Here is a 1153433-nt window from a genome sequence, read left to right on the forward strand (position 1 = left end):
AGAGACTGTGAAAGAGGCAGAGATAAATTCCTCTTAAATTTGTGGGGGCTTGAAAAATAGTTCTAGCTGTAATATGTGAAAACTCTGTACAAGAAGAACAGCTGTGATCAATTTTGCTACATTTAATATTCCCCTAATGAATGATCAAGTACATGGATATATTCCAGCAGCAAAACATGCCAGAACAACACTGTCAATGTGGTGAAAATTCAAGGAAGATGAAGGAAAAGTAGATTTCAAAGAATATCGATTGCATTTGATTTAGTTGCAGCATCTGAGAAATTGGACAATTTAAGAATACATTGCACTAAGCTTTGAAATTATAATTTTTATATCATACTGTAGATAAATAATGTTTTCGTTTAATTGTGTCTTTGGCTGTCCTTTCCTAATGCTCTTTTTGTTCTCTACCCAGACAGTAACTATCTCAATGAAATGTTCATATGAGAGGCCATTTGAGACTCCTTTGAATTAGTAATGCCCCAAAGACTGTTTATGGCAGCAGTAATTAAGTGATAGGGCCTCCAAATTTCATCTAATTAGAGTGCTCGTTAATTTCCCCAAATCCTCACTAATATTTAGAAAGTTGCCAGATAATGCAACAAGCGTAATGAAAAGAGATTAGTTTCAGAAAGACTTTTTTTTTTTTGGCTGTGTCTGGTAACATAAGCACCATAATGGTGAAATACCTGGAAATACTGTGAAAGGAAGAGCACACACAGATTGCATGTAATTATGCTTCAGACAATTCTTTCGCTTTGATATTTACAAAGGTCTACATTTCTGCCCTTTTTCCTGAGTCATCTTGGTATATTTGTACCTGAGGGTAACTATCCAGCAGTTCTATTAAGTGGTACATCTGTTATTGCACTAAAATCACCCCCCTAAGACAGAGAAAACTTCAGAGATCAGAAGCTGAGTTAATTTTCATGTGTTATCAAAGGATAATTTAGGTTTTTATTGGGGAAATATCTTTTCCAAAATATCTATTCCCAAAAGTCATTCACAGAAGAAGCAGTGACATAACTATTGAATCATAAAAGGAAGACATAATCATGTGTACTGCAATTTTGAAAACACACTGATTTTTTTTACAACAGACAAATTGAATGTTAAATAGTCCTATACATGCCTTTACTGAAATGATTTTTCTTTGAATGTACTTTATGCCATTTTAGAGAACGAGACAGAAACACAGGCACTTGATTTAGGTAATTGTGAGAAAACACGTGAGTGACCATCACTATGATATTTGTTATTTTGCAGTTGGGTCACTTAACTTACATGGTGCTGTTTCTGTTCCAGCCCTGGATAAAATAAGCTTCAAAGGGTTGGGGAGGGGGGTGTTTGTTTTTTGATTATCTGCAAATATTCACAATTGCTTGAGGAATCTATTGGGCAAAAATTTAAAAAAACCCTAAACATCCGTAGGAGCACTTCTGGCAGGAATTTTCTGCTTCCAGAATTTGTAAAGCATTTGCTATTGAAGAACATTTTTATGAACGAACTAGTAAAAAGCAGGATGGACAAGCAGCCACAGATCTAACATGACAGCTCTATTTGTGAAGACATTCTTAAGTAGGTGTCAATGATATTAACTCAAAAAGTAACAGCAAAATATTTTTAAGTACATCAGAAGCAGGAAGCCTGCTAAACAACCAGTGGGGCCACTGGACTATTGAGATGCTAAAGGAGCACTCAAGGAAGATAAGGCCATTGCAGAGAAACAAAATGAATTCTTTGCATTGGTCTTCATGGCTGAGGATGTGAGAGAGATTCCCACACCTGAGCCATTCTTTTTAGGTTACAAATCTGAGGAACTGTCGCGGATTAGAGGAGGTTTTGGAACAAATTGATAAATTAAACAGTACTAAGTCACCAGGACCAGATGTTATTCACCCAAGGGTTCTGAAGGCAGTATCAGGGTAAGGATGCCTCCAGCCTGTATCTGCCACAGCTGGGCTTGTAGGTCATCCCTCTCCTGCTCTACACCTTTCAGCAGGAAACACAATTTCTTTTTCCTCTTTGGCATGTCAAACCTGGTTTCTCTGGAACTCTAAGTTCCCCTCCACTGTTTGCAGGGCCTCCTCAGCAGCTGCCAATTTCTCCCACAGCTCCTTCACCTGCCCCTCTGGGTTCCCCAGTCCCTTTCCCTCCAGGGTCTAGGTCCCCACAGCAGCCTGCTGTGCCACTGGGTTCACCCCTACAAGTTTCTGGGCCCACTCTGTTTCAGTCTTTTTGTCTCTCTGTTCTTTCTTACTCCCAGGCAAGTGTGTGGATGGAGCCTCTGCCCTTTCTGTGGTTATACCCACTTTCTCTGCACTGCCAGTATGTGCTTCCAGTTCCCCCTTCCTGGGAACTTTACCCCTCTCTGAGCCATTCCTCTTCTTCCTATGTGGGCACTTCCTTTCTCTGTGCCCCAAGTCCCCACATAAAAAACAGAGCCCGCCTCCCAGTCTCTTAACAGGAGGGCCTCTTTTGGGCACCCTTGCTTTTTCCTTTCCTGGGCAGCTTCTTCGTTACAACTCACATAGGGGCATTGCCTTTGTAGGCATCCGCTCTGGCTACAGACACACCAAAATTTTGGCTGGGCTCCAGGCCTTGGGCTTTCCTCCCTGTTCCCAGCCCTTATGGCCTTTTCTATTTTTCTCCTTTCAACACCTCAATAAGTACCACTGCTGTGCCATAATCTCCAGCAAGTACTCCTACAGGTACTGTTTCGCCTCCCACAGTCTGCTGATTTTCCAGCACCTGTGTCGGCAGGGCCTGGATCCACCCTTGCTACTTGTCTATCTCCTTTGTTGGGGGTAGCAAATGAAGAGCCCAGCCTGGGAAGGTTTTGCTGCCCTCTGCAAAGAGTGCCCCTGCCCAATGAGACTCTGTACGTCTTTTCTCTTCCTCCCTTACCTCAGGGAGTCTCTCCTGCAATGAACCACACTCCTCCCTTGTGTCAGCAGTGACCATGTAGTACTGTCTCTCTCAGTTCCCTTTCCTTAGGGTCAATTGTCCTATACAATTCTTCATCCAGTGCTCAGTCCTTTGCACCATGCCCTTACCTCAGAGGCAACTGAATGCCTGCATTCTCCACCATGTTGTCACGGGGTGCAGCCCTCACTGCCGGACTGGCGCCTCCTCCTGGTCATGCAGGGGATTAGCTTGAGGCCAATACCCACATCTGCAGTCTGCACACCGGCTCTGTATCTACTCCCACCTATGGCTCCTCTCTCTCCTTCAAGAACTGCAGCGTCCTCTTTGCAACGCAGCCCTCCAGCCATGTTGTCATCGGTGTTTCCTCCTTTGGGGGGGTGGGGGGAGGGCATATCTCTGTCCAACAGTCCAGCCTCTCCCCCAGTAGTGAGTTGTGGGGACCTGGGCCACCCTCTACTCTGGGACCCGCCCCAGGGACCCTGTAATAGCTCCTCTGTAACCCCCGTCAATGCTGCTATATTTCCTTGGGCCATGTGCATGGAAAGATACTGTCTCAAACAAGGAGTCAGGGATCACATGTTCTATGTGCCTTGCTGAGCCACTGGGCCTCCATTGTCCATATGCTCTCTAAGGTATCCTCAGGAGGGGCCCACTGGAAGAGTTGATTCTCTTTAATGGCCCATCAACCATGGCTGGCTGGCCTTAATGTAAATCTGTCTTGTGGGTGTAACCCAGGAACACAACACATTTGAAACATATAGCAAATATTCATAACTTCTGATACAATAATGACAAATGGATTTAAACACTATAATAATACTTAGCAGCTTATAACATTTTCATTGACACCTTACAAGTAATACTTTGTATAAAATGTATCAGAATTGTGTAACAGGTGATACATCACCAGTTACACCTTTACACCTTAGTGTACACGTGGCTTTTTTTCTTTCTATACAGCATCACAATAGCATTTAAAACACTAACATGTTTTTCAAATGTTTTTAAAAATAGGAAACTGAGCCAACACCTCACACCAACAACCTTTTAAAATTAGAGTTCAGTTTGCTATATGCTATTTAAGAAAGATTTCCCATTAAACATGTTATTTAAAAAGTGCAAACATTAAAAAGTATGAAGATCATAAGCTAAGTTACAGAAACAATTCTGACACAAACCTTAATATTCGATTCATAGACACAGATGATTAAAGAGGAAATAATTCTCACACAAACATCCTTAACTCTGACCCTGCAACAAGACATTCACAATACCTATGAGTCTAAAGCAAACTTGATGGAGATTTTCATAGCCATCCAGGGGATAGAGCTACATATTTTTAATTCAAATTAATGTCTCCATCACCATACTAAAAATGAAGGTTAGTCTGAATAGACACACTATTAACCAGATGCTTCTTAGCATGAGACCAATAAAATCCCTTTAAAAATCTTAATTCTTTTAAAATAATGTGCCAGAATCCTTCTAGTATCTAAAGTGTGTAACACCAATAATTCCCCTTTATTAGCATGTGACTTAGTAAAAATGGTAAATTAATAGTTTGACTGATGTGAAATTCAGATACTATCTTTGGTAGAAATCTATGGTCAGGTCTAAGAATCACTTTATTGTTATGAAATACAGTAAATGGCGGATCCACCATCCGAGCATGTAATTTTCTCACACTTCTGGCTGATGTTATATAAGAATAATAAATTCCATCTTTATAGAGAAATAAAATAAGGAACACTCTGTGAAGAGTTCAAACGGTGTTTTCATAATGATGGACAAGACCAAATTGAGGTCCCAGGTGGGATCAGATCCCACAAAAAGGGATACAAATTGGACAACTGCTTCATAAACCTTTTAATTGTACCATGCACAGACAGTGATCTACCGTCAAAGCAAGCATGGTAAGTGGAAATAGTTGCCAAATGAACTCTTAAAGAAACATTAGATAAACTGTCAGATTTCAAATACATTAAATGTTCTAAAACAGAGGAAACAGAAGCTGAAAGTGGGAAATCAGATTTTCTTGGCATCCAAGAGACCTGGAGAGTATTAGATCAGGTGAAATACTCAGTACTGCACCTCTGCTCTTCAAAGTTGAAACCAGAACTGACCTGGGCTTCAGAGGTGGAACCGTAAAGGTCATGTCAGAATCAGACAGCTTTAGTAAATCTGATGCACAGGATCTGTTACTACTAAAAGTGTCTCTCTTTTCCCTGGCCTTCTTGGAAAATAATATACTTGGCGCTGACGATGTGGCAGTCATCCTTTTTCCACCATTGGGACCTTCAGAGACTTGACAGCTTTGAAAGAAGGATCCAGAGTGAGAATAGATGATGGTCCCAATGATTGGGAATCTTTACACAACTTAACTTTGCTGAAGGAAGCTACTAGAGCTGAAACAGGCCTATTGGACTTCAGATCCAATGACCTTCTGGAACCAGACAGTTCAGTAGCAAGAGTTTCCTTAAGCAGAAGCACCTGCAGATTGTTCTGCCTCTCCTTGCGAGTGCTGGATGTGAAAGTCTGACAAATGGAACACCCACATGGAGAATGGCCTTCACCCAGACATTTAAGGTACTTCACATGGTCATCTAATACCAGGAAGACATCTGGGCATGAAAAGCATCGCTTAAAACACGACTTCTTTTTCCGTAGTTCCGCCATCACACGGAACCAACTCCACAAGCTCCATTAAACTATCTATACTTAACACTACCTTATATTGAACGTAAACTAAATTAACAGTTATAAACTACAGACTATTGAGACAGGCTCAGTGGAGAAAAATCCGAGATCCAAATGGCCCAGACCAGTTCATTTCCAACTGCTGCAGAGGCTGGAAGGAACTGAAGCAGTATGAGGTGCACTGGCCCCTTAAATAGCCTTGGGCTGAGAACATTTCATGACACTGAGAGGAGAGGTAAGAGGGGTACAACCTGTATTCTAACAGACATTGCTTGGAGAAGGTTCTACCGTTGGGCACCACCAGGTGGCTCAAAACCAATAAGTGGGACTATGCAGAGCCACTTGAAGAACTATAAGCATCACCGCAAACATGATGAATGTCCACAGGGCCGGCTCTAGGCACCAGCAAACCAAGCACGTGCTTGGGGCGGCACAATTCCAGGGGTGGCATTCCAGCCACCTTTTTTTTTTTTGCTTCAGCAGTTGCGCTCCCGGAGGTTTGTTTTTTTTTCTTTTTGCTTGGGGCAGCAAAAAACATAGAGCCGGCCCTGCATGTGAATCTTCATGATCAATCTTATTCCCCAGAAATGCCAAACACATTTTAAATTGATGTGGCAAATCCTTGTTATGGTAGCACTCTGGGTCTCTGCAAACCAGGCACTGGCAGAACCTTCTCTTTGGTAACTGCCCAGTGAACCACCTTCTTACTGAAAGTGGAGAATAACATATTTTATATTGTGTAGACTATTTACTATAGCTATGCAGGGGACAGTGGATGTCTATTAAGGAAGATAGATTTAAGAACTCTGTGAATTGTCAAACAAAGGGAATGACCTTCAAATAAATAATTAAAGAATTAATTGCATTGCCACGAATAAATCAGGCTAAAATGCAAAACTGTTTCCTGTTTTACTTGCCAATGACATCCAATATTTCTGTTTTCTTAGATATTTGTAACCAGAATCTTTGAATCAGTGAACATTAATGTGTTCTGCAATTACCTAAAAACATTTGGTAATCTGATCCTTTATTTAAGATACTTCCTATAATGAAAAACAAAAAAGGGATGTAACAAATCACAAGGGAAATTATCATTAATATGTTTGATATCCAGTTTCTTAATATTTGTTCTAAAAAATAGGTTAGAGATTAAATTTAGAGTTTATCTCCCCGATTTAGCTGCCAGCTGAAAATACCTTTTGTATTTACCATTAAATTAGTCTAGATAAGTGACTCCTTTTTTCAGCTAGCACATACATTTAATAATCCTTAATACCAGCCATTGGTGGTTCATGTATAAATCATCAATTCTTACCTTCTTTACTGCCAGAAGCCGAATGCATTATCTCTACAATAAACATTGTGCTAGCTTCTGGCACAAGAAATACAGGATGCAAACACTGACCTCAGCCTGACACAAATATGTACAGCATGCAACACCATCAAGCTACTTTGCAATCTGCATTTATGGTCAGAATGCCCTTTGACTTTCATTAATTCTAATAAAATATTCATTAGCAGGTTAAATAAACTTGTATTAAAGAAACAATAGAATTACAAATAGCTAAAAAACCATTGTTATGTGGATGGCCAGTGAACTTCATCAAATTTGGGTTCTGTCTGTGATTGAAATAATGGAAGTAAAATTCAGTAAGCATCAAAAATAAATGTGCTAGATCCTAAGACTTCTTTATTCATAATGTTTAACAAATTAAAATAAATATTTTCATCATAGTGAGACGTCAGATGTGCTTATCACAACAACGGTAGTTTGTTTTGATCGCCCCATAGATATTACTTCCTGTGAGGCATGATTCTTCCTTGTTTTGTTTATTCTAGGCAGTTTACCTGTTTCTCCTGGATAATATAACAAAAATAGCAGGACACTTTGCTGTCTGGTACTATTATGTAAATAAGATTTTTGGGTAGCATATTCTTTACCATTTTTCCCTAAGCCTAATCATAGACAAATTCATTTAATCTTTTTGCATTTTCATCACCCTGTGTCCCACTATAACTGTCATTGGAGGCAATCTATAAATAATAATGCTACCACTTTGCTAAGATGAAAGACATCCATACAGATGCAAAGTGCTTTCAATGGAAACTATTACTCCATTTTACAGATTGGGAAACTGAGGTACAGGGAGGAACAGCGTATTGCCCAAGGTCACATAGTAACCTTGATTTCTTCCTAATACAGACTCCTCTGTTCTAATGGCTCTTTTATACACCACAGTGTGTCCCAATCCACAAAAAGAAACTATACTGGGAATGGAAATAATAGAATCAATAATAATTTTATGCACACAAGTATAGTTTGTAGCACACTATAAATACATCATTAGCTTTTAAAAAGAAAAGGAATGTACAGTATTCAGAATATATAGTAGAGGAAGACGTAGCACTGGCCAAGACAACAACAATACTAGTGACTTGTCAACAATGCAGCCAAAGAATTAAAAGTTTAAAGATAAAATTTTAAAAAATGCCTAAATCTGGACAGGAACAGATTTTCTGTTACATGGGCAATTCCATGGGTTTGAAAATATTTTCTCCTCCAGAAAATGAAAACAAAATGAAAAGAGAATGAAAACAAAAAATTCCTGTGAAGCGAAAATGTTAACAATAAATAAATAAATAAATAAAAAGTGACTCCGTTGAAATATTTCTTTTTGATCAAATCAAAATATTTCATTCTAATTTTAACATATTTAATATTTAGTTTTTTTAATACACATCTACCTTGATATAACGCTGTCCTCGGGAGCCAAAAAATCTTACCGCGTTATAGGTGAAACCGCATTATAGCGAACTTGCTTTGATCCACCGGAGTGTGCAGCCCCGCCCCCCTGGAGCACTGCTTGACCGTGTTGTATCCGAATTTGTGTTATATCGGGTCGTGTTATATCGGGGTAGAGGTGTAATATAAAAAGATTTCTAAACAAAAAAATTCAAAACGAAAAACTATAATGTTCTGTTCTGAAAATGTTAACATTGTCAAAACATTTCAGGTCATTTTTTTTTAACATGAAAGTTTCTCCAAATGGACACTTCCGCAAAATGTTTCACATCTGATAAATTGGCATTTTACAGTGGAAAAACATTCTATCAGAAAATTCCCAACCAGATCTAGTCTCATTGATGTTCAGTGAGCCAGTCTTAGGAGTTTAATGACCTGATTTTCAAAGATATTTAAATGTCTCAAGCTGCAGATAGGCCCTTATGGGATTTTCAAACACACCTACATGCCTAAGAACCTTTGAAAATGGGATTTGAGCTTCTAAGTCATGTAGGTGCTTTTGAAAATTTTACCTTAAAACAAAATTTGTCACCACATTTTGAACTTTCCTTTCTCTTCCCTTCCAGAGAGGACCTGCAAAATAAACTATTTGGGGGAATCCTGACAATTTAGTCTGCAGAACAGAAGCTGGTAAAGCTTCACCATCCACATGTGACTGCACAGCCCATTCCCAGTTGGCAAAGAAGTCATGTCAATAACTGACCTAACAGATTGCCAGGAGATGATTAGGATATCAACACTATTGACGGTGAAGTGTTATTGGCCTCCCTGTTTATTCTAACCCAGTTATCCATCTGTTATCATTTTCCAGAAAGCAGAGGAAGAATTAGCAGCAAGATCTAGTGAACTGTGAAGCCTCATGCAGGGTTGAGTGGGCTCATCTACAAGTGAGCTTTGTTCTCAATGACTGACAGAAAGCACTGCAGATGTACCTGGGAGAGCCACTTTTATCCATCTGTTTAGGCACTTATATGGCCCCCATCTTCATAATAATCCAGCATCTTCCAATCATTTCAAAATAGAAATATCAATACCAATATATTATTCTACAAAAAGCCACTGCTATGGCAAATCAGATACCATGGTGATGGGCATGGTGTAAAAACCAAATAGAAAGAGAGAGGGGGAAATTCCATGTTGTGCCTCTAAGTGTATGTCTTCACTGCAGAGTTAGCATGGGCTCTTACTCAAATGTTAGCTCTAACAGCCTATGATTGGGTGTGCATCCCACACCAGCCCTGATAGGGTAAATCAGGGCCTCAGAGGCCAATTAGGTCACCTGGCATCACCTCAGAGAAGGAGGACCAGGGTGTTGGGGCTGACTGCAAGTTACCTTGGCCTGTTGTTACAGAATGGTCCAGGTGGAGCTAGTGGTGAACTGGCTTTGACCGGCCGGGCTGGCTTGCAGCCACTCCGACTGGATAAACGAGTAAAGAGAGAAGGAGGGCCTAGGAGTGTTAAGTGTGGGAATAGAAAGCAATAGTGTTTCCTGCTTGTGAATGAATTCGCCCCCTTAGAAAGAGATGATGATAAAAAGGGCTATGAGAATTGCTTTAGACAAACAGTCTCACCTGCAGACCTTGGCCTTGTGGGTGCCCAGGAATTCCCCATGCTGGAGCAGTGCCTACTACAAGCCCTCAAGGACAAGGCTGGAGGGTCCGGGACTGTCCGTAGCAGAAGGGACGTAAGCACTGATTCTTGCTTGCTTGCTTGGCTGCTGGAAAGCACATATTTAGTAACGTGTGGAGGCTGGGAAGCTTATTATACTTTGGCAATAAAACTGGTTAGACTTATACACTTGGTGTGGCTTCATTGAGTGTATCCAAGCCCTCCTTTGGCCTGACGCCGGGTTAATTGAGAGTGAAGCCCAGCACTGTAAAGCCCAGAGGCTGAAAGTAGAAGGGGGCTGAAGGGGAATGAGTCTGCAGTTGCTTCCTGGGAGGAAGGAGGCCTCCAGGAACAAGGAGGAAGTCTAGGGGGAGAGTAAGTCCTGGGAATCTGCCCTGAATCTAATAAGGGGTGGGGAGTGAAGCAGCCACAGGGAGTAGAGCCTGAGGTATACTCAGAAGCAGGCAAGAGAAGGTAGAGAGGCTGAACAGGTAGGAGCCCAAGGAAACAGGGTTTGGGAATGAGCAAACCCGGATTGCTGGTTGTAGGATCCCTGAGCTGGAACTCATGTAGTGGGCAGGCTTGAGTTCTCCTGCCAGCCATTGGTATAGTGTCACAGAGCCTGAAAAGAAGGCTGAACACTATCTTGTATTTGGATGGGTGTCCTCTTGGACTTCTTAACCCCAGAAGGGATGGACTAAATGGTGACCTGGCCAGAGGGCCAAGTTAGTTGAGGATGAAAGAAATGCCATATCTCTGCTCCCCCTTTCTTCCTACACCCTTTCCCCAGACACATCTGAACCATGATGGATTCCAACCAGGGGAAAACATGCAACTACTGATTTATTCTGCCATGCACTTCTGCATGCATTCAAAGCAGAGAACACTAGTACAAGCCAAGCAATGCTTGCAGACACAGGGATGCATGATGCACACACATATGTGCATATCTCTCTATATGCTGAAGTGTGCTTTTCCTCACACTGACACTGGCATTAAAGCATTATCTGAGGAAGCTTAGATTTTAAGTCCCATTGCATGACCTGTGGCTGTATTAAGTCCAGAGCACTTTCAAAGTCTCTTGGTACTGCTGGGCCACTCTCTGATTATCATAGGTAGAATTGTAAAGATCAGAAAAGAGGTTCCAAAGGCATATCTCATGTAAGCAAGATTCTGCATCCTAGTTCAGCAACCTGTTTATGTTCCCTGAAGTTTACTCCATTCCTGCATGATGATGCAGAAGAACTTTTCGTAGAGGAGGAACTCCAGATGATCCATGAGGTTCCTAAGCAGGACAAATTTACTACAGCTTTCCTTTTAGATCACTACACAGTTCCAGTCATTAAATTTGTTCCTCTGATCTCCCATATGTTCTGCAGTGCACAGCATGCCCCAATAATATGAACAGCATTGGGCACACTGGCATCCAAATGGGTTTGTAGGAAGTGCCATCTTTCCTTCAGTCCACCTAATGCTCATTCCACAATGATCCTCCAACTGTTCAGTGGTTAATTAAAGCTTCATCTGCTGGGTGTCCTCACATCAAGGTAGGGCTTCATAAGCTAAGACATTAGAGGATAGGCTGGGTTCCCTAAAACAGCAGTGGGCACAGATGCCCCATTGAGAGCCATATTATCAAGAGGGAATAAAGTCCCTTCCTTGTCCAAATAGATAATTGCCAGATCTCTGGAATACCCTGGTGTCATGAACCCAACACAATGGTGTTCAAAAATCTCCCTTTACGGACAACTAAGGCCTGCATAATGATTGAGTAGTATCCTTTCCTATCTGTTTCTAATGCTAGCTTATCATCTCCATCAATGTGTAAACTAGCATCAAGTTTTAGTAAGCATAAGTATTAGCTTATTCTGTGTCCCTTCTAACTTTGTGCTGTCTATTGACCATGGGGCGTATTTAGGTTAGGGACCACTTCTTCTTCCTCATAGTCCAGACTGATGTCACAATTCTGTGACATCACTGGTAGCAGTAGTCCTTGCCAACAGAGGGTATCAGTGATATCACAGAATGACACATTCTGGCATACCTTTAGTAAATTAAGGAATGTCAGAAGTTACAATGTATTCTACGCTCAACAGCCCCATTATTGAGAGAGTTCAGTACATAAAATTGGGCTCAGATGAATTTCAATTTATTGTTTCTGTTCATCTTTAAACCCCCTTATGATGCCATCCTCAGGACACCTAGAACTGTGAGCCATTGTATTACCTCTCTGCCTTAGCAAGAGTGAGAGCTCTGCTGCAGCTAAGCTGTGTATCAGTTCCCTGATATACCGGTCTGTCTGCCTTGGCAGCAAACTCTTCAAGACTTTGCCAGTCTGTCACCTGCAAGGCAAGGTTTAATCACTGAGCCCCAATTCCTGAGTTCCCTAGAGATGTCTCCCTGCAGTGTCCTGTCCCTCTCGCTGGACACTCACAGAAATTGTTAAGTTTGCTGCCTCCAAAGAGACAGAGAACACTTCAGCCTGAGAGGTTAGCTCACTTTAAAGGTTCACTTTAATACACAGCATTGAGATGGTTTTGTCATAAACAGGAATAAGTTTATTAACAAAGAACAGAGATTTAACTGATACTAAGCAAGATAAAAAGAGACAGGTATTGTTACAAACAAAAACAAAACAAAAATCTTAGCAAGTTACAATCTTTATATAAGCAGTTTTCTAACTTACATGAAGTTATCAGCATCTCTAGCCATCCAGACTAGGGGATCTAACTTTAACAGGCTCGGAGGGTGCTGTACCCTATGTCCCACCAGTGATGGATAACCCTTAAATTAGTCAAAGTCCATTGTCTTTGTCTCAAGAGCCAGGAAGGCTTCCAGGGATGCAGATTCTGTCCCCTCACATGATTGTTAAACTGCCCTCTCCCCAACTCATTTAGCTTGATGGCTTTATTTACCTTATATGTCAATGTACTTTCATTGTCCTCTGTCAATAATCAAGCCAGTCAGACAGGTAAATACACATTCCTTAGTCTCGGGCAGCCTGGATTCAAGCTCTGCCTCCCAAGCACATTTGAAGAATATATTTCCAACACACATCTATATAACTCTTTGTATACAACCCATACATACATCACACTGATTTTTTGAGACCAGCATGTCACCAGTTTACATATGATACCTTACATGACACCTTTGAATTACATATTATGGCAATTATGTGTTTGGGGCAATGAGTGTGTGAGGTAGGGTGACCAGATAGTGAGTATGGAAAATCAGGACACTTTCTTTTTCAGGGGGAGAGCAATAGTTGCCTATATAAGATACAGCCCCTAATAGCTGGATGGTCCCAATAATATCGAGATGTCTGGTCACCCTAGTGTCAGGCCTGATTTGAGTTACAATGTGATGGCTCATCTCCCAGTTGGCCTAGAGGGGCTCCCAGGGGCATTCCCCCCACCCCCCAATTAAATCTCAGAAAACTTCAGCCAGGAGATCTGCACTTAACCTAAACATCTACTTTTTGACATATGTGATTTTTTTAAAAAAAGGAACACCATCAACTTGAAATCTAAGCAGTTCAAAAATATACTGGATCATCTAATATGCATCAATATTTTATCAAGGGTATGAAGGGTTACTGATGGAGGACCAGTGAGTGAAGATGGGGAACTGCATGGGGTGGCTCTCTCTTCTGTAGCCACCGGCTCTGGTGAAAGTTAGGGGAGGACTGGGCATAGCAGAGTCATGTTCTCAACAACATCCTTTCTTACCCTTATGCCAGCATTGGTGGTATGAGGGCGGCTAGCTGGAGGCAGCATACCCACCTTCTGCACCACCAGTTTTCTGCAGATCGAGAGGTCACCTACACAAGGTGTTATGTTCATGACATACACATAGGGAAGTTAGATTAAAAACATATACTACTCTTGCTGAAAGGTTGCAACAAAACATTACTTTATTTCTTACAATTCAGAAGGATTACACACAAGAACCAAAAGCAGAGAGAGAGAGAAAACAGGCAGTCCCCTAAGGCAGTGAGGCACAATTCACCCCACCATGCTTTAAGTCAATTCTTTCCAAGAGTCAGAATGACTCTTACCATTTGCTTTCCGACACAGACCCTTAGCCCACAAGCATGGCAAGAAACTCTTCCCACCCTTAAAGTGAGAGCTTGCAGTTCCAGGACAGTTCTCAATGTATCACACAGGGAAAATACTCCACTAGCCATATCCAGCCATTTTAAAGCCACTTGGTATCACATAGAGAACTGAAGAACTTCATCTTTTAGCTCTAATCTCTTTCACTTGTCATCTCAGCTGTTATTTGTTACTACAGTTTGGTATTGAATTTTCAGATAGAAGTGTGATTTTTTTTTCAGTTGACCATGTCCTTTAAGCAGGGGCGGCTCTACCTTTTTGGCCGCCCCAAGCAGTCATGCGCGGGAGGCGCCCCGGAGCTGCGGGAGCAGCGGACCTCCCGCGGGCATGACTCGGAGGGTCTGCTGGTCGCGAGGCTCGGCTGGACCTCCCGCAGCTGCGGACGGTTCGCAGGTCCGGCGGCTCCGCTTGAGCTGCTGCAGTCATGCCTGCGGGAGGTCCAGCCGAGCCGCGGGACCAGCGAACCGTCCGCAGTCATGCCTGCGGGAGGTCCACTGGAGCCGCGGGACGAGCGCCCCCTCCGCAGTCATGCCTGCGGCAGGTCCGGTCGTCCCGGGGCTCCGGTGGACCTCCCGCAGGCATGACTGCGGCAGGTCCGCCGGCCCAGCCTGCCGCCCCCCCGGGAAAGGGCCGCCCCACGTGCGTGCTTGCCGCGCTGGGGTCTGGAGCCGGCCCTGCCTTTAAGCCAGAGCCCATGGTGAGGGTGAGAGTGAGGACAGGCTCCATACCAGAGACAGCTCCTGGAGGCATTGGGCCTGAAGCTTGGGAGCTGCTGGAGGAGTGCAGTGCACACAGCTGCTGCCAGAACCAAACTCTTTGAACAGAGCACAGCCTGTACACCTTCTCCTAAACCTATGTTGGCTCTGCTTGACTGGGTGGTGCAAAATGAAATGGGGTCATGGCACCATCTACCACGTTTGGGGATTAATTAAGAGTTAGAGGGCTTGACTCTCCACTGTGTTACCACATCAGTATAACTCTGTTGAAATCAATGGCATTACACTGGGATAAAATTGGTGTAACATTAAGAAGAATCAGGCTTTTAACATTCACTTGCATTCAGCTGTGACCTTAGTGTTCCTTCCAGAGTTCTTGAGCTGATGACTGAAACACATGCACACCCACCATTCATGGATGACTGTGTCAGAGATTAAAACACTCAGCAAACACTGGGCCACAATCAATCATGCCAGGATGGGCAGAGGATAGATAATGTTCTCATTTCAACTGACAGTTCAATCTGTCCATTTCACTTTCAAAAGTGTGGGTGGGTATTTGTTGTTAATCTGCAGTTTGTGGCTCTGATCCAAAGATCATTGAAGTCATTAAGGGTCTTTCCATTGATTTCAATAGCTTTTGGATCAGGATCTTAATGGGTGGTTTGTGTGTGCGCCTGTTTACAAAAAAATGAGACATGCAGCACAGCTAAAAGTGCTGTTCAGCAGGGACACTAGGTCCCTGAACTTCTTGCTGCCTCTAGTATTTATAATATCTGCTTTCCCTTTGTTTATAGAGACTGACAGCAACTCTCATGGAGGGGCTCAAACTCTGCTTCCATTCTAGGATTTTTATTTTTACTTAAAAGAGAAACTACTAAGCCAGATTTGTTTCTGTAAAGTAAAATAAAGGAGAACCAGCTGCAGCTGGCATAGCATTACTATCAATCAGTAACATTCATTCCCTTTTAATTATCTCTTTTGGGGAGGGGGTGGCAAGAAAGGGAGGATGGACAATTCAAACAGGGAGCATGGCTGCCTCACAGACAAGGGGCTATCTTTCTCTTCTTTTTACTTGCTTTTCGGGGTTTTTTTCTGTTTATGTTTCCTTCGGGTGCAGTACGCAATTTCTTTTTCTGTGAAAATAAAACAGCCACTGGGGCAATGAATCAAAAAGAACAGCCTGGAAAATATAACTGCTGGAGACGGTTAGAAGATTCTGTGCTGTTTTCCTTCCCTTTCTGAATCCCTCTCTTTGGAAAGACCAATAAATCCAACCTAGGCAGAGGAAATCATAGCAAGAAATGAGTAGCTATGTCAGACCTATGGTGCCTTCATTTCTGTTTTTGGTTTTGGTTTTAAATATCAAATAATGTTATACTGCATATCAGACACAGAGAGAGAACTATATATTCAATCGACCTGGAGACATGATACTGTAACATTCTACTAAGAATAGTTACGGTACTGTAGTGAGTCGGTGTGGCTCCCCTCCTGCCCGGCAGAGGGAGCTCCCTTGCCAACCCCCCAGTGGGCGGAGCTACCGCCACCAGTCCCCGCCCCCCGGAAGTCAAGGGGCGGGGCAGGAAGTAGAAAAGGAGCGCACCAGAGCTCAGTCAGAGGCCAGCCACCGCCGAGAGCAGACGTGCCGGTGGGAGCTCCCGGCTGGGAACCCTCCTCGGCCCGAGGCAGCTACCCGGCCTGGCTGGAGCTTCCCCGCACTCACTACGACGAGGAGTCCCTGGAACCTCCCCGGAGCCGGTACTGGGAGAAGCCCCCAGGATTGCCTAGCGCCCGCTACGACGAGGAGCCCCCCAGGCCCTGCTGTTACCCGGAGGAACCGCCCGAGCAGTCCTGGCCTGACTTCCCGGAGGAGCTGCCGGACCTGCCACCAAGCCCGGGTCCGGAGGAGCCGATGCAAACAGACTGGCCCGAACCCAGTGCGGCCGACGAGGTAGGCCCTGAGGGGGAAATGGAGTGCAGCCCGGGGGTAGCCGACCCCTGTCCGGCTGAGGGCACCGACGTGCCCATGTCAGTGTGTTGCGGCCAGGATCCCCACTGACTGCAGCGGATCCGTGCCGCTGTTAGGGCCCCGGACTGGGACACAGTGGAGTGGGTGGGCCTGTGTCCCCCCTGCCACCCCACACGGGTGGCAGTCTCCCCCTCACACCAGCACCCCGACCCAAAGGTCTGGACTTACCAGTTGTTTGCTCAGCTCCTGACTGAGGACCTGAGTCCCTGAACTTGAACTGCTACTCAGCCCTGCCTGAGGGTCTTAGCCCTGTGTTTGCGGTTGCCCAGCCCCTGCTCCAGAGGGCCTGGGCCTACTTGTACTGCTGTTGCCCAGCCCCTGCTCCAGAGGGCCTGGGCCTAATTGTACCGCTGTTTGCTCAGCTCCTGCGTAAGGACCTGAGCCCTGAACTGCTGTTGCCCAGCCCCTGCTCCGGAGGGCCTGGGCCTACTTTGTACTGCTGTTGCCCAGCCCCTGCTCCAGAGGGCCTGGGCCTATTTTGTACTGCTGTTGCCCAGCCCCTGCTCCAGAGGGCCTGGGCCTATTTGTACTGCTGTTGCCCAGCCCCTGCTCCAGAGGGCCTGGGCCTATTTGTACTGCTGTTGCCCAGCCCCTGCTCCAGAGGGCCTGGGCCTAATTGTACCGCTGTTTGCTCAGCTCCTGCATAAGGACCTGAGCCCTGAACTGCTGTTGCCCAGCCCCTGCTCCGGAGGGTCTGGGCCGCCTAACGTCGTTCCCTGTCACTCCTACAGACTAGCAGGAGATAAGAAGTGAGTCGGTGTGGCTCCCCTCCTGCCCGCTGGAGGGTCGAGCCCCGACCAACTGATTACAGGTACCAACAACTGATATTTATGACTCCAGCATCTCTTATTATACAGCTCATAAGGTTGTACTAGTAGCGCTTCCACATTGCCACTACTGGTGGTTCTGCTATACTTCATTCTTTGTATGGATGTCACAGTATGTAGCTTTCATAGAGTTAAGTTTAATACTTTGTGCTTTACTCACACTGTATTCTTCAATGCATATTTTCAAAGCTTACTTATTTTCTTCATACTCCATGGAAAGACTTTGTATAGACTGAAATGTAAGCATGAAAATAGTAAAAAAAACAAAACACTGTATATGAGAGTGGATTTATCATTATCTTTTGGAACTTTATTCATTTGGAATAAGCAAAATGAATAAAGTTTCCTTTTTGCTGTTTTAGAACACCACTCTGGAGCAAACAAACACACCACAGTGGAAACTGCTTACGGAAAAAGGCCCATGAGGTTGTATACTAGTACGTGGCATGCATGGCAGTGGATCTAGTGTGAGGTCACATAATGTTTTCTGACTGGGCAAGACACCTAGAATGTGTCACGTTCCAAGTTAGCAGTAGCATGATACAGGCATAGGTGATTTACTACAGTTTTCAAGCATATGTGTGAAATATCTCTAGCTCTTTTGATGTGCATGACACATGAAACAAAATATTGCAAGCACTCCCAAGGGGATAGTGCACAAGAGCTGAGTATGCTGAATTACCAAGTATATAACTAGTATTTGGAAGCATCCACAGAATATTTAGTAGAAAACATGCAAGTCCCAATCCTGCACACCACGTACACCCAAATTTCTCATTAAACTTAAGTGCATTTCAATTAAAGGAATGTGAGATCAGCCCCATAAAGGGCACTAGACACTGACAGCCTTCCTGTTAAATACTACTGGGCCTTATTTGTGATATTTCATTTTGCTAAATACTGTCATCCTGCAATCTTTGGACAAGTATGAGCTTTCATGCCAAGGAAATGTTTTTGAGATAATATTCCCTGTTATACTTTCAGGTAGATTTACCAGGGAGCGTCACAAAAAAGTCTATGTGCAGCAGACAGAGGCAGACAAATCACATGCACAGACCTGAAGAACAAGGCTGGATTGTGACATTCTGAGGCCCTAAGCTATGTCAAGCGTAAGAGGCCCCATACTAGAAAAAAAATGAATTTATTATTTTCTCAGAAAGGACATTAACTATAGAAACACGAAAGCTTTATATTTGCATATATCCAAAGGTGAAGTTGTAAAAATAGAATAATAATGCAACTAAAATACATGTCTTGCAATATGCCTGAGGATATATCTTTTGTTTTTTACACCACGAATAAGGAAAATTATCCTACTTTTCATATGAATACATGAAAAAAACGTTTGATTAATTTTGTTAGAGAAATACAAAGTTTATCGAGACTATATATATAAAATATATTTACAAATGTTTATTCCGATTTAATTTTTGCTACAAACAATGAATGGCTGGGGTTTTTCTTTTGCCATACTATAAAAATACAATGTATTACACATATGATATGTGATTTATAAGTGTATGTAAGAATTTTTATATAGCAAACAACCTATAATAAAATATTATCTTGAGCACTCCAAACCCGCCAAGCAAAAAATCAGTCTTTTTTCTAGGGACACATCTCTCTTTATGTTCGCTTCTCTGTCCTCTGTTTCCCCCATGACCACTGATTAATCTCGAGTGAACACCTTGGACACACAGAGTGACAACAAGCTATATGCATGAAAGAAAGAATTTACCAGAAAAAAGACTGGTAATCTCTAGACAATCATTGAGAAAGTGAGAAAACCTAGCCTATAGTCAAGATTATATAATGAATATTTAATAGCCTATAAATCATATATGCACATAGTTTGAAATAACTTGCTCACCAAGTACTCAGAATATTTTAATATATATGTATATCTTCCTTCACGTCTCTCAAAACCTTCTATTTATCCTTTCATCAGCACTCTCTGATATTTACTGTGAAGGATCCCGAAACTGACAGAGGGAAGCCAACACAAATTTATCCTCCTCTAGATCCACTCGATCCAAGGCCATAAGCCAATCACCTGCAAACTTAATCATGTGAAGCATGGATAGCGCATGAAGCAGAAAGCAGCATGCGCACTAAAATACACAGTGGTACGTATGTACAGATCAAAAGAAGAAACTAACACTAACACTTAAGAAAATGAAGAAAAACAGGAGCGAAGGCAGTATACGACTGAGCGTGCTGAACTGTAAACAAAAGATGGCACTCTTCCGTCTATTACCAGCCAAGGAGGATGCTATACATGATGTCACTCCTAGGACAACTCCCATACGAGTATGAACTTAGCAGGATTGCTTCACGACACTGCCGTCTCCAACCTCACATTTTTCTTGATTTTATCAGCAGTGGGATTATTTATTTATTTATTTAGATAAATTAGGAAGGCACAGTCAGAATTTTACCAGTAGCAGCTGGCCAACAAAATGCTGCTTTAGGAGACTGATAGCATAATGCAATTATGCAATTATGTTTTTTTTTTCTCAGCCTTGGTCTCCCGCCTGTCAATAATGAACAGTTAGAGAAGGGTAAGGGTAGGTTAAGGGTATTTGTGTTGCCAGATGTGTGTATTTTTGTCATATTTGAACAAAAAGTCTATATTTAGAGAAAATCTTCTTTTTCCCATATCTCCCTTATTTATCAACTGATTTTGATAAAATTTGAAATGGCGTCAGTTTTTTCTTTTTTTAAAGGCCCCTCATATTGTAAGGCCCTAAGCTGTAGCTTAGTTAGCTTATGCATTAATTCGGCACTGTTGAAGAGCAAACTAGAACCTGTCCACTCTGAAAACACAAACCTTTACCACTTAACCTATAGGAAGACTGTAGCTGTAATAAGTCCCTTTGCGTCTTGTGAGACAGCCACTAGAGGGCAATGTTCTTCCTTCACTCATACACACAAAGCCAGTAGTACATTACAGCCTGCTGTATATTTTTAGGCCCAAACAAGGTAAGCGGTGTGATGCTGTATGATTAAAGATGAACATTTTGATATTACCACTGTTATATAATTGCAACAAATCTTATACAAAGTATGGGTCATGTAAGGTATCAATGGAAAAGTTATGATTTGCTAAGTATGATTATCTTATTTATATGCACGTGTCATCTTTGTATCTGAAGTTATGAATATTTGCTACGTACTTGTATCTTAAACATGTTTGTTCTTGGGTGACACTCCCCAGATAGAATGTACGTTAGGGCTAGGTAGCTATGTGTGGATGTCCCATCAAGGACACTCCACTTTCACAATGGGGCATTGAAGAAACTCATCCCATCCAGATAGCTCTTCCTAAGGATGCTTCAGACAGCAAGGAGCCAATGTCCACCCCCTATGATTCAGCAAACCATGTAAGCACGTGTGATAAGGACATGTGACTCTGGACTCCATCTTGGGCCAGTAATTTTCCATGCACCTGGGGTGTGGGCTTTGTTTGGGATAGTACATTTCCAGCCACATGGCAGAGGATACAAGAGACATCTGAGACACCTCCATTTTGCCTCTTTCCTGCTCTAATTCTCTGGACTGTGGATTTACAACAAAAAGTAGCCTCTTGAACTATGGCCTGAGGACTTTCCAATCTTCTGGAAGTTACCAGAGAAACTTTACAAGCCAGAAATCTCTTCCGTCACTGCTACAAACTCTCATATAAGGACTTTGCAATTATTTGTATGTATATGATCTATTAACCATTTATAATTCTTCTTTTCTTCTATTAATAAATCTTTAGGTAGTTTACTAAGGATTGGTTGACAGCGTGATATTTGGATAAGATCCGAGATGCATATTGACCTGGGCATAAGTGTCTGATTCTTTGGGATTAGAAAGATCCTCACATGTGAGGAAATGGGTTTTCAATAACCTCTCACTATATTAGAGTGGGTTGTCTGGATGGAAGCCAAGGGCTGGAATGCCTAAAGGGGATGGTGTTTGACTTCTGGTTAACCAGTGTGGTATTGCAGAAGCTTTTTTGTTACTGCATTGATGAATCTAATTATAAAATAAACCACCAGTTTGGGGGGATTATCTGCCCTATTTCTTGCAATCTGCACTGAGTGTGGCATTCTCAGAAGGGCAGAGGGATAGCTCAGTGGTTTAAGCATTAGCCTGCTAAACCTAGGGTTATAAGATCAATCTTTGAGGGGGACAGTTAGGGATCTGGGGCAAAAATCTGTCTAGGGATTAGTCCTGCTTTGAGCAGGGGGTTGGACTAGATGACCTCCTGAAGTCCTTTCCAACCCTGATATTCTATGATTCTCAGTATGGTTGGTCTCAGGCTGAAATAAACAAAAAGTTCAAATCCACCACTAGATTAGCTGTAGCTCTAGCACTGATTAAACAGTGACTGTGTTGCTCAGGTGATCTTGTAAAACTCTTCCACTGCCAGACACACTTTTTTTTAATAAGGGTGTTTTCCCCAAGGCAGCTTTACCCCACACAAGTTTGTTTCATGCCAAGTCAGTGTGTTTTTAGTACATTTTCATGTTTTTCACTTTGATCGGTTTGGCAATCTTGCAGAGCTGACACCTCTATGTGCCAGCTACCAATTTACGTTGTTATTGTTGTTAGTTGTTAGGTTTCCTATTACAGATGAGTGGGTGGGACGGTACCTGTTTTTTATTCCTCATGTTTCCTATCTTATAGCTATGTTTTTCATTAGAAAAAAAATCCAAATCACCTGAGAGCAACAAATGGCCCTATAGAGAGAGCAGTGACATTTCCTTTTGCTTTTGTTCTGTCTTGTTTGTTGATGTTGGCAGTTTTTGGCTTGTTTCTTTAACTTCCATTTCCCTTTAACAGCTATATTTCTGTCAGCTATGTCATCTTATCCCTCTGTTCAAGCTAAACTGCCATGAACCTGAACCATTTTCACCAAGAGGGATATTTGAAAGGATTTCTGAATGAAATGTTATACACTTTATTTCACTGGGCGGGAAAAACAGCCAATATTTGCCATTTGTGTACTGTGAAGAAAGAAAAAGCAGAAATTGAGAGTCCTGTTTGTTTTACTCAGAGAGAGTCTGGCTGCTAGTTGTCACTGAATATAAGTGATATTCCCTCTGAAACTGGATTTTTTTCCCAATGAAGACAAAGTTCTTTTTGTTGTTTGTTTGTTCATTTGTTTAAATAGAACTACAGAATAAATTAGATGTTGGAGTTGGGAAAATCAGTTTATGGAGTTATTAAAATTATGTTCACAAAATGTGACTCTAGCCTAACTGATAATGTTAAAAGTAGGGCTTGGAAAATTTTCAAATGAAATATTTTCCCATCAGAAAATGGGATTTTGTTGAAGCTGAAATTTTCTGTGGGAAAAGATCAGATTTGGTGGCCTTTTCCATCAGGAAAATCTAAATAATTAAGGAATGTCTAAATGCTCCATTTCAATCAAAAATGTTGAAACAAAATGCCTTGACTTTTCAGAATCAAATTTTTATTTCAACTCTTTTGTTCTGCTTGAAGTTTTGATATTCCACCATCTTATTCTAATTTGAGATGAAAACAAATTTCAAAATTCTGAAATTTCCTGGTCAATGGAAATTCCATTTTTTATCAGCTCTAATTAAAAGCACTTCTGTGGCACTTTCCAGCCAAAGTTCTTAAAATGCTTTAAAAATACTAAGACTTACAATGCCCCTGGAGAGTTGGTGAAGTATTATTATCTCTATTTTACAGTAAAACTGAGGCAGAAAGAGATTAAGTGACTGGACCAAGGTCACACAGTAAATCTTGGACAGAGAACCCATATCTGTCTCCAAATTCTATGCTTTAACCACAAGCTCATCCTGATCTGTTAGCTGATATCAACTAACAGATGTCTGGGTAGTCTGCTTAACTACAATCAAGGTGTGACTCATACTACAACCATTACTGTTAATGCATCCTTGGCAGTTTATATCAGTCAATATTCTTTCTTTGGTTTACAGTGTTGTACAAAATAATAAATACTGCACCTTAACCTTTAGGTTGTCATGACATGCTTTCAAACATCCTAGTGCACTTGTTCACAGCCAAAATGTCAGGCACCCACAAGCTGAACCAAGGATTCAATTATTTTTAAAATAGTCTAGGAGATACAGATATCCAAATGTGTTCATGGGGATTTCCCATGTGCCCAGATAGCCACTGATGATATTTCTCTTATTATGTTGTAAAGTCGCTATAAAATATGAGTGCACAAATCCACATAACAAAGGTGTGTCCCACATCCATGCAGACTAAGGCACTGCCCATTAGTTAGGGAAAATATTAATATCCAGAATGACCATGGAGTTTGCTTACACTTCTGTACAATGCAGCAGTAATTCCTTAATGCTAGCCATTGTAATTATGTTTATAATTTTGTAAATAAGCACCCAGGGCCCAGATCTTCAAAGTTATTTAGGCTCCTAACTTCCATTGATTTCAACACCATGGAGGATTTGGTCTAGTTGCTTCAGCAATAGGCACTTTATAAATCAATACAATAAATTAATACTGCACCCATGGTACCCTTTAGCCTCACCCCAGAGCCTTAATTTTAGTCTCCTAGTTTACTATGATCGATTGTAGAGCTGAAGACTGATATTTCTATCAAATTAGAGTAGCTTATCATAAAACATTCTAGTCTTCTTCCTGAATCATATCAATGAGATCCTTTTATCACCTAAATTCAGAGGCAGGCATTGATCCAGGATTGTAATGACATTTTGTATTGTCTGGCCAACATTTAAGAAACAAGTGCAAGTTTATTTGCCTCTTCTCTACTCTGCTGGTGTCATTGCTTCTTCCCAATACCGCCTAACTTAATTTTCAATCACTCATTAATTCAGAGCAACTGGCTTTCTGCTGATATATCTGTCAGTGTGTTAAAGCGAAGAGTGTGTGTGTGGTGGTGGTGAAGAGATGCTTCAGTCCTTTAAATACATAGACCTGTATTTAGGTGACAAAGATCTTTTTCCATAATTCCTCCAATCAATTTGATATAACTTCTTGAACACTTATGCATAAGTGAGCATGGAATTATTCTTCTTGAAACTTTGATTTTTATAAGGCCTGTACATCACCATGACTGTGGCATGCATGTAAAACCGAAGAATGCTGACATTTCTGTCTTTCTTTGTCAATACGAAGCTGAAAACTCTTATTTTTTCCCCCCGGTGTTACTTACAATCACAAGGATCATTTTTCTGAAGCAATAGCCTGCAATACCTCTCTCATATCATTTCCTTGATAAAGTATATTACACAGGAAAATTGTTTTTGAGTTATTTCTGCTGAATGATCAACTACAAAATGAAGTAAAATAACAGCATTATAAGCACAAAACGACTAGTAAAATATCTTGGAAAAAAGGTAAGGGCAATCCTCAATGAATAAATATGATATTGAACCGGAAGGATGTGCCACTACTTATGTATCTTCACTTTTCTTAAGTTAAGTGAGGCAGAATGTTTACAGTGGCAGTTTCCCTATCTGTCTGAACAAAGGCAAAGCTTCTTAGTAAATCTGGCTTTCTAGCTACTTGGAGAAAATAAAAAGGAATGAAGAAGCAGGAAAATAAAATCACAATGAGACTCATATATTTTAAAGCCAGAAGGGACCGTTATGATCATTTGGTGATGATCACCATCTTCTCTTATAATAAGTAAATCTGAAAAGCAAAATCACTTTAATGCTTCCAATAAGCAAATCTCTGGACCTATAATTTATCAACAGAGACAGAAAATACCCCCACATCTTTACCTCAGATATAAGCTTTGCATCCAAGTGTTGGGATAACAGAAAATGAATGATTCATTTAGAGGAGAATTACAGAAGGTTCCAATTTTTTCTAATTCAGTAAACATCCTGAACTTGCAGAGACACTCATGCAGTTGATTTTGAATGGTTTAGTCTAGTCTGCAGAAATCCTTTCATGCAATTGCAATGGACCAAATCTTGAAGTCCTAACTCATTCAAATCAAAACTCTCAGTGAAATCATAAATGAGAAATTTCTTACCTGATAATTTTCTTTCTGTTAGCAGCTGCTCTCCAAATTCAGTATTCATGGGCTAAGCCCCACCCCCGCCCCCATGGAATTCAGAGACAGTCCAACATTGTTGCTGGAGGCTCCAGGACTAGGCTCTGCCCTTCAGCTCAGGCCAGCAGAAGAATTCTTCCACAGCTGTAGAAACACTTCAGCAACCAATTATTAGCATTGATATAATGTATTAAACTTGATATAATGTATTAAATTAACCTTGAGACAATATATGTCTGTCTCTCTTTAGAGAAAATCTTTAATTTATAGTCTGGTCACTTACTTGCCAACGGGGAAGTTGAATTTAGAGAGAAGCTGCTAGCAAAAAAAAATTATCAGGTGAGAAATTTCTCATTCTGTTGCATAGCTTCTCTTCTCAGTCATTACTTATGGGTATGGCTGAGATTTTGAGGAATCTGTGACTTCCAGAAATCTCTGTGACATTTTTGCTTCAGACCCACGGCGACGGGGCTGGAATTGTCAACCAGCAAGCTCCCCCCGCAGCTACCAGCCGCCACAGGTGGCAGGGCCTCCAGGCAGCTCTAAGCTGCTGCTGCGGTTGGCAGGGATCCCCGCAGCTCCAAGCCGTGGTACTGCCACAGGAAGACCCCATAGCCCAAGCCACCACTGCGGGCAGCATGGAGACCCCCACAGCTCCTAGCTACCGCTGCAGTTGGCAGGGATCCCCGCAGCTCCAAGCCATGGGCAGCAGGGGAACCCCGCAGCCCCCAGCTGGTACAGGCATCAGGGAGACCCCACAGCCCTAAACTGCCAGCATGGGTGTTGGTGGGACCCCATAGCCCTAAGCTGCCACTGTGGGCATTGGGGGGACCCCTCAACTCCCAGTCCCACGGGGCACAGGAAGGACCCTGCAGCTCCGAAATGCCAAGGGCAGACCCCACAGTTCCAAGCTGCTGCTGCGGATCAGGGGAACCCAATGCTCTCAGCCACCATTGGTTGGGAGAACCCTGAAGTCCCAGCAGTCATGGGTGCTGGACCCTCCTCCTTCCCCATTTTGTCATAGTTATTTTTAATAAAAGTCAGGGACAGGTCATGGGCTTCCGTGAATTTTTGGTTATTGTCCATGACCTGTCCCCGTGACTTTTACTAAAAATAACCATGACAAAATCTTTGTCTTATTCATGGGAAGTAGCAAGCAGTGAATCCAAGCAGGGAGGGAAAGGACAAACAGAATTCAATTATTATAGTAGGGTAATAGACAGGAATTGAAGTTCCCCCAGATAAAGCAAGAACTTTATAAACTAAGGGGTTATGTGGGAACCAGTGCAGTAGCACCTTCCTACCAAAGGATGTCTTTGCAGAGGAATGGAAACTTACTTGCAGATTTTCCTCAGATGATCCTCATACACTTTCCCCCTATGTTTCTAGAGACTTCTGTGAATAGTTTCCCAGATGCCTACCATGCCAACTGGTGCAGGATTTATACATCTTGCCTATGGCAACCTTGAGGCCCAAAGGACTTGGCATTGTGGATAGAATGAGATGAAGGGGATCCAATTGGTGTATGTACTCCATATGCTTGAGATACATCTGTAGAGCTCTAGGAATGCCCATTTGTGCCACAACCTTCCAAAGGTTAGAAGAAAATGATGGGAGAACTATTTCCCAGGAACTGTAGAAAAAGGAACTTTCCTTGAACAGAAAGGTTTCTGAAGCTATAAGAATATTTTTTTCCTCAAAGACAATGTGGTTTTTCTAAGGTTATGGGAACTCATTTCAAAACTTGCCTTTCAGAGGTAATGGCGACTAGAAGGGCCAGTCACAGGCTTGTCTAATTTGTCATTGTGATTGAACTTAGCACCTGCTACTCAAATGAAGAATCCAATGTGTCCATCTACAAAATGCTGCTATGACTGGTATCTATGTTTCTAAAGCATAGGATTCCAACCAAACCTCCTGGAAAAACCCTAGAGTAACTAAGATCACAAGAACTTTGGGATTATTATCATATTTATATCACAATAATATCTAGACGTCAGGGCCCCATTGTGGTGTGCACTGCACAAAGAGGCAGTCTGTTCCTCAAAGAGCTTCCCCTCCCACCTCATACACACACACCTGAAATGTAAATTTGACGAGCTCAGTTAAATAATTATGCTTGTTGCATTCTATCTGGAGACCAAACTGTATGAGAGGTTAATGGAGAATCCATGTGCTGAAATACACTTCTCTTCTGATGCCCAGGCTGTTAACTGTAGGTATTCCCAGTCTAACTGAAAGAGTCCCTGTGTCAGAAGCTCTGGTGTCTTCTGGTGTGGGGTCCTTGGCTGTCTAGCAAGTCCAAAGTGCTTTCTGGACCAGTGGAGGCTTAGGAAGAGAACCACAACTCTTCTTTTTCCTCTTTTCTGTATCCTTTATGGAACTGTCTTGAAAGGGAGCAGTTTCTTCTCTAACCAGAACATTATTTATATTGCCACAGAGAAGCTTTGACCTCTGGTTACTTCCTAGCTTTGGAAGGGATTAAACACTCATGCCTCAATCATCAGCCAATGCCTAACAGGAAGTAGGAGGAGACTTCCTCTGTGAGTACCATTGATTACCCACTATGTGGTTTATTGCACCTTCTACTGAGGCAGCTGGTAGTGGTCAAGGTCACAGACTGGATACCGGATTAGATGGAATCACTGTCCTGGAAAAGTCCTGTAGGGTTGTGGTTTGGGTTTTTGTTGTTGGAGGTGGTGATGTGTGATGCATGTGTAGTACTTCCTCCCCTAGCTGTTTACAGAGGGGAGGTAGTACACTATTCATCCTGGCATGAAGCCCACACAACAGAGGAAGGGTACTGATACCCATACCGCAATAGTGGAAGTAGCTTGCTAGATGTCCCTGGGAGGCTGAAAGGCTGCCTCCCGGCTCTACCAGGCTGGCTAGCATCCAAGTTAGGGTTGCTAAACCTCCCGGTTTGGCTGGGAGTCTCCCGGAATTGGGCTTGATCTCCCAGAGGCTACTGAAGCCAAACTGTGAGATTTTAGGCCACTAAAAGTCCAGGGTGCAGCGGGGCTAAGGCAGGCTCCCTACCTGCGCTGGCTCCACGCTGCTCCTGGAAGCAGCCCACATTTCTCTGCAGCCCTTAGGTGCAGGGTGGGCCAGGGGGTCTCGCCCTGAGCCCTGAGCACCAATTCCGCAGCTCCGATTGGTCAGGAACCAGGAACCGCAGCCAATGGGAGCTGCAGGGTGGTGCCCGTGGGCTGGGACAGCACACAGGGCTGCCTGGCTGCCCCTGAGCCTAGGAGCCGCAGCTGGACATGCCGCCGCTTGAGGTAAGCACTGCCCAGCTGGACCCTGCACTCGGAACCCCCTCCTGCACCCCAGCCCCCTGTCCCAGTCACCTCCTGCACCAGACTCAGCCACACTCAAACTCCCTCCTACAGCCTGCACACCCCTCCTATACCCCTTCCTGCACCCCAACCCCTGCCCCAGGCTAATCCCGGATCCCCCTCCCACACTCCAAACCCTCGGCCCCACCCCTCAGCCTAGAGCCTGCACCCCAACCCCCCAGCCCCAGTCCAGTGAAAGTGAGTGAGGGTGGGAGAGAGCGAGCGACCGAGGGGGGGGGGCTGGAGTGAGCAGGGGATGGGGCCTCAGAGAAGGGGCAGGGCAGGGGGAGGGGTAAGGGTGTTTGGATTTGTGCAATTAGACAGTTGGCAACCCTAATCAGGCTGCAGCCTAAGGCAGGGCTGCAGTCACATAGGAGGTGCAGGCCTCTCTGCATGCCTATACATGCTCAGGTCAGGATGGGGAAGGGGCAGTGAGCATGTGTAGTGGGTCCACAAAAAGCTGAGACACCATTTTGCTGGTAAAACACCCAGTCCAGTCCACCACTCTTGTACTCTATATAGCCTCAATCCTATAGTTCTGAGGAGCCCTCAGCTCCTGAGGCAAGCAGGGAAGAGTGAGCAAGTGACTGATAAGCGATCTCTCTCTCTCTAGCTATCTGCTTCCCATGGTCTTCCTGTGTCTTTTGTACCATCTGCCTAATGGCCTAATTAGCTTCTTATTTCTCCTCAGCTCATCAGTAAGGCACAGCTCTTCTTAATGAGATCTGCTCAGCCTCTGCTGTAACTAGAGCTGCAATGACCAGAGTGCTGGCTCAGCTGCTGTTGCTCAATGCTCTGTCACAGAGCACTGTGAGAGAGGCTGTGTGCAGGAGAAAAGCCCCTTAGGGAGAGAGACAAAGGAGAAGGGGTTTAACCCCTCATTTTCACCCCCACTTCTTCAGTAACAAACTAATCATTGCTGGGCGAAGGACACATTTGTTTTTGCCTTTTGTGGAGTCTGTGGGATTTGTAGGCCTTACCTCTGAGTACCATGAGACTCCCCTGGTTCACAATGGACAGAAGGGGAGGTGTATAGGAGCCCTGCTTCTTTCCCCATGGAGCTAGGGCACACTTCAGTATCAGAGAGGAAATTCTGGATCCTTTCAGGGTTTTCCCCCTCCAGCCCAGATCTGATGTGGGACTTGCCTCCCGAACTAGACAGAAAGCTTCCTCCTTAGCCTTAGACTCTGTCCTCAGAAGCTACCGACTGGGCTTTTCTGTGTTGGAGCCATGATTCCTTGGTAGGGTGGGGACCCAACACACCAGTTGGACTCTGAGTCCCCTACCCTGGCAGTGTAAGGGGTCAGCTGGCTGGCCACAGGCAGGGCATAATTCAATCTCTGTTTAGCCTGTAAGTACTATCTCACAGGCAACACTGCTTAGATTTACATCAGGTGTTTTCAGAACAGCTCTGCTATGCCTGAGTGGGGACAGAGGAGCCCATCACAGAAGCACTGCAGCAGCAGATCCAGGTAGCTGAAACCACAACGTTGCTAGTTACCCAATCCAGGGGAGGAAGATTATAAGTTGCAACTACATGAAAACAAATAAAAATACAGGTTTTAAAACTGAATGGTAGGGAGAAACTGAACTACCAACTTGTTCCACTGCTGGAGGCAGAAAATCTGTGGGCTGAGCTGAAGAAGAGTTCTAGTCCTGGAGCCTCCAGCAACAACACTGGACCACCTCCAAGTTCCACGGGTGAGGGACATTAGATCTTGAATAATGAATGAGGAGAGATGTTGTGCAACAGAAATCCTTACTCAGCTGTTACCCAGGCAACATGCACATTGGTTTTAGTCTGCCTAAGTAAGATCTGAGTAAGATCCGAGTAGGAATTTCAGGATTTATCTCCAATTATTCAACCTCCCACACATCTCTACCAGGACTTGCTGTATGCAGAAAATTTATTTTTCCCAGGTCAAACTATATATAAGGCTAGACTGTGGTGTTTAGCCACAGCCCAGAGTAGAGGGCAGTGCAGAGCTGCACTGTCTCAGAGAGATCTCTGTGATGGATTGTGTTTCAGAAGCTGCAATACGTCCTGTGTGCTGGAGAGATTCAGGGGCAGCACCCTCATTGAACCTTTCCTTTGAATGCAAAAGCTGGGATTTTTCCTGGTCCTTGCATGAGGAAGCAATCACAATGGGTCAGAAGGTGCCTTGCATCTATCCACCCCCATGATACAGCTATAAAAGGGTCAGGTACAATCTGATCACATCATTATGGGATTCTGTACGTTCCACACAGGGACAAGTGCTTGAACAACAAGGAATGGTCAGACTTGCAGTATTCCATAGAGTAAATGCAATGTTTTTGCTTCTGAATACCACAAAGGGAGGACAGAGCAGTCTGTAAGACGTGTCTAGACGAGGAAAATAGGTCATATTTTAAAACGTTAGCTAATATAGTTTAACTACCATGTTTTTAAATACTGTGGACAACTCTATCTACACTAGTGTTTAAAAACTTGGTAGTTAAAATAAGCTCAGATGTTTTTAAATACAATCTATTTTCATTGTCAAAACATACCCAGTGTGTGCTGTTGGCCCAACTAGGGAACAAATGTAAAATACCCAATGTAAAAAAACAGCTGTGAAAAAAGTTAGCTACAAATACTGATTTAAAATGATACTTGTAATAATCACAGTGGTACTGTGGGGAATCCAAATCATACCAGGTTAGGCGAAGTTCAGAATGGCATGAATCATTCATAGTCCCTTCCACCAAGAGGGCACAAATGCTACTGCATAGCCATAGCCTACCAAATATAACCTTCATTTATAAGTGGCAGCAATAACTATTAGAGGTATCACAGACTTCGTCTCTTTTGATTTATTCAAAAGATTTGAAATTAGTTTTGTCATACAAACCTTTCCACTATTTTTTAAAATGTTCTAAAAAAAATTCTTTGGATCATAAAGAAAATCAAAGTAAGAGCTGAAGAAAAAGAACCTGAGAGCTACCAGAAACTTGCCACTTTGCTTCAAATGAGCCAGTGAGCTTTGATTCATGTAGCTCAAGGTTTTAATGCTCTGTTACAGCAGTTCTCAAACTTCATTGCACTGTGACCCCCTCCTAACAACAAAAATCACTACATGACCCCAGAATAGTTAATATTTTAAATAAAAAATGCTTAGAAAGAGGGCCAGCATTAGGGGGTGGCAAGAAGGCAGTTGCCCAGAGCCCCATGCAGCTAAGTTGCTCAGGCTTCGGCTTTCTGCCCTCGGCCCCAGCAAGTCTAATACCGGTCCTGCCCAGGCAACCCCATTAAAACAACTTAATGACTCACTGGGATGGCAACCCACAATTTGAGAACTGCTGCTCTATTGTGGAAATAAGATCATCAAAAGCAGCAAAGAATCCTGTGGCACCTTATAGACTAACAGACGTTTTTGGAGCATGAGCTTTTGTGGGTGAATACCCACTTCGTCGGATGCAAGTAGTGGAAATTTCCAGGGGCAGGTATATATATGCAAGCAAGAAGCTTTCACCCACGAAAGCTCATGCTCCAAAACGTCTGTTAGTCTATAAGGTGCCACAGGATTCTTTGCTGCTTTTACAGATCCAGACTAACATGGCTACCCCTCTGATACATAAGATCATCAACTATTTCCTGTTTAATTTTAAAGGCCGTTGATATACTTCCTTAATTGTCAGTGATATGGCAGCGATGCCAAATACTGAAAATAGAAATAGGAAGGCTAGCCCATCCCCCTAGTACTGTGTGATAGATTAAATATATTGAAATGTATAATTACTCAGCCAATTATAGAAGTGAAAATATTTCAGTATTCAGGTTTTGTAAAATCTACAGTAACTACCATAAAGGATAGAACAAACGGAAAAACAAGGCACATAGCCAGCATTATTTAAAATAGCCGGAACCTGCCAATGTTAAGCAAAGGGAGATTTGTCCAGTTAATCATAAATGATAGTATTTGGTTTAAGAGTTTTTTAAATGCTTATAAAATGTCCATGTCTATATTCATTCAAAGGTGATGGCAAGACTACATTTTTTTAAAAAATCTACTATGTGCAAAGAAACCATCTAAGGGACAGGTTTGATTTCTGTTCATTTTGATTTAACTCTGATGTTGCAATTTCCTCAAGGAGACTGTCGCAATCTCATGACCCATAATTGAGCCTTTCTTAGGAGTGTGGAAGGAGGAAAAGAATAAGAAGGGACAAGGCCATGATATCACATATGATTTAACATCCCACCAGCCAAAAAACTGCTGTTATGGTAACATAAAACATGCAAAAATACCTTTGAATACTTATTTGTACACCCCATTACCACAGTTACGTTGAGAATGTGTATATATGGTTAATTAGGTGCAAAATAACCTTATTTGCATATTCAATCATTATAATTGTACATACCAATAGGGGCACAAGTATACTCACACTTTTTGTAAACTCGGAGTGGGGGTGTGGAGGACATTGCCTTCACTAATTCGGTCTCTATTATCACAAACCCATCACTCAATATTCAGCTTTTCAAAAGGAAGTAAAGTAGGAGTAGGGAGATTGTAGAGAAGGGAAAACAAACAAGAAAATGGGGCAACCCCCTCTCCCCCAAGTGACCAGAACTGAGTATGCCCATCCTGGGCTGAGCAAACAACCAGTAATAAAAGAGCCATTGTCACTGAGTCTGAAAGTGAAATTTCTGAAGAGTAGAACTGGCCATAGAAAGCTATGTTACTATGATGTTTTAGCAAATTTGCTGGGCAGATAATTTATTTCCTAATAGGGACAAAGAGTTTGTCTTTTGTAATCTCAGTCTCAGGAGTTATCTTTATTGAGGTTACAAACTCTAGAGAAACTGTTTGACTTTGTCATCTGTCAGAAACCTAAGAATTCTACAGACTATTGTAGAAATACTATAAATCTCCCATTTATTACTGTAGAGCTGGAGGCAGGAATTGCTCTTTGAGCTTCCCCTTTTCTAATAAACTAGACTGACAGCCACTTTTACCTCTCTGGCATATATTCTTTCTTAGATTTAAGAAAAAGCTTCTCCATCAAATAAATGTCCACTATTTAAAGCTCTAGTGTAGTGGAAACCAATTTAAACTATCTATACATGGTGATGTGCTGCTGACATCAAGTATTATGCTTCTAATATTCTAGTGCCTCTGTATTGTGAAGTTCCACAGTACAGAACAAAGAGACACCATATTGGTACAGCTGAAACACTGAAGTCCATAGGAGTTTTACCATTTACTTCAATGGAGCTTGGATTTCACCCATTAAAAACAACAGTTGTCCTTCATGTGAACTGTATCTGCTGAAGATTACTGGAACAAAAGTCTAGCTAATATTTTATAGGTTCTACATTTAATTTCTAAATTTAACTCATACATAAAAATCCTTTTTTCCTTCCATTGGAATAAGCAACAGTTTCACCATTTGTTTTGTCGCCCTCATAAAGCTTAAAGCCAGAAGGAACCACCAGATCATCACGTCTAACCTATATATCACAGACCACCAGCACCACTCAGCACCACACACTAAACCAAGCAACCCAAAATTAGACCAAAATATTACAACCCACAGAAGACTAAACTGTTATGTGCCACAGGCAGAGAGTGGGACAGATGGAGGTGCTCCAATGCCTGAGGCCTTTGCAAGGCAGTGAATTGATTAAGTGAGATATACCCCGATAATACCAGCAAGTGACCTGCACCCACATGGTGCAGAGGAAGGCAATAAACACCAAAACTCACTGCAATCTGACCTGAGGGGAAATTCCTTCTTGACCTCACATGTGGTGATTTGTTAGACCCTAAGCATGTGATCAAGAACCAGCCAGCCAAGCACTTGAGAGAGTGAATGCTCAGTGCCATCTGAGAGCACTGGCCCACCCAGTCCAGTATCCCATTCCAGTCATGGCTATACAAGCAGTGGGTGGGGGGGATGGGGAAGGTTGTTGATTAGCAGGGAGCTAGCGTGGTATTAGCCATGCGTTGGGGGGGAGGGGTAAATCACTGAGACAGTGGCTTACCATGGCCGCATGCAAGCTGAATCCTGATGCCTGGACCTGTGTCTGAGATCTGTAACCCCAGAGATGCAAGCAGTCACTATTAAGATGAAAAATGCGACCTTGTAGGGAAATCACATGTGCTATGTAAGGTGAATAGTGCTTTTCACTGTGAAAGAGTATAACCATTGTTCTGTAAAATGTATCTTTCTAAATATTTATCTCCCTCATGCAGCTGCAAATTTTTCAAGCGTCCCTCCTCCATCCCAAAGGCTAGCACAGATAAGGCGGAGGAAAAAGAAGACGCGAGATGAGATGTTCTCGGATATTATGGAAGTTACACGCAATGAAAGAGCTCATCTGAATGAGTGGAAGGACGTGGTTTCAAATTACAGGAAAGAGGCCAGTGAACGTGAGGACAGGAGGGATGAACGTGAGGACAGGAGGGACAACCGAGATGAGAGGTGGCGGCAGGAAGACCGGCAGGAAAATCAGCGGTGGCGGCAGGAAGATCAGCGGTGGCGGGATGCAACTCTGGGGCTGCTGCGTGATCAAACTGACATGCTCCGGCGTCTTGTGGAGCTTCAGGAACGGCAGCAGGATCACAGAGTGCCGCTGCAGCCCCTGTATAACCACCCTCCCCCCTCACCATGTTCCTTAGCCTCCTCACCCAGACGTGTAAGAACGCGTGGGGGGAGGCTCCGTGGACAGCCCAACCAGAAGGATGCCGTTACTCTGAATTATTTTTTAATGGCCTTCTCCATCCCTCCTTTCCTCCTCCCAAAGCACACCCTTACTTCTCTCCCTCTTTTTATAATGAATCAATAAAGAATTCATGCTTTTTAAATGAGAGTGACTTTATTTGCATAAGTAAGCTGTACTCGAAGGGGGAGGGGGAGTTGCTTACAGGGACTGAGTCAATCAAGGGGGTTGGGTGTTCATCAACAAACACAGCAGTCACACTGTACCCTGGCCATTGATGAAGCTCGTTTTCAAAGCTTCTCTGATGCGCACCGCTTCCTGGTGTGCTCTTCTAATCTCCCTGGTGTCTGGCTGCGCGTAATCAGCGGCCAGGTGATTTGCCTCAGCCTCCCACCCCGCCATAAAGGTCTCCCCCTTACTCTCACAGAGATTGTGGAGAATACAGCAAGCAGCAATAACATAGGGGACATTGGTTTGGCTGAGGTCTGAGCGAGTCAGTAATGTGCGCCAGCGCGCCTTTAAACGGCCAAATGCACATTCCACCACCATTCTGCACTTGCTCAGCCTGTAATTGAACAGATCCTGACCACTGTCCAGGCTGCCTGTGTATGGCTTCATGAGCCATGGCATCAAGGGGTAGGCTGGGTCCCCCAGGATAACGACAGGCATTTCAACATCCCCAACTGTTATTTTCTGGTCTGGGAAGTAAGTCCCTTGCTGCAGCCGTTTAAACAGAGTAGTGCTTCTGAATACGCGAGCGTCATGAACCCTCCCTGGCCATCCCGCGTGGATGTTTGTGAAACGTCCCTTGTGATCCACCAGTGCTTGCAGCACCATTGAAAAGTACCCCTTCCGGTTTACGTACTGGGTGCCCTGGTGCTGCGGTGCCAAGATAGGGATATGGGTTCCATCTATCGCCCCCCCACAGTTAGGGAATCCCATTGCAGCAAAGCCATCCACTATGGCCTGCACGTTTCCCAGAGTCACAACCTTTCGTAGCAGCAGCTTAGTGATTGCTTTGGCTACTTGCATCACAGCAGCCCCCACAGTAGATTTTCCAACTCCAAATTGATTCCCGACTGACCGGTAGCTGTCTGGCGTTGCAAGCTTCCACAGGGCTATCGCCACTCGCTTCTCTACTGTGAGGGCTGCTCTCATCTTGGTATTATGGCGTTTCAGGGCAGGGGCAAGCAAGTCACAAAGTTCCATGAAAGTGCCCTTACGCATGCGAAAGTTTCGCAGCCACTGGGAATCGTCCCACACCTGCAACACAATGCGGTCCCACCAGTCAGTGCTTGTTTCCCGGGCCCAAAATCGGCGTTCAATGGATAGAATCTGCCCCATTACCATCAGGATCTCCAAAGCGCCGGGGCCCGCGGTTTGAGAGAATTCTGTGTCTACGTCCTCATCACGATTGCGGTATTGAGCTGAGCAGGGTCCATGCTTGCTGTGCTATGGCGTCTGCACGGTTCACCAAGCAAAAAAGGCGCGAAACGGTTGTCTGCCGCTGTCAGGGAGGGAGGGAGGGGTGAGGCTGTACCCAGATGGGATCTCAACCCGGAAATGCCAAGGGGCGGGGGAGGCTGCGGGAACTATGGGATAGCTACGGGATAGCTACCCACAGTGCAACGCTCCAGAAATCGACGCTAGCCTCGGACCATGGACGCACACCACCGATTTAATGTGTTTAGTGTGGCCGCGCGCACTCGATTTTATAAAATCTGTTTTACAAAACCGGTTTATGCAAATTCGGAATAGTCCCGTAGTGTAGACGTACCCTCTGACACTTCAGAAGAAGCATACCAAAAAAACCAACAACCCAGAATATACTGGGGGACAGGGGTGGAATCCCTTCCTGCTCCCTACAGGTGACTGTCTGAAGTCCTGAAGCATAAACTTTTAGGAACACGAGACATAAAGCGAAAGGGACCTTAGGGATGCCAAACCCTGCCACATACCATCAGAAGCACCCCGTCATACAATCACACTCAAAAAAATTGTCCAGCTCTCTCTCCCCCACAACTCCTATTGGGAGGTTGTTCCAGAATCTCACTCCTTTGATGGTTAGAAACCTAGTTTCCAGCCTGAATTTGTTCATATCCAGTTTATATCCATTTGTTATTTAAAATCCACAAGAAGTCAAGCATGGAAGCCGTTACTATAAAAAGTGGATTAAAATATATTTAGCTGATATATGTATTACCTAATAGATAAGGGTTGCCTCCAAAATTTTGCTCCTTCTAAATTTAGAAGAATAAGATGCCTAAACAGAGAATGTTTCCAGCAGCCTATAGGAACATTAGTAATTATTTATAAATATTGTTTTAAAAAATATAATAGTGTGATATCAGTCATGAATATTCAAAGAAATGGAATACAATATATTTCTTAGGAACTCCTGTCTCTACATTTTATAGACCTCAGTTATGATCTACCCAGTCACTCTCATTATATCAGACTTTGCAAGAGTTGTTCCTCAGTGGGAGTGGGGGGACAATAGTGGGATTTGACGACACTCAAGTATGGGTATGCCTACACTGCAATGTTTTTGCGCAACAAGTTATACCACTTTTATTAAAGCACTGAAATTAAACCACTGTTGCATGTGCACACTGTGCTCCACATTAGCAGCTCTTGCAATGGCAAAGAGAGTAGTGCATTGTGGTAGCAATCCCACTGTGCAACTGGCTGCAGGGTGCTTTGGGAAGGGTTTGCAATGACAGTGTCACATGACGCAGGTTTGCCAATCCCATTGTTCCATGGGCATCCTACTGCATTGCCAGCTGCTTTTCAACTGAGGTAGGAGAGGGAGAGTGTGTGACAGGGACTGTGTGTATGGGGGCGGGGGAGACAGTGTGTTTTGGGGGACAGAGAGTGTGTCAGCATGCGGTCTTGTAAGTTTAGACAGCAGCAGGAAGCAACCAGTCCTGAGACAGGGGAGGGGGAAACCCCATCAGCCCCTGCCTCCCTCCCCAGCTCACTGCACAGCAATCTCTCTCGCTCACACACACGCACACGCCTGCCTGCCTCTGTGTTCAGCAGCATGAGCATTCCACAATAAGGGAGGGGCTGGCTTGGCTGCTCTGGAACTTTGCCCCACACCCTCCCTGCCCATTATGCACATGGACACTGCTTGTGCAGAGATTGGCGAGGGCAGGGAAGGACAGATTTCTCTCCTCCCTCCTGCCACCCATTTGCTGGACTGTAGGAGGAAGGGATAGCTGATTAGCACTCATACACCACCGTCCTCACTGGCATGCAGCAGCCATCCTATTGCTGTTGCTGCTTTGCTCCCCCATCCTCTAACTGAGGGAAATACAATTCAAATTATGTACAAGACTGCAGTGGGTCTGACTAGATCACCAGGAGCATCCTGGGGCCTGTTCTAGGTTAGTATAGAGAAAGAACAGTAATTTACACATTGTAAATTTAACCAGTGGAGTTTGTAAATTTTGATGCAATTTATAGCTGGTGTCCAGTGTAGGTAAGAACCTCAAAGGGGCCAGCTCTCAGGGGCAAATGTGTAAGAGGTCCAAGAGATGGCAGGTGGACCATATTAACCTAAGGTAGAAAGGAAGACCTGAAGTCAGCAAAGACTCAGGTACACCTTGTGTGTACACTCATTCCCTCTCACTGGGAGAGAGAGAGAGGAATCAGAGGTGGGCTGAATCCTAAGGGTTGGATGAAAGGGGGCCAAACCTAAATATTGGTTATTTTGCCAATTAACGTCACATTGGACTCAAGTAAATAAAGATGAGGCCTTCCCCAATTATATTTATTCCTTTGTCTGTGTTTCGTTCTCCAGCTGCCATTTGGTGCCAATCAATAAAGAAAATCTAATGTTCGCTTTGTGAAATTACTTCTTTAATTTTAGCATTCTGTTCTTAAATAGTTCTGTTCAATTTTTGCACTGAATCAAGCAATTAAATTATTCAGGAAGATAACGTGCAGAAATTCATCTAAAAATGAAGATGGATTATTACAGCATTAACAATTTTTTCTTGTATACAAAACTAACCTTTTGTGCCAAGCCTAGTGCTAACATAATACATTCTTCTAAATAGTATTTGAGATGTAATTAAACGACTCTCTCTCATTTAAATAAGGCAAATCTCTGTAAATAGACCTAACTTGTTATCTTGTTTTGCAGGAACTGGAATCTTTTCACATTGCGTTGATCATTTCTTGAATGCTGATTGCTTGCTTGTAATCAGCAATGGCTTCTTCACTGAATCCCATTTTACCACGAACATCAGCTCTAAGTTTATACATCAAAGCATCATTAGGTTGAATTGACAATGCTGTAAAAATGAAAAATAAATGTTAAGGCATTTTTAAATTTCAAAAGATTGTTAGGATTATTATTATAAAAAATAGCACATGCTAAAAGCCCATCTGAAAGTTGAGACAAAGTATATTTCAAAACCCACATGCTCTCAATAGGAAATACATATGTCCAATTCCTATTATTTTTATAGCAGGAGCTAAATAGTTTTGTTAAGATATTTATACTTTTACTGTCTCCCTTTGACTCTCCTTTTTCTCCTCTTGATGTTAGATATCATCCTGGCATGTTTATAAATCTGACTCTATCAACTGCTGAAGCATCAGAAGCCATATTCTCCCTCCCAAATCAGGTTCAACACCAAAACAAAAATCAAGCAGTAGGAAATGATTATTAATCTATTCCTCGGGGCCAGCAATGTACATTGTCTCAGAGTCAGATTTCCTATTGTTCAAAGGTATTTAAACAACTAACTGTTGGCAAGTGTTTAATCTACTGTTTAAAGAGTCTAGTTCCCAGTAAACTCCCTATTTTACAGTAATCAATTCCCTAGACAAGATTTCATAATCTACTTTTAATGGAAAAAATTCAGTGAAAATAAGGAATTTTATACATCTTTACCTAAGTCATGTTTTCATATAATTTAGACAAAATTATATTGTAAGCGTGTACCGGTTAACTTCTCAGTAAGACTTGATCATATTTATTGTTGGTGGAAAAATTATTGCACTTGCAATCAACTATTAATTGGTTCAAAGTACCAGGGGCGGCCGCGGGGGGGTGCTCTGCCGGTCGCTGGTCCTGTGGCTCCGGTGGACCTCCCGCAGGCACGCCTGCGGATGCTCCACCGGAGCCGCGGGACCAGCGGACCCTCCGCAGACACGTCTGCGGGAGGTCCACCGGAGCCGTGGGACCAGCGGACCCTCCGCAGGCATGCCTGCGGGAGGTCCACCAGAGCCGCCTGCCGCCCTCCCATGGGACGCCGCCCCAAGCGTGCGCTTGGCGCGCTGGGGTCTGGAGCCGGCCCTGCAAAGTACAGACAGTAGCATAACAATGGTACTCTAGTTTGCATAGGACTGTGATTCAAGGACTTTGCTATCAAAATCCAGTGAAATAACTTTATAACACATTTAGGCTTTTTGAGTTATAATCATTTTGGGGGATTTTTAATTACATCTAGATAAATTCAAAACAAAGCTTTGTTTAAAGACAAAAAGTCAAAATGTTTAATTTTGAAAACAGTGAAAGGAGACATTTAGACTTTTTCAAAAAAGTTTTTTTTCTGGCCAAAATCATTAGTCAAATTCAACTCAAATTCACAAATAGTTTCTGTTGACTCAAAACTGCATTTTTTGGCAAATAAAATTATTTGTCCAAAAAAAATTGCACAGTTCTACTAGTTAATTTTCATTAGAAAAACAATAATAATTTTTAGCTGGCATTTTCATTACAACTCCCTTTTCAATCTCATAGCCACTACTATAGAAGTTAAGAACTTACATAAATCTATTAAATACATAAATGGAAATAGTTGCTAATACTTTCTGAACTGTGAAATAGAGGCAAAATAATTTGTTTTATTATTAAAACTGAAACTATGCCAGGTACTAAACAAAAAGTACCTGTTGAAATATCCTTCTCAGCTAGCTCATATTGCTTTAATGTTCTATAGAGGTTTGCCCTGTTAAAGTACACTGCTGCAGAGAAAGGGCAGAGACAAATTGCCTTCTCAAAATCTTCTTTTGCTTCTTCGATATTTTGTAATAATGTATTTGTAATAGCTCGATTCAGGACTGCAGATTCATTCTGTGGGTCAAGCTGTAATGCCTTGGAATAGTAGGAACTGGCCTGTGAAATATATAAAATGAAGATATTATGCACCATGTAAACTTCTGAAATGCTGTATATATTTTTATATTGTATTAATAATCAAGGCAGCAGAAATCCACAGGATTTCTGCAAGAATGACAAGGTTTTTGCAAGGATCATTGAGAAGAAGAATTCAGCGACTCTTTCGCAACAGAATGATTTACTATTATTTATTAGTAGTACTATGGTAACACCCAGAGGCTTCAATCAGGAGTGGGGTCCCACTTAGGGTTGCTACCTTTCTAATGGCTGGTAACTGGACTCCCCAAGCCCCCTCCCCCTGCTCTGTCTCTTCCCCCAAGGCCCCACCCCTGCTCCACCTCTTCCCTCAAGGCACCACCTACTTCTCCACCTCTTCCCCCAAGTACCCACCCCTGCTCTGCCTTTTCCACCCCAGGTTTAAAAAAAAAAGACATCAGGGTTTGTTAAATGGCACCTGGACACCCAAACTGTCCAGGAGAAAACCAGACGGGTGGCAACCCTATTCCCACTATGTTAGAGGCTGTACAGAGAGTATGAAATGGTCCTTGCCTCCAAAGAGCTTACTAGGAAAATGTGGCAAGGGGAACTTCGGTGTTTGATTACCTCAGGCCCTCCCCAGGGTATTTCTGCAGAAGGGAGTGATTCAGGACTCTGAGGGTATTACAACAGGGAGAAAACCTGGCTTAGTAGTTAAAGCATAGGCCTGTGAGACAGGAGATTTGGGATCTACTCCTCACTCTGTCTCTGAATTACTGTGTAAACTAGGACAATTACTTGACTTCTCTTTGCCTTAGTCTCCAGGCAGGGGCGGCTCCAGGCACCAGCACAGCAAGCGCGTGCCTGGGGCGGCCTGCCGGTCGCTGAGAGGGTGACAGTCAGGCAGCCTTCGGCAGTGTTTCTGCGGGAGGACCGCCGGTCCCACGGTTTCGGTGGTAATTCACCAGCGGGTACGCCAAAGGCGCGGGACCAGCGGACCTCCCACAGAAAGGCTACCGAATCCGTGTAACCAGGGCCGACCTCCTCCAGAAACGCCGCCAAAGGCTGCCTGACTGCCATGCTTGGGGCGGCAAAAAACATAGAGCCGCCCCTGTCTCCAGGGCAAAAATTTCAGAAGCACCTGGCTGATTTAGTAGCCTAAGTCTCATTGAAAGTCAGTGAGATTTAGGTTTCTAAATTACTTAGGAATTTTTGAAGATTTTGGCCCCCATCTACAAAATGTGTGAGTCTTTATTCATAAATATTTGTAAAGCACTTTGAGATCATCAGATAAAACAGACAGTAATAGAACATAGTAGTATTATGTATTACTCATTACTATATATTAATTCATACCCTATCAGAGTACAGCTAAATTATTAAATTACATGTTAAAAGATTCAAGGAAAATCTTACATGTATACACTAATTTGTATCAATGACATTATTCCTTAGTCAAGGAAAAGTGTTCTAAGAATGGTATGAAAATAGAACATAAGACCTACCTGTGAAAATTGCCTGTGATGAAAGTAGATATTTGCTGCATTGAAATAGGCTAAAGCATAGCCAGGGTTGATGGAAATTGCTTGCTGATAATCTTTCATAGCACAGTTTAAGTAACCCATAAACTGGTTAATGACACCCCGATTTGTAAGCAGCTGAGCAGTGGTAGTGAGCTGAAATGTAATAATATATGCACTCTTATCTGAACAAAGTCCACATTTCTACATTAATATAACAAAACTCTTTCTTTAAAGGAAACATATAAAAATAGAAAGCACCTCCTAATCTAAATCTACAATAATTCATACACAGTTCTTCAAATTTATGTGCATTATTCAGTAGCCTAATAATAGCAGGTTTGTATTTATAAATCAACTGAAAACCAACATTTACCTTTAGGGCTGCATTTGTATCTTGAAATGCAGCAAAAGTATCACCCATCTGAAGACAGATCACAGCTCGTCCGTCATAGGCAATATGGCATTTTGGATCAATGTCAATGGCAACTGTAAATTGATTCCAAGCTTTCTGAAACTTTCCAAAGGCCTAAAAAGAGTTTTAACATATGAATATTATTAAACATACCACATACCAATGGCCATATTTTCAAAATTTATAGGCATATGGAAAAATTGCACATGCCCCTAGGTTGCCACATTCAGTTATTTAATTTTGTGCACAAATTGGGAAAAGATGCATGCAAATAGCTAGTTAGATAGCCACACACCCACTGCATTTACATGCTACCTTTGCAGGAACTGCACATGCAATTGCTGTTGTACCTGGGCTTCTGGCCTCAAGTTTTAAATGTCTGCCCTGTATGATAATATAATGAAGTGAAGACTCATTTCTATGCACCTGCCTTCCCACAATAACAGCAGAATGTCTTGGCGTGACCCTCTCTCCCTGGAGATATTAAAATAATAACAATAATAATCATTGGGTTACACACTATCAAAAACTAAATACATTAGACCTAGTGAGAGCCACTCACTAAATACGAGAGAATAAAAATGAGAAACACCATCATAATTGTTCAAAACAGTATATGAAGAAAGCACAGAAATTCTGTTAGACAGCAACAATATCTCACTTTCGTTTACTTGTGAATATGAGCCTATAACCTTAACATTGGGACAGCTATGTTTTATTGTCATGTAGCCAAATTTGAGGTCTTAGCTGCCCATGGACAAGTGATCTGATATTTTATCCCCAGGCTGGAAGTAGGCCCAGCCCCACTGGTTATGGAGGAGTAAGAGATGTGAGACTAAAAGGGGGGTGGAAATATGAATGGGGCAGGATAAGCTGTTGAGTGAGGGGGAATAGAAAGATGTGAGAGAAGTAAATGGCTAGACCCCACTTCTTCAAGTTCTGATGACTGATTCACAGGTTCACTAACATTCTACCTTGGAAGACCTGGATTTGAATTTTGACCAAGTACAAATAAGTTTAGTAATCTTATCTGATTCCTCAAGAAACTGTCACACAATTTGGATCCATTCAGCAGAACCAGCACTCTGTTGTTGAAAGAGACTTCCTTGTATGACTGAAAACAATGTCAGGAAGGCTGCTTTGTAAGACTGATGATAACATACAGTTCTTAGATAGTACTTTATAAAGCACAGTTCAAACATTAATTAATTAGAATTAAAACATATTGGCAGAGCTGTGTGAGGAAATTTGCACATGGCCTACCCCAGTAAGCCTGATGCAGGCTGATAAAATTAGTCCCTCATTTACACAGGCACGAAATTACCGGTAACTCACAACTTTGTTGGAAAGAGAGTTTTTTCAGACAAATGGGTATAACAACAAAGCACAGTAACAATGTTGTAAAATCATGGGAATTAGAGAGGAGAAAAACACACAATATGTAAATTCATACATGACTTTGCTAATGCAGGATTGTTCTTTTGGAGGTATAGCTAAGTGGTTTTCAGATTTCATTATATATAAGCCCTTTTTGAAGGGGCTTAATACATTTGTTAACACTTTGTTTTGGATTGACTTAAAATACAAGATTTTCCTTTACATAGATTCACCAAAAATATCTAAGTCACTTTGTATGTAGCAGCCTGGTGTCTAGTGTTATTGATTACAATACCATACAAGGTATCTAGGCATGATTACCAATACGACTCTATTTTCCTTTGGGCTGACTAAGGAGATCAAGTCTCTTGGTACTCAACAGTAAATCCACCAATCAAGTAAGATGCAGCACAGACACATTTCAAAGGGAATTGCAGCCTATCCCTTTAATTGAAAAGAATAGTTAAAGTGAGTAGGGAAAAAATAGAGAGTAACAAAGGGTTCCATTAAGGATACAAGTTATTTTATCTGGCTGAATAGTGTTTAACTAGTTTGCAGTATTACTATGTATGGAGTATGTACTAAACAATTTTATATATGAAAAATAATGCTCCACTCTTTGTCACAGGATAGTACAGACTATGACTTTGGTGTATTACCTGTAAATTGTATCCTAAGCAAATTCTGGCTTTCACACACTTTGGGTTAAGATGCAGTGCTTTCAGGAAGTCTTTCTGTGCTTGGGTGTTGCCAACTTCATGACCATATTCCATGTATGAATTTCCTCTTGCAACATAGGCATCCAGAGAAAAGGGATCTAGTTTAAGCACTTGGGTAAATGAATTCACAGCTTCTTCATACTGCTCAAGTCTAAAAATAAATATACACTTGATGGTCAGTGTTTTATTTATTTTTTTTAATCGGTGATTTTAATTGCTAATGAAAGGTGCCAGATTTACAGCTCTAGAAACTTAGGTTCTCATTTCATCCACGAAACAGAAAGCACTGGCAGTGCACACTTCCCCAATCTGTCCTGAGAAACTACATTAATCCTGGTTTTCAGGGACAATGGTTAAAAAAAATATGACTATGATTAATTCTCCATGCACAGTCCTTTTCTTAATTATTACAGAGGCCAATGCTGTTAGTCTGTGAACTTGTAAACACTTAGGGTGAAATCCTGTCCCCAATAAAGTCAATGGCAAAACTCCTGCTGACTTCAGTGGAACCAGGATTACACTCAGCAGATTCCAATGTGGCTTGGTTTGTTCAGGTTCAGATTTCCAGCTGAACCACTCACACAGCCCAGTTTCAATACCAAACACACTTTGTGCCAGTCTGTTCAGACTCAGCTGTTTCAACCAAGTGTAGTTTACTTCTACCATAAACCTTCTTCTTCCTGTTTCCTCTTACTCCCTTCACTCCTCCAAGACTCTCTCTCACCAATTTCTTTAATCTTTCTCCCAATCTCATCTCTGCCCCTTCTTCTTCATGTTAGCCTGTAAAATTTGGAACTGACTCCCTCTTTTTAGTCCTGATCCAATGCCCATTAAGACTCCCACTTATTCTGTTCCTCAGACTACCTTTTCTCCTTCAAATACACTTTATGCAAAGACTTTCAGCTATAACATCTGCACCATCTCAACAAATACAATTTCCCAGGGCACTAAAAATGTCTGAACTATTTGATCTATTTCTAAACTATACTGTAAACTCTTTGGGGTAAGTGCTGTGTCTTCTTATATGACTGCACAGCTCTGGGTGAGCACAAAGCTCTCAAATAATAAAAAGAGAGGAAGGATAGTATTGCATTTAAGGCACTGGGACTCAAGAATTGGGTTCAGTTCCTGGCTGTGCCACACATTTTTGTGCAACTGTCCTAGGCAGAGATCCATCAAAATGCTTGTTATGAACATATACATCCAAAAGCGCTGAATCTTCAGCATTCAAGAGTAAAACTCTTCAAGCATGCTTTCCTATTTATTTAAGAATGGTAATGTATATGATTGAAACATTTGATTTATTGTGCTTATAGAGGAGGACCTTTACTCGGTGCACAGAGCCACATATATAGACGCTTGGAGATTTTTCATTTTCTATGATTTGTCAAAGTAACTTTATAATCACGTGTATAACAAGCCTATTGCTTTGCCAAATCTGGCACCAGTCACACCATAAGCAACATGGGAGGGGAGCATGGGGGGGTCAAGTGCCACCCCAGATTTCTGCTTGGCCTGCCAAGGGGGAGGCAGAGGGGCTCTCTTCTCCAGATGCACCTATCCCTCAGTACACTTGTCCTCTGTCCCCGGCAACTGGGCCTGGGCGGAGAGTGGAAGGGGTGGGGCCAGTCCAGATCACTGCTCTGCACCGTGTGGCAGAAAGAGCCTGGCTGGGGCGGTGGCCCTGCTCCCCGCCTGGGCCCAGCTGCTAGGGACAGGGGAAAGGCAAGTCAGAAACATGCTGGGGGTGAGGAGGCACCGGCTCACTCAGCCCCTGCCTGGGCAGGGAGCAGAGACGGTGGGGTGGGCTGCCGCCCCAGCCAGGCTCTTGCTCAGGAAGCCACCACATTGCACAGAGTCAGCAACCCACAGTAGCCAGCTTCAGCTGTGTGAGAAGTGGCTCCATCCTGTTCTCCAGGCCTGGCTGCCAGAGAGAGCGGCCAAATGTGCCGGGGTGTGTGGAGGCGGGGAGAGGAGTAGTGAGAGAAGGACAGAGCTCCTCCATTCCCTGCCCCCTGCAGGAAACTCTGGCAGAGCAGGTAGAGTGCAGCGGCCCCAGGCTGGGCACAGGGCAGGGGGGTCGCTGGGCAGAGGAGACACATGGGGCAGTCATGTGTCCTCCCCTTTAGATTGTAACCCCCCCCCAGTACTATCAAGAGGCACGAGTTGTCTATGAATTACATATGCTGCCTAAGGGATGTTGTCTCTTAGCAACCACAAGAAAATGACCAGAAACCACTACCGCCTAGTTCGAAGTCATTATTCCCAAAGTTCCAAGAACAAAAAATGTAAAGGGGAAATAAATGTGAACCAAACAGGAAAACTTTTCATTTTATGATTACAAAAGACGTTTCAATGATTATACTGTCCTCACCCTTAACTCTTGTCCACTGTATGGAATATTTCCTTAAAATTCATTCTGCAGTGTTGGCACTTGAGTTTTAGCTCCACTGGTGCCATCAATAGTGGGAGCATTGGTATAGACAAAGCTCTGGTATCAGCTAATATTTCAAAGCCTTGTGTTGCACAGACCTGCGCTGGGCAGGATTAGACAACACAATACTTAAAACATTGGTAGCCACCTGGAGCCCGGGCTACATTAGGCCTCCCCTTGGTGCTAATCCAGAGCTAAAACAGTATAAGCAACCATGGAAAATTTGGAGCCAAAAAAGCGAAGTGTAGACACCCCTTGAGGCAATACAAATATATTAATATTAGTAACTTTAAAGCAACCTTTTGGAGCTGTTGCTCAAAACCAACACTTGATGTCTTATGTGTTTCTTATTAGTATAGATGATGTGATGGGTTTGGAGCTTCCCTGTGATAATTTATAAATACTGTATGTTGGCCTGGTTATTGGGTGTTTTGCAGTCATAGAGTTTAAGGCCAGAAGGGACCACCAGATCATCTAGTCTGACCTCCTGTATAACACAGGCCACCGACACCACCCACACACTAAATCCAGCAAACAAAATTAAACTACAGTATTACAGTCTACAGGAGACTAGACTATTATGTGCCAAAGGCAGAGAACAGGAGGGATTGATATGCACCAATGCCATAGGCCCCAGCAATGGCATGGAAATGATTACGTGAGATACACCCACATAATATGGCAAGTGAGCCGCACTTAAATGGGGCAGAAGAAGATGAAACCCCACCTAGGTCACTGACCTGACCTGGAGGAACATTCCTTCCCAACTCCATATATGGTGATCAATTAGACTGGAGCATGTGAGCAAGAACTAGCTAGCCAAGCACCTGAGAGAACGAGAATGCTTGGTGCCACCTCAGAGCCCTGACCCACCCAGTCCAGCATCCATCTCCAGCGGTGGCCATCCCTGATGCTTCAAAAAAAGGAGATAAAAGAGAAAAGAATACATTGGGTTGGGGAGTAAGAGGGAGAGTCCCTTCCTAACCCCACAGGTGGCTGGCTGAAAACCTGAAGCATGAGCTTTTGGGAACATAATACATAAACTGGAAGTGAGCCCCAGGGCTACTGGGCACTGCCTCCTACTATCGCAAGCAACCCTATCATAAAATCACTCTCTCTTCAGACTAATTAAGTTGCTCCCCCCCACAACTCTTACTGGGAGGTTGTTTAAGAATCTCACTCCACTGATGAGTTTCAAAGTAGCAGCCATGTTAGTCTGTATCCGCAAAAAGAACAGGAGTACTTGTGGCACCTTAGAGACTAACAAATTTATTTGAGCATAAGCTTTCATGGGCTATAGCCCACTTCTTCAGATGCATAGAATGGAACACTGATGGTTATAAATCTTCTAATTTCCAGTCTGAATTTGTTCATGGCCAATTTATACCCATTTGTCTCGTGGCAACATTGTCTTTTGTCATAAATAGCTCCTGGTATTCTCCCACCCTGGTATTCCTTCCCCTCCCCACCCCCACCCCAGCTGTTGTATATATAGAGATAAATCATATCCCCTCTCAGATTCTTTTTGCTAAACTACACAAGGAAGCTCTTCCAATCTCCACTCGTAAGATAGGTCTTCCATTCCCCTGATCATTCCAGTAGCTCGTCTCTGCACCTGTTCCATTTTGAATTCATCTTTCCTGAACATGGGTTTTCTGTACGACTATATTGTTTTAATGCAACAGGAGTCTGGAAAAATATGCAGGAAAGAAAAGAATGGCTCAAGATGCCACCTCTTGGCAAACATACATGAGTTGTTAAGGGGCAATGACAAAACTATTAGTGCTTTGAAGATTCTGCCTCTGTCTTCAGCAAACCTACAAAGCTGGTTTTGATCACGGCAGGAAAAGGCAGGCAAACAAAGAAGAACAAAAGAACAATAGCAGGAATAAAAAGAGTCACTCTCTCAAGAAAGAGGCACTAGTTATTCAGGGAAGAAGAAGGGTGGGGGGAAAACCAGACCTATTCAAAAGATCCCACTGAAAAAGATAGGCCTGCCTAGGTTACCAATAGGGATGGTAAGTCTTTAGATAAGATGGACATGTGTGTAGCGTGTTTGTTGTTTTTTTTTAAAAAATCTTTAAAAGCTTTGTTGCCACTGCACAAAAAACAATAAGGTTGTTTGGTCACAGATTCCAGAAGGGAAGAACTGCATAAGACTGAACTGTGTCAGACCTTCTGGTTAAGCACCGTAAACAAACAGGATACTGTAGCCCAGGGTCTGGGCTAAGAGTGGGAGAACTGCTGAATTCCACCCCAAGACAGGTAAAGGCAGGAGGCCTGACAGCTGAGGAGGTGCACTGATAGAGACCAGAAAAGAAACAGAGGTGCAGCTAGCCCTTTAACAGTGACAGATGAATACAAAACATATTTACCCTATCTGCAAATGGCAAAAATGTGTACTCAGATGGTGACATAAATAAATGTATTTTAAAGGGATCAAGTCTGCAAATAATCTGTGCATGGAACTCTAATTTATGTCAAAAGTTCTTTTATGTTTGGAGATCAAGATTGTGCCAAAGCGTGTAGTCAATTTACCAAGGAGACACTGAAAGATATATTAGATGTCCATGTTCTACCTGAAGCACAGACTGAATTCTTTACTACACAGAAACAGCTCTAACAGATATGGCTAAAATGCAACTACAAGGATTCAGGACAAAGATTTTGTTATAAATCTAAATAATTTTTTAAAAGTAAAAAACTATATTAAAACCATAATGCCAATCTCTGAGATGGCCCTTTTTGCACTCATGGAAGCTCAAGGGAGGGGGACTCCCTGATTCTGGAGTTATAGGATCAGCACAACAGCTTCTAATTTGCATTAGCTGATAATGGGCCCTGAGAAGCTCTTTTAGAAGTTGAGGATCTCTTAGTCATAGGGACACCCCAGTCATACCCACTGCACCTGGGCACCCCAGAAAACACAGCGCCACTGTGTCAGGTCTATGCCCTCTCACGACTCCCCTGACAAAGGAGAATTAGGGAGCCAGAGCAGCACAAATCAGCCATAGCCGGGCAAGACTCATGATGACAGATCTTAAATATGCCCACCCAAAGACTGCCTAAGCAGCATTTATATAATACAGTGATAGGTGCTAGAGAAGACCGTAGAATACAATAGATAAGAGTAAATTAATACATAGTTCATCAACCAACATCACACTATAACCTACCTTCCTTTCCACATTAAAAAGTAGAGACTTACCATTCTTACTGAGTATTAGAGGGGTAGCCATGTTAGTCTGGATCTGTAAAAGCAGCAAAGAGTCCTGTGGCACCTTCTAGACTAACAGACATATTGGAGCATGAGCTTTCGTGGGTGAATACCCACTTCGTCGGATGCTTGACATGCATCCGACGAAGTGAGTATTCACCCACGAAAGCTCATGCTCCAATACGTCTGTTAGTCTAGAAGGTGCCACAGGACTCTTTGCTGCTTTTATATTCTTACTGATTATCACTGTGATAAAATAGAATAACTTAAGTGTACACTCTAATGCCTCTAAATTATATACTTTTAAAATGATTAATAGGTTTACTTCAAGCTTTCAGAATATATCTCTGCTAGCTGAGACTAAACATGAAAAATTTCAAGTTAAAAAGTCAGAGGTGGTTTTGTAAAAAGGAAGAGGCATAGGCTTAAAATGGAAATTGTGTCCCTACTAAAATTATGGAGACATTAACATGGTGCCATAATTACAGGCAGTACTGGCTCTGTTCTACCTCCTCACACCTTTCATTCTATTTCATCTCTCTTGATTCTCTTCTTAGCTTCACTTTTTCAGTCATGCCTTTTTTTTTCTCTGCTGCTATAAACATCTTATTGTTAGATAATGGATGATCCCATGTGAGACTGAAACATCAATGGCAAATCTGACAAACACCTACCAAGGCCAGGTCCAGGCACCAGCCCAGCAAGCAGGTGCTTGGGGCGGCCAACGGAAAGGGGTGGAAGGTCCGGCTCTTCGGTGGCAAGTCGGTGGTGGGTCCCTCAGTCCCTGCCGCCAAATTGCCGCTGAAGAATGAAACGGCAGCGGTAGAGCTGCCACCGAAGTGCCGCCGATAGCGGCAAAAACGCTGGAGCCGGCACTGACATCTACTCATCTCTCTTTTTTCTTTCCCTTCTTCCTTTTCTCTTATCCAGTCCTCACTCAGACTGTTATTAAAAGATACATTGGAACATCATCCACCTCCCCCTCTATTTCTCTTCTCCTACCCTATGCCATACCGAACCACATATCATACCTGTGGTAGCAGATTCCAATAGCTTGATAGATCTCACTATTTCTTGGATTACACAATGAAGCCTCCTGGAAGTCCTGAAAAAAAATACTAATTATATATGTTTGTATTGTTTTGTTTTGCTTCAATAACGTGGCCTTAGCAAATCAATTTTTTATCAACAAGGAGATGAAACCTAAACAAGAACACGGTATTTTTTCAGTAGAATTGGAGAGTTAATGCACTAACTGTTTTCCATTCCATAATTAATGCTCAGGGTCTTCGGGGAACGTAGCCTTTCTAGTCAGACAATATGTTTCATATCTGGGTATTTCCTACAGAGCTGGATGCAATATTACTTCCAGTATTTTTATAGAAACACCTACACAATCTCATTAAAAAATTCAGTAATAAAAACATAACCTTTTTTCATTCCCTTCTGCTACTATATTTATAAACAAGTAAACTGAAGTAGTTTAAAAATAAATGATAGGATTAAACGGAGTGATTCTTTGGTTAGAGTATCCTGTTCATAATCTTCCAGCTAAAGATGTGTCAATATTTTCATTATAAATCACTAGTCTAGAGATTTCTAACTCTTCTTTTAACCAAAATTTGGAATACCTTGTCTGTGTGGTTTTGATATATGAGATTTAAAAGGAAAACGTTGTTTCGATGTTTCTGATATGGGGAAAACATCTTTTAACTTTATAATAAGGAAGTAGTTTAAGTCCTTGCAAGGGAAAGTAGGCTTTATACAGTCTACAGCACCTCCCATCAACATATAGACAGAAACAGTTTAGCTTTGCAACAGCACTTGTACTGATGCACTCAATGGAAAAATAGTTTAGAGGGTATTTTCTAGCTCTTCAAATTGAAAAAATAAATATCTCACTCTCTATAGAGACTTAGTGTTCAAAAGACTATCACATTGGCCTGACACTGTAATGAGATGTATACATATGTACAGAAATGTCCTACAGTAACTCCTCACTTAACATTGTAGTTATGTTCTTGAAAAATGTGACTTTAAGTGAAACAATGTTAAGTGAATCCAATTTCCCCATAAGAATTAATGTAAATGAGGGGGTTAGGTTCCAGGGAATTTTTTTTCACCAGACAAAAGACTATATTTTATATATATATATATATATATATATATATATATATATATATATATATATATATATATATATATATATACACACACACACACACACACACACACACACACAGAGTATAAGTTTTAAACAAACAATTTAATACTGGTACACAGTGATCATGATTGTGAAGCTTGGTTGAAGTGGAGGAGTCACAGGATGGGATATTTTCCAGGGAATGCCTTACTGCTAAATGAGGAACTAGCAATTGGCTGAGCCCTCAAGGGTTAACTCTCACAGTCTACAAGGCAGCAGGAATGGAGGGAGGAGAGAGAGCATCACAGACAGAGACAGAGACATACACTGTGTGTATGAGAGAGAGATGCGCATTTCCCCTTAAAGTACACTGCCTTGTTAATTAGATCAGCTTGCTGAGGCCGCAGCTGCTGCTGCCAGCAAGCTCCCTCTGTCCTGAGCCCTGTTGTGTGTCCCCCCTGCTCTATGGAAAATGGGGTAAGCGGGAGGCAGGAGCAGGGGGGAGGGGGACACCCTGACATTATCCTCCCTCTTCTTCCTCTCCCCCCTACACAGGAAGCAGGAGTCTTGGGGAGCAGCTCCAAGGCACAGGGCAGGAGCAGCACATGGCAGTTGGGGGAGAGACCAGGACCAGCTCCAGGCACCAGCTGAGCAAGCTCATGCTTGGGGTGGCAGATTCTACGGGGCAGCATTCCTCCCAATCCTAGGGCGGCACAGAGGAGGGGAGCACCCTGCTGAAAGCTGGCTGCGTGCACCGTCTGCCCCAGCCAGTGCCAGGTCTGCAGCAAGCCCTTCCCTCCCCACTGACCGGAGCGGCGCGGAGCCTGCCCAGCAGGCGGCATGGCGGTTGGGGCCGTGTGGCGAGCGCCCCGCTGAAGCCCTGGCTGCCCTCATTCTCTCTCTACCCCTCGCTCCCTCCCTCTCCCCTCCACTAGCCAGGGCACGTCTGCAGCACAGGGAGTCCCCCTGCATCCTGGCTCCGGCCGCCCCGCAGGTTTTTTGTTTTTTTCCTGCTTTGCCACTCTGGCCGTGCCGCAGGGGTTTTTATTTATTTTATTTTTTTACCCTGCTTTGCTGCTCTGGCCTCGCCGCGCTGCATTTTTATTTTATTTTATTTTATTTTTTTTGCTTGGGGCCGCAAAAAAGCCAGAGCCGGCCCTGGAAGGGACAGCTGCAATTTTGCTAGCCTGTTGGGCAGCTGCTGCACAGGGAACTTAGGGGAGCGGGGAGCTGATAGGGGGGCTGCCGGTCCACCCTGGTTCCAAGCCCCCACCAACTAGCTGCAACGGGCTGCTCTTCCTGCAAGCAGCGGACAAAGCAGGCAGCTGCCAAACAACATTAGAAGGGAGCTTTGCACAACTTTAAATGAGCATGTTCCCTAATTGAACAGCAACATAACAACGAAACAACGTTAACCAGGACGATTTTAAGTGAGGAGTTACTGTACTATGTTAGTACAAACCTCTTTTGTAGTGACAATTTTTTTTACTTGTGTAACTAAAATATTGTAAAATAAAGGCCCATTCCTTACAGGGCTGGACATTCTGTCCCAACCTACCAAAGCACTTAAACGTGTTTAGCTGTAAGCACACAAATAGTTCTAATGAAGTCAATGGCACTGCTCACATTACTAATTTTGCGCACATGCTTAACTGATTGCTGGATCACGACACTTACCTTCACAGATCCAGTAACCACTCCAAACACACCAAGAGACCTGTTATCTACAGCCAGGCACTCACATACCACAGATTGTGCTCCAAGAAGAGAGTCTAGGATACACACCTTAACACATTTAAAACTGCCTTCACCAAACAAGGACACTCCACCAGAGAAGTAGATTTCATCATGGAACAGGGCACCCAAATACCCCAAGACAACATGCCTCAAGACAGGGAAAAAAAACCTCCAACCACACACCCCTAGTTGTCACCTACCAGCCCACGCTGGAAGCCATACAAGGTATCATTAAGCAATTACAATCCATACTCTATGGGGACCACATCCTAAAATAAATCTTTCCTGAACCTCCCCTCTCCTGGCCTTCAAACCACTCCCTTACCTTGCCAAATCCATCAAAAGAAGCAAGCTCCCCACAGACCAAGACACATCAACACAAAGCGACATCAAACCCTGCCACAACACATGCAAAACCTACAGACATATCTTCACTGCTACTATGATCAACAAACCCCACAACACACCTTTCAAGATGCCTGGGCCTACACATGCCTATCACAACCTGTGGTGTACCTCATCCAGTTCACTAAATGCCACAACAACAACAACTATTTGGGTGAAACCAATCACTATGCCATTGAATGAACTTACATAGAAAAATGATAAAAAGACCATAACTCTTGTGGGCAAACACTTTTCACAAAAACATTACTCCATATCTGATCTAGCAGTCCTCATCCTCAAAAGAAACCTGCATAATACCTTCAAAAGATAGGCCTGGGAGCCTAAATTCATAACTTTGCTAGACACTAAAAATCATGGTCTTAATAAAGACACTGGATTTATGGCTTATTACAATAATCTGTAACCTATTAACTTCTCCTCCCCCTTTTTTGTCCTATGACTGCAGAGGTTTTAACAGGCCACTTGACCTTGATTGGTCTCTTACAATATGTGTTAACTACTTATGATAAGCAATCTGTTCCACAGTGTGTGTGTAGTTATAACACACTGAGTACCTTTCCCAAACCTGAAGAAAAGATTTGTGTAGCTCAAAAGCTTCTCTTTCACTTTCACCAACAGAAGTTGCTCCAACAAAAAGTATTACCTCATCCACCTTGTTTCTCTTGCTAGATCACGGCAGAAAACATCTTCCAGGACTGAGACCTAAAAGATTACCTCCTGACACAACAGCCACAGTACATGTGGGTGCAGGGCCGGTGCAACCCATTAGGCGACCTAGGCAGTCGCCTAGGGCACTAACATTTGGGGTGTGGCATTTCAGGGGCGGGACCTTCCGCCGCCTAGGGCGGCAAAAAAGCTGGTGGCGCTCCTGTGTGGGTGCTCTGAAAGCTCCCTCCAGCAGCACACTAACAAAACTGATTTGTACACCAGATTCTCTAAATTACATGTAGGAAGAATATAATCTTGTGAAAATATTTAGCTACATGGGATGCATTAGGATTTTGAGTCTCTAACGTTCAACTCTCATTTTGTAAATCAGTCTTTCCAAAATTCATTCAGGAGTTAACACTTTTTCCTGATCATGTTGGTTCTACCCCATTACTATGAGTCCCTATTCTCCTATCGGGAGCTACTTCACATCAAAATATGTACCATTTGAGTCCCTCCATTGAGCTTCTCTGATTAATTACATTTTGAAGCATAAGACAGATACCTATGCAGTAATTGTTCTGTTTCAGCTATTTCTATGCAAGGTCTACCAAGCGTGAAGGGCTTTTTCCATGCATTTCTAGTGGGACATTTCTGGGTCATCACAAAGGTACTCGTCTTCATTCTTGCATCTACGTAGGATATCTATCTTTGAAACAAATAAACTACCCAATTTTGCAGCATGCCCATGCTGAAATCATTCCTGTCACATTTTTCACAGCCCTGAGCAATGTAGTTAAGCCAACCGAATTTTGTAGTGTAGATGTGCCCTTAGAAATACTGCTAATTTGCACATTATTCTTCATGTCAGCTATATGGGTCATAAAATAAACATGAAATGTGAAATTTTGTATGTAAAAGAGAATCTTATACCTCTAATGCATTAGAGTAGTCTTCCAGTTCCACATAGAGTAGTGCACGGTTAATTAACACTGTCAAGACAATTTCCTTACTCGATTCAAGAAGAAGAAGAATTCCATAGTCTGTCAAAGCCTAAAAAAAATTACAAATATTTAATTTTACTGAGAAGCATACTATGATACTTAACTTTACAATCTAAAGTTCCAATCCTGCAAACACTTATGTCTTATTTTAAGTACCTGAGTAGTCCTACTGATTTCAGTGTGACTACTCAGAGGCTAAAAGTTAAGCACATACTGTACTTAAATGTTTGCAGGACTAGGGACTAAATGATAAAGAGGAACACAATACAGCAGTTATTTTCTTCTCACAGTGTTGCCTATTCCTCTCTGTACTTCACTCTTTACTTAGATATACCCCTGTCTGCAGAACACAATAGCAAAGAGACTAAGTCTGCATTGAGGCTACAAAAGTTTTATGTTTAGAAATAAAACTGCTATTCTTTCTGTATCTAATTTGGTCTTTCCCATATTCGTGTTTAAATTTTATTTTAATTTTTTAACTTCATTTTAGATGCATCAAGCATTTTTAATATAAAGTTAAGAAACTTCTGAAAATTAAATTAATTTAAGACTACTGGAAAGTCTTATTAGTCTAGTTTTATTAACTAAATCTCAGTCGAGAACACAATGGCATGAATAAGTGGAATGGAAATGCAGGTATCAATTCACAAACTTATCAAAGTTGGACAGTACCTCACCAACTCTAAATCAGAAAATAAAGTAGATGCCTTAAGTCAAGTGATAACTAGTGTGGGATAATTAGGACAGTTTAGGCCTTCATATCATGAAAGGCTTCCTGATAGTATTAGGCTGTACAATAGACACCCAGGGGAAATCCTACTGCTAGTGATATTTAAAACTAGACTAAGCAAACATTGGATTCATCTAAAAGGTTTTTTCCATCCCTAACTCCTGTGAGTCTACATGAGTTGATGGGTCAGCTCCACTCTCACCACTATTTCTGCCACTTCCTGATGCCTATTGGGATGGGCTTCAAGGACTGGAATGGTGATTCAACAAGAAAAATTGTGTAGTCACTTGGGGGTGAGGGATGGGGACTGAGGTGTCTCTGGGTAGCAAAGAGAATTGGGGGCAGAAGGCTAGACTGAAGATCTGTAGGCTGGAACAGGTATTTGGGAAGCCTTAAAAGGCAAATAAGTATAGCAGGGAGCTCAAGGTAGTAATGTTTTAGCACCTTTAGAAGCTATATAGGGGTAACACAGTTCCCTCTGGAGCAAAAAGATCTGCAGGGAGGAAGTAATCAATCAAAAGGCTCCGTGGGGCTGTTGACACCCAAGTCCCACCTCTATGGTGATGAAGTTCCAACCTCACCTCTGTGGACATGCCATCTGTCTTTTTCCCAAATGAAGTGGGTTTTGTGGAGCTTCTGTCCCAATCCTGCTCCTCTGAGCAGTGGATAAGGACAGGGCCACAGGGGACCAGGACCAGATCAATCCCACAAGATAGAGATGGACTCAGATTTTTACAGTACCCATTACTGCCTTAATCTTGCCCTGTTCTGCTTCTATGCTCCCCTTCTTTCCTTCCCCTTCTGAACTCCCCTGCAAGATTTTGGTGGGTGGGTGGATGGGCATGTGTGTGTGATACGCATATCACAGCAGAAATGCATGAATCTGAACAACACTACATCCTGAAATAAGCACTGCAAATGTTAGTGATATAAAGGCCAGATTTTCAACCTGGCCTTCACTGAGTAAATTTATTGTCATGTATACATCCAAGTGTACTCACAAAACAGGTACTTAGATCTTCGACTGACAGCAATGCAGTTGTAAAGGATTGTTGATGCAAAAAGGAAAGCTTGCTACTAATGTTCAGAAACAGTTTATTAGCATTTCTGAATAACTACATAATCAAGTGTTCTTGAATAAAAGGATATAATACCTTTCTAAAGTCCTTTATTTGGTGATAACAGATTGCTCTGTTGTAATATGCCAAAACGCAGATTTTGTCCAAGTCAATAGTTTTGGTTAAGTCTTCAACGGCATTTTTGTATGTCTGCACATAAAAAACATTGCATATAAAAACACTGTATAATTCACAGCATCATATGATCTGTCCTAAAGAACACAATCGTGTAAAATGTGACCACACAGTTTTACATTTCTTGTCTCTTCATCAGTACTGGAAGGCACTCTCTCATATCAGTTTGTCAATATGGGTCAATTATTGCAGTCTTCCCTTAGGTAGGATTTCTACTGATTTCTATAGGATTTTGAATGGACCAAGACTGCACAACTGAGCCTTATTACTTTATGTTTTTGTCATTGACTAAGTAATACAACTATGACAATCATTAATGTTATCTAGCTATATTATTCTTTACCCTCTCTTTGACTCTTTCATGATCACTTTATATCATCTCCTAACATGGAGGGTAGTTTATTATGGAGGTGCAGTTGCTGCTGTGGCCAAATTCACTTATGGGAGCTTCCTCCATGGGTCCTGGAGAGGTAAAATTGAGATAAATCTAGCTAGCTTAACCAACCCAACCCACTGCACCCTTTCCAGAACCACAGCACCCCCCACAAAGTGGCTTCCAAGGCGCTGGGGAAACTGGAAGTATGCTATATTGGTGGAATTCCCCACAAGCCTGGGTAGAATTGGTCCCCCGGCTTTTAGCTCTTTCTACAGGTGAATAACAAAAATAGTTCATGTACTTCATCCAAAAGATAAAATACGTCTCTACCTTATTGTGATATTTCAAAGTTCCTCTGTAGAGATAGGCTCTCACACTGTTAGGATGAATTTTGATAGCCTCGTTACAATTCAGAATTGCCTTGGAGTATCTTCCCTTGCTACCATAGTAAGCAGCACGACTTAAATATGCCTTTATAGATGAAGACAGAAACATGTTGCAGTACAAATACTAAAATATTTTTGATAATATCTTGGACAACCACTGAGCAAAGGTAAGAAATGACTTTTTTCATAAAGAACTTAAAACTTCTAAGTATAGTGGTAAGAAAACCAAGCAAATTAAATGAACACTGGGTACCTTGGTTATAATCATGGAAAACAACATGAATATTGAAATGAGAAATAACTTAAATTCCATTAGACATAACAAAAATCAAATGCAGAAAAATGATCTTTGGAATACAAAAAGAAAAAAACAAAAACAAAAGGAAGGACACAAATAAAACAGACTTTAACAAAACAATACTAATGATGTCCAAGTCATCCCTTAAAGGGAAACTACTAAGCTGTTTAAGAACAAAAATTACCATTTAGAAATTGTTATTGTGACTCAGGCAGACCAAGCACCAGCTCACGCCAAGGTCCCCATGTCTCAAATGAACACTGACAGATAAACAGCTGGAATCTCTCTGGCTCACTCGTGGGTTAATATTAATATGATAAATATTAGAATTATAAGAAAGTGCTTAGTGTTTGGACTCTGTCCAATGCTTATGAGTTGCTGCATGCATTGATCTTCCTTGTAATATCTGTATTCCATATTGTAATGTAGTATTTGAATGGGTGTAGTGGGAGCCTCTATGACTGAATGAATCATCATACAGCAGAGGGACATTAATTAGTGTGAAGAGCTGCTCTTCTATAGAAATCATTATGCCCCTCCCAGAAGAGGAGCCCTATCGATACCAGACAGGCTAGGATTGGCTCTTACAACTGGACACTCCCTATATCTGGACTGAGGAATTGTCAACAAAAGGACTAAAGATTTATTGTTGTTCTGTTCTCCTCCCTGTGAAGATGAGTCATGCAAGTGAAGTCCTCCCACCAGCTGAGTTTTGCAACTGAGAGCATATGGCAGGACAGGGATCAAAACCACAAACAAAAGGAACTAAGGATCTCTATGTTGCTGGGGCTCTGAGTGACAATGAGGTTTCTAGGCATACAGATCATCAGCCGTTAGCATGGATTAACCCTAAAGGACAAAAAGAGCATGCTGATTAGAAGAGCCTCTATTACCTTTTAAAACCTACGACTGGAATTCATATGTGTGTCTATATTTGCTTGCTTTAATCTTGTAAATAACACTCTAGTTACCTTTTTCCTATTTAATAAATCTACATATAATTTATTATAGGATTGGTTACAAGCTTTGTCCTTTGTGTGAGATCCAAGGCACAAATGATCTGGGGTAAATGACTGGTTCTTTGGGACTAGACGTAACCTCAATATTGCTGTAATTCTTGATCTTAAGGGCCATATATAACAGAGATATGCTCAGCTGAGTGACAAGAGAGACCAGAGGACCCAAGGAGACTGTCTGTGACTTTGTTTAAGGCTGTTAATATGCCTGAGGAGTTTGCAGTTGGTGCAATTGGTTGGTGAAATCTAAGTTTAGAATTAATGACCAATTTGGGGTTTGTGTCCTGGTTCTTTCATAGTTTGCCCTGAGATTGGTACTCATGTTCTTGCACCTCCATTGGGAGCAACACAGTTATAACCTGATGGAAAATGTGCTCCAGATTTTTTAATATCCATCTCCCTATTGCAACACAACAAAAAACAATGTGTAAACTCCCTCTGCTACTTTGCTTCAAATAGTTAACTAATACATACTGAGAGCACTATGTATTCTTATGGAAATTATGCTACTGGTGTATAGACAGAGAGTAAACAAAATCCTTAAATCTTAATTATTTCTCCATTAGAAGCACAGCAGAAAAATAAATAAGAGTGATTAACACATGAAGAACTTCATAAGAATGGCCATACTGGCTGAGATCAATGGTCCATCTTGCCCAGTAGCCTGTCTTCCAACAGTGGCCAATGCCAGGTGCTTCAGAGGGAATGAACAGAACAGGTAATCATCAAGTGATCCATTCCCTGTCATCCATTCCCAGCTTCTGGCAAACAGAGGCTAAGGACACTTCAGAACATGGTTTTGTATCCCTTCCCATCTTGGCTAGTAGCCATTGATGGATCTATTCTCCATGAATTTTTCTAGTTCTTTTTGAACCCTGTTATAGTCTTGGGCTTCACAACATCCTCTGGCAAAGAGTTCCACAAATTGACTGTGTGTTGTGTGAAGAAATACTTCATTTTGTTTGTTTTAAACCTGCTGCCTATTCATTTCATTTGGTGACCCCTAGTTCTTGTGTTATGAGGAGAAAATAACACTTCCTTCCTTATTTTCTGCACACCAGTCATGATTGTATAGACCTCTATCATATCCCCCCTTAGTCATCTCTTTTCCAAGCTGAAAAGAGCCAGTCTTCAAATTCTTTTTTGGCCTTTCTAATTATATTTTTACACTTCACTTGCCAGAGTTTATGCTCCTTTCTATTTTGCTCAATAGGATTTAACTTCCACTTTCTAAAGGATGCCTTTTTGCCTCTGGGAGGGACTGGGAGTGGTTGGCTCACTACAAAAGCAACTTTCCCTCTCTTGGTATTGACACCTCCTCATCAATTATTCGGGGTGGACTACATCCATCCTGATTGAATTGGCCCTGTCAACACTGGTTCTCCACTTGTAAGGTAACACCCTTCTCGTCATATATAATAATGCCGGCATCTGTAATTTTCACTCCATGCATCTGAAGAAGTGGGATTTTTACCCACAAAAGCTTATGCCCAAATAAATCTGTTAGTCTTTAAGGTGCCATCAAAATCAAGAATTGCCTCTCCTCTTGTGAGTTCTAGGGCTAGCTGCTCCAAGAAGCAATCATTTAAGGTGTCAAGAAACTTTATCTCTGCATCCCATCTCAGGTGACATGTACCCAGTCAATATGAGGATAGTTGAAATCACCCATTATTATTGAGTTTCTTTTTATAGCTTCTCTAATCTCCCAGAGTATTTCACAATCACTATCACCATCCTGGTCAGGTGGTCAGTAGTATATTCCTACTGCTATATTCTTATTATTCAAGTATGGAATTACTAGCCATAGAGATTCTACGGGACAGTTTGGTTCATTTAAGATTTTTACTTCATTTTACTCTACACTTTCTTTCACATATAGTGCCACTCTCTCAGCAGTACGACCTATTCTGTCCTTCCAATATATTTTGTACTCTGGTATTATTATTGTGTCCCGCTGATTATCCTCATTCTACCAAGTTTCTGTGGTGCCTATTATATCAATATCCTCATTTAATATGAGGCACTCAAGTTCACCTATCTTAGTATTTAGATTTCTAGTATTTGTGTATAAGCACTTTAAAAAATTGTCACTTTTTAGCTTTCTGCCATTGTGTGATGTAATTGAATTGGACTCTTTTTCATTTTACTGTTTTTCATCAGATCCAACCCATATTTTATCATCTTCCATCCTCTCCTCCTTACTAGTGTAACCCTTCTGCCAGGCCGAAACAATAGCAGCAAGGGCCGGGTTCAATACATATGGGTCCCTTCCCTACAATGTAATGCAAAACCAGCTCGAGCCCCCACCCAGTGACCTGGGAAAACCTTACACACACCCCTGGGCGCCTCAAGGAGGCAATACTTCCCCTCTCGCAAGCACAGAGTCTTGGTGTAGCAGAAAAGATTTAATTACATGAGGTAAACAACAAGCATTAAATTGGGAAAATACCTCAGCTAGAGTTCATAGATCAAACCGTGAGCAAAGACCCACCCAAGGAAATTGGGCCGTGTCCTTCTCTCTGGTCTCTTGAGTCCAGCAACCCCCCAAATCACCCACAGTCCCAAAAGTCCCACAATCCAAAAGTCTCTATCCCAGGTCAGGCAGCCCAGAGTTCGAGAGTCTACCTGCAGAGGTCCCCCTCCCCAGCCTCGGTAGCAAGGGGCACCTTACGTGGTTTGGGGCCAACTGCCCTGCCTCTTCACGGGGTTCTGCTTCCACTAGTCGTCCCCGCAACTGCTCAGCTCCGTGGCTCCGTGGGCTGCTCCACCCGTCCCACAGCTGCTCCGCTCTACCAGCTGCTCTGGTCCACTAGCTGTCCTGTGAGCCGCTCCAGCCGTCCTCGGAAACTGCTCGCTCCACTCTGCCAGCTGCTCTGCTCCACAGTATAGCTTCAGGCTCCCCCACTGGTTAGCACAGTACTCAGTGCTCTTAGCTCAGCAATTCCAGTGATTTCAACTCTTAGTGATTTCAAACTCTTAGTGATTTCAGCTCACAGTAGGGGAGCCCAGTGCCAGTGCACTACTGGTCCAAAGTGAGTTCAGCTCAGTAACCTGTATCTAGATTCTTAAGGGAATCAAAATTAACTCTGACATTCCACAGTGGAGAGAGGCATAGGCAAAACTGGGGCCTCTGGCTCACACAAGGAGCCTGCACCACCAAGTACAGATACCTATCCCCAGCCTCTCTCGAATCACTGGGTTTTGGAACCCATATCCCCTGTCTAGCAAGTACTATTTAATGTAGGTTGAGTCATTTCTGTCATAAAGCAGTCTCATAGTTCCTCATTCACATAATTAAGGTAACAGCACTTTTTTTTCCTTCCTGCCCCAATAACAAAGAAATTGGGGATTCCACAGTGTGAAAATAACCTTCCCATGCTGCTGTGTGTTATGCTAAGTGGAATGGGTTTACCAATGCAAATGCACATTCCTAAAATTCCTTTGCCCACTCCTCATAATGTACCACCAGATGTCAGGGTAGAGCTCATCCTGACTCTGTTTACATCCTCCCCCCAGCCGAGAATTTGTCGTCCCGACAAATCACATTTCCTACTATACCAACTTACTGGTCCCCTCCAAAGGGCCTCAGATAGCCCACTTTAGCTTTCACAAACCTGTGTGCTAAATGTATTGGCTCCTCACTAATCACCCCAGGTGCATCGTAAGTTAGCCGTTTCACGGGTCTTATTACCCTGTCCCGCCTATGGAGAATCTCTGTTGCTGTGGCAGGGGGGACATCCTCTTGAGTGACGGATGGGGAGGTTTCTTGTGAGGTCCCCTCAGATACTGCCATAGGCCCCTGCATTTCTAGTTCTAACAGGGGAGGGTCGGAGGTGCTCAGGACATCCTCCACCTGTATGTCTCCACTGTGCAATAAACTGTGTGTGTCATCACATGGGGGTCCCACCAGTGGCTCAGGGGTGTCAGGAATGGGCCTAAATACTTCTGCCATAGGGTTTAGGGCGGAAGAGGAGGTGCTCTCGTTTGATTCAGCTGATCGAGACTGAAGTCTTGTCTTCATCCCAGGATACACCATGGTTGTGTCTTCCTCCTCAGACTCACTCTCAGATGTGCTGAGTAGGGGTAGGTTAGCTGCATGGGGCTGGCTGTTCACGTTGGAAGGCGGCTTTGGTACAGCACCGCCGTTCTGCCCAGTTGCCCTGTTGTGGCCCATCTCATAAGGGCTGCCTACCAATTCCCCCACCGGGAGCAAAAGATTTCTATGCACAGTCTTTGTCTGCCCTGGACCCTCTTCAGGTTTGATCTTGTAGACCGGCAGGTCTCCTAGCTTTTCCATCACCAAGTAAGGTATTGCCTTCCATCTGTCAGCTATCTTGTGTTTGCCAGCAATACCCAAATTTCGCAGCAGGACTCTGTCCCCTGCCTGGAGCTCTTGCAGACGTACCCTAGCATCATATCGATGTTTGTTGCGGTCTGCATTCTTCCGAGCTGCAGATGCAGCTAAGTGATAAGCATCCCGCAGCTTTTCTCGTAGTCGGGATACATATTGCTGATGGGTTTCATAGCTATCGCCATCCTCTGATACACCAAAGCACAGGTCTATGGGTAATCTTGGTTCTCGCCCAAACATCAAGAGATATGGGGTGACTCCCGTAGCGTCGTTCTTTGTGGCGTTGTAGGCGTGCACCAGAAATGCGACATGTTGGCTCCAGGTTGCTTTTTGCTCTGGCCGCAAAGTCCCTAACATATCTAACAGGGTTCGGTTGAACCTCTCTGGCTGAGGGTCACCCTGTGGGTGATAAGGCGTTGTCCTCGACTTCTTAATTCCTGCTATCCTCAGCACCTCCTTTAGAAGGTGACTCTCAAAGTCCCGCCCCTGATCCGAGTGTATCCGGGCTGGGAATCCATAAACTGAGAAATATTTTTCCCACAGTACTCGAGCGACAGTAGTGGCCTTCTGATCACGTGTGGGATATGCCTGCGCATATCGCGTATAATGGTCGGTCACGACTAGAATGTTCCCAATATTCCTCTTGTCTACTTCTAAGGACAAGAAATCAATGCATACCAGCTCCAGAGGTTTGTTGCTGGTGATGTTCTTCAGATATGCAGCCCTCGTAGGCAGAGTTTTCCTTTGGACACATCGCGCGCAGGTTTCACATTTTCTGCGAACATCTTCGGCCATCCGGGGCCAATAGAACCTACTGCGAATAAGTTCCAGGGTCCTCTCCATCCCTAAATGTCCAAAGTCATCATGCAGGGCCCTCATGGCCAGGGCTCTGTACTCTTTCGGCAGCACTAGTTGGTTCCGTTGCTTTTGTAGAGGGTCTGTGGTCACACGGTGTAACACTCCCTGAATTAGTTTTAGTTTGGTCCATTCTCTCAATAGTAGCTTACCCTCTGGGTTGGGTGGGACAACCACAGCCGGGCTTCGCCCCTCCCTTTTGGCAAGTAGTGTATCACGGATGTCGGTATCTTGCAGCTGGGCTTCCTGCCAGTCAGCCGCATTGAGCATGGGCAAGGGAGATTGGTCCAATGCAATATAGTTCACCGAAGCAGAAGGCACGCATTCAGGGGGCAGGCCCAAAGCTTCAGCAACACATCCATGAAGGCTCTCATGGGCCTCCGGCTCTCTGCGACTCACGCTGCAAATAGCTCTCACTCCATCTGTGGGTATCACAGCAACCTCAGGTGTCTGCGGACGTCTGGACAATGCATCTGCATCTACATTGCTTCTTCCGGATCGGTATTGAATGCTGAACTCATAGCTAGCCAAGGCGGCCACCCATCTTTGCCCTGTAGCATCCAACTTAGCACTTGTTAACACATAAGTCAGTGGGTTGTTGTCTGTCCATACCTGGAACTGAGCACCATACAAGTAGTCTCGAAATTTCTCAGTGATGGCCCATTTCAAGGCCAAAAACTCCAGCTTGTGGATGGGATAGCGAGTTTCACTGTCAGACAGTCCTCGGCTGGCAAAGGCTACAGGTTTGCGGTTGCCTTCCACTTCCTGATACAGTACTGCTCCCAGACCCTCCAAACTGGCATCAGTATGCAGGATAAATGGTTTGCTTGGATCAGCAAAGACAAGGATGGGAGCGTGAGTTAGGCGAGTAATGATTTCCTGAAAAGCCCTCTCACATCTCTCATCCCACCGTGGCCCAAACAGTTCGAAGGGGCCATAGTGTCTCTGCACAGGAGGCTTTGGAGGCCTCCTCTTATTCCGGGTCTTAGATTTGTACTTGTTGCACTGGTATCCCCTGGTAAGATCATTCAGAGGTTTTACAATTGCGGCATAGTTCTTCACAAATCTGCGGTAGTAGCCACTAAATCCAAGAAAGGTCTTGAGTTCTCTGTAGTTAGTGGGACGTGGCCAGGTAGTGAGTGCATCTATTTTATCGGGATCAGTACTCACACCCTCTTGGGACACGATGTGACCCACATATTTCACTGAGGTTTGGCAGAACTGGCATTTGTCAATTGAAAGCTTCAAACCATATGCCTCCAACCTATCGAGCACTTTAAGAAGTCTTTCTTCATGTTCCTCCAAGGTTCTTCCAAACACAATCAGGTCATCCAGGTAAACTAACACTTGCAGTAAATTCATGTCTCCCACGACTTTTTCCATAAGTCGTTGAAATGTGGCCGGGGCCCCAGAAATCCCTTGCGGCATGCGTTCAAACTGGTAGAACCCTAACGGGCAGATGAAGGCTGTCTTCTCCTTATCCTCTTCTCCCAGGGGGATCTGGTAGTATCCACTCCGAAGATCCAACACAGAGAACCACTGGCTACCCAGCAAACAGTCCAAGGCATCTTGTACTCGAGGCATGGTGTATTGATCAACTGTAGTGCGCCTGTTTAGGGTGCGGTAGTCAATACACATCCGGATTTTTCCACTCTTCTTACGAACGACCACAATGGGTGAAGCATAGGGGCTTCGGGACTCTGTAATGATACCAGTCGCGATCAGCTCTTGAAGATGATGGCGTACGTCTTCCATCTCAGAGAGGGCAATCCTCCTAGACCTCTCCCTGAAGGGTCGGGGATCGTGTAGCCTGATGTGGTGTTCCACTCCTTTGGCACATCCGACGTCCCACTCATGTAGCGAAAACACCTTGGATCTCTCGCAAAGCTTCTTCCTCAGGCGATCTTTCCACTCCTCAGACAGTGGTGAGTCCCCGAAGTCAAACTTTGCAGGATCTATCATTGGAACTTCAGCTTCACACTGGGGTCTCACAATGCTTTCAGGCTCAAAGATGTCTGCAATCTTCTGCCCTGGTTTTACAAACACATCACGGCATGTTTCATTAGCCACCATTATAGTCACCTCCCCCTGGGCTTCAGCAGGTAGGGTTATGACTCCACTGAGAACCAGCACTCCTTCTGGGAGCCCTCCCTCGGTTGGCTGCTCTGCCACAGCTAATGTTCCCTTACTACCTTTTAGGCAGGTACTCTTGACAATCACCTCCTTTTCTGACATTGCAGGCACCACCAAAGGGACTGGGCCCGCATACCTCAGTGCTCCCATTGGCAAATCGGGCATCACTTTTCTTGTGTCCTCAATTTTCCTGTAGGCCGCGGCACAGTGTGTGTGTATCACCAAGGTGTTCAGATATTGGTCTCCTGCTTGCTGTCTGCAGTAATCGGCAAGTATCCTAAAGAGGCTGGAGTTGGTCCCTATTAGCACGGACACATCAGAGGCTCCTTTGGGGTCAGGGCATATTAAAGCAGCAGTGTCCACCTCCTGTCTTACGCCAGCAATCTCTTCTGGGAATTCCAGGTGTACTATTACATAGCCCTGATAGGGGTATTCATCCATGCTGAGGCCACACAGGCCAAGTCCTGTCAGGGGCTGTATAGGCAGATGCCCAAGCATCTGCTGGTAGAACGATTGGAATATGATGGTCACTTGGGATCCCGTGTCAAGTACTGCTCTACATTCTGTTCCTTCAACCTTTACAGTGACCTCCGCTCGGGGTCCTATCAATCCTGGGGGGATTCGGGCCGCATGGTTCCTTCCAGGGGAGCCTCCACATCCTGCAGGCCTAGGCGGCTCCCTTCCCAGGCCCTGGGGCCGTTTCCCGACTTTCCCCAGGTGGTCCTCAGCTTTTGATATACCAGCATGGGATTCTCTGCATTCTGACACCTTGCAGCAATGTGCCCACCCTGGCCACACCGGTAGCAGAAGAAGGATTGTCCTTTCCCTTGCTGACGGGGTGGTGCAGAGGTTCTAAACGTAGTCCTCTGGACCATGGTACCAGAGGGTTCCTTGCACCTCGAAGTCTTTGCTGAATCAAAGGTATTCTCTAGTTCAGTCACTTTCTGTGTCAGGGCCTGCACTCGCTGGGTAAGTTCCTCTTGAGGATTCACCATTAGTGCCTTGGGTGTCCGCATGGATGTTGTGCCAGTTGCCTGGTGTTGCTGCACCTCCCAAACCTCGCCTGCTGCCTGCCTCTCTTCTTCCTCTCGGACCTCTTTTATTAGGCAAGAGTAACTTGGTGGATTATCTTGCCGTTCCCTTAATCGAAGGTGGAGAAGGATTGGGTTCTGGTACTGAATTCCTCTCACAATCTGAGCCAATCTAGTCCGGTCCATTTGCTCAACTGCTACTGCTCCCCTCATGATGGCTCTCTGTAATAATTTCTCCAACCTCTGGATATAGGCAGAAACCTTCTCTCCCTTTTGTTGCCTTGCATTGAGGAACTTGCAATAAACATCCTCTGAACCCTCAGTTCTCCCAAAGGCGTGATCCAGGGCCTCCAGGCAGTCCTTCACCTTGACCCCTGGGTTACCGAGCTTTAGGGTGCGAATCACATCTAGGGCTGGCCCCCTGAGACACTCTATTAGTCGCCTTCTCTTTTCAGCATCAGGCACCGCCCACTCCTGCAGCATCTCAGTGGTGTGCTCCAACCAGGGCTCAAATGCTTCCTCCCCCGGTATTGGGGTGGGACCCCCAGAAAACAACCTCAGTTTACGATAGGGGCTTGACTCAGGGTGGGATGGCCTAACTTTCTCTAAGGCTTGCCCCAAAGCCTTCACCCACTCATCAGGTGAAGGAGCAGGCTCCTGTTGTGGGGCTTCCGGCTTAAGGCCCAACAGACCTGGCATATCAGCCAAAGTTTTTCCCTCTTTCCCCAAAAAGGCCGACATTTTCTTTAAAAACTCTACATCAGGGGTAGGGGCTGGTGAGGGCTGGCTCCCAGTGGTTATTACCTTCCACTCACCATCTTCCACTGCTATCGTGCCTGGAACCTGTAGAGGGTCCACAGTCAAGGGCAGCTCACACAGTACAGCAAAAGCCCCCTCCTCCCTCACAAACATGCGCCCACGCATTTTGCACTTACGCAGGTACTCAGTGGATGACCTTAAGATAGGTTCTATTGAGCCCTCATCAACTGCCTCCAGCACCCCCGTAACCAGAATACAGTTCCTGGGGTCAATATTCATCCCCTTGCACCAGTCCTCTAACAAGACTAGGGTCATTATACAAACTCTAATCTGTTCCAAATACAACAGGTCAAAACAACAAGGTAATTTGGGGTTTTCCAAATTCAATGGATCACTCAAGATGTGCTTGCGAGGGGTACTGACCCAGGATCCCGGACGAGCCCCCAAAAATGTAACCCTTCTGCCAGGCCGAAACAATAGCAGCAAGGGCCGGGTTCAATACATATGGGTCCCTTCCCTACAATGTAATGCAAAACCAGCTCGAGCCCCCACCCAGTGACCTGGGAAAACCTTACACACACCCCTGGGCGCCTCAAGGAGGCAATACTTCCCCTCTCGCAAGCACAGAGTCTTGGTGTAGCAGAAAAGATTTAATTACATGAGGTAAACAACAAGCATTAAATTGGGAAAATACCTCAGCTAGAGTTCATAGATCAAACCGTGAGCAAAGACCCACCCAGGAAATTGGGCCGTGTCCTTCTCTCTGGTCTCTTGAGTCCAGCAACCCCCCAAATCACCCACAGTCCCAAAAGTCCCACAATCCAAAAGTCTCTATCCCAGGTCAGGCAGCCCAGAGTTCGAGAGTCTACCTGCAGAGGTCCCCCTCCCCAGCCTCGGTAGCAAGGGGCACCTTACGTGGTTTGGGGCCAACTGCCCTGCCTCTTCACGGGGTTCTGCTTCCACTAGTCGTCCCCGCAACTGCTCAGCTCCGTGGCTCCGTGGGCTGCTCCACCCGTCCCACAGCTGCTCCGCTCTACCAGCTGCTCTGGTCCACTAGCTGTCCTGTGAGCCGCTCCAGCCGTCCTCGGAAACTGCTCGCTCCACTCTGCCAGCTGCTCTGCTCCACAGTATAGCTTCAGGCTCCCCCACTGGTTAGCACAGTACTCAGTGCTCTTAGCTCAGCAATTCCAGTGATTTCAACTCTTAGTGATTTCAAACTCTTAGTGATTTCAGCTCACAGTAGGGGAGCCCAGTGCCAGTGCACTACTGGTCCAAAGTGAGTTCAGCTCAGTAACCTGTATCTAGATTCTTAAGGGAATCAAAATTAACTCTGACATTCCACAGTGGAGAGAGGCATAGGCAAAACTGGGGCCTCTGGCTCACACAAGGAGCCTGCACCACCAAGTACAGATACCTATCCCCAGCCTCTCTCGAATCACTGGGTTTTGGAACCCATATCCCCTGTCTAGCAAGTACTATTTAATGTAGGTTGAGTCATTTCTGTCATAAAGCAGTCTCATAGTTCCTCATTCACATAATTAAGGTAACAGCACTTTTTTTTCCTTCCTGCCCCAATAACAAAGAAATTGGGGATTCCACAGTGTGAAAATAACCTTCCCATGCTGCTGTGTGTTATGCTAAGTGGAATGGGTTTACCAATGCAAATGCACATTCCTAAAATTCCTTTGCCCACTCCTCATAATGTACCACCAGATGTCAGGGTAGAGCTCATCCTGACTCTGTTTACACTAGGATAAAGAGAATCTCCATTAATAGAGCCTCCCCTGATGGATGTCTCTGTTGGAACTACATGCTCCTCCAGACCTGTTGGCTTTCCCCCAGCCCTTAGTATAAAAGACCTCCCTGCATAGGCTCCCCTTTCCCAAAAGGTTCCCCAGTTTCTAATAATCTAAACCCCTCCTCCCTACACCAACATCTCATTCATGCATTGAGACCCTGCAGTTCTGCCTGCCTAACTGGCCCTGACTTCAGAATTCTTTAAAACTGCTCTCAAAACCTACCCAAAAGAAAACCATCAGAATTGTAAATTCAGTATTACCTGAAAATGTTTTGGATTAATGGCAAGTGCTCGATTGAAATCTTGGATGCACTTAGCTTGGTTGAGTTGCATTCTGCACAGCCCTCGCTGATAAAAAGCATCAGAATAATTTGGGTATACCTTGACAGCAAGACTAAAAGCTTCATAGGCCTAAAAGATGACATAATGGTTTGAATTAATGTAATCTACTTGCACAATTGGAATCGTAGGCAGAATATCAACATTTAAAACCCAGTAATATTTTTTCTTGTGTTTTCACTATTTTACTCCTACTTTTTTTTAATTTTAATACAACATATGAGACAAACACAATAAGTGAAATTCTGCCCTCATTTAATACTTATCTTACCACATTTTCTTCAGTGGGACTACATTGGTATAACCAAGGGCAGAATTTGGTCTTGTGACCATAAATATTTAACATACTAAAATTATTTGCTACATTAGAGAACACTTAAAATGTGATTTCTTTAAGGTCCTTCTGCAGATTTTTTTTTCTTCATACTGGAGTATAAAAACACAGATTTTTCTGGGATCTGTTAATGTGGTGGCAGTCACATATTCTAAAGGGAAAGTAACCTATTCCTAGTGGTCAGGGTATGCCACATCAGGTATTTCAGCCACTCTTGACTATCATTTATAACTGTCTTGGAAAAGGAGGCTAACGGAGTTATAAAAATAATGTTGTGATACTACTATGTTTGGTGAGTCTCCCAACACTGTAATACAGAGACAAGCTCTTGTCTTCACAACTAAACATCAAGTCAGACAGGGAATTTAAAGTGGCTATGATCTGAAGATTTAGCGATAACCTAGGCTAACAGATCCATTTTGGAGGTAAACCACAAAACAGAAGGACCATTCAGCTCAAATATTACTCCCTTCTCTATCCAAAACAGGACAGTTAGTATGAGGGAAGTCCCTATTCCAGGTGACATTTCAAATTTTAGTCATATATAATAGTGACACTTTGAATATACTGTAGATATTATTCACTGGTCTTCTGTGACTAAAGAAATTATTAATGTTTATATTGTTATTGTTGAAATAATGCCTGAAGCATGCTAGGCACTATTCAAAAATAGGATTCCTACCTAAGGATATCTGTCTAAGATCCAGTCCTGTAAACACTTATACATTTGTTTAACTTTACTCATACGAGAGGAAGGTTGGCCTGGTGCAGGGGTCGGCAACCGGCAGCACATGTGCCAAAGGCGGCACGTGAGCTGATTTTTAGTGGCACTCTGCTGCCAGCCGGGGTCCCGGCCGCCAGCCCCGCTCAGCCTGCTGCCAGCCTGGGTGCACAGAACCCCGGGCCAGCAGCGGGCTAAGCGGGGCTGGCAACTGGGACCCCGCCTGGTAGGGGCCGGCGGACGGAACCCTAGACCGGCAGCAGACTAAGTGGCTCAGCCCGCTGCCGGTCTGGGGTTCCGTCTGTCACCCGTGCTGCCAGTCTGGGGTTCTGTCCACCTTCCCTGTAAATATAAAATGTATTACTGGCTCGCGAAACCTTCTCAAAGGTTGCCGAGCCCTGGCCTAGTAGACAGGGCACCAAACTGGGACTCAGGAGCTCTGCATACATTCCTGGCTCTTTCATAGTCTTTCTATGTGACTTTGGCAAGTAAATGGCAAGTAAATTTAGGCCCGGATGTAGCAAAGCAGGTAAGGATGAACTTTACTGTAAACATGCATAGGCCCATCTCTACTCAGCAAAACACTTAAGCACTTGCTTAGGTCCCACTGATGTCAATGGGACTTATGCATATGCTAAAGTGCTTTGCTGAATAGGAATGAACTTAGCAAGTGCTTAAGTGCTTTCCTGAATCAAGGCTTTAAATTTTCAGTTCTTCAGTTCCCCACATGTAAAATAAGCATGATAATAATATTCCCTTTCACCCATGCTTGTCTCTCATGTTTACATAAGAGTGTAAGCTTTTCAGACTACTGACTATCTCTTATTGTGTTTTGGAACAGTGCCTAGCAATGTACTCCGATCTTGCTTGGGACAGCTAGGTGCTACTGAAATACAAATACATAATGATAACTAATGCTACTGAGGTCAAAGACATTATACATGTGCATAAATGTTTGCAGGACTAGGCTCTAAAAATAGAATATAGGAAAGAATGGTAAAAAGAGATGCAACAATAATCAAAAAGGCACTCAAAAAGATTTTCTAATGTCAATTTTGTAACGCGTCAAAATGAGGGGAAGGCTACGGTTTATAAGCTTTTTGAAGTTGGCATTATTAATATATAAAATGGATCCTACTCATATAAGGCCTGATCCAAAGCCCACTGAAGAAGTCCCATTGTTTGCAATAGACTTCGGATCAGACTGTGAATGAGCAAGCCTGTAACTGTAGTTCAAAACATAGAAAGAACAAAAAAGTGCTTTAATATTAAAATGCACCTAGAAAAATGTATTAAATTACATAATAAAAAATACCTAGTTAAAAAAAAGATTTATATCATGTGTAAAATAAATGCCAAAAACTGAACTCGTTTAGGATTGGTTGGCTGGGGGATTTTTTTTAACCTCTGTAAAAGTATAGCAATCAGATAACTAAGATGCTATCCACACATGGCGTATTTTGCTTATAACAACAATAGTGAGAACATTCATGTACAGATAAGATATTCATGTTGATTTCCCCACCATTAGAAACACAGCAAAAGGTATGCATAACTAATTAAACATGGTAATACTGGTATGGAAAAAAATTGTTCACACATTGGCAAGAAGGTCTGATAACAACTAAAGAATAAACATATGTAAAAAGTAGTGAAAAGTAACCTTTAAAATATTTAAAAATTTTAGTCAATCTTGTTTCCAGCTCTTAAAGCCACAACGCTAATATGTTCTAAATAATAAATACATACCTGTAATAAACTGACTTGCTCCATATAGCACAGGCCCAAGAAATAATAAATTTCTGCAGCCTCAAATGTATTAGGCAAGATTTTTGCTGAAGAAGTCAGTATCTTTAATGCTAGTTGAAAACTTTCCACAGCATCCTGTAATAACAAAGGATATTACTCTAATATTTGTAAAACACTGTTAGTAAAAAAAAAAAAAAAAAGTCTGTGAGTTTTAAAAGCAACATACACAGAATTTTTTTAATGGGCTTGTGCCCTTTTTGCTTCTTTATTATATGTAAAAGAGGCCTGGAAGGTACTTTTGTTGTTTTAGCCTTATACATTTAAGAAATGTGAAGGTTGCTCTTCCTTGGTTTTGCTGGAAGTTCTGAATTGCTCTAATTGAAGGTGTGGGCATGATTAAGTACAACTTTTTTTCAAAATGTTCCTTAGTCATTGGTTTAAATAAGTGTTAACAAAAACAAAAAGTAGAACTTTAAGCAGTCTGACTAATAATCTCTTCCTGTTGCAGTTGCTTGGCAACTTTCAGCCTCTTGACTCTTTTGGAGGACTCTATCGTGGGAAGCAGCAACTCTGAAAAAGATTTGGAAATCATGGTGCATGATCAGATGAACATGAGTTCCCAATGTGACTCCTCTAGCCAAAAGGGCTAATGAGTTCTTGGATACATAAACGACAATCTCAAGTAGGAGTAAAAAGGTTATTTTACCTTTGTATTTGGCATTGCTGCAACTGCTGCTGGAATACTGTGTCCAGTTCTGGTGTTCACAATTCAAGAAGGATGTTAACAGGGTTCAGAGAAGAACCACAAGAATGATTAAAGGATTAGAAAAGGTGCTTTAAAGTGATAGACTCAAGGAGCTCCATATATTTAGCTTAATAAAGAGAAGGCAAAGGGGTGACTCAATCACAGTCTATTAGGACCTACATGGGAAAGAAATATTTGATAATGAGCTCTTCGATCTAGCAGACAAAGGTATAACAAGAGCCAATGGCTGGAAGTTGATGCTAGCCAAGTAATATTTTAACAGTGAGGATAATTAACCATTGGAACAATTTACCAAAGGTCATGGTTGGTTCTCCATCACTGGCAATTTTTAAAATCAAGATTGGATTTTTTTAATATATATATACTAGTTCAACAGGCATTACTTTGAGGGAGTTCTATGGCTGGTGTTGTACAGAGGTCAGAGTAGATAATCACAATGGTCTTGTAGTGGGGCGACTGTCCCACTCCTGCAGAACAGGGATTAAAAGCAGCCAAGCTAGGCTGATTGGGGAAGCAGCCACAACTGTGGCCATTTCAATTAGGATCCAGCTGGCCCTGATAAGAGGGCTTTAGGCCAGAAGCTGGAGGAGTCTCTCTCCAGCCTTAGAGGGAGAAGGACCTGGCTGCTTGGGAGCTCAGGGTACAGGGACCAGAGCAGGGCTGGGGAAAGACAAGAGGAGCTGGGGAGCTCCAGCCTGGCAACTCCTCAGGCTCAGGCCTTGGGAAAAGGCCAAAACAGGTTCTACACTATGAAATTAGGTCAAATTTATAGAAGTCAATTTTTTAGAAATCAATTTTATACAGTTGATTGTGTGTGTCCCCACTCCAAGATCATTAAGACCATTAACTCGGCGGAGTGTGTCCACAGTACTGAGGCTAGCATCGACTTCCAGAGCATTGCACTGTGGTAGCTATCCCACAATTCCCGCAGTCTCCACCACCCATTGGAATTCTGGGTTGAGCTCCTAATGCCTGATGGGTCAAAAACATTGTCACGGGTGGTTCTGGGTACATGTCGTCAGCCCTGCCCCTGTGAAAGCTATGTTTCGAGCCTTATTTCCTGGGTTACCTGTGCAGACGCCATACCACGGCAAGCATGGAGTCCGCTCAGCTCACCGTCACCGTAAGTCTCCTGGGTGCTGGCAGACGTGGCACTGCATTGCTACACAGCAGCAGCTCATTGCCTTTTGGTAGCAGATGGTGCATTACGACTGGTAGCCATCGTCGTCGTCTCCTGGTGCTCTTTTAGCCAACCTCGGTGAGGTCAGTCAGGGGAGCCGGGGCAGACATGGGTGGTGAGCACCTGGACATAAATGGGAGTGACTCCAGGTCATTCTCTTTTTAAGTTTTGTCTCATGGAGATTCAGTCCTGCCTGAAGTCGTACTGCACCATCTTCTGGTGAGCAGCCAAGAGACGAGGATGGCTAGCAGTCGTACATCACCATGTTCTGGCGAGCACCCAGGAGACGACAATGGCTAGCAGTCGTACTGCACCGTCTGCTGCCAGCCTAACATGTATAAGAGAGATGGAGTGGATCAAAACAAGAAAGAGACCAGATTTGTTTTGTATTCATTTGTATTCATTTGCTCCCCCCTCCCTCCCTTCCTGAATAATGGGGGGAGGGATAGCTCAGTGGTTTGAGCATTGGCCTGCTAAACTCACGGTTTTGAGTTCAATCCTTGAGGGGGCCGATGTGTATGACAGTTGTGTGCGTTTCTCCTTGATGCAAATTCACCCTCTTTGTTGATTTTAATATCCTGTAAGCCAAGTCACACCCCCTCCATCAGAGCAATGGCAGACAATGGTTCTGCGCCTTTTTTCAGCGCAGACGCCATAGCATGGCAAGCATGGAGCCCGCTCAGATCACCACTGCAATTATGAGCACTGTAAACACCACGCGCATTATCCTGCAGTATATGCAGAACCAGAACCTGCAAAAGCAAAACCAGGCGAGGAGGCGACGGCAGCGTGGTGATGAGAGTGATGAGGATATGTACACAGACTTCTCTCAAAGTACAGGCCCCGGCAACGTGGACATCATGGTGTTAATGGGGCAGGTTCATGCCGTGGAATGACGATTCTGGGCCCGGGAAACAAGCACAGACTGGTGGGACCGCATAGTGTTGCAGGTCTGGGACGATTCCCAGTGGCTGCAAAACTTTCGCCTGTGTAAGGGCACTTTCATGGAACTTTGTGACTTGCTTTCCCCTGCCCCAAAGCGCAAGAATACCAAGATGAGAGCAGCCCTCACAGTTAACAAGCTAGTAGCGATAGCCCTGTGGAAGCTTGCAATGCCAGACAGCTACCGGTCAGTCGGGCATCAATATGGAGTAGGCAAATCTACTGTGGGGGCTGCAAGTAGCCAACACAATCAAAGAGCTGCTGATATCAAGGGTAGTGACTCTGGGAAATGTGCAAGTCATAGTGGATGGCTTTGCTGCAATGAGATTCTCTAACTGTGGTGGGGTGATAGATGGAGACCATATCCCTATCTTGGCACTGGAGCACCAAGGCAGCGAGTTCATATACTGAAAGGGGTACTTTTCAATGGTGCTGCAAGCACTGGTGGATCACAAGGGATGTTTCACCAACATCAACGTGGGATGGCCGGGAAAGGTACATGACACTCACATCTTCAAGAACTCTGGTCTGTTTCAAAAGCTGCAGCAAGGGACTTTCTTCCCAGGCCAGAAAGTAACCATTGGGGATGTTGAAATGCCTATAGTTATCCTTGGGGACCTAGCCTACCCCTTAATGCCATGGCTCATGAAGCCGTACACAGGCAGCCTGGACAGTAGTCAGGAGCTGTTCAACTATAGGCTGAGCAAGTGCAGAATAGTCGTAGAATGTGCATTTGGACATTTAAAAGCACGCTGGCGCAGTTTACTGACTTGGATAGACGTCACCAAAACCAATATTCCCATTGTTATTACTGCTTGCTGTGCACTCCACTTACTGTGAGAGTAAGGGGGAGACATTTATGGCGGGGTGGGAGGTTGAGGCAAATCGCCTGGCCACTGATTACGCGCAGCCAGACACCAGGGTAGCCCGGGAGGGGTGGGGGAGGAGGGAAGCACCTGGTGGGGTGTGGGAGGAGGGAAGGACAAGGCCACACTGCACTTCAAAACGTATTGAATGCCAGCTTTCTGTTGCTCGGGCAGTCTTCTGGGGTGGAGTGGTTGGGTACCCGGAGGCCCCCGCACCGCGTTCTTGGGCGTCTGGGTGAGGAGGCTATGGAACTTGGGGAGGAGGGCAGTTGGCTACACAGGGGCCGTAGCGGTGGTCTGTGCTCATGCTGCCTTTCCTGAACCTCAACCATATGCCGAAGCATATCAGTTTGTTTCTTCAGTAGCCTCAGCATTGCCTCTTGCCTTCTGTCACCAAGCTGACGCCACCTATCATCTTCAGCCCGCCATCTGTCCTTGCGTTCATATTATGCTTTCGTGGACTCTGACATTGTCTGCCTCCATGCATTTTGCTGGGCTCTTTCAGTGCAGGAGGACTGCATGAGCTCAGAGAACATTTCATCGCGAGTGCATTTTTTTCACCTTGTAATCTTCGCTAGCTTCTGGGAAGGAGAAGATAGTGTGAGCGTTGAAACATTTGCAGCTGGTGGAGGAAAAAAAGGGAGAGTGGTAGTCAAAAAGATACATTTTAGAGAACAATGGGTAGACTCTTTATTTAAAATGGGTTGGCAATTTAAAAGGACGGGCTGTGGTTTTTGGGTTAACATGCAGCACAAACCCAACTAACCTCCCCCCCACCCACCCACACACAATTCTCCAGGATGATCGCTTCACCCCTCCCCCCACCACGTGGCTAACAGAGGGGAACATTTCTGTTCAGCCACAGGCAAACAGCCCAGCAGGAATGGGCACTTCTGAATGCCCCCTTAATAAAATCACCCTATTTCAACCAGGTGATCATGAATGATATCACTCTCCTGAAGATAACATAGCGAGATAAAGAACAGATGTTGTTTGAATGCCAGCAAACACTGGGACCATACGTTGTGTTATGCAATGAGTCCAGACTACGTGCTACTGGCCTGGTGTGGTAAAGTGTCCTACCATGGAGGACGGAATAAGGCTGCCCTCCCCAGAAACCTTTTGCAAAGGCTTTGGGAGTACATCCAGGAGAGCTTTATGGAGATGTCCCTGGAGGATTTCCGCTCCATCCCCGGACACGTTAACAGACTTTTCCAGTAGCTGTACTGGCCGCGAATGCCAGGGCAAATTAATCATTAAACACACTTCCTTTTAAACCATATATAATATTTACAAAGGTACACTCACCAGAGGTCCCTTCTTCGCCTGGCGGGTCCGGGAGGCAGCCTTGGGTGGGTTCGGGGGGTACTGACTCCAGGTCCAGGGTGAGAAACAGTTCCTGGGCTGTCAGGGAAAACGGTTTCTCCGCTTGCTTGCTGTGAGCTATCTTTCTCGTCCCCAAAACCCACATCCCTGTTGCGTACTACTCCATTGACAGAGTCAAAGCACCGGGGTGGGGTAGTTGTAGGGGCACCTCCTAGAATGGCATGCAGCTCATCATAGAAGCGGCATGTTTGGGGATCTGACCCGGAGCAGCCTTTTGCCTTTCTGGTTTTTTGGTAGGCTTGCCTCAGCATCTTAAGTTTCACACGGCACTGCTGCAGGTCCCTGTTATAGCCTCTGTCCTTCATGCCCTTGGAGATTTTTTCAAATGTTTGGGCATTTCGTCTTTTGGAACGGAGTTCTGATAGCAAGGATTTGTCTCCCCATACAGCGATCAGATCCCATACCTCCCGTTCGGTCCATGCTGGGGCTCTTTTGTGATTCTGGGACTCCATCATGGTCACCTTTGCTGATGAGATCTGCACTCACCTGCAGATTGCCACGCTGGCCAAAAAGGAAATGAGATTCAAAAGTTCTTGGGCCTTTTCCTGTCTACCTGGCCAGTGCATCTGAGTTGAGAGCGCTGTCCAGAGCGGTCACAATGGAGCACTCTGGGATAGCTTCCGGAGGCCAATACCGTCGAATTGTGACCACACTACCCCAAATTCGACCTGGCAAGTTCAATTTCAGCACTAATCCCCTCGTCAGGGGAGAGTACAGAAATCGATTTTAAGTGCCCTTTAAGTAAAAAAAACGGCTTCGTCATGTGGATAGGTGGGGTTATATCGATGTAACACTGCTAAATTTGACCTAAACTCGTAGTGTAGACCAGGGCTAAGAGTGGGAGAATTGCAGAATTCCACTCTGGGAGAGGTAAAGGCACAAGGCTTGACATCTGAGGTGGTGCACTCAGAAAGACCAGAAAGGAGATAATGATACAGACAGACCTGCAACCATGACAGCATGTTTTCAGGATCTATCCCTAATGCCTAGAGTACTCTTATGCTGAAAGTTACTAATGGCCTCCATCAAGGGGCCGTTGATCCAAAAACTATCACAGCCATGGTTAAAGCCAATGGATGAGCTAATCACCTTTCTCTCAGGTGCAGTATAAGTTAAAAATTAAGCCCTTTTTCTGTGGTGAAATAGATGTAATAATGGAGGCTACTGCCTAAGGCACTAGGCTGTATGATGATGTGGTTCAAGGGGTTCTGCCTAGTGGAAACATAGGATGTAAGTGTTTTGTTTCTGCAAGCTATGTGCATGTTTGTGCAGTACAAGAGAAAGCCAGAGAAGCAGTTATGAGCATGATCCTGAGACGAAGCAGAGGGATGGAGTTTCTAGGACACAGAACTTGCTAGAGAGGCAGACTTGGGGATTTCTGAACAAGGAAATTGCCAGGTACAGTTTGTTTCTAGTGTGTTTGAGGAAACAGGGCTTGCTGTACATTCTTTGTAAATAAACAGGATTGCACCAAAAGAAATGCCTGACTTTTATCGTCTATTTCTCCTCCTAATGATAATAACCCTGCAAGGCCATGATTATTGTCTAACTGCTTGGGTCAAAGGAGCAACAGTATGATATTTCTACTGGTAACACACAATGGGAAGCAAGTACTGTATTCACAAAGCTGAGGGACTAGTTATACAGTAATCACTCTGAAAATTCTTATACATTCATTCTACAAATACGAAGCAACCAAACTTTTGTATTGCCTCTAGCTCAATTAGATATTACAGTATTTGCACACTGCTTTCTTTTTATGTTTTGAAAAAAGCAACATTATTAAATTTAACTGAACTCCAGCCTACATAATTATTTCTTTTAATTGAATTGTACATGGTTTTAAACAACACTGCATAATATTTACTGAAACGTTAATGCAGGAGCATTAAGCTGAAAAGAGTGTTACTATTCCCTTTTGTAATTTAAACATCGAAGTGCAGGGAATATTTGATAAAATGAGATACTCTGTAAAGCATCAAGGCTATAGAAACCAAGACATTGTATTGCTTGGCATTTTGCTGTAAATAGTTTAGAAAAAAATTTCTAACCTTGGTTTTCTTGGCTTTCATTTGTATTTTTCCTAGCAGAACAAACATGGAAGGCGCAGGCTGATCTGCAATAACCTCAAGTAAGCACTCTATAGCTTTACTGTGATTTTGACAAAATGACAGAACGAGCGCTTGCTGAACAGGAGAGGTTTTAAAGGATACTGAAAATAAGAAAGACAAACAAACAATGGTCACAATATTATATCATTTCACACTGCATGTTCTAAATATAAGGTAATTTCATAGGATAAACAAACTTTACATTGTTCAAAAATCCATGAGACTCCAAGGTTGTTTGCTTTAACTGCTATACCAAAACACAAACAATTTTTTAAGAATTGAGTTTTAACCTTTCACATCACAGCCTGGAGTAGAAAACTTCAACTATAAGCAGCAAAGTTAGGGTCAAATCATGGGCATCTGCAAATTTCCCTTCTCCAAAGAAAGCAAGGAAAAAAAACAACCTCAATCAACTACACAGGAATTGCTGAGGGGTCAACTGAACAACAGAATCATCCCCCACTGAGGGCATGGGGCACTTGTTCTGCCACTCTGAGACCACTATTACAACCCACAAGGGTTACTATAGCCGTAGTATTTTACCTTACAGGTGTATTATGAAGCTTAATGTTTGAAAAGCTATTTGATATCCAGGAGCGGCTCTAGGAATCCCGCCGCCCCAAGCAGGGCGGCGCGCCGCAGGGCGCGCTCTGGCCGTCGCCGGTCCCGCGGCTCCAGGGGACCTCTTGCAGACTTGCCTGCGGAGGTTCCGCTGGTCCCGCGGCTCCGGTGGAGCATCCGCTGGCATGCCTGCGGGAGGTCCACCCAAGCCGTGGGACCAGCGAACCCTCCGCAGTCATGCCTGCGGGAGGTCCACCGAAGCCGCGGTACCAGCGGACCTCCCACAGGCATGACTGCGGAAGGTCTACCGGAGCCACCTGCCGCCCTGCCGGCAAAATGCCGCCCCAAGCGCGTGCTTGGCACGCTGGGGTCTGGAGCCGGCCCTGTTGATATCTTAGTAAGCAAGGTCCTAAGTAAATACAAAGTATAACCATAAATTCCACATAACGTTCTATTACCAATATTTATATGTAAGGCTGCAAATTTGTCATGGAGGCCCGTGACCTGCAGCGGCTGGTGTGGCTGGCTGGAGGCCACATGAGCAGCTCAGGCAGCCCCTGGGCCAGCCACATTGGCCACTGCTGGGGCAGTCTTGGGCCACCACACCCCTCTCCCCCAGCAGCAGCAGGAGTTTGGGTATGGGACGTGGTTCAGGGCTGGGGGTTAGGGTGCAGGAGGGGGTGAGGGCTCTGGGTGGCGCTTATCTCAGGGGGCTTTCCGGAAGAGGCGACATCCCTCGGCACCTAGGCAAAGGCATAGCTAGGGGTCTCAGCACGCTGCCTCCCCTTGCGGGCACCGCCCCTGCAGCTCCTATTGGCCATGGTTCCCAGCTAATGGGAGCTGCGAAGTCGGCACTCAGGGCAGAGGCAATACGCAGAGCTGCCGGGGCGTGCCTCCATCTAGGAACTGAGGGAGGGGGATGTCACTGCTTCTGGGGAGGCACAGAGCCAGGTAGGGAGCCTGCCAGCCCCACCAACCCTCCTCCTCAGCACCTGTGGGTTTCCTGGGCTGTGCTCCGCCGCCTGCCCGCCCTGCCCCCTTCCCCCCCCAGCACCAGCAAGGGGTCTTGGGCCACCCCTGAGCACCCGTGGCACCCCTCCACGAGCAACCATGGCACCCTCAGGCTGCCCCCACCCCAAGATCTAGTCAGCGGCCTATTGTACTATAGTACAAGACATGGACAGGTCCCGGGCCATGAATTTTTGTTTACTGTCCATGACTTTTACAAAGATGTTACTAAAACGTAGCCTTATTTATAAGTCTAACTATAAACAGAAACAGCACAAGTAAAGAAAAGTAAGTGAAAAAACTGCAAGCAACATAAGGAAGTGTCATGGTTCCTTATAATAAATTACAGTAGTTAAATCATTCCTTACATTAGGGCTCAGATACTATGGTTAATAAGAACCTAGACTATTAAACTGACTTTACCATCACTCATTTCTGCTACTTGAAGAATACAGAAGCTTGCAAGTTTATATTCCTTCATCTCAATTAAATATTGTCCCCTGTAACAAAAGAAATTTTTGTTCTATGTAATTTGCTCATTGTAAAACCATTTTTTCAGGCTGAGATTTCTTATTTAAGCAGTATTTTAAAAAGTACAAATAAAGCAGGAGTAAGTAAAAGTCTAAAGTTTCTAGTAAGAATCACATTTTCAAAGGAATACCATCCAGGTTTTTCCTCTTGTTTCTTCTGCACATACCTTTTTAAAACACTATCACCAAGAAATTTAAAAAATTTATAGCTATTCAATTGCAAGGCCCACATTTTTTGTGGGCTCCACAGTAATAGCACACACACTACTAGAACTATGCAAATATTGTTAATAATGCTAGTTCTAAAATCAATGTTGTTTTGCCATAGAGTGGTTGTAGGTAAATTCAATCTGATTCTGAAAGCCAAGCTAGGTTTGTTTCTTTCCCATGCATCACCATTAGTAGTAAATGTACTTGCAAGCCAAATCAGGCCTTCAGAGACCCCTGCACAACCCCACTCTTGCTATTGGGGTAGCAGAGGTGGGACTGACTGAAACTTAGTAAACAACTCTTTTGATGATGAACAAGAAGGACTAACTTTTCGCCCATTCCCTCTTAAGTTTGTTGCAGCTCTATAGTACTGATAAGAGTAAAAAGCAGTAAAAACTTCTTATTGTTCCTCAAGTAAGCAGAGAGGACTTGAAATGCACACAAGGAACATTGATTAAGACTACATTTTTATATATTTACTATTTAGAGTACAGCCTCACTTTAAGTCCTTAATGTGAGTTTTAATTGATGCATAGATCAGTGAATGGGCCTTCTGCACTGAGATGACAATGAGATGTCCTCACTTTTTAAACATTTCCTACAGTTTATTTGGCTCCCCTCAGATGAAAACTGGCTTATCTGTTTGACTTAGTAAGGGCTGGTACCTTTCACTAATTTGGAAGGAGTGGAGTGAAGGAATTAGTTCATGATTAAAAATGTATTTTATGCATACATTAGGAACCATATGGATTCATTAGTCAATACGTCAGTTTTCACAGAGTTTTGGAAATCCACACCAGCCAAAGGAGAGTTTCTCAAACTGCACATGCCTGTAGTGACAGGCAGGATTTACATATGCCAAATGGTGCACTGGTTCTAGACAAGCCATAAGAAGCTTGAATAAAACCCACCAACTATGCAGAAAATACTAAGGACATTCATGAACAGTCTGGGAAGCTCATATTTGGCTTTTGAGACCAAATAAAGACCAGAAAAGGAAAAAAGAACAAATGGTGGTAGAACCCTGAGATTCTCCGAGTATATAAAAAAGACTATGAGAGAGAAGATCTTTAGCAAAATTATTTTCTGTGAGGAGAGAAACAGATTTACAGAGAAAATGACTAAAGCTACACAGAAATGGAGCTTTTAGGCTAAGCTGAAGAGAACAGCTAAATATCAGGTTAGAAATATTTACTCTCTAGGTTCATAGGTTCTGTTCATAGGAACTCATAGGTTCAAGCCTAGGGGAAAGGCTGGACTCAGCACTTCAGAGCTCAACAAACTTAAGAGGGAATGGGCGAAAAGTTAGTCCTTCTTGTTCATCATCAAAAGAGTTGTTTATTAAGTTTCAGTCAGTCCCACCTCTGTTACCTTAATAGCAAGAGTGGGGTTGTGCAGGTCATTTCTTCAGATAAGACACTGAAATATTTATCCACTCTGAAAGGACAGTTAAATTATTTAGAAGAGTATAGGTGTGCCCTGTTGTCACTGTTCATATTCACCCACCCCCTCCCCATACCTTGCATGTATTTTGTCATGCAGCATCCTGTATATCATGCTGGATCCTTCTCTCCATCCCAGAGGTAACACCAGTGAGGTGCTACTACATGGATATAATTTGCAAAGGATTAAAAGTGCTATTAAAATATTATTACCTCTAATTATTATCATTAACTAGGCTTGTTTAGTAGATGTGTTAATATAGTTGATGTTTTTACTGTGTTTCAAACAACAGTTGTAAAGTGGAATACTTGTTAAGTTCTAAATGATAATTTTCCTACCTTATTATGTATAAATAGGATTCAGTTGGATAAAGATGAATGGCTTGATTTATATCTCTTAATGCACGCTGTAAATTGTGCACCTGTTATTTACAAAAAAACAATTCAGTTACTCGTACATACTCTTTAATCACTTTTTCTACCCCATTGAGTGTATTCTTCCCTACAAAAGATTTCTTTGTAATAAAATATGTAAATTAATGGCTATACTGTCTTTTTCCTTAAGTTTTAAATAATAGTAGAATACATAGAGTGACTTGCATATCATGAATAAATACATTTTAAAACAAAGTATTTGCTAATCAGCTTCTGCTTTACTTATATACCAACACCCAATTTCAGGACTTTCTATTCTCCCTAAATCTAATGGTGACACTAAAACAAATGCCTAAAACAGCACAGAGATCCTTAATCCTGACAAAAGATACAAATATGCAAACTTCCTAAACGGCTTTTACAATATTTTACAAAAGCTTATCTATTAATCTTACCGCTTACTACTATTATTTTATCCATTCCACTTTTTGAGGATTGACTGATGGCAAGGTAAGGCCCTAAAAAACCCATAGAGCTCTAAATATTCAGCTCATGGAGGAAGGCTTTACAACTACAGTTACTACAGATAGGATTATCTGTTATTGCCTTTGATCCCAACTCTGCAAAGATTTACATATGTGCTTTTTATGCATTGCACATAGTCCCATAGAAATCAATATGGGTACTTATTGTCCAAAAAGTTAAGCATGTATGTAAGTCTTTGAAGGACCAGGGCATAAGTATCTATTAAAATGTTTTTCATAGCAACTATAAAATGTAAAAGTAGTGTTACAATATTTAAGACCAAAAAGTATAAAATACCTGACGATATGCTTGAGCTCTACATAAATAAACTCTAACATTTGTGGGATCAACTTCAATGGCTTTAGAGAACTGTTGAATAGCTTCATAGTAATGATCCAGATGTAACAGTAATATCAAACCAATATTTATGTAAGCCAAGGCAATACCACTAAAAAAAATAAAGATTATCTTATTTTTCATTTTGTCATACAATATGAAACACTTTGTTGTATACATCAATGTCCAATACAACATGTTTCATCTAATTACTATAGTATTATAAAAACACATCTGTAAGCTGTCAAAAGGTAGGCTTTGAGTTACACCTATTTGCTTGCATAACACACATCAAATGCATTACTAATTCCCTTTTTAATTCCTTTGAACACTGGTAGCTGAATATATGCATGATTAGTGACTTCTCCAAAACACGGACTGTACCTTTTTTGATGGATGTTGATTAGAAGGCTGAGATATGCAAGTCCAGTTTCATCAGCATTCCCCTGACTTCCTCCTAGATCCCTGTCTGTCTGGTTTCAAGGCTGAATTTAGTACAGAGGGTTCATTAGTTTCTTTGGTTGTTGATTTTTTGCCACCACATCTCCATTCTGATGTTATTCTATCAGCTGCCTTTGATGCTAGACCATGAAGTGCCACCGCACCGCCTAGGGTATTGTGAAGGGGTTGACTCACCACAGGCACCACCTTGTGGCTGAGCATGGCATAGCAGCTCACTCCCCACAGAGCGTCTCCTGCCAATGGCTGCTCCACCTTTGTGGTGGCCTGCCTCTTCCCGTGACTTGGCCCTCCAGTCAGGTCACTTTAAAGTAGGGTAACCAGACGCAAGTGTGAAAAATCATGACAGGGGGTGGGGGTAATAGGAGATGGGTTATTCTGGTGAATGGAACCAGGGAGCTTTCCTTGGCAAAGATGATGAAGCCATGCTCCTGGAGGAGATTCAACATCCAAGATGTGACACAGTGCGTTGCTAATTACAATGGAGCTCTGATCAGAATGTCATCCAGGAAAGGGTATAGGTGGGTCTATCACCTGAGTATGGCTACTATCACTACAAACATCTTTCATAAAAAAAACCGGGGGAGCCAAGGACAGGCTGAATGGAAGTGTTCAGTACATTTCTTACCATAAGCAAACCTCAGAAGTATGAGGAGACATGATCTAATGGAGATATGCATCCGCTAGATCTACTGACGTCAAGAAGTCCCACTGAGACAGGGATGACACCACAGAGGCCAGTGTCTCCATCTGAATGTTATATAGCCTGAAGTGACTCTTGTTAATATCTTATCAGGCTTGTTCCATTCATCACTAATCGATTCTCTGAAGGAGTATCCTGCCTGAGGGGAGAAACGTACTCAGGCTTACCCACAGGAGCCTGCTCAGGTTGCATTTGAAGCCTGGAAACAATCTGATTGCACATAGTTTGAGATTTCTTAGGGCGGGGGGGAATCTTTCCTGCATTTTTCCCCCATCCTGTTTCAATTCAGAGTCAGACAGCTTACCTTCCTTGGCTGAGGATGAGGAAGAAGAGGAGACAGAGGACTCATACTTCCTGACTTTCTGGGCTTTTTCTTTCCGTTTTGTTCCTTTTTAATTTTTTTTAACCTTTTTTGTGCGCTGTGGGATTATAGAAGCCCCGCTGCAGCTCTGATGAGGCCTTTTGCTGTTTGCCTTCCTTAATGCCTGGAGCCCCTTCAAGAAGTCAGTCTCAGAATCCTCCCTACTGTGACCAACCCCCAGGGAGGGGGAAACTCCTCAGTCAGAGCCTTCTGTGTCATCTTGGGAGGGAGGGGGGGCTGATTAGAAGGCCTGCTTCTTTCCTCAGGGTGCTTGGGATCCACTTCACAACTTGGGGGATCTGTGGACCCACAGACTCCCCTCTTCATTGTGCAGGAGTCCCTGGGGACTTATCCCCTTTGTTGAGTGGTCTGGGTCCTCCTTGCTTTTAGAGCTTCTTCCTGCTCTGCACTAGGGTTCCTGGTCCATTTTCCTGCAATGGAGTCATGGCTGCCTTGATGAGTTGGGGACCCTACCTGCCTGTCTGACTCGTAGCCCTGAATCCTAACAGAGATAGGGACAGAAGGCTGGGTGCAGGCTGGGCACCACTCACCCTGGAGCCTGCCTTACAAACAGAGCACTGTTTGGATTTAACCCTGTGCTTTCTTGGCTGCTCGCCACACCTGCAAGGGACAGAGGAGTCAGCACTGAGACACTGAATCGGAGGCTCAGAGAGGATTAAACCCCTCAGGGGTTAACTGACCTAGGGAGGGGGAGGAATGTTGGAGAGGGAGAATGCTGTCATCCCTGCCCAAAAGCTGGGCAGAAACAGCTCAAATTGCAAGGTAAGAGCAGGAGCAACAGAAACTGCCACTGTCTGTTGGCATGGAGCCAGAGACTCTGACAGCAAGTAGGAGCAGAGGGATGTGGAGCCAAAACACTGCTCTTTCTCTGTGAAGCTGCAGACAGAGGTGAGCAGCTCAGATGTCCAGAATTGTGGGAGATGGTGGGCTGCAGAAAATACGTATAGTTTTCCAACAAATAAGAAGAAGGATAATATTGTGCTTAAGGAACAGCACTGGGATGCAGGAGACCCTATTTCATTTCCAGCTGTGGCACAGCATTCTCATGTGATCTCTGGCAAGTCAATGAGGGTGGAATTTTCAAAAGGTGCCCTTAAGTCACTTAGACATTTTTGAAAATCCCACTCAATCTCTCTGTTGGCTCAGTTCCCTATCTCTAACACAGGGATAATAATGCTTTCCTGTTTCATAAAGGAAAAATTCATAAATGTTTGTAAGTCTACACTGATGGGGGTCATAGCAGTACTTAGACAGACAGACATAGATGGATGGATATGTACATAAGTTTTCCCCCTTAGCTAATTCAAAGTGGTATACAATCTATATTAAAAGTCCAATCACCTGTCCAGAGCCAGTGTATTTTCAAAGTCACAGATTGCTAGTGACCATTGACATTGTTCTGTGTATAAGATCCCACGGTGAATGAAAGAACTGAGATTTTCAAAAGATTCATTGAGGAGCACTGGGGGAAAAAGAATATATTTTAATTGTAACTTTTCGATATTCACATCTAAATTTTAGTTGTTTATTATATAGCTTATCTGCATATTACTTTTATTCTAGCTTTCTTAGTGTTATATTTAATATCATATGTGAAGTATAAACTAACTGGTGGGACCACCATGCAAATAAACCAGTTTATGGAAAATGGTATGTATAAAATGGAGCAAGTACATACAAGTATACAATTATAATTCTTTATTACTTCTACTCTCAAATGATTAAAATAAAACAAAGGGGGAATTTGGAAACAGTGGGAAATAACTGAAAATAGCTAACAGCCAATATCCAATACTAACACTAAATTAATACAAACTAAAAGGGACAAAGTCATCACAAAGTGCAGCATGAATACAGCATCCCTGACCATCTTGGTTTACAGCCATTGATTGACCTATCCTCCAGGAACTTTTCTAATACTTTTTTGAACCCAGTTATGCTTTTGGCCTTCACAACAACCCCTGGCAATAAGTTCCACAGGTTGACTGTGCACTGTATGAAGATGTACTTCTTTATGCTTGTCTTAAACCTCCTGCTATTAATTTCATTGTGACACCTAGTTCTTGTGTTATGTGAAGGAGTAAATAATACTCCCCTATTCTCTTTCTCCATACCATTCAAGATTTTATAAATCTCTGTAATGTCGCTCCTCTAGTCATCCCTGAAGCAGTTCCATACCCCTAATGATTTTTGTTGCCCTTCTCGGTACTTTTTCCAATTCTAACATCTTTTTTGAGATGGGGCAACCAGAGCTGCACACAGTATTCAAGGTGTGGGCGTACCATGGATTTACATAGTGGCAGTATGATATTTTCTGTCTTATTATCTATCCCTTTCCTAATGGTTCCTAACATTCTGTTAGCTTTTTTTGACTGCCACTTCACACTGAGCAGATATTTTCAGAGAACTATCCACAATAGCTTCAAGATCTTTCTTGAGTGGTAATGGCTAAATTTAGAGCCCATCATTTTGTATGATTTGTTGGGATTATTTTTCCCATATGCGTTACTTTGCACTTATCAACAGTGAATTTCATCTGCCATTTTCTTGCCCAGTCACCCAGTTTTGTGAGATGCCTTTGTAACTCTCTGCAGTTAGCTTTGGACTTAACTATTTTGACTAATTTTGTATCGTCTGCAAATTTTGCCACTTCACTGTTGACCCATTTTTCCAGCTCATTTATGAATATGTTGAACAGCACTGGCACCAGTACAGAACTTCTCTCCCTTTCAGTATTGACACTAGGAAATAATACCAGAAACACTGAAGTCCTGCAGAGCTGTCTTTGGATCAATCTTTCGCAGTATGCAACCTCTGGAATAGAATGCTAACCAATTAGAAGGGTCTAGATGAACTGCAGCAGAAAAGTCTTCCATTGCATTTTTATACTGCTGTCGTTTAGCATATGTTCTTCCTCGATATATCCTAGTACAGAGAAAATATTTTTTTTAATTTACAATTTTCCATACAAAAATTATACTTATAGAATGAAGCCATATGAAGCTATCTACAATATGAATATTTGGATCATCTTAGCATTAGTAGTACTTAATTTGCTTCTTTGCTGCATAGTCTTAAAGTAATTATCTGAAAAAAAAGTCAAAGGATAGAATAAGTGTTAATGGTAGTTTTAGTGGTAGTAAGAGTTTTATTTCTTTTGTCAGAAGTATTTTCTTTCTTTCTTGTTTAAATCAGCAGTGACAAAACAACTCTGAAAGGTTCAAATCCTGCCTATGGATTCATATGGGCAGACTACTGCACCAGCACAAAGCCCCACTGAAGTCGATGGGGCTCTGCATAATGGATCCTTGCACCTGCATGGAGCTTCACAGACTCGAATGGGGCTCTGTGTGAGTGCAGCTGAACACTTGTGCAGAGCAATTTGCAGGATCAGACTCATACAGACTTACTCAGTTCACACTAATTTGAAAGAAAAGAAATGGAGCTCTGCTTACTACCACAAAAACTGCCTATAAACATTTATAGTCATTCGATATTTCCTTCAGGTAATGCAGTTTACAGAATTGGTACCCATCGATGCCTCTTAATTTCACAATATTACTACCTTAATTTCAGTTAACTAGCAACATACTTAAGCAAATTGCAGGCTCAGATGAAACAGAGTTGACTGGAAAGCCCTGCAGTTAAGATTCTTTCTGGGAAGTTCTCCATTGCTATGTCATCCAGTGGGACTTATGCTGCATTCCATAAAACATAATAAAAGTACTTTACTTCTATTCAAAAAGGTCACTTAAAATATGTATTAACTCTGACCTATTAAAAAGACACACAAATTAAGACTGTGTTCCTTTAAAGATTTAATCATGTGTTTAACTTTATGTACATACAATGAGTTGTCCCACTGAAGTCAATGGGACTAGCCATAGGGCTAAATTCTCATCTGCCTCTGAACTTCAGGGGCAGGGGGAGGATTACAAGGATCTTGTAGCTCTTGATCCTGCACAGTCTTACTCCAGAGTAAGTTCAAGTTGCTGAAGAGCAACTGTAACTTATATCAGTGGCATAAGGTCTCTCAGTGACCATATGCCAGAGGAATATTGGGTGTAGGGGACCTCTGCTCTACCATGTTCCCTATGCTGGGGGATGGGGAGTGGCTGGTGCAGGAGGCAGCTATGCCCCTTCCACCACTGGAGAACTTCCCTCTGCAGGTGGAGAATTCTCTGCTAGATATTTCTTGCCAGCGTATATCCACTTTGGAGAGTCCGCTCCAGAGTGTGATTGGTACTTAAAAGAGAGAGCAAACTCTACATTGGCAAAAACATAGGGCTTATTCCTTAACCCACACAACTCAAACCTCAAATACCACTACAACTTAGAAACAAAGAAAAAACTGAATTCAGGTTTTGATGCTTCATAAAAGAAATACTAAAGAACTAACCTTAATTCAGCAAAAGCACTAACACTGGAATTTTCAAGGTAACTTAAGGGAATTAGGTACCCAACTAAACTGAAAGTACATCCTTAACTTTAACCAAGTGCTTAAATCCATCCCTATTCAGCACTTTAGCATGTGGTTAAATCCAGCTGACTCGGTAGTAATCTCTTCAACTGGATTTAAGCAGATGCTTATGTGCTTTACTGAATCGGGATCCAAAGTCCATCAAATCAATGGACACACTCCCTAAGGAACATCTTAGCCTAGAAGACTTACTTTTCAACTTCTATGAAAAATCTCTTTGGAAACTAAATTATTTTTATTATTTAATGCATATTTGTCAATCCTATATTATTATTTGTATTACTGTAAGACCTAGGAGCCACAGTCATAGACCAGGACCCCACGGTGGAAAGCACTGTACAAACATGAAACAAAAAAACAGTCCCTGCCCCATTGAGTTTGCTGTCTAAGATAAAAGACAACAGATGGATACAGATAGATGATGGAGTACAAGGAAACAATGAGACAATATGGTCAGCATGGTAGGCTATGGTCTCAGCACACCAGCAGTCAAACCATTGTCTATGTTTTCATAGGTCTCACAGCAAAGGAGAGAGTTAAGGAGGGTGTTGAAGGAGGATCATGAGTTTTTTTGTGGATGTTTACAGTGAGCTTGTTTCAGGCATGAGAGGCAGCATGGGCAAAAGCACAAATGTGCTTATTTGCAAATTTAACAAGTGGGAAATAGAGCCTAACTTCAATGGTCGATCAGAGGTGGGAGTAGACATTTAGATACTGAATGAATGATGACAGGTAGGGTGGGGATAGCTCACTAAAGGTCTTGACAGTGAAGACAAGAAGCTTCTGTTTGAAACAATAAAGAAGAGGGAGGTAGTGAATGAATTCAAAGAGAGGGGACATAATAAAGTGATGGGCTTGGGAAATGATTTTCCCAGGAGTATTCTATCCCATAGTTCCCGCTGTCTCCCCCACCCATTGGAATTCTGGGTTGAGATCCCAATGCCTTATGGGGCAAAAAACATTGTCGTGGGTGGTTCTGGGTACATGTCGTCAGGCCCCCCCTCTCCCTCCCTCCCTCCGTGAAAGCAACGGCAGACAACCATTTCACGCCTTTTTTCCTGGGTTACTTATGCAGACGCCATACCACGGCAAGCATGGAGCCTGCTCAGCTGACCGTCACCATATGTCTCCTGGGTGCTGGCAGACATGGGACTGCATTGCTACACCGCAGCAGCTCATTGCCTTTTGGCAGCAGACGATGCATTACGCCTGGTAGCCATCGTCATTATACTCCTGGGTGCTTTTTTAGCCAAACTCGGTGAGGTCGGTCAGGGCAGCTGGGCAGACATGGGAGTCACTCAGCCAGGTCATTCCCATCTTCTGCCGAGCACCCAGGAGATGAAGATGGCTAGCAGTTGTAATGCAGCATCTTCTGCCGAGCACCCAGGAGATGACGATGGCTAGCAGTTGTAATGCAGCATCTTCTGCCGAGCACCCAGGAGATAACGATGGATAGCAGTCGCGTCTGCTGCCAGCCTAAGATGTATAAGAGAGATGGAGTGGATCAAAACAAGAATTAGACCAGATTTGTTTTGTATTCATTTGCTCCCCCCTCCCTCTGCGAAATCAACTATCTGCTAAACCCAGGGTTTTGAGTTCAATCCGTGAGGGGGCCATTCTGTGTGACAGTTGTTTGTGTTTATCTTTGATGCAAAGCCACCCCCTTTGTTGATTTTAATTCCCTGTAAGCCATGTCGTCAGTCGCCCCTCCATCAGAGCAATGGCAGACAATCGTTTTGCGCTTTTTCAGTGCAGATGCCATACCACGGCAAGCATGGAGCCCACTCATCTCAACGCAGCAGTCATGAACATTGTAAACACCTCGCACATTATCATGCAGTTTATGCAGAACCAGAACCTGAAAAACAAGGCGAGGAGAAGGCGACAGCAGCACGGTGATGAGAGTGATGAGGACATGGACACAGACTTCTCTCAAAGCGCAGGTCCCAGCGCTTTGGAGATCATGGTGTTAATGGGACAGGTTCATGCTGTGGAACGCCGATTCTGGGCCCGGGAAACAAGCACATACTGGAGGGACCGCATAGTGTTGCAGGTCTGGGATGATTCCCAGTGGCTGCAAAACTTTCACATGCATAAGGGCACTTTCATGGAACTTTGTGACTTGCTTTCCCCTGCCATGAAGCACAAGAATACCAAGATGAGAGCAGCCCTCACAGTTGAGAAGCAAATGGCGATAGCCCTGTGGAAGCTTGCAATGCCAGACAGCTACCGGTCAGTCGGGATTCAATTTGGAGTGGGCAAATCTACTGTGGGAGCTGCTGTGATCCAAGTAGCCAAAGCAATCACTGAGCTGCTTCTACCAAAGGTAGTGACTCTGGAAAATGTGCAGGTCATATTAGATGGCTTTGCTGCAATGAGATTCCCTAACTGTGGTGGGGCAATAGACGGAACCCTTATCCCTATCTTGGCACCAGACCAGCCAGTACATAAACCGCAAGAGGTACTTTTCAATGGTGCTGCAAGCACTGGTTGATCACAGGGGACGTTTCACCAACATCAACATGGGATGGCCAGGAAGAGTTCATGACGCTCGCGTCTTCAGGAACACTAGTCTGTTTAAATGGCTGCAGCAAGGGATTTACTTCCCAGACCAGAAGATAACTGTTGGAGATGTTGACATGCCTATAGTTATCCTTGGGGACCCAGCCTACCCCTTAATGCCATGGCTCATGAAGCCATACACAGGCAGCCTGGACAGTAGTCAGGAACTGTTCAACTATACGCTGAGCAAGTGCAGAATGGTGGTAGAATGTGCATTTGGACGTTTAAAGGGTCGCTGGAGCACTTTACTGACTCGCTCAGACCTCAGCGAAACCAATATTCCCATTGTTATTGCTGCTTGCAGTGTGCTCCACAATTTCTGTGAGAGTAAGGGGGAGACATTTATGGCGGGGTGGGAGGTTGAGGCAAATTGCCTGGCCACTGATTACACGCAGCCAGACACCAGGGCAATTAGAAGAGCACACCAGGAAGCGCTGCGCATCAGAGAAGCTTTGAAAACCCGTTTCATGACTGGCCAGGCTACGGTGTGACAGTTCTGTTTGTTTCTCCTTGATGAAAACCCGCCTCCTTGGTTGACTCATTCCCTGTAAGCCACCCACCTTCTCCCCTTTGATCACAGCTTGCTTGCAAAGGAAATAAAGTCACTATCATTTAAAAACCATGCATTCTTTATTAATTGATTATAAAAATAGGGAGATAACTGACAAGGTAGCCTGGGTGGGGTGTGGGAGGAGGGGAAAAGGGAAGGAAAATGCCACTTCAAAACTTGTTGAATGACAGCCTTCTGTTGCTTGGGCTGTCCACTGGGGTGGAGTGGCAGGGTGCACAGAGCCTCCCCACACCCCGCGTTCTTGGGCGTCTGGGTTAGGAGACTATGGAACTTGGGGAGGGCAGTTAAACAGGGGCTGCAGCAGCACTCTTTGATCCTGCTGCCGTTTCTGAAGGTCCACCAGACGCTGGAGCATGTCTGTTTGATCCTGCAGTAGCCCCAGCGTTGCATCCTGCCTCCTCTGATCTTCCTGCCGCCACCTCTCATCTCGATCGTCCCTCCTGTCCTCACGTTCATTGGCCGCTTTCCTGTACTGTGATACTGTGTCCTTCCACACATTCAGATGAGCTCTTTCATTGCGGGTCGACTGCATGATCTCAGTGAACATTTCATCGTGCGTGCGTTTTTTTCACTGCCTTATCTGAGATAGCCTTCGGGACGGAGGAGGGAGGCTTGAAAAATTTGCAGCTGCAGGAGGGAAAAAAGGGAGAGAAGTATTTAAAAAGATACATTTTACAGAACAATGGGAATACTCTCTCACGGTGAACAACACTATTCACATTACATAGCACATGTGATTTCAGTACAAGGTCGCATTTTGCATCTTATATTGAGTGCCTGCGGCTTTGGTGTTCAAGATCACAGACGCAGGGCCAGGAAACAGAATTTGGCTTGCAGGCGGCCATAGTAAGCCATAGTCTTTCGGCTTCTGCAACCTTCATAAAAGCAGCGCCCTCCTTTCCACATACCAAGCAAAGCCCATTGAGTGCTGCGGTTTTCGTGTTAATGTACAGCAGCAGAAACCAAACTAACCCCCCCACACACACCATCCAATTCTCTGGGATGATCGCTTTACCCCTCCCCTCACCGCATGGCTGGTATCAGGGAAGATCCCTGATAGCCAAACGCAAACAGCTCAGCACTAATGCCCCCCCCACCACCACCACCACCAGGTTAACTATGGGGAGGATTTCTTTTCAGCCACAGGCAAACAGCCCAGTAGGAATGGCCACCTCTGAATGTCCCCTTAATTAAATTCCTGTATTTCAACCAGGTTACCATGAACGATATCACTCTCCTCAGGATAACATAGAGAGATAAAGAACGGATGTTGCTTGACTGCCAGCAAACACCTGGACCATACGCTTCCAGGCTTTGTCATGCAATGATACCAGATGACTTGCTACTGGCATGGCGTGGTAAAGTGTCCTACCATGGAGGATGGAATAAGGCTGCTCTCCCCAGAAACCTTCTGCAAAAGCTTATAGAGTACCTCCAGGAGAGCTTCATGGAGATGTCCCTAGAGGATTTCTGCTCCATCCCCAGACACGTTAACAGACTTTTCCAGTAGCTGTACTGGCCGTGAATGCATCCCAAGTCCTCAGGGAAATTAATAATTAAAAAACGCTTGCTTTTAAACCATGTATTATATTATACAAAGGTACACTCACCAGAGGTCCCTTCTACGGCTTCATGGTCCGGGATACCACTTTGGGAGGGTTGGGAGGGTATTTCAGTCATGGTGAGAAAAAGATCCTGGCTGTTGGGGAGAACGGTGTGCTGTGTGCTCTCCTCAAGCTCATCCTCCTCATCATCATCATCTTCCTCGTCTGCAAAATTCTCAGGCATGGCTGAGAGTACCACCTCCTTGGAATCCTCGGTCAGGGGTGGGGTAGTGGTGACGGCCCCCCCTAGAATTGCATGCAGCTCAGCGTAGAAGCAGCATGTCTGCAGCTCTGCCCCAGAGCATCCGTTTGATTCTTTGGTTTTCTGGTACGCTTGTCTGAGTTCCTTAACTTTCACGCGGCACTGTGTTGAGTCCCTGTTGTGGCCTCTCTCCATCATGCCCTTGGAGATTTTTTCAAATGTATTGGCATTTCGTCTTTTGGAATGTAGTTCTGATAGCATGGAATTGTCTCCCCATACAGCGATCAGATCCAGTACCTCCCGTATGGTCCATGCTGGAGCTCTTTTTCAATTTTCTGACTGCATGGTTACCTGTACTGATGAGCTCTGCATGGTCACCTGTGCTGATGAGCTTGACTGGCCAAACAGGAAATGAGATTCAAAAGTTTGCGGGGCTTTTCCTGTACACCTGGCCAGTGCATCTGAGTTGAAAATGCTGTCCAGAGCGGTCTCAATGGTGCACTGTAGGATAGCTCCCGGAGGCCAATACCGTCAAACCGGCGATATTGATTTCAGCGCTAATCCCCACGTCGGGGAGGAGTATAGAAATCGATTTTAAGAGTCCTTTATATCAAAGTAAATGGCTTTGTTGTGTGGACGGGTGCATGGTTAATTCGATTTAACGCTGCTAAATTTGACATAAACTCGTAGTGTAGACCAGGCCTAAGCTGATGGCTAGACATCCACAAGGAGATGTCAGTGAGACAGGCTGAGATTTTAGTTTGGATAGACAGAGACAGGTCTGGAGTAGACAGAGAGATCTGTGAGTCACCTGCATTGATATGGTAGTTTAATTTGTGTTTGCAGATGAGATGCTACCATATTATTTTTAATGCTATTTTAATAACCGAATAATAATTGCAGAATATATATTTTACCTTGCTTGAACATTGCTGGGATCTTCCTTAATCACAGCTGTAAAATCCTGAAGAGCTATAGTCCAAATTGATTTCTCAAAGAAATGTATTCCATGTTTCATAAGTGCATCTGTTCTTTTTGGATTATATTGAAAACACTACATTGAAAAATTTAAGAAGAACATAATATTTGCATAATAGTTATACTTATTTTCCTATAAATTAAAAATCTGAAATGAAAAGGTACCAAATAATATATACTTTTTTTTTTTAAAGTATAAACTATCTTCCATTATTTTAAACATTTTCCTTGTCCTTTAATTTCCGTTGCCATTCTTTTCCCTTCAATTGTAAAACTGGAACACATAACCAATTAGACAAGCTTATAAACTGACTCTTAATTTAGCTATGAATCACTGTCCAGGATAAATTACAGAAAATATGTACTAACTCCATCACACGGAAGATTTGTTTGATTAAAAGGATATAAGTTTCTGAAAGCTATGTGCCAGATAAATCCAAATATTTGTACACTAACTCCTCACTTAAAGTCATCCTGGTTAACGTTGTTTCATTGTTACGTTGCTGATCAATTAGAGAACATACTCGTTTAATGTTGCGCAATGCTCCCTTATAACGTCATTTGGCAACTGCCTGCTTTGTCCAAAACTTGCAGGAACAGCAGCCGGTTGGAGATAGCTGGTGGGGCGGTGGACTGGCAGGCCCCCTATCAGCTCCCCACTCCCCTAAGTTTCCTGTGTGGCAGCAGCCCAGCAGGCTATCAATTGCCGGGCAGTTCAGCTGTCCTTCTCCCCACTGCCATGTGCTGCTCCTGCCCTCCGGGAGCCTCCTGCTTGCTGTGCAGGGAGGGGGAAGGTGGGGGGCTAATGTCAGGGTTTCCCCCTCCCCCCTGCACCCCACTGAGCCCATCTCATAGAATCATAGAATATCAAGGTTGGAAGGGACCTCAGAAGGTCATCTAGTCCAACCCCCTGCTCAAGGCAGGGCCAATCCCCAGACAGATTTTTACCCCAGTTCTCTAAATGGCCCCCTCAAGGATTGAACTCACAACCCTGGGTTTAGCAGGCCAATGCTCAAACCACTGAGCTGTCCCTCTCCATGGAGGGGGGAACACGACAGGGCTCAGGATGGAGGCAGCAGCTGCTGTCTCAATTTCCTGATCTACTTAAAAAGGCAGTGTACTTAGAGTGGGGTCAGCGTACTTAAAGGGGCAATGCGCATCTCTTTCTCACATGGTGTGTGTCTCTGTCTGCCATGCTGTCTCCCCTCCCTCCATTTGTGCTGCCTTGTAGAGTGTGAGGCTACGTTAACAACAATGGGTTTTCCCTTGAGGGCTCAGCCAATTGCTAGTTCATCATTCAGCAGTAAGACATTCCCTGGGAAATATCCCCCCCTCTGACTTCACCACCTCAACCAAGCTTCACAATCATCATCACTGTGTACCAGTATTAAATTGTTTGTTTAAAACTTATACTGTGTGTGTATATAATATAGTCTTTTGTCTGGTCAAAAAAATTTCCCTGGAACCTAACCCCCTCCCCCCATTTACATTAATTCTTATGAGGAAATTGGATTCGCTTAACATCGTTTCGCTTAAAGTCGCATTTTTCAGGAACATAACTACAACGTTAAGTGAGGAGTTACTGTAATTCAGTGATGTTACTATAATAATGTTACACTAGAAAAAGGAAAACCTACTTTGGCATAATCGTCCATTGCCAATAATAATTCCTCTTCCTCTTCCAACAACTCAGCTCTCCTGAAATAAATGTCATCATCTGTAGGGTTGCATTTCACTGCTAAAGAGCAATTTATGATTGCCAATCCATTATTGCCTTGATTTCTGTAAATTTCAGCCTTTGACAGATATGCATCTAGAACCAATAAAATATAAAATACAACATTTAGCAGCACAAAATATTGACAATTCACCTGCCATCTGCAGAAAAATAATACAAGCATGAAAGTAAAGCATGACCAATTCTTTTTCACTCTGGGTGATACACTGCAAAAGTACTGGAACTTCAGATCTGTGCTCAGTCCTCTAACTCCATAGTCCTCCTGACAGATAGCTTGTGTAAGATTTCTCAGTCTTTACAAACTCAGATTAACGTAAAGCACTTCAAAGTGATCCAAATATTCAAAGCCATTTTAGTCTGAGTAAAATAACCTAACAGGCCTATTTTGAATGTTTCTTGACAACATTCTAATCTGTAGATTGAGCAAAAAGATCAAATAAAAAAACCTATGCATGCACAAAAAACTTCCAGCAACTTCAAAATTACTACACCAATTTATTTCAAACATGGCATGTTTCCTTATCTCTCCTTAGAATGTATTACTCATAACAAACCAAGTTTGAGCAAAATAATATCAGTCACAAGTTAGTTATGTTTTTGTAAAATTCCTGATTAAAACTTATGGCAGAGTGTTTACACACATACACACACCTCAAAACATTGAACAGATATTGCTGGAACTTTGCAAAAACAATTGGCTTCAGGCAAAGTTCAAGCATGGAAAACTGCAACCTAAAATTAATTTGTCTGTTTAGAGCTGTTAAAAAGGGAGTTAATAACGAAAATTACATTTTAACCATAACATACAAAGGGACAAAATTAAGGGTGCATGGACTACCGTAAATTTGTTATTTTTTAACTTTCAAGTGCACCCTAAGTAACATTCTTTTCATGCAGGTTTTATTGTATGCAATCCCTTAGGGTATGTCTACACTACCAAAGTAGTTCAATTCTACTTAAATCGAATTTGTGGAACCGATATTACAAAGTCGAACGTGTGTATCCACACTAAGGACAGTAATTCGACTTTGTGAGTCCACACTAACGGGGCAAGCGTCGACATTGGAAGCGGTGCACTGTGGGCAGCTATCCCACAGTTCCCGCAGTCCCCGCTGCCCACTGGAATTCTGGGTAGAGCCCCCAATGCCTGCTGGGGGAAAAAATGTGTCGAGGGTGGTTTTGGGTAACTGTCGTCATTCAACCGTCACTCCCGCCGGTGGGCAAACAGTTCACGCACTTTTCTGGTGAGTGACAGCGCGGACGTCACAGCACTGCGAGCATGGAGCCCGCTGCGATCATCGCTGCAGTTATGGCCGTTGTCAACTCCTCGCACCTTATCGTCCACCTTTTTCACAGTCAGATGCTGCGAAATCAGGCGAGGAGGCTACGGCAGCGCGGTAAGGACATGAAGTCAGAGAGTGGCACAGACCTCTCACACAGCATGGTACCCCGCGCCGTGGAGATCATGGTGGCAATGGGTCATGTTCATGCTGTGGAACGGCAATTCTGGGCCCGGGAAACAAGCACGGACTGGTGGGACCACATAGTGCTGCAGGTCTGGGATGAATCACAGTGGCTGCGAAACTTTAGGATGCGTAAGGGAACTTTCCTTGAACTGTGTGAGTTGCTGTCCCCTGCCCTGAAGCGCAAGGACACCCGGATGCGAGCAGCCCTAACTGTGCAGAAGCTAGTGGCCATAGCCCTCTGGAAACTTGCAACGCCAGACAGCTACCGGTCAGTAGCGAACCACTTTGGCGTGTGCAAATCTACCGTGGGGGCTGCTGTGATGCAAGTAGCCAACGCAATCGTTGAGCTACTGCTCTCAAAGGTAGTGACCCTGGGAAACGTTCAGGTCATCATAGATGGCTTCGCCGCGATGGGATTCCCAAACTGCGGTGGGGCTACAGATGGAACTCACATCCCTATCCTGGGACTGGACCACCAGGCCAGCCAGTATATTAACCGAAAGGGCTACTTTTCAATGGTGCTGCAAGCACTGGTGGACCATAGGGGACGTTTTACCAACATCAACGTCGGATGGCCGGGCAAGGTTCATGACTTGCGTGTTTTCAGGAACTCTGGTCTGTTTAGACGCCTGCAGGAAGGTATTTTCTTCCCGGACCACAAAATAACTGTTGGGGATGTGGAGATGCCTATAGTGATCCTCGGGGACCCAGCCTATCCACTAATGCCATAGCTCATGAAGCCCTATACAGGCGCCCTGGACAGTGACAAAGAACTCTTCAACTACCGGCTGAGCAAGTGCAGAATGGTGGTGGAGTGTGCTTTCGGGCATCTCAAGGGGAGATGGAGAAGTTTACTGACTCGCTCAGATCTCAGCGAAACCAATATCCCCATTGTTATTGCAGCTTGCTGTGTGCTCCACAATCTCTGTGAAAGCAAGGAGGAGACCTTTATGGTGGGATGGGAGGTTGAGGCAAATTGCCTGGCTGCTGATTACACCCAGCCAGACAGCCGTGCGATTAGAAGAGCCCAGCAGGAAGTGCTGTGCATACGGGAGGCTTTGAAAGCAAGGTTCCTCAGGGAACAGGATAACCTGTGACTATTAAGTTTGTTTACAGAGAAGCTGAACCTGCCCTCGTTTCTTTACCCAGTTAATGTTGACTATCCTCTGCAGTTACATACCCCGTTCACCCCCCACCGTCCTCCCCCGCCAACACACGTTTAAAAATAAAATACATGGAACTTTGTTAATTAACACCGTTTTCTTTATTACTGATTACGCGGTAAAGGGTTGAAACTGGGACGCAGACTGTGGTGGGTAGGGTGTGTAGTGATGTAAAGACCGCTTCTAAACTCGAGGAATGACAGGCTCCTGCTCCTACAGCGGTCCGCAGTGGCGGACTGGCTGTTTCAACGGAGCCTGCCACCCCTCCTTTTCAGGACTCTGTGTGTGGGGGCTATGTGACTTTGTGGCGGGGGAGGACGGTTACAGATCCCCTGCTGCGTGGCTCTGTGATCCAGGATAAGGACCGCTGCATAAGATCTCTAACCGCCCTCCCCCGCCACAAAGTCACATAGCCCCCCACACACAGAACATGGAAACCACCTCCCAGACTGACCAGGGTGCCTAGTGACTGCACTGTGTGTGTGACCTGCTGCTGAACCTGCTCCCGTGTCTGTACCCTGGTAAAGGTGACTGTACTGTCCAATTATCAAACCCCTTCCCCCCCCTTCAAACAGTCTCCTATAAAAGAACATGACGGAAACAGTAATTAACAGAAAAGTATTTTTTATTATCAACTACACAGTTAGGGGATGAAACTGGGACAGGGGCTTGGGTGAGGCGGGAAGGAAAGGACTTATCAAAATTTTGGGAATGAGAGCCTTCTTGTACTTGTGCACTCTGCAGGGGTGGAGTGACAGTTTTCACGGCCCCTGCCGCCCCTCCTTCCTGGTACTTTGGGTGAGGGGGATATGGAACTTTGTGGCGGGGGAGGGCGGTTAGAGATAGACTGCTGTGGGGCTCTGTCCTCCTGCCTCCAGTCCTGCAGAACATCCACAAGGCGCCGGAGCATGTCCGTTTGCTCCCTCATTAGTCCAAGCAGCGTTTGAGTCGCCTGCTGGTCTTTCTGCCACCACCTGTCCTCCCGTTCGCTGTGTGAGCGCTGGTACTGAGAAATGTTCTCCCTCCACTGGGTCTGCTGGGCCGCCTTGGCTCGGGAGCAGCCCATAAGTTCTTTGAACATCTCGTCCCGTGTCCTTTTCTTTCGCCGCTGTGGCAGAGCTCTGACCTTGCTCCTGTGGGTCCTGCGCTTCTAGGCGGTTTATGCTAGCCTCAGTGGCTCACTGTGACCCTCCACGTAGCCCTTCTCTCTCTAGGGCCAGGGTTATAGTCTACTGAGCCCTTTTCATCATAGGCTGCAAGGAGGTTGGTGAGAGAACTCCCACAGTCTCTGTTCAGCCTCCTGTCCTGACAGGGACCTGACTTCCCCTTCCAGGAGCTGTTCCTGTAGTGGTGGGTTGGGGGGGAACCCGGGCCCGCCCTCTACTCCGGGTTCCAGCCCAGGGACCCTAATGGTAGCAGTTGTTGGCAGCCAACCTTTCACTGCCAGAGTTGCTACATTTCCCTGGGCCACTTCCCCACAGCTCTCCTGCTTTTCCCTTCTTCACCCTTACCTTAGGGCTCCTTTAACGATGGTTTGAGGGTGTCTTCAGTAACCAGCCGCACTTCCTCTCCTCTGACTCCCTGACTCCCCTGCCTGACTGGAGTGAGCCCTTTTTATAGTAACAGCAGGGCCTTAATTAGAGTCAGGTGGTCACATTAACTGAATGGCCTCACCTGACTCTTTGCAGGTTAATTAGAGTCAGGTGTTCTCATTAGCCTGGAGCAGCCCCTGCTCTGGTCAGTCAGGGAACAGAAAACTGTTAATCCAGTGGCCAGTATATCTGCCTTCTGCTATTCTGCTGTACCCAACTGGCCTGGGTCTATCACACCGCCTAATCTGCGCCAGCCTCTGTGAGGGGGATGCCGGGGTAGGTCGGGAGACAGCCGCAGCTGTGTGATAGGAAAAAGGGAGTGAATTCCTTACAAAGATACATTTTTTGCGAACAATGAACATAGTCTAGTCTGTCTCTGTGAACAAGACCATGCACAGCACCTATCTCATGCGCACTCAGGACAAGGTCGACTTTTCGGCCTTCGCATTCAGTGCCTGGGGCCTTTCAGTGGAGATCAGACAAGCGGGGCAGGACAGCAGAATTCGTGTTGCAGGCAGACATGATAAGCCGCAGACTTTTGGCTGCTTAAAACTTAATTTATAGCAGTGCCCTCCTTTCACGGTCAAAGCAATGCTCCTAGCGTTGGCCAGTTCCTGCTGCCGGCAATCCGGAAAGCATGCACTCTGCCCCTGTCCCACCCCCTCGCGGCTGTCCCTGGGAAAAATCCCTGTATGCTGCCCCTGTCCCGCCTCCACCACATGGCTGTAAACCGCCGGTTACAGTTATGTAAAGGAACAGGCAAGCAGTCCCAATCCTAACATTCCCCTAATTCAAAGCAGGTCACCATGAGCGACAGCACCCTGATGGGGATCACTGCCACTGATAAAGACCGCATGCTGCGTGAAAGCCAGCAAAAACCAGGGCCCTATGCCGCCATGCTCTGCGAGGCTATGATCCCAGAGTACCAGAGGATAGCCTGGCGCGGAAGAGTGTGCTACCACGGAGGACCCAATAAGGCCGCTCTCCCCAGGAATCTCGTGGAGGATTTTCGATTACCTCCAGGAGAGCTTCGTGGAGATCTCCGAAGAGGATTTCTGTTCTATCCACATTCATATTGACCTTCTTTTTGCATAGTTAATATTCCTGTTCTGTTAGAAATAAATGTTTACATGTTTAAAGCAGTTACTGAGTGATCCTTCCCCTGATTCAGGGTCCGGGTTAACAGCTGGGGAGGGTTGGTAAGGGATCTCCGTGAGGGTGATGAAGAGATCCTGGCTGTCGGGGAAATCAGTGTTGTAAGCGCTTTCGACTGCCTCATCCTCGTCATCTCCTTCCTCATCTTCCCCGTCCGCGAACATCTTCGAGGAACCGTCCATCGACACTATCCCATCCTCAGAGTCCACCGTCAGTGGTGGGGTAGTGGTGGCGGCCGCACCTAGAATGGAATGCAGTGCCTCGTAGAAGCGGCATGTCTGGGGCTGGGATCCGGAGCGTCCGTTTGCCGCTTTGGTCTTCTGGTAGCCTTGTCTCAGCTCCTTGATTTTCACGCCGCACTGCGTTGCATCCCGGCTGTATCCTCTGTCTGGCATGGCTTTGGAGATCTTCTCGTAGATCTTCGCATTCTGTTTTTTGGAGCGCAGCTCCGAAAGCACAGACTCATCGCCCCACACAGCGATCAGATCCAAGACTTCCCGATCAGTCCATGCTGGGGCCCTCTTTCTATTCTGAGATTGCATGGACACCTCTGCTGGAGAGCTCTGCATCGTTGCCAGTGCTGCTGAGCTCGCCACGATGTCCAAACAGGAAATGAGATTCAAACTGGCCAGACAGGAAAAGGAATTCAAATTTTCCCGGGGCTTTTCCTGTGTGGCTGGTCAGAGCATCCGAGCTCGGACTGCTGTCCAGAGCGTCAACAGAGTGGTGCACTGTGGAATAGCTCCCGGAGCTATTAGCGTCGAATTCCATCCACACCTACCCTAATTCGACATGGCCATGTTGAATTTAGCGCTACTCCCCTCGTTGGGGAGGAGTACAGAAATCGAACTAAAGAGACCTGTATGTCGACAAAAAAGGCTTCGTTGTGTGGACGGGTGCAGGGTTAATTCTATTTAACGCTGCTAAATTCGACATAACCTCCTAGTGTAGACCAGGCCTGAGGTTTCTGTTTGTTTTTAATGGAAGATAAAAAATTACAACAATGTCACCTAGGGTTACCAAGTGTCTGGTTTTCAACCAGAAAGTCCAGTTTTAAGGGGACCTGTACAGTCTCCAGTCAGAAGTACTGACTGGACACCAAAAGTCTGATTACTGCAATTTTCTATCTTCTTCTGCAGGAGGCATATGTGGCCATGAGGTAAACTCCCCAGAGGGTTCAGCCATCACCGCTGTGGGTCAGGGCAGAGCAAGCCATAGCCCTGGGGCACACAGGCTATGACACCTGGTGGGAGAGTGTCCCTGGTTTGCCTCGCTCCCCTCCAGCTGCACAGTGCCCCGTCAGGGCATAGAACTCATGCCAACAGCTACTAGCCCTACCACAAGCTGCGGTTGCACAGGCAGAGCACTGCAAATGGGCAGGGCATGGCTGGCTGCTGTGATTGGGCCCTTTCTCAGCCAGCCCACACCCCCTCACTCTGGTTAGGAGGGGGGAACCTACTTGGTAGGAGAGTTTGTTGGCCGCCGACGGCAAGATGCAGGCTGATTGGTTCACAGGCCCTGGGGGCAGGGGTGGCCTGTCATGGCCAGGACCCTGGGTGGGTGAGAGCAAGGAGGAGGGAGGGGTTAGGAGCAGTCAAGTGAAAGGTGTTTGTGAGGAGCTTGTTGCCACAAGCTAGCGAACAGGGGACCGCAAAGAGGGGAGTTTGAGAGAGGGAGGAGATCCCCCTGCTGAAGGAACAAGTTGCGAGTACTAATCTTGGGGTGAGCGAGTTTGTTTGGCTGTTTGTGGTTTTTCTCTCTCTTTCAGGTTATTTCAGTTACAGGGTCAGTTGAGATTGTGTGTCTGAGGACTGTTTGAGCCTTTGTTCCATGGATCATCCTTGATCATTTTTGATTAGCTTCAATCAGCCTTGTGATCACCCTCCCCCTGTGTGATTAACAATGGGGTAGAGTTGACCTTGGAGACGAGGCCTTAAAAGCCAGAGGCTAAGCAACCAAGGGGAGCTAGCGAAAAGGGAACCACAAACAGGGGAGTTTGAGAGGGAGTTTGTGGGAGGGAGACGTAATATAATCGCAATGGTTAGGAAGGGATACATCTCCAATGCCAACACTGCTCCAGTCTCCTCCACCTGCGCCTATATCCAGACAGACAACCTAACCATGGATGCCTCTACCCAGATCCTGGTGTGGATTTGCAGAGACTGTGGCCTGCATTTCCCCGCTCACAGAAAGCCAGGCTGGAGGGGTGACCATCCAGTGTGTCACACCACCAGGGGAGGAGGATATGGCTCTGTTACAGGGAGGACACTGGCTGCTGGCTATTTCTGGCAGCAGGCAGTGAGCCACCCCTACTCCCAAACCAACCACCATGGTGATGGAAAACCCTTATGCTGCCCTAGCAACGAACGATGAGGAATCACCCCCAAAGGTGGAGGAGGAGAAGCCATGTACCCCCAAGGCTGGGAGGATCGCAGCCACCACTCCCAGGAGGAAACGTAGAGAAGGCTGGTGAATCTCTTCTGTCGCTCTGACGTGGCATCCCGGAAAGTATACTGCCTGTCAGGGGCCCATATCTGAGATGTTACTGAGGGACTGTGGAGGATCATCCAGCCCTCTTACTACTACCCCATGTTACTCATCCATGTGGGTACTAATGATACTGTGAGGTATGACCCTCAGCAGATCATGAGTGACTACAGGGCTCTGGGAGCAAGGGTGAAGGAGTTGGGAGCACAGGTGGTGTTCTCTTTGATCCTTCCAGTCAAAGGTAGGGGCCCAGGAGGTGAATGCCTGGCTGCGAGGATGGTGTTGCCAGGAGGGCTTCGGGTTCCTTGACCATGGGATGCTGTCTCAGAAAGAAGACCTGCTAAGCTGAGATTGGGTCCATCTATATAAGAAGGCGAAGAGCATATTTGGATACAGACTGGCTAACCTCATGAGGAAGGCTCTAAACTAGGTTCGAAGGGGGCAGGTGACCAAACCCCACAGGTAAGTAAAAAACATGGAGACCAGAGGAAAGGGTTGGAATGTGTGGGGGGGGAAGCATGGGCTGTTATAGCAGGGATAAGGGAGAGACAAGACAGAACTCGGAGGGGAAATCAAATCAGTATCTTAGATGTCTGTGTACTAATGTGAGAAGTATGGGGAATAAGAAGGAAGAACTCAAAATGCTAGGACAGGCAGGGCAAAAAGGGAGAAGGTGTTGCCTTGTATATTAAAAATGTACACTTGGACTGAGGTTGAGATGGAAATAGGAGACAGACTTGTTGAAAGTATCTGGGTAAATATAAAAGGGGTAAAAAACAAGGGTGCTGTCATGGTAGGGGTCTACTACAAAGAATCTAACCAGGAAGAAGAGTTAGATGAGGCTTTTTTAAAGTAAATAACAAAATCATCCAAAACATAGGACTTGGTGGTAACGGGGGACTTCAACTACCCAGACATCTGTTGGGAAAATAACACAGCAGGGCACAGATTAACCAGCAACTTCTTGGAATGTATTGGAGACAATTTTTTTATTCAGAAGATGGAGAATGCTACCAGGGGAGAGGCTGTTCTAGATTTAATTTTGACAAGTAGGGAGGAACTGGTTAAGATTTTGAAAGTGGAAGGCAGCTTGGGTGAAAGTGATCATGAAATGGTAAAGTTCATGATTTTAAGGAATGGTAGGAGGGAGAACAGCAAAATAAAGACAATGGATTTCAAGAAGGCAGACTTTAGCAAACTCAGAGAAGTTGGTAGATAAGATCCCATGGGAAGCAAGTCTAAGGGGAAAAACAGTTGAAGCCAGTTGGCAGTTTTTCAAAGAGACATTATTAATGGCACAAGAGCAAACTATCCACTGCGTAGGAAAGATAGGATGTATGTCAAGACCACCCTGGCTTCACCAGGAGATCTTCAATGATCTGAAACTCAAAAAAAAGTCCTACAAAAAGTGTAATCTGGGTCAAATTACAAAGAATGAATATAAACAAATAACACAAGTATGTAGGGACAAAATTAGAAAGGCCAAGGCACAAAATGAAATCAAACTAGCTAGAGACATAAAGGGTAACAAGAAAACATTCTACAAATACATTAGAAGCAAGAGGAAGACCAAGAACAGGGTAAGCCCGTTACTCAATGAGGGAGAAAAAACAACAGAAAATGTGGAAATGGCAGAGATGCTTAATGATTTCTTTGTTTCAGTTTTAACCAAGAAGGTTGGTGGACCTCTAACACAGTGAATGCCAGTGAAAATGAGGTAGGATCAGAGGCTAAAATAGGGAAAGAACAAGTTAAAAATTACTTAGACAAGTTAGATGTCTGGGCCTGATTAAATGCATCCTAGAATACTCCTGGAGCTGACTGAGGAGATATCTGAGCCATTAGCAATTATCTTTGAAAAGTCACGGAATCTCCTGTCTTCCATAAGACTGGCACTATATTTGCCCTTTTCCAATCTATAAAAATGGAAATAAGGACAATCGGGGAATTACCCAGAAAGATAATGGAGCAAATAATAAAGCAATCAATTTGCAAACATCTAGAAGATAATAACATGATAAATAACAGTCAGCATGGATTTGTCAAGAACAAATCATGTCAAACCAATCTGATAGCATTCTTTGACAGGGTAACAAGCCTTGTGGATAGGGAGGAAGCAGTATATCTTGAATTTTATGAAGCTTTTGATACTGTCTCGCATGACCTGTTCATAAACAAACTAGGGAAATGCAACCTAGATGGAGCTACTATAAGGTGTGTGCATAACTGGTTGGAAAACCATTCCCGGAGAGTAGTTATCAGTGGCTCACAGTCATGCTGGAAGCATAACGAGTGGGGTCCTGTAGGGATCAGTTCTGAGTCCCGTTCTGTTCAATATCTTCATCAATGATTTAGATAATGGCATAGAGAGTACCTTTATAAAGTTTGCAGACAATACCAAGATGGGAGGGGTTGCAAATGCTTTAGAGGATAGGATTATAATTCAAAATCAGCTGAACAAACTGGAGAAATGGTCTGAAGTAAATAGGATGAAATTCAATAAGGACAAATGCAAAGTACTTCACTTAGGAAGGAATAATCAGTTGCACACATACAAAATGGGAAATGACTGCCTAAGAAGGAGTACTGCAGAAAGGGATCTGGGGATCATAGTGGACCACAGGATAAATATGAGTCAACACTGTAACACTGCTGCAAAAAAGCAAACATCATTCTGGGATGTGTTAGCAGGAGTGTTGTAAGCAAGACACGAGAAGCTAATTCTTCCGATCTACTCCGCACTGATTAGGGCTCAACTGAGTACTATGTCCAGTTCTGGGAGCCAAATTTTCAGGAAAGATGTGGACAAATTGGAGAAAGTCCAGAGAAGAGCAACTCAAATGATTAAAGGTCTAGAAAACATGACCTATGAGGGAAGACTGAAAAAATTGGGTGTGTTTAATCTGGAAAAGAGAAGACTGAGAGGGGACATGATAACAGCTTTCAAGTACATAAAAGGTTGTTACAAGGAAGAGGGAGAAAAATTGTTCTTCTAAACCTCTGAGGATAGGACAAGAAGCAATGGGCTTAAATTGCAGCAAGGGAGATTTAGGTTGGACATTCGGAAAAACTTTCTAACTGTCAGGGTGGTTAAGCACAGGAATAAATTGCCTAGGGAGATTGTGGAATCTCCATCATTGGAGATTTTTAAGAGCAGGTTAGACAAACACCTTTCAGGTAGTCTAGATAATACGTAGTCCTGCCATGTGTGAGGGGACTAGACTAGATGACCTCTCGAGGTCTCTTCCAGTCCTACGATTCAACTTATTCTGAGCCCTATACCTTCTGTACCACAGCACAGTCTTTTACCATTTGCACTACAAGAATAACATTAGTTAGCGGCAGAAGAAGGCTGCAATCGCAGTTGGTGGGAAGGAACAGGCAACTGGGGCCAGCTACTGGGGCCAGGAGATGGTTTTGGGGAGCCTGGTCCACCTCCCTCTCTCTCTCTCCCCCACCCTTTGTGGGAGTTGGGGAGCTCCTGCCCCATGTGGAGCCCCCAAAACAGGGAATGAACCTCTGGGACCATTTGCTGATCCAGATAATCACTAGGTGGAGTCTGGCTTATCTCTCTCCCACTTCCCACCCCAGAAGCGGGGAATCTCCTGCTCCATATTGTACCCTGGGAGGACAGTAGATGGGTGGTTGAGGCCACATGCTGGATTCAGATGGCTAGTTGGGGAAGCCTGTTTCTCTTTGTTCTCCACCAAAGGAGTTGAGGAATTTCCTGCTGCATGTAGTGCCTGGGTCTAGAGGGAAGGCTGGGAGCAGAACATACTCCCCCAACCTCACCCTTGCTGCTGCAGCTGCTCTGGAAGCTCCCAAGCACTTTGAGTAGCATCCACTGCAGCTCCTTTCCTTTCCTTTCCTTTCATTCCACAAACAAAAAAAAACAGCTTGAAAGAACACTTTATAATAGAAATCCTTAGGCAGGGTCGTTACCAGCTTTCCCTGAAATATTAATGGATATAATGTCATGACAATTGTGTATGTATTGAAATAAAACATTTAGTTATTATTTTAGAAATACTGATTTAGGCTCCAATCTATCAAAGACTTATACTCATGCAAAACTTTACAAACTATAAGCAATCCTATTGAAGTAAATGGGACTACTCGGTGCATAAAGTTAAGCATGTCCATAAGTCTTTGCAATACTGGGGCCTAATACAACTGAAGAAACAGCATTTGTGAGAAAAAACTGTTTTTAAAAAATCAGTCATATTTCACTAGATACTTACCCGCATTATTTTTGTTCCATTTAATTATAAAATTCAGGTCATCCAAGGCAGCTTGATTTTTTTCTTGAAAGAGGTAAATCAAATGCCTGTGCCAATAAGCATTAAGTAGAAGTGGTTCTAAGCTTATGGCCTACAAAAGAAAAATGCAAAATAAATATTAATTTATTATTTAGATAGTGATAGGAGTTTCTTAAATGAGCTAGGAGCTCCCTGAATACAGAGGATGTCAAAGACTTGCCCTGCAGAGTATACAGTTCTATACATTTGAAATACAGATATTATGCAAGTAAAATGTGAAGTCCCAATATTGCAAACACTTATGTGCATATTTAACTTTAAGCACGAGTAACCCTACTGAAGTCATTCATGTTTCAAACTAAGTACGTGTTTAAGCGTATGCAGGATTGTCCTTAATTTCAGAAATATTCAGTCTGAAATATATATTAACCAGAGAAATCAACACAGTTTATCACTTTTTAACAAGTAAAACATACTTGAATTCTAGGGGATAAACACAAAATGGTATCTTGAACATTGCTGACCTGTCTGAAGGTGATAAATAATTGGCATTTCCCAGTTTATAAGAAAATGTCAGTGTTGGCCAAATGTAAACTGTATTATTGCTATTGCTATGAAAAACATTATTGATTCCTTAAAAGAAAGCATTTGACTGTGATCTTACCACATTAATGAGATCTCACCAAGCAAATAATTTCTTATGCATTTTATTCATGGTGCTCATAATATAAGCTAACATAAGCATAGGGAAAATTTACATGAGTATACAAATCTGCCACTGGTCTTATAGAGTCTGGATTTGTAAACCTGCCAGACACACGGCAAGGCTCACCTGTTTTCTAAGGCTTCGGAGGATGATAAAGATGGAGAATTAAAAAGATAAACTGAATATCCTGTGCAGGTAATTTTAGATAGTCTAGAACAGGGGTCCCCAACCTTTCTAGGTCCAGGGACCGGTTTCGTTTGCTGGACCCTCCGCAGGCGTGCCTGCGGGAGGTCCAGCTGAGCCGCGGGACGAGCGCTCCCTCCGCAGTCGTGCCTGCGGGAGGTCCGCTGCTCTCGGGGCTCAGCTGGAGCTTCCGCAGGCACGCCTGCGGGAGGTCCACCGGCTCCAGTGGAGCTTCCGCAGGCGTGCCTGCGGAAGCTCCAGCTGAGCCCCGGGAGCAGCGGACCTCCCGCAGGCACGACTGCGGAGGGAGCGCTCGTCCCGCGGCTCAGCTGGACCTCCCGCAGGCATGCCTGCGGAAGCTCCACTGGGTCGGTTCGCGGCCCGGTTTCTAAGAGGCCGCGGACCGGTACCGGGCCGCGGACCGGGGGTTGGGGACCCCTGGTCTAGAAGATATCTAAGGCCTGGTCTACACTAGGACTTTAATTCGAATTTAGCAGCGTTAATTCGAATTAACCGTGCACCAGTCCACACCAGGAAGCCATTTAGTTCGACCTAGAGGGCTCTTTAGTTCGAATTCAGTACTCCACCCCGACGAGGGGAGTAGCGCTAAATTCGACATGGCTATGTCGAATTAGGCTAGGTGTGGATGGAATTCGACGCTAATAGCTCCGGGAGCTATCCCACAGTGCACCACTCTGTTGACGCTCTGGACAGCAGTCCAAGCTTGGATTCTCTGACCAGCCACACAGGAAACGACCCGGGAAAATTTGAATTCCTTTTCCTGTCTGGGCACTTTGAATCTCATGTCCTGGTTGGACATCGGGGCGAGCTCAGCAGCACCTGCAACGATGCAGAGCTCTCCAGCAGAGGAGTCCATGCAATCCCAGAATAGAAAGAGGTCCCCAGCATGGACAGACCGTGAAGTCCTGGATCTGATCGCTGTGTGGGGCGATGAGTCTGTTCTTTCGGAGCTGCGCTCCAACAAACGGAATGCAAAGACCTACGAGAAGGTCTCCAAAGCCATGAGAGACAGAGGATACAGCCGGGATACAACGCAGTGCCGCGTGAAAATCAAGGACCTGAGACAAGGCTACCAAAAAGTCAGAGCGGCAAACGGACGCTCCGGAGCACAGCCCCAGACATGCCGCTTCTACGAGGCACTGCATGCCATTCTAGGTGGGTCTGCCACCACTGCCCCACCAGTGACCGTGGACTCTGAGTATGGGATAGTGTCGAGGGGCAGTTCCTTGGCGATGTTCGCCGATGGGGAAGATGAGGAAGGGTTTGTGGAGGACGACGCAGGCGACAGCGCTTACAATACCGCTTTCCCCGACAGCCAGGATCTCTTCATCACCCTCACAGAGATCCCCTACCAACCCTCCCCGGCCGTTAACCCGGACTCAGAATCAGGGGAAGGATCAGTCGGTAAGTGCTATAAACATGGAAACATTTATTTTTTAAAAAACAGGAATAAAAAATATGTAAAAAACTATATAAAACCTTTTGCTTAAAAAACTATATAAAGAGAAGGTCCACACAGATAGGGATGGAACAGAAATCCTCCTGGGACAGTTCCATGAAGCTCTCGGAGAGCAGCTCGAAAAGTCTCCGCAGGAGGTTCCTGGGGAGAGGTGCCTTATTTGGTGCTCTGTGGAAGCACACTCTTCCGCGCCAGGCCATCCTAATGTACAGCGGAATCATTGCCTCCACCAGCATTGCAGCGTACGGTCCTGGTCTGTGCAGGGATTCGAGCAGCATCCGCTCTCTCTCTCTCCGAGTGACCCGCCTCAGGCTAATCTCGTTCGGCGACTGCTGCATCTAATTAGGGCAATTAGTGTACTGTTACTATTGTGAATGCTTGACTTTTACTTTGCATAGCAATGACCTTCGCTTAACAGCCACGTGTTGGAGGCCACAGAGGAAAAGCATACAGTGATCTTTCCCGTGCACTGCCGCGAGGGGCTGGAACAGGGTCAGACTTTATGCTTTACAGATTGCCTTCAGCGGGAGGGCACAGCTATCCATTAACTGTTAAGCAGCCTATAGTGTAGTGCTTACCAGGCCTGGCTGCTACACGGATTCAGCTGTACCGCCCCGCTTGTCCGATCTCCTGTGCAAGACCGCAGCCAATGAAAGCGTATTCCGAAATCTCGAACTTGTCCTGAGAGCTCATGAGACTAGGTGCCCTGTATGGTCTTGTTCACAGAAACTGACTAGACTGTGTTCAGTGTTCGCAAACATGTATCTTTTCAAGGAAATCACTTCCTTTTTCCCATCACACAGCTGCGGCTCTTTCACGAACTGCCCCGGCATCCCCCTCACAGAGGCTGGCGCAGATTAGGCGGCGAAAGAAAAAGACTAGGGACGACATGTTCTCTGAACTGATGGCTTGCTCCAGAGCCGAGGCGGCCGAGCAGAGACAGTGGAGGGAGACCCTATGTCAGCACCAGCGCTCACACAGCGAACGGGAGGACAGGTGGCGGCAGGAAGACCAGCAGGCGACTCAAACGCTGCTTGGGCTAATGAGGGAGCAACTGGAAACACTCCGGCACCTTGTAGACGTTCTGCAGGACCGCAGGCAGGAGCAGAGAGCCCCCCTGAACTGTATCTGCAACCGCCTTCCCCCGCCACAAAGTCCTGTCTCCCCCTCACCCAAAATCACAAGAAGGAGGGGCGCTAGGGGCCGTGAAAACTGTCACTCCACCCCAGCAGAGCGCTCATGTACCAAACAGCTCTCATTCCCTAAAGTGTGAGAAGTGCTTCCCTTCCTGGATAACCCAGTCCCAAATCCAAGTTTCATCCCCCCACTGTGTAGTTGAGTATTAAAAGTAGTTTGTTGTTATTCACTGTTTCCGTCACGTTTTCCTTGTCAGAAGACTTTGTGCGAAGGGGGGTGGGTTTTAATTGCATAGGACAGCCTCCATTACCAGGGTACAGACTTGGGGGCAGGATCAACAGCAGGACACACACAGACTGCAGTCACTAGGCACTAGGGTAATTCTGGGAGGTGAATGCTGCCCCGGGTCAGTCTGTGAGGTGTATGCTGCTCCAGGGTCCTAGCGCCTGACATCCACAAATGGCAAGGCAGGCTGCCCTTACCATGCCCTTCCCCCCTAGCCACGAGCCTCTCCGATGCCCTGAGCCCCAGCAAGAGCCCTCATCCACGGACACATACTCACCCTTCCCACACACCCCTCACCCCTTCCTACGCCCCAACCCCCAGTCCAGAGCCTGCATTCAAACTCCATCCCAAAGACGGCACCCCTCGCCCCTTCCTGCAAACCCACCCCTTCCTGCACACCCACCTGCAACCGTCCTCCCCCCAGAGACCGCTGTAGGAGCAGGAGCCTGTCATTCCTCTAGTGTAGAAGCGGTCTGGACATCAGTGCACACCGTACCCACCACAGTCCGCGTCCATGTTTCAACCCTTGAACAGGAATTCATAATTAAAGAAAACTTTATTAATAATCAGTGTTCCATTAAAGTTATTTTAAAACGTGTGTTGGAAGGGGGGAAACCTGGAGAACGGGGTATGTAACCGCAGATCGAAGTCAACAGTCACTGAAACAGGCTCAGGTTCAGCTTCTCTGTAAATCAACTGGAGAGTCATAGGTTACCCTGCTCTCTGAGGAACCTATCTTTCAAAGCCTCCCGGATGCACAGCGCTTCCCGCTGGGATCTTCTATCGGCACGGCTGTCTGGCTGAGCGTAATCAGCAGCCAGGCGATTGGCCTCAACCTCCCATCCAGCCATAAAGGTCTCGCCCTTGCTCTCACAGAGATTGTGGAGCACACAGCAAGCAGCAATAACAACAGGGGCATTTTTTTCGCTGAGGTCCGAGCGAGTCAGTAAGCTCCGCCATCTCCCCTTGAGACGTCCGAAAGCACACTCCACCACCATTCTGCACTTGCTCAGCCGGTAGTTGAAGAGTTCCTTCTCACTGTCCAAGGCACCTGTATAGGGCTTCATGAGCCAGGGCATTACCGGGTAGGCTGGGTCCCCGAGGATCACTGTAGGCATCTGCACATCCCCAACCGTTATTTTGTGGTCCGGGAAGAAACTACCTGCCTGGAGGCGTTTAAACAGACCAGAGTTCCTGAAAACACGCAAGTCATGAACCTTGCCTGGCCACCCCACGTAGATGTTGGTAAAACGTCCCCTATGGTCCACCAGTGCTTGCAGCACCATAGAAAAGTAGCCCTTTCGGTTAATGTACTCGCTGGCCTGGTGGGCCGGTCCCAGGATAGGGATGTGAGTCCCATCTATAGCCCCACCGCAGTTTGGGAATCCCATCGCGCCGAAGCCATCTATGACGACCTGAACGTTTCCCAGGGTCACTACCTTTGAGAACAGTTGCTCAACGATTGCGTGGGCTACTTGAATCACAGCAAGCCCTACAGTAGATTTGCCCACGCCAAAGTGGTTCGCTACTGACCGGTAGCTGTCTGGCGTTGCAAGTTTCCAGAGGGCTATGGCCACTCGCTTCTGCACAGTCAGGGCTGCTCGCATCCGGGTGTCCTGGCGCTTCAGGGCAGGGGACAGCAAGTCACACAGTTCAAGGAAAGTGCCCTTACGCATCCTGAAGTTCCGCAGCCACTGTGATTCATCCCAGACCTGCAGCACTATGCGGTCCCACCAGTCCGCGCTTGTTTCCCGAGCCCAGAATCGCCGTTCCACACCATGAACTTGACCCATTGCCACCATGATCTCCACTGCGCGGCGTACCCTGCTTTGTGAGAGGTCTGCGCCACTCTGTGACTTCCTGTCCTCACCGCGCTGACGGAGCCTCCTCGCCTGATTTCTCAGCAGCTGACTGTGGAAGAGGTGGACGATAAGGTGCGAGGAGTTGACAATGGCCATAAGTGCAGCGATGATCGCAGCGGGCTCCATGCTCGCAGTGCTGTGGCGTCCGAGCTGTAACCGACCAGAGAAGGGCGCGAACAGATTTCCCGCCGGCGCTTTCACGGAGAGAGGGCGGGAGTGACGGTTCAATGATGACAGTTACCCAAAACCACCCTCGACACATTTTTCCCCCCAGCATGCATTGGGGGGAAATCCCAGGATTCCAATGGGCAGCGGGGAGTGTGGGAACTGTGGGATAGCTTCCCACAGTGCACCGCTTCCAAAGTCGACACTGGCCCCGTTACTGTGGACTCACACAGTCGAACTAGTGTATTTAGTGTGGATACACAACTTCGACTTCATAAGGTCGATTCCAAAAATTCGAATTAAGTTGATTCGGAATAGTCTTGTAGTGTAGACGTACCCTAAGAGATTATAGGTGACGTGTATTGTAATGTACTGTAAAGAGTGAGAGCTTGTAACAGATACCTATATTATTGTATAAATCAAAATAAATTAAACAAATACATACTTTTCACTTATGTATCACTTTACATGGAAAGTCTGTGGGAAAAGATCGAGTTTCTTAATTATAAAACAGTAACAGTCAAATTTAAAGTTAAATGTTTTATAAACGTTTACTGGAATCTGGAGACAATAAGTAAATTGGGTCCAGAACTGGCACATTTTTGCTGGAAGTATCAAAACCAGGTGAAGAGATTTTTATTCACATGCTTTGGATCTATGCATAATGAGAACAGGTGATGTGAACGATGAGCAATGTGGATGTGGAATTTATAATTACTGAAACTATCTAAAATAAACACTACACCTCTACCCCGATATAACGTGACCTGATATAACATGAATTCGAATATAACGCGGTAAAACAGCGCTCTGGGGTGGCAGGACTGCACACTCCGGTGGATCAAAGCAAGTTCAATATAACGAGGTTTCACCTATAACGCAGTAAGATTTTTTGGCTCCCGAGGACAGCGTTATATCAGGGTAGAGGTGTATTACTGATCTGAAGACTATTTCATCAAGAAATGCCTTGGTGATAGGCACCTTAGAAATACCTAAAATAGATAAGGAAATTGAAGGAGCACTGCTTGGATAAATTTGAATTAATAAAGAATAAGATCCCCCAACAAAGACAGACTGGAGGGTAAACCTTTCTCACATTGTAGATCTTGAGAGAGCAGGACAGCACAGAGGATTAAAAAACATGTATAAAGAATTTATTTATACTGAGTGGGCTGGGATGAATTATCACCATCAGAATTGTGATTTAACATTTATATTCCAATAGTGCTTGGACACCAAGCAGTATGGGGCCCCTACATGTTAGATGCTGTACAAACATATAGTAAAAGATAAGTATAAATATTAAGAACTGTGATATCGGCTGTAAGTGAAGATTTTTACATTAAATACACTTTCTACCTTCAAGTAATGTACTTCAGATTTTATCTTTTTATTTTTGCTGTTTATAATTTATTTTAATCCTCTTTTTGTTATGCTTAGTTTAGATTGTGTAGTTTCTTGGGTGGAGGTGAAGAGTTTCTCTATGAAGTGGATACCCTCTAAATTACTTATAGACTTAACAGTCTTCAAAAAAACATACCAAATACCAATGTTAATTTATAAATATTAGTTATTATAAGAACATTTATTTTAATAATGTATAATAACTATACTGCACTTTATAGAAAATAAAGGCTTGATCATCAGCTGTGCCCAGAGTAGTGCTTGGAGCAGCTGGGAACAAAAAAAACTTACTGCCAACTTTCTACACTCTCTCTTCTCAGCCAGGGACCAATTCAGAACTTCTCTAGCTTGAGACAGCTATTACGGACTCCAAAGAAACATTATGGTGCTAGAGCACAGCATATTTTAGCCCTGCATCTCCATTCTCCGAATAGGTACCTGGGACCATCCCATTCTGGGAGAGAGGCAAAAGAAGGTGGAATAGAGCTGGATATCAGCTTTCTACCAGCCCTGGGAGAACTCAGATGCCGAACAGGGTAACAAAAAACACCTAGTTCTTGGTAGTAAACAAATTTTGTATTAAACTTACTTTTTCCAAATCATCCATGGCTGACTTTAACTTGCCTAATTTCCTGTTTATTGCTCCTCGTCTACAATAGTGAAACGCTGAAGAATTTCCTTCGTTTTCAATCAACAATGTTAGTTTATTGATTTCTGTTTCCAAATCTTCAATATCAGCAATATCTTCTACCAAAACAGGATTCACTGAGTCCATTAGATCTATTTCTAGATCAGGTTTTCCTTGTTCTGCAGAGTCCACCTTCTTCGTGTCTGTTAGTACTTTAGCATCTTTTTCCTCAGTAGAAGCCCTACTAGGAGGGAAAGCCTCATCGAACCAGCTATTCCAGATTCCTCTGACCCACTCACGAACATCAAGGTCTTTTGGAATTCCACCTTCACTTTTTGCAAATTTCTCAAAATCTAACAAACAAGGGAGACTGGGACTTCGATAACGGTGGACTGCTGGAGATACTCTGATACTGAATTTATTCTCTATATGCAGTCTTCCAAGGGATACAGAGCTGAATCAGGAAGGAAAAAAGGATTACGTTAACTACAGGTTCTTAGATATACTGATGATACGGACAATTTGGCGATCAATAAATATTCAATTAACTACTTTACTAGTTTAATTAATAACTATAATATTTTTGGTCTAAGAGCCATTTATTACAATATAATTACAAATTAGTCACAAGTGAGCACAGGTATGATAAATGATGCTCACACATCAAAATAAATCAGTACCTGCTGCTCAGTTCCAAGTACACACACCTCCTCCTGCTGGCACTAAACATTAAAAAGGTTGTAGAGCAGTTTTTTAAACTAGGAGATGGGGGAAAGCCGACTGCTGCAGAGGAGCGTGTGGATCGGACACAGACTTTTCTTAGGGGAGAGTCTGATGATAGAGAATCTCTAGGTTATAGTCAGGAGCAGAGGACTGAAGAGTATAATGTAAGGGCCGGATCAGATGATAAACAGTCACATAAAAAAGAATCTGGCACATCAGAAAAAGGCAGGCTAATAAACAGGGACAAGTTTTTAAAGTGCTTGTACACAAATGCCAGAAGTCTAAATAATAAGATGGGTGAACTAGAGTGCCTTGTGATAAAGGAGGATATTGATATAATAGGCATCACAGAAACCTGGTGGACTGAGAGCAATCAATGGGACACAATCATTCCGGGGTACAAAATATATCGGAAGGACAGAACAGGTCGTTCAGGGGGAGGAGTGGCACTATATGTGAAAGAAAGTGTAGATTCAAATGAAGTAAAAATCTTAAGCGAATCCACATGTTCCATAGAATCTCTATGGATAGAAATTTCATGATCTAGTAAAAATATAACATTAGGGATCTATTATCGACCATCTGACCAGGACAGTAATAGTGATGATGAAATGCTAAGGGAAATTAGAGAGGCTATCAAAATTAAGAACCCAATAATAGTGGGGGATTTCAATTATCCCCATATTGACTGGGAACATTTCACTTCAGGACGAAATGCAGAGATAAAATTTCTCGATACTTTAAATGACTGCTTCATGGAGCAGCTGGTATGGGACCCACAAGGGGAGAGGCAACTCTAAATTTAATCCTGAGTGGAGCGCAGGAGCTGGTCCAAGAGGTAACTATAGCAGGACCGCTTGGAAATAGTGACCATAATACAATAGCATTCAATATCCCTGTGGTGGGAAGAACACCTCAACTGCCCAACACTGTGGCATTTAATTTCAAAAGGGGGAACTATACAAAAATGAGGGGGTTAGTTAGACAAAAGTTAAAAGGTACAGTGACTAAAGTGAAATCCCTGCAAGTTGCATGGGCCCTTTTTAAAGATACCATAATGAGGCCCAACTTCAATGTATACCCCAAATTAAGAAAAACAGTAAAAAAACTAAAAAAGAGCCACCGTGGCTTAACAACCATGTAAAAGAAGCAGTGAGAGATAAAGAGACTTCCTTTAAAAAGTGGAAGTCAAATCCTAGTGAGGCAAATAGAAAGGAGCACAAACACTGCCAACTTAAGTGCAAGAGTGTAATAAGAAAAGCCAAAGAGGAGTTTGAAGAACGGCTAGCCAAAAACTCTAAAGGTAATAACAAAATGTTTTTTAAGTACATCAGAAGCAGGAAGCCTGCTAAACAACCAGTGGGGCCCCTTGACGACCGAAATACAAAAGGAGTGCTTAAAGACGATAAAGTCATTGCAGAGAAACTAAATGGATTCTTTGCTTCAGTCTTCACGGCTGAGGATGTTAGGGAGATTCCCAAACCTGAGCTGGCTTTTGTAGGTGACAAATCTGAGGAACTGTCACAGATTGAAGTGTCACTAGAGGAGGTTTTGGAATTAATTGATAAACTCAACATTAACAAGTCACCGGGACCAGATGGCATTCACCCAAGAGTTCTGAAAGAACTCAAATGTGAAGTTGCGGAACTATTAACTAAGGTTTGTAACCTGTCCTTTAAATCGGCTTCGGTACCCAATGACTGGAAGTTAGCTAATGTAACGCCAATATTTAAAAAGGGCTCTAGGGGTGATCCCGGCAATTACAGACCGGTAAGTCTAACGTCGGTACCGGGCAAATTAGTTGAAACAATAGTTAAGAATAAAATTGTCAGACACATAGAAAAACATAAACTGTTGAGCAATAGTCAACATGGTTTCTGTAAAGGGAAATCGTGTCTTACTAATCTATTAGAGTTCTTTGAAGGGGTCAACAAACATGTGGACAAGGGGGATCCGGTGGACATAGTGTACTTAGATTTCCAGAAAGTCTTTGACAAGGTCCCTCACCAAAGGCTCGTATGTAAATTAAGCTGTCATGGAATAAAAGGGAAGGTGCTTTCATGGATTGAGAACTGGTTAAAGGACAGGGAACAAAGGGTAGGAATTAATGGTAAATTCTCAGAATGGAGAGGGGTAACTAGTGGTGTTCCCCAAGGGTCAGTCCTAGGACCAATCCTATTCAATTTATTCATAAATGATCTGGAGAAAGGGGTAAACAGTGAGGTGGCAAAGTTTGCAGATGATACTAAACTGCTCAAGATAGTTAAGACCAAAGCAGATTGTGAAGAACTTCAAAAAGATCTCACAAAACTAAGTGATTGGGCAACAAAATGGCAAATGAAATTTAATGTGGATAAATGTAAAGTAATGCACATTGGAAAAAATAACCCCAACTATACATACAACATGATGGGGGCTAATTTAGCTAGAACGAGTCAGGAAAAAGATCTTGGCGTCATCGTGGATAGTTCTCTGAAGATGTCCACGCAGTGTGCAGAGGCGGTCAAAAAAGCAAACAGGATGTTAGGAATCATTAAAAAGGGGATAGAAAATAAGACTGAGAATATATTATTGCCCTTATATAAATCCATGGTACGCCCATATCTCGAATACTGTGTACAGATGTGGTCTCCTCACCTCAAAAAAGATATTCTAGCACTAGAAAAGGTTCAGAAAAGGGCAATTAAAATGATTAGTGGTTTAGAGAGGGTCCCATACGAGGAAAGATTAAAGAGGCTAGGACTCTTCAGCTTGGAAAAGAGAAGACTAAGGGGGGATATGATAGAGGTATATAAAATCATGAGTGATGTTGAGAAAGTGGATAAGGAAAAGTTATTTACTTATTCCCATAATACAAGAACTAGGGGTCACCAAATGAAATTAATAGGCAGCAGGTTTAAAACAAATAAAAGGAAGTTCTTCTTCACGCAGCGCACAGTCAACTTGTGGAACTCCTTACCTGAGGAGGTTGTGAAGGCTAGGACTATAACAATGTTTAAAAGGGGACTGGATAAATTCATGGTGGCTAAGTCCATAAATGGCTATTAGCTAGGATGGGTAAGAATGGTGTCCCTAGCCTCTGTTTGTCAGAGGATGGAGATGGATGTCAGGAGAGAGATCACTTGATCATTGCCTGTTAGGTTCACTCCCTCTGGGGCACCTGGCATTGGCCACTGTTGGTAGACAGATATTGGGCTAGATGGACCTTTGGTCTGACCCGGTACGGCCATTCTTATGTTCTTATGTTCTCAGAAAGTTCTCAATAGAGGTATGTAAGGACAAAGCTACACCTGAGAAAAGGACCAAATTCAAGAGCTGCATAATAATCTATAAGATTAGATTAAATAGATGGATGAGACACACTAATGGGATTCTGAGGAGGTCAGTGAATGTATACCTAGGTGCATCATCCAAATTGTAATGCATGGAACATGCTAATAATCGCCAAGGACAGAGTCAAAACCAAGCCCAGAGTGATAATTTCGTTGTAAAGTCAGTACATAGCCTCCAAGATGAGAGTCTCGACAACATTCAACATCAAAATCTGCTGATTGTGTCAGTTTTAAGACCTATTTCAAGCCACTCAATGCCAAAGAAATATAGAAGTCTTTATCTGTAGCTGTAATATTCTCTGTGTCACCAAAATACATAGTGCTAAAATGGAATGTTGAGATAATATTTTACATTTATCCAGACTCTTTCGTCTTAACAATCCCAATTAAAAGAGTATCTAATTGTATACAAAACCACTGAAATGTAGCCACCTCTAGGGTGAAGGACACGCAGCACACCATACAGAGGTAGAAAGCCCTGACTCTCAGCAAAAGTGCTATGAAAACTTCAGTCTCAACAAAAAGCACAGAGCATCTCTGTTTATAAGGTTATCTTGAAAACAAACCACCACTTCAACGTACCATCACAGTAAATCACACTGTACTCAATTTTGCTAGCTGAGAAAAATCTAAGAGCTAAACATGAGGAAAAAAGAAACACAAACTCATAACAGCCCATGAAAGATAGCTACAGAGAAAAACAATTTAGCTGGAAGAAGAAACTGAACTGAAAGGCCAGTTTATATACAGTGTGTGCACATTTTTCATCAATCAGTGCACAAGCAGATAGTGTATATTTTTTCAGTATCTCCCAAGCCCACACACACACAACTTAATCCAAAAGTGAAGATATATGCATCAGACTTAAGAATTAATTTGTTGGCCATTTCATATACTAATACAAAACTGTTAAGTAAGAGTATTAACATTCTTTTACTGCATCTATAGCCTTTTAAATGCTTGATTACTTCCTAAAGTTACATCTCTTCTATATCCTATATAATAAAATGAATAAAAATAAGCAATGATAATGAATATATTTAGAGTGATACATGAAGTCTGAAGAGTATAAAGAGAGTCCCTTTTCTTGGATGTAAACTGTGCAACCTCACAGAACACAAGAGGGTAATCCAGCCTAGGATTTCAATCTCCTGTAACCTCAGGATTTCCTTCTATTCTTTCAGAGGAAAGAAATCTCAGTTTAAATTGTGCTGTTATAACAACTAGACTAAGCTTTTGGCCACACTACTTTTTAAACTTCAGTATTCACTGGCTATTGTTCTATAAATAAGTTAATTAATTAAAGTATAGGATTCCCTTTTTAATGAACTGAACATAATTCTATGTTTCAGTGTAACACTTCACATTCAAAAAGATTAAATACAAAAATAAAAAATATGACCACAAATTTAAATAAATGGTTTACAAACGCAGTATATATTAATTAAAGAAAACCTTTTAAGAATCTTCGAGGGTTGTTTTAATTCCTTAGCCATAGCTTCTAATTTTCCACGGTCTATCATTTTCTTTGATTTCTTTGTTTTCTTTTTTGGGGGGAAAATAATGTACTTAATCCCAGCTTTTCGAGCTTTCTCAGCAAGAACCATGTCATCATCACTATCCTCTTGTCCGGTGAAAATAGGTGTTCTTTGCATTGGTATGTCTACCAGTGTTGGTAAAGGTTCATCACAGCTTTTAGTCAATAGGTCCTTAGTAGGGGAGCTTTTCTCAATCTCTGTCTCAACCTCTGGCTCAGATATCTTTTCCTTCATAACCTTCAACTCTTTCATGCTGGTTTTGAAATTAGCAAAAATCTTTAACACTGTTTTGCCTTTGAAAGCAGACATATCTGGTGCAGAGACTGGTCTTTTAATAAAACTTATCTGTTAGAAAAAAGAAAGCTGAATTTATTTCATGTTCATTTGAAACAAGATTTATGTATTACATTTACAGAATTTTAGTAGATTGGATTTTAGTATTTAATTTAAAAATAATAAAAAAGATACATAATTTCATAGAAGCTATACTATTCAAAACATTTTTAAAATAGTATTTAACCTAAAAAAAACCCAACTACATTATATCTACATTTGTCAACATGTTTTTGAAAATATGTAAGCCTATGCAGTAATACGTCATTATCTGAAGCTGAAAGAAGATGTTAATCTTAACAGTGAAGTATTACAAGGAACCAGAGATGAAGATGGAGCCCTCCTATCTTTTATTCAAGTTTAATTTTAGTCAAACCAAAAGATTTACATCAGTGGCGCCACCACAGAAACGTGTATTGAGACAGGCATGGAATCAGCACTAGTGAGACTCTGCTTATCCTAGACACATGGAAAGAGAGGCAAGATGAGAGGAATGTGGTTTAATTAGACCAAAAATTTATTACTTTTCTGGCAACTAACTGGTGATAATTTGTAGATAAGATGTAGGCCATGATTCCTACCTTAATTGTTTCTACCTGGTGGAGTGCTGCCATCAGCCACCCTACCCCTCCACTGCTAGTCTCAGCCCACTGCTGTGACCCCATCACTGTCCCTTGTATGAGGATTAACGGGCTAGGGAAAGTGGGTTATGTCCTCCCTGTACCCGACATTAGGAGTCCCTAGCCCATTCCCCAGCTACTTTAGGGAATGTTTGTAACATATATGGCAATTTCCTGCACTATCCTTGAAATCCTTATTGAATCAAGTGTATGTATCTTTGGAGTACATTGTATTAATGCAAAGTTCATGTACTATTGTGGCGGGTCTGGATGATCAAAGGACTACATTGAACAGTGTGGCAGACAAAAATAGTCTATAGCAGTGCTTCTCAAAGTCAGGCCGCCGCTTGTTCAGGAAAAGCCCCTGGCAGTCCGGGCTAGTTTGTTTACCTGCCACATCTGCAAGTTTGGCTGATCGTGGCTCCCCCTGACCGCAGTTCACTGCTCCAGGCCAATGGGGGCTGCAGGAAGGGCAGCCAGCACATTCCTCGGCCCGCGTTGCTTCCTGCAGCCTCCATTGGCCTGGAGCAGCAAACTGCGGCCAGTGGGAGCCACGATCGGCCAAACCTGCTGACGTGGCAGGTAAACAAACCAGCCAGGACCACCAGGGGCTTTCCCTGAACAAGCAGCAGCCCGACTTTGAGAAGCACTGATCTATTGGGACATATGAAGTGGATTTTCTGGGAAGTATCTATGGGAGATTAATGCAAATTCCCCACCTCCAATTATGCAAATACCCAGCCTTTTGAAGCTACCCCGTGAGGAGAGGGCCTTTGTTTCCTGGTCACCTGTTACATGAGGCCAAAATCAAAGATCCATGCTGTACCAAGAAAAGACTGAACTATTCATGGTTATTCTCATTCAGAACCAAGGCTGGTATGAACTTGTAACCACAGAAAAACCCCTTTGAAAGACTGGCTCCTATCAGAGCCCTTGTTGCAGTTGGGCATGATCTCTGGTAAGATTATTAGCAGGCACATAGATTATTTTGTTGTTTGAATATGTTTTCTCTGTAATGCTTTCACTTTAAGATTAAATATGCTTGCTTAAAAAAAAGCTGTGTGGTAATTTGTAACTGCTGGCAATTACAGCAGTTCATAACTTCTGGAAAGAAAACAAAGCACAGACTCTCATCTGGTAAGGCAATCTGGCTTGCTGGGGATATCACAGTATAGGCGGGGAACTGTACAGCCTGGAAAAACCCCAGTCAGGAGCAAGAGAGGTGATGGCTGAGGAGCAGAGAGATTAGAGTGGGTGTCATTGAGGGACCACAGAGGGCGAATACAGGTGCAGTTGTGCTAAATCCACTTCCAATTCTAATTTATCAGGAAACTGGATGCTCTTTGAGATTAGTACCTGCACTGGACACCTTATACCTGCTAAACTGTTGCAATTTGACCCATATCTCCTGGCCTACCCTGTTAGGTCTCTGAGTTGCTAGGGGAAGGTGAAAAAACCCACCCCTTCTAGCAACTCTGGCAGTGAGAGAAAAATCCCTTTCCTCTCCTCAAAAAGGTGAAGAACACAATGCTCACAGCAGACCAAAAATCCAGTCCTCTGCTAATCCCAGGGATGGGAGGGTGGGGAGCTGCTAACCGGGCATGAGAGGGGGCTCTGACTGGAGGGACAAGGTTTATATACCCTCCACTAGATGTGCAGAAGACAATGGTTTATCTTAGCCCCAATGGCCTGCCCACCATCTGAGGTGATGCCTTCTCCCCCGCACCCAAATCTGGAGGGGGGTACCCTTAAAGGAGCTACTTCCCTTTCTTTCTCACCAGTCCAGACAAAGTCTCCCCACACTGAGATTGCAGGGATTGCAATTTGTGCTACAGGGAATCAGAGTAAAAATGTGAGGGGAACTGTACACTGCTATACTTTGTGTAAACAGAAAAAACACAACCTGATTACATCCAGGGATACAGACCAGCTGTTTCATGCTGGTGTTTCAACTGAATAATTATAAATCAAGTATAATTTGCAATAATAAAAGTCTGCTTTGCCATAAGATTTTACATTGTTAATTCCAATTCACTGGTCTACTTTAAAAATGTACACAAACTGCTGGGTAGCCTTGCCATGCAGACTGACCTAGGGCCAGGTACCCCAGGTTTCCAGAGTCTGCAGCTCAAGGGCAGCCCTGCTATGCCAGAGCTTCAAGGGGTTCAAGGCTTCCTGGTGTTAAGCTGGGAGCCTGGCAGTCCAGAAACCTGACTCAAGCAGGGGTTCTCAGGATTTCCAGAGCTCCCAGCTCCACAGCAAGGAGCCCAGAAGCCCCGATTCTAACCAGGGCTCAGTTCCTGGTTCTACAGTTGGAAGCCCTGAGAACCCCAATCCAATGGCCAGGTCATGGGCCAGTCCTAGCAGTCACGAGACAGAAGTGAAGAGTCAGCTGGAGACAAACTGGAGATCAGAACCACGAGTCAGAATACCAGAGTCAGAGAGGGTCAGAATACCAGCGTGTCAGATGCAGAAGCGAAACTGGAAGTCAAGAACCACAAGTCATATGCCAAGAAGCAAACCAGGTCAGGATGCCAGAAAAATCAAGCTGGGGGAGCGGGTAGCAATGTGGCGCTCAATTGTTCAGACAGCTTCTTGTTCCTGCTGCTGACTTAAGTGGGGCCAGCAGGCCAATCAGCCACTCTGGCATTCTGCCAGCTGGACCTCAGGGGTGGCACCTCACACTGGGGCTGGGATTTGTGGGTCCCAGGTAAAGAACTGTCAGCAGGCTTCTAGGTGGAGGGTTGAAGCATACCTGCTCCCATGAACTCTGTGGGCTGGACTCAAGATCCACAGGTCATATCACCACCCCTTCCCCTAGGGGCACTCTCCATGTGACATGGGTACAGGTTTCTCAGGGTGGCTCCCATGGAAGGCCCAAACCAGGATGGGAGCATGAATGTTTTTAGCTCGCTCCAAAATGCATTGTTCTGAGTCGTAACCTTCTCAATCAGTTAAGTACCATAATTTGCCCCACTCGATCTTAGAGTTGACAACTTAATGAACAATGTACTCCTCCTGACCTATACTTTCACCAGTGGGAGCAATGATTAGGTTCTATGGAGTGTATGGTTTTAGAAGTGAGACATGGAATATGGGATGGACTCTAAGAGATCAAAGGAGCTGGAACTCAAAGGTGACTGGGTTGATTTGTTGCCATATCCAGTACGAGCCAAGGAATCGGTGGCCTAGTTTCCGAGATGATCAGTCCATGCAGATGTGTTCTCTAGAAAGCTTTTGTCCTACAGATCATGCAGGGCCCTGTTGTCTACACTTGTCCACATGTTTTTTGTAGTCCTTCTTCACCTTTTTAAGGTGTCCCATCACATCATCTTGTATGTGATAGATGTGTTGTACTAAGTCCAATGCAGAGTTGGCAGAAGATGTGGGTAGCTATGGTGACATCAAGGGTGCTACCCACAATTGATAAAGAAGGAGCTGTGGCCTGTGGATGAATGGTCTGCATTACTGTACAAGTACTCAGCACAGGGAAACAATGAAAACCAGTTATCCTAGTAATGGTTGATGTGGCATCATAAGTATTGTTCAAGGATCTGGTTGTTTCTTTCTGTTTGACTCTTAGACTGAGGATGGTAGGCAGAGGACAGGTGCATATGGACTCCTGTTTAATGAAGGGCTTCATGCCAGAATAAGGCAGTAAACTGTAGTCCCCAGTCAGAAGTGATGTGATACTAGAGACTATGAATGCAGACTACATAGTTTATGCAGAGTCAGGTGGTTTCCCCCACAGAGGGTAAACCCATGCAAAGAATGAAGTGAGTCCTCTCAGCAAAGCAATCTATCGCTGTCAGAATGGTTGTGAAACCACTGGATTCTTGTAGTTGCACCACAAAGTCTAAGGAAATTTCCTTCCAGGGCCAAGATGAGGTATCCAGAGGTTAGAGGAGACCACACAGATTCTGGCATGGAATCTTGGTGTCAACGCACACCTGGCAGGAAGCTATAAAAAAGTCTCTATTGGGGGGCACAGTCGAGAAGAAGAAGAAGGACATGAATTGTGAAGTTTTATATTGCCCTAAAGTGTCCTGCCAGTGTGGAGGCATGGCATAGTTGAAGAACCGCCACTCTTTTAGGTCCTAGTGATGCAGTCACTTTTAAATGTGATCGCCGCCAAGATGTCATGTCGTTTTCAGTTGATAATGGCTATCTGTTGGGGTGAAATTCCAGAGACAGGCAAAGTGGATGAGTGCAAGCAGGTTCTGGCAGCAACTCTCATTGAGGAAATTATTGGACTTGAGAACATGGGCTGGTTCTGGACTGGTGCCCTCCTGAGTCACAGCCACATCTTCAGGACAAGGTGTTGGCCTTGCCATTTCTAGTTCCGGGCTGGTATGTCAAGATAAAGTTGAACAAGGAGAAAAATAGGGCCCACCAGAGCTGTTGTTGGTTTAGGGCCTTGGCCCTGCACAGGTACTTCAGGTTCTTATGATCAGTAAATGCTTGGATCCGAAGACGGGCCCCTTCCAAGTAGTGTCCTCACTCTTCAAAGGCAGTCTTAATTGCCAGGAGCTCCTTGTCCAAGATTTTATAGTTTCACTCTGCAGGGGTAAGCTTCCTCAAGCAGTAGGAGATGAGGTGCGGTATTTTTTCAGGTGCATGCCTTTGGGAGAGGACTGCCCTGATTGCCATACTAGAAATGGCTTCCACAATGAAAGCTTATATCATGTCATGGCCAATACAGGACCAGTGGTGATGGCGAGCTTCACCTGTTCAAATCCATGCTGGCCCTCTAGCAAACAATGGAACCAGGCATTTTTCCAGAGTAGGACAGTGAGGGGCTTGGCTTGTTTTGAAAAATTCAAAATGAATCTCTAGTAAAAGTTCACGAAGCCTGAAAAATATTACAGGTCATGCACACATCAGTGGGCTAACCAGTTGCAGACAGCCTGGACCTTGCACGTATCCATCTTGATTCCTTCTGGAGACAGGATGAAATCCAGGAACTTGGAAGAAGTCTGATCGAATGTGCACTTGTCAAGTTTAGCATAGAGTGTGTGTTGTTGTTGTCTCTCTAGGACTGTACAGACATGAGTGGTGTGTTGGTCCAGATCATCGAAGATCAATATATTATCTAAATATACTATCACAAACTAGTCCAGTAGGTCCTGTAGCACATTGTAAATGAAATGCTGGAACAATGCTGGCGCACTGGTCAGTCCAAATGGCATACCTAAATATTCAAAATGGCCGTAGCAGGTCTGAAAGGCAGTATTCCATATATCCCCTTCTCAGATACAGATGAGACTGTAAACTCTCTGGAGATCCAGTTTAGTGAATATGCGGGCAGCTTCCACATAGTCCAAGAACTCAGGGATCAACGTAGTGGGTAATGGTTCCATATTGTTATCTTATTTAGGGCTCAGTAATTGTCCCACTGTGGAGGGAGGATTTCTGCATTGTTATTCTCAAAGACATATTTGTGGTGCTTGGGAGGGAAGTTCCATCATTCCCCCAGCAAGTGTTTCAATGCAGGCAACCACACCTACTTGAGCCTACTTGGGTTTGGATACAACATTTGCTGGTCCCTGGCCATGCTGTCCACCAAATTCTGATAGGAAAATGACCTTCCGCTCTCACCAATGAATGAAGTTCAGCCAGGAGATGCCAAGGATCTGGGAAAATGCAGGCAATGGATCAGATTGAATTGCATTATTTCTCTGTGTCCCTCAATAATGGCCTCCAGTGGGAGAGTATCTTCCACAACGGGACCTGAAGACAGTTTCATTAAGAGTTTCACTCATGTCAAGCATGGTCTTGTGCAGCAGGAATCTGTACGACCCAAGCTGTACCTGCATCCATTAAATTGTCCGCTGCTCCCGAATTGATGCGGGCCTGTTTGTGGGGCATCTGTTGTGGGTCCTCCAGGAAGTGCAGCTGGATAGGTACCTGCGAATGAAAAGTCCCTGGATAGGGCTCAGGGTGTGTCTCAGTAAGGGACTAAGGTATGGGGAAGTTCTCTTCTCCAAAGGCTCAACTGGAGATCAGAGGCCAAGCTGGGAACCAGAGTCACCTTGATGTCAGAGACAGAAGACAAACTGGACATCAGAATCATGAGTCAGGAACTAGAGTCAGGCTGGGTCAGGATACCCGAAGGTCAGAGGCTGAAGAGAAACAGGAACCACAAAAATTGCCAAGTCAGATGTCTGGAGTCAAGCCAGGTCAGGATGCCTGGAAATCAAGCAGGTGGAGCAGTTGCAGGAAGCACAAGGCAGAAAGTCCAGAGCAAGGTGGAGCAGGCCAATCAGCAGCTCTGGGACTCCGCCAATCAACCTCAGGTTCCAAACCTCACACTGGGGATGATCTTTATGGTTCCAGGTAAGCGATTGTCAGCAGACTGCTAGGTAGAAGGTTGAAACGTGGCTGCTGCCATGAAACCTGCAGGCCTGGGTTTGAGAACTATGGGTCATAAAACCAAAGAAATTTTAGCATTTCAATATTCGGTTTAATTCTGAATAACAAAACCTAATTTTTCAAAATTTCTTGCAAACCAGAAACCCTAAAAAATGTTTCAGAAACAGCAACATATTGTGTTTCTGAAATGAAATAAATTCCCAGGTCCAGCAGTAGTGCAGCAGTGAAACTGACAAGAATGTCAATTTCACTAAGCAACTGATGAGGCTCCTTGCTCCAGTGTTGGGTACCCCAGAGCACCAAGATTCCCAGGCCAGCTTAGGAGTTGACTTCCCAAGGAGGTGGGAAGCCCTACCTCTTGCCAGTTGCTTTCACATTCTCCTCCCCACCATACACACATACCCCTTCCAGGTACCATGTTACATCCCCTGCAATCTATTCACAATCCCTCCCTTGTTGAGTGCTGGCAGGAAAGGGTCATCTTAAATAGAGTCCACAAACTGATCTGCCTTAAAAAATATTACCCTTATAATGCTGTTAAGGTCAAAGTCTTGCATAGGTTGTATGATTGGTAAACAAAATATGCATAATTTATTGCTGTCTTATGCAATGTGAGAGGTTGCTAGAAATATTATTAATTTCTATAGTACCTTAAATGTGCATGGCACTTTACAGATAGAAAAAAACCCACAATGTTGCTATTCTAATCTGTTTAGAATCTAAGAAGCAAACCTTTACTCATAGATCTTGTCCAATTTATATGTGATTAAGTAGGTAAAGACTACTCGCATGAGTAAAGGCCCTAACCAATTCCCTCTGAAGTCAACAGGAGACTCTTAATAAAGACCTCCAGCTTTCTGTTTTGATATTAAAAGATTCCAAGCAATCCACTTGAAAGAGAACTTTGATTTAATCTCATTTTTTTAAATTAAGCAGAAAGGAAAACATTAGAAAAGCAACAAAGAGTCCTATGGCACCTTATAGACTAACAGACGTATTGGAGCATATGCTTTTGTGGGTGAATACCCACTTCGTCAGACGCATACGTCTGTTAGTCTATAAGGTGCCATTGGACTCTTTGTCGCTTTTTACAGATCCAGACTAACATGGCTACTCCGCTGATATTAGAAAAGCAGTTAACTTTAAATATTTCCTATATAGTCTTATTATGCTGGAAGTTTTCTTTCTTAAAATTTACTGAAGATTGAAACAATCAAGCACCAAAAGGATAAAAGCTGGTCTATAAGATCTAAAGGAAAAAAATAAATAAAAGTGACTAAATTACAGTACCTTTAATTTTTCAGTGGCATAAAAATCTGGGCAGGAATGGCATCTTCTTAGTGTGCTTTTTGCCTACAAATAAAACAAAATGAAAATAGGTCTATCATAGTCCATGTCTAGTAAAAGTGGAGTCTTCATTTACTTCGTTCTTAATTACACTATTTTCAATGAGAATGATAGTTCTTCCTGACAAACTTTCTGTTTTAGAGCTGGTTTGATGTTATGAATTCATGTAAAAACTATGTTAACACAATGCTAGGATTACAAAGTTAAAATTAAAACAAAAGCAGAAAAACGTTAAGTAGCCGTGTTACACATATTTTTTCTTATCAAATCTTGGTTTTCTTGTTAGATATGGAGCTTAATATAGCTCTAGTTATGTTATTAAATACATACCATAAAATATTACCACAAACAAAAATTTAGTTTGACAGCTTAGGTTGCACGAGGACACACACACCTCTCTTAAATCTTGAAAGCATGTAAATAAGAAGCTAAAGGTAAAGTCTCTAACATTCCTTCCCACCTTCACATTACCTACAAAGTGGTCAATAGTCCATTCATTTGGAAATTATTGTGCCTTAATTCTGCTGAGATTGCCATCACAGTTTTGCACGTGAGCAAAAGTTGGATGAAGCTGAGGTATATACTGCTTTTCAGTAGGTGTGTTCTAGTGAGCTAATGCAATTGTCCCAGAAGCAGCATGTATGCCTGCTGTACTCCTGGTAAGGCCAGAATGTGCAGTGATGTCATTAAAGGGTTATTCTTTACTTGAAAATTAAATTAAGTTAGAACATGCCTTTGAGGAGTTGTATTAGTTAACCTGATGTTAAATGATGCTTTTAAGTAGACAGTAAAGACAGGGACAAGGCATGTTTAACATTGTGTCAGCTTGTCGTGGTTAAATATATGGTTCCAGTAGTTTACCCACAATCACCGGACACAATGCTAAACACAGAGATCCTTGACTGCAAAGCCATTCTTAACAGCATGTTAGTTAACATGACACAAAATTGTGTTCTAACACAGCCAATTTTTCTAGTGAAGACAAACCTCGGAAGTTAAACTCCTTTCAGTTAAACTTCTTTCCAAAACAACTGTTAATTGCATTACAGAGTGTCCTACAGTATCATATAATACTTTTATAATAGTGTGACAGGGTGAACCAGGCCCTTTGAGGCTCCCTGCTGGAGGCTTCTCAGTCCTACCACACCTTGCCCCAGGAAAGGAGCAGTGAAGGTAGGTCCTCCAGGCCTGCCTAGAAAGGCTGCAGGGAAGAAGCCAATCAGAGCACAGCAGCCTCAGATAAAAGGAGTTGCAGGGGCTGAGCAGGGCAGTTCCTGGCTGGGACCAGAAGAGGGAAAAACAGGGAAACAGTTAACTGACACAAAGTATCTTTGAGTATAACAAATTTATCCAAAGATTAAAAATATTTTTGGTAAGCCCTTAACTCTTGAAAAGGAAGCACTTGGGAATAATTTAAATTTAAAGCTATCTTATTGAGATACATACATACCACCATATAATTGTAGATGTCAAGATCATCCTCAGACTTTGAGTCTTCTTCATCTTGAAGGTCAGCAGAAAAGTCTTCAGTTACAACACCCTCAATAACATTGCTCTGCAATATTAACATATTTAATATTAATTTTACATTACTATTAAAATTTTAGTCAGCTACAGTAAATATAGCAATATGCCAATTACTAAAGAACATATTATAGCTAATCTAAAGTTTAGGGCTGTCAAGCAATTAAAAAAATAAATTGTGATTAATCGCATGATTAAAATAATTAATTGTGATCAATTGCACTGTTGAACAATAATAGAATACAATTTATTTAAATATTTTTGGATATTTTCTACATTTTAAAACATATGTATTTCAGTTACAACACAGAATACAATGTGTACAGTGCTCACTTTATATTATTTTCATTACAAATATTTGCACTGTAAAATAACAAAATAAATAGTATTTTTCAATTCACCCAATACAAGTACTTTAGTGCAATATCTTTATTGTGAAAGTTGAACTTACATATGTAGAATTATGTACAAAGAAAGCTTCACTCAAAAATAAAACAATGTAAAACTTTTAGAGCCTTCAAGTCCACTCAGTCCTACTTCTTCTTCAGCCAATCACTCAAACAAGTTTGTTTACATTTGCAGGCAGTAATGCTGCCCGCTTCTTGTTTACAATGTCACCTGAAAGTAAGAACAGACGTTCGCATGGCACTGTTGTAGCTGGCATCACAAGATATTTATGTGCCAGATGCACTAAAGATTCATATGTCCCTTCATGCTTTAACCACCATTCCAGAGGGCATGTGCCCATGCCGATGATGCATTCTGCTTGATAATGATCCAAAGCGGTGTGGACCAATGAATGTTCATTTTCACTATCTGAGTCAGTTGCCACCAGCAGAAGGTTGATTTCCTTTTTTGGTGGTGTGTGTTCTGTAGTTTCCGCATCAGAGTGTTGCTCTTTTAACTCTTCTGAAAGCATGTTCCACACCTCCTCCCTCTCAGATTTTGGAAGATGCTTCAGATTCTTAAACCTTGGGTTGAGTGCTGTAGCTATCTTTAGAAATCTCACATAGGTACCTTCTTTGTGTTTTGTCAAATCTGCAATGAAAGTGTTCTTAAAATGACCAACATGTGCTGGGTCATCATCCGAGACTTCTATAACATGAAATATATGGCAGAATGTGGATAAAACAGAGCAGGAGACATGCAATTCTCCCCCAGGGACTTCGGTCACATATTTAATTAACACTTTTTTTTTTAACGAGCATCATCAGCATGGAAGCATGTCCTGTGGAATGATGACTGAAGCATGAAGAGGCATACGAATGTTTAGCATATCTGGCATTTAAATACCTTGCAATACCGGCTTCAAAAGTTCCATATGAATGCCTGTTCTCACTTTCAGGTGACATTGTAAATAATAAGCGAGCAGCATTATCACCTGAAAATGTAAACAAACTTGTTTGTCTGAGTGATTGGCTAAACAAGAAGTTGAATTGAGTGGACATGTAGGCTCTAAAGTTTTACATTGTTTTGTTTTTGAGTGCAATTATGTAACAAAAAAAAATCTACATTTGTAAGTTGCACTTTCATGATAAAGAGATTGCACTACAGTACTTGTATGAAGTGAATTGAAAAATACTATTTCTTTTGTTTATCATTTTTACAGGGCAAATATTTGTAATAAAAAATAATATAAAGTGAGCACTGTATACTTTGTATTCTATGTTGTAATTGAAATCTATATATTTGAAAATGTAGAAAACATTCAAAATATTTTTAAAAATTCAACTGGTATTCTATTGTTTAACAGTGCAATTGAAAGTGTGATTAATCACGATTACTTTTTTTTTGTTAATTACATGAGTTAACTGTGATTAATTGACAGCCCTACTAAAGTTCTTACAGAATAACTATTTAGTTCACATTTAAGATGTGCAGACACATCTGTCTGTTATGGTCAAAATCTATTTGGTGTGACGGCGAGTGAGGCTACTGCCAAGCTGGGCTAGTGCTCCCTGATTCTCTAAACAGCTCCTCATTGGCCTCGGTAATTTATGTCCGCAGGCAATGGTAACAGTTACGGATAGCCAGAGCACAGATCACTCTGGCTGTACCCCCTCATGATGAGACTGAGAGGGAGTGGCATTGGAGCTAACTATGCCAGGTCTGTTCCTGCTGTAGACTCCCATATGCATAAGAAAGAATGTCTCTTTTTACTGCATCTCTTGCACTGGAGTATTGTATATGGATTGCTGGCTTCTCTATAGCCACTGGCCCCGGCACAGAGTAACGACTTTGAGTGCCAGCACCAGGCACTAGATATGTCCATTAGCTTGGATGGCATGTCAGCTGCCAAACATGTTTGTATTACAAAGATTTTATTGCACAACAACATTACAAAGTTTTAAAACACACTGACATTTTCTAAAATTGTTTTCTCTGTCTAAAATGTTGGGGAGTTGGGGAGAAGGGGTTATCATGTTTTAATAGGAACTAGTGATAGGATACCATACAAGAGACTTCATGTAAAGTAGGCTTATAAGTTTTTCTAAAAGAAAGAATACACATTTAAAAACAACGTACTAGAATATAAAAGCATTAAGGGGGAAAGGTAGTATTAATTAAAATGTAATTAAAATAAACACAGTACTATATCAAACGTGGCGACTACAACATGTAGCATAATTACTACTGGAAATTCTATTATTCCAGAAACTGAACTTAAAACCACAGCAAATTATGCAATACATACAACAGATTATACATATTATCATCTATAGATATTAATACGGAAACTCTAATAAAAATAGTAGTATGAATAACTACAGTAAGAGTGGTATGTATCTTCAAAAGGTAGCAATACACAGAAAACATTTAAAATGTTTACCTCATACGTAGGAAATAAGGTTTCCTTCATGAAAGATAGTGGAGCAGAAAATTTTGGTGGAGCTGGAGCCCAAAACATTTTTAGAGTTCCTGGATAAACAGAAACCTTCAAAACCAACAAACTGCAGTTAGCTACTAAAACCAAGCCAAACATTAAATGTCTTTATATTATTATGATCTGAATATAACTGTTTGGTGACAAAATGCCAAAGTCCACTTACTATGCTTTTGAGGAAAGCTGCAACCAGAATAATGAAATTTCAAGACATGAGACACACTTCTATGCCAAAATAAACTATTCAGTGTAGCTCTCTAAATTTTCTAATTCACTGTTAATTGGCATTTCTCAACCTAATGCTGGCATTGGCTATCATGCAGAAAAGTGAGGTCATTTTTGGCACTAGCAATGTGAAGGAACTACAAGTTTCTAACCTGTTTTACTAATCATTTAACAATTTAAAAAACCCCTAATACGCAAAATAAATATTTTTAATTGTAAATATTAAAAGTTTTCCTTCTTATTGCTAAATCAATAATAAAGTAGATAAGAAACCAACTAGCAGATTCTTATGGCTCACACACTGCCAATATTACAAATGATATCACTTTTCAGAAGATGGCAGGTTCCAGCATTTGGCTCAGACATGATCAATGTACTTAAAAACTTAGCTTTAGAAAACTTTAAAGTAGGTCTGTCGAAAAAAAATAATCACAATTAATTGCACTGTTAAACAATAGAATACCAATTGAAATTTATTAAATATTTTTGGATGTTTTTCTACATTTTCAAATATATTGATTTCTATTACAACATAGAATACAAAGTGTACTGTGCTCACTTTGTATTATTTTTATTACAAATATTTGCACTGTAAAAATGATAAACAAAAGAAACAGTATTTTTCAATTCACCTCATACAAGTACTGTAGTGCAATCTCTACCATGAAAGTGTAACTTACAAATGTAGATTTTTTTTGTTACATAACTGCACTCAAAACCAAAACAATGTAAAACTTTAGAGACTATACATCCACTCAGTCCTACTTCTTGTTCAGCCAGTCGCTAAGACAAACAAGTTTGTTTACATTTACGGGAGATACTGCTGTCTGCTTCTTATTTACATTACCTGGAAGTGAGAACAGGTGTTTGCATGGCACTTTTGAAGCTGGCATTGAAAGGTATTTACGTGCCAGATATGCTAAACGTTCGTATGCCCCTTCACACTCCAATCACCATTCTAGAGGACATGCTTCTATGCTGATGATGCTCGTTAAAAAAATAGAGCGTTAATTAAATTTGTGACTGAAGTCCTTGGGGGAGAAATGTATGTCTCTGGTTTTGTTTTACCCACATTCTGCCATATTTCATGTTATAGCAGTCTCGGATGATGACCCAGCACATGTTCGTCTGCTTTGGATTGTTATCGAGCAGAACCCGTCATCAGCATGGACACATCCTGTGGAATGGTGGTTGAAGCATGAAGGGACATATGAATTTTTAGTGTATCTAGCACGTAAGTATCTTGTAACGCCGGTTACAATAGCGCCATGCAAATCCCTGTTCTCACTTTCAGATGACATTGTAAACAAGAAGCGGGCAGCATTATCTCCTGCAAATGTAATCAAACTTCAGCCATTGGCTGAAGTAGGACTGGGTGGATTTGTAGGCGCTAAAGTTTTACATTGTTCTATTTTTGACTGCAGTTATTTTTTTGTACATAATTCTACATTTGTAAGTTCAACTTTCATGATAAAGATATTGCACTAAAGTACTTGTATTAGGTTAATTGAAATATACTATTTATTTTTATTTTTACAGTGCAAATATCTGTAATCACAAATAAATATAAAGTGAGCACTGTACACTTTGTATTCTGCGTTGTAACTGAAATCAATATATTTGTAAATATAGAAAACATCCAAAAATATTTAAATAAATGGTAGTCTATTATTGTTTAACAGTGCGATTAATCGAGATTCATATTTTTAATCATGCAATTAATCAAGATTAATATTTTAATCGCTTGACAGTGCCACTTTAAAGCAAACATTTTGGTTTATATATGGCCACAAATATTTCTTACCATCTTAAATATCTGTTGTTCAGTGCAACCAAAACCAGTGCAGTTTCCCTTTAAATAATAAGCTGGCAAATTTAAAACAGATATAAGGAATACTTTTTAGCAAAATGCACAAATACCATGTGGAATTCATTGCCTCATGATATAATTGAGGCCAACAGCTTAGGAGGATTTAAAAAAGGTTTAGAAAAATGTATGGATAACAATAATATCCAGAGTTATACTAGGATATTATATTTTTAAAATTAAGTGTTAGATAGGATACAAGTCCTCACACTTCAGAGCACAAGCCAACCTCTAATTATTGGGGGTTATAAAAAAGCCTCTTTGGGGGAAGTTTATCCCAAAATCTGCTATTCCAAGGACTCTTGCCCCTTCCTATGAAGCATCTGGTACTAGCCACTGACTGCAACAGAATGCTAGGACCACATCTGATCGAGTAGGGAAATTCCTATGTTCCCATGTAATAATATTTCACATAAAGAACTGGGGATGAGGGTGATTTATTACAGCATATAAAAGACTGCATATTACAACATATAAATGACACATAAAATGTGGCATTAGTGTGTGGCATTTAATTCCTGAATGACACACACTAACAAAATAAATTAGGAATTTGTTTTCAGGCTCTGTGTAATTATTTGTAAAACTGCACTAACAGTGTACATTTTTATCAAAATTAGTTCTTACTTTCTCTCCTAACAGTTCCAGTCGTGGCTTTTCAACATAATAGGCAGCTACTTTTTGCCATTCTGTTAGACTTTTTGATGTATGAGGAGGCAAAACATTAATTCCATCTTTCTGATTATCCTGGTATAGTTCTGAAACAGGAACTCCATAACAACAAATTCTAAAGCAGAATAAAACATGAATAAACTACTCAAATGTCAGTTACTTGAAATATTAAGAAAAATAATGTAATGTTAATTCAAATTTTAAATTAATTTTCCTTGTGATTAAACCAAAGGTGAAGGAATAAATAAAATAAAATAAAATTACTCAAGTTCTTTCTTTAGAAGGGGAGGAGTCAAGAATAAAATGGTCACCTGCCTTTGGGTAACTGGTGTTCTTCAAGATGTGTTGCACATGTCAATTCCACTATAGGCGTGTGTGCACTGTATGCATAGTTGTCAGAGAAATTTTTTCCTCAGTGGTATCCATTGGGGCATCTTGAACTCCCTCTGTTGCATACACTACTGCGTGCTGGTATAACAGAACAGAGCTGCCCCTAACCCCCCTCAGTTTCTTCGTACCAGGTGATTCTGATAGAGAGGGGAAGGAGGGCAGGTCATGGAATGGACATGTGCAAAACAACTCAAAGAACAACAGTTATAGAAAGGTAGGTAACAGTTTTTTCTTCGAGTGCTTGTACATGTCCATTTCACTGTAGGTGACTCACAAGCAGACAAATATGGAGGTGAGCTCAGAGTCTACCTGAATATTGATTGAAGGACAACCTGTCCAAAATTGATATTTTCTCTGGACTGATGGGAAATGATATAATGAGAAGCAAAAGCGTAAACTGATTACCAAGTTTCTGATTTACAAATAGCTATCATCAGTACTTGTGCCAAGAAAGCTACCGGAGTTGCCTGTGCTTTAGTAGAATGCATCAATATTCTAGCAACTGGTAGCATAAACAAATGAACAAAGGGATCCAGGATGAGATTCTCTAAGTGAAAACTTAACCCTGTCCATAACCGTAATGAACAGATGCATGGAGATTCTAAAGAACTTAATACTCTCCAGACAAAAAGCTAAAGCCCTTCTCACATTGAACAAATGAAATCTCTCCTCATCTCTATGCACATGGGGTATCAGGAAGAATGTAGGCAAAAAGACTGCCTGGTTAGCATGAAAATTAAAGACTACAGTAACTCCTTGCTTAACGTAGTTATGTTCCTGAAAAATGTGACTTTAAGCAAACCAATGTTAAGCAAATCCAATTTCCCCGTAAGAATTAATGTAAATGGGGGGCTTAGGTTCCAGGGAAATTTTTTTCACCAGACAAAAGACTATACTATATATATATATATATACACACACACACATACACACACAGTATAAGTTTTAAACAAACAATTTAATCAGTGATGATGATTGTGAAGCTTGGTTGAAGTGGTGAAGTCAGAGGGTGGGATATTTCCCAGGGAATGCCTTACTGCTAAATGATGAACTAGCAATCGGCTCAGACCTCAAGGGTTAACACATTGTTGTTAATGTAGCCTCGCACTCTACCAGGCAGCACGAATGGAGGGAGGGGAGACAGTATGGCAGACAGAGACACACATCATGTGAGAGGGAGATATGCATTGCCCCTTTAAGTATGCTGACCCCACTCTAAATACACTGCCTTTTTAAATAGATCAGCAAGTTGAGACAGCAGCTCCTGCCAGCAAGCTCCCTCCGTCTTGAGCCCTGTTGTGTCTCCCCTGCTCTCTGGAAATGGGGTAAGTGGGGTGCAGGAGCAGGGGGGAGGGGGAAACCCTGACAGTAACCCTCCACTTCCCCCCATTTCACAGCAAGCAGGAGGCTCCAAAGAGCAGCTCCAAGGCAGAGGGCAGGAACAGCACATGGCAGTGGGGGGAGGGACAGCTGAACTGCTGGCAACTGATAGCCTGCTGAGCGGCTGCCACACAGGGAACTTAGGGGAGTGTGAAGCTGATAGGGGGGCTGCCAGTCCACCCTGGTTCCAAGCCCCCACCAGCTAACCCGAACAGGCTGATCTTCCTGCAACCAGTGGACAAAGCAGGCGGCTGCCAAACAATCTGATCAAACTCTTTAGGAATCTGGTAGCAATAGGTTGGAGAAAAGAGATTTATTATCCACAGAGATGTGAAAGGCTGAGATAGCTGCCAGATGTACTCTTACAGAGCTAATCTCCAAACTTTGATGTTTTAGGTATAGATGAGAGTCCAGTATGAGGTTCAGGGGTGCATGCTCCGGGGATATGCCTTTCTGACAGGATGAAATGGAGAAGCACTTCCATTTACTAAGGTATATGCCCCTAGTTGCGGGTTTTCTGCTATTCAGTAACACTTCAGGGACATTCTTAGAACAGGATTCTCCAAAGCTGTGTTAACAATGCATTAGTAATGAATCATCCATGTTGTCAGATGGAGGGCTTGTAGGCTGGGATGGAGCAGGCAGCTGCGGTCCTGCAAAATCACATCTAGATCCAGTGGGAGAGACAGAGGCTTGACTGACAACATCAGTAGGGTCAAGAACCAGTATTGTCGAAGTCACGCTGGTGCTATAAGGATGAGATGAGCATGGTCTTGTTTGACTTTGAACAAATTCTGGACAGCAAGGGAATCAGAAGGAAGGCATACAGGAGGGGGTCTTTCCAGGGTAACCAAAAACACCTGGCAACAAACCTGGTCTGACACCTCCCGGGAACAAAACCAATGGCATTTTCTGTTGGACTTTGTTGCGAACAGATCCATCTGAGTAGTCCCCCAGAGCTAGAAGATGGATCTGGTGATATCAGGGCATAAAGACCACTCGTGATGATCAGAGAAGTCCTGCTCAATTAATCTATTAATGTATTCTGCTTCCCTGGAAGGTAAGCAGCCCTGAGATTAACTGAATTGGTTATACAAAAGTCCCAGAAGCAAATTGCCTCCTGGCATGACTGCACTCCCCTGACTATTTATGTAAATCATAATCACAGAGTTGTCTGTTAAAATTAACGAGTTCTTTCCTTCTATATATCAGAAGAAAGCTGAGCAGGCTAGTCGCACAACTCTTAACTCCCTGATACTTATATGAGCAATCAGATCCCAAGGCAACCAGAGACCTTGACCCAGAGGCTCACGTGAGCCCTGCAACCCAGAGCTGATGCATCTGTGACAAAAGTGAGGGCTGGTAGCAGGGGAATAAAAGGGACCTCCACACAGACTTTCAGAGGGTTCATCCACCAATCCAGAGACCACAAAACTGACACTGGCATATGAACCATCTAGTCCAAATGATGATTACTTGGGGTTTTCAACAACACTAGCCATGCATGCAGCTTTCTGAGATGCAGCCTGGTGTGTTAACCCACATAGGTACATCTTGACATGTGACCCAGGAGGCTGAGGCATCTGTGTGCCAATGCGAGAGCTAATGCTTTCAGTCAAAGCACCCCAACAGTCTTGTCTGGCAACAAGGAAAAGGACAGAACAGGATTCCAAGGTGGTAACTGCTCCATGACTTGTGATGAGGAAGCCACCTTTGTAACCTCAGTGCTCAGTACCGGAGAATGATACTCTTGGTGCTGATACCCCCAGAGAAAGCTCAATGACAAAAGATGATATGGTTGCGGGGAGGTTCTTGCAGGATCAGGGACACCCCACGGTGTCAAGAATGACTGCTGATATGGGCCTGGAACCGCACTTTGACTGGACCATTGCTGCATAGGAGGAGGAGACCAGTGCTTTGACTGTTGCATGATCCAAGGTCTGATGGAGGATATGCCCTCTGTCTTGGATGAGACACAGAGTAATGCACCTCTGAGTATGAAGAGGAAGAATCTGAAATGTCTGACACTGGGGGTGCAGAACCAGTTGGGACTGTGGATAGGTAGCCCAAGCTTGGAGATGATGGATGTGGTACTGAGGATATCATTGGAGGCTTGCCCTTTGACTGCACCAGCCTTTGTGGAAGCTTGGGGGGTAACAGTACTGTGAATTCCTGACATGGAGAGGAAGGTGACGCAGGCATCAGTACCGACTGTAAACCTTCTTGCACCTCCAGGGACACCACTACCAAAAGGCTAAGCAAGTCCCTTGTGATTGCTTATGCCTCTGGGATGGTTGGGAGCAGCAATGACTGATGGCTGTGCTGCAGAGATCTTTCAGGGGATGCCCTCAATGGACCTGGCACAGCTCTGGAGGTAGTGATTCCTTCTTCTTAGCTGAAGAGTGCTCCAGTGAGAGACTCTACTCTGACTGTGTCTTGAAGTCTCTACTTCTACTAGGCTTCGGCATCAACATCCCCATGTGAGGTACCAAGCCTGAGGAGGGTGTAAATCTTTTCTTCAGTACCAGCAAATGGGACTGAGGAGCTGCAGACACCTCCTGTGTGCTCCATACCGAGGCTGATGTACTTGGGGTTCTCTCTGCATGAGACAAGTCCGATGGGGGGCAAAGTGCTGCCTCCAAGAGCAACATTTGAGCCTCACCACTCTAACTCTCCTTGAGCGGTGCTTAAATCCCTTACAAATGTGACTTTTGTCACTTATGTGGGATTCTCCCAAACATTTCAAACAGGCAGTGTGTGGACCACTGACCAGCACAGGTTTAGCACAAGTGTGGCAGGATTTAAAACCTGGTAAATGCAGCATCATTTCAGTGCCGATCCCAATATCAAAAAACGAAAACTAGTCCAAAAACACCTACAACTAAAATCTATCACTAAAACTAACAAACTTAACTACTTCCTAACAATAAAAGAGAGTATATATACAAAAGAGTGAGGGAAGCTTATGACGACAAGTCTGAGATTACTCCGACAACCATCACTGGCAGTAAGACGGAACTGAGGGGGTTGGGGACAGCTCCATGCTCTTATACCAACATGCAGTGGTATACGGTGACAGGGGGCATTTGAGCCGCCCCAGTGGGTACTATTGAGGGGAAAAGTTCTGACAACTGTGCATGCCCACACCCAGTGGAAAGGACATGTGCAAACACTCAAAGAAGTGATTTCAGGAAAGCTTGTGAGAACAAACCCATGATGTACATTATGTGAAGACACAAGAGGGCCACACTAGTATTTCACATGCATGTTGGACCTACAGCCCTGAGCCTGCAAACACTTATGAATATGCTTAACTTTAAGCCTGTGAGTAGCCCCATTTATTTTAACAGAATTAAATTTAAGCATGTGTTTGCAGCACTGAGGCCTAACTAGTACATGCATAACTTTAAACATAAAGAGAAGTCCCACTGAAGTCAATGGAGTTACTCACATACTTTCCATTACATATTTAAGTTCAGAGTGCAGTAAAATCAACAGGAGGGCTTTCCATTGACCTCAATGGGTTTTGGATTATACCCTAAGTGATTATCCTGTCATTTGGATTCTGATTTTGGGAGGGGTTTTTTTATTTTTTATAAAATCCCCTACTGCAAATGCCACACAAATGGAATATCTCACTTTAGAAAGTGACATTCTCAAGTATTTAAGATAAGAAGTAAAAAGCCATGTGTCTTGATACATTTTGCACCTTTTATAATGTTTCAGATTAAAATTTACTAACCACTTCTTACATAATATATATACAACTGTCAGGTTGAATAACAATTTTTGCCATTCTCTACCTCTATTCACTTTGTGCCTGGTAGCTCTTCAATAACAGATTTAGAGTGGGGATGATGGGCTTGCCCAAAAAAACCTACTATTTTCATTCTTCCAGGTTTGATTAATATTTATCAGCTAAGTAGCTATTTTTAAAAGGCATTCGGCTTGATAAATGATAATTTATACTGATAGAGAATTTCTGCTTCATATTTTTAAATATATTAACTTAATAGAAAGTAAGGATTATATTTATATTTTTGTTTTAATTTATATTTTTGTCATGATTTCATAACACACTGAATACTCAACCTTTTGGTTATAATTAGTCTTTATGGAAATAATATAATTACAAAAATATATATAACTAAATGGAAATGATAAAACATAGTATATATATATAGAGAGAGAGAGAGAGAAGAGAGAATTTATTGCTTATCTATGTATACACAAAAATATATATTATGTTAGACTCTTGATCATTCTGACCTCATTAGTACATGCTCAGAGTGACATCTGCTGGCTTTATACAGTTTTGTTTTTTGAAAAGACTAAATCAGTGGTTTTCAACCTTATTTCATTTGCGGACTCCTAAAAAAATTCAAATGGAGGTGTGGAACCCTTTGGAAATCTTAGACATAGTCTGCAAACCCCCAGGGTCCATGGACCACAGGTTGAAAACCATTGTTCTATGCTAACAACAACCTTTCACGAACCCCTTAGACAGTCTGCGAACCCAGAGGGGTCCAGAGACCACAGATCGAAAACCACTAGACTAAACTAATAATGACATTTCTCTTTGTAGAGACATGGTGAATGAGGTAATATTTGTGTTAACTACTTATGCTAAACAATCTGTTCCACCTTGTATTTAGCTGTGCCACTCTGAGTACCTTTCCCAGACCTGAAGAAGAGCCATGTGCAGCTTGAAAGCTTGTCTCTGACCAACTGAAGTTGGTCCAATAAAAGATATTACCTTGCCCATCTTGTTGCTCTAAAATCATGGGGCCAACACAGCTACAACAACGTTTCTCTTTGAATTCATACAATTAAGTTTCTATTATTTCATCTCATATTTCTTTGTAATCTAACTAACATACAGTATAGTTGGCCTGATTCTCATTTACACTATATGTAATTTACTCCCATTTTAAGACCTCTTTACACTACCAGAGCAGTGTAAAGGGGCTTTAGCATACCTGAGTATCAGTTTAAAACAAAGTGCCTTCTAATTTGGAGTGATTAATTTTTGAAAGTATCAGAGGGGTAGCCGTGTTAGTCTGGATCTGTAAAAGCAGCAAAGAGTCCTGTGGCACCTTGTAGACTAACAGACGTATTGGAGCATGAGCTTTTGTGGGTGAATACATCCGACGAAGTGGGTCTTCACCCACGAAAGCTCATGCTCCAATACGTCTGTTAGCCTATAAGGTGCCACAGGACTCTTTGCTAATTTTTGAAAGGAGTCCTAAAAAAGTAGCTTTGGGGCAAAAGAAGCTGCAATCCTTACTTAGAGACTCAGAGAGAAAGGCTTTGGACCTGAAAGTAATGTGATCTTGAACAGTCTCTGAAATATATCTGAGATTTCTCTTTCTTCAAATAGAAGTCTTAACTAAAGATCTGTTACTTAACTTGATGGGGGTGGGGGGGGACTAGCCTTTCATCTGTTCAAGTTTCCTCTTTATTTCTAAGATTTTGCAGGTTCTGACTCCTGTTAAGAGTTTGTGTAGAATGAATATAAATTAAAATGATAAAAGATATAAAACACTCTTGAGTAAAACACACTTTTGACACCTGAGTTAAAAAGTAATTGAAATGAGCAACAAAAACTGCACTTTTGATCAAAGTGGTTTTCAGATTAAGAAGTCTATGTCAAACAATAAAAAGTTGATATAACCTGAAATGCCTTACAGACTTGACCTTCTGGGACAAAAACAAACTGAGGAAAGTGCTAGGTATTGTGTTTCTATATGCTGGCAAAAAAGTAAAATCTGCACTCCCAGAGAAGTACAGAAATTCCTGCTGAAAGGAGTTTTATAAAATACAATACTATATCTATGACATTTTTTACAATTCTTGTAGGATATTTTGCTGGAAATGGGGTGACAAAATACCTCTTTTAATGTTTAAATTGAACATATTGGTGCATAAGATAAACAGAAGAATGAAATAAGCATTACTATCTTAGGCAAACTTGAAGCTATAGTTTTCTTGATCAGTCCCACTATAAAATTCTATAATAGACCACTGCAGATTTCCTTGGTCTTTGTTACAAGCAAACAAATGTCAATCTAAGTACTTAAAACTAGCACCAACACATGAAGAGAACTAAACTATTGTTATTGTAAGTGCAGACATCAGTATAATTTGAATTTGACAGTCCATTGCACAGAAAAACACATTTACTCTAATTTCATTCTTTGTATTTGTAGAATTTGTCAAATGCAGGAGCTAGTCATGTCTCAGTAGTTCAGTGTGTGCAATTATATACTGAAAGAAGCCTTATCTAGTGTAGGACAAATTGTACCTATGAGATTGCAGGTTCACGTGACACGTAGATTTAAAAAGATTTAAAACCAGGCAACTTCAAAGCAGTAGGTGGTGCCACAAGATGGCAGTGCTCCAGAGGATTCAGTTTTCTATACTTCCTCAATTCAGCAAGGTCAGGCATATGCTTAAATATTTGAGCATGCAAGTAGTTCCATCAACATCAATGACATATAGATAAAACATAAACATAGAATACAAAATGGTCACTTCTATGCCTAGTAAATAAAAAAGTGAAAAACTGAGGCCATAACACAAATTGAGTCGCATGAAATCTAGAAAACTAGCCAACTATTGAAAATATTAAAATCATCAAAAGTTGTTCTAGATTCTTGCATCCAAGATACAAAAGCATCATATATTGATAAATATTTTTACTTAACATTCTCTGACTCATAAATCTTAAACTGTTGGGATCTTTCCAGAAGTCGCTTGAAAAGAAAATGAGGGGGAGGAAGAGTAATTATAGCTAATGGCTTTAGGAAACTCTGGCTTCTGCTTTTTAAGCTGCATGCCACATACACTGGGATAATGAGTCTTCTGAAACCAGCTACTGATGTGAAAGCCTTTCTATATAAAGCATTTTCAACTCCTTTGCTTTCTGTACAGAGGTCTCCACCTGTTACCAAAGAAACTCTATGAACTGGAATAGGTTTTTGAGATTTTTCTGAACCTCCCAGTGGAATGCAGACATTTGCACCCAAGTGCACCTGCTGGCATCAAACTGAATCAATAATTTTCTGTACTGTATCACCCCCATCAACGAGTGCCAATGTCCGGTGTCAGGCCAGGTCTACACCTTCATGAACTAGCTTTTTAGGCTCCTAGTGCTTGTTCTGAGGGACCTTAACCTGCCTTTTAGTCAGGAAGGGCTGCAGCTATGGAGTGGTAAACCCTTTACTCCAAATGAATCCTATAACTCAAATTTAGAGTTCTGAGGTGTAGTACCACATACTTAGCTGGCCTTTCCTTTGGCCATGGCCATTTTAATCACTATTCTTTCATGCAGAAGGTAGGACCCATAGCTGGCAGCATCCTCAGGGAAGATCCTTGGAGACAGTACAAGATGGCAGCTATAAATGCTTCACCAGCTGGCGCAACATACTTTGCAAAGTCACAGCAATCCTATTGCATGGTTCAGTTATCACTTGGCTACAATGCTTGTCGATTCCTGGCCCAGTGCTAACTGGGTCAGCCAACATAGCCAGCTTTTTAAAAAACTGGGGGAAAATCAGACCCTCTGTCACAGAGTTGCTATCCTCCTGCTTCTTTGCAGCAGAACTGTATTTGGCAACAGATTAGAACACCAGCTCATTAGAGTACAGCTAGCAAACGTCATCTCCCTGGTCACCACTCTGCTCCAATTTGGGTACTGATTATGATGCAATGATGGAAGATCTAGGAGAAATGAGCTCTTCAGTACACAAGGTACCAGCAGCACTGGTGACAAGGCCAATGCTCCATGTAGTGATGAATTAGCCACTGGGCCAACGGGGCCCATGCCCAGGGGGCCCAGCCACTTGGGGAACCCCAGGAAAATGGGCAGCCTGTGCCCTGCTCCGCCTGCCCAGTGCTCCTGCCAGGGAGTGGTCTCAAGGTGCGGAGGCTTGCCCTGCTCCACCCAGCACTCCTGCTGGAGAGCAGAGGAAGCCCCCACATCCCAACTCTGCTCCCTGGCAGGAGTGCCAGGCGGGTAAGCCCCCGCATCCTGACCCCACTCCCTGGCCGGAGCGCTGAGCGGGTGGTGCTGCCCCCATGCCTCATTTCCCCGGCAGGAGGGCCAGGCAGGGGAGGGGGGACTTCAGGCAGAAGGGGTGGGGCAGGGCCCCCACTTGCTCTGGCCCAAGGCCCCACAAACCCTTAATCTGTCTCCGTCTCCATGCATCAATTAAGCCATTAATTGGAGAAGGCCTTCTGATTATGGTCTGAAAGGAACTGACTGAATGGTTCCAAGGACAGAGTTTAGTTTATGGGTGTTATGCAGCCAACAGTAAGGAGCATGACTTGTCTTCCTAGCCATGACCCTTAGGGGTCAAAAAAAACCTTTAGAGGCTTGGGAAATTTCACCTGTCATGTGTTAGAGAGCTTACTTTACAGAAGGTTTTTCCTACTTCACCATTTACTTCACAAAGTTTCACCAGGTGGCATATTTCCAGGTATTTGATAGCCTGATAAATCCTAGCTGTCACCATTCAAAAACAAAGTCAGATATTTCACACTGTTAGGAATTTTTTATCTACTTTATGGAAATGATCGATTAGATTTGGAATGGGATGAACACATTCATTGGAGCAGATCCACATCTGGGAAAACAAACACAAAATCTCTATTTTGCTAATTTTACTCACTGAGCTTCTAAAACAACTTCACCCCTGGTGAATACCCAAATCGAAAGGAGCAATATTAGTCTACTGGGAGGAAAAGAAGTCTACATAGATCAAAATGAAAGAAAGGGCCTAACATAGTAGCAAAAATACTCAAGAAAAACTACTGTCATCTTGACAGCACAAGAGTTTGCATAGACTCACAGATTTTAAGGCTATAAGAGATCATTATGACCATCAAGTCTGACCTCTGGCATAATACAGGCCATAAAATGTCACCAAATGATTCTTGCATCAAGTCTATAATTTCTGGTTGAGCTCTAGCCTATATTTCAAAGATTTTCAGTCTTGATTTAAACACTTCAAGTGACAGAGAATCTCACATTCCTTTGTTTGCTAAATTAAAGGCTCTCTTTAGAAACCTTCTCCCCATGCAGGTACTTATAGACCTTGATCAAGCCACCTCTTAACTCTCTCTTGGATAAACAGAATGAACTGAGCTTTGTTAATTTCTCACTATAAGGCAAGAGGTTTTCCAGACCTGGAACCATTCTTATAGCTCTTTTCTGAGCCAATTTGTCAACATCCTTTTTAAAAAGTGTGGACACCAGAACGGACTGCAGTATTGCAGTAATAGTCTCTCTAATTCCATACACAGTGGTAATATCACCTCCCTACATCTATGCAATATCATCTTGCATATACATGAAGGATAATGTTTGCTGTCTTTGCCAGTGTATTCCTGTGGAGTTCATGTCCAGTTGATTATCTGCCATGACTATTAAATCCCTTTCAGAGTTATTGCTTTCCAAAATATAGTCCCCCGTCCTGCAAGCATGACCTATATGCTTTATTCCCAGCAGTATAACCTTACATGTGCCTGTATTTTTAAAGATGCATGTTGTTCAAGTGAGCCCAGCTTAGCAAGCAATCCAGATTGCTGTGTAGAACTGACCTGTCGTCATTATTTACCATTCTAACAAATGTTTGAGTCATTTGCAAACTTATCAGAAATGATCTTATATTTTTGTAAGTATGACTGGATCTGGGGATCTAAACAGCCCATACAAAGGAAACAGCCAGTCTGAAAATTGTGAAGGAATATCTGAAAGTATTAGATGTCCAATCCTAAATCTCCTGAGCATCAACAGAACAAAGTAAGTAAAAAATAAATACAGCAAAAATGTAACTAAAATAATCACTACACAATGAAGGTGAAAGATAATTCTCATTTATATTTAACTTTTTTTTTCAATTAAGAGAAAGGAACTGCAAAAACCTGTATGAAAATCTGAAAGAGATTTAGGAACTAATCTGAATGACACTGGAAAGACATAAATTAGTGTTATGACAACACTATAAAACATGAGTAGGCAGACAACAAAGCAGAGTACTGTTAACATTTCATCACTGTTCCTTGTAAAACAAATTATCTGTTGACAGATCATCCTGTTATTTGGTATGTTGTACTATCATTGTTAACTTAGATTTTTTAAAAATATTTTACATAACAGTCACTTCATTTTAAATAAATTACTCACAAATTAAAGGTTAAAATCCTGCAACACATTCTCCCATGAGTAGCCCTTATTCACGTAAGTAATCCTGTTGACTCACAATCTGTGCTTAACTTTATGTACATGCATTTTCCATTGAAATCAATGGAACTAATCAGATGCTTAAAGGTAGACAGAAATGTAAGTGCTTCCAGAATCAGGACTTGTGTGAGTAAGGTCTTCTCTGAGTAAGGGTTTGTGGGACTGAGCTTTGAAGTCCAAATTCGTATAGGCATGCATAATGTTAATAGGACTCCCTTATGTAGTCCTATTAACAACAATGGGACTGCTCAAGTTTGTAAATTTAAGCATGAGCATAAGCATTTGCAAGACTGAGGCCAAATCTGTGAAATGTTCACTGAAAAACAACTAAAAAATTGATTTGTTTTAATAAGTCAAATTCAAAACAATATCTTTAATGTTCTGAGCAATATGAATTCTAGGTGTCTGTGGTTTAAAGATTAATATAAACAAGAATATTGCAATATGTCTATAGTGCCAGCCTAATACAGAATCTATTAAGATATTTTGTTTCCAGAACATTTCTTTAATAATATTAAAATAATGAAGCCTTCAGAAAAGTTATTCTTTAACTAATATTCATTTAAACTAAATTATAATTACAAAGATAAAACTGAAAACAGATTATCGATTCATACCTATTTCTTTCTATTTGTTCTTCAAAAGTAATATTTTCTGAGCAGAGTGATGCTTCCTCCTGGTGGTCCAGATCCTTTGCAGTAAATAAAAGATAATGCCCTTTTCTGTCGAAAGTATGATATACTCTTGAAGCCAGCTGTAGATCAGCAGGCAATGCATAACTAGGAGAAGCAGTACACAGATGATGAATAACTGGATAATGTTGACCTCTGAGGGACAAAAAAAACAACAACAACTATTTTAGCATTTTCACAGTCTTCTGACATCTAGATTTCACATACACAGATTACTCTACTACTGCATTAGAATCACACAGACTGTATTTAAAGTTTTAATACCTATAATTATCAGAAATTATTGTACAACTAACAGAAAAGAAAAGAAGATGCTAAAATCCCTGACAACAGCTTTAAAGTAGAAAGTAATTACACAGGACAAAGTCATACTCTTCTGATTCAAGCACAACTTTCATGAGTTCACTGAGAGTTTCACTTGTGTAAGTACTTAGGATCAGACCCCTAAATTGTACACAAACTCATGAGTAAGACTGTGGGTGTGTACCCAGGGTGGGTAGACAAACACATGCTAGTTCTGCTGGAGCTAGAGTGCTAAAAGTAGCAGTGTAGCTGCAAGTAGCATGAGCAGCAACTTGGGCTAGCCACTCAAGGAGTCCAGGTGGGTTTGTCCTCAGGCAGCTACCCATTCTACCCACAGCCACACTACTACCTTGAGCAAAGCGAACATGTATCTGTCAACCTGGGAAGCATGCTCCTAGCTGCAGTGTAGATGAACCCTAACTCTTTTGACAGAGTTCCTTGAAAATAATGTTTATAAAGTTTTGGAGTTAATTATGTTAATGAGGTGCTATCTTCACTTGAACATTTTCCTAACTTCTTTCAGTTCATAAATCCAAAACAGTCTGTCACATAAACTATACATTCATTTTCATCTGTTGGCTCTGTAAGACCTGATGCCTTTGATTAACTTTGGAAAGTTAAAATTATTTACTTCCACTGTTTAAGATCCTGATCCAAAACCCCTTGAAGTCAATGAGATTCTTTCTACTAACTTAACTGGCAATGTATCAGGACCTAAAAGGCATGTCCATCCATTTTATGCGCTCCACAGAGTTAATAAATGTTCAGGATGCAGACAGCTATGATGCGGGGGGCGCTGGCAGGCAGGAAACTGGGGTGAATGAGGATGGTCTGGGAAGTAAAGAGGGTCTAAGTGATGATGCAGAGACTCCCACGTTTCCACGTTACATGCACCCCATCATCCTCCAGATGCAAAGAAGCCGTTACCATGAAGAAAGAAAATGGGTAGCAGAGACCCATGAGGGGGTTAATGGGGAAGAGGCATTTGGTCAGAGAGTGAGTGAGAGAAAGGGTGGATTTTAGAGAGGGTGGATTTTAGAAAGAAGCAGAATCCATCCCTGTGCAGGATACAAATTCTACCAAAGGTCCTTTCACTGAATTGTTCTTACATATATTGTCTTTTGTTTTCATTTTAGGATCTAAGGAAATTAACAGGCAAACAAAATTATTTTGTATTTACAAACTTAATTCCAGATTATCAATTACTTAAGGGAAACATCTGTATGAAAATGCTGGAAATTCAAAGTTAAAGTTACACCGAGTAACTTGCTTGATACCTCACAGGGCTACCCCTGGAGTCATGAACTTACACATCACCCTCTTGCTCAGGGCTGTGCCTAACTCCACAAACTAGAATATAATGTTTTTTACTTTATGAAGGGGAAAAGCAGCACTAATAACGACAACAAAATTAGAAAAATACAGAGGTTAGTATAACCCAGAGCCATATTTGTCATGTTCTAAAATACTATTTTATATTTACGTTATAAAAATATTACAAAAAGAATTAAAGCAAAGAGAAAAGATAAAGAAGCCATAGAAAACGAAGGCAAGGTGATATGCATAACATACAACAACACTCAGAAGAAAATAATACAACTCAAGAACCAGAAAATTGTTATCATACAGTTCAGCAATGACATCAATGGATTTTAAAGAAAACTGCAACACCCACTTAGTTTGTCAATACCTGAAAAACCTTAAACTACAGTTTAATTTTTATTTAGGAATATACTTCAATATGTTTTAATTAATTGTTATTTGAAAGAGAAACCACTCCTGGTGGGAAACCAAACTATTTATGTCTATTCTATGCAAAAAGGTTAGGTTTAACTAAAGAAGTGTTTTTTAAAATGATTTAGTTAAATTAATGCAAAACCTTGTGTGGACACTCTTTTGTCATTTTAAATCTGGTTCATACTGATTTAGCATGTGTCAGTAAATGTACAGGCACAAGTTAAACAAATATAGTTTTCAGCCAACACCCACAAAAGCATTTGGACCAGTTTAACTAAAATAATTTAAAAACTGATTTTAGTTAAACAAGTGCAACTTTTGTGATGTAGACAAGGCCTTAGTTCCCTCAACAATGCAAAATGCAACAATGCAAAATTTCACCAGATCCTACAACCCAAGGAAAAGCTCACTGAACTCAGTAGGACCTTTTCCTGCATAAAGAGTACAGAATCAAGCCTTTGGGATAAAATTTAAAAGGATAAAAAAGAAAGGAGTATCCATGAAAGAAGGGGATTCACAGGCATGGCACACATGAGATGAATGGGCTAGTCTGGATTAAAGGATACCCCCTGGAAACCCAAGCAGTGGAGGGGACATTTTCAGGACAAGATTTCATAAGTTTTGCAGCATAGTAGGATTGAAAGCAGAGTCAGCTTAGATTCAGGAGAGTGAAATTGCAGACCAATATTTTAATGAGACGCTTACACAGTGGTTTATTTTAGAGAAGAGAAGAAAGATTTGACACGGTATTTCTAAAAGGGGGAAATATTGTATATACTCCATAAATTTATGCAATAGCCTGGCTTATTTAAATCCAATCACTAAAACTACATTTTCCCCACAGTACAATTCACCTGCAAATTAAAAAAATAACTGAGAGACATAAGACATCTAAGGGCAAAGAGTTTCTTAAATTTTCTTTAAAATATAATCGTTTCAGTAATTTCTGTAAATAAAGAAAAGTGAAATAACTGAAAATTTGTCCCAGAATATTGATCAGAAATTCTCATTTACTTATTTAAAATAGATAAAAACAGTCTGAGTATAAATTTAATTGGGTCATGTTCTTACTCTTCTAGTACAGAAGTTCATCATTTCCCTAGATGGACAAGCTGGAAGTATAAGCAATAAAAACTAAAATATTTGGGGCATGTTGCAGGTAAAGGTGTGTTTTTACAGCACACAGTCTCCCTTAAGAAGACTATTTATCATTCTTTGAAAAAGAGGACATGAAAAAACAATACTATGTGTGTGGCCTACATTACCTTCATCTAATGCACTAAATAAAGTTTTTTTAGAAAATCATGCAGTTTCTGCACCATTGATAATCTGACAATAACTATTTATTGAAGGTAAAATACTCATTGTCTGCAGTCACTATTTGTTTTAATATATAATCTTGCTAACCAAATGATCTTTAAGCCATGTAGATAAGCAATGGCATGCAGAGGGTCACTTAAATACCAATTTGACTGTTTCATAAACTTAGGCATTCTTTTACCATGAGTCTAGTCTCAGCTACTTAATTGAAAGTAATATCCATTTACAAACTTTAGGCCTGCCATAAAAAGGCTCTCTTCTGTGTCCAGCAAACCTTTCAGGGCCTTAAGCCCAACAAAAGCTAATAATTAAAGCTTTTTTTTTTTCACCTCAATAAAGAGTGAAATGGAGGCACAACTTAAGGTATACCAAAACCAACCTGGCCATAAAGATCTAATTGACAGGGAAGATTGTAAAACCAGAGAATCTCACTTGTCATGAAGTGAACAGGATCAGACAAATTAGTGTATAAACTGTACTTCTTTCTATACCTGCACACGTGCTACAGAACGACATATGCCACCTATGACAACAGCAGGATAAATAGGAGCTGTCCTCAAATTACAGCTCTTCAACTAAAAACTGCTGAATAGAGCTGTACAAACATCTGATTTTTTGGTTCAGTAGCTGAACCAAAAAAAAACAAACAAAATAATTTTGTTTTGAGTCAACCCAAAACAAAAAAATTTGAGTGACCCAAAAAAGACTAAAAAAATTAATTTTGGGTTGAAATGACTGTTTAATTTAACTCAAAATAAATCATTTCATTTTGCTTCAGGGTGGTCGATTTTTTTTGCCTTTTTTAAATAATTAAAATGCAAGTAAAATCTGAAATGAAAAATAATTTCCAATCAAAATGTGAAGATGTGTTTAATTTAAAAAATATTGAAACAAAACATTTAGACTTTTTCTGAATTTGTGTTTAATATGGCAAATTTGACATGAATTAAAGAAAGTGTCAGTCAACCTGAATCTACATTTTTTAGCTAAAAATATTTCATCCAAAATATTTCACCCGCCTCTACTGCTGCACCTGAAATAATAAGCACTGACTGTAATACAAATACAAGTCAATGAATTCTTAGTACATAAGTAAAGAAGATGGCTAAAATCTGGAATTGTTTATATTACATTTGTGGTATTTTCCATAGTTTGTTTTTTAATATTTTAATTAGATTATGTTTAGGATTGTATGGACCAAGTTCTACCCCAGCATAAGTGCCTCCAACTCCTGCTGAGACAATGCCAGGGCTGAGTTTGGGCCTATATGTTTAAAAAGTTGTAACTAAAAGCTATTTTAAGAAGATGAACAGCAAATTCAAACTACAGTTGATTCTGAGCTACAAAGTTTGAATCTGAACTTCTCCAAAGTTCTGGATGTTCAGATCCAGGGTTTAGAAAATGGCCCTATGCCTACTTTAAACATGTACTATACTAATTTTTTCCAACAGTGTTTAAAATAACTGCAAAAATATTTTCCATAACATTCACTTCAATAGCAATGAAATGTTCTAAAAGGTACTTGATCTCTGGAGTCCATGTGGACAGCGAAGACAGTGATTGCGGTTGCTGAGGATCTTCTTCTGATGGCTTTTGCTGAACTTCAAATGGTTTAGCCTTTATGATTGCTTCTCCTTTCACCTGTAGTATGTCTGCGGCTACAGCCTAAAAAGCAATAAAACTGAAGGGTAAAAACCGTATTATAAAAAACTAAATATTATATGGATTTTTTTTATCCATGTTGAAGTAGTATAAATTAGAGCAGCCATAGTGACTGCTGTAACTTACTCCATTTGTTACATCAGCTCCAGGGGAAATCCAGAATCTGGGAGGCACAAATTTGCCATGCTCCTCCCCAGGCTTTACTTTCTGAGGGTATGTCTACACTGAGGGCTGGTCTACACTACGCAGCTAGGTCAACATAAGCTACCTTATGTCAGTGTCTTCACTACAGTCTTCCTCCCACCAATGTAAGTACACTGACTCCACCTTCACAAAAGGCATAAGACTTATGTTGGTGTACTTAGGGAGATGCAGTGTCTACAGACACTGCATCCATTACATCAGCTATCTTTTCAGTTTCACGGTGGGGAACAGGGAGGAGAGAAACCCCAGGCAGCTTCCCTCTTGCTCCTGGCGGGAAATGAAGGGATGAGAAACCCAGGGTGGTTTCCCCAGCTCCCTACCAGGAACAGGGAGTAATGTGGTGGGGAACCTGCCAGGAGCCCGGGAGCCTGTGGAGCAGCCAGGCTTCTGTCAGGGAGCTGCCATCAGAGCTGAGAAACCCGTCTCTCAGCTCCGCACACTGCCCCTCTTAGGTCATTGGAAGCGCTCTTGGGAGGACACGCACTACCAACCCAAGGAGGGTAGTATGGACATGCACCGCCACAGTAATTACATAGTCAACCTAATTTAGGTTGACTTAGGTTTGTAGCACAGACATACTCTGAGATTGGAAGTGTGCTTCCCGACATGGGTAGACAAACCTGCTAGCTCTGCTCGAGGTAGAGCACTACAAACAGCGGAATATCTGGGGATTACATAGAGTACGTATCCAAGGGGTCCAGGCAGGTTTGTACTCAGTAGTCTGTCCCCAGCTGCCTCAGCTATGCTGGCTATGCTGCTATTTTCAGCACAATAGCCCAAGCAGAACTAGCACATGCCAGTCTACTCACATGGGAAGCATGCTCACAGCTGCAATGTAGACATAACCAGAGAGGCACAACACAATCCACCTCTAAGACTATAATTAATTAGATATACAAATGTTACCTCTAAAGGCGATGTTATAGTTGTCTGTGATTCTTGTCTTCTCTCTGCATCCTCTGAAATTTTAGGCACTGGAAAAGCTGGTTCATATAAGCGTGAAATGTCTGAAGAAGAGAACTTTAATTTATATTCCTCAGTTTCTACAGAACTAGGCATATCCTCTGAAAGTGTATGTGAAGTTCCTGGTGCCTCAAAAGGAGTTGTTCCACTAAGTGATTCTTTGGTCTAAGAGGAGAAAAAAAGTTAAAAATTTGGTTTTTTGTAGACATGACATGTTAATACTTCTAATATGACTTTTCTGAAATATAGAACGTAAACACAAAATCATCAAAAGATCATTAAAATCCTAAAATTAATTTTCAGAACAGTTCAAGGTATTTTAGCCATGAACATAGCTATGATATCATGATGATTTTTTATGTACACAAGTAGAGAATTGGCGGGTTTAGGCTAAAAGTTCATGACTTCTCAGGAGTCTTCTTTTAAAGAGCTAGATCCTTCAGAACAATTATTTTAAGAATCCATGTTCTTGTGCTGTTTTCCCACATTGCCCCTCACTATATGCTGACAGCTGAAGAAAAGTTGTGAAAGTCCTTACTAAAGCATTGATTAATGGTACTACAGACAATCAGGATTCTACTAAACTTCACTTAGATGCTTGCCCATGAAATGGAGGAGAGTGTAGAGAGGTAGTAGAGCCAAGAAACTGAAGAATGAAAGGAAAGAGGTAGCTAGTAAAACAGAGAAGAGAGGAACAATATCAAAATGGAGGAGGGGAAGAAAAAGACTCAAAAACCTTACTAAGGATCCAAAAACTCATCTCCTCACTTATGTCCCTAGGACTTTCACAGGTGATCTTTGGTCCATCCACACAGCTAGTTACCCCTGAGACCTGATCTTTGGCCTAGATGTCAAGATAGAAGACATAAAAACTCAGTCACTGTCTTGGACAGACCATCACCTCATTAAAGCACTGGTCAGAGATCTTTCAGTGCCCAGGCAACCAGAAAGAGCACTTATCCTGATTCAGCCATGGATTCCAACAAATTACAAAACCTGCTAAGGGATGACAGCACTCCAGCCATAAGATCAGGAGCTGATGACCTGGTGAATCACTGCCATTCTACACTAGCCTCAACAACTAACATGTCTGCCTGCAAATGGCACCTTTCTTCCCATCACTCACAGATCTCCTTGGTTTTCTGAGACCCTGCACCAGCTGAAGAGAGAAGAGCAGAAACTCAAGTGCTAATGGTGGGGGAGAAAGGCTGATTCTGACAAGATGAAATGCAATAATTCCTCAAAGCTGAGGCTGTATAACAGGCCAAAAGAACTTTTCTTTCAGCCTGCACTGAGGCTGCCAAATCCTGTCCCAAGGGGCTACCAAGGGTGGTAAAGTGCTTTATCAATCCTGAATGCCCACAACCTGCATTAGAGCTGGGCATCAAGCACCACAAAGAGCTATCATCTTGCTTCTCTGAAAAGATTAGACAAATTCAGGAAGCCTCCTCAAACAGCCTGGATCCATGCTGCCTATACCCACTATCCAACAGCCCACCTGCATTCCCAGAGTTCAGAACATTCCCTCATCAAGGAGTTCTGGACACCCTAAAGGAGTCTCAACCCAAAACTTGGGAATCTGACCCATGCCCTTCCTGGCTTGTGAAAGAGAATCATAAACAACCGTTACCACTCCTGACTGAAATAGATAATAATCATTCAGAGAAGAATATAAGAATGGCCATACTGAGTCCAACAAATTGTCCATCTGGCCCAGTATCCTGTCTTCCAACAGTGACCAGATGCTTCACAGGGAATGAACAGAACAGAGCAATTTATCAAGCGATCCATTCCATCGTCCAGTCCCAGCTTCTGGCAGTTGGAGGTTTAGGAACACTCAGAGCATGGGGTTGCATCCCTGAACATCTAGGCTAAAAGCCATTGATGGACCTATCCTCCAGGAACTTATCTAATTCTTTTTTTAACCCAGTTATACTTTTGGCCTTCACAACATCCCCTGGCAATGAGTTCCATGGGTTGACTGTGTGTTGTGTGAAAAAATACCTCCTTATACTAGTTGTAAACCTGCTGCCTATTAATTTCATTGGGTCACCCCTGGTTTTCGTGTTATGCGAAGGGGTAAATAACACTTCCCTGTTCACTTTCTCCACACCATTCATGATTTTAGAGGCCTCTATCATATCTCCCCTTAGTAGTCTCTTTTCTAAGCATAACAGTGCTAGTCTTTTAATCTCCACTCATAAGGAAGCTGTTCCATACCCTTAATCATTTTTGTTGCCTTTTTCTGTACTTTTTACTTTGCCAAGGGCTCTGTTCCTCTCCCTCCCCCACAGCAGGGCCCACCATTCTCTACACCATACCAAGGGTACAGTCCCTCCCCCACCATTTCCCCCTTCCCTCACACCAAGGTCCCCACTTATCTGCACTGTGCTAAGGGCTTTGTGTCTCTCTCGTCTCTTTGCCCCCGAAGTACCTTTCATTCCCCTAGACTGGGAGGGGTGGATGCCAGGAGGTGCTCTCGCCCCACACCTGGTACAGGCTTTAAGAAGGCAGGACATTACAAAGCAAGGAAGAAAGATTTCTCTCTCTTCTCTCTCTGGCTGCCCCTACTGGCTGAATACCTGCTCAAAAGCTCCAAGCAGAGAGAGTAACTGTTTCTCTTTTGTCATTCAGGGTGTCAACATGTTGAACTCTATTAGCAAAATGATCAGAGATACTGTTAAACAGACGATAGCAACTACAAGTGTCCTCCATTTTTCTTCTTCCAGTGTTCTGATTGCACCTAGAATCACCAGGGTTCTGGCTACAGATGCCTAGAACATGCCCTGAAATTAGGAAAATGATCAGGTTTGGAATTCAAAAGTTATTGTGTCACAGATAGACAGAGAAATGTCATCAAAATGAACACAAGGCCTTCACAAGCGCAAGCAAAAATGGGTACCGGTTATATGGGCCTTTGGGCCAAGGCCCCACCAATATCCTGGGAGTGGATTGGAGCTGGCACCACTCAGAGGAAAAAGGCCCATACCAGAGCTCAAGCTGTGTAACAGCGTTCCAGCACTTTTTGGGGGGAGCCAGAACATAGCCTGGTACTTCTGACTCAGCTCACTGCTCCAGAAGTAGAGAAGGTGGCTCGTTTAATGAGCTGCCCTCACTCACAAGAACATAAGCGCTGGTCAGACCAAAGGTCCATCTAGCCCAGTATCCTGTCTTCTGATAGTGGCCAATGCCAGGTGCCCCAGAGGGAATGAACAGAACAGGTAATCATCAAATGATCCATCCACTGTCACCGATTCCCAGCTTCTGGCAAACAAAGTCTGGGGACACCATCCCTGCCCATGCTGGCTAATAGCCATTGATGGACCTATACTCCATGAATTTATCTAGTTCTTTTTTGAACCCTGTTATAGTCTTGACCTTCACACCATCCTCAGGCAAAGAGTTCCACAGGTTGACTGTGCAGTGTGTAAAGAAATATTTCCTTTTGTTTGTTTTAATCTTGCTGCCTATTAATTTCATTGGGTGACCTCTAGTTCCTGTGTTATGAGAAGTAACTAAAATTTCCTTATTTACTTTCTCCATACCAGTCATGATTTTATAAACCTCTATCATATCCACTCCTAATCGTCTCTTTTTCAAGCTGAAAAGTCCCAATCTTATTAATCTCTCCTCATACGGAAACCATTTCATACCCCTAATCATTTTGATTGCCCTTTTCTGAACCTTTTCAATTCCAATATACCTATTTTGAGATGAGGCAACCACACCTGCAGGCAGTATTCAAGATATAGGCGTACAATGGATTTATATAGAGTCAATATGATATTTTCTGTCTTATTATCTATCCCTTTCTTAATGATTCCCAACATTCTGTTTGCTTTTTTGACTGCCACTGCACATTGAGTGGATTTTTCAGAGAACTATCCACAATGACTCCAAGATCTCTTTCTTGAGTGGTAACAGCTAAATTAGACCCCATCATTTTATATGTATAGTTGGGTTATGTTTTCCAATGTGCATTACTTTGCATATATCAACATTAAATTTTATCTGCCATTTTGTTGCCCAGTCACCCAGTTTTGTGAGCTCCATTTGTAGCCCTTTGCAGTCTTCTTTGAACTTAACTATCTTGAGCAGTTTTGTATCATCTGCAAATTTTGCCACCTCACTGTTTACACCTTTTTCCAGATCATTTATGAATAAGTTGAATAGGACTGGTCCCAGTACATATCCCTGGAGGCACCATGGTTTACCTCTCTCCATTCTAAAAACTGACCATTTATTCCTACCCTTTGCTTCCTATCTTTCCTTCCCTCTTATCCCATGACAGCTTATTTTGATTAAAAGCCTTTGGTGAGGATCCTTGTCAAAGGCTTTCTGAAAATCTAAGTACACTATATCCCCTGGGTCCCCCTTGTCCACATGCCTGTTGACCCCCTCAAAGAATTCTAGTAGATTAGTGAGGCATGATTTCCCATTACAAAAAATGTTTACTCTTCCCCAACAAATTATGTTAATCTTTGTGTCTGACAATTCTGTTCTTTACTATAGTTTCAACCAGCTTGTCCAGTACTGACGTCAGGCTTACTGGCCTGTAATTGCTGAGCAGGGAGCCAAATCCTGAGGACGCTCTTGAGTTGCCCTGGAGATTGCCCAGGTGACTGAGCTGCCATCTCTCCTTCTGGAGTGGGAAGCCAGGTCTGGGAGCTCCCCAGGAGTCTTCCCAGGTTACCAAGCCACCATCCTTCCACTTAGGAAGGAACTATCAGTTGTACACATACAAAATGGGAAATGACTGCCTAGGAAGGAGTACTCTGGTGAGGGATCTAGGGGTCATAGTGGACCACAAGCTAAATATGAGTCAGAAGTGTAAAACTGTTGCAAAAAAAGCAAACATTATTCTGGGCTGTATTCGCAGCAGTGTTGTAGGCAAGATACAAGAAGTAATTCTTCCACTTTATTCTGCACTGATTAGGTCTCAGATGAACTATTGTGTCCAGTTCTGGGTGCCACTTTTCAGGAAAGATTTGGACAAATTAGAGAAAGTCCAGAGAAGAGCAACACAAATGATTAAAGGTCTAGAAAACATGACCTCTGAAGGAAAACTGAAAAAATTGGGTTTGTTTAGTCTGGAGAAGAGAAGACTGAGGGGGGACATGATACCAGTTTTCAAGTATCTAAAAGGTCGTTACAAGGAGGAGAGAGAAAAAAAATTGTTCTCTTTAACATCTGAGATTAGGACAAGAATGATCTGAAATTGCAGCAAGAGCAGTTTAGGTTGGATGTTAGGAAAAGCTTTCTAACTGTCAAGGTGGTTAAGCACTGGAATAAATTGCCTAGGGAAGTTATCATTGGAGATTTTTAAGAACAGATTAGACAAAAACCTGTCAGGGATGGTCTAGATAATACTAACGCCTGCCCTAAGTGCAGGGGACTGGACTAGAAGACCTCTCAAGTCCCTTCCAGTCCTACGAGTCTGTGATTCTATGACCTCTCCTAATGGAGTGGGAAGCCAAGCCAGGAGTTCCCCCTGGATTGTGCCCAGGTTACTGAGCTGCCAACTTTCCTTCTGGAGCATGGATGCAGGTCCAGAACTTATTTTCCAATTTTATTCCTACCTGGGAGGCTTCACCCTTCCCCAGACTCCCAAATATAGAGGACTCTCTACCTTACTCCCCCTTTGCCCTCTAACCCCTATCAAAAATTTTACAAATCTAGGGCCTATACTGGCAAATATTCTTTTTTCAGAATAGGGCCTTCAGAATACACATAACAATTGTAAGGCCAAACTAATTTTTTAAACCAAAATCACAAAGGGGACCTAAATAAGGTTATTTTATAGTAGCTGTCTATAATCTAAACTATGGAAATTCTACTGTCCTTCCATAATAGTGTTAAACTTCACCTGTTTCAGTTGTTGAAAATCTGTTAGTAGTTCTTTTTTTAGCTTGAGATGTATTTTGTGCTGAGACTGGAAAATTTCTAACAATAACTTCCTTTCTGCTAGGAGCAGCTCCCACAATTCTGAACATTTAGGCTAAAATATTCTCTCTGCAGCTCAAAGAGGTGGTTCGGTGTTTTGGTGCCACATGGTCTGACCACACCAACTCGGCTCCCGCATGCTGCCAGATGACTTATTCCCATGCTATAAAACTTGCATGACATCATTATTAACAAATATTCCAGACATAAGTAAATAACTAGGTACATTAGAACAAGGAAGACTGTCATATGGTAATGGTTCCACATAATATCTGATCCTTTGTTCATGAGCCATCCAGGGTGGATAGAACTGTGGGAAACGCTACTAGCAGAAAGGAAATTATCAGTAAGAAATTTTCTATTCTGAAGCCCAGCGTCTCTCACAATTCTCAATGACTGGGAAGTAGCGAGCAGTGAACAAATATAGGAAGGGTTATGAGACAAAAGTTTGGTAGGAAAGAAGTATCCCCCTTTTTTATGAGGTTATGCAAAAGTTTGTGTTATTTATGGGCTACTTCCTGCAGCATCTTCCTGCCAAAGAAGACCTTCTGCAGAAGACAGAATATGTGAATAATAAAGTTGTTAGCTGTAGACCAAGTGGCTGCTTTGCAAATTTCTGAAGTGCACACACCTATTCGTTCTGCCCGTGAAGCTCCTAATGATCTCATGTAGCGTGCCTTGATACCTTCCAAGACAGGAACCTCTGATTTGAAGGATTCCACAATACATAGTTGAATCCACATAGCAATGGAGGGCTTGGAATTTCGCATGAAAGGGCACAAATAGGGAACCTGATCCTCTCATGGATTCTGCATGCCTGAGATGGATTTTTCAACACTCATCTGATATCAAAGGGTACGTCCATACTACCCGCCCGGGTCGGCAGGTAGCGATCGACTTCTCAGAGTTTGATATATCACGTCTCATCTAGACGCGATATATCAAACTCCGAACGCGCTCCCGTCGACTCCGGAACTCCACCACCACGAACGGCGGTGGCGGAGTCGACGGGGGAGCCGCGGACTTCGATCCCGGGCCGTGAGGACGGGTAAGTACTTTGAACTAAGGTACTTGGAGTTCAGCTACGCTATTCGCGTAGCTGAACTTGCGTACCTTAGTTCGAAACCCCCCTAGTGTAGACCAGGCCTAAGATATGCCATGCCTTTTCAGTTGTATTTTGTGGTTTTGGACATAATAAAGGAAGCACAACCACTTTGGAAGTGTGGAAGGAGAAATTTACGTTAGGAAGAAAGGATTCTGGTATTCTGAGCACCAGCTTGTCCTCATGTAACAAGCAGGAAGGCTCCTGTATAGATAAAGCTGCCAGCTCTTACACATGCCTCGTGAATGTGACAGCTACTAGGAAGCAAGTTTTAATGGATTTTTAAAAAAGGCTAACACTGAAGTCAGACACTGGAAGGGATACCTTGGCTGGTCTCTCAAAACTAGTGGAAGGTCCCATTTTGGAAAGAGTGGCCTGACTAATCGACTGCCAGTGCTCAAAGGAATCTGTGGATTGTTTGCCAGGGAGCCCAAGGATCCTGCAAATAGTATGCTACTAAAAGCAGACAGCTGATGTGCACTGGTACTGGGATAATCTGTCTACGGCTTCTTGTAGAAAGTCCAAAACAGTTGGAATTCCTGAATTTCTGGGATTTGCATTGTGCTCTTGGCACCAGTTGACAACTCTGGACCAGATAGAAGAGTAAGCTTTTAGTGTTGATACCCTCCTAAATTAAAGCAATATCTTAATAACAGTGGAGGACAGACCAAGACCTTTTAGTAGTTCCCTTTCAATAGCCAGGCTATTAGGTGAGCTGTTTCAAATCCAGATGATGGAGAGGATATTGCAAAAGAATGTTCAGTCTCCATTAAACCTGGAGTGGGAGCTTTCACATCAGCTCTATCAGGTCTGAGAACCAAGGTGTCCTCAGCTAATGAGGAATTATCAGTATTACCCATTTCCTGTGCTCATTTTATTTTCTGGACAACCTTCCACAGTAGAGGAAAGGGTAAAACACATAAAATAGGCCCTATGGCCAACTGTGTGATAAGGCACTGTTCCAATGGCTCTGGGGTCTGCCTTGTATGTGAAATATTTTGGCCTCTTTTTGTGAACAGGTCAGTTGAAGGGAGGCCAAACACCTGAACAATGAGATAGAAAAATTGATTTAGGCACCACTCAGAGTTATTGACCCTACACCTGCTGAGCCAGTTTGCTTTTTGGTTCAGGTCCCCTATGATATGGATCGCTCTGAGGAAAAGGAGAAACTGTTCTGCTGACCTCATTATTTCTATTGCTTCTTTGTGTAGTGTCAGATTCTTTGTTCCCTTTTAACTGTTTAAAAACATGACCATAGTTGTATTGTCTGATTGAGCCAGAATGTAGTTCCCCTTTAGGGTGGCTGGAACCTGTTCAGTGCTAGCTTGACCTCTCTCAGCTCTAGAAAGTTTATCCTGTGAGATTTTTCCTCTTTCCTTCGGAGGCCATTGGCTGCTTGGATCTCCAAGTAAGCTCCCCAGCTCTCCACGCTAGCGTTGGTTGTGAGGACTAAAGGAGCTGGAAGGTAGATCAGCATCCCTTTACAGACCTTGTCATGATCTGACCACCGCTGTAAGAGTTGAACACCTATGTTGGGAGCCATACTTGATCTTTCAGGGGTTCTGTAGAGTGGTCCCAGACCTTTAGTATGAAGGCTTTTGATGTGTGACTGCCCATGGAGCAATCCCTATGCATAACATCAGGAGTCCTAGCAGTTGGAGATATAGTTCTATGGTGGACCTCCTGTGAATCTGGAGCAAGAAAATAAATTCCTGGGTGGAACCAGAGAACTTTTCTTGGCACTGATGAGGAAGCCATGCACCTGGAGGCAATTCAACATCCAACGTAGGGACCTGTGCACTGCTGACTGTGATGGAGCTCTGATTAGATGTCATCCAGAAAGGGGTACAGGTGAGTTCCTTGCAACCTGACTCTGGCGATTATAACCACTAATATCTTTATCAAAATCCTGGAGACCAAGGACAGGCTGAACCTGAGCATTCAGTACTGATGTCTCCTGACATAGGTGAATCTTAGAAGGCTGTAGTGGCATGGTGTGATTGGAATATGGAAATATGCACCGTTAGATCTACTAAAGTCAAGAAGTCTCCTCCTCTCCACCATAGGTATGGGAGCAGGGTAGCACCATAGATGCCAGTATCAACATCCAAAACTTTCATTTTTTTCATCCACTAATTGAGCCTTTTGAGGTGAGCTCTGATACCCCCCACATACTTCTGTACAATGAAGAAGATGGAGTAGAACCCAGATAACTTTTCTTTTGAGGGAACACTCTCTATTAGTCCAATATCCAGAAGATGAGATAATTAATTCTGGATCAGATTGTGTTATATGGCATCGTTGTAGCTGGATGAAGAATGCATGGGGTGGAACCTGCAATTCGAGGAGCATCCCTGGTTCACTATTTCCCTGGCCCACTTTTCTGTGGTCAATGAAAAATTCCTCTAGGAAATGGGAAAACCTGCCCCATAGCGTCTGCTCTGGGCAGAGGCCTGTGCAATTTTTGTCGTAAAGTGGATTTTTCTGGAGGGCTGAGGTCCCTCTGGATTTCCCTCCAAGACCTCGATTCCACTGTTTTCCAGTGGGGAATCTATTGTCCTCACAGAGATACCAGCAAAGGGACAAGGAGAGAAAGAAGTGCCTCCCGCTGAAGGCTGGTCTATAGTCTCTCTCCTGGGGGCCCTTAGTGGGGAAGGGAGACACTGTTTGGATATTGTTGTGTCATCAGCCACCATCTTTTCCAGCTTTTCTCCAAAATAGAGGGAGCCTGTAAACTTGGCCAAGCATAGGACCTGTTTAGAGTGAGCGTCCACCTTTAAGGGACAAAGCCATAGGTGTGCCCAGCTAGTGAGCTGGAAGCCATGAATCAGGCTGACACCTCATGGCATCCATTGATGCATCAGCTGCAAATACTGTTGCTAGGGAGACTTTCTTTAAAGTGGAGCCAAAGTCAAGGTGATCTCTGCCCTTAAAGCTTTGAGATTATTCAGCCAGGAACAAGATGCTCCTGCAAAGTGGTAGTTGCCAGGGACACTCAGAGGAGGCTTCAAAGTCCTTTTGAAAGTGGTCTCCATCTTCATATCTGTGGGGTCCGTAAGGTAGAACTCCCCAAGGGAATACCATATCCCTGGCAAAGGATGCTGCAGTGGCATCCACCTTTGGGTGTCTGCAATAGAGCCCTTTAGTTCTTGAATATTATATAGCCTGAGGTCACTCTTGTTAATGTGGTTGGCCTTATCAGGCTCACTCCATTCATTCCTAAACACTTCATCGAAGGCAGAGTGAAGGGCTATTGCCATCTCAGGGGAAGTTTTTGAGGGGAGAAATTTACTCTGGGGCTTACTCACAGGAACCTGCTCAGGTTTCAGAGGCAGACAGCTCACCTTCTTCAGAGGAGGAGTGAAGGAGGAAGAGGAGTCAGGGAACCTATATCACCTGAATTTTTTGAACTTTTTCTTTCCCTTTTTAGATTTTTTTTAAACCTTTCTGTGCTCTTTGGTAGCACAGAAGCTCTGCTGCAGATTTGGTGAGGACTTTTGTGGCTTGTCTTCCTTAGAACCTGGAATCCTCTCAAGAGGTCTGTCTCAGAATCTGCCTATTGGGTCCCATTTCCTCTCAGAGCAGGGAGGGGGAAACTCATTGTTAGAGCCTTCCTGAGCTTGGGAGGGAGGGGGCTGATTAGAAGACCTGCTTCTTTCCCCATGGTGCTCTGACCTACTTTACGAGTGTGGGGGATGGGACTTGTGGCCCCAAAAGCCTCCTCTTTTTGTTCTGCAGTGGTCCCCTGGTATTTACCCCTGAGTCAAGTGGTCCGGGTCCTCCTTGCTTTTGGAGCCTCTCCCAGCTCTGCATTGGGGGTTCCTGGTCCATTTTTCCCCAATTAGCATCATGGCTGCCTCGGTGACTGGGTGACCCTCACCCACCTGTCTGACTCGTAGTTACGGGACTTAAGAGAGGCTGGAAGCAGGGTGAACACAACTCACTATCTTCCGAGCTTGAGAAGGCTGCCTCATATATAGAGCACCACTTGGATTTGACCTGGTGCTTTCTTGGCTGCTCTGCCATGCCTGGAAGGGTCAGAATAGCCAGCAGGGAAGACACTGTAGAGGAAACTCAGAGAGGGTTAAACCAGAGAAGTTAACCAACCCAGGGAGGAATGCTGCTCCCCACTGCCCAGAAAACTCAACAGAAAAGTTAAAATAGAAGGAGTAAGGATGGAAGCAAATGAAACTGCTACTGTATTCTGATGCAGAGGCAGAGAATCTGGTGGCAAGCAGAAGTACAGTGAGTTTGGCCAGACCAGGCAGCGCCACAACAATGATCAGCCTCCATGAGCTGCAGAGAGATGTAAGCCGCCCAGGCATCCAGAACTGCACGAGACACTGGGCTACAGATATTTGTATCCTACAGGACAAATTTCTCAACATAATGTTTCCTACTGTGCAATTTTTCCTTCATTGCCTATATTTATTTTATACAGCATCTGCAGTATTTGATAAGTTAAGACTAAAAGCAATCAATTCTTCTATGGATAAATGGACTTACAAAGAAAGGTGGAATAGTAACCAAAAGGAACTACAATCAATTGCTCTAAATATTAATACTAATGGGGATTTTTGCTGAAAAATTGATGGCATGGTCTCGTCTATGGTTCCTACAATGTGTGACCTGAAAACTTGAAAAGAGACATACAACAAAGACATATACTACTCAAATACATTATATATCTCTCAGCTGCTCAGTTTACAACTGTGAGCAACACTAAGAACTTGTCTAAGCTTAAATGTGTAACCATATATAGCTAGAATGTAGGTTACAGAAAAATAAAATATACACATAAATATATAAGAACTTTTATTCACTCAAGGGCCCACTCAATACAAGCACTTAACTCGAATAATTGATTAATCATGTTTATTATTTGTAGTGCTTAGGGACCAACCAAGAACAGGGACCCCTTGCGCTGGCACTGTACAGAGTAGTGTACTGTCCTGGCCCTCAAAAGTACTTGCCATTGATTTCAGTGGGATTTTGCATATGTCCAGTAGTAGGAGAATCAGATCCCGGAGGAGACAGAGAAAAAGAAAGCAAGAAAAAGAACTGCATATTTGACTTTTATGCAGTATTATAAATGTTGTAAAACACTATTTCATTTCCTTTCACTTTTATCAGTTTGAAACAGGAACTGCCTATCTGAGCAAGACAGCAAGCAAACATAAGCACAATAACTTATTATGTTTTAACATTCCTAGATAACACTGAACTTTACCAGGCTTGGTTGCTGAAAACTTGTCACTACTTCTTCATTAGCTTCAGATTCAGTCTTCTTTTCCTGAGATTCAGCTGATGTCTGCTTTGCAAAGAAGAAAGAAAATTAAGTATGATTTTATGACTTATATTTTTATCCTACAAAACAAAACACCAACGAAGTGATATATTCTCATCAGCATGAGTTTTGTTTTTCACTGCAAACGCTGATTAATTATTTTGAAACTAGTAAGTACGTTTATGGACAAATGATCTTAGGCCCGTCTCCTACAAACACTTTTGCATATGCTTAATTTTACTACCATGAGTAATCCCTCAATGGACTTACTTATGGTAGTAAAGTTAAGCACATGCAAAAGCATTTGCAGGATCGGAGCCCTCAAGAGCAGGATGTTGAGTAATTTCTTGACGAACCACCTCACATGCAGAATTCTGCAGGCAGAGCCAGCAAAAGAGTTACTACAGGGTTTTATAAGGGTGCTCAGCTCCTTGCAGAACCAATCATCCTCTCGTAAAGTTGGGGTGTGGAGTCATACCATGTCTGTGCTCAACATATGCCATTTTGCTTTTGGGGTCAAGTCCTAAAGACAGCACTAGCTAGTGTGAGTTTTATAGCTAAAGCTATATTTTTATTTCAGAACGTTTCTTTAAAATGCTTTAAAAATCACATAGAAATTAGAAACATTTATAATCTAAACAATTCATAACCGCAAGTAAATGCAAGAGCTCATTAAAGCCTTCAACAAAACATGTTAGAGAACATAAATGGAAGAAAAGATAAAAGAACCCTTCAGCAACAAAACTCCTACTGGGATTGATACCACTTATTTTCAAGTTAAATGTACAATTTTTCAAGACAACGCAGTTTTCTCTTATTGAAAGTACATTGAAAATAAGCATCAGAGACCATGTATTTTCGAAATTGTGACTTATCAATGATGTTGAGTAAAAAAGCTGTCCAGAGGCCAAAAAAAAGAGAGCTGGGTCTGCTCCTACCCCACAAATTTAATCTGAAAAGCTATACAATGTTCTGAAAGGGACCCTGATGTATGTTTATTACAACAACCTTTATAATTCACCAATGACTTGCTACAACAAACAAAGGAAAAACTATGCTTGTCAAGGCAATAGTTAGTTTTTTCCTGCTTCAAAGGCAAGGAACTGAACTGTGCAGATAATTTATTGTAACTAAAATAAATTCCTCTGTTTAATCTCCCAGTTCTTTTTTTCTTCCTAAAGTCATGCTCATGTTATCAACCTTTAATAAATGTATCTCACTATGTCTGAAAATTTTATATTTTACATAGCAGTTTTATTTTACCCAAGAGATCACATTTGTTCTTCGATAAGATAGAAAATGTTAAAATAAGTTTAAGGAAAAATCTATATTTATATTTAATCTATATTCTATTTATATTCACTGAATAAGCATGTCCTGAAAACCCAAAGACCAGCGCTTCAGCTGTACAAAATCAGGAGAGCTCCATTGATTTACACATGCTGAAGAGCTGGCCCAAAACATGTTTGCATTCTGTGGGAGTCATAACATGGAACATACATCATGAAGATCCCACTAACACATTTTGAGTAGTAGGTATGCTTAAAACTTCAGGTTTGCAATAAAAGTATATAAAGAGGTTGCTATTCATCCTACTAATGATCAAAAAGTGTATCAAAGCAGTGGAATGAGATAATAGCTCCTGACATATAAGAACAGATAGAACACATTCAACATCATCTTCCCAAGCTGGAACACACAACCTTCCTCCTTTTGCAACATCTGCACATATTGCAAGCATAGTCAATAATGGACTATCATTTACTGGCCACCATCAGTATGCTTAGTATTGTGTATTTGGTTGTCCTGGTAATAGCCCCTTGTTGTTGCTATGGCAACTGAGTTAGATTATTAGGGGATAGCCCAGCCAGTTTTGGCTGGTTTGGTTAGTTCAGTGTGTGTAAATAAATGGTTGCTTTTTAAGGCTTACAGCTCTCTGGTCTCCAGTGATTTCTTCCTAAACCTGCTGCCCTCAAGGATACAACAAAGTGGCAATGAGGATAGAACACCTGTGCTGCGCCAGCAACAGAAGGAAGTAGAAGTCAAGGTAAAGAAAGAAAAAAAAAGACTACCACCAAACTCTTTTAGCTGCTTCTTGTTGGCACCGACTGTGAAACTGAAACTAAAACCATGGCTACACTTACAGGGCACTGGAACCTTTTGAGGAAGATATGGTGCAATGGCATGTGTATACTGAGCGTTTTGAGCTTTTTGTTATTGCAAATGACATTACGGAAGCGAAGAAGGTGCCAATATTCTTAAGTGTTGTAGGAACTAAAACCTACTCCCTGCTACGCAGCTTACTACACCCTGTTAAGACTGAGACCAAATCTTACAGTGACATTGTGGAAATCCTGGGGTCTCATTTTTCCCCAAAACCACTGGTAATTGCTGAAAGATATAGGTTCCACAAAAGAGACCAAAAAGAAGATAAAACAGTTGTACAATTTGTAGCAACTTTAAAAAAGCTTTAAAAACACTGTGAATTTAAGGAGATGTTAAAGGATGCCCTGCGTGACAGGTTAGTGTGTGGCCTGTACAGTGAAGCTATACGGAAGCGCCTACTGACAGAGGCTCAGCTTACTTTACAGAAGGCTGTTGATATAGCAGTCTCCATGGAACTGGCTACAAAGGAAGCACAATACATCTGTGCATCTCCTAAGGTGCATAAAGTGTCACAAGAACCTACGCACAAAACTGTGCAGAATCAGGAATGTTACCGCTGTGGTAAGCCGGGTCACCAGACCTGGTGTGTCGACACTGTGGCAAAAAGGGACACATTGCGTGTGCCTGTAAACAAAGGAAAAAGAGGCCTGTGGTCTGGCCGACCAAAAGGGGAACCCTGCATACCCTAGAGCAGACTCAGGATGACCAAGGTGACACCTCATCGCAAGAAGAAGTGCCACTGCATGTTTTGTCTTTGGCAGTGGGCTCACATGAATACTGGGTAACCCCGTTGTTGGATGGCAAACCTATACGCATGGAACTGGACACTGGTGCAGCTGTCTTGCTAGTCTCCGAGACTGTGTATAAAGAAAAGCTACAGCATCTTCCGCTTAAAGTAACAAAAACTGTTCTGAAGATGTATACAGGAGAAGCTGTGCCCATGTTGGGCACTATTGATGTTAAGATGGAGCTCAATGGACAGGCTGCTAAATTGCCACTGTTTGTGATGAGAGGTAATTACCCAGCCTTAATGGGTAGGTCTTGGCTTGGGAAGATTCAACTGAACTGGGCAGAAGTGCACCAAATGACTAAAGAAGAAACCAGACTGACCACTTGTCACGGAGTGTGGGGGAGTCAGGGCCCTGCACCCCCGGCTTCCTGCAAATCACCATGACTCTCAGCCAACCAGCAAAGCAGAAGGTTTATTTAGATGACAGGAACACAGTCCAAGACAGGTCTTGCAGGCACAGACAACAGGATCCTCCCCAATTAGGTCCATCTTAGGGTCCAAGGAGCACCACAGCCCCATTGGGGGGTCAGAGCCCTGTCTGTGCTTCCCTCCATTCCCCAGCCAACTCCTGAAAACCCCTCTCACTCCCCAGCGTCTCCTCCCCCCAGCCTTTGTTCAGCTTCCCGGGCAGAGGTGTCACCTGGCCTCTAACCCCTTCCTGGGTTCTCACATTACATGCTCAGGCATCGTCCCTCAAGGCCAGTCTCCCATCCCCCAGTACAGATCGTCCTCCCAGACCATCACTCCCCACTCAGCATTCACAGACCACAGTAAGAACAGTCTCAGTTCATCACACTACTATACTAAGGAAACATGCTGCTGTTTTTGGAGAGGATCTGAGAAGTATGAAGGGATCACTGTGACATTGAACATTAAACCTGACAGTCAACCAAAATATCTGAAAGTCCGACCTGTGCCATATGCCATCAGGCCAAAAGTTGAAGTGGACCTGGAGCGCCTGGTCACCAATGGAGTCTTAATACCAGTTACCCATAGCCCATGGGCCACTCCTATCGTTCCAATAGTGAAGAAAGATGGCTCCCTCCAGATTTGCGGTGATTTTAAAGTCACTGTCAGCCCGGTGTTGTGTGCAGAGCAATACCCACTTCCCTGCATCGATGACCTCTTCGCAGGCCTGGTTGGGGGACAAAAGTTCAGTAAGATTGATCTGAGTCAAGCGTATTTGCAGATGCATGCTGATGAAAAGTCCCAAGAGCTGTTGACTATTGTGACTCATAAGGGGCTTTATCGATACTGTCGCCTACCCTTTGGAATAACGTCTGCTCCTGCCCTGTTCCAGAGGGCTATGGACCAGATCTTGTGTGGCTTGCCAGGAGTTCAGTGCTATCTGGACAACATCCTGGTCACTGGAAGAAATGAAGAGGATCACTTAAAGAATTTAGAGGCTACCCTACAAAGACTGGAAGAGTATGGCCTATGAGTCCGCAAAGACAAGTGTGAATTCTTCCAGCCCTCTGTTGAATATTTGGCACACATCATTGATGCTGTGGGTCTTCATAAGGCCCCTGCAAAAGTTAAGGCTATTGTGAAAGCTCCCCAACCTCAAAATGTTAGCCAGCTGCGCTCGTTTCTAGGACTATTGAACTATTATGGAAAGTTCATCTCACACTGTTAAAACCACTTCACGAACTCCTTGGGCAGAAGTGGGACTGAAGCCTGTAATGTTGCATTTAATAAAGCTAAGGATGCATTGCTAAATTCTGAAGTTCTAACACACTTTGATCCATCCTTACTCCTACAATTGGCCTGCGATGCCTCCCCATATGGAGTGGGAGCAGTCGTGTCACACATTATGCCTTCGGGAGAAGAAAGACCTATTGCTTTTACTTCACACACTCTAAGCAAAGCAGAAACTAACTATGCCCAAATCGAACGTGAGGCGTTGGGAATCGTTTTTGGAATTTGGAAGTTTAATAAGTACCTGTTTGGGCGGAAGTTTACTCTTCTCACAGACCATAGACCTCTGACATCAATTTTTGGACTCTACACAGGCATTCCCCCATTAGCTGCTAGTCATATGCAACATTGGGCATTGTTACTTTCAGCGCACATATATGAAATCAAATATAGGAAATCCACTCTGCACAGCAATGCAAATGGTCTCTCAAGGTTGCCTTTGCTAGTCAAACATCAAGATACTGCCCAAAAGGAAATCTTCTACTTTGAACAGGGAGAGAATACACCCATCACTGCTACTCAGACAAAGAAGGCAACTCACGTTGACCCAGTATTGTCCCAAGTTACGGACCTGGTGATGCATGGCAAATCTTGACGAACCTCTCCAGTCTCACCTGACCTTGTTACCTACATGTCCAAGACAATAGAGTTATCAATCCAATCTGGTTGTTTGTTTTGGGGGAGACGTGTCATTATCCCACCACCACTGAGATCACAGATGTTAGAACAGCTACATTCCGGTCACTGTGGAATAGAGCGCATGAAGGAAATTGCACAAAGCTATTTTTGGTGGCCTGGATTGGACAGTGCTATTGAAGAGAAGGCAAGAATTTGTATGTTGTGTCAGGAATGCAGGCCACTGGGCGCCCCTACACCCCTGGGACTGGCCTGAAAACCCGTGGAAATGTATTCACGTTGACTTCGCTGGCCCCCTTGAAGGAAGCATGTTCTTGGTGGTGGTAGATGCCCATTCTAAATGGCCAGAAGTCTATATAATGCAGCCCACTACTGCAGAGAGTACTATCCAAAAACTACGGAGACTCTTTAGTCGTTTCGGTCTGCCAGAACAACTTGTGAGCGACAACAGACCACAGTTCGTCTCTCAGGAGTTTCAAAATTTTATGAAGGCAGGGTGTCGATGGACGTTGAGACCTGCAGGGAATCCTCCCGGGAGAGGCTCTGGAAAGTTTCCAAGAGGTACTTGTTAATCCTCTGCCGCAGATTCCAAGGGATTGCAGCCTTGTTAGTTCCCCCATTGTAGGAAACTGTACCATTTAGCGAGCACTGTAGCTGGGACCAAAACGGCACATAGCTGAGCTGCATATAGACCGAGGTGAAAGCCGCAAGCATTCAGCAGCTGAGCCCTGGTTTCTCTGGTCACCCTCAGCAGCAAGATGTCAGCCAGCAGGTTAGCTGCTTGTGAAAAAGTGTGGGATAATTTTAGAATGAGATCCCTGCAAAGGTGCCCTGCAAGCCATGACCTTTTTGTCCATATGCACAACAGTGTTCCCCCACTCCCGAAACTCACCATGACTGGGGTGCTCGCGGAGCTGTGTGCCTGCCTAGAGTCTCAGAGAGAAAGTGATTTCTACTAGCAAAATACCCTTTTTACTAAAATGTTTCAATTGTTTGCTGAAATGTAACAATCCCTTTTCTGTTCAGCACAGACCTTGGAGAAGACACCACGCAACCTCGCAGACCGGCTGCGGCACATAAGAAAAAGCCTAGGCACAGCAAAGAAGACATGTTCCACAAGGTTATACAGCGTGATGAGAGACAGACCAGGGAATGGAAAGACTGCTGGGAAGCCAAAAGGCAGGACAGAAAAGAGAATGCAGCTTTTGCTAGGCAAGCGACAGAGCGGATGATAAAAGTTATGGAGGATCATACAGAGATGCTCAAGTCTCTGATGGGTCTGCTCAATCTGCAGCTGTGAGTTTGAGCGCCACTGCAGCAGATGTACAATTATTTGCCAACCCCACCCACATCTATGCCCACACATTCCTTTTCACTTCACAGCACTCCTGAGTTTCCCCATCACTCCACCCCTCTCACAGCTTGCACAATGATAGCTGAAGCTATATACCGTTGTGAGGTTTTACCTTTTTTAACAATAAATAAAGGCTAAGGTATTTAATGGTAAAGTGTTTTTATTGTGTGTTCTACAAAAGCATATAGCAGTCAATTAACTCTCAGGAACAGGTTCCTAAAGCATTGTGTTGCACGGATCTTGGGCCCCAAAATTGTACATAGAATCATAGAATTCAAGATCAGAAGGGACCATTATGATCATCTAGTCTGACCTCCTGCAAGATGCAGGCCACATAAGCCGATCCACCCACTCCTTTAGCAAGCGACCCCTGCCCCATGCTTCGGAGGAAGGCGAAAAACCTCCAGGGCCACTGCCAATCTACCCTGGAGGAAAATTCCTTCCCGACCCCAAATATGGCGGTCAGCTGAACCCCGAGCATGCGGGCAAGACTCTCCAGCCATACCCTCTGGAAAAAGGTTAAGAATATCATATCATTGACCCATTGTACTATTTACCAGTGTGGCACTTAATTGACCTATTGACTAAGCCCGTTATCCTATCATACCATCTCCTCCATAAACTTATCTAGCTTAATCTTAAAGTCATGGAGGTCCTTCGCCCCCACTATTTCCCTCGGTAGGCTGTTCCAGTATTGCACTCCCCTGATGGTTAGAAACCTTCGTCTAATTTCAAGCCTAAATTTCCTGACTGACAATTTATATCCGTTTGTCCTCGTGTCCACATTAGCACTGAGCTGAAATAATTCCTCTCCTTCCCTGGTATTTATCCCTCTGATATATTTAAAGAGTGCAATCATATCTCCTCTTATCCTTCTTTTGGTTAAGGAAAACAAACCGAGCTCCTCAAGTCTCCTTTCATACGACAGGCCTTCCATTCCCCGGATCATTCTAGTGGCCCTTCTTTGTACCCGTTCCAGTTTGAATTCATCCTTCTTAAACATGGGAGACCAAAACTGCACACAATACTCCAAATGAGGTCTCACCAACGCCTTATATAATGGGACTAGCACCTCCTTATCCCTACTAGAAATACCTCGCCTAATGCATCCCAAGACCGCATTAGCTTTTTTAATGGCCACATCACATTGCCTACTCATAGTCATCCTACGATCAACCAGGACTCCTAGGTCCTTCTCCTCCTCCGTTACTTCCAACTGGTGCGTCCCTAGCTTATAACTAAAATTCTTATTAGTCATCCCTAAATGCATAACCTTACACTTCTCACTATTGAATTTCATCCTGTTACTAATACTCCAGTTCACAAGGTCATCCAAATCTCCCTGGAGGATATCCCGATCCTTTTCCGAGTTGGCAATACCTCCCAACTTGGTGCCATCCGCAAACTTTATCAGCCCACTCCTACTCTTGGTTCCCAGGTCAGCAATAAATACATGGATGCAACAGGGAAGCAACTCCAAAGCAGACATGTGTTACTGCCCCTCATTGTCAAAGTGGTTCCTCAAAGCCTCTCTGATGTTAATAGCAGCCCCCGGGGTCCTCTGACAGCCCTAGCATCTGGCTGTTCAAACTGCAGCCAAGTGCTCTGCCTCAGTGCTCCACACCTGAGCAAATATTTCACCCTTAGATTCACACACATTATGCAAAGTGCAGCACGCAGCTATGACCATGGGAATATTATCCCTGGTAAGGTCTAGCCCTGCCATTTAAACACCTCAAGCGAGCTTTCAAACGGCCAAAGGCACATTCGACTACCATGCGGCACCTGCTCAGCCTGTTGTTAAAATGCTCCTTGTTGCTGTCCAGGTGCACAGTGTAAGGTTTCATGAGCCAGGGCTGTTAGGGGTAAACTGGGTCTCCCAGGATTAGTATGGGCATTTCCAAATCCCCCACTGTGAACTTGTGGTCTGGAAAGAAAGTCCCCAGCTCTGTACATGCCACTATTCCTGAAGATGTATGTCATGCACCTTTCCAGACTAGCCTGCATTGATGTCCATGAAATGCCCCCGGTGATCCACAAGCACCTGCAACACCATGAGACGTATCCCTTCCTATTGATGTATTCAGAGGCAAGGTGGTCTGGCACTATAATTGGAATGTGTGTGCCATCAATCGCCCCATCACAATTACAGAAACCCATCTCTGCAAGCCATCCACTATTTCATGCACATTTCCCAGAGTCACGGTCCTATGCAGGAGGATGCAATTTATTGCCCTGCATACTTGGGGTATGTCTACACTACGAAATTAGGTCAAATTTATAGAAGTCGATTTTTTAGGAAGCAATTTTATACAGTCGATTGTGTGTGTCCCCACTAAGCGCATTAAGTTGGTGGAGTGCGTCCACAGTACCGAGCCTAGCATTGACAGTACCGAGGTTAGCGGAGCATTGCACTGTAGGTAGCTATCCCAGAGTTCCCACAGTCTCCACCACCCATTGGAATTCTTGGTTAAGCTCCCACTGCCTGATGAGGCAAAAACATTGTCATGGGTGGTTTTGGGTACATGTCATCGGTCGCCTCTCCCTCCGTGAGAGCAACGGCAGACAATCGTTTTACGCATTTTTTCCGCCCAGATGCCATATCACGGCAAGCGTGCAGCCCGCTCAGCTCAGCCACCGCTGTTGTGTCTTGTGTGCTGCTGGCAGCAGACGGTACAATAGGGCTGCAAACCATTGTAACGCTTCCGCTGCCACTCTGCTCTCCTGCTCTGGCAGCTGATGGTATAATTGGGCTGAAAAACATTATCACGCTTCCGCTGCCACTCTGCTCTCCTGCAGATGCTATACCACAGCAAGCATGGAGCCCGCTCAGATCACCAAGAAAGTTATAAGCACTGTAAACACCTCGCGCATTATCCTGCAGTATATGCAGCACCAGAACCTGCAAAAGCAGGCGAGGAAGCAACAGCAGCGCGGTGATGAGAGTGACGAGGACATGGACACAGACTTCTCTCAACACACGGGCCCTGGCAATTTGGACATCATGATGGTAATGGGGCAGGTTCATGCCATGGAACGCCGATTCTGGGCCCGGGAAACAAGCACAGACTGGTGGGAGTGCATAGTGTTGCAGGTCTGGGATGATTCCCAGTGGCTGCAAAACTTTTATATGCGTAAGGGCACTTTCATGGAACTTTGTGACTTGCTTTCCCCTGCCCTGAAGCGCAAGAATACCAAGATGAGAGCAGCCCTCACATTTCAGAAGCAAGTGACAATAGCCCTCAGGAATCTTGCAACGCCAGACAGCTACCGGTCAGCCAGGAATCAATTTGGAGTGGGCAAATCTACTGTGGGGGCTGTTGTGATCCAAGTAGCCAATACAATCACTGAGCTGCTGATATCAAGGGTAGTGACTCTGGAAAATATGCAGGTCATAGTGGATGGCTTTGCTGCAATGGGATTCCCTAACTGTGCTGGGGTGATAGACAGAACGCATATCCCTATCTCGGGACCGGAGCACCAAGGCAGTGAGTACATAACCGAAAGGGATACTTTTCAATGGTGCTGCAAGCACTGGTGGATCACAAGGGACGTTTCACCAACATCAACGTGGGATGGCCGGGAAAGGTACATGACACTCACATCTTCAGGAACATTGGTCTGTCTGAATGGCTGCAGCAAGGGACTTTCTTTCCAGACCAGAAAATAACCGTTGGGGACATTGAAATGCCTATACTTATCCTTGGGGACCCAGCCTACCCCTTAATGCCATGGCTCATGAAACCATACACAGGCAGCCTGGACAGTAGTCAGGAGCTGTTCAACTATAGGCTGAGTATGTGCAGAATAGTCGTAGAATGTGCATTTGGATGTTTAAAAGCGCGCTGGCGCAGTTTACTGACTCGGTTAGACCTCAGCGAAACCAATATTCCCATTGTTATTACTGCTTCCTGTGTGCTCCACAATATCTGTGAGAGTAAGTGGGAGACGTTTATGGTGGGATGGGAGGTTGAGGCAAATCGCCTGGCCACTGATTACACGCAGCCCGACACCAGGGCAGTTAGAAGAGCACAGCAGAGTGTGCTGTGCATCAGAAAAGCTTTGAAAACCAGTTTAATGAGTGGCCAGGCTATGGTGTGAAAGTTCTGTTTGTTTCCGCTTCATGAAAACCCACCCCCTTGGTTCACTCTACTTCCCTGTACGCCAACCGCCCTCCCCTCCCGACTTCGATCACCACTTGCAGAAGCAATAAAGTCATTGTTGTTTCAAATTCATGCATTCTTTATTAATTAGTCACAGAAATAGGGGGATAACTGCCAAGGTAGCCTGGGAGGGGGGGGGGGTGGAGGAGTGAAGCACCAAGTGGGGTGGTGGAGGATGGGAGGAGGGACGGACAAGGCCACACTGCACTTCAAAACGTATTGAATGCCAGCCTTCTGTTGCTTGGACAGTCCTCTGGAGTGGAGTGGTTGGGTGTCCGGAGTCCCCCTCCCTGCATTCTTGGGCGTCTGGGTGAGGAAGCTATGGAACTTGGGGAGGAGGGTGGTTGGTTACACAGGGGCTGCAGCAGCGGTCTGTGCTCCTGCTGCCTTTCCTGCACCTCAACCATACGCCGGAGCATATCAGTTTGTTCCTCCAGTAGCCTCAGCATTGCCTCCTGCCTCCTCTCATCATGCTGCCGCCACCGCTCCTCTTGCTCCCGCCACCTCTCATCTTCCATGTCCCTCCTGTCCTTGTGTTCATTTGTGCTTTCCTGGACTCTGACATTGTTTGCCTCCATGCATTGGGCTGGGCTCTTTCAGTCAGGAGGACTGCATGAGCTCAGAGAACATTTCATCGCGAGTGCGGTTTTTTCGCCTTCTAATCTTCGCTAGCCTCTGGCAAGGAGAAGATAGTGTGAGCATTGAAACATCTGCAGCTAGTGGTGGCTAACAGCGGGAATGATTTCTTTTCAGCCACAGGCACACAGCCCAGCAGGAACGGCCACCTCTGAATGTCCCCTTAATAAAATTCCCCTATTTCAACCAGAATAACACAGAGAGATAAAGAACGGATGTTGCTTGACTGCATTCCAGTAGCTTTACTGGCCACGAATATATCCCAAGTCTTCAGGGCAAATTAATCATTAAACATGCTTGCTTTTAAACCATGTATAATATTTACAAAGGTACACTCACCAGAGAGGCCTTTTCCGCCTTCAAGGTCCAAGAACCTGAGTTGAGAAGGTAATGTCTCCAGGGTGATAAACAGTTCCTGGCATTTGGAAGAATGGTTTCTCCACTTGCCTGCTGTGCGGTATCTTCAACCTCCTCCTCCTCCTCATCTTCCTTGTCTCCAAAATCCTCATCCCTGTTGTGTGACACTCCCTTGCATGAGTCCACATACAGGGGTGGGGTAGTTGTAGGGGCACCCCCTAGAATTGCATGCAGCTCCTGATAGAAGTGGCATGTCTGGGAGTCTGACCCGTTTGCCTCTTTGGTTTTTTGGTAGGCTTGCCTGAGCTCCTTAAGTTTCATGCGGCACTGCTGTGGGCCCTTGTTATAGCCTCTGTCCTTCATGCCCTTGGAAATTTTTTCAAATATTTTGGCATTTCGTCTTTTGGAACGGAGTTCTGATAGCACGGATTCATCTCCCCATACAGCAATCAGATTCAGTACCTCCCATTCGGTCCATGCTGGAGCTCTTTTGCGATTCTGGGACTCCATGGTCACCTGTGCTGATGAGCTCTGCATGGTCACCTGTGCTGATCAACTTGCCATGCTGGCCAAACAGGAAATAAAATTCAAAAGTTCGCAGGGCTTTTCCTGTCTACCTGACCAGTGCATCTGAGTTGAAAGTGCTGTCCAGAGCAGTCACAATGGAACACTCTTGGAAGCTCCCGGAGACCAATACCGTCAAATTGCATCCACACTACCCCCAAATTCGACCTGGCAATGTCAATTTCAGCGCTAATCCCCTCGTTGGGGAGGACTACAGAAATTGATTTTAAGAGCCCTTTAAGTCGACAAAAATGGCTTCATCGTGTGGACGGGTGCAGGGTTAAATCAATCTAACGCTGCTAAATTCGACCTAAACTCATAGTGTAGACCAGGGCTTGGAGTCATACAGCCCCAACAGTGAACTTTCCCACTCCAAATTGATTTGGACGGATGGGGGAGCACCTCCCCATACGGTGAGTCCTCCTCCCCGCAGCTGAGAAGCAATGGGGGCAAGAAGCAGGGGAGGATGCTGAGCTTCCTGCAGCTGGGGGAGGTTTCTGGGCATGGGTCTGATGCAGCCCCAGCCACTCCTTGCAGGGGAAGAAGTCCCGTTCTCTCCTGCCTCCCGCCCAGCCAGGATTAACACCTGATCCTGGCTCAGGATAGGAGCCACTGGCTGGGATGTTCCCGGCCCTGTGTTGATTTACCTCTCCACTGGCTGCTCCAGGTGCCTGAAATGATGTACCTGCACAGCTAGGGAGTGGTGCGTGACTGCTCTTGCAGCTTCCCTGTCAGAAAGTCATTCTATGGGGAAGCAAAGAAATCTGCAGGGGCCATTAATTCTGCGCAGAATTCCCCCAAGAGTATGTATCACAGGCCACCAACAGCACACAGGACCTGCATACTAAGGATGAGGGAAACAGTAATAAGAACATGTAAAAGCAGCAAAGAGTCCTGTGGCACCTTATAGACTAACAGAAGTTTTGGAGCATGAGCTTTCGTGGGTGAATACCCACTTCGTTGGATGCATGCATAAGAACATGTGTTTATATAGAACATCTCTTTGCATAACTAGATTATTTGGAGCTGATTAGGGGTTTTTTTTAAAGAAGATTTAAGCAAATAATTTAAACATCAGAGGTCCCTAGGCCATCATCACCAGGCAATTTTCCATAGCATCATGACAGACATGTATTGAAGAGAAATTTGGAGGAAAGTGTAGTGGCTTACCACACTATTTCAGGGACAGTTTACCATGCATAAGGGTTGCATGGAAGATTGTGTGATGTTGCTTGTGAAGCAAGTGAATAATTGGCCAATGTAGTATAAAGAACAGCATTATTAGTAGAGCAGAGGACATGGGGCGCTAACACAATAAAGTACAAATACAGATAAGAAGGATGAGTCTAAACTGAGAAGAGCCTTAACAAGTCTGGAACTTCTGAAGGTGAAGCCAGTGGAAGGACTCAAAGAGCAGGATGATGTGTTCAGACATATGGGTCAGGAAGATGACCTTAGCAGCAGTATTTTGAATATACCTCAGGGAAGCGAGGGTGAATGTCAGGAAGATCAGAGAAAAGGAGGTTGCAATTGTCAAGATGGGCAAGAATAAGAGCCTAAACAACCGTGAAAAGACTGGATTTTAGAGATGTTATAGACATTTGGACACAGTATGAAATGGATGCTCATATTTGCATTTCAAAATAATGTTACCATTCCTTTAGCATTTAAATAAAAAAGCAGAAGCAGTAGAAGAATGAAGAAAAGGATGGACATCAGTTCCACGACAACAAATAGCCCTGGTAATCAAACTTGTAATGAAAAAAACATTATGTTTCTTTTACAGAAGAACAGTGAGGAGCCAAGTAGGAGCCGAGTCCACAAATCTACTCTAACCAGAAAATAAGGAAGATGCGAAGAGTCTGACCTTCCTGCTTAAAGGCCTGATCCAAATCCAATTCATATCAATGAAAAGACTCCCTTATCTTCAATGGGAGTTGAATTGGTCCACAAGGAAACAGTGAAAAAGAGAAAATTTAAAATATCTGCATATAGTCTCTGTTTGTATGAAACTGTTCTCACTTTACCAGCAAGCAATATATGAAAGGTGGTTAATTGGTGGGAAATGCATGCTGTCAATTTCAGCATTGCCGCTTAAGCTTGCAGGTATAGCTATCTTATACCTTCCACAAGAATTCCTTCTCAATTAATGGTGAACCATACATAGATCTATCCAAGAAGTATAAGTCATTTATGTCTGAACTATAATTTAAACCTCAACTAGAACATAAAGAATGTAAATAGCAAACATTAAAATAACATAAATAGCATGAATGGATGTAAATGTCAAAGGGAAACAGAGTTGGTCAACAGTGACTAACCCTTATCAACTCACTTCTGAAGCACAGTAAGGGCAGGTCTACAGTGGAGGGGGGGTTCGATCTAAGATACGCAACTTCAGCTACGTGAATAGCGTAGCTGAAGTCGAAGTACCTTAGTTCGAATTACTTACCGTCCTCACGGCGCAGGATCGACGTCCGCGGCTCCCCATGTCAACTCCGCTACCACCGTTCACGTTGGTGGAGTTCCGGAGTCGACAGGAGCGTGTTCGGGGATCGATATATCGCGTCTAGATGAGACGCGATATATCGATCCCCGAGAAATCGATTGCTACCCGCCGATCCAGCCGGTAGTGAAGACTAGTGTGTGACTAGCCAAACTGTTAAGCATAATGGAGAAGATCTCAACAGGCCATCACTCTGACATGGACTCACAATACCCAGAGACAGACACACACACACATAATTTTAAAAGATAAAAGTATATTTGGTGTTGGGTTGATACTGTTCATTAAACAAGAACTGTGTAATAACAATATTTGCATGCTCAAATTTTTGTGGTAATTTTACCAAGATTTTTATTTTACTAACAAAATGGGTTTTCTTCCATCCATATACCCCAGAAGGTTATTTGGACCGCCAAAGAATTATTGTAATGAAAAAAATAAAGATGATCAGCTGCAGGCTGTTAAATGCTGAACAAAAGCAATACATTTCTGCAATGAATATAAACTCCCTCTCACAGTAACTTGGTAACTCAGTATATTAAGAGTTAGCAAGCACTGACAATCAGATTAAAATTATGATTTAAATTCTACTTCTCAACAAAACATGATGGGAACTATTATTCATAACAACTGTAGTTCCCCTTGAGGAATCCAAAGAAAACATGGTTGACGGGTCATGTCCCACTGCTGGACTGGCATACCTTTCCCTGGATAACAAATGTCTTTTTAAGGGTGCTGGGTAAATTGTGGTCAACCTTGTAACAGTACACTAAGCTATCAACATTAAGTAGCCAATGCCAATCAAGAATGAGATAAGAAGGGAAAAATATGTAAATAAATAAAATCTCATTTAATTACAACAGCTTGTTTTCATTTCAATAAATATATTTCTTGGATATTTCCATTTCATCTAAAAGAACAAATTTCATAACTTGTTTGTAAAGACAAGGACTAAAACTCAGCAATATATATTAGATAAGCTATGCATAACAGATTAAAAATAATTGATAAATTCTTCATCTTGTTTTAAAAGTCACTTCAGTTGAGAAAATACATGCTGCAACTGCCTTTAACTTTACATAACTTAATCACCAATTGTTAGAACAGCATTCACCCTTGTTAAGGCTCAGATCTTCTAGACGATGAAAATGCTAAAGAACAACCAGACCTGCAAAGACTCTCCTCCATTTTAGATTTTTTTTTAACCTGAACCTGTCAATGAAAAGTTTTAAGTGAAAGGAATTCAAGATTACTGTACAGATTTTAAAAAGTGCTCTCCACCCAGCAACTCCCACTGAAAACAATGGAGAATCTCTCATCCCCACCTCAAACTGGGGACTGAGCTTTGTTAAAAACTTGGCCACTTATTTAGGTGCCTAAATGGGAACTATAGGTTGTTGGGCCCTTTTGAAAATTGGGTCTAAGACGTGTAGTTCTTATAAATAGGTGACAAAAAGTACCGTAGCATAAAACTAATAATAATTTTTCATGCAAATTGAACAGGAAATCACAATGGGATGTGCTCACATATATTACTGTTTATAATTGAAGTTCCGTTAATGTACACAATTATTGTTGCTGTCCTAACTTTTGCATTTAATCAAACTACATGATGTTGGTTATCTCAAGTGAATGTAATGATCATAATTGCATTCCGTAGGGAATGATGTTCTCTACCTAGCCATAACATGCATACAGTCACACAGCTCCACTAATTTGCCTCACCTTGTTCTAAACAGGGCTGGCTCCAGGCATCAGCATTCCAAGCTGGTGCTTGGGGCGGCAATCTGCAACGGGCGGCAGTCCCCCTTGTTTTGCCCCCAAGCAGCGTGCCGAATTGCCGTCGTAGGCGGCGGGGGCAGTCCGTGTGCCCTTAGGGCGCCAGGCGCGTTTCCGCGGCGGCTTCAGCTAAACATAGAAGCTGCCACCGAATTGCCGCCACCGCGGAAACGCGCCTGCCGCCCTAAGGGCACACGGACTGCCCCTGCCACCTGTGGCGGCAATTCGGCGTGCTGCTTGGGGCGGCAAAAACTGTAGAGCCGGCCCTGGTTCTAAAGCAACCACCTTTGCATGAAAGAGTAGTTCAGTCTCCCTGCCCAATCCTGGGCACTGGATTCTATGTGATCACCTGACCGCTTGGAAATGGAATAAGATCTTCTTTCATCAACTTATTTCACACAGGCCTAAGAGCCATCTGACAGTAATATCTACTGTCCTGTTTAGGAACTGAATCAGTAATCGCCAAGTAAAAGGCTCCGTATCCAATTAACAGTCTTCGGAAGCATTTTTTTAATGCTTGATGCCTTATTGTAGTCTTTTACTGTAAACACTACCACATTAGATGAGAGGAATCTCTAATGCCACATTAATAAATCTAACAGTAACATATTAACAATTTTACTGTGATTTCACAATACTAAGCAATAACTCAAAACTGACATCCTTAATATTGTTAGCTTATAAATACATTTAACACTTCTGTTAATCTGTCAATATCAAGCATATCCCTTTAAAGGGGAAACAGAAAAACCATCTAGATTATAAGCAATGTAATATGGCCAGTGTCCAAAAAGAGGCCCTTAAATGAAGTTATATTTTAACTGGTTTTAATATTGGCTTGATTTTACTTTTAAAGGACACTGCAAATTGACAGTAAGAAACAATGAAGGAAGTTCTATGACACATCAGTGTTTTTATCCATTTGTTTTGTCTGGCCTCTGTGTTATAACACATTGTAGGATCTGAAAAACAAATATACAACTTTTCTAAAAGTAATATTTACTCAACAGAAAATATTGCTCTTGTTCTGGTTCACCTACTTCCATTTTTATGCTGTAGTTCCGGCCAAGAACACTCTCCAGGAGTTCTTTGATCCTCTGGTCTGAGGGAGACTGAAAAGTAGACTGCAGAGAAGCAATTATTTCATCAATAGACCTTGCAACCACTCTCACAGGCAACTTTGGTGTGGAAGTAAGCTCTTCTGGTTTGCTCTGCTGGAAGTTCTCCTCATATATTTTTGAAGTGTCTGGTCTAGTTATGTCTCTAGTCTCTTCCAACTGCTCTGAAACAGACCTCACACTTGGATGGCTGCAGGAGACACTGCTTCTTTTACTCAGTACTCTTCCCAGCTCAACAACTGAATCTTGTTGACTTGCTTTTGAAAGTTCTCCGCATACAATTTTTTTATCTTTTTTCCTAATAACTTTTTTCTTTTTAGAAGCCTTTTCACTTGAATCAGAATCTGTAGAACTAGATTCATCACTTTCTTTACTGTCATTGCTAGCTTCTTCAGTTCTATTTGTTTTTACAGTCTGAACATTTATCTTTAGAGAATGGGCTCTGCTCTGCACTTTTCTAGTATCTTTGACTTTCTGTAACTGAATGGGGGTGTTATAAGTTACTAGTCTTGGACGAAGAATAAGTTTGCGATATTTAGGCTTCCGAGGTGGTGCTGGTTGTTTTAACATAGTGATTTTTTTAGTGGTACCTGCTAAAGATGCTATTACTGGCATCTTTACACTTGTACTTTCATGACTACAACTACTATTTTCCATATTTATTTTTTCAGAGTTACTTTTCTGATTTTTGTCAGCATTGTCCTCTTTTACAGAAGATTTATTTCTTTGAGTCATCATACTGAGATCATGAGTTTGTTTTTTCATGTCTCTTACTTCAGGAGAGAGCCTTACTTTTCTGTGAATTTCAGAACTGCCAATGAATTCATTGGGGACATTTTTATTTATATTAATGATAGGCTTATGTGAACTCTCTGACCTCTGAAGATGATACTGCTCTAACTGATGGGACTGATCTGATGTTAAATCTTCCAGTAAGGGCTGAGTGCTCACATTTGTATGAGCAGTAGCTACTGCTTGTTTGAATTTAAGAAAATCCTGCCGAGATTCCTTGCATATAATCTCACGCTCCTTAATCATATTTAGTTCTTCTAGATAACTTAGTCCAAAGTGCTCATGTTTTCTAGCCATTTCCTTTTAATGTATGTGGCCTGTAAAGCAAAACAGAAATGTGTTTATGTATGTTATATACAAGCATAGACCCCAAGCCTGCAAAGACTTGTGCACATGCTTAACTTTATGCACTGCGCTTAGTTCCATTCATTTCAACAGGACAGCTCACAGTATGTACAGTTAAGCACGTCTGACCAGCCACTAGCACTTTATCTACAGCAACTCCAGCCATTGCTGCCACAGCTAGAAATTTTGTGTAGAGAAGGCCTAAAAACGAGAGTCCTAAACGCAAAAAAAACCAGGTGGAGCCTTCACCTGCAATAATAAATGATCCCCTCCAGAAATATCCTACTCTCTCCCATCAAAGAAAAAGATCCCCCTAAAGAAACTTCCCTTTAAAAGAGTATCTGGAAATGATACAGCCCCAGAGGAAACCAGCTACCCCCAAAGAGATACAACCTGACCTCCCCAACATGAAATATACCACCCAAGTCCCCCAGATGGGACCCCTCCTAAGCACGCACCCAGCCCCCAAATGTCCCCCGGCCCGCCCCAAGCCACCCCCAAAAGACACCCCCGTACCCCGCTGTCCCCACCAAAGAACGCGCCCGCAGGCTAAACGACAGCCCGTGGCGCTGAAGGGTCAGCGAGGCCCCAGACCGAGCTCTCACCTGCCCCCGGGGAGACAGCTGGGCGCAGTCTGCGTCCCCGGGCTGGAGGGCAGGGAGAGCCCCAGCCACAGCCCTTCCCGCGGGGCGGCGGCTCTGCCCACACACCGGGCCGGGGCGGGGGGAGGGGGGACGCGCTCGGGAACCTAGCAACAGACCCGCTCGGCTCGGTGCGTGCGGCCCGGCGGGAGAAGAGTGGGACCCGCGGGGCGCCTGCTTCCCGAGAGCGCCCCCTGCAGCCGGGGAGGGTCCAGCGGGGGCGATGGAGGGCGGAGGGGCGGATGCTCCAGCCCTGCCCGCATTAACCTCCCCCGGCCCCGGCTGCATTTCCCCGGCGGTAGCTGTGCCGGTCTCAGCGGGGATGCAAAAGGCGAAGCAGCTCCCGCTGATGAGATCCAGGCTTCAGCGAGTAGCGCGGGGTACCGGTGCCGGACTCACTGCGGAGCGGGTCCAGCTCCTCCAGCAGTCGGTGCAGCTGCACCCGCTTAGGCCAGCCCCCAATGTGGCCCCTGCTCTGCTAATCTCGGGGTCACCCGACGAAGGGGGACACTTGGCTTCGAGGCAGGCGGAGCGGTCTGGACACCGGGCTACGTGAGGAGTGTCTCCTCCCCAGCCCCGCGCGGGGACGCAATGGGAAACCTTGTAGGTGCGATCCAGCTGTGGGAATTGTCCCCTGAGGTTACCCGCTGGCTGAGGGGCAGCGACCAGGGTCGGATGTCTCCCACCCACGACGAGAGCAAGCAACCTTCAATCTGATCCTGGATTTTCCTTCAGCCTCTTTTCTTCTCTGTATAAAGAAAACTCTGTTGCGCGTTGGATGATGATGCGCACTGGCTCCATGACATTTCTACTCTGAGACTGACTGTCAAAATGGCATTCATGGGGTTTCATATTTATTTACCTCTCAGAGACTTCCAGATAAAGTCCAAATACCTCTTTCTAACTGCCAGCCCTGCAAACTCAGCCTGAAGCTGAAGGTCAAACTTGGCTCTTTCTGGCTCATTCTTCAGCAGCAATAAAGTTTCGATCACTGGAATTTAACTAAAACGGTGGCTGGGGACCCGTGGGACAGAACAGAATCCAGTCCTGCTCCCAGAACTGTTTCCACTTTGCAGTGCTAACCGGAGTCAAAAGTAGAGAAAACAGTTATGAATGGAGCCTCCCTTGTGCCTGTGGTTGTGGATAATAACCTGGTTACCTATCCATAGAGGTACCCACTATACCTGATATAGCTAAGATCTGAGAGTTCCATGTTAACACTAATCCTTTTGGAGATTTCTGATTTGGGAGGATGGGGATCCCTTCCTTTAAATAATCACACCCAATGCAATACCTTTTAGATACTTATCCAAACTGAACCTGGGTATCTCTGAGGCTGGCCCATCATTGATGTAAATGGTCTTCGCCACCAAGGTTTATTCAAAATGAAAGAAGAGCAATATTTCTCACAAGAGAACCCAAAAGACAGAACCCAGAGAAAGAACAGAGACAGATTAATGAATTTGAACACTTATGCCCTTCCATTTTCTTTTGATAGTCCATCTAAGCCCAGAAAATGTCTTGTTATTTTCAGGAAGATGTTTACCCCCAAGATGGAAAATGATTCTCTCCTCTCTAGGAGGGTTTGTCATCATTCACTGCATTCAGCTTTAAGGTGGGAGGGGAAAGAAACCAACAAGAAGTGCCAAAGAAACTGCCTCAGCAAATGTTGTTTCTTTCAAGCTAGAAGAATCATAGATGAAACATTTCTGGTTCACAACATCCGGGAGACAGGCATCAGGTGCTTGGTGATGAATCCACTTAATTCAGAGACACTCAAACCCAAGTGACAGATACAAAGCAGAATCCCTTCCCTTCCATTTTTTATGCTTATTCCTTCTATTTTCACTTAATGTGCAAACTATTTGGAAGGCTCTCAACCTAGTGGTTTTGCTATGTACTACAGTGCTTACCCCCATTAATATTTATGTACAAAACAAACCAGGTTGCTGGGTAACCCAGAGGTGAAGGTCAGTGTGTGTTACAGGTCCCCCCTGTGCTGGATCAACAGAGGATTTGAGTTTGCTAAGGCCCCAGCTACAGAGCTCGTTAGCCCAACCTCTAGAGATTTACACTTCCAGATCAGTTCAGTCTCTAGTGTTGGCCAAGATGGTGGCCATCACAAATGCATTAGAAAAATATACAAAGCAAAGCCCCACATAATTTACCATAATCTGAATTTAGGTGAAGGGTTTAGTACTCTCCACTCCCTTGAGAGGCAGAAATTCCATTGCACTCTAACAAGATTCTAATTAACTGACTTCTACCTTATTGTGCTGCTCCAAGCGCCAAATTTCTGAAGTTCAGCTAATTCACTGGCTTGTATACCCTGCACCTGCTTTTCCTTTAATAGTCCTTTATTAATTTCTCCCTTTAAAATAATCTCCTGATATTAAACATACCAGATAATACCCTGGGGGGGGGATCCACAGTCCAGTTATCCCTGGCCTCCTGGTGCTCTGCAGCATCAACATATAAGCAGGCAAGTGTCCCACTTTTGTGACATAGAGCCACAGTTGCAATTTGCCAGGATCCTTGTGGCTGCAGCAAATTTGCATACCTGTTTGCATAATATAGTCATGTCTATGGATTGTCGCTATAAATCGATGCTTTTATTTCACCTCGTCATGGTCCCCAAACAGCTGTCTGATAATAATGAACTTTTGTGATAAGTTACTTGCACCAGATTCAAACTAGTGACCCAAGTGGTGAAAAGGCAGTGAAAAGCACAGAACCAATATTATGATGGTTTTTATATGGTAAGTATCTTTTCAGATTATTCTGCTTCTGACTGTATAGCCTTGAGAAGCCTTTTCTACCTATTTGTGTTCCTATAGCTCAAGGGAGTAACAAATGTATTTCTTCCAAATAGTTCAAGTTAGACTAAGGGAGAAGGTAGATTTTTACTTTTTTCAGGCAACAAAGGATGTGTGAAAGCACAGAGAACATGAGCCTGTCACATTACACCCAGGATTCCTGGAAGGGCTCCTACTAGCAAGGTACCGGTAAGTGATTAAAGCTTTAAGAACTTTTGCTTGCTCTGGGGAGCATGACTTCAGCATGGAGTAGTCTATCAGTGTAGGGTGCCCTCTGCAGCCCATTATTTTTCTATGTACCGTACTTTGTTTCCCTTTCTCCCCAATACACTCATTAACAAATAGCTATTTGTTTTATGTTGCAGTAACCTAGTTAATCATTCAAGACATCATGCTACTATTCTGCACAATAGGAATGCAAGCAAAAGTTGATAGAGATTGCTTTCTTCGTTGAGGTAAGACTCATTAGCTGAGCCATATAGTTGGGATTGTAGGAAGCAGCTCAGTCCCAAACTAACCTAATGGTAAATAATAAATCAGCATCTCACTTTATCTTTGATAGTTCTTCTCTGCAGGAGTCACTGTGGGGGATGGAAGAGAGGGCACTGAACATGAAGAGGTATTTGCATCAGGAAGCTTTAGGAAGATGGCACTGAATGGAAAGAGGTATTTGCATCACGAAGTTTCAGGAAGGAGGGAAAAACCTTAGAGATTGCTTCTTCCAGGTCAGGGTTGTGATACAATGGTGGAGCACTACAGGAAAATTAGCATTCTATGCTGCCCATCCTGTATCTGTTCTGTTCTCGGGACTGATTCCAGCAAAACTGGGATCCCCTTTAATAGTATTCGTTTGGGCTGCAGAAAGGCCCAAGATTTACTTTGCATATGTTTTCCCCTTATTCCACCTGGCCTCAATGCCATGCAAGCTAGCTGGGGTCAGCACCCATGGCACCGAGGATGGAAAGATGAAAACGAGCATTGCAAAACATTTGTAGGGCTAATGTCAAGTTAAATAGCAAATATCATTTAGTTTCCTTTGTGAGTAGGGCTGTCCTCAGAGGCTAGTCCAAAAGGCAGCGCTGCCAATTTATCACCTAGTGATTTACTTGAATTCCAGACACTACCGTGTCTGCTTTTCATGGACTAACTCCAGAAGAAAGAGGGCTGTTGGGATGTCATCAGCATGATATTATGTACATATTGGGCTGTTACTTTCTGTCTTCTGTTTCAGTTATATTAGGGTTGTCCCTTATCCTCTAGGCAGATAGTGCCATTACCAAGGTGAAAAGCAGAAGGGACAGGGGACAACCCTGTGATGACACTCTTCTAAGCTCTGTTTTTTATACCATTGATTTTAATAGTATCAAAAGGTTCTGTCTACACAAATTTAATCCAATGTCTAAAACTAGATCTCGGTCTAAATTTAAGAGCTGTATATAGGCTCACTGAGCCTGGTTGAAAGTATCCAAAGGAGATTGTTCTGGGGAGGATCACTTATATATGACATAGATATAAGTGAGGAAAAAACTACGATTAAAATAAAATGTTAAGAGAGATAAATTTGCAGGGAATGGGAAAACGTATGCCAAGATGTAAAAGAACAAGTGGTGTTACAACTAATTGATAACAGTGGGAGTTCTGCATGTGGAATGACAAGGATAGAAGCTGACCTACTGTGAGCAGTTTAGGAAAAATATGAATGGTCGGCTCTCAGCTGTCAACTGTGATTTCATCAGGTCCAGGTGTTTCCTCTAGGGTGACCAGAGGGCAAGTGTGAAAAATCGGGACAGGGGGTGGGGGGTAATAGGTGCCTATATAAGAAAAAGCCCCCAAAATCAGGACTGTCCCTATAAAACTGGGACATTTGGTCACCCTAGTTTCCTCTCACTTTCATTTCTGAGAGCACCTTGCCTTTCTTCGTCTGCTTAAGGGTGGCCATGCTACCTTTGCTATTTGCCAGTCTGAGATTACCCTGCAGTGCAAGCCCAACAAGATGATCACTGAAAGAACTCTACCAGAGAAAACATATGTTCATGGACATGAAACAGTGAATAAGAATGAACCCTGGAATAAAAAAAATAATGGAAATGACTGGTAGGGGATTCAGAGCTGTCAGGAGCATCTTTAGAAATTGAGACACAATGAGACAAATAAGATTCTTCAGCTTCTGACTTTCAGCTGAAGAGAAGGAATTTACCTAAGGAGCAGAGAGATGAAAATTAACCAAATGCACTGAGCAGCAGATACAGATAGTGCTGAGACCCTTGATGTAATAGATTCTAGGAACAACTAAGAGAAAATGCAGAACAAATGCCTGGATTAAGAGCTTGGCAAAAGTCAGAGGTGTAATGGAAAAAAAACAAGAAAAGTTAGTAATAGTATTGAGCAGGACATTTATCTTATGGCTACGACTGCAACTGGTGACTGAACTGATCCATTGATTCATTTCAAGGGGAATAAAGACAAAAGGCTATCAAAAGTACAGGTCTGTTGAAATAAAAACATATAAAACAATAACACGGATGAGTCTCACTGAGACAGGGAGAAGTAAAATAATGCTGCAAATAGCTTTCTCCATACCTTGGATTAATATAGCTGCTGAAGATATTGCAGTGAATTGTCTCCATGGTACTCATCCTAAGGACAATCACATCAAAAACTGTGAGTAGTTTTTTGTAGGAAAAGTATGACATACATATATTCTGGTAAGAAACTGATCTGTATTTCCTAGCCCTAATGAGTTGACACTAAACAGATTATACAATAGCACTGTTACAATTTTCATTCCAAAAAATTATATCAAAGCACCAATTTGGGCCCAAACATATAATCCAAGCAGAACTTCCACTGTAGTCAGTGAGTTTTGCCTGCATGAGGACTACAGGACTGAGCCTCTTCTCATTAGGTATACATGCTATCTAGAAAAAGTGATGTGACTTATTTACTACTGAAAGATTATTCTTTATTTTGGGCAATAGGATAGAGGTAATTTATTATAAATAGTTAGGCTGCAATAGGCACTAAGACACTTGATCCTGTTCCCAATGAAATCAATGGCAAAACTCATATTGATTTAAATGGGAGCAGCAGGGCAATTAGACAGGACTTAGTAAGAGTCTAATAGTCCCTTCTGCAGAAAATTCACAGGACAGGATTCTGGGGAGGAGGGGGAATGTTTTTTACCTCCTAAGTCTCTGTTTTCCCTCAAGACCCAGATAACTTTCAGAAGCCCAGGGCCATCTGCACAGGAGGCTCTGGCTCTTAAGCCCTGGCTGCCAGAAAATACAGCTTCTGGAACCCCCTTCTTTCCCCAGACTTCCCTGCAGGGCTTGGGGGATGATGTACATCCTGACAGCCCTCCCCCTTCTACCTCCACTCTACTCACAGATCTGCCACCCCATGAAAGGCCTTTGTGGGATCTGGGACAGAGGGTACAATGTCATGGAGGCAGCTGATACCCCTCCACCTCACCCCTAGATTGCAGTTTTGTGCATGGAGAGTCCCCTATACACATGGACACTAGGAGGGGGATATCCCCTCTTCCCAAGTGCTAGTGTGTGGCTTATGAACCTCTCTTAGTCATCCCAGTCATACCTGAAGCCTAGAGGAGATTGTTGGTTTTTTTAGTGTAAGCCATTCAGTTGAACAGTTTAACCCTCGTCTCAGTAGCCTGCTTAGTCCAAGGATTTAATCAGTAGATGAATCTCGATAGATGTAGATGGATCTAGATCTGGAAAACCTTGTATAGTTTAGTCCCTATTATTTTTCTAAATTATACTTCACCATATCACTAAGCTTTCTAACTTCATATAAATTGTACCTTCTAGGTTAGCAGGCTACTACTATTACAAGGAAGGCTCTGTTCTTTTAAAAAGAAAAGTGATTTTTAAAAAGTGTTCAGTTGGATGGAAAGAAAATGCAAACCAGTTTCCTTTGTTTCTAATTAACACAAGCTCTTTAAAGAAACATTCCTAGGAAAGCTAAAAAGTAATAATTTTAAAAGAAAAGAAATTATCTGCTTTGTAGCAAAAAACAGTATGTTTGCACAGAATCACCTGTCTATCCAACCACTATAATAATTAATAATATTCTTTATCACTGGTATATTATTTTTCACTAAGAATCTCAAAGAAGGCTAAGTAACATTATCCCCATTGTATAGATTGGAAAACTGAGGTACAACGTGATTTCATGACTTTCCTAAGGCCACAAAGAGAGTCATTGTCAGACTCAATAATTGAATCCATGTCCCCTAACTTCTAGTACAGTGCTTCTCTTCTACAGCCTCTATCCCAGATAAATAGAAAAACTTTATGCAATTACTCAGATTGTAATCCTATATTTGCTGTTTAAATAAATCAATAACTCTATTTTAATATTTCAGTTTTCTCATATATACAAATCAAATAAGCATAAGCATCCCAAAGACAACTTCTTATTAATAAATAAATACAGTGAGTATTAATTCTTGAAATGCCATAATCCATATAAGTGGTAATTAACAAAATAAATTCCAAAACAAACCACTATCCAGTTTAACCTTAGGAAACTGTTCAGTTCCTAGTTGCTATAATTTAGGACTACCTCATCTGCAGTGTTTTAGTGAAGCCATTTGTGCTGTGCAAGGGAGTATCTGTGGTACTGGAAAAAGGGGCCGAGTTGGGCATCTGCCCTGCAATGAGACCTGCTCTGCCTCTAAATCATTATCACCTGAAATGGGATTTTATTATGACCATAGCATTATATGTAGTCCATGAAGTCAAGCAAAAGTGCTCACTCATAAACTTGTAAATTGCCTGATTTAGAACTAAATTATGTCTTCTGTGTGTTACCTTAATGGGAACTGCAAGTTCATAATCAATATTTGGCCTATAATCATTATTGTAGCAAGCCCCAAACTATCCTCGGAAAACCATGTTATTGTCATTGCTTGTGTATACTTGCAACAACACTGCAGTTTTTAATCATTGATGAATTACAAGAAGGTAGACTGTAAAATAATGCACTTTATATTCCAGGCAAAAATACATAGTGGTATTCAAATTACCTGATTTAGGGCCCAATCCTGTAAATGCTACCTCTTGAGAGTAGTACTTAATATTATGAATTGTCCCATTAACTACAAAAGCCTGCTCCAGCTCCATTGAAGTATAAGGCATTGGTAGCTTTTCCAGTGTCAGTGTATGGGTGTTTGATCAACCCCTGTTGGGATTACTTATAGCAATACAAAGTAGTAAGGGTCTACAGTTTCAGTACCTTAAGTAGCTCAGACCATCACCTTCTGAGAGTTATGGTACTTAGAAAACTGTAATTCTTCTAGTATCAGAGGGGTAGCCATGTTAGTCTGGATCTGTAAAAGCAGCAAAGAATCCTGATTCTTTGCTGTAATTCTTCTAATAATTATATCGTATCTCTGATTCACAACAAATATTCACACTCTTCTTTGATAAGCTCCTCTGTGGTTCCACAATATCTGTGCTTGCCAACATGATACCAATAGAAATAGTTTTGTAAATAAATCTCTCTTCCTCCTAAGTGTTTAGGCTTTACTTTATTTGTTTGCCAATTTAAACATATTATTTAAACACTGGCACGTCCTTGACAGCAGCAGAGTTGATTAAAAAGTTGGAAATTTGATTATGACCTTTAATTTTCAAGCAATATTTTTAATGAGACATTACGACCATTTTTAGTGAACACAAACCAAAAGTTTATATCTGGCAGATTTTAACTGTGCCATTCATAATCTAAGTAAGTGTCATATTATTACGTACCCTAAGAGAAAATATCTGATTTACTTTTACAAGTTAGTCGTAATCCTTACAGTGACAAGGGCAGAGCCTCTCCTGTTTTGATAGAAGTCAAAAGCAATAAGTAAAAATAAAGCATTTTCACTTAGGTAATATGCTATCCTATTTATCTATTAAGGCTCTAATTATGCACTGATTCAATGAGACTATGCAGGAGTTTAAAGTTAAGCCCCTGCAGAAATCTTTGCTGGATATAGCCCTGAACTTTTAATTTAGTTTTTAAAGGTTGACCTTATTACTGGCTGCTCTCCACTTTCTTGGTGTTATCCTGGCAAATTCTCCAGACTTCAGTCCCAGTCCATTTCATCTGTTCCCTAAAGGGTCACATTTTGACCTTGAATATATATGTGTGTGTAGTTCTCATTGACTTCATAGCTGAAAAGCTCGGTCTTTTGGGGCATACAAGCCCCATATATGCAGACTATGCAATTAAAAGGTCAACCCTATGCATAGAGAGGATTAAATCTGCTGTGGCTCCAGCAGTACAGAGAGGTTGGAGAGTCCAGGGCCAAAGTTGTTAAAAAGAATTGTGGGGATTCTTTTTTGTGAGCCTGCAGAGGCTGAGGTTTGGTATGAGAGCGACTCCCTGATAGTGATCCTGCAAAAGGTGATGGGGAAAGGGCCTCTTTCCCCGACCCTATGATGATAATAAGAAAGGATTCTGTCCACAATCCTGTAACTAGTGTGGGGGAGATAGAACCCTTCCCAACAGCAGTGATTAGGGGCTATCTGAGAAATTTGGGTTCCCTCCATCACTGTTTTGGGTGCTTTCTCTCACTCATCACTTGGAGAAGGAAGAAATCTGAAGCTGGGTAAATTCCAGAATCTCTCTTTAAAGAGAGCTCCCTTTTGGAGCTGTCGGCCTGTGTGAGGGTCTCATGCTGCTTGACTCTTCACTGACTGCCTCTTAGCTGAGGAAGAACTGATGCCGCATGAAGAGGTAAGGGAAGGCACTTAGTGTGGTAAGTGCCTTTTCTGATGTGATTTCCTAGATCCTGAGTATCATAAGAAGCTCCATCCCTTGGTTTGGGGAAGCTGTGTAAAGCCAAAATCTGCTTCACACAGCCAGCTACAGGGGAGAACTAACCTTCAGAATAGGGAACAGCTAGCAAGGCTGTGGTGCTCAGGAGGTTCACAGAACTTGGGTGATCCCTGGAGTCACTGGGGCAATAATGAGCTGGATAGAACCCTAAGCAAAACCAGCCTCTGCATACTATGCCATGGAATCTCATTGGGACTCCTATTCTAAGGAAATATCACTGACATTCACTTCCCCTCAGTAAAGTCCTTTACTCCATGGACTCCACTGTGCATTCTCAAAGGGGGCTATAGATGTTCCACTGCAGAGGCTAGTGGAGGTGGAGGGTGTTCCTCTGATAGATGAAATGTCACACCTGCTCCTGCATATGTAATCATACTTCCCCACAACCCACAGTGCATGAGCATTGCTAACTCAGCTCAAGGAGATTCATCTTTATCTCATTTGTGATAGGGCCCTGAATTTTTTGTAGCAGAAAGTCTTGTGTTTTATGAACCGTGAAATGCATGAGTAGCATTTCTGGTAGCATTAGACAGGGAGGAACTTTAAATAAACTACCCCTGTGTTTTGGTATATTCAACTCTTCTATTACTGTGAATTCAAAACTGAAATCACTCCAGGACAACCATTTATGACAGCCATTGGTCTCTACCACACATCCCTCTAATACTGACGGAGAGCTAGAGGCACACAGCTGAATTAAATCTGTCTTTCTAGCTGACTTAAAGAAAAGGCCCCATCAGCCCAGGAAGAAAGGTCCAAACACAGTCCTGTAGGGTGGGAGAATTATTGGGTGGGGTGAGACAGGGCCGCTCAGAGGGGGGGGCGTAAGTGGGGCAATTTGCCCCGGGCCCCGCAGGGGCCCCCACGAGACTATAGTATTCTATAATATTGCAACTTTTTTTTATGGAAGGGGACCCTGAAATTACTTTGCCCCAGGCCCCATGAATCCTCTGGGCAGCCCTGGGGTGAGAGGGAAGAACCTTCCACAATCACCAAAATATGAGCTATCAAACCCACCCTTCCCTCAAGAAAAGCCATTTCACCTAGAGTTGGTAGCATTTGCATAAGCACTGCCAGCCACGGACAGTTCTGCAGCTTGTGCCTATAGTGGTATGGAATTATTTGATTTATTATGTATCAGAGGGGTAGCCGTGTTAGTCTGGTTCTGTAGAAGCAGCAAAGAATCCTGTGGCACCTTATAGACTAACAGACGTTTTGCAGCATGAGCTTTCGTGGGTGAATACCCACTTCTTCGGATGCAAGAAGAAGTGCATCCGAAGAAGTGGGTATTCACCCACGAAAGCTCATGCTGCAAAACGTATGTTAGTCTATAAGGTGCCACAGGATTCTTTGCTGCTTGATTTATTATGGCCTTTAAAGTTGAGCCAACCTTTTTCTAGGATAGGTAAACCTGCTGCAATTCTAGGATTTCAACATTTTGCCTTGAAAACCACATATATTGCCTATTTAATAGGTCCTTTGTTAGGGCTAAAGGTCCAGTTCAATAACAATGATTGTTTTGCTTCCTTACTTCTCTGTTGAAAGCCCCACCTGAACCCTGAAAGATCATGTTTGTTGTTTGAGTTGGGATTCCACAGTAGGAAACCATAGGGATTTGTGCATGTTTTACTCAAATTCACTCCTTAGGTACTGCTAGTATGTTATGATAACTCCAGAGACAAGGTGGGTAAGGTAATACCTTTTGTTGACCAGCTTCCATTGGTGAAAGAGGCAAGATCTCCAGCTCACACAGAGCTCTTCAGACTTGAAGAAGAGATCTGTGTAAGCTTGAAATCTTGTCTCTTTCACCAACAGAAGCTAGTCCAATAAAAGATATTACCTCACCCACCTTGTCTCTAATATCCTGAGACCACCAGAGCTTCAGCCACACAGCACAATTAACTTTCAAAATAAACAATGTGTTTTGAAAATTGGATTTGTGAGAATAGGTACAGGGCACCCAATATACAAGATAAATGTTTATTTTTACAGTTCCATAAATTATAATATAAACATTGCACCCAACATTCAAAATAAATGCTTATTTTTGACACTGGTGAAAAAAAGCCAATGTATTTTAACAGGTCTGTTTCCATACTTAAAAGGATCGACCCCAGGCCACATATAAATGTGGGTATCCTGACAATTTGAAATATCCAAATAACATGTATATATCTAGCAGCATTCACAAAAATTAACTTAAGGTATGTACTACATAGCTTAATTGGATGGTAAACTATTTACCAAAAAGTATGTTGCTTTAAACAAATAAGACATACATTTCCTTATTATCCAATGGTCTTTGTGTCCAATTGTAATGATTGGACAGCCACTATTTATTTGTAGTTTTAATTTTAAAGATCTGTTCCCCTCTGTAACTGGTTTAGTACACAGATATTCTCTGATCGGTTTTAGAGCAGGAATGTCGACGATGTAACCAGATATATTCTGATACCTAAATTACACCGGAATTAAATCTAGAAAAAGAATGGATGCTAACACATCAATCCAAAACGTAGGATAAAAAAAATTCCTGGCAGTACAGCATTGCTACAACAATGTGCAAAGCGATATCTCCCATGACTGTGGGGGGAAAAGAACTTTGTTACGTGACTAAATTGTCACAATCAAGTAATTAAAGAATCCGGAGTTTTTAGGGCCGGATCCTTAGCGGTGTTGTTGCGGATGCTCAATATCTTTCAGGAGCTGCTCAGCACCGATCAGGATCGGGACCAGAAGTGACTGTTTTCTAAACCAATGTCTTCTTTTATATCTTTTTCCCCCCTCGATACTTCCTGAATCTGATGGCCCGGATCCTGTTCTCACCGACTGCAATGTGAGCAGGATCGAGCCCTGTGTACGCGAATAACTTATCGGTGAACCTTCAACTTGCAAAGTTATCTGCTTCATTTAAAATAAAGAACTCGGGGAACCCCTACTACTGCTTGGTGGGAAGAATTCTTGTGCATCTGCGCTACAAATTCTTTGCTTCCTCTATTAGGAAAACATATTGTCTAGTTTGGGGTGTCAGAGAGAGAGAAAATACAAGAGAACAGGTTAAATGTTGGCGACTACTCTATTATTGGACAATCTGCGAGTCAGTCACCCAACTGGCGCGACAAAAATGGGGGTAGGAGAGGAGGATGGAGGCGAAACACACGAATTCCCTGGTGACATTTGTGTTGATTTCATCAATCAGACTTCCTGGCAATTCTCCAGAATCCCGATCCGGGTAATAGTTAATTACCCATTATTAATAACACGTGAATTCCAAAATATTGATACTTTTGCAGAATTTCTCATATAATGTGTCCCCTTTATACTTGTGTATAGTTTCTCTTTAAAGGAGTGACTCTGGACTGTATATGTTGTCACCGTCTATAGTTATAGGCGCCCATTCCGTTTGGATTTATTGTAATATGGAAATAGCACTAAGCCCTGGCGGTTGACAACAGTTCTGCTTTAATCCTATATCTTACAATCACACCTCTTTATTTGCATGAGAGTGAAATTAAAGGTAGAAAAATCGATTCATTTGAATAGCTTAATCGAGATTCATTTTTCAAATGCATCATTGTATTTGAAATGGGCTTTTGCATGTAGACACCAGAGGAGATAAAGGATTCAATTCAGAACGAAAAAGAGTGTTGTCCGTGTGAGTGAGATCACGGAACCATGTAGTGTAGTTAAATGTCACTTGTACAAGTGATTCATCAGACATTTAAAATCTACTTCCCTGTATGTTCACTTTAAGGAGAAGAAAATTCCTTTTACAGTTTAGCAGGATAAACAAAACAAGCAGAAGCTAGGGGAAGAGACACTCCATTATTTCAAGGCAGATCATTAGTTAAGGAAAAACTACTTAACTGACAAAATCCGAGGCAAGAAAAGTTCATGTGGAAAAGACTAAAAGAAACCGTTGACCCAATAAAGTGTTCTTACCTGTCTAGGCAGGTAAACTGATCCCAAAAGAGAGGAAAGTAAATGCAACCTTATCGCATCTCACCTGTTCGTGAACTCCTCCTGCTGAGCGACTCAGAGTTCAACCCTTAAATCAAAGACAGATTCGAAAATGGTTATCCTGTGAGTCTGAGGCATACTTTTAAAATAAAGAGATTTCATATGCTGGGCTGGCCTGGGAGATGTTAAAATGCACGAAGCTATATTTTGCCCAAAAATTGCTATGGTGAACCTTTTCATCACTGTTGACATTTCACTGCCGAAGTGGTTTTATTCAGTCTAGATACTTGCATAAAATTGCATTTTGTCTTGGTATTTACCGGATTCTTCGTGGAATTCAGATGCTCTTTAAATCAATCGAAGTACGTTCTGGGAGTGAGAAAGGAGGATTCAGGCTTTCACAGTTCGCGTTGTCTCTGCCCAGTATTGAAAGGAAACACTTGCTACACTCTGCGATCTGGCAACTTCAGGATTTTCGTTGTATTGCCAGTCGTGTGCGTTTTTGTATGAAATGGAAGTAATAGGATTTTCCTGTTTCTGCCTCTTCTCTTCTGTAGAAAAAAAGCAAGCTGCTTTTTCCAGATAGATAGATAGATAGATAACCATCACCAAGTTTAGACCAAACAACTTTAACCCTTCCCTATAATACTCTAATAATACGGAAATCCTTTCTGATAATGACCAATTCTATGGTGCAGATCTGCACTTAAATTTATATACGGGAAAATGAAACGAAGTCTATACATTAATGTAAAAGAAAAATATCCTTAACTTTATGGAAAACGACAGATGATTGAAACAGCTGCACATGTTAGTGATGTGTCCCTTAACAGAACATCTGTTTAATGTCGATCAGACGATCTCACCAAGAAGCCACTTCAAATTAAATCTGAAGAATTACCTGCAGGTCCTGAGCAAACTCTCTCCTTAATTAAGCGACAAAGTTATTTTGTTCTAGGAAAAACAATTAAACAGCTTTTCCCTCCTCTGTCTCTCTCTCTTTTTTAAATAACTCCTGATAATTTAAAGTTTTGTTTCTGGGTTTAGAGGGTTTGTGAAGAAATGAAACTGTGGAGAGGTTGGAATATATAAATAACTTTTATATTTGGCAAGTTAGTATGAATGGCAAACACTAATTTCCCCCAACTATATTCTTCAGTAAATGAGATGACAAATAGTCCAAAAATATGCCATTTCACCTTGGTCATTGTCATTTTTTCCCTACCTGAGGCCTGCCGGGAATACCCTTACTCAGAAATAGTGCACAAAACTGATTGTGTGTACAAAAAATTGTGTGTTTTCTGTAAAATATGTAGTGTAAATTGTGACTACTTTATAAGAACAGCTTCCATTAACGTCTTTTCTAATTGTAATCCTGTTATTCCTTCCCCCCCTCCCCCATCTGCAACATCCTGCGAATTCTGATGCGGAGAAATCACTGAAAGGAATTGAGACTCTGACCCCCGTCAGACAATTCAAAGCCCCTCCCCGTTCTGTATTATTACTCTGCAAAACAAACGATCTTTGAAGAAAATTATTTCAGGGATTCGTTATAAATAGGCACAATCCGCACTAGTTCGATAAGAGGGAAGGAACCAGGGATACACTGTTATAGCCTAGCAAACACACTTCGGCAACTAGACTCATCCCAAGAGGTTTTATCTGGAGTCACCCACTCACATCTTAAGAAGAGTCTCCTTTCTTTCCTGCCTAAAGTGACTTAAAAGTATGCAGCTGACGTCCAGATCATAGGGCATGTTATTACATAGAGTTTCAACAGCTAGCTGGCTAGAGCGATCGATTGTCATGTACCCTTTTTAAATACCCGCAAAAGATAACCGCGCTGATCCCCAAGGTTAGATCCACCGCTACACTCAAGAAAGTGTATGGGAAGCCAGTCTCTCAAACTGCAGGCTGCAGTGCAGTAAAGGGGAGTGGGCATTGCGGGACTTTCCAGTAGCGGCCGATTCTTTGCCTCAGGCAGCTTGATTTGTAGAAGTGAAAACTGTTGTAAGAAGATTATAAACTGCAGTTGTTAATGTGCTATTACACCCAGTAGTTGTGTTTAAAACAGGTATGTGAGTTTGACGTAGCAGTTGGACAACAGGAGGCGCTGTGACTTTGTTTAATCAAATAAGTCTCCTGTACACCTATAATTTCAGTGCAACAAAATTGTCTCACAGTTGCCTTTCAGTAGAGGAAACCTACTATTTAAAAGGGGGCTGATTCTTTAATCAGTTATGTGTGCTGATATCATTGCTTATGTGTTTTAGATGGACGGAGAATGTAATTTTAAACAGGTTGACTTTTGAGCCAGCTAATATTTCTGCTGCACTTTGCCTTGTGATGTTTCTATATAATTTTGCAAGTGTATCTAGCAAACATGTGGCGTCGACAGTCATCTTCTTTTCGTGGGTTTTAGCTGATCTCTTTTGGGAGCTAATATATTTAGACAGTTGTTCACTAGAATTACATTGCTGCGGAAAATAGGATACTATCTTGCTTATCTCACACAAACGAAGAGTAGTTTGTAGTCTAGTCACCTGAAATAGAGAGGACCTTTTGCTGCTGAAAACCCCGCAAGTTTCATAGCGCATTTGTGTGTACTTGTGTATTATCCAAACAGAACCAAAAATTTTGAAATAAACAAATGACTCAAAAAGTACTAATTCATAGATTGATTAGTACTCATATGATAGATAGATAGATAGATAGATAGATAGATAGATAGATAGATAGATAGATAGATAGATAGATAGATAGATAGATAGATAGATCCTGCATTGTTTAATGATATTGTCTCTTAGTACGTTCCATGTGGATTTTGTTTCAACCTAAATCTTTTATTTACAGTGGGGCCATTTTAAAAAGCGGATTGTAATCCGATGCCTTTATCTTTTTATTTCTTTAACGGCACATTTTCATCCCTTGTTCTCGCCTGCTGATTTCAGAGTTTTGTTTGTTTCAAGGATTTAACTTAATTCTGTTGCCAGATTTAAAGAAAAAAGGGAAAGAAAAAGAACAAAGGACGGGATAACAACGCGTTTACTAGACAACTTAAAACCTATTTCTTCAAAGCAGAGATATTATATATGAGACTATATATTGGAATGTTAATTTATTTTTAGGTACTTCAATAAGAAAGTTGTCTAAGGTGTGATGCACGAGAATAGTAAAAATACAAGGATAGTTAAATGTGGCAGCAACCAAAAGCCGTTGTACATGTCCCATCTGATAACTGGTAAAGAAATTCAGATCACTTGTGTATTTTTAATGTTTGCTATGATTCGTATATAATCGATTTTCAAACGTCCAGGAAATTATGAAGTGGTTTATTCCCTGTCCCTTGCCTTTTCCCGAAGGCTTTTTACTACGAAGTAATACAAGTTCTGTCATCGGGACAAACATAAAGGATGTTGCTAAGAAACCCAAGAAGAGTCTGTGATCTTGACGTCAGATCAGAGAATCACAAAAGCTAGAAATTGATATCTTAGTTCACCCAGTTCACCCCCCTACAAGGGCTGGACGGATCGCTCACGTGCTTTTTCACCTTTTAGCCAAGTAAGGCCATTATCAGGCAGGCACCCGCATTTCTTGTGAGAAGTCAGAATAATGCACAATTTAAGTTACTAATCAGGCATCCGCTACTCATTATTATCACTGTTACTGTGGGTGACTATTTCCAAGCAAGCTTCTGGGCTGAATGCTTTCTATAACAAAGATATAAAATGGTTTCAGTGACTCACCTGATGTTTGTCAAATATAGGTTAATGTCAGTGGATCCGCATTCAAGCCGGTGTTCGTGTTTATTGGGTGGCTTAGCGTCATGCCTCACCGCTGTGACTCACATGGCATGGTTTCTAAACGTGTGACACAGTAAAAGAATAATAAAATATACAGCTACATCGAAGCCTTGTATGAAGGACTGGACTGGATTTAGTCCATGAACATGTCAATAGAATTTTGAAACACATGTTCGAGAACTTTGATTGAAATTGGAAGCACCAAAGTTATTTGCCTTGGTGAGTCGGGAGGCGAGGGGGGTGGGGGTGGAAAGTATTGTGTGATGTGATCATAAGACTAGTTCTCATTTCTTGGTGTGTGTTGGCTGCAGTCCTCAGTCAGTACTTTGAAATATATGCCGGTCGCCAAGTTAAAGGAGCATCTACTGTACTTTAGTAAACACAGCCCGGTAATCTCCGAGTTTGGAGGCTGGGTGGCCTTTTGTATTCTATTCAAACAGCGGGGGCTGCCCTTCCTTATCTACTTCGTGTAATTTCTAACGATCCCTGCTAGCATTTCTACTGGCCATTTGAAAGGAGGGTATTTTCCGTTTCTACTCTCCAACCCCCCCATCCCTCCTCCCACCTCTGTCTCTCCTTCTTTCCCCGTAGCTTAAACCAATTACACTGCTTTGCAAATAAAGTGACGCCCCGGGGGAGTTGCAAGCGAGTGGAACTGCCTTGTTTGCAGGTGCATCTCCAGCTTTGTAGGTGCGAACGTCTTTGTGCAGCGGACAAATGGGGAGAGGAGGAGGAGGTGGGCACTTCTGCGACGTAAGATCCACATCAGCTCAACTCCACTCACATCCCAGCCGGCACTTCCTCACTTTCTCAAGTGTCTCGCCCCACACCGCTCCCTGCCTCCTTTTTGGCTTATTATAGACCAGATCTCAACCCCCTTCCTCCCCCCCCCCCCGCCCCCTGAGTTGGCTTCTTGCTAGGCTGGGGCTGTGTCACGCTCCCTTTCCTGCTGCCTGTCTCTTGCAAAAAGGCTGGATGGTTACACCGGGCAGGTTGGCTCCATGATGTTAGGTGCTGTGAAAATGGAAGGGCATGAAACTAGCGACTGGAGCAGCTACTACACCGACAATCAGGAGGTGAGTGAATCATAAGAGCTCCCTTGTTTGCTGCCCCTGAGCCGCTGTAGCGGGCGAGGGGAGGAGGGGTGGGGGTGGGGGTGTGTGTAACAATATGGGGAAGCGGTTTGCACTCTAGATCCTGCCAGTGCAAACGTGCCTTTTCCAACCCTGAAGCCGGCCAAGCAATAAAGAAATCGCCACGCTTTCCAATAGCCCAATGGCGTTTCCGTGATAATGGGGCTGCTGCGTGTGCTTGGAGTGAGTGGGAGTGCAGGGGGGAGTTAGCGAGCTCGTTTAAGGAGCGTCATTTGTACTTTTGCACACACAAAAGCGCCCCGTAAACTCTCGGCTCGGTGTATAGGACTGTGCCCGAGCTCTGAGCGCCCTCAGCCCTGGGCTCTCCAGATGGTGCAGTGTGAGGGCCACGAGTTGCAAAAACTCTTGAAAAACACTAGCGCCTTCCGTCACTGTGGACTAGCTTGAATTTTAAGGCCTTCTTTACCCACCGTTTTCAACGGCCTCACCTGTTAATTCTGGTGATTTACTGGGCAAAATAATCAGTCGTTTCGTACTTTGCAACAAGATTTTTGAAACGTGGGTGCGCTTCTGCCTGAGACCGGAGGGTGGCGCTGCTGAGAGTCGGATCAGGCTGGCACCGGGGAACCTGTCTCTTTCTCCATTCCCTTTGCATTTCCATGTTGTTCTTATTTTTACAATATGCTCAGAAGGAACAGAAAGAAAGGATCAAACATAAACAAATGAACAATGATAGAGGGCAAATAAAACACCATTACGGGGTGAATTACCTCCCCTTGGAATATGGATTAAAACACAACAGCGATTGCTGTTTGCACATTTGTGGATGTGGCCGTGTAGCTTTCACACTGGAATGTTTGTGAAAAACAACACACTTAGCATTAGACAAGTAACAGATAATATCTACAGTCATGCACAGATTAGTACATAAAAAGGAGACACTTCACAGTAGAATTGTACATGTGTAGGGCTATAATGCGGGATATATACTAAATAGTTGCACACACATATATGAGTGTATATGTGTTCCCATACACTGATTTATAATGTTGAAGGGGAAAATAAGAGTCATATTAAATACTTAGCTTTTCTGTATTCAATATTCACTACCATAAAGTTCTGGAAGCCTCCCTTTTACTATGTTAGCGACAATAGCTTGTCCTTATTTGTTACTATAATAAACTCACTGTGCAGATTTTTATAAGGGAAACGCATTCCTGTATTAACCTGTTCTGGGAAATAATTATCTCAATATAAATTAAAATCAGGCTTGCAAGAGAAAAAGGCATGGTTGCTTATAATAAGTAGCTGCAAATACTACAGTCCATTAACAAAATAATTAAGCATAGCTTTAACTTAACAGAGTTGCATTTGTTCACTCTTAATTGTAAATGAACGAAAAAGGCCTTGACCCCATTTCTATTAAATTAGATTTAGTACCGGTTTCTATACCTTTACTAAGTTTGGCGATAGATTATAACAGTTCTGAAATGTGTCAGAGTCGTAATTATATTGCACAAAATAAAAGATGATAGAAAATCATAAGGAAACACAATATAGAATTCAGAGTAGTTATACTTTTGGAAGTGTTTTTAAATGTTAAATAATGTGACATTAGATATAACACAAATAAGGGTACACACGTTATATTTCAGAAATGTATTAATAAAATAATACCGTCTGAGCACGAACTGCTGGATTTCTTGAAATGGTATATTATTAGCTTGCTTATCAAAAAATTTAAATACATGGCAGCCATATGTATGATGATTCTTTTGTAGCAAAACCTAGGCAATTTAATTCAGCCTTGTCTAAAATAGACGTTTGTTCATTTTTATTAGCTGTATTAGTTTTATTAACTAATCAAAACATTAACAATATGGGCACATTCTAAGAGTAAAATCTATCCTGTTTTAGCCAATTGTTTTGCCATTATTTGTAAGTATGGTGCGTGTGCGACTTGTTTTGGTATAAAAAGGTGAGATGGTACTTTAGCGTAACTTTGTAATATAACCGTATGCATCAGCCGTTGGGGATACAAATACAAGCGCTTTTTCCAGATAAGCACTGTGTAAAAATATTTAGCCTTCTCACCCTACTACCCTTGTGCACGAAACAGCTGAAAATACAAACAGCATCGTTTCAGTATTATAGTAATGAAGTGACACAATATCAAAGGCAACAAGGTATTCACGTTGGCTGGCAATTTGTAAGACACGTCAGCTAATACTCGTTTTTATATATTATTACTTTTTGTATGTAAATAGGCTGGAGGTATAGAAGCAAATCAGTTTCAATGAGGCCCGAGTGTCTTGTCTTGCCCCGGACAGTCAGCTCGCCTGCAGAATCGCCGTGGTAACTTTCCTGGGGTTCGGCGGCGTTCTGGCTTTGTGTAAGGCAGGGAGACATCGCCCCGGCCCCTTGTGTAATGAACTCTTAGGGGGTCGCTTTCATCCAGTGTCCTGCCTTCTCTTCCGCTAACCGCCTCTCTTAATCTTGTGTCCCTGCTGCAGGCCTATTCCTCTGTTCCCGTCAGCAACATGAACTCGGGACTGGGGTCCATGAACACCATGAACACCTACATGACCATGAACACTATGACTACCAGTGGCAACATGACCTCCAGTTCCTTTAACATGTCCTACGCTAACACAGGGCTTGGGGCAGGACTGAGCCCAGGCGCCATGGCAGGCATGTCTGCTGGCTCCACAAGCGCCATGAACAGCATGACTGCCGGGGTGACGGCCATGGGGACTGCGCTTAGCCCGACCGGTATGAATGCCATGTCGGCTCAGCAAGCTTCAATGAACGGCCTGAGCCCTTATGCCAGCATGAACCCATGCATGAGTCCCATGGCCTACGCCCAGTCCAACCTCACCAGGACCAGAGACACCAAGACCTTTAAGCGAAGCTACCCCCATGCCAAGCCCCCCTATTCCTACATCTCTCTGATTACAATGGCTATCCAGCAGGCTCCCAGCAAGATGCTGACGCTGAGCGAGATCTACCAGTGGATCATGGATCTGTTCCCCTACTACCGGCAGAACCAGCAGCGGTGGCAGAACTCCATCCGCCACTCCCTCTCCTTCAACGACTGCTTCGTCAAAGTGGCCCGCTCGCCCGACAAACCCGGCAAAGGATCCTACTGGACCTTGCACCCCGATTCAGGCAACATGTTTGAAAACGGCTGCTACCTTCGCCGGCAGAAGCGCTTCAAATGCGAAAAGCAGGCGAACGGCAAAGCCGGTCAGGAGGGCAGGAAAGACCACTCCGGCGCCTCCAATTCCAGCTCCAACTCCCCTTTACACAGAGGTCACAATAAACCTGCCCAGCTGGAAACCGCAACCTCCGTCTCCAATCCCAACCCTTCCACCAGCCCCCAGTCTATGGACCACAATGGAGCAAGTACTGAGCTTAAGACCTCGGCTTCCGCGGCGGCCTCTACCATTAGCTCCGTCCCCGCCTTGGCGCCTATCCCTCACCCGCCGCACTCCCTAGCCCACGAGTCCCAGCTCCACCTGAAAGGCGATCCCCATTATTCCTTCAACCACCCCTTTTCTATCAACAACCTCATGTCCTCCTCGGAACAGCAGCACAAGCTGGACTTTAAAGCCTACGAGCAGGCTCTGCAATATTCTTCTTACGGGGCGGGCATCCCGGGCGGGCTGCCGCTGAGCAGCGCCTCCATGGCCGGTAGGAGTAGTATTGAGCCCTCGGCACTGGAGCCTTCCTACTATCAAGGTGTGTATTCCAGACCTGTGCTAAACACGTCTTAGCTCTGCTCCGTCACCTCCCGCACGGCGAGCCTGGTTCTCCCTCTCTCTAGCCCGGTAACTAAACTGTCAGGTCTCCGCCCGCTCCGTGCAAAAGGACTGTTACTTTATTATTGTATTCAAACGCGCTGTGTATGTTATTATAAAACAGGCCCTCCTGCGAAGTTGAGCGAACCCTCTATTGTACATACCCCCCGCCCCTCGCCTCTGCCCCTCCAAAGATTGCGGTAGCCTTTGCAGGGTGTTATTAACGTTAAAGAGAGAGAGAAAGAAAAGGTTGTTGAGCTTGTAAACTATTTGTTTGTGCTTTTCCATCCCTACCCACTCCCCACTTCTGTGCTCTATAATCTCATGCAAGTTTACAGGTATGTGGCAATACTTTTAACAATACGGAGATGAAGAAGCAAGCAAGTAGACATATAAGATTCTTTTTTTAATTAAAAAGGTTTGAAGGACAATACTGTGAAGTAGCAAAACACTAATCTCTAAGCGACAAGAAAACTATTTGCTTTCTCAGATTATCCTTTTGATACTTGCAAAATACTCTTCGGGTAGCAGAACAGGCATCAGCACAGATGCATGGGCCGGATCCTGCACTCTCATTGATGTCAATGGGCGCTTTGGAGCGCAGAATTTGGGCCAGATATTTCCCAGCGTTACCTGCCTTGGGATTTAATATAAAGTTACAGAGGTCACAGTCAGTTGAATTTTTTTCCTCCCAAGCTGTTACTGAAGATTCTCATTCATCAGGAACTCTCTTCAACATGTGGATGATATGCTTATTTAATTTGAGTCTCTTCATTGTGTACAAATTAGACCTATATATGTATAACAACGTTATTTTTTTCCAGAAAATATTGACTATTAGCCCAACGCAAAGAAAGAGGCGAGAGAGCTCGCTCTCTCCTTATATCTGTTTCAGAATAACACGTCCAGAATTTTTTATGGCCGTTTAATTATTGTCATTGTTAGCTTGTTTCATCCAGTGTTAATGCACTTTCAACAGTTTTACACGGTGTTAGCATAGCCAGACGGGTCTTATTATTATTCCTGTTCGCTTTCTCAATGTTCTTAATTTATTGCATGGTTTATATTTTCTTTCTTTACAGCCGAAATTGCTTTAAACAACAGTAAAAAATTACACATGAATTTTTAAAAAAAATGTTAATTTTATAAATGTGATTGTAATTGAAAAATATTTTGATTTAAAATGATAACTGAAAATTTAAGCCGTGAAGTATGTTTTTGATCATTTGCAGTTAAGGACTTTAAATAAATCAAATGTTAACAATGAATGATTTCTGCTATTTTCTTTCAATTGCATATGTGCGAAGGATAGAATAGACTTACATAAAATATAAAAATAGAGGGTGGATATGAAGGCATAATAATTTTAAACGAGAGACTTATTCAACGTTGAAGAACTCTAAAATTGTAAACCATAACGGGGATGCTAGCGTTAATAAGGAAAGCGATATCTGCTTTATTAGATTAGATAGATAGATAGATAGATAGATAGATTAGATAGATCGACCACACAAGGTCTCTATAGATAGCAAATATATTCCTGCATAAAATTTAAAATTTTAAATTTAAAATTAACTTGCTATGAAAAAATGCAATTAGATGAAAGTATAATATCCCTTTCCTTTAGAGTTTTAAGATTACAGAGTTTAGAAATTATCTTAACCGGTGCTGTGAATCTTTTGTCATTTTAGGGCAGGAAAGAAACTGAAAGTATCTCAGTGTGTGTACTGTTTACTAGGAAAGTAAAACTAACATTTTACACTATCTAAACGGTAAAAATCCACAACAGAGGATGCTTTTATTTTAAATGCCATTCGATGCCCCCTACTGTATATTTAATCTGTATTTATTGCAAATTATGCAGATGTTTCCGAGTGCAGCTGTGGATAACTAATTTAACAAAACATGCTTGTCCTTCTTAACGCTGTTCCTAAATATGAATTGGTCATAGTTGATATTGTTATGTATGCCAGCGTGCATTCCTCTCTGTATTGAAATGCAGCAGAACTGTTTGCAGTATAGAATGCAACACAGCTGTGTGGTTTTGTATAAACACATTTTGTACCTATTCTTCTAAAGATGCAGTTTCCAGGAATTAAGCTGTTGGTCATTGTTACACTTGAAGAAAATCTCTTAAATGCAACTTCACACCAACATGCTGCTCTAAGTCACAAAAATCATTAATCTCCTTAGATACTAGGCTCAGTTTCCAGTCCACCTACTTCTTTGTAGATCTTGCTCAGATTGACATCAATAACAACAACAACAGCTCTGGCAAACGCTGATCCCCAGCAAGCAACACTTGTTTGTGAACTGCATCATCGCGAGGGGTATGAACTTGAACAGATTTTACTTTGATCAGCCTACTTCATACAAGAACAGGAGATAAAAGAACTGTGTAATTCTCTTAATTATCACATAATTGCCCCCTGACTGGTCGGGGAAATTGAAGACAAACTAAATTTGGGGGGGACCTCAGAAATCCCATAGCAAAACCAATTCTTCAAACCCTGCGGCCCAGCCAAGAAGGAAAGGAAAATATATAAAAGCAAGCAGCTCTGGGCTTTAAAAAAATAGTTTGATCATTCACTGAATGAAGCCCGTACTCCGACGAGGTGTAAGGACATAGACACACACAGTGAAATAAATTCCACCTTTTGCTACATACTTATATTTGGTCAAATATAGATTTACAAAATGAGTTTTCCAAATAATATATCATGTATTGTAGAACACTCTGAAATGCAAACCGACACCTGGTAGGCAACATGAGATGTTTAGCGGTGTATCTAGATGACATTACTTTGCAGCCCCGCCGCATAACACTGTCTATGCCGCCTGGAGCTGCAGGCTGCTCAGCACCACTGCAAATCAGGCCAGATGAGCCCTAGTCTGCCGCCCTAACTCACTGTCAAAGGGAGTTTTACCCCAGTAATTACCACACAGTCTAGCCCATTTTAAGTAGAATGTACCTAGTCCTCCATAGAACAGTGCTATAAGATAATACTCCACTTCAAAATGAAAACACGGGTGCAGCGCTTTGGGGCTTTGCACAGAAAACCTAATTGACCCGCAGCGGTTAAATATCAGGATTCAGACCTTAGCTGTGGAATACAGCCAGGATGTAATCGGCCTGGAAGAAATACTATCGGTGTGTATAGTAAAATGATTAACCAGACCATTCTGGTTCAAAATGATCTATCTGGCTATCTAGGTATCTAGCTATAATTCAGTCTACACTATAAATAATATATATTTCCAGGCTATGCATTAGATATTACGTTAGAATCTCTGTTTTCTATAATGGAGCAACAGTGACTACGATGGGGGAACCATATAGATAGAGTAGAGGGGAAATTATTCATTGCCAGCATGTAAAAAGTATATATTTTTTAAATATAGCGAATACAGTTTTTGTGCTTAGTTCAAGACAGAGCCACCAAAAAGGAAGGAAAGTCGTGTATTTTCTGCTCCATGCTCAGCTATCAAGTTCTTTGGTGCCTGCTTCTTCTGCTCTTTACACCTCTGCTCAAGAAGCCTTCAGTAACAGCAGAAAAATAAACTCGAGACAGGACTGCATGGGAAGGAGTGAATGCATCACTTTCATGCTTTTATTTTCAGCCAGTTCTATTGTTCTGCCAGGATCAAATTAATTCTGTAGAGCATGGTTTTACTATATTTCAACGACCGGTGTCTTACTCCCTGTTGCCTTACAGGACGCCAAGGAAATGGGTGAATTCAGGATCAGTCGCGCTGTGACTTTCGGACATTATTTTCCAGTTTATCTGGGAATTTCTGCCTTTTAAAAATGCTGTTATCTTTAATCAGCCACATGCTAGAAAGCTAAAACCACTGGCAACCATCAGGTTCATTTAACCTAATTAAATGCAAATAGGGAGTAATTCAGTATATTATGAGACCTCTTAAACGGTCTAAGTGGATTTTAGATGGTTTGAAAGATCCAAATCTGGAAATCGACCATGCTTTCCTTGAATGGGAATTTTTGAGTTCGCCGGGAATACGGGCTCGGATTTGTGTCTTCTGGCACAACCTAAGCAGTGCCAGCAATTTTTTCATTTCATCATTTTAAAACACTAGGTAAAGCGTACCTTTGGCAAGTTTTATAAGCAACGAGAAGAAACACACACGCCCAGATTGTCATAGGTCTAAAAGGAAATACGGATTTTTTTTCCTCCATAAAGCAATTTGGGCCCAATCCTGCTCCCCGGAAGACGACTGGAGCTGTACTAGTAACTGCAGCGAGATCAGGATCAGGCCCTAAATTCGCATCACTTTTTAAAACGGGGAAATCCTTATTTTTCTTTGAAGGGCAATGAAATCGTGAGACTCAACGAATGGGCGGGAAGAAAGACACATCGATATTAGGAAAGGAATATAACAATATCCCTTCGGTTTTGTTTGATCTATAAGGTCAATATTGGTATGTGTAACAGCAAAACCATTGTAGAGTGGCTATCTATTGAAAGAAATTAGTTAAAAACCGCTATATGGAATCATGAGAGAAATAGAATTTTCTGTTATTTTAGCCTTAAATTTTGCTGCATCAATAAAGTGTAAATATGGTCAAATCCTAGAAAACACATCTCACTTTAACATATGTCCATGTCTGGTTTTAAAATGACTGGGGGGAGGGGTTGATTTTTTTTATTGGTCAATGATCAGTCAATACAAACCAATGCATCCTGAACTAAGTGAACTATCTCCGCTGTAACTATAACTAGCCTTTAAAATAATCAATTGAATGGGTGTTGATTTTGCAGCAATATTATATGTAAAAACAATTGATTGCAGTAGCAGTGTACATAATAACTGTTCCTTTTTGCTATGAGACAATAGTGGGTCTAGATTTTTAAAAAATACTCAGTTTGGAAACAGTTTCTTTAAAAAACACACAAGACAGGAACGACACTTGTTAAAACACACTTGTTAGTGCACGTTCGGTTGTTAATTTTGACTTAATGCTGAGCCAGAATTACCCTTTTATATACCGAGAGCGGAACGTTCTCTGGGGATATAGGATTTATATGCATGCATTGCATGTAGTAACATATATATTTAATATGAATTTGTTTCCACTGGAAAAACACATGCAATGGAAACATATACAAATAAACAAAGTAGCATTACATGACAATAGCTTATAGATACTTATTGGTGTGTGCAGTTAAGGCTAGATTTTCCATTCCTAAGGCAAAAACTCGCATTAAACTGGGAGTTTGGGGGTATATAATGTTTGATGCCGATCAATAACTTAAAAAATCAGTTAACTTGGTGACTAAATTTACAGGTGATGCTGTAAGTCAAGTAATTGCTCCTTAATCAAAGCACGGGAGTCTAAATTTCCCAACAAATAAGTGTAACAACTAATAACTATAGAATGAACAATTGTCTATAATTTCCAAGGTCTAAAGGTCAATTTTCAGGAGGCAAAAGATTGAAAAACGAGTTAAAAAGGGAGGGTGATAAGGAAAAACACTGCCTTTGTTCTGGCTGGTTATTTCCCACTAATTATTCTACCCTTTGTGACAGAGTAACAGTTAAAGACAGATTAGTCCAAATAACCTTACATTTCATTCTCAATATAGTGCAACTTTCTGGCCCAAGACATTCCATGCTGTTTGTGTTTCTCCTCTTCGCCTCAAATAGAAACTCACTGAGATTTCACATCTTTGAACTTTGGACAGCTTACACTACCAGCCCTCACCTTTGTTTTCAGTCTTTAGGGTTTAAAACACATGCATTCTCCTGACAAAATCCAGCTGGGTTTGAGGTAAAGAAAAAAAAGAGGGGGGGGGAACCTTCAATCCCCTCACACTGCTCTCCCCCAAACTATGAAATGAAATTTAAATAAGATGAACACAATTTTCTTGTTATGGCACGACGGGGTTATTTTCACTTGTCAAACGGGCTTTGCAAAATTAAACAACTGAAGAGAAAGCTCGGTGCAATTGTTGACCATTGTACAATTATTTTTTAATTTGTCAGATGAACGCGTCTCACCATTCTCAAATCTTCGCATTGCTCCAAAACAGCTTCTCGCAGATGGATAATTGTTTTTTTAAAAAGTGTTACACACACACACACACACAGAGCGGGCGGGATACATTTTAAATAGTTACTCGTCCCAAATCTCAGCCTTGTACTATGTACTCTCCGCTGGAGCCCTGAGAGCATGATGCGGGGGGGCGGGGGGGGAGGGGGAATCGCTAGCAAGCTGGACAGGCAAGAACATCAGTTTCTGGAAACCAGCTGCTTTGCAATGATGCATTGCAGCTCTCTTGCGCTACAGCAGCTATAATCCGAATAGAACGCGCCGCAACTACAGCGCACTACGATCATATTCCAAGTACATAGGCAACTAGATCGAATGGCCAGAAACCAACCCTGCCCAATTCAGGCAAAACTCCCCTAGAAGTCGAGCCTTTACATTGAAGTAATGTGATTTATCATCAGGTTGAAAACTGATTAGTTAAAGGAGATCCCTCCCCACCCATTTTAAATCCCACTAGCTCTATATTTGCTAGAGTTGATGACGCAGAGAATCATTTGCGGCGAAAGAGCTGAAATATCTGGCTTGTAAACTAGGTGCCAATATTTCCCAGAGACCTCCTGAGAACGCTTCCAGGTGACTTTAATTGAACTCATTTCTGCTTGCGGATTCTGTCCTGGATCAGCTACTTCATACCGATAAAATAAAGCAGCATTAGTCGTTATTTTAAAATGAAATCACCTTTCTAAGCTGAAGGCAGGGGCATCTAGGCTCCCTTTTCTCTTCGAGGCGTTATAAATGAACATTTAAAATGTCCCTGCAGTGAGTGTTTACTTGGGTGCCTCGTGACCCCGGAGGTCTGTCTCCGTTTATGCTGATTCAGGAGGCTTTATAAAGCCCGCACTGTAGTGGCATCAGAGCGGTGGCTCGCGCATATTCTGTACTTGTGAATCTGCGAATTCATGCGAGCAGCAACGCCCGACTGCCACGACAACACTGATACAAAAGTGCAGTTGGGAGCCTGACTCCCCCTGGGGCAGATCCTGCCCCCATTGAAGTCAATTGCCAAACTCCCTTTCGGCTTCAATAGAAGCAGGATCTGGCCCAGGCGCTGCAGCACTATAGCCATTGTAAACATTGCCTTTGTGTGCTAGACTTTCAAATACTCGCCGGTTAATCATCTAAATCTGAAACGAACTGTGCAGTGGCTGACATACATCTTTCTCTTTATCCTCTCTATTCTCATAGCCAGCCATGCATTGACAGCGGACATACATTCCCTTCTGGTTATGACTGGCGAAAAATGTAAGCATATTGGTGACTAGGAGGTGGGGTTCCTCTTTATGACAACTTGGATTTCTCCATAGTAATAATGGACTCGGGTAGCATAAGAAACTCGTGGGGGCGGGGGATCTTTCCATGGCTGGAGGAGCGTGGGGCTTGGAATAAGAGAATGTATGAACTTAACTCAAATGTATGCAAAAAGTTTTCTAGTGATGAGATTATCTGATGTGACTAAGATATTTTCCTTTTGTCCCTTGTCTGGCTGCCTTAGCTAAGGAGATACCTTACAGCCTGTAGTTGTGTAACCATGGCATATAAAACGAAGAAGGGACGCAATACACCAGTTGGGCTCTACATTCAGTTTCATATCTATCTAAAATCAAATTCCGCCCAAGAAACGCAGGCTCACCCTCGACATAAAACACACACCGCCCAAGCCAAGCCCCCAACAAAAAAAAGTGCTGGTCCCAAACTGATAACCAACCACCCGACAGCTGAGGCAAATCTATGCGTTACTGCCGCCAAGGTGAGTTATATAATGTGCACTCGAGTCCTGCCTTGAAACAATACGATCTAGTCCTCATGTGTAAGAAACATTCTGCCCTTCCATACGAGAACAGCTGGCCAAGTAGAATGCTTGATTCAAAAACAACATGCAAGGCAGAACCTCATCAACTCTCCCCTCCAACATCCACAGCGGTCCAGAGAAAAAGCCTTTAGCCAGTGTAAGCCAGGCTAGTATTCCCCCTGCCCAATTGTTCCTTTGAGCCCCTATTAATGCGGGACATATGTTATCCACAGGCAGTAGGCAGCAGTAAGACACTGCCATCTAACTTGTTGCTCAACTTACGAGGCGGTTCTCATCTTCTCATCAAAAGCCGCCGGTCTTTCTTCAGCCTTATGGACAAAAATTTGAACAACAATGCTCGACCCCCTTCACTTCAAAAGCCGCTATCAGGGAGGCTACCCAGAGAATTTTCTCCCGGCCTTTCATTCCGAGTTTGAAAAAGCCACTACAGGGCCAAGGCGCTCCTAATACTCTTTGATGGGGATTGAATTCATTATCTCCAATAACACAATTGTGCTTGGCCAACGAAAAGAGCAAAGTAATACTCATCTAGAATTAGAGAGAGGGGTGAGAAGAAAGGGAGGGCGGGGGATGTGGAGACATTTCAAAGGCAAAGTGGGGGAAGCAGACAACACCTATATCGAAAATCGGCTTGGAAGTGGATGTCCCCGGCAGTTTAAATTACAGAAGTGTATTAAGTGGCGTGTTGTGCTGATCGGCGCGTTGGTGGTCTGACTGCCCATTACTGCCTTTGCTGGCGGAGCCGACGCTAAACAGGTTGGGGTTCCTGACATTTCTCTCGTAGAGATAGGAGGTGCAGTCCGGATCTGGGACCCGGCTGTGGACCCTCCTCATCTAAACCTTACAGCAATTCCTATGTAAACGGACCGCACTCCAGGAGGGCTGGAGGAAGGAGAAAGGATCCTATCCGGCTGAACCTGCCATTGCTAACCGCTCCTGATTTAAGTGCAATATGAATGTACCTACAGCTAATGGCACTGGATGACCCGCAGCCACCCAATCTTACCACCCCAACTTTACAGAAGTGCCTTAGAACCAAGAAACTGGACTCTGTAAAAAATGCTGCTCCACTGAGCAGAGCAAAACTCAGGAGTGTGCCCGGGAGAGATCAAGGCGGTGGGAATGTGCCTAAGCACAGAGCCTGACATCAAACATTATAGACCGTTAAATGCGGCACAGTTTGAGGCAAATGACTGTAAACAAACTCAATCAAACGTTAACACTTCCAGGGAAAACAGGAACAGCCAACCCTTGATCTGATCAAATTCAGCTACCACTCCACTTGGTCATGGGCAAAACTAAGGACTAGATTAAAATGAGGGATTAAAAGAGTTCCCTGCTTCTTTGTTTACAGCATGGCTGTTTTCTATCGGATGTTATTCAAGCAGGTTTCCTTTCAAAGCCAAGCAATATAGAGATGAATGTCTAAATAAATAGTGTGTGTATATATATATATATATTTATATTTGTGAGGGGTTTGGCGGTATGAACAGATGATATATCAACTGTTCACACCGCCAACCCCCGCCCCCACATAAATATGTTTAAATAAGATTATGACTTTGTATAAGGTAAATATGTAATTAAAATATTTGAGGAATAAGTCAGGGAGACCAGCACATAGCGGATAGTGGTAGGATAAAGAAGGGTTCAGAGTTCAAGACTCACCCTCAGGGCTATATGGTGTCATTGATTTCTAAGCAGAACTGACTGGAATCCATGGGGAGTTCTGCATCCCCCTCTCCATTCCCCCTTAAATATGGATGGTACAATAAGACCCTCTCCTTAGCTCTAGGACTTGTTTCACTGCACAGAAGTCCCTTTATTCTACAGCTCTTTAGCACCCTTCTGGATGTCTTTGGAGCAAGGTTCATGTGAAGAACCATCACTCATTCCCATTGCAATGTCAAGCCATAAATGGAGGGAGGAAGGGAGTGAGGACCAGACCTCAAAAGGTACTGAGTACTTTCAGCAAGGAGCCGAGCACCCCTGGGAAGTAATCCAGCTCCCATGGAAGTCAAGCCCATTAGCTGCTGTCAGATTTGGGAGTGATTAGTACCTTGGAGGACAGGACCCTAACAAGCCAGGCCTCACAATCTTTAGGGGACACAGTTATTATAAATTTTAAAAGAAGGAGGGGAATGAAGGTGTGGGGGTTTGGAGGTGGGGAGAAGGGAAAGATCATTGCTAAAATTCCAGTGCCTTGGAAGTTAACATTTAAATAATTGTATAATTGTGTGGGCAATTCTCTCTAGTGTTAAGGGGAGTTACCTTCATGGTAGTACTAGGGGGAAAATGTGAGTGTGTGTAGGGGGAAATCTAACTGACACAAGGGAAGGTCAACTGCTAAGGGACAGTTTAGAATCTTCAGGCTTTTGTGTATTAGTCAGACTTTTAAAATATTATTCATTTTGATGAGGGGAGTTATCTTTTATATTTTAAATCTTTCATGGAAGGTTATAAAACATGTATTAGTTAAACAGAAGACTGTCTCTTTAGGCTAATTTGTCCTTTAGATAAGGCATAAAAACCAAGGTCCTGACCACTTGCAGTCCGTTAATGACCCCATGACATTTCACAAGAGCAGGGGTCCCTGGCCAAATTCCACTTTAGGTCACCAAGACCTTCTTAACCCCTCCCAACCCCCCACCCCCGCTGTTCCAGTTTAATATGATAGAATCGGCCATCAGTTCCTACTTTAAACTAGGGCCAGATTCGGCATCCTTCTAGAAAAAACGAAACAACCCTCTTCCCATAAAAGCCCCTCCCACTCCAACTGACTTCTGTGGGAGTTTTGCCTAAGCAAGGACTGGTTTAGGTTACCTGGCTGGGTGGGGGAGAGGTCAGGGTCAGGGGAGAGAGAGCTTCTTCCAGACCTGTGGGGATTTCCCCATGTGCAATAAAGCTGACCCTATCATCTTTCCTTTCATGAAATAGGGCTGACCTTAACAGGATTATTTTATGTGGATTCCCACTTTGTGTTCTCAGGTATGCCCTGGAGAGTGGTTTGGGTGTTTTTTTGGCCCAAGTGTGAGTGTGGAAGCAGACTTGCATTGACTTCAGAGGAAGTGCAGCCTATTCAGGGAGTTCAGTATCTTTCCCACAGTTTGTAAAGCACTTTAGTTTGCTTAGATATTTAAAAAACAAAACCAAAAAACCCTCAAAAACATGAGATAAATAGGATCTTAATCTTTCTCCCATTGAGGGCAGTGGCAAAACTCCCCTTGTCCTCTATGGGAGCAGACCTCACATTTATAACACTGAGGTAAGTATATATAGGCCAACATGAATATATTTCATTTGGTAAAATTCAGATTTTACTGTGCATATTATTTGCCTCATTACATATAATGACTCCTCCAAAATATATTAAATGACCACATACTTCATGTGCAAAAACTGTCTTTTTACAAGGCTACTTACCCTGAATGTCAATATTCCACTACACATTTTCTAAATAGGCATTTACACAATAGACCTTAATTGCTACAAAGGAGCCCTTTGTCTATGAAAAATAATTTGTGTTATGCCACAGCACAAACCAAGGATTATGATTTTCAGGTTAGGAATAAGAAACAGGTACTAGTTAACTCCTAAGCAACACAGATTCTGTTTTCATGCAACAGTTTGTACTAATAAAAAGCAGGAGGTGACCCCATTCTCACTTCCTGGATATCTGAAAGTAAAATTATGACACCAATGGTCCTGGTTTTTTTTAAACTGTCCCTGTTTTTCCATATTACTACAAGTTACACAGAACACTATGCAGTGATAAGTGAAAATAAATAAGATAGCTTTATAGAAAGAGGGAAATCTATTACATTAAACATAATTGCTATTTTAAAAAATCACGAATCAGCAAAGAATGAGTGAAGCTGTACTCGAAACTTGCTATTTTAATTAATTCAATAAAAGTGATTTATTTTTAAAATATTCTTTCCATTGTTTATTGATAGCTGTGTTTTTCAAGCACCAATACACACCAAATTTTATTAAACCACAATGGTTAAAACAGGAAGTTCCTTCCTACTCCAGAGGCTTGTAAAATAACTGCTACCAAATAATGGGATATTGTTAAGGGCCCAATCCTGCAAATACATATGCGTAGTCCTGCATTTTAGTGGGACTACCCATGTGAATAAGGGTTTTGGGGATGATGCCCTTACTCTTCAGGCTTCACTTACTGTTGATTTTTATATATGGAAATTGACATTGATAAATCACATTTGGTAGTTTGCCTGCATATTAGTGTCCAAAATATTTTCATCTAAAGATATAATCATCAAATGCAGTATGTATGAAAGCATTTTACGTATTTTCCCTTTTTCAAAAACAACCTGCCCAATCAACCTGTATTTAAATGACCATTAAGATTGTTTGTGACAACCTGATTAAAGCCAGATGATTCTAAATTAAGGTTCACATTATCTTTTCAGTTCCGTCCATTAAGCAAAATGAACAAAACCAGCAATACACAGTAAGGTATAATGGGAAATACCTGTCTGCACTGAACTTACAGAATAGATTTACCCCCTTCACCATTATATCCCTCAAATTTTCCCCTCTTAACATGGAATTTCTTTTGGTGTCTTTTGTTGCCAGGGTAATGTTAAAGATGGACATTGGTTCTTCTGACATTTAAAAAGTAACCAAAGTTAAGTTCCTGCTAAATGGAGGGGGTGGGGGAGAGAAAAATAGGGAAACAAATCATATATGTATTTACACTGCATAATTTCGGGAGGGGCTCAGATACCACTGCGATGGGCACCATGTCTGGACCTACATAGAGAGGGAATCGATGGATAAGCTATACACAGAGAGCAAAATATCAATGATTGAAAACACAGTATCTTACTGCCTCTACCTCCTGGTTCAAAAGTTTTAAAATCCTTCCCCCTACCCCTTAGAACAGTATGGGGAGAAAACCAATTACTGGGAGGAATATAGTGGTCTCGCCTCTATAGGGCTAAAGTAGCCAAAGAGGTGCCGTGGGGTACTGAGAATGAGCGGGAGATGGATTGTGATGCAACTAATTTCCACTCTCCACCTGCCAGCAGAGTAAATCAGAGGTTTATTTTTCCTTTTGCTGTTTTTAGGAAGTTAGGGCAATCTGAAAGGGTGGTGAGTTCCCTTCCTATCTTGTCCCATTGCCAAGGTGGAATCAGAGCAGCCCAGGAACTGCAAAGTCTGCACAGAACCCTAAGTGTTCAGTTACACTGCTCATGCATAAGGCAGGCTCTGAGGATAAGAACCATGGGTATCACAGGCTACCACTGAGGTCAAAGGGAGTTTTGCAAGAGATTTCAGTGGAAGTAGAATGGGCTTTATTAGGTGCTGTGTGCCTTCAAGTCCTATTGGAGACAGGGACTGTCTCTTTACTGTATGTTTGTACAGCATGTAGCACAATGGCCCAAATACAAGTACTACTGTAATATAAATGATAACGTGAAATAAATAAACAATGCTGCTAAGTATCTCTAGGAGTTGATCAACACCTTGCAGGATTGAGCCCTATACATATTGCTGTCAAAGTCACATATCAATAATGTGTAACAACTGCTTGGACTCTTGTACTTAAACACTTCTGTTATGTACTGTATAGATTACTGAAGTTTCATCTTGATATGAAAATAATAAAAATCCAGTTTTGCACATAACATATAGGATCTAAAAAAAAAAAGAAAAACAGAAGACTATCTCTTTCATGAGAGGTTGTAAAATGGAGATTATTTGCTCAAGAGTCCGGAACTTCTTGGCAAATACATATTTATCTGATAAACCAGAGCATTTACAGTTTGGTCTATTGAGTGTAAATATGTATGTAGGCAGTTTTTACAATGTCTCTTCTGTCCTGGATACCCTGGCACACTAAATATGTATTAATATACTTTTCTAAAGGATAAATTTGTATTCCTTTTTGTGGATATGCTTATCTGGAACAAAAGCTATGGGACAGAACGATAAGGAAAATAATCTTTGTGGAAAGTAGTTATTAGATATGAGCTAAGTTGCTTTGCAATCGATTTTAATTTTGAAAAGGAAGAGAGACATTCCACTTAATCAGGTAAATAACATACAACAAAACACTTTTTAACGAAATAGATTATACCTATTTCAGACTAAATATTTCTTACCTATAGTTGCTGTGGAAATTATTATGTCATAAACTGTGGAGTCTGGCCCTATGCAATATGCAATAAGCAGCAGGACTAGATTAACTACTCATAAAGTAGAACAATCCTGTTTTCATGCAAATATCTTTAACACTAAATAAAAATGGAAATATAGACAATGTAATTAGCTTTTAAAAAAATATATTTTCCCAATATATTCAGCACTGAATTGCACCTGAAATCCTATAAAAGTGTGTAAGTATATATGCTCAGTAATATACAGATCTACATTAATATACATATACTCATCTACAAGATCCTGTGGTTTATTGACTATGTGGACTGTGCATACATATACCACACCTGAGACAATATCAGTTTAACAAGAAACTTCAAAAATTAAAGACCAGTAATGAAAAAAAGTGGTGTTTTTTTTAAATGCTACCCTCATTTTAATTGTAACATTATTTTTAAGATTATTGAACACAAGGGCTTCAAAATTATTTTATGAGAAATGAAATCACATTTCAAGCGTAATTTTTCATAAGATCTAAAATAAATATTCAATATTACGTCCCTGTCAAAATATGAATTTGAAGCTTTGAAAGCGAAGGGTGTGGGAGGACAGCACTTAGTATGGGCCTGGCTCCTGGGTAGTGCTGAGTGTCACCAAATCCTACTGATCTCAATAGGGGCTGGAGCTGCTCAACATCTCACAGGATGGGTCTTTTAGTAAAGTCCAGAAAAAGAAAAAGAGAGATGAGTTAGCTTAGCAGCAGCAGGTGTGGGCTCAAGGGTAGATGGCTGGATGGACAGATTGAAGGGTTAATAGACAGATACACATGTGAATTAATGGCTGGAGAGGGCGAGATGGAGTGTGCTGGGGAAGACAAGGAATGAAAAGATTTGGCGTAGTTATAGCAACCAGCTCAGTCCTGTCCACCCCCTCCTCCCCTCTAAACCCCTTTCAGCTCGGGCTGCTGGAACACGTTTTTAATTAAAGCGTATAAAAAGTTGTTTTGTAAGGACTGCTCCTCATCCGATTGGTTTCAAAATGGTTAATCAGGCTTCATCTCCTTTTGATGCTCAGAGAAGCATAGGCCGCAGAGGGGGCTCACTGAAACTGCTGCCGAGAGAGTTCTCTCTCAATCAGACTGACCGGGAGGGTGAAACTAGCACATTGGCTCCAGTAAAGACTGGAGATTTGGCCCCTAGTTATTTATTAACGCCGCACATGAGCACAGTGCTGCCTGTGGGTATGTTGCTCTGAAATACAGAAGGGACATTAGGCAGCCTGTGCCTTTAGCACTATAGGAATTCCTCCAACTCCAATGTATGGGGGCTGCAATCTACAGCAGCAGGGATAATCCGCCCTGGAAAAATGAGGGTGGGGACTGGTCCGAAGGTTTTGGAGACTAGTGCCCTATAGATAGGGCCAAGGACGCAAAACAATGGGGGAGGGGAGAAGGCGCCTCTAAGCTTGTCACACATTGAAACTTATTGTGATGAAGTCTCCTTCAATGGCGCTCAACTTCCCAGCCACTTTTCCTCCTCCATTTCCGTAGGGCAAGTGTTTCCATTGAAAACATGGGGGGCTCTAGTCCCCCTCCACTCTGTCCTCACCACTCAGTCTCTGGATGCTGAGACAGGTCAGGCTCATCTCTCCTGTTCCTGGAGACAACAGCCTGCTCAGTTCTAGCAAAGGGAAGGAGGAATTCCCCACTGGGTGTGTAAGGGCCACAGAACTGCACACTGAGTTATTTATTTACTCAAGGGTTCCTGTAAAAAATGAAACAAACAAATAAATAAATAAATAAAAGAGTATATAGTAAACACACACAGTTCTTCATCTCTGTTAATAACACCCTATTTGATTAAAACAGAAAGAATGTTTAATACCCCTTACACTTCTCTGTGGTCACTTTTCGCATTTCCTTTAACTCAGACAATGAAAATCATTGAAGTCAGTTTCACGTTCTTTGCAGTCAGTTTCACTTTCAGGTCCTTAGGGCCCTAGTGTCTGAGTTGCAAGCTCTACAAGAAAGTATTCTGTTGTTTTTTTGTTTTTTAAAAAATCCTATAATCAGTATAGGCTTTTTAGTGTGAAAAATATTTCTATTGATCTTCAATTTCATCAAAAATATTTTTACAAAACCTAGCTTTTAGGCCAAATTTAAGCTAATCGTTTGTAACAAGCATGAAACCAACTGAACTCTCCTTTTGAGTGTCCCTGAAAACTGCTAATCAAGTCTGGGGAGGGACTGATTGTGAAACCTGATCTTGCTTCTGGTTCAGTTGAAAGCCCCAAATGTTTCATGCATGACAGTGTCTTTTAGATATTTCTTATTTAGACTTTTTTCCTTCTTCCTCCTTCCAATTTCCTTGTGATTAACAATTCCAAGAAGCCCTTACAAATATAAACAGTGTGACAACTATGCTGCAGGCAGCAGTATTCCCTTGAAAATTTGTATTACTGTTTTTTTTTTCATTCAAAGACACAAGTGTTTGACATAATTGTTTATAAAACAAAAGCAGCCGGTCACAAGTAAAAAAAACTGATACGTGTTACAATTATCACAGCATTTTAGCATTGCCACCCATACTTGGCAACATTTCACAAGATTTTGCTTTTATTTTAAGCATTCTGATTAATTTCTGATCTCTGCCTTCAATGTTGCCCTTACCTAAAATGACTGCAATCTCCCATTACTCGCAATAGGACCAACACCTCAGGTTTCCCTCAGGGAGGTGGTCACCACTTTGCAGGTGAAGTCGACACTGCCACCAGAAAAGATGGCCACCGTCTCCCATTATTATCCATGGGGCTGAGCCCAGGCTGCTCTCACAAAATATGGTGGCCCTTGTCCGTGAGGGACATGGAAAGGGCAGGATAAGGTGGAGGTGCCAGGACAGTAGGGAGGGGGTATGTGTTAGGAAACTGAACAATAAATGAGGAGGAGTCAGGGGAAAGTGGAGCACCAGAAGCAAACAGAGATGGCTAAATGTAGGGAGCAGGAGGCAGACTGAGGAAGTACACAGGGCAATGTGCCATGGCAGACAGAGACTAAAATGGGTAGCACACTGGAAGGAAAAATACAGGAGGCAAGTGAATGTAGGGAGTAGACAGGGCGGGGGGGACACACGGAGACAGAATGTGAATGGGGCTGCTGCCTATCCTTTCCAGGAAGGCTAAGAGAGAGCACAGCAATAGAACAGCAGCTCCCCACCCTCCAGAGGACAGCAGTAATTCAGTGGAATTCCCTGTGAATAGTGAACAGAGAAGCCTGCTTTTGGGGCATGTATGTAAGGTTACATGTTGACACTGCAATAACTGCACACAAAATGGGGGTTGGCTGCTTCCCCTAAAGATGAAAGAAAAACAACCAGAAGTCAGGCTAAAAACTTGATTTTTAAATATCTCCTGATTTGGGGCCTGTGACTCATTATTTTTGAGTACTTGTTGGCAAAACTATACTTTTAAAATATCACCTTTACCACAAGTCAGGGATTATTATTGTTCTTTATTATTTACTTGCAATAGGGCCCATTATGTACTCAGCACTTTCCAAACATTTAAGACAGACAATCCCCTGCTCCAAGGAGTTCACAATCTAAGGAATAGTTTAATAAAAGCAGGGTTATTAGGTTATTTCCAAATATGATATAGTCATGTTCTTTTCTAGAAGTCCATTTTAAAGCATGTAAGAGCATGCAAAGTTTACTACTGCAAAAGTTATAAAGCTATTGGTAATAGAGACTCAGGTTAGATAAGGGGCTGTATGGGTGGAGCAAGTGAACAATGCACTCCGAAGTGCTTTTCTTTCACTGATCTTGGTTCAAATTAAGGTTACATTCCAAGGGGAGTGTCCTTTTCTTTTTCTTTTTTTTTTCTCTGTGAAGAGGATTTAAAATACATCATTTTTAGTTTAAAAAAACAAACAAACCTAGACATATTAATATGAATGAAGCATTCAGCAGTGGAAGAAATCAGATAAGTCTTCCTCCTCATTAAGGGTTGATCCTGCCAATTTTGAGCACCTCAGATCCAAGTGCAGTCAAAGCAGGCTGAATAAACTCAGCACCTGGCAGGAATAGGCCTGATCCTGTGCCCCTTTTTGGTGAAAATAAGTCCCACTGAAGTCAATGGACTTTGGGTCCTGATCCTGCAAGATGCTGACAACCTGTCCTATAAGGTGCTGTGTGTTCTCAGCTTCCAAAGAAGTCAGCAGAAGTGACAGCAATTAAACATTACAGGTTCAAGCCCCACGTACTTCTGCCTATACATTGGAATTACACTGGCTCCACTATATTTAGGGTGGTCTGTGATGATGTGATTGGACTTGCCCTGTAAGAAATAAAATATACATGCACATGTGACATAGGCAAACACTCACAGACATCTGCACTCAAGCACCCCCCATAATAAGTCCAGTTTGTTGTATATATACATATGTCAAACATTTTACATGTTCGTGAAAAATATTTCCTCTTTTCCCTCCCATCAGAAGTCAACATTTGGGGTGAAAAACCATTACAAAATAGGTTATTATAATATTATTGTCACAAAATACCTCTGGGGTCCATAGGACCATTACAAGACCTCATATGGGACATCTTATTTTATGGATCTTGAAACCTTGGAGATGTTACAGTCTGACATATCAAGCAGTTCGAGAAGAGACCAAGTGGGTGAGGCAATCTCTTTTATTGGACTAACTGCTGTAGGTGAGAGAGACAAGCTTTTGAACTTACACAAAGCTCTTCTTTGGGTCTGGGAAACTTACTCAGGGCTTGTCTTCACATACAGCACTTTAATGAAGACGCTAGTACGTTGACGGGAGAGTTTCTCCCGTTGGCATAGTTAATCCATCTCTCGAGAGACAGTAGCTATGGCAGAAGGAGAAGCTCTCCCATCGACATAGCACTGTTTACACAGGCAATTTGGTTGGTACAACTACATCACTCAGGGGTGTGGATTTTTCACATCCTGAGTGATGTAGTTATACCGATATAGGTCTGTAGTGTTGACCTGGCCTCACAGTGTCACAGCTAACTACACGATGGAACAGATTGTTTAGCATAGGTAGTTAACACATATTTCAAGGGACCATTCAAGGTGAAGTGGCCTGCTAACACCCCTCCTGTGATAGGGAGGAAAGGAAAGACTGGGGCGGGGGTGGGTGGGAGGGAAGGGGAGGGGAGGACAACTGGGAGGTGGGGTTTAGTGGGTTATAGATTGTTTTAATAAGCCGTAAATCCAGTGTCTCTATTTGGGCTCTTATGAAAGCGTTGTTCAAAAGACGAGCCTGGGAGCTTAAATTCATAACTTTGCTAGTTACTCACAATCATGGACTGAATAGAATGTTCTTGGTCTGCAACATGTGGTACCAGGGACTCAGGACGTGGTGTGGGTGCAGCAGGAGCCTGTGCTCCGGACGTCATAAGTGAAAGCAGCCTCTCAAACAGGTCTTTCTGCAGACTTCTATCTCCTTCCCTCAGCCAACATTTCTGCTCCAGAAACTGCAATGCAAGCCTCTCCCTGCATGCTGAAACTCTGCCCTTGTGAGACAGCTTGCTGTTGCAGATACACATAAAAGACAGCTAGCGGATTACTCGTCGGATGCATGTTGATTCTGGCGTATGCAGATGTATATGTAATGACGACAGACCCTGGTCGTCAGCGGGTGGGATCGAACCGGGGACCTCTAGAGCTTAGTGCATGAGCCTCTACAGCAGTGGTTCTTAACCTGGGGTGCACGCACCCCCTGGGGGTGCAAGATGCCCTTTCTAGGGGTGTGAGACATGCCAGATTTTTTAGAAGGTCGACAGCATGAGCTAAAAGCCAACTGGCTGTTAGCTAAGGCTGTAGAGCAGACTCATTTAACTCTCTCTCTTTAAGTGGTCTCGGTGCCACTAGATGGGACAGAACACCACAACCAGAAGGGGAGTGGGTTACATATAGACAGAAGTGGGTTTGGGCTTGAGCCTGAGTGAGAGCCCAGGCTTACACTGCAGCGTAAATATACCCTCTGCCTCTGATCTCTCCCCATTCCAGCCCATTCAACACACTGCCACTACCTTCCTTTGCTGCCACTCAGATCATGTCCCTCCCCTACCTTATGAGTCCCTCCACTGGCTTCCCTACTGGGTTCAACCTCGATTTCATGCTTCTTGACCTCACCCTTAGTGCTCTGTGCAGTGCTGCTCTTGCCTGCATTTTGGCTCTCCTCACTTACTACACTCCCATGATGCATTATGACCTGCCAACTCTGCCCGCCTCTCAGAAGCTTACATCTTCACACCTTTTTAACCCTGTTCTCTTTGCCAAGAATAGCCTCCCCCTCTCCTTAGAATGCCACGCAAACATCACTGTCCTCCTTCAGATCTGTCCCGAAAATCACTTCTTCCAGCTTGCCTTCCACTAGCAAGTGCCCACCCACTGATTTTACAATACGTCACCCAATAATCCTTTGCTTTAGCTCAGATTACAGTATAATTAAAATCACCATAATACAAAACCAAGCTAACAAGATTAACTGCTAAATCACTTAGCTTTTATGTTGCATCCTTTCTGTCCATCTCTCTGACTTTGGCTATTTAAACTGTAGGATCTTTGCAATCCTTACATGTTTGTGAAGCCCCATGGCACATCAGCGGTGCTATAGAAATAAAAAATCATCCGTAGTAATTAATAAATACATAACATCAATAAATAAAACAAAGGTCATTAGATTGTGGGTTGTTTTACTCCTATTTTGCCAATCCACCTTCCATCCTACTCTTTCATTAGTTATCTCCATTACCATTTTATTTCCCTTGTTTTCTAGCTAATGTTTTCACATCTTTCCTTGTCTCTCCTTTCTCCCGGTTCTGTTTATCTTTTCCCATTCCCAGCTTGCCGGGCTGATTGGTGTCTCCCTTTACATGCTTCCCCCTTCATCTGTTTTCTCTTCTTTTCATTGTAGCCTGTTTTGTTTTGCTCTTTTGCACCCTCTCTCTCATCTCTTTTATATTCCCTCTCTCACTCCTTTGTGCTTTTTTCTGTCCCACCTTCCTTCCGATTCTGTTCATTGGCTGGTAACTGTACCTCTTGCTTTTCTTCTGAAAAGTCCTCTTTATCTTTTTCACCTTCCCTTCACCCATTGCCAAGAATCTCTACTTCCCCTTCCAGGCTCCCAATTTAGTTTTACTCCGCCAATTATACAATGCAATCTGGATCACTTAGCAAGGTGGGCTCAGGTAAATGTGCGGTTTAGACAGACAAATGCAAGTGTAGACATCTGGGAACAAAGATTGTATGTCACGTTTACAGGTAGGGGACTGTATCCTGGAATGCAGTGGCACTGAAAAGGAGTTGGAGGTCATGGTGGATAACAAGCCAAACATGATCTTCAAGTGCGATGCTATGGCTAAGAGAGCTAATGCAATCCGTGGATATAGAAGCCAGGAAAAATCAAATAGAAGGGAGTTGGCATTAGCTCTGTATACAGCATTGATGAGGCCATTACTAGAATACACTGTCCAGTTATCATCTGCACTGTATAGTATAGCACCGTGGGAGCTCCAGTGGGTGCTCAGCACCCACCAGCCACTGTTCGGCAGTGCCCCCGATGAGCTAATGGGGGGTGCCGCCAAACAGCTGTTTGGTAACATCGCAAAACAACTGATAGATGGCGGCTGCTGTCAAACAAGCCATTTGGTGGCTAGGCGAGGGACTTGGGGGGAGCGGAGAGCAGCAAGCGATGGGCAGGTGGGGGGCCTAGGGAAGGAGGTGGAAGGGTGCAGCCTTGGTGGAAGGAGTGGAGTGGGGTCAGGGTGTTGGGGTGGGGGTGGAGTACCCCCGGGGAAAACTAGAAGTCAGTACCCATGGTGTTCACAATTCAAAAAGAATGTTGAAAAATTGTAACAGGTTCATAATGATTCCAGGTCTGGCCTGTGTTATGCAGGAGATCAGCTTAGATGATTATAATGGTCCTTTGGCCTTAAAATCTATTAATCTGTTCTTTTTCCCAGAATTTCTTTGAACTCTATTTTCTCCCCCAATGCTCAGAACAGCTTGAGGATGATGTTGATATCACCACACCTGGGGAACAGACCTTTAAGTAACACACATATTTATCTCCAGTCTGGCTTGGAACCCTCGCATCTCTACAAACATACAGCACCACATTTATAACTGGCTTCTTCCCAAAATGCATTTCACCTTCCATCTGTGGACCCCCACCCTTCCCCTACAGAAATGCACAAGCATACCACCTGTTTTGGTGCTCTGATTCCCTCTTCTCTTGTTCCCTGGGTACCTCTACATTTTCTCCCACTCTCTCTTCTGTCATAGAATCATAGAGGTCTAAGCCCAGGGCTGGATTTACACTTTACACAAACCCTGGCACAGCATCTTCAGCATCCCCCGCGCCCAGAGACCCCTCCACAGACACTACCACCACGACTGCCCAGCACCCCAGACAGACCCCCCCACTGCCCAGTGCCCCAACACAGACCTCCCCAACCCCCACTGCCCAGCACCCACCACAAACTCCCTACTGTCCAGTGCCTCCCCACCCCCTCACTGCCCACCATGACCCCACAAACTTCCCCAGAGAGCCACTCCTCCACACCCTGCCCCCTGGCCGCACTCACCAGCCCTGCTGGGAGGTGACTGTGTCTGCTGGGCTGAGCTGGCAGCACAGCCGGGGCCAGTTGGGGATCGCTCTGGCCCCTCAGAAGCAGCGCGATCCACCAGGCTGGAGCAGGAGCAGGGTCTGGCCAGGCTGGGCTCCTTCAGGCCCGGCAGGGGACTGCTGACCTCTTCCCCTGCCACAGGAGGTTGCTTCGCCTTCCCTGCTGGCGGGAGCGCTTCGGCTGGGCTGTGTGGCACCGCCTCCCCTCAGCCAGCACCGCTCCCTACTGAGACCCAGGAGTGTCAAGCTTTGAATTTTTAGGCACCCCTAAGCACATGCCTACTGGGCCTAATTGGAAATCCGGCCATGTCTAAGTCCCCTGCACTGAGGCAGGACCAACTATACCTAGACTATCCCTCACAGGCGTTTGTCTAATTCAGTGGTCCCCAACCTTTTTGTGGCCAGTAGCACATTCGTGTTTTCAGAAGAGTGTGGCGGGCGCCAACAATTTTTCAAGGCTTATTTTGTATTTGTACATTAAATAATATGAAAAACATTGATTGGGGGGAGACGGTTGGGAGAGGTCCTGGTGCTCTCCACGCCAAATTTATACATTGGGAGTGAGAACAACAAGATAACAACAGATATAGCCAGAGGGGGACGGTTAGGTGTAAGGAAGAGGGGGGGGACGGATACTAGATCTACAGGTCATACTGGTAGTACTGTGTCCCTACCGAGCTGGGTGAAAAGAGTGAGAGGAGCCCATCAGCAAAAATTAGGATGTTTGTTCACCAATGCGAGAAGCTTAGGTAATAAAATGGAGGAACTGGAGCTCCTGGTCCGAGAATTGAAACCCGATATCGTAGGAATAACCGAAACATGGTGGAACGGTAGCCATGACTGGAGTACAGGTATGGAAGGGTATGTGCTGTTTAGGAAAGACCGATGCAAAGGTAAAGGTGGGGGAGTAGCATTGTATATCAATAATGAGGTGAAATGTAATGAAATAACTAGCAATGCAATGGATAATACGGAGTCTGTCTGGGCAATGGTCACATTGGGGAAGAAAACTACCAGAGCCTCACCCGGGATAGTGATTGGGGTGTGCTATAGACCGCCGGGATCTAGCTTGGAGACGGATAGAGAGCTCTTTAATGTTTTTAAGGAGGTAAATACTAATAGGAACTGCTTGATCATGGGGGACTTTAACTTCCCGGATATAGATTGGGAAACAAATGCTAGTAATAATAATAGGGCTCAGCTTTTCCTAGACGTGATAGCTGATGAATTCCTTCATCAAGTGGTTGCTGAACCGACGAGGGGGGATGCCATTTTAGATCTGATTTTGGTGAGTAACGAGGACCTTGTTGAGGAAATAGTTGTAGGGGACAACCTTGGCTCAAGTGATCATGAGCTAATTTGTTTCAAAATAAATGAGAGGATAATCAATATTGCATCTGAGACTAGGGTTTACAATTTCAAAAGGGCTAACTTTACTAAATTAAGGCGACTAGTTAGGGAAGTGGACTGGACTAACATATTTAGGGATCTAAAGGCAGATGACGCCTGGGGTTACTTCAGGTTGAAGTTGCAGGAGTTGTCAGAGGCATGTATCCCGAGAAAGGGAAAACGGCTCGTAGGTAGCAGTTTTAGACCGAGCTGGATGAGCAAGCGTCTTAGAGGGGTCATTAAGAAAAAACAGAAAGCGTACCAGGAGTGGAAAATGGGAGGGATCAGCAAAGAAACCTACCTTATTGAGGTCAGAGGGTGTAGGGAAGCAGTGAGAAATGCAAAGCGACGTGTGGAGATGGACCTAGCGAAGGGGATTAAAACCAATAGCAAAAGGTTTTTTAGCCATATAAATAGGAAGAAAACCAAGAAAGAAGAAGTGGGACCGCTTAAAACTTTAAACGGAGTGGAGATTAGGGATAATCTTGGAATGGCACAATATCTGAACGAATATTTTGCCTCGGTCTTTAATGAGGCTAATGAAGGGCTAAGGAATAGTGATAGAGGGACCGATGGGAATGAAGATATGGGGGTAGACATTACGGTATCTGAGGTAGAAGCCAAACTTGAACGGCTTAACGGAAGTAAATCGGGGGGCCCGGATAATCTTCATCCTAGAATATTAAGGGAATTGGCGAGTGATATTGCTAGCCCATTAGCGATGATTTTTAATAAATCTCTAAATTCGGGGATTGTACCATTTGACTGGAGATTAGCTAATGTAGTTCCTATATTCAAGAAGGGGAAAAAAAGTGACCCGGGTAACTACAGGCCAGTTAGTTTAACATCTGTAGTATGCAAAATCATGGAAAAATTTTTAAAAGAGAGAGTGGTTACGGAGCATGAGGCCAATGGCAACTGGGATAGATTACAGCATGGATTTACGAAAGGTAGACCGTGCCAAACCAACCTGATCTCCTTCTTTGAGAAAGTAACAGATTTTTTAGACAAGGGAAATGCGGTGGATCTAATATATCTGGATTTCAGTAAGGCGTTTGATATGGTACCGCATGAGGAATTACTGGTTAAATTGGAAAAGATGGGGATCGAAATGAAAATCCAGAGGTGGATAAGGAGCTGGTTAAAGGGGAGACTGCAGAGGGTAGTATTGAAGGGGGAACTGTCGGGTTGGAGGGGGGTTACCAGTGGAGTTCCTCAAGGTTCGGTTCTGGGTCCGATTTTATTCAATCTATTTATTGCTGACCTGGGAACCAAGAGTAGGAGTGGGCTGATAAAGTTTGCGGATGACACCAAGTTGGGAGGTATTGCCAACTCGGAAAAGGATCGGGATATCCTCCAGGGAGATTTGGATGACCTTGTAAACTGGAGTATTAGTAACAGGATGAAATTCAATAGTGAGAAGTGTAAGGTTATGCATTTAGGGATGACTAACAAGAATTTTAGTTATAAACTAGGGACGCACCAGTTGGAAGTAACGGAGGAGGAGAAGGACCTAGGAGTCCTGGTTGATCGTAGGATGACTATGAGTAGGCAATGTGATGTGGCCGTTAAAAAAGCTAATGCGGTCTTGGGATGCATTAGGCGAGGTATTTCTAGTAGGGATAAGGAGGTGCTAGTCCCGTTATATAAGGCGTTGGTAAGACCTCATTTGGAGTATTGTGTGCAGTTTTGGTCTCCCATGTTTAAGAAGGATGAATTCAAACTGGAACGGGTACAAAGAAGGGCCACTAGAATGATCCGGGGAATGGAAGGCCTGTCGTATGAAAGGAGACTTGAGGAGCTCGGTTTGTTTTCCTTAACCAAAAGAAGGATAAGAGGAGATATGATTGCACTCTTTAAATATATCAGAGGGATAAATACCAGGGAAGGAGAGGAATTATTTCAGCTCAGTGCTAATGTGGACACGAAGACAAACGGATATAAATTGTCAGTCAGGAAATTTAGGCTTGAAATTAGATGAAGGTTTCTAACCATCAGGGGAGTGCAATACTGGAACAGCCTACTGAGGGAAACAGTGGGGGCGAAGGACCTCCATGACTTTAAGATTAAGCTAGATAAGTTTATGGAGGAGATGGTATGATAGGATAACGGGCTTAGTCAATAGGTCAATTAAGTGCCACACTGGTAAATAGTACAATGGGTCAATGATATGATATTCTTAACCTTTTTCCAGAGGGTATGGCTGGAGAGTCTTGCCCGCATGCTCGGGGTTCAGCTGACGGGAGTGATTTTCGGTTTATTACCCAATGCAAAATTTATTGCAAATCACAGGCAGTCGAGTGTAGCTGCTAATGGCAGATTGTAAGCCAGCACCTTATCACCCCTGCCACCACCATCCCATGGAATTCAAAATGGAAACCGGGAAGCGCAAACAAGTGAAAGAAGCATTCACAATTAAATTTTGACTAGAAACACACACATTCTTAAAGAGATGTGCCTATGTGTTTAAAGTAAGACTTTTATTGGCTTCCCTTTTAGTATGCATAGACATACAAATAAGGCTACAACATAATAAGGCATCTGTAAATTAAAAAACGTCTTGAGGTGGGGGTGGAAGGTTAAATGTAATCCCTGGGTAATTAAATCAATGTCCAAAGTGTGGCTGGGAGGTTGTATGCAATCCAGAAATGTACTGAGGAAGGGAGGATGGTTGGGTAGTTTTTGTAGAGTCCTTATTATCGTGTGTATTTGCATGTAGTCCCTGGGCAGATGCATTCAGAGCAGCCTACATTGAGAGCCATACAGTGCCACAGGGAGGCAGTCATCCATGTAGATGTTAATGCAGCATCCTGTTGATGCCACCATGAATTTTGAGTCAATTGCAGGTGCCAATGTAGTAGGAACTCCAGATAGGTAGTCACATTTTGGGGAAGGGCATATTTCCAAGGCCATCCTCTGTAGGTATCAGCCCACTCCACCTCAAGATGTGCTGCCCTATCACTGTAAGTTTGAAAACCTCTATGGTGTACATGGCTGGCTTGTAATTTTCCAGCCCCCATCCCCATCATCTAGCCCTCTGTTAAAGTCACTTTTTTTTATACCTACCTCTGGGCTTTTGTCACCTGCCTCCTTTAAGCCAAATTTAAAGCCCTTCTCATTAAGTTGCTGAGCTAGTGTGTGAAGATACTCCTCCACTTCTTGGTCAGATGGACCCCATCTCTCTCCTGCAGTCCTCCTTCCTGTAACAGCATCTCATGGTTAAGGAAGCAACCTCCCCTTCTTCTCTCTTCCATCATTTTTGTTTTCCCTCCTCTTTATCTCTCCTCCTGCCATCCATTCTCTCTCCCTTTTCTCTATGCTCCCCCAACTGGGTTTCCAGGGCAGTGAGAGGGTGCTGCTGGCACATGGTGATAGTGAGTGCAGCAGTGAAACACATCTCTTCCTGTTCCGCTCTGCACATGAGCTTCATTTCAGCTAGGAAATAGAGCAATCTGCTCCCTGCTAATTCTAGGCAAGTTGCTGGAAGCAAAACAATGCTGGGTGGAAGAGGAGGTCTTCAAAAACATTTGGTGGCCCTAGAGAGAGCCATAGAACCAGCTGTTGGTTAAGATTGTCACAGGTGGATGTATATGGGAGCAGGAGGTGGAGTCAGTAGGGGAATGGAGAGGAACAAAAGGGCTTGATGACTGGGCTCAGTCCTGTCCAGTTTTGTAACATCAACATTTTGCATCCATTGTATCCATTTCTCTCTGATAAGGAACTAGCCATTGTTATCTAGACCAGTGGTCCCCAAACTCTTTTGATCGCGCACCCAATCAGTAAAAATTTTTTGAGCACGCACCCCGTCGAAACAAAAAAAAAAAGCCACTCGGACTCCCGGCTGAACTGCCGAAGCGAAAAAAAAAAAGAGGCTCTGCTCCGGCGGTGCTCCTCCTGCCGCACACCTTGAAGGATCCTCTTGCACACCCCCTGGGGTGCATGTACCCCACTTTGGAGACCACTGATCTAGACTTACAGCACCTACCAGTCAGAAAACTGCAACTCACTATATCTGATGACAACTGTGAAGGTCATACAGAAGCCCCAATTTGTGCAATGCAGCAGCCCTACCTTTCAGACCAACAAAAGGACATCATACCAGTACAGGTTTCAGAGTTGCAGCCATGTTAGTCTGTATTCGCAAAAAGAACAGGAGTACTTGTGGCATCTTAGAGACTAACAAATTTATCTGAGCATAAGCTTTTGTGGGCTACATCCCAGTTCATTGGATGCATGCAGTGGAAAATAGAGTAGGAAGATATATATATACACAGAGAACATGAAACAATGGGTGTTACCATACACATGCTAATGAGAGTGATCAGTTAAGGTGAGCTATTACCAGCAGGAGAGAAAAAAACTTTTTGTAGTGGTAATCAAAATGGTCCATTTGCAGCAGTTGACAAGAAGGTGTGAGGAACAGTGGGGGTGAGGGGAGGAAATAAACATGGGGAAATGGTTTTACTTTGTGTAATGACCCATCCACTCCCAGTCTTTATTCAAGTCTAATTTAATGGTGTCCATTTTGCAAATTAATTCCAATTCAGCAGTCTCTCGTTGGAGTCTGTTTTTGAAGTTTTTGTTGTTGTAATATTGCGACTTTTAGGTCTGTAATTGAGAGACCAGGGAGATTGAAGTGTTCTCCGACTGGTTTTTGAATGTTATAATTCTTGCCATCTGATTTGTGTCCATTTATTCTTTTACGTAGAGACTGTCTGGTTTGGCCAACGTACATGGCAGAGGCACATTGCTGGCACATGATGGCATATTTCACAGTGGTAGATGTGCAGGTGAACAAGCCCCTGATGGCGTGGCTGATGTGATTAGGTCCTATGATGGTGTCCTCTGAATAGATATGTGGACAGAGTTGGCAAGGGGCTTTGTTGCAAGGATAGGTTCCTGGGATAGTGTTTTTGTTGTGTGGTCTGTGGTTGCTGGTGAGTATTTGCTTCAGGTTGGGGGGCTGTCTGTAAGCAAGGACTGGTCTATCTCCCAAGATCTGTGAGAGTGATGGATCGTCCTTCAGGATAGGTTGTAGATCCTTGATAATGCGCTGGAGAGGTTTTAGTTGGGGGCTGAAGGTGACATTCTGTTACTTTCTTTGTTGGATCTGTCCTGTAGTAGGTGACTTCTGGGTACTCTTCTGGCTCTGCCAATATGTTTCTTCACTTCAGCAGGTGGGTATTGTAGTTGTAAGAACGCTTGATAGAGATCTTGTAGGTGTTTGTCTCTGTGGGGTCAGAGCAAATGCGATTGTATCGTAGAGCTTAGCTGTAAACAATGAATTGTTGGCTCTCCACTGCCTCTCCATTTAATTCTAGGCCCGCATTAAGGTCCTTGTCCTAATCTTTTGAGTTCCTTGTGGGCTGGGCATTGCTATTTTAGAGATCACCTTTCCATCTACAACCCCCTGATATACCTGCAAGGATGCTGAGATTATTGAAAACCTAGATGAAATTTTATTTGGAGTCTGGATTTCCCAGTTGTGAGTGAATTAGAAAAACACTTAAATGTAAAGAAAATTGGTGCACTTCAAATGTTCTTTTCATTTTGAAAAATCCTACCAGACAAAGATTCTTTAAACTTAAAATGAGGAATAGCTCTGAAAGCAAAGAAACTTTTTAAGCATACACACACATATTATAATAATTAATAATCAATCATAATAAATACATCTATATAACGGAAGAGGCACCAAAACCAAGGTTTATATTTTCTTCTAGCAGGAGATGATTTAGATAATATGAGCATAAAAATGTAAATACCCGTGAAAATATTAGACATACATAATAGGGGACAAAATAGCAGGTCCACATGATAACATACATGTTTAAAAGAAATGAGGATACAAATGAGTGAACTCTTAAATAAGAAATACCTTTGCTGATCATGTTAGCAGGACTTTTCAGTATCTCAATGACTGGATAATTACAAACATTAGACCATTTTTCAAAAAGAAGCAGTTAGATATGTGAATGCATGGAAATATTGGAAACTATTCTGTGGGATTCTTGAAAACATATCAACAAAAGGCATAATTTGATTAGACAAAGCAAACATAGATTTACATGAGGGAAGGCTGGCATTAGTAACTTGTTGGAGTTTTTAGAAGATAAAACTGTCATGGGTAGACAAGCAAAATAAAGAGAAAGCAACACACATAGATTTTTGAAAAAATATGGTACAGATTTCCAAGGTGTGTGATCAAAGAACAGTGTAATTGTGAAGCTTTTTGGACTTTTTCCAGAGAACTTTATGATGACTGTCTCTGGCGGTTAATAAATGTTTGATAATGTGGAACAATATATGTATTATTCACACTAGTAAGGAGGTGCAAAAACCTGGAGTATAATCAAAGGTCAAATTCTGGCAGGATACTGTGCACAGACTTGTTAGGCTGAGTCATAGTCTGGCCTAGTAGTTCATTATAAGTCTATAATGAAATTAAATGAAACTTGCCCTGAGTACGTGAAACTTACCAAGTTTTGATGTATATTTGTTAATCCAATTGTATGTCCTGAGAAATATTAGGAGAGGATGTATTAATTGCTTAGCAAATGAACACAGTATAGAATATAAAGAATAATCAACAATGACAAAAGTAAGATCTATAGAGAGCTTTAATAATACAATATTTCTTTACTAACACTAATGATGGAGTGAGGTAATTGTGAATGACTGAAGTTTGCAAACTAGTAATGGCCAGCTTCTACAACCCTTCCTCATGCCCAGTCTCAACGGGGCTACTCATGGAGTGTGGTATTACTCAACATCAAGAAAGAGAGTAAAATCTGGCTCTAATCACCTATTTCTTGGCCAGCTGCAATCAGTGGAATGACTCCCATTGACTTCAATAGGTTTCAGTTAAGGCCCTACCTGAATAAACACAATAAGTAAGCAAGCAAATAGATCACCAAATGCACCTTTAGGATTTATTTTGCCAATTTGGGGATAATAATACTTACCTCCCTTTGTAAAGCACTTTGTAATTTACTGAAGAAAATGCTATATAAGAACTAGATATTTTTAAAATTAGAATTCAACATTAATTATTTATGATAATACATCACAACATACTAGTGAGTGTTTTATAGGATGGAAGCCTTACTAATATGGCGACTCACTGCAACCCCCAGCTAGTCAATCTTTGAGAAGCTGTGGAGAGATTGACTGCTTTTTATACCAATTATGAGGTACCTGAACCAGCAAAATGTTAATTAGCAAGGTACTACTCTATTATAAATATGGAACTGGGTTTGCCAGCTTCATCAAATAAGAAGTAAATCAAGAAAATGAACACAGATAACCAACATTTTCAACCTGGGTGCCTGAAAATAGACTCCTACACCCACATAAAAATTTAAGTAAAAGAGCACCTGCAAGTCTCTTTGACTTCAGTGGGGTTTGCCAGTTTGCTCAGCAGTTCTGAAAAGCTGGCCACTTTTATTTAAGTCTCCAACTGCTTTTCATCCGATTTTTAAGTTTTAAATAGACAAAGTTTGCATACTCATACACAAGTTGTGCGGTTAGCTGTGGGGTTGTTCTCCAGATAAAGTTTAATTTATGACTTGTACTTGCAGTATCAAGTGCATTTCCTCAGTGTTAATGGAGTAGTTTTGCTATATGGATTAGCACATTGCTTGTCCATAGGAAAGAGTCCAGTTTCTGGACATTCAAATTTTAAACTGCGGAATTCCTAACATTCTCCTCCCTTTGAACTGAACTGACTGGGTGTTCCACTTGTTGATTGCTTGTAGGCCTGGATCCAAAGAACACAACATGGTTCTTGTTCTCCCCTGTTTGGACTACTGGTGATGCTGGTGCCCACAGGGGCAGATATGGCCTGGCATGGAGCACAGATGATGCACCCTCTTCACTAATGGCATAACTTCTACACTCCCTGAAACTCCAGGACTTACTGTGCCTGCTTCAGACACCAATTTCTGCAGCACCCCAACATGACACTGTGCTTTGTTTTTTCCGACGTGCATGTAGTTGGGAGATTGGCTCTAGACTTTGCACCATAAACCTTCATGAGTTATGAAGTGACACTTTTAGTGAGTTTTTTGATGTCCACATTTTCAACTGCTGCACTTTATGGTCATCTTTGCACAGAAAGTTATCGGTTGGCAATAAAACTGTTCTCACGTTCTTTGACTTTATATTTCAAAAAACGACTTTGGTGAAAGAACTGCTTAAGTTTTTCCTCAACAAACTATTGTGTTAATCATGATTCTTATAACTGACAAGAGGGGAAACCTGATGGTCAAAGTAATCTGCCCCAAGTTTTGCCAAACCTCTGGAATATTCTGTTTAGAGGACAAGACCCTCTAAAACAAAACGGATGAACTGGCGATTGAGCAAGGATTACAAACAATAGGACTAGGGGTATATCAGACATAGAAGAGAGTTCAGACTCTGAAAGACTCATTATCACAACATTGGTTTCTTGCTAAAACTAATTTTGATTGATCAACTGCTTTGGCTTCAGAGGCTCCTTACCAAGAAGGCCTCTAGTGGTATACATTGCTCTGATGAACAAACTGAAAAGTGAATTGAAAACAGGAAGAAAAATTACCCCAAGTAAACAAAATAGGAGGATTTATAAAAGTCAGAGGAAGTGTTAATCTGACCTCCACAAGCCTAATTTACATGGCCAATATTTTATGTGTCAGATAATCACTCACTGATGTTGGCACTACCAGAGGAGAAATATTATTACAAGGATGAACAAGTAATGTTTCCAGTTTATTAAGTATCAACATATTTTCTATCAATACCAGGCACAAACATATTAGTCTTTCACTCCTTTATTTTCAAACACACTGGAGTCATAGCATAAAATCCTCCACCTCCTGCATTTCATATTACTACAAACTGATGCAGCAATGCAGTAGCTGATCTTGCTTCAATCTCTGTCAGTTCTTGATCTTCTTCAATAGCACAGTGCAATTGCTAGTCTTTAGTGATCTTCATTGATAATATTCCTGTTCTTCATCAGCTTTATTATGTTAGAATCTGAGGGTGAAAGTAAAATTTGCTCCAATGTGTGAAGTGGATGAAACAAAAATACTACTACTATTGGACATGTTAAGATATCAAGCATAGTGGTAATGCAAAATCTGAGCTGATGCAGTTTTCCTACCATTAGTTACTCTCTTTTTGTTCCAGTATATTCTGATAGAAGTATACTCTGATACACTGTTGCTTTGTTGGTTAATAAAGTGTAAAGTGTATTCACCAAGTAAACTTAATGGCTACATTGAGAAATCAGTTGTTTTATTTTCTGAAAGGAAGGGGATTCTGACCTGTTGATAGCTGAAATCCTGCTTAGACATCAGTATGTGGCCTCATATTACAGAGATTGATTTTTATAAATAGCATATAGAGAACACACCCATTGGGCCACATAAAGAATTTGTGAAACAATAAAGCTACATCTGTGAAAGTCAAATACTGAAAAATAAAACTCTAGGTCTCCAATCTGCAAGTTAGAGCAGTTCCCAGGCAGTGGTTATTTATTTATTTATTTGTTTTCTCATGCATTTTAATTTATGGAAGTCTCTTTGAAAAGGGTTGCTTCAGAAATTTGGTCAGCTAATATCTGTCTGTGACAAATGCACCATATTAGAGTTTCTACCCTTCTGAACTCCTTGGGATAACAAGAGTTATTTCTTCAATTTTATCTGGGAATATAGTGTGCAAACTTACTTATAGTTTGGATAAGTATCAGTTGTAGAAAGTTCATGTAATTAATAAATGGATCTCCTCTCTTTGGACACTGTATATCATATGTTCTCCTTAGCACAACCTCTTGGAACTTGGGAGTGGCCTGTTCCATTAGACATATTGCTATTTTATCTCATGACAATGAAAACACCTGTATTATGCACAAAACCAATTTGAATACATATGAACTTTTCTAAATGTAATGCAGTTAGCAGAGGTGCCGACTTCCTAAGTTCCGGGGGGGGGGGGGAAGGTGGCTCGACCCCCACTCTGCCCCAGGCCACGTCCCCACTCCATCCCTTCACCCAACCCCCCACCCATCTCTTCCCACCCTGTTCTGTTCCCTCCCCTTGCCTCTTCCTGCCTCACTCCTCTCTCTCCCCCAGTGCCTCCTGCACTATGCTGAACAGCTGATCACCGGTGGGCAGGAGGTGCTGGGAGAGAGAGGGAGGAGCTGATCGGGGCCTGCTGGCGGGCGGAAGGTGCTGTGGGGAGGGGGAGGAGCTGATCGATGGGGCTGCCGGTGGTTGCTGAGCACCCACTATTTTTTTTTCCGTGGGTGCTCCAGCCCTGAAGCACCCATGGAGTCAGGGCCTATGGCAGTTAGAATCTCTGGGTCAAATTTAACCCTGAAGTAAGCATGCTAAACTCTACTCGAAGACAATGGGAGCTGTACTTGTTTCCCCAGAGCTCAATGTGACCATCTGCATTTGGGTTCTGATCCAGAAGAGCACTGAAACACATGCTTAACTTCAGTGCTTTGTTGAATTGGGGTCCTGGTAGGGTTTAAACAAAACAAAGGTATACTTCCATGTACAATCATACCGAGGAAAAAACCCAACACAAGCCAACCAACTAGCCAAACAGAAGAGTCTTTCTACTTCATATTTAAGAGCAAAAATTAAGTTTTACCTCTAACCAGAGCCACATGAAAGATTGTAGTTTCAGTTTGCAGTGGTTTTCATCTCTTGAGTTTCACTGTGAAGTTCAGGTTCAAACTAACCAGAAAATTCAAAGCAAGTTTAGGTTTTTTTTACTTTAAATTATAAAAAAATTCCCTATCACATGTTGGAAACAGAAAAGAAGGATTTCTTTTTTCTGAAGTTATTCTACCTTATCAAACTGTCTGCTTATAGCCTGATCCTGCAAAGTACTATGGGTAATGCTTACTAACCCATTGTAAGCATTACTCCTATGAGGAAGGGTCTGTGGGATCACGCCCCTAATATATTTTATTCATTCTATGAGGAAGAAATCTGGGCCACTGACATGAAGCTTCAGATTCCAAAAGACATATTTGAAATTGCATGTCTGCCATTGCAGTGAATTTTGACTCTCATTAGTTTAATGACAATATTTTATGTTACTTTTTAAAAAAACCTTTACAAAGACTATTTTAATGAAGGGATTAAAAATACAAAAAGCAAAGAGACAGGTAACTTGAGATGCAACTTTGGAATGTATAGGGCTAGTTCAAATGTGCAAGCTTGAACTTAACAAATGTTTAAAATATTTGAGTTTTTTAAACAGTGCCAAAATAAACCACATCTTTTCTAAAGACTACATATTTAGCTAGGCACTGGCAATGCAAATCTTTCAACCATTCCAAGTATTTGTTTAAAAGCCTCACAGAACACGTGCACTCCCTACAAAACTGAAGAATGAAATGTTTAGATCACTGAAGCCCAGCAGCTGACTTACGATCAAGCTAAAACAAGACAAACACTTTGTTTTTTGGATTTGCAAATACATTTTTTATTTACCAGTGCAGTGGAAGAAAAAGGAATATTTTGCACAGACCTTATGTTAACTGGTATAATGATAAAAGCCAGATGTACTTCATGTAATGCTGCAACTCTGTCAAGTATAGTACGAGAGAAACTGCCATTCATTTGTTGCAACAGTTTTCTCTGCCTCACAGTAAATTGTTTATTCTGGAACATGGGGCACAGCACCCACAAAAAGCAGCATTATATGGCATTATTTTAAACAAAGAAAACAAAGGCATGTAGAAACTGACATTTAGATAGCAACTTCATTTTTGTGTGTGAATTCAAGCAATTACAATTCAAGGTCACCTAATAAGATTTTTTATAAAACCATTTTAATTTGGAAACTAAAGTGAATGAAAATCTTATAAAATATCCTATAATTTGAAAAAAACGGAATGTCTTTGTGACAACACATTGACGTTGTTAAATGATTTCAATATGATAGTTTATTTGTAAAAGCAGTCTTAAAATTCTCATACATTAATAATTAACTAATGAGTCTACCTATCAGCTGAATATATTTAAAGAGGGTTATAACTGATTTCATCTATAGGGTTCCACTAACAAGACTGAGTGGGCTATGAACTTTTCAACTATCAGCAGCTTTCCTGACACCAATGTACAAAACTACGCTATGAGATTTTGGCTGTGGGCTGAATGAAAAACAGTACTAAATGACTAAAGGGCCACAGTTCTGTTCTGTTAAAGTTGACTTGTCACAATATTGTTAATTAGTGAGGGCTTAGGGAAGGCTTACTATGAATATAATTACAGTGCTGAAAAGCATTAATAACATTCTTATTCGGAGACAACGTGACACTATTTACATATTTTATCATGGCATGCATCATGAATGGCTCCCAGTGCTGTCACTCGCTGCACGATCACACAGAGAAATGCACACAATCTCATGAGGGATATGAAATGCATATATATCTCCATGCTACATCGAAGTAATGGTGATACTGCTTACACCAGTAATTACTGTTGTCATAGTCTTTGCCTATGGAAGACAAGCCCCTTCTCTGAACTGGTGGCAAAGGAACTACCACTATCGGGATGTAATCTGATACAGCCTCATCCTTTCCCTATAAATAAGGAGACTAAAAAAACCTGACTGTTTTGCAGTTATATAGTATGTTACACCTTGAAAGTGCTGTACACACATTAACTAATCAATCCTCACAACAACTCTGTGAGGAAAAACAAAAGCAAAATACTACTATCCCCATTTTACAGGTGGGGAAACTTAAGAGGGTGAAATCCTGCCCCCCCATTAAAGGTAATGGCAACACTCCCCTTGATTTTAATGGGCCCAGGAATTCACCAACACTACAGAGATTAAAGGCCTGATCCCATACCACTGAAGTCACTGGGGGTTTAACCGTTCATTTCAATGGGAGCAGGAGCATAAATCAATTTATTTCAATGGGAGTTTACCTAGGCACTTTTGAAAATCCCACTATGTGCCTATCTGATTCTTTAGGTGCCTAGATACCTTTAAAAATCTGGCCCTAAGTGACTTGCCCAAGGCCACACACCAAGCCAGTAGCAGGGCAGGATTAGAACTTAAGAGGTTCTTCACATTTAGAGAAGCCTTCCCAAGCATTTTCCCAAAGAAGACAAATATTCGTAGCTGAATTTTAAAAAAGTGATGGATAATTTAACAATGAATAAAAGTCATTTGTGCTAAAAATCCATGCTAAAAGGTAATCTGATCTCATGCTTCATGGTGTAAGTGGTAACAGAGAGTCAGGAAGGAACTTTCCCTCATATACAACATGGCACAACTGTATTATGGACGGTCATCATCTTGCTCTGAAGAATCAGCTATTGGCCACAACCAGAAAGAGTACATTTGACTTAATGACTGCTGATCTGATCTTGTATGATCAAGCCTACTTTCCTGGATAAAAGGGGAGGATGGAAGCATGATTATGTAAAGTCTGCATGTAAAGGACTAGGAGCTCTTTCATTAGGGAGTCTGTTTTTCATTTGGGGGGGGTATTTTTAGCCATTTTTTTTTTTTAGTTTTATGTAGCTGTCCAAAAATCAGGGTAGATTTTTTTGTGGGCTGTCTCTTTATATACACTGCAATGAGTGATGCATATTATATATACTGTATACTGTATATATACTGTAATGAGTAATTGTATATTATATATACTGTATATATACTGTAATGAGTAATTGTATATTATATATTCTGTATATACTGTAATGGGTAATTTCTTTATAATGTTCCCTAGTGAACTTTAGTACAGTACTGTTTCAAACAGCATTATGTCATAGCGCACTAGGGAACCTTTTGTGCACGCCAGCCACGTCTACATGGACCAATTAATGTGTACTACAGGGATAGGCAACCTATGGCATGTGTGCCGAAGGTGGCATGCGAGCTGATTTTCAGTGGCACTCACACTGCCCAGGTCCTGGCCACTGGTCCGGGGGGCTCTGCATTTTAATTTAATTATAAAATAAGCTTCTTAAATATTTAAAAAAACTTATTTACTTTACATACAACAATAGTTCAGTTATATATTATAGACTTATGGAAAGAGACCTTCCAAAAACGTTAAAATGTATTACCGGCACGCAAAACCTTAAATCAGAGTGAAAAAATGAAGACTCGGCACAGCACTTCTGAAAGGTTGCTGACCCCTGGTGTAATACATTAGTGCACTTTAGAAAGCACATTATTGCTCCATGTAGGCAAGTCCTTAGATACAAGTAACCATTTCCAGTGTTCATTGGATAAACACCAGTTTCATTTTTTGTACTAAGAGCGCTGTACCACTTAAAACTGAAAATCAGAAGCCCTACTCTTAAGAGGGAATCAAGGGGAAAATTCTAGATACACCTAGATAAATGTGAAAGTGATGGCTAGGTCACTCAAGCATGGACAACAACTTCTTTCTTCCTTATTTGGCCATTTCCCTCAAGCAGAATTGGCACAAGGGTGTCCATAGCATGTGGCATGCCACTCAGTACACCACTGGGGGTTCAGTAAGGATATTAGAATAGGGCAGTAGTTGCATCTAATCTAGTGAGAGCAGCATCTTCGAGACAGTAATTACAGGCTCACTTTGAGCACAAGAAGAAGTAGGGCCTGGTGCAGCAGTCATAGGTTCCTCTAGGGTTTTACCAGTTCCCAGGTCTGGAAGCATGAAAGGGTCATCCGTGATTTAATGACTATGGAGGTTCAGAAGCAATAATCACAGTCTGACTTCGGGCAGAGTGGGTGGTTAGGAATCACTCACAGAGTCTCCTGGGGCATAACAAGTACTATGCGCTGGAGGTAAACCTACCTTCCCCTGCAAGTGGCCTAGTTGGGGGACTGAAACCAAAAGGAGCCTAGGTCTGCAGACAAAGAATGCCGAGTGTCTGACCAGAAAGAAGGACCCTGAGTCTGATTCTCCATATTAAATGGCATATTGCAGATTTCTTTCCTTCATTCTTCTATTCTCTTTTTTCATTGCATCTATAAAAGCAATCACTAAAGAGAGAAGACAGCAGAAACACACAAAAGCCAGACGAGGGGGGCTGAGCAGAATGTTCAGAGCTTCCATTTCAAAGAAGAAGGCAAGAAGATTGATATAGAAGAGGTGAGGCTGTTCCTTACACAGTGGAGGTGAACGGCAGTTCCTTTGCCCCAGCAAGGTGGAGTATTAACCCCGTAGAGATTTTTTTTCATAGGAGAGGGAAGAAGAGTGACATATAACAATCAGAATAATCATCTCTACAGCTTCAATACTGATCAATGTAACTACATTTTTACAAATTAATGAATCTACTCTTTTAGTGAAATCTAACTGTACATACGTGTTTATAAGGAGCTGAAATGGATCTGGAGTAGGATTCTGCGCTAGCTATAAAAATTATTTTTAAAGCCATGTGTCTACCTTCCCCATGATGCGTGTACATAATTCTGATTAACAATTACAATACAGAGGGATTATGAGTGTGCATTAGAAGGAAAACATCTCCATGATATTAACATAGAACACTGAATCTGAACCTCTATTATCAATTAAGAAATACATTCAACATTAAAATATTCAGTTGTTTGCAGATTGATACATAGTATAGTAGCTTTACACTTTGCAGGACTGGCCCCTGAAGCAGGCCATATGTGACATGGCCGGGCTATGCCGTGCAGCACACTACAATCCGACAATGTTAACTGAGCGAAGAGACTATTGTTAAAACAGCACACAAATGATTTCCACAATACTCACTGACCATACCACAATACAGCTGCTTAAAGCAAATACATGTTTGCAGAGATACAGTTTGACAAATAACACAACTCAGCAGCAAAGTGGTTAAACATTTATGATTTGATTTTATCTCAGTCTGGAATGTCATTGGAGTGTCCCACTTCTAACAACTGTTTGCTAAGTTAAGGCTTTAGTGTTTACACAGTGCTGAATGAAGCAGCCTGGTCACCAGATGTGAATACTTCCCTAGGCTGGAGCTTTCAATCAGATCACAGTCCTAATGGTCCCTGCTCCAACCTTCTTCCTCAGGACGTCCACTAGCCTTTCCAACCTGAGATGGGAGCAATGGGGGGAAGGGAGGGAAGAAAATAAAAAGGAAGCGAACATTAGGAATGTTCTGGCTGAAAGAGACAGTGTTTGCACTGAACCAAGCAGTCCTGGTGGTGGTCATGCTAAGAAACAAAGCATTACTGTAAAAGACAGACACTAGGGCAAAATGCAGACAACTTGAGAGAAACTTTTAACCGCCAGCCCAACCCAGTCACAGTCAGAGGCGTATATCAACTCATCTTACCTCTGTGTAGTACATACAGTATCTGAGACCCCCATGACACACTAGTTTACACAGGACTATGAATAAATCTTGCTGCAGATATGCCGTGATACATGGGCAGCACATTCAATTCCTGGAGGAAAAAAACAACCCTACTCTGTGGCCGTTGCCTTTACTAAACACAATACTAATTGTCTTATTTTCTTTTAGCACTTGGTACTAAAGCTATGTGTACACTACAAGTGGTACAGTGGCAAGTTTGCAGCACCGCAGCTATGCTGATGTAGCACAGGTGCTTCCTACATTGACAGAAGGGTTTTTTCTCTCACTTTAGTTAATGCATCTCTCCGAGAGGCGGTAGCCAGGTCAACAGAAGAATCCTCAGCTGCACCTACAGTGGGGGTTAGGTTGACCTAACTAAGGTGCTGAGGGTGCCAAATTTTTCACAGCCCTGAGCACCGTAGCTAGGTCGATCTAATTTTTAAGGGTAGACCAAGCCTTAGCTCAATTGTGCAATGTGCTTCGCACATACTGTATTTTTACCTCTAAAAATCCCATATGTGTTTATATCAAAATGTCTTTTCAAAATACATGTAAGTCCAGTTTCTGAGTTGAGAGTGTGTAAGATGTTATGTCTACACTGGTTCATATGTTTTGAATTGATGATACAAACAAGAGCATATAATAATTTAGGGTCAAATCCTGCAAAATGCTCAGAGTCCTCAATTCCCATAGACTTCAATGCAGTGGGAGTGAAGGTGCACAGTGCCTCACAAGATCAGACTCTTCCTGGCACATAACCAAACCCAAATTCTAAATTCGTCCAGGAGTTTTCAGTCACATGCATTTTTCTTAAGCACTCCAATGAAAGCGTATTTAGCCATTTCCTCGGTTTATCTATTTTTTTATGTAATCCTCCAATGAAGATTCTCCCACAAATAAACACAGAGCATAAAGCTGGACATTGAGGGAAAGGGAATATTTTCAGTGCCTATGCCAGTTAACAAGAGTTGTGACTTGTGAGTCCAATTAGCTGCACATAACACTGAAAGTTTACCATCTTTTTGGGTCGGAGAAGATGTTGTGTGTATATGTGTTGTATACTGCATAACATTGGTAACATAAATACATATATACATATATACTGCACAGCACTGGAACATAAATTCAATATAAAAGTAATTCAACCCCTTTAAAGCTGAAAAATGCATTTGATCTAATGGATGCATTAGTGACTTCAGTGCAAAAGAATTAGTTCATGCTTCTTGGATTTACTGCCACAAGTTATAACATCTGATACTCACTGATGTGTACAATTAGGTACTGAAACACTCACATTTTCCAGGAACCTCTCAGCACCATGAAACTACACCTTTTATTGTGCTATTCAGATGGCTTAAATCCTGAAACCAGATTAGGAACTCACTACCCAAAAGCAATTGAGGGGAAGATTATCAACAGGCACCAGGAAATGACACATGGAAAATGTAGATGGTACTAGTTGCATTTTCCACAGTGAAGGTACTGGAGATGCAGTTTTTATGTCTGTGTAGTTTCACATTTTAAGTATTAGCATAGGTAGTATAATTACAGGTTAACTATTCCTCCTCTTCCCCTTCCCCCTTGTCTATATATCTTTGTCATTTTTTCTTTTGTCTTTTATTTTCTATAATTTCCATTATTTGCCATAATACATGCATCTACAGGAGTTCATCAAACTTTTGAGGGTGAGAGTCAGGCAGGAAACAACTTACCCACCATGATCAACACAACTCTCATAAGTCAGTTGTTATGCAGTTTACCCTAACCAGAAATACTTTTCCAGGCTGGCTAAATGAGTGGCTTTTAAGTTCTAGAAGATCTAAGGATTTTACCTCATAGCTACATGATAGGCTATATTTTTCTTCCCTGTTACTTAGAAGTTCATATATTTTATCATTTCCTATTTCAGGGACAATAATTAAAATAACTTGGAATATAGCTGTGAAAATTTTATGATGTAATGTTTTTCTTTTGGAAAATGCTGATTTGACAAAATCAAAACATTTCATGGGAGTGCATCTATTTTATTGAAATTTTTGATGGGAAATTATTGAAACACTTCATAGGGATGAAACAGTCCATTCAGACTTCATCATTTTGATAACAAATATGTTATTAATGAAATGTTTCAACTTTTACAACAGTAAAAACAATAAAATTGTAAAAGTCAAAATGATAAAGTTGAAACAAAATGATTTGACCTTATTGAAATGAAATCTTTTAATTAAGTCCAAATGAAATATTTCGTTTCACAGGAAAATTCCAAGATTTCTACTTTTCATCCCAATGGATTGTGATGGGATGTTAGATGGGGTGGGATCTGAGTTACTACAGAGAATTCTTTCCTGGGTGTCTGGCTGGTGAGTCTTGCCCACATGCTCAGGGTTTAGCTGATCGCCATATTTGGGGTTGGGAAGGAATTTTCCTCCAGGGCAGATTGGCAGAAGCCCTGAGTTTTTTCTGCCTTCCTCTGCAGCGTGGGGCATGGGTCACTTGCTGGAAGATTCTCTGCACCTTGAAGTCTTTAAACCGTGATTTGAGGATTTCAATGGCTCAGACACAGGTTTGATACAGGAGTGGCTGGGTGAGATTCTGTGGCCTGCATTGTGCAGGAGGTCAGACTAGATTATCATAATGGTCCCTTCTGACCTTAAAGTCTATGATTCTATGAAACACAATTTCAAAATCTTTTCCCATGGGACGGGAATTCCATTTTTCAACCAGCTCTAATTTGAACAATCGAAGTCAATGGAGTGATACCAATTCACATCAGCTGAGGATCAGACCCACTGTATCTTATCTGCTTTCCATCTGCAGGAGATATGCCCTCTTTCATTGAATAGACATCAGTTCCCCATCCTTCACTGACCAGGAATCGCCTAATGTCTCTGCAAAAGATCTGGGAGATATCCAAGAAGAGCAGCTTTGATGGCTTTTTTAGGTTAAGGATTAAGATGACATTTTTAATCTTCACGAATGGGGGCTGTAGGCAGGGCCAATTCTGGGGGTGGGCAAGCAGGGTGGTTGTCCTGGGTGCCAACTTCCAGGGGTGCTGAAGTGCTGTGCTGGTTTCTTCCCCACTCTGATCCTGAATGGCTGGTTGTGTTTTCTCCACTTTCAGCTGCTGTCGGGGAGCATAGTCCTAAAACATTTTCTCTCCTGGCTCACAAAATGGCTAGGGCTGCTGCTGGCTCTAGACCTGTTCAGGCCCACAAAGCTCAGTGTTATTGGAATATGAAAAGGGAAGGAGGCCAGGCCTGATTTCGATGTCATCATTCACCTCCCTTTACTTTTAGCAGCTGCTAGGACCTTTGGATGTCACAGACATCTTCTTTATTATGTTCAATAGCATCGCAACAACCTTCTCAGCCTCTTTAGGCACCTATGAAAATCTCTCTCATACTAGTACTTGACCCCAGGATAAGACAATCCCTGCTATGGAACAAGAGCGATGAAGAAACTAATCTGATGCACTAAAAGTCTGAGATTTGAGGGTTCATTATTTTTTTGAAAACAGAAACACCTGATAGTGTGATTATTTAAATCACTGTTGTATTAAAAGCAATGCTTTGCAGCTGCACACTTGGGGGAAAAACTACAATGGTTTCAGTTATTTAAGTACCTTTAAGATCATAAGGTAAATATGGAATAGAGGTCAATGTTTAAACTTTCTCCTGCAAGCGTGCTTAGATACGGAGATATTGTCACAATTTTGTGATCAACCAATGGCAATGGACACCAAAGTAGACAAGTTAGTGAAGAGTTGCCCATATTTGAAAAGAAATACCAGTAGGATGAAAGTTGCTGTCTTCTGTTTAACCTTGCAACTGTCAGGCCTCATTGAAAATAATGAGGCTTAACAATCATAGCTTCTGCTCTTCAGATGAATGATGACTGCAATCATCAGAATGAGGTATCCAGCACGAAGTACAAACTATGCAGAGCTTATGTGCCTTTTATTTCAGTCCTGTATGGATTTGCATTTACTTATTATTAGAAAAATGATTATTAATAGTAGGAGATTAAGAAACCGCATCTCTAACATGGATCTAAACAATTCTGTGAAATAAAAAATAACAGCTAATTATGAATTAAATCACAAAGACGGTGAAATTCACCTTTATGCAAAGAGCCAGCAAAATGCCTACTTGTACCCCTAAAAGCCCTCTTAATCCCATAACATAGTGCTCTGGCCTAAATCAGTGTTAACAACCCCTGGTACAAGCCTCAGGACTCAGTTTTGGGAACTATAATTCTGTGTCCCTGTTGTCCATCACAGAGCCCAATTCTGCCACCCTTACTTACAGGGTAGCACCTTTCTCTGTGAATAGTCAACTAAAGTTAATGAGACTCCCTGTGTAGTAAGGTATTACCCAGAGTGAGTAAAGGTGACAAAATTGGGCTGCTGCAGATTTCCTGCCTCCCTTTCAAGGTTGTGCCATCTAATCCACAGTGGAGCTTGTTGCTCCAAATGCCATTCTTATGACAGAGATAGTAGCCTAAATTCCATTGTGCACGCATAGCTGAATGGGAGGTGTAGGAAACTAGTTGGTACACCAGATCTCTTAACTGAGGTAATTTTTAATAAAAAGGATGGATGCCAATAGCCTATAGGAAGTAATATTAAGAACATAAGAATGGCCATACTGGGTCATACCAATGGTCTATCTAGCCCAGTATCCTGTTGTCCAACAGTGGCCAGTGCCAGATGCTTCAGAAGGAATTAACAGAACAGGGCACTTTCTTGAGGGATCCATCCCCTGTCATCTAGTCCCAGCTTCTGGCAGTCAGAAATTTAGGGACATCCAGAGCTGGGGTTGTGTCCTTGACCATCTTGGCTAATAGCATCAATGGAACTATATTCCCTGAACTTAATTATTTTTTGAACCCAGTTATAGTTTTGGCCTTCTCAACATCCCCTGGTAACCAGTTTCAGAGGTGACTGTGTGTTGTGTGATGAAGTACTTCCTTATGTTTGTTTTAAACCTGCGGCCTATTAATTTCATTGGGTGAACCCTAGTTCTTGTGTTATGTGAGGGGGTAAATAACACTTCCTTATTCACTTTCTCCTCAAAATTCATTATATGCCTCTATACTATCCCTCCCTTAGTAACTACTTTTCTAAGATGAACAGTCCCAGTCTTTTTGCTCTCTTCTCATATGGAAGCTGTTCCATATCCCTAATAATTTGTTGTCCACCTCTGTACTTTTCCCAATTTAATATATATTTTTTGAGATGGGGTAACAAGAACTGTATGCGGTATTCAAGGTGGGGGCATACCATGGATTTATATAGTGACACTATGATATTTTCTGTCTTATTATCTATCAGTTTCCTAATGGTTCCTAACAGTGTTAGCTTTTTCGATTGCCACTGCACATTGAGCTGATGTTTTCAGAGAACTATCTTTGATGACTCCCAGATCTCTTCTTGACTGGTAACAGATAATTTAGACCCCATCATTTTGTACATATTAGGGCTGTCAATTAATTGCAGTTAACTCACGCGATTAACTAAAAAAAATTAAGCACGATTAATCGCACTGTTAAACAATAGAATACCAGTTGAAATGTATTAAATATTTTTGGATGTTTTTCTACATTTTCAAATATATTGATTTCTATTAAAACACAGAATAAAAGTGTACAGTGCTCACTTTATGTTATTATTTTTATTACAAATATTTGCACTGTAAAAATGAAAAAATTATAAAAGAAATAGTATTTTTCTATTCACCTCATACAAGTATTGTAGTGCAATCTCTTTATCATGAAAGTGCAACTTACAAATATAGATTTTTTGTTATAAAACTGCTCTCAAACCAAAAAAAACCCCCAAAAAATGTAAAATTTTAGAACCTACAAGTCCACTCAGTACTTCAGGTGACATTGTAAATAAGATGCTGTTGCCTGCTTCTTATTTACAATGTCACCTGAAACTGAGAACAGGCATGTGCATGGCACTTCTGTAGCTAGCATTGCAAGGTATTTATGTGACAGATATGCTAAATATTCATATGCCCCTTCATGCTTCGGTCACCATTCCAGAGGATATGCTTCCATGCTGATGATGCTCATTAAAATATAATGCATTAATTACATTTGTGACTGAACTCCTTGGGGGAGAACTGTATGTCTTCGGCTCTGTTTTACCCACATTCTGCCATATATTTCATGTTATAGCAATCTCGGATGATAACCCAGCACATTTGTTTTAAGAACACTTTCACAGCAGATTTGACAAAACGCAAAGAAGATACCAATGTGAGATTTTGAAAAATAGCTACAGCACTTGACCCAAGGTGTAAGAATCAGAAGTGCCTTCCAAAATCTGAGAGGGACAAGGTGTGGAGCATGCTTTCAGAAGTCTTCAAAGAGCAACACTCAGATGCAGAAACCATAGAACCTGAGCCACCAAAAAAGAAAATCGACCTTCTGCTGGTGGCATCTGACTCAGATGATGAAAAGGAACATGCATCAGTCTGCTCTGCTTTGGCTCGTAGTCAAGCAGAATCCATCATCAGCATGGATGCATGTCCTATGGAATGGTGGTTGAAGATGAAGGGACATATGAATCTTTAGTTCATCTGGCACACCTGCTACAACAGTGCCATGCAAACGCCTGTTCTCACTTTCAGGTGACATTGTAAACAGGAAGCGGGCAGCTTTATCTCCTGCAAATTGTAACCAAGTTTGTTTGTCTGAGCAATTAGCTGAAGTACGACTGAGTGGACTTTTCGGCTCTAAAGTTTTGCATTGTTTTATTTTTCAACGTTACAATGTACAGTTTTTTGTACATAATTCTACTTTTGTAAGTTCAACTTTCATGATAAAGAGACTGCACTACAGTACTTGTATAAGGTGAATTGAAAAATACTATTTATTTTGTTTTTTACAGTGCAAATATTTGTAATAAAAATAAATACAAAGTGATCACTGTACCCTTTGTATTCTGTGTTGTAATTGAAATCAATATATTTGAAAATGTAGATAACATTCAAAAATACTTAAATAAATGGTATTCCATTATTGTTTAACAACATGATTAATCACGATTAATTTTTTTAATTGCTTGACAGCCGTAGTACATATGTATTCATTCATTTTGTATATTTGTTTTGATATATTTAGGTGAAGTTGCAAACATTTATTACGTTTGTCTATGATCTTGCAAAACAGGATGAATTAATCGTTTCACTACTGTGCATCTTATACTGTGAAGAAATACCTTGCGGAGGAGGTGCTCTTCTGAGGATAACTAAAATGTATAAGACAACACTTATCCCAAAGAATAAGCATAGATAATGACCCAATTTGCTTCACCTTTTAAAGTTACCCAAAGAGTACACTCAGGAAAAAGATGATTCTGACCTTTCAGTGAAGATTGAACATGCATGACTGACTGGTGGAAAAAAAAATCAGCTCTAGTGACCAAGGTCCAGATGTTTAAAGATATTTAGGGCCCAGAAGATAACAGATAGGCTCATAATGGAGCTCTCAAAAGTGCTTAATCTTGTTGGCACCTAACTTGCATTGATTTCAATAGGACAGGCACCTAACCTGCTTAGGTATTTTTAGAAATTCCATGAGGCACCTATTTTCATCGTTAGATGCCTAAATGCCTTTGAAAATCTAGCTCTAAGAGATTATTTCACCTTACAAATATCACTTTACTGCTGTGCAATTTCTTTTTGCTATATTGTATCTATGTATTCAAAGACCTATGTTAAAAGAAAAAAAAACCACTGGGCCAAATTATGTCCTCATAAGGATATGTACTGCTCCTCCTTTAGTCCTATTGAGCTGCACATTCCAAGGGCAATAAATTCCATGCTTAAAGAATGGATAAAATTTGCCATATTTGAAGAGCATAAAAAGGAGTGAGAAATATTCTTTATCTTATTTCTATAGTGTCTACCTAAGTGCTTCTCCTAATAACCCTGCACAATAAGAAAAGTCCTACAGGCAAAGACATCTGCAAAGCTGGTACATGAGTATTTCTTACTTTAGCAAGAGATGTTTTGCCTTTAAGACTCTTGAGTTGTGCTAGACTAATGGTGCTCTTTTTTTATATGAAGTTGGAGTTAATTCTAGGCCAAAACCAAGGAAATCTGTGGCTGAATGTACAGTAGTGGCAAATAGCTTTATTGGTGGAGTCTGCTACTGTGATGTTACTAGGTGGAATAAATTCTTCATGAAATGTTCATAATCTTTGCGAAGAAGGTCCCATCTACAGAAGCAGACTGCCTAAGCAGTCAGAGATCTCTTTCCCAAGACACAGTCTGCTTGCTTGCTTATGCAGTTACTTTAGATTTGTGCTCTCTTGTCCCTTACGTATGCTGTTCTGGTTTGAATACTGGATGTGGTTAGACAGTTCTAGGTGCTTGACTGATTTGATTTTTAGTAGATTTATGGATTTTCCTTCATTGATGTTTCTTTTTGGGTTGCCATGACTGGAAGTTTCGGTACCCAATGACTGGAAGTTAGCTAATGTAACGCCAATATTTAAAAAGGGCTCTAGGGGTGATCCCGGCAATTACAGACCGGTAAGTCTAACGTCGGTACCGGGCAAATTAGTTGAAACAATAGTAAAGAATAAAATTGTCAGACACATAGAAAAACATAAACTCTTGAGCAATAGTCAACATGGTTTCTGTAAAGGGAAATCGTGTCTTACTAATCTATTAGAGTTCTTTGAAGGAGTCAACAAACATGTGGACAAGGGGGATCCGGTGGACATAGTGTACTTAGATTTCCAGAAAGTCTTTGACAAAGTCCCTCACCAAAGGCTCTTACGTAAATTAAGCTGTCATGGGATAAAAGGAAAGGTCCTTTCATGGATTGAGAACTGGTTAAAGGACAGGGAACAAAGGGTAGGAATTAATGGTAAATTCTCAGAATGGAGAGGGGTAACTAGTGGTGTTCCCCAAGGGTCAGTCCTAGGACCAATCCTATTCAATTTATTCATAAATGATCTGGAGAAAGGGGTAAACAGTGAGGTGGCAAAGTTTGCAGATGATACTAAACTGCTCAAGATAGTTAAGACCAAAGCAGATTGTGAAGAACTTCAAAAAGATCTCACAAAACTAAGTGATTGGGCAACAAAATGGCAAATGAAATTTAATGTGGATAAATGTAAAGTAATGTACATTGGAAAAAATAACCCCAACTATACATACAACATGATGGGGGCTAATTTAGCTAGAACGAGTCAGGAAAAAGATCTTGGAGTCATCGTGGATAGTTCTCTGAAGATGTCCACGCAGTGTGCAGAGGCGGTCAAAAAAGCAAACAGGATGTTAGGAATCATTAAAAAGGGGATAGAAAATAAGACTGAGAATATATTATTGCCCTTATATAAATTCATGGTACGCCCATATCTCGAAAACTGTGTACAGATGTGGTCTCCTCACCTCAAAAAAGATATTCTAGCACTAGAAAAGGTTCAGAAAAGGGCAACTAAAATGATTAGGGGTTTGGAGAGGGTCCCATACGAGGAAAGATTAAAGAGGCTAGGACTCTTCAGCTTGGAAAAGAGAAGACTAAGGGGGGATATGATAGAGGTATATAAAATCATGAGTGATGTTGAGAAAGTGGATAAGGAAAAGTTATTTACTTATTCCCATAATACAAGAACTAGGGGTCACCAAATGAAATTAATAGGCAGCAGGTTTAAAACAAACAAAAGGAAGTTCTTCTTCACGCAGCGCACAGTCAACTTGTGGAACTCCTTACCTGAGGAGGTTGTGAAGGCTAGGACTATAACAATGGCTATTAGCTAGGATGGGTAAGAATGGTGTCCCTAGCCTCTGTTCGTTAGAGGATGGAGATGGATGGCAGGAGAGAGATCACTTGATCATTGCCTGTTAGTTTCACTCCCTCTGGGGCACCTGGCGTTGGCCACTGTCGGTAGACAGATACTGGGCTAGATGGACCTTTGGTCTGACCTGGTACGGCCATTCTTATGTTCTTATGTACACTGGAGGTGGGCTCCAGATTTCCAGAGGCTGATGTCTACTCTGATTATGAATAATTCTGAATTATACAGAAGTTTCCTTATTAAAATATATTTAAAAATTCTTAATGACAGAAACTTTAATATTAGCTATAGGGCTCTACTCACTGCTCTTTCAGTTCACTCCTCCAACAGGAGACCAGATGAGGGAATCCAGCTTTAAACTGGGGTTGGACTTACTATAAGATCTACTGACGAAGGGTGAGAGATGTGCTGAATCAGCGCATTCCCCCCTGTGCCCCTTCTCTGGCCTGAGCTGCCACTTTTATGGTGGACAGTGACATTTAGCCACAAACCTGAGTAAGGGCTTGTGTAGAGCTGCACTGCTCCAAGGGGATCACTGTGGAGATTACAGCTCAGGTCTACCTAAAATGTACCTCTACTAGATAATAGCATCCTTCAATTAGCCTTATGTGCTAATCTGCACAGCAATACATAGACTAGGGCAAAACAATAGCTTCTACCTGCAGATGGATGATAAAAGCAATAAAAACAAAACCCTTGTGGATTTTGAAATACTATATAAAGGCTTATAAACCTACACTCTAACCTTTGGTTATCTGTCCAACAGATTAGATTAGGCTCTGGCCATGAAGATGGCCTTACTTGGGTGCTTGATGGCTTCTTGTGGAATGTATTTTGCTGACATTAATGCCTCTCCCAAACCCAACAGTTCTGACACATTCCATGACGAGTAAGAGGCAGTAGACAGAAAGAGCGGGAGATGTTGGTGTTTAACAGATCAAGTGGCAGATCTGCTACAATCCTGTAACAGATTATTTATCGGATAAAGCCTTGATATGGTTTAGAGGCATCATGCGGCTTTCCTCACACTTAACAAATATTCTTCTACATCATGTCTGGATGTCTTTCTGAACGAAACACTCTGGTCTCAGTCAGAAGTTATGAACTGGATGCAGGAATTACTGGGTGAAATTCTAGGGCCCATGTTATGTTGGAGGTCAGACAGGATGAATAAAATGGTCCCTTTTGGCCTTAAAACTTAAGAACGTAGAGACTGACTAAGCAGAGCCTGTTAGCTCTAAATCACTTTATACCACCGTGATGAATTAACCTACTCCAGGAACTTTCACCAACTACTGACTGGCAAGCACTGTTTGTTATGTCACTTCAGTAAGTATGTTCCAATGAGCTCCCGGGCTTAAATTTGGCAGTGGAAGCTATTGTCTCACAGTTACACACTGACCTAAAAACAAGCATTTCTAATAAAACTCCTTCAGCGGTTTCTCTATCAGAAAGAATAATTTTGTACTGGATAAAATTTAGAGGTAAATACAGCCAGTTGGGCTCTTTTCAAAATAAATCTGGTTTACATGGGCCTTGGCTAAAATATTAAATATTGTTCTGTGGCCCACAATAGCTAATCTTGCCAAATAGTTTCCCCCTATACCTTCTGTCTCAAAGATTATGAGCCTGACATCAGCATTGCCATGTACCTTCTACCATCACTTAAATCAAGGAAAAGTTGAGTGTCAAACACTACCATTCTGTTTTTATAGTGTTTTACTCCCAATGGAGAATTAGGCCCTGTGTCCGTATTTGGGACTTAAGTCATTCTTGCTAAGGGTAAGCTGTTCCCCTATTTTAGAGTACTTACTAAGAAGTGCATTTACAACTGGGTTTCAGTACAACCAGCCTCCCATTTATTTATCTTTTAGAGTGCATGCTCTTTGGAGCAAGGACTGTCTTTATTTGCTGTACTGTATCATTCTGTGCAAGTTGTTGACACTAAACAAATAATAATAATTAGAATAGATGATAGATTCAGATATTTAAAGGCCAGAAGAGACCATTAGATCCTCCTGGCCACAGAATTTCATCAAGTTATCCCTTTATGGAGCCCAATAATTTGTATGGTAGCTTCATTAGTGGCCTATTGATCCCACATGTATATTAGAAACCACTTTCTAAATTCTTTCTTTACATGTGACTTACTTTATACTGGTTTCTCCATGACAGTTTGTCACTGACAATTATTGCTTCAGATCATTTAGTTCCATAGTTTGTTCTGTTCCTTGTAGAGTTCATATACAAAATCCTGGCATCAGAACATGTGTCTTGGAATGACCACATTTTCACAGCTTTTTTGCTTACATTAACTGGGGGTTTATTTGATTTACATACCAAATATTTACTGGAACAATTCTGTCTGTCACATGCATAAGAAAAACTAGCAGTTTTGCCTTTCAGGTCAGATAGCTTTACCATAGAAAGCCTTTGTGCCAAAGTATTTATTGGTTTGAAGGGAGGAGAAATAACTACTTCCTATCAACCCCAGAAGAATACTCGCCTTTCATTTTGGTAGTGCTGTTTGATGTTATTAAAAAGTCATGAACTCCTGAAAGGCTCAGTCTCTCTCCTAACAGTTCCCCACCCTTCTCTCAAGAGCATTCCTTCCAGAGAAAAGCTGCATTTGTATCTAGCTGTGATATTCACGTGCAGCACAGCATTTAAGAGCAGATTCTCAGCTGGCATAATCAGCATATTGACTCCAACAGAACTATGACGATTTACATCAGCTGAGGAGTTGTTTCAATAATATTTTTGATAGGGTCACTTATTTTCTGCAGTTTCCGTGTTATATACAATCCATTTAGCAAGACAACCAACATTCTTTTTAGCAGTTGTATTTACTGCTGCTAAAGCTGACAGGTGTCATAAGATACCCACACAGACAAAAGACAAGTTACTGGCAATATGGAAGAATGGTGTGGGATACCAGTAGCTCTGTGGGATCTTTCAAATCTAAGCTAGGACCCTGAGGTGGTTGCAAGGTCCCAGATGAGGGTTTTTCTGTTTGTATGGCTGTTTTAAAGAACTATTCTTTGGATCCTGTAGTATTTCTTCAGGTTACAGAACAGATAGTACTTATCTGCAATGGAGCCAAAGGTAAGCCCTTGCTGAGCCTGCTGGGCAATGCCCAAAATCCATTTCTCTTTTTAACATCAAAACTGACTACCGCAGCCTGCTGTGCCTATTGTCACCATGTAGAGTATTCATAAACTCTAGGTTGGAGTATGTGGTCATGGAACAATCATGGAACAGATGTTTTTCTTTCCACAAGAGATGAGGTTTGTGATCACAGAGATTGAGACTGACAGTGAGAAAGCTTGCCTACTAGCCAATAAACTGAACCAGTATGAAGCTGAGAAAGCTAATAAAGCTATACACAGATTGTAAAGTAATAAGATCAAGAATACGAGGGTCTCATTTTTTGTTTTGTTTTTAAACCACTGAAAAAGAATAAGATGATCAAAGCAACAAGATCAGGGTTTGAAATTTTCTCTGTTCCTAAGTCCGGTAGTTGCTATATTCAGTCTTGGATCAGTGCCTGCTAGACTGAGGCTAGGTCTACACTGGGGGCGGAGGAGGGGGTCGACCTAAGATACACAACTTCAGCTACGTGAATAGCGTAGCTGAAGTCGGTGTATCTTAGGTTGATTTACCTGGCCGTGAGGACGGTGGCGAGTCGACTGCTGCTGCTCCCCTGTCGACTCCACTTCCGCCTCTCGCCATGGTGGAGTTCTGGAGTCAATGGCACAGCGATCGGGGATCAATTTTATCGTGTCTACACTAGACGCGATAAATCGATCCCTGATAGATCGATCACTACCTGCCGATCCGGCGGGTAGTGTAGATGTACTCTGAGGGACAGTGACAGATTTTAATGACCCACTGTCTCTCAGACACCAGGGTTGGAAAATGTGAGTCCAATCATAGCGAGCTGAGAATTCTGCCCTTTCAATGCAGGGCTAGCTCTAGGGCTTCTTATGGGAAACAGGCAAACATCCTGCAGCGACCCACACTAGCAAATACGGGACAGCAATCCCTATTCCAAAACACCTCTCCCTCCAGGGATGCACGTTAGTCCCCCACTAGTAGTGTGGAGGGCTTCTAATAATAAAATACACTATTTTTAAGGCTAAGATTTTGTCATGGTTATTTTTATAAAAGTCACGGACAGATCACAGGCAATAAACAAAAATTCACAGAAGCTATGACCTGTCTGTGACTTTTACTGCAGCGGCTCCATGGTTTCCCCCACTACCATGGAAGCTGTGGGGATCCCCTTCTGCCTGCGGCAGCTGGAAGCTGAAGGGTGGGCCTCCCTCCGCCCATGGTGGCTGGGAGCTGCAAGGTAGTCATATTTCCCAAAGAAAAAACAGGACACCCCCAGCTGCTCGCCCAAGGTGCCCCCTCATCCTCCCCCGACAAGAGGCTGTTGCCCGTTGCTGGAACCCTGAGGAGGGGCCCTCTCAGGAGTCTGTCACCTGTAGCTGGAACTTTGCAGGGGGTCCCGGTTGCTGCCATCACCTGTTGCTGAAACCCTGCCAGGGTTCCGCTGATTGCCAGCTCCAGAGTCCCGCAGTCCCTGGGGCTGAAGCAGAGGATGTCACGGAGGTCTCTGGAAGTCATGGCTTCCGTGACTTCCACGACCTCCATGACATAAATATATCCTTAACTATTACCACTACTTAGCACTTAGAGTGCGTTTTACCAAAAAAAAGTGCTTCACAAAGGTGAGTGAGTAACATTAGCTCTATTTCTCAGATGGGAAAATGGATGGGCAGAGAAGTTACCAGTAAGTGACTTGCTCAAGCTCAAACAATAAACCAGTATGGCCCCAATCCTGCAAACACTTAATGCATGTCTTTAACTTTATTCACAAGTAGTCTCATTGAGTAGGATTGCTCAAGCGTGCAAAGTTAAGCACATGCATAAGTGTTTGCAGGATCAGGACTGAAGAAAGCTGGGAATGGACCCCCTCTCTTTTGGCTCCCAGTCTCATGGCCTATCCATGTTCGTACTTGGGGATCTAGAATGCTTCCAAGTTTGGAGAACTCTCTTAATGATGCAGCAAAGAATCCTGTGGCACCTTATAGACTAACAGACGTTTTGCAGCATGAGCTTTCGTGGGTGAATACCCACTTCTTCGGATGCTTACATCCGAAGAAGTGGGTATTCACCCACGAAAGCTCATGCTGCAAAACATCTGTTAGTCTATAAGGTGCCACAGGATTCTTTGCTGCTTACATCCGAAGAAGTGGGTATTCACCCACGAAAGCTCATGCTGCAAAACATCTGTTAGTCTATAAGGTGCCACAGGATTCTTTGCTGCTTCTACAGAACCAGACTAACACGGCTACCCCTCTGATACTTGTCTCTTAATGATATGTATCAGAGGGGATATGCTGCAGGAATTGGAATTAATACAATAATATCTTCTGTTGGAGATTTTTGCCCTCTTTAGAAATACTCAAAAATGACCTAAAAACGGATTATCTGACAACTGTAAAAACTTTTTAAAGCATAAAAATCAGTTCTATAGAATTTTGTGTTAGTTACACAGTAAGCCAAATGGTGTATTTTTAAAAGTCTCTAGGGAAGCTGTGATTATCTTTAAACTTTAAATGTTAATGCCACCATTCTAATGCCTCTCTGCATGCTTCAGACAAGTCCTCCTTGTAAGACCAGATCTGACCTTCTTGTCTGTCTATTCCATGTCAGCTTCACCTCTCTTATGTGTGCCCTAGTCAAATCTTGTTTACAATGAGGTTTGCAAAATTGCAAATACAGTTACACTGCCCAGGTTTGTGTTTCTCGAGCGCATCCCGCCAAGACGTAGTTTTGGCGGTCTCTGCTTAAAACACTAAACACCCTCTTGACACTGTAAACAATGAAGACAAGATTGTGTTCTTTCTTGATTCTGTGCATATTTTACAAACACAGAGGCAGACTCTTGGGCTCTAGACAGCTCTTATTTGTCTTCTCCCTTCTCGTAGGTAGCCGTACCATTATCACTGAGAGCAACGGGGAGTCTATGGAGCAAATTCTTCCCGTCCCCCCACCCCAAACCACCATCAATTCCCCTTCAATATTCTTTTAGAAAAAACCTTTTTTTTATGTAGGCGTGATGTATTTTAGTTGATTTTCCCTCCTGGCATAACTGAGGTGATGTCGCCCAAGCTGAAATGGCAGAGATGGTGCCATAGAGAGATCAAATGACAATGGGAAAGGGTTTGGAGGCACAGGAACGTAGTTAGTTAAGCTCTCACTTGTGATAACTCCCTCATGACAGATGACAGATGAGTAGCCCAAACTGCCCAACCTTCTGGCAGAATCCAGTGGCATATACCGAGCAATACATCTTGCCCATAGACCTTTCAGTACCTCTGGATATGGAGGTATTCACAGTTGGTTAAATCCTGCAAACCATTTACTGAAAAAACAACCGCAGACTATTTATTACAAGTCTCTCAATAATGTAAGGAAAATGCTGCGGATGAGCCATTTCTCTACCTACGTTATCTATTTCTTTTAATGTTTTAAAATTTTGGATGGGCATTATTAATGGAGAATTAATGGCAACTGGGGCCCCATAGTGCTGGGGGCTGTACAAACACAGGGAAGAATGCAGAGGTGATCACTTGCATACAATAGAAAAAAAGATCGCAAAGGCTTTGTTTGAGGATTAACATTACTCAGCAAAATGTGCCATCTGCACATGCATGGAACTCTCCTCAGATTATGCTGCAGACATGCTGCCTCTCCATATAAATTCCTTGTTTAGAATATTAGAACCTGCTCAAAGTCTTGTGGGAAAATCTGGGTGCTAGTTTAGTCATTTATTATTGGGTTAGAAATATGAAAAACTACCTTTTCTTCATAGAATTGGGTAGGTTCCACCTTCACAAAGCACTTGCACCCCTGGTTAACTTTAAGCAAGTGAATAGTCCCATTAATTTCAAGTCTGTTTAAAGTTAAGCATGGGCTGAAGTGCTTTGCTGGATTGGGGCAATAGTTATTTCCACTGGCATTGTAAAAAACAAGAGTGACTAGCCCAACCTTTATAAGTAATTCATAAGCCTCCAAAAAGATTGAATTTTTGCTGAGTTTTTACAATTACAGTTTTATCTGGCTACAACATTCAATCTTTTGCATATTTTCAGAAATATTTCAATATTATTAAAAATACCCTTATTTATATTCCAACAGCCAAGTCACAAATAAATTATTTTTTACCTTTTTTGATAAAGATGGTGCTGGCAAGACAATTAAATATTATTTAGTAATGGCAATATAAATGCCCTGAGTATATTTTATTTGGATAGAAATTATTAAAGCTAATGGTTATTTACTGAGACACTTACTTTTTCACCTGGGAAAAAAATCAAGCTCCTCAAAAGAGTCTTCTTACTTGTCTTTAAGGGGTATTTAGCATGTTTTCAAAAAGGTAATTTAATAGTTTGTCATAGAATAGTTGACTATATGCTTTAAAATGCTATGTAAATATGCTTCTTGGTACTGGACAAAGTGTACAACTCCAAGATCTAATTTGTTTGTGTTATTGGTCTTACTAAATATTAGTCTTTGCTAGTCTGGTTTACACCATTTATCTTGACTATGCCAACATTCTGATTTTGTTCTGAAGTATTCCACAACAAGCTGATGTTATACAATACGAGCCTTAGAGCTAGCTTTTCCAGTTTACTGAGTATACTTAGTATATTTTGTTACTGATAAATCAATAGAACCACATTGTAATGTACAAACTTCCATCTCTGTGAAGCAGCTATAAGCAAACTGTAAATGAACACACAGGTCAAAAAATGGGATGCTGTGATTATGTTGACTCTGAAAACATTTGATTTTCATACATTTTACTGTATAGGAAAAATAAGTTGTAGCACTGCCTGCATTTTCTTGAACATTAAAGTGATAAATATTCAAATGATGATAAATATGTGTGTTTAGATCCTAGTTATTTATGTTTAAAAACAATTATTGTGAGGATCTGTGTTGCAGGCCATATTTTATAGTAGACAAGTAAAATAAATGTACAAGTAGATAAATACCTGACTTAGGCTATGTCTATACTTAAAATTGTACAGCTGTAGCGGTCAGTGTAGTAGACACTTACTACAGTGATGGGAGGCGCTCACCCATCACTGTGGGTAATCCTCCACCCCTAGAGGTAGTTGCTAAGTCAACAGAATTCTTTCATTGACCTAGCAATGTCTACACTAGGGGTTAGGTAGGCTTAACTACGTCTCTTAGGGGTGTGGATTTTTCACACCCCCAAGACATGTAGCTATGACACATATAACTTTTCAATGTAGACCAACCCTTACATTCTGAGCTTGATTCTGCATCCCATATGCACCCGAAATTCCATGAAGGCTATGTAAGTTTGGGCTGTGCAAGGAATGCAAGAATATCTCTGTAAATATCTTGAGGACAGAGTCTCTTGACTTCATTCTTATGTAGATCACTGAACATAAGGTTGCCATTCAACACAAGCCATCAGATGCCAGAAATCTCACTTCAATCCATGGCATCGGGGATCTCAAGAGAAAGATATCCCAGAATGTATCACTCTCTGACACCCCAGAGACTAGGCTTGCAATGAGACTTTTGGTATTTGATTTCAAAGACAGGTGCATTATGGGATATCCTCAAAGAAGCAGGAAGTGTCAGGAGGGTTCAGAGATGGGAAATAGATTAGATAAAATTTATTTCTGTGCTGAAAGGTCTCCACAATCTGGCTAGTAGATAGTGGGGGAGGCATTCAGCACATGCATCAGTTTTCATTTTACCTTAGTTCATATTTAAATATTTTGTATTAATTTATTGACTTAGAAATCAAGGTGATGTGGCAGACTCTACCTAGTTAATTTTAATCAGTATGTATCAAATTGTATTAACACTGAAGATAGGCCAAGGCTGAGACATACTACTTATTGAACAGCAACATAGATAGTCTGCCATCAGATGTGCTGCTTTATTCTTGGACCACTAAGGCATTATTCCTGGACCACTAAGATATTTCAGGTGTTGGAGAAAGATCCTGAATTGTGTCTTTTACATCAGCTATAGAATCCACCTCCGTGAATTCCTCTGTATATGTATGTTTCAGAGTCCACAGGAACCTTCAATATGTTTTCCAAATTATTTCTGAACTCATGTCCACTGTGTAGTTGTACTGTACAGGATCTGGGAGTATTTTCTTTGACCAAAACTGAGAAGGTTTCAATTTACCTCCTGGAGGTCTCTCTTCTGAACACCAGCATTTACTGGAGGGCACTAGCTTTATCATCCTGCTGTATTAATTTTTCAGCATCTATTTATGAACTATTAGCTTCTTTCTTTTAGTACAGTCTCTCTCGCTTATTTTAAATAAGCTAATTGCAACTGGAAGTCTTGTTTTCAGATATCTACCCATTCAAAATTGGACAGATGATTCTGATTATTCTCTTTTCTTGAGTATATTTTTGACCATTTTTTTCTGCTAATCCTTTTGATGTTGGATATTTTGAACTGGGTGTAACATGCACAAAGCCCACTACACTACAAATGCTATGCATTTTGTACTAGTACGTAGCAGACCATTATCTGAACACATTTGATCAAGAATTTCATGCTTTGCAAAGACAGATTTTCAGGTGACTAATTACTGTTTTACTCAGCTCAAAGTAGCCTGAATATGAGTGATATGTGGGAAGAAAATCTAAGCAAAAAAGGAATTCAGGAGAGCAGGCAGTTTCCCAAAGAGACAATATTAAAGGCACAATAGAAAACTATCCCAATGCAAAGGAAAGACAGGAAGAATAGTAAGAGGCCAAAAATGATTCCATTAGGAGCTCTTAAAAAGAAATCCTACAAAAACGTGGAAACATAGACAAATTGCTATGGATGAGTATGAAAGACTATCACGAGCATGTAGAGACAAAAGCCGAAAGGTTTAGGCACAATATGAATTATATCTAGCAAGGGACATAAAAGGCAATAAGTTCTATAAACACATTAGGAGCAAGAGAAAGATAAAGGATAGTGTAGGTTCTCTACTTAGTGGGGAAGAAGAGCTAATAATGGATGACATTAAGAAAGCTGAGGTATTTTTTGCTTTAGTCTTCACTAAAAAGATGAATTGTGACCAGATACTTAAACACAATTAACAATAACAAGGGGGAAGAAACACAAACCAAAATAGGAAAAGAACAGGTTAAAGACTATTTAGATACGTTAGCTGTATTCAAGTCAACACTGCATTTCAAAATATACAAAGTATATATTCTTAAATCAAATGCTAATAAGTTCTCAAGCAGCATTTTTCTTACTTTGACTATTGGTTAATTTTTATTATTATTATTGATGGAAATTTTTTTTCATCAGTTTGTGCCTGGTGAAATAGCCAATTACCAATACAAATCTAATCCTACCAACTCTACCCGTGAGGAAAATTTAAAAATTGGGTCATGTTTAGTCTTGAGAAATGAAGACTGTGGGGGGACCTGATAATAGTCATCAAATATGTTAAGGGTTGTTATAAAGGGAACGGTGATCAATTTTTCACCATGTCCACTGATAGTAGGACAAGAAGTAATTGGCTTAATCTGCAGCAAGGGAGATTTAGGTTGGATATTAGGAAAAACTTTCCCACTATAAGGGTAGTTAAGCACTGGAATAAGCTTCCAAGGGAGGCTGTGGAAGCCCAGTCATTAGGGGTTTTGAAAACAGGTTGTACAAACACCTGTTAGGGATGGTCTAGGTTTACTTGGTCCTGCCTTAGTGCAGGTGGCTGGACTAGATGATCTCTTGCAGTCTGTGATGGGGTTTGCATACGCCACACGAGGTGAGATAGGGTCAACCCCATGTTATGAGCCTCAGTATAAAAGGGGGCCGCCCAGCTCATTCTGGGCTGACCGCTGGGAAGGAAGGATGCTCGGTGGATGCTCCAGCCCAGGAGCCACTTCAGCCCCTGACTGCAGGAACTGGAAACCCTGAGGCCTGGACAGGAGACCGATTGCCTACTGCCAGCTGACAGGAGTCCCAACAAGCTGCCAGCACCAGGGAGCTCGAAGACTCAGTGATGAATGGACCTCAACTCCAGGACTCATGGTAGGAAGTGGCCCAGGGAGGTGGAGTGAGTGGTATCCCCCATCCGAGGAAAGTTGGCGTGTTGCGGTAGGATCCCCACTGACTGAATGGTGACCACACTCACTGCTGATAGGGCCCTGGACTGGTACCCGGTGGAGAGAAAGGGCCCAGGTCCCCCTACCCCATCTGCCACCCATCCCTAGGTGGCAGCCCACTTCACTGACTCTGGACATTATGCCGCATAGCCCTGAGCCCAAGGGCAGCTGTACTGACTCTGGCCACGAGGCAGTGCAGCCCTGAGCCCAAGGGCAGCTGTATAGACTCCAAATATTAGGCTGCCTGGCCTTTAGCCTGAGGGCAGCCATTTTGGCCCTGACCACTGAGCCATGCTGCCTTCAGTCTAAGGATCGTTTGATAGATGGTAGTTGCGGTGATATCACAACCTCACCTCACCCTGAAACTGGACGGGGTGTGCATAGTCCGTGACACAGTCCCTTCCAGCCCTACATTTCTATGAGTCTATAAAACAGGTCTTGCCTTCAAAGGCAAAATGTATCAGCTTTATCAAGTTTTTCTTATATATACTGAGGCTACAATGGTTCTTTAGGTTTTTCTGATAACAACATTTGATGAATATGATTTTCAAGCCGTAACAACCATTAGTTTGTTCATAACAGGACAGTAAATGTTTTCTCTGGTGCTTCTTTTACATAATTCCATAACCACATGTTCTGCAAGAAGGTTCTTTCCCCAGTCTGCATTAGATCACTCATTTTTCTCCTGAAAATTACATCATTAACAGCAGCTACTGCATTACAGACAAGTCGGCGAAGAAGGGATAAGCCATCTCTCTTTGCCTCTAGTCATGCCTCAAGTATCATCCTGTTCAAAATGTGTTTTGCAGCCACACAAGTTTCTTGCATCTACCACTAGAGACTTGAAGGTGCGTTAACTTGCACTGCTGTGTCGTGGTCCATGGTAAAGGTAAATGACTGTGGTAATAAATTTGAGTTCTGGTAATTGTGTCATAAATAGTGCACATGTTGCAGCCAAGATGTCACTTAGCACATGGTTTAGGTTAAACTGATACCTTTGCAAGATCAACCATATATACTGTACTTTATTCAATGTTTTAAAACAAAAGCCTCTAAGGTATTATGCTCAGTTTGTACCAGGAATTCATTTCCATAAATGTATTGTTGAAATCTCTCTGACCAAAATACTATAGCAAGTTATCTTTTTTCTATGACTGGGAGGTTTTTTGCTCCTCTTTGAATCACTGGTATGGAAGCAAAGGGAAATGGAGCAACAATCAGCATAATCCACTTTGTTAGGCAGCACCTGCCAGTCCATTTGTTTTGATATAAATATTGCAAAATAAGGGCTTTTATTTACGATTTCTTCACTATTTTAGTGTGTTTCAATTTCCATAGTTATTCACAGTACTTCCTTAATAATTCTTTAAGTGGCAGAGTTGCTGTGGAACTTGGTAGCAGGAATTTGGGAAAGTACATAATCATTCCAATCTGTCATTCTTATTTATTTTAAGGTTAAAAGAAGTTTAGTGATAGACTCTACTTTAGTGTCACCCTGCTTAGTGACGTTTCTAGTTAATGCAGATGGAAATGTTTTACCCCTATTGCTGGCTTTGCAGCATTTGCCTTTATTTATTAAATCTAAAGCCCTATTTCCTTGCCACAATTTCTAATATTGTATTCCTTTCTTGGGCCACAAAATCAACAGCATCAGTGATACCATCAACTACTCCTAACACAGACTACAAAATTCTACCTGGACACTCAGCTGGGGTAAGCAATTTATTTTTATAGGCAAGTAAAATCTTTTAAAATTATCCTTAGTCAACACGGGAAAGGATGGGTGATTAGATTTTATGCCTGGGCTAGTCAATTTTAATGAGAATTTTGCAAGAATGGCCTCTACTTTTTATGGAACATGAATAGTACACTAGATATACTGAGAGAAAAAATATATACCAAGAGATGTTGGAAATGTATTATACCCAGAACATTCTCTAACTATCCAGGAAAATTTGTGATGAGTGACTGCATGCATCTAACACAAATTAATATTCAGCTCCAGTCCAGTCTACTACTTATTTCTTCAATAGCTAAGAGAGGAAATTGCTTTCACTTTATTGTTTTATTAAGTTCCTTTAGATCTAGGCATACCCTCACCAACTTGTTTGGTTTCTCTACCACTACAATTAGATATACCTAGATAGTTATCAGAGGGGTAGCCGTGTTAGTCTGGATCTGTAAAAGCAGCAAAGAATCCTGTGGCACCTTATAGACTAACAGACGTTTTGCAGCATGAGCTTTCGTGGGTGAATACCCACTTCTTCGGATGCAAGTTAGATAGTTGGTTCACTGAATTTCTTTATAAGTTGTAATTTCACCATGCAAGTTAGTTCCTGCATTCCGCTATCAGTGTAAATGGAATTTTGCTGAGTGGAGTAATAATGGGGATTATTTTAGGATTTAAAACAACTGTGATGTGTGCAATTAGTTTTAAACATCTAAATAAATTCTGTTAGTACTGTAAATTGCTTTCAGTTAGATCACACATGAACTTCTTTATATATTTCAATTACTCTTCATTCTTCACAAGTCTTAAACACTAAAGCAGACAGAGTTTCCATACCCACCGTTACAAAATCTAGTGACTTTACACTCTCTCTATTCAAACCTTACTTTTGTTTTCTTTTCTATTTCAGACTTCCGCATATACATATCCATGCCATGCAGGCCTAAGAAAGCTTGCATCAACTGTGCCACACTTTGTAGAGTTCCTTTGGGGTGCATTGTATTTTTGTGCATTTGGAAATCTTGCTACTGACTGGTGTTGCCTTCCCAAACTCTGTAAAAGCCAGCAAAGGGAAATTAAACGCTTCATGGGGCCCATATATATTGTAATACTCACCTGTAGAAAACAATAGATTTTTCTATTGGGACACTGCAAGTAACAACTCCATCACACACAGGCGGGACTGAAAACTTCCTCAAACCTCCGCTTCCCCGGAAAGATACATCATAATATCAAAACAAAACAACTTGCCTCTAAGTTAAATCACCACCTATTGCTGGAAGTGCTATCTACATTGATCATACAATATACATAAAAGCAGATTAACAACTCCATTCTTTCAAGACACCAGTCCTAACCTAGCATTTTCTCCCTAGCAGATCCTACCCAATAACTTTTGATCCAATTATGAAACTCCATAAGGTTGTTAATTTTCATCACTGTCAGTATTATACTAATCTTATCAATCACAGACCTTCCACAGAGCCATACACTACTGACACCGGATATCAACTCTATTATCTTTGAAAACAGTGGAAAGTTTGTAGAACCTCTCCAGATTTAACCTTTACTCAGTCATCTATTTTAGCTAGTTTTTTGAGTATAGACTATCTGTTTAACTATGAACTATGGGTCAGATCCTCAGTTGGGTAAATCAGCATAGCTCAGCTTAATAAAGCTAGGCCTATTTACACCAGCTGGCCCTATATTTATATTCTTCCATAAAATAGCAGGGCTTACTTTATGTTCCAGAACACCAGAACTCATTACAATTACTCTCACAATAATGTTAAAAAACTATCAATTATTCAGCACCAGTACAAACTTTCACTGACACAGAATTATAGCACTCTTCTTTAAGATCAAACCCAATTTTTAACATTTTGGGCCAAATTCTTTGCTGGCACAAATGGGTGAAACTCCATTAAAATGAATGGAGCTGCACCCATTTACTCCATTAGATAATTTGGTCCTATTATCCCCCAAATCCTGTTTTATAATTAAAGGGAAGAATCCAGTCTAAACTTAATAAAAGAATTTGAACATGTAATCATTAAACATATTACTAAACGAACAGGAACAAACTAAATGTTGTGAAAGCAGCAAAACAGAGAAAATTATTGGTGATATTTAAAGTAAAGCCAGTTGAGTTTTCCAATACTGGGTGATTTCTCCAAAACAAATAGCTTTTATTCTCCATGAATGTACAACTTGTTTCTTTTGTGCAGTGCTTCTGCTTGTAATTTTTAATTAGCTAGACCCATCCTTATCTTTGAAGAATGACTGAAGATGTACATGCCACCACATATACTTCAACTAAATATATTTAGGTATGATTTTTATAGGGAGATAACTAGTTAATAGCATTTACACGGAAGAAAAAGACTCAATCAGCATAATAATCGTGAAGTCTAGTTTTTATCTGTTTCCTGTTTAACTGAAGTTGTACTCTACAGAATATAATCTGTACATTAAAGATATCATGCTTGCAGCTAAAAATCTCAAAAGACTTTAGACCTACAAATAAAAGATACCCGTATTATCCTTTTCTGAGACACTGACCTGTATCCTCATTTAAAAATGAACACCACATCTTTATGTTATTAAATCTTTGTTTTGATCTGTTAGTATTCACCAAAGTGCCATTTTATAAAACCCCACACTGAATAGGCAAGGCTGGAGGTAACCATCTGCAGCTTTAGAGTCTGCGTTTGAATTGATGAAAAGAGCTTTGTGTTTTCATTGCCAAGTTTGATTCTTCCAGTCATTAGGCATTCCCCTCAGATCGCATCAATGAAGCGGACTCTCTTACACCCATGTGTTAAATTCTCTTCTCCTCATGGTTTCCTTTGCCAGCTATACTCCAGAAAGACTACTGGGTCTTAGCCACATTCTTCTCACAGCTGTGTTAAAAAAGAGCATCAGAGCTTCTTCCCAAAATCCATATGTGTATCTGGTCAGTCCCCTGTCTGGGGGTCACCTCACATTGTGGTGTGATTATTCAAAGATTCATTCTTGTTCTTGAACTGCACTGCTCAGATCATTCTGAGAAAGATTAGACCCTCCAGTGGGCACTAGAGAACGTCTTGGACATTGATGTGAAATGCACACAACTCCTATACTCAGAAGGCAGATTAGTTTTACTTTCAGAGGGAGAGGAGTCTACCGTTTATTAAATGTTCAGTCCTCATTTCTTTTCATTTTCACATTCTTTTCACATGTCAAATGCCAGTATAAAACAAAAAGAGAAATATTCATTTGTGTGTGTCTCATTAATGGATATATTTGTCATGCAAAGCAAAGAAAAAAACCAAAGTTTTATGGTAAAATACCTGAAAGCATAAAGAGCTTGCACACCAGAAATGCAATGGGAAAATGCAGGACTGTGCAAAATGGATAAGTCTCATTAACAGTAAGGGTTATGCTGGCAAGGAACATGCAGGAATTCTCATTCTGTTTTACATTTAAAAAAAAATCGCCAAAAAATTAGGCAAATCACTGGTAAGATTAAATACATCTTGTGTAGGGTATTGTAAGTCCCTTTGCTGAAATTACCTAATTATATATGATGTACCTTAATTTTGTCTTGAATTTTTTTCCAATTTAAAAGCAGAAACAGTTTTTTGTTTTTTTTTTTAAGAAAAGAACTGAGCTCCAATAAACAATTACAGATAAAACAACTAAGAGTGTTATCACTTTTATATTTTCTTAGTTCATTAAGAAAACGAACTTGGCAAAATGTATCTACAAGCATTTATCACAGTTTGTGTTTATTTTCTTAGATTTATATTTTAACAGCCAACGTGAATTTCCATTCTAGTTGTATGTATATCATTTCAGTTGTATGTGTAGAAATATGCTGTGCGCACGCACACACACACACACACACACACACACACACAGAGTCAGACCTTACTGATCTATCCAGTGTCATTAAATTATTCTTTTACCAATAAAAACCCATAACTAAAATCTCAAACACTTAAATCCACATTATCCTTAAGACTAATGTTATAGAAATGGAGATCTTCCTATGGAAAATACATCATAACCACATCAGTCTTTACTGATAAATTATTAACATTGGTTATTATTAACACTATATTAGGACTATATTATTAACACTGTATTAGGACCTCTTCCTGCTTTTAGTGAACTCGACTGCCACTGCCAATCCCCATCAGTTCCACCAGGGAGGACCACTTTAAAATCCACCCTGAGCTTCATATGATCCAGGTTGGCAGGGGCACTAATTAATTCACAGCATCTTCCAGCTGGCTTGGCCCCACCTCCTCCAAGTCAACCCCACTTTCCTTTTGGGGCTGCAACAGCTGGGCCCACCAGCAGAGCAAATTTGTGGGGGCCTTCTGCCTATGTGCCATCACTTCAGGTTGATTTATTCCACTGCCCCAAATGCTTTGTTGATCAAAATGAAATTAAAAAAATTATTTATAGAAAATTATGTTTATTTTTACAGTCTGGTAATTACATATACTGTTGCAGACAGTTTTAAATATTATTTAAGTCCCTAAGCAGAGCAGGGAAAAGAACAAACTTGTTGGTTTGCTGGCTATTCTAAAAAAATTGGTAAAAATTCATTTGGGGTTGAACCAAAAACAATTTTTTTTAAATTGTTGGCAAAACCAAAAGTTGAATTTTTTGTTTTGTTTTGGATCAAATGAAACCTTTACTTCTACCCAGAAATAAAATGCTTCATTTAGAAAATTTAACATTTTTAATTAAAGAAAATTAAAGGCTGTTTTGAAATGAAAAGATGTTTGAATTAAAAAATAAAACCTTTTTGTTTTGAAAATGTCAAAGTTACACAGATTTTTTTAAAAAGGTTTTCCCACCCCAATGGAAACAATTTGGAGAAATTGACACAAATTTGCAAAATGTTTCGGTGTTGCCAAATCTGTTTTATTTTTTTTTACCAAAAACAATTTTGATCAAAAAATTCTGCCCAGCTCTCTACATAATAGATCTTATCTATTAAGTTAATATTTACTCTATTTCATATTATATATATTTGTGTATATATATATTGCTATTTATATATTGCAATGCATTGAAAAAAAAAGTGAGAATTTCATTCTACCTAAGTATAAAACTGTACTTTTGCTATATCCAAGTTTGCAAAAAGCAAATTCCACTGTATCCCCCTTCTGGCTCACAGCAGCTGCTTCAGATGGGATGGAATCCAGGAACTTTTTAGATGCTTTGTGTCCTTATGTCAAAGGACAGAGCACTAATTTATGTGGGATATTAAATTTAAAGAACAATAATTACAGGTAAGTAACTTAATATATATACAAATGAATTAAACCCAATAGTGCCACCTTCGATGGAGAAATGAAAGCTACATGTTTTCTAAACTGCTGCCATAACATATATTGTAAGAATTAAGATTTATTTTAAAATCTTAATTTCTTTATACATTCTTCAGTAATGTCAAAGAACTGATCATCTAAAGTGTGGTATATGGCAGTAAAGGACATTAAGAAAGAAAGATTTGCTTGCCAGACTTGATTTTGACTTCTATTAATGACGTGACCCTCTGAATTACATTCTTCCTTAATCAAGCTCATGATTATTTCCCTTTTAGTACGTCCATTACTAATGTACATTATTAAATAACACTGACAAATATAAAATAACTTAGCACATCACCAGAAAATAGTTCGCTCACAAATCAGAATTACACTTTGTTTTGGCAGTTTTTTAAGATGTTATGGAGAAGAAAAGGTAAGCCTATACTTTGAATTCTCAATTGGGCTATGAAGTTTAGTTTCATGTTTTAAATAAAAATAAAAATCTCTGTAGGATAATGATAAAAAATAAAGACTAATATAGCAAAAAGCCTTCCAGTTGGTTTTAAAACTGTCAGTCCTTTTTGAAATGTAGAACATCCTACATCTTAAAAAAAAAGTAAAGCTAACAAACTAGTTCCTGCCTAATTGCCAAACACCAATTTGAATGAAGCAGTTGAGGTTACAAAGAAATTGTGAATTCTCAGCCTGGTTTCCCTGCTGATGAGCAGGAACTGTCTGTGTAGTTCTCCCAGAGGTGTCAGTGGAATCTCTATAGTGTCACACAAGGGTTCTTAGCTCAGAGTAAACACACTTTCCACAAACTCAGCTGCCTAATCTGTTTGCAGGTTGAATTATAGGATGGGGGTGGATGACTGGGTGCTGGGAAGATGCACTGAGCATTTCCACAGTTTCTTGATAAAAAGGGCATGCTATTGTCATCAAAAGACTTCAACCAACTGTTTAATTTTGCTAGAGGACTGATTTTAGCAATAATGAAACTAACCTGACAGAAATTTTCCCAAGTAGTTATGCATGTTAAATTTAATGAATTCTTTTTATTATGGCAGTGCATTACACCACTATAGTTCAAGTTGTGTCTGCACTTCTCTTATAACCACTCTGGTTTCAGGGGATTAAAATATGACTGAAAAATATTATCTGGGACAAATATTGGACTATAAATTCCTAGTTTACAAATAACAAGTGTTTTTTTAACTAAAATGAAAAACAATAACATGACAGCTTTAAAATTATACTAGTGCAAAGAAAGATTTAATAGATGTCAGGACATGGACCATGAGTCCTCCAAGTTCTATACAGCACTGAGCACAGTGTTGACACTGAACAAATAATATACATTGTTTATATTAATTTGTCAAAAATGATATTAAAAAGCAACTCCTGCATATGCACCGTATCTATTTTCATATGTTTATTTTAATTATGCATGTTTTATATATATAAAAGATTAACCCAACAGGGAAAAAAACTTATTGGCTGCCTGAAATGAATTATGGACTAATTTCTGGTTGCTATGTGAGTATATTACACACACTAGGAAACTTGTTGGCAGATGTGGAACAAACAGGGGGAAATGTTGCCTGATTCAGGCACCACCACCTAAAAAAGTGAAGGGAGTTCATTTTGGAGCCCCCAGGTGTCATACAGGTGCGAGCTGGGCCAAGAAATTTAAAGGTATAGTCTGCACATTTGCCCTGATCCAGCAATGAGAATTATGGGCAAAGAACTTACAGGTATAATAAATAACAAGGCAACTCTTAGGATTTTGTCTGTATATACAATATATAACACTAGACCTATGTTTTGACCTCAGGACATTAATATTGATCAAGAAAGTAACAAGACGGAACAAAATAGATCACATCTTTCTTCAGAGGAGGTGGGTGAATGTACTTCACTGAGAAATAACAATATCTTCAGAGAACAACAGTTTAATCCCCTTTGATTTCAATGAGAGCAAGACTAAATTTGGAGTCTTCACATTGGAGACTATAAAGTCAGAAATTTAGAATTAACATGCACATATTCCTCTTAACAGTATACTGTATTCTTTCTGTCTGTGTGATTTATTTCTCACAAGGTTGAAAGAGTCTGTTAGAGGAGCATTTATGGCAACAGGTTGGGTAGTGTATAATCTTGCACCTTGTGAAACATATACTAAAGCAAATATTAGGACTATATACAAATGGTCTAATTTAAATTCACAAGTTGAGTTTGATTTGCAGTGGCTATAATAACTCTACGTAAATTATTTTAAAGCAGACTACAAAGTCATATCTTTGTTTTATCATCTAGTTATTAACCAATATTCAACTATTGCTCGTAATTATCCAGATAACTGTCATTAAGACTGTAAGATCTCATAGGTGAAATCCTGGCTCCACTGAAGCCAATGGGAGGCTTGCCATTGACTTCAGTGGAGCCAGGTTTTCATCTAGAGCGTTGTACACTGACTGTCACTAAGATACATTTCATATTCAACTTTCACTATATAAGATTGTTTGATCAATTATGATGTGTTTCCTCTCTAAAAGCCTGCTATATGGAGCAAAGAATTGTGTGTGTACTAACTAGTACATTGTTAAAAGGAAACTTATAATGGACTTCAACACAGCTGAACTCCAGGGTTCAGAGTTTAGTAGCCTTCTAACAAGAAGTCTTATATTACGAAGCACTGTCATTTACCTGAACATAGGGTCCATTCCAATGCGCACTGAAGTCGACAAGAGTCTTCCCATTCATTTCAGTGGGATTTGGACCAGACTCAAACACCTGGCCTGAACCGTACCAGGTATGAACCAGACAAAAACTGATATATACGTACATTGCAAATATTCTCACATGTAACTATAAATTGTTGTAGGCAGTGTTGTTGTAGCCACGTTGGTCCCAGGATATTAGAGAGACAAGGAGAATGAGGTAATATCTTTCATGGGACCAACTTCTGTTGGTGAAGAGCTCTATGGAAGCTCAAAAGCTTGTCTCTCTCACCAACAGAAGTTGGTCCCATAAAAGATATTACCTCACCCACATTGTCTCATGTAGCTATCAAGGCAAATATAAGACTGCAGCAGGGATCCCATGTGTTCCAAGAACACTGAAAACCATTCCAACCTAACAGAAAATACTTTAAAGACTCTTGGATATATATAAAAGCAGTGCCCATATGACATTAAGGGAAAGCACATCATGAATTCTACTATTTCCTTACAATGCTGTTGAAATAATCAGCATCTAGAAACCTTTAACACTTGTAGCCATGGATGTCAGCGTTCTGGCATGAGAGGATTTAATTTTGCTCAGTCACTTATCCAAAATGATCTGTCCCAGACTGAAGAGTGGTTTTACAAAACTCAAAGACAAGTTTCTTAGGCCTGGTCTACACTGGGGGGGGTGGGTGTCAAACTAAGGTACGCAAGTTCAGCTACGCGAATAGCGTAGCTGAATTCGAACTACCTTCGTTCGAACTACTCACCCGTCCAGACGCCGCGGGATCGAAGTCTGCGGCTCCCCCGTCGACTCCGCCACCACCGTTTGCGGTGGTGGAGTTCCGGAGTCGACGGGAGCGCGTTCGGAGTTCGAACTATCGCGTCTAGATTAGACGCGATACTTCGAACTCCGAGAAGTCGAACTCTACGCGTCGACCCGGCAGGTAAGTATAGACCTACCCTTAGAATCTAGAGAGCATAAAAAACTATGGGCCTGATCAATGGCTGCTGGATTTGGGCCAATTGGAGCAGGCAAATCCCATTGAGCTCAACATCCCAGTTTCTTTTAAAACATTGTCATATTTTGAAAAGTGACTATGTAAAATTGGCTTTGTGAGTTTCCATGTTTATTGTCTCTTATTGTCTCTTATTCATATACATCTGCTAAATTTAGAAGTGATGTTGCCTTGGATAACTCTGTACAGGGGCGGCTCTAGAAATCAGGCTGCCCCAAGCAGCGCGGTGCGCTGCGCCGCCCTTCCCCGGTCCTGCGGCGGGTCCCCTTTTCCCGCGGCTCCGGTTACGCTCCCGCAGGCATGACTGCGGCAGGTCAACCGGAGCCCGGGACGAGCGGACCTGCCGCAGGCATGACTGCGGCGGGTGCCGTGGTCCCGCGGCTCCGGTTGAGCTCCCGCAGGCTTGACTGCGGCGGGTGCCGTGGGCCGGCGGCGCCGGTGGACCTGCCGCAGGCAGGCCTGCGGGAGGTCCCGCCGAGCCGCGGGACGAGCGCCCCCTCCGCAGTCATGCCTGCGGCAGGTCCACTCGTCCCGGGGCTCCGGTGGACCTCCCGCAGGCATGACTACGGCAGGTCCGCCGGCCCAGCTACATTTTGCCGCCCTAGGCACCAGCTTGTTTTGCTGGTGCCTAGAGCCGCCCCTGACTCTGTACACTCACTCTGCGATCTGAAAGTCAAGTTGTGTTCACCTTTCTAGTTTGTGCCATAGCACCATAAAAATACTACATGCAGGGCCATCCCTAGAGAGGTGTGGGGCCCAGCACAAATCAGCCTCCCCATTAGTCTCCTTGCCGTCCGCCCGGTGCCGCTTGCCTCCTCACCCCCCCCCACCCGCTGCTCTTCTCCTCACCATCCGCCCACCCACCAGTCGCCTCCTCACTCACCTGCCCGCCACTCTACTCCCCGGCCACCTGCCTTCTCCTCACTCCACTCCCGCCTGCCGCTCAGCAACCTGTTCATCTCCTCACCCCGCTCCCCCGCCCGCCTCCTGCCTCACCTCCCCACCCACCTCTTCACCCGACTATTGGGACAAATGGCGGCCCGATCGTACATTGGTTGGGATGCGGGACAAAGGGCTAAATATCGGGACAGTCCCGATTTTATCAACGCGCGGGGCCCTCCAAAGCACAGGGCCCGGTGCGGTCGCCCCAATTCACTCTACCCAAGGGATGGCTCTGACTACATGAACTCTGACTCTAGCTCGTAGTCCGGCTATGCTGGTAGAAGGACAGAAAACACTGGATGTGGTTCAATTAGGCCGCAACTTTATTCTTAAATGTCTGGGAGTTCCTGGCAGATAAACATGTACAGTACAGGTAATTCCATAATCATTTCAATATATACCCAGGTTGCTTCTGTCAGCCTTCCCCCTTACCCATTCTGGTCCCCAGCCAACCCGCTGCTGGGACATCACCATCCCCCGCATTCAAATCCAGATTAAGGGGGGGCTATTAAAAAGGGGCTGGCTCTCTGCTGTACCAGTAATAGGAGTTCTGAATCCCCCCAGTTTCTGCTCCCTTAAAGATTAGCACCTTTAAATCCTTTACCAATCCATTTATCTGATCACTATATCCCTTCCTTATGGAATACCTGCACTGGACACCTGTCCCACATTTACATAATGATTTGCGACATCATAGTCTAACTCCCATTTCATGTTTGCCCCCAATTAAGCCACTTCCCCCTCCCTGACCAGCTCGCTGTGGGGAAGGCAAAAAACCCCATTCTGGCGGTGAGGGAAAAATTCATTCCCAGCCCCCCAAGAAAGGAGAACTAGCACAGCGCCTATAGAGAATCTCAACAAAACCCAGTATTTCACCACTTCCATGGGTGGGAGGGTGGGGGCTGCTCTGTCTGGTCCAGGTAAAAGAGGGCTTTTTCTGCACTAGCATGGATTTATATAGTCCCTCTCTCTTCTGGTCACATGGGGGTGGTTGGGTCAGTGCCCCCATGCTAACTTAGTCCACGGCTGCCGCAGAAAGTCACTCCCTGGCTCTCTAGCCCTTAAAGGGGCACACACATTTTCCAACACGCCAAACAACAACCCCCACCCCTTAACGAGCAGTGAGGTCATTCTCCCAGAGGCGAGTGGGTTATACAGCGCTCAGGCAGTAGTAGTGTTTTGTCACTAACGCAGCAGAAGTGAGTCTTGACTATACAACAAGAAGCCAATCTGTGAGTAAGACAAAGCCACTTTTAAACAACCACTTTTGTGAAAACCACACTGTAAACATCAGGAGGAATAACGTCTCATTCGGCTGTCAAATGACATTCTTCCAAATGTAAACTGACTTACGTTTGAACTTTTTCGTTGGCCTCCTGTGAAGCTTCTAAAGCTTGCTGAAGCTTTAATTCCATGTTTGTTCGCTCTGTTAGGGCTTGCTGCAGTTGGGTAGCTAGCTGCTCATTTTGGCGATGTGTGATGGTTACAATATCCTCGCTGCTTTTCAGTGCATCTTCATATGTACTAAGAGTACAGTTAAACTGATCCTTAAGCCTCACTTCTTGGGACAGAGATTTGTGTAAACTGGGAAAACATAAATACACATTTTACTGACTCACAATATAAGATTTGAGTTTGAACTGCAAGAATACCACACTTAAATGATATTAATGTGTTTAAAAATATTACACATATATCAGTATCAACTAATTCTGGAGCAAGATCTTTATTATATAACAAAATAAGACTGGAAATGTAGAGATGTAACACTGAGCTGAAAAATCTCTTAAAGGAACCTATAAACTAAAAACAACTTCTGTATGCTTCTTTTCAAGCATACAGAAGATATTAAAAATTCCAAAAGAAAACAAGAGTGAAAAACTCAGATTAAAAAAAAAATAGAATACATCCCAAAATTAACTCTTTAAAAATAAAATCCATGCCACATTTAAGCATAATTTTTCTATAGGTTGTATGATAAAGTTGGATGTGTGATTTACAAGAAATTGAATTAATCACCATGAATTATTGAGTGTGCAATGGAAGATTCAGCTGTTTTCTCATTAAATATTGAAATAAGTGAGTAGAATGAAACAGAGGGATAGATTCTGATGCCCTTAACTCATTTTGGACAGCATGAATTGACCCATTGTCTTCAATGGGATTACTTGTGAAGTAATAACTCAACATGGGTAAGGATATCAGAATATGGTCCAAAGGGAGTAAAAATACAACTGACTAACTCCATATCAATAGCTCCTTGCATCATAGTAATCACAATTTCTTGCCAAGCCATGCACAGCCACCATTTTGGATTAATTTATATAACAAGTAAATCACCTTTAGCAACTATTTCACATAGAAAAGCCTCTATCAGCCGTGGCTATGCATTCACCCACTGTATTTTGACTTTGGGGCTGTATTCATGGAGACATCAAGTCAATAAACTTTCATTGGAAGATCTGGAATACAGTATTCAGCTCCTCAGTACCAGGAGGCTGTTAAAAAAACAGCAACAAAAGTGACTATATGTACACAGCAAAGAAAAACCTGCACCTGGCCTGTGCCAGCTGACTTGGGCTTGTGGGGCTGTTTCATTGCTGTATAGACTTCTGGGCTCGGGCTGGAGCCCAAACTCTGGGACCCTTCCACTTCACAGGGTCCTAGAGCCCAGCCTCTAGCCTGAGCCCAGAAAACTACACAGCAATGAAACAGCCCCGCAGCCTGAGCCCAGCAAGCCTGAGTTGGCTGACATGGGTCAGCTGCGGATTTCTAATTGCTGCATAGACTTACCTAATGGGTTGAAGGGACTGATTTACGAGAAAAGATTAAAAGAACAACATATGTGTAGAGTGATTAATAACTAAGGGCTTGTCTATGTAGCGATTTAGTGTGCAGCAAGCCAGGGCGTGAATCTACAGTGCACTAGCTTACTGAGCACAAACTGGCCATGTGAACCCTGCAACCATGTACTAAAAGTTCCATAGTGTGCTCTCATTTCAAATGCTGAATAGCGAACATCCCTGCACTGACCAGGTAATGGACTAGACAGTAGGTCTGCTCCACTTCTATTTTCCATTATTTTATCATTCACCTTTGTGTGAAATGGGACCAAAAGTAGAAGAAATTCAGGGAGCACATTTATAACAAATGTGGTAGAAATAAAAATGTTATAATGAGTAGGCAGTTTATATCATAGTTTAGGGTACTTCAGATCTACTGCCTGTATACTAGAAACTGATGAAAGCTGTTACCGTATTGATGAATATGACTTGAAGTCATGTCTGAATGATGACTATGAGAATATCAACCATTCTTTAAAGTGTATTGTCCTAGTCTCCTATCTGAAACGCAGAGTGAATAAAACATGCCAGCCAAACTTTGCATCCAGGGTGCCGGTATGCAGTGGCATATTTATTTTCCTTTCCTTTTGTTAAAACATTTATACAGAAAACATCCCCCCGTCAAGCTATATAGGGAAATCACATACAAATTAAAATATAATATACATGCATAAGTAAAATATGGATGAATTAATAGAAATCTAAAAGTTAAAGGTTAGAACATAGGTATGTCATTACACCTAGCACCTGAGATTGTTTGAAAATGGTGTGAAGCATCTATTCAATTAAATCACGACATTTTGAATATATCCATAATTCATGAAGGGACATGACAAATCCACAGAGGAGAGGCATTAAAAAAATAAAATCATATTAGTAGCTGCATATAAAATATATTGACTGATGTTTTATTTTAGTGGGCAACTACTGAGAACTACTAGAAAAAGTAAACAACATCAATTGGAAGTAGTGCTAAAAGCTGCAAATTGAGGATGCTATTGCTCATTTTTATACTCCTTGGCCAAGATTTTCAAAAATGGGAGCCTAATGTTAAGCCCCTCAAGGTCTGTCTACTCTGCAATGAGACACCGGCGGCTGGCCTGTGCCAGGTGACTCGGGCTCGCAGGGCTCACATTAAGGGGCTGTGGTAGACGTTTGGGCTTGAGCTGCAGCCCAAGCTCTAGGACCCTCCCACCTTCCAGGGTCCTAGAGCCCAGGCTCCAGCACAAGCTTTGATGTCCACCCTGCAATTAAACAGCCCCTTAGCATGGGCCAGATGCGGGTTTTTAACTGCACTGTATCATAGACTTTAAGGTCAGAATTATGATCACTAGTCTGACCTCCTGTAGACCACTGTAGACATACCTTAAGTAAGTATTTAATTACCTAAACAAGTGACCTGATTTCAAAAAGTGCCGAACATTCAACCTTCCCCATCACCTTAAATGGGAGGGAATGGGTTTTTCAGCACTCTTGAAAATCAAGCCATTTATTTACACACTTGAATATAGACTTGGGAGCCTAATTTTAGACACCCATTTTGAAAATACTGGCCCTGAGCAAAACTGTGTCTAATGTTCACTGTTACATGTTTCACTGCAGAGGTGATTGCATTTCAGTCATGGATAAAGTGATTCTGACGCGCTATGTACTGTAAGCCAGTCTAAGATCCTTCTAGATGAAGGCCCTATTGTGTATAAATGTAAGTTATTTTCATTACCCCCATTTTTTTTCAGACAAACATGATCACAAAATTTCTGTCTATATGTGTTTTGTTTAAAACCTCTTCTCCTTAGGACAATATGTCAGGAGTAAGGCCCTGCAGCTGTGCTTGCTCAGTACTCCTGACGCCCTAACAAGCCCCCTAGGTTGCCTGATGGACCATGCTGCCTGATTAGCTTAGGAAGCTAGCATGTCAGTTCTTAAGCCCAGAAGCAGCAGTAGCTTGCTGGCTGCTCACTGCACACACCCACGGACTCCCTGTGCTCATGTCTCTGTAAGCCCTGCTCCTGCTTTGCTTCTCCCCGGCTCCAGCCCAGATCCTGCCCTGCACCTAGTCTTATTCATGTCCTGACCCAGCCTTGCTCCTGCCTGAGAACCAGCCCTGCTCTTGCTTTCCTTGATTCCTGTAATCCGTTCCCATCCCTCAGCTCTGACTCTTGATTTCGATTCTGTCTTGGCTCTTGGCTCTGGCATTCAGCCTCTGATTTCAGCTCTGACCCTCAGCCCTGGTTCCGACTCTGTCTTGACCTGTGGCTCTGACTTTCGGACTCCAACTATGAGGCCTGACTTCCGCTCTGACCACTAGGCTTGACCACCTACGACCTGGTCCGCTGACACAATGGCACGTGCTCATCCTCTTCCAACAATTATGTATTTATTCTGCTTGCACTTCTTCACGGTCGTCAGGAGGTCTTCATATGACCCAGTCCATTGGGTGATCATGTTGCGGACCTCTCCATTAGTGACATCGTCGAAGTAGGAGATGCCCAGGATTTTGCGGAAGCATCTCATCTCTACTACCTGTATTTTCCATTCAAATTCTGCTGTAAGGGTCCATGTCTCGCACACATACAGACAAATGGAGATGACCAATGTGTCTAACAGTTTCAGTCTGGATTCCACGGAGATGTTCTTATTTCTTCCAAATTGGCTTTAGCTTTGCCACTGCTGCTGCTGTTTGCGCAGTTTTTGCCCAAATTTTTGCCTTGGATCCTTCATTAGGGATGATTGCCCCCAAATACTTGAACTGTTTCACTGTCTCCAGCTCGTGTCCACTGACAGTGATATGTGAGCTGATCCCATCACGTTTGTTTGTCACCAGCTTGGTTTTCTCTGCACTGATTTCTATGCCATATTTTGTGGAGGTTTCATCCAATCGTTTCACAAGGTTTGCAAGTTCATCTTTGCCACCTGCCAGGCCATCAATGTCATCAGTGAACCGAAGATTTGAGATTGTTCATCCCCCAGTGCTGACTTCTAGGGCATCAGTCATTATGCGCTCCAAGTAGATGTTGAACAGTGTGGGCGAAAGAAGGCAGCCTTGCTAGACTCCAACAGTGTTGCGAAACCACTCTCCTATTGTGCCATTGACGAGAACTGCACTGCTGGCCTTGTCATACAGTTGTTTAATGTTATCATAATATAAATAAAATAAAATAAAACAAAAATGACATTTTGGGGAATCCTCACCTGCCCATACAGGGGAGATTTAGGGCACTTTTGCACTGCTGTTTTATGGTCAACTATCTAGCCCTATATCTATGCTACATCAATGCATTACCTTTGTCTTATTGGTTGCTCTATTTGGCTACATTCATGAGACCTGAGATCTCAGTATGTTCTTTAGTCTTGATAACATTTTTGCATTTTGAACTTTGTGAAGAGAGTCCTGAATCACTTGAGATAACAAGTGATTAGGTACGGTAGGATCTTAGGAGCTGATGGAATAATATCCCAAAGGGAGTAAGTCTCTCTGATAATTTCTTTGTAACAGATTTCTTCAGGCCTACAAGGCCTACAAGGCACATGCATCTGAGCTATTTTTGCTGCAAAAGAGGGTGCAAAAATGGTCAAATTTGGATTATTAAATGTAAGCACGTTTAACTGAAAGTCCAGCAGCAGCCATTAAACAACCACTAGAATGGACTCCTCTGCCATAGGTGAGTATCTTGGAGTCTGCTATTGTACGGTTTCCTCCACAATTACGTGAGTTAAGGTCACATTAACAGTCTGACCAACACTGAAAAGAACATCTTGGATACACTGGTTCTAGCCAACTGCTCTTCAGTGGGTCAAACCTTCTGTTCCTGAGCAAGCTCATAAAGAAACTAGCCAACGACCATTTTCAAGCTTATCTAATTGAAGCGAATATCCTAGACCTGGCATAATCTGAATTCAGGCCAGGACATGGAATCAAAACTGCGTTAGTGGTACTGGTGGATGATCTGCTGTCAATGGATAGATGGCAGATAACCAGTCTCGTCCTTCTGGACCTCTCTGCAGCATTCAACACTGTGGAAGGGGTCCAGAGTAATGCACTAAAAATTATTTGATTCCTTCTTACATCCAATGAGTCATGATGAGAAAAATGCACCTCCACTACTAGACCCCTCACTCATGGAGTTCCACTAAGAATTCTCTCTCCGGTCCTAATCAACATCCATATGCAGCCACTAGGTGAAATAGTGAAATGAGAGACTCAGGTGCCAGCAATATGGAGAAAAGATACAGCTCTATCTATCTTTCACCACATACAACCACACGATTACCACCAAGATCACTCTGTGCTTGGAAAAGATCCGCTCATGGATAAAGAACAGCTGACTGAAATTGAATCTCATGAAGATGGAGGTGATGCTGATAGGCAGAGGAAAGCATCTGAAGAGTTTACAAACCATGGTTCAGTCTTCTTCGGTTGAAGGTACACAGCCACAACTGGTACGTTCTGTCCACTGTTTGGGCATGCTTCTGGATTCCTCACTGACACTAAGTTTTCACACAGAAGTAATTGCTAGTGATGCTTTCTACCATCTCCACTTGGCTAGGAGACTCCATCCAATCCTGGAAAACTACCTTTATTCATGCCTGACTACTGCAATGCAATATATTGTACATGACTCCTTCAGCACGTAGGAAATTCCAACTAGTACAGAATACTGCAGCACATCTCCTCAGCAACTTACTGCAAGCTCATCAAACCTGTCCTTTGCTCCCCACTACAGTGGCTTCCTGTAGGATATTGAAGGTTTTGGTCCTTATCGTCAAGGTGCTCAATGGCCTGGGTCCAGGGTATTTAAAAGATTGGTTATGGTTCTGGGATGAAGACTGTGATCAACAACTTCACTCCTCTGTCACCTGGGAACTTTGTACAATAGAGGCAAAGCTTGCCTGTGAAGGAGACAAAGCTTTCTCAAAGGGGCTAATTGCACACTATGGAATGCACCCCACAAGAACAGAGTATTATCACAAACTCACCACCTACTGTTCTAAGTGCTAGGCACATTTCTTTGACCTTGCCTTTTCCAGTAATATATACACATTCATCTGTTGCTATATATTATATAAAAATAGCCAAAACAAAATGCTTGACTGAACACACTTCTAACCCCGGGAACAGGACAAGAGAACAAACATGTGACAGTGTTGGTCACACTGCTTAATGCACTACTTGGAGACGCTCAGATACTATGGTGATGAGTGCAGTATAAGCACCTATACAGAACAGAACAGGTTTTTCTGGATTTGCTGCCTTAATTCTGAATTTTCGTGTGTGTGTGTTTAGATTAGTGATATATTTTTTAAAGATATCCAAATACGTGTACCTATTATTTGGAATGCACACTCATTCATATGTTCTAATATTTCTTTGCTTCCACATTTGTGGATTTTGTTTTCAAATTAGTGCAATTCCAATTGTTGTGAGTGCCCACTGTTACTTATTACATTATACACCTACATATTTCTGTGAGTAATCTGAATGTTTCTGTTGGGCTTTGATATAGAACTGGCTGTTCATAATGTTCATAAGAAGCAAAGTATACAGGAGTTTGTACAGAGACAAGGTGGGTGAGTTACTGTTGTTTATTTGACCAACTTCTGTTGGCGATAAGAGACAAGCTTTTGAGCTTACACAGAGCTCTTCACCAACAGAAATGGATCCAATAAAAGATATTACCTCAACCACCTTGTTTCTCTAATATCCTGGGACCAACATATGTACAACAACAGTAGGGTAGCTGCATATAGGGTTTGGTACAGGAATTCACAAATCTCTGCATCCTTAAAACTCAGAGAATCCTGGCATGTTGCAGTCTTGCACCAACTGAGAACAAGACAATTGCAATGGTGGAGTTATGCCCAACCTATAGAAAGTTTATAGAGTTGAGGATGAAGGAACGAAGAGCATGAGACCGACCATGAATGAGGTTGGAAGATGCAATTTTGAGGGATTTAAGAAGCCTAATTCCTTCCATACTGACTTTTGCCACAGGAAAAAGACTTGCAAGAGACTGTTAAAGATGGAAGTTCATGCTACGTGCCACCGAGGCTACATCATAGCCACGTGACTCCACTGCTGCTGCATCTCTGAAATATCCCTTCTGACTAGGTAAAATTGATCTTAAATTTGCAGAATGGCTGCATTTTGAATTGTGCCATCTTTGTTTTATCCCACCATTAAAAGTTATAGAAAAGATTTTACCTATCTTTTATCTACTATTTATTGTCAATTCATGTAGTCTAGTCACCCTTAAATACTTACCAATTGCTTTTGGTAACTAAATAACTTTAACTTAGTATTTGCAATAACCTAATTGTTTAGGTAATTGTAGACGGGTCGGACTCACCCCTACAGTGCCTCCTGCTGGGGACTCTGGGAATTAGCTCTGTTCCAGTGCTGGAGCGCCCTCTGCAGGCTGGTGATCCACCTGTCCTCAGGCCCCCCGTGTCCCTCCCTGGACCCGGTGCCCTTTCACATGGGGTGCTGCCCCTGGCAGTAACCCCTTTCTCTCTGGGTCTCCCCTCCTTGGGGAACCCCCACCCTCTATCCCCACCTTGCCTCAGTATTGGCTACTGCCAGTCATTGTCTAGCCCCACACTCTGGGGCAGACTGCAGCATCAGCCTACTCATCACAGGCAAAGGGGTTTGGACCTGCTGCTTTGGCCTACCCCTGGGCTGCCCTCTGCAACCCCCAGTACCTGTTGGCCCTTCGCTAGGCCGCAGCCTGGGGCTTTCTAGGCTGGAGCTCCCCAGCTCCTCAGCCTTTCCCCAGCCTTGCTTCACCCTAGGTACCTTGCCTATAGCCCCTGCAGCCAGGCCCTTCTTCCTCTTCAGGCAGAGGAAGACTGCCTTTTTTTCTGGCTTCCCTGGCCTTTTTATAAGGCCTGTGGCTCAGTTTGGGGCGTGGCCCCAGCTGCAGCCACTTCCTCAATCAGCCCAGCCTTGAGAGCAGCCGCTCTCAAGCCCTGCCAGGCCACTTTTAAACCCCTCACAGCAGGAGCAGGGTCCACCCTGCTACAGTAATGCATCAAATACTGAGGTAACCTTTTCTACTAATCAAAGGTAGAACTGGCGAGTCATTAAGAGTGACCTCAATATTTAAAGAAAAAAGATGTTTAATCTATCAGACAAACCTGATTATTTTCCATATAAAGGGCTAAGTTAACAGCTGCACCAAACCAGAGCTTAGACTGACTGGGGTCAAATGGACCTCTAAGTGCAAGTTAATTTCTGTTGGCTTGTGGAGGCCACTACACTGGCCTGGTCTACACTACGAGTTTATATCGAATTTAGCAGCATTAAACTGCATTAACCCTGCACCCGTCCACACAACAAAGCCCTTTATATCGATATAAAAGGCTCTTAATACCGGTAACTGTAATCCTCCCCAACGAGGGGAGTAGCGCTGAAATCGGTATTGCCATTTCGGATTAGGGTTAGTGTGGCCGCAATTGAACGGTATTGGCCTAGAACTATTAGAGGCCAACATAGTGTGGCACTGCCACCTACATAGGGAAGTCTATGTGGATGGGTGGAATAAAGCCAGCTACACCGGCTTTATGTCAACTGAGAATTTGCCTATGTCAGGGGTTTACAGCAGCACAAATGGGTCTGAGGCTGGGTCTGGGGATCTACCCCAAGGGTTTAAAAAGGTTAATTTTTTATGCTTAGTGTGTGTTTCTAACTACACTAGTTTCAAAAGCAGCACATATTTTTGCTAAAAATTGAGCACACTTTTTTTTTAAAACCCTGATTATATATTAAAATATTGCAGCTATTTTTATGCAAATTAAACTTGGTAGAAAATAAAAAGTAGTAGATATTATCCTCCTTTATTTATCCTTATTATGAGCCTGATTCTGCAAACTGTTTCTAGCTCATGTGAGGATCAAGTCCCAGAGCTGCATCCTATGAGGTGTTCAATGTGTTCTGGGGGTACAAAGCCCCCTCAATTCTTACTGACTTCACTGGGTGTTGAGAATGCTCAGGAAATTGCATGTTTGGACCTTGATTCCCCTGCTGGGTCAGGGCCCGGCACCATGACATAAGTGGTCGGAGGCTTTCATAATCTGTGCTGTTATGGTTGCTTGACTTTACATCAGCAAACATACCTAAGAAAACCAAATGGAAAATATATACATGGAAAATAAGATTTGCTTTTTGTTAGGAGTCGCATGTAAAAAAAATAAAGGGCACAAACAAAACCAACCCTAGCCAGGGCCGGCTCCAGGCACCAGAGAAGGAAGCAGGTGCCTGGAGCGGCCAATGGAAAGGGGCGGCGAGTCCTTCACTCCCTCTCTTCCTCTTTGGCAGCACTTCGGCGGCAGCTCAATTGAGTTTTTCTTTTTTCTCTCTCTCTTTTTTTTTTTTCGCTGCTTGGGGCAGCAAAAAAGCTGGAGCCAGCCAAGACCCTAACTTCATGAAGTTTTAAAGATTTATTTTTTAAATAGGAAAAGCCCTCCCTGGAAAAGAATTGTCTGTCTATAGTAGCATATCACTTTGCTCTCTTTGATAAACTGCAAGAATAATAAAGATGAAAGGAATAGGAATACTGCCTCTGAAAACTGAAGTACCCAGTAAAGTGTTCACTCAGTTAAAAGCGATACTTATGATATATCAGCAGTCTGATAACACTGGAACGTATTATAACACAGGCAGAATAGCCTAAAAAACAAGTTCAACTTAATGACCATCCTGTGCTATTTACTTTTATTTTCGTCTCCAGGGAATACTGTTTACCTTGCTTTAAAATTTATATGAGTCATTGTTATGTGCCTTTTTTAATTAGTTTGAAGGAAATAGTCATTTGGGAGAGAGAGCGGAAATCAATTCTGATTCGATATTGGTAGCTACTGTGCAATGTAAACCGTGTGTCCTCTCTAATTAAATGTAAACATGTTCAGTTCTAAAGTCCAACAGCGATGACAACAACCACGAGAAAGGATTGCCTAAGCACTGATCAACTGATTCTCCTGAACCTTTTGTTCATACCGTAGGTGCGCTTGTGCAATCTATGGCAGGGTGAATGCCAGTTGTAACTGACTTTATTTTAGGTCATCTTCAGAGAAAAGAATTGACAAGAATGTGGAGTGTTCTGTAATACCCCAAGTTACTCATTAACGATGTCCTTCTGATAGCTAATCAATAGCATCGCATGGAGCCAAAAACACTGCACTGAACCGCCCCTCTTCCAAAAGCCAAGTCTTGGTAAATATTTAATGGCAGTAAAGGTGTTTTGACTGTTATCACACTGATATGTTAAAGAACTCTTAAAAGAAACTTTATCTTGCTTCTCTCTGCATAAATAATTTGTTCTGTCACCGTACAGTCCTGATGCAAAAGCACTTACATTAATGCATTTAAACCAGTGCTTTGGAGAGAGAATACTGAGTTTCACTCTGTGTGGTGAAATAATGAAAATAGCTTTGCTGTCACAAAATAACAATGAAAAATCAAAAAGTTTACTTCCTTGGTAAAATGCCAGCTCCAAACACACAGCAAGCAACCCAGCCCTTTATACTTCAGTAGTGAATACTGCACCAGACTTGTTCAAAACCTGTTATACAAGTGCATGCTTGAGGTTCTCTGACAAGGTTTCTCTTGTTATAGAATCTCCACGACCCTTTAGAATCAAAATGGGCCTGGATTTTCATCCCTTATCCAATACAGGGGACAAAAAAAAATCCAGTTTTAAACAGTTGCTTTAGTTCCTGCATATTTTTATTTCCTATGACGATCCCATACAGACAGTGGATATGTCCCCCCCTGAACTGGAAACATCCTTAGCCACTGAATTTTATTAGGAGGTCTTCCATTTGTCATGTTTTTCTCTATATAAGCAGCACATATGGAATTTTCAAGCATTTAAGCCTTGATACATCAAAAAAGAGTATGTGGGCTGACTGGTACACCTTACCCAGTACCCAATTGATTTCAAGGGGGTTGGCACAGGGACACCAATGATATATGTTGCAGGATCCAGGACTTAGATATTTGCCCATTGGAGGATCAGATCATCAGGTAAATCTATGTGTTTTGAAGACACTGATTCATCAACAAACTAGTTTTTTTCTTGGAAAATAACTGGGGAACATAATATTGAAAGTGCTTCAGCCTCTGAAATTTAAAACACTAACACTGAAGAAATATAAGCCCTTATATTTATATTTGTAAAGGATCTCTTCACTGCTCTAGGAGCTAGCTGTCCAACAGATAAAACTATTGATTCATTATATTTTGGAATTATTCCAATATACACAGGTAAATCAGCCACCCAGGAGTTTCCAAATCAATAATCATCATCTAAGAAGAAAACAATATTAATAAAATAATAAAAAATATAAATCAATCAAACAATAACAAACTGCAGAGCATTATATGGGAATGAACGACCAGTTGAAGAGAGGAAATCACTGTCATTAAATGCTTTGCACTTAACACATTATTATTGTTATAAATCAAGTTTAAGAAAATATTTGTCAATGGTGAAATTATGGGTCTCATGGTTTGGGCATAGCAGTGGGGTGGCTAAATCTGACCTGAACCAGAGCAGAAAGAAATTAATGGATTGGATTGGAAACCAGCCCTGCCTTCCATCAACATCAAGCCTGAAAGGGAAAAGGCAGAAGTCTCTCCAGATGGAGAGAATAAAAAAAGATGGAAACGTACTTTAAAGCTGGACTGCCCAAATAGATACTGCGTTTGAGCAGCCCAGAAACAGAGATTCCAGTGGTAGCCAAGCCTGGGTGGAAGACTTGCACTGAACTATGCTATCTTATTATTCATTTATTAATAAATACAAGTAGTCAAAACTTTTTGAAATTAAGTATTAAAATTTAAAAATGCTCTATTTGACAATGAAATTTTCCACAAAAAAATTGTCAGTTTTTAAAAAAATGTGCATGACATTTCATCAGAAGTGCTACTGAAGATAGTATAGGAATTCTTCATTTACAGAAAACCCTTTAATAACAATTTTGATGTTTTCAGTAAAAAAACACCCCAACAATAAGGGTCTGTTCTGAATCCTGCAAAACAAAAATAACTTTGAAATGTTGGTATTTTTCACAATTTCCTCCTGCCATTTTTCATCCAGCTCTATCAGTAAAGTCAAGTCCCTGGAATGGAGCAAGTTCTGATGCTAACCAGGTTGTGTGGACTGCGTCTGAGGGCGTGTCTTCACTACCATGCTAAGGCAGCACAGGTGCACTGATGCAGATGCGCTGATGTAGCACGTCTGATGAAGACGCACTATGTGGATGGGAGAGCACTCAACAAGAGGCAGAAGCTATATGGGTGGGAGAGTGTCTCCCACTAACACAGCACAGTGTAGACATCGCTTTAAGTCAACGTAACTTATGTTGCTCAGGGGGTGGCTTTTTCACACCCCTGCGCAACATAAATTACATGAACTTAAAAGGTAGTGTAGACAAGCCCTTAGAAAAATCACCTGCACAAAGGCATGCAGTGAAGATCAACTGCACTTTAATCCTTATATTTTACTTAGGGCCTGCTCCTGCCAAACCCTTGCTCATAGAAGCCACTTTGTTAAGTGGACATAGAGATCTGTGAAACAAAAGACAGTTGAAATGCCAGCTCAAAATGATGAAAGGGAGGGGGAATGCCTGGGAAATCTAATTTGTTGAAAGTCTGTTCACCAACGTACCAACCATTACTGAGACAACTGGCAGACTTGTCTGGGCCATCCCCCTGAACACTAAGGCATTATTCAAAGACTTGGAGTGGGAGAATGATCTTGTGGTTGAGGCATTGGACTAGGATTCAGAGATCTGGGTTTAATTCCTGGTTCTGCCTCATGCCTTCTATGTGACCTTGGGCAAGCCACAGCCTCTTTGTGGCTGAGTTTCCCTTCTTCAAATGGGGAATACTACTTCCTTTCTCCCACACTTGGTCTGTCTGGTTTATTTAGATTATAAGCTCTCTGAGACAAGGACTGTCTCTTACTGTGTATATGTACAGCATCTAACATATGGGGGCCCTGACTGTGGCTGGCAGGGCCGGCTCCAGACCCCAGCGCGCCAAGCGCGCGCGTGGGGTGGCATTTTAACTGGAGGGCGGCAGGCAGGTCCGGCGGACCTTCCGCAGTCATGCCTGCGGGAGGTCCAACGGAGCCGCGGGACGACTGGACCTCCCGCAGGCATGACTGCGGCGGGTGCGCTGGTCCCGCGGCTCGTGTGGACCTCCCGCAGGCATGCCTGCGGAAGCTCCACTGTAGGCGCAGGACCAGCGGCACGTCTGCAGGAGGTCCCGCGGAGGCGCGGGACTGGCGCCCGGCAGCGCGAGCGGTGCAGCGCGCCGCCCTGCTTGGGGCGGCGGAATTCGTAGAGCCGCCCCTGGTGGCTGGGGCCTTTAGGAGCCACTGTAATACAATGTATTACTAACAACGAGAAGACTTGAGTAAACAAATTCACTGTAGGATCAGGGCCCAAGTGACTCACATGTAGCTTATAGGATATGGACTCAGCCTGCCATTTCTAGAGAAAATCAAAGAAGCAGCAGCAGAAGATTCCAGGAAGTAAGAGTTGGAAGGGGGCCGAAAACAGATCTTGTATCCTGGAGCTTACAAGTCAGTTTCTCTCATTTCTTTTCTCTTCCTTTTTTCCTGCTGAGTCTGACTGCTGAGTGATTTAAATGATGTGGGGAAAAACCTATGCTGTCATGTACTGTAGGCGAGTCTGAGTTAAGAGGAAGACATATTACATGTACTTAATGAGGCAAGAATTCTGATGAAAAACTGCAGGTCGCTGCTCCGTAACTTGTAGGTAAAATATAAATACATAAGGACGTGTGTTCATTGCTTTAAACCAAATGGCTAATTATTTCTGAGACCATGACAAGGAAGTTGAATATAGGATCCATCTGAAATCTAGCCAATGCAGTGTGCACTGCAGTTCCTTTGGGAGAGGAAAAGAGAATAAGCTAAGTATGAACATGACCTAGAATTATATTTTGAATCAAGATTTTGCTTTTTTCTTATTGGAATTATAAAACTGCTCAAAAAGTAGAACTGAAACCATATCACAGGCCACTTGTTTTACTATTATAGCTAAAATGGAAGTAGGAAGATGGGCTTCTTATCAGGCTCATTTGGTTAGACAGAGTTAGAGTTTTCCCTTTTTAAAGGGGAGAACATGGGTCCTCTGAGTCTCTATAAAAAATCTGAGGAACCAGCTTTAGCCTATGGAACTCACTGCTGCAAAATATTCTTGAGGCACATAGCATCTGAAGTCAGACACGCTTGGATAAAATTACAATCCGTTCAGCCTTGTAGGTCCAGGGGTTAAAATAAGGGGAAGCAGGAGGAATGGGACAGGCAATGGGGAGAGGAGTTGAGCACAACTCCCCATCTTTGCTAAAAGCTCTCTTCCTCCCCTTGGCTTGCAATCTCTAACATCTCTCCTTTCTCCTTGCCTACTGGGATGAGAGTGCCCCATCCTGTTTCAAGCTACTGTAACCACTGTGTAGGTCATTAGTGGATCTCCTTCTGAAGTCAAAGAAAAAGTTTCCCAGCATTATATTATTATTTATTTGTATTCCCATGGTGGCTAAAAGCCATAGTCAGGATCAGGGGCTCTTTTTGCTGGGCTCTGTGTATAATACAATTAGATGCATTATGGAAAATTTTACTCCTTCCTCTTAATCTTTCATGCATGGCCACACTTAGAACGAGGATACCGGACTAAAAGGAACAATTCTGATGCTTCTAAAAACATTTTTAAAAATCCGAAAAGAGGGACAATATGAAAGAATTATTTCAATAATAAGAAGAATTACTAAAAGTCTAGATGCTTGGAGTTTGACATTAACCTCATTTGCCCCCTAATAGCCAAGAGATGGCTCAAGGGCATATTTTGTACTCTGTGTGCAGACCTCTTACATTAATGGGAGGTGCACAACTCAGAGCCCATGAATCAAGTTGATAATATGCCCCTAAGTTATTGTTTCATGGATAGTGGGTGAACTGATGTAATTCCTCTGTTCAGTCAGGAGTTAAAACATGTACAGCAATTCCTTCTTTTCACAATATTCCTTCTCACAAAGATAACCATGAGAACAGTTCCCAGCTGGCTAAACCTGACATACAGGTTTTGTTAATAAAAAAAATGCATGACTTAATTAATGAAATGGATCTATTAAGACTGTCCCCCAACCCGCTATGGCTGCCCCACCTACAGCTGAACTTCATATGACCTATCTTATGCAAAAAGAATTGTAATAATTTGTACTAAAAGCTATTACAGAGGAAAGAGTGCCATGAAGATAAAGTATGACTCAGAAATGCATAAATGCCCCTAGAGGAGAAAGCTAAGTAAATTCACATTTAAGCAAGGTTTACTTTTACAGTGAATAGATAGTTGACATAATTTTGTTAAACTGCATAATATTATTTCATCAGCGGTAATTATATTTGGTTCTATAAGTACTTGATTATACTGACTGTGCATTCAATCCACAAATAAATGTCCATAAATAAATCTCAATAGTATTAGAATAAAGTCAATTACTAAGGCATTAGTTGAATAAATATTTTTAAAGAATTCTACATTTTTATAAACTCCTCCACAATAATACCCAAAAGAGATACCATGACACTGATAGCTTTTTGTTTTCAAACTGCACATCTTTACTTAAATCTATAAGTTCAAGATCTTTAAACCCAAGAACAATTTGCCTGTTTTGCCCCAGCAAGCATAACTCTGCAGTAACCTACTCATTTTACAAGTTTCTCTGTTCTTGTCTAGCGATCCCACGCTAAACTGGTTTTCAATTCCACCTCCATCAACACTGGCAGGTTCAACCCCTCCTTCTCTCAACCAGTATTCCCCCAGTAATGCACTGCCACATTACTTGGCAAAGAAAAAGAACTCAGCTCTATTTACATAAACGAAGTACTACATATGTTCATGGACTGACCATGAACATTTTCCAGACCCACACTTATACAATAATAGGGCTCGCATATTCAGAGTGCAGACGTTCTTTCTCTGTCTCAGAACAACATTGTCTTTCAAACAAGGCTGTTCCAAACAACTCTTGTACATATGTATAAGAAATGTTAAACATATCTGGGAATAAATTCTCACTCCAACTGACGGATGCTACAGGCCCCACCCACATGCATGATGGTGAGCATGATGGTGAGCTGAGTTGTATCTTGAGAGTAATCTAGGGAAACCAGATGGACCTGTTCGTCATTAAGTATTGCATATAATAACTGGTCATTCACAATGCATCATTTGCCTGAAAAATGCAGATTAGCGTTCTCTAGTCTTGGAAAACTGGATGCAAAGCAACAGCTGCCACAGAATACTTTTTTAACCCACCTAAATTGTAGCAGAGAGTCTAATAACTAACACTTAAATTTATATAGCCCTCACAGTACTTTCCAATGATGAATGTGTCATTATTCCCATTTTACAGATAGGAAGACCGAGATGCAAAGAGATAAAGAACAACATTTTCAAAAGTTGCCTCTGATTCTGGATGCCCAACCTGAGATTTCCTGGCTGTGATTTTCAGAGGTGCTGTGCACCTACAGCTCAATATAAGTCACTGGGAGATAAGGGTACTCAGCAACTCTGAACAGCAGGCCTAACGTCTCTCTAGTTGAGAACTGCAAATCACTCAGAAGCATGTAGGAAACACACACCTCTGGGTTTATGCCATCCCTGAAGACCTGCTTGGTTCTTCTGGAGACCTCAGATCCTGGTGCACTAGTTGAGTGTCATGTGACATCCTCTCAGTAAGTGGTAAGTTTAGGAATGGCATTTCAGTAGAAACGCAGCCTCAATGAGCTTTGCTTACAGTACACAGCCTAAGCAAAGATTCTCTTGGTGCTTTTACAGTTATATATACCACTATATACAAACTCTAGAAATGAAATGTTATTTCAAAGAATTTGTCTCTGACTAGGCCAAGGTATGCCTAGTAAATGGCCTATATTTTGCCTGGTCTGATGAACTGATGATTAATTTAAAGTATGCTATCTTGGGCGACACCAGAGAAATTAATGCTATACACCAATGGAAAGCTGGGAATCCTTTTATTTTTCCCTAGCCTTAGTTATTCATGATATATCACAATGACAACATTGTGATAATCATCTTGACTTTTCCCCTCCTGCTTCAATTGTGACCTTAATTAGGTGGCTGCTATCTCAAATTGTCCCTGAGTCCTATGAGCCTTACATATTGTCAAATACTTGTAGTGCTGAAAAGCTCATTGAAGTCAGTGGAAAGACCCCTTCAGACTTCAACAGGCTTTATAGTCTAAGGTGATCATATGCATTCACAGGGGAAGGGAAGGATGGTTGTATACTGGCACTAATAGGAGGCATGTTGCTTGTGCCCTGTGCTTTCACCATAGCCTCGTGGTCTGTGACTCAGGCAGCCCACTCCAGGAAAAATACAAAATTGAGTCTTTAGCACCATCTAAACTTTGGAAAAGAAAACAGTTCACAGACAAAAAAAACAGGAGTACTTGTGGCACCTTAAAGACTAACAAATTTATTTTAGCATGAGCTTTCGTGAGCTAAAGCTCACTTCTTCGGATGCATAGAATGGAACACACAGACAGGAGATATTTATACATACAGAGAACATGAAAAGGTGGAAGTATGCATACCAACAGGCAGAGTCTAATCAATTGAGAGGAGCTATCGTTAGCAGGAGGAAAAAAACTTTTTGAAGTGATAATTAAGATGGCCCATAGAAGGTGTGAGGAGAACTTAACATAGGGAAATAGATTTAATTGGTGTAATGACCCAACCATTCCCAGTCTTTGTTTAGACCACAGTTAACAGTATCTAGTTTGCATATTAATTCAAGTTCAGCAGTCTCTCTTTGGAGTCTGTTTTTGAAGTTTTTTTGTTGCAAAATTGCCACCTTCAAGTCTGTCACTGAGTGGTTAGAAAGGTTGAAGTGTTCTCCCACTGGTTTTTGAATGTTATGATTCCTGATGTCAGATTTGTGTCCATTTATTCTTTTGCATAGAAACTGTCCGGTTTGGCCAATGTACATGGCAGAGGGGCATTGCTGGCACATGATGGCATATATCACGTTGGTAGATGTGCAGGTGTGCGAGCCCCTGATGGTGTGTCTGATGTGATTAGGTCCTGTGACAGACAGAATCCAAAGAGCAGAGAGTGAACAACCAATGTGCCTAGAGCTATATGTTTTCCAGGATGAAAGTACCTGGTTCAGGAGTCATCTGTCACAGCAGAGCAGATGACAGGATTGTTCATATGGTATACAAAAGATGTGGTGTACACAATGCACAGATTCTATGCAGCAGATGAAAAATATCAGTCAGATCTCTTAAACAATCATTCTGGCTGAAAGAATCTAGGGTCTCACATATGTAAATTTGCTAAATTAAGAGTAATATGTTGCCTACTTCTACAATAAGTTTTAAGTGATTGGCTGCTAAATTTGGGGCATGATACTGAAAAACCTTAACAAGGAGATAAAGGAAAAGAGAAGCAGAGTATGTAATTCTCAAAGTAACTATGGTGTGGAGAAGAATTTCAGCAGCCTGCCTCATCAAGTACTGACAAATGGAATGTGAGAACTATCCCTTAGATGAAAGAAGGCAGACTGAACAATCCAGCTAATGGGATCGCATTGAGATAATGGGATCACTCTGACTTTTTCTGCTTCTGTTGGTGTATGTAAAAACTTTAATGTTATTTTAAGGTTGTTCCTTTTATTTGTATATTCATTAGCAGCGGGCCAGAACTGGCTTAAAAAAATTTGAAGGGATTGGGAGAATAAACACATCTAGACACTGTAAAAATTCTGGGGAATATTGAGCCTTCTGCAACAAGGCTGCACTGCAAAATTCTGCTGTTTTAAAATTGTGAGAACAAATTTCTCTAGCACTGTTACTGTAGACAAAACAGAAACCTTGGGTTCTTTAATATCACATTAAACAGATGTTTACTGCTACTACAATCACTTTGAGATGAGAGGGTTACAAATTGTCTGCATTCAAATAAGCCCCCATCTGGTTTCTTATATAACTCTCAGGTAGGCAAGAGAAGGGTGAATAAAATCAAACTGTCCTTCAGACACAGCACAGCACCAGGTAGATTTAGTGTTCAACATTATTTGCATAATCTAGACATTATGGCTCCAATTCTGCTTCTGCTCAAGTCAATAACAGAAGTTCAGTTGACTTCCGGGTGCGTACTGGGCTCTATCGTTAATAGCTGTGTGACTCCTGAAGATGTAAATGAGTTATGTAGTTAAAGCTCTGTGCACTGCAGATCTGCACATCTAGCACATTTGCGGGCACTATAAAATAATATGATGATAATGATTGCCAGAAGTTCTGGACTACTTGTATGACATGCCAGCATCAAGGGGTTAAGCACGCAGTATGAGTTTTGGGTGTTTACATTCAACTAATTCATGAGGCTTTTTTAACAAAAGTAAGATGAGATCAAAATGTTCAAACCTAGGAGCCTAATGTTTGGTACCTAAATGAGCAGCCACCTTCTCAGAGGGGCACTTGCAGTTCCTACTTAAGTCAGCACCTTTGAAAATCAGGCCACAGGCTACTTACTAAGAATATTTCTACACTACAAGTGCTAGAGTGGCACAGCTGCAGTTACACTGCTGTAGTACTGTAGTGCAGACACTTGCTACAGCGACTGAAAGGGTTTTCCCATCACTGTAATACATCCAACCCTTTGAGAGGTGGTAGGTAGGTTGACTGACAAATTCTTCTGTCAATCTAGTGAACTCTACACAGGGGCTTTAGTCAGTTCACCTACATTTCTCAGGATATGAATTTTTGACCTAAAATTTACATGTAGACCAGGTCTTCGTCCCTAATAGAGTCAGGTGCCTAACTTTATGTATCCAAGTTTGAAAATTTTGGTTTTATGGTCAGATCTGCTTGTAAACAGATCTTTAAAAAAAAGTCTTAAAATTCTTTAGATTTGATAGCACAGAATCCAATGTGACTGTTCAGAGCAAGCAAACATCCTCATTGGCTTCCAAAGTTATGATTTTCCACCTCATGAACTTTTATTGACTAATGACAGGTTGAGTACCCAAATCAAGTCTTGTTTGGAACATATATTAATCATTTTGGAGTGCTAGCAGCTATCTGTCTAAAAAGCTGTGGGCAGAATAAAAGCATTCCAAATTGTAATTGTCTATGACTTCAAGACTGATTCCTGAAGTCACAGGAAACCTATGGACATGACAACTCTGACACACTGTTCACTGAAAAACTGGGGTCAGTGAACCCCTGCTTATAAAACCTGGAGATCAGCTAAGATTACTTTTATTATCTACCACATCATTAGTTTTAATGATACTAGTGATTACACATAGATAAGCTTAAGAGATACTATTGTTGTCTCCTATCTTATAACAGTAGGTATCCTATTGTGATTTCACACTGGTCAGCCCCTAAACCACACTTTTCTTTCGTACTGTTCTACCTTAAAAGAATAGGCTAATGAAATAAAAATAGCTTTTCTGATGCAAGCCACTGAAATACTAACACAAAAGCAAAACAGTACGAACAAAATATTAGGAATGAATACTCCACGGTATGTTTTCTCTTGGTTTTCCAAGAAAAAAAACACAGAAAAAACAAACGAACGACAATCCCAAATAAACTACTGTATCTGTAGTTTAGTCTAATGTTAATTGAATCTTATTTGAGCATACTGGCCCAAACCCAACAACATGAAATTCAAATATAATGAACAGATTAAAAAGGGAGAGTTTGCTGTAGTTGTATGATTGCCACTAAGAAGTCAACATTTGCCAACAAATTTTACACAATTGTCACAGTTATTTCCTAACTCAAGTAAATCTGGTATCTCAGATTTTGCTGTGTGTAATGTGTGGCAAACACTATTGGCCACTACTGAGAGGTGTGGACATAAGTTGACCCCTGTTGCAAGTCTGGAAACAGCCAAGAAGCCAGACATTACACAACAGTATTTAAATTCCTAGGCACAAAAAATAACCCCCACATGAAAAATGCAGCCTTAAAGATAGTAGGCTGTGGGGGTGATGGTAAGCATAATTCCCTTCTTGGTTTTAGTGCAGACATACAATCCCACCTGGAATGTAGGCTCAAGAATTGTGGAAAGAAAAAGAATACTTTGTACAGTGAGTTTAGTCATCTGTTTAAGGCTACAAAAAAATTGAGGCTGATATATTTAAGAGAGTTTTAATGAGAGATGATGCTACTTAAGCCTGTTGGTGTGGTGTGTTCTTTTAGGTGGCATCAAAGCAGGAATAGGTGAAATCCAAGACTTGTGAAATATTTTGGGGCTATCTCAAAAAAGAATTTTTTTCAGTTTTGACAGAAATATCACCATAATTTTCAGCCATTTTTTGTGCTATTTTACTGCTCAAGAACTATCTTTCTCACAGACAGGTGTGGCAAAAAGTGGTGCAAAGTCTCACTTATTTGATTTCAGTGATTTTTCCACTGGGAACAAATAACCAAGAACTCATGTGATGAGCGATATCATCTTATAACTGTCAGAGACTGTGAGCAAGGAGGCATTGTGTTTACAAACCAAGGAAGTAGAAGTGGAAGATTTTCTTTTCTTTAATTGCATGCCAAAGCTAAAGCTCCAACAGGGTTCACACGGGCCAGTCAGTGTGCAACACGCTAGTGGTCACTAGAACGTATACTCCTCTACTGTAGGCTAATGCGCCATGTAGACAAGCCCTCAGAAACTAAAGAAAAGTCCATAATGGAAAAGCTGATTAAGAACAATGTCAATAATGGAAAATCACAGAGAAAAAAAGGAAGAGAATTCCCTTAGATGTATAACAGAAAGTTGGTATGAAGGGAGAAATAGAACCATGAAACCACATCAACATCCAATTGCAAACAATTCTTTTGTCAGGTCAACTAATGACCCAAGACAGCTCTTAGATGACCCCCTGAAACAAATCTACAACAGCAAAACTGGCAAAAAAATCATTCTTCTAGTTATATTTACTAAAAAGCAAAAAATCCGACATTTTTCCTTGAATAGTTCAATCTGATGAAAGACAGCATATTACAGATAGAGACTGCCTTTTTGATTTAGTGTTGACTGGAAGATAAATGGTAGGTTCCTGCCTTGCAGATTTTATAGACCTGACATTTTTCAGAGGTTATAAAAGTAGGCGAGTAAGCAGAATACAAGGTATAAAATGTAACATCTCTAGAATACATAATATTCAGTAAGCAATTAAAATTGCATTATACAACATTAAGATCTGCATTGAATTGAAACAATTCTTTAAAACTGAGTCTGCAGCAAAGGTAACCAGGAAGTGGACTACAGCTTTCATTTGATTAAGTCTTTGCCACATGAATGACATAAGGCAACTCATTATTCCATCAAGAAGTTGGAAACTTATGAAACATCTTCAGGAAACTATGAGTGCCCTCTCTTGCTCAATGTTTCTATAATTGCTTTCGTGACCCATCAGGTAAAAATCGTGTATTTTTAACAAAGTGAGGACTCAAGCTTACATTCCTTGCATTGCCCAAAATTCCCACTGAAATCAATGGGACTTTACAGAGTGAGAATAAACCAAGACACATCACATGGTATCCTGCATAGGTGGTACCTTCAATTTTTTTAAATAATGAAAGACAAACAAAAAACTCAGCATTTCCTTACACTTCCATTGTTCTATATGAGTTGTGTTGTATCAAATTGCAGTGGGTTAGGCTCCTTCACTGGAAGAGAATAACTCAAGACATATCACATTGTGTCCCACTGCATAATGAATGTAAACAAATACCTCCTCTTCACTTTGGTAGAGCAAAAAAAGAATCGTTCCCTCCTGTGCCCTGAAACTATAAGCACAAGAAGAATATTTGGAGGCAGCATGTCTGTACTTTATGGAAAACTAGTCAAGATAGGAAGTCTTTATAGTGTTGAAAAGAACTCCCACAAAATCAGAATGAAAAATAAGAACAGTATTATTTATCAGTATAATTGTTTGAACTAGTTTTTTTTAATTATTATTCTTTCATGACTACAACCAACCACACTAAAACGCTTTTAAAGCCATTGAGACTGATCTGTAGGGGAGAGGAGAGAAAGGGCAGGAGGGTGGGAAGGAGGAGGAAAGAGAGTCAGCCTTATTTTTTTTTAAGCCACTATAGTTTTTAAGTTAAGATTTTTAAATGTTGACATTTTTCCACATCAGTTTAAAGGAGTGAGAAGCCGAGGAAGCATCTTTGTTGCAGGCAAAAAAATCTTGAAAAATCTAAATACAGGAGCCAGTCAGAGCTGAGTTGGCCAGTTGGACAGATTTGCATATTCACAGTCCTACTGAGAAATAACCATACATAAATTATGCAAATCCCTGTATTCTGAATGGCTAATACAATGATTGTCAGCCAATTAAAATACAGTCAGGATATGATTATTGAAAAATTGCACACAACTATATATCACCAGAGTCCCCACAATCAATGTGTAGGGAATTGTGTAATTGGGCACAAAATCATGCAGTAATGTATCAATTGGTGCACAGAATCCAAGTACTATGATGGGTTGAGGTAATCTTATTTCAGTGTAATAATCCATAATTTGGACCATGAAACTATAAAATGTAAGTAAGTTAAACGTGTACCATAGTACACAGAGCCTGAATTTTGCCAAGAGAGCAAATACTACCCTGCAAAGCATCTTTCTTCTTTTATTTCTCCTGTTACAGTGTGTTTCAGAGCTAATATTAAAAGAAAAATCTAGTATGTCTCCTTTACACTACACTTCTACTTTTGTCACTGGAAGAAACTGACAAAAATTTTGATTCCCTTGTTTTTCAAGTCTATCCATTTTAATCTTTAGGAAGATCAACCTTCATGTCACTGTACAGTTTGCAGAAAAAATATGCAAAACTCCATAAAATTAATTGTTTTTGAGACTGTATGCTCATGCCACTTAAACTATGAATTCTAGCTTAACTGAAGCATCAGGAACTGACTTTATAGAAATGCCCTTGGAGTAACTACATCACAAAACTAGGTTAAGGAAATACAATAGCAGGAGAAAATTTAAGGCAAAAAAGAAAGCTATTCAAGTATGGAAATAGTACCTCCAGCTGCTTTTGGATTAAAATTTTAATAAATCTCTTCAGCGGTACTTAACTCTTAAAAGTAACAGGACTGGTTAAAGAGTTGCATTGGAACAATTCACATGAGGAAGTCACCTGTACTAATTAAGGGGCTGATTCTATTAATATTTACTACAGGCCCTACTGCTATTATATAGTGAGTTGTTCCACTGAGGTTATCACTGTGTGGTTTTTTAAAACAACCACACAGATGAGTCAAGGTATCTTCTCAGCTCTCTGCCTGGCTATTAATAGCACATTGTTTTCAATGACTGTGCAGTATGTAAATCCCTGCACTCTGACTTGCTACTGCCCTCAGGACTCATCACCCATATGCCAACAACCAACATGTATGCTTCAGCTTTTCATTTCACATTGGTGACAGAATTATATATTAAAAAAATCCGATTCTAGAGGAACATTAGTTGTAACACACTTGTACCACCTGAAAAATATCTGCTCCTCAGCTAATTTGATACAATAAAATCTGTTCATTAGAGCTGGTGAAAATGTTTTGGATATTTGGAAATTTCAGTTATAAGTGGCAAGAAAATTTTGATAGATAAGGTGGGGGAGGTAATATCTTTTATTGGACCACCTTCCGTTGGTGAAAGAGACAAGCATTCACGCTTTCACAGAGCTCTTTTCAGGAAGAGGTCACGTGAAGAAGAGCTCGGTGTAGGGTTGCCAACTTTCTATTTGAAAAAACAGAACACCCTTGCCCCTCCCCTTTGAGGCCCTGCCCTTTCCCCGCCCCTGCTCATTCCATCCCCCTTCCCTCCGTCGCTTGCTCTCCCCCACCCTCGTTCATTTTCACTGAGCGGGGGCATGGGGTTGCCATGTGGAAGGGCACATGGGCTCCAGAGTGGGGTCAGAAATGAGGGGTTCATGATGCAGGAGGGGGCTCTGGGCTGAGGCTGAGGGGTTGGGGTGTGAGAGGGAGTTTAGGGTGAGGGATCCAGGAGGGAGTTTGAGTGCAGGAGGGGGCTCAGGACTGGGGCAAGGGGCCAGGGTGTGGGCTGCGAGTGGGGCTCATCTCAGGCAGCTCCTGGAAGCGGCCGGCATGTTCAGCTCCTAGACACAGGGACGGCAAGGGAGGCTCTGCACGCTGTCCCCGTCTACAGACACCACCCCCACAGCTCCCATTGGCCACATTCCCAGCCAATGGGAGCTATGGAGCTGGTGCTTCGGGGTAGCGCATGGAGCCTCCCTGATCTCCCCGTGCCTAGGAGCCAAACATGCCAGCTGCTTCCGGGAGCTGTGCAAAACCAGACAGGCTGCCTGCCTGCCCCGCTGAGCCACCAAACAGACTTTTAATGGCCCTGTCAGCCATGCTGACCGGAGCCGCTGGGGTCCCTTTTCGACCAGGTGTTTCAGTTGAAAACCAGACACCGGGCAAACCTAAGTCTGTGTAAGCTTGAAAGCTTGTCATTTCACCAACAGAAGTTGGTCCAGTAAAATACAGTACCTCACCCACTTTGTCTCTCTGATACCCTGGGACCAATATGGCTACAACATCACTATAAACAGAATTTTTTAATAACATTTTTGGTAAAAAGTTTTTTTTATTGTAGCACCCTTAAATTATTGTTAAGTTACTGCTGGTGCATTTAAGAAAACAAAACAAACTAAAACACTAAATCCTACATTAGGGCCCAGCCTTGCATTTATTTCTTGGAATTGCACTTACTGCCATGAGTAGTCTCATTGCAAGGTAACGTATACTAACATGACTTTATATATACTTTATATAGTGTGTACAGTTAACAGTAATGTTAACCTCCATATGTTGGGACTGAATGATATGATTATGGAGTGTTACAGTTTCTGATCACCATGTAACTTTTGAAATATGTAAGCTTAATATAATAACCCCCTAATGTTTCATAATTTTGCTTTACCTTTTTATTTTTACACTGGTTTTCTGGTTTTGCAGTCCCTGCCTTCAGTTTCTGTTTGAAAACACATGCTCTGTTGCTGTAACCCCACCATCTCCTTGTAACCATCGCCACCCAGCTGCTTACTCCCTAGCCAGAAACTCTTTCATCACCACAACCACCACATAGAGGAACTCAGCAGCCTGCCATCTCCTCCATGAGATGTGGTAAGTGTTAAGAGCTGCCCTCAGGAAGCTATTTATACTGCATAACAACTTCATTGACCCTACAAACTTATTAACAATGCTGCATATTCTTATATCCCAAGAGATGGAACTCTTTTTATTACCCAATACCTCCTTTCTGCAGGCATGTGTAGATCTTTTACTACATCAAAGAAAACCACAATAAAGAAGAATTAAAGTTACAAAGTGAAGCACTCAAAATTTCGGAAATGCCAAAATAATCTAGTCTCTTTATGTATATACGTTATGATAGAGTTACAGATCCCAGGGAGCACTCCATCCCGGCCACCCACTAGGACTGCTGTAAAGAGAATGCAAGCCTCTGTGCTCTGGATCCCCCCAATTGTGTTAAATTTCTGGCGCCTCAACAGGCTGCAGCACTGGTTTCTCCCGTGGGCTCTCTGGCACATTTTCTGGGCACTGACTCAGTCTGCTACTATTTCTCAGAAATGGGGCCACCTGCTCTAGCCCCACAGGACCAGTACTGATTCCAGAGATACCTCAGTTATTTAACTACACCCCTATCCCAGAGCTCCATCCCAAAGGTGCAAAGCTTCTAATTTATTGTTCAAGTCTTTCAGGACACACAGTAGATGTAAAGCAGTCAGCAGACATAATTTGCTCAGTCTAAGGGTACGTCTACACTACGGGATTATTCCGAATTTACATAAACCGGTTTAGCAAAACAGATTGTATAAAATCGAGTGCGCGCGGCCACACTAAACACATTAAATCGGTGGTGTGCATCCACGGTCCGAGGCTAGCGTCGATTTCTGGAGTGATGCACTGTGGGTAGCTATTCCGTAGCTATCCCATAGTTCCCGCAGCCTACCCCGCCCCTTGGAATTTCCGGGTTGAGATCCCAGTGCCTGATGGGGCAAAAATCATTGTCGCAGGTGGTTCTGAGTAAATGTCGTCAGTCACTCCTTCCTCTGGGAAAGCAACGGCAGACAAGCATTTCGCGCCTTTTTTCCTGGATTGCCCTGGCAGATGCCATAGCATGGCAATCATGGAGCCTGTTTTGCCTTTTGTGACTGTCACCGTATGTGTACTAGATGCCTCTCACAGAGGCGATTCAGCAGCGCTACACAGAAGCATGCTTTTGCTTTTGCATGACAGCAGAGATGGTTACCAGCCATACTGTACCATCTACCATACCATAAATTGGTAATAAGATGATCATGGTTACCAGTCCTTTTGCACCATTTGCTGCTGTCATAAGTGCCCCTGGCTAAGATCAGCCAGGGGTGTAAAAGCCAAAATTGGGAATGACTCCCTGAGTCAATCCCTCCTTTTTGGTATCTAAAAATAGAATCAGTCCTGCCTAGAATATGGGCAAGTGTACTAGAGAACCACTGTATCAGAGAGCACAGCTGCTCTGTGTCAGATCCTGCAGAAATTATGAGCTGTATGCTATTCACAGGAGATGCTCCTGCAACAACCCCACCTGTTGATTCCGTTCTTCCCCCAGCCTTCCTGGGCTACCGTAGCATTGTCCCCCCACTTGTGTGATGAAGTAATAAAGAATGCAGGAATAAGACACGGTGACTTGTTAGTGAGAAATGAGTGGAAGGCAGCCTCCAGCTGCTATGATAGTCCAGACAGGACAGTAAGGAGTGTGGAGGAGAGGAGCCCAGCATCCCTCTGCTAGTCCAGGGGCAATTGAATCTTTTTTTTACACATGAAGGGTGGGGGCTGACGGAGCTCAGCCCCCTGTTTCTATGATGACGATGGTTATCAGCCATACTGTACCATCTACCAGGAAAAATTAGGGCCAGGCGCCCTTGATCGACCTGACGGATGCTAGTCAGCATGGTTACCAGCCCTTTTGCACTGCCCCATGTGCCAATAGGCTGATGATGAGGACGGGTACCAGTCGTTTTGCACCATCAGCCACCCATGGCAGGGGGGAGCAAGGATGTTGCTGTTGAGTGCTGCAGCATCACGTCTATCTGCAGCATTCAGTAAAGATAGGGTGACATGTAAAAGAGTCAAGAGAGGATTGTTTTCCCTTTCACTTCTGGGGGTTGGTGGGGGGATGCGTAAATTGCTGAGCTATGCCCTGACCCACCGCGAACACTGTGTTTGACCCTAGAAGCATTTGGAGCTCAGCCAAGAATGCAAATGCTTTTCAGAGAGACTGCAGGAACTGTGGGATAGCTTGAGTCCTCCAGTCCATGAGCGTCCATTTGATTCCTTGGCTTTCCGTTACGCTTGTCACGCAGCAGTGCGCTGAGTCCCTGCTATGGCGTCTGTCTGGAGATTTTAAAAAAATATTTTTAATTCGTCTTCTGTAACGGAGCGCTGATAGAACAGATTTGCCTGCCCTTACAGCGATCACGTCCGCATGGTCCATGCGGGAGCTCTTTCTTTATTTTGATTTTTAACTGCATCACCACACGTGCTGATCGGGGCTCCACGCTGGGCAAACAGGAAATATTCAAAAGTTTGCGGGGCTTTTCCTGTCTACCTGGCCACTGCATCCGAGTTCAGATTGCTGTCCAGAGTGGTCAGTGGTGCACTGTGGGATACTGCCCGGAGGCCAATACCGTCGATCTGCGGCCACACTAACCCTAATCCGATATGGTAATACCGATATTAGCGCTACTCCTCTCGTTAGGGAGGAGTACAGAAACCGGTTTAAAGAGCCCTTTATACCGATATAAAGGGCCTCTTAGTGTGGACGGGTGTGGCGTTAAATCGGTTTAATGCTCCTAAAACCGGTTTAAACGCGTAGTGTAGACCAGGCTTAACACTTTCATGCTCCTTTATACTTAATCATGCAAAGCAAAGGAGAGCACAGAGCATACCAAACACATGTCCCTGCCTCAATTTTCTCAACACTCCAGGCATTCTTTGGGCTTGGGTCTGAGTCTCTTGGGTACCCAGAATCCTTGACTCAGGAAAGCAAGTAGGGTCTTGTGCCCCATGCTAGTGCCCTCTTCTTTCTGGACCTCTTATCCAGTTTCTGTGACATTGCTCCCTCTTGCTCATTTTGCTATTCCTCCGTGGCTCCCCTCATTCCTCCGTGTTTCTTTATTTAACCCCCCTCATCCCCCCCGGCCAACTGATCTCTTTTGTTCTAGTCCTGGTAAATTTCCACTACTCTTACCTTCCCACCCTGCCCTTCGGGGGGGGGGGAAGGGGAAGAAAGGGGGAGAAGGGGGTTAACTTAAAACTGGATTTCCAAGCCTAGTGCTGCTTTTTAGCTTTATGAGGTCTAAATATTGTCGCTAACCTTAAGTATCTCCTACTGTTCTTGTCAGGTGTGTATCTGCTACAAGCCCTGTCACCAATGGTGGATCCACATACATAATAATAATCCACTCATAATACAGCAGTTTTTTCATAATACAACTTTCCTATATCAATCAGAATTCATAACTTGTACTGATATAGCCCCAGTTCATCACAAATGATCTTTAATTATATGATCACGTACTATTTTTTTCTACAGAACCTCAAACTGGTAGTAGTACAAGCTGTTATCCTCTATGGGGACTGACTGTTAGAGGGGTAAGAGACACACATTTTACCAGCGAGATCACAGCTATATGCTGACTACAGAGAAATATGAGCCTCATCCCCTCCATTGAGTCTATTTTCCCTCCCCAGCTTCTGTTCCAGTGTCCCTCAACTTTAGGTTTTACTTGAAAACAACAATTCAATTTTGCAAAAAATTTCAAGGTTCTGAAATTTGTTTTCAATCCAATGCAGAGCACAAACGAGACCTTACAAAAGTTTTTGTGAAACAAAGAAAGGCTCTGATTCACACTAGAGATTTGAACCTAGGTTTCCCACAATCCAGGCCAGTGCCCTAAGCATGGGGCTAGAGAGAGAAACTGTCACTTGCTCTTGTTTTGACCAGAGTGATCCCAGACCTGAGAAACCTTCCTGATGACGTCCTAGAAACTGATATCTTTCTATGAAACATTTTGTTTTTGACAAAACAAAATTTTTAGACTGGATAAAGTATCAGAGGGGTAGCCGAGTGAGTCTGGATCTGTAAAAGCAGCAAAGAGTCCTGTGGCACCTTATAGTCTAACAGACGTATTGGAGCATGAGCTTTCGTGGGTGAATACCCACTTCGTTGGATGCATGCCTGGAAAAAGACTGAAAAAAGTTATCTCAAAAATATTTTGACCAGCCCTATTCAGTCCCTATCCTCTGATCCTCCTGTCCCTGTCCCCCTTGTACCTATTACTCCCAGCCTGCAACTATCCTTCCTCCTCATTCCTTTGCACTTCTCTCTCCTCATTGATGCCTACAAACTAGTAAGAGAACAGTGAAAGCACAAGAGAGAGAGAGTCTTCCTATTTGGTTCTGGTGCCACAACAGCCCTAGAAGACACGAGGAGCAATGCAACCTTTGCAGCCCTGAGGTGAAGCATGCTCAGTCACTCTCTGGGGATGGAGCATACTGAGTGCAGATGAAAACTTAATTGAATAATACTGCCAACCTCTATCAAACTTTCATTGAGTATGTACAAACTGCAGTTTTCCAGAGGCTTATAACTTGGGCAATTTTTTACAGAGACAGCAAATGGTACACTTCTGACATCAGGGTGACCACCTCACAAAATTTGAAGTCTCTGTTCCAAAGCATGGAGGTGCTAGTGCTTCTCAGTGAAATGATTGTAAGAATCTTTTTTAACTTTGAAAAAAATAGCGTATGTTTCCTTAACCTCTTTCTCGGAAATGGCTGAACTGTTTTAGCTGAAACTTTAAATAAATGTCCGTCTGAGGCAGACAGACAGCATGGAAAATTTCAGCTCCAACAGTCTGAGTTTGGCAAAGTTATAACCAACTGAAAACGGGAACTTATAAATACGACATGTCCTGCAACCTTAACTATGGGGGCCACTTCGGGCACCTTCTATAGCATAGAACTGTGTGGAGGTGGAGCTCATCATCAGCAGGATCTCTCATTCTCTGGGCCCAGAAAAGTCAGGGGTAAGTCCAGCAGCAGATTTTTCACTCCTCCCTCCCCGCACACTATCAGAGCAGTGAGAAAGTAGGGCTGGTGGGCATTTTCTCTTTCCATTCCCTAGAAGGTCAAAGAATTGGGGACTAGAGCCAAGGACTGTCTTAATTTTCATTTCTCAATTCTCAGAGATTAGGGACTAACATAGAATAGGGAAGCAGGACCAACAAGGGAAATCCTGGGTTGTCTGGTCACCCAGTTTAAGCCAGTGGGGAGAAAAATGGACTTGGCAACTGTTCAGCAGTTCTGAACTGCGACAACCAGGGCACAGTGTTTGTTACATCCTGTAGTTTCAGCTCTGAAAAGCCCCCCAAGATCAGCCAGCACTTCAGCTCCCAGGTCCAATATTTGAAATCTGGCATTTTCTTACTCATATTCTTGTGGAAGTTAAATAGAAAGCCCTGACAACAATTCTGTACTAAAATGTGAAATGCTATTTTGATTTATATAGACTTTTAAATAAAAATAAAATTAAAAGAAACTGCTTGCACAAAACTGATATAGATCATTCAATTAAAAATTATGCAAATGAAAGAAAAATATACTTGATAAATTCAAACAGTGGAACAATCTGAGAGGATGGACAGTAATGTAACCTTTCTACATAGTGCAAAACGGATGATTCTAACACATCCTTCATCATGTCACTCAAGTTTCTATGATTTGCATTAATCCTGAGCCTAAAGGATACAGTTGTGAAAGAATTAGAATAACTCAGCTGGGAACACTAACTCCTAACTGTTATTCAAATTTTTATTTCAGGCTCACATTTCCAGGTTATGCATCAGAAACTGCGATTTTGCTTCTGAGCTACAATATAAGAAAAATAAACAGAGAGACAAAGAACTTGCCTAACTTCATTCTGAGCCAACTTTCTTCTGGCTTGTATGACTGAATTTGATTCCTGATATATATTTTTTTCTCATTTCTCTTTCCTTTTAAAGCACGATGGAATCAATTTTTGCTCACCCTCAGTTTTCAGAAAACTGAAATTCAAATTGAAATATATTATCAACTTTGCTCTTTCAAAAAAATTTCATTTTATTTCTTTTCTGAAACTCTCATTCCTTCTAGGAGTTGCTCTCCATGTTCTTTGCATAGGAGCATGGCCTGCAACAGTGGCTTCTGGCAGAGAAACAAATAATAGCTTCAAAACAGCAGCAGCCGGATCACATGATATACACAGGGAAGAAAAAAGGAAGCACTGCCAGGGGCTCAAACACTGAGATATTTAGAAGGGTGGAAGGGAGGACAGATAGCATTTGTGGCCCAACACATTTAGGATCTGGGAAAGTTGGGAGAGAAATACGTCCCCACTAAACTAAATAGAAAGCTGACGTGGGAGGGAGCAGGAGATGCATTGCTATTGGAGAGTCGGGGAGGGTGCATAAGGAAATATCACTGCTAGGGAAAGGGGCAGTACTCTACCCAAGGTCAGTGCCAGGTAGGTTATAAAGCCACCCAGGAGAGGTGAAGTAACTCCTCTCCTTCATGCCACATGGACTGGCTGCCTCTGTCCTCCTCCCTTGCCAGTGAAAGGACAGGGGTTTCTGCCAGCCAGGGTATGTCGACACTGCAAAAAACCACAAAAACAAACCAAACCACGGCAGTGAATCTCAGAGACCATGTCTGCAGACTCAGGCTTGCACTCTGGATCTAGAAAATAGCCATGTAGATGTTCTGGCTCGGGCTCTGAAGCCCACCCTACTCCCTGGATTTCCTAGCCCAAGCTCCAGCCTGAGCTGGAATGTTTACACAGCTATTTTTTAGTGCTGGAGTATGAGCCCTAGTCTGCAGACCTGGGCGCTGAGATTTGTGGTCATGGTTTTTTTTTCTGAACATACCCTAAATTTCTCCATTCCTAGGCCCCTGTCTGCTAGCATAGCCCATTCAAGACTCCCTATCTTTTGTGAATTTGCTGGGGATGGGGGGAAGCAGTGAAGGAGGAGAGGGAAAAAATCACGATCATAGGAAGATTTCCTTCTAGGACTATGTCCTGTGGCTTCCAGACATCTTAGAGGCACAGGAGCAATCTGTTCCTCTGGCAAAACCAGAATTTTGATTTTCAAAAGTGCTTCAGCTCCTCCCCCACTTAGTAGGCAAATGTACACATACTGGGGTGGCTCTAGCTTTTTTGCTGCCCCAAGCACGGCCGTCAGGCTGCCTTCGGTGGCTTGCCTGCAGGAGATCCCCGGTCCTGCGGATTCGGTGGCTTGCCTGCAGGAGGTCCGCCGGTCCCGCGGCTTCGGCGTACCTGCCACTGAATTGCCGCCGAATCCGCAGGACCAGCGGACCTCCCGCAGGCAAGCCGCCGAAGGATCCCTGACTGTCACCCTTGCAGGGACCGGCAGGGCGCCCCCTGCGGCTTGCCGCCCCAGGCACGCGCTTGGAGCGCTGGTGCCTGGAGCTGCCGCTGTACACATACACACCTGACCTCCTTCCACATCAATTTTATATCATTATAACATGACTGTGATGAAATTACTTCATCAGTTAGAGAATATAAATTAGAGAAGAACCAGGCCCTATATAAGTAAGCATATACACATGTATTCACTCACCACTTGATATGTATACATACACGGTCACTACACTCCCTGCCCCCCACCCCCCACAAGGCTGCAGCTCTCTTACTGGGGGCCTGGTTGTTCTGCTCGTGCACGGCTCTCTGCTTTGGCAGCCCTTGCTCCCTGCCCTAAGGCTCTGAGTGCCAAGAGGTGCTTTCCTGGCTACAGTGCTTGAGGGAGTCTCTTGGCTGGGGCACTACTGCTCTTTAAGTGCCTTGATATTACACTGCCTGCAGTTTTTTAATATCTTTTTTCATGCAGTGCATGCCCCTGGAGTGGATAATGGTGTTGCTGATGCTCTCTCAATTTCAGGATGACAGATTCCAGGAACTCGACCCACTGGCCAGCAGGGATCCACGGGTGATGTCCCAGCAACTGGCTGAAGCTATTCACATCCAGAGGAGACATGCAGTGGGATCAGCTCATACTACTTTTGCACTCACTGACAGGCAAGGGCTGGGAGCCCACGTGGACAAGGCTAGAAAGAAAGTAAACAGGGGTCACCAAGCTATTCCTGGAGATGCGGAGTTCAGGGAGACTGCATAGGGACATCTGTTAACAATCAGCCAGAGGTTCTCAGGGAGGATGGTGTACATTTGTCAGATGGAGATGCTCACATACGGCTATGGAATGTAAGGGTGTATATTGGGCAGGTGTTACCATAGATACCATGCGGGGTGGTTGGGTGTGGGAGTGGCCAAGCTAGTCACTGGCACCCCCTGTGGCCAGTTTCCAGAGCCGTTAAGGGATTAAAATGAGTGGATCCCAGAGAGAAAAGATCTGGGATTTTGGTGATGGACCATGGGTGAGACCTTGTGGCCTTCATGGACCCAGGTCCCCACCCTGATGCACACTCTATCCCTCTTGCATGGGAGAGGGTGCTAGGACTCAGAGAGAGATGAGTCCTGGAGAGGAGAGGACAGTCTATCCCAATTTATGGGTTATGTGGTAAGGAGTCCTGTAACCCCTGCACCGGTTTCAATTAAATTTCTGGTATAGGAGAGTATGGGTGATGGATGGGTAGCACCTGCCCCCCTCCCTCCATTTTAATGTTTAATAAAAGTTGAGGCCTTCCACTTAATTCCATGCATGTTTCTGTCCTCATTTTGCTGCTGTGTCCACATCAGATGTGTGTGTATAAATATATACACACACATACACCATATATGGTGTTCATGTTATAAATCATTAAGCCATATATTTATACTGCTCCCAGTGTTCATTATTTTCATGAGTCTCATGGTATTTGTTTTTTTTAAATCCCCAGTTCCTCGAGTCAAATGATTATGTGAAAATCTCAACTTCCTTTTAAAAAATGAGTAAGTTTCCTTCACGGTTGCAGAAGATAGTTTGAAAACGTGAACCAGGTACATTCTAAAAGCTCTGATACCAGAATACAAATAACTAGAGGGTTGCACACTTTGTTGCTTCTGTAGGCTAAGTGCAGTAACCACACCAGGGCCCCCTTGCATTCCTCCATTCCTCTCCCAAGCTCCCTGTGTGACACTCCCCCACCCCCCTCTATTTCAGGGACTCCTTGCAATCACCCACTCATTCCAGGGGCTACATGTGCCCCTCATCTCTACCTTCCACCCTCATGACAGGGGTTCTGTGTGCTCCTCATTTCTCCTTTCTCCCCATACACCTAATTCTCCCTTTCTCCACCATGCCAGGGGCTCTATGTGCCCCCCCACCACATGCCAAGGATGCTGTGCTCCCCATGTCCCCCATCCCCATATCATTATGCCTTCTTTCTCCTCATGCCAGGTGCTCTGTGTGCATCCCATTCCTTTTCTGTCTGGGAGAGAAGTCTTCCAGGGTGTCAACATTTTTAAGCTGTATTCAGAAGATGGGCAGAGCTGAGATGGGGGGTGTTACATTGAAGGTACTAATGGCCATCATCAACCGCTTCTTTGACCACTAGATAATTACAGACCTTATTAAAGCTGGTGGGTCTGTTAACCAGATGCCAGGGGCTCTGTGTGTCCCCCATTTTCACCTTTCAGTTTTTCCAATTTTCACCAAAATCAGTAGGGTTCTGCCCAGAAATATCTAGAACATTTCCTGAAATTTTCAAATTGATCAGATTCAGGGTTCAGTTATACTGAAAGCAAACAAAGAAGCAGACAGTCAGAGAAATCAACTTCGCTGAGTGCCCTCGTTCGCTTGGCCAGAAAGAACCCCAAAATGTATTATATTGTTAGAAATCTCATTATTTTGAGCCAATGTTGTGATTTTTTGAGGCTTGACTCATGATGTTTCAATGATTGGAGTTGCCACATATCTTGGACAGCCTCATCTGCACTCTGTTTGCTAATCCATCCCCACATGGGACATGTGTAACATTCCAAACTTCGAACAGCTTTAGACAGTTGACATTAAAATAAAACCAACCTGCCACAAACACATTTCCTATTTTCTCCCCAAATGTGGGATTCTTTCTACACTCCTTCCCTTAAGAAAAGCCCAATTTCCAGAATGAATATTTTAGTCCTGGACTAGTTATAGAATCTCTCATGACCCTTCAAGGAAAGAAATAGCAACCATATATACACCATTGGATCTCCAGCTTTTCAGTGGAACACAAAGCACTTGCTAGTTGTAGCCCTGGTAGGTCATAAGATAAAATGTATTACTTTCAGTTTAATTATGTACAGAAAAGCTTTTTATGTACTCCCCCCCAACTTATTAGTTATACTTTTTCTTCCTCAGAGGCCTATGCTGTATTGATGTTAATTAGTCTGGTTTTACAGTAGGAGAGAGAAAATATTCAACCTAATAAATATTTAAAAAACCTCAAACATTTCTTAAATATGTTGCACACCTAGAATACATAATAGTGCCCTATAAAGATTTTATTCCCACTCTTGTACTTATTTGGGATGACCCCAAAATCAAATTCCAGTATATCACTCATACATATGGTGGCCATCCCAAACTCATGCTGATAACACTTCTTTCAGTGTTTGCACATATTATATATTTGCATATCTTCAGAATCTGGTCACTTTCTCTCAGTGTTTAACGGGAACAGAGAGATACAATTTGTTATTCCACAAAACTTTCTAGATTCAGCCCCCACTCTGTGAGCACCTTCAGACCCTTTACTGTACTGTTTACATTGCACTGAATGTAACCTATCTTGACTTCACAGAATATATAATGATAATGTCTACACAGGAATACAATAAAAAAGCATTGGACAATCTGTATACAACAGCTAAACAATGGGGATTAAAACTGGATGAACAAAAGATAAGAATAACAGAAATATAAAAAATCAAGAAACAGGCTAAGTTAGTCATTTATGATGTAGATGTTGAACAAGTAGACAGCTTCTGCTTATTTGGGTTCCATCATAACACATGGCAGCCACTGTGACGAAGATATCATCAAATTGAAAGTTATTGCAGCAGAACGTTTGTGTGCTTGAATAAAAATGTTTGGAACTTCAAATCAGTGTCCATGACACCTAAAACCAGATTATATATTACATTAACTTATGGTTCTGAAACATGGGTTCCTACAAAGCATCTGGAGCAAAAGATGCAAACATTTGAAATGAAGTGTCTGTGCCGTATTCTAGGCATGACAAGGCTAGATAGACTAAGAAATGACAACATCCGTAAAAGACAAAGTGTAGTGTGTGACTACAACCATCAAAAGCCGCCAACTGCAATGGTTTGGCCATGTTGCTAGAATGACCCCATACCTATTGCCTAAAATTGATCTCTGTGGAAGAGGTACTCCTGGGGGAATTCTGCACCACTGCACAAGCACAGAATTAATGTCCCCCCCCCCACCATTTCCCCCGATACAGAATAATTTATTCTGACGGGTAGGCAAAGGGAAACTGAAATTACACCTTTCTGCCACCAGGGGCTGATGTGGTGCCAGAAGAGAGGGAAGCCGGCTCAAAGGCCAGAACAGCTAGCTGCAGAGAGGTAGGGGGAAGAGGCTGCCTTCCTCACAGTGTCCTGCCTGCAGGGCTAGGTGAGGAGGCATGGGATATGGTGGGGGATGGACAAACCAGGGCACACAGGACTGGTGGGGCGGGGGTTGCACATACTGGGGTTCAGAAGGGCTAGTGAGTGCACAGACTGGGGTGGGGACACAGGAACTAGTGGGGTGACAACATTGAGCCAGGGGCTGAACAGGAGTCAGGGTGCAGGGCCACATGGGGACAGGGGGTGGGAGGTGCAGGGCCACATGGGGATGGGGGGAACAGGGGTGACTGAGAAGGGGTTCAGGAACACATGGGGACATGTGCAGATATGCCTGGCTGAATGGGGAGTGGTGGTGCAGGGACACACAGGAAAAGGGGCAGATGTGCTTGACTGAATGGGAGAGGCTAGGGGTCTGCCAGGGTCTGCATGGGGGAGGCTCCCCAATTCCCTAACAATCCCCCCATAAAAACACCTGTTCCATACTTCTCCCACTCACACCCAACAACCCTCCAGGTTCACGTCCAGGCTCCTTCCCAGCAATTACTTCCCTCTCCCTCAGCTCCTCTGTTACCCTTGACTCCTCCAAGTCTTTGCACTGCTTCTGAAGGGTGTGAGAAATACAGTTCTGTGATGTAGTTTAAATGAATTATTACTCAAAAGTTCTGTATTAATATGCCTAGTAAGGAATCTATTTGTCAGAAAACATTTCCTGAATCTTTTTTTGTTGTCTGTACTGTTACAGAGATACTTGAGGACAGGTATTTTGAAATAAACTACCAAAATAATTGAAACTGGCATGATTATATTGTGTTATTTTGACAGGTAAAATATGCAGAATTTTAAAATACTGTGTGCAGAATTTTAAATTTCTTGGCAGATTATTCTCCCAGGAGTACAGAGCATGGTGAGAGAGACCATGGACATCCAAGGAGACAGTGGTATAACAGAATATAAAACCATCCAGGGAACCCCCACAACTTGCTCAAATGGTGGCTCAGAATAGATGCAGATGGAATCTGCTCATAACTTTGGCCCTACTCAACCTTGGTGTTGGAAAAAGGAGATGAGGATGATGAATGTAAGTGGGACAGAGTAGGGGTTTGTCACTTGTACTATTTTTGCTGGTGAAAATAATGAAATTTCATGTTGTGTCAAGTTTGTACATTCTTTTATATAGACATTTCTCATTTTACCACTAAAATATGGGAAGCAAAAAGGGAAAATATCATACCCTCTCTTCACCCTCTAATGAACTTGTGTCCAACGTGTCAACAGAAAACTTCATATGTGAGATTACTACTAAAGGTAGCACACTGTGCACTGGGAAAACTAGACACACCCTCTAAAAAGGTTAAAGAACACTGAACTACTAGTATCACTGTTATTACTTAACACAATAAATCTTATTCTGATGGCAGCACACAATAGGATTTGGTTAGTGTTTGATTATTTCAGTTTGCCTCTTTTCTCAACAATAGGAAATATAAGGAAGCACTGCAAATCAGCAGAGAGACTTAGGCGTACTCTGTATTACAGAAGACGATGTCATTATTATACTGGCTGAGTCTTGGAATGTAGTGCTACTAGTTTGTGACCAAAAATAAATAAATAAATAAATAAAAATCATGTACTGAACATGACTCTGACATCTTTAAGTTTTATATTCTCTTCCTCAGTGAATTTGTTCAGGCCCAAACTAATACAAGTGGCTATCCACCGCTGTTATAAGCTGATTTATTCCCCAATGATAAACAGAGGTGAAACCGCAGAAATGTTCAATTTAACTTTTGGGAGTAAACTTAATCCCTTTTTATTCTTTATTATTATATTGACTTCGACAAAAGTTTTGGAGGTAATATTAAAAGCTGCATTGTAGCTTTTCTTGATGACATGTATGTATACACACAGGACTGAATTCTAAATGTGCTAGAAAAAAGCAACCACACAAGGGAGAAATGACATTTACTGGTCAAAAGTTCTCTATTTCTAACCTTATAAAGGGCTCTGTAACCTAGTTACTAGTTGGTACTGAAAACTCTACAGTCAGAGGATATTATTTTAATTCACTTTATAATTTCATATATATAATGATACCATTCCATAATCATCATAAATTATCAAATACCATACTCAAATTAGCACTAAATTGTTAGGTGAAATTAAAGGTCAGAACTTAGTTAACTATGTGGTATATTCAGATATGAATGCTGGCAGGTAGGTAGTATTCATGTGACTGGAAGTTAAGTATTTGCATCAACAGACTATAGTCTATTGTCTGCTTTAATGTCTGCTGCAGTGGAACTTTTTAATATTAGAATAAAAGTGTACTCTGAGTCTTCATGCTTAGAGGCCAACTCGTAAATTCTGAGCTTGAATTTTTGAAGTGGCATGATAAAAAAGTAAATCAAATTATATTTACTATTTTCCAAGTCCTTTCTAAGTGACTAATGCTGTTTTGTAATGCATTATTTCTAGTTTACTATAGTGTATCAAGGAATTGCTAAACAAATTAGTTAAAAGAAATATTAACAGATTCCGTGGAGTTTCTATTGACTAATAACCAAAGGAAAGGTTTTAAAAAATGCCGATGAGTTTTTAATAAACACAAGGAACATGGGAAGCATTAACAGCTATTACAAACCTGCAAATGGAATCTCCATCTCAACTGAAACATTGTGTGGAAATACAGAAGACACAAGAAAAATGCTCTGTGGTTGCGAGTTATTTTTTTTTTAGCTGTAACAAACTAGTCCCCTTCTGTTTTAAATTTTAAATGAACACAGCATTCATGTATCACTGTATTATTTCTACATATCATGTCCTTGTAATAGCTATACATTCAATTTTCAGATTTTCTTCTTGTACTGATGTCAAGACTTCTGCATTTAATCTGTTGCCAGTATTGTAGGCTGATAAACTAGGAGTTCAGAATGAAGAGAAATAGTAATACAACTGCTCCCCCATAAAACAGCCTAACTTCTTCACTGGACCACACAGCAGTTCCCTTAGAGACTAAACAAATCCAATGATCCATGGAGAAGTTTTTCACAGGCCTCCGAAATTAATGAGAGAATGGCTGTCCCCTCCACTAACTATTGTAGAATATAAAGGCAATAAAAATTCTGCATTATGTAGGAGTCTAGAAAAGAAAACACAGTTCTAGAATTCAACAAATTTTGTGTTTCCTAAATTAACGCAGCTAAAGCTAGGTAAGTGCAGATAATTAAGAAAGAAATAGGCTCTATCCAGGGGCGCTGGAACAAATTGTATAGTGGAGGTGCCGAGAGCCACTGAACCATGACAGAAACCACTTCAAGCCATGCAATGTGGCAGCACCCCCAGCATCCCTAGTTCCAGCACTTATGGATCTGTCTGTTTTTTGGTGAATGTGTTGCTGCATCTCAACTTTTTGAATTTCATCAAGAACACTGAATGAGAATTACTATACAGAAAAAACCTCCAAAGCAATAAAGAGCAGGACTACTGAAAGAAAACCATATTAGCCAGGAGACCATCTTTATTAAAAGATACTTCATGGCACTGAGTCATTGTTAAAAAACAAACAATTGCAGGAGATGACACCTTGCATTTTGGAACAGGGCTTGGAGATCAGAAAGGTGGGAAATCTAGAAAAGAAATCTGCTAGCTTGACACTGTTTGGAATTTAAGGCCCATGGAACATGTATAACCCAAGGCAGTTATACATGTTCCTAACGAATAAGAACAGTAAGCAGTAAGGCCATTTCCTCATTTACAGTTATAAAGTCATGCAGAAAATTTTCCCTATGAGTCATCACATATACAATAATATAAATGATTTTACCTGTAATAAACACGTAGCGTCTGAATTTCTTCTTCTAGTTTTTTATTCTGTTGAACAGCAGTCTCTCTCTCTTGTTGTATAGCTAGCAACTTTGCCTGCAAAAAGATAGGTGATCATTATTTAAGAGAAGACTGTGCTGTTTTAAGCACAATGAAAAAAATACAGCAATCCTTTATGAATGTTAATTTCCGCTCTATTGTAGGTTTGATTATACACAAAATGGTAGTCCTCTGTAATATTACCCATTTGTTCATTACTAAGACATTCTTATTTAGTTGGTATACTATTGTAATTGTTTGTAAGTATTGACATCTTTCAGTCGGTAATGTTCTAATTTCCCTACTGCTTTTCTATATTCCCAGTTCCCATATTAATTTCTTCTTCAATTTTATCCAGCTGTTTGTCAACAAATATATTTACATGGTATTGAGAATGCTAAATCTTGAACTAAAATACTGTTTTTAGAGTGCTAAGTAAGGGTATTAACCAGTTCCTGTGATTGTCTGAGAAGAGGTCTGGAGAAATAAGTGCACGTATGTTTCATATAGCACCACAGCTTAATCACTTTGAACATTTAAAAATCTAGTACTAATAGTGATTTAGGACTCCCCAGAGTACTCAGGTTTCATATAATTTATTTAATATCTCACAGGATGATTATCTGATTTAACTACAAATAAGACTGGGCTTGCATTGCATTTCTATCATACATGTAAGTCTGAGCACTAGGCAGGCTTCCCTACCGTTCAATATATTTTTTCTTATATTGTACATTATACAGCTACTGCGGATCAACCAATTACCAGAAGTCATAGGACATAAAACCAAAAAGGGTGTGTGCAACTCCTTAGTGTATTACCATGTGTGAATTCTGTCAGCGTCCCTGGCCTTGCACCCACCAACTCCCTGAGGCTGCAAAAAAAAAAAAAAACCAAAAAAAAAGGTCTCAGTGAATTCTAGGCACGATAGATGAGCTGTGCATACATGGAGTGGAAGGATATGCTTCAGGCACTGGATTGGGACTCAGTAGATCTAGGTCTGCCAGACTCACTGTATGTCCTTGAGCAACTCAATCCCTCTGTGCCTCAATTTCCCATCTGTAAAAACGGGGATAATAATACTTCCTTTCATCCACCTTTCTTTTGTGTATTTAGACTGTAGCTCTTCAGGGCAGGGACTGTCTTTTACTGTTATATGTACAGTGCCCAGCAGACAGAGGCCCTGATATCAGTTGGATCTCTAGGTGCTACTATAATATAAACAAATTGTAATAAGCTGTTAAGGGAATAACAAGCATAGACTAGTTTACTACATGCACAGTCTCTTTTAGCCTTGAAAGTGAAGGGTGTTAATGCTTAACCTCTCAGTAACACTGATTCAGAGCTCCTGATGCTGAACAGCAATGCACTTTGCATTAGCACTTGGAGGTGGCAAGCCCTAACTCATGGCACTAAGAGGTTAAACTACTCTCCAGGTGAGCTGTTTAAGTCCTGAGCCTGGTGCTGCTTACAGCTTTGCAAACAGAACTCACAGAACACAAGAATGTTAGCCAAACCAAGCTATTTTCTATAATTATACCGTATTGTCGGTGAACCAACATACTTAAAAATTGGAAAAAAACATGCTTGAATCAAAGTAGGTGGTTTGTTCTAGAGGCCAATAATTAACATCCTTGCCAATTTTCAGCGTACTGTGAAGTGTGATTGAAATGGTAGACTGGAAGGAAATGTTTGCAGCAGACACACCTACGCACAGAGAGATTAACGGCTAGCCTCTTTAGGGAAGTATACAAAAAAGTATACCTAGCATTCAATTCACACTTTTCAGGACAAAGTTCAGAAGACATTGGGGCCTGAGACTCTTATTTATGCCAACTTTGTACCAGTCTAACTCCACCGATTTCATTGCAGTGTCACCTGATTTATACCAGCATAAGTGAGAGCAGAATCCAGCTCACTAGACTCAATATAGTCAAAAATAACAAAAACAGAAAAGTAATAGGCATGTTGCCCAATCTTCTCAGCATGTGATCGGTGGGGGTGGATAACAAAAAATTTCAGCCTGGGTATGTGATCATGACAGGGCAGGGGGACTTAGCTGGGAGTGGGGTGAGAGAGGGAGCAAGAGCAAGCACCAAGCAGTGAGGGTACTTATCTAGGACATGGGATGTAGTTCTTGCTCCAGCTATTTTGGGGTGGTCTTTCGCCTCAATCGCGCCTGGTGGAACTATTCCACTTGTATAAGTAATCAAATATTTAGCAGGCCACAGAAAGACTGATTCTATAGCTCTGTGGTTATAGCAGTCACCTAGGATGTAGGAGACCTGGGTTTAAGTCCTTGTTCGGACTGATTTGGAGATTAAATAGAGGAAAAGAAAGCCCTGAAGATTGTTTCAGTAGTGGACAGGCTCAATGGTTTACGCTTGGTACAGCTGTGGGGTGATGAGGACATATGAATCCAAGCTTTCTTTCTACTCCCTCAATCCTGGAGTTAAATGAAAACTGGCAGCACTTAGTCAGCAGAGAATTGCCCTGCATTACAGATACTCCCTTCTGGCCTAGGTGTGCTGGCTCCATTCCCTATGCCCACTGTCCCCCTCTAAGATGTGGGAAGGGGTGCACTGTATTTATACTCCACTAGCAGAAGGTCCATTAAGGGCCCAATCTAGGGGTGGAATTTAGACCTCTCTCACAACAGATCTAAGGCCTGGTCTACACTAGGACTTTAAATCGAATTTAGCAGCGTTAATTCGAATTAACCGCTCAACTGTCCACACCAGGAAGCCGTTTAATTCGACCTAGAGGGCTCTTTAGTTCAAATTCGGTACTCCACCCCGACGAGGGGAGTAGCGCTAAATTCGACATGGCTATCTCGAATTAGGCTAGGTGTGGATGCAAATCGAACTTACTAGCTCCGGGAGCTATCCCACAGTGCACCACTCTGTTGACGCTCTGGACAGCAGTCCAAGCTTGGATTCTCTGACCAGCCACACAGGAAACGACCCGGGAAAATTTGAATTCCTCTTCCTGTCTGGGCACTTTGAATCTGATGTCCTGGTTGGACATCGGGGCGAGCTCAGCAGCACCTGCAACGATGCAGAGCTCTCCAGCAGAGGAGTCCATGCAATCCCAGAATAGAAAGAGGTCCCCAGCATGGACAAACCGGGAAGTCCTGGATCTGATCGCTGTGTGGGGCGATGAGTCTGTGCTTTCAGAGCTGCGCTCCAACAAACGGAATGCAAAGACCTACGAGAAGGTCTCCAAAGCCATGGCACTCAGAGGATACAGCCGGGATACAACGCAGTGCCACGTGAAAATCAAGGACCTGAGACAAGGCTACCAAAAAGTCAGAGCGGCAAACGGACGCTTCGGAGCCCAGCCCCAGACATGCCGCTTCTACGAGGCACTGCATGCCATTCTAGGTGGGTCTGCCACCACTGCCCCACCAGTGACCGTGGACTCTGAGGATGGCATAGTGTCGACGGGCAGTTCCTTGGCGATGTTCGCCGATGGGGAAGATGAGGAAGGGTTTGTGGAGGACGACGCAGGCGACAGCGCTTACAATACCGCTTTCCCCGACAGCTAGGATCTCTTCATCACCCTCACAGAGATCCCCTACCAACCCTCCCCGGCCGTTAACCCGGACTCAGAATCAGGGGAAGGATCAGTCGGTAAGTGCTATAAACATGGAAACATTTATTTTTTAAAAAACAGGAATAAAAACTATATAAAAACTATATAAAAAGTTTTCCATATAAAACTATATAAAAAGAAGGTCCACACATATAGGGATGGAACAGAAATCCTCTTGGGACACTTCCATGAAGCTCTCGTAGAGGAGCTTGAAAAGCCTCCGCAGGAGGTTCCTGGGGAGAGGTGCCTTATTTGGTGCTCCGTGGAAGCACACTCTTCCGCGCCAGGCCATCCTAACGTACAGCGGAATCATTGCCTCCACCAGCATGGCAGCATACGGTCCTGGTCTGTGCAGGGATTCTCGCAGCATCCTCTCTCTCTCTCTCCCCGAGTGACCCGCCTCAGGATAATCTCGTTCGGCGACTGCTGCATCTAATTAGGGCAATTAGTGTACTGTTACTATTGTGAATGCTTGACTTTTACTTTGCATAGCAATGACCTTCGTTTAACAGCCACGTGTTGGAGGCCGCAGAGGAAAAGCATACAGTGATCTTTCCCGGGCACAGCCGCGAGGGGCTGGAACAGGGTCAGACTTTATGCTTTCCAGATTGCCTTCAGCGGGAGGGCACAGCTATCCATTAACTGTTAAGCAGCCTATAGTGTAGTGCTTACCAGGCCTGGCTGCTACACGGATTCAGCTGTACCGCCCCGCTTGTCCAATCTCCTGTGCAAGACCGCAGCCAATGAAAGCGTATTCCGAAATCTCGAACTTGTCCTGAGAGCTCGTGAGACTAGGTGCCCTGTATGGTCTTGTTCACAGAAACTGAGTAGACTGTGTTCAGTGTTCGCAAACATGTATCTTTTCAAGGAAATCACTTCCTTTTTCCCATCACACAGCTGTGGCTCTTTCACGAACTGCCCCGGCATCCCCCTCACAGAGGCTGGCGCAGATTAGACGGCGAAAGAAAAAGACTAGGGACGACATGTTCTCGGAACTGATGGCCTGTTCCAGAGCTGAGGCGGCCGAGCAGAGACAGTGGAGGGAGACCCTATGTCAGCACCAGCGCTCACACAGCGAACGGGAGGACAGCTGGCGGCAGGAAGACCAGCAGGCGACTCAAACGCTGCTTGGGCTAATGAGGGAGCAAACGGACACGCTCCGGCGCCTTGTAGATGTTCTGCAGGACCGCAGGCAGGAGCAGATAGCCCCCCTGAACTGTATCTGCAACTGCCCTCCCCCGCCACAAAGTCCTGTCCCCCCCCTCACCCAAAATCACAAGAAGGAGGGGCGCTAGGGGCCGTGAAAACTGTCACTCCACCCCAGCAGAGCGCTCATGTACCAAACAGCTCTCATGCCATAAATTTTGAGAAGTGCTTCCCTTCCTGGATCACCCAGTCCCAAATCCAAGTTTCATCCCCCCACTGTGTAGTTGAGTATTAAAAGTAGTTTGTTGTTATTCACTGTTTCCGTCACGTTTTCCTTGTCAGAAGACTTTGTGTGAAGGGGGGGGAGGGGTTTTTTAATTGCATAGGACAGCCTCCATTACCAGGGTACAGACTTGGGGGCAGGATCAACAGCAGGACACACACAGACTGCAGTCACTAGGCACCAGGGTCAGTCTGTGAGGTGTAGTCAGTCTGTGAGGTGTATGCTGCCCCAGGGTCCTAGCGCCTGCCATCCACAAATGGCAAGGCAGGCTGCCCTTACCATGCCCTTCCACCCTAGCCACGAGCCTCTCCGATGCCCTGAGCCCCAGCAAGAGCCCTCATCCACGGACACATACTCACCCTTCCCACACACCCCTCACCCCTTCCTACGCCCCAACCCCCAGCCCAGAGCCTGCATCCAAACTCCGTCCCAAAGACGGCACCCCTCACCCCTTCCTGCACACCCACCTGCAACCGTCCTCCCCCCAGAGACCGCTGTAGGAGCAGGAGCCTGTCATTCCTCTAGTGTAGAAGAGGTCTGTACATCAGTGCACACCGTACCCACCACAGTCTGCGTCCATGTTTCAACCCTTGAACAGGAATTCATAATTAAAGAAAACTTTGTTAATAATCAGTGTTCCATTAAATTTATTTTAAAACGTGTGTTGGAAGGGGGGAAACCTGGAGAACGGGGTATGTAACCGCAGATAGAAGTCAACAGTCACTGAAACAGGCTCAGGTTCAGCTTCTCTGTAAATCAAGTGGACAGTCATAGGTTACCCTGCTCTCCGAGGAACCTAGCTTTCAAAGCCTCCCGGATGCACAGCGCTTCCCGCTGGGATCTTCTATCGGCACGGCTGTCTGGCTGAGCGTAATCAGCAGTCAGGCGATTTGCCTCAACCTCCCATCCCGCCATAAAGGTCTCCCCCTTGCTCTCACAGAGATTGTGGAGCACACAGCAAGCAGCAATAACAACGGGGATATTTTTTTCGCTGAGGTCCGAGCGAGTCAGTAAGCTCCGCCATCTCCCCTTGAGACATCCGAAAGCACACTCCACCACCATTCTGCACTTGCTTAGCCGGTAGTTGAAGAGTTCCTTCTCACTGTCCAAGGCGCCTGTATAGGGCTTCATGAGCCAGGGCATTAGCGGGTAGGCTGGGTCCCCGAGGATCACTGTAGGCATCTGCACATCCCCAACCGTTATTTTGTGGTCCGGGAAGAAACTACCTGCCTGGAGGCGTTTAAACAGACCAGAGTTCCTGAACACATGCGCGTCATGAACCTTGCCCGGCCACCCGACGTAGATGTTGGTAAAACGTCCCCTATGGTCCACCAGTGCTTGCAGCACCATAGAAAAGTAGCCCTTTCGGTTAATGTACTGGCTGGCCTGGTGGGCTGGTCCCAGGATAGGGATGTGAGTCCCACTATAGCCCCACCGCAGTTTGGGAATCCCATCGTGCCGAAGCCATCTATGACGACCTGGACGTTTCCTAGAGTCACTACCTTTGAGAGCAGTTGCTCAACGATTGCGTGGGCTACTTGAATCACAGCAAGCCCTACGGTAGATTTGCCCACGCCAAAGTGGTTCGCTACTGACCGGTAGCTGTCTGGCGTTGCAAGTTTCCAGAGGGCTATGGCCACTCGCTTCTGCACAGTCAGGGCTGCTCGCATCCGGGTGTCCTGGCGCTTCAGGGCAGGGGACAGCAACTCACACAGTTCAAGGAAAGTGCCCTTACGCATCCTGAAGTTTCGCAGCCACTGTGATTCATCCCAGACCTGCAGCACTATGCGGTCCCACCAGTCCGTGCTTGTTTCCCGGGCCCAGAATCGCCGTTGCACACCATGAACTTGACCCATTGCCACCATGATCTCCACTGCGTGGCGTACCCTGCTTTGTGAGAGGTCTGCGCCACTCTGTGACTTCCTGTCCTCACCGCGCTGACGGAGCCTCCTCGCCCGATTTCTCAGCAGCTGACTGTGGAAGAGGTGGACGATAAGGTGCGAGGAGTTGACAACGGCCATAAGTGCAGCGATGATCGCAGCGGGCTCCATGCTCGCAGTGCTGTGGCGTCCGCGCTGTAACCGACCAGAGAAGGGCGCGAACAGATTTCCCGACGGCGCTTTCAGGGAGGGAGGGCGTGATTGACGGTTCAATGATGACAGTTACCCAAAACCACCCTCGACACATTTTTTCCCCCAGCAGGCATTGGGGGCTCTACCCGGCATTCCAATGGGCAGCGGGGACTGCAGGAACTGTGGGATAGCTTCCCACAGTGCACCGCTTCCAAAGTCGATGCTGGCCCCGTTACTGTGGACTCAGACAGTCGAATTAGTGTACTTAGTGTGGATACACAAATTCGACTTCATAAGGTCGATTCCACAAATTCGAGTTAAGTAGATTCGAAATAGTCTTGTAGTGTAGACGTACCCTAAGAAGAAATGGAGCTAGAGCTGGCCTGAGAATCAGGATATTGTAACTGGCTCCCTGACACAACTCTCCTGTGCCCAGCAGAAATCTGGTGTCCATAAAAATTTATGACTTAAAAAAATAGCTGAAATGTTTGAACATGACGGAAGGTTGTTACTGTGCTCCAGCAACAGAATTTTGATTAACCTGAGGAGAGACGTGGGCATGGACAATCAATGTTAATTGGACCTAGGCAGCAAATTTTACAGAGTTCTGATCTTTCCTCCTAAATTTTGAAAGTGGTACCAAGATTCATCTATGTATATCCTAATGATAGTCACAAAATAAAGGACCCTGCATACTGCATTATCTGGGGATGCTTTCTAATTATTTTTAAAATGATCAACATACTGAATAAAATTCTGACCCCTTATCTGCACTATGGGACATCTATGGCATGTTACACGCATGTATCACATGATGAACTCCTCTTGACATCAAGGAAAGCTTCTCTTGGGGAATAAGGCTCCAGCAAAGTACTTAAGTATGTGCATAATTTTAAGCCCTTGAGTAGTCCCATTGAGTTTAACCGGATTACTTACCTCCTGAAAGTTACGCACATGCTTAAGTACCTGGTGAACCAGGGCTTAATTGCAGAACGTATAATAGAGATCCCAGGTGGTGAGGACAACTGTGACTTTATATTGCCCACACAAGCACAATTTCTGAAAAGTACAAGGAAAGAGGTGTAACCAGCCCTCAAGTGGTTGCATAGCTAGGGTTAAATCCTCAGCGCTGCCTTTGGTTGCTTTGCATCGCTGAAGTAGATCAAAGCAGCCAGAAAGCTATCCTAATGGGGCTGCTGAGGAGTCCCCCTGGCCTGGGTGGAACAAAGTTGGTGTAGCTGGCTTATGCCACCTGAGGCCCCCCTTGCTGGAGGAGGCATGGCAGGATTTGGGGGGGTTCAGATCCATTGACTGGCTGACATTCCTCAGGGGCACAAACGGGCTAGTTTGTATCTAGAAATTTTAATCATCAGGAACAGCAAATTAAATTGTTTTACTCTGCTATCTAAGACCACGCTCCCCAACCCAATCCTTACTCTGTTATTTAATACTCTTCAGGGATACTTGCAGCAGACATGTAAATGACAACACTGGTAGGGGTCTGTGTTTTGCATTAGTCTTAAGGTTGCAGACAACAAATCCTGCATTAGAATTCCCTGTCTGTCCCACATGAATATTACTGCTACATCACATGATCATTCATTTCTGAAAAGTTCGGTCCTGATTCAGTGTTATGGAAATAGGCCAGAACAAACATTTTCCAGATAGTACAGTCAAGGAAGAATATGGCTTTTATTGCTCTAGCAAAGAAAAGGAAAGGGCTGAACAGCAATTTTGAGCAGGTAGTGCACACATATGATTTGTTTCATTGTAATAAAAGCAAGTTGAGTCTGATGCTAGTTAACCCATGCAAAGAAAGGTGTTTTGCAACATTTTATTTATGACTTTAGTCCCATAGTCTGCCCTTATATGATCACCTCACACTGGGAAGTGTGGCATAAAATATTATTATAGCAAATATTTTACATGTAGGAGCTAACTATGTGCCCATAAAATATTACATGCTAATTCTAGTATGTTATCACATTATGGAGGCAAATTGATATATGAAAAGTTCACATTATTTTGAATTACAGTTACCTTAAGAACCTGCCTATTTTATCTTAGACACATTGATAACGTTTCCTCTGTATCTGCAGTAACATTTTTTAATATCCTATACTTTAGGAAATACCTGAAATATTGCAAATGCAGAGGTAAAATGAGTTAGTTATCTCAAGTGCAATCCAAGGCAAATACACGTGATTGATACATGGAATGTACCACCCAGAAATATTTTATTGCATATGGTATTTCTGAAAAACCAAAGGACTGTTTTAATCACATAGTGAAGTGGCATAGGGTGAAATCTTGGCCCTACCAAAGTCAGTGGAAGACTCCTACAGACTTCAGTAAATTTCACCCTTAGTTTCTGTGGATTTAAGCACATAATCTCTAAAGCCCAAAAGTCACATGTAATCTATTCAGCACATATGGATTATTACATATGCAAACTAGATAGTTTATTTCAGGCAGAAACCCATCTTGGTGTCAACAAAAGTGCTTCAAGTGTCACAGCACCAAGTAGTGCATTCAAAACCAGATGTCAGATTGGTTTCTGCAGGCAGGTAATGTTATATGCAGAGATGACAACTGATTCCAGGTAGAAATAGTTTTATTATGAAATCTAGCTGCAGGCAATTTTTTAAAACAACGAGAATCCTGTATATGGAGGCCTAGCAAGTAGTTTCTTGTATCACCAATCATAACACAAACTGTGAAAAGGTGAGAAAACCACAGACTCCATTTGCATATATCAGCAAACAGTTATTCAGAACTGCAAGGTCTAACTGATTTAGAAGCCCAAGTCTCTATTAGGCTCCTCAGTGCATGAGCCACTTTTGAAAACAAGACTTGGGCTCCTAAATCAGTTAGGCCTTGCAGTGCTGAGTGAAGCACCACTTAAACACCTTTTAAAGTCTGGACCTTTGTGCTTGTGACAGGTGCTAGTTTGATATCGCAGGCGACAAAGTGGGGCGGGAAAGTTTCAATGTTGATACCTGTTGTCCAAAGAAAGGGCGTCAGTAACCTGTGATATCAAGTTAGCACCTGTCACAAGCACAAAGGCCAAGACTTTAAAAGGTATTTAAGTGTAGCTCCCCACAGCAATGCAAGGTCTAACTGACTTGGGAGCTCGAGGGCTTGGCTACACTTACAAGTTGCAGCGCTGGGAGTTACAGCGCTGGTCATGCAGCTGTGGAAGGGCCAGCGCTGGAGTGTGGCCACACTGACAGCTACCAGCGCTGCAGTGTGGCCACACTTGCAGCACTTTCCAGCGCTGTATTGAGAGGTGCATTGTGGGCAGCTATCCCACAGAGCACCTCGTCCCGTTTTGGCGCCGTTTTGGCGCTGAGTATTGTGGGAAGGGGAAGGAAGTGTGCGGGTCATTCCGCTTCCTGTTTGCCAGCGCCCCGTGGTGCATCGCTTCACATCTCAGCATTCACTCTTTCCAGCAGCGTTTGGCGCCATTGTGAGTGTCTTTCTGTTACTCTCTGTGTGAATCGCGATTTCTGTGGCAAATGGAGCCCGATCTGCTGAGGACTCTGCTGATGAGTGTCACCAGCACAACACGTTTTGGCAGTCCAGCTATTCCTTCAGCTCCAAAGTGACAGTGAGGATTCCGACGATGATATCAATATGGATTTGCCTGCCGCGTGTGACACTAAAGTGCTTGCGGCATTTACGGAAATGCTCAGCACCGTTGAACGCCGCTTTTGGGCTCGGGAAACAAGCACTGAGTGGTGGGATCACATCGTCATGGAAGTCTGGGATGACGAGCAGTGGCTGCAGAACTTTTTCGTATGAGAAAAAGCCACTTTCATGGGACTGTGTGCTGAGCTCGCCCCCACTCTGCGGCGCAAGGACACAAGATTGAGAGCTGCCCTGACGGTGGAAAAGCGAGTGGCTATTGCAATCTGGAAGCTGGCAACTCCAGACAGCTACCGGTCGGTCGGGAACCAGTTTGGTGTGGGAAAGTCGACCGTGGGAATCGTTTTGATGCAAGTTTGCAAGGCAATTAATCGCATCCTGCTAAGAAAGACCGTGACTCTGGGGAGCGTGCAGGACATTGTGGATGGCTTTGCACACATGGGTTTCCCTAACTGTGGAGGGGCGATAGATGGGACGCATATTCCTATTCTGGCCCCCCCCCCACCTGGCATCAGAGTACGTTAATCGGAAGGGGTATTTCTCTATGGTTCTCCAGGCGCTTGGGGAGCACCGCAGGCGGTTCATTGACATTTACACAGGCTGGCCTGGAAAGGTGCATGATGCACGCATCTTTCGGAACAGTGGCCTGTTCAGGAAGATGCAGGCAGGGACTTTTTTCCCAGACAGGAAGATCACAGTAGGGGATGTCGAAATGCCCACTGTGATCCTTGGAGACCCCGCGTACCCGTTACTGCCTTGGCTCATGAAACCCTATACAGGGAAGCTTGACAGGAGCAAGGACCGGTTCAACTACAGGCTGAGCCGGTGCAGAATGACTGTGGAGTGTGCTTTTGGGCGTTTAAAAGCCCGCTGGCGTTGCTTGTATGGGAAGCTAGACTTGGGGGAAAGCAGCATCCCCCGCGGTTATATGCGCTTGCTGTACCCTCCATAATATTTGTGAAGGGAAGGGTGAAACATTCAGTGAGGCATGGACCACGAGGTTCAAGTCCTGGAGGCTGAATATGCACAGCCAGAGAGCAGGGCTAATAGAGAGGCCCAGCACAGGGCTACAAGGATTAGGGATGCCTTGAGGGAAGAATTTGAGGCTGAAAGCCAACAATAATGTTTGCTGCCTTGCATGGGAGTGAATTGCACTGCTTACACTGTTATGCTATTATCCATAATAATAATATGATTTGTAGTGCCTCTTTCTTTACTGGGCTAAGGTATCTTTCACTATCTGCTATAATAAAGACTGTTTTCAAAGCCAAGAATTGTTTTATTGAAAAGAAAAAAACTTCCTTGACAGACAGACAGACACACAACATTTCATGAACACAAGAGGGCAGGGGTGTGGGTTGGTGAACTGTACAGTCACAAGTTTGCATATGCCTGTCTGGATTGCTGTGTTTAATGAATCCTGCCACTTCAGGGGTTCATATACTGCATGGTGATGGGGGTTGAATGCAGAGGGTAAGGGTGGTGGTAGGTATCAGGGCTGGTTGGGGAACGTACAGGTGTTGGAGGCAAGCTGGTGGTGGTAAGAACCTGGATGCTGGGGAAAGGTGGTTTGAGCTGACATTGGGGCACAAGGCACAAAGGACGGGCGCGGGGTGTGGGGAGTAGCACGGTAGTGCTCTGCTTGCATGGCAACGAGTGACTCTATAGACTCCGCTTGGCGCTCCAGGATGCTTAGCAGCCGCTCCGTTGGTTTTCCTCCTTGGCCACTGCATTTCTCTTGCGTGTCCTGCTTTCTTTCTCTCGCCAATCCTTCAAGTCCTTACTCTCTCGAGCAGACTGATTAAGAACAGTTTTCAGCATGTCTTCTTTGCTCTTTCGGGGATTTTTTCTCAAATTTTGAAGCCTCTGTGATGTTGAACATCTGGGCAGTCCAGTAGTCAAGGTCACTGTAGAAACAGAAATGACAACATTTAACACGGGCAGCATTGTATCCACTATCTCCAGACATGAATTGTTACACTGAGGGAGTGAGTTCTTATTTAAGCATTCTTTTACCCACACGCATAACACTACAGAAGCCACGACATGGTGAGTGAGCAGTGCTTATTATGGGGAGAAGTGGGGCTTGGGTGTAAGAGGGGAGCTGGTTGCTTCGGGTAATCTGGAGTGCTAGAGGGGTTGAGTGAAATGAAGATGCAGATGCAGGGGTGATCTTATCTCCCTATCTCTTCACTAAAGAGTCTCCCAACATTTTTCACAGGACTTAATCCTGGAAGATGTTTCCCTACTGCGAGTCACTAGGGAACAGCGGGGGGCTCTTTTAGAGCAATGTGGATTCCGCCGGGACCCTATGCGGCTTGCCTGTGTTCAGAAATGGTCCCCCCACCACTGGCAGAAGAGTGGCGCGGACGCGTCACCGTCACTGGGACAAGGGGACACAGTGGCTCTGCCTATAAACCTGCGCAGGCATATTGCCCACGCTCTGGATGAAGCTTTTGCTGAGATAACTGAGGCAGATTACCGCGACGTGATAGACCACATCAACGGGCTATTCCACATCTAGAGGCTGGCATGCATGCATCCATAACCCCCCCCTCCTCTCCAGAAACATTTCACCAGAAAATAAAAGCCGCTTACCGGTAACACGCTCCTCTGCTTGTCCTTCTGCAACTGCTGGCTGCTGCGATTGCGTGCTTTCCTCTGGCTTGAGAAGAGCTCCTGGCTGCATGCCTCCAGGGAATCTGCGGTTTCTTCCCCCATGCCAGGAGCTTCACACGCGGTTTCCTCCCCCCCCACGCCTCCGCCTCCGCCGCCTCCTCCGCCTCCTCCTCCTGTCCCCCAGCCTGCTCAGAAGTGTCCATCGTTATCCTGGGATTGGCAGTGGGATCACCCCCAAGTATCTCATCCATCTCCCTGTAAAAAACGGCAGGTCGTGGGAGCAGCTCCGGATCGTCGATTCCCTCTCGGGCTTTGTAATAGGCACTCCGCAGCTCTTTAATTTTCACCCTGCATTGTACTGTGTCCCGATCATGGCCCCGATCCAGCATGGCCCTTGATATCTGCTCAAAGATATCGTAATTCCTACGGCCGGAGCGCAGCTGTGCCTGAACAGATGCCTCACCCCAAACACTGATGAGGTCCTGCAATTCACCAGTGCTCCATGCTGGGGCTCGTTTGCCGCGTGGAGGCATGGTCACCTGTAACTGATTAAAAACTGATTGCACTCCACACCTGGCTGCAGCAAAACAGGAAGGAGATTTTTAAATTTCCCGGGGCATTTACAGGGCGGGTCACCTGAGGCAAGAGCAGTAGAGTGCAAACTGATGTGCAGAGTGGCTGAACAGGAATTCTGGGATAACTACTTATTCCCTGGAGGACAGGTAAAGCGCTGGTGAGTGTCCACACCTGCTGGGCAGCGCTGGATCACCAGCGCTGCACTCCTTATACCCCTGCCGGGATGGGTTTTCAGCCAGCGCTGCAACCAGGGAGTTGCAGCGCTGGTTGTGCCCTGCAAGTGTGGACGGGGTGTTGTTGCAGCGCTGGAAAGCCTCCACCAGCGCTGCAACTTGTAAGTGTAGCCAAGCCCCAAGTCTCATTTTCAAAAGTAAATTAAGCACTGAAAGTCAATGGAGTTAGGCTCCTGAGTGCTTTTGAAAATGGGCTCTTAAGTCAGTTAGACTTATAAATCTGGGCCTAAGTTTGTTCATCATTCCCTGTTCCAAAATACACCACCACACATCTCTCTTGGAAATCTTAAGAGTGACCAAAGACCAAATGGCCATATAGAATCCCTGAACAATCTCTCTAGCATCCAGATGGGGGAATCTACAGAAGCTAACACTGCTGCTGTTATAGGTTATATTTAGGCTTGGATTTCACCGTATACGCACAAACAGATGAAAAATATTTCCATCAATAATCAAAATTTACTGTTATACAAAGTAAGAAAAATGCTGTTTGAGAACTTGTTAGAGTTTAATTTAAGCAGGTTTAATTTGTGTATTTTGATGTGATGTTGATAATTTGTGTTTTAATGGTTATAAAGCTTTCACTTTTAAAATCTCAGTGTCTGTCATTAATGACCCCCCTCATAATTTCCCACAGCTGTGAACATTTAAATTGATAATCTAAAAAATGCTTCAAAATAAACTATCTTTCAAAATTATAAAAAAAAAAATCAAATTCTGCCAACTCTAGTTATACCTGTGTTGTAGACAAAAGTATCAGCTTTCACAGCTGTTAGTCCAATATTTTTCACAATCACATTTAAATTTCCCTTTGAAAGGAAAAATACACACATTTAAATTCTTCACTCCTCATTCAAGTAAAAAAAGTCAATTCAGGTAATTAAGCAAAATACTGTACTCAACGAAAAGCAGTTAACCAATTTACTGTTGAATGCTTACAATTTATGCTAAATGGCAAAACATAGTTTTTGCTAAATTCCATTAAGCAAACAAATAATTAGTATATCCCAAAGTAGTACTTTTTCATTCATAGGGCCAAAATCATATAGATCACTCTGTGGTACTTCTGCTGAGAACAGTGTCAGAGTTTTGTTGTTGTTTATATTGACTATTTGAAACTATTAAATAAGACCATACCAAAAAATTCAGTTACATCATGAACAGTTCACAAAGTCACAATCCTGCAAGAATCACAAACATGAGTAGGCCTGTTGACTTCAGTGGCACTGCTCATGTGAGTAATTTTTTTTCAGGATTTGGGTAGGCAAGGAGGGGGACTTTGGGTTAATGTCTATTTGTATATACATGCCCTGTGTCCGTGAAAGGGAAATTGAGCTATTAGTATGCACAGGCACACAAAAAAAATCTAATTAGATATCATCATCTATACATAATGCAGAATCAAAATGCTGAGTTTAATACTAAGACTTTAGACAAATATGTCACTCTTAAGAAAAGAGCAAAGAAATTATCAGCACAGAATCAATATATCTGTGATTAGGAAAAATAGGATTAGTAAAGAATCAATGTTTATATCTCAAATAAACAACAGAGGTGAGTATGCTGCAAGTATCAAGACACTTATCACTATAGCAGCTTCTTTTGCAATGGACTTGTATAGGAGCCTATTTTGTACATGTGTGTTCTCCTTTGATATCTGAGGCTCCAATCAGACCACCTAGCTCAGTTCCCAATTGGGCCAAGCTCTTGCTTGGCATATTTGGAAAGGGAAGGAAAAAGTAGATTTAAGCCATCTTTCCGCTTTCCCAAACCTGTGACTGGCTGGGGGTTGAACTGCTCCCTGGCTCAGTTTAGAGCAGCCTAAGGGCTGCAATAACTTGATCCATCTCATAATGACACTGGTGAAGACTGCTGAGACATAATGTATGTAGGCCCCTGGAATGTCTTGTATGCTGGAGGAATCCTCAACAGACAATTTATGGTAGCTTTAGGGTTCCTTGCACCATTCCAATGATACAAAAGGACCAATCAGAGTGGGGTTATGGATATGTCCTTTATGATTTATCATAACCTGTTCTGAATATAAGTATCACCCAAATCTTTATTCTGAATTATGCTTTTTTCTCACCCAAATACAAGTCAAACCAGGGATTCTGATTAAGATATACCTTTTAAAACATTATGGGAGCCCTCCAAAAAACATTTAGCTGTTGCAGAAGATGCTACTGCGGATTCAATAGGTGACACTCTTCCTCCTGAATCCATATGGGACAAACACCTCCATATGGGGTTCTGGAGCACTATACTGCAGGAAGTGCAGTCTTATAGCTCAGACATAAAAACAAGGTTCTGATGCTAAAGATTCCTGGCACTTTTTGTGAGAATGGTGGATATGTCTTTAATTAAATTTCAGTTGAGGTAACAACATTCTTCCTTACTAAAGTTCCATGTAGCTTCAATAGGAAACAATCTTCTTTTTCAATTGCTGTCCTAAGCTGTGATGTGTAGTTGCTGTGCACTGTTAAACCTCTGTCACATTTCAACGCATGGCTACATTTCAGCAATGAAAGAAGGAATCCCTGAGTATTTGATAACATAAGCATTTGAAATTTGGAAGGTGAAAAGAACTACAACAAAATGTTAATATATTTTATTTAAAATTACAGTTTTGCAAAGCTAAGCAAAACACATTTGGAAAAATAAATCCTTTTATTAATGAACTGTCAAATGCTCTGAGACATTTCCATATCTATAATCCAGTGCAGAAGGCATAAGTTTTGCATTATACTTGTGAAATGCTATTGAGCCCATTTCAGTCACCACAGACAAAATTATAGTGTGCAAAAGTCATGTCTTGTTAAACCCACACAGTAAACATTTCTCTATATAACAGTGTCCCTTCTACAGTTAGAATTTTAGCCAACAGTTTTGTTTTTGTTTGTTCAAAGGATCTCTTATACTTTCTCACTGCACCTACTGTACCCTTCATCACCTGAACACCTGCAACTAAACTGGTCTCGCCAACTAAATTTTTTAAAATTATGCAATCTGTATTCTGTCAATGACAAGCACTTGGGTAGAATTTCCTCTATACCTTTCAACATAACCAACAGACAATTAAATAACTGAGTGTATAGAAATATTTGCCAACTGAAAAGTTAGGGAAACAAGTTTAATCAAGTGATCTTCACTGACATTTTAGCAGTGGTTTTGAGCATTAGCTGAATGTTTTAAATAAAATGTACAAGGGTTGACTTTAAATACTGGTTCATGGAAAATATTTTATTGTTTAACTCAGGCTATACAATCTGTAGTATGGGTCTGACTTTCTTAATACTTGAGGCACAAGATCCATTAATATTTGAGAACCTTCTTTGCATGTGTGAAGCAAGTACTTAAATGCATGCAAATAGCCTCAACTTTAAGAAAATTAGGTTCTTAGAGAGGAATCCTGCCCCATATAAGTCAATGGGAATTTTGCCATTAACTTACGTGTGTATTCAAACAACATCTATTTAGACATAGATGTATCAAGTAAATATACATATGCTGTATTGTATGAAGGGAAAACTATATAGGATAGGTATGTGTGCATGCTCTCTTTCTTTCTCTGATTTTATGTTTACTGACAGATGCTATAAATGTAAAGACTGTAGAATTATTTCCAAATCTATACTATGAAAGCTGAGGTGCTATCTATTCCACAGTGGTAAAGGATTTTCACTTTTAAAATGACCAACGCACACAGATTTTTTTGAGCAATGAAAACATCCTGGTTCCATTTGCACAACCCAACTTATCAAAGACCTGGACTGCAACAGTAAAATTCTTCAGATGACCAGCCCTTTAGAATGACAACATTCTTTTTTTTTCTTTCTTTTTTTTTTGGGGGGGGGGAAGGGGTCCAATGATATAAAACATATATAGAAAAGGTGACACCCACCATCCTCTTTTGGAGGTGGCAAGAGTTGGCAGCCCAATTGCCTAGGCACATTGCTGTGGATTTCAGCCGTTGTATGGAACTCCACAAAATGCTTTTGATCCATTTTATCTTGCAACTTAGGAAAGAAATGTTGCAATAAGAAACACCAACAAAGATCTGAAAAACTTAAGCTCTGGATTACCATATTGTGTTCTCCTGCCATTCAATGCATCAGACAAAGGCAGTGGTGTTCAAAGTAGAAAAAGAAAAAAGAAACTGGTCACAGAAAGTGCAGAGCACAAAGTAAATAATATTCCTCCACATCCCCACTCTTTCATAGATTGGTTGTTAAAAGAGTTGCAGCAATTAGGCTTTTGTTAATTACCAGCTGTTGAAACAGATGTGTTGACTGTGCTTATTAGCCAACAGCTGGGACAGGAGAACAATTGATGCTCCCTAAAACCAACAGCCAGCTGCTTTGCAGTAATTATCTCCAATCAATAATACAGGTGATAAATGCAGTAAAAAGCTTATATCTATGAATTTCAATAACTAAGGCGCTGTTAATACTTATTATTGGAATCCATGGTTATTTTTAGAAAATGAGAAAAATAGTAACTTGCTATGGCTGCCATCTGCATTATTTCATTTAAGGGGCAAGTGTCATGCAAACACTAACTGAGGCATACCCAGCAGAAACAGACACTTTAAATTCTTCTAACTAGCTTGTCATATTTCAAATGTCTGCCTATCTTTAAGGGCTGTCCTCTCTTTCTCAGCTGGTTCTTTGACTGGTTTTTATTTACATGTAACGGACATCCTTGCCATATGCCTTTTTCCTAACTTCACTGTACATCACCTGATTTAATATATAAACACTAATTCTAGCTGTTAGGAAACGTCATTATACAACATATAATGAAAATGGTATTGTCTAGTGGTTAGGGCAGTGGTTTGGTTCTCAGGAGAGCTGGCTATACCACTGCCTCCGGAGGCAAATAATTTACTTTGTGCTCAGTTTCTTCAGCTGTAAAATGGGATAATAATGCTTGCCCACTTTAGTATACTATTTTAAGATTCTTGGCTACCGGCTGCTATATAAATGCAAAGTACACCACTACCCCGTTAAAACGCCACCCGATATAACACTAATTCGGATATAACGCGGTAAAGCAGTGCTCTGGGGGGGCAGGGCTGCGCACTCTGGCAGATCAAATCAAGCTCGATATAACGCGGTTTCACCTATAACATGGTAAGATTTTTTGGCTCCCGAAGACAGCATTATATCAAGGTAGAGGTGTATTACAGTATGCTATTGTGAAGGGACATTAAATATTTTTTATATTATTCAAGTAGGTCAAAAGGATCAAAATGTATAGACCATATAATGACATAACATCATTCAGATCTACACTGGTGGTGGCCACCTGCATAATAGAAAATATCTGAATGGATCATACTACATCAGCATAGCCAGTCATATGGGTTTTATTTCATTTTGTTCCTGCTTTGTTTTACATTTTCTCATCTCCATGGCCTATTAAAGTGCATTAAAAAAAGAAAAGCAATGGAAAATAAGAGTTTTTTAGACCATTTATATTAGCCAGGCAGTTCATCTCAGGCAAACAAAAGACATGTCTACAACAGTCTACAACCATGTCTATTCACTAATTAGTCTGTACTTAAAGACACTGCCTTACTGAAAACAAGGATTAAGGCTGGTTGAATACTTGCCCTTTCATAGACCTCCCTTATGTCTCTGTTGGGTCATCATAAGCAGCTTGTTCACTCAGCTTTAAGTAGAGACGCTTGACAATCAGTTCTGCCCTCATCAGTAGGCACTAGTGCAATTTATAGGAACTACAGAAACTTTAAGAAACTTATAAAGAAATCAGCCAACCAAAAGTGTTTCATCTAAATATATTTGTAAAACTTCAAATATATTAATTCTATATTAACTACATAATTGTAAACTATAGTCTTTCCTACTCCAAAAGAAAAAGAAGTGATTTTAATGGAATCAAAAGTCATGGAAACAGATCTCTTCACATACACCTTTACATTCATTAATATGATTTCAGTTCATACTGTAAAAGAAACACCCGACCAAGCATGAGTATAAATGTCAGTTTTCTGTTTTTAGAAGAATGCCTAAAACAAATTAACACCCTCTCTTCAGCTACTTGAATTTCCATTAGGAACAACTGTACAGTGTTAGAGAGTAGACAAACACCACAACAATATGCCACCGCAAGGTGTTTTTCAACCATCCAAGAATTGTGTCAACAGCTTAATAATACTCATACACATATTGATGGGACATTGCTATTAGATTTTAAATGTAATTGAAGTTAAAAAACCAAAACAAAACCCTTCCAGTACAAAACATGATTCGTGGCAGAAATAGAACAGAAAAAAGTGAGGAAAAAGTGCACTCTGTCTTTACTATTTTGGAGCTTACACAGATCTCTTCTCGATTGTATTCTTACTTTTCTTTCTTTGCACTCCCCAAACTGCCTAGACTATTTGGACTCCTCCTCTTGTACCTATTCCCCATGATTCCTGGTGACTTTAAGATGCAGTTTGTTTCTCCGTAGCCATTTCTATTGTAGAAATTAAATTAGAAATATTAAATATCTTCCAAGTTAGATTTTAGAGTAGGAAATGACATCTGAAAATGGCACAATGGCATCTAACTGCTGGGTGAATACGCAGTTTTAAACCACCACTTTTCATTCTCTTTTCTCCTCCCTCTGAATAGATGCCTCTCCCCTACAGTACCCATCCCTGCAGTTTCTAGTCCGTCACAAACCTTTCCCCCTCAGAAGGCATGATTTGGCTCCCTACATTCTCTTTTATATCCATGAAGGATTTGAGGGGGACAAGGAGAGGGAAAGGGTGCAAGTTGTGGCCTTTCTCCACTCTGCTAAGAAATGACTGAGATCTAGATGATACTGGGAGGGGATATCTGGTGGAGTAGTGGACAACATGGTACTACTCTTCCCTAGGGAGAGCTCAGGGAAGGATTATACCTAAGACTAAAAGATACTTTTAGTTAAATTAGGTTAGATCTGCAGCTGTCAGGACATTTTTCGAGTTTTATCAGTTTTAATGGATTTTTTATTGACTGATGCAGCAGCAACAGCAGTAGTAAGTGGGAGCTGAAAGACAAGGAATTCACTATTAGCATTAGGAGTTGACACACCCCAGCAGGGACAGAACTCATGACCTCTGGCAGTAGATGCATACCCTTTGGGGTTGGGGAGGCCTTACCTGCCTAACATTCTAAAGTTCTCAGAAGCTGGGATGACCAAACCAACTGCATGAATTTATTATAACCAACACTTTACCTCTATAGAATAAATTACTGGAACATAATCTAACAGTAACAAGCTACCTTATAGTGTGTACTGTTTGGCCCTTAGCGTACTACTGGGACACTTGAAGGCACCTGGACTTAGAGGCCTCAGACCTTGCAACAGTCCCGCAGTGAGCACTAATAATCCAGGAACGCACACTCTAACTTGGCACAATTAAGACAACATTGTGCAATGAAGACAAACCATCTTAGCCTTAAGAATTACATGAAAAGCAAACTAAAGAAACGTGATCTGGATGAAATTAGGATAAAGTGGGTGCACAACTGATTGAAAGAGTATACTCAAAGCGTAGTTATCAATGGTTCGCCGTCAAACCAGGAGGGAATATCTAGTGGAGTCATGCAGCAGTCAGTCCTGGATCTGGTACTATTCAATATTTTCATTAGCGACTTGGATAATGGAATTGAGAGTATGCTTATAAAATCTGTGGATGACACCACACTAGGAGGGGTTGCAAGCACTCTGGAGGACAGCGTTAGAATTCAAAACTACCTTGACAAATTGGAGAAATGGTCTGAAATCAACCAGATGAAATTCAGTAAAAACAAGTGAACACTACTATACTTAGTAAGGAAAAATCAAGTGCACCACTACATGGGGAATAACTGATTAGGCAATACTGGAAAGGATCTGGAGATTATAGTGGATCACAAATTGAATATGGGCCAATAATGTGATGCAGTTGAGAAAAAGGCTAAAATCATTCTAGGGTGTGTTAACAGTTGTGCCATTCGTAAGACGCTGAAAGTCACTGTGCAGCTCCAATATGCATTGGTGAGGCCTCAGATGCTGAAATGTGTCCAGTTTTAGGTACCACACTTTAAGAAAGATGTGGACAAACTGGAGAGAGTCCAGAGGAGAGCAATAAAAATGATAAAATGTTTAGAAAACCTGACCTGTGAGGATATGTTAAAAAAAAAACAAAAAAAACCTGGGCATGTTTGGTCTTGAGAAAGGACTGGGGCGGGAAAGGACCTGATAGTCTTCAAATGTGTTAAGGACTGTTATAAAGAGGGTGGTGATCAATTGAACTCAGCTGAAGGTAGGACAAGAAGCAACTGGCTTAATCTGCAGCAAGGGAGATTTAAGTTAGATATTATGAGAAACTTTCTGACTATAAGGATAGTTAAGCTCTGGAAGAGGTTTCCAAGGGAGATTGTGGAATCCCCATCAATGGAGGTTTTAAAGAACAGGTTGGACAAACACCGGTCAGGGATGGTCTTGGTCCTTCCTCAGCATGGGGGACTGGATTAGATGACCTCCTATGGTCCCTTCCAGCTCAACATTTCTATGATATGCTCTGAATTCATACTCAACAGGACCACATTCTGTCTTCTGCTACATTCATGCAATCCCACTGAATAAGGCTCAGAACAATATCCGGCCCATTGAATTTATTCCAATGCATTTTTATATTTCTTAATCTTTACCTTGCTAATGAAACACATTCACATCAGCACTGAACACACTAGAAGGGTATCCTATTTATCCAAGTCTATAGTATGTCATAAACAATAAGAACAGTTCCCTAATAAAACGTTAAACTGATGCTTGGGACTATAACAAATCCTTTTTGATATCTCGTAAAACGTTGGTAAATGTTCCAATCAACCAAGCTCTCAACAAATTTTACCAGGCAACAGCTGCATTGAAACAAAGTTACTGCAGCAACAGGTAACGTCACAATGTTAATAATTGACATGCAAAGAATGAAAAGGTGAGCAAGGGATAAAGAGGACAAAGGAGAGATTTTAGTGTGAATTTATCCTGCTGTGTAATCAATCAAAATTAAGATTCAAAGTATCTGCATTCAGCATTATGTTAAAAGCTGAAGTAAATCTGATGTTTTGGACATATTTTTTATCAATATATGATAGAAGTTGATTTGCAAAATGTGACAAGCAAATCCTTCACTGATTTGAATCTTCCTTCATTTGATTCTATCAAGACACTAAAGAGTATGACATACTGTAGCTCCAAATGTTTATTGTACCTAAGAAAAGTGTGGTTCAATTCCTGGTTCTGCAGGTTAAAACAGGAATTAGTAGTGTGGTGGTAATAAATGAGCTTCTAGGTTTACATATATCTATCAAAAGGTCACACCCCTCTGAGGGAGGAACTAGATCCTAGTAAAAAAAACAGGAGTACTTGTGGCACCTTAAAGACTAACAAATTTATTGTAGCATGAGCTTTCGTGAGCTAAAGCTCACTTCTTCGGATGCATAGAATGGAACACACAGACAGGAGATATTTATACATACAGAGAACATGAAAAGGTGGAAGTATGCATACCAACAGGCAGAGTCAAATCAATTGAGATGAGCTATCGTTAGCAGGAGGAAAAAAAAAAAAAAAAAAAAAAAAAAAAATTTTTGAAGTGATAATTAAGATGGCCCATAGAAGGTGTGAGGAGAACTTAACATAGGGAAATAGATTCAATTGGTGTAATGACCCAACCATTCCCAGTCTTTATTTAGACCACAGTTAATGGTATCTAGTTTGCATATTAATTCAAGTTCAGCAGTCTCTCTTTGGAGTCTGTTTTTGAAGTTTTTTTGTTGCAAAATTGCCACCTTCAAGTCTGTCACTGAGTGGTTAGGAAGGTTGAAGTGTTCTCCCACTGGTTTTTGAATGTTATGATTCCTGATGTCAGATTTGTGTCCATTTATTCTTTTGCGTAGAGACTGTCCGGTTTGGCCAATGTACATGGCAGAGGGGCATTGCTGGCACATGATGGCATATATCACGTTGGTAGATGTGCAGGTGTACGAGCCCCTGATGGTGTGTCTGATGTGATTAGGTCCTGTGATGGTGTCACTTGAATGGATATGTGGACAGAGCTGGCATCGGGCTTTATTGCAAGGATAGGTTCCTGGGTTAGTGTTTATGTTGTATGGTGTGCGGTTGCTGGTGAGTATTTGCTTCAGGTTGGGAGGCTGTCTATAAGCAAGGACTGGCCTGTCTCCCAAGATCTGTGAGAGTGAGGGATCATCTTTAAGGATAGGTTGTAAATCTTTGATGATGCGCTGGAGAGGTTTTAGTTGGGGGCTGTAGGTGATGGCTAGTGGTGTTCTGTTATTTTCTTTTTTAGGCCTGTCCTGTAGTAGGTGGCTTCTGGGTACTCTTCTGGCTCTGTCAATCTGTTTTTTCACTTCAGCAGGTGGGTATTGTAGGTTTAAGAATGCTTGATAGAGATCTTGTAGGTGTTTATCTCTGTCCGAGGGATTGGAGCAAATACGGTTGTATCTTAGAGGAAGCTGATTCGCATGACTAAATTATCAACAGCCTTGGGTGAATTCTGCTATTGTATTAATATCCATGACTACTATTGCTAGAGGCACTGCAGCAAAGAAGCCTTAAAGAAAATAAATTAAAAAAAGAACAAAAATAGTGAAATATGGATCCTTCAACGCCACTTTTTTTCTTACATGCACAATATGATTGACTCAATTCATATATAAAAGTTTTAAAATGTCAATTTCCATGCTTCCAGTTAAGGCTATGCTGTTTTACACTGCTACAGTGACATTGGTAGAAGTTACGTTTACTATGCACTACAACTGCATTCAGAATTTTCTATAAAACATGCAAACTAAACATAATTCAAGCATTGTATTTAATAAAGTAAGCAAATGTACATTGAACTTAATTACTACAAAGGTTCTTGCAAAAGTAAGGGTTTTCCAAGATCAGATCCCTAAATTGTTTCCCCCTGAAATTAAAATCCCCATTTTAATTATATATAAACTATTGAAATTCTGTCAATTCTATTAAAAAAGATTCTGCCTTTTAGATGGATTTTTTTACTACATTAGAACCTTCCTATTTATTCCCCACTTTTCAGAGTGCACACAAAATACGGGTCATTTTTCCTGTCAGCAAAGATTTATTAGTCGATAGAGGCTATAGTACAATTTTACAAAATATACTACAGATTTAATTCTACTTCATGAAATATTGACATAAGTAATTAAAGTTGAACTGTGATTGTCAAAATAAGTTAGCCAAGTATATTTGCTCTTTTGCAGGGGTTATTAACTTAGGACCTGATTCTTCTCCCGCTCGGAGCAGTGCAAGTCTTCCCAATGACTTCAGTGGGAGCAGGATTGGGCCCTTCCTAGCTAGTTCACAATGGTCTTCACAAAATTAGAGAAACAAGGTAGGTGTGGTAATATTTTTGTTGGACCAACTTCTATTGGTGAGAGATGCAAGCTTTCGAGTCACTCAGAGTTCTTCTTCAGACCTTAGTTGCTCGAAGGCTTGTCTCTCTCACCACAAAAGTTGGTCCAATAAAAGATATTACCTCATCCACCTTGTCTCTCTAATATCCTGGGACTAACATGGCAACAACTACACTGCATACTTTCCCAAAATCAGACTTAATAAGGGTATTATATAATGCTATATATACCTGTTTTAAGGTTAGGCTAGTCCGCTAAACATGTGTCTTGTAAAAGATTTGGCAACTGATTAAGGTAAAAATAAACATACTACTGGATTTCCAGAGAGCACATCTTACCATATTGTCTTTGTTTCACTTTAAACAATGAAGGAGAGAAATCAGGCATTCCTTGATTGTTTAACAAGTCATCAGTCTTCAGATATAAACCCATTAAACACAACCCACCTGAAACTCCTGGACTCATTCAAAGTGAAATACTATTCTTTATCAACCAGGATAATCTCTTTATCAGTGTTATAACCATATCCCATTGAGACTATCTGGGGGACAGAAGTGGTTCTCTCCAAACACTAAGGAAGCAGATTAAGGCTTGGGCTACATTCTATAGTTCAATACTGGATGACTGACGCACTATTTCTGAGGCTTGATTTGAAATATACTTCAACTGCAACTAGGAAAAATCACTATTAGTATAAAAATCACTATTAGTATAAAATATAGAAATAGGTTAACACACTACATATGTAGTATATGTGTATATGCACACACAAAAATAATGCTTAAAAAAGCATTATTAAGATTGCAATATCAAGCACTGAAATGTTAGGAAATGCCACAATTAAGGTTGTCTGTGCAATCTTAATTCAGTCCCCTTGTCCGTATACATTATGGCACAGTCTTTAATTATATGAATGCATACTATTTTTTCCACAAGACCCTTGTTTTAGTCTGTGCACATGCTTAACAGACTTTCTGTGTGATGTCACTTAAGCCAAACTTTTCACAGGTGGGCAGTCAGTTTCTGGATGCCTGATATAAGACCCTGAAGTCTGATTTTCAGAAGCGCTGAAAACTCACAGCTGCAACTGAAGTCAGTAGGAGCTGTGCTTTGAACATACAAAGTGCTATATAATGCTAAGCATTCTGAAAAATCAGGTCTAACATGTCTCAAATTGGGCACTTAAAATTGGTGGCTACTTTTGACCCTAATCTCTCTTTTTTTCAGTTCCCCATTTGTAAAATGGAGATTTTAGTGCACCCTGATCTCACAGGGGTGTCGGGAAAATAAATTCATGAATATTTATGAAGGATCCAGATACTATAGTGATGAACAGGATAGACATATGAGCATGATTTGAATGGTGGACAGTAAAATAAGTCCTGGGGCCACACACTGAACAAGGATAAAACAAAATATTGAATAGCTGCTCACTGAGTGAGCACCGTTCATCCTGTGCACTGAATGAATCATGTGTTCTGTGGAAAAAGGGTATGTACTCATGTAATTAAAAACTATAATAATGTACAGGGACACGGGATGAGGCAAACCAGCAACTAGACCAGGACTGCTCATTCGGCTGGCATGACTCATCCCTCCAGCACAGCCTGCGGTGACTCAGCCCTCAGGCATGCTGCAGCAGCCTATCCCTGAGCAGACCCTAGGTCAGATGACCCCCAGGCACAGATATTACACTGACTCTGCCAGAGCTGAAAGTTAGTCTGTGCAACAGCACTACATGGCCAGGAATCCTCCTGCTACCTTGCAGTATTACAGACTCTTAGGTTTCCAACCTGCTCTTGATCCAGTTCCTGTTCCTTCCCCCAGCCTCGCCCGAGCCTTGTTCCAGCCCATTTCAGCCTTGTTTGTACCTTACCCTAACCCTGCTCCAGCCCTGTTCCAGCCACGCACCCACCTTCTGAACAGGGGCGGCTCTATGTATTTTGCCACCCCAAGTACGGCAGTCAGGCGGCTTTCAGTGGCGTGCCCGCGGGAGGTCCGCCGGTCCCACGCCTTCGGCGTACCCGCCACCGAATTACTGCCGAAACTGCGGGACCAGCGGATCTCCTGCAGGCATGCCGCCGAAGGCAGCCTGACTGCCGCCCTCACAGCAACCGGCACGCTGCCCACTGCAGCTTGCCGCCCCAGGCATGCGCTTGGTGTGCTGGTGCCTGGAGCCGCCCCTGCTTCTGAAACCCAGGTCTTTGGACTAACCCAGCTTCAACCTTTGACCTGCTTCCTGACTCTTGACTACAATCCTGATTTGGCTTGTCCATGGACTCTGATCACAGTTCTGACCCATAGCCTGACCCCAGATCCCAATTTCAGCACTGTCCTTGGCCCAATCCCAACTCTGGCTGGCTTCGACCACCACTCCAGCCACCAGTCCTGATCATCTAGAACGCAGAGCCTGACACAAGGGGGCCTAAGGTTGAACAGGCAACCTTAATTGTGGCATTTCCTAATCTATGAGTGCTTGACTTTGCAACCATAACAACATTCTTTCAACATAGTTTTTACTCACACACACATGCACGCATGCAGGATAGTCATAATCTGACCAGATAACCTGCTTTCCTGAGAATGAGGAACTGTGTGACCAATTCTACTACGCCTTGAGATCTATGGATGAAAAATACTTTATAAGAGCTAGGTATTATAATTACTGAAACCAAGAACATTTGGCCATCCTGTCTTACACTGCTCAAATCCCCTGCAATTTCTGCACTGTGAATATTGCGCAACAGTGTGTCCAGTGGATACCAGAAGATTTTTCTTATCCTGCCCACTGCCGGCCACTTTCCAGTTGCTTAGTGTGGACTTGCAGTGATCTTTGTGCTTCACAGCTCAGCTAAGAGGAACAAAAAAATACCAATGTCTTAGCTGCGGCTCCCAGCATGGGAGAAAGGTCTTCAGGGCGGTTCAGGTTGGCCCAATATTTGGGTAGGCTATGGATGAGGAAGATGGGGGGAGGGGGGAAGAGAGAGAGCATGAGAACCTGAGGAAAGGAAGAACAAAGGAGGAAACCTACAAAGAAGGAAAGTGGGAGGGAACACTACAAGGAGGACCATGAAGGAGACCTGAGAGGTGCCAAACCGATGATGTGAAGGTTTAGGGTAAAGAGAGAGAGGGAGGAGTAAACAGCACCACCTTCCTTTCAAAGCTGGGCCAAAAAGAAAAGAAAAAAAGAGAGGGACAGAAGAAAGTTAGTGAGAAAAGAAAATGGGATGTGCAAAGTGCTTTAAATAATAAATTAACCTAGTTAGCTTTATCAGATTTTTAATGTTTTTAGTGCTCTTTTTCACTCTGAGGTATTTACATGAACATAAAACAGATTTGAAAGTTTTTTGATACAAGACATACAGGTCAAGATTTTCAAAAATGGCTAATGATTTTGAGTGTCCAGGTTGAAACATCTTAGATGGACTTGATTTTCAGATTTTCCTGAGCACCCAGAATCTGAAAATCAAGTGTCTCAACCTAGATACCCACTCTAGGAATTATTTTTGAAAGCCTTGGGCATTAGACTGTTATGGTAACCTGTGAATGACTAGTAACAATTCTTAATGGTTAAAAGGGGCGTGATAAAAATATTAAAGTTCTTGTTACATCTTTTAGGCCTAAAAGTTTTGGAATAGTCTAGACGCGTAGAGAGGAAGGAAAATGGTGGAGTCACTGGGAATTGGAGAGGGGCATGCTTAGCAAGTCAAATCAACTGTCAGTGGATATTTAAGGGAGAGAAGTAGGTAGAATTCCATCTTCAGTGTTCAGTTCACTAGGTGGTGACTTCTCAGTTTAAACAGTAGTAAATGTGAAAGCTGCAATACAGAAAATGGGCAAATGTTTAGTGATTACTAAATGTCAGTATGAATTTATCTTAAATCCTGCATCTTGGCAGGGAGCAAGACTAGATGACCTTTACAGTCTTTCTAACCCTATGATTCTATGATCTGGCCCAACATTCCTAGAAAGTTAAAGGAAGTGTAGAGAACAAGTTACTGAATAGACTCAAGTAATGAAAATAGATTATTCTTCTAAAACAAAAGGTAAACATTGTCTTAAATTGTAAAGTAACAGCAAGGATTTGTGCTCTTCTAAAACAATAAATCACAATTGGTTCTTTAGATTTTAAGATCAAAAGTGTCACTGAATGAACCTTTGTTTACAGAAGTCAAAGAGCAGAGTGGAAGAGTCTCTGGTCGTCTTCAGCCTCAAAAAATGCCAATGTTTAATCAGTGATTATACCATAAAAACAAGTGAAAAGCAGACTTGAATTTCATAGGAATCTGCAACCTCCCTCTAGGCTAACATCACCAATTTCAATGTAGCGTACAATGAGCAATATAAAAAAAAAGATTGAAGCTCTTCATTGTGAATATTCCTCTTGGCAGATTTAAATTTGAAGGCCCACTACAAGATCCTGAATGTCAAGTCATAGAAGAAAAAATAAAGGAAGAATCAACAAAGGCAGTGACTCCTAGGGAAAGTGGCTGTAATCCCTGTGGGGCAAGGATCTCCCTGAATGGCAATATACACATCATAAAACTATTGTATAGTACATGCTTTATGCTTTTTTTCAGTTACTTTATTCAAAATAAATAAACAAACACAAAAACATGGAAGTCATGTTCTCTTTAAAGAGAATTGCATTTTCCTTCTCTCGTCTAAGGAGTGGAGATGTGTCCCAGTCCCATAGGAAGAAAGACAATGAAGGAAGGATAACCTACTGATTCTGATGAAAATCAAGAGGGCCCTTGTGCACTAAGGATGGAACAGTACGCAGAACAACTTTGTCCACATGGAAAATTTAGATCGTTTCTTATAAAAAAAAAGGACCTATGTTTGTAGAAAAGGGGTGTGTTATAGTAGGTCCTTACCAGATTGCTCCCTTCTCATGTTGTGTGGGGCTCAGTTCACCTGGTCCCTGCTCTGCACCACCTCCAATGCCTTCTGGGTTGCAGAAACTTAGTCCTCCAGCTAGGTCACTTACAGTTCTAACCCTGCTGGGATACTCAAAATCCACAAGCAACATAAAAACTCTTCCTATTCCTCTGGGAGATCTTCTAGGCACCAGTCTTCCACCAGTCCGTGACCTTAGCCAGCCTTTTCTCCCACAGTGAGAAATCCACATCAGCTCCCCTCTTCTATTTAAGCCACTTCCTGGAAGCCTACCTTCTATTCCAAGTATCTCAATTTGAGTTGATAGGACCTTCTGTAGCCCATTAACCCCTTCCTGCCTTGAATGGCTGCTTGCATGCTGCATTGCAGGCTGCCATCTCAAAAACCCAGTGAGCACAGACAAATGCAACCCAAAACAGGACCGTAAGGGTTAAATATTTTAAAGGATCTCCAAATGAGGAATGCAAAGAGCATATACTAGATTCAGCATCCAGACTGGAACCAGCTGGTTCACAGGAGGCTTAAATTGAACTAGGGCTTCTAAACAACTGTTTCACTGAGGGTATTGATTAACAATATATAGTTGAGCAGTGTCCATATTCATCCCCAAAGCTGATGCCAGATGCCTAATGGAGCAAATTAAATTACCTTCATAAAAACCCTGTTGGGATAAAGTCTGGGACTTTACTGAGAGAGGGTTTAGTAGGTTTAATAGATCTCTCCTTACCGCTATAATAGAATCTCTTCCAGACTCTTTAATAGGAAAAGAATATAGAACAGCACCTGAAATTTTAACAGGGTCTCAATTAATCTTACTCAGAATTAGAGCTATATATTGAATCATAGAATATCAGAGTTGGAAGGAACCTCAGGAGGTCATCTAGTCCAACCCCCTGCTCAAAGCAGGGCCAATCCCCAGACAGATTTTTGCCCCAGGTCCCTAAATGACCCCCTCAAGGATTGAACTCATAACCCTGGGTTTAGCAGGCCAACAAGCTATCCCTTCCCCCGTTAACCTCTTATGTGCTGGGCTGTCAGACCTAGTCACTGAAAGTTCACATGAAAAACCACCTCTTGTTGGTTAAGTTATGCTATTTCAGATATATTCTCTGTCCAGACTAACATTGGCCTGTCTGATACAATTTCCATGAGGCACCATTTCTTTTAGCTTATATCTCCAGAACATGTATCTGGAACCTTGCTTCCAAGCAGAATGATTTTCTCTAAGCCATTTTGCCTACAATTGGCCAGACTTGCATCTATTGAAGACTTAATAGAAGTCCCAGAACCAGTCAAACAAATTTTAAACAGAAAATGCAGTGTTGTTGAAACTGAAACATTTTGTGGGAATGTGTTGATTTGGAGAACATTCTTTTGACTTCCTTGTTTCATTAATTTCAATAATTTTAATTTCAATGTCAAAACATTTTGTTTCAGTGAGGTTAAAATATTTCATTTCAACTTTATCATTTTGATTAATTTTGTTTCAACCTTATATTTCTATTAACTATTAATTTAAACTGTACAGTACATTTATATATGATATTTAATATTAAATATAATTTATACATATTATATATTTAAAAGTCAAAACAAAGTAAATTGAAATAAGGTAAAATATTTCATTTGGACTTCATGAAAATGACATCTATGCCTTATTGAAATGCTACATTTTTACCTTATTGAAATGAAACTTCTTGATGGTCCCAAATAAAATAAATCAAAATGTTCACTTAATGGGCAATTTCGGCTTTTTGTTCTGATTCAGAATCCTCCTCCCACCAATGTCAGGTTCTCCATGGAATAGAAATTCTGATTCCTGGCTGTCTCTACTTTTAATGGATTGAAGCTTTGGATCCACCATGAGAACATTTTATCCAGAGATATTTATCTATTTGTCCAATTGCAGCTCCTAATTCATTCTAGCTCATAGACAAAACAACTGTAGAGGTCAGAGCTGGAAGCAAGTTCAGAGGATTACTTTGAGCAGGATACATGTAAGTGAAGGCAGGATACATTGTCTGAGGATGTGAACCATGCTGTCGAGAGCACAGAACTTCTGGATGTCTGACTTTAATTGTCTTTTCTTCAATAGAAGAGTTCCTTTAATAGTGATGTGATCATGGTGGAAAAGAGTCAGTAAGGTTTGAGTGGAAGGGATCCCAAAATATTGTTTTACAGGCCCACCACAAATGCTAAGGTTGCCTCCGTGTTGAACTAGATTCCCAGGTGAAAATTCTTGATGAGATTTAAAACTAGAAACCAGAACAGAGAAAGCCTGGACACTGCTGGCTGCATCTCATGCAAAGAGTTGCACAACAGTCAGTCATCTAAGACTTCAGGAAGTTTAATGTAGAGTCAGCAAAGTTGTGCTTTTTCTTAAAAGACTGACTGCTTCTCTCTTAAAATTATCATGCATTTGTAAAGACACTGGGCTAATGAGAAGCCAAAGGAAGGATTTCAGTTTTGGAGGTATAGATTGCAGAAGCAGAACCGGAAGAAAAAATTGGTGCTGGAGAGCAATCCGCAAGTACAGATAAGCATCTTGGTGAATGGGAATGCTAAGAAATTCCAGAGGAACAACTAGAGTGACTGGATGGAATCCACCTTGAACGTGTAGGAAATTCCTAAACTTTCTAATTAATTTTCAAATCCAACATTTCTTCAATAAGAAGCAGAGTGAATAAAAAGTTCTGAATCTTTTATGTTACGAGTATGATATTACCTGTATGGAGAGGAGATGCTGAATTGTCTTTAGGCCTTTGGCTTTCTTTTCTATGTATTGGAAGAAAAGAGATTGAACTACTGTATGCAGAGTGAGAATGGAAGTTAGAGAAAACCTATTAAATAAGTTTACACTGAAGAACAGACTAAAAGAGAGTGATTCCTTCATGACAGAATTATTTAGCTACATAGCGTGTTCCTATCTTGTAAAAACAGACCTGTTTATGAGCCCCCGATCAAACAACCTGAGGGTCACATAAGCAATGATATAAGCAACATACACATTTATAAAAATGATAAGAAAATACATGGATTTATTCTGCTTTAATGTCAATTATAGAAATACAGCCTGAGAACATGCTCAGAGTTGGACTTCTAGCAAGCCAAATTGACACACCAATGGAAATCAAATAGGTCAGATTTCATGATCTTTTAGAAGCAATTCCAATTTGATGGCCACTCCAATTTTAAATGCTAGGGCACAGAAGCCCTTGCATTTGATGGCAAGAGGTTCTCCGACAGCCTTATTTCATTGTCAGCACTTATGGTGAGTAGAGGACAATTTTGAGAGAGAAAGTGAGCAGGGAACCAGATTTTGAAAGATATTTGGTGCTTAAAGATGCAGATAGTTGCTTAATGGGATTTTCAAAAGCACTTAAGCAAGCTAGGCACCTAATTCCCATTAAGTTCAATAGGCATAAGGCAGATAACCTGCTTTAAAAAATCCCACTATGTAGGGTTACCAGATAGCAACTGTGAAAAAACGGGACAGAAGGTGGGGGGTAATAGGTGCCTATATAAGAAAAAGTCCCCCAAAATGGGACTGTCCCTTTAAAAATGGGACAGATGATCATGCTACCACTATGCAACTATCTGCCTCTTTGCTAAATACCTTAGGAAATCTGGCTCTAAAACCTATCTATGTCTGACCCAGCCTTTAAAGTAACAGTTGCAGTCCACAAGAATATTTTCCCTTTCAGATATTGTCCTTATCTTGCTCCATTTTTAAAAACATTTACACTTGGTACTTTTATTAGCTATTTATTTAATTATACAGATATATCACCTAAATTCCCTTAGAGCCCTTCCTGAGTTTAAGTGCTCTTTTTGTTATTGTTGTTGTTCTCCCTATCTCTCAGTCCAATTTTTGGATCAGATCCCAAAATGGTGTGAATGAGCATATAAACATTCATTTCAACAACGCTACACTGATCTGCACCAGTTGAGGATCGGGTCCACCATGTGTCCTCCGTGCCCCAAGGTGATTCAGACAGATCTCCTTGAGATCCTTCCATTAGACCTGGTTGGGAACTATTTTTTAATTCTTTCCATGAGTTCCTTTCTTTGCAGTAAATTAAGATTGCAGCCCTCTTGCTTGGCTGCTTTGCCACCTGGAGAGAACTTCATCAAAGCATTTGCCAATATTAATATCACTTTACTTTTCGAAGTAGAACAAAGTGCTTTTTTTTTTATCACAGCTGCTATATTATTAATCACTTTTTGGAACATAGTAGAAATGTTCCCACTTTCCTGTGTTTGGTAAATTGAGATAATTGTGATACAATCTGTAAGTCTTTTGGCATGCTTGGAATGGAGGGTTGGAATGCTACCACACTGCTATGCTGAGCTATAAAAAAAAAATGTAGGGCTGGAAGGGACCTTGAGTGGTCATCTAGTCCATCCCTCCCACATTCAGGGCAGAACCAAGGATAGTTTGGCAATACCTGACCGGTGTTTGTCTAATCTGTTCTTAAAAGCCTCAGATGATGACCTCACGTGGTAACCAATTCCAGTATTTAACTTTCCTAGTAGTTAGAAAATGTTTCCTAATATCTAACCTAAATTTCCCTTGCTGCAGGTTAAGCTCATTTCTTCTTGTCCTACCGCCAGTGGAAATGGAAAACAATTGACGGCTGTCCTCTTTAAAGCAGCCTATAACATATTAAAAAATTTATCAGGTTTCCTCCCTTAGTCGTCTTTACTCAGGACTAAACATTCCCAGTTTTTTTTAACCTTTCCTCACAGGTCAGGTTTTTAAAAACATTTTATCATTTTTGTATCTCCTCTGGACTCTCTCCAGTTTGTCCACATCTTTCTTGAAGTGTGGCACCCAAAACTGAACATAATACTCCAGCTAAGGCCTCACAGTGCAGAATATAGAACAGGGGTAGGCAACCTATGGCACGTGTGCTGAAGACGGCACGCGAGCTGATTTTCAGTGGCACTCACACTGCCTGGGTCCTGGCCACCGGTCCATGGGGCTCTGCATTTTAATTTAATTTTAAATGAAGCTTCTTAAACATTTTAAAAACCTTATCACTTTACATACAACAATAGTTTAGTTATATATTATAGACTTCTAGAAAGAAACCTTCTAAAAATGTTCAAATGTATTACTGGCACGCAAAACCTTAAATTAGAGTGAATAAATGAAGACTCGGCACACCACCTCTGAAACGTTGCCGACCCCTGATATAGAAGGACAATTACCTCCTATGTCTTACCTATTAGACTCCTGTTAATACACTCCAGAATGATATTAGCCTTTTTCTCAAATGCATCACAATATTGACACAGATTCAATGTATGATCCACTATAATCCTCAGATCCTTTTCAGAAGAACTACTGCCCAACTAGTTACTCCCCATTTTCTATTCATACATTTCATTTTTCTTTCCTGTACCCCAACATCCCTCACAAAGACAGAATCACTGTCTGCATCACATGTCTACAAGACAATGGACAACACTCAGATATCCACCCCAATCACATTGCCAAACTCATCCATTTCATCGACACCCATAACAATTTTACATTCAACAAAAAATATTTTGTCTAAACCATGTGAACAGCTCTGAGGACTAGAATGGCTCCCCAGTATGCCAACCTCTTCATAGGCCACCTCAAGGAAGAATTTCTGGACAAATGCATCACAAAAGCAATGAAATCTCTCAGGGTACGTCTACACTAAGGGGTTATTCCGATTTTACATAAACCGGTTTAGCAAAACAGATTGTATAAAATCGATTGCGCGCGGCCACACTAAACACATTAAATCGGTGGGTTGCATCCACGGTCCAAGGCTAGCGTCGATTTCTGGAGCGTTGCACTGTGGGTAGCTATCCCGTAGCTATCCCATAGTTCCCGCAGCCTCCCCCGCCCCTTGGAATTTCCGGGTTGTGATCCCAGTGCCTGATGGGGCAAAAATCATTGTCGCGGGTGGTTCTGGGTACAGCCTCACCCCTCCCTCCCTGAAAGCAGCAGACAAGCGTTTCACGCCTTTTTTGCTTGGTGAACTGTGCGGACGCCATAACACAGCAAGCATGGACCCTGCTCAGCTCAATACCGCAATCGTGAATGTTTTAAACACCTCGCGCACTCTCGTGCAGTCTATGGTGAACCAGGACCTTCAAACCGAGGCGAGGAGGAGGCGGATACGGCAGCGCGGCGATGACAGTGATGAGGATGTAGACACAGAATTCTCTCAAACCCCGGGCCCCTGCGCTTTGGAGATCTTGATGGTAATGGGGCAGATTCTATCCATTGAACGCCGATTTTGGGCCCGGGAAACAAGCACTGACTGGTGGGACCGCATTGTGTTGCAGGTGTGGGACGATTCCCAGTGGCTGCGAAACTTTCGCATGTGTAAGGGCACTTTCATGGAACTTTGTGACTTGCTTGCCCCTGCCCTGAAACGCCAGAATACCAAGATGAGAGCAGCCCTCACAGTAGAGAAGCGAGTGGTGATAGCCCTGTGGAAGCTTGCAACGCCAGACAGCTACCGGTCAGTCAGGAATCAATTTGGAGTTGGAAAATCTACTGTGGAGGCTGCTGTGATGCAAGTAGCCAAAGCAATCACTAAGCTGCTGCTACGAAAGGTTGTGACTCTGGGAAACGTGCAGGCCATAGTGGATGGCTTTGCTGCACTGGGATTCCCTAACTGTGGGGGCGCGATAGATGGAACCCATATCCCTATCTTGGCACCGCAGCGCCAGGGCACCCAGTACGTAAACCGGAAGGGGTACTTTTCAATGGTGCTGCAAGCACTGGTAGATCACAAGGGACGTTTCACAAACATCCACGTGGGATGGCCAGGGAGGGTTCATGACGCTCGCGTCTTCAGAAGCACTACTCTGTTTAAACGGCTGCAGCAAGGGAATTACTTCCCAGACCAGAAAATAACAGTTGGGGATGTTGAAATGCCTGTCGTTATCCTGGGGGACCCAGCCTACCCCTTGATGCCATGGCTCATGAAGCCATACACAGGCAGCCTGGACAGTGGTCAGGATCTGTTCAATTACAGGCTGAGCAAGTGCAGAATGGTGGTGGAATGTGCATTTGGCTGTTTAAAGGCGCGCTGGCAGACATTACTGACTCGCTCAGACCTCAGCCAAACCAATGTCCCCTATGTTATTGCTGCTTGCTGTATTCTCCACAATCTCTGTGAGAGTAAGGGGGAGACCTTTATGGCGGGGTGGGAGGCTGAGGCAAATCACCTGGCCGCTGATTACGCGCAGCCAGACACCAGGGAGATTAGAAGAGCACACCAGGAAGCGGTGCGCATCAGAGAAGCTTTGAAAACGAGCTTCATCAATGGCCAGGGTACAGTGTGACTGCTGTGTTTGTTGATGAACACCCAACCCCCTTGATTGACTCAGTCCCTGTAAGCAACTCCCCCTCCCCCTTCGAGTACAGCTTACTTATGCAAATAAAGTCACTCTCATTTAAAAAGCATGAATTCTTTATTAATTCATTATAAAAAGAGGGAGAGAAGTAAGGGTGTGGTTTGGGAGGAGGATAGGAGGGATGGAGAAGGCCATTAAAAAAAATTCACAGTAACGACAGCCTTCTGGTTGGGCTGTCCACGGGGGTGGAGTGGGCGGGTGCACGGAGCCTCCCCTCACGCGTTCTTACACGTCTGGGTGAGGAGGATGTGGAACATGGTGAGGGTTGAGGGTGGTTATACAGGGGCTGCAGCGGCACTCTGTGATCCTGCTGCCGTTCCTGAAGCTCCACCAGACGCCGGAGCATGTCAGTTTGATCACGCAGCAGCCCCAGAGTTGCATCCCGCCACCGCTGATCTTCCTGCCGCCACCGCTGATTTTCCTGCCGGTCTTCCTGCCGCCACCTCTCATCTCGGTTGTCCCTCCTGTCCTCACGTTCATCCCTCCTGTCCTCACGTTCACTGGCCTCTTTCCTGTAATTTGATACCACGTCCTTCCACTCATTCAGATGAGCTCTTTCATTGCATGTAACTTCCATAATATCCGAGAACATCTCATCTCGCGACTTCTTTTTCCTCCGCCTTATCTGTGCTAGCCTTTGGGATGGAGGAGGGATGGTTGAAAAATTTGCAGCTGCATGAGGGAGATAAATATTTAGAAAGATACATTTTACAGAACAATGGTTATACTCTTTCACAGTGAACAGCACTATTCACCTAGCACATGTGATTTCCCTACAAGGTCGCATTTTTCATCTTAATAGTGAGTGCTTGCAGCTCTGGAGTTACAGATCTCACAGACACAGGTCCAGGCATCAGAATTCAGCTTGCATGCGGCCATGGTAAGCCACTGTCTTTCGGCTTCTGTAGTGATTTACCCCTCCCCCCCAACGCATGGCTAATACCACGCTAGCTCCCTGCTAATCAACAACCTTCCCACCCACCCCACCCACTGCGTGGCTGGTAGCTTGGGGAAGATCGCCGGTGACCAAACACAAAAAAGATCATCGGCATTTCACTCCTCCCCTCCCCCCGCTTCACTACGTGCAGGAAAGGTTTTTTTTTAAGCTGCTGCAGTCCACGAACCCAGTAGAAAAATGGCCACCCCCCTTACTTAATTTCCTGATTTTTAACCAGGTTATCCTGAACGATATCACTTTGCTGAGGATAACACAACAAGATAAAGAGCGGATGCTTCTTGAATGCCAGCAGTCACCGGGACCATACGCTGCTATGCTTTGCCACGCAATGATACCTGATTACTTGCTACATGCATGGCGTGGTAAAGTGTCCTACCATGGTGGGCGGAACAAGGCTGCCTTGCCCAGAAACCTTCTGCAAAGGCTTCTGGAGTACCTACAGGAGCGCTTCATCGAGATGTCCCTGGAGGATTTCCTCTCAATCCCCGGACATGTTAACAAACTTTTCTAAGTAACTATACTGTCTGCGAATGCATCCCAAGTCCTCAGGGCAAATCAATCATTAAAAAAGGCTTGCTTAAAAAATAATGTTTGCTATTTGCAAAGGTACACTCACCAGAGCTCCCTTCCATGGCGTCATTGTCTGGGATAGTTGCTTGTGAGGGCTGGGAGGAGGGTAATTCCGTCAGGGTGATAAAAAGCTCCTGGCTGCTGGGGCTCACGGAGTGCTGTGTGCTCTCTGCTAGGTCTTCCTCCTCTTCTTCATCTTCATCTTCCCCATCTGCATAATCCTCAGCCATGGCAGAGATTACAACCCCCACCTCGGAATCCACGATCAGGGGTGGGGTACTTGTGGCACAGACCCCTAAAATTGCATGCAGCTCAGCATAGAAGTGGCATGTTTTTCGACCTGCCCCGGACCTTCCATTTGCTTCTTTGATTTTCTGGTAGGCTTGTCTGAGCTCCTTAACTTTCACTCTGCACTGCACTGAGTCCCTGCTGTGGCCTTTATCCGTCATAGCCTTAGAAATTCTTTCAAATACTTTTTCATTTCGTCTTTTGGAACGCAGTTCTGTTAGCACTGAATCCTCTCCCCATATAGCGATCAGATCCAGTACCTCCCGTGCAGTCCATGCTGGGGCTCTTTTTCGATTCTCAGGAGACTGCATTGTTACCTGTGCTGATGAGCTGTGCGTGGTCACCTGTGCTGATGAGCTCTCCATGCTGGGGAAGCAGGAAATGAATTTCAAAAGTTCGCGGGGCTTTTCCTGTCTACCTGGCCAGTGCATCCGAGTTCAGAATGCTGTCCAGAGCGGTCACTGGTGCACTGTGGGATACCGCCCGGAGGCCAATACCGTCGATTTGCGGCCACACTAACCCTATTCCGATATGTTAATCCCGATATTAGCGCTACTCCTCTCGTCGGGGAGGAGTACAGAAACCGATTTAAAGAGCCATTAAAATCGATATAAGGTGCCTCCTAGTGTGGACGGTTGTGGCGTTAAATCGGTTTTACGCTCCTAAAACCGATTTAAACGCCTAGTGTAGACCAGGCTTCAGATACACTGATATTTTCATCCTTTGGACAAACAATCTAAAATCCATCATAGATTTCCAGAACTTCAGCCACCACCATCCATCCATCAAACTCTCTCTAGAACACTCTGACAACAGCATCAACTTTATGTACACCACAAAATGCTCTTCAACAATGGAACCCTACGGACAAATATATACAAGAAAGTCACTGATCATCACAGATCTAGTAACCACCCCACACAAACTAAGAAATTAGTTATCTGTAGCCAGGCACTCAAATACCAAAGAATGTCCTCTGAGGAGAAAGTCTGGGAAACACATCTTAAAACCATCTTCACCAAACAAAGGATCCTCCATTAGAGAAGGAGATTGCATTATGGAATGGGCCACCCAAAAATCCCAAGAGAACCTGCTTCAATACAGAAAAAATAAAAACGTCTGACAACACCCCACTAGCTGTTACCGAGCACCCTACACTGAAGCCCATACAGGGTATCATTAAGCAATTACAAACCATACTTGTTGGGGCTCACATCCTGAAATAAATCTTTCCTGTACCCAGTGGCAGATTAGCCACTGGGCCAACAGGGCCCATGCCCAGAGGCCGCGGCCAATTGGAGGCCCTAGAAAAATGGGTGCCCATGTGCCCTGATCCACTCCGCCCACCCAATGCTCCTGCCAGGGACTGGGGTCGGGGCACGGGGGCTTGCCATGCTCCGCCCTCCTAGTGCTCCTGCTGGGGAGTGGGGCAAGTCCCCACACCCCAACCCCATTTACCCAGCAAGAGTGTGTGTTGTGTGTGTGTGGGGGGGGGAAATGCTGCGGGAAGGGTGGTGAGGGGCCCCCATTTGCTCTGGCCCAAGGCCCCACAAAAGCTTAATCTGCCTCTGCTGGTACACACTCTTGGGGCCTTCAAACAACTCCAAACCTCACCAAGCTCATCATCAGAGGTAAGCGCCCTACAGACCAAGACACACTAACTCAAAGTGGCACCACACCCTGCCAAAACAATGGATGCAAATCTACAGACATATCTTCACTGCTATGATAATCAATACCCCCCTCAAGATTTATGGGTCTTACATATGCCTATTACAACATGTGGTGCACCTTATCAGGTGCACTAAATACCCCAATAACAACTATGTGGGTGAAACTAGACATAACTACGCTTTCAAATGAACTCAAATAGGAAAATGATAAAAGACAAAAAAACACTATCACCTCTGGGTGACACTTCTCACAGAATGATAATTCCACATATGACCTTTCAGTCCTCATCCTCAAAGGAAATCTGCACAATGCTTTCAAAAGACAAGCAAGTGAGCTTAAATTCATAACTTTACTAAACTCTAAAAATCAGGGAATCAATAAAGTCACTGGATTTATGGCAATTACAACAATCTGTAACACACTAACCCTCCTTTTTCCTATGACTGTAGAGATGCTATCTGTCCACTTCCCCTAAAATGTTCTCTTTTCTGTTAACTACTTATGCTAAACCATCTGTGCCACCTTGTATTTAGCTGTGACATTCTGAGTTCCTTTCCCAGACCTGAAGAAGAGCTCTATGTAAGCTTGAAAGTTTGACTCTTTGACCAATTGAAGTTGGTCCAATAAAATATATTATTTCACCCACCTTGTCTCTCTTGCTCTTAATGTATTTATAGAGCCTCTTCTTATTGCTTTTTATATCACTTGCTAGGGGTAACTCGTTTTGTGCCTTTTATATTTTGTCCCTTCGTGCTTGTACTCTTCTTTTGTACTCGTCCTTTAACAATTTTTCCACGTTTCCATTTTCGGAAGGATTCCTTTTTAATTTTCAGGCTACTTAATTTCAAGAGCTCCTGATGAAGTCACATTGGCGATGACGATGATGACTTCTTCTTCTTCTTCTCTTTCCTTCTCATTGGGATAATTTGCATTTGTGCCTTTAATATTGTCTCTGAGAAACTGCCAGCTCTCCTGAACAACTATTTCCCTTAGATTTTTCTTCCCATGGGATGCTACCAGTTGCTTGAGTTTGTTAAAAGCTGCTTTTTAAAAAAGTGCATTGTCCTAATGCTGCTGTTCTCACTCCTTTCTTTCCTTAGAATCACAAAATCTATCATTTCAGGATCACTTTCACCTAAATTGCCTTCTACCTTCAGATTTTCAACCAATTCCTCGCAGTTAGTCAGAATCAATTCTAAAATGGTTGCCCACCTGTTTATTTCCTCCCCTTTCTGAAATATGTTGTCCCCAACACATTCTAAGAACTTACTGGACATTTTGTGTTTTGTCATATTACTTTTCCAAGAGATGTCTCGGTAGCTAAAGTTCCCCATTATCACTAGCTCTTGTGTTTTGGATATTTCTGTTGTTTCTTCTAGAAATGCTCCACTCACTTCATCCTACTGATTTGGAGATCTGTGGTAAACCCCTACCATGATATCACCTTTGTTATTTTCCCCTTTTTATTTCACCCTGAGACTTTCACCTGGTCTGCCTGTTATCACCTTCAGGACCTCCAAACAATAGTATATATTTTTGATGTATAATGCAACATCTCTTCTCTTCTTATCCTGCCTGTCCTTTCTGAACAAGCTATAACCTTTTATAGCAATGTTCCAGTCATGAGATTTATCTCACCGAGTCATCTGAGATACCAATTAAGTCATAATCTAGCTTGTGTACCAAGACTCCCAGTTATTCATGTTTATTCCACATACTCCTTTGCATTTGTGAATAGATATCTAAGATGTTCAGCAGATTCCTCCACTGTTGTCCCATTCAGAAGTCAGACCAACAATATTACAGTAACTGTGTTCTAGCTTATAGGTTTTGATCAAGGGTTTCATGTTGTTCTTTCCCCTACACTGATTCTGAAATGATCAAGCAAACACAAAATTCTAAGGAGAACAAAGAGTAAGAGGGATATAGAGCAATGGTTCCCAAACTTGTTCCGCTGCTTGTGCAGGGAAATCCCCTGGCGGGCAAGGCTGGTTGGTGTACCTGCCACGTCCACAGGTTTGGCCGATCGTGGCTCCCAGTGGCCACAGTTCGCTGCTCCCCGGAGCACTGGTAGCCATGATCGGCCGAACCTGCGGACGCGGCAGGTACATAAACTGGCCCGGCCAACAGAGTAACTTTTTCTTTCACTCCTTCAAAAGCACAGAACTTGATCTAGATTGAATAGTTCTTAAGGAAGAACTATTGCTACAATTATGAGACAAATTCTATAGTCAAGAATACCAGGCATTGTAGAAAGGCAAAATAGAGGTCTAATTAATTAGAAAATATTAAAGAAAGAAATTCTTAAAAAACTATAGTATCAAAATACACCAGCAACATTTAAAGGGAACAATAAATTGCAACTGGAAGCTGCAGTAGACAAAAATTTCATCCCATCACAATATGAATTTCTAAATAGTAAGCCAAAACAAAATATTTCAGAGCTCCAGCAACACCATTAAAAATACTTGTTGAATTTCCATTTTTAAAAAGAGTGTGCAGGCTACTGTAGTTAATTTTAAAGAGATAAACCAATCCAGATGGCATCAAGCTTAATTCTCTGACTGACATCAGAAGGATAGAAAAAATATCATCTACATGATAAAATAGAGGCAGACGTATTACTCATTATTTACAAAAAATGTTTCTTTAAAATAAAACTCTCCATTCTAAAAAGAGTTCTAGATTAATTTTTTTACTGGAGGATAATGTGTACAATAAACCTTTTGAAAATACAATGATATGATGCTCAACATTCAACAAAAAGCCAAGTTTATATATTTTCTTATTTCACCTCTAAAAAATAAAATTGACAAAGATATAGTTAATTCTTACCACACAATTCTGTAAGGTACTAAAAAATAATAATAAAAAAAATCCATGGTTTGCTGGTTTGTCCCCAACTTTCTCTATTCAATAAAATTTCAAATAGAGACATAAAATGTTACTAAAAATAATAGAATATTGATAAGACTAAAATTAGCTACATAGATAGATATGATCTGGTATCCTAATCCAAGTGTTTTCAACTTGGGGTTAATGATTAGCTGCATAAAGAGGTCTGATGTCTTTCTCTCTCTCTCTCTCCTTTTTTTTTTTTTTTGGTATTGCAAAGGCAACACAGCCATCATGCAGGTCTGTCTGTGTCATTCTTAGGCCACTTTCAGGCAGATTGAGAAAAGCTGGAAAGTAAACACAGGTGTTTTAAAACTGGAGCCGCTGTCAGGGACAACCACAAACACCCTCAACTCTGGTGTGGCAACGCCCCTTTCCCGCCCTCTCTTTTTTAAAGCAATGCCCAAAAAGAAAATGTCAAATGTTTCACCTTTCACCACCTCAAAATAACTTGGAGCTTAAAGCATTGTTTGGCAAATCTCACGCAAATAGATCATTTTTTCATTTCTTTTCAAATGTAGCCAATTAAAAATTATCCACATAAAAATAAAGAGTAATTTTATTTCTATTTTATTTTCAAGATAAGTTTGCTGGTTTAACTGCAAGCACTGTGTTGCAAATTGAATATTTCCCCCCCCCCAAACTAGTTTAGACTACTTGCTTCAGTTTCAGCTAGAAAATATGAGTGGGAATTTTGCAATGCCTAACAGATAGACTTAATCCAAAGGATAAGATGATAAAAAAAATCCATAGCTTTTTGGTCATTGTGCAAGAACAGATGCAACACTCTAAAAGTACTAACTTCTTGTAAGTCAGCTATCTCAGGAATCTGCACATCCTGTTTAACAGCCACAAAGAGGTATTGGCACTAGATAGCAAAAAAGTATGGTAAGTAAAAGTAGAACAATTCAGCACCAATTATGTAATTAGTTTCCACTTAGGCAGCCAAGGTATTAAAAAATCATTAAAAAATGTAATAGCTATAAAGAGACTTAATATTTCACCTTCAAAAACAGGTAAACTAAACAAATGTGGTTAACACTGGACCAAAACCATCAACACTCCTCACAAAGTCTATAATTGGTTCATAACCTAAATATGAAAAGATATGGCAGATAAAGCAAGAACTCCTTAAATGTTATACTCAAAGTTGAATGAAACTTCCTCTCCTCCTTGCATAAGCAGTTGACATACTTCAAAAATTAGTGTCGTTAAAAAAACAATGCCTATCAAAACCAGGTAGAATATTACTTATCTTAAAGGGTGGTTTTTCTTGTCAGTCTCCACATCAGGACTCCAGAACAATTTTCTTTTGGAAATAGACGCTTACACACCCTGAACGGTTTTAAAAACCAGACACCAGACTTACTGTGTGTTCCGTGTTCTAAGTTAAACAAACATGTGCAGTACTTCATGAGGTAGACAGTGCTCATGCATACATTTATTTATGTTAGAACACAAGCAGTTGGGGTTTTTTGAATTTCTCAGTATGGTGAAGGGAACATATTGCTTTCAAAAGATCTGGCTGAGTGATCCTTAGCACCCTCCCATTCAGTTAACCTAACTCAAAGGTGCTCAGCATTTCACACATCAAGCCTTAAAAGAGCAACACTAGGTAACTCTTGAAATTTAAATTATACAAGACAAATCAGTTGTCACATTTAGTCATTTTTAGGCCATGTTAGATTGTTATTGATTCTTCATGGAAACCTGGATTCACAAAACCTATGAATTATTTTCTAATGTGGTATTAGACGTCTGAAGGGGTAGTATTTTCAAAGCTGCATTCTGTCAAGAACAAGAGGCAACAGAATGTAAATGAGAGTAAAACAAATATCAAAATTCCATCATCTTGCAGGGAAGCATCCATGCCTTGCATCAGCTCACACATACAGACAAAACATATGTAATGTTAAGATTGTGACCTAATCCATAAAGAGCAAATAAATTAATTATTTAGCATTAATTGTCCTTAACTCTGCCCCCTGCACCAAGCATAACACATATGGACTGTAATATCACACACTACCCTGAAACCGCTGCACGTAGTGGGGCAAAAGTTAGGGAGAACATGTCAAATTTCTACATATATGTTAGCTTGTTTTACTGGTTGGTGTTAAACTTAATTTTTCATAAACACAAGAAGGATTTATGCCTTCACAACCCCCCTTTCATGGTAGTTTTTAATAGAGGAAAAACCCCCACAACATGTTTTTTTCAGGCTTCTTTGTTTTTTTAATTCACACCATAGAACTACAAGATGCAATGTGAATTTTGAGTCACATCTCTCATATGCATACTTGACACCAAAGAGAAAAAACTCTAAATTAAAAAATTTGGATTAAGTACAAGAGACTTTACAAATGATTGTTTAATAGTGGTTTTAAACTGTGTGATATTTACTTAGGGGAGAGAAGCAGCAATCATGGTCCATTACTTACCTGTATGTCTGAAAACATTTAAAAAGTGTATTTTTAATCCAATAGACTGGAGTCGGTTTAGTTTACCAAGTCACTGGCTACCATTAAATAATGAATGATTATCTTTCATGCACCATGCAGCCGTCCTGGATGAAAACTAAGTCCTTCCAAGCCTTTGTGCTCAAAGTTATTACCCATGCACAAAAGGAACCAATTTTCTAAGCAAAAAAACCTCATGCCCTCTCCTTTGCAGTGCTGAGCACTCACAACTGCCACTAACTTTTATAGCAGTTGGAGATACTCAGCACATCTGATTAATTACTGGATATATCTGTAAATTACCTTTCGGCAAAGACTTGTCATTTTCTGTGTGTCTTTAAAGCACAGTACTGTGGTGCTCAATAAAAAAGATATAATACATTTTAATCAATTTTTGTTACAGAAAACAAAACTGTTTTAAATAAATGGTAGAAAAGCATCTTAGATGCTTGGCTCATTTTATCTTTTAATAAACAAGAAAAAACATCAAACTGATTTTTAAAACTAAGGCCCCGGTCCTGCAAGTCTTATTCATGTGAGTAATACTTATTCACATAAGTAATCCCATGAGTGAAACTCACTGAATTAGGCCCCAGTTTGTGAAAATGTTGTTTCTGGACTTGGACGTGCTATTCTAAGTTTCAGTCTGGAATGAAGTTTTTACTGTTGAGTTCTTAAGCCCAAAAGATAGGAGGTTAGAATGGAAACAATTTAGTAATGTGAATTATGCTGCTAGAACGTCAACTCTGCTGGGCAATTTTTTCAAGTCACTAAAGAGAGGAAACGAAGTCTGATGTCATTTTCTTACAAACATAAACAAATCCCAGCAAGACTGCAAGTCTCTTTTTCTTTTTCCTGAAGAATAACAGAAAAAACAAAACTATGAGAGGCAGACATTCCTTTGTAAGGTTACAGCTAATAAAGCATTTTATGTTGGAAAGTAGACATGACACAATTTGAGTTTAAAGGTGCATTCAGCTTTGTCCTAATATTTTAAATTTGACAACACTACATGTCAAAAGATGTTAACGTTGTTTTGTGGTCCGATAAGTCACTCTGTAAGAATAATTTTTAAGCAGCTTTTCTTTTTGTTTCAGTTAAAATTAAAATCCATGCTGTCTAATCCTTGGAGTCAATCTGTAATTAAGGGGATTTGAAGAGAGACCATGCACTGCATTAATGATAAAATTTAATATCTGTTTTAATACTCCAACATAAGAGAAAAAACTAAGCAACACACAAAAACAATCATCTCTCTATTGTGTGTGAATACATAGTATATGCACCATTTCTATGTGTAGTAGCAATGCTATATTTGATGTCAGCTTCTTTGTTTCTAGAGTGAATATTTCAGGATTTAGTATCTTTGCAGCTTAAAACTGCATCTGGTTGAAAGTTGGCACACAGCTCTAGTAGGCTAGATAAAAAGATTTTATTTTATCTAGTATAGAAAATGAATGTTGGATGTATAACTGCTTCTACTTGGAATTCCTAACAATCACACTCTCAAGATTTCAGACACTTCCCCCCACACCTCCAACATCTAAGACAAGTATAACTCAGAGGTGAGAGATAAGAGTAGACAAGCAAGTTGACCAATTTTATTTGGTATTTTGATTTTTTTAATAGGTCAATAAGTACTTTTATAAATTCTATTAAACATACTGCAAAAATGGTTTTTCATAATGTTTTTAATGTAAATCCATATTCTATACTATGTATCATAGAGCACTGTACCTCCCAGTATAGAGTTTGATATCTTAATTATTTAAAACTGCAGCAGGTTGACACCTATTGTAGTATTGAAGCTGTTCACTCAACTGTACACCTTTAAATGAAAACATGATTGTTTTTAGACAGAAACTGATTTTAAGTAGTCATACTTTATTTTTGTACAAACTAGGGAGTAAAAGATCTAAGTGAACAAAGAGTGCCGTTTGTACTTAGAGTGGTTCCTAATTACATTTTGGATGAGAAGGTCTGAAGTGATACAATATTTGTATTTGAGAAATGGATACTGACTTGGATCAGTAATTTTACCTTGGAATCAAGCATTTTCCTCAATAAAATGCCTACTTCTCCTGAGCCTTTCTGAAAATTGTATAGAACCACAACTTATTCTAGCAACAACTAACAGTACTGTACAACATACATATGTACTTTACTACACAGATCTACACATAGCTTCTAATGATGTCACTGAATATTAAATGGTTTATTTTTCTACGCCAGTATAAGTGTGCATGGCACTTCCCTGGAGACCTTACAAGCTCTGGGCCCACACCTACAAACAATTAAGTGTGTACCGGTAAGTAACCTTAATACTCCAAAGCAAGTAGAAAAAAAAATAAGGTCCCAATCCTGCCAAAGCTTATGCCTAGAGCCCTACCAAATTCACAGTCAATTTTGGTCGATTTCATGATTATAGGATTTAAAAAATCATAAATTTCATGATTTCAGATTTTTAAATCTGAATTTTCATAGTGGTGTAATTGTAGGGTTCCTGAACCAAAAAGGAGCTGTAGGAGGTGGGGGTCACAAGGTTACTGTATGGAGGGGTTTTTGGTACTGCTACACTTACTTCTGAACTACTGCTGGCGGCGGCGCTACCTTCAGAGCTGGGCAGCTGGAGAGCAGGGGCTGCTGGCCAGGAGCCCAGCTCTGAAGGCAGAGCCACCACCAGCAGCAGCGCAGAAGTAAAGATGGCATGGTGTGGTATTGCCACTCTTAGTTCTGAGCTGCTGTTGGCGGGGCACTGCCTTCAGAATGGGCACCTGCCAACAGCTGCCACTCTCTGGCCGCCCAGTTCTGAAGGTAGCGCAGAGGTAAGGGTGGCAATACTATGACATCCCCCACCCCCAAAATAACCTTGCGACCCCACTGCAACTCCCTTTTGGGTCAGGACCCCCAATTTGAGAAATGCTGGTCTCCCACGTGAAATCTGTACAGGATAGAGTAAAAGCACACAAAAAAACAGATTTCATGTGGGAGACCAGATTTCATGGTCCGTGATATGCTTTTCATGGCCGTGAATTTGGTAGGGCCGTATTCATGCCTTTGAATTGTGCCAGTAAACTCAATGGGACTATTCACATGCACAGTCACTCACGTGAATGTTTACAGGATCAAGGCCTAAGTCAATAGGACTACCGCATTCATAAAATTACTCACTGAAGTTGTGCAAATCAATTTTTCAGTTTGCTGGCCAAACCAAAAATATCAAAAACAAATTTTGTCTTGGATTGACCCAAAACAATTTTTTTCAGTTTTCTCAGTGACACAAAAAGTCAGGAAATAATTAATTTAAGGTCAAACAAAACAAATAGTTTCAGCCAAAGAATTTTTTTTCCAATAGATTCACAAAGGTGCTCATCACAAAACTGGTGGAGGTGGTCAAGCTTCCCCCATTATATCTCATGGCCCCAGGGTTAGAGTGGTCACCTGGGATGTGAGAGATCCAGAGAGGTCAGAGTGAGAGAGTGAAAACTTAACAGCCTGGTGGTTATGGGACTCACCCGGGATCCAGTCTTTGCTCCGATGAACACTTAATTATACAAAGTCTAAATGCAAGAGACCCATGTTTAAATCCTGCTCCAAATCAAGCAGCATGGGGAATGGAACACATGTGTCCCACATCCCACGTGAGTACGCTAACCACAGGACTATAGGGTAATACTAACCATCACAGCTTCCTTGAACAGTGCCTAAGGCCCGTTGTGAATTGAAGCCCACGCAATTTTTTTTTGGCTGAAATTATTCAGCAAACTCATGTTGAATTTGTGAATAGTTTTGGTTGACTCAAAACTGCATTTTCTGGTAAATAAACTATTTGTTTGAAAAATTTCACTCAGCTCAATTACTTGCATTCTTAAATGTATATTATTCTAAAGCTCACTGTTAGGAGCAAAGCTAGAGTCTAGCACCCAGACCTAGAATCTTGGTGGAGATGAAGGAGAGGGCCATGGTAGAGAGGACAGGAATATTCCACTTCATGGAGGCTCCCTCCATGGGGGAAAACCAAAGGATCAACTCAGATGCAAATCAACTAGCCCCACTCCACCCCTCACCCAGTCCCACACATCCTTTGTGCTTCTGTGAAGGAAGAACCTATGAAACAGGACTCCATAGCCTTCAGGGTGTGCATGTCCCCCATGTAGCACCCTCAAACACTTACACAGTAGAACTGCACCCCTCCCACACACCAACAAAGGTAAAGGTGGGATTTAACCCTTAGTTATGATCAAATGGGTGGGATTTTCAGAAGTGCCTTGGTGATTTGGGAGCACAAGTCCCATTTTATCCAATGTTGCACAATACCTGGGACAAACAAACAGACTGGGAATTAAACAGGTGAGGTAACTAGAGTCTCCGGAAGCTATTTCTGCAAACAAGTGACAACTGGGAACCAAACTGCAAGTTCTGATGTAGCCCTTCTGACTTGATCTATGTACGCAAACCAAAAGGAGCTTCCCCACTCACAACAGCAGAACAGACAAGATCTTCAGATTAGGGGAGAAAGAAAGACAGGTAGGGGCAGATATATAGTATCTTGTGGCTTCTGAGGCAAGACTGATCAGCAGCCTTGAGACTGCATTAGGGCCCGTGCTTTAGTGTCATTGCTGCTACCTCCCCCTTCTACTCAAACTCATTATTGGTTCTTAAACCACAATAAAAAGCCTATTCAATGGTGCATAAGACTGAGACAAACTGGGCAGATTTTCAGATATAGGGGCCTCAGAAGCCATTTTAGCAAATGTGTAAGACTCAGAAATATTTAGATTGATACCCCCCCCGCCATGTCTCCTCAGTGTCTACCTCAGACCTAAAGTGGATTCTATTAACTCTGAGAGCCTTTTCAGATAAGGAGGTCATGGGTGGGTCAGAGCAAGACCTTTGCTATTTAACGCTCCTTTTGGGAGAGGGCTTAGGTTACTACTACCTTTTATACATTTTATTGTAGGACAAATAACCAATGTGTCATCATGCACTCAGGCTCCAGATGTTGTTTACAGTTACTGCTCAAATAAAAGTTGTTTTCTCTGTGCATCCTATACGTTGACAATGAAAGTAGCCCATGAGCAGGGTGCATGAACACGGAAATTGGGATCCGCTGCACTGTCAGGAGTGGATAGAAACAAGACTTACATACAAAATTTAGTTTTATGAACTAAGTTTAATAATACTTAATAGCAATGTATTATTTGCCATAGCCATTCACATAGGTCTGGTACCTTGTCTCCAGGAGAAGCCTCAGAGAAAGGGAAAATATAGACTGAGCTAAACATTTCTGTTTATTTGTTTGTGATGGAGTTATTCAATTAAAAAACAAAAAAGAAGAAGTAAAGCCAACACATTACAGCAACAGGAAATAAAAGGAACAGTAAGGAAAAATGCTCTATAAAGTTTTAGTACAAGGTCTGACTCAAAGCCAGATGTCCAGAGCCACCTGCTCCCACCTGGCAGTCGTAGCTCATATAAAGGGGAAAATCCCCAAAGTGATTACAGTTATCCATATTCCAGTATAAGGAAATTGCTTCAGGATCAGATCATGAAAGAGCAGAAATAAAACAGAATCAATGCAAAAAGAGTTCAGAGTTCAACAATATGCAAAAGCTTCACAGTATCTATAATATTCAGAGTGAAGAACTGCAAGCAGCTGCACACCACGTTGCTCTCAATACTTTACTAATCCAACAAGATTCTACTCTCTTGACTATGATATGGTGGGGGTGGTTGATTCAAGCTCTTCAGTCTTCTCTCTTCCGTGCTGTCTCAAGCCCATATCAGATCAGGACCCCTAAGCCAGGACATTTAAATCCCCATTTTATTTACATATAGTGTGTGTGTGGTGACAAGTATCTCAAGCAGTCAATGATGCACCAAATAAAAAATGTCTGACAGACACAGAATCATCTGGGACCAGAGTAACATTACAGTTGTTTCACTGCTGCAATCACCCATTTACCACTGCTTTTAAAGTTAAATCCTCAGCGTTCAGAATTATCAGATGTTATCAAATACTGGCTCCAGACTCATCAAATTGGCTTTTGTCATGAAGGTTCACATCATGCCTAGGAATAAAAACAAAATCCCCCAAAATCCCCCAAAGATAGAGGAAAAAGTTTTCAAAACATCTAAATGGCCTAGGAGTGTGAAGACACGTAGGTACTTTTGAATATTATATTCAGATAAAGCTCTAAAATTTGGTACACCTCTACCCTGATATAACATGGTCCTCAGGAGCCAAAAAATCTCACCGCCTTATAGGTGAGACCGCGTTATATCAGGTTTGGTCCAGTACGGCGTGCCAGCAAGAGCCGGTACATCGTGCTGGACTGGACTGGACCGGCTTCCCCGGCGGTGATTTAAAGGGCCCAGTGCTCCAGCTGCTGCGGGGAGCCCCGGGCCCTTTAAATCACCGCCGGAGCTCCGGCAGCAGGGCTCGGGCGGGGATTTAAAGGGCCCAGGGCTCCCCACAGCAGCCAGAGCCCCGGGCCCTTTAAATCACTGCCTGAACCAGGCTGCCAGAGCCCCGGCAGGGATCTAAAGGGCCCGGTGTTCCAGTTTCTGTGGGGAGCCCTGGTCCCTTTAAATCACCACCGGAGCTCTGGCAGCAGGGCTCGGGTGGGGATTTAAAGGGCCTAAGGCTCCCCGCTGCTTTACCATGTTATATCCGAATTAATGTTATATCGGGTCGTGTTCTATTGGGGTAGAGGTGTATTGGGAAAATTTCTTGTACTCCTTCCCACATAAAGCAAGTCAGTCTTAGTTAGCATGAGTCCAACTGTACAGCCTTCTGAAGGACAGGAACAAGTTAACTGATACATTTTAGACTCCTCTAAAAATCACATAGAACAGTAACTATTCCATGCTTAATAATGAGACAGTTTTAAGGTCCAATATCTTATAACTTATTAGTGTTGGAAACATGTCTTACACAACTGGAAAGGTGTGAGTGGGGGAGAAAACCCAGGTATAAAGAACCTATTTCTAGTTCTGAAACCTCAAGAAATATTAGACTTTAACCTATCCCTCGCTGAAGACTAAAAGTTGCATGACCTGTACCTCAGATCAGCATACTTTTTAAATGCAATTCTACATTTGGGGGAAGGGAAGAAACATTTTGTAGTAGGTTTTGATTTGTATTGCACTGCAGCTAATTGAAAACTGCTTGGAGGCTTGGAATGTCCAGAGTATATCCCACTGATGATGGATTACTGGGCAGAATGAAGTGAGATGGTCAAATGTGTATGCTAAATTAGTTAGTGCATAGATAACTTCATTATATATGGGACAGACATAAACAAGTGTTGTTCCAGACATATGTATATGACAATGGACTGGGACAGAAGACACTGGCTGAGGGTCTCAGGACTGGAACTGACCAGGGAGCAGGGCTAAGGAAACTGGAGAGCAGGTGAATGGTATCTGATGTGTTTAAAACTTTACACTGCTGGCAGAGGAAGCTCTAACTGATGCTCAAACTTTCTCCACTTGGTGATCCACACAGACAGAGAATTCCCTGAAGTTGTGTGGTTATCTGTGGTCTTTTCTGCCCCACTGTGTATGATGTGGGGAAGTAGAGGAAGCAATAGTGGATGGGAACCTGGGAGGAAGTGACCATGAGATGGTCGAGTTCAGGATCCTGACACAAGGAAGAAAGGAGAGCAGTAGAACAGAGACCCTGGACTTCAGAAAAGCAGACTTCGACTCCCTCAGGGAACTGATGGGCAAGGTCCCCTGGGTGAATAACATGACGGGGAAAGGAGTCGAGGGAAGCTGGCTGTATTTTAAAGAAACCTTATTGAGGTTGCAGGAACAAACCATCCCGATGTGTAGGAAGAAAAGTAAATATGGCAGGCGACCAGCTTGGCTTAACAGTGAAATCCTTGCTCGTCTTAAACACAAAAAAACAGCTTACAAGAAGTGGAAGATTGGACAAATAACCAGGGAGGAGTATAAAAGTATTGCTCAGGCATGCAGGAATGAAATTAGGAAGGCCAAATCACGCTTGGAGTTGCAGCTAGCCAGAGATGTTAGGAGTAACAAGAAGGGTTTCTTCAGATACGTTAGCAACAAGAAGAAAGTCAAGGAAAGTGTGGGCCCCTTGCTGAATGAGGGAGGGAACCTAGTGACAGAGGATGTGGAGAAAGCTAGTGTACTCAATGCTTTTTTTGCCTCTGTCTTCACAGACAAGGTCAGCTCCCAGACAGCTGCACTCTGCAGCACGGTATGGGGAGGAGGTGACCAGCTCTCTGTGGAGAAAGAAGTAGTTCGGGACTATTTAGAAAAGCTGGACGAGCACAAGTCCATGGGGCCGGATGCGCTGCATCCAAGGGTGCTAAAGGAGTTGGCCGATGAGATTGCAGAGCCATTGCCCATTATCTTTGAAAAATCATGGCGATCGGGGAAGGTCCCGGATGACTGGAAAAAAGCTAATGTAGTGCCCATCTTTAAAAAAGGGAAGAAGGAAGATCCAGGGAACTACAGGCTAGTCAGTCTCACCTCAGTCCCTGGAAAAATCATGGAACAGGTCCTCAATTCAATTCAATTCTGAACCACTTAAAGGAGGGGAAAGTGATCAGGAACAGTCAGCATGGATTCACCAAGGGCAAGTCATGCCTGACTAACCTAATTGCCTTCTATGATGAGATAACCGGCTCTGTGGATGAGGGGAAAGCAGTGGATGTGCTATTTCTGGACTTTAGCAAAGCTTTTGATACAGTCTCCCACAGTATTCTTGCCAGCAAGTTAAAGAAGTATGGGCTGGATGAATGGACGGTAAGGTGGATAGAAAACTGGCTAGATGGTCGGGCTCAATGGGTAGTGATCAATGGTTCCATGTCTAGTTGGCAGCCGGTATCAAGTGGGGTGCCCCAAGGATCGGTGCTGGGGCCGGTTTTATTCAATATCTTCATTAACGATCTGGAGGATGGTGTGGACTGCACCCTTAGCAAGTTTGCAGATGACATTAAACTGGGAGGAGTGGTTGATACGCTGGAGGGTAGGGATAGGATACAGAGGGACCTAGACAAATTAGAGGATTGGGCCAAAAGAAATATGATGAGGTTCAACAAGGACAAGTGCAGAGTCCTGCACTTAGGACGGAAGAATCCCATGCACTGCTACAGACTAGGGACCGAATGGCTGGGCAGCAGTTCTGCAGAAAAGGACCTAGGGGTTATGGTGGACGAAAAGCTGAATATGAGTCAACAGTGTGCCCTTGTTGCCAAGAAGGCTAATGGCATTTTGGGTTGTATAAGTAGGGGCATTTCCAGCAGATCGAGGGATGTGATCATTCCCCTCTATTCAGCACTGGTGAGGCCTCATCTGGAGTACTGTGTCCAGTTTTGGGCCCCACACTACAAGAAGGATGTGGATAAATTGGAGAGAGTCCAGCGGAGGGCAACAAAAATGATTAGGGGGCTGGAACACATGACTTATGAGGAGAGGCTGAGGGAACTGGGATTGTTTAGCCTGCAGAAGAGAAGAATGAGGGGGGATTTGATAGCTGCTTTCAACTACCTGAAAGGGGGTTCCAAAGAGGATGGATCTAGACTGTTCTCAGTGGTAGAAGATGACAGAACAAGGAATAATGGTCTCAAGTTGCAGAGGGGGAGGTTTAGGTTGGATATTAGGAAAAACTTTTTCACTAGTAGGGTGGTGAAGAACTGGAATGGGTTACCTAGGGCGGTGGTGGACTCTCCTTCCTTAGAGATTTTTAAGGTCAGGCTTGACAAAGCCCTGGCTGGGATGATCTAGTTGGGTTTGGTCCTGCTTTGAGCAGGGGGTTGACTAGATGACCTCTTGAGGTCCCTTCCAACCCTGAGATTCTATGATTCTATGATTCTATGATGCATGGGCTGGTTGCCAAAAGTCTATTACATATCTTTAATGGGACTTATAGGACAGTAAGAAGAAAACACACTCAATTCACACTGGACTTGAACATGAACCCAATTTGTTATGCCAGTAATTGTAGATTGCAGTTTTAAAGTTCCGCTAGTGCATAACACAGCTGCTTACACAGAATCCAACCCTGCAACCCTTAGTCATGTTGACTAGTACTTAAGGCCATTTAACTCAGTAAGACTGATCATGGAAGTACTATTCAAGTTGAGTGCGGGTTGCAGAATTGGGCCTAGATATAGTGAAATCCCACACAGACACAGAGCACATGTCAATACAACTTAGTCTACCAGCAAACAAACATTCTATTTGGTCACAGTTAAGGTTCTGGCAGGACACACCCCATCCACCCAAAACCTTAAAACATGGAAATAAAAAGTTAAGGGAAAAGGCAAGTGTATTCCTTTCCACCTTCGTATTCCTTCAACATTGTCAATAACACACTCCCATGCTCTGTGAGGCTTTCACTTCCATCTGCAGCAGATACCCCAAAGCAATATGCATCCCTGCTTCAATAAACTTATACTATTATGCGAAACCTTAACAGTGATCTCATATGCTTTAACATTAATTATATCAACAGATCAGCACATCTGACTGTCACATATTCCGTGCATTTGTGAAGTTATTTTGCCTTAACACTGTTGAGATCACTATTGCACTTGTACTCAAATGGCAGCCTTAAACTGGGGTACATACTGCTTTTGGGTATCTGTTTGAGATGTAAGTGAAAGCCTTCCATAGTTTTGGTGTGCCTCACTGGACAGCTCCCCTGAGTCAGGGAGAAGAGAAGCTGCACCTGTCTGGGAATCAGAGGAAGAAACTGAAGCTGCTGCTATGTCAGTCCTGCTGAAGAGCATGAGAGGTTGTAACATGTCTCAGTGAATTCTGCGTCTATAACATTCCATCCCCACTGAAAAGTTCCCCAGCATAAGTACAGCAAGAGCAATCCTCCATGATGGGCAATGACAACCTAACTGTTCACAGAGGAAACTTCCACGAAAAAGTCTGTGTAATCACTCACTTCCCAAAACACTTTGTCACCTCTCATAGACTTCTGGAAATTGGATACAGCCAGGTGCAGCTGCAGAAGCAGGGTGTGCATTCCTACCCTGCATCAGCAGATCTGCCTATTTCCCTCCCCCTTCCATGGCAGTATGAAGCATACATCTGAATCTCCAAAATGAACAGAATGTTGGTAATCATTAAGAAAGGAATAGATAATTAGACAGAAAATATCATATTGCCTCTATATAAATCCATGGTATGCCCACATCATGAATACAGTGTGCTCATGTGGTCACCACATCTCAAAAACAAATTGGATCAGATCCCTAGCTTTCACCCTTACTATCTGAGGTGAAGGAGTACAGTAATTGTCAGCCCTTTTGTAGAACAGCTACTTGAGGAAGACTTGACACTCAACTTCTCAGAAGGTTACACAACTATTTACCTGTCAGCAGTAGAATATTGATGATTGGAAACCCTGAATTCGATCTCTGACTCTGGGAGAGCATTGTAGTTTATTGCAGTTAGAGCTAGGATAATCAAAATTGATTAGTTATTCAATGTGGGGTTTGTCATGGAACAGACCTGGGATGTGGGCCTGCAGAAGCCTTATATAAGCTCTCTGCTAACTTATTAAAAAAAAGTGGATCAGGAAGTATTCAGCAGCTCTTCCATAACTATTTTCTAGGTTACGGTTATTGGCTATAGTCAATGGTAATTTGAAAAGCAGTTCACCTTTTCTTTTTTCCCAGCTCAGGGAATTTTCACCTGGGCTACAGGCATCAGAGTCAGACACATTCTCTGTCTCTCTCTCTCTCTCTCACACACACACACACTTTACTGATATCAGTTCAGCTGCTTTGCAGTAACAACCCAGTTTCGGACACTTTAAAAGTGAAGCTTTGCTGGCCGTGTGCGCCCACAGTGTTAACTGTAGTCATTTTTTTAAAAAGGTAGAAGCAGGCAATACAATCTCTCTCTTCAGAAACAAGCATCATATTCCACATTGTATATTACCTAATATTACAATAATTCCAATAGGAGTTAGCATATTAAAGTCTATGTTACAGCTGATGCTTCAGATTCATTATAAAGTCAAGGGTTATGTGCTTCACATGATTGGCTGAATGCTCAGCTTTAGTGCTCTTGTGATTGGCACACCTTCCCACTCCAAAAATCTTGCGATGCGGGGGGCCACAATGGCCTCTGACACAACTTAGGGAAGCCTAAGGGGTGCTCTAAATTGCCCCACCTGGAGTGGGCCTCCTGTCACTGCCACATACCATATGCAGAGAGAAGGAAGAATGAGGTGTAGAGCCAGGCAGTGTAGGATTTACCTACTCCAAGGGAATCCTTGACTGAGTCTTTAGAGCAGCTTTCGGGCCCCCTTGCGCAGCAGGACCAGGAGCTGAGGATCTGGCCTGAATGTATTAAGTTCTTAATAAAATCATGAAAGTGTATAGGATGAATTCTAGATAAAATTACAACTAGAGAGATGGCCAGGCAATAAAATACAATACAACAATCACAGCCAAATATTAGCATTCTAACAGCTTTGAAGGAGATGTATAACCTTTAGAAAGTGTACTGACATCACACTTGGCTGGAATAAACTCATTAAGTCATTAAAGGTCACCTGATTTGTGTATCATTGTGAAACAGTCTCCCATTCCCCATTTTAAGGGTTTAGCTTAAAAGTAAATTAGTGTGTCTCTTTGGTGTTTAAAGCAGATTAATAACAGCTTTACAAAGAATGTGCCACCTAATTAAAATTTGCAACATAAATCATAAGCCTTTGAAAAAAAAATCACCCCTCTAAACTTCGTATTCAAATCCAGTTAAATATGTTCCATGAGTTTTCAAATGAAGTTTATGATTTCACAAGACGAATTCTCTATTTTTTCTTTAGCAGAGCAAAGAAGATATTCACATAAAATACAATAATGTTATGATGATGGTGACTGAGGTATGGCAGAAACATTTCCTTTTCTTTTTTTGAACATATTCTCCACAGCTACGAACTACAAAATCAACAACAAAATAACTCAAGGTGGTATTCTAATACCGATGAAGAAAACTGTGATTCCTGAACACTGCCCCGTTTAATTGAGTCAAGCATTTCAGTGTAATGTGGGAATACATTTATCAGAATCAGTAGAGACCAAGTGTTAATTACGAAGGCCAAGCACAAATGAATAATCTTATATATAGACCCTGACATATTAGTCCCGTAAAGCACTTTGCAGATCTTATTTTATGAAAATGTACTATGGGTCTATATACATTTGTGCTCTTAGGAAGCAATTATTTCCAAAAGATTTAGATATAATTCAATCTGGAATATTGTAAGAGATTTTTCTTTAAAATGGTTTCAGATAGAGGAGGATTATATTACTTTAAAATGAAAACACTGATCCAAATTCTCCTCACAGTGACATCAGCACAACTCTGGGTGTCACTATGAGAAGGATTTGGGACCGACATTTTCATTCAAATGAGTGCAATCCTCTAGTATGTGGGGTGGGGGGGAATGTAAAATAAAATTCGGAGCACAAATTTGGCATCAGTGGGATTGGATCACTGTCACCATCAGGAGCATTTGGCCCATTACACTAATTAGTCACATAAATCCTAAACCCCATAAACTGATCGGCATGAGAGAGATTGGTTTAAACCAACTACCTTACCAAAAGAGTGAAGATAAGATGTTCTGTACGGTAAGCTAATGCAAATGACTGACATGGAACTAGAGGAAAGCTGTATACATGAAACAGTGTCACAGTTCATACATGAGGCATGATCCTCAGGTCTGACACAAGACCTAAGTGCTCACAAGGGTGGCTTTACTTCACCTTAGTGTCCCCCTGATCTGGGTGCTGGTTAGGGCGTGGTTCACCCCTAGCACAACTTACCGCAGCCTTCTGCCCAATTCAATTCCTTTGCTATGATCCTAGGAAGTGCTGAAAGTCCTCAAAACCCACTCCAGCACGAGGGTAATTAGCACCTTACTGAAGGTGGCCTGTGCTCCCAACATCTTACAGAAACAACCATTTCACAAGAGACCCACATTACAAACCGTATTCAGCAGCTATTAGTGAAGGAGAATACATTCATTTTAAATTATGTACTTCTGTCTCATTTATGAAGTTAGTCATTACAGGACATTTCATATTACCTTTTTTTTTAAGCCAGAGAGAATTGTAAGGCATGGGAGTGTTTCTGGGAAGCATTAAAGCACTCTGCAATTCCCTGTCTGTCTTCCCCGCTTTGCAATTTGCAGAGAGATAGTGCGAAAGGTTCTTTAGCTCATCCATAAGAAGAAAAAACCCTATTAATCCTTTATACTGTACATTCACTTTCTTAATCCCCCACTTCTTTACTTTAGCAATCACACACCAGAGGCCTCGTAGCCCTTTTCTGAGACTAACTCAGCACCTTTATATAAACTATTACCATTAATTACCATTCATTTGTAAGGAAAATGATATGCTCCAGTCATATAGACATTTATGCATGTGAGTAACTTGACTTCCATAAATGAGTCGATGGGATCATTCATTTGAAGAGTAAATTGTGTGAGAGTTTCTCAGGATCAGGGCCTTGCTGATATTTTTCAGCTTTTCTCCTTTTATTTTATGAAGGAAAGAGTTGCTCAATTACAAAACAAGTATTCTCTTACTCAAAGGTAGAGTTATGGTTGCTTCCACACAACACTGCTTCCTGCTTCCCATACCCCAGCATCCCAAATCAGAGCACCTTCCCCTAGGCTAAGAAGCTCTTTCCTTATCTCTTTCCCCTTATCCTCCTCTCCTTCAGTCAGTCCCTGCACACTGATGGTGCTCCATGCAAGGATTGCAGCAGTCCTCTCCTACTCTGGAAATAAAGTTGAATGATTATTTATGAAGTTTGGCAGCTTGTTTTAGGTATTAGCCACTAAATCTCAACAATCCAGTGTTGTATGTTTAGTGGGACATTGCTCATGGATTTTTCCCTTTCTTTGAATAACAAAGTGTAAAGAAACTGATATTTTAAAAACAGGTAATTATCTGAGGAGTTGTATCTCAGAAACCCTGTGAACAAATGACCTCAACTTTGTATCACAAACTCTACCTCAGGCCCTGAATTGTCATAGCAATTTTCAACCCAATCTGACTATGCATGTGGACTACAAAGAGTAAATTGGAAGGTATTAAAATTCATTACAAAAGTTCAATAAGTAACCTTAACTCTAATCCTATATTCCTGCTCTCTCCATCCTTTCTATACTTAAGGGTGCAAATATCTTTCTATTGTCACCCTGATTTTGATCCCTCCTTTATTTTTTTAAAGAAAAATCCAAAAGGCATGAAGCTTCTCATTTTTTTTTTACTCTCACCATAATAGATTATTCTGGCAAATTTGAGGTGAATTGGACAAGAAGAGTTAAATCTATGGGAGTTAGAAAAATATGAAACATTTCACCTTTTTTTTTTTAAATTGGTGCAGAGTGGAAAGTAAAGGTGGACATCAGTCTTGTTTCTGCAGTGTGAGGTCTTACAACCATATTTGGAGGATGGATTAAGTATATACATGGTGATTTATATATGGGGTGCATGTGATGCTGGCAGACCAGATGCCAGCTCTTCCCAAGGTTGTAGATGTCAGCTGAGCATTGACAAATTCATAGCTGGAAACCAGACCAGCTCACCTGTATGTTAGTATTGTTCAAGATAGGTATTAGACTTATAGGAATGTGTTTAGTGTTTAGACACTATGGAATGCTTGTAAGTTGCTGCCTGCATTGATTTCACTTGTCATGTCTGTATCCCACGCTATAAGGAGATATGTAAGTTTTGCTTTATAACTGTAAAAATGCTTGCTCTGAACCTGTGAACCCAGTCAGGAGGAATGGTCCATCACCCATCAAGAAGGACTATCAAAACTAAGTAGGCCATTGTGGTACATCACAATACAAAAACTTGGTTAACAGCCCTCTCACACCAATGAAGCTGCTACGTGCAAGAAAGGCTGTCCCATCAGCCTGAATTCTGTAAGAAGGGGATAAAACAGGAACACAAAAAAATTCTCTCTCTCTTTTTGCTGTTTGGCCTCTAATAGCACTGGAGCTAGGAAACAGAAGCAGAGATCCCCAGGGTCAACCTGGGTTAGCCTTAAAAGACATTCAGTGCTGGCAGATTACTACAACTCCATCACCGTTTGGAACCATATACTGTAACTCATTTGTGTATATATGTTGCCTAGTTTAACCTGTAAATAACTCTCTCATTTCTTCTTCCTAGTTAATAAACACACAGTTTGTTTACTATAGGATTGGCTACAAGTGTTGTCTTTGGTGTGAGATCTGAGGTACAAAATTGATCTGGGGTTAGTGACTGGTCTCTTGGGACTGGAAGCAACCTGAATCTATCGTGATCTTTGGCATATGACATTCAACTATCACTAAGTCCAACTTGCCTGGGTGGCTAGATAGAGTGGAGTGCCCAAAAGGACTATCGGTAACTCCATGGTAAGACTGTTATAACACTTCAGGAGTTCACAATTGGTATTAGGTTGGTGAAATCTAATCATACAAAAGATACCAGTTTGGGGTGTCAGCTCTGCTTTTTGACAATCTGCCCTGAGGTTGGCACACTCAGTCATGAACCACTCCAGACTGCATGACAGGGTGGATTAAGTAAATTGGTTTCCCTGGATCAGAGTGGGACAGTAGGAGTTGGGAAGATGTTGCTTTTGCGCTGTACATTGTATGGATAAAAGATATGGCATGTTTCCCTGAAAACAGTCAGGTGACCTAGAGGATATTCTGTGGCTGATGTGAGAGGGCTCCTAGATTTGTAACTACTCTATGTGTGGTGAAGGTTTATGGTCACTGTTAGAAGCAAACCAGAGGTCAGACCTGGTGGTTGGGAATGAGAAGTGGGGGAGAAGTCTGTGTACGTGCATATTTTCAGTCATGCTCTGTCGCCCAATAGGGTGTTTGTGAAAATTCTGTCACAGTAAGCTCTTGTGCTAATAGTCATAGGGGCAGGTGGTCCAGATTGCAATGGCAAGAGGAGGGCAGCTGCAGGAGAATATGTGATTTTTAAGAAAAATCACTGATATAAACCTTTACATCTAGTGACTGGTTTACATTTTCTAGGCTATTTTTACAACAAAAAGGGCTGATTAGCTTCATGTTCTAAATGAAAGCTTAGTTACATATCAAAGATTACAAGCACTCCTGATGGGAGTTTTCAAAGGTTTTAAGTCCCTAACTCAAATTAACCACCCAATCTTTCAAAAAGTATTCAAAAGGGACTAGTTCTCTCTGAGGACAACAAAATACAACAAATCTGGGACTCACTAGATTCCCAGAGGTATAATATTAAAAAAACCCAAATGGAGCTTTTCCAAAAATGAAAAGCCTTCCATATTTCATATCTCCAAAACAACTTGACCAATTAACCTCTAACTTTGCAAAATGAAATATGCCCGAGAAAGGCCAGGTAGAATTTAGATTCTTTGAGGACTGGATACAGGGACAGCAATAGCAGGATTAAAAATAAAATCTAGTTTCAATTTGAACTATTAGGTCATACTTATGGCTCTGAAAATAAAATTATACAGTAAGCACCATTTCAGATAATATTAAAAGGAAAAATTGTAATTTCAATAAAACGTTATTGTTTTCTGATGGAAAGAATCTCTCCAGTAAGCAGGGGTGCTGGAACAATTTTTATAGTGAGGGTTTTTAAGGGCCATTGAACAAAACTGTAAACTATGCATATAATGGAATCCACTTCAAGCCAGGGGGTGCGGCAGCACCTCCAGCACTCCTAGTTCCAGCACCCATGTGAGCAACTATTCAATGACATTAAATAACTAACTTAGTACAATTATGGGAAATTACTTAAAATCTTTTAAACATTTACTATTTGCAATCAACAGAATATCTGCCAAACACTAGCTTTTAGTGACTCCAGATTCAAGGCACCTGCATGACTGTGATCATAAATGATTCCAGGGTCTATAGTTTCTCTCTATGATGTCCATCAGTTATCTTGAAGAAGGCTGTACTACTTTTGATAGCATAGACTTCATTTTGCAACATTCAGCAAACATTTCACTGGCAACCTTAAACTCATGCAACACTTTATATTTATGTGGCATAGTCTTTTCTAGTTTATTCAATAAAAAGCTTTTTCCAAAAATGGCCTCAAAAATTGCACAGCAATTTTTGGCTACTAAATTTATGTGCATGTTGTCTTATATGGCCAAGTTTCTGCTCAAGCAAAAAGTTGGATTTGCGTATGCAACCTCTATTCTCATTCTTACATGCAAATCTGAACGTTTGCATGTACAAATATATATGTATGCAAAATTAAGTCAGTAATTTTAGAAGTTAAGTGAAGTCTGCTCTGAAAATTCAGCCCTCTACATCCACAGTGATAAAGCGCTGTACCTTCTTTTTGTAATTAGTGAAGGAATAACTAAACGAGGTATATAAGTCAGCTGATAGTCACCATGGTCTACTTGAGAACCTGTCTCAAATTTCTTCACACGCAAGTGCCTTTTGTGCACTCCATAGTAACCAACCGTCGATCAACTTTATTGTCAACAGAAAGGCCAACTTTTAATTTCTTTGTTGCAGCATGAAGGTTGCACATGTCACTGTATCCTGAAAGTGACCAAGGGTAATAGAGAGAAACCATCTGACTAAGCTGAGTTGTCTTGAATTATCGTGCGCTGACCAAATCTACCGAACAAGAATGACAATTCTCTCATGCTCTCAAGAGTAACAAAAGAGTCTAGGCAACATTTAACTATAAATGAGATATGTTCACTTCCTCCTGCCTAAATAAAACACAATTTTAAAGTGACATATTAAAGAGATAGAGGAATACTGGCTTCTACTGAAGATTTATTTTCATTCCTTCGCACATAAACAGGAAATAGATTTCTGAACATATTACTGGTTGAACATACAAGTTTTTGCATCTTCACCAGGCAATTTCTCTTATACTGGCAAGTAATGGTGCCTGCAGTTAGGCAGCTACCATTTTCAACAACATCACAATGCCACTTTCTCAAATCAAAGTAGAAAAACCCTATCAAATCTCTTTATTGTCTTTTCTCTGTCCCCCTCCTCCTACTCTCCTAATTTTTATCCTTATTGACAAGGCTTATTATTCTTCCACCCAATTCCAACTGAAATAAGCTACCGTTTTGCAAATAGTAGTCTCAACTATGTGGTCACTAGTAGTATAGGTCAATAATGTTATTAATATAGCACATCCTGCTGAGAGCAGATCAAACAGCCATGCTTTAAAATGTTAGTTTTGTGCAATTGAGACAAACAGCAGCAGTTTTCTACACATTATAAAAATGTAATATTGCAAGGACAGAACCAAAACCAAATCTAGTGCTAGTTACCACAACACAGCCCATCGATTTGGAGAATATATTCTTTCTTGTTGTTTTCACACAACACACAAAATAAAATAATACCATAACAGAAGGGTGCTGTATCTGTGTTTAAAGAAGGGGTTGTTGGCAAACACCACAGCTCACTTCTGCCGAAATGTACACAACTGATATATGCAGCACGGAAAGCTGGCACCATGGGCTTACAACCTTAATTTGCCTGCAAGAAGGAACGGAGATTTACCTTCAGAGCACGTTCTTGATTGTTTTCAGCAGTCAGATGTCTCGTGTTGTTTGCTGAAGTCTGGTTCTGCTCTTTCAGATGATGAAGCTCCTGCTCCAGCCGTTTGCACTGCAACGAGGAAAGAATTCCATTAAGTAAAGGAGATGGGGCATATTTTTTTCCTCAAGAAGCCAAATGAATTAATGTAAATAACACCATCACCATTTTTGCAGTGGAAAAAGCTTCCAGCAAAAGCAAGTTGTAATCAAAGAGATGAAATCATATTAGATCTATACACCACACACACACACATACACACACACACACACACACACACACGTAAATCAATCTTTTATTCATTGTCTTGTTCGGATCCAATTGTTTGAAGGAAAAACTTATATATCAAGTATAGTATATCAAGAAACTCTGCCAAATAATATTTAAATATATTTTACAAATGAATATGACACTGAGCCAAATTTTGATCTCAGCTGCCCCAGTGTAACAGAGCAGAATTTGCTTCATTATATATTTAAATATAATTGAATATGAGAAAAGTAAGTATGTACCTTTACAAAAACCTTCACTTATTAATAAGGAAATATATGTATAGATTTATACAGTACATATTAATAAAACTCAGACTGCATTCATTCCCAAATGTATATTAGATCTTGGACGACAACTAGTTTTTTAAAAAAATGTTTTTTTAATAATCAACTTTTTAAAACGATCAAGAACGGGATAGAAAATGTTAGTTTTTCCTATTCTGAGTGTGTGCATACAAACACTTCAAGGAGTTAACTTCAATAAGTATTTTAAAGACCAAGGTATTTAGGATATTCAAATTGACACCCAAAGCAGATTTAACCAGTTTTCAAGATAGCAATGAGGGGCAAAACCCAGCTATCCTGGCTTACCATAGTAATTAACAATTAGCAGAAAAAACTCTTATAAAAACAGGGAAAGGGGAACTAGAGATGAAGATTCAATGTCTTACTATGGGCATGTAAGAGGAATTGCTAAAGCAAAACTGAGAGAAGAGAGCATATTAGCTGAAAACATTAGCAAAAACAAAATATTTTTAGCATACACCATATTACTGGGAAGCAGAAGGAAGTAATTATGATAGCACCATTGAAAACCAAACCATGGAGGAGCTTGACGGCACAGCATCTGAATATTCAAAGACGAGGAACATAAGCTGCTGAATACTCAGAGTAGGCATAGAGGGAAGGGAGAAGATCAAAGATGTAATGGCCACTAGCACTGTGATCTCAAAACTAAAAATTTAAACTCAAATAATATTACTAGGGACAGATAGCTTATGATCCTGGATTATTTTGGAAGCTATGTAAGGAATCAAATTTCCTATCAAATTTATAATCTGTCATGATGCAGGACTAGCGAGCAAGGAAGCATGGCTCATGTTAGCCCCAATGTTTTAAAAAGGTAAATGGTTCTGAACCAGAAGACTACAGGCTAGTGAGTCTATCTACAGTCCCGAATAAAATTTTAAAGCTATAACCAAAAGTGCATTTTCCAACACAAGTTTTTTTATTTCCTTCTTTAAACTCTTAACCACAAATAATGGACTCTAGGCCCCATTACCAAACACTCGCACCTAAACTGGATGTCAAATCCCAAGGCTTGCATGGGTATCCAAATAATGGCAGTTGCTCAAACTGGGCAAATAAGGGCTGATCTAAGCACCCAAATGAAGTATCTGTGTGTCTATTTTATGTATTTGCATATGAAACCTCAGCTCAGAAAAGTTACCAGCTATAGCGAATTTCTCCTTTTCAAAAAGAGGGAATATTTCTGGAACTAGTATATTCTCTCAAACTGGTAGTAGTGTGCAAGTGTGCTAACACTATCACAGCTATTTCATTTTTGTAGTGAATAACAAAGGAGAAAAAGATAGAGAAAAGACAAAAAAAATCTGTTAAAGTGCACCATGATGGATGGTGGTTGTGTATTTTTGTAACTTGTTAAAGCCTAAGGCTAAGATAATATATTAATACATTTGATTTGATTTGTGTATGTCTGTGTTTATTTGTATAAAGCAATGGTTCAAGTACTGAATATAATTTTAATTATCATTTTTACAGAAAACAGCAATCACAAATCATGCCCCTAAAATGCCTTTTCATAACAAATGTGTGAGAAGTAATGTGGTATGAAAATAATGCCAAAAACTCTGAATCAGTTCTAATTAAATTCATCTATACGTGGGTACAGTTTCTCTGGCATGCAGACTCATAACACCAGAGTTTTAAAAATCAGTTAGTTAACTCATTATCACAAATCATGAGTTTTCAGTTTCAACTTAACATCAGCAAAATTGCCATTTCAACCTTTCAAAAATGCCTTCCTTTAAAAAAAAATCTTTTGTCTTGACATCTCTTAACATTATACTAATTGTACCAAGGCACTTAAAACAGACTGGGGTAACAAGGATATGGGCCAAAAATTTAATCCACCTGAAAAATATCACATATTTTTATTCACACTGGCTCCAAAAATAACACTGGTACATAGATAATATTAAAACTAGTTATTGGATAATTCAATAACAAACCTCACGTGCCTGATGTTTTGCACAACTGCAGGCCTCTGTGTGCACTTCATAACATTATTCTACTCTATTTGTTCCACTCTTATGAAGACAGGATATTGACATAAACAGAAACAGCAAGATTCTTGCACTATCCTAGCTACTCACAAGGCAAGAAGGCAAGTCAAAGAGAAGCAGCACAAAGCATGCATGCCCACACATCAAAGCAGCTGGTAGAATTAAAGGTATGTCAATTTCAACAGTGTCTAAGTTGATTTAAATATGCTAGATGTGCACTTTCCCATCTTAAGTGAATAAAATGATCTCATTTTCACTAAAAACATTGACAGTAGAAAATCAGGACTAGTGTTGCTAGAATCCATTTTAGGGGCATCACAAAAAAAACCAAAAAACAAACAAAAAAGAAAAACAAAACCAAAAAAACCCAAAACAAAGTTAGTGACTTAATTTATTTATCACAGGAGAAAAAGTGTCTAATTAATTAAGTCTATGATAGTGTCACCCAAGTAGAAGACACAAGTCACCTAATTCATTTAAAATAATTCATTAACCAAACCTGTCACATGTACATTGCAAATCAAATTTATTTTCACCAGTCTAGGAAATAGCAACTAGCTATGCCTTGTCTATGACGAACTGTTGTTATGGTGACAATTTTTTATTTATATGTTAATGGTGTATATAGCATAAAAATCATAACTTCACAAAAATGTACAGTTAGAATATTTTTAGCATTAACAATACTGTACTAAAAGTACACTCCTTTTTCACAAGGACAAGAGTATCTGGAATTCCTGTGCAGCCAATATTTTTGCTGTTCGGAAGGAGTGGAGTATTAAGAACAGTTTTAGACAATGTGGGCCTTCTACTCATTTCAGCCAACATTTTTTGACTTCTGTTTTGTTGGTTGTTAGCAGGGTCCAATAAAAATAGATGTTCTTTAAAAGAACATGTGTTTTTATTGGTTCCCCAGTTTGCTGAAAGATGCCAACAGCTGCAAGGATGAAACTGGACTTCCTTCTAAAAACATGTATAATAATCTTTTTGGAGTAGGGCGGAGAGAAGACATGACCCAGTTTAATACTGACAAGGAAGCATCAGATGTTTGCTTTTAAGGCCTAAAGGAGGAAGTCTTTTATTTTTAGAATTATAAATGTGAATTTCTAAACCCTACTATATCAAATGTGTGAAGATATTTATTTGTAAAACATTCAAGCTATATCCTAGCAATATCAGAGATGAGTGAAACTATTTTAAAATGATATATCAACTTAAGTAGATTTTGGACTGTCTACAGATTCTTATTTGAAAGAAAACTGCTCATGTAGAGGAAATCCTGAATTAAGCATTATATTATGTAAAAGGCAATAATCATTTAGAAATCTGTCTTTCCTAGTTTGAATATCTTACATACTTTGGACACAATCATGGCACATATGCATAGGTCAAGGGTGGGGGGATAAGCATGGAGTAGAGTCCTGGAGACGTAGCTAGGAAGGGAATCATTAGAGCCTTGGTGGAGGAATGTGTTGTTTCATGGAGATTTCATACAAGTAACCCAGCTCACTCATGTAAATAGATTTTACCACCAAGAAAAGCTGTGTAGTCAAGATATGCATTGCCTATGCAGAGATCCGGTGTGTAATGTCAAAAAAGGGTGAAAGGATTTGATAGAAAAACAGGAGACATTTTCCTAAAGAACAAATTATTATAACATCTGGATGTACACATTAGCTCTAAAATTACCAAGCTTAAGTTGGCTTTGCCCATGTCACCACTTTGATAGTCCCATCTTGATGTAGACTTGAATAGTGATTCTCTTTATGTATTTGATTAAAACAGTATTTATTAACCTTAAAGATAAAAAGTGAGTCACTAACCCAAGCCATTTTACTGAATTATACTAATGCACCTATAGGGATAATTATCTACATGAATTTATTTAAATTTGATAACTTAAAAAATCCAGTTTGATAGAATACACTTAGTTGTATGTCCTGACATATAAAACAATTGTTTTAAAAAAAGCCCTGTAGATCTTTTTTTCCCAACAAGTGAGAATCTAAATTCCCAATTGCACTGACCTCATTGAAGCTCCATATAGGTACAGGATACATTCTGATGCAGGATCTAGGTCAAAATCACTACAGTCCAGTCCAGCAAGATATTTAAACATGAACCCAACTTTAAGCATGCAAGTAGTTCCATGAAACTCAACGGGATTATGCCAGTGCTTTATGTTAGGCCTGTTCTGAAATACCTTGCTGAAGTAGTGAAGTAGTGAAATTGACAAGAACCAGGTTGCAGCCAATGCACAAAGTAAATACCTGTAAGGGGAGAGAAATATTTCCCTCTCTACTGTCTTTCAGTTATGGTCAACTTAGGTGTTCATTTAACAATCGTATGTACAACATTTTGACAGAAATGCATTTATCCTCTTATACAGAGTCAAGAGAATGTTGCTGTTTTGCTGAGTGACAAGAAATTTAATGAGAAATAAATTTTGATGTATTTCAATAGAAATATACAACAGATAAATTAAACAGACCTTTGAATATCATGTTCCTACTGGCCAGAGTAGTATTTCTGCAAGTGATAAATACTAGGTACATTTACAATAGCAATCACTTCATCAGTGGCATAAGCAACTCACATACAATCTGTACATGGAGCACTAGAATTTTTTTTTTAAATTATGGCTATTTTTTACGTGATTTTTTTTCTCAGTCATCTATAGACATGAGTGAATACAATAATATGAAGCAGACAGAAACAGTTTAACTGATTTTACTCTTGTTTTATTATTCTATTATCCTTTTCTTTATTTTCTTTTAAAAGATCTTCACATGAGAATAGCACCCAACTCAAAGAGTCCTAATGGAATGCAAGCATGCTTAGTTTTTGACAGTTTTTTTTTTCTTTTTTTGAACAGTCTGCTCCTTGTCCCAAATTCATCATGATTGCTTGAGAGGCAAACATCTTGCCACTTGGATGCTACACAACTCTTTCCTTTGCAGACAAAAATAATACCAAACTCTTCCAGTCAAAACACAAACCAACCTTTGGTGTCAATATGAATTATGTACATTGAACTGCAGATGTTTGGAAGCACTTATATCTATATACATAGATTTTATCTTTTTTCATGTAGAAGAATTATTTTTTGTTCAAAAATAAATGAGTTTCTATACAATTATCACTAGAAGGATTTTTCCATTAAACTATAATTTTGAATTAAAATTTTCTACTGTCTGAAAGAAAAGGTTTTCTTCAAAGTCCTGGCAAACACTCAACAAATGTGTTTAAATGATTATTTATACAATGCCTAGCATCTTAAAACTACTGGAATTTCAAGAAAGAGAAGTGCTTTTATAGCGCTTAGGCCTCAGAAACATCTGCCTCTTAAAAAAAAATTTATATTCGATTAGTAAGAGAAACATTTCAAGCTAGAAACATTTTTTGCAACTGTGCATTGGGGTCTTGCTCACTCAGAAACCATCAAAAGAAACATTAAAAAACAAATGAAACACTGTCTGCATTGCTACTGTGAGCCAATTGGAGCCTGGCGGATTAAAGGAACCAGATAATACACAATGTACATCACAAACTGTGCATTTATGAACATGACAAAGAGCAGCAAATCAAGAGTTCATTTATTTTCTTTGGAATACTTTAAGGAACCATAAAACAAGATGAATGGAAGTTTCAGATTATTAACTCCTTCTGTCCCTTTTCATTAAAAAAAATCTAGACCAGTACAACCAAATTGTGCCACTAGTCACGCCTGTGCAATTTTGTTTGGCCTTGAGTGTAATTTAGCTATAACTTTTATGTAGTTATTCAGCCTTTTTTCCCTTTCAGGATGAAGTTTGGAGGATCGATGGCAAGATCAATTTCCTCTTCAGTAAAGTCTCAATGTACATTTCTACCATATCATAATGAACTCTCAACATTTGGCAATGTGAGGAAAGAGTCAAACCTATGATGTAGGACCTAGAAATGATCAAAACTATCTTTGTCTTTGCAAAGGGCAAAGACTGGTAATGGCTGGACCTAAAGAGATATGGTGGTTTGATTTGAATAAGCAGTCTACAGCTTGGATTGCTTAACTAAACCTGTTAAGTTCTGGAAATCCAGATGGAAGTCTTGCAAGCATAGGCTATTTCAGAAGATTTTTATTGCCATGAGTGAAAACTTTCATTAAGTAGGCCTGTAACAGAGTCAAAACTGGTGTCAGGCACCAATTTTCAGTGTTGCTCCATTTATTGTTGCAAGGTCCAAGTGACTTAGTAGTGTTAAGTTTCACTTTCAAAAGTGAATTTGGCATTTAGGAGTCTAAGTCCCATTGATTTTCAATGAAAAGGTGAGAAAAAATAATTTAAAAATGTAGTATCTCTAGAAATTACCTAAATTAGCCTTTTGTAGGTCTAAAAAGGCCACAAAATTAAAGGCCATTATATCCTGGCCTTTCAGGAACAGAATCACAGAAATGTAGCGTTGGAAGGGGTCTTCATGGGTCATCAAGTCCAGCCCCCTGCACTGAGGCAGGATCAAGTAAACCTAGACTGGGGTCAACAACCCTTGGCATGTGGCTCATCAGGGTAATCTGCTGGCAGGCTGCAAGACATCTTGTTTATGTTGACTGTCTGCAGGCACAGCCCCCTGCAGCTCCCAGTGGTTGTGATTTGCTGTTCCTGGCCAATAGAGCTGTGGGAAACTGGACACAATTCTCCAGTTTGGAGAACTCACCAGTGCTGAATAGAGCAGGACAGTTACCTCCCCTGACTTACACACAGCACTGCTGTTAATACACCCTTAGAATATATGGAGATATACCTATCTCACAGAGCTGCCCCCTGCCTTCACTAGCAGGATCAAGTACTGATTTTGCCACAGATCTCTAAGTGGCCCCCTCAAGAATTGAACTCACAACCCTGGGTTTAGCAGGCTAATGCTCAAACCACTGAGCTATCCCTCTCCCCGGGAAAATTATTAGCCTTTTTTGCAACTGCATCATATTGTTGGCTCATATTCAATGTGTTATCCACTATAACCTCCATATCCTTCTCTGCAGGACTATTGCCTAACCAGTTATTCCCCATGTTGTGTTTGTGCATTTGGTTTTTCCTTCCTAAGTGTAGTACTTTGCACTTGCTTTATTGAGTTTCATAGTGTTGATTTAAGACCAATTCCCCAATTTATCAAGATCATTTTGAATTCTCACCCTGTCCTCCAAAGAGCTAGCAACCCCTCCCAGCTTTATGTCACCGACAAATTTTCATTATCCAAGTCATTAATGAAAATATTGAATAGTACCAAACCCAGAACTGACCTGTGGGACCTCACCACATACATCCTCCTACTTTGACAGCAAAACTATTGATTATTAAGCCCAATAGATTTAATATGGATTTCTACAGGGATACAGACAGAGAATAATTCGACCCACAATATTTTTAGCCATGCTCTGGACAAAAAAACCAAACCAAAACAAACAAACAAACCCCCTACTGTATATGCCAGATAGAATTAGATGTAGCTTTTTATTCAATTAACAATATAAGCATAGATCACAGTCTCCCGCTAAGGCTAGTGGGAGGGAAATTCAAACCTGGCATAAAGGAATAGAGCTTCTGGCTCAGGAGGCATGTCGAGGCTGTGGCAGAGTATAACAGCTAGGAGAGTATGGGGTCAAACTCCACGGCTCTTATGCTACTCTAAATTATCTAGAAGCTGTTTTGGCCCCCAGTGGCCCCAAGATCCTGGAAGCAGAACGATGGGTTTAGAGCTCAGTCCACTTGAGCATCTGATCCATTATAGACAAGTCTACAGGCCTTTTGTTAGATGTTCTCAGGTCACACACCATCAACCTTCAGAGCAGGTGTATTACTTTTGTCTGTTTTCTTGCACTGATAGCATGCATACAAAAGTATACATTGTATCACATGACATAAAATAATTGCATCAGTATCCAATGGAAGAGAAAAGAGTGCTCTCACATTTTGTTGGAAGTAAAAGATCAGAAAACTGGTGTGCTGGGTCCCAAGGGAAAATAGGAAATATCTCATTCTCAACGGGGTACTGCTTCTATTTCTAGTCCCACAAGGCCATGAAGTGTCTTACTTTCAAGTGATGTCATTTTTAGGTCTAGAAAAACTGCCACTGGCCCACATTTGAATCTTATTCATTGGGGACCTAGGTAATTTGGAGGGAAATTCCACATTTGGTGGAAAGGTTGGTAACATTTTCTTTGCACATTAATTGCTGTTGTTTGAAGCAGCTCAGTGGTCTGGAATGGTGAAGTCCCAGAAGATGGATTAGGCCTCAGTCCTTCAAAGATTTATGCATATGCTTAATCTCAGACATTGTGAACACTCCCACTCAACTACCTACTCCTAGAAAGTTAAGCACATGCATAAGTCTTTGTGGGCCTGGGGTCTTATTGGGCAGGTAATGAGATCACAGATATAACACTTTTCATATGCATGTGCAATCTGTCACAGGACTTATCCATTTATCACATTGATCTCACTTCTGCATACATGATATATAACTATTAATGTAATTCTTCTCAATTCCCTGGCATTTTGGGCTTGGTTACAAGATGTAACCCAGTGTTCTCTCTTCACACAGTATACAGAAATGGTCTGTATAAGGAATGGGTAAACTCAGTGAAGTTCTAGGTTTTGCAACCTCTCAAACTGTTTTTAGGGGTTGCAAAACTCATTTGAGTGTGTGACCCTTGCAATTTACCTAAGAACATTCAATTAAAAGACAAAAAGCAATATGTTTTTTCTAGCAAAAGAGAATCCTATACTGTGTACTGGAAAAAGATAAACTCCCTTCAACTAATGCTGGAATAAGTGGGTGCCTTGTACTTGGCACATATATTGCATATCTTTTCTCTGGACTGTATTCCTCTCTTACCTTTTATCCCCCAGTGGAGTTTTTTCTTTGCTCTCCCTCTGCTACTTTCTTCATAGTCCTTTCTAAGCAGAATGCAAAACGTAATAATTCCAGAATCTGAGTGAAACTTTTACACACAATACTGTACTGGGTTTGAAATTAAGCAAAAATATGTTCACCCATGTTTAGGGTTTTTAAATGCATTTCATATATAAATAAGAGACTTCTGTTTTACATGGAGGTCACATTATTCATTCAATTTTCTAATTTCAGACCTATAATTCTAATAAATAATGTATAAACTAAACATGTAAGCTGATAAGTAGTGCTCATGGTAATAGGTTAGTGAGCTTATGCACGGGAAACCAATATAGTACAATCAACTTTAAATAGTTCATACTTCTGTGCATTGTACATATCAAAACAAAAAACATTACCAGTCATCCCAAATAGTTCAGCTAATTGCACATTTTAATTAAGAGTTCATCGTGGGAGAAAAAAGGTGCAATAATTTAAAAATCAAAGCTTTTTATTTATCACTGTCACTAATAATGAAACACAAACATTTATTCTACCAAACAATTTGTGGATCTTTGTTAGCAAAAATCATTATCACCGGATAGAGATCTAGAAGTACAATATATTTGCTGGGAGATTCTTTATTACTTTCAATGCATAGTAGCAACTTCAAAAAAAGAATCTCAGCGTGAACAAAAAAACAATTCCAATGTAATTAGTTTGGAATATTAAACAGCACTAACTGTTTAAAATGTTTAAAGAATATAATGTTAAAAATATGCCTAACATACCAATTAATTCTTAGAGTAAATCATGTGTTTCTGGACACTGGCATGTGTATCAGTATTGATACTCTAAAAATCCACTGACTACTCAAGGCCCAGTTCTGCTACCCTTACTCCATTAGTCTCATTGGAAGGGGCTACTTGCAGAGTAAAATATAATGCACATTGAGACTAGGTATCAGAGCAGGTACTTAGGGTACATCATCTACACTGCAGCTGGGAGCTTGCTAAAAATAGCCAAGGATAGCACAGGCAGCAGATCAGGCTAGCCGCCTGAATACAAACCCACACAGATGCCCTGGGTATGTATTCAGCAGCTAGCTTGATCCACTACTCATGCTACCTCTGGCTATACTGCTATTTTTAGCACACTAGCTGGGCAGAGCTAGCACATCCCTGTCCACCCAAGCCAAGAAGCACACTCCCAGCTTCAGTGTAGACATACCCTTAGTGAGAATTCTATTTGCTACGTATCACTGATCCCCCCGTGACGTCACTCCTTGTGTTGGGATGTTAGGTAGTCATAATATTTTGGAATGGACCTGCAAAACTACTTCCTAACCTCCTGAAAACTTAACTCACTTTGGTTCATCATGATCACAGCACTATACAAAAGACCAGCCTTAGGACTTCAGGGAGCATGTTGTGAGCCCCCCTAAACATAAATTATTCTTTTTCCATAAGAGAGAGGTGAGGATCTTTAGGATGCTAGCAGTCTCCTCTGCTGCAGGAAAAAGTGGAGGCCAGCTGTTTGTTCTGAGTTCTGTTCACATCTGCCAATGTTTTTAAAAGTTTCAAGGGACAATTCTTCAAATAACCTATAGGTTGAAGGGCTATTGCAGCACAAACAACTGGATGTGTGCACATACTAACTAGTACATTTTAGATTGTCTTTTTCCTCCAATTATTTAACTACACACAACAGAATAGCCAGCAATATTAATATACCAGCCTTGATCGAAGCAGTCATTCCATCCTATTCCCTCAAATTCACAGAGATTTCTGACAGAGAAGAACAGAAAGGAGCATAAATTCATCTAAATTCACCACCCTACAAATTGTGTACATTTTTACTTGCTCTTTCCCTTCTATTTTATCTCATTTTTCTCTCCTTCCATATGAGAATCACAGATGCCTCATTTTTTCTTCACAATTTTGTCTGTTTTCTTCTTTTGTGTCTCTTCCTTTGAAAAGCAGCATCTTCTTTCCTCTCGTCCTCACCCTGTCCTGCACTGTCCACCCCACTGCGCCCCCCCCATTACAATGTCTATTCCCCTTTGGTCTCTTTAATCTGTCCTCCCTATCTCCACAGATGTTCTCTGTATTATATGTCTTCCCTCATAAGTCTCTCTCGTTATACGCAGCAATGTTATAGCAGCTGACTATCATAAACTAATAAGTCGTTACAACAGCTTTCTGAGGTTAGCAGATAGGGCCAGCAATACTTGCTCGTTTTATGGGATGGGAAGTTAAAAGAGAAAGTTCAAGCGGCTATATCAAAAGGAGCTCATGTTAGAGCTAAAATTAGACCCTTGCTTTCACTATGCTAGCCCATTAGACTACATGATATTTAGCTATTGCTTCTGGTGGCCACATGTTCTGCCTGTTCAGCAGAGAAGCTGGTTCCACTGCAATCAGATGGCTTACAGCCAGGAGGCAGCTTGTCAACCATTTGGCACAGCACCTCCCCTTACAGACAGCTGCTAATTGCTCTGCTTTGCCTCTTCTCCTCCTTTCCCCCTTAAAAAAGTTAAGCAAGCCACACTAGCATTGTTCACAGGAATATACATAACTGAATGGAGGCAGCGGACACAGTCTGGTACACCTCAGTTCCAGCCTTGTAAACTGGGGAAGCTGCTGGAAAAGGTTGGTAACCACAGTTTTAAATGGTTGGCTAGAGCAACACATTTCCAGACTAGCCTTTTCTCTACAGACATTTCAGTGCTGTAGAAGCAAACATCCAGCATAATCCATCCTCTTTTCCACCTATTTCTAGTCATGAGGAATATGATTCTCAGGCTAATGCAGAGTATTCAGCTGTTGATATAGGTATGTTTTTGTACAACTGTAACCTTGTTTCATTGAATGCAACTAATGTAAGTTGACGGACAGGAAAACAAAATTCTGAAAACAATCTGTCATTCTAATGAGCTGGTTTTCAAATAAGCTTCAATGGATTTACTTGAAATCCATATGCAAACAAGACTATTGCCTAAATGTTAAGTTGGCAGTTATTGCACAAAAGGACAAGAATGCGTCTTGTCCTTTTTTAAATACCACCACATTAGTTTAGGAAACAAGTATCACGGATCGCTGTGCAATAGCCATAGATTATTAATTTCCTTGTTCGGTTATTATAATCATGGGATTACAGGTGTTTCCTCATGGTACACAAACTAGCTGTTTGCCATGATGATAAGTACTGTACTCTCAATTGAGCTGTCAATTGCTTAAGTGCCTGGTCTTGATTTTCTCGCTGAAAATGTATGTTCCCCAAACATCTTTAAACCCTAACAAAAGCTACTTTAACCTAGACAGGCTATAGGAATCTAAATGAAGATAACTAACTAGGTACATTAGAAGGGAAAGTTTCAACAGCTCTAACAGTGGCAACAGGTACTTTTTCAACAATCAAAGAGTAGTTCCTCTTTTCTCCTTGGAATGAGGAATGGAGATACAGGACATGTTGCTTTCATTGTTCTCACTGAAAACAGCCCCTATCCCCCAACACGCACACGCTACATAATGCTACATAGGGCCAAGAACGTAAATTATATAGAAGAAAAGGTGCTCTGCATGCATAAACACACAACTATAAACCTTCAAACTTTAAAACTATTACATCATTTTTTTCTCCAAAACATTACTGCAGTTCTTCCTTACGGAGAGCTGAACAAGGACAGAATTGAAAATGTAAATTTCAGATATTTTTGTCAAATGTGATCAAATGCAGCCAAAAATATTTTTTTCCAATACAAGCAAAGGCAAATTTTGCTCAAACTTTTCAAAACGAATGACATATGGAGAGACTAATCCTGTGATGTTACATCAAATGAGGAAAATATTTTAAAAAATTACATAAAACAGAAAATATTAAGAATGTGTAGCTTTCTCAGCTTCAGCTATAGTGTATGCTATCAAAATGAGATTTATTACACGTGTGTATATATTTTAAAAAAAATCTTGTTTCATTAACGTTATATCTGGGGGGATGGAATTAGCTACCCAAGCTGATGGGGGGCTTCTGAGAGCATCAGTTCTGAATGGAAATTTGCTGTTATTTCAGAAAAGCCACCTCAAAGTTTTCAGACCACTAACTGAGAGGCAGAAAGGCCTAAAACTAAACACGGTGGTTCCCTCAAGACCTCTTCACGTTTCCCCAAGAACTCAGTTCAACTTCAGCCTTATCACTCAGGTTCCTTTATTTGGAGACAGCAAAGCTATGCTGAGTTAGTCAGACTCAAGCATAGGCATGGGAAGTACAGGTGCAGGGAGCGCTGCAGCACCCTCAGGTTTTATGTGGGGTACCATTGCTGACCACATGCCCGCCTCCAGCTTTAGCCCTAGCCTTGGCCCCTGTACCTCTGTCCAGGTTCCCTCTCCCAGAGACACAGCCCTGCTCCCAGTCCCCACTATTGAAAATGTTTCAGCGCCACTGAACATGGGGGTAAGCATAGGGGGTACGACACATCCAAGGTTACACAGCAAACTTCTTCCTCCATATACATTTACGCATTACATCGCATATACTATTCTGGCATCACTGGGATTGGCTTGGTTAATCTGTGGGAACCAATCCCTGTACAGCATGCTCTATCCACACACTGGCCATGTACAATTTACTCTTTGCCTCATCTTAACATTTCTGACTTATCCATTGCTATCTTGTCCATTGTAAATACACCGCTACCTTGATATAACACGACCTGATATAACACGAATTCAGATATAACGCGGTAAAGCAGTGCTCCGGGGGCGGGGGAGCTGCGCACTCCGGTGGATCAAAGCAAGTTCAATATAACGTGGTTTCACTTATAACGCGGTAAGATTTTTTGGCTCCCGAGGATGGTGTTATATCGAGGATGAGGTGTAGTTCCCTGGGTGTTCCCCTTTATCTTAGCTAGTACAGATATTCTGTTTCCAGCCTGCTGATTCGTTTACCTGCCTAAACGCAAAAATGATGCCTCACCCACGTCCAGTTATTCATGTCAAGCCAGGTCTACACTAAAAAGCAGCAGAGAGAGTTTCTCTGAAGTGCAGCCTGCTATATGTGTAACCCCATCACCCACACCCAGCTCAAAGTCTCCAGGCAATTCCATCATTCACATTTACAGGGAAAGACACCCTAAGTAGAGGGAGATCTGAGGAAATTTTAAGCAAAACAGAAAGCTTACAGAATGTTATGACATCTCTTGAAAGCAATGGGGTGGATCAATCTGCCAAAACAAACAAAATGAATAAATGTCTCACAACGGTTGAGAAGTGTCTGTATACCATGGAGGAGAGTATGCAGCACATAAAAGAGAAAATGTAATGAGACACACAGCAGCTGTCTATGTAAGAATTTGGTCCCAGCATGGAAAGCAGAATGGCCCAAGTATTGGTTACAAGTGAAGAATAAAGATCTGGAGTTTCTTCTAAGAAGAGGCTGCTAGATGCCATTAGTTTCATCAAGAGATTTATTAGGCTGGTTTTCCTGATTGGTTTAAATTAAGGTTCCCATCCCCATGCAAAGTCTTAACATGTTCTAGTTGTCATTGGGACTTTCAGAAGTGGGGTTATAACCAGTGCTTTTAGACTGAGAAAGAATAGTTGGGCTCAGAGGAGTATAGAGGTAAAGGAAGCAACCTACAAAGGGATAAAGATTTTCACTTCCTGACCAGAGTTCCCCAAACCAGGTTTGATAGGAGGAGGCCAGAGATATCCAAAATGCTTCAGGCAGAGTGGACGCCTTCCTCTTCTACCCAGCACCAGTTTGCACTGTGCACTGTAATCCCCTTTTGGGATACAAAATCAGCTCACCACCTTCTGAAGATTACTTGGAAAGAACACTTGCCCAGTAACAACTTAGAACAGTGGTCCCCAATGCAGTGCCTGTGGGCGCCATGGCACCCGCTGGGGCATTTATGTGCGCCCGCCTAGTGCCCAGCAGGGGAGAGAAGCCGCGGCCCAGTGCCTGCCGGGGACAGAGAACTCCGGGGCTGCAGGCTGCGGGCGCCGGTGTTCTCGGTCCCTGGCAGGCACGGGGCTGTGGCTTCTCTCCGGCTTCTCCAGGGCTGCAGACTGCGGGCGCCGGTGTTCTCGGTCCCTGGCAGGTGCGGTGCCGTGGCTTAAGCTGGAGAGAAGCTGCGGCCCCGTGCCTGTCGGGGACAGAGAACTCCGGGGCTGCGGGCTTCAGGTGCCGGTGTTCTCTGTCCCCGGCAGATGCGGGGCCCACCTAGTGCCCAGCAGGGGAGAAAAGCCAGAGCCCCGTGCCTGCTGGGGACAGAGTACTCCAGGGCTGCAGGCTGTGGGAGCCTGTGTTCTCTGTCCTCCCAGCTTCTCTCTGCACTGCCCAGAACTGGCGCCATAAGCAAAAAAACCACTCCGACTCTGCAGAATGGATGGAATGCCACCCCATAGCATGTGCTGCCCCAGGCACATGCTTGCTCCACTGGTGCCTGGAGCCGGCCCTGTATGTGAGTAATTGTTGGCACCCGCCACACTCTTCTGAAAACATGAATGTGCTGCTGGACACAAAAAGGTTGGAGACCACTGACTTAGAACCTTTCCAATGAGACTGTAATGTGAATAAAACAACTGATCTCATTCATTCAACATAATTTGTTTACCCTTACTTTCTAGTTCTGTGTGAACTTTAGTAATAATTAGACATGAATGCCTAAGGCTCAACTGCTTTGCAGAAGAGGATGGAAATCAAAATAAAAATTACCTAAGAAAATAGAAACGTGAATGACTGTAAGAAGAATCACGAATCAAACACTAATTCCAGTAAAACTTTTGGTTAATATATTTATTATGTTTACTAATTTATTGTATTTAATTTGTTAATTCTAGGGCAAAAAAATTATTATGGTTGAATTTTTCTTCCAAAGAGACACTTTATATTATCAATGGCATAGAAAATTAGAAGTAAATATTATTGATATTTATCCAGTACTACAGTATTAGGTCTATGCTACAGTATTTTACTTTAGCTACGGCAGACATTAAATATTTATGACTGTGAAAAGCAATTATTGTAGTTACATGTCAAATCAATAATGAGCCTAAACATACAAGATTTAACAGATGGCCGTTCAGTTATTTTTGCTTAAAGTTTAAAATATCCTTTATTGCCTTCTAAATATGAATGTCAATGAGGATGTTACTTTTCAAATTTACCTTTCATTAAGAATCTTTCAAATACCTTTGTCCATTAAAATTTGGCAATTTTTTTTACTATAGCGACCAAAATATAAGTTTGAATTAAAAAAACTTTTCAAAAAAGATTGTTTTTACTGTACCAACAGCGTACACCATGCTAAAGGTGCCAAAACACACTACAGAAAAGAATGGCGATAAAAACTGCATAGAGCACTGTGGTGTGATTTTATGATTTTATGAAAATATGCTAATATAACTGGAATATGCTTCATGCAAAAGGTCTCTTGTAAGGGTATCATTACAAAACTTATAATCTACTGAGTGTGATCATCCTATTTGTATAAATGTATCACTCTTGTATGTAAACCTAGAAATATGAAATACAACTCTGAGGGCCTATTGTAATTATGCAAAGTGTGGGCAATTAATGGTGGTTTGGAATCTTGATGGCTCCCATCAACCAGGACAATTGACTGTGGATGGCTCTGTTTGCAGGCAAACCTTCCTGTGAGTCAGGCTGGGAGAAATAAAGGTTTGGGGTCTTATAGTGACATGTGATCATGTCACCTGAACTGGAATCCATCTTTAACCTGGTGCTTTTCCATTGAGGAGCGGTGGGAAGCCAGAGGGACAAAGGATTCCCGATTTATGCAAAAGATATATAAGTGGGTGGAACAGAACAAAGGAGCAGTCATCATGAGGAATCCCCTAGCTACCACCTGAGCTGGAACAAGAGCTGTACCAGGTGAAAGGACTGTGCCCAGACTAGGGAGGTGTCCAGTCTGAGAAAAAAACCAATGTATTGAAACATCTCTAAGGGTGAGATTTTACCTGTATTCATTTGTATTACTGTATTAGGTTTAGATTTGCGTGTTTTATTTTATTTTACTTGGTAATTCACTTTGTTCTGTCAGTCACTGCTTGGAACCATTTAAAGCCTACTTTCTGTATTTAATAAAATCACTTTTTACTTATTAATTAACCCATAGTATGTGTTAATACCTGTGTGGGGGGGTGGGAGCAAACAGCTGTGCATCTCTCTCTATCAGTGTTACAGAGGGCGAAAAATGTATAAGCTTTATACAGGGTAAAACGGATTTATTTGGGTTTTAGACCCCATTGGGAGCTGGGCATCTGAGTGTTAAAGACAAGAACACTTCTGTAAGCTGCTTTCAGTTAAGTCTGCAGCTTTGGGGCAAGTAATTCAGACCCTGGGTCTGTGTTGGAGCAAACGGGCGTGTCTGGCTCAGTAAGACAGGGGTCCCGAGCTGGCAGGGAAAGCACGGGCAAAAGTAGTCTTGGCACATCAGGTAGCAGCTCTGAAGGGAGGTTCTGTGATTCAACCTGTCACAGCACCATGTCCAAAATCTCTTAGACAGTAATATCTCACAATGACATGCTTCCTCCTTTCAGTTTTTCCAGTGGATACCTGGAAGAGCCAGTATCCTCTCAAGAATAATAATAAAAAAATGATTACACATGACTCAAGACTTCCCAGGGTAACATTGATAAATTCACAGAAGTTAGAGGAAAATAAATATTAGTTCATGTAGGTTTGTCCTTTTGCCAGTGTAGAATTGTTCCCTAAAATTGAGTCTTTATTGCTGAGACCTATTTAATTTTAAATGACTAAAATAATGGGGCTTCCATGGGTTCTCAAGGGAGATTAGTCAATGGCCTAATATTCTTCCCAGTCTGGAATTACTCATGATATTCAACTTAACTTTACTTTTGCTCAGTTTTATTCCATCACAATTATATTCCCCTCCCTTTTTTACCACCTTAAACACTTCCTCTTCTTCCTTACTGCTTATATCCTTCAAATAGTTTAGGTAGCTTGCCTTCTCTCGTAAGTCACCATAAATCTTAGATGTCCATTTAACCAGTAAATCATTTTCTTGTAGTTTTCCAGTGTTTCTCCAACTTGTTGATGTCCCAGAAATAGGACACAAAATCAAGTGTTCATTGTGTAGGGGTTTCTATAATTGCTGTAAAGAGAATTGATACTGTATTGATATTTTAGGTAAAAAATGCACAATACAGGGCAGGATGGCAACTGCTTCTAATAAAGATGTGCAAGCTTTCTTTTACATTAAACCTAGCCAAAAAGGAATGGGGAAGGTGGGCCAGTATTTGCAGATAGGATTGGGTATTCTTCTCAATCAATTCCACCAATCCACCTCATCAAGTGGGAAACTTGTTGGGGCTGGTGGTGATAGGGATACCCCAGTTGAACGGAGAGGGGGAACATATGCTGAGGGAGATATGGGGGTGGCCCTCTCCTCGAGCAGAATCTCTAGCCACTCACTGGTCAGCTGAAGGAAGGGAGCTGATTGGTCCCTCAGCTTCCCCTTTCATTAATTTCAAACTCTAGCTCAGGCCACATGAAACCCCTTTTTGCTGTTTTTCAGCCACCCCACCCTGTGCTGGCAGCTTCAGAGTTGTGTTTTGTAAATACTGTTGGTGTGACTGATTGACTGTTTTGGGGACAGGAGAAATCTTTTTTCTTCCCATAGGGACAAAATTGGCAGAGGCCTGAGGAGGTCATTGCTTTCCTCACAGCATCCTGGAGGCACAGTTAAGTTTAATAGGATTTAGTAGTTAGTTGTAGTACTTGGTGAGGATGTTAGTTCATCACAATTTACAGTCAGTTTCTACTATGGTTAAGAGGAACAGTAGCCAGAAGTAAAACACCTGGGATTTTGCTGATGGGCCTTGTTCTTATGGTGTAGAGGAAGAGATTGTGGCTTTCCTGGGCTGAGATCCCCCTTTTAGTTACCCTCTGTCCCCCTCACAGAGTGAGGTGAAGATGGTAGAAGAGCAAGTTGAGTCCTAGGGTAGGCTGAAAAGAGTCTATCCTGGGTTGTGGGTTATATGTTAGTAGACCTGTAACCCACACACTAGAACCACTTAATATGGTATGTGAGAATATGGGTAAAAGCAGGTAGCACTCCTCCCCTGGGTTAAGTTTAATAAACTTGCTCCCTTCCACTTGAAATCCATCCTTGTGTTTATTCTCATTCACTGCCATGTCCAGATCAATTCAGGTCATTTTGGACCAAGGGAGAGGGAATTCAATTCTCAAGTTCTCATGGAGAACAGCCTGTGAACAACTCTCTTCCTTGTAAGCCAGAGAGAATTCAGCTTGAACCTTTCCATTACTTGCAACTGCAGTACTATCACAGGAAAGAGTGGGATCCCCACAAGTAGGCAAGTCTCAAGTCATTCAGGGCTTTCGGCCAAAGAATAGAGAAGAGGTCACAACCTCCTTACCAAATGCAAATGTCTTGGTCACTGTTGCTATCAGGCCACTTAAAAACAGGTAGGAATTTAAGAACATGCCCAAGTTGCAAAGTCACCTATCAAAGAGGCCTACATAACCTCTGCTATAGACACTCTATTGTTTCCACCAAGTCATCATCATCATCATCTCCCCATTCTTACCAGAGCCTCAATCAACTCAATCTCATCCATAGCTAACCTCACCCAGACAAGAATAAAAAACACCTGGCCACACTCCCTGTAGTAGAACCTCAAAGTTACGAACTGACCAGTTAACCACACATGTGATTTGGAACCAGAAGTACACAGTCAAGCAGCAGTAAAGACCATACAGTACAGTACTATGTTAAACATAAATTACTTTATTAAAAAAAAAAGCAGCACTTTTCTTCAGCATAGGAAAGTTTCAAAACTGTATTAAATCAATGTTCAGATGTAAACCTTTGAAAGAACAACCATAATGTTTTGTTCAGAGCAACAAACATTTCAGAATTATGAACAACCTCCATTCCTGATGTGTTCGTAACTCCAAGGTTCTACAGTAAATGAGTTGGAGACATGAACTTAGTTGCTATCAATATACTAAAGGCATTTAATCATCTTTTAATACTTCTGCACTCACAATCTTTATAGTCTCACAGGCATGTTGAAGAGCAAATATGGCTAAGGAGACCCTGCAGCAACACTGGGACATTACTACACTTTGGGAGCTCTCAGAAGAAATAACATTGCTACCAGAGAATAGCTCTTCCCATTTCTGCTTTGATCTGTAGACAAATCAACACCACGCTCCTCCCCCCACACCCACCCACCCATGATTCATATCAAAGATAGCAGATAGATGTAACAGCATGTAGCAGCATGAACAAAGATATATTTGGCCACTATTATTTGAAGGTGCCTCCATCCATTGCTCACTTTGCTATTAGTTCAGAAAAAATATGAGTCACTGAAATCAATATAATGACTCTGATTTACACCTGCTGAGGATATGGCCCTAAATCTCCACCAGAAAGATAATTTTGAACACAAAAGCAGCCTCTTATATAAGTTATAGATTTCAAAATAAAAATGGCAAATACAGAACTTTTTAGGATTCATTCTTAGAATAAACAGTGATAGCTTAAAACAAAGAGGAGAGAATGGGGAAAAAACCATTACAACAAAAGAAAATAAAAATTATCTCCCACCTTCTCTTTCCTAATTTCATTTAGACAGGACTGGTAGAACTTTTGATATGATTAGCTAATTTTCCGTCTTCATAAACAAAATGGATTGAGTTTTCATTGCTATAATAATAAATAATAATGCTTTGTACTTATAAAGTGTGCTCATATGCAATACTAAATTGAGAAACATATAATCACTTACTCTTTAAATAGACTCATCAGGATTTATGGAGGCTGAATATAAAGATGCAATTTTTTTTTACATTCAGAAATCTTTTATGGGGTAATAGAAAGACAGACAGACACAATCTAGCTACCAATTTTTCCATATAAATGCTTATACAAGATTCCACTTATGTCATTAGGAAGGGAGCGTATCATAAAAATAAAGTCAAGCCAATCTTTTTTAGAATTTCTTTTTTTAAACAAAGAGACAATTCAAATGTATGAGAATGTATTTCTGAGCAATGTAACCCTAAGATTTCAAAAGCATGTTGCCTGTGCATACTACAATTTAATAGGAAAACCTCCCCAACAGTTTGGATAATGTATATTTTTAAAGGTAATACCCACTGAGCCAAATCCTCACTCAAGGAAAGTTTTCATTAAAGTCAATGTGATTTTACCTGCTCAGTAAGAAAATCAGATTTTGGCCTAACACTTAGGAAGTGTACAGCACTTTACATCTTCAAAGTACTATAGAAACATTACTTAAAAAAATATCTGAGCATATAATTTCAGGCACCTATACGAGTGAGAGCACTACATACTGTATACTCTACATTACTGCAGAGTGGAAATTTACTCTACAGGTTGTTAATGAAACAGGCCACCAGTGATAAACCATTTTTTCCTTTTCATCCTAAGGTTTTGACATTAAATATTTAAATTAATTCTAGAAAGTGGTTTGGGAGTCTGAGCTGTGTGATCCTAGAGCTTAGCACTATGATAGATGAGTCAAACAGCAATTAATCAAACAAGCTTGTATGCAAATTTATGGGCACTACCTACTGTCATTTTCAAAAAGGGAAGGTGTTCTTATGTACTGAATAGAAGATGAATGTTCCAGTTGAAAATTTATTAAAGCTTATAATTAAAGATACAAGGCTTAATCATGCCCTCAAATACTATGTAGATATGTATCTTGTAAATTCTACACAACACATTGTTTGCATAAGCACAACAGGTGATTTAACAATACAAATAGTGATGTGTCTCAGGGCAGAATTCAGCCAAAAGTTTGTGACATTAAATGGAGAAAATGCAATATTAATTAAAATTTTGCTTCAGAAGTTCAAAAAGACAAATTTTAATCCCTCTTTTCAAGGAAGTTATGCATTCACGTGTACATATTTACTCATATTTAGCATTCATACTAGATACAGGCATCTATTATAAGAACTTCTTGAAGGAAGATTAGAAAATCCTTCTGAAACCTCTATTTTCACTCCCTCCATGTCCTAGAGGCTGACCTGTCCTTCCAGCTGAGGAACACAGTTCCCAATGCCATCAATCAATGCCATACCTGTAGTCAAACTAAGAGGATAGCTTCAGAGATAGTGTGACAGATTCACTTTCCTACGGTGAAATCCTAGCTCCAATAAAGTCAATGGGAGTTTGGCTACTGAGTTCAACAGGGCCAGGGTTTCATGCAGTGGCACAAAAAATCTGCCAATACAGAAATCACAGCCTCTGCCACGTCGAAGTGAAGAAACTAGTTGAGATTCCAAACATATAGATCTCTAAATCTTCTCAAACTGCCCTATTAGGGCATAAGAACAGCCATACTGGGTCAGACCAAAGGATCAGCCTAGGATCCTGTCTTCCGACAGTGGCCAATGCCAGGTGCCCTAGAGGGAATGAACAGAACAGTAATCACGAAGTGATCCATCCTGTCGCCCATTCCCAGCTTCTGACAAACAGAGGCTAGTGCAGGGGTCGGCAATCTTTCAGAAGTGATGTGCCGAGTCTTCATTTATTCACTCTAATTTAAGGTTTTGCATGCCAGTCATACATTTTAACGTTTTTTAGAAGGTCTCTCTCTGTCTATATTATATAACTAAACTATTGTTGTATGTAAAGTAAACAAGGTTTTCAAAATGTTTAAGAAGCTTCATTTAAAATTAAATTATGCTGATCTTACGCCACTGGCCCGCTCAGTCTGCTGCTGGCCTAGGGTTCCGTTCAGCTAGGCCAGCAGCAGGCTGAGTGGGACCCCGGCTGGCAAGGGGCCGGCAACCAGAACCCGGGGCCGGCAGCGGGCTAAGTGGGACTGGTGGTCCTGGCCATGTCCACATAGAGTGGGTACCTACCTTCTCCCTGGTTCAAGCCCATTCTCTTCCTCTCTCTCTGCACTGAGCTAAGGGTGGGAGTGCACTGAGTACAGGGCTGGGGATGAAGGAGCAGGCTGGGGATTGGGGTGTAGGATCTGGCCAGGAGCTAAAATGAAGGAGGGGGTCAGGGTTGGGGCAGAAGGTTTGGGTGTGGAGTGCTTACCTGGGTAGCTCCCATTTAGTGTGAGGGGTGCAGGTGGGAATGTGGGGGGGCGGTGCAGGAGCTCCCATTTGATGCTCAGGGTGGGGGTGGGGATGTGGGGACTGCAAGATTCAGGGCATGGGATGTGTGGGGGCTGGGTATGTGTGGGGGTGCAGGAGTCAGGGCAGAGGGCTGGGGGCATGTGAAGGGGGTGCAGGAGTCAGCACAAGGGGTGTGGCGGGGATGGGTATGTGTGAGGGTGCTGGAGTCAGGGCTGGGGTCATGGGGGGTGCAGGGCTCAGGGCAGGTGGCTGGGGGGTGCAGGGGTCAGGGCAGAGGGCTGGCTGTGTGTGAGGGGGGTGCAGGGATCAGGGCAGGGGCTTGGGGTGTGTGGGGGGGGGTAGGGCAAGGAGCGGGGTGGGAGTTGGGACTCCTGGGCTCCGGGAAGGGGCTGGTGTCTGATGCTTGGGGGAGGAGTGCTGGGAGCAGGGACTCTGGATTCCTAGGTTTCCAGCTGGGCTCTAGTTGTTCGAGAGGGTGGAGGGCAGATGGAGACTAGGGCTCCAGACTCCTGGATTCTGCCCTCAGTGCTGGAGGGGAGTAGGGTCCAGTGACCTGGGGTGGGGAAAGAGGCATAACCCAGCTATTCCCAGGGTCCAGCAGATGGCGAGCCGCAGCCCCCGGACTCGGGCTCAGGTTCGGGCTGTGGGACGCGGCCTGCCCCAGTACAGAGCTGAGCTCATCCCAGCACCAGGGCTCCAACCCCAGGGCAGCCTGCCAGAGTCCAGGGAGCAGGGCTGGCTGTGCTCGGGGAGGGCGGGCGCATGGCGCAGCTGGGACCCAGGACCCTTCCCCACTTAGACTCATAGACTTTAAGGTCAGAAGGAACCATTATGATCATCTAGTCTGACCTCCTGCACAGTGCAGGCCACAGAATCTCACCCACACACTCCTGTAACAAACCCCTAACCTATGTCTGAGTTACTGAAGTCCTCAAATTGTGGTTTAAAGAACTCAAGGTGCAGAGAATCCTCCAGCAAGTGACCCGTGCCCCATGCAGAAGAGGAAGGCAAAAAACCTCCAGGGCCTCTGCCAATCTGCCCGGGAGGAAAATTCCTTCCGACCCCAAATATGGCGATCAGTTAAACCCTGAGCATGTGGGCAAGACTCACCAGCCAGCACCCAGGAAAGAATTCTCTCTAGCAACTCAGATCCCACCCCATGTAACATCCCATCACAGACCATTGGGCATATTTACCTGCTAATAATCCAAGATGAATTAATTGCCAAAATTAGGGTGTCCCATCATACATCCCCTCCATAAACTTATCAAGCTTAGTCTTGAAGTCAGATATGTCTTTTGCCCCGACTACTCCCCTTGGAAGGCAGTTCCAGAACTTCACTCCTCTGATGGTTAAAAACCTTCGTCTAATTTCAAGTCTAAACTTCCTTTAGTGTCCAGTTTATATTCATTTGTTCTTGTGTCCACATTGGTACTAACTTTAAATAATTCTTCTCCCTCCCTGATAATTATTCCTCTGATATATTTATAAAAAGCAATCATATCTCCCCTCAGCCTTCTTTTGGTTAGGCTAAACAAGCCAAGCTCTTTAAGTCTCCTTTCATAAGACAGGTTTTCCATTCCTCAGATCATCCTAGTAGCCCTTCTCTGTACCTGTTCCAGTTTGAATTCATCCTTCTTAAACATGGGACACCAGAACTGCACACAATATTCCAGATGAGGTCTCTCATCAGTGCCTTGTAAAACGGTACTAACACCTCCTTATCTTTACTGGAAATACCTCACCTGATGCATCCCAAGACCGCATTAGCTTTTTTAATGGCCATATCACATTGGCAGCTCATAGTCATCCTGTTCTCAACCAATACTCCGAGGTCCTCCTCCTCTGTTACTTCCAACTGATGTATTCCCAATTTATAACCAAAATTCTTGTTATTAATCCCTAAATGCATGACCTTTACTTTTCACTATTAAATTTCATCCTATTACTATTACTCCAGTTTCCAAGGTCATCCAGATCTTCCTGTATGATATCCCGGTCCTTCTCTGTATTAGCAATACCTCCCAGGTGTGTGTCATCTGCAAACTTTATTAGCACATTCCCACTTTTTGTGACAAGTTCAGTAATAAAAAGATTAAATAAGTTTTGTCCCAAAACCAATCCCTGAGGAACTCCACTAGTAATCTCCTTCCAGCCTGACAGTTCACCTTTCAGTATGACCCGTTGTAGTCTTCCCTTTAACCAGTTCCTTATCCATCTTTCAATTTTCATATTGATCCCCATCTTTTCCAATTTAGCAAATAATTCCCCATGTGGAACCATATCAAATGCCTTACTGAAATTGAGGTGAATTAGATCCACTGTGTTTCCTTTTCTAAAAAATCTGTTACCTTCTTAAAGAAGGAGATCAGGCCTCACGGGCGCTGCAACTCCTGTGAGGCCAGGTCCCTCTTCCTGCCCCAGCCAGCGGGGCCACTTCCAGGGCCGCTCAGACTCTGCAGACACCAGGTAGCGGTATGGACATGCTAACCCAGAAACACAACCTCCCGCCGGAAGTGACGGAGGTCAGGAATGCATGTGCAAATGCCGGCGGGAGGGGTGGAGAAGAGCGGGCCAGGCTGGGCCGGATTTTTAATGACATGCTGCTGCCTGCCAGGGTTCTGGCCGCCGGCCCTGCTCAGGCCACTGCCGGCCTGGGTTCGGCAGTGGGCTAAGCAGGGCCGGCAGCCGGGACCCCGGCAGGCAGCAGCGTGCCATTAAAAATTGGCTTGCATGCTGTCTTTGGCACGCGTGCCATAGGTGGCTGACCCCTGGGCTAGGGACACCATTCTGGTTAATAGCCATTGATGGACCTATCCTCCATGAACTTATCTAGTTCTTTTTTTGAACCCTGTTATGGTCTTGGCCTTCACAACATTCTCTGGCAAAGAGTTCCACAGCCTGAACGTGCGTTGTGTGAAAAAATACTTCCTTTAAGGATCTTTTATTCCCTCTGGACAGTCTCAGCTTTCCACCCTTTATGCAACAACAACATATAAACTCAGACTATAGAACTATATCCAATGATTGAATCCATTACTAAAATGAAAACGGAAGTGAATATTATTTTCTCTGGGGGTGGGGGTATTACAAATGAACATACCCAACCCACCGTCTAGAGAGGATTAAGTTTGGCGAGTTCACTTACTACAAGACTCCAGAGGACTATAGTTCACACTAAAAACAACAACAATCCCCCCTCCGCAACCACCACCACCACTTTACACATTTTCTCAGTGTGAGTTAATACAACGTCACTCAAAATTCAGGAAAGAGCAAGAGGTGAGCTAACATAAAGGTTTAATTGCATGTCACTCCATGAAATACTCATACAGCAGAAAACCACACTGACAAGTACCAGAATCATATATGTTTTGGCTTATCAGAGACCATTTCTGATTTTTTTTTCGGTACCTGAATAAAAAACCCCTCTATTTATTGACGAACAGACTGACATACAGTCAGGTAGGAAAGAACCTGACCTCTGGTAAGATGTTGGGGGACAGGGCAACCCCCCGATGCCATTCCCAGTACCTCAAATACCATGAGGGGTATTCTGTGGGTATTCTGTGCTTCACATCCACGGAGGCTATTGCCACTTCTGAGGAACCCAGCCAGTTTGGAGCTTCTGTAAACTCTGCATCAAAGAGGCGCATTTTACCTATTTCACTCCCTACGAGAAGTAGCACAGAATATAAGCTTCAAAGACATGACCAGGAAATGGGTGGTTTGGCCTAAAGATTGGAGCCTTGGGGGTAGCTAGGCCAGGAGGTTAGAGTGGAACTGAGCTGAAGTCAAGAATCAGGGCCATGGGACACCTGGGGACGTAGTTGAGAGCAGAGCTGAGGGTCAGAACCAGTGATCAGAAACCAAATGCCAGGGCCACTGGGAGAGCTGGAGACTTGGTTGGGAAGCAGAGCCAGGGATGTCATGGATGGAGAATGATAGGAACTGAAGCAGGCACAAGACAGGTGGGGCAGGAGCAGGCACAAGAAGCAGGACCAAATGCAGCTGCGAGCAGGGAACGTGTTGAGCAGCCAGCAAGCTCCAGCTGTTGCTGGGTTAAATAGTTGTTGGCTCCACCCCTCCACCAATCAAGAAGTGCAAACATGCAGCCCCTGTTAGAATCAGCCGTCCAGTAGGTCGCTAAGAGATTGCCCTGCTGTACAGGGCTCCCCATACAGAACCACACCTCTCCCTGCAAAGACAACTTTTAAGGGCCATAAGGCCCAGTTTTTTTGGTGAAAGACAAGTACAAGCTCAGGCATTCCCTTCTGGTTCCCAAGATTGTTCTTCCAAGCCATAACATTCCCAGTGCACCAGGTAGTAAAGTCAACTTCTGATTCGCATAGAATTCAGGATTTCTCGGACTTCCTGACCTTGAAGGAAAGTGATGGAGCAGAGCAGTCAGGGAAGTGATTTTCTGTGTTGGGCTTAGGAGGGACATAAACTGGATGGACATTCAGGAATTCAGGCAGTTGTAGTGGGACTGCTACTGGGTTGACTTGTTCAGTAATCTCAAATGGATCCAGGTACTGGCGGTCTAATTTGGCAGATGGGTGGTAGGATTTGACATGGTTAGAGGACAGCCAGACCTTCTCCTCCGCACTGAGTGTCGGTGCAAGTGGGCGGTTTTGGTTGGAATGACACTTATGTTTCCTTGGCAGACTCCAGATGCTCCATACATTCCTGGTGAACTTGAAGATGGGTAATGAGATCTGTCACAGTAGTAACTTGCAAGTGTGTCTAGATGGAAATGAGGGTGAAAACCATAACAGGCATAAAATGGACTGTGTTGAATGCAGGTATGGATGGAATTATTTTAAGCAAATTTGGCATATGGCAGGAGAGTGACCCAATCCTCTTGGCAGTAGTTAAGGAAGCACTGAAGGCATTGCTTGAGCATTTGATGTACCTGTTCTATTTGCCTGTTGGTCTGCAGGTGACAGGATGAGGTGGTAAAGAGTTCAATTCCTAGGAGTTTACAGAGCTCACACCACAACTGAGAAGTGAATAATGGGCCCTGATCACACTATTCTGGCTGGAAATCTGTGGAACCAAAAAACAGTTTAGGAAAAGACAAGCTGTTTCCTGAGTGGTGGGGAAAGAGCGAAAAGAAATAAAGAGCGCCATCTTAGTGAAAAGATCAACTGCTAGGATGATGGCACAACCTTGGGAACCTTAGAGGATTGGGCCAAAAGAAATATGATGAGGTTCAACAAGGACAAGTGCAGAGTCCTGCACTTCGGACGGAAGAATCCCATGCACTGCTACAGACTAGGGACCAAATGACTGGGCAGCAGTTCTGCAGAAAAGGACCTAGGGGTTATGGTGGACGAAAAGCTGAATATGAGTCAACAATGTGCCCTTGTTGCCAAGAAGGCTAATGGCATTTTGGGTTGTATAAGTAGGGGCATTTCCAGCAGATCGAGGGACGTGATCATTCCCCTCTATTCGGCACTGGTGAGGCCTCATCTGGAGTACTGTGTCCAGTTTTGGGCCCCACACTACAAGAAGGATGTGGATAAATTGGAGAGAGTCCAACGGAGGGCAACAAAAATGATTAGGGGGCTGGAGCACATGACTTATGAGGAGAGGCTGAGGGAACTGAGATTGTTTAGCCTGCAGAAGAGAAAAATGAGGGGGGATTTGATAGCTGCTTTCAACTACCTGAAAGGGGGTTCCAAAGAGGATGGATCTAGACTGTTCTCAGTGGTAGAAGATGACAGAACAAGGAGTAATGGTCTCAAGTTGCAGAGGGGGAGGTTTAGGTTGGACATTAGGAAAAACTTTTTCACTAGTAGGGTGGTGAAGAACTGGAATGGGTTACCTAGGGAGGTGGTGGAATCTCCTTCCTTAGAGGTTTTTAAGGTCAGGCTTGACAAAGCCCTGGCTGGGATGATTTAGTTGGGTTTGGTCCTGCTTTGAGCAGGGGGTTGAACTAGATGACCTCCTGAGGTCCCTTCCAACCCTGAGATTCTAAGATAGTTCCACAGTAAAATCCAGGGTTCAGGTGGAATGGGATGAGCCTGGAGTTAACCGAACAGTTTAGCATGTGGGCACTTGTTCTGACAGCACAGGTCATAGGAGCGGACATATTTTTTTCATGTCAGTACTTGCCCCTGGCCACCAGTGAATTTTGTACCACCAATTCTGGAGTCTTATGGCAGCCAGAATGGCTGGCCATCAGCATATCGTGGCACATTCTCAACACTTTGAGTCTGGGCTGACCTTTTAGCATATAAAGACACTTCCCATGATACAGAAGACCATTGTGCAAATAGAAAGCTGAGCTGGCCAGTATGTTGGAGGAATCAAGTGCCTGACAGATTTTGGTCACTTGCAGGTCTTTTGGGAGTTGTGTCAGAATAAGGAACACCAAATCCCAGGCTATGGCTCCACAAATACAATTAGCTGGGTATAGCACAGTATCTTGGGGAGCTGTGTTTGTTTTGGCCTATTCATCCTTGCAGGAAAGGATGATCCTGTGTCTACCCCGGGTCATGAAACAGGAAAGCAATCAGTAATGAGGAAATCAAATTTGGTAAAGAAAAGTGACCAATGGATCTGCTGTTGTTTAAAATGATGGGCTATTGAAAGATTCTTTAAGTTCTTGTGATAAGTAAGGACCTGGACTGGGAACTGAGTCTCCTCCTAAAAATGTCTCTATTTTTCCATTGCAGTTTTGATTGCCAGCAGCTCCTTGTCTCAGACATCACATTTTTTCCACAGCAGGTGCTACTTTACAGGTATAATACACACAAGGATGGAGTTGGTTATGGGGCCTACATTTTTCAGAAGTACAGCCCCCATTGCAAAGTTCAAAGCATCTACTTCCACCGTAAAAGATTTAGCAGGGCCTAGATGCACAAGAACATGAACTGAAGTGAAAGCTTTCTTTGGCTGATTGGAGGCTGATTTCCTCCTCTGACCAGACAAAACAAACCTGTTTTTGCAGGAGTACAGTTATTAGTGCCACTAGCTGGGAGAATCATTTAATGAAGCGTGGATAAAAACTGGCAAATCCAAGAAAATGCTGAACCCCCTTAATATTTTTGGGGCCCTCCACCTAGTGATGGCAGACACTCTACATAGATCATTTGCTAGGCTCTTTGGGAGAACTGATGTAACTGAGGAACTCAATAGTATCATTGTCAAATTCACATTTCTTCAGTTAAGCATAGAGGCGAGTCTGGTGAAGTCTATCAAGGACAAAGAGAATGTGTGTATGATGTTGCACTCCATATGTTTATGGAAATATGCTAATGAGTGTGAATAAAATGTAACAAATATGCTTCACGCAAAAGGTCTCTTGTAAGGTATCATTGCAAAGCTTATAATCTACTGAGTGTGTTCATCTTATTTGTATGAACGTATCATTCTTGTATCTAAAGCTAGAAATATGAAGTATTACTCTGAAGTCCTATTGTAATTATGCAAAGTGTGGGCAATTAATCGTGCCTTAATGTAAGTGTGGTGCCTTAGAATCTTGATGGCTCCCATTAACTAGAACAATTTGTTGTAAATGGCTCTGTTTTCTTGTAAGCCTTCCTGTGTTTGTGGGAGTCAGGTCAGAAAGAATGGAGGTTTAGGGTCTCACAGGACATGTGACTTTTCACCTGGTACTGGAATCCATCTTAAAACTGGTGCTTTCTATTTAGAAGGAGGAGTGGGAACCCAGAGAGACAAAAAATTCCTGCCTTCAGGGCCGGCTCCGGGGGTTTTGCTACCCCAAGCAGCCAAAAAAAAAAAAAAGCCGCGATCGCGATCCCGATCTGCGACAATTCAGCGGGAGGTCCTTCGCTCCAAGCGGGAGCGAGGGACCCTCTGCCGAATTGCCGCCGAATACCTGGAGGTGCCGCCCCTCTCCAGAGTGGCCACCCCAAGCACCTGCTTGATAAGCTGGTGTCTGGAGCCGGCCCTGCCTGCCTTGTACCACAGTTCTAAAAGGGGGTTGAACAGAACAAAGGGGGCTGCCAGTCATGAGAAATCCCCTGGTTACCATCTAATCTGGAACTGTAAGGAGTCTAGTCTGTGAAAGAAGCTTAATGGAACATCTCTGAGGGTGAGATTTACTTGTATTCAGTTTCTTGATGTATTAGGCTTAGACTTGCGTGTTTTGTTTTATTTTGCTTGGTAACTTACTTTGGTCTGTCTGTTATTACTTGAAACCATTTAAATCCTGCTTTTTATACTTAATAAAATCACTTTTGTTTATTAACTAACCCAGAGTAAGTGATTAATACCCGGGGGAGCAAATAGCTGTGCATCTCTCTATCAGTGTTCTAGAGGGTGGACAATTCATGAGTTTATCCTGTTTAAGCTTTATACAGAGTAAAATGGATTTATTTGGGGTTTGGATCCCATTGGGAAATGGGTGTCTGGGTGCTGGAGATTGAAAACCACTCAGCTGGTTAGCTATTAAAGCCTGCAGCTTTGGGGACGTGATTCAGACCTGGGTCTGTACTGCAGCAGGCTAGCGTGTCTGGCTCAACAGGCAGGGTTCTGGAGTCCCGAGCCATCAGAGAAAATGGGATCAGAGGTAATTTCAGCACATCAGGTGTCAGTACTAATGGGATCTCTGTGACCGAAGCACATCACAGTGTGCTCATGTAGCTTCTGGTTTTCAGAGAACACAAGGATTATCTAAACAGATAACAAATTGGTCCATCATGTCCCAGAAAATGTTGTTCACAAAATGCTGAAACATAACTGGAGCATTACATAGCTCAAATGGCATAACTAAGTACTCAAAATGTCCCTGTCAAGCGTGGAACACAGTCTTCCACCCATCACCTTTCTTCACACAAACTGGCCCATAACTGTGTGAAGGTCCAGGTTAGACAAAACCCTAGCCAATCAAAGTCTCTCAAAAAGTTCATTAATAAGTGGCAAAGGGTGGTGATTTTGAACTGTCACTCTATTCAGGGGCTAGTAACACAAGAGCACAGGGAGCCATCTTTTTTCCATGGGAAAAAAAACAACCCACAAAAGGATGCCCCCACTGGAGAAGTGGAAAGATGAATAAATCCTCTCTCTAAATTCTCATGGAGGTAGTCCCAGAGCACCTGGAGTTCCAGTTCTGAAAAGGAGTAAATACAGCCAAAAGGAATGTCAGACTTGGGCTGCAGGTCAATGGGGCAATCATAACTGTAAAGTGGTGGCAAAACATCTGCCCTCCTTTTGTCAAAGACATCAGCAGTCTTGATATTTCTCTAAAATATCTGAAGGGGACAAAGGGATGACAGAGATGGTGGCATCTACGTTTAAAGTCCCCCCTTCATCAATTGCATTGTAAGAGGATTCAGGACTAATACCTAACCTTGGAAGACATGACTGGCAGCAGAATCTTGAGGTAAAGGGTATTGTGACTCAACTCCACTGGATGTGTGGGTCATGGGCAACCAGCCAAGGAATATTGAGGATGATAGAGGAATGAGGGGGCAGATTAGTTGACATTTCTGAACCTCCCAGTGGCTCTGGAGAGTGGTCACAGTCAGCAGTGTTGTCTGATTCATAACTGGGTCAGAGAAGAGGGGGGGGGCATCAATGGATTCTACCAAACCAGGGATGCTGCTACATTGAGTGGGGATGTTATGGGTCCAAGCAAAATCTAGGTCCATGAAGTTGTCTGAGGACCTTGAATCCACCAGCATTCTCAGCCCAATCTCAGACCTGGCAAGTTATCGTAATCAAAGAGGAAGCTGGAGGCTTGCTGGCTAGTCACCGCCAGGAAGTACAAGAGGGGCTTTCCTGACTGGGACAGGACAGGAGTCTTACTGGGGCACCCCTGGACATAGTCTAAGACTTAGTGCTAGCTCCTTTCTGCACCAGTAAGGCAGGGTTGAATTTGGTTGGCTTGTGGGGAATCAAAAACTGGACTCCTTTTGCAGTCACTGTTCAGCCAGACAATCACCGATGCTCACGCACAGCTTGACCAGGGGATCTAAGTCAGATGCTGGCCTTACCCATCCTGGCTCTTCATTCAAGCTATGCTGAAAATGGTAGCTCTGTCGGCCGGTAAGCACTGGAATTCCACAGTGAACCTGGTGACTGGTCTATTTCCCTGGCATACATTCTGAAGCATGCTTTCGGCAGAATGGGAATGGTCCAGGTCATCCAAAACAATTGCTATGGCTCAACTGAATTCCTCCAGTTTCCTCAGCAAGGGACTGGAAGTCTCCAGGAGGTGGGATGACCGGGCCAGGGCCTCCCCGGTTAATGGGATGATAATGAGCTCCACTCAGGCCTGGTCAGTGGGAAATGACAGGGATGTAGCATGAACAGGAGTTGGCATCGATTCACAAAGCTGCATTTCTCGTGGTCATTGTCAAACTGGGCTGGCAGCAGATCTTCAGGTTCTGAGGGATCTGGGTCCAAGATAGCAAGATCTATGCCTACAAGGCTGAGATCTGGGACTGTAGCCTCTGCAAGGTGTTATTACATCCGTCGGAATGAGGGAGGCCTTAACAGGTGTCAAACCCACAGCCGAAGAAAGTCTGAAGACTCTCTCCCTTGCACTAATCAAACTGTCAAGTACATGACTGGATGTTGGCAGTCATGCCTAATGGTGAGATCCATGGGGGGTTCGCCAGGCCTGGAGGCTAGAGCACAGCCAAGCTGGAGTCAAGAATCAGAGCCTTGGGACACCTGGGGACATAGTCAAGAGCAGAGCTGAGAGTTAGAACCAGTGATCAGAAGCCAGATGCCAGAGACAATGATCAAGCCAGAGACTTGGTCAGAAAACAGAGCCCAGGGTGTCAAGAATGGAGAAGCATAGGGGCTACAGCAGGCACAAGAGCAGGAGGCAACAGGAGGCTGGACAAAGAGCAGCTGCAGGCTAGGAATGTGTTGAGCTGCCAGCCAGTTCTGGCTGTTGCTAGGTTAAATAGTAGTTAGCTCGACCCCTCCACCAATTAGAAAGTACAATCAAATAGGCAGCCCATTAGGATCAGCTGTGTCCAGTGTGTCCCTACTAGATTGCCCTTGTTGCAGCTGGCTCCCTGACAATAAATCAGTTGATCTACTCACCTTTCCCAAAAATGAAGGTTTTGATGAATCTTTGTAAGGAAACTCCTAAAAATCATTAGAATTGCAGTGTAATCAAAGTACTTACCCCCATTAACTCTGTGGAACAGAACCAAATGGAAAACTGAGCGAATAAAAATCACTGTTTGTGAGACTGGGCTTTGTTTTTTGGTGAATTTCTTAAAAGGGTGCCTGCTGCCCAGCATCATTGGCTTGGACTTCAGAGTGAGGGGGCAGGGATGTCTCCCTACAGACACCTGTGAGAAAGATGACTCAGGTCTAGTAGCCATTTCACCTGTTTTACCCTCCCAGAGTGTTATTTTTTGAGTTAAATCCCACCTTTTAAATTAGCACTTTCATTTTGTATTCTATCTTCCCCCAGCTCTTATCCCTCTCTAACTGAAAGCAGAGCTCACTCCAACATGAGCTGTGCAACATGGGCATCTTGCAGGCAGCGTCTTTGAGCCTATATCGACTCTTTTGTGCTTACTGCATTAACTCCATTTGCTCACTCTTCCTGCTGGTAGTTTCCTCCTCCCATCCACTTGTCTGCTACCAGCTAGAGAAAAAGCACAGGAAATGCGTGGGTGCAGGGATCTTGCTGTTGCTGGCACAAGAGGGGAAATGAACCAAGATAGTCCTAGGGCTAATCAAGTTGCAATCACACTCCACACAAGCCAGTGAGTTTGAAAATCACCCCCACCCCCACAGCTGTCTGCTTCACAGTGTGAATCATTCTAAGAATCTGGTGCTCTCCTCCCACCCTTAGTATTAGGGGCAGCAGAAGAGGGGTAGAAGGAGTAGTGTCCTTGCACAGTAGCTAGATCATTGTCAGATGCTCCTTCTAGTGTGCTAGTGCCAACACCAGCAGAGTGAACTCAGCAAGTGTTGGCAACAACTAGAATAAGCACCACAGTGTAAAACAGAGATGCTAATTGGAAAGGTTTAGTGTAAAAAGGTAGTTTCATGGCAAAAAGGGGTTTCCTCTGTTCTAACACTGTGGTCATGCACTATTGCCCCCTCAACATGAGGATACAGATTCCCTAGTTTAGATTGAAACCCCAACCTATTTTTCAAATAACTACTTTTTTGTGGTTTTTAAAGTTATTGCAGCTCACAGGTGTATTTCTTAAATGAGAAATGTTCACCGATGTGTGGTGAGAAATCTCGAATGATCTATGAACCACAGAAAACACTGAGCTCTATACCATATTTGGTGTAAAACCAGAAGAACTGTTTGAGAACAGCCTCAGAAAGGTTAATAAGAAGTTGGCCCACTGAGACTACTGACATTTATTAGTTATTAGCTGAAATTGATAATGGTGGGCAGGGAAGCGTACTGCTTCTAATCTTTATTCTCTATTACCATTAAACACTGTCTGATGCCAAACAGTGCCTTGAAATGGAGAAAGGCACTTTAACTTGTTTCAGATGAGCAATTGGGAGTGTGCCAGTTTTGTACATGAACAGTCAGAAGCATGTTCCTGCACAGCAGGATGTGATCAAACTATTTAGAACTGTAAAACCAGGATTGCTTGCCAATTGCGTTACTGCTTCAATCCAGGGTATTAAAAACAGACAATGCTATACTGGCCATGACACTATTGCTTTTCTTCTACAACAAATTCTACACCTTTAATATTAAACTTTGCATAGCAACAGGCTGTACCTTGGTTACAAAATACCTACTCAATGGAAGTTAGGGCTGAAAACACAATAAATACATGATCTTTCTGTAGTATGATCCATGCTCTTGGTTGACTTCCTTTAAAAGCACCTTCAAGCTGTACCGATAAAAATCATTTCTTTTCTTTCCTCAAAAGGGAAGAATTTTTTTTTGCAACGCCTTACTGAGTGCCCCAGTTTCAGCTGCCAAACCTTTAATCATATTAACATTCCTGTCCAGAAGGTGTAAAATGGCTTATAGCCAGTTGCTACTTTGAGGCATTACACCATATTGCCTCCTGCTGGTAACTATTTCCTTTAAAGTATTTAATGAAGATTACCAAATTGTGACTACAGTGTGTTGTATTTGTATTAAAAGTTAATCACAAATATATTTGATTACTCAATAAACAAGCAAGACTTGCGAAGAAAAACAAGAACTACATTACAAACATTTAAATGAACAGGATATTTCCATGAATGGGTTAAGGTTAAACTGAATATAAACCAAGAAACTGAAAAGAAAACAGAGAGATGCTGACTGCCATGAGAATGAAGAAATCGAAGAGCAGCCATAAAACAGACAAGTTCTACACCATAACACAGTATCTCTTCACTAACAAATGTATCTTGGCAAATACAACGGAATGGTTGTGTTTGTTTGGTTTTTTTTAAAGGGGGTTGACATTGGTGTGTGTGCTGGGGGTGGGAAGGGATGGATGTCAATGTTTAGCCATACTTTAGTTGTTTGTTTTTTATTCACTTGAAAATACATACTAAAAGCAGTATCAAATATTTGAGTTTATATCATTTTATTTGTTTTCGCACATACAAAATGTAGTTTGCATATTTGCTCAGCAATCTAGTGAATGATCTAAGATTGCGGACACGTGTGCCGCTCGATATGGTGATAACAGTGTCCATCTTTCTGTTAAGACATGGTGATGACATTTAAAATTTCAAAACAAACAGGGGGATCTAGATATTTGTGATTCAAAGGGTTTTTTTAAAAACAACATTTCCTAAAAATTGGTGAGCATTTCTAGATTGTGCAGCAGTAAAAAATGCAAGCAAAATTCAAAGTCACAAAATATAACTAGTTAACTATTGTCAAGCATGTGTACAATAGCTGTCTAATTAAATACAATCATCTAATACAATAGAGCCACCACAATGTACTGAAAGGAAAAACAAAACAAACAAAAAACACCCAACACACACACCACACCACACACCTGAAAGACTACTTCAAGACAGCCTATATTTACAAGCTCAAAGGGGGGCACCCAATTTATTACAGGGCATCCATTATTTAAGAATATTAAATATTGTCCAACTGAAACATAACTGATAAGTTAAAGTTGCATGGCCTTCCGTGTTACAGTTTCTGAATCAGAAAAATCTGAAAACCTATAAATAATACCAGAAGAGCTAGATGCTGTTCAGGTAAATTGTAGTTAACAGTCAAGTGTCAGGCTGTGAAGGGACTCATTCAGAAGGTTAATGGATTAGCTTAATTAAACATACCCCCTGTAAAACCCTGAAAGCAGGGAGGAAGTGAAATCAGTTATGCTGGTAACTTAAGTGGCACTGTTGCTCCTTCACCAGATACTCACAAGTTGTATAGGAGGATGTAGTTTTCACAGAGCCTCACAAATTCTGAACTCTTAAATGCTGTGCTCCAGAGGACAGCTACAGACTACAAATGTCTCCCTATGGGTGTGACTGATTGTAACCCGTTTTGGCTCAATTTTTATGATGTGCCTTTATGTGAATGTGATTTTATGTTCACTGAAAATGGAGAGATAGCATCTTGCAGATGCTAACAACACCCATGACAAGGCCAGATCTAAATGACAATAATTTGGGTTTTATAGTATAATTATAGATATCCCCTGAGTTACCTTCAGTCCCCTTGTGGTCTAATGCAAGATTCCCTCTTCTGTTCTTCTTGCTAATAAATTGTAATAACTGTTATTACAATCTTAACAAAAGACCAGTAATTTGTATATAGTGGAGTCACATCTTATGCAAGGGTAAGTTCTAAAATCAGTGTGTAAGGCGAAAATCATGTATAGTCAAAACTACCCTTGAAAATCCCTTAAATCGCCCATAAAGTACAGTATACTGTACATGGTTTTGTATATACAACCCTGTACAGTAATATGTATAAATGTATAATATATACAGTAATGTACAGTATATAATAAAGTGTACATATGCAAAATATAATTTTACAATACTGTATTTTTAATTACAGGGGGTCGTCAGGGCTTGATCCAGGAAACAGAGGTGACGGAGAGCTTGGGTGACGGAGAGCGAGTCGTAGACGAAATGGTTGGCTCTGGTTCAGCTCAAGAAGTTGATTGCGTAAGTTCATCTGCTGCTGGCTGTTTTTCCTTGAAAAACATGGTGATCGGCAACTGTCGCTGTTGTCTCTTGAGCTGCTCAAAGATTTCTTGATACGGTTTCAAATCGTCTGTAATACTCCATGTGATTTTGAGGCTTCGTTCCATAGAGGGATCATATTCAGAAATTAAATCATTCAAGTGTTTCGCTGCTTGGAACACTTCAGCAAATTTATGAAGATTCCAACTTGCTGGCTCTTCCTGTTTGTTGTCATCATCTTTGTCTTCTGTAGACAATTTTATCAGTTCCTCTAACTCTTCATTAGTCAATGTTTCTCTATGGCTCTCAATTAATTCTTCAATTTCTTCCTCAAGGATGTTGATGAAGCCATCACCACCCACTTGCCTGGCCACCTAAGCAATGCGTTTCACTTCTTTGTCAATGGTCGGGAAACCCTTAAAATCATTCACACATTCTTTCCATAGGTTCTGCCAACATGCATTGACTGTTTCAGGCTTGATTGCATCCATTGCCTGTTTAATATAAGTGATGAAATCAGCAGTGTTGAAGGACTTCCAACACTCCATCACATTAAGATTGGGATCAGCATCCATAGTGCTACATATCCGTGAGAATGTAAGCCTCGTGTACGTGGTCTTGAAACAGCAAATCACACCTTGGTCAAGAGGTTGGAGGATGGAGGTGGTATTGGGGGGGAGAAAGACGACTTCAATGTCATTATGTGCAAACCAGAGTGCCTCAGGGTGACCAGGAACATTGTCTACAATCAGCAACACTTTAAAGTCAAGTCCTTTCTCTTCGAGGTACCGCTTGACTTCCGGAATGAAACACTTGTGGAACCAATCCAGAAATAATGCTGCCGTCACCCAAGCCTTTTTATTTGATTGCCAGAACACAGGCAGAAGATTTTTGTTCTTGCCTTTTAGGGCACGGGGATTTGCAGCCCTGTAGAGCAAGCCCGGCTTTATTAAAATGCCCAGCCGCATTGCCACAAAACAACACAGTCACATGGTCTTTAGCTGCTTTGAAGCCAGGGGCTTGTCTTTCTGATTTCAAAATGTAAGTGCAGTTGGGCATTTTTTTCCAGAAGAGCCCAGTCTCATCAGCATTAAAAACTTGTTCCGGAAGATAGCCCTTTTCTTCTATGATTTTCTTTAATTGTTCGGGGTAGGCTTTTGCTGCCTCTTCATTTGCAGATGCAGCTTTACCAGTAGTCTGTACGTTTTTGAGGTTGAAGTGGTTCCTAAAACTGTTAAGCCAACCTTGGCTGGCTTTGAATTCCTTCTCATCAGAAGGCTATCCCTCTTCGGCAGCAGGTTTGAACAGCGCATAGAGGCTAAGAGCCTTTTCTCGCAACGTGTTGTCATCAATAGGCACACGTTTATGATTCATGACTTCCAGCCATAAGTGTAATGCCTTTTCAGTCTTCACTAAAGTCTTATCATGCACCTGGCTCATCACTTTAGCAGTTATTGGAGCACTTGATGCCACGGCTTGACGAATTTCTCTCTCTCTAATCTTGATGGCACAGAAGCTAGATTCGTTGTGGCCATATTTACGCGCCATGTTGGAGACCAACATACCGTCTCTCAATAAGTCCAACACAGCCAGTTTTGACTCCAGCGTTGGAACAGATCGCTGTTTCTTCAGCTGAGCACCAGAGGAAGTAGTTGGCTTGCGTTTAGGGGCCATGTTGTACAAAAAATACGTATCTTTAAACACTAGAATCATACTCAGCGCGGCGAGATGCTCACACTATGAGAGGCATGCTGGAACTGAGACTGACTGAGGGAACAGCAGATTCACGTCTCCCATCTCACGCTCACTCCGGGGCATAAGCTCATTGGGTGAAATCGCCCACACTACTTACAGGTATCTTGTTGTTTTTCTTTTTTTTGCCGAGTGCGTATAGTTGAATTCGTGTAAGTTAAATACGCATATGATGCGACTCGCCTGTATTGCACAAGTACCCAAACCATTATCAATTAAGAAATGTGGTTTGAAATGGTGGCCACAATTCCAAGACTTACAACTAATATTCTAGAATGTGTAAGATAAGAGCTTCTTACATATAAAAATATGTTACGTTTTCCATCAGTAAATTTCATAGAGTTCTATTCATAATAATTATTTACAATTCATAGTAGTAGGATTTTTTAATGAACATCAAGTGGAGTAGTACTGCTTGGCATCAAATGTTGGTAGCACAATATAATTCAGATCACAATTTTTTTTTATGACCAGCACCAGCTACTTAAAACTACCTGTGTATTATGTTGACAGATGTCTAAATTGGCTGTGATGCTCTTGGCACCTAAGCCATTATTATGTGGAATAACTGACCTTTTATTAATGCTTGGTTTAATTATTTGGGAAAGCAATGTATTATACGTGATTCTTAGAGAGAGAGTTTTTTAAAAACAGCTTGTTTAAATAATCTCATTCTCTCTCTGTGTGTGCATGCGTGAACCATATCACTCAAATGGTGATATTCAAGAGTTTATAGGTTTTACTGATGAAGATAACAATTCCTATTTGAAAGGACACTGACAAGAAAAAAACAAACATAAAAGCAACAAATCAAAACTAAAAATACCAAACATATTCTCCTTTGCCAAAATCTTTTCCCTTACTGGTTGCCCAACTTTCAATGTCCTATGTAAGGAAAGCCAATAATAATTTAAAAAAACAGCATAACATTTTCACAGGACTGTTGGGTGTTTCACTAGTAACCATGCTGCTAATAAGCTTTTTAAAAAAATAAAAATATAATCAAATATATTCTGGAATGGCAAATGAATGGAGGAGACAGGAAGTAGCCAAAGATGGACTGAGGAGAAAGAATGACTAAGATATGTTCAGGTAAATTTGTATAATTTAATAAACAAATTAAAAATAGTTGAGGAGTCAATAAAAGTACTATGTCCTGAAGTACAGGTGATTTGGCAAACTATTTATGCTTTGCTAAAATAATTTTTTATAATTCTACCTGAAACTCTTTTCACACCTGTTCCTTGGCTAGTTGTACTCTATTAATTATTATCCATTTACTGTAGAAAGCCCCAGCCCCAGTAGTCTGTGAAGGATGCTCACACCTGTGCAGAGGGCCAACATAAGACCTTTTGTTTTAATGGTACATAGATTCTGGACATCTCTATGAAGGAACAGGGCCCTAACAAGGCTGACTTAAGTAGCCCTGTGTGGCTCCAATAAGCTCCCTGCAACAGGAACAAGGACCAAAGACTCTAACAGAAGTAGGTCCTCTGACTCTACCCCTTTCCCTGCTGCAGGAGCCCTCTCTTTGCATTGTGTATGCACCCCCTGCACAGACACCTCTTGCACAGTGAGAACAGAATTTGTCTTTAAATGCCTATCATTTATTCAATATGTACATTAAGACGCAGATCCTACTCCCTTTGAAACTAAAAAATAAAAATATTCACACCATCTGATGCTGCAAAGTAACTGTGCCAACACATGTCCTCAGAAATTCTCTCTTTTTAATATATCTGTCCTGAGCAAAGAATGAACCAACAGATGAGGGAAGCGTAGTGAAAAAAAAATCTGAACAGTTTCTTAGTCACCCAGCTCATTCATGGCATTTAATGAAATACAACTTTCCAGATTCCCAGAGATATTATTTCATCTTAAAGAAAACTTACTTATTTTGTAATGTTTGTCTTCTGTGTTTGGAATGCAGTGGGGGAAAAATGCAAAAAAAACCCCAAAAATAAAGGAACCCAACATGAATGCCTGTTGCAATTCCATAACTACATGAACATTACATGGTTGCATGAACATTACATGGTTGCATGCCAAGTAAAGGTGGCTGGCCAGGGTAAAATAGGGTAGAATGTAAGAACAGAAGTGACAGCAGAAGAGGAGGAAATTTCAGGGTTTGGAGAGGATACTCTGCTACCTGGTAGCTTCTTGGTGCAATGTAAATTCAACAACAAAGACCATAAAACGACTTTAAAAATGAGATAATCCCCAGATGGATTTGGGTTCCCTATGGACCCCAAATAGACTGAATAATTTAGATAATTAAGGTTCAGGAAGGATGTTGGGTTTCTGGCCCTCTGAGAGGCAAGGCCAGATCACAGCTCTTGCATGGGGTGAGTGCTTAATGGCTGTACGTACCCCCTATCTAAAGTCCCCTTATTCTCCCCCAGCTGCCTATCCCTATGACCTGATCCCAAAGGACAGAACCCAGGAATGTGGAATCAGATCATATCCGGTGCTAAGTCTAGGAGCAGCCAAGACTGGGCACAGAACCCAAAGAGATTCTATGGTGAGGTACGACTCGTAGCCCATAGAAGCCACTGAGGAGCAGGAGGGCTCTCTGCCTGCTTCAGGGAAGGGGAACTGTGTTTTTCTGTGAAGCTAGGGAGATGGAAGGGGCCATGTGTTCAGAGGTATCAGGAGCAGGAAGGGACATCAAACGTCTGTTGATTATAGTAAGAAAAGTAAAGACACTGAAAACCAGAACAGTATATCAAGGACCTGATTTTCAGCTCTTGAATGCAGAACCCTAGGGAAGAATTTGCTTGTCTTAAAGAGTAGTTATATGTGACAGTATTTCTCTGCCATTTATAATGGTTATCCCTTTACAAATATTGAGGGCCAAGTGCACTGTTGCCCTGCACCTTGTGTGCCCATTTACACCATCACAATGACTGCCCTGCACCTTTAAGCGGGGAGAGGAGGGGTAATTTGGCTGGATTGCCGAGCGAACGGAACAGTGCTTTATGGGGGAATGAAAACTGTTGCAAAAGGGATCAGTGTGGTCGCTGATTCATCCCCTAGGAATGCAGAATTTAAAAGGGGCAGCTCTGGGCCTGAAGCCTCCCTTTTACACAGAGCAGTCTGAAGTAGGACCCATCCTCCCTCCCCTTTAGGTGGTAAAATACCAGGTTTGGTCTAGACCCGCTGTGAGCATAACGCTAGCTGCCCTGTTTTTAGGGGGGCTGGGAAGGAATTTTTCCCTTACCACTATATTGGTCTAGGTGCAGGGGGTTTTTTTGGTTTGTTTTTTTGTTTGTTTTTTAAAACCTTCCCCACAGCAGGTTCAGCCAGGGCTCTCTCTGTTCATGCATGGCATGATGGGCGGTAGGCTATATGACACAACTCATTATTTAAGTGTAGGGCGGATGTCCAGTGCAGGTATTTCATAGGAAAGGTATACAGTGACCAGATAAATGGCTTGGAAAAGGACTTAAAAAGAAGTGTTCATTAAAGGAATGAATGAGGAGTGGTTGGGGACTCCTATGATTGGTACAGCAGGGAGCCAACCCCCATTCTTATAGCCCACCTTAACCCTCCTATGAGGGGGATGGATGGTAAGTTCCTAGCAATGGATTTGCTGGAGGGACCTGGATGGATAAAGAGGGGGAGCTGGTAAAGCCCGCCAGGTAATTACAGAATAAACATGAGGTTACCTGCACTGTACACTTTTATCTGCTGGGTAGTCCCAGATATCTAATAATAAAGTTGCAGCCTGATTAAACCCATGTCAAATGTCTCCTGTCCTTCTTTGGAATAGCCAGACAATGAGCTGCACCACTGAGCTCTTAGCAGTTCTATAAAGGTCAGTACTTTGGAAGCTATACTTAAAAAAAGAAAACAGAGAAGCATCTTTTGTAACCAGGAGTATTAGATGCAAAAAAATAATCTTTTCTCTTTGAACAGTGGCTTCCAAACAGTGTTAAGGCCATTTTAAATAGCATTCCTATGGTACTACAATAATTGCATAGTGTTTAGGAGCTCTCTATGTGGAAGGACTTTTTAAAAAGTGAACTGTGACCAGGAAACATGCATGGAAGACTTTGTTTCCCCAAAGATAGAGGAGAGAGAATTTGGCACTGAATGTTTTTATAGACTAGTAGGGACTTACTTGAGACAAAGCAGCATCCCGCTCTTCTATCACTGCATTCATTTCCTCAGCTGTTATATTCTTTCTACGCTCCTTGGTCCTGTGTATTCGATCCACAATTATAGCTCCATTCTTCTGTATAGCTATCCCTGTGTCTGCATTGTTTATTCTGTTCAGTAATTCCTGTAATGTCTACCAACAGCATTATATGTTAGTCAGACATGAAGTTTTAATATATTTTATTTAATATAGGGTTTTAATTAATAGGCACATGTGAATTGTAAATTGACTGAGTGAAGTTATTGAATTTTCATATTGCAGCAAAGATGTACATTATTAGTGTGTCAATTCTTCTTTTTTCCCACATCTTAGTTCTTGAAACCCACTCAATTGAACTTAAGCCTCTAAGATATAAGACTGACATCAAGAAATCTCCTCAGAGAATGGCTTACCATGTCATTTTCTTCAGGGTTAATATTTTCTAGCCTAGAAAAAAGGGACACAGAAAGCCTGATCAGTAGCATTTCCTTAGTGCAGCAAAATGAGTTCGCTTTTTAAATCTTTAGAACCTCAAGTAATTTCATTCTACTAGTCTTTAGAGTCAACCATGACACTGAACATATTAAAGTGCCACCTGCTCGACTCCATCTTTCAATAATGCTCCATATCTTCAGCACTGACTTCAGACTGTTAAGTTATTAATGTTTACTGCTATATATGACTACAAGGATCAATTGTTCATATGTGCTTAGATGAAGAAAGTTCCCTAGTGATAGAAAGCACTGGTGCTCTTATTTTATTTATTTCTGGACTTACAACTTTAACCTGAAATTATATTCTTGTTGTCTTTATTGCACCTCAAAATGAAATGGGACAGTAGGTTTGTGGGGGTGGGGGAAGAAAGGGTTGTTTTAACAAAACGTAATTCTTCCCCTCCACCTAGGAGGACAAACATTATAGTTAAACCTTACTTAGAAATTTTGTTTTATCCTATCATAAAATATAGGAATTAATTTAAGCCTCCGGTGGTGCCCTTCCTTAATTCTGGAACAAAAATATTGAACTCTTTCTTTCCTTGTTTCGCTGGCACATTTACTCATATGTAAAGAAGCAATAAACAGTTTTACAGTTTTGCCGAACAACTACAATTGTGCTCTGCAATAACAATGAGTAATAGCACGAATTTCTGCACACAGAGGTGATTAAACAGGAAATTACACTTTTTTCTATAATAATTAAAAAGTTAATTATAATTAACATCTAAACATCTGATTATTTACAGAACATTTGGGGGTCCAAAATACAGAGATTAACACCTTGTTAAAAATAAGCTTAAACATTAAAGAAGTGCAGTCTCACCCAGTTCATGGATACTTAAGCAAGTGGTGGATCCAGCACATACTAAGTAGCTTAAGAAAAAGCAGTTCTGGCAGAGGCTGTAATGTAACATTTCAAAAACAGATACTGTAATCATCAAACTTCCAATGTCTGCCAAAGAACTAGGTATAATTTGTTCTGTGATGCTGTTGTCAGAGATCACCCTTCAAACATCCCTCTGCCACACAGCAATTGACAGTGTACTAACTCTGTGCCTTTGAATGCACTAGTCTTCATGACCCTAAATATGGTATAGCCTCTTATGCACACGAGGCTAGGAAATCAACCCATTCTTGCCATCTGACCTTTGACATTTAATACTAGTGCACTTACCTAGTATGGTAATTAGTGAATTTCCTCTGTGCTTTTTGATCAATTTGTACAAGTTCATAGTCAGACAAAGCCACCTGAATTCTTGTAATCAAGGGAAGCAATTCAGAAAGGAATGTTCTATTTCTGCTGTATAGTGGAACACATTTATTTGGGAGGTTCTGAGCAGATGGTATTCCCAGCATACCCCAAAACAGTAAACATGTGCTGAGTAGATTTGAACCTTATCTCTTTGATGAGATTTGACCTTATTAACAAGTTTACACACAAAATGTAAACTCCAGCCTGAACTGTCACTCCTAGCTTGGTTATCCCTAGAGTTCCTCCTTTAAAACAGATCAGTCCAAGTCCCTACATTCCTCTTACTAATGGGGCCATCGTCATTTCCAGAGCAGGCAAATGATCTACGCCTGCCACTGTGAGTCAGCAGGGTTCAACTGGCATCTCCCTATGTGTTCCAACACCTGCTAACAGGGTGGGTCAACAGTAGAACTCAGCCAACTAGAAGGAAAAAATGAGTATTATTACCCTTTGTGGGTAAGGCTACCTCCTAGATCTGATTTTGGGCCAGATTTATGGGCAGTGATACTTAAGAAACTTGTACAACTCAATTGACTAACAGAGCACACATTAAAGGCAGCCATACTATTGCAAAGGGATCTAGTTTTATTTTAACCCATTGGGCAACTGGCATTTCTCAGCTTTTTTCTCTAATATAATCATCAAGTATAAACAACAAAGCATGAATGCAAATTGCCAACTCTCAGTACCAAGAGGTTGAATACAAATGTAGAAAAGTAATGGGGAGCATTTCTGTCTGGAAAAACGCAGGTTGTTTACCATGTAAAAATCAGCAGCTCCACCAAGAAAAAATAGCAGAGTGTCCTGTGGCACCTTATAGACTAACAGATGTATTGGAGCATGAGCTGCATCCGACGAAGTGGGTATTCACCCACGAAAGCTCATGCTCCAATACGTCTGTTAGTCTATAAGGTGCCACAGGACTCTTTGCTGCTTTTACAGATCCAGACTAACACGTCTACCCCTCTGATACCAAGAAAAAAGTTTATAAGGGAAGCTTCATGAGAATAGTTTTTTCTAATTAAGTCTTTCCTACCAGTTATCTCTGATACAGAAACCACATTTACTCTAGGGGATTAGAGTAAGAAAAAATGCCTATTGCTTCAGCTAATAAAAATACCCAAAGAGAGGCAGATATCCATTTTGCCCCAGAGAAAAGAAACAGTTAATGAGGTTTCCTACTAAAGTCAAATATTTAAAAAGTAGCAACTAAGTACAATGCAAAATCTATTGAATTTACTTTATGTGGTACAAACTTACAGATACTATACTTGCTACTGTGAAATACTGTCTGTTCGCAGTGATACAACATATTATGGGGCTGAACTCAAGTTGCAGCACAATTTCCAGAATTGCAAACATTTGGAACAATACTCAATTTTCATTCTGCAAAGAAGGACCAATTCTAGGGCTCATACTGGGGAAACAGAGCCAGATATATCATCCTGATATTCTTTACCTGCCTGATACATGGAGCCCTTTAGTGGCTTCATACAAACAGACATGCTTAGGGCTTTCTCTGGCTCCCTGGAGCAATGGTTCCCAACCTTTTTCTGTTAGAACACCTCTCTTCTGCCAGTTCAGCAGATGTCATCTTCCCTTTCTCTCCGGCTATTTTCTCTTACTACTTCTTTTCTCAGATGCTTCCCTCCCCACACATACTTCTTATCGCTCTTTTCTGTATACTTTTTCTTTATTTCCCTTTTTAACTTATTGCTCTTTCATATGTGCTTTGCTTGCTCTTCTTCCCTTATGCCCCCATACCCTCCTTCTTTCTAGTACTCTGTTCCCCTTCCCCATATCCCCTTGCACCAGCAGGGTGACCAGACAGCAAGTGTGAAAAATTGGGACAGGGTGTGTGTGGTAATAGGAGCCTATACAAGAAAAAGACCCAAAAATCGGGACTGTCCCTATAAAATCAGGACATCTGGTCACCCTATGCACCAGAAGCCTTTATGCTGCTGTTGTGAGAGTTGTCTGTTGGTGAAACCCAGGCTGAACAAGAGCCATGAAAGGAGTAAATCTGCTGCCTGAGCCTGACACTTGGAACTATACAAAGCTGCTCTTGCAGCGTGCTCCATTAGAGTCCACAACAGAAGCAAAGAGGGAAGGGGAATGGCTTACAAGAAGCTAACTACTGTTTTATCTTCAGATACAGCAGCACATTTGCAGAGAGAAAGAGTGAGTGTGTATTGGGGAGCATCTGGGTCCTGCATCTTTCCACACTAAACCTCTGCATTCATAACAGTGTAAGAATGGCCATACTGCATCAGACCAATGGTCCATTGAGCCCACTCTCCCATCTTCTGACAGTGGCCAGTGCCAGATGCTTCGGAGGAGTGAACAGAACAGGGCAATTTATTGAGGGATCCAGCCTCTTTCATCGTGTCCCAGCTTCTGGCAGTCGAGGTCCAGGGACATCCAGAGCATGGTGTTGTGCCTTTAGTCTGAACCTCTATTATGGTGTTTTTAAGAAGTTTCCATACAGCTTGCAGGGATTTCATTCATGACTTTAATTTCCTCCTCATTTTTGTGTAGTTCCTCTTTTTGAAGTTAAATGCTACTGTGGTGGGTTTCTTTGGTATTTTCCACCCTACAGAGATATTAAGTTTAATTACACTATAGTTGCTATTACTAAGCGATTCAGCTACATTCACCTCTTGGACCAGACCTTGTGTGCCACTTAGGACTAACTCAAGAATTGTTTCTCCCCTGTGGGTTCCAAGAATAGCTGTTCCAAGAAGCAGTCATTAATGGTGTCTGGAAATTTTATCTCTATATCCTGTCCTGAGGTGACATGTACCCAGTTAATATACGGATAGTTGAAATTCCCCATTATTATTGAGTTTTCTGTTTTTGTAGCCTCTCTGATCTCCCTAAGCATTTCCCAAACGCTGTCACCATCCTGGTCAGGTGGTCAGTAGTATTTTTCTACTGCTATACTCATATTAATCCAGCATGAAATTGAGATTCTATGGAATAGTTTGATTAATTTAAGATTTTTTACTACATTTGACTCTATGCTTTCCTTCACATATAATGTCATTCCCTCACCAGCATTACCTACTCTATCATTCCACTGGCACACTCTGTGGTTGGAAACACTAGACGGGTTTGCTCACTAGAGCTGGCATTTTTTGACATAATGTTTTTTCACTGGAAAAAAGCGGATTTGTCTAAATGTATCGGTTTCAATAAAACTTTTGTTGGGATGGGTCCAGAATGCAGTTTCTGGTCAGACATACACACACACCCAATAGTAGTTAGAGCACTCTCCTGGGATGCAGGAGACTCAGGTTCAAGTCCCTGTTCTGCCTCTGGAAACAGTAGAGGAAGAGAGAAAGATAAAAAAAGGATAAAAAATACAAAGGAAAAGAGAAAGAGAATGAGAAATTGAAATAGTTCTTCCTAAATTAAGAATGACTTTTGCATAAAAAAGGAGTAGGAGAGTAATGCACATAATTTTTTTCGCACTTCCACTGTAATTAGTAGATATTTTGCTAAAAGAAATGTCTAGTGGACACAAAGATTCAATTGATTTCCTATACAGTGCAACTTCTGACCGACAACCTTGTACTCCATGTGATGAACCCCCTGTATGAAATGTCACACTTCCTTGATTTATCTCTGAATAAATCAATAGTGGATCTTTTTCTTTCTTTCTTTTTTTTCTTTTCTATCTTTTCTTTTCTTTTTTTTTCCCAACCAGAATCATTCACCTTGTTCTCCATCTGGGGAGAAAAACATGACCTCGTTTGATCATTTTTTTTTAAACCTACACATACAGCTGGAATATTGAGACTATTGCTGTCCTCTTACATTCTATCACATTGAAATTCATGTTAAGATTTACCACATATTCACTTTTGAGTTCTATCAGGTTTCCCTTGGCTTCCAATAAACAGCCATCTTTTTACACATAGCAGAAAAAAAATACATACTCTTTAAGAGACTGCTCCAAATGCTTGGCTCGAAGAAGTGCTTCATCTCGCTCTTCATTGGCTAACCTAAGTCTAGCCATGACAGCTTCATCACGTTCTCGTTGAGCAGTATAAACTTCTTCCACGAGTGCTGCAAAAACGACCAGCGTGTTTAGCACAGCTTTAGTTGTATCTTTACATGGGGCCCTATCTAATGCCTATTGAAATCAATGTTTTTTCCACTCACTTCAGTGTCCTTTGGATCAGGTTGTGACTGTACTTCCTATACAAAACATTTGTTAATGTAAAGATACCATAACAAGATTTTGTTTTACAGTTTTGAGAATATCAAAGCATTATTGCTAGTTAACATACCTAGAGGAACAAGGAAGAGACAAGGTGTCAAGATTGACCTTCAAACTCATCACACAGAACAAGGAAACCATCACTTGTGTGAAGCAGTGACTCCGAATACAAAGCTAATTCCTGATGCTCACATTCATATCAGACCCCTTCTCTTACAGCAAGACATCAGATTAAGAGAAAGGATCTCCTGAAGTTGCTTTAACACCACACTTTAACCAGCCCCAAAGTGGTGCACAATTTAGCTCTTGCATGGTGCCTCTCTGGTATTACAAAGATAACATGGTCAGCATCCCTCTCTCCCTGTCAAGCCTTTACTTTATTGTTAATATATCATTCTATTATCTATTAAAGCATTCAGGAACCTTTGAGCATTAGGTGCCAATAAACTAAGATTTACTGTTAGTTTGCTCCCAAGGACAGAAACCTTCAAGTCATTCTTCACACTGGGCTTACTTTTTCTTCCTACATCTCCCTTGTCAACATGGCTAACACCATCTCTGGTTCACTGTCAGAATCCCTACCTCAACCCTGCTTCTGCTAAAATCTTTATTCACACACTTTCATCATTCCCACTCTCTAATATTGCAGAGCTCTCTTTGCAGTCATCCTAAATCCCTATTCTCAACTTCAAGGCACTCAGGATGCTGCAGTGAGACTACTTTTATTCCAAGAAGAAGGACTATATCCTCTACCATTGGCACTGGAATTGAATCTCCAAATTCAAATCAAAATTTATTCCCCTGGGTTTCAAAGTTCTCCATGGGCCCCTTTCACTCTAATGAACTAATCTTTAATTCACATAGTTCTTCTGCACCCAACTCTGATGCCTCCAAATGCTGGCATGTTTTCCAGTATTCTCAAGATTCTGCTGAGTCAAAGGCTATTGCATTTGTACTTCCCCCTCTATCTGGAATTCCCTCCCATTCTCTGAGTCATGGATGAGTCATTTCCTTTCTTCAAGTCTCACCTTAAATAGATCCTATTCACTTTAGCCTAGAGCCAACTCTGCTGCTTTTTCTATTTTAGTTTCTTTTTTCCTGCTTCACCTTTGTACATTATTATTATGTCTGCATTAAAGTGGCTCATCCAATTTAGTATAAAGCTCTTTACCATACTATGTAAAATTGTAATTACATTTTATAATACACTTTTTGCTTACTACTGTATGTATATCATTGGTACCAAATAAATACATTTAAAAATATTTACAGAAAATATTCAAAAGACAAACTAGCAATAAAATGTCACTGTAGTCAAAAGTACCATAACAAACTGTTGCTCATGACTAAATTTTGTTGAGAAAATACCCCATGATGAAATGTAATTTTATTAGTTATTTTTCAGAAGTTTTAATATATACATACAGATATATTCAAATACAATGAGAAAGAAAATAGCAAGACTATGGATTTAACAATATCACAGCATGAAATATTCATAGATAAATACTTCTGAGTGTTACAAGATAAATAATTCCTTAACAACCTCCCACTACAAAACTAAAAAAGGGGAGAAGCATCAGATGCCTAATCTACCTGGATTCAATTGTAATACTCATATGAAAGACCAAACATCTTCATAGTTGGCTCTTATGTCTCCATAGATTAATGTCAGTTTTTCCAAGAGGGCGGTGTTGGTTTGGTCAGTTAGCCAATCAAAGAATGCAAGGGGAAGAAGCTGATATCCATTTTCATAAAATGACTCTTTTGGTCACTATAAGTGCTGCAGCAATTCATTTCCTGGCATTACTCGAACAGGGAATATCTAGAATGCCCAAAACACAGAGGCTTGACATAGTGGAAACTCTTACCCTGGTCACCTTAGATAGAGTATCACAAGTGCCACGCTTTCTACAGTTCTGCCTACTGTGACATTAGGACTGTTCAATAAATGAAGTTATTTGAAGGGTTAACCACAAGAATATCAAAACATTTGGATGCAAATGTAGTCTATACAGTGAATACCCTTTAGCTTGCAGATTTCTTGACCCCTTCCACAAGCAGCTTTGGCAGCTGAGAGATGTAGTTCACTGGGGGAAGGTGTGGAAGAATGAATCCTGACAGATTATCTAGAAAGGAATTCTGGGTATGAAATACTTCTGTCACTCCTGTAGCAGAACCAGAAGCATTACTGGGAAGTGGATGAAAGGAGGAAGAAAGATGTTATTTTTGTGCTTCTGAGGGTAGGGCAAAAGGGCCAGTCTAATAGGCTGGATGAAGGAGAATGGGGACAGCTACACAAGTTGCTTCTAGGGGTACGGTCTACCCTTTTGTTCACTATTGAAGAGGAGCCCTCTACTCAGTCACAGAAGATATTGTGTTTCTCGCAGGAAAATAATTTCTGTGTCATAAGAAAAAACACACCCGATTGTCCAAGAATATTCTGCCCAGATTTGGAGCATCCATCAAATACTCATTTCGATATCTTCAACCTGAATATTGTTTGGTGGCGAGAGGAAAAGAATTTTTCTGCTGCAGATGGATGTTCAGTTTGGGAGGGACACAACACCAGAAGCTACCTGCCTCTTTGTGAGACAATATCCTTGCTACTGTGCAAGGGATAAAGTTAGGTGGATGGGTGGAGCATTGAGCTCCAGAACTACACACGTGATTTGGAGATAAAAGAATTAGTAGCACATGCAAAGAATGATTCTCACATCTGGACAGCTGTATGGCACAGATAATGCACTGTGTCCTTACACCTATCAGGTTCCCAAAGGGTCATAAGATTTCTGAAATTTGTGATGGCATCATGGTGCCAACTGACGAGGCCTACATAACAGCCTTTGTGTCTCAGCAGCGCCTGGGTAAGCTGCAACAAAACTGCTATGTCCCAGATAGATCTAGGATATACAGGTTGGTTAATTTGGCATGGCATTATCTGTCTATACCATAATGTGTCTGTTTATCCTGGAGCGGAATTCCACAATTCTCCCACTTTTAGCCCATGCCCTGGCCCACAGTATCCTGTGTAACAACTGTGCTAACTCAGCAGTCTGATTGGCTTCAGGATCTGCTGTTCTTCCCTTTGGGGGTTTGTGACCAGCGGTATATAGTGACCAGATAGCCTTCTTAAACCAAAGTACTGGTTATTTTAACTGTAGGAACAAAGCATTTAGATAAAAAAGATTTTAAAACAACAAACAGAATCTGCACGCCTATCTTACCTAAAGGCTTACCATCCCATGATGGTAACCTTTTCAGGCCTAACTTCTTCAGACCTGCCAGCAGGGTCCATGTAGTTCAGTCAGGTTCCTCCAAAGAACTTTCTCCCCTTCTCTCCCTTCCTCCCCTGAGAGAGAGACCCTTTTAAACTGACATAGTTCTTTTCATCTCCAGTATTCCTGGGCCTTTTCCTGTCCTGGTATTGTCTCTTAACAATCCTCAAATGTTTGTGTAGATGTGGCTTGTCTTGAACCATTTCAGATCCCTATTAAACTAAACCAATATATTCATACAGTAAACATCCCAATAACCACGTCAACATACAGTATTAATACATTATTACAGAGCAGCTCCAAATCTGTCACAAGTGGGTTTTTTTAAAGTAATACAACATTTTAACCTTTTTTTATTAAAAGAAAAGTTATTTGGAAAGTCAAAGAAAAAGCATGTATAAGGCTGGCTAGCCTATCCAAGCCAAAACAGAGATGGACTCTTAGCAGCAGGCACCCTGAGAAACCAGAAAAAAATGTGTTACAAGGTAAATCCTTGAAATCAGCAGAGTTCTTGCTGAACTCACTTGGCTGGTTGTAGAAGCCTTATCTGCCATCTGCCAGATTCCTCTGCTGGCCAGATCATCTACTGATTCTACATACATATCTTCATGTTCAACATGTACATTCATTTCTGACAGTATCTGACCATTTTTAGTATTCATAAATGTAAAAAGTTCTAACATTATATCAATATTTCTTTTAAAAAATCCTTTCATTTCATACAGGGTGTAATTATTACGGTAGCTAAATGGGCTGAGAAATTTATTTTCACAGCAATAGTCAACATTTTAAAGAGTTATTGATATGTCATGTATAGAAGTACAGTCCCACTCCTACAAGCTACTTGGAAAAGGCAGACTCTTGCAGCTGCACAGAGCCCTACTGAGTTCAGGAGAGCTGTAGGACTGGAGCATAAGGCTAATTCTTCAAAGTTACTAATGAAGAGAAACACCCAACTGCAAAAAAAAAAAAAAGATTATCTCCCACCCAGTATCAAGCTCATATTTAAAGATAAATAAGCAAAAAAGGATTTTTCATAGAGCTACCCCTGCATGAATGTGTAAGGAATGTGGAGCAGGGGACAAGGTATGCCTTCCCTCCCCTCAACTCCAGTGGAGGATTGAGCTAATCTCAGTCCTTGTGATCCTATGGGGACTAGGACTGAATGACACTAGTCACCCCACAGATGGCCAGGAGGAGCCATGGCCACACCCACTCCAGGGGCAAGGCACACTGAACCCTCATATGCTGTTGCGGTGGCTATGCTACCTGTGTCCACTGGAGAATTCTGGGAAGCATTATGTCATTAATGAGCGCTGACACATATCTAAGTGGCTTATACTTATCACCTTCCTTTATTGAAAACAGCTCTATAAATAAGGACCAAAAGAGTGAACAGAAAAAAGAGAGTATTATTATATAATTTAGCATTCTGTTACAGAAAAATACCACTATCAACAATACCACAACTTTACTTTTCTATATAGCATCTTTCAACTGCAAGGATCTCAAAATGCTTTACAAACTTTATGAAGAAATCATCACCCACTGAAACAGCCACCTCTGGACTGAAATAGAACATCTGTTTAACAGCGCCACATTTTTATGCTATATTTAGGACAGGATCTGAAGCATGAGAGTCCAAATAAAACACCATGGGAGATATTTGGTAGAAAGAATGCAATTATCCAGGTTGGAACATCAGGATCCACAGCCCTATCTATGCTTATGAAAAGTGTCATGGGATTGTGAATGAACATAATCAGGTTCTTATGTCCACTACAAAAGATGGCACTTCCAGCAGCACAATAGCTGATAGTTCCATGCTAGCACACTAATTCAGTGCCTGACTCTTAAGAAATGAGAACCAGCTACTCAATCACCAATTCCACCCTCCTGGGTTTTCCTTGGAAGCCTGCCATCGAAGTACCAACCAACCCTCCCCTGTTTATCTTGAGACCTGACCAACAAGAATAAAATTTTGTATACAATTCCCTGCCCCTTGAAATATGATACATGAACTGAATATATATATTCAGGCATTAAGTTAAAACGAAGACTTGTTTTTTAGCAATAGCATGTATATCTCAGGACATGCAAGGGTTAATAGAGGTTATTCCTACAATGTTAGATAAAATTCACATATTGAAAAAAACCACCTCAGACTGTTATCCAATGCTTACTAAAAGTGTACTTGAAATATATTTATATATTACATTTAATAGCTAAATTTTATCTGCTCTGGAATAATTTAATAACATCTTTGTCTTTGTAACCAAAAAACCTATTATAATGGAGCTCTTTATTTAAAAATGATCATTATGCTAAGCCCATCAACTCTAAAACATTTTTAGTTTTTAGTAAAGAAAACAACTGTAAACAGACAGCTTTGGGGAGGTAGATAGCTACTACAAAGTTCACTTAGAAAATCAATATAGCATTTTAGTTGGAATTTGCTCATTAAACACCCACAGCTCTAATGCAAATTATGATGGAATGAATAAAGCAAATACATATGCTTCTTTCTTTTTATTAAATGTAAAATCTGCTGTTAATTGCTTCTGGTATGTCATATAAACTTTTCTCCTTAACTATTAAATGGAAGCTTTTACAAAAGTCATTAGAGAGTCTCTTTCTTTGACTTGTATAAATTTCAATATTTGTTCAGTAAAGGTTCACAGCAGTTAAATTACATTAACAAATATTATTAGCTACTATGTAAGCCAACTAAGTAAAATACTTATATTGCAGGTAAAACAAATCATTGGGTGTTTACAATAATATTTGGATATGCCCATTTTTAAACAAGCTTATCAAATATCCTGTAATTCTTAGTCAAATGAGAAAGACTCAAAGTAGATTTTTTCCCCAAATACTCAAATTTGTTTAGTAAGCTAATTGTTTTCTAATATGGGTGAAAGTAAATATGAAGAAGATGAACCATACCAAGTATGAGTTTACTGAGTCAAAGTAGTGTACATATTTTCTTAGTTAAACCTGATTCTGTTGGCAAACCTGTCTTCCACACTTTTTAAACTACCTTTAAAATACAGTAGTAGCAAGAGAGCGTGTTAGAAATCATTCTAGTTTAAACATTAGTTCATGATTCTCCAAACAACAGAACTTTGGGGGAAGGGAGGGAATACGTTTCCCAGGAAAGAAGACTGTTTGCTGATTTCCTAGAGGTCATCTGTGTAAATAGAAAAGCTGAATAGGAAAGGCAAGAAAGAAGAAATTGTTAGGATTTAAAACATCTACCTCAGCAGAAATCACTTAACATTACTCCTATCAAAAAATGAAAAAGCCAGAATAAAGGCAAGACCTTATAACAAAAAGATGAGATCACTATCCACAGTACTATCTCAGAAGATATAATAAATATTACAGCACTGTAAGGATTGACTTTCAGAATAATTCCCTGTTACGAAATATACTAATATTTTGGAACTTTATAAGGTGTTTTAAAAACTAAGTAATAAAATTCTGCCTTATGCATATATGTGTGTGTGTGTATGTCTCTCTCAGAAAAAAAGCTCTAAGAAGTACTGCAAGGATTTATTTGTTTGTTAGTATTTTGTTACTAACTCTAGTTTGATTGTTTATTGGGCATTTTCATGGAATAAGAGTGGCAAAAGCAACTTGCTGTTAATAATATATTGGTGGATGATATGAGGGTTCTTTCGGTTTTGGATTTAGTATTCAAGATTAGTGGTTGTTGAACTCTGCATGACCTCGGCTTTTCTTTAGAGTTGGTTTTGGAATTATCACAGTACTTGTAATGGTTATGCATAGTATGTATTTTTAATGTTATGGTCACTGCTGGGGGTAACAGGGTACATTTTTATGAAGAAATGCTTTGAGTTTCCGTAGTTAAAATTTTTCAGAACTAACTGAAAATAAAATATTTCTAAGTCTTTTTTACTATATGATTTGACTAATACTTCATATAGCTCTATAGAGAGTTAAGATTTAGTTTGTGGGAAAACAAAGTAAATGATGTATTTTCTATTTCCCTCTCCCCACTGAACATATATTAAAGTGAAAGTAAAATACAAGAAACCACACTTGGTAAAGTCATACTTTGAATGTAAGATTCCTGTAATGGGTCTCTATTCTGCTAAGTTGTTTCTATGAAGGATCTGTCAGCTGAAATGTATCCTATGGAATGGGTGTAAATGGTTTTGGGGTTTTTTGTGTTTGCTTGTTTTTGGAAGGAGGGCAAGCGTGGGGAAAGAAAGGAGAAAAACAGGGAAGACGTTCACTAAGAACCACCTTCCTTTTCACCGTTGCAGCCTCCTCCAGCATTGGGGTGCCCTGTCCTTCTGGGCAGAGAAGGCTTTGGAGCCTGTCTATGCCATTTCTAGATAGGCCGGTACTACTGATATTTGTTTAAAAAGACTTGCCAAAACTCAATTTCCATTAAAAAATATTTTCTTTATTCATTTATTTTAGAAATCAAAATAAACTGACAGATTTTTTTCAAGTTTGGGTCTAGTCATTAACACAGTTCTTATTTTAGAAATTGAACTTATAATAGTCAAATAAACTGAAACAGAGTAATTACATTACTGTGACTGTCATTAAAATCTACTATTAATCAGCCTCCTCACACACATTGCAAAATGCTGATAATCCCTGGACATGTTCTGAACCTAAAGGCCCTGTTCTACTCTCATTGAACTCAATGGCAAAACTCCCATGTCTTACTTTTTTTTTTTTTAAATGGTGTGTAATATTCTGCTATGAAATGGACACCTGACCAGGTTCTTTATTGCAATTTTGAAAATTACCATTAATTTATTTTAAATTTTGTCATGTAACTAATAGTTAGAAGCACATTGCTGATGAGCAAAAATTGCAAAGCATTTTTGACTGGTCTATACTAGGAGTTACCGACTACAAGCTATTTACATATAAATGTGACTCTGTAGATAAAGCAATCTGTACAAACACAGATAGAAGCACTGACACTTTTATTGCTTTGTGTTTGCTATATGTATTTAGTTTGTTGTATTCATCTGCTCCTAAATTTCCAATGCTGTAAACACACTGATTTAACTAAATGGCTAAAACGATTTAGTTGGCAGTTATCAAATGTGACTCTGTACCATGGTTTCACTGTGTACTCAGATCCAATTCAGTGAAAAAAGAAAAAAGAATTTTTGTGGGTTTAGATACCGACTCTCCACAGGACTTGCCTAACCTGGCTCTTGTGAAAGCTAATCCTTGTACAACTTTAACCCCTCTGCTTTCAACATACTGAATTCCACACAGCTGACTTTTCAAAAACTGCACAGCAATCTTGTTCAGCCTTTTTCTGTGAATAACTGTTGATTCCTGAATAGCTTTATTTAATTATTTTAATGGAAAAAGGATTGGTAAGCAACATGGGTACGTATACAAATGTAAGCACATTATCGTCATGTTTGTGTGTTATACTTCAACAACTATAGTGGGTTTAGTCCATGTTATTCCTTAAAAAGAAGATGAATTGAAGTCCATTCTTTTGTGTATAAAGGAAAAACAGTTCTTATATTTACGGTTTACTTGGCATCATGGAGCAAAAACTCACTAACTGGGCCTTATCTGAAATAAATGCGGGATTTATTTTTACATAAAAGCAAAACTGTATATGGCTTAATAACTAAAATACTGAACTTGTTCCATCCAATCAAATTTTATACTTTAGATAGTTGTGACCTCTATATTGTTTTTGCACTATTGATATTTCTGATCATTTCAAAGTAAACTTTAAAGTGAAACATACATTATGTTGCCAACGGTTCTTCATCAGAGTTGCAAGGAAAAATCTACATTGTCTGTTCTTTCAACAGCTCAGTGTACTTTCCCATCCTCATAACTCGAACACTATTGTCTTTTTAAAGATTTTACTATTAATAAAGACACATTTTGATAAAACATTTAGAAAGTGGGTTTGGATAATGGAACAGTAATGACAAGAAAACCAAGAAATAATTATATATACTGTATACACAGTGAATAATTATACACAGAGAGCTGAATAATTAGTGAAAGTATATGCATTACATACTTTTTAAAAATGTAGAATGTCATACGTATTTAGGTTTATAAACATAAGGGTTGGGAACTAGTGAGTTCTTTTGGCTAAAGCCCAATATTGGCCTTATTTCAGTTTAATTGGAAGAGGATCTTGAATTCATCTTCTCCATGAGTTATCAGGAACCTGGATTTCTCTTTGTACCAAAGGTTAATAAGAAATGTGTCTGCAAAAGTCAAACAGCATTAAATACCAAAAACTGATTATTATTCCACAGGAGTTGTTCTGTCATTCATAATCTCTCCATGCTCCAACCTTCCTCAGCTAATCTTTAATGGATGACATGCAAGAAAGAAAAATAACTAACACCTAAAAAGGGGACTCTAAAGCAAGCTTTTAAAGAAATGGAAAATACTTTTCTCAGTGCTAGAAATAACCCCCACTGGCACTTAATTAGTGAAAAGACCACTTAAGTAAGAGGAAATAAGTAATGTTAAATTAAACTTTAACTTCAGCCTTGCATCCTATTGGATGATTTGTTTGCTTCAATTTTGCTGTTTGAACTGTTGCACATTTATTCAGTAATTATAATTTTTTCAAGTAAATTTAGGACATTTTAAATAATGCTCTCCACTTCATTATGTTCATTCTCTATACCACATCTGAGTATTCCAAAGAACTGCACAAACATTAATACACAATATTAAGTACTTGAACAGACTAAAAGAAAAAAAGTTGTACTGTATTGTAGCTCCATAACTACTGTGGGTTTTTTTGAGACAGAGACACAGACAAACATATAAAGCTGCAAAACAGGTATAACTGTAAGTGATATAGAACACAAACAGGAGATAATAGATTGAGAAAAAGGTGGGACTTTTACTTTTTTATTTTTAAAAACAGAGAAAGATAGGAAGAATCTCCAAAACAGTTCACAATTTGCATAAAACATAGCAATGTAACTGGGTGACTTTCTATAATATTTTAAACATTCATACAGCAAAATTCACCAACCAATCTTTTTCTAATACATTCATATGTAAACACAAAAACAGATGTTCCTTAATTATCTACTGGATTTTTAATAACAAAATAATATCCTGCTTCAAATTCAGGGATCTCAAAGCACTTGTCTCATAACTTACAGTGCTCTAGAGCTGTGAAAAATTTTACTTTCACAGTATGAGTCTCCTATTTTAAGAACACTGCTACAGTCAAAAACTTGATGTAAGCATTAAATACTTGCCAAGCTATTTTATTTTTGTATCAGATTCTGAATTCATTTTTTTAAATTCATAAGCACAGTCCAAGTAATGACCAAGGTTGGGACTTTCAAAGGCTTCTTTGAAAATCCCAGCCTAACATTAGTTTTCTGTCCCAGCCAGTACACTGGATATGGATCTCTTTACTACACTCCTGTTCCTCTCCTCTCACCACCAACTTTCTCTCCCCCAAGATTGGTACAAATTATTTTCTGCTGCTGTTTCACAATTTCTGAATTCATGATGATAACTGAGGGCAGGTCTACGCTAGAAGCGCTACATCGGCGCAGCTGCTGTAGGGCATCTGGTGAGGATGCTCTATGCCGACAGGAGTGTGCTCTCCCTTCAGCATAATTACTCCACCTCCGTGAGAGGCGGAAGCTATACTGGCAGAAGAGCATCTCCCGCTGACATAGGGCTGGTGCGGATAGTGCTTATGTTGCTGTAACTTCTGTCACTCAGGGGGTATCTTTTTCACACCCTGGGCAATGTAATTAGTTTGACTTAAGTGGTAGCGTAGACCTGCCCTTAGTTTCGATTGTGCATTGTGGGGGGAGGGGAAGGGAACAGATTTTCCACTAATAAAAACTAACCAAAAAAGAGAATTACATTACTGTAAATTTTGTCAATTAATAGCAATTCTAGTGCAATTGTCATTTAAAAGGTATATAGAGCAATTTTTTTCCAGTGGCAACATAGCTAAATGAAATATAGTGGGTGAAATCCTGAGCTCACTGAAATCAATAGAATTATAGAATCATAGACTTTAAGGTCAGAAGGGACCATTATGATTGTCTAGTCTGACCTCCTGAAAACGCAGGCCAAAGAATCTCACCTACCCACTCCTGTATCAAACCCCTAACCTATGTCTGAGCTACTGAAGTCCTCAAATCATGGTTTAAAGACTTCAAGGTGCAGAGAATCCTCCAGCAAGTGACCCATGCCTCACACTGCAGAGGAAGGTGAAAAACCCCAGGGCCCCTGCCAATCTGCCCTGGAGGAAAATTCCTTCCCGACCCCAAATATGGCGATAAGCTAAACCCTGAGCATGTGGGAAAGACTCACCAGCCAGCACCCAGGAAAGAATTCTCTGTAGTAACTCAGATCCCACCCCATCTAACATCCCACCACAGGCCTTTGGGCATATTTACCGCTAATAGTCAAAGATCAATTAATTGCCAAAATTAGGGTATCCCATCATACATCCCCTCCATAAACTTATCAAGCTTAGTCTTGAAGCCAGATATGTCTTTTGCCCCCACTGCTCCCCTTGGAAGGCTGTTCCAGAACTTCACTCCTCTGATGGTTAGAAACCTTTGTCTAATTTCAAGTCTAAACTTCCCAATGGCCAATTTATATCCATTTGTTCTTGTGTCCACATTGGTACTGAGCTTAAATAATTCCTCTCCCTCCCTGGTATTTATTCCTCTGATATATTTATAGAGAGCAATCATATCTCCCCTCAGCCTTCTTTTGGTTAGGAGTGTTCTAGGAGTTTTGCCATTGACTTCAATTAGGCCAAGATTTCAACCATTAACTCTAATGGGCTGGCAGTGTTTATCTGAAACACTTCACCACATTAGCCAGTGTTAATACAGCTGGAAAAGAGATAAGTAGGTTTGGCTGATTCACTGCGGCATATGTCTAGTTACCCTATGTAGATATAAGAGAGGGGGAGTGGCTCTCAGAAATAGAGGGTCTTCTAAGGTGGTGATGGAGGAACCCTTGCAGCAACCAAGGTTTCATCAGCTCTTTAATTGTATCTTGTTTTGTTTGTTAATAAAGCTGAGCTCCATGAAGGGGGTGACTTTAGACTTTACGAGTTCGTAGAGCAGGTTGGGAATGCTGCCTGCTAATGTTAACCAAGTGAGGCAATGTGTCCAAGTAAATAGCTAAAACCAGAACAGAAAGTAACAACACAACCAGCCATGCCTCACACATCCACCAGTAGTTAATTCCTTCATCAGTAACTCTCCAAAAAAACCCAATAAACCAACATTTTCAAAAGAAGTTTGTCTTCACAAAATCTAAAATTGTGCATCAACACTGTAGTTATATTACAAGGTTTTGATGACGTATTAAAACACAAATGAAAGGCTAGTGGTAATTTCCTATCTGTTTATCATATTTCTCCATGTCCTTCCTTATAGCCATTGTTTGGGGTGACATACAAGTCCTTCTACAAGCAAAATGATTGCTATGTCACTCCCTTAGTAAAGCTGTGTAATCCTGCTTTGTTGACCTACCATGATATTTCATTAATTCACATTTCAGAAAAACAATTCCAACCCTATCAACACAACAAATACAGGTTGTGATGTTTCAGGCTGCATAGTCAGGACTTGGAGAAACTAGGTTACCAAGTAAAAAGTTCCCAGTCTACATCCTCCTCCTTTGCCAACCTAGATAACAGGAATGCCAAAGTGGCACCCAAGAAATGTGTTGGCCTATTTCTTTGAGAGGGAGGGAAAATTATTTACATGACCTAATGGAATGTAGGAACAGACCACTCCTTGTCCAAAATGCACTAGATAGAGCAGATAACCTGGAAGCCTTCTTACAGCTGGTCAAAATAGCCAGAGTCATTTTTTAGAATCAGTATGCTGATCACTTGCTTAATCAGCATGGTTGGATTGCCTCTTTTGGAAAGTACGAGTTCAGAGATGTGACTTTTCCACCTCTCCTCACCCTGAAGGAATTTTCTCCTCTTCAGGGTCATTGATCCACGTCTCATCTCCCATATCCAAGTGAGGAGGCTAATCTACTGTGAGAGAAAAGATATTTTTGTGCTTGAGAGAGACTGTATTGGCCATGAGAGTGTATTGAGCAACCGTGAGATGCAATGAGCCTGAAGCTCTGACCAGAAACTTGAGAACAGACATCACTGGTGCCATTCTTGGTCATCGGTCTCATTCTGCATACTTCAACCCCTTATATTGCAGCGTGACATTGTGTCACTAAGTAACACTTTGTGGCAGTGACATAGCCCTACTAAAATAAAGAGCCTGCAAGACTCTACTTTCTATATAGCAAATATACCTAGAGCACAAAACCAGTGAAGGAGCAACCCTCAAAGGTCTGGTGCTTTAGGAAGTTTTTACAAACCCTTCAACTAGACCCTGCAACTCTCCCTTACACACAACTGCTCCTTCCTGCTAGCAGACACTGGTTGCTCCCTATATATCTATTTGTTTCTTCTTGGGGAAGGTCTAGTGGGCTATCATCCTCGTTCAGACTGAGATCCATTCCCTCCTCTCACACCTTTGAAGGGATATTCACCTTCTGTCTCCCCAGCTCTTCTTTGTAGTGTCTCCACCCTTACTTTCCACTCTCCCTTTACCTTTTTGGTGTGGTCCCTCCTTCTCCCACCCCTGGGGGGGGGGCAACTTTCCTTTCTTCTTTTCTACCTTTGGTGTCCATCCCTTCCTCTGTCCCCTTTGAGAGGTTTCTCCTTCCTCTTCACAGTCCCTCCCGTGAGATTTCCTCCTTCCTCTCCCACAACCTTCTCTCCCACAGAGTTCCCTGTTTCCCTTTCCATCATGCTACTCTCAATCCCTATATGGCTCTCTCTTCCTCTGCCTTCACCTAGGTGCGGCTCCAGGCCCCAGCATGCCAAGCACATGCTTGGGGCAGCATGCCGTGGGGGGCACTCTGCCGGTCGCCGGGAGGGCGGCAGGCGGCTCCGGTGGACCTCCCGCAGGCGTCCCTGCGGAGGGTCCGCTGGTCCCGCGGCTCTGGTGGAGCATCCGCAGGCACGCCTGCGGGAGGTCCACTGGAGCTGCAAGACCAGCGGACCCTCCACAGGCAAGTCTGCGGGAGGTCCACCGGAGCCGCAGGACCGGCGGCCGGCAGAGTGCCCCCCGCGGCATGTCGCCGTGCTTGGGGTGGCGAAATGGCTAGAGCTGCCCCTGCCTTCACCTGATGCCTCTTCACTTACTCCCTCCTCCAGAGGGATAATTAAGTTTACAATACCTCAACAGATGATGCCTTAGATGAGAGAGAATCAGGCAGGGGGAGTAGTAAAGAATTAGAAGAGGAAGAGAGAGAGAGAGAGAGAGAGAGAGTGCCAGCCTATGGCAAGCAGCAGCAGCAGGAATAACAGCCTCTAGTGGTCAAAGAACTGCAACAACAACAAAATTCTCCCCTATTCCCAGTCCCAGCTATTTGGGGCAGAGACGGGAACCCAAGACAGAGGCTGAAACTCACTGTCTGGGCTGTAAAAAGGAATGATAAAGACTATATTTGACAGTATGTTATTTCTTATATCTATGACTACAAACACACACCTTCTGTTTCCTTCCTCACTCTTTTTTACTTCATCTTTTGTTATTCCCCCATCAACCCCCCAGATATTTCTGCTCTTCCTCTTTAGAAGCTCTAGAAATGAAAAGTATATAGTGACAAGCTTTGGGTTATTTGCTGCTGAACTCTATGGCAATTTCCATTTAAAAATTAGCTCTCTTTTTAGAAACAGTGCCAGACCCAATCCCAAGTGTGGATAAAAAAGGAGGTTTCTGTAGTTGGGTTTACAACCCACTCAGGTAAAGCATTATTGTAACAGAAACAGTTCTCTTAAACCAGAGGTGGGCAAACTTTTTGGCCTGAGGGCCACATCTGGGTATGCAAATTGTATGGCGGGCCATGAATGCTCACAAAATTGGCGTTGGGGTAGAGGAGAGGGTGAGGGCTCTGTCTGGGGGTGCAGGCTCTGGGGTGGGGCCAGAAATGAGGAGTTCAGGGTGCAGGAGGGGGCTCCAGGCTGGGGCAGGGAGTAAGGGTGTGTGTGGGGGGGTGAGGGCTCCAGCTGGAGGTGTGGACTCTGGGATGAGGGGTTTGAGGTGCAGGAGGGTGCTCCAGGCTGGGACCAGGGGTTTTGGAGTGTGGGAGGGGGCTCTGGGCTGGGGCAGGGGATTGGGGCACCAGAGGGACTCAGGGGTGCAGGCTCTGGGTGGCACTTACCTCAAACAGCTCCCAGAAGCAGCAGCATGTCTCCTACGCAGAGGTGCGGCCAGGCGGCTCTGCATGCAGGCGCTGCCCCTACAGCTCTCACTGGCCACAGTTCCCGCATAGGAGCCGGATGGGGGCCATGCCGCTACTTATGCCGTGGTGCTGTGCGGCTCCCATGTGTGCACAGAGCAGCCCCCGACCCTGCTCCCTGCCTGGAGTGTGGGAGCAGGGCAAGCCCCAGACCCTGCTCCCCAGTGGGAACTCAAAGGCCAGATTAAATTGGCTAGTGAGCCGGATGTGGCCCACGGGCCATAGTTTGCCCACCCCGTCTTAAACCAAAAACTGAGGATGGTAGATGCAAATGGCGCTTAAAACCCAAATATGACAGATCTCAGTGAAAGCCAAAAGGAAGCTAGAATCAAGACATTGAATCCTGATGACCAAATTTGTAACAAGAACAGGCATGTGGAATTATGAACTTTGTATAGTACAGAAAAACTGGCACAAGTTACATAAGAAATGAGAAAACACCATATGAACATACTTAATATCAGTCAAATGATCTGGGCAGGAAGTGGCAAGCTGGTGTTTGATAGCACTACAATCTTATACTCAGATGTAGGAATTATGCTGGATAATATCACAGCAAACACTCTGCTGACTTGGGAGGCAGTGAAGGACAGAATAACGACAGCCATGCTGCAAACAAGACATTACACCTGTACAAGTACATGCACCAACAAACACAGCAGGCCACAGTTAAATAGATACATTCTATAAGCAGGTGCAGCAAGAACAGGATGATGTGCCTATCCACAAAATCAAGCTGATGATAGGCGACTTCAGTGCACAAATTGGTAACAACTCTACTGGCTGGGAAGTGGTCACAGGCAGAGAAGCGGAAGGCATCCAAACTGATAATGACGAATAACTCTCGATTTTCAGTGGCACAAACACCCTAAAGATAGGAGGACAAGAGGATTCACAAGGTCACACGGAGATCACGAGACAATGCAACTATCCACCAGACAGACCACATGTGTGTATCAAAAATGGGCTATATTCTTTGGGGGATGTCAGAGTCAGCAGAGAAGCAGACGTCGGCTCAGATTATTATATTTTAGTGTCCACATTACAACTTAAACTCAAAGATCATGAAGACAGACAAACAGTGTTCTAGCAAGAGAAAAGTTCAAGGACAAAGAAACATAGGTCTGATTCCAGATTGCATTTAGTAACCGTTCCAGGATTTTAAAGGATCAGGCTGATGACAGAGCAGGACATGTTAGAAAAGAAAGAAGGCTCAGGTGGTTGGGACGTGAACACCATATGGCAGATCGGAAATGTGCTAAGCAAACACTGAATTGCATACCCGAAAGAGGAAAGAGAAAGCAAGGATGGCAAAGGAAGAACTGGCATAAGAAGTGACAGAGAATACTGAATACATTGCCATCACCTGGGAAGAAGTACCACAACTAGCAAGCAACCATAATCAATGCAGAAACTGGACTGCCCGATATGTCAGCAGCACAGGAGGAACTTTTTCTGCCTTTCTGACATAGGTTTTAAATCAGCAAGGCCTTATATAAATTGGAAGATTCATTTTTAAAAAGTGAATTGAAATCCCTCCCAAAGAAGATGGTAAATGTTTTTACTATGTCTTCATCTGATGCTTTTTACAATGTACTTTTCTGGAGTAATTTTCTTATCACAAGGCAGTACTAAGCAATAGGAAGAATGCAAACACCCATATTTATAAGCTTCACTCTCCATGTGTTATATACAGTAGCAATTAAACATTAACTAGTAACATGAAATCATAACACCATGTGTTCCCCTTTTCTCAACGAACTTAACAAAATGAAAAAAAAATCACTTGTCTCAATACACTAAATCTTCATTACTACGCTCTTTAATGATAAAGTAGGTCTGTCCTTGATGTTTTTTATTAGACAGATCAGCAAACCTCCACAAGTCCAGTTTGGTTCAGATAACTTGGATAAGCACTCCAAATTTTGGAGTAATCTGAAACGTTTAGACTGGTAAAACCAAGAAGGACATAAACACTCGAGAGATATTGGAGACTTTCTCCTTCCAGTCAGGCTAGAAATAAAAGGACACCCAGTCTCTCAGCAATTAGAGACTTCTGCTCTTCCAGAACCAGGAGATGCAGAAACAAAGAAAAGATGAGAGGGGGGAAATTTATTAAAAAGTTACCCTAAATTTATTAAAAAGTTCTTAAAACTCCAAAGCTTTGATTCACATTCAGGTTTGCATAGTTTACTGCTATGTCCATATCTAGTTATCATATCATGTCATATCCTTATGGAGAGGATATCATTAATACATTTACTAAAGTAAACAGAAAATTAAAAACTTAAGGTGGGAACTGATTGCCAACAGTTGTTTCTTCCTATCCTTACAGGAAACTGATTAGGATTTTGACTATGTATTTTATATCTACAGGGGCTTTTTCCCTATAGGCTTTAATGAGCAATGAAGGTTTACTTTAAATAGAATATTTCTGTATTATATACACATAGGTAAGACCCTATGCAAACATCCAGAAAACAAACAGATAACTTGGAATTTAATGCAAACAAAAGATGTTATCATGACATATACATATTATATACAGAAGATTTATGTTTCTTCTGAATATACACAAGAGGGTTCATTCAAAAAAAGAAACTAGCAGAGTTTAATAATATCCAGAATTTCTCTTATTTTGTTTCACACTATCTAGCTCCTCACTCCCATAAACCTCCTCTTCCATCTGTGATACACACACAAAGAATATTGTATTCTTAGGAGCTTGACATTAAACAGATAGTCAACCATCTGATTTTTCAGATGGAGAGTTACTTATATTCTTTTCCACTATTTTTCTGGCGATGATTAATCTCCCTTTCAGTTCCAATATCTTGGGGACAGGTCGTTAGACACATATTTTACACCTTGCACCTAACTTAAACCTAATAAAATATGGCCAAGAATAAATTGTGTGAAGCATTTTATAAAATTCTGGTGCAATTAACTGTTTAAATCATATGGAGAAAGATCTCAAAAGAACATTGTCATCTTTCTTTAAGGTACGAAACATCGTCTCTCGATAATATTATAGCCTCACGGTGTACTGGCTCTATATAACACACAGCCGCCTACGTAATAAATCACTTGTCAAATGTAAAAATATTCTACTTAAAATATAACATTTGCAACTTAAAGTAACTGGGTTTTTTTATATACCTACCCAGAGAACAATGGTTAAATACATGCACATCTGTACTGTTCTTAAAATTTCTTTTAAAGTAGTCACTTTCAACTGTAAACTTTCAAATCCTTTCACTTTGGAAATATTTTATAAACCTCATTCTCTGGGGACATACTGTCTTCAGTGTCATGAGATGAAAATTCATTAACTACCAGAAGAAGAGATTTTTCAAGTAAAGTGCAGGTCTCCAGTTGAGGTGAATGAGTGACTATCTCCATACAAAGGGGGTGGGTGGGGTAGTATTGCTCTGAACAAGCTAAAACAATAAGTGGTATTTGAACTGCTGGTTGAAAGGTAGAGGCACTGGTAATCATTATTTCTTCTTGTTTGTTCAGGACCTTCCAACAAAACAAACAACCTTTTTGTGATTGGATTGACATGGTGTTAACAATGCATTTAATGCCCAAATCAGTATGAATACAGGTAAAGCTCTCACTAATACCAGTACCAGGATGTTAAAGCCACCTATTTTCTAAGCAACTCTAAACAGCCACACATTAAAAAAAAAAATCAAACCTTCCCTCCTTTAGCAAACAGTCACTAGGCCACGTCATATAGCAACCGTGGGTAGTGTATGATCCATAGGGCCATCTGTTAAATGCTTTTCTACTGTACCTGCAGTCTTTTCCGCAATCTTAGCTTCTGTAGCTCTCTCTTGCAGTTCTAAGTCCAGCTTTATTGTCTTCAGCTCCTTGTCTTTTTCAGACAGCTTATCCTGAAGCTGAATTGAAAAAATGGACAATAAGATTCTTATCTGACAAATATACCCTTGTCCATTAATCTTCAGCAAAATATAAATTTCCCTCTTATAAAATGATTCCTCTCCTCCCAAAAAAAACAAATATCAAGCAACACAACACTAAAACAAAAAATACCATCTGTTTTCATCCCCCTTGTTTTCATCTACTCTGTACGGCACGGTTTTTATTTGGGATACTCCATCTCAGAAACTACTAGCTGTAACAGAAATTCAGAAGCAGCATGGGATGAATGATGCATCTTATTCCCTGGAATATTCTTTCAGCTCACAGCCCTTTCATAGCAATGGTATTACTTCAGTTCAGATAAATGGACAGTTTTTGGTAAGTTTGTAGGTGCAATGCATTCTTTTCTGTATTCTTTTTAAGCCAGAATTTTGACTCTTTCACAAATTTCTGCTCTTATTTATAAGCTTCTAGCCATTGTTTATGCCAAATAGTTGATAATAGCATCATGAAATGCTTGAGCTGTCTGAAAATGGGGGAAAAGCCATGTGGATACATTGTTTAACAGAACAGATTAAATGAAAGCCATTCTGGAAAGTAGGTTTCAAACTTTTCATAAAAACATGGAAGGACCATCATTAAAACTCTCCACCATCGACATTATATTAGAAGGCTGAAGTCTAGTCTAGAACTCACGAAAAAAACCAGAACAAAACCCAAGACAAGGTGGTGATGGAGGCTGAGGGACTTCAAGTAACACTAATAAAACATGGACTGGGGCTCATTTGGTAGATAGAATAACTTTGGAACCAAGAACTCTCAGAGTCTCAAACTCCTCCAAATTACAGAGAGAAAAATCCAATGGAAATTACAGTACACAAAGAGAGGGATGTAGAAGTTATATTAAAATGATCAATGCTTAAGAATTTGTACACTCTCTAGGGTTTCCCTCAAAATTTAGTACATGTGGGGATAGGGGGAAAGATCTCAAATGTTTTCTATCTAAAATGAGAGAAATTTGGAAAAGTATATGTAGAGATTGCAATTGTTATTTTGATATTAGTCTAATTAAAGGTGGAATTAAACAAACAGGAGAGGGAATGTGAGAGAGTAGATAATTAAAGCTTGGGATGGAAAAATGTGGTCAGCATTAAACAAATAGAGTTGCTGTTAGAGGCCAGGTACAGTAACAGCCCTGAAGTGGCATTGCTGCTAAATAAATCAAGTTCAGTCAATCAGCTGCAATGCAGAAATTAATTAATTAAATGACAATAGGGAAATGCTAATAAAAAGGGAAAATAAATACAGTGGAACTTACTAAGCCGTCAAATCTGCAAACATTTCTGTACTTGTTTTCAAAAGGACAACCAAAATGAGTAGGATTGGGGCCTGAAACAATTTGTTATGTCTAATTATTTGCATTCTGCTTTTAAAATTTTGGTCTCTCCCCTCTTCTCAGAAAAGTTTTAATAGGAGTGCACTGTTGTGGGATTTCATGTTACTAAATATCATTACTTCTGCAAAATATTGTATGATACCTTTACTACTAGTTTGCTATGAAATATCAAATTATTAAAGCTAAATAGGTATTGTAAAAATAAATGGACAAAGCACATTTTGTGACACATTAGTCTTGCTTTTGTACTGTGCTTACTTAATCACTCGTTTGCAAAATTCTGTGATCTGTATTGGATCTCCCAGTAATTAACGTGAATGACTGACATGAAACTAGCCCAGTGTGGGTCCTGGTCCAAAGCTTACAGAACACCATGGGAGTCTTCCCATTAATTTCAATAGGTTTCAGATTAGCCCTTCTGTTTCTAAATTGCCCAGTCTGCACAAGTCTGACTGAAACCCAGAAAAATGTTAATGAATGGCCCTACAGTGGTATGCTTATTTTGCATCTATATCTATGATATATGAGTTGATGTCACTGATTAAAAAGCTCAAAGAATAAAAGATTATTCACTTCCTTGGAAACATTCATTAAGCAAATACTAAGAGTAGAAATGACAAGAGATCTACTGATTATTAATGCAATAAAATAAAATTATTAGTAAAACTATATTAGCAAAGGTTAAAATGAAGGTTTAATGGGCAACAATAAAACAGCAAGTACTGTAATCTGAATATCTCTATTATACCTTTTTATTCTTTGCCCTTACAGCATCCAATTCTTTCAAAAGGAATGCGATATTTGTCTCTTTATCTAGGTCTCCAGTCTCCTTCCAAGAAGTCATAAAGTCAGAGAGCATTCTACCATGTTTTTCTATAATACTATGATTTAAAAAAAAAAGATTAAAAAATTCATCAATCAATAAAACAGAGATTCTCTCATTCAACAAGACATCCACTACCTGCATCTGAAGTTTACAAAATCTGATAGTTAACTATCACAGATTTAGGATTTATAAATTAGCCATACAGCTGGACAACGCCTACTTCTCATCTTTTAAACCTACAAGAGCAGCAGTATTTGAAATAATAAATGTATTAAAATGCTAGTATATAAAATAAACTAAGCTAAATAAGCTATGAAGTCTATAAATTGGAAATGATTAAAGGAAGTAAATATCAAAAAAGATAAGATTAATCTGGAGTGATAAAGTAAGGAAAGTATTGGGGGATCAAATTTACGCTCAGGCTAAAATATATATTTCAAGAGAATGGGCCACTCAACGAAAAGAAATATAATTATTCAAAAGATATGAGACAAAGGAAAACATATTTTTGGAATTTTAGAAAATGATTTTATGTTATTCTAAATATTATATCAGACCACAGAATGTCCCCACTTTATACCACCCAATTCCAAGAGCATTTATTTAGTGGTGGAAAAAAGAGAGATAAGGTGGAGTTGAAAAGGTTAATTTTTGGAATACAATGTGGTGAAATTTACTGCTGAACCTTTATAGTAGCTATTTTGCTACTAAGGTCTGGTACCAGCTACTGTAAGGAGCTGATAACAAGGGGTGAAATCCTTTCCTGGTTAAAAACTGAATTGGGTACTCTTGCTATACCAATCAGACCAAAATTCAGGCTTCATCAAAAGTATACTAATGTCTACAAAATATTGTCTTGTAGTCTACCTTTCTAGGACCCAACTCAAAGTAAGATTTTAAAAATTCCTTTTACTCTGTCACCTGTTATTTACAGATAACTCAGATTTTAGTAGCTCTAATGCAGAACCAATGTAGACATGTTCATGGATTAAGAGAGAAATTCTTGGATTATATGTAACAGGCACAGAAAATTTAAGTTTTATACAATATAACCCATTACCTTTGACATACCAACTCTGCAACTTTTCTTGTGTTCGCTATCTTCAAATACAATACATGTCCCAAAAATAAAGAGGAGAAAACCAAGGGTGATCTTTCCTAGACAGCTGAAGACCTAGCAAAATATTTTCAAATGTGCCTAAGTGTCTTTGGAGCCGAAATCCCATTTTCAAAAATTTACTTAGACACTACAGTCCCATTGACTTTGGCACTACAGTCCCACTGACTTTCAATGAGACTTCCTAAGTCAATGGCTCCTGATTGCCTAAGTCACTTTTGAAAATGGGATTCAAGCTCCAAAGTCATGAGGGTGCATTTGAATATTTAACCCCTACTAACTAAATCAGAGTTTCTCATAAGTACATACACACATGATTACATGAAGGTGTATTTTACATTCTAATCATAATGAAAATGCAATACAGATTAGCACAGGACTCAAAACAGGTCAAGATAAAGAATGGAAAATAATATGGATAAGTCTACTAAAGGCCTTACAGAATATCTGCATTAAGATAACCAGTGATTAACATATACAGACCCCCAGAAAATTTTATTGTGCATAAACATGAATAGATCAAGGATGAAACTATGGATCCTGTCTCCAGCACACAAAGAAACAAATCTTGGATCCATAGAGCCATGGAGAGATCAGTTGCCCCTTGAAATGTGTTGAGAGGACCATGCATGGAATTCTAGGGCTACCGCAGTTGACTCTTGGGCCCATTCACCATTTTCTACCAGAGACATCCATATTGAGTAGCATGTTAGCACAATTATGTCAAACAAGGGTAGCTTTCACTGAAGCAAGAGGCAAGCTGTGCAAGTGGTAGGACCAGATATCAGTTCAACTGGACTAATCAACGTAAGAAGTTGGTATTATGAAGGTGAATACAGGGAAGCGTTATTAGCACAGGAAAAAGATAAGAGGGAATCTACATGGAAGGCAGAAAGATGTAAATACGTATCAACTTGCCCCTCCTTTCATCTTTGCTACTGACAATTTACTCACTTGCCCATTTCACATCTAAGAGATGCATTTGACCCTTTCACTTCTCTCTCCTCCCAGCATTCACCACTTCTAAAACCATCCTTTCTTTTCAGTCCCCATTGCTAACACCCTGGCTCACATACCATGCCTCTCTCTGACCTGAACTATAATATAACCACCTCATCCCCAGCCTCCCTGATCCTCCCCTCTTCAATCTATCCACAATTTTGTAGCCACATTATAATCTCTCTCTCACTCCACTGTCTCCCCTAGCCCCCTAGATTCCTTCTGTGGATGCTTTCCACAAAGTGTTATAACTCCTCATCCACACTTTTTAAGGCTTTGCCTACATCTCACCTCCCATCTACCTTTGTTCCCCCAATTTATGTCAGGTGGTCTGCCCACTCCTCACCCCTCATTGCTCCCTTGGTTTCTCCTCTTCCTACACTTGTCTTCATTCCCATGAACTCAATTCACTCGTGAATGAAAGCCCCTTTTCCAGTGCACCCAATGGCCTCACTCTCCTCCTTCAAGCCCTGTTTTCAAGACCCATTTCTTTTGCCTTGGTTTTCATAAGTGGCCTACACTGCTGCGCTCTCTCTCCTGTTGCCCAGCCCGATACCCAATTGTAATTAGTGTCAGAACTTCATTTGTGACATAAAGAGACTTTGTTTTAACCATTGCCCCTCATTTTGCTACTCCTTGTTTTCTACAGTTAGCTTCATTTTCAGTTTTTGATGCAGATTTTACCTTTTTGGGGGCAGTGGCCATGCCTTGTTTAAATTTCAGTAGTGTTTTGTACGGGTTTATTATAGCCCTATGTAAATATATATCAGCACCACAATAGCTTGGATTAGGAGAAATATCTGAAAGGAGTGGGAGACACACTGGATTCCAGAAGGAGACTTGGCCTAGGGGTGGGAGAGCATGGTGACCATTTTTATGAATCCAACACACGAGCAGCCTTATATTAATTCCAAATTACACAGAAATGCTCCATATTTTTGGAATTTCCAAAGCCTAAGGGAGTTAGGCACCCAAATACCATTGAATTTTAATGCAAGCTGGGCAGCTAACTTCCTTCATCTCCTTTGAAAATTTTACCCATAATAGTGAAATAGTCTCAATCCAGGAAAAAAATATAAAAGAAGCTTGTATTTACCTTGATTCTTCACCAGTACAAGGGGCAATAACATGATCTAGACACACATTCTGGGTACTAGCACTCTGAATGCTGAGTGAGGTGGCTGTTGGCACATCTGACAGGTTCATTGCTTCAACATTGCCTTGGATGACCAGTTCATGTTGTGGTTGTAGGCTTCTTGAAGAACTTGGATAAAGCTGAAATTTCGGACAAAAGTCTTCTCTTTGCTGTTCCAGATTACAGATTTCTATTTGAAGATCAAAATTAACAAAAAGTTCTCCTTGAACTACTTTTTAAATTGAAGGAAAGCATACACTTAAAATAATTTATGAAGTTTTAAAACCCACCCACACTTTTCTTTGTAACAGAAGGAGGAAACATACCAATTTAGGCCCATTGCTCCCTTATCCTATTGATGAAAGGAGAGGAGTGTTATTCAAAGCACTGACTCAGGAGATCAGTCCATATACAGGAGTTACTGATTTTTACTGGATATTTCACATGCAAGTAAAAAATTTCTCCCCATTTCCTGATTTCTCTCCCCCCTCAATTACTTATTAACAGGATAGATCATTGGACCTTACAGATGACCTGTTATAGCCAGGGTAAGCCTGTATTATAGCACATTATGAACTTGATTCTCATTTACACTATGGCCTCTTGACTTCAGAGCTTACGTTAATTTTCCCCTTAGCTTTCAAAGCACCTGGCTCTACTCAGCTCTCCAGCTTTCATAGCAATATGATACTTTAGCATGTGCTATGATCATTTTGCCACCACAATTTGTGGAAGTCTACTGAAATATGCAGCCAGTGCATGTCGGTGCATCATTCACCCAGAGAGTTTAACAATATTTGCAAATCTTCAGAAGCAGGTATACTCTTAGCTATCTGTTTTATGTAGATTAAATAGAGACTACTAAGAGTTTTATTTCTAAAACTTCTTGAGGACTTTGTTTTTGTTTTGTGTCATTGTTTATTATGATAGCTTTTATTCAATACCTACTAGGATCAGACTCATTATTTTCCCTCAAAACGGATAGAAGAAAAAACTGTCTATGCCCTGTTACTGTTCTATGAATAGCCTTAAAATACTCATTAAGCAAACCTAGAGTATTGTACTGCATAGAAAATAGAGAAGCAGAGACTTTAATTCAAGAATACTCAAATGAAGTAATTCCCTAAAATCTGTCGATATTGTGGGAATCTCTCTTTCCTGAGGGAGGAACAGCAATGACACGCAATCACTTGCTGCAAACTCTGTCTCAGCACAGGGACTGAAGCTTGCTCCCTCAGGTCAGGCTATCACAGTGCTATTATGGAACTTATGCAGGGCAGGCAGGACTCCCGAATCAGGTGTGCACTACTGCTCATTGTCCCATGCACCCCTGGTTTCTGACTGGCCATTCATTGAAACTGCTGCTGGATTTATGAGCTACTGGGGGAAAGTGGTTCAGCCTCTTGCTCCCTGCTACAGTACACAGCAAAGGAAGACCTCGATGTAATGAACAAGGCAGAGCAGAGACACTGAGTACAGATCTCGCCCCCACTAGGGTGTGGGACATTCTGGGTATATTCAGTCACTATTAGCTAGAGAACTAAGGTAATGGGAGTTTTTATTGCCTTTAAACCCTTGTTGCTGCGTGGAGAGGCATCCCTTTTGGTTGTGTAACCACTAAAGGGAGTTCTCCTCCAACTACCTTTAATTGCTTCCCTATCTACCAAAGTACACATTGAAGAATCTTGTCTGCAAATGCATTGTCTCCTCCACTTCTCCCACTTTAGATACCCTTTGTGTTGCATACAAAGTAATACAAACTACCCTCCTGCACATTGTAGGATGGGTGCTGCATACTAAAATTGGTACTTGCTCTCAATAGTTTGGTTTAATCTTGGCAATTTTTTTCTTTCTGTATCGTAGCAAGTCTTCATAACTAGTGTTTATTTGAAGCACCTCAGGCAGGGATGGGTTAGTGACTGCAAGGAACTCTCCAACCACCACACACCTACTATTTATTATTTGTATTACTTTCGGGCCTTGAAGCCTCAGTCATGGACCAGGGCCCCCTAGGATAGGAACTGTATAAACACAGGACAAAAATATGGTTCCTGCCCTAAAGAGTTTATCATCCAAATATATAACAAGCTATCAGCCTTTGTAGTTACACTGGGACAGATCAAAACTTCAAGAGATTTCAGCCCTCATGCTCCACAGCATAAGGAGATCGGTAACAGGGATTTTCCTTTTCCTATTTTTCAAATCTGCAGCTTTTAAACCTCAGCAACGTATGTACTGAGTTCTTGCAGGAGGGTGAGCTGAACTGTACTGTTTAGGGCACTAATAGGGTGGTGCGCTCTGATTCCCAATCCAGGGGTGGTTAGGATTGGAAATCTATGTCTCCTTTGAATCACCAGCAAAGCCAGTCATCATTGCGATGGTTTCAAATTTGCATGGGACAGGGGCCAATCTCAGCACACACCACTGGCAGCAAAGAGCTTTACAAAAGCAAGCAATTTTGCAAGGCATTTTTCAGCAGGATGTTTCAATTAGCTGGTCTTAGGGCCTGTAATTGATCTGGCTTGGGGGATGCTATTTTGACCTGGTCCTTCCTTGCTGGTTTTATAAGACAGAGAGGAAAGGTGGCAGCCTCCCCCTCTCAGAACTGGAAGGACTATCTGCCCAGGGGTATTAAGGTTGAAGTTGTTGCTTGTTCAATAAAGCTGCATCCTTTCTTTCCAAGGCACTACATCTGTGTCATTGTCCTCATTTGTTCATGTCTGAACCAGAGTGCTTTGAGGAAAACTTTGTAAATGCAGTCAGGTTTACTGTGTAAAGTGATTTTTATCAATTTCAGATATATTTTATTCCCCAAATAAACATGACCATTTGTTCTAGCTACAGAACCACCCTCAACTCCCTAACTAATAATGTAAACCCTGGGGCTGATGCAAGATGATAACTTGGCTTATTGCTAAATTATGCAACAATATGGATCATTGCCCACCTTGGGTGTGTTGCTTCATGCCTCCTGTGAACCCTAAAGTGTGCATTAATCAGCACTAGTGCACAGACCCAATAGACACTGAAAGTATATGGATAAAAAGGCTGCCTGAAAAGTGCCACGGATGGGACTCATAGCAACTTTTCAGACATTCTGGAATATATTTTCATTGAAGTGGTACCACAACATGGATTTTGACTCTTCTTGCAAGGGCCAACCAACCTTTTTTCTATATATTTCACTGCAAAGGTGAAACTAAACAGCTGATCATTAATTTATCTTGAATGAATTGATCATTCATGTTGAGGGAAGGGGAGGCAAATGTTAAGAAGGGATATAAAGACAGATAGAATTGAAGCTGACAGGTGTGTGGGGTGGAGAAAGTTAAAGGTGAATTGGTTTGTGTTGAGAATAAGATGGAGGGAAATTTAGCATGTTTAACTTGGGAGTGATGGAAAGTGAAACAAGTAGTAAACATGTAACCAATAAAATATGAGCCTATCATATAAATGCACCCTTCCCCCTAGTCCTCCTCTGTCTTTGACTTTTTAAACTGTACACCCTTTGAGGAAGGGACCATGACTTCCTCCGTGCATGGAAAACACCTAGCAGTTTTTGAGAACTGCCACAGTCTAAGTTACAGCAGTCATTACTATTTCTATCATCACCAAAATGTCAGAGACGTTGGGGCGGGGAAGCGGACTACTGGAGAATCCTGTAGTTACACAGACTGTAAAGGAAAAGGGGAGATATACTGGTTTAAAATGGGTGATGCATAGCCCTCTGGGATTTCCCAACACTCCACTTGCTATACTCAGCTAATCAGCACTTAGTTTGTCAGGAAATATCTGGGAACCTACATATATGTAAAGGGAAAGGAAAGAACTGATCAGACAATAGGGTAGGTAAGATAGGAGTTATCTGCAGAGAACAGAGATGGCCAAGAGGGATGGTACTTGAAAATAAACAACGGAAGGAAGAGGGAAGATGGAGAAAGACAAAGAGCAATATACATTCTGGAAAATGAACTAAGCTTTTTGGAAAGCAGATTACTAAATTACAAGATCATGGGCCCATGCTGTCATTGTTAAAGGGACATTCAGGTTGAAAATCATATTAAAAACCCCATACTTAAAAAAAAAATCACCCAAATTTCCATACTTATGGTACCAACAGAAAGCTTAGATGATTAAAAAAAGAACTTTAACACAATCTATATTAACTTTTCATTATTTATTCTGTTTACGCCCTCTTCCCCCCCAGTTTGAACAACAAGAAGTCTAGTTTCACCCAGACCTGGCTTACACTTAATATGTAGGCCGACATAGATATGTCACTCAGCGATGTGAAAAATCCAAGCCTCTGAGAAACATAGCTATGCTGACCTAGACCCCACTATAGATGGAGCTAGACTGATGGAAGAATGCTTCCAGTGACTTAGCTACTGTCGCTCAGGAAAACCCCTTCCATGAGTGCAGGCTGTGTCTATGCTATGGGGTTATAACTCTATATAATCCCTATAGTAAAGAAATATCCCCAATCTGTTTCTAGTTTGCATACACTAGCACAAAGCTACAATGTTTCGGTTACAAACATTGAGCAAATGTTCATTTGTTTAAAAAGAAATATAAAATCTACTCCCACCGGATTTTTTTTTTAAAAGAAACCTTTGTAATGGTATTACAAATACTTATTCCACCACCACTGACCACAATACACATATCTGATCAAATTTAAAGTCCAGATATTTATATCAAACCAAAGACCACCAATCTATACAATGTCAAGGTGCTAATATCAGGCAACAAACCATCACCTAAAAGCTTCACTGCAATCCTTCCCTCTCATTTTTGTGGCAGTGATTGATCTTGTTATTTTTATTACTGATTTGTCAAAAAAGTCCAAACCAAGTTGAACTTTTGTGGAATGGGGGGAAATTTTTTTAAAAATTTCCCATGACCTGTAGCAATCCAGATGTTCCTGCTTCAGAAATTCCGCCAGCGGTGTACATTTGGGTTGAAACAAATGTTTGTTCTGACAAGACAATTACCATCATCATCTTAAAGCAATATCTAACCATTTCAGCTGAAAATACACTAAAGTGTTTGTGATGTGTCATTTCATATTATTTGTGAAAATATAGTTATGATATGAATCTGACATAACTAAGATATACTTTATGCAAGATGGCTCATGTGAGATACCATTGGAAAGGTTATGATTTACTGAATGTGATTATCCAATTTGTATGCTTGTATCATTTATGTATCTGAAGTTAGCAATATTGAATATGTATCTGTATTTCAACTATGCTAGTTTGGGTGACACCCACTGCTAAGAACTTCAGGTACAACAATGAAAAAGCCCAACAGTGTTGATGGCCCATCAGCGAGAGACAATGGACTGTAAAAGAGCTTAGTCTTCCTGTGAATGTGTGGGTCAGCCTGTGAAGAATGGCTATAGGGGCCCTACAGAGGCATGTGACCATGTCACCTGATACTGGAACCCATCTTGAATTCTGTACTTTTCCACAAGAAGCTAAGGGGGTCAAACTAGGAAACAAAGGACTCCCGCCTTAAGCAAATCCTAGTTAAGGGTGGGGAGTGAGGTAATCCAGTTTACATGCATCTTTCTCACTGATGTTGTCCTTTACATGTCTGCAAACCAGAAGTCTTCAAGATTTAGCCCAAATAAATTAGTGAGAAGATGGAGAAGGACTTGGGAAATTCAGTGCAAGTAGATAATGGAAGTAATTCCAACTTCTGTTTGGCAAAATTGTAACAGCTGGCTCAAGCATTTAATACAGAATATTGCTACAGGATCAACATCTTCCATTTTCAAAATAAAAACCTCAGGTTACCTCAGCTTGGGGATTTTAACATAGACTGACCTAAGTTGATCGTTATTGACCTAATAGTCATAGTATTGAGTGTCTAAACTTGGCATTCGTCTAGGAGCATCGGGCTATTATCTTGCAACTGTCCTTTATTGACACTCTCTTTTAATTAGGCCCTATAACGTATTTTCCTTGTGTCAGGACTATCTGAATGGATCTTAATATGCTTTTTACTAGGACTCCATATGAGGCCTAATAGCATCACCAGTGCAGAGTTCAGAGCACCTATATGGGGAGGCTGGGATCTGCAGCCACAGAAGTTTAGGGACATCCGGGGGCTCAGATCACACTCAGTGTAACACTTAATTGAATCTCTTCCCCTTCCTGTAACTCCACCTAGCCTGACTTCCACAAATGACAGCTAGGCCCTTGAGAATTACATCAGGGAAAGTGCTGCGCAGGTACAGTATATCCCAATTCCCTCTTCTGTCCCTAATTGTCATCCCAGTAAAGACTGAACAGGCCACAAGGCCTGAAGACAGTCACCTGATTCACAACTGTTGCAAGTCACGGAGAAGAGAGCCCGATTAGGCTGAAGACCCTAAAATCTCTGGCAATTAACTGGGACAGGCAAGGGTCTCTTAAGGAATTCCTCCAAACACAATGCAAGGCAGATTTAGTGTGGTGTTTGTTTTCTTTTGAAAAACACACACGTTTAAGGAGATGTAGGTTGATGGCCTGTCATCTCTGCCTATGGAAGACTCAGTGCCACACCTAGGGTCTTTATTCAAGCATAGTTTTATTCTCCAAAAATACAACTTAGGCAAAACCTTCAACACAGATACAATATTTTTCTTCTTTATCTCTCTTAGTCCATCTTGCTTCAGAGTCGACCATAATCTCCCTCTTGTTGCTACTCATTCCTCCTCCAAGCCATCTGCTTAGGAGTTGCCCTTCTCCAGGGCCTGCCAGAGGAGCCAGCTCCCCTCACTAACTGAGCTCTATATCACTCTTTGTAGATTCCTCATTCCTCTGACTCCTTCCCAGCTGGGTCAATAATTGAACAGGGTCATTTGATCCTTAGCCCATCAGGATCAGCTGGGAGGATCACAAGTGAGGCAGGCCCTGACTCCCCTGAAAGGGCTAGTCACTCTGTGACAGGGACCCATTAATAATAATAGCACCTAGCTCTTATATAGATAGCACTTTTCATCAGTAGAAATCAAAGCCATTGCATTAAAGAAGCTCAGTCTCATCCCCATTTCCAGATGAGGTAACTGGGGCACAAAGACATGAAGTGAAACTTGCCCACTGTCACCCACACGCCAGTGGCAGAAATGGGCATAGAACCCAGGTCTTTTGAATTCCACTCCAGTGCGCTATCTACTACCTCATTACTGCCCCTTCTCCTTGCCCCTTTCTATTCTGATGCCATATAGAGATTACTCCCGCCCTAAGTTTCTCTTTTCTTTTTCATTGGCTTCATTAGGACCCTAAAAGGAACAACAAAATGGAGTCAAAGAATAATGATTTTTTTTTAAACGGTGAATGTGGAATAATGTTTCCCTATCAAGGAATAAAGAAGAAATTCGAATAATTATAGCGGTATTCTTCCAAACTTCAGGATGGCCATAACTTTCTTAACATGCCAGATCACAATATGATCTCACACAAAAAAACCTAGAGACACATTTACAAACTTTTTATAATTTTTAATGGTTTGTGTAAAAATAATTGTCCTCAATTAAAATGAAATTGTAATTCTCAAACGTATAACTTTTCAACTACGAAAAACTGCTTTGACAGATAGTTGCATTAGTACAGCACTGCAGTTTAAGGGCTGGGGCTTTTCTGGTTTTGGTTTGCATTTTCAAAGAGGTCAAAATGGTGATGAAATGGACAGAAATTCTTGTTAATGGAAATTAAGCAAGAAAGGTTTTTGCGAATAGTTCACAAAGAAAAACTTGTATAAGTTTTATTCCAAAATGTCACTTATTTCATGTGATAAAAAATTTTTTTAAAATAACTTTTGAAAAAGTCAGATGTCCTTTGTCTGCTAGAATATAGACAAAACTCAAAGTTTCATGGTTCATTTCTTTAAATCTTGATGGAATCTAAAGAGAACACTGAATTCTTTCTCTGTAAGCAATTTAAAGGACATCTGTGTTACTTTGAATGTGTCTTTATTTCACCTGTACTTGTTTGGAAGCCAGGCAACATCCTTTAGAAAGAAAGAAATTGAGAGAGTTTAAGAACTGTTGGAGTTATTCTGGCAGAATGGCAATTTTTACAGTTCTCCAAGGACACTGGTTATTTTAGCTATTATATTCTCTCTCTCTCATTATTAGCCTTTTACTATCTTTCTTTGCATCCAAAATGCTAAAGTAAATGTGAAGACTTAAATATTTACAAGACTGAGAATTTATTTTAAAGATGTATCAAAATTACACTATCATTATTTGGTATTCACTGCAGTTAATCATGATGCAATTATTAAGGACATACTTCCTTTGGCATTCCATTCTCATGTTGCAATTATCATTTTTTTTAAAAAAAACCTAGCATTTGAGAAAAAACAATTTTTGTTGGATTGATTTCTTTCTTACTCTAAAAGCATTTTTAGATTCTGAACACATCAAAATAGCAGAATCTCTAGTCAGACACTAAGTGGGATTCACTGAAACACAATGTTAGTTCTAATGGCTGGATGATTGTGTTTGGTCTTTTGAAACTTTGAAGTATAGGTAAGTCTTGATCACACAAATTAATAAATCCTAAAGCTGGAGTTAACAATAACCATTACACCCAAATTCTGCAGCTTAGCCCAGCCAATTTTTCAAAAGGTCAGGTTGTGAACTGGAGAAGATCAGGGAGGTCCACCGCATAGCTTTGTTGCCAGGCATCTCTCGTCTGGATTGTTGCAGGCATTTATTAGTATTCGTCAGCAGACTCAACAAAGCAAACAAGAAATTCAAGCACGAATAATAAAATGAAATGCTGCTATATAACCCTTTGTCATTCAGCAAATATGGGACTTTTTAGCTACATTGTTCCTAAACCTGGGTTACTACTTTAATTTTTCTCCACAGTGCTGACTGAATGAGTATGCATGTGTGTTAAATGCAGAGCTCCCTTAACAACTGCAGGACTGCCATTTAATCTGTTGGTAGATGGACCATTTCCTGTGGGAACTCTAGCTATGACTTCCAGATCCACCAAATAAATCTCAGATTAAGATTCCAAATGAAACCTGCCTTTGGCAGATAAAAAATGTCAAGATGGATATAAACAGTAAAATTATAAATTATCTAGGTGTTGCACGATGACTTTATGTGCGTTTTTTGTTTACACTTTCCCTGATATCACAACTATACAAGGCATTCATCAAATGTCACACTTTCATAATATTGGAGGCATCATTAAAACTGTTTGGCTAAGGACCTTGAAGTGTTTAAGCAGTAGCTCAAAAGTATATTTGTGCAAAGTAGAAGAATAAATTTACATATCAGCAGCAGCTCATAAGGGATGGGTAAATATTCTGTTTATCTCTCATTGTAATTCAGGTTAGTTTAAATACAGGGTTTCAGGATATCATTACAGACTATACGGAGTTATTACATAATTTCCAAACACAGTGACTGGCAGAGTTTTATTCATGCACACCAATATTTATGTTTTCTAGAACAACTGAAAACATAAATGGGATAAAGTAAACCTTCCCATCTCATTTTCCTGCTGTTACTATGATACCAGACAATTACAATTTATATATGACCAACTCAATTAGCTAAATCTTGATTATTCACAATTCCCTTTTATCTACAGCAGGGTCATTAAGTACACTGAAAATTCTCTGTATTAACCAATATATTCAACATTCCCCATCACATTTGGATAATTAAAGTTCTATTGTACTTAGAATTCTGAACAAAACAAAAACAAACTCCTCTTTAAATGATTTTTCCTTTAAAGATTTCTTTTAATTAAAAAAAAAAAGAATGGAAAGGTCACTTTTGGCAATAAAATGCCAATAAAAATCATTCAGAGCAAATGGCCTATTAAAGATGCAGGTGAAGTCTCTGACACTAGTCTCAAATGCACTCCCCAGAGAACAAAGGCTGTTTTTTAATGAAATTTTTTGTTATGTCTTTGCTCATCTTACCTGTGCTAATGCAGGCCTGTTCTGGATTTAAGCTTCATACTAGTTGATAATAAAATACTAGCAATGAAGGTTTCAAAAGAAGGAAACAACCAATTTTTCTTGTACCTGTGATAGTTCATCTAAAGCTGATTCTGAGGTATAGTATAAAAGATGTCTGTGGTAATAACTGCCATTACCGTGAACGCACATTTAAAAGTCTTTTTAAAGTTAGCGGTACCCCCAATTTTAAAGACCAAAATGATACAAAGTGAAATATTTTAAGGGGTGCATTCACTCCACCCTTTAACCAAATAATAAATGTGCAGTACTTATAAAGCACTGAGTTTTCAATTCAGGTTATAATCATTAACAACAATCTTCACAACATTGCTCTGAGAGTTCGCTACATGTTGCAAAGTTTTAACTTTGTGTTTGGTGAGGAGCAGTTAGGGAGACTCTTACAGCCCCCATGCTCCATCCAACACACATGCAAACAGTTTCCAATTTAGTGATTTAAAGTTAAGGGGTGGGGACTGAGTGGCTGAAGGGGGACGGAAGGTTGTTTTTGGAGGGCAGATCAGATATGTGAGTTCAGTCAGACAGTCATTTAGTGTGGCTCGAAGTCTAACAATCAAAGAGAACAAAATGACTCCCCCCCACAATTTTCGATTTTAAAAGACGTAATCTTGCAGCTGCTTTTCTTTCACCCCAAATGTTTCCAAGAGGCAAAGCAAAATTATTGGAAAAAAAAAGTCACTTCAATATATCAGCAAGAACAAATACATTCCAGTCAGTACCTAGCACTGGTACACCACCCTCCTTATGTCCACTGTTGCCACATTGTTTCTACCCCCTCCACCTGTAATGTTTTCTCTTGACCCTTGTGCCTCTTCTGCTTCAGACATCAAGCTGCTTATCCTGCTCTCCCTGTGCTCGCTCTTTGGGGGGTCCCTTTATCTTGATGTAAGCATTAGAGTGGGTTTCCCTTACCTGAAGGCAGAAGGAGAGGAGGAAACAGCTGTGGTTTCTCCTGCTGCAGCATTTGAAGGGAGAAGAACTGAGCCAAGCATGTTGAGTGTGGTTCCACTCTGTCCCCACACAACCACTGTACTCTTGGAGTGAGTGGCATCAGTCACCACATCCCCACAACAGCTGCAGCAGCACTGTGTCCTTTGGAGAAAGAAGCATCACCTCAAGTCTGTACCCAGTCAACTCTTGAGCCAATTAGGGCATTGGCTGGAGGTGAGAAGCAGTTTTACAGCTGTGTCTTACCCCCAGAACTTCACTGAGGAAGTTAGAAGGCTAAAGTGCTAAGTGGCAGTGGAGCAGAAGCTCACCATCCCAAACAGCAAAGACTCCAACCACACAGAAGTCCCTGTAATTGCATGGCCAACTTAGAGATTTGTGCTATCCTCATTTTACAGAGAGGGGAACAGACACAGAGAAGTTAAGAGACTAGATCAAGGTGACTCTACAAATCAATAGCAGATGTGGGACAGTTCCTGGCTTCCAGACCCACATTCAGTCTGTTGGACAATTTACAGCTAACTATATATGTAACTAATGCAATGGGAGTTTCAGAAACATAAGGAGAATAGCACAGACTTCCCTCAATGGCTTAGTATTTCTTTTCCGTGTTACATCAGGACTTCATGTTACATTTCATTCCATTTAGAAAGAAAGAATTCATAGCAAAATCTTTATGCTACAAAATCACCACAATCAGACAGGGCTCCTTACTAACATGGTCTATATCTTTCATGGAAATGGAGGGTTTTGTTTGTTTGCTTTTAATAAAAACATCAACAACAAATGTGTCTTGGCTAACTTTCTATCCCATTTTACGTCTACATTCCAAATGTGTGCAGCTGTACATATCAATTACAATGAATTTATCTGGGATTGTTGATAACTAATGGAAGTAATTTGCAAGTGAAGTACATGCAGTAAATACACGATATATATTTCTAAAGAGGTTTCATTTCTTAATACATTTTCAATATGCTATAAAATGGAACAACATATTTATAAATATACTGAAATATATATCATAATTTTGCTGACATAAGGAAAAAGAGCCAGATTTTCAAAGCTAGGTACTAAAATTTTCATGTACCTAACCAACATGTGTATAACTCCCATGCATGTACAAATACATGAAGCAAATACACAGATATAACATATGTGCACACACAAGGCAGCTGTACATGAACACTAAGTATTTAAATACATAAACCAGGCACACACAAATATATCTGAGGAACTGTATATATCTAACTATGATAATCTGGCCCACATGTTTATTACTTCCCCCCATCCTGCTTCTGTTTTTTCTGGGGGTGAAGGGGAAAATTCTTGAACATGACAGTAAGTTAGAATCAGCATAGCACACAGTAAATTCTATGGCAATTTCCACATGCTGCTATGCCAATGCAACTGAAATCCAACCTACATCATCACAACCTGATTAAACTGTGGGCCTCTCAACAGTCAGCGACATGCATGCTAAATTTGGTACAAATTAAAGTGCTTTTTCTGAAGCAGACAAATGTCCTCTAAGAACTAAGATGAAACCAGTGTATTCATTTTAATTGTCACCACACTAGAATTTGACACCTGATCTTTTGAAACACTGGTTCATTAGCTCACTATACAATCTACCCCAACACGTAATATGAGAGGGAACTATATTACTGATCTTATTCTGTGATACTTATATAACTATGGTTGAAGGTGTTGATTAAAAACTCCTATTTTCAGGACTTATAGACTTTGTGCTAATAACTCCTTCTCCAGAAAGAAACTGGGCATGCACGATTCCAGCTGGGATCATAATTTGTTTTAAAATAAAGTTTTAAATACAAATAATCAGAATCTGAGTTATAGAAAACAGCAGTGAAAACTTTGGATACTTTTTGGGCACTCTCACAAATAAAATAAATGAGGGAGTTATTATTTACTTTATAGTAGCACTGACACATTCAAATCAGGGATTGGGCCCTCATTATGCTGAATACTGTACACACACAAAAGACAATTCCTTCCCTTAAAGAATTTAAACTCCAGGGTTGTTTGATTAACACAATGCTGGTGACTTGAATCTCATACTATTTTTTTTTTAACTGTGTAATCATATGGGGCAAAAGGATTTGGTCTGGTGACTATTTGTGCCTATGTATCTTTGAAATTCATTTCTTCCAATAATAAAATGTAATCTAAAAAAAAAAAAATCCAAACTAAAAAACAAAAGCAAAAACCACAAGCTTTGTAAGTATTTGGCCCGTTAAGTGAACAAACCACTTTGCCACTTTTAAAAGCAACAAAAAAAAGGACAAATTAAGTTACCTACTTATACAAAGTTAGTAATTCTAGATGCACAGCAAGCAGATTGTCATGATAATTTTCTCCAGTTTGGAGTCAGTGACAGAATATCTCTTGTCATTTTTGGTTAAGAGATCAAAATTTCTCTTACATATCCAGGAAGGGTTATCCCCCTCCTTTCCTTAAAACAAATAAATTCACACACAAAATCACAACAGAGACAAAAAGATCACAACTTCACAAAGTATAACAAATGCGAACATATTTGTAGTTAGCAATGAAACATCCCCTGAGCCCTTCAAGCACACCTTTCAAATATAGCCCTTCACATTGGACATTACTCAGTTCAAACACAAATTTACCTCCAAGTAAATTTACCTGCCATTTTTCCAAATCCTGCTATTTCCTGTGAATTGGTATAAAAATGTTGAATCTTGAAGTTTAGTTCATAGAAACCTATATACCTAAAAGGAGCCAATGCTGTTCCAAGCCGCCTCATCTGCTTTTATTTATTTATTTATTTATATTTGTGTGTTCTCCATATTTTGGTGCTTTGCCACACATTTAGGCCATCACCAGATAAAAGTTTTACATTCCAATTTACAACTTTTTAATTTTCATGCAAACTTTATACATGCATTTGTCAGATTAAATTTCTTTTTAGAATAGACCTTAGTCCTATGCTTTCGGGCTTCATCTGGAAATGAAACAGTTTTCACTGGCCAGCTGCCAATGATCCTAAACCATTCCATCTAAGAATACTTGAGAGAAATATGTGAGAAACCACTATCCCCCTATTAAAAACGAGGTCCTGTGGACATAAACAGTAAATTTAAATTAGACCCAAGACCAAAATGGTAATCCTTACACACAGACTAGTTTTTAACCCTTTGTAATACGTACGAACAGAGGCAAAAGCATGTCTTCAATTCATGAAGATATTTATAATCCAAATAGTCTGGAGGTTTCAAAGACTGACTGAATTCCAAAACAAATTTAAAATACAGTGTCCTTCTTAAACTGCTTTCTCTGAAATGTTTTATTTTCTGGAATACATAAACAAATTACCCAATGTACCATGTAATTATTAAAACTGCCATTTCTCCAGAGGTAATAACTTATCTTTCCAATCTCTTTGTTTGGTTGAGTTTCTTCTGACCACATGAATTTAACCTCAGCCATGCCTAATGGTATTTGCTTATGTTGTAAAACAGGTTCTGAATCAGAAATAGTCATTAGGATCTGTTTCTAGAAGCAACCTATGTGGAGGGGAATATTGGAGGCAGTATAGTATTCAATGCAGGAAGGTAAAACAGCTAAGAGGACAGCATGGAGTATTGAGGGACACAAATAATGGCAAGTTACTACTTTAATTATTCAGGAAGAACACCTGAAGTCATTTTGGATGTAGTGGGTCATCCAAAAAAATCAGATGTTCACCTTGGTTACATAAAAGGCCTTTACCTGTTACCAAGATGGCAACCAGACCAATTACACTGGTAAAGTACCTAGGCTCTTACTACTGGAAAACAGTTTCAGGGCGTTATTTGTTTGAAATAATATTGTTTTTCAATTTAAACCAAAGTGATGACAAGGAGCTCTGTATGCCCAACAGAGCTCAGTAAATCACAACATAAAAACTATTAACACTGTTAATAGCAAGTACCTCTTTCTTAACTTTCCTATGGATACAAGTGAGTAAGAATCATACGATTTGTAAATTACTAATTACAACTTAATTCTATGTTATGCTATGCATGCTTTCATCTTCAATATTTCATAAAATTAGATAATATCTTTTATTGGCCCCACAAATACATAAACATTTGCATGAAAGAATGTCCTTTCCTAAGCAATATAAAACTTTGAAATCCTTTCATCAGAAGTGATTTCAAATAAATGGAACTTATTAAATAGCCAGCAGTTTTTTTAAAGATTCTGTAAGCTATGAAATTAATACCATTTCTTGAAATTTGACAGGAAATGTTTAATGCACAGTGAATTTAAGGTACTCATTGTTAGCTCCTTTGGAACAGTTAACCTTTTGAACCTTTCTTAGGGTATGCTGACCCCTAAAGGTCTAAAGGTACTACATTTGAATTAGCTACATAAAATTGAAAACATAGTATAGTGAAAGACCAATTCTCCAGTTTTCCACTTAGCTACTGCACTGAGAATATTTTGTAAGTATTTGGTTCAGAAATATTTTTCAGCTACCTCAGCAGGCATTCTACATTATGGGGATTAAAATATGCCTGTAGATTTGTTTTTACATACAGTATCACTCCTAGAAAATTATGAATCTCCAAACCAGTAAGAAGCAAGTCCCCTCCCCCAAAAGAAAAACAATGCTTTCTCTGCCTTGCCTTGCAAAGCAAGACTGGTTTTATGGCATATTTGAAATTTATTCTCTTTGGAGAAACAGTGAGGAGGTGAAAATTTGGGTCACAGATACATGAGGTGCCACTAGGGGCTGCCACAGCAGAGGTCTTTGTGGTTGAGGCCATTAGCGGCCTGATTCTTCTCTGCCCCACTCTTCCCAACCCTATCTCTATGCCCATAGTAATGGTCATTTCCCTGTGAGCACCTTTCTTCCATGAGACACTTGGGTTCTACCTCCCACATCCTTTCCTTTCTTCAAGATATATGGGCCACCTCATGACTTACCATCTCTCCATTAGACAGACTCCTTAGGCATTCTATTCCTACAAAGGATCTAGCCCATTCATGTGATACCACCTTAGACACTTAATTCTCATGCAGTTCCCCCATGAGATACCCCCTCCCACAGAACTCTCTGTGTCACCACTGAAAAGACATACCTGAGAACTCCTTTGGTTCTTTCCAATATAAGATGACTTTTCCCCAACCCAATCAGGATGTCAACGTTGCAGCTGGAAGACTTGCACTACCTCAGCTAGAACTAACATGCTAGAAATAGCTGTGTGGACGTTGAGACAATGGCAGTGGCTTGTGCTAGCCCCTGGACTCCAAGACTGTCCAACCCCTTGGGTCCAAGCTTGGTTGGTGAGCCCAAGCCCCTGCCAATGCAGCAACATACACCCTGATATTTTTAGCATGCTAATTTAAGCTGAACTATTGCAAGTCTGGCTATCTATGCTGGGACTCACACCTCACAGATACAGTGTAAACATATTCTAAGAGCCCCAACCCCTAACAAGGTGGCAAGTGCCCTCAAACCCCCACTGAAGTCAACAGAGGTGACACCGCACATTGTTGGATCAAATGCTACACTGTCATGTGATTTGAACTAAGGTAATATTAAGAAATTATTTAATATTAATAACAAGATTTTGATTCCCACCAAAATGAGGGTCTGAATAACAGAAAAAATACCATGACTCTTAATTTTAAGCTAAACTTTTTTTTATTACATTCGTGAAAAAACTAAGTTAGAAAGTAATGGCACTTTGGGGGCGAGGGCTCTCTTTTTGTTCTGTGTTTGCACAGAGCCTAGCACAATGAGGTCCCAGTCCATGACTAGGACTCCTTAGCACTACAGTAATACACATAAGTCATAATAATGCTGAATATCACAACTGAGAGTTTAACTGAAGTCCCTTAACATTGCAAAACACAGAAAAGCTACAGTAATCTACAAAAAACTACATTGGTTGAAAATTTACACATTTTTTCTTTCATGGAAGTTTTAAAATTCGATTTTAAAAGACGTAATCTTGCAGCTGCTTTTCTTTCACCCCAAATGTTTCCAAGAGGCAAAGCAAAATTATTGGAAAAAAAAAGTCACTTCAATATATCGGCAAGAACAAATACATTCCAGTCAGTACCTAGCACTGGTACACCACCTGGGGTTACGCATTAACACCTTAAAAGTCCTTACCTTTTGACCAGTCCTCCATTTGTACTTCTGAACTTGTTTGATCTGGCACTCACTCTGGTTTTTGCTCCAAGATTGCAGAGCTAAAATAAAGCCAACGCTAGATAAATAAACTTGAAACAATATATTAGAACACACCTATACCTACCCTTTATTTGACAGAGAATTTACAAGACAAATGATTTAAAAAATATTTATAGTAGGACAATAAACTCTGTGTATTTTAACAGTTAATGCTAAGCTACGTTTCTCAGTAAAAGATTTTTTTCTTCACACATTTAGTTTATATAATGGTTTATTCAGCTTTCTGATGCGTTTAATGCCTTTGTTGAAGTATTTATTAGTTTGCCTTCTTCTTCAAGTCCTGATCTTGCAAACACATGCTACCAAGTGCAGCATTTACTACAGCAAGAAGTTCCATTGAAGGCAAAGGCATTGTTCACCACTGTGGCAAGTGCTACTCGTGGTAGTAAGTACTTGCGGAATTGAGTCCTTGAGCTGTTTATAATATGCTTGTCTTTGTGAATTTCATGAGAAACACACAAAATAACCATGCACCTTTTCAACTTGTACTTTAAGCTTGTATTTAAGAAGACAATTCAAACCTCTATAATAAAAAAACTGCACTTTATATATATTTCCTTTTCCATATTATATACTGTAATATAAAACTAAACTTTTCAAATAGTCATGACAATGTTTAATTACAATTTATGGTAAACTTACTGTCTTGTTTTTATTTCTTTAGATTTTCATGAACTATTTAATATGATGGAAATTTAAGACTCTCTCAATAAAACATTTTATTTCATTTTTACATACAGCATATTATCTTAAACATTTCACCATACATTTCACCATACACTTTATTTGTGAGCGTTGCTTTTTGTTTAACATCTAAGTTTACCATAAACTTTAATATTTACTCTAGCATCGTTTTTAAAATTATCTATAGCAACAGCAATTTTTTACCCTTCAAGCACAGGTGTTGGTGAAACACCCAAAAATAAACAGGATATTGTATTCTGCATTTGTCTAAACACAGTGTGAAAAGGTAATGTATGGGCTAATGAAAATGCACAGGGAATTACCATATCTGCAAATAAATCTGATGTAGTGTGAACAATCTTAAAAGTGAATGTATAAAACCCAGTAAATGATACCAAGATAAAGGTTTCTCTTCCCTCCTTCCCCCCTTACTAGTGAAGAAGCGCGGGGGGGGGGGGGAGGGGAGGAGCAGGCGAGTTTTCCTTCTATGCTACATCAAAAACTGAAGGGCCTGTCATTTTTAAGTTGAGATTATAAAAAATTAATTCTGAAGACCACTGATAAGATTTATTGAGACTAACATTTACAGTAAACATTCAGGAATTAGTAGTATCTCTAGCTCATATTTGTCCTAAGTGTAAGTGTACATGACGAAAGCAGCACAAGTGTTTATTTGATGTGCATGCTTCTTGAGAGTGAAAGAAAAGATAACTTTACTGCATACCTAGAACAGTGAGTGCCTTACAAAAGTCCTCAAATGAAGCTGTACGCTTCTTCTTTTTTGATTCTGTATAACTGTGCTGATTTGGAGTTGGCAACCTTTTTCTAAGTTCCTCATTTACTTTTGGATTAGGTGAAAATATAGAAGGTTATTAATATCAAAGAAATATGTTTCAGTCAATGAAGCCATTTCCCTACATATTGCACAAAAAGATTCATAATAATTGCAGTATTTTAATAAGATATTCATATAGCAAGACATGAAGAAAATACAGTCTTTAATAACCTCCAGAGTATTTTAAAACATGTCTTAGAGCTTTAATGCGCCTAGTAATATACTATTTAAAACCATAATTTTATCCCTGTACAATGTACAGTCATTCTTCCTCGCGATTTACCCAGCTAATGAATGCCAGCAATTAGTAAAATGTAATCCCATTGCACAATCATTTTAATGCTTTTAGCACTCAGAAAAGTAAACATCAAATTAATACTGCTCAAGCCATATCAGATCCTAGCTGGAAGCAAGCAATTATAGTTCAGCTCCTCAGGTGTAATTAAATGATTGGAATGATTTAGTTCCATAAATGCAAGTTAATTCATAAGCAAGCAACAAATATACTGGGAGTAATTACAAGAAACATTGACAGTCTAAGCAGGGCATGGTCTTTTATGTACCTGTTGTAGGAAAAGGCTGCCCTCTCCTGGAGATAATAGTGAATAATAAATCTACTGAATAATCAATGCCATAACTTGGAGAATGGCATAACTTTTAGAGGTTGTAGCTTCTCTCATACGTTACACAAACACCCATAATTAATCTATAGAAACAGTTTTGTTTTACACAGAGAGAAAGTAAACTATGGTGATCAAACTATGTTGAGTGACTTACTGGTAAAAGTCAACTAATACGATTTTTTCAGGCAGTTGGTTTTTTTTATTTGTTTTTTCCCCCTCTGCTATCAACAAAATATTACTTTTCAAAATATCTCACTATTCAGTTTTGCTAAGTAAGTGTCCAGGCTTATTCTTAAAAAAATCCACAATAAAACGTAGCTTATATGTAATATTTGCAAGCAAGACAGCATATGTTTCCATGAGGTATTTAAGTAACATTGAGTAACAAAACTAATTACAATGCTACCATTCTGACAGCACTGATTAACTCATACAAATCAACAAGAAGTTGGGCATGGTCATAAAAGTTTCTTTCTGAATGAATCACTAAAGAATTGCAATGCAGTGTTCTACTTAAATTCTCTTTTAAAATGAAATAAAAGTTTTGTAACAGATCTATTACCACAGGCATTACTGAGTGCTTTGATTAAGAAAACAATCTTCTGGTTAACCTAATGAAGGTGATAATCAAAATAAATGAAAATTTAAGAAACAATAGATAGGAAACAGGGTGTTAAACTTAGAAGTGAAGGGTAAGAGAAGGGTTTGAAGACACAAAACTAGATGGATGGATGTCACACAAAAGGATTTGATTAGCTGCAGAGTTTCCAAGGAACTGCTGCACGACAGACTGGAATGAAGAAGGACTCAAAGAGCATTGATCCCATATAGATGGGTCTAAGGCAAGAAGAAGGTGACCATATACCACTGGGGAAAAGGTTAAATAAAATTCTAAAAATAGTAAGAGGAAATTAAGGCCACAAAACAACATATTTCAATTACACAATTCAAGTTTGATTTAAAATGCTCTTTCCTTATTCCACAATCTATTACAGCTTCCGTCCTGTACACATCAGCAACTAACCAGGACATTTAGCAAGGAAAACTATGAATTGACTATAACTGTGGCATGCCACATCCAATAACTGTGCAAAAATAAGTCTTTGCAAATTTAAGTGAAAAGTTACTTATGTACCTGAATATAAATGTACTAATAACTTCCCAGTTTTTAAATTAGTTCCAGCCCTAACCTGTCTTTACATATTGCTTTCTAGTAAAGTGTACAAAGAATATGTAAGCGGTCTTTGCAAATGTCCTGTATATGGTCATTTCCACAAACACTGAACTTACAAAAAGTACATTCACAAACATGATTATTGCTCTTTAAGACATTGAATAGTTCCTTGCTCAGGAGACTGCCTGCGAGCAAAATAAGTTTATGTTATTGATCTTTACACATTTAAAAACAAGCAGAGGCCATGGACAAATATCTGCAGACAATACACTCATTGTCAAGATGAAATAAATCAAATTATTTTAAGAAGTCACATTTCCAAGTTTAAAATGTACAGCACATTTGCTTTGCCCTTTGATGTCACAGTCTTATTTTTCTATTCAAATCTTGTACACTGTAAGTTAATTGCTTTTGGAAACTACTTATTATTCATGTAAAAATTAATGTGCCAATGTGTTTAAATCCTTTTAAATGACCATTCATGCATCTTTCTTCTTTAAGTACCGATGAAATCTGTCAAAGATATCAATGCAAGATGGTCTTAAAGAAAGTTCTAATAAAGATTCTTTTCTGCTAACATAAGATTTTCATTTTTGCCAACTTTACTTAAATTCCATTAATTTTTTAAGCTGCTTTTAATAAATTCACCAAGTAAAAATTTTTAGGCCCCGTAGTCTGTCATTTGTGTTCCAGCTGACTTTATGAATATTAATAACAGTGTTATCCTGATTAAATAGGCTTCATATGAAATCCCTGTGAATCCTATAGCTCAGACATCTCATTTTTCCAACTCTTTATGAATTTGGATTCAGATATTAAACTGGAAAAAAATCTTAAAAAACAGATTTAATGGTACATGTGCGTATTCTTAAGCAAAAATTAGATGTTCTAATGATTCAAATAATTAAAACGGAGAGCCTGAAATCTTAATATGTGGACCTTTCTGTAAACATGCAACATATTTTAACTCTAATGAAAACTTCAACACTTTCCAGAACAAAGGATTAAGAATCTATTATAAAATACTAATGTCTGTCCTTACATTCACCTTAAACAACAGACAATATAGTCTTAACTCATGTGTATGAGTTTTAGAGTTGCAAAAAGGATTTCTAAAGTTTCCCTAAAGGAAAATAACTATTGATGGATCTTTGGTTATGTTAGTTTAAATACGAAATACATGCACACAGAGTATTTATTACAGCTTAAGTACAATGATTTTAATCTTTTTAATACATATAAAACCATATTTATATCAGACACCCAAATTTAACTAAACATTAACATTAACATTTACCTGGTGTACTTCTGTCCTTATGCAAAAATGGCCTAAGTTTTCTAACAGGGTCACACTAAAGTACACACGTGCTCTCAACTAACAAATCCTTAGCTACATGCATGGGCAACTCTGACTTATGCACATGCACTAGAGGTTCTGTACAATTTTGTCAGACATCAGATTGAAAATTTGGAACAAACTGTCCTGTGTTATAGCCAGTACAAAAAGTTACTTTATTTTCATCATGCAATATGAAATAGAAGCATCACTTTACCTCATTCAGTTAGGGCCCAATCCTGCAAAGGGACCCCTGCAATCTTTAGTCCTAGGTATAAATGTTTGTTTAGATGGATTCCATTGCAAGAACAGGGTCTTAATTATTGTTTTTATTAATCACCAAGATCATTTAATTCACTCATTATCAGAAGAAGTTATATGTTAGAAGGAATATTTTAAAACGTTTAAACTTTCAGAGTAAATAACTTCTGAGGATGATTTATTTTTAGACTTCAGTCACTTTCTACAATGTGTGAACAAATTAATTCTCCAGCTAATGAGGATTTTCTACAGCCTGCATACACTGTATGTGTATCGCTGCCTTCACTGTAGTATGCATTTTTATTGGTTCGGTGCCCACAACATGCCAGGTGCTTTGCAGACTTGTTAAATGATTGAGCTGGTTCCTTATCTGTTTTCCCTCCTGTCTGAATTAGCAGAGTACTCTTTTAGTTCACTTAGTAGAGATATATGTTTTTGGCAGTATTAGTATAAGGTTAGGCCTGGTCTCTTCATGTACCATTACATAATTACATATTGGGCACTGAACTCTTAGGGCTGGTCCACACTAAGAAGCGGGGTCGAACTAGGGTACGCAAATTCAGCTACGTGAATAGCGTAGCTGAATTCGAAGTACCCTAGTTTGAACTACTCACCCGTCCAGACGCCGCGGAATCAAAGTCCGCGGCTCCAAGGTCGACTCCGCCACCGCCTTTTGCAGTGGTGGAGTACCGGAGTCGACCGCGGCGCTTCCGGAGTTCGAACTATCGCGTCCAGATTAGACGCGATAGTTCGAACTCCGAGAAGTCGAACTCACTGCGTCGACCCGGCTCGTAAGTGTAGACTAGCCCTTAGAATGCACTTTGATGAACCACCAATACCCTGCAAAGCACTGTTTTGAGTGGAAGTTGGTGCGTGAAGGGAAATGGGAGAGGTGTATGATCTACTGATTTCTGCACAGTTGTTCTACTCTCCTTTACTAGAAGGAATACAGTCAAATTCATTTAGGATGTGTGTGAGCTGACCAAGCAATTTGACAAAACCCATTTACATAAACCAAACTGACCACTTCTGAAAGATGCATGCCAGGGGTTCTTAAACCTTATATGTAAACAAGGTTTTAAGAGAGTGTGTCTCATGGACACCTCCTCTGCCATTCAGAATGGAATAGCACCCCAGGGCAACCACAGCAATCATTTATAAGGAAAATATTCGGAAAGCCTGTAATTTATCTATTACTACCTTGACTGTGATTTAGCCACGTTAATAAAGGAGGAGCTGGAGGCAGGACCTTGTGACCAGCCAGCTCTCCACACACCCACAGCAAGTGCTCCATTGACCACACTTTGGATACCACAGATTTGTGCTATTGCTTAAGATTAAAAAAACAACAACCCCACAACAAATAATTTTCTTTAAACATTTTCTATACCAGATTCTGCTTCTCTCTTTGAAGTGTATTAAGTCCACTCTTCTTACTACTGTTCATATGGCAGTAACATCCAAACACCCAATCAGGATCAGGGCCCCACTGTGCCAGATACCGTACAAACCCACAATAAAACATGGTCCTTATCTTGAAGAGCTTAGCGTCTACCTTGAAACAAGCTACAGGTGAGCCAAGTCACCATGTGATCTTATGTGCACATATTTATGGTCCCGAACTGTGGTTTTGTTTGTTTGAGTTGTTTCTTATATATATATATTCGCTGTCCTGCAAGTGCTGCTCAGCCTGTCGTTATTTGTCTGATTTTCTTTTAGCTGTCACACCAGATGTGGGTCTTGAACAGGGGTGCTGGAACAATTTGTATAATGGTGGTGAGGAGAGCCATTGAACCAATCTGCAAACCCTGTCTATGACAGAAATCACTTCAAGCCAGGAGGTGCGGCAGCACCTATGGTCTTGAGGAGTGGTTTGAAGGAGAGTGTGGATGGATTCACTGATGGATTAACTCTGGAAGTGTATTACATGTGCAAGAGGTGGCATGGAAGCATGGAGTGAGTTGTAGAAAAAGTGCAAATGGGCATTCACTTGCAGCTTCCATCTCTACCACAGGAAAACCCAATGTCCCCTTCCCAAATGACAAAGGCAGACAGTCTAACAGTGCTCTCTTGAATAACTATTTCAATTAGCTATTTTGGGAAAGGACAAGTTTCTCTACAGAGTGCTCCTTTCCTCCTCTCTCCTTGACAGTGGGCTCCAACTCCTTTCACAAGTGACATAACATTCCTCGTGTAATGAAAAGTCTGAAATTACATACAGAGAGTGGCCTCATGTCATATTACCTTCCTTGACAGAGTAAGGCTGAATAGGATTTCACTCAAAGCTCACCAAAACTTATCCTACTGTGGTTACCAGTTGACTCCAGACAGCAACATAAGTGCTCCATCCCTCCAGCCAAGTCTAGCTGCCTTCCCATGCCAGCCCATGAAGCAAGAAAGAGGACCTTGGACTCATTCTAGTGATTCTCAAGTCATCTTAAAAGGCTTTGACTTACATCAAGTCTTTATCCTTTTTCTAAAATGAACTAGTAGAATCGCTCCATTATCTGAACAAGTAGAGTGTGTTTGGAGCCAAAAGGCTGTGAACTGTACTCCTAATGTTATGTATACTTAGCTAGCTGAAAAATATTCCCTCTATATACGTGACCAGAGATTGTTCATTACACTAGGTCAGAGAAATCTACGGGAGAATCTACAGCACACAGGCTGGATCCGGCCTGCTGCTTCATTTCATCTGGCCCACGGCAAGTCTCTGCACCATGGGCAAGAATCCCCGAGCCTTGGCGTCCCGCCTCCCCCCGCACAGGGCTGGAGCCGCAAGTGCCAGCTCATCCCGCTGCAGGAGAAGCTGGGGTTGCCAGGTCATTAAAAGTATGGTCAGCTCTGCATAGCTCCCGGAAGCAACCGGCATGTCCCTGAGTCCTCTAGGTGGAGGGACGATCAGGGAAGCTCTGCACACTGCCCCTGCCCCAAGCTCCGCAGCTCCCCTTGACTGTGGCCAAGGGGAACTGTGGGCATGGGCAGCACACACTGTGCAGAGCCCCTGACCCCTCTGCCTAGCGGCCAGACATGGTGGCTGCTTCTGAGAGCAGCCCAGAGCCAGGGCAGGCAGGGAGCCTCCCTGAGCCCTGCTGCACTGCTGACCTGGCGCTGCCTGAGGTAACTGCCGCCCGGCCGAAGCCCATACCCCGAACCCCCTACCCCAGGTCAGAACTCCCTCCCGCACCCTAACTCCCTCCCAGAGCCCACACCCTGTGCCCTTAGCCCTGAGCCCCCTCGTGCACCCAAACTCCCTCCCAGAACCTGCACCCCAAACTTCCTCCTGCACCCCAACTCCCTACACCAGCCCTGAGCCTGTCCCACACTCCAAACCCCTTGGCTCCAGCCCAGAGTCCCCTCCCACACTCCACTCCCCTGCCCCAGCCCAGAGCCCCCTCCCACACCCTGAACTCGTCATTTCTGGCCCTACCTGGAGCCTAGGGGAAGTCCCAAGCCTCCTCCCCACCCCCTCACCCCCACCCCCACCACAGGGCTGTCTAGCCCATGACTGATTTTTGATGTGAGTCTGTGGCCCCTGATAGAAAAAAGGTTACCCACTCCTGCACTAGGTAAAATTCTGCTGTTTCTACACAAACGTTCTCTTGGGATTACATCTTTGATAGAAATCATAGAATCATAGAATCTCAGGGTTGGAAGGGACCTCAGGAGGTCATCTAGTCCAACCCCCTGCTCAAAGCAGGACCAAACCCAACTAAATCATCCCAGCCAGGGCTTTGTCAAGCCTGACCTTAAAAACCACTAAGGAAGGAGATTCCACCACCTTCCTAGGTAACCCATTCCAGTTCTTCACCACTCTACTAGTGAAAAAGTTTTTCCTAATATCCAACCTAAACCTCCCCCTCTGCAACTTGAGACCATTACTCCTTGTTCTGTCATCTTCTACCACTGAGAACAGTCTAGATCCATCCTCTTTGGAACCCCCTTTCAGGTAGTTGAAAGCAGCTATCAAATCCCCCCTCATTCTTCTCTTCTGCAGACTAAACAATCCCAGTTCCCTCAGCCTCTCCTCATAAGTCATGTGCTCCAGCCCCCTAATCATTTTTGTTGCCCTCCGCTGGACTCTCTCCAATTTATCCACATCCTTCTTGTAGTGTGGGGCCCAAAACTGAACACAGTACTCCAAATGAGGCCTCACCAGTGCTGAGTAGAGGGGAATGATCACATCCCTCGATCTGCTGGAAATGCCTCTACTTATACAACCCAAAATGACATTAGCCTTCTTGGCAACAAGGGCACATTGTTGACTCATATTCAGCTTTTCGTCCACCGTAGCCCCTAGGTCCTTTTCTGCAGAACTGCTGCCCAGCCATTCGGTCCCTAGTCTGTAGCAGTGCATGGGATTCTTCCGTCCTAAGTGCAGGACTCTGCACTTGTCCTTGTTGAACCTCATCATATTTCTTTTGGCCCAATCCTCTAATTTGTCTAGGTCCCTCTGTATCCTAGCCCTACCCTCCAGTGTATCAACCACTCCTCCCAGTTTAGTGTCATCTGCAAACTTGCTAAGGGTGCAGTCCACACCATCCTCCAGATCGTTAATGAAGATATTGAAGAAAACCGGCCCCAGCACCGACCCTTGGGGCACTCCACTTGATACCGGCTGCCAACTAGACATGGAACCATTGATCACTACCCGTTGAGCCCGACCATTTAGCCAGTTTTCTATCCACCTTACCGTCCATTCATCTAGCCCATACTTATTTAACTTGCTGGCAAGAATACTGTGGGAGACTGTATCAAAAGCTTTGCTAAAGTCCAGAAATAGCACATCCACTGCTTTCCCCTCATCCACAGAGCCGGTTATCTCATCATAGAAGGCAATTAGATTAGTCAGGCATGACTTGCCCTTGGTGAATCCATGCTGACTGTTCCTGATCACTTTCCCCTCCTTTAAGTGGTTCAGAATTGATTCCTTGAGGACTGTTCCATGATTTTTCCAGGGACTGAGGTGAGACTGACTGGCCTGTAGTTCCCTGGATCTTCCTTCTTCCCTTTTTTAAAGATGGGCACTGAATTAGCCTTTTTCCAGTCATCCGGGACCTCACCCAATCGCCATGATTTTTCAAAGATAATTGCCAATGGCTCTGCAATCTCATCGGCCAACTCCTTTAGCACCCTCGGATGCAGCGCATCCGGCCCCATGGACTTGTGCTCGTCCAGCTTTTCTAAATAGTCCCGAACTACTACTTTCCCCACAGAGAGCTGGTCACCTCCTCCCCATACCGTGCTGCAGAGTGCAGCTGTCTGGGAGCTGACCTTGTCTGTGAAGACAGAGGCAAAAAAAGCATTGAGTACACTAGCTTTCTCCACATCCTCTGTCACTAGGTTCCCTCCCTCATTCAGCAAGGGGCCCACACTTTCCCTGACTTTCTTCTTGTTGCTAACATACCTGAATAAACCCTATTTGTTACTCCTAACATCTTCGGCTAGCTGCAACTCCAAGTGTGATTTGGCCTTCCTAATTTCATTCCTGCATGCCTGAGCAATACTTTTATACTCCTCCCTGGTTATTTGTCCAATCTTCCACTTCTTATAAGCTGGTTTTTTGTGTTTAAGACGAGCAAGGATTTCACTGTTGAGCCAAGCTGGTCGCCTGCCATATTTACTTTTCTTCCTACACATCGGGATGGTTTGTTCCTGCAACCTCAATTAGGTTTCTTTAAAATACAGCCAGCTTTCCTCGACTCCTTTCCCCGTCATGTTATTCTCCCAGGGGACCTTCCCCATCAGTTCCCTGAGGGAGTCGAAGTCTGCTTTTCTGAAGTCCAGGGTCTCTGTTCTACTGCTCTCCTTTCTTCCTTGTGTCAGGATCCTGAACTCGACCATCTCATAGTCACTGCCTCCCAGGTTCCCATCCACTATTGCTTCCTCTACTATTTCTTCCCTGTTTGTGAGCAGCAGGTCAAGAAGAGCTTTTCCCCTAGTTGGTTCCTCCAGCACTTGCACCAGGAAATTGTCCCCTACACTTTCCAGAAACTTCCTGGATTGCCTGTGCACTGCTGTATTGCTCTCCCAGCAGATATCGGGGTGATTAAAGTCACCCATGAGAACCAGGGCCTGTGATCTAGCAACTTCTGTTAGTTGCTGGAAGAAAGCCTCGTCCACCTCATCCCCCTGGTCCGGTGGTCTGTAGCAGACTCCCACCACGACATTACCCTTGTTGTTCATACTTCTAAATTTAATCCAGAGACTCTCAGGTTTTTCTGCAGTTTCATACCAGAGCTCTGAGCAGTCATACTGCTCTCTTGCATACAACGCAACTCCCCCACCTTTTCTGCCCTGCCTATCCTTCCTGAACAGTTTATATCCATCCATGACAGTACTGCAATCATGTGAGTTATCCCACCAAGTCTCTGTTATTCCAATTACATCATAATTCCCTGACTGTGCCAGGACTTCTAGTTCTCCCTGCTTGTTCCCCAGGCTTCTTGCATTTGTGTATAGACTCTTAAGATAACTCGCTGATTGTCCCGCTTTCTCGGTCTGAGACAGGTGTCCTCCCCTCTTGCAGTCTCCTGCTTGTGCTTCCTCCCGGAATCCCACTTCCCCACTTACCTCGGGGCTTTGGTCTCCTTCCCCCGGTGAACCTAGTTTAAAGCCCTCCTCACTAGGTTAGCCAGCCTGCTTGCAAAGATGCTCTTCCCTCTCTTCGTGAGGTGGAGCCCGTCTCTGCCTAGCAATCCTTCTTCTTGGAAGACCATCCCATGGTCAAAGAATCCAAACCCTTCTCTCCGACACCATCTGCGTAGCCATTCGTTGATTTCCACGATTCGACGGTCTCTACCCTGGCCTTTTCCTGCCACAGGGAGGATAGACGAGAACACCACTTGCGCCTCAAACTCCTATATCCTTCTTCCCAGAGCCACGTAGTGGCTGTATGCTCTAGGAACATACCATCGACAGTTGAGTAGATCTGGTTAAAACATGCAATAGTAGAAAACTAATAGATGCCAACATTCTTCAGAGGTGTGAAATTCTAAGCAGTTTGTACTTAAAAGAAAAAAATGGATATAGGTCAACATTAGAACTACAAATTGGCCATGAAAACATGGATCACATGGCAACACTAGATGGAAGAAGATATTTGCATAAAAAGGGCAAAATACAAAGTTTATTTAATTTGTGCAGTCCATATTTAGCTTGATAACCACATATTACAAACACCTTTTCATCTTCAGCCACTGCTCCATGGCTTTATTGTCTTTCAGGCAAACAACTCCTGTTTAAGTGACAGGAAACTGGGCTGGCACTCATATAGTTTCCAGTGCATTTTTCGCTTGGTGAAGAAGGGCTAAGAGGAATGCAGATTTTACGTTGGAAGGGGCTGGAATTCTGTCCCTAAACTCATCAGATTTCTGGGGATTTAAGCAATGCTAGTACCATCCACATTGAGGTGTAGGACGAGTTTCACAAGGGGAACTTAGATGCCTAAGTCCAACAATTAGCCACAACTGGCATTGAAAAATTCCTGCTCAGTTGTTGCCTAACTCCACCTAGCCTAAGGTGCCTAAGCTTCCACCATTAGAGGGTCCTGAGGTGCCTAAATGTTGGCATCTGGGCATGCACATAGCCACTAAGTCCTGACACTGACCAGTAGCTCAGCACTTAACTCATGCTTAAGCCCCAGTAGGATTCACAAATCAGGAATTCTCCACTTATCTTGCCTTCGGGGCCCAGTTGCATAGGTATGCATAGGTAGCATGCCCAAACCCATGGAAGAAGAAGAGGTGGTAGTGGTGCCCTTATGACTTTTAGCCCAGTGATTAGAGCACTCACCCACGATGTGTGAGAGCTGGATTCAAATTCCCTGTCTGCTTGATGTAGAGCAGGGATCTGAAGTTAGTCTTCCACCTCCCAGGTGAGTGCTCTAACCACTGGGCTATAGAGTCACTCTCTCTCTTTGGCCCAAGGAATATTTAAGTATTTCTACACAGTGGAACAGCTTCAACACAAGACACAGTGAAACCCACCCCACCATATCCCACAGCACAGTGATTAGGGCATTCTCCTGAGAAGAAGACCCAAGTTCAAATCCCTCCTCTGCATCAGGCAGAGGGGGGGATTTGAACCCAGGTCTCCTACATCCTGGGTGAGTGCTTCATCCACTGGTTTTCAGGTGATAAGGAGGGGGCACCTCCACCTTCTCATTTTTTCTTGGAAAAGAACTGACCTGGATTAGGCACCAAATTCCAGGAGGGATTCACAGTGGTGAACTCTCAGGTGGAGATGGACACTTCCTTCTGGCCCAAACTTGGGCACCTAAGTCCCTTTCAGAGGCAAGGGCTAGGCTGCACTCCTCCCTTCAGCATCTTCTCCTGGCTAGCTTAGGTGGCTCCCAAGTCAGCATGCTGGCTTTTGTGAATCCCATTCTTAGGCATCTAACTCTCCCCTAGGCATTGTTTAGGGAGCCTGGACGCCTAACTTAGGTTTGTGAATTCCACTAGGCAGCAGGACACTTAAAATGTAGACACTGTGTGTATGTCTACACTACAATTAGACACCCGCAGCTCACCTACTGCCAGCTGACTGGGGCTCGCAAGGCTTGGACTGCAGGGCTGTTTAACTAGAGTCTAATTGCAGTGTAGACAGACAGTGCAATTCTGAGCAATGCAGACCTCAAGCCCTTTCCCACCTATGGTCCCTTCAAGCCTCACTCTTGTTCCTTGGCAGCATAGTTTCTGAACAGCCTTGGAGTAGAGACTCCTCCTGATAGCTGCTACTGCTGTCCCCTGAATCACCCCCAGGGGACTGGGTGTAAGTTAATGCTGATAGAGTTAGCACTATCTTACCAGCAAAAGTTCTGTAGACTAGGGTAGGGGGGCTGCTACAGAGCTTGAATGACCATCCTCCCCTCAGCTCTGCTTTCTCCCAAACTGCAGAGACTGATCAATTCCTCTTGGAGAGCTTTCCATGGGCCTGTGAAAAGGTGGCAGTATCTGATGCTAAGGTGGATAGCACTCCCTCCTTACGTGCTCCCTTACCTAGAACTCCTCATTTTTCACACCATCCACCCATAAAAGCAAAGGTTCAGTGTGCTTTCACCGGCCACAGTTTTGCTACTTGCCATGTTGGAAAGATCTTGTAGATATGTCTAGATATAGGACAGTAAAGGAAAAATTTACACAGACTTAAAAAAACCCAACAAACTGCCTCATCAGGCCACTATACATTTGGAATAGTTCCAAGCCAATATTTGTCCTGTACACTGGATGTAAGTGACAGTTACCATTGACACATTAGCGGGTGCAGGCAGGGAGCCGTACAGCAGAGGGAAGATTGTATGCTCTACTGATAAGGAAGTAAACTTTGAAATTTAGGACTATTTTCATAGGGTTAATTAGATACCAGGATCTTCTAAAATATCCTGAAACGTTTTGCCCCAGGCCAAGCTAAACTAAATCACTTAATCTAGGAGGGTACAGCATATAAAAACAAAAGTTAGCTTATAGAATAGTTTCCCCAGGGAACAAACAGTCTGTTTTGTTTTGTTTTTTTGTATTCACGTGGAAGCCAAGTTTTGATGAAGTGACACACTCCTCCACAAAAGGCTTATATTTCCATAGAACCAACAAAACTTACCAGAAAATCAAAAGTCTATAAGCACCCAAAGCAAGTTCAGATCAATCTCTGAAGACAGCTGGTATGAAAAGTCCCTACTGTTCAAAAGAAAAAGATTATAAGAAACAATTATAATAATTACTTCACATACATATCAAACACATAATAAAAAACACCAGACTCAAGTTTTCATTTACATACAGTAGAACTGTTTTACTATTTTATTGATATATTAAAATCAGTGCCCTAGTAGGATTTTTTTAGGTGGGGTGGGAGAAGCATTTTTTAAAAACATCCTATACACAATAAACTTGCTCTGTCTCCTTCCTGCCCTCTAACCCCCCATAACAAACTCCATTTGCACCTTTATTTATTAATCCCCTTCTGTCGATATGTTCTGCCCTCCTTTTCCTGAATTTCCTTTTGTTTCCTATTTCGTTTCTTTTTTTCACTTTGTCTTCTGTTCTTTGCTCCTCTCTCCCCCTGCCTCCAAACCAGAGTCGGAGACCTCCTGGACTACGACCAGGGAGACTGGCTGGATCCTCTGATGCTCGCTCAGCGCATGGGGCTCTCCAGACCTTGTACTCCCCGGCGCATACTTCAGGAGGTGAGGGCCACTTTACCGCCCACTGGTTGGGTCTTCCTCAACCGGGTCCTGTGAGAGGGCACGCCCTGCCCACCCTCCACCCCAGGCCCTCCAGACCTTTTCATCGGGTCCCTGCCCCGTAGACCAGACAGGCCATCCCACCCTTTTACCGTGAGCCGGCTGCACGAGTTGCAGCTGGTTCGGTTCCAGACCGCGCCATGAAAACATCTGTACATGCTTGTGCTCCACACCCTTCATGTCCTCACCCTTGCATCCCGCCCCGACAAAAAAACAAACAAACAAGCACTGTCCTGAGGTTTTGAAAGAGGTGTCTGTGCTGTTTCCTTTCACGCTTTCCCCCTACTTTAAATTCCATCTTCTCTCTCCCTATACTTTCCCCCTCAAGTATATTTTTCCTGCTAGGCCTCATCATCTCCATTCTCCACATTTCCAATCTGGCTAAGTATTTGCCCAAAGAGCTTCCTGGCATCTGAGCTTGGATAAACCCCCAAATCATCCATGCCAGGGCAGTGTGGAAAACCACTGCTGAAGTCATAACCTGCTTTGATCAAGCATGAAATAGTCCATTTTAGCATCTAAATGGCCATCATTAGGCTTCAATGCAAAACACCCCTTGAGATGAAGATGGGTAGTTGAAAATTCTCAAAGCTATTGTTTCAGCCAGCCCAGGGCCCATTCCCCCTCCGACACCCCAACTCCCTGCCTCAGCCCAGAGCCCCCTCCCATTCTCCAAACCCCTCAGCTCCACCCCCCAGCCTGGAGCCCCCTCCCACACCCTGCACTCCTCATTTCTGGCCCCAACCCCAGAGCCCGCACCCCCAGCCAGAGCCCGCACCCCCTCCCACACCCCAACCTCCTGCCCCAGCCCAGTGAAAATGAGCGAGTGAGGGTGGGGCGAGTGAGGGACAGAGGAAGGAAGGATGTAGTGAGCGGGGGTGGGGCCTTGGAGAAGGGGTGGGCAGGGGTGGGGCTTCAGAGGAGGGGTGGGTGTGGCAAGGGTGTTTGATTTTGTGTGAGTAGAAAGTTGGCAACCCTAACTATATTGCCACTAACTGTAAACACATACAGTCCTGTTACATGTACTCAATCCATTCTAGACATAGAACAGAAAAGTTGGAAATCCTTTTGCATCCCTTACAATCAGCACAACGGTATTTCTCATGTGCCTGACAGGTAGTATTCCAAATAAGAATGCATTTCCTTTTTTATCATAAACTGTTGGATGTGCAGTTGACAAATCCAGAATGGCTGATTCTCTCCATTTCTGTGGCATTAGGGCCAGTGCAACCATTTAGGCGACCTAGGCGGTTGCTTAGGGCGCTAGGATTTGGGGGGCGGCATTTTCTTCGGCAGTGACCGCGGCGGCCAGATCTTCGGCCACCCCGGTCGCCGCCGGCATTTAGGCGGAGGGAGCTGGGGCAGGGGAGTGCAGGGAGGGCCGCCTGCAGCAAGTAAGGGGGGGGCGGCACGCAGGGGAACTCCTCGCCCCAGCTCACCCCTGCCCAGCCTCCTCCCCGAGCACACCGTGGCTGCTTCACTTCTCCCGCCTCCCAGGCTTGCAGCGCCTAAGCGACGGTGTGCTCGGGGTGGAGGCAGAGCAAGGGTGAGCTGTGGCGGGGGGGGGTGCCTCAGGGCGGAAGGTGGGGAGCTGCCGCAGGGGAGGCGTCTCAGGGCGGAAGTGGGGAGCTTCCGTGGGGGGGGGGGGGCGCTTCAGGCGCAAGGTGGAAGTTTCACCTAGGGCATGAAACATCCTTGCACCGGCCCTGTGTGGCATACTACCAGGGGCGGCTCCAGGCCCCAGCACGCCAAGCGCGTGCTTGGGGCGGCAAGCCACGGGGGGCGCTCTGCCGGTTGCCGTCTGTGGGAGGTCCGCCGAAGTCGCGGGACCAGCGGACCCTCCACAGGCAAGCCACCGAAGGCAGCCTGCCTGCCGTGCTTGGGGCGGCAAAATGCCTAGAGCCGCCCCCTGCCTACTACACTTATAGAGGCCAGCCACACCAGAGTTAAATCAATCATTAGAAATCTATAGAGAGAATGAGGAGCAGGCAAATAAAAAAAGACACTACCTCTGAACTGGACTGGCTTTGTGAGGAGAATTAACTTGGACATCATATTCTAAACTAAATGCTTGAGGAAAAAAAAATCCAGAGACTTAAGTGCCAAATTCTTCCCCTGCTTACACGCTACTTCTCACTCACTGAAGCCAATAGGAGTGCACTGGTGTAAATGAAAGCATACGTTTGTCTGCAGATCTGTAAAGCTTCAATAGCAATTATTGGGCTCCTCTCCTCAATTTAAGATGCTTGATAAGTACTGTAAACACATCCAGCAAGTAAATGCTTCCCCCACCCACTACAAAAATAGCCCAACATTTTAAGATTGGCAAGAAAAAACAAAGCTATGAAAAGCATAATGCATTTCAGGGTCTGTGTGTTATACTCCATTAACAACACTTCACAGGTGTTGAAAACTCGCTACATTAGCCTTGTGCCTTATATCACACCTAAGGCAAAGGGTATAACACATGCCCTATCATGTGCTGTTGCTTATTTAGCTATGATAAGCAGACTAGTGTTTTTGTAAATGTAACACAGATGTCCTCAGACTATACATACCACTAAAGAGAGCTAACAGGAAAAGGGGAAAAGTACTTAGATAAGAACACCTGAGGCGGGGGGAGAGGGGGCAGTCTGGGACCATCCCAGGAGAATAAGGTATTTTAAAGCAAGCTAGAGCCTAATGAAAACAGCAGATAAGTGCTGGATCTCTTCAGGAATTAAATATGATGAAAACAGTGTTCAGAATGTAAATAGACGATGAAAATCAAAAGGACCAAACCCTGAAAATGCATATTGCCATGAGTTGTCCCACAGCAGCAACCGCAAAAGGTGAGGTGAAACTTCAGGTTTACATCTACTCCCCAGAAGCCAATACAAAAGAAGAATCTCCCATGAATTGTGCTTGAGTGGCTAATAGGCTGGTGGTATCAGGGAGCTGACACCCAGTTAAACACAAAGCAAGACTCTCTCATGCTGGAGGCAGGGAGTAGCAAGGTGATTCTCAGTCCTGGCTATCCTGAGAACTATCACACCTCCTCCTTCCCCACTGGTCAGGGCCCAGAGACAATACCTTGATAGAAATCCCAACATCCAGCTGTGAAAGGCAAGGGGCTGGGCTTATCACCAGGGCATTTCTGCTGGACCTCTCGGTGAGGCCACTGACCTCTCTGGGTGTGTCTACACTGCAATTAAAAACCGGCAGCTGGACCATGCCACCTGACTCAGGCTAAGGGCCGTTTAACTGTAGTGCAGGCACTTGGGCTTGGGCAGGAGGCCAGGCTCTAGACACTGCAAGGTGGGAGGGTCCCAGAGTTTCAGCTGCAGCCTGAGCCCAAACATCTACACCACAATTAAACAGCCTGTTAGCCCGAGCCCAAGTCAGCTGGCACAGGCCAGCCAGGGAGGCCTAACTGCAGTGTAAACATACCCTCTCTCTCCTGGATAGTAGGTTTTTAAAAAGTTTTTCAAGACCTGCATTGCACTTTTTATAATAATATTATAGTCATACAGACACCAGCCTAACACAATCCTACTCACCACTTGCAAGCAACACTTTTTTGATAGTCAAAGTAAATGTTAGGGGCTTTCTGCCAGTATAGGGTAGGTGAATCAATATTTGACTGGGCTTGTAAATTTTCATGCCAATATTATTTACATATATATTAACTTAAAGGAATATCAAATACACCGTATATGAGATACACATATTGTAGGGGTATCTCTTTTTCAGACTGTGTACAGAAGAATTTTTTAAAAAAAGACCCCACAACATTTTGCAATTTCACACACCCTCCCTTTAGTAGGGTTAAACCTGGAAATATATCAGATGTCTTTTTTCAAGGATGAATTTCTTGCTGAAAAGAAAATGAAAAAAAACCTGAATCTGGAAATCACCATCATTGCCACCAAAACTTCGGACTCACCAAGTGATTATTGTATTTTAAAAACACAAGGAAGAAAAGGTCAGTGCAATAGGTGAATGCAGTTGGCTACAAAGCCAACATGTTGGTACATAATGAAGTTCTACTTTCCACCCTCTCAGCCCAATACTTTGTCTATATACTTTCCTACTACATAAAAATGCACTAAAAGAACATTAAGATACAAAGTCAAGCCAGGAAGTGCCAGAATTAAGGTTGCCTCTGCAACATTAATCTGGCACCCTTGTCAGCATATGCATTATGATATAGTCTTTAATTAAATGATCACATACATTTTTTTCCACAGGACCCCTGCCTCAGTGCTCTGGGAATGAACCAGAATTGTATCATGAATGACTACTCATTCACTGAATAAGGCAGGGGTCCTTAATTCTGGTATTTCATAGCTTTGGAGTGCTTGACTTGACAAACTTCACATTTGTTTAACATTGAGAAAAACAACAATGTGATTTCCTTAAAAAATTGAAAAAATAAATTCCATCATGTTAAATCATATTGATCCCCAGTTGATCAACAGGGTTCTGATCTTCATTTCTACAGCATAGACCTCAATTATGCAGTTAGATTAACCAGTAGCAGTAGTAGGCTGTTATTCTCTATAATGCAAACTAAAACAGGATGAGACATACATTTTGCGAGTGGGTTTCACCGGTATTTGCTGATAACAGACAAATGGAGAGACAAAGGACTCCTGGATTCAGGCTTTACAGGGGAATGTTCTCTAGTGGTTATAGACCATTCTGCCTCTAACTGTCCCTTGGCTCTGTAACCCCTTCCCCTTCTGCTCATATCCAAGCCCCATCCCTTGGTTCTTGTCTCCTCCTCCCCCCAGCTATAGTGCCCCACCAAACCACCTCTGCTCCAATCTACCAGCTCCTGTCCCTTCTCTGCTGCTCCCACACCCTCAGCTTCTACAACCCCCTATTCTCTACCCATTTCTCACCTCTCTGCATTCTAGCGTGTCTTCTTCTTTGTCCCTAATGCCAGGGCACCAGGAAGGGGAGCAGAGAGCAAAGAAAAGACAATCTACCTCATTTCTCATTTCCAGTACCTGGCAGATGAGAGGAGCAATTGCAGGGAAAGCCATGCTCATCCCCTGCAGTCCTAAAATGGAGCATGCTCAGTGCAGAAGGAATCTTCAGATAATTTAGCTGCGAAACTCAAACAAGCCTCTTCTGAGCATGTGTGAACTGAGATTTTTTTTTCAAAGGCTTATAACTTGACCAAATTTAGGAAGACTTTCACAGGGACAGCAAGAGGTGCATCCTGAAGACTAGAGTGATCTCTGTGCCAAATTTCAACCCCTGCTGAAAAATATGAAGGTGCTAGAACTTCTCAATGAAATAGGTGTAATCATTTTTTTAACGTGCAAAACAATGGATTTTTCCCTAATCTTGTACTTGGAAAAAGATACACCTTTTCAGCTGTAGGTTTAAAAAAAAAAAAAAATCTACTGGAGACAGACAACCAGCATGGAAAATTTCAGCCTAAATTGTTAGTTTGTCAGAGTTATAAGCAACTGAATAGAGTCTTATAATGTGAACCAGTGGGCAACTGTAACTATTGGTGACATTACCAGCACCACCTATCAGAGAACTATTTATTCATCTCATGATTTCTGTATTTTCTTTTTATCCTCAGTTAAATTATATTATTTAAATCTTATTTGCAATACATAGTGTGAATAAATGGAACATTCTAGTTACATGATCCTTCTATCATTTATAAAGTTATACAACCTAGGTCATGAAGAAGCTGAACAGACCTGCTTTGTTAAAACATTCCTTTATTGTGACTTGAATAAAGATCAATTGCAAGCCTTTATATGGTGCATATGACACACATATGACAAGCATATTTCCTGGGTCAGAAATGTGAATAGAAAATCATGATTCACACATAATGAATAAAAAACCCCTTAAAGTATTCTTCTGAGGTCATTTACCTGAGGGTGGAGTACAGATAAGTTTTAGGTTACACCAGGGATTGGCAACCTTTGGCACGTGGCCCGTCAGGGAAAGCCACTGGTGGGCCGGGACAGTTTGTTTACCTGCAGCATCTGCAGGTTCGGCTAAACACAGTCCCACTGGCCGTGGTTCGCTGCTCCCGGCCAGTGGGGGCTGCGTGAAGTGGCACGGGCCAAGGGATGTGCTGGCTGCCGCTTCCCACAGCCAGTGGGAGCTGTGATCGGCTGAACCTGTGGACACTGCAGGTAAACAAACCGTTCCGGCCCGCCAGCAGATTTCCCTGATAGGCTGCATGGCAAAAGTTGCTGATCCCTGGCTTACACCATTGGCAGAGAAATTTCTATCTATGGTTCAGATCCTCAAACCCAAACAAAATAGGTTTTTGCTACCAATATGTTATGGCAAATAGTCAAACAGAAGCAAACATTTTTCTTGTTGAGACATGGACAACCTAGCTTGTTTCAGCAAGATTCTCTACTTGAAATTTATCTAGAAAAGAGAAGTTGGACAATCTCTTCTATCCTGTAACTATAGTGTCAGCTTAGCAAACTGTGTATTGATTAATCATAGAAGCCCAGTTTACAAATAGAGATTGTCCTTTTCATCGAGCTACAATAATATGCTTTCACTAGCAGCACCCTAGGTATCATGGGGAAAGGGAGAAATTAAGTATTGATGGATTGAGGATTTGGACTACTAAATCAGTATCAAAGCACCTTCACACAATTACTCTTCATAGAGCAGGAATACATTCTTGGGGAGGAGAGAGCTGCACATGTGCTTATTCTCCACCTACACATAGATCCTTGCTCAGCTCACAGTTCTGAAACCCTCACTCATGCTGAGGATTATTTATTCATGTGAGTAGTCTTGCTGAACCTTGTCAGTCATTAGGAGCCTGTTTTTCAGAGGTTTTGTGCATCCACCACTCCCTTTGCTCAGTATCTCTAAAAAACAGGCCTACAGCACTAGAAATATTACCTTATAGGACAGAAATGCCTAGCTTACAAGCCAAATACTTATGAAACATATTGCTATTTTGCACTGTCAGTGTCTGCTGGACTCTATAGAATGGCAGGATCGTGGAAATCAACGAATTCCTCCATAGAATGGCAGGATCATGGAAATCAACGAATTCCTCCATAGAATGGCAGGAAAAGGCCAGGGTAGAGACCGTCGAATCATGGAAATCAACGAATGGCTACGCAGATGGTGTCGGAGAGAAGGGTTTGGATTCTTTGACCATGGGATGGTCTTCCAAGAAGAAGGATTGCTAGGCAGAGACGGGCTCCACCTCACGAAGAGAGGGAAGAGCATCTTTGCAAGCAGGCTGGCTAACCTAGTGAGGAGGGCTTTAAACTAGGTTCACCGGGGGAAGGAGACCAAAGTCCCGAGGTAAGTGGGGAAGTGGGATACGGGGAGGAAGCACAAGCAGGAGACTGCAAGAGGGGAGGACTCCTGTCTCAGACCGAGAAAGCGGGACAATCAGCGAGTTATCTTAAGTGCCTATACACAAATGCAAGAAGCCTGGGGAACAAGCAGGGAGAACTAGAAGTCCTGGCACAGTCAGGGAATTATGATGTAATTGGAATAACAGAGACTTGGTGGGATAACGCACATGATTGGAGTACTGTCATGGATGGATATAAACTGTTCAGGAAGGACAGGCAGGGCAGAAAAGGTGGGGGAGTTGCGTTGTATGTAAGAGAGCAGTATGACTGCTCAGAGCTCCGGTATGAAACTGCAGAAAAACCTGAGTGTCTCTGGATTAAATTTAGAAGTATGAACAACCAGGGTAATGTCGTGGTGGGAGTCTGCTACAGACCACCGGACCAGGGGGATGAGGTGGACGAGGCTTTCTTCCAGCAACTAACAGAAGTTGCTAGATCACAGGCCCTGGTTCTCATGGGTGACTTTAATCACCCTGATATCTGCTGGGAGAGCAATACAGCGGTGCACAGACAATCCAGGAAGTTTCTGGAAAGTGTAGGGGACAATTTCCTGGTGCAAGTGCTGGAGGAACCAACTAGGGGAAAAGCTCTTCTTGACCTGCTGCTCACAAACAGGGAAGAAATAGTAGAGGAAGCAATAGTGGATGGGAACCTGGGAGGCAGTGACCATGAGATGGTCGAGTTCAGGATCCTGACACAAGGAAAAAAGGAAAGCAGTAGAACAGAGACCCTGGACTTCAGAAAAGCAGACTTTGACTCCCTCAGGGAACTGATGGGCAAGGTCCCCTGGGAGAATAACATGACGGAAAAAGGAGTCGAGGAAAGCTGGCTGTATTTTAAAGAAACCTTATTGAGGTTGCAGGAACAAACCATCCCGATGTGTAGGAAGAAAAGTAAATATGGCAGGCGACCAGCTTGGCTTAACAGTGAAATCCTTGCTCGTCTTAAACACAAAAAAACAGCTTACAAGAAGTGGAAGATTGGACAAATAACCAGGGAGGAGTATAAAAGTATTGCTCAGGCATGCAGGTGTGAAATTAGGAAGGCCAAATCACACTTGGAGTTGCAGCTAGCCGGAGATGTTAGGAGTAACAAGAAGGGTTTCTTTAGGTATGTTAGCAACAGGAAGAAAGTCAAGGAAAGTGTGGGCCCCTTGCTGAATGAGGGAGGGAACCTAGTGACAGAGGATGTGGAGAAAGCTAGTGTACTCAATGCTTTTTTTGCCTCTGTCTTCACAGACAAGGTCAGCTCCCAGACAGCTGCACTCTGCAGCACGGTATGGGGAGGAGGTGACCAGCTCTCTGTGGGGAAAGAAGTAGTTCGGGACTATTTAGAAAAGCTGGACGAGCACAAGTCCATGCGCTGCATCCGAGGGTGCTAAAGGAGCTGGCCGATGAGATTGCAGAGCCATTGCCCATTATCTTTGAAAAATCATGGCGATCGGGGAAGGTCCCGGACGACTGGAAAAAAGCTAATGTAGTGCCCATCTTTAAAAAAGGGAAGAAGGAAGATCCAGGGAACTACAGGCCAGTCAGTCTCACCTCAGTCCCTGGAAAAATCATGGAACAGGTCCTCAAGGAATCAATCCTGAACTACTTAAAGGAGGGGAAAGTGATCAGGAACAGTCAGCATGGATTCACCAAGGGCAAGTCATGCCTGACTAACCTAATTGCCTTCTATGATGAGATAACCAGCTCTGTGGATGAGGGGAAAGCAGTGGATGTGCTATTTCTGGACTTTAGCAAAGTTTTTGATACAGTCTCCCACAGTATTCTTGCCAGCAAGTTAAAGAAGTATGGGCTGGATGAATGGATGGTAAGGTGGATAGAAAACTGGCTAAATGGTCGGGCTCAACGGGTAGTGATCAATGGTTCCATGTCTAGTTGGCAGCCGGTATCAAGTGGGGTGCCCCAAGGGTCGGTGCTGGGGCCGGTTTTATTCAATATCTTCATTAACGATCTGGAGGATGGTGTGGACTGCACCCTTAGCAAGTTTGCAGATGACACTAAACTGGGAGGAGTGGTTGATATGCTGGAGGGTAGGGATAGGATACAGAGGGACCTAGACAAATTAGAGGATTGGGCCAAAAGAAATATGATGAGGTTCAACAAGGACAAGTGCAGAGTCCTGCACTTAGGACGGAAGAATCCCATGCACTGTTACAGACTAGGGACCGAATGGCTGGGCAGCAGTTCTGCAGAAAAGGACCTAGGGGTTACGGTGGATGAAAAGCTGAATATGAGTCAACAGTGTGCCCTTGTTGCCAAGAAGGCTAATGGCATTTTGGGTTGTATAAGTAGAGGCATTTCCAGCAGATCGAGGGATGTGATCATTCCCCTCTACTCAGCACTGGTGAGGCCTCATTTGGAGTACTGTGTCCAGTTTTGGGCCCCACACTACAAGAAGGATGTGGATAAATTGGAGAGAGTCCAGCGGAGGGCAACAAAAATGATTAGGGGGCTGGAGCACATGACTTATGAGGAGAGGCTGAGGGAACTGGGATTGTTTAGTATGCAGAAGAGAAGAATGAGGGGGGATTTGATAGCTGCTTTCAACTACCTGAAAGGGGGTTCCAAAGAGGATGAATCTAGACTGTTCTCAGTGGTAGAAGATGACAGAACAAGGAGTAATGGTCTCAAGTTGCAGAGGGGGAGGTTTAGGTTGGACATTACGAAAAACTTTTTCACTAGTAAGGTGGTGAAGAACTGGAATGGGTTACCTAGGGAGGTAGTGGAATCTCCTTCCTTAGAGTTTTTAAGGTCAGGCTTGACAAAGCCCTGGCTGGGATCATTTAGTTGGGTTTGGTCCTGCTTTGAGCAGGGGGTTGGACTAGATGACCTCCTGAGGTCCCTTCCAACCCTGAGATTCTATGATTCTAGGTTTGATATTACCAACCATCCTGAAGAAGCACAAGAGACTATATACAACATTCATCAATAATGGTATCAAATAGATGCGAGGACAAGTCTTAGCATGATGAAAGACTTCCAGATCAACCCACACACCCTAAGTTCACAATAAAACTGGAGGAGGGGAAGCAGGGAGATAACTTCTTAAATCACTTATCCAGGGAGTCAACATTTCTTTAAAAAGTTTCACTTTCTTGAACCAAACTGTCAAGCTGTTAGCACAAATCTTATCTGATTATCAAAAAGTAAACCTTAAAGCAAAGGAACTTGAATTGTCTGAGAGAAGATCTGTGGATATGTGTAAGGCCATCCGAGCTGTTGTTATGGATCTTAGCCCCATTCTTTCAATATCTTCAGGACTTTGAGGACAGTATCATCTAATAAGTGGTTTGGCCTTTTAAGAAAATATGCCAATGCCCTTTTTTTGGCTATCTACAAAAATAGTATTCTTTGCTGAACTCCCAGATTGTGAACCTGCTCAGCAGGCTGGCTTGAGAATGGAGGACACTGTAACAAGCTGGCAATTTTTACCTAAAATGCTTCACCCTGTCAGAAGATGATCCTACTGGAAAAGGGTTAAGCGAGCTCAGTTTCCTCACTGAAGCAAGTGGCTTATTACTGAAGTAAATGTAAGGAAGAGGAGAGTGGCTATCAGAAAGAGGATCTTTTCCTGGGCTGAGCATTCCTGATGTAGGCACTCCAGGAATAGCCAAGCCTGGGGAGAAGTCTTGAGCTGAATTTTGTTAACAAAGAAATTTACTAAAACATACAGCCAAGTCAGAGGAAATGGGTAAGCTTTTGATACTACGCAATGTCAGAATTTTGTTTTATAGTAGGTTGAGCAAGGCACCTGCTCACAGATGCCCACTGCTAGATGCATCAGTTACATATTACACACACCCTATTTCTTCAATTAGAAGAAAACTGCTGCATTGGTTTTATGAATGAGCTTGAAAACATTTCAGAGGATCACAAACAATAAAAACTTAACACACAGCTAAGATTGAAAGCATGTTTGAATGGAGCCCAATTAACAACCCAAACAAATGATACTGTCTTTACAAAAATGCCACTTTTTAAATACAAGGTGAATTACAATGTGTAGCTTTGAATTCCTGTAAAACAGAGAATCTTTTTCTATAGTACAAGTGGAATTTTAAAACTGCAGATCTGTAGACAAGTTCTTTAACTTTCATTCATCCCTCTGAATGGGTGGGATGGCAATATTATTGCTGGATACTAGTGAGAGAAAAATTCATGTAATTTTTAAAACTTTCATATAAATAGTGAAAGTGTAGATAAATCCTTCCATTTCTTTAAGCAGTTAAGATATATGATTTCCAACTGTATAATATCAAACAAAAAAACAAGTACCAGCAGGCAAAGTCACGATGGCTCCCTTAGCATCAAGTAAAATTTCCTACTAAATATTCAATCATCATTTTGTGGTCTAATTGTGAAACCCACATCTAAAGTTACATATGAAAAAAAGTGAATGTTTACCAGGAACATTTTACACACAACAACTTTTTTTTGGAACGTGAAATAGATACTTTCAAAATATGAACAGAATTAAAAAAATTTCCTAATATTTAGTAACCTTCACTTACTGTAATTCCACTTCAAATGCCTAGAGACAAATATTAGCTTAGCATAGGATAGCAAAGCAAAGGAACAAAATTACATTTCAAGGCGAAACTGTATTTTAATTAGTGTTACCTAGTACACCCACCTAGCAGTCACCTTCAGTGCAATGAGACAAAAACTGTTACACTCCACAATGTCTTTGGCTGTCACTGCAAAGCACAGAAGTTGGAGCCCCAGCAAGAAGTGGGCAGGAAGATAAAATTGGTTTCAAGTCACTTCAGTGCTACCCTAGTTCTAGGACAGCAAACAAACTTACACCACCTTTATATGACTGCTCGGTGGCTGCTCTGCAGCCCAGAATAACCAGAGTGCTCTCCACTCCCTTTTCCATCCCAATAAACCCCCATGGCAACCCCTGCACTGGAAGAAATCTCCAGGAGGCTATTCCATCCCTCTTTTTGCTGCCACAGTGGCATCAAGAGGCTGGTGCAGTGGATAAAATCTATCCCAGGGTGGCCTTAAAGCAACTGCATTCCATCACAGAAACTCTCTTTTGAGATCCTGATGATGAAGGAAATTCCACTATACCGGAAGTGTGGTGCTGACCCAGTAATCACACACAACTGCATTTGCCCAACAATCCAGCAAGGTGATGAGGTTGCTGGCTCAGCAATACCACCAAAGTCTGTGCATTTGTGTCATCTAAGCAAGCAAGACTTTTTGAGCCACAAACATCACAGAGGCCTGAACTGTAACATCAGCTCAGCACGCTAAAACTCCTGAGCTAGTGACATCACAGAGGCCCCTGTATTGACATCACACCACTCTCTACAGCTGTTGAGCTGCCTCAGACACTTGAAAGAAACCTGAACCTTGAAATGTACGCAGCAAATTAGAGATCCTCAGCCCAAGAGCTCACAGAACCCTGTCCCCTGATGGCAGACCAACAAGCTACAGGTCCCAGGTGAGCAAGACTCTTCCTGCCTTGACATCAGACCAGCTACCTAAAAGAGCTGAACCAGTGGACCCCCACCAAGGCCTATATCTTTAACCCAGTGCAGCAAGCTGTGGCTGCTCTGCTAGTAAACTTCACAGAAGTCTGCATGTAGACATCAGATCTGCATGCTAGAGTTGCCGAGCCACAGGTCTCACAGTCACCATTTCCTGACTTCTGCCAAGCAAGCTAGATGTGGCAAGTCACTGACCTCACAGAAGCTCATTTCTTGACATCAGTCCAGAAAACAAGAGAGGCTCTGAGCCAGTAATTATTATAGAGGGCTGTGCTTTCTCATCATCCCAGCAAGCTAGAAGTGCGGAACCAGAGAGCTTACAAAGGCATGAACCAGACAACTCAGTCAAGCATCCTGGGCTAGAACTGGTTGGGGCTGGGGCATGGATGAGGGCCAAAGTGGCCAAAGCTCTACCCAGACAAAACTGAGGCAAAGATGCAGGGAAGCAGCAGGAGGATATGGCAGAGATACGTCTGCCCCTTTCATTGAAGTTGCTCTTCCACCAGTAGTTGCATGTAGAGTGACCAGATGTCCCAATTTTTGGGTCTTTTTCTTATTTAGGCTCCTATTACACCCCCACCTCCATCCCGATTTTTCACACTTGCTGTCTGGTCACCCTAGTTCCATGAGTTCACAACATAAAAGGGAGTGGAGGGTAAAGAGAAGGGATATTTAAATCCCCAGTAGCTTTTAGATGACCATATTAGAAAGTGGACCAGATTAGTTTTGTGGAAGGTTAGGGGATTGTGATTGGAGCTGGTTGAGAAACAGAGGAATTTTTTTTTCAAGCTTCTGCCACATTTCTCCTCCCCCCCCGCCAAATTTTGTTGAAATTTCTAAATTAAAAATATCAGCTATAGTTGTAACCTTCTTACAAGCTGGTGTAAAATATGACAGCCTGCTTGGGTTCTAGTTACCTAGGGACAGCATCTCTCTCTAGGGCATACTGCCATTGTTATAATCAACTCAGGTGCACAAGCACTCCAGCTTGTTCTAGAAGAAAGACAGTTACCAGCATGGCATTCTCAGTGATGACTCTGGAATTTGTCTCTTCCTCAGTGTGAAATAGTTCAAAGGTCTCTCTCATCAGTGCTTACAGCAAAGACCATCCATTTGCTAAGAATTTTGGGTAGGACTGGGCATATGAGCATGGTGGGGCTTTGGAGGGAGATGAAGTATACTATGCAAATTTAAAATTACTGACTAGTGCATTTGATTTTGTTGTGTTTAGGTTTATGTTATGCTGCTGTGTGGATTGTGATTTTCAAAAACTGCCAGGGAATATAGGACTTTGGAGAGGACTTTTCTGTATTTAAATTGAAACAAATTAATTATATATACAGTAATGCTGTCGATTAATCACAGTTAACTCAAGCGATTAACTGAAAAAATTAATCATGATTTAAAAAATTAATCACAATTTTAATCGCATTGTTAAACAACAGAATACCAATTTAAATTTATTAAATATTTTTGGATGTTTTTCTATATTTTCAAATATATTGATTTAAATTACAACACAGAATACAAAGTGTCCACTTCTCACTTTATATTATTATTTTTTATTACAAAATGTATGTCTCCAGATCTATTTTACCTGCATTCTGTCATATATTTCATGTTACATAGTATTGGATGATGACTCAGCACATGTTCATTTTAAGAACACTTTCACTGCAGATTTGTCAAAATGCAAAGAAGATACAAATGTGAGATTTCTAAAGATAGCTACAGCACTCGACCCGAGGTTTAAGAATCTGAAGTGCCTTCCAAAATCTGAGAGACAAGGTGTGGAGCATGCTTTCAGAAAGTCTTAAAAGAGCAACACTCCGATGCGGAAACTACAGAACCCGAACCACTTCTGCTGGTGGCATCTGACTCAGAAAATGAAAATGAACATGTGTTGGTCCGCACTACTTGTAAATATGTAAATATTTTGCAACACCGGCTACAACAGTGCCACGAGAACGCCTGTTCTCACTTTCAGGTGACACTGTAAACAAAAATGAGGAAGCATTATCTCCTGAAAATGTAAACAAACTAGTTTGTCTGAGCGATTGTCTGAACAAGAAGTAGTACTGAGTGGACCTGTAGGCTCTAAAGTTTTACATTGTTTTATTTTTGAGTGCAGTTTTTTTGTACATAATTCTACATTTGTAAGTTCGACTTTCATGATAAAGAGATTGCACTACAGTACTTGTATTAGGTGAATTGAAAAATACTATTTCTTTTGTTTTTTTTACAGTGCAAATACTTTTAATCAAAAATAAATATAAAGTGAGCACTGTACACTTTGTATTCTGTGTTGTAATTGAAAAATCAATATATTTTAAAATGTAGAAAACATCCAAAAATATTTAAATAAATGGTATTCTCTTATTATTTAACAGTGCAATTAATCGCAATTAATTTTTTAAATTCCACAATTAATCACAATTAATTTTTTTTAATTGCTTGACAGCCCTAATATACAGTAAACTAGCCTCAGAAATCAAGCAGGTAGGTGGCCTTTCCCAACTTACTTAATCCAAATTCATCCTTTCCCTGAGGTTTAGAATATGGAGATAGCTCTGATATGGGGTATGGCAGAGGAAAAGAAGGTATGTGATAAGCTGTCCGTGTTTGCTGGAACATCCCACCCCATTACTATGTGTGGATCCTAGTGCCAAATGTTAAGTGGGTTCCACTGACTTACTGAGGCACTACCCCAGCTCACGTGGTGACAGGTGAAAGGGTCTCTGCTATCTGGTATGGAGGGGGAGAAGATAGGACTTCAGTATCATAAGTATCCTTCCAGTATCATAAAAGTCCAGGCTGGGCCTGAACAGTGGAAAGTAAAGTGGGCTGCAGTGGTTATGGGACACACCCATTTAGTGCAGTGCAGACTTTGTTCCATCTCCTCTCCTCTTGCTGGCTATGCAATGTGAGATGGCCAGTGGAAGGGCAGTACTCAGCAGAATTATATGACTGAATATCCTTAATTCATTCCTAGAGGTACCAGACAGGGATTGAAGAAAAGTTACATTTGCAGCAACTGCTGCAGTCACAGAAGTATTAAATGCTTTATATTTTCACAGGCTGAGCCAGCCTTAGCATTTTGGGTTGGTTGCAAAGCAATTTTTGCTGTCTACCCCACAAATGTAAGCTATTTCAGTCCACGACTGTCACACTATTGTGCACAGGGCCAACCCAAGGACTGTGCGGAGGGTGAGAGAGGTGACTCTGGAATCTAGCTCAAACTTAACTGCCTTCTTTGACAAAAATGGTACATGCAGAGGGGATCTTTAGTTCCCACAGCTTCCTGCTGCAGAAGTAGAGCAGAGCTGCAAATTCTTTTCAATCTTAGCCATCAGTTTGCACTGGTTTATGTTTCCAAGGCTCTCTCTATCAGACTCAACTGATTCTCTTTTACCCGGCTTACAGGTGAGATCTATTAATAAAGGTTCTTTGTGAGTTCCTGTGAACCCCCTCATATCATTGCTTCTACCAAAAAGATGGCACAAACTTTTGTCATTCTCAATAGTTGTTCTATATTTATCAAGAAAGAAATACATCACTATGAAGTATAAAGGTTTTTTTTTTCATTTTTTAGTTAAAAGTAATTTACCAAAATGCCACAGCAAAACATGTAAATATGTAAGCAGCTGGATTACAAGTAGCATGTGAACCAACATGTCTCTCTCCAATTTTTGACAAAATAAAGACAAAGGATCATTTCCCAAGAACCTGTGCTTACGTGCCACGTGTGTTACCTGAAATCACACTCCTCGTAAAATGATGTTCACTGAGCTATGCTGATAGACAACTTTACAGAGCTGTCTGCCTCCAGGTAATGTTAATTTGGCAACTTGTAAAGAAGGCTGAGAATGTGGCAATGGTATATATAAAAGGGATTTATTAAAGAGGTGCAGTACCAGTATACAGGAACACTTTAAAAATATTAACGAGTATGTAACTATTATTGAAGGGAATACATAAATTACAGGTGATCAGATTTAGTTTTCAGGAAGCCTACCTGATGCTATTGTCTTCTGGCATCAACTGCTTATAATTTTTTTTTTGGCAGAATTTGGTTCACTTGAACTATTTCCAAAGAGTAGTTGTTGTATTGCAACTTCAAATCTGGTGTATGGTGAGAGAGATGATATTCTCCCAAAACTCAAACTTGTAATTAGCAATGCTACCCTCTCTGTAAGAAAGGTTGTGATATATTTACAGCAGCAAAGGCTTAAATCAGAGGCTGCACCTGCCCATACTAGATTTAGTCCAGTCAACAGCAGTCTCTGATCCTGACTGACCCTGTACAAGTAGCCTATTTGATTTCCGCTAGGTGGTCCTGGCCGAGTGTCCCCCCACAGCCTTAGCTGCAGCAAAATTTACATTAATCTCTTTTTAATAAAGATACTTTATTTTTGGCTACAAATAATATGTGGGATGACACTAGGGGCATTAATACATCTCCACTCCCTTATAACACTGAAAATACCTGACTCTGTAACATTATAATGAATGTGGAGTGTATATAATAACAAGGGCAATGTATTTCAATCTCATTTTATTCACTTTATATTTCCAACAAAGAAATGTATTTTGCAAATGAAAGTGCTTCTATCTACTGACCTTGGCATTCATCAGGACCATACTGTGATTTATATTGAGAATTCCAAGACTTTATCTAATCTTATAAATAAATGTAAAATACATAAAACAATTATCCTAGAGTAAAATTGAATTTTATCTCTCTGTAATCAGCTTTTGTCTATGCTACACATTTCTGTATTTGAATACAATTCAAAATTAATAACAGCTATAATTTATTTTCTGACTTTTCATTATCCTGACATTTTAACAATCATTTTTTATATACATAGGCTTTACTTTATCTAGGGCTTCAACCCCACAGTTGATTTTTAGCCGTGTACAACGTACTCTTCCAGAATACCTGTTCAAGGAATAAGCCTGTTAAAAAAATACATTTCCAATCTAGCAAACCAAAATATACAGTATCAAGAAATAAAAGGACTTCATTGTAAAGGAAAAATCAGAGTAAAGATGACTTTGTAGTGCTGCATGTCAATAATCCGAATACTGTGTGTACTTCAACATCTGCCTACAGCAAACTGAATTAAGGAGAGAAACTGGCTTTGATTGATTTCCTTGCTTTTAGAAGTTTCCCCAATTAGGAACATAAGATTAGCCAGTGCTCCAAAGGGAGGTAAGTATCATGCATCTCCATTTTACAGATCAGGAAAGTGAGACAATAACTTGCCCAATATCACCCAGCAAGCAAGTGGCGGAGCCAGAGCCAGGAATAGAACCTAGATCTGCTGAATCCCAGTCCAGTGCTCCATCCACTAGGGCATGCTGCCTCCCCTGTCTAGTATATTGCCTCTGACAACAGCCAGTATTAGATGCTTCTGAGGAAGGTACAGATACATGAAATACCAAAATAGAGCACTATGAAATAAGCTGCCAACAAAAGTTTCTTCCCTCTCAATTAGTGGCTGACTTATGTCCTGAAACATGAGAGTTTATATTTCTTCAAAATTTTCTCTACATATTTCTAAATAAAATATTTTCATCAGAAGCTAGTAAAATGAACCTTTAATGATGTAAAAAATGTCTTTTTTCCATTTTTTTTTTTACAAAAAATTGCCAATCTTGTTAATTTCCCCCCTCCCAGTTTTTGCAAAAATGTCATGGCCCTTTTCAAACTTGTATTACATGACTGTGTATACATGTTATGATTACATAATTATATGTAGGACTCTACATGTACACAGCATTCATCAGAGGAGGCATGGTACTTGTCCAAGAAGCTTACAGTTTAGCTCAGGCATTAACAGTGGTTAACACCTGAGGTACATGGGTGGCATTGGCACGATCAGTGTGAAAAATCCACCATTGGAAGGCTTTACCAAAGAAGTATTGTTAAAAAAACCAATATGGAAGAGGAAAGGGGAGGGGAGTCAGTTGGCGATTGACTCAATATGCCAAATACATTCTACTCCCACTAACTTCAGTGGAAGCTGGGGGTGTTCAGAATCCTGACATGATTTCTCAGCACCCTGAAGGATCCAGTCCTTAGTGAGTACGTCGTAAAGGGAAGTTTGAGGCATAAAAGTTAGCATAAAAGAAAGTGCAAAGCCCATAGCCGGAGGAGACAACAAAAAAGAGACGTTAGGAGAAAGACTTGGAAGAGGGAAGGTAGGCTAAGGCAGAGCTGAGTAGAGCCTTAAAAGTGAAGGCAAGAAGCTTGAACTTTAGCCCCATTCAGGCACACCCTTTGATCACACAAAAATACAGTGCTGATGTCATAGAACGTCCGCAAACAGCATGGACAAAAACACAAAAAAACCTTGAGTAAATAAAAATGAAGAACAGATCTGGCTCGATTGCAACGGTGTGTGTCATGAAACTGGACAAGTATTGCTCAGGCAGCATTCTGTAGGGCAGAGGTTCTCAAACTTCATTGCGTCGCGACCCCCTTCTGACAACAAAAATTACTACACGACCCCAGGAGGGGGGACCAAAGCCTGAGTCCCACTGCCCTGGACAGGGAAGGGGTCAATGCCAAAGCGCAAGGGCTTCAGCCCCAGCCAAGGGGCCTGTGACCTGAGGGCTGAATCGCTCAGGCTTCAGCCCCAGGTGGTGGGGCTTGGGATTCAGCCCCAAACCCCAGCAAGTCTAAGCCAGCCCTAGCAACCCCATTAAAATGGGATTGTGACCCGCTTTGGGGTCCCAACCCACAGTTTGAGAATCGCTGCTGTAGGGCATTAAAATGGATAAGGGAAGGGAGTAAGGAAGGAAGCTGGCTGTGTAAATGGCACCTGTGCACCAATGGTAGATTGGTGGTTGCATTAGTATCAAAGGAGGCTGCTCATCTTGCCTCCCTGGTTGCAGGAGGAATGTCATAGCCATGGTGGTCTAGACTGCTGAATAAAAACAGCACTCCCGAGAATGAGTGACCTTGAGTATGAAGTGGCCCTGGGTCAGAGTGAGACATGGTTAGGAAGAAGCCCATTGAATTCCTTAGTGGTAAATCCAGCAAAGACAGGGAGAAATAGTATGAAAGAACACTGTAGTTAACTAAAGAAAAGGTTAAAAAAAATAAACAATATTTGTGCAGCTTAGCATTTATTTGTGAACTGCTGGTGCAACCCTATGTTCGATGGTAAAGCTATGAAGCTCTTGGTTGCTTGACAAGACAAGCTACAAGCTTGAATGAAATGTTCAGCTTAAAGAATTAGAATAAATCTGATGACTGATGTGTTACTGAACGTGACGGGCTGTCATCCGTTTTAAACAGGATCTTTGCTAGGATGTACTGAAAGCAGTTTTTCCATTACCCTGAACATACTAAAGCTTTTTCCAATGACATCTGACTTCAGACTATTAAGAGAAAAGACCTGCTCAAACTGTTGCTATTTAAATAAAACAATGAAACAGGAATTGAGCTAATTTGAATAATTAATCATTCAAACCAGAACTGTATATTTGTGATTAATTCACACCCAATCCACGAAAACATACAAACCAAAACTGTACACTCATTTTCTAATTACCTCTAAAAATTACAAGATACAAGCTATTTTAATCATTTATTTGCTCACCCAAGCCCTTCTGATATAGGTGATTCCATATTTTGAAATATCTAATTATTGCAACAGACAGTATTATAAACAATGAAATACAGTGTTAACTGATGCAGGAATGCATCTGATATTACCTGTTCTTAGTATCACTGTTAGGCTATGCATAAAAGATAGTGATACAGAGGTTCTGCAATTTTCTTTTCAAATTAAGAAAGATTCATCAAAGAAAGTCATGGAGTGGAATTGTGTAATAACATAAAAGAGACAAGAAATCAACCTGCATTTCTCTGGCCTAGCTAAACTAAATTTGGACTTAAGTTTAACCTTTGTCCGGGGTGATTAGAGCATACATATTGATGCTCATTTTTAGGATGTGCATATAAATCTAAAATAAATAATTAATTAGAGTTGCCTCTGGGCAGTGCCTTATACCAGTAGTTTAAAAAAACTGTAGCCTAGCCACAGGTAGTTTTGGCACAGAAAATACCTAGAAATGCTGGCAATTCCTTAAGAACACCCTTTCCCCATTAGATTGTACGTACATACATTGCGTGAGGAATTAGGTGGTGATAATATTTTAGGTGATCTTTTCACACAAGATCAATGTTAAAGGCAAATGAAAAATGAGCTTTGTGGTCTGATCCAGGGTCTCTACATCACAGAACTTTCACATGTAGCAAATTGGCACAACTGATTATCACTGCAGTAACACCAACAATATAGGTCGGAACTCAAGTACATTAGCAGAGCTAAGAGGGAAAGCTTGCCCAACATCTCTGCAATTTGCTTACGCCAAGCCATTGCAGTTAGTGAATCCAATTTCAAGAACATTAAATTCACTTGCAACATTCAGGACAATAAAGTCAAATAATATATTACAGCCTTGAAGATGTCATAATAATGGTCAGATTGTTCTTTCCTCTAGTTATTGGGCAGCCCTCTGCATACAGTTAGTAGATTAACATCCAACTTAAATTTCATACCATATTATTGTAGGGATTTTTAGAGATTTTTAAAGCTCAATCTTGCCCTAAGATATGTGGCACTAGATATTTAGCAATATACATCTATACCTATATGTCTGAGAGGAAGAGCTGCATACTTACACAGAAAAAGTATTTGCACCTGCATGAAAATAATTAAATATAAAAGTCACAATAAAAACAATCAGAAGTGGCAAAATACTTAGAACTAACAGTTTAATAATTAATTGCCATACATTTCTTTAATACTTTTAGTCTCAAAGAATCCCTAATGCTCAAATATAAAAAAAAATACATAAGATTCTACCACTAAGATGCAACCACCTCTGTGGTGAAACAGAGCAACTTTTCAACAGCAGCAATACACCACAGTTTAAAACAGGAAGTGAAGTTTATTTAATCCAGTTGAAAGTGTAGGTAGAAAGGAACCTGGCCAGATATTAAGACCTTTGTTTTAAACCTTGTCAGAAGGTCTATCACAGTGCCTCTAGCCACCACACTACAGTTTTGGTTCAGTAATGGGTCTGAACAGTTCCATCTGCTGATCCACACAGCCACTACTCAAGACTCTGTGGGTGGAGGCCAGTTTCTTCATAACTCTGGTTACTTTAATTTTTCTTTTTTAAAAACATTTTTCTTAAAAAAAGACAATCATCAGTTCCAGACATTGATAAAATATCCATTTGGAAAGGTCCTATATGGTGTTTCTCTCCTCCCATTCCCAGATTTTGCTCCACAAAACACCTATTGGTGGGCACCAGCCAAATCATTTTAAAAGAAGCTTAAATACTTTCCTAATATTTTTCCATGTAAGCAATTGCTACAGTTTACCACAAGGTTATGCAAACAGGTGGGGAGGTGTCCACAAGACACTTTCTCTATTAAGATCTAAGTCCATGCTATAAAAAGTTTGAGAACTCCTATTTAAGAATATAAGCATGTAGGGTGGAATTTTCAATCCTAACTTTGCTCCCAGTGACTTCAATGGAAACTAAAAAAATATAATTAAGGCCCTGATTAGACCTTCAAACTCTATTTGACCACGAAATCTCACTTAGGTGACAAATTACTGGGTATGAGTCTTTTGTTATTTTCACAAAATACAAAAAACATTTAACCAGAGGTAGTGATGTTATGACAAAGGCAAGCCAGAAATAATGGCAGAAAACCCTTACACTTCGTTTTCATTCCAAGATAAGCTTCTCTCTAAGCAAAGATGCATATGCAACTAAAAATTCTAAAACCATTTTTCTAAGTTCTAAAAAGGTTTTCAGAATGCTTTCTGGAAAAAACTTCTCTGTATTGTCACTCCTAGAAAAATTTTAAATGTAATTTTTCACTTCCACTTGCCCGCCCATGCACAAGGATGTTATATATAAGAAATCATGATAGTTTCACCCCAAAACTCTATTCAAAGTAACAAATTCCTAAACATGACTGGCTAGTGCTGCTGTGCAATAGCATTGCATTGTGCTGTGAAAAAAATCCCATAAAGTTAGTCTGCAAAACCACAATATGTGAGTAAAAGCAAGTGTGCTTCAACCATCAAAGAACACAAACCAAAGATGGTGTTCTGAGTAAACTAACTTGTTCTGTTAAAGTTCTTTTTGACAAATGCCAAAACATTACCTTTCATTGTCTCATGTATAACATCATGCCTTGAATGTATTTGTTTTATTTGCATAAATAGCAGTGTGCAGACTCACTTTCTGACACTATTTCAGCTTGCAATTCAGTATTACTGCACAGTAGTAACCCAAATCTGTAACATTTCGGCATAAATTAATTCCTTATTTTTGGGATATCAGATATTGCACAAAAGTGTTATTGTACTATAATATTATTCAGATGTAGGACAGCTGGGACTCAATCAATTTCCAGATTTTCTGAGACAAATATGAATGACCAAGAGCATCAAATAAGAGATGCACTGTATTTATTTTCCAACAACACCAAAACAGTCCAAATTTAATAGTTTTAAACACTGATCTTTAGTCTGATTTTTTTTTCAATCAATACTATATATTTACACTTTTTAGGAGAGTAATTTCAAGAAAACCTCGGTTCCCCCCGCAGTAAAAATATAACAGAACTGTAGCATCACTGTAATCACATCATCCTGCTCTTTAGATGCTGTTTCACTCTCATAGCTAGTGTCAACACACAGAAATGGCACCATTTAAACTAAACTGGTTTCAAAATGTTTTTTATTAAATTAGCGTAACTCCCCTTGTGTGGTTTCAGAGTAGCAGCCGTGTTAGTCTGTATCAGCAAAAAGAATCGGAGTACTTACTCCCATTCTTTTTCCCATTGTGTGGACACTCTTAAATCATTTTAAGAGTGGCCAATATGGATTTAGCTTCATTTGGTAACAAACCAAATTGATTCAAGCCTATTCACACTACTTATTTTTTAAGTTGAGGGTATGACTATGCATCAGGCACAACAAAGTGCACAGTTTTTTGCTGACCTATTTTCTGTAGTTGCATTCTGCATTTTCAGTTAAAAACTCAAAGGCTAAATGGATACCAGAGCCTCAGTGCAGGATCAGTGTCCTTGACTTGTACAATACATTTCAAACAAAGTTTTAATACTTCATGCATTTTTTGAACATGTAATACAAAATCATAGGCACGAAATCACTCAATTATAGATATGGGGTTTTGGGGAGGGTGGATAGCCAGTATTCTCACCTGTTATTTTAAAGATCCACTGTTGGCACAGAGCTCCATCTAGTGTTTAAAGATACTAAAGAAACTCTCAAAAAAGCTGTATTTGCTGAAAGATGTTTTAACAGTTCAGCATGTCAAACATGGTAATGAGGGCATGGCCCTCAGAAAAACTACTGAAGAAAACAAAATAGTTAAATGACAATCTTCATCAGTGTATGATCTCCTTTACTGTTTCCAATAAATGTACTCTCAAAATGTATTTCAAGAAGCTCCTAAACTACCACCATTAGATTAATGGGTACCCAAAATAAGACATGAGAACCAGTATAAAGTATTCATTCCTGATGCACATGTAAAGTTTAATGTGCCCTAGAAAAACACATACCACAGATAACTATTATTAGCATAGTAGCATTATTATAGACACATATGGACTTCATTTCTTCAAATTTACAGAAATGTAAATGCTTCTATAACATGCATTTACCTTTTAAAACAGTAAATATGATCCCAATTTAATATTTTTCCTCATATATAGGTAAAAAGTGTGCTACATTTGTTTTCTCCTTCTTGATTATGCTCAACACATTAGTAATCTGCTGTATGGGAACAGACAGTAAATCAGAGAATTGGGGTGGGAGATAGACGAGTAGTATCAGATCACAGATTACGAAACTTGCAGTTTGTTTTGGATTTTTTTTGAGGGGGGAGGTTAAGTTAAAGACAAATAAATATCTCAACACTGATGTTGGCATTTCAAAATTACTGTAGTTTGTTCTAAGAAGTATTTTTAAAATGTGAGAAGCAATAATCATATGGTTGTTATTTTATGTACTGTTCCTTTAAGGAACACAGTGAAATTAAGAAGGATTCAACTTCACAAGGATATAGGTGTGGAACTATATCCTTTTTCACTATATGTAGTCAGGTGCAAATATAAAAACTTAACCTTAAAGTTCCTGTGGTCTAATAAAAACAAACAGTTTTAGAGACCGAGCCAAGAATGCAGATTTATAAAATTTTGTATGTTTGCTTTTCTTTAAAGATAATCGTGCAAACCGAAATGTTCATTTCATCTTTATATTTTATTTTTTAACTAATCTTAATTTAGAATGTCAACAAGCTCATGAAATCTTGACATAACAAGCAACAAAAAACAACTGTAAATTAACATGTTTGAAAACAGATTAAAATCGAATAGCTAAATATTTGAATGTTTTACTTTGATACTATAAAGCAATGTATCTGATAGGATATTACTTTATTACACGTTCAAAGATAATATTTGTTAGAACAAAAGCAATTTAACCTGAGGAAAAAATTGTTTATAGATACACCTGATAGGATTATTTTACCAGGATTTAAAGTATACTTCATAGTGTACCATCATTTTTACCATTTCACAATGACAAGTTACACAAGTTTATTAGTGTTTTCTGAAATGTACATATTTACATGCCCATAGGGTGTGAAAGAGTGTGCACACACAAAAAATAGCACACAGACCTTCTTTAGTTACCAAACAATGTCTAAATAACACAGAGTGTCTGAATTATTCCCATAAAAGCAAGAAAACTACTTAAAGTTGAAATCCTGGGTTTACACTGCATAATTCACAAAGGACCTATTTCAAAACCCACTGAAGTCAATGCGAGTTTTTCTGCTGACTTCAATGGACTTTAGGTCAGGCCACAAGACTGTTATTTAAAAAGGCACATCTTCATTTAAGTATCAGAGGGGTAGCCATGTTAGTCTGGATCTGTAAAAGCAGCAAAGAGTCCTGTGGCACCTTATAGACTAACAGACGTATTGGAGCATGAGCTTTCGTGGGTGAATACCCACTTCATGCATCTGACAAAGTGGGTATTCACCCACGAAAGCTCATGCTCCAATACGTCTGTCAGTCTATAAGGTGCCACAGGACTCTTTGCTGCTTTTATCTTCATTTAAGTACACATTTACTCTAAGTTTTCTTTCATTTGCGGCATTAACATTGTTCCTTCACCAAAGTATTGTACTGTTGTAGGGTTTAATTTTCTTTTTTATTTCAAAGTACAAAAACAAAATCAACACTTTTAAAAAAAAATCTAAATAGGAACAAGTGAACCTTGTAAAAATTTCCAATTATTTTTTCAAGAGTTCTGTTTTTCACGAAGTCTGTGTTTTTGGAAATCCAAAGCTTTCAAGCTTTCAAACCATTCCCATAGTCTCCACAATCAGGCAGGGAAGAACTGCGCTGCACCCTCAGTCATGCTGGAGAAAAGAAGAGTGAATATATCACAACCTTATGCCCAAACTCCCTAAGCTTCTTATATACTATGAATTGCCTCTGTCTTTTGGGGCTTTACATAGCACTGTGGAACATGGTCTAAATTATTTTCTCTGGTTTTGCTGCTGCTAGATGAGGTGTTGAACGACCAGTCTTCCTCCCCTCCCTGCTCACCAGAACAGTCTCCATTTGATGGTGGAGTGCAGTAGATGTTTTGCCAGGCTACTTGAAGACAGAAAATGCGGTGTGAAGCAATTTGCCTCCTATAGAAAGTGCTAGAGGGGAACATAAAATGCTAACCACACCCAACCCATCAAACAACATTGGTAAGAAAGTGTGTATGGCACCTGGAGCCTTTTGGGCTGGGTGATTGCAAATGGACATGGATCTCAAGGGTTGTGAGACCTTCACTCCCTGCTCCCTTGAATGACAGAAAGTGGTTATGGATCTCCATCATCTCTTCCTGACAAAGGGCAGGGGAAAAGGTTGCATTTCATCTGTCATCCTACCCAAAGGTCTTGGAAATTCGTCTCTTCTCCTTTTTAACTATGTGATGGGATGAAAGTTAGTGCCCTGCCAGATGTAGAAATCCATGCATCTTAGCCCAGGGCAGCTACTGATAGCAAAAAGGAATCAGGAAAATGCCAGTGCTAAACAGAATGCAAGCCTCAGAAAGTTCAAGTTCTGTTCTCCGTTTCAAACTAGTGATACTTGAGTGGGTTTGAAATTAGGCAAATTGTATTGAATATATGTTGAAATTATTGCTGATATTTTATGTTCTTTTCTTCATTCACAATATCTTAATTACAATACAAATTGCCACAAAGCAAGCAGCTCATATGATGTTTGTATCAGAGATTTCTCTGTCAAGGGAAACCATGTCCCAATATTTCGTTGCAACAGAGAATGGCATTTATGTATAATAAGCCAGGAAAAATTGTGATATAAATGCAATACACATAATGCTGAAAAATAAAAACAAAACAGAGGAGATAAATACATATATACAAAATAAACAGAATGAGAAATATTGCTACTTTCATTCATTGGGACTGCATTTAAAATCAGCCAACCAATTTCTCTGTAGGTCCATCACTGCTGAACACCCAGTACTGCAAAGGTCCTGAACAACCTCAAAATTTCTATTAACCTGAATGTGAGTTGCAGAAGAATTGAAGAATTGAACTCTAAAAAATCCAACTACAGATCAAGAACCTTCGATAAGGAGAATTGTGTTTATGGGAAACTAGTGCCACTTACTTTGAAGCCCAGCATTTATATCACCATTAGTAAATTTTATTATAGTTACATACATTATCTACACACTCAAATAATTAATATAATATATACGAAAGCACACACATCATATAAAGGGTAAATTCTCCTACTGAACTGAAAATTCTGATGTAATGTTGCCTATAGTCAAGCTACTGCTCCACCATAATATAAAACATGCATATGCTATTTACACTGTTGCCAATTTTGCTTGGACGTATTCCCAGAGTTTTCATCACATGACAATCTTTAATTAAAGATTAATCTTTCATTCCTGGAGACTCCAGGACAACTGTAACTGTGTACTGTGTTGATATGAAGGCAATAAATGGCATCACCATGTGCACCTTGCTTGCACTCTACCCTCTAATCCACCTCAGACAGAACTATTTTCTCTTTTCTTTTCTTAAAAATGTATACAATAAACGATTCCACGTGGCATACATGCTTACATTTTAAGCTTCTAAACAGTTTTCAGGTAAAATACCACCATTTAGGAAAATGTATTTTTCAGAAAACGGCACTACAAAATTACTTCTTTCCACCCAAAAATATGATATCCAGTACTTGCAGCATTTAGTTCTGGGCAAGAAAAAGATTTAATATTCAGTACTTGTGAACCATCTGGTCTGGAAATAAATGTACAATATGTAACATGCAGGCTAATCGTGTCATATCCCCCTCTAGTGACTAGAGTAGAATCTACTATTGCTACTAGATACTGTACTGTAACAGAGTTACTCCTTTGGCTCAAATGGTAGAGGCCTGTGCTTTTGGTGCTGATGGCCTCATGTTGAATCCCGAGTGACAATCCATGGGAAAGTCATTTCAAATAGGAGAACTGGTTCACCTCTTTCCAATGGGCTGTAGCACTTGTTTCTTTCCCTGATAAGATCCTGAATTTTAACATCACAACATTATGACTTTATTGTAATGTACCTAAGAGATATGAACAAATATTTCCTATTATTATTATTATCTTCTTCCATATCCTGTGTCATTCACAGTATGCACACTAGCTTTACAGGTCAAGATATACACCACATTTCTTTAAAAATAGCGTCTAAAACATTTGTAAAATAGTTTTTTGTATTAAAAACATGGCAAGAACAAAACATACAGGATGAGGTGTAGGATAAGTGCATTAGTAATAATTTGATACAAGACAAAGGCCTGTTGCATCGCACTCGCGCAGGAACAGAGCCCAAGCAGAGAGAGAGAGCGTGTGTGTGTATGCATATCCATTTATTCATTCCCAGCATGCTCTTATATACAATATAGTCAACAATCAATTGCTAATTGATTAATTATACACACACAACCACAGCTGTAACCCCATAGGGTAATTATCATCCTGCACACCTGTATCCTATTTACAATTAGCTGGCCAATGAGAACAAGCCCAAGGCCAGTCCTTCACACACAACCCAGCATAATCAGTTCAGCATCTCACATTGTAATCCCACAAAGGCCTATGTTGTAACTAAATATTCAGGAATAAGACTTCCAACACATACACTTTTGTACAGCAGGATATTATCACTCACACTTCTAAGTAAATTCTTATGTTGCAAACTGCTCCATCACACAATCAATAAAATTAATTAAAATAATAACGTATTCCAAACCAAATAAAGTTACTTGAGTAAGTAATACTTTCTGCGCGTAACATATGGAGGGTGGCTGGTAAGCAATTCCTATTTCTGAAATGTTTAGATATGCATCCTGCTGCAATGAACTGAAAGGCCACTGAGTGGTGCGCTTGCACCAGTTAAACAACACATGAATGCAAGCCTTCCACAATGTTATTTTAATCCATTCCAACTCTGCTGGAAACAGCCACTTCTCTGTATATAAACTTGTATTTCTGCCAATCAAACAAGCTCTTAAAATTAAACTAATCTATAATGCACAGGGGAAACCTGTCAAAAAAACAAAGTATGTGCCAAGATATTTTATTCTTATATCAGAAGTATTTTTAGTACATCCAAGAAGGGAGCAATCTACTCACTAGCTGATGGAGTGGAATGCAAAGAAAGGGTTCAAATCTGAATCCTGCACTTAGTATGTACCGCTGAATGTAGTACTGCAAGAAAATTGAAGTGGAACTCAATTCTCCTAAAGAAAATAAACTCATGTAACTACGAAAACACAAATTAAGACCCCAGTCCTGCAAAGATTTATGCACTGAAAATTGGAATGGAGCACATTAATTTTTTTAATTGTACAAATTCTGTGACAGATTTTAACAATTGAAATTCACACATATCCACTAGCATGCTTGAAAGAGCCTTATTCTGCTTCTTCCAAGCCAGTCTAAGTTTGGTACCACTTGCTAAATCGGTATCTGTAAAATATTTAAGTAATCGATTCCATGCAGAAATTTGATCAATAAGATTTTCAGTGCTAAATGCACCTTTTCCACATAAAGTTAAAATACAAAGCAAGCAGAAATCACCAGAAAACCTTCATATTTCCTAAATACTATTAAAAACTCAGCCAATGTACTTCAAGTACACAATTCTGAACCATAGAAGAAGCTTTCTATTAAGCTCTTTTGCATTTGGATACAAACTCAGACCAGACACAAAAAAAACCCTGTGCTTTGTAAGTGGCTGAACTTTGTAAGTGGCATTCATTATCAAGGAATTAAACTTTCCCCCCATTCTAGTAATATATTAATTATCTTTACATTCCAAAAGCATCACATTTTGTACTAGCAGTAGGGAATCTACTGGAAGAGATTTAGATTTTGCCTTTTTGCCTGTTAGAAATGCATATCATTTAATTTACTGCAAATCTGGCTCCAATATTGCTATTCAAATGAACATGGTACACAAAGTCAAAATTCTGCCTTCAGTGGAGTTACCCAGGATGAAAGAAGGGGTTGAATTTGGCCATTATGATGTTAAGTGGAGCTCCTCCGCTAATTTTGATAAATTCTGCATCATTAAAACCGTACTGACAACAAGGAGATTAACTCATTACCAATTATTTCTTCCATACCTAGGACCCAATCCCACAATATCAAAATTGATGGGAGTTTTGCCACTGAATTCAAAAAGAAGATCAGGCCCTTAATTGGCTAGTTCAATTACTATAAATTGTGATGTTTGTGTATCAGTTTTCCTCACTAGGAAGAAGTCATCAAACCGAGATCTATAATATCAACCTAGTAGACTTATTCTCTACTAAAACCAGAGAACAACATTTTAACGATACTTGCATCTACTCCTGTAAATAAAGTCACAACAAAATTCTGTGACCCTTTTCGATACTGAATTTTTTAAATGAAGTCCAGAAACAAGAAAGGCAATTACTGCTCATATTGTTTTTCAGCATGTCTTTTTCTTCTACTTTTAAACAGAGATTTAAACAGAGATTTAAAAGTGGGATAATGAACTACATATTAAAAGTAAAGTCCTGCATGTAACCATTACCTTTTTGATGCCAATAACACTGTAAGTCAATTCTTTTTTAAACAGAATATTTTCATTAATTCACACACACCAAAGAAAGAGTACACCTGGTTCCAACCTCAAAATCAATTCAATTGTGCATTACCCTCCCCACCCCACCCCCATCCTTCTGAAATGAAAACTGAATACTGGAGGGAAGAAATGAGAATGAGCTAAAGGAAGATTTTAGGGCTGTGAATTACCGTAATTGCCGTTAACTCAAGAGATTAACGCAAAACAAATTAACTAGATTTTAAAAATAGTCATGATTAATCACAGTTTTTAATCGCACTGTTAAAAAATAACATAATACTAATTTAAATTTATGATAAATGTTTTTGATTTTTTTCTACATTTTCAAATATATTGATTTCAATTATAACACAGAATACAAAATGTACAGTGCTCACTTTATATTATTATTTTGGATTACAAATATTTGCACTCTAAAAAAGAAAAAATAAATAATACTTTTCACTTCACCTCATACAAGTACTGTAGTGCAATCTCTTTATCATGAAAGTGCAATATACAAATGTAGAATTTTTTTCAACATAACTGCACTCAAAAACAAAACAATGTAAAACATTAGAGCCTACAAGTCCACTTAGTCCTATTTCTTGTTCAGCCAATTGCTAAAAGAAACAAGTTTGTCTACATTTACAGGAGATAATGTTGCCAACTTCTTATTTACAGTGTCACCTGAAAGTGAGAACAGGCATTCACATGGCACTGTTGTAGCCGGCGTTGCAAGGTATTTGTGTCAGATATCCTAAACATTTGTATGCCCCATCATGCTTCAACTTCTAGATTTACAGTGCAAATATTTGTAATAAAAATAATATAAAGTGAGCACTGTACACTTTGTATTCTTTGTTGTAATCCTCCCGCCCAGTACCAAGGGGGAACCCAGGCCGCCCCCCAGCACCTGCTGCTCCCTGGCCCAAGTTTTAGTTAGGGGTATATAGTACAAGTCATGGACATGTCACAGGCCACAAATATTTGTTTATTGCCTGTCCATGACTTATACTAAAAATATCCATGACTAAAACATAGCCTTAATTATAAAAAGTAGCCTCTGTCAGACAAATGACAGTATTACCTACATAATTTCATACATAATTACCTACATAATTTCAGCTAAGATTCATTTCCCCTAAAATAAAAATAAATCTGGCAATGTGTTCAGTGAGATTCAGTGAGTTATTTGTATATGCAGTTGACATTTTCTCATACTGTTTACTGCTACACACACCTTTTGGAAATGTAAGGCTGAGCTAAAATTGCTGTGTGCTGACTAAAACTAAATCCTACATATTAGTCTTGCCAGGTAGCAATCAATGCTATAATTAAGGTTATGAAAGCATTTTCATTCCAAATACCTGGTTTTCAGTTGTTAATAACATTTCTTAAAAGTTATCCTTATACACTAAAAATACATTTATTCTAAATTCAAAGGTGATTTTTTAAAAATTTTGAGTAAAATACCTTCAATCATGTTGTAAACAGTTGGTGCAATTAAAAAAATTACATTTACCATCCACCATAATTAAATTTACTTCAACATCAGTGTTATTTCCCATTCTAAGTATAAAGAAAGCCACAAAAGCGCTGTAATACATATTCACTGGTATTCAGTGTATGTGGCCATATGTCTTCTTAAGTGTTTGTACAGCACCTACTACAAGGGAGACAGAAGAGCTATAGTAAAAACTCTCAAGCAATTGTTAACTTGTCTCTGTTCTATTGGATTAGGGTGACCAGATGTCCCAATTTTATAGGGGCAGTCCCGATTTTTGGGTCTTTTTCTTAGGGCTGGTCTACACTAGGGGGTGGGATCGATCTAAGATATGCAACTTCAGCAACGCAAAGTATCTTGGTTCGCTTTACCTGGCCGTCCTCACGGTGGCAAGTCGACTGCTGCGGCTCCCCCGTCAACTCCGGTTACTCCTCCTGCCAAGGTGGAGTACCGGTGTCAATTTGGGGATCGATTTATCGTGTCTAGACAAGATGGGATAAATCAATCCCCGATAGATCGATTACTACCCGCCAATCCAGCAGGTAGTGTAGACGTGGCCTTATATAGGCTCCGATTACCTCGCACCTCCGTCCCGATTTTTCACACTTGCTGTCTGGTCACCATATATTGGATCTGCACAAATCAGCACATACTAAAACTTCAACCCATATTGTTTAGCTCATTAATATCAGTGCGGATAATCAAATATCACCTCCTGTCATCTTCAAGTTCATAATATTCTTTTTGCCATTCTAATTTTAAGCTATCTAGCTATATCCATATAATTTCTATAACATATCTAAGCCAGTCCACTGAAGATATTACTAATATTTCCATTACAAACACCATTTTCCTGTTGAGTCCCTAGTGCATAGGAGTCCACAACAAATAACCACAATCAAATTTGGTAGCGATAAGCACCCTTGGTGGTAGTTTGTACAAATCAGTATTTATAAAGTGGTTTAACTACAAAAAGTGGCTATATTGTACATGCTAAGGAATACTATATCATCTGACAGCATGGTTACTGCCCTCTCATGCTTAAGAGTTGGTAGACCCACAGCAGCATTGAGGCATACTGATGAAGAGGAATGAAGGAGCTTACACTGATACTTTCCATACTGTATCTGTTCTGCGAATAAACAGAACTTCTCAGTCTCCACTGATGTTTACATGACATTTCACAAACAGTTTATTTTTAAAGAGAAAGGAAAAGGCAAAACCAGAAATCCTCTTTTCAACAGTATTTAGTTGCTGAAATATTGCTGTAAGATGAAATTTACTAAAATAAGCCTTAGTCTGGGAGCAAGTTTTTAAAATACATTTTAAACTATTCACTAATCCATACAAGTGAAAGGAAGCTGCAGCACAGATTTGAGAGGTTTGAGCTAACACATTACAGGCTATGTTTTTATATTTTTGGGTGCTCCTGCAAAATATATTTTACCACTGGCCTCCTTCCATAAATGTAACTGATTCCTGCCTACACTACTATGCACAAGGATGGCCTAATGATTTGGGGAAGGGTTAGCCAGAGGACTCTTGGGGATATACCTCAAAAGCGATTGACTCATTTTACATAAAATTGTGGGTCACACAGGTGAGACAAATCTTTAAGCCCTCAGCCTCCTGCAGCAGAAGTTGAGCCCAGCTGTAGCTTCCTTCCTTCCTTTCAACTCTGGTAACCAGTTTACATTTTCAAGGCTATCTGAACATGGGGAGGGGAAAGAAAAGGTAATATATTTAACTGAAAGCTGAGCTTCTCCTTTAATCTTTCACCAAATTAGAGGAGTGAGCAGTTGAGAGTTTCACAAGAACAGAGCTGACTTTTGGACCCTTATAGAAGCAACACCACACACTCTCTTTCAGGGCAATAACAGTGTGCTACAGCATCCCCTACACCAGGGGTAGGCAACCTATGGCATGCGTGCCAAAGGTGGCACGCGAGCTGATTTTCAGTGGCACTCACACTGCCCGGGTCCTGGTCACCGGTCTAGGGGGCTCTGCATTTTAATTTTAAATGAAGCTTCTTAAACATCTTAAAAACCTTATTTACTTTACATACAACAATAGTTTAGTTATGTATTATAGACTTACAGAAAGAGACCTTCTAAAAACGTTAAAATGTATTAGAGTGAATAAATGAAGACTCAGCACACCACTTCTGAAAGGTTGCCGACCCCTGCCCTACACTATCATGTATCAAGATGGTGTGTCAAAGGGATTAATGGTAAGTTTGATCTGCTTTAATATGCTCATTAATGATTGCGAAAAAGGAGTAAATACCACAAGAGTGAAATTTTCAGATGGTACTGAACTGGGAAAGGTACCAAATAGAAGTGAGAACAGAGAATGACCCAGAGAAGCTAGAAATATGGACAAAAATGGCAAGCTAATAACTCAGAACAGACATAAAGTGAAACAGTGAATGAGAGAGAGAAAACTGATTAGATGTCAAGGGGAAGCACTGGGTGATAGAAAAATCATATCTCATTTGCTATCCCCTAGGCAACAGAGCAGCAAAAAAATAAAAATAAATAAAAACAAAATGCTCCATGTGAAGAAGCTTCATCAGCAGGGAGATAGTAGTTCCTTTCTGGTGAAACATAGGCGCACCCACAGCTCCACTCTGCCACCTCCACGCTCATCAGCCCCAGCCCACCAACAAACTCATAGACTCATAGACTTTAAGGTCAGAAGGGACCATTATGATCATCAAGTCTGACCTCCTGCACAATGCAGGCCACAGAATCTCACCCACCCACTCCTGTAACAAACCCCTAACCTATGTCTGAGTTATTGAAGTCCTCAAATGGTTTGAAGACCTCAAGCTGCAGAGAATCCTCCAGCAAGTGACCCATGCCCCATGATACAGAGGAAGGCAACGTCCAGGGCCTCTGCCAATCTGCCCTGGAGGAAAATTCCTTCCCAACCCCAAGAATTCTCTGTAGTAACTCAGATCCCACCCCATCTAACATCCCATCACAGACCACTGGGCATACTTACCTGCTGATAATCAAAGATCAATTGCCAAATTAATTGCCAAAATCAGGCTATCCCATCATACCATCCCCTCCATAAACTTATCACGCTTAGTCTTAAAGCCAGATGTCTTTTGCCCCCTGGAACCCTTGCTAGGCTGTTCCAGAACTTCACTCCTCTAATGGTTAGAAACCTTCATCTAATTTCAAGTCTAAACTTCCTAGTGTCCAGTTTATATCCATTTGTTCTTGTGTCCACATTGATACTAAGCTTAAATAATTCCTCTCCCTCCCTAATATTTATCCCTCTGATATATTTATAAAGAGCAATCATATCCCCCAACCTTCTTTTGGTTAGGCTAAACAAGCCAAGCTCTTTGAGTCTCCTTTCATAAGATAGGTTTTCCTTTCCTCAGATCATCCCAGTAGCCCTTCTCTGTACCTGTTCCAGTTTGAATTCATCCTTCTTAAACATGGGACACCAGAACTGCACACAGTATTCCAGATGAGGTCTCACCAGTGCCTTGTATAATGGTACTAACACCTCCTTATCTTTGCTGAAAATACCTCGCCTGATGCATCCTAAAACCGCATTAGCTTTTTTAACGGCCATATCACATTGGCGGCTCATAGTCATCCTATGATCAACCAATACTCCGAGGTCCTCCTCCTCCTCTGTTACTTCCAACTGATGCGTCCCCAATTTATAACTAAAATTCTTGTTATTAATCCCTAAATGCATGACCTTGCACTTTTCACTATTAAATTTCATCCCATTACTATTACTCCAGTTTACAAGGTCATCCAGATCTTCCTGTATGATATCCCGGTCCTTCTCTGTGTTAGCAATACCTCCCAGCTTTGTCATCCGCAAACTTTATTAGCACATTCCCACTTTTTGTGCTAAGGTCAGTAATAAAAAGATTAAATAAGATTGGTCCCAAAACTGATCCCTGAGGAACTCCACTAGTAACCTCCTTCTGGCCTGACAGTTCACCTTTCAGTACGACCCATTGTCAATTAGACACCTTGGTTATTTTATTTTGAAGTTTAACTTTATTCTGTAGAAATACGACCCATTGTAGTCTCCCCTTTAACCAGTTCCTTATCCACCTTTCAATTTTCATATTGATCCCCATTTTTTCCAATTTAACTACTAATTCCCCATGTGGAACCGTACCAAATACCTTACTGAAATCGAGGTAAATTAGATCCACTGCGTTTCCTTTGTCTAAAAAAATCTGTTACCTTCTCAAAGAAGGAGATCAGGTTGGTTTGGCACGATCTACCTTTTGTTAAACCATGTTGTATTTTGTCCCAATTACCATTGACCTCAATGTCCTTAACTACTTTATCCTTCAAAAAATTTTCCAAGACCTTACATACTACAGATGTCAAACTAACAGGCCTATAGTTACCCGGATCACATTTTTTCCCTTTCTTAAAAATAGGAACTATGTTAGCAATTCTCCAGTCATACGGTACAACCCCTGAGTTTACTGATTCATTAAAAATTCTCGCTAATGGGCTTGCAATTTCATGTGCCAGTTCCTTTAATATTCTTGGATGAAGATTATCTGGGCTCTCCGATTTTGTCCCATTAAGCTGTTCGAGTTTGACTTCTACCTCAGATGTGGTAATATCTACCTCCATATCCTCATTCCCATTTGTCATCCTACCATTATCCCTAAGCTCCTCATTAGCCTCATTAGAGACTGAGGCAAAGTATTTGTTTAGATATTGGGCCATGCCTAGATTATCCTTAACCTCCATTCCATCCTCAGTGTTTAGCAGTCCCACTTCTTCTTTCTTTGTTTTCTTCTTATTTATATGGCTATAGAACCTTTTACTATTGGTTTTAATTCCCTTTGCAAGGTCCAACTCTACATGGCTTTTGGCCTTTCTCACTTTATCCCTACATGTTCTGACCTCAATAAAGTAGCTTTCCTTGCTAATCCCTCCCATCTTCTGCTCCTTGTAGGCTTTCTGCTTTTTCTTAATCGCCTCTCTGATTAAGCCCAAGCGCAGGCAGAGGAGGACAGCGGGCACACCCTTGAGACACCAATGGGGAAGGGGGGGAAGGCATGCAGCTCTCAGGAGCGCGCAAAGCGAGCCCCAGCAGGGAAAGAGGAGCAGGAGCACAGCTGGGGATGGAAGGCGGAGCTAGAGTAGGAGGGTAGGATTCGATCAGCTGTTCACCGAAGCTGACAAGGAATTAGGGGCTGGGGTCTTCGGTGGATGTTTTTACTGGGGGCTGTGGGTGATTGCTGGTGGCTTGTTGCTTTGGAGAGTGCTGTGGTGGCAGGCTTGCAGGGGATTTGGAGGGTAGGGATGCAAAGGCTAGGTATTTCTCTGAGAGATGGCTAATGGGAAAGGGCTGGAGCACACTGGGGGTTTTTTCGGCGGGAGGGGACAAAGTTCCTATGTTTGTTTGCTTGGTGTTTGTTGTTGTGTTGCTAATGCTGTTTGTTTTATTAAGAAAGTTATGGGACCTGAGGAATCTGATGTGTGTTTCTTGCTGATGGCATGGGAGGAAATGTCCTTGTTTCTGATCAGGAATGGAGGCCCTGACAGGTGGCTGGTTTCAAGAGTAAAGTTGGTTGAAGTGTGTGTGTGTGTATATATATATGGGGGGGATTATTCACTAATAATTTGACACCTAGGGTGATCATACATTGTGTTTTGGCTGGGACAGTCCCCTTTTTAAACCCTGTCCTGGACATCTTGACCTTTTTTGGCAAAAGTGGGCATTTGTCCTGTTTGATGATCAGTTGGCAAGAGCAAATGGGACAAATGCCCAGTTCTGCCAAAAAAGTGGGGTGTGTCCCCAACAGGGTGTGGGTGGGGAGCAAGAGGAGACACCAGCCATGCACAATGGGCTTGGGCTAACGGTGACACCAGCGGCTCAGGTGTCCTGTTTTCACTTTGAGAAATATGGTCACCCATGATACCTTACAAGGTAAAAATAATCAAATAAACTATATTTTTATAATAATATTACTTAACTAGTTCTTTTAAAGAGGAGAATGCCGTGCTCTAGGTAAACACAGGTGATGCAGTGTTTGGGAAGGGGAGGAGAAGAAAAGGCTCAGGGGAACACAGGATTAAACCTTGTAGTGCTTTGGGAAATCTGTCCAATGGGAGTGCAGTCATTAGTATTTTGAGAGTGTCAGCAGATAGATGCCAAATGAGAAAAAGTATATGTTATACATTAAAGTAACCTGCAGGGGTGTTTAACCATGTTTGTTTGGGGTATATGACACCTAGTACTAAAGTGATAATGGATTTGTTTTTATTTTAATATTGTAGATCCTCTAAAGTAGTAGTTAATGTTTTACATATGAGAATGTTATTATGGGGATACGTATCCACAACAGACACACCTCAATGTCAATTAGACACCTTGGTTATTTTATTTTGAAGTTTAACTTTATTCTGTAGAAATACACAAATTCCTGTTTTGCTGCAATGGTATTTATTGCTGAAGAAAGATCTGATCAACTGTAGACCCTCCCCCAGCTGATACTGTTAGGCCAGTGGTTCCCAAACTGGGGTTCGTGACCCCTGGGTGTTCGCGAAATGTTATAGGGGGTTCTCGGGAAAAAATTCCCTAATGGCGGACAGAGCTGTCCCTAGGGACTCTGGGCAGCACGGGGCCAGCAGCCCGGAGCCCCTGGACTTTCAAGAGCTAAGCAGATCAAAGCAAGCATAATCTATCACACTGAGAAGATTTAAACTTCAAGACTCCTTATAAGAAATGGAAAGGGAGGTGGATATATTTTGCTGTTTTAAAAAATTAAATAGGCAGCTAAACTTTGTTGTAACGTGCGTTGTTTGCCTGGACTGCTCAAGACTTGAATGCTTATGTAGGAGGAACTCTTTGAGTTGGCTTCTTAAATACCGTCATACTGTTTCACATCTGATACTCCTTGATGAAACATAGGAGCCTTGTCTTATAACAGGCTTATTCAAAGTGATACAAGCTACAAAAGTGAGATCTTGGCAGAATGTTGCCGTTTTCATAATGTAATAAAAATAATGCAATGATAAATAATAATTAATAATAAAGTGTGTAATAAGCATGTCATAAAAACAAATTTTATATTTCCAAGATCACTGCTTTTATAATTTATACTCAGGTAAAGGAGAAAATCCCTGGAAATATTCATTTTTAGGAGGGGGTTCGCGAGACGACATTTTAGTGAAAGGGGTTCACAGGTTGTTAAAGTTTGGGAACCACTGTGTTAGGCTGAACCGCTACAGTTAGTCCATCCTAATTCTATTTCTGTTCTTTGTATCAAAGGGGATCTTGTACAGCAGATTCTCCATGTCTGGATAAGCAGTGATGCTCAAGTGTTTTTTGACAACCTAGAACACTGGGGGCTTGATGATCCTGTATTATTTATCAAGCAATGTTCTAACTGAGAAAAACCCAGGGAACTAATGCAAATGTTAATGAAACATTAATGTTGAGATTTTAATTACTTGAAGGTCACTACATACAAAGTTTATTATCTTAGGGGAGTTACTCTAGATTCCCATCACAATGATTACTCAGTCTTTATAACATGCATATATTAAAGAATTCACGTTACTATTTGTTTCTGATATGTGCAAGGGGGAAGAACTATGTTTGCTGTGGGAACAATAATTTTGAATGTCCTGATTTTTTTAAAATTAAAATCTCAAGCTTGAACGCTGCATATTTTTTTTTACATATAATTAATGCTCTCCGTGTTCATATATTGTATAGTGAGAATCACAGGTTTTGCAGAGTCTGCTGTAAGCAATTAACAGCTACATTTTCTTACAGCACTGGAATAGCTACTTAGTCAGCAGAACTTGCTGGGAATACTTTATCACAAGAAGTGAGGCTCAGCAAATTAACTTATCAGAATTGTACTGTAGCTTGGTGAAAATATCTTTCTAACAACAAAATATTTTCAGGTCTTGGCTTCTGAGTAATAACAAACTGGCTATTCATTTTCCAAGTAGCAGAACATATTTGGGAGAGATTTGACAAATTCTCAGAAAGGCCTGCTTCTGGGGGGAAAATGTGCTTTATCTCAAAAGTTCATGCACAATAACTACCTACATCCAACTAAAGTATCTTCTTCAACATGCCACTTGTCTAAAAATTATTGCTTTTTTGCTAGTAGAGGACCTGCTTTTTCTGCCACATAAATGGGCTGGAATGGTAAAATTAGATGAATTTTGGTTTCTAATGATTTAATAGTCTAACTTGATTTCCCTTTCTGTTCCCTCTGTGACTCTAAGCCTAGCCTCTTCACAGTCCTTCCATACAATCTCTCCATGAGTAGTATAAGAACCTTCTCTGCAACTCCTGCCTCATGAAACAACTTTCCTTTTTCTCTATTGCATTTTGCCATTATTGTGACACTTTAATCCTAGCTCAAAATATATTTTCCCTTTCCAGTAACTTAATGTATTTTTCCTCAGTTACTAATTATTTAACTCCGTGAAGGCATTAACTCTGTAAAACATTTTGGGGTGTTGTTAGTAGGAAAAATACTATACAAAATTAAGTTGTGCTGTAATCTTACTATCTGGTTTAGGTACTTATATTGCCCTATTGCCACAGTTTCTGGGCACCTCACAGTCTTTAAAGTATTCATCCTCACAACACCTCTATGAGGTAGAGAAATAGTTATCATTATTAAAAATATTACACTTTTCATTTTAAATATATTTATCAGATTGTACACCCAAAGAAACATTCCAGATAAGAAGGAAGAAGAAAAGTTATTTTCTCCAAAGCTACCAGATTTCATTTAACTCCAGACTTGGGCCCATATTTTTAGCAGCAGACTGATCCTAACTCCCACATTTTAAAGTAGTCTAATGTCATTATCTCCTGCAAGAGTGTCACATGCTACCACAGCCCATGGCAATTCCCAAATGTCTCCAATCATCAGTTCTTTACTTTCTGTTGGGTGACTACATTGTTTATTGTTACACACCTCTTATTCACTCTTACTCAATGAAGTTTTGGTGCCTTAGTCCTCTTATGTGAACGTTTTCTCTTTAAAATAATCTAGTTTTCCCTAAAACTTGGCTAAGGAATTATACACAAGACATGTCTTCCAAAATCCTGCTAAAAAGGAAGAGAAGAAACATCACAGTGACTTCAAAAACTCCTCCATGTGTGGTGACATTCACTGCAGGCTAAAAGGACTGGTGTTTGGTGAATCTTTTGGCTCACTATATCAATGACTGGACCTAAATGCTTTGGATGAAAGCCTGGCCTTACTGAAATCAATGGCATTGACTTCACACAGAATTTCACCCTATAAGTCACTGTGGCGTGGCAGATCTCTGGGCAAGCACCCGAAAGCTCCCTTGCCCTTTTATTAGTGTGTCACATAATTATGACAAGAAATTGGTTTGTAAGGCCTTAAAGTCAAAAGCCCTGAATGAACATATCAGAGGCACCAGGAGGTAAATGAAGCACTTTATTAGTACCACCAACTTTGACACCAATCTACTGAGCTATACAAGGGTAAATACCAGTTCAGAATATGGAAAACAGCTCACAAATTCACTGAATTCTACCCAAAAAGAAAGCAGGCAGAATTTAAAAAGATGATCTGTTTTGGCTTGGAGATGACTTGGCACTAAGGTTCATATGGTCTTTGGTGGCTGGGGTGCAAGATCATGCAGACACACATGATTACAAATATTTTCTATCGTCAAGAGGTTCAGCAGAAGCTAGGGTTCCTGTTATATGATTGTGAGCATCTTTTGAGGGAGAAGTTAAGAGCTTCAAAGAGAAGGAGACAAAAGCCATCCTTCATTTCCTCACGTCTGTCATTTAGTCCTTTCACCAAAAGCCACTAGCCAACCTAGACCTCTAGATTCAGGACACTCATGTTCAGGGTGTTCATCAACCCTTTCGGATAATCCAAAAGGGCCTCGTAAATCCCTAATTCCAAGAAACAAAAGTGTCTGGCTTTTTAAAGGGTAAAGAATAAAAAGCTAGTTGGTATCCAGTTTGGAGGGTATCCCTCATGGGAGGAAAATAGGAAGCTTTTTATCCCAGATGGTCCCTAGTCACCTTCGATAAATGGTCCCTCAGCTTTACCAAGGGAGGTTACAGAATGCAGTTAAAAGAAAATCCACCAAATTCACCATCTGAGGTATGTTCAAGAGTGCCTTTGAGATCAACAGAATCAGTAAGAAATTTCAGGAAATCCAATCCCTCCTGGAAAAGAAAGGAATCAAGTCTATGAATATGTACTTCCCGATCCTTAAAAAAATTAGAGGGCTGAGGCCTATCATAGAATCATAGAATCTCAGGGTTGGAAGGGACCTCAGGAGATCATCTAGTCCAACCCCCTGCTCAAAGCAGGACCAAACCCAACTAAATCATCCCAGCCAGGGCTTTGTCAAGCCTGACCTTAAAAACCTCTAAGGAAGGAGATTCCACCACCTCCCTAGGTAACCCATTCCAGTTCTTCACCACCCTACTAGTGAAAAAGTTTTTCCTAATATCCAGCCTAAACCTCCCACTCTGCAACTTGAGACCATTACTCCTTGTTCTGTCATCTTCTACCACTGAGAACAGTCTAGATCCATCCTCTTTGGAACCCCCTTTCAGGTAGTTGAAAGCAGCTATCAAATCCCCCCTCATTCTTCTCTTCTGCAGACTAAACAATCCCAGTTCCCTCAGCCTCTCCTCATAAGTCATGTGCTCAAGCCCCCTAATCATTTTTGTTGCCCTCCGCTGGACTCTCTCCAATTTATCCACATCCTTCTTGTAGTGTGGGGCCCCAAACTGGACACAGTACTCCAAATGAGGCCTCACCAGTGCTGAGTAGAGGGGAATGATCACATCCCTCGATCTGCTGGAAATGCCCCTACTTATACAACCCAAAATGCCATTAGCCTTCTTGGCAACAAGGGCACACTGTTGACTCATATTCAGCTTTTCGTCCACCGTAACCCCTAGGTCCTTTTCTGCAGAACTGCTGCCCAGCCATTCGGTCCCTAGTCTGTAGCAGTGCATGGGATTCTTCCGTCCTAAGTGCAGGACTCTGCACTTGCCCTTGTTGAACCTCATCATATTTCTTTTGGCCCAATCCTCTAATTTGTCTAGGTCCCTCTGTATCCTAGCCCTACCCTCCAGCGTATCAACCACTCCTCCCAGTTTAGTGTCATCTGCAAACTTGCTAAGGGTGCAGTCCACACCATCCTCCAGATCGTTAATGAAGATATTGAAGAAAACCGGCCCCAGCACCGACCCTTGGGGCACTCCACTTGATACCGGCTGCCAACTAGACATGGAACCATTGATCACTACCCGTTGAGCCCGACCATCTAGCCAGTTTTCTATCCACCTTACCGTCCATTCATCCAGCCCATACTTCTTTAACTTGCTGGCAAGAATACTGTGGGAGACTGTATCAAAAGCTTTGCTAAAGTCCAGAAATAGCACATCCACTGCTTTCCCCTCATCCACAGAGCCGGTTATCTCATCATAGAAGGCAATTAGGTTAGTCAGGCATGACTTGCCCTTGGTGAATCCATGCTGACTGTTCCTGATCACTTTCCCCTCCTTTAAGTGGTTCAGGATTGATTCCTTGAGGACCTGTTCCATGATTTTTAAAGGGACTGAGGTGAGACTGACTGGCCTGTAGTTCCCTGGATCTTCCTTCTTCCCTTTTTTAAAGATGGGCACTACATTAGCTTTTTTCCAGTCATCCGGGACCTCCCCCGATCGCCATGATTTTTCAAAGGGTGGACATGGTGGACAATTTCCATGTGTCAAAAGAAAATTCTCAGTGTCTGTAAGGATAATCATACATTTGGTTTTTGTTTCTTTTGTTCTGTTTTTTGGAAGAGAGTAACTGGATATATTCAGTTTGGACCTTGCAGATGCTTGTATATTTAAATATATACAGCTGAAATAACTGAATTTCATTTAAAACTACCTGAAGGTGCAGCTTGTGTATCTGAAACAAGTACAGGATATAGGAGTCCTGCCAGGCCTGACTCCTGAGCGGGTAGAAACTAGAGGAAGAGGTTTGGTATCACCTAGCTGAAGGTAGGAGACGGGAGGTTAGACAGACATTCCCAGAAAACAAAATGCACTGCCTCTCCCTTCTGAAGATTCAAAGGTGCATAAGAAATTGAGTCAAGGGTCATCGGGAGGAAATTAGGTGTTGGTTGGCTTGTGTGGCTCTGTGGGGATGAAAGCCTGAGGAGTCCATGTCTAGCCCATGAGAGGGAGCTATGGGCTGTGGACAAGATAAGGGAACTGTAGGAGGGTTATAAGAAGCATGGGGGGTCAACTGGAGGAGAAAGGGGGTGGGCAGCCACATGTGGGTGTTGGGGGCGGGGGAGATTGGGGGCAGCCAGGGAGCAGGGAGTCATTTGGGGATTAGAGAGCTGAGGAGGGTGCTGAGGATAGTGAGGTGGGACAGGTAAGAAGAACAGGGGAGCTGGGTCAGTTGATGGGGTTTGAGTGATGAGCAACCTGGAGGCCCTTTCTATTCTCTCCTCCACTGGCTACTAGGACGCTCTGTCCTATTACCATCCCTGGGGCTGCTGCCTACACAGTAACTCCTTGCTTAACATTGTAGTTACATTTCTGAAAATTGTTACTTTAAGCAAAATGTTAAGCGAAACCAATTTCCCCATAAGAATTAATGTAAGGGGGGGGCACCCTGGTTCCAAGCACCCACCAGCTAGCTCCAAGGACTTCTCTTCCTGCAAGCAGTGGACAAAGCAGGCAGCTGCCAAACAACGTTATAAGGGAACATTGCATAACTTTAAACTAGCATGTTCTCTAACTGATCAGTGACATAACAAAGTAACCAGGACCACATTAAGTAGGAGTTACTGTACCTCCTGCCTCCCTGCCCCTTGTGACACGGTTCCCCCTTTCCACTCTCCGAACTTGCTTCCTCTCGGTCTACCGGCAGGGCCTGAATTACAGACTGCAAAGCAACAGGGGACCTGCCCTTTGGGGCATGGCAGCGGCCCTAGGCCCAGGATCTGGCCCGTAGCTGCCCCAACCCCCCGCCCACTGGCTATAAAGGTTGCGGGGGAGGGGGCAGCGCACGCAACAGGCAGGTCTCGACACGTGCAGCTGGTTTCTTTCTTCGCTCTCACGCCCTTTGCCTCTTCCTCCTCCCGCCCAGCCACAGTCCCAGGGTGGAGGGGCGCCCGCGCTTCCCCCTGCCAGCTGCCACTCTCTGCCAGGGGCTGGTCTCCGCCGCCCCACTCCCACCCCGGCTCTTTCCCCTCATTGGGGCTGGCGCTAGTTCTGCCCCCAGGCCGCCTCTGCCGGGTACTTCGGGACTGACCGCTCTGCTGCTTTCCCAGCGCAGGTGAAGATGTCCGGGAAGCCGGGCGGCTTTTTGCTGGAGGCTTCTCACCAGATCGCGGCCGGCGGCTCAGCGGGTAAGTCAGACATTTTCCTCCCAGGCACTCTGCGCTGCCTGCTCTCTGATTATTATATATTGGGGGGTGTGATTCAGTTCACCAACATTTCCTGACTTTGGCTAGCCGTGGGCACAACCTCCCCTGGTGTGTGCGCTGCGAAGCTGAGCCTGGGCACGTGAAAATCCACTCTGCGCCCCCTCTCCTCCCCCCCCCCCATGTGTCCTGGGCATGGAGTCCAAAAAGCCTTGATCAAGTGCCCAGTCTCGTCCCACTCCCTGGCTGTTGGCTGCTCCTCCCCCTGTGTGTGCCTGCAGCCAGTTGCACTGACTAAAGGAGACGAGGTGACAGCCTGCTCTTTGGTTCCCTGCTTCAACAGTTCCCCTGTCTGGGAACTTTAAACCAGCCTCGTTGGCGTTCTGATGCAGCTCTCTTAACCCAGAAGAACCGAGTGGGTTTCCCCTCCTTTGATTTTACAAATAAATTGAATGGGTGTAGAAATTAGCATGTGTAGGTCTCCTGTCAGTGTTTATTGCAACATATAGCTGTGGACGGTAGGTTGCTGATAATACAGTAACGCCTCACTTAATATCCTCCCCGGTAGGCAGTCACCTACTTTGTCCACTGTTTGCAGGAAGAGCAGCCAGTTGGAGCCAGCTGGTGGGGGCTTGGAACCAGAGTGGACCAGGAGCCCCCCCATCAGCTTCCCTAAGTTCCCTGTGCAGCAACCCCCTAGCAGGCTATCAATTGCCAGGCAGTTCAGCTGTCCCTCCCCACACTGCCCTGTGTTGTTCCTGCCCTCTGCCTTGGAGCTGCTCCTGGGAGCCTCCTGCTTGTTGTGCAGGGGGTGGGGGAAGAGGGGTGATGATGTCAGGGTGTCCTCCTCCCCCTGCTCTTCCTCCTGTACCCCATCTCCCAGAGCAGGGGGGCACACTACAGAGCTCAGGATGGAATAAGCTTGCTGGCAGCAGCTGCTGTCTCTACTTGCTGATCTGCTAAAAAGTCAATGTACTTAGAGTGGGGTCAGCATACTTAAAGGGGCTGTGCATGTCTATCATGCACATGCATCCTCCAGGCACTTTGAAAAGTGGAGGGAGTGGTGCGCTCCAGTGGGATAGAATGGATTCATCATCACATTCAGTTTCCACAGGGAATGTTTGCAGCCACTGCCTGAAAGGGGGTTCCAAAGAGGATGAATCTAGACTGCTCTCAGTGGTACCAGATGACAGAACAAGGAGTAATGGTCTCAAGTTGCATTGGGGGAAGTTTAGGGTGGATATTAGGAAAAACGTTTTCACTAGGAGGGTGGTGAAGCACTGGAATGGGTTACCTAGGGAGGTGGTGGAATCTCCTTCCTTAGAGGTTTTTAAGGTCAGGCTTGACAAAGCCCTGGCTGGGATGATTTAGTTGGGATTGGTCCTGCTTTGAGCAGGGGTTTGGACTAGATGACCTCCTGAGGTCCCTTTCAACCCTGATATTCTATGATTCTATGCATCTATTGTGTCTCCTCCCTCCATTAGTGCTGCCTTGTGGAGTGTGAGGCTACATTAACAGTTCATCATTTAGCAGTAAGGCATTCTCTGGGAAATATCCCATCCTCTGATTCCACCATCTCAACCAAACTTCACAATCATCATTGCTGTGTACAGTATTACATTGTTTATCTATCTATATATACACACACAGTATAAGTTTTAAAGTCTTTTGTCTGGCAAAAACAATTTCCCTGGAACCTCCCCTCTCCATTTACATTAATTCTTATGGGGATATTGGATTCGCTTAACATGGTTTCGCTTAAAGTAGCATTTTTCAGGAACATAACTACAACATTAAGTGAGGAATTACAGCATTCTCTCTGAGGCCCCAGAAGCTACAGTTTACGACAGTGTTACAACAGTATTTTAGGCCATTATGGAATAATGGTGAAATATTTAAAACATAGGAATGGCTATACTGGTTCAGACCAATGGTCCATTGCCTTCCAACAGTGGCTGATGCCCGATGCCTCAGAGAGAATGAACAGAACAGGGCAGTTTGTGGAGTGATCCATCCCCTGTCCTCCTGTCCCAATTTCTGGCACTCAGAGATTTTGAGGACTCCTGTACTTTGGACTAAGCTTGTATATAGCATAGTGTGATTATTTTTTAAAGGCTGCAAATATTTAGATTGGTTTACTGTTTAACAATAATGGTGCTACTGGCCCATGTAGTCTCTTCTAACAAGTGACTACTTTATCTTTTCTTTGCAGAAGCAAGGACTTAATGTAATATCTTTTCCATATTTGCAAACCATGATCCTCTAAATCCTTATTGGAGTGTTCATACCATATAGAAAGCAGTGTTAAACTTCGGAAACTTATTTTATGTAGCATTTTTGTAGCACATATTATTAAGTTAAAATAGATGCTGGATTGTTATTACTGATGTAGAATATTATGTCACGTTGTTAATAGTACTTGAAGGTATGTCGTTCAGGGTTTACAATTCTGCAATACTAATAGCAAAAATTGCATTGCATTGAAACTGTAACTATTCTATTTAAAATGGAAGCACACTACTGCTCTTTGTACTTTAGCAGTAATCTTTAAAATCAGATATACTGTTGCATCTCCAGAAAGAAATGAAAGTAACAGCTTACACTTTTCTGATATAAGTTGATTTTGTTAGTTTAATGCTATATTTATAATAATGTACCTGTCACTAATTGATTAGATTAAAACTGTAAACTTTAAATATCACAAATTTATGATATTCAGTTTTTGCATTTAATTCAGCTTGGACACTGACAGTATTTCTAGTTTCTGATTGTCATGTAGTAGAATATTTCAGTGTTTGGGTTGCAAATAGTGCAGAATGTGCTCATGTCTAAAGAAAATATTACTTTTTTTAGTTAGATTTATTTAAATCATGTAAGCATTTTAACTAGGTGGTATAAAATATTTTTTATTAGACCTCAACTAGTAGACAGTATCTCTTTTGGCTTAAAATACTTAAAATTCAGTCTGTCATTGAGGTACTATAGTCTATTACAATGGTTTTCAAACTTTTTTTCTAGCAACCCAATTGAAGAAAATTGTTGATGCCCATGACCTGACGGAGCTTGAGATGAGGGGTTTGGGTTGCAGGAGGGGCTCTGAGTTTGGGCGCAGCTCAGGGATCTGGGCTGGGAGTTCAGGCTCTGGGGTGTGGCTGGGGATGAGGGATTTGGGGTGCAGGAGGTGGCTCAGGGCAGGAGATTGGGGTGCGGGGTTGGGGCATGGGCTTACCTAAGACCACTCCTGGTCATGCAGCAGGGTTGCTAAGGCAGACTTCCTGCCTGTCCTGGCACCGTGGACTGCGCTGTGCCCCAGAAGTGGCAAGTAGCAGGTTTGGCTCCTAGGTGGAGGCGTACAAGTGGTTCCGCATGGCTCTTGTCCGCAGGCACGTGTGCGTGCGCACACACACACACACAGCTCCCATTGGTTGATTCCCGGTCAATGGGAGTGCAGAGCCGGTGCTTGGGGTGGGAGCAGCACATGGAGCCTGTGCCTCCCCGCCACCCCCTACCGGTCCACCTAAGGAGACGGACCTGCTGCTGACCAGAGCCACCGTGACTCAGTGCCTTACATTCCATGACCCGCAGTTGGAAAACCACTGGTCTGTTATGCCCTGATACACTACAGAATATAAATGTGTTTAATTTCAAATCCCACAATATACAGTATAAACATGACAAATATGAATACTGGTAAATAAAGCAAACAGTCAAAAACAAAGCCACGTACACACAACAAACATCAGTTAGTCTGGAAAAGCAGATTTTCCATCACAGATCGTTATCCAAATCTAATGGGTTTTTCTCTTCTTGACTGTCACACTTTTTTTTGTTTAGTTTTGTTTTTTAATCTTTGCTACAAGCAGATAACACTCATTTACCATCCTTGATTTGAAAAAATAAATACATGCAGTGATTCTTAGACAGAATTAATAGTTTGGCAGAAAAATAATAAAGCCACTTCATGCCTAGAGCTATGATATGCACTTTACCACCATAAATATGAGTAAATATCTAACCCTAAATGACTGACTGAGGCCCCCTGCTCAGCTAAGGCCTTAGATAATTTTTCCAGTTGTTCTACCTCTGTCTATCCCCCCTACACCACCCCTTTAAGGCAACCCTGACTCCTTTGTGGACATCTCAAACCTGAAAAATGTAATCTAATTGGGCAGAACGTTGTGAAAAGAAAACATGATTTAAACTAAATATGCAATTTGGCAAGTGACAAGTTGGGGAGTAAAAAAACGGGGAGTCCTTGTGGCACCTTAAAGACTAACAAATTTATTTTGGCATAAGCTTTCCTGGGCTAGAACCCACTTCATCAGATGTATGAAGTAAAAAATACAGGAGCAGGTATAAATACATGAAAGGATGGGGGTGCTTTACCAAGTGTTAGGTCAGTCTAATGAGATATTATCAGCAGACTCACTCTAGGCCACAAGCCCACACTTTCCCAAAGGTTATTTCCTTCACCTTGTGTCCAGTCTGTCTCCTACTTCGAGCTCCTCGCATCAAACAGACTGCAAAAGTTCCTTTAACCACTTGTTCAAGAAACCTTTCCCTGAGCTTCCTCAGAGCCACCAAATGCTTCCCACATCTCCAGGGTTCTTTACCCAGTTCAGATCACTTTAGCTTTTCTGGTTGCTGCTCACAGGAACTCCTGCTTCTGCTGCATATTTCTCTCTTACTAGAGAAAAAGTATCATAGCAATTCCTTCTCCCTATCTATCTATAAGGAAAAGAAGGATGCTTATGTGCCATTTCTCTTCCTAGAGTGCCTTGCTATCAAGCCTTCAGTTCCCAAGAACCCTGGGAACAACTGTTCCTCACAATGTCTGTGCTCTGGGTAAAACTTGGAATAGGGCAGAGCTGGAAATTGATCCCCTCTTAAAGGGCCAGCTTTGCTCTGTCATACCATATGAGTGGATTATGTTGTCCAAGAAGCCATATCAAGGGAGGGAGCCAAGGAATGAGAAGGAAAACAGGACAGTTTGACAATTTGGCACTGGAGCAGTTGGTTAGAAAGGCACATGGGGGTGCGGGTTTATACCTGTCAGGGAAGTGGTGTATGAAATGGAAAGTGTGACTCTTGAATATGGTGGGTGGAGTGAAAAACAGGATGGAGACTAGGAACTGTATTTAGAAGGTGAGGGATTGTGTGCAGGTTTTACAACTGGGGGATGAGGTGGAAATCAGGACTGGGCATTTGTTACTCGAGCAGATAAGCAGTGGGCAGAGTTTACATCTAGAAGAAAAATTGGGTGTAGATGTTCGTTAGTGGAATAAGAGTTTGGTAGCTGAGAGGGACTGGGATGCTTGTTGAGGTTGGGAGGATGGTCAGCAGAGAGGAAAGGGGAAGAGTCTGGCTAATTGTTGAAAGGGGGTTAATGAAAGGATTTAAAAAAATGTAGTTTTGGTTCATTGCCTGTGTGGGCAGGTTATAATTATGAGCAGGAGTTTGGATTGGATGACTGAAGCTGGGCCATTACATAAGTAAGTGTATTTTTTTTCAGTATGGTGAATTGAAGAGTGCTCTTTTTTCAGTGCTGTAATAGCTAAACAGTGAATCAAGGTATGAAATATTATGTCTGCAATTAACAGGAAAATGTGAGTTTTCTTTAGTGTTAAACAGAACAAAAATAGAAGATTACAAAGATTTCATTAAAAAGAAAATCCTAGTGCAGCTTCAGCTGTGGATGATGCTATCAGCACATCCATAATACACCTAAGAATGGCTGGCTGGAAACCAATAGAAGATAAAGTAGCCCATCTGTATTGGCTCTCCAATTCACAATGACCATAAAATCCCTTTGCTTATTCTGTCACTGCAAAGAATCCAGACCAAGAGGTAGCCCTGCCCATGGAGTAAGTGCAGACCTGACTCAAGGTAGAAGAAGAGTTGCAGGATTCTGTTGATCACCATCCATGAGTTGACTGACTCCCAGACTCCTGGGCTGAGTCAAAGGGTATGTCTAAACTACGGGATTATTCCAATTTTACATAAACCGGTATTTGGAAACAGATTGTATAAAGTCGAGTGCACGCAACCACACTAAGCACATTAATTTGGCGGTGTGCATCCATGTATGGAAGCTAGTGTCGATTTCCGGAGTGTTGCACTGTGGGTAGCTATCCCATAGTTCCTGCAGTCTCACCCGCCCATTGGAATTCTGGGTTGAGATCACAATGCATGGTGGGACAAAAACAGTGTTGTGGGTGATCCTGGGTAAATGTCGTCAGTCAATCCTCCCTCCGTGGAAGCAACGGCAGACAATCATTTTGCGCCCTTTTCCCTGGATTGCCCTGGCAGATGCCATAGCATGGCAACCCCACCCATTCCTTCCCTCTTCCCCCACCCCTCCTGGGCTACCGTGGTAGTTATCCCCCCATTTGTGTGATGAAGTAATAAAGAATGCATGAATAAGAAACTGACTTTATTGCGTCTGCAATCAGAGATAAAAGGTGGAGGGAGGCAGCTTCCAGCTGCTATGATATTCCAGGCAGGACTGAATCTCCATTAGACAAAGCTTAAAGAAGGGAATGACCGAGAGTCATTCCCATTTTTGCCCAGGCACCCCCGACCGACCTCACTGAGGCCAGCCAGGAGCACTCGCGGGATGATGATGACAACAGCTATCAGTCATATTGCACCGTCTGCCATCAGGAAGGGAAGGGAACGGGATGCTGCTGTTTAGCGCTGCAGCACCGCGTCTGCCAGCAGCATCCAGTAGACATACGGTGACATTGAAAAAAGGCGAGAAATGATTTTTTTCCCTTTTCTTTCACCTGGGGGGCTGACAACATATACCCTGAACCACCCGCGAGAATGTTTTTGACCCTTCAGGCTTTGGAGCTCAGTCAAGAATGCAAATGATTTTTGGAGAGTGCGGGAACTGTGGGATAGCTAGAGTCCTCAGTCCCCCCCTTCCTCCCTGAGCGTCCATTTGATTCTTTGGCTTTCCGTTACGCTTGTCTCAACTCCTTAAGTTTCACGCAGCACTGTGTTGAGTCCCTGTTGTGGCCTCTCTCTATCATAGCCTTGGAGATTTTTTTCAAATGCTTTGGCATTTCGTCTGTTGGAACGGAGTTCTGATAGAACAGATTCATCTCCCCATACGAGATCAGATTCAGTATCTCCCGTACTGTCCATGCTGGAACTCTTTTTTGATTCTCGGACTGCATGGTCATCCCTGCTAATTGGCGCTCCACGCTGGACAAACAGGAAATGAAATTCAAAAGTTTGCGAGGCTTTTCCTGTCTGCCTGGCCAGTGAATCCGAGTTCAGATTGCTGTCCAGAGCGGTCACAATTGTGCACTGTGGAATAGCGCCCGGAGGCCAATACCGTCGAATTGCGGCCACACTAACCCTAATCCGAAATGGCAATACCGATTTCAGCACTACTCCCCTCATCAGGGAAGATTACAGATGCCGGTATTAAGAGTCCTTTATATCGATATAAAGGGTTTCGTTGTGTGGATGGGTGCAGGGTTAATGCAGTTTAATGCTGCTAAATTCGATATAAACTCGTAGTGTAGACCAGGCCAAATAGTGTGCTGAACTGCTAGCTTAATATTCCTAAAACTGTAACTTGACACCTTTCCATCTGCAGACCCTTGATGCTAACTGTAAATTCACAAGTTATCATTAGAGGTGACTACCTAACTTCTACCTTTTTTGAGTTTATATATCCACTTGTTTAGGACATATACATGTGCCAATAATAGAATTATAACCATATTTTGAAGTTGAAATTCTGAAATACTGACTTACTGTTTCTCAATAATAAATACAAGGGAGGATTTCAAATCCAATGTGCAGATTGGATCATAGAATATCACCCTTCTGCTGTGATCCATGGTTTTCTTTTTCTTCTACTTACCCTGTTTAATAAATAGTATTGTACTAGAATCAGCACTCATGTCTTCTATTCTTTGAAAATACTGGAAATTGGAATTTCATATATAATAAAACATCCTTCATTTAAAAACTTTTTCATTTTAAACTGAAATATTTGTGACTGATCTTTTTCCCTTTGTTTTTTCATAGAATAATATGGTTATTGGTTGGCTGAACTTTTTGGCTCAGATTTTTTAAAAGAGGCTGCAGGAGTTAGATACCGAATCTATCTGAAATTCAATTGAATTTAGGAGACTCACTCTATCGGACTCCCTTGAAAATTCCAGCCTCTGTCTTTTGAAAGGTTTCAGAGTAGCAACTGTGTTAGTCTGTATCCGCAAAAAGAACAGGAGTACTTGTGGCACCTTAGAGACTAACAAATTTATTTGGGCATAAGCTTTCATGGGCTACAGCCCACTTCATCAGATGCATAGAATGGAACACACACACACACACACACACACACACCCCCACACACCCCCACACACCATGAAAAAGTGTGTGTGTGTGTGTAAGTAGCCTCTTACAGTTGGTATGGCTAATTAATTAAGATGAGCTATTATCAGACTCCGTGCCCCTAACTGCCCCCCGCTGCCCCATCTAACCCCCTCTTCCTTCCTGACTGGCCCCCACAGGACCCTTGCTCCATCCACCCGCACCCCCCCTTCTCCCTGTCCCCTGACCAACCCCAGAACCCCCACCCCTGACTGCCCCCTGCTGCCCCATCCAATCCCTCCTCATTCCTGGCGCCCCGGGACCCCTGCTCCATCCACCCGCTCTGCTCCCTGACCGTCCCTGCAACCCCCCGCCCCTGATGGCCCCCTGTCCCCCATCCATCCCCTCCTCTCCTTCCTGAGTGCCCCCCTCCCCGGGACCCTTGCCCCATGCAACCACCCCTTCTCCCTGACCGCCCCCGGAACCCCTGCCCCCATTCAACCCCCCTGTTCCCTGCCCTCTGACTGTCCCCACCCCCATCCACGGCCTCTGACCACTCCCCTGCCCTCTATCCAACCCCGCTCCCTGCCCCTTACCGCACTGCCTGGAGCCAGCCATACACCAGGCAGCACAGAGCACCAGGCTCTGCAGCTGTGCTACTCCAGGAGCTCGCAGCCCCACTGCTCAGAGCACTGCATCCACAGATTCAAAGATGAAATAATAAGGGAAAGCAAATAGAAGTTACACAGAAAATAAACAAAGATGTGACTTCAGGCTTTACGTTTGCATATTAGCTAAAATCCCTTTTCTTATACAAGTTACTTATTGCTCTTGAATAATTTCCCGATATGCCCTCTAGCATTAGTCCCTTCCACCAACAGAAGTTGGTCCAATAAAATATATTGCCTCATCCACTTTGTCTCTAATGTGCTGGGACCAGCATGGCTACAACACCACTGCAAATAATATATAAATAATGTCATTAAGGCCCTGATCTGCCAAAGCACATAAGCATCTCTTTAATTTTAAGCATGTGGGTAGTCCCATTGAAGTGAATGTGTTTAGAAGTATGGAAACTAAAGACAATAATAAATGAGATTAGTACCTCCCGGAACATCATGGCTTTCACTGTTAGACTCTGATCCAGCAAAGCACTTAACTTTAAACATGGAAGAGTCCCACTGATTTCAGGAGTTTGATTTTTTTTTTTTAAGTACATTTAGTGTCCATACTCCAACATACATCTTAAAATCCACCCAGAACTATCAGCCTTGTTTCTTGTCACACGTTCATTTAAAAAAACGTACTATTTGTCCGTTAGTAATCAGAGTCTGGTATTATTTCTGAATTGTGCACTATATGCACAAAGGAATTACGGAAAGTAGTTTACAAACTGATATTTGAAATATTTGCATAATTTTCCACATGCCAGAGCTCCTACCACATATAAATAATGTGTGACAGCATTCAAGGGGTGATCTTCACTAAACAATTTTTAGGTCCCTGTGCTGAAAAGCTTAGTCTAGAGGCATGGACAATAATATGACTTCAACGGGAGCAGGATAAAGTCCTCTGCTGATTATGGAAATTTATTATTGGTATTGATGACTTTAAGTCAGTCTTACTTTGTACTGTTTCCTCATTTAGATTTGAAGAGGTGCAGGGGGGAAGAATGCAGCAGACTGCATCCAGACATCACTAATCCTACCTTCACAGAGGAGGTCTTAGGGAAAAGGGAGTAACTAGTTGGGCACAAAGCAACAAAGTCAGCTAATGATGCCACTACTTCTTGGGCATCTCCTTGGCCAGGATCTGCAGGTTCAGGTTCCTTCATGCAGACAGAAGGGAGCATTTGTCCCTAAAATTTTATACCTGTAGTCCAACCTACATATTAAAACATCAGAGAGGTAATATGATTCTCTCAGGTGGGTTGGGGTTCTTCCTAATTAAGGACTCTAATTATATTGAAGATAATTGTTCTTTTTTTAAAAAAACAGACAATAAGCTTGGGTATTTAGCAAAAGGAATCTTGAAATTAAAGGGTTAAGGTATATATTAAAACAAAACTGCTTTTACTTTTGCCACTCATTTTCTGCGTTATCCACAAGATGGCAGTGTAAGACTTTAAGTTGTATACTTAGTTTTTGCAGGTGAGAGATAAAATTTCAATATGTCAATCTAGATGAAAAATGTTTGAAAAATTAATGTAAAGATAGAGGAAGGAAAAGTGCATATACATAATCAATAGGGCCTGAAAACAAACACACATACTACATTATCTTCTGTGTATGTATGCATACATTAATTTAATACAGTTAAACATTCTGTTTTATTAGGAATTCTACAGTGTAAGAAACATCAGTATCTTTTTTTCCCCAAAAGTTAATACTGTGAAGATAAGTGACATCAAATTTTCTCTTTTACAACGAATCTACAATAAAGATCACATAACATAGTAATAGGGGAGGATGGTCTTGTGATTAACATACTGTGTTATAAATCAGGACACCCAGGGTGAAATCCTGGTTCCATTGATATCAATGGGTGTTTTGCATTGACTTCAACAGAGTAGGATTTCACCCTTGGATTAGAATCCAGTTCTGCCACAGACTTTGTGACCTTGCAAAAATCACTTAATCTCTCTGTGTCAGTGGCTCTCAATCTTTCCGGACTACTGTACCCCTTTCAGGAATCTGATTTGTCTTGTGTACCACTCCAAGTTTAATCTCACTTAAAAACTACTTGCTTACAAAATCAGACATAAATATAGAAGTGTCACAGCACACTATTACTGAAAAATTGCTTACTTTCTCATTTTTACCACATAATTATCAAATAAATCATTTGGAATATAAATATTGTACTTACATTTCAGTGTATAATATGTAGAGCAGTATAAACAAGTCATTGTCTGTATGATATTTTAGTTTGTACTGACTTTGCTTGTGCTTATGTAGCCTGTTGTAAAACTAGGCAAATATCTAGAGGAGTTGCTCTACTCCCTTGAAGACCTCTGCTACCCCCGAGGGGTACACATACCCCTGGTTGAGAACCACTGTTCTCTGTCACCCACCAATGGGTAGGCAGCACAACCTGGTGGTCAGAACAGGAAGCTGACTTAGTGGTCAGAGCAGAATCAGAGGTCAAAACCAGAGGCATGGTCAGGAGACAGGCCAATAGCTGGTCAGGAGTCAGAACGGGACCAAAAAGTAGGGTCAGAAGACAAGTCAGAATCCGGAGTTCTGAGGCTGGCAGGGACTAGGACTAGAGCAGAGCAGGCAAGGGTGTGGGGAGCAAGGGCTGGACAGGAAGAATCAGGTGAAGCTGCAGGCCTGGAACCCATTGAGCACCCCTGCTTAAATGGTGGTCAGTTGGTTCTTCTGGCCAGTCAAGAGCACAGCCACTTAGTGTGGGTTTATTGGGCCTACCTGAACTAGGGTTGCCAACTTTCTAATCACACAAAACCGAGCACCCCTGCCCCTTCCCCAAAGCACTGCCCCCTCTCACTCCGTCTTGCCTCCCTCCATTGCTCACTTCCCCCCACCCTCATTCCCTTTCACCTAGCTGGGGCAGGGTTGGGGTGCAGGAGGGGGTGAGGGCTCCACAGGCTCAGGGGTGGGGCCAAGGATGAGGGGTTTGGAGTGCAGGAGGGGGCTGAGAGGTTTGGCCTCCAGCTGGCAGGGGGTGGGCTCTGGGTGGGACTGGGGATGAAGAGTTTGGGGTACAGAAGGGGATCTCAGAGCTGGGGTAGGGGGGTCAGGGTGTGGGCTCCGTCTGGGCGGCGACTACCACAGGTTGCTTCTGGAAGTGGCTGGCATGTCACTCTCCTAGGCAGAGTGGCCAGGGGGCTCTGCACGCTGCCCACGCCCGCAGGCGACGCTCCCATTGGCCGTGGTTCCTGGTCAATTGGAACTGCGGAGCCGGTGCTCAGGGTCGGGGCAACGCGCAGCGCTCCCATAACTGCCCCTGCGCCTAGGAGCCAGACATGACGGCTACTTCCAGGAGCCGCGTGGAGCAAGGGCAGGCAGGGAGCCTGCCTTAGCCCCGCTGCACCACCAACTGGACTTTTAGCAGCCTGGTCAGCAGTGCTGACTGGAGCCACCAGGGTCCCTTATCAATCAGGCGTTGCAGTAGAAAACTGGATGCCTGACAACCTTAAGCTGAACTCATTGGGTTGCTAGGTGACTGAGCCTAGAGGCAGCTTGAGTTCCTGGTGCTTTATGCCTCAGTTTTCTGAATCTGCTTTAAAAAACAAAGGGGGTCGGGGGGAAGGGAAGCATGGACCAGTTTGTGAGCAATAGTGCCACTAAGGCCTGGTCAACACTTAAAACTTAAGTCAACATAGCTACAGCACTCTCACACTCTTGAGTGCTGTAGTTGTGCTGAGATAATTCTTAGTATAAATGTAGCTAGGTCAATGAAAGGAATGCTTCGGTCAATGTAGCTACCATTGCTCAGGGAGGTAAAATTCCTAAAGTGATGGGAAAAACCCTTCTGTTGTTGTAGGCTGTGTTTACACTATTCGGCTATGCTGCTATACTTCCAGTAGTGTAGACATGGTCTTAGTCTACTTTTGATTGCACCTATAGCTGAGCCAGTTCCTCTAAGCATCTAGCATGCTGTAAAATGCCATTAATGTAAATGCTAAATTTCACCACTGTAAACACCAGACTCTCCAATGACTGAATGTCTAGTGGCCTGCCCATCCCAGTTTCTTTAGTCCCTTGGACCTTCCCCCCCCCATACAAAGATTGCAGTGCAAGCATCTGGCCTTCTTTTTCCTGCAGTTGAAGACCGTTAAGAAAGGTGATGCCCCCAAAGATTGTTTCATTGACATTCCAAAGCCCTAGGGACAACTTGAGTATAGTGGTGTAGTCCTGGTGGACAAATGTTGTCTGGGGGTGCCTGAAAATTGTTTTGTAGGATTAGAATTCTGATGTTCTTGGCTCTTAGACTTGTATTCAATCCATTAGACTACATGGTTGCTGCTATTTTTATTTTTGTTCTCTAGATTCTCTTCAGTTTTAATTTTGGTAGGAAATTTAATTTACAGGTCACTTTTCATCCTTCGGTTAATAGATAATTTCCCAGTTTGGGACATGCTTTTCATGGTTTCCTGGGCATTACGTTGTTTGTGTTGCACTGAAACGTGTTGATGACTGGTTTCCTTCAGGACCCCCCCCCAGACAAAAACAAAATGTGATGCTTTCCCAGTGCTCAAAAAACTTAAAAAAAAAAAAAAAGAAATAAATTATAAGTCTTAGTATTTAACTTATACTCAAATGCTAATTCTGTAAATGTTGTTATCACAGAACTGGGAAACTTCCCTGTTCTCTTATAAACTCAACTTTGAATACAAATCTTTACATGCATTTTAAAAAATAAGTTATGTTGCTTACATTTGCAAAATGTATATGTCTTTGTAAGATACTCATAAAACTGAAGAGTAGCTTAACTTTTGTCTTTCAGTTGACATCAGGTACCATCCTTGGTTGACTGATCTTGCATGAGAGAATGATTATTACACCTGTTCTGGTTCTATTACCACATTATCAGGCACAGTAGCAGTGTTCCCAACTTTGGTGATTTTTATCATGAGTTTCATAGTATTTGGTGTTTTCTTCAGCTGCTAGAGTCACGTGATTATATAAGAATCTTAGCTTTCTTTTTTTTTTAAGATAAATTTTTAGTCCTCATTGCTGTGGACAGAAGCTTGAAAGTGTGCACCCTAAAGACTTAAATCAGAAGACAAATAGAACTCCAAAAGTAATTATTTATTTATTTATTGCAAATCTCATAATTAAGTCAGTCTGATACTGTGTGTGTGTGTGTCTCAGTCATGATTTTTGACTGGTTGGGTTGGTAATACTTTATGGCCTTAATTAGCAGGTGCTATGAAGATGAAATCTACTGGCAAAGCTTGGAAAGCTGTCTTGAAGCTAGTTAAAATACAGATACACTATAAAGGAAATAACTGTCTCATGGAGGCCAATAGAGCCCTTGGGAATAGTTTCAATAAGCAATAGGATGGTCATTTCACAAGTGTCTGGTACACGAGTGTCTGCTTCACTGTGAAATCTGACAAATATGGCAAAAAAATGAAAAAAAAACACAAATTTATATATCTAAAAATACACATAAAATAGTACTAATTACTAATTTATTAAATGTGGCAATGAGAATATGTGAAATACACAATACTTAAACTGAGTAGATATATGCGTTAGCGTTGGGATAATTTAGTCTCTTGTAAATATCTGGTAGCATGCTCTGGGTACCAGAAGCTCCTCTCAGAGCTATGCTAGGTACCCTGATTACATCTGCCCTTTGATACAGTCCCCTACCAAATAGGCAACCTAAAGAGGGGAGAGGGAAGTAGTACAAGTTAATGTAGCCTTGGAATGTATTAATTTTGTGCAGAGAGGAAAGGGTTTTAGAGACTCAATACAGGAGCCCAGCTACTTTTCATTGTCCCAATTCCCCCCTCTCATTGCTTGGTTTGTAAAGCCTGAACCATGCAGGGGGACTTTGTGGGATTGGAGGCGATCACTTCCTTCCCCGCATCCTTGCTCATGGATGAAAGCAGGGCTGCAAGTGAGTGAGGAACAAACAGCAGCTTTATTTAACTTTATTTAACTCGTATATGTTCTTAAAATGATCATGTATCAAAGTTGGGATGTAAATGGGGATATGCGATGGTGCTTCGTTGAAACAATCTTCACAATATTTTGTTTCTTTGTGAATGGTTAAGGTAATGCCCACTCCCCTCTCCACCCCCTGCATCTTCACTTCTTTCCCAGAGGAAGAAAATGGAGATGGATAACTAAATTTGAGATCTCTGTAGTGTTGACTAAGAATATATATATATAATTTTTTTTCTTTCATGTAGTAGATGCCCAAAGGGAAGAAAAATTCAGAGGACGCTTGTAAGCAAGTCACTGGGCCAGCACGAGTATTTGTGATAGACAATTTTAATATTTCCCTAGTCTCTTTAAGCAGTTATTCGCTATATATTTATAAAGGGGAGGAGAAGAATGGTATTTGTGAGGAAACAGGCATGAGGCTTTTTTCCCCCCTAATATTAAACATTGAATATTGCTAAAGATCAGAGTAAATGGAAAAAAATGTCTTCTTTAGGGTATGAAACTATTTTACTGTAATGTCAATACATTTAAATTGGTTCAGACTTTTCTTATTAGAATAAATGTTTCCTCTTAAAATGCATGATAATCATAATCAAGACAAAATTTGTTCTGTTATTTATTTTCAAAACGATTGTACATGTTTAGCAGACTTTTGATTTAAATCCCTTGGGATATATTGGAGACAGATGTTTAGATGACCTCATGTTTAAAGTAATGTTGTATTTGGACAGCAGATTAAATTTTGCTTAAAATCTTTCCTTATATGTTAGTGATTTGGGATGCAGAAAGTAATCAATAATTTATATTGGAAAGATAGTACTATATTTCTTTAAAACAGAGGGTGTTTTTTCCAGGAGTCTATATGCTACAAAAGATCTGATTATGAAACAGCTTGTTTACAAATGAAAATATTGTTTCTGGCTGGAGGGCTAAATGGGAAACAGATTTTTAAAGTTCCATGAATTTAAATGCAAATTTACCATGTCATTTATACCTTCCCTAAAAAGCTGGTAAAACCCTGCAACAGGATTTATAATGTAATATCACTGAAAGACTGCTTTGTTAACCTTAATGAGAGCAAATATTTTATCATTTTGCTTTCTTTGAACAATGTTGTCTACCTGGTTACAATCAAGATAATGGTAGGTAAGTATGATTGTTCTACATGGGAGGCAGTTCAGTGGCCCATAATAAAATCTTCAGTATTTCAACAAAGAGTAATTATCAAAATTGGCCTATTGAAAATATATGGACAGATATATTGACAGATAAAACAGTAGTCTTCAAAAGATTGAAGTGACTTACTACTTGCATTAGGCAACACTTTGCCTTTAATGTGTTTTGTCAGATAAAGAGAAATTATTCAATAAATGGCATGCAGCCATTTACAGTTGTAACTAAAGTTACTGTGTAGCTATCCTTGTCACTACTGACTGTAAAACAATTATTAATATTTTACTGGAATAATAAAATCATTCAGGTTTTTTTCTCTGTAAGCTAAAAGAAAAGATTACCCAAAAACATTAGTGATATTACAATTCTTGGGGCTAAACCCTTCTTTCACTTAAAAAGGCATATTCAGATCTAAAACAGCATAAAAGCTATATATCTGTTGCACACAAAGGACAAAGCACCAGAAACCCAAACCAGAGGGAATTTGCACCCTCTGTACATCATGTTTCTGTGGCTCACCACAGGTGTGTGAAATAGTGGTATATCTAATATGGCCAGTTGGTTCTTCCAGAGCATGGATCCACTTGGCGTTTGGAGGGTGTGTGTGGGGGGGTGAATGTAGTGTCTACCCACCGTTGTTTCTGTGGGCAAAGACGTTTTGTTCAGGCTTTTCCTGTGTAGGGTGACCAGACAGCAAATATAAAAAATTGGGATGGGGGTGGGGAGGTAATAGGAGCCTATATAAGAAAAAGATCCAAAAATCGGGAATATCCCTATAAAATCAGGACATCTGGTCACCCTATTCCTGTGGGAATCAAGAGTTGGGACTTAAATGCTGATACCTGCTGAAAAATATTGGCAAACATTCTGTTTACAAATACTTTACTAATATTTACCCTAATTTCTTATTAATAACTTTGCTTGGAAATCAGGCTCTGTAGTGTCCTAAGAGTTCATCTGTTCCTGCTTTTCCCATAAAAAGCATAGGGCCAAATACAGAGAATATGTCTAAATTTGACTCTTATATTAGTAAATGTAAGGAAGTTTAAAATGCATGTCTTGATTTGGAAAAAGGTATAAATAACACCAATTTAGAGTCTCCTCTGAATTTGTTCCATAATCTTTGCTGACATCTAGCAACTAACATATTACAAATATAACTTCAGGTGAGGAATAAGCAACAGAAGCACATAAACTCTAAACAAAAGTTAGTTTTATTTTTTTCATGGAAATTCATCAGAAATAAAAGGACAAAAAAGTTAATTAAAAATTATTTTATCTTCCAAAGTCTTCAGAGAAGCATTCATAACTTTAAGTAACAGCCACACTTTCAAAAACACACAATAAAAATATTTTGCGAGTCACTTAGGATTATTGTTACCAAGGTGAACAACCTTCAATACAGAGAAATTAGATTATATTGACACCCAAACTTGAGGAATCAGTAGAATCTAAATATTAGCATCCAGATAGATTTACATTCAGAAATGATCTGACAATTACAGTACAGCAAAATATTGATAAATTGCTATGACTCTTTAAATTGGGCTGCTCGTTGTTTTGCTGTTTATCAAAAGTTGTTAATTTTAATGAATAGTACTGGCTTTTTTTCTGCTCAACTTTTTTTAGGGCTTGTGAAAACTGTTTATTACTTGGGGAAAAACAACCCCCAACTCAGAACACTGCACTAAAATGATCTTACAGTTGCAAAGTCAAGCACTCAAAAGTTAGGAAATGCAAGAACTGAAGATGCACTAACTTTAATTTTGCCGCCTTGTGTGTCTGTATTATGGTACATTCTTTAATTACATTTTCACAGACTACTTCTTCCGCAGCACACTTGCCTCATTTGGTGCACAGGATTGACCATGCCCACTAAATGGCTAGCTAGTCAATAGTTCTTTTATCCTTGTCATTCAATATTTAGCCCTGTGTCATCTTTACTGCACACCATTCAAACCCTGCACTGAACAAAGATTATTAACTTGCTCATGTACTTTTCTATAGAGCTTAGAGTTGCCAGGATTGGCCTGGAGTCTCCAGGAATTAAAGATTAATCTTTAATTAAAGATTATGTCATGTGATGAAATCTCTCGGAATACATCCAGCCAAAATTGGCAACCCTAATTAGAACTTATTGCCATGGTATCCGAGGCCCAGACCCACAAAGGTCACTTAAAGTTGTCCCAGTTAACATTGTTTCGTTGTTACGTTGCTGATCAATTAGGGAACATACTCATTTAAAGTTGTGCAATGCTCCCTTCTAACATCGTTTGGCAGCCGCCTGCTTTGTCCACTGCTTGCAGGAAGAGCAGCCCATTGCAGCTAGCTGGTGAGGGCTTGTAATCAGCGTGGACTGGCACCCCCTGTTAGCTCTCCGCTCTCCTAAGTTCCCTATGCTGCAGCCGCCCAGCAGGCTATCAATTGGCAGTTCAGCTGTCCCTCCCCCCACTGCTATGTGCTGCTCCTGCCCTCTGCCTTGGAGCTGCTCCCAGAGACTCCTGCTTGCTGTGCAGGGAGGGGGCTAATGTTGGGGTGTCCCTCTCCCCCCTGCTCCTGCACCCCGCTTACCCCTTCTCCATATAGAGCAGGGAGGAGACATGGATGGAGAGAGACAGAGAGCTTGGGGCAGCCACTGCTGTCTCAACTTTCTGATCCACTTAAAAAGACAATGCATTTAAGAGTGAGTCAGCTTACTTAAAGGGGCAATGTGCATCTCTCTGTCTCTCTCACACACAATGTGTGTCTGTTATGCTGTCTCCCCTCCCTCATGTTCGTGCTGCCTTGTGTGAGAGGAAACATTAACAACAATATGTTAACACTTGAGGGCTCAGTCGACTGCTGGTTCATCATTTAGCAGTAAGGCATTCCCTGGGAAATATCCCACCCTCTTCCACCCTCTAACTTCACCACCTCAACCAAGCTTCACAATCATCATAGCTGTGAACAGTATTAAATTTTTTGTTTAAAATGTATACTGTGTGTATATCTATATAATATATAGTTTTTTGTCTGGTGGAAAAAAAAATCCCTGGAACCTAACCCCTCCCCCTTATATTAATTCTTATGGGGAAATTGGATTCACTTAACATCATTTCACTTAAAGTTGGATTTTTCAGGAATAACGACAACGTTAAGCAGGGAGTTACTGTTCTTAAGTGTCTAAAACTCATACTTAGGTGCCTAATTCCCAAAGTTAGGCTCCACTGTGATCAACAGAATCCCTGCTCAGATATTGCCTTACCTGGTAGGTGCCTAAATTCACTCCACAAACCTGGGGAAGATAGGCAGGGGAACATATCTCACCCCGGGGGCCCAATCCAGTAGACATGGTCAGAGGCTGCCTAGCAGATCAGGTCCCTTTCGGGAGGTATTAGTAGTGCCTGCCTTAACTTTTATCTCAGTTGTTAGAGCACTCTCCTGGGATTGGGGGGGATCAAGGTTCAATTCCCCACCTCTGCCAGATGGGGAGAGAAGATTTGAACAAGGGTATCCCACACCTCTCAGGTGAGTGCTCTAACCACTCACCTATGGGATGTTTTGATCTGGGGCTCCCTCAGTCTCCCTCTCTGCTTTTTCTAAAATCTTGAAATTTAAAAAAGAGACTGAAAAAAATAAATGTATGGATTTCTTCCTCTTCTGCCCCCCTCTCGCCTACCCCCTACCCCCCAGCTCATTATCATGATTTGAACCTTTAGCTTTATAGTACAATGCTGTACCTACCGAGATAATGGAGAAACTTAGCAGCAGTAATAAGCTGGCTGTTATCCACTGTGTGACCAACCAATTGAGGGGAAAGAGACCAATACTTTGTCAGTGGATTTCACAGCTTTTTGCTGGACAGCAGAGACATGTTGAGATTCAGTTATTCCTGGATTCTACTCCAAATTCTGGAGGGGAGTATGCGCTAGTAAATACAGATGCTTGTTCCTTTAGCCTGAACAGCTAAATTTCTCTGTCTGCTGTTGCAATGGAGGAACAAAAGAGTTTACGATTGATTACTATTCATGGTATGAAACTGTATTTTAAAAGTAGTGCAGTTAAAAGAAAAAATTCTATACTTAATTCCACTCTTTGAATTAAGTTGACCTCAGTGTAACTTGAAATTCTTTTCCATCCCCTCTGATTGCACGAGACAGTCCAGTGAGTCTAAGAACTGATAGTATTTCATTCACTCTTCATATTCCTTTTTCACAGGAATTTGCTGCTCTGCTAAAGCACCTTTCTGCTTCTGTAATGTATAAACTACTACTGCGTTTGCTCGAATCACTTTCTTCCAGATTAAGGGACAGAAGCATCAATGATTATATGAAATTCACTTTGAAGAATGTAAACTTAAGCTCTTCCAGAGTTTAGAACTCCTAGGATATTTTTTTATTGGAAAGAAAAGACTTACTAAGAGGTCTCTGTGTCCAGTGAAACTGAACAAAAGAGACGTCCTTTTAGGTTCTCTGCACTATTTCCGCAAATAAGGGACTTCTTAAGTACTTGTAATGCTTAATTTCCATATACGGAGCTTTGACTGGCTGCCCAAGCTCTGCTTCCTTTGTGGCTTTGCATTTCTTATGGAATTGCATTTGGGAATTTACTTTAGAGTCAGACTAGATTACTTTCCAACTCATAAAAGTTACTATCTTTTGAAAATCGGTTATTTTAAAGCGGGGGTGGTAAGCTCTTGAACCACAGTGTTGCACACTTCTCAACTATAAAAGCTGTGCAGCCTGTTACGAAACAGCAAAATCATTTCACTGAGATGGTATTACAGTAAGTCTCCAAAAAGTTGAACACTATTTATTTATTTTTAATATCCATGTAAGCCCTGAAGTCCTGGATACTAGGGAAGTCACTCTTGGCACCTGTTGGTGAATAGTGAAAAGTGCAGCCCAGAGCTGTTTGAGGACAGAGGCTCCATAGAGGAGGGAGCTCCATGCCAACATTTGTTGATGAGCAAGGGGAAATGACTGAATGGGCCATTTGAATTTAAGTTATATGACCATTTGGGGCAGTTTTGAGTTTGGGAGCAATCAAATGCTATTGCCCCTGTTGAGACAGCCATATTTAGATATTTAAGAATGAGGTTTGATTTTTCACCCACAACCTTTACTGAAGTCCATAGGAGTTGCAGGTGCCTGACATTTATGAAAATAGACAGCTTTTATATAAATGGATTTAAGTGCCTATGTTTAGATTCCCACGTTTGAAAGTTTCAAGAATGGCTTAAAGTGGAGGATAGACACTGAGCTCAGGGCTTCTAACCTGAATTCCCATTTCTCTCCCAAGCACAGGCCCAGGTGCATAGCCATGGCTTACTTGTAGCATTCAGGTTACACATCTCCCCAAAATCACTATGTGGTAGGATCCCTGCTGAATGCATGGAGCCCATGCCTGTGAACCAGAAACTTACCCAGATCCTTCCACTCCTCCCCCCCCCCCCGCCATCACTATCTTCTGTGACTTCCTTCCCCTCACAAAATGAGCCTAAAAGCGATCTCAGAGGAATGGTGCCATGGGAAGTACCAAGTGGTGAATGACATGGATAACCAACCTCAGCTGCTAGCCCCAGGTTGTACTGTACTGTAGACAATGTATTACATTGCTCACTTGACTTTGTTTTGTTTGTTTTGTGAGAATCTCTCTTCTCCCTGTGCTCGGGTAGCAAAAATCTATTGCTACATCTGGTTATCAGGAGTTGGAATCATGCAGGAAACTGCAGATAAAAAAATTCGGTGAGGAAAAAGCTAGTGTGTGGGATGGACAGAACCACAGACAACTCGTGCTTCCCCATGCTGGGTGAGACACAATCTAAAAGGGAGGACACATGACCGCCCCACATGTCTCCTCTGCCCAGTGACCTCCCCACACTTTGTCCAGCCCAAGGCCACCGTGCTCTCCCCGCTCCACGTTACCTGTTTGGGGGTGGGGGGGTCCTCTGTCACTCTCCCTCCCCACTGTACGTTCAGCCACTTTCCCTGACAGGTGAGTGGGAACCAGGATGGAGCCACTTCTCCCTGACAGTCTGGCTGGGAAGCAGTGGTGGCCTGCTCCCTGACCAGGCTCGACTGCCAGGGACAGAAAGAATGAGAAAAATACAAATAATTGGCTTTGTAGTTGAGGACAAACGAAGAGATGGTGTTGGTTGTGCATTAGACTGAAGATTCTCTTAAGCTTACTCAGTGATTAAAACACATAAAAATTAGGGCTGTCAATTAAAACTGTGATTAATCACAATTTTTTAAATTGCAATTAATTTTTTGAGTTAATTGCATGAGTTAACTGTGATTAATTGCACTGTTAAACAATAGAATACCAATTGAAATTTATTAAATATTTTTGGATGTTTTCTACATTTTCAAATATATTGATTTCAGTTACAAAACAGAATACAAAGTGTACACTGCTCACTTTATATTTTTTATTACAAATATTTGCATTCTAAAAATGATAAACAAAAGAAATAGTATTTTTCAATTCACCTCATACAAGTACTGTAGTGCAATCTCTTTATCGTGAAAGTGCAACTTGCAAATATAGATTTTGTTATGTAACTGCACTCAAAACAAAACAATGCAAAACTTTAGAGCCTACAAGTTCACTCAGTCCTACTTCTTGTTCAGCCAATCAACAAGACAAACAAGTTTGTTTACCTTTATGGGAGATAATGCTGCCCACTTCTTATTTACAATGGCATCAGAAAGTGAGAACAGGCATTCGCATAGGACTTTTATAGCCAGCTTTGCACGGTATTTACATGCCAGATATGCTAAACATTCATATGCCCCTTCATGTTTCGGCCACCATTCCACAGGACATGCTTCCATGCTGATGATGCTCGTTAAAAAAAATAATGCGTTAATTAAATTTGTGAATGAACTCCTTGGGGGAGAATTGTATGTCTCCAGCTCTGTTTTACTGCATTCTGCCATATATTTCATGTTACAGTAGTCTCAGATGATGACTCAGCACATGCTCTTTTTAAGAATACTTTTGCTGCAGATTTGACAAAATGCAAAGAAGCACTTGACCCAATGTTTAAGAATCTGAAGTGCCTTCCAAAATCAGACAGGGACAAGGTGTGGAGCATGCTTTCAGAAGTCTTAAAGAGCAACTTTCCGATGAGGAAACCAAACCACCAAAAAAGAAAATCAGCCTTCTGCTGGTGGCATCTGACTCAGAGGATGAAAATGAACATGCATTGGTCTGCACTGCTTTGGATTATCAAGCAGAACCTGTTGTCAGCATGGACGCATGTCCTCTGGAATTCTGGTTGAAGCATGAAGGGACATACGAATCTTTAGTGCATCGGGCATATAAATCTCTTTCAATGCCAGCTACAACAGTGCTGTGTGAATGCTTATTCTCGCTTTCAGGTGACATTGTGAACAAGAAGCAAGCAGCATTATCTCCTGCAAATGTAAACAAACTTGTTTGTCTGAGCTCTCTGAACAACAAGTAGGACTGAGTGGACTTGTAGGCTCAAAAGTTTTACATTGTTTGGTTTTTTAATGCAGTTTTTTGTACATAATTCTACATTTGTAAGTTCAACTTTCATGATAGTGATCGCACTACAGTACTTGTCTTAGGTGAACTGAAAAATACTATTTCTTCTTTTTACAATGCAATTATTTGTAATCTGAAATAAACATAAAGTGAGTACTGTATACTTTGTATTCTGTAACTGAAATCAATGTATTGGAAAATGTAGAGAACATCCAACAATATGTAAATAAAGGGTATTCTATTATTGTTTAACAGTGTGATTAATCTCGATAGCAATTAACTGCATGATTAATTTTTTAAACTTTTTAATTGCTTGACAGCCCTAATAAAAATTGGAGGAGCTCTCCAAATCTGCTGATTGTATGTTATTATTGGTTTTATTGTCACATAATGAGGTGATATTTCAGAGAGAAGAGAATGGGGACAAGGGAATAAACATTTTTAAGTAGTTCATGTCCATATATAGACCCTCAGATTACAAAGTGTGTGTGTGTGTGTGTGTTCATAAAATAACTTTTTAAAATGAAAACTGTGGTATAGCTCAGCCAGTGCACTAAATGCCCCAATTACAATTATGTGGGTGGAACCAATCACTATGCTCTTGATTGAACTAACATGGGAAAATAAGACAAAAACATCTTCTCACCTCTTGGTGAACACTTCACAGAGTGATCACTTTGTCTGACCTCTCAGTCCTTATCTTCAAAGGAAACCTGCACAAAACCTTACCTTCAAAAGACAAGACTGGGAGCTTAAATTCATAATTTTGCTAGACACTAAAAATCATGGTCTTAAGAAGGACACTGGTTTTATAGCTTATCCCAACAATCTATAACCCACTAAACCTCCTTTTTGTCCTGTGACAATAGCCATGTTAATGGGTCACTTCACCTTGAATGATTCCTTAGTTTAGCATAAGTAGTTATCATATATTCTAGCTGTAGGACCTTGTGTTTAGCTGTGACACTGAGTACATTACCCAGAACTGAAGAAGAGCTGCATGTAGCTTGAAAGCTTCTCTCTCACCAACAGAAGCTGATCTAATAAAAGGTATTACCTCACCCACCCAGATTCTAGATAGCAATGTTCCCAGTACAAATGGCTTGGCTTACTCTGTTCTTTTTCTGGGGTCCTTCCAGAGGAGATGGATACAGAAACTAAACCTGTGGGTAAATAGGGAAAATATCCTCAGGGCAATTCGTCATCACTAAATAAGCTGGTTTACATGGTCCTTGATCAGAGTCGCATGTAAAGAGCTGCACACATGAAGCTTTTTCAGTGCATAACATAGGGTTGCCAGGTGTCTAATTTTTCAACTGGAACACCTGGTCGAAAACGGGCTCTGCGCTGCTGCCCGGGCTGTTAAAAGTCCGGTTGGCAGTGCAGCGGGGCTGGCAGGCTCCCTGCCCGGCTCCATGTGGCTCCCAGGAAGCGACCGGCATGTCCAGTTCTTAGGCGGAGAGATGACCGCAGGGCTCTGTGCACTGCCCCAGTCTGCAGGTGCCACTCATGCCGGGAACCGTGGCCAATGGGAGCTGTGGGGTCAGCATCTGCAGGCGGGGCAGTGCGCGGAGCCTCCCCTCCACCTAGGAGCCAGAGGGACATGTCACCGGTTCCTGGGAACTGCCTGCGGTCAGTGCTGCCTGGATCCTGCACCTCGAACCTGTTCCCGCACCTCCTGTCTCAGACCAGAGTCCCCTCCCGCACCCTGAACCCCTCATTTCTAGCCCCACGCTGAAGCCCACACCTCCAGCCCAGAGCCCGTACTCCCTTCCACACCCCAGCCCAGAGCTTGCTCCCCCGACTCCGAACCGCTCAGCCCCAGCCCGGAGCCCTCTCCTGAACCCCAAACCCTTCATCCCCGTTCCACTCCAGAGTTTGCACCCCCAAATGGAGCCCTCACCCCCTCCCGCACCTCACCCTCTGCCCCATCCCAGAGCTCCCTCCCACACTCTGAACCCCCCAGTCCGGAGCCCCCTATGCACCCCAAAACCCTCATCCCTGGCCTCACCCCAGAATCCACACCCCCAGCCAGAGCCCTCACCCCCTCTGACACCCCAACCACCTTCCCCAGCCTGGTGAAAATGAGTAAGGGTGGGGGAGAGATAGCGATGGATGGAATGAACAGGGGCAAGGCTTAGGGGCAGGGGTGGGGCAAGGGTGTTTGGTTTTCTGCAGTTAGGAAGCTGGCAACTCTAGCACAACAACAAAGAGCTTTACTGGGCCTACAAAATCCAGGAACAAAGTTGCATATTCTTGGGCACCATGTACAGTCACATTATCTATTAACTGACTAATTGCATATATAGACATCTCTTTTATAGAGCACTGTCATAACAGTCTCTAACATAACAAGATGATTCTCCAGATCATTAAAGGAAGTGTCAACAGTTTTGCTCCCAAGACTGACCTTGGGCCCCAAAAACACAGCTGGGGACCATAGGACAGCATGTTAAAAATATCACCATGTTATTCTGATACCCTGTCACATATGCCATGTTTATTGCCTTTAAAGTGCCTAGTTTTAGAAAGAAACACATTAGAAGGAAAAAAACTGTTTATGGATTATAGTTCTTTAAAACTCAGATATATAGCTTTCTCCCCAAACCTTTGCTTTGTAACTCTGAATACAGTGTCAAAAGATAGAAAATGTTATCAGCACATCAATATATAAAATGCCATGAAACCTGAGCTAAGGGGAAAAAAATGAATTGGAAATGGCTATTTCAGTGTTTAATAAATTATCCATGACCTCTGACATTGTTTACTAGGATTTTTCTTTCAAGTTATTTGTATAATGTTACCACTTTGCCTGTTTAATGGCATCTCCATGTATATATGCAGATAAAGCATAAATTGTTGGCAAATGCTCGACAATAAATACTAAAAATTCCATGAATTTCTTCCCGAAGTAAATTTCTGAAGTCAGCTTTCCCACATACCATAAACTTGTGGTAATTTACTTTCAATTTTAAAACCATTCTAGTGAAATAATTAGCCCTTGAGGACAGTTGTCTTAGAAATCTTATGTGAGAATGTGTACTGTTTCTTTAAATCCGTAGCAGGAAGAGAGACTGGAGTGGATGGGGGAAAGTTCTAGGCAAAACCTATAAAGTGAAGCAGACAGAAAGCAGGAACATTTTATATATGTGTGTGTGTGTGTGTGTAATATGCGTGAGAGAGAAAGTTCAGGTTTAGAATAATACTGGGTTTTTTTAATCTAAAGAAGTTTCTTGTTCAGAATTAGAAGAAAACGACCCTTTACCATGGCCATGTGACATGGTGTCAGAAGCTAATGCTTTGGTTTTGGACCTGCATAAATTAGAGGAAAAGAAAATGCGAAAGTTCAACAGTCCCCTTTCAGCTGGGTAACTCCATTTAAAGGTCTGAGTGGTAGGAGTACTTCACCAGATTCTGAACCTCAGTGAAGCTTAACACAGACAGCAGCGACGTATAGGTTGGCTCATTAATTTATGCAATGGGGTGGGAAACTGAAAATATTTAGCAATCATTTGCCATCTAGTTGCTGACAATGTGGAATGTGTTGGTGGTCTCATCTTGCTTTGCAATGCATAAGCATCTGTGTCACAAAAGCCACCATCACAGTCAGCACTAATCTGCAATATCAGCAGAGAAGCCAAGGAAGGAAAGCACACTGAGACTGAACACTCCTCTTCCTCACTGACCCCATTTCCTCCAGGGAAGTTGGGAATGTGAGATTTGCGTTGCCTGTATTGAACCTACTCTGTTAACTCCGGTCTTCTGGTCTGTTAATCTAGCATTTGTCAAAAGCATTAAATTCAAACACTTTCAAAAATAATTTTGATTAAACTATTTTACCTGCCATTTTAAATGATGCATACAAGAAAAGTTAGCATTCTGAAGGTGCTTTGTGTTGCCAGAACGTTCCAACTTAAAATATTCACTATTCTTTTTATGCCTATGATACTTGTACTTCAGCATTTAAAATGGAGATGGCAGTGTTGTCTGTTCACGATCTTTGTGTTTTCCTGAGTCGTAAAGGCAAGTAACATACCAGTTGGCTAAAGTTGTCTTACCTCTTGGGACTGTCTTTGGCAACTGCTGTTGCTGAATTCATGTGTGCAAACAGAAGCTTCAGCACTTGGTGTTTGCTATAGGTACGCACTACTATAAAATATATTGAGTATAATTTAATTTTCTGGCAATAAATGTAAGTATTAAATTATTACAAATGTGAAAATAGTTATTTAAAAGTTAAGACCACTCTGCGGCCCAGGTGTGGAAGGAGAATAATTCATTAATTGAAATGGTTTCTGTAAGGATTTATCAAGAAAGGTTAACTTTCTTTCCTTTATAAAAGTCTTTTGAGATCTGTTTATATTACAATTTATAATAATTTAAAATATTTCACGAAGACTTGGTATTAATTTTATTCCATATAAATTTTCCTTTTGGTAGTTCTAAACACACAGGAAAGCTCTGGGTTTCAACGTATTCATAGCCTAGTAACCTAAATAGTTTTAGTTGTCTTGTTTTAAAAAAGTTTCCCCTTACGATTAATGTGGATGATCAGTGCAAAAAAAAACTTGAATAGCTCCTATGTTCATTTCTGAGCCAACTATGGGAGACCCAAGCTGAAAATACAGCCTGTCTTAAATAGAGCTGGGGGAAAAATTTGTCTAAAACTTTTTGGGGGCAAAAAATACAGATGTGGGGATGCCAAAAAGTTTAGTGACTTTGTGGCAGTTTCATCAAATTGTTTATTTCAGGGAGGGGGAGGCGGCAAAATAATAATATTGGAAAAAATTGAACCATTACATTTTGACTGTTTTTTGGAATGTTTTTTGATTTTTCAATTCTAAATGAATTGAAGTTTCCTTCCATATTATTTAAAAAAAATAACCTTAAAAAGACTCAAAATAATATTTCATTTTGGGTTGGACAAAACATTTTGTTTGACCTGAAATGAAAATTTTTAACTTTTTGGTTTGCTGAAAATTAAAAAAATAATAATTTCAGAACAGCCTACAAACAAAAGATGATTTTTGCTTCTTTTAATTTTTGAAACTGCCAGCAAACTAAAAAATCAGTTGTTCCTACAACTCTTTGTGTTAAGTGAAACTTTATAGAACCACATTAGTTGTAATTGTCATTTGAAATGTTGACCTCTCATATTGAAATATATCAGACCACAGTCTTGCAACCCGCTCTGCACCTGCTGACCCCTGCACCCACCTGGAGTCCCATTGACAAGAGGCGGGGTCTGAACTAGGGGTCTGCTTATGTGAAGCCTCAGTTGGCTTTTTAATGCTATCAATTATGACTGACTCTGAAATTAAAGGCTAACAAATCATATGGTAGAAGTACTATATTTGTTTAGTTTTCCAGTTTTTGAAAGTAGAGCTTTTTCTCTACATCAGATTAGATGAGCTGTTAAATTGTTGCTACATATGAACAATAATTAATGCAGCTAATAGGCAACGCTGTTTGAATTCTCTCATATGGTAGTGGTAATGACATCTTCATTTCAAGTTGTTCTGGGATATATTTAATGATTGTTTTTAACCCATAAGAAAATTTATTCTCAGCTGGATTCTTTCATTGTAGGTATTACTCTTTTAACTTTATGGGTTTATTTATAATTATTATTGAAAGGATATAGTCTAGTGACTTTGAAAGGTATCCATTAAAAGACTTCAATAACAAGTGCATGACTTTGAAAGTCATGTTAGACCATGCGTAACATAACATCAAATATTTTACAAATAGTATGATATGCATACAGTATGCAAGATTAATGTATTGTATATCAGTAGTGGTGCGTGCATTTTTAGAGCTATCTATTCCTCTTGAATCTGCCATTGACATAAATGGAGTTGCAAGAGCGTAACCCTTAATGTACACAGGCAGGGTTTGTACTACTGCCAGAACTGACCTATTTTATCTTACAAGTGAAGTCTTTGATACTTAGGCATTTGAAGATCCAGAAATACGTGAGAAGAGTTGGAAAGGCTTGAGCATGATACATTTATGTTTTGTATATACTATTCGTTTCTTTAATGGCTGTAACTGTATTTATAAGGGCAGGTCTGTCTGCAGTTAATGTACCTTAATAAATTTGGTTGATATTTAAAGGGTGACATCATAAAGATTTTTTAGTCCTAATTCTTTGTAACCTAGTCAAGCTCTGTTTTACTTCTTTCCATTCTCTTCTGCTGAAGCAGGAATTTCCTGACAACTGGCATCAGCCAATTAGAAACAAGATGTAGCACTGTTTTCAAAACATAAATAATGTGAAATATATTCTGACGAGACTGTTTGCTTTTCTTTCAGATTAGATGATATCCTTATGATAGTCTAGTCTATACAGGTGGAAGTAAGTAATCTGATGTTATCAGCATTTTAAGATTTTAACAATTACTATAACTTTCTATCACAACTGAAATAACTGACAGTTTTCTTTGCTATTTATTTTCTTAAATTGAAGTTATCTTACTGTCCTGGCAACATTAGTTCTGCTTTTTAAAAAAATCATATGTGTTGGTTGCAAAGAATATATTAATTTTAAAACCAGAAATACTAATTTTTTCAAGTTATTATAGTTGCAACACTGCTTATGGGTATAATTCATACATTTTTAAACATGGCCTTTAGAAATACTTACATTGCCTTGTTGTTGAAACAGCTGGAAAATGTTCCCCTCCAAATCTAATGAATCAGAACAGGGGGTTCCTAAAGTGTAGGGGCCAAAGGACTAACCAGGGAGGTATGGACAAACCTCAACTTTTCTTTCTTCTTAAAGAAAAATAAAAGTCAGTCTCTAGTTATGGATGCAAAGAAAACTTTCAAAATCTGAAGTGATTATAGCCAGTGCAGTGATGTCTGCCTGAATTTGCAGAGAACTGGAAACTTGCTCTGGGTTGTGAACTGCCCGTTCATTTCAATAAGTGCTAACTCGTATGTCAATGATAATACTTCAAATGTCAACATTTTGTTAACTATTTTGCTGCTCATCAAAACATGTAAGAAAGGAGAGGAAGTATTGTATTCTGAAGATCTACACCAGCATTTCCTAAAGTGTGTTGGGGCAGAGGGAGGGAGCACGTGGGGGGCGGGTTGTCTTAAAGGACTTGCTAGAGGGGAGGTGGGAAGATGTCTAAAATAAGATGGTTAGGCCTTTAACAATATATGCTGGGATTTCAGGATGGTATGACTAGTTTTGTTCTTCTAAATGGATTCTCAGCTTTCACAAGTTTGGGAAATACTTCTTCACAACATGAACACCTCGATCCTTAGGGATATTGGGTCATAGTCTGACCTAGTGTCAGCAGGTGCAACTCCATTGACTTAAATTTCTGAATTTGGCCTAATCTGTAGATTTTCAGGGCTGTGATATCTACACAATAGTCAGTAATTTTACTCTTGAGAAGCTGTTATTATGAGGTAAAAATTAGCTAGCTTTCTCTCATTCCTGCCTTTCCTGTGCCTCAGACTTAAGCAATGCTTAACTGTGCTCTCTGCTGGCTTTTGCTTGAGCTTTTTCTTCATTCAGTATGCATTGCCAGACTTTTCTGTAGCACTTCAGTAACGAGAAGAAGGAGTACTACAAGAAATAGGGTGACCAGATGTCCCAATTGTATAGGGACAGTCATGATTTTTGGGTCTTTTTCTTATATAGGCTCCTATTACCCCCCACCTCCGTCCCGATTTTTCACATTTGCTGTCTGGTCATCCTAACAAGAAAGGACATGCACTCTGAAGCCATGCATCATGGGAACCTTTAGCAGCACTGCTTGTCTAGACTCACAACTCGTTATGTATTCTGAGCCTCCTCTACTGGTCAGGATATTACCAAGGAAGAAAAGAATTCAAGAATCTGTGTGAGATCAGCTTGTCCCTACAGCACACATTGCCTGTTTTGGTTTGGTAGTAGGCTTGATACAATATTTAGCGGTTGGGTTGATGATATATGCAGGATGGCCATGTCCTAGTGTTTGGACCAGTATGTTAATGTTTTCATCTCAGACTGCCAAGAACAACTGATACTCTTCAGTAGAATTGGTGCACTGTTCCCTGGGTGAGAAGTCCACCTTTAGTGTATATACATAGTTGCATGGCTGTGGCAGTTGGGGTAAGTAATCTGTGCAGTCTCCCTCATCCAACCAATGAAATCACTGCATGCAAATTAATGGTGGAGTAAGGGTTGTGATTGGCTGAGTTACCTCTAATATCACAATGGTCTTTCTAGGACTCTTGGAATTGCATAGATACAGGATTAACTGTAGCTGTACACTACATGGCTGTAATTTATAAAGTCAAAATGGCTGAGAACGTAAAAGTATATATTTCCCAGAGTTTGAGAACAGAGCTGTCCCTTTGTTGGAGGCACAGACACCTAATTGTTACCCCACATGGGTGTTACTCTCACCATCTCTGATCAACTGTCATAACTGGAACAAATTATTAAACAATCCATTTGTAAGCACCTAGAAGGTAATACGGTTATAAGGAATAGCCAACATGTATCGTTCAAGAACAAATTATGCCAAATCAACCTAATTTCCTTCTTTGACAGTGTTACTGGATAGGGGAGAAGCTTCAGGTGTGATATACCTTGATTTCAGTAAGGCTTTTGATATAGTCCCACATGACATTCTCATTAGCAAACTAGGGAAATGTGGTCTAGATGAAATTACTATAAGGTGAGTACACATTTGGTTGAAAGACCACACCCAAAGGGTATTTATCAATGAATCTCTGTCAAACTGGAAAGATGTATCTAGTGGGGTCCAGCAGGGGTCAGTCCTAGGTCTGGTACTATTCAATATTTTCATTAGTGACTTAGATAATGAAGTGGACAGTGTGTTTATAAAATTTGTGGATGACACCAAGCTAGGAGGGGTTACAAGCACTTTGGAGGACAGTATTAGAATTCAAAACTACCTTGACAAATTAGAGAAGTGTATGAAACCAACAAGATGAAATTCAATGAAGACAAGTGCAGAGTACTACACTTAGGAAGGGGGGGAAAAATCAAATGCACAACTGCAAAATGGGGAATAACTAACTAGGCAGTAGTTCTTCTGAAAAGGATCTGTGGTTTATAGTGAGTCACAAATTGAATGAGTCAACTTGACATAGTTGCACAAAAGGCTAATAACATTCTGGGGTATGTTAATAGGAGTTTCATATATAAGGTATGGGAGGCAACTGTCCCTCTCTGCTCAGCACTGGTAAGGCCTCACCTTGAGTTCTGTGTCCAATTCTGGGCATCATCATGCTTTAGGAAAGATGTGAATAAACTAGAGAGAGTTCAGAGGAGAACAACAAAAATGATAAATGGTTTAGAAAACCTGACCCTTGAGGAAAGCATGCTAAAATTTAGGCATGTTTAGTCTTGAGAACAGAAAACTGAAGAGGACCTGATAACAGTCTTCAAATATGTTAGGGGCTGTTATAAAGAGGATGACGCTCAATTGTTCTCCATGTTCGCTGAGGGCAGAACAAGAAGTAAAGGGCTTAATCTGCAGTAAGGGAGATTTAGGTTATATATTAGGAAAAACTCTAACTAGCAGGATAGTTAAGTATTGGAACAGGCTTTCAAGGAAGGCTGTGGAATCCCCATCACTGGAGGGTTTTTTTTTTCTCCCTGTAGAATAGGTTAGACTAGGGTGACCAGACAGGAAGTGTGAAAAATCAGGACAGAGGGGTGGGGGGTAATAGGAGCCTACATAAGAAAAAGACCCCAAAATCGGGACTGTCACTATAAAATGGGGACATCTGGTCACCCTAGGTTAGACAAATATAGTCAGGTATGGTGGACATTTACTTGGTCCTGCCTCTGCAAAAGGGGGTGGACTTGATGACCTCTCAAGCTGCCTTCCAGCTCTGCATTTCTATAATTCAAACTGCCACAGAGCCTTTGGACTCCAACATTTCTTCCAGTTCTCACAGACAATATGAGTGAGTGAGGAAGACAAATGTGAGTGTTGTGCTGGGAGAGTTGTTTAGTGTGGGGTGTGTTCTGTGATGAAGGTCTGTGAGAGTTTCGGGTTGTGTGCACAGTTTTATGGGGGGTTGTGCTGGTTCTGTTGATTTGTGTAGGTGGCAATGAGGTGCATGGATGTGGCAGTTGGGCCAAGTATCCACCACCGGTGCGCGCTCTCTCTCTCTCTCTCATACAACCAATTAAACTGTTGCATGCAAATTACTTGTAGAGTAAGGGCAATGATTGGTCGAGTTACCTCTGATAGCATGGCATAGATATATGCCTTACTTTAGCAATATGCTGCATGGGTGTAATTTGTAAAGTAACTTAAAAAATGGATAGTAATAGACCACAAAAGCCAGTGATGATTGATCCTGGGATAGTCTGAACAAAAAGAGTTCTCAACCATGCTTCTGTCACTTCACGCTGAGGGCAGGTCTACATTACAGCCAGGATCGACACTCTGAGATCAATCCACTGGCGGTCGATTTAGTGGGTCTAGTAAAGACCCACCAAATCAACTGCAGATCGCTCTCCAGTCAACCCCTGTACTCTACTCCCAACGAGAAAAGTAAGGTAAGTCGATGGGAAATTTTCTCCCATTGACCTCCCACGGTGTAGACCCTGCGGTAACTCGAGCTAAGGTGCGTCGACAGCTGGAGTTGCGTAGCGTAGGTCGACTTACCATGGTAGTATAGACATAGCCTGACTCTACAGATATTTTAGACTTGTTTGAATGGTTTTGTGTTGTAAACAAAGATGCAACATTTTCATATAATATTAGTAAACTACTGAGTTATTAGCAGATCAAGGAAAGGTGTGGGATTAGCGCACATAATGTGGTATGTGTAACCTTGGTTATTTAAAGTTCTTTCCCTTTTAAAATACTGTGCCTGTTTAGATCACTAATGCATTTTAATTGTTTCCATCTTTCAAAATATGTCTAGCAAGTTCAGTTTTTAGTTGTTGTTAGACAAATAAACTGGTATTAGATGCAGTGCTTTCTTCCTTTCAAACATAGTTTCAAATTAGTGCTTAATGTGGTTTGAAGATTTTGCCAGAATATTCCCCCAGATCCTACTTTTGTATGAGGGTGGCTGATTACATCTATTTTATTTTTTTTTAGTTTACAAATGCCAATATATTCAGAGGAATGCAAACCCTGGGACCATTTGTCATCACACTTTGATTGTAGTTCATTTCATTATTGTGTGTAGGGGGAAAAGCAAACAATTAGATGTCTGAGGGGGGATACATTGGAGTGTCAGGGCATGCTAAGCATTATTATTGCATCACATAGTTGTACAAGCTTCGATTTTTTTTGCACTGCCTTTAACACTTACCTGCCTGGATTTGGAAGATACACATCTGCAAAAAGACTTTGTTTAAAATATGTTTTAACATAAATATGGAAATACTGCTGAAACAAAAGTAAATTAACAATAGTTCTGGGCTTTTGGAAGGGAGAATTAAAGCCCTTCCATGGGGAATGGGGTAGTAGTAATTGCATCCTCCTTAAATAGTAAGAAAAGTCAGAGGAAAATCAGGGTCCAAAATAAAGAACTCCAAACTCTCTCCCAGCAATATTCAGATAAGACAATTGAAACTCCAATTTACTTTGTTCTAGAGCCTACCCTAGAAAGCAAAATAGTGATACTCAGACTGAGGGTCGTGAGAGCCACAAGTGGCTCTTTAGTGTTTCTCCTGCAGCTCTTTGCAGCACATGATATTAAAACACTGTGTGATTTCATTATTAACCAATCAGGATGCTTTTACTATGTTATAAACAAATTATAGTTGATAAAATAATACTTGGCCCGCCATTTTGCTATGAGCATAATATATATATATATAGAGAGAGAGAGAGAGAGAGAGTAAATGAAACAATGAATTCACACTACTGTGGCTCTTTTGGGTAATGCTGATCACTAATTTGGCACCTGAACCACTGAGATCTGAGTATCACTGCTTAGAACATGACAATTCTATCTAGGTAGGGCAATATACCTCCATGACTGATACTGGAGGAAGAGAAGACATGGAAGGTTAAGTGAAAAGAGAAGGGCTAGTGGAGAGTAGTGAGGTGACCTCTACTCATCCACAAAGGAAACCTGCACAACACTTTCAAAAGACGAGCCTGGGAGCTTAAATTCATAATTTGCCTAGACACTAAAAATAATGGACTGAATAGCCACACTGGATTTATGGCTTATTACAATAAACTATAACCCGCTATATCTCCCTTTTTTTTCTTCTCCTCCCCTCTCTCCCCACCCCCAACCTTTGACTGCAGAGATACTAACTGCCTACTTCACCTTGAATAGTCTCTTGCAAAATGTGTTAATTTCAGATGCTAAACCATCTGTTCCACCTTGCATTTAGCTGTGCCACTCTGAGTACATTTCCCAGACTGAAGAAGAAGTCTGTGTAAGCTCAAAGCCTTGTCTCTCTCACCAACAGAAGCTGGTCCAATAAAACATATTACCTCCCCCACTTTGCTTCCAATGGGCATTTTCAACTAATTCTTTGACAGTGGTGTGAGCCTGGAGAATAGTGAAATTGGAGCCACTTCAGTTGACCATGGTGTCAATTCCTGAAGAAAATGAGAACCAGTGAAGCAGAAGAGATGCGTTCTCTTGAATCACAAGTAGTGACTGATGGATGCTATGAATGCATCAGAACTGATGACCCAACTGCTACTTAGAAGACATGTGTGTTGAGATAATTTGAAGATTATTTGGTAGTGGTTGCAAGTCGTGACTGCTCATAGTTAAGGCTGGAGTTTGGTGGTGGCCTCTTATGCAAAAATCCAGTTCAGCAGGTAGCTGGGACCATTACCAGATGTTCTGTCTTTGTCCCTTGTAGCTCTGCTAAAGCTCCTTTGCTTTGACATAGCACTGTCCCATGTCCTGGACATATCCCTTCTTCACTAGCTCTGCAATCCACTTGTAGATCTTGACATTCTGGTGACTGCTGTTCAGATGGGACTGGACAGGCTCCTTTCCTCAGAGGAAAAGGAGGTTAAGGACCTTCTGATGGGATCACACAGAAGCACAGGGCATCGCTGCTATAATCTGTATGCTACTCTGGGTTTGGGACCTTGCCACAAACTGGAATTGCAAATGTACACATTGGTTTGTATGCCAGAAGTTAAATGGGGGAAGTGATATCTGCTCAGGATAACCCTGGAGCAGTAGAGGGCATGCAGGCCAGTCCAGAAGTGAAGCAATGTACTGTAGGATAATAGTGAGAGGACTGCCAGAAGCAGCATAGTTAGTCTGAAATAGAGATGTGTCCACTAGAACTTATACTGTATAACTATTCTGGAATATTTGTCACTTCCAAAGCAAATTAAAGTGGGATAAGATAAATTGAAAAAAGAACTTGTGTGTGTAGAGGTGAATACCATCTGGTCCTGGTGACTTATTCCTGTTTAGCTTATCAATTTGTTCCAAAACCTCCTCTAATGACACCTAAATTTGTGACAGTTCCTCAGATTTGTCACTTAAAAAGAATGGCTCAGGAATCTCCCTCACATCCTCAGCCATAAAGAAGTCAAAGAATGCAAATAATTCATTTAGTTTCACCACAATGGCTTTATCGCCCTTGAGTGCTCCTTTAGCATCTTGATTGTCCAGAGGCCCCAATGGTTGTTTAGCAGGCTTCCTGCTTCTGATGTACTTAAAAAATGTTTTTCTATGACTTTTTGAGTCTTTGGCTAGCTGTTCTTCACATTCTTTTTTGGCTTCCTAATTATATTTTTACATTTCATTTGCCAGAGTTTATTCTCCTTTCTATTTTCCTCACTACAATTTAACTTCCACTTTTTAAAGGATGCCTTTTGGTTCCTCATTGCTTCTTACTTTGTTGTTTATCCAGGGTGGCATTGGCATATCTACATTGTGATGGGATTCCATTAAAATTTAAAAACATGCACACAAATTTTATTTTTACTTTTAAAACTATGAAATTCCTTTCAGGTAGGCATCCTGGAAGATGGTGGGTTTTTAGAAGACACTTTCATGACTGTAGTGATAGCTTCTATCAGCATGTCCAGGCACTTAAAATGAATCTGTGTGGAAAGTTTACCTAGAGTGACTATTAGATTTCTCCCAGTTAATAGTCAAGATTTCTTAAAATATTTCTAAACACTTGTGTGTTTGGTGGGAGATCAGAAGAGGTAGGAGAAAAAAATGGTTTTCTTCTCCAGACATGTTAGATGTTTTACTGGATGGTGATGGATATTTTTCTGGTGTACACTATTGTTAGGTAAAAAGCAAGTCCTTACTCACCTCTCCAGCACCCGAGTTCGTGCGGAGTTGGTATGGGGCTCACAATCTGTCAGAGACCAGACACCACTTCGTTGATCAACGGGCTCACACTATCCTTAGCTTAAAAGGCTTCGGAGTAAGTGTGGCAAGTTTATTAGGGGTGAGCATCAATATTTATACACAGAAGTAAACAAAGTGATTAACAGATCATAATGGTCATGCATAATCAATCAAGATTCTACAGGATAAAACAGGTTAAAATGTAAATTTGAAAAGACAAAGGGGGAGATGGCTACTTAAGGGGAGGGGGGTTGTCATGAGTAGTTCGCAGGTCAGAGCTTTGATTAAAAGTTTCAGATAGAGACATCAAGTCTGGGTTAAGTTTAAGCTCATCAAAAGTTCAGACTCAACATTCCTCCATTTGTAGCTTTGGGATAACTATTTACCAAAAGCTACACCCCATTTTAAGGAGCCAAGGGCCGCTTGGCAATTTCAGCCTGGGCCAACTCGAAGAGAGTAAGGCCTTTGGCTGAAGTAGGAAAAGAATAAACTGACCCACATGAGTCTATGAGGGAAGGGGACACACTGAATACAGCAACACAGTATTATAAGGGTTACTATGGCCCCAACAATACCCACCAAGAGTTTTTTAACCCACCCAAATCCAGGCAGCCAATTCCATAAGGCTCCCCACCAATCATAAGGTGGCTGGCCAGAGGAGTAGTTCTTAGCCATTTCCCTTAGATGTTTGGTACGTTGAAAAGTGTCAGGGTAGGTGTCATTTACAAAAACACAGCATTCTTCATTTATGAGGGCACAAGTTCCTCCTTGGGCTGCTAACATTATGTCTAAAGCCATTCGGTTTTGCAAAGCTAACTGGCGCAGCTGGGACATTTCCCCGGCCTGATTCTCAAATAGAGTCGCAGTTTCATTGGTTAAAGATTCTAGTAGTCCCTGTAGACGGATGACACCACCCCTCAAGCTAATGAGACCAGCCCACCGCTGCCACGACAAACCATCACGGATATTAATATCTCTGAAAGTTTCACGGATGTTACGAACGTGGGGAAAATGAGGGGGAGTGAGGGAGATGCGAGAAGGCGGTGTTAGCCACGCTAAATAACATGACCCTGCCCAATCAGGGAAGAGAAAGTAATAAGCTTTGGGCCCGCACACCCAGTATGTTCCATATAGTGCGTTTCGGGTATTCCATTTCTCAAAGTAGGAGGTAACCCACCACCCGTTGGACCACTGTTCCCCTGGTAACGCAGAGGGGTCGTTGTGCGAATCGCAGAGGCACAATTTGGTAGTGGTGTTTTCAAAGTGCAGTGTAGTACTGCTTGAGCAGTTGTAGAAGGCAATCGTATATCCCTTAACAATTAGTTGGACACCCTCGTGATCTGAGCAGGGCTTCTTAAAAGCTGACTCTGAAGGCTTGCCCACCCATGAAAAAGTTGTATCGGGGTGAGGGATCCACATATGGGATAAGTGGGATGCGCAAGGCTTGAAGCCAAGATTTTTACTAAAGGCGGTGCCATTAAAATACATGTTGCATTTACTTGTTCCCACAAAAGTTGACCCCTTTTCTTTAACAAAACACAGTGATCCTGTCTGATTGGTTACCCTGAGATATCTGTTAATTGGCACTCCTGTTTTGTCCCATGTAAGATTGTGTTGGACTGGATCTTTTACTCTAGCCGGTGGCATCCAAGTCATATTAGCAGTGGTCAGGGGAATGGGTGTGAAGGGGAGTTCCTGTTCTGCATTTACTGGAAATTGAGTACATACCCAGCAATTACTTCTATTTCCTAAAATACGAGTTTTAACCTTGTGGGAATATCTAATAAAACCATTATCTTCATAAGCAGAAAATAAACTAAAAAGGCATAATAAAAAACATACAGTTGTCAGAATAAAAGGTCCTCTCATTTTTTTCGAGTCAATTTAAGTCTGATGTCCGAAAGAGGTAAGCTGGTCCACTGGTCAGAGGCAGTGTCCTCAGTGGTGGCAAGAGCTGCTGGTCCGTCACTGTGGTCCACTACGGCTGGCTTGACGTGGGAGTGGTGGATCCAGGATTTGCGTCCTTCCAGGAACACTGCAGTCTGGGTTGTTAAAAGATCCTGGTGGGGTCCAGTAAACCTCGGCTGGAGGGTGTCGCCACGAATGAACTTTTTGGCCCAGACGAAGTCCCCTGGTTGGAACGGGTGGATCTGTTCTTCCAGCGGCACGGTCTGGGAAAACTGCGAGGCTTTCCAAAGGGTACGGAGGCGAGCCTGTAGGGAGAGAAACTGGCACGTGGTCATATGATCCCCTCCCAATAGTGAAACATCAGCACGTGGTAGCGCCCCGCCTTTGAAAGGGGGGTGTCCATAGAGCAGTTCAAAGGGGGATAATCCCAATACACGGGTTGGGCGAGTACGAAGGTGAAACAGGACCAAGGGAAGTACCTGAGGCCACTTTAACCCTGTTTCCTGACAGTATTTAGCCAATGTAAGCTTAAGCTCCCTATTCATACGCTCAACTTTCCCGCTATACTGGGGGTGGTAGGGTGTATGAAAGGAGTGTGAAATGCCCAGTCCTTGTTCTAAATGGCCAAGGACATGACCAGTAAAGTGGGGTCCGCGATCTGAGTCAAGCATGAGAGGGATGCCAAAACGGGGTACAATGTCTCTAAGGAGGATCTTCGCCACTGTGGCAGCAGTACAATTAGCAGTAGGAAAAGCTTCGACCCATGAAGTCAGAGGGCAAACCAAAACAAGGAGGTGCTTTTTCCCAAAAGCCTTTGGCATATCTGCAAAGTCAATTTGAAGATGTTGAAATGGAACAGCGGGCGGAGGTCTTCCACCCTTAATTTTGTTAAGAGGCGGAGCAGGTCCATTACGCTGACATGTGCTGCATGCTTTCACTATTGACAGGCAGTAGGGTTGAATGCCTGGAGCATACCAAAAGCGAGCGATGGTGTCCACAAGGGCGTGCGTGCCGTAGTGACCCCCCTTATCATGGTGCCAGCGAACTGCCGCGGGGTATGTGGAGCGAGGGAGGCAGGCTCGGCCATCTGGCATAAGCCAGGTCCCTTTGACCCGAGTGGCTCCGAGGCTCTCCCACGACTGTAGTTCAGCAGCGGGTACCGGTACGGGGTGCGGTGGAGTAAAGGAGGAGGTTACAATAGCCAACGTGGGCATGGCTAAGGGTAAGACGGCAGCCGTCTTGGCGGAGGTGTCAGCCAGGGCATTCCCACGGGTGACGGGGCTATCATCTTTAGTATGGGCCCGGCAGTGAACTACAGCCAGGACCGAGGGTTCTTGGAGGGCGTCCAAAAGCTTGTGGATGAGGGGGAGGTGCTGAATGGGTTTACCGGCAGCTGTCTGGAAACCTCGAAACTTCCAGAGGTGGATGTGACAATGCACAACTCCAAAAGCATACTTGCTATCAGTAAAAATGGTAACGGTCTTACCAGCGGCCAACTGGCAAGCTCGGGCCAGGGCATAGAGTTCGGCGGCTTGGGCTCCCCAGTTGCCTGGCAGTGAGGCGGCCTCTTGAATGTCCCATTCAGAGGTGACTGCATAACCGGTGAAACGCTTGCCATCAACATAGAAGGAGCTTCCGTCCGAGAAGAGAATCCAATCAGGGTTGTCCAGTGGCACGTCAAACAGGTTGTTCCTTATCTGTAAGATGCTATAAACTACTTCCACACAGTCGTGCTGATCCTGGAGGACTGGCAGGTCAGGAAGCAAGGTAGCTGGATTAAGGGGCCCACACCTTTCAAAAATTAGGTTAGTGTCTTCTAAGAGTTCGGCCTCTAGCTGTTGCTGACGATGGGCCGAAAAGACCTGGGTTGTGCCCCTACGCAGAAGGGCTGACAAGGCATGAGAGGTCCAAACCGTGGTAAAATGACCCAGGGTCAGGCTCTTTGCCTTTGTGATCAGCAGGCAGCTGCTGCCAGAGTCCGGGTACAGGATGGGGTTCCCTGAGCGACAGGGTCGATCTGCTGGGAGTAAAAAGCAAGCGGGAAATGGTGGGGCCCGCTCAGTTGGGTAAGGACGCCACTAGCAATTCCGCCCCTCTCGTGGACAAAAAGGTGAAAGGGTTTGTTGTAATTGGGGGGGCGGAGAGACATGGAGGAGGCCACACTGTCCTTGAGTAACTGAAAGGCTTGGATCATGTCTGGGGACCACTGCAAAGGGTCAGGAGCAAGGTTAGCAGTGAGTCGGTGGAGCGGTTTGCTCAACTCCCCGCAGGACGTCAACCAGGGGCGACAGAAGCCAATTAATCCTAAGAAACCTCGAAGTTGCTTCTTGGTGTTTGGCAGAGGGCAGTTTTGGATAGTCTTTATGCGGACTGGGTCCATTTGTCTCCCCTCTGGGGTTAACAGGAAGCCCAGATATCGGACCTTCTGTGAGACCCACTGAATCTTGTTAGGGTCTACCTTGTGGCCTCTGGTGTGTAGGTATAATAAAAGTGCCTTACCATCGATGCGGAGGGCGGCTTCTTCGCGGTTACCTAGTAGGATGTCATCTACGTATAGGACTAACGTGGATCCCTGCGGACTGGTGAAGCCTTCCAAGTCGTGGCGGAGACATTGGCTGAAAATCGTGGGGCTGTCTCTGTAGCCTTGAGGAAGTCGTTGCCAGACATAACTTTGTCCCTCCCAGGTGAAACCAAAGAGATATTGAGAGTCTGGGTGCACAGGAATGCTGAAAAAGGCTGATTTTAAGTCAATAACAGTGAACCACTCAGCATCCCAGGGGATTTGGCGTATGATAGTAGCTGGATCAGGAACTACTGCATGAAGAGGGACCACATACTGATTAACAACCCGTAGATCCTGTACAAAGCGCCAACGAATAGGGTCTCCGTCCTTTTTAGGAGGCTTTTTGACAGGCAGTATAGGGGTATTACAGGGAGTGCGCTGAGGGCGGACTAGCTTTTGTGCAATGAATCCCTCAATAATGGGGCGGATGCCCTCCCGGGCTTCCAGCGACAGGGGGTATTGGGGGACTGACGGGGGGGCTAAGGAGGGCTTCACTTGAATCCTTACTGGCTCTGCCGAAAGGAGCAGGCCAACATCAGTGTCAGAAATTCCCCAGAGGGTTAAAGGCAAGTCAGTGAGGTCAGGGGAGAGAGAAGGGGGGGTTTCCCAATTACCCTGAGTTGGGGCCGAATCTCCTAACACTGTCATCAATAATCCTACCCCTTCAGGAGTGCAGGTTAAAGTAGCCTCAAGCTTACAGAGTAAATCCCGGCCCATCAAAGGGATCGGACAAGCTGGGGAAAAAAGAAAACGGTGAGAAAAACATTTATCAGCATAAATAACATTTAGAGGCAAAGTGAGTCCCAGAGACTGTGGGTTGCCCTGCACCCCAGTTGCAGTTTTAACCTCAGAGGATAGCCAGGGAGAGGGGGCATGATTTAAAAGAGAGAAAGTAGCTCCAGTATCAATGAGGAAAGAGACAGGCAGTCCTTGGACTGAAAGGGTTAGACGAGGCTCTTTGCTGGGAGGGGAGAAAGTGAGGAAGGAGCCGGCTAAAGACATTAAGGAAATAAGACCATCACATTGTTTGCCTTCGCCCCCGGGGTACCGTCATTGAGAAGGCTGAGTTTGCTGCAGCTGCTGCTGTTGCCCGTAGTTGATCCAGGCCTGAGGAACGGGCTGGGCTGGTGGTGCAGGGGTGTATTTGTCCCTGGTGTAAGTATCTGCGGATGCGACCGGACCCTCTGGGCGTCCCCAGGGGCATTCACGTTTAAAGTGACCGGGCTGTCCGCACTGAAAACAATTTCCTGGTGGCTGGGGTTGCCAGGACCCTCTTCCCCGAGCACCCTGAAATCCCCTGCCACGGCTTCTGCCTCGAATACCACCGCGAAAAGCTAAAGCCATCAACTTATATTCTTCCTTTTTCTCTTTCTTTTTACTACTTTCCCTTTCTTTTTCCCATGCAAAATCAGCTACGTCCAACACTGAAGTGACTGACTCACCTCCCCAACCAGGGCGAAACTTTAAGAAATAATCCCTTACAGGGGGTACTGACTGATTCACAAAAAATGAAATAAGAGTAGGGTGGTCTGCTTCTCTCTCAGGATTCATCTGAGTGAACATTCGGGCCCCCTCCAGTAGCCTCAACCAGAACTTTCTGGGTGGCTCATCAGATTCCTGCCGAATCTGCATGAACTTAGCCTGATTAGGCGAGTGGCGAGCCATTTCTTTGAGTCTCTCTAACAATCGCTCTCGATCTGTCCGCAGCTGAGTCAGCCTTTGCTGACTCCAGTCTAGGGGATTCCAGCCAGCGGCTTGATCCCGCCTATCCATCCAAGTGGTATTAACCGCATTGCTATCCCCCCATGTCCTTTCTGCCATCCACAATCTACTACGTTCCTCTCCGGTCAAAACTCTACTTAACAACTGATCTACATCCGTATAAGTAGGATTATGACTTGAAAACAATCTTTCTAAAAGTTCTGTGATCTTTCGGGGATTTTCCCCAAAGGACCCTGACAACCGTCCCCACTCTTTCAAGTCCCATTCTAGCCATCCTTTATATTCCACAATATTAGTATGTTGTAACTGGCCATTATTGTCCACAAAAGGTTGGTCGTGCACCTGTAAAGGCATTTCTCTACTTACACCTTTATTACTCACAAAAGGTTTGGCGGAGGCAGCCTCTGGGCTATCCTCAGGGGAGGGGTATGCATCCTGCTGCATCTGCTTGATCTTTTGCCTAGTAATTACTCCTCCCGAGGTGTGCCCTTCCATTTCCTCCTTATCCCTCTGCAGAGATTCCAATCTGGAGTCCTGCAGATTCCCCTCTGCACTCTGGAGAGAGTCCCCCTGCGGAGGAATAGGGGCAGGTGCAGTGGGGACCAACTGACGAGTCAAAACACGCCGTGGTTTATACTCTTCATCGAAATAACATGGAGGGGATTCACTCTCGGGAGAATACCTGACTGCCATAATTTTTAAAGATTTCCACAGCTCTGCTGCTGTGTCCCAACAAAACCAGTAACATAACTGTCCCGGATGGTCTTTTTCGATCTGGCTCCTTACTCCTCTTAAGGCGGCCTGTTCGAAAGAGCCATACGAAGGCCACCTCATCTCCGGGTCGACCAATACCGCGGTATACCCAGTCCAATTTCTTACACACGGTGTGTACAACTTCCTCCTAGACATTCCTGTCTGTACTGGGAGTTTCCCTTCGTTCCATAACTTATTTACAATCCCCAGCGGACTCTCAAGAGGCACGCTAGTCCCTTGACCCATGGTGTCTGACAGGAGCCCTCCAACTGGCGTTTATCCTGCTGTCCAGTACACGACCCCTCAATATTGAATTGGCTGGGAGAAATCTCCCGTGGCGCCTGCCAATTCGTATATGAGTGGTCTGACCACTGGACAGAGGCACCGCACCAGAAGGATATCCTGGACGAGCCCCCAAATTGTTAGGTAAAAAGCAAGTCCTTACTCACCTCTCCAGCACCCGAGTTCGTGCGGAGTTGGTATGGGGCTCACAATCTGTCAGAGACCAGACACCACTTTGTTGATCAACGGGCTCACACTATCCTTAGCTTAAAAGGCTTCGGAGTAAGTGTGGCAAGTTTATTAGGGGTGAGCATCAATATTTATACACAGAAGTAAACAAAGTGATTAACAGATCATAATGGTCATGCATAATCAATCAAGATTCTACAGGATAAAACAGGTTAAAATGTAAATTTGAAAAGACAAAGGGGGAGATGGCTACTTAAGGGGAGGGGGGGTGTCATGAGTAGTTCGCAGGTCAGAGCTTTGATTAAAAGTTTCAGATAGAGACATCAAGTCTGGGTTAAGTTTAAGCTCATCAAAAGTTCAGACTCAACACTATCTATCTAGAACCTATTGCTTTGGATACGTGTGTCACAGATCTGGACAGGCACTCCTTTCTAGCCACTCACTGGACTGCTCTAAAAGGAATCCAAGCTTCTGTGTTCCCTGGATTCCTGGGTGTGTTAAGCTTGTGGAGCATCAGCAGGCTGCAGGCTCTCTTTCTTCCCTTGGCTTCTCTGGCATATTTTCTTACACACTGACTCTGTCTGCGACCCTGTCATGGAAACAGAGTCCTGCACCCCATGTACCTTAAGCTCCTAGGACCGATGGTGAACCCAAAGACATCCCCGTGCTTAAATGCACCCTGTCCCAGAACTCTACCCCAAAGGTATGAAGCTTGTGGTTACAATTTAACTTTCTCCAGACACATGCAGCGGATGTGAAGTATTTAACAGAGAGGGAAAGGCATTTTGCAGTGTTCTTTTAATTTTAATGCTCTTTTATTTAACCATATAAAGCTCAAGAGTACAGATGATACAAAACAATAAACATCTAACAGCATTGTACCTCACTAGCTCACCCTTTCCTTGTAAGACCATCTGGGTCCAGGCATGAAGGCAGGATCCCCTGCCTCATGAGATGCTACATGCTGGGTGGTTTCTCCTTCATGGATTGGCAAAAATGGCCCTGGAGCAGAACAGTTTCTGACCTTTGAAAACCTTTTAACCCCTTCTGTCAGGTGATATCCTTGCCATCTACCTGTATGAGCACAAACCCCTGCCAGGTGACTTTGTTGCCAAGGCGACCTCTCCCCTGCTAAACCTGTTCCCCTGGTTGGGAGCCAGTCTGTTGTCTAGAGCAGTTACATTTCAATAGTCAAAGCATTTTAAGTCAATGACTCTTTTATTATTCTTTTGCTGCCAGCCTTTGGATCTCAACCCAACATGGAGGAAAACAGACCATAAAGAAAGCAAAAGGCTGCGCATTCAGAATGGAGTTTGAAACTTGGTAAAAATACACATAGTTAATAACCTCACACAGAATTCATACATTGTACAGACAGATTCCCAAATAGTCACAACATGTAAGTCAGTGCAGAGAAGTTCTGGCTTGATCCAACTGAAAGGCTCCACCATGTTGACTGCTGGTCAACAGAAACTCCAAGAACTTCCTGTGCTTGCCAGCCATTCAGGCCGTTGTTCTATTTTAAAAGGTAAGCCCCTCACCTCTAGCACCCACAGAATGCCAGAGAAGACATTTTATGGTCACACTTTTCCCAGGCCAATCACCTCTGCTGAAAAGCCTTTCTCTTACTATACCAATCTCAGTCGATCTGTCCTGTATTTTTGAGATTCTGGACATACAGTCTTGCTGGCCTCACTTGCACAATTTCCATTAGCTTCAGCGGGAGTCTTGTGAGAGGAAGGTGACCAAGATTTAACCTTGTATCTTGCAGGGTATGGTCTGGATCTAATGTAGGCCCTGATCCTGCAGTCCCTGCAGAAACCTGCAATTACATGGGCATACACTTAATGTCCAGAGGAGTCCCACTGAAGTGAATGACACTGCTTATGGATGCAAGAGTCTGACTGCAGGATTGGAGGCTTTAACTGTAAGCCCCTCAGAGCTGAGGCTGTGTCCTCTTCTACATACCTGGCAAGCTTTAGACACTAAGCAAATAGTTAATAATATGGGAATTGTAAACTTGGGAATAATGTTCATTGAGATCCTGACATATTCAGGCCTGAGCCAACATTCATTAAAGCAAATGGGAAGACTTCCATTCGCTTCAGTGGAGGTTCGATCAGTTCTTCAGTGCATGAGTGGTATTTTCCCTGGTTCAAGGAACATCTGTCAGCTGGGATGGGATTGTAAACATGCCATGGCCTGAACCCATCTTCCCTGCACTTATTCCAAGTGATGGGCATTTTCTTCCTTTTTTTTTAAAAAGACAAATAAAAGCAATCTCTGTCCAGAAGCTGACCGAGAACATGTCTCCCCAGTCATGGCTTTTCAGAGTTATTATGCTTGCTCAGGCTGTGTAACCCCAAGTGAGGAAATGGCCTACCCTGGGAATCATGACTTTCATAGCATGGGAGGCATTTGCATAAGCTGTCATTTTCCATCTTTCTCCCCTGTTTTTGAGAACTGCATAGCTCCTGACCAAGGAGCAGGAATACTTTAGCAGTTTTTTGGCTTTCCCCTAGAGCTTCTGTTAGCTATAAAGCTTGCATCTGTAGTCTTCTGAGGCTTGTGCAGCCTGGAAGCATGGATATTTAGTTCTCGATCAGGTCTCTAATTTGAGGGATAGAACAATTTTGAGCATTACTTTTAAACTTTGAAGAAACTTATGTCTAGTTTGTATTTTGTTGTTGTTATGATAGTGAGAAGCTCTGGACTCAGCCAGGCCAAAGCATAGATTGGGGGGAAAACCTAGATAAAGATCTATTTCATGTTGCCTTTAAAGTTCCTTACATGGAAAGAATATGTATAAATTTGCACAGATCTTGGTCCATGTCCTTCAGCAGCTAAAAAGAATTGCCAAGAGATAAATATAAACTTAATCTTGAGGGAGCAAAGCATACTTCTGTATAGTTGCATCAAATATGCTATGCTCTCTCCCCAGAACTTTAATATTTAAAATTAAAAATAAAGAAGTTTCCCTCTTTTGTGCAGGCATGTTTGTTTTTGCTGTCCACCATTCACACACATCTCCTTTGAAACTGCATTTATTTACCTAACAGTTTTTTTCTTCTCCCTACTAGGAAAACATTTTGTTTTGCCCTTGTTCTAATGCTGCCATAGCCAGCATGGCTGCCTTTCATGACTTCTGTTTCTCAACTATTATTGTGACATTTTTTGGCAGTCTTAAAAAAAATTCTGGAAATTTAATTGTGATAGCAAACTGCCTTGCACTCCAGAAATTGCTGCTGCTTTGCTTGAGGACATATTAACGTGTCTGACCACTAGGAAGAGCTCATACGAGATACATTTTGAGTCTGTTGCTGATCTCAATTACGCTTGTTTCAGTGTAATTTCCTTGGATTTTACTGAAGATTATTCCTGTGTAAGTGACATCAGACAGTAATTATTGAATGACAGCAGACATTCAATAATTCAGAAAGTTAAAGCTTTATAATCCTTAAAAAACCAAAATAAATATCCTTAAACCAAACTCTAATAAGTTCTCAAATAGCATTTTTCTTACTTTGCTAATCCATAAATTTGGATTATCATGCATGGAAATATTTTTTCCTAGGTTTGTGTGTACTGTGAAATCAACACTTGCCAGTAAAAATCTAATCCTTCCAATCTTAACTGTATCTGTGCTGTATGATGTGCCTAAAATCCTGGATAAACTTCTTCACAGAAGATTATAAATTTTTTTTAAACTGTATCAAATATGGGGATGTAAACAGGAGAACAGTCCCTTTATTACTCTACTTAGCATTTCTAGATTCATATGGAGGAATGGAAAACCTATAGTTTTGTAGAGAGACCTCTCCTTCCGTTGAGTTTTTGTGGATTGATAGTGCAACAGGACTATGTGAAAATTCCTACACATGTATTTGTGTGAAACCACTCCTTTGCACATGCAAAGATTCCTGCATGCATCTGGTCAGTTAGGTGCACATTTAAACATACAATTCTTTGTGTGCAGTAGGTGTGTGTGTGTGTCTTTGTGGTTTTACTTACTGTATCTACAGCTGAAAATATGACTAATTTTAAACAGTCTTGTACAACTATGGCGATACTAACAGTTTTTAAGACTAAGTAAAATTACCTATATGTAAATTCCTTACATATGTGAGATTTTTATCATGCTGTATATTAAACAGGAAAACATTAGGATACGTTATTTTTTTATTGCTAAATGCATATAGAATAAACTTGTAATGCTCAAGGCTAAGTTTCTAGTTTTCAGTGTAAGTTGTTCCTTCACATTTCTGTTGCTTCCATTTTTTCTTTGCATTTTTAAATGTTTTTTGTAGTTCAGAAGTTGCTTTTTGCCTCATTGCAGTGCTTTCTTAGGATACAGCATCAAGTATTAGAAGTAGACAGGAAATGTGTTGTTGCTCTCCAGAGGATGATTAAACAAGTCTGAAGAAGTAACCTGATGTTCCCACAAAATGGCTCTTATGTAACAATATGGGATTTTTACTTGGGAAAAACATCGTTATTGAAGAGATTTAGAAAACATGGTCTAACATTAAATCAGACGTGATTCAAGAAATAATCATGATACACACAATAAAGAAGGATAATAAATTAAATCAATTATTACATTCTTAAAGCCCTATCACAATTGGTTCTTGTTTAAATTCTTCAAAAAAAACCTTTACAATCCTCCACCAATCTTTGGAGCACGCTTATAAACAAAAGACTCTTATCCTGCAACCCAGGGCTGCCCAGAGGGGGGGGCAAAGGGGGCAATTTGCCCCGGGCCCCGGGCTCCGCAGGGGCCCCCAAGAGAACAGCGGAGGCTCCTGCCTCCGCCCCTCTCCTGGAGCCTCAGCGCATCAAGCACCGAGTCTCCGCCGGGGCCCCTGAGCCCCGCCCTGCTCAGAGCCGCGTGGTGAGGGGGCGGGGCTGGGAGCTCCGGGCTGAGCTCAGCTGCCTCCGCTCGGCCCGGAGCTCCCAGCCCCGCCCCCTCACCACGCGGCTCTGAGCGGGACGGAGCTCAGGCCCCGCCGGCCACACGCTGCGGCTATTCCGGCGAGGCGCTGAGACTCCGGGTGAGGAGGGAGCTGGGGGTAAGAGGCTGGGGCCGGGGCAGGGGGGAAGCGGGACCCGCCGCCGAAGCGCAGCCCGGTCTTCGGCAGCGGGGGCCCCTTCCGTTCCGGGACCCGCCGCCAAAGTACCCCGAAGACCCGTGGCGGGGACCCCCCCCCGCCGAATTACCGCCGAAGACCGGGCTGCACTTCGGCGGCGGGTCCCGCTTCGGCGGTAATTCGGCGGCGGGTCCCGGAACGGAAGGGCCCCCCGCCGCCGAAGACCCCGGGCCCCCGGAATCCTCTGGGCGGCCCTGCTGCAACCCCTTACTCAACTGACTAAAGGGTTACAGATTGAGTCCTAAAGACTCTATGGGACAAATTTTGGGATAAACCACACTCTATTACTTATGCAAGTAGTCCAGTTTACGTCAGGGGGCTGCTTTATTAAGTAAAGTAAAAAGGATTTGGCCCTCTGCTCTTGGGCAGTCTTATTGTAGGCGCAGAATTTGTTTCACAGCTTTTAAAAACATGATTATTATTCTTTCCTTCTCTGCCTTTTGCTTCTCTTCTGTTTTCCCTGAATATGATCTTAATAATATATACTAGCATTAGACTAAGTTATTAGAGTTATTGATGAGTCTGAGCCATTAACATTTGCAAGTATATCTTCTTGAGAAACTTGTTTTGTGTGCATTTTATTTTCTTTAGTGAAAGGTGTATATATAATTATAGAATACTACTAGTTTTTCTTTTCCATATTATGTGAAAAATGGAATACTTACTTTATTTTGGTGGTTCTAAATAAAATTCTAGTCAATGTGATTTTACAACAAGAATTTTATCTTTAGAGCTGTAAAATAGATTATTTGAAGTCAGACGGGGGGAAAATAGATCCAGCATAGTACATTTTGTCTACTAGAGTGTAATTTATAATGTATGTTTGTTTCCATTGGCAAGGACATACAATAAATGTATCAGAACAGACTATTTTATGGTGGAATTAGGTTAGAGTTGTATTTTTTCCATGTGTTTAAGAAAACTTCATAGTAGAAATACTGTTAATTTCCAGGTTAATACTGAAGCACTTATGGTTTTTATTGTATAAATTATTAAGATTTGAAACTGTACGGGTAGAGATGGAGTTGTAACCACTTGTGAAATTTGACTATGTACAACTTACAAATTCTCATTGATGTTATGAAGTCATTGTGATATTATTGTGCCACAGAATGCCTCTATGTGGGTTCCACCATTTGCTCAGAGGGGCAGTAGCACATACGTTCCAGACCAGGGACAATGCAGAGTCGGTAACCTTAATGACTATGCTGTGACCAAACAATGAATATGCTAAGGCAGTGAGCTGGAGCTCCTTCAACTTGTCTTCAGAGAGGGAGAATTGGAGAGTGGAACAGTCCCAAACAGGACAGAGGTGGGAAATCGAGGGTTTAAAAAGGACTCAGAAGGAACAATGGGGAAGGCTTTTGGAGGGACAGGAATCTTTGGACAGGAACAAGGAAGAGGCAGGCATACTCTTGTAGCAAGGGGGTCCAATTTAACTGCATGACTAGCCAAGATCAGAGAAAACTAGCAGACCTAGAAAAGGCTCCGTCACTCTGAGGAGAATCTGTAAGCTGCAGGGGAAGGATCCAGGACACACCAGTGGTGGGCTCAGCCCAAGCCCAAAGAACCTCCAGATTGGCGAGGAACCGAAGACAGGAAAATACATATGGGTGTATGTCTTATGTTAACTAAGTAAAGAGTAATGATGTTTTAGAATCTTGTAAAACTGTGTTTTGTTGGCTCTCTATCATGTGGTCCTGAAGAGAAAGTGCAAACCAAGAGTGTCTACATGGCTGAAGTTCTGGGAGAGGGTGTGTTTAAGCTATGGGGAAGTCTGTGGGGTTAAAACTGGTCAAAGGGATAGGCAGTTGGACCATGGGGTCCCAGCTCTCTGGAGGTGTGATATACAGAAGATCTGCACCTCAAAAGTTTGCCTAGAGACCCCAGCCATTAGGACCCTGTTCTGACACAAAAGGCTTAAATAGCACTTGGGGCCCAGTGAGTGGGAGTGGGACCCCTAATGCAACAGTTTTGGGAGTGTTCAGCCAAAGAGAGCTTTACTAGAGCTATATGTGTTTGTATGGCCATGGCCAGGAACTCCAAATCTGAGTATGCTAACATTGAGGATAATAAAAGACCAAACCCCAAATTACATGTGAATTTTCCAGCTCAAGCTGTAAAAGGCCTTGAATGCTCTAAAAGCTCCTTAGGTCTTACAGTAGTAAAGCTGGCTTCTATAAACTGTGTCATGTAAAGTATTTTTCCATAATTCAGAGACAAAGCTTCATATTCTCTTTGTTAAAAGATGCAGAAAATAGGAAAAGGTTGTCCAAAAGCTTTATCCATATTTTTGGAATCATGAAGATTAATACATCACACAACAATTACCCTTTACACAGCACTAGTAAGTGTCTTTAACTGGCTGGATAATCTGTATATTGAGTGTCCAAGTGATTTAAAACAAAAGTACTTGTATGCTTCTTTATTCAACTTTAGCTGATGGTTTGATGTCTTAGTATGTGACCAGGTGAGTAATGTTGAAAAACCCTTATTAAGAAGAGTGGTAGTGAACTTTTTGATAGTACCATTCAGTCATAGAAGTTAGAGATGGAAATGACCTACTAGTCCATATCCCTGGCCCATGCAGGATTGTTCCTTTTAGTACATTTTCTAAAGTGTTTTTTAAATGTCCCTCCCAAGTAGTGAGGCTTTCACCACTTCCTTGTGAGCCTATTTCACAGACTATAATTTTAACTGTTAGGAAGTTGTTACTTACATTTAGCCAGGCTTCCCAATTTAGCTTCCTACTAATGAATGGTACTGTTACTCCAAATCTAATTATTAAATGGTACCAAATGATGATCAAACTAGACATGTTAGAATTAGAATAATGAGAAGTCAAAAGCTATTGCAGTGCAAATGTTTCATTATCAAATGCTTCTGCTCTTCTTGCAAAAATAATGCTGGTCAAAGAATAAGCTGATTTTAAAACTATAAATTGATAAAAAAAATCTAATAATTATTCTAAATATTAAGCAGGAAGGAAAATCTTCCTTGCTTCCAGTGAAAATAAATTGAAATGATGCTTTGACTATAATAGTCTACCCTACTAAAAATATATAATCCATCCTCATCTTGGAAAATTATGCCTTTGGCTTTTTATCTTCTGTTGTATAACTTTCCCTTTCTAGGACATGCCCACTAACTTGCTACTGGAGGGTAGTGTCCTTACTGTGAGACTGGAGCAACTCCAATGGTTTTTCAGAAACTTCTGCTTCAGTTCACTCGTGGCTCATCTTTAACCTTTAAAAACTCTCAATATCTAATTTAAACTTTTCATAGAATATCAGGGTTGGCAGGGACCTCAAGAGATCATCTAGTCCAATCCCCTGCTCGGAGCAATCCTCAGACAGATTTTTGCCCCAGGTCCCTAAATGGCTGTCTCAAGGATTGAGCTCATAACCCTGGGTTTAGCAGGCCAATGCTCAAACCACTGAGCTATCCATCCTGCCACAGTGCTGTGGTAATCAGTGCTGGGGTTATAATCAATAAACCTAATTGACCTGTGGCATGTGAATCCTCCCAACTACGCCAGTTGTCAGTGTCTGCAGTGGTTCACAACTGTGAGTGCCGACCTCAGGGCAGATTGTCAAAAGGCAGGGCAGACACTCCAAACTAGTTGTGTGTTCTATAATTAGATTTCAACGACCTGGTAACAAATGTGACCTCCTGAAGCTCTATAACAGTCTTACCATGGAGTCACAGACAGACTGGAATGCCCATGGGGACTATCTTGCCACCCTGGCAAGCTGAACTTAGTGCTAGTTGGTTGCTATACAAAAAAGATCACAAAAAATTCTGGTCGCTTCCAATCCTAGATGACAGCCATCGAACCTCTGTGTGGAGCATTCCCATCTCATTACATAGAATGGAAAAGATTCTGGAATTCAAGGGTTGAGCTTTAATAAAGCTTACCATCTTCACAGCATTGTCCAACACCTTCAAGTTGGCGGGCATGCTTTTGACAGCAAGTGCTTCCCTATGTATACTGCAGTGCACCCACATCGCATTGGGAGTGACTGCTCTGATATGTGTCATTACTCCACTATTCCTACCAGTCATTGGCTTTACTCCATTGGTGCAGATGCCAATATATCATGACCAGATGATATGATGTTGATTTTTGAAGCTGTCAAGCAACTGGATAATCTCCTCAGCTGTTGTTCTGGTAGGCAGTGACTGGCAAAACAAAAAATGTCTTCCTGTACTGTACCTTCGTAAATGTATTGAACGTACACTAGAAGGTGAGCTAAGCCTGCCACGTCCATGGATTTGTCCAGCTGCAGAGCAAAGTACTGGCTGCTAGTGACACGGTTCACTAACTGAGTTAGGAAATCATTGGCCAGGTCATCAAATTGATGTGACACTGTGTTGTTTGATAATGACTGAATTAATTTTTGGACCTTCTCTCCAAGCATAATGCTTACTATATCTGCAGCCACAGGTAGTATTAGTTCCTCTGCTATGGTGGGAGCTTTTCCTGACTTTCCAACTCTGTAACTCACTAAGTATGATGCTTCAAGGGTCTTAATATTGTCAGCAGCAGAGCACAAAACTTTCTTGCTCACCATTATCTGCTTTTGAAAATTTCTGATGATTTGTCCTTGTGGTGTTCGTTTTTTTTTTTCCCCAAGTGTCTGCATAGAAGAGATGGTTTTAGGTTGGTAGTCGACAGGACGTCACCATACAACACATGCTGCAGCTGAGTGTATTCTCTGTCGCCAATCTAAGAAAATCCCTTTTTGTTGTACTTTTCATCATATTTATGTCTCTTTGATATAGATCCTGTTTTGTCCCTGGTGTCAACATTTCGCTTCATAGGTTGAGAGCTGCATGTTGAGTCAATAGTCATTGTCTCACCAGCGATTTCAGCAAGTGCACTGGCACTGACGAGACAAATTTAATCACTTCACTTCTCATCACTGATACTTTGTGTGTTCTTAACACTACCTGTCTTTAGCCATCTGTCCATATTTCACTATTATGTAAAGATATAGTTATAGTGCGAAGCGTACAACCAAAAAAAGACCCCTAAGTTCTGAGCTCAGTTAGACTGGACAATTGCTGGGTAACTGAACCTGAGCTGTACAGTGATTGGACATGAGGGCGCTGTACGTCAGAATCTGTGTATCTGTGTGCTCATTGGTCCATTCAGAAGTAAATTAACTACCATATTTTATATAACAAATTACCACTGAGCCTATTATGAAAATGCAATAAATAAAATTATTAATAAATCCACCATTACATAATTTCTCTCATTTAGCCCCCTGGAGAAGTCTTATGTACCCTCGGGGTTTGCATATGACAGTTTGAGAACCCCGGCAATATAGCATGTTATATACAGACTTGCAGTCTTTTGATTTTTACAAATAATACCTTTTCATGCAAGGCATCATAAAAGACTACTAACATATTTAATTAAAGAAAACATTTTTGAGCAAATATTCAGTTAATTTGGAAGAGTTTCAATTTAATCTTCTTTCATCAACTGGTTGGCAGAGCAAAACAATATCTAACACTCAACTCAATGGGATTTCTCTGTCCGTCCTTCTGTAATGCGATAACTTGCATGACATATAAGATCAACTACCACATTTAAAGAAATGTTCTAGGCACCAGTGGGCAGAACCCTACTGATTGATGGACAAAAATGAAAAGAGGGATTTGGGGGACACGTAGCCCCTGACATCTGGTTACCAGAGCTAGCAATTCCATCTGCCTGTGTAATTTTCTATAGATCAAAGAACCACTTACTGGAGTCATTAACACCTTCCAGAGTAAAAATATCCCCATCTCAGCTGTGTCCATCCTTCCAATACAGTTTTAAGATGTTGACACCCTGAAAGACTTCTCTCTCAGAGAAGAAATGAGAATGATGGGAAGGATGAGGGGCACACAGAATCTCTGGCATGATTGAGAGAATGCTGGAGTTGTAGGGAGTCCCTGAAATAGAGGGGGATGAGATGGTGGTATGCAGAGTGCTGTGGGGGGAGGAGGTGGAATGAAGGAATGCAAGGAGCTCCTGGTGTCTGCAATGTACTTTGCCTACAGAATCAACAAAGCATGCAACCCTCTAGTATTCTTAGTATGAAATGTTACATAGGATTGTGCTGGTATAATTGTCTCAGATCCAGATCCCCTGACAGGTTTGTTATGTGAGTATTTGTGTATAAGAAACCTAGTATTAGTGCAGTTATACATATGGAACCAAGTCATAAGCATCATCTTGCTGGGTTTAGCTGAGGCAGCCAACCTGGATTCATATCAGGTATCTGTCTAATCACATGAGGTACATAGGGGCAACCTACCCTATTCTGTGCTGGGCATCTGCAGAGGATTGAAAAAAAATACAGAGAAGAATCATAGTCATTACGAAAAAAAAAAAAAGTAGGAAAACTTTAAAAAATGCTGATAGTGCACAATCCAGAGACCAGTGAAAGAACAGAACTGAATTTTAAGATAAACATATTTTGCAAATGGAAGGGAGCCAATGAGGAACAAACATTAGAACTTGTGGCTCAGTGGCCATGTCTTATTAAAACTGCCTTTAGGAGTTGTTTTGATGTCATAAATCTGTCCTGGCAGCAGTGAATGAAGGGACAGCCACAGCATCTCTGGGCTATCACTGGCCTCTCCCACTTTACCCCATCCTTTCTTTGATTGAATCCAGAGTATCTTAACATGTTCCAGGATTAACCGGCTCACTTAAACTTAATTCTCTATTCAGTCCACATAAGACACTAGACAAAAATGTCCCAAAAATTTGTTACAAAGGCTCTGGCCTCCTTGCAAATCCAACATCCTTTTGACACACAAGGTAGATTGATGCCTAATTTTCAGGAAAGGGTGATACCCTCAGCAGTTGACCTTTGCATGTTCTGAGATTCCACTAGGCATCCCCAATAATTCTATCCCTTTGAAGGGAAATTAACCCTCTGGACAGGGCCCACTGCCTAAAATGCTGATACTGTGCGTGATGGGCAGCATACCTACTAGCCTAATAATTAGGCATCTACTTGTCCCACCTCCAATGTCTCTCACTGGCCACTATCACACACTGCGGCATCCTGCCTTTTGGTGGGTGTTGACTCAGTCCTCTGGTCAGGTAATCAATTATCCTTAATCCTCTCTGGAGTAACAGAAACCCCAGGAAGATATGGAGTCCCACACCCTGACCGGGGCGGAGGGAGAAGGGGAAACTGTCAGTCCATCTATTGACCCCTGCAGATGTCCAGTCCCAGCCACACCGTTTTCAAAGTCTTAACTCTGCCCTTGCTTCATCAAGGAGAAGTCTGGAAGTGAGGAGTTTCAGGCTCTTTATAACTAGGGGGGTTGATAGGGGAGCCTAGGCCCTCCCACTCTACTGGGCTCCAGTCCAGGACCTTGTAAGAGGCAACAATGTCCAGCACCCAGGAATGTCTTAAGGCTGCTTCCCTTGGCCACTTTCTACTACCCACTCTCCTGCCAAAGTCTTACAGTTTGGTACAAAGTAGTAAAGAAAAAGAGTAACTGAACCTTGCAGGGTAGGTCTCTCTCTTTCTTTGCCCTAGCTGATTCCCTTTAAGCTTGACCTGCAGCTCGAGCATTCTCGGCAGGTGTGGATGGGAGGGTTGGCCTTGACCCAGAGTTTCTCCCTTGAACCCCTTCAGTTCCAGTGTGGGGTTTATATACCCCATCACACTGTGAAATAAATACTAAAAAGTGAATTGTGAAACATGCTTTTTGGCTAATTGATTGTGCCCATGTAGCACAAACCATATCACTGTTTCCAAAGCCAGATGTACCCACAGAAACTGATGGCCAAAATCATGTGTGATGGTGCACACTCACCTCCTGTCGACTGTTGCCCTTGTTAGGTGGGTCTTCAGAGGCGCAGGCCTCTAGCTAAGTCACACAGTCAAATGCATGAACAAAGCCCTTCCGGGGTAAAAGGTCCAACAGGGCCTGTCCCTGTGCCCTGGGTAATGTCTTTAGTCTTGTCTCTGGGCTCAGTCCTTAGCCTCTTCTGGGCTAGCTTTAAGTCCATGCCTGCCCTGGTACAAAGCAGTGCCCCATGGGCTTTCTCCCTGTGGACTCCTTGCCTTCAATTCTTATTACCCCAGCTCTCCAGCCAGGCCACTACTTCAAGTTCAGTCCCCTTCTGGGGGTAACAAAGTTCAACAAATGATTTGCCCTCTGCATGGTCTTTAGCCCCGTCCTTGAGCCTCTTTAAATTCTAGTCCCTTTCTTGGGTTTCTAAACAACACTCTTCCTCTTCTCAGGGCTTTGGCCACTCTATTAGTGGGGGGACCCAGGCCTGTCCACTTCTACAGGTCCCAACCCAGGGACCCTACAAATAGCAACCCCGAGCTGTCAGTAGATGCTGAACTTTGGGTGGGAAGGGGAGTTGAGGGTGTTCTGAACCTGCTTGGAGGAGGGGGTTGGGGTGGGAGGGTTTGAGTTGGGTTGAGTTGGCAGAGTTAACTGTAGGTGAATGTGAGGGGGGGTGTTGGTAGAATGGGCTGTGCATGTTCATGAATTTTGGTGGTATATATGGGTAAGGAGAAAAAAGGAACGTAAGAGTTACATTGCAAGGGGGAGAGTGAGTGGGAGGGGCTTTGGTTTGGAGAAAAAAGTAACTATTTTCTTCCATTCTGTTTACAGTAATGTGTCCCAGGTTTTCCTTATGGAAGGGGGAGTATGGTGACAGAGGGAGTGTATGTATCCTTTTCTTCCCCTTTAACTACCATCTTTCCTGTACATCTACCAAAACCCTTCTCCAAGACACTCACACCAAAGCAGACCATCCAGCAATTCACTGGAACAATTCAGAACAAAACAGAGTTAATCCCATGAAAAAGGAGCAAAGCAGAAAGTTCAAAGGAGAAGTGATGGAAGAGTCTCTCCTCTCAATTCTCAGTTTTCCAGTTGCATATATAACCACCCCAGGGAAGAAGGATACAGCAGAAGAAAAGACTTCTAGTAGGAACAAGAAACAAACAAAAACAACCCTGTTGAAAATAGCACCTATAGCCACTACATATTTAAAGTGATATTGGAAGTTCCCCCTTTCTATGCTTGCTTTCATGCATGCAACAGTTAACACTGTTCCCAGTAAAGCCTCTCTCCACATAAACTGTTACTGGATTTGAAAAGAATTATTACACTGCCTTTACACACAATCCTAGCATTCTAAGGTTGAAAAGAGATCATTTCATTCTTCCTTCTGCAGGATTTGGAACCGTTTTCTTTGCTGAAATAATGAAGAATTTCTTAGTTTAAGGATTGAATATAAAGGCTTGTAGTCACATGGAGGAGGAATCCACATTTAATTACTCGTGTACTTGAATAAATTAAAAAATATATTTTCATTATCCTTTTAAGATTGGAGGTAGCACTGGGATTTTTTCAACAGTTAGAAAGAATTGTAAGTGTTAAGATTCCTGTTTTGCTCTTCCTCCTGAAAAAGCTATAATTTTATCTGTAGCACATATGGAGAAGTCTAGCTAGAATGCAGGAGAGCCAGAGCTACTCCTTTGTCTGGCCCCTTCAGAGCATAGCCTCTGTTTCTGCTTGATCCAAATTGACAGGCTAGTGTCTTAGGCCCGTTGCCTATGAAATGAGTGCTAAAACTATCTTTATATTAAGCAGAAAACAGAACATGAAATTTATAAGCCAAAAAATCCAAGATTTGAGCTCAACCGAAAAAATCAATACTTGCATTTATAGATGCAGAATGTTAATTACCTAATATCAATACTACAGTAAATGAGCATGCATCATTTCGATCTATTGTTGCTTCATTTCATTTAAATGTGTAGTACATTGCCAGCAGTCAGTATACTGACTGAAAACTGTCACAACAGTGATCACTACAATCTGGGAGTTAAGTTTGACTAAAACATATGTCTTCAATTTTAATAGCTCAGCTTCCCAGATGCCCTAGAGGAGAATATTGCCTGAGAAGGAGCTTTTCATGTAAGAATAATTTGTGTTAAGTAGCTCAGTGATCTGTTTGTTAGGTTAGAGCTGACAGTTTGTTTATATTTCTAAAGGGGTATGATGAATGGGAGAGAAGTTGATGCTAATTAGCCTAAATTGTTCCTAAGAATGCAGAGAACTTTGCCAGTTTCATTGTTTCTGTTTCTTTGCTCATTTTCAATAATTGAATGGAGCTCTGACCATTCATCATAATTTCAGGCAAGAAGGAAATAAATGAATATAGCACGGGCCAGCCTGTGCGATGGAAGATGTCACTTTAGAGGTCAATTAGGTAAGACATCAACCGGGGACTGATGCAGCATTTTGTATAAATATAGCAAACTTGAGCATTTTCATCTAAGAAATTTATTCTCTCTGTCACTACACTGGTATACAATATTACTACTTGGAAAGCTTTTTTTTTTTCTTATTAACATGATGTTTCTTTGTTTATGGAGCTTAACTATAATGCCACGATGTGGACCTGTAACATTATATATGAGACAACTTGCTACTTTTCGGTATGCTGTTTATCAATTACAATAATGCCAACAAATCTGCTGTTGGGAAAACTAAAGCATGGTATGGTCAAGTGTGATTTGCAGGAGATATTTGCAAAAGGGCCTGAAAATAATCAGTTGTCTGGCATAGTTAATAATGAAGAACCATTTAATACTGCTCAGAGTGTTTATTTTCTACATATTGTACGATGTATCAATATTACCCTTTGTTTTAGATTTGGGACACATAACTTTTTCAGCTCAAATTCAAAACATCCTTTACATATATAAACAGATAATTTTATAAGAACATATAATTGAGCACTTTCCCTGGTAAACTAAATCTAAATTTAGAAAAACCTACCAATGTCAAGTTTTTAGGCTTTATTCAATACCATTCTTTTTTAATTTATGCACATATAATACCACAGGAAGAGATGGTATAAATTTGTGGACTGTGGAGAATGACTGAACATTTTTGAATCAGGATCTTTTAAAAGGGGTGAAATTTGAGTATGATTAAGTTAGGAAAAAGGCTCGCTTACGGCGGAAGTCAGAGACTCTGTATACATTATAGGCATGTCATGGCTTTTAAAAAGTTATGTTAGACTTCTATACAAATTCTTTCACAATTTGTATAACCCCCAAACAAAATTCTGTGTGGTTCTGAACTCTTACAACAGCACAAAATAAAGTAAAATAAAAAGGAGTGAAATGATAATAATAGTTAGTATTCAGATCAGGAGTGAGCCTTGCTGTAGGGCAGTCTGGTAGTTTACACTGCATGGGTGTTTTGCTGGTCACTAATTTTCTCGGAAGGAAATGATCCCATGGCTTATGCTATCCACGTTTGTGCATATTTGCCCTATAATTGGCATTTATTAAGGAGACTTTTGGTTTGATGGATGACTGTCAGGTTATAGCCTGCTAGCTTTGATGCGGATTGCTTTTTTTTTTTTTTTTTTACATTAACTCATTAGAACTCTGGTCTGCTTCAACATGCTCTTTATTTATCTCCTGATAATCAAGATTTTTGAACCATAGGTTTCAAGACACTTAGCAGAGTTTTAGTCAAGTACTGGTATTTCTAATTTTGAGGGGAAAAAAACATGTAGCAGAAAAAAATAGATGAACTGTGAACTCAAAATTTTTAAAATTATAAATTGTAATATGACCTTAATTAGATGCCAGCTTAATTAGTTGCCTTTGAAATGTTAAGCCACTTGCTAAATATCTTAAAATTATAGCATTAACTTCCTTGTACCTAAGCTTCCTTTTAAAAAAACAAACAAAACCAAACCAAAATAGCCTCATAAAATCAGCAGGTATAGTAATATTTTCACAGCAGGTTGATATAAAATGAGCATTCAGCAAATCTTAATTTGGATGTCTGAGGCACATTAGCAGTTTCTTCAGTGCTGACTTAGTAGCCTCTCTTGTAATATATTTGGAATACAGTAGTTAGGATAATTATCTACAACATGATTGGTAAAATGGTTAAAACAAAATTATATGGATTTTTAAATGTTTTCTGGTTAACAGCATTTTTTGTTTTGACACACAGAGAAAAGCATATAAAAGAAATAGAAGTTTTCTGCATTAACAATGTCAGGCTGAGGTGCATAATTTTAATGCAAAAACAAATAATTAAAATGATAAATGGATGTTTCAAAAATAAATAAAATATGCTCTTGAGAATAACAGTGGACCAATCCATGGCTCCTCTGTTGCACAAAGTAAAATCTCAAGCTTTAATATGAAAAATAATTGGAAAATTCAGCATATTGAATGCTCTTTGTGGAGTTACATTTATGGATGCTTTATAACAATCAATCGGAGCAAGAAAAATGCTATTTTTAAGAACTTGTGTTATCAGTTTTATATGATCTACATTCTGGTTTGGTTTTTGTATTAATTAACGTTCTTGAATATTGAACATATATGTGGATCAAATTGTTTTGCCAATAGTCGAATGTTGTGTTTTTATGGTACTTTTTAGACAACGGCCTGATATATTGTGTTACAAGTTGTTTTTCATAAGACACACGCAACTGTAGAAACAACTACCTTCAAATACAAAATTGGATCACAATTTTTAAAACATTCAGGATTGTTCAGATTTGTGGTTTCACTCAGCCAGTTGCAGAGGTTCTATATGGCACAACCACAAAATTTGGATCTTTATTCCCTGTAATTCAGAAAGGTTTGCTTGGATCTGAAATTTCTGTTTGGGCCCATCACAAAGAAAAAATATTATTATTTTGGTCCCAATCTTGCAAATGATTACAATGCTTAACTTCACTCATTTGAGTAACTTTACTGAAGTCAATGGAACAAAGTTAAGTATGTGTTAAGAGTTTGCAGGATTATAGCCTTTGTTGCTTGCATGTTAGCTATCTAATTCCATATGATGTCTGTTTGTGAGTAGTGCTGATGAAATTATTTGTTGCAAATTATCTGACAAAATCCAACACTTTTGTCAATGAAATGTTTACAAATAGATTGATTTTTTTTCTTAATACATGTATTTTCTCTTCATAATTGTTTAAACAATTTGTGAATAATTTTCAGCCTTTGGATTGCTTAAGATGATTACTTTGACTCTTCAGTATTCCTACTGTGTGACTGGTCACCTCAGGCATGTGGTATTGTTTTTGCCTCTAATTGGATGTTTCTGCTCCTAACTCGATGACTGGGATGTCTTAAAGGAGAATGGTGACAAACAAATGGCAAATACTCTTTTTGTGTGGGGATATTGGTATTTACATGAAGAACAGCCATGTTCACCAAACATAATTCTGTTCACATGAATGTTTATAAATAGTATTAAAAGGTGCAGAAAATTACACTAACCAACTCTAATAGTTTGATTCAGTTAATGTAGGAGTGAACTCACTGTGATACTTGCCCAGAAGTAGCAGTGGGTGGGGAAGAATGGATTTGGCTGGAGTACGTTTACCCATATGTTCCAGTGTTAAAGATCTTTTGTTCTTGATTTTAACTTTGACAAAGACCTTTGTGTGAATTCATACTGTCTAACTTTTTCAGGGGAATGTAAACTATAGGTTATTTATTCCATACATCCTCCTAGGTTAAAGTTTTCAGTGTTGTTATATAATAAAATAAACTGTAAGAACCCAGCACCAAAAGTACTTGCTGTTCAATGAGCACGTTGTATTCCATAGGGGTGCTATCAAATGGCTAATGCCCCGAATCTGACCAGCTTTAAGAAGTGTTGCAATCTGGTGACAGCAGTGGGCAGATATGCCCCTCCCCATGCCCAAAGTCTGCAACTCAGCTGGAAAAAAAATGTATTCTAATTGTACTAACTGTTCTCCCATGCTAATTTTTCCCCCTACTGTTACTCACACCTTCTTGTCAATGGTCGGAAATGGACCATCCTGATTATCACTACAAAAGGTTTTTTTTTCTTCTGCTGATAATAGCTCACCTTAATTAATTACCCTCATCACAGTTGGTATGGAAACACCCATTTTTTCATGTTTTCTGTGTGTATATATATTTTCCTACTGTATCTTCCACTGCATGCATCCGATGAAGTGGGTTTTAGCCCACGAAAGCTTATTCTCAAATAGATTTGTTAGTCTCTAAGGTGCCACAAGTACTCCTCATTCTTTTTACTTCAGTAGAAAATACTGAAGATTTTGGGCTGCAAGCCATGTGCTTTGGCATTTCTGCACAACTTCCCCCAAGTACATGAATAATGAGGTAATAGAATTAGGATAAACCAATAACGTATTGTCCGGCTATACCGAAAGAAGGACAGAAAACTTTTGACATCGGTTTAATCAGTCTGTAACTTTATTATTAGATGTCTTGGACTACCTGGCAGATAAAAGTGTACAATGCAGGTAACCCCCATTTTTATTCTGTAATTATCCAGGGGGCTTCTGCCAGCCCCCTTCTTTCTCCATCCAGGACCTTCCAGTAAATCCATTGCCGGGACCTTATCATCCACACCCCCTCGTAGGAGGGTTAAGGTGGGCTATAAGGTTGGCTCCCTGCCGTACCAATCATAGGAGTCCCCAACCACTCCCTGTTCATTCCTTTAACAAACACCTCTTTTTTTAAGTCCTTTTCCAAGCCATTTATCTGGTCACTGTATACCTTTCCTATGGAGTACCTGCACTGGACATCCGCCCTTCACTTAAATAATGAGTTGCGACATATAGCCTACCGCCCATCATGCCATGTATGAACAGAGCCCTGGCTGAACCCGCTGTGGGGAAGGCAGTAAAATTCCAACTGTACCAAGGCCAATATGGTTGTAAGGGAAAAATTCCTTCCCAGCCCTCCTAAAAAACGGGCGGTTAGCGTAATGCCCACAGCAGGTCTAGACCAAACCTGGTATTTTACCACTTAAAGGGGAAGGAGGATGGGTCCTGTTTCAGACTGCTCCATGAAAAAGGGAGGCTTCAGGCCCAGGGCTGCCCCTTTTAAACCCTGCACTCCTAGGGGATCAGTCAGCGATGTAGGTATTGCCACAATACGTGAGAAATTATTTTTTTTAACTAGCTGCTATTTTTATGCGAGTAAGAAAACAAATATGTTAACTGCTTTTCCACTCATCCGCAAACAGTTTAAGTAACAAACTCTACTCCAAGGGCTGTGGACATGTCTGATGACATTGTTGATGATGTTGGTACATTGTATAAATGGAAGTTGTAAACTGAGCTAGTTGGCTTCTCTGGTCTTCTGTTCCATTGGATGTGTAGGAAAGTGAACTAAAAAGAAAGGAAACAGAATTAAGTTTAAAAAGTTGAATTTGTTTATTTAGCATGGGAGACCCATCTAGTGGTCAAAGCGCAGGACTGGAAGTCAGGAATTCTGGATTATATTCCCATCTTTGCCATTGCCTTTCTCTGTGGCAGCCAGAGTGCATGGAGGGCCAGTAGTATACTGAGTTGTAAGGAAGATCTGAGGAAGTGGGGCTTATTAAAGGCTCTTGGAGTGCAAGAACGGCTGATAGTTTATTTCCACTCTGATAAACCTTTCAAGGCTCATGTGTGAGGATCTGAGGATTGATGATTCAGAGAAAATGTTTCACACAGATTGACTGACTGTCAGATGACCTTTTCGTGGGTACATCTGTTCTTTTATGAACCATCATTGGTTCATCAGAGCAGAGATAATTGGTACTCCATTTCTCATACTTCATCTGCCTTATCTTTTCACACCCCTCTTCTCCCCTTCTTTCCACATTTCTGTTCTTTTCCTTTTGTCCCCCATATGTTCTGTAGACTCCCAGTTCCTGCCTCAGCTTTCCTCAGCATGCTCATCTCTGAACCCCCATTCCTTCAGCCCTCATCTTCATAAAGCAGGGGTTGTAGGGTGGTTCTGAGGGTCAAGTGGGATCTGGAATGAGAGGGAACAGGGCTCTGTCGATGGTGGGATGGCTGAGATGAGGGATCCAGAGATCTTTGTGGAGACTGTAGCTGGACAATTCTAAGCCTGTGCATGGCACTAGGGGAACCCTTGATGTATATCAGACCTGGGCTGTCCTAACTCTAGCCTCTCCAGTGAAGTTGAAACTTCCTGGCTCATGCCCCCACAACCCCAAACTACTGCAGAACTCCATTCCATCCAGGTCCAATCCTGCAATACAATCCACTTTCCCTGATTGGCAGAAGTGGGAATCCATGCAGAGGGGCTTAGAGTCCGTCAGTCATTTGAGAAACAAGGAGAGGGGAAATGCATTATAGGGGATTAGGTACAAAGTGGAGGATCAGAGGAGCCCTTCCCCTCCCCCCCCCCCAGCTCCCACACACTCACTCCTTAAAACAGGCCTCTGTCACATGCTTTCTGCATCAGCTGAGATTAGATGCTGAATTCCAGCACATTCTATTGTTTCTCTCTTCAAAGAATGGACACTGTCTAACTCATGTGGAAGTGTTAGTGCCCTCAAAAAATAAAGCACTCAGGCCCAGATCCTCAAAGGTACTTAGACTCCTAATTTCCAGTGAAATCAATGGAAGTTAGGAGCCTAAATACCTTTGAGGACCTGGACCTCAGATCACAAGAGACTCCATGTTTCATTTTCTCCAACATACCTATGTGATCCACTTTAAGAGCACCAGAACCTCCCGTTACAGTGCAACTTCCATACAACCTCAACTGCTGGCCCAGCTCCATAACAATAATACATTAACAAAAAATGGAAATTCCCTGACACTCAGCTTAAAGTTTTAGATTGCAAGTAACCTAATCATTGAAAACTACATGCCAAGAATATTAAACATTCTCTCAAACATCTAAATGTGTGAAAATTCATGTTAGATATTCCCAAAGTCTTCTTAATTCAATCCTCCAAGTTACAGATATCAACAAACCTATTGTTCTATGGATTGAGTTATACTAAGTCATTTAAAAGAAACAAACAAAAAACCCTTTCACTTTTAGCTAGCCATGAGTCAGAGGAGGTCCACACCTTTTCAAAATTTTAGGGAGCATCAGCCCAGTATGTTGGTTCAGCTACAATTAAAAGTGATGGACTGAAGGGAGAACTTTGGATATGAATCTGAATTGGGATGAAAAATCTGCTTTCTCACACACATTCAGGCTGAGGGGGTCCAGTGCAGAAGTTTGGTTCCACCTCATTTCTCCTTTCAACACATAAATCACCTATTCCAATTATATCTATATGCCTTACTGAAAACCATATAAAACAATACACTTCATAGTCTATTCCGCACATACCTATGAAGAATATTAAGAGGAATGTTACAGTTAAAACTAAACATTTACAATATGGAAATAAAAAGTCAAAGGGAGGGAGATATGTATTCAGATACATCAAGCTGTTCATTTTTACATTTATTTAAGAGATTGAGTATAAAATATGATTTTGCATATTCAAGAGCGCCACAGGAAACTTTGCCTCCTTCACTGTCTTGGTCTGTCAGGCATACACAGCAGCAGTGGATACTGATACTCTTGTAGAGAGAGAGCGCACATGATGTTACAATGTATTTATCAGATAGTATGTTATCTTGTAATTAAAGACTTTGGACCTGATTTCTCACTCTGTTACTCTGGTTTAAAGTCTCTTTGGACACACACATTTAACCTTTAATTTAAATAGATTTTGTCCTCTGATATATACTGTAATATGTTTATAGGTATTCAAACTGTTCATAGTAACCTGTTTGAATAGTGATACACACATGGATTTGTTGCTTTCTATTTGTGTTAATTTCCTAAGATTACATAGAATTTAAGTTTCTAGTATTTGTAATCAAAAATAGAAGTTGATTATGGGTAGACTAATCATGCAGCAACCTGGAAATTACTATGGAAGGGAAAAACCTTAAAGAAAGAAATTCATGGCTTTGGAACGTTAGCTTGGCTTGGGTAATGGCGAACACTAAAAAGAAATCCATTTGTAGAAAAGGTTGCTTCCTCTAATAGAAATTGATGTGGGTTATACATACTTGGGAGAGAGAATATGTGTAAACAGTCCAATATTTAGCTTAAAAATATCTGTGCTAATGTTACATATGTGCATGCGGAAAATATAAAGATTTAGTAACTTTAGCCTTCTGAGGAAAATAACTTTTATTATGTTTCTAGTGTGCTTGCTTGAAACATTTATGCTAACTAGTGCTCACCATTGCTAAAAAGCATCAGAGATTTTCCTGTGGTTGCATACACATGATCTTCTGAGTAACATAATGTGAAGATATTCAAATACAGGAGTAGACAAAAGAAAAAAAAGTTACCCATTCAAAATGCAGAGAACTTTACAGTGCTTCAAGTAAGTAAAAGCAGATGTTGAAAAGTTTAGAAAATCAAGACATTATTTTCCTGTTTCCATTGAATTTTCCTAAACACATTATAAATAAGCTTTGAAGTAATACAAAATACCCTGTTTGTTTTACTGATAGCATCTTTTTGTAAAAAACTTTATCAATGCTTGTTTAAGTTGCAGACTAAATGATATCTGTGTGGTTAAACAACCAACTGTATCTCTTTGCAAACACAATGCTGAAAGACACACAGTGTCTGAATCCTTCAAAAGCCTGATTAGATCTTTTGAGATTAATTTTTAACAGCTTAAATATTTTGTATGTTTTCAGAATGTAAAAATTAAAGCTAATTTTTTTTATATTACCTCAAAATAATGTGACTTTGCATTGCTCCAGAAAAGTCATTTTAAACCTGTAAATAATTATTCTAAAATGTTGGTTTTCTAAAGGCTTTTAAAATAAAGATTTTTTTTTACAGCCTTGGTAATCTTTTCTAGTGTTATACTTTACTTTCAACAAACATTTTAAGTCCTTATTAAATATATAAACTACTGATGATCTATATGTGAGAGGTTCTAAAATGCATCCATGAAAAGGTGTTATGTGAATTAAATGCTTATGAAATGATAGTCCAAAAACTTATATTCTGTCTCCCCAGAGCAAGCATAACAAAGATAGTCATAGCATTGGCACTTAGCACTGTTTATGTGACTCCATAAAGAAGGGACAAACTGAATAATAAATTTGCCAAATGGTAAGAATTATACCTGTTTCGTGAGGCAAGTGTTTCCAGATAGTTGACAGATATTTGGGAGCGTGTTCATTCAACTAACAATAAGGGTTAAAGGGAAACTTCCAAGTCTTACATTCAAGTATATTCTGTCTAGTTAGTAGCTAGATGTAGAATGTATCATCGTGTAGAACAGCCATTTTCCAGTCATTTCTCACTCATTTTGGATGCTGGCATGTCTGGAAGGTGAAAGCAGAGAGAAAAAAGCCTCAGTGTCTCTCAAACTTTCACATCCCCTTAATTGTGTGGGAGGAGGAATATTATAAAACACTATTGTTTTTTTGTTTTTTTTAATAGCACAGGATGAGGATTTGAGGGAAGAGGACACTTTCTCAGTCTCTGTTGCTGGCTGTAGTGCTAGTGCACTGGTGGACAGTATTAGCACTAGGTAGACAGATACAAAAACTTCAGACGGCACTACACCTACATGCCAGGAATCTCTGCATCTTGCTCTCCGGGTTTTGGTGGTTGCTCTTGTGAGAGTTGGGTGAAGTTCAGCTGCTCTATTAGTCGGCTTGGCTTAGTTTACAAGTTATTGTTTTAGACCCTGAGGTTGCAGAAAGGGACTCATTTATTAGGTTTAGTCCAGAGGGTCATATGTCTTTAATTATAAGACAAAATTCTTCTGCCTTTTAATCTGCTGACCTGTAACTGGGCCTCTAATTTTGCCTGGGCAATTTTTGCATGGCACACTTAATTGCCATAAGTGCAAAAATCAAATTTGCATTCACACATAGGTGCACGTATATGTTTATGATGCACAGAATCCACAGTTTGAAAATTTGGTTCCATATACAATAACTCGTACAATTTCAACTTTCCTATACTCTTTATCTTATAATTCCTACTTCTTATGTATGAAAATAAAGAATTGAGGCCTATAAAAGTTAATAAAATATTTCAATAAATAAAAATCTGTCATAACAGAGCCCTCCAGCAGAATGACACGTGACAGACACGTTGTAACACTAGGCTCCAGGATCGGACACTATTTAGTTCCCTAAGAGCCGGTGCAGTTGTGCACTGTATTTGCCATTACCAATTGTGTTTTGATTTTTATCTTTGGAGTGGATGTTGCATCATGCCTGGTCACATAACTGACAGTGTAATGCTTGGATCATTAAAAGAAAAAAACCTAAAATCTTGGTCTGCTTTTTTGCTGTTGATGCTCATCTTAGAGATTGCCGTTAGCACGACGGCACAGCTATCCGTTAACTGATAAGCATAATGCACTGTAAGGCTTACCAGGACTCTCTGCTAGAGGGATTCTGCTCTCTCTCCCGACTTCTCCGCTCTCCTGTGCAATGGCGCAGCCAATCAGAGCGTAGGCCAAAATGTTGTGCTTCTCTGGAGACCACGTGACACTTGTTGTCCGGTACGGTCTTCTTCATGGAAATTGACTAGACGGTGTTCACTGTTCGCGAAAATGTATCTGTACAAGGAAATCACTAACTTTCCCCATCACACAGCTTCGGGTCCTTCCCGGACTGCCCCGGCATCCCCTCGCAGAGACTGGCAATGATTAGACGGCGAAAGAAGAAGACTAGGGACGACATGTTCGCTGAACTGATGGTCTGCTCCCGAGCAGAGGCTGCAGAGCAGAAACACTGGAGGGAGACCCTATGTGAGCAGCATCGCACACTCATGGAACGTGAGGATAGGTGGCGGCAGGAAGACCAGCAGACCACCCAAACGCTACTTGGTCTCATGAAGGAACAAACGGACACGCTTCGTCGCCTTGTTGATGTCCTGCAGGACCGCAGGCTGGAGGACAGGGCCCCCCTGCAGTGTCTCTGCAATCGCCCTCACCAGCCAAGAAGTCCTGGCCCCCCCTCACCCAAAAGTACAAGACGGAGGGGTGGTAGAGGACGTGAGAACTGTCACTGAACCAGAGCAGAGCGGCCGTGTACCCCGCACTTCTCACGTTAGAAATTTGTAGAAGTGCTTCCCTTATAGGCTCAGCCAGTCCCAAATCCAAGGTTCATCCCCCCACTGTTTATTAGATTAATAAAAGCTGTTTGCTGTTAATCACTGTTTCCGTCATGTCTTTCCTGTCAGAGGATTTTTCGGTGTATGGGGTGGACAGGGGTTTCATACTTGCACGGTATAGCCTACAGTACCAGGGTACAGACTTGGGGAAAGGATCAACTGCGGGGCACACACACACTGCAGTCAGTAGGCACCAGGGTCATTCTGTGTTGTGTATGCTGCCCCTGTTCATTTCGTAATGTGTATAATTGTCCCCATTACTGTGAAGGCAGGCTGCCCTTACGATGCACTTGCAACGGATCCACGAGCCTATCCGCTGCCCTGAGCCCCAACAAGAGCCCTCATCCACGGACAGATAGTCACCCTTCTCCCACACCCATCACCCCTTCCCACGCAGAAACCCGCAGCCCACTGCCGTCATCCAAACCCCTATGCAAAGAAGGCACCACTCGCCCCTTCCTGCAAACCCTCCCCTTCATGCAGAACCACTGTCATCCGTCCCCCACCCCAGAGACCTATGTAGGAGCAGGAGGATGTCAGTCCTCTATGGAGGAAGCGGTCTGTACGTCAGTGCACACCGTGCCCAGCACAGTATGCGTCCATGTCTCAACACCAGAACAGAAATGCAAAGTAAAAGAAAGATTTATTAATAATGAGTGTAACAATTACTTTGCTTAAAAACGTGCTTTGGAAGTGGGGGAAACTTGGAGAACAAGGCATGTAGCCGCAGATCCAAATCGACACAAACTGACACAGGCCCAGGGTCAGTTTCTCTTGAAAGCAAGTGGAGAGTCATAGGTTACCCTGATCTCCGAGGAAACTTGCTTTCAAAGCCTCCCAGATACAGAGCGCTTCCCGCTGGGATATTCTCTCGGCACGGGTGTCTGGCTGAGCGTAAACTGCAGCCAGGCGATTTGCCTCAACCTCCCATCCGGACAAAAAGGCCTCGCCCTTGCTCTCACACAGATTGTGCAGCACACAGCAAGCAGCAATAACTACGGGGATATTCTTTTCGCTGATGTCCGAGCGAGTGAGTAAGCTCCGCCATCTCCCCTTGAGACGTCCGAAAGCACACTCCACCACCATTCTGCACTTGCTTAGCCGGTAGTTGAAGAGTTCCTTCTCACTGTCCAGGGCGCCTGTATAGGGCTTCATGAGCCAGGGCATTAGCGGGTAGGCTGGGTCCCCGAGGATCACTGTAGGCATCTGCACATCCCCAACCGTTATTTTGTGGTCCGGGAAGAAAGTACCTGCCTGGAGGAGTCTAAAGAGACCAGAGCTCCTGAACACACGCGCGTCATGAACCTTGCCCGCCCACCCGACGTTGATGTTGGTAAAACGTCCCCTATGGTCCACTAGTCCTTGCAGCACCATGGAAAAGTAGCCCTTTCGGTTAATGTACTCGCTGGCCTGGTGGGCCGGTGCCAGGATAGGGATGTGAGTCCCATCTATAGCCCCACCGCAGTTTGGGAATCCCATCGCGGCGAAGCCGTCTATGATGACCTGAACGTTTCCCAGGTTCACTACCTTTGAGAGCAGTTGCTCAACGATTGCGTGGGCTACTTGCATCACAGCAACCCCCACGGTAGATTTGCCCACGCCAAAGTGGTTCGCTACTGACCGGTAGCTGTCTGGCGTGGCAAGTTTCCAGAGGGCTATGGCCACTCGCTTCTGCACACTCAGGGCTGCTCGCATCCGGGTGTCCTGGCGCTTCAGGGCAGGGGCCAGCAAGTCACAGAGTTCAAGGAAAGTGCCCTTACGCATCCTGAAGTTTCGCAGCCACTCTGTGTCATCCCAGACCTGCAGCACTATGCGGTCCCACCAGTCCGTGCTTGTTTCCCGGGCCCAGAATCGCCGTTCCACACCATGAACTTGACCCATTGCCACCATGATCTCCACTGCCCGGCGTACCCCGCTTTCTGAGAGGTCTGCGCCACTCTCCTCACCGCGCTGCCGGAGCCTCCTCGCCCGATTTCTCAGTAGCTGACTGTTGCACAGGTGGACGATAAGGTGCGAGGAGTTGACAACGGCCATAAGTGCAGCGATGATCGCAGCGGGCTCCATGCTCGCAGTGCTGTGGCGTCCGCGCTGTAACCGACCAGAAAAGTGCGCGAACAGATTTCCCGCCGGCGCTTTCAGGGAGGGAGGGCGTTTGTGAGTGACGGTTGAATGATGACAGTTACCCAAAACCACCCTCGACACATTTTTCCCCCAGCAGGCATTGCGAGCTCTACCCAGCATTCCAATGGGCAGCGGGGAGTGCGGGAACTGTGGGATAGCTTCCCACAGTGCACCGCTTCCAAAGTCGACGCTGGCCCCGTGAATGTGGACTCAGAAATTCGAATTAGTGTCTTTAGTATGGATACACAAATTCGACTTCATAAGGTCGAATCCACAAATTCGAACTAAGTTGATTCGAAATAGTCTTGTAGTGTAGACAAGGCCTTAGTGTCCTTCTAAATCTGCCTTTTCTCTTCTCTCTAGGGTGACCAGACAGCAAGTGTGAAAAATCGGGACGGGGGTGAGGGGGTAATAGGAGCCTGTATAAGAAAAAGATCTAAAAATTGGGACTGTCCCTATAAAATCGGGACATGCGGTCACCCTACTTCTCTCTGACTGCTACCATGACTATCTCATGAAAGATACAGAAAACTATAATATATATTTGAAATCTCAGTTTGTCTCTTCCCTCAGGATGACTCTTGTGATGTGTCTGCTGACTTCATTGCCCTACCTAGCATTGTTCATGTTTTACCCTATTATTTCAATTCTATATTTTTCTAAAGTCAAATATTCTCAAATAAACAAATAAATCGGCTCTCTAAATAAAAATATGACCTGAACCCAATTAGTCATCCCTTCCCAAATCTCTATATCCATTCAGTCCTGTGCCTCTTTAATGAAAGTGCCTTCATGGCTTACCAGTTCATGCAGTCATGTATTTTAGTTATATGGTAAGCTGTTTGGGGCCATCTTTTCATTCTGGGTGTACAGTGTCCAGCACCATGGGGCTCTGATCTCTGATTGTGGCCTTAAGAAATACATGGCATGGACATCGGTTGGCTAGGAATTGCTAGAGACCCTCAATTTGTATCACATAGGCCATGTCTGAGCCATCCACTGGTAATGAATTTTGGGCCAGTGTGTTTGGGTTCATCTGAGAAATAAAATTTTGTCTCTAAGACACAATTGTTTTAAAAAAATGGAAATAATTTTTTTGAAATTTTTATGTAAACCAGATCATTTGCAAACGTTCTTGAGAAACCTCCTTCATCGCTTAATTTTTTAAAACTGGAAATGTGATAGAATCAATTTTATAGTATTTTAACGAATAAAAATTATTAGCTTTCTTTGTCTCTCCCAATGTGAATTAGTTGCTTCCATAATTTATTCCTGGTTATTGTTGTTTTTTAAAAAAAAGAAGCCCGAGACTCATTTAGATTAAAAAAAAAAAAGTAATAGTAATACAATGCATATGAGACTTCTTTTTTCATCTTTTATCTTCACAAATGAAGGTATGATTTCCATTCTCACATGCAATTTTACAAGATGCGTCAGTATAAATCTACAGAAAAACTGCAATACGAAAATAATGAAATGTACTCTGTTCTTGGAGCATCATTAATTTCTACAAAATGAATGAATAAAAAGCTTAGTCTGAATACTGTTGCCACTGTACTTTAATTAGTTATGGTGTCATAGGGCAGGTCTACACTAAGGGCGGGGGTCGAACTAGGGTACGCAAGTTCAGCTACGTGAATAGCGTAGCTGAACTCGAAGTACCCTAGTTCGAACTACTTACCCATCCAGACACCGCGGGATCGAAGTCCGCGGCTCCAAGGTCGACTCCACCATCGCCGTTTGCAGTGGTGGAGTACCGGAGTCAGCCGGAGCGCGCGGGGAGTTCGAACTATCGCGTCCAGATTAGACGCGATAGTTCGAACTCCGAGAAGTCGAACTCACCGCGTCGACCCGGCAGGTAAGTGTAGACTAGCCCATAGAGGAACAACATATCTTTCTTCTTTTCCTAATAACTTTCAGCATGATTGTATAGTCAAATTTCCTTTTTTTGTATGTGATATAGACAGTAACTTTCTTAATGTTTATGCAGACATTAAAATTAGCAAAAATGTCTTATGCTTTTTTAACTTGAGTCAGTCGCAGGGTTCACCATGTAATTCACTGATATAATGGTATAATACAAGGCAATGCATCAGCTTTTTCTGCGACAGGGCCAAGTTACAGCTGACCGTTTTCCCATGGAAGCATTTGCCAGTCTAACATAACCCTTTTGTTTATGATGATATTTCCAGAGTCTGCGTTAGGGAAGGGCATTTCAAGAACCTGAAATGCTGCCACTGGAGAGCTTTCCCCAAAGGAAAACTGAATCATGATTTCTGAAATGCAGAGGACTTTCTGCTAGAAGTATGATGTATGTTTACATTCTAGGATGCGTTTTTCATTACCAAAAATGTAAGCCTCATCAAATGATAGTTACTGCATGTTCTTAATAAATTTACTCTATCTCTGCTCTTGTTCTTTTTCTTCCACTTTTCTGTCACTATTAGCAGTGAAAAGATTAATTATTGCTGCTAGTTTAAAACGTCGCTTCTTAATTCCTAGCTTTCCTTTCTTCTCCTCGTTTAATATTTTCCATCCTCACTCATACTCTCATGGTGTATTTTTGTTTGCCAGATATAGTAATGTAACACTGGGCAATGTCATGCCATAATTTCACAAATAGAACTCTCATTTGTCAGTGGGAGCCTTCCATTAAAAAAAAAAAAGTGATGACAAGATGTACTTATGGCCTGCAATTATCAAAGACTACTATAGTAACTAATTTTGGGGAGAGTGACACAGTGCCTAGCAAAGAGGTGAGTGTGTATATAAGTGGGAAGGGACTACTGAAAAGAGTAAAGACAAGGTTATTTTATTTGGAGACAGGTGGACTTTAAAGAATGCACATTATGATGAAAATAAACTGCCAAGTGAAAGTACAGTTTATTTTCCTCAATGTGTAATTTCCATTCTTTAAAGTGTTGATGCCCTTTATTTTATATATTTAGATTTATGCAGATGCTAAAAATAGGGCTCCCATGTACATGGTCTAGGCACCCTTAACATCACTTAAAAATACATCACAAATAATACCCTAAGTGTAGCAGTGCAATTTAAAATAAACAGCTGCCAATAAGCCAGGCAATTTAAAAACTCATTTCCCTCTTCTTCTCCAGCAATACCCCACCCTTACAATTCCCCTAGGAAAATAAAGATGAGCTTTGCAATGTGCCATGAAGGTCATCACATTTGAGCTATTTCAGACCAAAACAGGGAGTGAGTTTCAAAGGCCCACAAGGCTCTCTCCAAGAACACCCTGCCAGTAGCTCCATCCTTTGTATACCAATTGAGCTGCAGCTTGAGTGGCTCCTCTGAGCTCAACTGCAGCACTATGGCATACAGAGAGAGGCATTCTCTCTATAGACTCTTTCTACACTTAAGGTTAAACCATGCTTGGACATTCTTGAAATTAAGGTGCTAACATGGTTGTCCTGGCCAATATAGAGAAACCTACTGGGACCATCTACATTAACAAAACTGTTCTGTCATGATGATGATGTCTTACAAAACCATATTGCATTGTATGTGTATACAGAATAAACCTTGTTATAATCATGTTACTGCACAGTCAGGATCTTTATACTGATTTGTAAAATAGTTTACAACCAGTGACATGCTGAATGGGGGCTTTTACAGGCTCCCAGGATTTCCTTATTAAAATTTCACCACCAAATTCAGTTCATATTCTTCACAAAGGGAAAATTATCTGAGTAGTATGGTGTTCTGTTTTGGTGGGTATGATAAAAGTTATACGTACACTGTTCTGTGTGTTTACATTAGAGAAGGCAAGGTTAAAGACATGCATCTTGCATTTGGAATAGGAGATGATAATGTCTGGTGGTTCTTAGTTCCTGTCAGAGTTCATTCCATACTTGTATACCTGCCCCCCAAAAGGCTTTTTCTGCTGTATAGATGTGGCAGTTCCAGTGTTCCTGAGGAGATGAATTATTGACTAGAGCTCTTGTCCCAAAATTTTAGGCAACCTTTTAAGTATTGTGGGCCCAGACCATTTCAGCACCTTGAAGATAAGAACCATGACCTTGAATATGGCTCAATATTCTGTGGGAAGCCAGAGTTGAGAGCAGAGGACAGATTTAATGTGTTTGCAATAGCCTGTTTGCTGAGGAAACGTGCTTTGTACTAGGGCTAAGGGCTGATGGCACTATACATGGGCACGAAGCCTTGTTGTAGTCCCACTGTGTGTGTGTGTGTGTGTGTGTGTGTGTGGTGTATAATTGAGGCCAGGTCGGATCATTACCCATCAGAGTGGGATGGCATTTCCTAGCCAACTTGAAATGGTAAAAAGCTTTATTTGAGGACACTGCTTTGTGAGAGCTTAGTGTCAGTGAGGAATCCAGGAGTTCTCATAAACTATGGACCGAATTGATCAATAGTGGGTGAATAATGACTTAACCTGGGTCTTGAAAGTATGTTGTTGCTTTTGGAATGGCCCAGATGGCATCAGATGCTAAAATTTTCAAAAATGCTTCTGGGAGTTGAATGGACTTCACCATCCCAGAACACCCCCTCATGGCATTGTTGTCACTCACCATCCCAGAGCATCATCTTCTGGCATTGCTGTCTATCTCATGTAGTGTGGTACATAGCCCATTGGCCAGGTCCCTCTAGAGTCCTGCCCCTTTCAGGGCATTATTGTCCTACATAATGCCCTTCACCAATGTTTAAAACACAAGTAGCAAACCATAAAGACTTCTGCCCCACAGTGGGTCTTCAGTTCCAGTATCTTCACCGACTGACATCAAAATGATAACACCAACTCATTTCTACCCCTGTGGCTTTGGGATTTCAGTCTCTCTTCTGATTCCTCTTTATCCTCTGTCCTATTGTCAGGACACTGACCTGCAAGGCCATTTCCCTTGGGTCCCGTCCCACTTTCTAGGGCCCCACCACAGAAACTAATCCTGGTTCCTATAGCTTATTCTTCTCTTCCCTCCCCACCAATATCTGAGTCCTTCTTCAGTCTCTTCACCCAGGAGAGGACTACCACCCTGCCTCTTCCTCAGGCCTTCTCAAGAGAGAACCCAGGGCCTTCGCACCTTGGGTATCCTCATAATGTTGCTCTAAATGCCTTTCTTTATGGTAACTACCTAGCTTGTTCCCATCTAGGTGTGTTCCTAAATTGAGCCTGACACAGCCTCCAGGTAGAACAAGGTGAGCTAACTGGGCTCTCCAGTTCCTGTTAACCCTTCATTGGTCTGTGTTGGGTTTATACCCCATCACAGGAGAATACCCCTAAAGACTGCCAGCAATAGGTCCTCATCCCTGAGGATTTTGGTACTGCATACTATCAGTATACTTTTCAGGCAGTATAAATAGTTCCAAAAAAGTACACTTCACCTAGGTTTGTTTGCCAACTTCCATGGTTGGGAAAGAGTGTTTTTTGTTTAAATGGGAAAACAAATTAGTAGATTCCCCTGGCTCTTATCCTCCCTCTCTGCAAGGATACCCACTCTAGGACACAAATTTATCATAAGCTAAGAAGGAATTTTCCTTGTTTAAAATTGGTACCACATCACTGGTTTACTGTGTAATTTATCCTTGAGCACACTGGCCACAAAAACTGTTGTCTCTTTGCTGGAAAGAACTAGTATATATGCCACATATGGGGTGGTGATACCAATGTGACAAATTGCAGAGTCATCTGATAAATTGTATTTACATCCACCTTTGACCGCCTCACCTGCTCTCTGCCCACTAATCCATTTCCACTGGGATTTATTCTAACATTCCAAACCTTGGAGTAGCTTCAAACATCTGCTATTTTTAAAAAAATCAACCTGTCAGGAAAAAAAATACCTTCTCGCCTCCCAGCGAAGAATTACCCGCACCTCAAAAATTATACTGGCCTAAGTTGGGCCCCACAATGGGCAATAATCCGCTCTACACCAGTGATACCTTGCAATCCACTAGTTCTAGGAATGGGAATGTTATACATTTTGGAAAGAGATTTTCAGCTTTCCAATGAGATGCACAACACTTGCTTCTAGCTCTGGGAGTTCTTGAGATATTAGACTTTAAAATTATGACATTTATAGGTATAAAACAATCTATTTTAGGTCACTTAGAAAAAATTCTCCCTCTTATGTGGCACTTATGGTACTAAAGGAGCCAGAGTTTACAGGAGACGGGATTGATTTGAGTGGGAGAAGAGTTAAGCCAACACTGAGCCCACTTGAAAATCCCACTCAGAGAATACACAATAATGTGGTATAGCTGTTTTATTGGTATGAAAGGGGGATGGATTAAACATGAGTTGTGAAGCCATTAGAGAGTTATGCACATCATCTCAAACAAATTCCAATAAAACCTTGATATTACTCCACAACACCATATGCTTACACGCACACGCAAACACTCTGTCTCCCCCACTCCCACCTGCGTTGCCATTAATGTGAGTGGGAGCAGCGTTAGGCGAACGCAGAGCACTTTTGAAAATCTCACCTTCTAGTTATAGCCTGTTTTAAACTCTAAGTCAGACAGCACCTTAAACTGCAGTGCAGACTCCTATACTGTTCTAGACTGATTTCTGGATTCACTCTTGATATTTCAATATATCAGCAATTATTTGTTGTTGTTAAATATTATCCAAAGAGTGTGATTTTTTTTAAAAAAAAGTAATTAATAAATATCTGGATGACTAAAATTTAATTCATTTCCAGTAAGACAAATTTATTTATGGATGGTGCACTTAAGCCTCAGTTCAGCAAAGTGCTTAAACACATGCCTATATTTAAACTTGAAGTTAGGTATGTGCTTAAGTGCCTTGCTGAATCAAGATCCTACTTAGGATCCCACTGGCTTTTGAGCAAGTTTTTCAACATAAGATACAGACCATCCAGAGATAATTGTCTTGCCTAGCCCCTGTTATAGCAAAAGGCTGGTCTTACGGGGAGCATAAAACAAATGGCTGGGTGAAGCAAAAATGGATGTTTACAGCTACATTTGAAAACTGACTTTATGAACTGTTTGCTTATTGCTACTGAGGAAACCTGCTAAATACAGAACTTCTAATATGAAAACATAAGAGCACCAGCAAATATGTGCAGTGCTTTGGGAAGGAAGCCCGACATCTGCTGTATGAAGAGCTGGCCAAGGAATAGGCTGCAACAAGCTTTGCTTTACAATTACAGTATTTTTGGCTCCACTATCTTATTTGACTGTAAAAATTAATGTGATATCAATATGGAAATATTAAATGACCCTTTGCAAATATATAATATGCTTTTCGAATGTATATACCGTAGACCTACTTTAAACCTAAATTAGAGTTGTTTATCTAGTAGGGAATGTACTTGAATTCTAAATAATTATTTTCTCAGGAAAATAACCAGCTCAGATCGTCATAGAGAAATTTTGTAAAGGCGTGATCACCTCCTGCTGTGCTGCATCACACTTTTAAATACTTGTCCAATTGTGTACATTCCTTTTAACTTTGTTAGCAATCCTGGGACATAAAGAGAAGTAAACAAAATCGAGCAATTTTAGCAGCGTTTTAGTGCCAAATGTTCACAATTAGTAGGAAAGGACATTTTCCACAGTGAAATGTAGTTATTGTGAAAAATGACAGACTAATAGAATTGGAAACTGGAGTTCTCCATTTCTTGAGCTGATAACAGTGTAGTGAGAAATTGTTCTTCTTTGAGTGATGGTCCCTATGTGGATTCCAACCATTGGTGCACATGCACATTATGCGCTGGAGCTGGAACTGTTCATAGTAGTGTCAGTTGACCTGCACGTGTGTCAGCCATGTGGCGCGTCTGAGGCTTTAAGAGGCTATGTGAGTCGACACTGCTCCAGTTCCCTCTTACTACCACATGGCCAGAGTCGGAACCCCTGTTCCTCAGTGCTCTTAGCTTGCTAAGAAAAGTGCTTCTGTTTGTTGTTTATGGGTTTTTTTAAATAGTTTTAGGTGTTTGTTGTCCATTTGTTTATTGCCAGTTACTTTATACTGTTGCGGCACAGAAAGCTTGTAAAAGACACATGGGCCTCTTCAGAGAGAGACTAGCATCATCTGTGAATCTAGGTTTTCTCGAAAGTTACCAACCAATGGTGAAATTCTTGTTAGTGAAAAAATCTTGCTCCAAGTCTTCCCTATTATTTAAACCAGTCTTTCTCAACCTTTTTGATATCTGGGACCAGCTTGTTGCCATCCTAAGCTATGTCAGGGAGATCTCAGGGACTGGCACTGGTCCATGGAACGGTAATTGAAAAACACAGATTTAAACCCTGTTTTAGTGTAATACTCAGTACTTAAGAGATGCACAGTTCCCTGCACAGGGATCTGAGTCAGTATGGGAAGGTCACTTCTACCCTCAAGATTTCACTGACCAGACATACCAGTTAAAATCACTTGTGTAGTTAGTTCATAAATCTTATCTTCAATGAGCATTGTCACAAGAGAATGTTTCAACCTGTTTATCAGCAGCATTTAATTTCTCCTCTGTTTTGAAATGGGTTTGGGGGTGGGAGGAGAATGGGGGATGAGAGGAGGGAAATAACTTTTATGTACTGAGGAAAAATTGTAACAATGACAAAATATTTCCATTTATTTAGATTGTACAGGTCATTTTTTTCTGCACTCTTTCTTGCTTCAATAAAGTGACTGCACCTTTTCTCCGTAGTGAGTTGCATTTCATTATAGGTTGTTTTTTTTTCCAAGGATAGGATTTTCTTAATACTGACAAAACCAGGGTGTAATTGACATGTATAGAAGATAATTTTCATAAACGAAGTGAAGGCTTATTATTTTTTTGCTGTATTTGTCAAGGTGTTTTGTGTTTCTTTGCAACTGTTCTCTAATCCTTGCTCTGCACCTTTTGTTAAGTAAGAAAACATCTGGGGAAGTGGTGAGAAAAAGGTATTCCGACTCTTAATGTAGCCTGCTTAGCTGTTTTCTACTTAATCATTAACTTTGGGAGGTTTATAATTTTTATACTGTTCCAGTATATTGAAAATTGGCAGTTCGTGGCACTGTTGTATTTGAATATATACGTTTATTTTGTTCCCAAACACAAGAAATAGATATTTTTAAACCAATTTTTGATAATATCAAAGGGTAATTTGTTGTGTTGGTTTTCTTCTTTTTCTTTCAGTATAACCTAACACTTCTGCTGTTCTTGGAAATCAGGAGAGACATTTAGCTATTCACTTAATTGTGTGTTTAATCTGTCATGTGGCACCAGAAGCAAGGAAACTTCACATTCTGCACTTTGCTAGTCAGCTTTAAAAACACATCAACAAGTACAGAGTATCAAATTCACATGTCTGTTTTTCCATGACAAATAAGGGTTACTCAGAGTGTATTTTGAAAGGGAAAACAGGGAGGAAGAACTGTGCAGTTACTTTAGCATTGAAGTTGCTGTGAATTGTTTTTTAATCACACCGTCTCTTGTTGATGTGGGCTACAGGAATGAAAAGTTACTTAGTGAAGGCTTCCTGTCCTACTTTAAAACAGACAGCTAAAGTGAATTTAATTTAACTTTACTATAGGCTATTGACCAGCTCATTCATCTGGAGTTGCCTTTGTCCCCTATCCTGTTGTTCGTTATAGTGTATTATGAAGGGTATGATAATTATTCTGTCTGAGGGACACGCAAAATGTTATTCTCTAACTCTGATTTCAAGGTCATTTTGCAGATCATGTGCTGAAAAAGCAAGACTAGCCCTGTTCCCACTGGAAAACCAGGGGGAAATTGAGAAAGGACAAGAAAGAAAAACAGAATAAGTAGTGAACAACAAATGGAGAAAAGGAAATGAAATAAAAACGGACAGGGGACTGAGAATTATTTTATTTACTTAGCTTAGGGCCTGATCAAATTTCCATTGAAATCAATGTGAATCTTTTCATTTACTTTTGCTAGAGTTGGACCCTGCTCTTGCTTCCTAAATTGTATTTACCTTTAAACAGCTCCAATCTCTATTAATGAAGGAGAGTGAAGTGGAAGGTAATGGCAGAATATATTTACTGATGGAAGTTGGATCAAATTGTGCGGATATGTCAATTCAAAATCCTACTTTAAACAAACATCCTTGCTGGTAATCTGTTAACTAATTACAACTTTAAAAAATTAAAATCCAATTTAGTTTTTTGCTGTTTATACTGCTTGGTCATTTTTTGACATTTCTCTCAACTTCAGGAGGGAGTACCAATGAATCTAGTTTCACTCTTCTTTATAATCTGTTTCACTTTCCGGTTCTCAATGCTGGAATCCTTGAGTTAGAAACCCTGCAGTAGGTACATCTATGTAAACTGCTTTTTCCGGTGCATTTTGAAAGGAAGTATAGTATGCTGCTCTTCGGTTTTGGAAGAGCTTGTTTTTACAAGATCTAAATTTAGGGCCACATCTAGGATGACCAGATAGCAAGTGTGAAAAATAGGGACAGGGGGTGGGGGTAATAGGAGCCCATATTAAAAAAAGCCCCAAATATCGGGACTGATCACCCTAGCCACTTCTGAGGAGTTCCCCTTTAATGATTTGGCATGTTAATAGGATAGACATTTAAAAATATTTATGCTACAGTAAGAAATTCCCCCCCCCCTGAATTTTAAATCATGCTCAGTTACAAAGCGTATGCTATGGTATTTAAAAAAAAATTCAGCCAGAAGTTGTTTCTTGAGTGTTGCATAGTGTGGCCCTGGCAGAAGTGAATTGAGAGCTGTCATGACAACTGTATCTGGCATTTCCTGTTGGTTGAAATGTTGTTTTGCTTACTATGTTAATATTTAGTGTTATCATTGGCAAGGCAAACTTATCTAGAAAAATGTTGGTGCGAATTTTACTGGTGAGATGGGATTACAGGCCATATAAATTCTCAGTTTCCTTTTTAAAAACTTAATCCATTTGTCCAACAGGAATGAATACAGCAGGACTAGAGGTTTTGAACTTCCCTCACATCTGGGTATAGCAATGTATTTTGACTCCAAGCACAATAAAACAACCCTACTTGCTGGTGGTATATGACATAATGACCCAAATATGTTTTTAAAAAATCATTTATTGCTGTACATAAACAGCTAAGTTAGCACAAGGGATGATAAAATAACACTGGTAATTCTTCCTTTAGCTGGGAACCATTGGTGGCCCATTAGGATTCCAGATGTAGCCATGTGTGCTTTTTCCATTTGTTTTCCAATGTCTAGTGCTTGGACCCTTGGTACCTTGGCTGTGGTTGTCAGGCATGTTGGCTTTTCAGCTTGAGGTCTTCCTGGAGAAACATACTGGCCTAGCTAATAGCTATAAAGCAGCCTATTGTCTTGGGCCTGGTTTGTTGGGAATAGCTGGACTGAGGGCAGTCTCTTGTCAAAGGTCAAACACCAGCTTGACCAAGTTTTCTATAGTAAACACTTTCAACTGGACCTCAACCTCTCCTTAATTTTAACATAAAAAGTAAGAATGCAAAGTTAAAATTGCTTTTCAAAAGTACTGGATTCTGCAATAATTCACAAATCTGCAGAATACATTTGATTGTATTCAGGTGCATTATATTATAGAATATATTCTAATCATTTTATAAGAAAAAATATAAAACACTTAATAGAATACCAAGAGAAAAAAGAACAACCCTAGAGAAGCTATTACTGTAATACTGGTGTATGTTTCATTGTGAAACCTTCAGTTTGTTTCATAGCTGTTAGGAAGCAGCAGTTATATTTGCCATCAGATATGTGAATCAAAACTGTTTTTTTTAAGGTATTGGTATTATGGTGGGGGTGTTAATTAAAAAAATTGGCACAAGCCTCAATCTTCTTTTATGTAAAGAAAGAAATACTGAAAAAAAGAACTGTTGGAAATTTAAGGCCATATTCTTTAATCTTTTATGTTGGGTAGTGTGACATTACGCCCCATATCCTTTATAGAAATATTATGATATGAATATGGCATAACTAAGATGTCTTTTATACAAGATGGATCATGTGAGACATCATTGGAAATGTTATGATTTACTGAATGTGATTTTCCTATTTGTATGCATGTATCATTTCTGCACCTGAAGTTAGGAACATTGATTTTGTAACAATTACAACTGTGTTTTCACCTGGGGAATGCCCACCAGACACTATACAATCAGCCTGGAATGGGCCATTAGGGAGAACAATAGGATTTTGAAGATACACCTCTACCTCGATATAACGCTGTCCTCGGGAGCCAAAAAATCTTACTGCGTTATAGGTGAAGCCGCCTTATACTGAACTTGCTTTGATCCACTGGAGTGCACAGCCCTGCTCCCCTCCCCCCCGGAGCACTGCTTTACTGCGTTGTATCCAAATTCGTGTTATATCAGGTCGCGATATATCGAGGTAGCGGTGTACTAATTTCCCTCCTTCCTGCGAAGTTTGCTGGGATGCAGCTTTGACACTGCAGGGTTATGTGATCATGTCATCTGGTATTGGACACTATCTTGGACTGCTGGTATTTTTCCATTAAGAAGGGTTGGGGGTCAAACTGGGAAACAAAGGATTCCTGCCATATGCAAATCCTATTTAAGGCTGGGAAGTGAGTTAATCTTGGTTCTTCTCCACTGTCTCCACGCCCGAGAAGGAAGATTTCTGAAAACAAGAGTCAAAGGAACTAAGCTAGGGGGGACAGGGGCTGAGCCCAGGTGAGAAAGGTCTAGCCTGTGAAAGCAATACATGGAGATTTAAGCTGCAAGCAGTGCAGTTTACCTTCAAGAAACTCTGCAACCTGCACAAAACAACATTTGGGGTGAGCATATTCTACTATTTACCGGTCAATTTAGTATATTACGCTTAGGTTGTGTTTTTTGCTTTATTTGTTCAGTAATCTGTTTTGATCTGTTTGCTATCCTTTATAATGACTTATAATTTACTTTTTGTAGTTAATTAACTAAACTTATTTTTTGTTTATTCTAAAACCAGTTTGTGTAATTCATAACCTGCAGGGGCAAAAAGCTATGCATATCTTCCTCCACATTGAGGGAGCAGTTGGATTTCATGTGCTTACGCTGTATAGATTTCTGTGCAGCACAAAACAATATAATTTTGGGTTTACACTCCAGAGGGTGTGTTTGTACTTGAGTGCTGAGTAATTCCCTAGCTGAAAGCCTTCCCATGCAGCACTGATTTCCATATCGGTGTCATTGTGCAGCTGGGTGTGTCCCTACCTGTGTGTGTGCATGCAGCAAGACAGGGTTAGGGAGCCCAGGCTGGTGGAATGGGTGGGCTCAGTGGAACTCCAGTACCTTAGTTGGGGCTCTGGAATGGGGGACAAACTGTCACAGGTAGCACTTGCTTAATTAGGGCCAGATTGTGAGCCATTTTACTCCCACTAGAGACCAATTACTCACTTGAGTCACTAGGATTACTTGTACAAATAATTGTTTGCCTATGGGAGTAAGGGCTGGACAATCCAGTCCACATTAACTTCAGTGGCACTGCTTATGTAATTGCTATTCAGCCTAAGTAACAGTTGCAGAATCTAAATAGAATGTGGGCCCTAGTATGTTCAGTTGCCACCTAAAATGTATTTTTTCAATAGGGTGGGTGGGTCTGAGTCTTTTAATGAATATACACACTTTAATAGAACTGAGCCCAAAGTAAACCCTTTCATGTGGACAACCCTGAATTTTGTATATACTATATGTGGATCTGAATTTATTAACCGAGGTCCATCTCTAATTAATGAACTGTGTGTTTCAAAGTTTTAGTGCATCATTGTATTACAGTACATTTATTGGTATTGAGGCTCTTTGGATCTCCTCAGTCCAGGGTTTTCTGGAGTTTGAACAAATCGTGACCGGGCTGGGCCCAAGCTTTCCCATTACACTTGGAGTTACTCTTACTGAAGTCAATGGAGTTATGTTGGTGAAAATAAAAGGAGATAAAAGGTGAATCAGGCCCAAGATATTCAGCAATAGTTGGACACTTCCTAAAGAACTCGTTGCTTTTACTCCTGGTGAGTCTGCCCTGTGGCCCATTGACAAGAAACCTTGTTACCATTTACATTCTTTCAATTGCTCATCTAAGTTTGGTTTAAAGGAAGCAAATTCTTTCCTTTACAGATTGCTAGATATCATGCAGTTATATTCTATCTATCAAAGTTCAAAAATAAAAATAACTCTCTCTAGTTTTTTATAACTATATCTATATAGAGAGATATAGTTATATATAGTTGTTTTATATATATCTATATATATATATATAGTTGTATAGTTTTTTACGTGTACGTAATAATTGGCACAAATAGCAGAGGGTATAATTCTTCATAGCATGGGTACATTGAGAGTGTGTGAGAGAGAAAATATGGGCTAATTGGTGGATGAAGTGACCATTTTCCTTAGAGCTTTGTTGCTTAAATTGTGTCTTAGTAGAGGAGATAGTTTATTGGCCTATACAGTTGCTCCTGAGTGAACACTTCAGAAACAAAATGGAGTTGTACGGGGATGAGCAGAGGGGAAACCAGTGGTGGGAGAGGCAGAGATGGAGAAGTAAAAGACCCAAACAGAGGAGAATGTGGTCCAGGACCATGACCCCTGTATTACACTCACTTTCATACCTGTCTAACCTTGTGCGCAAGTAGCCCCATTGAACTCAATGGGACTATTTGTGTAAAGTTACAAGCATAAGTAATTGCAGGATCAGGGTTCATATCTGTACAGTCAGTCAGCACACTTTATTTTTGCCCAAAGCATTACTGTACTTTCAAACTGTATATCAACCTGCTGACCCGTGGCCTCATTTCATTTGATATATGAAAACAGAGGATGTCCAGATTTGAAGTAAATTAGTGTTACTCCACAGAAATCAATTTAAATCAGCTGAGGATCTTCCCCAGAATACAGTTGCAAGTGCTTTGGAAGCAAAGAGTTAACTGGAGATCAATTAGTGTATTGTTATCTACAAATTCTGTTATCATTACAGGAAAAACCTGGAGAAGGAAAAATTGACTGTAATTCAATACATTTTGAAATGGGTGACTGCAAGGTTGTAAACTGAGTGTGAAGAGCTGTTCGGGTGACTTGTGTGAATACTAGCTCTTGCAATTTATTATTATTTTATTAGTTTTTTCTGTAACCCTTTAGAGTACAGCTATCTATACACATTCTTCTAAATATGTGTTTGTTTGGCAGAAAAAATGCCATTGTTCTAAAATAAAGTACCTTAAGCTGTAAGCACAGATATAATGAACCCATTGTTAGTTGGGTTTTATATACAATCCTGATTCATTGACAATTTTATTAGGGCTGTCAAGTGATTAAATAAATTAATTGTGATTAATCGCACTGTTAAACAATAATAGAATGCCATTTATTTTTAGATGTTTTCTACATTTTCAAACATTGATTTCAGTTACAACATAGAATACAAAGTGTACATTGCTTACTTTATTTTTTTATTGCAAATATTTGCACTATAAAAATAGTATATTTCAATTCACCTAATACAAGTACTGTAGTGCAATCTCTTTATAATGAAAGTTGAACTTACAAATGTAGAATTATGTACAAAAAATAACTGCATTCAAAAATAAAACAATGTAAAACTTTAGAACCTACAAGTCCACTCAGTCCTACTTCAGCCAGTCGCTCAGACAAACAAGTTTGGTTACAATTTGCAGGAGTTAATGCTGCCTGCATCTTGTTTACAATGTCACCTGAAAGTGAGACCAGTCATTCGCATGGCACTGTTGTAACTGGCATCGCAAGATATTTATGTGCCAGATGCACTGAAGATTCATATGTCCCATTGTGCTCCAACCATCATTCCAGAAGACATGAGTCCATGCTGATGACAGGTTCTGCCCGATAACGATCCAAAGCAGAGCGGACCGACACATGTTCATTTTCATCATCTGAGTAAGATGCCACCAGCAGAAGGTTTATTTTCTTTTTTTGGTGGTTTGGGTTCTGTAGTTTCCACATCAGCATTTTGCTCTTTTTAAGATATCTGAAGCATTCTCCATACCTCGTCCCTCTCAGATTTTGGAAGGCACTTCAGATTCTTAAACCATGGGTTGAGTGTTGTATCTATCCTTAGAAATCTCACACTGATACCTTCTTTGCATTTTGTCAAATCTGCTATGAAAGTGTTCTTAAAACGAACGTATGCTGGGTCATCATCCAAGACTGCTATAACATGAAATATATGGCAGAATGCAGGTAAAACAGAACAGGAGACATACAATTCTCCTCCAAGGAGTTCAGTCAAATGTAATTAACGCATTATTTTTTTAACAAGCTTCATCAGCATGGAAGCCTGTCCTCTGGATTGGTGGCCGAAGCATGAAGGGGCATATGAATGTTTAGCCTATCTGGCACATATATACCTTGCAATGCCGGCTACAAAAGTGCCATGAAAACACCTGTTCTCACTTTCTGGTGACATTGTAAATAAGAATTCATCAGCTTTATCTCTTGTAAATGTAAACAAACTTGTTTATCTTAGCGATTGGCTGAACAAGAAGTAGGACTGGGTGGTCTTGTAGGCTCTAAAGTTTTACATTGTTTTGTTTTTGAGTGCAGTTATGTATCAACAACAAAACTACATTTGTAAGTTACACTTTCACAATAGATTGCACTACAGTACTTGTATGAGGTGAATTGAAAAATACTATTTCTTTTTTCATTTTTAGAGTGCAGATATTTGTAATAAAAAAATATAAAGTGAGCACTGTACACTTTGTATTCTGTGTTGTAATAGAAATTAATATATTTGAAAATGTAGAAAAACATCCAAAAATATTTAATAAATTTCAATTGGTACTCTGCTAACAGTGCGATTATTCGTGATTACTTTTTTAGTCACAGTTAATTTTTTTGAGTTAATCGTGTGAGTTAACTGTGATTAATCGACAGCCCTAAATTGTATTCATTTTTTGTTTATAAAATTTTTATTTTCATGTATGAAAAAATTAAATAATATGTCAGACTTAAATAAAAGTACCATGGCTCTCGTTCTACCATCATACACCTGGGAACAACTTTTGGCATCCCATATGTGCAATACTGTGTTAGTTCAGTGGTATGGCCTACAGCTAGAATCATGTGCTGCTGTTATTCTGTCTGCTTTCATACGCTATACAGGATTATGCTAGTCAGATTGGAGACCTGCAGGTAAATACCATCTGGTTCATAAAGTGATTCTGGTGATTTAGTAAGTAGCAAGCTTCCTCTGAGGCTGTACTGAATCCGCCAATGCTCACTATAGTGTAAGAGGGCACTGTGCTACTGGAAGTACCATCCTTCAGGTAAGATGAAACGCTGAGGCCTATCATAGGTTCTTCTCTGAGCCCATCTCTATATTATCTGATCACTGCAAAAGTAAATTAGATTTGCATGGTGAGGTAGATAGTGGACTTGATGGAGTTTTCTGTTTTCACCCTTCCCAGATTCCAGAAAGCTCTGCTTGGAGCATATTTACAATCTTTAAAAAAAAAAAATACGGAAAACCTGTTTATTTAAAAAAAAAAAAGAGGTTCTTGCACTGTGTGTAAAAGTGGTCAGTTTGGGGTAAGTCTCATCCCCTTTGCTAATTCATTCCATACCTGAGCTCCTTCAACCAAGAACCCTTTGTCTTCAGTCTTGTGCTTCATCCTGTTCTGGTAGCTATATTGTGCCAGAGGAACTAATCTGTCTTAGCATGTCCTGGCCTGAAATCTCTCTGGGTCCTGATGATGTTGGAAAGTAGGATTGAGGCTACTTCCAGTGGTCTGAGAGCCAGTGGAGGTTGCAGGGTGCGTCAGGGCGATCAGTCTCCGTAGGTGCTAAGATGATCCTTGAGGAGATGGGCTGCTGAAATCTACCCAAGCTGGAGCCTCTCTCTGCCTTACTTCTGCCCCAGACACGGTGAGTTACAGTGACCAGTCTGAAGAGAGTGAACGTGTGGATCATTGTGGTCAGTTTCTCATGTGAGACAAAAGAGCTAAGTCACCTAGGTAATTGAAGGTGGAAGAAGGCATGTTTGCCAGTCTGCACTGTCTGCTCATCCAGGGTTGATGGTGAGACACCCCACCCCCCCCAAGACCTTGAGGATTCATACCACTCTAAAGCATTTCCCTCTCTTGACTAGCATTGCTTTTGCCTTGCCTGAGTTGAGTCTGAGCCAACTGCTCTTCATCCAGATATTGTTTTGTAGTAGACTTTGGGACATTTCAATGACTGTGTTGGCTGCATCTTTAGAAACTGAGGTTGACATTGGCAAATTGTGTATATAATTTTCTATATTAGTATGTGTAAAAACAAAACCCAAGAAACAAACAAGCCCCACGTGATCCTTCAAGGTGAAAGGCACCACATAAATATAACAGAACAAAAATATTAACTGTACATTACATTATTAGTAGTTAAAGCAATTATTCTTACTTTTTATTACATTTGTGTTTCTATTCACTTCAAATTTGAATGTCATAATCTTATAAAGGGATCAGAAATATCTAGGGATATAACACTGGCATGACTTCCTCTGCATTAGATTAGCCCTACATTAGTTTCCTTGAGGAAAGATATATATTTTAAAGAGCTAACATGGCCACTTTATTTTTATTAGTGGTAGCATAAGCCAAAACCTTCTTGATTCAGTTTATGTGCATTGCCAATCAATTTCTAAGCAAAAGTGAAATATATTTATTAATTGATGTGTAATGCAAAAGTAGTGTTTTTAAAAGCAATAGAGATGCGATTCTATATAAAATATTGCATAAAGGAGCATGGGTACTGCAGACTGTTAGCTGTTTTCTCTGCTAGCTATTCATTATATAGATTCTACAACATTTCTGCACAAACCTGATTTTAGATATTTTCATGCACAGCAGAATATTACTCTTGGGCCCAATCCTTGTCCAAGGAGCTGCACTAGATACAGGGCCTTGGAGTATAGGGGGGCAAATATGTCTATAATCCACCTTTTATGTGCCCTTCCTCCTGATTCTGAGGTCAGTTTGGCCCTCAGCACAATGTAGAGTATTTGAAAGCTGCTCTAAATTACACTCAGCTGCAATGCTCCCAAAGGGCCATTTAAAGAGCTGAGGATTGCCAGACCACAGCAGTGTTCCAGCCATGCCCCATTACTCTAGGCTGTGAGAGGGATGGCATCAGGTTGGCTGAGTCAGCTCTTCATAACTGAAATATTCTCTTATGTAGAAGAATCCTCATCTGGCAATTTAGACTGGCTTTGGCTGCTTTGTGATGCCAGTCATGCAAAGCAGATTGAAAAGAGGCAGGATGTGGCCCTTTGGTACAGGGGCCACAGTTGATATATGGCCAATTTTGCCTTTCTGTAGATATGGTTGCCTCAATATTTGCAGTAGTTGAGGCATCTTGATTTAAGGTGCATGGAGTGTTTCTTTTGGCAGAGGGGACTAGGTGGTGGGATAGAATAGTCCCTGCCGCAAAGACCCTAGGATGGTGAAGCTTGGGGAGAAACCTTAGGCTGATGTTTGTTTTGTTGTTGATTAAGTGACTAATAAAGCCAAACTATAAAAATGGCTAAGTCTAGATTGTAGTCAGTGTGTGAAGCAGCTGGAAAGCTGCTCCTGAGGGGTGGCTGAGGATTCTCCTGATGCAAGGGAATCTCTCAAGCAGCATGAAGCTGAAAGAGCCATGTGTATGTCATCTGCCTTTAATTCCTGTTTGGGGCATGTTAGGGACAGGGTTGGAGCTCACTGTGCTCTGGCTGATTCTCTGCTGGTAGAGATGTCTCTTAGGTTGCCTAAGTGATATTAGTGTAATTTTCAGGCTCAGGAGATAGGAAAGGTGGCTTAGTCATATTTTCATCTTTCCCTTCCCCTTTGCCTCAGCTGCATCAAGAATGAGGCCCAACCCTGCTTTGAACTGAGGAACTTCACCTGCTTCCAGTGGGTTTGTCTATATCCATTCAGTGTGTTTTTTTGGCTGGGGGCTCCTGTCCATTACAATTTATACTCTGGGCACCTCTTTGGCCCTCATCCTGCATATATTTAAACAGCCTGGATCTGGGAATCTCTCCGACAATGAGAATCATGCAGAAAGGGTTTCAGATTGATTGATTACCATTCTCCTCCTTGTGCTTGGATATTAAAAAAAAAAAAAAGATAATTTGTAGCCATATATATTTTAAAAAGCAAGGTAATGGCTCACTTTAATGCTGTTTTAGCTTGAATTTGTGTCTAATCCTTTTCAGATTCTGTTGTTCATTGGGATGTTTGCATGGAACAATTTACTGCAACTGAATGTGTACAATGTATGAAATATTTTTCCTTTGTTGTCTGCAGGTACACACTAATTACCAGAATTATTAGACTGCAACATTTGTATATGAAAATTGTACTTTTCTTCTATTGTGTTTGGTTTGAGCAGGATTATTAACATTTATCAAAGTTAAGAAAATATTGCAATACTGGAAATAAAACAGCATTATCTGCTGGGCATGGTAAGCATGCTCCTAATATGTACATTCATAATCAGTCCTCTGACCATTTCAGCCTCCAAGTCAGATTTCTGTATATTAATTTACTGATGTCGATTCACTGTTTGCCAAGAGCTGACCTGAAATCACCCAAATAATTTTATTTGAAACTTTTGGTTGGTCTTAAACTGAAGCCTCAGAAAGATAAGCACTTCAATTTGTAGCACTTTACTGGGATTATATTATAGTTATTAAAATATTTCTTGGTATTATTTTCTTGGGCTTTAAATTAAAGATTCAGTCTAGCAACGTACAATAATTGTTACTGACTCAGAAATTGCAGCCAATATGAGAATGGGAGCCAATTTTTTTTGTTGGCTTTCCAGAATTGAAATTGTAGTACAGTGCACTTAGAACACACATGGTGTCTCTTTACTATTCAGTCATTTAAAAAGATGCTTCAGCCTTTTAAACAGTTTCATATACTTGTGCACTGTATGGTGTCCAACAGGCGAGTCAATAAAATAAAGTAAAATAGTAATTTAATTACCAGCACAGCCAGAATATTGATTGTAGGTAATAAAGGTGCTAAATTAATCATACTGTAGTAACTCCTGAAACAAAGATGGAGTTTGGAATTATTTGAATGACTTAATTTACTTTAAATTGCTCTAACATTTAACATATTTTCTTTAAAGAATGGTTCTCTAACTCTGAACGTTTAAGTTTAGCACCTCTTTATTTTTTATTACTGTTGGCATGCAAAGCCTGTAAAAGAAACTTTCTAGTGTATAAATGATATATTGTAAGAATGATAGTGTTGTTTTTCTTCAAAATTAAGGTTGAAAGTAGCTATTTAATGACTAGGTGACTAAGCCCAGATAGTGTATCATTGGCTACATTTCTTTAAAATGTTATTGTTTATATATATTGCTTAAAAACAAAATTTGAGTGACTTAGCACTTTAGAATCAAAATATCATTTCCTCAGTATTGATACGTAACACTTAATTATATTGTTATAAGTTAGAGTAATTATGTGTTGGAATACTAAAGAAATTGACATTTAAAAAAATTTAGAGGTATGTTTTTAGAAGACTGCGTTTCTGGAATTTTTTTATGCAGTGGAATTTCTGATGCTACAGTAAATAAAGAAGTTGGATGATTTTCATATGATATCATATTTCACTAATACAGAACAACCTTGAACCACACTAGGTCAATAATTACCTAACCTAAATCAGAAACCAACTCTGCCAAACAGCTGTTTTCAGTTTGTTAGGAGATCCATTTGATTTACTTTCTTGGTCAACTTTCATTACTGTAGAATACAAAATTTTACTTGAGTTTTTAACCCTGAATTCCCAGTCTTGTTTGCTGCCTGCTATAAAATTGTATGCTTGAACTGTCACAGTTATTCAACATGCTAGGGAGCTACTGCTGAGTTTTATGTCAATGCTATTTTCATGAGAGTTAGAAGTTTCAGTGCAGGTAGAATGAAACCCCAAACCCATTTCCACATCCACCTTTTCCCTCCCCCTCTGAAAACTAAGAAAAAGAAAAGAAAAATCAGTTTGCAGATTTTGACAGGTCACTATTGTGAATATGTTTACTGAATGGATGGGCCAAAACTGGAATCTTGAATCTAAACCACTTTAAATGTTGGTGTTGTGACACTTCCCAAGGGTATCCAGAGTGTGAGGCATCATCTCGTCATCATCTGCCTTTAGTGTGAAGCTGTCTTTCTTGTCTGTGCCTGCTGTGGATCAGCTCCCTAAAACCACCAGCCTCTGGCAACTAGCTTCCAGGCCTCTGCAGGTATCATTGTCTCTGTACAGTTTAGTGATAGGCACACACCAACCCCAGAGTCCTTCAAGCATTCCCTGTAGTGCCCAGCCCCATATCCACTGAACACTCATAGAATTACCAAGCCCGCTGTTCCCAAGGCAACAGTGTACTGCAGCTTATTAGTTATACCTAAGAACACAGCTCTGTTGAACACACAGCACTTAGTTATATTTATAGTGAAAAGAAGAACAAGTTAATTACCAAAGAACAGAGATTCAAGTAATAGTGAGAAAGAATATTAGAAAGAAAGGTTACACATTAAACAAAATCATAACACACTTTCTAGAGACTAAATTTAGGAGAATACCTTGTTAGTTATCTCCTACAAGAAAACTTACCCATAGGTCTTCCTCAGCATTTTCAATTAGCTTGTTTGAGACCCCTTCTCATAAGATTAAGCCTGCTGACAGCTTGTGCTCACAGATTGAAGGTGTACCTAGTGGTTCATCTGTAACCCAAATACAGTTCCAAAATTCATTTCATTTATTATGTTACCCCTAAAAAGGATAACTGCTACTGTTTACCTCTTCCTGTTAATTTCCGCTTTGAAGATTTCACAATCCTTCATTAGCATTTGGCTCACACTTGTGAGTGGAGGCTCATTGTGAACCCTACAATACTTAATTAACATGTAAAAAGACAGATAAACATTTCTTGTCTGAGGGAAAACCTGCTTTTCACTTTTGCTGATGACCAGACCTTAGATACAGACCCTATGAACATATTTTTTCAGTGTCTATACATAACTTCATACACAATATCCATACATGTGTTTTGCAATGGTATTGATGACCAGTGTGACACAGGCTTTTATTAGAGACCTGATATGATACTTTTTGGTGAACCAGAATGTACGTACCAGACCCGAAGGGTTTTTGTAACCCTCATGCACCCTTTATTCCCTCTACCACTTGACATTAGGAGGTCCTTGGATCAGAGGAGTGTTCAAATTTAGCTGCTCATATTTGAACCTACTCTTGTGGTTTTCAACCCACAACCATAATGGGTCAACATTCTAATTTCAGTTTGGATGCAGCCAAAAATCTTACAAGATCACCATAAAAGATCAACAGATAACATGAACTTTCCACCATCTTTAATTGAAATTTCACAAGAATTTGGTGCTGTCAAATATGACCCTGAACATTGACCCTTATTCAGCCTCTAACCCAAACCTTAACCTAAACAAGATCTGGATCCAAACATGGCCTCTTTTGCCTTTTGATAATCTACCACAAAATCAAAATGACCACTGCATTCTGGCATTCCTAGTGGACTATCTTTATTTGAATTAAGTGGTGTTGGTAGGAGAATACAAAGAAGTAAAACATTCTGTTATTGTTTTTACTTTGGGATTTATGAACATGATTCCTGACTCTTATGGATTCTAAGGTTATATGTAATGATAACCAGAATCTCTAGATCATTGTTGTTGTACTTATAGTGTAATGCAGTGATGCATAACCTTATTACCCAGGAGGGCCACATAAACCTAAGCAGACTCTTGGGTGGGCCAAACAGATTCTACATATTTTAATAAGATTTAAAGTCACCTGTATTTATTTATATTTTACGTTCAGCTTGTTTCATATATATTTAGATAGGTTATTTCTATGTACAGTATTATCTGTTTACACACTAGTGTAAAATAAAATGATGTAAACAGGACAACAAAATGCTAATGAGTCATCCATTAGTAGTAGTGTGCTGAAGCACACCCTAGGCATTATGAAATAGTCTGGTGGGCCATGTGCAGCCTGCGGGCCATAGGTTGGGCACCCTTAGTGTAATGTATTCTATCCCCTCTGACCAAAGCTAATGGCAGCAATTGGGACCTGCAACCCATGCAATCACAGGGGGCTGCAAGGCAGTGAGGGGCGTGGGGGCCCCCTGACATGGGGCCTCAGTTACAAGTGAAATGCAACCCCTGCCCAGCATGGTGAGGCGGTGAGGCAGTTATGCATACCCCGCCCAGTGTGATGGATAGCCACTCCAGTAAGGGCTCGGGAATTGAGTTTTGCAGGGGGCCACCACAGGACAAACACTGCCACTGAAAAGCAGAACATTCCACAGGGTTTCTTCCAGTTAGCTACACACCCCACTGTCACACATGTAGCATGGAAGTTCAGTAAACATCCTAGTTCTAATCTGGAAAAAAAATGGACATTCTAGGATGTAAAAAGAATTCTAGGTCTCGGGCTTGAAAGCAAAATAAATTTTGGCATTGTACTTTGTTTCTGAAGCTAGTGTTTCAGTCTGCAGAGTCAAGATGACTTCTGATAAGGTGGTGATTATTATTATAATAGTGCTTCTGTTGTTTTAATCTGCTTTCTGTTATAATATTCTAAATGCATCCACTAGGAAGGCAGACATAGTAAAGGGAAACTGCCAAGTACATCTCTTCGAATAGTTTTTTAATTTGGTTTTACACTTCATTGTTTATAATATACTTAAAAACTTGAAAATAGCACTTCCCTGTTTTCTGATTTTCACTTTTCCATTTGGTAAATGTGGATTGCATGTGTTCCTTATGGAGCACACCCAGCAAGGCTGTACTCTGTTTACTTCCTTATTTGTGTTCCAGCATACTGGGTGAAGTCAGCATCTCTTCAGGAAGAGGAGCATTTTAACTTGTGCTCACTCTCTTGGCAGCTTGTCTTTGCAGCTGTGAAGCACTAAATATCAATACTGTAGCACTTACATAACACTTCTCAGCTTCAAAGTTCTTTCCAAGCATTAATTAATTAAATTTTGTAATGCCCTACTGAGGTACCTAAGCACTGCCTCAGGTCATCGAAATGTAACTATAGCCCCTGTAATACATCTGTGAGACCTACTTTTATCAGATATGAAAATGCCAGTTATGGACATCAAAATTACCAACTTATCTACATCAGGACTTTTCAACCAGTGGGGCTGGTAAAAGTATAATTTGCAGGCCAAAAGAGAGTTTGAAGAGCTATTAGCAAAAAACACAAAAACTAAGAGCAAAAATTTAATTTTTTTAATCCCTGGACAATTGAGGGGTTAAAGGAGCACTCAAGGAAGACAAAGCCGTTGTAGAGAAGTTAAATGAATTATTTGCATCAGTCTTCACTGTCAGGGAGATTTCCACACCTGAGCCATTCCTTTTAGGTGACAAATCTGAAAAACAATCCTGGACTGAAATGTCAATAGAAGAGGTTTGGAAGAAACTGATAAATTAAACAGTAATAACTTACCAGGGTCAGATCGTATTCACCCAAGAGTTCTGAAGGAACTCAGATATGAAATTGCAAAAGTACTAAGTCCAAAGCAGACTACGAAGAGCTATAAAGGGATGTTACAAAACTGGGTGACTGGGAAACAAAATGGCAAATAAATGCAAAGTAATACACATTGAAAAACATAATCCTAGCTATACATACAAAATGATGAGTTTTAAATTAGCTGTTATTACTCAAGAAAGAGATCTTGGAGTCATTGTGGATAGTTCTCTGAAAACACCGGCTCAATGTTCAGGAGCAGTCAAAAAAACGAACAATGTTAGGAACCATTAGGAAAGGGAGAGAAAATAAGACAAAATCTCATAATGCCACTATATAAATCCATGGTATGCCCATGCCTTGAATACTGTGTGCAGTTCTGGTCACCCCATCTCAAAAAAGATATATTAGAATTGGAAAAAGTACAGAGGCAGCATGTTTAAAACAAATATAAGGAAGTACTACTTCACACAACACATAGTCAACCTGTGAAATTTGTTGCTTGGGGATGTTGTGAAGGTCAAAAGGTATAACTGGGTTCAAAAAAGAATTAGATAATTATATGGAGGATCAATGGCTATTGATCAAGATGCTCTGGGTGTCACTAAATCTCTGACTGCTAGAAGCTGGGACTGGACAGTGAATGGATCGCTCGATAAATTGCCCTATTCTGTTCACTCCTTCTGAAGCATCTGGCACCAGCCACTGTCAGAAGAGAGGCTACTGGACTGGATGGACCATTGGTGTGACCCAGTATGTGCATTTTTGTATTCTTAGAGGAATAACTCATTTCTGAGTTCAAGTGGCCAGCTCAAAACTTCTTCATGACAGCCATCAATACGGAAAAGGTGTAACTGGTTCTTACACCCTATTTTCTCACAAAGTATATGGAGCTGACTTGATTTGATAAAATGTACCAGTTTTACAGCATCTGATTATGCTGTGCTTAATGGAAGAGGCAATTACTTTGCTGCAAGTGCTTTTTGTGCACAATGTAATGAACCCACTATATTTGAGGATGGACAGTTTCAGTTCGAGTGATAAGGCCTTTCTTTCCCCCCACTCACATCTTCTGCACTATTAGTACAGATAAACTAATGCCATTCCCAGCGGGTTTTTGGTTTCCTTTTTAAAAAAATCAAAATTTAAATCTTTGCTCCCAGGAAAATTTGAAGGGATTGGTCTACATGATAACAATACTATAATTTATTAACAAAAAACAAAGCAATAAGTTCTGCATGTACAGCAACATCAGGAGATTCATCATGGTGCAGTGGACATTTCTTTACTTGACATTGAACAGCAAGAACTATTTCATCCATCTGGCATATGACAGTGATCTTGAAAATTGGGAACATTTTCACTATATCTATTTTTTTTTCTTTTGTGCATGTGTGTGTGACATAATTTCAGCAGCTTCAGTAATGGATGGTAAGATTAGTTCCTCAACTATTGTAAGGTTTCCTTACTTCAACAATTCTTACAGACAGCAAACTTTGAGTATGTTTCCTGGGCCTGAGGAAGAGCTCTGTGTAGCTCCAAAGCTTGTCCCTCTCACCAACAGAAGTTGGTCCAATAAAACAGGTGTTCTCAACCTTTTTTTTTTCTGACCCCCCCTCCCATCCCACCCACCCACCCATGCTATAAAAATTCCATGGCCCACCTCTACCACAACAACTGTTTTTCTGCATATAAAAGCCAGGGCTGGCATTATGGGGGAGCAAGCAGGGCAATTGCCCAGGACCCCACACCACAAGGAGCACCACAAAGCTAAATTGCTCAGGCTTCGGCTTTAGCCCTGGCTGGTGGGGCTTCAGCTTTCTGCTCTGGGTCCTAGTGAGTCTAATTCCAGCCCTGTTTGGTGGACCCTCTGAAACCTGCTTGCAGCCCCCCAGGAGGCCTCGGACCCCTGGTTGAGAATTGCTGCAATAAAAGATATTACCTCACCCACTTTGTCTCTCTAATATCCTGGCACAGACACGGCTGCAACAACACTGCATACAGCAAACTTTAAGACTTTCTGAAACAACGTTAACCTTTTGAAAAGTACTTTTCTGCTTTTTGAGGGCAGTTAGCATCCTTTTAAAAATAATTCTGTAAGTTTCCTGGCATGCTCCTTACGATGTTATTAACAGGCGCTTAAGCAGCTTGCTTGGTTTCATGCTTTCCTTACCTAGTATAAATGTTACATAATACACATAATAGATTTAGAAAACTAAGTACACTTGTCAGGCCAAAGGGATGATGAAAACTAACCCCTCTGGGTGAAACCCTGGCCCCACTGAAGTCAATGGCAAAATTCATCCTCTGTCTTATTTTCTTGCCCCCAACTTATCTGGCTTATCTCTCCTTTTGGGGAATGGCAATGGTGCTTTATCCACAAACTGCAACATGCTGCACTCCTTCACACCACAGATATGCTTGGGTGCAATGGCCTGGCAATTATGCACATGATGACACAATCAGAAAATGTATATGACCCTTTTCCAGGCCAGCCCCACTGGTTGAAAAGTTCTGATGTAGATAAGTTGGTAATTTTGATGTCCGTAACTGACATTTTCATATCTGATAAAAGTAGGTCTCTCAAATGTATTACAGGGGCTATAGTTACATTTCAATGAGCAGCGGTTAGTGCTTACATACCACAGTAGGGCATTACAACATTTAATTAATTAATCAGCTGCCCCTCTGGTGGTTTGGTAGGCTCCCTGTTTCTGATGCACTTAAAAATTTGTTTGCTCTTAGTTTTTGTGTCTTTGCTAATAGCTCTTCAAATTCCCTTTTGACCTGCCTAATTATACTTTTACATTTGACTTGCCAGAGTTTATGTTCTTTCTATTTTCCTCAGTTGGATTTACTTCAAATTTTTTAAAGACGTCTTTTTGTCACTAACCACTGCTTTTACTCTGTTTAGCCACAGTGGCATTTTTTTGGGGGAGTCCTTTTACCACTTTTTAAATTGGGGGGTTATATATTGTTTGAGCTTCTATTATGGTGTTTTTAAAGAGTTTCCATGCAGCTTGCAGGCATTTCACTCTTGCGACTGTTCTTTTTCATTTCCTTTTAATTAACTTCATTATTTTTGGGGTAGTTCCCCTTTTTTAAGTTAAATTCCACTATAATGGTTTTCTTTGGTATTTTCCCCTCTTCGAGGATTAAATTTAATTACATTATGGTTGCTATTATCAAGTGGTTCAGCTACAGTCACCTCTTCGACCAGATCCTGTGTGCCACTTAGCACTAAATGAAGAATTGCCTCTCCCCTTGTGGGTTCCAGGACTAGCTGCTCCAAGAAGCAGTCATTAATGGTGTCTTTTATAGTAATTTTATCTCTGCACCCCCGTGCAGGGGACACGTTTCCAATCAATATGGAGATAGTTGTAATCAGTGATGAGCTCCCAAAATCCTAAGAACCGGTTCTCTACTGGGTCCTCAACGGCACTTTGGCGACGGGGTGTGTGTCTCTTCACTCGCTCTGGGTTTTCGGTGGCAGGTCCTTCACCTGCAGCAGCAGCCTGGGGCTCCGGGGGCTATTTAAATAGCCGGGGCTCCCCTGCTTCTACTGCCCCAACCCTTTAAATAGCTGCCGGAGCCCTGGGGAAGCGTCGGGGCTCCCGCAGCTATTTAAAGGACCGGAGTGGCAGAGGCAGCTGAAGCCTCGGCCCTTTAAATAGCCCCTGGAGCCCCCTGCTATCCCAGGGCTCTGGGGGCTATTTAGAGGGCCGGGGCTGCCCTGCTTCTACCGCCCCAACCCTTTAAATAGCTGCTGGAGCCCTGGGGAAGCGTCGGGGCTCCCACAGCTATTTAAAGGGCCGGAGTGGCAGAGGCAGCTGGAGCCCTGGCCTTTAAATAGCCCCTGGAGCCCCCCGCTATCCCCGGGCTCTGGAGGCTATTTAAAGGGCCTGCAGCTCCCCTGCTTCTATCGCCCCAGTCCTTTAAATAGCTGCCAGAGCCCTGGAGTAGTAGCGGGGCTCTGGCAGCTATTTATAGGGCCGGGGCAGTAGAAGCAGCGGGAGCCCCGGACTTTTTAATTAGCCCCCAGAGCCCCGCAGCTCCAGCAGTGGGGCTCTGGTGGCAATTTAAAGGGCCTGGAGCTCCAGCCCTTTAAATTGCCCCCTGGGGAAGCTGGACCACCCCTTTAGCAACTGGTTCTACACTGGCTTCTAAATTTAACAACCAGTTCTTGTGAACTAGTGCGAACCTGCTCCAGCTCACCACTGGTTGTAATCCACCATTGTTATTGGGTTTTCTGTTCTTGTAGCCTCTTTAATCTCCCAGAGCATTTCACAATCACCATCCTGGTTTGGTACTCAGAAGTATATTCCTACTGCTATAGTCTTATTTAGTCAAGCATGGAATTTCTATTCATAGAGTTTCTATGGTTCTGTTTAATTCATTTAAAATTTTGACTATATTTGACTGTGCTTTCTTTTGCATATAATGGCACTCCCCCACCAGCGAGACCTACTCTGTCATTCCTATATATTTTTTATGCTGGTATTATCATGTCCAATTGATTATCATAATTGCTCCAAATTTCTGTGATGCCTCCTATATCAATATACCTATTAAATACCAGGCATTCAAGTTCACCCATTTTAGTAGTTTGATGTCTTGCATTTGTATACAAGCACTTATAAAGTTTGTCAATATTTAGTTGTCTGCCTTCATGTGATGTAATTGAATGGGACTCTTTTTTTCATTTGACTGTTTCTCTTCAGTACCTACCTGTATTTTATCAACTTCTACCCTCTCCTCTTTATTAGAATATAGAATATCACTTTTAATAAATCCTTCCCAAGGGATGTCTCTGTCTAAAGTGTGTGTTCCTCTGCATCTATTGGATTTCCCCCATCCCTTATTTTAAAAAACTCCTCTATGACCTTTTTAATTTTACAAGCCAGCAGTCTGGTTCTGATTTGTTATAGGTGGAGCCTATGCTTCCTATATAGGCTTTTTCAAAAGGTTCCTCAGTTCTTAATAAACTTAAATCCACTGAGCACCATCATCTGATCCACACATTGAGATCTTGTAGTTCTGCTTGTCTAACTGCCTCTGTGCCTAGAACTGGAAGCATTTCAGAGAATGCTACCATGTATGTTCTGGACTTGAATCTCTTTTCTAGGAGCCTAAATATGGCATCCAGAACCCATCTCCTAACTTTCCCTATGTTAATGGTACTTGCATGTACCATGACCACTGGCTTCTTCCCAGCATTGCACATAAGTCTATCTAGATGTCTCAAGTGGTCCTCAACCTTCACACTTGGCATGGAATTCACTATGTAGTTCTCCTGGTCATCACATACCCAACTATCTATATTTATAATAATCAAGTCCCTCATTACTATTATCTGTCTCTTCCTAATAACTGGGATCTCCTCCCCTGGAAGAATATTCTCTGTGTGAGAGGATACCATGATATCATCAGAAAGGAGGGTCCCAACTATGGGATCATTTCCCTGAACTCCAGCTTGATGTTCTCCTTCCTCAAGACTTTCGTCTTCTCAACAGCATAAAGACTATCCAGCTTGGGGAGGGGCTGCTCTGCTGTGTCCCGGAAAGTCTTCTCTATGTACCTCTCTGTCTCTTTCAGCTCCTCCAGTTCAGCCACTCTGGTGTCAAGAGCCCTCACCCAGTCTCTGATGACCATGAGTCAGGGCCGCCCAGAGGATTCAGGGGTCTTCGGCGGCGGGGGGCCCCCACCTCCAAATTGCCGCCGAAGAGCTGGCACTTCGGTGGCAGGTCTCGGGGCAGAAGGACCCCCCGCCGCAGGTCTTTGGGGCATTTCGGCGGCGGGTCCTGGAGTGAAAGGACCCCCCGCTGCCGAAGACCCAGAGCGGAAGAAGCTCCGGGGGCCTGGGCCCCATGAGAGTTTTCCGGGGCCCCCAGAGTGAGTGAAGGACCCCGCTCCAGGGGCCCCAAAAAAACTCTCATGGGGGCCCGGGGAAAATTGCCCCACTTGCCCCTCCCTCTGGGCGGCCCTGCCATGAGTTACTTGCACTAAATGAACACATACACCAACTGTCCACAAAGCAGGTAGTTGTACATTCTGCATTCAGTGCAATAAACTGGATAGTCCCCACTCTGCTGCTGGACTTCAGGCTGCATTATTTTTACTCTGTGGCTCACTCTGCAACAGCTCACCCCCTCTGACAGGCAGGATGATAACCAATTACAATGAAGAAGTTTCATGCTCTCAAGAGCTCCCTCTTTTTTTCTGCTCTTTCTGTTTATGTGGTAGCATGTGATTTTTTTTCCCCATATGATTCAGGACAGTTTTCCAGCTAATTGACAGAAACACTTAACAGGAAATACCTGGGGTTTTGGGGCTAAATCCATTCCCCGAGCTCCCTCTGTGCTAAGTGTCCTGGAGATGAAGGAACAGTGACATCTTCCCCTGCTGTCCCATTTCCTGAAGGCACTTTTCTCCACTGTCCAGTGAACTCCCTAATGCCTCTAGGAGGCTGAACCCGGTCCTCAGGTTTTGTGAACCTCTCTTCAAGATTCTCTGCTTGGTAGCTTTGCAATTCATTTCTGTGAAGATAGTTTCTAGTTAGCAGCCACATATATGTGTGCTCTCTCTTTGCTGTCCTATAGTCCTTCATATTTAGTCGTCCATAGCCACAAGATGGTCCTTAGCACCTCTCCCAGGGTTGGTTTGTTTTTTAAAGTCCTGTTCTGCTTTCACCAAACCAGGACACCTCCTTTCAGTGTTTCTGTCTCAATCTTAAACCAAGAAAGAAAAAACCTAGTCCTCGCTGGAACCCAGAAAGGCCACCATGATGTACCCAGATAAGAAACCTTCAGGCAAATGGATCCCCCTTTTTACTCCATTCAATTGCCCTTCAGTTAAACATTTGGCAGGAATGCTTCCATCCTCCTGCACAAAAAGGTCAGAAAAAAATAGCACTACCTTGGGAATCAATACAGATGGTTTGGGAGAAAAAAAATGAACTACATGTGCATGATGTTCTAATGATGATTGCAGATTGCCTTACCTCAGAGCCTCATATCTTATGAAACAAATGATGGCATTCAGAAAAATCTCAGGCTTTAGAGTCAATTATATCAAATCCCAAGTAATAGCATTTGGAATAAACCAAGATACCTAAAAGTTGATGCAAGAAAAACTTGTATTCCACTAGGCAAAAACCTTGATAAAGTTTGTAAGTGTCCATATTACCTCCGATCTGGAAACATTCTGCCATTCATGTTACATATCTCTACTGAAAAAAGTAGAATGATTGAATAAAATGGGACAAGCTAATAATATCATGGACATTAGAATAATACCAGTAAAAAATATCCTTTTCCCAAAGATTGTTTTTATTTCACATAGTTCCAACTGAAATAGCTACCAAAGTGTTAGAAGAGTTACAGGTTGTTTGTTGGTATTTTTGGTTTGAGGGAGAGAAAGTGACTATTTCAGTGGACCTGACACCCTACAAGTTAATGGAAATCTATGAAGATGTGTTTGAGTGATGGCTGGAGAGTCTGGAATAAGCCTAACATTTTATCCATATTTGTGGGAGTGATCCAAAGCACAGGATTATTGACCAAAGATTTTAAATCTCAACCTGGACATAAGAAAAGTGAAAATACAAGTGGATGTATTGAGAGTATTTTTGGATCTCCCAAATTAAAGAGGCCTAGCTACTCTAGAATACAGAAGTGCCCTTGCAGTGTCTAATAGCCTTAATGTGTGCTCTTCAGAATTTTAAGAGAAGAGAGATCCTGGTGATAACAACTTGAGGTCAGAAAGGTGTGGTGTTTTCTCATAATGGAAAATCTCAAAAATTATCTGAAACAGGAGTAAATAGTTTTCATATAGATCAGGCTACCATTTCTAAACTATGAGAAGAAATAAGACAAGAAAAACTAAGACCCGAGAAATTTTGATTTACAATAAAATATTTACAGTCTGTAGGCTGTTTTCTATTAATAGAATGGATGGATATTAAACTTCTAATCTTTTATTAGCTTTGGTTCCAAAAACTTGCCACTGTGCTTTATTGTAATTTGAACTTTCATAATAATTTTTCCTTTTATCTGCCTAAAGTCTGCAAAATAACATTTTAAGAAATCTGTTACTGAACTCTGAATGTTTATATACAGAGTGTGATCTCCAAAGAAGAATCTGTAATTGTAAAGAGAATATGTGTGCCAGAGATTTTATGTGAATCATTCTATATTATAGAATATAATGCAAATGACAAAATATACTTACTATAAAAAAGCAAATAGCATTGATCATAGCAAACAATTGCAAGTCTTTCTGGCTCCTAACCTGAGCAAAATTCCTATTTAAGTCCAGGTAAGTTTTTCTCAAGTAAAGGCCAAGGGATCTTACTATTTTTTTCTTCTAACTCCAAGGGAGCACAGAAGAGCTTTAATTGTCTTAAAGAAAAAGGAAATCAATTGTCACTAGTACAAATAATTTCATAATAAATAGACTGTATTCATTATGCCATCTCTTCAGTAAGGGATACTAGATGTGTATTGTTAATAGCTGCTTTTAATAAATCAAAGTTCTTCTTTTCTTCTGTTGTTCCTACTCCTATAGTAATGGCTTTCTTTTAGTCTGTGATACTTTACTACAATTTCTTTGTAGGACTAGTGGATTCATCAACAGTCTTCACAAATAATCAGCACATGTAACAGAGAACAGATTATAATTGAATAAAACAGCAAAGGCAATTCTAGTTGATAATTATATTACACAAGGCATATTAATCACGAGTTCTAAGTGGAAATAGCTTCTCAATATAAAGGCAGTTATAGTGGCCAATAGAGAAATAGATGACCTCAAAAAATGTCTGGTTTAACAAATGTATATCTTTAAATTGAAAATCTAATTATTTGCCTTAGAGTTTCACTGCTGGGAACTTAATGCAAGACCATGTTAAGTAAACTTATTATTTCCGTTTTTCATTTAACCTGTGGGTTATAGTATGACCAATCTGTTTTATATCCTCAATCAACAGATGATTGTATTTGGTAATAATTTATCAAGAATAAAAATCTGTTTTTGAAACTAATCACCTCATCTTAGGTCTGCCCTTTTTCAAAACCACCATCTGATATTCATTTTGTCTGCAAGACAAACATACTGATGAAAATGCATCTACCACAGGATATAGCCAGTGGAATAAAGCAGTTCCATTCTTTGTATATATTCAGAATATTTTATGTTTTCTCAACAGATGGACCAAATTTCAGTATTAAAGAAAAAATCAATTTTACATAGTACATAAACAATTTTGAACAAGTACATTTTGCATTTCTGTAGCAAAATGTCCAATGGAATTCGAGGTCAGCTCGGGCCATATCCGAGATGTGAGATTTGAAAAAAATTACTTTTTTTTTAAACTGAATTTTCTCTAATGAAAATGATGAAGCTCTGTGTTTAAAACCTGGGTTCTAGTTCTGCTATGGATGTGTGGGCAGGTCTCCTATTAGAGTCAGTGGGAGCAATGTGTGCATGCATTTGAAGACTGAATTTGGCCCATAGTGTTTAAATATCTACTTTTAAAAATATTTCTTGTCTTCAGAAAATATTCTCCAGTAATGGGAACTGAAGTCCTTTTAAAAAGAAGTGCAGAAGGCAGATAGATCTGTGTACAGAGGTTGCAGTATGAACCTCCCACACTGCTCTCCCAGTTATCTGACCAGCCAGAACCCCCTTCGGAATATAAAGTATCTAAATCTTCCAAGCATCCATTTCTTGCACCTTTCCAGAATAGAATTGCCATAAATACTAAAGTATAGGCTTGCTACAGAAAGCTCTCCACATGCAGAGCACCTGCAAATGAGTTTCCTGTTTGCTGAGCACTGACAGGATCATGCCCATGTAATTTTCTGAAATAAAATTTTGTCCCCCGAGGACTGAATTAAGAACACCAAACTCATTTTAATTTGGAGCTCAAACTAGATTTAGACTCTCTTCTCTGGAAGATCTGGTTGGGAGTTTTTTATGAAACTTTTTTTTGGTCAAAAATGCCGATTCATCAAAACCGATTTTTTGTGAAAAGATATTTGTTTTGACTAAACTTTTGTCAGGAAGGATTCTTAGGGCCATGGTGGAATTTCTGGTGAGAGAAAAATGCACCCCAGAATAGCCAACAGCCTAGTGATTAGGACTATAGTTCTCTCTGTGACAAATGAATATTTAATTATTTATGCAAAATGACCACATCTCACCTTTAAATGGGGGGCGGGGGGGGGGAATTTGGCTGGCTGGCCGGCCAAATGAAGGAAACAGTGCTTTTTGGCTGGGGACCTGGGAGGGACGAAAACTGCTGCAAAAGGAGACTAGGGGCCAGCCTGGCAACACTAACTCATCCCCTGGGAACCGGATGGGCAGAAGGGTTTAAAGGGGACAGCCTTGTGCATGAAGCCCCCTTTTACATGGAGCAGGCTGAGGCAGCACCCACCCTCCCTCCCCTTTAGGTGATGAAATACCAGGTTCAGTCAAGACCTGCTGTGAGATTATGCTACCCACCCCTTTTTAGGGGAGCTAGGAAGGAATTTTATCTTTACCAACAGATTGGCCTGGGTGCAGTTGATTTTTTTTTTTTTGCCTTTCTCACAGCAGGCACAGTAAGGGCTCTGTTCATGCAGTAGGCTATATGTTGCAACTCTTTATGTAAATATGTGTCACATGTCCAGTGAAGGTAGTCCATAGGGAAGGTATACAGTGACTGGATAAATGGATTGGAAATGGACTTGAAAGGAGGGGTTCGTTAAAGGGGTCTCCTATGATTGTTACAGCAAGGAGCCAACCTCCCTTTCTTATTGCCCACCTTAACCCTCCTACAGAGTGGGGGTGGGGGAGCGCGGAGGGATAGTAAGTTCCCAGCAGTGGATTGGGAGGCGGGTGGGGGGGGGGAAAGGACCTGGATGGAAAAAGAGAGGGAGCTGGCAGAAGCCCCCCCAGGTAATTATGGAATAAACATGGTGTTACCTGCACTGTACACTTTCATCTGCCGGGTAGTCCTCAACATCTAATAATAAAGTTGTGGCCTAGTTAAATCTATCTCAAATGTCTCCTGTCCTTTTGGTATAGCTGGACAAAGGAACAACTCCAAAGGAGAGATTGACTGAGCTGTTCTGAGGTGTCTCTGTCTTACTTTTGTGAAAGGCTTCAGAAAGACTCTGTTTTGTTCTGCATTGGAATGAAAACAAATTCCAAATCTCAGAATTTTTCATAAAACAGAAATGTTGTTTTCCAGCCAGTCCTTACTCATTGTCTTACAGATGAAATGCTATCCAGATCTTTATAGGTTAATAAACTCTAAGGTAAATCTCAAAAGGGGAAATAAACCTTTAAAGAAATATAATGTATGTCATTATTTTTAGTTTTTAAGAAGCATATGTAAAGTAATTGGAGTTTTTCCAGTGTTCATTCTTTCCCAACTCTGCTGTATTTAAAAAAAAACAAAAAAAAAAAACCTCCGAACTTTTCCCCATGGAAGTAATGAAGTACAGTCAAAATTAGGAAGCTGGGGACTTTTTTTCAAGGTATCAAGTCTATATGTATTTGTCTGTCTAGGTAGCAGAAGTAATATATTATTCAATATTGACTGGAGCAATATTGCAGTAACCAGTGTTTCGCAACAGTTTTCAAAATCAGTTTGTTTCAACTATTGTTATTTTCACTAGATTTTTTTTTAACAAAACCTCAACTAAAGGATTTTTTTCCCCTAATTTTACTTGTGTGTTGGCCATGATACCAACTGTATTTTAGCTGACGAGAAGTTTAAAAAAAGAAAAAGCTTTGGAAAACAAAGAAGCTGAAAAATGAAATACAGCTGTTTGCACACAAATGAAAAACAGGAGGCCTAAAATCCTTACTACGGATTGGGTGGATTACTTGAAATGTGGCTCATTGTTTTGTAATAATCACCATTTATTTTTATCCGTTACAACGAACACTGACAAACTATTGGAAACAGCTTTAGCAATCCACTCCTGTAAGGAACCGGAATGTGGACATACCTTTAACTTCTATTTTTACAACTTATATGTCAGGGGCCCTATGAAAACAAAACTGCAAATGTTCAAAAAAGCCATTTTGTAGATTTATATACACAATATTTGGTTTTATATACTATTTTTCAAATCTCAGAGATCCCAAAGTCTTTTACAAAGCAACATGCTGGCTATTGGTAGTGCAGTGGGTAGGCAAATGTGGCACCCAGCTTGAGCTCAGCAATAGGCTCTCACACAGCTTTGGACATATTTAGGTCCTTGTTTATTGAGAGAGGAAATGTTAGCCAGGACATTGGGATTATTTCCTCTCCCCCTCACCTTAAAAAAAAAAAAAAAAAAAAAGACAAGGCATGAGATCAATTTCCACTTGGACAGCAACCAAACATAGGCAAGGATTTACAACTCTGCCATATATCACAGCACAGCAGGCTAAAATCTGGAGTTACAGTTCTCACCTCGGAATATTTGTTTTGAGTCTGTAAAACAAGTAGTTCAGCCATTTTTAGTTATAAGGCAACAAAAGTAAATACTTTCTATGTTTCTTTTAACTAATAATATTTTAGCATCAGGCTAGCCAAATGAATGGTATAAGGCCACATTGTTGAAAATAAAAAACTTCAACAAACTTTAATGCAGCCAGAGCCTTCACACATAAGTGCCTATCTTCCCTAGAGCTGACAACAAGTGGTGGCACCCCCCGCAAAATATGCCAAACCTATTCACAACCCAGCTAGTGAGGATGGGGGAGTCCCATTACAATATCTATATTAAACTACATTTTGCAGGCTATTGCTCTATAATCTATGAACTTGTATGGCGCCATTACTATATTATCTATTGAGCTATAATGATGATTTGATCCTTATATTCATACAGCTTAATTATTTAAATTATTTGTAGAAGGCCGTTCCCATTGCAACCACACTTGCAACTCCTGGTATATAGGGCAGGAATGGATGTGGCTGAAAAATACTGTATTCCTTCAATTCCCAGCTAGTGGCTATCCCCAGTATTAGAATGGAAGTCAGTGAAGGAATTGAGGCAGCAGGAGTTCAAAGCAGCTTGTTCAAATGAGCCTATTTCATTACAGCAAGCTAATTCAATGTTGTAAGGACTGGTGGCTAGAACATATGAACAAGAGAGAAATTTTTTTTTTCTTGAAACTGTGGTGTTCATCAATCTGTTGTAACCTAGAATATTTAAATATTGATGCATAATTATTTTTGCACATAAATGTAATGTATTTGAAAACTATTTTTTTCTTCATACAATTCAGTGTGCAAAATATTTATGGCCAATTTTTGACATCTAAATTATACATGCAAAACTGGGAACCTGGGGGTAAAAAACTCACATAATTTCCTTTTCATACCTCAACATGTGTATTCCCTATAAACAATTTAGGCCCTTTTTAAAAAATAATGTGACTCTTAGTGGTTTTAGTGTTTGATTATATTAAGAGTTTATTCCAATTTTTTAAATAAAATCTCTTCTGTTGGTTCACACAGCGACACAGGACTCTGAGTTACAGCTCTCAGATATGTTCCTTGTCTCATTAAGGAAATCTTAAGGGATAAGGACTGGTAGATGTGATAATTTTGAGAAAGTAAAGAAACGGAAGGTGCACAAGTATTTTGAAGTTTTGATGTCCTTTATTTAGTATATGGAGAAGTCAAACTCTTCAGCTTATAAGTCTGTGGGACATGTCTTTCTTAACTGTTGCACTAGACTGTTGCACAACATTTATAACCTCTTAGCACAGTTCAGTAGCTGTTCAACATTTGAAGGCTAGAGCCATGAAAGGATTTTGGTGCCTAACTCCAAAACTTAGGTACCACAAAGATCCTCAAAACTACGACTCAGCTGCTGATTAACTCTGTAAGTACCTACATTTCCACTATAAAGTCCCCTAGGCATCTACGTTTCTGGTGGCGGACATGCACACAGCCACCTCATTTAGGCACCCAGGCACCCCTGCGGGATCCTCACACTAGGCATTGCGCCTCTTTTTTTCACCTGTAGGGCCTGATCCAATAGGCCGCTGGAGAGCACACCGAACCCCCCACAAAATAGATGGCAATGACAGCAGTGCCCCCTGCTTGTAACTTTTAGTCTAGTGGTTAGAGCACTCACCCAGGATGTGCGAAACGTAGGTTTAATTCCCCCATCTGCCTGAGGTGGAGACGGGATTTGCACTAGGGTGTCTCATGTCTCAGGAGAGTGCCCTAACCACTGGATTATGGGATATTGTGGGTAAGTCTCTCTGGCTTTGTTGATGAAGCTGTGCCATTTTGGTCCATTGTCTATTTAATGTAAGAGAGTATTTGAATATAACCGTATAACCTGGTGGTTAGAGCATTCAGCTAGCAGGTGGGAAACCCAGGTTTCAGTCCCCCTTGTCCAATGCATATTTAAAAAGATTTAAGGGGCACCACCATCTCCTCGGGAGTTTCATTGCAAGAAATGCCTTAGGGTGAGTAATTCCAGGTGAGAATTCATGACTAAGGATCTCAAGCAGAGATAAGCACCTTCCTATAGCCTAAATCGCTCTCCTCAGCACTTCCTACTGGTTAGCTTGGGGGCTCACTGCTCAGCATGTGGCTCTTCTGGGTCCCCTTCTTAGACACCTAACTCTTCTCATGCATTGTATAGGGAGCTTAGGCTCCCAACTCAGGGCTGTGGATTCCACTGGTGGCAAGGTGCCTAAAAATTAGGTGCCGCAATGCTCCGTGTTGCAGCACCCAGGCAACTTGGAAGATTGTCTTCATTATATTGTAATACGACTACTTTTCTGTATCTGGAAAAACAAACAACTAAAAAATCCTAATACAGTACAAATGTGTTTAATAATATTTCTATTGTGTATTGATGCACTGAGATGTTATGAGTTATATTGTTATAGATTAATGTTGCTGAGCTTCAAGGATGAGCTGATTTGCAGTGTGCTTTGGTACACATCTCATCTCCTAATAAAGTGTGCTCAAAGCATCCTAAAGCAGCCTTAAGTGAAAGTGTGTATTTTGTGCGTGTGTGTGTTGATATATAGGTTTAGTGGTATACAGAGATATATATGAACATTTAGAGAAAAAAAATCCGTTTTGCTAACAGTGTTTTTGGGGCATTTTGGGTGGGGGGAGGTGTGGAGATGCTGGTTTTGATTTTGTTGTGTTGTTGTTTTAACTAATGTCACATACTACCATAATAGTGGATGGATATATTTTTATATTTTATAAATCACAAGAAGTAAAAATAAATTTAAAAATAAATATACATATGTGCACATTTGTATGCATGTGTATATATTATTCTTATTAATGAAATGTTGACTTTATATGTATCTCTTCTTTATTTTAAGTAAAAGCATAAAAAGAATGGTTCATAGGTTTCCTTTAATTCTCTCCCCTCCCTCTCTCCCCGCCTCACATTTAATCTAGCAGTTAGAATACATATTATATGTGAAATCAAATACTGGTTTAAGGTTGTTCAGTGTGTAGGCACCAAGCAGCTGATCTTGCAGAAACGTATGTGTGTGAGTAGGCACATTGTTCTCAATAGGCCTACTCATGTGTTTAATGTTAAGCACATGTATGTGTCTTTGCAGGACCAGAGCCCAGGGAGATAAAGATGAAAAGAGAGCTGAATCTTAATTATTTAAGGTAATTTTGATATACATGCTGTGTGCTCATTAAGCTGCTAAGTATCATGTCACAATTTTTGGAAAAGGAGGTGGTACTGACAATATTTTTTATGTTGATCAGAACTTTTTGTGCTGAACAAAGGTAATGGATGATAATTTCTGTAGTTATTTTTGGATAAACTGTCAGAAATATGAATGAAGAATGGTACTTCCGTGAGGTGTAAAAAAAAAATGATAAAGTTAACAAGAGCCTATTGTGGTGGTATGAATGCAGGACTAGAAACTAATGATCCTAAGTTTTAAACCTAGCTCAGATACTAATTTCTTCTGTGGGAAAGCCACATAACATCTCAGGGTACGTCTACACTACGGGATTATTCTGAATTTACATAAACCGGTTTAGCAAAACAGATTGAATAAAGTCGAGTGCGCGCGGCCACACTAAACACATTAAATCGGTGGTGTGCGTCCACGGTCCGAGGCTAGCGTCGATTTCTGGAGCGTTGCACTGTGGGTAGCTATTCCGTAGCTAACCCATAGTTCCCGCAGCCTCCCCCGCCCCTTGGAATTTCCGGGTTGAGATCCCAATGCCTGATGGGGCAAAAATCATTGTCGCGGGTTGTTCTGGGTAAATGTCGTCAGTCACTCCTTCCTCTGGGAAAGCAACGGCAGACAAGCATTTCGCGCCTTTTTTCCCTGGATTGCTCTGGCAGATGCCATAGCATGGCAATCATGGAGCCTGTTTTGCCTTTTGTGACTATCGCCGTATGTGTACTAGATGCCGCTCACAGAGGCGATTCAGCAGCGCTACACAGAAGCATGCTTTTGCTTTTGCATGACAGCAGAGATGGTTACTAGCCATACTGTACCATCTACCATACCATAAATTGGTAATAAGATGATCATGGTTACCAGTCCTTTTGCACTGTGCCATTTGCTGCTGTCATAAGCCAAAATTGGGAATGACTCCCTGAGTCAATCCCTCCTTTTTGGTATCTAAAAATAGAATCAATCCTGCCTAGAATATGGGCAAGTGTACTAGAGAACCACTGTATCATAGAACCAGAGAGCACAGCTCCTCTGTGTCAGATCCCACAGAAATTATGAGCTGTATGCTATTCACAGGGGGTGCTCCTGCAACAACCCCATCTGTTGATTCCGTTCTTCCCCCAGCCTTTCGGGGCTACCATAGCATTGTCCCCCCACTTGTGTGATGAAGTAATAAAGAATGCAGGAATAAGACACGGTGACTAGTTAGTGAGAAATGAGTGGAAGGCAGCCTCCAGCTGCTATGATAGTCCAGACAGGACAGTAAGGAGTGTGGAGGACAGGAGCCCAGCATCCCTCTGCTAGTCCAGGGGCAATTGCATCTTTTCTTTACACATGAAGGGTGGGGGCTGATGGAGCTCAGCCCCCTGTTGCTATGATGACGATGGTTACCAGCCATACTGCACCATCTACCAGGAAAAATTAGGACCAGGCGCCCTTGATTGACCTTACCGATGCTAGTCGGCATAGTTACCAGTCCTTTTGCACTGCCCCATGTGCCAATAGGCTGATGATGAGGACGGGTACCAGTCGTTTTGTACCATCAGCCACCCATGGCGGGGGGGGGGGAGCAAGGATATTGGCGTTGAGTGCTGCAGCATCGCATCTATCTGCAGCATTCAGTAAAGATAGGGTGACATGTAAAAGAGTCAACAGAGGGTTGTTTTCCCTTTCACTTCTGGGGGTGGGTGGGAGGGTGCGTAGATTGCCGAGCTATGCCCTGACCCACCACGGACACTGTGTTTGACCCTAGAAGCATTTGGAGCTCAGCCAAGAATGCAAATACTTTTCGGAGACTGCAGGAACTGTGGGATAGTTTGAGTCCTCCAGTCCATGAGCGTCCATTTGATTCTTTGGCTTTCCGTTACGCTTGTCACGCAGCAGTGCGCTGAGCCCCTGCTATGGCGTCTGTCTGGAGATTTTTTAAAAATGATTTTGAATTTCGTCTTCTGTAACGGAGCGCTGATAGAACAGATTTGCCTGCCCTTACAGCGATCACATCCGCATGGTCCATGCGGGAGCTCTTTCTTTATTTTGATTTTTAACTGCATCGCCAACCGTGCTGATCGGAGCTCCACGCTGGGCAAACAGGAAATATTCAAAAGTTCGCGGGGCTTTTCCTGTCTACCTGGCCACTGCATCCGAGTTCAGATTGCTGTCCAGAGCGGTCAGTGGTGCACTGTGGGATACCGCCCGGAGGCCAATACCGTCGATCTGCGGCCACACTAACCCTAATCCGATATGGTAATACCGATATTAGCGCTACTCCTCTCGTTAGGGAGGAGTACAGAAACCGGTTTAAAGAGCCCTTTATACCGATATAAAGGGCCTCTCAGTGTGGACGGGTGTGGCGTTAAATCGGTTTTATGCTCCTAAAACCGGTTTAAACGCCTAGTGTAGACCAGGCTTCATACTCTGCCTTTCCATCCAGTCAGGATAATGTATACTACCTACTTCTCACAGGTACTGCTTGTATCTTTATATAAGTTTGTTAGCACTCAGCTACCACAGTGATGAGCTCATTTCAACTACTGTACCTAAATAGTTAGAAAGATAGAGAGGTTGAGTATCTTCAACTGTCATTAAAGTTCATGGGAATAAAGGGCCCTCATCCCTACTGCCTTTGTGAAAGTCCCTTTTAAATCATATTTGTCAGTTGAATTTTTTTCTAGACACAGTTGAAATTATATACAAATACATAATTACCTCATCAGTTACTTCATCTGTGTGTTTACAGTTTCAGTTATCGCATTTTAATATACCTTGGCATTTACTATATTAATGGACAAATATTCACATTTAGGCTAATTCATAAAAAAATATGACTTTATAATGAACCCCAGTAATGACTCCTTATGAGTGGAGTGGGTGTTTTAAGAGGCCCATGTGAGATGGAAAGAGGGTGCATTGAAAATATGGCCAAGTAAGTGAATAGGACAGCAGTGGAGGAAAAAATGTCTCTGGGAGCAATGTTTTTATGAGCACTGGTGGAAAAACAAAAAAGCACTGGCAAAAAAGGTGAAGCTCCTATGCCAAGTTGAATGCAAAGCCACTAAAGAAACTTTTGGAACTCCAGTACATGTTTTGTGGAGTTTCCTTTGCAGCGTGTTTGCATATATTTGGGACCAGCTTGTCACAACTGGAATGGAGTCCTTCTGTACTTGACCTCTTGCACTATAACTATTGTACCGATTTACCTCAGGAATAGACAGTGGGTTAGGTAAATGCATACTGCGTATGGTCATTCAGCATATACCACTGTTACCACTAAATATTTTTCCTTCCCCCAAACAGTGCCTAGCAAACCTTGCAGTTGCACAGAAAATGTTCCCATTTGCTCCACACTAATAGAGAAAGAGTCTTAGTATAGGCTTAAACTACCCAAACTGTTAAAAGTGCCTGAAAAATACCTACCATGGCCCAAATCCTGCTCTCCTTATACAAGCAGCCCCATTGCAATCAGCCCTATGATTAAGCTACGCATGTGAGTAAGGCAAGCAGGCTTTTTAAGATCTGAACACCAAGGAGGCCGAAGAATTTTTAAGATACACCTCTACCCCGATATAACGTGACCCGATATAACACAAATTTGGATATAACGTGGTAAAGCAGTGCTCGGGGAGGGGCTGCACTCTCCGGCAGATCAAAGCAAGTTCAATATAACGCGGTTTCACCTATAATGTGGTAAGATTTTTTGGCTCCCGAGGACAGCGTTATATCGGGGTAGAGGTGTAGTGATAAGTAAAGTGATGAGTTAAAATTAAGAAAGAGAGAATACATGGGCTGAGAATTAGGAAAATCTTTCACCTAGTCAGATCATCAAAGTGCAATAATGTCCCATGTGTAATGAAAGAAGAAAGATTAAGACAATAGGAAATAATCCCTCATTGACAAAGGAGCCTTCATAGGTGACTGCCAGCTTTATCTCTGATGATATGCCACCTCATCTTTCAGCTTAATTTTTGGCACCTATAGCAATACAGATTAGAATTTTTTTTTAAAGCAGTAACATATAGCTTCTTGGTGGATCCCACAGGCTGGTCTCCTGATGGCTTTAAATTGCCTTTGGGGGTCTCATGTGATTATATGACTGTGGGACTGGCTAGACAACGCTTCCTCTGGGAGCAATTTAACCTTTAATTTTGAGGAATTTGTGCTAGTTACATATCTATGTACATCAATAATGTGTTGTGGTTTGTGCTTTGCATATGTATTATCTGTTTCTACATACATTTTAAATTGAATCTGTGTTATATGAAATCGGCATATTGCCTTCAAAGACCACCTACAATCAAGATTCTGACATCATGTTTTTCTTGAAAGTCAGTGTGATAAATTGCACAAATCATGCTTTCCAGCCCTTTACGGTTCTTACTGGTGAGCAGTTTGCTAATCAGACAGAAGAGCAATAATTGCAACAGTGCTCCCTGGATGCAAAAACATATACATTTTACATATGTTGTATTCATTCTTTTATTTTGTATGAACAGTTGGGATTTTTCACTGTTCTTTCTTAATGTTCTCAATCCCCACCTGGCTTCTTGGCTTCATAATGACTTAAAGATTTTAAGGATTTAAATTTTTCTAGACTTTTCATTCCTACCTTTGATTTTTAGTGGTGTCTCAAGAAAAAATGAATGATCAATAGCTACTTCTAATAAGGATTGTAGTTTTATTTCTTTTGTACATGTTCTGCAGTACAGAGGATTTTTAAGGATTAATTAATACTACTTTGTGTATTACTGTAGCTATTGGTCCTAATTAAATTCATTAAAATCTCAAAGTATTAACGTGTGCCATAAAACAGGATTCTGATTCAGCTATTTTAGTAATGCCTTAACAATGACAATATCATCATAAAATACAGGGATATAATGTTGTGTTTTGGATTGTATTTTTTAGGTTGCATTGTTTTTTCTTCTAAACTTTTAACAAGCTTAAACTAGACAATTTTCCAAGTATTTAAAATTTTGGGAAAGGACTGACATTTATTTCATAATTCAAAGTAATCTTTATCCTTGAATAAATAATAGCCTTATTAATGGTTTTCACACATTAAATTTTATAATCTAAAAAGTTTTAAGTATTTGATTTCCAGATACAGTATCTGTTTCACTGCCATGGGAGATATGGGTTCTTAGGAAGACAAAAGAAAATAGAGGCGCAAACAAAGCAGATAGATATCTTGCATTGTTCAAGCTAGATGTAGGGTAAGGTTTTTTTGTGACTTATTTTAGGCTCTGATTATTATTTATTATTTGTATTGTAGTAACAACCAGATTCCCAAACCAAGATGCATTGTGATGGGTGCTACACTGACACACAGCAAGGGACAATCCCTGCCCTGAAGAGTTTACAAGCTAAATAAACAAGACAAACTAAAGGTGGGCGGGGAAACTGAAGTGAAGTAATACACACAAGGCCAGGAATAGAACCTAGATCTTCTAATGCCAAGTCCAGTGCTCTGTCCACTAAATCATACTGTTTCTAATGGTTCAACCACCTGAATTCATTGGGACCACTCTTATAGTTGAATTACTCAGACATTGCAGGATTGGCGCTTTAATATGTAGCAAACTCCATCATAAAATGATGCACTTGTTATTCATTACTGATAAAGTAAGACATTAGGGCCAGATTGGGATACCTTTGGTCAGGCTGAGCAGTTCCTTACTCCACAAGAAGTCCTATTGACTTCAATGGATCTACTCATGGTGTAGGATAGTATTCAACATGAGCAAGATAATCCCAAACTATTTATGCTAAGTGTTGAAATGTATTATTTATCATATTGTCCAAATAATATTCTCTCTGAAGTTTGGGTTATAGATTGTGGGCCTGATTCTGTTTGCCCGCCAAACTCTCATTGACTGTAATGGAAACCTTGCTTTCTTTGTTCAAGACAGGCCCGTTCTGGCCAAGGCGCAAGAACATGTTTATTTTAAGGTCTTGCTAAGGAACTGAGTGGACTGTACACTTCATATGTTTCACAATAGCTATTCCTATCCTTTTGTGACTCTAATTGGGATCTTTAATTGAAGTCCCTGTATGTTCTGTGTTTAAATGAAAGGCCTTTAATTGTTAGAGCACTCTCCTGTGCTTCTTGTGTGGTGATATGAAATTCATTTTTTTTTCATAATAGGAACTCTGAATCTCTGAATGCTTTTTAAGGTTAAGAACGTCTCGTAATAACAATTTCCTGGCAGGAACTAGGCCTGGTCAGGAACTGAAAATGCTGATTTGTTAAAACTGAATTGGTTCATGGGAAAATCTCCCAATTCAAAAAATTTTTGAAAAGAAAGTTTCAAAATTATAAAAATGTCAAGTTTTGATATTTTCTAAATGAAGTTTCATTCCTTGGTTTCAAATGATTTTTTTGTTTTGCAATTTTAATTAATTTTATGCTGAAAAATGTTGAAATCAATATGAAACATTTTTTAAATTACCAAAACCAAACATTGATTTGATCAGAAATTTTCTTTGGGTTATCAATTCATAAAAAATGTTATGATTTTGACTTTTTGGATTACGTGTGGATGGGAAAATTTTTCAAAATCTGGAAAATTTTAATGGGGCAGGAAAACCATTTCCCATCCAGCAAAAAAAGTGAATGTTTGAACAAGATCTCCATGGTCAGTTTTACGTTATATAAAGGTTAAAAACCACACTGCCCCATTTTAAACAGTTGCTAATTGCTTGTTCAGATTAAAGTGTAAAATATTTAAATAGCACTGAGGCATATGTCCAGAACTAAATTTAAAAATCTTGATTGTATAATACAGCAATGAGTGATTGTTACTAGCCCAGAGCTCAGTTTTGCTCATTTTGGGATTCTGGCATGGGTGATTTTTGTGGATAAACTACATGGAGGTGGGGGAGGGAGGAGGAAATATATCTCTGTTAGATTAATATTTATTAATGGCAGGTGTTTATAATTGCTCAGGGGGGTTGGAATGATAGAATATCTCCCAGGGAGATGGATTAGTTGGCAGGTGATGCAGTCATGTGTATCAAATTCTTCTTCAATTTTTCACCTGGATACCACCTCCATATATATAGGGTGTGATCCTGTGCTACACCCATATATCCTGCAAAAACCCCAGACAGCTGTATTTTTTGTTGATTATATGAAAAAGCACTATAGTTAGTTAGGTATGGAGGAAAATAGAATATTTAATGAATTATGGAATATTGTATAGGCATCTAATTACATCCTAATTATGTCAACATAGCTCTGACATTACTTATTATTTGTAAAATAAGCTTTTACCTAAAACTGACTATTCTCACTTTAAAAGTAAGAAACAGAAGAATGTTCACAGCATTTTAATTAGGAGGACTACAGTCTTTATGTTAATCAAGATCAACTGTATGATGAACGGCAGTTCGTATCTCTGTTGTCCCATCTGTCCTGGGACCAGGAATTAAAGCTGGGTCTGCTGTGTGCCAGTGAAGAGCATTACTATTAAGCTTTCCCAGACTGCTCGTGTATGTGTGTGCTTTAAAGCTGCTGTACATGTAAGTGAGCATGCTTTCCTACAGGGGGGATAATGTGATCATAATTCTAAAAGCATGGCCTGGCAAGTTGAAAAAGTTAGTTATTGCAGCCTGACACACATGCTTCATTTGGGGGACTTTTTCTAGTTTTGTTTTCTTGAATGTTCATTTATCTTACTCCTTTTACTCCTCCTGTTTAAAACAATTAATCAAAATCCCCAAAAGCTTTTAAACAGTCTTTGTTGCTAAAGCGCATAATGTGCCTTTAAAAACATACTGGAAAATTTTATTTTCACAATGGGCTTAATCTAAACCTGGCCAGTGCAGTGAGAGGGAGAAAAGATGCTCTCCAGTTAGCTCTCTGTTAGAGAAATTCCACAGGCCAGGGCAAGATTTCTCTGAGCTGGTTGGGGAAGACAGCAATAGCTAACAATTTCTGTGGGGGAGAGAGGGGTTCTATAATACAGACCATACCACCTTGTGGAAATGGAAAGTGGGCTGGCGTATTAGCCTTCCCTTTTTCCTGGTACTCTCAAATGCTATGGAGAGATCCTGCCCAATTGCTTATGGGTCAATCCAAAGCCATTGAAGTCAATAGGGGGTTTTCAGTTGTCTTCAATGCACTTTTGATCAGGCCTTAATGGAGGAAAAGAAGCTCTTTATGGACTCTTTGCCTGTCTGGTACAGCAGTGTCACACACAACAGGATTAATTCTTGTCTCCCTGCATCCATCTCATTTACATAGTAGGTGTATAGATACTACTTACAGAAATGATTGATGTGAAGATCAGAGAGGTGATATAATACTGTATTTTGTAGGTAGGACATCTCCTAAGTGGCCCAACCAGACAGTCATATTCCAGCATTACAATCAGTCTCCAAAGTCATGTTAATAATTAGCTTTGATAGTAGCAAAGATGTTTGCACACTGGGGGAATAAATATTATGGTCTGCATTTTCCCAATGTGATCAGTTATTTTGGGTACCTCAGTTTCTGGATGCACACCTTGAGATATCTCAAAGCAGCCTCAGTTTCAGAGCACAAATTTTCACCAATTCTGAAAATCCAAATACTTTAAAGCAATTCAGGTTGGGCGCTTGACAATTAAAGCATCCAAAATTGCTAGTCACTTTTGAAAATTTAGGCTACATCAATACATCTTAATTTCAAGGATTACATATTGTGTATTATCAGAGGGGTAGCCGTGTTAGTCTGGATCTGTAAAAAGCAACAAAGAGTCCTATGGCACCTTAAAAACTAACAGATGTATTGGAGCATAAGCTTTCGTGGGTGAATACTGTATTATTGTATATTAAAGTCAATGAAAATACATTTTAATACAAGGATAATTGTCACCATAGTTAATATAAAAGCAACGAAACACTTTGAAACAAAATAAAGATATTACCCTTTCTAAACAAAGCATTAACAAGTGAGACATTTTTTGTCTTCTGAGGAATACAGTTTACCAGTGTTTCATATATACAGTAATCTCTGTACTTTATTGTAGCGCCTATCAATATGAAGTTAATCATGGCTGATAGGTTCAGTTACTCTAAAATTCTCTCTTAATGAGAGATGCCACTAATTTATATAAACACACAATACAGACCACCTGTGGTGTTGATCATCCTGATTGGAGGATTTGTTTAAAGAACAAATCAGGACATGCAGGATATGTATTTTATTAAAAAAAAAAAATCCTGTAAAATTACTCTCCGAGTTGAGCCCAATCTTTTCTGTAATATTTTTAAATAAAAAAATTTAATGAATTTACAGAGATCTAAAGGTTTCCTATGTGGGTTCCCATATGGGTCCAATCTTGCAAATCCTTACTCATGCAAGGACTACTCGTATGAGTAAGTGATTTCTAGATCTGGGCTGTGTTTGTAATTTATTTGCTATATTTTGTTATTTTTTGTGGTAATAGCATATTTTTAAAAGGATCCTCTAGCTACTATACACTTTCTAGACACAGTCTTATACTATTTATTTGGTGATCTGCACCTTTTTTTTGCGGGGGGGGGGGTAGAAAATAACAGCAAAATGAATTAGGGACAGCAGAAAACAAGAACTGTACAAAAATATTTGATTGTTGCTTAAAGCCAGACAGACACATGTAAAAACAATAATAAATATGTATCCAGCCAATCTAATATGCTTGTTTGGGCAATTTTTGGCTGGAAAAGCATAAGTGAGTAATTAGATAGTTGCTGTCTTGATTGAGCTTAATAGGAAACATTTCAATTAGGCTAAAACTACATAGAGAGGAAGTAGGCTTTATAAAGGGAAACATTCCTTGTCATGCAACTGTCAGCTTTTGCCCACACTAAGAGATGGGATTAAGTGGATCTATGCAAAGGAAGCAAAAAAAGAAATGATTGCAGTAATTAGACTTATACTTAAACACTGTGTCCTCTGATATTTCTTGATGATTCCAGCTTCGATAACATAGCTCTTATAACCTCTTCCATGGATTTAAGGCCATAATTTGTTACAGGCAAGGGGTTTAAGTTTCTGCTCTTAAAAAAAAGAGACATTTTCTCATTCTGTATAATCTAACATTCTTCTGTTTGCCCCAAGCTACCTACCCTGTAAAGAGTGATCAGAAGAGCCATTTGGGGCGAGTTTATATAGTTGGTGTTTTTATAGTATATCTAAGGTTAAAATGTCCATGTAGGACACTCTCTCTAGATTAAAACAGTCTCCATGAAGGGCTGAGATTGTGGAGACAACGACTCCTTCAGGAAGTTGTTTCTCCATCAGTAGCAGATGCGTAATACCTAAACTGGTATTGTGTGGCTTTCTATGCCTGTTCTTACAGGGGTGGAGTCAGACTCCATATATGGCAATCCGGCTCACGGGAATTTTGTCAACACTGCGGCCATCCCTAGCCTCCCAACAACAATTAGGGGAGCAAATACTTCCATGACTGACTGATACATTAAAACAAAATTGACCAGATGTTGTCTGTCTGTTTCACTCTGCCCTCACCCCCCATGATGGGGTCACCTACAGGGTTATATTAGTCGTAGTTCTGTCATAACTCCTGCAGGTTGCATAGCTTGAGTAGTGGAGAATGGAAAGACGGAGACAGACAGATGACTGCAGCACAGGGAGTTGCAGTTGTGCAGGAGGTAGGAAGCTCATTTACAGTACGTGGGCTCAGCTCCATAACTACCTGCTGTGGAAATAAGGTTCTTTTCTTTTTATTGGCCTGCTGCAATGGGCTGAACTTTCCCCTGGATAAATCAGTTGCTGAACAGCCATTTTCAGCCTTGAAAACAGAAAATATTTCTAGCTTGCTAGACCCTGAAATGAGTAAACATGGCTGTCTTTTATTTACTACCACATTGTTAGACTACCCTAGTTCTGTACAATGTTACCAGTAAGTTATGACGGATATTCTCTTTCGTGTAGCAGAAATGTGCTAAGCTAAGCCAAGCTAAGTTGGGTTAATATTGTGATTAATTACTTTCAAGGGACACGTGGGTGCTGCAAGAAGTGCTGTTGATGATTCAGAAGGTGGTAGTCTGCCCTCTGAGTATTGGATCAATGCCCCATCATGAATCAACACTGAAAAATTCTGATAGCCTCACAGTAAAGGTGCTAAAATAATTATTTTTGTATTAAGAAAATCATTTTAAAATACACTTCAGAAGCATTTAACTTTCTGACACCAACTTCAAGGGAAACCTGGAAGCTGTCTAATAGAATGACCCCTGCCAGTTCGTATTCAGGTTCTGAGAGGTGCAGAGGGCACTCAGTCCGTTGAGCATGAAATTGCAGAACTCAGGGGAAGGCTCACTTTACCTGCTTAAAATCAGAATGAAATAAGTGTTGATGTGACCTCACCAACTGAGACAAGACAATAGCCATTTCCAGTTGCATGTATTAAAGCTTACTGTACAGGCTAGGGTACAGAGGTTAATTAATGTAAACAGAGAATAATATTGATCAGGTTTTGTGTTTTATCTGTGTAAAAGTTTAACAAACAATATCATTTTGGCATACATGGAGAACTAGGTAGAATTTGCATATTTTCACATAGTACAGCAGCTAACTCCTATTGAGATCATTGTGGGATTGTTGCTGTTTAAACCTGGTGTCGAGTTTGTTTAGCCTGGAAATACTTGGCCTGAGGTAAAGAATCATTGGAGGTTTGCACATCCGCAGTTATAATTTAGTAATTTGTGTTTGCATGATGTATGACAAATTGACTAATGAGTGCCCTAAAGAGAAATGCCAGCCTGGCATTTCATAGGCAGCAATCTTATGGTAATACTCAGGTGTACTGTCTACCCTAAAGGACAGAAATTACTCCACTGCTCCATTACATTTTGTATTTCACTTAGGTTTGAAGTATATGTATAGTCTTTTTTTCCAGGAGCTGCTTTTAGATGGAGTTCTGCATTATGACAGAAGCTTGACTTTCTGCCAGAAATGTTGGAAATGGAGGCAACTTAAAATAAATACTGATGGTATTTCTCTCTCTCTCTCTTTTTTTTTTTTTTTTTAAGGAAAGGCATATGTTCATATCCTAACTTGTCCCAATAGAGGGTCAATTACAACCAGTTGGCTGCAAATCCAATCCAAGAAAAATACTGAGTAAAGAAACTGCAGCAGCAGGTACCAAGGGCCTCTAGTACAGTCATTCACTCTCAGTACATGTGAAATGTGAACATAAAGCCTACGGGTAAGATATTTTTAGGTCCTGTGTTTCCCAAGATGGCCCAAAATGAATCAATACATTAAGCAGACATTTTTGCATAGTTAGGTATTTTCCTGGAGAGCCTTTTAAATGTCCACAATGGTATGAGCTCTTTTATGTGAATCGTGAGAATAGAACAATATCTTATTTAGAAAAATCCACCTGGCCAAGTGCTCACATATAGGCACATAGTCTGCAACATGTGTTTATAGGGCTGAAACATCTAACCTTTGGAGCCAAATTTTAAAAAAGAAATGAATAAGAATGCATCCACAATGGTACACATGAATGGGATTAAATTTTATGTTTACAGAAGTGGTCCATTTTCTGGATTTTGTTCTGGAATTCCGAGAAATGAAGAGTGGCATGTATATATTAGGATACACACATAAACACGTCCCTACCCATCACAATGTCCCCATTATCTGAGGTCACACACTTAAGTGGATCCAGTCCATATTCATCGGCTGTACAAACTGGGGGAGGCAAAGAACTATATTCAAAATGTGTTGTGTGTGTTTTTTTTTTAATACTGCACATGCACAGCCTGGCATCATGCTGGTGCTACAAAGATGATTCTCTTTCTCCTTGTCTAACTTTTTGTGCCAGACCAGATTCTCATACACACATTTTGTGTCAGATCTACCTTGCTGAAATGATAGTGAGGAGAATTGTAATGCCCACAAACCTCCAAGTCAACAAAGGTAAGCAGCAATACATTGTGTGCCAGCATTTTTGTCAGACTGGCATTAAAACAATGGTCATGGGTAGATGGTCATAGAGTAGAATTTAGATCAGGTCAAGCAGGCCGGACACAGATCAGCAGTATCTCTCCACACATAACATCCACACCTGAACTTTGCCTACTCTTTTAATGAACTGTCATACAGACCAGCAGCAGGAGTAGAGAGAGAAGTTTCACCTCTCTATATGTCTAAGCGTTTACTGACTCTGACCTGTATTCTGTGCCTAGGCAGTCATAGGACAGGAGGGAGAGTGTTGCTACCAAAGGAATCACAGACAGAGAGTAACAGCAGTGTTTGAGGCCAGTAAACTGGTTCGAAGTGGGTTCCCCTCCATCCCCAGCTTCACCCAGACCACTTTTCATCAGTATGTACTACTTCTCATTGTCACTTGTGCTCCATGGGTGCATGCTCATCTGTTTCCAAATAAACAACTAGAGCTGATCAAAAAAATTTTGCTGGAACAGTTTTCCATTAAAAAAAAAAGTGGTTATATTGGAATTGAAACATGTCATGGGAATTATGATGATTTTTTTGCTGGGAAAAACTGAAAATGAATTGTTTTGTTTTGATAAGTTAACAGCATGTCATTTTGATAAGATAAAAGTGTTTCATTTGGACTTATTTAGATTAACTTTGTTTCAATGTTTATATTATCATGACAGTAATATATTATTATATTTTATTATCTATAATATTATATGCAAAAACACATGCAGAGAATATTATTAAGGTCCCAAAGTCAAGCACTCAAAAATTCGGAAATGACAGAATTAAAAGACTGCCTGGGCAACCTTAATTGGGCCCCTGGGTGCTTATGCCTGGTCTTTAATTACATGAACACATACTTGACCCAGGCAGCCCTATCTGGGGGTGGGGCATATGCAGTCCAGGCAAATGTAGGAGCTGTGAAGAGATGGCACATGCTTATTTGCTCAGTGGAGAAGGCACATGCACAGACTGGTTAGCGCTAAGAACTGTGAGGACCTCCAGGAATTTTAGCTGTTAATTTAGTAAGTCTCTACTGAGTGTATGTAAATGCAATTTTTTAAAAACTTATAGATTGGAAACATTCAGGCGAATTTTCACAGAGACTGCACAAGGCACGTTCCTGACACAAATGACACCTTCTTCCCTATTTCAAGTCCAGGGCCGGCTCCAGGCACCAGCACAGGAAGCAGGTGCTTGGGGCGGCCAAGGAAAAGGGACAGCACGTCCATGTCTTCAGTAGCAGGTCCCTCAGTCCCTCTCAGAGGGAAGGACTGGCCGCCGAATTGCCGCCAAAGAATGAAGCGGGGCGGTAGAGCTGCCGCCGATCGCGGCTTTATCTTTTTTTTTTCTTTTTTTTCTTCGCTGCTTGGGGTGGCAAAAAAGCTGGAGCCGGTCCTGTTCAAGTTCATGTTCTAAATCACAGGTGTCAGGGAGGCGGGCAGGCGGGGGTGGGAGGGGCAGGGTTTACATTGAAAAACAATGTATTTTTCCATAACCACATTCTCAGAAATGGTTCAACTGTTTTGGCTGAAATTTTCCAAAAGTATACAACCTGAGGCAGATACCCAGAATGGAAAATTTCAGCCCAAATGGTTAAAGTTTGGCAAAGTTATAAGCAATGCAAAACAAGGTCTTATAATGGGTAACAGGAATAGCAGGTGGTGCTACCAGCCCCACTAGAGTATATTGTATTTAACATTTTAATATAATTTTAAAGTTGAAACAAAATGAATTGTAATGATGAAGTCAAAATGAAATGTTTTTGCCTGTTGAGACAAAATTATTCAATGTTATCAAAATAAAATGATTCAATGGTCCCAAATTGAACTTTTTTAGAATTTTAGTTTTGTGGAACATTTGAAACTTTGGTTTTTGTTATGATTTGAAATTCAATTTTTTCCAAAATATCAAATTTCCCACAGAATGAAAATTCCAGTTTCCAATCACATCTCAAATGAACACACAGAAAGAATCCTCTCCTTCTAAAAATTCAGTGGTATCAGTACCAAGTTTATGCTCTCTGTTAAAAATTTGCTCTTGAGCCTCTAGGTCTGACTTGAGCCTCTCTGACTGATTTGGGCCTCCCTTGTGTTGCCAGTACTTTGGAGGAAAGAGCTAAAATGCAGAGGGATCTTGATAAATTGGATAACTGGGCAAAAAGTGAAATTCAACAAAGACAAATGCTATACTTAGGCAATAAAAACCAAATGCACAAAATAGAATAGGGAAAAACTGGCTTGGCAGAAGCACTGCTGAAAAGGATCTGGAAGTTGTGGTAGATCACAACCTCAAATGAGTCAGAATGCAATGCTATTGCAAAAAAAAGCAAATGCAATTGTAGATTGCATTAACAGAGGCATAGCACGCAAGTCATGGGAGGTGATAGTATTGCTCTACTTGGCACTGATTAGGCCTCAGATGGAGTGCTGTGTCCAATTTTGGTCACCAATGTATAGAAGGATGTAGAGAAACTGGAAAGATTCCAGAGGTGAGCGACAAAGATGATCAGAAGGATGGAATGCAAGCCATATGAGCAAAGGCTAAAGGAACTGAATATATTTAGTTTGGAAAAGAGGTGATTAAGGGGAGGATATGATAGAGATCTTCAGATACTTGAAAGGCTGCCATTAAAAAGATGTTCTCTTTTGACACAGGGAGCAGGACAAGAAGCAATGGGTTCAAACTAGGGAATGCAGATTTAGATTAAATCTCAGGAAAAACTTTCTGTAAGAACAGTAGGACAATGGAACAGACTGCCTCAGGAGGTTGTGGAAGCTTCTTCACTGGAGGTTTTCAAAAGGAGGCTGGATAGCCATTTGTCTTGGATGATTTAGACAAAACAAATCCTGCATCTTGCCCAGGGACTAGACTAATGACCCTTGTGGTCCCTTCTAACCCTATGATTCTATGTGGTATATTAAACTTAAGCTTTTGGGCCTCAGCTCTCTGAGGTCAGTGGGCAGAACTAGCTGGCTGGGAGGTGGCCATCATTGAAGATGCCGCAATGTGACCTCTGAGCCTCACTGTGGCCATTGGTTATAATAAGGCCTTTCTTTGTAGAAATGTTGTGCTCCTCTGCTATTGCTTCTGTTCCTGATTTTCTTCATGCGCGTTGCCTTGGGTCCCACAGCAGAAGGTTCTTATCTAACATCTACAGCACTGTAGGGATGCAGAGCACTTCACATACAAATGATGAGAAGCTCATCCTGAGTACTGTCATTTTCAGCCTAAATAAGAGAAATGACAGTTAACTGAAAGTGGATGAAATAGCTTGGGAGGATGAGGGTTTAAGTAGTGAAAGATGATGTGATGTCTATGGAACAAGATGTATATCTTGTTTTTTAAACTTAAAACTTTAGGGACAGTGTTTGAAATTAAGACCTGGGTGCAGATAGGCGATATAATCTGAAAAGTGAGGAGGATTGAAGTTGCAGATGCACAGGCACAAGGAGGATGTTCAGGTACATGGGATTGCATGATTGGGAAAAGGAGAATCATCAGGTGACCTGAACTTGCAAAGTGTAGGGCATGGGCTGTGGATAGGAAACTCTGATTACCTCCAGAGTGTGTGATCACCTTATAAGACAGTAATTACTAACAGTAAACACGATGCTTTGAAACTATAGAGGGGCTTAAAAACCATAGATTTCCCGAAACACATCCTTTATTGAAATATGCTTGAATTTTTGTTGTTCCTTTCATGATCCAGACTTTTATATTACATTTGAAAATGATCCAAAAGAAGGATAAAACCATGTGTGTCACTTTCTAATATGACTATTATTCAAAGTGCTGGTGTGCACATAATTGGCTCAGAGTTCTATAACTTCCAGTGTCAGGTTATAATGTAGCACATCTTCCCCTTCCTAAAGATAAGCAACAGCTGCAATTTAAAAACAAATTGGAGATGTTGGATGCAGTTTGTTGAGCTGATAGGAATCTAGCTAATTCAGTTAATTTCTTGCAGCAAAATCAAAATTTTACTAATTGTGGATAGAGGTATATTCTGACCTTCCATCACTTGGTAGACTAACCATATATACTAAGGAATTTTGTTTTTGTTATGGTTGATATGATTCACTCAGATATTTGGCAAACACGTCTCTTTGGGGCATGCCCCTTTTTGAAACTTTTTTTTATTTTATTTTGGTAAGTTGGTGCTTCCTGGACAAACCAAGATTGCCATTTCAGAATAGACTTTAGACCAATTCTAAGGCTGTCAGTCACTTGCATTGTTTCATGTTGCATTACTATTTGTTGTTCAGTAACCAATAATCAACAATTAGATATGTATGTTTTCAAATTTAGTTGCATGCCAGTGTTCTTGTCTTCTGTTCTAATTTCACACAGAGTATTGCAACGACAGGTCCATTTCTCCTTTTGCTAGGATCTTGGAATTTGTAACGCTCTGCTCATTTTAACTCTGAGTTGCTAGAAGACCAGCTGAATGTCCCCATGTAAGAGGAGTGAGGCCTCTAATTGTGGAGTTGGTTTGTCCTTTTCAGCCTAAAGTATCAATACATGCTAAGAGCTTTCCTTTAAGGATAATATTAGATAATTCCAATTTGTTATATTTTGGCTCAGTGAAAAGACAGCTAATTTATAGTGTGCTAGGAATAAGATTTCTTCCTGTTGGGTGATACATGTCTTCTTCTTGAAAGAACTTAGTTTGTGAAGAAGGCAGCCGTTGCTAACCAGTTTACATATCTGTGTACTGTCTCATGAAATGTGGGGCCTTAGTTATAACTTCTATATGTCTTTCAGACTAGATACTCTAAATGGAGCTCAGTTAGAGAGGACTTGTGGAAGAGAATAGTTCATTTTATTGAAGTAGATTATTTACTTTTAATATATATTGTCCAAGGAGAAAACAAAAAACATACACAACTCTCCCAGCACTCTTTCCTGTTTAGTAAAATCATTCCTGGCTTTGATTTGGCCTAATCTGGCTGTTGAGCATTTAACAATGAAGATACTGTTTAGGAACTTTACAAGTACCCCTGAAGGGAGTTATTTCTTCTGAAGGAAGCATTTACCTTTCAAATAGACATAGTATCTATGGCCTGTCTTTCGGGAAAGGGCAGCTTGTTATGGACAGCAGGTAAATATTGCTTTACTGGTTTAGCAGATTTCTAAATAAGGTTATTATTCAAACACGTTTGCTTCTGCTGTATGTTTGAAAAGAAGTCTTTGGGAACGCAGTACAACAGAAATATCCAATTTGAGCTCATGAAATAATTAAACAGATTCATGAATAAACCCTTCCAAAAGACTGAAGTCTATTTATGTTGTCATAGTTATTTGCAAGTATTCTGATGATCACTTGTATTCAGGCAGATACAAATATTCATGAATCTCAAACATAGGTGCTGGAACTAGGGGTGCTGCTGCAACCCCTGGCTTGAAGCGGTTTCCATTATATACAGGATTTACAGTTTGGTTCAATGGGTCTCACCACCCCCACTATAAAAATTGTTCCAGCGCTCCTGATCTCAAAAGTGTATAGCATTTGTTAATCAGGTGCACTATTTGCTATTCTTCTTTCAGTGTTGTTATTCATTATCTTCCCACTGAAAAGTTTGACATCCAATCAGGGAGCAGAATATATAGCACATGACCAACCACACACTATGAATTGAGAATGGCAAATAATTTATTTAAAGGGAACAATTCCCAAGAACCCATAATTAGAAAACTATTTGTCTAAACTGTTATGTGAATAATGATCAATAACTAATTAATTGTCAGACAGCTGGAATGGTTTGTTAATGATTTGCAAACCAAAACAGTCTAAATTCATTGAATTTTTGATTTGATGAACGCTGTTCAATAACAATATGGAATAAAACTGACAGTCAATGGGACTTAGGCTCCCAAGTGTCTAAACCACTTTGAAAATGGGATTTATGCTCTTAAATCACATAGGTGCTCTTGAAAATTGTATTCTAGAACTATTTGTTTTTTTATTTAATTCTTATTTATTATAAAGTAATATGATTATTTAAAGATTCTTGTCTACCAACAAGTGTTTCAGTTATTTCCTATCTTAAGCATAGGCAAAACTATATCTCAGGTATTATTGTTTCTGTGATAACTGTTGACAAATTACTTTTTATTGGCTACTGTTGTATATGTTAGTGATAGGGTAAGTATATGAACATGGCGGAGTACATAACAATGTCGGGTTTGTAATGATTTTATAATAACTTCATTATCTGTAGCAGACCATTCTTTAGTCGGATCTTGATCTAATGAGTATCCTTTTTTGTGTCTGCTGAATTTTGAACAGCTTAAACTTTTTTAAATTAAAACATTTATTTGGCCACATAAACGTAGATGTCTGATTATTGAATTTACAATCCTATTAATTAGTGTACAGTCTAGTATTCTATTCTATTCTATTCTCTATTTTCAGTTCAGCCACAATAGTAGGATGTCAGATCCAGCTGTTAGTTTTCATTCTACTATAGTATCCTTAATCAGGTGGTTGTGGAAGAATATTTTCAAGTGTTACAAGAAAGTTGATGCTTCTTGTGTAAACTCTGTAATCAAAATTAGTGTCAAGGATACATGCTATTCTTTAGCTACCAGATTTGGAGGGGAGAGGGGTTATGGAACCAGATGGGACTTCTTACGTGGCTAGATGCATTCATCATGTGCTCTTAATTGCACATCTCTGATTTGCTTATAGGCCTTAGACTCATGCCATTCTTCAAACATAAATTTTCCTGAACTTAAGGTTCTGGGTATGGTCCAGTTCTTTCTACCTCCTTTTGTGGCTCCCAAGGATAAGCAAAAAATGAACAACCTTTGGCCAGTTTAAACTGAACTGAAATTAAGGAATTGTGTTTTAGTGTCTGGTATATCATGAATGTTTTGGTAAATTATTGCTTGGAAACAGTAACTGTGGTCAGAGATGTGAAATCAACAACTTAAATTATCTTTTGCCATCTGTGTGCAAGTGTAAACATGGATAATTCTTCATTCTAAATATATTATACTAGTGTAATGGCATACTGCAGTCTCCATACAACCAATATTTTCCTTTTATTTGAATGGTTGGTAGTAGAGATTAAAACTCGTTGGAGAATGTTAAGTATTTTCTTTGTAATTTTTTGAAATAAAGATTTGTCATTTTTTTTGTATAATTTTCTGTTCTTAAAGAAAAATATTTTTTTCAGTTTCTGGTTGTTTTGAAAACTGAAAACTTTTGGTTTCTGGTTTTCTTCTTGTTGCAAAAAATGGAAAATTTCAAAATAAATAAATCAAAATTACTTTAATTCTACCCCCCATAAAAACTGGTTTGCCAAAAATGGCCATTTTTAATTGAAATCGTTTTTTGATCAAAATATTTAGACCAAATCTAAGAGAGTCGCTTTACCTAGTGTATACATTCACCAGACAATACTTCCAACTTTAACACAGTTGTTAGAGGGCTGACGAGAACATGGTTGTACAATAGCAGAAATAAGGAAGATGAGCAAACAATGGCACCAGTATTCGTCCTGGCTAGTTTTCATTCCCTTTAAAAGGATCATTGACATCTGCTTCACAGTTTGAAATCCCCAGCTGAGGCCTTTCAGATTAATGACTACAGGGGAGATCAAGGATATGTACCAGCATTTCTTGTAGATAGTAAGGAGAAGCAAATCAAATGTAGTCGCCAAATACTGCAAATATTGGCAACATTTGTCCATCAGAATGTGTGTGAATTCACATGGTAACGTGTTTCACTTGACCATGATGCTGCCAGCAGCCGCTACTCTGCCTGTCCCCTTCCTGCCAGAATACAGCTTCAGATAACTGGAGAAAGAGGGGAAAGGAGGGTCCACATATAGAAAGGTATTTTGAGGAGGGTTTTGTATGTTCAGACTAATTCCAAATTGGATAATATTAGGATTGGAGACAGACTGTAACCCAAGCATTAGAACTACTAACTCAAAATACCACCTGGAGTACCCCATTTCCTCGTCAACAGTAATATATAGCATATTATCAGTATCTTGTATATTATTTTTTCCATACTTTTCCAGTATATTCCCTTGTGACTAAGAAATGCCATGTGAGCAGCATGAACAGGAAGTATTAGAACTACATATTGTGCAAAAAGCCGGAGAAACATAAAATGGTCTTTCTGCAATCTGTTGGAAGCTGTTTTGAGAGGAAAAAATGAGAGCTCAGGATCAAGGTAATACATAGAAAAAGGGAAAAGCTTTAGAAATCTGTTGAATGAGTAAAAGCAGAGTGCCATTTCATAATATGAAAGTCTCAGTGCAGCACTGCATAATACCCAAATGATAGTAAATTTCATTTGTTATTGCTTGCCTTCTTTCTATACACCTGAGAAACATCATCAGTTTGTTGCTTAATACTTAATGAGACTCTTAAAGAAAGACTATGTGGATTTGTTGAAATCTGTGATTTTTGTCTGCCTATTGTTAACAAACTACACATCTCCATTCCCAGAATCTCATTCTCAAAGATGCATTTCAAACACCCCTACAGGACAAAAGGCCATCATTGATAGTGTAAAAGCAGAAAAGAATCCTGTGGCACCTTATAGACTAACAGGTCTGTTAGTCTATAAGGTGCCACAGGATTCTTTGCTGCGTTTACAGAACCAGACTAACACGGCTACCCCTCTGATACATTGATAGTGTGATAGCAATAATTGTCTACAGATGTGATTCCTTGAAATGGAGTTTGTCATTTTGGCATTCTATGTAAGCAAGAGTATCTTCTGGCACAAAAGGTGCCACTTTTTTTTTTGGTCACTTATTCCCTTTTGAAACTGGCAAAATTCCTTGTTACTGGACAGATTGCAAGGTTAACAGGTGAGTGGAAGTGTTGTGGCTAGATCTATTAGGTGGGAAGACGTGTTTTATGGAGCTCAGAGTGTGGGCATTGGAACTTGCTCTGTCCTTCACTTGCCTTTGTGGCCTGAATACTTATCCATTGATGGAAATATAAATGGAATATACATATGTAATGTTGTATCTAGTTGTTTGGTTTATGGTAATAGTTCAACAATTGCAGCTAAACATTATTTCCTAAGGAGATAATGTGTGAGTACTTATTTTTTAAATGTCTGAAAACCTGTGCAAGTGTATGAGTATGAAAAGTATTTAAAAACTCTCTACATTCAGCAAACTAGCAAAATTATTTTATGCATTTGCCAAGGTTTGCTCTCTTTCCCCCATAATTACATATGAATTGTATCTTCAGTATTTTATTATTATTTAGAGGCAATTAAAGTTGCATCCAGCTTTCATTTTAAAGTCTTGTTTTCTCCCCTCTTTAACTATGTATTGGAAATATTACTTTAGTAGTACTGGGTACCATGAACCAGATTTTTAAGAGTTCCCATTTAGGCATTAAAATAAATTACCAGGTTTTTCCAAAGAACTCAGCATGTTGGTGTCACAATGGATGTAATCTGTGCTGAGTTCTGTTGAGAATCTGGCCACAGTTTTGGGTGCTGAGTATTTGAGTATCTGGTTCTGAACTCTTGAAAAACTGGCCCTAAATGTGTGTGAGCAAGTTGCTTTGTATGAGATGGCTGTATCTTAGAAAGATCACAGTATTTAATTATTTTAGCTCAGGTGATAGTAGAGCCCTCTGTTTTAGGAGCTCTGAGGACCATGCTTCCTGTTATGGCTGGGCAAGTGTAGGTTGGAGGGATGGGGTAGCGGTGTGTGTGTGTGTGAGAGAGAGAGAGGCAAAGAGAGAGAGATTAAGGAAAAGTGATAGCTTCTCAGTAATTACAGTAGTTACCATGGTCCAGTATGAAGCTGATTTTGATCTCCCTTGTACTACTACAAGAAAGAAAAAAAGAATTGTCAGGACGGGTAATAAGGAAGGAACAACAGCTAATGGAGAAGAGAGTGGGGATGGGTAGAGAGGGGAATGATACAGAGAAGAAAGATGGATATGGTAGAGTGGAAAGAGTATGATATCATACATCAACGTATTCTTTTAAATTGATTGTATTTCCTTCTGTTTGTGTGGTCGTGTGTATACATGGTGTTCTGCTCTCTATTGTTACATGAAGAACTAGCTCATATATAATCCATATCTGGTCCTTGAGAGATTCATGAATGATCCTCCTCTGAAACATAATAGGTCAAATTCATCCATGGACTTCAGTTAATCAGCTTTGCACTTTCTGTAAATTGTGTGTCATATTCTATTATGGGACATATTACATTGTTATTAACACTTGTGCTATAGCTGGTATTTATGCATATATGTGTGCACTATGCACAAACTACTGCAAACAGTCAAAATCCCTAAGGAGAAAGTTAGGATATATTATCATTTCACATCTACAGGTTGTATCCTAGTAATATGCAACTGATTATCTTGAAACTGTAATATCTTTATTTTCCCACTTCCAGTGTGTCTTCCATTTGGGGTTTATCTCCCTTTCTGTTTTAGATCAATTTCAAAATTAGGAATACTTTCCTCTGTAAAGCACTGATCCAAAGACTGTTATTGCCATCATGGGACTTTGGATCAAGCCCCAAATGAAACTGTATTAGTAGACTTGTTAGCCCAGGTTAGGTTTTCACTATATTGTTACAAATGATGCTGTAAAAAGTTCTATGATGTGTATATGGCATTGGGACAAGCTGATACTTTGTTTAAAATATGGGTAGGGTAATTGTTCTTATTCCAAAACTAATTTCATCTGTAAAAAATTTAGTTGCCTGTCTTCCACAAAGAGAGTCCTCCAATACATCTGTTAGTCTATAACGTGCCACTGGCCTCTTTGTTGCTTATCATAATAATAATACTTGGAGATGGACTACCTGCGAAGTTCAAACCCAGATCCCCAAATTTGAGGTTGTTCACTCCTGGGGCTCTTTCTTGTACCTATTTCTAACAATGATATAATTTTAATTTATTTATATTGTACCACCTTTCAAGGGCACTGTTGAAATTATGCTAAGATTCTTAATGTGGTTCACGAATGGTTATGTTCATGAAACGTCCTCAACTGGGGACATAAACGAGTCCCTAATAATGACCCCCTACCAACAAGATTTCTTTTTCTTGTCAGGGTTGAAGAGCTGATTCTGATAGATTTATTTGACAATATCATCCAAGCCTTATTTCAGGGCAGGCAGCAGTGCAGAAGGTCAAGAAGTAAACTGTACTGATTATATTCCACACTTTGTTTAGAAATTATCTCGTCAAAAGACCTCACATGTGGGTAGAAGAGAAAACTGTATAGGTCTGTGCAGGCTGCTGCTTCTGAGAACCTTTGGAAGGTGATACATCTGTTGCTACTAATTGACTGCTCTATTTGAGGCATTAATTAGAACTATTGAAGGATACTCCTGGATACACCAGAGATATTCCTTAGTTGCTGAAGCAAGAACCCATGGTCCATTGTCATCAGCCACTGAAAGATCCAGTATGGCAAAAATGATAAAGTGGCCACCTTGTGAAGTCAAGAGGAGATCATTTATTGATGAGTGCAGTCTCAATTTTTTAAAAAAATCTTAACTCAGACTGGAACATATCCAGGATGTCATTGTAGTGGATTGTGCCAGTCAGAGACCCAGCAAGAGCACACATGAGAAAGTGAATCAGCTGGAATTGGTTGTGGGTAGGTTGTGTCTGACTTCTGAAAAGCTGCAGTAAAGCTCTATTTGTTGAACCAGTGTCTCTGAGCTGCCTTCTCATCTGGTCCCAAACTGAGCACATTACAGGCATGAATATCACTGGTAGCATCCAGATACACCTGGGGTTGAAAAGCTACCAATTTTTCAATCACTACTATAGGAAGAAGAGGCTGGAGACAAATTACATTGAGCTAGACTATGATTTAACAATATATCCAGAGTAAAGAGTAGCACGTTGTTGTGCTGTCTCCGCAGCAGCCCTGTAGGGATATTATGGCTCATGTGGTCTCAGTCTCCTTCCTGGTCTCCCTGCTGCTCCAGGAAGAGAGTAAACTGTGCCAGATCTACTCCTGGCATAGCCCATTGTCAGGTGCATTAAAAGATGAAGCCAAGGTAGCAGTGAGGGACATAGCAGCTCTGCAAAGCTTGCTTCCCCTCCCATGCCATTAACCAGCACAAGGAAATAATGGAGAGTCTTATGTTCCCTATTCCCTTGTGTTGCGACACAAGCCAGACCGAAGATGTCTTATAGCAAGTATGAGGAAGAGATGTATTGTTAGATAGATTATTGTGAAATATGTTTATTATTTTAAAATGTTACGCTGTGATAAGTTCAAGACAAGTGGTCAATCCACTCTGATGTCTCCACTGGGATTTACTACTCCTCTTTTTATGTGGTTTGAAAAAAATGCTAACAAACACACTTTTTCACGTGTCCCACTAAATACCAATTCAATGACATCTCAAAATCCTTTTTACTACATTTCATCGTTTTGTGTGTGTCTTCTTTAGTAGAAATTATTTGCTGTCCCTTCACATGCTCTTCAGAATGTTCTTGCATGTTTTTTTAATCAAGCAAATAGATCGATTGTCCATCTAGTCTCAAGAATGTCCAGCACGCCTTTTTTTGTGGTATGTAATACGAGGCCAGTCTCCTCATTATTAATTAATTGTGTGATAGTGGTGCACACACTTTCCTTAAGACTCCCCAGAACAATAAGATAGAGTGACCTTCTTGTCCTCTTTGTGTAGCATCGCAAAGGCATCCATCCGTCTATGATGTTTATTGGGTGTGAATCACCATAATATCTAGGTGCATGCAATTATTGAACGCCAGAGATTTATATAAGGATATAGAAGGTACTATATGAGCCAGCCTGCTGCTGAAGTATCTCATCTGTGGAGGAATGATGTGACTCATGTCTACATGCTGTGAGGAGACCCGCTTCTACTTTCTTTTATCTACTTAAGATTTCACAAATTATTAAATGAAAGAAGTTTTTAAAATGCGGTGAACAAATCAATTACACATCTATATTGACACAATAACATGTTTTTACTGTGCCAGAGGCAATGAACCCAGGTAGAAAGAGAGAGCAACGAATAAGTCTCTCTCAGGCCTTGTCATTAGGGTGACCAGATGTCCCAATTTTATAGGGACAGTCCCGATTTTTGGGTCTTTTTCTTTTATAGGCTCCTATTACCCCCCACCCCCGTCCCGATTTTTCACATTTGCTGTCTGGTCACCCTACTTGTCATGCCGCTCCTTTAACACATTCTTTGTGGTGTTCAGTTTTCTAAACTGCACTCTGAGTGCCTTCCTGCCTACCATAGGTTGATGGGTGAGAAATCTGGCTTCCTCCTGCTGAGTAAGGAAAGGAAAAGACAACCAGTGAGTGGTAATACATATGTATACATTTGGAGGTTATGCCACTCAGTGGGGAGCCTGTCTTAGACATATTCGAATTGTTCCAGTCCTGACTCTCCTCCTCTCTTGGCTCTCCTTTGCTGCTCTACTGGTGGTCTGCTGTACAGGGTGCAGATGTTTCTCCCATGTTATTTCATGGTTATTTTTCAAGTGGCTTCTTTGTAGAAGGATGGAGACCCTCACATTGGAACATCTGCTCTAACAATTTTTCTAAGCAAACAGCAGATGGCATTGCTGCTGTCCTTTTGATCTAGAAAGAAAAATCCCATACCAGTGGTGTTGGTTTAAGTTTCAGGCTGCTTGGCAATGGTGTGTGTGAGCATGTCCCTCCCTCTCTTCCTTCAAGAGTAGCACTACATGCAGATGTTTTCTTTGTGACTTCCTTGTTTAGCCTGTTTCCCTCTAGTGACCCTCACTCCTACTGGGTGCCTTGAACTTTGTTTTCTTCTAAGTCTCTTCCTCCTGGGACTTTGTAACAAATGCCATATCGTTGTCATCAGATTCAATAATTTTCTCTTTGGTGTCAATGTGTATTAGTAATGAAACAGGACAGGTTGTACCTGGCTTGGGCTTCTACCATTGTTATGGTTCACCCTCTGTACATAGTGAAATTAAATACACAGTCGTCCTTCCTATTTACTTTCCCTCCTTAAAAAAGAGAAAATAAACTTTCTTTTTGTTAGCACGACTAATTTACTTCTAAGTAAAGTTATGTATAGTTAGTTAAACTTTTACCTTCAGATCTCAGTACTAAGGTGTATGTGAAATGTTTAAGCTTCCTTAAATATGTAGCTTCTGTTGTGGTTTTGGTCATATTTTCTATAACGCTAATTTAATTTTAATCCACTATGCAGCACAGGATTTTTACTGACTCTGACATGAAATATTCATAATGCTCTCTTAAATACCTCTTAGTAGAAGCTCGTTGTACATAGGGCCTATTTATGGGGTCCTGTTATTGTTTTATTGTGAGAAATTGAATCTCTATACAAAAGTACTCTATGTAATTTCCTGTAAGGAGAAGATAGAATTCTAGTGCAAGGAAACTGCATTAGGATTTCTATGCGAGATGGATAAGACAGAAACAGGAACAGTCTTGCAGGCAATATGTTGTCAACACAGTGTAAAGAGTTAGTTATCTCATGCCTATTAGCAACCCTGAGAGCTTAAGGTAGAGCTTGTGAGCATTCAGCCCCGTTAGGTTTCCAAGGCTGTAGCTGAGAGTAGAGTACAGCCCATTTTATCATGTTTCTAATTGGCACCATGTTGTACTTAGTCATTTAGTAGCCAGCATAGGAACAGGAAGAATCACAAACTGAAAATTCGGATGCAATTTTAAAGGGACCTATTTTCTTCTGCCTTCTTTTCACCAAACTTAAGTGTGCCTCTCCCTGGAGCATCCACCTCGTCCTGCTGTTGATGGGGCATAAGTTTGATTTCTTTATCTTTGTACGTTCCTGGATTCTTTTTAAATAAAGTGTAAAAATTCTCTTCTATGAATAAAGAATTTGTCCACTATTTATATCTTCAGATACATTTTCTGATGTAAGTAGGCTAGCTTGTTGCTGTTTATAATGTTCTATAACTTTAATAGTAATTTAAGAATTATTGTATTTAATTTTTATTCTTTGAAGCACTGGATTAAACCAACTTTTACATGAAAATATTTGTAATGCTGCATTCATTTGTGTCACTGGCAAAATGGATAACACATTGGCCTTGAACTTCTATGTTTTTTCTGTGGGTTGACATTAACTTGACATCATAATTGAAACCAAGTTTAGTCTTTTGATAGAGATTAATAAATAGAAAGCTTGTTTGTTTTTTACCCACACTTGCAAATGATTTTGGTGCTTTTTCATTTTCCATGAGCTGGCAGCTCTTAGGTTGGTTGGTTGAAAGTCTTTCATATTGTGGTAATTATAGATATATATGCAGTAGAGACTGATCATTCATATTGTATCTAATTGATTACTAAACAGAGGTGAAAAACAAACACTGATATCAAACAAACCATTTTATCTTTGTCCTAAAATTGTTGGAAAATCAACACAGGGTGTCTAAAAGGGAATTTCTGATTTGCCTACAAAATAAGGGCTTTTGAGGAATTCTCCAAATGAGGATTCTGAATTACCTAAATACATGAGTGAGTTTGCTGCTATCTGAACCAGCTCCATATAAGTAAAATTAATAGATTTAAGGATCATTTTAAAATTTATTTATAACCTGTTCTCAGATTTCCTTCATAGTTCTTGCATCTGAGGTCCTTCTCATTTTATAAGAAAATAATGGCTTCCAAGTTCCTCAAGAGTAGATCATTGTGGTATATCAGGAACAAAATTATCCTTTCCAAAGGACTAATTTTTTCAGCATGTTCTGAAATTTCTTTGTTTTTTCATTCTGAGGAAGGATGATGTGCTTACTGTGCCTACAGAAAGGCATGACCTTCAAAATGTGCTGAGAGAGGCGGTATTGCCAATGTCACCTCTAGGGGGCTGGCAGCAGAGCAGTCCTGTGGCTGTGTAGTACAGGTCAGGTTCCTCTGTAATTGTCATAGGTTGTTGTTGTTTGTTGTTGTTGTTATTATTACTTGTTTCATGTTAGTGTCCAGAGGCTCCAATCAGGATCATAGACCCCCCTTTGTACAAACACACAGGAAGGCATTGTTCCTGTCCCAAATTGTTTACTCTTTAGTTTAAATAGATTGGACCTCTTGCCGCAAAACGTTGTCCAACATAAGGATTAGAGCTGGAGAAGTGTGTGGGCCTAGAGGCATGAAGTGTATCAGCATTACCTTATGTAGTAAACTGCAGGCAATTCAGAGGTAGATGTTGCTTCTGAGGGTATGTCCAGACTACCCGCCGTATCAGCGGGTAGCAATCGATTTATCGGGGATCGATATATCGCGTCTCATCTAGACGCGATATATCGATCCCCGAACGTGCTCCCCGTCAACTCCGGAACTCCACCAGAGCGAGCAGCGGTAGTGGAGTCGACGGAGGAGCTGCGGACGTCGATCCCGCACCATGAGGATGGGAGGTAAGTTGGAATAAGATACTTCGACTTCAGCTACGGTATTCCCCTAGCTGAAGTTGCGTATCTTACATCGACACACACCCCCACAGTGTAGACCAGGCCACTCCCACCCTGCCTGTGATCCCTTGAAGTTCATGGCACCTTCCACCCAAAGTACATGCAGAGGAGATTCTGCAGATTTCCTGCTGCTACTTTACCTCATCTTTACTCTCCACCTCTAACATGTACCAAGTCATTTTGTCTCGTGTTTGCATAGGTTTCCTGCACAGGGACATTGACAGGATGATTCAGCCTAGAATAACTTGTGTAATTTGTCTGGGTCACTTACCAGTGATGCTTATTTTTATCAGAATTTTCCTTAATTTTAGTGCATATTGAAGATATTACTGCTCTGTTTTGGGTCAACCCACTGCTTTCCCAAGACATTGTGTATCTACAGGGTTTTTCCACTTGCCTTTTATACAAATTCTTTTAAAGCAGAAAATTAGGCTTTTCTTTGAAAAATCTTGTAAAATCATCTTTTCAAAGTTTAATGGGTAGTTTCACATTGCCAGGTTTTCACGGCAGTTGACAAAATGTGTACTTTTTATACACTGGAATAAAGGAACTTTATGGGGCATAAATCTACCCTTTGTAAATTCTTCCAGTTCTTTGTTGTTGTTGTTGTTGTTCTGTGCTTTTAATTTCTTCAGCTCATTCAACCCTCTTCCAGAAGAAAAGATGGAGGAAGAAAATTTCACGTTTTATTTATTTAGAACTAGATTTTATCTTTACAATGTGCGCTGCATAAAGGGCAGCAGAAAGTTGCACTGCCTCAGGAACAGACAATGCAATGAACTATGATTCTGAGTCAGTTTGTTTTCATATCTTCGCCCTTGTTCAAGGAAGAAATGAACTGCTACTGGTCTATATTGGTAGCAGTTTGCTTCCTTCTCTCCACCAGTCCTACTATGTTGGCCTGCGTGTAATGGGGTGGAACCCATTCCCTGCCTACTTGAGAGGGAGGATGAGTGCTGGCTCTGTAGTGGCTACTAATCATGGCGATCGGGGGAGGTCCCGGATGACTGGAAAAAAGCTAATGTAGTGCCCATCTTTAAAAAAGGGAAGAAGGAAGATCCAGGGAACTACAGGCCAGTCAGTCTCACCTCAGTCCCTGGAAAAATCATGGAACAGGTCCTCAAGGAATCAATCCTGAACCACTTAAAGGAGGGGAAAGTGATCAGGAACAGTCAGCATGGATTCACCAAGGGCAAGTCGTGCCTGACTAACCTAATTGCCTTCTATGACGAGATAACCGGCTCTGTGGATGAGGGGAAAGCAGTGGATGTGCTATTTCTGGACTTTAGCAAAGCTTTTGATACAGTCTCCCACAGTATTCTTGCCAGCAAGTTATAGAAGTATGGGCTGGATGAATGGACGGTAAGGTGGATAGAAAACTGGCTAGATGGTCGGGCTCAACGGGTAGTGATCAATGGTTCCATGTCTAGTTGGCAGCCGGTATCAAGTGGAGTGCCCCAAGGGTCGGTGCTGGGGCCGGTTTTCTTCAATATCTTCATTAACGATCTGGAGGATGGTGTGGACTGCACCCTTAGCAAGTTTGCAGATGACACTAAACTGGGAGGAGTGGTTGATACGCTGGAGGGTAGGGCTAGGATACAGAGGGACCTAGACAAATTAGAGGATTGGGCCAAAAGAAATATGATGAGGTTCAACAAGGACAAGTGCAGAGTCCTGCACTTAGGACGGAAGAATCCCATGCACTGTTACAGACTAGGGACCGAATGGCTGGGCAGCAGTTCTGCAGAAAAGGACCTAGGGGTTACGGTGGACGAAAAGCTGAATATGAGTCAACAGTGTGCCCTTGTTGCCAAGAAGGCTTATGGCACTTTGGGTTGTATAAGTAGGGGCATTTCCAGCAGATCGAGGGATGTGATCATTCCCCTCTACTCAGCACTGGTGAGGCCTCATTTGGAGTACTGTGTCCAGTTTTGGGCCCCACACTACAAGAAGGATGTGGATAAATTGGAGAGAGTCCAGCGGAGGGCAACAAAAATGATTAGGGGGCTGGAGCACATGACTTATGAGGAGAGGCTGAGGGAACTGGGATTGTTTAGTCTGCAGAAGAGAAGAATGAGGGGGGATTTGATAGCTGCTTTCAACTACCTGAAAGGGGGTTCCAAAGAGGATGGATCTAGACTGTTCTCAGTGGTAGAAGATGACAGAACAAGGAGTAATGGTCTCAAGTTGCAGAGGGGGAGGTTTAGGTTGGATATTAGGAAAAACTTTTTCACTAGTAGGGTGGTGAAGAACTGGAATGGGTTACCTAGGGAGGTGGTGGAATCTCCTTCCTTAGAGGTTTTTAAGGTCAGGCTTGACAAAGCCCTGGCTGGGATGATTTAGTTGGGGTTGGTCCTGCTTTGAGCAGGGGGTTGGACTAGATGACTTCCTGAGGTCCCTTCCAACCCTGAGATTCTATGATTCTATGATACTCTTCACAAGGTGTGACCCAAAATGTGGGTAGCCCACATAGGGCAGTAGGATAACACTTGACATCACACCCCAAGTGTGCTGATCTTATACTCTTGGTGATATATGCAATTAAAAATAGAAATATTCAGTACAAACCCTTAACCATTAATTGAGTTGTCAATATTTCAACATTAGCCTGCCAAACAATTATAATGGTCTAGATTCTGCATCCTCACACTAAATAATACTTTATTCTGTGATTAGTCCAAATGAAAATGAATAATTTAGAGGCAATCACAGTAAACCTCAAATATTATTTTAAATGTGGAGACTGTGAGTGGGAAAAACTTGCAACATTCTGGTCAGCAAAGCACATCAGAAACAAGTGCATATATTCATAAAAATCCTCAATTCTTACATTTTGTTAAGAATTCAGCCTTTAGAACCTTATATTTACTCACAATTAACAAATTAGTATATATACATTGATAGAAAATAGCAAGCATGTAATAGCTTGTTTACACTAGGAGGGAGCTGTGTGGTGTGTTCTGATATATAGGACAGGTTTAGTCAGATCCCTTTAAATATTCAAAACAAAAAGTAGATTAAGATGGAGTTAGGGTGAAGTGTACAGATCTATATCTTGAGTTAAAAACATTACAGGGGTGTGAATGAAAACAAACATTACAAACCCAGGATATTCAGAGTTAAGGTTCTAAAATGTGATAAAATGAGCAACTGCACAGTTATGTCACCCAAGCAGCTTTAACTCTGGCGTGTAACATTTGAAAGATGTGTGAGACCATAGCATGTTTATATTAAAAGGGGAAGGAGGAAGCATGTATGAATGGTGTTGAGAGAGATCAGGAGGTGGGACGAGGATCCGGTCACTGGGACAGGTGGAGGCTTGGAAGAGGAAAGGAGACAAGAAACATCAGCATCTTTCACGGGGAGAAGTAGGATGTAGTGGGGGTGTCACATTGGATCTTGTCAATGTTTTTCACGCGGTCAGGCTGGGGAGGGGACATAAGGGAGTGAGTAGGTAGCCAGAAGAGAGGGCAAAAGAGTCAGAAAGGATGAAAAGTACAGGAATACTGCTTTACCAGGAAGAAGGAATTAATGAATTAGTATTGTGAAGCTTAATTAATTGATGTTTTTAAAGCACTTTTATGCTGCCTTGCATCTGAAATTCTTAAAGTATTATTATACTTCAATATTTAATTTTTCTGTTTGGTGTAAGCCCTTGATTTCAATTCTATGTTAACTTTTATGATGGATGGGAAGGGACAGAACACCTGCTATTGCCACAGATTACTGATTCCTGTATTACTGTATGCATTTTACATTTTCTAACAGTGAAAATGTGTACAATGAAATACCATCCTTTACTTTAAAGTTTCTTATTGAGCTCTGTTTCTCAGAGAGTGAATTCACTCGATTGGTAGATGTAATGGCATCAGGTCTCTCTGTTGGTGCTATATGGAAAAGACAACATCACTGAAAGCTTTAAATTCTCATATTGTTGGGGCTTCTTAGTTTTGTCAGGTGCTCTGACTTGGACCCAACACTGAGTTGTAGCTTGGGAGACAAAACAGTTGGAGAACTTGGAGAAAGGCTCTAAGGGTCAGTGAAATTTACTATGGGCAGCTGTGGCTTCAAAGCAACTCTCTGTGCAGAAGCCTATTAAGAAGTAGTAGGTTACTTTCCTGCAGTTTCCCCAGCATGATGGATGACATTCTGAAAAGTGAAAGGACTTCCTGTGCCAGGGAGGTTTTCCTTATGGTATGCTGTGAGTTCTTCTCTACCCAGTTTGGTTTCAAAATATTGATTAGCCTTTGCTTGATTAATATTCTGAATTAAAAACAAAAGAAGTGGCTTCAGGTTTTATTATACCAAAATAGACAATGTGTGATTTTCATTGTGGTTTATGATAGGAACGTTAAATTAATAATTTATTGCTTGTCCTAACAGTATTCTAAATAAGCCACTTACAATTGAAAAGCAGCAATTACTTTTAACTAGAAACTGGTCTAAGGTCAAATCTCTATTTGAACTTTTCTAAAGTTTTCGTGTGTTTGAATTCAGAATTTTAATTTGGCTCATTAAAATGGTAAAGGACACTGTAGCAAAGTGTGGGTCCAGATCTGAGTTTCACCAATATTCAGTCAGTGTCTGAATCTGGGGCCATGTCTACCTTAAACCTATTGTAGAAGATGTTACTCCTTCCTTTTTAATATTAGATAATGTTCTAAAGTATGCACTTACTTTTTAAAAAATATTAAAATTCCAACTAAGTTTGGAGGTCCTGTTATCTCTCAGGGATGTTAATTCTCTGTCTAATTAAGGAATTATTATAGTTTGTCTCATTTAAGAAGAAGCATTTTTTATTTTTATTTTTATTTTTATTTTCAAAATTTTGTATTCTTCACAAAGTTCTGATGGAAAAGTTAAATGAGAATATTTTATCTATTGATTTTCCTGAACAATGTTTTTCCTGTTATTGTTTCTGCTTTGGATTTTTTTTTTATGTTGCCAATTTTTTTGGCCTGCTGGTGGGTTGGTTTTAAAATTAAAACATTTTGTTTTCAGAATTTTCTATCTTCAAAATAAAAACCATCTTGAAACCAAAAAGTGTTTAAAATATTCAGTAGAAAATTTTAAAAAATAAAAAATCAAATTTTTATGAAATGAGCAAACAACACTAAAATGCTTTTGAATTTGCCAAAATTTCTATATATAAAAACATTTCTGGGGTTTTTTGTTTGTTTGTATGGCTGGTTTTTTGTTTGTTGTTTTTTTTTATCAGCCATAACATTATATATATTTCAGAAATAGTTCTCAAAATAGAATGCATTCTTAAGGACTTCTGTAGTAATAAGTGGTAATGATCTCCCATTAAACTGGCAACATTTGCCAAATGTTACCCAGAGATACCTTCATTTTTAATCTATAACTAAAATAGGAAATAACTATATGATAAATGTTGACATTTTAGTACAGACGATTGCAATGCATATTCTGGATCTTTATACATGTCACAGGAAACTATTGAAAAGATATCACTAAAAGAAAACTAATTCTAAAATATACCTTTCCATGGGATTCTTGTCAGTAACTCCTCAAATACATGAAGCTAATACAAAATTTTCTTTTAGGAACCTCACTGATTAATAATACTCCAAGATAAAAATTGTGGCCAGATCTACACTAGAAACTTTTGCTGGTATAATACTGTCAGGTGTATGATAGTTTTTCAGAATTTCAATACCAGGAAAATGCAGCTATAATGGCATAAAAGTGCTTTTGCTGGTATAGCTTATTCCACTGATCGAACAAGTATAAATTATACTGGCAAAAGCACTGTTTTTACCAGTATAAGCTGTCTACACTGGGGGGTGGGGGAGGTGTTTGCTGGTATAGCTATAGGAGTTTAGCTCTACTGGCTAAACTTTTAAGTGTAGACCAAGCCTGTGTTAAACTGGAGTTAAAGTTGAGTATATTTTAGTAACTTCAGGGTAAAAAGAGAGTTATTGCAGTTATCCCCAAAATAAGTGATATAGCCCCTGGAAATTCAACATTATGGTTAAGCTTAAAAGAAATTCAAACATATTAATGTCAGATTTATGATTAGCCCATAATAGAGTTTGTAGTTCTTAATTAAATTAAACTGATTATAAAGGATACATTACATTTTTTCCATTTTTCCTGTCTGTGTTAAGAACATAAGAACAGCCATACCGGGTCAGACCAATCGTCCATCTAGCCCAGTATCCTGTCTTTGGACAATAGCCAATGCCAGATGCTTCAGAGGAAATGAAGTAGCCAGGATAGACAGGTGTCCCTAGCCAAGCGGTTAGCAAACTTTTTGACCTGAGGGCCACATCTGGGTGGGGAAATTGCATGCAGGGCCATGAATGTAGGGCTGGGGCAGCGGGTTCAGGTGCGGGTGGGAGTGTGTGGCGTGGGATGGGGTACGGTGTGCAAGAAGGAGCTCTGGGCAAGGGGTTAGGTGCAAGAGGGGTGCAGGGTGTACGAGGGGGTACAGGGCAGGGTGCAGGGTGCAGGAGGGGGTGCAGAGTGCGGCAGGGGGCTCAGGGCAGGGGATTGGGGTGCAGGAGAGGTGCAGGGTGTACAAGGGGGCTCAGGGCAGGGAGTTGGGGTACGGGAAGGGTGTGGTGCGGGTTGGGATGCAGGGTGCAGGAGGAATTTGGGGTGTGGGCTCCGGCCCGGTGCTGCTTACCTGTAGTGGCTCTGGGGTGGCAGTGATGCACAGCGGGGCTAAGATAGGCTCCCTGCCTGTCCTGGCACCGCGCTGTTTCTGGAAGCAGTCGGCACCATGTCCCTGCGGCTCCATGGGGAGGGGAGATAGAGGGCTCCATGCGCTGCCTTCCCCTGTGGGTACCTCCCCCAAAGCTCCCATTGGCTGCGGGTTCCCGGCCAATGGGAGCCGCAGGGGGTGGTACCTGGAGGCAAGGGCAGTGCACAGAGCCCTTTGCCCTCCTCCTCCCAGGGGCCATAGAGACTTGGTGCAGGCCACTTCCAGCAGCAGTGTTGGGCCCGCGGCGCCACGGGGATGGCAATCCCGTGGGCCGGATCCAAAGCCCTGATAAGCTGGATCCGGCCTGCGGGCCCTAGTTTACTCACCTCTGCCTTAGTCTCTGTTTGCCAGAAGCTGGGAATGGGCAACAGGGGATGGATCAGTTGGTGATCACTGTTCTGTTCATTCCTTTGGAAGACCTCATATTGGCCACTGTCGGAAGACAAGGTACTGGGTTAGATGGACCTTTGGTCCGACACAGTCTGCCCATTTTTATGTTCTTATGTAATAGAACGGGGCAATTATCAAGTGATCCATCCCGTCATCCAGTCCCAGCTTCTGGCAATTAGAGGCTTAGGACACCCAGAGCATGGGGTTGCATCCCTGACCATTTTAGCTAATAGCCATTGATGGAACTATCCTCCAGGAACTTATTTAATTCTGTTTTGAATCCAGTTATACTTTTGGCCTTCACAACATCCCCTGACAATGAGTTCCAAAGGTTGTCTGTGAGTTGTGTGAAGAATTACTTTCTTGTGTTTGTTTTAAACCTGCTGCCTATTTATTTAATTAACTAACTCCTGGTTCTTGTGTTATGTGAAGGGGTAAATAACATTTCCCTATTCACTTTCTCCACAACATTTATAATTTTATAGACCTGTATCATATCCCCTCCTTAGTTCTCTTTTCCAAACTGAACAGCCCCAGTCTTTTTAATCTCTCCTCATGTGAAAGTGTTCCATATCCCATAATCCATATCTCTCCATTCTGAAAACTGACCATAATCCTACCCTTTGTTTCCTATCTTTTAACCAGTTACTTATCCCTGAGAGGACCTTCCCTCTTATCTCATGACATCTTACTGTGCTTAAGAGCCTTTGGTGAGGGACCTTGTCAAGGCTTTCTGAAAGTCCAAGTACACTATATCCACTGGATCACCCTTGTCCACATATTTATTGACCCTCTCAAACAATTCTTATAGGTTGGTGAGGCACAATTTCCCTTTACAACAGGGCCAGCTCTACTGTTTTTGCCGCCCCAAGCAGTGCGCCGAATTGCCGCCGCTGACGGCGGGGGCAGTCCATGTGCCATTAGGGCGGCACATGCGTTTCTGCGGCGGCGGCAATTCGGCGGCAGCTTCTGTCTTCAGCCGGAAGACAGAAGCTGTGCCGCTGCGGGCAGCTGAACATAGAAGCTGCTGCCGAATTGCCACTGCCGCAGAAACGCGCATGCCGCCCTAACGGCACGCAGACTGCCCCCGCCGTCCGGCGGCAATTCGGTGCGCTGCTTGGGGGCAAAAACACATGGACTGCCGCCCCTTGCAGATTGCCGCCCCAAGCACCTGCTTTGGATGCTGGTGCCTGGAGCCAGCCCTGCTTTACAAAAGCTATGTTGACCCTTCCCCCAACAAATCATGTTTATCTATGTGATTGATAATTTTGTTCTTTACTATAGTTTCAACCAATTTGTCTGGTACTGAAGTTAGGCTTGCCAGCCTGTAATTACAGGATCACCTCCGGAGCCTTTTTTAAAAAAATTGGTGTCACATCAGCTATCCTCCAGTCATCTAGTACAGAGTCTGATTTAAGCAACAGGTTATATACCACTGTTAGTAATTCTGCAGTTTCATATTTGAGTTCCTTCAGAACACTTGAATGAATACCATCTGGTCCTGGTTACTTATTACTGTTTAATTTATCAAGTTGTTCCAAAACCTCTGTTGACACCTCAATCTCAGACAGTTCTTTTTGTCACCTAAAAAGAATGGCTCAGCTCTGGGAATCTCCTTCACATCCTCTGCAGTGAAGACCAATACAACGTATTCATTTAGCTTCTCTGCAGTGGCTTTGTCTTCCTATAGTAGTCCTTTAGCACCTCGATCATCCAGTGGCCACACTGATTGTTTGGCAGGCTTCTTGCTTCTGCTGCACTTACAATTTTTTAGGGTTTTTTTTGCTGTTAGTTTTTGTGTCTTTTGCTAGCTGGATTTCAAATTCTTTTTTGGCTTGCCTAATTATACTTTTAAAGTTGACTTGCCAGAGTTTATGCTCCTTTCTAGTTTCCTCACTAGGATTTGACTTCCAATTTTTAAAGGTTGCCATTGTGCCTCTAACCATTTCTGTTGTTTAGCGAGAGTGGCACTTGTTTGGTCCTCTTACTATGTTTTTTAATTTGGAGTATACATTTAATTTGAGCCTCTGTTTTGATGTTTTTAAAAAGTTTCCATGCAGCTTGCAGGCATGTCACTCTTGTGACAGCACCTTTTAATATCCATTTAACTTACTTCCTCATTTTTGTGTAGTTAAATGCTACTGTGGTGGGCTTCTTTGGTATTTTCCCTCTCACAAGGATGTTAAATTTAATTACGTTATGGTTGCTATTACTGAGTGATTCAGCTACATTCACCTCTTGGATCAGATCCTGTGTTCCACTTAGGACTAAATGGAAGACTTCTTCCCTGGTGAGTTCCAAGATGAGCTGCTCCAAGAAGCAGTGGTTAATGGTGTCAAAAAAATTTATCTCAGCATCCCATGACGAGGTGACATGTACCCAGTCAGTATTTAGACTTCTGGCATTTGTGTACAAGTACTTATAAAATTTGTCATTTTTTACTTGTCTGCCATTATGTGATGTAGTTGAATGGGACTCTTTCATTTGACTGTTTTTCTTTAAGTTCTTATGTGTACTCTATCAACTTCTATCCTTCTATCCTTGCTACGGGACACATACACCACTCTCCATAAGTGCTAAAGAAACACGAGTAGCAGCCTTCTACCTATGTTTTCTGAATAGATTTGCAATACATGGGGAAAGGTTCCTTGTCCCTCTCTTCCCCTACCCACCAACCCTCTGCAATTACTGAAATTTAGCCCTTAGAAAGAAAACAAAGTGTTAGTGACTGGAGATAGCTGACTCACCGTGCTTAAACACCCCCAGCCCTCATTGCACAGAATTTACATTGAAGAGGAAGCATGCAACACTTCTGCTGCATTCCCCTACACCTCCTCAATGCTCCCTATCACATATCCACATTAGTATTTTTCCCTCCAACCACATATGGTGAGGGCAGCATCCAGTCTCCAGTGAAAAATATTAAAAATGCTGCAACACATATGCTTCCAGGAACTGTGTCAAAATAAGCTGATTTAATACCAACATTCCTATCGTGTTAGGAAAGCAACTTCTAGTACAGTATCCGCTTGCAGATTTTTATCTAGCAGTATAACTACTGACTCTATTTTGAGATGTTTTCTTTCCTAACTGTGTCAACTCTTTCAGACAGATTACACCATGAGGGGAATTTTCAACATGAAAACCAAGATTCAAGAGCATTCCCACCTTTTTATGTTGGGGGAGAGGTGGACTTAATACATTAATTTTTTTTTTACTGTTATCACTGTGTTCGATGCCCCTTAGACCTGTGGACACTGTAACATAAATTAATTTAATATTAAATACTACACACACACAGGCTAACAAGTATCACATAACTCCTGGAATGCGAGCACACAAAGCCATTACAACTACCTATGCAAAATTGCAATGGAAATAAAAACACAAAAACCCTTTGAGGCAGAAGGTGAATCTTAGCAATAGAGATTTCCAAGACTGTGGGCCTTCAACAGAAAAGGATGTGACCCTCATCCTCTTCAGTTGTCTCTCAGGAGAGTTACTAGATCTGTGGTTGTGATGAGTTAGGCAGTCCCTCAGGTGGACTGATCTTAAATAATGTAAGACTTCAATGTCTCAGAGCTTGCCCTTCTACTAAAAGGCAGCCAATGCAGTTCATAGAGTGCAGGCATCAGTGAGTTTCGTGGACAAAGGCCTTCATCCACTTGTATTTCCATATTTTGCAAAAATTCCCGTCTACAGGTGGTTTTCAAAGGCAGTCTCACACAGAGCACATTACAATAATTCAGTCTTGAGGTCATCTGGGGAACGAGCTATTGAAGTGGAAAATTTTCATAGGGACAGGAAAACCACTTCACTTAAAATCATACCTGTCATTTCAATTGCACCTTTATTGTGAGATTAGAAAAAGTTCAGTATAAGGACCCTTTCTTTCCTTTTTTCTCCTGACCCAAGAAGAGAAGGGATCCTGTACTTCCTTCAGTTCCACTGTTTGTTAACTTCTCTTGTTGGAATCCAAAATCTCAGAAGTCTTTCCACCCATCTTGGTTGCTGCAGTGTTAAGATTGTGCATGAACACAAACTAGTGTATATACAGCAGCATTTTGTTCACACAGAAAGAGGCCATCCTCATCTTCCACTCAACCCAAGCCCATTCATTGGAAGATGGGGGTCCCAATTATTGTATGTTTAATTTTGCAACATTTTAGTAGAAATGTTAGAAGCCAACATTGCATGTGAGTGATCTGATACTGAGATTTGCATGTGAGTGATCTGATACTGAGATTTGCAAGTGTAAGTCATAGCCTAGCCATAATATTGGTGCACAGATTATGTGCAAATGTAGCCTATTATTTTCACTTTAATTTGATGATGTGAGAGGCATGAGGGACGGATGAAAGAAATTACTTGTTTGATACTGTATTTAATGCCTATTTGGCATTTCTTTAGTGTCCTAAAATAGAGCAAATGAGGAGGCAGTTGGAGTGGGCTGGCTGAAGAAAGGAAGGGGGGAGAGAAAGATGAACAAACACTTTGTGTAAAACCTTCAATTCACTTGCATTTACCTTTGGGTATGAGAATCGAGGGTTATAAGAACTTCAGTCTGTGCTTGTGAAAATTCACAAAAAGGTTGAGGCTGTTCCCATTGCTGGAAAACCTGTAACTCCAGTGCCCCAGTCAACCCCTTTATTCACCCAAGAAGCCTCACAATCTCCTTTCTAATTTTAGATGTTTTAAGAGATTTTTTTCTGGCGGTGGAATCAAAGGGGGAGGCCTCATGCTCTACCTGCTTTCTTGTGGTTGAATAGCTCCCTCAGCGAGGTTTTCAGGGGGCACCAGCTGGTCATCTCCCCCGCCCCCCCTTCAGGATCTTTGAATTGGTTGAGTTGGGGTTGACTAGTATTGGTCACTCTGCCTTACAAATCCATCAGATTCTGCTGATGAAACTGAATGTGTGTGGCCTCTAAACCCGCTCAACAGTACAGTGGGAGCAGGAGATCACTCCAGTTCCTCCTGCTTCCAATCAGCTCCTTTAGGAGCTCAAGGGCTGTGAAGACCTATAAATTATAATCCTTATAAATGCATCTGGGAAATGCCTGGGGGTTGCCTTGCATTCATACACTAGGAATTCTGGGAGTGAACCTTGTAACACACAGTTGCTAAGAAATCAAGAGGTGACCGTGAGCTGGAATCTGTAAGTGAACAAAGAAGAGTTGGTTCCCTTCCAGTCCTTGTGACTCAAGCTGCAGGAGTTCACTTTGTGAAGTGAGCCTGGCAGGATTCTCACGGCTGTAGAAAGAAACCTAACACATAGTCCAAGTGAAACAATTTCAAAATCCAGCAAAGAATTCCTAAACCGGATAAGTCATAAAGTTTGCTTTCAGAGACATTGTTTTCTGTTTTTAACATACCTGCGTTTTATCTATTTGTTGTCCATTTCCTTGTTACTGAGTAAGTGACCTTTCTTCACTTTAGGCCAAATCCTAAAGCCCTTACTAAGTTGTTCCTCAGGAAAACTCGTATTGAGGTCAATGGGATTTGGAAATTTGCCTGAGTAAAAACTGAGTATGGGTGTTAGGATCTGAGCCTTAAGGTATTTTACTGATTCTGTCAATGTAAAAAGATTAGTAGAGTTCAGACATAGATCACCATTCATTTGTCTAGGACTCTGCTTTCTCCATAATGAAGATTGTGTAGAGTACAAAATGAGGACTGAAGAAAGAGTAGCCATTCAGTTGCTACAAACTTATGACTGCTATAGATTGCCCTAGTAGATTATTGAATTACAGGGAAACCCCGCTATAATGTGCCCCGCAATAACGCGAATTCGGATATAACGCGATCATAAGGTGGCTCTAGCTGCCCCAAGCAAAAAAAAAAAATCAGCTGGAGTGCTGCAGAAGCACAAAAAAGAAAGAAAGAAAAGAGGCTGGAGCACCGCCAAAGGGAAAAAAATGGAATGTGCCTTCTCCACTGCCTCTTCCCCCCTACCCCCGCTTCTTCTTTTGGTGAGAAGAGCCATTCTCCTCCCCAGCTGCTCCTTGCTCTTCCTCTGCCCCTTGCACGTCTCCCCTACTCTCCCCAAGTGTTCCCTCTCTCGCTGCATGACTGAGAGCCCCCACTGCTGGAGCTGCACCCTTTCAGTTACTGTTATGGGCAGTTCGCAAACGCGTTTTCTGCCCAAGAGAAATTGACCAGCTTGAAACTGACCGGCTTGAAATGGTAAACCCCGCTATACCGCAACCCTGCATTTATCGCGATTGAATATTTTGGACCCCAATCATAGTGTTATAGCGGGGTTTCACTGTAGTAGTGCAAGAGAAGGATCATGTAACACAAATAGAAAATCTATCCAGATTATAGGAAATTCAAATACTGTTAATAGATTTAACAGGCTTCCTTTCTAAATTTTTTTACATTGTATATACGGTGAGGAAGTACAGCATATATTTCAGGTAATGTGAGGAACATCTCAAGATGCTCTACTTGTGTTTTATGTAATAAAATCCTAGCATAGGCCTCAGCAAGGGCCTAAGGGCTTGTCTACACTACCGCATAAAGCGATGTAACTTATGTTGTTCAAGGGTATGAAAAAGCCACATCCCTGAACAATGCAAGTTATATCGACCTAAACGCTGTCCACACCAGCACTAAATTTGTGGGAGATGCTCTCCTGCTGACATAGCTTCTCCCTCTCGCTGGCGTGGAGTAATTATGCCAACGGGAGAGCATTCTCCCATCGGCAGAGTGTGACTTCACCAGATGTGCTACAGCGGCGCAGCTGCATTGGTGCAGCTGTGCCAATGTAGCAAGTGGTGTAGACGAGCCCTAAGTCACGTGTCTTACTTTAAGCATGTGAGTAGATACATTGAAATCATATGGATTATTCACATATTTAAAGTCAGGCACATGCTTATGTACCTCGCTGCATCAGGGCCTTAAATGGAAAACATTCACTTTCTTTAAAATGACATTGTCTCCCCCCGCACACACACAACTCGTTTGTATCCTTTTCACCTCCAGCTAATTAGTAGTAATATGTTCCTACTTATATACATATGTTATAACTACAACAGATTAAATTATTATTCTTGCATATCTGCATGCCACCGGTAACCTTTGGAAAATAAACATTAAAGGTCACAACTCACCCTAAACCTTGATGATAACGACTGGCAGTTTTAGAAAGTGTCATCTAGTTACTATTCTAGTAATTAATATTCTAATAATGCTAATTTCTTAAAACAAAAATGATACTAGATTCACAGAGTGAAATTTATGCTTTAACAAATTGAGTTGTAAAGCTTTAATTTAAAAAATCCCCCAAACCATCAGATCCAAATAATAAAATAAATATAAATTCATAGATAAGGCCAGAAGGGACCATTGTGATCATCTTATTTCTAATCTGAATTTGTCTAGATTCAACTTCCAGCCATTGATTTTTGTTATAACTTTGTCTGCTAAACTGAATATCCCATTATTATCAAATACACAGAATATATGTGTAGATTAAAAATGTATAAATATTTACCAGGTTAACTTTTGATATAGGCCCAGAACTGTTTTGACATTAACTGGCCTGTATTGTTTGTTAAAACCACATAACCAACTTTTTACTCGTTAGAACCACAATGTAGAACACAATGTGTACTTTACCTCATTTGAGCCTACAATAAGGTCTACACTTTTCATATTTTTCCACGACAGCTTTTATTAGATTTACCATTGCTAGTGGGTTTTTTAAATTATTTTAGGTTTTTTTGTGCCAGCATATTTTCAATATACTTTATGCAAATAACATTCTATTTTTGTGACTGTGGTTTAAGAAAATAAACTGCACGTATAACCCATCTCTGCCAGACCTGGCATGGAAATGATATAAATGTGTCAGTATTACAGTAGGGAAAACACATGAATGCACATGGCGTCTCTTTTAACTCTTAGGCGCAGTGTGATACTAATTCATTTTTGACATTTGGAAAACTTCTAACATTAATTTATAAGTTTATTGTGAGGGATAATTCAGACAGACATAGTGTTGAAATAAAAACTTGAAAGAATGCACATCAGATTTTACAGGTGCTTAGAACATTAATTTACAGTGACAACCTCTTTGTTAAAGGTTGACATAATATTGAATGGAATGTTTTGTTTATATATGGTGGTCTAGTTTACTGACCAATACCAAAATGTATGACCAAACTGGGACTTTGTACAGTCTGCATTTCTTCTGCTTTTTCTGGAATCATTTTCTTTCTTTCTTTTCCCCCTCTCTGATCACCAGTAGTTGCCTTAGAGTATTTTATTTCTAGTATTTTCCATAATGGTTTTTTCCTTTAAAAAGAAAAGTATTTACCAAAGTCGACAATGTTAGATGTGTAGTTCAGAACAAGTAATATTTATAGACTGCATGCTAAGATTGACCTTTGTCAGTTGTCACAGAACTTGATTTGTTTGTTTGTTTGAAGTGATATACATTTATACCGAAAGCAAAAATTACAGTTACTAGCACTTAGTGTAAATGGATATGCTTGCTCAAGGGAGGACTTTTTCTTTTGAAATTTACTTAAGGAAAATGCTGAGAATGTATATCACTTAGTTATGTCAAATGGGAGAATTGGGAAGAGGGTAATGAAAATAGTTTTGTGTCTTTCATATGCCCACGTGAATGAATAGGATGAAATGTCATTATTTCCATTTAACATTTCGTGGAATAAGCTGATCCCTTTGTGTACAAGAACAAGTCTTGGTAATTTTAGGACTAAACTCTGTCCTTGGATGTATGGGCAGGGATACTATGAAGTCAATATAAACCCTATGCATGCATCAGAGCCAGAATTTAGCCTGTAGTGTTTTTTAATATGTTACTTGATGGTGGTGGGGGGGGAGGGGGAAGACATATTTGATGGCAACAAGGGACAAATGACATCAAAAACTTAAATCTAGACAAAAAAGCTAATTTAAGGAGGGAAATGGAATTATGAAGACATTTTAAGTGCTTTTATCCATTTTTCTTTGGCTTAAGTTGTTCAAAGATCCTGGATACCAGGTCAAAACTCTGACATTACCCCTAAAAATAATAATAAAAAAAAAAAAGTCTCTGAAAAGAAAAAAACATTCCTTACTCCAATCTGGGTAATGATCTTTCACTGCTATCACTACTGCTTCCTTCTCTGAAAGATGCTAGGTACACTGTAAAATCTGAAACTCTATTAAGACCCACAAGATCCTAATACCAACCTTGCCCCTTAAGGTCAGCTGCAACCGATTCTGACTCTGTCTTCTCTGAGACTCCTGGGGTGGGCTTGCATTTATATCACAACATATGCCAGTCCCTTAGGCTAGAGAGTTCATTCCTCAATCAAGGTAAACCAATGGAATTATTTTTCCAGTAAGAGAATACTGTACATCAAGATTTTGCAGCTAGAGGGCAATATGCCTGGCCTTTCTTTTTGAATCCTCTCTTGGCCACCAACATATTGTCATCAGGTCAGACAACTCAGCAGTCTCAGCATACTTGACCTGTCAGAGGAGTGGATGGAAAGGACCAAGAGCTAGTCACTTCTTAAAGAATCCTCCCCTTTGTTCAGGTGGTCTAGCAAATCTGGAACCCATAACAACTTTTCATGTAGTAGGCTATTTAGGTAGATTAGCTCAGAGGAGCCCAGATATACTCAAGGAGATTGTCTGGCCTCACAAGGAGGTATTCTATTGGATAAGTACCAACACACAAAGAGCATTGAGTGTCCACTTTGTATCTAACTCCTACCCAGATACTGTAAGGTATACTGAAAACCCTAAAGCATAGGTCCAAGATATTTTCTTGGTTCACTGGACCAAGGAGATATTTTTTACATTCCTTCTGCTTCCCCTGACCTGGGAAGTCCTCATAAAACCACAGAGATGCTAATAGCCCCAGAATGTGCAAGAAGTTATTGGTCTGTGGGGCTCTTTTTTGTAAGAGCACTCAGCTCTTAGAAAAAAGAGACTTCCTGTATAAGGGTCCCATTCTTTATTCCAGGCAGCAAAGAATCCTGTGGCACCTTATAGACTAACAGACGTTTTGCAGCATGAGCTTTCGTGGGTGAATGCCCACTTCACCCACGAAAGCTCATGCTGCAAAACGTCTGTTAGTCTATAAGGTGCCACAGGATTCTTTGCTGCTTTTACAGAACCAGACTAACACGGCTACCTCTCTGATACTTTATTCCAGGCCTTATTCAGATTAAAAGCTTGTTTTATGAAGAGCCTTTAGAAAATACTGAGGAGCTCAGATGGTGTCCTCTCCACCATGTTTTATTCCCACAGGAAGGGAATTTCCTTTGTCTGCTGGTGTTTGGGTGACCATCTCTGTCTGGAGTAGGTTCCAGAAGCTTTAGCATGTAAGACTTCTTTCCTTACCATTCTTAGATTTATTGCAGATGTGGTTTATAATGGCCAGTTGTCTGTATGTGCCCACTTCAGCTCTTAGCTTACTTAGTGTTAACATACCATTAATGGCTTTCCAGTTTGGTCTCACCTTTTGGCAATTAGATTCTTCCACGTGATCTTCTATCTAGTCTATACTCTCCTACCTAAGTCTTAATTTAATTCTGAAAGTTGTATACTTGGATTTCCTTTGAACCTACTGAATGCCATCCAGATGTCCATCAGGTTCTGATGGTTTTCATTCAGTTCACATGGGAGCTTGCGATCCTAGTTTTCAAAGCTGCTTATCCTATTTTCCACAAACAAAAACAGGTTCTCCATGGCTAAGTTTTTCAGTTTTCTCCGTCAAGTAGTGTCTCCTTTATTTCTTAACTAGGAAATCATTCTCCTTCCTAACCTCCCAACATATATCTAAAGCCAGTAGCTTAGAAAGAATTCCTTTGGCATTCTCTAGCCTTGTTCTCTACTCTCTGACATTGTCTGTCTGGCTTCTGCCCCTGTCTTACTACAACAGCCTTAAGAGGTGAGATAATGGTTGCTGGATGGGGATGCAGATAATAGCTTTGTAGGGACAGTAAAAAAAAATCAGTCCCTCTAGGATCCAAGATACATCCTCCTCTTTGTGCAGTGGAGAGCTGGAGAGTTTGGAGAGAATAGTGGAGATGGAGAAACAAAAAGGGAGAATTTGGGAGGGAAACTATTAAGTTGTGTGAATAGGAGATGGAGTAAAGGATGGAGAGATAGTGGAGGTAATACTCAACTTAAATCCCTGACAAAACTTTGGAAAGGTTTATCTGTAAAAGTATTTTGGGAAAGGGGGTAAAAGCTATGTGCAGAATATATGGATATTGCATTTTTGCCTTTACAAAGGTAGGAGTTTTAGAGCAAAACTCAGGTAATTGGTAGGACAGTATACTACATTCGTACTTATACCTTCCTTTAGAAAGTAACTACTGTATTTGGTTCATATTTACTGATAAAATGGTACCTGAAATTTTGAAATAGAAAATATAAATGTTCTGGGTAGTTTGTTTCTTAGCTAAGAGCCAAATTCAGTTTGTACTTGGAAGCAGAATCAATAAGTGTTAACTTTACAAAACATTAATAGAAAAATGGTATGGGGATTAAAATAAAAGTATTGAAAGCAGAATTATTCAGTATGCTGCATAGATGTGAAACAATGCATCTCTACATTGCTGAACACTCAATGGATGCCTCTTTTTGCTAACATTATATAATATTAGTGTATCAAGTTCTAGTAAATTACTTTGTTAATTTTGGCATTACTCAAGGTTTTTTTTCCCTTTAATAAATTAGCTATTTTTTGGCTTTTTTTGTATGGATTGACATCTGTGGCATTCATGGGACCAAGAAGAACCAACACGTGATCAATTAGAAAATCAAAATGAGTCTACAGAATTTGCTCAAAAATTCTTTCTATTAAGAGATTACTATTTGAGACAGTTTGATATGAAAGGAGCTACTATAGACAAAACCACATTCTGTTTTATTCTGTACTGTTTTCCTATCTCTTTATTAATATAGTTACAGTGTTCTGATTTTTCTTTCTCTTTTTTCCCACCCCAATTTGTCAGAGACTACTTGGCAACATAGTGATCAGTTTTATTTTTCTAGATCCTAACTTTTCAATTCAAAGGATTTTTAAAACAAGAGAGTGTATTTGCATTAGTTAAATTTTTGGTTATATAGTATTGATTTTTTTTTCTAGTGCCCTGTGTCCATCTTGGGTTATGTGTGATTTAAGCCATAACAAACAAAAACTACAAAGGTCTTTGAAATTAAAAGGTACTGTTGTCTTCCAATGCACTGATGAAAACTATTCTAACTGCAAAGAACAGTTATGCTATCATGCTGACAACTGTAAACTGTTGCCAGGGCAGTTAAGTTTCTCTTAGTTCTGTGATAGTCGGCCTGTGGGGAAAACGCTGATTTTAATTAGCAGTTGGTGCTCTTGCAAAACTATGTTTGGCACATCCTGGCAAGCTCAGGAATAACTATCTGCTGTCCTTGCAACTATTTATAAAATTATTATAGCGAAAACTACTAGTGTTGCTGATTCTTGGACAAGGGAGGCACTACTATCTCTTACTTTAGCGTTAATGCACAAATGTATATCCAAATATTGTGCAAAGTTTGTACACTGTATAATTTTAAAATACTAAAACTGACACTTAGGACCAACACCAGATTTATTTCCATGAGGTATGGAAGTTGTTATAGAGTACCACAAAGCACTGACTACATTTTAAAAGGAGAAAATGGGCCACATTTTTAAAAAGGGCATTCACTCAGCTTAGATACACATGCCACCAACTTATTCATATCCATTGAGGTGTTCGGGAGCCCGAACTGGATGCATGCAGTTTGGTCCTGTGATGTTTAAAAAGGAGCCAGATGTCCAGTTTTCTAGTGGTCAGTTCTGGAAATTTGAAGTCTGAAAATGGGGACACTTATATGTCCCATTTATGCTCAGTGGCTCTCCTTACCCATCCCAACAGGTGGTGCTGATGTGGGCTCTGGGAAGCGTTCTTCCCAGCCGCAACCCAAGCCCCTGGGAGAGCACCAGCAGGAGCTCTTCTGGACAGAGAACAGCAGCAGCACCACCACTGTGGTGCCCAGGCAGTGGCAGCCCTAACCCAGGAGGTCAGGAGAGGGTGCGACTGTAGAGAACAGACTCCTCACTGGATAAGGAGCGACAGGTTTTGTTGTTGTTGTTGTTGTTGTTTTGGGATAATATGTGCAGTTGTGGCTTTAATGACTTATCCAGAGCCCATTAAGGTCAATGGAAAGACTTCTATTGACTTCAGTGGACTTTAGATCAGGCAACAAGATTCTGGTCTCAAATACATGATGTATTATATCCTGGATTGTAAAATCTTCAGGCCAGAGATTGACCTCGTCTTGTTTAATTTGTCTTCAAAGTGCCACACACACCTGTGCTGATAATAAATTACAATATCAATTAAAGTATATATTATGAAGTCAGCTACTATCTGTGTGGATACGTGTAAAAGAAATGATTATAAAAGATGAATTGTGAAATGCACTGGATATATGAGACCAGATTCTGGTGCTAAAAAGTAAGATTTTTTTATTATTATTATTTTATTTTAAAATAAATCTGACAGCACAAGTTTTTCTGCTATCTGAAAATACTTCTTACATTACCATTTTGCTTGTTAGAAGTTCTATTTTCTTCTTTTACAAAAGAATATTATTTCAATAGATGCTCTAATTAATTTAAAAGTAGTTCCTGGCTGAAGGGAAAATGTTATATTTGGCCAGTGATGACCCAGCAAAATTATTTGTGAAAAATATGACACTATTCTAAGTAATGTTATTTTAAATAATATCCCACAAAAATGTAGGGTGCCCAAATGTCCCCATTTTATAAGGACAGACCCAATATTCAGGGCTTTTTCTTATATAGGCATCTATTACCCCCTACCCCCGTCCCGACTTTTCACACTTGCTATTTGGTCACTCTACAAAAATGTATATTGTATGTAATAGTTTGAGGGAAAAATTCATGTAGGTAGTTATTCACTTCTTTCTATACTGCAGAACTTAAAACATACGTTAAAAACATCATCGGGGTTTGCGTGCGTGTGTGTGTTGGACACTTTTGGAAAACTCTATGTCATGCATTTCAGACCGGACATGGTAAATCTATTCATCATGAGCTGAAGACCACCACTGTGTTTGCAGAGCAAAAAGCCAGCCTTTCTTTTCTGGATAATAAATGATCACAGGGCTGGAAATGAGTCAGACTTTTCAGACTAGCCAAAGACAAACTATCTTTGATTCCAGTCTTCTTGACTCACCTGTACATATTCCATGTTATTACTCAGGTGCTAAGCAGAAGTGCTTTTTGTCTTCAAGGCTGAAAGGCCCTTTAGTTTAAATTAGGGACGTTCACTGGTCTTCCCTGAGAAAGTAAAATAAATTCGCTAGTGGTTACTAGTTGTAAAAAGCTGTTAAAATACACAAGTTCTGCCTCATTTCCAGTGCAATGCTGTGACTTAAGAACACTTGTTTATTGTTACACAGTGTGCTGCCAGGCTGTCCAGGTAGATGAAATCTGATTCCCTTTCTTATTGCTTTAAGCATTTCATTATCACTTACGGGTTGTTTCAAAGGACAAGGAAAAATATAAGACTTCTTGGAGTAAAGTAGTGACTAACTTTCAGTAACTTGCAGCTGAGCACTTCTCTCTTTTTTTTTTTTTAAGAATAAATTGACTGTGTTTGACCTTTGACTCAAGAGAATCTTAAAGGTTTCTATTACTGAGGAAATAGGTTCCTTAATGACTGTGTCATCAGAGATGAGAGGAGTAAAAGAAGCTGTTATATAATGAAACATGAAGAGACATACATGAAATATTAAAGGCTTGACTGGGCAAGTCAGCCTGCGCCAACAATATGCTAAGAACATCTATCATAACAGAGCCGGTGCCCAAACAACGATTCTCTGGCTGCATATTAGGTATGTAGTCAGATTGCTGAAGTGTAGCCCTCTTCCACTGACCTGTTGCACTGATATGAAGTGTAAATGTATCTCTAGATAAGCTGTCTGTTGGTGAGAGCTAGACCCTGGCCTGCTACTAATTGATTCCCACCATTGTTTTCCCAGAACACTTTTGGTGATTTCTAATGAATCCCAATATTGATAATACTCCTTTAAATTTCATCCCTGTGTTGTTTTTCATTCCTTTCATTAACACTAATAAAAATATGGCAAGAAAAATACAGAAAAATGAGATTGCAACTGCTTATTTGTGTTTAAATACATTTTAAACAATTGTTAAAATGTTTTGCATCTTAAGATATTTGTCACTAATTAAATGGCTGGTTTGTATATATGCAGCTAACTTTGTATCTTGCTTGCAGTTGTGCAGTGTTTGAAAATGTCATCTTCTAAAATGATGATAGTTCTGTTACACAGGCTAATGCAAGTGTTTTTTAGGAAGTAGAAGGAAGCCTTGCAGGCATCAGCAGTTTATTAGATCCTGATTCTGTTTTAAAAGCTTTTAACACCAGTCTTTTATCACATTTGTGTCAGGGACAGAACTTATAAAAAAGCAAGCACATTTGAATAAATTACATTTAGTTCGTTGTTAAAATTATTATAGGCCAAGTCCAGATTTAACACAGTTGCAAAAAGTAATTTTGCATTTACAACTTTCCTGGTCTCTGTGGTAGAAGTTTATATAATTATCAGCTTGTTAACAAGTTGTTAGTTAATTTTATTTATTTATTTATTGTACTAGAGATGGGAGATCTTAAAGATTCTGCAATTTCTAAATACCTCCACTTACAGAAGTTCTGATTTTTATTCTGAGGCTTATCAAACACTGCAGCACTCATTCTCTACCGTCCCTAGATATCTGTCTACTCATATGTCCCCCTTCATCATAGTATCTGAGTGCCTCATAATCATTAATGAACTTCATCCCTATTATTTAGGCAAGGAACTGCAATAAGAGAGAGATTAAGTGACATGCCCAAGATCACACAGGAAGTCTCTGGTTGTCTGGGAACTGAATTTAGGTTTCTTGAGTCCCAGTATGGTGCTTTATGCACTGTTTATGTACAAAAATCAATCCTCTGGTTACTTTTTGTCCTCATCCGGTGCTTTTGTCAGGATAAGTTTCTTTTTAAATAACTATAACGTTATATAAAATTTTAGGGTGGATTATCCACCAGTCTCTACCATCTGATCCTGCTTGTCCTCTGCCATCACTTTGGAGATAAGACAGAACACCTCAGGGTCAGCTCCTCCTTAAAGATGGGTGAGTCAACTTGAAGCCCTGGGGAATTAGCTCAAGTGGTAGAGCGGTCGCTTAGCATGCGAGAGGTAGCAGGGTCAATGCCTGCATTGGGGGGAGGGATAGCTCAGTGGTTTGAGCATTGGCCAGCTCAACCCAGGGTTGTGAGTTCAATCCTTGAGGGGGCCATTTAGGGATCTGGGGCAAAAATCTGTTTGGGGATTGGTCCTGCTTTGAACAGGGGGTTGGACTAGATGACCTTCTGAGGTCCCTTCCAACCCTGATATTCTGTGAATAAAATAAGAGTCCTAAATCTTCATCCAAAACTCAGTGTATACAGAAACTGGTTGGGTGTTTGGCTGTGATGGTTGTTTTTGGGGCGGAGGGTACATTTGTTTTAAAGATTACTAAATGTCCCTTTTCTTTAACTTTCTTCATCACATGCCTCTGCACTTCTTGGTTTGGCTGGGACAGTAGGTGGAAATACCATGAGAAAATTGCTCCTGTAATCTCTTCAGCCTTATTGAAATCAGCACTGACAGGAAATCTCACAGGAAAGTCTTTTCTTATGAGATTTTCAGCCCAATTTCTCAACCCTAGGCTTTTTAATCAGGTATGAGAGGAAAGAAACAACGGATCTAAAACCCTGATCCCTGAGCAGTCTGAGTAAAAAAAAAAATTTTACTCACAGAAACTGTGTGTGGATTGAAAGTTACGGAATCCACTCCTAGGTGCCTCCACAACCCAGTCACAACCATTCCAATTTACTGAGAGGAACAGTGGACATGGTCAGCTGGATATGTGCAGTGCAGAAACACATTGGGCACATTTGTCTGCTCCATACAGTGAACCTTGGAAATGGGTCGAATACCTCATCTTCCCCACTGATTTGGCCCTTCTGTACAGCAGACCTGCAGCTTTTATGCCATTTTGAGTCTTAGCATATGTGCTTCAGAGGTGCAGGATTTGGGCCTGAGTGAACTACTGTTCACATATCTCAGAAAAAGTAACATCTCCAACTCTCAGTTCCTGACAATGTGCATCTGAGGCAACTAGCCAGATCTGTAGGAATTAAAGTTGCACAAAATCTCTTTTCTATATTTTCTATTAATTTCAGGAAAGTCTGCTGAATAAGTCACATCTGCGGCAGGTAACGTAACTTTCATTTGTTCTACTGGCATTTACTTCATGGATCAGTCCAGGACTCATTAACCTTAGCAGTCCAATATACTCAACTTCACTAGCAGATCAAAATTCATTTTCCTTCCACCCATTTGTTTCCAGGTCCACTTACTCCAACCATTAAAAGGATATCCAGCTCTATTGAATTATCTTGTGTATGCTGCAAAATATTGTAAAAATAGAAAATAAGACATTGTTTGCATTTACATTTTTTCTCCTTTTTTGGGGTTGAAGGAACTATTAGTTGAGAGCAACTGTTGGCTCTCCTTTTTTTTGTGAGCAAGAAGCAGAAACTGAAGAGGAATTTTGTTCATCTTGAACTGTAAAGATCTAAAGTGTCCCAATTCTCTATATTGCCACCAATGACAGATTATATTTGGTTGCAAAATAATACACAATACTTTTTAGATATATGAATTATCTATCCATGAAAACTACCTCTCTATATTTTAATATAGTTTAAAATATTTATTCTGTAGAATCCAGCTATGAGCTGGATGAATGCTGCAAAAGAGAATGTGTGAGCACTTTTTCAAACTTTTCAACAAATTTGGTTTGGCTGATCATGCCTCTTTGATGTTTGCTTTCCATGAATATTCTAGCAAACATGTTTACTTGTAGGAATATTCATTGAAAGAACAAATGGTAAGGACATACCCTTGACTACTTGGATAAAGTGGATTATGAATTTGTAACCACAAGCCCTTTTGCTAGCCACCTGATATAGGAGAAATACTCAATCAAGTAAATGCAAAGAAATATACCATGTGACTTATACATCAAGCAAAACAGCACATATTTCCAATTGCAAATACAAATACATGCATGAACCAGTGGATACCTATGTGGTATCCATAGGTTGAAATATGTTTGCATAAAACATTTATTAGCATTTGTTAAGTAATTCTGAACAATGAACAAATTAATAGGAATCGCTTTGTGTTCATGGACAATTAATTAGTCATTGAATTTAGAGCTTTTTCTTGTTAATTAATGTGTTTGCTGCTGGTAGTCTGTTCAGCTCTATTCCAAGTTGCGTATTTTGGATTTTCAATTGAAACAATTTCATTAAACTAACCACGAGTCCTACCATGTAGGAGATGCCCAGGGAATAAGAGATGCATGTCCACTACAAAAAAGAATTCTGATGGGACTAATATGATTATGTTATGTCATAAATAAATTTGTGAACATTTTCCCATAAGTTATGAAAAATGCTCTTTTAGTAAATTTATTTATAGCTACGTTGAAAACGTACTTTTCTCTTCAGAGATGAGCCTGTACCAAAACACTGTTCCGAAAATCCCTAAATTATAGGATATGTCTAAATTGGAATCTGAGTCCAAAATTTGTATTTCAGGTCTCATTTGAATTTCTGTTCCAGCTCGGTTTTAAGGTTCTTTTTTATGTTTAAAACAGAGATAGTGTGTATGAAGAGAAACCTATTCTTTTATTATTATTGTTGCAGTTGGTGTTTTTCAGTTGTTGTCACTAGGAAGCTGTAGACTTCAAGTTTGAGAATTCCACAAAGTGTGGTGTTGTCATTTATTCCAAACTTGATCCTAGTTGATTGAATAAATACTCAGACAAAAGCATTAAAAAAAAGTTTGCTTGCTTCACTTAAGGCAAACTGGCTGAAATGTTTTAATGGCAAGTAATACAACACCAAGGAGGTGTCTCTGAGAATGTTCTTGTGCACATGCCATTGTTTCTTATGACAATAATGGCTTGTGGTAACATGGTCCAATGTGAGTTCCCACAGAATTATATAACTGTTACAAAATGAATGTGGGTATTCACTGTGTGATGCAGCAAGAACTTTGTAAGAAATGATCATCTGGGAAAAGCAGCTCCAAAGCCCTTCCACTGCTTCTGTTACAGACCCTTGTGTGTAATTATTAGACAGTGACACATTTTATTAAACTTTCTGTGAAAATACTTTGCCTTCTTTTTTTTAATTAGTTCCACTAAGCATAGAACCAACAGCCATGCCCCCACCCCTGGACTGCTCCTAATATCACCTGCCTCCCTCCCACCACACTGAGCTATGTGGAGTGGAGTCCCCTTGTATACCTGTTCTGCAGCTTTTCCCTATGGTTCTGTTGGACTGGAAGGTTTTTATGGCACCAGCATCCTTAGGTGAATTTCATCCTTGGTCCCAAACCTGATGTCCTAATGTAAGCAAAATTTGCAAAGTTTCGTTAGGATGGGAGTTTGTCCATCTACGACTACAGCAGCAGGTCCACGACATGTAACCAACTTCTTTGGCTGAAAATTCAAAATTTAGAAAATGACAGAAGCAATGGACTAATCCAGCCTTTTGTCTATGGAGATATGGATGCAGTTCTAAATTAGATAATAAGTGATTTGAGTTTGATTGCTTTACTTTCTGTTAGTGTAGATGCATAACAGGGTTTTGTAGGTCAGTGTAGAAGATGAAAAAAGGAAGGACTGCATCTCCTTACCTTATTCCTGTCTCTAGTGTCATGATTACTTAGCTTCCTCCCTACAACCGCAGGCCCTTGAAAAATGGAAATATTACTAAAGATTATACATTAATATTACTAAAGATTTCATAATCAGCAAAGGATCATTAAAATGTACATTAGAGGCCAAATTCTCTGCTGTTGTAACTCCAGTGCAGCCAGTCAAGCTTTGTTTGATCCTTGATGTTTGATCCTTGATGTTAAATTGTTTCCACTAGGAAATTAATATGTAAGTGCGTGTGTTTTATTTTTCTTAAACACTGGAAGTAGCTGCGGTAATATTCTAGGTGGACTCTCCTACTACCTTTATCCACTAGGTGACAGTACAACTCTTTTACCTTTTTTTATTATTCTCTATAGGTGATTGAAGCAAAAGAAAAAAGTTAATTTAAACAATTTCTGAGAATATATTCTTGGCAGTTGAAAATTAACGTACCCTGTGTGAATTGTTTATAATTTTGGTATTGTGAGGAAATATTTCTCATAAGTTAGTTTGCTTAATGCAAATAAAGGACTTATTTATTATTAAGCAAAGCTATTGTTTGTTTTTAACAAGAAGACCCCTTACATTGTATCTTAATTGTAGACTGATAAATAGCTAGGGAAAATATAAATACTGAAAGTTACTAAAAATGAACTTGTTTTTAACAGCTGAAGGTAAAATATGCAAAATAAACCCTGAATCTTAGCAGTGATCTCTAAGAAGAAAGGTGACTTTTTAAAGCTACCTTTTCAATAAAATAATATGTACAGTATCATTAACCCTTTTTAATAAACAGTTACACTATGAATTAGATGACTTGTTATTTAAACTTTTTTTAAAAAGAATGAAAATAAATTACTAATTTGCAGCATTTCCATTGTACTCTGCCACATGGCTAATATTTAATTTATGCAAAATAAAACTAAATGTTTCTTTGTGTATTTATATGAACATTTTATAAAATCGAGTTCCCCTTTGCTACCCATTTTCATCTGCATACTTCCTAAGGCGTTTTTATTTGGACAAATCCTGGAGATAGGGTAGAGGAAAAATGGTATATAGAAATGTGCTGAGTGTGATATATTGTATATTCTAAGGGCTGATTCTTCAAACTTGCATTTCATTGACACTAGTCACATGAGTAAAGTTTCATAGCTAAATGTTTACAGGATCAGTCCTGCAACCATTACCATGTACAAGATAAAACATACACTTAAAAAAAAAACTAGATGCTTCTCAAATTGTGTGATTATATGAATATATAAAATTATAATTTAATAGTTACAATATTTTTTAAAATATTCCTCTGAGCCATTTAAAGTATTAAAAAATCCTAAGAACTAAACATTTGTGTTTGTAATCACAGTGAGATTTTAGAGTGAGTTTTAGAATGATATAGGTTTGCAGAGACTATTTTAATTGATAATGCAATGCCGAAACAAACTTGGAATATTGTTTTGTAAATACTGACAAACCTCTGATTCTTATTAGAGGAAAGGACAAAATTATTCTCATAGCATAACAGACATATTTTTATCATGGTATTATTACATTCTGGAAACAAATGTCTCTGTATAATAAACAAAGTAATAGAATTTTAAAAATGGCTATCTACTTTCCAAAAGTTATAAAATATAATAAGCAAAATGAACATTTTACAGCAGTAATAAAAGATACAATTTAATGACAAGTGAAAATTAAATAAACTAAAGATCTGATATACACATTACACACTTTCTTACAGAACACCTTCAAAATGTACCTTAAAAATATATTTTAAACATTTTAGCAAAAAACAATTATAATCACGAGCCTGCATAACTCAGAAAACATCATTCTTAAAAGAAAAAGAAATTTTTCATCAGTATGACAAAATAGTAGCACTTGCTGGACTAAATTGTGCTATGATTTACACTCTGTGTAATCCCCCATTAGGGTGCAAGGTAGGGCAGAATTTGGCCCATTATGTTTAATGGTTGAGGACTACGAAAACGTTACACATTTTAAAATTTATGATAGAGCATTACAAAGGTTCACTTTGTACTTTGAGCTAGGATTTCTAGAGACATTAAATGCTGTTGCACATTTCAACATTTCTAGTAAAATGTTTATGGTTCATTTTTGAGACATCAATTTCTATATACATTTATTACATACTATATAATTCTGTTACTTGTGGTCCCATTATGACATGTAATGTGAAAGAGCATTTCATTAAAAAAAAAGAAAGAATTCCTTCTTAATCTTCAGCAGAGTCTTCTGTTTAGTCTCAGAACATAGAAAAGATCAAATACACTGTACTATAGAATATAATGCCTAAGTGCTTGCCTTATTTTTTTCAATTTATTTTAGGCATGTGCCAAAATACTGCATCCTTTGTCTGCACCACATAATGTTGCGATAAAATTCTACCTACCTTAGACACTCTTCTCTAATTTTTCATTTATCTGTAGAAGAGCTAAACAAAATAGAAAGGCCTCAATATTGAATTTAGCCCATGATGTCTATAATTTCCCTATATTTCTTAAAAGAAAAATGATTGCACTGTTAATGGTATAAGGACTGCTAGGAGAATGTGAACAAAATGTATTTACAATACATTAAATTTTTCTGAGAGTGATTTAGGCTTCAGTATAGTGACATTACCTTTATAGTTAAAATTGTCATTTCCACTATAAATCTCTATTTTGAGATGTTTATAATTCAACTCAGACATTTAAAAAATAAGCAAGCTAGTCTGTGAGGTCTTTATTTGGCAGTGAATATTTTAATACACATTTGGAAAAAAATAGCTCTCGTTCTTCACCTTATAAGAAAACAAAAACAAAAGTTAGTGATTTCAGACACATTTTTGGCCACCTTAACCTAAAGCCAGTTTAATTTTATTAAATGACATTTTAGAAGCCATTAATTCTTAGCAAATACTGATGGTAACTAACTATTGAGATAGTAATTGAGAAAAACTATCGTGTTACTTTGCCAGTAATTTTTTTGTGAAGCAAAATTCAGTGAGCTATATTGTGCCATCACTGAAGTCAGTAGGGAGTTCTCTTTAAAAGCTGCTTGTACAGCATGGTCCCTTGTATGTATACTTTGGACCTGTTGCTTATCTTACTGGTTTTTTACCAATGTAACTCCATTCCTTTTAGTGGAATTACTTCTGATTTATACCACTTTGAGAGAGAATCAGATCAACTGTGCTTATGCCTGGCAGCAGAAATGACAAAATAGAGTATCTCTGTTCCAGATAGAGGCTCTTTAATCTATGTTCCACATTACAAACTATGTATCCTATGTCCACTGAAGTCAATGGGAATTATTTCATCAACTGAATAAGGCCCTAGATCCTCATCCTGTAAATACTTATACACATACTCAACTCATGTGAGAAGTCCCATTAGCTTCACAGACATGAAGTTTGGCATGTACTTAAGTCACCGTTGGATTGTGTTCTAATTCTGTGGAGTTATCTATTATTTTATTTTTCTGCACTTGTATTTCTATATTAGGTTGCACTTTCATGCTGTTGAATCAACATCCATAGGTTTCTATACAATTTTTTTTAAATAGATCTAATTATTTCTTATAATTATTTCTTCTTAGCTAAAAACATAGCTGGATAAATGTTGATATTTACAGAAGAAAATTCTGTTCTGACAGAAAAAGTGGAAGGAAATAGGAGGAGTATTATTTGTGTCACATGAACTATTAAGAGTAACACAATACTTGGTTGGGTGGGACAGTAGCAGCTGTTAGCCAAACCTATTAATCTGAGGTACATATATGGCCCCCATTACTGTAGTTTCTGAGAACCTTAAAGTCTTTAAGGTATTTATCCTCCCAGCACCCCAGAAAGGTAGGGAATTACTAGTATCCCCTTTCACTGAGGCACAGGGAGGCTAAGTGACTGGTTATGCAGTCATACTAGGAAGTCTGTGCTAAAGCAGGGACTCCCCAGTCCTAGACTGGAGTCCTAGCCACTGGACCATCTTTCTTCTCCTCATCACTCTGCACCTATTCCTGCCAAATGAAAAAACGAGGGGAGGTGTGCCATGGCATCCCTTTTTGTGAAATAGGTCATCACATTTTAGTGGACAAGCCCAGTACAAAGCACTGGAGTGAAACATATGGAAGAGGTACAGTAAGGTGGGGCATAAAATATATTTATCTATTTTAATATATACATTTGAAAATAGCCATCTGAAAATATTGCCTTTGGCACCCATTTGCTCTTTAACAGGTCATATTCAACCATATTATTGCTAAACTTGCCACAAAAAGAAAAGGCAGAAAGCTCATAGTCAAAAGAATTTAGTCGTGTAAAATTACTTCTGTACTGTTACTACCAGTGGTGACTGGAGGCAAAATGCTGGAAACAAAAACCAGTGACATGATAGCAACTGGAAAGTGTTTCAGTTGATATGACTTGTACTCAGACCCATTTCAGCCTGTTAAGAGCGAGTGATACTACTAGTGTGACAATTCAAACAATACAAACCTGTCACCCTTGGCAATTTTAAAGTATCATTTAATATTTTCCTATACATACCTATTTTAGTGTAACAATATTACTATACTATTTACCAGTGCCAGTTTTACCCATTTTGGGGGCACCTTCCTACCTTTCCCCATCAGAAAGTTCCCACTACGCACTCTCTTTTCTCTTCCCCCGCATCCCACCACTTCAATGAGATTCCTGTGACATTCATCCCTACCATTTTTATATTTTAAAAAATTGAAATTATTATCTTGACTCTCAGCCCTGTGACTTTGGCTATCAATAGGGTTCCATGAGCAAGCGAATGCCATGTGCACCCTCACTCTGACCACATCCCTAGGGCCAGCCAGAAGAGTTAAAGTAACAGTATTCCTGCTATGTATCTTTTTGGAGTCATTTCATTGTCATTAAACTTAGTACTATATGCTGATTATTTTATAATTGGGTCTATAATTGGGTTTATAATTATAACTGTGCATGGATCTGTTTGGCATTGTAATATGTGTGCCACCGTTAGCTAGAAAGCAAAGGGAATAACTGTTGTTCAGACCCATCAATCCAGGAATGACTAGGTAAGGAATGTCCCCAAACAGCTCAACCGTGATATAAAAGCACACTTCATTTACAGGTGAAAAAAAATGATTCAAGTATCCAGGTGCAAAATAAGCCCAGAAGCCAGAGAACGAAAATATAAACTGACCGTCCAAAAACAACCACAGCATTTCATTGGGTACACAATGAAACAGCCGTAGGCTTTCTGTAAGCCATGAAAAATAAATAAATAAATAAATAAAATAGTGGTCAATGTACAGCACTCACAGCAGTGCTGCCTCAACAGGATTTCACCTTGCAGCTTTTGAATCTAAGGTCTCTTTATGCACTGGCTGCAGAAATTCTTTTCTGTAGCTCCCAGAGTTGATTTTTCACTGTTCGGGTTATATGAATTTTGGTCAGATGAATTAACCACATTGAGACAAATTTTTGAAAAGGCCTCAACCCCGCCTTCAAGATTGCGCTTGCAATCATTTCCATCCAGATGTTGGGTTTTTTTGTGTTTTTTTTTCAAATAAAAGGTACTTGTGCATGCAAAGCAGGCAGCTATCTGCTTTTTTCCCCGCACTCCCACAAGTGCCACTTGTACGTAAAAATGCAGGTTTTCTGAATGCACAAATTACTATGTTGTGGGTGCAAACGCGGGGAAATATTTAGACTATTATGGAAAAATGTTTAAATCTCCTTTGTTTCAGTTTAACTGTTCTCTCAATAGTAATTTGAGCCTTCAAAAGATGCCGTTGCTTCTCTCTCACTTTCCTATCATATAATGCTGGAAGCTGTTTTGTAATAAGGGTCCAATCCTGCTTTGACTGGTGTTGGTAATGGAAGATTGGGCCCCAACTGCAATAGCTGTAGGGACGGAACCCATTTTTAGGTTATTTGCTACTTCATAGAAGATCTGCTATACTAAAGTGTCCCAGATGAGTGTTCTATGCATTAGCTTTCCCCCAAGATTGATATTTTTACATCAAAGTTTTTATTCTGTCCGTCAGGCATATTAGTCAGTGGTCAGACAAGATACGGAGTAGTCAAAGTCAGATATAGAGATGGGAGGAGGGAGAAGGAGAGAGCGGAAGCATAGCAAATGGAGAAAAGTTGGGGGAACCAATTCTAATTTGAGAGGGAAAAAGAGAAAAGTGCCTGTAATGTTTTCTCTGTTCACATTTCTCTTTTGTGGTACAGTATGTTAATGTGTAATGCAATACACTTTTTAGTTTTCAGGAAGTTTAGGAGGCATGACCCCATGCTGAAAAACAGCCTCTAAATTTGCACCTGCAAAAAAAAAAAAAAAAAAAAAGACTTAATCTATGTATGCAAATTGCATATTAGCTACCGTGAATTTCATCCCAAATGCCGCTTCTACATACACTTTTTCTCTTGTGGACAGAAATGAACGTGCAAGCAAAAATTTGGCTATAAATATGTATAGAGTCTTTGAGATTCCTATGTAAATTTGGCCCTATGTAAATTAGTAAGTTACTTGTGTATCAGAATTAGTTACAGCTCATTAAAAAATTCTACCAAATAATGGATGGCTGGGCCCACTCCATCATGCAACTCAGACACATTGTTAGTGAAGCCCATAATAAGTGCCATAAAATAGAAAAAGCTATTTTTAAATGTTATTGCCTTATTTTCTTCCTCAGATGGTATTTATCTACCCTTACTGAGTGAAAGAAAAAGATCTACCTAAGGCATACTAATATGATGAGAAAAATAGACTTTTTCTTGTTTATACAGAAATTCATTTTAAAATGTAGGACGCATCAGAATTAAGCATGAAATTAATGGGATGTGTCCTGTGGAACTACAAATTCACATATCTTACGTTTAAAATACATGTTTGTTTTGATTATTGTTTACAGTACATTGAATGATAATTTAACTAAACTGATCGCTTAGGTTTTCACCTGAAACATACTATTTGCCCACTAGGTATATGCATCTAGACTCTAGGGACCAGAGTTCTAAATATGCTCAGCACCCATAATTAGGACAGATTTTCAAGAGTTCAGCCCCCACAAAGGAAAATATGGACACTTTTTTTTAGGTGCTTACTTGGGAATTGCTGGGTTCTGAACTCTTGAAAATCTAGTCCTAGCTTCTTATTTAACATCATTAACAAATATATAGCACATATATTTCCAAATTCCACTTAGAGAGCTAATACAGAGTACTGGTAATGGCTTAAAAAGGCTATCTGTTTAAAGGTCACGAAAACAGTAAGAGAAGGCAAACATCAGGACAAGTGTAGGTAATAGTTTATGGGAGATAGAAGGAAGGGTCTTATTGAAAAGCATTCCAATCCATTTAGTTCCTTCACAAGTCCTAATGAGATAATAACTCAAGTCAGAACTATTTGTTACTTTCAGGAAGTGCACCTCAGGTAAATGAAGAAATTATTTGAAGAAGGATCATAGTAGGTGGGGACTGTTTGTGATTCAGCTTGGTAAAGGCAGATGCGGATTTACTTCTGGTGTTTAGTGCCCCACTAGTATTGGTTCCCATTGATGTGACTATCTGGTCTTTATCTCGTGTGATTCATGGCTTGTGAATTGAGCCGATGGAAAACACTTAGAAACTGATACTGCTGAGGCTGTAGCTGATAAAAATGTAATACCAGTAGCAGAAGGAATCCTGGAATGTCTCTTTAGAATAAGCTGATGATAATGAACATTTGATTACTCCAAATTAAATAGCTCAATTCATAGCATTTAAAATACTTTAACTTATTTAAATCAGCATGATTCTGTTGCGTTGAACTTCCAAACATCCTAAAAATGTAGTGGACAGGACAAACATATGTATTGCGATGTATAGTTCTTGTAAAGATGAATGAAAACCAACTAGGAAATATACATTTATTTATTTTTCAGCACAGAAGTTACAGAGCCCTACCATTCCCTCCATAGACGGCTACTCCCAAATTGTACTCATGGAGCTTGTGATGCATATATTTCTGTTGGGGGAAAGCAGCTGGGGTTCTGCCCGTACAAAGGACTTGTGCCTTTGCACTAGCTCCTTGCTCTTTCTAGCATTTGCAGAAATAATGAGAAATGACATTGCAGCCCACAGGCAATTAGGGCCAAATATTTGCCCTTTACTTAAATGGCAGCTACATGCATGCATCTGAGGGCATTCTGTAATTCTGAGAGCATTCTGTAATTCGACCCTTAGGAAGTATCTTTGCATATTTTGCATACATGTAAAGATACTTCCTAAGGGCCAAATTACAGATACTTGTAAAAACATCAGTTTGTCACATTTTTGTCGAAGTAGGTATGCAAACCGAAAACATTGAATTAAAGCATGAAACTGCCAGCAGTGAAACAATGACATTACAAACAACTGAAATAATATTCAGAATGAGAAATGTACCACATGGTATTTGGCAGAATAGCGATTGTGTGTGTTTTTATCCACTGATAAACACTGGGTTCAATTAACAAAGCCTGTTTTCCAGGCTTTTATTTTTAACACTCCTAGATAACTTTAATGGACCTGTTCCATTAAAAATACTATTACAGAGCCTCTGCACATTAGGGGGCTTTCATGTGGATCTTATTGCACCTGAAAAAATAGTTTAGTTCTCAGTTCTAAATAAAGAGAGAACAGCATCAATGTTCACAGTGACTTTCCACAGTTTAACATACCAGGTGAGAAAGCTGCTCTTCAGAATCGTTGTCATATTAGTTAAGGGGGTGGGAGAGAAGGGGGCCTTCTAAAGTTGAACATAGCTTAACCATAATCAGGGTTGGCAGGGGGCCAGTATAAGTACAGTCTGTGGTAATGTAAAGGCCTGGGATAATCTAATAAGTGGCACTATGCTATATGCTCAAGATTAGGAATCTTGACGGATCAACTAGAATATGCATATTTTAAACAAATGTGTTTTGGGGGAACCACACAGTGTCTCATCTAATAAATGAGAAAAAATTACTGCAAATGAGGAAAAATTATGCCTTAAACTAAAAAGAAAAAAAAATAACAAATAGGGTACCAGATAGAGTATAAAAGCTGAAATGGAGTAGTATTATTGTATGCAGTTGTTGTAGCCGTGTGGGTCCAAAGATGTTAAAGAGACAAGGTGGGTGAGTTCAAAAGCTTGTCTCTCTCACCAACAGAAGCTGGTCCAAGGTGTCACTCACCTTGTCTTTCTATTATTATAAACAATAATTACATTAATATCTAGAGACTCCAGTCAGGGATCAGTGACCCATTGTGTTAGATGATGTGTATATGCAAAGAATCAGACCTTGGAGTAAAGAGCTTGCAATCTACAAAAAATGGCAAGATGCAGTAGAGGGATGGAAAAACAATAAACAGGTTGGGGTGGGGAGGAAGGGAGGGTGGGGAGCGATGAGCCACCAGCAAGGAGAGTCCAAGGCAGAGACTGCTACCCAGGCCCCATGTTTTTGCATGGACTAGCTGTATGCACAATGTGGCTCACCATCTGTCTAGCCAAAAGCACCTAGATGAATTCTGCGGGCATCATGGTAGAAACCATCCTCACACATGTTTTGCGATGTCTGTCACTCTTGAGTAGAAGGATTTTGTAGTGTACACATTGTTTAGATTCTGGGAGGTCTGCTGAAGTGCCTCAAACCTGGGTCCCCAGGAGCAGCCACGCAACAACCCTCCACTTGGCTGCCTGCTGACAACTGCTGACCCATAAAGCCCAGCCCCAGTTTGAGGCTCCACCCCCAGTGCTCCATTGGCAGAGTCCCAGAGCAGCCAATTGGCCTGCTGCCCCTACTTAAGCCAGCAATGGGAACAGGAAGCTGTCTGAACAACTGGGATCCACCCTAGTCTGGATTATGTACCTTGTAGCTCCCACTCCCCTGGCTTGACTTCCTGGCATTGTGAGTTCTGACTTGTAGTTCTGATCTCTGGTTTGTCTCCTGGCTGACTCCTTTACTGTGGATTGCAGCTCTGACCACTAGGTCTGGCTGCCTGTGACCTGGCCCTGACAATGCAGGCAATTTTATTGAGCTGAAATACCTAACAGTAACTGGGAAGGAAGTGAAAGAACATGATAACCCCATTGTCTGACACACTTGGGAGAGTTGACCACTTCATTTTAATTCTCAGTACATTTGCTTAAGGGTAGTTTTAAAAATCCAACCTCTAATGTAATTGCATATCTGTCTGTACAGTATTACAGCTTTGTGATTGGTCTGAGGGAGAAGGAGAAATGGTGAGCAGAAGTCCGGCAGAGGTGGAGAAATAAGCCAAAGCACGCCCTCACAGCAGGAAGCTCCTGCTGATGCAAGGAAGCTAAGACAGTAATTGGGAGGGTCTTTGAAAGCTGCTCTTTGCCCATACACTTACTGTTACTCCAATTCTGGCTCTAACAATGACTGCAGGGAAGTACGTATGGGATAAAATCCCCCTTGTCTAGAGAACTCTGAGATAGTAGCAGTAGCCTGGTATAAATAGGCTGAGACATGGGATTTCGGTTGATTTAAAAAAAAAAATCATCTCGGAATTAAGACCAAAGAATCCAGATGCATTAGAAAGTTCTGAGAAGAGCTGGTTGGGAAATTTCCATTACAATGAAATACAGTGACAGGCACATACCCACATGTTCATGATGATATATTCTGTTTTTCAGCTAGCTGTACAACTGATGGGGAAATTTTCATTGGCATGATATTTTGTCCAAAAAAGGAAAAGCTGCTGAGGAACCTTTCTTTCCATTTTCCAACCAACTCTAGTAATCAACATCTAAAAAGAGGTTGGAAGGGGATTATAATGAAAATAGCATTGTAACCTTATCTGCAGCACATGACCCTGTTTATATATAAAAATGTAATAGTTTTGTAACTTCTGGGGGACACTTTATTAACAATCCACCATTCTTTCATAGGTAGCTGTGGTGTCCATTCTTAGTCTGGAAAGTATTTGGCGCAAGAGGGAATTGAAGGCAGAGGAGAGGAATTGGGCTAAGAGGGAATCAGTCTTGTTGAGTATGCAGGAGATGTACACAGGAGGGGGTGATATTAGTAGGTTCCCGGGTAGGTGCCATATTGCACTAATTCGCAGTGGAACGCGATGCTAACACTTCTACTTTGGCCTCAAAAGTTTCTGCCGTATTTAAGCTTTAATGTTAAAAAAATTAAGGCCAAGATTTTCAAAAGTGACTGGTAATGTTGAGTACCTCAATTTTGGAGTGCTAAGCTTGAGACACTAACAAAGCCCTGATTGAGGGCAGGTGCTCATCAATTTCTGAAAATGCAGGTCCTTGAAGGAGTCTCAGGTTGAACAACCAAAAATTGGGGCATCTAAAAATCACTAGTTACTTTTGAAAATCTTAGCTTATGTATTTAGCCCTTTAGGTTGCCAAATTACTGTTCTGGATGTGAACCAATGCAGGTGCTGGGGCTACAGCCAGATCAAAACAAAAGTAGAAGGCCTAAATATTGATTGGAATTGAAGACCTAACACGAGAACAGGCATGTTCCCATACCTCTCAATGTGGCAAGGCACAGATATGGGACACAATGTTTGACAAAGACCCAAAATGGGGAAGACAAAAAATTATTCATGCATGATATTTAATATGCTGTTGGATTCCTTCCCTTAGTGTAAGAAATTCTTTCTGTATTCTCAGTTAAATCATTCTTTCTGAGGGAAATAATTTTCTACAATAAAAGTATGGGGCACCAAATGTGTGAAGAACATAGGTAACTGGGAATAAAATGAATAGCACTCCTCAAAATGAGGGATATCTGTGAGGTATGATGGTTCTGCTGTGCTGGGCATGGGGTTGGGGAGAATAGGCTTCTGAGAGTGACACCACATGGAGGAGTTTGGCATGATGGAAGCAGGGCACCTGACTGGCTTATAGATGCACTGCTACATGAATCCTCAGGCCTAAATTTTATAATGGATTCCAAGGAGTCCACTGCTGCTAAAGCAGTCGTAGAGGCAGAAGAGAGACTGTCCAAGGGGTCCATGCTTACCCACCAGTTCCAAGGATGGATTTTCCTTCAAAGCCTCTTAGTTTCTCCACAGAAATTGCATTTATTTACATGGGGTTCAGCACTGGTCCTGAGAGAGATTCTTCTCAATTGGACATTGACTCTGAAACCTAATATGGTAATGTCAAGTCAGCATTCTTAATTATCTCATGAAGAAACATCCAGCTGGTTTAGGTTTGTGAGCAGAGTAAGAATTGTTGGGAGAGCTGAAAGGGAATATCACCATTTCTCTCTTCCCTCCGCTGGTCCTGGGTGAGGAAGGTGATGAGGAGAAGCAGAAAAAAGAACCTGTGCAGAAGTGTTGAAGCTGGAGATAGTTGTAAGTATTAGAAAATGCACTTTACTTTAGGGGGGCAAAGGGGTTGTTTGGTTAAAAATAACATTTTTATTGGGTATTTAGCTATTTATTTTAACCCTCTTCTGGCTGAATACTGCTGATTATTTTTCATCACAGTACCAGTCTGTTCCTGCAGATAAATTCTTATTTGAACAGTTCAGAAAACTGTCACACTTTCCCCAGAACAATTTTTAATCAGAAAAGGGGTGTTTTCCAGAACAGGTGTCTTATTTGCATGAGTTGTACTCTGATTGAATAACTAGATGTAGAGTCACAGACATTAGTGTTTAGCAGAGCAGTTCGGTGTTCTCCATTGGGTTCCACTGTAGGAAACCAAATAAAAATCACAATTTAACCGGGTGTGAATTAATGATTCCACAACACACATGTGGTACTTCTACATGTACCTATAGATATACCTACATATCTGTGCATACAATAAAAAATATCTGTAGGAACACATACAGATGGTGTCCTGTCAACTACAAGTCTCAAGTTTCCAAGCTCTCCTACAACTCACTAATGCAATATTACCTCCTCATGGATTTTCACAGTGGATTACAGTTCAGGAGGACAGGACTCTAATCTTCAAGTGGCCTTTTATGATTCCTGACAGAACTAATTTTCAGGGTCAACTAGAGAAACATGCTGTCACTTTGTGCTCACACGATGCACCAAAGGGTGAGAACTCATACCCTAAGGCTTAAACAAATTAAATGAACTGTTAATTATAGTTTCTGCTGTCTACTTTCCCCCAGAACTCCCTCTTTTCTCAACTCAGATTATTTCCTACGTATTCTCTTAATTGTATTGAATAGCATAAAGCTGTTTCCAAATGAAAAGATTTTTTCCTTATTTTCCTCCTTTATGCCTTCTTAAGAATGTTTACAATGCATCCATGTATCTGCCTTTATCTCTCCCTCTTTCCCCTGCAATAATCTAGTTTTCTTTGCAATACACCCACTTTCAGTGCAGAGGTAGAAGGACCTAGATACTACAATGGCAGGCACACGGAATAGCTAAGAAAAAACTCTCCTCCCTGGCTTCTACTCTCCAACTTTCCAGCAAGTCTGCCAGTTTGGGGTATTTTTCTTAAAATCCCCGGTTCTGTTGTCATTGGACTATATGAGAATCTCACCTTTCATATTTTTTTAAATGTATATTTATTTTCTTCATGATTGTACAGAAAAGATTGAAAACAGGAACATTAGAGGCTCAAAAAGCATAAAGAATCGGAAAGTAGTAATTGCTATACTGAGTCAGGCTCAAATTCCATCTAATCCAGTATCCAGTCTCTGACAGTGGCCAATACCAGCTGCTTCAGAGGAAGGTATAAGAATCCCACAGAGGGTAGATGTGGGATAATCTTCCCCCCACATTGGGTCTCATCCTGATCTCTAATTAAAGACTGGCTGGATCCCTGAAGCATGAGGTTTAATATCCCTTCTAAAATCAGTGTTATCATTCACTATAACTCTGGATTTTATTGTCATCCATGTAAATGTGCAATCCCTTCCTCTTCCTTCCTTTTGCTTGCAAAGGGGCATATACCCATTCTCCCTGTGTGTGATGGGAAGTGGATCCAAATCCCAGATAGCCTGTAGAAAACAGCAGAGGTAGGAGGGATAATGGCTGTTATGCAGCAGCATCCTCCCCATCATATAGCCATCTCTTGTTGGCAGCAGCTATTCTGGAACTCATCCTCTCGTGGCTGGATGAAACATTGGGAGGGGAAGAGTTAGGGAAACAGTTACTCAATATAAATGTTCCCTTTGAACTCCAGATCAACATTTGATGCTTTTATCATCATTAGTTACTGCTGCCCCAAACAGCAGTAACTTCCCCTGTGGCTTGTATAAACTGCCAAGGCGGCATGTGCCCAGAGTGGGGACCAGATACCAAAATGTTAGCAGAAGGTGGAAGTGTGGGCCAAGACAGCTGTAGAGTGAGGCTCCAGTCATGCAGAAGGCCAGGGATCTGTGAGGCTGTCTCTTACCAACTTGGATCTGCCTAAATTTTGCCATCTTGAGAACTGTATCATTGCAGGCACTGCCTCCTTGATGGTGTAATAAAGATGAGGCCCAAAAACTATGCAACTGTTTTCTTGTCCGTGTCTGTAATGAGATAATTTAGCCCTGACTTACTATGTTTATAAAGAATCTGGTATGTGTTTGATTTTTTCTGCTAAGCAGCTTTTCATTTGCATGTGACTCATTTATTATAAGGAATCATGTATAATAATATGCAGCTGCTGATCAGTTCTAAATCTGTATGAATACGTTTGTATACCTGTTCTGTTCTCTCTATTCAGAGAGTACATCTATGCCTCAGTAAAATTCCTGATGCATGGCTGTGGCTGGCCAGGGTCAGTGGACTTGGGCTCGCAGGGCTCAGGCTGTGGGGCAAAATATTGCTGTATAGATGTTTGGGCTTGGGCTGAAGCCCAGGTGCCGAAACCTGGGTGGGTCTCAGAGCCCGGGTTCCAGCCCAAACCCAATCATCTATAGTGCCTTTTTAGCCCTATATCCTGAGCCCAAGTCAATTGGCCCAGGTTCTGAGACTCAATGCAGCATATTTTTTTTATTGCAGCATAGACATACCCAGAGGCATTATCTTATGAAAAACATTGATACATGTTAATTATGGATAAAACTTTGACTAGTGTGGAGGAGTGAGAATCAAGGAGATGGTGGCAGCTTCCTGATCCCATGTGTCCCAGCCCCAGTGTAAATTAGAGTTGCTGAGAAGCACCTCTAACTTACATCACAGATATAAGGTCCCTTTGTGACCTTAAACCAGTAAAAGATTGGGTTTGGAAGAGCTCCATTCTGCTCTGCCTCTCTTCACCCCAGTATGCCCTCACACAACATTTCCCTCCCCATACACCAACGGAAGAGGGAACAGTTGGTGCAACCACCTCCACCAATGGATGCAGGGGAACCCTGCTGGCAATTTGTGAGCAGTTTTGTCCATTTTGCGCAGCTTAGGCAAATTTTGCTTAAGAATCTGGTCCCATATCTAGCATATTGACAGGCACAAAGCCTGGTGATCTTTATTCTCACCACACAAAAACATGCATTGCCATGATGGGTTGTGCCCATGCTGAGGTCCATTCATAAAAAAAAAATTGGCAAAAGAGGAAGGTGTGGGCCATGATAGGTCTAGAAGGAGGTATATTAAAATTGTTTTCATCCATATATCCTATACCACTTTTTTTCCTAACAGTTCTAAAGAGAAAAAGTTGAAGTGAGCAATCAAGAAGGAAGTTCTGGAGACTCTACAACAGAAGTATTTATAGTGTTTCTGTAATAACTGAAGATGTCTTTAAAATAATTGTAATTTCACTTACTGAGAGGATTCTAGAGGCTTAAAGATTTGACGGTAACTTTCTAGAAAGATGAACTTTTGGTTATCATCATTATTTAACTTTTAAGTAATATATTATCTTTTAGGTAATCTCTACCTTATTCTAACTACATTATATTTTTATTTTCACTAATAAAATATAAGACTTCTCGGATGGAAATATATTTTCCATAAATGATATGTAAGTTTGTTATGATGAGATGTATGTTTGGAATCAAGTACCATCCACTTGAAAAGGTAATGAAACATATAAATCAATTGCTTCCTCTAAAAATATTCTAGATAAATGAATTAATGGCAATTTTTGACATATTAAGTATTTTGGCATATTAGAAACTAAGTTAATTATATTCTGCTTTCCAGCTGTCTGTGCAAAAGTTGTAAGAGGAAGTTTCAGATGAAGGGATAGAGGGAGGTTTTCATATCTGTCTGTCCATCTATCTGTCCTAGGCATTTGTACTGCACTCTCACTATATTAGCTGAAATGCAGACTTCTGTTCCTTTCAGTATAAATTCCTTCATAAAGTGCTCGAGATACACCCACTATACTTTTCCTAATCCAAAACTGCTGCCACCTCGAGAACAGAATACAGCAGTCAGATGCACAGCTGACCCCTCACCACAGTGCAAAACAATGGGTCGGGAGAAGGTACATTTCACCCTGGGCAAGCCATTGTTTGTATAGAGACAGCCATAGGATGTGTAATGTCCACAAACAGCAGAAAAATCTTGGTTATCAGATACAAAATAAAGACAGTTTCTGCAACCTGCAAGAGCTATTCAATTCATGTTTAGTTTTGGCTGGCTAGGTAAGAAAGATACATAGAATTGTTTCTGTTCTTTGACTAGATGAGAGAGAATTTCTGTTGCAGAGACTTAATGCATGTGAATCTAAAAACCAGTTTCTGTGAATACTCACACACTATTGTTTGAATGTTTGCAGAAGGTGAATCCAAAAAGACTAATTGTAACCCACTGGTCAGTGTTTGCTGCGTGTTCGCATCTGTGCCCAGTTTTCAACCTCTAGCTAGAGAGGTTGGCTTTTTGGTTCAAGAGGTAGCCATTTGCACATTTAGCTATAGAGGTCCTCGTTCAGTGCCCAATATTGACCAAGGTGGCAATTGTCCCAAAAGTGGGGCTGGGCTGAGATTTTAACTAATTTGGTTAAAATAAGTATTTTATAGGTCTAAGCCTGTAGTTTTCTTGCATTTCAGCTTTAAACCTTAAGTTATCAGGTATTAAGCACTTATATTCTGCTCTTATAACTAGGGCTCTTCCGAATTCACAGTTCGTTTTGGTAAATTTCACAGTCATAGCATTAAAAAAGTCTTGAATTTCACGGTTTGAGATATTTAAATCTTAAATTTCACAGTGTTGTAACCGTGGGGGTCGCAACCCAAAAGAGGGTCAGGCCGGGAGTCACAAGATTATTGTAGGGGGCGTCGCAGAATTGCCACCCTTGCTTCTGCACGCTTTCAGAGCTGGGTGGCTGGAGGGTGGCAACTGCTGGCCAGGAACGCTGCTCTGAAGGCAGTGCCACCAGCAGCAGCAGTGGAGAAGTAAGGGTAGCAATACCGTACCATGCCACTCTTACTTTTGCACTGCTGCTGGTGGCGGTGCTGCCTTCTGTGCTGGGTGCCTGGCCATCAGCCACCACTATCTGACTGCCCAGCTCTGAAGGCAGTAAGGGTGGCAATACTGTGGCCCCCTTCAATAGCCAGATTTCACAGGGGAGACCAGATTTCACGGTCCGTGATGTGTTTTTCACAGTTGTGAATTTAGTGGAGTCCTACTTATAACAGATTAATATATTATTTGCAAGCTACAGTCTGCTACAGCTAATGGCAACAGTGCCTACATGTTTAGCTCAAGTTGTGATGACTCGTGCTTTTAACTCTGGAGATCTCCAGTTCATACCCCGATGCCAGCCACCACATAAACATGGTAAAACAAATTAACTTAAAAATTAAATATTGTTATTTAGTTAGTTTTGGATAGTGTCCAAAATGTGCTAAGTACTTTCCAAAGACAAAGAAAGATATGGTCATTACACCCCAAAAATTGCAGTCTAAAAAGACAAAAAAGATGGACGTTTGCAGTGTTGTTGTAGCTGTGTTGGACTTAGGATATTAGCGAGAAGAGGTGGGTGAGGTAATAGCTTTATTGGACCAACCTCTGTTGGTGAGAGAGACCAAGTCCTGAAGAAGAGATCTGTGTAAGCTTGAAAGTTTGTCTCTTTCACCAACAGATTAAAGATATTATCAAACGACCATGTCTCTCTGAAGAAAGATAAAGGAGGGCAAAAGGGAGATATACACAGGCAAAGTGATCAGGGTGGTGATAGCTATGCATCATGTTGCATCGTTTAAAATAAAACCTATCCTCGCTGCCTTTCTACATAATTGTTTGAGTTCTATTTATTTATAGTTATATATACACAATCCCTAACTCCATTCTAGAGATACATGTGAATTCACACATGCATCTCTTCTATAAACCAATCCTTACCCTTTTTTATAGAGATATAGTAAGTTATGAGGATGAGAAAGTTTGTCTCAGCATTATTAGTTCCTTGATATTATCTCCTTAACAAGATTATTCCTCAGCTGTGTAATTAAGGAACTCACCTATGTCTCTGTATTTGATTTACCTTTACATGGATAGGCCCCAAAATCCTGTCAGTTTCACCAGGCTTAGTTACCATACTGTTGTTAGGGTGACCAGATGTCCCGATTTTATAGGGACAGTCCTGATATTTGGGGCTTCTTCTTATATAGGCACCGATTTACCCCCTGCCCATCCGTGTCCTGATTTTTCACACTTGCTATCTGGTTACCCTAACTGTTGTTGAAAATAAAATCTTATGTCAAAGAAGGAGAGTTAAATAAATAAATAAAATTATGTGTTTTACACTTAAAAGGCAGATCTGAAAAAGATCTGTACAATATCCCTTGCAGAATGTTAACTGTTTTTCATTAAAGCAGTAAAGCTATGTGATAGGTCAGTTTGTTTTCACAGTTTGTGTATCTACTCTTTTTAAATGAATATAAGAATTATAAGAATATAAGATTTGGCTTATATAAACAGAATTCAGTTTCCATGAACTTTACAATGTTACTTATGACCTAAAATAGTTTTCTGTATAATATCACTTTAAAATATGGTATTCAGCCATGGTAATCCCCAGAATTAAATTTAAGGTTAAGCTAATCTTCATTAGATAATTTCCCGATCTAGAACTAAAGCCCTGTCTACACCATAAATTTTACCTGCTTTTGTAACCGTTTAGGGACATGGCTCTAAAAATGATCCAGCATAGTTAATACACTTCTGTACTCTCTTTCCCCCTTGTGCGGGGGAGGATGCTAGGTCTCAGAGAGAGCTGAGTCCTGAGGGGTAGGCTGAGGAGAGCGTATGCCGAGTTACAAGTTATCTGGTAAGAAGCCCTGCAACCCTTGGACTAGTTATGGGTTATGTGGTAAGGAACCCTGTAATCCCTGCACTGGAACCCATTAAATGTCTGGTATAGAATAGTATGGATGATGGGTGGATAGTTCCTCTCCCCTATGCTAAAGTTTATTAAAAGTTGTGGCCTGCTGCTTAATTCCATGCATGTGTCTATCCTCATTTTGCCACTGTGTCCACATCAATTGTGTTTGTCATAACTTGTCAGATGAATGTGCCACAACCTAGTTACAATAATACAATTGTACTTACAGGGTAGATGGGACCTAATGTTACTTTGATGTGTGGCACTGCCCATTGATACTGTGTCAGTACCTCCACAATAGGTGTTTCAGAGCTTGTATGAACTGCCCCATGCTTGGCAGTTCTGGTACCTCCTCTGTCACCACCAATGACTTGGGTGCCTTTCCATTGTTTGGCTACACTGTCAGTGGTGCAGGAGTGATAAATACAATGCTCTTTCTGCAATGTTTAGACCACTTCTCTTATGAGGTCCTCTGCCACTTCCAGAAGTGCTGGTACATCTGGATCCTCTGCCTGAGGCACAAACAATGGTTGGGTTCTCTGAGTCTACCTCCTGGCCCCATGATGGAGTCTCAGATTCTTTAATGAGTGGTAGCCTGCATCCGGATGCCACTATATTCATTGTAGTCTGATGACTGGACATCTCCCGTAGGCTATCGTAAGGACCTGTAGCTGATTGCAAAATAAGTAGCTGGGAGACCGTATAGCTGATGAAGGCACAGAAAGGAGGCTATGAGCGCATTGAACATGTGATACGAAGCATGCAAGTAAGAGAGGAAGAAGGAATAGATGTTTCAGTGGAACAGGGAACCAAAAGTCTGTCTACACTGAAAAATATCCACCAGAGCCAACCCTAACTTTATGACCGGGTTTGGCCTAAGATGAGTTGAAGACCTGTGCTTCATATGGTGGACCAGGCACAAGCTCCTTAAATGATTTCTAGAAAATCAGTTTTGAGAATAGAATTGGTGCTCAAAATGCCAGAAGGTCTAAACATACAGTGTTTTATTGTACCCAAAAATTATGCCTCTTCACTTGATTTGGTCAATTCTAATAACTATGTTAGGGAGCAGATTGCTAATTTGTAGAATCAAGATCACATACAAAATAAAGAATATTAGAAGGTGCTCCTTAAAGACCTGATTGGGCCTTGTGCCTGTACATAGGCACATGTATAACTTTAAGCATATGAGTATTCCCATTGCCTTCAATATAACAATTCTCTTGCTTAGAATTATGCATGTTCTTGAAGGACCTTACTGAATCAGGGCCCATGGCTTCTGACATATGGCACTTTGACTTCAGTATTGATTAGTCATCGATCTATAGTAAAATTACTGATTTAAAGGGATTAATACCTGGTAATTTCTGTTTATCCAAATCTAAATGTGAAAATCTGAAAGACTAATTTATGTCCAATTTTAAAGACTGCAATCAAATAGCAACCAGCAGTTAAATGAAAAATAATTCATTCAAAAGCCTGGGAGTCAGAGTCTGAAGCTGCTTACACAAGTTTTTTAATGTCAAACCATTATATGATGACTTGGGTAAACTCATAAGCTGTTGGTCATAACTAACTATAAAAGAGAACTTTACAAGAAATGTTAGATCAGCTATAAACGTCTGTAATAGGTATATGAAATTTGTTAAATCCAGATCCCTGGTAGGTTGGTTGCACAAATATGCATTTGATATTGTTTAGGGACTGAACTTTAATTAATTCATCATGCTTTTGGATTTGTAAAGTAGGAATATCATGGGCCTGTTCAAGTCTTACATTATTTTTAACTTATATTCATAGAGAAGTGACCCTATGGTATCCATAGATCTAAAACTGATTGGAAACTATAAATAATTATTATCCTCATATTCATATTTCTTTTACATTGGAATACACCAGGTTTTGTGCAGGTTTAATAAACTCTCAAATTTAGATGATGTTAATACTGGCCTCATTAACATACACATGTTTGGCCCATCTCTAGTTTCTGAGTCCATGAGTCCAAATCAGGACAAAACATAGCACCTGTTTTTTAAAAGCATTTCTTTGGTTCCCTTTACAGGTTTCACATTTTCAAGTGGTCTGTGCCTAAAATCCTGCAACTGATAAAGCTTCCCTCAGCCAAAGCTCTGGATATTTTATAACCTCTGAATGCACATCAAGTGATACTTGCTGATTTTTGATCAGCTCTCAGTCCCCTCAAATTCTCATTCTAGTCCTCTTGCTGAGTTTCCCTATTTTCTTGTATTCTCAAATTACACAGAAAATGCTGTAGAAGCTCTGAAAACTTTTAAATGGGCAGTATATCTGGCTCTGTGAAAAATATAGCGGTAGGTTAACATGAAGGTCATGCAAAGAAGTAAGAAAATAAACAGAAGGCTCAATGATCCCACTTAGGCACAATCTTGCATTTAATGGTGCAATGTTGAATTCCCATCTGCATGGAGAATACATCTGCTGCTACTTTTTGCAGCCACGGTGATGGTCCTGCTCCATAGGCCCATGAAGACAGAGGAGTAGGGCCATGGCTCCCCCTGGTTCCTACTTTGGGGGAGTAAGGAGGGAACAATCTCTGCACACCCAAGTCTGTAATTGTGCCTGGCTTTTATGCCAGCCATATGGAGAGAAGGGAGGATGCTTATGAGTGCCCCACACCTTGTCTTTTACTCTCCGCACATTCGTGTAAGAAGCAGGCACAATCTGGCCCAAAGACATGTAAAATGTAGCAAGGTTCTGTGCTGAAGTATCATTAGCTGTGAGATGGGGATGTATCTCAGGGTGTAGCCACTTTTTAGAAAAGGGAAATGACGTTTTGAATTTGGATCGGCAAAATACTTCTGAGGTGCTGATCAAATTACATGGCCTGGCTATAGGGGATGTGGCCTTGTAAGGCATTATTCATCATTCCCATGGTGGCTGGTAACCTGTATCACAAAATTAAGTGGAGGTGCCAGGAGGACCCTCACTATATGGCCTCATTGTGGTCTGGATTTGATCTCTTTATATAAAACACAAGGGAAGAAGGTCTTAGATGAGGAAGGTGACATTGCTTTCATCATGGCACAGCAGGAACATTTGGTGCCCCTTCAGTGAGAGTCAGAAGAAGCTAGCACATCCATCACTACAGTGCAGAGTATTAAATCCCCTCATTTTTTTCAGTGGCATGTTATTTCCTTGGGTGGTGTGATATTGCTATTCCTTGAAGAAGTTTGCTCCTTGGCAAGGTCGGCATTGTTAAGCCCCGTCTCTGCTGTAATGTTAATGAAGGATTACTGCTCTACATTTGTGTTATGTAAAACAATGTCTCGCCCCTCCCCCTCATGCTGCTGTGACGCTGGTGGAAGTTTCAGAAATGAGCGAGGGTGTGGGAGCCTACTAATGTTAAAGACAGGTTAATTCTAGACATGGCTTTGCATGTTGACATTTCCCAGTTAACACATAGCTCATAGTAGATTTCTGTTGAAACTCGGCCGTGATATACTGCCAGCAAATGGGAGTGGTGAAAAATACTAGGAAGACCAGTGACTGCTAAAATAACACAAAATAGTAGTGCTGTCATCACCTGTTGCCACAACACAGACTTAAGTAAAAAACACATGCAGTGAGAAGACTGTTACCTATTTGACAGTATTGTGTATGCAAGTCATCATCAGGAAAATATTTTACCATTTTGTATTCAATCTACAATGGCGCAGTAGTTGGAAACGGTGTTTTTGTAACCTTAAGCCATAGGGCCAAATTCTCTGCTGGTATAAATGAGCAGAAATACCTCTGAAAGCAATGCAGCTGTGCCCATTTACACCAGCAGTTAATTTGGCCCATAATACCTTCTGCTGCCCCCAAACTATTAATTTGAGCCTAATCCTGCAAGTGGATCATATGTATGTATCTTATGCCCACAGTGAGTGTCATTAACATCAGAGGGACATTGGATGGGAATAAGGAACTGTGCATGCAGATCTATTTGCTGGACTGGGCTTCTGCATTCTAAATGTTTACACGCTTTTGTCTTCATTCACAGTTGCAGTCCAATTTTTTTTTCTTTCACAGGTCAGTAATTTGGGATCTGATCTTGCACTCTGCAACAATGAAACTCCTACTGGCTTCAATGGGAGTTTTAGGTGTGCAAGCAATGCAAAGGAGGTTGTAGAATTCCTGTCATTGAAGGTTTTTAAGAACAGGTTAGACAAGCATCTGTCAGGGATGGCCTAGGTATACTTAATCCTGCCTCAGTGTGGGGAGAATTGATTAGATGGCATCTTGAGATCCTTTCCAGCCTTACATTTCTATGATCCTAAGTTCAGGTCCTTTGTTCTGCAAAAGCAATCCCTCTGTAATAGCCTCCAGGTCCTATGCTATTTATATGCAACAAGCTGTGAAATCAATGGGAGTTGCATACAAAATCTGACCCAAAATCTCCCCTAAAATACCCATACCTATAAACAATGCTGTATTTACCTAATTTTGATCCTAATAAATCTTTCCATCATAGGGCATGATAGTAATTAATGATGGTGGTGAAACCAAAACCCCATGTCTGAACATCTCCAAACTTCAGGACATTCAAACTCTGGGTCACAATCCAAACTGTTATAGCTTGAGCCTTTCTACTTTTTGATAGAGTAAAATGTTTGCTGCAAGACATCACATTTCAAACACACTAGTGTTGACTCTTTATAAAAAATGGATTTTCTTCTGGTGTGCAAGTACATTTTGGGGCAATTATATCTGATTTGTTGTCACTTTATGTTTTTGCAGGAACTCTTCCCCACCCCACCCCCCAAAATAAAAATCCAGTCTTTAATATCAAAGGTCAAATGGAATGAAGACAATACCATTGTAGTCTGGTGTTATGGCAATTGGACTGTGGAAAGAATGTTCCCCCAAATCTCTCTCTTATGTAATGTTCACTGTTAAAGAGCAGAAAGAGGCTGTTTGTGCTAAGGATCAAATCTTGCAGTATCCATCTGGAAATCAGCTATTGCATTTGTACTGCAAAAGCTTACCAATGTTTTATATCTTTAGATTGTAACAGAAATCTGTTTTCACTAGAGAGGGTAAACCAGACGTGGTTTTGGTTTTAGCTTAGTTTTTTCAAAACCTCGCCAGCCGTTTTTGTTTTGCAAAGCAGATCCAAAACCAGGAGTGATTCAAATCCAAGGGCCACCTTATGTTTCAATGGATGAGTGGAAGGGTTTGAGAACGTTATTTCATCTCTCTTGGTTTTTACTATGTTTATTTCTAAATAGTTTGTTCCATTCAAAATACAGATGGGACAAAACCGTGGATGGTTTTGGGTTTGCAGAACTTGACTGGACAATGATTTGACATACTATGCCATGAAAATTATTCAGAACTAGATCCCATTTTGTAGCCAAACTCCCAAAGTTGTTGTTTTTGGTGGTGGTGGTGATCTGAGGATAGGGAGCTGAAAAAAATGGTCCAGGTTTTCACCCCTCTTTAATTTTCATAAATTCTAAAAATGCATTAGCAGAACCACATGTTATGTGATTTCGTGTTGTCTCAATAAATCAGTATATTGAATATAAACATATATTTTTATGTTCACTAATTTTTAGTAAGATATGTCTTTAAATGAGTCTGTTAATTTAATTTGTTATTTTACTTAAGTGAGTGGAACAGAACTCAGTGCTTCTCAAAAGCATAGCACGCACACACAAATATGGACAAACACCCCCAATATCTACTGTGAATTTAAGAGTTAAAGGGTCAGATTTTGATCTGTGTTGTACTGGTATAAATCCAAAGTAATTCCATTGGAGTCAGGAGAGTTACTCTGGATTTACAGCAGTATAACTGAGATCAGAATCGGACCCAAAGTACTTGGTGTTTTTAAGGCAGGTTGGAACTGAAATGAAGGCAGTGTGAGGAGATGGTGCCCTTGCCTCTTCCACTTCTGAGTACACTACTGAAGGAGAAATAGTGGCTTGGTGACCTGCTGAGTCGCCATCTTTCCTTCCAGAGTGGGTAGCCTGGTCAGAAATACTGGAATGCTGATCCAGTTCCCAGAAAATGTTCCAGAACACCATTCTGGAGTGTTCTGGCATGATTCAAACGCTGCTGCAAACCCAGCTGCCTCCCAGCCCCAGCCACATAACTACCCTCTAGATGTCCCAGAAACCTGTTTCCTTTAGCTACTTCCCTGGACACCCTCATACATGAAGTGCCTCCAACAGCCCCCAGCTACCTTATAGTCCACCCAAACCGCCCCACAAACACAGCTTCTTTTACCTATCCTCATTTTCCCCTGCCACTCACCAAACTCCCCTGGCAACCCTTAGCTTCCCAGGCTGCTTTCTCACTACTGCCCCAAACAGCTCTCATCCAGCACCGACCCACTCCTCAGACATCCACTCATCTGCCACAGCTGCCAATTTTTGTACAGCTCTATGCCCTATCCCACCCACCTCTTGGAGCAGGGTGTATTGACTTTAAATTGATGTTTATGGTGATTCACAAATTATTTGCAAATATGCCAATTATTTAATGTGCCTTATTTGCATATAATTTGCACAAAATCTCACACATGAAGCTGCACAAAACTTAGCAGTTATGTGTGTGACCCAAAAGGGCCATTATGATTCAGCCCTGAGTTAACATCCTTTCAATTTTTGCATAATCTTGAGAGCAAGTGTTGTTCTTCACTTGTTTGATAAACACTGTTTCTTAACCATACCACATACTGTGATGTAGCAATACTTTACATTTATCAGTTACAAAAATGGAAAAAAAAAATCTTTTCAAGACTTGCCTAGTTTTATTTATTTTTGGCAATATTCTATGTTATTGAATTTTTAATAGTCTATTCATTGGAATTTTTCAGTCATAAGAACAGTTTGTGCTCATACAAAAGAAGATAAATAAGTCTATCTTTGGGGTTTCCAATGCACTAAACTCTATAAACTTTCTGTAATGTTAATTTGGCCTTGGACAAAATGTTTTTCTTAAGGGTATTTTTTTTCTTGTGTATTGTTACTGTATTGAGTTGTACTAATATGAAAATTCCTGAGCCCTTTGGGATGTGCCAAACCAAGAACATATTAATTCTGTTAAATCTATCCCAGAATTGATTTACTTTTAGGGAAACTTAGAGAATGTACAATAAATTCCCATTACCTTCATGACATGTCCTGCATTTACTATCCTCCTTTATGATTGCTTTCCTCAATCAAACTGGGGCTGAGCATATTCTGAAAATAATTTTCTGGTGACTTCACAATCATAAATCAGTTGCTCATTTGTAATTTCTGTAATGACTCTTTTGGATAAACAATATTACCAGTGGCTCATATTCATTGTGGATCAATCGGTAAGCCCTCAATGGTCAGTTTTTTTCCTAGAAACATTAATTCTTGCACTCTAAATGTACACGTATTTTTGTTAAATTTCAATCCGTTTTCTTTTGATCTAGGTAATGCTTTAGTTAATCTTATATCATGTTCTTCTAAAGTTCTTCCCCATATTATTGCATCATCTATGTGCTATTGTGTGCCATCTATATTTTCAAAACAAATTTTGTATTGCTCTGTGAAATACCCCTGAAGCTGAACATAATGCAAAAGGTAATCTTTTAAAATGGCAACATCCAAAAGGTGTGTTAAATGTACATAACAATTGACTTTCTTGCTCCAATGTTATATGCCAAAATCCATTTGAAGCATCTAAAGAAGAAATATATTTTGCTCCAGACATTTGTCCAAATATTTCTTCCCTCAGAAGTATTTTAAAATGTTCCCTTTTAACATACTTATTTAAATCCTTTGGATCAAAACGTAAACATAAGGATCCAGCTTTCTTTTCTACTATTACTAATGAATTCAACCTCTCAGTTGGCTCTTCCACTCTTTTAATTATATCTAAATTAACTAACCTTTCCAACTTCTTTTATATCCTCTTTCTTAAAGCTAAGGGTATTTTTACTAGCTACATATATAACTGGTTTCTTTGTTTCATTTAAGTCTATTTTATACCTTGTATCCAATTTACCAATTCCAGTGAATAATTCTGTAAATGGATGTTCAGTATACTGAATACTCTGAATTCTACCCATTAGATTTAGTGCTAAACACAGGTAAACCTCAAATAAAAAATACTTTGTCCTTTAACTACTACAAATCTTATGTTTTCTAAATTCTTTAACCAGGACCTATAATTTACAAATACCCATAGCAGGAATTTTTTCACCACTATAAGATTGTAAATTAACATGTAGTTGTTCTCTTGCTATAGGTTTTACTTTTAAACATTTTATAGTTTCTTCTGAAATTACATTAGCTTGTGAACCTGTATGTATTACATATACCATCTGCTAATGGAACATTTATTTTGTAACGCAAGCTTCCTGGTAGTCCATAATGTGACTCTGTTTCAAAATACCCAGAAACAAATTTTCTCCATCTTTAATGTAATCTCTATTCCTTATTCAATATCTACTCTGAGATGTTTGAATTTTGAATGTATATGTCTACATTTTTTCAGATATATCTGTTTACAAACTTTTGCAAAATGATTCTGTTTCTTACGGATATGACAGGTGTGCCCATATGCTGGCCATTGTCTAGGTTGGTGCCTCCTTCCACGTCTAGAACATCCTTTCAGTTGCTCATACATTTTAACTTTATTACTTTCCTTCTGTTTTCCTCCGTAGACTTGTTTTATACTTTCTTATTAAGTCTATATTTAAATCCATTTGTTTTCTTTCTAAAATGTGCAATCATTTTGATTAAGTTCAGTCCTTTTGCAGATTCTCACTGCTTTTTCCAGATTTAGATCTAGCTCTTCAAACAATCTTTTTTTTGTACACTGATATCTTTTATATTCATCACAATTTGATCTCTTATTATTAGGGCTCCGTGTCTGGCACAGAGGTCATGGAAGTAACAGATTCCGTGACTTTCCACGATCTCCGTGACTATTGCACCAGCCAGTGTGGCTGACCCCAGGGCCGTCCAAGTGGCTGGCTCTGGAGCAAGCTGCTCAGGTGGCCCAGGAGATAGCCACACTGGTCGCTGCTAAAGCAGCTTTGCAGCCAGCCGCTCGAGCGGCCCCACAGCTGGTCGCACCAGCTGCTGCTCGGACGGCCCCTGACAGCTGGCCCTTGGGCCACTCCAGCAACCATCAGTGTGGCTCGCCCCAGGGACAGCCTGAGCAGCTGCTGCTCGTCGGCCCCCAGCAGTGGTCCCAGAGTGGCTCCCAGCAGCTGATGCCAATGGCCTTGGCTCCCCTCCCCCCAGCAGCAGCCCCCCCAGTCCCCTTCCTCAAGCAGCAGCCCCCCGGATCCCTGCAGCAGTGGCCCAGGGGGTGGCCGGAGCAGCTGTCGGTCGGCAGCCCCCGGCAGCTGGTGCTGCTGGCCCCGAGCAGTGGCCCTCTCCCCAGCAGTGCTCCCCCCCTCAAGATTTAGTCATGGGTATTTTTAGTAAAAGTCATGGACAGGTCACGGGCCATGAATTTTTGCTTATTGCCTGTGACCTGTCCGTGACTTCTACTAAAAATACCCATGACTAAATTGTAGCCTTCCTTACTATTGACTCAGATTCTGGAAATTCCATGTCTGACTTCTTATCTTGAGATCTATTTAAAAATATTCAAAAGTCTCTTCCTTCATTCAGTGGTGCTGGAACACTTCTTACAGTGGGGGTGCTGAAAGCCAGTGGTCCCCAAACTTTTTGCTTTGCACCCCCATTATCCTTGTCTGTGCCCCCTCTCCCCAGAGCTGGGGCCAGCACCGAGCCATGGCTCCAGGAGGTGTGGGGATGCAGATGGGGGTAAGGAGGCTGAGGCTGGGACGACAGCTGGGGCCAGGAGCAGAGCCCCAGGCGCGGGTCCTGCAGCCAGGACCGTGCATGCGGGGCTGGGAGCAGAGCCCCGGGAGTGGGGCCAGTGCAGCCAGGAGCCCGGGCATGGGGCCAGGAGAGGAGCCTCAGGTGCGGAGCTGGCGGCAGATGGGACCCCAGGTGTGGGGTGGGGAGCAGAGCCCTGGGTGCGGGGCCAGCACCACTGGGACACAGGGTGTGGGGTCAACAGCCAGGACCCCACACAAAATCTGGGGGTTCCTCAGCACCCCCCGCATCTGTAGTTCCTGTGCCTATGCCTTCATTTGATTTCTTGAGTGAAACTGGAATCTTTCCAATGTTTCGTTTCTTTTTGGTAAGCAGTGTTGTTGTTTGTTTTTGTTTTTAAGACCAGACTCATAGTCAGCTCATTCACTAGCATTAAGATCAAATGAATTCTATAATGAAATTGCTTCAGTATTTGCAATATTCAAAAAAAGATGGCAACCTTTTGTCCATCTTCCTTATGAGTAGATCCCGATGCCCTCAAAAATAAATCAAATTCTTGTTTAAACCTTTCCAATTTTCTGCAGCATTTCTTGACATTTTTAGAAATGTGGGAACTCTTCATTGATCCATATTATTTCATTCAGATTTGTTTTTTCTCTTCTGAGTAAATTTTACCTCCATTTTTTTTTAACTTCTTCTTGTTCTTTTTATCACTTCCTTCACTCCTGGTACCATGGCTTGTTATATATTCAAGTGATCCACTCGTCTTAATAATAATTCATAGCTAGTAACTTAACAACCACCTTTATTGAATAGGTAACTGACATCTATACAGGGCATCTTACCTCCAGTCAATCTATCAGTCCAACCTAAAATCAGCAGTCTTCTCCTACTGTCAGCTCCCACACCCTGGCGATTCTATTCATTATCTTAAAGCCACAGTAACACCACACCCTCCTTAACCCTGATAGAAATCATCCCTCCAACCAGTCGCCCCACACCTCCACAAGGGGCATAGCTACCAGCTCTGGGGGCGTAGCTACCAGCGTTGGTGCACTGTCTACACTGGCGCTTTACAGCGCTGAAACTTGCTGCGCTCAGGGTGGGGTGTGTTTTTTCACACCCCTGAGCCAGAATGTTGCAGCGCTGTAAATTTCCAATGTAGACAAGCCCACTCTTGCAGCATTGCCATGCCCCCATTGGGTTTTTGACACTGTGAGAGTCAGATATCTCCTACAGATCCCCAAATTCCAACACCTAAATTCTAAATACTTTCTCCTCAAACACTTTAACTCTGATAGCAAAATGGAATAAATTCCCCCCTACTCCCAATATACACCTGAATGACCAAGGTGATAGTTGCTTTGCAATCAGATGAAATTGGACACTAAAGGCTTCCCAAGGCCTCACTACCCAAATAGGCTCCTTGTGGGTTCCCTGCACCAGCTCTCAAAATCCACCCACTCCATACTCTGAGTGACTTGAAGAACTGGATGTTACCAGTGTGGACCCCTGCCTGAATCACTTCCCTTGCCTCTGGGAATGAGCTCCCATAGGTTATGCTCCCATCCTTGCCCAGATGCAATGAGCACCACTCAACTTTGAGGTCTCACTGTGGCACCCCAGCCTCCCTTCAAGGAAACTCTGTTGCCTGGACTAAGGAATTGTAAAAACCTCCATTTCTTAACTTTTCTTCAATAAATTGGGTCTGGCTGTGACTGAGGAGGCAGCCCACTGCGAAGTGTAAAACACCCCAAGGGCACCACCTGCGCTGCGATATTGAAGATGGCCAAACTTTTCATTCATGCAAAGTAATCATTCATGCCTCAGCCCTCCTCTCCAACTCCCACGATCCTGCCAGCTTCTTAACAGTGAATAGAGAGATACCTGCCTTCTAACTTATCTCCAGACAAGCGAGCCTAGTGGGCAGGGGGTGGGGGTGTTCTATATTTCATTTGCCTGCAGTATTCCTAAGCTACCAGCCAACATGCAATGAAGCCACTAGGCTTGTATCTGTGTAATCAACCTTTGCTACAAACAAAAATGCATCCAAATGGTCCACCACATGCAAAGCTGGTCTTAAGTAAGCTGTAACACCCTGGCTTTAATTATCCAGTGTCAGGTGGGGAAGGGATTCATGCTCCCTCACCCCTTGCTATACCCTGCTTTTCTGGAGTTTTATCTCTACTCCTGGGCTGTGTGTATATGAGGAAATCATCTCCCCTCTTTTGGGTTAATCCTATGCTCCTTCCCCAGGGACAGCTTTCTGTCTCTGCCCGGCCTGAGTGTGTACGGTGAGTCATGGTCCCTTGACTGAGGTGTCCTCCAATATCCATGGCAATCCTCTGTAAACAATCATAGAATCATAGAATATTAGGGTGAGAAGAGACCTCGGAGGTCACCTAGTCCAACCCCCTGCTCAAAGCAGGACCAACACCAACTAAATCATCCCAGCCAGGGCTTTGTCAAGCCAGACCTTAAAAACCTCTAAGGATGGAGATTCCACCACCTCCCTAGATAACCCATTCCAGTGCTTCACCACCCTCCTAGTGAAATAGTGTTTCCTAATATCCAACCTAAACCTCCCCCACTGCAACTTGAGACCATTGCTCCTTGTTCTGTCATCTGCCACCACTGAGAACAGCCTAGCTCCATCCTCTTTGGAACCCCCCTTTAGGTAGTTGAAGGCTGCTATCAAATCCCCCTCACTCTTCTCTTCTCCAGACTAAATAACCCCAGTTCCCTCAGCCACAGCTTGTAAGTCCATGTGCCCCAGCCCCTTAATCATTTTCGTTGCCCTCTGCTAGACTCTCTCCAATTTGTCCATATCCCTTCTGTAATGGTGGGACCAAAACTGGATGCAACACTCCAGATATGGCCTCACCAGTGCTGAATAGAGGGGAATAATCACTTCCCTCGATCTGCTGGCAATGCTCCTACTAATACAGCCCAATATGCCTTTGGCCTTCTTGGCAACAAGGGCACACTGCTGACTCATACCAGCTTCTCGTTCATTGTAATCCCCAGGTCCTTTTCTGCAGAACTGCTGCTTAGTCAGTCGGTCCCCAGCCTGTAGCGGTATATGGGATTCTTCCTTCCTAAATGCAGGACTCTGCACTTGTCCTTGTTGAACCTCATCAGATTTCTTTTGGCCCAATTCTCCAATTTGTCTAGGTCACTCTGGACCCTATCCCTACCCTCCAGCATATCTGCCTCTCCCCCCAATTTACTGTAATCTGTGAACTTGCTGAGGGTGCAATTAATCCCATCATCCAGATCATTAATAAAGATGTTGAACAAAACCGGCCCTAGGACTGACTCCTAGGGCACTCCACTTAATACCGGCTGCCAACTAGACATTGAATCATTGATCACTACCTGTTGAGCCCGACAATCTAGCCAGCTTTCTAACCATCTTATAGTCCATTCATCCAATCCATACTTCTTTAACTTGCTGGCAAGAATACTGTTATACGCCTCAGCTTCCTGGTGGCTCCACATGTAATATGGAATCCATGCCTCAGTTTCACCAGGTTTGGCTGGGATCTTAGCTGCAGCAATACTGGGCTGTGTCACAGTTTCCCCAGTTTCCACATGAATCTTGGTCACAGCCATATTGGGCTGTTCCTCAGCTTCCCAAATTTCAGCTAGGATCTTGGCCACCCTGGGCCAGGCCTGTCTGCAATATCTGCTGGCACATTGGCTGCAGCCACCCTGTGTTCAGAGCTGGATTTCCAATTAGGCTCAGCAGGCACATGCCAGGGGCACCTTATCTCTCTAAAACTGTGTGCAACACAAAGGTCAGCTGTAGGTGCTGGTGGGGGTGCTGAAAATGCTGTACCTAGGGACACATAAAGTGGAAATCCAGCCCTGCCTGTGTTGCTCCTGTTTCCCTATTTTGGTCCCTAATCCCAGAGAGAGAGGTCTTCTCTGGAACTGCCTATGGTATAATTACCCACCTCCTATGGTCATCTGGAAGGGCAATCCCCCTCCACCTGGCCCAGCCACTTCATGTTCCTCCCGCTCTGCCACCAACTACCTTATAATGGTAACAACTCTTTTGCTTCTGGCCTGCCGGACAAAGGACCCACCACTTACTCACAGTTGCATGAGCATGTTCTCTATTCCAGATTTTTTATTATAACATTACGTTGATGGTTCAAAATGTGGTTGAAAGAATAAACATATTGATGGTTGCTGTTGACCTATTAGTAATGTTTGATCCAATTTAAAGAAAGGTAAAAGTATGGAATGCTGTTTTGTAACACCACTATATTTTTATGCATCTTGGGTGTATCTATACCTACACATAGTTTCCCTTTTAACTGTGACTGGTAGTACAGTTTATTCCTTTTCTTAGACAAAAACCTTTTGAACTGAAGTGGGAAGTATATATTCAGCTTGAAATAACCAATGGATAATTGTAGCTTTCAACAATACAGTTTGGGCCAACTATGTTGTATCTTTTTAGAAAGGAGGATTGATTTCTGAAGAATAAAGTTTGTGTATTAGTAATGCTTCCTGGCTCTTAGTATAGAAGGAGGTTTACCATTCACATTGATTAGTAGGCATTCTTTGAAAAACGGAAGTTGGCTATTAGCCACACCCCTTTGCTAGTTACTGTAAATACTCAATACTCAATGACAAGTAATGGGCATGTCTACTTTTGGAATACTGTCTAGGTAAATGTTGTTATTGTTAGAAACTATGTTCTTAAACCCAGTTTAACGTAGTAACCTACATTTTGAAGCAATTGTTGGCATTAAGAAAAGATATTGACTTACAGCTTCCTCCATCTTTTCCTGATTTAAAGACCGAACATTAGCACAGTTTTAAATATTGTAGGAAATATTTTAAGTTCTAATGCTCACATACAATACAGTACAAGGAATTTTTTTCACTTTGTCATTAAGTCAATACCTTTAGTTAAAATTGTTTATCCAGCCGTGCTGAGAGCTAATACAAGTAGAATCGCTGAATTCATCTATGGCTTTATACACAGTTAATCTTTTCTGGAGGGCAAATTATACCCACTGAGACATGTAGACACCTTCTACTGAGGCCAATGAGCTGAATTTGGCCCTAAGTGTGAAAGGCAAAAATCAGTACATATTGGTTGCTTTTTAGTTTTGCTTTCTTTAGAACTGGGGTTGCACAGCTCTCCAGGATTGTTCTGGAGTCTCCAGGAATTGAAGATTAATCTTTAATTATAAAGATAATGTCGTGATGAAACCTCCAGGAATTCATCCAACCAAAGTGGGCAACCCTATTTAGAATTCTTTAACTAACAAAACAAGATAGTCACCATAAAGTCTGAATCAAGAGAGCTTGCCAAATATTTTTTAAGCAAAAGGGTAAGTTATTCCCATTAACTTATAATGGTCCTTTAATAGGTTACCAGTTAATTTTTTCCAAGACTCTCTTGAGTAGTTTTTATGATATAGTAAAATGTCAATGAATTAAAATAAACCATTATAAAAAGGATCATGTTTAAGTTTAGCAGTGATACTTACCAGTATATGCACATTTGCATGATTACCTTTGAAAGTGTATTAACTTGTTTAGAGATGTAATTAATTGGAACTTTGTTAGGAAACGACTGAAAGATTGACAGTTGTGGGCAAGAGCACTGGACTCGTGTTTGACAAAAAGGTTACATAAGAACTGATTTATACAGAAAGACATCTAGGGACAGGTTAAGCTGCAGTATCAGCTTTCAAAGTCTCTCCTTTTGTTAATGTAACTTTTAGTTCATTTTATCTTTTTCAGTTAATGCTTTGGGAATAGGGGCCTAAACCAAAACAGGGTGAATTCAAGGAGACTTTCCACTGACCTCAACAGGCTTTAGATCAGGCCCTATGTGGCTAATTATCAGTAATTATGTTAAATCAGGTAGCCAAATATGTAATCTCAAAATGTCTCACTCAGCAGCTTCCTGAACCGATGAAAGCCCTAGAATGACAGTACAAGGATGTTGGAGGGAGACAGTGCACTAACCACTTATTAGCTGATGATGATGCACAAAACCCATTTATTGATGCTGCAGTGCTGGTTGGATTTATAGGGCATTATCTGCACAGACACCATCAGGAAGGATACCAGGCAGACCACTGAACATTTGGGCACCTATACAAAAAAAGTGAGTGGAAGAGCAGAGATATGAATCTTTCACAAAGTGCCTGATCCCTCAGACCTTGTGTAGACAAAGTTTCCATTGGCGTCTGTGGGATTTATGCCTGCATGAGGGCTGCAGGAACTGTCCCCAGACAATTTTACATAATCTTCCTTAGAATAGGCCCAGGGTTTGGAAACGTTTCTGTAGGTGGGGATAGGGAGGGGTTATACCACAGCATGGCCATCCACACTAACGAATTATTATCATCACTACATATTCCAAAAGCAAACTGCTGGTCTGGATGGAATAGAAGTCCTCTTTGGCTATAATTAGAGCCCTGCGTGATACACAAATGTGTATCTGCATGTGATCCGCTATCCACAAAAATTATTTGTGGATTTGCAGGGCTCTCCACCGGGGGCCAGACTGAGGCTCTGAAGCATCCCCTCACCACCCCCACCGGGGAGAGCCACGTGGGCAGCTGTATGGTGCCCGCACGGAGTTGCAGACCCTCCACCTGCCCTTGGACGATCTGGGAGCCTGGTGGGGGTGAGGACACGGCCAGGGTCTGCTCTCAGCCCCCCACCCGCACTACAGGCAGGTGGAGGGTCTGCCATGGCTCCACACTGGCCTGGCCAGAGAGGGGGGTGTCCTGTGGAGCTGCCTGAGGGCTGCTCAGGCCCCCCACCCAGGGCAGATGGTGGGTCCTCTGCAGCTCCCCACAGCTGCCCCCCAGCTCTTACCATGGCCAGGCTGCAGCTCCAAGCTGCCCCCCTCCCCAGCCGGAGCTGGGTCAAGGACAGCCACACTGGCAGCTGTGGGGAGCCGTGGCAGACCCTCCACCTGCCCTGGGCACGGGGCTCGAGCAGCTCCTGCCCAGTGTCCCTGCCCCTCAAGCCCCCTTCTCAGGGCAGCTGGAGAGACCCAGGCTTCCCACAGCTGCCAGCACAGCTCTTCCTGACCCAGCTCCGGCTTTGGGGGGGGGCAGCTCAGAGCCGCAGCCCAGCCACGATAAAAGCCAGGCGGGCAGCAGCTGTGTGGAGCCGTGGCGAACCTTCCTCCTGCCCTGGGCAGGGGGCCCAAGCAGCCCCATCCCGTGTCCCTGCCCTCAAGCTCCTGCCCACCAAATGTCCCCCCTCCCACCTAGTGACCCTGCCCCCCAACCCCTCCACCCAGGGCACGTGGAGGGAACCAGGATCCCCACAGCTGTCAGCATAGCTCTCCACAACCCAGCACTGGCCTTATCTGGATTGGTAAATTCCATTTCATAGTAGTAAGATGTCAGACCAAGCCAGTGTTGTGGTGGGTGGACTGACTCCTTTGATCTTTAAGAGCATTTTGATTTTACCATAGAACCAGTGAGGGCAATCTTGAAACAAAGCCAAGTAGACCTGAACATAAAGATTCTTAGGGCCAGATCTTCAGCTGGTGTAAAGGGGTGTAACTCTATTGTCTTCAGTAGAATGATGCCCTTTTACACCAGCTGAGGTTATGGCGCCTAGCCTTTATTGCCTTCAGAGGGGGTATTTGCCTTCCTAATCACCCTGTCAATAATTTGCCAGAATAATTTCAGGAGTGGTAAATAGAAACATATTACTCTCATCTATGTAATTGTATCAATTTTATGAATTATGTAATGCCCATCTCTGTCCATGCAGCTTGTTATGAAATCTATAAGTATTTCAGTCCGTCTGCATCATTACAGTGAATCACCATTTCCTGAAGCAGTCCCTCCTGTTGGTAACTGAAAAGGAGACGTTAGGAAGGATCCACCTTTCTGCTTGGGCCCCTACTTGCCACTGAAGAGTAGTACAGGGACCATAAAAACTCCTTATTGTGCCAGGAGAGAATTTCCCCAACACCAGCAATGTGTATGATAGCCACAGGCAACCCTACGCAGACCCCCTCACAAGCCCCAGCAAAAGGAGTATGTTGGGTACAGGAGGGGGCATGTTAGGGTTGGAGGGGGATTTTCAGCTGTGGTGGGCATACGCAGCCCAGTGTGGAAGGGTATCATAAAGTAGAGAAGCTTCTAGAGGCTCTAGTTTACACTGGGGCTGTACTGGCCACCACAGCCATCAAGAATCTGAAGAGCATAAAGGTGGCTTAAAGCCACTTTTGGTCCTATTTCCCCAGGACTTTCTGTGCTGAGGCTCCAGCACAGAATCCCAGCCAGTATTTCCAGGTATGGCCCTTGTCTTAAGTCTGCTTTAGGCATCCCTGTTGTGTCATTTTTACTCATATCCTTCAGTGATAGGTAACATACAATGGCCCATGAATAAAATAGCTAGATAAAATGTAGACTCTAAATTCCAGAATCGTCCAGTTTTGAAAGAATATTTTGACTCCCCAAAAGACTGAGCTGCCTGTGATAGTTACATATAAATCCAGAGTCAAGCCTTGTATTTCCTCAAACAGCAACCCCATGGTGTGAGACCAAAGATTTCTTTCCTGTCCCACATTTAATATTTTTAGATTTATATTTCCTTGAAACTTGTGCAATGGTACAGTACTTAAGGACAGGTCATAAGGCTTATAGCTGTTGAATGTGTGACAAGGAGGTCATAAAGAATCGGGTCAGATGTAGTTAATTAACGGTAAATGAAGGACAGCTGCTCTTTATGTTCCCAGCACATCTTTGATCTGCTCTACTCTTCAGACCTCTGTGGACAAGGTAGTTAAACACAAACTAGGAGGCCTGTTTTAAAGACCTTAAAGACCTCGGGGCAATCGAGTGACAGTCCAAGCAGCCATAAGCTGTTAGCTTTATTCATTAGAGAACTTTAAACATGTCAAGAATTAGAATAATGTCCCTACTTTTCGATCAGCCTGAGCAATGAAGATTACAACAGCTCTGGGACACATGAGTGAGCAAACTTCTTGTGAAAACACGTTTATTGAGAAGCATTTTACTATAATGACAAAGAAAATACGGCTTGCACATTTTCATTGCAAGGATATTGGTTCAGTATGCATTGAAACAGTGAAAGCTGTCATGGCACAAATACAGTGTAACCCAGTGTTGACCTCACTGATCCCTTCAATCATGTTTTAAAAAACTTCCTTCGCAGTCACACATGATAGAAAGAATATGTCATCTGTGAGTAACATAGCAGTATGTAATGCTTGCTGAAAAATGTATGGAGAATGTTACATGATAAATTGCAGTTCACTTGTGTGCAGAGACTCAAGTACTTAAATATGTTAAAATGCATATATTTATTTTGTAAGTCAGATCTTCAAGGCCAACACTGGCAGTCTCTAAAATGTATGTAAATACTGTTTAATTACTGGAGGAAAAAAATGGTTTGACATATAAATGCCTTTTTACCACTATTTGTTAATCACATTAGGAAACTTGTGATTTTTGCACATAAACAGTGTTCAAGTGTCAGCTGAGTGTGATGCATGTTCTGAGATATTTTACTATTGCCAATATTTTTCATTTTATATCTCAGATTTGGCATTGACTATAAGACCAAACAAATTTTAACCGACATGTTAAGCAGAGACTTATGGAAGAGCATATAATGTCATATCAACAATAGTCAGTAGAAAGTTAAGGCACTCTTGAGACATAGTCAAGTACAACTGAACATAAAGATTCTTGGGGCCAGATCATCTCATCTGCTGTTAGTTAGTGGGGCTCAATTGACCTTAGTGGAGCTACACCAATTTACACTGGCTGAGGTTCTGACCTATTGTTCGTTTTTGATATGTTGTTTTCTCCATAATCTTTTGTACAATTACCTACTTGTCACTCTCTTCATGGTATTCTGTCCTGTAGATGTACTTAATGTCTGGATCCTTAAGATCAAGGGGTGGGTTTCAGAAAAGGTGTGAAGAGGCAGGAATTTCAAATATGGCCATGGCTATTGCCTTCTTTTGACTACACTATAGACCGAGATGGGCACATCTGGGTATGCAAATTGAATGGCGGGCCATGAACAGGGCTGGCTCCAGGTACCAGCACAGCAAGCAGGTGCTTGGGGCGGCCAACGGAAAGGGGCGGCATGTCCGGGTTTTTGGCAGCAATTCGGCAGCAGGTCCCTCAGTCCCTCTTGGAGAGAAGGACCTGCTGAATTGCTGCCAAAGAATGAAGCGGCAGCAGTGGAGCTGCCACCAAAGTGCCGCCGATCTCGGCTTCCCCCCCCCCGCCCCCGCCGCTTGGGGCGGCAAAAACGCAGGAGCTGGCCCTGGCCATGAATGCTCACAAAGTTGGGAGTTGGGGTGCGGGAAGGGGTGAGGGCTCTGGCTGGGGTGTGGGCTATGGGGTGGGGTCAGAAATGGGGAGTTGAGAGTGCAGGAGAGGGCTCCAGGCTGGGGCAGGGGGTTGGGGTGCGGGCTCTGGGGTGGGGCTGGGGATGAGGGGTTGAGTGTGCAGAAGGTTGCTCCGGACTGAGATGGAGGGGTTCGGAGGGCAGGAGGGGGATCGGGGTGGGGCAGGGTGTTGGGGCGTGGGAGGGGGGCAGGCTCCAGGCAGCGGTTACCTCAAGCAGCTCCCAGAAGCAGTGGCATGTACCCCCTCCTGCTCTGCACACTACCCTGTCCGCAGGCACCACCCCTGCAGCTCCCTTTGACTGCGGTTCCTGGCCAATGGGAGCTGCGGGGGCGGCGCTTGGGGCTGGGGCAGTGTGCAGAGCCCCCTGGCTGCCCCTACATGTAGAAGCCAGAGGGGGGACATGCCGCTGCTTCCAGGAGCCACGTGGATAGGTGATAGCAATATATTGTTGCATCAATGCCAAATGATTATGGATAGCATGCTTGCACCTGTCACAGGTGTATTAAATCTACATATATTACTTTTACTGTGAAATAGCTAAAATAATGCAAATTACCTACAGTAGATCTAGTGTAGGAGGACGTCATAGTAGTCCAATAGGAACATTCCCCTCAGTTTTTAAGCAGGCTCAACAAAAAAAACAAATCTGGCAGATGGGCAACGAGGGAATTAAAACGATGAAACGTAATATGCTACAGAATTCCAGGGTAAAATGCAACACTAAGCTTACGTCATTTAAGAGATTCTTTGATTTATTTTCCTACTGCTTTCAAACCAAGTCTGATGTACATGCATCGTAAAGACCTTAGTCATATTTTTAATAACTCAAACATAGCAGTATAAATACTGGGTTACTCCTATAACACCATCCAGCTAATTTTATATGTATCACAAGCCAAATTCTCCCTTTCTGAAGATCTACTTGTAAGTGTGAGATTTCCATGGACGTGTTCAAGGTGCAATGCCAGCTTAGTGCATGGTGCCTTGTAATCATGCCTTAGGTGTTTTGGAAGATCCATGTTGTGTTCTATATTTCTGCATTTCGCTGCTGTACTTCAACTGTCAAACATAGAACAGGAATTTTTACTCATGCTTTATTTGCAACAGAATTGACCAATTTACCAGCTGTTAATAATAATGGATCTTATGCTTCCTCTGCTTTGCTTGTAGGAAAAGGTGTGTGCCCCTTTAAGGGCTAGAAAACCAGAGAGTGACTTTCTGCTGCAGCTGCAGACCAGGTCAGCAGGAGATGCTGACCTATCCCCCCCCCCAGGTGGAGGACTACATTGGTCTGTGCCCTCACAGCTGCCATCTAGTAGATCCTGGACTCGCCACCCTCCTGTAAAATAATGGATTCATCCCAGCCTCCTTGAGCCATCTTTGACCTCCTCAAGGTTAATAAGGTTAATAATCGCCCCTCCCATTGTATGTCCCTCAGTTCCAAAGACCTTCCAGAAGGGTTCCTACAGGACCCAGGTACTAGCTCACTAATCCTAAAAGCTCAAAAAAAAAAAGTACCAGAAACGCTGCCCTGAATTAGGCCACCTTCTTCCTTCAATGACATATGGGTTCCAAGGTTGACACCAGATCCCTGAGTCTATTAACAGTGATGGGACGATGTGTATTCTTTTTGGGGCTGGTGCTTTAAGACTACTCCCCTAGAAACCTTTGAACTACAAAACTGCTGCAAGGATGTGGGTAACCATTCAGCCTGCTGACAAACGTAAGGGCCGATAGGCGAGTGGAGATGGCTGAGGATCCCAGTTGTCAGCTTGCTAATGACACCACGTACTGCAGCACATGTTTCTCTGAAATGGGCCATATCGGTGATAAGCCTTCCAGATCCTGAAATTGCATAAAATCATTAAAACTTCTCTCATAGCTCTGCATTGGAGATGTCTGGGAACCCAGGTAGCTATGGAGGGGAGGCAGCCAAGCTAATTGCTGGCACCTCCTTGTGACAGATGTCCAGTGCAGGTCCTCCCTAGGGAAGGGATATGGTGATCAGATAAAATGGATTAGCAAAGGATTTAAAGGAGGTATTCTTTAAAGAAATGGAGCCATTCAGGGTTCCTATGACCAGTACAGCATGGGGGATTGGTGAAGTCTCAGCAGTGGGTTGGCTGGGGACCAGGCTGGATAAATGGGAGGGCTGACGTAAGCCCCCTAGTATATATTGAGTTGATTATGGAATCATCTGCACTGTAAACTTTTATCTGCCGGGTACTCCCAGGCATTTAAGAATAAAATTGTGGCCTGATTAAACCACATCCAGTGTCTCCTTCCAGCAAAGCCAGACAATAGAGCTTAAGCATGAACAATTTGCAGCTGCTGCTGTGGGAATGTCAGAATGGAGGAACAGCCACACTAGATGACATGCTGCCTAGAGAAACTCTTTTCCAGTTTTCAGTCATTTTCATGAGTCCACTCATTTGGAATGTCTGCTGTAAAATTCCCCAGAAGTTTGTGCCCCCCTTATAATTGATTTCCAGTCTATGTTTTAACCCCTGTTTTGGGGACTGAAGCGGGAGTGTACTGTACAGTTAAGGACCAGCGTGCCAATGGCAACACAGCCACAAAGTTGGCTGTCCTGCCATTGGAGTGAGAGGACCTAGTACATTGTGGAAAGGAAGTGGCACTCAGTGTGAATGGCCCAGGTGCTGAAGGTTTGAGGCCAGTATTTCCTACTGATCCTTGGGCTCAGTGTAGATAGGAGGCCAGGCCATCATCACTTTTCATGCAGAAACTACTCACTCTACTTTACTTTCTATAGTCATGTCTACATTGGTAAAATGTACCATAATGGTATTCGCACCTGTGTTAGCTAGCTGTGGTTAACCGAAGGTATTTTTAGCTAATATTTTTAAACATAACCATCCTATCAAAATCCTAACAAGAACCGTGGGAATCAAGGGTCAGAGCAGGGTCAAACCTGAGCCTAGGAGTAGTGAAGGAGTTTGTATTCCAGGCCAGGGTCAAAACCAAGGGTTAGATTCCAAATCAGGTTTCAGGGTCTGGATGAGGAGGCAAGGTCCAAATCAAGCCGAGGTTGAAGCCACGAGTTCAAGAGCAGGAATGGTTGTAGCAGCTACAGGAAATCCGCACTGTAGCCAAGACACTTCCTGGAATGCACTTTGGGATTATATAGAGTGGGGAGCCAATCAAAGGCCATGAGGCTGCTGTCTGTCTAACCTCCTAAGGCAGGACTTCCCATGGTCTGTGTCCACAGTGGGTCACAAATGGTGGAGCAAGCTGCTTACAGCTGCCACTGGGTAGCAACATGGAGATGTCTGCTGCCTGGCAGCTCAACAGGCTCAGGTTGTAGACCAGCTGGGTCTTACATAACCCATGCCTCCCACCAGCCTGGATTTGTCTGGATGGGATGCATGGAAGGCTGCCATGAGATCAGGGGCATGGACTAGGGAGATGGGCTCTCTGGATCACTCTTCTTGGTCATACCCTTCCAGCCTATAAGGTACCAGAGGGAGCTGTCTGATTTTTGAGTCCACGGACCTTGTACTTATTGTGTTCTTGGATCCATACCACAGGGGGTAGTGGCTGACCCTGGTGAGTGAAGAGTTTGTCAATGGAGGATTTTAGCAAGAATATGTGAAACACTAGGTGTATTTTGAGAGAGGTGGGTAACTGAAGCTTCATGGTCTCTGGGTTGATTACCTGGCTGATGGAATATGGCCCATGGTATGGTAGTCCCATTTACAACACAGCTTCTTGGTGCATAAGTCTTGGGCTGAGACCACACTTTTTGCCCAATCGTGAATGCTGGGTCTTCTAGGCACTGGCAGTCAGCACACCACAGGGGTTCTCAAACTGGGGGTTGGGACCCCTCAGTGGGTCGCAAGATTATTACATGGGGGGTCGTGAGCTGTCAGCCTCCACCCCAAACCCAACTTTGCCTCCAGCATATATAATGATGGTAGATATATAAAAAAGTGTTTTTAATTTATAGGGGGGGGTCGCACTCAGAGGCTTGCTATGTGAAGGGGGTCACCAGTAAAAAAGTTTGAGAACCACAGGCATACCACGTGTAGTTTTCCTTGACCTTGTTTTCTATGTCACTGGCCCCAATGACAGGAGTGAGCCATCTGTAATTTTCACTAGGTCAGGGAGATTGTTTGGTTGAACCTGAATACCCAGGGCATGGGCCTTTTCAGCATCTATAAAGTTGTTCACTGCCCTGGAATGCACCAGTGCCCACTGTGGTGGGATTTGGTAAGGTTCCCCTGGAACACAGACACAGACCTGAACTTTGAGGTATGGGGAGAGCACACCGTGAATTGGGTATGTCTCAGTGAAGAGTAGGGGGTCATTATCTCAGGGCTCATTCTGGCCAACCCCTTCTAGTCCTGGGTGTGGTAGTTTCCCGAAGTGCATCTTGTTAGAGCTCAGGGTGGGCAGTTGGCAAGACCATGGCCAGATCCTTCCCAGTGGAAACATAGCCCATGGCAACAGCAGCGCTCTTTTTCCTCAGGGGTCACGTGGCAGTTGGCACTATCCAGCTGCATGGTCTGAGTCTGGTTTGGAGACAGGTACCAAGTAACACAGACCGCTTCCTTTCCTCGTGTTGCTCCCTGACCCCTATCGTCTATGTGTATGACAAGGTTGATGAAGGCATCAGGGCCTGCACATGAGCTAACTCATCCTTAATCTCCTTGTGTAGTCCCCAACAGAACTGGTAGAGCTGTGCCGCTTCGTTCCACTTGGTGTCAGTGGCTAGTCGCCAAAAGTGGGCAGCATAGGAGGAAGCTGGTGCTTGCCCCTGCTGGAGTTTGCACAGGGCTGCCTCTGCTGAGCAGGTACAGTGGGAATCATCAAATATGGCAGAAAATGCCTAAAGGAATTGCATCTAGCTCACATGTTTGAGTAGTAGTGAGGCCCAATCCAATGCATCTGCAACCAGGAGGCTAATAATGAGTCCTACTTTTTGCTTGGTCAGTGGAGTAGGACTGGAGGTGGAGTAGAAACAGTAGGCAGCATTGGTTTATAAACACCCTCAATTTTTGGTGGTACTCATTTAAAAAAATTCTGGGAGGAAGTCCCGGTCCAGATATGTGGCCACACTGTGAAGGAGTTTGCAATCAGATTGCGGGCCAGGATCGATTTCAAGGGTCAGAGTCTGAGTCAGGTTTCAGGGTCTGGGTCAGGAGGCATAGTCAGGAGTTCAGGAGAAGGAATGGTCATTGCAGCAAGAAATCCACACAGTTACCTGGATATTTCCTGGAAGGCCCCTGGGGTTTATATAGGGCAGTGAGCAGGAGCCATGAAGCTGCTGCTTGTCAGACCTCCTCAGTTGGGACTTCCCAGGGGCTGTGTCCACAGTGGGTCATGAGTAGTGGAGCACAAGCTGGTTACAGCTGCTGCTGGATGGCAGCATGGAGAAGTTTGCTGCCTGGCAGCTCTCTAGGACTAGGTTTTAGACCTGCTGGGACTTACACATTCTTGTCCATGCTAAGGGCAAATTGGTTCAATATCTTCTTAGCAGACATGTTTTCTAGCATGATGCATTATTTCAGTGTATTCAAGGCCTCTGAGGATAACATTCTACTTGAATGCTAACTGCCATTGCGGAGCATTTTTTAAAAGAACTTTCCACTTCTACACATTTTTCGAAGGAAAGGATTGATTTGGCTTATTACCTAAAAGATTAATTAATGTTTGCCAGAAGCTCCAGGGTCCCATTAGCTAATCCCAAACCACACCGCTAACCAGAATAATGGGCAAGAGTTAAAGTAAATGTCATTTTTTAAAATGAAGGTGAATGTCATGTAAATCTTTTCCAACATGCTCAGAGCATCCCTGTACACTTTTCTTTCTAGCCTAATTAACACATATTACATCTGGGAAAGACACAATATGTGGATGGAGTGGGCTTTGACAGCCATATCTATAAAGCTGAAAATGGCATTTTCTGGCTGCTTCTGAGAGGGAACAGGTTAAAGCTTTATGTGTCTGCACAGATGCAGTGGGCCAGCAGCCATGAAAAAAAATGTAGTCTGGATAGAACTCATAATGGAAGATTGACTGCTGGGACCCTTGTGTTTCAGACATTGATTATTCTCCAAACAATGCTTTTTACAGTCAGTCAGAGGCTGCTGGAAGTATTTGTCTTGTCAGATAACTTGCATTAGCCAACAAGTAAGCTGATTTTAAGAAGGAAATATGTAACAGTTGTTTTTGTTTGTTTGTTTGCTTTTTTTAGGAAAGAAAGATCACTACAATTCACACTTCCTTAGGATTGATTGATTGATTTTTGAGTCAGACATATTTCTTAGGTGGAAATGTAAGGTACACAGTAAAATATTTATTATCATTTCTTACATCGTAACTGTATCTCTACGAAGGCCAAGATAAATACGTAGTGTTCCAGCTATACAGTGCCTGGTGTGTTTATTGCCACATTTTCTATGAGCAATCTCCATTCTGTTGTGTTTCCTTGGTGACTGTGTTATTCCAGGAAAATGAGTAACACACGGTGAGGAGGGTGTGTAATGACTTCTGCACTAAATGGGGTGTCTGCACTAAAACACATGGATGATGCTCCCTGAACTCTCAGATCTGCACTAGAGCATCCCCTACAGAGTACAATGCACAGAAAGCCTGGGGAGGTTCAACTACAGTTTTTTGAGGAGCAAATATTAATGTGCATCAATTGTACCCCACACTTCCCTCCTGGCCACAGCTTTTAGAGTGTATGCAGAGTTCAGAGCCAGAGTTTGTCCCAAGAGAAGGCCCAAAAGCATAAAGAGTTCCATTTTTGAAATGTATACAATCCAGCCACTTCTGTTATCTATATTCCCCACTTATTAGTTTTTGGTTTTCCCCTACTCAATGAACATAATGGGTATAGGAGCATTTTGTTGTTGTAGTTCTACACTGATGAGGTCTTAACTTAGCGGTACTGGGAATTGGTATCATACGTAAGTATGACATCATCCAAAAGACTGAGACAGCCAGTCAGATAATCACAACGTTCACAGACCCTTTAATACAGCAATAAACCACTCCAGGTTGTGCATTATATGGGTGCTAGCTTCAGGTGTGCTGCAAAGCAGAAGGATAATGGCCCAGGGAATTCAATCATCCAAGATGTACAACAATCACTAAATAATGCACACCATGGAGTGACATACTGCCGGTTGAGTCTGTAGCTTGCTAATTTTAAATATAAATTATAAAACATCTTAACAGCCAATTTGGGAAAGGTATGTATCCTTCCAGAATGAAAACAGTTTTTAGTCGGGAAAAGGCATGTACTGTGTTGGAACTGGAGTGGAACCACATCTCTTCTTCAAGATGTGTTGCTCATGTCCATTCCATATTAGGTGGGTGTGCTTGCCATATGCACCGGTCCCAGAAGTTTTTCCCTCAGCAGTATCAGTAGGGGACCAGCTCTGGCGCCCTCTGGAGTGGTGCCCGCCGGCTCTCCCCACCCTCAGTTCCTTCTTGCCACCAGTGATGGTGCTGGAACATCTGCTGCTTCGGCTAGCATTGATTTCTTCTCTGTTCTTGCAAACGTTGAAATCCTGTAAAATAATTATACATAGTTAGTAGTTTTCTTAGTTACCCTTAGTAGTAGTTCTCAAACTCTTTGTTGGTCATGAATGGGACCCAGTCAGGGGTCAGGACATGCCCCGGTCCCCAGGCTATAAGCCCTGCGATCACTGCAAATGGCCTATGCCCATCAGCAATCCCCATACCAGCTGCCTAAGGTGCTTAGGTGAAGGGCACATAAGTGACAAGTGCTGTATCTGCAAGTCCTTCAAAACTAGGATGAAGATGGAGCGCAATATCCGTCTAAGAGTGCTCCTAATGGAGTCGGCACTCACTCCGGCACTGGAGCAGCGGTCCGACTCTGCACTGAGCACCATGGCCTCCATGTGCAGTGCTCCCCCGGCGTCGTCCAGAAACCAGCACCGGTCTCCCTCCAAGGCTCCAGTCAAGAAGCCAAAAAAGACTGTGAGGGGAAGATCTCCTACCTCTCACCAGGGAAAGGAGAGGGCAGGGGGTGAGCCAAGACCTGTGTCGGCAGCTCAACATCCCCCCTCAGGAAGTCGGGTCCCAGCTCAAGTCAAGCAGTGCAGCCCATCCCATGCATTGCCTGCGACTCCAGATAGCAGTACAGGCCCGGCCAGCTTAAGGTGCAGTCGACACCTGAAGCCCTTCAAGCAGCTCAAGAGATCCTGACACTTCCGGAGCTGCCCTTACTGGCTCCTGCAGTACTCCAGTTTCAAGGAAAACCCATGTTGGGACTTATGCATTTGTCCCCACCTCAGCGGTACTGTTCCCCATCGAGAGGGACATCCCACCAGCATTCACCCACCTGCAGCTGTCATGCCTCAGGACGGGAGAGGCAGGCTCAGCGGCGCCCTCTTCAGTCCCTGCACTGGGGACACCAATCAAGGGACTCGAGGCGTACCTTGCTGGTAGATTGGTGCAGACCCTCTGAGGCATGTGCCATCCAGCAAGAACTCCAGGACCAGCCCCAACCATCTTCAAGGACCCAGGACCGATCCTGGGACTGATTGGGCACCAGAGACTGTCGATTGCCAGGATGTCATCACCCATCTCCAAAAGGAAGGTCTCCCTACTCAGGACGTCCTCCTGGCAACTCGCTCATAGTAGCTCCCAGTCCCATTCAATGTCCCGGTACCGGTCGAGTAGCGTGAGGCGTGGATCGCTGGGTATCCAATGCAGATGCACCAAATGCCATCGATCCCCGAGAGCCCGACCAAGACAGTCTTGCTCGGACAGGTCGGCTTCATGATGCAGCGACCGGCACTGGTCGGACAAGAGCCACCACTCGGCATGATCCTGGTCACCTGGAACTGATCACTCAGCTGGTACCAATTGTTCTGACTACGTTATCAGCACTGAAACCTGTCCCATGGGCCCAAGTGCAGTGGCCAGTGCCATGGTACCAGAGGAAACCTTGGGGGTTCACCCAGCCTTCCCAGGCTGCCCAATCAGTGTCAGGAGCCTTGGAGAGGCTAGCGGCCTCGGAATCCCGTCCCCATCCAGTGCTGGAGACTTTGGGGGGTAAGACCCCGCAGGTCCTGGAGGACCAGGGGAACAAGCTGCTGGACCGCCAATGGACGTGGAGGTTCCCAGGGCACCGTCTTGGTCGTCGTCGCTAGACAAGGCTATCACAGGGTCCCCTCAGCCAGTTCCTCTGAATGATGCCAAGGCGCACCAGGAACTTTTGAAGAGGGTCACTTCTAACCTTTAAAATAATCAGTAGGATGTTTTTAACACAATAGCTGTGTGGATTCCCCTTTATTTGCTGATGAGATTCCATTTGTGCACCACTGTTAATTGATGCATCTGACATCACTAAACTGTTCCCACAGCACAATCAGAGCATGCTTTTGGACTATCTGTGTCCCTAGCAGTATTAAAATATCATCTTATCATAGAATCAGAATTGGTAAACAGCAGCTATCTAGTATGACCAGCTAGATTACATTGCAGCATGGGATTGCATATTTAGCAACTTAATCATAGCACTGTCAAACTTTCTCCAGCTAATGTGCATGAGTTTTGTGACAAAGTGCAATATATTTTATTCCTATGCGCATCTCAGATTGCTTGCAATTTAGTAGGGCCACCACAATTTCTGGGCAGGCTATCAAGTGAGATGTTGTAATGATTTGCATGACTACTATGGTAAATGGAAAAATGTAGCTTGTGTTTGTAGCTGTTCCATTGGAGTCTTGCAGTTTGCTCTCTTTTTAGTGCTTTTTAGAACACTATGTAACAATCCTTAGCTATTTTGCAGACTGCTGTCTGGTGAAATGGACTACCTGTGCGCCGTTTAAAACTTAGTGCATAATGAAATGATGAAAACAAAGGGAAGATTTTTATCCTTTGAGAAACGCAGATAACTAATAGAATCTTGAAGTTATCAAAACATATTTCTTGCCAAAGAACTTGGAATTCATGTGATTCAATTTCTGGGAAAATGCCTGAATTAAAAATTGTCCTGTGAGGACCAAGAAAGTAGAGCCAACTTATGGCACAGTACAGTTTTCTCCCAAAATGGCCATGAATGTGTAAAAACAGGGTAGGGTGAACAAATGCTTGGCCCCCTACCACCAATCATTGCTGCCAGCGCAAGATGGAAGATCAAAAATTGGGGAAGGGTAGGAGGGAAAGAAAAGTCACAGGCCATGCCTGTCCCACCAATGCTAGACACTCTTCTGGAGCTCCACTTGTAAAGCACCTCTTGGCAGCCGTGGAGCAGTTTCTGTACAGGTGGTGGGACAGAATAAGGGCAGAAACTGGGTTCTGGGTTCCCCCGTCTGACATGTAATTTGGTTCTTAGTTTAGTGCAATACAAGCCATGCGTGAGCAATGAGAATTATAATAAGTGGGGAGTCAGGGGGAATAAGCAACCTAGCTGATTTAGGAATAACAGTATCAGAGGGGTAGCCGTGTTAGTCTGGATCTGTAAAAGCAGCAAAGACATGCATCCGAAGAAGTGGGTATTCACCCACGAAAGCTCATGCTCCAATACATCTGTTAGTCTATAAGGTGCCACAGGACTCTTTGCTGCTTTTAGGAATAACAGTGCGATTCTTGCTTTCCAGAAAAATATGATTAAAAACAACGTTGAACTGCTGCTACTCTTACCTCATGTTCCTGCCAGTATATATTAATATTCTGGGCATGTACTACTTGTGTTTCCTCCCTTTAATCCAGCCTTGAAAAATAAATTCTTATGGGTGGGGGGGGGGGAAGAGTGGAGAAGAAAGTGGGGGGGGATTAATATTAATTTCATGTAGGCATTTAGATATAGTATTGATGGCAGAGGTAAAAATAGCTATCTAGCAAGTTTTGTATGTTCTATAAACTTTCCATAGAGCTATAGTTGAGAAGGGAGGAAACCTTGTTATTTTGTCAGCATGTCCAAAAATTGGTGTAGATGAACAGACTTAAATACCTCCACAGCAGTATATAGAACAGCTACTCTGAGATGTTTTGTTTAATACTTTGACCAAGATTTTGAACAAAAGATATTTCATGGAAATATAACATACTTTTGTATCTCGAAATACGGAGTAATCGCTATTCGAAGTAACAGGATGAAATAAAGTGTGTGCAGGTTTTTTAAAAGAAATCTAAAGTAAATAAAATGAGTCCACAAAATCTAGTTTAGAATCAATGTAATTAAATTAGTCTTTTAACCACATGTTCCTATTACTCTTCCCCTTGTCTTAATTTCTTCTGTTTTTTATTACACTAGTTGTCTCAACTTTTCTTTAATTAGTCCCTGATTCTGCAACCATTTATGTTCATAATAACTTTGAATACCTGCATAAATATGGGCAGGATTAAGCTCTTAATTTGTACAACACCAGCATAGTGGAGCTCTGATCCTGAAGGGGCCTTTGGATGCGAATGTGAAACAAATATGACGATGGGAGTTCTAATCCTATGAGGGTGTACAGGTGTGTCTGTGATTACATTTGGTGGAACCTCTTAGCTTTCTTTACTTCAGAATTATGGCTCCAGTCCTGCAACTGACTCAAAGGAACTACACATGTGCTTATAATTAAGTATATACTTAAGTCTTTGCAGGATTGGAGTCTAAATTATTAGCAGTATTATTATATAAATAGGAAATCTCTCATATTTTGAGACAGATATACCAATGGAAAATACTATTTATTTTTTTTAGCTGAAATGGACAGAGAAGAATTGTTGGTCAGGTGTGTGATAAACAAAAGGTCACTTTTAAAAAATGGCCCTTAATTTCATGGACAAGTCATATCATACCATAATACTGTACCGATATGCCTTTTCTTTGCACTTCTATATGAACAACAAGGAAATTAGGATATCATGGTGTAGCAGCTGACAAAATAATTAAAATGGAAAGAATTTCCTCCATGCTATTTGTTTAATAGTTTAAATGTTTTGCTCAGTTACACATCATATTGTATGTAGGAACTGCTATGCCTAGATTTTATGGGAAGTTTGAAAAAATGTTTGGAGTTTGAATCCAATTTTATTTACTTAAGTGTGAAGAAAATACGCTTTTCTGATTTGTTCTACTTGAAAGTTTGTATTTAATAGCTCAGAAGTAGTTGACACTAGAAACATTGACTGACAATAAACCAAGCTTAGTTCAATGTTTGGGGAAAAAAGAACTCAAGGCCCTGATTCAACAATAGACTTCATGCAAGCAGATCTTTGCACCTGTATAGAGCCCCACTGACGAGTCCAGCCATGCTGCGTCTGCTGCACCGGCAGGGCCCAATGCCACATTAAATTGGTTTAATACTTTGAGTTGTGAACGCTGAAAAATTAAATTTTCACTCATAGACATTAGAACAATTTCTCTTTTGTGTTCTGGAGAAAGTAAAAGTGCTTGATAATGTCTGGCACACAATGAATTGCTTTAGGTTTCAGAGGCCAGTAACTGTACAAGGACAACTTAATTGGGACCAGGTCCTATGACACTGAAGTTATTGGCAGCAGTATATGGGCCTTAGATCTTATGGTGTCCAGGTCTTATTCAGGAAAGCACTTAAGTAGATACTTAAATTTTGTTAAATTAAGTGGGATTTAACCACATGCTTAAATGCTTTCCTGAATGAAGCAGGGCCTAAAAAAGTAAGGTTGTTAATGATGCGTCAGTGAAAGACACCCTGTGTGAACAACTTAACCAGGCTTTTTTCCCTTTCTAGATTTTAAACAACAACACAACAAAAGAAAAATTAAATGTAAAACCAAATTTTAATGCAATTTTAAGGTTGAGAAAATCAAAAAGTAAAGTCTTTAAATTAATGTTAGCAAAGTATTAGCAAAGACATTGTGATTGAAATCATGGCTCCATTTAAGTCAATAGCAAAACTCCCATTGATGTCAAGGGGGCCAGGATTTTAACTCAGTATTTTTAATTTTGGATTTCCTTGGTAAAGAAGAATACATTCACAGGCTATTTGTTAAATGTATGTACAGTCTGAACTGCATGGATAGTGTAACAGGATAAAGGCTCCTGTAGAAAGCTTAACATTTGAATTTCCTGACACTTGTATGCTTGACTTTTCAGCTACAACCTTACACTGGTGGTTTTACATTCAGCTTCCTGCTATACGTTGCATACAGCATTACAAGTTGATTGCAAGTAGCTTGTCACTAAAATAGCAAATAGATGAAGCAGAGAAATTCAAATCATGTTAAAAATTAATAGTCCTGAAAATCCTTTCTTTATTTGATTTTTTTAACTTTAAAACATAAAAACTAGTTATTTTTGGTCAAACATGGGAAATTGTGGAATCTGTCAAAAAGAGACTCAATAAGACAGGACACCATAGTTCCAAAAGCATGTAATCATCTCATATCATGCATGTGAGCACACACTTTTACCCTTCCATTTTTTCATATTTTAAAAGAGCTTTTAAAGGGAATGTTGTGGCTTGGTATCAACCTTCTACACAAATCTGTTTCAAATCCCAGAAATGCACTTTTGTTGTAGACCGATCCGTACAGTTGTTTCTGGTGTGTTGGTGTTTGGAATGGGAGGAGTATGGTTGGACATGAAGCAGGTGAATGTAGAAAATGGCAAGCAGATGTCAAGGAGCTCTGATGTGTGCTAGAAGAGTAGAGTGTATAACAACTTTTAGATAAGAGAAGTGCTCTTACTTCAAGGGTCAGTAATTGCATCCTCACTGGAAATGACTACACATGCCTGTGGTGCACTGGGACAATCTTCTTCTCTACTTAAGCTTTATATTTTCCTTTAGGGGAAATTAATTTTCCTTCCAAGAAAAATGAGAATTCATTGAATTCTATTTGTCCATGATGCCAGTGGGTTTTTTCAGGTGTCCCAGTTATAGAATGGTGAGCAGCAGGAATTAAAATGGAGCATATAGTTTGTATCCTCCACTTTCCCACTGTTACCATGAATAGCTCATCACCAAAACTTACTGCCTCAAAATGAGTCTGCGGTGAATGCTAACAACATCTTTGGTCTGCCCTCTGATCTAAGTGTTGCGTTATATTGGCCAAAATGGTACAGAAAAAAACCCTTGCTTTTACAAATGATGAAGCCGGTAATAGTCAATTTAAAAAATAATCAAAACTGTTACCAAAGAATAAGTTTAGTTCTTGGGAATAATGGTTCAGTACATTGAGTTTTTAATACTAATAGTAATACTCAGCCCCTATATTTATGTATGCCTTCTTGTTATTGAGTGGTCATTGAAAGTTAATCTATTTAGTTGTTTGAGAGGAAAGAGCTTACTTTTCCATAAATATTTTTTAAAAATCTGTGTAGAATATATTTCAGAAGATCACCTTTACTATGTAATATATGTTTTTGTACTTTGCCCTCAGCTTTTAGCTCAGTTTTCTTCTTTGTACTGAGCTTTCTATTTTAACATTCATACTTAGAAAACCATTGGGGTCAGTGCAACAAAGACTGCTGTTTTTACAAATGTTGATTAGGCCTCTCTTCTTTATCGTCTTACAGGTCTTGTAGAAATTTGCCTCATGCACCCTCTTGATGTAGTGAAAACCAGGTAAGGTTCTGCTTGAACAAGTTTTATTGACACTGGAAAATGTCCAAATTGGGAGCTGTCAGAAAATAAAATGCTAGAACTTGTCCAAGTAAGATAACTTCTCCCTTTAATGGCATTTATGTTTACTTACTGTTTTTTACAGCACTTGATAGACAGAATTTGAATAGCATGATGCATTTCTGGTTAGAGGTCATCTGAAGGTGTTAAATACTTTTTGTGAAATACAGTCTTCAAATAATAGCAAAAGGAGATCCTATTAAATAAAAGTTGAACATTTAAATTTGATTACCGTATTCATCATCTCAAGTAATGTTTTTATTTAAAACTAAAGTGCCATATTGCCTTAGAAATATTTTTGCGATCTGCTGCAATGGGTCATGCTTTCAAAAGTTAGTACAAAAGGATGTTCCCCAAATTAGCACATGAAAATTGGGTTATTTCACACCAACTATACTTTGCCCCCATTTTCCTGCATTAGCCATACAAATTTGTGTTTTAATTGTCTTAAAATTTCTGTTCTAGCATATTGTTCACTTAGAAGAAAAAAAATCTGTGGTATTGTATTTCTGGCTATTGGAGCTTGACATCTGAATTCATAACATAACAAATGCAGACATTACTATTGCCAACTATTTGTGAAACTGACCGTAGTAAAGTGCTAGCATCGCCAGTTGAAAGGTGAGAATTGAAGGAGGTGCCTGAAATAGGAAAAAGAGACTGCAGTTCTCTGGGATGCTTAAAGTGCTATTAAAAGTTTGTAAAGACATTTTCTGCTTGTTTTTTATAATTACGTTAAGGACTCTGGAGAAGGAAGTGATTCCATATTAGGAATTTTCTCTGAATTTTCCTCAGCACAGTATCCACAATTCTTGGTCTCTTCAGTGACATAGCCACTTCCAGTTACTACAGTGTTTTTTCTCTTGACTGGATAGGAACATTATGTACATATATAAACTGATGCAACTCTGCAATGTAGTGCATTTTTGTGGAATTCTGTACTTTCTGCTCTACGTTTTTTTACAAAGGGGACAATGTGACTTTTTAAGATTAGTGAATCTTTGGTTGAACAGGATTAGCACGCCAGAGGAACATCAAGACAATGCCAGAGGCCCACATCTTGTGGATTTGTGGCTGTGCATCCTTGCTTGATTCTTACACGTTTTCTGTTGGCTTGAATGTTCTCTGGCACTCCCCCAAGGTCCCAGTCCAACCACAAAATTCAGACAGCTCACAGTCTGTATAGGGGCCTGTCTCCCACATTGGTAGCAGATAATTTCCCATCTCCCCAAAACAGTTCCTCAGTTCTCCATTTTCTTCTCTGCAGGCTTCACCCCTGCCAATTCTCCAAACTTCTTTTCCAGTTCAGGTTTATTAAATGGACAATGTACCTGTCAGGGAAAATCTGCTTCCTCAAACTCCTCTGTGAGTTTGACCTTCGCCTCCAGGGTTTTGAATTGATGCCTCCTAACCAACCCGGACACTTGTGTTCTCAGGAAGGCCTTGTAGAAATTGCTCCAGAATTCTGGAGTCCATAATTTCATCCACACTCTGCATATTAGGCTTTAACCAACCGTAAGGCCAATCTGCTAATCTCTGGGCAAACATCTTGGGTCATATAGTTATGATTGCTCTGATAAGGAACAAGGTATGGTTTCCGTTCCCTGATAGGATGATACACAACCATATCCAAAGCAAATACTTACACCCTAATCAAAAGTTCACAATTTCTGTGAATACTTTCACTTGCAACTTTGAAATTTGCTTTCCAGGAACACTGATGCCAGTAAAACTCAACTGCACAAATATTTGTGGGAGTGAACAAAAAAGAGAGCAAGCAGAGGGAATGTGAATTGAATTCACTTATAAATCCAAGCAAATATTAACATAATTTTTAATTTTTATTTATTTATTTATTTAGCATTGTTTACCCAGCTCTAGTCACAATCTCTGTGCCTTCTAATGTTGCAGTGTTGTTTTTGGATGTACCATTTCTTTAAGACGGTATGTCTGAGAATGATGAAATTTCATGGTGGTGCCCAGTAGCTGGACATTATTGGGCCTAATTCACCACTTTTTACACGTCAGCTTTATGCTGACAGGATTCCATTAGAAGATCTGGAGTGGGGAAAGTGAAGCTTTTGTGCACGTATTTTACCCTTTCAAACCTGTTTGTGAGGATGAGCCAAAACTCTAACACTGGACATAAAGCTACTCAAACACTGGTAGTTTGGACCTCCAGTTACAGCTTGGCCTAACTTTATATATTTGGCCCAAATCCTCATCCCCCCAAACAATTTTCCATTAGCAGGTTTCCTTTTGTCTCCCCAAAATTCCCATAACTAGCTTAATTATCCCTCAAACAGTTTCTGTCAGTTGTTGCACAAGTGTTCATTTTCCCAACAATAAAACATTGTGAAGTTATGATATTGGTACATTTGGTTGAACTAACACATATACCAATCTGGCACAAACGACAGCTTTCTAGTTGGAAAAACACTTTACTATATTTAGCTCAAAAATAATAAGTATTACAAAATCATTTCTGTGCCACACGTTGGTAGGTCTGATGGGTGAAAAGTCTGATATCTCCCTTCAATCAAGGCTAAGCAGAAGGAGAAGCAAAAGTGATTATTCATTCAGACTAGGATACCCATCAGTTCACCAGTCTTCCATTAAAGTGATATCATCAAGGTTTTTTAGTTTAAAAAAAACCCTGACCTTCTGTATTTTGACAGCATCACTATCTAGAAGTTCTTAGCAACTGGAATCCGGGAACTGTGTCCTCACTCCCCCCCCCACCCCCACCACCACAGGATACAAGTAACTTTTATTGACATTAATGAAAGTTTGTTTTAGCCATCAGGGAGACTATAGGGATCCAGTACTTTATTTATTCTAATGAATGCTTTATCTTCCATAAGGACAATCCAATTAAGAAAAAAAAAGGTAACAAAAGATTTGCTGTGAAATTAACAAATGCACCACGGGCTGTTTAGGCCTTCTTTTATTGGAAAGTACAGCAATAGTCTCCCAACTGGGTATATCATTTCATTTGGAAGAGGAAGTGGGATGCACTGGGCTAAAGTAACAAAGAGAGGGAGAGAGAGAAAGACCTTTCTGTTTCTTTCTATGTATAGTAACTTGGATGAATTCCTCAGATTTGAGATCTTCTTTGGTGTCCTAATGCAGAATGAAACAAAATTATTTTCAAATATACATTTAGCAGGAAATAACTCCACTGAGCATGTTGCTTGTTTATAGTTTACAAGAACATATTTTTATATCTTGTCCCTTCTCCAAAACCTGCTATGGATAAATGATCATATTATTATTATTGTGCAATAATAGAAAATTATTAAATACAGCAAATGTATTGCAAAATATTGTCACAAAAAATCCAAACCATTATTGTAAGCGTTCTGAGATTCAAAATAATCTCAGGCGGAAACTTCCTTCTCCAACGTATTTATTAAAACAAAAGGCAACCATCTTGAGAGTGGCCAAGTGTTCATTGGCTAGGAAAGATGTGGTAAAGTCACACTGGATCCTATCAGGGAAAGGCTAAGTCTGGAGTGCATCCACAGGGAGAGAAGACTCTACCCAATGGCCAAGATATCCCTAGAGGTCCAGGTCAAGAAACAGCTTGGAGTTGTGGATAGGTTGCCCCATCTGTTGGTATTAGGGATGAACTGGAACTCCTTCCCGGTTAGGAACAAAGTAGGCATCTGGTGTCCATGGCAGAAGGGAACTGAGCCACCGAGGAAGATGAAGAAATGGCTCAAAGTAGGGGAACAGAAGAACCCTAGACAACAAGATACAAGCCAGGGGGTGAAAGAGGGAAATGAATGTTCCTGAGGAAAAAATGGAAAAAGGGAAGAACTGGCCAAGCAGGCATTGAGGGGTGGGGGGGAAAGGAAGCCCAAAAGTATAGAGGAGGATGGGCTGTCCACAGAATGTTTGCTACCATGGCCTTGAGAGGAGGAACTGTGAGATATGTTGGTAGGACTAGGAGAACAAGAGACCATAGAGAAAGGAGATGAAGGGAATTAACCGTGACCCAAAATAAAAAGGGTGAAGGGAGGAGATTAGACCTTCGAATTGCCCCTGGTATGAAGACCAGTGGGCTGAAACTGAATTATGGAGATGTTCCTCCCCTATGAAATATGACTTCTGTGGGTGTAGACGAGATGACCACCCTGGAGGGAAGTGAAGGAAACAGACACCTGGTGCCTCCTCTGAAGAAGGGAGGGCATGAGGGAAAAGGAACCTCAGCGTTCGACAATTGGGGGAGGTGTGTGACAGAGGGCTGGAAGCTAACAGGTGAGCCAGCACTCTGATCTCTTAGGCACCAAACAGCTGCCCAGGAGAAGGCTCCTTAGGGAGATGAGGCATATTAGCTGATCAGTCTGGGAGAACTGAGGAACCAATTAGCCATCAGCTGCAGGGTGTAAAAGAAGACACAGGGAAGAAGTAAGGAGAGAGGACTGGGGCTAGCCGATGCTCTGAGATCTTGAGGAAGAGAGACCTCTGTTCTTCCCTGGCCCTGTGGGAAAGAGCTAAAGGACAAGAATCACTGTAAATACTTTGCTGCACAAGGCAGCTGGTGTTGGTGATGGGAATATAAATAAATTCACACAAAGTTGCCACTGAGGGGTTTCTGTGGCATCAGAGGACAGTGATAGAGGGTGCCGTGTTACAGTCACCTCAGTTTAAACGAGAAAATGCCATTCTGTCTCCTACGTGGTCAAGAGTAGACAAAGGCCCGCATCAAAAACCTGAGACTGAAACTCCAGCCCACAAATTTTGGGAAAGTTTTGATCCATTTTGTAATTTAGATTTCATGGCTGACTGTTATCTTTGTAACAAGCTAAACCAACACCCTGGATTCAAAACCCCCTGATCTTTGGAAAAGTTAAGAGAGGATCCAAGTCCAGATATGAACTTTCCTACTAGTCCCAGTCAGAAACTTTTCTATGGTGATTTCCTCCCCCTGCCTCTTGTTCCAATTTCTGTCATTTTTGCTCATATTAGAAGAGTTCAGCTTACTACATGTGTTTCCGATCTCATTACATCTGTTGTTTTGCAAGAGCTCCTTCCTTTTATATCATTAATTCCTCTTTGATTTCTGGTCTTTTTCATTCAAGTGAGCAGTAGTGGAGCCTGTTCTGAAAAGCCTTGGCTTAGAGTAAAAGATTGATAACAATAGTCATCTGACTTAATTTCTTTCTAACATACCTGAGTGCATTGTCCTTACCCAATATTACTATCTCTACATGATCATAATTTACTTGGTTCATGCTAACCTGGGTTTAGTTCAGGTTATTTGACCAACCAGCCTTGATTAGGTTCTTAATCAACTTATTTCTGCCAGACCTCAAGGCTTTTCACTTGTATCTTACTTGATTTATCAGTGAACTTGGATATACTCACTCATGGGATCCTCATGCATGCTGTAGGTGATCTTCTGGTTTTGGCATTCAGGATTCAGCGTTTAAATAGTTTGAATGTTTCCTTACAGATTCTTCATGCCAGGTTTTATGTAATAAGAACTTATCTCAAGTTAACAATAATTTTGATGTGGATGTGCTCCAGAGCTCAGTCATTTGCGCTTTGTAAGAAAGAAAACAATCTGTTAGGAATTAATAAGGGCACATGGACTAATAGTTCCAACTAGATTTGCTATTCCAATTTAAATCCTGCCCTGAACTGAAGAACAGTATTGATGGGCACCATTAAACAGATGCTGCATTTTGCAGTGCTGGGCAAAGTAATTCCTGTTTGTATGCCCAGACATACCATGTATATAGTTTATACAAATGCTGGTTTCACATCTGTTCATGTGATACTGGGGCATTTGTGGTCATTAAACAGAGGAGCTTTACAGTTGCCTTTTTTAAACCAGGGTATTTTTGGTGAAGAGCTCTGTCACAGGGCAGCTCCCTCGCTACCTGGAGAACCTCACTGCCTGGACAGTTGAGATGGTTTCACGTTTACAAACGCACACTGGGTTCCCCAGCCCAGGCTCACACTCTGAGTTCCTCTCGTGCTGCCAGTTGCCTCCTGTTTCGTCCCCTTATATTCCCCCAATAACCTTGTTAACCCAGTGATTGTCACCCAGGTGCTCACAATCCCCCAAAATAAAGTGTATAATTGCCTTCAGCAATGTCAGCCATTAGGGTGCTGCTAATAGCACCCTGTCACAGGGTCTTGATTCTAGAATTTACTTCCCCCTGCTCTGAAAGAGCCTAGATTCACTGTCCCTCAGTGCACATTATTGAACCTGTTTTCCCAGGCCTCCCCTGACAGAGGGGATGAGTGAGTTGAGATGGCTGGGGGAGATTTTTATTTTATTGGGGGGGGTCCTTATGTGGACAATCCTCAAATGTAGTGTTTTGTTTTGGAGTGTGTGGTTTTATCAATAATAGGTGTTTTTCTGAACAATTGAAATAAATCTAGCAAAATAATCACTTCCTTTTAGAGATAATGGGCTCACAAGACTCTGCTTTGGGTTTGGCAAATCCTCAGTTGTTGTATTTTGCCATTACAATGGCCAAAAAAAGAACGCCCTTGGTTTTAGTTTCCTGATTCACCTATGACTTGCAGCAATGTGGAGTATCTGCCAAATATCCCTTTCACACATCTGACATGTTCAAAATAGAACAATAATCTCCATTTCCCCTTTAAAGGGTCCTTGCCATGTTTCTAGGGCTGTCAGGGGAATACCATAAAATAAATGAAAACTCCAGAATTCTCAATAGATATGCATATTAGAAATATACAGGTGGCCAGTCCCCTTGCACTGACAGGAAGGGAAGCCACTGAGGGTAGGAAGCAAGTGACGGGACCCCCTTGGGAGAAATGGGGAGAGAAGCATGAGCAGGTGGTGAAGTGAACTTTTTGGGAGGAAGGAAAGCAGATTAAAAGGCTCTCACAGGGACAAGAGGAAGGGGATTCCTGAGCAGGCACTGGGACTAAGGGTAAGACATCAGCGATAGTTATTCTTACTTATTTCCTCCCCAGCACAGACCTGGATGTGGAGAAGTCCCCTGGCAGTTTTGGAATCTGGTTGAATCTAAAACCACAGGGAGTGGTCCAGATCTAGTGCTCTGAGTCAAACCTGGCCATATTTGGATTTGGGGCATTTGTTTTGGTCTCTCTCTGCCACTTTTCCTTTTATTTAAAGTACCACAAGTACCAGGTTTTTGCACACTTGGCCCATATCAGGAAGTACTCTTCACTGAAGATGATCCGGGAACACATTGAAAGCATGCTAAAAGGACACTTTTTCAAGACAAGTCAGTATTTTTTTAAATTCCTTACCTGGGTTACCATTAACAAGAGTTTAGATTATGGGAAAATTTTAAACATTGAATTTACTCCACAGGTTTATCTTGCATTTCACCTAGAATGAACAATACAGCTAGAGTAGCACGTCACTTCCCTTTAAAGCATGTTTTGCTTTCATTCTAATGCAATAGCACAATGCTCTTTCTATCTTTGTGATTCCAATACTTGCAAAGATCGGGTACCCCTTTTGTATAAACATTTCTTGGCAATTACAATGGCAGCATTAGTCATTTGACAGGAGCCTGAGGGTTTCCCTTCTATAATCTGCATATATATATATTTATAAAAAAGCACACAGGCACTTTTGCTTGCGTTGGTGGGTATCTTCCTTGATACAGAAGGGGAAATTGCTTGATGTTTGAGTTCACTTGCAGTGGAAAAACCTGCAGTTGATTAGCTCTGTCCTCATGTTGCAGTTATAAGGAGAGGGTGACCATCGACTGCACATTGTGTAATCCTGGTATACGTCCAAAAAATTCTGGTTTTCTTTTTTTTAATTTAATTTCATGAAAACATTTCCTTTCATTATGTAGGGCTACATAGCATCCTCTGCCATATATGACTGACAAAAACGGCCCAACATTGTGGCAGTAGGGAAGAGCCCAATCCTGAGTTCCAGACATCACAAAATCCCTTCATATGGCTCTGGGAGGGCAGATGCAGGAAAGAGAAGGAGCCAGAGAGCAGGTGCTCTCCAAAACATGCTCCTGTGGAGAATGGCTTTATTTCCAGTTAGAAATCTGCCCACAAATAACAGGAATATCTCCACCTCCATACAGTTCGATCTCTGAAGAAGGTTTTGGTGCAGCTGCAGGCAGGGATCATCTGGGAGTGATGCTACCAAGGAAGAAAGGTAAAGGATGAAGTGTAGAGCCTTGTGGATACTTGGACACTCCTTTCTGTAGTGTCTCAAGGTTCAGACAGATCTCAGGACATCCTTGGGTTGGTAAACCCATGGCAACCCCATGCTTGCACTGCTACAAGTATCTTCCTTGATTCAGAAGGGTAAATTGCTCTGAGTGTCCCTAAACCGCAAACTGCCAGAAGCTGGGACTGAACTACAGGGTATGGATCACTCGAAAATTGCCCTATACTGTTCATTTCCTCTGAAGCATCTGGCACCGGCCACTGTCAGAAGACATGATACTGGGCTAGATGGACCATTGGTCTGACCCAATATGGCCATTCTTATGGGAAACCACCTCTAGGGTTCAGAAGGGTGTTCAGTTTCTATAGTCTGTTTAGTCCTTGGCCTCTCTACTACAACTGCTAACAGGAATGCCAGTTATAGCGGGTGTTCTAGAGTACCACCATTCCACTAGAAAATATATTGAGACCACCAAACTAATTTAAAGGAGAACACACAATAGCGGGCAGATGGTATATCAGTTTTTGATCACTGTCTACCTGAGATAGATTTTAACCAGTGAACTAGCTATGACCAAGCTCTATATCCCATTATAAATCCCCTTTCAGTTCAAATTTTTTTAAAAAATAGATTTGGTTAGCAGTGTCTTATTTATTTGTGATTGTTCATTTGATTTGTGTATAGCACTTTGATCCAGATAAGTAGTTCTCACTTAAACATATTAACATATGATAACAGTGTCATTAATGACCTTTACAGAGATGAATTCTTGCTGGTATTGAGTCACAAAGCAATGCAGGTTTGATACAAGGGTTTGTCCAATGACAGAGAATGTGATCATGGAGGAAAAGAGAGGAATAGGAGTCTGATCAGAGGGGATGAGACTGAGCAGCTAGGTTGGTTCATAGAGTCAAATTCAAAAGTGACATGTAGGGTTGTATAAATTATATCCCATTTGACTCATTTAGACTCCTTCAGACCTGATGATGCCCACTCTATCCCTGTGTAACGGGGTCCAAAATAGTGTAACTTACACACCAAGGAACTAGAAGAAGGTGTAGGTAGAAGTAGTGTCAATTTCTTTAATTTACACCATTGTCAAACTCCCTGTTGTGTAAATTACATCAATTTAGGCCCCCTTTAGGCAGAGTGGGTGTCATTAGGTCTGAGGGAGCCTGAATGTAATGGAATCCAATGTAGACCACTTTATATATCATTTCTGAATTTGACCCATAGATTCTAGAGCTGGGAGATGCATATTAGATTGTAGTGTCCATCCACCTGCTAGCACAGGATTGTTGTCAACTCTACAATTACTAGTGTTTTGTCCAGTCAAGTTTTAAATGTGCCAGGTGACAGAGCTCCCACCATGTCCCTCGGGAGGCTATTATACAGTCTAATACATTTCTGCCAGAAAGCTTTTTCTTAATATTAGGGCTGAACTTTCCATAACATAATTTCATCTCATTACTGCTAGTTATTCCCCTTTTACTATGCTACATCACTCTTCTCCCATCTTTGTGTTGACATCCTCCAGATATGTGTAGACTATTAGCATGAGCCCATTTTTTCACCCAAGTCCATATGAAGGTGAGCTGATCAGATAAACAGGCTTTCCAAAAAATCCTCTCTGCATGTAAGTCTTCTATTTAAAATATAAGTATTTAAAAGGAAACCATAAGGGATAGTTTTGAATGAGAGGAAGGCAGAAAACACAGGGCTAGGGGTTGGGAAAGGACATGGGATTAAATTAACAAGAAAAATATATGTTTAAAATAAGTATTTAAAATGGGAATTGGGGAGTGGAAATGAGCAGATGTTGATGAAGATAGAATAACAGGCTGGAGACAACGGAACAGGGAACGGTTTTTAAAATGTATCCTATTTTTTTAAAGGAATACTTAAAATGAGGATTTAGCAGCTGGGAAAGGTTAGATGGGCCATGGGTTGGAGACATCTATGCCATACATATGATTTAAAAAAACAATTTAACAGAGCAGATGGGTGGGTTATTAACAGATGTTAATGATTTGTCAGTGGTATAAAACATTAAGATCACATTCAGGGTAGACCATGGTTATGCCTGATTTCTAACTCACGGACAAAAATTTTGGGTTAGACCACTGTCATGCCTGATTTCTAACCATGGATGGAACATGCCTGAAATAAAGCAAGCAAGGAACCACTTTATTTTTTAAAAAACTCTATTTATTTTTATTGGTGTTTGGTCATGTGGCAATACTACTGAGATAATTTAAGGATAGAATACCACTACTTAACAACTTCATGCACAATAAACAGAAGGGCAATTATCTACTGCTAAACACTAGTATTGTTTTAAACTATTTGGTGAGCTGCCTTTTGGAAGCTACTGATCCAAAAGAAGAAAGCTGTTGGAAACACAATATAACCGTAGTGAGGCCAATAATTCTTTCAAAGTAGTTGGCCCATTAATATTGTGTTTAAATACTGTATATCCCTAAAAATAACAACATTTGGCCAATGGGTGCCAAATAAATCTATAAATAAATAGAGATAATATCTTACTTAAGGAACTATGCTTTGTGTGTTTTTACTAGCAGATGTATCAGTGTGTATTCTAGGTCTAGAGGGGTTTTTGAGAAACAAGAGTCTTCATGGAAGTAAAAATACCATATCCAAAATAATCTTGGCAAGATAGAGTTCTATTTTTTTATTTATTTCTCAAGAGGTTGCAAAATATTTCTAAAGAAATATCTGCAAGTTTTTAACCTCTGTAATATGTTGATGGCTCTCTGGTTAAAAGCACAGTGGGCTAGCTAGATTGTGCTTATAACAACCTGTGCTGAGCAAGGGACAATGTGTAGCTGCTGTACCCAAGAGCAGGGAATTATGCCTCTCTGAGACACAATTCCTCCCTTCATAATGAACAGCTGGTCCATATCTGTATCAAATTACTTACACTAGCCAAGGCTCAGTCATTCTTCACCCTTCTCTGCCCACTCTGTGCACCTGGGCTGGGGGTGAAATAATAGATGAACATCACCTGCGGACTTTCTGCCACACCCTGCAGTGGAAGTGTTGTGGGAGTACAGTGTCCTACTCCACATTATATCCTTGCACAGCCACATATGCGGGGCCACGATCTGACCCAATATTTGTCATTTAGAAGAGTGAGATTCATTTTAAATGGCTACCTCTTGTAATAACGATCTAGCATCTACACAAGTCTCATTCCATGTAGTGGCTTACTCCAGGCTGCTTTCTCCCAGGAGCTGATTCAAGTATTTCCTGGGTAAAACAACATTTCTTATTTTACTGTTTTTTAAAGAAAAACACTGCAATTCAGGCTGTGCTGTTCATCTGCACGGCACGAAGACCAGGACTTTTCCTCATGGGTTAAGACCTCTGTAAAATTCTTGTACTGGCAAATCTTCATTTTACAACCTGTGCTTTGGCCATATGTCTTTCCTGGCTACTATAGGCTAGCAGGCAAGTACAACATCCTTGGCTGGCAGAGAATGTTTAAGGAGGGCAGAGTGCCAACCACTCTTAAAGAAGCATGTGTGCGCTCAAGAAACCATCATTTGACACTGGCAATCTGGCCAATTATCAACCTGGATCTAATCTGCAAAGGCAAAAAGGGGATTGTAACTCTTTCTTGCTTGTTTATGTTGAATGTAGACAGTAGAAATATTTTATCTGAAAATGAAATGTCATATTTTCAATGTTTCTTGCATTAGAAATCCTTGTCTTTTCAGCCTTGAAAGCAATATGGTCCTGTAGAGAACTGGCAAGATTATCATCTCAGCTACTCACTAAGTGAAAACTGATTAATTGAGTTAAAAATTAGGTTTCATCCAGATTGTTTAAAACTCTTCACTTTTGTTTGTTTTGCTTATCAATGCCTATGTTACTCAAAAGCCTGAGGAATACTTGTGGGGGAAAGATTGCGATGGTTAAGATTCAACACTTCCCTTCCTTCGGTTAACAACAGAAAAAGATGACAAGATGCATCTCTGAGAATCTCAGAGAGGCTACTAGTAGACCCAAGAAAGACCAGACTAGACATTCCTGAGATTACTAAATTAAAAAACAAGTAGGAAGGAAAAAAAGGTTGTAAATACACTTTTCAACTCTTTCTTATAAATCATAAAGAAGAAAAAAAGGGTGAAACCTATTTTTCCTTTCCCTTTGCAGTTCCCCAGTAAGTGAATCAGTGCACACAAATGCTTGTATGGCATATAGCTCACTCCACCTCTGATTTGATTAAATAAGGACTCTAGTTTACATAACCGCCAATTTCTGTATCCTGCCTGATTGCCAGTGTTTCACAGCATTATACCTGCTGTTATTAAATCACATCTTGAAAACATTGAAGTAATTCACTTGGACAAAAGTGTTCTTTCTCTAAGGACATTGTTTGAGTTCCTCCCCTATTCCTTAAAGATGAGTAGCAAATAATTCCAGAATGTCAGTTGTGCTGGAAGGCTTTCTTAGCTTGGTCATGGGAAGGTGCATTGACTCCTAAAGGAACACCAAGATGTCATAGTGTATTTCCTTTTTTGCCCCCTTTCCTCATTTTTTATTGCAACGCTGCTTTAGTGTCTAAACAATTTGCTGACATATCTAAAAACTGGAGCAGCTTGGAGTGTTTTAGGCCTTGTCTACACTACAAGACTATTTCGAATCAACTTAGTTCGAATTTGTGGATTCGACCTTATGAAGTCGAATTTGTGTATCCATACTAGATACACTAATTCGAATTTCTGAGTCCACATTCACGGGGCCAGCGTCGACTTTGGAAGCGGTGCACTGTGGGAAGCTATCCCACAGTTCCCGCAGTCCCCGCTGCCCATTGGAATGCTGGGTAGAGCCCCCAATGCCTGCTGGGGGGAGAAATGTGTCGAGGGTGGTTTTGGGTAAGTGTCGTCATTGAACCGTCAATCACAACCTCCCTCCCTCCCTCCTTGAAAGCGCCTGCGGGCAATCTGTTCGTGCACTTTTCTGGTCAGTGACAGCGCGGACGCCACAGCACTGCAAGCACGGAGCCCGCTGCGATCATCGCCGTTTTCTCCTCCTCGCACTTTATCGTCCACCTCTTCCACAGTCAGCTGATGAGAAATTGGGCTACTTTTCAATGGTGCTGCAAGCACTGGGGGACCATAGGGGACGTTTTACAAACATCAACGTCGGGTGGCCGGGCAAGGTTCATGATGCGTGTGTTTTCAGGAACTGTGGGCTGCTCAGACGCCTGCAGGAAGGTAGTTTCTTCCCGGACCACGAAATAACTGTTGTGGATGTGCAGATGCCTATAGTCATCCTCGGGGACCCAGCCTGCCCGCTAATGCACTTGCTCATGAAGCCCTATACAGGCGCCTGGGACAGCGACAAGGAACTCTTCAAATACCAGCGAGCAGCGTGACTGTGGACTGTTCAGTTTCTTTACAGAGAAGCTGAACCTGCCCCTGTTTCTTTACCCAGTTACTGTTGACTCTCCTCTTCGGTTACATACCCCGTTCACCCCGTTACCCCCACTTCCAGCACACGTGTAAAAGTAAAATACATGTCCCATTATTACTTAACAAAGGTTTCTTTATTCATGACTTTTCGTGAAAGGGTTGAAACTGGGACGCAGGCTGTGCTGGGTAGGGTGTGCGGTGATGTAAAGACCGCCTCTAAACTCAAGGAATGACAGGCTCCTGCTCCTAGAGCGGTCCGCAGTGCCGGAAGGCTTCTTTCAACGGAGCCTGCCATCCCTCTTTATGGAATTCTGTGTGCGGGCGGATATGTGACCTTGTGGTGGAGGAGGACGGATACAGATTCCTCAGCTGCGTGACTCAGCAGTCCAGGACAAGGACCGCTGTATAAGATCTGTAACCGCCCTCCCCCGCTGCAAAGTCACATCTCCCCCGCCCACACAGATCCTGGAAACCACCTCCAAAAACCGACCAGGGTGCCTACTGACTGCACCGTGTGTGTGACCCGCTGCTGATCCTGCCCCCGTGTCTGTACCCTGGGAAAGGTGACTGTCCTATGCAATTAACCACCCCCTTCCCCACGCCCCCCATTCAAACACAGTCTTCTTTGAAAAAACATAACGGAAACAGTAATTAACAGCAAAGCATGTTTATTAATTAAGTAGACAGTTAGGGGATGGGACTGGGATTGGGACTACTGTGAGTCTGGAAGTGAAGGACTTCGGCAAATGTAGGGTATGAGAGCTTTTGGGTACTTGAGCACTGTGCTGTGGTGCAGTGACAGTATTCACGTGCCCGGCCGCCCCTCCTCCTGATTATTTTCGGTGAGGGGGGTATGGGACTTTGTGGCGGGGGAGTGCGGTTGCAGATACACTGCAGGGTGTCTCTGTCCTCCTGCGGTCCTGCAGAACATCCACAAGGCGCCTGAGCGTGTCCGTTTGCTCCCTCACTAGTCCAAGCATTGTTTCAGTCGCCTGCTTGTCTTCCTCACGCCACCTCTCCTCCCGTTCGCTGTGTGAGCGCTGGCACAGAGAGACGGTCTCCCTCCACTGGCTCTGCTGGTCCGCCTCTGCTAGGTAGCAGCCCATACGTTCCTCGAACATCTTGTCCCTTGTCTTTTTCTTTCGCTGCCTAATCTTTGCCAGCCTCTGCGAGGGGGATGCTGTGGCAGGTCTGGAGACAGTGGAAGCTGTGAGATGGGAAACAGGGAGTGAATTCCTTGCAAAGATACATTTTTGCGAACAATTAACTGAGTCTAGGCTGTCTCTGTGAATTCTGGGTTGAGACCCCTGTGCCTGCTGGGGCAGAAATCATTTTCGCGGTGGATTCTGGGTAAATGTCGCCAGTCATTCCTTCCTCCGGGAAAGCAACGGCAGACAATCATTTCAAGCCCGTTTTCCCAGAATTGCCCTGGCATACGCCATAGCGTGGCAACCATGGACACTGTTTTGCCTTTTGTGTATGTCACCGTATGTGTACTAGATGCCGCTGACAGAGGCGGGCCAGCAGCGCTACACAGCAGCATGCTTTTGCTTTTGCATGACAGCAGAGATGGTTACCAGCCATATTGTACCATCTACCATACCATAAATTGGTAATAAGATGGTAATAAGATGGGCATTGTTACCTGTCCTTTTGCACTGCACCATTTGCTGCTGTCATAAGTGCCCCTGGCCAAGCAGCCAGGGGCGCAAAAGCAAAAATTGGGAATGACTCCCTGAGTCAATCCCTCCTTTTTGGTATCTAAAAATAGAATCAGTCCTGCCTAGATTATGGGCAAGTGTACTAGAGAACCACTGTATCATAGAACCAGAGAGCACAGCTGCTCTGTGTCTGATCCTGCATAAATTATGAGCTGTATGCTATTCACAGGGGGTGCTCCTGCAACAACACCACCTGTTCATTCCGTTCTTACCCCAGCCTTCCTGGGCTACCATACCATTGTCCCCCCACTTGTGTGATGAAGTAATAAAGAATGCAGGAATAAGACACAGTGACTTGTTTGTGAGAAATGACTGGAAGGAAGCCTCCAGCTGCAATGATAGTCCAGGCAGGACATTAAGGAGTGTGGATGAAGGAGCCCATCATCCCTATGCTAGTCCAGGGGCAATTGAATCTTTTATTTACAATGAAGGGTGGGGGCTGATGGAGCTCAGCCCCCTGTTGCAATGATGAGGACGGTTACCAGCCATATTGTACCATCAGCCATCAAAAATTAGGGACAGGCGCCCTTGACTGACCTTACTGATACTAGTCGGCATGGTTACCAGCCCTTTTGCACTGCCCCATGTGCCAATAGGCTGATGATGAGGATGGATTTCCATCTTTTTGTACCATCAGCCATCCATAGCGTGGGGGGAGCAAGGATGTTGGTGTTGAGTGCTGCACCATCGCGTCTATCTGCAGCATTCAGTAAAGATAGGGTGACATGTAAAAGAGTCAACAGAGGATTGTTTTCACTTCTGGTGGTGGGTGGGGTGTGTGCGCAAATTGCCGAACTATGCCCTGACCCACCGCAGACACTGTGTTTGACCCTAGAAGCATTTGGAGCTCATCCAAGAATGCAAATACTTTTCGGAGACAGCAGGAACTGTGGGATACCTTGCGTCCTCATTCCCCCCTCCCTCCATGAGCGTCCATTATATTCTTTGGCTTTCCGTTACGCTCGTCACGCAGCTGCGTGCTGAGTCTGTGCTATGCCGTCTGTCCATAGATTTCTTAAAAATACTTTGGACCAGGCGTAAAATTACAGTAATTACCCTAATTAGATGCAGGAGTCTCCGAGCGAGATCACCCTGAGGAGGGTCACTGAAGGAGATAGAGAGCGCATGCTGCGTGAAAGCTAGCACGAACCAGGGCCCGATGCAGCCGTGCTCGGGGAGGCAGTGCTCCCTGAGTTCCTCATGAAAGCCTTGCGCGGAAAACTGTGCTACCACGGAGCACCCAATAAGGCAGCTCTCCCCAGGAACCTCCTGCTGATGCTTTTCGATTAACGCAAGGAGAGCTTCGTGGAGATCTCCAAGGATGATTTCTGTTCTATCCCCATATCTAGAGAGACCTCCTTTTCACACAGTTAAGATTCCTGTTATATTAAGAATAAAAGTTAACATGGTTACAGCACTTACCGACTGCTCCTTCCCCTGATTCAGGGTCCGGATTAATGGCCGGGGAGGGTTGTTGGGGGATCTCCGTGACGGTGATGAATAGATCCTGGCTGTCGGGGAAACCAGCGTTGTAAGCGCTCTCGCCTGCCTCGTCCTCCACAAACCCTTCCTCATCTTCCCTGTCCGCGAACATCACCGAGGAACTGGCCGTCGACACTGTCCCATCGTCAGAGTCCATGGTCACTGGTGGGGCAGTGGTGGCAGGCTCCGTAGCGTCCGTTTGCCGCTTTGATTTTTTGGTAGCCTTGTCTGGGGTCCTTGATTTTCACGCGGCGCTGCGTTGCATCCCGCCTGTATCCTCTGTCTCTCATGGCTTTGGAGACCTTCTCGTAGGTCTTCGCATTCCCTGTTTTGGAGCGCAGCTCTGAAAGCACAGACTCCTCGCCCCACACACCGATCAGATCGAAGAGTTCCCAGTCAGTCTATGCTGGGTCCCTCTTTCTATTCACAGATAACATGAACTCCTCTGCTGGAGAGCTCTGCATCGTTGCAGGTGCTGCGGAGCTCGCCCCGATGTCCAGCCAGGACGTCAGATTCAAAGTGCCCAGACAGGAAAATGAATTCAAATTTTCCCAGGTCATTTCCTGTGTGGCTGGTCAGAGAATCCAAGCTTGGACTGCTGTCCAGAGTGTCAACAGAGTGGTGCACTGTGGGATAGCTCCCGGAGCTACTAAGTTCGATTTGCATCCACACCTAGCCTAATTCGAGCTAGCCATGTCGAATTTAGCGTTACTCCACCTGTCGGGGTGGAGTACCAAATTCGAACTAAAGAGCCCTCTAGTTCGAATTAAATGGCTTCCTGGTGTGGACGGTTGAGCAGTTAGTTCGAATTAACGCTGCTAAATTCGAATTAAAGTCCTAGTGTAGACCAGGCCTTAGTTCTACTCATAATGGCAGCCTGTAGCATGCAGAACAGTGTGTGGCACATAGCTCATGGATTCTAGATATATACAGTACTGTAATGTCGCTAGAGACAGACCCGGATTTAGCAAAACATTTAAGCTCATGAGTAAATACACCCCTATTCAACAAAGCACTTAAGCACATGCTTAAAGTTAAATGTTGTAAACCTTAAAGCATGTGCTTGAATACTTTGCTGAACTAGAAAACAAAAGAGAAGAAGACTCTCTTCAGTTACCTGCTAATAAAATAAACAGAATTGCACCATGTTACTTCCTATTCATATCATGCGAAGTTATCACACACAGCCAGGGGCCGTTGATTTAGCTGTGAAACATGTAGCCACTTATGAGGAAAATAGGCCATATCCAGGCAATCTGCCCTTCATGCCCAGAAAATGCAAATGGATACACAAGATAAGTACGGGCCTAAACATAAAAAACAAGTTCTTAGTAATAGGAAGGGAAAAATATGGATGAATAATCTTCATACAAGTGATTGTAGTGAGAATGATGATGAAAGCAGTGTGGCCACCTGGATAACCTTAGAAGTATAATAACAGCATGCACAGGGAAAGGAGATAATCTCACCAGAGCAACCAAAGTAAAAGCTAACAGTTGTTAGAGTTCAGTGTGGTAAACAGGCTAAGTTCACCTTGCCAGGCAGAGCATGGCTCAAAAAAAGAAACAAATATTTTGCAAGAGATCTAAGTCATTTGTTGAATGAACCAGCTGCTGTTGCAAGAGACTAGTAACCATTAGTGAAAGACTGGACACTCTTTTGTTGAGACATTCACCATTGTTTAGAGATCAATTAGAATATATTAATGATGCTACATGCAGAATGTTAGCTATATGCTTTGCAACCTTTGAAGAAATGTATATATTGGGAATGCTAGGAGATGTGTTAAAGATAGGGATTAAGTGGGATTTTAATAGTGAGTAGGCCTTATGCTAGCCCTCTACACACAGGTGAATATCAGCTCATGTGGAGAAATTCATTTCTAATAGGTGTAGCCATTTATATTCAGTGGAACCTTCCTCTTACAATGAAGCTGTTTTTTTCTTAGAAAAACTTCAAACAGAACTGCAATTTGCACAATGCAATCTAGAGCTTTCATTTTGCTTTGCTACAAACGAAGTTTCACGGTCTCAGAGTTCTCTACAGGAAAGCTCCACTGATAATGCTTTTGGGTATGTCTTCACTGCAGAATTAATGCAGGCTCTTACTTGGATCTTGCCCCTAACCCAGCTACCTTCCACACACAAAAACCTCTGCTCCAAGTTTGGTGGTGGATGTCAAGGTACAATTCAAACACATACAAATTGTATACATCATGTCCTGCTGTCTATTTAGGGTATGTGTACACGGAAAAGAAAAACTCATGGCACCCAGTGGCAGATTAGCCACTGGGCCAACAGGGCCCATGCCCAGAGATCCTAGAAAAATGGGTGTGTCCCGACCCCCTCTGCCCACCCGACGCGCCTGCCAGGGAATGGGGTCGGGGTGCAGGGGCTTGCCCCACTCTGCCCACCCACCCATCGCTTCTGCTGAGAAAGCCCCTGAACCCCAACCCTGCTCCCCAGCAGGAGTGCTGCGGGACAGCGGGGGGGAGGGGACTGCAGGCAGAAGGGCCCCCACTTGCTCTGGCCCGGGGCCACACAAACCCCTAATCTGCCTCTGATGGCACCAACTCTCAGAGCCCAGGTCAATTGACTCAGGCTCATGGGGCTTGGGCTATGGGTCTAAAAATAGCAGTAGACATTTGGGCTCAGGCTAGAACTGAGGCTCTAAAATCTGTGGGGTGGGAGGGTCTCAAAGGCTGAGGGTCTCTGGGCTTCTGCCTGAGTGGGAATGTGTCTCCTGTTTTTAGCTCCACACCTTGAGCTCCAGGAGTCTGAGTCAGTTGAACAGGGCTCTGAGACTTGGTGCTGCATGTGTTTCTTTGCTGTGTGAGTATACCTTAGAGGCCTAATTTAGAATACATATTTTCACTGTAATTATATTTCATTTCCTTGGAAACTTCATAGGTACACAGGAAGTTGTTGCATTATAATTGTTAGTATCTTGACAGACCATATTCTCTTCTTAAATGAATGTGATATAAGATTATGTATTTTTGGATTTAGACACTGAATTATACACAGGCTAAATTAAATATATTAATTTATAGTATGTTTTGCTTTTATGTATATTTATTTTCAATATATTTTCTTTCTATATTGACACCTTATAATATTGTATGCTGAATGAGTTGAGTAGGGGTATTTAGTAGTGGTGAATTTAATTGCACTTTCTGTTAAAAAATAATAAAGTAATGCAAAAGAATTGCATTGACATTTTAATATGCTGTCACTTTAAGATACCACATGAAGTGTGAACAGAGCACAGGCACTTTAAACAGGTGTGTCTAATTGTTAGTTTGTTTCTTAAGAATAGCCATCATGTAATGTTTGATGAAACATGTAGATCCGGGGAAGGTGTTTGGATACCGCAACATGCTAACTAGGTTTTCCTTTGCCTGCTGGTAAAAACAAATTGGGCTGTGTAATTGATTTTTTTTGTAAGTAAGGCTTTTATGTTTGCTTTGAATTCAGACTCCATCTTTTTCTTGTTATATTTTGTCCCTTAGGAGGATTTGCACCATGGGCTTCTAGAAAAAAAGAATTTAGTATATTCATTTATATAGTGAATAGCACATTTCTATTACTTTCAGATTTTGCCAGTCTATTACTGCAAAAGTAATCGGGTAAAGGGTGAAAGAAAGGCACATCAGTTTCATTAAAAATGTGTGATACTGTTTTCATTAACTCTTCCAAATACTTAATATGGTTGGGAGGGTTCCAGAATGTCTTGTTTATATGGGATTTGGAAAAGCCTTTTAAAAGAAATAGATCCATCCAGGGGGAAATATCTATTATTGGACAAACAGTATTTATAAAGAAACCATTGGCAGGAAAGCAAACATCAAAATATATTCAGGTCTTTCAAATGCTTTGTGCGTTTCTTACTAATATCTCAAAAAAAGCTTCTACATCACCTACTTTAAAACAAAAAAGCATTATGAAAACTAGAAAACCTTACCCCTACTGCATAGAAACGAGTAATGAACATGTTTTACCTGTTGGTCCGTGTGTTCAGTTAACAAGGTTTGATTATAAAACACTTGGTTTGTCTCTATGCCAAATGGGGGAAAATATGTAACATGTTCTTCAAAGTTACATGCTCAAGATTTAGTGAACACTTCAAGATTAAATGTTTCATAAATTTCTTAAATACGTTTAGGCTGACTGCAGAAAATTATGAAAGTCAATGTATTAGTTAAACTGTAGTTAAGGTAAAGGAATTCTGATCAATTTGCTAAGAATTGCCTCCAGCTGTGTTGGTTTCCGTCCTTTTGTTAAACAGAATCTGACCATAGTTTGCTCTATTTGTCCTTCTTCCCGATGGTCACTGACATAAATTGGCCCACAAGCAGTCATGTGCTGCTTGACTACCGATCATATGTTTGCTGTTTGATAGCTAGTAAAAATAAAGGGAGGATAAATGGTCTCATACTTAAGGCACTGGTGTGGGACTGAAGAGACTTAGGTTCCCTTTCCACCTCTGGTACAGATTTGCTAGGTGACCTTGGACAATAACTTATCCTCTTAGTTCCCCATCTATAAAATAGGAATAATATTAATTCCTTTCTCCTGTCTTTTGCCTACTTTGATTCTTCCTTTGGAATTTAATTTCTGACATGGAAAACATTTACTTAAATTTCCTTACTAAAGAACTTACAAAAGGAAACTCCTTCCAGAATAAGCAGAGAGAAACTGCCCCGTTGCTGTTACATGAACCGGTGATGGGTGTTTTGTGGTGGGTCCTAGGTATCAGGAGGAATGGTGTTCATGCTTTTGCACCCTGATCTAGAATATTTGACCAGAATCCTGGGATTACTACCTCTATCCTCGTGAAAAGTGCCTCCTCAACCCTTCAGCACTATGCTGGGGCATTGGTTCAGTCACTGATGGAGGGCTGGCAGGGAGGAGTAAAGAGGATGTTGTGCTGATGGCAGTACAGCAACATCTTTCAGATGAAACATAAAAACCCATGTCGTGGCCACATGTGGTCAGTAAGGAGACAAAGATCTCATGGCACTTTTCACAAAAATAGGAGTGTTATACTTGTTGCTCTGGTCACATATTTATTTGGGTAACAGTCTATTCTGTGTTCCTCTATTCCGCCTGAAATTTCAGCTGTATAAGCTATTGGTCACACTTTGAATTAAGGTTAAATTGTTATAGACTCCAGGTCAATCAGCTATAATAATGGCTTATAATCAGTTATACCGCCTTTGAGTGATGTGTCTTTAACCCTCTATGACACATACTACTGTGGTCTGTAATACGGATATAACTGTGAATTATTTGTTAACCCTTTATAAATTATTAATGAATGTAGCCTTAATATAAAGTCATTTGTCTTCTCTTCCTGTCCTAAACGTTTATGTAATGCTGCTGTGCACTGTTAAACGGCTATTTTGCAAAGCATTTTTGGAGTCTTTGGGATACAAGATACTTAGAAGTTCCAAGATCAGCAGTGCAGAATAGACGCAGCTCACAAGAGATTTTGGTAAATGTTCTTTCCTGCGGTTTGCATGTACTATGCTGCTAGTGACTCAGATAAAAATATCAATGTTCTGAGTCACTCTTCCTTGTACAGCTAGCAAAACTTAACTCAAGCCAAAGGAATAAGTAGTTTAAACAGAGACCAACCAAGTTATAGGCAAGACTCCTACATGAGCTGGCTAATGTTCTAAGATCCTTTCCTTTTGAGATGAGACCAGTCTAAATCTGTTATCAGGGCAACCAGACCTGTTAGATAAGTCAGTCCTAAACACAGCTTCCTTTTCCCCCTAGCCAAGTTGAGGGAGGAATAATTTTCACCCACACCAGTCTACAGAAGTTCTGTGTTCAGACACCCACTGGACCCTGCTAGTTTCTTGACTGAAAGGCAAACCCAGTCTTCCCAGAGTCCCTGAAAGCAGTATTTGGCTTTTTCAACCACACGTAGAAGCCTGAACATATCCCTGCATTCACACAGCTGACAGGAGTGTTCTCACAAAGAAGAAATTTGGATGGGATGATTCTGGCCTCCTCCTGCTGCCCAAGGTTTCTCCTACTGACCCCCTAAAATCCCGTGCACACATTACAGGTGCTATGTAAATGTAAGATTGCTATTTAATACTCAGAAACTGAACTGGAATAGAACACAATGTATATGATGGCTAATGCCCTGTCATAAAAGTTGACCCAATAGCATCCATTTAACTCCTTCTTTTAATTCTCCCAGCTTGCTTAAATCCAAGCAGTTAACATTGTTATGATCTTTTGAGTGATTATAAATCTAAATCCTGATAGTTATATCACTAGTTTTCTATTTTAACATCCTCTGCTCTGGGCTGCCAGTAAGCCAAGACTTTCAGCTAGTGGAAAATATAGCAGCATGTTCGCTCTTACTCCCTTGAACCTGGTCTTCATTCTTATGTGATGGGTGCTGTCACAGATTCAGGGTAACTGCACCTGTATTCCCTTTCCAGGGTCCCTCAAGGGCACTCATTTAAGGTTTCAAGCTTCTAGTTTTAACCTCTCCTGAGCAGAGACCCACATATCTCTTTCTCCTGACTGGGGTTTTAAGGGCACAGCCTCCTGCCATCTACTGTGATAGCCCCAGCAAACCAGTCTGCCTGGTTTTTCTTGGCTGTCTCTCAGCATGGAGCAGCAGGGATAAGTATGTGGTCTATGGTCCCACATGGTATTTGGGGACAGGGGAGGTAAGGAGCAGCAACCATGGAGTTCTACTGTGAGTGCAAGGGCTGAGTCCAGGATGTTTGGATCAGTAGGTCATCCAGGGTCTTCAGCATTTGAATTTTCTGCCTGAGAAAACCCAGTGGGTATGTCTACACTGTTCTGTGGGACCTGCACTTGTGCACGCAGTATTTCCAAGCCGGTGCTTGAGTGTCCACACTCCATTGTGACCTGGATTTATAGCTGCTGGACCTGGGTCTTGCAACGATGCCAACATGTCCATACTGCACTACACAGATCTTCTGACTCAGGTCTGTGGGTTGAGCTGTGTCCACACTGCAAAATGATAGGGCTTGGATCTGAGTCTCAGTCGGACTCGGGTTCAGACCCACTGCCCCCAGGTGGGTCCCAGGACTTAGGTTCTGAGTGCTGCTGACCCGAATCAGACAGATTTGTATGTGGATGATAGGGGGTTGAGATCAAACATGAGTATGAACCCCAGTTTACAATGCAGTGTAGACATTTGCCACTCCTTGTCCTGCTGGGATTCCCAGGCCTTCTGTCCTTCCTTTGTGATTTTCGTCCATGCTCTCGGTCATATTGGCTCTCCAAGCTCTTTGTTCACAGTGCAATGGAGCACTGGCTTGTAGGATCTCACAGAACATGTCCTTCCTTGTCGTCTTCCTTCTTCTCATCAGGGTCAGATGTGGGTGTGGAGGGGTCAGCCCTCAAGACCACCAGGCCAAAGGCTGTTGATAAAAAGAGTCACATGCACCATTAGATTTACAGTCAGAACAGAAAGGGAAAGATAAATTTCAAAGCTCCCTTCCTTTATTCTCCTAAATACTTTTAATAAGAAATGTTTATTGACACTTCAGCTTTGGGCTGTCTCAGCACTGCACCACACTCCAGCTCAACCCACAGTGAGGATGGCCAGGCAAAGAGGAGGGAGTATGGATTTTCTGTTGCATGAAACTATTAAATTCTGTCTTCTATTCCATGAGTACAAGTACAGGGCTATGGCAGTGAATGCTAGCAATGTTATTCACAGGCAGTAGTGATTTTGGCTGATATCTTATTCCAGAGGGGTCACATAGGCACAAAGAACCCAGCTGCTACTCGTGTCCCAAAGCTGTGCAGACCACATGCTCCTAGCCTCTTTGCTAATGGCACGGGAAAGTGTCCTATTGTGCCAGTAGAAGTAAGGACGCCATTCCTGGAAACCTTTGGTAGAGGATTGCAGAGTATCTCCACAAACATTTCATTGAGCTGTCTCAGGGAGATAAGAGAGACATTCCTATCCACATAAACAGATACTCCACGTGCTCCCCCGTCCACCTAGCCCAGCACGGGTATGAAAAGCAGCTGCCAAGTCTACCTCTGTTTGTTCCACTTCTGCCTGAGCACAGGACACAGAATCAATATGGATCATGTAATCAGACTGCCTTAATACTGCTCAGGAATTTATTTTGAATTTACTTTCTAACTTTTTATTTTCTCACAATATCTGAGAAAAGCAATGAAAAGTCAATACCTTTATCTTGAAGAATGTACCAAGCACCATCTTTAAATGGTTGAGGCAAGAGGGAAGAGAGGGGAAGTAAAAGCAAATAAAACATTGTAAGGAGAAACGTATGTTCACACTTACCTAAGCTCCCTTCCCCTTCATCAGCAGGGTCATCTGTGCTCACCTACTGGGACTGGCTAGACTTCTGTTGACTTTCAAATAGGTCTTGGTTCATTGCATGGTTGGAGTCCCTCACTGTATCTCCCATCTCCTTCTCTTCCTCCTTCTCACTGTTCAAGGTCAAAGTGTCAGTCTGGGCCCTTCCGAGGTATCCATGGTGATCTGCAGAGTGCTGCTGGAGTCACTGCCTAGTTTGCCATGTGGCTTATAAAAGAGGCAGGTCTGTGGGGCAGTACCAGATTTTGTGTTGCTGTCCCTTGCCTGGTAGTATTCCTGGCAAAGTTCCTTCACTTTCACTTGACACAGCTGCTTGTTTGTACCCCTTTGCCAGCATCCCCTGAGCAATCTGTCCATAGATGTCCATGTATCTATGGCTGTTCCATAGCTGTGCTTGCACAACCTCTTCTCCTCACAGGTCCAGGAGATCCAACACTTCTTGTCTGCTCCAAGCAGAAGCACGCTTAGTATCTCTGTGTGTGCAGAGGGTTGCCAGGCGTTCGGTTTTCGACCAGAGTGCCTGATTGAAAAGGGACCCTGGTGGCTCTGTCAGCACCACTGACTGGGCCACTAAAAATCCAGTCAATGGTGCAGTGGGGCTAAGGTAGGCTCCCTGCCTGCCCTGGCTCCATGCGACTCCTGGAAGTGGATGGCATGTCCGGCTCCTCGGCGCAGGGGCTGTCACAGGGGCTCCATGCGCTGTCCCACCCCAAGTGCCAGTTCCGCAGCTCCCATTGGCCAGGAACCATAGCCAATGGGAGCTGCAGGGGCAGTGCCTTTGGGCGCAGGTAACATGCAAAGCCCCCTCGCCCCTACGCCTAGTAGCCAGACATGCCGGCCCTCTTCTGGGAGCAGCCTGAGGTAAGCACTGCCCGGCCGCAGCCCACACTCCAAACTCCTCCTGCACCCCAACTCCCTGCCCCAGGTTGGAACCCCCTCCCGCTCCCAAACTCCCTCCCAGAGCCTGCACCCCACACCCCCTCCTGCATCCCAAACCCCTCGTCCCCAGCCCCACACCAGAGCCTGCACCCCCTTGTTCACTCCACTCCCCTGCCCCAGCCCTCAGCCCCCTCCCACACCCCAAACTCCTCATTCTCAGTCCCCACCAAAGCCTGCACCCCCAGCTGGAAACCTCACCCCCCTCTTGCACCCCAACCCTCTGCCCCAGCCTGGAGCCCCCTCCTGCATCCTGAACCCCTCATTTCTAGCCCCACTCCAGAGCCTGCACCCCCAGCTGGAACCTTTACCCCTTCCCACGCCCCAACCCCCTGCCCCAGCCTGGTGAAAGTGAGTGAGGGTGTGGGAGAGCGAGCAACAGAGGGAGGGCGGAAGGAGTGAGTGGAGGCGGGGCCTCATGGAAGAGGTGGGGAAGGGGGCAGGGCAAGGGTATTTGGTTTTGTGTGATTAGAAAGTTGGCAACCCTATGTGTGCATGGAGCCAGCAAGGTCGGCTGGCCATAAACAAAGGTGAGCAGCGAGGTGTGCTCATGAAGGTGGGCAATGAGGAAAAGGCATTTTAAAAACATGTTGGGTTTTTTAAATGGGGGGGGCAAGCTTCCAGTGTCTGCGATCCCTGGGCAGTGGATTTTAAAATTGTGATCAGAGTGGTCACTGTAGCAGAGACTGGGGCATTGTGGGACAGTGGCTGGAGGACTCTTAGGAATGACACAGGTCATGCAGTGTCTACCTTTGCACTGCATCAACCAAAGTAGTTTGATCGTGGTTCTGCAACATTCAAAGAGGTGATTTTACTGCGTCATCATAATGGGCCACTAACATCAGCTGGAGACAAATCTGAGTGCAGAGACATGGGTAAGTAGGCAACTTACGTCAACGTAAGTTTGTAGTGTAGACCAGGCCTAAGCCTCTACATCTCAAGCTAGAGAGCCAGACTCACAAACTGAGAGTTAGAGATTTTCATTTTCTTTGGATCGGGTACAAAGGGAGATATGTAAAACACCAAAGGGGCTTTTCTTGCACGTGCAATCACTTCACAGCACAATTTCTCCTTGCCTGAATATACAAATGAAAGATTCTACAATCACTTGCATACACAAGTCGTAACAAGGTGTGATGGTGCCTGAGAAATTATTTGGATCTTTGATTTTATAATGTGGGTATTTATCCTATTACCCTTTTAAATTTATTTTGAATGACCCTTAGAAGAGGGGGGACGTAGAATGGATCCATGGGCATGAGCGACGGAAGTTACAGGACCCTCCTAAAGAAAAATGATCATCACATAATGCCACTAAAGCTTAAAGTCCTAGTGTGCTCAATATATCTCCAATAGCACTTCAGAGGAGCTTTGTTCATTTAGTGCCTGCTCTCAAGCCCATTTCTATAGTTGGAGTATGCCAGGGTGAAGATGTAAATCCTGAGCACGAATGCCACTTATGTAGTTTATGCCCTGTATGCAATAGGTATAGTTCCAGTTTGGGGATTTACTTTCTCAGTAGTAACTGTACATGAAAATCATGATGAAAAAAATAAGATCCACTGAAAAAATTGTCATTTGACCCAGACATGCATGTGAATGAAGACACAACACACAGAGGGTGGGATCTAAGCAGCAGGCTGCAACTTTTATTAAATTGAATTAATACCAGGATGAATGGTAGTGCAAATTCTTATGGGGAAAAGAGTGGTCTGGTGTGGGAGGACAGGTCTTTACACCATAAACACTCAACAAAACTAGCCAGTTGCTAAGTTCCCCAATACTGCCCTTACATGCAAGGGAATGACCGTAGAGAGATGGGGTACCTCAATCTGTCCTAGACTAAGAGACTTCCCTCTGCCCTACTAATACCACTGGACAAAAGTTTTCATGATTCTAATGCCCTGAATACCCACCCAGGCATCCCTGGTGCTGTGAGGATGATGAAAAGCCCTTGATCCATCCATGGTCAGTTCTAATGTGAGGGGTCAATGCCCCACCAGAAGGTTTATCTCTCAAGGCCTACAGCATGCCAGGAGACCCAGTTCTGCCACTCTCAGGGCTACAAACTCACAGGGAGGGTACATTGGAGCTCCTCAGGTACCACCAAAGGTGGCACAAGGGGAAGGCTTTCTGAGCTGAACGGTGCAGGCGCACACCAACCTGACCAATTGTGATCGCCTGTCTCCCTTGGGCCAGCTAATCAGGAGCTGAAGGGATGGGGAAAGCACACCACTCTGTCCTCAGTTCCACAGCCACTCATCCGCTCCAACCTGCCCATGTGCTCTCCTCTTGTACAAGGGATGTGGGCAGGCCTCCCAGTGTCTACAGGGGTGGGCACCCCTTTCCCTCTGCAGATGGACCAGAACCCCTACCGGTCTCCTCCCAGGCTGAAAGGAGTGGCATTCAGGAACACATAACACCAACCACATGATTTATAGAACCGCTGAATGTTGTAGTTTACAAATAAAACAATACTGCCCTCCTAGTTGGAACATTGAGTGCAAACAGGCTGATAGTTTAATTGGACTGTTTTAGAAACATATTAGCTTAACCATTAGTCTACTATTCTTGTCAAGCTCTGAAGCGATATAAATCTTTGTTTTCAAAAAATAGACCAGAAAAAATGTAACACATTAAAAATGAATTAGACATTGCATGCCACCCATAAACTGTATAATAAACAGATCATGGCCCTGTAGTAAGAGTTATGATTTCTGGCAAGTCACTGGAGAAGAGCTCATGGGCTTTCAGAATGACCTACATCATAAATCACCAAATTCTCATTTACATTGAGCACACGTATCTCATTTTTCAAGACTGGCTTCTGAAATGCTGATGAATGACTTCAGAACTGATAGTTTGAATTTATAGGAAGTAGGGTCACTAGCATCTTTTTGGGGAAGACACGAGAGTTTTTTTGCAAATACATCCCATAGAAATGGGAACCCTCCAAAATGTTAACATTCACCCCCCAAAAAGGAAAAGTTGAGACTATAAAAGCCTGCACCACTTTTCCTCAAGTTAATCAAACTAATATATTTTCAGTGTAGAAAATAACTCTATGCACACACAAGTCCAGGGTAAACCTTTACATTTTTTCCTTGCACATAGGCACCAGCACATTATTATATGGTTTAATGTTTTATACAGGATAATGTTCATGGCACTTAGCTCCTTACATGTTCAAAGCACTGTATAAACATCCAAGAATCTCAGAGCACTTTGAATATATTCATTAAACAAAAACACTGTGGGATTATGTATTTTCTACCCATTTTGGAGATGACTGAGATGAGGAACAGAATTGAGGGTTCTCAGCAACTTGTGGGATCATGTCTTGAGTGACAGAGGCAGGATGAGACCCGACAAATTCAGTGTCTTCATCCTTTGTGGAAAAGTCTCTTAATTTGTAAAGTACACTGGAACAAGGCCAACAAAGTGGGGGAAGCCGGTACAAATTACCGGGGCCCGGCAGTCTGGAAGGGGGCCCGGCTTCCCCGGCTTCGTTGGCCCTGTTTAGCCAGTCCGCCCTTGCTGGAGGACCCGAAAAAACATTTTTCACCGGGGCCCGAACCTCCTGTCGGTGGCCCTGCACTGGAAGATGATCTATACAGTATTTATATTCTGCTCATTATTAAATATTAGTGTCAAAAGCATAAATAATTTCACAGTAAGTGTGGTTACTTCATTACAAATCAAGGGGCAGATCCTCTGCTGGACTTCAGTGAAGCTGTGACAGTTTACAATAGCTGAGAAGCTGTCCCCAAGTTTATTTTGCTAACTTTTATTGCTTTTTGTTCTAATATAGCTGAAAATAAATTTTTTTTTGTTTACATTTCTGAACACTTTAATGCCTGAACGCTGCAAGTGGACCTACATTGACTATATGACATGATTGTAGCTTGTAGGTTCTGATTTGGTGTTGAAAGCAGGTCCTTTGGAGATAACTAATGAAATGAGACGCAGAACATGCCATCACCTAATAAAAACATCAGTTCATAAGAAACATTAACTACCCTTTTCAAAGACTTCCTTTTTTAATCAATATATTTGATTTTGGCATCAGATAATGAATTAATACCTTTGTAATGTAATGCTGGTTACAAGATAAAGAGATTTTATAAGGAAACTATTAGCCTTTGTTCAGCCTTTAGTTCCAAGATTAAGAATGACCAGCATTCATTAAACTTTATTACTGAAGCTCATGAAAGTTTCTTTGGATTAGGAAGGCATAACCTTCCGTCCAGGTTTTTAAATGGTGTTGCAGCTTTTCATTAACCTGGAAACCTCCTATTTACATGGTTCACAGCCTGGTCTCAGCTCACTTGGAGGTAACAAAGGGTGTCGGGACAAGAGTACAGCAGGGGGCTCACTCCTCTAGGGCTGCCATCTGAATTTGATCAAATCAACTGTTTCAACTCCTGCCTCATTAGGCAAAATAAAATGGAGATTATGGTGTGTGGAAGGATCAAATTACAGAGAGCTGGCTCTGCCTCCTAATACCCACTGTTGATTTTCATTTTGACAAGACCTTGCACACTCTGTTTTCCATTTTACGCTGCAGCAAGCTTTAAATTATTTTGAAGACAAGATCATTTATATCCCTTTGACATGTCAGCGCTTAGGCGAGGAGGAGTAAAGTAATAAGTGAAGACACATTAGTCTCAGAGGCTGTTTACCTACTGGAGAGATGTCACTGTGTAGCATGGGCTTAATGCTGATAGAGGCATTAATTCAGCTTGTCAAGGGATGCCTAGCTCTTTGCTAGGATGGCTCTACTTTTGAAAACATGTGATAAAAAACAGGTTGCTGGGAAAATTATTTTTACCCGACACAGATAATTAAGTAATTTATTTTGATAAACTTTTAATTAACATGGTCTAGAGTCTATTTTGCTTCTGTCCAGTTACTGTTTTCAGTTTTTATGCGATGTTGTAAATACTGCTTTAGCTTTAATGTATCAGTGGGTTATAGTGGCCATTAATCTGGAGGTCAATAAGATTCTTAACCACCTGATTGTCCATTGAAAAACATTTTCTGTATCGGCATAAACTAATAGAAAGCTCATGGTCTATAAATGTCAAAAGTGGATTTCCAAATTGATCAGATTGCAACAAACTGGCACAACTTATCACAGATTTCTTCCTAGGAAGGCCATCCTTTTACCTCATACAACTCACCTAAGTATGACTTCTCTTTGAAAAAAACATAGCTAGTAGGGAGTGATGGTTAGCAAGTGGAAATTTTTCCTGATTCTCTTATTCCATTTCCTGGTAGGAAAAAACATGAATTTGATTTTCTTCAATTTACTACTGTCTGAGCTAAGGGCAACAATGCTTTTATTCAGCGCTGAGAAAGTAGAATGGTTCAACATGAAAAATATTTTTATTCTTTTGACATTGGAATAAGGGGGGAGGGATAGCTCAGTGGTTTGAGCATTGGCCTGCTAAACCCAGGGTTGTGAGTTCAATCCTTGAGGGGGCCACTTAGGGATCTGGGGCAAAAATTGGTCCTGCTAGTGAAGGCAGGGGACTGGACTCAATGACCTTTCAAGGTCCCTTCCAGTTCTAGGAGATTGGTATATCTCCAATTATTACCTATTACCTAGGATTTGATATTCTAATAATGACCTGGACTCAGTAGTACACACAGTTGTCACCTTCTAGCTGGACTACAGCAGTGCAATATTGTGACGAAGTGGGAATGTTCTTGATGTATTCATTGAATACTGAGTGGGAAGTATTGACCTGGGAAGGTTGCAAGGGAGTTTTGCTGGGACTGCCTGCCTTGGGGAAGGGAGGATACCAGAGCATGTAACATGAGAACCCAGGAGGGAGGTTGGAGGCCAGGTAACACCTCTGCCCGGGAAACTGGACAAAGGACACACAGGCTTGGGGAGGAGCCGGGGGGGAGGTTGAGTGAGAGGCTGGAGGGAGTTTCAGTTTGGAGTTGTCTGGGAAATGGAGAGGGCCACCCCGACCAACAGGGCTGTGGCCTCCCCAGAGCCCCCAGATGGACCTAACGGAGGGGGGTCCTGTTGTCTTTATTGACAAGACCTGTTTTGGACTGTGTTCCTGTCATCTAAATAAACCTTCTGTTTTACTGGCTGGCTGAGGGTCATGGTGAATCGCAGGAAGCTGGGGGTGCAGGGCCTTGTCTCCCCCCACACTCTGTGACAAGTATACCTGAACATATAGCCATCATCCCTCAGGAAATGCCAACTAGAACAAAATTCAGCAATGAGTGTCAACAACACACCCTCTTGTGAGCACATCAAATCTGTCTTCTGCTCTTTACATGGGCTTCATACAGCCTCGTTCATGACACAACCCGGATTCATTTGCAGAGCACTGTCCACCCGGTGTACAGAGTGAGGCAGGGACCCCATAGAAAAAATAATATGTAGAACTGGTGGAATATTTGCAACTTTTTTTCATTAAAAAATGCTGCTTCATCAAAACCAAATCATTTCACAGATATGTATCAGTTTTGACAAAGTTTTCCCCAGGGAAGGTTTCTGATGTCCAGTATGGACTTGCTGGTCACTTCCAAAAAAAGAGTGACAGCAAGAAAGATTGAAAAACTGACCTTTTGGACATAATTCTGTATCCTAAAAACATTTGAAAGGGTTTGTTTTCATTCTAATGCAGAACAAGAACAAATGTTGAAACCTTAAATGTTGTCACAAAATGCAATTGTCATTCTCCGGCCACCTCTAATAGTGTGTGATCATATAATTAAAGTCTGTATCATAGTGCATAGGTACAAAGAGGCGAGTTATGGTTGTACAGTGGTTATATACCTTTGTGTTCCCAGCCTCTCTCTGTTGGCCTCACACCAATTCCTGTCCCTGTCCCCCGTCCTCATTTGCATCCTCTTCCCATCCCAGTTCCTGCTTCCCATCCATTCTTCTCCAATCCACCCCCAGCTCCTGCCCCCTTCCTCTTCTGTTTCTCTCCAGCACCCCAGCTCCTGCCAACCTCTCCCTCTGCTCCAATCCACCCCACCAGGTCCTGTTGCCTTCCTCCTATGCTTTCCCCACTGTCTGGTTCCTGCAACCCCCTCTTCCCTCACCCCTCTGCATCTCAGTCAGGCTGCTCCCTCCTTTTCCTCTTTTCTGTCTGGGTGCAAGTAGGAAGAACATTGAGAGTACAGGAAAGATGGTATCCCTGCTCCCAATTCCTGTGCCCGTGGTTACTGGAAGGAGCAATTGTAGGGAGAGTCCTGCTCAGCCCCTGCAGCTCTGGGCTGGAGCCTGCCCAATGCATTTGGAATCTTCGGAGACTTTAGCTGCCAAAGAAGTCTCTACTGAGCATGTGCAAACTGAGATTTTTCAGAGGCTTATAACTTGGCCACATTTGAATGAATTTTCATGGGAATAGCAGAAGGTATGTACATGATACAAAAGCCATTCTCCTGTCAACTTTCAAGTCTCTGCTCCAAAGCATGGAGACATTGGGGCTTCTCATCAAAACAGGTATAAGAATATTTTAATGTGGGGGAAAGAATGTGTACATATATATCCGCCTGAGACAGACACCCCACAGGGAAAATTTCAGCCCAAAAAGTTAAAGTGTGTCAAAGGTATCAGAAACTGAAAACTGGGTCTTATAATAGAAAGTATTAGAAAACCTTAACTAGGCAGTGCTATCAGCTCTGCCTAGAAGTAAATAGAATAGAAGAACCACAATTGGTCTGCGTTGGATTAAGCTCCATCATAAAATAGTCCCACGGGTAATATAAATGTAGCATAATGGTTCACTGAAATTAACATTGTCATTAATGATTTATATCTGTTTCTATATTAAGTTCTTATTAAGGTTTTTATTAGCAATGCAAATATATTAACAAAAATAGTATCAATGCATAATAGGCTAATATCAGTGCAGTCAGAGGATAATAATGAAGACAGGGTTGCATTTATTTTTATATTCTAGAGAAAGATGAGATTGAGAGAACAGGCAGTTGAGATTTTATAAGTGTATGGACCATTCATGCACCAGGTCCCCATTGTGCTAGGCTCTGTACAAACACAGAACAAAAAGAACGAGGAGTCCTTGTGGCACCTTAGAGACTAACAAATTTATTTGGGCATAAGATTTCGTGGGCTAAAACCCACTTCTTCAGATGCATGGAGTGAAAAATACAGTAAGCAATATAAATATTACAGCATTTGAAAAGATGGGAGTTGCCTTGCCAAGTGGGGGGTCAGTGCTAACGAGGCCAATTCAATTAAGGTGGAAGTGGCCTATTCTTAACAGTTGACAAGAAGGTGTGAGTATCAGAAGAGAGAAAATTATTTTTTGTAGTGACCCATCCACCCCCAGTCTTTATTCAGGACTAATTTGATGGTGTCCAGTTTGCAAATTAATTCCAGTTCTGCAGTTTCTTCATTTGTCTGTTTTTGAAGTTTTTTGTTGAAGAATTGCCACTTTTAAGTCTGTTATTGAGTGTCCAGGGAGATTGAAGTGTTCTACTGTTTTTTGAATGTTACAATTCTTGATGTCTGATTTGTGTCCATTTATTCTTTTGCGAAGAGACTGTCTGGTTTGGCCAATGTACATGTCAGAGGGGCATTACTGGCACATAATGACATATATCACATTGGTAGATGTGCAGGTGAACGAGCCCCTGATGGTGTGGCTGACACGGTTAGGTCCTATAATGGTGTCCCTTGAATAGATATGCATATAGAGTTGGCAATGGGGTTTGTTGCAGGGATTGGTTCCTGGATTCATGTTTTTGTTGTGTGGTGTGTAGTTGCTGATGAGTATTGCTTCAGGTTGGGGGGCTGTCTGTAAGCGAGGACTGGCCTTTCAAAAACAAAAAGAGAGTCCCCGCCCCAAAGAATTCACAGTCAAAGTAGCATATATACACAGCGTCCACTGAGTTCAGTGTAAATGCACTGCAAGTGTCTGGAGGCAGAGTTTTGACTGTAATGTAATGTACATTTTAGTAACCTGAAAGATGTCACTCAAAAAAGTAAATTTGAAGAATAGAATAAATATATTGGGGGAGGGGCATGGAGTGCACATCTGCTAATGCATTAGCATGGAAGGCATCTTAGTGCACAGGACCTGCATGACACCCTATGTTACAGTTAAACCTGTAACTCAGGTCTTAGATGGTGCATAGGACATTGGGCGGGCCTTTGCAAAAAGGTGAATTTCCCCCCCTCAAGAACAGAAGCAAACTGCATGTTTGTAATCTGTAGTTTTTAATTAATACAGGAAGAAGTGAAGATAGAGATGATGGTGATACTTTGGTTAGACTTTGGGAAAACTTAATGTCAACCATGTTTGTTCTATAAAAGGAAAAAAGGAAATCTCATTTGTTCCAGCCTGCTGGAGACCACATGTCTTGTTAGTGTTTTTTTACATTCTTTTTGTTGTCAGGGGTCATGTCAACTGATTCCATATTTATTTGTGGTTTGTCAGTGTCTTGTATTGAATTAAAATACTGAACAGAAAGAGTTAGAGCTGTTTTGCATTACTGTCTGATTATGCAGATTATGCAGTCTTACAATATTAAATAGGTAGATCTTTGAAAAATAGCATTTTCCTATTAACCTATTCTAGAAAAAACAGTGCCTTAAAATATAAAGTTGTCATATTGACAGAACTTGGGGTGAGGAAGGCAAGTGCAGTGGAGAATAAATGTCAGTTGACTTTAATATATTTAAGCTGTGTCCAAAATAATCACCTTGATTGACTTAAATGAAACATAATTGCTTCGGGACATGGTAATAGTTAATAATTAAGAGGGTGGTACATTTTATGACTTTAAAGCTGTGAAAAGTGAAATGCTTTTGCATATCCATAATAATAATCATATTTAATAATGCTACCATGCAAATAATACATTTTTGCTTGAAGTAACTCATAACTATGCTTTGTTAACCACTAATATATATTGCCTTATAACCACATTTAAGGCCAAATTCTGGTCAAGGTTTTCAGAAGTGACTAGAGACTTTGGGTGCTTCAATTCTCGGGTACCCAACTTTAGACATTTTGAAGGGCCTGCCTGATTTTCAGAAAGTGTTCAGCACCCATCCTCTGAAAATCAGTCGCCTTTAAAGGGTCTTAACTTAGGCATCCAAAAACTGAGACACTCAGAATCACTGGGGTTGCTTTTGAAAATCTTAGTCTCAGTTCTCAGATGTACATACTTGGCTGTCATTAATTATTTAGCAATGAATTATTTACCTGAATAGGAGCTATGCAGGTACCCAAGGGCAGAATTTGTCACTAGCATGAAGCAAGTATCAGTGGATTAGAAAAACCATAGATAGCATTAATTTCAAGTATAATTATTAATTTCAATGGGAGTGAAATGTACATCAAACATCAGATTTTGACTTGTGAATAAGAAAAAGACTCATAAGTCGTATGATCTGCAAAGCCTCAGATATAAACGTTAGATATTGAAATCTCTGTAGTTGTTAAGTTGTGTTTGCTTAAAACTGCACCTGTATATGTATTTTTAAAACTATGGCTGAGAAGACTGTAGACTGGAGCCCCAGGCAGCCCAGAGCAGTGCTCACAGCACATGAATGGGGGAGCTATAAGTGACCTTATTGCACCTGTCGGACTTCTTAATCCTGAGGGCTGCTTGGCCCTACCACCCCACCCTGGAGTACCTCCTCTATTGGTGGTGAGTTGGCAGCACGACAGGCTGCAAGAGGCTTCACTCTTCCAACCAAGGATTCCCCTAATCTCTGGAAATCTGCTAGAGCTATGCAAAAAGACTTGAGGAGGGCAAGGATCTGGTCCTACTTATGTATGCATAATGATTTCATGTGGCATATTGGGCAAAATCTGGCCTGTCCTCTCTGTGGCCACAAGGCCTGAGTCATATGGTACAGGTCTGGATTACTCAGGGTGGGCATTCTATTCTCCCAAGAGTAGCAGTGTGTGCCCCCAGCTAGCAAGAACTGCTCACTGAAGTATATAGATACAGGGGCAGGGGCCTGGCCACATCTTCAGGCTGCTAAACTACAGCCCCTTGGAGCCCGGGACCACTGATGAGTATATTAGCCAGCTATCCCTCCAGGTGTTAAAGAGAGTATTGGGCGAGTATACTGTCCCAGCGACTGTAGAAGGGCACTGAGGGAGAAAACTCTATGTGACATTTTTTCTCCCCATACAGAGAAGGATAAACCTCATTGCATTTTAACACATAGGGTCAGAATGTGGCTTTTAAGATACAGTCCTGAGTAAGAGGGCAGTGCAGATCCGCACCATTCCAGGACAAATGCTGCAAATAGTGTCCCTCAGACAAGGCTTCTCCTTGCAAGTGGGAAACACCAATCTGTTCCATCCAATAGGGTGAATTGTTTCCTCCCACTGTTGGCCCTGCTATGCAGGTCTGGAGTAGGGTGGTCACCCATCCTGAATTGGGCGGGCCAATCCCGAAATGCAGAGTTCAAGTCCCAGTCCCAGTCGAGATAGTATTTGTCCCAGATTCCCTGCTGCACTGCTCCGTGCCAGCACAAGATTCAGGGACCAGCCTCTTCCTGGTTGGAGGAGGGACTGAGGTGGGCCTTAGCTCCCAATCACCACAAGGCCCTGCCCCCTGGTCAGGCCAGAAGCCAGAGACAGGCAGTGGTAAGAACTGCCCAGGGAGCTTGGGCCGCTTTGGGGAGCCCCGGACCCCTCACCTGCCTTGGGGCAGGGGACTGGGGTGCCTTAGAGCAGCCCCTGGCCAGGGGGTGGGACCTCGGTAGGAAGAGGAGGAGCAAGGGGTGGGACCTCAGGGGAAGGGGGCCAGGAGCAGGGCCTCAGGGGAGGAGGCAGTGTGAGGGCAGGAGCATGGAGAGGTGTGGCACCTACATATGTCTTGCTTTTGCCTTTTGAAAAGATGGACACCCTAGTCTGGAGTAGGAGGAGCTGCAGGGCCATGGCTCCACCCCCTTTTGGCTCTGAGTCCCTGCTGTCCTCAGAATGCAGGTGGCACAGGGATGGCTGTTGTGAACAGGCTTTGTACAGCTGCTTTGTGCAGCTTCTTTCTTGTCCCTCTGCCCCTTTGTGGTTGTGTAGGTGCCACTCACAATCTAGCCCATAATATCAGGTTAAGTCTAGTCTAATAATATAATGCACCTTCACTATCAGTGCATACCAACACAGAGCAGCACAGAGTGGCTGGAAAATCTAAAAATGGCTCTACACAAGCTTTTTAAAAAATAGGTGAAGCTTTTAAAGATTTTTGCTAAAAAGAAAGAAAGGTTTGAATAGGGAAAAGGTCTGTAGAAATTACTGTGTCTGATCTGTTGAGCAAATCAATTGTTTAAACAGTGATGCCAAGTCCTTAACCTCTTTGGTTAGATTAGCTTAGACTGTTTAGGGTAGGTTAATTCTTCCAAAAAATCTCTATAGTTCCAATGTTATAGCTAATTCATTTGCATACATTTATTTTTAAGGTGTTTTAGATTGTGCCAGCTGACATACTGTAGACATATGTCTACATGTAAAATATTTCTGTGGCTCTTACAGAGTTCCGAAAAGATAAAATATCTCATGTTTTCACTACAGGAGGTCTGGGTCTTTCAGACAAATTTAATAGCTATTTATGCATTGAGAAGATCTTATCTGATGTCCTATTGGTTCAGGGTCATTCACAGGCTCACATTATACTGAAACGTGGACAGAGAGAGAGTAATTTGTTAATGCCATGTAGGATGAACTTGGTTAGAAAGGGAAGTGTATGCGCTTTATAACAACACAAGTGTTTCCTTGCTAATCCCTTGGCAGATTCATTATCTGTAGAGCCCCAGGCAACAGTTGGCCTATCGTGAGAGTGAAATTTAACCCACAGCATGAAATTAATCCTCAAAGACTTGTGTCTGCTCATTCTAGAAATAATAAATTCTAAGTGATTTTATTATTCTCCTCTCTAAATTTATTCAGAGGTGTTAAATTGGTATCTAAGCTCTGTGGCACATGTCAATCTATTGATTTATGCTTAGATGAGTAACATTAATGAGTAAGAGAATGGTGAGCTGAACACAGAGGCTGGAGATTTGAATTGTAATATTAAAGTATAACATGTTCACCCAGCCACCATCCTTTTTCTATCCAAACCCCTAAAAACCATTTCTTTTCTGATACGCCTTAAAACTGAGCTTATTGTGATTATAGGGAGAAAGGAAAGGGAAAAAAAATAAAAGTACCCAAATTAACAGCATCTCTGAACCTGTCAGGGTTCCCTGTCCTTTATATTTGAAGCAATTTGTGGTTTATAGATTTTACTGTGTTTTGCACAGCTTTCTGATATCCAGCATGAAAAAGTTTTGAAATGGTGAGATCAGAATGTGGGGAACTGATGACGTTAATGACTTGCAGGTTCTGCCTGTTCTGTGCAGTTTTCAGGGTGTGCTTCTTCACTCATAGCAAAAAACCTATAGCATTAGTGCAGTTAAGTGCTGCTAGAGATTACTGAAAGCAATACTGTGGGTGATCTTTTTGTAAAGGGATGAATAATTTTAAGACTAGCAAGACATATAGTTGCTTATGTGAAAACAAGAGCAATCAAACCTTCTGTGTTAGGAAACTAACCATAAAGTAGAGGTTTAGGGTTTATTCCCCTATACACAGTGTTGTTCAATTGGCTAGGTGCACTATGGTTTTTTTCACCTTCTACTAAAATTGTCCACAGACAGAGGCAGAATGCCAGATTTGGTTGGCCCTTATACATGGCCAGAACGACTCATATTGATCCATGCTGAAGACCTATCCATTTGGAAGGGAGTAAGCACTGCCTCTGCCACACCATCCCTCTCCCCTGCAGAAAAGCCCTTCCACTGGAACTCCACACAGGAATACCTCTTAAGGGGTGGGGGCAAAGTGAGAAGGGGTGGAACTGCAAAGGTGCTGGTCTGGAGGGCAGCATCTTCTGCTTTATCATCCAATTTCAGTGTCATAGCCTTCTGTATCTGTTAATACTGAACAAGAGCAGGGGGCATATTCTGCAGGAGCTATGCTGACAGGACCAGTGAAGCAGCAGGAGCCAACTCTACAGGCTGTCCCCACCTGGGGGAGGGTTCCCAATCCTGAGGACTCAGAGATCTGCAGCCTCCCAAACCTCTCTCAGCAGAGAAGACTGTGTGAATGAAACACATTAGGAACCTTGGTGTTTTCCTCCTCATGTGAAAGTGTAATGTGGGCCATAGTGTTTGCTTTGCAAATCCTGCTGAGAACTCATTGCAAACATTCTCATTTGACAGTATCCTTTAAAAAAAATTACTTTACTAGATCCTTTAAAAAAGCCTTTTGTGTTGGGGTGTTAGGAAGGGAAAAGTGGGATATGGGAAAGTGTTAAAGAGGCTGATAAGCAAAAGATGTGACTTTGACCACAAGAAATAATTTAAGATATACTAAAGTGGCCAGCTGATGTCATGTAAAGATCAAGGTTGTATGGTAGATCTAGGTAGCTTCCGAAAACTACAGTTGCATGCCATAATGTATTCTTTATTGCTCAGTATTGGGAATCACACTAAAAATAGTGCATAAGAAGTTACAGTACACATGTATAATAGTTTACATGCAACTTTTATCTTTTATGAAAGCTGATGGTTTTGAGTATTGTAATCTGGGCAGTAATAACGTAGGAGGCCTATGACTGTGTTAGAAGCAATATAATACACCAATACAAAGTATATTAATCCAAATGTCATATAAAGCCATATCATCCCTTTCCATGCAACAATGTGGTGACGAGGAAAATTTACTTTCAAAATTACAGTACTGCATTTCCCCTCCTTATGTGTTCAGGGTTAGTGGTGGAACAGAAGGTGGGGCAGTGACATGCTGCTTACATTTTGAAAAGAGCCTTCTACAAAGTTTTCCTTCACAGTGACACATATGTTCCTTGGGGAAAGTGCTCTTTTCCCTCCAACCTCAAAAATTAATTATTGCCATACTCTTCCTGATGCTCCCTAAATCCACCATATTTCCCACTCTCCAACACCTCATGGAGGCTTCTTTTGGTGACTCTCCTTGCTGAAAGCTGCTCCCGACACATGGCAGCAAGGTGGTAGATGTGTCTGTGGTCTCTGCTGACAGCAGTGGTGACAGGTGAGCACCCTGCCTCATACCAGGCCTCTGATACAAGGGCTTAGGTCTCAGGCTCTCTTCCTACTACACCTGTGACCTCTGGTTATTGGGTAGTTGGTCAAGTGGGGAGGATCTTCTTTGCTGGTGGGGCTGAGTGGTCATTTGGAGAATGTGTCCCCTTAAGTTTGTGAGGCTGATGATTAACTGTCTCCCATAACCGGTGTTGGGTGTTTGGTGGGGACTTAGAAAAAGCTCCCCAGGCTGGCATGGAGAATCCCTAGTGGGGAGGTAGGAGAAGAACCAAGTTTCCCCTGGTTGGTAGTATAGGATCAGAGGAATGGAGTTTCAGGCTCCTCCCCAGTACCAGCTCTTCAGACTCCGGACTGGGGCTAGGCAGGCAGGGAGAGAGGCAAATGGCAGCAGCTCAGTACAGCTGCAGCTTGCCCCAACCTCCTCTCATCATTTTGCTGGAGCAGCTTTTGGAGTGTGTGGGGGAAGGGAAAATCTACATGGTGCGTCCCCTTTGTCCACCTTAATGGCATTAAGTGAAGGATGCAGGAGAGAAGTTCTTCTTGAAGTAGCTGCTGCAGCAATGTTAGACATATACCCATGGTGCTGCAGCTGCCTGAGGGCTAGGCTGTGCTTATTAGACATTGCCCTGCATATAAGAGTGTATGTGTGTGTTTGTGGGGGTAACATGCCAACAAGTCTAATAGAGCTGTTGGAGGAAAAGACCCAGGGGCTAGAGCTGCAGGTAGAAACCCTGGTAGAGCATAGAAGGGGGTTTGAGCAGCTGATGGATCAATGGCAAGCTGTGGCTGAAGGGGAATGCTCAGAGGTACAGGGGGAAGCAGGGGCTAAGGCCAGTGAGGGGGGACCGCCAGATGAGGAATATGGGCGGTGGAAGCATGTGACCGTGAGAAGCAGGCCGAGGAAAAGGAGAGCCAGTGAGGCAGAAATAGAGCTAAGGAACAGGTTTGAAGGCTTGGAGAATGAGGAAGGGGTACAGCAGGTGGTAGCTGATGGTGGGAGGGCAAGGAAAAAGGTGAGGAGCCAGGCTAGTCCGATAGAAAGAGGGGAGGAGTCGATGGAGGCAGCACCAAGTTTGGGCCCAGGGAGGATGCAGGATGGCTTAAGGGGAACCACAAGGGATGGTAGGAATGGAAGGAGCTTGCAACCAGGGGGGACGGAGGATAGGTTAGAGGACCGCACTGTCCCCAGGCAAAGGCAGGTCTATCTGATTGGGGATTCCATACTGAGAAGGTTGGACAGGCCTGTGACCAGGGCCGATCCGGAGAACAGAAGGGTGTGCTGTCTACCGGGCGCTAAAATACGGGATGTGGACCTGAGGTTGAAAAGGATCCTAAGAGGAGCAGGTAAGAACCCGTTGATCATCCTTCATGTAGGAACGAATGACACGGCTAGATTCTTGCTAGAGAGGATCAAGGGAGACTATGCCAGGTTGGGTAAGACGCTCAAGGAAATCGAGGCTCAGGTGATTTTCAGTGGGATTCTACCTGTCCCTAGGGAAGGGCGCCAAAGGGGTGACAAGATCGTGACCATAAATAGTTGGCTGAGGGAGTGGTGTTACAAGGAGGGCTTTGGGATGTATGGGCACTGGGAGGCTTTCGGGGACAGAGAACTGTTCTCACGGGATGGGCTCCACCTGAGTAGGGAAGGAAGTAGAATTCTAGGAGGGAGGCTGGCTCATCTGATTAAACGAGCTTTAAACTAGACATTGGGGGGAGACGGTTGGGAGAGGTCCAGGTACTCTCCACGCCAAATTTATACATTGAGAGGGAAAACAACAGATATAACCAGAGGGGGAGGGTTAGGTATAAGGAAGAGGGGGGGGGACGGATACTAGACCGGCAAGTCATACTGGTAGTACTGTGTTCCTACCAAGTTGGGTGAAAAGGGTGAGAGGAGCCAAACAGCAAAAATTAGGATGTTTGTTCACCAATGTGAGAAGCTTAGGTAACAAAATGGAGGAACTGGAGCTCCTGGTCCGAGAATTGAAACCGGATATCGTAGGAATAACTGAAACATGGTGGAACGGTAGCCATGACTGGAGTACAGGTATGGAAGGGTATATGCTGTTTAGGAAAGACCGAAACAAAGGTAAAGGTGGGGGAGTAGCATTGTATGTCAATAATGAGGTGAAATGTAATGAAATAACTAGCAATGCAAATGATAATACGGAGTCTGTTTGGGCATTGGTGACATTGGGGAAGAAAACTACTAGAGCGTCCCCTGGGATAGTGATTGGGGTGTGCTATAGACCGCCTGGATCTAGCCTGGATATGGATAGAGAGCTCTTTAATGTTTTTAAGGAAGTAAATACTAATAGGAACTGTGTGATCATGGGAGACTTTAACTTCCCGGATATAGATTGGGAAACAAATGCTAGTAATAATAATAGGGCTCAGCTTTTCCTAGACGTGATAGCTGATGAATTCCTTCATCAAGTAGTTGCTGAACCGACGAGGGGGGATGCCATTTTAGATCTGATTTTGGTAAGTAACGAGGACCTTGTTGAGGAAATAGTTGTAGGGGACAACCTTGGCTCGAGTGACCATGAGCTAATTCGGTTCAAAATAAATGGAAGGATAAACAAAATTGCATCTGAGACTAAGGTTTACGATTTCAAAAGGGCTAACTTTATTAAATTAAGGCGACTAGTTAGGGAAGTGGACTGGACTAACATATTTAGGGATCTAAAGGCGGAAGACGCCTGGGGTTACTTCAGGTTGAAGTTGCAGGAGCTGTCAGAGGCCTGTATCCCGAGAAAGGGAAAACGGTTCGTAGGTAGCAGCTTTAGACCGAGCTGGATGAGCAAGCGTCTCAGAGGGGTGATTAAGAAAAAACAGAAAGCGTACAAGGACTGGAAAATGGGAGGGATCAGCAAAGAAACCTACCTTAATGAGGTCAGAGGGTGTAGGGAAGCAGTGAGAAAGGCAAAGAGCCGGGTGGAGATGGACCTAGCGAAGGGGATTAAAACCAATAGCAAAAGGTTTTTTAGCCATATAAATAGGAAGAAAACCAAGAAGAAAGAAGTGGGACCGCTTAAAACTTTAGACGGAGAGTAGATTAGGGATAATCTTGGCATGGCACAATATCTAAACGAATATTTTGCCTCGGTCTTTAATGAGGCTAATGAAGGGCTAAGGAATAGTGGTAGAGGGACTGATGGGAATGAAGATATGGGGGTAGACATTACGGTATCTGAGGTAGAAGCCAAACTTGAACAGCTTAACGGAAGTAAATCGGGGGGCCTGGATAATCTTCATCCTATTATATTAAGGGAATTGGCGAGTGAAATTGCAAGCCCGTTAGCGATGATTTTTAATAAATCTCTAAACTCGGGGATTGTACCGTTCGACTGGAGATTAGCTAATATAGTTCCTATATTCAAGAAGGGGGAAAAAAGTGACCCGGGTAACTACAGGCCTGTTAGTTTAACATCTGTAGTATGCAAAGTCATGGAAAAAACTATAAAGGAGAGAGTGGTTACGGACCTTGAGGCCGATGGCAACTGGGACAAATTACAGCATGGTTTTACGAAAGGTAGATCGTGTCAAACCAACCTGATCTCCTTCTTTGAGAAAGTAACAGATTTTTTAGACAAGGGAAATGCGGTGGACCTAATATATCTTGATTTCAGTAAGGCGTTTGATACGGTACCACATGAGGAATTACTGGTTAAATTGGAAAAGTTGGGGATCGAAATGAAAATCCAGAGGTGGATAAGGAGCTGGTTAAAGGGGAGACTGCAGAGGGTCATATTGAAGGGTGATCTGTCGGGTTGGAGGGGGGTTACCAGTGGAGTTCCTCAAGGTTCGGTTTTGAGTCCGATTTTATTTAATCTATTTATCGCTGACCTCGGAACCAAAAGTAGGAGTGGGCTGATAAAGTTTGTGGATGACACCAAGTTGGGAGGTATTGCCAATTCGGAAAAGGATCGGGATATCCTACAGGGAGATTTGGATGACCTTGTAAACTGGAGTATTAGTAACAAGATGAAATTCAATAATGAGAAGTGTAAGGTTATGCATTTAGGGATGACTAATAAGAATTTTAGTTATAAGCTGGGAACGCACTAGTTGGAAGTAACGGAGGAGGAGAAGGACCTAGGAGTCCTGGTTGATCGTAGGATGACTATGAGTAAGCAATGTGATGTGGCCGTTAAAAAAGCTAATGCGGTCTTGGGATGCATTAGGCGAGGTATTTCTAGTAGAGATAAGGAGGTGCTAGTCCCGTTATATAAGGCGTTGGTAAGACCTCATTTGGAGTATTGTGTGCAGTTTTGGTCTCCCATGTTTAAGAAGGGTGAATTCAAACTGGAACGAGTACAAAGAAGGGCCACTAGAATGATCCGAGGAATGGAAGGCCTGTCGTATGAAAGGAGACTTGAAGAGCTCGGTTTGTTTTCCTTAACCCAAAAGAAGGACAAGAGGAGATATGATTGCACTCTTTAAATATATCAGAGGGATAAATACCAGGGAAGGAGAGGAATTATTTCAGCTCAGTGCTAATGTGGATACGAGGACAAACGGATATAAATTGTCAGTTAGGAAATTTAGGCTTGAAATTAGACGAAGGTTTCTAACCATCAGAGGAGTGCAATTCTGGAACAGCCTACTGAGGGAAACAGTTGGGGCGAAGGACCTCCATGACTTTAAGATTAAGCTGGATAAGTTTATGGAGGGGATGGTATGATAGGATAACGGGTTTAGTCAATAGGTCAATAACGTGCCACACTGGTAATTAGTACAAAGGGTCAATGTTGGGATATTGTTAGCCCTTTCCAGAGGGTCTGGCTGGAGAGTCTTGCCCGCATGCTCGGGGTTCAGCTGATCGCCATATTTGGGGTCGGGAAGGAATTTTCCTCCAGGGTAGATTGGCAGTGTCCCTGGAGGTTTTTCGCCTTCCTCCGAAACATGGGGCAGGGGTCGCTTGCTGGTGGATTATCTGCTACTTGAAGTCTCTAAATCACGATTTGGAGCATTCAACAGCAGAGTCAAGGGAGAGAATTAGTTCAGGAGTGGGTGGATCGGCTTATGTGGCCTGCATCTTGCAGGAGGTCAGACTAGATGATCATAATGGTCCCTTCTGATCTTGAATTCTATGATTCTGTGAAGTCACTACTCTCTTCCTTGTACACTTCTCAGCCATATTTTGTCCCCTCTTGCATCATGCAGCAATGGGGAGTTTATGGCCCAAGGAAGGCAAAATCAAGCTTATTAACAAGTAGAACTATTTAGTTTTCAAATATCTCTTTTTAAATAAGTATGTGTCTTTTTAAGATAATCAGTTACTATCACTGCAGCTTTATCTGTGAAGCTTTAGTTTGCCATAGATTGACCCACTTGACCCCACAGGGTTTGGTCCCCTGGGTTGATGGTACAAGTACTGAATGTGATGAAGAACCAAAGCAGGAGAAACCATTAGTCCATCACAAATTAGTACATGCCAATATCTGAATGAGCTTTGCATATATATATTCTTCGCGGATGGGACTAAACAACTGACAAGAGTGAACCATATTTGTGTGGGCTACCCACAGGAGACCACTGAAGAAGAACACAAACAAAGTGGTTTTAAAAGACTTCTGTGAATGTGAAAAAGGGGGAGATTGTGCTCAGCTCCAGCTGATGGCTAAAATAACACATTTAGTTTTTTGAGGGTGAAAGAGGTATAAAACCATTGTGAATGGAGCCTTAAGATGTTTCTTTGATGTGAAGATTTTCATGAGGTTAGAAACAGTCACTTAACAGTGTTTAAAAAAAACAACAACGTAAAAAAGACATAAAATTGCAAAGAGGCAGTAAAACCTGCTGCAAAGTATGTCCCTCAGAATACTGCAGTGGCTGCTTCTCACAAACATTTGGCTGTAATCCTTTCCCTTTTTCAAAAATTATCTTGCTTTGTACCTTTAAACTTATCAGCACTTTGAAAAATCTTGTTAAACCTAAAAGAAGGCCTTTTTTTTTCTTTAGGTTTCACAATGTTTCAGATACTGATTACAAAGGGAACTCTCCTTTTGTTCCTGGAGTCAGTAAGAAATATTATGGAAAATTGCGTTAACTCTTGCAAATCCCTCTACAACTATAAAAGTACAAATGAGATTGTCCCTGCTGTTTCAGTCAGGCCTATGAACCTCAGAGCAATAGGATATTTATAAGAAAATTCCAGACATAGCAGTGGTGCCGTGATCCATATGACCCAAACTTTCCAGTCTTTGTCTTTCCTCCTGTCTTTAAAGAAAAACAGAGGGGCATAAAATGAAAACTTGGAAGATCACAAATCATTGTTATGACTCATTATAATGAATGATTTGTGCATTACTTTATGGAGTAGTTAGGTTGACTTGGAAAAAAACAACCTTCTTTTTTAATTTTCACCATTTTGTGCCAATTCTCAAGTAACTGTCTCTCCTAAAATAACAGGGCTCCTTTTTCAACACTATCCTGGGTAACGGGCTAGTTTTTTCAGCTGGGAAAGTGTGTTGTGTTATAGAGGTGCAGGCTAGCTCTGCTGTTGTCAGGGGTCTGTTAGTGTTTCCATTACGATATTAAGGCCTGTTTTCAGGAGTTTATAACTTGGCCGTAAAAAATATTAAAGGCTGAACTTTGGTAGTTTTCAAAATATATTTACAAATAACAAAAAAATTCCATTTAGGTGAGGTTTTTTAAGTTCTTTGTGTGGAAAAAATAATATCCTGACACCTTTTTAGCAACTATGATTCAAACAGGTTTTGGTACTAAAACTGCAATTTTCTGGCCATTAGTGTGCAACCTGGACTGGATTATCTTGAGCTGGGTTTTTGGGGGGGATGGGAGAAGGGAAATTTTGAAAAACGCTCAATACAAGCAGGGCTACTGAAGTCTAAAAGTAGCTAGCCACTGCTCTGGCACAGTATCTCTTCCCAACTGTATTTATTAGTACACATCTACATTAACATTGTAATACCTTCATGCTATGGATTAATGTGATATTATCATGTATGATGTTAGAGGTTTGTTCAGTGGCTTTGTAGGAGAAAATGTAATCTGTTGCATCAAAAATTCCCTTAAAATGTGGCTACACATCTATCCATTCTAAATCAGACAGGCAATCTATTGTTTCAGCTCTAATAAAATGCTTTTAGAGGGTTTTTTTAAGGTAGAGTAGAATTATATATAAGAGAACCTTTAAAACTATTTGGATATTGTTAGTAGTTTGACTTAAATTCACCAAAGCAAAGAAAGTCATAGAGTTTCACCTGAAACTTTACCCTTAACTCGCCTTGTTATGCCCTACTGTATAGTAAGAATTGCAGGGACTGCTAAGCACAAACTGATAATGAATACCATATAAGCTGTAATATTGGTGCACAGCTGGGTGGGTGAGAATAGAATTTCAGGCTTTAATGCTAAATTTCCTAGCTTTAGGGGATTCATTTCAGAGTTATAATGTTATTTTAATTGTGTCTTTGGTGGTTCAGCTATCTACAGCTAATAATAAAAAACAAAGGTAATTTTTCTACAGAGCGAGTGACTATCTTCATATAAAATGATTACTCTAGGCAACATGTAAGTTATATAAAATGCTGTATGTCACTTAAAATGGTTTTGTCTCTTGATAACAATAGACACACAGGTAAAAATATGTGAAGCTGTGCATGGGATTTAGCTACTCATTTCAATATATGGCTAAATCCCCTCTGCTGCTTTAATGAAACTGTCCCCCTTTTGAAATATATTTTTCAGTACAGCTGTTGAAAGTGGGATGAATACTCAAATTAACATTACTTACAGTACTTGACTTAGTGCAGCTTGCTGTTGGCAATTTTCCACTTAAAATGCAATTCATATTTTATATTGTTTTCATATTTTAAACTGTCTTGACTTATTTCCTTTCTTTTGCGGGGGAAAAAAATCTTCAGGTGACTATACCACATTGGCAGTAGGGAGTGAATTTAATGTGTGCTGTGTTGTGGTGTACAACTTTTTCTTTGCCAATTCGTTACAATATGAAAAAATATAGTAATGCACCAGGGAATAGAGGGCTTGATCTCACAAAAGAACTCAGAATGTTAATGAAAACTGAAAAGAGATCTTAATTTCTCATTCAATAGCAGTTCAAATAATCTCTTGCCAGAAAACCGTAAAGTAGTAGCAGGGGCGGCTTTAGCAATTGCGCCGCCCTAAGCAGGGTGGCACGCCGCGGGGGGGCGCTCTGGCGGTCGCCAGTCCCGCGGCTCCGGTGGACCTCCTGCAGACGTGCCTGCGGAGGGTCCGCTGGTCCCGCGGCTCCGGTGGAGCATCCGCAGGCATGCCTGCGGCAGGTCCACCGGAACCGCCGGACGACCAGACCCTCTGCAGGCATGCCTGCGGGAGGTCCACCGGAGCCGCCTGCTGCCCTCCCGGTGGCATGCTGCCCCAAGCGCGCGCTTGGTGCGCTGGGGTCTAGAGCCGGCCCTGAGTAGTAGCCATTTTCCTGTCGTCCGGGTCAGATGGAAAGGTGCTGTGTGATTACCAAAAGGAAAATTGAAACCTCATAAAGAAAAAGATTCAGAAATATATAGCCCTTTTTGTAAGAATTAAAATAAATCTGAAACCTTTCCTTGCTTATTTTGACTGATCTAATATTAGAGATCATTTCATAGTGAATCTCCTGCTTGAATGTATTAGCAAATAATTAGCAGTATGAACTCTAGAATAACTTCTCAGCATTCTAGCGGTTCATCAAAGGCATGCTTTATTTTAGACACCTACAAGTAGACCAGCCTTTGTTGGTAGCAGGCTTTTCAAAATAACTGAGGATAGCTTTGATTTTATTGATTGGTTGATTGAGGCAACCAAAATTCTCAACATAATCTTTAGGTTAGTAAAGACCTGAAGAAGAGCACTATGCAGCTTGAAAGCTTATCTCTTTGGCCAACAGAAGTTGGTCCAATAAAAGATATTACCTCAGCCACCTTATCTCTCTCATATCCTGGGACCAATACGGCTAGGGTTCTTACAATACATTCTTCCCACTTGATCTTACCTGCCATGACTCATAGACTTCATGGTCAGAAGGGACCATTGTGATCATACAGTCTGACTTCCTTCACATTGCAGGCCACAGAACCTCACCTACTCCTGAAATAGATCCCTAACCTCTGTCTGCAGTCTCTCAAGTATCCACATTTCAGACCACTCAGGGCATTAAGATCATCCCCAACATCTTAAATTGCACCCAGATGCATACAGGAAGCCAATATAGAATCCCAAGCATATTATGTATTCATGCTGACCTCTCTCCCACCTCAGGAGTCAGGCAGAGCTGTGTTCTGCGCTCAGGGCCAGCCCTAGACCAAGTGGTACCCCAGGTGAGGAACTCCATTTGTTAAACTTTTGAATACCTTATATTTTATTGCATTTGTAGCCCATTTCACAACATTGATGTACGATTTGTATGCATGATTTATCCCTGTCATATAAGACAATACATTTGCAGCTAGGATCTATAAATCTGCGAGTTCGTCGCCTCTCCCCCCGCCCCCCCCCCCCCCACAAGCCTGGCACCTCAGGCAGTTCCTATGTTCAGCCTCCCTCAACTGCACTGTCTAGAGCATCTGGGTGGAGTTTAGAGATAGAACATTATAATAGTTTCTAAAGGTAATCAAGTTTGGACGGTTCTCAGGTTCACATCTGAAAGTAATGGTTGATGCTTCCTGGACAGTTGTAACTGCTAGACACCCCCCTCCCGCCCCCATGTCAGGGAACCCAGGAACACCAAAGAGCCAAAAAGCACCCCAGGGCTGTGAGTTAATCTGACAAAAGCTAGATCTGTACCCTTCATTTTGATGGTGCTGATACCACCTCTGTTCATTACTCTAAATGTTTTTCTTTGCAAAGAAGGAAATTAGCATAAGAGGTTAGCTTTTCTTTGTAAGTGTAATACTGAACTTGGACATAAGCAATAGTTCTATTCTTCATCAAAATCAGTAGATTCTTTGCTTTGCATGCAGGTTCAAGATTGTAATATGGTATCTTTTCTACTGTATAACCAGCACTGAACTGAGTACTGAGCAATGTTCTCATTTCATTCCTCACAATTAAAAATGTACTTGCACAACAGCATAGCTAGCAGCTTGCTTGATATTTTTCTGACCCATTTTTGATGTGGAATAAAATAGTGGTAACTTTGAATTATTTAGTTTTGAAAAACAGAGTTCCTGAATTAGATTATTAAAAACATGTATGGTTTGAATCAGGGTTGTGCTGTATTTCTTTCTCAGGAAGATGATAACATATTTGAGTGTCATGAATCGGTGAGACTGCTAGAATTATTTTTTTGTTAACCAACAGCATAATTACTGTAGCACATTTCCATGGAACTGTTCCATGGGCAAGTTAGGCCTGCTCCTGGGCAGGTTTAATTCATGCATCTCTGTTTTTGCCAAATATTGTAAGTGCCTTGTAATTATTTTTGAACAAAGTTCTTGGTTCTTGTATGTTTTGTCTTGCATTGTGCAACATAAAGGTGAAGTCACATTAGTGTGTGGAGAAAAAAGACTTAATTCCTCGGAGCTTCACTCCTAATAAAAGGTCACTGCACGTTTTTTCTCCTGGTGATCTCATATTGTTGTTTTATTTTTTAATGAATCAGGGTTATGATAGGGTAACATCTAGGAGAAGACTTGGATTTGTAAATTTATCTTTGTATCTGCGGCATTTTTAAGGCCCTTATCCATGTAGTATTGGAGCAGTAAATAAAATAACTGAAATTACCATGAGGTTGCCCAAGAGAACTTGCTAATGGATTCTGCTCCTCACCTATCTCAGGTTGTCAGAAGATTTGTTTGTAACAGGTGTCTCCTCACGGCCCTTCATCTGGGAAGGGACAAGAGCAAAGTAATTGATCTGATTTATCATAATTTGGACAAGAAATGTTAGTGCTGGTTTCCTTCTCCCTCGTGGATTTTTCACTGACTAGTAGACTTCTCATCGGGAACACAAAGAATAAAAGAAAGGTGTTTTTAAAAGAATGGGGAATATAAAAGGGATGAGGAACCTCCCTGAATAAGATTATTGCACCTAATTACAAAGGGTGAAATTCACCCCTATGCAGACAGCCAACTCAAAGCACCGCTGAACCACTTAAAACTTCAGAAACGGAGTTTAATGGTGCAGAGGCCTTTTCTGCTTCTCTGCACAGGGATAAATTTCTCCCAGACAAATTTTTTTTTTTAATTTCATGCACAAGTTAGAGCCAGACCTTGGAAGCTCTAATAACTTAAACTGCACTCAATCTTAGTAGCACTATGGGGACAGTCTTTACCAAAGAATGAGGTGTCCTTGAATGTTTCTAACAGTGTGTTAAGCACAAGTATATTTTTCTCCCTTGTCAGGTATGAGTGCTGTCTGGCTTCACCTACGTTTTTTTTTCTTGCGTTGACATATTGCGGACAATGCAAAGAAAAATCGCTTTCTAATTGTTTTACTTGCTTTGTCTTTCTCCTTCATTATTTGAAGCATCTTCACTAGTAAAGAGCAAATTACAAAATGTTTGGAGGGCTAGTTTGTATTTTTTAAAATGCTGCTTATTCAGTTGTAGAAAGTCTCCCCCTCTTGTTTTCTCATTTACTGGGCAATCCATTTCTCTCCCCTGCCCTACTCCTACTCTATTTCCATCAGAGGTAGGGTGCAAATAGCCAGAGAGCACTAAGTGCAGTGGAGTCCAACCAAGTAGGTTATCATGTAAATGTGTGGGGAGGGAGCAGCAATGGATTGGGACTGGAATGGGACATGGGTTTTGGGGGAACTGAATCATGGGTTGGAGGTGGTCTTCTTATCCATGAATTTAGATGTAGGATGGGAGAATGTTTGGGCTGGTTATTATATTGCCTTTGAGCTAGTACATCTGTCCTAGTGATGAGTTGTTTACTGATGGAACACTCCCACTCAGCCATAAAGCTAAAAATTCCCGTGCAATATACAACAATACAAGAAACTGCCTCCTTTATTGATGAACACCTTGCAAAGTGACCGTTGGGCATTGATTTCACAGTTCTCTTACAGTCTGAAAATAAAAGAGGAATCTCTGTGCCCTTGTTTTGAAATCTGAGACAAAGTTTGTGGTTTGACTAACTCCACACACATTCCAGGGCAGATTCAGATGTCTTAAGATGTTCTTTTCCTTGAGTATGCAGGCACATACTCAAGCATGTATATGCAAAACTTACAATACACAATAGTTCAGTGAAACCACCTGATGTTATATCAAGCCTCTACAGAATGTTTTAGTAATAGAATACAAGTTCTAAACCTTATTTTGTTACTTCAGAGGAGACCTAATTGTGCTTAGTTTTATCCTGATATATTGTTAAATTTTTGCCACTTTACAGGAACTGGGTCTTCTTCTTCAGCCTCTTAACTTGTTTTCTGCATTGGGACTGACCACTGTGCGTTTCACTCAGGTCCCAGTAAGAGAATGTAATAATGGCAAATGTTTACTTGTATTGTTTGCATTTATACTTTACATGTCTCTAGTACCTTCCATATGGGTCTCTCAGAGTACTTATCAGGCCTCAATACACTCCTGTGTGGAAATAAAGCATTATGTGTTCTTTGCAAATAGGTAAATCAAGACACATTGATTGGCTTGCCTAAGGCTACACAGGAAGTCCATGGCAGAGACCGGAATAGAACCTCTTGAGTCCCAGTCCTGGGCTATAATTAGATCATCCTTCCTATTTTCTAGGAAGAATCCTTCCACTCCTGATAGGTCTGAGGCAATCCTCCTGCCCTTTTCTCCATTTTTTACCACCCAGAATTCTGCCAGATCCATGCCACCTATCACTGTCCATTTTTTATTGAACATAAGATGATCTGAACTGGGGCTGGGTGTTGTGACTTACATTTATAAACCTTTTTTCCAGGTCATGTAGTTACTACCAGTCCTAGCTGGCTGTTCAAAGGAAAGGAAAAAACAAAAGCATTAAGTCTGCTGCTACTCCTCAGCCTAACCTCTTCTCTCCCATCTACCCTGAGCACCATATGGGACAGTTCTCTCTTAAGTTGTTTGTAACTCACCTAACTTTTACAATATCCTTTACCCAAGAATATGACTGCTACTTTTCCTTCATCTCACTGGCCTTTCCCCTAGTACATATCTTCGCATCCAGGCCTCCTCCCTACCCAGATAAAAAACACATGCACACCAGTTGGTGATTGCTACCATGCAATACCACTCAAACTGCTGAGCAGCTGATGTGAGACAAAAGCTCCAAGAAGTGTAATAATACAAAAAGGTTACAATGAAGTGGGATCAACTTGTTTAGCATAAAGAAAATGTTCTGTAATCTCACACTTGTGACTGGAACTGGGTGAACTATTCACAGGGAACTACATATTATTAGACTGAAATAGGAGCTCATTTATCTCTGAACTGACTTTGCTTTTTAAGTATTTGTTAATTTTTTTAATTATTCATTGACAAGAAAATACTTCTGTCTGTGGATTGGTTGTGAGCTCTACCGTGAGTATTCACTACTGTATTTGTAACTTGCTATTCACACTCTGTGATTCTGCATAGAATTCATCTTTCAAATTAGGTGATTCCCAAACCCACATAGAGCTTTCAAGATAGCTATACAAGTATATCCATTGTGAATACTCATACAAATACATATTTGTGTACATAACTGAAACATTTTGCCTCTCCACAAATATTTGCTCCTCCAAATGTCACAGAAAGTAAATAAGAGGGACTATGAATCCAATCAAAGTAAATGAAGTTTTTATTCAAATGAATGTTGGAATACACTTTTTTGCAGTATTTGTCTATCTGTACTAATGATTTATCATTTGTGAAGCAAGTAATTTACAATAGAGAAAACTGAGATAGCTCTGTAGAGAGTCAAAAGTAAATCTAGATCTAAAATGCAATATGGTTTTAAAAAAAAATCTGCCCCTTGCCTGTTTCTATAATGTTACTGTTCTGCTATGTTTCTTTATGGCCTTGTACTTAAAATATCATCATTGCAGTACTATAATACTTAAAATATAACCACATATATTGGCATAATTTATATCTATGGCTTAAAATAATTAGATTTTTGTTCTGAAATGTAATGTTCATTTGTTCAACAGCTTGTGTGAATTGAAAGATTTACTGTTAAAATAAACGGCAGAATTATACTCTCAATTTAGTTATTATCCCATAAGTAATATAAACAACCTGAAGAACTTGTGCCAAATGGTAGAATAAACTACCTTATCAAGGTCCATTTTATAATATCAGGTTTCACATGAAATTTAAGCTCTAGTAATGCCATATGCAGCATGTATAGTAGCTGTGCAAATCTGCATCCATATACAGCACTAACAAATAGCACCAGAGTAAATGTTTAAGGTAATAAATTTGATAGCTATTTAAATTGTGATCCAGTTATAGTTGAATATAAGCATGTAAACAGCTAAAAATATAGCCTCAGACTATCCATTTTCAAATCTAGTTATGCTTATAGAAGCAACTGCAATTAGGTATGTCTGGAATCACAGGAAATTAATTAAAGTATAAATTCTAGTTGTTGACCTTAAATTTCAGAAAGCTATACAAGTTTAAAAGCTTTTTTAGAATTTACATTGCCCAGAAGATTTAATTTGCTTTTGTTACTATGCCAAATAATTTTTCATCCTGCAGTAATATCATCTAAATTGACTGAGTACCCAAAGTTATATATTTACATTATGCATATAAATGCTTTCACTATTTTGCAATCATGGAAGGAAATATCAAGGATTTGATTTACATCTTAAAATTGCACGGTGCAGCTGTCATCTCAGTTAGATGTAATAAGGGTGTGTAAGTTAAAGGGGAGACAGAAGACTCACTTATTAACAAAGATCATGAATATGGTCCAAATGCTATTTTTTCTTGAACGAGAGAAAGCACACATTTTTCTTTCCCTCTGATCTTCTCAGCAGCAGAACTGGTGTATTGGCAGCACAATACTGAGCACCAAGAATCTCTGGAATTCATGAGTGAAATCCTGGCCTCATTGAAGACAATGGGCAAAACTTCTATTGAGTTTCATGGAGCCAGGGTTTACACCATGAGTCTGTGCTGTGTGGACTAGGTTTGGTTGCTGACAGTATATTTAAATACAGATATCAAGTACTCATTTACCCCTTTTTGATTATAAGGAAATTATAGCAATTTTAACATGGATTGAAAAGCTTGTAACAAATATCTCCAGCAGCTGGCGATGTGGCACTAGATGGAAATGGTGCTGAGTTTCTACAGATAATTTTTTCCCAGGTGTCTGGATGGTGGGTCTTGCCCACATGCTCAGGGTCTAACTGACCACCATATTTGGCATCAGGAAGGAATTTTCCCCCAGATCAAATTAGCAGAGACCCTGGGGGAGGGAGGGTTCACCTTCCTTTGCAGCATGGGACATGAGTCACTTGCAGGCTTCAGCTAGTGTAAATGATGGATTCTCTATAACCTGAAGTCTTTAAATCGTGTTTTGAGACTTCAGTAACTCACCTGGAGGTTACAGGTCTATTACAAGAGTGGGTGGGTGAGGTTCTGTCACTTGAAATGTGCAAGGAAGTCATATTAGATGATCATGATGGTTCTTTCTCTCCTTAAAGTCCATGAGGCTATGAGAAAGTGTAGCGATGTGGCGACTCACTGGCACGGCGCCTCCTGCTGGTAATCCAGGGAATTAGCTTTTCCAGCCTTGGAGCACCCTCTGCCAGCCAGTATCCCGCTTGCTTCAGGCCCCCGTGTCCCTCCCGGACCCCAGTGCCCCTTTGCCTTGGATGTTGCCCCCTGTCAGTATCCCCACTCTCTGGGTCTCCCCACCCAGGGGAACCCCCAACCCTCTACCCCCACCTCGCTTCAGTGGCTACTGCCAGTCACCATCTAGCCCCTGCTCACTGGGGCAGACTGCAGTCTATACCACTCATCATTGGGAAGGGGGGTTTGGACCTGTTGCCTTTGCCTACACTGGGCTGCACCTCTGCAACCCCAGTACCCTTCCCAGCCTTTACCAAGGCCTGCAGCCTGGGGGGTTTCCAGCCTGGAGCTCCCCAGCTCCTCTGGCCTTTCCCCAGCTCTGCTCCACTCTAGGTGCCCTGCTGAGGTCCCAAGCAGCCCATCTCTCTCCACAGCTAGAAAGAGATTGACTGAGCTCCTGGCCCACAGCCTTTTATAGGGCCAGCTGTGGCCTGATTGGGGCGTGGTCCCAGCTGTGGCTGCCTTCCCCATCAGCCTAGTCTTTGGCTCGCAGCCCCAGTCCTCTCCCAGGGCTGGCTGTAACCCTTTCAGGGCTGGAGCGGGTGACCACCCCACTACAGAAAGCCTTACACAGCACTTGGTATCAAATGGGGGAGGGTTAGTAAGAGCTGGGTGAACAGACTTTGAAAGCAAAAAAAACCTAAGGTACCTATGCTGTCAGGCACCCAGAAGACTCTCTTGGTGAGGAATAGTAGACTTGACAACTTGTAGGAGGGAGAGAATACAAGGTCTCTCTTCTCCTCAGCCGAGTAACACCTCAGCCTCTCTTCCCCACTAGAGTGACTAGACGTCCCGATAAAATCGGGACCGTCCCAATATTCAGTCGTTTGTCCCGCGTCCCAACAGATGTATGGTCGGGATGCCATTTGTCCTGATATTCTGGCTCGGGGCTTTTCTTTTTTTGCTTCGGCGGTGCTTCGGACCTGCCCACCTCCATGTGTCCCGATGTTTTGTTCATGTAATCTGGTCACCCTATTCCCCACCATCCTGTGGATTTCACTGCATGCAGGATAAGACTGGCTTGCGGACTTTTGCAGAGGGAGGGGTCACTGGGAAGCATCATGGTGGGAACAAAAACTGGGAGAAAACACTGGATTTTGTAAAACCAGCAAGGACAGTGGGACAGACCATGGAAACAGATGTGTGATTTTTAGGGACATATGATCACCTTATGTAAGAGGGTATTACACAGAAACTGCTTCATTGAATTATATAATGATTACTAATGGGAAATGGCTGACAGAGATGGCAAAAGAAACCAAGCATCCTTCATGTTGAAGAGGAGTTTATTTGTGCCTTACACATTAGAGAAGTCATTCCAGGGCAGTTTCTGTCCCTATAGATTACCCCTTTCATGATGTCAAGAATGAGAAGGACCTGGGATTATTTGTCCTACAAATGGCAGTTGTATAGCTGCACGAATATGAGTCATTTAATTGTAGCTTCTTTGATTTTGGATCACAGAGATTTACAGCTTGGAGTTTAGGTTTTGAATAAACACCAAAAATCTCAAAAAGAAAAGCATTTAAAATGGCCATTTTTACATGGCTTCCACCTGAAACCATAACCCTTCCTGGACCCATCCTTTCCTCTCTGTTTTCAGGCTCTTGTCCTCAGCTAATTTGGGAATCCCTCCGTTTATGTAATCTTCTGAGGTGGATTGAGGACAGTGGCTACTGCCTCCTCTTACAAACATCAGGAAGTCTTTGTGGTAAACTTGGGAGGGAGAGGGAGATAATTATTGCTGCAGCATTTTGTACAGACTGGAGAATCAGCAAAGCTGATGGAGAAGAGGTTACAGACTAGTTGAGGAAAATGTCAGTTGTTTGAACCTTTTTCTAGTGATACGTTCAGTAAACTTGCACCATGTCGCAGTATCCACTGTCTATTGCTTCTTGTTGTGTGGCCACGTTGTTAATACACTCTTAAGCCCCGGTGCTTCAAAGGGCTCTGCATGGGCAGGACTGTGGCCTTATCTTGTTAGCGTCCTTTCACTCTGACTCTGAAAAATGTTTAGTTGCAGGTTTTGCTTCTTAGACTTCAGAATCCTAACCAGACCAGAAATGCATGATGCTTTCTATTTAGTCAAGCGGGTTAGCTTCTGTAATTCTGACAGGGCCAATAATGTATAAGACACAGTCCTCCTGCTTTCAAAAATGCAAGAAATTCACTTAAATATGAGCATTTGGTTAATACTGTTTTCAGAGAGAAATAGATTTGAAGCAGAAAAAAAGCATTGTGTATCTCCAGGTTGTGCTCAATCCCCTAGGCAATAATTTAAAACAGACCAGGTTGTTTTTGAAGTGAATGCTTTCACCCTTCTTTATTATTACTAGTACTACTACAGGGTGCTGCTGTGGCTGCTGCTCCTCCCCCCAGCAAAACAAATAAACATCTTGTCAGTTCTTCCTCTAGCTTCTTATAACAAGTACGGGTGATCAGTTAGCTAGTACATTAAAAAGTTAAACCTTCTTTTATTGAGGCAAGCAATTCCAAATCAAATAACCCAGTTCACAGATCTAGATTAGAGCACATAATTGGCATGTATTTTAGGATTGCTGTTAAAGCTATTAAAAAGATTTACTAGGGAAGGAATGGATCCAGAAACCCTAAAGGGAGGAATATGTTGTTTGTGTCAGTGTTACAAATGGACTCGCTCAATACTAAGATCTTCTCTCCCTTTAAAAAATAAATTGAAATAAATGTAAAAAATATTATTTAACATTTTTAATAAGAAGTTATCCTTTTACCGCATAAACGGATACAAATAAATTATTATTTTATTAAAGCGCTTATTCTGTCTCTGCATTTTACGAGCAGAAATATTAAGTATTAAGAAATATACAGTATGGTTGTATGTGGCTATAGGATAAAGCTAAAGTAAAATAATTTTAATATATATTATCTTTATTGAGGTAGCCCAGGATTAAGGCCCCAATCCAGCAAATACTTATGCATGTGCTTAAATGTATGCACATGAGTAGCTTGTTGAATAATTTGTATGTGTACAGGTAGCACATGCATAAGTATTTACAGGATAGGGGCCTAAGTTTTTCCCAGAGTATTTTAGAAACAATCACCTTTATTCTAAATTTCTGCTTAGGACGAAAGTCTTAAAACTTTTGAAAAAAGTTTTACGGTTTAGGACTGTCTTTCTATGTGTAAATACTAGTCTACAATTTCTTTCAATTATTAGTGAATTTTTAAAAGGTTTCTTTTTACAACAAATGGAGCCCATCACTTTTGAATTTAAACTTTGAGGTATAAATGATCAAGGCTTAAACATACTAATATTAGTATAAATCCTACACGTTTGTGTGTGCTAAGATTTTTTTTTTCAGTCTTGATTTCTTGGCTAGTGTAATGTAACAACTTACAACATTCCATTGCTGTTATTACTGTTGGACTTTGTGCGATGCCATTGAGGCATTTTCAGCTATTAACCTTCCCAAGGGTTCTTTTCAGACAAAATGTTATGCATCAACTCTCATATGAGTGTAAACCTCTAGAACAGCAGTCTCTACTTTGCCAACTTGGCAGCAAGTTCTCTCACTAATAAAAGAGGTTACCTCAGATAGAGATCCCACATGTGCCTGAACTGCTTTTCTTAGGACTATGGAGCAATCCAACGTTTCCTTCTAAATGCATTCAAAAGAAGTGTGGGTTTGCCTTCATAATTGCCCAAAGAATTATATTACATCACTGGAAATTTGTCTCCCAGAGTGAAGAAAATGCTTAGATTTGGTAGTGCAAACAGCTTAGGAAACACTGATAGGCAAAACTAAGAATGCCTTTTGCTGAAATGTGAAAACCTTTTTTGATCCTGCTGAATCCAGTTAAGATGGAAGAGAAAATTGCTGTTTAATATCATTTAACTAAAATTGTACTATTATTTGAATCTGATGGTGTCTAATCAGAATAAGAAGCCATATTTGTATGTTGGAGCACGGCAGGTCCAGTACCTATCTAAAACACTAATGTATACTATGTGTGAAGAACATAAGTAAAAAGGTAAACATGCTTGTTTTGTCTTTTGCTCAGGACTTGCAGCAGTATTTGATTATAATAATTAATGTCCGGATGATTCTTTGAAGCCGGCGTTATCTAATGCACAGGGCTGATGTTACATAAGTTATAATGGCAGTCTGTAGATTGCCTCTCACAATGCTATTCTGAACTGAGATTACTAACATTTGTGTCTGTGTTATTTTATACTGGATAGTAATTGAAAAAATCTAACAAGAAATTATGTTCTTCCAACTCTGTTGGAAGTTCCCTGGATGTGGAACTTGGCTAGGCTACTCGAGTGAGCATCTTTGCAGCTCTACAGTTTTAAAAATGAGCTATTATGGAAGAGTGCACATTTTGGTTTTAGATGATAACTTTCTCTACAAAGTCCTCTTATTGTGTAGGATGTAGCCAAAGACTTCTAAGTGTAATCAAACTGTGAACAAAGCACAGTATATCCAAGGCTCAAACTGGAAAAAGATGTCATTATGATCCCCCTCAACCCCCATCCCACATACACACTTTTAAAACAAAGGGTGGGGGGATGGGGAATCTCTAGCGTCTTTTTCCTTTTCTCTATTGGCAGCTTTGAGAAGTGGGTATAACCCCATTTGGAGCACTCAGTAGATTAACACAGTGAGTTATGCTGACCACCTTTATCCAGAACTTGTAAATACTGGCATATATGTTTGCAGTCTTAAATCATAATCTTTTTATTATTCTTAAGGCTGATGTGCTGCAAGTATTGTCAGCCCACTGCTGAAACCTCTGCATTATGTGTCCAAATATGAGCAGAAGAAAGGTGACTTCATTAAAATATTGATAGCTGCATTTTATATTGTTCGCCTCTGTGTTAAATGTCTAAATGTGACTATTAGGAGCCTGATCTCACTTCCAATAGAATCTCCTGATGATTTTAATTGGAGTTGGATCAGACACTAAAAATAAGAAATTGTATGGTAGGTTCATTTCACAGTGGTAAAACGCATTACAATATGCTACTTCAGATTTCTAAAAACAGGGGCTGATTCAAAGACCATTAAAAGACTTACAGCTTGCAGGCTTACCCCCAAGAACTTCCATGGACTTTGGATCAAGCCCATGATTAGCAGTTTATCTTTTACACAACAAGAAAGAGGTATAAATTGTAAAAGTTCTGGCTATCTGAGTACTATGAACTATGAAAAAGTTACTTTTAAAGCTGTATTTCTCCTTTATTTAATAATGCCTATGAAAGTGGTGTTAATAAGAATAAATATCAGGAACAGTCTATAATAATGAATAAGATGTATCAATAAACCTTAAAATCCCTTTTATATAGAAATTGGAAAGCCAAAAGTGGCTTTTAAAATCCTTAACTTCACATGCTGTTATAAATTGTATTTTTTAGGTTCCAAATTCAAAGAGGGAAAACTGATCCAACCAGTTACAAGAGCTTGGGGGACAGTTTTAGGACTATTTTCCGGACTGAAGGGTAAGAATACATATGTTATATTTGTCAATTTTATGTGACTGTTTCTAATCACCCAACTTTCCAGACATTAGAACACTGCTTTTAAATTAACCCTTTCTCCTGTGGTCAGAATTTGTCAAACATTTTATTTGACATCATAAACACAATCTGAAATGTCTTACACATCATTTAGATGCAGAATGCTTAATTATGCTCTTTGTTACCCAGTATGGACTGATTGAATTCAATAGTGTAATACAGGTGTGAATGATTTGGCCTAGAATCTATGCCATTAAAATCCTCTCTATTTAATATATAATAACACCAGTCCAGTGCAGCACCAATTTCTGAACTCTGATTAACTGGCATTTCAAGTTAGCCAAGGGGATAGCCAGCAGTTGCCCTACCTAATGCTCCACAGGAGCAGCTTCTTGGTTCTGTGGAGCATCTAAGATCTTCTCTAGGGCTCCTCCCCCTAACTTTAAATACATAAGCAGTCTCACTGATGCCAGTGAGTTCAGTGGGATTACTCACACGTTTAAAAAAGAACAGGAGTACTTGTGGCACCTTAGAGACTAACAAATTTATTGGAGCATAAGCTTTCATGGGCTACAGCCCACTTCTTCGGATGCATGGAATGCAAGTTTAAAGTTAAGCACATTAGCCACAGGACCTCTGCATGATTGATGCTCGCCTATAATAGAGGGGACTCAAATTAGCCAAATCCCAGTTTTATACAGCTTGCAGGCTTACCCCCAAGAACTTTGAAAATACAGTAGAAACCTGATTTTACAATGTATGGATTTTCAATACGTGACTTTACTATGGATGGAATAGAATTGTGCTTTTACGTAAGTTGTTTTCAATTACTAAGTAACGAAATCTTTACAAATGTTTCCATTAAGTTTGTGAGATAGAAGACTGCAAATCCCTCTGCACTGATTATGTTGCTTTCAGTTACTTTTTGATTCCTGTTGAAGAACTACTGTGCATCACACCTATAAGTCATATGACATTTTAAAAAACATACAAGAGTTTGCAAAAATAACAGGATTTCTGTTTTTTCCTGATTTGTGTGGGTGTTATTCTTTATCCCTTCTGAAAGGAAAATGAATAATGTATAATTCCTTCATCTACTTGTTTTAAAAAAGTATAAATCAGGTATAAATCACCAGTAATTCAGTATTTTGAGTTCAGTGGGCATTTGGGTGTGATATGAATGCAGGACTGGAGGCTTCATGTCTTTTGGGTCTGATCCAAAGCCTACTGAAGTCAATGGAAGTCTTTCTTGACTTTAGTGGGACAACTCACAGTGTGTAAAATTAAGCACGTGTCTGAGTCTCTGGAGATTCAGGAACTAAGTGAATAGAATATTTCCTATTTAGCCAATTTTTTTATCCTTTTATTAAACTCTTCTATCATTGGGTAGTTTTGTCCAGTCGAGGGGTGTAAAGTAACAGAGACAACATGAACTTGAATATACTATTGGAGGTACAAATCCTTCACCCTGTTCTGTTTTTATTAGGAAAAGGAACAAATAATTTTCATTTCAATTAAGTTATATTAAAAAGGTAGACTTTTTCCCTCAGATTTATAACCTACCATAAATTTCAAGTAAACAGCCCTTTTTAATAGTCTTTAGAATGAGGTTTTTTATATATATCTTTGTGGAGTTTCTCTTCAGCAGTAAGACTCAGACATGTTTGTTGTTGAAGAGTTTTTGTCACATAAATATTGTACTTTTCAATCATTTCTCAAAGACACAAAGACTACTTATCCCATTAATACAACTCAGTTAATGCTGATATTGCCATTTGCAAGGAAATGTGTGGTAAATTACCTCAGTCATATTATATACCATACCTGTGATGCAGCTTGCCTTCAAAAACAAATTTACAAAATCTCTAGTTCTTGATATGAAATAGAAGGACAATAACCTGCAAAATGGATCTGCTCCTAGTCTTTCTCCCATCAGCAACATCACAGATAACTGACCGTAACACTTACATCCCTAATATGGCTGCCACAGCCTTTTGCTACCAAACATTTTCTTCTTTATTGCATATCCTTTGGTGGGCTTAACTGATAAACAATAAGGGAAAACCTTGAAAGTGGTATTATCTCAAGAGAACTGATTAGAGATCTGAGTTCTGTGGTGTTAACAAGAAGGAAATGCGGAGAATATTTCTAATTTTGAAAGTGTTTTGACCTCAATCTGGAGTCAGAGCAGAATATTTCTGATGTTTTCAAATGTTAATGTTCAAACCTGTGGGCAAAAGTAGAGGATGAGCACTGTACAGGGAAAGATTCTAAATTAAGATTACAATCTACTAGTGCATTACATGGAGTTTCTAGTGGGTTCCAGCTAAAACTATGAGGGAAATTCTTGCCATCAGTGAAACATTGATTACATTCATCTCTAATATTTTGGCAGAAACAAAAGGTGATTTTCAGAGGCAGAAAAATGAAATTTCTTTATGAATTTCACCTGATTCTTTTTCTGACCTTAAAGAAGCTAATAACAAAATCTGAAAATGACCCAGGCAAGATTGTGGGATTTATTGTTTTACAGGGATGGAACACTTTCTATAGTGTGGGCTTCTTCATCCAACATCAAGCATGTATGTGTTCTTTTCAATCTATTGTTTGCTTGAAAAAGGACATTTTGTGTTTCCCTTCTAGTATTCCCTGGTAAGGTTGGAGATGTTATTTTGTAATTCCTCTGCTGTGTCATAGAACAACTGGTATTGTTCGGCGCTGTTCCTCAAAAAGAGTTGCTACCTTGGAACACTTAGGGCTGGTCTACACTGGGAGGGGGATCGATCTAAGATACGCAACTTCAGCTACAAGAATAGCGTAGCTGAAGTCGACATATCTTAGATTGACTTACCTCCCCTCCTCACGGCACAGGATCGATGGCTACAGCTCCCCCGTCGACTCCGCTTCCGCCTCTCGCTCTGGTGGAGTTCTGGAGTTGACGGGCAGTGCATTCAGGGATCAATTTATCGTGTCTAGACAAGACACAATAAATCAATTCCCGATAGATTGATTGCTACCCACCGATCCGGCGGGTAGTGAAGACGTACCCTTAAACTGTTTTGACTTATGGTTGTGTTATAGCTGAAGTACAAATATCTCTAATGTAGACAGGCCCTTAAAATGGCATTGAAGACTCAAAGACATAAAGTCTGCCCCTCTGTGCCTTTGTCCTATCTTATGTGATTAGACAAACAAGGAGTTTTACCATTGACTTCAGTTGAATCAGGATTTCATCCTGAGTGTTCAACAGTAGTACTGGGTGAATTTTTTCAGCTGAAAATTTTTTTTGTGAAAAATTCAGATTCAGATTGACTGAAACATTTCATGAATTCATGTCAATTTCACTGAATTGTTTCATTTAAAAAAATCTAAAAATGATAAAATAAGATTATGAGAAAAATCAAAACAATGATGATTTTTGTGCTTCTTAATTTCTTTCAGGGTTTTTTTTTTGTAAGTTAAAGCTCAGCCTCAGAGGGTCAAACAAAACATTTCATTTGATCTAAAACAAAAATGTTCTCGACTTTCCGGTTTGTTGGAAATTTTGAAATGTTTTCCTGTTGAGTCAACCCAAAATGATTTGTGGGGGAGGGGAATGGATGGGTTACCAACAAACCAAAAAAAATCATTTATTCACACAGCTCTCTGTTCAACTATTAGTCTACTAACCTGTCTCCATTAGGGATTTTTACACTGGACATACACTGGTGCAAAAAAAAAAACCCTAATGTAGACAGATCATAAGAAGTAACAGTTTAAGTGCCCCAAAGAAGAAGCTATTTCAGAGGGATGACAATGAATACTATCAGTTGTTCTATGGGCACTGACGTATGGAAGAGGATATGGAGGGAGCAAATTTATAGAGTACGAAAAAGTAACTGAAACAGCAGCATGTACAAAAAATAAATGTACTGCCCTGTGGCAGAGGCTCTTTATAGTAGTTAATGAACTGCCTAAACTGTAAAGTAATTACTCAGTTTTTCCAGGGGCGTGGAGGGAGGCAGGAGGTCACATGGTGACAGACATCTATCCATGAGTACCAGCTTAAAGGGGGAAGAGACTGAGAGAAGAAGGTGTAGAAAAGACAGTTTGATAGACACAGTCAGCGATTTTGGCTTAAAATAAACAGATGTTAACAAATAACCCAGAAAAAAAATGTATGAAATAGGAGCTGCTCTGCCAGTCCCAAGTCTGGAGGCAACTGCCCAAAGAGGAATTATGAGAGTGCTCGCTCAGCATGAGGGACAGAAATCATAAAGAGGAGACAGGGAAAGATTAATTCCAGAGTAAAATATTTGAGTTCATCCAGGGAGAAATTCACTTCTGTGAAGTAGGCCAACGAAAAGCTAAGGCACCACTGTGGGACCTATTCTGAAGACTTTAGTGGGACTCAAATGGTGCTTGGGCCTTATGCCGGCTGTCTGCACAGGAGCAAATTTCACCCATGATAAGACAGTGGCTCAGCCAAGTTTAGTTGCACTGATCTGAACTCCCCAGTTGTTTTGTTCTAATCGTTAAACCATGTGATCTCCTGGCCTTATATTCTTGCCATATAAGGCTATTCTGACTGAATAATCACTGAGCTGAGATTTTAGAGAAAATGGTATCCTGCCATATATAATTGAAATATATGTTGAAATATGTGGTCACAAAATCTTGACCAGATGCCGTAGTATGCAGCTGATTTTTTTTCTGGCTAATAAATACTATGTTGACAGTACTTCCCATCTTGCCTATCTCATAAAAAAAGAAGCTGTGTACATAAATAAAGTATAAATTACCAGTTTGTATAGTCTTTAAGGATTTTCCTTGGTTTCAATACAGGTTTGGTTTGTGGATTGGTAGGATCAAACAGCAAAAGACTAAGGGCTAGAATTCTCTGCTTGTATAAATTGGTGCTGTTCAATTGAGAATTTGGCCCTGAGTGTGTATTTTTAAAAATGGCAGAGATCACCCCCAAAAAATGGTTTTGGGGTGCAGGTGAAACTATGCTTAGCTCATTGTACATTTCTTTGTAAGTCTAAAAAATTAAAATACCATAAAGTTAAAAGATATGTTGTGGCCTGGTTTTATTTTTTGTTTAAATGTCATTTTAATTGTTTCATATGCTAAATTTCATTATGTTTTGTTTCCAAAATAATAGTAAATACTGCCAGATTTTTTTTTATTAGGTAATGTTTTTACTTCCATTAACCAATAAGTAATTAAAAACTCATGCAAATGAATGTTTGTAACTGGCTGACATTTAAAGGCATGTACTATATTTTTCTATCGTCTCCTAAAGTGTATAAAGTCCAAAGTTTTCTAATTAAGGCACATGAGATTTTTTTTCTGAAATAAGAATTAATTGGAACTTCAAACAGTGGGTGTTGTGCAAGGCATTAGCTTGATTTATGCAATGCGAGCTACCCATTCAAAAAAATCCCATATCTTGGCTAGCCAGTTCTTCTCATTGTATTCATAGAACCTCTTTTATTGCATCTAGCACTGATCTGACATTGCCAGTTTTGGGTGCAGTTTCTTCAGCTGCTCAATCTGCACGCCTTTTACCAATCCCCCTTATTTTTAATGACTTTTTAAAAAGTAAATGTGACAAGCTTCAGTAGCCAAAGCCTGTGAGTCATTCTACCTGTCTTTTTCTCTTCTGTATTCCAGCCACTGTCCTTATCAGTGCTTATTACTGCTTTTCAGTTTTGCTCATATTAAGGAAGGCATTTCTTTCCAGTACTCTTTGACAATGTAACCACACATAAGGTAGGTAAACATAGTGGATAAACCAAATGTGGAACAGGGAATAACAGGGTAAACAAAATGTTGTTACTAAGGGCCTGCTTCTACAAATGTTTTCTTCTGGCCACAATGCTTGCATCCTCAGTACTTATTTAAGCCAATGGGACTGCACAAGTAATTATCACCGTGAGCTAGAATGGCACAGCCCTTACTTGCCTGTGCAGAGGATTAAGGGAGAGTAAGCTCCTCCTACTGCCCTGCTCGCTTGGCTGTGCTCAGATTGTGACACCGGAGATGGGAAGGAGAGCAGGGGCTCCTCACCCAGCACTCCCCACATCCCTAACACCACCAACCACCTCACCAATTGCTGGCCAAAGTAGCTGCCTGTGCCCATAGGGGCAAGTAAGCTGTACCATGTAAAAGAGATTAAATAACTTTGCCCTGGGAAGGGAGTAAGTGTGTGATCTGCTCCTGAGGCAATGTGCAGCTGCATACCATCTCTTACTCAGGACAGATTCAAAGGTTACAATCTTCCCTGTGCCAAGAGTTTGTGTTTTCAGGGTCAGTCCTTAAAATGCTGCTTAATCTTCTGAATATGTGTTTACATCTTTATTTACTGCTATGCCTGTTTAATGAAAAGTTACCCCTACTATGCCACTGCTGTATCATAATAGAAATGTCATGGTTGCACAGAACATTACCTCATTGTAAACATTCTCCATGGTCTCTTTAACCATTCACTTTTCATCATTCCATCCTTTTTCTCAAATAGAAGGAAGAGTCAGAGCAGCAGAAAAAGCATTTCAAATTTAGTCATTTCCAGAACATTGTCACATTCAAAGGCCTTCAAGACTCTTTCCATCCACAAAATAGTCTGACAACTACAAAAGTGGAAATAAAAAAATCTATGAGAGGCCCTCTAGGTGGAAATAAATTGTCCCCATGGAGAATTAAAATCTTCAAAGTAGGATCCATCCCTTGAACTTTTTTTTCTTGTCTTACAAGAAAACGGGAGCCACAAAACATAAAATTTAATTGAGATTTACTAAAGTAGGGCTCCGTCTGACAGAGCATTAAAGGTCACATAGCTTTCTATTAAAGAGAAGCTGGAGTATTAACATCAGAGCTTTTGCTAACTTCTGCTGGAATCTTCCAATTGCTGCCTATTGCCACAGCTTCTTGAATCCTATCATGCCGTGAACAACTTTCTGTTTAGCTACTCTAATTAATAGTTGTACATTTGGATTTTTCAGTTCGGGTTAGTTTCAGAGTTGGTGTGTATATTGACAGTTCTTTGACAGCAGAAGTAAAACGACCATGAGTATATCTGTTTATTGAGGACTGACAGGTTTATAGCCAACATAAAAATAATCTGATGTTTAATGGGGCAAATGTTTGGACAGCAGATTAACTGAAACTGCTGAGCAGAAAAAAAAATTCATTCTTTTCAGACTCCAGATAGGAGGTTAGATCAAATTATATGAACATTTTTGGTCACTGTCTTCCTCACCAGTGCATCCATCTATGTTATTGATAGTGATTTTTATTTGAATATGAAATTAAGAATAAACCAACAATCTATTAGAATATATATGTTACATTTATTTTAAACACGTGGGATTATGTTTTATATTAAACATTGTAAATTATATTCATCTGCGCTGTCCTAATTTTGAGTTAAAAGCATTACAATTATAGATGCTATTGTTCAAGGTCTGTGAGCAACAACATTATAATAAACCTGGATTTTCATGGGCTTGTAACTTTATCAGTAAATATTGTTCTGGGCTATAATTGGCCAGCTCTCAGTTGAGGAATCTGTTACTTTGGTGGGTTGCTTTGTCTAAAGAGAGCAAAGTAGAATTTTATGAGTTCCCAATTTAAATGTAAAAAATTAAAATTTGACATACAGTTTAGTCTTTTCTTGAATCTGGATGCTCTCTTAGTCTATTTAAGACTTTATTACCTGGTGGAGACATTAGCTGTTGAATCTATTTGGTTAAGGAATACTTTCTGAATCTGGTTTTAGTTTCATTAAGCTTTGAGCCATATTTATTGCTGGTCCGCCCCACTGACTTCAGTAGAGTTACACTAGGGCTAAGATTAGAGTTGTTTTTTTTAATGACTTGGGGGAGAGTGAATAGAAATAAAGTTTGCTTAGGGTTCAGTTGTCTTTTTACCAAAACGAATGATAACTTAGATGTGTTACTCTTGTAAAAAATGATAGCTTCTTGCAAAGTTGACTTATTGCATATTTGTATGTTTGGTAGCTCATTTTAGAAGTGTATTTATATACAGTGTGTTGAGTGAGACAGTTTTTGCTTACATTATACACAGAGGAACATGAATGCAACTGGCCTGGTCTACAGTACAAACTTTTGCTGGCATAGTTATGTTGGTCAGGGTTGCGAAGAGGTGTGATCTCTAACTGACATAGCTATACTGGCAAAAGCCTGCCATGTAGATGACAGCTATGCTGGCTGGTATAAGATGGGTCCATACTTGGAGTGATTTGCCAGTTTGCCTGTATTGGTAAAGCACTTCAAGTGTAGACCTGGAAACACAATTCTGATTTTATTTTCAGGATTAACAACTTCAAGGGAAAAAATTGTATATCGAGCACTACAGCTGAGATGAATTACGAACTGTGCTGACTCATTATAATTGCCTTTAATGATATTACATTCCTATTATATAACCCTGATAATTTTCCTATATTGTAAGATGTTAAAATAAAAAACTAAAAAAATTAAATACATTTTAAAAGAAAGTAGTTACGGAGCTTTTGTGGGAACTATTTTTTCATAACGTTTTATTGCACAGTGATATACCATCTTGTCTTATGCTTTCTTATAGACTTCCATTGAGATCTCAATAAAACAAAATGATTTGAAACAGTGCACTGCCATAAAAAATGAAGACATAAGTACTAATTTTCCTTGCTTTCGGGTGCTTAGGTTAGATGCTAAACTCTTTACATTACTTTTAAGTTAAGCCAAAAACTACATCCTTTAAAGTGGTGTTAGAGAACAAGGACATTTTGGTATTACATATTTATTTACCAGCAATGCCTTCCAGACCAAATTTTCACAGTCTGCAAGCCAAAACAAGCCTCTTCTAAACTCTTTTTTTTTTGAGGGGGGAGGGGTCACTTTTTAAGTGTGCCACTGCCAAGCCTGTTTATCTGAAAATCAAGGTGTGTATTTTCTGCATTATACATGCTCCATGGACATCAACAGCAATAGAAACTCTGGAGCCAGAATTTATCTGGCATTTTTTTTTATGATACCTTCAGGCAGAAAACAATCCAGCTTGATCTTCTAGAGCTACTTACGACATTTTGGGTCTGCACAGTGCTGGCAGTGTTAGTAAACTAAGCATATATGTCTCAGAAGATGCTCAAGGCGGTTCTGCTCAGAATTGCCTTCATGTCTGCAGAATCTGGTAGCCTTAGAACAATTTCTGCCTTGTTCTTGAGTCCATCAAGCCAGCCTGCTGCATATGGCAATTTGCATATGACCATCAACAGCCCCAGGCAGTGGCGGAGGTAGGACATAGAACTGCACAAATCTTGGCAGTTCTGGCTGGGGTAGGTAAGTGGGTGGTGAATGCTGGAGGGTGTCTGGAGGTTCTGGGTAGGTGGGTGGGTGGTGGAGGATGGCTGGAACTGCTGGAGAGAATCTGGGTTCTCGGACTAGATGGATGGTAGAAGTTGTGAGATAGCTGGGTGGGAAGTTGGGGGTGTCTGTCTGAGGAGAAACTGAAAGCTGTGTGTGGGAACTGGTTAGGACATCTGCAGGGTAAGGTGGGGGTTGGGCGGGCTGTGTGTGGAGTAATCTGAGTGTGGGTATAAAATGGAGGGTTGGGATTGTTTGGGGAGCTGGGTTTAAACTGACAACTGGCTGTGGGGTAAACTGAGCTTGTGTGTCCGGAAGATAGGGGTGGTGATAGGAAATAGATGTGTGGCCCTCCCCATTGGCTGTGGCTGTTCCTTTCATCTTATTCCTCACTGTGATCCAGTAGGGGAGCAGAGAGAGGGGAAAGACAGAGTGATTGCCAGCCTGCTGGCAGCAGCCAGCTGGAATTGCTGCCCATTTCTGCAGCCCAGCTAGATGTGTGACATCTCAGCTGGGCTGTGGGAATTCATGACACAGCTGCCAAATGAGTGAGTGTCACACCAGATGCATGACACTTGGCTGCCCTATGCATGAAGCCCTAAATGGAGTTGCCGGTCAGGAGGAGGTGACATAGCAAAACCATGCCCCAAATCCCCTTCCCTCAATGGCTATTGCAGAGTGGAGATTTATTTCCACTGAACAGGGTCAGGAGTTTCTCTGGAATCCAGAGACCAGACCAAGATCCATCCTTCCCCACTCCCTGCGGGTACACTTCACACCTAGCAACTTGTGCTACTTGTTTAACCCCAGCTGGTGGGAGAGGGACAGACCCAGAACTGAGATGTGTGGTGCTGAGGAGGCCTGTAACCTGGCCTCCTCACCCCCCAAACTGCTCATTGGATCCTCTCCGTATAGCTAATTTTCCCTCTTTGCCCTTGCACATTTGTTAACCTTCCTCTGTGTGTATTGCCCACTGTATAGCCTGCAGATATATCCTTATTCAGTTGTGTCTACTGCAGAAATGACAGACTTCATTGAAAGAAGTGTGATTTGAAATATTGGAAATGGCAAAATGTGTAAAATATTATCACCTGAAAATCTCCAGGTGTTTTGCAAACAACTAATTAAACCTCAGAACACCCCTGTGAGGTAAATAAATATAACAGGAAGTGTAAAGTGCAGAATGTCAGCTTTAACTATGAACCTTGTGGTTTTAACTTTGACTCTTAGGGCTAAGTTTTCAAAACCTTGTGCTTGCTTTGCATGTCTTTAAAGAAGTAGTGCACAGGATTAGATGGGCGTTTGCATATTTTCAGTGAGCATGAATTTATTGACAGGAAATGTATGCTTGCAAAATATAGGTAGGGACATAGAGAGTTATTTTAGTGCATAATGAAAATGTTCAGCTGTGTTTAAACTAACCACTTGGAAATGAAGATCTCTATTTGTTTCTCCAGTTCTCCTTTCAACATTAAGACCCCCATATTACAATTGGATTTCAGTAGGGCGCCACATGGAATGAAGGCATCCATCCATGTGGATCCCATCTCAGGACTGGGGCCTGTATCCTGTGCTCTCACAATGAAAGGAAAATAGATGCCATAGCAGGGATTTTAACTTTTTGTGTCATTTTATGGACAAAATTGCAGTCTTCCTGATGGAAGATTAACAACAATTGTTGTTCTTTTAAAAATAGCTCACAATGTTTCTGCATATGTTTGCAGTGTGATTTAATTTTTCTCAGTACACTCCCCAATGTCCTTGCACTCACTATATCTGCATCCCTGCTTTAAATAGACTCCTGTGCAATATGGTATACAGATAAAATTCCTGTTTTCCATTTTGGCTGGTTGTTTATCTCTCTTTTAGAATTGTGTGTTCCCCATGTCATTTACATTTTCTGCTTGAATGAATGTCAAACTCTTAGATTAGAACCACTCTATAGCATTGCATAGAGTCTATGAGGGTATTAAAATTAGGTTTAACTTTTGGGGGAAGGAGGTGGAAAGATTCTGTTATTTTTAAATTTTTCTTTATGTATTTTGAGACTGCTATTTATATTTTGCTTGAAAAAATTAGAGCAAATATAGCTAGCATGAGGAACAAATTCTTAGATTATGTGTAGGCTTGGAAAGATTCGGTTTTTTTGGTAGTTGGTAAATGTCAATTTCACTGTACACACACGAAAAAATATTTCCATCAACAATAACAGAAATTTACAGAAAAGCAAAGTAAGAAAAATGCTGCTTGAGAACTTATTAGACTTTGATTTAACAATATTAATTTTTTCTATTTTGTCCTATGAGATTGAAAATTTGTGTTTTAACAGTCATAAAACTTTAATTTTTTAAACGTCAGCATTTTCTGTCATTAAATAATTGTCTGACCTTCCCATAATTTCACACAACTGTGAAAATCAAAATTGATAAAAATAGAAAATTCTTTAAAATAAACATTAATATAGTCTGTTGAAATTATACATTCTGCCAAGCTAGTTATATAGGTGAACTACATCATGCTTTCTTATGAAAATGTATACTCACATTTTATGTAGAAATTTTGTCTCTTATTTCCACACACAGATATTACAAACCTAAAAAAAATCTTGACTTACTTTTCTGTTGTTTGAAAATAAAAAAGTATGTTCCATCGTGTGTGTGTGTGTGTGTGTGTGTGTGTGCATGTTAGTTATACAGGAGGTCAAACTGAATGATCACAGTGATCCCATCTGACTTTATAATCCATAAATCTATAAAATATTCATGCAAGGTAGTGTCGGTCTGTTACTGAAAAAAGGAAAGAAAAGAAAAAAGAATTTATAATCAAGAGAAGCTCAGCTAACAAACCCAGAATAGTTGGTTGTCTCTGCTAAAATGATCAGCAGTGAAACAATAATAATGATACCTACCTCTTCTATAGTTCTTTTAATCTGTAGACCTCAGAACGCTTTGCTACAGGAGTAGGGTGACCAGATAGCAATTGTGAAAAAACGGGATAGGGGGTTGAGGGGTAATAGGTGCCTATATAAGAAAAAGTCCCAAAAAACAAGACTGTCCCTTTAAAAATGGGACATCTGGTCACCCTATACAGGAGTATAATTATCCCCATTTTACAGATGAAGGAACAGAGATATAAAGAAGTGAAGTGACACAGAAGGCCAGTAACAGAGCTAAGAATAAAATCTGAATATTCTGAGTTCCTGTCTAGATCCAGTGGACCACATTGCCTTCAGATAATAATGGCATTATTATCAGGAGGTTTCGTCATTAGGTGTAGAGTACTTATCTTTTATTGCTGCCCACAGCTTGCCTGATACCACCTTCAAATATTAACACTCGAACACATGGGAAATATTCTGCTCTTACTCTGGATTGAGGGCTAATTTTATTCTCAGTTTTGTACAACCTTACTAAATACAATGAGGTTTCACAGATGTAATTGAGGGCAGAATTTGATTCACAGAATTTTTTTTATGGATGGAATATGCAAACCAAACAGAACACAGGTTAACTTTCGGATTCTAGGTTGGCTTTGAAGGGTGGTATTTAGGGAAAACATTTTACTGGCAAAATGAGTAAATTTGATCTGGAAGTCATAGAGGCACAATAAACAAGGACACCATTTTTAGAGACTAGCTTTGGAGAATCAAACATTTGAAAGACAAAATACATCTGTGCTCCTTTCAATATGCTAATTTGTTTTTGCACTGGAACAGAATGCAGTGAAATTATATATATCTATGTATATTTATTAGGACCATACGGGCCAGATCCTCAGCTGGTGTAAAATGGTGTAACTACATTGCATTCACTGGAGATATGCCACGTTAGTGTAAATCAGTTTCACAACAACGTCTCTGGAGATATGCCAGGTTAGTGTAAGTCGGTGTAATGACAGCTCACTGAAGGCATGTGAGTTCAGTGTAAATTAAGTCACTGGAGATATGCCTGTTTACACCAGCTATCTGGCTCATATTTTGTTTAGTTTCATACATTTTTAAAATCAGATCTTTTAAAATCTGTTAAATATTGCTGATGTGCTGACTATTTCTATGCAAGTGCATCAGTAGAACATATATCAGACCTACATTTATTAGTATTGCCTTGTGATAACCCCTAGAAGCCCCAATTAGAGATCAGCCCCGTTGTGTAAAACACATAATAAAAAGATGGTGCCTGCCTTAAATAGCTTACAAGGTCGTTTTACCCATCTACTGTATTCAGTAAAACATCAGCAGCACTTAATTTACACTCCTTGCTTATGATTTTGCTATATGAAGACATTTATATTTTTATCCACACTGTGTTAATTAATCTGTCTCAGCTACACAATATTTGCCATCTTATTTAAATGGGTTCGTTCTATAATTCTGCTTTCAAAACCTCCTTTGAACCAGGCATAGAAATGATTTACAACATTTTTGTATCTGTTTATAGGCCTACCTGTTATTAGTTGTGCTATTTTTTTAAGTATGAATTTTCTTTTTTCAGAGAAACAATATTATTAACACTTTAGGAGTATGTGTTATAATCAATGAGTTTAAGCTTGGTTTGCAAACAAAGCGTACAGCACTAATTAAGCTCTGTGTTCTTGATGCCTGGCTGTAGAATACAAGCTAAAGATCCTAACATCTATGGTCCTGGGTGCAAGTGGATAACATATGGATGCGTTCAGTGAGTCTACTCACATGTGTGAGGTTACTCTCATGCATAAAGGTTTGCAGGATCGGACAGTGTCATCATAGGGTTAGAGTGACCATACGTCCCATTTTGGGTGGGATAGTCCCTATTATAGGCTCTGTCCTGGCTGTTCCAATACTTTTTTTTCCAAAAGGAGACATTTGTCAGGTTTGTTCTTCCTGACTTGATCAGTTGGCAAGAGCAAACAGGACTGCCAACTTTTGTCAGAAAAGTGGGGTGCGGTGCGGAGGGGGCAAGCAGAGATGCCAGCCCCCCACAGGGAGGGGGCTGCGGGGGGGAGAAGAGTTTCAGCATGTGGGGGCCCACAGGGTTCCAGCGACCAGGCAACAGCCTCATCGGGGGGAGGGGTAGAAACAGGGTTCCAGCAACCAGACAACAGCATGAGGGGGCCCTCAGGCAAGCGGTTGGGGTGTCCTGTTCTGTCTTTGGGAAATATGGTCACCCTACATGGAGTCATAGAGTTTAAGACCACCAGATCATCTAGTCTGACCTCCTCTATATCAATGCCACCCAGCACATGCACAGTAACCCCTGCAACTGAAATTACACCAAAGTATTACAACCCACAGGGGCAAGATTATTATGTGCCCCAGGCAGAGAATAGTTGGGGACCAAGGTGCACCAATGCCAGACCCCCCCACCTTTCACCCCAGTGGCAAGAAACTAATTAAGTGAGATAGACCCAGGTAATCCTGGCAAATGATCCACACCCACATGCTGTAGAAGAAGGTGAAAAAAACTCCAAGATCACTTCCAATCTGACCTGGGGACAAAATCCTTCTTGACTTCACATTTGGTGATCAGTTAGACCCGGAGCATATGAGCAAGAACCATCCAGCCAAGTAACAGAGAAAGCATGTTTGGTGCCACCCCAGAGCCCGCATCTCACCCCCATCCAATGTTCCAGCTCCAACTGTAGACATCCCTGATGCGTCAGAAGAAGGAGATTTCAAAAACAAAACAGAATACATGGGGGTGGGAGGGAATCCCTTCCTGACCTCCGCAGGTGGCTCATATATTGTATGCTTCAGCTCATTGTAGATCATAGAGAGTACTGTATATTCTAATAGATCAGTGGTTCCCAAACTTGTTCCGCTGCTTGTGCAGGGAAAGCCCATGGCGGGCCGGGCCGGTTTGTTTACCTGCCACGTTCGCAGGTTCGGCCAATCGCAGCTCCCAGTGGCCGCGGTTTGCTGCTCCAGGTCAATGGGAACTGCTGGAAGCGGCGGCCAGTACGTCCCTCAGCCCATGCCACTTCCAGCAGTTCCCATTGGCCTGGAGCAGCAAATGCCGGCCACTGGGAGCCACGATTGGCCAAACCTGCGGACGCGGCAGGTAAACAAAGTGGCCCAGCCCGCCAGGGGCTTTCCCTGCACAAGCGGCAGAACAAGTTTGGGAACCACTGTAATAGATGTACATAATTTAGATTTTTTTCTCTATACTATGTGGGTTTTTTGTTTTTAACCTGGCATATTTACAGAATACAGTGAATTTGCTTTATTTTTAATTCATACTAGAGGTTTTATTTGCCAAAATGGTATACAATTTTAGACTAAAAGTTGCCTTTCTTGTTTAATAAAATAGTCTTAGTGTTCTAAAGAGCTGCTGTTTGCACTGCTGCATGTGACGGATGCATGCAAATTAAGAACAAGAGAAAGCACACATTCCATGAACACTGGGAAAGACTTTTAACCATTATCAGACATGTTTTTAAATGCTTTCATTTTACAGTGGTGTAACTCTATGACATAAATCTGGAGACAGTCCCTAAGGCTTGTTTGAGTCTGGTGATGATTGACCCTGCCAGTCCTAAACTTCCCAGATAGATCAGGCCAATGTCCCTGAGTTTCTATCACCCCAACCCCTGGCTCGACAGAGGGAAGTGCATGCTTTCCAAGTGTGGTACAGTGACAACACTCCCTCTGTTCTTCAATTGGCATAGTACTCCTGACTGGAGCTCCCACATGGGGCAGGTCACCTCCAAACTATTCTCTACTTCAGGCTGTGGCACAATACCTCAGTTGAGCCCTGAAAACAAAATGATTAAATGTCTTCTGTTTTTTTGAAACTGCATACATCTGTGCATCTCTGGTGCTGCAAACAGTTTCCATAGGTTGTACACTTACATTTAAAAGGAAAGGAAACTGGATCTAGCCCTAATGGTTATGAAGAAACCCTCTCAAATTTGAACCAATGAAATGTTGCTTCTAAGTAGTCTGCAGATTGCTGAACCAATAGTTCAAAAAACTGTATACTGCCCTTTTCCTCTCACCGGCGTGGTAACTCTGAAACCTAATGATGAGGCCATTATCCATATTGTTAATTATCTAAGTGTAATTACACCAGTGGAAATTATAATTTAATGTTTAATATTTTCCAAACATAATTGCAATAGAAAATACATAATGGACAGCAATATTTATTTCAAATCTGTGTTATGTCTTTTTAAAAAGAATCAATGTTATTTATTCCTCTTTAATTTTGAGTTTTGCTAGCTCTTAATAATTAACTTTTCCTTTAAAAAAAAAACTTCCATTGTGTCAGAGGAAAAAAATCAGTACACACAGAACATGTACTGTAAATCACTTTTATGTCTTTTAAAACAGCTGACTTTGCATTTTTATTACATTGTTTAAAAAAGTATCTTTTCATCTGGAAAGAATCAGTTTAAATGTGATTGTCAACACAACTAAGCCAATTTTCTGTTTAAAATGGCTGCTTGTGAAGCTTAGAACTATAATTATGCCAGGATTTCCTTCACAGACGTTAGTTACTAGGGCCAGGAGAATTTAGGTGGGATGTGCACAGGAAATACCTGGCAGACAGTGTAGAATGTACTTTGAATGTAAAGTAAAGCACTTTTATTTAGCTTACAGGAAGCATATAAGTAACGATGAGCAACAAACATTGCTTCTGGGTGAAGAGCCTTCCTTTTAAATTACAAAGGGATGTTTGACAAAGTTTTGTGAAATTCAATTAAAACTTCATAAATGTGCTTGTAAAAAGGTGCGAAATACAAATATTTTATTTGGTGGAGGAAATCATTTGCTGATCAATTTTTTATATATTCTGATCAAATAAATCAGGAGACATAATTTCAGCATGTTCCTTTCATTTTCAGACTTAAAGTATATTTGTTTGTAACAAATCTACTACAGTTCCCTCTAGTCAGTCTCTGTGTCTCCACCACCTCAGTTTCTTTACTATTCTCACCTGAAAACACAGCTTTCCCCTTACTTATAATAACTTCTAAGTTGTCATTTCCTTGCTTATTTAATTCAGTATAAGCAGATTCAGATTAACACGGCTACCCCTCTGATACTAATTCAGTATAGTAATTATTTAACTCTAAAATGCATTTTGGGATGAAATGTATATGACAGGGCTGCCCAGAGGGGGGGGCAAGTGGGGCAATTTGCCCCGGGCCCCGCACGGGCCCCCACAGGAGTTTTTCGGGGCCCCTGGAGGAAGGTCCTTCACTCACTCGAGGGTCCCCGGAAAACTCTTGCAGAGCCCGGGCCCCTGGAGCTTCTTCCGCTCTGGGTTTTCGGTGGCAATTCGGCGGCAGGGCAGTCCTTCCATTCCGGGACCCGCTGCCGAAGTGCCGGGTCTTCGGCGGCAATTTGGCGGTGGGGGGGTCCTTCCGCCCCGGGTCTTCGGCGGCAATTCGGCAGCCGGGGGCCCCCGCCGCCGAAGACCCCAGGCCCCCTGAATCCTCTCGGCGGCCCTGGTATATGAACGATCCTATGCAAAATGTAGTATTGTATTCATTGATCACATTTTCACATTAAGAGATGTACTTGAGATTTACATTTTATAAAAAACTTTGTTCCCTGTTTTAAGTAGTACATTGTAAAGAATTTCATAATACTGAAAATTAGACCAGCAACTTTCAATACACATTCTTGGTACGCTTCATTTTTCAATTTTCAGAAGGCGTAAAGTACTTTATTAATGAACTGTTGCCTTTGGATTATGCACTATACAGTGAAAACATATATATCATCTTGTTTTGTTCTAATAAATAGGCTAGTTGTTCTATTAATGTTTAGAGTTTAATCCATATGTTAGACACTTCTAAGATATTGTTTTAAAGGAAAGAGTTATTGTCCGTCAAATATTCTCATGCAGATATTTTTTTCCTTTGAGAGACAGAGCAGTCACTGCAGCAATGACTATTAAAAGTGTGCTAATCTTTCATCTCTGACCAGATTTCCAAAATGCTGTTTGTAATTTTCTTTACACAAGTTAGGCAGCATTTGAAGACTTTTTATATCTTATCCCTCAGGTGCTATAGGAATCTTAGTGAACTAGATGCCCCAAAAATATTCATGCTTGACCATTGAAAGAGGACTATTAATCTAAATCAGAAGACAGTGACATTAATACAATGTGGGTGCAATTAGTAATAAATCCATGACAATCACATAGGTTTTCAATGGAATTTACTCTAAACAAAAGGGCATAAAATGGGGAGTTCACATTTCATGCAGGGTTTGTTGGTGTGGTTTTTTTCCTACTTATAGAAGCACTTTTCCTTCATGTACAACTAAATCATTCTCCACAGCACACTGAGATTGTGCATTCTAAAAATAATTGGAGTCAAATTTTGAAAAACAAAGCATTAGCTTGTTTGAAATGGCTAAAATACCTCAACACTCAAAAATGATTATTAGAAATATTTTAATGGGGCTCTGTTTTGCTGTAGTCACTATTTTATTTAATTCTGTATTTCTATTTTTTTCTTTTGTTGTTGTTATTTATATGATAAACACTGTAACAGTTTCTGCAATACATTTATGTGAAACACACTGCATCTTCTCACAGGAACACATATTCCGAAACACAAAATTAAACAATGTTGTCAACTTCTATCGCGCTAATCTTGTTTTGAACATTCTCTTTCACAGTAAACCAGAATATATTTTTTTCGAAAGTTCTTATGTATCATGTGAGGCAGAAACTGTTACTAAAAGTCTCAGACTCTGGCTATGCACATGGGATCTGTTCCCATTTGGGCAAAAATAGGTGTTCTTTAAAGCCTGTCTTCCACCTTTATGCATGTTGGCATACTTTGTTTTTGCCTGAACCTGCCTATGTGTTGTTCTTTGGCTGAGTGACATTCTGGTTTTTTGTTTTTTTTTAGAATATTTTGTATGATAAATGGACTTTTCAATAATAACCTGCCTCTTCTGCGTAGTAGGAATTCGGTAGCCAAAACCAAAATACTTAATCACTGTTTTCCTGTAGCAGTTGCACGCTCTGGCACAGACAAATACCTTCATGTTCCTGATGCCTCTTGATCCAGTCATAGGGCCTGATCCTGCAACTACTTATTGTTGAGAGTAGCTCTAAACATTGTGAACAGGTGAGGGGACTAGTCAGGAAGTAAGTATAGCTGGTCAAAAAATACTTCACAAAAAATGTTGACATTGCTCCATTTTCAAGGGTTCAAAAAAAGAACCCTCCATAATTATTTATTTTTCAACTGTTTTAAATAATTTGTAATGGAAAATATTATAAAACAGTATTAAAATAGTCATCCAACATGTTCATGTTCCAAAAGCCATTTTTCAACAAACTAAACTTTTTCATTGATCAAAATCCAGGTTTTTTGTGGACAATAAATTTTGATGATGTGTTCCATAAAAATATCAATTCAAAAAATCTTTTGTGAACAACATTTTTATAATGTCAACTGTTTTTCATAAAATGTGTGTTAAAAGATCGTTTTTCAACAACAAGAAGAAAAAATTGTTTGAAAAATTGTGACCAGCTCTATCAGCCTGGTAGCAAAAGTTTGCAGGGTGCAACCTGTATTTATACCTCCCCCCTTTTTTAAAAAACATTTAACTTAAAATGATCAAACAATATTATAGATAAAATAAAAGTATCGACTAATGGACAGGGGTTTTTGTTTCTAGCAGAGTTCTACATTATATCTATATCTAAAAATTTTAAAAGTATGCATTCCATATATTTACTCATACTTCACACTTTTATTGGATCACAGCTAAAGCTGGTTCAAAAAATATCATCAGAACTTTTTTCAGCCAAAAATGGCTTTTTGATTAAATGGATATTTTCACCCAAAAATAAATTTTCATCCAAAATGTTTGTGTTTTCATAAAAAAAAACCTGAAAACCTATAAACTAAAAAATTGTCATTTTAAAAAGTGTTCAAAGAAAAACATTGCCGAAAATGTAAAATTTTCATTATTGTGAAAAATTTTCACAGGAACAAAATTCATTTCTCCACCAGTTCTACTCAGAATTAAGGTTAATAAACTATAAATAATGAAATGCTGTTATATAGCTGTTACAATAATGTTATGTGCTACTGCATAAGAGGGCAATGAAAATAATAGTACATATGTATAAAAATACCATGGTTCTCTGGCTTTCTCAGAAATACCATAGAAATTAATCGGTTCTTTTAGTGTTACAGTAGGGAAATTATGGTAAGGTGACTTACTTTTCATGAGGGATAGTGATGAAAACTTCATTCTAAGTGAGGGAAGCTAAAGACCGCTTCATGGAAAAATAAGTGTTTTAATATTGGTAGGATGCAACACCCTTTGGGAAATTCTAAGATGTGGTATGTTAGAAGATTTATCCTCAGTACTATGCTAAATGATTGGGAAAAAGGCAGTTTCAGTGGTAGATCTTTCATAGTTATCATGAGGGAATGTTTGGTATTTTGTCTTTCTATCACATGAGATCAGTTTTCTCTTGATTGTCATCATTTTGTTAGGTTGTCTTGCTATTTAAGCTATTAAAGATTGGTGTGCTGCTTGGTCTCAGGTGATCCATAAAGAGGAATGAAGCTGTGGGAAGGTAAACCACCATCAGCCTGACTCGGTGTATCAACCTTCCATGACAGGAGCTCTTTGTTGAGAATTGTTGGCAATTGCAGAAGTTTCCAACTTAAGATAAGAGTCAGCGTTCTCAGGTAATGCCCTCGATCACACACCTGATGACAGACTCCTGCTTGCAAGTTTTTTCAGGTGCCGTGTTTGCTCAGTAATCCTTCAATGCCAAACTTTTCTAAATAGCAAGCAGGTCCCATCAGTAATGGACATCAGCCATTAAGCTTGTAATATTTGTCAGATATCGGGTTACGGCTTTGTTACTCCAGTGTGATGAATGAATGCTGCTATGCTTTAAGAAAATAAAGAAGTGCAATAAATTTAGCAGTACTGAAAAAGTTTCTGTTTTAGGACCTGATACAAAGGCCACTGAAGTCAATGGAAAGTCCTCCACTGACTTTAACAGCCTATGGATCAAGCCCTTATTCTCCTCTCTTTTGAGAAACAGAACCCTAGTATGTAACTAAAATACATTTTTCCCTTTCTCTCTATGCACATATTTTATACCTATTAATAATCTTTACAAAATTCTACTCCTAATGGACCTATTGTTTTACTTTAACTCCTTGGTTTTCATGTTTTTCACAACTGTTTTCATTAAAACAGGGAGGCTTGCAGGGAGGTGATCACAGAACTTGATTGTTCATGCATGAAAGAACTGAAAGAGGTAATCTGGGTATTAAAATGGGCTATAATATTCCTCATATTAATCTTTTTCTCAATCCCAATTATTCCTGAACCAAGCTCTGAGGTTTTTAATCTGTTTTTACTTATTGCTTGCTTGGGCATATTGATATGTTGAAGTCAATGGGTGTTTGCCTGAATAAAAGACAGAGTAATACTAAGAAAGGACCTTAGGATCCATCCATCTCTATGTTTTTAGCTACAAATATTTTCCCAACAAACCTGCACTGCTTTTCATGGGGTGCTGTTTGCTGATCTGGCATGCAAAGAGTATGGTTTTACCAAAAACATTTATTATTCATTAAAATCCTTCCCAGACATACACAGATGATTAACTCCTCCTTATACCTTGTGACATAAGCAAGATAAAAAGTCTGTGTGTGTGTGTGTGTGTGTGCTTGTGTGTGTGTGTGTGTGTAAATATTAGGATCTATTTTAAAGTACAAACTATTAAATTATTAGACTTCTTTTCTGATTAGGCTTTTGTGAACAATAAATTTAAGCTGCACAGTGACTGATCCAATGTTCACTCTGGCCACATCCATAAAAGTTTTGTACAACTGTTTAGCTTAGTAGTTGCTATGTTTGCCATAACAGCTCCTGCTTCAAGTGATATAATATATATCCCACATCTGGGATGCTGTATATCATTTTAATCTAATACAGCCAACAATATATACAGTCTAAATTTACAACTTTATATTTTAATTGACAAGTAATTTGTCCTCATAAATTGAACTGGTAGTTGTCAGACAGCCCCACTGCTTTTGGCAAAACTGACAGTAGTATTATTTAAGGATTTATTCTTTTCTAGTTATTTATTAAATGCCAGTTTTGTGCTCTGTGCTAGACTGAACTGACCTAGAGCAAAACACAGACCCTTCTCTAAGGAGCTAACATATAAATCAAATCTAGACAATAGAGCATGTGTGGGGAAAATGCACATAAAATTTGGACAGTTTGATGAGTTAATGCTAAGACCTCATGGAAGAAGTTTTGTGGAGGCATATATGACTGAGAAGAGAGCTAATGATTGGCACTTACGGACAGGCAGGGAGTTCTAGGCATGAGGAATGGCATGAAACCAATAGTTGGAGAAGGATAGAAATAAGATTTTCAGGAAGTGGACTTGAAAGGAACGTAAGAAGTGAGAATAGGAGGAAAGGTGAACAGAGATGTATGCTGGAGCAGAGTCTGTGATTCAGGATTCTTTATGCATCATGTAAACAGTATTATTAGGTCTTTTTCAGCAAAGGAAAACAGTCAATACAGTATATACTCAAGATGTGAAAGTGCTAATAATGTTTTATATTCAACTTCTTAGGCTATGGTAATGCTTTTCAATTAATTTTTCCAATAAGAAAATCTAACAGCTTTGAATTGTACAAACTTTTGCTGCTTATCTTCTGTCTAGAACCTAGTTTGATTCTTCCCATCCTGGCTCAAAATGAAACTCTTTTACCTTTTAAAACACTGCATTGCTCCAATGTGAATTTGCTTTCTATCCTCCCAGATGGTCATTGTGGTCTATGGTGTCATGGGCTATCTCAGCACTCTTTATAGACAGTACTCCTTTTCTCCATTCACTAATGAAATGCAAAAATACATATTATTTGCTAAAATCATCTGAATTACTCTTTCACAGTTTTTCATGGCATATTATCTAAATCTTTGTTTAAGAAGACTTTAAACGGCAGATGTCTTGACTTTGGTGGAATTACTCTGAATTTACAATGACATAATGGAAAGCAGAATTTAGACATATACAATTCTCTGCCATAAATACTATACATATATTATGCTAAGCTGGTGTCTGTTTCATGTGCAGTTCTGCAGGTGATGGTGTGCCACAGGTCCATTGCTAGTTCACTACTCTGTGTCAGCAACTCTTGTCAGATCTGACTTACTCACTGCACCTCACACACTGGTGTCATGATATTTATTTGAAAGATGACATGTAATATATTGTTTGAGATCTAATAACACACTGGTCTTTAATGTCACTGTGAAATGTTTATAGCAACTCTGTAGATGAAATTACGGATGCCGTCTGATATTTTGTTTTTGAAACTGAACAGACAAAGGTGACAAAACAGGTTTCCTCTATGTAAAGGAAAAAGAAAATATGGCGGCAGATGCCTTGTGCAGGAAAGAGGGCTCTGACTTGCTGCCTCCAGGTCAGCCAGTGACTAACTCTCCTGAAGCTTTGTAAGAGGAGAGGTGTGACCCTAAGAGCATCCCACTGCCACAGGACAAGGGTCTCACTTGTGTCAGGTAATGAGTTTCGGCTTGCCTGACCAATTCAGTATACCCCCAACTCACTGTGGCTATTATCTGTATCTAAAAGGTGTCATGTAATATGTCATTGGAAAGCTCATAACTCACTGATCATTAATATTCTTGTGTGATGTATGTATGCAGTGTGTGTTAAGAGTTATAGATATATGATGAAGTGATGACTAAAATATGTATAAGCCAGGCATGTCATTGTGAGTTGGTAAACAGGTGGGTCTAGACAAATGAATGTGTATTTACTTCTCTGACCAGCCCAGTCATCAGGTAGAGACAATGAAAGTCCATTTACATATTAGGTAAACAAAGTTATCAAGCTAACAATTGGCAGAGGAGACAAACAGGGAAGAGAAACTTTATCAGGGCTATAAAGGTGGGGGTCTGAATCTCAAGTGACAAGCAATTGAAACAACTAATTGTATACAATATTACTGTACTATAAAAGTTTATCAAGTGAGATGTTTTATGAACACTATGACTCACTGGTGATTAATATTGTAAAACGTATGTATTACCACTATATAATGAATTATGGATACTTATTGATATTAGACTTTACAGTCCGTATCCAAACAAAGGGAGAAACAGGTCTCTCCCAGACAGGAGAGATGTCAGAGCTATTTACCTGTCTCTTGTGTAAATTAAGCATGGTAGAATCAAAACTTACATACAGGGGGATAGGAAGCCCACAGGAAGGGAAAAACAGTATGAGGGCATCCTGCCTCCTGAAACAAGGTCATCGAACTTTGGAAGATATAAGCAAAGACAGGAGCCATCTTTGGCATCCATCGCTAGAAAGACACAAGGGAACATAACTCTTGCAAGTTGAGAAAGATAGGTCCCTCAACCAAGGGGCAAGGGGAGTTGAAGTCTCTGGGAACTGAATATAGGTGAGGAACCTATATTGCTTAGGCAAAGATCTTTCAATTAGGAAGACAAGGGAAGCCAGCATCTTGTGCTTCTATGAAGGTCCTGATTGAGGGGAAGGTCAGCCATGGCTGGGAAGAAGGAAGATTGGTGAGATAAACCATCTTGAATAAAGCCTGTACCTTGCTAGATTAAGTTTTAGACTTTTAGATTTGTGTCTTCACTTTTATTTGCTTGTAACCCTTTCTAACTTTAATCTTTTTACTTGGCATCCCTTAACCTATGTCCCATTGTTAATAATTTGTTTTATTTTTACTATAAACTGATTCAGTGCTGTGTTTGAAGGGAAGGGTATTTACTTCAGTTAAGTTAGTAAACTGTGATGTGCTTTTGTCTCTTCAAAGGAGCAAAGCAATTTATTATTTCTTTGAGCTATCCAGGAGAGGACTGGACACTTCAGGGCACATGGTTTTGGGGAGATTCAGGACTGGGAGTGTGTTGGGGTCAGCTTGATGATTGTAACCAAGACTAGTGGAAGCCAGAATGGAATGGTAAGGCTGCACACAAGCTGCTGGGGTCAGAGCTGTTGAACCAAGGCTGTCTAGCACGCAGAAACTCAGGGTGTGACCTGCATACTTATAGGTTAGCTGTGAGCAGCCCAGGCTGGGAGCTACAGCACCAAAGCATTGTAAGTCACCAGGGCTGCAGGGCAAGTGGTGACACAACCCCTCGCTGGTCTGGATTGTACACTCAGAATCATGACAGATGTAAAATACATGAAGTCCGAGTCCAAATAAAACCACATAGAAACTAACTGAAAAGTTTGAATTAATCATAATTTTCTATTTACTATCTTACATGATCATTTCTTTTAAAACCCTTCAATTCCTATTTCTCATTAAAGGACCTCAGCCTGCCTACTCATTAGTAAGATTTCCATTGTGTTTGCTATTTAAAATATTTTCAACAATGATGGGAAATGAGCATGCTTAGCAAAATTCCAATTAACCTTGCCTGGCTTCATTTCCAATTTTAACTGATGCATGACCAGAGCTTCTGCTTCTGAGATTCATCTGAGATGATTTTATAAACACCCGTGAATAGGAAATCTCTCAGAGGAAAAAGTTAATTATAAAACACTTAGACAGATATATTTTTGTTGCAGTAATATGTATACTTAAATGACACTGGCTTCACCATCAGCTGAATACCAGCTGAACTGAGTTCTGGTCACCTACAAGGTTTGCTACCAACTTTGTAATATGTACCTGATAATCATTTCAGCAGAAAAGAAAAGAAAAGAAAAGAAAAGAAAAGAAAAGAAAAGAAAAGAAGCACTTTTCTGTGGAACACAGAAAGCATCCTTAACATATAGGACAAAATCCTGCCTTGTCTATGGAAGGACAAAGAGGCCTCAAAGCTGTCCTAGCTATCCTCCTGAGAATACCCCTATGTAGGGGAAAGGCTTGAGTGGTCTAGAATTGGCATAGTGTTGTGGGGGAAAAGAAGCGCTATTGTACACTGATGATCCCCAGTTGCAGAAACAGTCCCTTGCGGCCACAGGCAACATGTTGCGATCTACAGCAGGCCTAAAACTGCTCTAAATTTCACTCTGAACCAAAATAGCCCCTGGATTGGGGAGCTGCAAAGGTGGCATAAAGTCACCCAAAACTCCAGCCCTGCAGACAGCACAGGTCAGCCAATCAGAAAATACTTTCATGTAGAATTTATACACCACTACTTTCACAGACTGTCAACCACTATTCTTCCAAGCTGTCATTATAATCCCTTTCATCCAAACAGAAGTTAGAATTAACCCAAATCAAGCTGTTCTTTCCAAACAATAGCTGACATTTCAAAATAATAATAATTAATAATAATTCAGAGGAAAAAATCTCATGAAGATTAATGTTACTTTAATGAGAACATGCAGTGTTTTCTATTAAATTCAGAGTGCTCCAAAACAGGAACTTTCCCTCCACTTGGCTAATATATTGTCATTCAGATTTCATCAGTTCTTTGTCAGATTTCCTACCTTCTAATAAATCCCCCCTGCAGGGAATTTCGCTTTTCTACTCCCACAGCCCCGGGTGTGGTAAAAGACCCTGAATGGAATAGAATATTTGAAGTGTACTACAGCACGTGCAGCTTAATAAATAGTTGTTCCCATTCCAATGATAGTGACATTTTGCATTTGTCAGTGGTAAGACAAAGTCCCTCAGATGTAAAGATAAATCCCCTCTAACAATAGATCCCCTCAAAGTAAACTGAGTCTCTACTATTCATGGCCCAGGGATCTGCCACAGACCTGCTGTCTTCCACAGCTGCAAAGTCCTGCTCCGAAAGGGATGACTATGAATATTGTAATGCCACAACTCTAGGTGTATTGTCAGTACCAGGGATCGAATCTAGGATTTCTGTATCTTAAAGCATGAACCTCTACTATCTGACCTAAAAGAACTAGGTCTATTAACCAAGGTTGCAGCAGCGTCATTGACTTCTCTATGTCAGCCAGCCACAGCCAAAGGGGGACAGAGCACCACACTAAATAGATATAGATTACAATACCTTCTTTATACGCAGTGTAGTTGTAGCCGTGTTGGTCCCAGAACATTAGAGAGACAAGGTGAGTGAAGTAATATCTTTTTGTATTACCAACAGAAGTTGGTCCAATAAAAGATACTACCTCACCCACCTTGTCCCTCTAATACCTTCTTTAGCAGTCACAGAATGCCCAATTAGACAGCCTATGCTGTACTCTGCAATTCAGCCCAGGTGGTAGCAAGCACTTTAACAACTGTCAGAAGGCATCCAGCTACTTCTGCCGAGGTGTTCCTGTCTCCAGATACCTTCTGCCTGTTTCTCCCATTAATGTACACCCTTCTGGACCCTAAACACACAGGTGCTGAATCCATTGTGTGCTGAAGATATGTGTCTTAAAGAATAAAGGACTTAAAGTCTTTATATGCTGAATCATAGCATTTTAGATGCTGAGTCATAAAGCCTTTGAACAGCAGAGTCTTTGGGCAAGTTATGGTTGCTCCAGCACAAGTGCACTGGTTGGGGGTGAGAGTGTAGGGAGCAATTTGTCCCACCAAGCCCACCAGCAAAGGGTGCAATCCTGACTGGGTTTCAAGGAGCTGGAGCTGGGACCTCTGTAATACTGGCAGCATTTGCAGCTTCGGGACAGGAGATTCTGCATGACATCACCATGAAAGTAGACAGGTTCCAGAGTGGTAGCTGTGTTAGTCTGTATCAGCAAAAAGAACGAGGAGTCCTTGTGGCACCTTAGAGACTAACAAATTTATCTGAGCATAAGCTTTCGTGGGCTAAAACCCACTTCGCCCATGAAAGCTTATGCTCAGATACATTTGTTAGTCTCTAAGGTGCCACAAGTACTCCTGCTCTTTTTTCATGAAGTAGAGTTGCACTGTGGGGAGCAGCACTAGCTATAGTGTATAGCTATAAGTAGCAAGGGGTTCCTCTGTCCAGGTTTCTTTAGGCAGTGCAGCTGTGGCAGTGTATCACCTTTCCCCCTATACAGCACAGATCTAAATGAGTACTTGACTGCCAACTCATTCCCAAGAATCACATGTGGTATCCAGCAAAATTTCTAGTGTAATAGTTACTTGAGTGTTCCAAAAATAGAATCATCATATCTTTATTTCTTATGAAAAATAGGCTCAAATTCAATGGCATCCTTTAGACTCTTAATAATAATATGCAAAGGAAAACAATGTTTTCCTAGTTAATTTCTGTTTCCTGTTTTGTCATGTATGACTTGACCTATACAGAAAAATTAAGATAAAATTTAAGCCAGAGGTGATTCTCATCAATCTAATCTAATTGTAAAGGCTTTTTTCAGAACAGTTTTGTCTCTCTTGTCTAGTAACTCGCTGATATTTATATTTTTGTTTTGCTTGAGATGATGCCACATTATTGGAAAAAAGAAGAGGAAAAAGTTGCCACAAACAAGCATTGGAGAGCAGAATTTGACCCTTACTGTTTTGGGTATTCTCAGAAAAAAAACAAAACATTGCATTAATGGAAAAAGAGGAACATGGGGATTTAGAACATTCCTGTTAGTTGATTATTTATGCATTTTCCTTATTTTGAGCAGCATCTTTGCTCAAAAGTATTTTATCTATGAGTTTTATATTTACTTAGCTGTAGAATATCCTTGGGCAACTAGATTTATACTGAACTTTTGAACCTCATCTTTAATAAATAACTGTATCTTCAGTCACATGACTAATGCAGTTACTGTGTAAAAGCAGCAAAGAGTCCTGTGGCACCTTATAGACTAACAGACGTATTGGAGCATGAACTTTCGTGGGTGAATACCCACTTCGTCGGATGCATGTAGTGGAAATATATATGCAAGCAAGAATTCTATGCAAGCAAGAATCAGGCTGGAGATGAGGTTAGTTCAATCGGGAAGGATGAGGCCCTCTTCTAGCAGTTGAGGTGTGAACACCAAGGGAGGAGAAACTGCTTTTGTAGTTGGCAAGCTATTCACAGTCTTTGTTTAATCATGAGCTGATGGTGTCAAATTTGCAGATGAACTGAAGCTCAGCAGTTTCTCTTTGAAGTCTGGTCCTGAAGTTTTTTTGCTGCAGGATGGCTAATGTGGTATCCACTAAGTTTTATAAGACTGACCACCAGACAAAATTAGCCTCCGCTGATTCCTGTTTTAAGCTTTATTTCTCAAACATCAATCATCAAACTAACCGGGAGGTTTATTTGCAAGAGGCCCAATCCTGAGAGGTGGTGTTCACATTTTGGCAGGTAATAATTTCAATTGATGTTGAGGGCACTCATTATCTTCCAGGATCAAGCCCTAGCAGCAAAAATATTTTAGCTAATAGTAAGCATTCACTAGTGGGTCACTGGTATTTGTAAAATGACGGTCTCTCTGTCCACCTCACTAAAACAGTGTGTCTAGTTCAGTTGCACACAGTCAATGGCCCTGGTCATGCAAACAGTTACACATGTGCTTAACTTTAAGCAAGAGATTAATCCCACAGCAGTCACTGGAATTACTCAAATGTTAAAAGTTAAGCATGGGCTTAAGTCTTTGTGAGACTGGGGCCTGTGCTAGTTTCTTACCAATCACACAAAGGAGAAGCACAAAACTGACAGAAGAAGGTACTAAAAATGGAAACATCTCAAATGCATGTTTGGTAACATTTAATAGGGCTAATGGAGATGTCAGAAGTGCTCACTGAGTTTATATTTTTTCTCTTTATTGAAAATAAGAAGTCCCATTTACTTTGTACTTCATTAGAGCCCATTTTGAGCTAAGAGACTGTACTGAGGGAACCTTTCCCATAGCAGTTCCACTTACTGAGGTACTCATATGTATTAGTCTTTTAATTTCTTGGTCTCTTACCCCAGCCTATCCAGACCACTTCCCTATGTACAATGACTGCAGATAATAGGCAGCTGAATACAAGTCCCTAGGCTTTTCACCCATACCTCATTTTTCTCAGGATTACTTTTAACTTTCCTCTACACCACAATGTTATATTTCCCCCATAAACAGCCTCTTCTCATGCTGCAAATTTTCATAGGCAGTTTATAACTGCCAGTTTCCCTATTGCCAGCTAGTGTAAGTCTAATTTGTTGTATTTCAACCTTTGTCATGTTTTAAATCTGCTTTAGAATTGATTACGAATGTGAAAACATGAAAAATGAGCTCAGCTCATATTGATTTTTTAATTTAGTTTTCTCTTAGTTCACTTTGTTGATATTGCCATGTGTCACCTTGGGTGGCAATATCATGGTATTACCATGATGTACTGTATGACGTTCCTCCCACTGGAAGGAATCTGTTTTACTGTATAAAAATAATTGTTACTAGGAAGTGCTAAAAGAGTTATGTACTGCACCAGTTTGTGAGTGGTTAGTACTTAAGTGGCTGGAGACCAGAAGGATATTAATATCCAGTAGAGATTCTTCTTTACAATCCAGAGATTTCCTGTTGCAGTCCCAGCAAGGAAAGATTCCTCATATATTCCCAGTAGACTAGGAACATTAGCTCTGTAAGACTCCCAAACTCCAATAGCTGGAGTGGTAAAACTCCTTAGGTCATACCTGAACCAGGGTTTCTTGTATAGCAGTATGTTGCATTACCAATTGAGTCACTGGTGCCAGCTGTGTTTACATATCTTGAACCATTCAAAGTCAGTGATCTTTGTTCTGATAACAATGGAGCATGCTGTACTTTGAATTCACAGGTAACACTGAAAAATCCATTGTTTGGCTCTCATCCAAAAATGGCAATAAGAAGCATATGACTGAATGGTGGTTTGCCTTCAACAGTTTTTGTAAGATTCTTGCTTTTTAACTTCTGTGATTTACAAATTAATGGAAATATTAGGCAATAATCAAGTATAGGGAATTGAAGATTTCCCTATACTTAGGGAGTCTTCAAAAACAGCAGTGTCAGACTTGGGATCAGATAGTCTGTCAGATAATGAAGTATTAGCTGGCAAGAGATTATCCTTGAAAGCCCACATCCTCACCTATTTATCACTGTGGAATGTTGACATATCAGTTACCACATTCAGGAGGAGGTATGTGTGTTGTACTTTACAAGAAATCCCTAGAAGAGGCTTTTTCATTCAAAATTACCGCTAGATGAGAGAATAAAAATACTATTGTTATGGCGCAGCTTGATGGATGTAACATACAGCAAAAAGTGAACACATCAGAAAATCAACTGAAGAAGGAAGACATAGCAGGCTACATACTGATTTATGTCTAGCTAAGTAAAACATAAATATAATGCAAAATGAAAAAACTGCATTTGGCAAATGAGTAGAAAATATATCAAAGAACCGAACAGTAGAAATAATAATGGATGTTGTCAGCTTGAAGTTTGTATGTTGTAAACATCCCATTTTATTTACCTTTATTAGTAGTAACATCTTAGATGATTGGTTCCAAACTGTTGACCATGGATCATAGTCCACAGAGATCTTGCTGGTGATCTTCAAAGAGCCGGCAATCACATGGGCTGGCTCTTTTATTCATTTCCAGCAGCTGCGCTAAAAATTTATTCCTAATGTTCTGTGTCCTTGTAAGCATTTACAGTACTGTTGTCACCACAGGGATGTTATTTGTTCACAAGTGGGAAGGGAAGTGATCCATGTCACCACGAAATGGAGAGAAGGTTGTCTATGTTATAATCTTTCTCTGAGGATATGATGCAGATTATGAAAATATTTGATAATCCAAGGCAGTGGCTATGAAAAGTGAAGGCATTTTACTGCTCTTTATACCCATTGCTCACTTACTGCCCCTGGACAATGAAAATCAGTGAAGATTTGGAGCTCACTAGATGTGACAATCTTTGTGTTGGAGCTGTCATGTTGGAAGCACATCTGACATGCAGCTCACTGTGGATTAACCTTGATAAGGAAATCCCCACGTGTGTGATATTTGAATTGAGAGAGGCTGCCAAAGCTGCTGGATCCTGCAGGTTTATAAATTAAAAATAAGTGGTGGTGTACTGGGAGCGCATGTGGTGAGAGGGGTAGACGGAGAAGAGAAGGAAAAAGAGCAGCAAGGCGAAGGGGGGGTTTTTGACTTCAGATGAGTCAGTTTGCCTATCCCTGCACATAAAACAGGGATTGCTAGTGACTCAACAAATAACCAAACATGTTACCATCACATCAGTCCATGCATATGCAAAAATCCCCAAATGCCATATGTATTTTTAAAAACGTAAGGCTTGTGGAATCCTTTATTTCCTTGACAACTGTGACAAAAATGCAATCTTAGCTATTTGAATTTTCCAATTTAGGCCTAATTTGGGGTTTTTCCATGCTGCCATTCTATAAAGATGACAATGTACTAAAAAGGTTGTCCATTATCTGTGGGTGATTACATGGCCACTGAAATGTAAAAAACCCAAGAATATTGTAAAACCTACCTGGGGATTCTGTACATATGGAACTGCACACAGCTGAAGATGTTTCCAGTGATACAAAATTCACTAAAGTCTGCTACAGAATTTGGCCCAGATATGCTATTACAGAATTACAGTGACCCTGGTAATAAGGAAACTTTAAGCAGCAAGCACCAGATGTCCGTAAAAAGGTTAAAACTGAGATCCAAAGCATATTTGTTGATTGGTTTGGTATTTTTGGTTGTTTTTGGAGGGTTCTTTTGTTGTTGTTTTTTACTATATCATCACAAACAAATATGGAGAGACAAAGGGAGGTGGAAAATTCTTGAGTTCAATTAATTATTAATCATCTCCAAACAGATTTTATGTGCTTGGTTTGCTGTGGTGTAATACCATTTGAGTATAAGTTTTTTATGAAGGCTATGTACCCACAGTCTTAAATAATTTTGAAAAGGTGAGTAATCAGATGGAAATAGAGATGAAACTTACAGTGAGGGTTGTATTTTTTTCCCAACTTCCTCTCAATATGGGTTTCAGAATAGAATAATTTGCTGGCTTTGTGTGCAAGTTTGTGGTGTTGCCTTCTAGTGGTTTGCCCACAGAGAGAGCAAAGGAACTGCTATTACTGTCATGTAATGGAGTTCTCCTCCAGTTCAAACAGTGGAGGACTCCAGTTGAAGTGCTAGGGTTCCACAAGCTGCTACATTCTCTCTCTGTGTGTAGAATACATGTGTCTGTTGTATGAAGCACATATATTCATTATAGTGTGGAACACTGCTTTATACTTTGTGGTCTCTCAGAGCTCCAACTGCAGGAGTAACCCCACTGACCATGGAAAGAATCATATTTCCCATTCTGCTCTCCATTGGTTGCATACGGCTTTTTACATTATCATGTCTAAGTTTTACATATTCATGATCAGAATTTCACTTTAACAAACAAAGTGTATTTCTATTTTATACTCTAGTCCAGTGTTTCCCAAACTTGGGATGCCGCTTGTGTAGGGAAAGCCCCTGACAGGCCAGGCCGGTTTGTTTACCTGCCGCATCCGCAGGTCCAGCCGATCGCGGCTCCCACGGGCCGCACTTCACTGCTCCAGTGGGAGCTGCTGGAAGCGGTGGCCAGCACATCCCTTGGCCCGTGCCGCTTCCCGCAGCCCCCATTGGCCTGGAGCAGCGAACTGTGGCCAGTGGGAGCCGCGATCGGCCGGACCTGCGGATGCGGCAGGTAAACAAGCTGGCCCTGGCCGCCAGGGCCTTTCCCTACACAAGCGGTGTCCCAAGTTTGGGAAACACTGCTCTAGTCTAAACCATGATTACACTTTACTCTTCACTGATGTATGTGGTACACTTTGCTTGGTGCTTGATTGCACTAGCCTACTCTGCTTTATGTTGTGTATCTGGGTAACTATGGGCATCAGGTATCAGAGGGGTAGCCGTGTTAGTCTGGTTCTGTAGAAGCAGCAAAGAATCCTGTGGCACCTTATAGACTAACAGACTATAACAGGCATCAGAAAAGCCCATGTTTCCATTTCTGGACATTTTATTTACCTAGAGTTGGGGGTCACAACCTTTCTCGAGAAGCTGAACAAAAATAAGAAATAATCGGATATAAAAACAACTGGAAGGAACTTGGACAACCTAGTGGAACCTATGCTGCTAAAGAGAGCATGTGGCCGGAAAAAGGAAGGAGGTTTTAAACTTTCCCTAAAACTCATTTCAAGGTTCCACTAAAAGTTTGAATCTCTCTCTAAAGGGCTCATCTGAAGCCCACTGAAGTAAAGAGAAAGGCTCTCATTGATGTTAGTGGGTAGTGAATCATGCTGTAAGAGTCTCAGTTATTGATTTTTCATATATGAAGAAGTAAGAAGTATTGCTGCCCAAGAACTATCCTTCCTGTCATGCCAGTCATCAGCTAGACAAGTGGATGAGTATTTAGTTCAGTTTCAGTCCATGTGAGTTCACACCATCCTCTGAGTTTCCTGAACCCAAAACACAGTGTGAAACTCTCTCAGAACTGTTGAATTTCACCTGGTTTTGTCTCCAAACCATATGAAACTGCCAATTTCACATGGTTTCAGTATAAAATCATAAGTGATCCAGATTCTTCTGAAACTGTGCACAGGTGTTCTGAAGGCTCACAAACATTTGCCAGCCTTTCAACAGATAGGAGCTGTTTCAAACTCATAACAAAACACATCACTTAAATGAGTCTTTCATGGTGAGTTTCACTGAGAATGCTTCACATGTTTCCTTGGGAAGGTCCAGTGGGAACCCCTAGTGTGCAGCCCTCAAGTTGCTTGTAACCTTGTCCTTCAAGATCAGTTTTAAATATGGTAGAAAACATGGCATTTTGAACTATGGACACACCCTTGCCATACACCAAGGCTATGAAGAGCCTGTTTTTGTTTTTCACTCCACTAGTTTTGAAAGGCCTGGGCTTGCAAGGAAATTGCAGCTATAACTGCTTGATACTTTGGCAAAATGATGCAAACGTGTTCTTGCAGCGTCTCTGGTTTTACTGTTGGTGGAGAAACTTTTTGCTTGACTCTAAATCAACATTGTAAAATAACAGGTAATCATTTAGTCATGCCTAGTGAAATACTATTCATATTGGCTTTGTAATGGTCTGTGATGATGCCAAACAAGGAAACAGCATTGTGGTTACTAACAGCAGTTACACTTGCAGTCTGTGAGATCATTTCATAGGCTGTTTAGAAAGATAATCTTCTGCTAACCTAGCTTTGCTATAAATGCACAGAGTTGATTACTAAGCAAGTTTAGTCAGATGTTTGTGAAATGTCAGGATAACTGATACTAAGGAACAGATAAACTGTCCCTTCACACACTAGAAAAAAACAGATATGACTCAAATAGACTTGAGTTTGAAATATTCTTGCTTTTTAAAGTGTGTTATCAATTTAGATATTAAAATATAAAAGAAAGACGTGAATAAAAATGCATGATGTACATGTCAGAAGAGCTTGTTGAGATTGCACGGTTTGCTAAGTGAAACATTTTCAGTTGTTGTTTGTTGAGTAAAGTACTCTATGCTCATTTAAGATTAATTTAAGTTGTTTTATTGCATGCTGAGGTGGCAACATTTCTTTTCCACAAAAGAGGTTGAGTTGGAAAGGACACCTGATCAAAAAGGTATATTCAGGAAGAAAAGAAAATATTTCAAAAGGGATGTTCAAGTTAGACCTGCCAAGGCAGGTTTGCAACTCAAAGAAAACATTGCAGGGTTTTGTTTTGTTTTTTTAAATAAAGAATTCATTAAGGACTGCCACATCACATGGTATGATGTGTCACCACTGAGATACAAACTGCATTACTTTCTGAAAAAAACATGCAAAGGGAAGCTCTGTACTTTACAATTGAAGGGACTATGTGTGGGGGGGGGAGGCTTAAATAAAAAATATCAGTAGATCTTTTAATTAGGGCCACCAAACTTCTACAGATTTTTTCCTTTCACAAACTTGCATCTCAGCTGGTAAATCTGGCTGCAGAAGGCATTTGCTGACCTGTAATGCAGAGTTATATACTCAATGCTCTGCTAATATCTAGAGTAATAAATACAGGTTAGTAGTCTATTTTGCATTGCAAATATGATATGGTTAAGTTCCTCTTCTAACAGCTTGACAGAGAACTTTAGTTGATACTCTTTGGTAAACACCGAATTAACTGCAGGCCAAGGATGGGCTTAGTCATAGATTATATAAGAAACACCATAGGACATCTATTTTTCAGAGGCACCTCCAGCCCAGTTTTTCCTCTCCTACCCCACCAGCTGGCAGACGTTAATGTAGAGAGGGCACAAGGCTTTTATTACTGCTGTGTCATCTAAATCTGCTCTGGCCGGTGAGTAGGGCCAGGAATTTAAGTTCAGTCTTGTACCAGTGCTTCTATATATCATACCATTATTACATAGTGCGATTCTAGCCCTAGATCTGGGACTACATTGTAAGAACTTTTTGTTCATTCAAAGTTATGTTCTTTCGTCAGGGCACACAACACTCGCCCTAGTAATTTTTCTGATCTGAAAATACATTAATCATTTTCCTTATGAAGAACAGCACCATCTAAGACACATTTATATTTTTAATATGGTGATCAAAGACTCATAGTAGAATCTGCTTTTGTTGACATGCACAGCACATGCCACAAATATCCATCTCACATTTTAGATATACATTTTCCATTACTGTGGGTTTCCTTACTCATCTGTATAGTAACAGGCTTTGCACCCGCAATATTCCTGTGTACCACAGCCCTCTGGTAGTTGGAAATTCAAATGTGTGTGTACATGTGCGTGCGTGATTATATTGCCCTCTATTGGCTACATACTACTACACAGCCTACAATACTGTAATCCCTAAACATATATGACCATGCCACCCTCTATGGAACACAGATGTTGATTTTGTAGTAGTACTGCCCTCATGAATCTTTCATCATTTACTGCTAGAGATGCCATACAAAAATTAAGAGAAAACAGTACCCAAAAGTACAAACTTTGAAAAGATGGCACCAAATTAATTATCATATGCATATTTAGTTTGTTCATACCAAAAGGCACTTCTTTCTTTTGCAATTGAAAAGTGAAGGAAATAAGTACAGTTTTCTTGACCTAACATGAAAAATACTGAAGCAGGATAATTTTTGTTATAGATGCAAATACTAAGTGTCCAATTTTAATTCTGAACTCAGGCGGGTCTGTGTGTCTGAAAGTGAAAATAACTGCAGGCACAATTTTGCACCTGCAATTCTGTTTGCCTGCAGTTGAGATTATTTAGACATCTACGTCAATGATTGCACCTGCAAATTGGAGACATCTAAATAACTTAAATTACAGGCACAAATAATTGCAGGTGCAAAGCTGTGCCCACAAAAATGGAGGCTGATGTCTGAAAATCCGGCTTTATAGCTCATGGTAAATTATTCACTGTATTATGGAACCAGTATCCTCCTGGGAGTGTCACAGATCCATATAATGACTCTGAGTGCCTTTTAGATCTTTGATTTAGCAGGCAGATGGGAAAGAACACATGTAGCCAGAGAACTCCCTAGTGAGTACACATATGGATACTGAAGAATGTGAGTTATTCCAATGAAGATTAGAATTAACTTGCAATCACAGTTTTCCTTCCTGATCCACACTTTTCTAATGATTTAAAACAGCTTAATGTTGTATTTTTATTATCACACTATTGGTTAGAACAGGTGGTGCTGCTAATGCAAATAGGGAAATTGTGCAAATAAGAACTACCTTTTATAGAAGATGGCATTAGAGATTAGGAGAGACATCATGTTGTCAGCTTCTTAAAATGCATAAATAATGCTAAATTTCAGACTGCAATGAAGAGTCACACTGCAATGAAGACAGTCTGACACTTCAAAATGTAAATTTACTTGCTATCATTTTTCATGGAAAGTGACAAACAAAAATCTTTTTTAGATAACTGTAGAACTTTCCCCCCTTACTTTTAAACATTCCGGAAAACAAATCTGCAGCTGCCCTCAATGTTGAATTATTTTGCTGTCAGAGACATAGATACACAGCTATAAACGTAACCATTAGCTCCTAAATTTCCTTTGGTAACAAAAAGTAATAATGAAAGTATTTTTGTACATTCTTTGGCTTAAATAGATCTAGGTGTGGTGCAGCTTTATAACAGTGATTGTTTCCTGTTGTACCTGTTATTCAAAAGGCAGTACTGTTAGCAAAAGGGTGAAAGAAATTAATTTAAATTCTCTTCTAGTGTTTGAACAGCTAAAAGTCATAGTGAATAAATGAAACATTCTGCCAGTTTTGACAAACTGAACAATAAAGAAGCATTTTTCTGTTTTAGAAGCTTTAGGCAAAATTGTTTTGGCATGTCTATAACTTGTTCCTACTGAAAACAGAAGGGCAGTTGGAGAAATGTCTGTTGTGGGAACAAAACTCTGTACATTAAAAGAAGTGAGGCATTTCAGCCCATTCTACAGCCTAGGCAGTGCTTTTATCCAGACAAGAGATCTGTAAAAACTCAATGTAACTCCTAGTGAAATGAATGGAAAGATTACCATTGATTTCAGTGGGAGCTGCACCAGGCTCTATGGCCAGATCCTCAGCTAGTGTAAATTAGTGTAGCTCTATTGAAGGAAATGGAACTATGCTGATTTATGCCAGCTGAAGATCTGGCCTCTAGCCTTGCCAAGTCTCAGCAGTCATGGAAGGTCATGGCTTTCAGTTCCATGACAGACTGACCTATTTATTAGAAAAATCATCTGCCTTGTGATAGTCATTTATTTAACTTCATCACACTTTCAAACTTAACTCTTTTTAAAGCAAGTATTTACAAATATTTTTGAATATAGAATACATGTAAAATACATGGAAGCTTCTACTTTAACAATGTATGCTACAGTATTGCTTAGTTAAGTTTTAAGCAAAAACTATAAGTAACCTAGAAACAAAAAGCCAGAATAGGATCTGCATTTTGAGCACTAGTGAATGTCTTGGGTGTGTTGTGAGGTACAGAGTAGAGATCATGAGACTTTTTCCCCACTAGATTTTTTTTATAAGCACTCAAGTATGGCAAAACAGGGAAAACATATGAAAGTAATATATGGTGTGAGAAGAATTGACTTAATATGAGCATTGCCCAGATTTTAATATAGATCTCCTTTTTCCATTCTCACTTTCTGCTGTACTAGATAAAAGAGAGGAAGGGACAGGTTTCTCATCTTTCCATATCATCGGGGGTTTATTTATGGGTGAGTCCTCTAGCTCTTTTAAATTCAGTGTACGGTATAGAAAGCCAAAAATTAACAAGGGTCTGAAGCTAGATATTGAGAGGTGATTAAAATTCAGGGAGAAGGGACTTATTTCTCTTCAAGAATAAAAAAACAGTCATGTGGATGATGGCTCTCAACAACTTCATAATCTGACCTACATGCAGTAAATATACTGATGAGACTCATTCTGAATGAATTAAATAGATTGATGTTGATTATTAATCTGTTTGCTGGCCAATCTAATGGTTTCTGAGCCACTTCCTCCAATGTTCTGTATTTTTCTGAAGTGCTTTAAGAATACATTTCATTGATATTCTCTCCTTCTTTGATTGCTTATTTCATACTGTACATTGTCCCTATTTCTTTCTCTTTGGCTTCTTCCACTGATTGCCCTACTTCTTATATCATGGACATTTGTGTTGTGGTGGACGTATAACACAACATCAATACTAGTACAAATATTAGGCCAGCTGTCCGGGAAATGGGCTTTCAGGCACCTCCTATACTCTACAGACCTCTGAACTGTAATTCTGGAATGAAAAAAAAGGTCATACAAATAAATTGTGTTCTTTTTTGTAAGATTCTTTATAGCACTGTGTTCATGGTATTAAGATTAGGATTGTGTTAACACATATAATTCCTTATAAATATGTTGTGGATTTTTTTTTAATCTTCTATCCTGAAACTGATACTGATTTGGCTGCATAAAAGCTTGTATAGTACAGTGGTTCTCAACCAGGGGTACACGTACCCCTGGAGGTACGCAGAGATCTTCCAGGGGGTACATCAGCTCATCAAGATATTTGCCTAGTTTTACAACAGGCTACGTAAAAAGCACTAGTGAAGTCAGTACAAATTAAAATGTCATACAGCCAATGACTTGTTTATACTGCTCTATGTACTATACCCTGAAGTGTAAGTACTGTGATGTGTTGGACCACGCCCCCATCCAGGATGCCACCTGATATGCTGGGGTCCCACTGACCCTGCCTGTTCCACCAGCTTGGGCTTCCTCCCCGAGTTCTTGCTGTGCCAGGCCCTCAAGCTTCTCTGGCACACACACGGGTAAAGCCACACCCAGCTGCAGACACAGACTGAAATCAATTCTGTGTGGGAGGATTCAGCTATATATAGAGAGATCTGTACCGTGTAAGCTCATAAAAATAGCCCCCTCCCTCAATGTGGAGGGAGATCTACATAGCTTTTTGCCCCCCACTCCCCTCCAGTTATGAATTGCACAAACTGAGTTTTGGAATAAACAAAAACAAGTTTATTAACTACAAAAGGTAAATTTTAAGTGATTATAAGAGATAGCAAACAGAACAAAGTGGATTACTGAGCAAATATAACAAAATACACAACATGTCAAGTATCAGAGGGGTAGCCGTGTTAGTCTCGATCTTTAAAAGCAGCAAAGAGTCTTGTGGCACCTTATAGACTAACAGACGTTTTGGAGCATGAGCTTTCGTGGGTGAATACCCACTTCGTCGGATGCATGTACATCCACGAAAGTACATTCACCCACGAAAGCTCATGCTCCAAAACGTCTGTTAGTCTATAAGGTGCCACAAGACTCTTTGCTGCAAAATACACAACGTAAACTTAATTCACTAAAGAAACAGGTTACAAATAGCAATTTCTCACCCTAAATGTTGTTTTAGGCAGGTTGCAGAGTTTCTGCAGCTTAGAGTTCCAGTTATTTCTCTTCACAGGCTAGACCCCTGGCTTAGCCTGGACTCAGCCCTTGCCTTTCCCCAGCTTAGTTCCTTTGTTTCTTCAGGTGCTTTCAGCAGTCTTCCTTCTTGGGCAGGGAGGCAGTGGAGAAGAACCGACCATCTTGATTGACTCCCTTCCCAGGCTTAAATAGGACTTACATGTGGTGGGAGCCTTTTGTTTCCCAGTCTGATCCCCATCCCCCTTCAGTGGAAAAGTACCAGCTCAAGATGATGTCCTGTATCAAGTGACATGATCACATGACCTTGCAGTGTCAAAGCAACCATGAGACAAGGTTTATTTGTAATGTCCACAGGAAGGAACTCAAGGAATATGGGAGCATCTTCAAAGACCCATTCCATTGTCTTTCCTAATGGCCCATTTAGGCTGATTGCCTATTGTCTGGTGGGGGTTCCCCAAGTACACACACAGTTGTAATTGTTACATAGTCAATATTCCTAACTTCAGATACAGAACTGATACATGCATACAAATTAGATAACCACATTCAGCAAATCATAACCTTTCCAATGATACCTCACGTGACCCATCTTGCAAAAACATATCTTAGCTATGCCATATTCATACTCTAACAACAAGTTATGAATAATATGCGGTGGAGCAGCACAGGTACAATATTAATATTCTAATTGATTAATTTTAGAATTATATGGTAAAAATGAGAAAGTAAGCCATTTTTCAGGAAAGTGTGCTGTGACACTTTTGTATTTTTGTGTCTGATTTCATAAGCAGGTAGTTTTTAAGTGAGGTAAAACTTGGTAGTACACAAGACAAATCAGGCTTCTGAAAGGGGTATAGTAGTCTGAAAAGATTGAGAGTACTGGTATAGTAAACTAAATGATGTCTTAAAGGCAAATAAATGCAATGTAACTGAAAGTACATAAAGAAAAATATGACTTGTCACGTTGCTGACAGATATCTAAAATTGTGGATGTCTTGATTGTGGAATTATGAAGTAGAACTAAGGGAACTAACTCTGGGCTCCATGTGCCAATGAAAGCTTTAACTGATATGCCTCTATTAAAATGGTTTCAATAGGATAATTTATGTAACTTGCTCTCTTAGGATGTTAATATGGTAACATATAACATGTATTTTTCATACATGTTTGCAAATTGAGGTAGAGATTGGGGTGGGGGGGAGGAGAACCTCTAGAATTTACCTCAATCTGCTAACACGTGTTAAAAATACAACTGCCTTGTCATCAGTAGGATTTTACCTTTGTTAGTTGTAAATATACAATGCTTTAACTCAAGATAAGAACACACTTTGTTTCCTAGCAAAGACTCAGGCAACTTTCACTACGTTTGGAAATGATTCCCTTCTTTGTTGAAGGACTGCATCCCACCTAAATGACTATCTCCTCAAGATGCCTGAGATTTTGTGAATTCACGCTGCAGATGCCGCCGACCTTAAATGACAGAGCCATGAAATCCAGCTCTTTCATTTAAATTCTGAGATTGTTGCAGTGTAAGTGCAGGCAGAATAGGACCCTAAAGGTATTTTGTGTCGTTGTTTCAATTATAGAACTATGTGGGTAAAAGACTTGGATTTGACAGCAACAGAAGAAAGAGGATATTGTATGCATGCCTTCAATCAGCTTTGTATTAGATCCTTAAAAGGAAAATTATGTGAAAGACGGGAAGAAAATAACAAATGAAGCAAGATCCCTATTTCAATATAATTTGGAGAAAATAACTGATTTGGGTTGGTCATGTTGCCAGGATAGATGACTCAAGACTTCCAAACAAGAAATGGAAACCAGAAGGATGCCTTAAGCCTGAAAGAAGAACAAATTGAGAAGATATGATTGACTGTAATGTTTCAAAATCAACTATTCCAAAGATGAGTTTGGGCTGTTGCCCAGAATACAATTGAATGGTGATGTTCATTTAGATCCTTAATGCTGAAACAAAATAAAACACTGTAGTCGTGTTTCTGTTAGACATTTACTTGTTAATTCTTTCCAATTTTCCCAAATTTGGGATCTGATGTCACTTCCTCTCTCTTCTACTACATGTTGCAATGATTGTTGCTGCTGCTCTGTAATTTTTCTGAATACCAATTTTCTGATGAAGGACTGCATCTAAGGCCTTGTCTACATTACAGAGTTTTGTCAACAAAAGTTATGCCACTTTAATTAAACCGCTGTTGTCGAGGTATGCTCCTTGTGTCGACAGTGTGCATCCACACTAGCAGCTCTTGCATTGCCACAGAGAGCAGTGCACTGTGGATAGCTATCCCCCTGTCCAACTGGCTGCAAGATGCTTTGGGAAGGGTTTGCAATGCCTCATGGGGCAAATACAGTGTCACATGATGCAGGTTTCTCAATCGATCATTCCATGGGCATCCTACTAAATTGCCAGCTGCTTTTCAACTGAAGTGGGGGGGGGGAGAGAGAGTGTGTGACAGGGAGTGTGTATGTGTGGTGGGGAGAGACAGAGACAGAAGTGTGTGGGGGGAAGTGTGCGTGAGATTGTGTGGAGGGGGAGTGTATATGTGAGAGAGGCAAAGAGTGTGTTGGGGAACTGTATGTGTTGGGGGAGAGTGTGTTGGCATGCTGTCTCTTTAAGTTCAAACAGAAACCTGAGCAACCAATCCTGAGGCCTGGGGAGAGGGACAGCCCCACCACATCAGCCCCCACCTCCCTCCCTGGCTCTGCACAGTACAGCTATCCCCCCCTCACTCTTCCACACAGCAGCAGCCTGCCTGCCGCTGTGTTCCTAGTGCAGGGGAGAGCAAGAGGATTCCATGTTAATGATTTGCTCTTTGCTGCTAGAGCTGATTGGCATGCTTGGCTGTCAGAACATCCCGGAGCTCTGAAAAGGGAGGAGCGCAGCTGAGTTCAAAACAGTGGGCAGAGCGGTCACAGCAGGCATTGTGGGATACTGGAGGAGGCTAGCTACATCGACATAACTAATGGCAGCATCTACACTGGCGCTTTGTCACTTTAACTTTGTTGCAAAAAGCTCTATGCCTCTTGTCGAGGTGGTTTTATTTTGTCAGCAAAACAGCAGAGTTTGTAAAAGTAGCTTTGTAGCTGTGTACATCTCTATAGTTTTGTTAGCAAAAGCTGCCTTTTGCTAACAAAACTATGTAGTGTAGACAAGACCTAAATGATACTATAATGATAATGGTTCATGTCACTATTCAATAGGTGACTTTGAAGAATGTCACACATCATGTGTAAGTGGTCCGATACAGCGATCAACCAAAAGGAGAAAAGGGATAAAAAAGAAAACCCTAGCATCCAAATGTATACATAGGGTTTTGCTGGCCTTAGAAACACCCATATTTCCATGATCATCACACTAGTGCCTTGAATTTTTATGACTAGATAAATAGTTGCCTCTACAAAGGTTTTACATAACTATATCTTTTAAGTGTATTGCTTATAAAGCGTTACATTGAAAATGTGTCCTGTTTCTTTACCCTCTTCTCAGGCACACACGTTTCTAAGACAGACTGTATATTATGCAAAACCCTTCCAGCTAACTATTGCCCAGCAAGGGATGAGATGTGATTCTCTCTCTTCCAGTTCCTCCTTCTCTTATTTCCTTAATCTCACTAACTCCACCACTCCTGCCATTCACTCTCATTATGTTTCTACTCCACAATATATAAGTAAAAAAATTGTGCCAGTCCTTACCATGTTCATTTACTTGGATACCTTATAGCCATCCCCAACCCTTAATCTATTCATGTGTCTTTAAATGGTAAACATTATGGGACAGGAATGGTCTCTTCCTCTGTTAGTATAGAGCTCAACACAGCTGGGCTCTACTTAAAATTGCTTGTTTCATAGCAGAACATTGTTTTCCAATCCTTGTGCCAGACCATGCCCTCCCAGAAGAGGGAAGCAGGGTGGAAGGTAACTAATCCCTTCCCATCAGGATTCCTCTCACAGCATTTCTTCCAGATTTTTTTTATCAAGGTGGAGAGTGTAAACTGATGGGCTATTGCACCAGGCTAGGAAAAACCCAAAGCTGCTCCTGAATTCATTTCAGGCCCTTGCCTCAGAGAACAATTTATTGTTCAAACACAAGAAGACTCATGAGTAACCCAAAAACAAAGCAATTCCCATGACCAGTGCAGACTCCAGTCCCCAGAGGTTTTTCCCTCCAGATGGAAAATGTACCTTTTTCCTTATATCCCCTTGTGGGTCATGTGAGAGGCAGGTAGCTCTTAATGCTTTCCTCTGGCATTTTATCCTGTCACAGTGAGATTTACCCTTATGGAAGAAACAAGTTGGAATCTGGCTGTGTGTCCTTTGAGAGCTGTAGGAATCATAGGGCCAGGACCCAGATGTGGGTGCCCTGCAGCTTCCACTGGATCCCGGGCACTGCAGCTCCAATGGAGCATCCTCAGAGTGGATGGAACTCAGTTGGGAAAAGTTTGTTTTCCTGTGAAATTTTTTACCATTGCTAAGGGGACAAATACATTTCCCTTCAACTCTACTTCAATGTCCTCCTCGCTCAAATTCCCCACACAATTATCCCTAGGCCTACAAAGAGCAGGGGAGTGTGATGGGATTTATCTATAAAAAGGTATAATTGTATATAGGTGAATATGAAACTAGTTCATAGAAGGAGCACCATCTACTGGCATGTAAGAATATGTAACATTGTTCATAAGTTTTTAAGACCAATAAAGTTGTTGTTGTCCATTGCAAATGGCTATCTGATTACACAGTTCTTAACAAAGAGGGCCTAGACAGAGATGGCACTCCTCCCTTCTCTATGGTGGAGGCAGATCTGGGACTGGATCTGTGGAGCACTCTCTCTCCTTTAGTGCTGTATCTTCACACTGCACTGGAAAACCATAAAATCTGTGCTGGTGAATGAATTTTAATTATAAACATATTTAAAATATTTTAGTATAAACTGAAAACTCATGTATTAAAACCAGTAAGAACAACAGTATTTATATAGGTATATGTAGTTGTAACTGAGCCCACTTGGGCTTACAGTGAGGTTTGAACCTGTGTCTTCAGCATGAAGGACAAAATTCAGCAAGGTACTTAAGCATGTGCTTAATTTTAAGCATGTGAGTAGTACCATGGAAAGCAATGGGACTAAAAACATGCTTTAAATTATGAATGTGTATAAGTGCCTTGCTAAATTGGGGGCAAAAAGCAGAAACCTCTATCACTTAAACTGGGACTAAGTCCTAAACCTAGCTGTACAATTAATTAACCTCTTACGGGGACCAGCCACTAGGTGGGGACAAAGATCCACATTAAGAGAGTTACATTATATCATCCAAACAAATTTTCAAGATGAAAAACTTGCATTCAGTCAATTCTATATGACTAGGTAACTTGGTTATGCTTTTTTGAAGTAGATACAAATTTTATCTTTAAAATTATGTTGTCAAATAAAACGTCCTTCATACATTTCAATGAACATTTAGAACCAAATTTTAAAAGGGGTCTTAATCCAGCCTCTGAACAAGTGCCTGCAGTTTTTTGTGTGCAACTTTCTGAATGTGCTTTTTGTACCTCATATCCACATTTTGGCCCTAACTTTTCTAGTTTCATCATTACTGTGGAAAGAAGGGGCAGCTAAGAAGTTCAGAAAGAATGATTAAACTAAAGTGATTGTTCTTCATTATCAAGAAGTTTCTTCTTTTCTTTTAAATAGGTTTCTAATCTGTACAGGCTGTGTGGATTGCATTTTTGTTTACCCATTGCTGCTTCTGGTTGCTTCTGTTTGTATAGTGGAAATGGTAGCATGTTAGTTACATAATAAGAAAACAGAGCTTCACTATTCACAGTGAGGGTTCTTCTGAATAATTGGGAATGCTCTGAGGAGAGTTGCTTTATTCTGAAATGAAAATAGAATTCCCTGTTGGCTAATGCTGTTTCATACATGTGTAAAAAAAATCCTTTTTTTGTTTCTCCAATAGATTGTTTGGTTTCTACAAAGGCATACTCCCTCCTATCATGGCCGAAACACCCAAAAGGGCAGTGAAGGTAAAGCATTATATTTCCTCCTTTTAAAAATAAGTGTTACAGTAACTAACATCAGTAACAGTAAAATGCCCTATTTGTCCTTCACCAAAGAAATGTGCTGATTGATGTTAGAATTAAGACATGATCCTCTAGTCTTTACTTAGAAAAAACTCTTACTGATGACAGAATGGAAATTTTGCCTGATTAAGGACTGAAACATCAATCTCTTAATTACTAAGTATATAGTTAAGCAAGATGCATGACAAATTATTACTTTAAAGTAATATTTTATCCTAATATGTTTTGCTTTTTATAGATGTTTTACTTCATTATGAATCCTCTGCAATATGCAAATGAACTAATCCTAGGAATATGTGTGTGTATGAATGCAAACATAAAGGAAACTCTTCAAAGTAAACATTTATTAAGCATTATGTCAGTGCTGTTCAAGTGCCCTCTTCCTGCTGTTTTCCTATACTCTGAGGACAATCACTCAAAAAAAAACAACAAGCCCTCCTGCACCCTTCTGTGTATTACAGTCAACCATATTAACAGACACAAATCCCAATCCTGCAAACAGTTATTATGCCCTTTAGCTCTGTTACAGTATAAATAAATTATTACTGGCCTATCAAATTGCCTTCACTATTAAATGATAACTTTATTTGTTCTGATATGCTTAGGGTGACCAGATGGGATGAAGAAAATATCGGGACAGTTGGGGGTGGGGAGTCCCGCCAACAGAGCAAAAAAAAACCCCAATAAACGGAGTCCTGCCGGTGGAGCAAAAAAAAACCCGAAGTGCTTAATATCGGGACAAATTGCATCCTGACCAAACATCAGTCAGGATGCGGGACAAATGCCTAAATATCGGGGCAGTCCCGATTTTATCAGGATGTCTGGTCACCCTAGATATGCTTCCATCATTTTCTACATTGATTCTTACAACTTTACTTTTATTAGGATGACTTCAAACCTTTCACCACATAATTGTGGAATTTTCTGCATTAATATGTTTGGGTTCTTCAGTTGAATGTGTACATGTGGGAGGACCTCCTGTGCATAATGTTGCTCATTGGATTTTCTCTCTTTTTTGTTTTGTTTTTCCCCAAAGGCTCCAGATCAATCTGAGCCTTAGCCTGCCATCAGTCATTACACAATGTTCCCATTCACTTATGTAGGTATTACATGTGTGTAAAATGATAGAATGTAGCCCCATCACATAATCCTAAAGAAGATCTCTTGGTAGTGTCCTGCTGTTATCATCTTTGTGGATAGAAATGAGACAATAACTGTCTCTTTAAATTATTGAATATAACAAAGAAAAATTATGGCTGTATTTAATTTGGAGCTGCAGTACAGAGTCTAAGGTTGAAATTTTGAAACCCTCCTAATGACTTGCATCATGTGCTTTTTTTCCTTCACATTAGCTTGATAAAAGGTGAGAAAGTCAGTCTGGTGGTTGCTTCTGAGCACAGGTATATAATTAGTAAAAGGGTAGTTTAGGCATTGGGCTAGATTCCAGTACTGCCAACCCCAATCATTCAAAAGTCATGAGTCAGGCCGGGCCCAAATGATGAGATTGTCTTAAAAATCATTAGAAGTTAAAGAGTAATAAATGTGAGGATCTCTCTGCCCTCTGGTTTTTGAGCTTTTAGGATTCACATTTTCTACATACTTTCAATAATCATGAGAGCTAAAACTTGCACCTTTTTGTTTTTGCTAAATGAAGGCTGAGATGCTCACATAATAACATGATTCCTGGTGCTGAGGCTTTAAGAAAAACATCAAATATTACAAGAATCTCAGTAAAATTGCGAGAATTGGCAATGCCAAGATCCTTGGCTTCCCTTAAGTTCCTTTGCACGGCTCCTGTGGGCATAAAAAGGATCTAAAGCTGCCTTCATGCAGCAGCAGTATTCCACAGAGGGAGCATTTCAGTGGCAGGAGGGGGCAGGATAGGAGTCCAATGTGCTCCAGAGATCCTGGCTGATGAAGCAACTTCCTGCAAGCTGTTACCAGACAGCACAAGTCATAGCATCCTGCTTAGAGTTCTGTGAAACCCAGGGACATTGGGCTAGAAAGAATCTAAGTAGATTCAAAATTCCTTTAGCTTTTCTTGAATATGAGCATGAAACACCAAGGAAATCACTGGTTTTTTAGATTCATTTTTCTCCTTCCCTTCCTCAGTAGCCCCCAGTCACTCTAACAGGCCTCAGGTTACATCCTTCCCATTTAGGTATGCTGGGTTGTGAAACTGTTGGTGATCTGGACCACAACGTCCATGCAAAAGACTTTGAGGCTTGAGCAGTAACTAGGGAAACTCCAGCTTTTCCCTTTCACCATCAGTGAGGGAGCCTCAACAGGGGGAAGGGCATTTTCTGGTTTCTGGCAGTCTGGTTTCTGGTTTGGTGGTGAATATTTTTCACAGCTCCAATTGTACAGGAAGGGTGACTTGAATTATGAAACTACTGCACTGTTTAAAGATCACCAAGATAAACAAACAAGGCAGAGTTCCTGCTGAGAAGAAATGTAGCATTGTCCGCATAGAATAATGTGTTAGCTGGATACATCTATTTGCATGTAAAAATAAAGCCATTAAAACCAAGGTGTTCTGATGCAATAGTTTACTTTAAAGCTAGGTGTCAGAGACCTGGGTTCACCTTTGAAGAGATTTGATCCTTTGTCTGTCTTTTTGTCTCTTTCTCTCCATCTCTCTTTATTTCCTTTCTAAAAAGAAAGCTGGTATTTCTGAAGGATGAAAACTTTATAACCCTGAGTTAGCTTGGGCTTGCAGAACAGAAATCAGTGGTGCCAGTACAATGGTTAACAGATGAACTTTTTGGGTAAATGTATATTGTGCATCTGTTCCCAAACATCTTGTTTCAAGTATATTTTTACCTTAAAGTTATTGAGACATATGGTAAGTACTTTGGCTTTTTTCTGTGTAACGTGGATTTAAGTGTATCTTTGCCAGATGGGCAGTATTGGTTATTAGATATATGAATGCATATATTTTAAATGCATGTTTCTTTGGATTTTGTGAGGATAGCTATTAACTTAATATAATTGTATAGTAAAATAAATGACTTCACTCTATGTTATTAAAGGCACTTCGGATGCTCATCCCCTTCAATGATTGGGGACATAAAAGCCTGTCTATCCAGGTAGAGCCTTTTGACAAAATTATTCACACACAGAGTCATTTTGTTATGTCCAACTAAATTTTATATTAAGTTTTTACCGGCAATGATTATTTTTCTTTTTAAAAAAACCCCTATTCACATAATGTGAAACAGAGTGACTATTAAGTAGTTCTTTTATTTAGGACTTTAGGAAGCTATCAGTACTTTAAGGTAAAAAAATTTAAGACCAAAACATTTCTAGGTAGTATATTTCTTCTCTTTTTATGGCCATTTCACAGATCTGGGAGACTATGGAAAACATTAAGGAATAGCAGAAATTCTATGAAAGGTGGGAAGGGTAGCACTCTACAGAAAGACATTGGAGAGAGAATAAAGCAACTTTACAGCAACAAGAAATTAATTTAATTCAGTTTCATAATGGACCCTGCTGTACTTAACATTTTTTCCAGAGATTTTCTTTTACCATACAGGTAAAATTGACTCTGGAAATTATGGCATACTGTATAAGAGAGGTGTATTTCATGGTTATTTAACTTAGGCATAAACCTATAACTATCTTTATTGCTAACACTTTTATCATGTTTGATTATTGACAGACCTATTGCATTGATCTTAAATATATTTGCACTAACTATGTGCTGTAGATTGCTGTTAAGTCAATACAGTGTCTGGAAAGCAATTGCATTCTAGGAGCTGAATTCTCCTGCTGGGGTATATGAGTCATTCCTGCTGAATACAGAGGAAGGTGTTTGTATCCTGTGGCTGGAGTATCAGGCTCTAAGATTTCACAGATTCAACAGTGTGTAACACCAACAGATCCCGGTCATCGTTGGGCGGGTTTGAACCTGGGGTCTCTAGAGCTTAGTGAATGAGCCTCTACTACGTGAGCTAAAAGTCAACTGGCTATTAGCTAAGGCTGTAGAAGTACTAGACACTTGTCTGATAATGATGGGAGACTCTAGTCTGGTGAGCTTTATAGTCCTTCTAAGTCTTGCATATTCTCATCTCTCTCAAAAATATAAAACCATGAAACTTATATGGAATATTACTTGTAATATTTTTAAGTTCTGCCTGAAACTTGGACCCCCCTCCTGCCCTCTCTATCCCCGAAAGTTCTCTCCTGTCCTAGCTTATCATTCTGGCAGGAGTTTACAGTTCTTAAAGTAGTTACTTTGGATGGCATCAACAGCAGTGATCATGAGATGGTTGAGTTCAGGATCCTGACAAAAGGAAGAAAGGAAAGCAGCAGAATACGGACCCTGGACTTCAGAAAAGTAGAGTTCAACTCCCTCAGGGAACTGATGAGCAGGATCCCCTGGGAGGCTAATATGAGGGGGAAAGGAGTCCAGGAGAGCTGGCTGTATTTTAAAGAAGGCTTATTGAGGACGCAGGAACAAACCATCCCGATGTGCAGAAAGAATAGCAAATATGACAGGCAACCACCTTGGCTTAACAGAGAAATCTTCGGGGAGCTTAAATACAAAAAGGAAGCTTACAAGAAGTAGAAACTTGGACAGATGACTAGGAAGGAGTATAAAAATATTGCTCAGGCATGCAGGGGTGTAATCAGGAAGGCCAAAACACAACCGGAGTTGCAGCTAGCAAGGGATGTGAAGGGTAACAAGAAAGGTTTCTACAGGTATGTTAGCAACAAGAAGAAGATCAGGGAAAGTGTGGGACACTTACTGAATGGGGGAGAAAACCTAGTAAGAGATGATGTGGAAAAAGCTGAAGTACTCAATGCTTTTTTTGCCTCGGTCTTCACAGACAAGGTCAGCTCCCAGACTGCTGCACTGGGCAGCACAGTATGAGGAGGAGGTGAGCAGCCCTCAGTGGTGAAAGAACAGGTTAAGGACTATTTAGAAAAGCTGGACATGCATGAGTCCATGGGGCCAGATCCAGTGCATGAGAGGGTGCTGAGGGAGTTGGCTGATGTGAGTGCAGAGCCATTGGTCATTATCTTTGAAAACTCATGGCGATCGGGGGAGGTCCCGGACGATTAGAAAAAGGCAAATATAGTGCCCATCTTTAAAAAAGGGAAGAAGGAGAATCCAGGGAACTACAGACTGGTCAGCCTCACCTCAGTCCCTGGAAAAATCATGAAACCATTTTGAAGCACTTGGAGGAGAGGAAGGTGATCAGGAACAGTCAACATGAATTAACCAAGGGCAAGTCATGCCTGACCAACCTGATTGCCTTCTGTGATGAGATAACTGGCTCTGTGGATATAGGGAAAATGGTGGACGTGAGATATCATTACTTTAGCAAAGCTTTTCATAGAATCATAGAACTGGAAAGGACCTTGAGAGTTCATCTAGTCCAGTCCCCTGCACTCAAGGCAGGACTAAGTATTATCTGGACCATCCCTGTCAGGTGTTTGTCCACCCTGCTCTTGAAAATCTCAAATGATGGACATTCCACCACCTTCCTAGGCAATTTATTCCAGTACTTAACCACTCTGACAGTTAGGAAGTTTTTCCTAATGTTCAACCTAAACCGCCCTTGCTGCAATTTAAGCCCATTGCTTCTTGTCCTATCCTCAGAGGTTAAAAAGAACATTTTTTCTCCCTCCTCCTTGTAACAACCTTATGTACTTGAAAACTGTTATCATGTCCCCTCTCAGTCTTCTCTTCTCCAGACTAAACAAATCCAATTTTTTCAATCTTCCCTCATAGGTCATGTTTTCTATACCTTTAACCATTTTTGTTGCTTTTCTCTGGACTTTCCCCAATTTGTCCACATCTTTCCTGAAATGTGGTGCCCAGAACTAGACACAATACTCCAGTTTAGGCCTAATCCCCTGCTAATCCATCCCAGAATGATGGGGTTTTTTTGTTTTGTTTTGTTTTTGTTTTTTTGTAAGAGCCTTACATGGTTGATTAATATTTAGCTTGTGATCCACTATGACCCCTAGATCCCTTTCCACAGTACTCCTTCCTAGGCAGTCATTCCCCATTTTGTATGTGTGCAACTGATTGTTCCTTCCTAAGTGGAGTACTTTGCATTTCTCCTTATTAAATTTCATCCTATTTACTTCAGACCATTTCTCCAGTTTGTCCAGATCATTTTGAATTTTAATCCTATCTTCAAAAAGCACTTGCAACCCCTCCCAGCTTGGTATCATCCACAAACTTTATAAGTGTACTTTCTATGCCATTATCTAAATCATTGATGAAGATATTCAACAGAACTGGACTCAGAACCGATCCCTGCGGGACCCCACTTGTTATGTCCTTCCAAAATGACTGTGAACCACTGATAATTACTCTCTGGGAATGATTTTCCAACCAGTTGTGCACCCACCTTATAGTAACTCCATCTAGATTGTATTTCCCTAGTTTGTTTATGAGAAGGTCATGCAAGATAATATCAAAAGCCTTACTAAAGTGAAGATATACCACATCTACCACTTTTGATACGGTCTCCAACAGTATTCTTGCCAGCAAGGTAAAAAAGTATGGATTGGATGAATAGACTATAAGGTGGATAGAAAGCTGGCTAGATTGTCTGGTTCAACAGGCATCAATGGCTCGATGTCTAGTTGGCAGCCAGTATCAAGCAGAGTGCTCCAGGGGTCTGTCCTGGGGCTGGTTTTGTTCAACATCTTCATTAATGATCTGGATGATGGGATGGATTGCACTCTCAGCAAGTTTGCGGATGACACTAAGCTGGGGGGAGAGGTAGATACGCTGGACCTAGAGAAATTGGAGGATTGGGCTAAAAAAATCTGATGAGGTTCAACAAGGACAAGTACAGAGTCCTGAACTTAGGACAGAAGAATCCCATGCACTGCTACAGACTGGGGACCAAAAGGCTAAGCAGCAGTTCTGCAGAATAGGACCTGGGGATTACAGTGGATGAGAAGCTGAATATGAGTCAGCAGTGTGCCCTTGTTGCCAAGAAGGCTAACGGCATATTGGGCTGCATTAGTAGGAACATTGCCAGCAGACCGAGGGAAGTGATTTATTCCCTTCTATTCAGCACTGGTGAGGCCACATCTGGAGTACTGCATCCAGTCTCTCCCCTTCCTCCTCTCCGCCCCCCGCCCCCGAAAGGATGTTGACAAATTGTAGAGCATCCAGCAGAGGGCAACAAAAATGATTAGGGGGCTGGGGCACATGACTTATGAGGAGAGGCTGAGGGAATTGGGCTTATTTAGTCTTCAGAAGAGAAGAGTGAGGGGGGATTTGATAGCTGCCTTTAACTACCTGAAGGGAGGTTCCAAAGATGATGGATCAAGGCTGTTCTCAGTGGTGGCAGATGATAGAACAAGGAGCAATGGTCTCAAGTTGCAGTGGGGGAGGTTTAAGTTGGCTATTAGGAAAAACTATTTCACTAGGTGGGTGGTGAAGCATTGGAATGGGTTTACAAAGGTTAGTAAATTGAAAGCAAGAACTATGTATTGGAAATCTTCTCTTGTGTACAATAGCTCATTGTCTTTAATTCCATTTGTGTTAACATTATTCCTTATTTCCTGATGAAATCATTTGAAGGGCCTGATTCTCCACTACCTTGTAGCGTAGGTAGTCATTTACACTTGTGCGAAGTGTGTGCAATGGTAGTGTTTGATACTCTCTTTCCACAGGTATACATGACTACAGAGAGTATGAGACAGTGGAGAATTAGGCCTTCATTGTCTCTTTTTTTCTAAATCAGATAAATAACTTATAATAAAATCTTCTAAACATTGCTGAGTTTTAAATGTAACTGTATTTAATTTATAGTTTTTCACCTTTGAACAATACAAGAAATTACTAGGACATGCTTCACTGTCACCAGGATTGGTAAGTGTAAATATATAATTAGGGTTTTTGTTCATTTAAGGAAATATTGGATGTCCCTCTGCCCCTCCCCAAAAGTAAAAGGACCAAGATACTTAGTGTGATGCCAGAGTGAAATACAACAGAAAATACATGCCAGGTATCTGAGCTGCAGATAGCAGATATGAAGGTGTGGCCTTGGAAAACATGGGAAGAGTCCAAAAGCTAAAGTATAATGTGCAATATCCTGAAAACATCAGTAAGTTACCATAGTAAATACATTTCAGTTGCAGCTGGTCAAAAAATGGAAAAACTCATTTCGTAAAAAAAATTTCAAAGTTCAAAATTTTCAAGTTTCAAAGTTTTAATTTTGAAGTGATCAAAACATTGTTTATTTTTTAGATATTTTGGGAAATATATTTATTAAAGGCACCATTGAAAATATTATTGAAATAGTTATTGACATGTTTTGTTTATCAAAACCCAGCTTTTCATTAAATGAAAATCTTCCTAACCTTTTCAGTAACTTTTTTTGGTTAAAAAAAAATGTCAAGAGCTATTTTTATATAATTTTCTATAATATTTTTAATAACAAATGTGAAAAGGGGCACAATGCTGTTTTCTGGGAAGAATGAAGAATGTCAACAATTTTCATTTTTATTTTTTAAAAAAGGCTATTTTTAATAGAGTTTTTGTCTGAAAAAATGTCAACCAGATTTCATTTCGATGTTTCTACTTTTAATCTCTTGCCTCCTGTCTACTCCCTTTTTTAAAATATTGGCAAGCATAAAATACCTCACACTTTGTAGAGACACCTGTGTTCTGTTTATAATAATCCATGTATCTGAGTTTTAAGCAAGACTAAAAAAATGTGAATTACTTGGAAAAGGGTATGTAATAAATAATAAAATCCTGAACATCTGGATTATAGATTTTGTGGTCAGGTGAGTTTGGGCTTTGAATTCTTTTTACAGTTTTGGTTCCTGGGATAGAAGTTTGTGATAGACAAAGAAAATATATGGTCACTTGTCTTGTAAGAATGCATGCCTGTATTAGACTATACTGTGCCTACTAAAGGGTGTAAAAAATAGAGAGGAAACCTTTAGTTTATCATTACCCCATGTACTGTCTGTGTGACACAACATGCTGCTGCCCTTCTCATGCAGGAAGGAAAACTCTTCAAATGAAACTTCCTCTTCTTAAGTACTCCATTGGTGCTGTGGTTGTTTATAGTCCCCTCATGTTGTCAGCAGACTCCCTCTTTCTTAATGTGCAATGGAGAAACTGTCATTTGCATCCCTGGCAAGTGGAAAGAGCAAGTTTCAGGTTTTTTGGTGTATTGCCACCCTTTCCCAAGAACAGCATGCTGAAAACTAGTGAACATACAGCATATGTTCTTAACAAACAGCAGCTTTGATTCGTATAGCAGCTGTACAGGGCAACAAACCTCTCAATAATTTTTTAAAGAATAATGCCACTTTCATTACATTGCTATCGTTTTCAGTTACACTTAGGGCTCTCTTGTGGCTTAAATGCCATAGCCATGGTGGGGAGTGAGGGACAAGGATCTTAGAGGTTTTCTGTGTGCCTCGAGGCTGAGGCAGGCGGAATACCTCCAGGTCTTCTGGCGGAGCTCATGTCAAGGAAGCATGTCCCTTTGAAAGGGAGAAACAGGTGTTTCCACCCTCTTCCTCTTGGCTTCAGACCAACAACTGATAATGAAGGAGTGGGGCCATGCTCCCATCCCATGAGGGGAATATAATCCTAGGTGGCAAGTTCTATGGGCCCGTGGTGCCTGGGCACCAGGAATATTCCTGGCCTGGGGCCCAGCTCCAGCACTGTTTGACGCCGGGTCTCTCTCTCGGCCCTCCCTTCCACCCCTGGGCACTCCGCGTGTCTCGTCCCCCGCCCGCCCGCACATCCCCCAGGCTATTTAAAACAGCCTGGGGCCCCCACCCACCACTGGCAGTGCAGCAGTCGTGAGCGGCTTCCTGCCTGCTTGCTCCATGTGGCTGGCGGCCTCTGGGCGGGGTGGGTTGGGTCTGTGTCTGCACGTGCTGCTCCTGCCACAAGCACCCCTGCGGCCAATAGAAAGCTGTCAGGACAGTGCCAGCACGCAGAGGCCCCCTGGCCCGCCCTGCCTAGGAGCCCCAGGTAAGCGCTGCTCCACCTACACCCCCATCCCAGACCCTGCACCCCACCCCTTTCCCACACCACCCTTCCGCCCCCAAATCCCCTCCCAGAGCCTGTACCCCTCCCCATCCCACACACTCCCTCCTGCCCTCAAGCTCCCTCCCAGAGTCTGCACCCCACCCTGCACCCCTTCCCATCTCCAAGCTCCCTCCCAGAGCCTGCACCCCTCAATCCCTCTTCCTGCACCCCTACCCCCTGCATCCCAGACCCCCTTCCCCACCCCCTCCCAGAGCCCAACCTCTCACCCCTTCTGTACCCAAACTCCCTCCCAGAGCCTGCACCCTGCACCCCAATCCCCTGCCCTAGCCCAGGGCCTGCACCCCAGACCACCTCCCCCCACCCAAACTCCCTCACAGAGCCTTAGGCAGGTGCAGGGGGGCGGAGGGCTCTGGGCGTTCTGGGCACCACCAAAATTCCTACAAATCTGCCGCCCCTGGTTCCGGGTGCAGAATGGCTGGGATTGAGACTGCCCCTGTATAAGTGAACAAAGGGTTAAAGTGTCCTGCCACCCTCTCCCTTCTTGAACACTCATTCAGAGTCTGGCCCCATGTGAGCTGAATGGAATGTTTTCCTGACTATTGCTTTCCTCCCACCATGGTTCTTTTCCTATTTCAGCCAGTATACTCCATATACTATGCTGCGTGTTTAAGGTGGTAGAGGAACAGGAGGGTCCTTATAAGTGGCTGGCACTGGAGACTAAAACAAAGAAACAAACAGCCCAAGATTAATTATTTTGAATTTTCTTAACTGCTTTGAATATTTAGCTGTTGTTTATCTATTATGAACAAAGTAAACCATTTTTTATCTTTCTAAATATGGCGTATTCTACCTGAGTGCAAAGCACAGGCCTTACTCAGGGCCATACTGTACCATCGATTTTTGAGCAGATGGGGTGAATTCACCCCAGTGAAGGGGGCCAGCACCAGCCCTCTGCACCACTTAAGTCCCACTTAAGTCTTCTCAGGATTGAAATTTACCCATGGAGAATTTTCCTTCTAGGTGGGCATTCTGCTTGAGTAAGTGCTTCACAGTTTAGCCTGGAATATTCATTACTTTTACTATATTTTAAGCGCATTTGATTTAATGCTGAATACACAGAAGATTTTTTAAGTATTACATAGTTGCATCTATATTTTAAAAAACCAAAATTATTATTCATTGCATTCAAACTCCAACAAATATAACATGGGAACATTATTTTTCCATGTATGCATCCTAAATCAGTAACACAGCTTTCCTTCCAGCTAGAGAGAATTTGTTGTTGATAGGACTTTGACGTTTTATTTTGAATGTTTGGAATGTGGTTTTGGTTTTTGTAATTTCTTCTTCATGAACTGTCAACATCTAATCAAGGGCTAAAGCTGTTTAGTAATGGTATACTGCTGCTTTAGTGTAGGTCTTTCCATTTTCATCATATCATTCAGCTTCATCATGTGATGTATGGGACATTTTACCACAGTGCTCATGAAAACTTGATTTTTAAGTATTGATTGATTTAATTTCCCTAGACGTTTGCAGTTGCTGGTCTGGGATCTGGATTAACAGAAGCGGTTGTGGTTAACCCTTTTGAAGTAGTAAAGGTTAGCTTACAGGCAAATCGGAATGCTTTCACAGAGGTATGGTAACTGTTCCATTCTTTTTTCAAAACTTTGTTAAATATAAGAAATACTTTAAAGTTAATTTTAATATTTAATCAGAATCTCTATGCTCATTGTAGAAAACTATCTCTGAGACTGTTTGAATGAAATAATGATATTCCCTCTAAGCAATGCTGTTTTAACAAAGGTGGAAAAGGAAACTTTGCTGACAAAAATATATATATATATATACACATAGGGAAAGTACTTAGTTGCACATTAGGAGCCAGATGCTTTACTTCTCTTTGTGATGCTCTTACAACACCCATATGAGATCTGAAAATACTGTTATCACCATTTTACAGATGGGTAACTTGGGCATAGAAAGAGGTTAAGTGACTTACCTAAGGTTACACAGAAAATGTAACAGAGCAGGGACTTGAACCTATGTCTCCTGTAGCCTAGGTTAACACGCTAACACTCTAACCACTGGACCCTCCTTCCTCCATGGTTTATAAGGCCACAGAGAATACTGTAGGGAAAGTAAAGCGATTAAGGAGCTGGAAAGGTGATCCATGAGACTATCTTTCTCTCTCTCTCGTTCTCTCTTATGACATGGTGGGTAATATGAAAAAATTGTGAACCAGTATTGCAATCTGTCAGTTCCATGAACAAATAATCAGACCACCTTTATACCTCTGAAGATACAATTGGCCTGCCTCAATACAAACTTTTCCTTTTGAGTATAAATGTATTAATACCACATTGTGAGCAAACTAGTTCAAGCAGCACTAAATGGGAACACAACATCCTCTCCGCACATAAATTCCAGAGACTTTATTCTCCCTCACAGGGTTTTTAATCCACCTCACTGCTCTTTTTTGCAGTGAGTTATAATTAATTATTCCCCCCAAATGAAACCTATATCCTCTACGCTTTTCTCCTCTGATCTTAAAAAAAAAAATCAGTGATATTCTGCATTGCAATTGTTCTAGAAAATCAAAGCTTCAATTTTTTTAAATCAAAGCTCTTTGAGTTTAAAAAAAGGAATCAAAATACACTTATGCTTAATGAAAATGCTAACAACACTCTTATTGCAGTACTATGGTTATGTCATAGTCATTCATGTAAAATTTTCAAAAGTACCTAAGTGAGACCTAATTGAGCACTTAGGGACCTAATTCCCATTGAAAATCAAATAAGTTTTTATTTATCCTATTGGAAAAAAAAAAGTCAATGGGACTGAGTCATTTAGTTACTTTGTAAATTTTACTAACATTTTATGTAACTAAAAATATAATGCCAGATATTCCACTGTCATTATTCAATTGGCTGAACTCTATGGACTTCAATAGAGCTGTGTTGATTTCTACCAGCTGAGAATCTGTCCCATTCCTGTTTAAATATGCTAAAGAATATTCTAAGCTAAAGGAAATGTCAGAAATACAAGACATTATATTTTTTCTTTTAAAAAATCCCAAGTTACCAAAATTCAGACCTACTTCCTCATGAGTAACATGTGCTTGTTACTACCTTCTATGGGTATGTCTACACTACGAAATTAGGTCGATTTAATAGAAGTCGATTTTTTAGAAATCGATTTGATACAGTTGATTGTGTGTGTCCCCACTAAGCACATTAAGTCAGTGGTGTGCGTCCACAGTACTGAGGCTAGCGTCGACTTTCGGAGCGTTGCACTCTGGTAGCTATCCCACAGTTCCTGCAGTCTCCACCGCCCATTGGAATTCTAGGTTGAGCTCCCAATGCCTGATGGGGCAAAAACATTGTCACGGGTGGTTCTGCGTTCATGTCGTCAGGCCCCCTTCCCTCCGTGAAAGCAACGGCAAAAAATCGTTTCTCGCCTTTTTTCCTGGGTTACCCATGCAGACAACATACCACGGCAAGCATGGAACCCGCTCAGCTCACTGTCACAGTATGTCTCCTGGGTGCTGCTGGCAGATGCGGTACTGCAGTGCTACACAGCAGGATCCCCTTGCCTTGCCTTGCAGACGGCAGATGGTACAATACGACTGCTAGCCGTCGTCATTGTCCCGTGGGTGCTCCTGGCTGACTTTGGTTAGGTTGGTCAGGGGCGCCTGGGCAGACATGGGTGCTCCTGGCCAGCCTCAGTGAGGTTGGTTGGGGGTGCCTGGACAAAAATGGGAATGACTCCAGGTCATTCTCTTCTTTAAGTTTCGTCTAATGGAGATCAGGGGCGGCTCTAGACATTCCGCCTCCCCAAGCATAGTGGCATGCCGTGGGGGGCACTCTGCTGGTCGCCAGTCCCGTGGCTCCGGTGGACCTCCCGCAGGCGTGCCTGCAGAGGGTCTGCTGGTCCTGCAGCTCCACCGAACCCGCGGGACCAGCGGACTCTCCGCAGGCACGCATGCGGGAGGTCCACCGGAGCCGCGGGACCAGTGGACCCTCCGCAGGCAAGCCGCCAAAGGCTGTCTGCCTCCCACCGTCCCGGCGACCGGCAGAGCTCACCCTGCGGCATGCCGCCCCAAGCACGCGCTTGGCATGCTGGGGCCTGGAGCCACCCCTGATGGAGATTCAGTCCTGCCTGGAATATCATGCCTGCTGAAGGCTTCTGCCTCAGGCTGCTCTCCCTGTTGGCAGCACCATAGGCTGAGCAAGTGCAGAATGGTGGTAGAATGTGCCTTTGGACGTTTAAAAGCGCGCTGGCGCAGTTTACTGACTTGGTTAGACCTCAGCGAAACCAATATTCCCATTATTATTGCTGCTTGCTGTGTGCTTCACAATATCTGTGAGAGTAAGGGGGAGATGTTTATGGTGGGGTGGGAGGTTGAAGCAAATAGCCTGGCTGCTGATTAGACACCAGGGCGGTTAGAATTGCACAGCAGGGTGCGCTGTGTATCAGAGAAGCTTTGAAAACCAGTTTCATGACTGGCCAGGCTACACTGTGAAAGTTCTGTTTGTTTCTCCTTGATGAACCCCCCCCCCCCCGACCTTGGTTCACTCTACTTCCCTGTAAACCAACCACCTTCCCCTCCCCCCTTCGATCTCCGCTTGCAGAGGCAATAAAGTCATTGTTGTTTCAAATTCATGCATTCTTTATTAATTAGTCACACAAATGGGGGGATAACTGCCAAGGTAGCCTGGGAGGGATGGGGGAGGAGGGAAGCCATGCAGCTCATCATAGAAGTGACATGTCTGACCCGAAGCGACCGTTTGCCTCTCTGGTTCTTTGGTAGGCTTCATGCAGCACTGCTGCGGGTCCCTATTATAACCTCTGTCCTTCATACCCTTGGAGATTTTTTGAAATATTCCGGTATTTCGTCTTTTGGAACGGAGTTCAGATAGCACGGATTCATCTCCCTATATAGCAATCAGATGCAGTACCTCCATTTGGTCCATGCTGGAGCTCTTTTGCGATTCTGGGACTCCATGGTCACCTGTGCTGATGAGCTCTGCATGGTCACCTGTGCTGATCAGTTCGCTACGCTGGCCAAACAGGAAATGAAATTCAAAAGTTCGCGGGGCTTTTCCTGTGTACCTGGCCAGTGCATCTGAGTTGAGAGCGCTTTCCAGAGCGGTTACAATGGAGCACTCTGGGATAGCTCCCGGAGGCCAATACTGTCGAATTGCATCCACACTACTCCAAATTCCCTCATCAGGAAGGAGTACAGAAATCAATTTTAAGAGCCCTTTAAGTTGACAAAAATGGCTTTGTCGTGTGGATGGGTGCAGGGTTAAATCGATCTAAGGCTTCTAAATTCGACCTAAACTCGTAGTGTAGACCAGGGCATATGATGTATCCTCACCCTGTAACAATGCAGTGTTTTTTTTAAAAGGATTAAGCAGTGTCTTCACTTATCCCATTGTGTAGTTCATGCCATGTGATGAAACTTAATGCAATTTACATGTTATGTTGGCTGTTACCTTTAAATAAGAAATATAGCCTATTTCAAGGAACAAGGGAGACTGCACACCAATAGTGTGCTGACCATTGGATTGTTCTGTGATATCTGAGCATCTTTCTAGGGTAGATTGGTTTAAAGAGGAAGACCCCCAGATTTGACACAGCAGCACTCTGACATCATGGAATTCCCCTAATAAAAACACTGCAGTGGGTATTTATCAATGGCCAAATCCTAGTAGCCGTACCACCTTGGATCTTTTTCAGGTTTCAAAAGCTAACCAAGGTCAGACCTGTGTTTTGCCAAGGAAAATCATCTGCTGCCCAAACTGGCATCAGGTGTTCAGCAGCTGGTATCCCTTCCCCTCTGCATTATTAGTAAATCAATAATCCAGCTTAATGCCAGTGGGCACTGTATTGTTGAAGTTGCCTTCTTTAGCAGAGACCTGAAACTGAGTTCATGACTGCTGGTTATCTTTAAAGATCCAATCTTAATTTTTTCAAGAGCAAAGACCTTAATCCTAGTGTGCTGATCAAATTCTAGTTTGAATATCTGCATTCAGTGTATAAGCGGCAAAGAGTTCTGTAGCACCTTATAGACTAACAAACATATTGGAGCATGAGCTTTCGTGGGTGAATACCCACTTCGTCAGATTACCCACTTCGTCAGATGCATCTGACGAAGTGGGTATTCACCCACGAAAGCTCATGCTCCAATATGTATGTTAGTCTATAAGGTGCCACAGAACTCTTTGCTGCTTTTACAGATCCAGACTAACACGGCTGCCCCTCTGATATCATTCAGTGTATAGATGCTCATCTACAGTAAAGAGCTTTGATATCTTTGCGTGTAGCTAGAAAAGTAAATCATGATCATAAAATAGGGTTTGTTTGTTTTTTATTTCTACAGACAGATGGATAGCAGAGCATCAGCAGGTCAATATTAGTTACTAAATATGCAAAGGACAAATTAACCTAAATAGTACAAGAAAAGAAAACTTGGCTGTAACCTAAATAAGCAGTAACCTGTTGTGTTGGATATAATTGGGATCATTTGGCTGCTGATGTTGATCTGCCAGAGTTATATTTTCAAATGGAAGCCCATTAAACAAATAAGTATATTGAAATCAGCAGTGTTTACAGAGTTCTAGTCAAAATTGTTCTACATTTTCCTGTTTAAGCATCCTAGTGGAAGTAATGTTTTGCCTTTCTAATTAAATATTTGGTTATACAAAGGTGGCATTATGTTTTAGTGAAAACCAAGGACAAGTCAGCAAACAGGCTTTTTAAATGACCTTTTTAATACTTGTAACTTAAAGCAAAGAGCTAAAATGTCAATGTTGACCTGTGAAAGTAATTCACTGTACCAAATCTAGTACAACACATTTGGGAACATGGGACTTGCCATGTGGCATCAAATGTGCATCTATTCTGATGGCCTGTCAAACAGCAGCCAATACCAGATACCTCAAAGGAAGGTGCTAGAATCTTTGTAATGAATGGATAATTAGGTAATAACCTGCCCATAGAGGAAATTTCTTCTTAGTGGTTGTCTTATGCCCTGAAGTAAGAGGGTTTCTATCCCTTGTGGCCAGGATTTTCAGAACAGGATATCTTAAATGAGATTCCTAAATCTAGATTAGGGAATTTAAATAAGGGGCCTGATTTTCAAAATCCAACAGCTCCCAATAGAGTAAAGTATTTCATTAGAGAGGCAAACTATGATTTCCATTAGGACGTGTAAGCAGGAAAAAGGAGAACCATTTTGACTAGATCTCAAACACTAATTTCAGTATACTTCTAATAAATATAGACCAAGATTTTCAAAATTATTTGCCTAAAGTTGGGCTCTTAAATCCATACTGAGGCATTTTCAAATACACTTTGTATGTGGCTTTTCATCTACTGCAACCTTAGCAACACAGCGCCTCTGCTGATAACAGCATTGTCAACCGTACACATTCAAAAATTATGAGTTGGACAACAAAAATTCATGAGATTGGTAGAAGGATCATGAGATTTCAAAACATATGAATTTTTCTTCACCTGCTGGTTTCTGAGCCCTTAGGACACATTTGGGTCATGGTTTCAAGCTTTTCTCTGAAATCATGAGGGTTAGAAACCTTTTTTTTAATTAAAGTTGTGATTCTCATATAACCTCAAGATTCCAGGGGCGGGGGCTTTAAGAATCCCACCAAATATTTTGAGACTCATGATAAAATCACTAGAGTAGGTAACACATTGATAGTTGTCTGGTTTGAAATGAGGCTCTGTGAATAATTTACGACACTTACTGTTTGTAAAGATGATTTCTTTCTTTTGTTTTACATGTGCAGCAACCATCAACCTTTGTCCAAGCACGGCGAATTATTACAACTGAGGGCTTAGGATTCCGTGGACTCAACAAAGGCCTCACTGCAACACTGGGCCGCCATGGAGTTTTTAATATGGTTTACTTTGGATTCTACTTCAACGTCAAAAACATTATTCCAGTCAATGAGGTAAGTGCTTTGTACTGTATAAAAGATAAAAAGATAGTCACAAAACAGGGCAATTTAACTGACATTCTACCTTTCCTTGCAAAGCTGTGGTCTTTTCAGAGAGACATTTTGCTCTAGTTATCTATTTTTGGAAGTCCTACAAAGTTTTATTTGCTGTAGCAAAACAAGAATTTGCAATTCTCATTTTTTAAGCGAAGTGAGCTACAAGCAATTCTGTAAAGTATGCAGGGACTGAATTCTCATTTACGCAAAGGCCATTTTGTGCCGTTCTGGCAGCGTAAAGCTGCTAGGAAATGGGAGTACATTACATTTATATTTACATTAGGCACCTTAGTTTGAAAATCTTGTCCTAAGTGCTTATCGGTGGTAGTCAATAGATATTAGTGCTACATGAAGTAACATCCAAAATGGCTCAGAAGGGTAAAAATTAAATTCTGTAGAACATCTACCTTCAGTATGAAAAGCAGAGGGAAACGAAGTATTAAGAGAAAACTAGACTAGATTGCCACCTAAGTAAGCAGTAACATGCTGTACTGGATTTAATTGGGATTATTTGAATGAAGCTGTTAATCTGCCAGGATGATATTTTGAAATGAAAGTCCATGAAGCAAATTAAGTATTTTGGATATAGCAGTGTTTACAGAGTTCAGGGGGCTCAGTTTTCTGTGGTGCAGAAGCTGCAAAAGATTGTGTCTGCTAGCTGTACACTGGACCTATTTATTCCAGACACAGATCAGCCGGTGCTCAAGGATAACAAGATAAATTCACCTGTGTATAGAAGGCCAGACTCACAATAGTATTTAAACGGGACTTTAAGTGGTGTATAGACCTTGTGTTATCTACATCCAGAGTGAATTTCACCATGATGAGTAAATTAAACAGAAAGCCTGTGTAGCTGGAACGGCACAGAAAACAATTTTATTAAAATAGGCTTACAGACTTCGGCATTATATAACAAAGAGAAAAATCACTAATGTAAAGAATGATTGTACCAGCAACTTCCTAAAGTATTGTATGAGCAACAACTAATGATTTATTAATAGCTTCAGTGTTGTACTTAATGAACTGTGTTTTCACTAATGCAAAACTAAAGCTATGATGACAATTTAAACAACCACAGGTGTAGTATCTGGTGATATTCATATAAGAAACTGTAATTTACATCAAAAGGTACCTGTTTCGATTCCCATATAAAGCAACACCCCATTTTTCTGCACTTTTAAGTAGCCTGGTATTTTTGTTGGCAACCTAATGTAAACGAGGAAAAGATCAATTTACTTATTCGCAAATTCTTACTGTAAATTGAATTGGTCAGGAGCAACTAACATGCAAGTTTCCACAGGTTTCTTTTAGTATGTTTAAACATACTCTAACAATACACATTCAGAATGTATTCCGAAAGCTCTAAGCACATGCATACCTTGACATTAATGTAGAAGTATTTCCCTTGCCAAGAAGATTAAAAAATTCTGTATAACTAGTGAATGTTTTTCATGTATATTTTTCATGATACCTTTCACCAGTTTACATATTTTTAGAGTATTGTAAATTTCAAAATATGAAAAGTCAGATACTCTTAAGGACATGGAGGATCAGGCATATCTTCTAGGAAATAAAGGAGAGTTCCTGCCTGCTAATCAAGGGATAGTGATAGGGTTTGGCATAACAACCATTTGCTAACCTTTTAGAGTATAATAACATGTCATAAGAAGCTGTTATTGCATTATGAGGGAGAGGAGAGTTCAGAGTTTATATAGATTTTGTATGATGCAGTAGATTATTCAGATCTGGAGACATACATTTTATGTACGATATTAAATCTAAGGGAAGTGAGTTTGGTGGCCAGAATCCACCTACTTGTCCTCAGTGTACAAGTACACCACAATCAGAAGACAGATTTCTTCAAGGGTGTAGCCAGTTACAGGATTAGGTTGCATTAAGTGCAGTTGTGTAGAGAAGTTTGCACAGGGCCTGACAACAATAGGTCTGACCCAGTTCTCACTGAAGTCAGTGAGAATCTTTCCACTGATTTTAATGGGAGTTGGATCAAGCCTCACATGCCGACTGTATGTCTAATATGCAAGCATTATGTCTCACATATTCGTGAACACAGAACTCCACTTCAGCATTTGGAGAACAGAAAAAATCAATAATTCTTTGTAATCTGTAATCTAATCCTTTTTCATCAGTGGAAAAGCAATATAGTTGCCAACAATTATCAAATATCTGACTTGGGCTTGATAGAATAAGCTGTTTCTCGGTAGGAGCAGAAAAGATTAGACTGTTTCAGCTTTTCAATTATTCTCAAGTATTTCTTCGCAAAAACCAATTTTTTAAGTTTATATGCTTCCCAAGAAGAAAAATTCAAAGTAAGTCTTGCAATGCTGACAAGCATATAAAAACTGTGAAATAAAAATGGTACACTTTTTAAATAGCTCTGGCTCTTTACTATGTATCTGCTGCTTACCATCTGTAACGTAAGTGGGAAAATGTATTGAAATGTCCATATGAGCCTTTTAGCTGTCAACAGTGTTAAACTATGCATTAAATTTGCATCCCAATTAAGGATATTTGCAGCTTATTTGCCAAAAACAATAAACTTTTTGTGTTGAGTGCCTGAATGATATAAATGACATGTGTGGGTTGTAAGTCTTCAAAGTGAATAATTTTTCATATGTTCAGTCTATTTTGCTAAACACAACATTTACAATCAACCTCCTGCTCTGTTTACTAAAAACAGAATAAGCCAGACTTGTTCTCTGCACCACTAACATATAAACCACAGAGTACTAGCTTCTATACATCTGCACTAGCAATTGAAGTGGTCTGTAATTTCTTTCACCTTGATTTTATAGCAGTTTTTTATGCTATGCATTTCATAGACTTCCAATAGGTTTCCCTTTGCTATTTTTATCATAGTTAGATTTGTTGGTAAATGTTAATTTCAGAATAACAAGTAAAATATTTGCTCACTACTACCTCTAAGTGGCAGTCACCCACCTTAACACTGCATTCCTAACACTTTCATAGTAAGTCCTAAAAAGTGGCCACCAAAAAAATTCATTTCTGGGCACAAATTGATCTGTCCAGCTGCTGCAGATGTTTGCTGTGTCACTTGTTAAAGGGGCTTTTGCATCCAGATGTGGGAGCTGATGAGTCAGTTGCTATATCACAGAAAAGGCTCTCATATCTATTCTATATAGGTTCTTATACTGTGCTCGTCACTGTGGTATCTGAGCACCTTCCAATAGTGCATTAAGCAACGTGATTACACATCTGTCATGGCATTTTTTCTCTCCTTGGCTTTCCAGAAGGAGAAGTGTGTTCAGGAGAGTGTCTGGTTTTGATAGTGTGTGTGGGGTTCTTTGTAATATAAATATACCTGTCACAAAGTGCTTATATTAGAGAAGGCAAGGTCAAACAAATGTGCTTTGCAGTTGAAGCAGAAAGTGGTGATGTTTGTGACGATTCTTAGTTTTGAGGGAGTTCATTCCACAGTCTCGGACCGCCCCCAGATAAAGTTCGTTCTTCTACACAAACCAACTTTACCGTTATTGTTGAGAGTTCCATTGTGGCTGAGAAGCATAGTTGTTGACCACGATCTTCATCACAGATCTTTTAGATTCCCCAGACCATGGAGAGCTTTGAAGATAAGGACTGATACCTTGAACTTGATTCAAAAGTCTATGGAAGGCCAGTATTGAGGGCAGAGGACAGGTCTGATGCACTCACAGTAGCCTGTGTTGCTGAGGAGACACTGCAGCATTCTATAATAGCTGGAGTTCCCTAAATGCTGAAGGCTTGATGACCAGATATATTGCTTTACTGTAATCCAGCTGGGAGGTGGCAAAGGGATGAATGACTGAGGCCATGTCTTTGTCCTCCAGGATGGGACAGAGTCTCCTAGCCAAGTGAAGAAGATAGTAAGCAATACTTGTGGGTGCTGCTATGTGAAAGCTCAGTGCCAGCAAGGAATCCAAGAATATCCCTAGTCAGTTGACTAAATTGATCATTTGTGGGTGTGTGTCATCAATCAACGGAGCCACAAGCTCTGCAAAATGCTTTCCTCTGCCCACCAGCATCAGCTCTGTCTTGCTCAGGTTCAGCTTCAGTTTCAGCCAGCAAAGAAGAAAGAAGAGGCAGCAAAACCTGAGTGCTAAATTTGAAAAACAATAAAAGTCATCCAAGAATATGAGAGCAGAAGAATTTTCTTTTAGTTGTACTCTACCTGGGACATTTTAAGAAACAGAGAAGCCTTACGTGGGGGGAAATTCTTGTTGGTGCAAGGTGCTGTAAAAAAAATGGAGGCAGAGGATGATTATGAGGCACGTTGGATAAGACTGGGAAGCCAAGGAATGGTATTTCTCAAAGTTACAGCCCAACCTGAAATTTCAACATGAGATGTGAATTAGCAGGATTAAGACAATGTTGTACCTGAAACATAATTACCCACCATTGTCCAGGACTGTCCCAGCCTGTATGTCCTGCGAGCTGTGACAGCTGCAGCCTGGGTTGCTTTAAGTCTGCAAACATGTCCTCCTGACACCAGGAGATGCTATATTGAAAGGGAAGAGAGTCTGGCTCATGAGAGCTTCTGCCTCAGTTACTCCAGTTCCGATGTCTCAGCGCAGAGTTACTTAGGCAAGGAGCATGGCAAAGCAGAAGAATCAGGCCCCCATCCAGATGGGGGAAGGAGGGGACAAAGCACAGCTGGGGATACAGGAGAGAGAAATTTTGGCAGAATAAAAATGTGATGCAAACCAGACTCTTTTAAAAAATGTTGTCTTTGTTTTCTGACCAGCTGCACAAGGAGTACATTGGAGACAGGGACATAGAATGTAGGGTGACGAGGTGGAAAAACCAGGACATTTTTTCTACTGCAGGGGACTCACAGAGATTGGTTTTGATGGGCCCAGGGAGCAGGGCACCAGGAGGGTTTTGATGGCTGTGAGAGCAAGAGGTTGCCCACACCTGCTTTTTATATTTTCTATGCTCCTTTCTTCTATTTTTCCTTTTCATTACTTCCTACAAAAACTTGACAGTGGTCCTGCTGCTGGTGCATTGATACAACTGCCTACCCATACTGACCAGTATTGTTTCCTTGTACTACTTCATCTGACTGTCTGTATCCATTTCTTGTCTCATCTTATACTTTGATTGTAAGCACTTCGGGGTAGGGACAATTTTTTTGGTCTGTGTTTGTACAGCACCTAACACAACGGGGTCCTTGGTTCATGACTAAGGCTCCAGGGCTCTGCAGTGATACAAATAATAAATTGAATTCATAGCGAATCTGGATTAAAAAGAAAGGAGTTTTGTATTTCCCTGGGAGTTTGCACTGTGGGAAACTCCCAAGGCTGAAAAACAAATCACTCTGAGTGGATTGCCAGTAAGCTGCAGCTGTCCGCCACAGAAGCAAGTAGAAATGTTACTCTCAGTATTGTGACAACAGCTTTGTGTCTGCAGTACATTCATCCCCCAAGGTTGTGGTGCGTCTGTTTAAACAATTAGTTATTTTTGAAGTAATTTCAGAGTATTTAAATGAGCAACTTTAGCAATGAGACTTTCAAAGACAGGTTCTGAAGTGGCACAAATGTAGCAAGGGCATTCATTGCAAATAGAAGTGCAGTAGTGAGCATTGTAGGAGATCTTGTGCTACCAAGTCGCTTCCATGATGCTTTTACTTATTATTATATTCCACTAGTTCCTAGAGGCTCTGACTAAACACATAGTAAGATATAGCCTGTACCCCAAAGAGGTTACAGTGTAAATAGACAAGACAGACAAAGGGTGTGAAGGGAACCAAGATGCAGAGACTTGCTCAGGTGCAATGCTCTTTCCACTAGATGACGTTATCTCCCTATTATTCAGGATGTTATAGGGTGGGCACGGTAGGGACCTGAGAGACTAAAGAAACTTTTTTTCAGATTTGATCAAATGTTTCCCAACCTAATTGGTTCATTTCTTGGTTGAATTTTGTTTCAAACTTTGAAGAGTTGCTTGAGCACATTCTGCACTGATCACACCTCTGCAATCCCTTGGAACTCAATGGAAATGTTTGTGTGTAAGCCAATGCAGAATTTGGTCTCCTCCATTTGTATTTAAAAAATCAGAAAACATCCTTCTTTTATACCAATAATTTCCTTAAATGGTGGGTTCAATTTGACATGCTGCCACAGCTGTTCCCTTCAAAGTCAGGCAACAGTGATTAGATGGTGTAGGGTCAGTGTACAGATATTGCAGCTCTAGAGACTTTGATTCAAATCCTGATCAGGTCACGAGTGAAAATTAATTTGATGGACTCATCCTGGTCCGTAGTAGAGTCATACCACCAAGTCACAAGTATATATAGAGAGGCAGTGTAGTCCTATGTATAGAGCAGAGAATGGGGGGTCTGGCCTCTATATTCTATTCATGGATTCTCCACTGACCCACTCAGTGACCTGGGGCAAATGTATTTAGTGTATGTATTTATTTCTTATGAAATAAGAAATCACTTAATAAGTGAAATAAGAAATAAGAAATCACTTATTTCAAATCACTTAACCCTTTTGTGTCTTACTTAATTCTTGAATATTATGACTAGAATTTTCAAAGAGGTCTAAGAGACTTAGATGCCCAAATCCCATTGAAAATCACTGGGTTTGGTGTATTATTCCTTTAGACTCCTTTGAAAACACCAGGCTGTAATACTAATCTAGTCTTATTATTTATTCATCGTGTATATTGTCATAAATGTACATAGTTCTTTACAGCAGAAGACCCATTCTTCCACAGTTAAATCAAGAGGGGTTACAAATTATTAATTGAAGCTTAGAAAGCATGTTGACATCCTTGCATATGAGGTACTATGTAAATGCAAAGTATTATTTATTCTAAGTTGTTTATCCTCAGCACCTCAGAAAATCAGTGAGGAACACCCTAAAATTGAATCACAAAATCAGTGACAATTTAAAAAATATTGGCAGCAATTAGACAGGTAATAAGAAAATAACACTTCCCACAGTTACAGTAAGGTCCATGTCCTTTGCCTAGAAACAGGATATGATTATAATTAAAGATTCTTTGGCACAGATTCTGCCATCTTTACCCACACAATAGGACGTTTCTCCACAAGTAGTCAGCATGGATGCGGAATCAGAGTCTCTGAATGCAGTACTGCTGAATGCCCATGATGTTCAAGTTTCCACACCGGTTTCTGAACACCATTATACATATGACTTTTAGTATTCATTGTAAAACAGGCAAATATAGTCTAATGTGATTTTTCAGTTATTCCATTGGTACATCCAGAAGTGCCGCATTTTGAATTAGATGTCTCCCTCAAGAGTTTGGATCATCTCAGTCAAGGAGTTCTTTTATTTTGAAATAAAAGTGTCATATTTCAATTAGATTAGCATTGTTTTAACACTCTGGTGCATCATGGCATCTGTGGTACTAATAATCCCAAAGCATATAACCCTGAAATTCAAAGCACCCCAATACACATGAGAACGCTCAACATTTTGAGAAGAGCTGACCTCCCAGGACATAGTTCAAATGCAGTTGGCCTCAGGTTCAGCATTTAATATATAATAATTATTGCTTAACATTTGTATTACAGTAGCACCTAGAATAGCAATTCACTGTGCTAGGTGCAGTGCAAACATATAGTGAATGACACTACCTGCCCCAAAGAGCTTACCTCCCCAAAGGGGGATTCAGCCCTGAATACCAATGTGCCACTTGTTGCCTCCTGGCTATAGTTGGTTTTAAAAGTTTTGTAAAAGCTGAAATGTTGCAGGGTTCCCCAGCCTTAATTGTAATTGCACTCACACAGCTTGGATTTGTACAGATAGTCTAGACAATAATTTGCTGCTAAGCATTCTGGTGAGAACTTTGTGTAATGTTTAATTATAACAAAAGCTGTTTTACTCTTAGTTTAAAAGGGATTATCCAAGTAAATGCCCTCTATTGTGAAATTATAGACTTACTTTTTCTGTAACTAAATATAAGCACCCTGTTGATTTAAAAGCCTCTCTTTAAACTTACAACACACCCGCATGGAAGTCCAATGAATATTATGAAGTTTTAACTAATTTTCCTAGCTGCAAATCTGCAAAGGAAAACCTATTGACTGTTCCTACGTTCAGTAACAAATGTAAGGCCACTATGTACCTCCTTTTTAGAATTATTTTTGTCAGGAACATGTATGGCTCAAATAACACCTTTAAAAGAAATCTTTGTTGTTGTTATTATTATTATTATTATTATTACATTTTTAATATTAAGCTGAATATATGACATGGCATGATCCTATATTGTTTTACTATTGATTTGCTGCATGTTGAGTGCCTTCTTGCAAGACATGAATGCAGTACATGGTATGATATAAAAGGATTTTTGCTCTGTTGGCGTAGAATGGAAGAACAGGGGCATAAAAAGTTATATGGACAGCCTAGGAAATTCATTATGACAGAGTTCACTGTGACTAACACTGTTCACAGAAATGGGATTAGACTTTGTTAAAGAAAATTTGACTGTCAAATAAACTGAGTACTTTGATGTCATAGAGAATGCCAAGGTAGAAAGATTTTCTAAGGGAATCCAGTAAAGCACACTTGGATCATCTAGATTCAAACAGAGAAAGAACAAAATGTTTTAAGGTCTGCTTTATAATCTGTTTCTATCTTTTATCATGAAAGAATAGTAGGGTTTAGAAACAATGAGTTGTAAATTCTTCAGCCAATTAGTTCAGTGAGTTACTACTGTTTATAATGCACAGAACGTTGAAAGCTGTTTTGCAGTTGCACCAAGTTGGATTGTTAATAACAGGAAGCTAGCACTTCTCAGTACAGTGGATCAGCTACACGTGAAAATAAATGTAAAAAACCTGGAGGGGAATGGCAGCAGACTGAGATTAGCCTTTATTTAATTTAGCATTTGGGGGTCCAACACACAAATGAGCATTTTAGTAGGCTTCATGGTGGAAGTTGCTGTCATTTGTAAAATATTCTGGCCAATTAGCTAATAGTGTGCTTGGATTTCTCCTGTTTTGATACAGTAATACTAAGTACATTGTGAAGCCCAATTATACAAATCATCCCCATATGCCATACCAGTCTTTCTTTATGAACTGTGTTTATAAATCCTGTGTGAGGAAATGTGTACTTCAGCAATTTAGACCATGTGTAAAAACATAGCCAATAGGATTGTCAAGAAAACAAGTTCCAGCCTAGGAAATCCTAATGTGTTCCGCTAGAATAACATGAGTGTGTCGTGTTGTGCAAGTTTTCTGATTAAATGCATATTGCTTTGTAGTGTTTAACCTATTTAGGTGCTTCCGTTTCCTTTTTCATTCATTCATTCATTCTTTCTTTCTTTCTTTTTAGGAGCCAACTTTGGAGTTCTTGAGAAAATTTGGAATTGGGCTAGTCTCAGGGACGATAGCCTCAATTATTAATATCCCTTTTGATGTTGCAAAAAGTAGGATTCAAGGGCCACAGCCAGAGCCTGGAGAGATCAAGTATAGAACCTGTTTTAAAACTATGGCAACAGTCTATAAAGAAGAAGGGTAAAACATTCTTATTTTACTAAAATGTCCAGGTCGCTGTTTTAGTTCATATGGGTCCATAAAACGGTGTTGTAATATGTCAGATTTGATGAGGGACGTGAAACCACCTTGCACTTATGTGTCGAGAGAGTGCAATGTAATGTTTTAGAGATGTATTTTAAATGTAAAAAGAAACCCCTTCCTATTTCAGCTGTAGGGTTTTTCTTTTTTAATATTTGCAAAAATATTGTTATGTTGTTGAAATGTATGTCCCACAAATAAAGGCCTAATCAATTTCAAGCACAGCATTTTTGCTTGGAAACAATAAAACTGACTCTTCACTTTGCAGATGCCAAATGTCAGTAGAACAACAGAACACTTCACAGTTAAAATCTCTACTTGCAGTCTCTGCATACAGTTACACATTGAGAATGATTGCTGAAGTGAGTGAATGGAGGACAGAACCTTTTGGCAATAACTTTCTCCAACTTTTTAAATATTTCTCAAGTGAGCAATGAGTTGTGGCTTTGATATTCAATTATAGCAGTCATTTTATCCATGTAATGCAGCTGTTGTTAACAGACTTGTCTTGAAAGTAAAAACCATCTCACTGATTAAAGTCATGTTTCTGATTGGATGGGATCATGGCATAGCTTTTGTACTGAACATTGATTAACTTTTTCTCTTCATCTGATCTGCCTCTGTAAAACGTTAAAATCCAGATACTGTCTGCTATTGGACATGTGTCATTCCAAATAATTACTTAAAAGATGCTATGCCAGCATCTTAGCAAACATAAGATAAGATTCCATTCTGTTTGTAGAAAAATAATATTGTTTGAAACTTTTTTTCTTTCTGCTACAGGTTTCTGGCTTTGTACAAAGGGTTGGTTCCCAAAATCATGAGACTTGGCCCAGGTAATTTTGCTTCCATTATTTTTGTCTCTTCTTTATTCTTGGTTTGTATTTCTTGTTTCCATTTAAATTTAAGACCCAACAAATAACAATTAAATAAATCTGTCCCTTAATATTTACATTATTTATTTATTTTTATTTTCAAAAATTGGATTTGTTGGGCTAAATTTGCCCTCTAAAAAGCACATTTGCATGTCTAAATTGGAATTCTGTGCACCCAACTACCTACTGGGGCATGCAGATACCAGATCTGTGAAAAAATCATGAGGCAAGAGGGGGTTTGGTTGTATGTGCCCGCATATTTTTCAGGCACACTTTTGAAGACCTTTGAAGGATATGCTTATAGGAACAGTTAGTGTCAGTCTCTCACCCCTTGGGCCTGATTCTGTTACACTAAGGCTACTTCATGTTCTTTGGCAGTGTAAAGGTGCCTTAATGTTGGTGTAAGTGGCTCCCTGAGAACACCCTTTGTGCAGGGAGCCTCCCTGGCCAGGGCAGTAGGGCATAAGGGCTATCATAGAATATCAAGGTTGGAAGAGACCTCAGGAAGTCATCTAGTCCAACCCCTGCTCAAAGCAGGACAAATCCCCAGACAGATTTTTACCTAAGTTTCCTAAATGGCCCCCTAAACAATTGAACTCACAACCTTGGGTTTAGCAGGCCAATGCTCAAACCACTGAGCTATCCCTCCTCTAGAGCTGGAAGGGACCTTGAAAGGTCATTGAGTCCAGCTCCCTGCCTTCATTAGCAGGACCAATTTTGCCCCCTCAAGGATTGAACTCACATCCCTGGGCTTAATAGGGCAATGCTCAAGCCACTGAGCTATCCTTCCCTCCAGCCTAGCATGGTGGGTGAATCAGAGTCATGTAGAGGCAGAGCCAAAGTGCGCCGTACTCTAGTTATTTTCTGCTTCCAATGCCCGTAAGGGACGATGGGAAACAGAGTGTAAGTTTGAACAGACCTGGGGCCTTTTGAGCTTTTCCATTCCAAGCGGGCACTGCATGGCTGAGAGTGCAGGTACCGCAAATAGACCAGAATCTCATTCTCATGTAAATACGTGTTGCCAGTTGGAGTAGGTGGTTTAATAGGCAAGGTTACACAGATTTAAAAGCCAATAGGTAACTGTGTCTGTTAACAGGATCCCTTCTGCCTACGTTTCATGTTTTTCATTATTAAAAAAGTATGACATTTTCCTGTAAACGCTTGTGTGTTCCTGTAAATGATTTTCTCCAGCCAAAAGCCAGACGGTGCCTGGCCTTTGTGCAGTTTCAGAGAAGGGTGGGGCACAGGGAATCCAGATACAATCCAGGGAGCACATAGCCTTCGCCTACATGAGAATGCACCCACAATGGGCAGGGAGGAGGAAGATCCCCGCTTTCCTTCTCCCAGCCAGCACAGCTAAGTTTGTAATGAAGGACTTGATTCCACAAGGTGCTGGCCACTCTGCCCCAGATCCATTAAAGCAATTAAGCATGTGCTTAACTTTAAGCCCAGGAGTAGTTCCATTGACTAATATATAGATTTTGCTGTCTGAATGAAATAAGAAAACAATTTTAATTGTGGCTGAAAAGGTAAGTCCATCTGTCTACAGCATAAATAGTTTGAGTAAGAGAGCTGTACAAAAAACCTCACACTATCTAAGCACTTGAAATCAGCCCTGGTGTGAGTTCAAACTGTGTCTGCAAATGAGTATGGCTTTGCCAAACTGTCTGTGAAAGCCTTTTGCAATTCTCCCCCCACCCCAGCTATCTGTGAACTTTATTAGGCTGCTATTTGTAATGTATTTCAACTCTGAGCATGGTTTGCTGGAATAAGTCACGTGGCATTTCTATGTCCCTGATTGTCTAAGCCTATCCCATGGGAACAGAACGGTCAGCTCAGTTCAGTAGAAGATATTTTTATTTGGTTTTTCAGAGATGCTGCATTCTAATTAAGCTATCTGATCCAACAGGCAAAATTAGGGAAAAAAGAAAAGCTTTGGGCCCCACTCGGTTATTACAATCGAGATTGTGCTACATTTACTTGTATTGGGTAGAACCTTTCAATTATCTTTCATAATTTCCCCAATGTGTAGGCCTCTTCATATGCTACGCAGAGGCCTATATATGCCTTCTGAAAATCCACCTTGTTAGAAACTGTGTCGGGTCTATTTATTTAACTTGCATAATAATTATAGCCCAGTCTTAAAATGGCATACTTGTTTCTCTCAGATCAGAGTTCCCTCATTGCATTAGAGCTGAGGCTTAGTCACACTTTTGATTCTACCAGTATCAATCCATTAACCCCACATTTTGCCTGTGGATTCACGAGATAGAACTGTGGGAAGTCTAGATTCAATTCCAGTATCATGATTTTCAAACTACCAGTCCTGTAAAACCATCCAACCCAAATTTCAAACAAAACATTTGATAAGCCTTTTCAAATCTTACTTGCAAGGATTTTCACAATTCTGGTGAAGAATTTATGTCTTTTCATTCAATTATTTTCATGTCCAAATCTTTCTCCCTCTATAGATATATATTTTGCAGATCAAGAGTTTTGTCTGTACCATAGCTAAAAAAATAAAATAAAAATCTGCTGAAAATTTTTAGAAAAAAGTATGAAAAAAATGTAAGAAAATTGCATTTAAAAGCAAGGGTGCTCTTGATTTAATTTACAAGCTTTTCACATTGACTTTGCATTCCAGTGTTAGGTAAATTTTGTATGGTTTAAGAACTGGTGATTGGGTAGAATCCAGAGAGTTTTTGCTAGTAACAGTTTCATTATATTTCAATTTACAATTTCAGTACAGGAAAAATGACACAATATATGTCCTGCAAAATATCGAATGGATCTGATTTGATACTTAAGATAATGTCCTCATTTCTAGGTGGTGCAGTGATGCTTTTGGTTTATGAATATGCTTATGCATGGCTTCAGGAGAACTGGTGATCAGAAGTACTGCTTCTAAAACAATGTACTATTTGAAATGATGTACCTGATAAATGTAACATGTTTTGATATAAAGGACATACGTAAAGAAAATATAAGAAGCGCTCATGCTACAGTTCTCTTTGATATGAATGAGAGTTGAAGGCACTCGTCAGTTTGCAGGATTGGGCCCTGTGGCCCTGATCCAGCAGCGCATTTTGGCACAGGCTTAGCTTTAAACACTGATGTGCTCCTTTGCTTTGCTGGATCAGGGCCCTAGTGATCAAGAAAAAATGGTAACACAGGAACAAGTTAATTTCTCAAGAACAAACTAAATGTAATGGACAGGAAATTATGTCATTTAGTAAATGCATCAATTTTTTAACTAGTGATTGTTAAAATGTCAGGTTAAGTTTCTTGATAGGTGAACTCAGCAGGAGAAGAGCATTAATCATGTGGGGCCAAATCCTGGGCTGGTATAAATTGTCATGGCGCCACTGACTTTCAAGTTGAGGACCTGGCCCATGCTTTGCAAATGTGAAGTAAATCCTGGGTCTGTTCATACGGTTCTAACACAGTATGGGAGTGATGCTGGGAAAAGGATGGCTGGATTGCCCCCAGACCTCAACTAATACCTACTGCCAAACAGTCTGCATAGTCTCACTTATACATTGAATATTATCCTTATTTCAAACATGTCATAGAAAGATGATGAGCATAATTCAATTTACCTAAATTCTGTCCTCACATAAAAGTGTACAACAACCATAGAAGTCAGTGAAGCAGAATAAACAAACAGGCAAATTTAATTCATTTTGGATGTATAAGGCCAGATTTGTGAACCCACATTGTGAGCAGTTATTCACATTAGTAGTCCCGTTGACTCCTGCCCAACAGTAATTATTTGAAAACGACACAAAAATGGTCAGAGGTGAGATCCTAGCCCCACTGAAGTCATGCAAAATTCCCATTGCTTTCAATGGGGTCAACATTTCACCCTGTGTGTTTTTATTTCCAGATTTAAAAACCCAAATAAAAAGATACAGGTGAAAAATGTATGAACACCCTTTTATTGGCTATGAATGTGAGAATAAAAAATATATCAGTCAGCCTATATAATTCATTTGTGTGTGTGTGTGTGTTTCGAGAAGTTGACAGAGAATACTTGACCTTGAAGGGTAAAGGTAGGTGAGGATTGGGTAGCAAGATTTTCTTTTCTTTAGATTGTAATACATTTTCAACACCTCACGACCACCCTGACTGCCTATCATGACCCCCTTGGGGTTAAGAAACAGTGTTCTATACTAATATCCCATATGCAGTCTTAATTAGATAACCATAAGCCTTTCTGGAAAATAAATACTGAACATTCTTATGAAGTTAAGCATGTTTGCTTTCCCAGATATTCAGTATAACTTAGCTCATATTTCAAATATATTTTCCTACTTTTTTCTGTTTTAAATTGCCATTTGAAATAGGATATACTACATTTCTGTCATGCTTATTGAAGACAAAGTCTAACTTCATGTACTGTACCACCTCTCTATTGACGTTCAAGTGCTGTCTTCTTAAATACTAGAAGAGCTGTATTTCTTTCACAATAAACAATTACCTTTATCTAGTCCGGTTTTGCTGACTGTTGCCTATATATTTTTTAATGGCTGGAAATATTTATGTTATCACCGTACACATTATTTGTACTGGCTAACATTAGATGTTCTTCCTCCTAAATAATTGCAACACTTTCTCTTCAGCAATCCTAGAAGAATATCTTTCCAGATTTTTTTTTTAATGACAACTCAGGTGTGAAGTCTGGTGTCTGCAATGTTTTAAAAAAATGCCTTATAAAAGGAAAAAAAAGTTAGAATAGAAATGCATTCTCAGCATTTTCAAACATTCTTGTACTGACATGCACACAGAAAACGTCTCTTTTGTCTGGATTTGACCACACTGACATCTCAAAGCTGTGTTACTTCAGTAGCTAAAGCCAACAAAATAAGATATGTTCCTTTTTGTACTTCTATTTCAACTCCTAGGCAAGTATTCCTCGTTTGATCATTTTATTATCAACCCTTACGCAGTGTAAGAGAGAGTGCTTGGAACATTTTGAAAAAAGAAAAACAAAATACATTATAATTATTCTTTTATTAATTTAGAGCATTCAAAATATAAAAATAAAAGGCTTTTAACATTCAGTATATACATACACAGCCTTCTGTTGTACATCCTTTTCAACATGATTTATTAGTTTTAATTATAGTTCAGCCTGATCTTTTGATAAAAGGAGGCCCATTCGCAGAAAACATATCTTTTTTTTTTCAAACTTGTCTTTTTAACCTCTTCAAGCCCACATTATTCACTATTCCTGCTGCTCCACTAGACTTCTCATTTTACACCACCACTCTGGAAGCATAGTATAAGCAAGTATTAAGTCTCATTGACTTTTGAAAGATTTGGGTACTCTGAGAATGCAGGATTGGGCCCTTCATGTGCACAGTGTGAGAAAATATTGTTGACTATTAGAGGACTAAATTCTGCTCTCATTTATGCTGGTGTAAATCCAAATTAGCTCCACTTGGATTACTCCAGATTTACATCTGTGCAATTGAGAACAGACTTTGACCCATTTATCGTTAAAATAAAAATGGGGATTTAGTTTTTAAAAGTGATTTAAAGGTGTTATGTCATTAAGCTAATATGTACCATCTTTCAGTTTAACCAATATGTATATTCTGTAAGAAAAGTCCTTGGACAAAGAAAAATTCTGCATGGTAATTTTACATTAAAAAACATGTTAACCTCCCTCCCACCCCAAGAAGCAATTATAAATAGCTCAATAAAGATCAACATCAGAGACCTTTACTCACCTTGAGTAGCACCTTACTCCACATATAGTCCTACTGACTTCCCACTCACAGAGTAAGATATTATTCATTGTGAGTAAATGTATCGAGATCTGGCCCTAAACAAAGGAATGCAGATACAGGGGGGAAAGTTTGTCATTAAGTTGCATTTCCACACAAGGAATAATTACTTTGGGCCACATCATCAACTGAAGTCAACAGAGCTTAAAGACCAGCTGAGGATCTGATCCTTTAAGTATAATTTAAAGACACACTCATGCCTCATGAGAGACAGAGGAAAGCAGATTCTTATTTCAACTGGGACACCATCTTGGACACTATGGATCAGAAAAGGAAGAGAATCAGTCTTTTGAAACAAGGGCATTTTTATCACAGACCTGTTAATGCTTTGGGATGGAAAATTTGTAGTTCAGGAAGGCTTATCCTCTTTTTGTCTTCCTTTCTTGTACCTTGTTTGTGTTGGCATGTTGCTGATTACAGATGGGCTTCTTAATTCAATGTTTATAGTATCTTGACTAAGAATTAGTTTAAAAGTTAAAAAACTTGGAAAATCTGACATGTTGCCAAGAAAATCTTTTATTAATCATTTTCTCCTATTTTTTAATTCTCCCTTTTAGTTTTTTTAATAGGGAGTTTGCCTGTAATTAAGATACCATTATCTTTAACATGGAATTAAGGATCTCTGAGACAGATTCTGACCTGAGTTGCAATGGCATAAATATGGAATACTCCATTTAAGTCACTAGAGTTTTACCAATGTAAAAATGGACGAATGAGAGCAGAATCAAGCCCTCTCAATTCAACAAAGCACTTAAGAATATGTTTAAATCCCATTGCCTTCAGTGGGCCTTAAGCATGTTCTTAAAATTAAGTGCATGTTCAAATGCTTTTCTGAATAGAGATGGATTTAAGCACATTGTTAAAGTTAAACTGCTGAAGTCCTTTGCTGAATTGGGGCCTAAATCAGTGGGCATTTTGCTGAATTCCAGGATCTTTGTTTCTTTAGGGCCAGCTTAGATCTGTGTTCTGTGTGTAGAATTCCTAATGATTCAACTGGCTTTTTATGCAAAGATCAAAGCTAAATACAGCCCTTAGAGTCCATCTGCCTTGCTGATTTTTCCTAATCTGTAGTCCTCGTTCTGTTTATGAAATTACAAATGGTTACTGTGAAATATGTTTTTCTGAAAGCTTTCCACAAAGTTTCAAGCTCCTTGTTAGGCCCCGATCCTGCAAAGACCTACACACTGTGAACAATCACATTGATATTAATGAACTACTCAGAGTATGTACCTCCGTGTACTGGTCATAAGGCATATGTAGCTATTTACTCATTATTTCCTTTACAGTGCCACGGAAATCTACCTATGGCCATCTGAGTTATAAATAAAAGCTTGAAATTCCCATAGTAGGTACTGGATTTTATTGTGCCATTGAAACAATGTCTAATATAGCTAAGAAGAAATCAAGATGATGTAATTAATGCAGTCTTTTAAAGTCTATATCTAGTGAAGTCTTTTAAGTTATTGCACAAGAATTCTAAAAGTACACAATATATTAATATTCTATTAAGGATATGAAATGTCACACCAGTTTTCAAATGTTTCTCTTTCATGCATGTGTTCCACACATGTCTGGAAGCATGTGGAAGACTTACTGGAGTAATATTCAGAACTTTATTATTGCCCTTGGAAAACAGGTAAGTTTGAAAAGACCAAAATATTAGCTTTTGGGGGGTTAATGTCAGGTAGAAAAATTAAAAGCAAAATGATTGGGACAGAATGCTTGCCAGTAGATACAGCAATGCCAAAAGGAAGTTTAACATTAAATAAATTTGTATTTGTCGGACCACCACCAGTATACCTACGAGTGAGACGTGTTTATGTACAACAATGTAAACTTTACCGGGAGCCATTTTTACATTCATTAAAGCAGAAATTTTAAGACAGCTTTTTCTGTTCAAAAAGTTACAACGCAACCTTGGGGCTGAAATTGCTGAACACAGGGAAGCCAACAATGACAGTACAGTTTTGTTTCACAGTGGTTTTGTTAACTTAAATTTCACATTAAACTCAAGCTTCTAAATCACTTTCCTCTACAGTTCTTGGTTTTTTTCAGCTATTTTCCACCTGCTTCTCTTTTGTACACTTGGCACATGTGTGGTTGTGTCAGGACTCTGGGAGATGGGTATGACCTGGGACTAGAGTTATTTGGTCGATGGCCTTTGAGTCCTCTGCTGAAGAAACAAAATGTCTTTCTTAAGATGCTGAAGCATCCACCGTCTGCACAAAACATACCAAAAGAACTGTCTCAGTCTCAGCCACCTGAGGCCCTTGCCATCACCAAGCAAGAAACAAACGACTTTTTTAACATCAAAAAAGAAGCAGAAACGTACTGTGGAATGGAAACACAAATGCTGGCCAAAGCTTATATTTACAAATAGATAGAAAATACAAACACCTTACTGTTTTTGTAACAGGATGAAATACAGGAAGAATGTGAGAGCCACATATTGCCTTGATAAACAAACAAACAAAAAGCAATATCTTAACAATAACAGTGGATCACTTAACCTTGTCAATAAAGGATTTGTTCTCTAGAGACAGATCGTCAGCAAATAACTTCTGTTTGGCCACTTTCGTTGATTAGAGGCATAGCATATCTTTCCCTATTGATTTTTCTTTATTGATTTTTACACAATCTCAATGACAATTGCACATTTGAAGAGTTCTTGTTGACTTAGAATAAATATGGGTGGTTTTACCAATGAAAGTCCCATAAGCCCTTTGAGGGATGTAAGATCTTCTTTACTTAAAACAGTGCAAGGGCAACAACCCATGGATCAGTTTCTTATGTTTTGGCTAGTTCAATCCAAAAATTTTGTGGGAGGAAGGTCGGGGGAGAAATCAGTAAATGTCACCAACACAAAAGATCAGTCTCTGAGCCAGGGAGGGGAGGAAAAAGGTTGAGTTGTTCTAGAATGAATTTCATATCAGAGAGCAGAGGCTGTGACAGAGTGACTACCTTCTCGGGCTGTCTGCATGCCCTTGAATGCCAGCGACGCAGGAATATCACAGTTGTGAGGGGAGAGCGGAGTGCCTCCAGCATGCTGCCAACCATGGCCTGTCACATAACCAGAAGGGGCAGCACTGTATGTCATATAAGGCGACACCTGGGTTGGTGTAGGGTAAGGCGCCATAGTTGGTGCTGAGACAAAACCGCTGACAGTTGGAAGACCATTTGGTGCCTGAAAGGGAAAGAGGGGAAAAAAGTTTCTAAAATATAAAGATACATTTTTTCTGCTTCAGAAAGAATGAACTCCTACTAATCATGAATTTGTACACATGTCTATATAGCCAGGGGGCAGGGTACTGGACTGAGAGATAAGGAGATTTTGGTTCTATACCTACGTGATTCTACCACTGACTTGCTGTGTGACCTTAGACAATTCACTTCAGTTTGCTTTGGGTGAACTCTTGGTCCCATTCAAGTCAATAGCAAAACTCCCATTGAATTTAGTGTGGCCAGGATTTTGCCCTTTGTGCCTCAATTTTCCCATCTGGAACATGGGGATAATTATACTTACCCGCCTTTGTAAAGTATGTTTAGATGTATAGCTGAAAAGTGATATCTGTGTGAGTAGTAGCATTATTCACGGTGTCTTTTTAAGCCTGCTTCTACATCTTTGGGATCTGCTCTTGCAAATGATCTTTACTCACAACTCCCATGAACTTCCATGGGACTTTTGTGAGCAGAACAATTACAGGGCACTTGCAAGAGCCTTACCATTTTTTCCTAGGTGTTTATATAGGCTGATGGCAGGGGTGCTGGAACAACTTTTATAGTGGGAGTGCCAAAAGCCATTGAACCAAACTGTAAACCATGTGTATGATGGAAATCACTCAAGCCCAGGGGTGTGGCAGCTCCCTTAGTTCCAGCACTTATGGCAGATGGTTAGAATTTCTATTTAAAATAAAAAGGGAGAGACGTTCAGTCTGTCACAGGAGGAATTCACAAGGGAATGCCACCCTTTTTAAATGAAAAAATGGTCAGTGTTTTAATTCACACACTGCAGATCCCTCCTTATCAGAGTACATGCAAAGCAAAGTCATTTATCTTGCTCAGGTTTTGATTCATGTAGTGCTATTTTATGTGTCAGTGTTATTTTTTTCAGGAAGGAAGTTTTCTATTCAAATACAAGGGCACTGCATATAGAGTCCTGATTCAGCAAAGCACGTAAGCACGTGGTGTTCTTCAATTCACTGCACTTAGATTTAAGCACAGGCTTAAAGTTAAGCTCCTTTGCAGAATTAGAACCAAGCTGTGTAACAGAGATGTAAGAAAGGGGGCAAACTTTTGTTTTGGATAAAACTTCACATAATGTTAAAATTTTCTACTTTGCCTATTTTTCTCTTCTCTGGATTTCATCTGGCCAAATTTCAGATTTATATCCACATTTTAGGTCTTTCCAAATCATAAAGGTCTGGTTATGATCTCACATATATATACTTTGCACCAGTGTAACTCCATTAGGACAGATTTTCCTGTCTTTTATACTAATCAAATTCAGGAGTGAATCCACTGAAGTCAAATTAAAGTTTTACAGCAGTAAAACCAGCATGAGAGAGAGGAATCCAGCCTTGTGTATTTAACAGGCATATTAACACAAATTATACAGCTGTGGAAATAACATTTTTTTTTTCAAATTTATAAATGTTTAACTGAAACTGAATTTGCCATTTTTTTTCCAAATCTAAATTTTGATCTGAAATTCAGCCCCAGTTAATGTTCTGGTATCTGAGGGCTCCCATGCCTGCTCTGGTGTTATAAAAATCTCTTCTGTGCTAGGTTCTTGGGCTTTTCCTAAAGGTAACAGAAAGCACTTTATCATGCCAGAGTGACACAGCCAGGGGAGCCCTTAGATACATATTATAAAGCTCTGAAACACAAAGATACGTAATGTGACTATAAAATGGGGGAAGGAAATTGTGCCTGACATGGATCCAGGGGGAAGAAGAGCTCTGGGAATTGTCTCTCATGGAGTTTCCTCTGAATTCTTCTTATGAGAGTGTGGGGCTTGCCCACCACATGGAAAAACCAGGTCATCCATCCCTCAACTCCCATGAAACCACAAAATATGGATATCCTGGCTATGCCTCTGCACTGGCTCAGGAACCCAGTGAGCCCCTCACCAGTCCCCAGTCAGTACAGCTCCAAATGAAGCTGCACTGCTATGGAATGCTGTCCAGGGGGCTTCCTCTGGAACTCTCCCCTTTAAAAGTATGAGTGGCTCTGTGCAGAAGTTATATCACCAAAGTCTGTATTACCTTTTCAAGGATTCCCCACAGATTTTGGAGGGTGATGGGTGTCTCCCACCAATCCCCCACTTTACTCCCCTCCACCCCTTTTCTGCACAAGCCACGGCAGATTCCCCACAGAGTGCAGATCTGAGAGAACAACTGGGCTCCAATTTTGTGAAGGAAGGAAGACAATAGAATGTTTATCATCTGCTGTACAGAATATCATTCAATAGAATGTTCTCAGAGAATGTCTCAAACACTGGCTGCTTCTCTTTATGCCTCTTAAAATACATTGAAAATTCTACTGCATGAGGCATTATCTTACTTGGGGGGAAAAGAGGTGATTAGAATTCAAAGGTGTCATTCAAACATGTGCTCTGATATTTTGTCATTTTCATATTAATGCACTGTTTGATTTACAATGACAATGATTCTTTTCACACCACTCACCCACTATTAAAAATAATTAGGCTTGGTAGCAGTGTAACTTTTGGTCTTCAAGAACCACTGTCTGTTGGGTCCAGTCCTACAGGCTTTACCTAGGCAAAATTGTAATTGGAGTCAGTGAGAATCTAGTCTGGACTGGCACTCCAGAATTGAATACTGTGTATTGTGTGAGGCAAATCTGGCACTGTAAGTAGAATTGGAACCAAATAAAATATGCCACGTGTCATTAAAATAAGTTTGTCAGGCATTATTCAAGAATAGGTGACTGCATGTTTTTTTGATAAATGCTTAGACCCAAAGGCACACTTATTTCATCTTCTTACATATCTTTACATTGGCCTTCCCTAGCATGATACCATGCCAGTGAATAAAACAAACAGCCACGGATTTTAAGTTTTGGAAGAGTTCCAGTCTTTTATTGAATTAGACTGCATATTTTACCTGGGTGGTTCATTAACAAAATTTGACTACAGATTCATTCATTTTTATAAAAGATAAATAATAAAAATATACCCTGATTTTGTAAATGTCAAATTAGTCCTGCATGCCCCCACCCCTTTTCTTAAACCCCACCACTGATGATTTGATATATTTTAATATTACCCAAATACATTGCTTTGGGATTTAAAATGTAATTGCTCTAGTGACTTATAGTCCAGTATGGAGCCTTTCACCTATTGGTCACCACTTCAAATCTTTCCTAGGGGTTGATAATGACTGAAAAACTGTTATCACCTGATGACTCTTTGATTAAATGAATTGGCCTCATTTTAGTTCCTAACTAACCAGTCTTTATCTCACAAAACCATCATCACAGTAGGCACTAATTGGCACTCTAATTTGAAGTTTCAGCAAAGAGACCAGGCCCAAACTGTCATGGAAACGGGTCTACCCTCCAAATTAGGTTTGAGGCACATAGGTGGGGCAGTGAGAGGAAGCTTTCATTGATGATGATTCTGATGATTGTATGGGTTAACAGAGAGCTTGAATCTCCATCTGTCAATCTGGCACTTCTTACAAGCACTACATTCACTTACAAAATAAATGGAAGGGATTACATTCCATGACCCTGTATGCATTGGACGAATAATTCAACCTATGTATTTCAATAGGAGGAAATGAACACCAAAATCCAAACATATATAATTAGGAGTGGGAGAACCCTATGGTGTTTATGAGTTTGCAAAACCTTTAGAACTTTAAGGACTGAGTTTCATGAAACATTTTTAAGTTTCAAAAATATTTTCTCTTAATTTAAACCATTGTTTTTCAAGGGAAATTTAATTTTAAAAACAAATAAATGTATTTCTAACTGAATGGAAACCTGTGCTATACAAATAATAAAGAATCTCATTGGAAGGTAATTACTGCTCTGTTGCTAGGAAGACCCGGGGAAAAGCTTTCCAATGTTGCATCTGCCCAGAACTCGTGTTTTGCAAGAGCGAAATGAAACTAGAACCTCAGCAGTTCTGAGTTATGTTCAAAATATAGAACCCACAATTTTCTAGTGGGGGGTTTGTAAATTTAGCAAAACAAGTTCTTTCAATGTGCTTGTAAGATTCAGGGCCTGATTCTGCTCTGGCTTCTACCAAATTTACACAGGTCCCTCTCCACTGAGTTACACCTGATTTACACCAGTGTAAACGAAAGGAGAATCAGGTCCATGATTTAAAAATAGTTGGCCACATAGCACTTCAGCTGTTGCAATTCAGAATTTCTCCAGTGAAGTCAATAGAGCTGTACTTATTTTTGCCAGCTGAGGATTTGGCCCAATCATTTTATTTGCTTATATCTACACCTCTACCTCGATATAACGCTGTCCTTGGGAGCCCAAAAATCTTACTGCGTTATAGGTGAAACCGTGTTATATTGAACTAGCTATGATCCACCGGAGTGCACAGCCCCGCCCGCCCAGAGCACTGCTTTACCGCGTTATATCCAAATTGGCGTTATATCAGGTGGTCTTATATCAAGGTAGCGGTGTATATTTGAGATTACATTGGGGCCAATGACTGACACTTGACTCTCAATAATCTTTGGAACAAGTAGCTTACATTGGCCATCTGGCCACTTAGGGTATGTCTACATTGCAACTAAAAACTCGCGGCTGGCCCATGTCAGCTGACTTGGGCTCACAGGATTCAGACTACGGGTCTGTTTAATTAACAACGTGGGACGGTCCCAGAGCTTGGACTCCAGCCTGAGTTGAACGTCTACACTGCAATTAAACAGCCCCTTACGTAGCCCAAGATCTGTGAGCCTAAATTGGCTGGCCTGGGCCAGCTGCAGGTGTCTAATTGCAATGTAGACATACCCTTAAGAATCAACTCTATTCCTACTGAAGTCAATGACAAAACTCCATTAACTTCGGTAAGGCAGGGTTGGCCTCTAGCTTGTGTTTTCTGAGGAGACAAGGAACAAACTCCTCGGACAATCTCTCCTATTTACCTCACAGTCTCCACCATCTTCATTTAATGGTTTTCATTTTTTCCGGTCGTGGCCTGTAGAAACCATATGGGCCAAATTCTGCTCCGAGTTACCCCAGTGTAAATCCAGAGTTCCATCAGTGAATGAGTCCTATCACTTTGACGTGATTTAATCCTTATCCCTTCTCCCCTTACCCCCATTTGTCTGTTACACGTATGTTTTATGGGTGCCTGCTTTATTGCCTGATCCTGCAAAACCTTCCTCATTGAATTCTATAATTGTAAGCTTTTTAGAGCAGGAACTGTGTCTATTTAAAATTTATGCAAAATACCATGCAAAGTTATGGCAGTACATTCATGTCTGTTACTGTAAATCATAATATTCTGGATGGACAATGGAAGTGGTTATTATTTTGACAGAGTTGCCTCCATTATTCTGTCTCATCAACCCATTGTTCCGGTGCTTGCTGTGATATTCCATTAGGCTAAGGTGTTTTTGGAGCTTTCATTCTGAAGAGGTGTTTTAAACATCTATGAAAAACAAATTGTAACTTCCTTGAGAAACAACATTTTTCACGGGCAAACAGTGCCTTCCTCAACTACCAAGTTTATCAACACTAATGAGCTCGATCCAGCAATCTTGCTTCAAACCAAATTTCCCCACTGGAATCAGTTGGAGTTTTGCCTGTGTCAGGTCAATAGGAATGGACCTCTGGTAAACAGTTGCTATCTCTCAACCATAATATCAGTGTGGATGTAATGCCTCTCTTTGGAGCAGCAAGCTTCACATCTTAACATTATCATCCAGTGCAGAGCCATCACCCAAAAGCAAACTAAACAAACTATCAAGGTTTTCACACTAGTGTTACTAAGAGCAGCAGTTAGCCTTTAGAATGGAGTGTTGCTAGCAGCCTTAATTATAGGCACGCTGCCGTAACTGCACAAATAAGACATTTTCTCACTGCTCATTTTTCAAAATGAAAAGCTGGAGCAATTTCTGCAAACTGGAAATGTGCATCCAATGTGCTGAAAACACATTTGCAAAGTAGCTGCTGAACGAGTAAATTTTTCCATAGCAAAGGAAAACTACAGCAGAGAGCATGGTTGCATATCTAGTCTTCCGACAGTATGAGTAAATCATCTTAAATGCCCCGAATATGTTTAACGTACTTTGTGATGTACGTATAACTAATCAGAGAAGTTACAGGAATATGACTAGAAGCAATCAAAAGCAAACTGTAAATATAAAGGAAGCAAACATGCTAAATCACTCCCTTTAATTGGATGGTAAATATGATTTATAAATCAAGCAAACATATGGGATCCCCAAGGGACGGGTAAACAAATTTTTCAAGTAAAACATCATCAGCAGGTATGTAATGGAAATCTCTTTTAGGAAAGTGGATTGCCTACAGATGCAATTAATACACATACATTTCTTCTAACCTTTTAAAATAAATAACATAAAATAATATTTTGGTTGTGATTGTAGTTAATAGAATTAGGGCTAAATTCTGCAGTCATTACTAAGGCCTTTGGCATCAGTGGGAGAAATTACATGATCCTACAAACACTCATGAATGTTCCATTGATGTTAATGGGGATACTCATGTGAGTCAGAATTACTTGCAGGAGTAAGAGTTTACAGAGCTGAGCTCTAGGTAAGGACTGCAGTACTTGACCTTTTTACGATAAAGCTCTTCATAAAAGAATGTCTCTGAGAAATAATTTTGACCACAAGTTGTGTCCAGATATAGCTATGTATAGCCAGATATACATGAGTAGCCTAGTTAGAGTGAATTCTGCAACCCCGTATTTGCTGAGTTTTCATTACTATGCTTGATCCAAAGATCTATGCGTATTTTATAATGTACTGTATCCAGCATACTGGAAATAGTTACCTTTACTAGACATGCTCCTGTTTCCAACTGAAGTCAAAGACAAATGCTCATTAATTTCACTGGGAGCAGGATAAGATTTATTTTAAAAACTGGGAAGGAAATTTTCATTAAACAACTTCTATGTTCAAAAGAAAATTTCAACCTGAATAGAATGTGGATTATCTAGTAGAAGGTAGAACACTGTCTTCAAATATATTACCTCAGTTTCAGCATAGTAAATATATTAGACTGCAATACATTTGAAATTATATTATTTAAAAATTCTAACAGTGTAAGTGTGGTAGCTTTATACTTGGTTTCTTGCTCAGGGGAAATGTAATTGCACTGATTTCCACATTATCTGGCTGTGAAAACTGAAGAGAGCTCTTCGGGAGCTGGGATTTAGTTGGTTTACTCTTTATATATAAATGACATGGAGCAGGATTAACAATCCTACATTTGAATTGAACAGGATTATTCTGATGAATAAAATTATGCACTTGCTTAAATGTTTGCAGGATCAGGGTCCAAATATTTAATTAACTAGCTGTCCACATACAGTGGATCTCTCTGAAGTGAGGTCATTTTTTTTTTCACAGAACTTTACTGTCAATTTAGGTTCATGGTAACTAGAATTCAATATGCAGTGTTTTGTAATGAAACTCCAAAAGATATTCACGCTACTTCAATATAAAATGTGGTCCACTCTCTTAATAATGAGCAGGTTCTACCCTCTATAGTTAATGCACTTTTGTATTAACTTAAAGTTGTTTCCCTTTTTTCATAGACAGCGCCAGCTGCACCAAATAACACACAAAGTTGGATCAGACTAATTGAATTTTGTAACTACAGCTGTAATATTCATCAAGACATATTTTAATTATGTTTGGTTATCAAATTCCAAATCTGGGTCTCTTTGGGGGAGCAAAAAGCTGTTCTCAGAAACAGTAATAATAAATTTGATTTGCCCACCAACAACAGCCCCCTCCCAAATGTTCCAGAGGCACTGCACAACATCACGAAAAAAAAATTATAACAGAAATAAAAGTGAAAACACCTTCTTTAAAAGCCAAACACATTAAAAACAGACCCAAGGAGTCCATGTCAACAACAGTGTAGTAAAAGAGAAATAACACATATGAGACCCAATAATGGTCATATAAACAAAAACAAAACTTATTTTTTGGAGGCGAAAGAAAGGGGATTGAATATTGTCAGGGTGTTTTGTTTTGTTTTTTTCTAGAGAGAAAATGTGGATTTCATAGTGGAGTGGATTCCACACATATAGTCCACCACAGCTAAGATCAATCATAGAAATGTATGACTGGAAGGGACCTCAATTGCTCATTGAGTCCAGTCCTGTGCACTGAGGCACGACAAAGTAATATTTACACCTGTGTTTAATCTGTTCAGAAAAACTTCCAGAGACAGAGATTCCACAACCTCCCTAGCTAATTTGTTCCACTGCTTAACTACCCTTACAGTTAGGAAGCTTTTTCCTAATGTCTAACCTAAATCTCCCTTGCTGCAATCTAAGCCCATTACTTCTTGTCCTGTCCTCTGTGGTTAAGGAGAACAATTTATTACCCTCCTCTTTATAACAACTCTGACAGACCCAGGCCAGTGGGGTACAGGAGTCTGGTCGAGGGCAAATATACTGGTCACTGGATGAGTAGTTTTCTATTCCCTGAGTGACCAGAGCAGGGGCTGCACTAGAGTAATCAGGAAACTGCTAGAACCAGTTAAGGCAGACAGGCTGATTAAATCACCTGCAGCCAATCAAGGCAGGCTAATCAGGGCACCTGGGTTTAAAAAGGAGCCTACTCCAGTCAGGCAGGGAGGAGCCAGAGGAGAGGAAGTGTGTATGAGGAGTTGGGAGCAAGAGGCGCAAGGAGCTGAGAGTGAGAGGGTGTGCTGCTGGAGGACTAAGGAGTACAAGCGTTATCAGACACCAGGAGGAAGGTCCTGTGGTGAGGATAAAGAAGGTGTTTGGAGGAGGCCATGGGGAAGTAGCCCAGGGAGTTGTAGCTGTCATGCAGCTGTTACAAGAGGCACTATAGACAGCTGCAATCCACAGGGCCCTGGGCTGGAACCTGGAGTAGAGGGCAGGCCCGGGTTCCCCCCAAACCTCCCAACTCCTGATCAGACACAGGAGAAGTTGATCCAGACTGTGGGGAAGTTCACTGAGGTGAACAGATCTGCCAATAAGCACAGGACCCACCAAGGTAGAGGAAGAACTTTGACACACAACCTTTTCCATTCTGGAAGACTGTTATTGTGTCACCCCTCCGTTTTTCTCTTTTCTGGACTAATCAAACCCCATTTTTGTTCAACCTTTCACTGTAGGTCATGGTTTTTTTAGACCTTTAATAATTTGGACCTGTTGCTCTCCTCTGGACTTTCTCCAATTTGTCCACGTTTCCTGAAGTGTGGTGCCCAGAACTGGACACAATACTCCAATTGAAGCCTTATCAGTGCTGAGTAGAATGAAAGAATTACTTTTCATGTCTTTCTTCCAACACTCCTGTTAATACATCCCAGAATGATATTTGGTTTTTTGCAACAGTATTACATTGTTGACTCATATTTAGTTTGTGATCCACTATAACCCTCAGATCCTTTTCTCCAGTACTCCTTCCTAGGCAGTCATTTGTATTTGTGCAATTGATTATTCCTTTCCTTGCATTTGTCCTTATTGAATTTCATCCTATTTATTTCAGACCATTTCTCGAGTTTGTCAAGATCATTTTGAATTCTAATTCTCTGTCCTGAATCATATGCTAACATAAGACATGACAGAGGCATTCTTAAAAGGCAGGTGACATGTGAGCATTGTACATTTGCTCCAGTGTGCATTTTCAGTTCAAAATCTGATTTACAGAACATGATACAATATAAGTGGAGGTCATTCTCCTTTGAAACTATGGTGAGTGCTCTACCAATACCTAAGATGGGTCTAGTAAACCTATGGACCCACTTTGATGCAAAGTTATATAAAATTTTCTAAATAAATTCTACATGCTTTAAGTTTAAAACTCCAGCCTCAACTATGGAACTGCAACTGGCACCTCCATGAAATCTATATAATATATGGTAAGGAATTAATGTTTTGCTTGTCTACATTGATAGATAAAAGTGTATTGTTCTCACAAGTTCTATAGAAAATATCTACCTAATATAGTATATTTTAACAATATAGTCAGACCATGCTGGGGTCAGCAGGATGCAGAAAATAAGGGAGTAGGAGCTACCTCAAGACTTGCAGGCTCATAGGAGTTGTGGGAGAGCTACTAATAGTGCTAGTAATTTGCCCTCCCAGTGGAGACCCATCACCCAAAGCCAGCATTCCCATTATCCATCAAGGCTCCAAGCTCGCAGGGGCAATTATCAGGTGCTGGCAAACTGATGAAGTTGACATCAGAGCCCACTGCCTGTGATTGGGAATACAGGCAATCCCCATTGGCTACCCAATTGCTATGGCAGCTGTAAAGCACCAGGTATAAATTCCTGTCTCTATTTTCCTGCACTCCAAACACAGGAAGGCTTATGGGATGGGTTTCTAACAAATTCCCATGTTTCTGAGAATCTGGTCCTGATGAGGATCCCTCAACACTCAAGCTCCTCATTCCTTCAGAATAGGTGCCATGATCTTGACTACCGTGACTGAGTTCCCAGACAGTGATGTCCAGGCAATAAGTAGCTGGCACGCAGGAGCCAACTTGGGCGCCAACCATTCACTCACCTCTCTGACTTTCTTTATTAGTTTCATCCCGGTGGACTGCCCTGAAGCCATGTGGATTGTTGGGCAGGGCACTGTGTTTTGGGCGTGGAAGCGGGTGGCCAGTAAGAGGCAGGTCTCACAAATAGGATTCGAATGGGGTGCGATCCAGATCACCTGGGAAGGAATCAGGTGTATGTAGTGGGATCAGCTCATGCCGCTCATCCACAACATGCAATGACATGGATGCCTAGACCTCATCATCCACCTTGGTGACAATGTCCTGAGGGTGTGAACCAGTGTAGAGCAATTAATCAGAGTACAGCAGGACTGGTCAGTCCCCAGGCCAGACTGTTCTGGTCTAAATTCCTACCTTTTCAGGTGTAGTAGGCAACATAATCCCTTCAGCTAACTGGGCAATTAGGAATTTTACTTGGCACCTTGGCAGGGAAGCCAATGGGAACATGTTCTGAGTGCCCAGGACACTTGATGCCTGAGGAAAGTGCATTTCTAGGATATTTGCAGGGACTTGTTTATCCCTGGACCTTCACTTATGAATCCAACTGTTCAGAGTCTGATTAGGAGTGGAGGATGCCAGCTAACTAATTTGCTAGTGGGATTTTGTGGCAAGTAACCCTTGGAAGAGGGTTAGATAATAGGCCAAAACATTTAGGGCTAAATATTCAGCTCACTCTTACTAGGGTCACCATTTTCTGTGGGTGCAAATAATTGTGGATGAAAATAATTAGTGGTGCTGTGCCTACTGCACCCACAATACATTGTCCACTGTAACTGAAGAGTAGGATCTTAAATATTTACATGGCCTAAACTGTTGGTGCAAATAATTATGGGTGCAGAATTGCACTTGCAGTTATTTGCCCTCTATTGCCCTAAAATGGAGGCCTGGATATGAAAGTCTCTCCCCTATGATATAAGAGGTTGGAGTTCATGACCTCCCAATCTCGGTGCAATTGGGAGGAAGGAACAGTAACTCCTGAAAATTCCAAAAGTGAATGTTCAATAGCTGATAAAGGTTTGGGTGTGGAAGTGAACGCTCAATAGCTGCTAAAAGGTTTGGCTGTGGGTGAGTGAAGCTCTCAGAATGAGAGCAGGGCTTCTTACATATTAGTATGCATAAGCTCTAGCCATGAATAGTGTCTCTGATTTGCTAGAGTGGGGCCTCATTCAGGGCCTGATCCAAAGCCCATTTAAGTTAGTGGGAGTCTTTTCGCTAACTCCAGTGGGTTTTGAATCAGATCTTAGAACAGAATTAACTTGCAGGATACCTGTCCTTAGACACGAGTTCTTAATGTTGGCCTGTTAAGAAAGTAGCAGCCATTCTAGTCAAACGTGCATGTCTTCTTCCTGCAATATCCACGACAATAAATTCTGAGAAAAGTATTGTGATAATATTTGCCTAACATTCCACTAATTAAATGTACACATAACCCAAATCTTTGCATTAATTATAGAAATGCAAATACGAACTTCAGTACTATTCAATTTGTGCTTCCATAAAATTAGTCTATTCAAGACCTAGTCCTTTGAACACTGCAGTTTACAAACTGTTCATACTTATAAAACATCTTCGTTTCAAATGCAATGTACAAATGGAATTCTATTTATTTTTGCTCCACAAGGATTTCAGTTAGTTTCCCTAAAAGCAACTGTGTATACAAGCGGCTTAACTCTGAAATCACTTTTCTTTAAATGCATGGTATATTCATTTTTTCATATCAATGTTCACAGACAGTAATCACTCTCACAAGTATTCTCAACACTTAATAAAGTATGTTTTCAGGCATATATGTGGTTGTGTTGCTGAGTTTGAAGATGTGAAGCATTTGTGAACCAAAACTGTCACGTTCCCAGAAAAATCTAATTTCCGCTTCAGGTTCCTCTTTATTCAGACTGCGCTGTCTGCCACGTGGCTTTGGCTACAGAAGTGTGTAAAATGATGCACTGGGAAAATATAAAGCAATTGCTTGCATACAATTTAAGACTGGAGTATCCATTAATTAAATCAATAGGAACATTACAAGACATCTCTGTGATTTCCTAGGGAACTTTTGATGCAAAATCAGAATGTGCCAGCCAAAGTTTTCAAGCTGTCGAAGCTCAAATATAGGACAAAGTTTGGGGCTCCAAAGACACAAGAAAATTATTAATGTGGGGAACTTAAAATGTTGTACATGTGAAAGGTAGATTTTGTGTCAAGTGCATGTGACAGCACATTGCAAAGACAAAAAATCTGGAGATTTTTGGCATGATTCTTTAGTCCTTACTCAGGCAAAATTCCCATTGATGTGCGGCAAGTGTGGAGTGAAGGGCAGTATGCAAAGGAGTCTCTGCACCACCTACATGTTGCAAAGGGGGCACTGCCTGTGCACCCAAAAGACTGATACAGGAGTCAGTGACAGTGTTGCCTGCATGATCAGGCCCATTAAAATGACTGTGTTGCTTATACAAGGTTGGAACAAGTAAATATGGCAGAACTGTATTTAAAAAACCTTATTTAGGGCTCAATTCTGCCACCCTTTCTCACGTGGAGTGACTTTCTGTTGGGCTACCTGTGTGTGAAGAAGCACTCCACATGAGTAAGGGTAGCTGAATCAGACTGAGGCATCTGGGTGCAGCATTCCCCCCAGTGCAAGTGGTGGAAAGCAGAACCACCTGTGTCTTGCACATTGTTGGTGCATAACAAATTATAAATAATGATAATCAGTAATAGCTGTATTCTCATCTCCCACTAAACCCTTGTTCGAAGTGCAGTGTGGCACATTCTCCGCACCCTTGTTCTGCAATTAGAACTCTCATTAGAGGCACAGAGCCTGATTCCTCACTGTTTTACTCTAGTTTTAGGCCAGTGAAGTGCTACTGACTTTAGTTATGTTGGCGTAAAACTGGAGCACAGGGTTGAATCTACTATTTTAGACCAATCACTTCTGTTCTATGGGTGAAATTCCACATTCATCCCCCTCTGGATAGAGCTTCAGTAAATAAGATTTGTGCAGGGAACCTCTTGGAATGGCATTCACCCAGTAGCCCATGGGCAGCGCACGTATTTCACTGTAGTCTCTGTGTAGTATGAATACTGGCTGAAACTTCTTACTCCATTGATTCTAGATACTCTTACCCTGGATCCACACAACTGCAGACCCAAGGGTCTCTCCTCCTTCCCATGCCAGTCTACCAGGCAGTTCCCCCTTTGCAACAGGTGTGGAGACACCTCACAGTCTTGCTGTCTGATTTAACTGCCTCAGAATGTTTACCACAGACGCACTGAAGTAGGGTGAATTTCAACCCAAGTGAACAAACTGATAAGAAAATTGCCTGTGCATTGAGCATTCAATCTGAAATCCATTTTGTACCTTGTTGGAAAAGTTCTATTCAAACCACAAATCTTGTCAAAACTGCAAAAAATTTCACATTCTTCTTGGGCATTTATTTCCTTTTGAGAATATTCTGGGTCATAGAAGTAGTCAATTTATGAATTAAGACAGTTATATACATTTTAATTAATATTATAGAAAACAAGCAAGAACACTATACTGTAAGTAGCCCAGAATATAAATTAGAGCTTCCCAGAGACAGATTTAATCTACAAATACTATTCTGGAAAAAAGATGTTTTAAAAAGTACTCAGCAGTACTTTTTATTTTATTTTTGAACATGCGCAGCTCTGAAAATGACATTTTCCACAACTGCTAACTATTTTTTGGCCTTTCTGTCTTGTGGACAATATACATGTGTTAAGTGAACACAATTTTACTAATAGTGTAGCATTTGCCCCCATTTTTTTCCTACATTTTAAAAGTAATTTTTGTAGTCAACTTTCTAGGTTGTATGTAATGTTTAAATAATATTAGTGTTGCCACAAGAACATTTATATAAATATAAAATGCATATATATTGAAAGGATGAGATGTAAAATACAATTTCCTACGCTCGTGTGGAAAACAATTGTAAGGTTCAATTTATGTTACACTGTTCTTTAGCTCATCTGTTAAGGTGACTGAAAACCTATCAGATGCAGCAGTTTACAAGGCAAGGGTCTAATCCTGCAAATACTTATGTGGATTTATTCACATGATAAAGTTGCCCATGTGCATAAGTCTTTGAAGGATCGGGGGACTAAGCAATTATATAGAGGGCTGTTCTTAAAAGGACAATGGCAAGGTATTTTATGCTAACTTGTTTGCATATGCACTATTTATTTTAATAAAACTAGAAGCTTGGAAATTAATTTGTTAAAGTTTTTTTCATTAATTGCAACTCTTAGTTGGGCTGCTAGCATTATTTGTAATTGGGGAAAAATAAGCTAGTTTTACATAGTCAGGAATGTTGGAACCATTTTTATATTGAGGGTGCTGATGATGGAAACCATTTATTTGATGTTTGTTGTTACTATGTCAAGCCAGGGAGTGCAGCAGCACCCTTAGTTCCAGCACCACTGTACATAGTGTTAGCAAACATAATAAAAAAGTTGCTCACATTTGGGGCCTACCACATTTTCCATTACATCTATACAGCTATGTTTTCAGAAGTGTTCATTCATTTTCTGAGCACTGTATTTCAGGTGCCCAACTCTAGACACCTTGTGCTTGATTTTCAACAGGGCAGAGGACTTTCAGCTCTGAAAATCAAGCAAAAAGTGACATCCAAAAATTAAGCCATACAAATTTATTGAACACTTCTGAAAATGCTGCCCTCCAACAATAACAAAATTTGAATACAGGACATGAATTTCCCAAAACAAAGTAGAACCACCTCCTGAATGAATTTCAGACTCTGCATAGAAAGCAGAATTAACATGTTATGGGAAATATGCTATGGTTTTGAAATGTATTTTTACTGTGTGTAAAAAAATGTTGTTAAAATGTGCTACACAAGTCAGTCATATTTAAGTCTGTTACATCTTATCCCTGGGGGCATGATTTGATCCCTTATCAGCAAATGTAAAAGTTAGACAACTGTTTCTAATATTGTTCAGTAAGAAAAATCATAGGAATTAAATAGACTATTTAGGAGTAAATTTGCTTAACAATATACAAAAGCAAAGTATATACCCTGTTTCCAAGCTAGTCGATCACCTGCTGAATATGGTGTGAATTTTCAATGTGTTTAAATGCATATTGGGAATGATTCTTTTTAAAGCAGTGAGCCTGAATTTTAACCAAGCTACCCTTAAAATACCTGGGGTCAGAAATCAAGCTCTGTTCTCTAGATAAATTCACTTAGTGAACATCCAAATGTGAGGTGTATTTCTAGATGCACAGTAGGAAATTGGCCTCTGTCGCTACTGCTATCTGTGCAGTGACATCGCCCCCAAACCAGCTCACACATCCCAACACCTGGTGAAGCCGCTGGTGGCTATACAAACGCCCACAAGCTGATCTGGCTATTCCCAGGTTCCCTGGGGCCTGCCTGTGGGTGGCTTTCCCACGTTCCCAGCAAGCTTTGGGACGGCTGTTTCTTTTTGATTCCTTGCAAGGCCAGGTCCCTGCTGGAGTGCCCCGGGTACAAGCAGGCTCCCGCGCTGTGGGGGCTGCAGTGGAGAGGGGCAAAGGGAGCGTGCGGCTCGGAAGCGGATAAAACGAGTCCCGTGGTTCGGAGCGGGGCTGGAGATCCCCCTGGCCCTGCTTGGAGCGAGCTCGGCCTGTTCGCTGGGCGGCAAAGCGGGCGCGGTGCGCAGAAGAGAGCGGGGCCCTTTGTGCACAGGCAGGAGGAGGGGAGTTAAGATGGGTCTGGTTCTTTTCGGTAAAGGGCCCGTAAGCGCTGCCGGGGGCCCGCGGCGGTCCCCCCGCTGCCCAGGACTGGGGGGCAGGAGAGGGAAGCAGCTGGAGGCCGCCTTAACACCATTCCCGAGATGTGTCAGGCCAGCATCTCCCCGGAGCTCAGAAAGGCGCCCGGGATTTCCGCGCTCTCGAGCCCGATCCTGCGCCCGGGGGAGATTTCCCGGGGGCTTCGCTGGAACCAGGATCGGGCCCTAGGCCAGCTGGTATTTCAGCCCGGCACCGAGGAGGGGCCTCATGAAGCTCTGCCAGCTGCGTGAACGGGCCCTTCCCCGGGGCTCCCTGTGGGGGAGGCAGAGTCCGCATCGCCCGTGCAATTTATCCCCCCCCGCCCCCATTTGAGCGGGCCTCGGATTTGAGATTAAATCGGACGAGTGCAAACGCCTGGGCAAAGGCAGCGATCGGCTCCTCCCGACAGAGCCGAGCCTGTGCCACATACAGCGCGACACCGCCTGGGAATCCCGCACGTGGTAACGAGGCGGCTTGGGCAGCAGCGCGACTCCTGTCAGCTGGGTTACGGTTTGTTTGCGGAGGAGGAGGGGGGTCCTTCTTCCTGTACAGGTCGTTATAATTGGTCTTCACCGGACTTTTTATGCACCTTTAAACAAAGTAGCGGCTAACACGGCAGGGTACAAAGGAGGGATCGTCCCAAAACCCAGCCAGGCCTGGGCACCGGCCCCGTACAGAGCACAGCAGTGAATAAGGAGAGAGCAGCACAGGGGCTGGGATCTGGGATTTGAGACTGTAGCCAGGCTGAGCCCAGAAGCCTATGGAGAGTTTGGGCCCGTCCGCAGCCAGCCATTAGAAATCCAGCCGGGCAACCTTCCTGCAGCCAGAAAGGAGGAAAGCCCCCCCCCCCAAGTGCAGCCCTCCCGCCTGAGGTTAGCAAGCGCGGTCTCTCTTTACCTGGCTGTACTTGGCCTCCTGCTCCAGGGAGCTCTTCTCGAGTCCGTTCACAGCATGCTGGGCTGAAGGGGGGAAACTATTTCTGCTCAGGCTGCTCCATTCTTCCACTTTGGGGCTGTGATAGGGCGAGCTGTCACTCACTGTTGGGAGACACCGGCATGGCTCGTTAGAGATTCCGAAAATGTTCCCAGGCAGTGTGCTTGTGGCAGGCATTGCTATGTGTGATTACAGGCTGTGCCTTCCCCCTCACCACCAACACACACACACACACATACACACCAGACATCTCTCAAACTTTACCTGGGACCCAAACCCTAGTAAAACCGAGGCCAGAACTCCCCCTCATAGGTACTGGGGGGGGGCTGCACACCCCCTTACTTGAAGTGGTGTCCATCATAGACAGGGTTTACACTTTGGTAAATGGCTCTCAGCACCCCCACTATAAAAACTGTTCCAGCGCCCCTGCTCCCGCTCCTAGCAGGACTGGCTCAGCTGAGTGACAAATCCTCCCTATTGCTATCCACGCAATCAAGAAAAATAACCGATAACGCCTGAATGACACCACCGGACACCTATTTATAATATTTACAACAGCTTGATTTCCTTCTTCTCCCAGAATAAAAAAATGTGGAGAAAACTGAGATCCATGTATGCTGGTCTCCTGCTTTATGACGTTAAACCTCAAAGGCATTTTAATAGCATTTCAATTTCTGTACTAAATAGACTGTACTTATCTTCCCCAAATGGCCAGAAACTGAGTTACCGCGTTCGGTAATTTGAAGGAGACTTCTGGTGCTTGTTTAGAAAACTGAGTAAATCCCTATAAAATTTTATTTAAAAAATACTTGATGTGTAAATTATATATCATGGGGGTAATTTACATCTCTTTTTACTTACATATAATCGCTGTACCTATAAATTGGTGTGTGTGTGTGCGCGCGCGCGCGCGTCTGTACACACCTCTATGTGTGCACACCTCACTGTATATAGAAAATCGGTTGGGTTTCTCTTTGGAGGTAGGGGTTGAAGACTGACGAACAGGAGAGAAAAAGGGAATGGAAGACAATAGGAGAAAAGATCAATCATACGTTAGAGGAGCGAAACTTTCAAAGTTCCTTTCCGTATTTAATCGAAATACAAAGAAACTCACATAGTATATAACGATTAGCACAAGCCCCGGGGTTGTTTCGAATCATTCATCATCACCTTTCCCTGACACCAGGTAATTTAGAGGAGAATATTGCGTAAGAATAACTATGTGCTTGACATAATTATTTCCAAGGTAGATTTAACGGAACAATGTAACTTTTTTTTCCAAAGGGAAAAGATACCCGTGTTGTTCGCAACTCTGGCACTGCAGAATTATGAACACACACACGCCAGTAAAAAACGTTTAAAAATCATTGATTTAAAACGCGTATGATTCTGCTAGGGATTCGCGGGGCTGTAACATTTACGAAAATTGTTCGGCATGAACCGGAGTACTGAGGCGAGAATGGTTTCTCCTAAACCACCTCGACCCCGAGCTGTGAAGTGGGCTTGCTGGGAGCCCGAGCCTGTTCCCGCTGAAATCAAAAGCAACCCCTTTGATTGACGTGACTGGGAGCAGAATCGAGCTCTCGTGTTAAACTGTTTCTGTTCAGAAGCTACCTCTCTAACCTCCTTTCAAGGGAAAATGCAGTCCCTGGCATAAGCCTGAAGTTGTCTTAAGAAACTGAGCTCTCTCTGCGAGCCCCCTTTTCTGCTGATCTCACACTTTCCCATGAATAGGGGCTTCCTTTAAATGTCAGCAAGGTCAATTTATCCTACAAATCAAGCGCAAACAACCCTCGTATGCAGTTTCTGCTGTTCAGCAGCCCAAACCTTGGCTTGGGGGAGAGGAGAATGTATATTGTAGTAAATCTTGTCTGAGATAGAGGAGGAAAGAAATCTAAACATTCAATGGGACCTTAAGAGGCCCTGTTGCCAATATGATGTTAATAAAGGAGGAATTCATTAAAACCCTCTCAATTTCTAATTTAATTTTCCCTGTTTAATGTTCATTTCAGACATTCCACCCACCGTGGAATGAACATACTCTAGCATGTATATTTTCTAAATCCAGCTCCACACGCACATACGTTTGGTTTGATTTTTGTTTTGTTTTTTTGTTTATGGGAGTTATATTTTGAATCCAACATGGGGGGGGGGGCTGCCCTTGCTTGTAAAAACCTTCTAACACCAATGCATTTGGATGCTTGTTATACTGCTATCGTGTGTAGTTGAAAACATGCAATGAGAAAATAGAAAGCCACACTCCAGTTCCAAGATGAGGACCCAGAGAGAGCTACAGCCCAGAGTTATTTGTAAAATATGCTCTTTTCATCACATTTAATGTTTGATACTTGACAAAAACTAAACTTGGAAGTGTGTTTTGCTGCAAATGGCAGAGACTTGTTCAGCGAGAAGCTACCGTTTCTAGCCAAAACAAAAGAAGGGGCGTAGAAGAACAGCGGTCGCTTGGAAAGGGACAAATACAAGTGGAGTATCAGTGGTTTCGTTTTTCTGGACCACCACTTCGGAGGAAAACAAAGTCAAACATAAGAATGAAAGCAATTAGGTGACATTTGAACTTCCTGTCTGAGCAAATTTGGCCTGATTGCGAAAACTAGGGAAACTGAATTTCTCTGTAATTTCAAGATGCTTTCACTTACGAATGCCTGATTTGGTAACAAATATACGTAATACACAGAAGGCATGCGAGATCATTATATCATTAATGGCTGAAAAGGAAGACACAGATGAGCTATATGATACAGAAAAAGAGAGTTATTGTGGATGTGCCATATTTTTTAGCCCACGCTGTCTGTTCTTCAGCTAAATGCTCATTGCTAGAGTCAACATTTGCCATTGCGTTGTGTTATACGTCCAAAAAGCATAAGCCCATAGAAAATGTAGTAAGACGAGGCCTTGAAACATAAACCCTTAACGTTATTTATTATGTTCCTGGTCTTTAGTGCGTGCTGGAGAAAATAGCTCTGTAGTTTACAAACTATGGAGATAAAGAAATGAAACTATCACTAAACTTTGAAAGAATTGGAGATTTCCTGCTTTGAAACAGAAAAGTCGGAATATTCTAAGAAAACTGCTCAGAAATTAGGCGTTACGGGCCCCCTCTTTTGCTATCAACATAGTGTTCCTATGTGAGCAAGAAGTGTTTTCTTGGCTCTTCTCTTACCTTGGTCTGTTATGGACCTGATCCCCAGGATATCCGTGACCGAATGGGAAGAGGGCCAGGTCCTAGGCATAGCCATGGTGCTGGGGATTGCGGGCACTCCCGGCGGGGTCGGCACTTTGGCTCCCGCAGCAGTGATGGGGCTGGGGTAGGAGTATATGTGGTTGTAAGGCAGCGCAGGCTGTGGAGCAGGTTGATGCTGTTTGTAAGATTCGTAGTGACCCTGCTGGGAGAGATTTCCAATTTTGTTCCGGAGGATCCGGCTGATGGAGCTGACGGAAGGCACGTTGTACTTGTCACACACGCCATCTGCCAGCAGTCGGTCTCGGATCTCCCAGGCAAAGATGCCCGGATCTCTTTGTTTGTAGGTCCGGATATGTTTCACCACCGTGGGAGTGGTGACCCGAGGCTTGCTGCCTCCGATCGCCCCTGGTAGGATGGAGCCAGTCTCATTGTAGCGCGCCAGGATTTTGCTCACACAGCCATGGGAAACCCGCAGTTGTCGGCTGATGTCACAGGGTCTGATGCCCAGTTGGGCCAATTCCACAATCCGGAGCCGGATGGCGTTAGGCAAGGGTCTCCCATTCACAAACACCCCTCCGAGCTGGTTCACTTCCCCAAAGGCAGGTTCTGCAAGCAAACACACACACACACACAAACACATTTGACACGGCAAACGGTTCACGGGGGCCGTTTAAACCCACCCAAATATTAATCATCAAAACGCAGATGTCACCGGTTAGAGGGAACGCACCATAGTCACTTCATTTACAAGGGTTTTAATCTAATGCGGCTGAAATTTGAAAAACAAAAACGTGGCAACATTTTCAAAGATCGTTGATTTGTGCCATTAAAAATAGTCCAGAATGTACATTCCAGAGGTGAAAAGTGAGATCACACAAGTCTCTTTTTTTTCCCCAAAAAGAGAGGGGAAAGCCAGCGAAATTGGTGGACTGAATTCTGCAAAAACGTGAGAGGTGAGGGAAACTGAAAGTAGTAATTAAAGAAAAAGCTCAGTTCTAGTGCTGTTTGCTCCTGTTCATGCTTCTTTGTTAGCAGCACCACTAGCCCCACATTGCGAAGCAAACGTGTTAATTTTTAAACTGCTGCGCTATCGATTTCAGCAACAATGTGCCACACAGGCTCAAATCATCCGTTAGGCTCCAATCCTCCAGTACTCTCATAATAACATTAATAATAAACCAACCAGTCATTAGCTTGCTCCATTCTGTGCTGCTGACCCTTAACATGTTCCTACAACTTGTAGGAACACGAACAAAGTCAATAAGCAAATTGCGGCGGCACATGATCTCACACTGGTGCTCTCTCTTTTGACAGCCCTTGAACCCTCCTGCAGCTTCCAGCCACTTACCCATTGCGCTGAGCAGGACACCAATGAGACTAAGCTTCCAAAAGGGAATTTAACAACAGATTCAGTCTCCCGGCCTCCTGCAATCCCGGCTGGAAAAGTCCACGGGTCGCTCTGATTTCCACTCTAGGAGATAGCAAGAACGTAAGGAAAAAGGCTAAAAGGAAGTCTGTTTCCCGATGAAAGAGACTTGAGTTCTGCATTTCAATCTCACAGCAACGTGGGCTGGGCTGGGCTGGGCCGGGCGTTTCAGTCTATCAGTCACCAGAGGCACCCCCCTCCCGGAGGGCGGACCCAAGGAAAAGGGGCCTCCCAATTGGTGCTCGATGATGATAGACAGCATAATCCAGGAAGGCTCTTCCGCTTTCTTTTGCAGGCATGCTCAGCACCTGGATTCCTAATACAATAGAGACGAATATTAAATACCTACGTAGTGGTAAGTCGCACTGAGAATGCAATTAATATAGGGAATATGCGGAATAGTTTAATGATAGCGCTGTAGTAAAGCATTATTTTGTAGAAAAATCAACTGATCCTGTCTCTACCTGTGTATGAGATCTATTAGTTTAAGTTTACATACTTTCAGGGTTGGTAATACCTTTACTAGGCTATTGTCAACGGTGCCAATATTTTGGTCATGTCGCTTTAGAGAAAGCAATCTGTTCAAAGTTTGTAGATACGCCTGCCTTTTAGTTCATTCCAGTTTCCTCTGGCTATATCTATTTGCACAATAAATGACCAGACAGAAAAGTATGTTGATGTTTATAGCCAATAACTGGAGTCAGCAGTTTCACAGGGGAATAACAGCGACGTCGTGAAAAATGCAGAGTTCTTTATCATTTATTTTTCAGATAATGGAGATTTGTGTGTCTTTACATGATCCTGCTGTAATTTTAAAATAAAAACGTTTTAACCAGTGAATATATTATTTAGCATATGTCCCAGAGAGTTGTGATTGTTAAAGGTAAGTTTATTTTTGTTATGAACTAAAAGCGTGTACGAAAGCCAAATGAATCAGTGAGTTGTACAGATGAAACGTGGATGCAACTGTCTGTGTTTAAATGGGGGGGGGGATCGTTGTGTGTGACCTCCATACAATTTATATTTTTCATTCCTATCGTAAGTGTTACATTATGTTTAATTGTAAGATTTAAATGCCTGATTTTGACTTTAATAAAAACACTAATACTGGTATTATTGCAAGAAAATCGTCAGAAAAAGTTGGTAGGCGCTGAAGTGCTTGCGTTTCATGCGATGTGTGTGTGTGCGCGCGCGCGAATGTGTTTTGTTTGGCATCGTTGCCTGTATCATTCACTAGATATGTTTGTGTACATACTTACACACACTCCACACATATGTCATACTACACACATAGATTATACACTCCAATTCCAGCCAGGATTTTATAATATTTTTCTTTCAAATTTATGTTTAAAAGTAAAATCTGCAGGAATAGGATATGTAAATGCTATATAATCGAGAAAGAATAGAATCCATTAATTAGAATGAAATATAAACTCGGAAAATAAAAAAAAATCTGATCGGCCCAGAAGGGAGTGAGTTGGAACTGTTTCCAAATATCATTTTCAAATGAAATATTAAACGACGAGGATTTTTTAAGGAGGCAGGTTGTTGGAAGACAGAATTGAATTTCCATGGATATTAGGTCTTCCTTTACAGTATTATTTTAAACCCTAGTGAATCTGCACAATCAGGAATGAGTAGGATACTACCGGAAACAAGACCGGAATCAATTGTATGTGGAGGGAAGGCGATCATGGTCATTTTGTGGGCTTTTTCGTAATATTGATATATTTGATCTCCGATACGTATTTTGCACTGCGTTTCTGTGCCAGCAACGTGATTTGGACGTTCAAAAATATCTTAGTTGTAAATTGTGGGATTTCCTCAGTTTGTAAAAGTTCACCGATACCTCACAATACAATTCTCACACATTTACCATCGCATGCTGTTAAATTAATCTTTCCAGAGGCTTTGGTGTGAATCATAAGTCCTTTTGCCACTGTATGTTAATGTGCTCTGTGTATTTTTTTAAAAGAGAAGGCAATGATGTGTGGAACACTTATACAGCATTAATCAAGGCTAATTATGTAATTTAACAATACACTGGAGTGCATGTACAGAAAACTTCCGATCTGAATTAATTACATAATCCCTTCCGAAATCTAATATATAGACTAATCCATTACTAGACTGGCTTTTCCTTCAAATACAGTTTTCATTTTAACCAACTGAATGTATTTTAAATATGCTAGATCGTTGCTAAATGACTGTAAGCAATGACCTAACTAGGGCCTTTCACAATGTATGTCGAAGTGCACAAATGATATTCAGGTTTCCTCGCATGTATGATCTTTTTCTGTATTATTACCCATTAGTTCGTGGTGTCTTTTCTTATTCTAATTATAAAGACAATGAAGAGTGTCAGACTGAGTTGTCCTAGCAGTTAGCTTTACGATTTGGGGCCCAATCCTGCATTCCTTGAGCACCCAAAAACTCCCATTGACGTCATCAGAGTGTTCTCCCCAACTCTGCCCGTCTCTCTCCCAATCTGTGCCTGTGTGTGGACTATTCTATCCGCAGTGTGCCTTTTTCTCTCAGTGTCTTCCAACCTGCCTAACCCCTCTCCCCTCTGACCCCGCCTCTGATCCCTTGGATATTCGGTTTCTTTTCCTTTCACAATGTGTGTTCCTGATGTGGTCCTGTCGGAAAAGCTCGTTTACTCTGCTTGGGTCTCCAGTGGTTTAAGGATAATGTTTATCAGCAGTGAACGTGCTCAACTTGTTTCCATTTAACTGCTGAGTGTGGGCTGAAATAACAAAGGTCACAGCCGCAGCGAGTCGGTAGAGGGCAGGGGGAACCGAGAGGAATAGGAAAACATGATCATATACAACAGCCTGTTGATCCCTGCCTGGCAAAAAGATTAATTTCAGGTACAAAATAATTAAATAATTGAAGGAAGGGAGCTTCCTTCCGAACAGGCCGGCCCCGGCAGCGGATACAACCGCCGCTCGCTTGGGAAGTTTCCCCGGCAGTTGTGCGGCGCGGCAGTGGGGCTGAGACCAGAAGGCTGCACACGGGAAAGCAAACAGGACAAGTGGTTCTTGCTCGAGTCAGATCAGTCCGTGGGGCGCCTGGGGGAAAGCGCAGGGGGCTTCCAAGCGGAATAACTGTGAATGTAGGGGGCCGTGAGACCCCCCAAAGCGGATAGATCCCGTTGTTCCCAGTGGGGTTGTGCAGTCGGAGAGTCCCAGTTGGGCAAACCTGCATCGGTGCAACACCCCATTGCAACAGGTTAAGAGCAGAGCAGATTCCAGGGATCTTCCTGGGAACAGTTAACAGGGAGGTGCGGTAGAAAAGCAGCCGACACACGCACCTAATAACAACGGAAACGCCAAGTGGGTGCATGTGCGGGGCTGACACGCAAAAGCTCGGCTGGTTAATGCAATAAATCTGTTTCTTTTTAGCTGCACCGCGCTGTAGCAAAGTGCGGGCCTGATCTTGCCTCCGTTTCAAGTCCAGGGGAGTTTGGCTGGTGACTTAGCTCAGGCCCGAGCTGTTGTATGTTATATCTGCAGATGACTTGAGACTGACCACTGATTTTCTTTGCATCCCACCCGCAGGTTGTTGACGGGATCCCTGCGTTTAAATGGATGGTTTTCCCTGAAAGGTCAGCGTCTGTGCATATATTATACTAATATCATACTGCAAAGGCTTCCATGGGTCTGCTCTGTTGAGCGCTTGAGCTATAGGCTGTCTGGGGTGGTCTTGTCTAGCTACACCTGGCTATCTTGTGGTGTCCAGTTCTCAGTATCTATTTTAATGTGTTTCCGATAGGAAATGGGTTTTACAGAATTAGCACTGGTGCGTGCCTGACAGTATTTCTTACCATCTTTTCCCGTGCACCGTGGCTGGTGGATTAACTCCAGGGTGCTGCTATGTATCCGATTTTGCCTATTTTACCAAAATGAGTTTTTCCCCCCTCTGTCTGTCTTAAGTCTGATCCTTCTCAGTTAAAAAATTAGGATCTAGTCCTGCTATCCGAACTCCGGCAAAACTCCCGCGGGAGTCAATGGGGGTTTGGAGGGCACAGGGAATGCAGGATCTGGCCTCCTGGTTGGATCCATCTTTCAGTAAGGGGGACGGATATGGGCAGCCGTAGAGTCACTGGCGGTCAGTGCCTTTGGGAAGGGCCTTCATCGATATCTTTGGTACCGAGAAGCAGCCCAGGAGTCCTTACTCACCTAAACTCCGGTGGCTTAGAACAGGATCCAGTCACTGGAGTAAATGGCACATCTCCCCGTGATTTCAATGGGAGTTCGATCGGGCCCTTAGTGAATGCATTTCCCTCCTGTTTTCACCTCGAGAGCCTTCCTCCACCTGGAATTGCACGAAGAATTTGCTCTGGCTACTAAAGACCAAATGCACATCAATCCCTAATATTAGATGGTTGGGGCTTGCTGAGTTTTGAATGGCAACCCAGACGCTTGTGACAAAAGACACATCCACACTCACACACTCCGTCTATCATTTTCTGTAGAGATCTCAACCGGAATCTACGTGCATTGCTTTAAAAAGATACTCCACCGTGACATTTCAACAGAGACTCAATGAGATTTAAATCCCAAACTTTTCAACCATATTAAAAATTAAGCAAAATAAAACAATCCCCCCAGAGACCCATTTAAAATTCCTTTTAGTCGTTCATTATGTGTTGGTTGACTTTTGACGGAAACTTACCCCCCCCCCCCATAAACGTAGCGATTGAAAAGCACGCCTTCAAATAGGGATAATTGGATGGTAAGTAGAACATTTTTTGTACATAAAATGCCTAAATCTGACCCTTCAGCAAGGACAAAGCCCCCTGTATGTGTGTTTTAACGGCTGGATGTCATGGGGCCGCAGAGAAAAAGGGCAGCATGTGGTGTCATTCCGCTAATACCGAACCTCCTGGAGCGTATCTAGACACATAGATATTATATTCATGCCGGGGAGTGCGGTTATGCCAGTGGACTGCTACTCAGGACGATTGATTTACACAATCAAAAGGGCACACTTCACCCAGCCACTGCTCGATGAAACTAACAAGGATGCGTGTGTATTTGGGATCTCCTAACAGACATTTTCCTAGAGCTGCCCCGGCAGCAATGTTATTACAAACTCCACAAAAACAAGCAACCTCGGGGGAAGGTCTGGAGGAGGGTTTGTGGAGTCTTTCGGCACGGTTGGTGCCGGGTGAAAGGAAAGGCGAACCTGTGCTCAGGTTAGCGTCCTTAGGTACAGGGGGCGAGCCACACCTGAGGGTTTGTCCTTGTCCGTGGGTGAGTGATGTAAATATGCCCACAGTGTGCAGATGAATAAACAGGGCTGGTATTTTTAGCGAACAGGAATACAACAGTTATAACCCTTAAAAAACAAACAAAAAAAGATGTGTTGCCAACAAACTAGAAAAGCGACCGAGCCCTGAACGGATGGGACTGTATGTTGTATCAGGTCGCAGAGACAATGAAAAATATATCTACAGTGAGATATAAAAAGGGACTTTTCGTTTAAATACCTGTGTAAACAGTGCCTCCCCCTCCCCTTATGATCAGCATTTTCTGTTAGATATGGATTGTGATGAACTAATAGTGTGAAGTATCAAAGGGGTAGCCGTGTTAGTCTGGTTCTGTAGAAGCAGCAAAGAATCCTGTGGCACCTTATAGACTAACAGACGTTTTGCAGCATGAGCTTTCGTGGGTGAATACCCACTTGCATCCGAAGAAGTGGGTATTCACCCACGAAAGCTCATGCTGCAAAACGTCTGTTAGTCTATAAGGTGCCACAGGATTCTTTGCTAATAGTGTGAACATTTGCTTCGACAGTGACCGGAATGACTAGTGTATAAATGGCCTTCAGTGTGTGTGTGGGGGGGGAGAGATTTCGGGGGGGGGGGGGTTAAAATCAGATGTCTCACAGTATAGTTGCAGGATCTCGGGCACTGTACCTTGCTTAAGATACTGAGGAATCTATTTCAAGCGGGACCTCTCTGGATGCCCGCATGCTGAGTGCGCACATGCAGAGCAGATGACACCTAGCTAATCTGCACGATCTGATACAAGGTGCTTCACAGGGTTTGCTGTGGAATCGCACAGGGCCTCTCTCGTCTTCCGGCTGCAGGCTGGAAACTCCCTGAACTAGGTGTTTTTGCAGAGTTCTCAGAGGTACTAATCCTCTGCTGTCTTTAGACAAAATGCACTTAAAGAAAGCCCCTGACAGACCCTTGCTGCTGAAAGTGGCTTTCAACATAATGTAGAGGGAGAGATTTTCAAAACCGAGTTCCTCTCTTTGTCGGAACGCTGCAAACTAGTTCCTACAAACCTGAAGTTCAGCGGCTCCGGCTAATACGGCATTGGGATCGCTTTCTGTTCTTGTGGGAAGAGGCCTTCATGCTGGACAAAAATTAATAGTAATCCTGGCTGCATGTTTCAGATAATTATTTTTGTTCTCTTGTTGGTTCTACTGTACAGTAACCTTTATATTTTTGTAGCCCCCACCTTTGCATCAATGAGGGCTACAGGTGTGCATGTGTAGTTTCTTTGTTTTAAAATGAATACATGTGCACTCTCTGTATACACGTGCATAGAGGGAAATAGTGTATGTGGATGATATACACACATGACTCACTGAAAACAATTTAGTATTCAAATGTGTAAGCAAATACTTCCAAAGACTAGGGAGTACCAATTAATGAACTTTAGATTTAAGAGGCTCCTAAGCATCCTTTTAAAAGAAAAAGTAGCCCCCCCCCTCCCCCATTCAGGGCTAAGTCTCATAATGCGACTTAATATGATGAGCTCACAAAAGGCACAAACCAGATCAAATATGAGCAATAACCTTGCATTTTCCACCCTCGTGTTACAACGCGAAGGAAACTGTTTTGCATTCGAGAATAATCAAAATCGAATTGGATCTTTAAACGTATCTATTTAGTCACAAGGTTCAAAATGGAGGGAAAAGTAACTGCCAATAAATGAGGCGTCTCTCTCCCTCTTGTCAAAGAGTTCGTGGGTGTAAAGGTCGCACTTTGCAAGCTCGCGAGGGGTTGGTTGTTTTAAAAGAAAACTGAGGATTTGTTCCGCTTTTTAAGAGTAAATTTGTTGCATATGATTTTCGTCGGATTTTTGGGGAGGGAGCCCTCAGCCTGTGCTCTCCTGAAGGCCATCTGTATGAGGCCAAATCCTTCCACCTTTGCTCGGGCAAAGCTCATTTTGACTTCAGTGAGATGCTTGCCCGAGGAAGAGGCTGCAGGATTTGCAGGCTTGCGGGTCCGTTTGCTAACGAACGTGAAGTTCGTCCCACCTAGGTGCAAGGACCGAAGTTTCTGATTTTGTGATTCGCAGGAACATCTCCTGGTCCCTTACTCAGCCCTAAACCTGAGTCCTGCCGTAATGTCCTTAAAGCGCGTTCCAAAGGGGATCTGGGTAGAATCGTGGCTGTAAGTAAATGAGAAGGAAGCTTAAAAGCCCTCCTGGGAAGGCCAGTCCATATCGATTTGATAGGGGTTCGTTCATTTCAGCCGTGCTCTTGTGTGTAATAGATCGCCTTGATCATTCCTCGGGGACACCGTTTGTGGGTATCATATAAACCATGATGAAAGTTAAGACTCCTTGTGGCGAACGCAAGCAGGTAGCGCTAGAAGAAGTTAATTGGTTTCATTCCCCAGGTGTAAGGAGATGGGAAAATAAAGATGATAGGGGAGACCCATTCGTTTTACGTTAGAACTTCATCCTGCCTCTACTGAAAGCAATGACAAATCTCCCTTCGATTTCAGTGAGGACGCAACCAGGCTTTTCCATTGTCAATTGTCTTTATTTATTTAAGAAAAACAAGCGGGTAACATAAACCTGAAACATTTTTTTCAATTGTAAATTGTCCACGCGGACGGCATGGCCCCCCCTAAGCTTATCAATGCAACTTTCCCTCCCAGCTGCACAGACACCGTGGCTACAGCTAAGACCAAAACCAGAGCTATGGAAATCACTGGGAGTCTTTCCATTGATTTCTGGGGTCTTTGGATCAGGCTGTTGGTGCTTAAGGCGCGACTACTGGAGGAGCTAGTTACTCGGTGGGATCCGGGATCTTACACAGCTCACGCAGGATATTACCGTCTCGCATTCTAGTTTGAATATCCAGATCAATTTGTCGGTTTGTCTTAATGATGTGTTAGTTTCTTTGGCCCTTTTAATCACTTTGCCGCCACTTGTTCTTAGCAGACCCTGTGGAAACCAGACAGTGCCTCGTTAGGGCTTTCCTTGTGAACAAATATTTGACTTAAATGCTCAGTGCTGAGTTAATTTGTTTTTGCACTAGGATTTTTTGTTAAAGACACAAAGGGAAATAGGCAATTCTAATCGCTATAAAGCAGCAGACAGATTTTAAAAGCATATTCTTTTCTAATAAAGAAATCAGGTTTGCATTTGTCACGTTATATTAATTTAGAGTAAATGAAAATAATCCCTCTATTGTTCTGTACCACATTACAGTAACCAATTGGGAATTTCTAGGTAATTTTCCCCCCAAACTCTACATTTGCTTCCAGAACACCTAGTAAGAGCGCCATCTACAGAAACACATATGTCAAGTTGTTTTAAAAACAAAACTGAAACATTTCAGATGAGCGTTCTTGCAACATTCTTATTTCAGGGCACGATCCTATAAATTATCGTTCCGTTCTACACACACACACACACACAGAGATGCTGATTCAGAACACTGGTGCTGCAGAAAATGTTATTTACCTTTGTAGCGTCCCACTTGGGATTCTCCCTCACATTTGTGCCGTGACAGGTGGAAAGGTATGTGCCACTGACTAAGTCAAAGGCAAAAGGTAATTACTTGGCTTGAAGTACCTCACTTGTATCCCGTGCACAAGGTATTCCAGAAAGGGAAAACACAACTATGCGGCGAGGTTTTTGTGGGTAACTGGGATAGACAATCAGCTCTGACAATTCCAAATCCTAAATGAGTAGACTACACCTTTAAAACGTGTGACAAAGAGTCTAAACAGGAAGAACCCAACAAAACCAGCAGAGCAGGGAAATATCCGTGATGCAGAAGTCAAACGTGTACATTTGTCTACATCTATTTTTCTATGTTTTACTTTAAAAGGTAATAATTGGACATATACCAATTTCCTAGAATTGGAAGGGACCTTGAAAGGTCATTAAGTCCAGCCCCCTGCCTTCACTAACAGGACCAATTTTTGCCCCAGATCCCTAAGTGGCCTTCCTTAAGGATTGAACTCACACAACCCTGGGTTTAGCAGGCCAATACTCAAACCACTGAGCTATCCCTGGATACTGCAAGGAAAAAGTGTAAGAAGTTTTAGGCCTTTACTGCTTCTCTGTTATATATAAAGAATGTCCCAAAATCCAGAGGAAAAAAAAGCCTAGTGTGTCTTTTCAAGTCTTTGGTGGAGTAGGCCTTGACTATGTGCAAAATTCTGCTTTTATTTACACCCATGTAATCCATTGACTCCGATGGGTTTGCCAGTAATTAGCAGACTTTAGCCATATATTCAAAATCCCTATACACTGAGACCACTAGACTTTTACGGATTTTACAGGGGGTAGGTATAGTGTTTTCCCCCATGAGTTCCCATGGTGTGAAATTTCTCTTCCTGGACTTTTATCTAAGTTGATCCTTTCCAACTGTTGTACTTTGCACCTTAAAACTATTTTCAGCTGAGATATTTGTTTATTATGATCGTCGTTAATCTATTATTTATTCTTATTTTCCTCTTCTTTTATTCTATTTCTCTAATTTTCTCCTTTATAGTAATCGGAGGGTTTTTGAATGGTTTTCATTATATTTATACGTTTTAAAATATAGATGTATCATTGCATTTCAATTCTCACTGTACAGTCCCTCTGGAAGAGAGGCGTTTTTAAAACAAAATTCTTAGTATCTTAGCCAGAAACCCATGATTCAGCATTTCTGGTGTTTGTCTACAATGACTAGTGTGAAGTGAGCTAGCACGTATGTATGCACTCTGGGGAATACGAGTACATGTGCATCTGAATAATGCTGCAGCGTATACCGATGAGTATTGTAGGGAAGAGTAGGAGACAGAGAAGGTCTGAGTACTTCAACAGAAAGAGATTTGTAGTGGAAGGAAAGGCAGTAGGAAAGCAAGCAGCTTTTCTATCTTTGTCTTCCACCTATTATATGCACATTGTAGAGACTGTGCATATGTAAAGCGCTTCTTTATTAAATCGAGATTAATGGCATATGACTTGAAAGGTGAATTGCAAGCAATTGTTTTAAAGAACATTTTGGCCTGCAGGCCGGACTTTTAACCATTGTAGTGTTTATAGGACTGCTACAATTTAAAGTTTTACAATTCTTCCCGATTTAAGAGATGGGTTAATTCTTTTTCTCCACGAGGAAAAAAAAGTCCTTTCGAGAGCAAATAAAATCCTGTCTCTAGCTATGTGGAATCATACTTGCCTTGCATGGTTTACCTGTTATGATGTGGGCTCCATATCACCATTGCACTTACCTGAACTCCTCCTGTGCCGTTGCTTTTTTAACCATATATTTACTCATTTGTCGTATAAAAGAGCAAAGATATCACTGGATGTGGATTCCAGTGTCAGTTATTGTTTTCTTAATAAACCTAGTGCCTGGATCCATATTTTGAACAATTCCGAAGTTAGGTTCACGGTGTGTTCCAAAGTTGCAGTGCAAAGTACATTTGTACTCCGATTTCACTGGGGTTTGGGGGAGGGATGGGAATGGGCGCTTATCTATGGCATTACAGACAGATATTCTGTTTAATTTAAACTTGCAGCCTGTTCGGTTGGTTTCTCAAAAAAAGTGATATTGTCGAATTTACGTATCTAGGGTCTAAATGCTTCTGTGGCTTGTAATTAAAAATAATCGACAGGAAATCGGTTAGACAACCAGCTCGTGTAAAGTAACACATTTGGCCCAGCAAGGAGAAAACACTGATTTTAGTGCAGATTCTCACACCGGGTATCTCCATTCCATTTACAAAATACCTTTCGTCTCCATTTAAAATACATCATATGAAAGCCTCAATGTCATAAATAATAATATAATGTAATTAATATAATCAATCAGTTAATTATAACTAATACTGAATTCGGGGTTCATTCCATTGCAAAAGATTGGCTATTGCCGGACGGATAAAAGAAACTAGCCCTTTTATGTTGATGGGGAAATTAATCTTTGCGTTAAGCTTAAATTTGTCCTCCTGAGAGTTAGTCTTACAGTTATAAAGAGAAAAATAGTTTAAAATGGCAGCAAATTAAACCAGCTATCTTATATGTGAGAGTCAATCTACTTCTTACAGCAAAAGAAGGAAATAACATCTACACTAATTCTTTTGAAAAGGACAGATCTCTCTCTGTCCAGCTGCATCAGCGAACCTATTGATGAAACGTTCATTACAGCCGCATGTTTTTAATTACATAAAGTGATTTTTCATCAAATGTAAATAACTCCTGGGTGGTAGCATAGTACTATATCGTTGCGAACACGAGTCAATCATTGATTCAATATAGAGATTATTGGCTGCTGGGATTTCTAGCGGCTTCAGAAAACGACTTTTATTAGTGGCTTCTGTTTTATGTTTGCTTTATACAAAAGCGCAGGATATTCCCTTAAGGCTAAATCATTACATGAAACGAAAAGACACGGAATGAACCCTTCACTTTGTCTGTCTAGGTCCAGGGACAAACAGCTATATGTGTAGTGTTGGAAAATCGGTGTGACCACATGTAACGATTTCTGTAAAGTTTGACCCCTATTAACACCAGTATTGAAATGCTTTTTTGTCTGACATCTTTCTTACTGTTTCAGCCGATAGGCTCTAAAGGCCGAGCTAAGCGGTATTTTGTCCTTTGTTACTTGCAGCCCGTGAGAATTCCCCGCGTTCAGGGCTGCGTGTTGAAAACACAGGACAGAGATATTGAGTTCAGCATCTTAGATCCACAATAGACACAGTATTTACAGGGAGTGCAGGTGCAATGTTTTCTAACGGAGGAGTAGAATCAGGCTAAAGCACAGGCTGCATCTTGAGTCTCAGGTAGAGAGAAGGTTCCCCGGCGAGGTGCAATGTAAACAGAAATCCTCTGTTCCAGTCTCAGGTAGAAAATAATAGGCGTGCTCCATTCTAGCCCCAAGTGAATAGCCCCCACACAAGGGGTCTTTAAGTGTCCGGCGACTATTGCTCAACCACTGGAGTAGTGTACACCACCAGTGGTCACCGAGGCTGAAACAACAATCCCCTCTGTTACCCGGAGAATCTGTGTAATTGCAGAGCCCACCAGCTACCACCTCAACCCTCCCACCCTCAGTCCCTCCGACTCCATCGCAAATTGCTGGATGTGTTGCCACGGACAGAGCCATTCTGGAGCTCAGTTCGGTGGCATGCAGCCAGTGGGCACGCAGTGCCATTGTCTGACCTCTTCGCCACCCCCCCTTCCGTGCCTAGCAGCAAAACCAGGGTTTGCGGGGCCTCCTGTGCCCACCCAGGTGAGCCTTCCTAACACACTCAACGCTACCACGAGCTGCCGGACGAAGCGCGGGGGGGAGCTCGAGGGAGGCAGGATCGAGGCCTTAATCTGAGCTCACTGCAGCTTTTCCTTTAGGGGTTCACGTTTTAAAGATCGTTTAAGCCAATGGATAGGCTGCTTCCTGCTTGTGAGCGGGAGGTATCCTGGGCTAAACAATCTGCGAGGCCCGACCCCACACATCAGCACACGATTGTCCCCGCGCTAACAGCAAGGAATGCTCCTTCATTGTTTGTATATCGGCATATGCATGTACACGGCCATTTCCCCTTTCACTCGCCCAAGCAATGCCTCTCCCCCCCGCCGCCCCGGTAAGCTGATCTTGGGGCTTCTCCTCCGCCTGCCTCCCTATCTCTGCTTCGTGGCACAACTCGGTTGGGAGAAGAAGGTCTCTGTTTAGTCTGCAGGGCAGTTTAAGGCGCAATGCAATTGGCTCAGCTCATCCCTTGCTGGTGTAGGAGAGTGCAGATAACACTGCCCTGTGAGAGACAGGGAAACTGCCCAACCCCGTCCCCCAGTCCTGCAAGAAAGGGAGAAGATTGTCCCCTTGGAGACTAACTCCTGTACCCCAGTGTTGCAGTTCAGTGCCGTCACCTTAGTAATGATCAAGCTTCTCCCATGAGCTTCCTGTTGAAGGCAGACCCCTCACCGTTGTCCTAGCACTGGCTCTGACGCTGCAGTAACATCTGTATGCGTGGGGGAGCGGTGGTGGTGCTGGCTGACTCCCCTCCTCCCCCCATGGGAACGCTCAGCAGGCCTAGGATGTGCTTCTCCAGTCCTACTGCGGCTGCTTCCCAGGGAACTTGCCCTCACTCGGGAGGCTGAAAAATGCCCTTTCCCAAAAGCGTGGTGTAATGTAGGACACCGCCGCCCCCCAAAAAATGAGACAAAGGGTGGTTATGGGCACATCCGTGGGGCTGGAGGAACAGATCCTGGACCTGCCATGCTCTAGCGGCCCGGGGAAGCTTCCTTGTATTATTGACTGAGGTGGCGTTGAGGGGACGGAGATGGGAACTTTGTGCCATGTGGGGCAAGGACTCTGCTAGCTGGCCCTGCAGAGAGGAAGGGTGAAGGACTGGACCAGCAGCCTCCCTGAAGAGAGATGGTGAGGGTGTAATAGAGGCCACCAGACAGCCCCTGAGCCCCACAGGAGGAGTCAAAAGTTAAGGCTGAACCTTGCCCAGGGGCTGTTGGCAAAGAGGGCTTTTTGGAGCGGGGGTTCCTGCGCAGCTTGATGCCAAACTGACATCCCAAATCAGACAAAATTCACCTGGTTTCTGGTTTAGGGTGTAGCCAAAACCCCACCAAAATCCACTGAACCTCAGCAAACTACAGCACTTTCAGGTCCAAGACACAACCCCTAAGCTGGGTGACTAACTCGCAAGCTGTCGGGAACAGCTCATTGCTGGGTAGTGACTGTGTAACGCTGTGATGTCACCCAGCGCTGTGCGTTGCAAGTATATATACAGTACTGCTTTCCATATCAGCTTTCACAGCTATTTAAGCAATTGGACTAAGGTACCCCCCGTAAATGAATTTAAATAAACTGCATAGTGATTAGCTGATTTCTCTGTGGTGTCAACATCCCACCACCCTCTTGTGCAAATAGCTCACAATTCGCTGGATATCATACTGTGAGCGACGTAGCATTTTCCATCATCAAGTGCAAAGATCTCGTGCGCAGAGCCAGGGTAATATATGGGCATACATTTACAAAAAAAATCTAAACAAAGCCCTGCTGTTTTCCTTGTGGTCCCTAACAAACAGAATCCTCCCCCCCAAAAAATGCACGTAGGCTAGTACACAGGTCATATTTTTCTGCTTAAAATCCTGTGGCAGCCTTCACAAGTAAATTGTGACCGTCAAAGAATATAATCAAGTATAAATGCCACTCCCTTCATGTTTCAGAGTAGTAGCCGTGTTAGTCTATATTCGCAAAAAAAAGAGAAGCACTTGTGGCACCTTAGAGACTAACAATTTTATGTAGCATAAGCTTTCGTGGGCTACTCCCTTCATGGTCCAGAATTACCACTCACCTTCAATGATTAATGTGTTATTATTTATTAATAATATCTGATCACATTTTAGTTAGGCACCTGCTAATGGCCACTCTGTGGAGTCTGCAAAACACTGTCGGGAATATCTTCCTATGTAAACATGCTGACAACTTTCTAAAAGCCTTTGGGGACTGAAGTTGTCCACACATTTTCAATTGCAAAAGATACCGTTCCCCCCCTGGAAATCTGGACAAAGTTCCTTCAAGACGGTTTGGGATTTCATATGGTGGGAAAAATACAGTTTCCCATTTAAAAACAAAAAGCTAAGAACACTATTTAGAGCTGGAATAAAAATGGCTGCTAATTTAGACTTGAAACTTCACGCGGATTTAGACTCGCTAAGAGGATGAGTGTCTGCTTGGCTAGAAAAATGTTTTGATTTCACAGAGTTGATTAGAATTTCACACTCATCATGTCCAGTAGTTATTTATTCTGTAAATCTACAGGTGCGCATAAAAAATGAATTGCATATGTATGTGCAGTTAGCTACGGGTTCACTTGGCTCAAAGAAATGGCAAATATTGCTGGTAAAAATCACTGGAGCTTCAAGATGTGCAAGGTAAACACGGAGACAAGAATTTACAAGCGTAGATGACTGTATCAGCAAATTGTTGTGAAGAAAGAAAATGACAAGCGCGGTTGGCCCAGCCTGCAGTTTGCAAGGTCGGCAAACGAACTAGCTGAAGAGAAAGGGCCTTTCAAGCTCCCCTGCCCTAGCGAATTACCACCAGATTCCCTTTTTCTTCTTTCCTTTAAACTTCCAGCAAGCCCATCCTCCTCCCTTAAACATTACACACAAAGCCAAGCAGTAATGCAAAATTAAAGTGGCAAGATCAAACGCTCAAAAATAGGGACGTCGCTTGGCCAGGTTGGCCCCACTCTTTTTCCTCGTGTTAAATGTCAACGTTGACATATTATCGTGTTGTTGGGCCGGTCCATACAATAAACAGGACGCCAGAGATGGACCAGTTAATGTTGCGGGTGAAACCTTGGCTTCTGGCACTTCCTTATGCTGGATGGGAAAACTTTGCCAACAGAGAGGCCATGTCTGATACTCTGACACATAGCGAAGACTTCCTGTCAGTCCATCACAGATCTCCGATGCGGTGTTGTTGTAACCCTGGAGTGCTGGGATATTAACAGATCGCATTCTGGGGGGATACGCAATGACTACTATTATATCAGGGAAGAGCTGGACCCCTTCCCCCCCGCCCCCCTGGCGCTGCCCTGCGGAGTCCTGGTTGGTGCTGAATTCCCACAACAGTTGGTTCAGCATCGGGCCCTTTGTGGGGGCCTTTTACTTTAAAAAATGCCCATTGCTGAACCGCGGACCAATCTATTCCGCATAGCTGTGCCCCCCCCCAGTTTTGTTTTTAACCCGCGGAGAAGCCCTTCAGCAATGCCTCTAACACGCTAACACGCTACCTTTATGTCAACGCGGCTCGAAAGAACCTCCGCAAAGCATCTGTTGCAGGGCTCTGCTAAGGCAAAAGTAAAACCCGCCATTGACTTGAGTGGGAGCAGGATGGGACTTAGTATCCCTTAGACGTCACAAGGGTTGCCACTGGAGTAACTAGGGGCTATGTGAGGTCAATGAGTCCCCACGGAGAAGAAACCTTTAGTGCATTTGCTCATGTGTGTCACTGTGTGTTTGAAACCAGGTATTGTATTGTTATACCGGAGCATTCTGTTGTACTGGAGAGGTTTTCTTAGTCAACGGCCAAAAGCGGATCTATATGGTGTTGGATAGTTAATACAGAACATCTCCCCCCCCCGAATTTCTGTTTTGACTCTTCTCTGATATACGACATAATGCTCACGGTATGAAGTCACAAAGGCTCATGACCATGGAAACCATTAAGACTGCGTATTTGTTTCTATCCAACAACTAAGACTATATGTTTATATATAGCCTCGTGTGTGCACGCACACAATCATATACATCTATGTGTTTGAACAAAGAAAGTTTATCCATATTTAGCCAGACAAACCTGCCCCAATTACTTGAAGAGTTAGACGACTGTAAATGAGATTCTTAATACGATTAAGCATTAAAATCGTCGCCAAGCCATGACTAAAATAGACGCCGGACACCCGTGACAAGAGGACTGAGTAAGTTTTCGTGTCTTACAGAACACTGGCTGCTCTTTCAGTCTGAACGCGCCAAGGGCCGCTCCTGCAGCCCATTCGCATCAGGGACCCCAGCCGCTTTTCAGGAGAACGCCCAGTGAAGGGTTTTATGGAAGCACCTGATGGTGCGATATGGCTCTTAGTGATTTCAAGCGGAGTTTGGCCGAAGTAATTAGCGGAGCAGCGGCCCCTAATTCTACAGTTAGGAAGCTTTCCAGCTGCGCTTGCTAAAAATCAAACAAACCAGAATTCCGTTGCTCTCGCGTCTTTGTTTTCTCGGCAAGTGATCTGCTTAGTGTATTTTTTTGGAACCCCCCAAAAAGCTGTTCGTTGCACGGGAGCCCAGCAGCAATTGCACACGCGCACCCACCTCGCTTGGGGCTCGCTCGTTTTCTGTGTGAACCTGTGCGCCAAAAAGGGCACCAAAGCCACCCGCGATGGGGAAGGCAGAAATCTCTTCCTACGTTAGCTCCGGGAGCCCGGAAACTCCTGCGCATCCTTGGAGAAGCGTGGAAGCGGTGTGAAATCCGCGCTGGATGAGTGGTTCTTTGCTAACCCGGCCAGAGGTGAGTGTTTCACCGACGTAGGGGCCCATCAGGCAGCCCTTGTTCAGACAAAACTCCCTGTCAGATGAGGGAAAGCCTTGCCCATTTAAGAGCCACATCAGCGTTTCCCCCAGGGGCTTATTCGAACGGACACAGAGGATGCAGTTCCATCAGAAGATGTAACATTTCTACTGCAGCCCGGAGCGCTAATCTAGCTCTTAATTCACTTGCATCAAGATTTAACAGACTCTTGAAATTCCTGGAGAGTGCAACGTTAAATTAACCCAGCAAAATAGCCATATAGAGAGTGTATTGACTTCAAGCCAGCTTTCATTTGCTCTATTATCTGCTAAGAAAAACATAGGGATCCAGCCCTGTAGAGAAAGGAAGGCGATGCGGGACACGTCCCAGGTTTTAGATTCCCGTGCTTGATATTTGTTTCTTCGGGAAGAAGGGATTTTACCCCCCCCCCCCCAGCGCCCCTTAGAATATGTCTTGACCTAAAGGACGATGTAGGAATTTTATGCAAAAAAATCAAGTTCCCCACGGATAAGCATTGCTCTAACACAGCCAGCTGTGCTTTACAATAAGGACATCAATTAGAAACTGCCGTTTACCACTCCTGTCCGCACTAATAGGTTAGAAACCGCCTCTACCAATGGATTGCCCCCAGGAGAAAACCATGGTCTGTCCAGCTCGGAAAGACGTATATACCCTGCCTGGCGGGGTAGATTTATGCGCCTGCACGTAAAGGACCAGGGTTGTTAAAAAGGTCCCCCAGCATAGAAACAAACAAACAAGCAGCGAATGAAGGGGCCCTGTCGCTGCAATCAGTGGGTTGCCATTTAGAGCCGGACACGAGAGAATCAGAGAGATTTTTTTTATTCGTGGTCTGTTTTCCTCAAGCCGATTGCAAAAAGCGGCCGAGACGATGGGTGCGTGTCTCTGATCTACATGGGGTTGCGGGGAAGCTGTCGGGAGAGGCAGGGCAAGGGACTTCACCGTCCATCATGCATGCTGACAGTGAGGCCGTCACCTGGAATGCATTACAGCAACCAGCGGCCACCCGGGGCTGCGGGGCGCAAGCCGCCGCCTCGCTGGAGAAGCCGCGAGCTGCCCCCGGTCTTGTTGCGAAGGGGAATTTCGAATGGGGCCCTGCGAGTGGGAAAGGCGAATGGGCGCAGCGAGCTTCTCCCCGCAGCTGCGTTCCCACTGTGTGCTCCTTTCGCTGTCCCCAAGGAAAGATCCGCGGGCTGGGGCGCCCTCTCTCGATGAAACACACAAAGGGAGGCTACGAGCTACTTCATTCTTCCCAGGAGTTAGAGCTCTTGTCACTTTCCTCCCTTCTGCTGACTTTCTGGAGACCTCAATGAATCAGGAGTCACAATCACACCCACACCCACACAAACACAGTCCCGTAGATAAAGCTTGCAGACCTCTCTGCCTTTTCACTGCAATGCGGGCTGAACCCATTAACTCGCTAGTCTGTTAATTGCCTGTTTGCATTATTAAAAATAGATCAGCGGCAGCTTTTCATTTTCCACCAGAAGCTCAGCTTGCCGGGCTGACTGAAAGCGAAGCTGCCTGCCAAGTAGCTCAGGACAGAAAAAAAAGGTAATGGGGGTTAATTACTCTGAACATGTTCCATCCTGGTAGCGGTCATTGAATCCGGTTGGTTTAGATCAATCATCAACACGGAAAAAAGTCCTCTGTGTATATGTGGGTGCATGTGTGTGTCCTTGTAATTAAACTCATCCACAGCGTTGGCGGAGAAATGCCCGGATCAAGTCCAGGGCAGAATCGTAACGCAGCGAGCAGTTTAATGCATGCGAAGCAAATATCCAGGACCTGCTAGTGCTTCCCGAACGGGCCCCCGGCTCTGGCACCGAGCAGACAGACGCGCGGTGTAGCGTTCGGAGCAGCGTCCGAGCCAAGGGTCCCTCCAGCGCCGGAATCCGAGCCTCGGGGCTTTGGGAATAATAAATCCTGCGAGATCGCTCGGAGCGTTGTAATTCATCCCATTTACACACAGCACCATCTGTGTAAAAGAGTGGGACTCCCAGGATAATTGTGGTGACCGCGATTGCCTGGTCTATTTACTTCAAAGCAAGACCACAGGAAACCAGAGCGATGCACATTTAAAGTAATGGCGAGGCTCTCCCTGACAGCAGACTGCTTCCCCTTCATCGGCTCCTTCCCCGTGCCCAATGCTAGAACCGCAGCAATAGCCTGTTGCTCTTTTTTAATCTCCTCACTGTACTGGAAACAGACTACTCCCAAATCAGTAAGGGCACCTATGTTAGTGGGCTCTGTCCTGGAGCTCTTTCTTACCTTAGCAGTCTCATTGACTTTAGTGGGATTGCTCAGGAGCTCAGCGCCGCACGAAGGGGTCCTGGCAGAAGGTCCAGCCAGTTCTTTGGAGTGCTCGCTGGGCGTTTAGAACAGCTGTGTCTTCCCTCTGTTTCCAGTGAATTGTACGTGCCTGCATTTGTACCTGAGGGCACCAAAAGTGGAAATCCAGCTTCCAATACATTGCAAGACAGCCTCTTTCGGCGATCACAATGCACAGAACTAGGCACCGTCCTCGGACAAACGAGCATTGAAGTGATTTGCAGACATTTGGATGAATTTTTTTTGGATACATCCCCCCAAATTAAAAAAATATTTAGTAATCTGATGCAAAGGGCAAAAATTGAGTTTTGTCTAGAAATAGCCTTATGACCCAAGGATAAAACATAAGAATGACCATACTGGGTCAGTCAACTGTTACCCAAATGGTCCATCTAACCCATTACCCTGTCTTCTGAAGGTGGCAGGTGTCAGATGCTTCAGAGGGAATAAACAGAACAAGGCAATTTATCAAGTGATCTGTTCCTGGTCATCCAGTCCCAGTTTTTGGTTAGGGACACCCAGAGCAGGGGGTGATCCATCCCTGGAAGGGGTGGTTTAACAGCATGCAAAAGGAATTCCACTAGAATTCTGAGAAATGCCCCCATGCACCCCTCTGCCATGTACATTGGCCCAACTGGACAGTCTCTATGCAAAAGAATAAATGGATACGAATCAGACATCAAGAATTATAACATTCAAAAACCAGTTGGAGAACACTTCAACCTCCCTGGACACTCAATTACAGACCTTAAAGTGGCAATTCTTCAACAAAAAAACCTTCAAAACCAGACTCCAATGAGAAACTGCAGAACTGGAATTAGTTTGCAAACTGGACATCATCAGATTAGGCCTGAATAAAGACTGGGAGTGCATGGGTCATTACACAAACTAAAAACTATTTCCCCATGCTAATTTTTCCCCCTACTGTTATTCACATCTTCTTGTCAACTGTTTGAAATGGGCTATCCTGATGACCACCACAAACATTTTTTTCATCTCCTGCTCATAATAGTCCACCTTAATTGATTTGTCTCATTAGAGTTGGTATGGCAACCCCCATCTTTTCATGTTTTCTGTATATATGTATCTTCCTACTGTATTTTCCACTCCATGCATCTGTTGAAGTGGGTTTTAGCCCACGAAAGCTTATGCCCAAATAAATTTGTTAGTGTCTAAGGTGCCACAAATATTCCTCGTTCTTTTTGAAAACACTATAGTATCTTTTTGAAGATACAGGGCCCAATCATGTGAAGCGGTGCGCATAGTCTCAGAGGGTGTTGCCGTCAATGGGTGTTGGGATGTATGATCCATCTCCTGAGTTGCTCAGCACCTCACATGATCATCCCTATACTTTCCAAAAATGAATCCCTATGGGCCCAATTCTGCCACCATTCGTCTTGGGGAGTAGTACCTTACTTAGCAAGGAGGTCCATTGTTTGTAAATTGCTCCAATGATTAATTACTGTCAGTGTTAAAAATATGTCTGCTATTTCTAGTATTAATTTGTCTAGCTTCAGTTTCCAGATACTGGATTTTGTTTTGCCTTTCTCAGATAGATTAAAGAGCTATCTACTCTCTGATAGCAGGGCTGGGCCTATGGTTACTATTTCTATATTATTTTGTTTTCATTTCTTTCTTTTGGATCTCTCTTTATTACTAATTTTGATCCTTAATGTATTTTCTCAGAACACATCTTAGCTTAGGCTTCTTTGTGATTCCAAAATATTAAAGGCAATACTGAGAGTCAGAGTGTGCTCTCTAGCCACTGACTTTGCATTACAAATATTCTGATTTCAGGATAAAGGCAACAGGCAGTTTATATAATAAACAAGACCTAATTAAACAGAATTTTTAAAACAAAAGCTCAAAACAGCATTCCTTATTCATGTGGGTGGTCCGATTGACATGAGTGGGGGCTGCAGGATAGGCCCCAAATGACATACTTATGTAAAATATAATAGGCTTGTTTAACAAGGATATATAGAATATGTCTCATTTTTAAAACATTAAAAAAAAGAAAAAGAAAGAGAAAGAAAGAAAAGAGCCTTACTGCTTTATTTAAAGGAAACAAGAGGATAACTCCTTTTGATGTTGACCTAACAGAAGAAAGGAATGTAGGTTGGGATGTTTCATATTTACCTTCCCTGCAGATTTACCTAGGCTTTCAGAATACTGAAGTCAATGAAAGCTATAAGTGAACATTTGGTGGTAGAGAGGGAGGTCTGTCTTGCAGCTGTTACCCACTGGAACTACTTGAGCGGGTTAGGATTGTAGGATTAGGTGTAAGGTCTGGGGGTCAGGCATGTGTGCTTACAGTCATGAGTTTATATGACTACCATGTGACTGTTACGTTCTCATGCAACAGCAGAATGATTACGATATATAATTGGCCATTCAAATAGTTTTTCTCTGCTGTCTTACTTTTTGCACATTGTTCATCTTATTTCTTTAGCCAGCAGTTGTAGATTTCTGTTTTCTCATTGTTCCCATTTCAGTCACACAGAGCCCTCATACTGCAAGATACTGAGCGCTGCTGGTACTCAGCGCTGAATGAAACAATGAGTACAGGGTTTCCTTGCCTACATCTACAGGTGACTGTAGCTTACTGTAGAAATAGCATTTCAGCCCAGTTTATCCAGGTATCAAACTGTCACATTCCATGGGGCCTCCACTGCAAACTTCCCTTTGTATAGAATGTTTACAGTGACTATAAGGCAGCTGTGTTTAGACATTCAGTCCAGGTTATGTCTAGAAAATAACAAGCTAGATTCCCTTAACAAATGCTTGCCAAATAGCCAGGAAAAAGCTACCCCTCACCAACTAAAGCTTATGTTCATAATATGTACTAAAATTCAATGTGAGTAATAATACTGTAACTTAGTTTCCAGCAATGGGACTGGGAACTCAAGGATGTGTAACGTGTCACTCAATAGGTAGCTATGAACTATAACTCATATTTTACTAATGCTATAATCACTTGCAATTATAAATCAGGGCCTGAGCCTGCACTTTGAAAAGAGAAGACTGGGCCTGATCCTGATCTCATTGACACCACTGGGAATAATGATTAGCCCTATTCAATAGCTTGTAAGTCATGTGATATCTGGCTGTGGGAGGGTTGTGCCTGTGGTATGTTTTGCACCAATCGGCAGCCTCATATTTGGCTCTGGCTTCTAGTTTACTGGTTATGTGAGTATATACTGGTCAGGCTTTCTGTATTGTGGACAGAGTGCCTTGTATTGTACTAATTGATTGATAGCCCAAATATGGGTTCATAAACCCCACAAAACAATCAGAAATTAGGGGGAAATTGGTGTCAGGGAGCTATAGTTCTGTGTATGGTGTCCTTTTGTATGTTCTATCTTCCACTTCATGATCAGAACCTGAAGTACTAGGATGTTAAGGGTACGTCTACACTACCCGCTAGATCAGCGGGTAGCAATTGATCTATCAGGGATTGAATTATCGTGTGTAGTGTAGACGCGATAAATCAATCCCCAATCACTCTCCCGTCAACTGCTGAACTCCAGCTTGGTGAGAGGCGGAAGCAAAGTCAACGTGGGAGTGGTTGCCGTCGATTCCACACTGCGAGGACGCGAAGTAAGTGATTTTAAGTCGATCTAAGATACGTCGACTTCAGCTACACTATTCTCCTATTCTCATAGCTGAAGTTGTGTATCTTAGATTGATTCCTCCCCCCTAGTGTAGACCAAACCTACGTAGAGACCTTGCTTCTACTTGAGAAGAGTAAGATTTTGCTATACACAATGGTTACTACTCACATATACGTGCATCCCAGGATCTGGTGTAATCCAGTTCTTCCAAGTTCCAGCCACCCTTCTCTCTCCAGTCCTCTTCATCACCATGTTATTTTTGTGGTAACAAAATCAGCTAGCAGTGGGCGTGGCAGAAGGGTGAATAAACAATGAGCAAGGATCTGAAGTTTACTTTGGGCATCAGCAGAGCATGCTTGAGCACATACGCTGGGTGTAATACATCAGAATGTACTCACTCAAACACTGCTCAGCCCTGTGCAGGACTGGTCCTTTGATTGCACAGACAAGTACATTTTTTCTAGAGATGGAAGAATCTAGAAAAGTATGAGATTCCACTTAATATCTAGAGACTCTGATTTAGAATTTCTTTTAAATCTACTCTTCAAAGGTGAAACACTCTTAATGTTCTTAAATGGAACAAAACCTTTAAAAGTTCTGATTAACTTTTAATTCTAGCACTTAAGATGTGTTACAGAAAGTTATAAATGTTACTTCTGGGTTCTCCCATTGTCAATTTTTCATTATCAATGCACTAATCATTGAGATTCTTTACTCCCCATTGCTTTATTTTGTTGTTGACTTTTCACTGTAACCCAAATATTTGTAAAGTAACTCAGTGGTAGTGCAGAACTGGTTAAACTAGATAGGATAGCTGGTATTCAGTCACTGAATGACATATGGAGCTGCATGCATAAACATATGAAGTAACTAAAGTATAAAGAGTTATTTTGTTTGCATTGTAATTTGTGACTGATATATGCAATATTTTGGAAGACATAGAGGCAAGTTTATCCTAGGCTAGGTAGCCTACAACTGTGTGTTTATTACAGCTCCCACTCCCTGTAGCAGTACAGAGGATATGAGGTGCCACCCCCCCACCCCTCAGTTAGGAAGCTGTGGTTTGTTAGTTACAGCTGTAGGAGCTGGTGCTTTTAGCTCTGGAGGTCCCTGGTTCAATCTCCACTGCATTAGTGAGGATGGTGTCACATGCACCCCTAGGGCTGTCATTGAAGCCTATGATAGCCAGGCACACACATATGAGGGACAAATTTTGTCCCTTATGTGTTACCGCAGTGAATTTCTTTCTTTCTTTCTTTTTTTTAAATGTAACTTTAACATCTGAGGTGGTAAAAATACTTAAAAAGACGTATCAATAATTTTGTCCCAAGCTTTTGGTCTAGTTCAGATTTGGTTCCACTGGCATTTTTGTATATTGGGTGATTAGCTTTTTAATAAGGACACCCAGGTAGAATAGGCCCCCAATTTAACCTAATTTAGTGCGATCCTTTGGATTCTAAATAGCTATTATTTTAAAGACTTTGTTCTGTCACCAAGAAGTAAATAACTAAGAACATAAGAATGGCCATACTGGGTCAGATCAAAGGTCCATCTAGCCCAGTATCCTGTCTTATGACAGTGGCTAATGCCAGGTGCCCCAGAGGGAATGAACAGAACAGGTAATCATCAAGTGATCCATCACCTGTTGCCCATTCCCAGCTTCTGGCAAACAGAGGCTAGGGACACCATCCCTGCCCATCCTGGATATTAAATTCAGGGAGGATAGGTGCATCAATGGCTATAACTAGTTATTTTTTGAATCCTGTTATAGTCTTGGCCTTCACAACATCCCCTGGCAATGAGTTCCACAGGTTGACTGTGTGTTGTGTGAAGAAATACTTCCTTTTGTTTGTTGTAAACCTGCTGCCTATTAATTTCATTTTGTGCCCCCTAGTTCTTGTGTTATGAGAAGGAGTATATAACACTTCCTTATTTACTTTCTCCACACCAGTCATGATTTTATAGACCTCTATCATATCCCCCCTTAGCCAACTCTTTTTCAAGCTGAAAAGTCCCAGTCTTATTAATCTCTCCTTATACAGCAGCCGTTCCGTACCCATAATCATTTTTTTTGCCCTTCTCTAAACCTTTTGCAATTCCAATATATCTTCTTTGAAATGGGGTGACCACATCTGCACACAGTATTCAAGATGTGGGCATACCATGGATTTATATAGAGGCAACATGATATTTTCTGTCCTATTATCTATCCCTTTCTTAATTATTCCCAGCATTCTGTTCGCTTTTTTGACTGCTGCTGCACATTGAGTGGATGTTTTCAGAGAACTATCCATAATGACTCCAAGATCTCTTTCTTGAGTGGTAACAGCTAATTTAGACCCCATCATTTTATATGTATCATTGGGATAATGCTTTCCAACATGCATTACTTTGCATTTATCAACATTGAATTTCATCTGCCATTTTGTTGCCCAGTTGCCCAGTTTTGAGAGATCCTTTCCTAGCTCTTTGCAGTCTGCCTGGGACTCTAGTTCACCCATCTTATTATTTAGACTGCTAGCATTGGTATATAAGCACTTTAAAAACTTGCCACTTTTCAGCTGTCTGCCATTACATGATATAGTTGAATGGGACTTTTTTTCTTTTGACTGTTTCTCATAAGATCCTACCTGTATTTTATCATCTTCCATCCTCTCCTCCTTATTAGGTCACAGGGAATCTCCATTTATAGATCCTCCACTAAGGTGTGTCCGTGCTCCTCCACACCTGTCGGCTTTCCCCCAGCCTCTAGTTTAAAAACTGCTCTAAGACCTTTTTAATTTTAAGTGCCAACAATCTGGTTCCATTTTGGTTTACATGGAGCCCATCCTTCCTGCATAGGCTCACCCTTTCCCAAAAGTTTCCCCAGTTCCTAATAAATCTAAACCCCTCCTCCCTACAGCATCGTCTCAGCCACACATGGAGACCCTGCAGTTCTCCCTGTCTAGCTGGCCCTGCATGTGGAACTGGAAGCATTTCAGAGAATACTACCATGGACGTCCTGGACTTCAATCTCTTACCTAGCAGCCTACATTTGGCCTCCAGGACCTCTCTCTTATCCTTCCCTATGTCAGTGGTACCTACATGTACCACGACCACTGGCTCCTCCCCAGCACTACACATAAGCCTATCTAGATGTTGAGAGAGCCGCAAATTTTGCACCAGGCAGGCAAGTCCCCAGGCGGTTCTCCTGGTCATCGCAAACCCAGCTATCTATTTTTCTAATGATCAAATCACCCATTACTAATACTTGTCTCTTCCTAATAACTGGTGTTCCCTCCGTGGAGAGGTATCCTCAGTGCGAGAGGATACCACAACATCTGGAAGGGGGGTCCCAACTATGGGATCGTTTCATTCTGCTCCATTGGATGTTCTCCTTCCCTGAGTCTTTCATCCTCCTCAACAGCACAGAGGTTGTCAGACTGGGGGTTGGACCATTCTACTGTCTCCTGTGTCCTCATCTATGTACCTCTCTGTCTCCCTTAGCTCCTCCAGCTCAGCCACCCTGAACTAACGAACTAATGAAATGACATAAACATCCCATATGCAGACTTCAATATTTTGTAAGCAGGGTTTGTGTCTTCCTGTGTGTTTGTACAACAATATGCTGAACCTGACTGGGGCCTTTGGTCTCAACTGCTGTACAGATAGTCAGCAATAAGAACACCGTCGGGCCACCCCAGGGAAATCAACTAACACATTTTTATAACCTGAGCTTGTGTGTTATCTTTCATTAATAAAGGCTCACTTGTATCTGTAGTGGCTATGTCTTAAAGATACAATTGAGCTTTGCTCTGGGGGAGTACAGGAAAGGAATTCTATTTAAGTGAAGCATAATTCCTCCCAGAGCTCTCTGGCACTTAGAGGGCATGCACTCACTGTTACACTCTTTTATGGGGTGCACCACACTCCCCCATGGGTGTGGTCTCGGTCCCCTGAGGGGAAGTTGTGGGTATAGACATAACCCAGCCTTCTGCCTGACCTGTTGGGCTGCTGTGTGCCCCTGGGGGAGGGGGATATAGAGGGAGTGCAGGGACTGTAAATGTGCTTTAAACTAGGTTGGACGGGGACAGGGGAGCAAAGCCCACAGGTAAGTGGGGAACATGGAGACCTGAGAGATGGGGTCAGAAATAGGAGGGAGCGTGGGTCATAATGGCAGAGAGAAAGGAGGGCCAGGGCAAAACTGGGAGGCAAGATCAAATCAGTATCTTAGATGCCTATATACAAATGCAAGAAGTATGGGTAATAAGCAGGAAGAACTGGAAGTGCTAATAAATAAATACAACTATGACTTTGTTGGCATCACCGAAACTTGATGGGATAATACACATGATTGGAATGTTGGTGTGGATGGGTACAGCTTGCTCAGGAAGGATAGACAGGGGAAAAAGGGAGGAGGTGTTGCCTTATATATTAAAAATGTACACACTTGGACTGAGGTGGAGATGGACATAGGAGACGGAAGCGTTGAGAGTCTCTGGGTAAGGCTAAAAGGGGTAAAAAACAAGGGTGATGTCATGCTAGGAGTCTACTACAGGCCACCTAACCAGGTGGAAGAGGTGGATGAGGGTTTTTTTAAATAACTAACAAAATCATCCAAAGCCCAAGATTTGACGGTGATAGGAGACTTCAACTATCCAGATATATGTTGGGAAAATAACACAGCGGGGCACAGACTATCCAATAAGTTCTTGGACTGCATTGCAGACAACTTTTTAATTCAGAATGTTGAAAAAGCTACTGGGGGGGAGCTCCTCTAGACTTGATTTTAACAAATAGAGAGGAACTTGTTGAGAATTTGAAAGTACAAGGCAGCTTGGGTGTAAGTGATCATGAAATCATAGAGTTCACAATTCTAAGGAAGGTTAGAAGGGAATACAGCAAAATAGAGACAATGGATTTCAGTAAGGTGGATTTTGGTAACCTCAGAGAGCTGATAGGTAAGGTCCCATGGAGATCAAAACTGAGGGGAAAAACAACTGAGGAGAGTTGGCAGTTTTTCAAAGGGACACTATTAAGGGCCCAAAAGCAAGCTATTCCACTGCGTAGGAAAGATAGAAAATGTGGCAGAAGACCACCTTGGCTTAAGCATGAGATCTTGCATGATCTACAAAATAAAAAGGAGTCATATAAAAAATGGAAACTAGGACAGATTACAAAGGATGAATATAGGCAAACAACACAGGAATGCAGGGGCAAGATTAGAAAGTCAAAGGCACAAAATGAGCTCAAACTAGCTACAGGAATAAAGGGAAACAAGAAGACTTTTTATCAGTACATTAGAAGCAAGAGGAAGACCAAGGACAGGGTAGGCCCACTGCTCCGTGAGGAGGGAGAAACAGTAACAGGAAACTTGGAAATGGCAGAGGTGCTTAATGACTTCTTTGTTTCAGACTTCACCAAGCAGTCTGAAGGAATGCCTAACATAGTGAATGCTAATGGGAAGGGGGTAGGTTTAGAAAATAAAATAAAAAAAGAACAAGTTAAAGATCACTTAGAAAAGTTAGATGCCTGCAAGTCACCAGGGCCTGATGAAATGCATCCTAGAATACTCAAGGAGCTAACAGAGGAGGTTCCTCTAGCGTTATTATCTTTGGAAAATCATGGGAGACAGGAGAGATTCCAGAAGACTGGAAAAGGGCAAGTATAGAGCCCATCTATAAAAAGGGAAATAAAAACAACCCAGGAAACTACAGACCAGTTAGTTTAACTTCTGTGTGAGGCAAGATAATGGAGCAAGAAATTAAGGAAATCATCTGCAAACACTTGGAAGGTAGTAAGGTGATAGGGAATAGCCAGCATGGATTTGTAAAGGACAAATCGTGTCAAACCACTCTGATAGCTTTCTTCGATAGAATAACTAGTTTTGTGGATAAGGGAGAAGCGGTGGAAGTGGTATACCTAGACTTTAGTAAGTCATTTGATACGGTCTTGCATGATATTCTTATCAATAAACTAGGCAAATACAACTTAGATGGGGCTACTATAAGGTGGGTGCATAACTGGCTGGATAACCATACTCAGAGAGTAGTTATTAATGGTTCCCAATCCTGCTGAAAAGGTATAACAAGTGGGGTTCTGCAGGGGTCTGTTTTGGGACCAGCTCTGTTCAATATCTTCATCAATGACTTAGATATTGGCATAGAAAGTACGCTAATTAAGTTTGCAGATGATACCAAACTGGGAGGGATTGCAACTGCTTTGGAGGACAGGGTCATAATTCAAAATGATCTGGACAAATTGGAGAAATGGTCTGAGGTAAACAGGATGAAGTTTAACAAAGACAAATGCAAAGTGCTCCATTTAGGAAGGAGCAATCAGTTTCACACATACAGAATGGGAAGAGACTGTCTAGGAAGGAGTACGGCAGAAAGGGATCTAAGGGTTATAGTGGACCACAAGCTAAATATGAGTCAACAGTGTGATGCTGTTGCAAAAAAAGCAAGCATGATTCTGGGATGCATTAACAGGTGTGTTGTGAGCAAGACATGAGAAGTCATTGTTCCGCTCTACTCTGCACTGGTTAGGCCTCAACTGGAGTAGTGTGTCCAGTTCTGGGCACCGCATTTCAAGAAAGATGTGGAGAAATTGGAGAGGGTCCAGAGAAGAGCAACAAGAATGATTAAAGGTCTTGAGAACATAACGTATGAAGGGAGGCTGAAAGAATTGGGTTTGTTTAGTTTGGAAAAGAGAAGACTGAGAGGGGACGTGATAGCAGTTTTCAGGTATCTAAAAGGGTGTCATAAGGAGGAGGGAGAAAACTTGTTCACCTTAGCCTCTAAGGATAGAACAAGAAGCTATGGGTTTAAACTGCAGCAAGGGAGGTGTAGGTTGGACATTAGGAAAAAGTTCCTAACTGTCATGGTGGTTAAACACTGGAATAAATTGCCTAGGGAGGTTGTGGAATCTCCATCTCTGGAGATATTTAAGAGTAGGTTAGATAATTGTCTATCCAGGATGGTCTAGACAGTATTTGGTCCTGCCATGAGGGCAGGGGACTGGACTCGATGACCTCTTGATGTCCCTTCCAGTCCTAGAATCTATGAGCCACGTGAGGGGGTAAAGACTCATTGAAATCTCCCCCCACAGCTGCATTCCCAAATAAAGGCCAGGCTCAGTCTGGCTTTGATAATACAGGAGTTCACATGCAAACAAAGAAGCAAAGAGAGAAGAGCAAAATTTTGTTCTTAGTCAAACCAAGTACTGAGCTTTGAGCATGTGATAATTGAATGGGACTACTCATGTGCTTAAAGTTAAGCACATGCTTTTAACTTCTTTGCTGGACTGGAACCTAAATTGGCTTAATAAGAAATTTAAGAAAGAAAAGGGACAAAAGGAGTAGGGCAATATGTTATTTTCACATTTCAAATTGTAAAGCGTGAGAGATAAGCATAAAGGCTTCCACGTGCTAGGGAAAGATCATGTCCTGGGCTCTTTGATTCTATTTTCAAGGAAGACTTAGATTTGGAACCAAATTTTCCAAAAAATGGCATCTAAATTTTCACCATACATTTTCTGAATGCAAATTGGATAGTTAAATATCTGATCGCCCAAACTCATTGTGCCATTTCTGTTTGCAGGTTGAATGAATGTGGGTTTTTGTAAAATGAAGATAAAACTAACCAACCGGCAGAGCTTTGTGCAAATTAATTAATGTTTGTAAAGCTCTTTGAGATCTTTGGAATCCAGTGGGGACTTCACATATTCATCTGTGGGCAAAATTTAGCCCAACATAAGAAAATAGAGCTAAAGCACAGTACACATATATGTGTGTGAGAGAGAGATTATTTTGTACCATTCATCTCAATAGGTTGAGATTGGGCAAAATTTATACAGAGTGCCAACACTTCCCCTCCCCCACCTACTTCTGATTAAATAATATATGCAATTGAAATAGACAATAAAAATTATGCATATCACCACCTCGGGTTGTGGATACATACTTCAACATTTCTAAACTAGGTGAGTTATTCTTTTTATTTTGTTTTTGAGTTTTTGCTTATTCACACATGCTCTTTATGTTTCAGCAGATCTGACTGCATGATGTTCTTCCCTTTGGATAGACAAGATAAGTGGGCACGTAATTGCTGGTAGGATGTGGATTTATGAGTACATACTGGAGAAATTCAACTGTGGCAAATGATTTCCTTTCACACAATCATATATATCAGGCTAAACGTCTCCATGCAGAATGTACAGTCATAGCTTATTTGCAAAATAGACCCTTACAGATTTCAGGGTTAGATTAAAGAAGAATCCCTGGGACCTATGTCCCATGAATTGGTGGGGCCCAGGTGTGGCAATGAACTAGACCAGGAGAGGGATTGGCCTTCTCCTGGCTAGTCACTGGCCAGAGAAAGGGAAAGAAGGATCCTGTACAAGGTGGCCAGGGTGCAACTGGGCTGCCTGTGTGGAGGAAATCAAGAAATCTGTCTGGGTGGCTGGAAGGAAGAGTCTGTTTAAAGCCCTAGTGAGCGGGGAGGAAGCCCAGGAAACCCCAAGTGACTTGAGGGAAGATGACAAGAGCCTTTGAAAGGGTTAGATCTCAGAGTCCATCCAGGGTGGAGGATGTGCTGTGTTGAAATGTCTATCCAAGAGCCACAAGAGGGTGACATTTATATTGACCAGCCTCTGTTTAGTCTTAATCTATCCCCAAGCACATATTAGAAAAGGAATGTATGGAAAATCTTCATGTTGCAGGGGGCTTGCAGCTTGGGGGACACTGTACTCTAAAGAAACATATTCGCCCTTATAATTTTTTTCTATTTTTTGCAATAACACCATTAAGATATGCAGAGTCTTCCTACACTGCACATAGGCCTGTGCTTGAGCCTACGAATAAAGCTAACTCCTCTTGTGTCTACACTGAAATTGTTCTAACCTAGGGCTTGGACCCAAGGTCCCAGGACCCTGCAGGGCTGGAGGGTCCAAGCTAGAGTTAAGCCAGGACCCAGGGTCCGAGCCCTATTGCTTTGCAGTGTAATCACACCCAGCATGACTCAGGTCCCGAGAGTCATCCAGAAGCATCCCACAATTCCATGGGACCACTTCCTTTGTCCTCTCTATCCCAACAATCTGTAATCCACTCTGTTGAAAATGGAAACCCACCCTTTCCCCAAGAAACAGCAGCAGCTCAGGTCAGTGTTAACCCATTTTGGTCTGTTCACCGATCTGCAGCACATTATCAGAGAGCCTCCTGGGTTTGCCATGGAAAGCGAACTGATCAAGCCTTTTGCAAAGCGAGCCGCTTCCTAGTAATGTGCAGGGAGGGCAGTAAAGTTTTCCCAAGTGCACCATGTTCCTAGAGCTAGAGTGGCCACATTTCAGAGGGGTGGGGAGGGCGTGCGCTAGTGACTCTGGGATATGCTACTTTGACTGGGGTTTGCCCTCTGCAGCGTGGACACCAGAGCCCTAGGTTTAAGCACAGGTCAGAAAATTCTTAACCTAGGGTTAAAATACAATGTAGATGCTCAAGCCCAGGGTTCCATAACACAGGTCAGCTGACTTGAGTTCCGCTAACCCTCAGCTTACATCACAGTGTAGACATACCCAATGAAAATTATCAGAGCAAAACCTACAAAATTATCTAGAGGCTGGGAAGTGCTCAGTTAGCAGAGACCCGGTGCTTAAGACTCTTCCATTTATGGCTTCCCGCCAAACCACATATTCAACTTATTATGTGCTTACAATATCTTTTTTATATTTAATAACAGAAATAAAAAGGAATGAATATTTTCACAAAATTGTCATATTTTTTCCAGCACATTGAGTTGAATGACAAAAACTCCCCAATAAAGACAAAATTTAGAGCTACAAATATATACAATAAAATATATACAAATAATCAAAGCAATGGTATTTTTTAAAAAATCACTTTTCCCCATGGAAATCCAGTCTGAGGGCACAAGAAAAAATGTTTGAGATATTTTGATCTATGGCTGCAAATATTTAACACTCAGGAATTATACAAGTTGGTGATTCTATATTGCCCTTGCCTCCAGAGGGGTATCAGGTAGAATCCCAAATTTGGAGACACTCCAGCAGCCATCACTTTTGAAAATGTCCTTAGCCATTTACAAAATTTGAAGGAAGGAATCTAGGCACATGGAGCTGGTGGGTTGGTATTTTGCCAGGGAGTGTTGAATCCGGGGAGGTGGACCTGCAGAAACTCAGGAGGCTGAACACCCAAGAGGCTGATTTTAGCAGTGAAGAAGAGGAGGAGGAAGAGCAAGTGTAAACAGAGGAAACACTGCTTTGGATCCAGTTATACAGTTGACCAAAGATAACATGATCAATTGCAGCTGGGGTTTCAAAGGAACCTAAGTTAGCTACATGCCAAATTTCCACTGAAATCAGGCCCAGAGATTATTTGGCTTGTACCGCCACCTTGTTCCATCAGATTTAAAGTAGAATTCCCCTTGAAATCCATGGGAGTTCTGCTTAAAGACCTACACCACAACATGGCCCTTTAATTTTAAACATCCCAATATGTAAATATATCTTCCTAATATTTTTAGGCCTATTACAGGGAATGTTACCCCCTGAAGCTGCTATAAATTATTCAATATGTCTTTTCATTCCCTTCCCTCCCTAAAAGAAATATTTAATAGTGTTTGATGTAATGGAAAATATAAGGAGAAAAGCAAAGCATCAATAGACTATTTCATCAGCAGAAACCATTTGGAACCTGCTTAGCCTACTAAGCTCTTCTCCAAATTCATTTTGAAAGAGGCACATAAACAGCTCATCACTTTCCATCTCCTTTTTTTTTTTGATAAATGTGGAGTTCATGAAATATTTTAGCTTTCTAATCAGTAGCCAGGCTGATCTTGAACTTGGGTTGAAGTAACTTGAGATCACTATTTTTTCCTTCTTTTGACAATTTTTGGAACATTTGGAAGACTAGTTAGGTTGTTCCTAGTCAACATGTTTCTTGATACTTGACTTTATTTATGAGCTCACATGCTTTTATGAGCAGCAGCCACACACAGAATGCAGTTTTTAAAAAAAGATGATTGGCACAGTGTTTTTGATTTTCCTGTGCATATCATGGGAAACAGTGCAAAGTCTACAGTAAAATTAACTAATATCCAGTTTTTCATGACACCCCTGCAGCCATCTCTCAGAGAAAACGCATATGGGTCCTGTATGTGTTGTTGCTAGCTTCTTGAGCCCCTAGAATCTGGTACATGTAGGACTAAGGACACAATTCAGCTCCCACTGAAGTCAATGAAAAGATTCTCATTGACTTAAGAGGAATTGGTCTTAGCCTTAAATGCATCAGGGTCCAGTCTTGCACTCATTTCCATGCAACACAGCCATGAAAGTCAGTAACAGTTTGGTCTGAGTGAAGAGTGCAGATCTGAACTCTGAATGAGTGTTTGTGCACAGTCATATTCCAGTTTGTATCACATCTAAAATGTAAAGGGTTATTCACAAATGAAGAAATATTTTAACAGTAAAATTAAAGACACATGTCCAACAGAACAGCAAAATGATCTGTCTCCTTTACCTGTACATTTCAAGTGTGGTAATCCCTCACAATGAGTAGGTCCTCTTCCTGCATTCTTCAGCAGCAGCTCAGAAGTGAACCCAGCAGGAGTCCTCCTGGTCCTATATGAACTTGCCCACTGAAAGCCCACTAGAAAGCTGTAAATCACTAAAACACAGGCATCATTAAGGCAGTTATAGACCCAAACACTTCTCCAGTCAGAGAAATATATTTCTAACAGAGCAACCTAAGCTGGCCTGCCAAGATTATTACCCAAACGGAGTTGGATAAGAGCTGCTTGACATATTGTCTCCAGGAAGAGAAATTTACAGATAAGGTGACAAACTTCTTATTCTTGAGGGCAAGTGTGTCAGTAGACTCACACAATGAGATGTAACTAGCAATGTATGCAGAGGAACAGAGGGGGAAGAAGTGATAGATAATGGAAGTCAGTCATGGAGGTTTAAAACTGATAAGGAAAGATATAAAAACAATGAGGAGTCCTTGTGGCACCTTAGAGACTAACATATTTAAAGATATAATTTCCCTCCCAGGTAGAGGCATCTTTAAGCTTACTTCAGCACCTCTTGGGGGGCTCTATTGCTATCAGCAGCATCCTAGGAGGACTTGATCCAACTTGTAGCATTCATAAAGTCTGTACAGAAGATCAAGCCTTCTGCTCATCCTGTGTTCCTGGATATAGGATTCCACTATACAATTGGCCTTCTGGCAGTGGTGGTTTTTTTTGCTACTTTCTTGCTCTTACATCCGGAGTGATAAGCCACAAAGAGGTACTGGGACTGCCTGCATGATTTAGCCCTTTTGATAACCTACTAAGGACTCAGCATATGTTCAAATTGTGCTATGTTTTCTCCAATGGATGGACCAGTTGGGACAGAAAGATAGTAGGAGTAGTTCTTGCACTCAGTGGAGTGTGGAAGCTCTTTTCTTCTGGACAGCTTCTAGTATCATGAACACAACTTTGCTTCTGTGAACAATACAGAATTGCTTTACAATGGACATCCACCCAGAACCTGGCCTGGCCTTCAGTCTGAGTGTTGGGCTCTGATTATGGGCTTATATGGGGTTTAAGTGAGGCACAGTCTCTTGTGCGGTCCTCAGCTGTGAGGTAAACTTTAGCATCTCTGAGGCTTCAAGTTAAAAGCATATACAAGATCTGTTCCTTATGTTTTGAACATAACACATTATCTCTGCTTCCTCTGTCTCCTCACTGGTGCACACCAATCTGGGCTCCATCCCATGACACCTACATATATCCCATATACACACCTATGTACATATACATACACTTTCATTTCTCCTATTGCAGTCAGAAGAATTGCATTTGTATTATATCTGAACTATAAAATGCCCCCACCCCAGTTGTGCCCAGACAGTGTGGAAGAGGAAACTGCCTGATCTGAATGTAGAGGGGACAAGAGCCAGACTTGGTGTGGGGGCAGTAGATTTGGAAAAGGACCTGAGGGTAGTGGGGAGAGGGAAACTGGGAGTAGGAGCTGGGGTGGGAGAGGAGACTGGCATTGGCTGGAGATTGGGATGGGGGAGCTGGGATTGGGGTGGCTAGTCAATATTGTGTTTTCCTCTCATTGTTCAGTGCGTGGTCCCTGACCTTATGTACTACAGCACACTCTTCAAACCCTGCTCTGACTGCAGCTTTATTAATTTCCTCATGGGCTTTTCCGTGGTGCTCATCACTATAGTTTGAGTGCTTCACAAACATTTCATGTATTTTCAGAACTCCCCTGTGAGATGAGGAGTTACTATTATCCCCATTTTACAGATGGGGCATGGAGGCACAGAGAGATTAATTTCAAAAGTATCCATTAATTTTGTATGCCCAGTTAGAGATACCTAGAAGACCTGATGTTTCAGTGTACTTAGCATTATATAGCATTTAATATATCTGCAGATCTGACCCCAGGATCTAACGCCCAGAAATTGAGAAACACAGTTAGTGAGCACTTGTGAAAAGTTTGGTTTAAGTGGCTTATCCAGCATCACATAGAAACACTGTGGCAGAGGCAAGCATAGAATCCAGTTGTCCAGGGCATCATTCAACTGCCTTAAGCATGAGACCATCCATTCTCTTTCTTACAGTCCCTTGCTTCATTCATTAACACACCTTCCAACTTCTACAACCAATGAGGAAGGGATCCTACAGACAGCAATCTCCTTCCTTGCATAGCCCTAACTTATCCCCAGTGCAGGATCCATGCTGCTCACTGAATGAGGGCCAGAGATCCTGTGCTAAAAATTGTACGAGATATATAATTAAAGACTGTTTCAAACACATACGTACAAGGGAGCCAAATTAAGGTTGTACATACAACATTTATTCTGGCCTTTCCTAACTTATGACTACTTGAATTTGCAACCTTAGTAATGCTCTTCTAATATAGTTTTGTGTGTAATAGATAATATAGAATTGTCTTGCCTAGTTTGATTATGTTTTTCTAATTTCAACCAAACTCAGCAATGTGCAACTGTGTGCATGCATTCCATTAAAAAAAAAAGCCCTAATAGGACTCAGTGAGCAGTATGGGTATAGATTACAAAAACTTAATAGGAACTGGGTGACTGCCATCTATTACCTGGCACACTGAAACTGTACAGTCTGTTTTCACCATCAGAGTCTGACTTATCATCTGGAAGCGATCTAGTTGCATGGTTACCTTTGGTGTGTAGTTATTGTTGGGTCTTTACTAACAAGCAAAGAATGACCTGAAGTCAGACTTTAACTCTATCAAGTAAACAAGTAATTGGACTGAAGATATCAAAACCAGAAGTGATCAGTGTATTTGAAGCTAGTCAATATTTCTGCTGCTTTTATCCTCTCTGGTTGTTTTTATGAGCAGTTATAAAATCCAAATATCCCTCTCTCTAAGTGGTAAGCAAAGAACACTGCTTGAAATATATGGCTGCTCAACTCTCCACAACCCATGTCCATAAAGTAAATTTGTTTTCTGAAGGGGTTAACAAAATATAGCTCCATATTCTCCACCAGTGCACACATGTAATTCCCATCAGCATCTATAAGAGCTATTTGGACATAATGAGGGAGAAACGTGTGCCACATTGTGCATGTCACAAGAGAATCTCTAAAATGGTTCACATTACATCTGTCTGACTAAAAAGGCTATTAAAATTGCCTCAGATAAGTTTTCCAAATCCAGCTGAATATAATAAACAGACCCCCAGTATTAACAGGGTATTTGTGCCTTACGTGCCTGTAATTTCTGAACTGATAAAATAAGTTTCAAGAGCACAGAGGCATTAAATACAGCTTTATCTGGTAGCACATCTGTCATAGGAGTGTATCCCAAAATGCTTTGGGGAGTTAAATGCCCCACATTTCATTCAGCAACAAATAAAGGCAAAGGAAGGGAGAAATTAAGAGGTGAAGACAACGGAGAAAAAACATGCTTGCTGAGCTTACTAGATGGAGCATCTGTTACCCTGACAGACCAGGTGCCAGCTCAGGTCTGCATCCCCATGCCTCAACTGAAATCAGTCTGGCTCACCTGGGTGTTAGTATTGTTAAAATAGGTTTTAGAATGATAAGAACGTGTTCAGTGTTTAGACTTTGTGGAATGCTTGCAAGTTGCTGCCTGCATTGATTTCACTTATAACATCTGTACCCCATGTTATAAGGTAATGTTTGCAGTGTAAGCCTTTGTAACTGTGTAAATCAGACAGCAGAGAAACGTTAACTAGTGGGACGTGCTGGTCTCCAACAGAAGTTATGATGTCCTGCCTGACAAGGAAGGCACACTGATGCCAGACAGACTACTGTGGAACATTAAAAGGGATAAAAGACTTGTTTGCGCTCCCCCTCTCCACAAAGGAGAGACTTGGATTGAATTCCTCATCAGCTGAGTTTGGCATCTGTGACCACTGCAGCACCCCCTACTGGTGGTCTTGGGAATTAGTCTGCACTCTCTTCTGGTGGTGTCTCACCCACCGTCACCCCTGCTCCCGGACCCACATCACTCCCAGGACCACAGCATCCTCTTCATGACACTACCCTAAAGCTTTGCCACTCTCTGTATTCTCCCCTTCCAGGGGACTTGCAATCTCCACCCAGCCACTTCCCTCAGTGGCAACTGCAGTCCATTGTCCCAGGGCTGCTTCCCATACAGCTCCAGCATCCTCTTCTGCCCTTACCTCAGGGCCTCAGCCTGCAGGCCTCAGCAGCCCACCAGGAGCTCTGTTTAGCTCCCCCAACCAGTCCCTGCTTGCAGCACTGAATTGTTCCAGGTGCCTGGTCTTCTCCCTTGAAACACCAATCAGTTCCTGAACTCTACTCTGCCTGCAGCCCTTTTTATATGGGCCTATTGGGTCATGATTGGCTACTTTTCTCAGCCCCTTTCTAATTAGCTGCCTCCAGTGAAGCCTCCCTCAGGCTGCTTTTAACCCCTTTTCTGCCAGTGAGGGGCAGCCGCCCCATCACATCATGTCAGTCAGAAAGGGAATAAAAACTCCTAGTAAGGAGGAATTGGATCATTATGCTGCTGGACTGGGAGGGGCCAGGATTATGAGGCATAAGCAAAAGATCCCCAGTGCTTAGCCTAGGTTAGCCCTAAAGGACATATACAGTTTGCTTATTATAGAAGGTTCTATTATCTTTTCAAATTTAAGATTAGAACTCATCTGCGTGTATATGTTTACCTGCTTTAACTTTGTAAATAAATGTCCTTTTCCTATATAATAAATCTTTAGATATTTTATTATAGGATAGGCTACAAGCATGGTTTTTGGTGTGAGATCTAAAGTGCAATTGACTGGGTAAGTGACTGATCCTTCAGGACTGGGAGTAACCTGAATATTGCTGTGATTCTTGGTGTAAGAGACCATCCATCACAAAGGTATGCTTACCTGGGTGCCAAGACAGATTTGGAGTACCCAAAATGGCTGTCTCTGATGCTATGGTTATGCTGTTAATCATGCCTGAGGAGTTTACACTTGTTAATTGGTTGGTGAAATCTAAGTATAGAATTCACCACCAATTTGGGGTTTGTGCCCTGATTCTTAACTGCCTGCTCTGAGGTTAGTACTCATGCTCTTGAATCACTGTCAATGAGGCAGAAAGATACAGAAAGGCTGTTCCAGATGGCAGGAACTGCAGGGGAGAAGACTCTTGCACCAGCAATGGCGAGATTGTGTGAAGGAACAAAGAAGAGCTCAGTGTTAGATGAGCAGATGGACCAAACATGGAGGGGAGGGAAAGAGTGAAGCTAAAGGTCTATGCAGTAGGCTGGAGCAAGTCCAGGGAGGGTATAAACATGATAGCAACATCCTTATAGCTTTGGATTTGGGGGAATATTAAAAATTATGCTTATGTCTTAAGGACCTCATTCCCATATACCCACTAGAAAATACAGTATGCAATGTTGTGCAGTATATAGTGTACAGTATAATGCTGCCAACTCTCATGATTTTGTCATGAGTCTCATGATAATTATTGTTTTCCTTAAAGCCCCAGCTCTTGGAGTCAAGTGGCTATGTGATGATTTCAGCCTTCATTCTTAAAGAAAAAGTAATTTTCTAGCTGTGACAGGATGTGCCTACCCCATGACACTAGCCCTCGTGGCTGCGGGGAAAGCTTCCAAATGTGATCCCAGTGCACCCTAAAGGCTCAAAAAAGCGGAAGGCAAATAAAAAGGATACCAGAGCTATAATTTTTACACAATCTCATGGTTTTTGGTGAGCCTCACTCATGATTTTTGAACATTTGGGGTTGGCTATACTGCTATCAGCAGCAGCATAGTCTATACTGGAGAAAGTAGGCATGCTGTACAGCAAAGCTTAAAAGAACCTACAGTTATTCTTAGTGCCATGATTATCAAGTTGTTACCTATTCAGTGTACCTCCAATTATCCAAATAGCATGGAGGAGATGGATTTTATTCAGCTAATCAGGAGTTCGGATAACCAAGAGGGCAGGAGTGGTATTGCAGGGAGCCCTCACAGCTCTGCTGTCATGTCCCTGCTCAGTCACTCCTGGGCTGCAGCTCCATGCACTCCCATGCACAATTTGGTGGAGACAGGGAGAGGCTGTGGGCCAGAGCAGAGCTCCCCCCACCAGCCAGGACTTTGCTCTGCTAAGGCTGCAGCCTTCCCTGCACCTTGCACCTGCAGGGATTGGGTGTCACTGGCCCTGCAGCAGCACAGGGAGCCTTCTGCAGCCCCACTGTCACGGCACCACTCACTCCCATGACAGTGGGGTTGCAGGGGGCTCTCTGCACTGCCTCATAAGGCTAAGATTTAGTCATGGGTATTTTTAGTAAAAGTCATGGACAGGTCATGGGTCACCAATTTTTGTTTAGTGCCCATGACCTGTCTATGACTTTTACTATAAGCACCCCTGACTAAATCTTAGTTGCTCCCGGAGCCGTAGGACGCAGCTGCTCTGGGGAGCCCCGGGGCTGCTTCTCTGGGGTGGGGCAGCCGATGGCACCGCTGCTGCTTGCAGGGAGGGGCGGCCTGGGGGGTCAGCTGGCCAGGGCCGCTCCAGCAGCAGCTGGTATGTCCAGCTGCTCAGGCGGCCCTGGGGTCAGCCACAAGGGCCACTGCAGCTGCAGAAGTCATGGAGGTCCCGGAAAGGCACAGACTCCATGATGTCTGTGACCTCTGTAATAGACTCACAGCCTTATTCAGGAACCATTCAGCAGCAGGTTGGCCTCCCCCACAGCCAGGGGTTTCTGCTCTATTATCCAAACCTCTGCAATACCAAAACCCCTTCCTTATCCAGCATGGGAACAAGGAGAGGATTTGGATAATGTGGAGGTTCCGATAAGAGGGTTTCAGAAAATCAGGAGTATCCTGTATTACATTCTATGACTACCAGCAATAAACAAGAAGAAATGGTTTAGAACATGCACTATTCAGAAATTTCACAGGTCACGTAGAACGAGTTTGACATGGTTTCTGTTATACCGGTCTCCTTTTTAAAAAAAAAAATAACGATTAATTAATTATATGTAACGTATCTTTGAAAACATCCATTTTTATTCTGATTTTTGAAAAACATTTATATTAGCTGAACAGTTGTATGACTAATTTTTGTGCAAATCCTTGTAGGATAATTGTACATAAATGACATTTCCCTTTTAAAAAGGTGCTGGCATTTTAAAAATCCCATTAGGTACCTATCTCCATCTTTAGGCACCTAAATACCTTTAAAAATCTGGCCCTGAGCCTCACACATAATGGGATATAGTCTCTTCCCAGACTATCTGCATAACTCCCATTAAAATTACTGGGTGTGCAATGTGGAGATATGTGATCTCAGCAATTAACCAATTGGAACTGATTGATCTGTGCATGGTTGTAAGGTGCTTTGGAAATGGAAAGTATTCTGTGTTATAGCTTTTAATATCTTACCTAACAAGTAAACAATATTTAAGGTAATAGCTCAGAGCATCCCTCAAGCTTTTGAAAGAAGAGTCAGTGCATGGGAGATTTATACACAGAGTCCTATTTAGTGTTAATGGGAATTGTCCTGGTACCGCTCCTGTGTGCTGGTGGAAGACTATATCCTGTGTTAGGTAACATACCAACAACAATAATTAATAGCTTTCAAAATGCTTAGGAGAGTGAATGATGTATGCGCTGTTTGAACTGCTGTGGAGAAAAGAGCCTGCACTCCTTATGTCAAAGCACCTTTTCCAGCTCCCTGGGCCCTGTGCCGAGTACAGGTTGTCTGGACCTGGTTATTTAGCAGATTCTGTTCAGAGCAGAGTGGGAACACCACCTGGTTACAACACCACTCCCTACCTACCCCCTTTTCCCAAATACATTTTTCATTCATATTTTGAAGGCATGACTTCAAGGAAGTAACTATGTCCCACGTGCCTTGCTCCTCATTCTCCCTTCAGGCCTCCATCAGTATTTTAGAAGTTGCCAGTGTCTGCATAGGTAGATATTTGACACGATCAGAAGCTGTGTCAAGAGCTAGCAGCTTGAGACATGTTGCAGATTTTCTGTCTCTTGCTTCAGAGGTAGGACTGGCATAACTATGGAAGAGTTAAATACCAGGGCAGAGGAAACTAACTTTGGTTGATTTTATCAATGTCCTGAAATTAGCTTTTGATTAGGTGGTGGAAAAATTGGGTCAGCTTCATGGCCTTGTCTAAGGCTCCTTTGTGTGGCTTCAGGAGCATGAAGAGGACTGACACCTGCCTCAAATAGGCAGCTGAAAATTCTCCCCACCTTAGGGCCAGGGGGGAGCTTGTTAGGGGCATGAGGAGACAGGACCTTTGGACTGCTCCAAATTATGCTGGGAGCAATTTTCTCCCCCAACGCCCCCAGCTCAGGGGAATGGAAAGGTATTTTGTCACCTCCCTGCCGCTTCAGCAGCAAAGGGTGTAAGCGTGGTTCAGTTAAGGAGATTGCACTGAATCTTTGGCATAAAAGCCAATTGGCTTAGTAGCACTGTAGCGCCACTAATATATGGAGTTCATTATTTCTCAGTAAAAATGCTTGAAGCTATTTCTTAAAAGCCTCAAACCTGTTCCTAGCCCTGCTATGTTTTATTGCTTCTTATATCCATGCAGAGTACTGTGTGCTCATGTACCAAGGAGGAATGTTAGATTACGATAAGTATGAAATTTATTAAAATAAATATATATATATACTCGTCCTACTTTTAGGAAGTGGGCAAAGAGGGTACATGCTGATTTTTGAGTCCACTAGCCTTGCCTTTGGGACTTTAATGTTGTAGGAAACAGTATTTGCCAGTATGATATCTATGCCTCTTTCCCCACATTGACTGATGCAACAAAGAGACATGTATTAGTGTGTAAATTTGTATCTAAAATACTTATTCCCTCCCAGAAAGAAGCAAGTGGGGCAGTGGCCAGTACCACACGTTTTCTGACTACTTGTGTGTTGCAAAGTTCTGCAATTTTAATGATCAGTGGAACTTCCACACTTGTCCATTCTGCACTTTTTATTGGTTAAGTTCACAGAAAACCCACGTAATTATTGCATAATGCCTTCATGAATCAAGCTCGTAGTGTGCAATTCAAATAGCAGTAAAATAAGTGTGCTTCGTATGTTAACAATTATGGGCTAGATTTATAAAAGCATTGCACATTATTTGCACTGGGGTTTCTAAGTATTTTATTCATAAGAGTGTTTAATGCACCTAAAATAAATCCACCTTCCTTCTGAAACACATTAAACCTTTGTCTCTCTGCATAGATTGTTATTATGTATCTTAGGAATGTATCACACACAACCAGGCTGGAGCTTCCGGCTCAGACTCTGTAGCCCTGAGGATTAATCTGTTGGTCTGTATAAAATGTCTTTTTGATAAAAGTGTGTAGGCTGCATAGATTAATAGAATTTGCAATAGCTGTAATGAAAGATACCTAGAAACTTCTAGGCCAGACATCCTGGCCAATTTCCTCTGTGACGCTGAAAGCAACCTTTAAGACCCTTACTCAGAAAAGTAATAATAGGATACAAACCTATGCAAAATGTCTAGGGACTTTTTGAATGTCTGCTAACCTTTCACCTAGTTAGGGTGAAAAGGAGGGTATTTCTGCCCACAAATCTAACAAGTACACCACAAGATACATACATAGCTGTCATTAATACGCATACAAAAGGTCAGCCTATGAAAACAGGCACCCTCACCTTTCCATGGGGGAAAGACAAATTTGGGCATAGGAGGAAGGATTTCTCCCTATAAAAAGGGTGACAATCCACCATTAGGCGGGCGATACATCTTTCTATTCTTATCATCTCAACCTACTTCGAAGCCTCTTTCTCCTACGAAAGCTGTCAATACTAAGTTGTAGTATTAAGTCTTTTCACAGCTGTAAGTATGAAATAAGTCTTATTTCTGCTAAAGCATCTAAACTATAAAGGGTTTAACTTATAACCAGTTTCTTTATAACTTCCTCTATCCAAGGTGTGAACAACACCCTATTTGCTACAGAGTGCATTTAGAACTGTGTATTATTATAGATTCATATCTCTTAAAGAACTGTGATATTTTGTAACTTTGTAATCTCAAACTGCTTTTAACATTTTACATTTACTTCTTGTTTTATTGATTTTAAATAAAAGGTCTTAATTGACTAATTTTGTCTCAGTATAAATTTCCTGTCAGATATATCCCAATCTCCTTGGATAAATTCTGTGAAGCCTGATTCAAGACGAACTTTATCTTCTGATCACACATATTGGCGAACCATACCCATATTATTAATATCTATTAATTATTATTAATATTATTAATTAATTAGAAAATTAATTATTAAATAAAACTAAATTAAGTGGATAAGTTCCACTGTCCCTACTAACCCTCCCCAAATCAGGCTACAACTCTCATAATGTCAAGCATTTTATTTTTCAGAAGAAAAAGGTAGGTAAGTGAGTTAGTAACAGGGGAAGCCATGTCTAATTTGTGTTCCATTTGCAGAGTTTCAAGCTACAATTGTAGGGGTCATCCAGTGTATGCCTGATTCGCCCCTAAGGCCAATGGATCTATATCCGCTAAAGAGCTAGCTTACACTGTGTAAGTCATGGCAGAATTTGTCCTAATGGGAGAATCAGCAACATTAACTCAGGGCCTTAGTTAACATCAGTTCACACTTAAGGTACTTCCATTGACTTCAATGGGCCTGATTCTCCTATTACTTATACAGTTGCAAATCAGAAGTAGTAATTTCATTCAAGTCAGTGGAATTATAGCAGTATAAAGGTGGTGTGAGATGAGAATCCAGCCCACGTGTTTACATTTGCTATAAGTTAGGGCAGAATTTGACCTGCTGACCTCAATAAAAGATGTACAACAGAAGGTGTACAAAGAATGAAGGACCAGACCCAGTATGTTTTTGGTATTATATATCATAGCCATAGTGTAGATAGGAACACATGATACAGTTCCTTTGTACTACAGAACTCTTCTGTAAATTAATGTATTCTCGGACTAAACCAGGCATTTTTCACACTAGAATAGGACACAGCATACCTGCTTTCTAATAAATCATTTTCTCATTCCATTTTGTTGAGAAAATTAATTTAATTTTCCTTTAAAATAGTTTAACATTTGATAGAAAATGTTTTTAAAAAGCCATGGTGAAGGGTTCTATTCAGAAGAGAATGAATGGTGCTGTAAGGGGACCCCCTTGGCATAAGTCCAACATGATCTTCTTTCGTAATAACCTTCCTCTGAGAATTCAGCGAAGTAGTAGAGTTACTGAGAGGATCCTGTGAACTTCCTGATATGAACAGATGATCAGGTTGAGAGAACTGCATGTTTTCATGCAATCATATTTCCTGGCCAGGTATAGTGTTGCCTTTGGGTAACCTTGCACCGCCAGTCCGAATCACTTAAACTTCCAATTTTTCCTTTTAGAACCAGGCACTCTGCTTTCCTACATAAAAGTCTTTAATGCCACATGTGTGTGTGTAGGTGGTGAATGTTTTCCCATGTTCATCACACTAATTAGCCCCTGTAGGTATATCTGAACCACATTTTCTAAAATAAGTGATAGAAAATATATTTTACCCTTTTTCGTTCTTTGTTTTTGAGAGATGCCCTAGACGTCTGAGCCTAAGATTAGCCTTTATAGCCTACTGCAATTTCATGTCCCCACTCAGACCTTTGACTGGCACCTCCTTTATCTTCTCCCTGTAGAAGAAATGCTGAAGGAAAGGATTCAAAGTAATCTTTCTATATTAGAGAAGATATAAGTTATTAAATGGGGAGTAGAGATGTTCCTTCCGATTGACCTAATCAAACAGAATTTGCTTCAATGAGCTTTGGCTCAGGCCCTGCATTTCCAAATGCCTATCCCAACAACATGCACTGTGCTCAGTGTAAAACCCAGGGGCAGTCTCTTTGATTGTTCCAGTATGCTGGGCCAGGAACTTGGAGTAGGGCTAGCCCCACGCTCAGGGGGTTTCTTCTGGAGGCTCTCTTCTGAGAGTCCAGAGATTCATGGGGAAATTAAGTTCCCATCAGAGCCAGTTCAGCAAAAGGAGCCCTCATCAGCAAAGGCACCAGCTGCAAAGCCCAAGTTTCAGTGTGCAACCTCTCTCTCCTAAGGTGTACCTTAAACTGCCTTGCCACATCCACTGCTGTTATTTTGGTGACAGAGCAATATGGAATGTGCCCTGAGAGAGAGAGAGTGGTTTGCTGGGGGGCGGGGAGAAGGGGGCCTCTATAGTAGTGATTATCAGTGAGTACTCTATACTAGGAGGTATTGGAGAATGAGTGGTATTCATTAATTTATTATTGTTGTGGTTTGTTGTGGTAGTGCCCAGGAGCATTAGTCACAGACCAGGATCCCAGGCACTGTACAAATACAGAACAAAAAAACAGTCCCTGCCCCAAAGAGGTTACTGTTACACTAGGATTTCAGACTGTCAGCAGTGCGGTGCCGTCTGTATGATCTGGGGGTTCTCTTTCTGCCTTAGAGTTGTCTGCATTGTCTGAACCAGATCTGGCTCAGAAACAAGGAGGGGCTCTTCTCCCCACAGATGTTGCTCCATTTGTGCATTGACTGGCCCCACCCCAATACACACGGGAGTTAATGCTGCTACAAGCATTATCAGCACACTTAACTTCCTAAAGTCTACAAGCAGCATTAGCTCCAACAGCTTCTAATATGTGACACAAACTGTTTCACCCTGGAAAGAAGTCACCAGGAGCAGCTATTCACCAGCTCCTCACCTCTCCCTGGACACACATCTTTTTCTCTGCTGCCCATTGGCCATGCAGATCTTTTGCAGAGAATATGGCAGCTAGAAAGGGTGATACTGTCCCTGCTCTGCAAAGGCCTCCTATGTTTTTTTCCTGAGTGTTTTCTCCCCTTTGCACTGTGTAGTGGGGAAAAGTATTAGGCCCTTTGTAATTTGTAATGGGTTTTTGAGCCTCCAGACTTTCATACTCCTTTAATGTGAATCAGGGCTGGCTCCAGGCACCAGCTTATCAAGCAGGTGCTTGGGGCGGCAACTCCGGAGCAGGGCGGCACTTTAAGGTATTCGGCGGCGGGTCCCTCACTCCCGCTCGGAGCGAAGGACCTCCCACTGAATTGCCGCAGATCGCGATCACGACTTTTTTTTTTTTTTTTTTTGGCTGCTTGGGGCAGCAAAACCCCTGGAGCTGGCCCTGATGTGAATGCACATTATGGGCTTGATCCAAAGTCCACTGAAGTCAATTGAAAGCTTATAATTAATTTCAATAGGCTTTGGATCAGGACTTATGTGCCGCCATCTTGTGAAAAATCAGATCCCTAAAAATGGGAGAACTTTAAAGAGGTTCTAGGCCTGATTTTCTAATCTGTGGGATTGATTCTGGTCTTGATGACCCTGAGTTTATACTCGCTTTACTCTGTCGACTTAAGTAGAGCTCCTCATGAGCTCACTATAGGGACGCTCACAATCAGGTCCTTTGTGCACAAAAATGAACAAATGTGGTTCTATGTTCAGAACAGGCGATTGAACAGCCAGTGGCCAGTTGGGTGCATACCTGACCACTTACAGGTTTAGTTGTCCAAATTAGGTATGCAGTTCTGCACACATTTTTTGCATATGCAATTTAATGTTTTCAGTTTAGAAAATCAGGCCCTCTGCATTCAAAACACTTTCCACCCTGGCCCTTCTAATCTTCCTAGCTGTTGCTGTTTGCTGCATATCTTTCTGAAACTAATGCCAGGCCTTGACCCTCCTCTGATTTGAGTGTATTTATTTGTTTTTACACACCTAAGGCCTGAGCCTATTCCCAACAGAAATCAAGAGCAAAATTCCCATTGACTTCAGTGGTGCAGGAAATCTAGCTGCCAGAGAGGTCTCGGAAAAGATAATTATCAGCACACTTAACTCACTACGCTAATGTTTTTGGAGCCTTCAGCTCTTGTAAAAGAAAGCCAAACATCCTCACTGATGCCATTTATATTTTAAAGGAGACATTTATAGACTACAATGTTTTACATTTGTTTATGCCACTAAAACTTCCAAGCCTATAAAGGTCAGTTGGGTTTGAGATTTGGTCACACACAGCACATTCCCACAACCATAGTGAGTTCATAGGGAAATCCAGACAACTACAGATTGTTTGATTTAACTCTAGGGGGCACCAGATACACTGTTTTGTTTTGTGGTGGTATGTCACCTTACTAGTTTCTGTCTGATGGGATCCCCGGTGTCTATCATGTAGCATTGAGTGATTGACCATATTTACTATGTATGTGATTAATGAATAAAAGAACCAAGCATAGTAATGGTTCCTTTCAGGCAGAGGCAAACAGTGATATTAATTAGATTAACTCAAAAAAAGAAAATGATTATGAAGTATGAACAATTACTATTTATATAGAACATGTAGTTAATGTACATTGTCCCTGTTTGGGCCTGATTCACCACTGTTTTGCATCTTGTGTAATTCTTTACACTTGTGCAAGGTGAGTATATAAAATGCTACCAGAGCAGAATGATAGGAGTTTATACCCATGTTGTAAATGACTCTATAAGGGGCAAGGCACTGGAAAATCAGCCTTGTTATTTCTGCAGTGAATAAATATGGACTGAGGCTGTTACTCATGTTAGTGTTGTAGCAGCTATAAAGATTTGGACCATCACAGTTGCTTCATGCGGTGGTGTTCTACCGGCCCAGGTCTCAGCATATTAGAGAGACAAGATGGTGAGGTATCATCTTTTATTGAGCCAGCTTCTGTTAGTGAGAGAGACAAGCCTTTGAGCTTACCCAGAGCTCTTCCTCAGGTCTGGGAAACATGCTCACAGTGTCACAGCTACATACAAGGTGGAACAGATTGTTTAGCATAAATAGACCAAGAAAGTGTTTGTATTCATGAGATGGATGCTTCAGACTTTCACCTCTAGAGGGGGATATATGACCTTTGTTCTATTTTTTACTTTATTCTATTTTTAAGTTTCCTTTAAATAATAATTATTTACCCTGTCACTATAAATATGTTTTTGCCTTAGCTAGAAACAATGTATTATGACAATACATTATAGAGATCCTTTGCAAGGTATGCATTTAAGAAAAATAGCATTTTCTGTATTTTGAAAGGAATTGGGAACTCTTGGATCCCTCTAGATATTTTTTAAGCATGGCTGTGCCTTCAGATATGTACAAAATTGAAAAAGGTAGCTGTGATATTCCACTATGTATTTCAGTAGTGGAATTAACTAACATGGTTATCAAATTTGGTACAAATGCCGCATATATTTGTTTAAACATTCAATATATAACCTATTTCCTAAACAGGTAGCTAAGATATAAGTACAGGATCAAATTCTTTACTAGTATAATCCTAATGAAGTCAATGGATTTCAATTCAGGGATGAATTTGGCCCACAGTGTCGCTTTTGAAGAGGCTTATTTTTAAGCGTATGAGTGTTTTTAAAATTACAGAGAAACTTACTATCAGCTTCTTTAAATAAAATATGAGTGTCTAGATTAAGATACCTGCATTTTATTCTTCTGTGGTTCTTTAGACATGTGAGTCTCAGCAACTGGTGGAGAAAAGGACTTCTACTTCACAGCAGAAATGATCACTCATTCTTTTCGTCTTGTAATTTACAGAGAGTTTGAAACACTGGACCTTGTGGAAACTGCTTTGTAATTAATAGGAGTGAATAATTGTTTATGGCAAAAAATACCAAAAATACATGTCAGGAAATATTATTTTATTTAGAAATAATGTTTACATGCATTTCATGTCATTGGCTAATGGTTATTACTATCTAGCAGCACATTATTGATTTTAAAATGAGTTACTCAGGCTAAAGTATTGGGCTCTGAACTTTATGCATGTGGGACTATAAATGCTGCTTAAAATTAATCATGTGTGGGATTTGCAGGACCTGTGGCTTGGATTGAGCTAAAGTTAGAAACATTCAGCAGTGCAATTGGTTGATAGGCAGGTAAATCACTGTTAACAATGAACCAATGCAAAACTTACAGAAGCCAAAAAAGCTGAAGTACATGGTACAAGTTATTGGTTAGCCCCACAATGATTGCCCATGGAAGTAACAAGAATATCTTCTTTAAAAAAATAATCTCCTAATATTTGTTTCATTTCTCTCAACATCTGTAGTAAAGGCAATCCTTTCTAGCTGCCAAATCCTGGAACTGAGCTGATGGGCTGTTTCGCACAGTGAGCTAGTGAACCATGTTTCATGCCTGAGATGTCACATTTATATGAGCTCTGTAAGCAATTACTTAATTGGGAAAAGTTTTGTTTCCTTTTGCCAGAGGCGAGGTTCAGATGGCCTAATGCTTGCCTCCTCTTTCATGGAGCCAGGGACGAAGGTGCAGAAGAGAGGGTATGAGCTCTGCAGAGTGTTTACAGCTCCGCAGACCCCTGCCACAGGTGCTTTACAGGTCCTGGGATCTGAAGGAATGAGGGGGAGGTGTCATAACAAGCAAAATAGTGCTGAAGTGATACCCACTCCCCATAACAAACTCTGTCTCTCAATCACAGAGAGATTCTGGGTATAAATGATGCTGATCACATTGATGTATGCTGGTTTGCCTTGCCTTCCCCACTTCTGCTTGCTATCCACAGGAGATGAATGAGCAGCACGGAAGCCTATGCTGTTGTGCGGGGAGGAGGCAGGAGCTAGCAGATCTTTCTAAGGATGGCCCTGGCTCTGGTAGAGCAATTCTCAACCTTTAGTCACCTAACTGAGCCAGTTTTTGCTAGGTGCCTCCTGAGAGCCATGGGCTATAATACTTTGATCTAACTTCGGTTTTTGGGTTTAGTGTGTGGGTGCTGGGTGGTGTTGGTGGCCTGTGATATACAGCAGGTCAGACTAGAAGAGCTGGTGGTCCCTTCTGGCCTTCAACTCTCTGACTCTATCCTTTGCAGGTGATATTTTTATGATTGTTAATATACATGTCACATTTACAATATATTTGTATGTGTTTTCCAACAATGTCTTTGCAATGAGTTCCCTGCGTGGATCACCGCACATGCAGGCAGTGCCAGGAGCTTTCTCCTAACTTGGGTCACTAAATAGAGCAAGTTATGTTAATGGTGGCAAATTTTGCTTCAGTTAATGGGGACTTTTTTAGTCCCTTTTTCAGGCGCGTGCCATATCTAACTTAGTTCACTTTTTGCCTACTGGCCAAGTTTTTTCTACCGGCAGGGTTCGACCCTCTGTCATTAACTGGGGCAATCATGGCTGGGACTAGAAGACTGGCCTCTGGCTTCCAAATGTTGTTATTGAGACATGAACAGAAGTTATGAGGGTATCTCTTGTACTAATACAGAGGCTTTCACATTTAACAATTATATCACCTGAGAAGCATATTTTGTTGTTTTCTGACATAGGAGTAAGATTTGGAAACAATGGTTTCTAGCAGCAACACAAAGGATTCACCACTTTGTGGCAGGCATCTGGACTGATTCATTTGACAAAGGTCATGAACTGCCTCTAGGGATGTCAAGTCAGGTCCTTGGCTACCTTGGATCTCATTTTGCTGTGACATGTGTCTTTGCCATAAAGAATGCTGTGGCTGCTGAGTTGCAGAAATCCTTCACAATATCTTTGTTAAACGTACTTTTGTGACCTTTAAAAGGCCATAAAGACAGATTGCCATAAGCAATGGCAAGAATTTTCCAGACAATGTGGAAATTATGAATAGAAAATAAAAATGAATAGATAGAAATACCTGCTATATATTTCCAGATTCACCTTAGAATTATTTGTCTTTCGGTCATATGTGTTTGAAAAGTAAATTATTTCCAAATGATTAGCAAGCTACCAAAGATCAATACAAGCTAATTCATTTTAAAGCAGTGATGGCTTTTATAGGAGATACAGTTAAGACTGCAAAACATTTTCCAGTATATTGTATTTTGCCCGCAGCCTTGTTGAACTGTGTCACTAGGAAATCAGAAATGGGCAAATCAGCTTTAGAAAACAGATACCATCTTCTTCTCCCACCTTCCCGTGCACAACTCTTCACCTGTTTCAAGAAACGAACCCAGACCAAATTGTTGCCAAGGCTGTGAAATAGCTTATGGACTATTGTTATTATCTGAGTTACCTTTTTCATTTAGCTAGAAGATGGCAGAGGAGCATCAAAACAAAACAAAATTTGTTTCAGAAATATTGAAACAACCTTATCAAAGGGCTTCATTTGATCACTTCAACTATTCTATCCTATTCAAGTTGAAATCATAAAATAGCAACGAAACACTTTGACCTTATTGCAATGAAATGTTTCAATAACTTTTTGTTGAAAATTTCAACAGAATCAATACGTTCCGGTGAAATGTTTCTGTTTTGTTGAATCAGCTTTTTCCAACAGAAACTAGTTCCACTGGAAATTGTCCAATCAGGTCTAATTTTTACAAAAAGAAGTATTCATAGCTGGCCAGAATGAGTCTGCTCTGGTTCAGGGGACTACATACCATATCCAACAGTTAATTCATTAACAGTGCAATCTCCAGCTCAGCACTTATGTTTGTGGTACATTTTTTACATCCTGGTGGCAGTGTTAATCTCAGTCCCTAATGCCACCAGTGTGAAAAGTCAGGACATTTCAATAAAGCATGCTGCAGTCCTCACTCCAGAAGTGAACTAGGTATATTACTGTTCACTGATTATGGCCATTTGCCTCGCCTTGTTCATAAACCTCTTTGCTAAACTGACATTGGCACTCCTGGAGGAGAGCTGCATTTCACTGAACTGCTACTAGATTGTGGTTCAGCTGTGGTCAGTGTAATTCTGCTTACCTGCAATGTTTTCAGACAGTTCGGTTTACAGATCCTAAATGATATTTAGAGCTGTTAATGCAAAAAATCTCATTCTGGAAATAGTGGCAAGATTCAGCAAATACATTAGTTGTTGAATAATGTTTAACCATTACTAGGAATTATCTAACTAGAGGATGAGCCCCATGTCTTAGCGTTTGTTTGCATTTGCGATGAGTTACCACTACACAGTACATATGAGCTATGTGGCTGATGGTTCCTGTTGAGCTTCAGGTTTGTTGAGTGTTCCAAAGCCCTTCTGCCAGGTGCATTCGCAGCAACAAGGGCTGGGATCAATTCCTAGGGGTTGCTCTTAACAATGCAAAACAGAACTGGCACAAGCCCACACCCAGTAATCTGTAATTTGGGAAAACACCACAAAAGTGTGTAACCATAAGCAAACACCACCCCACAGTGCACTGGGCAATGCCCTTTACTTCAGTTCCCCATCTTGCGGTGTGAAAGCCTGATGAATGTCTGTTTCCCATGCCACTCCCCTTTCCCTGCACGGCACCACACTCAGAGTTAGTGGTCCTTAAGCACTGAAGACTCAGCTGCTGTTATCGCTACGGCTGCTTGCCACTCGCCACCACTTCTGCAATGCCACATAGTCCAGCTCTTAGTGAGTGCCCTGGGTAGCAGGTAACCTCTGTGCAGCTGCCTCTTCATTGTCCTTCACTACAGCACCGTCCTCATCCAGGACTAGGGCTAAGCTCATCGGGGATGTCAGCTGTAGTGATCACTCAACAGAAACAAAGACTCTCAATTGAGTCCAGGGGCAGCGCCAGCCTCTTTCTGGTGCGGGGTGGTGGGGCTGAGGTGGGCCTTCCTTAGCCCCCCCACTCCTCCTTTCCCCCCCTTCCAAGGTCCCACCCCCTGACCACATCAGAGGCTGGAAGCCAGAGCCGGGCAGTGCACGGTGCTGGCTGCTCACTAAGGGATCTGGCTCAGGGCTGGCAGAGCCCATGGGGGATGGGGCCCAGGTAGGTCAGCCCATGCCACTGTGGGGAGCCCCAGACCTTCCACCTGCCCTGGGCAACACACAGCTAGCAGCTGCTGCTCTCTCAGCTCTGCCTTCAGAACTGGGCTGCCAGAGAGCAACAGCTGATTGGGGGGGAAGGTCTTTGAGAGGAGGCTACCGCAAACTTTGGGGTGGCTATAGCCCACAAACCACGCCCCCCCGGCACCACCTCTGATTGAGCCTAATCAGCTTTGTCTTTAAAAAATGGAGTGGGGAGGGTAAAATGGTGTCTAGGACTCTTTAGGCAGAGTCCACACCAGCAAGTAAAAGCAGCAAAGAATCCTGTGGCACCTTATAGACTAACAGACGTTTTGCAGCATGAGCTTTCGTGGGTGAATACCCACTTCTTCAGATGCAAGTCATCTGAAGAAGTGGGTATTCACCCACGAAAGCTCATGCTGCAAAACGTCTGTTAGTCTATAAGGTGCCACAGGATTCTTTGCTGCTTTTACAGATCCAGACTAACACGGCTACCCCTCTGATACTTGACACCAGCAAGTAAGAACACCTGTCCCCATTCCCCTATCATCATCAGTGGGATTTGGCATCGCTACCCCCTGCTTAGCAAGTGAGGTTCAGTTTAGGGTAAGCCCCATAGTCAGGGCATGCTAAGTACAGTTCTGCTGCCCTTTACTCATATAATAAGGATAAGAACATCTCACTCCCCCTGCATTCATTACTAAAGTGAATTGTAACCTAGCACCAGCCAAAACGGATCACTTTGGCAAAGCAGGTCCGTCTGCCAAACACCAAGGCACAGTAGGTACATCTTTGCAAATAGTCTGCTCCGGAAGTCGTTTTGCCCAGTGCGTCCCTAGATGTCAGGGAGAGATAATTCAGACCCTGCTTACACAAACCAATTGTTCAAAACAAAGGTTCAGAGACTATTTTGGTAGCCAGGCATCAGGAGCGCCGCCAGCTTTTTTTGCCGCCCTAGGCGGTGGAAGGTCCCACCCATGAAATGCCGCCCCCAACAGAGGCGGCGGAAGGTCCGGCCGCCACGGTCGCTCCCTCCCAAATGTTAGCGCCCTAGGCGACCGCCTAGGTCACCTAATGGGTTGTGCCAGCCCTGCCAGGTATATATTCACAGGTAGAGAGTGCAATAAAATCCTGTGTGATTTGTCAGATATATGCCAGGGAGTTTGGGGATAAGGGTGAGAGGATATTAATGCTAATGCTGAGGCATAGAACCTGCACACAGATAGTTCTGATCTTCCATAGGTCCCCCAAAATTCACAAGATTCCGTGAGACGGTGTAACCATGACTTGTTCCATGTACAGGCAAACTCTGTGTCCCTGATCGAATGATTACTAATGGTCTCTGAAACAGGAAGTTTGTGGTGTAAGGGGGTGGCAGGCCCTGATTTGAAGATCTGGACTCTGGATTCATGACAGTGCCTACTAGTTCCTCCAACTGATTCTAGGAGCAGTATTGGACTCCAGAAGGAGCTGAATTCTTTGCTAGATAGTGTTACAATGTTGTAGGGCTTTAAAAGGAAAATAAATGGAAAACTGGGGAGATCGTTCCAGCTCCAAGAAGGACTTAAAAGGACTCTGTGGTGACAAAAAAGATTAAGATGCTTTAAAACTAAAACTTTTTTAGAATAACATTTCTTTATAATTGTCTTTACTTACACAGCTACTAAACATTTCAATTGATTCTCATACAAAACAAATCAATGTAACTAATGCTAAGATTAGTACATGAGTCATTCAAAACAAATAAATGCAAAAATATGCTCTGGGTCTTGGGCTATCTAGGTCCCACCTGTTTGCTTCTTCCCGTTTTGTACAGAACTTAATTTCAGTGCTCGTGCCAGATAGACAGCCCTGGAAAATGCAGCACTCACCTTATCCTCACTACAGTTCAGTGGCACTGCAATCTTCCCTACACTGACTGGTAACATGCCCAAGTGAGATGAAGTGACTGTCTCTGTAAGTGGGAGGATGAATTGTTTACATGGCCCACTCCCTCTTTGAGTTTTCTGCTGAGGCTTCCAGTAAAAGGTGCTAATCAGTGGCAAATATACTGGTGGCTCTTGTGATGTCATCTTCAGTTCAGCCGGAAATGGACTGTTACCATCAGCTCATTCCACGGAGACTCCCACAACAGCCATGAGATAGTAATGACTTTGAATCACTACCAATCTGGGCTGGATTTGAACCAGGGATCAAAATCACAGTATTCCATTAGCAGCACTGTTCATCTTCTAATACCTCATCATAGATTTCTAGGACCAGCCTGTAGTTGGCCCCTATGTGGGTGTGATAAGGCAGGTGAGGGTTCAAGAAACTTTCCTCATCTCATATCCGCAGGACCAGCCACAATCACAATCCACACATTTTCTTGAATGCAGGCACTTCTCTTTGCTAGCATACTTTGGGGAAACTAGTTACCTCGAAGGTAACTCACTGTGCATTGCTTATGTAGAAGCCAGTATCCTGTAATCCCTGAAGGCCTTGATGAGGCCTTCCTGAGGCATCATTCCTCCCAGTGCCCCAACATATAGTTTTAGGCACCTTTGAGGATTTATGCTTAACTACCATTGGTTACTTAAATAGTGCTGGACAGACTATGAATTTCCTTCATATTCTACACAACACTACCCAAACATTGCCGGGGCATCTATATACAAAAAGGGGTTTCTAGTGGAAATCCTGAAACTGGAGATGGGCAGGTTCAATGGGCCAAGTTAAAAGGAAACATCAGACATACTTCTTAAAAAAAATTGATAGAGTCCTATTAGAATCAGATATCTGATAGCTCAGTCACCAAATATCTCTGTTGCCCCATAGTCTTTTAATCTGAACCCTGCCTGAAACAATCTTTACCGTTGATGCTGTACTGAACAATCTGAAAAAATACAAGGCCCAATTCCCATTTACACAAAGGCCCCCCTCTGGCAGTAAAGGAGCCTTAGGGTGGATGTAAATGTAATTTGCTCCAGCAGTATAAAGAAGCCTGTGCAGGGTTGGCAACTCACCATTTTATCATGAGTCTAGCAATATTGGATGTTTTTCTTAATGCTCCAGTTCCTGGAATCATGAGGATATTTAAGTATCAGAGGGGTAGCCGTGTTACTGGCTGGATCTGTAAAAGCAGCAAAGACTCCTGTAGCACCTTATAGACTAACAGACATATTGGAGCATGAGCTTTCGTGGGTGAATACCTACTTCGTCAAATGCAAGGACATTTAAGAATCTCAGGTTTTATTTTTTAAAAAGAGTAAGTTTCTAGCCTTTATGTTTGCAGAGGAAAACTTGTAAACATGACACAAGCGTACCCTAAAGGTTCAAAAGTCAGGGAGTGAATAAAAAGACCCCAAAATGTATTTTAAAAAAACACATACATATTTTTAAGCCAGTCTTATGATGATGGGAGAGGAAGAAGGGGTGAGCTCATGACTTTTGAAAGCCAGGATAGAAGTACTGCTTTAGTGTAAATCAGACCTGCAGTATCCATTTATTTCTTGTGCTTGTATCAGGCACGTATCATAGACCCATTACCACTTTTCACAAATTTACATTTATTGTGGCCACCATTTTCAAACCTGAGTGCTGAAAGTTAGGCTACTAAATCCAGAGGTAAGCCCCTAAACAATAGTTAGATACTTAATGATGAATATCAGAACCTAACTTTAGGCATCCAGGTTTGAAAATGTTGGCCCAAAGCCACACCTGTTAGCAGCTTTGTATAAGTAAAGGCAATGATAAAGTATATTGTTTCCAATATAAACCCCATCTTGCAAGGATTTATAACTCCCCCATAACCATAGATGGTGACAGGTATTATTAAACTATTCTGTATAGAAATGTTGGGCTTTACATTTTTCTTAATAGATTAGATAGTGACTCAGACTATACTCACGGGCAAGGGAATAGGCAGTTGGCTTCAGGAGTATAGAAATAAGCAGGTCTATTTGCCCACTTACTGCCTTCCTGGAGTGGGGGAAGGGACAAGGAAAGGATGGGGAATAACTGGCGCCTTGGGTCCATCCCTCTCTGCCTGCTGGTGTGGGGCTTGTTACCGACTGCTGGTATAGTTTAGAGCAGTGGTTTTCAACCTATGGACTGCAGACCCCTGAGGGCCACAGACTATGTCTAAGATTTCCAAAGGGTTCTGCACTTCCATTCAAAATATTTTAGGGTTGCAAATGAAAAAAGGTTGAAACCCACTAGTCTAGAGGTAAATTATTACCAGCAAGGAGGGAGCAGAGGAGGAATTGTGTCTCAGATGTGTCAGTGAGGCTCAGTGCCTCCAGCTGCTACTCCTGGATTGGTGCCTGAAATCACATTCTAGCACAATCTTTACCAGATAAATAGCATTCCTCTTTTTTTTTTTTTAATGAATTTACATGATAAAACAGCTCTTTCTGTGCAACAATGGCTAGGAATGGGTAAATGATATGCCACTTTTTACTTAAATGCTTATTGGCAAATCTTACATATTTATATTCTAGACCGGGGTCCCCAACGCGGTGCCCGCATCCTGGCCAGCGGTCGAGCACCCGCCGAAATGCCGCCGAAATGCGGCATCATCCAGAGGCGTCACTGCTGAAATGCCGCTGAATTTCGGCAGCATTTCAGCAGATGCTTGACTGCTGCCACGGTCCTTCGTCTGGCACTCGACAGACGAAAAAGTTTGGGGACCGCTGCACTAGACTATAACAGCTCTAAACAGGTTCTTATGATCTGTGGTGCCAATTCTCATACAGTACTTTCAGATAATGTTAAGGCCTAATTTATGCAGAGAAAGACAGGAAATTCAGCGTTCTGGATGAAAACCTAGTTTAACTCAACCCTTGTAGGTACTGTAAAACTCTTCAACCATTTTTCCATGCCACATTACCAGGCCTGATTCTCCACTGCATTATCCCAGTTTTATGCTGGTATAACTCAATTGATTTAGTGGTATCACCTAATTCTCCACTCAGTTACATCAGGTTTCAGAGTAGCAGCCGTGTTAGTCTGTATCTGCAAAAAGAACAGGAGTACTTGTGGCACCTTCGAGACTAACAAATCTATTTGAGCATAAGCTTTCATGGGCTACAGCCCCACTTCATCAGATGCATGTAGTGGAAAATAGAGTAGGAAGATATATATATATATACACACACAGAGAACATGAAACAATGGGTGTTACCATACACACTCTAACGAGAGTGATCAGTTTAGGTGAGCTATTACCAGCAGGAGAGGAAAAAAACTTTTTGTAGTGGTAATGAAAATGGTCCACTTGCAGCAGTTGACAAGAAATTGTGAGGAACAGTGGGGGGGTATGAAAATAAACATGGGGAAATAGTTTTACTTTGCGTAATGACCCATCCACTCCCAGTCTTTATTTAAGCCTAATTTAATGGTGTCCAGTTTGCAGTTTCTTATGTGCCAGAGTTTTAATACCTAGGCACAATGGAGTGAGAGTCTGCTTTAACTCTTCACTTTCTTAGCATGTAATCCAGTCTCATGACATTATCTGAATATGGTCAGAGAGGTTTAATACAGCATTTATTTTTATAGCAATCTTGTTGAAGCAATTGTCTTCCAGCTAGCAGTTAAAGACCTTAATGCCCAAGGTTTAGCAATAGCTCATTTTTGTAAATCCATTTGTTTAAGATTTCACTCATGTGTGCATGCTGAACATATTGTTAACCTTGTTGAGCGGTTAGACAGTTACACAGCACTGCAACATTTCAGATCTTTGTCTAGAGCTGCAAGCCTTCTTTCTCTGTGGATGTTCTGTAAACTTGGTGTGGGAAGGTGGTAAAGAAGGGGATAAAAATTTAGAGCCAAACCCTTAGGTAGTGTAAATCAGCGTATTTCATTGAAGTCAAAGGATCTGTGCCAATTTACAACAGTTGTGGGTCTGTCAACTTTAAAGCCCCCCTATCATTCAATATTCATTTTCTTCCATGGGATTATCAAGTCTTTCTTCGCTCTTATTTTGTGCTGCTACTCCTTTTCCCTTTTAAAAAAAAGTCAGTAAATTTCTTTAAAAGACTATGAGATAATGACTATTGGTCAATATTGATTTTTTGTTTGCTTCAGTCAGTGTATGTTTCTTGAGTAAATGTGATTATCTTATTATAATAAAATATATTAGTGACTGTATATATAAATATAAATATAAATATATTATAATATAATATTATAATATAAATATATTAGTGACATGACTGTATATCCTTACATTGGATAACATTCACTAAAAATCCTAGGCCTGATTCACTGCTGTGTTATTCTGATTTTACACTAATGTAACTCCATTGATTTCAACAGAGTTGTACCAAGTTTAAAACCAAAGCAGTGATGAGACAGACTTCCTTTTTCTTAGGTGAGGTACCTAAAATGCAACACATGCTAATAATAGGTGAATTCTGGATCTCTACTGAGATTAGAAGAACAAGTGAAGTGGTGCTGTAATGGTATCACACAAGTGAAAATGTAAAAAGTGCTTGTGAGGGTCAAAAAGAGGCAGCCAGAGCTAGAACTGAAGTGCTCCATGCACATACATTAATTAAGTGAAATAAAAGCTTTTCCTAAATGCTTGGAGAACATAAAGATCAGTGCAGCGCAGTGCAGCTCAGGACATGTTAGAAAAAGCTGCTGTTGACACAAAAGAAAGACAGAGGATATTGTGGTTGCAGCTGCAATACAGCTGCCGCATACAAACAAATTAAAACCCTCTGAGGGCCAAAAAACACAATAAACTGTGACATAAATTAAGCGAATAAACATTTTTTTCTCAGCAGTCCAAGAACACTTGTTTAGAGTTTGGAAAAGCATGTGAGGATTGCCCAGCTGCACAAAGAGTCTTTACATGCCAAAGAAGCTTAAAATCCAGGTTTGTCTGTTAAAACAGCATATGCTCACTCTCCTGAGGACAGTCTAATGTTTTCCCTCTATTTTTATCCATATTTTAAGGCTTCTGATCACACACACAGATCCACATGGAAACTCTTGCTATTGATGTCAATACAACAGAAGCTGCACACATTAACTTTTAAAGTGACTGTTGCACTATGTATTGACATGCCAACATGGTTTGCAAATGGTACTGTATTAATAGAGCAGCTAGGCTTTGCTACAAGGAGGTCTGATCATGTGAACCCCCCCACACACCCATCCCGCCCCAGTCGCACTTGGTTGTCGAGAAAGTTTTGCATTAGTTATAAGGTGCTTATGCTGATTTACAAAACCATTCACAAGCAGGGCCCAAGTTACCTTTCTGAGTTAGTAACTCTTTCCTCTTCTGGTCAGCTGGGGTCAACTGATACAGGTCTCTGTGCATCTTCAATACCAAAATGTGTCACTTTGGGTGGTCGCTCTTTCAGCTATTGTGCACGTGGAGCTCATTGCCTATTGACATTAGCAATGTCGCTACCTTCCCTGTGTTTAAAGTCTAGTCTAAACTCAAGACACATTTGTTTTCATTGGCCATTAGCTGGTTGCAAATCATTATGAATTCTGAACGATGAACTGTTTTTATTTGTTTTTATTTTTATCATTGCTGTGAAGTGTTTTGAAATGCATCTGCATGATAAGTCATTCCGAATTGTGGTTTTTTTCCCCCTTTCATTTTATTTTTGTTTTCCATTTACAAATACAATCAGCCAGAGATACAGCAACACAGAATATACAGTGGAATTCTTCAAGTACAGATCGACTATTTTCTCCCTAATGTAAACATGTTGTAGACCTAAAAGCAGAAAGGCTCTACAAGGCAATACTTTTGAAAAATACATAAAATAAAATGAGACAGTTACTGTTTTAAAACAAGCATAAAACATTGCACCAATTGAAATAGCTATCAGTCCACCCTATACAGGACATTTAACCTTCTATAGCACTAAATCAAAACACGGGGACTTTAGTCTATCAGTAAACAGCCTGTTCATAAGAGAGGAGTTAGCATTTTAAATAATTAATGATTGCTATTTTATTATTATTCCTTAAGTGCTGCAGGCATGCTTGGTGTTGTACAAGATACAGAAGATGACACAGTCCCTGCCTGTAGAAGGTTACCTGTACTGTTTATCAACAGATCGGTTACCGACTGGGCTGAAGAACAGAAAAATTCCATTTTAGAAAGACAACTGCAATGAATCAAATCTAACAATAGGAAAGTGGTTTAATATCCCTCTGCTAGAACAAATTCCATCAGACAAAAATGATTCCAAAAAGGTCAGTCATCAGTAAAAGGCATACAAAAAATAAATAAAAGTCATAGTAAGAGAATATTGCTACAGGGAAACATTCTCTCTCTCACTGGGAAATATTCTCAATAAATGCCTCTGTCACCTCCGCTTTCATTTAGCAACAGAAGGCCCCACCAAGAATGTTTTGTTTTATTCTAGTGGAAATGAGTCAGAGGCTGTTCCCCATTCATGTCACTGTGTATAGGCATCCCAATATGATACATAAGATCATGGAACTGTAAAACCTTCATAGGCTGCATTATTACAGTAAGTATGTTAACTTGATATTAAGAGAAGAAACTTCAGGGTTTTTTAAGAGGGTAGCAACTGCTCTATGAAGTGCAAAGAGATCATTAGTGAGAAGATGGACAGAGATGAGAATTACAAGGACAGGTATTTGAATTTAGCAGGGATGGCAGCGTACAAAACAATTAGCCAGAAGGCAACTCAGCTGAGTTTAGAGCTATATGGGGATGAGCTTATGAAAACCCTAAAGAACACAACTGATGTGCTAGGACACTAATTTACTGAATTCAGTGCACAGTGTGGCAAAGGAAGAGAGTGTGGGGGTGGGGGAAGGATAAATATCCATTTATTTGCTTTTACTTGTTACATGTGTTTTCTTCCCACTCCTCCTCTTCCTAGCCAATCAGTTTATTTATTTATTTAGGACTGATCATGAAGTCACTAGATGGCTTGCCATTCATGTCAACATGGGAAGGCTCAGGCCTAAATTCTGGGATTGTTTTACACCTCCAAAGATCAAAATTCAGCCTGTGTTGTCCACTTGCTCTTCCCCAGGGAAGCCAGTGTGGTGACATAGCCATGAGTCAATGGAGAATGTGCTCAAAGTTCAAAAATAAAGAGCCTGCTTTAGAAAATATTGTAGTGAGTCCAGGCATGAATGTTAACCTATCACAAATCAGTTCACATGTGTTAATCAGATGAATAATTGTCCTGATCTGCAACTGGGGATAGACTTGTAGTGAAGTGCAATTGTCAGGCCTATAGGAGATAAATTGACTTTTCATGTCCTGTGTATTTCTATATGTGATCACAAATTCTAATAAAACATTATTTAAGAAAAACACACACTTTTTGTATTTTATTTTATTTTTTAATTGTTTTATTTCTTGATGGAAAACTATATGAAAACATCAGCCATCCTTGGATCACTGATCTGATCACCTAGAGCAGGGTTTCCCAAACTTGGGATGCCTCTTGTGTAGGGAAAGACCCTGGTGGCCCGGGCCGGTTTGTTTACCTGCCGCATCCGCAGGTCCAGCTGACTGTGGCTCCCAGGCCAACGGGGGCTGCGGGAAGCGGCGCGGGCTGAAGGATGTGCTGGCCACCTCTTCCAGCAGCTCCCATTGGCCTGAAGCGGCGAACCGCGGCCAGTAAGAGCCGCGATCGGCCGGACCTGCGGACGCAGCAGGTAAACAAACCGGCCCGGCCTGCCAGGGGCTTTCCCTACACAAGCGGCGTCCCAAGTTTGGGAAACACTGACCTAGAGGGACACATTTAGGATTGCTACGTAATATTATATCCAGGGGTACCCAGGTATCTAACACCACAGAGTAGCCTTTAATTTTAAAAGTGCATATGGAACTTATTACTGCACATGTGCCAGAGCTTTTCTGCATTAGAAACCATGGCCATTTAAATTGCCTTTAAAAATAAACAAAGGCATTAGACTCAAATCCTTCTTCCAATGAAGTCAAAGGCAAACCTCCAATTGACTCCAATGCTGCAGGATCAGGTCTTTAGGCCATTATGAACCACTTGTCCACTCAAATGTGATTTTAATACTTATTTAGCATTTTTGGCAGCATTTTATAAAGAGCACTGTACAAACATTAACTAATGAGTCCGCACAGCACCCAGGGAGTAGGCGAGTTAGTCTATTTCATAGGCAGGGAAACAGAGCCAGGAAAGTAGCATGAGTTGTTCAAGGCTACACAGTCCATTAGTGACACAGAGCCAAAATTAGAACTTAGGCCTGCCGTGCATCACAACCCTGTGCCTCTGGATCCTGCAGCTTTGCCTTTTGGCAGTGAGGCTGTGTTTCAATAACTCAAACACCAACAACATTTTAAAGGAAAACTTTCAAGCTGTTTGCACTCTTGCCATTTAAAAAGTAACTGAATAGACTGGCTTTGAAATGGTTAAAATAAATAAATTGAAATATTCTCTCCTTACTCAGACCAGGGATGTAACATTTCAGCTCACAAAATATATAATGGACAGACTGCCCAGTCTTTGAATATAACACCACTAAAGAGGAGGTCTCCTCTAGTGTCATTTTGACTGGTCTGTTTATAATACAGAAAAACTTGTTCCTTACATCCTTTTATTGACTTCAGTGGGAGCAAGGTCGAGTCTATGATCAGTAGCAGTAAAATTTGTTCAACACCTGATGTTTCCACAAGAAAGTAACCAAAAGGAAGATTTAAATTTTAAAAGTTTTGGGGTAGAAGGAGGATGGAAGCAAAATTTTATAGGGATAGAAGAGGAGAAAAGAAAGGCACAGGGTGTCTATGTGGAGACCTGAGATACAGAAAGAGGAAAGGAAGATGAAGCACTTACTATGAAATAAAATATTTTAAATTATGCAATATGTTAAATCATATACCCCAAACATATGCATAAATTAGGGCTGACATTTGGTCAGTGTCATTTGTTACTTCTTAGTTTTAGAGTAAAATTAAATATAAAAATACACTACAGTAAATACTCAGCACCTCTCTCGGCAACTTGAATTTCCAAGAACAAAACAAGAATGGCAAAAATAGAGATGAGTCCAAGCCACAAAACTGAGATGCCCATTTTGAACTCTGCAGCTGTAGAAGATCATTTGGACACCAGGTTTTGCTTTCTCTCAGCTATACTCAAAAGTAAAAAGGAGAGCTTTGTGGTTTAGATATTTGTTTCTTCTGTAACCTCCCTACAAACATTAATAGCTTGAGTGGCTTTTCTTTGCACAGTTAAGGATCCTGTTATTTATCATGGAGACTTCTGAAAATAACTTGTGCTGGAGAATCCTGCTGATGTCAGTGGTGTCACTTCTAATTTACTCCAGTGAAAATCACAGCAGAATCAGGCCTAGTGATTGCAACAAACCCCTGATCTTTGTGAAAACATCTTTTCAGCTACCGTCTCAGAATCAAATCTTCCAATTGGGGGAATTTTTTTTAGGCTCACGAAACACCCCCTTCCCTAGTTTTTAACCTAGCAGCAATTAATATCTTTGTACTGCCTAGTATCTTATACTATAATGTAGAAAGGTTCTTGAATGTTTAGCCATGTCCTATGGCTCAATGTCCTGATGGAAATGAATTCTGAGTAATTTGAGAACCTTGAGATCAAAGCCTGGCTTATCCTTTAGAACACAGCAGCAGGCATTGTGCACGCAGCATGTGCAAAATATTATCAGAACTAAAGAGAAGGATTTGGTGTTAGTAAAAAATCTGTGAAATAAAAATTAGAGGAGAAAAAATTTAACATGTGTCCTGCTCTGAAGCTCCAAGCAAAGATATATACACAGGGGAGTCTTTTATACTGAAGTTCTACTTTTCATAGAAAAACTTCACCCTAAACAGAGGTTCCCTGTCAGAAATGAATCACATAATTAGACCTGAAATTTGCATGATGTGATCCATTAAACAGTCAGGGGTAGGGAAGGGAGAGATTCATTCTACTTCAGCATAAAATGGAGTTTCACTGCTCCCAAATTCACTGTAAGTGGCCTCCAATGTAATTTGTAGCGCAACAGGAAAAAGAGTAAATGTCAGTTCACTAGCACATAATTGGCTTCTAAAATCTTCATAACAAAATTAAGTAAGAGGTTTCGTTCTTTTCTGCCTTACTTGAATTGTGCACAATCTTCATTGATTTCATTCAACCTTTGTAATTTTACTGAGTCTTGCATTATCTGGTGTTTTGCAGAGTCATTGCTTACATGAGAATCTCATGTTTCATTTTACAAATAAGCAAATTTCTAGCACTTGTGGTTGCAGAGAAAAGCTTAAAAATGTAAACCCCAAAAGCTCAAAAAAACCCAGAAAGCAAATCAAAAGAACCCAAAATGTATAATTTTTAAAACTTGAGGTTCTACTGCTTTCTTCCAAGATACAATACTACATTTTCACAAAGAAACTCTTAATGAAACTATCCCAGTAGAGGTCAAACCCTGAAGTCCTTTCTCGGGTTTAACCCTTCCCCAGTCTTTCCTCAGACAGAAAATAAGAGTTCTTCACCTTCTGAACAGCTCTATACTTTTCAGGCATGGAGTGAGAGTTCACTGGGTTGGTTTTGCCCTTGTACCCCAGGTCACCTTTGGACATGCCCTTCTGGAGTAGCAGAGCCTGGAGTCATTGGGGCAGAAGCAGGGATAGTTGGTCTGAGTCTTCTCTTGAATTCCTTTGCCTTTTGGTGCTCCCCTGATGGAGGAGGTGAAATCCCCCAATCCCTTCCAAGACAGGCCCCTTCTGAGGTGTTCAGTGCTACCAGCTGAGTTAGTGGTTAGCTTTTATATTCCGGGATTTCTAGTTCAGCATTAAGCTGCTGCTTGTTTGGGAACATTGTGAGGGGAAAGAGGGTCCCTGCATGCTCATGTTGCAACAGCTTTAATTTGGATTTATATCTCATCTTGCCCTTGATATCCTTTGCCCTTCATTTAGAATCATATCTGGAACTCTACATACAGCCAGGCAAATTGGCTCTTAGCACAGACTAAAGGGATTGGGTTGGGGAGGTGGTGGGGAGAGGTGGTGAAGGGATTTGGGATGCTGATAGAATATTTATTCCAGGCCATGGTAGTGGAGCCATTCTGCAGCTGCTACTGCAGCCTCAGGACTACAATAGTCCCGAAGGCTTCTGCACCCCACTTACTCAAGGAGTGCTGTTGACCATATAATGTAAGATCCATCCACCACCATGCCCTGGATGCTGAGGCAAAGGGTCCCAGTGGAGCAGAGCACGAGGGATTGTTCATCCCCTGTTCATGTCCTCACAATTCCCCTCTCCTCACACAGAGAAACTATACCAGTTCTGTTCCGCTCAGGGGCTTCCACGCTCACAGAGGGAGGCAGGGCAAAAAGGATTTCTCTCTTCCTACATTCCCTGAATTCAGTTTGCAAAATCATTCCTCCTAGTCAATTACATAGATTCAGCAGAAAGCAAATGAAAAACCCAATCCTGTAGTCCTCACTCATGCAAGAGAAGTCCCATTGATTTCAATGCAGAATCAGGTTCTACAACAGAAACTTGTGGGTTACAGAGCAAATGTGAGCCCAGAGACAAAGCAGCTTTCTGCTGATAGTCTTCATCTGATTTGTTCCCCATGTGACCAGCAGCCCCAGTAGAAGGCCCTTAAATATAGCATGGATGTTGGAGGTAAAAGTAAAAGAAATTTAGAGCCTTTATAATCAGGGTCTGACGGTCGCCGGAGTCGCCTGCTGCCCTCCCGGCAACCGGCAGAGCGCCCCCCGCGGCATGCTGCCCCAAGCACTCGCTTGGCGTGCTGGGGTCTGGAGCCGCCCCTGTTTATAATTCACCATTATGGAAGAAACCTTTGTCTTCAGGTTTGGCTTTTTGATTTTTTTTATTGTGTTAAATTCAAGAAGTGTGTGTGTGTAGATCTTTTTTTAAAAATACAAAACAAAAATAAAGGAGGAGCATAAAGAGGAAAGAGATAAACCTACTAAGGGACTGGGGGAAAACTACAATAAAATAACACTATTCCTCAGGGGGAAAAGAGATAGAGGCAAATACAATACACACTGGATATAAATGCCCTTACAGTATAATATACACTACAAAACAGCATCCTTATCACAAAACACTCCACAGAGAGTGTCATCATGAGACAAAGAGACACGGATGAGTTTAAGGTAAGATTTAAAGACAGGAAGTGAGTTAGGCGCTAGGAGAGAAAGCGAGTTCAGAGATAGCAGAAGTAGAAAAGTTACCTTAAATGAGGGAGATTCACAGAATGAGGACAACAAAGTGGAATACAATTTGGTTTCATACAGCACCTTTCATGCTGAAGAGGTGATATCTGGCCTCCTATAAGTCAATGGCAAAATCCCCATTGACTTCAATGGGGCCACAATTTCACCCAAGATTTCCTAAAGCACCTTAATAAAGAGCTGAACAGTGGTAATAAATGGACTGTACAAGCAAAGGGAGCAGCCAATACACTCTCGATAATATATCATATACCGCTTTGAACATTAAAATCTGTCACAGCACAAGAGAAAGGATGGTTTATAGTTAAGGCTCTGACCAGGGTGTCAAAAGATCTTTGTTCATTTTCTGGTTCTGCTCCAGACTTCCTTCATGATATTAAGCAAGTCATAACGTCTCCATGCCCCAGCTCCCATCTGCCAAATGTGGTAATAATATTTACTTTCTCCTACTTTTTTCTTTATCTATTTAAGCTGTAAATTCTTTGGGGCTGAGACTGTCCCTTGATATGTATATGTACAACATCTAGAACCATGGGACCATGACCTCAATTGGTGTCTATAGATACTGCCATGACACAAATAAAAGAAACAAATTAATGTAGTCATAATAAAGAGAATATGGGGTCCAAGTACTCATCTCTGGCACTGAGAATACTAGCCATGGGACCTTTAACTCGCTCCTGGAGAGCAATCAGAAGTGGGCAAGAACCTTGGATTATCATCTCAGCCCAATGAGGGCACCTCTGGCAGTGTAGCACTCCCAAATACTGCACTGCATTCAGAGACTCCAAGGCCAGAAGGGACCATCGTGGAAAATTTAGTCTAACCCCCAGTATATCACAGGCCATAGAATTTCCCTGGAAAAAAAATTCTAGTGCATGTCTGTCAGAAATGGGAGTGAACCATTGAGAGGGAACCTCATAAAGTTAGGTTCTCTCAGTCCAGATGCCTAACCAAACTTTCTCTAAAGTATGCCAATGTATTTGGTCTGCAAAATTGACTGAGAACCTCACAAGAAGAGTGTTTCTTGTCACATTTCCAGTCCTGCCCATTTCTGTCTGAGCCAGGGCTGTGCTGGAATGTCATAATGAACAATGTGGATATTTCAGCCAGAACCAAAATAACATTTCTTTTTTAGTCCGAGGTGGAGACACAACTAACTACTTGAGAAAAAATGCTCATTTCAGCATCCCAGATGCATTGATTTACTCAGCCTGCTTTGCAATACTCCACTGAGCAAAATAAATGGCTTCTTTCAAAAAAGTAAAGCATCCCATATTTTCTCAGGTGGTATGAATAATTTTTAACATGGCCTTGGAAGATTGCAAGTTAGGTGCGTGGTCACGCCCAGTGCTACTTACTTGCCACTAGAACAGAGAAGAAAAGTGTGTGTGAGAGAGTATATAAATAGCACGTTGTCTCTCTCTTTTTTTAGCAGTTGAGGCGGCACCTGATTCTGCAAACCAAAACGCCTAGGGAACTCAATGGGGATTGACTGAATGCGGCAAAGACTCCTCTGAGCTCTCACAGCAAAAGCTTTACAGTCCAAAGGGGTTTCCCTTCGCCAGCATGGCTTCGTTTCTTGTAAAAATCATGATCGTTCGCCTTCCAAAATTGCATATTTTAATTTTTATTTTCTGATAGATTTTTCGTAAGCTCTTTCATTTGAAGCCTGAGTAAAAACGGGTTCGAACAAATTGTCAGCTCTTGATCGAATTCACTAGAAGGAATCTATAATGTCACTTCTTTTCCAATACAGTATGCAGGAAGAGTATAACACAGTTGTAAGACACTGGTTCACCCGCAAACATCTGAAAATCCAGAATGCACACGCCTAGAGGAAAGTCCCTTCAATTTAATATAGATCCCAACAGCTGTAATAGGATGCACAACTTTCATTTAGTTGGGACACATTCGTAATGGAATTTTCTGTGGATGTTCCTAAATCTTCTCAAGACTGCATCGAGCAGTAATTACTTAAAAATAGCTCGATACTTAAGTAAAGGCGCTTCTTAGACCCACAGGAAAACCATATTCTTGGAATAAATGAACAATGGAAATAAGAATAAACAATACAAATAAACATCGCCTCAGGAAACATTATTTTAATTGAATTATGTGCACGAAAATTTACGATGATACCAAGTGGATTGCATGTTTTTTAGTGAAATGACTGGTCAGACAACTCAGAATGCAAATAGCTTTTTCATGAAGCCTGAGAGAGGAGTTGAGGAATTCGTGCAAATTATAACCTAAATTTTGGGACTGTTGCTACTCCTATTGGAGTCAATGTAAATTTAGCCATTGATTTTAACGAGAGCAGGGTCGGGTTCTTTACCTGGACACCATGAAGGGAATTAGACATCGATTCTGCAAAGAATATATGTGTTTTTATGTACACGTACACAGAGCGTGTAAACACACATAGGCATGATACAGTGTGTGTGTACGTACCTAGAGAAATATAAATCCTATGTTCCTATTATGTGATACGATTATATAGTATTTTCTGTATATAAGGGGCATACAAAATGTCTAGCGTTATGCAAGTTGCAGTTACAGAGACTTGGGAATTGGCAGTGTAACCTTACAGATAAGTGTCTTTATTAATAGTAACTATAAACAAAGTCACTTGTGCTTTATACGCAATAATTGAGTTACTAGGCGTATTACGCACTGTTCAACCTGCGTCTCTTCTTGAAAAACGTCCCACCTGATTCTGAAAGTGACTATTCGATACAATACATCTTGATCAAAGAATTTGATCTCGCCATTTGCCAAATGACCACTGATTAGCAGCGTTGTTTAAGGGAACCGACACCTGCAGACATTAAGAACTTCTAAATGGATATATATCTCGGTGGTTTAAATGCTCATGAAAAAGGTATTCTAGCTGAAGGTGGAAATCTGAGATAGGAGACATTAAAACTAAGGGAGAGAGACGCAGAATTTAAAATGCACCCAAGTAGATCCCAATCAAAACAAGACATAATACACTTGAGGTTATTACATTTTCCTTTGAAACCAAATATTCCGCAGAGATACCGGTAACAAAAGGTAGGTATATTTAGACAGTTCAGCTGTTATAAGGAGACCGTTTCTTGTGCTATTTGAGAAAACTCTAAGAGTAAGAGCAAATATTTGATGCTGAAGAGCTCTTAAGGCTTGAAGAGTACCATTTACTTATTTCTACACAACAGTGTGGGCTTAGGATGTTAAATAGATTAAAAGGCTAAGAGAGGTCACTGAAGTAGAGACTTTCTTTCTCTCATCCTGACTCTTTTCCCTTACAAAGTTTTTTACACTTTCTTTAGAGGGTGCTTGGCAAACTTCGTTTAAGAGCCACCTTGACTACAGTACAGATGTGTGCCTCTCTGTGAACTCCAAAAAACCCCAACGCAATAAGAATATGTTTGCATTGGGGGCGAGATATTAATAAGTACTTTTCGGTGTCTTTTATTTGGGGGGGGCTTTACAACTCCAATTCAACATATTGCCTCGCTTCATTGGTACTAGCACTACTGGTTGCCTCTGTATGGCTCCAGGGCCCGACATATTAAATATGCTTTTAGTATAATCTCATTGCTTTGTTTGCAGAGGGATCTGAATCCATTACAAACTACCAGTAAGCTGTTATCAGTCATAGCTCGGGAGCGGCACAATACAATACACATTATACTATACATACCTTGTCGAGTGCAGTTTATGGATCTCGGCTGGGATTAAAATGATTAGGAGATACAGGGCCACCTATCTAGGAATGAGCTGTTCCGTGAAGGGAAAGCAAGGCATTTCAATTTAATCTCATTTAAAAAGACATAACTAATAAATTTGTATGGACTAGGCTGCAGTAGACGTAAAGCAGAGTCGATAGTGGTTCAAATCCCATTGAACCCTATTGAAAACCATGACAACAAGAAACAAGCTCCGATTTATCCCGGGGAGTTAAAGAACATTGTGAGGAGGCGTCAATCACCTATTATTCCAGATCTGAACAAATGCAAAATCTTGACTGGAACAAATGCTTCCAACAGGTCCAGGACATAGGGCTACATTTCCCCTTTGTTCACAGGCTAGCAGTTGGCATGTATTTGTGTTCCCCTCGGTCCGACCACCCAGGACGTTTGGGAGGCTGATCTTGGAACAGGGGAGATAACCACTGTCACCAGGCACGCTTGATAGGTGGCTCCAATAATCATGGCCTGGGAATCTTTTATATGGAGCCTGTCCAGTCTCCAAGAAATATGCAGGAAGTTGGCCAAAGGGAGCTTTGGGCCCTGTTCATCTAGCCCACAAATCTGTCAGATATAAATCTGTCTCGTTCCCTTGCCATTATCGCTCTATTTACATTTTCCTCATCTAGTGTGACTGGTTCCAGAAGCGATACCCGGAGCAATGGGGTGGGGGTTCATGGGCAGTGGAGCATTTGTTTGGTGTGTATACAGGCACATTGGAAACATTACAAGCTAGAGATCCAACTGGTATGTAAATATGACCGTGTATGTTTCACAGGCATAACCCGGAACTCACTTTTTAACCCATCTTGCTGCTTTGTTTGTACTTTTGACGCGGTCCAAATGAAAGGAGCGCTGCTTGGGAAAGGAAGGGTCGCCTTTCATAAAGGGCTCCTGTGGCCTCTATTTACCAGGAACCAGACTTGTACGTTTATTTCTATAGGGCTCCCCGTCCCTGGTGCGACGCCAGCTCCAAAGGATGGGAATCGCTGGGAGATAAACTCGTCATAGGCGGGAAGAGCGGTTCGTGACTCACAGCCACGTGGGATTGCGCTGGCTAGGGTGCGAGCCACCATCGCTTGGTTTGACGATATGGAAATACGAGGAATAATCCCACCGATTTAAACCAGAAGCGGGGGCTGGCGGATCGACCCCCAACTGGTGAGCATCGATTATTTATGGCTCGATCATGCAGTTCAAAGACTACAGCCTCGGGCCTGGAATATTGCTATTTAACGTAGGAAAAACTGATTCTGCCTCTTTTTTGAACCTAAAGCCTCTCTCAAAATACCAGTTTGCACAAAGTTAGACAATGCCCGCTGGCTTGATCGATCCCTGCTAAGGGAATGGCTATGTGAAAAGGCTACATTGAACACTGAAGGTAGGTATGAAAGGCTACATTTGCCTCCTACACTGAAGCCTTTTCAAGGCCGATATAGTGAAGTCGATTGAACCCCCCCCCCCCATGACTTCAGCGTTGCAGGGTGGCGGCCAAAGAACATTCCTAACGTACCAAGAGTTTCACACACACCAGGAAGTCGATCTGTCAGATGAAACCGCTGCGTTTTAGTGCCTCGCCCTGCCGCGCGCTTCAGAACAGACCTGCTTCAGAGCGAGAGTTTGCTCCTGCGATTTAGCTTGGCCCCGTCCCTTTTAAACTGTGTCCATCCGGAACAACCCCACCCCACCCCACCCCACCCCACCCAGCGCCTGCTCGCTTCTCTCGCTTTCCCGGCGCCACGGATTTCGGCCACTGCCAGGCCTGGCGGGAGAGATCCGACCGTGGGGCGCTGCAGTGGCACGTAATGCTAAAAGTAGCTCCTCGTTGTCTGAACTGGCTATTTCTCGGGAAAGGTTCTGCGCGCCCCCCAAGTTTACACGAGCCCCGGGAAAGGCCGGAGCAGACATCCAAATCCAGCCCTGACGGGAGTGAAGGTGTTTCCTAGAACGGACCCATTTTTCTAGTGGAAACAAACGGCTCGAGGTGTGAAAGAGCCCCTGTGGCTTAGCAAAGCTGCCAGGGGCATGGGGGCTAGCGCCATGTGCTGCGGCGAACGAGCCAAATGAAGGCCAGGAATAAAACCAATAGTGAATAAATTCCTGCCTGGGGCGGGCGGGGGGATGTTACTGCGCTAGCAGGGACGGTGGTGGCTTTGGTGGTGGATGGAGGGGGGCGGTTGTTGGTCACCACATACCACCCAAGATGTTATTCACTGCTAACAATTACCATTATCTGTCCCCACTTTGGGCTAATCAGACAGAATATGTAATGATGAAGCCCGTTTCCTGCTGTCTTTGGGAGGTAACGGGTTATTCTCTCCGCGGGGTTACACCTACTCCCATTAGAGCTTCAGCACTTGACTAATGCAGGTACTTAGCATCCCCTAGACAGGGACGGTCTGAGAGCGGGCAGTGTTTGCCGCGGGGAGGACTGTTTATATAAACAGGGCACCTCTGTAAACGACACTAATATTTGGGCTTCGGCTGGGATGGAGCGAGCATCCCCTTGAGCCCGCGGGTTCCCGAGTAGCTTGACGCAGTTAGTTGGTAGCTCGGGGAGAGTTTGTGGCAAAGGCGGCCGACTCTACAATGGCCACAGCTGGCAGGATCAGTTTTACGGTGAGAAGCATTTTGGATTTACCGGAGCAGGACGCTAACAGCAGCGGCAAGCAGGACTCGGATCGCCGCCCGTCGGGGAAGTACGCCAGCTTGCCGTACGAGGAATGGATCGAAAGCGACAGAAACCACTATCTGTGTGAGTATGAAAGAAACAGGACCTCGCAAGCGTAAAATACCTTTTTACAGGGGCCAATCCCGCACTCCGCGGGAGCCAGACGGGATTCCTTGGAGAACACTGATTGAATCGCAGCAATGAACCGGCAGGGAAATACCGACAACACGCTTAAGGGCATATAGGTAGATATAGCGAATTAAAGCTAAAGATAGATAGGCGTATAGGTGCACCTATATATGTAGGTGACTGCTCACCTATATACACACTGTAAGCTTTAAAGTTGATCAGAATTGTCCTTCTCTTTTCCTGTTGCAATTCGATATGTAGTGGGGAGGTTTCAGCTCTAATACACGTGCTCCAAGATTCAGTCTATATCCACGTACAACATAGAAACAGCGGGTAGCCTAAGAGAATCCAAGTGAGGGTAGAAATACGCATCTATACAAGTATGCGTGTATTTATTATTAAGCTGTAACTTTTATAGATTGTGTAACGTCTGTGCACGTATCATCAAAATGAACGTATCCCCCGACCCATGCTTCATACTAAAGTAACGGAGCTGCTGAAGAAAAGAGATACAGGGACAACAATTATTGAAAGAAAGAGGGTAGCTGTTATAATAACCGTACGGCATCCCGCTATACACATCATAGTGACCTCTGCAGAGTTTACATATTGTACAGACACAGAGATTCGGTCTTGCACATAACACAGCTGCTATTACGTGGACACACTAGGTAATCCTGGCTTTTAGGTTTAATTTGTTCCCAAATCAGGATTTTAGATCGAATCTCCTGTTTTCTATTAGAATTCTGTCGGGCTTTTAAACAACGGTGGCTTTCACTGTTCCAATCAGAGTGACCCAGGAGCACCTTGCTCACAGCAGCATCCCTTCCCCCATCTTATTTGTGGGGCAATCGATACCCGATCCTGGTGGTGGCGACTCGTGGCTCTCCCTCTAACCGTGCCACTGTTATTGCTCTCCCCAGCTTCAGATGAGAGCGGTCCAGAAACGAGTTTACCCGATTCCACCCAGAGCTCGCACCCGCCCCACGGCCCGGAAGCCGAGAAAAAGAAAAAGAGGCGAGTGCTCTTCTCCAAGGCGCAGACCCTGGAGCTGGAGAGGCGGTTCCGGCAGCAGAGGTACCTCTCGGCCCCGGAACGGGAGCAGCTGGCCCATTTGCTCAGCCTGACCCCCACGCAAGTAAAGATCTGGTTCCAGAACCACAGGTACAAAATGAAAAGGGCTAAAGCGGAGGGGTCCTGCGGCACCGAACTCAGCCAGCCCCCTCTGCTCCGGAGAGTCGTGGTGCCAGTGCTGGTCAGGGATGGCAAACCGTGCCAGACCTGTACCACCAGCCCGGGAGCTGCCGCGGCGCAGGACAAGCTGGGCTGCCACACACAAACTGCTTTCACAATCCAAGGGTACCAAGCCTTCCATCCCAGCTCCGCCGCTGCCCTGAGCCTCTGCCCTGCCTACCAGCGCTTAGCACACCCTGCAATAGTCTCCTGGAACTGGTGATGCTGCCTGAGCTGAACTGAGAACAAACAAACAAACCAAGAATCAAGCGAATTCGTTGCCCCACGCTCCTACATCAAGAATCTGGGATGAAACTGCAGGTGGATCCACAAGGGAGGCGAATCCACATCAGTGTAGACTGGTATTCGGGACGCAACCTAGGGCTGTTTTGTTTTATTCAAGCACTGCATGGCTAGTCAGGGATGTGTTTTGTTTTCCTTTGGGGGCATCCGTTTTAGAGGATGGATGAGAGAACAATTATATTTTTAAATCCTACGCGACTCCTGTTTCCATTCGAAAGGCGATTTGTAAAATACATACATACAATAGTGGTTTGTACCTAAAATAGTTTATTTTAAAATAGATTATTCTTCCAGTGACTAATAAACCGATTTTTGGTTTTTTTTTGGCAAATAAAATCCGCCAGGTCAAGTGTCTTTTTGAACATTCGATCTCACCTTTAGCTTATCAGTTGTGTGATGAAGAGTCAGATTCTCTTAAATGTGCTAAATAAATTACATGTTTGTCATTATACTTGACCCTCACGCTCCCGTAAAACACAAAGTTTGCTACAAACACCTAACTTTAAAGCTGGTGACGTTATTATACCTGACCACCCACCCCCAAATCCCTTTTAAATTAGTCTATTGTACATTCACTTGGGGCTATGATTTTTGGAGTCTAATGAGGTCTCATGTTTCTTTAATGTACTAAATGCTTATTTCCCGAGTAGGTTTTACCTCTCTCTGTTTCCAGCTACAGAGTATGATACCTATTGCAATTCAGTCTCATTTGCACAGACATATTTTCACCAATTTCCATAAATTTTTTTTCCAAAACAGGATCCAGGCTATAGCGTCTCAGTATTCCAAGCAAATCTTCAGAATTATATTTACAGCTCACGGTATATTTGTAATATTTTAGTATGAAAGGATTATAAAAAATAAGTGCGCTTTCCTTTGCTAAGCACAGACGTGAAAATGTGTAAGGACAAACGAATACATCTTAGTGTAACATACAAATGGCATTATGCTATTGGATTTATTCATTTCAAACGCAAGCAGTTGCCCTACCAAGAATCTTGGGAAAGATTCCTGAAATATTAGCCCAGTCCTGTTGTCCTGATTCAGACAAAACTCCCTTTTCGCTTCATCAGGAGCTTTGTCCGAGTAAATAGCCCAGAAGGGACCCGTACATCTTGCATAGAAAACAGAGGCATATTTGACGGAGCAAGATACACATCAGCTACACACGTTCGCTGAGGCTAGCTGCAGAGTAAATGCTGCCGGAGTGAGGAGCTTCACATCAGAGCCGCGAGAGACGTTAACATGCGTGGCTGTCTGTACTAAACCTTTACCCCTAAAACCTCTTCTCGTTGCTCTGCCGCTGGACAGTGGTAACAGGGTCAATCTTAAAAGAATCGCTACTGACAAGCTAAGGGGAAATTAAAGTGCAATTTAATTTGTCCAAGCAGAGAAGGATGGGTACGTGGAAACCACTCCCTCCTCCTCCCCCCACCTTAGCTAGCTTTTTTAACCAATTGGCCAGTTTTCTCCTACGTGGATTTCGCTTACAATGATTGTTTAACTGTATTAAATCCTATATAAAGGACGCGTCATCATTTACACCGGTGAGGCTGCTCACTTCATACTATTCGAGCAATGGGGTATGGAGGGATTTACCAGTGTTATCTCACTCGTTCATAGTTTTTCCACGAGCATTAGTAGACAAGAGCAGGAGCTCGCTGTCTTTAGGCTAAATACCCATTGAAATAACAAACCAGCCAACCGAAAATCATTTGATTGATTTAAAAATGCTGGATGTGCCTTAAAACATCCGCAGAACTGAAGCACCTGCTGTTGATTTTGCTCCGAGTCTGCAGCCCTCCCAAATACCCACTGGCTCGCTCTGTGAGTGCAGTTATCCGCTGTACAGCGGTTAATTCCCAGCACAGCAATAGGTTCCTAGAAAAAGTGCGGGTCTCGCTCAGCGGGGGATTAATGTTGATCCCGTGTGTCTGCTCGGTCTAACCTAAGAAGTGCCCGGTGATGTACCCTATGGGGCCCTCATTCGACTCCTGTTTAAACCAATTGGGGCGACACCACTGACTTCGACTGAGTGGGATCAGGTCCCAGACTCGTTTTCTAGCCGCGGCAGGCTTTGGATGAAGAAATTAGCCTCTCGGGAGATTTGTTTTCTGATTTCCAAGCCGCGCCCGGCACATTCTCTCCTGGGGAATTGGGCGGCGAACGCCCCCTTTCACTCATCAGATCAGAGGTTTGATCATCTCCAAGCCCCTCAAAAGATGCACCAAGAAAGGCCCATAGGCACCGCTTTGGGCCCAGCGCGGAGGGAGGAACTGGGTGCGGGTGGTGATTTCAGGACGTGTGTCGTAGTGAGGTGCAGAGCGCAGTACAGAAGGGCTCGTGTGTCCTGGATGGAGCACGTAGGATGGCCCTGTCTCGTCACCTGTTCCCCCCCTCCCTTCTTCCCCCAACCCCCTTTTTGTCTCAGCTGCTGGCCACCTTGTCTTCCATATGGATGGGGTTATCTTAGAAGAATCTCCCAGAGAATGGCTCCTTAAACCTCCTTTTGTCTTGGGAGTTGAAAAGAGCATTGTTATGCTTGAAAAGGACCTAGACAAAATCCGCACTGTTTCGATTCAGGACTGTTTAATCAGTCCCTAGTGACAATTTTATGGGTTTTAGGCGGGACAATGGTATCTTTTAAAACCTTGTGGCCTTCATGAAAACAAAGGGCTCGAATTTTATGGGCTTACAACTCCAATTAGAACAGTGCCAATGTGTATGGGAGATTATCAAATTTGTATCATAAAACCCCTTTATAATAAATGATTGCGGGGGGAGGGGGCAGAAGCTTCAAGCAATAGACTTTGTCAAAGGTATGTTTGAAACTGCACATGGTGTTTTACATTTTATCTCTCAGAGACACAATTCTCTAGCACGATCTGATGGGGAAATGGAACGATTAGTTATTTGAAATGAAAAAACACGGAAAGGGCACCATTGAAATAATCTCAGAACCCAGTTGCTTCATACCTAGGGCCTTCCCTTTACTTAGTTCCAAGTTCAATGATCTTCTAAGGTGGACATCACACATGCATTAAAGTAGCTCCTATAAGTTTGCTGACTCATATTATCACTAGTCATTACAAAGCCTAACTTGGTTATTTTAGGACCAAATTCCTTTGGCAAAGGGGAAGGGCTGCTTTATTTATCTGTCTCCCTTTGTGTCACAGACAGACTGCCGTGGAGTCATTTAATTAATGTATTGTCTTAAATAGGCACTGGTTGCATATAACAAGACACAGTTTTGAACGTTGCACAGCACCTATACAAGTCTCAGATTAGTAGGTAAGGCATAATTCACAGATTATTAAGGGGGATGCATAAGGTTGCATGATTTGTGGAAGTGAATTATGGTGACAGTTGCATAGTGAAAACTTTACACTACATTTTGCCTTTAATAAAACAGTATTTAATTGCTGCATCTAATTAAAAGCAGGAACAAGTTACAAAAATAGGCATCTTAAAATGTAATAAAGAGGAATAATATATAAACAAAAAACACTTAGGGAGCCATCAACTTGATAATAGGATAAGGTTGGAGACAGACAAGAAAGGAGTTTCCTCCTTACAAAGAAATCTAAAATCAGAAATTTCAGAGTCACTGTAAGGAAAATTCTATATTGTGTTAATTGCTAACTTAAGGAAATGGTTAACCCATCTTTTATGAACATAGATAGTTGTAATTAGATGGAGAGAGGTAGATCTGATTTGAATCTTTCTCTGCCTTCCAGTGTTTTCTAATAGGAAAGTTGATGCTTTCAGTCTTATTCTGCATCAAAGTTGGCCTCTGCTGACAAGTAAAATTAAAATTCCACCTCTACATGCAGAGAAAAAACTAGTTGCCTATCCGCATCTTTTAATGGCTAAATTATTTAAAAAAAAAAATCCGGCCCCCAGAATGATTGATTTAACACATACCTGCAGTTCCACTGAAACAAATGAATAAAGGTGGCAGAATCAGGCTTTAAATGGTGATACTGAATCAGTAATTGGTATTGCTAAAATCTTCAAAAATCCTTCTTGGATATTTATTCTTATTTAGCTATCTAAGGGCCCGATCCTGTTCCCAATGAAATCACTAGCAAAACTTACTGACTCTGGACTAGCACCAGAGGTATTACAACAACTCACTAGAATTAACTTTCAGAGAATGTATAATAGTTTTAAATGTGCACATATATTAGTTAGTGCATATTTATTGATATGGTTTATTATAGCATAATGTATTTGTCTGATTGTATGTGTGGCTACTAATAGTCTCTGGCTGCATTCACAATACATTTAAAACACCACAAAAGATAAAAAGGACAATGGTCACCTCAAAACCAGAATTCCTCAACCCACAAAGGAAACTCACTACCTTTATCACTTACTCGGGAAAAGCTCCAGTGAATAGGCTAGTCTTGCAATATGTCTTGGTTAACAAACCAAGACTTTGTTATGAATGAAGCGAATTCCAGAGCTGAGGGCTCTCCACTAACTTCCCTGCCTCCTGCTCCCTAGACCTGCAACCTGAGGACTGTTAGGGATGGGGCCGGCTCCAGCGTTTTTGCCGCCCCAAGCGGCAAACAAAAACAAAAGAAACCCAAAACACACACCGTGATCAGCGGCACTTCAGCTCTACCACCGCTGAGGGACTGAAGGACCACTAACAAATTGCTCCTGAAGACCCAGCTGATCACAATTACTAAAATGGTGCTCAGGGAAAACATCACCGCTTTGTATCGCATGCAGAAACAAACCGGTAACTATTGTAGTCTATAGAGGAATCCAAGTCTTAAGTTATTTTGCAATAGCTTAAATTTCTGTGTCGTCTACAAAGGAATCCCATTCCTCTAATCCAGTTTGAAGGTGATGAAACTGGGATAGCAGTGGTGAGAGCCACATCCAAGAGGTAAGGTAAAAACTCTTAACCAAACTCAAATTGGAAAAAGCATTTCTGGCTACTGCCGCTACATGAAAATCCAGGAACAGCTGAGGATCCCATGAATTCCAGACTGTGCACCTTATTTAACAGTACTCTGACATATCCCTTAACCTAGAGGCCAGATACTCTGTTTTCCTTCTCTTCTAGATGTTTCTCCTGACTCACCAGCATTACTTCCATTTCCATCTTAAATGTATTGAGCTTCAGTTAGAATGCTTTCTTCCAAGCTTCTGTCTTGATCGGACAATGGTAAAGCAAAGACACCATCATCATCATCAAGATCAGATGAAGGTCAGAGGTATAACCAAGTGCCATTGGAATCATTGATGCCATGTAGGCTCATACAGCTTCACTTAATCACCTAGTGCCTTTACTCACAGTTTGAACTTCATCTGAGATCAAACATATCAGCTGAGCAATCTCGCACAAAGGATGGAATTGGGCCCACTCAAAAACATGAAACTAGTAGTAGTAGTAGTAGTAGTGATGGTGATGTACTAGAGGAGAGTGGATGACATTTCTGATCAATGGCATTATAAGCTGCTGACAGTTCACCAGGGACAGCTAGCCTTCGTCCAATCACTAGCCAGAGACCATTGACCTATGGGAGCAGTGTACCTTCTTGCCATATTCATACCTACGTCTAGATTGACAGGGGACAAGAAAAATCAGGACTGTAGATAGATTACACCAATATTACTTTCCCACCGCCTTCTTAACCTTTTTTCAAACAAGAGAAGATTGTATACAGGACAGTAACTGGCAAAACTGTCAGTATCAAGAGAGTTTCTTGAGCAAGAGTTGGGAAAGCACTCATCTGAGTGAAGCCAGAACCTGGTCCTCCCATGAAGAGACAGTAACAATCTGATCCAACAAAAGTCCCCACACGTCTGTTTTCTTTTACCAGCAGCATGGAGAAAGTCTCCATTTCACAGGCTGCAGTCAGAAGATTTGAAACAGACAACCTTCATGAGCAAAACTAGGCAAAATCCATGGCAGGGGAGAGGGGGGAAATCCACTGGGTTTTCTATTTCACCAGAAAGGTGTCTTATCACTGGAGTCAGATGATTTACCCAGAAACTGATTGATCTTATCTATGAACAAACAACAGTACAAATGAGTAAATCATTAGAAGAAAACAGAACAAAAAGAGAAAGGAAGCAATAGGTACGTAAAATAGTGTCATTTTCACTAATGGAGGAGGGGTTGGAAGCAGGAAGTCCATGGGATATCCTTATCTCTGGAGTTCCTCAGTGAGAAAATATTGACTCTGCCTTTGACTGCAGGAGACCCAGATTAATCAAAATGTCTACTACTCAGAACATTTCCACTGACTGGGACTTCAACAATATTGTGGAGGATAATAAATCTTTCTTGGCCTTTACAACAGTCATGGCATAGGATCCCAAAATATTCCATGGCACTAGATGTTAGACTCCATATGTGACTACTGCTCTTTTCATCTTACTTAGTTTTTCTTCTGTTGCAGGTAACCTGTATACTAAAATGACATGGGTACAAAGGGATGGAGTAGATGCTTAGCATCCACTATAGTTCTGATTTAGGAGACACATTGATTGTAATATCCTAGAAAGCCAATAGACTTGACCTGTAGAGTATCTGCAGAATTATTGTGCTCTTCATTCTTATAGATTTTTAGTATCTACTTTTATGATGCCAGTCCTAGTAATAATTGGAAAAAGATATTACAAATATATGCAATGTAAGTTTTTTTTTTAATACAGAAAATAATCTGTCCATGACTTGAATATGTACTAAAGCAGGGGTCAGCAACCTTTCAGAAGCGGTGTGCCAAGTCTTCATTTATTCACTTTAATTTAAGGTTTCACGTGCCGGTAATACATTTTAATTTTTTTTAGAAGGCCTCTCTCTATAAGTCTATACATTATATAATGAAACTATTATTGTATTGTAAAATAAACAAGGTTTTCAAAATGCTTAAGAAGCTTCATTAAATTAAAATGTTGATCTTACGCCGCCGGCCCACTCAGCCCGCTGCTGGTCTGGGGTTCTGTTCACCTAGGCCAGCAGCGGGCTGAGCGGGGCCTGCAGCCGGGACCCCGGCTGGCAAGGGTCCGGCAGCCAGAACCCCAGACCGGCAGAGGGCTGTGCAGGGCCGGCAGCCAGGACCCCAGACTGGCAGCAGGCTGAGCTGCTCAGCCCACTGCCGCTCAGGGGTTCCATCCACCGGCTCCTGCCAGCTGGGATTCCGGCTGCCGGACCTGCTCAGTCCACTGCCAGTCTGGGGTCCCAGCCCTGCCCACATAGAGTGGGTACCTACCTTCTCCCTGGTTCTGGCCCATTCTCTGCACTGAGCTGAGGGTGAGAATGCACTGAGCACAGGGCTGGGGGTGAAGGAGCAGGCTGGGGATTGGGGTGTAGGGTTTGGCCAGTAGCTAGAAGGAGGGAGGGGGCTCAGGGTTGGGGCAGGAGGTTTGGGTGTGGAGTGCTTACCTGGGCAGCTCCCATTTGGTGCAAGGTTCAAGTGGGAATGTGGGTGGGAGCGGTGCAGGAGCTCCCGTTGTGTGCTCGGGGGGTGGAGTGGGGATGTGGGGGTGCATGGGGTTTGGGGGGGCACAAGAGTCAGGGCAGCAGGCTGAGGGCATGTGAGGGGGGTGCAGATGTCAGGCCATGGGGTGTGGGGGGGTGAAGGAGTCAAGCAGAGGGCTGGGTGTGTGTGAGGGGGGTACAGGGCTCAGGGCAGGGACCTGAGGTGTGCGGGGCTGCAGGGCAGAGGGCTAGGTATGTGTATGAGGGGGGTCAGGGCAGAGGGCGGGGGGCATGGGGTGCTCACGGCAGGGGGCTGGAGGGGATATGCCCCATTCCACCCCCTCCCTTCCTCAAGGCCTGCCCCCGCTTCTTCTTTGCCTCTGCCAGGAGCAGCGAGCAAGCTGACTCCATTCCTCCTCGACCCCGTCCCTCACAAGGGTCATCAGCTGATCAGCTGGCAGGGAGGGAGGGATGGGGGGGCAGGAACCCAGCACACTGCGGGAAGAGGCAGGGGAGCCGGCAGGACCAAGCTTCTGCCCCCTGCCCCCATGGGCAAAGGATGGAGAAGAGCGGGCCAGGCAGGGCAGGATTTTTAATGGCACGCTGCTGCCTGCTGGGACTCCGGCAGGCAGCAGCATGCCATTAAAAGTTGGCTTGCGTGACGTCTTTGGCACGCATTCCATAGGTTGCCGACCCCTGTACTAAAAAGGGAAGAAATTCATCTCTCTGTAAACTAAATAATGTAATTGCATACATTAATATAATTTTGCTATATTGGACGTTAATTTTGGTACACAACATACTGTATGTAGCAAATTGAGTAATATTTTACACTAAAAGAACATTTGAAGAAAAGGAATTTACCATTATGGTAAATATTTTTTTACATTATGGTAGTGACCAAATATCCCAATCACTTTTCTTGTCTCTTTCTAAAAACTGTAATCAAAGCATTTTGCTTGCATTATGAGACATATCTACTGAATCTTTTTGTAGGGACTTGCATGGATTTTTTTATTCCCTTTTACTATTGCCAGTTTTCTATATGCATCAAATATCATCATAGCTACATCACATGCCCATACCTTTCCAAACATTCCCAGCAGAAGTGAAATTTCCCAAACAGGTTGCAACTTGGTTTGGAAAGATGCCCACAGCTAACAATATGCCTTTCTGGAAGGTGTTGATTTTTCTCTTGTGTTTGTTCACATGCGTTCATGTAGAGCTGCCAACTGAACACTTCTGCTGTCTGCAGGACACAATATCCTTCTATGATAGGTGGGTCTGTTCCTACTCTTCCAAAAAACACATCTGCTGCTGCTGCTATTTTGGCAGAAATTGCCAGCTATTTCTTGTTTTTTCTGTTTCCCAGCAGTTTCTCATAGATCATGTTGATGTTGTGTTTTCTAATGTCCCTGCATACCCATTGCCTTTAGCACAACATTATGCACAATTGTAATAGTGACATTGCTATCCCCTTCTGTCTCTTAACTTTTCTGCCCATCTCAGGGCATTCTGTTAACTTTACTGTTTAATATCTTTTGTCACAATTTCTCCTCCCTCTTATTCAACTGCAAACATTTTCATGGGGTGTTTCTGTTGTTAGAGGTAGAGAATTAAAGTTATTTCATTCTTCCCCTTCATTTGAATCAGGATCTTATACCTTACTGTATCTTTAATCCAACAGATTTAACACTAATGTATTTGATATTGTTTGATGTGACAATCAGGAGGAATCCATGTCACCATTGAATAATCTGCAGGACCACTTCTACAAATAGCTCTTATAATAATTATATGTTTACAATTATTTTAGCAGTTGGCTATTGAAGAAATTAATTTACTTTTTTCCTGTTTCAAAGTAATCTAGCAGCTTTATTTTTTGAAGTTTTGACATTAAAATTCAGTGATGATAGTGAAATGGTTCCTGTATGGTAATTTAATAGCTCATCTAGGTTTGTGTATACTTCCAGCATTACTGGAATGCTGACTCAGTTGTGGTATCCACACTTCAAAAAGAATATTGATAAATTGTAGACGGTTCAGAGAAGAGCCACAAGAATGATTAAGGGATTGGAAAACATCCTGTCTGGGGAAAGGCTTGAGGAGCTCAGTCTGCTTAGCTTGTCAAAGAGAAGGTTATAGACCGACAAGACACCCTTTAAACACCTACAAAAGGGAACAGAAATTTGATAACAGAGGGCTCTTCAGCCTAGCAGAGAATGCTATAACCAAATCCAGTGGCTGGAAATTGAAATCAGAGAAATTCAGACTAGAAGTACAGTGCAATTTCTAAAACACTGATGGTAATTAACCACTTATCAAGGGCTGTGGTGGATGCTCTATCACTAGACATTTTAAAGTCAAGATTGGATGTTTTGCTAAGAGACATTCTTTAGTTCAATCACAATTGTTGGACTTGAAGTGGGAATTAATGCAGGAAAGTTCTATGGCTTGTGTTATGCAGGAAGTTAACTAGATGATCACAATGGCCCCTTCTGGCCCTTCATACACTCATGATCTCTGGGTGTCAGAATGGTCCTCGTTGTCATCCACTACAAATTATGGCAGCCCCAAGGCTGCTCTAATTTATGATGGGATTCAAACTGGTCACTGTATGGCCCCTGAATCAGAGAACCACAAAGGTGGCTTAAAACTATGTTTGTCTTCCATCCACTTCTTCTGGGCTGCAGTGAGTGCAGGCTGAAAGCAGCCCAGCATCAGGCCCAGATGCTACAAGCCACAGCTTAATTGCTTATTCACGAGAATTGCTGAGCACTCAACACCTATTTGGCTAAATTGTAACCCTTTAGCACTGGGAGAGTGGAGCCACCAATCACTAGTGGCTACTGAGCTGCTCTGTGCCTACTTAGCCTCATCCTCTCCCCAGAGGAGTTGTCAATGACTATCACCAGCCCCTATTGTCATATATGGCAGTGGAGGATCTGGAGAGTAGGAGAAATGGTGTCTCTTCCAACACATGTGTGCAAGTAGAATAAGGGGGAATTGAGCAGACTCAGTCTACAGAGCCAATTGACTCTTCTGAAGTAGAAACAAGGCTACCTTGGGGAAATACGGTGAGGCCTTTGAGAGCAAAAGGAAACTCCCCTTCCAAGGCAGCCCACATGAAAAGGGGGTGCTTCAGAGTTCTCTCCATCCTTCAAGCCACCAGTTAACTTTTTTTTTTTTTGAGGGGGTGTCTCTAGCTAGGCTTCCCCCCCCCCGGGGGGGATTACTGTATCTCCACAGGTGAGACAGGGTGTCAACATTCATGGAGAAAGAGGGATTTGTAGGTGATTTGTATTAGATCCAACAGCAGAGCTGCACTGAGCAGCTTTACCCCCTTTTCTGGGGCAGCCAGATCAGCCCTGCTAATGTAGATTTCTCCCTTAGAAAGGGCCTCTTATTCCCTCATAAAACAGGATAAAGATGTGGCCCACTGACTTTGTTCAGAATTGAGAGTGCTAAGCACATATCTGGATTCGGCCCCATAAAGGATCTTACAGCAGCTGGTAGAAATAACTGAACAATCAGGAAGCCGAGGAAGTGTATTTGCGGTTCTAGCTCTCTCTGCCTTCGCCTTCCCCCATCATCCCCCCCCCACATGCTTGCTATAGCATTAGACCAATAGCTTCTCATAGCAGCAACACTTTGCATTTCACCATTGTCACTGTACAAGCCAATCATGTAAAAATAGTACATTGGCTTGGCAGGTGCTTCTGTTTTGAACATGAATTAAATAACTTTTTATTGTAGTCTTCAAAGCCTTTTTATGGTCATTTACTGAGTGAAAGGGGTTCTGATTTTGAGAGCGTCTGCCAGAATGTGTTTGATCCAGTCATCATTTCTTCAGATGAATCATGCACCTGCAGCTAGAGTGCAAGACACTGTAAATTGTCCATCATGCACTGCACTTACAACACTGCCTTCCTTGTCAGTGATAACAACAGCAGGGGAGAGATCTTGGGAGTTAAGCTAGGCATTGATTCAGTCTTGAGGCTTTAGATGCTGTGTGAATCTCGGAGATGAAAAGTGCAGTTTCTTTGATACTATTTTTTAAATTGATTTTTTTAAATGATTTGTTATTTATGATTATAGCTGGCCAGAAAAGGGAATTTCTGTTTTCCAGGAAATTCTGAGTTGTCCTTATTTTATTTTATTCCACACTGGAATTAAATGTCACATTGTGGAAGTTCTGGTGAAACAAAACAGTCTGTTTTGGTGCCCCCTTCACCTCCACTGCACAGCCAGATAGATAGCAGGCAAGCCGGGTTGCCAGCCAGCTGGGTTGCCAGCCAGCCGGCCTCACTTCCATCAAAAGCTTAGACTGAATCAACAAGCTCCCATGGAATGTGTCATGTCTGTCAAATCAGCATTGTTTGATGGAAGTGAGTTCAGTTGGAAAATTTTCCACCAGTTCTATGTATAATATAGCAGCACCTAGAGCAGAGGTTCCCAAACTTTTCTTATTGCAGACCCCCTTCCAGATCTACCAGCTGCCTGCATACACCTACCCTTCTCATCACTGATATTTTGTGTGTTCTTCTTAATACTGCCTGCCTTTAGCCATCTGTCCATATTGCACTAGTACGTACAGCTATTGATATAGTGGGACATATACAACTGAAAAAAGATCCTGACTAAGTTGTGAGCTCAGTTAGACTAGACAGTTGCTGAGCAACTGAACCCATACTGCATGGTGACTGGAGGTGAAGGCTCTATATGTCTGTGTATCTCTGTTCTCATTGGTACATCTTGAAGTAAATTAACTTCAGTATTTTATATAACAAATTCCCACAGAGTTTTAAAGCTCCATCTGAGTAGCTTATTATGAAAATACAATATATAAAATAAATAAAATTCACCATTACACAGTTTCTCCCACATACCCCAGAGATGTTTTGCATACAGTTTGTGAACCCCTGGCCTACAGGACTCAGGCAGGTCATGGGGTCCTCTTGTGCTAGATGCTGCACACATGAAGTAAAGAAAGAGCTCTTGCTCTGAGCAACTAAATTAGTACAAGAACCAATCAGTGGTTGAAGCATACTGACGGGAGAGTGGAGGTGTGTATGGCGGGGGGTATGGGAATATCAGCACATTTTCATACAAACTGGCCCTTGCCTGTCAGTTATCAACTGGCAGTGTTGTGTAGGCATCACAGAAAGAAGTGCAATTTAAGGAGAGATTTGGAAGAGGAGGAGGTAGTAACAGTATAATTTTCTTCAAGGTTTTTGTGCCACACATAAGGGATTCCACAGGAAATAGGGTATTAAAGGTCAGAGGGAATTTATAAGCTTCCAATATGAAAGACACATGCAAGCATTTGGAATGTTCTGTTCCCAGAGGGTACGTTTTGACAGGTTTGTTTTCAGCAGCAAAAAATATTTGCTTCATTAGCCCTTTCTGATGAAGCCTGCCGTAGAGTGAGCAGATGAAATGGCAGAAAGTTGAAAAGTATTGTATGTGAAAGTGTCAATAGTTCCAGACACAATCAAAACTAAGTTAGTTAACAGTGGAATCTTGACACTATAAGAGAGAAATTGACCAAATACAGCTGGGTCACTCTGTGCTGCCTTGCCTGAAACATTGCTCTGCCATCTGTCTCTCTCCTGGGACATGGTGCCACCAAGAATCTCTCACCTCTGATACGCATTCCCATTTCCCCCCACAAAACTATCAATGAAGTGATGGATTCAGGAAAATCCATTTCACCATGGGGATTTGCGAAAGACAATCTGTGGCAGAAGAAGTTTTTAACGATAACAGCCTTTGATACCTCAAGTCAAACAGTTGGTCACATGTTGTAAGTGAAACTTGTTTTTTTAGTTAGGAACTTTAAGGATGGTGTTTACATTAACCACGTGATATTCCTGTGAGTGTATATTTGGGGAAGACGCCTGGTTATATTAATATGCTCATGGTCTTACAAGGTAAGTGCCTCATTTTCAGTATTGCCAAACCCAAGTGTTAAAAAAAAACCACTCAACCCCAAAACTCCACATGAATCAAGCCTCAAAAGTCATGGGATTGGTTTAAAAATCATGGCTTTTTTTTTTTAAACTGAGGTTTTTTCTTTGCCTCTTCAGCCATTAGGGTACACTCAGACCACTTTTCTCCATGACCACAAGAGATTTAAAAAAAAAAGTTTCTATGAAAGCTGAGAGTCATGTGATTACATGTTTCCAGGAGCTGGAGCTCTATGGGGGGAGGGAGGGGAAGCTAAATATTGTGAGAATGATAAAATCATGAGTTGGCAACACTATAGTTTCAAAGTGAGGTCCTAAGCTGCCTTCAAAATTTGTTCCTTGTGTGTTCAAAACCTTACCTGTGAATTCCAGTGGGCATGTAAACATGCCAGGCAGAGGTATGACTACCCAGCTACTGTGCACAAAGCAGTGCTTGCGTGCACACACAGGTTTTGCACACATACAATTTAAATGTAAAGTTAGTCAAGAGGAAAAAAGTTACTTTGAAAATGTAATAGAAAAAACATTAGTCACTAGAGGCAGAGGGTACATCTGCACTGGAGATGGAGGTGTGATTCCCAGCTCAAGCAGACATACCCACGCTTGCTGTGATGGAGCAGTGTAGCTGGGGCAGCATGAGCAGTGGGACAGGCTAGCCACTCACCCTGTGCCTCTGGTTTCATATGGGATGTAGATGGGTGGCTAGCCCATCCAGCTGCTCATGACACTGCAGCTATGCACTATTTTTAGCAGGCTAGCTCAGAGCTAGTGCAGGTGTGTCTCCCCGAGCTGGAAATTACACCTCCAGCTTCAGTATACACATACCTAGACATGAATGGACATTAGTCATAATTTTGGACTAGCTTGTACAACCACAAGCCATGTGTTGTTAAGAAGCAGTATGTAAGGGAGTATGCACACTACTCCACTCCTTCCTGAGGTGCAGCATATTTCCCCAGGCAGGCACACAGTCAGCCAGTTTGGCCTGAACGTGAGGGATGTGGAGGCAGGACTCCAACTACTCCTCCCTCACCTATTGGTATGTCCTGTCCTCCCAGGGGAGTAGGGAAGGCACAGTCCTGAAGTCCCTTGGGTGGAGGGACTAGAATTTACCCTGCCCTAATGTAGATCATACAAGGATGGGGAATGCTCCTTATTCCCTTCCACTATGAGCCAGGCAGAATCCAGCCCTTTATTATTGGGAAAAAAAAGGACTATGTAAATTAAGAGTTTGTTGCAATGCTAACTTATATTATTTACTGTTATAAGTAAAGCAACATCTTCTGGAAATTCTTAATTAAATCTTATTTTATATTCTGGTTTGTTTCTTTTCCAGTTGACTTGGAAGCTGCAAACCAGTCTATTTGCAGGCTCCATTTTGTGCTTTATTTCTGTACATCGTTAATACACTATATTAAAAAATAAAACCACACCTCGTGGGCGCAAAGTTAGAGGCTGCTTGAGAACACTTTACAATGTTGGCCCATAAAGTCATAATCAAAGGGCTCAGGAAACTTTTTGAAGTTCCAAAGGAAACACTGCATCTGGTAAACACAATTATTGAGAATGCAGATCAAAGGGAGCTATGGATTCCATAGCCAGCGTTTATATAATACATGCATTTGAGAACGGATTATGGTAAATGGCTTGCCTGAAGAATGTTTGCTCAGCAGTGCAGGAGGGAAAGGATTGTCCCATCAACCAGGAGTTTCCTTTATCTGTTCTAAGGCAGAGTTCAGTTAAGAGAGCCAAAGTGTGTTAGCTCAGTAGAGACACAGAGACTGGTCTGAGTGAGGACAGCTTTGCCAACCTTTTGATTTGTGGGGTGCTGAAAATGCTCTATTCCACAGGCCAAAGATTAGCTGCCCAGGTGTGGGTGCTCTATGGGGATGGGACATGAAGCAGGGAGCTTTTCCCTCACCAGTTTCCATGGAGGAGGCACACATAATTTGGCACCCAGTGCTTCCTAAATACTAAGAGGACCACTTGTGTTCACCTCCCAGAGACAGGAATTCTGAGCACCAGAAAGCAACTAGAGGGCTGGGCTGGAGAGAGAGCATATAGTATGCCCATTATACAGGTGTAGAAAGGACTGTTGGTGACAGGTTCCCCCTGAAAGCCTATGGAGTTATTAGCTCTGCTTCTGGCCTTCATAGGCATAATGGGTCAGATCCTCAGCTCAGTGTAGCTCCATTAATGTTAGTATATCCTTGCTGAGGATGAGGCCCAATATAGTCAACTCCTGCCATTCAGGCAGTGCATCTCCTTTCCCTCCTCCTCATTTATACAGCTCTGGCCCATGCCTTGTTTTGATAGTTGTTACAAGGGGGAAAAATATGGAATCTGTCCAACATTCAAACAGACTAGAAATAAACTTTTGAAAACAATTATGCGTAATCTGTTTAGCCACCCTGGTCTATGTCTATTTTGAAGGTGCACACTAAGCAAGCCTGAGAGAGAAGTTATTTAAACAAATTGGGATAAAAGAAATACTGGCTTGTAAGTGGATCTGACAGAGGGCGTTAACACAAAGTGTAGATAAGAACAGAAAAACGAGTAGAAAAAAGTAGTCCCTTCTCATGCAGATCTTCTCTTTTTGTGTGTACCAAGTCAAATCTGCTTACGTTCCCGACACAAATAAGATGGTTTATTTCTTATAACCACACATTTGACATCCTGATTAGCTGTAAATGATATCTTTTATAGGACTAGGTATTGGGAAACCAGACTGTTTTGCTGTTGGTCTACTTAGGCTTATGATAAATCATCATCTCAGATACACATCTGGAGTGGTCGAGTACAATATGCAGAATCAGAAGAGAAACATCCATGACTGTGGGGCATAAACTAGAACAGCACATGTCATGAAAGATCTCAGATAATCTTAGTTTGTAGTTCCTCAGTCTGGCTACTTTACAGAGGGTTTAAAAAACAAAACAAAGAACACAAGCACAGGGCATCAGCAATTGGTGCCAGCATGGTAGCCTTCACCTCATTAGTGAAATATATTGATCCACTGATTGACTACACAGTCCCTTCCTTTTCTTCTCATTTGTGAAATATGCAAACCTACACCTCGAGTTAGCCATTGTAGGGATGCTGAAAGTATTTTGGGCATGTTACTTAACTTCTGCCCTCACCAGACACTGCTTCCACTGACACAAGCATTTAGTATTTTGTAACTCAGTGACCCTGAGTGAAGTGAGTTACTGCACTGCAGTTTTAAAATGACTAATTATGGCTTGGACAATGCTTGAGTATGTGCAAGGCCAGAGTAAGACAATGACACTGTAGGCCGGTGCTTAACATCAGCATCACAGCTTTTTCTTCTCTTTTTTTTAAAGTTGAGTTTCTAATTTATTTTTTTTTAAATAGAAACACACCCCACTTGAAAATGTGAAGAGTACGTCACAGGATTGGTTATCTGCCTGCCTCTTCAGAGTGTCTGAAACAATAGCTCTGAGTTGTGAATTGCATTTTAGAATTGTAGAACTGGAAGGGACCTCAGAAGGCCATCTAGTCCAGTCCCCTGCACTCATGGCAGGACTAAGTATTATCTAGACCATCCCTGACAGGTGTTTGTCTAACTGCTCTTAAGAAACTCTAATGGAGATTCCACAACCTCCCTAGGCAGTTTGTTCTGGTGCTTAACCACCTTGACAGTTAGGAAGTTTTTCCTGTTGCCCAACCTAAACTGCCGTTGTGGCAATTTAAACCCATTGCTTCATGTCCTATCCTCAAAAGTTATGGAGAACAATTTTTCCTCCCTCTTTTTAACAACCTTTTATGTATTTGAAAACTGTTATTGTGTCCTCTCAGTCTTCTCTTCTCCAGACTAAACAAATCCAGCTTTTTCTATATTCCCTCACAGGTCACGTTTTCTAGACCTATAATCATTTGTGTTGCTCTTCTCTGGACTTTCCCCAATTTGTCCACATCCTTCCTGAAATGTGGCACCCAGAACTCGACACAATGTTCCAGCTGAGGCCTAATCAGCATGGAGTAAAGCAGAAGAATTACTTCTTGTGTCTTCCTTACAACACTCCTGCTAATAAATGTTCACTTTTTTTTGCAACAGTGCTACACTGTTGACTCATTTAGCTTGTGCTCCACTATGACCCCCCAGATCCCTTTCTGCAGTACTGCTTCCAAAGCAGTCATTTCCCATTTTGTACATATGCAATTGATTGTTCCTTCCTAAGTCAAGTACTTTGCATTTGTTCTTATTGAATTTCATCCTATTTACTTCAGATCATTTCTCTAGTTTATCCAGAACAGTTTGAATTTTAATCCTATCCTCCAAAGCACTTGCAGCCCCTCCCATCTTGGTATCATCCACAAACTTTAGATAATGGCATAGTGAGTACACTTATAATCGATGAAGATATTGGAATAGAACCAGATCCTGAACCTTTCCCTGCAGGACCCCACTCAGTATGCCCTTCCAGCTTGACTGTGAACCACTGATAACTACTCTGGGAATGGTTTTCCCACCCACCTTATAGTAGCTCCATTTAAGTTGTATTTCCCTAGTTTATGAAGTCATGCAAGACAGTATCAAAAGCTTTACTAAAGTCAAGATATACCACATCTGCCACTTCCCTGCTATCCACAAGGCTCATTACCATGTCAAAAAAAAAAGGCTATTTGGTTGGTTTGACACAATTTATTCTTGACAAACCCATGTTGACTGGTACTTATCTTCTAGGTGTTCTCAAATTGATTGTTTAATTATTTGCTCCATTATCTTTCCAGGTACTGAAGTTAAGATGACTGGTCTGTAATTCCCTGGATTGTCCTTATTTACCTTTTAATAGATGAGCAAATATAGTGCCAATTTCCAGTCCTCTGGAATCTCTCCTGTCTTCCATGACTTTTTAAAGATACTTGCTAATGGCTCAGATCTCTCCTCAGGCAACTGACCTCAGACTGAATATTCTAGGATGTATTTCATCAGGTCCTGGTGACTTGAAGACATCTGACTTGTCTAAATCATTTTTAACTGTTCTTTCCCTATTTTAGCCTCTGATCCTACCTCATTTTCACTGTCATTCACTAGGTTATATATCCAATTGCTATTAACCTTTTTGGTAAAAAAATTTTTTAAACACTTCTGCCATTTCCACATTTTCTGTTATTGTATTCAATTTCTATTATGTATTCAGTAGGATGTTGTAACCGTGTCTTCCTGGGCAACAACTGAGAATGTCAAATTCAGAACAAACTGAGAAATATGGCAGATACATCCCAAGACTGGTGGCTAATCCCCCATAGGATATACCAAACCAGGAACAAAAGTAAACTCCTGTTTCACCACTGGCTAACAAGAAGTCATAAAAGTAATTTCTGTAGACATTCCAATCCTTTTATTACCACTGAAAACCCTAGAGACGAGTGGTTCTTTAAAACCACTCTTCAAATAAAAGGTTCTTCTGATCCCAAAGGGCCAGCCACACACCCAGGTCAATATCTTAGATCTTACCCCAAAAATCTTGCTGATGCCAATCTTTTAATATCTAAAATCTAAAGGTTTATTGATAAAAAGAAAGAAAGGTGAAAGTTAAAATTGGCTAAAGGAATCAAGTACACAGAGTAACTGCAAAGTTCTTGGTTCAGGCTTGTAGCAGTGATGGAATAAACTGATAGCTTCTGTCAAGTCTCTGGCTGCTTCCAAATCATTGGAAGGACCTCAGTCCCTTGATTAGAATGCTCCTATAAGGACAGAGCATCAAGGTTGGAAGGGACCTCTAGAGGTCATCTAGTTTAGCCCCCTGCTCAAAGCAGGACCAATCCCCAGATAGATTTTTACCCCAGATCCCTAAATGGCCCCCTCAACCCTGAGTTTAGCAGGCTAATGCTCAAACCACTGAGCTATCCCTCCATATCCAAGATTTGAGCAGGAAAGAGGCAAAAAGGAGGGGTTTCCAGGGCCTTTTATATCTTCTGCCATGTGGAGGGAAACCCATTGTTTCAAACAAAGCCCTCAGCACAGCTAGTGGAAAATTACAGGTGACAAGATAGTGTTTTGGAATGACATGGACAAGTCACATGTCCATGCATGAAGGTCTGGACACAGTAGAAGCCATTACCTATACCCCAAACAGCACATTTGCAGGACAGGCCATTCAGTGTAGATGGGCGTCTCCCATGGTCTATTGTCAGTTAAGTGTTTCTTGATGAGCCACATAATTTGAATAGTTCCTCCAAGATGTACTGGCAAACTTGTGGGCATTACCCTAGGAGCAAACATTTGAAATCCAGGTATACAGCCAATATTAACTTCAAATACAAAATTATATATGCATGCAGATAGCACAATCATAACTTTTTCATTGACATCTCACATGCCACATTTTCTACAAGATTTTTGGCAAATATATAACAGTGGTTGCAACTGTTATCTATGTGGTCATATTTTAATCAGATAACATCACAGGTGCTAACACATAGGGCTTGTCTTCACTACCAGAGAGATCAATGCTGCTGCAATTGATACAGTGGGTGTTGATTTAGTGGGTCTTCACTAGACTCACTAAATTAACAGAGCGCTCTCTGGTCAACCCCAGTACACCAGCTCTCCGAGAAGAGTAAGGGAAGTCGACCGGAGAGCATCTCCCATCAACTCAGTGCAGTGAAGACACTGGGGTAAGATGACCTAAGCTACTTTGACTTCAGCTACGTTGTTCACATAGCTGGAGTAGTGTAACTTAGGTCAATTTACCCCCGTAGTGAAGACAAGCTCTAAGACACACTGCTCTGGGGGGGCTCCCTACAAACACTGCTCCAAGAGATGACTGTGTGTGGCAATTGGGGGGAAAGGGCAGGGAGCCAGGCTTGGTCCACTCAAGGAAATACTGTGAGCTACCAGGGTGTAAGTACGGTTGGGCTCCCTGCTGACACCCCTACCAGTCTGGGGGCTAGAGAGGAACCCTGGTGGTTGCCCCTGTGGCATAGAGGGTCCCTGCTTACACTTGAATCAGGCACCCCTTCATCTCTCTGCCAGACTACTTTGTCGGCTTCATCTTCCCTCTCCTCCGCCATCAGCTCACCAAATTCAGGTTCCTCCACATCCATAACTGTAATTGCATCTGTGGTAATCCTGGTTGTAAGAACCTGGTCCAGCTACTTGAATCAGTGAACAGTGTGCCTCAAGTTCCCAGAGACCTGGGGCCTTAATTTTCATTGCCCTACATCAAATCTAGTCATTGAAGACCAAGTGCAAAGTGGGAATAAACAGTCAGAATGAAGGCATTTGAGACCCACTTTGCACAGATGTGAAAGACTACACAAGGCATAGGGCAGTATGAAACCAGATCCATCATCTGGTCCTTCCATCAGTTATATTGAACTCTCATGGACTCTGTTTTCTCTGTACAGCATAGCAGTCGCCTGGCTCCCATTCTCTGCAAGGTGGCCTGAGATCCTGTGATGCTGGCAAACCAGGTGGTGACCAGACATCCCAATTGGTGTATAAACTGTCTCAATTTTGAGGAGTTTGTCCTGCATCCCGACCAGATGCCATTTGTCCCAATATTTTGTTTCCTAGTCTTCAGCGGCAATTCAGCAGAGAGTCCTTCAGTCAGACGGTTTTTGGCGGTATTTCAGCGGCAGGTGCTTCTGTCTTTGGTGGCAAGGTTTATTACCCACTACTGAAATACCACCAAAGACCATCTGCAACTGAAGGCCTCTCCGCCGAATTGCCGCCGAACTCCCAGACGAGTGAGTGTAAAAATATTGCTCAAGCATGCAGGGTGTAATCAGGAAGGCCAAAGCACAATTGGAGTTGCAGCTAGCAAGGGATGTTAAGAGTAACAAGAAGGGTTTCTACAGGTATGTTAGCAACAAGAAGGTCAAGGAAAGCGTGGGCCACTTACTGAGTGGGGGAGGCAACCTAGTGATAGCTGATGTGGAAAAAGCTGAAGTACTCAATGCTTTTTTTGCCTTGATCTTCACAGACAAGGTCAGCTCCCAGACTGCTGCACTGGGCGGTACAGTATGGAGAGGAGGTGAGCTGCCCTCAGTAGTGAAAGAACAGGTTAAGGACTATTTAGAAAAGCTGGACATGCATGAGTCCATGGGGCCAGATGCAATGCATCAGAAGGTGTTGAGAGAGTTGGCTGATGTGATTGCAGAGCCATTGGCCATTATCTTTGAAAACTCATGGCAATCAGGGGAGGTCCCAGATGATTGGAAAAAGGCAAATAGTGCCCATCTTTAAAAAGGGGATGGAAAAGAATCCAGGGACAGCCCTCACTGGAAGACATGGAATGAACTACAGACCAGTCAGCCTCACCTCAGTTCCCAGAAAAATCATGAAGCATGTCCTCAAGGAAACCGTTCTGAAACACTTGGAGGAGAGGAAGGTGATCAGGAACAGCCAACATGGATTCACCAAGGGCAAATCATGCCTGATCAACCTCATTGCCTTCTATTTGGCAGCCGGTATCAAGTGGAGTGCCCTGGGGTCGGTCCTGTTCAAGATCTTCATTAATGATCTGAAAGATTGGATGGATTGCATCTACAGCAAGTTTGCAGATGACACTAAGTTGTGGGGAAGAGGTAGATATGCTGGAGGGTTGGGATTGGGCCAAAATACATCTGATGAGGTTGAACAAGTGCAAAGTCCCTGCACTTAGGATGGAAGAATCCCATGCACTGCTACAGGCTGGGGACCAACAGTTCTGCAGAAAAGGACCTAGGAATTTCAGTTGATGAGAAGCTAGATAGGAGTTAACAGCATTCTTAGAACACAAGGGCACACTAACGGCCGCATTAGTAGGAGCATTGCCAGCAGATTGAGGGAAGTGATTATTCCCCTCTATTTGGCACTGGTGAGGCCACATCTGGAGTACTGCATCCAGTTTTCCATACCCCCCCTCCCCCACTACAGAAAGGATGTGGACAAATTGGAAAGCGTCCAGCAGAGGGTAATGAAAATGATTAGGGGGCAGGAGCACATGATTGAGGAGAGGCTGAGGGAACTGGGCTTTTTTACTCTGCAGAAAAGAGAGGGGGGATTTGATAGCAGCCTTCAACTGCCTGAAGGGGGAGTTCCAAAGAGGATGGAGATGTTCTGTCATCTACCACCACTGAGAACAGCCTAAGGAGCAATGGTCTCAAGTTGCAGTGGGGAAGGTCTAGGTTGGATATTACAAAAACTATTTCACTAGGAGGGTGGTGAAGCACTGGAATGGGTTACCTAGGTAGGTGATAGAATCTCCATCCTTAGAGGTTTAAGGTCTGGCTTGACAAAGCTCTGGCTGGGATGATTTAGTTGGGGTTGGTCCTGCTTTGAGCAGGGGGTTGGACTAGATGATCTCCTGAGGTCTCTTCCAACCCTAGTGTCATAGGACTCACCCCCACTTGGAGCTGTTGGGTTCCAATGTGGGGACCCGCATGTATCCTCCCACCCTAAAATCCTAGGGTAGGTCTCCTTTTTGCTGCCACCACCCGGTCGAATACGTGGGCCGGGACACCCCTGTTTTCCCCCCTCCTCTTTCCAAAGACGTTCCCTGGGGAAACACAGATCAACTCACAGAGGGAGAAACCTCCCCTTTCTCCCCCCTCCCTTCTCTGCCCGGAGATAAGCTTGTCTCACCACCGAGAGAGAGTTTCTTAGCCCCCTCCCCCTGTATCCACAGTAGAAGGGATTTAATCAAATCTTTATAGGAAGAATTTATTAAAAGAAAAAGAAAATACACAATCTCTATGAGTCCAAGCTGGACACTCATAGGGTATAACCTTGCTAAGTTCTGGAGAGAATCTTCTCTCCTTCTCAGTACAAACAATACAGGCAGAATTAAGAATAATCAATAACAAACACACAGAATTGCAAACATAGGATTACTAGATGAGGACACAAAGTACCCTTCTAATACTCACTATCTTGACTAGAAGAAATTAGTTCAGAAAGATGGAAACTTGCAGAAGACTTGATTAATACATCTGGACCCTTGTAACTCCAAACGGCTAAGAACAACACACACAGAAACAGAGAAAAAGTTCCCTCCTAGGAATTTTAAATTCTCTTCCCTGATTGGTCCTCAGGTCAGGTGTTCACCAGGTACTATGTGTTAACCCTTTACAGGTGGAAACTCAACCCTTAACTAACTATTCATGACACCTAGTCTTCTATAATTCTAACTGAAGCCATGGGTGTGTATATGGGACAGCTAGCCTGTTCCCCACCCCTGCAGCTACACTGCTATTTTTAGCCTGTTGGCTCAGTTAACACCAGCACACTTAGGTCTATCTGAACAGGAAGTTATATCTCCAACTCAAGTGTAGACATACCCATGGAGGACAGTCTCTTTGGTTTTTGAGAAGCCCTGTTCAGAAGTCGGGGTAATATTCTCAGAACATTAGAGCAGATAGATAGCGTAGTGGGAGAAAGAGGTTTATACACCACTGTTGTGGCCTAAAGATTCTAGACCATCTGGGGACTGGATTATTTCCTAGTAAAAAAATAGAGCAACAAAGAGTGCTCTAACTTATGCCTGGCTGCACTCCACAAGCCAGGAACAGCAGAGGCCATTATTCCTCTTTCTCCTGGGATTGCCTTTAATTCCACTGTTAAACAGGCTTTCTGGCGGTTTTGCAGAGACAGAGCAGCACAAAACAACTGGGAAGGGATGGGGGTGGAGAAATCTGGCCCAGCATGTTTGCTGGAGATTTATCTTTAACTGCTAAATATTGGGATTTCCCACCTCACTAATCAAGAAAGAGGTAGATCTTAGAAACGAGACAATTATGAAAATCAGGAAGCAATTTAATTGTCTGAAAACAGCTTAATTAGAATGAATATCATTTTCTTAAATTATAGTAATCATTCTACTGGGGGTTAAAGAATTGCAAACTTTGTCTTTAAGTAAAATGTCTTTTGCTATCAAAACCAAATGAATGAGACACACTGGCTCATAATGGGAAAAAAATAGTTCTGTGTCACCAAGTTCTGTGGAACAATCACATGGAGATTGAAAATCTAATTGCATTTGTTTGCTGTGTGGATATTACTACTATTTGTTTGTATCACAGCAGCATCCAAAGTCCCCAGTTATGAGGTTGAGTAGTACTATCAGAATCTGACTGTGGCACCTTATCCATTTTAAGTAGTACCTTACTCATAAGAAGCCCTCTGTTTTAGGGGAACCACCCAGAGTATATGCAACACAAGACCATTTTATCTTGTAAAAGATGTCTGAGATACATTTAAAAGGATTCCAATCTAGTTAAAGTGTCTTACCTTGCCATGAGCATGATATTGGATATTTTCATTTCTCTCCTTTGTTTTTTTAAATCTTCCATGGGCCAAATTGTTGCCTAGGTAGCACAATGGCACAGGGATGTAACAGGCTCCCATGATAGCTACCAACATCATGGGCAGCTGTGCAGGAGGCGCCTCAGAACCATCCTTTCTTACACCCTGTGCAGGTGGACAGGAAGGTGAGGAGCTCTGGCTCCATCTCCTGCTTCCTGTCTTGGACTGCTTAGTGTATGTTATGCCTGGTATAGACCTGGCACATCTTACTCCCTCCTCAGGGGTCGGGGGAAAACCATGAGGGAGACAATTTCCCTCCTGGACTCAGGGCCGGCTCCAGACTCCAGCACGCCAAGCACGCGCTTGGGGAGGCATTTTGCCGGCAGGGCGGCAGGCGGGTCCGCCGGACCTTCCGCAGTCATGCCTGCGGGAGGTCCACCGGAGCCGCGGGTCCAGTCGACCTCCTACAGGCATGACTGCAGAGAGTCCGCTGGTCCCGCGGCTTCAGTCGACCTCCCGCAGGCATCACTGCGGACGGTTCGCTGGTCCCGCGGCTTGGGTGGACCTCCCGCAGGCATGACTGCTTGGGGCGGCCAAATTCCTAGAGCCGCCCTTGCCTGGACTGCTCCTGAGGCAAAGCAACAATGCACTGGGCCTTGCTCTGGGATCCTGGCAAAGCTGTGATTGAGCCCTATGTTTATTGATGAATCTTGTGATTATTCACATTGCTGATAAGTTTCATAATTTTTACATTCCAAAACTGTGTTTACTTTAATAAGTGTTTTGCCTGAGCAAAAGCTACAGGACTGCATCATTTTAAGTTATACTACCAAAAATGCACATATCAGAAGCTCATTATAAATATGCAACATGAACCTGGGATACTTGCACTGCTTATAAGTGGAAGTTACAGAAAGTGCTTTTCAAATTTTTACCCAAAGTCATATTGGTGTTCAATATGACTCATCTCCTAAATTACTTTTGAAAATGAGGCTTAGAGCCTTAGTCACTTTTGACAATTTTACCCATCATGTATTTTACATGTACCACAAAATATTTTAGGAATGTTTTACAGAATGGTTAATTATTATTTCTTTATTAAATTAAAAAAGTTGATACAGAGAAAAATCAGAAGGGAATACAAAGAGGTCAGCCAGAAAAAAACAGTAAATAACACTGTCAGGTAATGAGTGATGTGACTTTCTCCTGTAGGAATGACAGTGGAAAGAAAGTCTGGAAGAGAAAAAGCAAGCACCAAAAGAGGAAAGGTCTTTGTTAGAGTGGCACAGAAGCAAGGGTGGAAGGGAGTAAGGAACAAAGATAGAGGTCAGACAAATATGTAGTAAGCGCATCCCTCACTAGCCAACCTTTCGTTTTGTAAACATTCAAAAATTTTACATACAAGTTATGATTAGTCTGTAACTAAGACCTGAAGAGCTCTGTAGAGCTCAAAATCTTGTCTCTCTTACCTGCAGAACTAAGTCCAATAAGATATTCTCACCCACCTTTTCTGCAAGAGAAATAAAGACCATTTGTCCTGACACTCTGAGCTTTAGAGAAACAAGTTATTGGGCTGATTACAGGGGCAACTGGGTGAATTTCTGTGGCCAGTGTTATACAGGAGGTCAGACTAGATAATCTAATGGTTCCTTCTGGCCTTCAAAAATCTGAATTTCAGTTCTTGTTGCCATTCACACAAGTCTTTCAGTGGCTGCTGTTTCAGATTTTATTGCCTGCTTTAATTAGCTGGGATACACTTAGAACTAGAGTTAGTTACAAAACTAACAGATTTTGAAGTTTCATTTCATCCCAAATTAGGACAAAAAGATAGGAATCTCATTCCCCCCTCCCCCGCACACACACAAAACAAAATATTCTGAAATATTTTGATCAGACCTTTTCAAAAGGTTTATTTTGACTTTAATAAATGTTTTGAGAAGGCTGTTTTAAAACTAAACATTGATATTTTCTCATTGCATTTTTCAACAAGATTGGTATGTTCCCACAAAACATTTTGATTTAACCAAATCAGCATTTTCTGACAGGAAAACATTCTTTCAGAACACTTTTGACCAGGTCTACTTAGAATTCTTTGCTCTCTTTTTACATCATTGATTTATTTTCAGTAAGGAAGGGTGAGCTCCCTCATAAGGAATGAAGTCCTATAGCAAGGATATGATCATATTTATTAGTGGCTTCTATTACCTGAGTCTTTGCTCTAGCAGATAAAGCCAACCCAATGGGGTGGGAGAGGGCAGCAAGGGGAGCATTAATTATCATTCTACACGTACCTAAATGAGAGTGTTGCCATCTACCTCATGATGCCACAATGCTGCTTGTGGCATACTAATGCATGAGGAAAGCTGAGGCCACCCCCTCCAAGTTGAAATGACCATTTGCTAATAGGACTCTTGCTGGTTTCCCTCCTCCTCACTGAAAAGTCTTATGCATTTTGGGCAGGATTTTCAAAAGCACTTAGCACTGGCCTAGCTGCTTCCACTGAGTAAGTGCGTAAGTCCCCTTGGCTTCACTGGGAGCAGAGAGTTGGGTCAGTTTCCAAAACACAGGGCTGGTAGTTAGCTACCTTTCCCTCCTCTTATTTCTCACCTACCCCCAATCTCTCGCACAATAATTCCTGGTATTCCAGATTTAAACAAACAAGCCACCCAACTAAATATGTTCCTGTATTCACTCTTCACCCAGTAAATAAATCCTCACTCCCTTTCCCCCACCCCCAATAGCTCCTCTTCTGTAATTCCCACCACTGCAACTCCTGGAAGGGTGGGATGGGGGAGGAACAAGAAAGAAAAAAAGAACAAACAGGTAGCTCTGTTCTGTGCCTGAGCTCCCCACCACTCACCAGATCACAGGCTCCCTGTAACAAGCTAGCCTTCTCCCCAGCTCACAGAGGACTCTCTGCCACATCCAGCACCTCTTTTCAGTTAGTTCTATTCTCCTAAACATAAGCAACAAAAAACACAATTCCTAAGATTACTTTAGGCTACAGAACCCAGAATTTCTTTCCCCTCTTTACCTCTCAGGAACTTCCAGCTGATCCTACTTCTTGCAGCTCTTTAACTCACCAAGTCTATCTCTTCCCCAGTCCCAGGTGCCCTCTTTTAAACCTAATTGGGGTCATCTGACAAGCCATGGGTGCATTGGCCCTGCTCCCTCTTAAAGGGCCAGTGTCACCTGTGACATTCCCTCTGGCACATCCCTCTCCAGCTCATAGGACTTCCACTCCTTGGTAACAGGCCCCTGTCTACCTGCTACCTCACTCAGATCAGAGACTGGTTATCTCCTCTCCCTTGGCTTTCCCCCAGTAGTGCCCCTTGTGCTGCTTCTGTGATGGGGCTGGAGCTTGCAGAGGGGCTGAGTTACTCTTAAATTCTGGGGCTAACCTGACTCTGTGTCCCAAACAGGACTGACGAGTAGAACGCGGGTGCAGGCCACTGACTCCATTTTGTGGAGGGTTTCAATATCCTGACATTTGATTTCATTCCAATTAGGAACAAAAGGCAACATGGACTGGTGGCTCCATTGCAGTCTGCCTGGTGGGCTGCCCCAGAGTTGTGGGACCTGGAAGCCCTGACCCTGAGGCAGTCTGTATAGTGGGGCTGCCAAGGAGCCATGTAGGCTGGCAGGAAACCAGATAGGTTTTTGGTGGGTTCCACTGGAACCCTGTGAAAATTGAACCATCTCCTCAGAAGGCTTCATCATTTTCAGTGAATCTGTAATGGCCAATGAAAAAATGTTGAGTCAGCATTTATCTGGCTTTGCTGAAAAGGCAGCATCTGAGCATGCTCTGATCTCAGTGCTCTAAACTTACAGTGGAGGGAGGGGCCTTCTTATATCTACACAGCCCATGGGAGATGGGTGGGCTTCAGAGCCCGAGCTCCAGCCCAAGCCACACATCTACACAGCTATTTTTAGCATGGCAGCATGAGTCCCCAAGGCCAAGGCTATTGACCCAGGCTTGGAGGCTTGCTGCTGCTGGCTGAGTTGACATATCTGGGGCTAGACTCTTTCTAGTTCTACTTGCCTCTCTCTCTCCTCACTGTACCGTATGGTGCTGGCGTATTGAAGGTGCTAGATGCTGCTAGTCCCTTTGTCTCCTGACTGTATTCTATGGCATTATTTAGACTAAGATAATAGGTCTATTTCTGAAACGTGTTAGCAAAAATTTTGTAACTAACACATTTTACAATTCATAGCTAGATAGGGCCAGTTATATTTTAATGCGTGATACCTAAGCATGGAGACCCCTAGGGGGCAGTGACCCTACTGTGTTAGCTAAAACTGATCTAGAGGCTACTCCCCAGCTGCACACTCTATCCCAATTTATTTGGAGCTGCTGTGAAAGCCTTCTAGTGGATGTGGAGGCCACTCCACCACCCCTACATGGGGCATGCCATAATCCCTCATCCCAAACCCACAGTAGATCCCTAAGGCACACATGGTATGAAGTGCCTTGCACAGGTCGTCTGCACTGAAGCTAATTTCCCCCAGGTAAATACTTTCAAAAAGTAGTGAGAGATTCAAAATAAAACTTTAGTAAATTCAGGCATGTATGTCATTTGCACTAGGACTGTGATGCTAAAGCACTATTAACGGAGAACTGCAATTCCAGGTAAAAATTCAAGATTGCCTAAGAGATTGAGGCTATGTCTACACTGCCCCACAGTTCAGCTGATGGGGGTGTGAATAGCAGCATTGTAACTCCCCCTTGTGGATACTGTGGGCACAAAAAAAAGGTTCCTAATTCGGTTTGTGCCCACAGCATCCACATAAGGGAGTTACAGTGCAGCACTTTGGCGTGCACTGCTACTCACACCCTGCAGTCTGAACTGCTGGGCAATCCCTGAGAAGCCTAACATCCATTGCTTTTTCAATGGGACTTAAACACCAAAGTGCACGTCACTCATTGTTTAGTTGGTTTATTTTTATCTGGAACACAAGAAATGATTTGGGGCAGAGGGTGGTGGTAGTAGTAGTGTCATTTTTTTCAAAGAGGTATCTAAGGGCCAGATTTTTCAAAGGTATTTAGATGCATAAAGTTGTAGGTAAGTGTCTAATAGGATTTTCAAAAGTGTCTAGGTGCCTAACTTTTATTGATTTCTATTGAAAATCTGGCCCTTAATCGCTTTTGAAAATAAGACTTGGGCTCCTAAGTCACTTAGGTACTTTTGAAAATGTTAGCCTATCTCCTTAACAAAAGTTGTCTCCTATGAAAAAGCATTTGTATTTACCAGCCCATTTAGTGGTTACTAATCTTTCCCCTTCCTCCTTCCCTCTCTTTTCATTTTCTTTTTCCTTTTCTTATTCTACCTTTTTTATTTCATCTTTAAAAGTCCCCATGCTTGTTGATATTTTGAATAATCTGCATTTGATTCTATTTTAAACATTTTGGCATGATAAAAATATCTATACTGTGGACTGGGATTCTCTGTACACCTGAAAAAGCAATAAATACACATTAAATATATTCTACCATGGTTTTATAAAATGCGATAAACGCATTAGTATAGATGACTTGCATTTGCTTCTGACTGCATGCATAGTATTTGTTATAGCCAGAAGATCCACTTTTAAAAAACTTAAACATATAAATGCCACATTTTGATGCTCAGACATTAAAGTATGTAAATGACTTTTACACCCATTGAAGCCAATGGAAAAATTCCCATTTATTTCAGTAGGCTTTGGATTGGACCCTTTACAAACATTCTAATGTAGGATTGTGGACACATTTGAAGTGTGGTCCCTGTATGTGTACAGTTGTGGCTATGTGCTAATTATTAAGAATGTTTCTAGGGAAATAATGAAAATAATACTTAAAATAATTATTTGTGAAATTCTATTAAAATAATATTTGGTTAATATTTCTACTGCAGTACAAAGGAAGTATCCCCTTTTTTCTTGAAGTGAGAAAGTCTGAATTAGGAAAATTGTATATGCAAAAAACACCCGGTTATATGCTTAATCCCCTAGAGGGCAGCATGACCTAAAAATAAATTAAACTGAGCCATGCAATTAGAATTTTTTCAATAGTTGTCTATGTTAAATAAGATTCTGTTTCTTACTGGCCCTTACAAATTCTCATGAAGATGGATATGATTTTAGGTACATTTTTAATCTCCAGTGACGGCAACAAAAAATTGTAGTTTCATTTATAAAAAGATGAACAATATCAATCCATATAAAACCTACTTAAGCAACATCAAAGTATGCCCTATTTGCTAACTAACACAGTCAAATTTACTATATGTAAGAACTTTATCAGCAAGCTTCTTAAACTAATACTGATGATTATGAATTACCATGGGATCATTTATGAACCTCCAAACTTCAACATTAACCTCTGTGGAAAGAATAGATAGGAATCTCCCACTGGATACACTCATAATTAATCATTTTTCAGGTTCTTTGCCCTATCCAGGGCAGAATCAGAAGAGCAAAAAAACATTTTCAGAACAAAAAAGAGGGATTGGTTCTAATGCTGAGAGATGGAATGGGATTTTCCAAACTGGTATACCCATTCCTAATTTCAACTTCCTCAGCATACAATGATTTAATGCAAGTTTTCTCTGTCTGTCAGAGAATTTGTGTGCAATGTACTGCATAATTAAACAGGAACTAGTGGTAGAGATACACTAGCTGTCAATCTCATGGAATATTATTTTCAGAAGAAAATATGTTTGAAGAATTATCTGGCAAGTATATAAACAATTATATTGAAAGGTGTAACTGTCGGGTGTGATGACATGTTTTACATTAACTAGTTTAGATTTCTTTTTAAGTGAATTTCTTAACAACAATGTTTGTGTTACTCTCCTGCTTCATTAACGCCTGTTTAGAGTACATTGCTTAATGCAGTTTTTAACCTGGAGTAAAGCCACATACAGATAATTTAAAATGATCATATCAACTAACAAACACATAATCAAGAAGCTCTTAAAATGCATTAAAATTCAGGTCTCTCACTGTTAGCAAAACCGCTTCATTAAGATATTAAGACAATGTTCCTTTTATAATTAGCTTGTGTTTTCTTTGCATCCTTGCAGTTAAAATAATTCCAGTGAGGACTGATGGGAAAGTTCATGTTTTTCTCTGCAGAGGACCTGTGTGAGGGCTAGGTTCACAGCTCATCATTTATAATCAGCTTTCCATTTTTTTCCTTGCTCTACTTGTTCTGCAATACAGCCTACTGTGCAGGCCCAGCCAACCTTCTGTGGTGGAGATAGGACAGACTTTGAACTTAAATGTTCAGCAAAAGAAGGACTATGGGCTGGATTCTGCTCCACTCTCCCTCATAATGTAAAGCCCATGGAAAGCCAGTTTGGAAATGTTTTGCTCACACACTCTGTGACATCCTTGCTCGCAACCCTGAGCTCAGAATCTGGGATTATATGTGTGGCAGAGAAGGAAAACTGACTTGCCAAAAGCCATGGGGGCTGTGGGAGAGGAGGTGACACTCAGAGCTGGGAATAGTGCCTTGTTCTCTGTCCTTTGCGTAGTCAACTAACTCATGCTGTTTCTCATATGCTGAGCTGCCCCTGCACGTGGCCATATTAAAGTTATGCTTGTTGCTCAGCATAGGACCTGCCTCAGCTGCATATAGCTGACTGGGAGGGAGCTTGTCCTCATACCATCATCATTAACCCCAGGACTGATCTCCACAGCTGCGAGCTTGATTTTCTTCCAAAATATCAAGAGTCTGATTATGCTGTTTTTTCTGGGCTCCAGATCCTGGCCCCATGTGTAGGTGAAGAGACTGAATAACCTGTGATCTTAAGAAAAAAATCAGTGACAAGTTCTCAACCCTGGTAATGGGTTTGCCCCAGTTATATGTTCAAAGTTATCATTGCAAGGAAAAGACAAGGAAGCTATTTTTAAAAAATGAAAACTGAGCTTCTCCTGTACTCCTCAGAAGGGGTGGCTTGTGATTCTAGATGTTGCAGAACCTCAGAGGTCAGTTGTGTTCACTGAGGCATCACAGACCCATATATCTGTATTGTCCAACAAGTGGCACACATGTTTGCTTCCATGGCAGCCATAACCAATGAGGATAGTTTATTTTTAGTGCAGATATCTTGGGAGCTATAGGGATCAAACCTTCATATTTGAAGCCTGACATTAAATATGCAAATTAGGCCAACCAATTAAGATTACCCTATTATGCCTTAATTTGCATACTTTAAAAGATGAAGTTAAGTAGTAAGCAACTACAAGTTCCACTTGTTGAAACAACATATGCTGAAGGCTCCACATATAAGTGCTAAAAGATGCCGGATGGAATGCCAATGTTCCAAAGATTCCTTAGAACTTTCACAAGTGCCAGGCGCTTTCAGTAGGAAACTCAAAGGCTCTACAGGGTTAATAAAAAATAAGCAATGCTGATTCACCTTTTGGCTTCAGTAGGGGAGAATAACTTAGCATGTTTGACTCATGACGTTCCCTAACAGCCTTACTCTTTTGCAGTTGCATAAAAGGAGGGGATGACAGGACTGAGCTCTCTTGGATGTCACAAGCCCACTGGGAGGTATAGTTGCTTATTGCCACCCTCCGAGACTCATAAGGAATGAGGATGTCAATGAAGTGTAGCCAGCATGTGTAGAAAACAGCTCCCTGCAACAGAGTAAACATTCAATTGTGGATGTTCTTACTGAGTTCAAGAGCCGTTTTGTGTTGACTCCCTCTGTGTATGGTGTAACGATGATCATACTAGGTCTTTTAATATGAATAATTGGCTACTAATAGAGGTGATTTAAAAAATATTTTATAACTTTAATGTTATAAAATAACAAATAGAATTGTACGAAACACACGTTCTATATGCCATTCCATTTATTAACAGTGACGCGCTTACTGTAATAGTTAGCAATACACTGTATTTTTACATATGTATACCAGATACCAGGTGTAAGACAGAAACAGAAGTGTTAAATAGTCAATTCATAGTCCATATATTTTGTGTCAGTGGTGTACTAATTCTTTGTTTAGATATCAGTATTATAACAGCTGTTGGCATGAATAGTCATTGCACTTATATATTTTGTTCAGAGACTTAATTATACTGCTGACAAAATGACAATGACCAAGAAAAAGACACAGAAGAGGATGAAAAAAAAAGAATAAAAAAGAATAAGGAACATCACTACCCAATATTACAGAATTAGAGGTTCCAAGGAGCTCGCTTACACTGGGTTTACATGACTTAAGTAGGCATGCCATTACATTGGAATGTAGCAATATCTTTCTGCTCATTCTTCAGATAAGTCTTATAGGGTGACAGTAGGCAACTATACATCCTTATAGGCTCTCTCCTGTGAAGTTCAAGGGGTCCAAACGTCCCTGTCTGTTATGACACTGCAAGAGAATAAGACTGTTAGGGGAGGTCATGCATCATCATGGATTACAGTGTCATCAATATGCTGATGACATCCAGCTGTACATCTTTTTCAGATCTAACGGAGACAATGCTATAGTCCAACTGCCTCAGTGTCTGAAGGAGACTGGGACCTGGATGATAGAAAGCTGGCTCAAGCTAACCCCATGCAGATGGAGGTAAAGTTATTAGGAAGAGGAAAGCACTTTGAGGAAATGACAAAAGCAATGATCACAATGTGTATTGAGGGCATCTGCCTTCCAATGGTCAAAACAGTATGCTGCTCCAGCTCACCCAAATATTGGGTGGTTGGCTAGGAATTCCTTTTCTCAACTTTAGTTAGCCCCTAGAAAAAATTAAATTAGATCCCATTAGTATTCAGATAGCCACAGTATTTTATTACTATTTCAAGTTTTTGGAGCGACTTTTGACAATTTCAGCTGACATTCAGAATTCAATAGGAGAACAAACAGATCTTCCCACACCTAAAATGTAAAATACTTGACCTTGGTTTTAACACAGCTTCACCAGATGCAGTGCTACATTTAACCTTCACTTTCAGAGTTTAAAAGACATAAATCTGGAGGTGTTAAAAACCATCTCTTTATCTTTTAATGAAAAGTGAACACTAATAGGCAGATCAGCCATAGATGAAGCACTGTCGAAAGCTGCAGCTGCATCAGTGCAAGGGAAAGGAACAAAAATGTTTTTAAAACAGAAACTGCTGATATGGCTTTTGGTGAAGCCTTGGCGACAGCTGTGATGCCTTTTAACTTTTATTTTTCATTTGGAAAAAATGTTATTTCTTGCACTATCATTTTTATTAATAACACTGAAAAGTTAGAAATTGTTAGGCCAGGCTGAAGAGCAGGGATAGACAAAGTTAGATGTGATGTGGCTTGACAAAAATATCAGAGCCCAAAACAATTATGCTGGGGAGACAATCCTCCAGCCAATGGCTGCGCTTAAATACAAGCAAGTGTTGGGCAGAAGAGATGGCTACCAGGAAGCCACCTTGATGGAGAGGAAATACATGGATACCTTCCTGGGGGACACAAAGGGAAGTCGAATGAGGGCTTTAAGAGCCAAATTGAGGACCATGGTAGTGCCTAATGAATCTTAGGAAGATGAAGTAAAGGTGTGGCTGTGAGGAAATGCTTGATATGCCAGTAAAAAGAGATCCACTTCCTGCCTGTGGAGGAAAGTACGTTGATAGTGCAGCCACTAGACATTTTAGTTTGTGAAGCCCTTGATCAGACACTCCGGTAAGAATTCCAAAATCTGCAATATAGCAAGTGAAGAAGGAGAGAAGCTACATTTCTTGCACCACTGTTTGAACTTGCATCATGTTCTAGAATAGGAAAGATTTTTGGAAACTTATATACATGCCAATAGCAGAGATTATACTTTCTGAATATTTTCTCTTCTTCATGCAAAATCGTTCAAAGACCAGGCAGTTCATCTTAGATACTCTGGCTCCCGGTTACAAATTGGTCCCTGAGAGAGCAGATCCTGTCTTAAAGGGAAGACACTGGGGTCAACTGAGCCATGTTGGGGAGCCTAGAGAACGGGGACCTCCTTGGCCTATACAGAGCCACTAATATTACCACAGCCATCTTCCTACTAATCTTCTGGATAGTTCTGGGTAGCAGGAGGTAAGGAGGCACGGTGTACATAAGGCCTATTGGCCATTTCTGGGAGGCATCATCTGTGCCCAATGCCCTTGGATCCATCTTTCAGGAGAAAAAGGAGAGTATCTTTCGTTCTGGTGTGATTCATCAGTAGGACCCTGAATTTCCTCACTAGAAACTGAAACACTTCAGGGTGAAGACCCTTTTCCACCGAATCTATATTTAGTTGTTCCTGGCATAGCCTGTTAGCTGTCATATTTTTCTTTCATTGATTATGTAGAGCTTGATTTAATGGAATAGGGTCTCCATCCTTTTCTCCTGAAAGATGGAACCAAGGGCATTAGACACAGATGGATGTTGTCTCCCAGACCAGGCCTTAAAACAATGGGAAAGTGGAAAGTGGATGCTTTAATTGCTTAAAACATTGTCCCTGGTCTAGGATGAGTCGATCTAAAGACCAAGGAGAAAATAAAATAAAATAACCTTAAAGACTGAAAACATAAAGAACTTGGGAGCTCTCAACATCAAAAATGTTCCATTCTTGCTGAGCAATAGAGGTGGGTGTGAATATTTTAATAAAGGCATGTTCTTCCTCCTCCAGCTACCCTTCCAGTCCCTACACACACACACACACACACACACCTTTCCTTTCTTTCTCTTTCAGTAGGACATTTTCAGGGAAAGAGGATACCATGAAAAAAATATTTTAAAGGGGGGAAATCAGAAACCAGAGGGCAGAGACTCCATGAAGTCCAACAAGAGGCAAAGGATTTGCATGTAAAGAGATGGAAACAAGTTGGTATATTTTAGGGGCATAGCTTCCCATCTATGAGTTATTTCCTTATAAGGAACTGAAAACTTCACAGGTTTTGCATCTGCAGTTTTCATCAACTGGTTGTCTTGGGATGAAGAAAAAGGGAGGGCAAAGAAATTGTTCCCATTTCCCTCCCTCCACCATAGAATGGGCTAGGGATTCAATCCCTTAAACAGCTCCCCTGATGTGTGCAAGAGGAACTGTGCCACAACACTGCCTCTAGAAGCCTCCCACACCCGGGAGGAGTGCTGGAGGGAAAACACATCATATTTGTTTGTACAGGAACTTGCAGCAAGTTACACTGCTGAGTGCGCTTCTCCCAGCAACCCCAGGGGCATCCTACCTTAAGCTAGCAGAATGGCTCCTTCAACCACTTTGTGGGCACTATAACTGCTCATAACTGCCCTGGCCCATCTCTTTCACCTGAGGCTCACTGGCTCCCAGGGCCATAATTTAGCCCTCAATGAGATAAATTAATTTAGTGCTCCTTGGTCTTTAAAAAATAACTTTCCTTTTGTCATGATCTCACATGAACTTGCTGGCTGCATGTGACAGCAGGAGTACATAAGACGCATCACAAGGATAGATCAGTATCAGCTCAGTCCAATACATAGCATCTTGCCTTGTTTATGAATGCCCAAATATCCTGAAAGTAAAGGCACCAAGCAAAGCAGCAAACCAAAAAAAAAGAGGGAAGGGAATAAGAGGGCATGCGAGGAGTGCTGGTTGTTTCGAAAACCCAACTCCAAGTGACCTCAACTACACAAAGAACAAGCAAGAGGGCAGGTGGTTACCCCTAACACCTGTATTTACAAAACAAATCTAGCTTCCAACTGAGGTCAAAATAATTAAGTGATACTTTTTAAGTGTCTCAGTAATACACCACAAACAAAAATGCTTCAGATTTCAGTCAGAGGTAAATGTAAATGATTTTTTGGTACCGCTGTCTTTCAAGAAGTAATATTTAATTCAACATTTTCTTTCATAGGAGAGTTAATTGGTTGAGCAAAGTGAGGGCCTACCTTCAGCTTGATGGCTCTTCTCTGTTTGGGTGTTATGCAATATCTTTTGACTGATTAATTCCAAAATTTCAGGGACTATTTTAGGCATCAATGGGCAGAAACCTGTTGACTTTGGGGTAAATCAGAATGTTTTAAAGGGGAAATGGGGGGCACATTCTCCCCCTTGAATCAAGTTAGCAGACCCCTCAGCTTTATTCAAGGCTGCAATTATCTATAGATCGGAGACCAACTTGATGGTAGCCATTCCTGTATAGCAACACCCCACACTCTGCTCTGCCTGTCCTCTCAGCTGAGTTTAAAATGTTGGCCTCCTGAATGATTAATCTTCCAAACAGAAATAAAATAAATAATCATGTGCGGGGAAAGGGCGAAATGGGTAGGCGTGAGGTGAAAGAGGGAATGAGAATGCACAGAGCCACTGGCAGTGGGGGAAGAGGTAGGAGGACTCTGGTATGTGGGTGGGAGGAATAGGGAGCACACTGAGTTCCTGGCATGAGGAGAGAATGGGACACAGTGGTATGGGGGAGGGGGAAAAGGGGAACAAAGGTCCTTACATGGGGTAGAGGGAGGTATGCAGGTGACAACACAGCCCTTCGCATGGGGGGAAGGGAGAAATGGGGGGCACATAAAGCCCCTGGCATGGAGGAAGAGAATGGCAGACTCTGGTATGGGGAGTGATAATGGGGTGCACATAGAAATTTGGGCAGGGAGGTAGAAAGGGATACATTAGTATGGGGGGAGTGGAGAATGGGGATCACACAGAACCCCTGGGATGAGTGGGAGAATGGGTGACCCTGATATGGGGGAAAGAGGGTGGGGCCCACACAGAGCCCTTGGCCTGAGGGGGGCATTGCAGGGAGTCCCTGAAATAGAGGGGAGTGGGCACAAAGGGAGCTTATGGGGGAAATGGAGGGATGCAAGCAGCCCCTTGTGTGTGTGATGAGTTTGGCTGACAGAAGCAATGAAATGTGCAACCTTCTGGTTACATATTTTTGGTTTCAGAGCTGCCTACATGATGGTGAAATGCCAGTAAAACACACCAAGCTGAAGAAAAAAGATAAAATGTATAACTATTTATGTTTTCACCAAGGGACTCAGAAACAAATTGCTCTGGCCTTAAGCATCAGCCTTAAATTGCCTTTTGAGATTGTTTATAATAGCCCTGCTGCTTGAATACCTAACCATATCAAATTATTTGTGCCTCTCTGTTCTCTCAGGAAATCTTGACCTTGAAATAGAATAACTACATATCATGCTCATTACTAACACCACTAGTGCTAGGTAGGGTGACCATAGGGTGACCAGATGAGAGACATGAAATATCAGGATGTGGGGGTGGGGGGTGCCGGTGGAGCAAAAAAAAAAACCCCAAGAGCTGGCAGTGGAGGAAAAAACAAAACCAAAAGCAAAACAAAAAACAAAAACAAAAACAAAACAAGAGCCGCCGGAGCATAGAAAAAATTGGTGGGGGCTGAGCACCCATCGGCAGCTCCACGCCCCACCTCCCCGCACCAGCTCGCCTTCGCTCTGCCTCCACCTCCCCTGAGCTGGCTGCCCCCTCCCTCCAGAGCTTGTGCCACCATACAGCTGATTAGCGCAAGCCTGGAAGGGATAGGTGAGGAGGAGGAATGTGGCGTGCTTGGGGAAGAGGCAGGACCAGGGCAGGGATTTGGGGATAGATTCAATAGGGCAGTGAGGGAGCGTGGCTGTGGGTGGGGATTTGGGGAGGGATCCAATGGGGGAGAGAGGGGCAGAGTCGGGGAGGGGCTGGAGTGGAGTGGAGTGGGGGGGGGGCGCGAGCCCCCTCCACCTGTGCACTGGAGGGCAAAATATCAGGACAGTTCGCGTCCTGACTGAACATCGGTTGGGAGGCGGGACAAACAAGTAAATATCGGGACAGTCCCGATAAAATCGGGATGTCTGGTCACCCTAGGTGACCAGCTGTCCCAATTTTATATGGACAGTTTCAATATTTGGGGCTTTGTGTTATATAGGTGCCTATTCCCCCCTTTGCCCCCCCCACCTCCTGTCCCGATTTTTCACACTTGCTAGCTGGTCACCCTAGTGCTAGGTTTCATGGATAACAAACAAAAACTTGCAAGAATGGGCTTATTCCATGCTATTTGAGTCATTATTACAAAAATGAGATATCAGAACGTAAATGCTTAGTACAGTCCATGAATGACGACACATTTGTAACTGACTCAACAGATGGTGATTTTACAATGGATGAGATATGTAACTTTTTATGGTCTGGTCCTGCTCTGGGGTCTTGTTTTTGTCATTCTACAGGGAACCAAGTGAACGGAGCTTGAGGATGGCTGGTTATTAAGGCTGAGATTTTCGAAGCTGCCTAGGGGAAGCTGTTCTTATTTAACACAGTTAGTATGCTAATAACACATAAAATGAAATCTGTAATGATCTCATTAAAATGAATGGAAATTGGATATCTAAATCTTCTAGGCAGCTTTGAAAATCCCACCTAAATGTTTTTATTTATACACACACACATATATATACACACACAGGGCAACTTCAATCACTGTGGTACCTATGTGCCAAGGAAAGGTGCTGAGGGTCTCAGCCAGTGGCACCATGACTTCAGCTGCACAGAGAGGCCAGTACAGCTGCATAGATGGCTACCTATGCAGCCTCATGGCTCCTGCCCTCCTGAATCTCAGAACCTGTCCCTGTAAACTCCAGGATCCACAAGACTGGGAAGCCTCACTCACCGTCTGCTCTGCACCTTCCTACAAAAGAACTCCTCCCACTGGAAAGAATGATTTCCTGAAAGCTCAGTGAGAAGTTTTCAGTCCCTTGGGGGGCGCGAGGGGGGGGGGAAGTGATCTAGCCCTTGACTGATCTGAACAGTCACAGGGAACTGGTGAAATATTAGATGACTGTGGAACCAATCTTCAAAACAGGAAAACTGACTGTTTGATAAGTTAAACCTCAACCCTGAGTAATATCAAATATATAGAGAAATGATTTAGCATTATATGGGGCCAAATTGATCACTGATGCAAGTGGGTGAAACTCTATAGACTTAATAGAATTGCACCTACTTAAACACTGTTGGATTTGGCCCATGGAGGATAACAGACCCTGAGTGAAAAATAGCATGGATTTGTAAAGAGCAATCATCCCATAATAAATTAATAGCTGAAAGGAATGCCATAGATTTAATATAGTTGGATTCTACTTAGAGCTTTGCCTACACATGGAGTTATTCCTGACCGGATATTCCTGAATAACTCCATGTGTGGACATGCTTATGCTGTAATAAAAATGCTTCATTCTTGTTTAGTTTAATCCATTTAACAAGGCATTTTTATTCCAGAATAATAAATGGTATTATTCAGGAATAGCTATTGCACTTTAAATTCATACTCTCTGTTTATCCAAATTAACTTTCAAGTGTAGACAAGCCCAGAAACATTATATGCAGTATTACATGATGAACCTTACTTGCAATACTAATTCAAATTGGCTTGGGTATGAGCACTATAATATGGATTGTAAATTGGCTGATGGACTGCAAAGGCTAATGATAATCAGTCATGTAATAAATTGGATCAGTGTTGGCTCTGGTTTTATTTAATATCTTTCAGGAAAAAGAGGTTAATAAGACATGAATGAAATTTGCAGAGGATACCAAACTGGGAGATCTTGCAAACCTCATTGAGGCCGCAGTTATAATGCAAAGGGAGCTGGGGGCAATAATACAAATTGTCTGAAACTATAGGTAGAAAATAACAAAATAAGATTCATCTGGAGAAAACGCAAGCTGGGAAATCTCGGGTGGGGGAAATTCAACCCTGAAATAATCAATTGGAAGGAAAACCCCATTAAGCAGTAATGCTAAAAGAGACTTAGGGGTAACAGTGAACAGCAAAATAGAGATACATCTTCAGTGTGACACTGCAGCAAATGAGGCCAATCTTACTGAACATATATTGATGTCATGTCACAGGGCAGGGAAGTGACACATCCTCTCGAGAGGCCTAACCCTGCAACCATTAAAGCCAATAGGAGTCTGCTAATAATGTCCATTGGAACAAGATGCAGGTCTTTCTAAGCTTGGTGAGACCACACCCATAGGTGCTGGAACTATGGGTGCAGGGGGGCTGCAGCACCCCCTGGCTTGAAGTGGTTTCCATTATATACAGGGTTTACAGTTTGGTTCAGTGCCTCTCAGCTTCCCCACTATACAAATTGTTCCAGCGCCCCTGACCACACCTGGAATAGTGTGTTTACTTATGGGTACCTCAGTACCTGAAAGATGTAGACAGATTAAAGGGAGTTCAGAGAAGAGAAACACAAATGATCAGAGAGCTGGATGGATGGATTTATGATGAAAGATTAAAATAAATAAATATGTATATCCTGGTTAAGCAAAAATTTTGCCATTTTTGAAGATCAAGATAAACTCTGATGTCAGGCCACAGTGTTACAATGGGACAATAGAATGAGGTAGGCATCAAAATTATTTCTCAAAGGACTTTGAATTGAAAAAGATTATTGGGTCATCTATTTAATCACCCTGCCAGCCTAGGATTATTCCCTATGATGTATTTTCTAATGCCTTGCCCAATCTTATTAGGCCTTTCATCTCTTCCCTTGGGAGATTATTCCACAACATTTCTGAACATTAAGACTGTTTTCTTTTTTGAAATTTCATCCTGTTATTCTTAATCTGACATTTTGTCATCCTGTTACTTTTAGTTACAGATGATTTCTTTCTATCCTGTTTTTCAACCCTTCGGTATCTGTAGATGTTTATCATAACCCTTCAATATCCAAGTTGCACATGGTAGTGAGTAAAGAGTGGACTTCTAGCCAGGGCCGGCTCCAGGTTTTTTGCCACCCCAAGCAAAAAAAAACAACAACAAAAAACAAAAAACCTCTGAGAACACAAGTGCTGCCCCTAGAATTGTGCCGCCCCAAGCACGTGCTTGGTTTGCTGGTGCCCAGAGCCAGTCCTGCTTCCAGCTTTAATTCTGAGTCTTCTTGTGGCTCCATGTTTCATTCAGAATCCCTAGCTCACAACAGTACCCTGACTATTTGGAAACAACAGAGTTTACATTTGGTTTCTCTTAGTCATGGACAGATCCATGTATTGATCTATAAGCACATAAACAAATTAGGCAGGGCCAGCAGAACCAGCAGACCTACCAAATCCAGGGATTTGAAAGAAGTGGACCCTGTTAAATGTAATGGAATCACAGAGGAACTTCTTAGCCAGAAATAATGGAGACAGAAATTGCAAGGACCAGATGACTAGCTGAAGAGAAGGAAAAATCCAAAAAGTTAGTAAATCACCAACCTGGTAGCAGGCTGCAGTGAAAATGAAAGAATCTAGTTAAAATTTTTAATTTCCTATGCATTTTCCAATCCATACTAAAAAGCTTTTAAACAATAGCAAAATTAAATTGTACTATAATTAGAAATATTCTGGCCCTTGTTCTGCTGTCAGGCACACTAGTGAAAATCAGGAATAACTATTGAAGCCAGTGGAGTTACAGACCAGTAAAGTACTTGTGGGAGCTCAGAATCAAGCCCTCCAACACTAATTTATGCTACTATTTCATCTAAGGAAAACATGCAGCTCAATGAAGAAAAATGTGAAAGGTGATAGTAAAAATAAAAGTGAGGAATCTGATATAACTAGAGGAAAAATAACTTTAAGAACAGGTAACCATCAAATTGATTCTTGAATGAGACAAGCAATTGTAAATACATTTAAAGTATATCCAAAATGTGTGTTCTGTAAAGCCTCTATGTGCCTCTCTCACATAAAAATGAGTGGAAGGAAACAAATTAATCAATTCACATGGATTTTGGAGGACAGCTGTTGGGGCACAGTTTCCTTTTTGTTCCTTGGGATGCAGGCAAATCAGAAAGCAGGGTCAGGAAAAGCACTAAAGACATGAGGAGACATCCTAGCTACATTGAAGTCAATGGCAAAACTCCCATTGCCTTTAATTGTTCCAGGATTTCACCCCATGGCGCTATTACAAAACCCTCTGGTACCAAATTCCTGGATCCCTGGCCAAGCATGAAGAGGGATATTACTTCCCCATGTCTTCTAGACCTCTCCCATCTCCAAGTATAGCTGGTTCCTAGACCTGTCTATCAAGCTATGGGCTGTACTCCTTTCATGGGAATTGCAGAGTACAGAGAAGTAGTTAATGTTGCTAGAATCTGCACTAACTGATCATTTTAACCTACGTAGGATGGAGAACATCACATTTAGGGCTCAATTCTCCATTCTGTCCTAGCAGAGCTCAAATGGAGTGGAGATGTGAGGCCACAGATTGTAGCTCCCTCATCTGGAGTCAACTGCCTCCAGGTCAAGATAGAGCTGTAAAGGAGCAGCTCAAATTTACGATACAGGGACCTTATACCAGCAGAGGATTAGATGTGGAGTCTTGCTGTGCCATGCCCACTCCGTTCTCCATCCTACTTCCATCCTGCTCCTGCCTGTGGAATGCCCTCATATCTCTCCTTACTCTGGGGGTGAGGAGTGGCTTGAGCGAGAGGCAGCACTGCTTTCTCCAGCAGAGTTCTCCTGAATGGGAGAAAGTCCCTTCTGGACACCTCCCATTGTTTTAAGGCCACTTTGCACTGCTTATGCAAAGCAACCTTAGCAGACTGGAGAATCTGACCTATTAAATAGTCTGTTTCCATCTTTGTCCTCTGTTCCCTGACTCTCTTTCCTATATGGGTGATCAGTTATGTGGCATGAGGAGTGGTAGATGGGTGGCACGGGAGAGAACAGGACATCTAGCTGTGTTTCCCCTCCTCACAGCCATCCTACTGCTTTTTATGGAATTCCTGGTATTTTGCTCCCCTCTGCAATATGACTTGGGGGCATATAGGCTTAGCCAACAATTAAATTGCTGCAGAAAATAATGAATACAGCTAAAGGAAGCAATAGTGGATATTAAAATCCTAACATCTATGAGTCACATTCAAATTTAAAGAAAGAAGAAAGAAATTTTGTTGTGTGTTGCTAATTGCTAAGGTGACAATCACTGGGGCTCTAGTCTCCTCTTCTTATGTGTACGCAACTCTCAATGATATCAGTAGAAGTTATGCATGCACACAAAGAGAGAGGAATTTGCAAGTGAAGAGGTTTACCTTCTATTCAGCTGGAAGATTGTTCTAAAGAGAGATTTAAAGCAGTGTTGGTGGACTAAGAAAGACTTTTATAGTAGGTTAAAGGAATAAAATGTCTATTGTGAAACTTAGTAAAAAACATTTGCTTTGTTGGAAAACAAGGCTAAAAACCCCTCACCTATGCTCCACAGGACCTTTTGACCTGAAAACAAGAAACAAAGGGGCTTTATAATGTCATTGTAAAACTTACATTAATGTATGTTTTATGGCAGTAAATTGTGAGTATATGGGGCTGTATCATGCAAGGTACCAATGGAGTGTTCTGCTTAAAAAGTAATGGTACAATAGGGCCCACAGTTTGTAAAATAAAAAGATACTGAATATGTCTTTTATGGATTTGCAGGATGTTGGTTTCCCATGAGAATCCATAACAATTAAAGCATCCACTTTCCCTACTGAAAGGCTGAGTGTGTTGAACAGCATAGTTTAAAATGTAAATAAAATAAAACATGCAGAAAAATAAAAAAATTTAAAAAAAAGGATGGGAGAGAGGAATAACAACATGGAGCTGGCAGTGGTTAAAAAACCACTTTGAAGGGGAAATAAGTTTTATGGATTTGCTTATTTTTAAGCTGGAATGAGACATGTCAAAGGAAAGCAAGTTCCATGTCATACGTGCAACACTGCAAAGTCATGAGAACCTTCCAGCCGGGATCTGAAATGCCATGATCAAATCTCTAAATATTGTGCAATGTGTGGCCACAGACTTCTACCTATGTAGAAGAAGCAGAATTTGTCCTTTTGACATAGCTTGTCAATAATGACACAACAGACACATTATTTGCTTTATGTAACCAAGATGGTGAAGGGACATGACCACAAGTAGTGGATCTCGGGGAACCCAGAAGACAGTGGACACCCTCCTCAGAAACCAAGACAGCCCCATAAATGGGAACACCATCCCCCAGAAGCCCATGGCTCTGAAAAACATAAGGCATAGTGAGACCAACTCCGGCCAGTTCTGCTATATCTATAAAGAGCATAACAAACTCACCGTAATGATCAGCTGAATGAACTGCTAATACGATGAAACAATATGGATTAATCAGAATCTGCTACCCCCAAAAGTGTTCATCTGGTAGGGTGACCAGATGGCAAGCATAAAAAATCAGGACGGGGGGGGGGAGGGATAATAGGTGCCTATATAAGAAAAAGCCCCCAAAATCAGGACTGTCCCTATAAAATCGGGACATCTGGTCACCCTATCATCTGGACAACTGCTCATGGTGTCTATATCAAAAGACTGGTAGCATCTCTTGGTCTCACTTATAGCTATTCTGTACATCCACATAAAATCTGTGTACAGATAATAATCTGATTCCAGGTGGCTCCCCAGACACCTCCTTTCCAAACTGTACACCGTCTGCCTCATCTCATGGAAATGGGGAGTGAAACCACACTGATCTCTGGGCACAAGAAGTTGCTAGGGTACAGAAAAGGGCCTCACAATTGAGGACCTCTCCTTAATCAACAGGCAATATTAGGTGTCGGTAGGATGACCAGACAGCAAGTGTGAAAAATCGGGATGGTGATGGAGAGTAATAGAAGCCTATATAAGACAAAGCCCCAAATATCAGGACTGTCCCTATAAAATCGGGACATCTGCTAGGTGGTGGGGAGCTAATTGATTCCATAGTTGCAAAGGGATTTCAGATGTGTCAGGAGACCACAGAAATTCATGATGCAGGAGGAAACTGAGTTACACATTCAACACAGGCAATATGAATATTTTTCAATGGTCACTCCATTGATCAAAAATAGAAAGCAAAATTTGTACAAATAGAAAATGTTTGTCCTGAGGCTAAGTGATTTGTGTCTGGGTGCTGGATCATGCTAGAAGGTTCACATCCAAGACCAACTGTTTTTCTCAACTCTATGTGTTTTGGAAGGAAAATCTTAAGTACTCTAACCAACTGGGTTGTTAATTACAACTAGAGATGATTGAAAATTGAAATTTCTATCCTGCAGAAAATTCCAATATTTTGAAATTTGTTTAAGTCTCAAATCAGGACAAAAAGTATCATTTTTTTCATGGGATGGAAAGTTCAGAAGAATTTCCATTTGAAACATTTAATTTAATCTAGTCCACTTGAAACAAAATGTTTTTATATTCCCAAATTGAAATACTGTATTTCATTTTGTTGAACTATATTGAAATATTTCAATTTAGGTTGGTTTGAAATTAATCTGTGTCCCCCTGAGCAGCTGTGATGCCTCATGGGAGTTGTAGCTCAAATGCCTCATGCCCCCATTATCCTCTATGAACTGGGGTCCCTGCCTGGACTATGTCTTCAGTGATGTGGTATGGTCATTTGACTCCCATGACGTACCAAGTCAGTTCAACTAGAGATGAGATCACAGTACATCATGAGTAGGGTTGCCAAGTGTCTGTGTTTTTTGACCGGAATGCCTGGTTGTAAAGGGACCCTGGCAGCTCTGGTCATCACCGCTGACCAGGCTGTTAAAAGTCCAGTCGGCAGTGCAGCAGTGCTAAGGCAGGCTTCCTGTCTGCCTTGGCTCTGCACGACTCCCAGAAGCGGCCGGCGTGTCCCTGCAGCCTCTAGGCACATGCGGGGCTGGCTTCACCGTTTTTGCCGCCCCAAGCGGCAAAAAAAAACAAAAACCCGCGATTAGCGGCAGTTTGGCAGCAGCTCTACCACCTCTGCTTCATTCGTCTGCAGTAATTCGGCAGCAGGTCCTTCACACTTGCTGCGCTGGTGCCTGGAGCTGGCCCTGGGCACAGGGGCAATCAAGGAAGTTCTGCGCTCTGCCCCTGCCCCAAGCACTGGCTCCAGAGCTCCCCTTGGCTGGGAACCATGGCCAAATGGTAGCTGCGGGGGTGGTGCCTGCGGGTTCAGAGCTGCCTGGCCACCCCTGCACCTAGGAGCTGGGCGAGACATGTTGGCAGCTTCTGCATCCCAACCTTCAGCTCCAGGTCGGAACTCCCTCCCGCACCCTGACTCCCTCACAGACGCTGCACCCCAACCTCCTGCCTCAGCCCTGAGCCCCCTTCTGCATCCCAACCCCCTGCCCCAGCCCACAGTCCCCTCCCACACCCTGAATCCCTCATGTCTGGCCCCACCCCAGAGCCTGCAGCCCCAGCTGTAACCCTCACCCCCCACCCACACACCCCAACCCCCCTGCCCCAGCCCAGTGAAAGTGAGTGAGGGTGGGGGAGAGCGAATGACAGAGGGAGGGGGGATGGAATGAGTGGGGGTGGGGCCTCGGAGATGGGGTGAGGCAGAGTCTAGGCCTTGGGGAAGGGATGGAGATGGGGGCAGGGCAAGGGTGTTCAGTTTTGTGTAATTAGAAAGTTGGCAACCCTAATCATGGGAGATGTAGTCCGGCCAGGGAGCCTAGCTCAAAGAAAAGAACTAACATCTGAATTACAGCTCCCATGATGTGCGGCTGCAGCTCAAGCAGACATAAATTAATATCAAATTAACATGAGTCAATACATTTCAATTCAGTTCTACAAACCAAAATGTTTTGATTCAAGTCAACCCAACTCAAAACAAAATATTTAGTTTTGATTTTCCTGACAGAATTTTTTTAAAAAACAGCAAAACTACTTTTTTTCTGTCAAAAAGGTTTGTGGAGAATTCTCACCTAGCTCTAATGTCCACAAACAATGCTTTAGTCAAGAGGGCAAGGCTCCGTTTTCCTACAGTGAATCGATGGAAAGGCTAACTAACTCACAGCAGCAGAACAAAGGGCATGAATGAAATATATTCAGTGAGTGAAAATTCACCTCAGCCCTATGGCCTGTTCATAGGTTGGGGGGGTCTGAGTTTTAGGCCCTCTGCAGCCACTTTTCCATAGTCACTGCCTCTCCTCAATCCCTCCGTGGAGTTTCTGGGCCACTGGATCCTAAAGATCCTGGCTCCTATCACACTACCCCTGGCTTGTCACCAGCCGACTTATACTATAGCCTGTTCAGGATCCATGGCTGCAGGGTACAGGGCGTTTGTCTGCAGTTTCCACTGCACAGCCCCACCATGGGCTTTTCAAGTGCTGTAAAGAGCCAACCTCAAGAGTCAGAGGTGCATTAACTCTAACCACTATTGTAAGTTAAGGTGCAATAAGACTATGAAGTGCATGGCATGTCAGAATTTAAAGTCTATCTCAAATGGAATTGGAACACAATGCAATCAGCTGAGTGAGCATAAGAAAACATTGTAGTCAGTGTTAGTATCCATTTGGAACTGTTTTACACAACCAGTGTTTAGTCCAATATGAAAAACCTGCAAAAGGAGAGGTGCATTAGCCTGAAGTGTTAGAAGCACAAATACGGGAATATTTACTTGATGAATAAGCCTAAGTGATCATTTAAAATAAATAGCTCCATAACCAGGAAAAGAGCAGTCTAAGCAAAACATTTACATGACATTTCTCCAGAGGAGAAAAATTAACTAGATGAACCTGCAGCACCTGGTTGTCTGCCCCCATCGACCATTGCCGAAACTGAAATGGCACTGGAAAAATATAATTACATCCATTCTTGATTTTAAGATATGCTTCATTCAGCAAAAATAATTTATTCTGAGCCTGTTGGGCTCTAGTGAAGTGGAGTTGATAATATTTACCTACCTTTAGAAAGTGCTTTGAGCAATATGGATGAAAAATGCTAATTAGTTTTATTAGTGTATTATTATATGTGTGAACAGTACATCACCTGATCAGGATGGTGATGGTGATTGTGAAATGCTCTGGGGGGATTAGAGAGGCTACAAAAACAGAAAACCCAATAATAACGGGGAATTTCCACTATTTCCGTACTAATGGGGCACATGTCACCTCAGGGTGCAATGCAGAGATAAAATTTCTAGACACCATTAATTATTGCTTCTTGGAACAGCTAGTCCTGGAATCCATGGGGGGTAATTCTTGATTTAGTTTTAAGTGGTGCACATGATCTTGTCCAAGAGGTGAATATAGCTGAACCACTCTGTAATCGTGACCATAATCTAATTAATTTAACATCCTTAAAGGGAAGGAAATACCAAAGAAACCCACTACAGTAGCATTTAACTTCAAAAAGAGGAACTAAATAGAAATGAGGAGGATAGTTAAACAGAAATTAAAAGGAACAGTCACAAGAGTGAAATGCCTACAAGCTGCATGGAAACATTTTAAACACATGATAATGGGTTATCCCAAATAAAAAAGACAGTGGGTGGACCAAAAAAAAATGCCTTCATGGCTAAACAACAGAGTTTAAAAAGGTGATTAGAGACAAAAAGACATCTTTTAAAAATTGGAAGTAAAATCTTAGTGAGGAAACTAGAAAGGAGTATAAACTCTAGCAAGTCCAGTATAAATGTGTAATTAGGCAGGCCAAAAATGACTTTGTAGCAGTCTTCACTGGAAAGGATGTGAGGGAAATTCCCACACCTGAGACAATCTTTCAAGTATCAGAGGGGTAGCCGTGTTAGTCTGGATCTGTAAAAGCAGCAAAGAGACCTGTGGCACCTTATAGACTAACACAGGGGTCGGCAACCGGTGGCTCGCGGCTCGCCAGGGTAAGCACCCTGGCGGGCTGGCCCGGTTTGTTTATCTGCTGCGTCGGCAAGTTCGGCCGATCGCGGCTCCCACTGGCCGCGGTTCGCGGTCCCAGGCCAATGCGGGAGGCAGGAAGCGGCGCGAGCCGAGGGATGTTCTGGCCGCGGCTTCCTGCCTCCCACATTGGCCTGGGACCGCGAACCGCGGCCAGTGGGAGCCGCGATCGGCCGAACTTGCCGACGCGGCAGATAAACAAACCGGGCCGGCCCGCCAGGGTGCTTACCCTGGCGAGCCGCGAGCCACCGGTTGCCGACCCCTGGACTAACAGATGTTTTGGAGCATGAGCTTTCGTGGGTGAATACCCACTTCGTCGGCTGCATCCGACGAAGTGGGTATTCACCCACGAAAGCTCATGCTCCAAAATGTCTGTTAATCTTTCAAGTGACAAATAAGCACTTATTTGTCACTTATTTTCAAGTGACAAATAAGTGAGCAACTGTCACAGATTGAAGTATCAATAGAGGAGGTTTTGGAACAAACTGATGAATTAAATAGTAATAACTCACCAGGACCAGATGGTATTCACCCAAAGTTCTGAAGGAACTCAAATATGAAATTGCAGAACTACTACCTGTGTTATGTAACCTAACACTTAAATCAGCCTCTGTACCACATGACTGGTGGACAGCTAATGTAACACTGATTTTTTAAAAAGGCTCCAGAGGCGATCCTGGCAATTACAGGCTGGTAACCCTAACTTTAGTACTAGGCAAATTGGTTGAAACTATAATAAAGAACAGAATTATCAGACACATAGATGAACACAATATGCTGGGGAAGAGTCAACACAGCTTTCATGCCTCACCAATCTGTTAGAATTCTTTGAGGAGATCAATAAACATGTGGACCAGAGTGATCCAGTAGATACAGTATACTTGGACTTTCAGAATGTCTTTGAAATGGTCCCACACCAAATGCTCTTAAGTAAAGTAGGCAGTCATGGGATAAGAGGGAAGGTTCTCTCATAGATCAGTAACTGGTTAAAAGATAGAAAACAAAAGGTAGAAATAAATAGTCAGTTTTCACTGTGGAGAAAGGTGAATAGTGAGTCCCTCAAGGATCTGTACTTCACAAATGATCTACAGAAAGGGATAAACAGTGATGTGGCCTTGTTTGCAGCTGATACAAACTATCTTGAGTAATTTAAGTCCAAAGCTGACTGTGAAGAGTTACAGAGGCAACTCACAAAACTGAGTGAGTGGGCAACAAAATGGCAAATTAAATTCAATAAATGCAAAGTAATGTACATTGGAAAACATAATCCCAATTGTACATACAAAATAATGGGGCCTAAATTAGCTGTTATTACTCAAGAAAGATCTTGGAGTCATTGCAGTTAGTTCTCAGAAAACATCTGCTCAATGTGCAGTGATAGTCAAAAAAGCTAACAGAATGTTAGGAACTATTGGGAAAGGGAGAGATAATAAGATATAAAATCTCATAATGCCACTATACACATCCATGATACGTCCACACCTTGAATACTGTGTGCCGTTCTGGTCGCCCCATCTCAAAAAGATATAATAGAATTGGGAAAAGTACAGAGAAGGGCAATAAAAATTATTAGGAGTATGGAACAGCTTCCATACAAGGAGAAATTAAAATGGCTGGGACTGTTCATCTTAGAAAAAAGATAACTAAGGGGGGATATAACAGAGATCTATAAAACCATGAATGGTAGAGAAAGTGAATAGGGAAGTGTTATTTACCCCTTCACATAACACAAGAACCAGGAGTCACGCAATGAAATTAATAAGCAGCAGGTTTAAAATAAACACAAGGAAGTACTTCTTCACACAACGCACAGTCAACCTGTGGAACTCGTCGCCAGGGGATGTTGAAGAGGACAGACATATTTCTGGGTTCAGAAAAGAATTAGATAAGTTCATGGAGGATAGGGGCCATCAATGGCTATTAGCCTAGATGGTCAGGTATGCAACCCCATGCTCTAGGTATTCCTAAAACTCTGACTGTCAGAAGCTGGGGCTGGACAATGGGATGGATCACTAGATAAATTGCCCTGTTCTGTGCATTACCTCTGAAGCATCTGGCACCGGCCACTGTTGGAAGACAGGCTGCTGAGCTAGATGGGCCATTGGTCTGACTCAGTATGGCCATTCTTATTTTCTTATGATTTTTTTCTTGTTTTCTTAATAAGTTGTATAAATACATATAAATGCATTGTGTTCTGGAGGATAAATAGTATTGAATGCTAATTAGAAAAATCATCCACCAGACTACAGTGCTTTTTTTAAGCATGCATAACAGCAGCCTCTTTAAAAGGGAAGGAAGCAATTCTTGCAAATAGTGAGTTCACCATCTGCACAGAAGAGGGCTGAAAACTGAACATTATTTCCTAGGTAGCCAAGAAAACAAATCATATATAAGAATTCAGACCTCTGACCACCTCTGAAGGGGAAAGCTAATGGAAACAACTCCTCATCGGGGACATTATTGCATATCATAACCCATCAGTGACCCTGAGGGAAATGAAACTGAACAGAAACAGAGCTGCATGCAAGACAGACACTGCCATTTTCATCTCTGAGCCATCACGAAACAGTCTAATTGGACATAAAGAAAAGCAAAATAGATAAACATCATAGGGAAATATTTTCAACCTGCATAAAGAAATCATGAGTAAAGAGAGACAAAGGGAAAGTCATTTGTTTATGGTCATTTGCAATAAATCCAGGGTGTTCTATGAATAATTCAGACAAGGAAAAATGAGAGAAATCAACTCAGAGGGCTGCATATTCAGCTAGATGTCGTCCTTTGGAAGGAACAAGTCACAGAAAGCATTGTATCAAAAGTTCATTAAACAATTCCTCCAGAAGTCAGAGTTCTCAAGCAACTAACTGGTAAAGCCTTCCAATCTTCTTTCTTGCCCATTTTGTCTTATCTGGACTGTATTTGTCTCAAATGGCTGGTCATTCTAATTCCTGGTTATGTATGATCCTCTACGCCATGTTTCTTTTGTAGTGAGATGGGGTGGGGATGTATGTAATATTTGTCTGCTACCTCAATGTGATGTTTCTGGGTGGTACTTTTGGTGGTCCCTAACAGGATGGAGTATTCGTATTCCACAAATACACATTTTATTATAATAGAACCGAAATGCATTTTTTTAAAAAAAACATATGACTACATTATGGGTTTTTTTCAGGGCAAGCATCAGAGGCTGGGTGCAAAATCTTGCTTTCTTTGAGGTCACATGCCCTGCCCATTGCCCATTCTAGTTGAGCTCTGGACAGATTGCAGGGGAAGGCAAATCTTTGCAGGCCAAGACATGGCTTCATAGTAATTCTGTGATGACTATGCTAATACTGGAGTAGGTTCCCCAGCCCTATAAGCAGCCTCCATGGGAAGGAGGATGGAAAGATTCATGCAGATGTGGATCCCTTGGCTCACCCTGCCCCTTCTCATCTATGTCCCTTTTCCATCAGCCCCCTATGCACTGCAGGCAGGAGGCTCTCAGAGACTGATCTGTATGTAACATGAAGTTACCTTCTCTATCCACATCACACCCCGCAAAATCCTGTTTCCACAGGCAGCAAAACTGCACTGGTTCTGCTATTAAGGGAGTACATCGGGGAAAAACTAAAGAGCATAAGCTTGTTCGTCCTTTTAACAAAATATCTGTTTTCAGAGGGGAGCCCTAGAAAAATGAGACCTGACCCACATAGGTCTTAATACAAACATTTGAAAGGGGTCCACCAAACTGAACTTTGGGGGAGGGAAGATCTCATGATTCAGAGATAGGAGCAATACTTCAGAGACCAGGATTTACTTTATTCCTCTCCCACATATTTCTCATATGACTTTGGGCAAGTCACTTATTTCGCTACCTCACAGGGGTGCAGTGAAACTAAATTCATTAATACTTGTAAAGTGCTCTCAGATCCTGGAATAGACGGTGATGTGTAAGTGCAAAGTACCCTCCCAAAATTATGACAGAAGTTGAACCAGCTGCAGGATCAGGGGAGTGGAAAGGGGGCTTAGAGAAACCTTTCCCTTTCCTTAGGTCCTGTGCCAAGTCCAGCTTGACTTGACACAGGGATCTGGTACAATGATCAAATCTGGCTCAACAGACATAAGCACTGTTAGCTCAGGTTTCTACCCTATCTGTTCATCCAGTGATAATAGGTAAACAAGTTCACCTAAGGTACTTGCTTGCTTCTGAAGACAATGTTATTCCAAGGCAATGTTGTAAATGATTTATTCTGGATCCAGTTGTGGAAACCGATGCATATATAATTACTGATGTAGGCGGTAGTCAATCTTGTCCTTCCATACGCCAATGCAGGACATTATCTCATTGTATTACCTCAGCAGCCTTCTTTGCCTGGAGCCTGAAACAATTAAGACACATAAAATAGCGGGGAAGCAAGTAATTACAGGATAAAGAAACTTAAAAACTATACAATAGTCAAAAAATACATTCATGGGCTATTACAATGGGTAAACTGGCTCTATAAAGATAGCTAACCTTCTTCAGGATAAAAATTTCTACACTGAACTTGTAACCTGAATGAACCCAACTATACAATTAGCTTTATTTTAAATATGTATTATATGCTTTCATTTATTACAGGGCATAGCTGAGTAAAATTTTTCATTTTATCATCTCAAACATCCAAAGTAATTAAAAAGGTAGTCCTGCAACATGGAGCCTTTTTGGACTGGAATGCTAATAATGACTACTATCTGGGTGTAAAAAAAATATACCTGTCAATGAAGGCATGTTGTAACTCTAATGGATTTTCCCAAAAAATTCTAAAGTGCTATTCTACTTGGAAGACTGATATTTATTTGCCTCAGTGACTTCTAGTTGCATTTGTTCAGTTTTCTATAAAAATATGCTTTTTTTCTAACTGCCAATCCTTCAAACTCAGTTTGAGGTTGGAAAGCCAAGCTGCATCTTTCTTTCCTGCTCATCAACACCAGTAAAAAAGATTCTGCAAGCCATAATCTGTCTTCCATTACATCTATGAAATACCTTTGTCAACACTCAGTTGGAAGGGATTGGCACTACAATTAGAACTCAGTTAACAATTCTGTTGTGATGCACAAGCTGGAAAAGAATCCTGCTCACTCTCTCAGATGGTATCTGTGTTCTGTACTGATAGCAGGAGTAAAAACCTATTTTTGCCACTAAACTAAGCAGATAGGTCTCTGAATGGGGAGCAGATTTATGGAGTAAGATGATGATGCTAGTTTACAAAATCATTTTTCAGAGTAGAACTGTACTTTGACTAAGAAAAAAATCTAACTCCTTGTCTTGGGGCCCCAGAAGGAAATAGGTTTTACAACAGAGTTCTGCAGTACTGGGTGATTTCTCTTCCCAGGGATTTATCTGAACATTTGCTCCAGCTTCCATTTATGTGGGGTTCACACCTGGAATTTCACTTCATAGTACTCTATTTTGGCATGTTTTCTTTGTCTTCTCAGTGTCTGAGTTCATTTAGTCCATTTTTTCAGTTGAATACTTTTTTAAATGTTCACTTTTTTTTCTCTGTCCATTCTTCTTACATCTCAGACACCTTGCTCACCCACCCTAGTAATAAGCATTGCACAAATGCCTACAAAGACAGACAGACAGACATCTCTCCTTCCTCTTCAAACCACTTTTCTGATTCTACCTTGGTCTTCAGTGTATCTCTTTTCCCTTCAGTATTCTCTCTCTTCAGCACAGCTGGTGCTTGCATCTCTGAAAGTCTGACAACATTCATTCAGGTGCCTAAAGGCAGATATAGATGTCTAACTTTAGGCATACACATTTGAAAATATTGGCCTTTAATTTTTAGCGAATTGAAAGCCTGTAATCTCTAGGTATGAAAAGCTGGTTTGTTCTTCCAATTCTATCTACTGAAACTGAGGACAACCCACATGATCAGTGCTGATTTCTAACCAGGAAGGTAACTGTTGTATCCCAAACAGATATCCTGAGCACAAGTTTCCTCTTTTACAAAGTTATAGATGGCAGCAAGTAGTATTTAGCAAATGGAGCTTTCCATAGTTCCCCTAATTCCATTTCCTTCTTTGGTAGAAACAGATTAATTTGTTTTTCTGTCAATTACCTAAATCAACACTAAGAGAGCAGAAATAGCCAAGAAATAAAAACAAACACCATATATGCAGAAATTGATTTGATACGCAAAATAACCACAACTGGCTCATGAATTATGGATTATGTACTATTGTAGGATGGGCCCCCAGGTGGATGAATATAATGTGTATAACTGTATTACAATATACTGGTAAAAAACTGAAGGCCACAGCTAGTTAAATGGCATGTGTATTTTTGCTTATGACTAGTACCTACCTACCTATATGAGTGGAATGTAGCTAAACCTACCAGCACTGTTTCAGGAAATCAGAACCAGTTGGTTCAGTTCACTGGATTTGCAACCCCTGAATTTCTAATTTATTCAAACCTAAAGGCTCCAAGTACAATGTCACACAAACACTGTAATGTAATATATGCCAATTTCATAATGCTGCATGTGCCAGATTCTCACACTGTTGGCCTGCAACCAGATAATTGAGAGAGTGATCTGGAAGGGGAAAAGGGAAAAGATTCAACAGGGGCAGGGGAGAAGGCAGTACCAACCATGAAGAGGCAGAAAAGCTGTGGAAGAGAAAAACAACTGAAAATGGAGCAGATGGGACTAACACAAACCACAGAGAGGGACAAAGAGGAAGAGAAAGAGGTGAGAAGACAATAGAAAAGAGGGATGAGGGAAAAACAGAACATGGAGATGTAAAGGATGAAGAAAAAAGAGACAGAGAGAAGAACAAAGTGGGCAGAGACAGTGGAATAAACAAAAGAACCAAGGGAGATACTAGTGTGGCAACAAAGTCCAAGAGGAAAGGAGATGCTAGTTCAGTTTATGTATAGAAACAGGGGGAAAGAAAACAGGGTTCATTTCAGAGATATGTTGAAGCAGGACATCATCCCATTTTTGCCCCTTACCTTAGGTCAAATCAGTTGATTTTCTCCCACCACTCTTGTCATTCTCCAATACCTTCAATTCCTGGAGGCAATGTTTTTGTCAGAGACCACTAAGAAACACTGTGTCTCATGGAATACATTTTCTTTGTCATTTTGTTCTTGTGTCTCAACTGCCTGGATTTTCTGTTTTTGCCTCCCTCTATATTGTCTTTGATCTCTTCTCTCCCTATTTTCATGGTAAATTTTGAATAATGTAGAGGAACTAGGATAGCAGTGTCACAAGTCATTGTAAGTGTGGCAAAAATTATGAATATTCATTGTAGGGTGACCAGATGTGCTGATTTTATAGGGACAGTCCTGATATTTGGGGCTTTTTCTTATATAGGCTTCTATTACCCCCCATTCTCTGTCCCAGTTTTTCACACTTGGTCTCTGGTCACCCTAATTCATTGTCATCTCTTCTTTTCTTTCAGCTAGTTGCCAAGTACTACCTTGGAGGTCTATTGTGTAGGGCTCCAGTCTGAGTCCACCTGTCCAAATCTTTGAGTCTGACCACATTCCCCACTCTTCCTCTCCAGACTCTCCATCTGTGAGAAGTGATGTCCCTGTGGTATGGGATAGAGAAGACAATAGGAAATAAGTTAAGACATGATGCAGCAGATTCACCAAAACACTCTAGACTACTTTGCACCACTTCGACAATGCAAAGCAGCAGTAAACCCATGTTTATCAGCCAGTTAAGCCAGATTTACGGCTGTTTTCTATCTTTGGATAAGCGCAAACAAGCCAACGTGTACCAGTGATTTTAGCCCTAAATCTTTATTTGACTAAAAGCCCACAGAAGGAGTTGCTTTCTTTGTAGACAATGTCTGCTCTGCACCCTAAAACTCTACCCAGCATTTCTAATCAAAGTTCATCCGGCTGGCATCCATTCCATTATGCCACCTGTTCCCTCACTCACTACTAGCACAATGAAACTCTAAAAATATCAAAAGTCATGGACATTTTTTAAATAAAACATCATAATTCTGGAATCCATGACTTCATCCTTATTCATCATGCTCTCCTCAAACACTCAAACAATCCCACCAGCCCCCTAACTCAATATTTAATATTTACTTTTACTCAGCATGAGTCATGCTAATATTGTTTTTGCAATGAATTTCCTGTTTTAAAATGAGAAAACAAAACAAAGGTGGTATTTGGAGAGAGAGGTGAGATCATTCTAAAGTTCTACAATATAGAATATAACCTATAACAATCTCGATGTATTAAACTTCTGAGACTTACAAGCAGGAGAAAGATATATATAGTGACTTAGCAGAAAATCAACCTTCAGGGCAGTCTTCCACAGAGAATCCCAAACTAATAATAAAATGCCTCTATACTAGGGTGTTGGGAAGTTGTCCACAGGAAGAAGAACTCATGGAAATGAGCTCATATGAAGATTACACAATGTTAAGAGATTACTGCTTAACATTACTTAATTTACTAAGAAGGGAGAATAACAGGTGACAAGACGAACTACTACGAATAACCTGCTTTGGGAGCATGCCTGTCCTTCACTCAACTGCTAGAGTAAAATAGTGGTTGGAGGAGACTTTTCCTCTCCAGGTCCATCCCCTGACAGATTATTATTTCTTGGGAAGGGGAGTGAAATAAAAGGAAAAATTTCAGTTCAGTTAGCCATATTCTTCTTCCTATCCAGCAGATCCAGTATATTTGGGTCATACAACCACTTTACAAATTTGCTCTGATTAACTGAATGTCAGCCAGCTGGAAAATGTCAATGCTTGTGCTAGGATGTTGGAGGATACGCAGAGTAACAGAGAAACATGGCCACCATATTACCCAAAGAGTAGATCCCTATTACAGGGTACCCGTGAGAGCAGCTGGGAGGTTATATTTTACAATTCACCCACCTCTATTTATAGTATAGACTAAAGAGGTTCTGCTCTCATATAAGCTTGCAATGACTTGACCACATGTATATCCCATTAGCATTATGTCACTTAGCCATATGATCTTGTCACATATCAATAGAAGAATAACCTTGAAAATTTATTGTATAATATAAATCCCTTAGAAAACTGGGACTTAAAATTAGGGCCATTAGTGTACAAGCAGCAGAACTACTGGCAAGAGGAATTTGTTTCTTACCAGAGTGTTGTGTCTCTCTATATACATCAATAGTCAGTTAACAGAAAACGTGCCAGGAGATGGATCTCAAGAATATTTAGTATTGTTTAGGGGCCAGGTAGTAGGACCAAAAAAAGTTCATTCTTGTTGGACACTGCAAACGGCTTCCTTTTGTGGAAGCACTATACATTAGCTTTGAACAGTACTCACCAGTTCTTCTATAAGGCCTGACCCTTAGGGAGGGGGAGATGCATTCCTGTCATGTCATATGGTGGGAACAGCAGCACGTATGCTTGGCCATATGTGTAGGGAGCAAAGGGGAAAGCAAGGAAATCCACTGCTAGGCAGGAGAGGTTTTTTGCCACCTGGATTTACCAAGAGAACATTTTGAGAATATTTTACTGGTTTGCAGAAATGAACTTTGGAAACAAAGTATAAATGGTCATAGGTTAATAACCTCCTCCTTCTCTGGATCCCTGAGCTGGTCTGTACCAGATATTTGGGGAGGAAAAGACTTAGCGCTGGTTTGGAGATTGAGCTATTTGAATAAAAGAGAGTTGAAAATCGAAAATTAAGGCCAACCAAATTAAAAGGAGCTAACCCTTTCCTATAGATCGGGAGAAATATCCAGATGGCGCAATGCAGAGTGTAGACCATTATCACAATTATACATAAGAACTGGTCAAAACTGCTTCAAGGTTTTTATCTTGAGACACAATTTGTTTAAGGAGAATTTAAATAAAAATTCATCCCCAGTGAAACAGGGGTGCTGAAACAATTTTTCTAGTGGGGGTGCTGAGAGCCATTGAACCAAACTGTAAATCCTGTATATAATGGAGAAACCACTTCAAGCCATAGTGTAGTGCAGCACCCTCTAGTTCTAGCACCTATGCAAGGCCTCTGCTTTCCTGTCTCCGGAGTGCTGCGGTTCTCGCGGTGGCCAGTAGAGGCTGTCGTAGATCACATCAATTCGAAGCGACCGGGGGAAGCAGATGGTCCTACAACATCTTTCTCTGGATAGGTCGGAAAATCCCAGCATCCTCCAAATCGCACTGAATCCTCTTGAGCACAAATGTAGCATCCGTCCTTAACACGTCTGTACTTACCACAAAAACTACTTTCAGATACAAGGGCTCAGTGGGAGATCTCTGAGCTTTCCCTCTGAATTAAAGCTCCCTGAGGATCATCGCCCAAGCAACTCTTTGGTGGGGATGGAAGGGAAGAATTCGGGGCACATTGCTAGAGAGCTATTGATAGATTGTTCAGAAGGAAATTATAACCGGGCAACAGTGAATGAGTCCTGTGGTCGGCTTCAGCGTTCTTTTCGACTGCGATGACAAGTTTCGCAGGGATCCATGTAAGATTGTTGGGGAGTCTCAGATCTGATCAGTGTAATTAATGCTTTAGCTAGAATCGTTCTTTGAAACAAAGCAAAGAGTTCAGTGTGATGGCAAATCAGCAGGTAACAGCTCTGAAGGTGGATCACAATATGTAAACGACAGGTGCTTGAAGGAACATTGGCAGGTCTAATTTGGCCTCCGTTTTAGTTTGTGTAAAAAAAAATCAAATTCTGCAACCACCAGATCAATAGAAATATTCCTATTACCGGATTACAAAATGTCAATGGAAAGAGATTTTTTTTTAAAACGATCAAACATTCCCGTTTCTGAGGAGAGCGCTTGCACCCAACCATTGCAGCAACCAGCTAGTGCACGGCAGCTGGGGAGCGAAATGACCTCAACACGTAAATAATACTGAAAAGTGACATCTGACTGAAAATAAAAAGTAGTTCGCGTTGTCCCAGCTGAGTAAAGTGCGAAGCGGAAACTGTGCAGCATCCAGTGACAACAGACATCGGATCGTTTTCATTCTTTCCGTTTTAAATAGGCTAAGATGTTATTGGTAATACAAGGAAGGCACTTTCTGTTAATGCAGACCTCAGCATCCGTGCAAGAAATGCAGAACGTATTGTCTAGTTTTTAAACTTAATCATATTTGAAGTTAAATACTTTCGATAACTGAAGAGAAGAAAATATATTTTTAAATTATAAAATCAAAACCTGCTCACATTATAACCAATGGGACTATCTGCCGAAGCAAGGCGAATAAGTTTAGCCACTGAGTCTTGGGAAAAAAACAGTCAAACAGACAAGGTCTCTTTTTCCCCTCCCCCACTGCCCTCCATATTCACAAGCTTAATTAAAATCAACGGAGACCTGTGACCAAAAAATAGACACTCAAATAAATTATTTTGGTCCTGCGCCTGCTCTCTTTCATTCACCCACTTCTTAAAGCAAATATATACCTACTGGCAACTTTCTCCCTTGGTTTTCATCCTAAACTTAACTGCTGAAACATAATCCATTTGGGAGCTTTATCCCAGCGGGCCTGGGAGGTTTTGTACACCAGAGTTTAATCCACAGCGGCTCTAAAATGTTTAGTGGCCTAGCAAATATAATTAACATTACTATGGGGGGGCTCTTCTCCACTCTCTGCTCAAGCTATATACCACTCCAGACTAGGGGTTGCAGGATGGCTCCCCAGAACTGCCGGCATTTGAAATGATTAACGAGGAAATAGCTTAGGATGGCAGTTGTAGGATTGGGGGAAACACTGATTTTTTTTCTGAGATGAGTTCCTAAATATAGGGTTTTTTTAAATAAAATCCTTCACAAATGCAACAGCCCCCTCCCCTAGGGTAATAATCCCCCTCGGATCCTAATGTGCCAAAGCTGCCCATAAAGAACTGATGTGTCCAGACTGCAAGGGGGCTTCCACTCAGCCCCTGATTCTGGGCTGGCATTTCTCCCTTCCCCCTCATCGCGTGAAGTTCTTCCCCCTTCAGCAAAGTGCGTTTTAGGTAAAGGGCATGTCAGTGTCTCCTGGGGACAATCCATAACGGCACAGCAATGCGGCACCAGCACCCTGGCCAAATCTGTCCTAAAATAGAGGAGGCTCTCGCCTATAAATGCTGCCCTCTGCATAAAATAATGGTCCCTTCCAGCGGTCTCTGGGCAAATGACATAGCAGGAGAGGAGTCCGAGCCCTGGGTTTTGGGGCAGAGGATGGGCACTGACTGACAGGATACGCGTGCTGAGGCCAAGGTGGGGAGCCCAGGGAATCCTGTAACAAACACTGAGAGCGCGGTGCAAGATGAGCCTGCAGGGTGGGGCCAAAGGGGACCCTCCATTTGGCCAGAGCAGCTCTTGGAAAGCCACAGGTTATCTTCGGAGCCTGCACCCGAGAGGCACTGTAGAGTCCAGGCTCAAAAAGGCTCATTTTCCTACGCAGCCTCAGCTCTGGCGACGATGAAGTGAAGGTTCCCCTTTCATTTCCTCCGAACTCAACACCCGGGGAAATTTGGACTCATTCACTTCCGCCCGCCAGACTTTCTCAGGGCTCACTGAAGTAACCAGTGGAGTGAGACTTTACGACAGAGGGAAAGATGTAGATTTTCCCGCTGATTCCTAACGACAGTTCCTCCCATCGGGGCAATAGATTTCAAGGGAGTATTTACAAGGTGTGTTTGTGGGAAATAACCTTTACTTACACGGACACCCATTTTCATCTTACCTCTCAGGAGTAGCTGACTGTTCAAGTGTTCTAGCGGTGTTCAGTTATACTGTTTAAACCGCTCTATTACGGATTCTTTTTTTCCCTGCTGTCCATATTTAATTTGCTCAGACATCTGGGCTGTGGGAGGGTTATTCAATGAGCAGGCAATATAGTAATAGGAAGTCGCCTCTAAAGACTGGGTCTGAATTTTACCTTTATTATTAACTCTTTTAAATTAAGCAAAGCTCGTTTAATGTCACTAAATTATTAGCGTGAAAGGTAACAACACTGCACTGTAATAATGATCCTTGTCTAGAAAGCAGAACATTCCATTACACTGCACAGCGCGCTATGTTGGCGGTGGTTTCATATTTCCACCACTCTGTATGTTCTAAGAGTAATTATTTTGATTCTTCTTATCCAATGTTACCTATGAGGGCAAAACGAGCTAATTCACTGTTCTACTCGCTCAGGCATTGACTCGGGGCTATCCCATCAAAGTTAATCACGTCTAAGCAATGAATCTCGCTCAAACTGAAAAACGTCAAGCGCCTTTCCTCCCAAAGGCAAAGGAAACTTCCCAGAAGGTGTGCACGTGAGACACTGACATCTATCATTCATGCACAGGTCGGGAAATTGGCTAAGGTGTGTCTGTTGCTTTGTAAATCAAAGGGTAAATTGTACCGACCTTACACAGCCGGCAATGTTGTGGAGCCTACACAACTGGGACTTAAGGAGGCGCCTTTGACTTTTTCAAGTTATGATTTCAAAACCCGTTGTGGAGACACAAGCACCCTGTCTGGAAATTCTTCCACACCCTTTTGTTGTAAGTGTGGTACTCGTTTGAGCCGGATCCACCAAAGCATTTGAGCACGTGCTTAATGTTAAGCACGCGAGGAGTCCCATGGAAACTTGAGTGCTTTGCTGAATCGGCTCCTTAGTTTTCGCTGCGTCTACGTTGGCTCCGCTTGCACGTGAAAAACACCTGCAGAGCGATACATTTTCGTTTTAAATGTTAAAAAAGCGAGAGACACCCTTCTTGATTTGACATTAAACAACGTTAAATCAGTTAAACCAGACGCCGAAACGCGCAGAAATCTTTCCCCTTTCCACACAGAGAAATGTATGGACATTCTGCTTTTTTCCAGCCCCTGGATTGACTCTGCCTAGACTAGCTCATCTGGTTCCCATCTGGAAGGCATGCTAGCACGTGTTTAAAAAGACACTGTTAAATTTGGAGAGCCCTGAGCTGCTCCTTGAGTTCCCAGCCCCCGCAATCCAGTTGATGAGGAAAGACGCTGTGGTTTTGGTGGCACCGTTTGCATTGGGATTGGCACCATTTGATTGACAAAGTCTCCCATTATTCCACATCTTGAGTGTTATCAAACGGATTGTGTGGGGTCACAAGCTATTGAAGAACCGTCCGTGTAGCCGCAGAGAAGAGAATAAAGCATTCTGCAAACACAGGATGCAGACGGTGGCATTCTCATGAATATGCTTCCAACAGGCGAAATGCATTTCATCTTTCTTCTTCCTCCTCCTCCTTAGCATTTCCTTTTAACTCAAGCGCTTTAGTAGACCGCATCACCAGGTAAAAGAACACACCGCTGCCAGGCAGTGAGGTAGGATCAAACCAGGGAGTTCGGAAAGGCTGGATTTCAATTGCTCTGAAGGCAGCTCTCTCAAAACTAAGATCGGAAAGGCCCTTTAAAAACAAAAAAACAAACTTTCCTGATAGTTGCACAGGAGACTGAACTACCCTTCTGTAATTAACGTGGGTGGCTCAGTGATAGCATTCCACTAGATTACAGATCCAGACTAACACGGCTACCCCTCTGATACATTCCACTAGGATAACTCATTTTGCTAAAAAGTGTATGAAAGTCATATGATTTGCAATAAACAATCCGTGTGTGTGTGTGTGTGTGTAAGCTAAATGACAATGACAAAAAGCGAGTTTTACCTTCATACATATCAGAGACGCAGGACACATAACATTCACATCAACTTTCCTTTCCATGATCCAGCACAAAGCCACCTCCGCACTGATCGGGTTAATCTAATTGAGGAATATTTGGAGGCCATTCGTTCAAACAGGAGGACAAATAAGAATGATGAACCAGAAAAGTTTTGAAAAAGGAATAATTTCAACACATTAAAACGGCACACCCGCACCAAGATCCACTACTGTGTATGCGTAGAATTACCGTCAGATAGGAAGCTCGCGCTATATTAAACGGGCAATTAGACATTACTCGGAAAGATACAGGTTCCAGTGATATTTCGTAGGAAAGGCAAAATACGATGATTTTTAGACGTCTCATATGCATAGCTAATATCCTGAATAGAAAACATCCCTTTTCCTTACCACTAACAATAACTTTTTGCAATAATTAAATTGGGATTAATAATTGAGTGGTTTTGGAATTAGGTAAAATGTGATGTAAACTCCTTTCAAAAATATATTATTCTTGCCTGCATATGCTGCAGAATTAGTATTTTTCCATATACTTTTATGTCCTGTTCCTTTGCTAACGTAATAAAATACGGAGGAGATTTACGTGGAAAATCCGGAAAAAAAGCTTCGAATTTTTAACTGAATATTCTCATCAAGGAGAGCATTGAAATAAATATGTAAAAAAATGACAGATTAATGCAATTATCCCTTGCCAAAGCCAACGAAGGAAATGTTCTACGTAATTAGAGAGACCAACTAAAGACGTGAAAAAGAAAACAGGACGTCTCCAAATCAGACGCATTTCTAACCAAAAATTGTCCTTCCCAGGTTAAGATGTGCTACAGGCGACACAACAGACTCACAACAAACCCTCTTTTCGGTACTAAGGCTGGAGATAACCTGGTGCCTAAAGAGGCAGTTGAACTGATGCAGAGGAACTGAGGGCCTGACTGAAAAAAAAGTTCCACCGATTATATTTGTGTGGAAAAGCTCACCTCTTGCAGAGCTCTAAAGTATAATCAAGGCGCAGGCTTATACTTGAAGGGTGTTAATTCACATACGGGAACCTACTTTCTCCTAAACCGTTTCTTGCCTACTGAATGAGAGCCTCCCAATTGAAGTAAAATGATCCTTATGTCTAATATCAAGCACAGTCACAAAGCGACTGGCCATTTATGCTGCCACTTTAGACAAAGATATTTAGTTATTCCCGGGTAGCAAGTGCACTTTTGCATATTTAAGCAGGAACAAGTAGAGTACAAACATATTTACAAGTGCAATTATTAAATAGTCATTTGATGCTTTAAAGTCACTAGGTTAACTGCACCTTCGCTGCAATTTTCTTAATATTCAGATAATCCCTTTATTAAATTAGTTCCCAATCCTTTGGGCCAGTGTGTTAAAATTCATGGAAGGTTTTTGTTGTATTCAGGAGAGACAATGAAATGTGTGATTTGTAGTTACTGTAAAAGTTGGAAGATTCCTTCAAAGTCTTGGCAATAATTTGAGTCACATTAACTATTCGAGACATATATATGTATTAATATGAATGCACTCTACATTTACTTAAAACTAGAATGGGCAAAATACAGTATCACACATTTCAAGGAACCAAACCTTCATTGGCAGGATGATGGACCAGATGACCAAATAGGTCTTTTCCAACCCTAACTTCCTTGATTCATAAATAACCTTAGAAACCATCTTTAGCTGTGCCATAGGAAGCCTCTGACACTGCTCCTACTAGAAAATGTCAAATGACATTTTGTTTGAAGATATTTTTCAACAATCTGTCACCTATCATTACTTTACATATTTGCAAGCAAGCTTCCATCTCTCTTCAAAGTAAAAAGTAGGTAAAACGATCTGATGATTTAATGTACAGGAACCAGACGCTGATTGTGGCGTTGCATTTGAAGACTTATTATAATATATGCTATAGAGAAACCTGCTCTGCAAGGTTGTTAAAATGCAGGTGCTGTTCACTAGTCAGCCTTTATACCTGACAATCTTTTGGGCATCTCTAGGACCCTTGGTATTGTGCAATGCCCAGTGTTGGAATCGGTGCCTCAGATATGAACGTTAGATTCTCAAACTATTCTAGGAGAGATTTCTCCCTTCAATGTTTCTTTAAAGTCTAACTTAGTGGGGAAGGAGGGAGTGAGGGAGGAAGCGAGGGGAAATAAATCCCTTTGTTCCATAATGTTAAACTCTATCTAGCCATCCCTCACAAAGGCTGAGGCTATAATGTTAGGAGTCGGAATAGAATTGTAAGTAATTTCTCTTTAACTCAGCAAATTTGTCTTTACAAATGCCATGAAATTCCCCACCCATAATGCTGCCACCCCAGAAGAATAAAATAAAATTACTTGTGCTCGCGGGGTCTTTAAAAAAAAGACATTAAAAATCCTGACAAGTAAAACTTAAAGGTGTTTACCTTGTCATCAGCATGTAAGCTAATTATCTTGGGCAAGATGTAGGCTTCTATTGTCTTGTTGCTTTAGTGCCTATGCCCCGCCTCTGGTGGCAGCCTAAAACCTGGCGTCTGGCTAAAACAAACGAAAGGCAGCCCTGAGCCTCCACTCAATCCAATTAAGGCGGACTTCGTCCACTCGGTTACGTGTACATCCAACAAGATCGGCGTTAAGGCAACACCAGAATATTTGGCAAAAAAGATTTGCCTCCCCTTCCCCCTTTTTTTTTCAGCCGCCGAATCATGTCGATGAGCCCAAAGCATACGACTCCTTTCTCAGTGTCTGACATCTTGAGTCCCTTGGAGGAAAGCTACAAGAAAGTGGGCATGGAGGGTAGCAACTTGGGGGCTCCCTTGGCAGCCTACAGGCAGTCTCAGGTTTCTCAGCCAGCAATGCAGCAGCACCCCATGGGCCACAACGGGACAGTGACTGCTGCCTACCATATGACAGCGGCAGGCGTCCCCCAACTCTCCCATACCACTATGGGGGGCTACTGCAACGGCAACCTAGGCAACATGGGCGAGCTTCCACCTTACCAGGAGACCATGAGGAACAGTGCTTCAGCCACAGGATGGTACGGGGCCAACCCGGACCCCCGCTTCTCTACAAGTAAGTGAGCCCCGTAACCAGCGGGGGAAACTTTACGCACAGCTCGGGAGAACCCATGTACAGTGCGGGTTTGGGAGCGGGGGGGGGGCGGAAAACTAGGGGGGAAAGTGGCTTGAAGTCGAAACCAGGTCAGCCCAAAGAGCTGGATCGCGGCAGGGCTGTCTAGCATTGATACGATCGGTATTTTATTTTTTCGGCTTCCTAGGCTCCTGTCCTGTTTTAGCTCTTTCTCGATAGCCCCTGTCTCTCGCTTTCCATTTCACCCCCGGCTCGGGGGTTGCTTCACTGAGAGGGAAGGTGGTGTCCGGCCCCAGTGAGCCAGCGCTCCCTTGCCGAAGGAGAACCGACGGGGGAAATGCCCCAGGATAGGAGCGATTTCACTGTAGGCGAGGAAACACTTGGGTGGCTGGGTCCTTGGGGGGGGTCTCTTCCCAAGCCTCCTGCAATAAACAACCGTGCAGATAAGGGCGACAGAGACCGGAGACGCGGAAAACATTGTCATTAGGGCAAGGGACTCGTTTAAATACATTCAAACACCTCCCAACCTAAATTCCGAATAATTCGCAACTAAATCGACCCCTCAAGCTACTTATTGACCTATCGCGTCTCAGCCCCCCACATGCCTGCTTAACACAGAAGGTGGTGGAAGGGGGAACTCGCGAGTATTCGTTTAATAAGGCTATACGGAGCGAGATGTTTTCTTCTTACGGAGAGTGGTTCGAAAGGGGTGTGAGACCCGTTTGAAGGTGGAAACTTCTTGTATGTTCCTAGCACTGCTTTTGTTTCGTTCTCTTTCGCTATGGTCCGGCTCTCGGATAGCCCGTGTTTGTACATACTCAGTTATTGGTGAAGGTTTGCTCCGTATGACCCCCTAAGTGTTTGGAATAGCACAGAGACAGGTTGGGGGTGGGGAGAAGCGTAAATCGCTATCAAACTGTTTCCCTGCTAGTAACACAGCGTGCAGCGGTATACAGCCCTGCCTGGCTCGGTGGTGGGCCAGTACCAATGCAACCGGCTTAGGTGGGGTTCGAATAGATTTGGACTGGGAAGGTGATTAATCGGGGAAAGGATCTTGGCTTTGGAGTCAATATTCGAAAAGCGTTTCTCCCCCAGGCAGTCCCGTGCCGCTAACCGTGTTGCTTAAAATGTGTGATCTTCTTGATTTTAGTATCCCGCTTTATGGGGCCGTCTTCTGGAATGAACATGGGCGGCATGGGGAGCTTGAGCTCGCTGGGAGACGTTAGCAAGAGCATGGCACCTCTCCAGAGCACTCCGCGGAGGAAACGCAGGGTCCTTTTCTCCCAGGCCCAGGTTTACGAGCTGGAGAGACGTTTCAAGCAGCAGAAATACCTCTCGGCTCCGGAGAGAGAGCATTTAGCCAGCATGATACATCTCACTCCGACTCAGGTCAAAATCTGGTTTCAGAACCACCGCTACAAGATGAAACGCCAGGCCAAAGACAAAGCTGCGCAGCAGCAGATGCAGCAGGACAACAGCTCTTGCCAACAGCAGCAGTCTCCCAGAAGAGTGGCGGTGCCCGTGCTTGTAAAGGATGGCAAGCCCTGTCAAGCCGGCTCCAACACACCGGCGGCAGCTCTCCAGACCCATCAGCAGCAGGCAGCTGCAGCAATCACAGTGGCTACCAATGGCAACAGCCTGGGACAGCATCAGAGCCACCAGCCGAACAGTGCGGGGCAGTCTCCAGACCTAGGACAGCACTCAGCCAGCCCTTCGTCTCTCCAGAGCCAGGTCTCCAGTTTGTCTCACTTAAACTCTTCGAGTTCTGACTATGGCACTGCCATGTCTTGCTCTACCTTGCTCTACGGTAGGACCTGGTGAAAGGATTTTTTTTTTTTGGTAAAGAAAGCTCAGAGGCGCCCAGTCACACAAATCTCTGCCCTGTTCAAACTATTTTTTTTTATTTTTATTTTTTAACGAGCGGTTCTTTGAGGAACCCCTAACACAGAGAGACAGAGAGTGACTTTTAGGTTGTTAAATGGGTATTTAATAAAAATAAATAAATCATGGAGCAGTTGCAGAACAGAGCCCATGAGTGGTCATGGTCTGAAGGCTTGGATTTCAAATGTACACTTTGCCAGCGAATAGACCTTGCATGTAAATATAGAGATTTTCGGAGGGGAGGGGGGTGGGCGTTTCCCCCCCAAAAAACCATTCGTGTCACCCAGACAAAAGGAAAGGCCCCCTTTCCTTTCTACTCCCCCAGCCCAGCCGCCGGGGCCCGCGGATGGAGAGATTGATTCGTCACAGCTTGGCATTTTTTTCTTCCCTTACTTTCGATGTGAACCTGTAGCTGTATAATACTGTCAAAAGTTGGGCTAACCCCATAGTTTTTAGTAACCTGTATATTTTGTTGTAAAAAAAATACAATCAACCAAATCAAACCAAAACACACACCCGACCTTTTTTATGGACATTGGACGATCCGTGTAAATCCTTTGGCAGTTTGTTATTTCCGCACGTCTCCTCTTTCTGTTGTAAACTTATGTAGATATTTGGCTTAAATATAGTTCCTAAGAAGCTTCTAATAAATTATACACATTCCAAATATTCTTTTTATTATTAATTATTATTATTTCCTTTGGCTTTCCCCCGTAGATCTCTCTCCCCACCCCCGAAAACAATTGGGGATGCTCATAAATACTGACGCTAACAGCAAAAAGGCCCAAATCTTGCGCCCGTTGAAGTCAATGGGGAAGTTCGGCCCATTGGTGTCAATGGGAAGCAGGATCAGGCCCATGGTCTGGAGAAGTGATAAGCAAATATACGTGATAACTATATTCCTGTTTTATCTAGTGAAGGAATCGAGTCCGAATTGATCAGCTAGATATCAGGCTAGGGAGCCCACAGCACATGGCTTGTTATTCATAGAGAAAGGAAAATATTCCAGAAGCAGTCAATGCAATTCCAAAAGGCATTTAAGAGAAGTTAAATGTCTGAGGTTATTAGAAACAAACTAACGAGTCGCCCACTGACAGGCTAGCAAATGCAACCGTTTTAAAGCGTGTCCACTTTTAATAACTTGTACAAAGATCATTTCTACCAGGTTTTATGTACTTGTATTTTAAGGAAAGTACAGTCACCTTATTTATAATCAAAATAAAATGGTAGTTTATGGTGTCCGGCGTGTAGTTTGAATTAACTTTTTTTTATAAAACTGTATTTCATTTTATACGCACACAGGCGCAAACGCATCACTTCAGTTTGTCCTGCAGCTTTCCTCTTTACAAACCAGGCAGGGGAACTACTTTGCTTGGGGGCGCGTTTCGTTTTAACGCAGATTGCTTTTGCTTCGGTGCCTGGAGTAGGCTGTAAAGACACAGGTGAAGGGGAGGGGACGTATGTTTGTAGCTGAGAAACAGACGTGCATGTGTTAGTGATGTAAACACTATAGGGATTCAAGAGAGGTATGTGTTAACTTCGGTGTAAATAGACAAAGTAGATATTGTGAAATAGCTTTTAACTGGACAATCAGCAAATATATTAAATTCACAAGCCTTTTGGCCCATTATCCCTTTTGTGAGTGTAACTGAAAATACAAAGTGCCCAGTGTTAATCTATCCCATCAAGGACCTCAGACCCTAATTTCCTCCAAATCGCCGCCTTAGTTGTAATTTTCCCTCCGATTTTTAAATTAAAACGCGGAAATAAGTCTCATAATTCAAAGATTTCTGAAATGCTGAAGAATCACGAGCCAGTGCCTGTTATTTGAAACGGAGCGAGAAAGGAGTTAGCCAGGAGTGGAAACAAGCAAACAAATCTACAGTTTTTGTAGCAGCGCCGGAGGGCTCTTATCATCTTCGATACCCTTGTGTTACTGAGAGCTTGGATAAGAAAAAGGAAACAGAGTAAAAAGATTATCGGATCCTTCTGTTAAACTGGAGGACATCACGTGTGTCAGCGGGAATTTCAAGCCCCTCGATTTTTATAGTATTCCGTAGGTTGATAGAGGAAGATTATCAAATGGGCTAGAACATATTTTAACGTTACTTTTTTTTCTCTATTAAGAATATTAATTTCAAATGTGCAAGTACACGTCAAAACTAGCATCCAGAGAGCCTAAACTAAGTGCTCGGTGCTGTCATTTAAAATAGAAATACACGGGGAAATTGGTTGGAATTTCTTTGCGGTGTTAAACTTCTGTTCTTAGGTCCTGGCCCAAGGGGAGATCTGTGCATATTTAATGCTATACATTTTTTAGTAGGTCTAGTTCCTCTCTCCCGATGTTAAAGAAATGCTATGCTTAAATCGACATTTGCCCTTTCTTGGGATTTCTTTTAGACTCCTTCCAAAAACTGGTAATTTTCAGACTCGAGGGGAACTAGCAGTAATTGGAAAATCCTAGAACTATTTTCATGGAAGGGCGAAATAAAGTTGGCATGTTTAGTGTGGAACCAGCTAGCGACTTAACAGAATAGACTTTAGGCAATAAATGAATTTTATTGTATCCAGACAACCTCATAAACACATATTTGGTGGTGGGTGTAATTACTGTAATGGATTATTATGTACACTGGCTTATCTTTCTTAAACTAAATTTAGTTTCGATTAAATAAACTCGTTTCCACTTTGTCTGATGTCGGCTTAGTTTAAAGTCTGTTTACTTGTTCCACAGAAAGGTGAATTCATCTCTTTATAAAGCACTAGAGACCAAGCAAACACAATTCAAACTGTATTTACATATCAATCAGGAGAAATGCAAACAAACTGCCTCTTTAACAAATTTATAGAGTTTTTTTATGACACCGTATTATTAGCCTTTTATCATAGACTTCTTTGTACAGCCAGTTACGTCTGCCATTACGATCAAGATATTCCAATAACTTTTAAAACATTTTAATCTAAAATATCCCTTGAGTAGACTCGCGGGAATTGGCCCACTGTATAGCTTTCCTAAATTAAAATATATGCTACTATGTAAACCCTTGCCTCTTCCCATGCCACTGATTTTCAGTCGCTTGTTAATCAATGCAGAACTCGAATAATGGGAAGTTAAAAAGGCGGGGGCGGAGGGGGAGCTAGAACAGTGATTAAAATCTTTGAAATGATGGAAGAGAAATACATTTCCAAATGTCTCCGATCACATATACAAATCAGACCACAGGCACCAGATCTATATTTTGTAGTTAAAGAGATCTAATAAAGAATGGCTGTTTCCTCCTTCCGCTCCCCCTGGCACTGCCTATAGATGTACGAGATTTGCTGAGGGCATTTTTTTCCCTGCTGTAAATAGGAGTTCATGCTTGAGTGCCATGAAGTGTGTGGATGTAGTGGCACAGCAGGCTGGAGAAAAAAAATCAGGGCTTCGCCATATTTGCTGTTCGGTATGAACACATTTTTGTTTCAAACCAACGTCCTTTTACCACCAGTAGCTGAGGAGTCTCGGAAAGAAACACAATCAGAAGGATCTCCAATCTTGGGGTCTGAGCCAAGATGATATTTCTGTTCCCTGAAGTCAGAATAAGAAGCAGTGCAGGGATGATTATTATACACACGAGAAAACCAATCGGGATGCTAATCTAGATGTGTATTGCCTGCATTTTAGTTCAAAAGGCAGTTCAATATCCTAATACAGTTAGTTGTTTAAAGTTCAGATCCCAAACAATGTAATCTGAGACAGCTCTAAAAATGACACCACAGAAAAAAAGTATATTAGCAGTTTTATTGCAGACAGCAGGTAAAAGGGCCTCGCTGGGGAGTGAGCTCTATTCTAACTACTCATGGCGACTGCTTTTACAAAGGGAACTTGGAGGTAAACACTGAATGGCTCCTGAAGAATTTCAATCCTTTCATGGCAATGTTTGGAGCAAAGTTGACACTATCTTTCTATCTGACCAGCTGTTCCTCTTATGATTCCCATCGAAACTGCCCCCTCCCCCAACAAGTAAATGGTAATATTTTATGTATGTATCAAATGGGTACAAAGATAGAAATATTGTCTTCTATGGCAAATTGATGATTAACACGAAATGAGATCTGGTTGTCTCTGGCTGCAAGCACATTAGGGATCAGGTAAGGTCAACGCTTTATATATTGTCTTTTTCTCTAAGGCTTCTGGTCAGTTTCGGATAAAGAAAGTGAGTAAGATGTGTTGTCATAAAATTAAATTAAAATACTATTTAATGCTTAAAGTAACTGAGCATGCCGAGAACCTAAAATGGAAAACGTTAGTTCTGAGATTCAAGCTTAGATTTAAAGGTTCGGTTCTTTTAAAAAAAAACTTGATCATTTTTATAATAATAGTGAAGATATGAAAACCAGTTTTATGAGTATGACTTCATTGATCTAAGCTGCCATATATAAACTTCTCTAAAGTAGTATGTTTAATTTAAAAAATATTTACAATGTAATTAGCAATATTTAAGCCGTTTTAATAATTACATCCATATCTCACATTAACAACAATATGTGAAATTGACTAATATACTTTTTAAAAATATTTTTCTATTTGATAAACACACTGGGGCTATTCATGTGATTTTTAATCAACGTGTGGGTTGCATCTCCCTAGCAAATGAATTTACATAATGATCTTGCTACACTTAAAAAGTTTTCTATTGATCAGAACTGCTAATATCTTTCCATACATTGCTTTATCATTGCAATGGTTCTTTAAAGTGTTTCTCGGGGAAGCACTTAATTGATTAGATATTCAGAAAATGTGTATACCAGAGATTAAGACAACATAGTTTCAATACAGAAAACTAAAGGAAGAGTAAGATCTAGTGGCCTTTTTCTTTGAGAAAGTGAATTTTCCCAAGTAATGCTGTGCTAAAAGCATCCAAACATGCGCACACCTGGGAACTTTGAAGGAACAAACTTTCTGTTTCATATTAAAGGTGCAGCTGAAGTGGCTGAGTTCATTTCAGTTTGTTAGTGACCTAATAATGTAACTGCAGGACGCCGCTCTTTTGGAGTTTCTCTCAGTGCTTTTGTTTGGCAAACTTTTTTTGTTTCTCAGAAGCACTTATAAATAATATACTTTTGTGTCCATTTTTGTTTTGATCATTTACTCCCAACATGCCGATTTCTTAAGATATGTATTATTATTAAAACAGAGAATACAATCAATCATGGTAGTAATAAAATATAGCCACCTTAGCGTTCTCCTGCATCAGTTTATTTTATTGAAAGAAAGAAAAAAAGAGTATTTAACACGGACAGTTAAAAAAATATAAATACTAGGCACAACCTGCATAGATGCTGCTCTGACAAGCTGATTTATCTCTGGAGCATTTAGAACCCAATAGGCTCAGTTGAAGAAAATGTTACATTGAAACAAAACTGAATAGTTAAGTGAAGGTGGGTTGTTGGTTTTTTTATTATTATTATTTGTGATTTTTTTTCATTTTTTCTCCTCTTCCCTCTAACATCTATTGTTAATTATTTAAACTGTTAAAATTATTTCATCATTTCTAGCTCCTAAGAACATTTTTATATATTTTTAAAAGGTTTGTCCTTAAAACACTTCGAGCCTCGGTGTGTGCTTGGAAAAATTTGACTCGATTTCTCCTGACAGGTAATCGTTTTCTGAGGTTTATCTCCCAGATAAAAACAGAATGGAGCATAAAATGAAAGGCCTTCAAGATCAGCTAAAACATAGTATGCCAAAGTTTTCTCTATGTTTTAAAAACATATCCCTCAGTATGGAATAGAGGGCCTGATTTTGCTCCCATTTAAATCCAGGGGAGTTTTGTCATTGACTTCAATGGAAGTAGGAGTCGGTTTAAAATGATCACCATTTATAATTTCACTAAAGTGAGAAATAACTCTTCTGAAAGAGTCTTTGCTCATTTAATGTAGTGATCAGGCAGATTTTAGGAGTAGTGGGTGGTAACAATTTTCAATGAAGTTCGATTTATTGTGACCTACACGCAGCCTTAAAATAAATAACAAAGGAGTTTTGTATGTAAGGTGCTTAGCTCGTTAATTTAATTTATTTGTTTGTTTATGGAATATGGAAAAAAGCCCAATAATTCTAGACTGGACTGTTGCAGGTACTACAATGGAAAATCCCAAAGTATAAATTGAGAGCTTCTTTTACTCTTTATCATATATGGAAGGGGGCGGAGGGGGAAGAGACAATTAAAAACACCAAGCTGATCATTTGTTTTACTCAAATGCAAATGCCAACCCTACGTCCAATTAATAATTTCTTCTAATTGTGATGCTTTATATTATTTATGGCTAATAACATGGTATCCTATTTAAGTATGCTTATGACTAATGTAATCAAAAGTATATGGACCAGCATACACAACAATTGCTTAGTACTGAAGTTATAGAGAGAAAGGTTTATGAAGAACACTGCCCATTAACTAAACAGACTTTCCCTTTCCTAGCTAGTGTGCTAAAAAAAGAAGGAAGTGATACACCCGAATAAACACACCAGCTGTGCCTCCTAACAAAAAAAAAAGTGTGTGAATTCTCCTGTTGAAGCAATGTGGGCAGGTTACAACTACCCCAGCACTGTCGTCTGTTAAACGTTAATAGCTGACAAACGTTTCGATTTGAATACTTTTTCATGCGACTAAAATGTGCTCAGGTACATTGATAACAGTACAGTCCTGCCTAAATCCCGCTGGTTTGACTCACGGAAGTAATCCAATTTAACTCAGTGGGATTAGGTGCGTGAGTAAAACCATCACAACCTGGCCCATTTCTAGCTATTTGAATTCTATCCGGACAGCTAATAAGAGGCAAAGATGCTGCCAGCATTTTGCTACATACGCCTTAATCTTGTAACTGCTTATTTACTCCCTGTCGTGTATTTCTGTCCTTTAAAAGAAAACCACACTTTCAAAAACGAATATGCTTGAGATTTTTGTTAAAAATTAGGACCTAGGCATGGCCTCTACCGCTTCATATCAGAACGTGAATCATTTTATATTTATAGTATAGTTACCTACGTGTGTGATACAAAGTATCTTGTTTCTGAATTTGTGTGTGGGTGGGAGGGCACTAAAATAAATATCACATGCACAAGGCATTTAGATTCCTGGGAATTGAATGCTTTCTGCCAATTCCAGCTATTTTCAATCTTTTAATCATTCTGTATTTTAATTGGTTACTCTCTGGAAAATATAATTTGTCTGAAAGCTGCCACCGCGTATCACTGGAAGGATCCTTCGAATAGAAACCATCGTCAATATTCAGTGTGTGAGCAATGGATCATTCTCTCTCTCTCTCTCACTCTCATACACACACATGCGTGTGTGTTGTCCTGGAATAATGTAGCGTAACGTAGGTCGAGAAGCAGAACCCAGGCTGAAAAGCTGGGCACCGCATTCTGTGTGTGTGTGTTGTGATGGAATAGTGTGTGCTTTGCGAGTTTGTTTGGGGGACGAAGTGGTGGGGTGCTACAGTTATTGTGGTGGAGTCCGCATTTTTGTGGCCGTTGTGAGGTCGGGGTGCAGCCTGTGTGTTTGTGATGGCGTTGGGGAGGTTAGGGGTAGAAGTGGAACGGGTGTGTTGTGGCAGATGAGGGGGAGGGGTGGCAGCTGAAGGTGATGAGTGTGTGTCGGTGTTGGGGAGGCTGGTGGTGGTGCTGGATGGGTGGGGGTGTTGTGGGGGTTAGGGTTGAGGAGGGTAGTTGAAGGGGTGTATGAGTTGGTAGTAGGGGAGGAGGGTTGGGGGTATTTGTGTGACAGCGTACCGCCCTTATACAATAATAACGCAATTATCTAGCTGAAACATTCTCAAATGGCAAAAAGTTGCAAAATAGATCGACCTCCCTGAGATGAGAAGGAGCTGGTTACAGAGGTCTGCAGCCATCATCCTTTTTTCAATACATTTTAAACAAGAGGATCTAGTGAGTGATTCCGATTCAATACACATAATCAGTTTGGAAGTCCTATTTCCATTTGAAAACAGGCCTATTTGCAATCATGAGAGCCGGACATGCTGAAAGATACAGAATGCATTCAGAGTAGATGGTAGGTGATAGAAGCTGTAGACAAGCACTAAATATTTTCTTCCAGTTTCAGACCTTTTACATTATACTTTAATCATGATGCATTTTTAATCTAATATTCCTTTTGAAAATATGACTTAATTGCTTTAGAAAGCAAAGCTCTAACCCACAGCGAGACTCCCTGGTGAAAAAAAAAAGAGGGGGGGGGGACCAAGAAAGAATGGTGATTGAAAAAGCATGTTGATTGTCCTACTAGTCTCTTAGGGTTAACAGTCATTTAATCAAGAGTACACTGGGTAAATGATTTTGTGGAAAATGCTAACTTGTTTTTAAAGTAAGGACTGGATGAAGAACATTTGCACAGGGCTATAAATAGAAGCTACTATACACAAATGTAAAAGTATAAAGGACACATCGTGCTGAAACTAGACTGATACAGACAGGAAGTTCTCTTCAGAAACAAAATCTTCTGAAACACTCAGCGCCAGTAGCTAAGTGTTCTCGCAGTGAATCTCAGGGCCTGAATAAGTGCACAGGGTCCAACTGTTGGAAATAGCTGAGATGCAGTTGCGAGAGACAGGTCATTTTTATTATGTGTTTGTGCCAAGCCTCTGAAAACAAACTCGTACACCTTACAGCTGTGCGCTACAAGGTGAAAAGTTTAGCAATTTAAAGCAACATATTTTATTTCTTAACAAACAAAAATTTTTTCGACCTGAAAGTAAAAACCAGACAGACATAACACCCTAATATGGCATCACTGATTCCATGGCATATTACAATCCAGGTTTACCCATCCCACCACCACCACTTCTTAAGAGAGTCATCTTACAAACCTGATAATATTTTCTGTTCTGCATTCTGTAAAGCTTTTTTTTTCTTCTCATTGTTCAAGTGCCAGAAGATAAGAGGCCTACAGGACCTCAGTAATTATCATAATTTATGACGGGAGTGGTGATGGGAGTTGAGGATTGTCTGCATATAACCAATAGAAAATTAAACGCTTTCATAATTGAAAAGATATAACACACCTTATTTTTTCTGGTTTATTTTTTGGCAGGGGGCACTGAATAATATCTACTGTAGTCAGGTATCTTGGCTCTGAATTGAGTTGATCATAGCCCTTAACCATTCCTGCGATAAGTTTTATGGGAGACACTTGCTAATTGCAGCTAAAATACAGTACTAAGTTCTGGACTCAGCACCCCTGCTTTCTTCAAACTCCCACCCCCTTTGATATACACACAATTTTATTCTCCACCACTAGGTTACATTTTCAGGGCTGATTTTTCACTTCCTTCTAAGAAGCTGATTTAGTGTGGAAAAGATAAATACTGTTATTACCTACTTTCAAAATATTACGCACAAATTTCACTTGATGATGGATGGGTTTACATAGTTGCTTAACACAGAACCCAGCCATCTTTAACAATTATTGATTTTATCTTTTACTGTCACCTCTGTTTCCTGTCAAAGCCGGAGCAGTGATAAATACATGGACCGACGTAGTAAAAGCAAGAGCGCTGTATTCAGATGTTTTTGTATTTCCCTCTGATACTAAATTTAAACCATCTACTAAGAATAAGTAGCGAAAAGGGATTCAAGTGTGGACAGGAAGGATAACTTCACAAATTGCTATTGGAGTTAATTTGGTTGCCTTTTCACTTCTCAGCCTCTACACACCAAAACCTGCCACATTATCTTTAGAAACGTTTCTCCTGTTTTGACTCGGACCTACAGAACCACATTTCTGACATTAGTTGTATTTTAAGTGCATTATTTTAAAGTTTCATTGTAGCTGATGCTGTAAATGTGAGCAGATATTTTCATTTTAGTCACCGAAGAGAAATAAGCTTCCCTCAAGTATTATTTCATACTTATCAATTCCAATCTGCTGAAAGTAAGCTTCCTAATTAGGATCAGATCCTGCATTTTTCACTCAGGCCAAACGCCCTCTGAAATGAATGGGTGGAGGCCCCATAACACTGAATTTGTTGTTCTTGACACCCTGCAGGCTATGAATCATTTTATTGAAATACCCTGTACGCAGTATTAGCGTGACGAACCTCTGCTTTATTCCAGGAGTCTAGACTTCTAGGCATTGATTCAAAATGATACCTAACATTCTCTTCTAAATTCAGACAAACGTGCGATGTAATTGGAGGGAGGTCACCTCGGGGCAGGGTCAGCTTTGCAGCTTATGGATAAACTTACTCTCCTTGTTATTGTGGATGCAGGGGCCAAATGGTGCCCCCAATGTATTTAGGTCAGCTCGTTCTTAATTACGTAGAGTTTAATTCGGAAGAACTGTCCAAAGTCACTATTAAGAATATTTCCAGGATCTCCAAATACAAATTAAAAGGAATTTGAGCCGAGAACTTCCTACAGCGATTGGAAGCAACGTTTAAAACTAAAAGCCTTTCACACTTCAGTAGCTCCCGGTGTTATTTGTATACAGTCAAGACAGTAAGAAAAGTAGCTGGCCGGGGAGGTGTGTGAGCAAATGAGAATGTGCAGTAGCAGCAAAACGCAGTAAAAGTAAAGTTGCCTGTGCAAGACAGGTGCCATTTACTTTGCGCAGACAGTTGGGACAACACCATTAAATTTTATTATTAATTTCTGAGTTATGAATTTTTTTTTCACACGAGCCAGATTAAAGTTACATGGTATAAATTCGTAAGAGCAATTTCTACACCTCAAAATATGGGCTGGCACCTCATCCATTCGCCCCAATTGCAATAGAGAAAAAAAGCCACCATTCTGCTCAGGAAAAGTCAGTTTATGGTCCAGACCCAGCTCCTTTTTATTCTCGGGAGTTGTCCCATGGAAATCCAAAGGGTTACTCAAGTGAGTACAGGGAGCAGGATTGGGCTCTAATTATTTCTTGTAGATTTCATACTTTTTTTCCGTTTTGTTGCTTTTCCTTTAGGGGTCATTGTACATTTTTATGGCACATTTTAAATCTTTCCCATCCCCAAATCGAAGAATAGGTAGGAAAAAGAAATTGACAGTGATCCGAGTTGCCTAGACGGTTGTTGATTTATTATTACGGTTATGGAGCTATCTTAGCTTAATATTGTTCAAAGCCAAATTTTAAATTAGGTACTGAAAACTGGGTTCTGATCAAAACGGTCAGACTTAGCTTTCAGAGACAACACCTATTGTGTGTAACATGCACTATGCCACACTTATTTCTTTAAACACATATAGCACATCAACTCCCTTTATGAATATTATACTTTGTTTTATATATCCACGTGCAATCCATCAACAAGTGAATATTACTGACTAATTTATAAAAATGACACTGATTTTTTTTTCAAGGAGTAATATAAGACCCCATCCTGTAGTCCTTGCATAGGCAAAAATCCACGTTAATCTAAAGGAAGTGTTGCCTATGCACTGCAGGACTGACATCCTATTTACTTACATACTAGATTTAATCATAGTTTATTGAGAGTCATTGTTAGCCGGAGGAATACAGAAAGGTCTTACAAAAGAAAAACACTGAACTTTTAAAATACTGGCTAGAAAGCTGAACAAGCAAAGCAAAACAAAACAAAAAACCCAAACAAAATAAAAACCCTTCCATGATGATACAGATTTTCTGGAAACAAGATGAAAACATATAGTATGTGATTATATCTGTGTGTGAGCTTATTTGCATGGTTTAAAACATGCCATAGTAAGTCATCTACAATCAATATAAGATTTGTCAGGCGATAAGAATTCTATAAAGAGAGAAAGTGAGAGCGCTAAGAATCTATTTAATTAGAAACAAAACTTTTCAAGTGAAAGGCGATTGAAAAAGATGTTGTTGTTAATACACGTCTTTCAGTCACACACAGCCGATTCGCTTTATTCAGCTCGACTTTGGACTTGTTTTAAAAATCCACTCCTATGACGCTTTTCATATAGTATTCCGGGTATTAATCAAAATACCAATTTAGCGATGATTTTCTCCAGGTATTTTGACTGCAATGAATTCCTATTATAGTGGTAATGTCCATGAACTCTGGAGCTGGATGTCTTTTTAAAATAAAATGTTCTTTTTAAACCCCTTCCGTATTTCTCTGTCATATGAAATTTATTTTCTACCTTTGTATTCAATGTATTTAAGATCGATGAAAAATAATAATTCCTTTGTCCAATGAATACAAACTAAAATATCAAAGCATGTTTAGGAATAAAATGAGTAGATAATTGATAGGTTTTGTTAAATATTTCACACGAACATTTTTATACCTTTTATATGTACTTGTCCTTAACCTTTAAAAGCAACTGCTGTAAATACAAGATCTGTACTTTCTCTAATAGATTTTACTAGGAGCTGGTGACAGAGAACTGATTTCTTTTCTATTAGGCTTTAGCACATCTTTGTTGAAGGCCTGTAGAATGACCAAGGATTAGATTTGCATCTCTTAGACTCCCTGTGTGGTCTTTGTAAGAAGCTTGTAACTGTTAAAAATGACTTGTTAGGAAGCGTGTGGGCTCTCATCTCTTTGCTTTTGACAGAATGATTGTGAAATTCAGATTGGTCCTATAGGCTTTAGCCTGCAGATTCCACCTGAACCTTAAGCAATTAGAGCCTAATCTCAATGCAATCATATTTGAGTTAGGATTTGTTGCACTTTGTTTACTTCAATTAAAAAGCTACAGAATATTTTGGGGCATTTTAAAAGTGATATCTCTAAGGCGTTACAGATTTTTTTAAACTTTGAATTTGATAATAATTGCTCCTTTATTCGACTCTTTACACTGCAAACCACTTGTCGACTTCTGTGTGCAGAATTTAATAGAAAAACGCAGGAAAAAAAACCCCAAAACAAAACAAGGCGAAGTAACAGTACGGTCCATCGGGGGAATGTATTTTGTATTTTCACCATTTCTAAACCAAGCATTCAAACTTCAGTTCAATTCTGCACGTTATATCACTATAACCAAAGGGATCTGGTACAAGCCTAAGAAGGAAAATCTCAGAGCAAATATACGTGTCCGATACTTCTATCCTTACGGAGGCAAAACAGCATACGGATTGCAGGACTGGGTCCACGATCTGTTTTTGTTAAAATTATTAATTGCTGGAGTTTGTGATCGGTTTGTAAGAGACACGCAGAACATACTGTTAAGCTATCACATTTGTGTCCCTGGTTGTTTACTGCTATTGCCTGAGACGTGATGGGACAGTTTACCTTTCTAAAGTTAGATATTAGGTTAAATACTATAGTTCTTGTGACTTATCTAAAAACCAGACCCACAAACCGAGGCACTGGTTTGTGATTGTCCTATTCTTTTATATTTCGAGCTCGAAAAAGCGCGTGGGTGGGTCCGAAGGGGAGGACTGCTGCAAAATGACACTTGGGAGTATTCTTTTACCCGGGTGATAATTTCTTTGTGTTTGGGTTCCGTTTTTGCACCGCTAGCCTGTGAATGGTGCTTTTTAATAATAATCATGATTATAATTATAGTTTTTAAATAGCCTCTGTTCCTAACATTAACATAGCCCTTAAACTGAAGCGGTTCCTATTCTCTTGATCAAGTCTAGATCGTTTCAGAAACCCTTTACCAGTTAATACCCGGAATACAAAAGGGATCCCCCAAAGATGTGTTACTCCTCTTAAATACTGCGATCCTTCCCTTGACCCACTGGGATTGTTTTCCGTTGGTGTCATTTGCCCCGTAGCAAAGGGGCTTTGGGCCCGATCCTGCTCCCACTCAAGTCAGTGGTAAAACTCCGATTGATTTGAAGCGCCCTTTGACGGTAATGCACGTTTCCTGCATCACAATTGGCCCAACACCCATTACCAGCACAGCACAGCCGGCCCCCAGCTCCCTCCCTCGCTTTGATGGACTTCCCTCACTCTCTTCCCTCCTCTCTGGCCCTTGATGGTGGCAGGAACCTGTCACACCTGGAACTTCCCAGAATAATTGGGAGGCAGCGATTTCACTGCTCCGGTTCTGCACACCATCGCGTCAGTTCCCCAGTGTAGTCTACAACAAATGACAACAACGTGCGCAGTATTGAGACCCATTAAGCTGTGCTGAGCGGGACATTTCAGCCTGGGCTCCAGCGCTGGGGACAAGATGATAGGATTGAAAAGCTGCTAACTATTGATTTGCAATCACTCTCCTGACCCAGGAGAGCGGGACCGAGCCCTATGGTGGGAAAGCAAAAGACCCCACATCTTGCTCATCAACTTTGCCTCCAAGGCCTCCCACTGTTGGTCTGATAAAGTCCTTTCCGGTGTGTGCTGAGAACTCCAGCTCTGCCGCTTTGAAGCCTGCGAGGGTGATATTCCCTTGGCGATTGTTCATTCTTCGCAGAAATCACAATCTGGAGCCAGGCTCGCCGGATTATTTGTAATAGATTTATTCTTTCATTTATTTCCTGCACCTGGAATGACCCCCCGTTTGTATTTTTCCTCTGTGGTTCATAAACACAGACACAATTTCCCTTTAATGAGGGAGCTTCACCCTGACTCACCCTGATATCTCTGCAGGATAAACTCCTCTTCAGTCTTCTCAGATAATGATGTGTGTGTAGATCATTTACCCCACAATGTCTATCAGACAGGAAAATAAAACGGTGCGACCCAAACGTATTCTCTGCTGAAAATGGGGTGCCCCGAATCTACTCATTTTGATGCCAAGAAAACTGTTCTTATTAAAATAGTGGAAGATGCAGGGAAATGCCTTCTCTTTGTGCGATCTCGAAAGAACGGACAATTTCTCTTGCCTCTAAATGATATTTCTTAGCTGAAAGCAGCTCAGTCCACAGCTTAATGAGTTTCATGCCAGGCTTTAATAGGCATGAGTGAGCAATGGAATGGAGGGATCTCTTGGGGTGCGAATCCAAGCATCTTCCAGTGTCCGTAGCCCCCTTCCCTTACCAGCCTCACCAGCAGCTGCCATAGTACTTTAGATGGAATATTCACAGATTGCAAAATAAAGGAACAGCTGAAGAGAAGGCAAAGATAGCAAAGCAAAAGCTCCACAGTGACATAGGGAAATTGAAACTTATGGCATTGCAAATTAATAACAGCAAGATTAAATCCAGGGGCAGGACAAGTGTTAACCAAGAGACTACAGCCAGCTAGATAATGGTAATGACAATATTGTCCAACAAAGTTTGCATTATTTTTTAAATAACATATTAGATTTCTACCCTATTATTTGCCCAGTTTTACAAGAGACATAATACAAAGAAGGATACTTTGCATAGTTGGGACAGTTGAAACAAGAAGGGCATCAAACACAAATCAATAGCACAACAAGGTGTGTGTGTGGTGGGAGGGGAGTTTAAAGTGGACAAAACTTATGTCATTAGAGAAATAACATTACAGATTAAAAAAAAAGTCTGTTATCCAGGGATCTTGTTCAAGGTCCATTAGAGTTAAAGGGCAATGCATCAGGCCCCACATAAGCAAGCTCAGTACAATTTATTTTGCTCTTTATAGCAATCCCTCATCCATAGAGAGGCATTATTTTTTTCAAATACAGTAAGGCTGAACAATAGTGCTACTGTGAAATGTGTGGGTTACCTCTTCATTGTGTAAGGAGGGTAATAAGTCAAGTTAATTTGGACAACTAGTGAGCAGAAGGTGGACATTTTTGTCCGTGGACAGTCAAGTACAATCTGCACACCAGGGCTTCATGCACAAGGCATGACACTTGTCCTTTCTGACCAGAATTTTTGTTGTTGTTGTTGCTACCTTTGGAATGGAGAGGGAGGTTACGTGGTACAAAACCCCAAAGACTATGTGATGAAAAATATGTCCATTGAAGAAGGGTGAGGATGGAATTTTTAAAAAATGCTCAGTTTTGGCCTAACTCTGCTTTCATTGGAGTCAATGACAAAACTCACAATGGCAGAGCTAGGCCATCTCAAGTGTATTTGAAAATCCCACCCTGAATGTCTGAGGACCAGGTGTAGAATTTCAGGATTAATCAGGGATGTGAACAGCTCTATTCATGGCAGACACTGCTGTGTCACTCAGAGAAGTTTTACCCCATACTCTAGACAGTACTTCATGCTGCTTAATATGATTTACCTTTCCTTTGAGGCAACAGGCCCTAGGGATATAAGATAGCTTTCAGCCTAGTGATATAGAAGCAGATCTGCCAAGTCTACTGCTTTTCCCAGTAGACTACTGCTTTTTTGTCTAATGTGAAATGTGACCAATCTATTGCTTTTACTAGCGTTGGGTTTATAGACTCAGTGCAGGGCATTTCAAATGAAATAGAGAATGATTTGTTTGTATTAAGCAATAGCCCTGGAACTAAAGTGTTTTAAAGCTATCTTCTGCTTCTCTGATTTCTATAATAATTTATCTGAGCTAAATCCAGATGCACAAAACTTTCTCACAAGACATACATCTCAGAGGCATCACACTCTTTTGCTATACAAATGATGGAAATACATTTTTTTAAAATCTTTGACTTCCCAATGTACAGCCTTAAGATGTTGTTCTAAGCCCACCAACAGAGAGCTGTAGAAATGGTTTTATATTTCTACATTTACTTTTGACGTTAATCTAGTTTAAGTGAGCACTACATTAGGGTTAATGTTAACATGCCCCAATTCTCCCACTCTCTTAGGATATATCAATATGAAAAAGACAAGAATGAGACTGGAAAAATTCATGGAAATGCATGCAGATCTCTCTCCATGCCTGGGTTTTGTTATCATAAAACTTTAGAAGTGGGAAGGCACATGCTTCTAATGGGTTTTGCCTGAATTGATGAACATATATGCAATTACAATCTATCCTTTTTTGCTACAGAATGTTGGCAGGTGTGCAGAAGCCTGGATTCAGACAGGAGGCAAGGGCTCCTTGTTCTCCCTTGTTAGTTCAGGTAGGTTACACATGTTGTGTTGTCTGTCTGGACCAGGACTGGCTTGCCTAAGAGAACTCCCCTGGGGGTAAACAGGGCTCTCCATATGGCTTTTAGTTATAGAAGGATGGGATGGAGCTTTGACTCTGGCTAGGATAATTTCTCCTAAACTGTGTGGCATGCTGTACGAATGCCACAACCAAAGAGATTTGTATTTGTGGTCAACATAACCCACTGGAGACTAGATAGAGAAGCTTCATTTAGTCAGTTTGAGTACCACAGCCACCATAACAAGCAGAGCAATGTCCAGTGGATTCTATTATATCAGAAACATATGCCGGCTTCAGAAGGGTACTTGCCTTGAGACAGGATACCAGAAAGACAAGCAGCTTCAGACACACTGAAGTAGTGCTGAAGACTTTGGATCTCCTCTACAGCTTATTTCACTTTGGCTGCCCTTTCTTCAGACAGGAAAGCTCTGCCCACCTCATTCTAGAAGATAAATCCCAGTTGGATTTGTTTCTGTGTCAGTACAAGAGAACTTTTGGTGGAATTCACACTAGTCCTAGGGATGGGAGAAATACTAGGATGCTATAAGAGTATTCAGAACATTCTTTCCCCAGACTAGCTATTTGTGACAACTGCAAAAAACTGCTAGCTCTTGCTTCAAAGATGGGCCACAGTAAAAGACATCAGCTTCAAAACCTATAGTGCAGATGTCAGGTCAGAGGGAACAGCAGGGTATTACAAATAAAGGTTCCTAAGACAAAAATGCTGGTACTATAGTGCTGCAGAAGAAGCATGGGAGTGATGGAGATGTGCAGATAAGCCTCTTGGCAAGTTTATAAGAAAATTTATCCCCAGGGCAATGGCTAGGCTTAATGAATAGGTCATACAGAAAATGCAAGGTCAGATCAGACCAGTGGTCAATATAGTCCAGTATCCTTCTCTCTGACAATGGTTAGTACCTGTTACTTCAATGGAAGGTGCAAGAAACCCCAGAGTTGACAATTATGGAATGATCTTCCTAGAGGGGAAATCTTTATCCATATGTATGTCAAGTATCTGAGGGGTAGCCATGTTAGTCTGGATCTGTAAAAGCAACAAAGAGTCTTGTGGCACCTTATAGACTAACAGACGTTTTGGAGCATGAGCTTTCGTGGGTGAATACCCACTTAGTCGGATGCATGTAGTGGAAATTTCCAGGGGCAGGTATATATAAGCAAGCAAGAAGCAGGCTAGAGATAATGAGGTTAGTTCAATCAGGGAGGATGAGGCCCTGTTCTAGCAGCTGAGGTGTGAAAACCAAGAGAGGAGAAACTGGTTTTGTAGTTGGCTAGCCATTCATAGTCTTTGTTTAATCCTGAGCTGATGGTGTCAAATTTGCAGATGAACTGAAGCTCAGCAGTTTCTCTTTGAAGTCTGGTCCCGAAGACATATGTATGTCGAGTCCTTTTTTGAATCCCACTATGTTCATGGCCTCAGTGATATCTTGTGGTAATCAGTTCTTCAGCTTCAATGTGCATATCCCCTCTCAGCCCACTTTTGGTAATTGGCAGCATACAGTAAGGGCATGTCTACTCTGCAATTAAATATTTGCAGCTGGTCTGTGTTAGCTGACTCAGGCTCACAGGGCTCGAGCTACGGAGCTGTTTAGTTGCAGTGCACATGTTTGGGCTTCGGCTGGAGCCCAGCCACTGGGACCTTCCCCCCTCCATGCAATTATACAAAAATAAGATTGTATGTGAGAATCTTAAATGAAAAGTCATTGCCCCAAGCCTCATTTTCAGTGTTATGGAAAACCTGAGTTAGCTTTTTGGGATTACCATAAATTATTCATACACTCAAGGACAAAATATCCCCTGACAATCTCATTGACTTGACTGTAAATCAGGTAGAATTTGGGCCTCAAACTTTAATGGTTCTTGGAAGGGCAGAGTGGAGTCCACTCTGCTTGGATCTTCTGTGATAAAACCCTGACTATACCATGTTCCCTTTGTGCTTCTCCAGTGGCACAAAAGGGACTTCAAGGTGCTCTAAGCACAGAAAATTCCGGAATGGTATAAAGCTGGCATAGTCAGAGCACACACTATTTTAGCAATCCTCCCTGCAGTAATGGTGCTAGGCGGTTGTTACAAGCAAGTGCAATTTACAGCTGCCCTGGAAGTGCTCTAAATTGGCTCTGGACTGAACTGGCCCTAGCAGCCCCAAGGATTAGGGGAAAAAAAGGTGCTGGAAAGCCACCTTTATCCCATCCTCTCAGGTACAATGAGCAGTGCTGAGGTGCACCTGAGGGTCCAGCAGTCCATAACCAATCCCTTCACAGCTGTAATTGGTATCTTCTTCTAAACCTACAGTATACATTTTCAATCAGTCGCATTTTCATCGGAATTATACAAGTATTCTAGGTAGTGGATGCATAACTTGGAGGAATAGAAAAATGCAAAGGATGCACCCAAGTCCAGAGAAGAGCAACAAAAATGATTAAAGGTCTAGAAAACATGACCTATGAGGGAAGATTGAAAAAATTGGGTTTGTTTAGTCTTGAGAAGAGAAGACTGAGAGGGGACATAACAGTTTTCAAGTACATAAACGGTTGTTACAAAGAGGAGGGAGAAAAAATTGTTCTTCTTAACCACTGAGGATAGGACAAGAAGCAATGGGCTTAAATCGCAGCAAAGGAGGTTTAGGTTGGATATTAGAAAAAACTTCCTAACTGTCAGGGTGGTTAAGCACAGGAATAAATTGCCTAGGGAGGTTGTGGAATCTCCATCACTGGAGATTTTTAAGAGCAGGTTAGACAAACACCTCTCAGGAATGGTCTAGATAATACTTAGTCCTGCCATGAGTGAGGGGACTGGACTAGATGACCTCTCGAGGTCCCTTCCAGTCCTATGCTTCTATGATGCTATGAAATCTTCCCATAGTATGAGGAACTTCTTCCTGTGTACTTCACCTGCTATCTGGGAACAAAACCACCCTCTGTTTGACACAATTAAAACTCTTTTTTGCTACCTTCTACCTTTAAAACACAGTGTATTTTACTCTATTCACTGAAAGTACAACCAGCATCGCAGTTATTTTAAGGCCCTCTGTTTTGTTGTTCCTTGTACAATCCACCTCTGTCCTAGTCAAGCAGAAAAACATATATTAAATTTACTAAAGGAATCTAAAAGGCTTTTAAAATATGTATTGTCATTTAAACATGTTTTTACCGTACAATTGAAAGTAATGTTTATAACAAATCATACTGGGGTTCCACTTTCAGCACCCATTGACAAAGACAATAAGTTAATATTTTAATATGGTTTGGTTTCCAAGGCTTTCCCATGTTCAGTGGAGAAAAATGTCTAGCTTGTTTAGACTGAAATGCAATAGACACATCTAATCCTGGAATGCAGTGACATTGAAAAGGATTAGGGGTCATGTTAGATAACCAGTTGAATATGATCTCCCAATGCAATGCTGTAGCTAAGAGGATGAGTGTGATCCTTGGATGTATCAACAGGAGTAGAGAGGTGGTATTACCTCTGTATACAGCTTTAATGAGATCATTACTGGAATACTGTGTTCAGTTCTGGTGTCCACACTTCATACAGGATGTTGAAAAAATGAAAGAAGCTCAGAAAAGAGCTACAAGACTGATTTAAGATCTGGAAAACATGTCTTATAGTGAAAGACGTATGAAACTCAATCAATTTAGTTTAGTCTCCTGTCTTGCTGATGGTTAATTAGTTTAGACTTTACTATGCAGAAGAAAAATGCTTTTAAACATCTTAATTTAAATGAAACAAGCACAGAAACAGGTTCCTTATCTTGTCAAATCTTTTTTTTTAAACTTTTCCTTTTTTTTAGTTGTTTACATTTAACATAGTACTGTACTTTATTTGCTTTTTTGGGCTGGAGGGGGGTGTCCTCTGGTGCTGCCTGATTGGTATACCAGCTCATCGAGTGGTATACTAGCTCATCGAGTGACAGTCTTGAGGGGAGTCTCTGTGACCGAACCTGTCACAAGAGGTACTTCAAACGGAAAAGGTATGCTTTGAAGTACTTCAAGACAGAGCAGTTCTAGACTTGTGTTAGTTTGGAGATACTTTGGTTAGTTTGGAGAACAGAAGGGTGTCAAACAAGTGACCTGCGAGCCAGATCTGGCTCACTTGATGTATTTATGTGATCCACAAGACATATACAGATTGTACAGAATCTTATATTTATATTTTACAGAATTAGGCTGTTTCTAGTTCTCATGGATGTGAAGCAAACTTTCTAAAAGTGAAATGAGTATAAATCTATGCAGAGAGCCTGAATCAATGACTATAGGAAACGTGAACTTCATTGCAGTATTAACGCTAAAGCCTGATGTCACCACTATGTCAACATTATACTTTGCTACTGATAATTTTAACAGACAGAGTAGGGGAAGGAAGCAAGAAGGAAGTGATCAGGGGAGTGGTACGGGGAATTGGGAGTTACTACAGAAAAGAAAAAGAGGAAAAAACTGAGGAAACCATAGAGATAGAAAAGAGAGAGAGAAACAGAGAAAGGCGCATGGGGAAGGAAGAGGAATGAAAGGGCAGAAATAAAGGTGTTCATAAAGGTAAGAACATTTTGTTACAGAATGATGAACTAAAAGTTTAATTACTACCTAACATCATATTCTACCCTGATCTTCATGCAAACCTCCCATTGAGTTCTGCAGGCATTCTGCTAAGGACACAGAGGTATATGTATCCTAAACTGACACAATGGCCCACTGATCCTAATTGAAAATGAAATTCTACCCTCTCCATGGAATGAGTTTGACATCCCACCGACACATTTACAGCCATAGTATGTTCTGCATGTGATGTGTGAAGGGAAATAAATTAAGTAAAAATTATCCATATAACAGTAACACCTAGAGGCACTGAACATACGCAGTGAGAAACATCCCCACCCAACATAACAACCAGTGGGAGAAAAGGAGTATTACTATTTCCAGTTTACAGGTGGGGAATTGAATCACAGAGTGATTAAGTGACTTCTTAAGGTCTAACAGGAAATCTACAGCAGAACTGGGGAATGAACCCAGCTCTCCTGAGTCCCATCAATGCTTTAACCACAAGATTATCCCTCCTCTCTTGGATCTAAAAAGCCCTGAAAGCATCAGAAGCAGGGAAACAGAACGAAAGAAAGAACGAAAGAGAGCACACTGCTACTGATGCTGAGCCTGAAAAGGTCCCTCAGCGCTAATTCCATTTTATAGAGGCATGATTTCATAGGGACGCAGGGTATGTACGGTTGGCTGAGAGGCATGGTGGTGGAAGAAGGAGATTGATCAAGGAGACCCAAGTTCTATCCAAGCTAGCATATGTAGTACTTTGACTTTGTCCTGACTCCTCCCACAATTCATAAGTGCACAGCCTCCATTTTGGAGTTTGGAGCTTTTTCGTGACTTCTTGGTGAAGACTATTTTTGTGTTGTACATTGGAATGGCTGCACACCATACAGGCAGTTTTACCTTGTGTGTGGAATTTGGAGACAGGTTTTGTAGTAGGCATCCATTGTTTGCGAGCAAGCCAGAGGAACATATATAATCACCAATGTATAGAACTCACTGGCAGTGACAGTGTTGTGTGCAGATTAATGACAGTATAAGCCCTCAAAAGGGCTGAAGGATTTAAGGTGTGAGCAACTCTCATTGATGTAAATGGAAAGACTCCTGTGTCATCCCTTAATGTCACAGAAGCTGAACTGTTACTGTATTTTAAAGTCCCATTGTTGTTATGGTTTCTGGTTTTCAATGTCTTGCCCCATCTCTGCTTCTAACAGTTTTCATGTGTGGCAATGTAGGAACAGGGTAGAAAAATTAAGTTGCTGTTCTGAGACAGATAAAACCTTGGAAAGTGGCACCCCAAAATTGATGCTTAAATTTGCAGCTGGTCAGTGGGTGTATAAATATCAAAGAGCCTTTCTCTATGCATCTGTTTAAAAAAAAGAATAGCTTTTTATTCATATTATTTAATGTTGTTTTTCCTTAAGAATGTACACCTTTGTCTCTATGTATGTGAGTTCCTAAGGTAAAAAGAGCATTAAATATGATTGAAAAAAAGCAGCACAAAGAGTAAAGAGTTTAGAGTCTATGATTAATTTCCTACCTTTCTCACTTAAGAAGCTAAACTCAATATACAAATATCTTATGACATCAAACTCCAAAAATTCATTGTACTCACCTTTCTCTGGTGATTTAAAATTCAGTAACATTGGCAAAAATAAATCATGAACTTTCATGCATTTCACAGGTCAGACATTAAAAACAATCTGATTTAAAAGTGAAAAACTGCCTGTCTCTGAAGCATTGAAACCACACTACAATATTCCAACTCCTAACACCCTGAATTTATCTATATCTACTTATATACAGAATCAAGTGTTTTAGGAGATGTGTATGTATTTCTGACTCAAGATTAGCTTGATATAGGAGAAGAAAGAAATTTAACACCACCGAATCTATGCGGGGAGGGTGTTATTGCACGCTCTCACATTATCTCTGATGCATAACTTTTAAAGACGAATTTAGTTGTAGTTTGGGAATGCAATCATGAACTGTAGAACGTGCAAGATATTTATGAAATGATACAACAATATAGTTAATTTAACTGATTTAACACTCTGTTTAAGCATAAATTGTAATATGTTCTATAAAAAAAAATCAGACAAATTTCCAGAAAATTTGTAAAGAAAAAAAAAGATTCAAAACACCCAAACTAAACCCAAAAACCCCTACAGATATTGAATTCATCTGTTTTTAAGCAAAATCTATTGAAAAGCAAAATAAAAGGTATTGTGTAGTGTTCTCCTGCTTAAAAATGAGAACAACACTAGAGCAGCGAAGTTAATTAGCTCCAGTCAGCGCTGGATGCTTTGCAACATTTCTCACATCAATGCTCCATCTGAGCTTTAGAATAAACATTTCCCACACTCTTGATGCAGAAATTAACTAGAAAATATACAGTTTAGTCATTCAAAATATGGAGGTCTTTCAGTTAATCTTTCCATCAAATAGTTAAAAGAGATTTGAAACCATCACTATAAAAACAGAGATTAAAACCACTGAACATTGTATTTCATATTCCCTGTTTGTTTAGCATTTTCTGCATTAATATCTAGTCTTAATCATCAAATCACATTTATTGCTTTGAATAAAGATCTGTAATTTTAATGTACTTTTTCTATTACTAAACAAGAGATAACTGTCTTTCTGTTCTGAGAAGTCTTCTGTAAAATGCTCCATTTAATGCATTACAAATAATGAAGTGCAACATTATAATAATTATTTCCGTATTAACTGAATCCTGAGCTAACTTAACACTTTGCTTAATGCCTTTAAATAGCATCTGATTCCCTCCTCCTATTTCAGCTATTCAACCAATGTCCTGGTCCAGAGGAGATTGAAGAGTTTACTTGTTACAGGTTTAGGCAAGGGCACTTACTTTTCAGTGGGAAGCATCATATTTCATGAACAATTTTTATTTTGATGGAGTTTATCATTAGCCTGTAGTGTACAAGGTGCTTATCTTAATTATTCATACTCTTTGCATCATATACTTCAAACAGGTATGCAACATTTATTATTTTGTACAGGTTCTTTAATAAAAAAATGATACAGCAAATGTCTTCACATTGCAGTTCACTGGGGCAATGAACTGTCAAAAATGCTTCTTTAAAGGATTGATTACAATCAAATTTTGTGGCAAAAACATAAAGCCTGCCAACAGTTTACTATTACCAATCTTCTCAGACATATATTTTTTTTAAAAATGTATTTTTTTTAATCGGAACATTACAGGGTGTATCAGACAAAAATCTTGTGCTAAAAATGCTTAAAGGGAGTATCTTTTTTTATTCTTGAGTTTTAAAAAACCTGATGTGTATTCTTCAGTCTAAGCTAAGTGATTCTTTATTATCTGCTTGCTGTTTACTGCTCTTCATCTCTGGGACAATAAAATAAATAATGTTAAGAAAATTTCTACCCTTCAGTTGTAAATGTATCTAACCATTATGAATGAAGCCAACTTTATTGCAAAAAGTGAATGGAATTTGGGGATGGGATTAATTAGGGAGAGAGAGTGTAAGGGCTTCTGCTTTAAGAGGCAAGGTACTTGTTTCATTAGTCTGCTTGTTTGGGGGGAAAAACACAATAAAAATCAAAAGTAGAATAAAGTACATTTTTGAATGGCTGCCCTTTAACCCTCTAATGCTTCAGTTTGTATTTAAGCAAACAAGTAACTATGATAGTTAATAGGTTGAAACACTGCGGTTCTTTAATAACTTGCTCTGTTAATATAGAATGTATACCTTGATGAAAATTATTGAATGAGATAGTAACAACAGACTGTAATACAATTGTGCCCCTCTCGTTCATATTTAAATTAAAAAAATATTAATTGATATTACTTGCTTGTAATGATGCAAATATTCAAAATACTAACTGCAGTTTTTATCAACAGCACTTAGCTACAAATTATATTGTTGATACTATTTTTAATAAATAAACATCAACACTCTAATGCCAACTACAAATATTAAAATTGTCACAAACATTGTCTTTGTAGCGATTACTTCTTAGAGCTCTAGATAGGAAAGAAAACTGTTTTGGGTAAAAAATATTTCTGATCTTCATATGGACAAATTAAAGTTATAGAAGTACAAATTACATTTCTTAAGATGAGGTAACAGATAAAAAACTGGCCCAGTAGGCTATATTGTATGGTCAGTTTTTAAGCAGAAGTGTGCTATTTTTAACAAGCCAATTTTCTTCTCAGCTATACCAATAAAACTGACAGCAGAATTTGGTCAGATATGTATAATTTCAAATGAAAAATGTTTTGAAAAATGTATACAAACTCACAAACTGATGATCGGCATTCTAGCACACTTCTCTACAGAAAGTATTGCTCTTTAATTTAATCTTTCTAACGCTCGTTGACCAAAGAGTGCAATACTTAGGAAGGCAAAATTCTCACAGCTGACTCTCGCCAGCATTTTGCCCAAGTAAAGACTAGAGCAATGGCTTTCAGCTTTTCCGAACTACTGTAACCCTTTTAGGAGTCTGATTTGTCTTGCATACCGCAAATTTCACCTCACTTAAAAACAACTTGCTTACAAAATCAGACATAAAAATACAAAAGTGTCCCAGCACAGTATTACTGAAAAATTGCTGACTTTCTCATTTTTACTATATAATTATAAATCAATTGGAATATAAATCTTGTACTTACATTTCAATATATAATGTATAGAACAGTATAATAAAGTCATTGTCTGTATGAAATTTTAGTTTGTATTGACTTCACTAGTGCTTTTTACATAGCCTGTTGTAAAACTACACAAATATCTAGAGGTGTTGATGTACCCTCTGGACTTTTCTGTGTATCCCTAGGGGTACAGGTACCCCTGGTTGAGAATCACTGAACTTGAGGAATTGGCAGTTATATTGAGCCTGATTTTCCTCTTGCTTACATGAGTTTTATGTCAGTGTAATACCATTGACTTCAGATTAATTGCTCTGAATACAATGGTGTGAGTGAAGAATCAAATCTCTTGTGTTATTTATTTAGTGCCATATTTTAAATGTCATAGTAAATATTAACATTAATAAAGCTTATTAACATTTGTCAATGGGTTGGTGAAATCTCTTTCCCTTATGCTTCTATTTGCCTCCTTTGCGTATTATTTAATTTAATAGAACTAGTAAAACAACAGAAGCCACAATACAGGAGCTGAAGTACAAGAAACAAAAGCCCGAGTTGCAGGAAAGTTTATTTTTCCATTATTGGCTAAGCATGCAGGCATTAAAACACAAAAGGCAGCAGGGTGGGAGGAATAAGGCACACAGAATCCTACAAGTCAGAATGAAATAAATGAGAAATATGAAATCATTATATTAATGGGAAAGCTGAAGTAGAAAGAGAATTGTTTTTGTTAAGTATTCTGCATGTGATTATCAAGAGAAAAATCTCCTCCTGAGCATCTATGAATAAAACATGCATTTGAACATTACGTAAACAAACAATAAATGAATGAGTTTAATTGTGACATAAAATCATTATATTTAGAAAACATATGTAATCATGGGCCTGATCCAGCAGTCTTTACTTAGGCAAAATTTCTATCACTGTAAATGGGAGTTTTGCCTAAGTAAAGACTGCAGGATTAGGTCCAACATTTTTATCTGAAATTCACAATTCAAAGTCCTTCCTTCAGGCCAAACTGCAATACCTCACCTTGGGTATTTTCTTAAAGTGCAGCAGTGGTTTTGTCATAACAAATTGTTTCCTTTTTGGGAAGAGGCCTCTCTTTTAGGTCCCTGTTTGACAACAATTAGGATCTAAACAAACAAGTGTGATTTCTTATGCAACTCTATGTGAGTGCATGCACATGTGTGTATTAACATGATGGGGACCTAAAGAGAGAGGGCTGCTAAAATATAGAGCCACATTTGCCTTACTTGAACAACTGATATTTTTAGTTAAAAGTCTATGGAAATATGAGCCAATCTTTGCTTATTTGGCCAACTGGCTTCAATGGAACTACTTGTGACACTAAGGTAAGCAGCATTTTCATCAAATGTGAGGCCAGGCCTCACCATGGAAAAACCTGTAGAATGGTGCCAGGGGGAGAATCTTGTGGTGTTTTCCCCAGATTGCCCTATGGAATGATAGTTTCACCCCCTCCTCCACACACACAGAATGTACAAGGGGTTCAGCATGGATCTTAGGGAATCTGCTGGACAACAAAGGTTATCTGCAGAGAAGTGCCTCTATGCAGTATTTGACTGATTGCGGGGATGATGTTCCCTGCCCCATATGTGGATCCTCAACTCTACGGAGGACTCTCTGTAGGTTCTGTAATGAGGTGATGGATGATTCCCAACCTTGGTGCTTAAAGGATCCACTCTGTGTGTGAATCTTGGTTGGAGGAAGGCACAATTTGGCCCTTAGTTATATAATTAAAGCCCAATATTACTGCCTTTGAATTCAAGGGGAGTAGAAATGGGCCCTAAATACATCCAGTACATAATAGTGTATAATTAGCAGTAGTAGGAAACTGACCATAATTCTTTCATTCAGATGGAATTTTATTCCATAAAATATGAATGAGGAATTACATTGAAATCAGGAAAATAAAATAACCAAATGATTCTCATCTGTTGTTATTTTTATAGTGTAGTTAAACAGAAAATGGTGGGTAGAACTCTCTTTAGATGATATCACTTAATTAAGTAAAGCATCCTAATCAGATTCCCCTCCAATTGTAATGACTGTAGGGAGTCAAGTACATTTCTCTATCAGAGTAGCTCGCTACACTGGTGTATTGATATTTGTATTTCAAAAATATGACACAAAAGCAATAAGAGAGAGGACATAGGCACTGAGAAGGAAACCATATATTGTTTATGGTCTGGGATTCCAGGACTGCCTTTAAAAACTGCTTTTAAAAACTGTTGGATTTCCTAGCTTGCATCTGAAGTTCTGTTTACTAAAATAATGTTAAGATCAGTGACTGCATATTTGGGGCTTGACTTCATCTGCAGCAAGAGGAGAGACAAGGTACAGGGAGTCTCTCCACTTTTGGCCCTGAGCAGGGATCAAAGATAATCCCAATCCTCATGTTTCCCTGAGCACAAGGGCTACTTGGATCTAGCTTGGCCACCACTGCTAGACTGTCAGAGAGGGGAAGAGATAGAGGGCTGGGAAAGGAATGTAGCTGTAGTCTCCCCAAGACCAGAAGAGCTAGCCCCACATGGGTAGCTGTGCTTCCTTGGGGCTCCAGGAGCTACAGTGTCTCAGGAACTCCCACTGATTCAGTGCAACTGCCAAGCCCCTTCTCAAGGACTTGTGGACTAAATGCTACAATTAAGACCTTTATATTTATAAATAATCCTTAAAGCTTTTCTCTATCCATTTATCTACTTGGCTGATTAGTAATTTAAATCATAGGCTCATCACCCCATTTCTTCCACAGGGAAGGTGACTTCATCTTAGAGTGGGTGACATTCACGACCGTGCACAGAGGCAGTGTAAGACCTATATACCACTTAAATCTCACCTAAGACCTCAAAATAGGGCGTAAGTGTGATTTAAGTGGTGCATAGTCTTTGTGTTGGCCCTCTGCACAGGGGTGAATTTCGCCCTATGTGAGCATAGATCTGATAAACATGCACTGGATAATAAGTCAAATTTGTGCTCTTTGTTTTTAAATACATAAAACTCTCTCCTAATTTCAAAGGAAGTTTTGTGTGCTTGGAACAAATATAGCATGTGGCCCACTGGCATCGGCTTCAAATGAGGCATCTTCTCCCTTTTCCCTGCCAGACTGAATCATAGCTATCTTTAACCTAGCAGCTACATAGACACCATGTTGACCCTACATCATTAGCCAATAAGTGCAGTTAACCATATTGCCAACACAAAGCATTCAAAAATCGTGAGTTAGGCCCCCCAAAATCACAAAATTGGCTTTAAAATCATGAACATTTACAAAATAATGAATGTGGTGTTCTTTTTATGTGTCTTCTGGTGTTGCATTTCTAGGGTTCACATTTGCAAACTTTTCTCTGTAATCATGAGGGTTAGAAATTTAAGCGGATAGTCTCATGTGATCCCAGCAGCTGGGGTTTAAACCCTTCCACCCCCCCAATAAACATTGTGAGACTCATGATAAAATCACAAAAGCTGGCAATATGAGAAAATCCTGACCTCCTGCACACAGCCAAAGTAGGTGGGATTCATGCAAGGGACAACACGAAGCTTGAAGGGATGCAATTTAACTGCCACTTGCAGGCAGGCCAGATGGTTGCAGCGCTACTCTCCTGTAGCTGCTACACAAGCCTATGGAATTAAATAGTGGCTGCTAGCCTCCACCAAGTATACATGGACCCAGTAGTCCTTCCAGGTAGGGGGGGCTCTAGCCATTTCGCCGCCCCAAGCACGACGGCATGCCGCAGGGGGTGCTCTGCCGGTCGCCGGTCCCATGGCTCCGGTGAACCCGCAGACGTGCCTGCGGAGGGTCCGCTGGTCCACCGATGCTCCACCGAAGCCGTGGGACCAGCAGACCCTCCACAGGCATGCCTGCGGGAGGTCCACCGGAGCCACCTGCCGCCCTCACGGCGCCGGCAGAGCGCCCCCTGTGGCATGCCGCCCCAAGCACGCGCTTGGCGTGCTGGGGCCTGGAGCCGCCCCTGCTTCCAGGTCAGCCAAACCACAGCTGGAAGAGAGCACTCTAATCTATTACATAGGGTGCACAGAGACTCCTCTATGTGGCCACTGCCCACACTCACTGTACATCCATACTGTGAGGTTTAAGTGGTGAAGAATGTTGTGCCCTGCGTGAATGTCACTGTTAGTGCATATCAATGTGTTTGTCGTAGTTCTCCTGTTAAAAGTGATCGCCTCCGTATTTCATATGCTATCTGGAAATGTACATTACAACACACAGAAAAATGGATATTTTTACCCTTTATAATTAAGGAGGAAAATCTACAACTGAATCCAAATCTTGTTGGTCTCACAGCCAAGTTACTTTATTTATCTTGCACATATTTTCTACCTCTGCTTTTTAACACTTTAGAAACATTTTATTATGAAGCTGTGCCCCTAGAATATCTTTGAGGTATTATATTTAGATAAATAGTCATTTCCATACTTGTTTACTTATGAGCCCCCCTTTCTTTGATCACTTGTAAAGTCTAAGACTGCCATTAAAAGACTTGTGCACTGTTACTTTTGGTGATGGTGTTTTTTAATATAACACTTCTAGATCAAGCTTCTTGAGTATTTTCATGCTGTGCTCAACAGTTAAAAAGAAAAACATGACACCACAAATAATGAAATACTTTGGAACCACACACATCTCAGTCAATACATTTACATCAATACTGGATTTTATGAAGTTACCAGCAAGTCTTTATTTGATTTTATCTGATTATCACATAAATGCAAGCACATTAAGTGGGCTGATGTCAGCAATCAGGACTGCTTGTTACACAACATCAATAACAGGGACTCAGGTGTGAAACAACTGTAATTATAGGTATTTAGTCAAAATGTACGTCAGTTATAACTGATTAGCTGTGTAAGTCTTTATAGTTAATTGAAATACTTTATCAATGAAAGTCTCAACTAAGCAGTGCTACCAACAACATAGACATGATGAAGTTCCGTTGACAATATAATGCTTTTTAATTGTTGATACCTTTTTCTTCTCTCTTTTTCCTTGATTTATACTCTCTCAATTTCCTTTTTGGATGTTTCTTATTTCTTTTTTTAGCTATTTTAAAAAATATTGTGTGTAACTAACTGCATGTTAAGTTTCTTTAGAGATTCATATAATAGATAATTGAAGACAAATTGTTCAGATGATTCATGGCTACTTGTGATAGTCTATGGCTTTAATCCCCCTTGAACTGTCATTAAAGTAGTCATTCTAATGTGGCAGACATAACAGGTGTCTTGACGATAAGATTCCATGCAGATTCCTCAAGCTCTAGGGTTTACTCATGCTTTTGAAGCCCTCCAACCTGTTTCCAATGAACTTTTTACCATGTGCACTATTGCTGTCAAGTTTAGCATTGCTAATGACATCCCTCTACTCCACATGCTGTTGCCAACTGGAGCATCCAGATGCTGTGTCAATCAAGGTTTGTTTGTATTTAGTGAAGTTCTTCTCTTTTCCAGGAAAGAAAGTGGCCATGTTGTTTTTAAATCGTGGATCCAAGAATGTAGACAAAATGTTATGAGGTGCATGTCATACTTTAGTGACGTGTGTAACTCCACTGCATATTGTGCACCAATGCCAGCAATACCTGATTAGCTGCCCGGTCATATTAACTGACCTTAGAGAAGGTTTTTCTTTAGAAGGCATATAAAGAGTATGATTTGGTTGCTGTCAGCATCTCAGTTCATTACCTTAGCTGCATCATCAATTGGCTATAAAAAGACACACAGACTCCCAATTAGGAGCCATGCTGCAGGTTCACACTGGACCAGATGTCAAAATCTTGAATTGTTATGAGCTGCTCATTCAGACTTTCCAGCACATGCAGCAGAGTGGAATTCCACCATCTCACCACTGTTTGCTTCAGCTGGTGGAGGAGAGAATTCAATGTGCACCTGGAACAATCTGAATAAATACTATGCTGAGCACAACTGGCTAAAAACGCTGCAGAGCTTACGGCCACAGCGACCATCTTCTCAATTCCTTCCCCCTGCTTGCTCCCCAGGAAACCCTTTATAACTAAAGTGCTGTGTGACACACAGTACATAGAAAAACCCATCAGGCCCACAGGCACCATCATCTGATATCACAGGCCTGGGAGGAGAGGATGCCTAGTCACCAAATATGCTATGCCTGCCTCTATTATGTCTGTTTACAGCTTGTTCAGAAGATTTAATGGCAGTATGAAGCTGTACATACACAGCATGGCATGTAGCCAGGTATTGCTGCTCCTGCCAAAGCTGACCCACTTGCCGCTCACATACAAGTATACAGTAGCCTGACCATTGTGATGAAGTGAGCAGTCTTATCTTCCCATGTGGCCAAAGTATGCCTCACTGTGGTGTGCACTGCTCTGAAAATCCCTGGCACTGCCTTAGTAGAGAAAAACATATGACTTTGCACCTGCCAGTGTAGAGGTACAGCTGTCATCAGCACTCCAAAGCCCTCTATCTTCACATGGAAAAAGGGGAATACAACAGAGGGGGACAATCATACCAGCACATCCCCTCTTTGATCACGAGTGCACGAACATATTTTGAAATGTTCTTTATATTGAAAAACATATTTGTTCTTCATGTGGCTCAGCATTACAGAAGTGCCCAGGCATTTCACACCAATACTTTGGATAATCCTCAGTCAGTAATATGATATAAACTATTTATATTGTGACCGGCATATGACTGCTGGTACATGGGACTGCAAATCAGATGGTATGAGGATTTGTCTATTAAAATAAGTATTAATTAAAACTATGCTGCTTAACAGTATGAAGATGGTACACTAAGTTCTTCTGAATATAACCACTAGTTTACATTAGCATTTTCACTGCTGAATGGCAATTTGACCATGCTGGGCTTTCCAATGCAGCATGAAATACTAGTCATGCTAACTTTTTAGGGGAAGCATGAAAATGACTTGTATCATTAATCACCCTACTGCTCACTGCTGCGGGTTCCAAAACTATACAAATGCTTCATCTGTACTGTAAGAGAAACCAAGACGTTAAAGTGAGAGTTTCTCTCCCATGGAATCAGCCTGTTGTTTCTCTTTGCCAGGTATACTAAAATATAGATGTTAGGCCTCTCATTTCCCTTATAAAATTAATAGAGGGCACATATGAGAAAAAATAACCAACTTATATAGTTCCTGCTAACTGGGGAATGATAAGAATGCAAAAGTTATTAAGTCACTTTAGGCAAAGTCTAGCAGACCCAGATTTAGAAGTTTTTCAGACTAAATTTACAGGGGTCACTAAGAAAACACATATTGTGGGATTTCCAGTAAAAAACCAATCCAGTGCAAAACTCAACATCCTTAATGGAAAACTTCTTCAGCTTTTCACTGACATCCAGATATAATACATGAAACTGTGTTTCTACCTGCAAAGAAAGTTTCACAAATACAAAAATAAAAATTTGAGCAGAACACCATGTTGGTGAGAAAAATTCAGACACAGGGGAGGATGATTTCTAGTATTTATGAGCTGTACATTTCACAGAGTTGTAACTGATCTATCTTCCTGCCAAAAGTTGTTAGTATGGTATACCAGCACTAACCAATTCAGTTTCAAGCCCTGGATCCATCCACACATCTGAAAGGGGATGCAAGTGAGATATTTTTGTGGGATATATGCTCATTCTGTTGATCTGCTGTATTCTGTCATTCTCCCAAATATGCTCAGATCTAGATCTACAAGCCATCACCACCCTTGAGGAACTCCCACTGACCTCCATGGAAGTTATGAGGGTAGCTCTTCAGATCCCCAATGCTTCTGAAGCTGAAGCCTCAAAAGGTGAAACATCATATATCAAAAATGGGCATTTTTAGTATACTACCTGGCAACCATGCTTTTTAGAAAAAAAAAGTTATTCCTTTACTTATGTGGTATACCATTCCCTTCAGTCTCCTTCCATGCCACAGGGCTCAATAGGGAGCTCGCTTAAAAATCAATGACCCTGTATTTTTGGACCTGGATTTGGTAGCATAACCAACCCCAGTTTCAGTTAAAAAGAGCAGCATAGGGATTAAGCACATACCCTGCAGATTTTGATTTCATAAACAAAAACAAATAAAAAGAATACATTTAGAAAGATATTTTAAATAATATTGCATTAACATTTTACATTACAGATGTGTGATATTAGCAAAATGGATATAACAGCAGTTAGATGTTTCTCTCACTCCCTTTTTGGTTTTATATTCTGTTGAGGATTTTGATTCCAAGATGATGTGCACTTGGAATGCTATAAAGCAATTTATTAAATACTGTAGATTTCAGTAGTGAAGTACACTATAGTCTTTGCACCACTGGCACAAAGCAATCCTAAAACTGGTGTAGCTGAACATGAGATTATCACCACACTGTCGGGGGATGTACTTCATATGCATAATACTTCATATGACAGCATCAGCCCAATTGCTAATGTAGGGGACCAGGCTGGGGAAAAGAATGTGACCAGGGCTTCCATCACCCTGGAGGAAATTAACAGCTGGTGCAAATTAAAGCAGCCATTAGAGATGACCCAGCACACAGCTAGCCCAGGACTGAGGGATTGCAAAGCTTGTTTTAAAGCCTTCTGAGCTGCAGAACCACCTTGCCTGCAGCCAAAGATCTGGATCATTAGGTTGACAGGGGAAAATACTGTCTGTCTATCCTAAACAGCCATGGACATACACATTTTGGAGTTAGTGTTGTGATGGCTATTCAGGTCAAAGTTGAAATCCATATTGGTTACATAACCTGTATATTTTCCCCTGTATTTATGTCCTATTTTAAAATCGGAATGATCTGAATGAACTAGCTAGGCTGGAGCCCAACAATTAAATACTACTTAAACCTTCACAATCAATGTATTTGTCATGCTCAAGACGCATACCTAATCCAATAAAACATTACTGCTAGGCTCGGAAGGATTAGATTTTTATTGGTAAACAATACACACAGGAACCAGTGAAAAAAAATGTTTCCATAGGAAATAATTGACATTTACACATAAGCAAAGTAAGAAAAATGCTGCTTTAGAACTTATTACAGTTTGATTTAAGGATATTTCCTTTGTATATTTTGAAATGGATGTTGACAATTTGTTGTTTAGTGGTTATAGAGCTTTAATAGTTTGAATCTCAACATCTACTATCATGAAGTAATTATTCTCTGACCTCCCATAATTTCCCACAACTGTGAACATTTAAATAGAGAAAAAAAGTTTAAAACCCATAATTTTGTGCAACTGTGAACATTTAAATAGATAAAAATGGAAAAAAATGCTTAAAACAATCAATATTATCCATCAAAATTATAAAAAATTGATTTCTGTAAAACTTAATTATTGTTGCTATTTTAAAATCTTACTAATAAAAGCAGTAATTTTACCTATGTCAGTTAGCAGTTAAAATGATCCCTTTATCTTTCTATATAAAATATTAAATATAATAGATGCCTTAAGAACAAGAGTGTCATGAAACCCAGTCAGCCTTATAGGACTCATAAAGACTAAGTTTTGAAAGTGAGTTAGAAATTCTCAATAATTATTGGGGTGTAAAATGGGGTGAGTGGGTAATTAAGGTAGATTTAATGAACCTCGTCATTGTTTCAAAGCTTAGTACTTTCGAACTAGAATTCAGTGACAAGGGCAGTTGAGTGTCACAGCTCTTTTACAAAAGGCATCAGGCACTTTTCCCTCCCCGTAGAAAGATTGCATTTCTGGGGAGTTTTTACACTTCCCTCTGCACCCCCCCAAAAGAAGGACTTTGGACTGAAGAAGGGAACTTGGTTTCTAATGTAGCAGCTGCATGTGCCACCGAAGCACATTAACATTTCAACGTTTACAAAATGAAAGCGATGGAATCGACAGCTTGCACCTCTCGGGAGAGCTAACGAGAGCCACTGACTTTAGGAGATTTCCCGACTGGGTCATTACAGCAAAAGGGGCATACACATACGATTCTATTTGTCATGGCACAAGAACCTCTGTACATTTAAAGGGGAAACATAGTCTAGTTCATTGTCATTATCATTATCGATCCACTTGTTATTTTAAGCCGCAAACTTCTTCAGATTTCATGCCACCTCTTTAGTTGAATTTTACTTTCTTCCTATACAGAGGGGATACACGTAGGACACATTTTTAGGGGGTGCAATCAGCATTTGAATTCAAAATTAACCCATTAGATTTACACTATTTTTAATATAAGAAATTCAACTGCTAAAACAACGTGGGCGTGGATTTCACGCTTTAATTTATTGAAACGCTTTTCCTCGATCTGGTTTAATTTCTTATATACGTCCTGTCACATGCTATTTACAGGATAGTTCATCTCTTAAAATGATTTGATTATGTGAGCGCCCTTCAACACTATTTTCTATTGAAAGGCTAAATGGAGCATTGCCTTGATAGTGCTATAAAATAACAGGACATAATTTTAAGTTACACGGAGATACAAGGTGGGTGAGGTAGTATCTCTTATTGGACCAACTTCTGTTGGTGAGAGAGACAAGCTTAGGGGCTACACAGCATGTCTCTCCCACCAACAGAAGTTGGTCCAATAAACGATATTACCTCACCCACCTTGTCTCTAATATCCTGAGACCAACACAGCTACAAGACGACTGTATACACCAATTAAAGTACAAAGGACTCTCCCGCAAGGCAGTTGTTATGGAAGATGTTACTTTTTAAAAGGCACTTAAAGGATACTTTAAAACTTCTTAAAAATATACTTTTAAAGGGCCAACCCATTAACATACATTTATTACCAACTGGAAATTAGAAATCTAAAATTTACAGGGCAACAAGGTTATTTTCTCCCCCTCCCCCCAATAAAAATGGTTGTTCTCCTGAATTTCCATGTATAGATGTGGGTACGTGAAATCACTGAAAGGCAAGTTCAAATCTGAACACTGATGGAGGGTTCTGTTTGTTTCTAAGATTACAGGTATAAGCAATAAAACAATTTTTGGTGTTTTCGTTCTCCTATGTTCTTGTAGGTTTCATTTTATTGTGAGATGTTTACAGTAGTTTTCCTTTAAAGCACCCTCAAGCCCTCCCATGCGAGGGCAATGTGTACACCGCAGTCTGTGTAAATTACAACCGTGAGGGTGCTTTCCTCTCTCACCTAGAGGAGTGTGAAATAAGCCTATCTGGTGGGCATATTAAGGCAGACTGAAATGGATATTAACAAGGTTTGTAATTAGGAACATTGAAAGCCAGTCGAACACGTTACAGGTTTGTAATGTTGTTGATGATTATTACCTTGATACAATAACCCAAAACCACAGCTCAATGATTTAAGTATAAAGCAGAAGCCAGTGCCTGCAGGGACTTCTGTACCAAAGGGGGTACGATGATTTTTTTATTATTTCACAATTATCTATCATTGAAAGCAAGGCACTTACTCCTTTTTTTAGTGGGCTTGAACGAGGTAGGGGTCTGTGCTACATACTCGTTCAGGATGACCAAATGAACCACTGACAAATACAGAACACAGAGCTCTTGGAACTTGCCCAGCTCAACTCATCACTCACATGAATATTCATCCAGCCACATGAACTTGTAGCTCGGGACAAAGCAAACAACCCTCCTCCTCTTCCTAGTTACATCCACTACCAGAGGTGACTGGACCAGCTTATGTGGTCATAATAGGCACGTCTCTCAGCTCCGCAGAGAACTTCCTCTCTTTCTCTCATCCTGAACTTCTCATTAAATGTAGCAGTTTCAAGAGTTTAAACTCCATCCCTTTTTGATCGTGCCCTACTTTGTACTCGCTGATGCACAAGCCTGAAAATGGATATTACAGCTTTTTATGATATAATATCCCCCTAATTGGTGCTTCATAGGGCCGTGCCTGAATTCTTTTCAATTAAGTCTAAACTACAGTAACTCTTTCCCTCTGTACATGCTGGAAAAGCCATTCAGGAAAGAGAGGACTGGTACTGCACAATTCCAAAGTACCTTAATGTGTCAAAAATGTTTTCTGAAGAAAGCAACACTGTAAATGCAATCACCTACATTGGTGTCCTCATTGTTAACAGGGAGCCAAAGTATTGCTAATTGTCCTGCGTTTTAGCTGGATTTTTAAAGCATTATGTAGTAAGTACACCGAAGGGTCAATTTGTGAAGTGAAATACTTAGCATGCAAAGCGTAATACAAGATGCTGTGTAATACTTGACCTCTCAGCATAATAAATGTAGCAGTGAAACGCTGTGCATTCAAGATTCACTGAATAGAGCCTTCGCAGAAGAACAAAACCAGAAAATGTTCTCTTCATTCCTTTTTTTCCCCCACTAAGCGAAAATTATTCTTTATAATGGCCATTGCAGCAATTAGCCAGCATTTGGGGAGAATAAATGTGCAGAAATAGCAATTTATTATTTTAAATGAGATTTTTGTGTGGCGCCTGCAAATTACTTGGAGGTATATGAATAATTGTTGCCTTAGCTTTATGCTACAGAATAGGGTGTGGGTGGGTATAAAGATTTCCTATTTGCAGTTAAATGTTTGGACATTTTATAATTTTAATTTCACTCACAGTCTGTCTCGATTGACCCTGCTTTCCCCATTGATCACTTCATGTATGCCTGGAAACAAGTGTGCAGATGATGGGAGCTTTCCAATTAGAGGGTTTAAAAAAAAAACAACAACCCTACGAATGTGACATGTAAGTGCAATCAAGTTTTACTCTGGAAGTTACAACAGAGTGTTTTGAATTTAGCCTCCCCCCTATACATTTAAATAATTCAACATGTTTGGTGGACAGTTATCTTTATTCTCTACATCTGGAAGCCTAATTGGGATTTTAGATACACACATTTAAAATGTTTTATTTTCACAGAAATAAACTCTGCCAGGCCTTTCGGATTCATGTAATTAATCCGAAATAGAGTGAAAGTGCTGCACCTAACTTTATAATGATAAAGTGGACAAAGTTTTGTGAAGATGGAATTAATAATTTTGCAGAGGAAGTTTGGTAAATTCTAGCTTCTGGCGTGGTATTGAGGAGTCCTTTTATTTCAGTGAAATTAAAGGCACTTCACTGAGAATAGTTGAGACACAAGGTAGTGCAGAATTCTAGAGAGACAGAGTAGTTTTACTCTGAACAGTGGATCTTCCTGCACTGGTCTCTGTAAGCTTTTGTCCTGCAGAAAAATCTGGAGAGCGAATTTAAAATGTATAACTAGAAACTTGCCTGCACCAGTGTTCCTCCTCACCCTTCACCCCTAACTCCTCCCATCCACCCCCTCTTCCCTACATCCAACTGTTCTGCTCCTGAACAAAACTGCCTCTGATATTGTGGTTTCTCGTGCATCCAAATAGGATATTGTGAAGAGAGGCACCTAGTTTGAAGACCTGCATAACTTCAGAAATTAAGAATCCCTTCACTCTAACTCCTCATGTTTGTATAATTTAAATGGTGACAAGTATTTCCTACATCTTTTATGCTACAACAAGGGAGAGGCTCCTCTGTAAATAAAGTTAGTTTCCTCTCAATTATTTATATATGATAATAAACTATAATGAATAATAAAATACCTGCATCCCTTAGGGATCTGACCCTGCATATCCCAAACCTCCATCAACTTTATAGTATACAAGTTCAACTTGAGCCCCTTACTTAATTGTGCAATCAGGTTTTCTCAAACCCTGAGATATAGAGTGAGTCACCCCCACCCCACATCCCAGAAGACATTGCTGATCACAGTGAACCAAAATATATTATAAACATACCCTAGTAAGGGGTAGTGCACATTTTAATAATTTCTTCATGTTTATGGTATAACCCCTATTTTCAGTGGGTGATCTGGCAGAAAATAAAGCAAGCTTCATAATAGTCCACAAAACGAACAGAAGTAGGTAACTGTGGGGGGAGGGATAGCTCAGTGGTTTGAGCATTGGCCTGCTAAACCCAGGATTGTGAGCCCAATCCCTGAGGAGACCACTTAGGGATCTAGGGCAAAATCAGTACTTGGTCCTGCTAGTGAAGGCAGGGGGCTGGACTCAATGACCCTTCAGGGTCCCTTCCAGCTCTGTGAGATAGGCATATCTCCATATATCAAGTGTAGAAAGAGATAATGCACATAGCTGTATTTTTGATGCTTAAAGGTCTTACAGTATGAGTGTCCAAATAAACAAAAGAAATTGCTATTGTTGTTGATGGCAATTGAGTTTCTCCTGATTTAGCATGTGAGATCAGAATCAAGCTCAGTGAGTCTGGGCTCTAGTATACACACACACTCTCTCTCTCTCTCTCTTCCCACATAAGTTGTGGTAATATCCATGTGATATATTGCAGAGTCAAGGGATAAGTTTCACTTACCATGAACATTTAATAACTTCACTTGCACTCTGCCCACTAACCCATTTCCTCTGAAACTTCACACAACTTTTTTCCCTTTTAAAAGAAATTAAGCAGCCACACAAGTTTCATTCTCACCCTCTCTACTTGGAAGTGCAGCAGGAGCATAGTCAGTCCTTTACAAGTGACAACTCCACATCTCCTGATCGTGCCAAACTAGAAATAGCTTGGGTCAGATTTTCCAGTGAATTTGTACCAGCAGAGAATTTGGCTTAGGAACTTTATACCCCTGGAAAAGGGAAAGTATAAGCTTCCCAGTGTAACACACTGGATTTGCTTCTAGCCCCAGAAGTCCGAAGATATCAGACAAATTTAGGTAAATGTAACATGCTTTAAGACCATATTAGTGATATTTTTTCCTCTTCTTCAGAGGTCCATATAGTTGGATTCATGGCAATAAGAGAGCCAGTTCTAACAGGAGAAGGCATATAAAAATCAGTCCCAATAAAATTATGAAAAGCTCTCGAGAATCTTTTAAAAGTTGTTTTTCTGTAAAATACATGGCACAAAATAAATAATATATTTGTACCACACCATGTAAACTCATTTAGGATAACTTGTATAGTTCACTCATGGCTTCACCCATTGTTGAATAATGTGGCCACACCAAACTCCTGCTGAGAGCACCCTTATACCATGCCATTGCATTTTGTATGCCAAATATTATATTTAAGTGCCAACCCAGTGCCAGTGCTTAAGAGCTCATTATGTGCCAAATCAACTTTACCCATGCAGTCATGACTGGCACCTCCAGACTATAAAAATGCAAAATAAAAGAGGATTCAACAGTATTTGCTAAAATTTTTGTTAGTTCCATGTAAAAATGTTGCTTGGCAGTATATTTTTAATACATTTTAAAAAGACATGATGAAAAAAAGAAGCATGTCATGGTTTTGTGTTTCTGCTGAGTCACAAAGAGCAGCTCTTAGAGTCACTGGAACACTAAACAAACCTGCTTGTGTTTTGGTTCTCAGAAATCTTTGCTATATTTGTATCTTGTCTTGGGGTGTGCAAAAGCAAACAGTCAGGGATTATTACAATACTCCTTTTCAAAAGCCATATTTATATTTATGAAAACTAATGGCGTAAATTAAATTCTGAAAGCTATCTGCAGTAAAAAATCAAAAAGTCTAGAAAAATAAGACTTTCTTGTTCTGCGCTTTTTTTTTTAAAATAAAGTATTCATTTCTGTGCCTCAGTGGCTACTTCTTTTTACACCACAAAGTAGTGCAAGCTCTAAATGCAGTGAAGTTACCAAAAACACTTAAAAAGAGGTAAGTGCTCCAAGCTGTTTGTGTCAAAACATTTCTTAATTCAAAACCAAATTAAAATATAATGCTATTTTTCTATACTACTACAACACCAGAGAAGGTGTAACTTTTGCACTAAGGATTGCTTATAAGTTTGTTTTAGAGATGCTAAGGTACCCTTCAAAGACAAGTATCTCTGAACTGGTAAGGGTTAACCAATACATCTAAAACAAACATAGGGCCAACATTTTCAAATAAACTTTGGCACCTTAATTAATATTTAGGCATTTAAATCAGAGGACACAATTACCACCACTTATGAAAATCAGAGCACTTTAATTTAATCCCCTAAATATGGATTTAGGTGCCTAACTTTAGCAATTATATTTTTAAAAATTGTCTATTTGTATATCTACCCACCATTTTCCAGAGATGTCGAATCAAGTCCCTTGCTGTGATGAATGGCGTTGCTGGAAATACCATCTCTGCAGACATCATGAGCCAGACCAACTCCTGGTGTAACTAAGTTGCAAGTTCATTAACTTCAATGAGTTTCCTCATGAATTTGGCCAACCATTTCTGGACAGAGTTAGGGGTATATCAATCCACTCATTCCTGAGCAGGCTCATAAAGAAGCTAGCAAAAAGGCCAACTGCAAGCTCATTTAGCTGACACTAACATTCTAGATCTGGCCCAGTCTGAACTCAGGCCAGGACTCAGAACCGAAACTGCCCTAGTGGCACTGATGAATATTTTCCTTTTATCAATGGATAGAAGACAAACATTTCATCCTTCTTGAGCTCTCTGCAGCATTCAACACTAGTGACCATGAGAGTCCGCTGTCTCACCTGAGAGAGGTGGCAGGGGTCCAAGGTAATATGCTAAAATGGTTTGAGTCCTTCCTGGAAGGATATACCCAATGAGTATTGATGGGAAACAGCACCTCTACCGCTAGACCCATCACCTATGGAGTTCCGTAAGGATCAATACTCTCTCCAATCCTTCTCAATATCTACATGAAACCACTAGGTGAACTCGACAGATGATGTGGATTCAACTGTCAGCAGTATGCATATCGTACACAGCGCTACCTATCCTTCACCACATACAGCCACGCCACTACCACCAATATGGCCCAGTGCTTGAGTGAAATCAACTCTTGGATGAAGAACAGCTGGTTGAAGATGAACTCATGCAAGACAGAGGTTGATGATATACATTCACAACTAGCCAATTCAGTGCATAGTCTGAGTACACTTGGATCCCTTGTTGACATTGATCTTTTACATAGCAGCATCTTCAAATAACACTCTCTACAGACTCGGCTTGGTTAGGAAGTTCTGTTGCATTCTGGCAGATGAAGTCTTGGCCTCATTTATTCACACCTTTGCCACCTCTTGACTGGATTACAGCAATGCAATATACCTGGGCATGAAGCCTCCAGCACTTAGGAAACTCCAACTAGTGCAGAATGCTGCAGCACATCTCCTCAGCAACACAGCCTACCACAAACATATCAAACCTGTCCTCTGCTCTTTACACTGACTTCCTTTAGAATTTTGAATCAAGTTCCAGGTCTGACCTTCTCTTCAAAGCACTCCATGGCTTCAGCCTGGGGTATCTAAAAGCTCTGAGACAAAGACTGGTTGACAACTAAGTTCCACTGGCACAATGGAATTTTCAACAATTAAAGTAAAACTCCTCTGTGTGAGACACAGAATTTTCCCCGGGGTGGTCTGAGACTGTGGAATGAAATACCACAGGAACTGTAAACCTCACCAATTTCTGCTCCAAGTACAAGGTGCATTTCTTTGACTTTCCCTTCTCTAATATAAGCACATAGAAAAAAAAATATATATATATATATATTAAAAGACACACTACTAAAACAAGACATTCCACAACATATGCTTCTCCCCTTGGGGAGAGGATGAGAGAACAAACACACGATAGATACGTAGTCATGTTGCTTAATGCACTACCGGAAGGAGCTTAGATACTACAGTAATGAGTCAGATAAATGCATCTTCCATGACAAGTTGGGGCAGAAGATCGGGAATGTACCAGGATGGTGCAAGATAAGGAAGATACCCTGTCCTATCTTATATCTTTTCCTGCTACACTTTCCTCCCATCTTGTGTCCCAACATGTAAATTACACTCATTTTGCACAGTCACGGAATGGCAGATCAAAGCAAGTTACTTTACTTTGTCTCTTAATCCTGTTTTCTTACCAATTACCACCATTTATGGCATTTCCACCACTGTTTCTGCCACCACAAAACCAAGTTCAGACAATTGAATAAGAATTGCAACAGCTTCCACTAGGGGCAGATTTTGCTCCGGTTATACAGTTGCAAACAGGAGATGCACCTCTACAACCAAATAGAATTTAGCCTCAAATCTGGATTTTGCCCTGGATGTATGATAAAAGTAAAGGTAACTCTGCATTTCCTTATGTATGAGAAAAAGGGTAGAGAACAAGGACATGAAGTATAAATGAACAATCACTCTTTTAAAAGAAAAAGTGAAAGTAAAATGATATTAAACAAAATGAGCAAAGCAACAAACAGGAGAAATATAAGATAAACCTACAGAGGGAAAAAGTCAAAAGCAAACAAAAGAAATAATATAAATGCAACAAGAACAAAAACAGTCACTACAACACAAAGGGCTAACCTTATTTGTCACATATTAAGTAGAGTGAGGTGGAACATGGCAGTTTCGGAGGTTCGAGAATTTTTTTTCTTGGTTGCAATTCATGAAGGCATTTATCCAGCGTTTCCATTTAAATTTTAGATTCAATGAACTCTAAAATTACAAATTAAAAAAACTTCTGAGTGCCACCTGGTTTCATGTTGAAAGTTGAAATCATTAATTTGATATGGATTTCAATACAAAACTACAAATTAGGACAGGTTTGCTCACAAATAGCCTTAGGGTCATGGATCTTAGACTTTCCAGAGTTTTGAATTTTTCAGGAGATCTAACCTGGGCAAGTTTTATATGATTTCAGGGTTCACTGTGAACATTTCACACAGCTCTAATACGAAGATGCTTAACCTATAAATTAGTATATCTCATTGATAATCCTGAATCAGTGAAAGGGGTTCTATGTAAAACTAAAAAGAAATATATCAATTTTCTAATATGGGTAACATTTTTACATGTAATGTTGTAATTTTTAATATATTAACTCAATGGAGTTACGAAACTCATCACTAGGTTCAAAGGACAAAGTAATAGGTTGGGCTTTAGTCTTAAAGATGTATTCCCCCCCCATTTTGAAAAATAACAAATATAATTATCAGTCAGATTAGCATGAAATTTTGGCCTGCTGCAGTAGGATACAAAGCTTTATTACACTTGCAAAGCTATTTAAAAAAAAAGGCTTGAACTTTAAGATTCCCATAAATTATATTTTGCTAACAGATATCAGTGTGGAAAGCAAGACTTAAGGAACATCAAAATTAATTAGCTCTGTACAAATTATGAAGAAAATATTTAGGCAAGTGTTTTCTTGGTAATTTATAACTATATTTAGATATTGTAATGATTAGAATTTAAAAGAAACAAGAGAAGTATAAACTTCATCCAAAGTCACATATAGATCACATATGACCGCTACTGTATATTAAATGAAGAGACTAAATATCTGCTACTCTGTAAATGTGATCGTATGTAGTAGTAAGAATGTGGTACAGTAAGGCTAACAGTCTTTTCCTGTTCAATGAGTTGGAATTAAACATGCTAATCTGAGGTCTCTTTCAAGTATTTTATTAAACTACTTTGGCCTTTAGTTCCTTTATCTTGCATCATTTAATGTAATGTTATTTATATATATATGAAGTATGTTACACTTATTAACCAATGTGCAAAAATCTAAAGTACAGATTTTATGTAATGGGCTAATTACAGGACTTTAAAGCCACCTACTGAGTTTTGCTAAGCTTAACAACAGGTTCACTGAACTGGATAAATTTATTCAAACTTGTGGAAATGAACCCCATTCTATGTGCAACCGTACTGGGAAAACACACAAATTATACCTCAATACCAGTTTAATGGGTCAAACAGTGAACCTGAATACTGAACTTATCTACATCTTGCAACAGTGAGACGCTATAGGCCCATTCATTGTTTCTTCCTTATGTTTGTAAATAACTAAAATATGGTACATGGGATAAGCATAAAGTTTTCAATATCTATAAAACTGGAATAATTTTTCTTACATTGATCTTTGCAACCATCTTGATACATATAGCAAATGCAACTTTGCTAAACACATAGTTCAAATATATCATCCTTTACTTTGGAAGAATATCTTCCTATTACTCCTATCGAGTGTAGTTTTTATTTATTTACTTATCTGCACATACTTTTCAGAACCATCTTCTTTCAACCTTCTCATTTAACATATATTAGGTAGGTCCAATTTTCATTTTGCTGATGCTGGTGTAAATCAGGACTAACTTCACTGAAGCTAATGGAGTTGCACCTATGTAAAATCTGTGTGAGACCAAAATCAGGCCCAGTAGCTTTATTAAGAAAGTATATTACACAGAGTTGAGTTTTAGGTCATCATATATGACTACTGCAGGAATTGTTTAGCTCTGTAACAGATTAAAACTGCCACAAAGCCCAATTCTACTCTCATTTACATCAGTGTAAATCCAGAGTAACTCCTTTGACTTCCATTGACTTATTCTAGTTTTACACAGTAGAACAATGCAAAATTTCTCTCACAGTTTTCCCTTCCTTCAACTTTGAAATCTATTTGTAATAAAAAGTTGAAGACAATGCCCAACTCAAATATATTGGCTGTGACCTGTCCTTCAAAAATTATAAGTAGAAAGAGACTTTAAATACTACTATAGTTCAGGTCCATATGTTAATCTTGGTGGGGATTTTTTTTGGCTGTTCAGGGATAGCTGGTAAATTATGTAACAAAATTTTCTTTAATCAAAAGGGGAATACGCTATTGCTGATTTACAAGATTTTATTGTTTATCTGTACACTGTCCTCAAAAACTATGCATAATCTATTCAGTGGCTGACATTTGAGTCTTGATGGATACATTCAAGCATGTACTTTCCAGGATAATAACGCTAGTACACTGCTCTACAATGCTTTCAATGAAGATACGCCTTATAGTGCTCATAATTGTTGCTTAAGTTACAAAAATGAATTTTTCAGTAAATGAGGAACAAGACACAATCTTCTGCCCAGAGAAGAAGAGTTTAAATGAGAAATGCAGAAAATTTAGCCGACTGCTGTAACAAATGAAATGGTGTTGCATTGAAAAACATTTGAGGCAATTAATCAATGCTGTGTTTGCACATATCATTAAATATATTATACTAAGTTTAGATTTGACTTCTATGCTTCTTTTATAAAGAGTTAAAAGAAAATACATTTGAATTCATGCTGATACTGAAAACATGCTCCTAGCTCCTAGTTTCTTGGATTTCAAATCATTTCCATTAACAAACAGCTATTTGCCCTCTAATAAAATATGTCATTATGCTTTATTCACATCACACAAAAGAATCACTGAAAAATCGCCCCAATGATGGCCAATAATTACACATTTTGCTCCTGCACGAGAAATGAAGAAATCTGTTCATTGGAGAAAGCAGGTGCTGGGGCATCATGCTAATAGTCAATGTGTGCCACAGTAATTAGCCATTGCAATTGCTAAAATTAACAATTAGCTAACATGCAATTCTCTTTTTGCAGGCTGCAGTTTACTTTGTATAATCCTCGTATGTTCTTAGTAATTATTCTGACAGCTTATTATTTTTATTTTTTCTGGTTTGAACACAGCTTTAACATTTGAATCAGTCTACCCAAATGTTCAACAGGCAGTATGAAACAAATGCTTCACTAGGCAATTTCAAAGGAACACATTTGTTTTTATTCTCAACTTTGTATTGTTCAAGAAATACATGATTCTTTTATAGACTAAAAACTCTTCATCTCATTTGTGTGCTGGGGACCATTGTAGGAGGCTTTAGGTCATTTTTACAATGGTAGTAGATACAGTCATTCCAAGATTATGAGAATAATTGTAATTAAGTTTTCATAATATCTATAGCAGTGGTTTAAGGTTCTCAAACTGTGGTCCAGGACCACTGGTGGTCTGTGGAGTCCTTGCCAATAGTCCATGGAAACCCAACTGGTCAAATGGTTCTAATTCTCCTCCCTGTTCCTGTCAGCTAAATAACATGAAAGGAAGCCCAAATACATCAACTACTTTCCTATTATTACTTTTACATGTAAACAATTGCTGCAGTTGCCACAGCAGATGTTATACTATTGTGAAGGTGTCCACAATCACAAATAGAAGAGGAGATGATCCATGAGAGACTTCTCTGTTAAGATGTAGTCCACATTATGAAAGTTTGGGAATGACATACTACAGTAAAGCTTGTTAAGATTTTTTTCTTATCTATACATTAAGGTTCAGATCTTCAGCTAGCGTAAATCAGTATAACTCATTTGAAGTCAATGAAGATTCATTGATTTACACAAGCTGCAGAAGCGGCCCTAAATTTTTTTATTTTACTTTTTGTGTTACTTAGCAGTCCTGGAAGCCCCAACACCTTATCAGTCTGTGGGTCAGATTTTCCTCTCCCCCATTCAGTGTAACTCCACTGACGGTAAAACTCATCTTGCTTTACACAGGTGTAAATGAGAGGGTAATGAGGCTCAGGGAGCTTACATACTTTTCTGAACTCAGGATGGCCTGTGTAGCAGGAGCCAAATCACGTCAGAACAGTTTTAAAAAAACATTTCCATTGTTTTTAACTCTGTTCTAAAAGTTCTTTGATCCTGTGTACATTAATCAGCAAAACCATGTTTGAAAACAGTTCAGCAGACTCTGTGCACATCATGTTCTAGCATTCTTTTAGAATAGCTCCATCCTCAGCATAGATGGAGCCAGAAAGAAACAATGAATCATAGAATCATAGAATATTAGGGTTGGAAGAGATCTCAGGAGGTCATCTAGTCCAATCCCCTGCTCAAAGCAGGACCAACACCAACTAAAGGTGACAAGATCCTCTGACTTCAATGTGAAATTCCTAAAGCAGATGGGAGAGAGAAGACACACAAGGATTCCAAACCACTGGTCTGAAAACAGTCTGTATTAATACAAGGTGCAATCATGCAACCTTTACTCAAATGAGCAACTTCAGAAGGACTTCTTGCATGAATAAGGACTGCAGAAATGTTTGTACAGTAGCTAGCACAACAGGCTTCTGGACACTATTAAAATATGAATAAATGAAATAATAATGGGGCATGGAAAAGTATATTCCCTGGATGGGAAATTGTTTACTATTTAGGGCCGTATCCTAAGCCGGTGTAAATTCCATTGATTTTAATGGAACCATGCACATATACACCAGTTGAGGATATGGACCTTAATCTTTAGAGCTAGGGACAGATAATTTAAGGGATGAAAGAATTGTCCTGATTTCCCCCTATAAATCAGGGGGGGAAATCACTAAGATCTTCCATGTGCACAATAATCAGGGGCGGCTCTACAAATTTGGCCGCCCCAAGCAGTCATGCCCGGGAGGCGCCCCCGAGCCGTGGGAGCAGCGGACCTCCCGGGGCATGACTGCGGAGGGTCCGCTGGTCGCGCAGCTCGGCTGGACCTCCCGCAGCTGCGGGCGGTTCGCTGGTCCGGCGGCTGCGGTTGAGCTGCCGCAGGCGTGCCTGCGGGAGGTCCAGCTGAGCCGCGGGACCAGCGAACCGTCCGCAGTCATGCCCGTGGGAGGTCCACTGGAACCGCCGGCCGAGCGTCCCCTCCACAGCCATGCCTGCGGCAGGTCCGCTGCTCCCAGGGCTCCGGTGGACCTCCCGCAGGCATGACTGCGGCAGGTCCGCCGGCCCAGCCTGCCGCCCTCCCGGGAAAGGGCCGCCCCAGGCGGGTGCTTGCCCCGCTGGGCTCTGGAGCCGGCCCTGACAATAATGAGAACATATGCCCACCCAAACCATTCTTTCTCACTTACTTGCATTTTGATCTCTTTGATACAGCATGTGATGCTAGGTTTCTTTCAAGCGGGTCTATTATTTGTAACATATTAGCATATTATTCAGCCTTTGCCTGATGGCAATCACTGTAGTTAAGATTGAAAAATGATCCTATTATAGAGCCATTTCAAAATACCTGATACTTTCTAAAAGCATCCAATTGTACATGTTGGAGAAAGAAAATTATTTTATGGGGGTTTCTCTCTGTTTCTTTTCTAAGGCCTGGTTTACACTAAGGGCGGGGGTCGAACTAGGGTACGCAAGTTCAGCTACGCGAATAGCATAGCTGAACTCAAAGTACCCTAGTTTGAACTACTTACCCGTCCAGACGCCGCGGGATCAAAGTCCGCGGCTCCAAGGTCGACTCCGCCACTGCCATTTGCAGTGGTGGAGTTCCGGAGTCGACTGGAGCGCGCGGGGAGTTCGAACTATCGCGTCTATATTAGACGCGATAGTTCGAACTCCGAGAAGTCGAACTCACCGCGTCGACCCACGCAGCAAGTGTAGCCAAGGCCTAAGTATCAACTCTTTGAAAGCTGCTCATAGATTTGGGATGTTAGAAAGAGGCAGAGATCTGAAATGGAACCCCAAACCCAAACACTGATCTTTAGAGGGTGATTTCTGAAATCCAGACCCAAAACTATATCTGAAGTTTGTGATTAGAGCTCACCTTTATAAGAGACCAAACTGGAGCCAAAGCCAGTACCCCCAACTATCGCCAGTATTTCAAAATCTAGGCTAGAGTAATACTAACAATGAACTAATATGGACTCTCTATAATTGTATCTTACAATATCCAGAAAGTTAAGAAAAATGTAGATTATTTTAAGGTGGCCTTATAAAAGTTAAACCATCTTCTTAATACTACAATTTGATTTCTTCCTATGTGCAATTATTTCATGCATAGTAAATTGGCATACTGTCTTCTTTTCAAGATAAATTAATAATTTCCATGCTCCTTCACTTAAAAATAATCCTAAATTGACAGGAACAAGAATAGAATGTGTTCCCACTGAAGTCAACAGTAGAACTTCCAGGGGGAAGATAGCTCAGTGGTTTGAGCATTGGCCTGCTAAACCCAGGGTTGTGAGTTCAATCTTTGAGGGGGCCATTTAGGGATCTGAGGCAAAAATCTGTCTGGGGATTGGTCCTGCTTTGAGTACCAGGTTGGACTAGATGACCTCCTGAGGTCCCTTCCAACTCTGACATTCTATGAACTTGGACCCAGATTAGAATTTTGCATCCTGGGCCCATACCTTGTTCATGGTAGCCTACAGAGTGATGTATAAATGGCCAATCCTGCAAAATATGACTCTGGATGTCCCAGAACATTTACTCAGAATAAATTTGAATCCTGGAAAAGCTCAAGTTCTGGACCATTTCAAATTCTGAGCTATCTAGGCTGACTCAAGCTCTGTGGTATTTCTGTAGTACCCTTTTATATGTAATGTTTTACTGTTTATATTACTTAATCTATTAATGTACAGGCTAATTTATTTGCATGAAATACTTAAAAATGTGGTTCTACTCAGAACAGAAGTTTTGTAAAAATGGAATTGTGGGGTTCCATATTTATTGTCTCTCAATTTCCACACCAAATTTGCTAAGTTAAAACACCATATTTTTACTTGTAAACTGCCAGCCTTGAAAACTCAACATGGGATCTGAAAGTCAAGTTGTGTTCTTTCAGGCTTATTCATCATCTCTTTGGACTAAAGATTCTTTAGGACAAGTTATGTCCTCAGGTATTCTTCAGCAATTTAATTATCTTCAAATTCTGTCCATATATCGAACTTCAAACAAGGCTGACAAAGCACAAGGAAATATACTACATGGAACAATTTTTTTTGGCAGCTGAAGGGACAAGATAACTCAATATTGCAATTGACTGCTTGGGCACACCCTGAGCCTTTGCAGAGTCCAAATGAAGTTAATGGGACTCTGTGCACATGCAAAAATATGTCTTCACAGAGTCAATTGCAGCACTGGGCTATTGTGAGTTACCTTGGGCCTATGTGATCTGTTATTTTCATGTCTATTCTAAGTTTCTGAGTTAACAGAGTAAGATTTTATATGTAAATGCATGCAAAAATCTAATTGCCTTCTATGATGAGATAACTGGCTTTGTGGATGAGGGGGAAGCAGTGGACATGTTATTCCTTGACTTTAGCAAGGCTTTTGATACGGTCTCCCACAGTATTCTTGCCAGCAAGTTAAAGAAGTATGGGCTGGATGAATGGACAATAAGGTGGATAGAAAGCTGGCTAGATCATCGGGCTCAACAGGTAGTGATCAATGGCTCCATGTCTAGTTGGCAGCCGGTATCAAGCGGAGTGCCCCAAGGGTCGGTCCTGGGGCCGGTTTTGTTCAATATCTTCATTAATGATCTGGAGGATGGCATGGACTGCACCCTCGGCAAGTTTGCAGATGACACTAAACTGGGAGGAGTGGTAGATATGCTGAAGGGTAGGGATAAGATACAGAGGGACCTAGACAAATTAGAGAATTGGGCCAAAAGAAATCTGATGAGGTTCAACTAGGACAAGTGCAGAGTCCTGCACTTAGGACGGAAGAATCCCATGCACTGCTACAGACTAAGGACTGAATGGCTAGGCAGCAGTTCTGCAGAAAAGGACCTAGGGGTTACAGTGGACAAGAATCTGTATATGAGTGAACAGTGTGTTCTTGTTGCCAAGAAGGCTAATGGCATTTTGGGCTATATAAGTAGGGGCATTGCCAGCAGATCGAGGGATGTGATCATTCCTCTCTGTTCAACATTGGTGAGGCCTCATCTGGATTACTGTGTCCAGTTTTGGGCCCCACACTACAAGAAGGATGTGAAAAAATTGGAAAGAGTCCAACGGATGGCAACAAAAATTATTAGGGGGCTGGAACATATGGCTTATGAGGAGAGGCTGAGGGAACTGGGATTGTTTAGTCTGAAGAACAGAAGAATGAGAGGAGATTTGATAACTGCTTTCAACTACCTGAAAGGGTGTTCCAAAGAGGATGGATCTAGACTGTTCTCAGTGGTACCAGATGACAGAACAAGGAGTAATGGTCTCAAGTTGCAGTGGGGGAGGTTTAGGTTGGATATTAGGAAAAACTTTTTCACTAGGAGGGTGGTGAAGCACTGGAATGGGCTACCTAGGGAGGTGGTGGAATCTCCTTCCTTAGAGGTTTTTAAGGTCAGGCTTGACAAAGCCCTGGCTGGGATGATTTAGTTGGGGATTGGTCCTGCTTTGAGCTGGGGGTTGGACTAGATGACCCCCTGAGGTCCCTTCCAACCCTGATATTCTATGATTCTATGATCTTTACAACTCAATTTAGCAGAACAAATTAATTATGCAACCAGGGTATTTAAGACTTTAAACACAGTATTTTTTATATACAGTAATGAAGATTTTACCATTTATGTTTTAAAATTAATATGTCAGCTGGTTTAACTACTGCTGTACAACATATTGTACTGAGTGCTATACTCTGAATTTATGAACTGCCAAGAAAACACATATACAGTGACTAACTAATAAGTTTGATGGTGAAGAGAAACAGACACAGGACGCAATTCAGAACACTTACCAAGGACCTCAGACAGCATCAAAATGGAGCAATTTAGAACTACTTACTCTATTACTGCTGAGAAGGAAAGAAGTGAATGACTTTCATTTAAAAGCACTGCTTACTTCACATAGGAGTAATTTCCATATTTTCTTAACTGAAATTAAGCTCCCTTACATAACAATTTTTTCAACTGATTTCATAACATTCACATATAAATAATTTATTGATAACAATACCCCTAATAAGCCAAGCAAAAATTCATTTACAAATAAGGAAATTCAAAATCTCAACAAGTGGGACAAAAACTAGATTCATGAGGTCGCCTGATGACTTGGGTAGCTCTCCTGTGTGGAAGCATTCAGCGGAGACCTTAAAATTCTCATATTGTCATTTTCAAAGTGGCACCTGATATTTGAGTGTCATAATGTCCACTGGCTTTAAGGGAGTCAAGTGGCTAAAACCTAAAACAACAAGTTTTGAGGTAACTCGTGACCAATGAAGCTTAGCCCAGTTGTAGAAATGATGAGCTTTTCTTCAAGAGACAAGCAGCATGATGGGCATGCTGATACCATCAGTGGACAATTCACAAAAGCCCCACTCGACCAGGATTGAATCAGAGATCACTGAAATCACTGAAAGAGCTCATGCTGACTTCACTGGGATCAGGCCCATATAGAAGTATTCAGATAAATCAGGGGAAGCTATGGCAGCCGTCTCTGATAGAGGGAGGAGTATGAGAGACGCAGAAAAATGTGATTCCTTTGATTAAACAGATTACATAAAAACCAGGGACCCCATCTGTGAGGCCAAATGTGGAAAGGCAGAACCTGAAGTCAGATGAGCTACAAAGCCACAAGCAATTTAAAAACAATGAAGTCCACTTTACTTGACCAGCAAACTTAAGTGAATAAATGTGCTAATAAATTTCCAAGAAGACTTAAATACACAATAGAAAGTTGACCTGTTGAAGGAGTAGAGTTGTTAATTGAAGCCATTTTTTCTTTACCAAACCAAAATATATTTAATATGTGGAATGGCATCCTCTTAAATGGACATGTATTGGGGGAACAAACCTGCTAAAACAAAACTCAAATGCACTGTAAGGATCTCCATTTAAGATGCTTCTGCTATACTTTAAACAATGGAGTAATGGCATTAAAGTTGACACATGTTCCTCATATTTATTTTAAATATAAGAAATGATTTGGATGATCCTAGTGACATTACCTTGGGTGGATTGCAAGCAAAATGCCAGTTTACAAGTTTCCATTAAAGACTGTGTGATTTTAAATTCCTTTTTCTTCTATTTCTTATACATATGTTAAAAGCAAAACTATAGCATATTTCCATACCTATACACATAATACATAATCAAATAACACAAGAACAAATCTACCACCAGCTGCTTCATACCCATGTTGTGCTTTGACTGTGAAGGAAAGCCAAGTTTCGAGCCTGGGTAGAGCCTGACTCAGGCCATAACTTGTGAGTCCTGCTATTCTAACCCTTTCTCTTGATCTGCTTTTCAGCATGTCTTAGAGTACACAGCTCAAAGCAGCAGGGGAGTTTCTTAGCAAAGGGCCACCCACTTGCATATTATTCCTTCCTTGCCTGTGACATGACACAAGAACAAAGTAGACATTAACCGCTACATTAAACCCAGAAGGAAAGTAATCAGTAACCTGTTATTCCCTTAATAAAGGGAAACACATGCAGTGTGAAATCCAGAAGACTAATCAATAGCCCCAGACAATGCAACGTGCCAAACAAATTGCAAATCAATTAGAATCCTTGTTTTCTTTGAAATGGTTCACTATACCTAAAGCAATTACTCGTTCATTAGACCTAATTTAACAGCATGACTGCCCTAGCAACAACTGGCAGCGTCTGGCTATCAAATGGAAGAATGGCAGCTTATTTCTGTCTGTCTGTGAGTTTAGCGCCAATCAAAAAATTGAATTCCTTTATATAAGACAACTTTTAATGAATGGGTAAAATATTTTCTGCAAGGAATGCATCAAGTCATCCATTTGTGTTTTTTTTTTTGGTGGGGGGGAGCTTTGGTGGGCAAGGTTTAGGTTAAACAAGAGAACGGACTTAAGTTGCTGTGTGAAGGATTTCTTTAAAACATTTTGATAAGTAGTAATAGCAAGCCATGCTCTGAGGATGAGAAGTTGCAGATCTCAAATACTCTTTGGGACTTTAAATAAAATAAAGTCCTACATATGCTTTCTTCAGCAGTACTTTTACTACTATTAGACTGATACAATAAGATTAGCATGGCCCAGCACAGCATGACACAAATTTGAGAAATGGTTCATAATCCCTTTGATAGGCACAGAGGGCTTTTAGAGTTTGATCCAAACCCTATCCATTGCCTTCAGTTGGCACTGGATCAGGCCCTTAATACTCTAGCTATTACTATATACTATTTTAAGGTAATGTTTCTATCATTTGTTTCCTGCTTTATTCAGTGACATTGTGATGTACATAACCACATATGCCTAACAAGATTTTTTTACAATAATAATAATAATAATCATACCTGGTTCCTATATAGCTCTTTCATCAGTAGATCTCAAAGCATTATACAAAGGAGACCAGTATCATTATATCTGACAAGTTTTTAATATATATTCAATTTTATTCTGTAATTCTCTCATATTTATAAGAGCACTTTTCCTTCCTATATTGTTTTGTGTCACAGCATTACAATAAAAAGGATGTGGCTGGAATGAGCTCAATTGGCAGGAAGCCACTCCAGTGGGAGTGGGATAGCTGGCTCTGTTGTTCCTTTAACATGGGATATTTCCAGCTCTTTCAATCAATAAATAGCATATTCATGTGATCTGTCAGTTAAAATAATATATAGGAGTGTCACTCTTTCAACATCTGGTATCTTGGGCCCTCCCAGGACTTGAAGAAAATGCCATATTTCCTGTTGAGAAGCTGGAAATCTCCTCTTTCCAGTGTCACAAAGCTTTGATTTAAATCTCTGCAGGGTCAAGATATTGAGCCATCAACCTGTCACTGGCACAGGAATGAATACTGAATACTGCCTATCTTGCACTTCAGACCTCTGTAATTTTGGTGGGAAAACTCTAAATATGCAGCAAATAAGGAAACCTTTCTCTAGCAGATTGATTTTTTTTAATGACTAGTATTTGAAATGCCTGAAGGGTTTGTAATGTTAGACTTTAAATATATGACACCCTTCTGCAAAAGGCCTGTATATTTTCCTAAGTATGTATTTAACTAGAGGTTCAGACATTAATTTAGTTTTTTAGTCACTGCGGTAATTTCTAGTGCTGGAAGCTTCAAAACACCTTCAGAAATAATGTAGAAAGTATTTAAAAGTAATTGGGACTATTTTTAGCATTCAGTTGATTTAGTTACTATGAGTTCAAATAGAAACAACAAGGATTCCTGTGGCACCTTAATGACTAACAGATTTATTTGGGCATAAGCTTTCATGGGTAAAAAACCCACTTCTTCATATAGTTTTTTTACCCACGAAAGCTTATGCCCAAATAAATCTGTTAGTCTTTAAAGTGCCACCGGACTCCTCATTTTTGTGGATACAGACTAACACGGCTACCCCTCTGATACGAGTTCAAATGTGGTTATAGTGAGTCATAACTTCTAAAAGTGAGCGACAATAGTTTCTTTATCTAAGAACATCACATCTTTAATGTCCAATCTTTCAGGACCTTACAGAATTGAGACCTGGGTCCTATCAGGAAGCGGAGACTTGCTCTTTTCCAAATGCTCTGAAGCTCCCATTTCTAGCTGTGCAGGGCAGTGTGATAACATAACAAGTCATAACGTTTTCATGTGTAGAAATCCTCCACTGGTAATATTTCCCCCCTCAACCTCAGGTAGGGGGAGAAAGGAGAAAGAGGCAACATTTCTCTGGCAAGCTGGGTTGTTGATTTGTTTGGGGATTTTTTGGATGGGGGGAGGGTTAAGTGGCAGTTTGAGGCAGCTGAGAGGGTAGGAATATGAAAATAAGGTGAGGCATTCATAGATGCATAATAAACTCACATAGCTCCACATTTTACCATGTGTTTATCACCTCCACTTGCGCGCGCGCACACACACACACAGTTCTGACTTGAGATGACACTCATCTCCCCACACCTCTTGCACAAACCCTGAGTAACTGGACTTCATCTGATGGCACTGCATCCAGTCTCCCATCCAGAGGCCCAGCTCTGGGTTGCAATGTAGCCCTCTGTGACCACTAGGGTGACCAGATGTCCTGATTTTATAGGGACAGTCCTGATATTTGGATCTTTGTCTTATATAGGTGCCTATTACCCCCCACTCCCTGTCCCAATTTTTCACACTTGCTATCTGGTCACCCTAGTATTCCAGCTAGTGGCCACAACTACTCTGAGTCCTTATTCAAAGAGTTCAGGCCACTAGATCCATGAATTAAAGGATCTTTTGGTGACTCCACAGCATACTCTTTACCCCATAATACAGATAAGAAGCCATGAACCATAAATTGCTGAGAATGAGATTCTATAAAGCGTGATGTTAACACTTTCTTCTTAAATACCTTTTAAGATATCTTTTATAGTTGGCACATAAATGTCATAAGACACACAAGTAGTTACGGCTATTAATATGATAAATAATTATTTGGTTGCTGGAAAAAAATCACTAAATCAGGTAGACAATTAAACATATAGATCATGTTTCATTTTGAGGGTTCCCTCTCTTGCAGCGCAAGTCTGTGTGTCATTAAAGTTCATATTCCGACCTGTTTTTAGCACTGATCTAGGCTGTAACTAAAGTCAGTTCTGAGCAGCTGTTGTTTTCTTCTTTCCGCATAGCTGGGACATGCAAGTGTTTCTTTGTTGTGAAATATGGTACGTATTAAAAGTAATTTCGAGATGAAGAAAACAGTTACATATTTAGCATCTGAGGCATCATAGAGTGGGAACAATTAATTTGCTTGCAAGCCTAGGGCTGGGTCCCATTGCTAAAGGTGCCATGGCCCATCCAGTAGCAAACTCTGGGTGAACCAACTGTGGCTCACAGAGACCCCTCATATCTGATCACTTGCACGTGCTTGTATATGCATTGCCCTTGAATCTAGTACTAAAACTGCTGGGTAGATGCTACTTTGGTGTCTCACTAAGGCAGAGTGGCACAGAGCTAATTTAACATTTGAACCATGTAAGGTGAATGTCCAGCTGCATATAAATATTTGGTAAAGTATCAGACTGCAGTCTGCACATGGAAATTTACACACCATTACTGGCATTTGGAAAGATATGGAATTGGTGTTGGTTGTGTGTGTGAGGTGTTTGTTGTTTTCTGTAAAGAGTGTGGTAACTAATCTCAGGCTGGCATGGCACCTATAGCTTTTTTTCTTTTAAAACATATATTTGGTCAGTGTGTCAAATGCTAGCTGAGAACTAACACACCATTTGCCCTACTTTTAAAGAGTGGAATACCTGTCATCTGGCAACTGTTTGTCTGACTGATGGATGCACATTTACACAGAGAACTTAGTAGCACCAGCTAAGTACCATTTCACTAACTCTTGCTTTACCAATGCAGGTAGGATGACCAGATAGCAAGATTGAAAAATTGGGACAAGAGGTGGGGGGTAATAGGTGCCTATATAAGAAAAAACCCCAAAATTGGGACTGTCCCTATAAAATCGGGACATCTGGTCACCCTAAATGCAGGGCATCCAAGATGGATGGAAATGGAAATGGAAACGGAAACACATGGATGGAAATCGGAGTTATTTGTTTCCTCCTTATTACAAGGGGAGTATGAAGTTGATTTTGCACTGAGAATCAGTCTGTGCTTTGGATCTCAGTAATGCAATGCTTTATAAATATTTGATTGTAGCTGGAAATGTCCATACATATACAAGCACGTGCTATGCTGAGGAATATTTCTATGGCCTAATCCCATAGCACAAGAAAGAATCTGACCCAGTGGTCCTGCAGCTGAAACATAATTAATTATATTGATAAGGCAAGAGCTGGAAAAGGATCCAGCTCACACTCTCGCAGCTATATTGGTTCTACAGGGATGACAGCAGTAAGAACTTATTTTAGCCTAAGGGTATGTCTACACTGCAATCGGAGGTGTGACTGCAGCACATGTAGGCATACCCAAGCTAGCTTTGAATGAGCTAGCTCATTAAAAATAGTAGCATAGTCACAGCAACACAGGTGGCAGCATGGGCTAGCCACCTGAGAATAAAAGTGCCTAGGACCCCAGTGTCACCAGTGCTGCCACACAGAGCCATCCCTAGGAGGGTGTGGGGCCCGGGACGGAAGTGACGAATCCGTCCCTTGGGTACGGCAAATCGGGGCGACTGCACTGGCCAATCACACCAGCCTATGGGGCCTGTAACAGGTCCTTTGCCCGCTGGGGCCCACTGGCTGCCCCAATAAGGCACAGAGAGGCTTCTTCTTCTGCAGCACCCGTGGCTTTAT

The 1153433-nt window shown here is 41.3% G+C and overlaps 7 protein-coding genes and 2 long non-coding RNA genes across 19 annotated transcripts; 6 read left to right on the plus strand and 3 right to left on the minus strand.

The window, feature by feature from the left end:
• Nucleotides 1-39632: 39632 nt before the first annotated feature.
• Nucleotides 39633-193850, minus strand: TTC6 (tetratricopeptide repeat domain 6). Of its 3 annotated transcripts, none has more exons than XM_045015740.1 (32): nucleotides 193718-193850; nucleotides 191898-193084; nucleotides 174152-174232; nucleotides 161820-162041; nucleotides 160570-160712; nucleotides 155613-155822; nucleotides 142935-143094; nucleotides 140162-140266; nucleotides 137258-137362; nucleotides 135751-135813; nucleotides 127053-127480; nucleotides 121504-121996; nucleotides 113675-113804; nucleotides 101470-101645; nucleotides 99772-99908; nucleotides 92191-92360; nucleotides 90777-90897; nucleotides 87853-88003; nucleotides 86995-87077; nucleotides 84897-84973; nucleotides 82845-83005; nucleotides 75654-75788; nucleotides 72772-72921; nucleotides 60214-60354; nucleotides 59409-59522; nucleotides 57454-57573; nucleotides 52616-52689; nucleotides 45874-46084; nucleotides 43799-43951; nucleotides 43408-43578; nucleotides 41698-41923; nucleotides 39633-40091 (listed from the first exon to the last, which is right to left on the minus strand). In XM_045015740.1, exons 2-32 carry the CDS (start codon nucleotides 193062-193064, stop codon nucleotides 39955-39957), a joined length of 6015 nt encoding a protein of 2004 aa, XP_044871675.1. In that variant the 5' UTR covers nucleotides 193065-193084; nucleotides 193718-193850; the 3' UTR covers nucleotides 39633-39954. The 3 variants fall into 3 exon arrangements, 2 of the variants coding, with proteins under 2 accessions (XP_044871675.1, XP_044871674.1); XM_045015739.1 differs by having other exon boundaries at nucleotides 174152-174235; XR_006579141.1 differs by lacking the exons at nucleotides 39633-40091; nucleotides 41698-41923 and adding an exon at nucleotides 44188-44311 and having other exon boundaries at nucleotides 43440-43578; nucleotides 174152-174235.
• Nucleotides 193851-197009: 3159 nt separating this feature from the next.
• FOXA1 (forkhead box A1) lies at nucleotides 197010-217346 on the plus strand. Of its 2 annotated transcripts, XM_045016304.1 has the most exons (3): nucleotides 197010-197024; nucleotides 197132-197235; nucleotides 214792-217346. In XM_045016304.1, exon 3 carries the CDS (start codon nucleotides 214819-214821, stop codon nucleotides 216052-216054), a length of 1236 nt encoding a protein of 411 aa, XP_044872239.1. In that variant the 5' UTR covers nucleotides 197010-197024; nucleotides 197132-197235; nucleotides 214792-214818; the 3' UTR covers nucleotides 216055-217346. The 2 variants fall into 2 exon arrangements, with proteins under 2 accessions (XP_044872239.1, XP_044872238.1); XM_045016303.1 differs by lacking the exons at nucleotides 197010-197024; nucleotides 197132-197235 and adding an exon at nucleotides 211878-212260.
• A 5312-nt stretch (nucleotides 217347-222658) lies between these two features.
• Nucleotides 222659-224469, plus strand: LOC123370509. Its single transcript, XR_006579440.1, has 3 exons — nucleotides 222659-222724; nucleotides 223337-223393; nucleotides 223644-224469. It is a non-coding gene; the product is annotated as an uncharacterized LOC123370509 (long non-coding RNA).
• A 29768-nt stretch (nucleotides 224470-254237) lies between these two features.
• On the minus strand, nucleotides 254238-552574 carry MIPOL1 (mirror-image polydactyly 1). Of its 7 annotated transcripts, none has more exons than XM_045014790.1 (13): nucleotides 552323-552573; nucleotides 506194-506270; nucleotides 491603-491682; nucleotides 474460-474688; nucleotides 471170-471302; nucleotides 468937-469042; nucleotides 449258-449387; nucleotides 443981-444014; nucleotides 443550-443720; nucleotides 398974-399081; nucleotides 332604-332698; nucleotides 290548-290778; nucleotides 254238-256193 (listed from the first exon to the last, which is right to left on the minus strand). In XM_045014790.1, the coding sequence occupies exons 3-13, from the start codon at nucleotides 491619-491621 to the stop codon at nucleotides 256127-256129; spliced, it is 1323 nt and encodes a 440-aa protein (XP_044870725.1). In that variant the 5' UTR covers nucleotides 491622-491682; nucleotides 506194-506270; nucleotides 552323-552573; the 3' UTR covers nucleotides 254238-256126. The 7 variants fall into 7 exon arrangements, with proteins under 7 accessions (XP_044870725.1, XP_044870724.1, XP_044870726.1 ...); XM_045014789.1 differs by lacking the exon at nucleotides 552323-552573 and adding an exon at nucleotides 519282-519649; XM_045014791.1 differs by lacking the exon at nucleotides 552323-552573 and adding an exon at nucleotides 518839-518981.
• SLC25A21 (solute carrier family 25 member 21) lies at nucleotides 519502-920623 on the plus strand. 2 transcript variants are annotated; one of them, XM_045014796.1, is made up of 11 exons: nucleotides 519502-519657; nucleotides 552808-552880; nucleotides 777912-777960; nucleotides 840348-840431; nucleotides 887544-887610; nucleotides 895460-895519; nucleotides 899197-899304; nucleotides 905482-905646; nucleotides 915018-915199; nucleotides 916043-916095; nucleotides 918962-920623. In XM_045014796.1, exons 2-11 carry the CDS (start codon nucleotides 552814-552816, stop codon nucleotides 919021-919023), a joined length of 897 nt encoding a protein of 298 aa, XP_044870731.1. In that variant the 5' UTR covers nucleotides 519502-519657; nucleotides 552808-552813; the 3' UTR covers nucleotides 919024-920623. The 2 variants fall into 2 exon arrangements, with proteins under 2 accessions (XP_044870731.1, XP_044870732.1); XM_045014797.1 differs by lacking the exon at nucleotides 519502-519657 and adding an exon at nucleotides 582856-582898 and having other exon boundaries at nucleotides 552467-552880.
• A 4232-nt stretch (nucleotides 920624-924855) lies between these two features.
• PAX9 (paired box 9) lies at nucleotides 924856-946925 on the minus strand. Its single transcript, XM_045013432.1, has 5 exons — nucleotides 946922-946925; nucleotides 945553-946179; nucleotides 943995-943997; nucleotides 942336-942475; nucleotides 924856-925110 (listed from the first exon to the last, which is right to left on the minus strand). The coding sequence occupies exons 1-5, from the start codon at nucleotides 946923-946925 to the stop codon at nucleotides 924856-924858; spliced, it is 1029 nt and encodes a 342-aa protein (XP_044869367.1).
• Nucleotides 946926-1022025: 75100 nt separating this feature from the next.
• On the plus strand, nucleotides 1022026-1023692 carry NKX2-8 (NK2 homeobox 8). Its single transcript, XM_045012570.1, has 2 exons — nucleotides 1022026-1022191; nucleotides 1023160-1023692. The coding sequence occupies exons 1-2, from the start codon at nucleotides 1022026-1022028 to the stop codon at nucleotides 1023690-1023692; spliced, it is 699 nt and encodes a 232-aa protein (XP_044868505.1).
• Nucleotides 1023693-1091360: 67668 nt separating this feature from the next.
• NKX2-1 (NK2 homeobox 1) lies at nucleotides 1091361-1093569 on the plus strand. Its single transcript, XM_045016635.1, has 2 exons — nucleotides 1091361-1091730; nucleotides 1092899-1093569. Exons 1-2 carry the CDS (start codon nucleotides 1091364-1091366, stop codon nucleotides 1093567-1093569), a joined length of 1038 nt encoding a protein of 345 aa, XP_044872570.1. The 5' UTR covers nucleotides 1091361-1091363.
• Nucleotides 1093570-1107504: 13935 nt separating this feature from the next.
• LOC123370010 lies at nucleotides 1107505-1127546 on the plus strand. The gene is made up of 3 exons (XR_006579241.1): nucleotides 1107505-1108764; nucleotides 1110445-1110517; nucleotides 1127436-1127546. It is a non-coding gene; the product is annotated as an uncharacterized LOC123370010 (long non-coding RNA).
• The last annotated feature ends 25887 nt before the right edge of the window (nucleotides 1127547-1153433 follow it).

This window comes from Mauremys mutica, chromosome 4, assembly GCF_020497125.1.
Source record: "Mauremys mutica isolate MM-2020 ecotype Southern chromosome 4, ASM2049712v1, whole genome shotgun sequence".
Classification (NCBI taxonomy): Eukaryota; Metazoa; Chordata; order Testudines; family Geoemydidae; genus Mauremys; species Mauremys mutica.

What these genes read in the sequence shown, in the direction of transcription:
- MIPOL1 (XM_045014792.1), bottom strand. An exon ending in TTGGAGCAGTCTCTTAAAGA is followed by an intron (nt 444,015 to 449,257) that starts GTATGTATTTTT and finishes CCTTTTTTCTAG; the next exon opens with GCTAGAAAATATTAACCCTG. An exon ending in ATCAAGAACGTGCTCTGAAG is followed by an intron (nt 332,699 to 398,973) that starts GTAAATCTCCGT and finishes ATCTTTTTGCAG; the next exon opens with GCAAAGTTGCTAGCTATACA.
- NKX2-1 (XM_045016635.1), top strand. Translation starts at nt 1,091,364, where the DNA reads ATGTCGATGAGCCCAAAGCATACGACTCCTTTCTCAGTGTCTGACATC. An exon ending in GGACCCCCGCTTCTCTACAA is followed by an intron (nt 1,091,731 to 1,092,898) that starts GTAAGTGAGCCC and finishes TCTTGATTTTAG; the next exon opens with TATCCCGCTTTATGGGGCCG.
- FOXA1 (XM_045016303.1), top strand. Translation starts at nt 212,186, where the DNA reads ATGATGTTAGGTGCTGTGAAAATGGAAGGGCATGAAACTAGCGACTGG. An exon ending in ACTACACCGACAATCAGGAG is followed by an intron (nt 212,261 to 214,791) that starts GTGAGTGAATCA and finishes TCCCTGCTGCAG; the next exon opens with GCCTATTCCTCTGTTCCCGT.
- NKX2-8 (XM_045012570.1), top strand. Translation starts at nt 1,022,026, where the DNA reads ATGGCCACAGCTGGCAGGATCAGTTTTACGGTGAGAAGCATTTTGGAT. An exon ending in CGACAGAAACCACTATCTGT is followed by an intron (nt 1,022,192 to 1,023,159) that starts GTGAGTATGAAA and finishes TGCTCTCCCCAG; the next exon opens with CTTCAGATGAGAGCGGTCCA.
- SLC25A21 (XM_045014796.1), top strand. Translation starts at nt 552,814, where the DNA reads ATGTCCGGGAAGCCGGGCGGCTTTTTGCTGGAGGCTTCTCACCAGATC. An exon ending in CTTCACTGTCACCAGGATTG is followed by an intron (nt 895,520 to 899,196) that starts GTAAGTGTAAAT and finishes TAATTTCCCTAG; the next exon opens with ACGTTTGCAGTTGCTGGTCT. An exon ending in AATCATGAGACTTGGCCCAG is followed by an intron (nt 916,096 to 918,961) that starts GTAATTTTGCTT and finishes CCTCATTTCTAG; the next exon opens with GTGGTGCAGTGATGCTTTTG.
- PAX9 (XM_045013432.1), bottom strand. An exon ending in AGGAGGCCAAGTACAGCCAG is followed by an intron (nt 925,111 to 942,335) that starts GTAAAGAGAGAC and finishes TTTCCCTTTCAG; the next exon opens with GCACCAAATGGTCTTCCAAC.
- TTC6 (XM_045015739.1), bottom strand. Translation starts at nt 193,064, where the DNA reads ATGGCTAGAAAACATGAGCACTTTGGACTAAGTTATCTAGAAGAACTA. An exon ending in AGCAAGTCAGTTTATTACAG is followed by an intron (nt 72,922 to 75,653) that starts GTATGTATTTAT and finishes GTCATCTTTTAG; the next exon opens with GCCTATGAAGCTTTTAGTCT. An exon ending in ACTACTCTAATGCATTAGAG is followed by an intron (nt 52,690 to 57,453) that starts GTATAAGATTCT and finishes ATTTTTTTTCAG; the next exon opens with GACTTCCAGGAGGCTTCATT.